This window comes from Falco cherrug, chromosome 14 (assembly GCF_023634085.1).
Source record: "Falco cherrug isolate bFalChe1 chromosome 14, bFalChe1.pri, whole genome shotgun sequence".
In the NCBI taxonomy this organism is placed as follows: domain Eukaryota; kingdom Metazoa; phylum Chordata; class Aves; order Falconiformes; family Falconidae; genus Falco; species Falco cherrug.
The window spans coordinates 18,066,641-19,220,073 of NC_073710.1; the positions used below are offsets into that span (position 1 = coordinate 18,066,641).

The following is a 1,153,433-nucleotide window of genomic DNA, read 5'->3' on the forward strand; positions in this document are numbered from 1 at the left end:
TGCTCCAGCCCCTGGAATGCAGGTTGAGACCAAGAAGTAAACGCTGTCGGATGCTTTTTGCCAAGCAAATCCCTGGCTGGTGTCCTGGGGCTCCCACTCTCCTACTCTGCCTTTATTACTCTGGCTGGCATATGGTCTTATTTCATGTGAGCAACTGATTTTAAGATATGTAGCTTTGGTGAGACAAAAAGTGAATTAGAGTAATTTGTTTTTATAACTTTTTTTAATTCTGGATCCATTTGCCCTGTTCACAGAGCCCCTGATGACAGCCATATCTAATGCATGCTTCTAGCGTTGCAAGCTGGGGAAGAGAGATAAAATGTCAGGCGTTTTTGTGGTTGTGTCGTTGGCTGGCCATGGCAGGAAGCCATGGTGGGGAGGTCTTGGTGGCCACCTGCCGAGGGACCATCTCTGCGTTTCGAGAAGTGTTAATGTGTGGGACTGTCGGTGTGGCCGGAGGTAAGGAAAAGGGCTGTGAAAGTTTCAAGGGCATTCAAATGAGAGCTCGGTTAGCGAGTTTTGGATTGGGTGAAACTGGTGGTGTAGGAGAGTGGGGAGCTCTGGGTCACTGACAGTTATGTTGGGGACAAGGATTAATCTGAAAACTGCTTTCAGGCTCTGTAGGAGGCTGAGCAGACCCGCTTGCCTCAGCCCCTGTTATGCTGACTGCCTTGGTAATGTTTATGCACAGCTCTGTTAGTCAAGCCACAGCCATCAATGTAGCATCAAATACGTACAGTAACCTTAAACCCCATTTTTCACTAGGAGAGGCCAACAACAGGGACGGGGAGAAAGGGAATAGTCACTTTTTCTAATTTAATGAGCATGAACAGGAGTGTAGTTACTTCTAAAGTATTTAAAATTCAACTCTGTGACTGTTACAATGCATTCTTACTGTTAAGATACACATGAATATTAGAGAATCTCTAGGTTTTGCCAGTTTGAGTCCCTACTTATCCTGAGACGAGAAGGAGTAACTTCCGTGTTCTTAAAAGTGCATGCCCTGGTGTATGTGAGGGCTTTTCCTGTGTGTTAATAGTTGCATTAGAAAAGTCGTTGTAATTTTTGTATCTATTCTTTGTATCAAGCGGATGCTTCTGGGGAAATTTCAGATCTCAGTGATGTCAAAACACACTGGTTTTGTTGTAAATTATCTGGGCTGGGCACGGCATTGCACAAATACAACTAAAATGGGTCACATTTCATGTACTAGAACCAGAGTCCACACCGAGCCATCAACACGCATCTGTGCACCGATCATATTTACAGCATCTTTGGGACATATATATGAGTTTGGTCACTTTTCCTAAAGAGACTGGTTCTGGGATCCTTCCTGGGAGAAAACGTTGCCTGGTTTAGCCTTTTTATGGCTGTGTTGTGCAAGCCAGCTGGGTTCCCAAAATGATGCAACACCCAAGTGTATTGTGCGTGACAGAGTCATCATATTTCTAGGGATGGTCAAAAGAAAATTCCTTTGAAAGAAAATTCATGCAGGCTTCAAAGGAAAAGCCTTGAAACAAAGGATCTTGGCTCTTGCAAGGAAATTAACAGGAGAATGTTTCGGTTTGTTTGTTGTTTGGTTTTTTTTTGTTGTTGTTGGGGTTTTTTCACTTTCTTTCTTGAAAGTGCTAGGATACATGAATGGAAGGTATTGCCACTGCCAGGAAACACCCGGCACGTTGGATCCTGAGATCTCTGAGGTGCAATCATTCCTGCTGAAACTTGTCCGCTGATGGAGTGCTCCCTGGCACGCAGACACCATCGTAGGCAGTATTTCAATAGCCAACGCTTTTGTCATCAGAGCCGAACATTAGAGCTGTTGCTGTTCAATTATAGATGTACTGTGGCAGCCTTGAGGCAGTGGGCTTTACCCTGGTAAGGGAGGTAATTGCTTTTATTTTTAAAGCATGACCAAATCATAAATCAAGAATCACTGACATCTCATGAAAGCAGGTGAGTTTTAAATCTCTTTAGGAGGATAAATGGGTTTTAGGCATGTTGTATAGGTCATTGTAACCTAAGCTAATGAATCTGGCGTTACCAACCTGTACAAAAGTAATTATGGTGATATAAACAGTCTCCACAGGTTTAATGCCTGGAATATGTAGGTTAAACAATCCAAGTTTATATCCCCGTTCATCTTGTTGCCTTTAGCTTTGGAAAGAGCACTGAGCAAGCTGGAAACTAATCCTGTGAGCTAAGCGTTTGGAACTTGCCAGCAGCCGTGAGCGAGAAAAGTAAGGACAGCTCAGCGGTCAGAGGATGGCTCCCAAATCCTGGTGGAGCTGGCTCTGCCTTTGCCACCAGCCTGGTAGATCAGGGGGGGGTCTGGGAGGCGCAGAGCGCACAGCTCTTTCTGCAGAGCCCTGCAGAGGTGACCCGTGAATCAGACTGTTTTATTTCTGAGTTTCACGTTCCAGCCATGTTTCCACCCAGCCCACCTGGATTTGGGACTTCCCCCTTGTGGTATAACATGACACGTTTCAGGCTTCACAATAGGAGCTGAAAGGTGAAGCACAGATGAAGAGGTGTGAGAATGAAAGATCAAAAGAAAACAAAACGACAGCGATTGGTATAAATGGCAGAGAGCGAAGGAGGCGAAGGAAGGAAGCAGGCACGGTGTTGCTCAGGAAATGTGTGGGAGCAGGTTCAGCTCTGCTGGCATGTCCTGCTCTTGGTCGTGTTAACCTACCCGCTGCCTTCCACACCTCCTCCACCACCTCCTACCACACCTGACTTTAGAAAGTACTATTTGAGGCACTGTGAACTGTGGTAAAATTACTGACTTTGATGCCTTACCTGTGTTACTTGGTTTTGTAGCATCCCAGCGTGCAACCCCCTGGGATGGGGGTGACCCCTTCTGACACGGGGTGTTGTGGTGAGGACAGGGGCTGGATGCTCCGAGCCTGACCTACTCGCAGTGGTTTTGGGTGGTACATGGGTGAAGCAGGTCTCTTATTCCCACATCCCTGGGAATGGGGAGAAGATGTTGGTGGAGGGATGATGCACTTCAGTGCTCCCATACTAAGCAGCACAAGTCTAGCAGTGTTGATTTCTTTGGGGGAGAGAAAATTACACTGTACTTTGTTTCACAATGGGGGGGAAAAAAATATTGCCCTTTAGCCATAGTAATTTCCATAACAGCAATCTGTGAAAGCAGGCATCGTCTGTCCTGGTTTTCCTGTGGGCATGCACTGTTAGCTACAGGCACTGGGACCAATCCACCAGCGTCTGTGGAAATCTCTGGTGCGTGTATGACACAGTGAACAAAGCAAATCAGATGAAGAAGGAGATGTGCATCTGAGAGCAGCCCGAGGGTGATTTATCCCCCTGCTGTGTGGGTGAATCCTACCTTTTCAGAAAAAAAGGGTTAGAAATCACTGTTATGGCTTCTGCCTATCTCAGGAAGCATCGTGCTGCCTTTAATTTCTCAAACAAACTCAATTTGCTGCCTGAAGTACAAAATCCCGAGGAGCTAATTTAATTAAAAAGATGAATGGGGGAAAACAGAGCGAACATGATACAATTATTATGTTTTAATGTATATACAGCAATGTAATCATGTTGCATGTTTGGCATAGATGAATTAAGGGAACGAGGGGCTTAAAAACTTAGCATTTTTGGAAATGTTTTATCATGTGGAATTGTGTTAAAAGTTCTCGTTGGGAGCTGACTGTTTCATGGTCTCATATGAATTGCATGCTCATGCAGTAATATAGGGTTATTTATATCCTTTCACCGTAAATGTTGCCGCTATGATTGCAAATGCGTTGCCTTAGATGCTAGAGTGGGAAGCACTGTTCTTAAAAGAAAAAAGACAAAATACAAAAACATCGCCCAAAAGGCACCCACTCACCAGCAGTGACCCGAAAACACGGCTTTGGGCCATGCCATTGCTCCCTCTGCATTTTTCAAGTGTTCTTAAGGATAAAAAGAGTAATAATAAAAAAGGATAGATGTCAAAAAAAGAAGATAAATTATTCTGCTCGGCCTACTGGTTTCGCATGTAGTGTGGAGAAGGAAATGGGATGCGGTGACAGACCCACGTGCACCATGATGGATGGCCGCATCCACGGGGAGCGGCGCGGCATCCCGGCTCCAGCAGTGTCAGCTGGGTTTGAGCATCAGGCAGCAAAGGGTGCCTGAGCATGACCGAGGGTGACATGATGGATGTGCTGTGTTCCAGGTAGAGCTTAAAGCTAAAAATCTGGCAAACTGGCTTTGTGTAATGGAGGTAAAGGGAGCTCCTGGTCTGGGAGAGGGGGTGTCCTCGCCAGCAGTGGGGAGTGCTGCATCGAGGGGCCGGGGGTTGCCTGGAGTGGATGTTTTTTTTCGCTTTGGCTAGTTGGTTTGAAGTCTCTTGAAAGCATTGCTAAGTGTCAGAGATTTCATCTGTGAGGAAGGGAGGAAATGTGGGCTTTCATCCTAAAGTTATCTGAGACTTTTAACTGCAATATATGGTGTCTGCACCCCACTGCCTGTCTTTTAGGGGATTAATGATTCAAGAGGTGAGGCTTTCTGTCTATGAGGAGAAGATTACGGGGATGTTTCCTGGCTGTGTAGGCTGAGAGGCACCTCTTGTGACCTTTTGTGTATCTTACTGCAAATAAAAATACCCAGAGCCTGCAGATAAAACTCAGTTCAAACCGTTTGGAGGGAATTGGTTTAGAAGTGCCAGGTGCCTCTGGAAGAGTTAATCTTCTGTGTAAATATTTGCACAACCTCCTGGTATCTGCTGAAACTAGGCATTGCTTTTGGTTTTCTCTTGTTATTCCATAGTGCTTGATCAGCCCAAGAGGACACTGTTCGGGCGGCGTGTGAGTCTGGGTAAGGATTTCCCTCACCTGGGAAGAACAGGGCTGATGAAATAGGGTTTGCTCATGGTTGCCTCTTTATTGAGGTCTGGTGGTCTCATATTCCTTGGAAACTGGTTCCCCAGAACCTCGCCTTGCTCTTAATTTAGGCTGGTCTTGAAAAGTCCTTGCTCCTTTGCTGTTTGGTGTGCAGCGATGCGTGTACTGCAAGCAGGATTGCTGTAACTAACGTGAAGGCACAGTCACTGTAAGACCAATCCTGGCTCTGCTACAGCTTGTGACAGCTGTGAGGTACCTGGCAGGGTCCTACCTGGACACGTGATATACCTCCCCAGGACTTTTTCTTTCCAGAGTGACATTACTGCTGTTTACTCAAGCAGGACAACACTTGCACATCAGAGCTGTGCTACAGCTGCCTCCATCTGACAGCTCCTGAGCATATTTAACTCTAGGAGTGGAGTCACTGGGGGTGAAGATAAATGTTGGCTTTCACACAGGGAATGGGCAGTTAGATTACGTCCATTGGTATGTCACTGGCACCATGCAGCTTGCAGGAGCGATGCCAGAGCACCAGCAATGCCTGCAGGGTCCCCTGGGCACCTGCACCAGCATGGCCGAGGGCAGCATCCAAGGCATGCTGCTACGGCAGGAGCCCCTGGAGATAAAGCAAATCTTTCCAGAGAGAAATGAAAGCTCTTCAGGCTTGGTTTCTTCAGCCTTTTGAAACCCTGTTGTAACCTGGGCTGTTCCTGATTCTTAATGGCTGTTTCTACATGTAACAAATTCCTGGTGCAGTCATTAGGTTTTCTGTACTGGAGCATTTAAGTCAAGTGTCTTAATTTTTGCTCTAATGAACTGCGATTCCCCATGGGTTGTCACACAAGCTGTTTCAGCATCATGGAAATCTCTCCGTGATAAATACTGCTGGTATATTTTGGGAAGCAGTGGTGACAGCAGTTTGTTTCTCCTGTGACCCCTGTTTGCTCTCGGCTCCTGTCAAGGGTGACTTTGACAATCCAATTCCCTTTAGGCAGCAGATCCCATTGCTAATTTTTCTTGTGAGCAATTTTCTACCCACTTCCAAGCTAAACCAGCCAAAGCTCCTCTTTCTCCCCCATGTGATTTTTTCAGAGACCGCAGTATGACTTGCGACCCGTGGTAAAAACTGAAAAGTAGGTGTTGCTGGGGCACCACCTTTCCATTGTGTGGACTCTCTGGAGGAATGTTGCTGGTGCTCCCAGGGACATGGGGGTAGGACTTTGCTGGCCAACACTTGTTAGTAAAAATCCCCCTTCAGACAGCCCAACACGCTGCTGCCAGCTCGGCTGGGGCCACTCAGCTGATAACTCTGTTTAGACAGCAATTAGAGCCAGCAGTTCTCTGCCAGCATATTAACTAGACAGTTTACTACACTTTGCTAAATATTTACAGCATATTTACACCTGAATTTTAGCAACAAATCCCCTTGCATATAGAGCTGTTTTGGGCTGTGGGGAAAGATCCAACATACTGAAAAAATATAATCCCAAGAATCCCTAAAAGTCACGCTGGTTTTACACAACATCTGCAGTTGGGTTATGGTTCCTTTAACTCCAATAATGTAATTGTTTTAAGATTTAACAGGGAGGCAAGCAGATGATTTAGCTGTTTTTCTTTTGTAGTGGTAGATGAAGAGGAAAATCAGGCTGGAATGGAGCAGAGGGGAGGTAGCCACCTGGAGAGTTTGAAGAAAAGCAGGGATTTCCATGGCTGAGCTGCATCTGGGGAGACCGGTGGTTTAAGGATGTGTCACCTTGATGTGCGCTGCCAAGAGGGACAGGTGAAATAGTTCCTGCCTCTGAATGGCGGAGGTGTGAATGGTGAGAAGCAAGGGAATGCATCTTGGCACGTTGCGAGGAGCTGGCAGGAGCGAGCTAATGAGGCATCCCAAGCACCAGGCCCAGTAAATTCAGAGTTAGCTGCAGGACATCTCCCACCAACCCTCACACTGCTTTGCCAAGGTTCCAGGAAAGGGCTGTGGCCTGGTGAGCATGACCCACATGGGCAGGGTGGTCCCAAAGGCTTACCTTGGCAATACCGACCTGCCCCCAGCCCCCCGACCCGGCTATTCTTACTGGTGCAATGATCCACAGCCCTAGAAAGCAGGGCAAGCTCTCTTGGCAGCTTTGAAGCCATGCATTTTGTAGAAAGGTTTTTATGGTTTTATAAAACCAGCACTGTTGCCATCATTTTTGGGGCTGGACACATGTCAGTTGCTGATATACAGCATTAGACTTGCAGCAGGTAATTCTCACTGTCTGCATGGGCCTATAGGAAGCTGTTTGCAATGAGCAAGTCTGAGCTGCTTTTTATTTTCAACAAAATGTATTTTTGTGCACTCTATGAGCATAAACCTACGGATAAAACCAGTGGAAACTAATCTGAATGCGCTATGGACATGGTTGGCAATCAGGTGCACGGTACACATTGTCTGACCTTAAAGCCTTAGTTAGTTTGAACAGAAGTTAACTTTGCAAATTTGCTTTCTGGGCTAAGGAAAGAGAGAAGTGCCAGCCGTTCAACCTCCTTGCAGTCACGCGGCCTCCCCTCCTTTAGCTAAACTCGTTGGGCTGAGGCAACCAATATTCTCATCTTGAGTAAACAGTTACTGCCAGAAAGATTTAGAATGGGATTCACAGGACGTTCTGATTAAAATCTGTATCCTTGTGAACAACAAAAGCCAAGGGGAAAAGTACAGGGCTTGAATCTTCAAACGAAATTGTATTTCGTGCACAATTCAGAAGAAGTTGTGAAATATTCCCAGGCATGAGAACCACTGCAGTTTCACGGGCATACAGCTGGCTGTTGAGATTCTTGCCAGGGCTCCTCATTTGTTTGTTCTAATCAAAAAGCATTTAGAGGTGAGGAAGCCGAGCCCCAGCACTAGCAGCCTCTTTTCTCGTGGTCGTGTAACGTTCACCTGGGAAGCACAAAAGGTCTGAAGACCGTCAACCCGTCGGCAGAACTTAACGCTTTGTTCGTTATGTCTGAATAGACAACACAGGTATGCATCGAACAAAACCAAGACAACACATGAAGAAATGAGAAAAGCTGTCTCAGCTTACTGATACTAAGGTTAAACAGGAGAGAGCTTTCTCCTCCACCTCCTCACCTAATCCTTTCCTGACAGCAGGCTTTTTGTTTCTTTCCTTGTGCCCGTAATACAGCCCTCAGGCTGTATCTGGGTAGAGGTCCCCATCAGACAGCATTAATTAAAGTGCCTCTTTCTCTCTCTCCGGAGCCCTTACACCCCTCTCATGTATTTCTAGGCAGATTTAGTTTTCCACCTTGAAACTTCTTTTGCTTCTTCTTTATCTACGTGACTGCCTGGCCATGCTTCTTAATTAGAGGACTGACTTTTATTCCTTCAAATCTTATCCAGAAATACAATTTTGATCAATTCTGCAGAGATTCAGAGAAATATGAATGACAGCCTCTTAATATTCCATGGTTTCGCAGCAGCTGCCACCAAGGGCTTGCACGATGATGGAGTTTATGCAGCCAGAAGGGCAAGTTGTTCTGCAGTTAAGCAGAAGATGCTATAGTTGTGTCACAATCTGCCATCTGTCATGAAAATACAGCTGAAAGGGTGGAATTTACAGCATGATTGCATCTTGCAGTGCCTGGTGTCCTCTTTGTCCTGCAGAAATACTACTTGGCTTCAAGGAGGTAAAGTTGTGGTTGGCCAAAAGGGATGGTTGTCTGTGAGGATGGCATATGGAGGTCAGCGATGGATGGTTGGCCATCTGCGTGCTAATGAGTGATGCGGCTCTTTGTGAAGTTACTCCCCAGATGGCAGCGGGAGAAGCTCAGCCTTTCTGTGTCTGGAGGTACATGATGCTGTCGTGGATGGGATGGGCAGGATGGGAGGAGAAGGGAGAACTGAAGACAGCACCGCGATAATCTCATCAGGTGTAGTGATTCCTGGGAAGCCAGCCGAGGCACTGGTTTTGCGGAAGTGTCTTTCCTTTATCTCACAGAGATAAAGGAAAATCCACAGCTGCATCAGGAGAGTGAATTTGGTGTCAAATTTGGGTGCCAACAGAGGCTGCTGAAACACCTACTTAGGAAAACCAGAAATGGAAAAGCTTCTAGAATTCCTGGCAGAGCTGAGCAATGTCCCCTGTTCTAGCTGTGGGGTTCAGAAAAGGGAACGGCAGCTCCAGCGCCGCGAGGTGCCAAGCGTGGGATTGGTTTTCTTGCTGGGACTTCAGATCCCAGGCAGCTGAAGGGACCGTGCCACAGGCATTAAGGCTTCGTGGCACGTAGTCAGTGCTGGGGCACACGGGGCTCTTTCTACCTGTTCTTCTAAAGCAGTCTCTCTAATTAAATTTAAGATTGAATTAATTTAAAGGTCTGTGCATGTCAAAATTTTGAAATATGTTAATGTGACTTGGGAGCCTGCAACTCCGTTCCTGAGAGAGGTACACCCCCCGGTACAGCACTGGGGCAGATGCCCCGTTCCTCCCATGAGCCCCACGGGGTGCTGATCTGCATCACCAGGCCCGGACAAGGTGTACCTGAGCTCCTAACCCGCCTGCCACGTGGGCTGCGGTGGGGTTATTCCGAGCCCCATGCGAATGCCTCTTCCGCCAGACCCTTCTCACCCCCTGTACGGCAGCAGCACTGCTCTTTTGGTGGTTGGACCTGCCTTCATTTTTCAAGCAAAAAGCCAGAAGGCAACTGGGTAATGCAGTCAGTTTTAATGGGCTGGTTCACTTAAAAAAACCCTCTGCTAGTTCCTGCTGTTTTCCAAGCTGCTAAAAAAATTAAAAAGACAGTAATTTATGTCGTTGTAGACAAGTAAAATAGCAAAATCAATTGCATTTTAATTTTTTGACCTCTTTCATCTTGCAAAATTGCAAGAAAGTTTAAATCTAGATGAAAGGATGTGTAAGTAAATAATTAAGAATAATGAGAGGCAGGATTTCCCTCAGAACATGTTTATTGCTTTAATGGATGTATCAGCTACCTGAACATATATATCAGTCTCTTTTTGCTTGTCTGGGACCTGGTGAAAGGGAAGGCCACACGGCAAAGAGGGGGTAAGAAAAGAAAGTTATTCTCAGCTGTAGAATTTACTTTGCTCAGGGCTGTTACAGCTTTTGCTGGCTGAGAATCGAGTGTGCCATCCCAGGAAGGCATGAGAAGTTCCTCCTGCTCCTGCAAACCATGGCATGAGCTCCAGGAAAGGAGACAGCAGCCTCTCCAAGGAGCATGCTTGCCATCCCCATGGCTTCGCTAAGGGGCTCTTCAGCAGCGCAGCGTCGGCTGCTTTTGGCCAGGTGGCTCCAGCAGGGCGCAGCCGGAGAAGGGGGCTGTGACCTGTTCCCCATGTTTCCAGTCCACCTTACCCCCAGATGTACAGTTGGTACAAAATGCCAGAGGTTCTGACTCAGAAGGACAAGGGTGCTTACAGAAAGCGTTCTGGTAAAAACCAGTAAAAAGGTGCAAAGATGTTTTGCTGCTGGGCTCGGGAGCCTCGCGAGGTAGGGAAGCTGCCGATGGTCTTTGGGACTGGATTTGTACAAGAGTGCATTCAGCCGAATGCCGCTCTGGTGCTACATTTATACCAGACATGAATGAGTTGGTTAAATTCTGTCACTTTTTGTAATTTTCCATAAATCCATAGATACTTAGGCTTGCTACAGATCACTAATTAGTGTAATGTGTTCTGCTGGCAGCAGCATTCATCAGTTCCTTTTTGTTGAGCCAAATGATTTGTCCGTGACTAAAACATATTCACTGCTCCTGATGTGAAGACATCCAGAGACAGAGCCCACTGCTGTGAGCTCAGCCCGAGGGGTCCCCTGGCTGGGGTCCCCCCACCCTGAGCCTTCGCTTCCAGGTACAGCGCTGGGGCAGTGCCCGTGGTTTGTACAAGCCAGCTCCAGCCACGATGTGCAGGGAAAGGAAAATACCGTTTCATCTGGCCATGGCTGCCCCAGCAATGGGATGTAACTGGAAATCTGATGAGGCACTTTAATTATTCAGCTAACTGGGAGGTGAGTTAATTTTTGTGTCAGACCACAGGAACTAGTCGGTGGATTTAGACTCATCCAAGCCCAACGCCACTCAGTTTGACATACCTCTGATAGCTTTTTCCTTTTCATTTTCCTTCTACACTGTCAGAGAGGTTAACATTATTTATTCTTTTCAGAAAGAAAAAACAATATCGAGTGTTCTAAAAGCTGTGACCTGAAGGCTTTCATTGTGTTGTGCAGTCAAGGGCAAGGCTTGTATTCAGAATTGTGGAGAGGCAGATGACAACGGCGATCAACATAATAAAGATTATTCAGCTGAAAGAAAAAGAAAAAAAAACCTACACCAAAACCCCAGAGACCAAATATTTGCTGGTAAATGCAGTGAAACAGGTATAAAGGGGTGGTTGTGTTCAGAGCTTGTGAAGATGAAATTACCTTCCTGGCGAAAGGGCCACTACGTGAGGTTTCCATCCCACCAGCAGCTGCTTCCTGCTGATGTCTGTCTTTTCTATGGAATAATGGGGCAATTACGCCTTGTTGACCTCAGGAGTGTTTGTAGGGAACAATAAGAAGCATGAGTTTGTCAGGGCATGCTGCCACAGCAGCAGAGCATCACCCGCCGGCAGGATCTCCAGGGTATCTCTAGGACAGGGAACCTGAATTTAATTTTTTGGTTTTCCTTGCAAATAGTGCCCCTGGCTGCTCTGACTGTGGCTGTTGCAATATGGTCAGTCCCATGTGATGGCTTTGACCCGTGCAAAACATGTGAGCAGGTCCTCAGGCGGAACTGGGGTGGCTGGAGGCATCATCGTCCTCTCCCTGTGCTGCGCACAGATCTCCTGTCCCCGGCCGCGAAGGGCAGCCCAATGCGGGAGCACCGCCGCCGCACAGATGGGCTGAGCTGCTGAAGGTAGCAGAACACTTCCCCAAATTTTCCCTCCAGTGCCTTAGCTTCTGAGGCTAATGAAGCTTTGAGGGATAATGTGAATTGCTGCATAAATTGGTATCCTTTGCTAATTGCATCAGCATTTTGCTTTGATGAAAGCCTAGTATCAGGTGCCAAGAAACTAATAATGTACAACATCAATAGCTATTTTACAAAAAACCAGAAATCGATGATTGATTGAATGTCTAATGATTCATGGAGCCATGAATCCAGTCACCAGGAGATGTTTCCTAAGGGTTCGGTGGAAGCCTCTTTCAGCATGATAAAAGATCATCCCTTAAAAAAACCCAGCCAACTACTGTCAGAAGATCATTCGGGCTATGAGGATGGAGGTCACCTTGTTCTGCTCACTGAGACGCGACACATCACCACCCAGAAGTTGCTTCAGTCCTCTCCAGCCTTTTCCCTGCCTTGACCACCAGCCGGTCATCTTATCCCAGTTGCAGAAAATCAGGTGGCCAGAAATACTATTGAGGGTCTTCAGAGCCAAATTGCTCGCGGGCTTGTCTGCTGTGAGTGCCCCGCAAGCACGTCTGTAGCCAAACTGGATTGAGGCAAATCGTCTCTTTTTAGCTTGGGGACTGGCAGAAGGAAAAGCCCTGGTATTCTTGTACGGTGCTGCCAAGCACCTCTGCGTCAGATGGTTGGTAGTAAACAGATTGTTATTACCTGGCAGTTGGTTGGAGGTGGACACTCATTCACTCGAGTTTTCTAAGGATATATAAAAGCCCTGTGAAGCGGTGCCATTCACAGAGAGCCGGGGGCAGCACCCCGCACGGCTGTGACCATTCCTGCTGGCTGCAGCGGCCTCCCTTGCTGCTCGCTGCCAGCTTGATCCACCTATTTTGGACACTTTTATCTTGATGTAACAACCTCCTGTTACTGCTGCAGTGTTGACAAATGCATTTCATATCTACAACTCCTGCGCTCCAGCGAGACCCCTCTTTGTCACAGCCATGCCAACCAGAGATGTTTGCATGGCAGTAGGGTCATGCAGGGTTGCAATGGAGATGTGAAAGCCAAGAGCTGATTTTGCTTCCCCAAGGAGGGGAAGCCCAATAAGAATTCAACACCTTTGTTTTCTTGGTGTAATTTGTTATAAAAACTGCTTGGTGATGGCTGCGAGGAAAGGGTTGTTTCTCCAGGGGCGTGGGAGGTGGCGTGGGCGCTCGCTCAGCCAGCAGTGCAGGAACAAACCCACCTTGACAGATGCTGCAAATGCGTAACTCCCTGCTAACCGCAGCCAGGAGTGTTGCTGCCTCGTGTAAATATTTAGCAACGCCAATGTAGCGTGAGAAAGTTTGAATGTGCAGAAAGTAAAAATGAGCCCAAAGGTGGAGCGCTGCGGGATGGCATTTTGGGGATGTGCGTGCACCCACCTGCCTGTTGGAGTCAGAGGTTAAAACACATGTCAGCTCTCTAGAAAAATATACCCAAGGTGCATAAAAGCATCGCTTGCATCTGAGTGAAACAAGAACTCCAGAATGCAATTGAAACTACCTAGGGAACCATGGAAGGTTGTCCACCTCATCTTCCTCCTCCTCAGCTCCTGGCTCCATTGGTTCACCTGCATGACTTTTATCCCATGTATTCCTTCTTTCTCTCTCATTGGTACCAAGCATGTTACTGGAAAGCCTTATTGAGCAATACATAAATGTCTACAGGAAAAATACATTGCTAAACAGATTTCTGAGAACAAATAATTTTTGCCCAATCTAATTTATTTCTAAGATGGAGCTGCAGCATGCATTGATCTGCCTTTATCTTCAGTGGACTTTTGACACAGTGCCTGCGACATTCCTTTAAAGCAGGAGAGGAAATACAGTTTAATAATTTTGCGGCAAGGTGGATGTATTTAAACTGAAAGGCTGTTTACAAAGAGCAGCGAGCAGCGGTCCAGGCACTGCGGTGATTTAGACGCAAAGATGTGTCCAGTTTTGCTGCATAACATGAACGAGGGGGTGCAGCAGGGGGGAGGAAGGACTCCAGAAGAAACCCAACAAAAATAATTCAAGCTTTCTAAAAAAAACCAACAACCCTTATCAGAAACTGTGGCTAGAGCAGGCTTTGTTTAGTCCACGAGGGAGACAGCTGAGAAGGGATAACAAGTTTTTTTTTGTCTGAGATGGCTGAGGGCAAGTGGTGAACTGGTGGGGAGTGGGAGGGAGCTGGGGCTGCCGGGGTGGGAGGTACAGGGGGAGGCAGCTCCTTGGCTCCCTGTGCCAAACCTGGGATTTGGTGGTGTTGCAACACAAAGGATTTCTTTAATTCTTCTTCTGCACCATATGCAGGTGTGGTCTGCTTGAACCTGCCCTAGCGCAGGGTGTGGGACCCCAGCAGCTCTTGCTGCCCCTTCGCATCCTGCATCCCTGAGATTCTCATAATTTCAAATCTGAATCCCTGAAAACCACCCGAGGCAAACTTCTGGATGTTTTGCACAGGTACTCAGGCCATGATTGTACTGGAAGAAGTCAGTTCTCCCTCACGCAAAGTGTAAGCTGATTAAGCTAAGTGTATTTGAAGTTTGTGTGATCCTGGGCAGTGGTGTCTAAGTCCCGCTGAGAACCACCATTAGGTCCTGTCAAAATGAAGAATCCTCATATGCTTAACCTGACTCTGCTTTTCACATTAATTTTGTCAAATGAATGCAAGTTGCAGTGTATCGAAAGAGTGACTTATTTTAATTAATCTTAAACCAGTTCCAGATCAAATGCGATAACTGGGAACAAGTCACCAAATGGACAGAAGTGTGTCGATATAGGGATTTACCTGTTTAGCTAAATGAGGGGGGTTTAAGCCATATTTTTATTTAAAATGATGCAACTTTTATGTGAAAAGGCTTGGATCATTTAAGCAATCTTAAAAATTTGACTCTGAAACATTACCAATTAAAAAAAAAATTGTAATTTTTTGTAAAAATTGTAGAAGTCAGCAGAAAAAGCATATGAGCGAGATCCGGGGTGTTATTTTCATTATTCAGTTGGTTTAGTCATTGGGTTTCTCTGTCCCTGACAGCCCTGCAAGCTGGGGCACTTCAGAGTTGTGCAAGAAAGGTGGGAAAGGGCTGAAATCTGCTCTTCTGTTCTCTTTTCCTCCCCATGTCTGAAACTTAACAGGTTTCTTCTTGCTTTTTAAAACCGCGAGATGAAAGCAGTGGCGTGGCGTGCACTTGTACAGTCTGAATTTGGACCAACTGGGGGAATGATACTGATGTAAGTATGCAATATTGATGTACCATTCATTTGCTGATACAGTGTGGGTGCTTTGTGCAATTCCCAAACATGAGGATCCCAGCCCTTGTTCCACGCCCCCCCCCCCCCCCAGCTAATTATACAGCTCTTATTGATTTTATGTGGTGGTTTTTTAAAATCCATCCCAAAGGAGGTATGTGTGTATGTATGGTAATTGATAACAGCACCATTCATAACTCTTCTACAGCTTCCTTCATCTTCCAGTTCATGCCTCAACACTTGATGTTGCCCATTATGCAGAGATCAATGTGTCAAAGTGAGGTAGATTTATAGTGAAGACAATTCTGCTGCTGAGTTTGGGGGAAAAAAAAAAAAAAAAGCGCGATATTTTCCCTGAGTTAATCAAAGGAATTCAAAGGGAGTTTAAATCTTTCAATTTTCTTTGGCTCATGGAGAAGATGAAAAGTGTTTGACCTCCAGTAAACCAACCAAATTCATATGGTGGCTCTGTAGATAAATAAAATGTCCACCCAGACAGAATATTGATTACTTAGGTACTATTTGCTGAATCACAAATAAGACCATCAAAAGCAACAGCAAGCAAGTATCATAAAATACATCGGGGCATCCAAAGTGTTGGACTTAATGCAAACAGACAAGTTAAATAAGTGGTATTAAACTAACAAGGCTGAGAAATACCAAGATGCCGTTGCTCCATTGCATTATTCAGGGCAGTGGTAGGTCCCCTCCACCAGTTACCTCCACAGCATCCACCACTCATGTTGGCACTGGCTTTAGTGGGGACAAAGTGTTAAAGGGGCTGGGGCTGTTGTGGAAAGTTTTGTCCCTAAATGCTTTTATCATCTACCAGGCACTGAGACACTAGACTCTTGACTGGGTGATTTACTAGAGAAGGAATTACCCATCTGTGGCCATTGCAGTTGTGGGTTTTTTTGGGTTTGGTTTTTTTGTTGGTTTTTTTTTTTGTTTGTTTTGGGGTTTTTTGTTTTGTTTTGTTTGTTTGTTTTGGTATTTCTTTGTGGTTTTTTTTTGTGTGTGTTTTTCTTTTAATATTGGTTGTGTATTAGAGTTCGTAGCGGACTGCTGAGGTGAGCATCTTTGGGGGCTTCTGGTGGTGCTGGCAGAGCCATTGCTTGAGGCAGAGGTTGCCCCAGTGGTGGCCATTCCAACCTGAGGGTGTGATCAGCAGATAGGGAGGATCCATCACCTCTTGTTAAGAGACAAGGAACAAAGATGGTAGGTTTTTTCCGTCTCTTAAGAAACCATATCCCCTGAAGAGTGTATCTGCCTGGTCAGGAAAAAAAAAAAAAAAAAAAAGGAAATCTCAGTGCCCAAATCTGAGGATTCTGAGCAGGGAGCATGTGAGTGTTTCTGTGAGGGGTTATCCGGGTGGGAGCTGTGTCCTGGGTGGGCAAGCCCAGGGTGTAGAGTCACCTTCCCTACCTGGCAGCTGGATCTTTCCTATGTTGAGCAGGGGGTGAGGGAAACAAGAAAAGAGGAGAGGGTTACAAGAACTGAGGCATGAAATACAGATATGCACTCCTTTTTGTCTGTCTTATGGGACCGAGACCTGGCCAGTCCCACTGGGTATTAAACATGTTTTACTATCAGAGAGAACAGAAGATATTTGGTAAAAAATGGTAATTTGAAATTTAAATGAATTTCTTGATCCTAAAAGGAGTATGCTTACTTCTTAAGGAAAACTGAAATGAAACATAACCTATATCCACTTTTTAACCAGTAGCAGGCTACAAAGTGACAAAGTTACAGATAAACTTGCATAAAAGAAATGGCAGTAAGCAACCTTTGCTCTTTTTGTATTTGTGCAAGAAGCAGTGGTAAAATGCATACTCTGTTCCACCTTCCTTTGTGCAGAAAGAACACAAGCTGCAATTAATTCCAAGTGTAGCAGCACTGCTGGAAGAAGTGATCATAAACCAAACCTAAGACTAATAACCTGGGTAGTAATATTTCTAAGCCGAGATAATTTTGGACTTGTCATCTTTGGCTGAAGTTCTAAGCCAGGCATATTTTCTTTTGTATTAAATATATTATGTGTCATGAAACAAAAATGAAAATAACCCCAGAGTTAATTTAAAAAGCTGTCTTCAGACAGAGCTGTAAAGTCTGTTTTGTTTGACTGTTCTTGGAAGACAGCAGGCTTCAGATTGAAAGGATGTGTGTTGTAGGAGACCCAGAATGATCCCTACAGCAGACATGGGCATCTCCATTAGTTATTGCTGTGGGGTATATAATATACCTTTAGAATATATGTACACACCTTTAGCTCTGAGTAGAGGAGTGGGATATAAGTGGTGCTGACGGGGGGGTGGACACTTTCATTCTGCGAAGCGTTGACTATGGAAATTTTGAAGGAAATGTATTCAGAAAGGGGCTCCTATTTACAGTGATTTGTGGCATTTAGGGCTTATCCAAAGCCAAACAGTCTCACAGGGATCTGCTGAGTTCCTGCCTGATTTGGGAAATGAGGTGCTGACCCCAATTCCTTCTGATGGCTTGTGTTGTTGGGCTTTTGTGTAAGTGAGGGGGACGAACTTACACAAGCATCTTCTTGGGCCCAAAGAAGCAGAACAACAGGACAAGGATGGTTTGATTGAAGAGTTGAGCTGGATGGATAATTTAATAGCCAAAGAAGAAGAGGCAGGCATTAGGGCTTGTGCTGGTATTAGGCCAGTGGGGTAGGACTCTTAAAATACCTGTGTTAAAAAAAACCCAACAGCTGGAGAGCAGGGATTTTAAGGAAAAGCAAGGAATTCTGCTCAGTTCAGTATCTAAATATCTTAAAAGCCAGACCTTAAGTTCAGTGCCTGATGGACAGACACATGAACTAGCAGCAGTTCCTTAGTGGTAGAGGGAACCACCAAAAGCAAAGATGGCTTTTGGTGCTCGGGCACAGCGACGGCACGGGCTGTGCTGCCACCGCGAGAGGCTTCAGCCCCTGCCTGGTAGGATTTGCACGTACAACTTGCTTCATGCACTGCGTGTTTGAGCACACAGTGGAGGAGGATTCCCACATTTTATGCTGGCACAGGTGTAGGAACTGGGGCACTGCGATGGGGCTCCAGCGCCCGCGGAGCCTGCGGTGGGCTGCCAGCACCCCACGGGGCTGTGGCTACGTGGCTTTGTGCCTGTGAGGTGAGAGAGAAAGTGGAGCCTTGTGGGATTATGAACACAATTTCTAATCTTTATGCTCCAGATTGTGAATGGCATGGTTACAGGTTAATAATTAACCAGTAAAGGTTAATGAAAATGTATGTGTAAACTGCACTGCTCGCTGGAAGCCCTTTGCTTTCCTACAGCTTCACACATTTTGGAGGCAGAGGTATCCCCAGAAATGGCTTTGCTGATTTGTTTGCATGTGGAGCCATTTGGTTCATCTCATTCCCAAATCTTTCCTTGTCCTCTTTACTGCCTAGGTGATGCTGGGCAGGATTACCAAGCCGGGGGGATAACTTTAAAGCTAGCAAGGCTGGAGAATTAAATGGGAGTCTGATAAATGCAGTAAGAAAAGTAAGTTTTAGCCTGATACCTAGCTGGAGAAACTCCATCATTATGATATCAAACTATTCTCCTGCTATCGAGAGACAAATTAAAAATCGTATCCATGTGTGCAGGTGCTCTGTCTAAGTACTCTCAGAGATGGCACACGCAGAAGTAGGAGTCTGGGTCACTTTTACCCTTCTCTGAGCTCTGTGTTCAATGGAATAAGTGGACATTTTTGTATTATTAATGGTAATTATTTTCTTACGGTCCCCAGTTGCGTATAGAACAGAAAGCCAGTAAAATCCTGGTGACATCTAGTGGCTGCTGGGAATTCGCAGTGGTACTAGAGGTGAGAACAGCTTCACCGGGGACGTATAAGCATGTTGTGCTCAGAGTATTGAGCCTTTCAAGACCAACAGACTTACACAACTTGGACTGAGAGTCCTCCCCATCTTGCTCAATGACAACTGAATCATAGAGTCATAGAATGGTTTGGGTTGGAAGGGACCTTAAAGACCACCCAGTCCCACCCCCCTGCCATGGGCAGGGACACCCACCACCAGCCCAGGTTGCCCCCAGCCCCGTCCAGCCTGGCCTGGGACACTGCCAGGGATGGGGCACCCACAGCTGCTCCAGGCAGCCTGGACCAGCGCCTCGCCAGCCTCACAGGGAAGAACTTCTTCCTAATATCTGATCTAAATTTGCCTACTCTCAGCTTAAATATTGCTGGAATTTCCATGAATAGTGCAGCTGTCCAAGCAGTCCCATCATGCTGTCCTTGCCATCCCCACATTCCCTGTCATACCCAGCACCTGGGCTGCTTTGGAGAGGCCAAAAATAGGTAACATCACCAAAACAGCTTTTTGGCCCCCAAATCCTGCTTCCCTTCAGGACAGCCTCCTGTGTCCCACTGCTCCGCACTCCATGGGCGATGCACTCACCAGCACCCACAGACTGGCTGTTTGCTGAAATGTAACATGGGAATGTTAGTTTTCAGATGTCCAGGGAGAGAAATTTTGGCCAATTACAGAAATATTTTGAAAATCCAATTGCAAGGGAATTAATATGGCATTACGTGGTAATTAGCAAATAGAAAAAGAAATATTCTGTGAAACTGGAAGGTTTGGGGTGGGGTGCTAGAATATATGCTGATTTCATGCCAGGTAGTACTGGTACATAGGTAAGAAACACTGATGTGATTTGAGTTTAAGCGCATATGTTGTGCAGCCTGCAGGAACAGGCTACTGCCAATATATATCAGAACTACAGAGATAAGTGTGACAGAGGAAATATTTGGAAAAAAAAACGTAGAAGGGAAGCAACATCTGTATATTGGAGGGCTCTTGGCAGCTGTTTCCCCCAGGGCAGGCTCCGGGAAGGGCTGCCCACCCTGTGAGGCTGAGCACAGATGCCAGGTTGGTCTTTCCCCATCGCTTTCCGCTCTGTGCCTTGCATGGGGAAACATGCTTTGATTTTTCTAGTGATGGACGAGTGAAATTGTGTTTGGGTTCTGCTCAAACGCATCAGCAGTAACGTCTGAGCGACTAATCTGGGGACAGGGCTGGCAGGCGTGGCAGCACTGTATTTGTGGCGGCGTGCTGGCCATATTGCAACATGCAGCCGCAGCCTTTCACTAACTGGGCACTGCCTCACCCAGCCAGTATTCCTCAGATTAAAACATAGAATAAGCACACACACACACAAAAAGCGCTAGCATCAGTTAAATGTGTGGAAATAAACAGCTATCGGAGGTGTACCTACGGGCAGGTCGTTCCCACGCACCATCTGCCCCTGGAGCCGCACATCTCCGCGTGCTGCCACGGCTGTGCAGCCAACCTGGCGGCGGGGTGCTGGCAGCTGGTCCGCTGCTTGCATGCATCCTGCACTCACGGGTTGCTGGGGCACTTTGCAAGTGAGAACATTTGGGAAGTGATAAGGGAAACTGAGGCTTGTGATGATGCGGTTGGCAGGTTTCAGCATGGCCAGGCAATGCGATATGTGGTCCAGCTAGTAACACTGGGTAGCCCATTACGTGTAATTCATAAGGAAATGAGAGTTTTATTTATTATGCATTTGCACAGCAATATGCTTGTAATTACAGCATATACGTACATACATTATAGCTCAGTACAGAGAAAAGTGAGCCCCTTCCTCCTGCTCGCTGGGGCACAGCACTCACAGCTGCTGCACGCACCTTCCAGCAAGTCAAGGCTCAGACCACCAGCACCTTTCTAGCTGGAAAAAGCAAGTTGTCTTCCTTTTAATGAGAACCCAGGTTAGAAGTGATGATTAGGTACCATCCAGGTAGCAGCTAGGATGTGTGGGAACACAGGAAGCCTAGAAATCGAGAAGAGGAAAGGAACCCCCTGAAAGGAGCCAGGCGGCAGAGGTGGGAAGGCAGCACGTCCAAGGCAGCAGCAGAAGACGTGGCTGGAGATGGGTGTCACTGTCCTTCCCCCGGCTCCACACTGCGTGGCAGGGATGGCACCTCCCGAGGGGAACTCGTCTCCTTCCACTGCTGCAAAGCATGTGAAAATTGAAGCTGCTGGAGGTGAGTGATATGCCCTCCCGCACCCAGCATTAGCCTGGTCTCTGCAAAACACTTTGATAAGCGAGATGCTGTTTATGGGGAGTATCATTTCATTCAGGACTGCTTGCATAAAGTGCTAGTCGGAGTGAATTAAGGAGGAAAGATCTGACCATGAATAAAGGCTTTAAGACGGGGGATTCACTTTCGCTTATAAGCATCTGATGTTACTTTTGCATTTAAGTCCAGTTTTCGAGATAGAGTTGAGAGCAAGGAAACCAGCAGCTCCCTGACAGCCCTAACCTCAGGGCTTGTCTGCATGAGGAACTTTACTCGCATTTCTCCTGTAGTCAAAGTATAAGTGAATTAAAATAAATCCAATTATGGCCACATTTTCTCTGATGGAGCGCATCCACGCAGGCTCACCATCTGCTTTAAATAATCTGTGCTATGAATCCACAGCCCAGTATTGTTCAAGTTATTCTTTGGGGTATTTCTGGGTAAACAAAGATTAAATCTGTTTAAAAATATGGTTTACAGCAATGTTCATGTGAGGGTGTTCCACATAACTTTAGCCTCGCTTTTGAATATTTTCCCTATAATATTAATCTGTTTTTCAAATGATGAAATGTGTGGTAGCTCTTAATATGCAGCACTTTGGACTGGCAATGGTTTAGGCTGGGTTTTGTTGAGAAGGGTCTTGATTGAGTTGAATCGTGTTGAAATAAGTCAATGACCTGGAGAGAGATTCTGTGTGCAGGGAGCTGCCAAAGTATAAATGGGGCTTAAAGTTGTCACACCTGTAACTGAACTGTTTCAACACTTTTTATGTATGCACCATCAGGCTCCCAAGTCATTTATAACCCTTCAAAACAAATAAGAAAACTCATGCAATTCCTGAAGAAGAGTGTGCTATATATATGAAAATAGATCCAGGATGTCATTTTCATGAGTTAGTCGCTTTAGTCCGTTGGTTTCTCTGTCCCTCCTTACCCTTTTTAACCAGTTAGCTTGGTGGAAGACCTTTCAGGCTGTTCTTGCAGAGGAACCCAGCAAGAGAGCTGGTGGGATTGCAAGGGTCCCTCACAGACATCGGCCCTCGGGGCCATGAGCTTGGCAAGTGGGTGCGTGCCAAACTTGAGGTGCTCCACCCAACGCACCTCAAACCTACTCCTGCCCCAGGCAAAGCACCGGTGACTCCGTATTAGCTTTAACCCAGGACTAATGAGTCTCCAGTGAACAAGGAGATACTTGTGCCGTGTCTACTTGAGCACTAACCTAACACAGATGTGGTTGTACTAGCAAGGTTCCCAGTCATTTTTCAGGATTAGCAGCATAGCCCTAATGTGTCTATTCAGTGGCAAATCTTTAAAGCCTCTCTTTATCTTCTGATTTGTGTGTTGCTGTTACGCATCAGGAAAAGTGTGGTGCGTCCTGTTGGGTGAGATGTGGAGGAGGGTTTCTAAAGAGAGGACTGTGTTGCTTCAGCTAATTAACAGAACTCAAAGGAAATTTAGGGCTTTTTAGGTTGTGGTTGGCATAGAAGATGAAAGGCGTTTGACCTTATGGGAGCCAACAAAGCTCCTCTGGTGGCTCCACAGGAAAATAAAATGCTTGTCTAGAAGCATTTTTGCTCATTTTGGCTCTTTTTAATGAATCCTGAAGAGAAAGGCTTTTCAAAAGTGAGATGGTGTCGATACTAGAATGTGATGTATTACAGCAGCCAGGATGCTGGGATGAATAGAGGTGGACAGGCCATAATTTGAGTGAGGGTAGCAAGCCAGAATGTGCCTTTCACTTGTGGCGTTACCCCCTGCCCAGACAGCCCACCTCTTGCTACCACTTGCAGGAGTGGCAGGCAACCCATGAGCATTTAAAGACCTGCTGCTGCCGGACTAGACTGCTGCAAAGTGAGTGTGGACTAGTTCAAAGGGAAATTTGTTGTTACAGGCACTGCAATTAGATTCTACCCAGCGCACATCACCCCAGCATCCCTCATTCCGTCACGGCTCCGTGTAATTGCCTCACAGCAGATCTTATTTTCCACGGCTGTGAAGCTCCCTTGGATGTGGCCAGGGTCTGCCATCCACCCCTTGCCACTGCAGGGACATGGAGACAGCTGTGGCCCTCAGTCCTTTCTCCTGGCTCACCAAAAGATGCCAGCAAAGAGCTTTGCTTCCTCTGGCTCAGCTGCCAGCGCTGCCTTGGGAGCACTGCACACTGGATAGCTGATTTGTCTTGAAAGACCTGCTTTTGGCATATTCCCCAGCGGGACCCGGAGTATGGAGTGAAGATATATTCTGCTGATCTGGATAATGGCATTGGACAGAGGCAAATAATTTTTAAGCAGGCTAAATTTTTTTCCACTAATTTCAGTGGTATTTTTTTTTTTCCAATTAAAAAAAAAAGAATTCCCATGTGTGCCTATGCGGGAGTGTGGTCTATAATATTTAAACTGCCATATCCCAGAGGCTGAGTACAATGGAGAAATCAACAATTCAGGAAATAGGGAATGTGGATTTGAGTCGGCCCTGAAGAAATATATTCTGTAAAATCTTTTAGGGCAAGTGAAAGAGGCAAGATACTTCTATAGAGATTTCTGAGTCCTAAAGCCTGTGTGATTAACCGGAGTTGCAGTAGGAATGGGATGATTGGATGAAAAGGATGATGGGAGTGCTCAGATGATGGTGAGGGAATTTGGGCTGTGTGTTTGGGAGAAAAGTGGGGGCATTATTAAAGAACAACAACAAAATTTTAAGGGCACTTGATCGTTAAAGCTCCAGGGAAATCTGCAGTCCAGATTTCTGGACTTCCAGATAAGATGGCCTTATAGATGTGCCAGCCCCGATGAACCACAGACAGCCCAGGGCACAGTGTGTCCGCACACACATTTTGCTGTGTGCACAGGCCTGAGGGGTTTAATTACTCAACATTAAATTAGCAGGACTTTGATGTGTTGAGCAGAAACCCGCATGTGTGGCCACGCATCATGTGTACACACACACACACACAGGTGTGAGCGCTTGGCTCCAAAGTTGCATGGTTTTGCATTGTGCACAGCACCCCAGACTAACAGTGGACCAAGGCCAGTTCTCCCTTCCCACCCTAGGAAACCCTCCGCCAGCCCAGCAGCTGGGTATTTTTCTGATCACTAGTAAATTGGAAAGGATTTTAAAGCGAGCTCACTGAGCCCAGGAATCACGTTGGTTCAGTAGGGCTGGAGACGGAGTAAAATTACAGTGACATCTAGTGATCATAAATATTTCACCAAGATGCTACCAGTGAAAAAATAAACCATTTATTGTTAGACAGCGTTTTAAACACATAACACACAACATCAGATCATTAGCTAAGCCTAGGGAATGAGATGGGTTACAAATGAGGGTAGATTAAGTGAATTAAATTTCTGCAGAGATGATACAGAGAAAAGTGCCGGCGCTGCGGAAGGGCTGTGGGCTGTGGGTGGGTTTCTGCAGGGATCTTTGATGGGTCTGTGTTTCTCCCTGTTTCAGCGGGGTTTGCTGATGGTACTAAATTGCAGCACATTCCTATAAAAGGAGCTTGATGTTTTGGAGACTGAGAGTAACTACTGAAATGATATGCAGCTTCGAAAGGTACGTGCTGGTCCCCAGGGAGAGCAAAGCAAAATTCCCCCTGTTCTGTGGCAGGCGCGTGTGCTGCTGCAGCAGCTCTGCCTGAGCACCGGGGTACAGAGCACCGAGCACCGACGGCACCGGAGCTGCAGTTCAGGTTTGCACCCTGAATCAAAGCTGGATTTGGGTTTGCATTTGGCAGCAGTAGGAACTCATGGTTTTGTGATGTTTAGATTGTTTTCTAGTCCAGGTTACTGATTGACCAGTGGTATAGTTGTTTGTTTTTTTTAAAAAAAAGGATTTTTTTCTTCTGGTTTTGCATGTCAGACGGGCAATCTGACTGCAGTCATGCCCGCTCGGTCAGGCTGAGCTTCAATTCTGCTGTCCTGCTGAAGTACCCTGCTGTAGCTGAAGCCTTCGGTGTGGGCAAATGGTGTGTTACTGAGCAAAGGGCTAAGAGAAACTCTTTCTCTGATGAGGATGGGGCAGGGCATTGCCTATTCATGCCTTCATGTGCAAAGTGATGAAAACCGAATCCGCCGGGTTAGCTGGAGTAACACCAGAGAGAGATAACTGATGCAGCTGGTGAATTGATTTTGCAGTTTTAAACTGGGTATCTTTGAGGCCATATAAATATGCAGTCAAATTTTCTTATGATGAAACATTCAGGAGCTGCTTCAATATAAGTTGAGAAGGAAGCTCCCAGCCAATTTCCAAGCCCTTCCCTGGAGTCCCTTGCAGCCAGGCAGGTTTAGTCTCTCAATTATTAGCTGAAAGCAAAATGTACGTTCCCACCATCTGATTTCAGATGCCACTGGAGAATATGCCTCAGATACATGCATGAGGGGGAGACAGATTCAGGCACATCGGATGCTGTGGCTGCCTCTGACTGCTGTGAGCAATAACAACAGAATGGGAGTTTATCCAAAATGGTAGCAGAAATTAACCACTGGGTTTCTATGATTGGGTAAGCGATTTTCTAGAAAGAAGAAATGTGTGGTGAGACCTCAGGTGCTGCCCTTTGGCAAAGCTCTCGATCCCACACTCTTTGGAAAATTATTAGCTATGCTGGCATAGTCAGGAATTAGAAGAATAATTACAAAGTGGGTAAGGACCTGGCAAAAAAGAGCTGACAGAGGGCTGGTGGTTGCTTTTGGTGAGGTTGCTTAGTGCTTCCTGGGCTAATGAAGGGGACAGGGTTTGCTTGCTGAAGGGTTTACAGACTTGCTCACCCCATCTTCCTTGCAAGGCTGGGGAGCATCTGGTGCCTCTCAAGAAAGCTGGAAATGGGAGGAAAAAGGGCCGTGCAGCTGCTTTGCTCACCTGGGCAGCCACCGAGTCCTGCTACAGCTTGGAAATTTCCCAAAGGGCTTGCACCAGTGATATTTTAGCAGAAAGCTACCCTGAGTGGAAAGCACTTCCCTCCATCACCTGCCCAGGCTCAGGGTCCCAGTGTCCAGCCCCAGTGACATCACTGTTATTTGTCAATATTATCCCTGTCTCTGTTTGCTCTGGCCCTGGGGGATGGTGAGCGGCGCTGGGCAGGAGCTGCACTGGAACATGAGGAGGGCTCTGGGCACAACTGCTGAGAAAGCAATTAAAAAGAACATCAGTGTAAACTGACGTATTTAGCGTTGGGTTTGGTCTCAGTGGGACTCCATGGTGTGCGGCTGAACCGTAGGCTTTTCTCCATGACAGGTCTATTTATTTTAAAACGGGGAGCAGCAGAGATGTGCCTCCAGCCACCTAAAAAGCAGGTGGTTACTTTTCAAGGACTATTTCACCAGAATTTCATACCACAGCTCCTATTAAATAAAGGTTTGGAAAGGCGGATGATAATCTTCAGCATCTGCCTGAGAGGAAACACTGACCTGGATGTAGCATCAATTTGCAATGGTGTGACATGAAAAGACAGTACCACCACCGTTGCATGGAGATTATTTGCCTTTTACCTTACAGGATGAAAATGCACGGGGTTGATGTCACTTGAATCAGGTGCATCATCCCACAGCAAAGGCCATTCGCCAGTTCAGATGATCAAGGATCAAACTGATCCTTGCTGGGGAAAAAAAAATAACATAGTGGATATCAGCCCTGGGGCAGCACAGCAGGCATGGAGCTGGTTTTTGAGAAAGGGCTGCTTCTTGGCATAGCTCGATTCCTAGAAGACAATTAGATTCAGTAGCTTGAGTTATTTTTTTTACAAGATTCACTCAGTGCCCAGCCCAGCAATGCAGAAGTGGATGCAATTTTAGATCCCACCAGCTATGACAATCTACCTTGTCAACAGCGACTCTTTCCCCACTCTGCTCTCCAGAATAGCGCTCCCTGCACTGACCATACCTAAAACCTGCTTCCCAGCTTTCAGTCCCTCCCGAAGCCCCGGAGGGCTGCAGTCTTCCTTCCATCCCTCCTCGGTACAGCAGCATCCGGGCTGCCCGTGGCAAAACCATGGGTGATTTCTCTCAGCCCCCTTTGCTTTGTGGTCTCTCTTCTCTTCCATACATCTCTCCGTGGTGCGCTTTGTGCTGTATATACCAGCTGTGGGTGCATGGGAAGATGGAAAAAAACAGGTGAAAAGTGTCTTTGCATGTCCACGAGTCCCTGCAGTGCCACTCAGAAGTCACACCAGTGTCCCCCCCCACAAGTGTGTAGCAGGGAGGAAAGCCAGGAGCTCCTGGTTGCCACAGTAACCCTTGCTCCACCGCCTTTGGCTTTTACACTGGGAAAAACCTTTCCGTCTGTAAACACCCAGCTCCATGGACATGCCTGACACTGATACTACTTGTGGTGGGGCTATTTATTGCCAAGAAGCAATGGAGAGCCCCGCAAAACCATCGTCTTGCCTCTGAATCTTCCCACAACTTCCAGCCTCTCCTCGACACAGCCAGAAGACCCCAGTAAAGGTAAGCCTGGGCACTGTTTCGAATCCAGAGCATCCCTCTTTAACTTTTTTCTTTCTTTTTTTTTTTCCTGGTTGCACTCCTGAGTCAGCAATGGGGTGAAGGGAATATGTTATCATTGCAATCATATATTTCTGTGCTGCGTGTTAGTACATTGTAATGAATGTGTTTCCTGAAGGTGCGGTTGGTTTTTTTTGCAGTTGGTTTTTTTTCCCCTCTTTGTTGTCGCTGTAACTCCCGTTTCCTACTCTTCACTGAGATAAAAGGTTTCCTTCCCACCTACTCCCCCCCCAAGAAAAATACCTGACGAATGGGAATGACAGAACTCATGTATTTGCTCGCGCCTTGCATGTTTCCAGGCTGATTGCCTGAATTAGGGCTGATCTGAATTCCCACTGAAGTCCACTGGACTTTTCCCATTGCCTTGTCACTGAAGCAACGGTGTGGTTTTGGAGGAGCTTTTTGGAGGAGTAGGCTCAAAGCCAGGTGAGTGCAAGTAGCATTGCTATGAGGCTTGGGTGGAATAAAGACAATCTAATCCTGCTGAGGATGTGGCTTGGTAGTTTCACAGGTCATAAATGGTGACGGTTGCTGCATTTAGGCACATGTACGAAGATATTTTTTCAGAGCTAATCTATGTGTGTATATATATGTAAATATATAAAATGTCCAGTAATATAAATTATATCACTATATGAAGAACGTTTCAATTATAAAGGCAAAATATTTTCCATTTAGGAAAATTAAGGAATATTTCCCTTTGAGATGTTCTTTCTGTTGCTTCATATCTCAGCTGCAGAAACGTTGCAAGTGTTTCATCAGTACCTCTCTGTTCTCCCAAATGTGAGCTCACCGAAGGCAATTTAGAGGGCTGAGCAAACTCTCATTTCCCCCTCCTCCCCTGTATTCACACACATATATAACTCTACGTTAGTCAGTGTGCCTGTTCTTTAGCTGGGGTTATTTTCCTCTTAAAATATCTTGCAGTATATTGTGTACAGTACGCAGGTTTGAGTACCCAGCCGTTCGTGCCTGACGAAGGCAGAGCCTGTGGACTTGTGAATACTCCTTGTGCAGGCAGGTCACACGTAAAGGGCTGGAATTGCATGTGTGCAGGTCGCAGGCTATTTTATGTTTTTGTTTAGCACCTGTACAGAATTTTTGCAGATTATCAGCTAATTAGTTTGAACGGAATGTCTCCTGTTGACTTTTGGACTAGATGAACATAATGTCTTTATTTTCAAATGAGGCCTTTCTGTCCCCGCACAGAAAAACACATTGCCCTGCAATTACCGAGCAGCTACTGGTAATGGTGAGAATGTGGTAAAATTAGAGAGTTAGCAACCGGTCTTTAGCAACTAAGTATTTCCCCATAGACCATCTGCTTTGTTTGCGGGCTCTGCTGTGGATGCCTGTTTTACCCAACTACACCTCTGTACCAGCACTCCAGCCCCAAGTTTTTTCAAATTTCCAAATTTTCCCATTTGGAAAATGTCCCAAGTATGCTTTTGACAGCATTATGGACAGCTCTCGTTAGAAAGTGTGTAATGAAGCTGTCTGAGGGTCCAGCCAGCAATGCTGGTGCCCCATTACATATTACACTGGCGTACTTCCCTTCGGCAATGACAGCGTAACATGATGGCAATTATTAACTGGTTAATCATGCGAAAGTGGCACAGCAGCTCTGGGAAGTACTGCATAAAAAGCCAGTAAAATGGAATATATCCCATTTCCAGACAGGACATTGAAATGAAGAGAGAAAGATTAATGCCCTGCATCTCCAAAGGTGCTCTGGGTGCATATTACATGCTGATATGGGAAGCGCTGGAATATCTTTGCGGCAGTGTGTGTGTGTGTGTGTGTGGTCAGATGCAGAGAGAGGGAGGTAGGTCATGCACATCTTGCAAAGGCACAAGCAAGTGTCTGAGCTCCCTGGGAGGCTGCCGAGAGGCAATCCCTGCTTCCCCCATGGTTTTGGGAAGAGGCCAAGACCCCGCATCCCCCTGCGGGAGGGGACCGCTCTGCCAAGTGCTGCAGGAAGCAGTGGTGCTGTGTGATAACACCGTGGTTTGAACTTCCAGGAAGGCAGGAAAAAACTCACCATTTGCTGATGTTCAGGGTGGGGACAAATCACACAGGCACCTCCTGCTTGGCAGGAGGGTGCCTGGCCAGGGGCAGCCCCACAGCTGCTGGGGGCGGCTGCAGCCAGAGGTACCCCGGGCTGGGGAGGGAGCCACTGGCTCTGCCCCCCAGCCCCAGGCAGGAGAGTTGTTTCCTGATCCTGTTCCCACTGAGCTGAATTTCTTGTTTGGAAGCACTTCCATGAGACCCCGCTGGTGCTGTCCTACCTCCGGTCTGGTAAGGAGCATTTTGGGCAGTGCCTGTGAGAATGGGGAAAATGGGATGTGGAAGAAGGCAGTGCGAACTGCAGCTGTCTTGCAGATGTGCATTGCTCCAAACACCCAGCAGGGAGAGGGCTGGGGTCTGCCGATCCTTTGCAGGAGCTCCCTTCCCTGCCTGGGATGGGGGACCCCCCTCCTTGCTCACCCACACAAGTTGACTTCCCGGTGCTGCCTTATTGCTATGTCCAAGTGCTGCATGAGAAGAATGTGTCCGAGCGTGGCAGAGTGAGTTTTGCTTTATTTTGCTTCCAGAATCAGTGCCTGCATGCCCCAGACCCCGGAGGAGATCCCTGCTGCCTGCTGAACCAGACACTTTAGAAGGAAAAACCAGAGTCTGCGGCCAAGGGAGTGGTGGAGGTACCAGGTAGGCAAGAGGAAAAGTATGTGAGCCTGGGTAGGACAGCATTCCTCTCAGGAAGGAGCTAGCGGGGACAGGGCAAAGCTGGCTAAAGAGCTGCTGCGAAAGCCTGAGTGAGTTACACAAGGTCTTTGATAAAGAGCAGCAGCCCCGGGCATGGCGGGCAGTCACATACAGAAAGCTCTCAGGCTGTTGCCCAGGCTGCTGGCTTCTCCTCCAGCCCCTTCTCCAGTTACCAGGACAGGCAGCACTGGGGGCATACATACTGTCTCGCTCTCCTTGTCTTCTTCATCCTCCTCTTCAGTGCTCTCCATCACTCCCCGTCTCCAGATGCCAGCAAAGCTGCTGCTACCAGGGCTCGGAGCCTCGCCAGCCACGTGCCAGCCCTCACAGACCCAGCTGCTGGCCCGTTCAGAGAAACCAGCGCAACTCTCTGCTTTCCAGTCTGCAGAACCTTCTCCTCAACATTTTTGTAGTTTGACAACACCACCACTGGCATCTCCAAGAGGTGGCCCATGAGATGGAGACAGTAACAGCACCTTGAGGGTGTGAGTATTGCCTGTGAGATGGAAGACAACTTCTCCTTCCTAAGGTGCACCGCGGAGCCTCACGCCAGGGCGGCAGCAGCAGCTATAGGGTGTCCCCAGGGTGCTGGCACCACATCAACAAGGATCTTGCCCTGATGTGTCCCACCAAAGCTGTCACAATTCGTGGGAAAATAACAGCCAGCTGTATGGGCATGTTTTTCACCAAAGCAGTTACTTAAAATGGTTTTTTGCTTCAAACCTTCTATGAGATAAAGCCATTCATGTAGAAAAGCCGATTGTTCCCCTTGTAATGGAATTTAACTGAATTATGACCACTTACGTGTAAGAGATTTATGCTGAAACCCTCAGGACTGGAAGGCCCTACAGACCAATGTGGTCTCTTTGGTCTGCATTAACACCCTTGGAGTTGGCTTGTGTGAAAAACCTCATATTGGCAGCGTAAAGAGAAGCGAAGGAGATCGGTTTTGACAGTCACCAGCCCTCAGAAAGATGCCTCAGGTAGTGGAAACACTAAAAATGAAATCTGGTCTCTTCCTCACCAAGAAAAAGCCAAGCAATGTCCAGCACAGCTACTCCCTTCTGCCGTGCTTGCAGGGTCATCCTTTGGCTGGGGGGTGGACACCACCAAAGCGGCACGTGATGGATGCTGCAGATACAAAGCTGGAAAGAGACGTAGCCACAGCTATTTGATATCTAGCATTAACATAAGGAAGGCAATGAATTTAAAGCATGAGGGAGTTTTGCCATTATGAATATGTTTATAGGCCATGAATATCATTCAACAGTCTAGTATTAGGGCAGCCCACATCCATTAAATTCCCCTTGAAAACGAAAGGCTAGAGCCAGCAAGTGTGTGCAAGGTGTGCAAGGTTTCCTTTTACAGTGACTCATAGCTCAGGAGGACGGGAGAATCTGACCTTGTGTAAGAATTTAGGAATTTATACTGATTCCATTTAAAACACCTCGATTGTTTTATTGCTTTACAAGTTTCTCTTCTCTTCTCCCCACCAAAACCAGATAGGTAAGTAAAATACCATATAGTTTTAAATTAAACATCCAGTTATAATGATATAATATGATATGATACAATATAATAGCATATAATATTATATAACTTGCTTTGTTATACATCCCATCACGGAGGTCATTATAGAGGGGAGCTGTTTAATAGGGAGCAGACACTTGACTATTACCCCAAACAGGGCCCCCTATGCTTTTATTTCCCAATGCAAATATTGTAGTATATAAGACTCTCTTAAAGTGGAGAGGGAGGGAAATTTGATGCAGCCTCTCAGGAGAGTTAGGGTGATGGAAGGATTTCAGTAAGAAATTAAATGCCATCAGCAATTTAAATTTCTAAATAAATAAAAGCAAGTGCAATTACATTGAGGGTTTTCTGGGAAAAGCTCAATCAGCTTCAGCTCCTGCCAAGGTTGGGAAACTGAGTTACAGTGGCCAGGTGGACAGCAATAATCATTTCCAAGGACATTCTCGTTTGTACCTTGACCCCATGGTCATGCTCCTGGCAACCCAGCCAGCCTGAGCTGGGTTTGCCCTTTGCTGCTTTTGGGGCTGGGTGCGGACACATGACGGCCGCATTACCCGCAGCCACGATAGCAGTTTATTGCCCCACCAAGCTTGAAATTAGCCCCTGGCACAGATCTGAGATGCAAACAGACTCTGGCAAGGTTCCTGGCTCGAGATAAGCCTTTTCTTACCTTTAGTGCTCATTGAATGAGCTTTGTCCTCTGCTGGCCTTGGGCACGCCTAGGGAGGGTGAGAGCTCATGGTTTTCATGGCTTGAGGAGCAAAATGTGCGGGATGGGAAGAAAAAGGAGAGTGATGCAGGAATGTCAGTGTAGGATAGTGAGTTGGGATGAGAATTTGAAAGACGTGGGAAGAAAACGCTCATTATCAGAGCTACATTATAGGGAGAAGACTTGAGAAAAGCTGAGGATCAAAGTACCAGGAGAAATGTGATTTGCTCCTACTTGGTTAGAAGACACTTGTGTCTTAACAGGACCCCAAAGTCAGCTGGAACAGATCCCCAACCACTTCAGATGGTTGCTTGAGGAAGCACGGCACGTGTCCACTTCTGGCACCACTTGTGGTCCCAAACAGCCCTGGGCAAGGAGCACAGCCAGCTCTGCTCGCACATCTCGCTACGACGGATCCACGACCTTATTTCTGGTACAGTTCCCACCAGGACTGCGGGTCTGCCTGCTCGGCTTTTGGCTTCTCTTTGTCAAAATGAGGACTTTTAGCCTGTGGGAAGAGAAGGAATTATTCCACATACAGCAAGATCCACCCAGGAATATGAACTTTCTTTGTACCAAATTGGATCTGCCCAGAGGAGCCTGACGAGGGCAGGTAATCCATTCCCTTCAGCACCTCTCAGCCTGGGCATCAGGTCCTGCTTGCGGGGTGAAGCACTGGCCACTGTGGGATGACAAAGAACCAAGTTTTGATATGTGCTGTATGAAGCACATATAATGCTGTGTCATGGGCTACAACAGCCACCTTTCTTTGGTCTGATTTATCATCTCTGCTTAGCCAGCCATAGTCATCGCTTTGCCAAGAGCCTCTTCACCACCATGATGTCCTCAGGTGCTACTTGGGAAAGACGAAAGGAGACATGCTGCTGTCCCAGTGCTTTCGTACATTCTATGAAATATTCTGTAATAAGAAAAAAAAAATGCATGTAAATCATAGAGAGCAAATTAAGCAAAGGCAGCGCTGAAGTTCTCACGTGTGCTGATCGAGGCAAAGGGATCGCAGGTGCGCAGTACCGCGCTGAAACCTTGCTGCTTTTCAGAAACAGTGCAAAAACCTTCTCAGATTGAACACACGCAAGATTTCTTCCCCACGTTTCTAAACAAACAGTAAGTTAATACGTGGGGAAAAACCCACATATACTACTGGAGTGCACTCAGCCGGCTACTGAAACAACCCCCTAGCCTTGCCCTCAGAGCCCCAGCTAGCCCCTGCAGAAAGCAGGAAACAAGGGAAAACGCGGAGCAGCCTTTGCTCTAATAATAGACATGTTTTGCATGCATGTTGAGTCAGTGAAGTTGGTTTTGCTTGCTCACTACAGCTCTCATGCTCCACCCTTCTGGCTTTTTTTTTTTTTTTTTCTTTTTATTGTTATTTTTTTTCCCCCAGCTTTTGCAATCTGACAGAGACGGGTGAAAGTAAGTTGAAGAGGAGCTGGAGACCGGTCCTCAAGCCCTGTCTGCACTAGGCAAAGGACAGCCAGCCACACCACTTGCTTTAGCCTAAACCCACCCCCCTCCCCAAGCGCTGGAGATAAATTGTGGTTGAACTGATTTTCCAGGTAAGCCTTTTTTTTTAAACACCAAATCTTGGTAGCTGAGTACTCCCTTACCAGGAAATTGAAACCGTTCAAAGACAAAACACAGCAGAAAATGGTGTAACGTCAGAGCAGGGAATCCTCAGCTGCTCCGTGTAATAGATATGCTGCTTTATTTACTCAGCCTCAAGCAGATCGGGCATTTGTGCCATCTGACTTATTTCAGATACCACAGTTGAAAGTGCCTTATAAACATCCACAGGAGGTGGCCGGACAGATGGAAAAAAACCACACCAACTTTCTCTCTTTAAGTAAAAGTTACTGTACGTGTTTTGCCTGCTGTGGCATAGTGAAAGAAAGAAAGAAAGAAAGGGAGAAACAGTTCATTGCCGGCAACGCTAGTTTAAAGTTCACTCAGCAAGAACTAAGTTTCTGCCAAGTTTTTGAGGATAAATAGAGTTGTGGTTCTGGGGCCTTGGGGAAAACTTGAGAATGAGCCAAAAGCTGACAAAGAGAATCCCCTGAATAATTATCCGATGCTCTCAACACGATGGTGGAACATTCGGTCCTGCTTGTTGGATGTCGGAGACGTGGTGGTGGTCATGATGCAACAGTTACAGAAACATCCCAGATAGATATCTGAAAGATTAGGAAATGTGGGCAGCCAAACCAGGGCACCCTCTGCTTTTGTCAGAAGGTTATGCCAAATGGAAATTTTTCATCTCATTATTTTGTTTATAGGATGAAAGGATCTTTCAACAATTCTCATACAATTTTGGGTGTGCCGTTTTTCACCAGATTGAGAATTTAATCCTGTTGGAACAATTGATCGTTTTCTTATAATTTTACCTTATGAAAAGTTTACAGGAACTTGAGAACATTCTGGGACAACATTGCTCTGTACTCAGAGATGTCTGAAATTTAGCGGTGCCTGGGGAGGAATAATAAAAGTACTTGGCTACATCAAAATCCTTTTCATTTTCCTTACAACCAAGGGCTGGGAGGGCTCGGGCTGCTTTCCACTCCCCCTGCACAGGCTCCCGCTGAGCCCTTCTGCTGTGCTGGGGAGGGCGATGCCTGGGCCCTTACCCACACCTGCAGCTGGGGGGACTATGAGTTGAAGGAGCAAATGCATCCCAAAAAACGATGTCAGAAAATGTGAAGCCCCTGAAACTTGTAGTTTTGGCCCAAACCTTGGTTTTCTCCTGCTGCTGGTGTAAGGGCTGTGTTTGGCAGAGCTGGGCAGCTAAACCATCCTGAGGGGAGGCGGCTCACAGAAGATGCAGCAAAAAAACCCCTCCCAATGCCTTTTCTGACCCTAAAACCCCCTTCTGCGCTCCAGGTCATGCCTGCCACCACCAGCAAGGAGAGCGGGAGCAGGTGAGACCAGCTCGTGCCAGGCTGCCTAAATAATGAAGGAAATACCACTGCAGGGCAGGTTTACCTCAGATTTGGTTGCAGAGGAGGCTCTGGATTGTTCTGCGAGAGTGGGAGAGTTTGTTTTCTGCTTCTGCTTCTCTTAAGTCAAACCACAAGTGAAGCGGTTCAGATCTGGAGAGACTCAGTTCCTATAATTTCTAGCAGGGAAACAGTGCTGCTACTGCTTTTGTTCTTTTCTGTGGAGATTTGTAGCTTTGCTGGGCAGGAACTCTACTGAAATGTGCTTAGCACAGCTGGAGCCTCTCGTCACAGCTGTAAAAGAAACAATTAAAAAGAACATTTGTGCTCATCAGCAGTGTCCCATTGCCTTCCCTCAGCGCTAATACTCACACTCAGCTGCCTTTGATAAAGCCATTAGTCAAATCTCGCTCATCTTCTGAGCAGACCGCCCATATTGATGAGCGCCCCGTTATAAGGGATGGGGAAGATCCTTCCGTCGCTTCTGACACAACATTTTTTTTTTTTTTTGCACACTTCTCTCAGAGGCAGCATGGACATCAAGGAGTATTTTGCCAGAATTTCTTACCGGGGCTCGTACGATAAGCCAGACCTGGCTACCTTGACAGATATATTCCAGCACCACATCCGAGCAGTCCCTTTTGAAAACCTCAACATCCACTGTGGGGAAAGGATCGTGCTGGACCTGGAAGTGACTTTCAACAAAATAGTGAGGAAGAACCGCGGGGGCTGGTGCATGGAAAACAACAACCTTTTATCTTGGGTCCTGAAAACCCTCGGCTATGACGTCACTCTTCTGGGAGCAAAAGTTTTTGTCCCAGAGTATGATGCGTATGCAGAGGAAATAGATCATCTGCTGCTAAAAGTGGTGCTTGACAACAAATCCTACATTGTGGATGGTGGCTTTGGGATGGCCTGCCAGATGTGGCAGCCAATGGAGCTGGTTTCGGGAAGAGACCAGCCACAGACTCCGGGGATCTTTCGCTTCCTGGAGGACAATGGGGTCTGGTACCTGGAGAAGATGAGAAGGAAGCAGTGCACTCCCGATGGAATTGTCTCCACTTCCCATGAGCTGGAAATAGAAGGTCGCCGTCGGATTTATCACTTTACCCTTCAGCCACAGGACATTGAAGAGTTCAGAGCCCGCAACAACCACCTGCAGACAGCACCGAAATCCCTGTTTGTTCTAAAGTCTCTCTGCAGCCTGCAGACCACTGACGGCATCCGCTCTCTTGTAGGGTGGAAGTTCACCGAGATGAAGTACAATTACAAGGATAATATGGATCTAGTGGAAATCAAAATCCTTGCAGATGATGAAATAGAGAAAACACTGAAAGAGAAGTTCAATATAACACTAGACAAGAAATTGGTACCCGTCAATAGAAGCAGGCTGTCGGTGGTTTAACTCGCTGCCTGAATTATAATTCAATCCAGTGGCATTACATGCAATCCTTACCCCCATTTCTGACAAGCATCTAAAGGTTAAGCCTTCTCGTTCCATCTACACCAGTGTAAGGCAGAGCATATTAGCATGAATCTGGAAAAGAAATTGATTTTCACAACTACTCCTGAATGTCTTTTTGGTTTGGGTACAAATAATTTCTTCCTTGCTCAATCAAATCACTCCCCTTCTGTTTGTGCTTAGCTGGAAGCAGACTCTGCCCATTCCCTACTCCTTTCATCTCTTAAAAGCTTTTCTGAATACACCCAGAGCAGCAGGACGGAGCGATGGAGCTGTATGTCTCTCTATTACTTTGTGCTGCCACCTGGGGAAAAATCACACCCACCTCTTAAATGAATACCATATCATTTTTGCAATTTAATAGCCAGAAAAACAAAGACGTCCCGTGCCAGGTTTGCTACAGTTAAGCCATAAGCCTGTCCTTTTTGCTCTTGCATTCGCAACACCCTCCCTCTCATGTGGCAGCTGGACGGTCCCACACCTGTGCCACCCTGCGTGAATACTTGCGGATGGACTATTTATGGCCTAAAACTGATGATGAGAAATATTAGTGGACAATTCAGTCTTGTTTCAGACTTTACACAAGCCCTGCTCTCCCAGTGACATAACCAAAAAGCACTATTTCTCTGAACTGAAAGCATCTCACATACATTTCGTTTGCTACCACCCAGCAGCAGACTGCTGGGAATAGATGCTTCTCTCTCAAGACTCTACTCTGAGTGTTATTGCACATTAATTATTGTGGCTGAGCTCAAGCACATGCACAGAATTATTTTTCTGAAGCATATCTGTTCTATTGAGGATGTGTTTGCAGTGATACTAATTGTACTGATATAAGGAGAAATGATGAATCTTTGTCGGATACCTAATAGCTAAGATTTTTTAGCAAGAGAAATTACTAAAATGTGATCACTTTGCCCTTGTGAGAAGATGCTTGATGTTCCTTTATGTACAAATCTTGGAAGCATTACAACTATGAACTTATAATTAAGTAAATTATATAAGCAAATTACAATTAAATAATAAAAAAATATCAAGAGTTGTGAAGTAGAACTATTCAGCTGTTTTTTTCCCCAAATTACATGTATTCCCAAAGTGAAAAATGTCATTAACCACTGCAGTTGTCCTGATTATTTGTATGTGCTGCTATTTTGAAGCTAAGGCTTTTAAAAATACAGTAACTCACTGACCCTTTTTTGTGTTATGCAATACGTGCAGCTTTCTATAACTAGCAATTTATACTTAATAAAAGCTGCAGCTATTCTTACATTCAAAACGTGTTTCAGAGAGACACAGCGAGTTCCCCAAATCCCCATCTTCCCAGAGTCAAATGCATGTGCATGTGCTTGGCTGCACGTGTGTAAGGGTCCCTTTGAGTGTGTGAGGCTCCCTCATCCTGCAGGGAAACAAAATGGTAACGACTGACCTTGCAGTGGATTGCAGAAGAAAAAGGGGCTGCTTATAGTGTGGCCCAGCAGCTCGCAACACAGATGGTCGGAAGAAACTGTCCCAGGAGCTGCCTTGTTTGCAGACTGTATCCCGTGGTCCCCGCTGGGGTCCGTGGAAGAGCGAAAGCAGCTAAGCTGGGTGCGTTTATCCTCGCAGCAGCCTGGCAGCAGGGGCAGAGCATCAGGATGGAGGTAAAAGCCCAGCCAGGTCTCGCAGAGCTGTGGGGCAGGAGAAGGTCCATGCAGAGACCAGAAGCTCCATCGCCTGTGGGGAAAGACATGGGAAACATCTAGAACGGGCTGCACCCATTGCTGTCCTTGTGCCTGGGTGTTTCTCGTGCTTTGGGCTGTTGCATATGCTCTGGAGGAGGAGTATAGAGTTACAGAAACTTAGAATCATTTAGGTTGGGAACAGACCTTTAAGATCAGAGTTCGGTGTTATGTCCATTGCCCTGGAGATTCAGCATGTGAAGGACAAACTATAACAGGAAAACCTGCTTTCCTTTCAGCTGACTCATCTCCAGCGTGTGCCCCATCCCCTGCTCTGGCTGCTGCCCCCTTCATGGCACAGCTCAGTGCTTCTGGCCCTCCTGCTCAGCACAGCCACAAAAACAGATTTTATTGCCAAGCAAGCAAATGAATCTCTCTGTTGAAGGGGGAAAAAAAATAAAAAAAAAAAAAAAGAAGAGGAGGCTCTTCATCTCAGCTTGTACTGGTTTGCTGTTTCCTTATCACTAACTTTGGAAACAAATCCTTAAAGGCATAGCACTCCAGGAGCAGCGTCCTCCCTGCCAAAGGACAGGGCTTTGCTTTGAACCCAAGGGGATTCAGACAGCTAAATGACTTGGCAAATCTCACCTTGGTGCTCTGGTATCTGCCGCAGAGAATAGCTTGGCGCGATGCGATTAATTCAGCAGTTGCCATCCCCCACCAATAAATCAATTGGCTTGGATTACTACCTCTCTAGCACGGGTTGCCTCCTACAGGGATCCAGGCCACACGAGTGTCAGTGTTGTAAAATCTGTATCAAAATTTGCACTGTCGCTTTGCTGCTGCTGCATGGGTGCAAGCACCAAGGTGCCCCAGAGACTGAAGCTCCTGGGCGACCTGCGGGGTTGAGGACGGGGTTGTAACCACTCACAAAAGTTGTTTGCAACACCCATACCGTATTTCTCCTTTGCATTTGTGGAGGGCTTCAGATGTCCCATCAGTAATGTGGGAGATTAAAAACTACTCAATATTGCAATCAATTTGGGGACTGGATCATTTTCAGGCTCTCTGTGCAGCACCTAACACAATGAATTGCATGTCAGGGCTTTCCACACATATGCCGATACAAATAAGCCAATAAATCCATCAGAATTTATATATATTTATAAAAGAAGAAACACTCTCCCCCCTTTTCCTGCTCTGCTGGAGGATAACGCTGTTCCTGCCAGGCAGTAAAGGCAGCCTGGACCTTTAAGAACAGCAGTTCCAGTACAAGTCTTCCTGGGAACTTTGGAGCAAACCGAAGTGGAAAGCCTGAGCTCGCGGGTTGAGAGGTGAGTCTCAAGTGTCTGATCTTTAACTTCATCTCGCAGCTGTGGGTCAGCCTGTTTGGAAAAGCCCACCCCTCTGGGTCTGCATACCATGTGTTTAGCAGCACAGGCATATTAGCGAAGTATAAATTACAGGAAGCCCAGAGCCGACAGCGTGCACTGCACCGCAAGGACATCGTACGAGTACAAAGATCAAGTGCTCCAGACTTAAACTAACCCCTTTATGCTGAGCCTGAGTGTATGAAAAACCCAGCATGGCTTAAAATCAAACAAATAGTATAGGCATGTGCAAGAGGATCCAGCTCTGGAAGCCTCTCATGAATTTCAGCAGAGAGGAACTGTTCCTAATATTCAGTCTAATTATGAAAGGACGCAGCGATCCCCAGGGATGCTTGCAGACAGGCAGAACTAACATCTGAATCTCGCTACCCACCAAGCTGCACGAATGCTGAACGAAGCTTGGCTGCTGCAGGAGCAAAAGTAAACAAGACAGATCCAGGCTGAGGCTTAAGATATCTGGCAACTTGGTTTTGGAATGCAAACTCTGTCCCCTAGGCGAGGGCTCGCTCGCTGCTGCAGCCCCATCGCTAGCATGATGGGAACGGGTTGAGCCAAGAAGAAAAGTCGCCTCCGGGAAGGGGAGGGAGTAAACACTGGTTTACATGAATGCTCCCTAAAGCCGATGATTTTGTACTGCAGCTTTGTTATACGTATACCTCTTAAGTACTCATAGAGATCAGAGCCAATTTTATCAGCTGCCAGGAGGCCGTCTCTACTATGCAGTCTTTAAATTGATAAGGCCAGAGAGGGGGCAGCTGGGGAAACTGAGGCACGGGCTGCGAATTTCACAAAATATTTTTTCCCAAAGCCACACTGTGAACACCCTACAGAGGCTCTCAAGGGGGAGGTTGCTCATAGCTGGAAGAGGGGAGCTGGTTATACACTGCACTCTCACCGGGGTGATGGGGACACACAGACCCAGGAGACAGGTTAGAGAGAGGACATCGGGTCTTCTGCTGCTGCCTGATTTACTGCTTCAAAGCAAACTTCACGCATATCAGACTCACCAGACTAACAGACTCACTTGGGCCCCTCCTGGTCACAGAGGTTCAGCTCAACGCCATCACAGGGAAAAGACGATTGTATCTGGCTACACAAAATGGCTAGAAGTGGGAAAAGAAAGAAAAATGAGGCAGAGGACTGCAGGATGAGCTTGCCAGTGTACACGTGCGCTGTCTGTTGGGGAGGGAATGGCTTTCTACAACCAGCGTTTCCAAGGAGATCCTGCCAGAGATGAGTGCCCTTGTCCTAAAAAAGAGATGGAAAAAACCCATAAAATGCAGTATCAAAGACACATTACTGTTTTTCATGTAGCCTCTTTGGGTCCTTTTGAAGTGAAAATGTTTATTTCTTATTCCCTTAGTGGGATAGCCCTCTATTCTATTACATTTTCCTGTGTTGCTGCATCAGCCAGTCTGAATCCTGGTACTAGTGCAGATCAGGAGCAATATAACTGAGTTGTGCTGCTGGCATCAAAACCGGGGTTAAAGCCCAGCGATTAGATCGTGTGATGTGCTCACTGGCTGCGGTGGGGGTATGTCCCCCTATGTGTTTGAGGTGGGGGCATTCCCACCTATGTGCTTGAGGTGGGATTTTCCAAAGCTCCCAGCACTGGCTTGAGTGCTGGCGTAGACCTGGGGTCAAACTGCTGGTCACCCCTACGGTAGCAGTTGGACCAAAGCTACTGGAAGGTAACTTCTCCCATCTCATCTACATCAAATAATTTTTGGAAAATCCTCCCAGGAAACATGCAACCGAATTTCAAGGAGGAAGAAATCAATTCAGAAATCAATACAGTCCTTAGCAGATTGTGAATTGTTCTGGAAAACAAATATCCTTGCATGGAAAAAAGCCACATTAAATCTAAATTAAAAGCAGATACCAGATGAGTCAGTGGATTAAAAGCGTTATAGGGAACCTTTTGTATCTTAGCCACACAGCCAGTACTAACGACAGTCTCATTCTGTTAATGAAAGGAAAGGGGATCAGAGACATGAAGACACAAAATATATCCAATAATTTGAGTTGAAACAAAAGCCTTTGGTTTGTAAAAGATGGTAAAAGAAACCAAAGGCTGATGAATATGCCTTGAATGTATTGTTAGTAATTATCAATTCCTCTGACCCTTAGGTTAGAAAAAACCAACAGTTCCTTCCTTTCAACAGCCAGGGTCAAAGCTCTGTCTGAACTCGACAGGGAAACTAAACGGATTAAGAAAACAACAATCTGCTTCACATGGAAGCCTGTCTGAAATGGTGACACACTGAGATGTTAATCCCAGTTAGCTGAAGCCACGAATGTAAAACCTTCCAGTTAAATTACCTGTGGGATAAATAAAGAATTGCCTGCCTGTTACGGTAAAGGAAACAGTAAGAAACTGCTGTGACTTTTCAGCTGGTATGAACTAGCAGTTTTTCTGCAAACCTGTTGTTTGTCAGTTCTCTGAATTTTTTGTCACGTGGGACCCTCATCCGGGGCCAGAGATGTGGTTGTGCCACGTGCCGTGTCTTCCCATAGGAAAGACATCCACCTAGGTTGAAGGCAACATCTGAGTGAAAGCATGATAGCCACCTGCTCCAGTCCTATGATAGTCACCCGCTCCTGTCTGCATCTCTTTTTTAAGAAATACAGATGGCAGGCATTCACCTCCATCAAGGGCACAGAACGGCCTAGGCTCCCCTTGCAGGCTGGTTAACCTGTGCTACAGGAATAGGGGTGACCCCCTTGACAGCTGCACAACAGTAACTGGTGATTTTTCTGGTCACACAGGCAAAATGAACATTCAAGAGTATTTCGCAAGAATTTCTTACAATGAGTCCCACGAGCACGCAGACTTGCAAACCTTAACCATCATCTTCCAGCATCACATCCAGGCAATTCCTTTTGAAAACCTCAGCATGCATTGCAGGGAGACCATTGAACTGGATTTACAATCTACTTACAATAAGATTGTGAGAAAGAAACGTGGTGGATGGTGCCTGGAAAGCAACCACCTTTTATTTTGGGCCTTGCAAGAATTAGGGTATGATGTCTGTCTTCTTGGAGGAAACAGTTATGAACCGGCAAAGAGGGCATACACTGCTGAGACAAATCATATCCTACTGAAGGTGGTGATCAAGGGAAATTCCTACATTGTAGATGCTGCTTTTGGCGGTGCCTACCAGGCATGGAAGCCATTGATGTTGATTTCTGGGAAGGATCAACCCCAGATCCCTGGCATCTTCCGCTTCACGGAAGACAATGGCTCCTGGTACTTCGAGAAAGTCAAAAGGAAGCATTACATTCCTGAGCAAAGCGTCCCTTTCACTGATACTCCAGACCTAGGGAACATCAGAAAAATATATACATTCACTCTCAAGCCACGACATATAAACGACTTTCAGGAGCTTAACACATACCTACAAGTGTCTCCAGATAACATACTGGCGAAGAAGTCGATCTGCACGCTCCAGACCACTGAAGGGGTTTATGCCTTAGTTGGATGGACCTTCACGGAGGTGAAGTATAACTACACAGAAGACGTGGACCTGGTGCAGATCACAACTCTCACAGATGAAGAGGTTGAGAAGACACTGAAAGACAAATTCAACATAGTGCTTGAGAACAAGCTCACACCAGTAAACGTTCGCGGCTTGCCACCTAATTTAGTGGATACGATCTAATTCTAACACTGTGCTAGATGGATCTTTAAATAGCCAATATAAAAAATTCTAAAATTAACACTAATAACATTAATCTGATTCTAAAGTTGAGCTAGTCAGATGAACACAAAGCTTGGTCAATTCAACTACATTGCTAATTAACTGTATAGTCTGATTGCATTTTTTTTTTCTTAAGCCTCTCCGTCTACATCTTACGACCTCTAATTTGCTCATCTGGAAATTGCTTTTTGACTCCATAACATTTTTTCCACCTCTCTGGATCTCATTTTATTTCAGAGGTATTATGTGGCAAGGGAGACTAAAATGCTACAGAAGAAGCTGTGTTACCATTTTACACAAAAGACCTCTAACCTTTTTTGGTATTATTTCCAATCTTCTCAGCAGACTTTTACAAATTATTCACTTCCTTTAACAGGCTGAAATAGAAAGTTGAGCAGAATTTGGCTTTCAAAGACTTCGTAAAAAAAAAAAGGAAAGGTTAAGACTTTCTCAAAACAAGCCACTATCAGGTGCTGATTAGCTTATGATGAAATAAGGAAAGGCTTGAGTTCTATTCCTTCACCAGAAATTGACTTAAAGTGACCTATTTATGCAAGGGCACTTAAAAACCCCCACAAGCTCTCTGATTTTGAGCATCCAAATTTTCAGAATCTGATTTTTCTGTTGTTTTTTTTTTTTTTTAATTGAAACAAAATCAATAGAAGCCGAGATGATTCAACAGTTCTTAAAAATCAGGCTGTTGGTATCAGAAATGAAAACAAAAGTTAGATCAACCCTAAACTTCTGGGGTCTAACCTTCCCACAATGTCAAGCGAGCCTGACATTATTATAGAGAAAACTCTTCATATTTATTACGAACACCATTCTGCACAAAAGCTACCTTAGATAAGTCATACTGCAGACGCAAAAGAAAACACCGAGAAGTTCGGACATGCCACCAGTGTGGTGTCAGAGCACGTTATACGAAACAGAAAAGCCATTTACCTTTATGATACCTGTGGCAGGTATGGTGCAGGATGTGTCATGACAGAGGGTGACAGAGGAGCGTTGGTCCCCAGCCAGGGAGAAGCTTTTGATGCTTGTATTAGTCAACCACACAGACTCACAGGGCACCTGATGTGCCTAAACTCCAGGTGCTTTCCCAGATGCAGTCTGATGTGCTCTTTCCTTCCCAAAAGGGACCTCCAACCTTCCACCTCCGCCAGATGAAGAGGAGACACGCCTGACAGGGAGAGAATGAAACAAAAAGCCCTGCAGCCCTTTGAAGATGCAGAACGCCAAGTTTTAGAGAGGAAACACATTACTTTGTGCAAATAAATATTTGGCAGTGTATTTGTTAGTTGTGGCAGTTCTGAAATAACCACCTGCTGCAGCTGAAGCTTTGAACCGATTGAAAAAGTTCCTTTGTGGGCAAAGAAGGATCATTTTGTGCATTCGCGGAGCACGGGAACACACAGCCTGCAGTACTTTCGCAATTCACTGCACCCACAAGGAAGCAGATCCTCCACTGCAAAGTGCTGGAATAATAATTTAATTTAAAAAAGTTTCGGAGCCATTTGCAACTGTCTACTGTAATTATTTGACATCTAAAACAAGTTCATTCTGGTCTTAACCAGGGAAAAACACAAACATCTATGAACTGAGAAGAAACAAAGTTTAATTTGCTCATGGATCAGTGAAGTCCAAAAATGTGCGTTCATTTTGGGTGGACTCTGCCCTTTTGTGGCATTTAAGATTCAGGAGTGAGGGCCAGCAGAGCTCAAAAGAAGACAAGCCCTCACGGTTTGTATCCACCCCTGGCTTTACTGACTGCTACCCCAGTAATAAACAACCCAGAAGCTGAAGACACCAATAAATAAATAAGGCTATCTTAAAAGGTAAGCTTATTTTCTTAAAAAAAACTCCAAACAAAGAAAAAAACCCCCCGGTTTCTTTATGGTCATGGACAATAACATAAGTACGATTGTCTTTAGGCAAAATATTATAAAAATGTGTGGATAGAGAGCTAAAGTATCGCCTGCTAAACATGTGCTCCTAAAGAAGGCAAAACAGTGATCATATAATTTCAATTCCTCAATCTTTCACTCTTCAGGAGGAAATTCACTTGACTATGAGAGATTCTTTTGTTTAGATACAATAGTAGATGTAAATTTAGAACTACAACCTCTTGTTGGAAGTTATCCTTTTAGATTGTTAACTTTATTTTAAAATATTGCAAATGCAAAGGAAGCAAAAGAGCAACCTAATAATCATGCTTTATAAATGACCCAATAAATGCTTTATGGGAATAAAATTACAATCCTTTAAAAACAACTTTAAACCCAAGAAGTTATAAACTGTGGTTTATGTATCTCAGAAAGTCCACGTATTAGGCTAAAAAGTGGAATTGCTGATAGTGTGTATAGCTCTGGTAAGGAATATTTTTGTACTAGCACCTTCATTTGCACATTTAGAAATAGTTCTTTACATTACTTCTGCTGTTGTTTTTCTCTGTATAAATCACAGTCACATTTGTGGGACTACCTTTTCAGTATCTAGCTTTTCATCTGATCTGCTCACAATTCGAAAGAACAGTAGCTTTCATCTCCTACAGTCAAGATCCAACGCTGATTAATCATATTATGGAGCTGCAGAGGGAAATTACAGATAATATAAACTCAAGAACCAGCTTTATGCTGGTGTCATCTTTTTAGCATTCACGATTTGAGTGGGGTATGATCAGATAGACTTAGATTCTGCAAACCAAAAGAAGAGTGTTGTAAGCCTTATGTTATACTTAACAAATATTATATTGAGAATATCCTCCAACAATATACTTAAATATCACTGGAAGCTAAATTCCTTTCTGTAGAAGGTAATGTGGTTTTTGATAGGGCTCTCCATTCACTTTGGACAGCTGATTCTACGCCATGCACATCATGAATCTGTCGCTGAAAGTCATCTTGAGACATTCTGGTTTGCAGTAAACATTCAACAGCTCACCACTGAATTTATCTGAATAAAATAGTCTTCCCGAGTCACTAATATTAAGTGTCTAAGCCTCAGCTTACTGTAGGCACAAAAGATTTCCCAGTAGCTTTGTGGGTTGCCAAGAAGCTAAGTATTTGCAGTAACTCTAGACTGCTGAGCAGCTTAGAACTTTCTTTGCAAAGGTTCAAAAGATTTTGTGCCCAGCTCCACGCCCAAGCAGACAACCTCCAGCGCATTTTACAATTTTACAAACAGTACGTACCAGATACCTACAGAGCAGCCCGCTCGCACCGGCAGCTGGCAGACTGTGATGGGCCATTGCGAAGGGTAGGGGACTGTGTGTGACTTTCCACACTGTTAGAAGGCAGAAAATAAGTTGAGTAGCTCCTCACCCAGCAATCTGACTCATGAGGAGTCCTGCCAAGGCAGGCCAGGAGGTGGGCACTGCTGGAGGCAGGACAGACCAGGGATGCACTGCATGAGGCTTTGGTCACTGTCAGTCACCCCTCTGCTGGAAGGAATAAAGTGAGTTTTGAGAAAAGCCAGGACTAGGGAGATGTAACACAGCCCCTGCCCGTCTGCGGGGCACCCTGCGAGCCGCGGGGCACAGCGGGGAAGAGAGATGTGCTCTTTGTCTCCCGCGGCACTCACCTCCGCTCAGATCCATTATCCCAACACCAAAATGAGCTTGTGCAACACTCAGAGCAGACAAGAGACTCGGTGGTCTGCGACTCTTGCAAAGGTCAGAGGCTTTTTTCAGTTGTAATTATCTGGATAAAACTTGACACTTTACAAAATGTGCAGGGAGTATCATTTTCCCTTTTCCTAAGTGGCACGAGAGAGACATGTACCGAACGAGCAGTTCATTTACTGTCACGTAGATCAGTGGCAGACTCATGAAAAGGACATGTGAATCCTGGCTCAGATTATCCTCCCTCCAGCTAGCAGATGTCACTCCTTTCACTGAACAGTCGATTTAGACCGGTTTTCACGAACCCTCCTGAACGCTCCCTGGCGTCATACCATATTTCTTCTTAACCCTGCTGTTACAATGCAAATACAGCAAATCCCCAATTCGCAGCCACCACGTATCGAGCTGAAATTGCATCAGCTGTTTGCCGCAGGGATGACTCTTAAGACAAAAAACAAACCCTCACGTGCACTGCTGTTCTTTGCTCAGGGAACCATTTGATACGAATACCCGTTACCTTTAAAAACTGCTCTGATGAGGTTCCGTAGATTAAAGCATTTTTGCTGGCAGCAGCCTGAGCAGGTTTTCACAGCATCATAAATCATTGATGTAAAGAAACAAAACCAAAACACAATTCCTTCCATTACAGGTGACATGAACCTTGAAGAATATTTTGCGAGAACTGGCTATAAAGGTTCCCTTGAAAAACAAGATTTGGAAACCTTAACTGATATATTCCAGCACCACATCCGTGCTGTTCCCTTCGAAAACCTCAGCATTCATTGTGGGGAGAAAATTACTTTGGAGTTGGAGCATGTTTATAATAAAATTGTGCAGAGGAAGCGGGGTGGCTGGTGCATGGAAAACAACCAGCTGTTGGGCTGGGTCCTCAAACGCCTGGGGTATGACGCCAGCTTTCTGGGAGCATATGTGTTCAATCCACATCAAAACGCGTATGCCACCATCATGACCCATCTCCTTGTAAAGGTAGCGATCGACGGCAGAGACTATATAGTTGATGGAGGCTTTGGTGTATCTTATCAGATGTGGCAGCCCATGGAGCTCGTGTCAGGGAAAGACCAACCCCAGGCTCCCGGCATCTTTCGCTTCACGGAAAAAAACGCCATCTGGTACCTTGAGAAAGTGAGACGGAAACAATGTATCCCCAACCAAAGTTTCTCTAATTCTGATCTTCTAGAGAAAAAAGAGTGTCGTAAAGTTTACATGTTCAGCCTTGAGCCACGGACAGTGGAAGATTTCCATTTCCAGTGCACGTACCTTCAGACCTCTCCTGATTCCCTCTTCACAAAGAAGTCCATCTGCACCCTCCAGACCACTGATGGCTTTCGAGCGCTAATTGGGTGGACGCTCACTGAGACCATATACAACTACAAGGAAAATATGGATTTGGTGGAATTCGTAAATCTTGAAGATGAAGAGATAGAAAAAACCCTCAAAGAGAAATTCAACATAACCCTAGACAGAAAACTTGTCCCAATTAATGTTAAAGGATTTTACACAATCTAGATGGCCAGGAAAACGTACAATAATGCTACACAGGTGCAGTAACTTCCACTGTCTGTGCAACTATTGCAAGATTATGTGCAGGCGATTGAAGAAAAAATGTATTAATATGAGATTAAAGTGAATGGCACTCTGGGAAAAACCAGGAATTTAAGACTCTTCAGTCAGGTAGACAGAATTATTTGCTGCGACATGACTGCAGTTCAATTTTTCGCACAAACTTGGGTAAGAAATGTGTCTGGGGAATTTTGGAGTGCATATAGCACATAAATAGGAGTATGGATTATTAATTGTGATATGCCGCCAACACATTCACTATGGTTATTATACGGAGAAAAGTAATCTGTGAGCATTTAGACAATGAAGTACGTATTTAAAACTTCATCGTTCACAAGATCAAACCACTTGCAGATCATCTCATTTCTCTACCTCTAATATAAGTAAAACAAAGTCATCTTTGAAAGAACCATTAAGAGGAATGATTCTTTCACCATCATCCTTAGACAAAACATAGTACAAAATGAAAATTATCATCATGTATATCCCTTTTGCCATTACTGCAGTAAATTGCCCAAAGTAATTTTTGGTATGTACATATTTTTCCGGTGATGAAAACTGTATATATTGCACCATTATTGTGGCTGATAGGCTGTAAGGAGATACCTACAAGCTTTGCTTCTGATAATTAATCATCATATAAAGCGTGAATGGTGATTAAACATCACAACTGGCTTAAGATTTATTTCTGTCCCAAAAGGGGTGGAAATTTTGTATTTTACCATTGCAAATTATTTTTATAACAAAGGTAGAACAACGACGCTAAGCCCACTATATCTTTAATTCTTCCCTTTTTGTGCACAGCAATATGGGACTCTATATGGCTGTCCTGAATGAGTACTGCTTAGCACAAGAGCTTTCATGTCACAAGCAAATTCATTCATCTGTATCAAAGTGAAAACAATCAAGGAGCTGACAAAATCTTTCTTTAGAATTTCTTCAGAATTATTTCACAATCACATTTCCCCATTTTTTAAAAATTGTTTTCCGCCTACCATGCCTCTCTGCAAAAAGCCCAACAAGGAAGCCACCGATAAAGGGGAAACATTCTCCAAAGCATCAAAAAAATAGCAGAAACACTGAAAAACACTTCCTCCCCAATCTACGATAACCCTAAGTATTGGTCCAATGTTGATTCCTCCCTCTGATAGTGTATCTTTTTGCTCAAAGACATGACCTGATCATAAATCTCACAAATACTTTAAGTGTATGCCTGAAAATAAATAAACCAAAATAAAAACATAAATAGTTGCTTTAAGTACAGCTCCTCCAACTGCACGACTCCTGCACACACCATTTGCTAAGTAAATGAGGTCTGACCAATCACACTAACGATCTGCTGGTCAGCCCTTCCCACCACAAACTTCTTGAAGCAAACAGGCCAACACCGAACAAATCTGACAGTTGTGTCAGAGGTGGTCAGATCCTACAGGTTCCTGGATAAAGAGCTTGTAGGCTGAGGAAGAAAATGATTGCCAGAGAGGAGACTCAGTAGCCGTTGCCTCTGCTGGGCTCAGCAGCCAACAGCTCCGGGCTGCCCGCGGTGCATGCCAGCTCTTCCCTGCCCATCAGTCGTGGCAGCAACTGGTGGCCTGGGTGCGCATGGACTTGCATGGGGACAAGGATCTGAGGGCCAAGCAAGAGGGGACAGGGGACACTGAAAGATTTTACAGAGGCGGGAACATTTTTCTATAAGTAACAGAACTAAGGACTTCGCTCTGTAATTTGTGTTATTATTCTCTCACCATACTGAGGTCCCATTAAGGGGTTTTACCCCTTTCAAAATGATTGATCAAAATGTGGTGTTCCCTGACACCCCAAGGAACATTGCGAGCTTCAACACACTCACCACCTCTATTCCAGTTGATGGGAATTCCCATCTGCACTCACCCAGGTCTCCAAAACGTATTTCTCTCGCAATGAACTCGCCGTTTTCTGGTGCCACTGCCTCTTGCCTCGAGGACAGTCATTAACAGACCGCTTATTTTGTCTCCCAGCTTCTTCAGAGATGTTCCTGCTCTTGGTCCCTGGTAATTGCTCAGGTTATGGTATGCAAGGGTTTCTGGGGCAGAGGTCTATAGGCTCATTATCAGCATTTTTACCTGTGCCTGCAATGATGGGACTCAACGCAGATACCCCCTTCCACAGTTCAGTTCTTACTAGAGACCTACAGGGCTGTCGATGACGGAAGCTTCAACCCTCTCCCCAGTTCCATCTGTTGATAGCCATTCTCTGAGCAGGATTCTTCCCTCTTAACGAGACAATTATAACCAGGTCCTCACCGTGCAACATCAAATCACATGAAGTATCAACATGTACAGCCGAGGAACTGTTTCACAGTTTAACTAAAACTCCCCAAAAGCTGATGAAAGCAGGTTATTGAGGTGTGAATGCCAGACCCAAAATGCCTCAAGGGTCTGAGATGAGAATAGTGTAAAAGCAAACAAAACCAAACAAACCCAGAGGCCCCATGCTGAGGTTCCATTAGCGAGGCATTATTGTAGAAGGCAGATGCTCTCCCAGCCTAAAAAGAAAAGAAACAATCAAGTCCTTAAAGCATCAGCTCTCAGAGAAACTTGCTTTCACATGCAGAAGGGAAACATGGGATGTTTGACATCCTTCACCACCACTACACTTTATTAACACTCTGAGAACGGTTTAATGAGAGCCTTAGCGATTGTGCAGTTTTAGTTGCTGACTGCTGTTGAAATGAAGCAGAACAAACACTTAGAACCCCCCACCCAGGAGTTGTCTAATTCCAAATACAATTTAGAAGTATGGCCTTCCAATTAACAGAAAGATGAGACAATTTTTATTTTTTTTTTAAGTCTGAATGCTGGATCAAGTCCCAGAACCCCAGGCCAGCTGCCCATTACACACACACACACGCAATGCCCAATGGCAACGACAGCCATCCGCGATTGTGGAATTAAATAATGGAGTGTCTTATTGGAAAAGACAACATATGACAGAAGGAACACAGTTCAAACTCCACGGCACCACTGAACATCCCCCCCTCCAAGAGTCAAAGTTCAATCAGGTCATGCATTGCTAAAGAGAGGATACAGGATGGCTCACTTCAGTTGGACTCTGGTCCTGGACTTTTAAAGAGCCAATACTAAGCAAAATAAAAATAACAAAATGAGAAACATCAGCAAGGAAGATGAAGTTGTTCTACACTTCCATGTTTCCAACATCAGCAGTTATTACAGAAATAAAAAACTGTCAGTCCGTCAAAGGGAGGGACAAAACTTCACCTGACAAGAGACGTGCTTAAACTTCACCACGAGCTGTCAGCACACTTTGCTTTGTTCGCTTTAATAGGTACCTTAGTGTGACAGGCACAAACGCTCCAGGTGTCCCATAACTCTTTACCCATTACATTTTGCAGGTAGGTAGCCATTTTCTTCAACAAAACTGCCTACTACTTACTCAACTCACTTTTGTTCTCAAAGAAGAAATGCTTTCCTCTTAGAAACACGTGGGAAAGTTCTACAGCTTAGGAAGTTGCACATGAAAATGCATCTGCATTTGAGACTCTGTCAGAGCCAAGACAGCTTGAATTAATGTAGGTTCGCATTATGAATATTTCACCGCTACACTTACATCTCTGTCAAGAGTAGTTCAAGCACAGATTTTATACAGCAGAATGTTTCCACCCTGGCTAGGAAGCTAGAGCCAGACTTAAAATACATACATATATATGTATTTATCAGGTTAGAAATATAGATGGGTATTTCAGAAGATCCCATCATAAAATGCCTGCTTGTAACTCTGGGCACTTAAAATGCATTTAAAAAGTCACGTAGGGCTGATTTTTAGTTTTGTCTTGCTCATAATCATGCTCTATGGATGGTGCTTTCAAAGGTGCATTTTACAAACTCCCCATGAATAAGAGATTCTGCTAAAAATTAGTAATTGCTCTTACTGTAGCATTTCAATAGCTCACCTAGAAACCAGCTAAATGTGAACAACAGAGCGTCCAGATCTGAAAACAACAAACCAAAATCTATCATTTCTCCACGGCTGGTATTGAGCATGTTTAGGAAACAGGAGAACCACCCTTCCCCACTCCCGAAGTCATGGATTTTCTAGGAAGCTGTTTATAGAGTTCACTCATGCCCTTACGCATGCACCATGCCACTCACGCTTCCAGCCATTCCCCAGGAAATAACATTAAATTAAGGAACAATGTACGGCAGAATGCCCTTTACCTTACGCAAAATTACCTCCGCTGGACTGACACAAACTCTGCCCTACCAGAGAGCTCTCTGCATAAAGCCTTGGCAAACAAAGACTTCACAAGGAGTTCATCTGAGCCACTAACCACTACCAGAATTACCCCAAACCTCCTTTACATGACACCACTGGAACCTTTCCCCATGCACTGCCTCTCAGCATACAACTGCAGTGACGTGTCCTGGTTGCTGGCTGCTCACTAGAACACACTTTTCCCCCTCAACTATGTAGCATAGTTCTGCAGGAATTCTCTCTCCATTGAAGAAATGCGTTAAGGTAGAGGGAAATCACTTCCCTACTAATAGGCAAGAAAGAATAATGGCATATATTCTGAGTTTTTCTTGTGATGACCACCAATAAATCATTTCTTAGCTCGGGTCACATCTTACATAGGAAGAATAATGCCTTGCCATCATTAACTTCTTTTCAGCTAGCAATAATATATGATCAGGTTTTAAGTAATTGAACCAGTAGCATTTAATTAGCTCTGGAAAACTCTCTCAGATCATGAATCACAGACTTTCCACCTATATGGGGCCCCCTTACTAGGTTAAAAGTAAATTTCTCTTTCCGTGTGTGATCCATCTTGAATATCTAATGAGGTGCTCTTGATATATGGATTATAGTTCATACATCACATGCTAAATACAGCTGACACACAGTCCCTTTCTTTATATAATTTGAGTTTCATGTCTTGCTTCACTCAGTTGTTTAAAAAAAAAAAAAAAAAAAAAAGCCTCTTGTGTCCAGGACAGAATGGCCACTACTTCAATTTAACAAATTCCTCTTCCTCCAGAGAGTCAACATTAAGGCTGAGTAACTTCGCCATCTAGCTGGGGAAATGAAGTAATAGAAAGAAATATTTCTTGTTGAAAGGCAGGATGGAGAGAACTGTTATAATTTTAAGGAAGACCACATTAACATTTTTCAGCAGGCCCAGACCACTGACCAAAGAGCATGACAATTCCTGTTCTTTCCCAACATTAGTCCAGATGGCTTCACTGCATGCTAAACAGAAAAAATCAGCGCAGTCAACTAGTATTTGGGGACATCTGTGGCCAGCACAAAACAGGATCGCTTCTTTTATCAGACAGTATTAAGCATAATTTTTACATTAAATTAGCTAAACCACCACCATTAACTACACAAAAAATCAGTTTTTATTCAGCTTTCAAATATATTTCTGAAGCTGTTATTACGCTTTTATGAGAAGACCTAGATAATTATAAGACTGGATTTTTTTTGCTGAAAAAGAGGCAAGATTAGCAAACTTCTTTTGGAAGACAGAAATTAAGACTCACAATCTGTTCAAGTGTCAAACTGCAAATGTTACCCAATATTTGGCTTGCTCTATTAAAAAAAATTACTATAAACCTCCCTATTTTTAAATAAGCTTTATAAAAAATAAAATTCAACAAAATGGATTTTATCTGTTCTTTTCTCATCTTATTTTTAGCACAGTAAAAAAAAAAAGGAGAGAGAGATACATGTTTCTGCTGACTTTTTCCAATTTGAAGACAGCAAAGGTTTTTATTTTCATAATAAAAAAAAGCAGTGAAAGCTGAACTGCCTTACTAGATTGGACAAAGCTCGTCTTTACTCCAATTACTTCTTTCAGATGTTATCATAAATCGTAAATAATGTTGCTCTCGATTGCCTGTGACACTCCATCTAGTTATGCACAACATTTAAAAAGACTGATGGGATTAGTACCCCACACATTAAAAGCTGCTGAGAGAGGAAAGGATGTATGACATCCATTATATACACACATCCACTTCGAAAAATGTGTGTCACGTGGATGGTAGAAATTTCAATGAGAACAGACTCAGATTTACAAATCTATCCTTTACATTAAATAGCAAAAACTCTGAACAATCTCCAGTTCGTGGTACCATATTTGGTAGATAACATTCCTATTAGCTCCAGTCGTACAGTTGACATTAATCCTGAGGTTTTAAGAACTTTTTTTTAGCTTTCTTGCTAGGTCTTGTGTTACTATTCCCATCTTCATCTTCATCCTGGAGCACACACTGGTCTCTTTTTCTCAAGAATTTCTTCCCTATTGTTCCCACTAATGTTTCGTATCTGTAAAGGTAATAAAAAATGTACAGTTTTTACTAAAATCAGAGAAAATGTCAATGAGGCAAACAATAAATCTAGTCAATAATTTAAGTGGTGTAAAAAAGCTGGTCATCAGAAACTTAAGCAGCACAAGTACTTATGATCACTTATTACATTATTATTCATTCTCATAGTTTGGGTTTGTTTGCAATCTGGAACAAGGAGGGAATTAGCATGGAACACCTGGATGTCAAAGGGCAGAAAACCCCCACAAGGTATTTTACCCCCTAAAAGTGATGGAGATTCCAGTGAATACACACCTGAAATTGTGGGAAATCTGCTCTGCAAAGTACCATATCTGTTGCGGGGGCACAGTTTTGTTTGTTTGCTTTTTGGGTTTATTTTCCCACACATAATGTAGTATCATATTTTATTCCTAGCTAATACTGATTATGTCATAAAATATAACTTACCTTCTGGCCATTTCTTCATCTGACACATCAGCCTCCATTTTATCATCCACTTCAATTTCTTCTTTCTTGCCCCTAGAGTTCATTTGGATCATTAACTTCTGAAAACAAAGTAAGAAACAGCTTAAACATGTAACCCTGATGCAATGGTAACTATGCTGAAATTCACTGGTAAGAGAAACTCATAAAAGGTAAGAATCAAATCTAATCATTATTTGCCTTTCCCGGTCAGGCTAGAGCATACTGCTACAAAATCCCATGAAGAAAAGGCAGCATGACTGTCTGTTCCGAAGCTGAGCTTAGAGTTTGCCTTTGGGAAAAGTGGCAACACAGAGACAGGGTTTTCAGTGTACTGTACTATTCAAACACCCTCAAGGGCATGCCAGACAACTTAAGGAGACCGGAGAATTAGGTCATAATTATTTTTTCACTGTGATGTTAGCACATAGTCCTTGAAATGGTTTTATTAAGAAGGAAAAATATCTGCAAGGATTTACAGTAAAAACCATGAGGCAATAATATGCCAAGTCACAGTGAGACCAAGCTCCAAATAACTAAAAGAATCCCCTAGTAAACCACCTTGTGTAGCCTTCTGTATACCTCTTAGCCTTTACACCTTCATCCTCTTGCTTCAGTTCTGTGGTAACATTTTTATTACCATCTCAGTGTACTTGTACCAGCATAAATCATGCCAGAAAAAAATTAAAGACTCCCTTGCCCAGAATTTTTACTTTGGAACTTTAAGCCCTTACTTACACAAGTAAGTGTTGAGTAAATAGTGCTGACTATTTGAAGACTGGACTCTAAATTAAATGGCAGCAGGAAAAGGGAGCTATTGTTTTGGCAAGCAGCATGTGGGACAGTTTCCTCACTTCAGGGAGGAAAAATCTGCAGGAGTCATGCAATTACTGACCATCAACACAAGGAGACAAAAAGCTTCTATTACCAGATGCTACACTGATCAACAATTTGGTTTGAGTCACGGACTTCCTGTACACAGGAGGATTTATGGAAGGTGCTGCAAAGGCCAAACAGCGTGCAGGGTGAACACTCAAATCCCCATTCCCAAGGGCTTCAATCCTAATGCAAGATCCCCTCTAAACAGAACATGTAAATAGTACCTCAATTTCTGGATTGAACCCTTTGAAGGACATTCTGCCATAAAGTAGATCCTCACACGGCATAAAGCTCCTCTCTTCTATTATAAAGCTCCTGCATGAAACCCCAAACGCAGCATTCTGTCAAAGAGTGCACTTTAAAATAATCAAATTAAACAAATGCAAAAAGCATTTGCTGTCTTCCCCCCACACAAATAAACAAAGCCACAGTGTATTTTAAAGCATCAACTACTTTCTGAAGCACAATTGGTCTGATAAATCTTTCAATACAAGGAGCTTGGAGTGCAAAGGAATACTTTTTGCCAGCAAAGCTGTGCCAGTTCCACAAGCAAAATTAACTCTCCTGACAAAAAGCACTCTTTGCTGGTATGATTCCACCCACATTAATGCTTTTGCCAGAATAAAAATACCACATAAATATCACTCTCCAGGTGGCATTACTATACCAGCAAAAGCTTCTAATTAATTTTTCATTGTGATGTTAGACCTGGCATTAGTTGAGTCTGTCAGGATATAAAACACTGTGTAATACTCTGTTCAGCAGAGAAAGATTTCCCCTTTCTCCCTCTTTTAATGAGCATGGAGTGAGAAAAGAAACATGACCCTGAGGCGTTCATAATACACGCGCTAGATAAAAGTACTTCCGTGAATTGTTCCATCCTTCTTTTCCTCACACACATATGCACCTCTTCCCTTATCCTCTTCATCTCCCATGTAAAATAATCTCCTGCTATCACAGGACGAGGCTGAAGAGATCAAGCTCATCCTCCTATCTCAAGGTAGGATCAGTCAAACATGTACCAGGAACAGCAGAGGTCCATCTAACCTGTCCTCAAAAGACTGCCAATGATGTAGAATCCAGTGCCTCCTTAGGCAATCTACTCCAGTGCTTCAATAGCCTTACTGTTAGAAAAATTCTCCCAATGTCCAGCCTGAACATTCCTTGCTGCAGCTGAAGCTCAAAAACCTTTTTGCCAGATCTACCAACAGTAATGGAAAATAATTTATCAATGACCTTATTCAGCTACAGTTAATTCCCTGGATCCCAGCTTTTTGAAAGTTATGTATCCTCTCCCTCGGTGGAATTTTTGTTCTCTTTTGAAAGGAGAAAAATCAAGCAAGTTCAAAAGTCATTCTCTTGCTATTTAAAGCATCTTTCTAAATAGCAGAAAGGGACATTTTCCTCCTTATAAGCTAAACTTTCCTTTATTTTTGCCATTATCTATCCTATTTCAAAAGCAGGATTTGAAGTGAGCTGGATTCAAGACAGAACTGTCCTGAATGGATCTGACCACATGACTGGAGCTGAATTTACTAACACAAGGTTTCAAACTTCTTTTTTCATATGAAGGAAAAAAGCAGCAATGATTGAATTGGTCCCTGCCTGAAAGAAACTAATTACATGCATCTAGAATAATGTGTGAGTGAAAGAGAACAACACACACAGGAAATGGAAGTGGGTCAAACTGCACTAGGCAACCTTCAGAACATCCCTGAAAATAAGTAATAAAAAAAGCTGTAGTGCCAGTTTGTCACCAATTTTGCTTCAGCTAACTGGTTATTAATAATATTTTTTATAGGAAAAAATAGGTATATTCTACTCCCACCCCACAACAATCCGATGATAAGTAGCACAGAAGGGTACAAGCTTACTCTTTCTCCTTTAGATCTGGTAAATCAAGATACCAGTGTTCTTCACTAATTATCTTCTTTTCTTCCTCTTCTAGTTGCTTTTTAGTTTGTGAATCCAAACCCCTTTGCATAAACTATAAAGAAAGACATAAACACAGAGCTTCAGTTATTTGTGTCATGAGCATGCTCTGAAAAGTGCAAAAATTACATGACAACAATTATCCATTACATAATATTTAGCAAATATTAAGCAGTAAATGCTTTTTGTGATTTGGTCTAAGTTCGGGCAAACAGGCAATGGAACAATTAACAACTGCTGATCGCCTCAATCTACTGGAAGTCAACAGTCAGCCACAACTGTACTTGCATACAAAGTAACAGACCATTCCTGGTTAGTTTTGAGGGATCCAAGTTGTTATTTTTCCAATGTTTCAACAAAGGCCATAGAGAACCTAAGGGTGTTAAAAATTACTGCTGTGTATCAGAAGCCTACACCACCCATACAAATGAACAGCACCGGAGCTCAGAGCTAGAGGTCGGTCATACCAGGTTGGCCATTTTTTGAAACATCTATACATTCAACCGTCCTCTTCTTTTCTCAGATTTATTTAACTGGTCTGGGTTTGTAGCTCTGAAGGCTGAAACCTGCCTCTGGAAGTAGAAAGAAGTAACTGAGGATATGAAAAGAAGTCTTCTGTATCCAGCTGTGATAAAGGAAGATGTGACCAGCTCTTCTTACTGTTGACCCATCAAAGTACCACTCAAGCATTATGTGTAAGTACCTGTTAACTCACTGCAGGAACACCCTACCAGATGAGCTGAGACCAATAATTTAGTTTAGGGGAAGACTGGTATTTTTGCCTAATACAAGGACATTCCTGTGAATTGCTTCCTCAGTGATAACCTTTGGCAGGGGATGGAAACAGGCAGACAGGAACAGTAACCTCTCTCATAGCTGGGAGTAAAAAGAGGACATCTGTCACAGCCTATGAAAAATTGCTGAGAGTGCAAAACTACAGACCTGAGATACGTGAAACATCCCTTTTATTTCCATTTGTTTCAAGTCAGGTCCCTGAACTGAGTGACAATTTAATTATCAACAATATTAACAAAACATACTGGAAAAAACAGAACTCTTCAAAATTTTATGGTAATCATCCTTATATCCTCACATCCCTGGGAGCTGGGACCTCCCTTAGGGTCTACAGAAAGTATTTGCATAACGGTATCTGTCAAAGGTGTGCATTTATACCAATGTAATTCCCAGCTAGAGGCAAGTCTACCAGTAGAGTTTATACACACTCCTGTACAAAAATTACTTTGTGGCTATCAAAACATACCTGTATGTGCAACACTGCAGAGGAATTTTATATCAACTAATTCTACCCCTCTCATTTAGAGCAGCATCGTTTTTGTGTTTAGATAAACCTGCAAGCTGACAGGTAATGTGCCAGGGGGGAACACTAAGCTTAGACATAGTTTAGGTCCCAGCTAAGATGGGCTGGGTTGGGGATAAAGCCCAAGAAGGCATGAAAAAACACTTCCCTCCTACAAAAAACATGCATTACTGAGTTTATTTTCAATATTTAGGCAATACAGATGTGTAATATATGTATTACATCCACTCCACACACCTTTTCAGTCTTTACAAAATGCCCAAGCAAACAAAACCAAACTCTGAAGTAAAAGCAATATAAGGCTAGTGTCTCATTTTCCATTTATATTTCTATTTGCATCCATTGTACAAGATCTTTAATGAAAGAAAAATTGACTTTTGTTTTCTGAGTCAATCCAAAATATGTCAAAGCTTTGCAATTAAAATTACAGTATCTTCTTGAGGAAAATAAGTGAGTCTATCATGTGGAAAACCGTATTTCTGACTGGCTAACCAATTTCCTTGAACAATCTCAACAGGAGAAATTCTGCTATAAGCATGCAATTAAATAACCATTTCACATTACATTTTAAAGATGATGTTCCTGAAGATTGCTACAGGAATAACTAGATGAAAAACATATGATCACATTTATCTAAAATGTAAGTAAACACACATGAATGAATTAAAAAAATACCTGTTGTGGTAGACAGAGAGCATGTAAGTCAATAACCGAGTAGTTATTTGGATTAGTTTCCCCAGGCAACGGGACCTGGATCAAATGGTGCAAGACCCATCTTGCACCAGCCATCTTTTGACACCAAATGGTGAACACATGCGGCCCAGTACTTAGCACAAATGGTCTTCAAAACAACGCTACCACTGACCATGTCACCTTTGGGTGCCACTTTACCTGCCTGATGAGTTGTAATAATACATCTTATCAGTGCCTCTGGAGGCAGCTGCTAAAGGATTAATTAAAACATTTGTAAACAAGAACATCTGAAGAAGCAAAGTGCTAAATACAAGATCTGTGCATGACCTTTTCAAAATTTACTCATCTCGTTAAAGCTGGTTACTACTGCCCAGACCGTAAACCTGCAAATGTCACAGTAGCCCATTCACAGGCTGGCTCTCCACAGCCTTCCAAGGAAGAAAATCTAAAAACTGTTTTTTTGAAATCTCCAGGGGGTTGATAAAATGGCAAGCAACAAGAGAAGAAATGCCACCTTAAAAGAGTGTATTATATAAAAATAAGAAAAAATAATGACACTGCAATCCAACTCACAGGAGTCTTACTCTGCCATACACTGCTGGCTAACTAAGCCAAACATCTACTCCCTTTTGAGAGCGAGACAAGATGTGTTCTATTCCCTCTGTGCACAAGTTGCAGTCTTTCCTTAGCAGCATCTGCTAACTGGAGTAAATATTCCAGCATCTTACTGTGGCAGAGTACACCTCACGTGAGAGACTGAACTGAAGTCAGCTAAGCTCCTTTCAGCCAGTGTCTGAAACACAGTCCCACATGCATAGGTGGGGGAAAAACCAGCTAAATAAACCACCACAAGCCACTAAGGCCCATCATACTCAGTTATAAAAACTTAATGGATATTAAAATTGAAAAAAAAAAAAAGAAAAAAGAATACCAATTCAACTTTTACTGGTTGTTTTCCAGCAATAAAGAACCATCAATCACAGGAGAATGTGCTCCACTGAATTAGGGAAGCAGAATCCATTAGCCGGTGAGTGGAAACTAATTTCACATTGGTCTTGACAAGAGATTCACAATTCCAAGGGTAACCAGCACCTCAGGATGTGCCTGGCATTGATGAGGCGAGAGGGCAGGTAACGCAGCTGCTCAGGTCGGGTACGTTAACCATCCATGTAAACAAACAAAAAATCGGATACAATAACATAAACTTAGAACTTTATTTTATTCCCCTCAAGCTTAAAAGCCCTGCCAAGTAAGGCAAGCAACATTAATATTTTAATTTCAACCTGTGTGCGGTGGGGGAAGAACTCCTTATCACTTTTATTCACCATAAGCTGAGAAGCCAGGTGGGATGGAAAGACTCCCGAAGGACGCCCTGCAGCGGGCACTAAGGCTCAGGCCAGGCTTCTGCCGCAGTCATGAGGGAATCGGGAATTCCTGGCTCAGACGCCCGGCCCCAGAGCCCTGCCTGCCCCTGCCCAGGCCGGCGCTGGGGTTGCCACCCCGCCGTAGGGAGGCAGCAGCCCGGCAGGCCGCAGGCCTGGAGGATAAGGAGAAATAATACATTTGTAAAACGTTTAAAACGTGTAAAACGTTACGGGAGGCGAGAGGCTACCATGCTCGCCTGTCAGGCCAGGCCAGACGCTGCGTGCCCAGGTGTAGGCACGGAAAATACCCAAAACGATGCCAGCGGCGCCCGACATGGCCCGGCCCGGCCCGCAGCGCGGCTCGGCCCCTCCCGCTCGGCGGCCCTGCGCAGCGCGGCGGGCAGCACCCCCGCCACCGGGCTGCCCGCCCCGCCTGCCCCGCTGCCGGCGCCCCGACACCCCCCCCCCCCTCACCTTCATGCGCAGCAGGTTCTTGGACAGCTTCGTCTTCACCTCCGCGGCCATGGCGGCCGGCGGCGCCCGCAGGCCGCAACAGATCCCCGCGCTCGCGTAGCGCCGAGGCCGCGCACGCCGGGGGAGGAGCGGGAGGAGGTGGCGGCGCGGCTCCACCCTCCGCGTCCGGGGCGCGGCTGCAGGGACAGGCCCCAGCCCACAGCGCGGGGTCGTGGCGGTGCGGCCGGGTGCCAGGGGGGTGCACGGTCGTTGCAGAAACAACGTTAAAAAAAGCAACTTTCCTATACAGAGCCGGCTGTGTGGGGTGAGGGAGATCGAGTGTGTGAGCAGGAGATAAATCTGACTCGGTGTGAAATGGTGAATTAGTAAGGGAACCTGAGATTTCTTATCACCAGTCCTGTGTTCTGTACTGCTGCCAGCTTACGGTTTCATCTATAATTTCCTGATATTTCAAAGAGAGAAGGAAAGAGAGTATAAAATCCATCTCATAATGGCATTTGGAGGCCGCTTGATTTATTCAACTTTCATTTTTTAAAATCGGCACCGACTGGCAAAAAATAAAAAAATTAATCACGAAATGGTTAAATGTGATTAAAACTGGAAAGCACATAAATTCAAAGATACTACAAAAAGCTTCAAAGCTTTCTTAGTCCTGCATCGTGATCTTTGAATTCAATCTTGGCAGCGCTGTCTTGGGGCTGGGTCTGGGTAGCTGAGGAGGAAATCCTGATAGGAAATTGCCAGCTGACTCCCAGTCACAAGCAGGTTCCACAATTTCTGTATATATCCTCATAAATCAGATTTCTGACGCCTGTTTTGACATTTGGCACATAAACCAGGCGATAAAGCAATGAGAGTGAGGGTTCAGTGTTCAAAACTTTAATGAACTGCCGTGCTTCAAAAGACAATCTAGGAAGAAAAGTTCCTATATATGCAAGATGTAGGTCAAAGCCTGAAGAACTCTGTAAAGATTTATGCTCTAATAGAGTCCACAAAAAAGTATAATGAAGGGCAAAACCTGATTGCAGTGGGAAAGGAGGGGGAAGAATTATCCACATCCAGGCATCCTTATTACACAGTTAAGCTCTGTGGGTTAAAATGACCGCGAATGTGAATGAAACATGGAGCCACAACTGCTTCAAGGCAAAGCCATAACACTGTGTGGAAATATTTAATTTTCCTATAGGCAAGGCACCTTCATTTCCAGGCTCTGTAAATGAGTTGAAGCTGCTCTGAAATTCAAGGCCCCAGCAAGAAAATCTCTTTGTGAGTGTGGGAGCTATTCTGCTTCGCTTGGCCCTGTCGTGTTTAGCTCCTTCTCTGTTCACTTTCTCATTAACGGCTATCAACCCTTACAACAAAAGAAGGCTGGGAAGAAATCTGCAGTTTTGTGAATACAAATGTTCATCAAAGAATGAATATGTTTGAATCTTAGTGAACAAACCAATGGGGGAAAGCTGTTAATTAATACAATGGCACAATACAGCCATAATCTGACCGTTTTTGTGTTATTTTCTATTTGCCATGCATTCTAATAATGTATGTGCTTTTTGTTGATCCTTGCAAATCAGAGCCCTGTGTTTAATTGCATGGCCTTCAGTGTCACTCAGGGCTTTTTCTGAGCAGTTTCAGTTAATTTACAGTCCAGGAACGTACTTCAAATGATTCCTTCTAAATACATTACTGCGCACTCATCAGCACTTCTCCAGCCACCGAGCTATTGCAGTGCCTGGCTTTGCTTAGTGCCCTTTGCAAGAGCTGTTCCTATCCCCCTGCCCTGCCCGCAGAGCAACACAGCTCGACGGTTCCTGCAGCCGCCTTCCTCAGCACACTCCGCTTACAGCCTTTTTGGGGTGAAGCCACTGCATGCATTGGTTGCCCGATACCTTTAATGGGAAGGCGCCTGATACCACCAGCTCTTTAGTCTTCTGGGAGCTGAATAACAATCTACAATGCTGTGCAGTGTCTTAACTGGGAGGGGGGCAGTGCAAGGGGTTTTCAACTCCTCTGACCATGAGGATTATTCCTAGCACTCCCTGGTGAGCAGGAGCTGGGGGTTCCACAGCCAGAGCCCCACTGCACCTCGTGTCTTGGTGCCGCACCATGGGCTTGCATGGAGATGCTGCCACTGTTTCTCTTGCGTGTAGCGCATCAGCTAACAACCCATCTCAATACGGGCAGGGAGAAGTATTTTGCAGTAAAGGCAGTACAGGCTGTGTGGTGTTTATTTAGAAAAGTGGAGATTGTAAAAAGGCTGCCACAGAATTTGATCTATTTTGGCAGTAAAAAAGTCTGAAGGAAATTTTTGGATTACATCTCCCATCACTTGAATTGGATGGGGAGGTTATAGATAACAATCAGCTGTCTTGTGGACCAGATTATACTGTCTGGTAAATCTGAAGACACTCCATTGATTATAGGAGAAATTTTTATGATTTACTGGTGGTGGTAAAGGTAACTCAGAGAAGAACCCGGCCCTGTAAATATGCCTGCTGGTGAGGCAGAGCAAGGGTGAGGAGATGATGTAGGAGAGATGCTCTGTTTAGAGAAGAATTGAGGGTCATTGTAAATGACAATTAGACACCTCTCCCACATCTCTGACAGCTGCATCACAGCTCTGCTTTCAACCTGGAAATCCATTTCTTTTTCAAAACAAAAATGCTTAGGGAAATAACTCAGGGGAAAAGAGCTCCATCTCATCAAAGATTGTACATTAAACAAGCAGATAAAAGATTTTTCTTCCTAGGAAATTCAGTCCCTTCTCCCTCTAGTAATTACAGAAGTCAAATCAAAGTTGTCATTAACATTATTTAAGAAGTAATCTCTCTTGGAGCAACACAAGTGACAGCTGTGAACTAATTTCATACCAATGGGATCTAATTTGAGGGAACTTGTGGGTTACTTTTTCTGTAACCTTTTATTTATTCATATTCTCACAGTATTGTAATTTTAGTGCAAAACGGGTGTCTCAAACCTTACACCAGCCTATCCATTGACTTGATTTTTTATGAGCTGTCTTTGAATTCTGAAGCAGCCTTTTACAACTCTCAGAATACTTGAAGCCTTTTTTTCCCCCCTGCAAATACCAAATTTCTTACAGTATGACAGGTGAGTCATTAATTTGTGTCAAACTCCTCCACTATGTTTTAAGTAAGGATATTATGTGTTTTTCTCTATGAACAAGGAAAAGAAAAAGAGAAGTAGAGCTGCCGGAGGTCTGTTTGCAAACCTGAAAGGAAGGTGTGAAGTGCTGTGTGGGACTGGGTGGGATCAGAAAGGCATTTTTATACCCTGTGCTCCGTACAGAAATGGTGTGAAATTCTCCAAGTGGTAGAGAGGCACTGTTTTGAAGTGGAGAACTCGGTTTTTATCTCTCTTGCTCCCACCAAGCTCTGAGCTGCTAATGCATGCAGTGTATTGACAACTGCTGAGGTCCTAGGTGACTGGGGATTTGTTACAATATACATTACCCTTTGATGCATGCATGTATAACCCACTGGCCTGCGTGTGTTGCTCAGCCTGCTTTGTGCTTAATCCACAAAGGATACGGTTTAGCTACAACTCTTGGCTTCAACGTGCAACATGTCAGCTCAGACTGCACTGACTCATCCGATTTTGAAGTCCCGTTTCCTGGCATGGGCTCTGGTATAGATGGCAGCTGGCACATGCAGAGTGTTTTAAATCCCTGCCTCATGTTCCTTCGTTGACCCCAAGGTTTCCTGTAGATGGGGATGATATGGAAAGAATGAAGAAGAAGGAAACTCCTGTAATTTGGATAATACAGATCCATAAGCACAATTCATGTTACTGGTGTTTTCCTCTTAATAGCCTTATGTGGTTCACGATTTATGTGGTGTGAAACGGTGCGCCTTAAAAATGTGCTTGTAGCAAAATAAAGTGACAAAATCTCCGGAACAACCAGGATGTGTCTTTGGAGAAAGTGCCTGTTGTCAGTTTGGGAGAAGACAATTCATTCTGAGTGCTTTTGGCTGTCCTGATGGCAGGGTGACCTTTATGTGAATAAATACAGTAATTCCTTTTTGATTACAGAAAGAACCAGCTTCATAATGGTAGCTCCCTATCTTCAGCCATCACCTAAAGTGGTGGTGGGGGACACACACACCAGTCTGTCATTCTGCTGGCATGTGGGTAAGGCTAAAAATTTGATCCTGTGTGGCAATGATTTGATATATCCCAGTGGTGGGAGGCAGAGAGAATGACTGAAGAACAGTGTGGAGTGTCTTTCTCTTTGCTTTCCTTTAAAATCTGAGAGGCTTTTAACTTTTTGGATTTGATAGAATCACAATTAAAAGAGAAAAGGAAAATATCACCTTCCGTTTGTTAACTATAAAAATGCAATCCAGCAGTGCTGCTGGTGCTTTGCTGTTTCCCAGGTCAATAAATGGCTCCCCTGACTTTAATAAACATTGATGCTGCAGGCTTGTTCTACAGTGATTGAACCTTTTTATAGTTCCAACCACTCACACTGCATGAAAGCTTGAAGATTTTTTTTCTTTTTCTTTTTCTTTTTTTTTTTTTCTTTTTCAGGAGGGTTGGTTCTGATTGATTAAATTGTCATTTTCTGAGTTAGTTGCTGAATTATAACTTGGCATTTTTAACAGTGTGATTTGTTTAAAGAGACAGCATTTTGATATAGCAAACCAGCTGAGAATTTTTAAGCAGTAAAAGGAAATTTTACTGACTTTGTTCTCAGCCTTTCATCACTGACTGACAAAAATGCTTCAGAAAACAATGTAAAGGCTATGATATCAGAAGAAGGTACTTAGATTCATGGTTGTTTCTTCTTTATTCCATCATGGAGCTGATCTGTGCAGTATTATATTGCTTTTGATTAGTAGTCAGACACCTTGTTGTTGTTAACATGTTGATCTTTCCAAGGAGAAAGTAAGGGAGGGGGAATTAGAGACCTAACTGTGAGTGCTACCCAAGGTAGTATTACGAGTAAGTGGCAGAATTGTACTTTGGACCAACTGATTTGCCCCTTAATATTCACAATGGATTTCTTCAAACCAAAACGGTGGGCTCTGAACACAGCTAAGTCAAATAACTGCAAGGTTTTCACCTAAATCCAGGCTGGGCCTGCTTCAAAGGGACATAGAGTTTGTAATTCTTTAGAAACCGAGAAAATCACATCCATGTGATGATGCATTAATTTTTTTATTTAGCCAGCTGCCACATTCCTTCTCTGTGGATAGCTGCTTGGTTTCAAGGTCTGATTTTTTTTTTTCTTTCCTTCACTCCCCTCAATTTAAATTTGTGTTTGAGACATTAAAGCTGAAGTGAATTAGGCTCACAGAAAAAACACGTGTGTTCAGAATGTGTTTGGGCAAAAGGCCAACAAAACTGTCTTGGAGCACATAACAGGGTGTCTTTTGCTTTTGATTTACAGTGCCTTCAGGGGAAATGGAATAATCTCATGGTCTGAATATGGGAGATCTTACCTTTGTTCACTGCAGCATTACCCTGAAACTGTGCTTAACAGTGGAAGTCTCAGGGTACCAATATGAAATACTGAAGTCCAATTATACTTCTGCTTGTACACTTTCCCCTCTCTGGCCATTTTGGCTTCTGCTCTGAAATAATAACTTATGACAGTGCTAAGCTGAATTTCAGCAGTGAATTATATCCCTGGTCTCAAAATTTAATTGCATGATACTGCAACTAACCCGCTATCCATCTTGGTTCCTTGAATTCTTTTTTGCCTCTTACCCTCTATTTCTATACCATTCATTCAAGACCTTTAAAAAGAGCAAACTGTGTGCCCAGGAAGAAGGTGAATTGTGAAATGAACATTTAAACTCCTTACCCGCCGCCAGTTCCTGAAGGTCTTTCAATAAAAAGATGGGGGTATTCTTCACCAATGTTGGGGGTCAGGAGCTGCAGGCTCTGGCTGTTTTCTTGCAGTGTTGCTTGTGCTGGTTACCTGATAGCGGGGTCAGGAGGACCCTTTCAAGCACCAGTTTGGATACAATCCAGCTGGCCAGGTGCTTTACAGGATGTCCATTTCCCCTGCAGAGTGCCAAATGAAAGGTGACTGCTGGAAACAGAGCCGGGGTAGATGGCAGATTAGTGCTTGGATTCAGCATGGCAAATCTGGTATTCCTAACACCTCTGTTCTAATCAGCTAAACATTTCACAGCAAGATGTCGATGCATGAGCAAACTTCTAATGACAAAAGCAAAAACTGAGGTATTCTGCAATTACCTTAAATACAACACAATAACAGTTTTAGAGAAGTTGCTCATGTTCATTTCAAAATCATCTTGAGGCCATTTTACAGAGTGGGAAATAAGCTGTAATGTGAAAAAAAAGTAAAAAATTCATTAAAGCTGTAATGATTTATATCATAACATTACAAGGTAGCACACTTTACCTCAGTACAGTTCCTCAATGAATGTTTTTCGAATTTCCATAAGTAATTGACCTCTCATTAGCAACTCATTAGAAAAATTGAGGTGATGTGACAAATGCAAACCCACTGTGACAGAAACTCTACATGTGAATAAATGATTGAAAACTAATGGATTCAAAATGAAGGACCACAAGGACCTTGCTTTCTCTGACTGAAAAAGTATTTTGTTTACATCTGTGAGGTGAAACACTTTTCTCTGCATGTGTATTTAGCTGCACACCCAACAGTCCTTAAATCCATACTTTGACTCATGGCTGATTGTAAAACACAGTGAACATTCACTTCTTCTTCCTCCAAGTAACTACATAGGAAAAAGAATTAGCCAAGTAATTCAGACACATACCTGGTATGGCTATAGACACCAAAGTTGGAAAAGCTGTTTGGAATGTGGTTTCATTTTTGAAGGAACTAAACATCAGCTGATGCTTCTCAGTGACTCCAGCCTAGATGTGGATACTTACTAGAAAATGCATAGTGTGGAATTCTTGTCCATGAGCAGTTGTTTCAGAAGGGAGGTATCTGCTTCTTCCTTTTTACAGCCACTGTTAACCAACACATGAATGTTAACAACCTCAAAAAATAGATTTTTCACATATTGAAGCATTAACTTTAATAACCTTATATTTCTGTCTTTTTAGGGATCGATAAATCAATTTTGAGCTAGTTCTTCATCACTGCAATATTGTGAAAAGTGAGGCTGATATTTAACAGAAAGTTTTATGAGTCCTTGGTGCTCCTGGACAAACCAAGAAAAAAAAACCCAACCCTACTTCTTTTTTAATATGTCCCTTAAAGTCATGATGCCTATCTGAAACTTATTTGAAAGTAACTGGATTTATGGGTTTCAAGTTAGCATTTCATTACAAAGCTACATGACGATGAGAAAGGAAAAAAATCCCTGTCTGAAAGTCTTGTACAACAGAGAAGAGATGAACTGATGAACCTCCCTGACCTTTTGCAATACTGGCTAAGAAACTGCAGGGTCTAAAAGGAGGGTAAAAGCAACAGAGTAATAATGTAAAACAATGGGTAAAGCTACTGACTTAGGGCTGCCCTGGGAAAAAAGCCAGTAAGAATCTTACTTTTCATCATCTGGGAAGTGTATCTGTTATCTGGCTACCCTTCTCACAAGTTGGTTTTTTTTTTAATTTTATTTTTCTTCCTGAATTCTCCTGCAATGGGCCATTGCATAGGACTGTTTTAATATAGGTAGATACCTGTTTTGTTTTTGCCAGCTAAACTGAAGAAAGGAAGCACAGAAGTCATCATGAGGAGTTTCCTATTATGGGAGAAAAATATGTTTTTAAAAGCTAGTTCAGAAAAATCAGACTGCTTAGTGTTCCATGACATTTAAAAACAAAAGAATGAAAAAAGGTGATAGTCAAACAGTGACGTTACATGGTATATGGAATGCATCATGCCATGGGACTATACTGAGTGATAAGTTTTGTGATGTTATTCCTGTGTCTTTTTTCCTGCGTGGCTGTAGAAACCATGGTTGTGTGGTTAAGCCCTGATGGTTTCAGTCCAAATTTAGAGTAAATTCTACTCTCGAATGGCTTTTAGCACCAGAGAACACCTCTTCCTAGAGCCACGACTGAACTGAATTGCAGGGCTAGTTAGGGAACCAAACATGGTACAAAACCAGAAAGCTGAGACTATTACCCAAACATCTGTCTTGTGTTCAACGTCTCCTCTAGGATTTTCAGGACTGCTATAGAAACGAAGTTTTATAAAGTCCTGGACAACCATTAGATTGGTGTAAACCATCAATAATCAAGTTTATTACCAAGTCCCTCTGCATAGTGCTGTATGCTTTCACTAGAGCCCACCTTTTCCCACACAGTTACACACTCCTACACTGCACTACCAGGATGACTCATGGGCAGAATTTCTTTAGGATTTAGGAATACATTTGGATTTCAGCCAGTTGTGGAAAATACACATACCTCCTCTTATACCCACGCACATACTCAATATATTTCTTTACATATGGGATCTGAATCGGTAATACTAAAAGCTTGAAGTTGGAGGAAGAACAAAATGCATTTATAACCATGTTCCTTGATAAGGCTTTTTTTAAAAAATCATTTATTCAATCATTTTGTGAGAGTGAAATACCCAATATATGGCAAGGTGGAAATAGCACACTTAAAAAGAAGTAATTCTCCTAATGGAGGTTGACTTTAGGGAAGTCATAGTGCTAGGCATAAAATTAATAATTTAACTGAAGTAATTAAAAACACTTCCCTCCCTTCCCTAAAAATGGAAGGAGAAAGCTCACCTGTGGCAAATTTGTATTTTTGCAAGACTTTGGGGTACACCTGTGCTGCCCGTCAGTGGGCCCTAAGGTTACCGCTGAAAGTTGCTAATGGGAAAGAGAAGAGCGTTACGATTATGGGTCCAAACACAATTTCCAGACCTGCAGTACCATATCAGGATCCCGTGGGGCTAGCCAAACCATAGATATTCAGGAACCCACCAGAACAGCTACGGAGGGCATGCTCAATGACACCGACAGAAGAAAACGGCTCGTTTTTTGTTGCAGCAGGCTTTTGGTTGTTGTATGCAAAGTGGTTTAGTATCACCTTAATCCCAGCTTGCCATGTGAAAAATGACCCTGTCAATTTGATACAGAAGTAGAATATTGAGAAGCAGAACACTTTTTCTAATAGGGAAGAGCTGACAAAGACAGACTGAATAATGCTTAATTGGATAAAATTGACTTGATTATGAATTCCAAATGAAATTAAAAATATTGCACTAAGATTTATAGGGCTCTTTTTCTGTCTTTTTTTTTTTTTTCTGTCTGTATTTGCGAAGCTTTGCTTGTGTCATCAATATTTCAGTTTAGCAGCAGCATTATATTTTTTATTGATAAAAGCCGAAGGCTAAATATTGCAAGACATTTGGCAATGCCAATATAAATGGGAACTCTCACTTGTGTGCGGTCCAGTTATTGATGTTTTTATTAGCAACCCCTATAAGGGCACATTCCGTCTTCCTTCTCACTGCCATAATGGGGAAATGAGGAAAAGAGGAAAAAAGCCTGTTGCACTTAAACTTTTTTTTTTTTTTTTTTTTTTTTTTTTAGCTTTGACTGAACGCATCTCTGTCCTGTGACCGGCCACCTAATGTAAATACATGTGAGCACAGTGGCAGGGTGTCTCAGCAATGTGGCTCTTTGCATCTTTGCCCATCGATGACTCCTCTCCTGTCCTGGCTAAGGGAACGGAGCAGACCAGTCCTCATTGAAGCAGCCTCAATGAACAAAATCTGATGTAGGAAATACTATCCCTTATTTCTCCAGCTCCTTAAAAAGAGCTCTCTAGTTCAAGTATATGCACCACAGCCCTGCTGAGTTCCTGCAATATGTGTTATCATATCTATTCTGGGCATGGCTTGTGTGTGAGGACACTGTAGGGAAATTCTTTGAGAAAATTATTTTCTTAGAATTTTCAGTAGCCACTATAAAAAGCCTGAACTTTTATCTGTGCTATTTTTTCTCCCGCTTTGCTTTGTAAACAAACATGACACTTTATTCTACAAAGTGATTTCTTTCTGAGTTATAGAACCACAGAAAAAGCATATAAAACCCACAAACCTTATTATTTTTGGATTCTTGAAACTCAGAATTGATTTAAACCAAGTTCAGCCAGCAATATTTCCTCCCCATCTGAGAAACTATATCCTTGGCTTCAGACTAAAGTAAATTTTTATAGGCATGTTGTAATTATAAACCCTTGAGAAACGGATTTTGTAACAGGGACACTGGCACAAAGCTTCACTGTAGTTACTCTGCTGAGCGCTGATGCGAAGAGGCTGAAAATCCATTCTCCCAAGAATGAGCTTATTAAAAGACTGCAGTGGTTTTTAATGACATTTCTTATGACATCAAAATTATTTCATTTGAAATCACAGAGCATCTCTGTGCTTCTGCATTTTTGAAGGTCTAAGGAGAAAATACTGCTGTAGCCTCACAGCTATGAGCAGTGACTGAGGGAAGCTATCCAGAGAGAGAAATCTGCGCTGGTACTCGTATCCTCTCATGATGGGAGATGTAAATGAAACTGTTTAATTAGAGCAGCATGTAATAATCATTAGCAGGAAGGCAGAAGTGTTTGGAAATACCATACAGGTTCTGCAAATGATCTAGGTTCAGCTTTCCCTTCTAAATTGATGAATAATAGCTGAAATGTCAGTGATAACTGAACTCAAGATGAGGAGGTTTGGCTCGCATCAGATGTATTTGGTGACTTATGGTCTTATTCAGTTCTGTAGTGATCCTGGATTGATTTTCTTGCAATATTTCAAGCCAAATGGATATTTTCAAGCAATACCCATTTCTGATTGGACTGATCTTTGTGCTATTTATCTCATGTCATTTGCACACATGAATTCAAATTAAATGATGGCAAGCTGGTTGGCTCAGATATATCGCCCCATAAGAGATTAAGTCCTGCTCACTTGATCAACCTTAAATTACCCTCCTCAGCTACACAGGTATGCAGATACTTTACAAAGGTGGATAAATAGCTGCATCATCATTTTAGAGGTGTTCAGCGATAACAGTTAGTCCCAAAGCACGTACTAGCTCAGAGGCAGAGGTCCAAACTGCAGCCTTCCTCTGCTGCAAATGTGTAGCCTCATCCTACACTGAAGCCAACAGCGGAATTGTTACCTACATCAAAGCAGAATATACAGCCTCTGGCAGCAAATTTGCTTGCCTTTCTTCTGCTCTCCCCAGGTTTACCCACAGGAGGAGGGGGCTAAAATCTTACGTGGTCTCAAATGAGATGTGTAAGACAACAAGTGGTGGTAACAGCATACTGGGAAGGGAGGAGAGTTTGGTGAGGCTGACAGACGGTTGCAGGCTGTTGAATGTGAGATGGCACAGTTTGCATTACAGCCCTTGATTTTTTCGATATTTTTGGCATCGGTTATTTAATCAGTCAGACAATGAAGTGGGAAATGGAAAACCACAGAAAACTCAACCTCTCCCGCAAGGCATGTGGGTAGCCAAAAATAGCTACATGAATTGAGTAGTGGGGCTGGGGAAGTTTTCCAGAGTTTTTCAGAATCTCTGAGGAATTTTTGGCCCATATTCTGAGAGAAACACATGCGCAGCTAGCGCAGGCACCTGGGAGCCAACCCAGCTCCTTCTGAAGTCAATGGCAAAGCTCCTCCTGGCTTCAGTGGAGGCAGGATTGTCCCTTTGTGAGATGATCATATTTGTATTCAATGCCCTGCAACTTAAAGTGAGGATTAGCAGGATTAAACTCTCCTAATTTGTATATCTCAGACTGCAAAACTGCAATTAACTTTTGTGCATTTGAATTAAGAGGAAAAATTATTAACCACTCTTTCCTTATGCAATTATCATTTGACAGTTCTGCGAAATTTCTCCTAAATATGAAAAGTAGCCCACACCCCTGTGAATCTATCCTTCTTAATATTTTTTGGTTATTAGAGCAGGAAACAATTTTTCACCCCATTGCTTCCATATGCAAGCAACGCTTGCCCACCACCACTGTGGTGCTGCATGCTCCACCAATTCGCTTTGCTTTGTGTTGGCCTAAGGCTGGTCACTTTTCACAGGGGGACGGGACTCAAAGCCTTAAATTCACTCAAGGGTAACACCTGTGTGCATAGCCCTCAGCACATAATTACAACCAGATGCTATTTTGTGCTGGCTTTAACCATGCAAAGTACAGACTCAACATTCACCCCCTTCCTTCCCCTGTGCAAATCTAAGGAGGATGCTCCGGTTTTCCCTGGGCACAGAGCTACAGGTTGGCATGGCAGGATAAAGGAAGCATAAAGCAACCAGAGTTTTCCACCTTATTTTCTGCTGCTCTTCTCTTGCATGTACTGGCCAGACTATGCCCTTGCACAGCGCTGGTGCTGGTCCAGTTGGTGCTGGAAGCTTGCAGAGCATCTGTTTTCCTGTGGCAGTTTTCTTTGTGCACATCCTCTCCATTGTATGAAGTCATGGTCATTTTTTCTTAAAACTTTAGTTTCCTAGGAACAGTCCAATCGTAAGCTTTTTTTTTTTTTTTTTTTTTTTAATTGGGTGTGGGGGGAGATGTGCCAGAACAGATAGCTTTTATGTATCATCCTTTTATAACAAATACGTTTGTAACAACATAATGAAATTGTTGAACAAAAGTTCTTTTCCAGAAGAATAATCTTTAACTGGTGTGAAATGCTGTACTGGGATTTTGTCAGGTTTTAATTTCAGTTTGAATAAGTAGTGTGAGACACCAGGCTGGGGAAGATAAAGGTGAATTTCATCTGCTTCCAGCTTGTCATAATGGAAATAATAACTACTTTAGCAAAAAACAAGTTTCCAATTAGTTTTTCTGAAATAATATTATCCACTTTTTTTTATAGATACTGCAGCTCATTTTGGAACGTAATTTTGATAATATATAAAAATTTCTGAAACAGCTATTCCCACCGAAAGAATGACAAGTACAGACTTTGGCAGCACATGTTGGGAGCCTGTCTGTACTGAAAAGCAGTCTTTGCTTTTCTTGAACTGAATCTTAAACAATGAAAAATGGAAAAATCAATATAAAATCTTCTTTAGGATTAAGACATCTTTCATGAGAGACTTTATTTTAAATGGCTAGATAATGATCATTAAACAAGACATTCTGAAATTATAAAATACATTTCTTCTGGAAAACTGATAGGCGCTTTTTTTAATTTTAAGAAAAATTAGCGTGCTTTATGGGGAGGCTTCAAGACACAGGAAAAGTGAAGTAGTGCTGGTTTTCAAATGCAGCTGAAGTTGGCTGATTTATATATCACATTAAATTCAGAAACCAACACTAATGTGTTTCAGAAAAAAAATAATCTCAGGACTAGGTTAATGTGTTTCAAAGGATCCTTTGAAGGGATGTAACAACACTATATTCTTTTCAGTCCCACCCAGTGGTCTCTTCTATGACAACTGTCATCTAATATACCTGTACAGTGAAAAAAAAAATGGACTTTTACTATTTAGAAGTTGCTTTTTTAATAAAGATGAAAAAAGCCAATCTCTGGTATCCTATTCAATATACTGTACTCACTGAAATACTCTTTATGCAATGGCACAATTTGTTTCAGGTCTGATGTGGCACTCTCCCCGAGCCCCTCTAGAACCTCCAGCTGGTGAATTAACTGGTCAGGCACATCCTGCCAAGACCAGGTCGGTGCTGAGCATAGCTCCAGGGTTTGTCCTGGATCTTACCTGGCTCCACATTTTCCCCCAGACATCCCATGCCTCTGACCTGCTGCCCTCTGCACTGCAACTGCACTTCATTAGAGCAAAGCTCAACACCAAACCAGGTTTTAAAAAACCGTGGAAAGAAGAGCAGTTTGGTCAAAAGCACAGCAGCTGTGGGACTTACCAAGGTCTTTCAGCTGCTTAAAGCCATGAGGCCTGAGGTCCATGCCACAGGCTATTTAAATGAGCATAGCATCATAGCACAGCATTACTTCATTAGCTGTTCTGACTATTACAAAGCCAGGGTTGTTGTTTTCTGCCCCCACAGTGGTTAATAATAGCAACAGCATTTATGATATCATGAGCATGGCTTGAGCTCTGACCCTGTGTCAAGGAAGCTGAGATGTGTGGCTCTGTTGCTTTATCCGTCCCTGCCTAAGCAAAGGAAAAAGGGGTAGTATTAAAGCAGGATTTCAGAGACTCCATGCAACAAGACAGCATGAGGTAAAACAGATGTTAACCCCCACCCCCCCATTTAATTTAAAAACTATATTTCATAATGCGTGAACCTCTCATCATCACACACGTGTGTGTGCAAAACTCTGGGAGGACAGATCTTCTGGGAGACACTGATAGTTCCAGTCACGTTCTTCTAAATGTTGACATTTTAGAGTGTACTCGAGCTGTAATTATGGAGCTACACGTAGAAAATAATGAAAAATTATCTCATGGTGAAAGACTGGACAAATAGCCAGTATCTATTTTTTATGAATGTGGCTCATGTTGCCTGTCTTACTGGTTTGGATGTGGGGTCCTTCTAATCCAGTGTGGTGTCTCTACCAGCAGCCAATATGAAATACTGCCGATGAAAGCATAGAGATCACACAGGAGGCAATTGTAAAATAATTCACCCTTCACACTAGGTTTCAGCCTTCCTTGTTTTTGTAAATTCTTGCTACCCGAGTTTTATACAAGTAAATGATTATAGCAAGTAAACATCAGGCTTCTGGTGTGACATGGTGTTAACAAAAGCCTCTTTCAACTTTTGTGATGATAAAAAAAAAAAGTCTGTCATAAACTGCCACAAAAGAGCTGCTTGTCAACAACCAGGCTGGCGTTTGCCCGTAAAGCTGTTCAAACAATTCTGAAATAAAACATTCGCAAACATCATGTGCTATTTGCAGATGTAGATCTCTGAAAAAAACCTCCCCACCACACAAATTACAATAAATAATTAGACCAGCACAGGTAGTTTTTAATGAAAAGAGAATAAGAAAACAATAGCAAAGCAGGGCACAAGCTGGTAGTAGCAGTTGTTCTTCGTATAACGTGCAAAGCATACCAGTTAACCTAGAGTAAAAAAAACCACATTTGCATTTGCTTCATCCTCTGCTGTAAAAAGAAAAAATATTATACGTGTGATTTACAGAAGTATGGTTTTACACAAATGAAAATACAGCACTAATTTGGCAAACCTAAGCATGGTAATTTTTGCAAGAAATAAGAAAAGGTGATGAAGACTATACTTAAAGCACATCAGATTTTGTGAAACCTCTGCGATGCCCAGTCGCTCGTAGTTAAGCCAGACATTGACTTATTGTAGCTGGTTTGACTTTTCCTATCCAAGTAAATGGACATTATGGGGAATTATATAATGCAGTTAGCAGAAGCTGATGTAAAGTGGGGTTGCAAGGGTCATACAGGAGGACTGTGTGGAAGCTTTTAACACCTAATCAGCTCTTTAATCACAGATCTAAACTTTGCAAATACAATGGGGCCAAACCCAGCAGGAGCAGCAGATGGGATCAGTTTATTGTGTGGTATATTGAAATCTCACTTTGCCCAGCAGAAAAAGAAGGTATTTTTTCACAGATCTGTGTATTACTCAGTGGAAGGTAAAAGGAATACTTTACTCAAGAACTAAAATATTAAGTTTATATTCCATGAAAACTGTCTCATGAAACTGTGCATTAAATGGGTTCTTAGAAATGTGCAGCCTGATAAATAAAACCGGTGATTCTACTCATACAATAAGGAAACGAGTCAGTGACCCTGCGAAAAAGTAAAGGAATGGCAGGGAAGCTTCATCACGGGTATCCCTTCCCCACTTCGGGCAGGGAAGGGGACCTGTCATTTTGTCAAGCTTGCAAGTAGAAATCATTGGCTGGAGAAACAGTAAAACTTACGCATGATGAAATGGAAACTTAAAACCAGCATAAACAGAGCCACTCAGAAATAAAGAAATGAAGTTTTAAAAGGCTTTATCACATTCCAGGTTCAGCACCAGCAGCTGAATTTACATACTGCAGAAAAGCAGCTGCAGAGGTGGAAACTAAGAAAATGCTGTTAGAGATGAGATGGGAGCGCAGAGCCAAAGGGGTCCCAGGAGAGTGATAGCAAATTCAGAGTTGCTGAATCCTTGAGGACTTTGAGTTTCTCTCGGTCCCTTCCATGCAGAAAGAAAAGAGTTAATAAATATTGTTAGTGCCTGGGGAATTGTTCACAAGGGAACTTTTGAAAGAGTAATCTTCATATGAAGAAGTATTTTCTCATTATAGGTAATAGGATGATGAACTGAGAAATGATCTCAGCCACTTACGATTCTAAAAGCCCCTAGCCTGAATAATCTATGCTGATTTAGAGATAATAGCATCAAATACATAACTCATTTAGCACAATGTCCATTTACTTACTCTGAAGACTTTTACTATTCTGCACCTGTTTTATAGACACTTATAAAAAGTTGATAATGATATAAAAAGCATAACGTAATAATAAAAAAAGAAAAGACAAGTGTGCAGTGAGAAATGCTCTGTCCAGGACTGTACTACAGACATACCAAACCTGCTCCTAATGAAGTGCAATACAAATGCTGAGAAATAGAAAAAATAGAGAGCACTCCCGCTGTGGTGGGTTGACCCTGGCTGGATGCCATGTGCCCACCGAGCCACTCTTTCACTGCCCTCCTCAGCTGGACAAGGGAGAGAAAATACAAGGAAAGGCTCCTGGTTTGAGATGAGGACCGTGAGATCGCTCACCGATTACTGTCACAGGAAAAACAGACTTAACTTAGGGAAATTAGCTTAATTTATTACCAATTGAATCAGAGTAGGATAATGAGAAGTAAAAACTAAATGTTAAAACACCTTCCCTCCACCCCTGTCTTCTTCCCAGGCTCAACTTCACTCCCAATTTTGTCTCCTTGTCCCTGCCAGCGATGCAGGGGGACGGGGCTGTGGTCAGTTCATCACACGCTGTCTCTGCCGCTCCTTCCTCCTCACACTCTGCCCCTGCCCCAGCGTGGGGTCCGTCCCACGGAGACAGTCCTCCATGACCTTCTCCAACGTGAGCCCTTCCCAGGGGCTGCAGCCCTTCACGCTGCCCCAGCGTGGGTCCCCCCACGGGTGCCGTCCTTCAGGCACGGCCGGCTCCAGCCTGGGTCCCCGCAGAGTCCCCAGCCCTTCCAGCAGCCCTGCCCCAGCCCGGGCTCCTCTCCCCATGGGGCCACCGGTCCTGCCAGGAGCTGCTCCAGCACGGGCTGCCCACGGCTCACAGCCTCCTCCGGGCATCCCCCTGCTCTGGTGTGGGACCCTCCCCGGGCTTCATGGGCTGGGGGCACAGCCTGCCTCACTGTGGGCTTCACCAGGGGCTGCCACAGAATCTCTGGGCGCCTGGAGCCCCTCCTGCCCTGGCCTGGATGCTCTCACACATCCTCACTTCTGTCTCCTGGCTGCAATTGCTCCTGCACAGGTCTTTCTTCCCCCTCCCTAAATACGCTGTCCCAGAGGTGCTACCACCGTCGCTGATGGGCTCGGCCTTGGCCAGCAGCAGGCCCATGTTGGAGCGAGCTGGCATTGGCTCCATCGGACATGGGGGAAGCTTCTGGCAGCTTCTCACAGAAACCACCTCTGTAGCCCTCCTGCTACCAAAATCTTGCTACACAACACCAACACACCCCTTTTGCACTCAATAAAATAAAACAAACTGACACAGAGGATGGTTTTGCGTGCAAGACACTGCAGCAGCACTTAGAAGATGACAGTCACACTCTCCCTCTGCCAATGAGAGCATTTGCTGCTTCACTGCTGGGTTTCTCTTTGGTCAGGAAGCGATGCTGAGCCTTGATTTCACTGCTGCACCTGCTCAGACTCTATCCTTTTGGAGGAAGAAGTCATCTTTTATCACATCTCTGTGCAGGGTCCAGAAGAACTGCATCTCTGCTGTGGGCTCTGCGTTCTCCTACAACACATGTGCTTGCACACTTAGCAGAGGCAGCTGTCCCTAATTGCTCAGGATCACAGCCAGCAGATTCCCCATTTTGCTTCCAAGTCCTCATGACTGTAACGTCTTATTTTCAGAGAATGTGTTTGCCCACGCGTGGGACAGCAAATGTCAGGCTGACCTGAGGAGCACTCTTTCCCTGCATTTCCCTTGGGTTCTGTCCCCTTCAAAAGTTGGCGATGAGCTCTTTCAAATGCCAATTAGATCATCATAAATCATCTTTCACTTTATTTTTTCATGTCATAGAGGTGGTGCTTCCATGTGTCCCATTGGTTTTAGGCAGTTTTTGTATCTCCTGGGACAATCACTGCAGGGGCTACTCACGGAGTGCGTCATCCTGGGTGACTTTGGGTTCAGGCATATGGACAATGGAGTCAACACTTGCAGCGCTGCCGTAACAAAGGGCAAGTGTTTGACTTAAGGCAGGAAGGGTATTAAGAAACGAGACTGTGATTTATGTCTCTGTATTTTTAGGACAGAGCTGATGATACGGCTGAGCCAGTAGAATGCCGGTTGCCTCTCAAAAGGGGCAGTCCTCATCCCTTCCCTCCTCCACTCCCAAATGCACGCTGCCAGTGGAAATACTGAATTTCAACATCATGCTTGAAAAATGTCAGTCTGCCTTCTAACTGATTCTTTCAATGTGGATTTTTGGCGTATTTGTTTCCACTAACCAGCTCTTCTGTCTTACGAGCACAGCCTTACCCTTGCCGAACAGAGGTGAGGAGCAGGCTGGTGGTGTGATGTGTGTGGGAGCAGCTGTCAGTCTCCCCCTCACTCTGTACCCTGACGTTTTGCATTCTTCCACTTCATTTTTTCCTGGGCTGTTTCCTCCTGTGCTGAGGCTTTCTGCAGTCAGATTCCTGTTTGATTATGTAGTAAACCCATGAATTATTAACAGTATATAAAATATTGACAAACTGTTTTCTGAGATAGAACAGCTTTAAAGTATTGATTATGAATCCAGAGAATTATAATTAGTTTCTGCATAAGAGATAATTAAGTTATTATTGTTTCTCTTTCTTCCAATATGGTGATGGATAAAAGGTATTTATACCAAAGTCTGCAAAATCTTATTAAAATTAAGGAAATAGGTTTATGAGCACTCAGGATAATGGGAAAATAAAGCATGATGGAGAAGTGTTTGCATTTTCAAAGAGCTCAGCTGGCAATGTCCCCTTGTTGTGGAAAGCAGTCATTTCAGGTTTGCTCTGAGGAAACTCCTGGGCACGGAGGCATGATCGATTTCAGCAGAGTCAGAATCTCATTTCATTTCGGTTTTACCAGAAATCAAACCAACACCACTGTGCTTCATGTCCTTGTGCACGTTTTGAACCTAGGGGCTGACTTCAGGCAAATTTGGCTTGGGGGGATGGCCTTAAAGATATTTAATTTCTGCAGGTTTTATACAAGCTTGCTGGCAAAACCATTGCAGCGTTAGTTTAGCTCTCCTTAGGCATCAGAAAATTCATGCCAGGGCTCGATTTCAAGACAGCGTGACGCTGGTAACTAGTTTTATGGGTTCTGCTGCTCCAAAGTGATTTGTGCATCCTTGAAACTAGATGCTTTTGCCACGAGGCTGTGCCTTGTGGAAACCTAATTTTAATCGGTGGCACTTACAGTATGGGCAGGGTGTTGGCAGGCAGAACTGGGCAGCAGGGGCTCATCCCGGCGGAGTGAGTGTGTCTTCCAGAGCTCTGCCGCGGGGCCGTTGGCTGTACTGCCTCCACGGTAAGCAGGGAGAAGGATTTTCTTCTAAGGTATAATTCATCTGAGCAAGTTTGGGAAGAGAAAAATCACTGTAGGCATGTAAAGTTAGGCAAGGTGAATCCCATCCTTGGAGTGCGGTGTTGCAGCGGAGCTAATGCCAGTATGAGAAGCAGCGGGCTCTGCCGGGGGAGCGTTTGCCTCTCAGCTGACCCAGCTCTGCTCACCCGCCTGCTGCCACTCTGCCTTGTCCTCTGCTGTTTGCAAGGAAACAACAAGCTCCAGTGACGTGTGCTAGGTCAAATTCAAGAACTGGATGAGAACAAATGTAACAGTTCCTGGGGTGTACTGTCTTCGCTGAGGATCTCCTGGTGCTCTTTAAATACCTATTACCTATTCCTGGGAAGTCCCCTCTCAGGCTGGAGCATGGTTGGCCACCAAGAGAAAAGAGGGTAGAAAGAGAATTCAAGAACATGACTTCTCCACCCCCGTGCACCAGGGCAGGATCAGTGATGCCAAAAATCTTCTTCGTTAGACTGCTCCTGAGCCTCTCGGAGATGGAAGATCCCTGACCTCCCTTAAATCATGAATTTCATGAGTTATCCTTGTGATTACATTTCCTAATGTATAACCTTTTACAGCCAGGAACCTGAAGCAAAGAGAAATTAAGGACAAGTTAAATTCACAGGGTGAATTAGTGCTACAGTTTATCTTGTGATGAAGCACAGAGGATTGTACAACATACCTGCCGCTTCACTTTGGACAACACTTGCAAATTCTGGGACTTGTATGCATTTTCAGTTGCTTTTCATCATTTGAGGTTATGAGCTACTTGGCATTTCTATATTCTTGCATAACACAGTTGGACAGTTCCCATCACCCAAGAAGGACTAAAGGCAGAGCTGAAGTGACCTCCTTCAAGGTACAGCTTTTCCTCCAGAAAAAGAAAGAAATCTCAGACAGCATCAGGCAGACAGGGCTACCCTGACCCTGGCATGGCGCTGGGTGCAGCGGTGAGCTGGGGCTTGGTTTTGGTGAACGGCCACTTTCTGGTGCCTGTCACCCCACCAGCCCTCCCAGCTCCTTCCAGCAGCTGCCTGACCTTCTCCCCTGGCGGGCTGGAGCTCTGAACGGTGCCCAAACAGCTACTTTTAACAGCTCCTCATCTCCAAGCCTTTCCCCATTGCATCTGGTGGGGGTAAATTGCCTTATTAGACCTCTGTGATCCAGAAGGAGATGCACTGCCAAAGCTGTGTAAGTGAAAAAGCCCACAGAGTATCCTAAGGAACCATTCAGCCACAGTGTCCGTGGACTTCCCATGGTGGATATTTAATCCAAAGAAATACTGTATTAAAGAAGCCGTGAATAGAAGCACTTAAGGAATATATTTGCAGATCTCAAGAACTGTCTTCAGCAACTCAGAAAGTACAAGAGAACATGTTATTAGGATTTCCAACAAGTCTCTAGGCACAAACTCTTAAATGCCACCCTCTAGGCCAAATCCACTCTAAATCTCTGAACACTACCTGCTAATGGCAAACAAGCCTTGGATCCAGGTCTTGCTAATGTAATAGGAGTCTGGGAGAACAGCTGAGCCACACACACGATGAACATCTCCCGTATTGTGAAACAAAGTTGAAAGAGAAGCTATCTGTCAGCAAAGTGGGTGCGATGGGGTCCGTCAGCCGTTAATAGGCATGTGTGGCTGCTTTCATTATTTAACTGTCTGTTTGAAAGTACCTTTCTTTCGTTTTCGTGTGGAGATATGAGCTTCCTTGCAGAGGGCATTGGTCCTGTGCAATCACCATCTGCCTACAGAACAGTTTGGATTAAAATATCTCCCCATCCCTGTGAACAAAATAGGGTACCTAATTGAAAGCCACGCCACGAGCGTCTCTCTATCCCCCTCCCTCCCCAGCACTACATCTTCATCGCATCTTTTATCGCCTTTACATCAGATGCGCCTTTCTTGCTTGCTCTGAATAAAAACAATCCCTGCTTCCCCGCAGCGAGCATCAAAACCTCTTCACAGAGCATGAGCACTAAATGAGAGCCGTGCTCGCTCTGTGTACTTTGGAAGGCAGGAATATTTTGAGGGACTAAATTAATCCCTCACATTTTCAAAGTGCATGGCACAGATTTCAAATTTCAGCTCCCGCAGTGGTTAAAGCAAGGGAGGGGAGATGGGGTCCCCTGAGTTTAATTCCCACTGAGCCCCGGTGTGACCTGCGGCACAGCTTGGCTCTGCTGTGCCCAGCACCGGGGGCAGGGGGTGGCAGGCGGTGGCAGGCAGCTCCCACTATCGCTCTGGGGAAAGCTTTTTTCCAATTGCCCAACTGGAAATATCTAAACTGTTGGAAGAAAGGGTTACAAGGAAAAAAAAAATAATTGCACGATATGATATTTTGGGAGTACACCCTGCTTCTTGCTCCTCCAAAATGTGTCGTGTAGGCAAAGAGTGCAGCTGTGCTGGGTTGAAAATTACTTCTTGGCGCTCTTGCCTTTGAGCCAGCGGCGTTTATGGGCTCAAAGGACTGAAGAAGCAGGGTCTGCCGTGGCTCTGGGGGAGCGGTGGCCAAGAGACAGAGACATGACTGCAAAAAGCAGCTGCATCCCAGCTTTGCCAAGCAGTAGGTGCCCTTGCGGAGGATGGGAGTGAGCTGGAAAGCCACCGATTCAGCAGAGCAGGGCTTGCCAGGCTGCCTCTCATGCAGCACCATTTGCAGATGTGCCAGCCTGGCTCCCACCCCCTGGCCATGAGTGAAGCCAGCAGCTCTCGCCCACAGTTTCGGTGCCATCTGGGTCTGCGGGGCGACCGATCGTGGTGCCCAGCTTGAACACGCAACCCCAAGGCAAACATGTTTAGAATTTCTCCTTGGCTTTGCTTTCTCCAGCAGTTTTTTCTTACATAACATTCCCTGCCCCTTCTTTCAGTGCAGAGCAATGTCAAACCTCTGGCCGTGTAGCTAGACTGAGAAATTCCAGCTCCCCACTCCCAAACAGGTTGAGGGTAGTGAATCCATTGAAAATCAATGCCCCCTATCAGCAGCAAAATTGTTGTTGCAGGAAGAAAGTCACTCGCAGCTGCTGGGTTTGATGAGTCCCTCTTCCCTGGCTGTTCACCTGCGGGGCTCGGCATCTCACTGTGGGGGAACAGTTTTATCCAAAATGGAGGTGGGAGCACAAAGTGACAGTTCAGAGACGGTTACCTTGAAAAAGAGAGGGAGAACCTTCTTCTCCAAAGGTGGAGAGGGAGTTTTTGATCCGATGCAGACTTCTTCCTGGGCCGTTGCAACAAGCTGCTTCTAATCGAGGTTGCCCTCACAGAGTGCGATGTCTCTCGGTAGCAAAAAGAGAGATGTGCTGCTTCAGAACAGCTGTTTGAAGGCAACAAGTAACTACATGTCTTGCTGCATTTTTCCCAGTTTAGATACAAGTACAGCATCTTCTGCGTCTATAGGCAGAGGACAGACTTGCACAGAAAACCTTGCATCCCACAGCGCTGCACGGTACACGTTATTAACCCCCCACCCCACTCTCATACTAATTGCAATTGTCTGTCTGGGTGTTAATGATGAAGATGGGATCAGCAAACATATACATCATTAGTATTTTCGGAAAGCTACAATGTGCAAGTGGGGAGGCAGACGTACTTAATTTCAAAATTGAAATTCTAGGGTGTCACTTGCCCCTTGGACAGAAAAAAAAATAATTGCCCCTGTTGTGCAGGGGGTGGACTTTGCTACATTGGTATAAATGAGGTTTTGGCCACACTTCTTCCAGACACACAATAGAAATTAATTTTTTCCTTTCTTCCCCTTCCTTCTCAAAGATACACAGATGCATTTATCTTGGTGCTGTTAAGCCAAATCTCAGTTAGTCATTGTGCCTAACACCATGCGTTTTTGATGGGCTGATTTTTATTAGATTACTTGGCTTGTAGAGCTTCACCATGTCTAAATTCTTAAAAAATCCTTCCTGTACTTTTCCTTGGAGCAGGATTCAACAGCAACTGTTGCCACCTGCTTTTTACCACGTGGTCTTTTTTCCTCTCTTCTTTTCAAATGCTTGACACAACTGGGCAGATTCAACTTCCCATTTTCTCCATGTGTGACATTGCTCAGTGGCAGCTGCTAAAAGAAAAGCCCCATCATAATCAGTGTGTTTTGCCTGTAGCATAAGGCATTTCAGAAACATTGAAAAGCTGAAAGGAAATAGAAGATAAGTTGGAAATCATGAGCTGAAATGTGCACTTCCATTTTAGAGATTAAATTAGAAAAATATATTATCGTGAATTTAAAACAGTATCATCAGCCAGCTTGACAGCTCATCTGGGCTGACGCTGGGCTGTTACTGAGGGAACTTGAGCTAGCGTCCAGCCTTAGGATCCTCGTATCTCTGATATTCAAAGGCTGGATCAAGCTCTGGGGCGGTGCTGCTCGGTGGGGAGCAGAAGAGGTTCTGCTGGAGCAGCCTGCTGACTGCAGCACTTCATGGACACGGTGACAGGCCAGCATTGCTGTGTTAAAGTGCTGCTGACCCGTCGAGAGCGAGGAGGAAAAAGAACATAATGGTGAAAAATTTGCCCAGCTGGAATAACTGAGATCAAATAAAAGGTTCCCACGGAGGATGTAGCAGGCGGGTAGGTGTAAACGAACAGCCGTGTTCTGGTCATCAGGAGCACTTCGGTCCCATTGCGTAGGTGACACAGCTGCAGTTTCATGGTTTTAGGTGACATTCAGACAATCCCCATGTGACAGCATCCAGGAAGAAAACTGGAGAGTATCTTGGATATCTCAGCCAGCGTATCCTCAGAATTAAACCAGGGATCAAACCCAAGACTGGCTGGGGAACACATGCAGCCCTGCAGCAGGTTTGGGCCTCCCTGGTCCGTGGCTCCTGGCTTTTTGTTCTGTCAGTGGCCCAGGGATTCTCAAAACAGCTTTGCAGAAAAGATAATAAAATTTGGGAAACTTTCTGTGTTCCCTCCTGCTAGTAGTAAAGATGAGGAGTGAATCTGATTATCGTTGTCACTGTAGGCTGTTCCACTGCCCATGCTAGAGCAGGAATTCCTCCATGGATTAACTTTTCTATGTTTTCCCCCTCTTGACCCTTTTCTCCATGTAGACAGTGGAAGAGGTGAATAGACTGCTGCGCGATACCGGGCTCAACCCCTCTGTTCAGTGAAAGCAGAGGAAAATGGAAACAGAACATCTCTTTTATGAGTCAGATACAGGAGATGTCTTCATTTCATCATCTCTAAAATGTGGAAAAGGGCCTGGCCTTGACTCATAGGGCATCTCATCTATACATAGCTGCTTCGCTGGACCTTTCAAGATGCCCAGAGTTCATATGGAGAGCTGAAAGTCCTCAGGAAAAGTTCACTTATAAGTTGATGAAACAATCAAGCTGTGAGGCTATGCAAAGAAGGAAGGCTGCACCTTCAAAGGCAGCTGAAGCACCAGACTGAGAGCTTAGAAATGCAATTAATTTATCGTGGCTCAACAGGTTGCTGCTGTGCACCAGCAGAAAGAGCTGGGCCAGCCATACGCTTTGGCTACTAAATGTGTAAGGTGAAATATGTAAGCTTAAACCTCTTCATTTCTCAGTCTGCTCCTTTCTGCAGTAGCGAATTAGCGCATGCAGGGTATGAAAATAAATAACTTCTAGAAGTTAGGCCAGACCAAAGAAGTGTTACCCAGGAAAGAGGCTGCTTCACAGCTTTCTTGGAACGAGACAGATGCTGTTCAAGATGGTTTAACAAAGAGGGGAAAAAAAGAGAGGAGATTTCAGCAGGCAGTGCACATGTAATAGCGTTAGTTGTCTTGAGAAAAAATAATAATACCTAGCTTACTCTGCCAAATTTTCCTTGCTTCTATCATTAATGGTCTCAATATCTAGCTAGAAAACCACTGGGAAGATACACAAGCTGGAGGAGCAAAGCAGCACAAAACGTACAAACAGGGTCACTGAGTGAAGGCCATATTGAAGAGCTGAACCTCTGACTACTGGTAGGGACCAGGGCCTGGCCAGAGAAACCAGAGAACAACTGGGGCTCAGGCTTCATTTGTTTCTTCAAACATAACTGAAGGAAACAATTTCTCCTTTTGTAGTATGACTGTCGGCACTGGCTTCATGGTACAAAACCATGAGAGAGATGTTGTCGCTGTCCCAGCAGGACTGCAGGGGTGGTGGTACCCAGGGCCAGCATTCTTAGGGACGGTGACATGTCACGCAGGGAGCTTGGCATCAGCAAGTTGCATGATGCTGAAACAGGTACCAAAGCTGAAGTGAGGTGTTTGCATGCAGAGTGCGGGCTTGGATACCAGCTCCTGGATAATAAATTGAGGTTCACCTCTCACAGAAGAAGCAAGTGAGAATGTGAGAATCCTGTGTCACATGAAGCAAGAGTTGCTTCTGCCTGAATGGCAATCTGCAGTGCTGTAAGGTCATTGCCGTAGCCAGAGAGGGAAATGCATTCCTACAGACTTACCCTTTGAGAGTTCATTCTATTTTTATTTTTATTGGGCCCACCTAAAACTGTGTCAATGCTTTTTCTATGACGACAGTTGCAAAAGAAGCTGTGATACCATATTAGCACAAACAGCTGAATTTTGGCTTTGTACAACCAGTAGGAAAAGTCACTGAAGGTCTTTCCTTATCAAGAAAAAACGTGGAAAGTCCTGAGAACATCCAATCAGCACCAAGACCCGCAGAAAGAAACCCCTAGGAGAAGACTCTGAGCTTGCCACCCTTTCAGTCAAGAACCTGTGTTGACTGGCTCCATCATTAAACATGGTGGCAGACTGATGGGGATCATGAGTTTACATCTGGAAAATACCACTGATTCTTGCCCATTGGCACTCTGTCTGGGACACACGCTTTTGGGCACAGTTAGCATTAAGCTGATGGGGGAAGTGGAGCTTAAATGAACTTTCCTCCTATGTCAGAATAAAGACACAGTTTGCATTAATAGGTGTTGATCTCTGCGTGTCTCCATTATTTTGTTGTATACAACTGTACTTATTTCCTACTTAAATGAATGAAGGGATATTTATTTCAGAATCGCACATTGCTTGCCATCACAACAAGCTTGGCTGGAAGTACCCACAGAGCCCAGGAACAAAGCGTTTCCTCCTGTCAGCCTTCTCCTAAGTAAAACCAAAACAATGTCTTTGGACATGCTGATCCAAGTTGGGGGTCTGTCATTCAAAAGAGAGATTAAAGCAAGGGATTGGCTCTAGGCTGGATTTCACTGATTCGATTCCTCTAGAACAAGGAAGCCAGTCCCTGTGGTCCTCTCTGCTGGGCGAGGCAGCACGAGGAGAGCTGGCACCAGCTCAGTACTGTATATACCAAGCATTCAGCACGGTCCTTCTTGCAAGGAACTCACACAGGCTAATTACAGCTTTCATCCGATTGATATATTTTTTTTTTTTTGTCCATTTCGTATTTTTCCAGTAGTACTTTTAATAGTATAAAGCCCCCTGGCTCTTCGACTTTCCCATTTCAGATGCATCCTGGGCTCCATTCAAAATTATGATACAATCCCCAAACCTTGAACGTAAGCCAGGCTCTCTCTTTCCCAAACTGGCAGGCTGCATGGGAAGCAATGAACATATTTTTCACAGTTATGCATCTTGCATCTGACTCAGGTTGTTGTTATTATGCAGTAAGTGTTTCAGTCTGAACATTAAAGAAAAGAAAAAATGTTCAGGTCCTAAGGGGGGAATAAAATCCACTAATACAACATGGGCTTTATTTGCTTGTTGACTACCAACTGTTGTTGAGAACGGCAGGACTCCCAGAGCTTCAAACAAGATTAAAGAGTAGGAAATAGGACATTTATTTCAACTCAGATTCTTATTTAAGTCTTCAGTCTAGCCACACAGTTAGGTGTTTGGACATCTGGTGAAAACTCTTGGAAGTATACAAATTTTGAAAATGTTGTTAATCCTTAAAATCAATATTATGTTGAGGTAATTGCTCAGCTACCTGTACGTTTGTGGTGGCTAATTCATCCATATGCTATTTCATGAGTCATTAACTATGTAGGAAAAGGCATTACTTTCTTGTTATCACTCTTGGACAACTTATACCACGCCTATGTTCATTACTGTATAAAACACGATTGCTATTTACTCATATCAATTGGATGATTTAAAAAAGGTTTTGTAAGTGATTTCTGTAAGTGGGACCCAAGTAATGGTTAAAAAGTACTTGAACACGCCTAACTGATGATGAGAGTATGCTGAGCATCGACAGGGTGCACCGTAGCCCCTCTGACCCCAAAAGACCAGTTGTCCCACCCGTAATCAATGCTCTGAACCTCATACTGTTAAAATACTAAGCTGAGTCTTGCTTTGCTTTAGGATCTGAGGGTTTGAAATAGTCTGTGGAAGTCAAACAATGGGGCGGTTGCTGTAATTTGCTAAAGCTGCTGTATTTGATTTGCCTTTAACTCAGTTAAGTATCTTGGCAAACCTTTAATTTGAAATCTGTAGAGGCTGAGCATCACACCCTGCTAGGCCTATCAACAGATGGAGGAATTACTAAAGGCAAAATGTATATCTTTATGCTACTTCCCCCCCCCCCATCATTATACAAATCATGCACTGAAATTATTAGTAACCTTGGAGACTGGCAGATTTATTTGCAGCAGAGGGTGCCCCTGGAAAAGCGTGGTGCTAACAGCCACACGTGGTAGGGGTTTTCCCAGCATGGGCTGACTTTTGTTGTGGGAAACTTAAGAGCTGATAGTAAACAAGGAAAGCAGGTTTGCATCCCAGAGAGCGTGGAAAACGTGAAGGCGTCTGGATTGCAGCCACGCAGTTATGCATGCAGCACGAGGTGCGACCTGAGCTCTGCCCTGCCTTGAGTTGCAAGCGGCCAGCCCCACGGCAGGGCGTGGAGGACCGGGCACGGGGGTTGCAGGGACATCATGCACAGTCCGTGCCCTTTCTGGAGGAGGTAAAGACTGTTGCTACCCTTCTGATGCTCTGGCACTGGGCCCTCCAAACCTAGACCACTATCACAGCCCTGCTTATTCACACTGTTACTGTTGCACTTAGTTCTTAAAGGAGACCCTGAATACACTATGTTCAATTCAAGGTCTGGCAAAGTTAAAAGGAAACAAAGAAACAAACAAACAAAACAACACTGTAAATTCAGTCTGCTTGCCACCAGTGTGCATATACTGCCCAAACAAACTGAAGGAAATTAAATAAGGAAGTTTATGCATTTTCTCTTTACTTAGCTTGCTAACCCTTTCTTCATTAATCCCAAAGCTAACTAAGATACTGTGGGACTGAGCTTGTATTATTCCCCCCCCCTCTCAAATACCACTGTTTTGTGCAAGTGCCCACACATTCCTGGAGTATCCAGCGATGGCAGTGGCTGAGGTTCCCTCCTGTGCCCTCAGGAAAGCCCTCAGGATTGCAGACCACTTGCACCCCACCGCAAACTTCTCTGGCTTCCCTCTTGCATAGTGCATTTCAGCCTCCCCAAAAGGACAATTCTCTTTTCAAGTGAAGCTCTTTAACAGGAGGCATATCCCAGAGAACTGTTTGCTCCAGTTGCCCTCTGTGCTGATATTGTTTTATTTTAAAAACCACAAAATTTTCTGAAATAGTCTTTGGACTAAAAAAAAAATAATAATAAATTTGCACAAATGCAGGTGAATCTTAATATACAACACAGATGTGAAATGAAATTCAATCATACAGAAAGCACCAATGACTTATTATAGATGAATAGGATGGGAAGTACATTTTACCTAATCCCAAAGCATTTTGGAATAACTATTCAGCATTTTCCCACCTGAAATGTATCATCTTACTGATTACAAGCTGACTTTTGCAGATCAACTCCATCTATTTGGCTTTCATGCTCTGAAGTCCCCAACTGCCCAGAAAATGGTGCCACTGCTATCCTCAAAGATACTGTTGGTGTCACTGGTTTAAGGTGAACTAGAACAATAGCCCAGAATGAGAACAGCTGAAAAATAACACGAGCCAGCTGGGAATAATGAGCACACAGCTACAGCTGAGCTCTTCTGCTATGGGATGGAAAATGTGGGTCTTTTTAAGGATCAACCAGCTATACAACCAGGAGAAAGTGTTTTCAATTGGAACAGGATTTTGTCAGTTTTCACCGTGCAACATGGTCAACACAAAAGAAATGTCAGGTCACTTATTACAACGATTTATCTGTCAGCTAAATTGTTCCCCCTCAGGCCTTCTGGCAACATTTAAGACTTCCTAAGATATCTCTCAGACTTCCCCCCGATTTTATTTCGTCAAGTATATAATTCTTTGCAATAAAGAACAAGGCCCATCAGGGCAAAACACCAGGGCAAAAAAAGAAGAAGAAAAAAAAAAAAGCTAGTAAAACTGCAGATATTAGAGTAAAATGAGAGCATATCTCACTTTCAGGACTGGAATTGCATTTCAGGGTTGGTTCACTGACTCATGAACTCGGGCTGAAAGGGTTCCTTGTCTGTGCACTTAGCAAGTCTATTCAAGTGTGTATGGGGGAGGGAAGGCTGGCTGCGTGATGTCCCTGTGCGAGTTTATGTTTAATATAATCTTCAGGCCTGACAAATTTATGCAGAGTGAGAACATTTCAAACATAGGAAACTGGAATGCTATCCAAATACTTCGCTCTTCGACAAACATCATGGACAGAGTTCAAATATAACTTGGAGAAACATAGGAGTCTGAGCATCGCAGGCACCTGAGTTTTTATGGTGGGTCCCTGGTGTGCGCCTGCACCAGTGTGGGAAGCTTCTGAGACTGCTTGGAGTGTCCCAGTGCCATGAAAACACAGATGACGAGCAGGATGCAGAAGCTCATGCTCCTTCCAGTAACCCCCTTTGCTGAGGCACTTACTGGGGTACCTGCGTGCCTGAGGGAAAGCACTTTCAGCAAAAGACCAAATCTCACTTTCGGTCTGAAAGGTGCAAGTTAACCTCAAATGCTTACTGATCTGGAAATATCCAGAGAAGGATTTAACTCTCATAAAGCTAGGTTAGAGTGAGGTCTTTACAAAATTCAGTGTATCTGGGACTGGAATAGACAGTCCAGCCTTACTGGCCAGTTGTGCATTAGATATGCAAGGGGTTCAGATTTGTGGCTCCAATAGGCTGCAAATGCTTGGGCATAAAGACACAAGAAATGGCAGTTCAGGTTGTAGAAACTTGCTGACAGCCCCCCCCCCCCCCCCCCCCCCCCCGTTTTGTAAGATTTTTTTTTTTTCTAATTGGACAGAAAAACATCCAAAGATCTTTACAATTTTCCCTCCACCCAGTAAATGATTTCTGCATTTCCAGGGGGGCATTACAAACCAAAGGTAGGTGGGCTGGAAGGAGGACGCTCCTCAGCATAGCTGATCGTAGAGGTTTCAAAGTTGAATGAAGGACTGGACTCAACATCCAGCTCCTATGGTTTGGAGTGTTTTTCGTTATTTCTTCTACTCTTATTCTAGAAGTGCTATACCAGTGGAAAGTCACATCTGCCCCTCCATCACACAAGGATGCCTTCCTCGTGCTGCTGCGCTATTGCACTCATCTGTTCCTGTGGTGGGTGCTCGTGCCCTGCACGCAGGGTGCAGCTGGAGCCCCTTGCTCCGAGCACGGACCTGTGTCAGCCCTCGGGCATCCTCCTGCTCCACGGCTTGGTGGGAAGAGGGAAAAAAGACGGGTTCAGCAGCCTGTTAGGACAGGTCAGTGCTTGGGGTGACTGTGCGGGTAATCGGATTTTGGCTGACCTGGCTCTTCCCTCTCATCCGTAAGCTCTCAGCAAATACCTTCACAGTAGAGGATGAGAGAGGAATTATTCCAGCGCCTGGCAAAATGAAGCAGGTGACTCTGAGAGCTTCAGCAGTGAAATCTCAAAGACAGATTCCCCAATTCTAGTTCACCCGATATTTCCTTTCATCTGTGTTGGAGAGGATCCAGCGCTGCCCAGCAGCTCCTGTAGCTCAGCAAAATGAGCAGAACAGCATGCCAGTGATTTTGACATAACAAGAATGACACATTAATCTCACAGCTGGGCATAACTAGGAATGGCCAAAGCTCTGCACAGACAGAAATCAAAGGAGTGTTGCACTGTTTATAGATCACGCTGTTCAAGGGAGCCCAGGGTACCAACCCCCAAAGAGGACTGGTGGTTTTGAACACAATGTAGCTCATGTGATGCAGAGATATAAAAACCATAACATTTCTTTAGTCTAAGTTGTAACTTTGGTTTTTGGAAATTAATCACAGCAGGTTAGAAGGCCCAACATGTTTTTAGAAATATACAAAAGCATGGTAATCTCTCTGAAAAAAAACCACACAAAAAAAAAGAAAATAACATGTGGTGGCAGTAACACTGCCAGCATTATGTCCGCTGTGGAACAACAGGAGCTCTGCTAAGCAGACATCACTTCACCTTAAGTATTAAGCTAATTCCCCTGTACCATCAGGAGACAGCTTTCCTGTCAATCACTTCTGTGTGCATGACAGCTTATGGCTTAACTGCGCCTATCTCGTATCATTTAACCAGATAGTATCTGTTTTGACATTCATGACTGAGATACTTGGCTTGTAATTGGGACTGAGCACAACTGAGCAGAACAGAGTGATTTCCTTTCCCAAGGATGGCTGTTCGGGTGACGTGGCACTCGGCGCTTAACTCGCTGCAGGATAGAAACCCGCCAGTAATGCTGCCCACCAGGGCAAGCGAAGACCCCCATGGGATTGTAAACTCCTTGGAACAAAGGAACATGCCCTGGAGGTACACAAGCAAGGTAACACTGACCAGGTGCCAGTGGCCTCATCTGTATTCATGTGTCAGGCTCTGCATCAGCAGGATGCAGAAGTCAGCGCAGCCCTTGCAGAAAGCCATGGCACACGTGGCGGCGGAGGGCAGGTAGGGTGCCCCGCCGCTGAGACAAAGCCCTAAGCATCGCCACACCGTGGGCCTGAGCAGCGATCTCTGCTTGGGCAGTGTGTTCTTTGGTTTTGTTGTAAAATATTTAGGAGACTTTCTGGATTAGGAAAGTATGTTACCTCCTGCCTTGGTTGTTATTTGAACTCCACTATTTACTTAATGGAGGGTAACGTGCAGACATCGTGATGGAATCTGCTGGGGTGGTTTCTGCCTTCAGCTGAAGGGGAAAAGTGGCCGGGGTCTGAACAAGGTGAGCCCATGCTGCCCTGTTTCACACCAACCAGACCTCTGGGGGAGCTTTTCCGTAATTCAAATAAACTGATACAAAAACTGATGCTGAATATTTGATTATCATTTAGATCAGAACCAAGATAGGGAAAGAAAGGATTTTACACTTGCATGTCAGAACAACACTATTATTCTTCCTGAATATGTATGACATAAGAAAACTGATAAAGCTATTGGCAGCACAAACCAGAAAGAATTATGAGACCAGAGGAGGAGATTGAGTTCCTTGAGCTGCTTGATGTAACCATTCCTGTCAGGTGAGCATCCTAATTAACGCAGGTATCTCAGTCTAATTGCACGGATCAGGCTGCTTTGTCTTTTCAATAATCTATAGAGCTGTACCTGGCATTAATCTTATTAATGGAACTATTACACTGCTTACAAATTAATTTCCAGCATGAGATTATCTACTGCATGTGCTTGTGTGCAGAGGGATTTCTTTCCTCTGAAGCGTAAGAATGGGAATCCCCCCAAAGTTCTCCAGATTTGAAGATTTGCGCTTTCAAAGTTGACCCCTGATGTTGAAGCTTTGAATGTAGATTTTGAATGTCCAGACACAGAAACTGTAGTCTTTCATTTCTGCTCTTTAGAAGTGCTGCTGCTTGTATCGCACAGCGTGTTGTATTGGGAGCAATCCTGTTGATTATGGTGTGATTATTTCAGGTTAAATGAAATAGGGCTGCTTGGTGGGAAGGTTTTGTAGCCTGGTGTCTCTGAGAAGGGGAGGCCAGTCTGTGGGACCATTCATTGAAGCCAAAAAAGATTTTTGGGTTTTAGTCCAAGAAAAGGGAGTCCAAATGGGAGTGAAAAGTTAGGCTTCCAACCCTGGTTTAGTCACCTCTATAACAAGGCTGCTCTGTTGGTCTCTGCGAGGTCCCCAGTTGTCAAAACTGATGCCCTTGATGAAATTTCCCCCTTCTGAAAAAGTGACTCTTGTGATGTAAGTTCTAAGTGGCTCTACCATGGTTCCAGGAAGCAGGAGAAACAGCTCTGGAGTTGAATGTCACAGCCAGGAAGAAAAGGATACGTGAAAATGAAATGGATGAGTATGAAGGAAAACTCAGTAAATGACTGATGATGCCTCCTAAGCCTGTTTGGATGTACGCACCCAGTTAATCTTCTTTTAAAAAAACAAACAAGAGTAAATTGAGTTCTACTATGCATCTATTATTGAAAAAGAAAAAAAAACCCACCTGAAGCTGTCATGTACATTCCTGTATTTCTGGAAGTATGTGTTTACATAGGCCATATCTTTATTCAGGATTTATTAAATTTTTTCCATATAAATGTCATATGGAATAAATTATTTTTCTGGAGGTGATTACACTTCAGATGCTGGTTTTCTTTGCAGATACATGTGTGTCTCACACTCTTGGTGGCTCCCTGTTCCCACAGGAGTGAAGCAGCCCAGGCAGCCGCAAGGTTCTCACCTCTGTCTCACACCACCTGGAAATCAAAACTGCAGTGGTCTCTCCTCCATGTAGGTTGCGGGGTTAAGTTTAAGAAGCCACTTTTCTTATAGATTCTGTGCTCACAAGCCTGCAAGATGACTGTCAAAGCAGGCATTTCCTAATGCCTTAGGAAGCTTAGTCTTGCTAACAGCAATGGTCTTGGCTGGGATATGCAAGGGCACACAGCTACAGTGCTGCCGCAAGCTGAGTGTTCACCCCTAAACAAAATAATAATCCATCCTTCCCTCTCTGGAGATAACCTGCCCAGTGAACAGGAGGCTCCTTTCACCCAGGGAGAGACAAAGGCAGTCGTATAACCCGACAGCTGGAAGAAAATCCCTTCTCGAAAACCCCCATTCCCAGAGTGCTAGGCTGGGATTTTTTCTGCCTCACATTGATGGAGCACGGAAGTTAAATACCTAATCATGTAGATTTCTATTAGACACACGAGCAAAAATTGAAGTGAAAATAATATAACAATGCTATGTTTCAGCCACCATTGCCACCTATGTCTGAAGCTTGGAGCTGTCAGGCAGTCCAATAAAATGAAATTGGAGTGACAGAAAGAAACAATTCCTTGTTTAAAGCTTTAATTCTGCACACCTCCTTGGCGGTGGCTGTTGTGTGTCAAAACGAGCGGAGATGGGAAATGCACCATCCCAGCTGTGCCGAGATCCTGGCGCTTGGGACAACTCATGCTGCTACTTGACCAGCAGATGTTGAGCCTGGCTGCAGGACAGCCCTCAGAGCAAATCCATATGTCTCCATGCCATGAGGCGGAGGTGGACGCAGCCTGAGTAGGTGAAGGCACTTAATTTCAGCCTGAAAGTCACTGTGTGTTTAAGACATGTATTGATTTCCGTACTGTGCTAGTACTTTATGAGTGATTTCTTATGTAAGTGTCAGGTAAGAGACATGAATGGAGACCTAATTAAAGTGTATACAAAGTACATGCAGTAAATCCCTTTGGCAATGTCAGCCTGCTTTAGAGCAGCCCAGGAGAACAAACAAGATGGCATAAATGAAAGATAAAGACATACTAATAGTCTGCAACATTCCCAGAACAACAGTTTAGCTTGTGAGACACTAACGTGAAGCAGCTGGGGATATCGAAGGAGAAAAAGTGCTATTCCTGGGACATGTTCCACAGCCCTAAACCACAAAACAATGGGAATTTTACTCCTAACTTAAATAACAGCCCTGTGTTTCTCCCCTGTGTTGTAGCCATTATTCCATCACTGTTTTAAATTAATGCTGTCTCTCCATCTGCGATCCATCCCAGTAGATATTTATACCCACAAGAGCATTGCAGAGACAAAGAGCGTGCCGAAAATACTAGGGAAGTGAAAAAATAATTATTATTTTAGTATTAGAGATCCATTAGTATTAAGATAATGAGCTATTGTTTGTTTTATGACAGTCCCCAGCAAAGCCAGCGCTACCCTCCTTTGAGGAGGAACGGTCCCTGCTCACAATGAGCTGGGTAAGAGACCTGGATCTTCACATTTGGTTTTTGGATGGGCTGAAAGGCTCATGGCTACAATGAATTAACAGCTTTATGGCAACATTTTCAAAAGCAAAATAATTTTGGATGTGTCTGTCAGGATGGATGAAAACAGATGCGTTTTCTCTGCCTTCAGTCCCGGCTCATTGGAAATTCTGGTGTGGAAGGTATACACAGCTGCTTTCTGCTTTTGGGAAATACCATGGCCAAGGTAATAAATACTACTGGAAATAAATACCACGGTATATTGGCTTGGGCATAGCACTGCACTAACTTATCTCTACAGCTTTTTGGACTGGAGCTGGCTTGTATTTCTGCACAAAGGAGCTAAGGTTCAGGTCAAGGTACTAAACACCTGACTATCCAGAGCTGAATTACAGTGGGGTTTGGGTTGCTGTTTTCCTTAGCTTGTCCTGAAGGTGGGACTTGGGTGTTTTTCAAAATGGTACCACTTCTTTCTCACAAAAGACTGATCCAGAATCTGCACTGTATTCCCTCTAAACTCCCGCAGTGGTCCTTGGACGAGGAGAAAGCTATTCCCAACCTTTTATCTTGTCTGTGTGGCCTGGGACCTATTTAAATTTTACTCATCCATTCTCTTCATTAAGTCTGCATTGGGGTGAAAGTCTTCTCTTTTAACCTCTGGGTTTCCTTACACTGTGCCTGTGCCCCTCCTGGACAATGTGATGGAGCGGTGCATGCTAAAAAAATCTGCTCGTTTGGAGTCAGTCATTAATAAGAAGCAAGATGGCTTTACTACAGGGATGCCAGCATTACTTGGCTGACAATGTCCCTTACTATCCTGGAGAGATTTTAATGGATCGAACAGGTTGGTGTTGTCATTTTCAATTTGCTGAGCCATCTGACAGTGTTCCTGACAATTAGCACGTACAAAATATGGAAATATATTACCTTTTACATAAAAAAAAGAATACGGGGAGCTGCCTGGTCTCTGGAGTTGTATAACAACTTGTTATTCCTACGTGCTTGGTTTGACTTTAAATAGATTTCGGTACAGCAGAGTCACCCTAACCTTGGGATAAATTTAGCTGTTGCCTGAGTCAGGAGAGGGGTTTGAGATCATTAAAAGCTGATCAAGAATTAGCACGTGCCTCCTGTGGTCGGGGCTGTGGGAAGCGGTGGTTGCACGTGTACAGCAGACATGAGGGGCTGGGGGAGCACGGGGGAATTGTTGCTGAGACCCCGGTGTGCAGTGCCCATCACTTCACCTCCTTCACCCCTGCGCCTCCCACCCCCTGTCACACAGCAAAGCATGGGAGGGAGCAAAGTGACTCACCCAAGGTCACACAGAGGGATGGACCCAAGCTCTGGTCACCTTGTCCCCGGCTCCTGCAGTGTAGCTGAGAGAGAAGAGGAAAACCAGGACAAATTAACACTCATGAAGCAGTAGGTGCGGTGAGAGAGGTCATTCATGCTGGATTGCTGGGATTAAAAGGTTGCTTTTGTTTCCGGAGTGGACATGAGACCATGAAATGCAGCTGTCAGCTAAGGAGAGACAGAAAGGAACATCTAATGTCAAAACATTGAAGGAGTAGACATATATTTTTTAATGCGATGGCAGCTGTGGTCATTTTAGACCCTCCACATCTTATATTAAAAAGAAATACATCTTCTGGCTCCTGACGGGGCGGGGGTGGGGGGTGGGGTGTTGCTTGCACGCTTGTGACATGGGGTGACCTTCTCTGAGAGCGGGGTGGGATGAGGAGGCATCCCAGCTCTCCGGCAAGCCAAGTGTTTTGCACTGAATTTCTAGTGCCCAGTGGTAGGAGGTTCCACTTACGAGAGGCAGGGTTCAGCCCCAGGTTTTACCTTCTCAACCCTCGGCGCGCATCTTGCACAGCCATGATTTGGGATGCGCCCATGATTTCAGGCACATCCTCTCCTTCCACCCTGCTTTTTTCTTTGCCACACCAGCTGAGGAGGAGGAGGGATTCGGGGAGCGACAGGAGACTCATTCAGAGCGCATGTGGCTTTTGTGGGAACTGCAGACTGAAATGTCCCTTTAGATAAAAGCAGCCAGACTGGGATCGGTGACTTGTCCTCACCTGGGATGAGGGCAAGAGTAACACCTTCTCTTGCAAACCCCTGGCAGCAGGGAGGTGACCCCTATTTTTCACTGTAGAGCAACAGAAGATGTGTAATGGCTCAAGTTTTGCCACCCATGGTAAGGCAGGTGCTGTAACACGGGAGGCTGAAGCTGTGCTTGGCAGGCTGCATCCATCTCGGCACTGAAAGCAGCACTCAGAAGCCACCAGCCAAATACCTCTGCTGGGTACGCACAGCCTGGGTACGCACAGCCAGCCTGGCGGCAGCAGGGCAAAGGGGAGCCGCAGAACCGGTACCTGACCTCTGTGGGCAGATTCAGCGATGCTCTGGTGGCTGCAGCTTTCCATGCTTTGGATGTCTGTATTTTTAACCTCGGTGGACTCCTCCGGGACTTCGGTGCCCATAGGGAGAGATGAGCGTAGCCAGGAGGGCTGCGCTGCGGCGGCCAAACATTGGAGCCTTTTGAGCATCAGCCTTGTGTGCGTGTAGGAAATGTCTCCTCCAGCATCCAAACCCTGAGCCAGGAGTGGAGGAAGCTTTTTGTTTCTTTGCAGGTTTTCATGCTGCTTTTCCTAGAGACAGTTTGGAGAAAGACTGTCAGAGTATCTTCAACAAAATACTAAAGAAACACACTGGGAACTGTGAAAACTCAGGTTTGAATATAAATATGAACTGACAAGCTGCTTCATGTGGTATCATTAAACTTCACAGTTAGACTTTTTTTGAAAACCAAATTATCATGTAAAAATATGCCTGTAATGTTAAACTTGAGATGAAAACTGCTTATTTTTGTGTTTAGTGTAATAACTAGTGGAAGGAAAAGTTTCTGTGATCTAACGTTTAATACGTTTTCGATTTATTTTTATATTTAGAGCAGCTTAATTATGAGTAATATTCATGATGCTGCAAACACACAGGGGTTATAAAAGTGAGGAAAAGCGGGATGATTTTAAGATGACTTTAGACTCCGAGGTTTAGGGCAGGAGGGGAAGCTTTAGGGCAGGAGGAGGAGGCACACGGGGATGCAGCGGCGGATCCGGAGGGACCGAGCCTGCGGGGGGGCACCTGGGCCAGGGGGAGCAGCTGCTGCTGCCAACAGTAACCCTAAAAGAAGGGACCTGGTGTGTTTTCCCGGGCAGGCCGATGCCAGCGGGACCTCGGTGACCGCTGGATGTCACTGTTAAGTCACACAAAGCCCGGGGCAGCCCAAGCAGCGCCCCGAGCCTCCGCTGCGTGCCCGGCCCCGGCGCGGCAGGGATGCTCCCGCTCCGGCTGCAGGGATGCTCCTGCTCCGGCGGCAGGGATGCTCCCGCTCCGGCTACAGGGATGCTCCCGCTCCGGCTACAGGGATGCTCCCGCTCCGGCTACAGGGATGCTCCTGCTCCGGCTACAGGGATGCTCCCGCTCCGGCGGCAGGGATGCTCCCGCTCCGGCGGCAGGGATGCTCCTGCTCCGGCTACAGGGATGCTCCCGCTCCGGCTACAGGGAACCCCTCCTCTTCTTCTCCTTTCCCTCCTTATTTTTAAGACTTACGCAAAGCTCAAAGTGCGGAGGCAAAGCTGTTCCAAGGCAGTGTGAAATTCAGGACAACAGGAAAACAAAGCGAGATTTGGCTTTATTTATTTTTCAAACAGATCTCCGTGCCCAGATGGCGGTGGCAGAGCAACGCTGGGAGGTGGCTCGGTTGGCTCTGCCTTGGGGGCTCTGAGGTGACTTTTTTGCTGCTGTTAATGCCTCAGGGGCCAAAAAGCAAAGCGGTGTAATTCACTGGCACAAACAAATGGCCTTAATACCAATTTGGAGCAATGAAACCTGCTGCAACATGGGTACAGCCCTCAGGACGTGTATTCTCTGTGTGTGGATGTGTGAGTAAGTTCCTTTCGTATCTTAAACACACACTCGCTATTCAGCAGATGTTCAGGTAGCGTTCACTGAAAGGAGGGTAGAAATGCCTTTCTCTAGGTGTCTCCTACTTCATTCACAGCCTTGACAACACATCTGTTTTCTGTACAAACTTTGGACAGACTGCACTTCTCTGTATTTTTAATGCCAAAGTCATGGAAAATGGGCTGGTGTTATCAAAGCCTCACTCAGGAGCTGCCTGCTTGCTCACCATTTTTACTAGAAAGTGGCCTCTTTTTCTTAATACACCATCACAGAAATTTCCTTTGAAAGAAGGCCTGTTCTTGAATTCACAATGGGCTGTGACGAACTGTGAATTTCAAACAGTTCCACATTTTGTTGTGAAAATTTCTCGCCTTTTTTCACACGAGCAGGTCAGCGTAGATGTTTGCTCCAGCCCCATTGTAACTCCTTGCTCCAGCCCCATTGTAACTCCCTGCCAGCGCTGTGGGCCGGTTCCTGTGCCGTTCCCATGGATGCCAGCCCAGGGCAGCTCCCCTGATGGCAGGGGCTTCGCTGCCACATAACCAAGTTCAACTTCTAAACCATCATGTCTTGCTTTAAAATTCTTGTCATGACCCTGTTCTGGCTATCCAACCAGGTCAATCACTGATGCCTTGTCATGTTTTCCTCTTGCTTAGTGCCCCACCAGGATATGCAGAGGTCACTTAAAATGGCAGAGGCTGGGATCAGAGCTGCTGAAAGGACAAGGGTTTCTCTTACCTTGGAATAGCATCTTTGTGACGTCTCTCTGTCGTTGTATACTGCTTAATACAGGGGGGTAATGGCTTGCAGAGGACCACAGGTGCTGCCTTAGAAGAAACATACAGTTATTTAATGCTTTTGGGACCAGACTCATAAGTGCTCAATCCTTTATGATGGACAAGGTCAAAGTTGGTTTTTTAACACCCCCACTCCCCCCACCCCCCATCACAGGTTTCTGATGACCTTGGCTGCTTTACAAAATCCCAGGAACAGAGATGGTACCAAGCACTCATCTTGCCACAAGCAGCTTTGCAGAGGCTGCAGAATCCCTTGTAAACCAGCACATTTCTCCCAGATCACAAGGTGTTGATAAGATAAACCTTTGCCTGGGACTTACTTACCCCTTCCTTTGAACTGTGGGTCCAAATTCACTGCACTTATTTCCTTTGTTTCATAGATTCCAAATCAAAATTCTCACTTTTGTCTATTTGCCTTGATTGGTGTCAGCTGTAATAAAACATTGCTGTGCTTCAGCCTAAGGAGAGCTTATCAAGGTGTTTGAGGCTAACCAAAGTGTTTCATTCTCCCCAACAGCTGTCAGCTAAAGTAATGACAAAATAGATCTCCACAAAGGAGAAAACGATCTCAAGCCCTGAAATATGTTTTGAGTGTATGTATAAAAACACAAGGTATGAGGAGGGCTTAGATCGCAGCTCATCTCGCTGTCATCTCACCAATTTCTTTTATCACCGAGCTTCCTTCCCACTGCCCGGGCTCTGCTCCCCTCTTTGTTTCAGCCTTCTCCTTCTCCCTCTGATCTGTGACATTGCCATGAATAGTTCAGTGCATCATGCTGAGGAAAAAAAAATAAAAATCTTGTGCTATTTGGGCATTGAAAGTAGCAGAGTCACTAACGTTCTGAGAAACAGTCCACTTTAAGTGTAGCGTACAGGTACCTGATCCAGTACCTTTTCCAGATTTGTGTGACAAACTGGGGAGGTGTCAGCTGCAGTAATTGTTTCTGACTTCAGCTCAATTTCACTTCGTTAAACCACACAATGTGAGCTGGACTGGGGAGCGAGCCGAGTTAATTTCACTGGCTGGGTGGGGTGAAGTGGGGAAAGCAGGGCAGTTTGCCTGGGAGACACCAGGCAGGGAGCAGGGAAAGCCCTGTGCTCCATGGGGTCAGAGGAACGGGCAGTCACGCCAGGAGAGCCACGGGGAAGGAGCGGGTTCCTGGTAAAAGAGCAGGCACACGTGGTAAGCAAGGGTGTCAAAGCTTCCCAGCAGCTGAAGAGGAGCTGGAGAACAGAAATAGGACTGTGTTTGTAGATGGAAGCTGCACCATGATGAGAAAGGAGAAGACACAGGTAGTCATGGTCACTAGCAGCAGATATTTAATGGGAAGGCCAGGTCCCCCTGTATAGAGAAAATAATGGAAGAACAGAAAAGCATCGTCAACAGGAACCAGACACAGAACAAAAGATATTCAGAATAGCCCAGTGATGGTGAAACATAAATGAATCAAACTGAGAAAGGGTAGAAACACAAGAGTAGGAGTGTTCATAGCAGTCATCCAGTCCAGCTTGCCATGGCTGCAGATGGTTGTGAGCTCTGTGTTCGATTCAGAGGAGTGCATGGAATATATGCCCTGTACCTCCTGCGGTGGGCTTCCCTTACCGTGTAACAAATGCAGGCTTGCAGTGAAGGATGAAAAGACGCAGCTGTAAAGTACCGCAGACAGGGCAGGAAAGATCACTTGTCTGGAGGCTAATACCATGCAACGTCAGAGAGAAGTTGCACCATTTCCTTAAGGAGCAGGCAAGAAAATAAAGCAGAACTAAATGCTGCCACCCTGGTCTGGGGGACAACTTTCCTTATGGCTCCAAATCTAGCACTGGGCTTGCTCCTGAGTGCCCAAGGACACACCAGCCAGGGACCAGCTCGCCCATCACCTGCACTGAGTGCAAACATGAAGAAAAGCAAAGATATTCTTCAGGGGAGGATTTCATAGGCTGGTGTAATTCAAAGTAAAGGGGCTACAGACCTGACTCTGGGGTGCCAAGATGAAAGTTGCTGAGAGTGTTAGAAGCATCCAGCATGGGAATAACGTAGTGAAAGACAACCTAATAGTAGTAACTTTTATGTAAGAGTGCAGATTAACAGTGGAGAGGAAATCAGATGTGGGAGTCTTCGTAGATGGGGAGTATTCAGGGGTCATGCTGCTGCTGTAAAGGTTTGGGGAGGGACCTGCTGCCAGGTAGGTTTGTGTGTACTCCCCCTGTGGAGTGGGGAGAAAAGCTGTGGATCCTTTAAGCACTCAAATTGTTTCAGCCATATAATGTTTGGATTTGGATCTTCTTGAAGGTGCAGAGTGCACACTTGCTCAGTTCAAAAGTGGCAGAGATTTGCTGGTGCTTATTATAAGGTAAGAAGGAAAGAGGGAATGTCCTTATCGCTCAATCAGTTCAGCACAGGTAGAAGAAAAGAGGAGATTCTGAATAGGGAAATGAAAATTATTATTATCTGGATAAAGCCATTCCTCCCCAAATTATAGTAATGGGGATAAGATATGTAGGGCTGCCAGCAGGAGGAAAACAGACCTTGATTTTGCATTAGAAGGTGGCGGTGGGGCATGTGGGGACAGCACATAGAAAACATGACACCCCGGGGTGGGGTGTTAAGGATCTGTCCTGGCATGGTGCTGTGCCACCCGCCAGGCTGCCAGTGCTTGGTCCGGCTCGTTAGTGGCACGTGGAGTGGAGGGAGCTCCCAGCAGAGCCGCCGCGCTGCTCTGATTAGGGGGCAGGAGAGACTGATTTATGATGAATGAATGAATGAAGAGGTAAGATTAAAGCGTGGCTAAATGGCAAGGAAGGGGGAAGAGTTTATAAGCATCTGAAGGGTGTTAACAGAGAGAAGGGATAAATTAAGGCGGAACGAGGGGGTTTAGCTGTGAGCAACAGGATGAAATTAAAAGAGCATACTCAGATTTTATATACGTGGGTTTACCTAAATAAAGGGGCACCCCAGAATAGCTGGTCCTCACTTGGTCCCCAGAGGATACCTTGCGCTGCACAAAGACTGCTTTGAGCGCTTGGGCTGTGATGCTAGCCATGTGAAATAAGAGGCATTTCTACAGAACTGACAATGCCCTTCACACTTCTTTCAGTTTATTCCTCACTAGCCTCCCCACGTAGACAAGTATTTATCAGTGTAACTTTCTTTTTTTAGTAGTGAGATTTAAGCCTGCGAAATAATCCCCTCATTGGACATGCAGAAGGAGATGCAATACTTGGCAGATGTGAAAACAAGCTGGATGACAGAGAAAGGGATTTAATCAAGAGATGCTGAGGAAGGTTAGCTCCTGGGGTGGCAGCCCCAGATTTACCACCCTGGAGTGGATCATCCCCCTAGCAGCCTCTGCCTGGACACGTGTGGGCACTGTCTACACAACTGCCCACCAGGCAGGGCAGCTGCCCCAGGAGAAGTTTGTGCCATTTCCCCCAGCATTTTTCCACCCTGGTGAGGTCTTCCTTTGCGAGGACAATACACTTTTACAGTAGTCACAGGGAACAGTCTTGTTATGAATACATGGACTTAACTCAAACTCATCCATCTTAATAGGGCTTACATCATTTTCCTTGATGGTTCTGATTTTCTATCCCATTAATAATAAAAAAAGCTTCTCTGCTTATATATAATGCAATTCAACAATAAGTCTCAAAGGAGGATCAAGATCACTTTGACTTTCCATCAATTTGATACTGATGCCTCTCCAGTTAAATAACTCGAGCGTGGGAAGAGTGGAAGGGATCAGAGATTCACCCTGGTGCACACAGCTTTGTAACTGAATTTCTCTGAAGACAACAGGAATCTTCCGATGGATGTTGGTAGACTTTGCATCACCTCCTGAAGGGCATATCAGGGAGATTAAAGCCTCTGTTTTCCCCTGATGGAAATCAGGATGCCACACTGATGTTGGTGGAGCGAGGCTGATCCCAACTATTTGTGAGTTGAGCCCAGAAGACACCATGTGAAGGGTCTGTGATCATTTTTTCTGATGCACACACTTCAAATTGGTGCCTGGAAAAGGGCTTGTTAGTCAGTGTTTGCTGAATGGAATACTTCATGACAGTGCTAATTAAAATAAATGAAACTTGACTTTTCAAGATGATGGTTTTTTTATAGCAAAGTACAGTAGTTTGGAAACATCTTTAATTTAATTGCAAAATACTTTCTCTGTTTATTTACTTAAAATTGTCTCCCATTGCAGAGCTACACCAGTATTTCTGGATGCACACTCTTGATTTCGACATTTTACATTACATTATCAAGTTAATCTACCCAAATCATTAACCCCCAGCAGGAAAGATTTTTAATTATGTTGATTCACCAAGTGTTCTTCAAGAACTGTTTTATTTCTATGAGTTCAACCATAACGTACTGTGGGGAGAGGCAGGGCACTGTCCTACACTTGGTTTCATGAACCAGCATCTTGAAAGAAGCCTCCGAATGTGCAGCAAGTTTCAGCAAATACATTTTATCCACAACAGAAAACAGCTAATGCCCTGGAGAATCCCTGCCCTCCTGGAAAGCAGTGCTGATGGGCACTTCAGCAAGCAGGAGGGTAATTTACACCAAACTGAGCCTGTTTTTTTCCATCTAACAGAAGCATTTTATTCCAGTGATTTACACCTCAGGATGTGGTATCTGAATCAGGCTGAAGCTAACAAAAAAGTGGCCACGAGCTTATAGTGGTGGTTAGTCCTGCTCTTGTGTAGGTTGGAGAAAACAGCTGAAAACAGCATCTTTTCTTTCCATTTTCATTTCCATTTCTTAACATCACAGGGAAACCAAAGGTTTGGGAAGAGGGTGGAGGGAGGACGCTGCATTAGCTTTTAATAATTAGCACTCTGAATAAGTGTTGGTTTGAGCCCTCACCCGGCACCTTACCTCCCTGGTGCAGCCCCCCGTGGTGGGCACAGCGGCGTGGGGAGCCTCGCTAGGGTGGCAGCAGGCAGCTAGCTGCTCTCTCCAGCGTTGGAGTGATGCTGGAAAAGGCTCCTTGCGAGGGGACAGAAACGTTGGTGTCATAAGTGCTGGAACAATTGGTGAATCACAACTGGCAGAACTCCATAAAATTGTGCTGATTTACTCATCCAAATCACTAGCAGAAGCTGGTCAGCAGCTGAGAGGAAGCAACTGCGCAGGTGTGGTGTTCCTTCTGGTAACGTCATCGGTGGGGTCAGGAGCAAGGAGTCCTACCATCAAAGGCACCGCATCTACAGGGTGATAAATAATGACAATAATCCTTCAGGAAGGGAAACGTTTCAAGTGCCAGGGTTTGCCCTCCCAAAAGGATGATACCAAATTCTTCTGCCTTGTGCTGCTAAGCCCCAAACACAAAGAGAAATGAAGTGCTCCAGAAAGCTGAGTGCATGTTAGTTGTATCTGGGAGACACGTCCTGTTCCTGGAGGCTCAGATTGATGAAGACATCAAAGCACAACTGGGAGGAGCAAAGGATTTTGTGGGCAACTTTGCATCTTTACAACTTTGAGAGTGCCAGAGCACTGAAGTGATTCCCTGTACAGGAAATCATTGTGTGGAAGTCCCAAAAATGTGTTGGCATGTATCTTAGTATTTTATACAGTGTAATATGTCATGGAAGCTTATGCAAACAGTCCTCTAGTTTTCTGGTACCTGCCTCACCGTGTCTGTCCTCCTGTCCTTGCAGAGAGGCGCTCCTTGGGAAGGGAGATGAGGAAGGACAGAACAACTGGTAGTTCAGAACTCAAAATTAACAAGTCTGACTCTTTTCGCAGGTACGTATGGCCAGTATGATACAATATAGATCACAAGTTATGTCTCTGAACGCAGTGAGTCAGTGCAAACCCAACAGTTAGGCACTTTCCCTCTGAAAAAGTTTGCCTGCTGTATATTCTGTAGTGTTCCAGATCCATAAACTCCCAGGTTTGTTGGAAGTTTCTAGAACTGCAGCTCAGTTGCTACAGTTCATGTTTCTACATTGAAGTACTGGGTGCAGTCACCATTGGAAACCACCTAGTGGTTTTACCGGTGTTTGGAAGCCTCTTTGATGGCTACTTTTATCAAAGAAAGTTAATTTCAAGTTTTATTTTCTTTATTCTTGTACCTGAAGCCTATGAAATCTCTAATCTGTCAGCCTGTGTGATGTTTCGCCCAGTGTTTCACATTGCTGTATCAAAGTTAGTAACAGCATCTCTATCTACTGCTACAGACATCATTATTTATTTGCCCTGTGCTGCACTCAGAAGTCCCAGGTGCAATCAGAGTTATCGCCAAGTCTGTACCTAATTTAAACGTCAGTCTAATATCAGACAAGCCGCAGTACTGCCACTATAAATATGTGCTCTCTGATCACGCGAATGGACTTGCAACCAGCGGCCCTTCAACACATTTCTTTCTTGGTTCACATCTTTCTTGTATTTCAAATTGGCCAGGATCTTACCAAAGACAAATTTGACACCCCCAAGACGAAACATGCTGTCTCTGTCCGCTTCACTTTCGTTTCCTGTCTGTTGCTATCCCCAGAGCTGTGAATGGTGGCTACCATCAGCAGACATAGGATTATCAAACACAGGAATGAAGGGAGGGAAAGAGAGGAACAAACCATGACTGCTTTGTTGCAGGACTCACCGAGAGCAATGGCCCAGGACATGTTGTCTTTGTTGGGTTGTGGCAGAGATGTGCTGAAGCATCCATAGGCTTTCCTCCTGGGAGACTCTGGAGACAGCATAGTCTAGCCACGGCAACATCTCATCGTATGTCTGCATATGGGAAGACGTCATCTAAATTAGAGAAGACAAAAAAATGCAATGTAGGTAGTGGTACAAGGCAACTTTTCCTGATAGCTTGCTCTGATCCTCCTGTGGGCCTTTAGGGAGATCAGTGGATGTTTTCAGGAGCTGCTGAGTGTGTGAGCTTTGTAACAGGGTCAGCAGGAATGGAGGAAGATCAAGACCTCAGGAAAAAAGCAGTTGCTTGGATGTACTTTGTGTATTTTTTGACATAAATGAGGTAAAGAGTGTGGATTTAATGTAAAAAAAAAGAAAAGAAAATAAAAAAAGAAAAAAACCAACTTGAACCCATTATCCTTTTGAGCTGTCATAAATCAGGAATAGCCTGGAAATCAGCAGCCCAAATCCTTAGCTATTACAGATCTTCCTGGGGTTTAAATGAAGTCAGAAGAGCTCTGCCAATTTACAGGAGCTGAGGATACGGCCTGATGGAATTACACAAGCATGAATATACTGTAAGACAAAAGAGAATTAGACCCATTATTTTTTAAAAAAGCAAAGCTTGATTAAGGATGTTCAGTAGAGGTTTAGGAAAAAGAGCACTGTCACACCTCACTGACTTCGCTGTTCTGCTGAAACATGACTACCAGGGAGATATTACACTGCACTGGGATTTTCTAAAAAAAAAAAAAAAAATCAGCCAAGGAAGTGCAGTTCCAGGGAGTGGGGGAAACAGCACCTTTGTCGGTGCTAATTGCAGGTGTTAATAGGAGCCCTAGCCCAGCTATCTGCCTGCCGATCACTCCCGACATGATCAGTCAGAGGTTCAAGAGCTGCAATGAGTCAAGGGGGGAGTTCAGAAGGCATTTTTTAAGATTTAAACATAATTAACGCAGATGCCTCTGAGGCTTGGTTCTACTATCTGTGAAATGCAGAGCAAGAGCTTTGTTATTTGAAAATGTATTGCATAAAATGCAAAGGCCAAGTTCTCAGCCGAGGTGCATCAGCAGATATTTAACAGTAAACCCCAGTGCTGGCATAGCAAATGGGGCGTGCGTTGGGAAAAATGTTGAGCCCGGCACCATAAAACAAGCATGTTAAAAACTGCAGAAGGTGGCAGCCTGGCGAGACATGGTCCAAACCCGACAGCAGCCATAGCTACCCCGTGCATGCAGGGACTCACAGGGCAGTCACTGGGGCGGGCTGGATCGGATAAATTCAGTGAAGTTTCGCTGCTGGCACTCCTGTCACTGCCAGAGAGGAGGTACCAAACCTGTCCTATGCCAGCCCTTTGCTTTCAAAATCTGTGAGTTATTTTCTTAGTCGTATCCTGCATCAGAGATGTTGACCTGCTTCACAGATCAACTTCACACCACCCAAAGCACCATTGTGTTATCAGATATGTAAGCACTTGATTCCTTTTTTTGTTTCTTTGGGTTTTTTTGGTTTTGTCTGAGTGACAGTTCCCGCATAAAATATTGGACAAATGTCACTGATGTAGAATTCGACCACTGACTTTAGCAGGACCTCTACTTCAATTCCTTTTTTTTTTGGCAGTATAATGCAAACAAATCAGAGTCTTTTAGATATGGCATGTTATGTTACCACATCTCCTCTTATTCTTGTTTCTATGAATTCATCTTTTAATATTGAAAGATTCTCCTACAATGGAAAAGTTTATTAGAGGCCAATGCCTCGTTGCACCCTTAAATCCACCTTCCCCTGCGCTGACACAGCTCCTGCAGGTACTGCGGGCTCTGTCTCCCTTCATCATTTCTAGATACAGAAAAGCCAGCCAGAATATCACAGGGCCCCGTCTCGGGGAAGTCAAGCGCTGCAGCTGCCAGGGATTTCAGCTAACACCGCCGAGCTCCTGAAAAGTCAACTGTCTTCAGGAAGGGCAGACATCTTCTACCATCCCCACTGCAATGCACCCATATTTTTTCCCTCTGTTCAGATCAACTGTCTCTGTCCCTCTGCACAACTCATTTGCCGGAGAGAAAGCCAGGACTTAAAGGTGTTTATACTTTCCCACTCTTTTAAAGGAGGAAAGAAAAAAAAAAAAAAAGAGGCTTAATATAGCCTGAGAACCAAAGACAACAGCATGGGTAAGTAAGAAAGCGCAGGTGTAATTTCTGGGCACAGTAAGAAGTCTTTTAAAAGCTCTTAAATGAGTAGTGTGTACATGTTTACCACTACTGCAGCTGACATCTAACTGCAGGAGCACTGCACTATAGGGATAAAATGAGAACTTGTGGAGGGCTATTGAACACTGGGAATTTTCACAGTGAGGCAGGAACAAAATTATTTAGCACTAGGGGGTTCTCTAATTTTGGTACACTGGGAAAATAAAGCAGTGCCTTTGTCCAGGACTAATATTTGCTCACCGATGGCCAAACCCATCCGCTGCCTTTCTCAGATGTGACTTGGGATATGAAGGCTACTGTTTGTCATTTGGGCTGTTCAAGGCAACGTGCAGACGCACTCACCCAAGACTTCCTAAAGGCCTTTTTCGATTCTGTTTTGGTTGTTTTGCCTACCTAACTTCTCTTAATTGTCCCAGGGCTTACACTTCAGCATGTATTTAAAAATGTAAACAGATTTTCAAGGCTAGCTTTGAGCCTCAGAGAGTCTCCAGTGTTATAAACAACTGAGCTGGTGAAACCTTGGAAACATTTGCTGTGAAGGCAGTTGAAAACCCTCCTGAGATGCGAGCGTCTTTGGCCATGGTTGCAAGGCCATTGTGCCTTGCAGCCGGGTTTCACTGTGCTTGCTTATAAAAGGTGGTCATGCAACGACTCCACAGCCAAGCACGGATTTCATGGAGAACAGAGCCCCAGCCACTCATCCAAGTGGTCCATCCGGCTAAAAGCTATGGACCCACCATGTGCTTTTTGCATGGGGTTAGGACTTTTGCCCAATGACTTGTAGGGCTTCTCCCTGCTACTGCTGAGCCTGCTGCCAGCTGTACCATTGATTTGAAAGGCCGCAGCAAGACGTCTCACAAGATGATTCCATTTTGATGGCTGAAATTACACTGTCTACAGCCATTAAGTACCTTTTTCTCCTCATTAAATTTTGATCATTTTCTCTGATAAAATATGGCTTTGGAAGATTGCTGTTCCAAGTCCTAGCTTTTGCCTTGCTCCTGGGGCTAAGGTTGTAAAGGTGCTATCCTGCAAATTACTCCCTGAGTAAGGATTTTTATGCAAATAGTCCTGTTAACTTTACACAAGAAAGAGTTCGCTGGATCGCACCGTTATCCCTAGGCTTACAACGGAAACACAACTGACCTCAGCTGTAATGAGCACCAGTAAAAAAATAAATGTGACAAAACTGCCTGGATCTTTGCAAGCTGATACAAGCTGTGCGGTGTGCTGGTTGGGGACAGATCTCCAAACAGGCTGGAGTTAAGTCATTTCACGGTGTTAGATAACAGCTAATTGACAGCAGATATAATGCATGTTGATAACCAAATGTAATTCAGCAGCTAAGAATGAAAAAGCCCAAATATCTGCTAAACCAAGCTGTATGGGAGTTATTATAGGAATGTTCCCAAAGCTTTTGCAGCTGCAACAAAAAAACAAAAACAAAAACCAAAACCAAAACAAAGGAAATGTGATGCTGCTATGTAATACAAAAGGAAGAGGAATCAAAACAGATGGTGCAGTTGGTATGTAAGGCGTCAGTGCGATTGCACCTAAAGTGTGGCATGTTGAGGGCTGCGATTGCTGCGCAATGTAAGTATGCAGCAGGCTGTGAGAAATGCAGCTGAGCACAAGCGTTATGACACTATTCTTATGAGATTGTAGGCAGGATGAACCACCTGGGTGAACTTGTGTATGAAAACAGAAAAAAAAAGGGCGGAAAGATCTCTGATATTATATCAAATTACATTCAGCTCTGTGGAGGTAAAGGGCAGCGAGCCAGATGTGCCACACCAAAGGAAAAAGGGCAGTCTGTAGCAGGTTGTCAGACCTATGGGTCTTAGCCCAGACCTTGGCATTGTTTACCTCTTGATGCTTTCTCTCCCTTTTTAGTCCAAGGAGGCTGTGGAAAAGGCTCAGCATCGCTCAGCCCGTAGCACTGGCTGGCGTCCCTGCCACCAGCTAGCCATGGCTCCCTCCCCCATTAGGCAACAAAGCATTAGCGCCATTAATGCAAACACTTGCCATCACTCCGCAGCTAAAAGAAAAACAGGTCAGCAGCATCACTGCCACTCCACACTTCCCTTTGCTTCATTTCCACTCCATTTCTCCTCCCTCCTTGTGCCTGCCCATGACTCTGCTCCATCACTCACCGCGTGCCTCTTCTTCATTTTTCTCGCACTGCTCTTGCTCTGCCTTCTCTTCATCTCCTCTTTGTCCTTTGCCACCCCATTATAGAAGTGGCTTTTTTTCTTCATTTCCTTGCTTTTACCTTTTCTCCCTGTCTTCTTTCTTTCCTTCCACTCTCTGATGGTATTTTTGATGCCTTCTCCTTGCCTCTCTTTTTATTGCCCAGCTGCATTGTCTATTGTATTACTTGCCATTATCTCCAAATATATTTTGATGTATTTTCCCCTTTTTTCCAGACCAGCTTTTTGTTCCCTTTAAGGTACCAGAAAGCACTAAAGGTTAGAGAGGGAAACTAAAAAGCATTCCAGTAGTTTTCCATCAGCCTGTGTATAAAGCACTTCTTTTTCCACTTGATGAGAAAGCAGTAATCAGTTTCCCCCTGCACCAAGCTCTTTTACACAATGAGGTTGCTGCAAAAAGAAACCAAATAGGTTTCAAACTGGCCTCCTCCTTATCTCTGCCTCAGAGCCCAGTGCAGCAGCAGCCTTTTTGTTTGCTGCGGCTGCTGCTGCCACAGGAAGCAGATGCAAGGTTGGGGATGGGGATGGGGATGACCAGCATCACAGCTTGTCAATGCCGGTGTCCAGCTGATCTTGGCAGGGCTTGTGGATTGGGCACCACAAGTTCTTTCCCACCTGGAAAACTTAGAGCCTTGGTGTGACAGGAGGGAAAAGGGACCTCTAACTTTGCAACACCTGGAATGGTGGCAAAATGCAAGGTAAAGGAGGAAATGCGTCGGTATTAAAATTAAGCGTCAGTCTTCAGACTAAACATCACCCAGTCCTTCTGGTGCCTATCTTACTGCCCGTAACCATGGGGGTCAAAATGGCAATTTGTATGCAGGGAACGGGTCTGCTTTAAGGTGATATGGACTGAAATGCAGTTTTCAGTCTGTTACACACAATGTGCTCCCCTCCTCAGTGTTGTCTATTCCAGAAGAAATCAGAGCACCACCTGGGGCCCACATGCTGCTCCTAACACACGTGCCATCAGCTCCATTACCTATCTACACCAGCAGCCATGGACCCAGCTGGGCCAAATTTCCCCCAGCAGAGCCCTTCCCTGCACCACCGACCCCTGATTTGGGGGGGCTGGGTCTGTCAGACCCCACCAGATTTGCCCCGGACCAGCATATCTCACAGGTGAGGGGAAAGGACCGCAGACTGCCCTGGAATGGGTCTTCCCAGACCCCCTAACAGAGGGGTTGGAGCTGCAGGGCTGGCCAGTCGCACGCTTGCCCTTCACCACAAGCCATCCCACGCAGTGTGGAGTTGCGAGGGGTCCAGTGGCTCCCAGTGAGCCAGGCACTGCACTGGTGCCCCAAGCAGTTCTGCAAGTTTAGGAGGAGATGAAACAAAATGCAATCCTAAAATTACGCCTAATAAGGTGAAAGGGAAAATGAGAACATACAGCCAGAAGGTGAAAGCCCCATTATGAAAAATGTGGTCTCCTGTTTTTCTTTAAAATATAATTTCAGTCAAATGAATCTTATTTGCACAGATGCAATTGTCATTCTGTCTCTTTTCTGCAACCACACAATACTTTTATCTCTGATGAGGAAATATTGTAACTGCCTTTGTCTCATTCTCTACCTTTGCTACGGTTCTCTGCTTTCTTCCACAGCACTGAAAAAAAAAAAAAAAAGAAAAAAGAAATAAATATGAGTCCTTCATCTAAGGCACAGTACCAGAGGTTTAACGTTGACAATGTGCTTTGTCACTTTGGCTCTGGAAAAGGCTTACAAAAGCTTTATTAACAGGCTCATTAGCACGGCCTGATTTACTTCTGCAGACTTTACTCTTTTACTAGTTTCCAGGAGCATCAGCATCAGTTGCAGGGCTAATGAATTCACTCAGATTTGCATGCTAATGAAGCTCCCATGACTCTCTGTGCTCTCTACTTCAAATCGATCTTTGCTGTTGCTTGAGGAATATTAATAGAAATAAAAGTAAAGGGGAGCACCAGCCATTTCAGTTGGACTTGTAATCCAAGGCTGCTGTGCAATTCATATTTCATACATTACACTGTTTCAGGTCTTATTTCTTTCATGCCTTATTGACTCTAACTGTACAGGAGACATCACCTTTAGGAAATACCTAGTACAGCGTCTGGCCAGAGACTCAAGGGACTACTTACTGAAAATCGTACTTGAGCTCTCAATAAATAGGTCAGTCACCTGAAAGTGCTTCCATGCACCAGTGCAGTTCCAGGTATTTTTCCCCAAACACATGAATTTAATTTCCCTTTGACAGAAACAGAAAACCTTTTGACTTCAGTTGCCTATGCTGCCTGGCTCTGCAGTGCATCACGCAAAAATGGGGTGAGGGAGCTCTCCCTAACTAGACCTTAAACTAAGCTGGGACGAGGGACCTGATCCAGGGGGGCTCTCTGGCTCTGGGCGGGGGCTGCAGCCATGCAAGGAGCAGAGACGTCTCCAGGGACATGACAACAGGCATCCCTGCTTGAAGCAACGGGGGTGCCAGTACTAGGCTTATCCCTCAGCTTCTGGAAACCATTGGGAACCATCTTCCCTGAGCTATCAGTTCATTGCACTGCAGCTGCCAATACATGAATTAAGAAATTTATATCATCCTGGAGCATAACGATTGCCATTTCATAGGCTGAGAAGTCAGCTTGTGCCTGAAAGCCTTTTTAACAGGGACTGCTTTGTTTTGGGCTGCTGTAAGAAAAGTAAAAAGAAATTTGGAAGTGCAAGGAAGGATCCAGAGCCCCAGATCCTCTGCTCTGGTAGGTCTGTAGAATGTCTACCCCATAGGATCAAATGGACAGACCCAACCAAAACAAACATATAAGTGATGCGCCTCTGTCAGTTGGAGGTGTCACTCTTTCACCCTCACTTTAAGTTTTACAGTGATAAGCGCTGGTAGAGAACTGAAGCCATAGAAAGAAATCCCATTGTGCAATAGTGTTTTTACAAGAATATTTTTGGCTTCTGGAAGTGCACTTAAGACATCCAAATTAATGGAAAAGAGGATTCTTCACTGAGCAGCCTCCCATGCCTGTTCTTCTTAATTTGATACAATAACAGAGCATACGTTGAGATTAAAATGCTGGTTTGGATGTTCAATCGCAAGAAATTATTCAGCAAAAAATGGGGCACCGTTTTCACTCTTGTGAACGAGGATAATCAAACAGCTCCATTTTGCTTGCTGCAAAAATGACACAATTCCTACATCCTTTTTGGGTTTTTTTGTCTTTCTTTTTTTTTTTTTTTTTTTTTTTCCCTTCCCCAAACAGAAGTAAAGAAAATTAAATAAAATGAAAAGCAAGCTGTGGACTAATTATCTTTTTCTAAATGACTTCATATTGTAAAATAGCCTATTGAATGTATAATGAACATCATTACCACCAACTGCTTGCAAGTGGAGGAAAGCAGAGCGGTCATCCCATCATTATCAGCACTTGTTTCATGAGTGATGCAGAGTGCCAAGGTGAAGCGGGTGCTTTGTGCTCCGGCTGCCCAAAAAGCAAGCCAAGCTGACAGCCTCAAACTTTTATTTACATGCAGTAGCACCTCACTCTGCCTCCAGCTCCAGTCTCTCGCCGCCCCCTAATGAGCTTTGAGGGCTTCAGATGCTGGTAGCAGCATGGACATGCGTTTGGGGGACTGGCAGCTCTTCCACCAGCTTCCCAGCTGGAAACGAAGGGCTGGGCTCTATCTTCTGCTGTGGGAGGTTTGTGCCTTAGGGCACGCACCAGGGTGGAGGGGAGGATTCCCACCCATGACCTGGTGAGCATTTCTTGGTATTTATAGCAGCAATCTCTGCAAAATGGAATGGTTTCCCAGGAGGGGCTGGAGGAACCCAGCCAAAAGCCCCTTTCTCCTCCCCAGCCCCAAACTAGGCAACTCCCACAGGCTGGGAGGGACTGTCCCCACTTCCCACGAGACCCCCCTCTGCCCGACACACACTGGCTGCCCTGACCTCGCTGCAGACAAAACTCCCATTTCCCCTCCCTTCCCATCTTTCCAGCCAAATGGAAATGAATGCCAAGGACGAAGCGGACGGATTACACTTTCACAGAGATGAAAATACTCAGAGACCTTAAAATACTCCTCCTAAGTTAGGAATGTTCCTCAATCATATGCGCCGGATAGTTTCCCTGCTTTCAAGCCTTGGTGTGTCCCAGCGGCACTGCCCTGCAGGTGCTGTGCAACAGAGGTGCACGGCCACGGGAGACAGCGGCTCCCCTTGTCTGCCTTCCCGTCTCTCCCTCGATTTAGCAAATCTGTTTTATGCTCTAAGGCTAAGAGGTCATTTGTAACAGTTTGGCGTGGAGCACCCTGACTGAAAACATCCAATCAAGCCCTAATTGTGACAAATTATATTAGTCTGTATTTGTGCAACCTGCATTGCAGCAACTTAATTCAGGCTGTGCTTGGGTCATGGAAACCAGGCGAGGCTAAAGAGGTCCCTTCCACATGCAGGGAGTTACACGTAGGAGACCTGAGCTTCCCTGCTGGCTCCATCTCCCTGGCTTGGCCATCAGCATGCTCTCATCCCAAAGCGCTTATGTACTGTCATCTAGATGCTGCCTAAGGTTTCTGAAAAATTGAGCAGGTTAGTCCCACTCCCTGTTCAGTGCTGGCTGAAAGCTCCGAGAAGAAAGAACATCTGGCCTGTGATACAGAAAAATGTTACAATGAGGAGCAAGAAAGAGGAACGCGGTGGGATTGCACATCATTGCCTCACTATTCCCTGTCCCTGTGAGGAAGGTTCACTGGACCTTCAAATGCTTCTCTCCAGCCCAAGACGTGACAGTGAAGTTAAAAAAAAAAAAAAAAGGAAAGAAATCCTAAAATTAATTTTCCTACATGACATATTTTAAAGGGCACTGTCAATTGGCTTTATAATTACATTTCTAAATCACTGGAAGATTACACTGAAGGGTGAACTTTACAAAACATGAATATTTTTATTTTTTTTTTAAATTGGAAACCTTTTTGGGGATTTAAATACAATCCTTCAGTGCTGTAACCCCATGTAACAGCAACAGCTAGGAAATGGCGAGAATATGCTATACCCTTGTTCCTGCTCATTTGTACCTCTGATTTCCCACTAAGGCGGCTAAACCTCATGGGATTCAGCGGCTCCTTCTCTAGGGGTGAGCAGCACAGTTAATCACAGGTGCTCAGGTCTCCCCAAAATTATGTCACCACCCTCATTCCTCAGGATCATGAGAAAAGGCTTGAAGTATTAATATTTGAGGCAAGAGGTTTATTTTGCCGTCCGGCTTTTGAGCCCAGATATCCCCACTTCATGCCTTCAGGCTTTTCTCTGCAATGAGCAAAGCTCAAAATATCTTAAGCGAAAGCTGAGCTTCCTACCTTATCAAATTGCTCCAGGTCTGAGAGAGAAACGGGGTGTCGAGAGACTCAGCAGAGATATCTCCAGGTCTGCCTTTGGGGAAAAATTTGTTCTGGAAACATGGAAATGAGCCACAGGGATGAGATCCCACATGGGTGGGCACCCTCCTGGTTCTACCTTGTTTCCCATGGCCTGTGAAAATACAGAAAATCTTGGCTTAATTTGTGCCCTGGCAACTCGGGGGACACTCAGGGAAGGTATCGGGGTTAAACAGAGATGTGATTTAAGAGCGCCCTGGCTAAACCACATTAAATTTTAACACCACTGTACCTTGAAATCAGGCTGCTTTCACCTGAGCTCCTTTAGCGGGTGAGATGAAATCCAGTTTAACCAGTTAACTTTTCATGTGAGCAAACTCGCTGCCTACTCTTAACAAGGCAGAAAAAGAAAGGCACAAAGGAGCTTGACGTAGCGGTTGGGCTTGCCAAACGCACGTAGGAAATGATGGAGCTCCCTCTGCTCATCCACTACAGGAATCTATATTAGGTTTTTCAAAGTCTTACAAGCACAATAAGCTAATGCAGTCTCTCAGCACAGGTAAGATTTATTTCTCACTTTCTCTAATATATACGGGCCCAGATTCTCTGCTTGTATAATCCATTGTCTTACACAGATTTACACCAGATATTGGCATTTGATCTGTGACTGGTCTTGTCTTTTGGCTCTAGTTTGAGTGAAAGAATGACGTTCAGAGGACAATTAATAGAGAAAAACTCGTTTTATGTGTATTGAAGACAATAAAATTGCAGTCTGCTATCAAACAGTCATCTAAATAAATAACCTTGAGAAAACCAATTACTTAGGAGGAAGGTATTGGCAGAGGTGTGAGTAGGCTTCTGCCACATCAGACCAAAAAGCCAATATTTGTGTATAAAACAGATACTTGGTTACTGAAACAGTATTGCAATTCACCGGTCGTAATTAAAGAAATAACAATCAAAATTCAAGATAATCCTTTAATTAATCAAAAACTGCATCCATAGCAAGTGCTAGTAAGGAGCTGGCTTTGCTGGGTGGCCACCAAAGCAGGCAGGTAACAGAAGGCTCTGCCGGCAGAAGGCAGGAGGTGGCAGTGATGACTGATGGGGCAGCGTAGCCTAAAGAAGCACGAGGTACTAACCTGGAGAATTTGGGGAGAACAAAAAGCAACCTTCCACCTACAACAGAGCACCGGACTTAAACCCTGCAAACATACACGGACGTACAACACATTTAGATGAACTTACAGGTTACACTGAACATTTTAGGTTTCGTGGCTCTGAGCAGAGAAAGAGCATCAAATGATTTTGCTTCTAATATGAGCACGTTGCTGATTTTAACAGCATTTGGTCTACTGAAACAAGACACAGCCTGGAATAATAAGCAGCAGTTCAAAGATTTATCTAAATATGTTTGGCAGTTCCCCCGCCCTTTGCCTCGCAATATGTACATACCACAATTGAGACTATACCCTGTAAATTACCACCCTCCATGGGGTTCTCGTGTTAAATTATTTCAAATAAGCAAGGCCAAATGCTCTCAACTTAGCCAGAGATAATCAACTGATGTAAAGCAATTTCCAACAGTTATATTTTTCTGCTTCAGGCTCTTAAAAAACCCACAACAAACACACAGAAAATTGGGGTGGAAAGAAATAAGAAATGTCATCTGTTGCTTGGTGGTGCTGGACCAGCTATCACATGTGTTCCTAAATATAAAAGTTAGTAGCACTGTATACGAAGCCCAAGTCATCCTTTGTGATTCAACAGCAGCAAGATGGGGCTGAAAGCCCCCCTGTGCTTGACATTGCTGTGGAGACTATGTGGATGAGATCTTTCTCATTAGCTGGGTGATCCATCTCCTGGTACAAAGCTGCAGGAATTACTTTCACTTCCAGGGCTTTTTAATTACGCTCAAGTACAAGTGCACCAGTCAGACAAAGAAGTTGCATTACCTCCAAAATTTCAGATCATGGCACTCTTTCCTTGAGGCATTATGTTTGCTGTTTGCATTGACTTTCAATTTACAGTAGCCATTTCTTGTTGTAGCATAACACAACAAATTACACTGTATATTCAGAAACTCAGTGCAATAGAGATGAAACTTCATAATTTACATAATCAGGTTCTGAACTGAAAGTCCTGATTTTAGATATATCCCTGAAATAGAATGAGTTTTTCTTTTACCTTGTGTTTTGTAAGATATGACCCATCGTTTTTGAAATAATTGTGTAATTCTGCCTTGCTATTTCCAGTATACCCAATAATCAGTCAAACTAATAGGCCTGGAGAATGAAACCCCCAAAAGAAATCCTCCAAATTAGTGAAATAAATACAGTTAATGATGATAATTACGTCACTGGGGATAACTGAGAGATTACCCAATTACTATCTATAATTCTTTGGCTCACAAATAAGATGTGAGTGTGTAGAGCTAATGTTATAATAACAATAGTAAGTTAAAAAAAGGAGGAGGGGGGGGGAAGCACAAAAGGCCCTCAACCCAGGATTTATTAGATTTCTTCACAACTGGGGAAGGGTAGGTGGCTGATCCCCCGTGACCCGGTCAGGTGCTAAGGGGAGGTTTTGGTCCCACATATTTCTCAGTCTGAGACAGTCTATGTCACAGTGGCTAGAGATTTCTAATTTAGCAAGTGGTTTAGGTACGTGAGCAAAACCCTAGGAGGACACAACAAAGAGTTGGGTAAGCTTCTGTCCTGAGGGATGGGCACCGTTCTGGGGAGGTCACTACCTTTTCATTCCCACTTTTGTTATAAGTACTTGTAGGGCCCTGTTTGGTACAGGTGATTTAAGAAGATCTAAATATGGCCCCCAGCAAGTCAGTTAAGGATATGTTTAATTCTAACATGTGCATAGTTCCTTTGGATCCCATCCATGGAAATCAATGGCAAAGCTGCTGATAGTTTGATTTGCTTCGGATCAGAGCCAGCAATTTTGATTGTAGAGATCGAATGCTTAAAATTAATTATATGACTAATGCTTCACTGAATTAGGGAACCAATTAATGAAAGTGGGGTGCTTGTTATAAAATTTCCATTAAGTTTCATGAAGATTTTTTTCCTAAACACAAACTGCATATTCATTGCCCTTGAATGCAGGTAACTTGCAAAAAAAATAAATAAAAAAAAAATTGATGTAACCAAAATCTTCTAATGAAGCTATTGCAAGGAGTATGTGATTCTATACAGATTAAATCCTTGCACTGGAAGACCTCATGCCAATACCTCATACCAAAAAGGTAAGTACCAGAAAGCTGCTCCAATCCTATTTATGCCAAAAGCTCTTCAGAGCAATCTGGGATTGACAGAACTAGAAGGCAATTGCCTTCACGAATGAATCAAAACGATCAGAAATTATGTAGCAAAGTGCAAACCCTTCTCCACACTTTTTTTTTCATCTTTGAGTAGCTGCTGGAGAGGAAAGCACCCTTCAGCGGTTCAACTCCTCCTTAGCACAGGCCTCTACAAGAGCATCCCTGCTCCCACTTTAGTTCCGTCCTCCCAGCCCAGTAAAACTCCATTTCACTCTCAAGGCTCCCTATTCACTCAGGAAAAAAAACCCCTGAAATCAGGAGCTGGCAGGGGTAAAGACCCTCTGGCAAGGCCCAGAAGCTGCTGTAGGAAGGGACGGCTCCTAGGGAAGGACTCAGCCGACCCAGCCAGCACAGGCTTTGATGGATTGCACTTTATAGCAGTGTGGTTTTATTCCTGGGCCACAAAGGGAGCCCCGAGCAGCCAGATGAGCTCTGGGGAAATTCCACTCCTGCTGATCCCCAGGTACCAGCCTTGGGCTGTGGAAGTGGAGCTGCCTTTGGCCCACGGAGCTGGTGCGCATGTCCATGTGCGGGCAGGTGGCTGAAACGTCCAGGCAGCGTATTAAGCCACAAAATGTTTCTGTAAATATTGTTTCACACTTGGGTGAATAAAGCCTGCTTTGATCTGAGAGAGCGCGCAGGGTGTAAATTATATTTTAATTGAGAAATTGCAAATGCCAACTTTGCTTTTTTTTGGTTTGTTTTTATTTTGTGACTAAAAAGGCCTGATTGTTGGTAGGGATAGCTCTGAGTGAAGCTCACTGCAATTGAGCCCACTCTCATTTTTGCAGACTTTCCCTCCTTCCTCCTGGCTTTGCTTGCCTGGATTCTCCTCCTCCTTCCTAATAAAGATGTCTCCAGGCCCGTGAGCATTCCCAGCCTTGCTTGCTCGCAGCTTGGCAGTCTTCCCCTGCAACATTTGCTGGTGGAGAGAGGGTGGTCTGGCTCTCCCCTTGCCCTCTGCCCCTTCCCTCCTTGCCGTTAGGCAGGTGCGTGTGAGGCTGACAGTCTGCTGAGACCCAGCCTTGTCGCCCAGGGGTGGAAATCAGAGAAAAGGCTCCGTTGAGAGCCTTGGCATGAAGTGTTTTTTGCTGTGCAATCTGTGAGCGTGGTCTCCCCCTCCCAAGAGCAGCTGGCAGTGTTGCATCCGTCAAGGGTCTCACAGGAGCATCTCTCAGGTTCGATACCCAGCCGCTGCCATACACTTGGGCCATGGTATGGTGCAAATGTTTTTCCTCCCCCACCCTAAAGTACCATTCCTGGGAAGTTGCAGCTGGGAGCACAAGGAACATCTTAAGACTTTGCGCACCTTTGCAGGTGTCTTTGCGTTATCCTCATTTCTTACATGTCTCACTTGTATCCCAAAGGACCAGCATTCATCTAAGACTTGGCAGATTGTGTGATCCTGAAGGATTTCTATTTTTCCTGCTGATGGAAAAAGCCAATAGTTTGTAGCTCAGGCACAGATAGCATCTTGATTTCTGGAGTCTCGGACATTCCTGCTTTCTGGGAAGCTTCCCTTTAGGAAGAGCAGAGCAGTACCTCATTCCTCAGGGCAGTTGATGAGCCAGCAAGCACGGGAGCCAGACGTGGCCGGACAGGAGGTGAGGGCAGCAAGGAGAGGAGGACAGAGCCAGCTGCACTAAATCACTGCCTCTCTTGGGCAGCGTGTGCTGGCAGGGCTCCGAGAGAGCCCAGGCTGGAGGCGCAGAGCGGCGCCTCCCCGCTGGGAGATGCAATGGGAGCATGAAGCACTTCCAGCTGGGAACTCAAAACCTCAATTGCAAATTGCACCCTCGGTGCTCACGGGGGTGAGTCAAGCCCATTAGCCAGCTAATTCTCACAACAGGCTTTTGTGAGGCTACTATTTTGTTCTGGGGAAATGTATGATCTACTGATTACACAGTATCCCAACATGCCAAATGTATGCTTGAAACCAGTAAACAATAAATATTTAATTAGCCGGTCATTTCGACAATAACAACAGGCAACAATTAAACTGGCTTTTGATTTCCCGTTCATTTAGTTGTCAGTCTTGTCTAGTTACAGTTAGAAGCCAGCTCCTGCCTTGACCGCAACCTTTATTAAGATTGTGAAGAGAATATTTAGGTTTGATCTGAGCTTTTGATCTATGCCTCTGATTTCTCCTGCCGTTGCACAGACTGTGGGCATGACTCAAATACCCATTAACGTAATGTGGGTTGAATTTGAAACCGAGAAGGTTATTCTGTTTCATCTAACAGTGCCAACGAAGATTGCAGAGAGCAGTCGCTCTTGGCAGTACGGTTATGATTCAACCTGAAACTGCTGATCTGCTCCATTCCCATCAGGACTTCGCTCACCTTACCTGCACGTGTAGGCTCTACTTTTCCACACTGAGCCCTCTTCCATTGCCACATCTCTGCGTATTGCTCTTAACTCCTCCACTCCTGTTTGTCCGCAGCTCTTCCGCTGAACCCCAAAGATGTTTGTCAATGGGGTTTCAAATTTCTAAATGGAAAAGGGAAGAAGAAAGACATTTTCAAGCATCAAACTGAATTTCCATGCCACATATGTTTGCATCTACAGCTTGTATATCCCATTTCATCTCTCCGTTCTTCCTCTTTGAGTGGATCACAAAACTTTTCAGGCGGACTGCCTTCTTGCCAGGTTTACTGGAGAAGCCTAGGGCTGGAAACAAAACTGTTCTTACATATCAAACCTAGCTCATCCCACACTAAACACCTAGTGCCAGAGCAGATGCTTAGCAGTGTGGGAGCAGCATTAGGTGGGACCTTCTCCCACTGCGGATGAAGCCTCCCCTGCTGCTGACAATGATGCATCTACTCTTGCAAATTAAGCAGGGCTTCTCTTACCTGTCGGCTGGGGCGTGCAGGTATGATAAGGAAAAGAAAGGGGATCTCGGCTGGTTGAATTCAGAGCACCAGGCTGTAAATGAGGAGACTTGGTTGTAATCACAGTTCTCCTGCTGAATTGCTGTCTGACTGCAGACAAGCCATTTCGCATCTGTTTCCCTTTCCATCCTTTTCTGTGTTGTCTAAATGAATGCGAGATCTTTACAGCACGTTAATGTCTCCCTGAGGTACCCAAATGGCAGCAGCTGTGACACTGAGACATGTGAGCACTATTGTAAAGGATGGCATATATACTTATATATATTTATATTACAAATATTACCCTTACAAATATTTCCCCTTTTTACATATTTCCCTTTCTCTACTACAATGGCACATCCTGCCCAAAGTCTTCATATAGTAGCAAACATGTAATTCAACAGTTTTATCAAGTCTTGCTAGATACCAGCAAATATCAAAGTCATTTCCAATTTAATTTTGCCTTTAATGAGGAAAGAAAATGGAGACCCGACACCCCCCATGCAATAGAGGCAACATCCTGCAAAATAAATGGATTTAATTGTAAAAGTCAGCTTTGAATCAAGTCTGCTGTGTTTAGACCTACTAATCAGAAAGCATTTACAGAGTCATGAGGAGCTGATAAAACATGTACACAGTTTTAAATATGCCATTGTAATGCATTGTAAACCTTAATTTAAAACAAGACAGCTTAAAAGCTTTATGGATTTGATTGATGACAGACCCCTCTATATTGATGGCTGAACCCAGCATACTGTTATTTCTGCTTTGTCTTGCTAACAACAAAGTTCAGAATGATAATATATATTATAAAAAGCTTTACTGTTATGCTGCTGCAAAAGTGACATTAAATAATGATAATAGGCCTGAGACACAACTTCACGTAGAAACAGTTCTGGAGACTACAAATTTACATACCACAGGCACAGAGGCTGCTGGCGGTACAGGGATAACGCTCCAGCTCTCCAAAATATTAGCATGAAAAGCATCCCACAAAGCAAAGGATGAAAGAAGGGCAAATTCTGGGAGCTGAGCAGGTCAAATCCTCCTCGTGCAGTAGTGCTGTGGGGACGGTGGGTGCCCAGCAGCCCATGGCTCTCCAGCCGGGCTGGCAGAGGTCACGTCAAGAGACCGAACAGCCCCTGGGGCACCTCGGAAAACCCTGCTGGAAATGCTGAGCCTTCTCCCCGTGAAGAATTCCACTTCTACAGGGGAGAGCAAACTCAGCAGTTTGCTTTAATAACACAGTATTAGCACTTCATTTTCCTCCACTGATCCCAGCTTTGTACCGCGGATGTGCCAGAGCCAACACCCTGCGGAGCAGAGCAGCAGCTTATCCACACGAGCTGCATGAGGTGCTGCATTGCTCATCCATGCAACAGGAGCAGGGACCTGATTAGGCACCTTTGGAGCCTTTTGTCCTTCTCTCAGACTCATACTGGTGCCATCTGAGCAGTGTTATTTGGCTGAACTTGGAGATGGTGCTCAAGAAGTCTTAGCACGATGGCAGTGCCTGCGCGAGGCTGGGGAGCCGCACTTTGCCATGGGGACACATTAATTCCCACATACTTGAGGGCACCTAAACTGCTTTGAGGTGACCTGAAGAAAGGTTATCGAAAGCAGGAAATCATCGGTTCCAAGTGACAAACTGTTGAACTCCCACAAATACAAAAAGTATGCACAAGGAAGAAGAGCAGGGAACTGGCAGCTTCGAAAGGCAGCGGCTTTCCCAGCTCGAGGGTCTGACTCCAATGGTGGTGAGGACCACGCAGCACCCTTTAGTTAGTTAAGCAAAGGGACAGTTGTCTTTCCTCATCTGAGCAGGATCACATTTGTGCTGCCCCATGATTCAGGGCTGCACAAATCCTCACGCCTCTGTTGCACTGTAAGTCAAATGCAGCCTCCTCGTACAGATCAGCAATGGGAAATTTAAAATTTGTACTGATGGGCAGCCACTCCTGTGCAAAATGGAGTAGCAGCTAACTACATTCAATTAGAAATAATTATGGCAGGAGGAAAAAATTCACCCTGAGAAATAACCAGGTTAAACAAGAAGTTGCAATGGAGCATTGACAGCAAAAAGCATTTTGACTTTTAAAATCCTGTGTGATTTATTCAAGCAGAGCTGAATGATGAATTGCAAATTTGGAAAAGACACGGGTTTACAGTTTGTATAGATTAATATTTTTATGATTCCATAAGGCAATATAGTTCAAAAGTCGACAATGATTCTTGATATACTGTTCAAAGACTTAAACAAAAAACCCATCTACAGTCAAAAAGGCTTGTTCTAAGCTTCACATGAAATACTGTCCAACAATAAAATGTCCTGTGCATCCTCCTGAACAGCCAACGATTTTAAATTCTATTTTTGGTCGTGCATTTACAGTGGATCAAATTTATGCCTATTATGTTATTACCAGAAAATACAATATGTAGCAAAAAAACCATTATGTCAACAGCAGCTCAAATTGTTAGGCAGCCTCAAAAGTGGGACTTTCCAAATCTACCCCTTGAGTTTGGAAGTTAAGAAATTAATTGGTTATCTATAAAGACTATGTAATTAACATTTACATGTCTTTACATTTAAAATGTAAGCAAGGATTTATGTTCAAGTTTACCTTACAAATCCCATAATTATAATATTTGGATGTGGGAAGCGAGTAAGGGAGTAGCTGGTAGTTTCACTGTCTGGCACAATTTTATAAGTCAGATTTTAATGATTTCCTGAACTTCCACAATGTAGCCCAAATTCCCTGCTTGAAATGACTTCAGAACAAATCAGCACTGTAAAATTATGCAATTTTACATATGCTGTTAGGGGTGTATTTTGGGGAACTAATAACAAGACTGAAGTGGAAAATATTCTACACTTCCTATTTCATATACACACAGATACAAAGAAACGCAGATTTTTTTTTCAATAGGTACACACATATACATGCATGTATGAACAGGTGGGAGACTACCAATACCAAAAACGTATTTGTGTGCAATGATGTAGGCAGCTTCCATTGTATGGGAACGGGGCTGATGGGGACCCCACTTTTCCCTGGAAAAGAGGAGATTTGAGGTTCAGAGGGGAGCTAAAATCTTACCACTTTCATGCAGGAGGAGTGCTGTATTAGTAGAAAAGCATGTAGAAATGCAGTAGAGGGAAGAAATAACAGATGCTGGGGTGTGTTTGGACCCAAAAGGGGAGGCTCTGAGGACATTTACTCGGTTGAGTCTCAGCAGAGAAATGCCAAGTTTCTGGCTCCTGATGTAGGTTTGGTGTTAGATAAGTATAGAGTATTTCCAGCATCTTTAAGGGTTAAAAACTACCCCCAGGGCTTCTTGTAGGGTCTTCAAGACCTAAAGTGTGGATTGAAGCAGCTAAGACTTTCTTTAGGTACCGAAGTAATTTTATGCTTGAGGAACATATTTCAGAAGTGTGATTATTATCATTACTGTGCTAAAAATGTGCTAGGCAGTTCATGGAACAGAAGACATGCCTCCTGTCCCGACAAGCTTGCAATCAAAGGTGCCAATCTTGCAATTTTGCATACACAGGCAGACTGCAATGGGGATACAGCAGTGCTGTCGGGGGGTGCAGCGGGCTGCAAACCCCCAGAAAAATATAACATCCAAGCGTGGGGAGAAAACTGTAGGGATGGGAAAGGCACAGCAGGACCCTTGTATGGAAATAATCTCCCTCCAGATACTGTGCCAAGCCAGAAAAAACGATCGTAATAGTCTCATCTTGTATTAATATCTATGAATTTGGGAGAGAGGAGAGATGAGGGAAATAAGAATTTATGATTCAGGCTTTTGATTTTACACATGCACGCAGACTCCAGGAAAGCTCTACTGCTACTTTTTAACTCTTCTTCAAATGGACACTAAATATTTCAGTCCCAGTGGTTCATCATTATTTTCCATCTTAAGAGAAGTGCTATTACCACCTTTTGCAGAAGTGTTCCTTACTGAGCCATGCAGTTTAGGGAAGATCTTCTTTTTTTTTTTTTTCTTCCTCCCCTCTGGTTCTTTCATTTATGAATCCTGAGAGTTTTGGGTTTTGCTCCATTCCCCAGAGTGTCCCTTCAGTTCGTGTGCATCTGTTGTCCCAGGACAGGCTGCATTTAGAAGACTGATCACCAGAAAGTCTTTTTTCGCCCCACTTTCCTTGTGGAGACTGGAAAGTAATTTTTCAGGCAGCAGCTGACAGATCTGTAGGCACCTCTGGATCACTCCATTTTGCTAGATTCAATGAACCACTTGACAAAAGTTAATTAGAGTATTGCTGTCTGGGATGGGGAGGCCCACTGAGAGATGGTGGAGGCATCCCGTTTCTCACAGCAGTTCAGCCAGAAAGCTACCCACCATGACTTTTATTATTAATAAACACACCTTTTACAAGCAGTGTGGAATAGAAACCCATGTGGTTAAGCCTCCTGCATCACTCCAAATACAAGTTGCACCGTGCCCCAAATGCTCAGCCAGGAGACGTTGCATGCATAAGATTACTACTGGTGTCAATAATAATGCCAGCAATAAATAGAGATATGAGTCCACTGCAAAAACTCCCTCATGCTGGGACAACCTAGTGTGCTCCTACATGCACAGCTTCATAACACATCAGTTGCTTAATTTGGGAAGCAAAGAGGGCTGTGAGAAGAAACAGGACTGGCTCCCCATTGCACACATTTTGTGGATTTTCTGATGTTTACTCCTGTCCTACCCGCTGTTCAAATTGGCCTATGAGCCAACTGATCAGAACAGGGAAATAAACTTCAGCCTTACAATATTAACAAACCCGGTATGTGAACAACTCAGAACTGCCCAAATAAATAACCCTCTAACTCTGGCATATGTTGGGTTGACATTTTCCATGGAGAGTCACTTATTGGGTAGTGGGAGAGAGCTCCATTTCCCAGGCTGGCCCGGCATGTCATTAAACAGAGCAAAACCAATCCTGACTCCAGGTTCCTGGTGGACGACTTATATTTGTCACTAAATAGATGCAGCTTATTATGTTTGCTTAGTAATTCATTTAGATGAGGAACCTCAGGCTGGATTACAGTATGTCCTAACGGCAGGTGAGTTTTTATGAATATCACTGCTCTGACTTTACTAAAACTCCAGAACCCCCATTACAGCTCCCACATGCTACCAAAGGCTTAACTGGGGTTTGTAGTCTTGGGGCTTTGCCATGCACAGGGGATAGAGCTGTACAGTTGCAATGTCCTTAGTGTAGGTCACCCTTACTCTGCCCTGGCTCCAGCTCTCTGCTTCTTGACCATGTAAGAGGTCTCCGTGCTTCCACCTGGGCTTTTAAACGATGCAGAGGAAGCCTTACATCATCCTGCACTGGTAAAATCTGAGCCCTTTGCTGATCTCTTTCTTTCAGAGTAACAGTATTTAGCTCCGCAAGCCAGTGGTCTGCTTAGCTGTAGGGTTCAACAGGAACAGAAATAGGGCCTCAGCCCAGAGGACAATATTTTCTAAAGGCAGCTAAAATTAGGATCTGGCCCTGGCAGTGCATTTGCAGACATCTGGATATGATGCACAGCAGCAATGCTGCTGTGGATCAGCAGCATAATTCCAATAAATAATTCAAGAAACAGCGAATGATGCTAAAAGTGAACCCTCCAGCTTTGCAAAACAGCTGACTGTGCTCCCACCTGCAGAGGGGATGCCTGCCAGGCAGATAGCAGGCGCTGGGGAGCACAGGGGGTCCCCACGGGACTGACAGGGATCAAATGGGGCTGCAGATAGACAGCCAGTCCCACCGACAGCCTGGCTTTAACCCATAAATATGTGACTGAGGTCTTTGGGTTCCAGATGGGCTTTCCAGCTCCATTAAACCCCACAATTTTCCACAAGCTGAGGAACATCTAGAAATCCAGAGTTGCACTGCACAACCTCTGCCTCCATCCCCTTCCTGAAAAGTCCCCTGATATGTAGTTCCTAAAATACCACCAGTCATAAGTACTAGAATCACTTCAGGCCACTGAAGATGTGCCGTGAGATCAGAAGATGTTAACACAGCAGGGTGCAAGGATGTTGGTCCCCTTTCATTTGCTTTTCTTGTTTCTCCCAACCATTTCTGGCTCTGCCCCCCCTATGCTTCATGGCAAACATCACCTTGCAGGTGCCTATAACCAGCTCTTGTCTACCTTCTCACATTTGACGCAATTGGGCATTAGATATCATGCAATATTATGTGAAAATATGTATTTTCATATTTTGTAGCTATTATGTAAACCTGCAGTGAGTGTGCTGCACTGGCTGGCAGCAGGTTTCATGTTTTGCCACTGTTGAGTTGTGCCACCCTGGTGAACCACCTCCCCTTCCCCTTCATGCTCCATCTGTCCCATTTACAGAAGTCTTCAGGGCACACACAGTCCATGACCGGTGCCTGCGGTATGGACCCCCCAACTCAGGAGGAGCTGTTAGGTCCGACAGTGACACAAATGACAGCAGCAGCGGTTATACCGGGGAGAGGGTTGGAGAGAGTAAGGTGGCTTCACGGCTTCGCAGAATTGCACCATATGGGATTAAAAGGTGAATTTATGTAGTGAATTAAGCCCCATGTTCTCTCATGCACAGCCTGGGTGGATGTTTGGAAACGGCCACCTTCCAGATTCCAGGGTGAAGCCAGATAGGAATTTTCCCTTATGCCCATTACTCTTCTCATGGCCATGAAAATATGCAATAATTCACAGATGCCAGGTGTGAATACAGAGGGAGTGGAAGGGAGAATTTCTCTCCGTACACGTGACACTCCGCCATACATCACGAACCCTGACACTTCAGCACCCACAGCCTCTGGTCTGTTAGAGGAACTCAGCTTTGCTTCTGGTTATAAAATAAGTCTGAACACAGGGCTGTGAGGAAGAGACCCTTTCCTCTGGGAACGCAAGACCTTCAGTCACATAAGTGGAGCAGCAACATACTTTGCTTGTTTAGAATTCAAGCAAGCAGAATGTTCTTAATTAATTTATTTAATCGACTAAGAAAAAAAAAAGAAGATATAAGCAGGTAAGACAGCACTACCTCTAACCACAGCAGGCGGAGATGGTACTACCAGAATAAACATTCAACAAAGTTCATTTAACCGCCCCCCACCCAACACAGCCACCTTCCATCTGGGAGGGTTTAGAAAAAATGGGGTCTTGGAGACCCCCCTTTTCCACCTCCTTACCTGTGGCAGAGCAGAACATGCCTTTGTAACAAAGTGTGAGCTGAATCTACCACCCCAGCGTCTGGCCTTTTTAAATGATAAGAGATTAACGTAAAGTCATTTGTCCCACTGGTGCATTACAACTGTAGTTTCATAGAAGTCTGTAATTGTGCTTCATTACTTGGAACACTCCAAATTCTAACTTATATTTGAATTACAGTTTTGCAAAGAGTCCTGATATACATATATGCAAATAATATGCAAAACCAAATCTGTCTCCTTCCTCCTCCACCTCACAACCTAGACGATTAAAAATCTATATACAAAATGTGGCAGATGAAGCACATTTGCAGTGAAATGTAATAATATCCAGAATGATGAACATATGCAAAATATTCCTACTGGATCCAATGCCTACCTTTTCTGAATCTCTGAGTCATGCTGGCCTCACTTTCTTCACAGGGTACATTTTTTTTTTTTAATTATTACTATTGCTTTTAGGCAACATAACTGTGGAAGGCAGGTTAGGTTTTACTTTGCATCCCCTGTTATGACCAGCGACATCATCAGCTAATCTGCTCTTGGCGATGACCTACTTTAAGAAGCAGAAGTAACGCTAGGTGTTCTTGGATCTTGAGTTGAGTTTGTATTATTCACTCTTGGAAATACCCTGTTTGCCTTGTAAAAGGATGTACTTCCATCCACAAATCATTGAGAGACACTAGAAATGGGAGTTCATAGAATTTACAGAATTCCTTCTTCATGCCTTGAAGAGAAAATCATCAGAGACAGCTTGAAACACCAGAAATGGGGACTGAACATGAATTTCTTTCCCTATATAGAAAAAAATACTACAGTCCAAATATGTAAAACTTCCAAAAAATTTACTGTTACAGGTCCTAACCTTTCTCCTCGAACTCTTTGCTCATTCCAACAACTATGATCTTCTCCTGAAGTGCTACCCATGTTATGACACTTCATGAAAACGTAGAGGGGATGTAGTGGCAATTTTAGCAAAGGAATCACAGAAAAGCAGCAGACAGGAATATTACTGATCAATAGCAAAAAAGATTAAAGGTAGTAACGTCCTTATGGCACTCTGCTGAGCAATGAGTGAAGAAGATCAAAGGGATTATCAAGCACAAAGAGAGAGCTTGTGGCTATTAAGCTGACAAAAAAAAAGAATCCTATGGGAAATAGGAACAAAACTCTTAGCAAAAGACAAGAATCGGATTTTCTTGTTTCACAAAAGTGAAGATGTGTTGGAGGAACAGGTGACAGGAACCATAGTCTTCTAACAGTGCTTTAAGGGCAGGGAGCTGGTCCTTAAAGACCAAAGAGAAAGATGTAAATTACAGGAGGTGTCACAGGGAACGGAGAGCAGAACTTCTGCAGACACTGGAATGCAAAGGCACACAGCTTAGCTCTGGCAAAGGAGGAGGAGAACAACCAAGACGCAGACAGGTTTTAATGCTGAAATTGTATTTTATGCATTTAGACCTGACCTGGCTAAGAACAGACATTACAGCATCTACCCAAGTTTAAGATCTTTTTGCTGAATAGGATTTAGCAGGTTTAAAGTTCAACATCTTTTAAGTGTTTCTGTGGATAACTTGAAGCAGGAAGAAAGGGTGAACTGGATTATGAATCTTCTTATACCCTCTTACAGCATTTATAATTAACTCTAACTCTATTTTTCTTTTTTTTTTTGCTACTGTGAAGCAGTCTTGCTGTAATCTTCTAATTAATAAATGGCTCAATAAATCATGAGATCTTTAGTCCATAGAGAAACTTACACATAGTGTCAGAAATATTACACACTAAAATTGGTAGTAGACAACCAACCATTTTTCCCTCCTTCTTCACTGGGTTTTTTTTTTTGGTTTTTTTTTTTTTTTTGTAATTTATACTTAATTTGAAAATGTTAAATGACTAAATTAGTCAAAGAAATTATCCAGCAAGGGCTGGATATAGTGCCAGCTAAAGTCTGTGTGAAAACCCTCATTTGCACCAAAGAACTTTGATGATCCAACATCCTAAGGATGTTTCAGCAGCAGGGAGGATGCAGTGATACAGCAGTGTCGATGGCAGACCCTGTCCCTGGTGACTGGTGGACTGGGAGGCTGTGGGAAGGCATTCCTGCAGCACACACCTGTGTAGGTGCTGTATTCCCACCAGAAATCCAAGGAAAGACCCTTAGATAAAAATCCAAGCCTTGCAGTAGGGTTTTTCTACACCCCATCTCATGTAGTTGTCCATTTTATGCATCACCCCCAATGCATTGACAAGGGCCACCCCACATCAGGTGTCTCTGGGCATCGCTTCATTCACACAAGGTATTTCTAGGGAAGAGCCTGGTCCAATGCACAGAGCAACAGAGAAAAGTGCAGGAGAATGGGCTTTGCCCCTTGCCTGGTGCTGCAGGCATCCTGCGCCACCTGGGCCTGCCTCTGCCTTCTTTTTCCCCTTGGCTTTTTCATCTCTTCTTCAGTTACACGGAAACTCTCTCAGATGTGGGCTATCTCTTACTCTGCTCTTGCAATGCTGAGATTACTGAAACATGAAATAAGAGCAATAAAGCCTGCTGAGCAGCAGTGTGGAGCAGCAGTGACTGACAGGGACCTGGACTTTGTCATTCATTAGCCCGACTTGCCTCTTGTCACTGCCTCGAGTCTGCTCCCTTCCTCCAGAGCAGCATTAAAATCAGCATTTGCCATTCTGTGTTTCCTGGTACTTGACACACATAAACAAACACCTCTTGCTCTTCTCTCAGGAGGGAATTGAGCATCCTTATCTTCATTTTCTAAGTGGGCATGTGAAAGCAGAGACAGGCAGGGCAAGACTTTTGTGCTAAAAACATGCATCCTGTATTTATCTAGGCACTGGCTGCGGTTTGACAGCGCAGGGGCACATCAATGCATGTAAAGCAGCCCAGCGTTCGGAAGCTGACGTGGAGGCTAACCTGCCTGCAGCCCACCCTCCTGGGTTTCTGCTCTCATGGGAACCACGGCGTGATGTGGTTTGAACCAGCTCAAAAGGATCATAACCCTGGGAAGACACTGAGGATGAGAGGAAAGAGCAACTTCTGGGAGGAGATGTGCTACAGGAGCTCACGTCTAGAGGGCTCTTACCTTCATCTGGGGGTGGCTGCTGCCATCAGCTTGTCCCCACATGGTCTTTCCTCATGTTTTACCACCCACAAAAAGAGAAGTCTTTACTATGAACTGCGTAGCCTGAGTGTCACAGCTGTGTCTGAGCTGCAGCCGGCTGTGGCTGCTGGGGAAGGTGGTTGCAGTGCCTGTGGAGATGGCAGGGTACACAAGGCAGAGCAAAAAAACCAACCCATTTTTGTTGTGTAAAATAAAAATTCTCTCTGGAAAGTTGCTATATTGAGAAAAGTATAGCACTGCATTTAAGACAACTCCTAAATGTCAAGAGAGCATCAATCATTCTCTTTGTTTACACTAGTAAAAGACAACCTCCTGTATATGTGTTGATAAAAAAAAGGGGGACTTGCAACTGTTTTTCTTTGCAATCTTAATTATTCCAGAAATCTTTCAAGTACAGCTCATCAGCTGGATATAAACACTATCCTAGCTGCAAGCATAGGTGTGAAAAGGGAAGAATTCCCATTATCAAGGTAATCTGCAGCTCTGAAGACTACCTTTTCCCGCACCAGCAAATTTCTAACTGTTCCCCCTGACTGGTGCTGGCAATAGTTTGGGAAAGCGAATGAGTTCCTAATGCAGGATGTAAGGTATTCATTAAAGACCAGGTAGAACAACATTAATTTACTTTTTAAAACATATCAGGAGACAAATAAGGCAACGAATTCATTAGCATGCATGCATCGCCTCTGCCGGATCAAGTCAGACAAGCTCAGCTGTGCCTCCTAATGCTTGCTCTGCAAAACACTGTTTGATAGTCTTAACATTTTAATAATAACAGTAAAAATATTTAGTGTTAGGCAAAGCCAGGATGTGATTTACTGTAAGCAGAATTCTTGGGTTTTCTATCTAGCTTGCACACAGGTTCACACCACCTCAATGGATAAAGCACTTAATTTCTTTTGCCTACTATGGCCAGCAGCAAAACAAGTAAACCAACCACATTCTGCCTAAAACCAGCCTAAAAGCAGCTCAGGGACTCTTAAGTCAATATTGTAAATATCCTGCACTAACCAGAAAAGCAGAAGAATAGAGGTGAATTAAAAAAAAAAAAAAAAAAAGGGGATAAACTCTTTTGTTCGGTATATACAAGAAGTAAACTATACTGCCCCAAATAAAAATGAGTACACTTGCTATTATTTATATTTACCTGCAATCCTCCCTTCTAAGTTTCAGCCTCTTCAACTGAGATTTGTGTTGGGAGACCCTTCCCTTGGCCACACAGTCATCCACGGGCAGTGACCAATCGCTGCTTCAGATGCTGGATTGTCCTCTGTTTTGGGGTCTGCAAACATTGGGTGAGATTTTCCTTCACATGTTGGCCTGATGCAGCATTAACACAAAAGATAAAACAATACCTGAGCGCTCTTTGATCTGGGTATTGTCATGCGGGAAGCTGTGTCCTATGTCGGAAAAGCTGCTGTGGGAAGGGCTGGGTAGTAATTACCCAAAGATACTTTTAAATGAAAGTGCCTGCAGAGATTAAGCAAGGAAATGCAACAATGCCTGTATATATTTATTCTTAAAAGAATAATCAGGAGATGTGAGTGGTTTAAGTGTGATCCTAGTCCACCGAGCCTAAGCACACGAAATATGAGTTTTCAAAGAAGGTACTTCAAAGGTAAAATTCTGGGGAACAGAAGGCAGAGGCATCGGTGTGAACCAGACAATACGGCAGAATCAGGCTTCAACAGCTAATTAATTAAGTGCATTTCTTCACAGTATTTCCAAGATAGCAGCTCACAGTGGCGCAGGGCAGCCTGCTGCAAGACAGAGGATGGAGCTGTCTCTGTGGCTGGCTGCTCTCAAGCCTCTCACCCGTCCAGCAGCCAGTCTTACACATCATTAAGAGCCAAGCTCCCTACGGGGAGCACCGCCGGTCTCATCAACATGGATAGCAGCCCTCTTGCTTTGCATCGCTGCAGTCTTGAATATTCCCACACAGCCTCTATCTGTAACAGCACAGCTTTTTAAGGCAGCTCTGGGATTTTCATGACCAAAATAAGACATCCAGAGAGGGTCAAATCAAGGAGATTCCTGATGCTCAGGGCAGCCTGGAAGCCAGGTGAAAGCACAGTCCGGTCCATTCAATGCTGGTTCATCAAGGATTTGTCATAAATGGTTGCAGGGTGCTCAGAGGGAGCCCTATAGATATGAGTTTTAATTGAAAAGGGATTGCAGGGGATATAAACCAACGTAAATGTCAGGGCACTGTTGCTTCCCCTAAAGGTCAGAACAAGCATACTGAAACCGTGCCTGAAAATGATACCTCTGACAGTGCTGTTCCAGCCATCAGTGGTTACACGGCAATGTTCATCTATTCCAGCCTGGAAACTGGCAGGGAAGGATGGGAGAACAGCCTCATGGAGGGCTGGGGACCAGCGAGAGCTTTCTGGATACAGCTGCAATAAAAGAGTATACTGATGTCTTCCAAAGACACAGCCCAAGTTATTACAACAGCATTAATTTACCATCAGGGCTTGCCAGAATCAGAGGGGAAGATTTTGATTTTGAAAAACAGCGTCAAGGGAAGGTGTAAGTGAAAAAAATAAATAAATATACTCAGTCCTTTTAAAGTCTGACCTAAAAAATCTTGCCGTGTAAAATATGCACTAAAATATTTATGTCAGGTTTCTATGGTTATATGTGTGTACGGGTATGATATAGAACAAACTCAGCCTTGCCCTGACTGGCCTTACATGCCATGAAACTCAAAGGGCTCTTCCCAGTGGAAGGGTAAAGCCTGACTGTGGTCAGCAGGAACAGCTGTGTTAGCCGAGCAGAGGAGCTGAATGGGACAGGGCAGTTACCAGATCACTGCCCCCTGCCTCAGCAGGATTTTGCTCGCACGGAGAAGAGAGCTCAGGGCATCTCTTCTGCTTGTCAGCACACTGGGTGTCGGGAAGCTCTGCCACAGGCTGCCCGAGCATCTGAGCATCTGAGCTGCAAGGCGCTGCAGACCTCTCGGGATGGGGTGGTTCAGTGTGTTCCCTTCCCCCACCACAGCCCACGTTTCTAGAGGCTCGTGCTAACCTTATGAACCTGGTGACTTGAGCTTAACTCCCAAACAGGCTACAGGTTACTGGTCCAGTGTTAACTCACCTCCCCCAGGTCCTTATGGAAGTAGTGCCATGGACCTCCATGAGCAACGGCACGTCAACCCAGTGTCAGTGTGAAAAAGATGGATCTATTGGGTGAAACTTTTAACAGAGAAAATAAAGTCTCTCTGCTTTATAGCAGGAGAAAAAAACCTGCCCCCCAACCCCAGAGAAAGGATTCAAGTCTCCAGGAAAACAACAAATGCTTACGTTCTACATGGAAACAAAGGGCCAGATTCAGACCTCATTTGTGCAAAAAAAAAAAAAAAAAAAAAAAAAAAAGGTTGGAGTAAAGCCTCGATGTTAATGAGTTGATTCACTTTTCAAGCAGCGTAACAGAGCTGAGCCTCTATGTGAGTGTGCCTCTTGGTTTCTAAGGAGCCGGCTGTTATTTATGCAGTCTGTTTACACGTTCTCTTGGCTCTTTACGCAGAGGAAACATTTTTTACTGTAAGCTCCCTCTCTTCCCCCCCAGCCCTTACATATACACATACGCATGCACTACCAACAGAGAAGGTAGGACAAAGGTGTTTAAAAGAACCACACGTAGGTATGTTTGAAAGAAAGAAGATATTTCAGGTTGTCAGTATGAAATTGTCATAGAACGTAAATTATTATTGTCTGTGCATTTCTCCTCCTAAGAGGATTGTGCTAATTAAACAAGAAGAGATTATCAAACTTTGTCTACAGCTGATAAAATCCAACTACAAATTAAAATGCATGTTAAAGCTAATCCATCACAAACTGAAAAATTAAGCTAGTGCATTTGCAATGTTTTTAGCATCCTTTGTCCTTCAGACAGTGCCCAAATACTAGAATTTGCTCAAGTTTAATGTTTGGCACTTTCACAGAGATTTAGAATTGTACATTCCATACAGTTTCTAAAAGCTCTTCTTCTTTGCATGTTTAAGATTATGTCAGTAATTTGCATTCCCTTTTAAAAATGGAATTGTAAAAGAGAGGGGAAAATGTAAGCAAGCTGGATTAAAATAAACACTTGTCTCCTAGTGCCAATAAGTTCTGAAAAGTTTCCTCTTGTTGTTACATACCTCTTGATGATTCACAGCAGCAGAAATGCCAGAACGCCACCAAAGAAACACTATTCCTTTTTTTATTATCGGAACAAGCAAGAACAAAAAGTTCTAGACATTCAGAGGGAGACACATACTCCTAGGGGCTCAGCCCTGTTCGCACGTATCTGCCTGAGTCATTTTTGCTGTGATTAACCAAAAGAGAATGATGAGGGAGTTGGTCCAGAGTGGCACACCCAGACCCAGGCACTGCTGAAATAAGAATGTAAAGCTCTGGGGTGCTAAACCAAGGCACCCAGTCTTCAGATACCCATCTGAACACTTGAAAATTAAAGGGCACTTTCCTCCTGGCGCAAGTCCACTGCAGTCCGAAAAAGTGCTGGGTTTGAGTGTGACAATAGCTACAGGGTGAAGAAGCAGATCTGAATAGAAAAGATAACCGAGAGGCCATGTAATCTGGAAGAAAAATCCCAGGGCTCATTTCAGGCCCTTTTTGAGCAGGGTCTTTGTTTCACTACAAGTTGGTGATACTGAATACTAATCTTAACAGTGACCTTTAGGACCTGTGATGATTCAGCGAAGAAAAAAAGAAATATATGTGCATATTTCAACATAACAATCTCGTACCTTTTAAAGTCACTGTTTAAAGGGCTTACTCATTGCTAAAGTATGTATTATGTCAGGTTTTGTTTTGCCTTTGAAGGATATCATGACTCTAATGGAGTCAAAATTATGAAAAGCACAGGCTCCTCCTCCCAGACAGAGGACACACAAAGCAAACTCCTTGCAAAATCCAAGTTTGAGAGAAAAAGGACACGGGTGAAATATTTTTGCCCACAAGTCACCCTCTCCATTTGCCAGATGACATTTGAGCATTGCTTTTATATTTGTGCACCTCTCTTCTCCTTGACCGCACATGTACGCTGCAGTCACGTCCCCCCCAGCAAGCAAGAAACCAGGCTGAGCGGTGCCTCCAGCCTGCAGCTCTGCCGCCCAGACCCCGGACACTCCTGCAGCTGCCCAAAAGCACCAGCAAATCCTTGCATCTAACAAACCTGCCTGTGCCCTGAGAGCTCGGGCTACTTGAAAGGTAAGCTTCCTTTAGTTTAAGCTGCTGTGACATAAAAACTTGTATACCCCACCGCCGTCCATGGGATGCCAAGGGGAACAACCCAGTCAGCCTGCAAAGGGAGCCAGCCTCTCCACGCTGGGTGTGCGCTCACACGCACCCCGTGGTGACCCAGCACTAGCTGCTAGATGTCTTCTCTCAAAGACTCATGCCTTCGGGTCAGTTGATTTGTTAAGACCTGCCACAGCTTCTCGTGTCATGTCCTTCCAGGCAGAAATTAAGATCCCGCTCTATGTGGGAAAGAATAGTTGCAGGTCTCTGGCTTTACTTCAGTTTAAGGTGGAGTTAATTTCTCACGGTTCTAGGAATTCCATGTGTCCCTGCAATTGCTTTGACCTTGCACTATGATTTGTGCTGGAGTAAGGTCCATTTAGACTACAAAACACAAGGGTAGTATTTATTTAACTGATTATGCTGCATTCTTGTCTTATGAATCATTCCTCACAGATGGTACTTATGCCATGTCCTACTTTCTCATTTGACAAACGACTGCTCTAAGACTCTCTTATATTGGCTCTTGCATGAATGCAACTGCGTTGAATGCAACGGGTTTATTTTTTATTTATATTGGTGCCAACAAAGTTGGACGCAGGGCCTGTAAAAGAAAAAAAGTGCCCCAAATCCTTCTAGAATTCAATATGGCACATTCATTATTTATAAAATGATTGTTTCTGTTGCAGAATGTTATTGATATTGTTATTTTGTGAGCTTTCCACATGTACAACTGGTACATACAACTAACTGTACATAGTCAATACTGCTTGAGATTAATAAGACTGGTGGAAGGTTTTTCAATCAATACATTCTCTCCAAAGAATATGCAACAATGTGTATGGGGCAATTGATTCTGTTTTCACAGAGGTGTAAATAAAAAACAGTTCTCAGAAGTGAAAAGGATTGTAAAAGCGGGAAACAAGAAGGCCATATGCGGTATAAAGATTAACATACATTTTAAGTACAACTTTGTGGCACTTTGGAGACCATTTCGGGATGACAGTAATTTTATATTCAATAAAAAGCAGCTTTCAAATATAGAGCCACAAATTACTTCTAGTGAGGGAAGAAAAGAGAAAAAAGCTTCCCCCCCTGGCAAAAGGGTTTGTGAACTTACTCTTGCAAATCCTTGCTAAAGAGTCTGGTTGCATGAATAGAACCACCAGAAGCAGAAATCTGTGAGAGTGAACTGTTTAAAGACTATATGCGTAAAAACGAGCCTACAAAGTTCAAGGAATAACTTCTTATTGCAGAGCCCTTCCATTCTCTAAGGGAGAAAAGGAGACAACTGCCCCGTGACCAAGGGAGAGATGAAAAGGGCTTTGGACCTGCTGTAGGTTCCCCTGCAGGTTCTGGATGAGGAAAGGAAATGGCTGTAGCTGTAAAAACCTGACATTTACTACCTTCTCCCCCCTCCTTTTTTTTTTTTTTTTTTCCTTGGTGATTTCCTTCACTTATCCTGCTCTGATTACAGTTCATGGCTTCAGGACTGATTTTTTGACTAAAGCAAGCTCTCCCAACTAACCCCCAAATAGCTGAGCTCCTCTGTACCAGCATGGCCAGGGAGGGGGGAAGAGGAAAGCCTAGGCAACACCCGTGAGGCACTTCTTAAAATGAATGCACACATCACTACAACTCACTTCTTTTTCCTACTCCATCCAAGGAGCATGTTTCCACCCCATGGAACAAGTGTGGATTTAAACCCTGTGTTATACATATTTAAGGATGTCATAGATCCCTGCAGCCACGCTTTGCTGGGCAGCTTTTGCAAGCTGACAAGTTTGGGTTTAGACAGCTTCAGGAAAGGAGGCTGTTAAGCAAAACAGAAAGTATTGCATGAAATGGGCTGAGCAATTGAGTTGATTATACTTGTCCTTCGATGGAGAATTAGCTGTGCTAAGGGAGGTACCATCTCCGGAGGAGCTGTTAGATACATGTCCTGGACGCTAAAATGAATCGACAACCTGCTGGCATTTTATACTGGGTATTTTTGGTGTCCTGGCCAAACTACAATTTGAGTAATTACATCCTGCCCACCTCTGCTGCTGTTATACTTTCAATCAGATGTAATATTCTTCATATCCTGTCCAAAACAACTGTGTGCTGTAAAAATAGCTATTTCATTTTTGCACAGAAGTGACTGGTTTTCAGCTGTGGCTTAGGACTCCTGGCAGATCTAAAAAATAAATAAATAGGACAGAATTTCTGGATAGAAATATTCAGCGCAGGCTGCGTTCTCTTTTCAAAACAACAGTAAAACCTGATTTTCATGCATTAACCCCAGACCCTATTACTTATTTTCTACCAAGTGCCCAGAAATGCAGAATCACTCAGGACCTTTCCTGCTTGCCACCGTGTGAATCCATGGTGACAGTCCCAGCTGGGAAGAGTTTGCAACCTGAATACCTAAGGCGGTCCAAGTAAAACGTAAGCCCAGCACAAATAAAGAGACCTGGACAAGGTCATCCATGTCTCTTTGTGTCTGTGGCAGCCTGGTGACCTCACCTGCTGTTCAGATTCCTGCAACTTTTGAACAAAGTCTCTGTTCAGGGTCTCTGTTCAGTTACATTTCCCCCTCAGTTGGTTTATATCTTTATAAATTGAATTTGGTTTTGCCTCTAAAAGATTTTTAATTCCCTCCCGCCTTTTTCAAACAAAAGCATGAAGTCACTGAAATCTGTTTTTTGTATTTTTGGTTTTGTTTTTTTTGGGTTTTTTTTACTTATTTGATGCATTTTTAAAGTGCGCATTACTTGAGCTGATGCACAGAGAGACTGCTTTAACAGCATCACTGATTAAAGTTGGATTGCTCTGAGTCTTCTCCCGGCGCCTGTCTGGAATGAGCCCCTTTGCTAGGGGTTGAAGCTGCAGCTCGTTTAGCGACAAGCAAAAAAAGCCTTTGAAGGCCCTCCGGAGGCAGGATGCCATCTGGAATTTGTATTGCTCCTTGCTGTGAGTGGGCCCGGTGGGATGGACCAGGGAGGGAGACAGCCTCCCTGCCCAAAGCGCCTGCACTGCAAGGAGGCAAACATCACAAACCAGAGGCACAACGCCCCAGGGCTCCCGCAGATGATGTGATCTATAGCTCTGCCTGTCTCCTTCCTTTTTTCTCTCTCTTTCCCCTCCTGAGTCTGAAGGGATGGGTTAGAGCTGATGTGCTTCCTGGCAGCAGCGTGATCTAAGCGGGGATTTTGGAGGTGGGGTGGATGGTGGGCATGCCGGGACTGTGCATCACAGCAGGCGGGTGAGGTGGAGGCAAAGGGAAAATCCTTATGAGCAAGATCCTGAAGTTTTGTCAAAGCTCCAGGGAGAGCTTTGCCTGACTCAAGCCTAAACAAGAAACTCAAGATCTGACTCATTAAGAGTGCTGAACAATTAAGATTACACTTATAGCTCCATTACAGCCTTTTGCTATATGCCTCAGACACCAGCATGCAGGCTGGGATTGGATGTGGCTATAAAGCATAAGCTTCACTTTCAGGCCTGAAAGTAGGTTTTAAAATTTTATTATTACTATTATTTTATTTCAGCATGGAAATAGTCACATGGTTGAATTCAAGTATATGCTAATGTCTTGCTGAATCAGGATCTGTAAAAACAAAGGACAGAATTTAACACTGAACCGGTTCCAGTTAGCAAATGGGAGAGCACAGTGCAACCCACAGCTCCAGGCAGGAACGCTCCTGGTTTGCAGGGAAGGTATTACAGGCTTGAGGACCTGTCCCAGAAACACTCCCAAGACCATTTTTTGGTACAGATGATGCATTTCAAAAACCTACAGATAATCCCTAGGCAAGCAGAGAGGTTAAATTGCCGCGCTAAAACCCACTGGCTGCAGCATAGCCATGGACCAGCCCTAACTCTGCAACAACCATGCCGCAGTGACTGGTGGCCAAAATAAATTTTCACCTCCTTTCTCCAGCTGCTATTACAATTTCGGTGCGTGAAAAGTAAATGGACGTTTAATTTCATCTGCTACTCATGGAGGTGAAGTGCTCTTGTACTTGCCATACTCCCAGTCCGAGGAGTAATGGTAAAATACAACTTGCATTCCTAAGCTATAGGATGGTCTATATTTGAAGTTTTTCTAGCCCAACTCTGCCACATAGGAGCGTGAAGGAAAAAAAGAAAAAAAAAATAATCACACCCTCTAACTGTCGTAACAGCAATGTACAAAAATCCTCGTATATCTTTTGCCAAAATCACTTGGAAACCTGGTTTAATTTATCAGTAAAGATTTTTTTTTTTTTTTGTAAAATCTATTTCTTGCTAGGGAAGATTGCTAGGTGGGGGCTGGCTGTGTCAACATAGCTGTGAAGACGAACTTAAATTCTGAAGTAGTCAGCAGCTCTTAGGGTTTTGGACCCAACATCTGCTAAATGCCAGACTGGTTTTCACCTGCATTCAGCCTGCAAAGGCCAACGTCACACAACAGCAGCTGCCACTGGAGCGAGATGGGGACACAGCATTGCAGCACAGCTAACACCCACGTTTTCTTGCTGGAGAGACAAAGGTGGAAGCAGAGACATCAGCTTCTATTAGACCAGCTGCTACAGTGGGATGAAACGGATCCTGTATGGGCATACCTTCTCTGATGTTTCTTGTTTTCCTCCTGAGCTACTTAGCAGTTTGCTGACTGTTGTGCTGATGGGCATTACAGAAACCCATCAACCATACTCGTAGCTTTGCTAACTCCTTGCTATTGTTTTCCCCAAATTCCAGCTTGCCTCCCGCAGCTGTAGAACCCCAAATGATGGCTGATATCATTTATATATGGACTTCTGAGTACAGCCTGAGCTAAGCACACATAGAGATGCTGTGGCCTGGCTTCCCCCTGCACTGCTCCTGTGGCTTACGGGGCTGTCTGTGCTTTGGGAAAAATTCAAGTTGCTCCACCTGGTCTGTGCTGAGAGGGGCACGGTGTCACCCTCCAGTGTCACCCTCTGTGTCACAGTCCCCGGGGCAGCCCTGTGCTCATGCCTGGCACTGCTGCTTGGGGACTGCTGGCAAGCACCCAGTCAAAAACCAATGCAAATGGAAAAATTAGCATGATCACCAGACAGGATAACATCCCCAGATGTTTTCTTCAGAAAGCCCAGAGCTTCTTTAACCCCGTACATGATTTGTAAGCAGAATGGAGCTGCTCGTTGCTGCCTGACTCCAGCTGCAGAGGCTTTGGCTGAGCACAGAGCTTCAGCAAGGACACGTTCATCTGCACTTACGAAGAAACAGGCTTTCCAAAGCACACAGTCAATTCACTAGTGCACCACTGTGCTGCTACAGTTTGTGCTTTCTGGGCAGAGCTTCTAAAAATAACCTCCTCTTTAATATTAAGCTCAGAGCGTGGATATTGCTTTTGGCAATTTGTTCGCTGCGTTACAGCTGGAAGAACACTACCAAGAAAAAGTTTCCCATGGTTTGTTCTTCCGATTCGCTTTACACATAACGCAACTGTAACAATATAACACTCTCAAACCAGGGACGGGAAAACATTTAAGTTCTGCAGCTCTTTTCTTAACGATCCTATTGTGGTTGGATATCACAGCACGTGGTACTGCATGGGGAGACAGACTCTTCTTACAGAGGATAGTAATGGCCACAATAGCCACCAGGAAGGAAAGGGGCAAGGCTGCAAGGAAAGGTGCTTCTAGCTGTATGTTATAGATAGAGCCAAGCACAAAAGGTAGAATTAGGGTTTCCCTTGAGTTCTTGTTTCAGGCTGGACTGTGTCATATGGACATCAACACCAGAGAGGCTCAGATGCAGAAACAGTGATTCCAAGTGGGACAGCATAGGAGAAACAGGAAGAATCTGCCTTTATTTTTTAAAAAAAAACCCTTCAGCTCTCCAAGGCCGTACAATTTGGATACAATCAGTCATATCCAGCAGAAGTCATCAATGATGGATAAATCTCTACAAGCGGAGGTGGACAGGCTACAGTTATCCTTCCTCGCAAGAAGCGAGATGAACACTTTTAGTCATTCGTTTATTGCTGCTATGATCAAATGAAACAGCATGGACCATTGCAGTGTAGCCATCCCCAGTGTCCATCCTCTCCCACCCACTGCAGTCACTCACTTCTTCCCAGGGGCGTACCCCGCGATGCATTGCTTGGGATGGTGTGAGGAAGGCTGACATGTGCAGAAGCAAGGCTGGAGGGGGCAAGATCTGATGCCCACCTCCAGCTCACACAAAAGATGAAACAGAAGGAAGCCTTTTCCTTTCCTAATTTCATTTCAGTTTAACTGAAGTTCATTTTTCTAGAGGGGAAATCTTCTGCTCTTCCTTTCTCTGGACCAATTATCTTAATAAATAAATTATCTGGCACAGGTTTATAAAAACAGATAGAACAATTTGTTTGGTGAGTAGATAAAAATCACAGTCAAAGTAACGAAACAAGAAGAGAGCCACACAAGAGCAACACAAACGTTATCAGGGAGAAAATGCTCAAACAATGTTCCCAAAGGATTTTAAATGCCATGTTCTGCTTTGAATGCACACGCTTCACCAATAAAATGCTAACACATTCCTTTTTCACAGCATGAAGAAGCCAAAGGTCTAGTTAAATCTCTACTCAAATAGGAATTTTAAAGATAAAGACCTACCTCTATTAAATACCCACATAAATACACACACATGCACACACACACTGAATACTCTCCAGCCTTCCTAGAGTCTTAAGATATTTTTAGGATAACAAAACACTAATTGAAGACTTGACTTATAACTAGATTCTGATGAATTTTGGTCCCCTCATCACCAAAAATGTGACTTCAAGTCAGACAAATTTGCCTCTGCAAATAGTTTCTAGCTTTTTTATATGTAAAAAGAGTTGTGCATATTTGAACTGCAGTCTTTCACAATGCATTTTATTTAAAGATGCTTTTAAGATCTTAAGGAATTTTCCTTGTGGCTAGAAGAAGAATTCTTTTGTGGTTTTTTTTTTTTTTTCTTTGAGTTGAAATGATTTTTTTTTAACTTTTCTGTTCACAAAACAAATATAATGATTTTTGTTTAATAATAATTTGCATCATCTTTAAGATCACTTCTCAGCAAGATACTAGGTATTCCTCCCTGCCAAGTTTCTTTTCTGTCCTTTCCTTCCAGCATATAAATAAATTAGCTTTTCCCACTGCTCTGATGAATTCCTCTGTCCTACCCAATGTGTGATTACATACAGGGCAGTACCAGTAAGGACATTAATTACAGGTGTCAGGTTTGTTATTATTAGTGGTGTTTGCTGGTGGACTGTGATGCACAGCATACAGTTAACTTCAAGAGGAAGAACACAAAGGCAAAACTCGAGCTCTATAACACCCAGGTTTCAGTATAGTCAACAATAAAAATAAATTTTCCACTTTGGCAAACCATCCTAGTCCTGTGTCATTTACTGAAAAAATTCTGGGTGGTGATGTCAAAAGCCTCAGAAATGTCACAGACATCGATACCATCACCTCACCAAAGGAGGTATTTTGGGATATCACCCATGAAGCAGGAAGGATGAGGAGAAGAGGATAGAAAGGCAGCATAAACTCCAGCTAACTGGGATTGATTTTCTGTAGGAAATACTTTCAAACCCAAGGCACTGTGCAGGGAATTTGCCCAGGACTGATTTTCCACACCTTGCCCAATACAGGACAAAGCAAAGCCACAACATTCTCTGGAGCATCTTCTGCTACCCAGGCTTTGGCCAGCCACTAAACCCAGTAACACCGTTCCTTGTTACTTCCTTCTGCTCATTTTTACAACAGGCTGTTCATTTCAGCTCCCCTCAAATCAAGGCAATTGTAACTTGCCTTGGCTACAGATCTGCCAGGCTGTGGGAGCGAGCCAAAGGAGGCTCACAAAGACCTTCTTGGTGAGAGAGGCGTCACATCCCGTCCCTTCCCCTGCTGCCAGGCGTTTCCTTGCAGAGAGAACTACCGAGCTGAAGGCAGAGGGAGCTTTTGCTACAACAATTAAGGTTGAGAGATTCCCTTTTTTGGTCCTGTCAAAAATGAAACGACCACTGGTCCGTCCTGGTCTTGCAGACCGGTGTGCATCACACCAAGCAGCGGGGTAGCCTCCAGCATCTGTGCACTTGGCTCAGCACAGCGTGGGCATCGTAAAACATTGTGAGGGCAAGGGATACTTTGCAGTAATGAGCTTTTGAAGCAGCTGGACAGAAAGAGAAATATTACAATCACTGAGAAACCGTCAGTCCTGAGGAAGTTACAATATATGTACGAGTTGGAGAGAGTATATTTAACTTGGTGCATGTGGGAAGGAGCCGGACCTACACCCCTGACATTGCCTGTTTATCCAGAGCAGGTCCAGCGTGAGCACTGAGGGTGTCCTGCTTTGAGTATTCAAGCATTCAACAGGAATGGCTTGTTTGGTCAAAGAAAGTATTTCAACAGAAGAGTTTTGTATGAGCATTGCTGGAGGTTCAAAGGTGTTAGCCCAAAGCTGAGTACACAGAAAGGGCAGGAAATCCTAAACAAATAGAGCAATTTTTGTTTTCAGCTGAGTGAAAAACTGTATGTTCTCCAAAATGATTTTTGATCAGTCTTTTTGGTAGAGAAATATATATTCTTTGCCTGCGCAGCATGAACACACATGCACACCTGCCTGCTCCCCCCGATTTAGTCTCCTTCCCAATTTCCAGGTGAACCTGCAAATCCAAATAAATTAAAAAAAAAAATAAATCAATTATCCAGTTTTTCACACTTCTTTAACAAGGACCAGACTTACCTGATGAAATACCTACAAAGCGTAACTGTAAATTTTATCGTGTACCACACATGCTTGGTCGATTGAGTAACAGCTACAAGCTCTTAAAAATCAATCTATATTTATCACATAAGCTAACCATTCTGAACAAAAAGCGAGACACATTTTCCAAAAGTGTTACGATCTGGGAGATGTGTGTGTGTGTGTGTGTATGCTGGAGAACATTTTGACCACAAACGGAGCTGATTATCGATATAATTATGCTGCAATCACACTAGAGGAGAGTATCCAGTAAATCAAATCCAACTGTCCGCCCACGTGCAGGGAAGAGACTAAAACCTGTCAAATCAGGGAAGGAGGAACAGGTGGCCTCATTTGCAAAAAAAGGCTGCTCCTCACACCACCGAGTGCCATACATCAATACTCACACGCGCACACATTTATTAAATACAGAATATCACCGCTTTGTGTGCAGCACATTAAATATGCTCCTGGTGCACACACCGATATAAAATCTGACACACAGGTCTCTTAATACACTGAGCAAATAACCTGGGACTTCCTAAGTGCTGCCATAAGTTTTTACCTTTTTAATTTTTTTAATCGCTGCTGACAACAGCGGGCAGCCTTCTGTGGCAGCTCTGCCCAGTCCGGGTCTCTTCAACTGCAGCGCGTCCATCCGTGGCTCGGAGGAGGCTCCTGCTATGCTGGTGTGGGACATCCTCTCTTCCCACCATGGGGCATGAATCCCATTTTTGGAGACTTCAATCTAGCTGAAGCTCTCACATGCTGGATATCCAAAAATCCCTGGCTTCCCACCCGGGTGGTAATTGCCACTTCTCCAGAGTTTAGAGATTGTGAATACCGACAACAGAAGTTTCCTTCCTCTGCTCTGATTTTCTGACACGGTGGGCATCACACAGGCCAGGGTGTGAACAGGAAGAAATACCAGACCTTTGAGCAGTCTGTTAAAGAGGAAAGTTAGAGGATGTATTTTTGCACAGTGCTGTGGCTCACCACGGACAGATCTGGAAGGGCACACTATGGTCTAACCACAGTTCACGATTGACTCATGGCCATAGTGCGTCCAACATCCAAGGAAAGACCGAAAGAGCAGCCAGTGTCACAAACTAGACGGCACTACAAAACCCCAAATGTCGTGAAAGTTACCCTCAGTGCAGTCCTTACATCGGAAGGAAAAGGCTTATAGGGCACATGTCAATCAACCTATTTGGGGCAACAGGTACAGGAAAGTACTGCCACGAATTGGGATGCAAGCAGCTGCATGCGCCTGCTCACACAAGACCGATCTCTGAGCTGTGGATATTGTAATGACCAGACTATGAATCTTCAAACTCAAGGTTAATTCCCATTTTCAGTAATGGATGGGAAAAGCTGAAAAATCCATCAAAACTACAAATAGGAGGAAAATGCCTCTGAAAGCAAATGTCTCGAGAAAGTACTAGGTATTAAATGAAACGAAGGTATGACAAATGCTGTGGGCTCTCAAGATTCAAGTACAGTCTCTTCCCAGAGTTACCCAAAGGAAAAGATGAAAATAGCTGAGATGTGTTAGAAGCAAGGTTATGGCAGCTGCCCCCTAAAAAGAGCTTTTAAAAGGCTCCAGTCTCAGGGATACCTCTATCACATAATATCTAAAGGAAGAAAACTTACAGGGTTTAAAAGTACAGAACATACACGACTGTCTGGGACAGGCAGAAATTGCAGTTATGAGCGCAAGTACTAAATAATAAGGCAGAATGGTGATCTGTGGAGTCATTAAGTCCTTATTTTCCTAGTTACAGACGATCCTGTCTTACAATTCCTTTCAGAAGAATAAAAAAGCTGTGTTCAAGTCCTGGTACTGAGGTTGTAACCCCAGAGATCCATAGAAACATGACAATCTGGTACGTATGTATATCCCTTATGCCCAGGGCTAAAAGAATAGTTTTCTTCTGAAGGTGGAAAACTCCGGAAGAAAAAGCTCTATAAAGAGGTTTAGAGACCCATCTGAAGGGAAAAACAGGCATTTGCCTTGAGAATGATTCGTTTTTAATTGTTTTGTGTGACTTCAATAGACACAGACTGATTTAGGAGACACACAATCTGCAGAGTACTGTCGGTTAGCAGCCGTGTACGCTTTACAATTTAATCTGTAAACTGCTTCTCATAATCTCCTGTAATGGTTTTCTGCTCTCAGCAGCATAGCGGGCAGTTGCCCACGTAAATTCCGCAAGAGATAGGTGACCTCTTTATGGCCCAGCACATGCAGTAGATGAGAGAGATCCTGCTTCGCTCATAAAACCCATCTTTCTCCCCTAACAGTCTACAATTTGCAGCTATCATAAAAACACCCTACCCATATTTAGCAGGCAGGGGCACAGTTCTGAGCATGAAGGTTAAAGACCTGCGCATGTCCATCCCCATGGCTGGACTGCTAACAGAAGTCAGTAATTCACAGCAAACTACCACCAAATGGTGCTGAAAAATAAGCGGCTCTAATACAAGAGCAAAGGACCTCCTGGAAGCTGCAGAGTTACGTGCCACTGGCCTGCACAGTGAGGGGCACATTGATAAACTTCGCAGCCAATACCCCCAGGAGTACCAGCGGGAACATTTTCTTTCCACAATAGTTACTGAAGTCTTTTACGCAGAATATAATGTTTTCAGCCAACTCAATGTCTCACCACCTTCCTCTCCAAGGCAAGCCATACTGATGACATCTTCCTTACCATCAATAAAAGTGATGTACAGCAGACTGTGGAGTTATTCAACAAACAATTTCCAAAGATCACCTTTACTACAGCGTATAAAACAGATCTAGGACTCCCTTTCCAGGATGTCAGAATTTTATGAAGCATCAACTCTACACTTGCAGCTACCTGGTATGAAAAGAACAGCACTTCAGGTAGAAATACAGTGTTTTGCTTGCCTCAGCACATTCCCATGACCCTGCAAAAAGGCTGCCCGTGATGAGGCTCATTATTAAAAGCATCACAGAGGTGATGCAAAAGATGGAAAACCATTTGCAAAACGCACCTTAAAAGAGCTGAGTGTATGTTGCTACTTGTTCATCTTGCCAGAGCCTAAAGACCACCCTCCATGCAAATGGCCCCACCAAGCACCACGAAGGCAGATAAGCTCTGCTACTGATGTGCTTATTCCTAATTAATGTTGTTAGAACTGAAAAGATGGCCCTAGGAATTCATTATGTAAATCCCACGGAGGAGCAGAAGTTTTTTCCAACAAAACTGAGCATCAGAGAATGATTATTTCTGCCATCAGTCAAAACACTTCAGAAGGTGGCTTGCCATCCTCCCAGCAGCAGTGAGGGAAAGCTTGGAGCTAAGCACAGGCTTAGAGCTAAGCTCAGACTGTTAAAGGCATTTCGAATCAAGAACTGAATGTCTTCGTAAGGATGCAGTGTCTATTTCCAGTTGTAGAGATTAGTCACGAGGAGTCAAAAGACAGACCAGAAACATATTTGTTACTTTGCTGGTCTGAAGCAGGAATATTTTTCCTACCTCGGTATTTCACACCCATCTTCACTTTTCCCTATCAGCCCCTCCTCTCCTGTAGCTATGTTTTCAGATCCAGGGACATGACCATTATTCAGGAATAGGTGTTCTAGCAAAGGTGAAATGAAGGTAAAATTACTAGCGCAGCACTGACCAAGCATGTTAAATCCTACCCTACCTGGAACAACCAGCCACCTTGGGGTGATTTCTGTATCCTGCAATTTGCATCTTATTTAGAAAGAGTAAATATAAGAAAGTTAGCACAAAAAAGTCAACGTTGGATTAAAAAATACGGTACCATAACAGTTATCTTCTGCATTTCAGAGCACAGGTAGTAGAATATACTGCACGGAAGAAAAGGTAAATGGATTTGCATTTAAGTTTCATCACTTTTAAGGTCCCAAGTATCCAAGCCTCCCTTTAAAAGAGCCCTAGTGGACAATAAACTCTTTTAGAAAATATACGGCAAAGCAGCAGTGCCTGATAAACAGACATAAAATTAGACTGCCGTAATGTTTCAGCTGTTCACTTCCTTTGATACAGGCAGCTGGCACCAAGACGTTTAAAAGATGGAACAAGTAACTTCTAATGGGTAAATATATATTTTTTCCACACCATATGTATTTTAAACATACATAAATGCACACACTCACACACATGTACTAATAGGATAAATTTACAGGGCAAACAGAAGTGAACAGTCACCAATATAGATACTGAGCTACCATTAAGCATTTAAAATAATTACAGCTCTTAAACTATAGAAACAAGTATTTTAAAAGAATATTTTTGGTATATTTTCCTCCAGAGTGAAAAATTTCTTAGCCATTCCCTAAGTGAAATCAGACTTCAGCACTGCCATTATTTTATAAAAGGAAAAGCTTTCTGCACAAGATTTGCAACAAATGCGTCCTCAAATTTACCCCACAAGAATGACCCAAGAAAGTGATTTCTGCTAATATCCAAATACACAATCAGACTTTATATTTTTTATTACTAAATGGATGATTGCATGTGAAGCCCTGGCAAAGCATTCTCCTTTACACACATGTAATTTTGACTTGCAGGAAGGGGGAGATGGCAGCTGCCCTCTCCCTCTGCACGCTCTATTTCTTACGCAGATGTGCGCTTCCAGGTCTACGTCCCCATCAAACCTCACTCACTTCAAAGGGAAACAACTGGACATACAGCTCTTCACAGTGAAATTCTCAGTAAGGTACTCACACAGGAATCAAAGGATATTCATTCTGCAGGAAAGCCAATTTCCCATTGTAAGCATTTCATTCAGCAGACTAAATGACCTGTCTTCATGCAATAGTGCTCAACCAGTGAATTGCTAAAGAATAAAAAAACTTCAAAAAAATAAATTGAAAAAGAAATCATTGACTTATTTGTGTTAAACCCCACCCCTCCCCCCCCAGTATTCACCAAAGAAGCCAAGAGCCCATTATGCTTAATGCAACAGGTCTTTGGCCTTACTTTCCTCCTCCTCCTCCCTACAGCCCGGGTGCTGCACTCGCAGCCCCGGAGGTCCGTGCACCTGGACCACCCCAGCTGGCATCACCAGCAGAGCCGGAGGATGGATGGTCCCTGGGAACCCATCTCCTCTGGGCCTTCCCGCAGAAGCAGGGGAAGGTTTTTTCTTTGCAGTTTGTTACTCAGCTCTGATGTGCTCTACTTTCCTTCTGGACTTGACACGTTTATTTTCACAAGTGTTTACAGCACCTCTCCACTTCATGGCAACCTGTGCTGCTTGCCAGGCAGCAATATCAATGTGTTAAGAGGTACCACCTGTGGCAGTCCTTAACCTGTATCTGGGTGCAAGCCCATCCCAGATCAACCAGAGCAGATAATCTTTTCTAGAAGGGAAAAGCCCACCATCTATATTTGACTTGAAGATACAGTCAAATGGCTTTGCAGCTCTTTTGGCACCTGGACATACACAATAGGAACCCCCCCTACTTTCTCATGGATATGGGTTCTTTCCCACCTTTGAAACACTGAATATTTTTATCAGATGTATGCTGTAAAGGTATGAGTCCTTGAGGTCTTTCCTCATTTACAGCACATACTCAGCTCTCATTTTTGCATTTGTGCAGTGAAAATAAAAATTAACAGAAAAAATATTTTTGCACCTTTCACATGAACAGGTATATATTGAGGAGGATGGAGAGGCACAAACCAGCACATGCTGCTGTCCCACTGCAGCTCTGCAGGGCAGGAGCTTATTCTGGTGGTTTGACTTGCAAGCCCTGCTCTGACGTCTTCCATTTCACAGAGCTGCTGTGAGGCTGGAGACAACCTCAGAGGCTTTGAGCAGCGGTTGTTATTGTATTAACTGATCCTGATTAACAGAGGTACAATACAATATTGAAATTCCATATTGAATTTCCTCATTCTAAGGTATTATGTGCCTCAGTAGCCTTCAGCGGTAGGGCAAGCCTGAGGCATGACCTAAATACATGCCAGCGCACACAAAACATCTGCAACTAATGTTATCAGCAAGAATCACAAGTATGAAAAAGCATGTGATAAAAAAATTATAAAAACAACCAACCTAAAAGGAAAAATGCTCTCCTTAGCTTTTTAACCTTTTTCCCATTGATTTCTATTTGAAAAAAAAATTCCCCTTATAGAGCTTAACATCCTCTGGCTTTGCGTTAACACGAACCATGGTTGGGAAGAATGAAACGCTGAGGGGACCACGTTGCCTTGGAGGAGCTCAATGCCTTTCTCAGGTGTGATGATGTCCTGAGAGACCAGGCAGCTCCACGGAGGGTGGGCAAGGGCTGCCCACGCATGACCCACAGCACCACAGAGAGGAGGCTTCAGGACATCTCAGGTAGACCTGGGAGTTCGCCAAGACATCAGATGCTCTTTTACACCTTTTGAAAAGGCAAAGGGCAGCATTTCTGCTTCCTATGAGGAATCTGCAATGCTCTGTACATTCCTCAGGTGCTGCTGTAATTATTACTGCTCTCTTAATCATGTTATGCAAATAAGCTGAGAGGGAAGGAGGGAGAGGAGGCAGACAGAAAAACTGAGGAGTAAAGGGTAATACTTTTGGATGGTTACAGCGTCACTCCCTGATTGAAATTCCTGGAATTCTGAATTGTTTCTTATCAAAAGGCTTAAGAGGGAAGATTTTTCTTTTAATAAAAATAAATGAAGAAAAATGGATCTCTCATTTCCAAGGGACACAATGGAGATCACCTTGTAGTCTGGCAGCAGAATTGATATGATTTGCATTACCAAGGATGACTAAATGGAGTGTTAAATTATCTCAAAAAAAAGTAGTAAATTGATATTCATGACATCAACAAGGTTAGAAAGGGAAAAAAAAGATAGTGAGTCTTTACATGTATTCTTGTACTATACAAGCATTAATCTTATATTCCACGGGCACTACACTACTCCAAAAGGCATCTTCTGCTTTTGCGTGACACCTCTAGGAAATAATTTGCAATTATATACACTGGTGCTGAAATATGATGCTGCAGTAATCAGCATAGGCTATAAAAACATTAATTATTTCTGATAATTCTTTTCTCTGGGTCCATTCTTAACACAGATTATAAGTTTAGCAAGCTGTAAATCTGATTTTGGAATAAAAGCATTGCATTTTAAAGGTTTCTGGTGGGAAAGGGGTAGGAGATAAGATGGGGGAACTGACTCTTGCGCATCAGCGCTGGAATCTCAGAAAAATATTTTTGAGCAATATTTAGAGGTTTTGGGTTTTTTTTAATGTTTTACTGACTGTTCATATAGATTCCATCATCATTCATGTAGTTACCTATACATATATGCACATTCACGGAATATCACAGGAATAAACACTGGAGTTCTCCTTTGACCACACAATGCATAAGATGTCTCCTACACAAGATATGTGAAATTCCATGAGTACAAAAGCCTATTTGGCTCCTATACGAGTATTAGCTTGGGTCAGCCCTAGGCTAGTGCTGTCTCCTAACTTGTAGTCATGCCAGAGCACGGAGAATGGAGCCTGTGTGCACTGAGGGATCTTGCCACTGCTCACAAATTTACTTGGGAACACATATTAAAAAACTTAGGGTGAGTTTAATAGAAAATAAAAGATTATTACCTCTAACCAGTGCTGCTCAACCTCTTCATTCAGCTTTTGGGACTTTATTTTGAGCCTTGTGAGTGTTGAAGATTTTTTATGAAGTCTTTGCTCTTAGAGTCATGGGATTATAGCTTAATCTTGCCAGTTTATGATTTTTATGACTGCACAGAAATGCATGATTTCTAATAGTTCAGAGAAAACTGTTTAGAGATATTAATTTTAAAGTTCTAATTTTAAAATCTACTCTATATTAGGTTTAGCTAGTTTCAAAATGCTTAGGACTTATAATAAAGCATAGCTTTTGCATGTACAAGTCAGTGCTAAACATTCCACAAAAAAATGCAAAGAGCGAACATGTACTGTGGTATTTAGTCACCCATTCTTACCAGAAGAAGTATGTATTGCTATGGTGCTGTGCCAAAACGCTTGTAAAATCATTGTGCATTTGCCATTCACCAGCACATGGTGGTGGCATGGTGGTGGCACCGCAGCTCTAGACCTCTGTGGCCCAGATGCAGGAGGGATTTTCACCAGAGCACACCGATCCCTCCCTTCCCAAAGCACAAACAAGCCCCTGTGCCAAGCAGCTCCATGGCCTGTGGTCTGTCCCTGCTCTGTCTTTCATGGTTTGGGAATGATTTTTCCCTAGTTGCAGTTTTCACATTTTCATATCAACCTTCCATTTTGTCAGCTTCCTGGCAAGAGCGTATATCTGACAGTATCTCAGCTTTTTCCTCTCCGCTATCCCGAGGCGTACCAAGAAAAATTAGGAAAGAACATAAGAATTAGGCAAGAATATAAGAATTACAGATAATGGCATTTGATTAAGACCACAGAAAGATCGGTGGGGTTGAATGTACCCTAAAGCATCAAAACCCATTAGGTAAATAACATTGTCTACCTCCTTTTATTTTTTTAGAATAGGTAAGATGCAAATTATTTTGTTTTTAAGAGTGAAATAAAAATCTTTGAGTGCTTGAGGATGGCAATACTGCTTCATAGTCAGATGTCTCCTGCCTCATACCCACACTTGCTGCACCTCCACTGAAATACATCAGGCCCATTAAATCTGTTGCTCACCTCACTGCCAAGACATTTATTTTTAAGAGTTGATTGAAAAATGTTTTTTTAATTCAGAATATCAGTGAAAAGATGTATTTCACCTCTTTATTCTCCAATATTTCCATATAGCTTTTTATTATACTTTATGTAGATGCTACTTTTAGATTTGCAGATACACATTTATGAATAAAATATTTTGCAGACAAGATCATAGATTAAGGCTAACAAATGCGGTAGCGATTTTTTCATTTGTAGTAACACAGTGACCTTTTTTGCATTGCAAATTTCACTATATTTGGGTTGGGGTGAGAACATGAAATATGTAACATCAAATAAGGATATATAATAAACCAAAAGTAGATATCTGAGGAACAAGACATCTGAAATTCCCCTTGACTTTGATTTAACAATTTTCAATGTTGTCCTAGTTCAGTTCTAAATGAAATGCAGGAATTTACCCTCTGATGTCCTCAGATAACCTCTATATGATGGGTTTGATGGAAGAAATACCTGACAGAGTTCTACACCGTTCATCTCATGTCAGGAAGAGCATCATTTTCTACAGAGCCCTTTCAAACCTGAGAAGTTCTCAGCAGCATGGTGCTATTTGCAGTGAAATGTGAAATGCCGTATTTAACAATGTGACCATTAGCAGACCCCAGCTAAATTAAACACCTGCATTCAGATTCTCCTAAACAACATTTCCAGCTGTACTGACAAATCACACCTTGGTATATTCCATGAAGAATATTATCTCTTTAGAGCAGGCCTATCATAGAGGGATCAGCCCAATGTTCTCCACCCATGAATGGTAACAGAGCAATACCAACCAAGCGTTCTTTGCAGACTTGAGGGTGTCTTTGCACATTCCTGTCCCCAAATGTCACCACTTCATAGAACGATACAAGAAGAACCTAAAATTATTGCTTTGCACGTGGGATGTTTGCCATCAGTCAACCAAAACATTCTAATCCCAGTTCACAAATATATATGCAATTACTTTCTATGGAATAATTGAGACCAGAAAAGAAAGAGTCCGCTTAGACACTGCTCTATTATAATCTCATGTGCTGCACTCACTGTATTTTATAACCTACCATTTTTTTCTGAAAAACAGTCCTCAGCTGACCTTCATCCTGGGAAAGGACTTTGAATTTCAACTTTTATTTCGCTTAGTAGTTTTTCACTCCAGATGCTTCCCCCTTAGACCTTCCTGATCCGTGTCTAGAGCTGCAGATTTTGGTGCTACCCACAGATAATTGATGCTTAGGCAATTATCTAGCCAAACATCCGTGCAGCCAACATGTAGTCAATTATTTTAATATTGTCTTTTAAATGAATCACTCTAATCATTCTGGCTGCCTACCTCTGAGGCCAAATTAACTTGTCAGCATGTTTTGTATTTTAAGGGTCAATTTTAGAACGGTCTCAGCAATGGCCCAAATCTGCTCCCATTGAAATCAATGGCAAAACTCCCGGGATCCTTACTGGAAGCAGGTTTTGGCAAGTACAGAGCATTTATGAAAATTCCAGCCTTCAGGACAAAATGTCCTCCATATTTTAATGATGCCCTCCTCTGTGGTGTTAGAGACACGTGTATCTCTGACACTTACACACAGAGCACTAAACCGGGGTGCCTTTTCCGTGCTCCCGCTCTGCACGGCAACGTTATTCTCATTTTGCTTTCCTCAACTGCTTGCAACCATTACTGCTCCTTAAATCCCTCTTCCTCCCCCAACTGATTATCTACCTCTTAGATTATTTTTTTTTGCAATTTTTTTTAACTTCATATTATGACAATCTGAATTTTATTATGTTGGCCACGTTCTCTCTTCCTCCCCTCCCCCCCCCCCCCCCCCCCTTTTTTTCCCCTCCTCCATTTATTCTTTTTTTCTAAAGTGATGCAGCCCTTCACAATTTAGGAAACCTTGCATTAAACTGCTGTTTACCCCAACTTTCAGTTCATTAAATAAAACGAGGCTTAACGCCAGTCCCCAAAGTACCCCTAATGCCTATTTCTCTCCAGATTGATACACCAGTTTGTCCTTCAGCCAGACAGGCTCCATGCGATCATGCTCACAGCCAGCTTCCTTTGCACTTCTTTTCCGAGCAGGATTTTGTGAGGCTCTGGAGCTGGCCTATTATAAAATGTAGATGGATTATAAGTACTGCCTTTCCTCTAATGACCAGTTTTGTAATTTTAATAAAGAGGCAATCAAGCTAACAATGGTTTGGCAGACCTCCTCTCCAAGGGATCCAAATTTCAACCTTGGGTGCACAAGGCTGGAAGAACAGATCTACACACAGAAAGCAAAGTATTCCTTTCAGCCACCTATTCCCTACTATACATTCATAGCAGCAGTTAGGATCCCCAAACTGGAATATTGTGCTACGTGCCATGACCAAGAAGGGATATCTTGCCCAACGGTAATTTTAATAAATTACTTAAAAGTCTAAATTAAATACAGGGATATGCAAAGTAAAAGCAAGATCAAGGGTTATCTATAAAGGAAAAAGAACTTGGAATACTTCTCTCACATGATATTACTTAATATGGAAACTCTTATGAAGAAACAGTGCTTGTTTACATGGGACAGTAAATTTACATTAGGGATGAATGTGAAGTCAAAGCAAAAAAGCTGTTCCTGAGCAAATCCTCAGCTGTAGATGTTCCAGGTGTGGTGTTTTGTTTTTGTTTTTGTTTTTGTTTTTTTTTTTTTTAAAAACAAAACAGAACGACCTCTGAATTAGTTTCTGACTTTTAGTTCACTCTGGAAACAGAACAATTTAAACAAAAAGGTGCTCAGTACAGAGGAACCGTCCACACAGAAAGTTACTGCAGAACATTAGAAAGTCAACTGGTACTTCTGCAGTCCATATCACGAGTTAATTTGCAACCACCCTACCAGGGAGTGAAGCCAAAAAGTGGCAAAAAATAGAAATTCAAGGTTCTGAATCAAAGACTTGTAAAAGCTATCCTAAATATGAGGTCTTCTACTCTTTATATGGGTTTCAAGGTACTTACAAATTTTATCATCTCAATATTTCTTACATTCCTTCATCAGGGACTGAAGGTTCAGGATTACTGGTTACTGTTATCTACTTGTTCAAAACATTATTACCTCATTTATTCTCATATTTCCTCATTTTTTATGAGCTAAAGTAACAGCCAGGGGTGGGCAGGTCAGCCTTTAGGGAGCTTTTGGAGCAGCTGCCACCCTGAGCTGCACATGCTGCTCTGTGTATGGGATCAGCAGTGTCCAGCAGCATCCTTGCTACATCCCAGCCTTTCCCATGGGGCCGTCTGAGGAGGCAAACACTGCCCAGGGCAGCCTCATGCCCTATGCCATGGTCACCTCTGTTACTCCCTTCCCTGGCCTTGGCTGAGGAGCAAGGAGCTGTACCTGGTTGTTCTTTACCAGCTGTTTGCTGTGGTTAAAGCTCTGGAAGATCTGGTTCTCATCCAGTATAGCACCTTCAGGATGGCTTCTTGGTTTTCCTGATAAGAAACTACTGTTCCTAACCTGTGGGCAGCTGCACTCATCTCCTGGCAGGCATCTGAGCTGGGAAATCTTCCTCCTATCCTCCAGAGCAGAGTGTCCCCTGGTTTCCAGTTTCCCCACAGTGGCTTCATGAATATCTCACCCTCGCATTGCAATAAATAACAGGAAAGCTACAGGGCTGTGCTGCAAAATGCAGCTGACAACATTTAAATCAATGTGTTGAGCAAGCCACAAGCAGTTTTCCTTCACCGAAGAGCTGGAACAGCCAGGAAGTGTAGAAATATCATATTGATTAAAAAATAAATAAAGTTTCCCATCATTGTTCATTTTCATTACATTTAATCCAGATACAGTAATCATCCACTTAATTTCATTTTCTTTACAAAAAAGACCACCCCATACCACCACACACAGAGAGAGAAGGCAGGCGATTTATTCTTTAACATATTTTTCCTGAACTGACCATGACCTCGCTAGGTGTATATTTCTCTCCACTTGACATTATCACAGAGTGAAGGAGTAGTTTTACCTTGCACATAAGACTTAAAAAGAGTAAGTCATTGATCTCGGTTTTCATTTCTGCCACAATGGAATGCACAGGCATTTTTTCTTCCACAAATGCGGATTTGGATAAAAGCCAGCTTTACTTTCCTAGTAATATATACCGCCAGTTTGTGTGTGACTGGCAACTGATGCTCTTGCCTATGAAACAGGAGAGCAGTGGCATTTGTCATGGCATGCCTTTGACATTTTCCACAGCAAGGGGCAGATAATATCAAACTCTTGTTTATCCATTCAACTTTCTGGGGAGAAGCAGACTTCAAAAAATAAACCCAAGGAAAAATAGATTGTTAGACACTTGTCCTAAATGCTGAAAGACAAGAAAATGTGTTTATAAATGTATCACACCGCAGAACCGGAGTTTATCCTTGATTTGCCCTTGTCTGTGCTTGTCTGTGCAATTACACACCACCCTCTGCTAGGGCAGGGCTTGGCCCCAGGGTTCTGGTGGAGCAACAGGAGATTCAGGTTTTGTTCTCCTACAGATGTCCCCAGCAAAATCTCCGCACTGAGAATGAGATACGATATCTGAAAGCTTTAATGTGTCACCTACTGGCAACGAAAAGAAGCATCAGCAAAAGCAAGGCTGAGCACCCCATGGGGTCCATCTATTACTATCTCCACATGCACAAAATCCCCTGGGGCAACGGAAAGAGCCAGAGGCTTCACCAGAACCTTTCTAAGCATCCCTAAATCCATGGGGCAGCCCAACGACTGCAAGCTTTGCTACAGAGAGCCTTTGCTGGGGGAAGTATCTTGAAACAGTACTGACGTTTAATCCCTAAAACCGCATTCCCCACAAGACCGACCTTTCAGCCTGTGTAATACCCCATACTCAGGATGTTCAGGTGGACAGGCAGCATTTGGTGTTAAACGTTTGTGACTGCAGCCGGCTTAACTGAGCGGGGGCTGGATTGCAAATTCATCCTAGAGCTGCAGCTCCTGCTGCCGAGGGCAGCGAGCCAAAGGCTGGCGATGCCAGCAGCAGCGCTTGGCGTGCCTTGGGTCTGGTCCACCGACACAACAGGATCTGTCCGGTTCTCTCTTGATCATTCAAATAATATTTCTTTCCTTTCCAAAAACATGACACTTTAAAGCAATTATATAGTACCAATGAGCAATAGAGGAGTCTTTTATAGCTAAGGCACCATTATTTTTATTAAATCTCCTATAGTTCATTTTCTAATAAAGCACATTTTACTCTGGGTTGTTTCAGTGAATCTGTATGCTTACTTGACAATTCACAACAGTTGCAACCTAAAGCCGTAATTCAGCCATATAAACTCATATTAAAATGATAAATCCAGAGTCTCTTAATCTTTGCCCTAACCCTGTGTGAGTTCAGGATGTATTTTTTTATTTTCTCATTACGATCACTTCATTCTTTCATTTAGTGCATTTAAGTCTCTAGGCTGCAGACCCATAAAGGTTTATACCCATGCAAACCTTCACGTGCTAGAAGTGGTTTCACTGAAGTCTACAGCGTGCAAAGCTAAACACGTGTGTAGCCTTAGTCTGTAAATTCTTTGCAACAGAAATTAATTTTCTGTGCATTTGGACACTTGCATATGTGGCTGTTGCTGTCTAGGAGCATGTAAAATTGTTAAACTATAAAAATCTAATAAGCAAATAGTAATAACCTCACATAATCTGCATGTGTGGTACATGTTCAAATACAGAATATGCATGCATAGTTTAGTTGCAGTTTCTAAAGCAGAGAAACCAAGTTTTAAAGGGGAAACTAACACAAAACATAGCTGTCAAGAAAAGGAGGAAGCAGAAAATGACCCAGAGCTCAGCCTCAATGACCTCCCATCTATCAATATAAATATTAGAAGACCCAATGCCAGAATTTCTGCATAACAAGCACAACAAGATGCCACAATAACAGGAAAATAATAAAGTGCTAACCTATGGTAAATCAAATTAAGCCTTCACCACTTGAATGTTTTTGATTGAATATGTTTTGCAGGTAGTTTCTTTACTTAGCATTACAAATTTAAGTTAAGAGTATGTTGCATATAAGCACATCCATATTTCATGAACCTCTATGTAGCTTCATAGTATTATCATATAAGTGGTATAGATTAATTTCCTGGCTGTAATGGTGAAGTGTTTTCATTTTAATGATCCTTAACACTATGCAGACTACACAAATTCACAAGTTTATCAGGACCTAAACCTTAGAAATTTCCTTGCTGTATTTTTTTTACCTCATTGGAAGTTCTCTGTGGTTTTGCCTAGATTTTTCACGTGGGGCCGTATCCCCCAGCAGCACTCTAACTCTATAGGGGCCAGCTCTAACACTTTTGCACCACTGAAGGACCATGAACTGCAGTAGGTAGGATGTCATGGGGCAGAGTGCTAGGTTTTGGCTGGCCCATAGCTGGTGGCCTTCAGATAGTCAGCCTTGTGTGATTTACCCCTATCTGGTTTTCAGATGTCCGAGTTTTCTGAGAGAGAATAAAAGGAACCTTGATTGAATGTAAATGATGTTTTCATATGGTAATATATTACTTGGCTTGGACTGAGTATACAATGGCACGAAGTACATTTGAGACACAAAAGAAAGCAAAAATCCTTGCACTGAAGAATTTATAGCCTAAAAGAATGGACCCTGGATTCTCTCCAAGGGAAAAAAAAAGAAAACAAAACCTCTTGGGAATATATCCCAAGATATACTTGTGAGAAAGATTTTCAGGATATTACCTCTCATAACACTGACATACAGGGAAATTTCAAGCTCCCACTGCATCATCTGGGTGCAGGGTGATGCTGCTCCTGGTGCTCACCTTGTGACAGCCCCACAGCAGAGGCCGTGCAGGTTGGATTGTGTAGGGTGGAAATGTGCAGCTTACTTTACAACACTTTCTAAGTTTCAACAGCATTTTATGTAGAAGCTAGTGCCGAGGTTTTTGGGCTTTCTTCTCTATATCGTCCCAGAGGAGCTGGGTCAGAGACGGGGACCCTGAAACATGCCACACTTTGGCCCACACTCATTACTCAGTACGGATGCTTAAAATGCTCCTAAAAGGCACAACCCTCTGAACCCCAAATCCCCACTTTCTTTTGTCTCCAGGTCCTCTAAATCAATGCAGCATTTGGCCTTTGTACTGCAGTCTCTTGGGTGCAAAGCTGTCTGCATCCGTGTTCCTGAAGTAATTTCCTTCATGCTGGGCATTTGTTTTGCTCAAATTTGAAAAGCAGTTTTGCTCAGAGCCTTTACTGTACTACTATTTTACGTGTGGCATTGCTGGGTCAGACTGCCTACAGCAGGGTGGCTGCTGCAAGGTTCACACATTTTTCAGGTATTTGCTGTGTCTTCATGTTCCACTTCCACATACAGGAACCAGCAGAGTCCATCTCCATTTTAAAATGGTAGGACCAGGGAAAAATTTGGCCACAATATCTATAACATTATATATAACCTGCGTGAAAAACAAATGTAGCTCAGCAGAGCATGCATTATTAGCTAATGGAATATTACATCCCATCTATTTGCTTTTACCATCTTTTAAACCAACATGATTATGCCAAATGCATAGTTAGGGTGGGATTTACAGGAATGTTCAGCTTAATGTCTTCCTTTGAGCAAAATTCCTACCTGCAAGATTTCAGTGGAAACAGCAATACACAAAAAGGATTGCTGAAGAGGACAAGCTGTTGAAAGGATGCCCTCTTTATTACCAGGACGTTGAGCATGTGCTGTCAGTGTTTTATATGTGACTATATTGGTTTAAACAAACAAGAGCCTGGTGTAGAGCAAAAAAGCTGACAGAAGGAATGATTTAAGATGAACCATCCTTCAGCAACCACTTAAGGGTTGTTCGGAGACAAGGTCTGGGTAATTGGATCTCAGCCTCCACCTCGAGCCCCCGCCGAGCAGCAGAACTGGCTCTGGCCAAGCTCATCCAGGGAACTCTGAGACAAAAAAATAACAGCGAGGCTTAACAGGAGGGAGGTGGTCCTGGTGTTAGATGAGTTGAATCTGAACACAAGTGACTTATCTGAGACAGAGTCTCAGGTTTTAGGTAAGATGGATGCGTAAGGACAGTGGGTTGCTTTAAAAGCACTTTCTAAGCTTTGTTCCTGCTGCAAAATGTAGCCAGTACCTCTGTTAGTGTTCTGTTGCAGATCAGCAGTGCACTGTTGAGCGATGCCTCTCGATCATCCCCCCTCTGATGTGGTTCACACCCCAGAGCAGTCCCTGAGGATGTACAGGTTGGGATGAACTGACCCTGGAAGATGCACCCCAGAGGCGTGCAGCGCGCTCCCTGCACTAATGGGTATCCAGAGCTATCCGGGAGCAAAACCCCTCGAAATCAGCACTGTCCTGAGCAGCTACTGCCTTACTCTGTAAATCTGCCTCAGCTGGGCTGTGCTACTTCCCAACGTAGGCAAGCCATGCTAGTGTTGCCAGAGTCTGTCTAGTAGTCACAGATGGCCCCAGAATGGGCTTCTGAAAGGAAACAGCTCACCTGCTCCATCCAAGTCAGACAGAGACACAAGACTGGTGCATTCAGAGCAATATTGCCCCTTCTTTAGTCTTACACAGAAGCGAATTATCAAGGAGAAGATACAAATGTCACCTCTTCAATCCCCTTAGGTAGTAATTACCCCTAGTTACCTTCTTGGGAAGAAACTCCCACAAAACCTACTTCTATTCAACACAACAGCGATGGAAACCATGCGGTGGGCTCCACCGTAGCTTTGAAGAAGGGCTACTGAGAGGCTACAAAGCCCTTTGAAGCCCAGGATCTTTTCAGCAGCCTAAAATCATATGTCTCCACTATGATAGTTACTTGGATTTCACAGTAAGAGAGAGAACCAAACATATTGTTTGGTCAACAGTGAAACTGTTTAGTGGAAAGCAACCAACTCTGGTAAATGAATGCTACCAAGGCTGCCCGCCCTGCAGCACAGAAGCCAGAAAAGTTATCTAGTGCAAGGAAGGAACTCTAAAGATGAAAATGATAAGATATAACTATGTAGCTCTTGCGAGTGTAAGAATTCTAAAAAGGAGGTAATTAACAAAAAAATGTTGTCATGCACTTTCTGGTAAGTCTGTATTGATCTCTCATTTATTAGATTTAACTAACAATAATTCTACATAAAGCGTTCCTAATATCCAGTGTGCAGACTCAGGGGTATACCTTTAAAATAGAAGTAAAAATTCTGTTACATACATTGCAGGACATTTTTTCTTGAATAAAGCTACCTTAATGAAGCAGTTGCTCTTTAATAGTAAACCAGAGCCAAACACGTAGCATTACAGGTGTAAAGCCCATTAAGTAGATCCAAATCTCCACTCTGAACCCAAGGAGACTCTCAGCGATACCAATATCATCCTGATTTGAAAAGAAAGAAACAAACAACAGCCCCCCCTTTCATCTCTACTAATTTTCATCTTCCCTTTATTCTCCTAAGAGCTGAGACACACAGCATTAAACCAGGAATCACTAAGCTACTGAAGCACCCTGAGTTCACTCCATCCCTCCTTGGCCTCAGGGCAGGAACCCAGTGGCCACCCCTGGGGGCACCTCAGCCTCTTACAGCCACCTGAGCCCAAAGCCACAGTTAACATATGATCCAATCTACTGTAAAACCTCCCCAAAGCCACCAGACTTCATAAAGAGGAACAAATATCAAATGATAAAACCGCTGACAACACACACACACGCTACCAAGTTTAACCACGGCACCAAGAAGGTAATATTTGAAGCTTACAGAAAACAAATTCAAGTAAGCTCTAAGTCAATCAAAAGTGACTGAAAACTGCTTTGGTCCAAATAAGTGTTCAAAAAGGTCACAGCTGGTGTAATTATTCTTGCTAGACTTCGCATGCGTTCAGCTGTACACTTTGGACTGCCAAGAGCTGAAGTACACTCAGAATGCCTAAGGAACTACCACCTTAAAAAAGAAAAAAGACTGGGTAATTAAAAAAGAAAAATCATAATTTAATGATACTTCAAGTTAGCTTATAGAAAATCATTTATTTGGGAAAGTAATTGGAAGATTTTTCAAAACCAAACTCTCCCCCCCCTCCCCAGAAGTTCCTGCCTGCGGAGACAACCACAGTCAGAAATATAAAAAAGAATTTGCATTGATAGGAATCACCTGTGAATGACAACATGATGGAAAAGGGAATAAGAAAACAAAGCCTCCAAAGTGTTAATTATATCTCAAAGGGAGAGTAAAATCAATAAATGCTATTTCTAAAGAAACAGTATCCAGCAGTAAAGATATCTGCCACAAAATAAATGAGCAAAAATCTCGTGCTATAAGAATGGTAATTTCAGAGTAGTTTTGCTACTGTTATGGAAACGGAGCCATTTTATTTATTCTCATCACCGCTGCAGCTTCACCTGTCTCTTTGCAAATAATAGGTGTTCTGAGAGCCTCCCCCGGTTACACCCTGTGCTAAGGACAGGCAGCCCCAGCCAACTGCAGCGACACGGCCATGCAGGGCTTTAAAGGCAAAATCATAAAGATTTTAATGGTGACCTCCAGTCCTCCTAAAACAGGCAGTAATGAACTCAAAATCTATAGGGGTAGAGATTACTTTGGACAGAGTAAAAGGCAAGGGGAGAGGTTAGTCTGAAATGTCAGAAATATTAGCTGCAGAGAAATACAGTAAGTGAATCAATGAGAATAGAGCTACTGGGTAAAAGGATTAAATGGCTAATAAAAGGGATACGCTACTGACCTCCAACGTAGGAAGGAGCTGATAATGAGATAAGTAAAGCTTATGAAGATAATAAGGGTGTAATTATGGTTGAGTTCAAACTACTAAGTGTATATTAGGAAAACCCCGAGATATATATAGATGTAAAATTCTGGATAGCCAGTAGTAAATGATTACCTTCTAGTCCAAAGTATAAAAGGCTCAAATGATACAAAAAAATATGGCTGGATTTGCGTTTAACCTATAACCCAAGGTGGTACTACATAAAACATTTTACATTATTTTTTTTTAAGAAACACACAAAGCGGCACAGAGATTATGTAGTGATTTATCCACTGCAATTTCTGTCATCACCTGGCAGCACAGAGATGGGGACCATAAATGTACAGAGGTGTCATGGGAGACCGCGTTTCCCAAGGAACGTGTAATCCAGAGACCCAAACATGGTGAGAAAAGGAAGGGGAATGGGACAGAGTGGGTTTCTTGCCCAGTTCTTGTCCCAGGACCTGTGAGCTAACTCTCATAATTGATATCTACGGTAGGGCACCAGCATATATGGGACTGAATGTTATAAAATCACCCCTTCGCTTCCAGCAAGCAACCTCTGCATCCCCACAGCCTTATGTTTTGTCTTCCGCATTTTTTAATTTAATTCTTTTAAATATGGAGCAAGGGTTACCATCCACTGCTGAAGATGCCAAATCAGACAGATTAGCCAACAGTGCATGGCAAATCCTGCACTTAGTGGAAAAGCACAAGTAAGCTTCAAGGGTCACATTTTTAGAGGGACTTCATGTCAGGCTCTCACATCAATCCTGCAATCAACTGACACTGTGAATAGGAGGATTTGATTTCTTATCATCTAATTTGTGGGTGCAAACAACAGCCTTACACTGAGAAACTCTGAGCACTTACAGTTCCCATCGCTTCATTTATACTTGCTATTTGTGCTTACAAATCAGGGAGATGCTTGATCTTTAAGTTCTATAATTTCCTCCTGCAATTGGTTGTACTCACAAAATTGCACCTGCAGTTGATTGCTAGAGCAGATTTAAGGGCTGGTTCTGAAGATGCAGTCTATGATTTCAGAAAAGCTAACTTTAAAAGGATATTGGAAGAAAGAGAAGAAACAGCCCACATAAAAATGGGAGTCATGTTTTAACAAAAACGACAGGTACATTATTGAATAAAATGAAAGTGACAGACAACATAGGGTCTTAATAGATACAGTATACACTTCTACCTGGAAAATACAAACAAACATAGCCCAGAAAAACAGTTTTCTGAATAGCTGTCAATCAGAAAGCGACAGTAAAATTAATAAAAAAAACAACAGTAGAAGAAATAAATGCAGATCTCAAATATTAACATCTAAACTCTATTTGTTCTAGACAGAGCATAAACAGCTGTGTATTGTATCCCATGTGTGGCACTGTGTGTGCAAGTCAGGCGCTGGTATGGACAAATGCCTACTGAATTGCATAAACTGTAATTGTGTCATTTGCGCACAGTCTCCAGCATTCCGTGATTGAATTAGGTATATCCCCAGGTGCATGATTCTGCATTTATACTGCTAGAAAACATCCATCTTTCCATTGTTTGTTGCAGCTTTAAAACACTGGGACATGTGTAACTAAAGGATTAAGCAAGATTTTTTTCCAAAGGACTTCTTAGGTCACAAAAAATAAAAAAATGACTTAACAAATGCAATGTCATTTGTTAATACAGTACAAGTGCATGCTGTGAAAGGGACAGGTGGGAGCTTACTAGCTTACTGCAAACACAGGGCAGTGAATTATTTAAGTGAAGTGTATTTTAGGACCATGAAAACCGCAGCTGAAAAAAGGCTATCAGGCCACTTTGTCCATAGTTTCCCTCTAACCAACAAAAAACCCCTTAGTGCTGATCCAGATCATTCATTTTTAATGCTTTGTTCACTGTTGTTAAGTGTTCCAAATGATGGAGCTTTTCCCACTTCGGAAGACAATCCTACTCTCCAGAAAACTAAAGCAAAAAAATATAAATTGCCCACAGAAGGAACTTAAAACAAACCAAATCTCTTCTCCTGCCAGAATCACAGGGCTGCTCTTCTATTCCTTTTGAAATGTCACACTGTAGAGATGCCTTCAAAGGGGCACAGTGAGCAACTACGACAAACTCTAAGAAAGCCTTATGCCTAAGAACAGTCCGTCAGCTTATCTTCCATGCATCTTATGTTTCCAGATAGTGGCAAATGGATGAGAAAGGAAAGCTTGAAGGGAAAAAAACCCACCCCAACTTCAGGGAAGGTGAACTACAACTCAGTACAAAACATGAAGATAGAAGCAACACAGGAGAGCAGTATTAATTCTCTCAAAACTTGATAACAGATGTGTCCCGTTTCCAACTGAAAAGCATCTTTGCCTGCCAGATCTGCAGGCTCAGCTTTGGATCTGAAACTTACATTGGTTTCTTCTCCCATTTTCTCTTTTCACACTTACTCACAGATAGCAAAGAGATATGAAGTCAAATCAGGCTCCCAAGTCACCAATTCACCATTTTCAGTGGGCTCCTCCAAATTTAACTCATTTGAGCTTGTGTGTGGGTGCGTGAGAGAAAGCACGCCTGTGTGCATGCCTAAAGCCAAGCTCCAACACTTACCCTGTACTCCTGCCTGGTTTCCATCACTGATTAAGCAATAAGAAGGGAAAATACATTTTGTTGCTGACATGGACAGACAGAGTGCGGAGTGCAAAGAGAGGCTGACCTTTTGCAAGAGTTTGACTTTTCAGAGGAAAACTGTGCCTTAAATAATAATATCAATGAGAAAATTTTTTCACCATGCAATGGATTTTAGGTTAGTCATCAAGAATGGGCCAGACTTCTAAAGGCTATGCCACATGGGAAGTCAGAAAGTTGATCCAGTGGTCTATTTGGATTTAGAAACCTAATGAATTGCTTCGGCCCAGATTTTGTCCTTGTGCACAAGGCACTGTCTTGTTTCCCCAGTGACTCACGGAGAACTCATTGCCTCCCTGTTCAGATGTGTGTGGGATAAATTTTGCAAGCTGGGTCCTAAACCAGATTTGGTTAGGAAACAAAATATTCTTTTTTGAGGGGGTAAAAAAAAAAAAAATCCATGAAAAAAGCTAAACAAACATCAAAAGTTATCCCAGAACATTTTAATGTTTGCGATTTCAAGAAATGAATAATTAAAAGTGGCTGGAAGAACTCAAATGAAAACTGTGTTTTTGTTTTATGTTTTAAATCAGCTCCAATGCTGAGATAGCTCATCAAATAACACCAGAGAGAGGAGCACGGCCAAGGCTTTTCTGGGCCTTCCTGCCATTTACACAGCTTAGCCTGCTTATTTTAAGAGAGAAGTTAGCCAGCGAGCAAAGCTCTTGACCCTGTAAGTACCTAGTCCCAAGCTCGAGAACAGGAAGAGTTCTTAATCACCTGGTTACAAGCAGCTAGTTCAAAGCCTGAACTGAAATAATCAAGTTTGGAAGCCCTTTATTTTATCATGTCAATTAAAAACCCCTCAAACAACAAAACAAAACAGATGTAGATTTTTCATGAGACTGTCTCACAAACAGCATTTTTGCTGATCTTAGCATTTGTTTATGGGCACGAAAGGAGAAACAAGCTTCTTAGTCTTTACTTGTCTCCATATTTTGCCTTGCACTTTTGAACACTGCACAGTAAACCCCCAGGGCTGAATTTTCTTTGCTCTTCATGATGGATCATCAGACATACAATTCCCATTATTGTTAATGGCAGTTGTGTGTCAAATTACTACACATGGCATTTAGATGCTAGTCCTCTGAGCTACCTGCTCCCCTCTCGCAGCACAAGCACATAGAAAAAAATATACCAGGATTATTGTTACTTTTGAAGGTTGTTAGCTGGGAAAATTTGTGAAATAAAAAAAATTGCTGAGAGATGTCATTACCTTAATACTGAAAACCGACACACAGTTTTCATGTTTTACTGCATTGCCGCCAGTACTTCATACTGTGAAAAGTCCAGAAAATGCCAGGAAACTAAATTTAAGGTTGATCCATAAGCCAGCATCAATGATAATTCTGGGGAACTCTGTTAGATGTTAATACCGGTATACAAGACATAAAACGGTATTTAGATAGACTTTGGAATTTTTATTTTTTAATTTATAGTCTAGTAACCCTTCCAAAGGAACAGCCTGGCCTTGAAACTGCTGAGCAAATAAAACAGTAAGAGTCACAGAAAGGGCAATCACTGTTAGAGGCATACATGTTATTGTTGCCTTGGGCGTGGTGGAATCAAAGCTGCTTGTTTGTGTATCGTAAACAGCACATGAGGACAGCTCCCTCCCCCAGCATCCCACAGCAGCGGTGCATCCCGTGGCGGGATGTGGCAGGACCAGTCCCACTGGCACAGCGAGTGCGCCCCAGATGCAGGGCAGAGGCAGCAGATGAGGTCTGTTACCAGGTTTTCTGATTACGTGCTTTTCTCTCTTTTGAGAGGAGTAGGAGAAAATTGCTGTTAAACCCTTGAGGTGTCTTTTCCTCCCTTCTTCCTTTGCACTGTACAAAATTTTCACACTCTGCCCATGCAATTTCAGTCAACTTACTGATGTACAAAGGGAAATTTAAACAAATGTACATCTGCTTACAGCTACACTCCATGTTTTGTTTAAAGCATATGTAGACATCTGTAAGGGGAATAGACAGGTTACTGCTCTAAGCTATGAAATATTCATAAAAACACCAGTGTGATGCCTCACCTTTGCTCCTTCAAATAGATGATGATTTAACTGCCTCCCCAGAGCCAGGTTCCAGTATCAGAGAGGATAGTAAGTAGCTTATTGTGTCGTTAATATATGATTATGTCACCTCTCTTAGCTCTCTGCCATTAAAGAGACTGAAGCCTACATGTCTGAAAATCCCTAACTTGAAACGAAGGTGGGGGATTTCTTTCCCAGTTTGTAAAGTAGCTCAATTGTAAGATGAGTTGAATGGAGAGTCATGGGGAAAAGGTTCTGAGGCTCTTTTGGCCTCCTATTTAAAAGACTTCAGAACAGGAATTCTTCAGCACAATTATCTTTGCACAGAATGAAGAAAGAGACCCTGCTGCTGCTGGTGCTCGCTTCTTGATCTAAAGAACGACAGCGGTTTAGGCAATATTTGTTTCTAAAGTCATTGTTTCCTTCACTGGAGCTTCACTGACAATTGTACCTGAATAAGCCTGGAAATCTACCCTGCTGCAGCATCAAACCTACAAACCTTATGACCTCTTCCCTCTTGAAATGGAAAAGAGGCAGATCCTTTTCTTCCACAACACACTAACAAAGCCTTTGCAGAATCTGCCTGCCTGCTGGTCCCAAGTCAGCTCCCATTACTACCAAGCCAAATTCCTGTTTGCAAGGATTACATCAGATGCAGATCCCCTCCCACTTGGTTGCACAGCTAGAAGTTACAGGTAGTAAGAATCCGGGCCAAACCCCAGTCAATGTTTGAGATCCGTATGTTGTCAAACACACGGGACTTGAAAGATCTCCCTGCAGCAGTGAACAGCCACATCCAGAGCCTCCGGAGGCTGTAGGTCCCACCGGTTTCTCCAGAGGATGGCTGAGCTCATTGTTCACTGTCCAAAAGTCCTTGGGAGTTTACAGTCCTGCATTAAAATCCAAACCTTTTATTTAAAGAGATACTTTGTGATGGATAGCGATAAATTAGGTTAAAGTAACTTTTTGTCAGCCAGAATTCATGATACAGATAAATTTAGGCAATGTCTTTTGAAGTGCCTCTATGAATTAACATTTTCATAGTTCCCCCCTGGAACCTGGGGGAAATAAAGGTCTACCGGTGATTATTTTCCTACTTTTCATGGTCCCAAGTGGACTACTTTATTATTATTATAAGATCTAGGGTAGAAGAAACCTGATTTATCTAGCTGACATGTTAATGGCCGCTAACCTGAGATGATTTTTCTTCCTTATTTTACAAAATAGATGTTCGGAAACCTCTCTGCTCTTGTTTTAGGAATAGATAAAAAAATCCTTACTTTTTCAGATTTAAGGATCTGTGGATTTGAGGGAAAAAGAGCAGAGACTTCTGTTTCAAAAATTTTTGCCTAAAAATGGTTCTTACATGAAACCATCAAGTCTCTCGGCTCTCAGGCACTTCATGCAGATTTTCTTGGGTCGTATTTTTTGTAAGAATATTTAACATCAAACATTAGCAAGCAGCTCAAATTATTGGCCACTGTTAATCTCTTCTATTTCAAATGAGTCACTTCTGACTTTTATTAGGAGGTGGGAAAATCTCTTTCATCTAATTCCCAGCATCTTCATTCATGCATGACAACTTGTCTCCATTCTCCGCCTCTGCAGTATGTGTGAAACAAGATGTCTCAAAGTCTAATTCTAGAACTCGAGTACCGAGCTGAAAAAATTGCTGAAATTTCTTGTATATTTTTGTAGCACAGGCTAGAATTATTAATAGCCATAAAACACAAGGCCCTTTGCCCGCAGCTGCTCTGCGGGTGGAGATAGAGTGAACTTTACAAGAAATTGGCTTCCAACCATTCTATTTGAAGTGCTAGAGAAGAATAAGTGGTCTAACCTTTCCAGGACGTACATAACTTAAGCCAGCAGACTTCAATAGAAACCAGTTTGGATGACAAGATTTAATTGTGTGTCTGGGATGTTGCAGAATCAAGGCCCAGACTCCAGAGGCTGATAGATGATCTAAATTGTGAGACTTCATGGATCTGGTTAAACAGCTCTTCCCAAATGCAGCTTGACTTCTTGCCTCGCAAGATGATAATGGCAGTGTCAGCATTCCTGTGTCTGCAAAGGAGAATTGGAAAGGAAAAGAAATGCAGGGCTGGGCAGAAGGGAAAAGTCACGGTGTTGCAGAGGCTGGGGGTGTGTTTCACTGCCAGGACTGGCTGCCACCACATTCCTGACTGCCCAGGTCAGCCCGAGATGTCTGCCTAGGCTGGTCCTCGCAGTGGCCAGGAATGAAGGGCAGACCAGAGGGGCTCTGCGAGTTTAAGGACGTAGGTAGAACAGTTCCCTTAGGTGCTCACTAGAACTAGCTGAGGATTTTTGACGGAGCATCTTTCTTTTCAGAAACATTAGTATGCCAGAAAAGGAAAAAGTCTTTTACAGTAAATTCATCAAAATGTTTGCTAGGGAAGTTTTCTAACCTCCAAGATGGAGTATCTTGAGTGAAAGAGGTAAACAGCTAATAGGACCGCTCACCTGATAAGTGGGAAATACACACTCCAGTGTTTTGGACACAGAAAGCTGCTCTCCCACATCCCAGAGGCATTTCCCTGCCACAGCCCTGGAGCAGAGCTGCTCCAGACTCTGCTGGGGCTGCTGCGTGTGGAGAGGCAGCTGGGGGAGCACATGGTGGCACAGCCCAAGCCTGGCTTCGACTCTGATCTCCCACATGCTGGACAAGTGCCTGCCATCACAGAAATGCTCATTTTACAGTCACATTCTTTCAAGTCGTCTTTTTTTTTTTTTAAATGTTATCAAGAATATGCTACAGTAGTTCCACTAATGAATAAAATCCATAAACCCTCAACAGACCGCATCCACTGCACATACAGCTATTACCTGAACATCTGCCCTTGAACTTATGTTCAGTAACTCCTGCAGAGGCCATTTTTCCTCTGCAGACCTCTGCCCTATGTATCCAAATTATGACCTTCTCAAAGGGGTTTCTTCTTACTGCTTGTGCTGCCCGTACGGGTGTCACCAGCTCCGAAGGCACCACAGCCTCACCCGTCACCGCTGGATCTGCTGAGCAGTCCAGCCCACTCGTGCGCTCCAACCATTTGTTTGGCAAGCCATTATTTCAAAAGCTTCTCTTATTGCAGAGAAGGCAAACCAGAACACAGTAAGAAATATCCCTCTCTCAGTTTTCCTTTCAAATAGTTGGGTTGGGAGGAAGAGGGAGGAAGGCTTGATTGTGCGGCTGAAAAACAAACAAGCCAAGATCCCTTTTTTCTGTGTTTGATTTCACTGAAGCCACAAACCAGAAATGAACGTGGGTTCACTTTCTCGGTCTCACACGTGGTCTTATTAAAGCAAATTTGCTTAAGTTCTGGAAAACCTCTGCAGTTTCGGTAAGCCCCCAGTTGTTCTCCTGAGGGAAGTTTCTGTTAAACGATGTAGCTTTATTCACCTCAATTAAAGGTTCTAAGAATAGGATTAATTAGTTTTAGACATCCCACTACCAAAAAGGTTAAGTTCTTCCTCATTAGGAACGACCTCATCTTGTCTCCAATCACACACTGCTATCATCTGTAACGACCCACCGGAGAGGCATCAGTCCTGCCACAACTGAAAAGGCTGTTGAATGACTGTTTATAACCAAAGCTTTAATTCATTAAATAATGGAGAAAACAACTTTTTAATGTGAGTTGTGTTACTGCTTTGCAGACTGAGTGCTTGTCTCATTGCTGCTGTCACATTTGGTGCTAATTTAATGAATAATTAAATAATTTAGCTTTTAACTAAATTAATCATTTAGTTAATTCATTAATAATAATCCATTGCACTTCTATGGTGCCTTCCAGGCTAAGATATCAAAGTGTTTTGTGAGCATTATGGGGAAGTTCACCCTTCTTCCTCCTGCATATAGCCTGAGTAAATGGTTTTTATATGATAAACTACATTAGTCAGCTTCAAAGAGAGAAGGAATCCAGTTCCGATTACACGGGTGGGAGCAAGGAATGGCTCAAACAACCAGCTTGCCATGTTCAGCAGATGCAAACTTTCCTCTCTAAAAGCCTTTTCCCTTATTGAAACAGCACACGTGATGGAGGCAGGATGGTTTAACACCGGGATATGTCATGATGCAAGTTTGGTCCTTGCTCTGCTAAAGACTTTTTGGGTGATCCAGAGCCCCCAAATGCCTTAGCTGTCCACGAGCACAAGATGGGTACAAATAGCTCCTCATTTCAAAAACAAAAAAGCACCCCACACTTCAGGCTGTGAGGTTTTTGTACAACATTGTAACGTGATCAAGCTTCAAATTTGCAAATGTCAGCTCAAAATGATTAAGCATCATCCCCATGAACCCAGGGTTCTGAATGTCATCTCCTTTCACCAGGGGAAAACAGGACAAAGGTCTGCTAAACCCAGACAGCAGGTTGGTGACAGAAGTTGGCACTAACTCAGTACTTAGAGTCCTCTGTGTGCCTGGCCGATCCATGCTCTCCTCACATCTGAGCCAAGTATCAATGCTTCCCTACTTCAAGCCAAGCTCTACCTGGGGACTCTTAAATTTTCAAGCCATTAGTAATCATTTTCTCATCAATACTCCATTGTTCCTCTTATGTTTTCTCTCCTTGGTATCTGAATAGCCCATGAAGGTGGTTTCCATACATTTAATATCATCTTTTCATTTACAATAATGTTACTGTCTCAATCTGGTTCAACAAGGTGCTATTTTTAAGACAGAATGGAAATTAATTCTTTCGTACATATTGAAAGAGGCTGATTACATAGAACACTGTGGCCTGTTGTACAGGAGCACAATCATGAATCGCTTTGCTCTTATTTTTATTTTTTAGGCTTAAGCAGTGCTGAAAGTCTTAATGATGCTCCATACCTACTATCTATCTAAAACAACAACAACAAAAAATGTATTCAGTATTCAGATAAACTGACAAGCCAAATGGATTTAACTCTGTAAACCTGAAGGAGAGGGAAGCAGAACAGCTTAAAAGAGCTACTATGTTCGTAAGTGAAGATGTGGTGGTGCAGTGTTTAACAGGGGAAGAGCAGAGGCTGAGCAGATGTGAAAAGGGGGAGGTAATGTGATGCCCCAGAAGGCCTCATTAGGGATGCACAGAATAAGAAGCTTGTTCCCACCTTCCCAAGTAATATGATGGTCACGTACACACAATCCAGGATCTCCAAGGAGATGGTGCTGCAAAGTGAACACAACGAAGCACTTTTGACACCTCCTTGGGAGGACAGCAAAGGGGTACAATGCCACCAAGAAGTGGGCAGTGGCAGTGCTTTTCAACAGCCGTAGTGCTTATGAAGAGAAGAGTAGTGCAAACACTTCTGACACAGCAAAAGTTAACTTTGAGAACATTTGAAATACCCTGAGGATTTCAGTGACTGAAATTTTCGTATGCGTACTAAAAATATTCATCTGGAAACGCTTGAGGGTGGATGGAAGTATTGTACAAAGAACTGGAAGAACAAGAAAAAAAAATACCCAAGTGTCCTGAGCATCCACCTGATTCAGGAGTAAACAACTCAGGGATAGATTATTCTGATCTAGTGTGAACCATTATGTAGCACTTCAGGACTGGTAACACTGCAAGTTAACAGCCTGGAAACAGAAGCCTTTTCCCTCACATCTGCACAATCCTCACATTAAACTCTAGACCCACATGGGGAGCCACCTCTAGACTATTTTTTCAAGGGAATCTCATGGGAAGGACAGGAACGTTATAGATCTTTGAGGATCTTGCAAAAGGCTGAAATGGTACTGATCCTCCTTGCAAGGATAGTGCAGGAAGAGTTGAGTGATCTACGGCTAGTAGCTAAAGCAATATTGGCAAAGAAGAACATGGGCTTGTCTCTTTAAAGGCAAGCATCTACTTAATGCAAGGCTGCTGTTACCCTGAAATTCAAACATTTAAGTGCTTTGCTGGACAGGAATGTCATTATCCTCAGGCTTAAAGCTGAGCATATGTTGAAGTGCTTTTGCTGAACAGAAGCAGGGCTTACAAAAGGCTTCAACCTCAGCAAGCATCCAGTCTACTTACACAGGAGCCGTAACATATCAGCCCAGGTGTTTTCCTTAAGCTAAAACTGTCAATCATAAGAGCTCTATATAAATAGCTAGGTTTTACAAAAGGATGATTATGCAGGAGCACTCACCGCATGCTCAGTGCACATAACCATTGAGTAAATCTGTTGCTGGTATAAGTTCCCATAGACCAAGGAGGCCAGTGGTCCTATGACAACTTGTAGAGGATGAAGAGCTATTTCCTTAAGATTCTCACCACCTTGTTGTATTTTTGCTGGCTGTTGTAAACACAGACAATATTTACTAATTTGACAGCTAATGCTATTCACTTAGCTGCAGTAGTGGATTGCCTCTTCACGATAATGATAGGAGAATCAGAGACACAGTGAAAAGAAAAGTTAAAAGAACCTTTTTGAAGACATGCCACTGTAGTGTCTTACCCAAAAGATGAGTTTGTCCTTAATTAGGCCAGGCAAAAGAAAAGGCTTCTATGGCATATTAGCATGCTTTTATCACTGCCAACAGAGTAACAAATAATTAACAAAGTGAGCCTCATGGAAGTCTGGCTGGTCCTGTGAAACATCCCTCGTTAGTTGTCTCCAACGACTGCCACAAGGGGCTGTCAAATTTTTGCTAATGTGCATATTAATGGATTGTTAGTAGCACCATTTGCTACTTCAAAGATCATGCATGTTGTCTATTTAACCTTGAAAAGCCCCCTAGCTAAAAGTATTTAGGAATATGAGGTGCTTTTCTGCCTAATTTGTTCTGTAAGTATCAAATGGAAGACGTGTCATTTGGAAATGCAATTTAGCATGACAGCTGGTGTGACAGTCCGGCACAGGACTTTTCTAACAATTGTTTACTTCTCAGCCATCTTATTTATTGACCACCCAATCCAGAAATTAGGAAGAATGTAAATATAATTGTTTATTTTAAAACACTTAAGGTTTTATATTACTACAATAGCTTTTGAAACTGAGTTTAATAGGTAAGTGAATGCATAAGCTCGTTTAATAGCTCGATGAATTTAACACCAACTTTATCTGGAAAAAATCCTTAGTCATGGAAGCCAAATCAAAATATAAAGCGAGGCTTGTATTCACACTGTTTACACTTTAATATACATTACTTATTAAATTATTGACTAATTTCTTTAAGCTCTTTGAAGATTGTTGATTCTTCTCACCATCATGCATTCTAATTTTAAATGTTTTAACACACAAAACAAGTTTCGCTCAGGTCTAGAGGATGCTTAAAATTAACTTGTTTATACATTTTGAGGATGCAGTTAATTTATGCAGGTTAATGATTCCTGAGGCGTATTGAGGATGCTACATGACGAATAAGTAAGAGCTTCCAAGCTGACTCACATAAAGTAAATGGAGACTTCAGGATTCTGTCAATTCTCAGTGACAGTAAAAATCTCAGATGAAATTGGTACTCCTGGGAATAAACTACAGCAAACCTCCCTTGGTTGCACAAGCACCAGAATTCCACCCCTTTTCAGGTTGGACATGTTCCTCAAAGGAACCAGTGTTGCCAAAGCAAAGCTCTCTAGCACAGAAGCCCTCTCCCAGCAAGGGGAAGCAAGGACACCTCCTGACCACCACATCTCCTGTCCCACTCTGCAGGATTAATTGCACCTGATACTCATGTCCCAAAGACAGACCAGAGAACGCTTCCACCCACCCCAACTTCAAAGGATTACTTGGATGAGGTGATATGAAGGACCCTATTTGCTAATTTCTGTGGAGGATGGGAAAAAGCAAATCATGGTTAAAAAAAGAATTACCCTTCTCCCCATAGGTTAAGAACAAGTGAGAAACTCCCTGAAAAAGCAGTAAAAAGATACTTGTAAGGAAAATGAATTGCCTCAGTCCCCTTTGATGGAGAAGAATCAATGCTTAAGTGGATTTACCACGATCAACACAGACATTTCCATTTGTTCATGCGCAAACGTGAAAAAACAAGGTCAAGTTTAGAACATATAAATAAATATCCTTAAATTAGAGCTTAGTAAAAGTGGGACCTTTTTGAGTCAGGAAGGTCAAGCAGCTGCTGAAAGCAGGGTAGCACCTGCCCTTTGCCCACCCCAGCCCATAGCCTGCTGCACTGGGACTGTTTTTTGGATACATGGACTGGAACTTCTCCAAAGCTGAGGAAGAAAATAAGTGGGGTTTTCATCTCCTTCCTAGTATTCAAATATTTAGATTACTACTAACTGGGGTAAATCCGTTACGGTGGTTAAATCTGTAAGTTTTAACTTTAATGGTACATTTGCAACTATGCTTGTGCTATATAAATAATAGCCCCCGTGTTCACATGCCGAGGGATATTAGTGAGGAAAGGTTGGTGGGGAGATCTCTCTTAATTAGACCATTATTCTGATAATTTAGATTTGCTGCAGAGGGGTTGATCTTTCACATGTACCATGTTTCTCCTCAAGAACATCCCAGATGAAATACTACCTTTCTCTATCCCTACATTTCCACACTTCCATAATATTTTCTTAAACTTCAGCCATGCGTAGTGTGCTGACAAACTTAATTAAAAGTACAATTCATTTCCAGTATGCACTTTACACAGCTTAAAATTAATTTTCATTTCTCCTTCACTTTTTGTAGCAACTGAAACCTTTGATTTTCTTGTTTTTTTCCTACCTTGGCTAACTGAAAGATAAACTTTTGTTAACATAAGTGCACGTGCATCTGTGTTTCCATATCTTTAAAAGGCATTTTCCTGGCAGCAGGAAAAAAAGATTACCAGGTTGTATTAAGGATGTATATAGAATTTAGAAAAGTTTTAACCAGCTTAAAAAAAATAATAAATAGAATGGAGAAAATAATCCTTTGAAAGCCATGTTTGGAAAACACTGTGAATACAATTAACCTCTGAAGTTCTGTGCTTGCTGGCTTGCCTAGTTCAGCACTTCCCAGGGACCATTTATCTCAACAGGAGAGCATAAATACTGTGTAGCACTGACTTTATCAGTGCAACTTTTACTGAACAGAGCCCCTAGAGTCACTTAAGGGTTAATCCTTTGCATCTTATAAAAGGCAATGGATTTTGATTAAAGAGAGCATATTAGCAGCTTGCAAGCCTAAAGCAGATGCACACATCCCAGCTCTATATGTAATTTAAAACCAGCACCGTTAAAGAGGAGTGTAAGCCAGTTATACCACTGGCAACTAATCCTAAAAATGTAATGTAACTGACCTCGGTGAAATGGAAATTACGACCATGGGTTAGTTGTAATATTTATTTGCTTAAGATTTTAGTGACAAGTACATTCAGAGTAGTGCATGGATTCATAACGAAGCCCAGCTTTTGGGAGAAGTAATCAGCAGGTCTTTTCCAGGTGTGTTTTGAGATGATGGACCCTCCCCAAGGTTTGCCTGCATTCCTGGACCAAGCATGCAGGCAGCCAGCCCAGCTTTCTGTGGTAGCAAAGCAGGTAGTGGAGCCACAGCCATTTTAACTATCAACGTTATCTACTGCCTTGTGCTAGCATTGGATCTAAGGCCGGTTCAAACTAACTAAATTAGTACTTACTCACTAGCTGTTTAGTGGGAATGGGATACTTCGTGTTCACCTTCTCTGCCCAGTGACTGTCCACATCACAGGAAGGAAATTCAGGTTATTCCCACGTGATAGCCAGCTCCCAGCACAACACATGGAGACCTGCTCAACTGATGGTCACTCATAGCTGCACGAGCTCAACCAAAGAGGGATGACATAAAAGTGTTGGGATGATCTTGCTGGAATGTGGCTGGTTTTAGAGCAACAAGCAAGCTCACACACCTTTTCACACCAGGGCATTCCTGGGGAATTCCTGCATATAAGAAGCTTAATTACATGTGATATCAACTTGTATTGCACTGGCCTGAAAAACAAGAATGGATTGTCTCCATACAGACAGAGATGATTTCCACCCACAGCTCATCTGGCCCTTTCGTTGCATTTTTTCCAAAGTTCAGACAAATTACGGAAGGTTTTCCATTGATAATATCTTGGAGAGGAAAAAACCCAAACACAAACCCCAACCCCAGACCGTGTCCAGAACAAGAGGCAACCACAAGAGAAGAAAATATAACAGGTTTGAAATATGTGGTCAGCAAGAACAGGCCACCCCTGTTTTAGATTTTAATGATGAAAATTTTTCTCTTCTGACAAGTGAAATGAATTTAGTCACTCATGCATGGTGTGGAAGTTGAATTGTCTGAAAATTAAATCAAAATAAAAAATGAAAACTACAAACGGGGCTTTCACTGCTACCAACAAGGGAGCCATCCTTTAGAGGTGACATTTCACAGCAGTCCCTGGGAAATGTGATTGTTCATAGCATTAAGTAAATTATGGTCCCTGAACAGTGTGGAAATAATTGAAAATGTTTGCTGTTTTTAAGTAAATGCTATAAATCCCTGAAGGCTGTTTGAGTCTTGAAGTAGAAGAGAATAAAATGTTTCTAGCAGGAAAACATATGGGTAAAATGCCTGATGGTTTGGCTCACAATCATAAAACTTCACCTTAAACATCAGCTGGTAGTAGTTTTCCCTTTTCTGCTAACGGGCTCACTTTTAGGAAGTTTTCCTTTTCTCCCTCCTCTCCAGCCAACACTCACACGTGAAATGGCAATACTTAACGAGATGTGCCTTTCGCAGAAACAAAAATGTCAGTGCATAAGCCCAAACGTAACGCAAATAAAGGCCACGCACCATGTAACGCCACACACCATGTAATGCCACTCGTGTCAAGGAGGCAGAAAATACGATTCCCCGGCTGCTTCCTGGTGGCCTCCAGTGCTTCTCTCTGCCACTCCAGGAGAGAGGGCTGACTCAGATTTCCCAGTGCTTTGTTTGTAAAGAGCTTACACCTTCAGCAACAGGAGTCTGCTGCAATCCTGAGGCAGCTTTTCGTGTTTGTACATAACCTGCCACGTTTCATGGCTAATCAGTATCTTCTATTATTTGTCTTGAAATGCTTTTTCACCCTCATTACACTATATCTGCCATTTCTTCTTCTAACTCTCTGATTATCGTGGGGAAAAAAGCTTTTACATTTTCATTGAAAATATGTAAGATTGTTGCTTAGCGTACACTTGTCACTTTGTCTTATCACAACAGTGTAAGACTCCAGCCCCAACACAGATATATTTAATACATCCAGACTGTGACACATTCTTTCTGAAAGAAGTCTCTAACACATCCACCCAGCGCTTCTCCTGACACAGCCCCACATTACCCAAGCTGGCTAGTATACATCTACCGCACTCCACATTCAGTCGTGCACGTAATGAACCATTCTTAGAAACCCGGGCTACTATTCCCAGGTGCCAAACACAGGTGTGCTCCAGCAAACGTGCTTGTTCCCTCCATACGTGCAATGCACTTTTGGACTTTTTCCAAGCAGCAGCAACAGAAGAAGGAGAATTAGCTCACTTGGCACAACAGCAGGCGTGACCCCACCTGCATGGAGCAGCTGCAAGACGAGGCATTAGCTCCTGACAAGTGGATTACTCACAGCAGGACGACAATTCCATTACTCAGAGGAAGGAACAAAATATGTCACCAAAAGGTTTAAGGACCATGGAGCAAACATATAAACATTGTTTAGGCACCTATTTATGCATATATGAGCCTAATGGGATTCACAAAAGCACCTGCATAAGTTAGTCACCTAATTTGTACCAGTCGTAAAAGTACTCAGAACCTAATTGCTTAAGTGTTTTTGAAACTCCCGGTAGACATCAAAAGACCTTTGTAAACCTGCTCCCTTGCACAACCAGATTTTTATGGACACAGACCATAAACACCAATGTACAAATGACTATTCATGCAGTCACACAATTTTAGTTGGTTTTGTAAGGTCTATTTGCATTGTTAGAGGTTTATGTGGTCCTTGCCACACGCAGGTTCAAAGAAGTCCAATTACAAATTAGTTACTAACCTGCACGTAAAGCTTGGCTACTTGTTGTACCATTGCATGTACAATTATGGTTTAAACGGAACTTTGCCAGAATAGAAAATATTACTCCATCCTTCAACTACAAATGTGGAGGCTTCCACTGAGACAGTGAGTGCTCCTCTGTACTTATATTTGAGTTTTGATTTAAAAAGCAGGCTTTCCCTCTTCACTGGCTACAGCTTTTTATCTCTTACACGAACTAAATCCCTTTACAAACAACATACATCTTGTACGCAACTCACTGAAAAAAGAACCTCTCCTTTTTCATTGCAAAGATTTGTGTGGATAGCCTGACTCCATTAATTTCAACTGGATTGACTCTGCACCATCTGTTTTCTGTGCAGCTGCTTTATTGTGGGGAAGAAGGAAGACAAAAAAGCACCCTCCTCAGCTCTACTGATGACTTCCAGAAATAAGACTATAATTGGTGGAAAACCTTCTGAAGTCTGCTGCAGTCATAACAGTCAAAGGGATTAGAGTGTGATCTAAAAAGAGATGCAGATTAGATTTATTATTTTTTTTTAAAGGGTTTCAAACCTGTCTACTGGACCCTTTCCTGACCCTCATCCCTTAGAAATAAAATGAAATAAGACCACCAGCATGAAAAGGAATTAAACTTGAGTTTAAACACAGTTGTGTTTCTCATGGGTTTGCAGCACATAACAGGTAATAAAACATAAAACAGTGATTACAGAGCATGTAACGGGAAGGCAATATACTAACAGATGCCCGCTGCATACGGTCATTAGAAGGGCAGTACATTAATTTTAGAAGAACACAATCCTGGGTTTGATTAATCTTAATCTCTGCTCTTATACCAGTGATTTTAATGATATGCCTGCACGGAAGTAAAATGGACGTGGCTCAGTGCAGCCATCTACAGAAGGGAATATAAACTCTCAGTTTCAAGAAGGCTAACTGTTTCCCAACAGGAGCCGGGAGAACAATCCCCCAGAGTAGGCACAACTGCAGTGCAAAAGGTGTGTGCAACTCCTTACACGTAAGAAGTCACTACCAAGCAACATATACTTTGTTCTGGTTTTTTATTCATGCCATTGTGCTCCATCTGTGGCATGCTGCTGTTAAGCATTCTTAGCACTAATAATGCCTGGTTCAGGACTGTCTGCAGTATCAGTCATTTCATGATCCAAACCCCACCATGTCCTTCATCTTAATACTGCTGGTAGCTTCAGTCACATTTGTAAATGTGTTCTTGGTCCCAGAAACAATTTATTTGTGCTTGAACTTTTTGTGATAAGAGCACCCTGCCTTTGCAGGATTAACCGATGTTACCCATGTATTTATGACTCTGGTAACTTGTTTTTCCCAGCTTTAATAAATAACGAAGTCTGGATGGTTTTGCAATTGGGTTTTCACCCTCCTGGAGCCGTGACGTGAACTGGAACGGAGCACTGATGTCAGTCAGAGGCAGAAGCTCATTCCTCCGCCAAAGTAATTCTCAGCAGAAGGCAACAACCACATAATACAGCCTGCTGCTATAAATACAGCAGCAGCCTTGTAAGGAGCGGTATGGGAAATGCAGGCTGTGGTTCAGCATCTCCCACCATACCAAGTGCCTCTTTGGAGGCTGCCATCTCCTCTGAGATGCTGAGCACCCTCTGTTCCTCCCTATGTCAAATTCTGCCTAAAGGGCAAACTGGGGCCTTTCGGTGAAATGAAGCTTGGTGTGTAGGTGATGCCTCAATAAACCAGAGAGCAACAATTAAGTAAGCACACACCCCCTTCCCATACAGGACTTACAGATTTGCTGCATGCAGTGAAGATGTGCATGCATTTGGCTGTTGTTAGAGAACAACGATCGCAAGCTTTATCTAATACATGTTCCGAGGGAGGCAGTCCTTTTCTTCTGAGCAGGACGGTCATTGTGACTTACATCAACAGATCAATAGAGAGGTGGAAAACATCCTCTGAGAACCTATGTGTTCACAAAGGCATCTTTCAAAGGTTTTTCAGTTTCACGCTTACATTTTCTGTGCTTATTGTCTACATGACTTTGTGGTCAATAAGCTTACACCGGTGATAGTCTAACAACCATCCTGCTCCCCCAAGACTGTCATCTGTATGGCACTGTTGGAGCTCTTTAAACAATTTTGTTTGAGTTTCAGCTGCAGAGACTGTTGATAAAAACCTGAAACTCTTTTCTGTAACTTTGTCCCTGAGGTACATGAAGTCCTGCATGACCCTGTCACGCTCGTTCAGTATAAAGCCTCCCTCTTCTCCACCAGCTTCAGCAGCAAACGATTAGCAGAACAGAACACAACTCTGCCACCACAGCCCTGCTACCTCCGATTTCAGACTTTCACAGTTTTCAGTGCATTTATCTCAACTTTCATCAGGAACCGTGAAGTCCTTTTGGCTGAATGGAGGCACACAGAGAATTAAACCAGATTGTAGCGGAGCAAAGAATTCAGTCCGAGTCTCCTGAGCCTCTCGCTCACACCATACCCAGCAAATACCCACCGCAGCCGAGTGGCACAGCCCCCAAACACAGCCCGCTGGGGCAGTAACACAATCTGGACAGACTTAAGCTACTGCCTTGGGAGAAGGGAATTTTTACTTTCTCACGTTCATTTATGCAAGTATTTTTTGACTTAAACCTAATCTACCTGTACTGAAAACAACGCATGTGGGGGCAATGGGACTTCACCACTGAGTACTTTAAAATGCTTACACCATAGCTTTCTACACATTGTGCATTGCAGAGTAATACTCTATTTACCTCAAGCATTAAAAACCCAAAGCGTTTCAGATACTTAAATATGTGCCTTAAAGCAAACACTGTAAACACCTTGTAAAAGCAAAATTCCCAAGTGTTAGCAAATAAACAGGCTACAGGGAGAAAACAAAGAAAACAGGAAAAAAAAATCATTGCAAGATAAGAGCAAATAAGTAAAACAGCTGAAATAGAGCAGTAGAAATTCAGGGGCCTTTTTTAATTCAGGGGCTTACCACAGTAGACCATGTACCATTCTTAATTACACCAGTATAAATCCAGAGTAACTCTATCGAAAGCCTGAGCTCACAAAACCACATCTGAGAGCGAGCATAACGGCTCTTCCCATCTATCTCCTCCTTTTTCTGCTTACATGTAACACAGATATTGATAGTTCAGGCTCAAGCTTTCAAAACCTTTGGGACTGCGTTACTCCAGAAGGAATATTACATTAAAGCAGCAGCATGAGGAATCCAAGGCCTATGCATTTATTGCAGAAACAGACCAAAGCACAGTTATTATTGTCAAGAAAAGAGCCAGACCCTTGTACCACCTCCCATCCCAGCACCTCAGCAGGGCTGCCATTACCTCTGAACTGCTCTGCCGACACCATGCGGAGCATTGCAGATTTTGTTCCAACAAAAAAATGTGATTAATCGGAGAGGTAAAGGTTATGTGTCCTGCCTTGGTCAAAGAGAAGAAAACTACCTCCCTGTGAGAGCCACACTATGTGCTGGGGCAGGGGGAGTGGTGGGGATGGGAGTGGTCAGGAGCTGAGGCACAGCTGGGGACAGAGCTGGGGACACCACCGAGAGCAGCCATGCAGGCTGCAGCAATCACACACCTGCAGTAATCACACACCTGCAGGGCCTTTTTCTAAGCATAAGATCTGATCCAGCCCAAATGCCACCAAAACTGGCTATGGTGACAGAAACTGGGAGGATAAGTCCCACTTTTGGAGGATGCTGTGGGCAAAGAGGAGATGGGTTTACAAACCTATCTCATTTCTATGCTGGATCATTCTGGATTTTTTTTTTCCCAAGAGCTGGGAATCTTTTAGGACTGCAGCATGCTCTTGAGCAGGTAGATATCCTCAAACATGTGACCAGCTTAGGAAGCCCCTCACAGCTTATGAATGTGAATTATTGGCATTGAATACTAACTGGAATATGTGTATATATACGTATTTATATACTTAAACATATACATAAATGCATCATATGCCTATGTAAGCTAATAATTTCTTTTTTTTTGCCCTAAAGCGTTGATCCAACAGAGAACCCAAGCAGATAGAAAATATCACGTATCCCTGTGCTGTGTATGTACACATCCTGACAGTTTGCAAAATACCATTTTAAGTTAGAGAAAATACACTTGTTGCAACATGGGTAGAACAAGACCACAGAAGTGTTTTCCTAGGGTTACGAGGCTCCTCTGTGTTATGCAACATGAGCATTTACATCTAATTTCCTAATTCCTGGGAGCTCCTGCAGGAGAGAGGTTTCTATTTGGAATCGTTAGTGCATGTTTTACACTGAACTGACTTGATCCAAAACATTTGCTCAACGTACAGCTTTGGCAGTCCTACTGTGCATATTAAAAAGCTAGCTTTATTATTACAGTGGCAATAAAAGCAATGAAGAGACTTTACAAGCAAGAAGATATATATATATATAAAGACTGGGTGCATCTGGACTCTGGATAACGTATGAAATCCAAATTTTAAGGCTGGCTTGTAAGAAAAATGCAGTCCCCAAAAGCAACTGGAATTGTCTGATCACTGTGGCTCATTGATCTTCAAGGGTTTTAGTGCAAATACGCTGGTCCAAGATACTGCCTTTCACTACCAAACCTCTTCTGAAAGAGTCAATATTTAGTCAAATTTCAAGCTACAGTGAGAATATCACAGGCTACTCAGGCAGCTCTAAATCCTTCTACATAGCTTTCAGGGAGTGAAACATAAGTAAAAGTGAAAAGCTGCATTTTGGTCATGCAGCTAAAGACGAAACCTATGATGCTGTCTCCCTCCTCCAGGCTGCTAAGCCCATTTCTTGCCACAGAGGTAGATCCTTATTTCATCTCATTTCACATGAAATGAAAAAATATTCTTACATTGGGACATTTCACCCTCTTACCCACCTTGAATTCTGAATGCTGGCGGGGGAGGAAGATGGGTCCCTGGTTTCCAGCAGGGTGCTCCGGCTCAAGGAGACAGCACAGAAGGAGGTAATGCTGCCTTTCACCCCCTGGTTACATTTTTTGGGGGCAGCAGGGGTCCCTTCTTCTACCATTTGGCTGTGGGTAGCTCTGGCAGTCCTGGAGTAGACCAAGGAAGAGCTGCAGCTTGGTGTCTGGGCTCCGTAGTGTCCCCCTCTTTACCAGCTATGCTGTTGTGACTGCTATGTTGGAGTTTAAAACCAAATCCCCTCCCACAGTTGATAAATGGATGCACCTCTACAGCCGTGATGGAAGGCTAGAAGAAAACACAGGTATAGCAAGATGCAAAGAGCAAAAATTGAGTGCCTGGGGTCTTTCCTGCAGCTCCCATTGCACCTTACATGAAGGGTATGACCTGTGCTGGGAGCTTACCCTTTTCACAAGACATTGGCAAACCTTTCACATCCTGAGCCTTTCGGTACTGCTGAAGCCTCTGTGTCAGCTTTTTGGATCTGTGACTCTACAATTTGCTCACCACCATGCCTGGAGTGTACAACAGCAGCATTTTTCTGGTGCAGGTACTATGAGGCTGACTAACGTGCATTTGCTGATACAACTATGCTGCGAATTGCATCTTTACTAGGATTAGTCATCCATTCATATTCATTCCTGGGACTTTCACAAGCGGTATTCTAAATGTTTACATCCACATCTAAAATGAGAAATAGCAATAAATGGCAAAAATCCGTAGAACTCTTATCTGCGGTGGCAAAAGAATGAAGATTATAAATTTACTTTAGAATCAAGTATTTAACATGGAGAAACTTCTTCATTCTCTAACCTGTGCTGCTCAATGAATACAAAGAACTAAGTTATTGCCTTGGTAATGGGCAGTCAAGCCATGGTCAGGCACTAAAAACAAAACAGCAATGGACTTGAAACAGTTGGTCATAAATATAAAAATCAGAGCCCCATGCATCGCCAGGGATGTAAATAGCATTGACATACTGAAGGTTTTAACTCCTAGAAGTTTTTACTTCTGATAAGAGAGTAGAGGGAGTGTAGTAAAGCCGGGTGCATGATGGACAACACTGCTTCACTCGCTTTTTCCAGATCAACTGGATGAAAACAGTCATCAATTATCTTGTCCTCCCAGTTACCAGCCTGTTACCAGCTGGAAGCTGCACATCTGAGGTGGCACCTGATGCCTTTCTGGCAGATACCTGGGTTATTGTGAGCTCCATGGACCTGATATCAGGCTCCTCCCAGACATCAGTAGAAGCATTTGTGAAAAGGTTGTTTGCAATTCCAGCTCCTGAGCAAGGGGCCACCATCCTGCTCCAGATGGTCATGGAATGTGGCTGCTGAGAGACAAAGGGTAGTGGGATGGCAGCCCATGGCCAGCACACTGCTTGCTATAAGGCTGGTGGGATAAAGAGAGACATTAATGGGGTGTGCAGAGGACCCACTCAGCAGGGTCTAATTTCTGGGGGCTTCTTGGATGCTGTATGTGCTTACGTGGTACCCTCACAGCATATCCAATCATCCACGTGGTGTTCCGAGTGGGCACAGGTCAGTCTGAGAGGCACTGAGGACTGCACCAAGGTGCTTCTCACTGTGATGCCAACATCTGGGCTCTTGGGGAGAAAAGGGTGGAGAGGTGCAGAAATGGTGAGATTGCTTTATAAATTATTGCCGGTATTCACTTGACACATTTCAAGCTTCAAAGCAGGCATAAGCACTACTCATGGGTTTAAACTGTAAATCCTTAAAAAAAAATATCCTTGAAAAACAAAGACGACACTAAACCCAAAACTTCCCTCACTTCATTTATATTTTACAATAGTTCAGCTTGTCAATAGGATGTAATTTGTGATTCCTGCTCAGAAGATGCTCAGAACTGCCACAAAACTGCCAAAAGACAGCAACTTTTGTTTTATTTTGTCCTTGCTGCTCTATACCTTTAGAATGGGCCAACAATAAACTATATTTAATGTAAAGTATTAAAAGTAAAGTTCTCCCCAGGCTGAAATCCAGTGCATGGACTTTCAGATCTTCATGATCATGTTATAAATCAACTGTAAATTAAAACCCTGACAAAACATAGCATAAAGTGGCTCTTTTGGTTGCTGCTATTGTTATATATTGTATAATATACCGTGACTAGTTTCAGAATTGAATTTCCTGCATCGCTAACAAGCATGTTTCCCATTTGAGAATGATTCCCATTAACAGAGATACTTTTCTATAACAGCTCATGCAAACAGCTGTCCAGTGCTGAATTTCCTGTTTTTTCAATAGATTTACAGATTTTGGGTTCGTTAGGCCATTGCAGCTGATTTACTTTGTACTACACATCTTAGAGTCACTTCACAGAATAGCTTCTTTGTATTTGTGCAGTTGTGAATGCTCTCTACATTTTATGCCCATTACATTTGCAAAAAAGAAAAAAATATATATAAATAATTGGATAGAAGTTCAAAAGAAAATGTCAGGGGAACATCACAGTTTATCTCTTCCCAAGTTTTAAGACCCCAGTATTATGGGAGCACTAGATGTGGATAGGTTGCCATGTGTCTGCATGTACACATTTAAGAGATATGTTTTCTTCTAACCACTGGTTGCTTATGCTTTTGCTGAAAATGTCTGGGGCCAAACTTCCAATAAAAATTTCAAAAAGACAAGAGAAAACTTTGAGGAAAACTGCATTTTGATATGGAAACAATGTTTATTTTAATAACTACTGCTATCTCCTCTATACATCAAAGGTTACATTTTGCAAGATGGATGATTAACTTCTACCTGACAAATATGTATATGCAGATAAGTACAAATAGATGTAATTGCCCAGGTGCAAATATTCTCTATTCACAAGCCAAAATGCTGAGCAAAATGCAGGTGGCCAGATTTGGCTCAGGAACTGCATATGAAAACAGCAGTCCAGCTTATTGCTGTCTACCTGGGCTCTGTACTTCTCCCTTTGCTGTTTCTCAACATGTTGTGATGTGCTTCACAAGGCAGGACATCCAGGACATCAAAATTAAACCCTAGGGAAGGAAAACAGCTTTTTGATGTGTTTGCTGTTGATGAGGTTGAGTGCATAACCTCAGCTCACATTAGTGAGTACTCAGCCAGTGAGTAATTCCACTGGTATCAATACTAAATCATCAAAGCTGCCCATAGCATGGGCATGATAAACCGAATTACAGCTGTAATTTTTTAGCATTTTGGAGAATTTTACTCGGATTTTGTGCCTGTGAATACTTACTACTTGCATACAGATATCAAAGACCATGCGCAGACATTTGCTCATGCACATGGAAAGGCAAATTAAGCTCCCATCTTTGACAACTTCCCCTTTTAGTATAATAAAATTCTTCCAGACTACAGGTGCACACAGCTTAGTAAAGTTATGTAGGGAGGACTGAGATGTCCGAGTCTGGGTTTGCAATAAGCTAATTCTCTACTACTTGATGTTTGAGCTAAGAAATTAATCAAATTTAGCTCATTATCTTTCCATGGCATAAGAAAACGCAGTTCAGTAATTGCCATGATCTGGAGACAGGGAGGAGGAGCATCCCATATCACCACATCCTTTCTCACATTCCTGTTTTCTGCTGCAGCAGTGCACTGGTCAGAATAAAATAAAATAGGACAAGTGAAGATTTTGATTGGCAAGTAGTCAGACTTTTACATATATATATATATGTTTTATCCAGAAAATTTCTATTTGCCAAATGAACCAGGTTTCATATAAATGCACGGAGTTTTGCTTCTTTTCTGCCAGATTTGGGCTGGCTGCTGAGGTGCTGATGTGCCCAGTTTGGCAATGTGGGAGCAGTTCCTTATGTGTAGAAAGCCCTCTCCACGCACCCTGGAGGCCTGGTCTCCAGAAGGGTACCTGTAGCACAGGCCCTGAAGGAGCCTGGAATTTCAAGCCTCCAGATCTTAGGTGCCTTGATTCAACCCAGGGTTGTCAGGCTTTGGGGTCCATCCCTCCCTGGCCAGCCCAGATTGCTTCCTACAGCTGGGCAGCTGCCTGCTCCCCATTGTGCTGCACCATCACGCTACCACAGTTTGATTTATCCAAGTTAATTTCTTCAGTATTTCCTTTCTGATAGGAATTCTCATATACTCATTGGTTTTGTTCTGACTTTGAACAAAAATATTTTGAACTACCCGAATGGCCAGAGGAAGGGCTTTTCCAAGCTTACACCATCCCTGCCTTTGATTTTTAAAAGAACTTGTTCATGTCTCTTCACATTTAGCATGGTCAGTCTTTTGTTTAGTTGTATTCTCATTGTCTGCTTTTCCCCATTGCATCCTGCTTTTGATTATCATTTAAATTAAGCTCAAAACTCTATCCGAAACACAAAGGCTTTTCTTGTCCTCTATGCTGCTCTCATTTCCCTCCACCCCCTTTCCTTCCCTCCACCCCCAGCTTTTCTTTTGTTTCTTTAGCTGCAAAATAGAAGCCTCACAAATCAGGCTGCAGCTGAAATTCAGTTCTTTTGGAAGTGTGTCCTCTTCTGATCTGGGGACTCTTGGATCCCCTATTTCCCTCTTGCTCCTCGTGTCAAATCTCCAAACTTTCTTGTAAGCATTTATTTATTATGGTGGGAAAGAAAAGAATGTCAAGCAAAGGAACATGCTCTGGAATAGGTCATTCTGTTAGCAGAAACTGATGGCAAGAATAAAAATAAATCACATAGCTCTGACAGTTACTCATTTTAAAAGGACTGATGGGAGACAAGCATAAAAGACCAAAGCCCAAAAGCAGATTTGAACAAGAGGGTGAGCAGCATAGATCTAAAACCCTAATAAAGCCTCAGCCAAAACAGTTTTAGAGGAGAGGGTTCCAGCAGAAGGGAGCATATGCTTGACTCAGCCTGACTAGAAGAAATAGAGGCACAGCTATCCTGTGAAAGGAAAACTTCCTGAGTCAGCATATGCAGACCAGCTCAGGGGTGAGACTACGGAAGAGAAGTGCAAGACTCTCAGTAACCTTGTTTAGGCTATGTGCTTCATTTGGTCACTCTTGTTTCAAAAAGAGAAAATGCAAAAAATAGACAGAATCCAGGGAAATGCCAAAAAAAAAAAAAAAAAAAAAAGGGAAAAAGCTGAAAATAGGTGGAGCTTCAGTTAAAGGAGGTATTCAAGATTTATTCATTTTTATAACAGGAAAAGAAAAACAAAAGGAGGTTATCTTATATAAAAAAAATGATGCTACAGGATAGGCCAGTCAGATGATCCTATTCATCATACCCCATAACAAGATGATCCTGAAAATAATAAAAAATAATAGGATCCTTTGTATAACATGTAATTAATCTCTGTAACATATTCTAACTGGATTTAAGGAAAAATGCAGGTTGGTATGAACCAGCACCGTTACCGGGAGTTACATGTACACATCGATTTCAATCTTACAAAATAAGCATTCTTGTAAGTTTATCAGGCGCTTTTTTTTTTTTTTTTTTCTTGTTTGCAAACAAGACTTGGATAACTATTAGGATGTTAATGAACTGCAAAGTAAAACAATGAATTAGTCCAGAGGGAAGGTTACTGAAATACAACCCCTTCCAGTGCATGCTCAATACACTATCAAAACCAGAGTTTAAAACAGGCACATCTCCAAGAACTGAAACGACATTCATTGAGACTGGAAGAAAGATTTCGACTGACTTAATGGATATTGGATCAGGCCTTCAGGAGGAAACATAATGATCACATTTAATGCCAAGCACCAACCATCAAGCAAGTACCAAGTGCGGGAGAGTGCTCTGTTCAGGTAAGCCTGCCAAGTTCAATGCGCCTCAGTGCGCCCACTTCTCTGGGATCCCAAAGTGCTTACCAGAGCTGTACTTTATCACTGCATTTAGGTCCATCAGAAGCCCTCACGCTTAGGACAAGCTGATATTATTTCACTGTAAAAAGAAATAAAAGGCGAATGAATGGTTTTGCAGGGGGCTTTTTTTGTGCACATGAGCAATGGCTTGAGGACATCCAGCAATGGCTCTATACGGAGTAAAGCTACTTTCCTGCGCCTGTGAATGTTTTGGGCTTCTCAGCTATATGTTCAGATCATCCCTAATTTCTGACTTAAAACCATGTAAAACAGAATTGATTGATGTGAACATCAATTTGGACTGATGTAAAATTGATATAAGCAGAAAGGCAGATTATTTCTAGCAAATTGGATGGGATCAGCAAAGGATGATGAGTTTAACACTGGTTCTGTCTCAAGTCTTATAGAGTCAACCTGCATGGTTTAGATGTGTCTCCAGAAATTATAAACCATATAGATGAACAATTATAAATCAGACACTTCTCTCTCTCTTTCTAGAATATTGTGTTGGGATTTTTTCTGGATTTTTGCTATGGTTTAGTTAAAAAATTATTTTTGGTAGCATATAATTTTTTACATGTATATATGATATTTAAATGAAGAATGAAAAGTCATTCAAAATAAAAATCACCCAAAGGAAATCTGTAAAGAATATATCCTAATGATACAATTGGATGAACAAGGTATCTAAAAACTGTAGAAGACTCATCTGCACTTAAAGCACCACCTAAAGATGTAATTCTCTAGTCTTTTTAAAGTCAGCTTCAGCTAGCCCTTAAAGTTTCTATAAAACACATTTCGCAGTTCGGGGTTTTGCTGAGATGTTAAATTATACTTTCAAAATATTTAAGATTCAATTCTTACTAAGTGTCAAACTACATTTCAGGAAAAAAAAAGATGTAAATTCATAGTGAGAATTTAAGTAATGTATTCTGTGAGAGAACAGCAGAGTGCCACATTTCTTTTATAGTGACACATTAACCTCCTCATATCGGTATGTTGAAAGGAAAAAAATCCCTTCACTCAAGAAGACCAAAAAGCTTTATTTTTCCCCTTGACTGTTTGTTTGCATTTTTAAGATTCCTTTAAAGAAAAAAGCTCAATGCATCCATGGGAGGGGGACTACATAATTTCTATCCCAGACTTCTGAGGGAACTGGCAAAACAAACTGCAGGTCTGGCAATAAACTGCTCAAACTGGTATGAGACCTGTGTGACTGGAGAATAGCAAATAAAATATCACGGAGGCAACAGTAGGTGGTTTTATTTAACCCAGGATGGTAAACCTTTGGTTGTTCAGTCAAGGTTGACAGACAGAGTGATTTGGGATAGAACCAGGAAGAAAGAATTACTATGCCTAAAAAATATATGTATTTGTCACAGCCTACCAAAAAGTTTTCCTGTTACTGGTACTGCCTCTGCGTGAGGTTCAGAGCTAATCACAGTGGAAAAAAACATTTTGGTGAGTGGAAAACAGAAAATACAACTAAGATTTACTGAAAATAGCTCATGCCAAACTACCTTGATGTTTTGTTTGAAAACAAAGCCCCAGAAGCAATAGATTAAATAAGGAGTGGAAATGCAGTGGATCTTATTTATATCAGTGTCTATAAAGCAGCCGGTATAAGGTGCTCTGGATGCTGGAGAAAGTGGGGTGCTTTGAAGTGGCACGGATTTGTCTGACTACAGGCACTCATGAGAGGAGGTGGGAGGCTAAAAATCATGCCTGCCATGGGTCCTGCTGGATTTTCCCTTTAATGACACAGACACAAGGAGGAAAAGTGTGTGGATTATATTCCCTAAAGACACATGTTAAGGAAGTGCTGCCAACACAGAATATAGGGAGAGGGCTGGAGAACACTGGGGCTGAAGGAGATATAAAAAAATTCAACCTTCTGCAAGGGCACATACATGGAAATTAATAAAATCTTCAGCTAATAGCTAAAGGCTGCTGTTCTAAGGGTTTCATCCAGAGGCTTTCCTCGTGCAAGATGAGAGCTTGGTAACGAGAGCATATTCACGCTGCCTGCAGCTGCCATGTCTGGCTCCTCTCCACCACCTTCTCCCTCTCACCCCATAGCTTCTCTCCTCTCATGCGGCCTGAAAAAAATTTTCTTCATGATCAAAGCAGTTTCCTCTTACCATTAGACCTGCTGTATCCCTCCTTACATGACAGATGTGAGTGAAGCATAAAGCTACATGTTCTTACAAGCAGCTAAGGCTCCTCACTTTGTGGGTTACTGAAGAAGGGATCGTGATGACCATTTCTATTTGCCACCTCTTGCCTTGTTTGCCTTCTCCATCTCTGGCCCCACGAATCACTGCTGCACTGTTACTCTAAAGGAGAAAGGGAAAGTTGGTCCTGAGATTAATATGTACCCTCCTGGAAAAGGAAAGTTGTGGTTTTGCTCTTCAAACCCGAGGAGGAACTCAGACACGGGTATTCAGCTTTGCAGGCATGTGTTTTAGCTACTAAGTTACTGTAAAAGGTGGCTGTGGTTACTGCATCCACTTCCCGCTCCATCTGGCTTCTGACCTTGGCACCAACAGCAGGCAGAAATCTTTTACTCAAAGTTGACAAATTAATTCTGGAAAGGGGTTATGGGCTCTGAATCCCATTTTCACAGCGTCTCCTATCTTGTGGATGTGGGTCAATGCTAAACCCAGGATATATGGAGGATTTCAAATACACCCCTCTCTTTAGTATTTCCTAAGGCAGGCTTAAGTGTTCCCTGCTTTACTTGCTGCCTGCTTTGAATCTCATTCTGAGGCACTTAATCCTCTCCATTCACTCCAGAGGGAATTCAGGCATCTCGCTCAGCTCTGCAAACTCTGCTCCTGGAACAAGGCCTGCAACCGCCAGGCATTGCTCTACTCCAAAATGCCTATTTCTATTTATGAGGCCAGGTTTTGGGTTCTAACGGCAGTAATCATCTGAGGGGGCATGTACCAATCACTTGCGTAACAGAACTCAGCCGTTGCCTTGGAACCTCGTATTCAGGTCTTGATGCAAAACTGTGGGATAAATACTTTTCTCTATCAGAAGCTGCTCATCAAACCATTTAACCCAAAAGAAGTTCCTAAAAGCAGTAACATCCTTAGAGGCAGAGGAGGAACAGGAGAGTTTATCTGCACTAGAAACAGATTTTGGAGCCCTGAAATGATGTGGGGGTTTTTTTTTGGGGTTTTTTTTGGGGTTTTTTTTGTTTTGTTTTTTTGTTTTGTTTTGTTTTGTTTTTTCCCCTGAGGAGAATTTAAAGTCTAAATACTTTGTAAACAAGGGATCCCTTGTAAATAAATTTAAGGAGTGGGCAGTGATTCTGCAGATGTCTGAGAGAGAATTGTCCCGAAGCAGGACAAGGAGGTTATTCCCCTTCAGGTCATTTGGATCCTGGCATGGTTTCTGAATTCAAGCAGTCAAACCACAGTAACATGAAATACAGACGGACAAGACAGCAGTCTTAGCAATACTTAAATCAGTTCTTTCCCCACAGGAAGGCAACCACGTATTTTTTAAAGAGCATAAAATTTAGAGTGGAAACCCATCAGCAGCCTTGGAGAGGAGTCTCAGATGAGCCCACCATGTCACCCTATCCAACTGAAACACTGTTCAACATACATGGATCACTATAGCCTGAAGCCCGTGTTCTCCATGCCTGAGAGCCGGTAGCAAGGCGATCAAGCACCCTTGCCTGTTCCATCTTCCCCACAGTAGGTCTCAGGACAGAGTAGGGAACTCTGAATGGCAGTAAAGTCAAACAAATAGGAAATATTGCAAAAGTGTAAATAGTCATATAATATAAATAATCCTCAGTAGTGCTACTGCTCTTTTAAAGTCAGCACAAAGTGTCCAGCCCTGATAAACAGCTATTGCCTTTGCCCTTTCTCAGCTTCAGTTATTTCCACACTTTCACTTGCTGCATCTCACAGGAATCTGCCATCCCTCCTTACCCAGGGAATGATGTGTAAACTGAGCCATTTCAGACTCAGGAGTGTTTCCTGCTTTCAGAAGAAGGACACAAAAACTCATCAAGCTCTGAAACGTTTTAGCTGTTTGTCATAATAAAGACAACAAACAGACTAAATTAGGCTTGTTTAGCATCATCGATGGAACTGTACAAAGTCAAACTTAGGTGGCTGGGGGTTCTTGGGTTCTCAGCATTTTCACTTCTGGTAAGGAAGCCTTCCTCTTCACATCCATTTTACTGGACTTTTTTTCAAAGATATATTTTTTTTAATTACTATTTTCTTTTCTGGTATCTTCCACCTGTCATGAAGGTTTGATTGCTTGAACTTTTCCAGAGCTGCTACTCAACAAGTACCTGGATTCATGTGGCACCAGTGCTCTGCCAAGTGAAAAGTGGGAGCATCCCCCTTCCCTGGCGCTCCCTTCCCATTGCACTGGCTTTGGGTCGCAGCTGCACACCACTGGTTTTCTGGCAGCACACTTGATTGTATTTGTCATCTCATGAGCTGTAAGAATCATCCCATTTTCATGGCTTCTGAATGCTTTTATAATTAGTTCTCCACCTTCCATAACATCTCCTCATCTTTTAGTTAAATGGGTTAAGCGGAAGTGCCAAGAACCCAGCTGGGTGAATAGAGCAGGACGGAGACTGAATGGAGAAAATCCTGGGAGCTATCGATCCAGTTGATTTCCCAACTTATTTCACCATGCAACCCAGCCTTTTAACATCACCCAGGAACACAAGGTCTGATTGATGGCAACTCAAATTCAGCACCGAGGTTTTGAAAGAGTTTATTTAAATGAATTTTCTTTGGCATTTTCTTTACAAGTTATAGAAAGCCTCTCTCATGCTTCAGTAGTTATAACACATATATTCTCTTGGACCTACAAACTCATTCTCTCTTGTTTGGATGCCAAACAAATTTATCTCCAGCTTTCATCTACTTCAAATAGGGGTTTCTGTTTGCTACTCTTATGTTTTCTGTACATATCAAAACTGTAAAGGCTTATCAAGTGTTAACAGTGTTTATCTCTAAATTTTGCAATTGTTTTCAGATACATTGTAATGTGTTTTTCTCATGTTCAGCTATATTTCATTAAGGGAATGTTACGGCTTTTATAATCTTTGAGTGCTAGTTTTAAGATAGATGTATGCGAATATCTGTCACATTTAATTATCTCCTCCATCAAATTCAGTAAGTGGCCTATTAAGAGCGAAATGACTGGTTCATATACTCATTATAAAAAGGAGATTTCATGGTACAACAAAAAGGAAACTAATTTTTTTATTTCTGATTCTACAAGAAAGAAAGAAGAAATCGCAGTGCCTAAAGAGGATGTTTAATCTCTTGTGTGAGCTAAAACAATCCAGAATATTTGCTTTATGCTATTGGTATGAGTTACAAATCCTTTGATCACTGGTTCAAATCCAGCTCTATACATGGAGAGTGAAAGTTATTATAATGAAATAGCTAATTGGTGGCCTATATAAAAGAGTTGTTTTCAGTTTAGTTTTCAATGGATAGGTCACAAATACCCACTTGGACTCACTCCTCACTACACACACCAGGCATGATTATTTTACACTATGATTACTTATTGGCTGAACTCTGTGATAAGGCACCAAAGTAATTTTTCCTTTTGCAGTATAGTCATGGACAGCATTATATTCCCCATCTGGACTTGACCTTGAGCAGCTGACAAAGCTAGCTGGCTCTCTCTCCACTAAGAAGTTATTCTGTGATGGATATACTTGCACCAGGAACACAGCTCACTCTTGCTACAGAGGCACAGCATCACGGGTCGTGTTGCTGTTGATCCTGACATCTCTTCAGTTCACAGATGCTGAACTTCCCTGCCCATGCTGAGCTGCCTGGTGGTGGCTGATCCTGAAGCCCACCCCAGCGGCTGCACAGCACCACCACCTCCTCTCTCCCACCTCTTGCAGTGCCATTCCTCTGGTTGCCACATTGCCTGCCTCCTCTGTAACTTCAGATCTGTACCACATTATAGCTCAGTGGCTGGGTCTTTTCTTCTTCTTGTACTTGCTCTGCCTCACCTCAGAGTCTGTCTGTGCAATATGAAAAAAGAGGAGATAATGTCCTCGTTCATTTTATGGAAGCCATAACTAAAGTTATTAGTATTTGCCACTCTGGGTAATCTCATCTTCAGCCCAAAGCTTCTCATGAGTGATCCCAAAGAAGAACAGTGTATTATTCTTATAATCTGATACTTTTCTAGGATGCTAAGTTGTTCTACAGTTTTCCTCCCTCTAGTATACTTCTGGGAATACCCTCTGTTTGAACTCCTCACCTGCTGCTGACAAATGAGATTCAGTTGAAGGACAGATTAGGGACCAGTGGGCCATGGAGATGGTTTCAGAAGAGAAGCATCGTGAGGTATGCAGTTCTAGGATTGGCCATCTTTAGTTTTATTTATTGCAATGATGCCCCTTCCTCCTAGCTTCTTCTTTACTTTTAAGACCTCTGAAAGTTTACATGGAAAACTCCCATTATGGTCTGTCTGTTACCCAAATCCCCCAAATATTCTTTTCTTGTGGGAATGGTTTTGTGCACTACATGTTGATACCTTCCCATCATTTATGCCCATGCCATGAGCCGTCACAAAAATACAGCTAAAAATTGCCATTGCACCCATATCCTTCTTTTACACTCCAGTTTTCTTCTCTTCCTCCTGATCTCCATGGCCCAGTAATCCCCACCTGTCCTTCTGTTCAGCCCCTTGGCATCACGCTACAGGTATTTCTGCAGGCAAATAAAGTTACTTTACAATTTAGGCATCTAGGCAAAGTGGATCAAGCCGCAGTTCTGCTGCTGAAACCAGTGAATACTATTTTTCATCATCATCAACAGTAAAGTGTGTTTTCAAGTACTAGATTTGCTGCTGTGCTTCCGAGTATTGAATTTATAACCTTAGAAAATCAGGATCTGAGGATGTACATATATTATCTACAAAGAGCACAGCTATCTGTAGTAATAGGGAGATTTTTCTACAGATAGCTCATGGTGTGAGACTAATAAAGGTTTCATATAACAAAGCTATGCAAAGCTTTAAAGCCAGATTTCAATACAAGTTCTAATTTATATTTCACATTTAAATAAATGGCCAGATTTTTAGAACTGTTAACAGAAAAGTTTGCCTTTTTTGGGCTCATGAGCCAGGTTCAGAAGTGAGAATATGAAAGATATGCATGCCACCTGGGATGGAAAGCTTGCTTGCAGGAGCAGCCCCAGAAGGGCTGCAACAGGTGAGAATACCCCAGGTCTTTCCCATTTCCCTTTGCTGCTCCTGCATATACGAAAATCCCAATGCTTGGCCAGTGCACCAGAAAAAGTAGGTGGCAAGGGTTTAAGAAATCTCTTCCCCTGTCTCCCCAGTGATTTTTATGGAGAAAAAAAAAATGCAAACTATCTGACGTCTTTATTTTTTTATCCTAATACATTTCTAACTGTTTAAAAGAAATTCGACAGAATGGTTTATCTAGAAAATCTACCTGCTGATTACCCTGATAAAACAATACCTATGTGCTTGCAGGTGTTCCACAATCTGCTTGGAAAATCTGTAACACAAGCATCACATGCTATATTTAGCTAATAAGAGAGGGAGAAATTGCTACGTTCTTCCATTTCTTTATTGTTTGATCATTTGATTGTTTTGCAAGCCTTACACCATATGTTGCTAATTGACATACAAAGGATGTGTGCTCTGTTGTCCTCATTAATTTGTAGAAATATTTTGTCTTCTACTTAAACTCACTAAGATCCAGTCTGAAAAAATCTGTAATTAGGCTCTTACTGTTTGTGAAGTGTAGCGAGGGTGTCCTTGCTCTGTCAGCTGGGGAGAAGGGAGACAAGAAACTGCACGAATGAAATCTTCAGGCAAAAGACATATTGGCACAAGTAATTACATTTTGCAGTGTCCCTCAGATAACAGTGTGATGGAAAAGGGAAAAATCAAATACACAGTTAATACACCTTCTTGTAATGAAGATGTTGCTGAAAACAAAACAGGTGAGCTTGCAGGAATGCAAAGGACTGGACATCTCAGGAGTGCTGGCGCCTGCAGCCTGTGCTGGTTCCTTGCCTTCTGGCATTGCTTTTGTGCTAGTAAGATCTCAGACAGCCTCACCCCAACCAGCCCAGCACTTGTTTCTTGTGTGCATTAATTCTGGTAACTGTCACGGATGATGCTGACCCCTTCTGATGTACCACAAAGCACAGACTTTAAAACCGGTACAGCCCCAACTTCTGAGCCCCTTTGGAAGATTAATGGCAGTGAGGTTCGACTTCCCCACTTTGGCTAATTTTGCACAGTCCTCACTGTAGAGGCGAGGTTGGCAAGCACAGCAATGTGACAGAGCCTCAGGAAGCTGCTCTGCTCTTTTTCTTCCCTTAAATCAAGATGATTTAATGGCTAGTTTAAAAGACCACAACTCCGGACTGCCAAACTGTTACCCAAGCTCTACTTTTGCCCTCAGCACTATGACTTTATGCCACATATCTCTGGAAAGCCTGAATTCATCCTCCATAAGAAATTCAATATCACTATTATGTTACGAGGCCTCATTAACATGAGTAAAATCCTCTCGTGAAAGGCACCATAGAGAGACAGAATTTTATCTTTTCCCTTTCTTGCAGAGATTACTTTTCCATTCCTGTCATTCAGTGGAATGAACTTCATATTTATTTAGAACCTGAAAATTCAGATTTACTATGCAGAAAACTCTGCAGACTTGGCAGCCCACTTTTCTTCTAGGTGAGCTCAAATGGATGCATGGAGGCACTCCACCATCTTCTCCAGTACAAAGTCTGGATACTGTCCAATGTCCTTGTAAATTATCATCATCTTTTTATGCCTTAAGAGCAGGAAGTAATCAGTGGTCAAAAAAAAGGGAGAAATTGACCGCCTACCTCACTGACTATATATATATCCAGAAAAAGAACTGAACACAGCAAAGCAATAGCAGAAGTTGATCAATCTTATATGCTGTGGCACTCACAGATGTATCCTCCCAAAGATGAATTTTCTGTCACAAGTCCAAACCACTAAAGCATGAGGAATAGCAGTAGCAGATACCGCTGATTATAAGAAGCAGGAGTCTCTGATAGTTATCTAAATATCTCATAAAAAATGATTATTTTATGTCTCTAGGCTTGCCTTCCAGGTAGAAATGGAATATTGCCTCTAAACTTTATTAAGGAACAGATGGGTCTCTATCCCAGATCAGCTTTCCTTCCAATAGCAGCAATGCTCTTCATCATTGAAACACTGAAAATTTGCCTGAAACTCATGAATTAATAACCAGTGCTCTGCTCAGGAAAGGTCTTTGTCAGTAGATCTCCAAGAAATAAAACAAAAGCACCAAAGAATGGCCATGAAAAACCACCCAGCTGATTTTTTTTATATTTGCATGAAAATAGTTAGAGAACTTACTTATCTCTCTAAAGGAGAGCCAGATCAGCTCAAGTTTGTGGCAGCTAAAGGACACTAAGTGTCAGCAGCAATAACATACAAACAAGAGCAACAACAACTGTTGTATCTGGCACTATAGCAGAAGTTTCAGCTGTGGCTCCACAGCATGACTGGCACATCTCTCAGATGTGCTTGCCCTGGCAGAGAACGCAAAGGCTGGTTTTGCTTTGCATTGCCTACAGCTCGTTTCACGTGGCACACCGAAGGAGGAAGGTGTGTAGCCACATATCCTAGACCATGGCTGTTGTGCTTATGCAACATGACTTAAAGCAATGCTGAGGATACCATAAGCAGTGTCGCATCTTCATTACCCAACATTAAAATCAGAGAAAAGGTGCAGGTTGTCTGAGTTCTCCTAGATTTGGGTTATCCAAAAAATATTTTGGCTTCAAAAATTACTAAAATCTTTGCAATGAAATATGAAAAATGATACCCTTTGAGATAGATGGCTTTATACCTGCTGTAGAGAGGACTAAGCAGAAGCACACTTAGCTCCTGTTCCAAAGCTTGTGGAGATTAATGGAGAAACTCCAACTAGAATAAGTAGGTGTCACTTAATGAGGAACACCTTTTCCTCATTTCATGATCCTTCCATTAGCCCATTCTAAATCTGTAAATTGCTGAATCAAGTCTTTATCAATTCAGGTGATGACTAGCTCCTCCATTATTAGACATACCAGGTCAGTTCTCAGACATCTCAGATGAAGAAAACAGAATTTGGTCTGTTGCAACAACGTGCTGTATCTTTAGATGTTGCTCCCACCCGTATTTTCATGATGATTTTTCAGACTTTCTTTCTTATTCTCTGTATAAACACCAGCTTACTTTCTTGGAGTCATGTACAGTAGAACATACAAAGATTACTGGTTTCTGGACAGGAAAGAAACTTGCTTCTCAGCACTAACAGTGCACCCCAGTGTTTTTCAGAAGGAAACCCTACAAAATGTGTCATTGGGTGGGCAGTTTTTGGTCTCTGAAGATGTCTATTAATTTAAAAGTTGTGCATTAAAAAAAAAGTCATATAATTCCCTCCCCCCCTTTATAAATATGTCAGAAGTCAAAAGGTTACATTATCCTCCCTGCTTTGAAATTTGATTTTGAAATGAATGGGACAATTGATTTAAAGTTCAAATTGAAAGCAAAGTCCTGAAACTACTCAAAAGCCTGGCAATATTTCAGCCCAAGCCGTGATGTTTTAAGGGCCTCATTCATCCCATGGACGTTTTGTGCTGGACAATCCATTACAATTTTTTGCTGTTCTGTTCTTCTCATAAAAACATCAGGGTTTTTTCCTTTTGTCTATCTTAAGAAAAAAATCCAATTCCTCCAGTTAAGTCATTCTTTGGCACTGGGAACACAGGAAGTAATTTCTCACTGCCAGCTGGGAAAGTGTAAAGTTTGACTCGGTCAAGCCCTTAATCCCTCTTCAGCATCACCGATCACATTACCACCTTTATAGCAGTACTATATATAGGAAGAGGACAGGAAAGATGGTGCTAACATAGTCTTTCCCGATAAGTGGCCTTAGACAACTTTGCTTTCAGGTCTTAGAGCTGAAGGGAAGAATACACTTTTTTGTCCCTACACAATTAAGAATTACCTGGTAAAATAGAGCTTGGGAGAAAAAATACAATTTTGAAGTCCTAAGACCAAATGTTGTTCACTGAAGTACAGTGTCAGGTAAATAAAAGAACAGTACAGTCTGCAGCATAGACAAATAATGTTGAAGAGTTGCAAAAAATAAACATTTCGACTTGCAGGATCTATTTCAGATCCAGTAATTTCTGCAGTTCCTTCTCCAGTAACTCAGATCCCACCAGCTGAGACTGACAGTCAGTGTTTTACACACCACAGATTTTAAATATCAAAATGACAGTTTCTCACATGTTGTTGTCCATCAGTAGGAGCCATGATTGCTGTTTGGAGAAGATGTGATTGCCAACCTGTGGCTGGCATGATTGCTCTTTGCAATCTGCTGTTCCTGAATGCTTTTTTTTTTTTTTTTTTTTTGCGGTGGGGGGAGGTAAGCAGCTGGGCTGGAGTACGCTTCCCATATTAATGTTTCTGTCCTTGTTTCTTGCTGTAATGCTTATGCAATTACAGTCTATGTGCATTTTGATCTATTGGTCTCTTTTATATCCATTTTGTACCCATCAGCTAATCTGATAGGTGTTATGGTCCTGCAATAAACAGGGAGACTAGAGAGACGCTATTAATATTCCCATTGAGATAAGGGTTACTGTGTGTGACTAGTGCCCAGGAATATTTTTCCTGGAATGTTTAGATTTCAGAGAAACAGAAGGAAAAAATCCCTTTGTACTTGATGAGAAAAATGGTATTAAAAGAGAATTCACACAGCAGCTCTGATTTAAGACAGTTGCACTGGTTCTACAGTGCACAGACCTATTTGTTTCCAGACATTGTCTTGTGTATTGAGTACATATGCAAACTTTGTTCCACCCTCCAACATAACTATATATCTACAGTGAAAAGAAGAGCTGTAATTGCTGGAAGAACACAGGAGTTATTGGGTCTTTAGTCTGCCTAGTCCACAGGAAAATGATCCTAGGGAAAATTCTTCTAAATCTTATTAGTGGCAGTTGACTTATGACCTATATCACAGTCATTTTTACTTGATATGAATAAAATCAATTGTGTTTCTCTGTAGTGTAACTATCCACTTTCACATGATTTGCATATCTAATCTGGTTTTGGATTAAATTTAGTTTTTGTCCTCGATGATATTTCATTTTGGTTAGTGCCACTATGGATCTTGCTGTGTTTTCTTTTATTTTTTATCGCTTTTAATTTGTTGCCTTTCAGATGAATTGATTGTGACTTCATTAAGTGAGAGGGTAAATATCATTAAGAGATGCATTTTTTCCTATCCCACTGAATTTACTTGTCTCCCTCTGTCCCTTCCATGGGGTTTCTCTTGCCTCCACGTTAAATGGTCTATTCTTTTTCTCTCTCCCTCTACATGGAAGCCTCTCCAGACTGCTAATCACTTTTACTGCCTATATCTGCACATTGTGCCGTCTCTGAGATAGGGTTTTTTCTGTAGACAAGAGGGAACACTCCTGTGTTCTTCCAGCAATTACAGCTCTTCTTTTCACTGTAGATATATAGTTATGTTGGAGGGTGGAACAAAGTTTGCATATGTACTCAATACACAAGACAATGTCTGGAAACAAATAGGTCTGTGCACTGTAGAACCAGTGCAACTGTCTTAAATCAGAGCTGCTGTGTGAATTCTCTTTTAATACCATTTTTCTCATCAAGTACAAAGGGATTTTTTCCTTCTGTTTCTCTGAAATCTAAACATTCCAGGAAAAATGTTCATAAAATTGTGCAGAGGAGAGCAGGAGAGGATGTTGTTGAACTGACGTTAATGAAGAATCTCATAGGCCAGTGGTTCCAATTCAAACTACACTGTCATAGCTGAAACAATGTCAGGACCCATTTCACAACCTGTTGCAAAAGAAAAACCACACAACAACAGAAGCTCATAACCCTTTGGATGTTGCCCTGAGACCCATTCACACAGAGAGGTTCTGCAGGATATTGAATGTTCTCATCTCACTGAGCAGAAATCATTTGGTGCTTTGCAAGGAGGGTTGGGCTCCTTGCAATTTTGAGCCCCTTTCTGCTGCTGTAAAAACAATTTGAAAAGAAGGTCCAGAGTCTTGATGAAATGCCAGGTAAATAGAATGGAAAAAGCAGAAGGAAATACAAAACTTACTGCATTCAAGAAGTGGATTTGAGCCCATGCCAGGAAAGAATGTCAATACACATGTATGGAAAGGAATGTATGCTACGTTTTATAGCAATTTAGAGTAATCATTTATCAGATGTTTTGCTTTACCACTGAAAAATAATAGATATCCGATTCGCAAAGACCTTCCTCTTTCAAGAGAGTGAAAATGATTCTTAATTGCATTGAACTTATGACACTTTTCATCTGTTTAGTGGCAGATCACTTGTCCAAGAAGCTAACAGGCAGGGCTGTATTGCCACCAGTTGCTTTTCTGTGCACATTCACATATTGATTAATGTCCATCTTGATTTATTTTCAGAGGGCATAGGCAATGTCCTATAACACACACTTTCACTAAGTGTTGATTCATTTTGGACATATGATCAAAACTGTTTGGAAACTTCAGAGCACTTTCTTTTACATTTCTATGCTTTTTTCCCCTCATTTTGTCCTTGGGGGAGAGGGGTGGGGGTGGGGTGGGGGAAAGGCAGCAAAGGCATGCAAATGCAATCACGCTGGCATCAGACGATGAATATTAAAACTTTGATAGGTTGCAGCTTTTTTCTGCTTTATGTTGATGTATATTTGTTGCCATGGGTATGTGTGGGTAATGTGTAGGTGGTTTTTTTAATGTTTTGCAGCTCATCAGAAAGTTTATCTGTTTTGAAACCAACAATGATTATTGTCCTTGTCCATGTGATATTTACTCTTATGTCTTACATTGTATACTAATTAAACTGATGTAAGAGTGAATAGGTCGACCCTGTAAAAGTTAATGGCCCACTACTTTAGAACTCTAGACATTTTTAGGGTCATATTTATAGTATTAATTTTGAATGTCAGGCTGTTTGAACTCTGCTGAGTACACTGTTTGGGGAATCATCAAAGCAACATCTTAACTGTGAATTTAGTACTGGAATATTTCCCTCTTGTCTACAGAAAAAATCCACCACATAAAGCAGAGTAAGTTAGGACAGAGTTAATTCTCGAGGTGCTCCCTGTGACTCTGGTGTTTTGAATTGAAATCAGTATCTGTACAATGTTAATCCTGTAATTAAATTTCATTAAATTTAAACCTCAACCCTTCATGGTGAGTTAAAGAACATTCCTATAGTGTTTTACTGATCATCACCGTAAATTGCTTGAGAAACTAAGGCTTAAAGGCCAAGATCCTCAAAAGGATATTGATACCTAAAAGAGACTGGCAAAATTCAGGTGTTTGGGTTCAAGACTGCAGCTCCTCATCCTCCTACCTCTCTCAGGTGCACTAGCACAGATGCATACTAGGAAAGGACAAAGACAGCGGTATCTCCTCCTCAATATTACCCCTTGAGTGTGACTTGGAGTTACTCTGACTCTGCAGTCCCCCTCCTTAAAAAAAAGTCTTGTGTGGCTGGGCTTATGGCATGGGCTCTTGAGGGCTTGGAAGTGCAGTTCAGGACTCCACCACCACCTCCAGAATGGTAGGTGATGTTGTTGCTTTAGTACAGAGCTGCACACAGGCTAACCTGCTCTTATTACTGGCAGCCTCTGACCTAATACAAGGCTGTGTGGATTCCTGAGCGCACCTAAAAGCCAGGTTTTGTGTTAGCATTGCAATGCCTGTGTCCTCTTGTCTCTCTAGTGCTTAGTTAACTGCAATTTAGACCCTCACTGAAGAAGCTTTCTGTTGACACTGATTGTCTCACTGGCTATTAGCCTGTCTCTAACCTTTGTGTTTATTGGAAACATTACTGAGACAAAGGCAGCAAGGCAATTTGGGCATCATCTTACAAGTCCCGATTTCCACCAGCTCTTCTGGGCAGAGCCGATGTAACCCAAGCAGCAAGCAGAGGTGAGGAGTCCATGCTGATTCAATTATTATGACTATCTCTACTGCCCTCAAAGGTTTGAGGCACCTTGCAGATCAGAAAGAAAGATGAGCTCATAACCAGCCAAGCCCAAAAGCTTCTGAAGTCAAGAGAAATCTTTCAATTCAGCGAGTTGTGGATCAGGGCCATCAAGAGAGCTTTGACAAGTGGGCATACAGAGACATTAGAGACTGCTCCCTACCCCATCCCGTATTAAATAGAGATGGAAGTGGGGAACGGAACACAGAATCATCTCACCAGCCCGTGCCGTAATTCTACCTAAAGAAACAGGTATATATAATGTACATATTCCGTTGGCCTCATAAACTAAATCCCACAGCTCTCTCCCTTGCACTCTCTAATACCCTGCTGTACTTTGTAGGTGAATTCTCAGAAAGAAAATATTGTTATTGCAATTAATCAATTGTGCTGTGTTGTAATTAAATGACTATATCAAAGAGGAAGAAATTAAAACTGGATCCCTTAAAACAACTATTCAGTGATATAATTACAGCACACCCTATGAGCAAATCAACTTCTGTCTATGTGAGATCTGACAAACTAATAAACACCTTGCTGTGTAAATTGAGACCAGATATATTTTCACACTCTTAATCACTGAAGCTTACAAAGAGCAAAATGGCAAATCATTATTTTTTTCTTTCTCCTTTGTGAGTGAAACGCTCATTTGGTGTTAGTCTTATTTCTTCATATTTCTTTGGCTAGCTTTTCCCATATGTCTTCCTAATATTATCCATTCTTTCTTTTTGTCACCAGGATATTTCCCCTGAGAAGAAAATGTCTAGTTTGCTTATTCAGTGCTTTTTGGAGAGCAGAATTCAATACAAAAGGTAGGATTTGGCAATGGTAAGTGTTATGAAGCTCTTGGCCTGTATAATCCCTTTATCAGTGCTGTTTAGAAAAGAAACAAGCTCATATTTCTGTGAATGCATCAGATCTTGTTAATGATTAACAGTATGTGCAAAGCGAAGAATGTTCAACAAGTAACCTTACATTTTTTTTCTTAATTTCAAAGATCTTAATATATGTGAATCACCCTACCACAAAAATAAATAAATAAATAAATAAATAAATAAATAAATAAATAAATAAATATCAATAAAATGTTGGAAAGTAATTATGTTAGGAAGTGAATTCAAAAAGAGAAAATCAGAGTTCAACGGATCATTTTAAAATACTGTCACAAGAGACAAAGCTAACAAATGAGAAGACACCATATGTTGAAATGTGCAGTAAATATGATAGTGCATCACAAGAAATGTTTGGTTATAAATCGCTTAAAGATTGTTCAAATTAATATACTACTTGTTGAAAATGTGTAGGAGCTGTTAAGTTTATTTTAAGGAAATATATTGGCTTTAAGGAACAGTCACTGTGATAGACATTAAAACACTTCAGTGAATTAAGGACCATTATACCAAATGTATAGCAAATGAAGGCATGATATCTCTGGAAGGGTTTTACAGTTTGAGAACTCTTTAATGAGGCATTTGAACTGCATGGGAGAACAGCTCTCATAGCCTTTGGAACATGACTACAAAGAAGATATTGATCTGAAGATGTTATCCGATCGTATTCCAGATTAAAAGATGACAAAATCTTCAGGAGGTAACTGAGAAGATTAACCTGTCAAGGAGATACCCCATAATGAGATTATCCTGAAGTGAGACTTTTCACAAAGGGGAGAGTTCATTAAGAGGGAGAACCAGTGTTTGAAGGGATTTTTAGTGTGAGCTGGTTTTTGTGTAGGTGTGTGTGCACATGGGTGCATGTCTACATGCTTCAGTTCGACTGCTAGGGTTTAAATGCATAGAGGGAAAAAACTGTTCTGCGTGTCAGGACATATAAAGACAAAGCTCTGAGAATGCTTCTCTTTTTAAGGTTCATTACAAAGCCTGTTATTCACTCTCCCCATGACCCCAGACTCCACCATTGCTGTATTAAGCAAAATACATTTTACAACCCCAGAGAACATTTCTGAGAAATAATCTGCTTTGTGCTTTTGTGACTATCTGCAGAGGCTACAGGTCAGTAGACTACAATTATGCCTTGTACTTGATGACCCTTCCAGATTTATAGGAACTAAATTATACAATTAATGCATTCTTATACGTATCTATATCTATACACATATCAGTTCTTCTACAGGAGCAATCGGTGAGCCTGTCCCCTTATCTACTAATCCACCTGAATATTTATGTCATTTTTGGTTTGTATTTACTGCACATGCAGACTTTGCTCTGATTTTGCAAACTTCTGTGCAGGTGTTTACCTTGTATTAGCTTTTTGAGATTATCAGACTGCTGTTAGATACAATAGAATAGCACCTATCCTGCCTCCCCTGTTGTTCCAGGCAGGACCAACTACACCTAGCTAGTTACGTTTTAAGGATTGCCATTAAAAAGTTATCAATTAGTAAATTCAGATCAAATGTTGTCTTATGTGTTATGGTCTAAACCCATATCAGTTTATTAATAAAGGGCGATAAACTGATTAGGTAAGTGCATTTTCCTAGTGTGTCAGGACATTTAGTCATCTTGACTCATCACTTTCTAAGGAGGAGCTTATAATATAGATCGCTCAGGTTTCCTGATGTCCGTGTGCTGTGGTAGCTGTTCAAATGTTTATTGTTGAAACAGTATGAAGGTGCTCGGGAAAGAGCATATTTTAACAACCAGGGCATGTCAAGGAAGTTACATAAAGGATTAATCAGATCCCTTTGCTGATCTGCTGCACTGTAATGAAGCAATATAGTACTGAGTTAACTTTGAAGTTGGAATGATTACCACTCTGTATCTGCCCTCTTGTTCCTCACCATCATTTATACTCTCAAGGCTGAAGTCTATAATTCACATGCTGAACGATCTTGTGCTGTCTGGGGAGTCCTGACTGCTCGTAGATGGCAGTGCTTCCAAATACACTACCACAAAGCTACACCTGGAGCAGATCCAGGAGAATTTATTAATTGATTCTCTCTTTTAGAAAGATTACCACCTATCTTTGTTCCAGTTTCCCCCTGTGAAAACTCTGTGTTTCTGCTGGAAGAAACTCAGGTGGCTGGACCTGATAGCACCAAACAATAATGATGCTCTAGCTTAATTATATGTATGCAAAAAAAGCCTGTCAATCTCAAGAGCTACCTGAGATATCTGATGAGCCCTTCTGGTTCAGATCTCTTAGGCAAGCATGGGAAGGTCAACCTGCTGTGGCATCTTGACAAATGTGCAGCTAGTGCAATGATGACATTCCTCTCAAATTATCTTCAAAATACTCCATTTGAAAGTCTGCTTAGCTTTGGAGCACAGTTTGTGCCATGTCTTGCTTTCTTTCATTTAATCCATCACAGCACCATTAATCCTCCATTTTTGTTCCTCTCCAAAAAAAAGGAAAGCAAATCCTTCCCTAAATATTTGGTATCTCTATTCCGGATTTTTCTTGCTTTCTGTAGTAACAAGGTGCAATGATGTCACTGTTTGCTATCTCCAGGTGAAATTAAGGGCTGCCCCACAGGACTATCATGGGAATGTGCAGCTGAACTCAGTGTGCATGGGAATTCTCCTCCTGCGCTCCCGTGAGGGATGTGTGTGACATTGCTGAGTACGTTAGTGATTTGGCAGATAGAAGTGAAGTAGATGGTATAAATTATGCAAATTTAAAAGCCATACCACACAAAAGGTTAATCTACAAAGTCAGTGTACCTGGTAAGTGGGGAAAACTCTATTCATTTGGCTCTAAAAAAGGCTGCTGAGTGACAAGAAATAAATCAGGCAACGTTTCAAAACAGGGAGTGAGGCAATAGGATTGATCCCATCAAGGATGATTTAGAGACTACTTTTTATATTACACATGTAAACTTGGCAGCAGGTGTATTTTGAAAAAAGAATAAATTTATGGGTATCAGGGCAGAAGGACAACAAATGTGATGGAACAAAGCCAACAAATTAAAAATAATTTGACAAAATTAATTAGGCTTATGTGCAAGCAAATGTGTGATACACTTTTCAGTAGGGAAGTATAAGGTAATGCAGCAGGGGACAGAAAATAATTATAAGAGTATACTCTTAGGAGACATTGATCATGGTAGGGGCTTGTAAGATGATTGCAGATGATATAGTAAAATACTGTGTTATTTATAAGAGTAGAGAAAGTCCAGCAATAATTTCAAGAGCATATTGACTGAAACATGAAATGTAAAAGGTGGAAAGAAAAGTAGGTTGATGTTCATTTATTAATATTGATTTGCATTATAGTAGCAACTTTATATACCAGCCAAGTTCAGGATCCCGTTCTGCTAGGCACTGTATCAACACACAGTAAGAGGCATTTCATAATCTAAACAGACAGGAGAAACAAAAAGACAGAAAAGAACTATAATCCCAAATGACAGACAGACAACTGAGGCAGAGAGATGGTAAAGCTTGAGCTGCTTGGAAAATGTGACCTTTTAATTAAAAATACAGCTGAAAATGAAAAATATTTAAATTTTGTCACAATTCTCATGGGAAATTTTGAGTTGCAGCTACAAACCTTGGTGTTTTGGGTAACAACAAAAAACAACGAAAATATTCCTGCATGTCTTTTCCTTTACCGCCCTCCCAAGAAAAGCTTTTTCAAAGGAAGCAGAAGCATGAATTAATTAATATACACAGTAGTTCTCTGTAAACCAAGCTTCCAATTTAAAGAAACATTAATTTGAAAGAAAAATTTCAACCATCTTACATTGAGTTATTTGATGTCTTCCCAACAGGAGATGGATGGAGTACTTGGATATGACTGACTCTCTTCCACGCTGCAAGAAAATCCTTTTTAGAGACAGGGAAGCTGCTTAAGAATACAGGACTTCTCCACTACAGGAGGTATAGAGCTCTGATGGATTTTCTCTGCCATAGTTACTACTTTCTAAAGCCCATGCACACTTAAGTTCATGGTGACTTACTCCACATTTCATACATAGTGGAAGAAGTCAACCGCTACTCAGTGTGCCCTTAAAATGTCTATGTTGGAAGTGAGGCGCTATAAATTCAAACCTTGCTTTACTGTGCACTATTTTCTTGGGGTAGACAAGCCCACAGAACATTACAGTTATTTTAGCATTATGGGGAAATAAGATAGACACCATTAACATTTTATGAGCAATTTTGCTCCTTGAAATATAAGACACTCAGCAGAGAATGAGTTGGTAGAGCTCTAGCAACAACAAAAAAATAAGGGTTCAAAGGTTTGTGGAATGTGAGTCAAAAGGAAAGAATAGCTAGTCATAGGGGATTCTTGTAGAAAAGAGGTAGACAAACTTGACAAAGGTGACAGATTCATGCCAATAAATTAACTGCATTAGTAAATAATTCAAGAGAAAGGGAGCAGGGATTGAAGCTAAAGGAAATGCTCATGCAAAAGTAGTTTCAGAACAGTCTCATATAAAACTTTAGCTGCCCAAAGTCATCAGCACAAATGAGAGTCAGAAAATGATGCTACACAAAGGAAAGAGAGAGAGGTCAAATTTTTTTACTTAATAGCTTCTTATGAGTAAGAAACAATTTAAAAACAGCTAGGGATTTCCTGTTTATTTGAAAATTTGAAAAAAAACCCCAAATTTTCCCGTTTGTATGAGGAAAGTAATCCACATCACAGCACTGGGTATTTCTGGCAGAGCCTGTCCATTATTTCTGCCCTTTTGTGTTTTAGGTATTAATTATTTCATTGCATCCCACTGCAGCGACTTTTTCCTTCTTGCAAGCTTTTCATCAATGAGAAAATACTGCAAGAAATATTTTACTTCTCTTTTTCAGATACAGCACTCTATTCTGGAAAAAATCCATCAAAGGGATATTATTTTTATGAGGGGATATATCAGAAAGCAAAATCAGTGGAACTGTTGGCTGAATTATTCCTTTGCCTTTCAAAGATGTTTTAGTAACATCTATCAGTGTCCGTCAAATCTTAATAATACGTTAGAGGAAACAACTTTAAATTGCAGCTACCCTTCAATAAACTTTTGACTTTCAGTGAATGGCTTATAAGCTTGAAAAACTCAGTGTGTGATATGTTTCTATCTCTGGCCACACTGAAACCCTCATTTTTAAGGGTTTAGGACATGACAAGAAAACTATACCAAGAATAAATTGATCTCTGCTTCTTCACTTTCCCCCCCAACATTTACAAATCTATTCTTTAAAAAAACACCTAGAAAAAAGTATTTACAATTTGAAGACTGCAAAACTAAAGTGAGCTGAAACAAATATTAATTGAGGGCCCCATTTTTCATTGTAAGAGACTGGGTTCCTAAACAGTCCTCTCCCCATGCAACAGCAATTTCCTTAACTCCCAGCCTAGTTACTAGGTGCAGAAAGTGGGATGCAAGGAAAGAACATGTGAAAAGCAGGTATGAATTGATGGGAAGAATTATACTGAAACATTAAGAACTGCTCGGGAGTTCAGTGATTACAAAAATATAAGGGGTTACATTAGCAGTCACTTCAAGATGCAGTAGATGTTAACAGCTTTCATGAATCATTGGAACAAGGTGTTGTCATGCCTGTGCACATTTGAGGGCACTGCACAGCCCATGCATCTCCTTCCAATCACAAGCACAGTCAGGATTTCTGAGGACACCAATATGCTACGTAAACATGACAGAAGGTACAATGAGGTTCACAAGCAGAGGGAACAAAACTCTTGGGAATGATATCCTATGTCTGTTTAAATATTTAAATATCCTAAGTTGCAAGCTGATTCAGGAGGGGATTTCAAAATACTTTTAATAGAAAAAAATATAAAAATGGCAGCAGAAATAACCACTGCAGTACTGCTAGGCCCATCTTGTACTCCGTGTGAGGAGCAGTAATTTGCTAGCCGTGAATCTATTTCAACATCCCAGCACTCTGGGTGTTAACATGACACTGCGAATGTGTCTTGGGGGAGGTAGGCAATATGAGGGGCTGGTGCTTTGTATTCACAAGTACTTGCTATACTTTCTCCTAAAATCTTACTGTTTGTTACAGAGAACTAAATAATGCTTATTCTTTCATTGCATGCATTCCCTATAGTAAGATGTGGGAAATGCTGCAAATCATCTGTGTCAGACCTCACTCTCAGCTTAAGAAATAAATGACACATATTTACACCTACATACTTATTCCCCTCTGTATTTAGCAAAGGAACGTGAAGGATAGGAACACACATGGGACCAGAAGAAAGTAGCAACCGGAATATATTCCTCTGCTTGTGCTGATTGTTTTGATGCAATAAATCATCCTGAAATGGTTCTCTGTATTCAAAATGATGTTTCATGGATTCCAGGCAAGAAGTCAAGAGCTCACCAGACGATGACATTACGAAACAAAACCAAAGTTCTGACTCCTTGAAGAAATCTTCTCCATCTGCACAAGCATTTTCTGTCTGCCTTTCTCTGCAAAAGAGCAAACTGGCACAGCCCAAAAGATCTGAATGGCTCAAACCCTCAGAGGATGTAATGATGTGCAAAACTTCTTTCACACACATACATATCTATCAGTTGCACAGAGCACACTAAGCCACAGTCAGTCTCTGGAATTCGTATTTCAGATGGCAAACAACATGGAAGAAGCTCTGTTGCCCAAGAAATGGAAAAATCAGCAGGAAAAGCCAATAACAAGTGAAGCATTATAAGTTCCATAGTGTGCTACAGCCAATTTGTGAAACAGTTTGTTTATTTTTATCATCATACCATTAACTTGGCTACAGCTGACAAGCACAACAAGGATTATTCTTTATTATTTTGATTTGGAAAGATATTTGGCATTCAGTCAATAGTTTCCTATTCCATGCTCTGGACATTTCCAATTTATATCCTTACTAAAAAAATATACATATACATATAGCAGAAAAGCAGATTGTTCACCCTTCATGAATAAATAAAAGTGGTGCATATTATGCTATAGTAAAAGTCTCAGCTCCTGCAGGCTGTAGGTCATTGCAATACTAGGTACATATATAATAAATCAAAACGACAATAATTTATTCTTAACCACAGAAGACAGCTCAAAATGGTTTCTTTACTGTTTTGAGACATACCTAAATGGAAAATCTTCTGCAGTAAGATTGTCCCTTCACATGCATCCTTCAACAAGACTGAATACAGAAAAGAGGACCTGAAGAGACTGTATCTAGCCAACATAAAATCATGCAGTGCTGTCAGTGAAGAATTCACAGCACAGCACCAAACTCACATCCAAGCTGACTTGAATGGAGAAATGGAAATCTTTTGGGATCCATGTGCAGTAGAAAAATGCATTAAGGGTATCATTCAGACCCATGAGACTACAATGACCCTGTAATTACTGGCTTCACTCTCCAGTGACTTCTCATCAGTTCCAAATTCCCAAGCCTTCTCCTTTGGCTTTAGCTCTGCAGAAATTTTTATTGTGCTCAATTATTCTAGATTTTTGTTAGAAAAACATAAACACAGCTGCAGTCACAGCAAGTTGAACCTTTTTCTTTAATATTTCTTATGCAACTCTTTATTAAGTGATAACCAACCACATAACTATGCAAAGAAGCTCCTTGACTTTTTCATGCTTCTCCTGTGCTCTCCAGAAACCCTCTCAGTCTTTCCTGTTTCAGAAGATAGACTGTTACCCAAGCACCAGCTTACTGCCTAGATGTTGTCTCTAATCACATTCATAGCAGAAAACTGGGTTTTGGATGTTTATGAAATTCAGTTTGTAGATTGGGCTAAGTCAGCAAGGAAATAAATGAAACTAAAGAGTTTGGAGAATTTATTAAACCCATTGAGGATATCTTTCCTGGTGATACTCAGAAGGAAATAGTTCTGTAATTATCAAAGCTATTTATGATGGTGTCATTGTCTCCCAGAGACTCCAATCAGCGTTCCAGTTCTGTCCCTTCCACCTAAAGGCTGTAAATTCATCTACAGGAAACAATCTTCAGTCCAAACAAGTCAGAATGAAAGCATAAATGTCATCCAATTAATTTGAATTGCATAGGTGTAGAATGCTTGGTTATTAAATACTAGCCAAGTATGTTTTTTTAGTGCTTGGGTTGATTTTTGAATATTTTGTTAAATGTTGGAATATGCTAGAATAGGGATAGAAAATCACACACTCTTTAACTAAAGATAGACTCCCCAAATCCTTTACAAACTGTCTCCTTTGCTGTTACCGCTTCATGTAATACGATAATTGCACACATGTGGAGGTGACTGGCTCTTTAACTGAAAATAGCTCCTCACTGAATCCTGCTCCTTTTTACAAATATGTATATTCTTATTTTTCTTTCCCTTTGTAATGGACCTTGTCTTTGGGAATTGGGGGCAACAGTAAGATTGTTGGGAGTCACCAGATGGTGCTATTGTACATTGTCTGTCTGGTTCTGTTCATCTGGATATCAAGGGAATCTTCTCAAGAAATGCAAAGCATCGGCTGTGGTGCAGTTTCTACCAAAATCACTACTAAACCTTGTCTCTTGCCTGAACTTCCCTGATGAAGAATTATGTTTATAGGTATGAAATCCATGAGCCCTTTTAGCTTCTGTGTAAAAGGAAACAAAATATTGTGTGAAACCAGGTCATCTGCATTACTCACACGAGTAATGACCAATGCTATGAGTTGACCATTTATGTCGAAGTTATGAATTGCCTAAAGCAAATTCAGAAAGTAAGAAAGAATGTAGAAGACATAACTGTAGACAAATAGCACCTGCTCGAGTTCTCTGGTGGGGAATAAAAATATTTTTGCCTGCTAGCCCGGGACAGAGATAAAGATGCGATGTTTAGATGCTTTATAATACTTGGATAGTTCTGTCAACTGAAGCAGCTGCGTACATATTGTAAAAGGCCTGAAAAATGTATCAGCCTAAATGTGTTTTCATGCTGCTTGTTTCATAGCAAAGACTAAGGAACGAGGCAACCTGTCGTCTCTGACAGCATCTTACTTGCTGACTAAGGTTAATGTATTTCTTGGCATGGAAGAAATGGTTTGGGATAAATTCCCTACAAACTGGAAAAGCAAGGAGCTAAGCTTGACTGAACTCACTGCTGCTAAAACCCATGAAACCACATGAACTCAGGCAAAATTCGTGTTCAGCAGTGGGTGTTTGAAGAAGCAATGTCTCACCAGGCTTTTGTGTAACTGCAGAGCCATAAAATAAGAAGCGTGCCAAGAAACAAAATCTGGCATAAATACGTGACAGCACTGATTTCTATAATCAATGCCCTCAGGATGTATTTGCGCTCTGCCTCCTTACTCCTCTGTGGTTAATCAATAGAAACACAGTTTCCAGTTAGGGCAAGTGTCACCAGCAGGCAGTTAGACCTCCAGGGCTTTTTCCTCAGTGTACAAGTCAGTTTTGTCTATTCTTGTTATGAGGTTTATGGTCTGCAAGTGTTTTGCATAAAAGCAGCAGCAGGCAGTCCCAAGCCAATTTGCTTTCTGCTGGAGGTTTGGATTGTGCTGGGGAGGGATGGTGGAAAGAGACGGTGAGCCTGGACACCGCCACATCAGCTCACACAGAGCTGACAGCTTACTCCAATACGCCACTGGAAAATTGACTCCCGAAAGCCCAGTGTTTTAAATCTGTCCAATACTCCAGCAATATTAGGTCAGAACCGAGGGCCAAATTTGAACCAAAGTTTCAACCAAAGTTGGAAGAGAAGAACATTACACATTTTCCTGTTTCAGTTTTTTCATCATCATCCAAGTAATGACACTGTGCAAAAGAGTTCACAGTGAGGCAGACTTCTCAGGGAGAAATTATGCTTTTTTTAAAAAAAAAAAAAGCACAAACCAAACAATGGAAATCAGGCTCTAAAGAGCGTGGGTTCATTTCTGCTTTCACTACTGTCTTGATAAGCGCATAGCTTTCTCTTTTCCACTTTAGTTCAAAGCCACAAAAAAACCTGGATCAACTCCCATGTTAGCTGGCTGCATACCTACACAAAGACAACACCTAATAAAATCCAGTTACTGAACTTTCAGTTAGTTAGCTGAAAGTTACTGATGGCCATTTATTCATTCCTGTTAAATAAGCAGAAAATAGTACTAGTCCTTTCTTTTCCTGTATTAGCGATCTAATATCCTGTCATGGCAGAATAGGGCTATAGGGCTCCTAATTTATGTGCTGACAACTTTTGAATAAAATATAAAGCTGAAATATTGTCTGCCACTATTGTTTGCAACTGTTTTTAAATGTTGAAACAGCATACTGTCTGCATTGGAATTCTGCTTTGTTACTTTCTTCCTTCTTAACTTGATCTATGATTAAACCTATCTCTTATCAACTTTGCAGGCTTAAAAGTTGGTTTTCAGGAAGTTCTTCAATAACTACTGTTTTCTACTTTAAGGCTGATGGCACCCTGGCAACATTATAACTACATGCTTTGAAATGGTGTTATATAGATATACAATGACATTTCCCAAAGAGCATACAATCTGATTATTTACTTCAGAGACCAGCTTTTATCATTTTTTAGTCAACTTACTTATTTAGTAAGCTCCATTAGATCTTGACATTAGTAGATATCCTGAAGATTTTTTCTGCTGAGTTTCCTGGCTCCTTTTGCATCTGTTTTGACTGTTTTGACTCAGATTTAATCACAAGTAAAATTTATTTCTTGTTATTGGAGCTTGTATCTGTTAAGACACTTGGCATGTTTAATAAAATTTGATTGCTATTACTTTATATTTCTGGCCTTCAAGATTCAATAGACTGAAAGAGTTAATTATCTTAATTGCTTCCATTGAACCACCTTTCTTATCCCAGGTGCACCTCCCACCCACTGGCTAGCAAACTCATTTGTGTCCCTTTATTTCAGTATATCTCACTTAGCTACTTAAATTCTGGTCTTAAAGTGAGGGAAGTCAGGGAAGCACTGGTTCTAATATCTGAGTCAGCATTCCCACAACCCCTCTTCAAAAAATAAAGCAGTATTTTTGTTTGTACATTCTGGAGTTTTATTTTAATTCCCCTTTATTTAAATGGAGAAATACAAGTAAGATATAAAAGGATGAAAAAAGCTTGAAAAAACAATTTCTTCTTTGCCATGGCACAGAATCTTAGCATCTCTCTTGAGTAGGCTGGGTTTCAGGCACCAAGCCAATATCTTACGCTATATGTTTTATAATGGAATGTCCTTGCACTACCCTGTGTGTGCTGGGTTCCCAGGAGGCATGGGACAGATTGGGCAAACAGCTCACTCCCTTTCTTCCCAGGGCAGTTTATACCTCAGGAAAAGACCCACGGACTGTCCTCATGCTGTGCCGTCCACCCAGGGCATCCCCGGATGTCTGCTCAAGACGCTTTCACCCCAGTTTCCTAATAAGAGATCCTGTTGCCTTGATGCTATCGAACTTTTTGGAAACCTGCTGAAAAGTGGAAAACCAGCACCTCTCAGCACCTTAATACCTTTGCTGCAGCTCCAAACTGTGCTGCATAGAAGCTGTTTTCCATAAGTCTAAAGATGGACAGTCTTGCTATACAGGATGTGGTACATGGGTTTTAGGAACTTAGGGTAGCCATTTTTTGGAACCAGTCATTGATCACTGTGAGGAACCTTTCAGAAAAGAGTTTTGGTTTCACCAGATTTAAACTGCTCTCAGAAAAAAAAAAAATGTTTCTTTTATTTTCTAAATGAGGAAAGAAATTGCTTCTTAGAAAATACCACTATTTCTATAGAATACTTCTAGTACTACAGAATAATGCTTATTTCTTGGTTGGGGGTTTTTTTTGGGGTGGTTTTTTTTTTTCCTTACTAAGTTCTGTTCAGTACCTAACGCAAGAACAGCTGTACTGGCTCCATCTATCTCACCTGTATTACCTGGGATAACGGCATCCTGACAGGGACATGGCTGTCCTTTGGCAAGGCACAGTCCCTGCCCTGCAACTGCGTAGACCCTTTCATCACATTTCATTTCAGCAAGCTACCTGTATTAGCTGCACTGATGGGAGAGGACAAAAGGACCTTTTCCCTGATTAGGAAAAATAGGAAAAGAAGAAAATAATGGCCACCAGCAGAGTAGGAAGGGTCAGCCTACCCACCTCCAGCTTGTCCATGGGGCAGGACTGCTACCTGCAAGATCTGATCCTGCCTTCTCATCTGAGATGACAACCTCTGCCACTTTCATCACAGCTCTACAGGTACCACCACACCAATAGCCCTACCACCTCACTTCCTTTTGCTCTGCCTCCTTACCATCTTAGGCATTCTTTTAAATTTTTTTAGGAATGCATTTGCACTTGTGTCTCAGAGGAGACCAACAACAACAGTGGTCATAAACAGACACCTAAGAAAGAGCAGGAACAAGCAACTCTCATGTGATCTTTCCCCTGAGTGCTTTTCCAGCTTCCAACTACTTGCAGCTCAGGGGATTTCTTGATCTGATGTTGTTAACTGCAGCATAAGGAAAAAAGGTATTGTGAAGCTGACTGTAGCGTCTTTGATCTACTGGCTTGTCTGTGCTGGGTTCAGCTTAAAGTAGAACATGCCCAAAGCTGCTCTAATATATGCCAGTTGATTGCAGCTCCCAGGAGACTGACGACCTGCTGATACTGGCTGTATGGCATGCACAAGAATTTGCAGCACTTGTTGTTATCAAGTATGGCCAGCAGGATTTCTTAGATTTACCAAAGTCCTATGTTGATTAAAAACATAGGAAAAATTAAGGAATTAAATACCTGGGTGTGGGTCATTCTCACAGCATTCCATTCCTCCAAGTTAAGTGCTTTCTTCCTGCATCAGCAAAAGCAAATTTCCAACCCACGCTCTATCACACGAGCAGCTGACAAGGGACTTCAGCACAAGAGCTATGCGATGCCTCAGAGCCCCAGAATGACCCACTGCAATCTGTTTTTACCTCCTCTGAGAGGCCCACTCAGGAAAAAAACAGGTAATTATGGTCACAGACTGACTAAGGGAAGATAATATAAGAATATTTTGCTCTAGCACTAGAGGATCCAATTCCATCAATTCAAAAGAAATTATTTGTTTCACTTCGAAGCTAAGTCTAGTAAAACACCCTAGACTGCCTCTTTCTTTCAGTACTGCAAGTATTAAAAACTAAGCCCAAGAGAGATATTACAGCTGAGCATGAGGCAAGGTAACCTTCTACAATCCCAAGGGGGAAAGCAAAAGGAACAGTTTTTTTTCTCATATTTACAAAGACTTAATGAATTTTATGTAAGAAAGATACAAAACTGAAGACAATGAAATACAAAGAGATCTCAAGATATGTAATGAACCAAGAATTCATGCATAATATACAATATTTCAAAGGTATGCAAAGAAGCAGTGTAAAAATCAGGTGCTTTTGCTATATACAGAATAGTTTGTTTGAAAGGTATTCCTTCTTAATGAGCTGAAACTTGAAGATGCGTCAGGCACAATGAACCTTCTGGATGCAGAGGGCAGAAAGGGTCTTGTGGTTTAGGTTGACTTCTGTATGGATATATATTTTTGAGAATCATTTCAGTATGCTCACTAATAATTGTCTGTAGAAATACTTGTATGTTTTGTTACCACAGAATAGACATCTAATTTAAAGGTAATTAATGACCTATTAAAAGTGAACCTAGCTGGTTTTAGCTGCTCTTTGAGATGCCACTAGCTTAGTTTTAAAGTAATTGCATAGTAATATAGTGTTACTTTTTATCCAACCCAATCATCAAGCTTATTTAGGTTGATTAAAGTAGTAGATTATTTTCAGACTTAAAAACCCAAGCAAAACAGCTTTCTGGTTATTTAAAGAATATTCAGTTTTCAAACATTATTTTTTTCCCCTGCATTACAAGGCCTTTTTTCTTAAGTCATATCTAGAGTCAAGAGATATTTGTCAGAGACAAATTTCCTCTAAGGCTATATAACTTCAGACAGCTTTGTCACAAATTATTTGATAGGTATAGAAAATTCCATGAGAAAGGGAATCCAGAAAATTTCCCAATGTAATTCCTACTTTTCAAGACTGAGAAAACTTATCATTGAAGACAATAACATTATACTGAGTTGGCAAATCTGCCAATGATAAGGAGATGTATCCTAAAATCAATTTTTGAAGCCAAACATGTAAGACTAATCACTTTATTTCCATGCTTAACAGGTGCTGATACCAGAGGGAAAATACTAAATAGCGTATGACACCCTTGAGAAGCATGTAAGATATTTATCTGCCTAAAAACCATGAAAGTTGCACAGAGAAAAGGTTGTGAATATAAATGGGGAAGAAAGAGTTTAAGGATGGAGGGTGAAATCTTGATGTTGCTGAAATCTATGGCATTTTGAGTTCAGCAGGACAAGGATACCCCTTAGCCCAGCCTAAGCTTGCTCCCATTATAAAGCTCACTCAGGCTGCCTAGCCTGTTCTTCCAGGTCAGGTCGTAAGTGTGCCTTTTCATTTCATATGGAAGGTTTTGCTCAGGTATCTTTTCCTACAATTGTGTCTTCCTGCTCAAGCAGCTGTTACAACACAACCCCCTAGTATCTGACTCCGTTTGTAGCTCAAGACAGTTTGGTTGCTACCATGCCCAGGGCAGATACAATCATGATTCTGATGGAGGGGCTTCGCAACTATGTCTTTATGATGATAGTATGTGAAATATAGAGCTGCACTGGCCAGGGCAAACACAGTAGCTGAAAATAACAAGAAACAGAGCTGTGCACCACTCTCTTTAACACATACAGTGCAAGGAGCTATGCCCAAGGTCAGGAGGTTTAACAGCTCTAGGCCTATGTGTCAGCTGAAGCCCTGTGCACAGAGATATTCAAAGACTGACACATTATGCCTCTCTCTCTCAACTATTTTATTCCCCCTAAAATATACTTATGCATCTGCTGTTCCTCCGTGAAAAGATGAAAGATTAAGCTGGCTTCTGGCTGGGTAAAGAATGGTGAAATGTGCTACCCAAAAGTAAGCTGTATATTCATGGTAGAATATTTTAAATGACCCTTGTATCATAAGAAGGGATTTAAAAAAAAATCCATAACTGTGGGAATTAAGAGCATATCTCTCACATTTGAATTTCCTAGCTGATCTTTGGTTGGGCTTTAGAAACTGTCACACAATAAAGCCATTAAAATTCTGTGGTTAATTTATTCCTGTAGTATTAACTTTCCCATAACTCATGATGAATATCTTGAATTTGGATAAGTTGTAGAAAAATCTCTGACAGTGATAACTTGGTTTTTTCTCCCATTTCCTGTGGATTTTTTTTTTTAATGTATAAAAGAGTAACTTTTCTAATAAACTTGCACAGTGAGTTTTTAAATAATGACTTTGTATAGTTGATACCAAAATAGGGAATGATAAGCTCTTTTGTACATTTATTTGGTTAATTTCTGGGCAGAATTCAGCAGTACAGACCCTTGGAAAATACAGATCCCATTGCCAAAAAAATTTTCTCACTCCTAGATCCATTCATTTCCTAGACAATAGGCAAGGTCAGAAGGGAAGCAAGGAGTCATTCCCTTAACACGGGCAAAACACTAATGAGCTACCATGCATCATATTCTGCTCCAAAGGAGCTGTAATTGCTTCCAGAACACCTGTATTTAGACCAGAAACAATCATACATATAGGGGGAGGACAAAGAATAGTGGTGTTAAAACGAGGAGGCAGAGGCACATGTGGGGAATGGAAATAGCCCAGCCAATGTAGGCTTTTGAAATCAAATTGCATTTCAGCTTTGGTTTTACACAATAACAGAGGAAGCTCCCAGGTTCCCCAGGAAGGCTGACTGGTTCTTTCAATAGCTGGAAAGGCCAGTGTTTAAGGCATTTAGCAAGCAGTCAAATTTTTAGTTCTGTTTGACCACCTTTATGATCTTAATCAGGTTCCTTTGCATCCTGTGCCTGTTTTTCTTCTTCTGTAACATTGCAGGAATATTTTGCTATATCCCTGATGTTTGGGGAGGAAAAATACGCTAATGCACATGAGGTAACTTTGTATTACTGAAAAGAGGGTAAATAGAAGGCCAGAATCCAACTACCCGCCCATGGTTATGGGTGTAGGATTGCAAGTGATTGAATTACTGTGGACCACTGCTGAACCAAAGTGCTTGGAAACTTTGCAGCCCAGGCAAGCTCACAGTACAAGCTCAATTGCTATGATTCAGCTGAAAGGCACAAGCCCATAACAGATATGGGAAAATATTTGCCACCCCTCCAGAAAACAGTTAGATGCTGGAGATCAGCTGAGGAGCAGGAGTTCCTTGCACACAGGGGCCCACTGGGAGAAGGGGATAGAAACAAACTTGTTTCCATGAAGCAGATGCTGTGGAGCACCCCACCCACCACATACCTAAGGTTCTTTTCACTCCTTCCCCAGATTAATTCAGATGAAGGTTGAGTTAAGGAACAGCTTGTTTCTGGTCCAAGTGAGGATTAGAAGATTAGATGCACAACACTGGAAGTTGTCACTCTAGAATGCTTTAAAATAGCTCAAATTTTAGAAATTGAACATACATTTTTTCTATGCTTAAAGGGCTCAGGAATGCAAACCCAAAACGTAATAGGGTTTTTTGCTTTATGAATTGAGGAAATGGCTCCTGTGGTCATGATAAACAGGGATGATTATTATTTGGAAAGAAGAGGGTGTGATAGTCTCTTAAGGGGTTTTCTAAAATGTAAGATTCCTGTTTGACTCACCAACTGTATTTAGTCCTCTTCTGACAATGAAGCACACTATTTCTTTTCACTGAAGTATCAGTTTGTTCTAGTTGCCTGTTAGCAAGTAAGAAAACAAAACCCATTTACTATCCTAGAGCTTGGTCTGGGATGTAGTGAAACAGCAGACAAAGCACCCGGCAGTCCCACAGGTTTTAGAGAAAGCTGCGCTAATGCCAAACTTTCTGTTGCCAGTAAGCCCCCAGTGTAAGAAATACCGGTAGGAGTTAGAGGTATTATGGAGGTACTGGGTTGGGTACATAATAAAAAGCCATGGGCTCACTTTCACACTGCAAAACTCTTCTTTTGGTGTTTTTGTAAATCTTTCTTAAAGAAACTTCAGCTGCACTAAGACTGAGAATCTACCTAAACTTGTTTTGGCAGAACTGCCAAAGAGAAAACCACAGTGCCTGGAAACAGGTTCCTTAACCCTTCATTAAATCAACTCCATTGCAGCCTTCTGAATCTCCATCCTCCAGAATAAAACACTGCTGCAGCCAGTTACTTCATTTCTTCCTGCTGGAGACCCTCAGGCAGGAAGAGGGGATTTCACTCTTCTACGGATTAGATATAGCTAGATACCAGCTCTAGCCAGGGACATTCACTACAACTTATTATCCTGAGGAAGTGCTGGTGGCTCTGCAGGCATAGCAGGAGGGTAACGTGCCAAACCTGATGGACCCAGCAAGTCAGGCTCACGTTCTTTTGTTCACTGGCTGTTTTTTGAGTGAACCCAGCAGGATTTCAGAAAGCCCTAACCAGTGTGTTTTTTCCTAATAAATACGCTGCAGTTAAACTTACTCTTTGGATTAGTTTGCTTGACTAAATTTCTGTTCTATTATGTATCTGGCCCATCTGCTTTGAAAGAAATTCAACTATACCTGTCCTTTAGGAGCAGATGCTAATCTGCTGAAGATTGAGTGGTCTTGGATTCTATTTAAGCTCGCGTATTGGGGGTGTACCCTTTTTGTTCCTTCTGTCCTGGAGACATGCCACTTGAGTTTACACACCTCCAGTTGCTGCCCAGTGCTTAAACCTTTTACCAGGCTTGAAGGAGTCAGAAACTGCAGTGTGGTGTAGCAGCCAGGAATATATAGATTGCCAGTACTATGGCAGGGGAAATTAGTCCCTCTCTCTCGCATACAGCTTTCTTATGCGACTCACTTTAAAGTGAAATTAAACTTCCCTTGTTCTGATAGATTCATAGCTGCTAATCCTCAGCTTTTACAAAATAGTCAGGGCAAATCTTCCAAAGGTCAAAAGGCATTTCTGGCAGCATACAGTCACTCCTTCGTCTGCTAATGGGTCTATATCTGACAACACCTTATGTGTTGCAGGCAATTAATCCTGTTCACATTAGCCTGAGCTCAGCATTGGCCTCTATTGCCACAGTATGTCATGGAGTGAGAGTGAGCTGAGTTGTCAAGTTGCTCAAGATTTTATAAGTGAAAATGATGGCATCTCACATCTAAAGACTGTGGAGCATGTTACATCCATCAGTTAGCGTAGGCTTGGATCCAGAAAAGGTCTCAGCAGGAGTTTTCTTTGCTCACAAATGGAGACCCCTCTCAGTCAGACCCCCCAACCTCACTACACATTCTACAACAGCGAGCAGCAGGCATGAGCACCACAGCTTGCCCTGAGAGGGAAGGCCTGAACCCTGCAGCCTCTCCTCTGACCATGCCCTAAACCCGAGGCTGTTATTTCTGTCACTCCACGGCCCCACAACTTCATGTTTCATTTGTGCGGCAAAATTGCTTCAAGGAAAAGATTAGAGAGCAACCATCCTCCTTCACCTCAAGCGTTCCTTGCCTCCTGGCTGGCTCCCCAGAGATGTTTTACAGAGTTCGAACTTCCTCCTATTACCTGCATCTGAGAAAGACTGAGGAACAAACTCTTAATTTCTAATTAATAACCTACCAGCTTTTCATTAATAATCTAATTAGCAGAAACGACTATGTTCCTGACGCCAGAAGATATGGCCCTGCTGGGAGCCTACCTGCCGTGGGCCAAACCCTGGCCCTGGGCCTCAGTACCTCAGTACCTCATGCGCAGCCGGATTTTACCTCACCTGAGCAGTGCTAAAAAGGCCGTTTCCCAAAGGCACCAGACCCTGTGTGGGTGAGCGCTGTCCTCATGCTTGTGCACCATGCTGCACCTGGCTGCAGCCTGTGACGGGTTAATGCCAGGTGCTCTTAATTACCCCTCTACAACTGGTTAATCACCCCATGGGGGTAAGTAGGAACAGCTGTGAGCAGAGGTGAGAAGGGCAGGTTGTATCGAGAACAATAGGCTGTGTGGGACTTGAGGTAAAGGTTAGTGAATTAGTTCTTTTTTAAAAAAAAATCTGCTCTTTTTCACTGTTATTAGAGGGTAGTTGCTGCTTGTGGAGGTGAGGGGCTGTGGTATGTGGCTCTTTTTGGTTGTGAGGGGCTGGAGGCCCATGGTGCCTGGCCCCTCGGTGGTGAGGGGGGAGGCTATGGTAGCAGCCCTGTGGGGAAGGTCTTAGGCTCCTTGTTCTTCTCTTTTTCTCCTTTGCAGGCTGGTGGTGTGGCCCCACAGCCATGCTTTGTCTTGTGCAGAAAGTAACTGCTCAAGTTGGCTGAAACCTCATGTTCCTGTGTTGTGTTATTGTAGAGTGAATCATCTACCCCATTACTTTTTTTTTTTTTTTTAATGAGTCACTTTCCTGTAAAACAGGATGTAGATATGCCTTTGTTTCTTTCAGCCAACACCTACTTCTGCTTGGTCTGGTAACTCACTCAGTTATTTGGCCCCTGTTTGTGGAGTTTAAGAGGCTGTCCAAATCCCAGTGTTCCCATACAAAGGCTGTGGTATAGCTGGTACTGGTGTACACAGGTTATGCCCGAAGAAAACCCCACAGTCTTGTTTGTAAACTTCTTAGCTGTTTCTCTTGAGGCTGGGACTTACACTTGGTGGAAAGCTGGTAACCTGAAGGAGCAATGGAAAATGGTCACTCAGTTATTCTTAATCAAAAAAAGCTTGAAGTTGTCTTTTTTTGTTTTGTTTCTGTTTTATTTATTTTTTTCTCTGTCATGCTGGCATTCTGCCTGGAAAAAAAAAAAAAAGGATGGAAAAGAAAGCAACCTACCTGCTTTTTTATGTCTAAGTGGTAAACATTTTATATATAGATATATAATATTCTATATAGAGCCTTATAATTGCTACTGGTAGTTCCTGCTGAGTTTGGTTTGAATTCTGATCTATCTAGAGTATTAATTTATACTCATGTTTGATGAAAGTACTGGAGCAGAGTTGTTGCCACACATGAGGGGTTAGAGTTGGAAGGACACTGTTTTCCCTTGGTTTCAGTCCAGTGTGTAAGTAAAGGAAGGTGTGAGCTGTAGATCAGCAGCAGCTGGGGAAGCTATCATACAACACTATTCACAGCAGGAAGCTCCTGCTGATGCTGAAGAACTCAAAGTAATTGGTAGCTTCTTTGAATGCCTATCCCTTCCTATCTGCCTACCTGCCTTCCCCTCCCCATGTTTCTGCTCATCTCCACTGGTGCAGCAGCTACCTGTGGTGGGGAAGAGCAAAAAGTGGTGGCAGCTGGCTCTGCTGGATGAGCAAGTAAGGGAAAATCATCAGTTGTCAGAGCTGAGGCGGCCTTTGACCCTACTGAAAATGGGGGAAGGGTGCTGCTATGTAACTCTGGTGACTGCAAGAAGACAAGTCAAAAAAGGACTGGACTGCTGTGGTAATTGGAAGTGGCAAGAGAGGTGGAGCTGGAAATGCAGACAGAAGATTCATTCGTAATCTTTGGTCCATCTGCCTGGTTTTACTTGCTGGGTTACAACACAATCAATCCAGAGAAAGCAGGTTCCTGAGATATTAGGTCTTCTCTTTCAAGCAGGGAAAGTTTTTTGTAATTGAAGGGCATGCACCTTTGAAACTTTGCCCTAGATTCAAGTTCATTGAATCAAAAGCCAGTTCTGCCATTACCTGAGCAGTTAATAAAATCTATTGCCTTATGATGGATTTTTTTCTGCAGGCTGGAATGGATCTGTCTTCGTTGTGATTTGTGAGATTGAGGGGAAAACACAAAATATAATCTGTATTTCTGCTGCACTGAGAAATTTCACTGTGTTCTTCTTCTAAGGCTTGGAAGTAACTAAAACTGCAGTGGTCATTTTTTTGATTTATTGAAAACAAAGCATACCTTATTAACATTTTAATAAAGACAATCTCTTTGCAGCGGTGCTTAGAGTTGCTTTTATTTCTCTCTGTGCAATTCCATTCTCTAAAAGAGAAAATACTATTGAGATCTGTAAGGCATAATTCGTTAGACTGAAACTAAACACAAATACACCAAAGCAAAACCCTTTCTAAAGGTGCTGTGTTTGTGAGAGGTGCTTGCCCAATATGTGTGATGCAAAATGGGGATGCTTTGTGAAGAAATCATCCTTGTAAAGCCATTGGTTCTGGTCATCAGAGTCTATCCAATGCTTTAGTGATGATGCTGCTGATCTATTTGGGAAGTTGGCTGGCTCTCAAGGCAGAGTCTCTTCTCAAAGGCTGTTTCACAGTGAAAATATGCTCAGTGCAGCCGAGTGCATGAATGAAAAAGCCTCTGGTACCTTCTAGTCTGGCAAAATGCAGCACAAAACTCAACTTACTCTGTCCTTCCTGCTGTCCCAGGTAAGAAATGTGTGTGTTTTCCTTGCTTTCTTTCATCTTCATTCTCTTGTGCATTTGGATTTGAAAGTATTTGTGATTCAGGTCTGATTTTTGAGTAATTATGTTGCTTGAATTACTGTTGAAAGATGCAAGATCTCTGCTATAAGCCAGTTGCTAGGAATGTGGAATCTCCTAGTTCTTTGATTTACAATTACAACAAATTTGCTGTGTGATATATGGCATTTTTTTTCCTTCAGGAAGGGTGGTAGAGGGAATCTTTCAAGTGTCTCGGTTGCAGCTGCAGCAGCAATATTTTCTGTCGTATCAAATGCTGCAACTTTGATTTGCCTCTTTCCTCTGTGCCTTTTGCTGGGGAGCAGGCTTATAGCCGGTTATAGGCAGCTCACATTATTTATTGCTCTTTTTTTTTGGTAAAAAAAAAAGGGGGGGGGGGAATATGGAGGAAAAATAAAAACAGACCTTGCAAAAGGTTCCCTTCCCCATACTCTCTTGATAGATGTATAATACTCTGTTAGTGACTTGCTATGTAGCCTTTCTCTTATTAAATGTAATAGATCCCCCTCTGCCAGAAAGCTGAGGAAAAAACACCCAGCCTTAAAAACACGGAGCTGCTAAAGCCCTGCTGCTGCTGTCTGTCAGAGCAAGGGGACTCGCTGGGCTTTGACTTCTCAATACCTTCTGCTTGCTCTTTTTTCATCTTGCTGCTGTTACAGGGCTCACTTTTTGGAAGCTCTGGAAAGGTTTGAAAATCCTTTGTTATTGTCCAGTTTAAATGCCTCCTTCCTTCCTTTGTCTTAGCTCTGTAAACTCTTGCATTTAGTGACAGTGCACAGGATGCCGGTGCCACTGAGTAGAGAAAAAAGTTAATTTCTTTTTGACTTGTGATCAAGTGGTTTTGTTAACCCTTATGGGGTTGTGGTAGGTTTTAGAGTGTCAAACTAGTGCTTGGGACGGTGAGTTTGTGCACTTGTGTTTGTATAACTGTGATCTCGAGCAAGCATTTAGTCTGCTTTTTCTCCTTACCATCCTATTTTGAAAAATGGTGAGGGATTGCTGCTGGGAGAGCTTTATTGCTGAGAGGAGACACACCAAGAGTGTGTAAGTAGGAAGCAGCAGGGTGAACTAGATGCATGTATGCTGTGACCAAGGCTAGGATATTTGGGTCCTGGCTTAACCTGATAAGGAGTAAAAGTGTGAATGTGGGTGGCTGAAGTTATGGGATAGTGGGAGTCTCGGTGCCGGGGAACTCGTTTGAGCAAGCACATAGGCAGTTGGGTGGGTTCAGGATAACTATCCTGCTGCAGGGGGTGTAACAAATGAAAGCAGCTGCTTTGGGCTGTAGGTATGATGCTTGAATGCATTGGTGAACGATGAGTTTGAGGAGGCAGAGCAGTGTGTGCTGGTGATACGTGCGGAGTTTCTTGCAGGGCCTCCCTAACAGCTCAGGCTGGGGCTCTGGGGACTCAGTAGGAGGGCTGGTCAGTGGGCAGCTCCCCTGAGACTGCCTGAAACGAGTGGGCAAGCTGCTGTTCCTGGGGAGGGCTGAAGGGCTCTCAGGTGGGCTAGGATTACCTGAAGGGCTTCTGGGGAGGAGAAGTTGTCTAAGTGGGATGATATCCAGCCTGGGCAAGCAGCTGGGCTGGCAAAGCTTCCCAGGGAGGCAATGCTCAGGGAGCAGGGAGGCTGGGGGGAGAGGGCAAAGACAGCATAAAGGTAACTTTTGGATATACTGAGCTGGTCTTCCCTTACCTTGGGCTTGACCTGCCATCTAGACTGTGGTTTCCTTGGCTTTATTGGTGTTTTCAGCCCTTTTGTTGGCCATTTTCTCTAGTACACTACTGAGTTAATCAGCTTGAGTTTGGATCTTCTTTAGTGGTCCCTTGTAGGAAAAGCAGTAGGTGTGTGATGGAGGAGGATGGACTTCTGAGGCCTGTTAAACCACATAGCTGGCATTTTCTTAAAACAACAGTATCTATGTAAAATCTGTCAAGTTGCAGAACACCTGATTCTGAAAACAGCTGCACTTCATTGGTAACTTTCAGTAATACTTCAGTGTTTCTCGCGTTGCTGAGCTGAGAGGAGTTCTAGTATACTGCAGGACTGAGCTTGTGGTGCTTTAAGGTTGCTTTGTATTTATGTGCTTAAACTGCACCCCACCCTCTTTAATAGCCTATGTAGCTTTATCTGACAATGTTTCCACCTGATGATTTAACACATCTCCAAGTTTACTTTATAGATCATGTCTAAGGTAATGAATTAGGCCATAACAAGGAAGTGTACATAATTCTGTCTTCAGGTATAGGGGCTTGAGTATTGGCAGATTAAAGCATGAACTCAAGATGATAACATGCTAGGGAAAGAAAAGGGAATAGCTGAAATGCTGTTTGGCTTTTCTCTTTGACACAACACATGCACAACTTTCATGTGACAGGAAAAGTAAACAGAAGAATGTGAGAAACAACATATTAAACATGCAGCCATCTGGCTGTGTAGTGGTTGTAACACATCTTGTGGGGGTTTTTTATGTCGTCTTTCTTCTTTTTTTCTTCCCTTAGCAGTAGCTATAATGCTTCGTATAATACAGTGCTAGTGGAACCAGCAAAGCTCAATCTTGATAAAATGGTCTCTAAGCAATAGCAATCTAGTAATGCAATACTTTCTGTGGAAGTAGAAGATAGGAATAACTTCATTTCAAAGTAATGACAGTGGTTTACAGTGTAGAAAAAGTTTGAGGGAATTATGTTCATAAGAACATGAACTGAAAAAGGCTTTTTTGTTATTAAAAGATCTTTTCTAAAATTAGTAAATTTGTTTTTCTGTGTTCTTGGTCTGCATGTAATTCAACTGCATTTGTTAAATATATATAAAAGAAACAAACTTGCCCTTTGAGGCGTGATGAGGATGGGGAATCACTTGTTCATTTCAACAAAGCATCCCATTAAGTAAGTTTGTAAAAATTGCAGTGAAGAGGTGGGAAATAAATGAAACTTTTTGGCAATGGCTTTGCCTATGCTGCTACTATTTGTCCTGTTTTCACCAAAAGGAAATCAACATTAGTTGGAGTAGCTGAGGAATGTGTTTCAAGTAATACTTTAATTCAGGATCACCTCTAAAACTACAAAATATAGCTATAATATACAGCTTTATTGATCTGAGGCTGACAATAAAAACTAGGTGTACTTCGGTAGCTTGTACAGTTCACTATACAGTGTATAGTAAGCAGTAAATACATAAATTTTTATATTTATCAGAATTTTTTTACGTTTTTTCCGAAGGTTATTTTTGAAGGCATATATACAAATATTTGTGTTAAAACAAAAGTTGTTCACAGGCTTGTGTTTATATGTTATGAATTTCATGCAGGCAGATGAATCAACATAAAGTAAAGCTTACAAGATAAAGAAAAAAGTATTTTCTGATAGCTTTAACAATAACTGTCCTGTTCCACTGGGTTGCAACTAAGTCAATTGGAGAAATGTATAGCTTTTACAAGCTTAGCATTACAGTGACCAGATTAATTTAGTCCTCAAACTCTTATGCATAGCCCATTCTGCTGCATTCTTAAGCTTTTATTTTTTTTCAAATTTCTCCAGAAGAGGGCTCCATGCACAGCTTGAAAGTCAGCACCCATGTATTAAAAGCAAAAGAAATTTATCAGCTTCATGAAAAAAGAAAAATCTTGTTCACACAGTCAGTTATAATGCTAAAGATGATGCTCAAATTCTGAATAAGCATTTACCTGTTGTATCATGTTGCTATAGGTCTTATTTTGTTTAAGATTGCTTATTATTTGAGAGTTCTAGAGGAAAAGTTCTGTATCTCTTGTATTTTTTACAACTCAGATATAGCACTTTAAAAATGGTAGAGAAACTCAATTGCTAATTATTATGTACAATTATTTGTACCGATAGGCATATTGTGAGCTGACTGACACTCCTGACAGTTACAGGCTATCATTTTTGGTTATGCAGTCAAAAAGATCTTCCACTTGCGTACCTCACTTAAAAGATGGTGTCTCTCCAAACACAGAGCCATTCCAGCAGTCATGCTGTGCTATTTGTCAAAGTATCGCTTTGGAGGGAAGATTGGCCCCTGGTAATTAGTATGATTTTAGGCAACAGCTTCAACCTTTTAAAGTTATTCTTAACAGAACCAGACCACCCCCCTTACTGCTAAATAAGGGGGATTTGTCTCAATGGAAGAGAGAAAACTGCTTGTGAAAATGCTTCTGGGGTTATGGCATTACAACTAAACACATTGTTGTGTACCACTTAAGAAAGTCTGTCTTTCAATTTAAAATGTAGCTTGGGTAGTATGTTGGGACCTGGTTTCTGTTTCTGATGATCAAAGATTGAAAAAGGTTATTTTAGCACATGTAATATTTTTGTGCCATGATCCGTTGGGGTTATTGACTTGATCCTTAGTGACTTGTCAGCTAGGCAACAAGTATTTCAAAAAGGTATCTCGATAGGCCAGTGCAACAGGAATTATTAGAACTTTGCAGATAGTAACAGTGGTGCCCCTTCAAGAAAATGTGAAGTTCTGCCTTTTGCCTTCTTCCTTCCTGTTCGCTGTTAGATCGGTAGGCTTTTCCCATCCTATTAATCCTTAAGGGCAAGCCAGAAACAAAGCTGTTAGTGTTAGACTCTTTCTGCACTCACTACTAGAGTCACATCTTCAGCTGCTGGGTTGTACCAATGTGCTGTGTGTCAGGATTTTGGCCTCACATTTCAGAGTTCCTATGCCAGTGTAAACCTTTTGGGAGGAAGGGGGGCTTCATCTGGGACTCGAGGCAGGAACGTGAGGTTAGTGGTTTTTTTGTTTTGTGGATATAATTTCTTCATTCCATCTTTGTCAGGTACACATACTAAATTCACTTTTTTTATGTATCACTAGTATTCTAACCAGCAAAGCTTCATCTGTGCAGGAAAAAAGACAAATATACCGTGTCCACCGGGAGGAGAAACAGAATGAGAGGGATTTATCATCCTTAGTTTGCTAAGTGGGCTATAGCTCTTCCCAGTTAACTCTGGATGATACTAGTGGGTTCTTGATCATGTCCATATGGTTGCATTGTGCCCTACCCTAATCACCAGATGGATGGGACCAGCCCATATGGGAGACTATTTTTCTGTCACTTCATGTGTCCTGCAGCTAGCACAATGTTAGTATATACAAATCAGTAGGGTATTAAATGCCAAACAGGAGTGAAAAACAAGACTTGATTTATTAACCACTGTTTCATTATTCAAAGGTATTGGAAATTTGCCCTCTGCTTTTACTTTGGGTTCTGATGCAGACTGTATTCCCTGTCAAATGGAAGAATCTAACTCTGACAGCCTTACTGTTTTGTATGAAGGGAACTCTTTGCACTACTAAGTTATCCAATATTCTGCTGTTTTACACCATTAACATTCTTGGCTAAAGAAAAAAGAAGGAATTGAAGATTTGGTTTGATGGAGCTGGTTAAAACAGCTTTAACAGACTAAAATAAATACGAGCTATTAAAAGTGGGGTGAATCTTTTCAGCACATGGCAGTTATCGGTATCTCCAACCACTTGGAAAAGTTGATTAAGGTGTTTAAATAACTTCTCATATCTATGAATGTCCATGTCTGGGTGTCTAATTTGGTATCTTTATGGGCCTTGGTTTTAGGAAGCTGAACATCTGCCTTCAAGCTTTTGACATGACTCAAAATTGGGCACCCATATGCAGCTTTTAGAAATGATCAAGTTTTTATTGCTTAAGGTTTTTCAGGCTCCATTTGTTGAAGGTTCTATTCCCCAAATTACCATTTGAAAAAAAAAATAAAATCCAAACCTAATAATAGCTATCTATTTCGGTCTAAACTCTTTCTCCTGCTGTGAACAACTGATGTTTAATTCCTTATTACTAATGTCAATGTATATATTTCTGAAAGCTAATATTTAATTCCCAAGAATTTTGCAGTCTGGTATGTAATGAAGAGCAAATAATTCTTGTGTGTATGATGGTTATGTTAATAGGAGTACAGACAGAAAGTGGATTTCTGAAAGTTTGAAGAAGTTCTTGGCAAATGAGCAATTGTGACAGATGGACCTTGTGGTAGTAGTGTAACAAGGACTCAAAATGCTGAATACCATGGGTTCTAGGCCATTAAGCTGTCAAGTATTGTTAATATGGCTGTATGCAGAGAAATATGTATACGTACAGCTTGAATTTAGGATAAGAGATGTTCACTTGCAAATACCTATACCTGTAAGCTTTTCATAGCTATCACTACTTGTGTGCTGAAGCCTACTGGCCCCTTTTTCTCCCCTAAGTTATGTTGAGTGCTCCTCACTTGCCCCAGGACAAAGTTGGCAAGCTTGACTGGAAACACAGCTGTGGGAGTACTGATTCTATACGTTAAATGGGTGTCTGCCACATGGACAGCAATACATCTGTGCACAGGTAGAAAGAGGAAGAATAATGTCTCATACTGCTTCAAATCAGTCCACAAAACTGTTAGCATATTGAGTTTTGTTTGAATTGCTATGGAACAAAAAACATGTTACAACATACCATGCTGATAATTGGATCTTCTACTTTATAGACACTTAATCTATTTCTTTTCATTGTCTTGGCATAACTTGAAACTGCAAGAAGGATCTCTGTGCAAACTGTCTCTAAAGAAGAGTCTTGGAGTCAAATATAAGGGACTTTGAACCCATAAGAGTAAAAGAAAAGCTGTCAGCTTTCCATGGAGTCAGTCACTGGATAAAAGGAGAAATTCTACCTGGATCCACTAGGTAGGGAGCTATCCCAGCATGTGCTATTTGGGAGGCTGGTCCATAGCTTGTATAGACATACAAGGATGGAGGCGGGGAGAAATCATGTGAAGTTGCCCCTTCTCCAGCCTATTATAGTTATCTTGATGTAAGATGGTATTTGAAGTGTCTGTTATGTTTTAACTTTGAGCCAACTCTTGGTAACTGCTTGGGAACAGAGTTAAAAACTGGGAACAGTGTTCCCAGATCTTGCATTTTCCCATAGACAAACTTCTGGCTTTGAGTTCCCCTGTTGCCGAATAAAGTGTACTTTATAAGTTTCTCTGCAGACAGCCCTCTCTTTGCCCTGAGGAATCATGTTTTATCAGACAACAAACAGCTATATCAAAATGTGAGAGCTGAGCATAACGCTGTGCTATAGTTGACAAAGCAGGAAACCCAGAGCATCTGGTACTTTGCTTTCTAAATGAAAGGAGATGGAATTAGCCATTAGAATTGGATGGGAATTTCCTTCCCTTTTAAACCTGTTGTTTCAGAGCTCTATCAGAGGAAGCTGAGCAAGTCCAACTGGGCTATGTAGCAGGAATGGATATCTCGGCTGCAGGTTTGAGCTGTTCAGTACAGTTATCTAACTAGCTAAATTAAAAGGTGTTCAGTTTGACCTTCTCCCAAGAAAAGATAACTGGTCTTGCAAGTGCCAGAAAGTCATGGGTATTATCTACTATCCTTATTCAGGTGAAATGCAAAATGAATATCTACAGGTAAAGATAAATGAGAATGAAATTAAAATAGCACAATTCATAAAAATTGGTTTTGATTTCTGGGCACTTGTATTAGTTTGCTACCTGAAGATTGTATCATAGGTGTCAAGCTAAGTGGTTTTATTCTCTTCCAAAATGTCTTTTGTGTTCATAATCCATGACTTGATTGAGCTATCTGGACTCTGAGCTCTGTAAGTCTTGATTTATGAATATTGATAATCCATCAGTTTACTTATACACAACTCTGACCTGAACACTGAAGTATTTAGGCCCCTATTTGATCACCTTTCCTTAATATGTGGTAATTTCGTTGCAGGAGATAATGTTCAGTGGGATAAGGGTGGTCATTAAAGCCTAACAGTAATGGGATGTACACCTTTTTGCACCCACTTAAACTACTGTTCAGGAATTTTGCTTCTATTTTTGGAATTTTTTTTCCTTCTGATACTTTCAATTAAAAAAAATCTCATTTAAAAATTGTAAAGAATGCAATCTCCAGTTTTAAATGCCCTCAATAATTCTCCCCAGTTGTTGCATCTATGCAGTTTGGTTATCAATGCAGAAATGTGGTGCTCTGTGTAGTGAGGGTATTGATTATTGCAGTCTGACAAAAAATCAACTCTTCAGATGATGATTTTGGATACAACATGTTACCAGGAAATAAGGTAAGGATGCTGGGAATAAATGCTGAAACTTCTGTATCTTGTGGAAATGACTTCTGGTTTCGCACATCTCTCAAACTTAGTTTTCTGAGTTTGCAACAGCAAAACTGTTGCTCACAGTAATGTGGGAGCAGGTCTCCAGCAGACAGGGATTGATTGCGTTGCCCTGCTTTGCATTATCTAGGTGAAGGATGGTTAGTATCAATGCCATGTGCATTTCTACTATGTACGTATTGGGAGGCTTACGTGGCTTCTATCACTATTATATCTGAGCACCCTGCAAATGGTAATGAATTTATCCTTGCTACCCTAAAATAAGTGCTGAGTTACGACAGGAACATTATTCTGAAATGGGAGACAGCCTCCAACATCTGCCTGTTTCAATGACTTTCATTCTGTTATCTTAGTTGAGTAATGATGTAGGCTGCTGTCACTTTTGCTGCTGGTGTTGATTCAGTAGTGACAGTTCATCGTACTATAGAAAGATTAATTCTGATTGGAGGGAGCCCAGAATAAATATAGTCTTTAGGCCAATCAGAAATTGGTGTATGTAGTACTATTTTAATAATGCTTTTCAACTTTCAAGAATATAATTAGTTATGATTTGCCAAAGAACTGCCTATCTCTATACAGCTAGTATTTTGCATATAACAGAAACTAAGAAGAGAAAATGTTTAGCTGGTAACTGCACAGAGTTCTTCTAGGCATAAGGAAGATGGAGCGTACTTGCTTATAACGGGTGTTTGTCTGATGGCTGCTGGTAAAGTGATCAGTGGGAGCAGAGGAGGATGAGGCTGGCGGTGCTATATATACTCACAACATCTGAGACCAAAACAATTTGGGATAGAAGACGGAGGCAGATAATAAGCAACAAACTATGCTTCCATTACTTGGGTAGGGGGGAGGTGCTGGATTCCACTGCAACGTGAGACATAGTCTCAATGGAAGAATATTTCCTCCTACTGCCTGTTTTCAGATAAAGGTTCCCATATTCCTGCCTTTCCTCAGATGGGAGGAGGCAGAGCTACCGAATGCTTGGGCTCCTCATGGAGGGTGAGCTGCATGGTCATCGCTGTTCCCCTCCTATGCCTACCTTCCAGAGGTGTGCTGGTGCTGTCCTAAAGTGCCATTCTTAGTGAGACGCATGTAAATGTTTGAATTCCTTGAGGGGACTATTACATGTGGATGGAACATTTGTTACAAGCCTGAAACACGTGGCTCTGTGGGCTTGTATGGATTATTGAAAGCTAACCTCTGACTCCGCGGAACAGCTGCCTCTTCCTGTATGGTTATGTCCTCCTGAAATGAGGATTCAATCTTCTTACAGTTGCCTACCAGGAATGCAATTTTCAAAGCTTTTGTTCCCTCATGAGTCAGGCACACAAGCACAGAACCTGTTTCTTGCTGTGCATGGGAGTTAAATGTTGATTATGGGTAGCCGAAGGAGTTTGGCTAAAATAGAAACAGACTTGCTTGACTGCTATAAACTCGTGTTGAACCTGAACAAAATAATTTTTCCAACTTGTTCCTGACTGATTTCTGCATGCTCAGTCTGTGGAGTTTAGCTGGGATATAAAGGAAGCAAAAGCAATCATGCACAGCATGAGTGGTTCTCCTTGCCTTACCTCCAGGCTGACTGGAGGCATCAGCATTCCTGTAATTTCCTTCTTCAAATTACTTTTTGTCTGTTCCACTTCATCTGTTCAAAAAAATTTGAATAGTCTGAGTGCTCCTAGTTTTTCTACTCAAACTTTCTTCCAGAACTTCTAGTGTTGGGAGAAAGGATGAATGCTTTTTTGCTAATATTAACTTACTTTAGATGGTCTTCAACAGGCCCTTTTGGAAACTCCATCCCTGTTATTGGTGCTTATAGAGGTTTTTCTTTTGTGATAGATGACAAGGTGATGGGGATTTTTCTTGCAGCATGAGGAAAACCAGACACACTTAACCAGGACCTATGTCAAATGCTAAAGGAAAGTGACTCCTTATTTTCACTGGGAATCTGCAGATTGCCTGGAGTTAGTGCAGTGTTTAATAGTCGCTTACTGTATTAGCTGAATTAGTTACAATTTGTTGCATTCTTAGGTCTGGCCTGGATCTCGTGCATTTCTTGGTATATTCATATTGCCCTACTCCTTTCTGCCTCAGTCCCTCACAGCAGTCTAGTTCTATCTGTGCGCATGGAAAAGATAATTTAATTTAGCTACCCCGTTAATGGTTTTAAATTGGTGATCTCTTAGAGTCTAAAGTACTGGGATAGTTGTTTGATAATAAATATGCCAACATAGCTGCTGAATTTCTTGTCTGTTTCTTTGGCTTACTGAGGAATACAAGAAAGAAGATCAAACCTAACCATGCAAAAATGGAAGGGGAAACACCCCCCCTGTATTCAAACCTGTAACATCTTGCAGCTTTTAGGATTTAGAAAGCAGCCTTTTGTATTTGCAATAGAGTTAACAGGTGTATATAGGAATGGAGTGCAGCATCTAGTCTGATCCCGCTTGATTTCCATATCTTCATTTACATGCAGCCTTAACTGATAGTTTAGGCTGACACCCATATCCAGAGTTCTTGTTCCTATCTGGATCTGAAGTTGGCATCTGGAAACAGCAGTACTTTAATCTGTTCTACGCACATTTCTGTGTGTCAGCATGTTGGTTTAAGAGAGGCAGGAAAGTTAATCCTTTGTAAAACTGTATCTGTTTCCAGCATTCATTAGCTGTCCAGCCACAGAACTCTTCTCTTCTACATTATATGTCTTGGTGGGACTTATTTGTTATCATTACTTTACGTCTTCATGGGCAATATTTATCCCTGTCTGCTGCTTTGATATTGCTGTGTTTGTGATCATTAAATCCATTCTACTGATGCTTTGAGGAAACTTGTTACTGAACAGCTGAAATAGAGGAAGGTATCGCCTAGGTTTTAAGTCACTAGTTGTCTGGGGAGGGAATAAAAAAGGAGAGAACTGACTGGATATAGGGTGTGAGGCCAAACCAGCTTCATTGCAGGAGAGCACGTTGCAATTTATTTTGGAACTGTTGGCTTGTCACTACTTTAACTGTCTGAAACTGTTTTATGCATATCAAAAGGTGGTTTCCCACATGTCCTCAGTGTAACACAAGCATACTTTTTAGCTGCCTACTGGTGGAAGTGAGTATATCCCAGAGAAAATGGAAAGGAAAATGAAATCCCAGACAACCTGGGAGGAGAGGAGAATTCTGGCTTTCTAGCAATACATAAGAATCAAGCTAGATACTAGGAAAAGCTGGGCAATGTCTTGCTGAAATGAGTATTGTGGGGCAGCTGTTATGAGACATAGATGCTCCAAAGCTTTGTCATATATTATGATAACCCTTTCCCTACCACTTTTGTTAATATATGGTTTCATAGATGTATCCCCTTTCTCGTATTCACTGACATCCCTTAGAGGCCAGCTGAAAAGCAGATATTAAAGGGAAAAGAACTTCAGACACATTTGCAAACTAGCTGTTAGTCTTCTGTAGGTCCTTCCATGTCTAAAGTAGAAACAACCCTCCCCTGACAATGGAGTGTACCATTTTGTACAATGGATCTCCTTCTGACACTGTTTTTCTGGGGTGTTTGCACCACTTGTGATTCAGCTGGCAGTGCCTGAGTTTAAGCGCTGATAAAGAGAACACAGTGGAGTGCAAATACGTTTGACCTTTCAAAACCTTGAGAAGAAAACAAAAATAGGGAAATAGTTACTTTGCAGTTTTTCCTTGCACATGTGTAATGACTGCCAGCAAACTAGCATTCTTGTTTCTGCTTTGGGAGCCTGGGTAGCACAGAGGCTTCTGGGCCTGAGATCCACTGTTTTATATCTGCTTTTCTCAGGACAGCATCTGTGCATTGGCCTGATGCTGGAGTAAAGGTGCAAGTAAATTTAGGTTATTTTTTTCAAGTTCATATGTTGGCCTGTAGTTCAGGTCTGCTGCATCCCAAAATCTTTACTGTTTGATAAGCTGTGCTTGTATAATTGGCATGCTGGTCTTGGTTCACTTGCCTGATGGTCAGGAGTTTTTCAAGTGTGAAGTATTGCTGCAGCTGTCACTTTAAATCAGTAGGTTTTTTTTCATTTTTAAATAAAAAAGTAGCACCAATACAGAAGTAAGGCCTAGGTACCTGGTGAATGTTTCTGCCGAAATCCCCAGCTAACTACAGCCTTAGTCAGCTCGGATGCAGCCGCCTCTTAATACTGCTGTGAGAAACTTTAAAAACCTTGTAATTCCTTGGGTGCTCTATGGTGTAAATACCCCTGTTCAGTTGGTGCTGCAGTGGGCTTGCTGCGGGGCTTGCTCTTGCCCTGAGTTAGCCCTTCCTAGAAGGGCTGGGCTTCTTAAATTGCAGCCTGGCTGAGTCAGGGGCATGCCAGCCCTGTTACGCTGCCACTCCCCACGTCACAACTACTTCTGGGGAGTATGTGTAGTTCTGAATATGGATCCAAATATGATGGGAACTGAAGATCCTCCTTGCTTTTCCTCATAAAACTGTTGCTGACTTGTGAGCACATTCCTTTGTTTGAAAAGCAGAGAAGTACATGCAGTACATGTCCCAGCCTACAAGCTAGAGGTGTACGTGGTGTACAGAAAGCTGTGCCAAGCTCTAGGGGTAGGGTTTGAACGAAGTGATCGGGCAAACTTTTCTTTTAAGCCTCTTTGGGCAAGGGAGGGAAGGCTATGCGGCACCTGGGGCAGGGCTCTGATCTGGTATTGCTACAACTATTTTTGGTATTTCTAAAACTACTTTGCAGTTGGTGCACTGGAATCTGGATGTTCTTTTGGTTCTGAAGCAGCTTAACTGTAAACAATAGTACCTTCTTGATTTATTTCCACTACCCTGCTGCCTGTTGTGCTGGTCAAGTCTGGTGCAAGAGGGAGAAATGTTTTTTCCCTTCTCATCCTACTTTCTTATTTCCTGATTCACTGTGTAGTCGCCTCCTGTGGTTACATGAATTTCATTAATAGAAAATCCTGAGAAATCTGCTTAAATAACAATCAATGTGTCTTTTAATATTGCCTTCTTCCGTACGTATGTTGTGAATTGGTGAACTATTTGATCTGATGACTACCTTGGCACCTGTAAAAAAAAAAAACAAACAATCTCTGGTTCAGTGCTATTAGCAAGGCTTCTTGCTGAAGCAGAGTTGCTGGACTGGAAGGTGTGTAGTACTCCTGAAGCCTAAAAAGAGAGGAAGACAAAGTGTGACTGCAGTTTCATAGGTAAAGAGCATCCTTCAAGGAAGGGATTCCTTTGTATTCTATATGATTTAGTAACTCTTTACTGTAAAATACTTAATTAGTCCCTGGATAAGCATCACTAGTGTATCAAGCTTGCTGTCTTTCCCAGACAAAGTTTTAACTAGTCCCTTCAAAGTTATGCTCCTTTTTGTGTAGTCTCCTTCTAGCCCAAGGCATTTTATTTGTGCAACAGCCTAGCTTTGGCCGGAGGAAAGTAGGGCAGGGAGCTTGCTTAAGAAATAGCTGTGGCTTTGAATGTCCTTTAGGTTGAGGAGAGTTTTGAGCTTTGGCCTTCCCTTTGCCCAGCAAACTCTGTCAACTTTGATGATCTTTTTTTTTTTTTTTTTTTTTTTTTTACTTCTGTCTCCAGACTGTCCTGCTTCATTAAGAATCTGAACTGTAAAGCAGTGCCTGTTCCCACCAGAGCCACATGCATAAAACTGACCTTTGGCTCGGATACAGAGTTTGGTGTCAACCTTGTCCTATTACCAAATATAGCATCAATCTTACTGACAGGGTTTCCAGGCAGCTGTGGCTGAGGGGGATGTAGGCAGTGAATGTATCTGAACGACAAGTAACTTCTGATCTCTGTACTTGGCACCGAAGCACATGCACAAACAGACCCAGCAGAAGAGGGCTGTTTCTTCCCCTGTCCCTTGCCCTATTTCTGTGTGGGCACCCTTCCTAGAGCTGTGGCTTGCCTTTCTGTGCTTGGCTAGTGTGCCTGGGGTTCAGACCTGTCCCTGGCAACAGGGAATGGCTGTTGGCCCTAGTGGGGATAACTGTGCTCACAGCACTTGGAGCTTTGCTTCTCTCTGAACAGCCGCATCCTTCTTGAGCATCTTGATTTCAAGTGTCTGTTGAAGCACTGTAAACAGATTTCCTTCGTTTCTGTGGCACTACATGCTGTGTTGTGATACATTTTGTCTACTTTAAAGCTTATGGAACTGTAAACTAATGAATCACTAACAACTAATTCCGAAGGGATCACTCATCTCCCTAGGGCAGTGAAGATATTTTTGAGCTGGCTACACAGTGCTATGGCAGTGCTTTTTGAGACCTGCCTGGTTCAAATCATGTGGCAGTGATACTGCCAAAGGCTGCCAATTCAATAGAGGATTGCACACAAATTCCATGGGTGGGAACTTGCAATATTATTAGACACAGCTAATAATAGTTCCTCTTGACTTCTGAAATGTCAGAATGGTCTTGTGAGTAACTGCACTTCAGAAAGCATTAACCTTTTGTTTGCCACCAAGAGCAGTCCCTGACATGTTCAATGCTGCATTATACTTGCAGTACATAAAGGAAGCACTTTGGAAACCAGGAGTGTCAAGATCCCAGAGCTGCAGCATCAGTCTGGGGACCTATGGCTATGTCCTGTGTGTGTACAATGACTAGAAAGATGAGCTCCTGCTATCCAGAGATATCTAAGATCTTATCAGCATGCCCATCTACCTGATTTTCCCCATCTGCAAAGAGCTTTAAAACCTAATAGTGAGAAACCTCTAGTGTGTAGTATGCTAAAATAAAGAAACAACTCTGTTTTCTTTGAGGGGGGGTAGGTTAATGTCTGACAGACTGTCCCAGAGTCAGGTCTCCAGGGTTTCTGGAGTTCCTGAGTATATGTCCCAAAGCAACTGCTTTAGAGCTGGGTCTTCTAGCAGGGGACAACAACTCCACTTTGCAGAGAACTTCAGAAGTTTTCAACTGCTTTATGAACCAAGTGAAACCAAAAGTAAGAAATCTCTAAATGCTCTGTGGAACTAAGTTAATATTCTTTCTTACACTAGCCATTTATTTCTTTTTGCTGTCTAGTGCATCTAGCAAGGTACCAGCAGTGTGTCTTCAGCTGCAGGATTTACTGTAAGATTTTTATGGACTGCTGGAGAACAATCGGGAAGGGATTTTGATATGTTGGCTCTAGAGTGGCAGAAACAGATAAATGAAAAAAACCAAATGCCAACACCTTCTGACTAAGAACTATTTTCAGTAGGAAGAGTAAGAAATTAAGCCATGAGCTTTTGTGTCCTTTTGAGGCTATAACTAAAAACATACCTCCTAGAGAGATGAGCTGTTTTTTAAGGGATGCTGGATGCTTGTCTCTCTTTGATTTGGCTAAAGTTGGGGCACTTGCCTGTTGTGAATAGAGCTGCATGGAAACTACATGAAGCCAAGCCCTTAGTTGGAGAGCAATGCAAATACAGGGGAAGGACAGATGACCAATACTCAGAGTACCTCTTCTCAATTACCTTTTACAGCTCTTTATAGTAGTTAAGAACACCAGGTGGATGTATCTTTTAAGGCAGAATTTCATAACTTGGGTGCTATGAATAACCTTACGTAATGAAGGGACCTCACTTTCTGTATGCTACGATATCTCTAATTTTTATTTTCCTGACTTCTGTGAGAAGGTGGATGACAATTTCACTTAAGAGCAGGAAAAAGTAAAACATAAAGCAGGAAAGTAGCTTGTGTGAAGCCCTATAGGAAGTCTTTAACAAGTAGGATGTAATCACAGCTCAGGACCCCCAAACTCACCCATCAGTACACATTGTCCCTGGTACTGAGAACCCAGAGCAATGTGCCTTGTTGGGGGTGGGGAGAATCTTGGAAAGTGACTTGCATACTTTCTATTTATTAGAATTAAAAAACTTTAATTACAGTAACTAGTTTGTATCTTAATGAAAAAAATCCATCTGTCTATTTCTGCAGTGCATCTAACTGCCAGCATTTAATTCTTTCTTAAAGATACATTGCTCTCTTGTTGTGACAATGAAGATGTATTTTTAGTGTGCTTGGGGAATTGCAGTTAACAGAATGATTTCACCCGAAGGGTGACTGTTGTCATTTTGTTCTTGTTCAATAATCCAAAATACATCATTGACATCAATGCTTTACTAGAAATAAAATAAGATTAGGATCAATGGTTTTTTTAAAGAATATTTTCCCTTTTCCCATCTGAGTGAGCGTGGGGTTTTTGTGGTGGTTTTTTTTTTTTTTCCTTCAAGTGTACTCAGACTTTTTTTTTCCTTGTCAATTAAATGCTTACAAACGAGATTTAGTTTGTGTGCCTACAAACCTGAGAATAAAAGCAGGAAATATTTCTCTTGTAATAAATTCTTTTATTCCTCCTGTATTTACTATAGCTCTTCCCCTCTGCCCTCTAAATCAGGATAATCAGGCACTGGAAAACATAATTCACGTGAGAATCCATGTGAATCCTGACAGATGGACACCAGAGGTCGTCTCAGCTGCTCATCACCATTGCCGGATAAGCCCCATCTTGCACAGACTTAGGAAGTTGTCAGGCTGTCCTTTGTTTCAAGTTCATTCTCCTTTGTCATCCTGATAGGCATTAATGTGCAAAGGCACTTGGGGAATTATGAAATGAAATTGTAGGTGTTCTTAGAGATGCAATGTCAAACAACTCAGTAGCACATGTGGCAATTGCTGGATCCATGTTTCTGTCATGCTTTAAACTTGTTGAAAGAATTAGGTTCCTATTCCCTTTGTGTGCTGTCTGCAGTTAGCTGTGATCAAAGAAAAGAGTGGAGGTGGTCTACTAGGAATGCTTCTCTCCTTCTGCATGAAAGAACAAATTACTACAGTTCTCTCCTTCATTGGAATAATATGTTCATCTACCTACTTCTGAGCTCAGTTGACAATTCTTGTAATGAAGTATTGGTGCAGACATTAAATTCTTCTCGGATGGCTCAAACTGCCATGTAAGTAGCTCTTTTCAATTGCTGCAGTCTTACTCTGAGATGGTCTGAGGAGGGAAACAGTGAGAAGTGTATCTGCACAGACTTCTCAACGTGACCAAGTTGATGGTCTCCTTTCCAGGTCTAGTGTACTGTGGAGCCCAGAAATACCATGTAACGATCTCTAGTGCCCTCAGTAAAATATTACCTAGAAGTCTTACATCAAAGAGTTTGCAGCTGACTACTGAAATGAATTTTCTTTTGTTTCTTTATAGCATGATTCAGGCTAGAGGTTAAACCTAATAGCTAAGAATTAGTTATTAAAATAATATTTCATCAGACTCCTGTATGTGAAACAATTGGTAAGAAACAAAGTAATGTTGGCCAATATGAATGATACAATTGAAATATGAATTTGCATTTATGACAGTTGTGTATATTAGTTCAATACTAGCACTTTTCTCCTAGGCTTCTGTGTTTTAGGTAACAGGCAGCATTTGAATTAGAAGACCTTGAAAAGAAATGCTTGATTTCTTTTTAAACTTTGTGATGATTTTGGCGTTATACTTGAGAGCAATTGCTGTAACGTCTCTTTAAAAATCCAAGATGCATATCTGTCAAGTATCAGTAACAGTTAAGCATTTTGTTTATTTTCTGCTTTTAATATTTATGGTATTAACAGATGATAAAAATGAGATTTTCTTTCTCTGAGGAATCCTTACAATTCAATTAAGCTGGGATTTTGTAAATAAAACTCTGATTTGAAAGAGAGTAAACCTTCCTGAGCTTTTAGGGAACATATATACATCTGAATGTCCTTGCTATTCTCATACTCTAATCATTGCTGTAAGCCCATTCAAAATATTATCTAAGTACTGACAACATCCTCAGTGTTAGTACAATGCATTAAAAGAGTCTTTTGTGCAATCTCTGCTCTCAAGGACAAACCACATCAGCTGACCTGCCTGAAACACACGCTTGTGTTTGTGCTTGTTTATTAAGACACAACAAATGGCAGAATTCGTATTTGCTTTCTGGAATCTAAATGATCTGGAGAGAAACATTTTGTGATGGATAGGGGAAGTGAACTGTGAAGGCATTAGGTACTGCAATCAAGAGAGTGCTGTGCGTATGCATGTGTGTTGTGTGAATGTTTGTATGTATGCATATGTGAAGGTATGTATGAATATATGTAGGATCATATAAACAATGTAGGTCAGGCAAAAGCAAATGTAAGTGCTATAGCTTTTGTTGTGCTACAATGGCTTTTTTTTTTTTAATCCCAAAGGTAACACTTGGTTTGTAACTCATTATTCTGTTAATTTATACTTGCACTTTAAGATTGAAGCTTCTGAACTTTTTTTAAAATTCGAGCTCAACTTAGGCTGCATTTAAAGTTCCTCTAAATTGAGTCAGATATTCAAACAAAATCCAGTCAGAACATAGTCATGACTCCTGCTGTTATGTTTTGAACCTGTGTGTATTTTTGAACACAAACTTGTATTTCTGCTATGAAAGCAAGTTCTCAATAAGCTGTTTTGAAGAGCAAGAATTGAGTGTCTCTGCATCTTCAAAGTAACCTAATCCAGCTGCATGGTAGACTTCTGAATTTATGCTTGCTAAATTTTTACAATGAAAGTGGTGATAAAGAAATGGCAACTGTGGACCAGAAAGGTGCATGGAGTAGTTTGAAGGACTGGTCTATTAGAAGACAAATAAAGACTTGCCAGGTTTGATACCCCTACAAATGTCCAGTTGTTACCCTAAAGGGCATTGTATGGGACCATGTGGATTATTTCCTTCCTGTACAGTTTTAGCAGGCTGGATCTGATCCTTTTTAACCACAAGTGCTTCTTATGTAAACATGCAGCCTCACAAAGGGATTTTTTTTCCTCTGGACAAGCATAAATCCTGTGAACTATAGCCAAAAGGATATGGGCCTGTACAAGCCATAGGAGTTGTCACTTTAAGAATTTGGAAATACTTGTTTGCAAGAGAATACTGATGGGATTTTAAAAGAAGCCTGAAAACAAAGGATTAAAAACATGCACAGACATTAGAGATGCATCAGGTATAACTCTTGCATGGCAGCTTGGAGCAGACTACAAAATGGTCGTTTTACTTTATCTTGTGGTGTGGTGTTATAGCAGAGAATTGTGTGTGGAGGAGGACATGGAATGTGTTTCCTTTTTTCTCCTGCTTTTAAGTACAGTGACATGTCCTAATTTAGACCTAATTTTCATTCCTGTAACATTCCTTGTAATAACGTCTAAAGTCCTCAGAATTAATTTGACTGGAAAAATTCCAGAAGGACTTTCAATTTTTCTCATTAAAAACATTATAGATGTCTTAATTAGGCACTGTTATTAATGGTAATATTACTCAATTTAGAACTACACACTTAAGATGTGGTTACCTCTAGCGTGATTAGTCAGAGAAGCTCTGCTACGCAAGGATGCACACTAGCATTTTGAACAGTTAAATATTTGAGCCAGATGCTCAGCTGTGTAAATTGTGTGACTACTGTGACCTCAGTGGAGCTAGACTATTATACATTAACTGAGAGCTTGATATCTAAGGTTACAAACAATCTTTTCTGGCTCATCTCCCTCACTGTTTCTCCTTTTCCTTTCTGGTGTTTGCTTGTTTTATCTCCAAATGATGTACTTAGGGTAGAATAAATTTATGAAGTAATACATATATATATTTGTCTCTGGTATAAGATGTTTAACTGCTGAAATTAAGCTGGAGCTACCCTGCACTTGTATTTCTTTTTCCTCATGTTATCCCAGGGAAATTTCACTGACTTGAATGAACTTGCTCCTGATTTAGAACACAGTTTGAGGACCTTTTCACAATGTCTTTGACTCTAATGGGTGCTCTTACAAGCTTCAAGTTGCTGTAATTTGCTTTACTTGGTGAGGACCTTCTGCTGCCACATATGAGGGAAGAATGATATGGAATATTTTACTTGCTTGCCTAGACACAGATTTATAGAAACTTTTAAAGTACTCTGTGGACCAGTTAATGTGTGTATTTTCCTGTTAGAAGATTGAAAGGAGCTATTTAGATTAACTATATTTGTTCCTGGCTTCATTAGGACATAAGAATCCACGACAGTTTTCAGTTCTGTAATTACTGTCACTTCTTTTTGATGTTACTTATGTTTATTGTGATTGTAGATGGGAAAGTATGTTAGCTACAGTGACTATTGCATGCTGCTCTGTGACTTTAATTGGAGAGCTTGTGCAAAATAAAGCCAGTATTTTGATTATCATCAGGGTATATGACCTCATTTAAAAAAAAAAAAAAAAAACCAAAAAAAACCACAACCAAAACAAAAAAAAAAACCACAAAACACATGTACCCTCAACCCCCCAAAAACCCACAACAAATGTTCCAACTTTTAAAATTATTTGGAAAGTGTAACCTAGCAAACTTTTGTATGTTCTATTACACAATAATCACAGTGTTCAGATTATATGTGTTTTCAATATGTAAAATGTCATACAATCGTAATATCATCTAAGCTGGGGAAGACCTTTAAGGTTATAAAGTCCAACTGTTAACCCAGAGCTGGCAAGTTCACCTCTAAACCATGTCCCTAAGCACTGCATCTATGTGATTTTATTTTTTTCCCCAAGTCATCTCCACAATAAGCGATCCCACCATCGCCTTGAGCAGCCAGTTTCAGTGCTTGACCACCCTTTTAGTGAAGAAATTTTTCCAAATAACCAATTCAAACCTCCCCTGGTGCAACTTGAGGCTGTTTCCTCTTGTCCTGTTGCTTCTTACTTCGAGAAAAGACCAACCCCCACATGCCTACAACGTTAGCTGTGTATGAGCTCATTTGCGTGGCAGGAAAAGATGATCCTTATGTGAACTGTGTGAAACTTAGACTTGTGTTATCTTGTAGGTAGTTTAACCATTAAATGAATGGTCGTCATGTGTTTGGGTTAAGATGGACAGATGTGCATGAGGCTGTTAAAGCAAAAGGCATCTGGATATACCATTGGTATGTGGGATAGTACTGAAACCTCAAAATGGTACAAGCATTTGCATCTGTTCACTGATGTATGTAACAAGTTATTTGGGGTAGTAGGATATGAAGCTTAAAAGGAACGTAATGGCTTTGCCTTTAAATCATTTGACTACAGCACTGTCATCTTTTATTAGTTGTAATTTTATAAAAGTTTAAAATTGAGCATAATGTTGCATATAATTCTAGAACATCTGGTAGCAATATCTAGTAGCAGCTGTTTAGTACCTGAAATATAAACAAAACATGATATTATCCATAGCTGTCAGTTAATTTTCCTGGAAGTACTAGTTTTGGAGTAGGTGCATTAGGAAATAGGTCTGGTCAGAAGAAAGAATGGCTGAAAAACAATATATTGTTCAAAACTTCAGCAAATAGAACAGGTTTGAATAAAATCTAAATCAGGAATAGTGGTGTGTTTGTAAAAAGACTTTTTTGCTACTGAAATGAAAGAAAATACTTTAGAAGCAATCTTAAAATGAATTATAGCCCTTAAATACATTGTGCTTTGCTACTGGAGTGCATCCTATTAACAAGTCTAACTTTTCTTACTGGTTTTCTCAATCCCTGTTCCTACAGGGGAAATTATCCAGTGATTTGACTGTGGTGATATGCATATCAAATTGTGTTACTGTCCCTTGAGCCATAAAAGGGGGGTGGGTGAGGGAGGGGCAACCCAGCACAACCCACCACTGCAAACAAAAGTGAAAGCAAAGTAAAAATGAGGTGACAGCTGTGTCTTTCCCTTCTGCAGTTCACTTGCTGCTTTTATTGTCTTGTTCTGACTTGGGATTCAGAGGAAATGTGTAGGCTGCATGGTCACATAGACCAGAGAAAATGTGCCTTTGGGCTGCTGCAATTTCTACTGCGACCTGTAATACCACTCAGTTGCCCATTCTGAAGTTTTGTGGTTTGGGCTTTCTCCTTATGTCCCAGGGCATCACATGTTTGCTCATTGAGGGTGAGAAGATGATGTAGCATCAGTTGCATCTGCTGAGGGAATGTAACTTTTTTTTTTGCATAGATATTACACTGGACGAGCATTTCAGACACCCCTAGCAATAAGAATGTGCTGGTTTGTGCGCATTCAGTTCTACACTCAAGTAGATGTTCATGTGACATGTCTATAAGCTGTTCCTTTTAAACCTTGCCGCTGTAAGAAACAGGTGTTAGCCAAATAATCTGATTTTAGTGTTACTTGTAGCAGATTCTGGGCATTCCGGAGTCAATGGTGGGATTTATACAGAAGCATATTGAGATCCTTGAATATTGCAGAGCATGAAAAAAACATGTACACGTGGCACTAACATCTTTTCCTTCTCTTTTGATGCTCCCTTCCTGATTCCTCTGGGGTATGAATTCTGTTTAGGACACCAATATTCTAGCAATCCATTTAGCCAGTCATTATTTAAACTTCTTATATAGAATATCACTTCAAGGATAAAATAATGTTGATATTTGACACGTGAATAGATTTTTCTCACTTTGTGTTTACGATAAGACTCCCTGATGAGGGCAAATGGTTAACTGTGATACTGGCTGTTTTTCTTTTTCACTTCCTAGTAAGGACACAAGAGGACTCTTTAAGAACACGAGCACAATGAAGTTTATTTCTGTCTGGGGCATTGGTTTTCTTTTGATGTTTATTTCCAGCAGTGATTAAAAGTCACCCATCCAGCATCTTGATCTGTGCCTACATGAGTCTGAATGTGTGTTGCAGAACAACTAGATCTGTGACTGCGTAGGCACAACTTTTTAATCATCTAGGCATATTTAACTAGAAAAAAAATCCTTATTTCTGTTATAGTGAAGTGATATTTTCAATGGATGATTCAGGTACTTTACCTATAAGATGATTTTAATAACATTATGCAGTATGGATGTTCAAGTGTAAATAATTTATAATCATAGCCTCATGCTGGAGGATGCTAAATATCAGTAATTTTGTATTATAATTCATTATGGATGACATTGTGCCTCCCAGCAGGCTGATTGTAAAACTCCCTTGCCCTCAGTAATGTCAGGATTTCATTTTAAGTGTTACCTAAAAAATAAAATGATAACACTTACTGCTTAATCTAATCTTAATTTAATTAATTGAGTAATAATTGTGTATGTCATCTTATTCTAAAGGCTTGGAAGTTCACTACAAACTGACCTAAATCTTACAGGTTTTAACTCATCTGTGAGATATAAGTCCTCGTATATGCATACATAAAGTACTTGTAAGCACTTAAAAATGAATCCAGGATTTTGACTTGATTGTGTGTACAGTGTATTCCCTTGCAACCAAACCTTAGCTGCTGTCATCTGGATTATGATGCTCTTTCAAACAATAAATACAACAAATCATCACAATCATAGAATGGTTTGGGTTGGAAGGGACCTTAAACATCTATTTATAACTCCTCTGCCAACAGGCAGGGACACCTTCCACCAGCCCAGGTTGCCCCCAGCCCCGTCCAGCCTGGCCTGGGGCACTGCCAGGGATGGGGCACCCACAGCTGCTCCGGGCAGCCTGGGCCAGCACCTTGCCAGCCCTGCATCTGACCTAAATTTCTTCTTTCACTTTAAAGCCATTACTCCTGCTACCTCCATGCCTGTGTAAAAAGTTTCCCTCCAGCTTTCTTGTAGGCCCTTTAGGTACTGGAAGGCTCCTACAATAGGTCTCCCTAGAGCTGCCTTTTCTCTAGGCTGAACAACCCCTATTGTCCCAGTCTGTCCTCATAGGAAAGGTGCTCCAGCCCTCTGATCACCATCAGCAGGTATCAGCTACTACAGCTTGATCAGGAGAGTTTTTACTCTGTATTAACAAATTATCATCATAAGATCATTAAGGTTGGAAAAGACTTTTTAAGATTATAAAGATAAACTGTTAACCTAGCGTTACCAAGTCCACCAATAAACCATGTCCCGAAGTGCTACATCTATACCTTCTTTAAATACCTCCAGGGATGGTGACTCAACCACTTCCCTGGGAAGCTTGTTCCAGTGTTGGACAGTTCTTTTGTTGAAGAATTTTTTTTCTAATATCTAATCTAAACCTCCTCTGGTGCAACTGGAGGCCATTTCCTCTTGTCCCCTTGCTTCTTACTTGGGAGAAGAGATGAACACCCACCTTGCTACAAGCTCCTTTCATGTAGTTGTAGAGAGCAATAAGCCTCCTTTTCTCCAGACTAAATACTCCCAGTTCCCTCAGCTGCTTCTCATAAGACTTGTGCTCCAGACCCTTCACCAGCATTGTTGCCCTCCTTTGGACGTGCTCCAGCACCTCAGTGTCTCTTTGTGAGGGGCCCAAAGGTGAGCACAGTATTTGAGATGTGGCCTCACCAGTGCTGAGTACAGGGGGACAATCGCTTCCCTAATTCTGCTGGCCACACTGTTTCTGACACAAGCCAGGATGCTGTTGACGTTCTTGGCCACCTGGTCACATTGTTGCCCATTCCTGTTTTCCAGTTCAGGGGGCTGGGTAGGTGGAGAACTGGTCTTACTATTAAAGACTGAGGCAAAGGTGGCATTTAGTATCTCATGCTTTGTTGGTGTGTTACGCAGTAACTATGTTATAGAGTTCCTCTGCTGGGGTGCACTTGCACAGGTGTGCTCACTGCTGCCATCCGATAGTGGCAAAACAGCAGGGCACAGCCTGCAGCCTGGCACCTGGGTGGCTGCACATTCCCACCAGAGCTCTGTTTGGGCAACTGCATCAGTTGTGGTGGGTGCAGAACTTAGAGAGGTCATAGCTTTCTGCCAGGTGAATGCCATTGCTCCCTGGTCAAGCTGACAGGGCTTCAGTGCCCTTCCTATACGCCCTTCTATGTCAGCTGCCATGCCAGGCCTTGTTTGCATGATCTGCTTGTGAGGATGCAAATACAAAAATGATGTTTGCATACTCATTGCTAGTGCTCCCTAAGGAGTTTTTTTATGAGGGGAGGGTGGAGGCAGGGGGGGCTTGTCTACCATTGTTCCTGGTCCTGCCCAGGTCTGGTCAGCTGCTGTTGCTTGAGCTGTGGGCTCCAGGCAGGTCTCTGCTCCCCTGAGGTTCCCTTAGTCCATGAAACTACACCGGAGCACTCTGCTGCTGATTGTGCCGGCACCGGAGCAGCTTGCCTTGGTGACTGAGGTTCCACTCCTGGGAAAGAGGAAAGTGTGGATTTGAGTCACCTTTGGATGGAGGATGAACTGGAGTGTAAGTGAATGCTCTTGGTGTTAAACAAGAAAATATAGAAGATATAAAACCATTACCTCGTCAAATTCTGTCACTTAAAAAGACTGAAAGGAGTAGGTCACAATGAAAGGACAAAATTAAGTCATCAGTATCTTAAATAGAAGGAGCTTCATCCTACAGCTCTTGAGGTGACATTAGCTGTTCTCAAACATGCTTAGGACTGATCTAGCACTAGGCAATTATCTTGTTGTCTAGGTCTGTACTATTAAATTGTTTTCCTCTGCATGTAGAACGCCTACTAGAAGTGGTTTCTACCCTATGTTCATTCCCAAATGTGCCAGGATACTGTTAACAGGAGCTGGCTAGGGTGGCCCAAGAGCTTTTGCATAGCACCAGCTGCCTCTAAATATATACACAGTGTGCAGACTTTTTATTTCCTCCTCTTTGTGCTGGGTCTCCCAGACTGCAGTTGTGCCCAGTGCTCCCTGGGTAGGGAGCAGAGACATAGACATCTCTGGGGCTCCTGGGTTCTGGGGTTGTGAATCTGAAAGTTAATGGGAAGGACCTTTTCATGTTCCTTGTAGCCAATAAGCCCATAAGAGGCAACAGTTGCTTCACCTTAGGTTATTTAATCTCAAACCTGCAAGAGGAGCTGGTTAAGATGCCAAGATTTATTTGGTGTAGAGCATGCATGCCAAGTATCATCGTGTAAAGAATGTTTTTGTGGCTGCTTTTCTAATCTATTTCAGCCAAAGCAAGTGAAAGTCTCCCTGCACGATTTTGATTCATTTTATTTGGGAGAGCTTTGATGATGGTATTACTGTACTTCCCTGAGAGAGGGAGATTTTTTGAGACTTCAGAAGTCATCTGGAGGAAGCCTGAGCAACGTGGTCTGAGTTTGAAGCTTTGAGGAGGCTGGACTAGCTGACTTCTAGAGGCTTCTTCCAGCCTCAAGTTTTCTGTGACTCTGTGGTGATCTCGTTATTTGTAATACTCTTCTGCAAAATGCTCTTCTTTATCTTTGTGGATGTGTTTCTCTTACAAACTGAAATTGGCTTGTGGTCTTAATGTACCTTTTAAAAATAGGAAAAATAAAAACTATATATTGAAGGGGAAATGACTCCCTGGTATGACCCCAAGCTGAAAGTAGGTTTTTGATATTTGATTAATAGGAGGAAAAGCTTCCCGTACTGTCAGTGTTTCTGCTTGTGTCTCATTCTGTATAATTTTTTCTGGCTTCTTGATGACCAAACATATCAACTAAAACTTCAATAATTTCTGAAGTGCTGTTGGTAACTTCTGTTGTGATGTAATATGCAACTTACAGTTAGGCTTTGAATTTGACTTTTTGTTCCTAGCAAGCCAATACAGACTTTCTTCTTTGCTGTCTTTGCTTCAGTGAGTGGGTCGGAATTGCAGAGGGTGTTCTGCTGTGGTGATATTTGTCATGATGCTCTGATCTTTCAGAAAATATGTAAGTTCTTTCAGTGTTTGAGTGTAACAGGGAAGGGGACCTCTTTAATGTCATTAAACAAGTTCTAAACCTCTTGAATTGGGCTGTAGCAAGCAAGCTGGACTTGGCTTGTGCCTGTCTGCTCTGAAGATGTTCAATGGTTTTCTTAAATAAAAGTTTTAATACCACTAAGTCAGGTGTGCAGACTTCTATAATTCCAGTATTTGGTTATCTTTTTTTTTTTTTCTTGCGTGCAGCAGAATCTAGAGATTCTGTATCAGTGACTCAGTATATTGCTTATCTTTTTAAAACAGTTTTTGTATTTCTCATTGAGAGGAAAAAACAAGATAATGGGGAAAAGTACAATGCAAGTGCTCTTACAAGTGTAACGCTGTCTTTTCAGCTACTTAGCAGCCCTTGATAGCTGCCTGCTGCTCAAAGCATAACTGAATTTTGAAGAGATTTTAATTGAATAATGTAGTGTCTTTGTACACTTGCATTTTCATTTTTTTTATGGGGGCAGCATCAATCCTCATTGTAAAGGGCCATAGAAGTACCCATTTTCAATATCTGCTCCTATTTATTGAAATGTCAGCTATCTTTTCTACCGGTGATGTGAACAGTAATGCAAATGTTCTCTCCTATGCTGCTACTCTGACCTGGGAGGAGTTACCTGCAAACGCTTGGAAGACCATTTCATTGTCCTCATTCAACTGTTTAAAATTCTCCTCTGTCGTAATGAATCAGTAGCTGTTCTGTCTTGTTCTTGTCGTTGGCAAGTAACACTAAACAGTACAATCTTATTCTCCTCTCTGAGTATCCTAGGCTGGATGCCTGGGGCATGTGACAAATGTTTTTGCATTTGTGTGCGGACAGGCCCTGATCCGGGGACTCCTACTGCTATATGTATAAACTACAAACATTATACATAAAGAAATCCTAGAGAGCTTGTTGGGACATGAGGTCAATCTAGGCAAGCTTAGTATGAAACATTCATGATATTGGTTCTGTAGCTGAATCTACTGAACACGGTCATGACACTTCTTGTGTTAATTCAGTCAGATTTGCTAATGGTGTTTTCTGTTTTGCTCCCTTTTGCTATTTAACAGTTAGTGAATAAAAGGCATCTTTGAGAGCAAGATAGGAGAAGGAGATGTGTTCATATCATCCAGATTTGAGAGGCTAAGCAAGATACCTAGGCTTTCTGATAGTAATTGAGCCTTTAGCAGGCAAATGAAAGCACCTAAATTAGGAGCCTGGTTCTTTTTTCTGACAGTGCTGTGAAGCTGTGTACCTAATTTTGACAAGTCGTGTAGTGTGAATAATCTTAGCTACAGTCTCATCTATTTTTCAAGGCCCTATGAGCATGAAAAGATGAGACAGAGCTGTGACAGACCTCTGAACTCCTTTGCTGGGGTCTTTAAGAATGCCCATCTTCATGCAAGTTGTGAAAGAGAGGGCATTGCTCCCTAGTGCAAGACCCAAGAGATTTGTTTTGCTGGAATAGAATGTTGCTAGAAGCTCTCTACACTCTGTTTTGTTTCCCTTTCTGTGAGAACTAGGAAAATACCTAGCTGGAATGGTACAGTTAATGAATAGAAAAGAAGAGTCTAGCTAATTAGTTTATAATTTATTGCAGACATCTGAACTGTCTGAGGAGAGACCAGTTGAGTGTAATTAAACTTTTCTCCTTGTTCTAATAATTAATGAAAATGCATAGGACATTTTTATGTTTTACTACATATTCTTTTCTAATGTTTTCTTGTGGGACCTTATGCCATCGCTTATGGCTTGAATAAACAGGCTTTTGATATGACACAAATCTGGGGCAAAAATGTGGCATGTGAGGGTTTTTTGCCATTTACATGTTATACTGTAGCACTTAAAGGCACAACCCTTTATTCTGTTGCATGACATGGGGTGCATCTCTGGCCGATATACTGGAGGTCAGACTGTTATTGCTGTCAGCTTCCATTAGCATGTAACTTAAATGAATAACAGGCCAAGTGGAGACATATAAATAAATCAAGTGGCAAAATGACATAAAAGTCCACAGCTTGCATGCTACAAGCTGCAGTTATTTATTAACAATTAGATTTGGATACGTTATTCGGAAGCAACAATATGCTTTATGAACAAGGGAAGTGGAGACAACGGCTGTTTATCCTTTGCTGGAGAGTTTTTCTTGTAAATCAAAAGTTTGTGTCTTTGTAAGTATAATTATATGGGAACTCCTGTGAAATCTGAGTGTTTGGATGGTTCTCTCTGGGAACTGCCGCAGTTCACAAGTGAAAAGCAAGCTATGGACGAGCTTGTAGAGGTTTTTGTGGCAGCAGCCTTACTGCCATGTTTGGCTCGTGTTATTAGCTTAAAGATTTTTTTTTTTTTTTTTTTTTGTCAACACCATGATCAGGCAGCTTCTAGTTCTGAGCTGTTGTATCTAAGCAGAAAGCTGTTTAAGCAAAATGGGATCTCCACCATCTTTAGCACAGTTATGCATCCAGCATTCTTTCCTCACTGAAAGAAGGGGCAACAATATGCTTTAGAACCTAGCTTATAAAATGGTCTTACTTTCTCAGATTAATCTTAATGTAAATGAATTAAACTTTTATTTTCAAATGCCTGTTTCTTGCCATACAAAGTGCAGGATTTTACTATTAGTCCAAAAAGCCTTTTCATCTTCAGTCTTTATTGGTCTCTGTTCCTTTAGTGAGATGTCTGTTATAGCAGCAGAAAGAAAACTAATTCCAGCACCTGGAAAATAATGGGCTGAGCCAAGGTCACTGGACCCTTGGGGTTCGTGAGCATTGGCAGATGCTGTAGGAAGCTTTGATACCAGGTGCCAAACCTGTATCAGAGGGTGTATACAAAAGGAGGGAGTACAAAGCATTTGAGGGATGTATGTAGCGTAATGTATCGTAATACTTGGTTGGTCTTGACAGGGGCTGCGTTGCTCTTGTGAGAGTGCCCAGGATCCTAAGCTGATACAATATATGTGAATGAATGTGACCACTCAGTGTGATTTGGCATGTGATTTACTGCCTGTTTTCACTCTGTTAATTGAGATTTATTTATTTATTTTTTCTGAAAGGCAAAGTTTTATTATGTGTCTGCTTTGGTACAGTGGGAATGCAAGAGCTTTTGCCCGTTCAATGTGGTATTTAAGGGAAGCATTGTAGGCTGCAGTGCAGTTTTTTCTTACAGGCAACAACAACCATGTATTCAGGCATGCGCACAATAACAGTGAGATGTAGCCAGAAATGGCACTTGTAGATAAGCAAACACTAAAATTGCCAAGTACAAAGTTGGTTCCATTCATCCCATCTTGTTCCAGTTACTTCACATTTGTGAAAACAGCCAAATATGCTACGTGTACATGATCTGCAGAAAAAAAATGGACCGGACTTCAGATTTTAGCAATGGTGGTGATGATGATGTCTCCTCTACTGCACAGCCAGGTGCTAGATAATAAAAAAATACACCACCACCACCACCACCCAGTGTTTATACAATCTGTAGACTGATTGCTTTAAAAGATCAATAAAATAATTCTGCAACACTGGGAGACCTATCTGTCATACCCCCATTACCCTCAGACTTTAGCTCACCTGACTCTTCAGGTATTCAGGGTGTTGTCGTCTTTGGACTATCTTCTCCTTATTACTTGGTTAGAAGAGGTTCTTGAGGAAAGGTGGTTAAAACTTGTCCCGCTATAAAGTGTATCCTCTTTCCCTTGTAATTCATAGTGCCAAGCTAGAGGTACATTTGCACAAAAGTTGTCTGAATGCTCAGGAACTGATGTGAAAGAGATGAGAACATAAGAAAGAGGAGTAGGGGGAAGAGAACAAGTATGCAATAAAAATAACATTGATATTTGTGAAAAAAGAAATGTTATAAAGCAAAAAGGGGCTAATGCTAGAATGAATAAAGATTCAGAGGCAGTTCAAGGTTTCTTACAATACAGAGATTAATAGCATGCAGCTGTTCTCTTCATACTTAGTTTGCTAGCTGGCACGCTGGCTAAAGGAAAGAGCCCTGTTTGCTTTTACATCACCCACTTATTCCAGCAAAAGTGTGACTGCTGTCCCACAGGACAAGCACTGGGCATCTGAGGTACAGGTGAATTGTTGGACTGAATGCAGGGCACAAGCTCATTGCAGCATAGCTGAGAGCATGTGCCGCTGCATGTGGTTTGCCTAGCTCTAGTGGTAACAGGATGGCATCTATTAACAAATGTTGACAAACCACATGCTTTGCAAATCTTTCACAGGCTTGCTTCTGAGGCTCACACTAGGGATACTCAGCTTTGCTGTGCTCTCACCAGCAAGAACTTTAATAGGGTTTTTTTCCCCTAACTGCTCATTTGACAATTTATCTGAATGTTTTTTTGGCATCTTGGCTCAGTTCATATGCCAAATCAACTAATACCTGCTCAAACTTGGCTTTTGACCTTGCTGCCACAAATTCAGCATCTGTGAATGACTAATTGAATGCTGGGTACCAGGTGTGAAAGTCAGCATGTGCTGCAGTGAGTCTGTGGCAGTCAAGGTGGTATAATTATGCTTGTCATGGATGGAAAAGTTAAGGGGGTGTGGGAGCTAGGGGGGACAGGTTGTTCTTTTCCATTTTGCTTGCTTGCCAGAGATGGAGCAAGATGTTGCTGATTTAAGCATCAGCTGGTTTGAAAAGTGAAGTCTGAATGAACACCAAGATAAAATAACAGAAAGTGTTCCCTATTGTTAGTTTTGAGATGTTTTCTTTAAAAGATTTAAAAGGAAATGGCATTCTTCTACTTTTAATAAGCAGTTTCATGACACTGTCTTTAGAAGTTGATATAACTTGGTATATAGGGTTTGCCCGAAGAGTTAGGGGGTGACAGCCTGTGGTGTTTGTAGGCTCTGCTACCTCATATTCCACATATCAAGATGTGGAAAATGATACTGAGATCTCTTGTAAATCACATTAAGCTCTAGCAATGCACTATTGAAGCTCTATATAGGAGCTAGCTATTACTGTTTTATAACCTTAACTGTAAAAACAAAACACCTGCAATGTTGCTGTTACTAGACTGAGTGACAGGGTAATAGTTGTTCTCAAATTAGTTAACTATTTACAGTGTTTTATAGTAAAAGGTTTCTACAAATGGAACTACCTGGAAACATCCAGTTATGACAATGCTAAATACGAAAACAACAAATCTATTAGCTTCAGGGCCTGGATAAGGTAGAGAAGTGGAAACAATTCCAGCCTTCCACATGATTCAGAAATGCTTCCACTCTTAGGTTGAGTATGTCCACAGGAAACTTATTTCTGAAGGAATCTGAGTATTTGGGTTTTTTTTGTGTGTTTGTTTTTTGGTTGTTCTGTGCCCCCCTGGGTTTTACATGCAGTGTTACACATCAATGATTATTTTCTATAGTTACTAACAGATGTGACCAGCTGCAATCAACATAGTGCAAGATTAGTCCTTATTTTTGTAATTTAATTTTGTAAAATCTGTCATTGTAACAAGCTTGCTTTGTTTCTTCATTGCCTCTGTGCATGACACTGATCACTTGCTGCATGTTCTCTACAGTTTTGCCATCTAAAAATGTGTCTTTATACCTAAGAATTCTTATAATGAGAGAAAGGGAGTCTGAAGACTAGAGGAAGATCAGTAGTCATTTTCAGACTAACATAACTGTCAAAAACATTGATGGGAAGCATTCTTTGATCTAGTTATCTGATTTATTTTTTTTTTTCTTCAGTGGTAAGCATGTTAGTTTGATTTGTCTGTTCCCAATTTTCCCAATTCAAGCAGCTTGTAGTCCATTCTGTTATCTAATACTACTACTTTTAATAACCTCATGCTTCATAGAAACCATAATTTGTTTCTTCTTACGACTTTATATACGTATTGCCAAACTTTTCTACAGCTTGGAAAGATATCTGTCAGGTTTTGTTAACTTTTAGGCTTAAATCTGTGCAATTCATTTGAAGGAACTGTTAGATTTCTTCTTGCTCTAATCATCTGTTGTTTTAAATTGTAAGCCTCTCTCTAGGAGTCCATAAAAGCAAGTTTGCCATGTTAAATCTGAAGCCTGTAGGGAGAAGGAAACAGCAAAAAGTGTTGAGCTCCTCTACCTTTGCAGTGAGCTCTAGGAGCCAACTCCTGGTGGTAGCATGGGGAATGGAGTGCTGGAGGACCTGAAATGTTCTCTTTTCTGCTACTCTGGGAAGGCTGGGATTTTCCTATTTCCTGACTGCCTATATCTTCGTAATGAAATGTTGGGCAAACAGACCCTTCCCTGTCATGGTCATACTTGTGCTGGAAAGGGAATGCTGGGGGTAAGAATGGGAGACTGCTGTCTTCCTTGCTGCTTGTAGTAGCTGTGATGCTAGTCGCAGCAGTTTATGGTAGTTTATATTAATTGGCCAGGAAGGTTTTGTCTGTCAGCTTTTGTAATATGGCGTACAAATTTAGATGAGAAGATGAGGAACTTGATCTGGATCTGGTGCTTCATGTAGGGAAAAAACGTGTAAAGCCAGAGATTAGCATACATGACTTTCCCTAAATCCTGATCCTCTCATGTAGACAGCTTCAGGTGATGATCTTCTGGGTATCAATGGAAATGGGGAAAAACCACACGCACATTATCATTTCTCTGGTCTTCAGAATGCTACATCTACTGTTACTAAAAAAAGAAAAAACAGCCCAAAAACACTGATGCAGAGGTATCCAGGAGGTCCTTGAATTTTGTGCACCTAACAAATGCCCTGTTTCAACCTTTATTTTTATTATTTTTATTTTTTTTTTTAGCTGCTGGTGGGAAGCTCTCTGTATACTCATAAAAAGGTTAATTTATCCCAGAATCCAGTATGATAAATTTCATGAATGTCTCGCTTAACAGTAGGTTAATATTTTGCCAGGCATATTGAAAGGAGATGGTCAGAATGTGCTTGGATAAACTAAGCAAATAATGAAAATATATGAAACATGCTAAAGGATTATTTGACAAATAATTAAGCAGCTAAACATGAACCAAGTAAAGAAACTCTAACAGAATTCCTTACCAAACAGTCCATAACAGATCTTATAAACCAAAAAATTAGATTCCCTTGCTCTGTGCGAGCAGATGGGAAAGGCAGCTTGAGAGTTTTGAAATAATAATTCAGGGAGAAGAATTTAAGGATTTTAGATCTGTCCTAATTAGATAAGTGAAGTATTTAGGGAATATTGGACCATGTTCTTTCTTTGTGTAAGTCCCTAGCTCTGCTGATGCTGGTGGGACTTCCTGATTTTTACATGAAACGAGGGTAAAATGAATAGTTTATGGTATTTAGAAACCTTTTGATTAAGGCTGCCTAATTTTAGCTGCCTTAAGAATTTATAAAGACCTGTGAAGAGTCAGATCAAAGCTGTTGAGCCTGATCTTTAAAAAAGCCAAACCAAAACAAAGTTTCCCAATTTCTTCATCCTGTAATATGCTCTTGTTGAAAGACAATCAAAAGTTGAAAGCTGTCTCTCCTGCTTTGTCGTCTTTTTCTCTTTAATCTGTTTTCAGAGACAGTTTGGCTTTTTTCTGTTTTTCTTTCCTTGCTTACTCTCCTCAACACGGTTATTTCCATCTTACTCTGCTATATGCAGCTTACTTGGTTGTATACTGAAAAAAAAGGCTTCCTCTTTTCATGAAAATGAAATTTCAACTTCTACTAAAAAATGCAATATCGTTCCTACATCTGAATTTAATACCAATGTAACTGAAGTGGAAAAGCACCATTGGTATGAAATGATAGTAAGAAGTTCAGTTGTGATTTACTCAGCCTATTGAATGGAATTAATTAAAGTAACAGTTTCCTCCCTACTCCCTAAAAGAAGTTAGTATCAGCTATGGAGTGCTTTTGTATTTCTTACAGAATTGAGGCATGATGAGATAGTCATATAGCAATTTTAAAATAAGACATTTCAAGGATATTAAAGACCTCAGCAGTACTATGAAATGTAGTTTTTCATAACCAGTAGGTAAACATTCAGCTTATTCCACAGCAGGGGCTGAGAGACCATGTCAAGCCTTGCTCTGTGACAGTTTCTGGCTAAGCAATGGCATCACTTAGGATACAAACAATGTGAGTCAATTTGGTATAGAGTTTATAAAAACACTGACTGAATTGCTCATAGTCTTTCTGTTGCCTTCAGCGTGGTGTGCATAGTGGTTACATTTGCACTGGGTAGTTAGGAAACAGTTGAGGTTACACTGGACTAAACCAACCATGAAATTTTTATCTTAGCTGCAGTCCCATAAATCATCAACCATGGTAAACTAACATCTATTTTTGTTATTAAAAAAAAAATCAAAAGGAAAACTTCTCATACACCTTTTGAAATAATTGAAAGTAGTAGATATGATTTGGAAAGGCTTTTCTGTTCACTTAATTAAAGCCCACCTTGCTCCTGAAGAATTTATTAAAGCTAGCTTGATTTAGCAGAGTATAGCTTCTTTGTAATACCACTTCCAACTGGCATGACTTGTGTCTTCTATTAGATTAGGTAATACGTTTGTATGTATATACACAAAACCTACCAGGATTAGTCTTTTTAATACTTGCTTACAACAGGAATAGTTGACTGGTTCCTATACTGCTGTATCGGATGATTGCAATTGAAATGTTTTGTCTAACTGCTTGCAAAATGTGACAGATTTCACAAGTTAGGAGCAGAAGTGTTTCAGCTATGGGTAAGTCTTATGGATGCCGTTCTGAAGCTCCAGGAAAATGAAGCAGAGTTGGAATAAATGAATGCCGAATGGGCTACAAGGTGAGTAAAAATACAGGATTGTTGGGGCACTAAGAGTACAAATCGTACAGCTGTACATCACACTTTATTGTAGTCTATGTAAAGAAAAGTTTATTGAGAGATTTATTATGCAAATAAAATGTCATAAGTGTTGGCACTTCAAAGGGCTGTGCATGCATTTGCCGTATAATTGCCTGAAGATATAGGCTGTTTTGGATGTTGAGCCTTTATTTGCATTTGGTGGATTAGCAGACTGTTTATTTTACTACCCTTAGCCTTTAAATGCACTTAAGCTGTTTTTCCAACAGAGCTGAATTTATTCAGTGCTAACTTCTTGATTGACATAACGAGAAGAGCATATCAACAAAATGCACAGGACCTTGCAGCAAACAGCCCGTTTCATTTGTGACCTTGTAATGTGTAATGGGAACCAGTGGATTTGAATGAAAAAAAAAAATACAGATTGTAACTAGCATTAGAGATTTCCTAAGGAAAAAATGTACATAGATGAGGATAAAGATTAGAGCTGACAGAGTAACATTTTTTTCCTGTTAATTTTATCATATCTTAAAAATATTCAGTGCACACAATTTATTTTCATTATCCTTTTGGCTTAGGTGGCAGGCCCAGCTTCCAGAGAAGCTAATGGAAATCTCTGTATTGACTTTAGAGGACTTTAGATGAGGCTTTAAATGGCAAAGAATGAGCCCCAAATATTTATGCATATTTATGAACTGAATGAAAATTTTTTAATGAAATGTTCATACACGATTCATTCCAGGCTGGCTGTGCATTCATCTGAAAAAAAACCATAAGTGCCTTTCTTCTAGTGTTCTGTTAAATGCTGACCAAAAAGTCAATGGGATTTTACTGGAATGAGGCATCTGGGATTTGGTCAGTATTCATGTACGAAAATCTTTAATATTTATTGCTAAGGATTGATGATGAACAGGTACTTTATGCATGGAAGAAAGATGTGTAACGTGCAGCTTGATCAAAGCCATGCTCTCAGTTTCCAGTGACATAAACCCTGACCAGCCCTGACTTTGGCCCTCAACAGGAACGCAAGGTTGTCCTTATTTTTTCCAACCTGCCAGTATTTCCTATGAAACTTAAGTAAAAAGGAGGCGCTTGACTCTATCGGTTTAAGAACAAACTGGTTTGTTTACTCTAATTCAAAACTCTAGTATATGACAATGAAGCATGATGTAGCTGGTAGGAAAACTAAATCTTTGCACTCTAGGAGGCCAGATCTTCCAGGCTGAACAGCTGCTGTCAGGATATATCAATCATTGTGGCAAAATACCTTGACAGTGCCCTCTTGACTGTCTTTTCCAGAAGCAAAAATTGGATTAGATACGATAAATGGATCTTTTCTCTGGGAAAACTAGTGTGCTTTAGTCCATGTAAGTACAGTTCCTTTGTCCCTATGATACTTAATCAGATGACAAGAGATTATGAATTTTTCCCCTTCATCTAACATGGGAACAAATGAGCTTTTTTCCCTTTCTTGTCCTTCTAGAGTTACTCACCGAACATTTAATCAAACTGCTTATGTTTCCATCTTTCTACTTTTCTTTCTTTGAGGCTCTGTTTTGAATTGTCCCTTGGCATCAGGACTTGATTCCACCCTCCCCTCTGATTTTATAATGAACACTGAAAAAATGAATGTTTCCTTATTTTAGCAGATGTGAAGGCATCTTCACATGGTACCTAATTGGGGCTGACTGGGATGGATGAGGTCACTTGCTATTGCCCGAGGTAGATTATGTCCAATTATCAGTACCTAGCTGAGGAATTCACTACAGTATTACCAAATTACTTTTAAAAATAGAGATAAGCAATTGCCCTCAGATGTTGTAACTTAGTTCCCTCTGTGCGCATATTTCATCATACCTGGACCACATACTGATGCTATGCTAATTTGGGCCCTGTTTAAAAGCCAGGAAACATAATCTGTGCAATTTTGCAGAAGGATTAGACTGCTGTGGTAAGGTTAAGAGTTAGAGCCGTTTTGGCTTCATAGCAGGGCACTCACCTGAGAGATACTGGCTATTAATTTTTATTATATTAACTTAGTTAATTGGTTGTAGATGATTCTTTATCCTAGAGACTTCTCTCTGCCAATCTTCAATTAAATGCATTCTTGCTGAAATTTACAATGTTCCTTACTATAGAGCTGAAGGAAAAGCCCCTTGGATTCAGGTTGTGAGAGAGAACGGTTCTGCTTGAAAAGCCATTGCTGACGCATGCTCAAAATCATTCCATTCATAACCTTTTCTGATCTTTTCTGTGTGTGAAAATTGGTGGTGCTATTAGCTTGTATTTGTTGTTTTATGCTTTCAGCATAGGGATTAGCAAGGCAGATGACTTTTCTGATAGCTATAACTTAATGCGTTCCAAATAGATGAAGCAGCTGCTTGTTTATGCATCAAATCTGTATTTTTACCAGTCATTAAGTGTGCAATTAAAAACGTGTGTTTGGAGAGGCTGGTGATGTATAGTTGCTTGTGCCTTTGGTAGACCCTGAACAACTCACAGCAGATGTCTGTCGCCTAACAGGAGTGGATGCTTTGTTTAAATATAAACTGAAGGTGTTGCAAATGGAACAGACTTGAGAAATGAAAAAGTGTCCCCAGCTCTCAAAAAAGCCTTTTATTATCCTGTGGTTGAGAAAGAGCAAGCTGATGAGGAGGATGGCCGGTTTGGTAACCTGCTATCTTCCTGTGTGCTATTGCTCTGGGCAGATCCCCCCAACACAGAAAGCAAGCTGTTACTTTGGGCCTAAGCAGCTATGTGCCTATAGGAATTGTGTTCGATACGTGCGGAATTCTGGCCCTTTTCCCATTAGCAGGTACAGTGTTCTGCAGATCCCCCTGTGATCCTGCATAATGATGTCATGCAAAGCCAGAAGGAATGAGCCAAAAGGGATAAACCTAAAGCTATTTCTGTTACTGTTAGAGTGTAGCTAGTACATGCAAAGCTTTTCTTTCTAGCATTGGAAAATGAGCTTTGAGTAAGTTTCTCTTCAAAGCATGAGTATCTTCCTCAAACTGAAACACCAGAGCCCAGTAGCAATTGCAACAGCCATATCGTCAAATTCTAAATGGGTTCCATTGCTCCCTGGAAAGTGAGAGAGCATCCTGATTGCCATTCTCAAGGGCTGAATGCAAAAATTAATTTAATATTTTCAGCAAGCTAGGAATTGTTTTTAATCTGGTCATTGTTGCCATCTATGCTCTTTGAGCACTTTATTAAAGCATATATTCAGCAGTTACCATACCATGACCAACAGTACACAGAGTGAAATGTTTTGTCACTTTGGCAGTCTACTCAATGCCTTACAGAGGCATAGTATCCTCAGAAGGTTATCCCTGCCCTTACAACAGGCAAAGTGGGACACTAGGACATGGTCTGTGAGATGATTAATAGACATGTGAATAGCACCATATGATTTATTATGACATCCACATTATCTTGCTTGAGAATTGCCTTTTGCTGATGTAGGACAATGTTTTCCCCTTGCTGTTTATAGCTATTATAAACAATTTCTACCAGCATATTTGCTATCACATCCTGTCTCTCAACTTCTCTTCATCCCTGTTTGTAACGGGTAATGTGAAACTATTTCTGTAAAGCCTCGGTATGGACTAACTTGCAAAATCCCAGGGCTCTGCAGCAAAAGCAGAGATCTGCTGAGTCATCAGTAATGACAGGTACCAGAGTTTTACAGACACACAGAGTCACTTTTGCTGACTTACTCTAATTTTAATTTAGCAGAGTTTTACTTGTTCTGGTCGCTGTTACTCAAGGTACTAATATTTCTTGGGTGTGAAGGGAAATAAGAGCAAGAGCAACTCTCCAGGCTTACCCTTATTAAAAATAACAAATGTGAACTTCAGAGAAATGTATAACTTTGACCTTCCTGTACTCAGTTCAGAGCAATTGGGAATTTCACATGCTTGTGGTACTCAGTAGTTTAAAATGTAATGGAGTTTGTGTACATTATCTTTGTGGTGCTTTTGGAAATCAAAACATGTGTCCATGGTCCGTCCTTTCTGGAGTACGAATAGATTAGAAGTGTTTAGATGCCTCTTGAAAAAGATAATGTAGTGTTGTGGTTTTTTGTTGTTTTTTTTGTTTTGTTTTGTTTTCTTTGGCTACATTTTCATTGGTTCTCATGTTTGTAGTTACCCAGACTATTTCAAAGCTTGTCAGTTAAGTAGGAAAAAACTTGAGATTATATGTGCTGACATGACATGAAATTTCTATTTGCACCCTCTTTTGTTCTCATTATCTGCTTTTGTTCAGCATATGCACTTGGAGTTGAGACAGCTTTTTAGTTTTCTCCCTGTTGTTTCTGACTCAAGTATTAGTCCTACTCTCCACTTCATAGGGTCTACTTGCCTTCCAGAGTCAGGGGATGACTTGTACTAATGCTAATGGTAGTTGGAATGTGTAAATTCAATTAGTGCTAATGAGAGTTAATCCTATGAATTTCCTGTGCATCAGTACACCTTTTAGACCCCTGTGCATTGTGAGTCCCCTTTAGCTAGATTTCCTGATTTCCCTTTTCGTGGTGTGTTGCTGGTTTCTCTATTCTTTGTACTCCTTCAGCAGTTAAGCAAAAATCTTAAGTTCACTAGGACTGGAAGAGCACATTCTGACAATGGAGAACTTGTTCTGTTAAATTTATTTGATCACTTGAAGCTAGCAGTATGTACCTTGCTCACACACGGTATATGACGGAAAACACTAAGCTTTTGGGCAAAAGACAGGAATACAGTAGGTTAGTTTTATATTACAGTAGATTTACCTAGGATTAAAACTGACTAAAAACTATAAATACCTGCAGTGTGTTCTTTCCCTATAATACAAGAAACTTTTGTATCAGTTTCAGTCTTTTCCTTCAGAGATTTTCAAACTGCATTTTATTTTAAAAGAATTGTGTAAAATTCTCTGTCAGGTATCTTTAGCATAGTGGCTGTTTTGCCTGTTCTCACTTTGGCAGTGCTTTCTACAGCATCCCGGAATCCCAGTGCATGGCTACATTGCATTTTACAATATAGGTAACCACATTCATTCCAAAGAGCCTTTTATACACTATTGTGCAAATCGGTCTGTGGAGGACAAACAAATCTTGTTTTATAGAGCTGCAAAAATTGATAATCATTGCTGCTCAAAGTTACAAGATACATCACTGAGTACAGAATAATTCTGAAGAGTGAGAAACGCTTTTAATGAAAAGGATGAACAAAGATGTCTTTTCCAAATGCTTTCTCTGGTTTGGATAATTTGCAGTCCTTCATGCATAAGGTGTGACTCCTGTTTAGGACCAGAATTGGAGCTACCCTTAAGAATAAGTAGGCAATTGGCTGTAATGTTAAAGGACTGGTAGCGACAAAAACTGTGCAAAGGGATGGCTTTGGCTCTGCTCCTGTTTCCTGAACTAGGGCAGATGAGAGCAGGGTTCCTGAGCTCTCTGCAGAGCCCAGTCTTCTTTCTGCTATGCTGCTAGTGGCTCTCACAGCTGCTGCACCTGAAAGGCAAGCAGGGACATGTCTAGTCTCACCTAATCTTCTAGGGAATGGCTGATTCTTCCTCCTCTGCCCCTCTTTTCTCTTTGTGGAGCAAGGTTTGCAACTGCAGCTCTGCAGAGCTCTTCCCCAGACTTACTGTCCCAGGTAGGCTGATACTCCACCTTTTGGGATGCCAAAGATTCAGACCAGCTTGCACTGCTCAGAAGCTTTGCAGTAGCTTTGTGTGAAATGGAGGAGAAAATTGTGAATGCTTCGTTTCATTCTCAGCTTGCCCCTGGTGTTGTGAAAATAGTGTTTGCTTTGCTTTGTAGGACAGCTGAGTTGCCTTTGGTTTGGGTGGTGAAAGTGTGAAGGGGTAAAAAAATCTTTCTGAAATTTACTGACTTGGACTCCTATTAAAAACTGTCTGCAGTTTTTAGTGATGAACAGTCAAAATGTTATTAGGCCTTTCGAGATAGGACGCCGAGGCTTCCTTACTTTAAATTACAAGAATCTGAGATGTCTAGAAGGCATGGAAAATACGGACACTGTGGACAACAAACCTCTCATTTCTATGACAAGACATAACAGTAGCACCATTGCATAATTGCATGGCATAGTCCTAACCTGGTATTCTGCTGGGGTTTACTCCCTGGCTTCCCAGAAAATACTGTATCTTTGCAGAGTACTGAAATAAAAGAAGAATACAAACCACACTAAAAAGTAAATCTCTCTCATCAAATGGAAGAGCAAAGATGTCTTGCATCATAGAAGATGAACAAAGAACTTGTTACACTTTCTTTCAGGTGCATACTGGTATAACTAAATAAGCCTCTCCGACTTGTGACAATGAAACCCACTCCAGCAACTTTTGTTTTCCTCTTTAAAACTCTTCTATAAACTCTTGAATGTATGTTCTTTTCTACTTTGGTGTCATCTTCATCCATTTTTCCCGTTTTTCTGAAAGAGACTATGTAAATGTAAGACAACTAAGTGACATTAAAGCTTAAGAATAGTAGAACATAGGTGAATCACAATTTACTAGGGAATGCTTTCAACAGAAAATGTTCCTCACATCATTCAGACTGGCCACTTAGAATTAAAGGGTTCTCTTAGAATATCTCTACTGTAATATAACGGAAGTAAAAATTGTCATGGACTATTAGAACAAACCTTGCTCTTGACTGACCACCAGCATTTCAAAGTAAGATTCTAGCTTTTCAAAGACCATAGGTACTTTGGGAGCCGGGATGTTTATCTAGGCAGGGAAGGGGATTGGGTCTTCTAAATTGCATTCTGAATGCAACTTATTGTATAGCCTGGATTTGTCTTTTTTAATTTCTGTAGGTGATCATCCTATGCAATCCTAATGCATCATCCATGCTTGATACAGCAATAGATGGAGCTGACAATACAACATACTTTTTAAAAACCATAAATATTTTTATCTGCATGTGAATGGGAACATAGTCATAACTAAGACAACAATGATTTTTTTTTTTTTCCAAACAGAAGTGATGGCAGGTTTAAATGGGACCTATTCTTTTAATTTCTTGTGTTTGTGATGTGTGTTTAACCTTAAGATTTAAATAAAGGAAGTTTATTTTAAGAACTTCTCATATTGGCTAGCAGTGGGAAGTGTAACTTTTCACAAGATTCAGCAAAGAGCACTTGATCATAAATTGTAAAGCTCAAGTCAAAGTACCTTTAACATGGATTTTCATGTGAAATAACTTTCTGCTGGAAATATTTGAGATATAAATGGTTTTCCTTTGGTATACTCTTATGACCCCAAGCTTTTTCTAAAGCTTTTTGGATTTGTTTCTTATACAATCAACATTGGCACTTTTGAATAGCCAGTAGGATGGGAAGCCTAACAGAGCTTTAGCTGATTAGCTTTAACAATTGACTTGTTGGCTGCCTAAGAGAGTGCCTATCTATACCTACCTTATAGGAAATTTTTTCTGACAAAAGTATAATCAAATCAGCATGTTCCCGCCAAAAGGTTGGATTTTAACAGCTGTAAATCACTTTAGAATATTTTTATTTCATTTTAAGTTCTAATTGCATGCTATATCTTAAGCATGAATGCTTGCTCAGATGAGTATAACAGATGAAGCATCCCCGTGACCTTGCCTGTGGGTTCGCCCAAAACGTGGACTCCAAAACTTTTCTTCCCTGAATCTTAGATGCCCTAGAAAAATGCTAATATTTCTTGGCTCACTGAGGAAGAGAGCCAACTTGAGCCAAACTTTGTCCATAATTTTTCATGTTGTGATCCAAACATTAAGCATCAGCAGAAACAGTAATACACTTTTATTCCAGAAACCTGTAGAAAGATTTAAATGCAAGAAATAGAAGTTTAGTGCTTTTACCCCAATTATGTATTTTAACCCTGGGACTGTCAGGCTCTCTACAGATTTCAGTCTATATGAATACATGCAAATATTATGCTGGCAAATGACAGAATAAAGCATTAAAATTTCTCGTAGGTGTGGATTAAAACCTAACATTAAATGTATTCCTATACTTGGTGTCCAGTTAATAGCAGTGTGATGGCATTAGCTCATAATACCTTCTATTAATTCAATTTCAATTTTATTTTACCGCTCTTCCTTAAAGAGAGGAACAGAATGACTGCCTGTAGTGAAAATAAAGCAGAGAATGTTTGAATAGTTCAGCTTCTGTCTTTTCTTAATATCAGCTTCAAATGAAGCTAATGGCTCCAGGATTCATTTAACCATTACAAAATCTAGGTCCCAGTTCAAAGGACATTGAAATTAGTATTGTGTTAAAACTGTTTTTGCTGAAGCTTTCATATTAGTCAATAGGAAATTGTTCAAGTGGAATTTGGGTATGATATTTCATTGTCATAAAGCCTCAGGTCAAGGCTGAAACTGCACAACAGGAATTCTGATCTTTCTAGAACAGGATTATTTTATTTTTTCAGTTATATGGCTGTTTAATCTGTCTTTCTGCCGTGACCATTATGTGGAAGAGAAATTTGTGGCTTTTTCCCTATTTCCAGTGAACCTAGCTACAGTAGAGTGTCCAGAAGAGCAAGGGGAAGTTTGTTAAAATGTCAAGACTCCCTTTTCATACATACTGTTTTTGAAGTTACAGGGTGTATTTTTGGCATAAGTTGCATGTAACTTAAAATAACATGAACAAAAATAAATAAATTATGTAGCATCAGTGGTGAGTAATCTTAAGTAACTAAAGTATTTTTCTGTGTTTCCTGACATACTTTCTGTAACAGATTCATGTGTTTATGTAACATCTAAGCAAATTCTCTGCATTTTACAGAAGTGCAAGAGTGGCTGTGGAAACATAAACCATTAGTTTTTTGTCTACAGGAGTTACTTCACTTGGGTCTCTAACCTGGTACATCAAAAGACAAAATGCCCCTCACAAATCTTAGAAGACCATCCTTGCTTTGCAGTGAGGAAATCCTGACAGTGAATTGTGTATGTGATTTGAATGAATCAGGGTGATAGTGTCCTGTAGGTGTCTCATGAAAGAGTGACCTTCATCTGCTTCTTCCTGTGGATCCATGGAGGGATCATAATCTTAATGCTTCCTTTGATCTCCTGAATGTGTGCTTGTGGGACTAGAACAGCTGATCACTGCCCTGTGATACGTGTTCCATGTGCCAGCACCTTCAAAGTCTTTTGTCATCTCTCATGTTCTGAAACGTTTGTAACCGTCTTATTACAAGAGTGAGAGGTAGTAAAATGGGAGAAAAAGGAATATTAGACTCTAAACAGCTTATAATTAAAATCCTAGAGAGCAATAGCAGTGAAGTGAGTAAAGAAATGTACAATAAAAGCAAGCAAACAGAAAAGCTCCACTTGATCCTAGAAAGCACGAAGGCAGTTTGCTTCATTTGCAAGGCTTTCTATTTCAAGTCACCTTATTGTTAAGACAGGTTTCAGTTTAAAAAGCCCAAAGGAATTCCTTCCCCATTCTGAGGGAGGGACACACTTTCCATGCAGATGATTGGCACACTTGAGCTCTGTCCCATCCTGAGCAGTTCTGCAGTTTTATACCTTGCTGCTATTTTATGATACTTCCAAGGGATTAACTTGACAGGGTGAAAACCAGCAAGATGTATATTTGAACAGAGATTAAAAATACAACAGAGCATTTTATTCTTCTGTCAACAATTTCAAGGTGAAAAGCCCAACAACATATCAAGTAATACCCCCCCACACACACATTTTGCAGAGGTTGGCATAATGTAACCAAAAAAAAAAAAAAAAATGATAAAAAGTGAAACATCTTAGTTTCAAGCATTAGAGCACTTAGCTGTGGTCCAAAGATCAATAAGGCAGAACATTCTTTTCATTATATATTAATACTGTGTGAGCAGAAAAACATAGTAACTACTAGGATCGCATGGCTGTTGCATATAGATAGTTTTCCACTTCGTCAAGGCGAGTACTATTATAATTTCACTTCCTCAGTTTGCAGATGGTTAAAATTTTTAGGTCAGTGATGAGATTTATAAACCTTTTTTCATAGAAGCCTAGAAAAGAATGGTGCAGCGTGTCTTTTTGTCTGAGCAACCAGCTGAAATGCATTCTAATGTACACTTGTGGGAGACCACTGGTGAGGTGTTAGAGATGCATATGTAAAGGAGTTTCTGAGAATGGAAATCTGTCTCCATGCAATCAAAGTTACATGACCCTGTATTCCGTATTTTCATCTTGAAATCAAGTTATTGTCTTGCCTTTTTTTTAATTTATTTTTAATAAAGACATTATCTCTTCATTTAAAGACCTCAAGGGATGAGGTAGAAACTATTACATGTTCCCACACTCACTAGAAGATGCTTGAAAACTCATTTGGATCAGTTTTCCTTTAGAACTTTTATGCTGCAAGGTTAAAGTAGATTAGAGCATACTATTACATTTGTATGCTTTTCTCTTTTTCACACGTGCTTTTTCTGCTTACTATATAAAGTGAAGCTTTATGCCTCCTATTACTTAATTGTTTTTGTTGTTGATAATAAGACACATATTTTCAGTTGAAACGAGAGAGCAGACCTTTCAAAAAAAGGTATAAATTCATGCTTCAGTGCAGATATTTGGAGGTAGTTTAGTAATTAAGAATACACCAATAGGAGTAGTATCTGCGGGGCTATTGAAAGCTAATACTGTAAAGATTTTATTTTAATTCTCTTAACAGTGGTTAACATAGCTATGCTGCTAAATGGATCACATCTGTAACTTAAATTGCTCAGTTTCATATCACTAATTGTGGTTGTTCAAATTACACTTCACAACCTTATCTACAACTGTCTGCAGCATTGCTTCTGTTACAAAAACTCTTAAAAGGAAAGCTAAATCGTTATCAATTAAATGTCTGACATACTCTTTTGTGAATACATACTAAGATGATTCTGTGTATGGAAAAAAGGTTCATAAGTCAGACAGGGGCATTAAAGCTAAAACTTGTTTGCTAAGGTTACACAGCAAAAAAATAAAACTTACTCTACTGAAATTAGTTTAAAGCTGTACTGTTCAATGGATATTTCAAAATGATAATAAAACTAGTGACCAGAGAATGAGAACATCCATATAGCATTTTATGAGAAACTTAAGCAACAGACCCAGGGTGACTTTGCAGAAAGCATGTATTACTGGTCTTCCTATGCAACTGCGTAAGCCTATGATAAAGCTCCTAAATGTTTCTGTTGTAGCAGAATTAGGGTGATAATAAATACAAGATGTAGAATAATGCAGAATGACCTCCTAAATGGCATCCTTTAATATGTTGTTCCTTAATTTCTTGTAGACTATCACAAAGCATTTCCATTCAAACACAGGATAATAGCGTCACATTAGCTACTTATGACTTCTACAGCACAAGCAATCATAGCTTTTATCTTGTTTCCCCTGTCTGTAAGACAGTCAAAGCCATCTTTTTGTGCTCAGAGTGATTTTTAAGAACTGATTAATTCATGTTTGCAATTCACTTGAAGATTATCAAAGGGGAAGTGCCACAGAAGAAACAATTTTATTTTTATACTAGGCTGTTGGCATAGCTTCTAAGATATCACTGTGATGATGCTTTGTTGCTCTTTGTTTTAAGCATAACACTTCAGATGTCATCCTGCATACATATTACTAGTACCTGCCCACTGCAGGTTCTTCCCTTTGCAAATGAGATCATCCTTGCTCCCTTTTAGGAATAGTGACAACACTACAAACCTAACAATAATGCTGATTATATAAAGTTTGGGGTTTTTTCCTGCTGTAAACAGCTAAGAAGTTCAATCAACACTTTTATTTTAGTCATGGCCTCAAGGGGTTTTTAGAGTGGAATGAACTGTTGCAGTTGGAGACCTCTGTGGTGTGTCTATAGATCTGAATAGCAATTTCTGTCAAAAAAACTTGTGCCTGAAATACAACTTATCTTTAAATCAATATTCAATGTCTTTCTAAAGACTGCACTGATAGTCTAGCCACTATATATCTTGGAAAGCTGGGGAGCAACTCACTTAAACCGTGATCCCATTTCCAGTCAGGCATTTCTAGCCTGTAGATCTTGTTAAGATTACAGACTAAGGGCTTGCACCTAAGCATAGTGGAGTTCAGGGGAGTATTTCTATTGAGTTTGACAGGCGTAAAATCAGACCTGTTCAGAACATGACAAATCACACTTGTAAATCTTTGTAGATCAGTATCAATCATTCCTTATCTCTTGTTGATGTTTCCTCATTATTTTCATTGTCAAAACCTGAATTTTTTCAATTTCAGCTCTTTTCTCTTGGGTTGTGTTTTGATAAAACATATGTAAATTCATTAAACCTATATCATCTTCCTGTTTCAGAAGGTGGAGAAAAAAACAGATGGAGCTGAATATTATACTACACAATATGTAGTGTCAGGATGAAAGATGCCTGTAAACTCTTGATTTTTTGAACATGGCACTTCTGTTTGCAAGTATAGTAAATATAGTATGATAGACCTCAACACTTTATACTTGTGGGATAAAAGGTGCATGTATTCTGGAGAATGACTTAACTTGAAGAGCAAAAGCTGTAGATGATCTGTAAGTGCCACTAATGCATTTGAAAGCCATTATTGTACTGATTATATGAAAAAAAAAATGTTTTTTGTTACTCTCCAGTGACATCTGTTACCTGTTTGAAGCTGTCATGTGAGAGCATACAAGTATACCAGGAAGACTTATGGTGGGTTCTGCTTTTTAGGTGGAAGTGAATGCAAGAAACTTCTAAATGTTAGTTCATCAGCCAGGAACTAAACTGCTGTGATGATGGGCTAAGCACAAACGTGTCTCAAACTTCTTGGAACACAGTTCTAAGTGTTTTTCCCATATGTTTGCAATTACTCTTTCTGAACATGTTAAGCCAGAAATCTCATCTAGAATTAACAGGCACTCCTCAGTTTTATGGACTAATATTCTCTTTTATCGCCCCTCTTCAAAATTCAGACCTGCTTTTTCACTACTAAATAATTTTCTAGTCCCTCCCTATCTCTTGAAAGATCAATAGAGTTAACCTAGCAGCAAAACATGAGCAGAAGCCTGGCCTCTGTGGGAGGGCGGCTCCTCATTCTGCTCCTTGTAACTTTCTCTGGATTTCTGGATGCTTCCTCTCCGGCTTGGGCTATTTTCATAATCTCCAAAATTCCCTACTTTAGCAGATCATGAAGTAGAAACAGTTGATTAAGTTGATTAAATACATGCTAATGCCACTGGTGGTTGGTTATGTGGCAAACTATGTTGTTGTTTCAATACTTGATAATTGTATTCCACTTGTGGTACTGTCCAGTCAACTTGTATGAGCAAGGGTGATGTTGAAGTCCTCAGAGTCAAAAATTGCAAATGCGCGTTTGTCATCTGGCAGCCTGATAGAGCTCATCTTCAGTACGGTTGCCAACCTTAACATTTGGATTTAGTCCCATGGAAACAGTGTGTTATTCACTGTAAATGCCCCAAAGTCCTGCAGAGACAACTCGTGCTGAAGTAAAATAATTGCCTTGCTAGAGTGGCACTTAAACATCTTTGTAGGACAGCATCAGTAACCTTCACACAGGCTAGAAGTATTCAAATGAGGACACGGTTATACATTCATTCCACATTGTTATTCAGTTATGAAAACCTTTCTGAGAAGAGAAGCAAAGCAGTCAGTCCTCTCCCTCCCAAAACAATAAGCATGGAGCTGGTTAAAATCCGGGTTTCTCTGTTGTGAAGTATTTTAGATGACTTTCAGCCTCTCTTGGAATGAAAATAAATCCATCTACTAATATGTATCTTAAACTAGTTATATGAAATTTGGAGAATTTTTGAAATGTTTCTACTGTTATTATGGCTTAGTTATTTTTTCTTCATTAATTGTTGAAAATGAATGCATTGAGACACTCATGAATTGATACAGAAATGAATAAAGATAAAAAGGAGTATTCTGTCCTAAGTCCTTTTTGACAAAGGTCTTTAACAATTATTTTTGTGTAAACTTTTAGTGATAATTTCTTAACACGCTAACAAAATATCTAGGTTTTCTTCTTAAAATCGGGAAACCCTCAACAATGTTGATGAAACTAGTATGAGTTCAATCGCATTTGGCTCACAGCAGAAGGTACCCAAGGTCTTGAACTCTGATATTTTAAACCTTTGCAGCTACCACATTTCTAAGCTCCTGGCTAAATGAAGGGAAAATGTTAGTTTAACAAAATATCTTTTAAAAGATGAAACTCCAACAGGCCCTAACTATAGCTAAGTGGCTGCCTGTAACTCGTGATGTATTAAAGGGAAAAGCAGCTGTTGTATGGAGTGTGTGCAGCCTGGCAGATTCCATCCTTAGGTATATTTTTACGGAGAAATGTTAAACGTTGCCGGGGATTGGGCTGTGGCCCCCTGACCCACTGGAGCGCCAAAGAGACCAATTCATTGAACAGCACGGTATAGTCCCTGTAGGAGCGTGACTATGCCCTACTGCTGCTGTTGGGTGATACTGCTGGATCAAGCTCTTTTAGTTTCTGATGTTGCCCTGGACTGAGCACTTGATGTCAAGTGTGACAATTTAGGATGTGCAGAAACTCCCACGCCTTGTACTGCTGAAACTTGTGTCATAGAAATAACTAATTTCTACTCAACTATTGCAGTGAGCTGAGCCAAATAGATTATTGTAAATTTTAACTCTGTACTTTGTCATATTTTTAATAAGGCAAGTATAGAATTAATAGTGCTTTCCTTAGCTGCTCGTTAATAACCCTACATACCTCTGTGTCTTACGCTTAATTCTCTCATTTCAAATATGCAACCCTACTTAACCTCAAGCTCTTTCCGCAGTATATATGTCAGGCTCACAGCTGGTGTAAATCAATGCAGCTGCCCTACTGATACTGTAGCCATGTTTATTTACAACAGCTTTTCATTCTGTCTTGCGATTTCTAATATTGCAGAATAGAGTTGAAAAGGGGGTAAAAAAATGCGATCTTAACAGGCATCTCCTAGGTAACTATGTTTTTAAGTAAATTTTTAGGAACTTAAGACATCTGATAGAAAGGTGTGGAAGGCTTTTGGTTTTAAGGATACATACGAGAAGATGGAGTGGGGTTTTGGAGGTGTATTTCGGGGGGAAAGAGAACTACTTGAACTTTCATTGTTCAAAACATAAAAATATCTCTAGCACATAGCCTCTACCTCTTCAGAAATTCAAAACTAATTACATCTTAATTTGCATATCAAAGCAAATTACAACCTCATGAAACATTTGCCTGCCAAACATTTCTTTATCTTAATGAACAGAATAAGAATACCTATTATATCCTGATTAAAATGCCTTTGTACTTGTCCAACAGGTTACACTGTGTATATATAAAAATATTGTTTCACTGTCTTACTGACAATGGGAACAAAACAAATTCTAATTTGCAGCATAGATTTTTATTGTTTATATCCATAGATATAATAATGGGGGGGGGGGGGGGGAATGCTTTGAGTTTACATTGGGAGCAGAAAAGAGCAACTCTTTAATTTTGAACAGATATTAATCATTCTATTTGAAGTCCTATATAGTAACATGGTGCCTAGAATTTGGGAAACTTAAGGTTCTTAATTCGGTACTTAATTCATATATTGCTACGTGTGTATACCATGACTTTTTCCCCAGCAAAATTCAGTTTGTGAAACTTGAGAGAATTTAGACATAAACTAATACTAAAAGCTGAGTCATTAGGGAAAAAATTTCTTTAACCTATGTTACAGTTAATATATGTAATACATGAAGGTTACCATAATTTTGCCTATAAATACAGTGCCATAACTCTGGTTTACTGTGAGTACATGTATTGGGGGAAATATGTTTTATTTACTTAATTAAAAAGTCTACATACTGCAGTTGTTTTGGGTTATTCTCACTACTCTTCAGTAATTAACCAAAATCTGAAATAAATTTGCTAAACAGGACTGTTCTTAATACAAATGTTAAATCATTTTCCCTTAATGTAATTGTACCTGAATGGATGCAACTGTAACATGAGCCATAAAAGGAGATAAAGCGGCAACATAATGTACAATTTCCTACTGCATAATGGTAACTCAGAATAACACATGCTCCAGGAAGAAAAGTAATTTAAGCTATATTACAACAAATGTCATATTTTAAAATGGAAACTATCCATCATACTTTGGAAGAAAGTGTTGGTGAACTACAATAAGTCTAAGGAGTATACTTAAAAATTTCTTTTAGGAGTCTATTAAAAATAAATTGATCGACCTATTTTCAGGACATTGTAATAAATTGTAAGTGACAGTTACACGCAAGTCCCCTCCCCATCATGTGTAAAGCTAGTAATTACAAACTTAGTGGACAGCAATTTTACAGTATAATCAGAAGTGGCTCCTATTCTATACAGGATAAAGCCATCCTTTTAGGAAATGATTAGTGCATTTATAAATTAAGTTGGTAAAAATGCCTAATATTTAATTTAGTTTTTTATTTCTGTGGGTGTCTGATTTATAGCGGCACAGTAAATTTTAACAGTGAAAGCTAAAATGTAGAAAGTGATAGTAGGAAACGTGTATCTAGGCTTCATAGCAGTTTTCTAAAAATAGAAATAAGGAAGTAAACTTATTAAATCCCTTTTCACTGATAGATAATAATAAAAAAAGTATATTTTATGACTTTAAATGAGTTCTTTAAGAGTAGAAAAACTTTCTTTTTGGTTATGTTTTTATCTAAAATTGTGAGATATTACAAAGGAAGGGAGGCTGGCATCCTGCTGCCACTGGCTTGGACTGATGCACGTCACCTGCAGAGGTGGTGAGTGTTTTGGAGACCTGCAGTGTACACCAGGGCGGGTATTTCACTGTGGAAGTGATGAAAGTTAAGGAAATAAAGGATCTGCCCCCATCTAAACATTCTTTCTCAACTGAAGGGGCCATTTGTTTCCTACTGCAATTCTTCTGAGTAGTTGAAAATTTGCAGAGGTGTTGGCACCTTATAGGGGGGAGTATTGGGGTGATGAGTAGTGGCATCCTGGAATTTGCAGGGGCTTTAGTTCCATGACTAATATGGTTCAGATACTTTAGGTTTTGATTCGGATTTTATCTTTTTCACCCTTTTGCGATGATTGATGAATAACTCTATTTGGTACTGTTGGATTCTTCTCCATAAATGGTAGTTTCTTGTTTATCTATAGGTGTGTTTGAACATTAAAAAAGTAGGAAACTTTATGTATTGGGTGCCTCACCCCTGCAGAGGTAGGTTGCAGTATGGCAAGTGGTATTTTCAGCAAGCTGCTTTGACTGTTTTATCAAGAACTCTTGTTCCCTTACTCCCTGTCTGCATGGATATCTAGAATGTAGCCTACAATTTTGAATTAAGATTTGCATATTTAAAACAAAAGATTCTTGAGCCAAACTTAGTTGGTTCCCATCAATACTGTGCTTCTAACTTCAGTGACTTTGAATTCTGTTTCTCTGAAATCTATTTCCTATTTTGTTACACTGTCTGAGATTTTTTTTTTAATAGTGCCTTCTTAGTACTGCTTAAGAAACTTGCTTTTGATACAGTCTTTTTTAAGGAAGAAAGAGGGCAAAAGGTTATGAAAGCAGTGCTAGTAAGGAAACACTTTGCTTTGTTTCTGTATTCCTTTTTTGGTCTTTTTTGTTATTATTATTTTTTAGCTTCTAGAGCTTGCTAAGTGAGTAAATGGTTAAATGTTTTGCTGTTTGGGTTTGGGGTTTTGTTTCTTTTTGGGGGGGTGGGGGAGGTGGGATGGTGGTGGTGATCAGCTTGTGCCTTTGGTAAGCTAGGATGGTGTCTTGTCATCACAAAATTGCCAAATAGGCAGCGGCAAGGTTGGTTGAAGGCATAACACTAGAAGGCCTATGATTATGACTGCTTCTACATGATATGTTAACAAGAGGTGTTTGGAGTAACTGCCATTCCTGAAACTAAGAAATGGGATAATGTGGAAGATGCTGGTTGTGGTGAAGGTGAAAATAAAGTGGTAATGCCTGTTCTTATACTATCATTAACAAAGAACTTTTATAAAAACAGCATGAAGTGCTGTAGAACTGTATGCTTTGGTCCAGAGAAGAATCTAAGGAGAAATTATTTCACCTTTAAACTGTCAGCAGTATTTTGGCTGACAGGATGCAGGCTGCAATATTTCAGTGAAATATTTCTTTAATTTCCAGCTCTTGAAAAGACGGAGACTGAAACCTACTGACCCACAAAGTTTGTGTCTCAAGATGAACCCCTGGAGTGTTGTTTTTATGTTAATGCAGACTTTTTGTTCTTGAAAGTTGGAAGGTGATGGACGAGGGTTTTACTTATGAGTTTTTACTCATGCCACAAGGAATTTAAGTTTCCTGGAACTGCAGCTGATGAGTATTTTTGTTCAAAAAGCTGAATAGGGTAGCTATAATCTCCAGAGATACACACCCATCCCTATTGTGGGCTGAAACTTGTTGTATCCCCATTGGGACTTAACCATTTTTACTGTTTGGTAAAGCTATTTGTTCAAATGGTTATTAGTAACACTATTGAAATGCATCAGTGTACTATGACTTGGTAGGAAACCCCCTTGCATTTAAAATAAGACTAAACAAAACCTGAGAAATGCAAGGCAGGAAGAAAACACACCTTGGATGAGGAGATTTCAATTGTATGGAATCTTGGTTTAAATTATTTTTCTTGTGGGACATTTTAAGTAAGAAACACGTTTTGTTTGGAAAGGAATACGATGTCTTTGGCTGAGTATCCTGTATTTTTTGGCAGATAACTGCCAGAGCCTGAAACCTTGTTCTTCAACTACCTGTGTATAATACATAAGAAATACAGATAGAATTATGTCTCACATGAGAACTAGACTATATGGCTCTATAAAGTGATTATTTTAAAATTCATATACTGCGTAATATCTTTACGCTTGTTTAAATCTGTCGGTGTCTATTAATTGCTTATAGAGTGTAGAAAAGAAGCAGGAAGTGTAGTTTGTGCAATGGTTTTGAGGAAATCGGTTTCATCCTTCTTTCCTTAACGTGTTGACAACATGCATTAGTAGGTGTGAATTAGCAATTACAGCCTTCGTATATCTGACCTCACTAGCTTATCAATTAGCATCTATTATCTGCCCCTTATTCGCCTGGAAAGCATATGCAGAAGGGAGTGTAGGTTTGCTATTATAACTGTGGAGGTAAGAAGCATTAATGTAACGTGAATGATTTAGGAGAGATGTAACTAAGTGAGAGGTAAGACCAGTTCTGTGCAGACAGTGTTTGTATCATTTGCCCACAGTCTGAAGAGCTTTTTTAGGGAATAGTCTACCTTGGGGTTACTGGGTTGACAACCTGAGTTTATCAGACTGTTTGTTGGTTGTGACAGAAATGTATCACATGTGATACAGACTTCTTCTGTCAGTCTGAGCAGGCCATGAAGATCTGTGTTCCCATCTTCCTTTTTTTCCTTCTCTTTTAAACAAAGTGTCAAATTTACTTCCCAGCTGCAATGAAGTATTATGAAAATGAAGTCACAAATTGAGGAGACATCCAGATTCTGTGGTGGTTTGGCCTATTTGGAAAAAGAAAGATTTAAATAAAAAAACCTAGATGATGCTCATAATTTCACACGTTATTAACAACACATTACAGAGACAGATGCTCTGGTTGGAACTAACTGCAGAACGTGGCTCTTGTTTCCAGTACTGTTTCTTACCCTACCTGTACTGATACTTGAAATCCATTTTTCTAAATAAATTTGATCCTGTGTATTGGAAAGTTATTTATTTTTTCAGATAAGTAAAAAAAAAAAAAAAAGTGGTCACAAATATAGAGATGGAAGCTAAAAATGCTTGGAAAAAATCCTGAGCTTAAATTTTGAGAAAGGAAGATAAACTTTCATCTTAGCAAAGCAGTCAGGAATGACAATATCTATGTGAAGAAACACATAGTACAGGAAGTCTGCTTCCACTCACACTTCCAGCATGGTGGAAGTCAGCATGTAATGCTGCATCAGGCAGTAATTTTTTTATTTTTTTTTTTTATGTGACAAAAATAGAGTTTTTTGCACACTGGGCTCTGTGAATCTGATATAATGCAGAGGTGTGGCATATGGAGGTGGACAAGAGTATCCACTCCCTACATCTGATATGAAGCTACCTTTGCAAAAAATGGCTCTGCTGCTGTAACTCTTTTTTCTTTGACAGGGTGGGGAATTATCATCTTCACTCCATGCTCCTAAGGCTGAACATCTTATGGTGATAGTTTTTCTCTGTATTTGTCTTTCAGTAAATTGTAAACAGGAAGGCTTACTTTTTTCTAACCAGGGAAAATGACTGTTTCATGAAAAAAAGTGTGAATTTATCGAAAATAGAATGATGTAATCTCCAGGGTGCTTCAGTCCAGTCATATTTTTATATTTGAGGAAATAGACCTCATCAGCCTTATCACATAGTATAGATGAAGGCAAATGCAAAATGAACTGTGGAGAATTTGGGGCAGGTTTATAAAGCTATTGAGATGCTTGACAGATGGTGCTTTTAAACTAAGCCCCATCAAATAAAATCAATGTATCTTTCTGATATAGAAGTCTTTCAAATACTCAAAAAGTGACTACTTGGGTGTTTGTACAATTTATGTTGGGTATGTTAATGGAATACAGGAATATTTTATAGCACGTAAGGGAAGAAGACTGAAGCTTACTATGGCATGTGGTTACTACCCCAAATCTGTGTTTAGGTAACTATAGGTTTTTTTCCCTCTAACAAATTTGACTAAATCTCATGTACAACATGCCAAAAACCATGTTTTTATATTCTGTTCTTGGGTGTATGTAGATGACTTGGTTGTATTTATTGAGATGCCTTAATAAATAAAGTTTGGTTATTTATTATTACCTGCATTCCTTGGAGGGAAGAAACTCCAAACCCAACACTTCATGACTGCAAAGGTGGCCCCTGATTATTGCTTAAAGGTGGTTTTCTAGCTATCTATTTAAGAAATAACCACTGGAATATATTTGTTAATCTCCTTTGAAATACTGATCAATATTTGCTGGCTTAATTTTTCCTTTCCTATTCCTGCACTGATAATTAAGTAATTAGCAAGCATAGTAATTTCTTGACTTTTGAGTCATTTAGACAATGAACTCAGTCATATGACTGACTTTTTTTTTTTTTTTAAATATCTTCTGTCCGTTTCTGTTCATCTGTGCAGGAAACCTTTTTGAATAACAATATTTCCAGGTGCAGTATAATTTGGAGATAATTTTGCTAGATGAAGTGGATCCTGATATTACGCTTTTTGACAGGTGGTCTTAAGGATGCTTTAGCTCATTGAGTCTGCACGTTACTGGCACAGCCTCAAAGTGCTAAGCTTAAGACTCTTCAAATCTTTTTCTTGAGTTCAAGCCTCTTTGCTGAAGTGGGAGATCCAGCTCTGCTTGTTTATTCTTCAGTGTAATTGTAATCCTCTGAACCAGGTAATTTTCGCAAACTAGAGTAAGTTAATTTCTGTGGTATTCCTGGATGCTTCTTCATTGCTTTGACCTCTAGTATTTGTTTTACTTGGAGGCTAGTGGATGAAATTTCATAGGACTACAAAGGGATAGACCTACTTGTTTCATTATCAGTTAATATTCAGCATCCAGGGTGGCAAGCGATAATGTGGTAGTGGTCTCCTCTATCTGCTGTAACAAGTGACTTGCGTGACTATTTTCCGATACTGAACCATACTTACATGAGGTTGGGAGAAACTTTTCCAGTACCAAATTCAGGATACATCTACTGTTTCAAGTGTCAGCAGAAACAGCCTCAAGTACTCTGACTGATTAGGAAGGACTGAAAACCAGTGCAAAGTTCTTTGTTTATCAAATGAGTCTTGTTCTTCTCGTATTTGCATGCACATAACTGTAAAATGTCATAATTCAAGTGGCAATTAAGGCAACATGTGCAAATTGGGTGATTCTGCATGCAGCTGGCCAGTTGTGCATGCACAATTACCCAAATTACAAATGCAATCACGGTTATTCCATGCACAAACAAGGCATATAAATATGCCTCAGCAGTGTAAAAATTGTCCCTATTTTGTATTACAGGATAATTTCTGGATGAAGCTGTAAAAAACGTGAAGTTGTGGATCTTTTGTCATGGTCAGGAAGTTACTTGGTAGTGAGGGTGCCATTTAGAATTGTAAACTACTAGTTTGCCTTGTGCATTTTTGAACAGGCTGAGAAACTGCCATAAATCAGAATTTTCCTTTTACAGGGCAGTGTATTTTATCCGTTGTCTACACATGCAGTAATCAATTTCATTTAGATATTGATGGCAAAGGTGGGATACGTATTAAACAAGTGAGTTCCTTACTGAATTAGTCTTTAATCTATTCCCTACTGATTTCAGAATAGTTATGAGTGTCACTTTCTTGGCATTCTGTTATTAATCTGGGAAAGGCCATGGTCTAAATGTGAGCGTCTTGTGAGTCTTGTTGAGTTGCTACCTTCAAAGTATCACAGTAGTTGCATTAAGCTTGGGATGAGGACTGAAGTTGAACAAGGCTCTGGAACAGGGCTTTTACAACGGTCACAATATTAAAAAAACATATAACTGATGCTTTTTTGTGTGTTTCAGAGACAGGACAGGTAGCTGTCATCATTTTGGCTACTATTTCATAAGTCAACATAGCATTTCTATTCTTCCAAATTAGTATTAGAAGTATAATATAAAGGTATCCCCAAATGTTCCAAGTCAGTAATAAAATGTGAGAAAGCTGGGAAAGGGCCTTTGGGGGGTGAGAAACTTTCTATAGTAGCATGCAAGGAAATCCTAGGAATGCTAGAGATCCTGCAAGGCAAAAAGGTGGCCAGAGGAAGCCTTATAGAACTAGTAAGAAGTGTAACTTACAGCTAAACAATGCTGTCAGAACATACTTGCTATAGAAGCAGTTGCTTAGCTTGCTCTCTCAACAAAGAATAATTGGGTTGAGCTTTGCAGTATTGAAAGGTAGTGAACTGGCCACAGTTCAGTAATTTTCAGTTATGTAGATATGAAATTTATATTCAACTTTAATTTTATAAATTACTGATTTCTACCCCTAGTTCCCTTACAGGAACAATAGAAAAATACATAGAACAGTAACATATACAACTCTGCATGAATAAGAACCATCTCTTTCGCATCCACCAAAACTCAATTTGCTGATTGAAATGTTTCACATGGATAAGTAAACCACAAAATAATGAATGAGTTTTTAAATCACCCCCTCTAAGCAGGCTGATCTTGAGCTGAAAAAAAATAAATATCTTTGTTGATGCAGAATGGCTGCAGACATGCTGTTGATAGGTTTGGTAAGGAGATGGGAGTTACTGTGTTGCAAGGGACTAACCATGAGTTGATAACTTCACTGTGGATCTAGAGATGGGTGACGTGATCCCTTAATGCCCTAAGACTCTTTTCAGTGCTAGTGGAGGAGGGCAGAGAAACAAACTAATGGAGATTCACTCTTCAGGGCAAGCCTTCTCAGAATAAGTGATTCTCTACTGGGGAAGACAGATGCACAACTTCAGAAATTGTCAGCTTGAGCATCTCAGCTAAAATTAATTAGCTGAAATGATCATTGCTATGTGCAGTAACATAGTCCCCTCTGACTATCTGGAGAGGATCACATTGCTAATGAAGAGAGAATGCCTTGCTGCTTCTAGTCAGTGGTGCGTGCCTTTGTAAGCTATTCTGGAATGCTAAATGTAATCTCAAAGATCTGGGACAGGCAAAATGTCCCTCAAGGATACAGTACCCACTTTGCTGGACACATTTATATATAGGTCATCCTAACATTCAGGAAAAGGAAATCAAGCTGACTAAAGACTTGTTTCCTCTTGCAGTTGATATAATTTATTCGCATTTAGAGAAACTCTCATTTAGTTCTACCTCAGATGTCAGTCTTAATTCTTCTGTGCCTAGACACAACCTAACACAGAGTCGCTACTTTGAAGCATTTATAATCCAAATAGTCCTGACTGACTTGAATAGTAGATTTACGTATGAAATATGTGAATAAAATTTCCACGTGGGAGACTGATGGGTGGGAAGATGGGATATCTTGGCCTTAGGCTATGTAAGTATCTATAAGAGATGTTGGCTATCAACTCTCCCTTTATTCAAATTTCTTTCTCTAGCATTCATGCTGCACACATTCTTCTTTTCTAAGCATTCAACTCCTGGTTACCCAAAGACTCCTTTATGTATTATTTTTGTGTTTTAAACTACTTTGGACAAATCCAGGATCAGTAACGTAAAGGCAGGGCAGCAAGCAACTTCTGGGGAAAAAGTAGTCATGAGACAGACAGGAAAATGAACTCTGATTACCTTTAAGTCCAAACAGTGGAAAAAGTACCACGAACATCACTAAAAATGGAGATTAGTTTATTCATCAAAAAGCTGATTTGAGCCCATCAGCCTGGTGTGCAGAAGTACACTCCTTTATCCCCCAACTACGGTTTTGAGCAAAATGTTAAGGGCTTAGTACAGTTAAATTGATAGCCTCTAAATGTTGCCTACCCTTCATAGAAGGGAAATTGCTCTTTCACCTTCTTTTTGGCATTAGATTTAACCTTGTTTCACCTAAAATATGATGCATGTCATTTGAAGTAGTTGAGCTCACTATGAAGGCTAAAAATGTGTATCAGTGGTTAATGTGATTATAAAAGGTTCTTTATTAGACTCCAAATTATACTTTGTAGTGGCCCAAAACTTATTCCAGCTCAGCAGTTTGGGTCTGGGACTGTGCAGCTCTTACTCCTCACTCTCCTGCAGTGATGCCATACCCTGATTTGTAAGCCCCTCCAGTGACCGCTGTCTCAGAGGGCTGCAGAGCCTGCCCATGCTTTTGATCCACCTGGTTAGTCTCTTCCAGGCTTGTTGAAGTGATGGCAGTGCAGGCAGTGGCTTGGATCCTAGTCAAATGGTTCACCTGGCTCTACCCCTTCCACACTGCAAATAGCTGATATGAGAGAGGGGTGTAGTGCTGCTGAGAAAACAGCCAGTCTGACTCGTACGTATTCGTATCCACTATGGATCTTCTCAGCTGATTTCTCAGGTTAAACAGCGAGCAGAGATCTTCCCTCTTCTTCATGGTTTATCACAGTAACACAGGTGGTGTTTCAACCACCAGCAGGTTTCTCTAAAAGTAGCATACTGTTCTTTCTTCCTTAGTAGATTATTCACTTTACAGCAATTTAAATGTGATTTAAAAATTAATATGATTTTATTTCTTAAACTAGAACTTTTTTGGCAATTTCACAGAGCCGAACTATTCTCTCAGTAGAACAGTAATTTTAAAAAAGCCACTTGTGGCACAATTGCTTGCAAAATTATTGCATCTTTGGCAATACATTTGCCACTGGCTAATATTAACACTGTTTTATGCACACTATTTTGTCACTTTTCCACATTAAATGTTAACAGTTCCTGTGTAGCTGTGAACTTGTCCATGCTCTGCCATACCTCCAGCTCTATACAGCAGCTGATACTTCTGTGAGTCATCTGGGTGCGTGTCCCTGGGCAAGTTGCGGTGGCAAAATGTTAGCCGTTTTCCTCTTACCCATTTCTGGTTAATATTTTTTTATGTTAAAAATGATGACGAATGGTCATCAAAACCTTGAAACCCTCCCTAGAGTGCGTATAGTTGTAGGAAATTTGAAAGCAGTATTTGGCAAATGAAAGTGATTAGGAAAAAAGTAAATTTTTACAAATAACTAACAGTGGAAAAAGGGTGAGAGTTGATTTTTAAACTCTCGTCATGGAATCACTAACTGCAGCACCAGCTGCAAGCCTCGGTTCTGTTCTGGCGAGATGTTTTCCCTGTCCTTGAGGGTAAGCGCTTGCACAGCAGACGCTCTTTGCTAGGTTAGCATCTGCTACGTGTCACGGGTTGCGTGTGTTACTGAACGGGCTAAAACCATAGTGCTCAAACAGAACGGGCTGATCCTTTCTGAAAGCAGATTTTAGTGTGACCATAAGGTAAGGAATGCAGAGATGAAAATTAGAAAGGAATTAAAGTCACTAATTGGAAGAGGCAGTAGTTCCAGTATGCTGGTGATCTCTGGTTTTGCTTGTGGGGGATTTTTGGTTGTGTGTGTGGCGCTTTTTTTTGTTTGGTGTGGTTTTTTTTTGTTTGTTTGTTTTGTTTGTGGTTTTTTTTCCCCTTTGTTTTTAGCATACTGGCAGTGTCAGGAAGGGCTACAAAGAGAGAATTGAATGAAGTTGAATGGTGAGGCTTGGTTTTTAGCTTTGTTGGAATACATATGTTGATGTTTGAAAGCTAGCACGTGACTGGCCTGTGTAAGACTTGAAGGAGGTGACTGCCTGCGCACTGCAGGTGAAAGTCTACAAGCACCAAACGTCTGCAACACGCAACAAACTGGATGTATTATGGCTGAGTCTATATCCTATGTTACGTACAGTCGGCTGGTACTGTCCTGCACTTGTGCTCCCAGAGGGTGCCTGGATTCATCCTGCTCTGTGCTTCCCTCTGTGTTTGGGATTCCTGGAGGAATGTGGGCACAAGTTGGATGGGAGCTGTTGTCTTTATCAGGTCTCCCAGAGCGCACAACACTGAGGAGACCAGGACCGTGGGACATGTCACAGTGTGTTCCTACTGTGTGTTATAGGTATATAGGGCCCAGGTAATAAATTGACCCCATGTTTGTTGCTAAATCAACATCACTATCCCTTTTCCTATGATAGTTTAGGTTTATAGGGAGTTGCTGTCTAATATGTGAAGCAGCACGTTTAACAAGCTTGGGTGAGAACCTGATGCTCTGAATTAATCAGAGGCTAACATCAATCTCCTTGTGCAAGTGCAGAAAATAAAGGTTTGCTCTAGATGTCAAAAAATAAATTATGTTAGTGAAACTATTATGTTTCTGTAGTTTTAAGTAACTGTTACAAACACAATTTCAAAGATAATTTCAGATGGCTTATTGGATTTGCTTCTGAAGCAAAGTGTGTCATTGCAAAAACAAAACAATAATCCTAACAACATTATAGCTACTCTAATTGCCTCTTAATGTTTGGTGTTACCAAAAGCAGAAACATGAGAATAAAACGGATTTTTATAAATAGTATCTTTTTTTTCATTAATGTTGTAGTGTTCCTTTGAATGATTTGATTCTTATATTCAGACAAAAATGTAACTGGCTGTTGATATAATCTTGTTAGGATTCAAGTGACCTGTCATTTTGCAACAAACATTTGTTTTGTTGGTTGCCCCACCTCCCTGTGATTTAGTTGGCTTCTGAAGCGATCGTATCTATTTTGCAGTCTACAAACTGGAGTGCTACTAGCTGGAAGAATTAGAAATACTTTGGTATAAATGCCTATATAATATTAATTGTATTAATGGAATGCAAATGAGGTTATGCAAAAAAGACACAGACAGATGGTTTCTTTTTACCTGTGCCATTGAGTTAGGAAATGTGGTATGAAAGAATGATTTAAAATGCTCTTTAGACTGCATCAGCTCTGAAAATAATTTAGGCAGTGTCTGAGCTGTCACAGGTGTTTGAACACTGACAGAGTTAATGACCAATATGGATCCATGAAAAAGTTGCAGGTGTGATGTAGCTGTGTCCTGGTTTTATTACGAGCTTATTTAAATTTTGGTTCTTTGTTTACTCTTTTCTTAATACAAAATTACTTAAGCCTTCTGAACTTTTATAGACTTGCAAAGGAGATGTGTGGAGACAGAACAGCTCTTGGTTGTGACCCTGTCATTCTTCTGTTCCTTGTCTCTCTTGTCTCTCAGGTCTTTAACCTCCTGAAGGCAAGGAGCGTTTCTCCTTGATGTTTGTTCTGCTTAAAACAAAGGAGCACTGATGTCTGCTGGTGGCATAGAAGCCTTTCTGCAGCGCTGGTAACGGAGCAAATGACTGCACTGCAGGAACACATTCTGTATCTAATTTTACCTTTGCACCCACACTTCTGTTGCTTGGAAAGAGGTTGGGGGCAGAATTTAACCCTTCATAAGGCTCTGTGTGAACAGAAGTACAGGCTGTATTTTTGCTTGGTGTTGGTGTGGCCTTGAAGGAAGGCTCTTTCTTGACTAACTACAAGTTTTAATTCTTTTTGGTGTTTAATTAACCAGAGGGATACCAAAGGGCTTATGCTATTTCTTATTCCTGATGTAGCTTCAAAGGTATTTATTCCAGTAGCCTTTTTTAATATCTCGTAATTTGATTAAGGATGTAATTAGACTTTTATATAGCTGAATCTCATTTTTTACTACTGATAATTATTGAAGTGCAACATGTGTATATTCCATACTAAAGATCAGGATCTTCTTGTGTTATGTATATCTATATTGCTTTGATTTCTTTCATCACTTTTGCAGTACAGCTACTAATATGTAATTTTTCATCAAAGTTAGCTTCTGAGACCATACACACTTACACACATCGCATGCCCTGCCTGTTGGTTGGTTTACTTTTTCCTTATAGAAACTGATTAAGTTTCCTTACCAGTAAATGTGTGCCTTCAGTCTTATCAAACCAACACAGCTGTAGAGTTATCTATTTAGTGTTAATTCAGAATCTAAGGAAAGGCTTTCATTTTATTTTTCATAGCAACAGGAGAATACTAGATTCCAAAAGAAGTCTCTAAAATGGGAGATGGAAAAATCCTTATCACTTGCAAATTTTCCCCATGGATGAGCCAAGTAGAAAAAAGACTAAATTTTATCCTGCAAAACATATATGTACAGTGTAAGAACAGTCTTGCTGTTCAAAGTGCGACCACAAGACTGCACACACAGGTTCAGTTATCTGGGTTGTGTGCTTCTGTAGCCTGGAAATGTGGTGTGGTGTCACTTCATTTGGGGAAGAGTCCTGTAGATCTTGCAGTTCAAACCAGAAAGCTGTGGTGTGTGCCTTGGTTTGAAAACTGTTGTCTTTCATTTGCAGACCCAGCTTTTCTTTTTGTCCTTTCTCAACCATGCAGAGTTACTGCTTGTAACTAAGTAATCAACTGAAAGGGAAGGTAGCAACAGGAAAACAATTAATGAATTTTTAGATTTTGTTAAAAACCTAGCTGCAGGAATCTGGGAAAGCAGTGTAGCAACATGGGATGAGCCAATAAACTTCCATCAAGTCCCAGCTTTATGCATGCAGCTCATAACCCTTCAGCATCTAATGCTGCCCATCCAGGGGGAACCTGGAGAAGAGATTTTTGTGCTTCTCAATTCTACCTGTAGATCTACAAGAAAAATCCCATTTTAATCTGTTTTCTCATCAGATCTGTGCTAGGTGACATCTTTGATAGTCTTTTGCTTCCCTTTTTGTACTGGGAATTTGTTTTGGTAGAAGGTGGTCTTCTAAAGTAAGAGCAGTGAAGGCTCTTGAGCTTTTCAAATAATTAATTGATTACACTGTTGTTATGTCTTAATCTTTCCCTGAGACCCCATCATGCTAAATGTGATGCTGAACAATGAGAACACCTCCTTAGAGGGTTTTTCAAGTTAATTGCTCATAGCCAGCTGTACTGGGAGTTTTCTCATGGGCTTTTTACAGAGGCTGATGATAAGGATCTCCAATGATTTTGTTGCCGTGGTACAGATACAGGTATTTGGAGCAGGGGTCCACTGTTAATAGGTTAAAAGGCTCTCAAAATTTCTCTGAAAGAAAATGAATACAGGATCCTCAGTATGTATTTTTTGTTTAATAAAACCAAACAACCTCGCCCCCCCCTTCCCCAAAACTTAGAGCTATGCTGCAAGCTCCCAGTGGCAGAGGCCCTCTCATATGTCTTTATTTTAGGTTTTAGTTAGAGTGAATGCAAACATATAAATAGCTGGATTTTTTAATGCAAAAGCATGAGTGATTCTGGATCCCTATGGAAGATGGAGCACTTGGACAACGTGATGATAAAATTCTCTTCTTTGAAACCAGCCTGCAGTAATGAGGAATTAATTCCACTACCAAAGTTGAACATTGGCTTCATTGTCTCCTATTGCAACTTCAGCATTATTTATATTTGGTAGGGAAAGGTTTTCATTTACTGTTTCTGAGCGTCAAAACACAGATCAAGTGGTTAGACAAGTCTGGAGAAAAGCGCATCTAATTCTGGCATCTAATTCTGGCAAAAAATAGGGATGTTGCAGATGCTGAGTGGTGTTGTGTAGGCACTTTGTTATGATGTCTTCTGACATCACTTCTGTGTTGCCACTTACACAAAAATAAACTTACACTTACAAAGAAAAATAAAACAGTTTGTTCATATGAAAGTAGTTTGGCTCAGTCCTTCAGCGATGCTAACAGTGCAGTGTTCAGCTTTCAGTTAGGTGGAATTATGCCCAGTTACAGAATTACTTGAAACTCTTTTTTAATGAAGTGTTTAGAAATCAGCAGTGCAAGAGAAATGTTCCCTGTTCCTTATGCTCTAGAGAAGCAGAAAGATTAGATGGGCAGAGCCTCTTCTTCCCAAACAGACCTGTTCTGTTTCTTCTAGCATCTTTCCTTCACTCATTATCTATTTACGTCTTTTCTTTTAGATGGGATGCTTCTGACAGGATAAAGGTTGTAGCTAATGGGCAGCTGCATAGGAACCTTGTCATGTTACCCCTAGGATTGAATTTCTTGCAGTTTTTTGGACTTCCGTTTTGCCTTTTACCCCTTCAACACCCTGTCGCACTTTGGCCCCTTCTCATCCCAGTGTGAACAAACTGCAAGGGAGATTAGCCTCTGCTGCTGGCAGCTCCACTGCCTGCTGGTGTGACAGTAATGAAATAAATGCACAGAGATGCTCACAGGGACTAACGGCATGTCATTAGCTGTTGTGTTAGAGCTGGTGCCCTGCTGCGTGTGCTGAGCTGGTGCCTGTGCCTGCCCTGAATCTACCTGTATCTGGAGCAGGCACCCTCACAGCAAAAAAAATACTCCAGTTCACCCCACCTGCTCTGCTGCTTTCTTCCCCTTCTCCCAGTTCAGATGTTTGCTTTGGATTTGTCAGGGCTCTTTTCGCACAGGGGACATCCCCAAATCGAAACCTTCCAGTGAAGTCTGAACCCAAACGGCAACAGTTCATTTGTATACATTGTGCAGGAATAAATAAAAATCTGTCTTGAATCAACCTCTTACCAAGTCCAATACATGCTTATTTCAAATAACACCAAGTGCAATTCTAATTCTGTTTTATATGCTTGACAGTTATTTCCATAGTTCCTGCTATTGTGTGGCATGAAGTTATTTCTCTCGTCTTGAACTTCAACGTGTGGAAATTTGATCTGATAATCAGAGCAACAAAACTGTGTACTTGCAGCACATGATTCAGAGGCAATTATGTTTAAAGTCACAGGCCACAGTGTAAATGCATACAGCTCCCCATCGCGAGTGTTTCGAGAGAGGAACGGTGGCTTTTAGCCTTTGAATATGCTGGAAGTATACACTATTTATTTCAGGCAAGATTCCATCCTTTTGAGATGAGTCACTGGCATTTCAGCCCAGCCCCGGCATACTGGTGGAATTAGTTGCATTGTCTTGAATGGTAGAGGAAACATTTTCAGATTTTAAAGGATAAATGATTATGTGCAGCAGTAATCAGTTGTTGCAAACATTACTCTAAATCAGACTGATTAATGATTACATTATAATGGGTTCTATTTGGACGCTAATCTGGATGTTATGGTTTTGGCAGCTGAGCAAAGACCATGTGTTTTGACTACTTGCTTTGGTTCAGAAATCAAGGTTCTTTTGATCAGTTCCTGCAAAGATCTGACTTTGCCTTCTATCTGCCTGAACTAGTGCAAAAGATGCAAAACAACGTTATTACTTTATATGGTAGAGATATGAAAATTGACCAAATCTGAGATTTTTATAAATATAAAAGTTGGTCTGTTTAGACATACTGACAGTTTTGCAAGGGGTTGTTAGTCATGGAGATGTTTGCGTTGTTTTACCTTGAATATTCTTCTCTTGAATGGACTTACCCAGACACCAGTCAAAAATGGTTAGAAAAATATGCATTTGTATGCAACATGGACATTGCAGGGTTGCTAACTCATTGGTTAAGTCCGCTGAGGGCTGGGAGGTTGATGCGGCAAAATGAAATGTAAAACAATCTTCTGAATATCTTTTCTACTAAGCAAGGAAGTTTTCTGTTCTTTTGGGTCACAAAGTAGAATGATGCATGTTTGTAAATCCAGCAGAATGAAGTGTAGGTGCTCTGGGTCTAACAATTTGTTTTTTAAAAATATTTAATTTTTTTATTATTATTTTTAACCTTTTTGTGTTTATCTGCTCCAGAGCTGATGTCATAAAAAGGCTAGTTTTTATTTGTCATTTAATACTTCTATTACTTCTAAAATTTTATCTTTTCAAGTGTACCTTTTCCACTGCAGCTTAGTACCTTTAACAGCCAGATGTTTGTCAAAAATTCCTGTTACCCTTTCTTATCTTTTCCCCTTTTTATTGACCAGATGAATGATAACAGATGAGCATCCAAACATAGAAAACTACAGCTAATTGTTGGCATAGAAGAGAGCTATGAAATCAGATTAAGTGGTGGCTTGAAGCCATAGAATCAATGACTTCTGCAGAGCCTTTCCACCTGGGAAGTTACACTTCTGTGTTAGAAATGCTGGCACTTGTGTTACTCAAGCTTAGTATCCACCAGTATTGTCCTGGGGCATGGTGGTCCTTGATGTGAACCATTGTAGTACCTCCTAGTTAAGCAAGCCTAAATTTACGCAGCTGGCTAGTATAAGCAAGAAACACAGCCTCTGGGGTTCACACACAGACTTCATGTACACACGCACAATCTAGTTGTGTGATTTCATGTGATCTCAGGAGATTCTGAAAAAGTGGATATACGTAATTCACCAAGATTAATTTATGCAAATAAATAACCACTGCATGCCACACCTGTGTGGAATGAGCCTTCTCTGTCATTAGGTGAAGTGAAGAAGAAAACCTTCCTCCTGCCTCTTTTCATTGACACTTGGGATTCATTATTTTTGTAAAACTTCTGGGGGTATAAGGCAAGAGCCACTTTGCTGAGAGGCCAGCAGTGTGCAAGCAGCTCTGTGGCTCCTGTCTGCTCTGCACGCACGTCAGCAGTGAGTGTGCTCATTTTTTCCTGGGTTTCTGATGCAAGGAAGAACTCCCAGCTACAGAAGATGCTGCATATATGAACTTTTTGTCATGTTATTAAGCAGCAGTAAACAATAAGCAATTTAGTAAATTCTAGGATTTCCACAAATGATAGACATGTTTTCAGCTTGATTAAAAACAGTTCAGGAAAAAAAATTCAAGCAGACTTTTGTAGTAAATGGCTTTCTGCTTTAGTTACAAAATGAGCTAGCCTTGAAATACTCTAGAAGGAAACAGCATAGCAATAGGACAGTCAAAGTTCTGGAAGTTTTTTTGTTTTATTTAGGATAGGTAGTCAGTGCCTCTATTATGCCACTTGGGCTGAAGCTGTTGGCCAAAGTATTCAAGTGTATTCTTACACCAGACCTTAAACAGCAAAATGCATGGAGGAAGTGCTTGTATGTTTTGCCAGACCTGTATGTGTGACTATTGTGGGTTGAAAAAATAATCTGATGAAAATAACATGGGAAAAGAAAAGTGCAGAACTGCATAGCTAGGTGATTGTGGTGTTCCTCTGGTTCTGTACTCTATTGTGGTGTATAGTAACAGTCTCCTGTTTGGGTATACCTGTAGGTATTGGTCTTTTTGGCTAGAAATCTTAGGCACTTTGAAATTCTGGAGAATTTTAGTAAATCTTGGAAACAGTGTTGAATGCACAGCTCTAGAATCAGATTAATATGTGAAGCAGAGTAATACACCTGAATGTTTTCCAAATGTCTCCTGCGGACCAGTGTAGACAGTGGGTAGGATAAATCACTTGGAGTAAGTGCCTAATTAATTGTACTTCGAATTCCAGTAACAGATACTGTCTTTGTGTGGTGAATAACATATCCTTAATTTCACATTCAGTTCTTAGACTTTAGGTAATAAGCAAACCTCCCATTGCCTGACTTTAATTTTTTTTTTTTTTAATCTCATTAGAGAACACTTGATTATAGACTAACTTGCTATGCATCTCTTGAAGAACTTGGATCAATTCTGAGGAACGTGGGCAACTGTAAATTACCTCTTTCTCAAGCAAAATAAAGATTTGCATCTCCCATGCACTTATGCACTAGTTATTAATGAATGCTTTCATTCCATCAGCTTACCGGCAGTGATTTTTATCTCAACTGTGGTGTTAGAAATAAAGCATTTAAGAAAACAGTCAAGTTTCATTATGACTGTTTTCAGTAAATAAGATAGATAAAAATATATACCTGTGAAAGAAGTTGAAGGAAGCTGAAGATAGTTGTGTAGCTGTAATAGGAACTAAGGAATCAAGATTTCCCTGCAGTAAATGAAGATAGATTTTTACCAACTACAGGAGCAGTTGAATCAGACGAAGTATATTCCTGCAAGTAGAAAGATAACCAGAGTCTCATAAATGACCTTTCTTTGGGTGCTCCATTACATACGTCTCATCTTATTTTAGACTTTGGCTGTATATGTCTGTATCTGACCTACTGTCCTAGCTATTTAAATAGCCAATGAAGAAGATTAGGTATAATTTTGAACTGTAGTTAGTCTTTACTTGATGTACAGTCCTAAAATAGGTCTGAATAGTCATATTAAAGAAACATGTCTTTTTTCGTGGATCAGAAGACTCAGTGAATCATATTCTTGGATGTGAATTTGTGGACATCTAATGGATAATGAAATATCAAACTGATGCTTCACGTTAGCTCAATACTGACATTCAGTGCATATGAAGATTAAGTACTAGAAAACGGTGGTACTTTTCAGGAAGTATCCACACCATTTCATGCTGGATCTCTTCAAAGTTCTACCACAATGGTTTAGCTGTACAGTTATATCACTTTACAACTGTGAAAGACTGATCTCTATTTCAGGAACACAGCTTCTACCAGACACTGAACACAGCTTGAATATCAAAATTACAGTAAACCAAAGACCGACCTTAAGAAGTTTAGGCTGTTTTTCCATGGAAGTCTTTGTTTTTGAAGATAGGAGGTTTGTTATTTCGGTGGAGAATTAGCTCTTGGATGCTACCAGTTAAGTCTTTACTCATTAGGAATAGGCTTATAAATCAAAGAGATGAGGGATTCTCACTAGCAGATTTTTCTACACAGAGTCAAGAAACAAACTTCCCTTCAGCTCCTCCTTGAAGAAAAAAAAAAATAAAAAATTGTGTTTTTTAATTCAGATGGCTTCTGACCATGCTTATCTCATTACAGTTCTTTCTCAAATTTTATTCTTCTTTAGACATATTGCAGTTAAATTCTCTAATGAATTCTTCAGCTGCTCATGAGAGAATAGCTGTTAACCCATAAATTTTCAGTAAATAATCAGGATTATTTCTGTTACATAAATGTGACTGTAAGGTGCATCCGACTCAATGAATCTGTGACCTGCACAAACATATACTTCAGCATTTGGAAGTATGGGCAAATAACTAACATAACTTCCACTCACCTTGTACACATGGTTACTTTCACCTTCAAAAGCAATCTCCAAATGGGCCTTTTAAACATTTCTCTGAGAAAATTAGATGGTATGTGTTTGAAACAATCTAGCCCTCAATGTAAGTTATGCCTACCTGCATTAGCAAATGCATTTCTTTCTTCCCCCCCCCCCCCCTCTATTTTTTAAAAAAACATATACCATTATCTACTACACCAGGGAGTAAAAGTCAGTTAAGTAAAAGGAAATCATGGTTAAAATCAGAACTTAACAATTAGCTTTCACTTTGGGGGGGAAATTATTGAGCACAATACAAAATGCACTTTAGTGAACAAAATAATGAGAGACTGACTTATGAAAAATACAATCATTTTAGAAAACCTTATATACAGTGAGTAATAATCAGTTCTCCATAATATTAACTAGAAGGAGCACTTAAATTTTTTGACATCCCTAATCATGGAGCCTGGGGAGTGCTACAGAACATTTGCATTAAATTACTCCTCATTTTCCCAGCCCTGTCTGCCCCTTCCATAGGTTTTGCTGCCTGTATTTGTGAATTTGGCAGAAGCCTACAGATTTCATAGCTAATATTGTTGTCTCCTGCCAGGCATATCAGAGTAAGGTGCATTATATGCAGCATGACAATTAAGAGTTGAGGGAAATCATGCTGATTTTCAGATGTGGCACCCAGGTGTCATTGTTTGTATCAAATTAGTGAAACAGTGTCAAAGAAGATACTCACATACATCACTTCTGATGTCCTCTATGTTTCTATTAAGAGTTCAGGTGAACTCTTGTAGGAAGGAGGTAAGCCTGCAGTTTCCACAACTGCAGTGGCAGGAGGGATGGAATAGTTCTCGTGCTTTTGTAAGATGTATGTGGTTGTATGTGCATTGTGCTGCTTTTCATTTGATTATATACTTCCCTGTGTACTGCCATAAAGGCTGAGTGACATGTGCTGCCACTTTCTATTATTGCCCTGTATTAACTTTCAGAGTGCTATTGTTTGGGCTTCTGCCTTAAAAGTGGTAAGTGGACGTTTTCAGCAGTGTTCATTCTTGGCCTAATTCTGCTTTCATTTAGTACTTTGCCAGTACAACAAAAGTTGTGCCAGTTTAGCTATATCAGCAGAACGTATAGGCTGCTCCTATAGACATCTCTCTTGGGGCACATACAGCCCTATAGGATTAAACTATACCTGTGTATGCTAGCATTGCCTATTAAAAGCAGGATGATCTGCATTTAGCGCTTTTAGTAGAAACCAAGGTAGGCTGTGTTGAAAACCCTAGTTACTTTTGGGGAATAAGCTATAGTTGTACAAATACATTTAAATGATGGGAGGATTTATCAGCATGTCTCATTTACGGTTGACTATGAATGTCCCAGTGTCTTTAGAGGAATGTGGTGGCTGCTTTTGAAAATCAGAGGTAAATATGCCTGAGAACTGTGTAGCAAACATGAAGAGCTATTCAGGTACAGGTGTGTACGTTTAGAAAGTAACTGCCAGGCTTATAACCAATGTTTGTTTTGCTGGCTATGGTGCTGCAAGCTGAGGAACCTTCCCCTGCTTATCAAGTTAAGAGGTAATGCATGTTTCTTCTCAGGGTGACAATTAGAGATGACATCCCTAGGAGACAGTCAAGTTTAGAGCATCTGGGTTGGGATTTCTGAGATAGAGTGAAACAAAATTTTCAATTAAGTGAATTGGATTAACACTGGCCGGGAAGCAGAGCTGATATTCTGAGGGAAAGGAAAAAGCTTCAAGATGACAGTGTTCTGAATTTTTCCCAGTAAAAATAACTATGGAACTTAAATGCTAAACCAAACAAACAAATAGTCTTTGATTTTAGAATAATTTAAATGCTGTATTTTCTCATTACTGAAACACTGTATTTTGATTTTAAATATTAAGTACTTTGGCATTATGTAACACAATATTATGCAGGTCAAAACATCACTAATTTCTTTTGGCATCACTGAAACCAGTTTTAAATAGAAATACATGCCCTTGAAATATTTTCCTCTTGGTAAAACTGCCTTTTCTGATAAAAAGCTACTATGCTGAAAACTGACTGGTTAGCCCTGTATTTCAGCAAGGATTATCTCATTTGTGAGATACTGGCTCTCTTCCAAGCAGATTCTTCTACCAGACCCTTGATTTCTCTTTTCTGATCTGTGGAGCTGGTTAAAGTTTGATTTTGGCATGTGTATGTTCATGCATACTGTGTAAGAAGAAACAATAATAAATACCATCCGCTAAGAGTTCTGCTTACTACTTACTTTGGTATAGTTACATCAGCAACTTAATGTAGTATAGGTTAAAGTATGCTATGTGATGAGATTATCATATGGAGTATTTTTGAGTTATCGTGGGCCTGAAGCCACACACCAGGGGAAGCCCTTCTGGGCTGAGGTAGGTAGGTCTTACCTTCCAGTGAGCGGGTGTTAATATTTTAGCAGTTGCTGGGAGTTTCACCACTCTGTGATACTGGCTCTGCTCCATATTTAGCATTTCCATCACACGAGGCCTCTGACTACTTTTACATCCTTTGCTGAAATTAAGTCCCAAAGTAGGCTATTTCAATGAGGAAATCATCCTCTCATCCTTGGCACGCAGCTGAAGTCATTGAACTAGGAGGAGGAATTACTGAGGAAAAATATTTGGTATTTGTTATGTAATAGTTTGGACCTGGGTGATCATTGTGTTGCTTTTTGACTTTAAAATCAATGTTTTCTTAAGAAGTGTAGAATTCTAAGAAGATTTATAATTGCTTCTTTGGAATTATTCCCAGTGATAATATCACTGTAATATTCAAAGGAATCCAAAGTAGTCTCTGAGGCCATGAGCCTTGTGTATCATGTGGGACTGCAGCCTGTTGTAGAGTCCTCTACGTAGCAATTTCAGGGGAGGGAAATTTAAAAATGCAATCTGAAACTTGGGTTTTCAGCTCTAGTATTCTAGTGATTTGCCACAGAGTTCACAAAAGCAACGGGACTTCTAAGTGTACCTTCTTTTGCTATATCTTTCTCACTTATCACAGCCCTTCAAGTAATTCCTCTTCAGTGCTACCCAATTCCCACCTAGCTATTATGTCTCCTTATTGTGATCATGAATCCAAAGTACAGAAGAAGCGCTGTTGGATGGGATTTTCTTTTGAAAGGCTGGAGAAGCTGCCTCAGGAGTGAAGTTACCAGTCTGATAATTTTTTTCATCCACATTTCCTGGCTTCTTTTACTAAAGACACAGGTAGTGCAATGGGATCACTGCAGTGCCCGATATGTGGGACTGAAATCTCTACTAGCAAAGTAAGCTTTTGCCTTTGACAGATGGTTTCTGTTTGGCACATAGGTAGACTTTATATTGAAATGGACTTATGAAAGTGAGCTAGGAAAAGAAAACTCCCTTGCAGGTGGGCAACAGGAGGAGAAGTTGTGGATTAGCGAACAAGCCTGGCTAAAGTATCTTGGTAACAAGTCTAGTAGCACAAAAAGGGATAGATCTGCTTGAAGGTTGCCGCTTAAGGTGCGTGCTCAGTCTTTCAGCTCAGCAGATTGTCATCTCTGGTAGTGGATACTTGGGTAGGTATGTTCTAAGTGGAAAAGAAAGCTTTGGAAAACTGGATATCTTCCTAATGTGATTGATGCATCTATACAGGGAATGTTTTTAAGGCAGTGAGGAAATGAAGAAAGTTAGCAAATTACATTGACATAGAACATTTTCATAACAGGGAGTGCTGAAAAGAGTTAGCAGTAATCTGGGGGGGAAGAGAAGAAAATGTTTAGAACATAAGTAAAGAAGGCTTTTTTTTTTTAATTATTATTTTTTTTTAAAGCCCTTTAAATGAAAAAGTCCTAAACTTTGTTTAGAGAAGTGGAAAATACTTCCTGTGGAGCTGTTGATGTTTCGATATTCAATTGTGTACAGTACCTTGTTTCAGAGACTGTTCTGGCAAATGATTATTCTCTACTTCTGTCAACCTATCCTCACACTTGGGGAATACTTACTGAGCCACATCATTTAAAAGTCAAAACCCCAGTAACTGTGGTGTTCGTGTGTGTGTTTTGTGTGTGTGTGTGTGGTTTGTTTTTTTTTTTTTTGTAAATGCTGAATATAGTAGCAAACACATCTCTCGCATCATTACTTTTATTCCTTAAATGCTATGGTTTCTTTTTGTATAGATTACTATCGTGCTGCTAGTGCATTGAAGTAAGTAGAGACTTTCTCTCAAATCCTGTTTTTTAAGGCTATGAAAAGAATCCAGGAGAACTGGGACAGAAGAGAGCTTAAGGGTCTCTTAAAAAGGAGACTGCTGGATATGAACATGCTGGCTATGGGAAGAATACCCAGGTTCTTATCTGTGCCCTGGAAACTAACGATCTGATCTGAGGAGAAACTTCTATTAATGTTTACTAGACTTTGGATCAAGTCAGATATGGTTAGTGTTGCTTTAATATAAGTGATCTGAAAAAGAAGATCCTGTCAAGGACTAACGTGGCCTCGGATCATCGATGTATGTAAGCATCACCAGCGTGCAAATATATTCTAGATATGAAAAGGTCAATGTAGTTGTTGTACTTTACACCCTTTCTGTCTCTTGTAAAATTGTACCAACAATATTAAAACATGTTTCATGATGAGGTAGGCATTTTGAAGCATCTACTGTTGATTCGGGGCATAAGTAAGTAAAAAAGAACAGCGAAGAAGAAAAGGAAGGACACAAACCAATGTCACTCATTCAGTGAAGTTTTAAAAATCTCAGAGAAAGAACATTATACAATTTTCACTTCCCCCCTCCCCCGCCCCCCCGTAGGTTCTGACTTGCTAGGATGAAACATTGGATAGCAAGAAATATCTTCTATAGGAAATGAATGTTCGTATGAATACAAAAATTAATGACTGTATTAAATAGTCTTTTCAGCACATCATCTGTGACTCATTTTAAAATACTCTGCTTTTGTTTCTGTTTAGGATCTGACAATGGAAAAATAATATACAATATTTTATCCTTTTCTATCCATTTATTCTTCCCTGCTCCATCCCCCCACCCCCACCCCCCGCCATGTGGAAGGTCTCATGAAAGCCCTCTTTTTGGTAGTGCATTGGTGTAAAGCTGAATTGCATATATGTATATGTATGTACTGTTATCCCCCGGAAAATACTATGACAGATGTTGGGATAATTATTGTTCTCACTACATGATCTTATAAATGTGATCTTTTTTTATTATTAGGAAATACTTAATTGTTCGTCAGATCCAAAACCTATTAGACCTCCTGGACAAATTCCCATTGATTTTCATAGGTTTTGGAACAGTTCTTAAGATCTCTCAGTTAAAAATCAACTTGCCTCAGTGTAGAAAAAGGATTGTAGGGACCTCAGTGGCTTTCTCCCTATATTCCCTCAGAGTGTCTCCCCCTTTCCAGAGTCAACTCACAGCTGCCTTTGCTGTTTCAGCCATCCAGAAGTGCTTTCCTATAGCTCTCTGCCTCATTGATTCTCCATCTGTTTTAATCTGAACGTTTTTCTGGTGACCTATGTTCGCATCTCGTGTAAATATGCTACTATTCAAAGTGTTTTTACTCTGTCAGTTTCCATTTCAGGGAATGATTTATTGTAACAAGAGCTGTGTGTTCTGTGCTGTAAAAACGGGAGAAAATCTAGACATGGCCTCAGGGATTTTTTTTTTTTTTTTTTTTTTTTTTGTCTTGCTTGACTGAGAATGGGAAGCATGAGTCTGTGCTGCCAAGAGATGTAACTGATAATCTGTCCCCCTAAATTACTGGCTAGATAAAAGAGGTGGGGATCAGGAAGGCAGAGAAGGCAGCTGTTATCCACATTTCCTTGAAGTTGTGGAGGGCCCATGCCAAACCTCACGGATGATGTCAGTCCAAGTCTGCCAGCCACTCTGAAAGATAGTTGATAACAAATGCTGGAGACTTGACCTACTTTTCTAAGTTAGAGTATGGTGCCTTAATTACAAGCCAGTCTGCCTACCCTTCTGCAGTTAGTTAGTAAACAATATATTTCATATAGGTGGAGTGCCATGTTGTCACCTAACAACAATTTATATTCTAAGGTTGTACAGACACTTCTCTTATTTCAACACTAAAATAATAGGGGAAGGAATTGCAAGAGAATTGATGTTTGAAAAGGAATTTGAATATAGACCAGGTGGTTAATTTGCTCACATTAGTTAGTGTGTTTAACAAGAGAGGGTGCAGTCTGTAGTCAAGTCTCTGGAAGAACATCTCTATTGGTATTAGCACCACTGCACAACTTTGCATTTTTGTCTGCTTTCCTTTTGTGCTATAGCTTTTCTTTTTTTCCAAAACACTAGGCAGAGAAAATAGCATATGGATGAGAAGTGGCAGATATGTATGTCTAATACATGATACGGTACAGAGGACAAGGATGCATCATCATGCTTTGATAACAAGAAAATCAGAAGCAATTACTTTTTCATAGAAAAGGGGATCACTTACAGTACTTCAAAATTAAAAGTTGGGTTTTTTTCCCCCCAATGGCTACAGAATAATAATCCTTCTCTATGTAAGCTGAGACACTACCATTTCTTTCTAGCTCACTGAGTGTGAGCCATTCACAGTGTATGATTGCATCTCTGCACTTAGGAAATAGATTGCTGCTGTTGAATTAGATAAACTGTGGTGATGCCACTTCTTCAATATCATTGACTTATGATCCAGCGGGATCAGATTTTGATCTTTAGAACACATCCCCTATTCTGAAGGAGAAAAGGAGCAGAACAGATTGTTTTCCATGAGGTTTTGGCAACTAGAAAACAGATTTGTAGGGTTGTTACATAGTGATTGCTCCTGTCTGAGTAACTGTATGTAGAATGAAATTTTGTATTGTCACACTCAGAAACTGCGTTACCCATAAGCAAGTTACTCACAGTTTAATTTACTCAATTTACTCTCAGTTGCTCTGGGTAAAGTACAGTGTGCTCAGCACAGGTGGTAGACTTGTTCTGGGGCAGTGCTTAATTCACCAACCTATGTGTGAACCTATGTGAGTCTTAGCCATGGAAAATAACTAAGCACCTACAGACTCCGCTGACTTCAGAGAGAACTGCAAATGCTCAGCAGTCCTGTGGAGCAGCTTATTAGATACATTACATACTATAAGGAAAGCTCTTTATTTCTCAGCAGAAGCTCATGGTTAAAAAAACCCCTAATATCTAGATAAATACTACTTCTAGATTGCAAATCACAGGTAGGGGGAAGAAAACCTGTTGCTATTGGACAATAAACAGTATGTCAGATAATGTAAATCAATATTAAGAAGCAAAGACAAATGTAAATCTCAATCTGTTAAAGGCATTTCTACATGTAGACTTAAACACTTATTCTTTTGCTGTTCTTCCTGCGTGGCTTTATTTGCTATTTTCCAATGGGTTTAAAAAAAAAAAAAGCTTCCACAGTTTCATGAGAAGGCTTGTTTCTTTAGTACTTGTAAAGGCTGGATTAAAAAACCATGTTATGCCTATTATAAACATTAATACATTAATAATGTAATAAAACCAACTTATTGGTTAGCTAATGTCAATATGTGCAACAGGAAAAGCTAATGCCTGGTTTGTTAGCAGGGGTTTTCATATGTGTTTTCTTCCACCTAGCCTTACTGCAACCCAGCAGGCAACAGATATGTCTGTGTATCTTCTTCAGCTGCTGCCAGGAGTTAGTAGAGCCTCTTTCCAGGTCTTTTCTTCAGCTGGCTGTAATATTCACAGTGGCATGGCTACCCTAGCTCCTTGTCCTTCTCAGTACCCTGGTGCCCCCTGCGGAGGTGTTCCTGCAGGTTTGCTGTATCTTCAATCAGTGTAAATACAGATAATCTGTGACACTGCGATTTGAGGTTTGTGTCCTGGAAGTACAAATAGCCTACAATTTTCCTCAAGGCTTGATTCATTGAATCAGTCTTTTTTCATCTTTTAAACAGTCTTTCAATAGCTCAGGGGCAACTTAAGTTTACCACCTTGTTCAGCGCAATTGCCCTCTTCCCGTTGCTATTGTGACAGACCTACAGAAGGATAGCATTACATTGGCTTCTACTATGCCTATCAGAATTACAGGAATCAACAAGGAAGCTGTAAACCCTGCGCTAAGAGGAAGCTAACTAGGGAAGAAATAATACCTGTCTTTTGGTGTCAGTCCTGTAGCAGCTGTTGTCTGTGAGGCACAATGGAACATCTGGAAGCAAGAGCCCTTCTATTCAGGTAGCTGAAATTGCATTAGCTGCTCTCGCATAAAAACCAGGATTAGAATGACAGACCTCCCCGCTGAAATATTTGCTTTTGAATAAACTTGTCAAATGCAACAAGGAGTGTCATGGCAAAACTTTCCTGCTTCTGCTGTGAGGAGGGTTTCTGTTTATATTACGACAAGAGGGGCTGTGTTTAATTGAGATGCATTTTGGTGCTGTCTGCTGTAGGCAGATACAATGAAAGGGGACAAAGGGCAAGTTCGGTTCATTGTTATCAAGCTTCCTTTCTTCTAGTAGCAGGTAACAGCAAAATAATTACTGCATGTTTAAAACAGGTGTGTTCATGAAAGTATTCATAGGGGAAGCAAGAAAATGCTGCAATAGCTTCACATTAATTTATGCTCAAAATAGATTTACCATTCTTTATGGCACAACAGGGGACCCTAAATATGATGGTGAATACAAACTAAGGACAATAGAGAAGGAAGGCATCCTACAATACCTTCAGAGTTCATGTGTTACTCCTGCTTGCCAGAACCTGCTTTGGTGAGCATTCACTTAAGCATAATGAAAGCATAGCTTACAATATAGCTTTTTAGAAACTAGGTCGGTATATTAGAAATGCTATTGCAGCTTTTCTCACTCTTCGTCTGTAGATCTGAAGTTCAAGTGAAAAACTTTTAAAGGGTACTTTTCATTAGCAGCTGTTGCAAAACTATCATGTGATCCAGAACATTGAAACTAGTAAAGGTGGCAGGTCTGGTTTTCAATACTTCAGAAAGTTGTATGTAGGCAGCTTGGTTGATACTTCAACTACTTCAAAATGTGGTTCTGATTTGGAAATGACTATCTTTAATGTTACCATTTCTTCTCCCAACGCTTATTTCTTTGTTATAGATTATTCTGGGGGAAAAAAAAATAATAATTACCAGTTTAACAACCTTGGCTGAGGTTTGGAAAAGTGTCTCCGCAGTAACGCAATGCTTGTCTTTGTTTACATTATTCAGAAAAATATAGTTTGGTCACTAGAATCAAATCTGTTACTTGTTTAATTTTCCTTGTAGGTAAAATTTCATCCTCCTTCCTAACAGAGTAGTACAGCCTGTGTTGGGATGCCCCACTAATATCTTGGTTTGCTACTTGTGCCGGCTTGGTATGTCTATAGAATGCTATGCTGAATTAATGAAGGTGTAAATTGCCACGATAATGGCATACTGAAATAATTTTAAACAATGACAAAAATAACTAAAAACTAGTGGTTCAGTGAGCCAGTGAAGTTGAACCATACAGTTAACTAAAAATATTTTTTCTGCATTTTTTTTCTGATAACTTCTAAAGGGGTTTTACCTTTTTTTCCTCCCCCATTTGGAAATGGGAATATATTTTAGGCTGTGTCATCTCTAGCTGGAATACTTCAGTTTTGAAAGATTAGCAAACAAGAACTCTTACTTTTGTGCCAGTTTAATAGTGATTTGTGTTTCTCTGGAGTCGTATGTGGCTGCTAAGGCTACAGCTCAAGCGCCTCATTTGTGGACCCAATTCTCCTGTACGGCTGAATGGCAGAAACATGTCCACATTCATATGGAGACCTTATCACAGGGCAAGAGAGACAAACCTACTGCCTTCCAGACCATACATCAGCAGTTGAAGTGTAACGTTGAGCTAATCTTGATGAAATCATACCGTCTGACTCTAAACCAAAAATGAAATGCTCTGTTTCGGAAGACTCTGAACTGTTGGTTTTGTTCAAAAATGGTAAAGCAAAATGATTCAACACTTCCAGAAGATTCCCCCTCCCTCCACCTCCACTTGCTTCTAAATAAAAAAAAAAAAAGTTGGTGTCTTTTTTTTCACTGTTCCAGTGTACAACCCCCAACCCCCAAACCAGTAATATTACCCGAGGGGTGTGTGTGTGTGGAGGGAAGATCCAGTTCAGTAACTTTTATAGAATATTTTAAGTTATGGATAACTGAGGACAACAGATGTCATTAATATTAACAGAATTGTAGATTTTTATTTAATTTCTGCTTTGTAAGTCTTATTAATCTCTGCTTGGCTCTGGGGTGAGGGGAAACGTTTAATATAACTTCTGGTCCTAATTTAATCTTTGATAGTTCTCAGATGGCCGCCTGCTCTCCCATTGCAGTGTTTTAACAGCGACCTCCCTTAAAGATACTGACTTTATTGTTTGTTCCCTAGGATTTTCATGGGCAGAAAGATTAATATTAATTATTTAGTAGAAATTTTCTCTCTGATAAAATTTTCCCTTTACTTTAACTGCAGACAGACCTTTTAACATACTGATCTCTTGCTTCATTTATCCTTCAACTTAGAAATGGGTGCCTACTAATGAGTTAACTAAGCTAACGTTTTCTAGCTCTTCAAGTCTTAATGTGTTACTGCACTAAGCTTTAGAATGAGTTAATATTGTTGTGGAGGTAAAGGTTATAAAGTATATTAGTCTTGTTGTAGCCTGTCAGCTGTAGTGGAACTCTGAGTGGAAACCTGAGTTAAATATGGATATGTATGTATTTCTATGAAATACTTTCTGAACCTACTTATAAACACAGAGACCACCTGCGTTTTTATAGCTGGCAATGGAATGCTACTTAGAGTGAAATGGATGCTCTTGTCTTTGTCAGAGCTGCGAAGGGAATTCATGCACATGTGCCCCTTTCAACTGTCCAATAATCCTGGCAGCCTCTGGGACGTAGGATAAAGGAGCAGAAATGAAAGCCAAGAAAGAGAAACCAAATCTAGGACATAGAAGCTAGCTAATGACAAGAGGTAAATTGCCAAGTAAAAAGGCATGGAGTGTAAATAAAAAGTAAGTGGGATGGGATTCTGGCTCTGTCATAGATGAGACTTTCATGAGGGGTTAGGATTTTGCCCTTGTCAGTTGGCAGAATTCTCCATCCTCTAAGCTGACTATGGCAAGCTATGAAAAAAGAGCAATTATTCCTTCTTTCTTACCCTCTTTTAACAGTTTTTGGTGAGCGAGAAAACAATATGAACTATATTAGTGAAACAAATTACGTGCCAAGAAATACTGATATGATTGTGTTTGATACAAAAGCAAGGTAGCCTAAGGTGTTGGCTGGGATATTTGGGGGTGCCGAACATAGAACCATTGTGCACACAACTGTCGTGTAACATCTTCTGCAAGCTTTTGGAGCAAGCATGATATTTTTGTCCCCACCAACTTTTTTTTTTATTATTATTATTTTTCCTCTTTCAAATCCTCTCCACTGTGCTGTGCTTCCCCTTTGGGCTAATTGATTTTTCTCTGAGATCTAGTTCTTCACCAGTTTATCTCGCTAAATGGAAATAAATTTTAGGAGCAACGTCTTGCTTTTCAGGAACTTAACTACTAGCAGATACCTAATGTCCAATCTACTGTGCCTATTTTTCTGGATTTTGGTTATTTTTTAAAAAATAAAAGTAATAAAATTAGTAGTTTCCTGATACCCGATCAAACACTTTCTCATTCTCTGTCTGCTCCATATAATTTTTGTTCCTGTTGCTACTTGGCATGTTTCTGTGGCCAATGCATACAATGAGGAATTTTAATTTTATTGTTGGCAGAAGCTAACATAACTCTCTCATTTGCATTATGGCTTTGTTTTTGAAAATTTCTTTTGTCTCTTACAATGTAGTTCACTACTTTAAATGAGAGTTTTTAAATTATGTCCTGTGTGGATTTGAAAGCTAGTATCGCATTGAGCACAAACCTCTTAAAAGAGTTTTATTTGTCAATTCTGTATTATGAATATTGATTTTATTTTTTTTTTTTAGTTACTAATGAAGCCTTTGCTGTTGTCAAGGCACTAATGAGTGCAGAAGGGAAAAGATAACACTGTAGTATACATGAACTTACTGAAATGACTCTTCTAATTGAGTTGCATTTCATCATGTATAAAAGGCAATTCTTCTGGAAACTCTGGACGGTTTGCTTGTTGCTGCTTCAATGGTAAAAAAAGAACTTTCTATCAGTGCTGGCAATGACAGAGCTAGAAGTTGGGCTTGGTTATAATTTTCAGTGGTGCTGAGAAGATCAGAATGTCTGGATGTTTGCCTTGAATATCTCTCTATAAATACACCTACATAACCTAATTAGAAAATAAAATACAATTCAGAGTTTCAAAAACCTTGTGTTTTGTAGATATTTCTTCCTTCTGTACACTGAAGGAAGTGTCATCTTTAGGGTTGATGAAGACATGTAAGAGCAATATATAAGGAAGTTACTGGTGTATTATAGATAGAGCAAATAAATTTTAAAATTGAGTATTCATCTAAGCTATATCTATTTTGTAACAGCTCAAGTAACAATCTGGGATTTAAAATGCAGATTAAAGAAATAATTCTGGACAGCAGTGGAAAACTGGACTACTTGCACAGTTTATTTCACATAATTCTGATGAAACAATAACTCAGAAGTGGAAAGAACAGATATTTGATAGATCCTTTTCTTGCTTACAAGTCCTTGCATTAGTGATTCCTGCACCAAACAAATTTGTGGTCTTGCACTGTCTTGTTCTGTATCTGTATTTAACAGGGTAACTTACAAAGAGTTTTTTACTGAAAAATAGCAGTATCTTACATTAAACTCTTGACACTTCCTGTTAGATTCCAGTTTGTCCTGTTACTCAGGATTTTCCCACTGCAGAGAAATAAACTTCAAGGAGGAAAGCTCTAAAACCGATCTCGGCAAAAGAGACCTGTTACAAGACTGCTTTTGTTAGTTTTAACTGATATGCATGGAGAGGGTGTAACAAGGAAGTAAGAAGCTAAAACAGGCTTAACATTTTAGAAACTTTGATGCTGTTGATGTGATCCTATTTCTTGTATGCTCAAAATGGTTCCTGAGGGTGCCTCAAACAGGCAATATTTGTCAGCATTTATACTGTACTTCTTGATCAAGATTTCAGATCTCTTAAAACCACTTAAGTCAGTCACAGAGCCTCCCTGCTATGTATGTTAATTGGATTCTTTTCATTTACAGATGAAGGAACATAGGGAGGTTAAGTGGTTTGCCTGTGGTGTGCAGTCTGAGGGTTGGAGCTGTGCAAGGGAAATCCTTGTCACAGCAACTGGTAACACTGGGACTAACCAACAGATCTAGAATCATATCCTGGAGCCTGCCTACACCTTCTGCACTAAAATGGCAATACAAAATAAGTAAAATACAGGTGAAAGTGCTCATAAAATAAAATGAGGCACCAAATGACCCAATTTACTACGCCTTCTGGTTTGCCTTTGGCTCAGTTCCTAATCTTGTTTCTCACAAGAGAAACTCCTGCTGTGAATAACAGCTTCTTAATAATATAATATTACTTTACTGATTAATATTTGTTGGACACTTAGCCTAATTATGGTTTCTCACAGCTTCTTTAATTACTATAATATGAGGTTTAACTTAAGCACAGTATTTCAGATGAGTTTAGCAATGCTTTGCAACTTAATTCTGCACGTGGAGCACAGCAGCTGACTACTGGGAGAGAGGAAAACACCGTCCTTCCTGAACCAGGACACATGTTTTTGAATGATAAGATATGATAGTATTTTTGTTTCTGAATCAAAAGATGTAATACTGAGGGTTTACAGAAGCTAGGAACTCTGAAACCTCAGCCTAGGGAATAGCTGCAGTGAATGTGATTAACTGGATAAAGGGGAGCTCTACGCAGTGCAATTGAGGATGTCAGTGTTTACTTACTAATTGAAACGGGAGAGACAGAATTAAAAGCCTATGATTAGTAAGGCATGCCAATATCTTTAAGGACTAGCTACTATCTTTTCAAATGAATGTGCAGAGGAACACAGAGTTGGTTTTCTTGGTGAGAAATTATCCTATTTCTTCTACGTGACTTGTGTTAAAAGCAAAAGGTGAAATACAGAAGGCAAGCCTTCTGAAGAAATTATTCACTTTTTTTTTTTCCCCTAGGATATTGCACTTTAAAATAGAGGTTAGATTGAGTTCATATTTATTGAATATTTTGGTGGGAAGTATGAAAATACTCGCATTTGATTTTTTGTTTCATAGTAAATGTAAGTGTATTGGCAGAATATTAACAAAGGATACCAGATAAGAATAAAGTGGAAGTTTCACTAATAATGTGACCAGTCAGCTCTCTTTCTTCGTTCTCCATTTGTACATCTCCAGTGCTATTTTCAAATGTCATACCTTAATTTCTTTCCCTTCCACAAGGAGCTGCTTAAGAGCAGAGCATGTTCTTGACTACTGAGAACAACAACTCCGTTAATCAATTTTTTTTTAAAACAAACAAGTTTCTGTACATCAGTTCTGTTAAGTCACGATCAGATGTCACTGAAGTCCACCTGAATTTCCTACTTGATATACTTAATATTTACAATAAACGAATCAGGAGCTGTTGAGCATGCTGTATCAATGCTCCAGAGGACTTGAATCCTTACTGGACATGAAGTTTGATAAGTTAAACGCTGTGGGAATAAATCCTTCTCATTTTTTGTGGACTCAGAAAATTTCTTTTAGACTTTGTTCTCCTCCTTCAAAATTATTTATTTCCACTTAGTGAAGCAGAAGTATGTAGCTTATGAAATGCTCATGCTTCATAGTATGTAGTAAGACATCAAAATCTGATTATGGAAAAAAGGTCTCTTATAATATTTAAAAAAGATAAATTAGGTTTCTGATTTTGCATAATGCTGATTTATTTTGAAGTGTAACGCTATATGCTTTCACCCTTGCAGACTGATTCTTGTTTAGGAGATGAAAGATTGTATAAAATATAAAATTCTTGTATAATTTAAGCTACTTGATAATATACTATAGCCTTCCAGAATTCAGTTCCAAACACAAAGCATTGATTAAAAAAGGCATTTCAATAATTTAAAATTGTTCAATGCTGAGTATGATCAGAACCCTGATCACTGTCAAATAAAAGTACCTATAAAAAATTGAAGCAGGTGATTAATCTTAAATTGCTTTATGCTGTGCAAGCACAGAACTCCAATCACTTCCAGGCTGAAGAACTGAAATCTTTTTAAAATAGAAGTGTTTCAGTAAATTTAAATTGCTATACACAAGGAGAAAGGCCTTTAAATTATTTGGTGGTACTTTTTTTTTTTTCTTTTGAGTTTCTTATTTTTTTTGTACAACTAAAACAGCTTTATTTTTGTCAAAATGAAACAAAAAATTCTGGTTGTAGAAATCTGTAAAAAAATTCAACTAATCCCTGTTACAAATAGTAATGGGTAGGACATTCCATGATGAAATGCATATATCCTGGTGTAGGAATTCCCAGTGCTTTTATTGGTATATGGAGATCAGACAAAAATAAAATATAGCTCTATAAAGAAAATACTTAAACACTAGTATTCTTCTTTAGCCTGCCTTGCTGATGAAAAATAGATCTCTTCAGATCCCCCAGATCAGAACTGTGTTAGACCTTTCTACCTGGTCAGTTTAGACAGATGCAAAAGCATGTCCTTACATGCTTTCTGCCCAGGAATTTTAAACAAAGATGTGACGTTGACTTCTCTCAACTACTTTAATGACAATCATGTTTAGATGTGGATATAGGTTGCAAAAGCAAGATCCAAGGCAGCTATTTACACTTTTCACAGCCTTTCACGTGTTTTGTGTTTATTGCTTGTGTCTGTTGCCTGTTGAATCTCACGTGGAACGGATGATGGACTTGGTAAACACAGGTAATTATAGAACTAATCAATGTACTGAAAGTGCTGCCCACCATGTTAAGTGGGGAGGCTACAATAGCTTGATTTAAACTACGGACTTCAAAAGTAAATGTTATTTTATTGTATTCATGATGGAGTTTGGGGATACAACCATGCATGTGTCCTTATGCCTCAGGACTGACAGCTGTCCCTTCATGTAAAGAAAAAAAATAATCATTATGTTCTCATGGGTACGAATAATTTTCTATGATGATTGTTTCTACAACCATCCAAAAAAAGCCCTGAAATATTTAACAATGTCAATATTTCCCAGCAGCATCGTTCCTTGATGGATGAAAGAAAGTTGTACTTTAAAGAAATAAGAAATAGGTGTTCAATAGGGGTTACTTAAGGCATGCTCCAGTACTCCTGAGATCTCATTCTCAACGTGTCAAAGTTTTCTTTGACTTACTAATACATGTGGGGTCAATAGCTGTATCTTTTACATAAAAGATTTCATTCAGCTTTTAAATGGCAAGCAATTATGAGAGAGGTTTATAGACCAAGGTCTTGGTTTCATATTATTTATGTTCTAATTAATTTACCAGTCTGATCCACACCACCCCCCTCCCCTTCCCCTTGCCTCTTTGGCTACTAAGTGTTGATCTTTAATAGTTATCATGTTCCTAGGATTAATGGGTTTTATTTCTTTGGAAAGGTCATTCTTGATGTAATGTCACTGTTAACACAAGGGAGGCTGTAAGCTTTAGAGATTTTGCTTTATTGTGATTTGCTCAAAAATGTTCAACTACATGCTGTCTTTCCCCTGGGGCGAGCTTTCGCTAAACTCTTCTGAGTTAGTACAAGTTCTTTTAAATTTTAAATTTGTGTTCTTAAAATTCATTAAAAATACTCCTAAGTAGCAGCATGCACTGTCAAAAAGATCTGGGTCTTTTTTTTTATATATATATATAAAATCTATTTCTATTTATTTCTGGATGACTCTAGGAGCCTGAAAATGGTAAAATGAGCAGTGATAAAACAACTTGGGTCATATCATTAATTAAATTAATTAAAAACATGTATAGTCTCTTAATAATAAGGTACAGTTAACACTTCCTAGTAAAAGAACGTAAAATCACTTGAAAACCAGCATTGAGCAAGAAAATATGAAAGTGTACATACTTCTAATAATCAATTTTGGAATTGAGTTCTAGGCTGAAATAATGTTAATTATACTATAGATCCTCTGTATTTCGCAGTCACTGTTGAAACAATTTAAAATTATACATATATTTAAATATATATGTGCGATATAAGAATACATATATATTAAATATATTTTTCTCCATTTCATTCAAGTATCTTTCTTCCCCTCTTGTAGTTATCTCCAAGTTGATCAGTTACTGTCTTTCTGTTAGTTCTGACAACTTCTTGCAGTAGTTGATCAACCATCAAGTTTTACTGGGGATAGTGGTGCTTTATTTTGACTGGCTTTCCTTCCTGGAATTTCTGTTCTGTGGGTTGTGAGACAAAGGTAGAATAGGTAATATGTCTAAGTGTACTGTGTAGGATAACGGCAATGCTAATGACCTCTGCCTCTACATCTAATAAACTTTAACTACCACCTTCTTTCTTTTTGGTGGGCTATGTATTTATTCAATACGCTGGTTTAAGGCTTTCCTCTACCCTGGGGGCAAAAGTTAGTTTATAGGTGAGCAAGATTCTGGTTTGTATTTTGTTTTGTACTTTGATTTCTAAGCTCATTTCCTTCTTCTATAGTTATATATTGTGTGCATGATGTAACTATTTTGTCCTATAGTTAACTAAAAAGGTATTTCTTAAACTTATTTTATATCCTGAAATTATTTATGTCCCTAAACTTTACCAAATGGAAAAAAAAAGCATACACCTCTTTATTTCCTGCAGCTGTTAAATATGACATGTAGTACTGTATGCCACCAGCTTTCACTTACAGTGCTTTTTGGTCTGGTTTTGTGAGATTGTATAAACCTTATTCTCTTATTGCTTAACGATGTTTCTCATGATTCCCTCTTATAACACTTGGAACCACTGAGCAGTTTCACTTACAGTTGGTAGGCTGAGCTGTGTTGAGTTTATAGGAGTTTTGTGAAAGTGGGAAGCTGATGAGAAGACAAATGTGTTGTCATACTCATTGAAAGAAAGATTCAGATGACTGACAAGCCCTCTCCTTACCAAAAGAGAAACCACCTATGAGCTTATTTGTTTGTTTTTTAAATGGAAATCAATAGGAAGCTAGTCTTTAGAGCTATTTAACGCTATCGTACTACTATTGCCCAGTATGATTTGTAGTAAAGGAAAAATGTGTCATGTGCAGATAACTGTGCAAAAAATTGTCTATAGCTTGTTCTACAGAATATATGGCCCTTTTTCCTGTATAAGTCAAATAAAAGCATGTCAAAATAGGTAGACAGGGCTGCATTTGGCTTCTTGCCTTGTGGCAATTTCTCAAATTATATTATGAGTCTTCAGATGTTAGGCTGCTTGTAGTTTTGGTTTTTGGTGTCCGTCCCCCTCCCGTCCCGTCCCCCCCCCCCCCCAATACCCTTGCTGGAATCAAGTGATTTACCTGAAAGTATCAATTTTTTTAAAAATCTTGCATTCGTGACTGTTTAGGAGAAGGTCAGAAAATGTTCAACAAATGTTTTCTTGAAACTGAAAACCAGACGTTTTCACTTGTCCTTATGCTTTTGAGATCTGGGCGTTGGTTCCCCTTTTTTTTAACATTTCAAGGTGATAGCACTGTGTATGTGTTTAATACTCAAATCCATGTTGTTCTTTGAAAGATTGTTTTCAGTGATCTCATTTTCAGTTTTAGCTTACCAGCGCAAAAGACAGATGTTCAGTGCTTTATACTATAACTTTGTGGAACATAAAGAAAAAGATAGGTGGAAGGTTGCACTTTTTTTGATAATGATCATACTGTTGGGAAATTAAACATGTATCATATTCCTTATAGTTTCCAGCCATCCTATCAAAAAAACACTATCTGCTGTAAGAAATATGATCTTAATTTTTTCTCTAATGGCTTTTGCCACATCAGAGTTTTCTTGTGTGGAATAACGACTCTGCCCCTTGCAACTGCATGTGAAGGGTTATAAATATGGTTAAACAAATCTTAATTTATTTCCTGATTTTAAAACCAGAGATCCATATTTTCATTCATCTAAGCATTTAGTTGAGTCGTTACTGCTGGAAAATAGGATCAACCTGTTTATTGCATTAGGTGATAAATAACTAAAATGTTTGTTACAAGCAGATCTTTGAACAGGTACATTGTTGTAATGCAGTTTAGGTTTCAGTAATACCATACCTTGCAGTATAACCAGATCAGAACTCTGACTTTCAATGTTTCTTTTTTATGCCTCTTTCACTGGTACAGGAGTGCTATTGAATGGCTTATTTGCATTATTCTGTGCCCTGTAAAATGAATTTATTATGCAGCTTCTGTAAATAGGCTAACCAGTTGTAATCTCATTCCAGTGGTATATGGGTTTCAGCAAAATACGATTACTTTTTTTTTCATAATGTTTAAAAATAAACAAACAAACAAAAAAACCCAACCCTTGGAGACCAGACTGTCCTTTTCTCTGAGGAGCCTTATTTGTTAAATGATGTTAATAAACATGATGGGTAGGTATTTACTACTTAAATACATTTTATTAAACGTGAAAATCCTTGATGAACCAGGATGGTAGTTATTGCCTGGATTACAAAAACCTGAACGATGTTCAGATACTTCTGTGTAGATAAAAAGTTGATCCTGCGCTGTGAGCCATATGGGTACAAGCCATCTTGAGCCTGCAAACCATTATGTATTGGCAAATCCTGAGTATCAGCTAATAAGCTCTGTTGAGAGGGAAGGTTAAGCTTGGGCTCGGCACTGTAAAGATGTTTTCCACTTGTGAGCAGAGTTGGTTCCCATCTGGTCACAAAGGGCATAGATTTAACAATGCATGAGGGTATGCATCTGTGTTTGTATTTCATAAAGATTAATCCTGACCATTTGCAAAAGCTGCTTAACATTGTTGTAGCTAAATGGAGGCAGCATCTCTGTCCTTGTCAAATGTTTCAGCTCTTTGAGTGTTGGTTAATTTTAGAATAATTGCGATCCATCAGTATGACAAGACTTTAAAAAGGAAAAAGAGAATTTTAGGAAGCATTAGGCAACATATTTTGGGCTTAAAGAAATACTAATACCACTTACCAGACCCTGGAGAAAGGTAATCTGGAATTCTTTGTGTATTTTGCACATGTGCAAACTTAAGCAGACACAATGAAAGGTTACCAAGATGATCAAAGGAATTTATCCTGGTAGGAGGAGATTGAAAGAGCTTGGTTTGCCTAGTCTAATAAATTGAAGACTTAGAAAGGAGAAAGGTTAATTAAGTTATGAGGCAAGACTTGTACGAGAATAAATGGCTGTAAATTGACCACGAACAAATTTATTTTGAAAGCAACTAAAAGACCATCAGAATAAGGGTCTAGAATTGAGGAATGCAAGAATTGCTTATGATCAAGACCAAGTAATCCAGCAAGAAGATTGTACGTTGTCCCTGCTTGTGACACCAGAGGTGGTTCCTTCAGGCCCATGTAAGGCTTTTCTTGGTTCCCAAGTCAAGCGAACTCTAAGGTAGCACAAGTTCTGATGCATGGAAGATGTGTCAGTAAGGGTTTATTAAAAAACCCTTAATTTTAGAGTGCAGTTTCATGACAGCTTCACCAGATGGTGATGTGGACTGTGATGGTCACACACCCGACCATGCTTTTCCAGGTACATTATTCTGTGGGCACTGGCTTTCGCAGAGCTACCCGGTGACTTGATTGCAGAAGCAGCTGTGACTGGAAGAAAAACAAAGAGTAGTTGGTTTACGGGCAGGGCAGTGCCTGGGGAGAGAGGGATTATCACAACTCTGGTTTCAAATTGGGGTGCTGTGGAAGTGCTCTCATATTTTCTAGTACACCTCATATTATCCTTTACTCAAAGCAATGTGGACTCCGGAGTTAGTTTGGCTCAGAACAGCCCTTATCTTAACTAACTGATAGTACCTCTTCCCAAGATGTTGAATTTCAGAAGGAAAGTAGTTGTTTATTCAGACACAAGTGCTGGCAAACTGCTTCTTGAGTAACTTAAGTTTTCCAGTGTCATGGAAGATCCACACTTTTAACTGAATATGTGATAGAATTCCTATACTAAATGTACATCCACAAGGAATGTTCTCATAATAAAAAAGCTCCTGTGCTAGATAGAATCACAAAAAAGTTTGTAATTTTTTGTTTCCAGTTAACGGATGCCTACCGCAGTCACAATGCTTAGTGACAGGAGAACTGAATTCATTTGAGCCAATAAAATCATTCTAATTTGCATTTTCATAGCCCACTCTTCAGTACTCCAAGTGTGACTTTCACTTTTAGGACAGAGCTATGTGGTAAATGGATATATAGGCCCTTTAAAAGAATATTTATCATCCTTGAAGAATCTTAGTGCCAAATCTTAATAGCATTTCTAACAAAAATGACTGGAATTCACTATCAGATTTATAGGGAGAGCTGCAGAGATTGGGAATACTCTTTTTTTTTCCTGAACTTCCTTCCTAATAATAAAAAAAAAAGATGTTAAAGCCTAAAACAGTGAAAAATTTCCCTCCAAAATTAAAATATTGAATAAAAAATCTCCAAATTGTAGTTCTCTAGAAATGAAATTAATGCAAAAGAATTGTGTGTTTTGTTTAATTTAGTTACTTTCAGAGATAAATAATTCAACGTACCTTTATGCAATGTTAAAATGCCTTTGTTAATTATACCCACCAGAGAATAAGTTATTCAGGCTTTTGAGTTGGGTTTTTTTTCTGTTCCAATTGATGTTAAAAAATACAAACAAGGAGAACTTCATGTCCAGTCTGTATGTTATTTGATGGAACAATTGCCTTAGGACCTGCTGACACGCTAATTGGAGTCCACATAATGCAGAATCAGAACCTTACTTAAAGTGGTGCTCTCTCCATTCTGTTTCAGTATCCCTCTGTTAATTTCATTTAACTCATTTAAATCTTAAGTAAAAACCCTTAAGATCAGCTAATAGGTCTTACTGACTTCAGTGAAGGCAAGATTTCATCATCTCTCTGCAAACTGCTGTGACTGTGCGTTGCACATTACTTGCTTTTCTTCTCTGGTGGCTTCCTCCCTACCCATTTCTGTGGGTCTAGTGTTGCAGCACCTGAAGACAGAAAAAGGTTTTAAAAGGTTTTAAGATTCAAAGATCTTGCTCTGCATGACAAAAATATTTTGGCATGTGCAACTTAATTCAGTGTCGGTGGTTCTCATTATTCTGATTACTTTTTTTCCTTCTCAGTTCTCAGTTTTTAGGATTGCTGTATTTTATAAAAATATCTGAAGTTTTCGTATGCAAAAAAGCAAATTTCTAGGTTTTGTGTTTCCAGAGAAAAGCTCAGAAGCATAAATTTTCAATACTTGCTTCCAAGTGAATGAGTCACATGATTAAAAAAAAAAATACCCAAAACCACACTTAAAAAAAAAAACAAACCACAAACCCATCAAAAAATCCCCAAAAGCCCATTTGCCCCCCAGAAATGCCGAACCAAACCCCTCGTTTCTTTGGAAGTGACTCATAATTTTTGTACTTTTAAGATTATTGCTATTAGAATTGAGTGTGGTTTCTATTTTAGCTCTTTTATGGGCTTTTATGTTGGTTTGTTTGCATTTCAAATTACTTTTCTGGAGTCAAAGATAGAATGTGGTCCTACAGAATATTGCTCTATGAAATGAGATTTGTTTGCGTTTATTGTGTGTAAAATTCATGTCTGGGCAGATGGTTTTCACAGGTGTCTGAGCCATTTACATCTCTAAATAAAGCCTTGCACAAGGATGAATTTCACACCATAAGAATGTGTGTGAAATGCAATTAATATTCTGAAGCTTGCATTTTTGTGCTAGTTGATGTCATACAGGTAGGGTTAATGAAGATATGAGTGTTTTACAGTAAAAAATGAGACAATTATTTTCCAGAGTGAGCATGTGACCAATCTAACCTGAATGGAGTTGCTTCATGTACTGAAACTTGGAGAGTCAACAAGGACATCAAGATTTTGAAATTCTTTAGAAGGTGATTTCAGAGACTAACTTTCCGTCACCAGTAGAGGAGGTAGAAGAACCCTGGCTTTTGAGATCTGGTAATACCCAAAAGTACTTTAACATCAGAGGCTTTAGTAATTTCCTCTGCAGTATGGTATAAAATTGCTGTCCTCTTTTGCTTTTCAATCCACATTCTATCTGAGCAGCTTTCAGTGCAAATGCTGAGGTCAGTCAAGGTCACCAGCATGGGTGTGCTGTTTTATTAACTAAAAAAAAAAGGTGTTTCATAGGATTGATACCTCATCAGTAGTTTAGTCCTAGCCCAGTGACCAAACTTTCACAGGAGCCATCTGAACTGGTGACATTTCCTTATAGTGACTGGTAATAAATTCAGAAAGACAAATTGTCAGGATATTAAAAATGAGTCTTCGCTCTGTACATTTCTGCAAAGCAGTAGGTTATGAAAAATTTTGATTCTGCATGTCAGTGAATATAGGATCTGTAGGTCTGAGGAGTCATGACTCTCTGGTTTGCTTTTCAAACTTCTACCCCTTTAGATTTTCATGAGCAAAAGATGTTTGCTGTGTAGTTGTCATTCATTTGAGAATGTGGCTTTTTAATTAGTAGTGGCTGAAGGATCCTTTTATACTAATTGCTCAGTACTTACCTGACTATATATGAGAACAATATTTATGTATTCTGAATTCTACATATATGACATTTCAACATTATTTTTAGTGTCTTTACCTGAAGTCTTTCTTTAGACAGCTATCAGCCCATAACACCTTTTATTATACCCCAAAATATTAAAACCTACGTGGTGCTTAAATTCAGTATGTATTCTGCTTTCAAGAACATTCTCTTTGCCTTCAACGTATACCTGCTTAGTTTATGTTTTTTCAAGGTATTTTTAAAGACTTCTTTTCCCAAACTGAAGAACCTCAACAGAACTTATTTTAATGAGATAGACATTTAGTTCAACAGAAGAAGTTTCTTCATGAGAAAAAATAATTATCTTTTAAAAGCACAATTATTCTTTTAATTTGTTAAAAACTCTCAGTGTGGTGACAAATTTAACATTTCGTCTGACATGTTGAGAAGAAGAAAGTGCCTGGAATTGCACAAGTAGAATAAAATGTTCCATTTCACAGCAAGGCCAAGCCTGAGTCTTGTAATTATTTCAAAGGGAGTAAAGGTCATTTTCTATTTGCTACATCTGTATTGTGCGAGGCTTCTGTATCAGGCTTACAGAAGTTAACTCATGACCTATTTAGATTGCCCAGATTTCAAAGTCAACTTATACTGTCACAAATCTGATAAAGTAGACTTATTCCTTTCTCTGAGGATCTAGATGCTGTCCAAAGCAGGCTCTTTATTTATTGCTTGTACTATAGTTTGTAAAACAAGAGTTTCAACTTTAAGATGGCAGTAGGTGGGAGATCAGAACATGATTTGCCTCTTACTAGCTATGTTAATAATGCGGGGGAAGAGTTGTTTGTAGTTAATTTTCAGTATGCATTGCTTGGGCTATTTTTCTGTTGTGAACTTATATAACTGCTTGGGTTGTTGCTTGCGTCTTGGAATCGGAAGAATTTTCCTTCTGCTGTGACTGCGGGTTTTTTTGCATAGTTATTCAGTAACACCATGAGTCAGAAAGGCAGGTATTTTAAAAATGCACCTGTGCACACAGAAAATGTGTGCAGAAAATGCACGCATGCCTGCTTTTCTGCGCATGTGACCATTTAAATGCATATAAGTCTATTTTCTTTTTATAATTGGTAATCAAGTTATATGCACAGTTTTGAGGGCAGGCTCCAAATATGTCAGTACGCATTTGCAGATGTCTCATTCTGGAAGACTGAAGGGGACAGATCCAATTCTCAACACCCCGTAGAGTCCAGCATCTGCAATGAAATCAATGTAGCAATGTTGATAATTGAATGAAGGATTAGGCACTCTGTTTTTAAGCCTTTGTAAGACAGGAGGTGGTTATGTGGATATATAGAAGTGAATAGTAGTCAAGTGCATTCCACCTTGCTTGATGTATTGCTTCAAGTTTTTCTCTTCTTTCTTGGTTAATCCTTCAAAGGCACAAACAGAGCAGATCAGGATGGAAGGCAAAGGCGTCCATCTGCTGCGTTTGACTACCACCAGCTTAATTGTCATGAAATATTCTGGCTGTTTCTCACAGCCTGCTAGCACTTCTAGCCAAGCTTTTATAGCAAATGTCAGTGACATGAAACAAATGATCCAGCAGTTGGTTTCAATAAGAATTAACCAGGCTAGGTGGGGGTGTTGCTGTCTTTGGTTTTTACAAATGGGTTCACATAAAACTTCATAGCGAGCGTGAAGTGAAAACTTACAGTGAGAGTCAAACACTGGAACAGGCTTCTCAGGGACACGGTGGAATCACCATCCCTGGAAGTTTTTGAGAAATGCCTAATGTGTTGCTTTGAGGCATGGTTTAGTGGTGGGTTTGGTAGTCCTAGGTTAACAGTTGGACTTGATGATCTTAAGGGTCTTTTCTAACCTAAATTTTATGATTCGGTAAGTGCGTGAAGGGAGAGAGCAGATATGTGTTGCTCTGTTTAGCGAATGGACTGTGAGTGCTGGTTAAGAGGGAAACATGCCAATGTTAAGGTTTTGTAGGACATCTCTCTAGGATCAGGATCAACATACCTAGATGATAATGTGGTGGAGATAAAATTTAGAAATGTCTGAGATGCTGCTATTGGGTTGTGAGAAGTGAGAGTGCGTGCAGTTGAGAATGTCACCTGAGCTGGTGAAGGAGAAGGGAGAGGGGAGAAATTGTTCTTGCTTTACAACTGAAGAGCTTTATTTGCAAAATTTTAATCATGTGTTGAGGATGTCTTGAGTAAATAGTCATTTGTGCGGGGCCACTTGAGTTTTAGAATGAATATCATTCAGAATCACTGTGTCTGACCGTTTTCTTCTTAGTCATTGTGTGCCCCCTCAACCTATTTTTTTCTTCGGCCATCCAACAAGCAGCAGATTGGCCATAATACCGTTGAGATCAGAGTACTAGCCAAAAGTCAGGTTTTGAAAAACACCCTTGGAGGTTCTGAAGCAGAAAGTACTTTTGGAAATACAATTACACATAAATAGGTTGAAAAAAATAGCTTTTCCTAGTTTTGAACTTGCCTCCTTTTGCCTCTCTCTTTAACCTTTTAAACTTTTTAGTATTTTTCTTTTTTGCTGCCTCTTTCTTGAGCATCCTTACCCCCATGCTCTCATTTAAAAGCTGCCAAGAAAAATAGCCTTTCAGATTTTTGTCTCTATTCAGGGACAGAACACAAAACCTCAGAGACTGAGATTAGCATTGTACCTATTTCCAACCAATTTTATTTTGCTTTTAAGCTTACTCTTGCTAAGGTGTTCATGTGGTGGCAGGCATCTTTGACCATGTACTAACAGTGACACAAACTGTACTCAACTCTAACCTTCAGATCCACCTCCGCTATAACGCACACATTTCATTTTCAGCCTTCCCTTGGTGTAAATGAGCTTTTTATTACAGGGGAAACAGACAAACTGTGGCTCAGATGGGGGGCTGGGGGGGATACGGAAAGCAACACTTCACATTTGTTAGCAAAGAAGTTCTTTTTAAAGGAAACTTTTCTTTTTCCTGTGAAACTTCATCCTTGTATAAAGAATTCCTTCTGTAACTTGGTGATCAACTTTCTGCAACTAGGTCTTAAAAAACTAACTTATCAATTATTTAAATAAACTTAAATGTGCTCAATTCAAGCACGTATTTAAGCCTAACTGTATTCACCTGTGATTTTTAGAAGCAACGTTACATCCTACGTTTTCAAAAAGACTGATAATATCCTTTATTGGCAGTCTGAACTGAACCTAACCTTGAAAGTTGTTACTATTTTGTAATTTCCATGCCAGCCCACATATATAAAAGCAAAAACCTTACATAAAAAAATGTTTAGCAAGATTTTAAGGGGAAGCGTGATGTGATGGATATTTTGTTTTATGAGTGTGGAGCCTAATGTTTTGTTTTATGAGCACTGAGCCTAAACCAAGTATCATTCCCAGAAGCCGACTGGTGGATGAATGAGTGGATGTTAAAAGTCCATTTCCTTTTTTTTTCTCCTCAGGTTCTGCTGCTTGCCTGTGCAGAAGACTTAGAATGTGTCCCTGGATTCCAGCGAAAGATTTTTTATATTGAACAGCCATTTGAATTCACAGAGGACCAGCCAGTTCTGAACCGTATGTTATTTTCATGTATTATTATTGTGCAAAAATCAGAATTGTTTGTGTATTCATATTGCTCCTGCCATTTATCAGAAAACTTTTTTTTTGTACAGAGGATTTTCAATATTTGATTTTGTCTGGATTCCCCTGCATTAATCCCATATCTCTACAGACATTACTCTGTTCCATGTATTAGACAAGACAAAATACTATCTATAATAATTTATGACAATATGAATATTGAAAAAACTTAAAATCACCCTCTATTTTAGAAAGTAAATTTACTTTGTTTTTTCTGTCTTTCCTATAATCTTGGAAATCAGGGCTTTGCTATCAGCATTTCACTATTACTTTATCTCTGCAACTCAGATTTAGAAATTTATATCTTAAAAGTTTCCTTCAAAGCTGGTGCATGTCCAATTCTTTACACCAAATTCTTTAAACCAAAGGAGATTTAACTGTCTTTCAGTCCCGGTGTTAGTTCATTCAAATTTGTGAGCAAGTGTTAAAACTTGTTCGTTCAGGTCTGTGGCTTTGGGCCTTCAGGTCTGTCAGACTAAGATAGTACCTTACCTAATGGCCAATGATTTTTGAAGACAAAGATACTGAGTGCTGCAATTCTTCAAAACTTCCAAACATGCCAGGACTTCTGCATATAATACATATTAACAAAAATTTCTCTATCATGCTTGGTTTCTTGCTGTTAGGCCAAGAATTTTTATAGTTGCACAGCACCTACACTACTACATACAGTATCTAGATCCTACAATGTGGTGATACATAGTAATAGGTTGGTGAAATCAAGAAATGCAGAACAGTATTACTCATTAAATGCTTACATTTCTCTGTTCCCTCCAGATATTACTGCTACGTATTGATATATTTTTGCTGTTATGTATGTTTGGATGAAATTGTAATCTATGCGTGCTCGTTTTAAAATAGCACTAACTTTTCAAAATGTAATGTTGGAATTAGTTGCCAGAGTCTGTTGAAATTACTTTAAGTCACTCGGCCTTTAACAGGTGTTAAAATAAACCTTTAGGATAACATTTTTAGTCTAAGCATTTTGTTAAGTTACTTATTCAGCGCTGATTTTTCAGAGAAAATTTGGATGATAAGTAGTAATGCTGTTCAGAGATGTGAGATTGTTACTCAGTTTAGAAGAGAGATTTCAAACTTTTAATTTCTTTAGGCATTTTTTTTTAAAATTCTTATTTTAAAAAGTTGATAAATATATCATTCCTACATGTTTAAAAGTAGGAATTCTTAGGTTCTGGGAAATACAGTAGATTTAATAAGCACGAGATGTTGAAGACTTATGTAAAGAAAAGTAATATTAGATGTTAGTTTTAAGTTGAATAAAATAACCTTTGTAGTATTCTTTGGCTGCTTCAGAACTTTGAGGCTGTAGTCTGTCTGGCCAGATGTCCTGATTTGTGCTTGTCCTCCCAGACACCAAAATGATGAGTTGGTCAAGCCAAAGTTGACTGGGCTGCTTTGTGGTCACCTACCAAATTGCACTGGTGTGAAACTAGCACAATAATTAAGACGTTGTCATTAATAAGACTTCATCATTAATGGGGGAAGGGGGGGAGAGGTTGGGGAGAAAGGAGCATGAGATTTAGAAATGCCTGGAAACAATCTTCAAAATTAAATTATTTTGATAAGCAGACACTAAATTGGCCTAATATGTAATGTTCAACAAAGGCAGCCTGTCAATGTGTGATTCTAGTTAATTCAATCACTCAAACACGATGTCCTTCATGCAGCAGCATTAAACCTCTGCACAGTTTCTTCATTTTAGCTGTCAACAGAATTAATATTTTTAATTGTTTGTTTTAATATGCTTTGTATGCTCTTGCATTTTTTTATACCTACTACCAAAGAGTGGTGTAATTTAGCAGTTGTGCTGCAACGTGAGGCTTACCAGGGCTATGTAAATTAATAAGGCAAATATGCAAAGTAGGCCTATAGCAGTGATTGTGTTTGTAGTCCTCCATTCTTTTCTGAAGTGTAATAGAAGGGAGGTTTTTTATTTGTCAGTTTAAACAAGGACTTACTGTATATGTCTTTGCTAGTATCTCCCTTGTGATTAGATATAGGTTATGGCTGCTGCTTGTGTATTTATTACTTCTACATACAGCAATGTTAAATATATCCTACATCTACTAATGGGAAGAAGGAAGAGAAGTGCGAATTGAGGGTACAGAATTTTATGTTATTTCTTATTCTGATTTGTACCAATTCATATCAAATCCTACTTATAAGCTGGCTGTAACAGTTACATCAGTTGTGTATGTATACCCTCCTTCCCGTTAGTTTCAGTGGGATTCTGTTGCTATTTCTTAGCTTTTATCACATTGTGCTCAGGCTGAACTGCTGGGATTTTTTTATTTACCATTGTGTCTCACTTAACTGCAATCTCTAGACTTGGGCTACTTTATTTTCCTAATTCTGTAATTTATTCTCCCTGATTTTGAGGGGTGGTTTTTTTTTTTTTTTTTCCTCATCAGACCTCTATCTCCTTATAACTTCTTTTCAATGATTTAAACAAAATCAGGCATTGCCATCCTATTTTTGGTCTGACCAGTTCTTTTCCCTGAGTGCCATTTTCTTAAACCAGATGTTTTCTTGTTGTAGTGGGAGAGGTTTCAGAGCCACTTTCTGAAATACTAGAGGGTCTGTCCACAGAACTGTTGCTTTAACAAGCAATTGCATTACTGGATTTTTCTTCCTCAGGTTGGTTTTTTTTATTATTTATTATATACCTAGGACTACCTTCCACAATCAAACAGAGAAGATAATAAAGTGGTAGTTGACAGCATTTAATTACAGGTTTTACACCTTTCTGAAATATTTGTGGCCATGAAATGCTTCCCCATCAGAAAGCTTGTCTTTGGCAAGGCTGACAGGTCACTGGTAGTGACAGTGCTCTGTCATGCCAGGCTGATAGAAAGTTCCTAATCAGACTCATCAAATGTGGAAATGTAATTGTGTTACATTAATCATGTTTATATTTAACATACACAAGTCTTGGCTTTTGGGGGTATTTTTAATTGACAATTAATCAAATAGTGCACTTGAAAAATTGAGGCAATTAACATAAAGGCGTTAGGTGACGTGTTGTGCATACTAAACTGGAGAATACATTGCGAGTGATTTAAATGTCAAAACAAAGGAAGTTTTGACCCTTACTTGAAAAGCTTTAATTTGGATGTTAATTAATGGCTGACCTCTTCTGTCTCTTGCGTGATAGATTGCATGTTTCAGAGCTTCGGCTGCTTCAACATTGGGGCTTTGTCTATCCGCATTTGGGTACTTTTTTTATTCTGTGGATTTTAACACAGAATTTTCTATTCAACCATATTGAAAACCTTTGTTCAATCACATGATGGGAAATGTATCAGTCTGCTTATCATTAATGCTTAAAAGCAGTTCCTGTGTTGTCTAGCAAAGCTGTAGCATCCAAGAAGGTTTTCTTTGTTCAAACTGAATGATGCCTGTGGAAAGATCAGAGGGGACCATTCCTACCATTACAATATCATGTCACAGTGCCAACCACATGCATGTCAAAACATTTCCTATTGATTGTCAGATGATGCCGTGTAAGATCGCTGATTTATCGCATCCCCTCTTCCCGCTGATTACTATGCCATTTGACTGTACAGGTGGCCTTTTTCTGCGACTGTTTCATGCTATTAATACCACTGCTGTTACTCTTGTTTATTCTGATCCTTACAGTATGCATTATCACACACACCTGATCCATCTCCCACTGCTTCACTTCCTCTTGCATAAAGCCAAGGTGGCAGCCCAATTCAACATACTGTAATATGTCAGACCCTCTGTGGGTTTTAACATGAGGTTTACATGTTGGTGTTAGCTCTTCATGCTGAATTTTGCAGGTTTGGAGTAATTTGAACTAGAGGTGGTAGTTGTAGTTTGCAAAAGAACATGTTCAAGTGAGGTAAGATTTTTGGCTTAGTAATTTCTTGCAGGGAAAACTAGACTTCTGGGTAATAGCTGCATAACTGGATTTTTCATCTATTAAGGTGTACATATCTGTAATACATAGTTGTGACTTTTCAAAATAAAGAAGTCTTTAATGCATTTTGAATTCTACAAACATCTTAAAATTACTTTCATTTCTTGCAATCACTTGCTATGTTAAGAAATGTACTTTATAGAAAATGTTGAAAAATTACTTGGTTCCTGTGTTTGGCATGTGGTAGCAGGTTCTGCAGAAATACGTCTCAACTTTTCTACCCAGATAGTGGAATGCTTTTTATACTCTAAAATATATCGTTATGTGCACATGTTTAGAACTTGAATATCAGAGCTTCAGTTCTAACACTTGGATACGTGATTAAGATCAGGCAATCTGGGACATTTTTATGCCATGTGGACAGAATTATTGGTCAGGATTTGAAGCCAGACATTAGAGATACCTCTTAATCACATTGTTCCCTTTTAAATGGCTTAGGAAGCCAAACTCACGTTACTAAAATTCCAGAAAATATCTGGGGCTATGGAAAATGGTTGCAAAATTGTGCAAATAATTTTGAAGTGGGAGTTTGGGAACTTTACAACACGTTCATGGGGGCAGAGTGAGGAAGATCTTCAAAGGGAAAATCCTTTTGCACTTAAAAACCTGAGGCACTGCGTTTTAATCTAAATTTGATGCCTAAATCTTGCACAGAAGGAGAAAGTTGTCTGCATGTCTCTTGCAAATATGTATGGTAACTAAGAAATATAGAATATCTCAGATGTGTCTCTGAATAGATGTATGCAGATTGATGTTGCGACATAACAGAATATCGTATCATATGTTAAACAGCTTTCACACATGATTAAAGCAAAAAAAATTGGGGAAAAAATGGTTGTTGAGTGCCAGGGGGTCAGACAGTTGCCTTTCAAACAGTGCATGTCAGCTTATTAACAGGACCCAAAGGGAAATGAGTTAAAAACAGACTGCTTGATTTATTATGTATATACATTTAATTAAACCTTTTTTGAAAAGGTAGGATGTTAGATAGAACAATGTGAAAGAACAATTTAGTATGTGATAAACATCTTCAGGGCTAAGTTAAAATCTCTCAGGGATGTAGCCGGCTGTTGTAGAGGAACGGAGGGAAAGTCTTATATGTTTCGTGAAACTTCCTCCTGACGTTACAATTCCATGGTGGAGGAAATGAAGATCTAAATCCAGGATGTGTATTGCCTGTTTTGTTGGGAAAAGCTGTGCAACCCTGGGTTAAAAAATCCCAAACAAACAAAAAAAACCCAACAATCCTACACAAACTTATCTGTTTTGCAGATTTTTTTAAAATACTTGTAGACTTTGGTTGGCTGAAGCACGCCAGCTGTTCTTCTAATAGTCTAAATCAATGACCAACTGCTCAGTATTAGTAGGATGAGTCGCTTGCTAAGTGCAGTGCAACCCTTGTATTAATAATGTCCCCAGGTGCTTCAATGGAAGACTTCTCTGTTCGTTTCCAGTTGGCAATTCCAAACCAGAAAAAATCAGATGAACTAAGCTATTACTCCCTAAGTGATTAACAATGCAAGCCAAGAGGCAGCCTCCTTCTCTGCAGGTGCATAAACATGTGGAAAGGCCAAAATCTGCCTTTTAGGAAAATGTAGGTAGCTTTGCTTTGGAGAAACTCAGCAGGCAAATAATCTGATGCTAATTGGTTATGGCTGACAAAATGTATCAGGGTTGTCTTCCTGAGGAAATGAGGGGTAGGGGCACATGACTTCTGGCTGGAGTTTATTGCTGGGGTCATTCTGAAGAGGCTACAGCATCAGCCCAGCTTTGTCAGGAGGAAGCTGCTGTCCGTATCTGACAAACAGATGCAGCACAAATTACTACATGCTGAGACATTAATGCGTTTCTGTAGTACGTAGCTTTGTATTTTCCCAGACAGCATTTCTGACAGGACTTTTAATTTGAGGATCTTAGGAAAGCACCTTTCAAAAGAATGATGGCTAGCTAACCTTTTTCATTACATTTCAAAGTGCAGTGTGGACATTTAGCAAGAATTAATGGGAGTATATGAGGTTAAATCTTCCTTTAAACATAGAATCTCATTTAAGTTAATGATACCTTAAAGCATGCAAGTATCCTTGGAAATAATCGTAGATGTAGTTCACAATTAATTCTTAGCTTTTAGGATTTCTCTCTGATAATCTAAATCATATTATAACTTTTCTAATGTAATTACACTTATGCTTCAAGTTGCAGTTTTTCTTTCCCTCTGCTTACTCTAAAGCAGTCTTTCCTGGACAGAGCGATCTATCTGTACGCATCAGCTCTTGTCTGCTTTAATGGACACATCTCCTTTTTACATAGCTTTCATGGCATGTGATCTCTGTCTCGCTTTGAGAGTAATTAACACTAACAGTAAACTCATAAAGTCTTTCAGAAATTTATTAGATTGTGTGCTGCTTTTTTTTTTTTTTTTTCCCCTAGCTGGAGACTAGTGTTCCTGCTTCTGTCTTATGTCTCTGCTCAGCTTATCTACTCAAATTCTTTCCTCTAGAGAAGGAGGGGAAAAAAATGTAACTTTTTATGGAATGATTCTGAAAACCCTGGTCATTTTGCAATGACTTTGTGTCTATATTTGTGTGCCTTGTACCTACTGCTTCTTCTTGGGCAGACAAGTGAAGCTGTAGACAGTGGAGTGAATGCATGTCATGTTCTGTGATGTGAATATTAACTTAAATGTTTGTGTTCTGGGTTGTTTTTTTGTTTTTTTTTTTTATCCTGAAAAAATATCAACCCTGGTGATTGGTAGGATTCGCTGAAATAAGAAATTGGCTGGAGAAAGCCTTGCCTGAAAGGGATTATCTTTAACAAAAATATGAAATTTCTTCACAAAGATTTCTTTTTAACCAGGGTGAGAATGAAACTGAGAGCCCTGGGAAGGCCTAAAAGATGATTCCTATAGTGGTCAGGGTATTGCTTTTTAGGCAGGAGCTCCATTTTCAATACTGGCTTTGATTTGTTTCCTTTCTTCTAAAAAATATCAGTGCAACTTTCTCTTGGCTGTGGAGAGAACTGAAGCAGAACTGAGGGACCTTTAAAGAAGGAAGCAAAATGGAGGCAATACCAGAGCAGCTTAGAGGTAGCCCATAACAAGAGAGTCAACAGTGAAGTTGTAGCCAGCATTGGTATATCTTTGACACTTTGTAAACACTTGCTAGCAAGTACCAGAGCTTAAATGCTGCCTAGAGTGAAGCAAATGATAATCTAATTGATGCGTGGGACTGATCTGCAGTCAGGGATCCAGGTTAAATTTACTGAAGGGTAAATTGCAAATCTCTGATATCCTGTATCAACAGTAGTGTGAACAGTTTGGCTAGACCTAGGTTTATACATACTGAGTTGTCCTGTCTTGCAATTTTTGCCAAAATGCTGAAAAGTAGGTTGTAGAAAACGGGTGCATTTTTAATTTTAGTTTTATTTATATCTATAATGAGAATATTTTTATATTATCTGCTAACCATACTAAGAAACATTATATAAATGTATTCAGGTACATGGGCTTTGTTCACCTTCTTTTGTGTGATGGTGAACTAGCGGCAAAATGTGCTCTGGCTTGCTAGAAAACCATATTGTCTGGTTACAACTAGGAATCCTGCAGACTTTATTTAGCTGAAATTTTAATTACAGTGCCAGCTCTCAACTCCTATAATAAAACAGTAGGGAGAACACTATAATTTGACCTTTATAAAACATTAACACCAACTTATACAAAAATATAACTTCCAACTTCAAAGAATAAATACAGTGGGAGGCAGAATTCAAGGAATTATGAAAATAATGTGCATATAATACTTAGGGGGAAAATATGAAAATACACTAGTGTGGACATCACAGTTGGTGTGTTCAGTTTCCTGTATCCTTCTTCTGGTCCTTATACAAAAATGCTGCACAGTTAGCAGAAGAATATTTTCATGGTTTTATCATGTCTTAGGGAAAGCAGTGCTGCTGCGAGGCTTAGAATAAAGGATACTATACTAACCATATGGGAAATTTTGATGTATCAAATCAGCTTGTTTCTTTCCCCAGAAGAGTCAATTCCCGAAACTTCAGGTGCCCACTCATTCTGAGTATTTTCTTGTCACTCTTCCGTGTCCTCTGCCTTGCTGTATTCCCTAGAGGGGGAGAGTCTCAAACCAGTCAGCTGTTGTGAATTGTACCCTGGACCCAGTGCTCCTTGCTCCTGCCGAGACACACAGAAGAATGAGGTGGGGATCAAGAGGAGAGATGGAGTATGGTCTATGCCTGAGTTGCATGGCAATGTCAGTAACAGCACTATTGGAACAGAAATGGGTGATGGTACTGGCTCCTAGCTGTGTACAGCACCCTAAAGGGCACAAATACGAACACATTTTGGCTTGGCTCTGGCTTAAACCAGTCCCTGAGTCACAGTGTGGCAGCTCACAGGATTTTGCAGTTCTGTTGCTGTGGAGAAGTGATTGAGTGTGCTCCACAACTTCCATTGCCTTTAATACCATTCAAAACATAGTTTAATCAATTTTACTCTTTTTCTGTGAAACTGAATTGAAACTGTAAACATAAGGATACATTAAAGAAATTATTTTTTATGTCCCGTAATAAAAATCAAATTTGAAGATGTTTGAATGCCAAGGTTATAAGTTGCTTTTATGTGATCTAAACCATTTTTCTTTTCATTGCTTGTGTGTCACCTTTATTTTGCTGTTTGTTTGACAGCTGAAGCATTAACTGCCCAAATCTATTTTCTTTAATTGTACTCCTGATGTTATGTTTTACAACACATTATGTTATGGATAGCTGCTGTTAGTAAGATGCACCTATTTCTGATATGCATAATGCTATATGCCAGATAGATGGGGAAGAGAAAGAAACGGGAACGGAATGTTTCGGGACTCTAAACTTTCACCAACCTGAGGGTTCACAGGTGCATTTAAGGTTGAAAGTTGTCTTGAAGAGCTGTCGCACATGTGGCGGTATGTCTGTATTGCTGTGGGGAACAGCACAATTCCAGTAACTTCTCTGTTTGCATTCCAGGAGAAGCTTCCTCTGCTGTCTCAGTGCTTGAGGAAGGAGGGGATGAAATATTTCCAGCAGAATGGCTCTTCTGTGTTGGTGTTCAATGCTTGGCTGCATCCCTGTTGACCAAAGAGTTTCCTTAGACCTAAAGGGCAGGCAGGCTTGACACAGAATTATAAGGGAGTTTCTTTAATCCTCAAACTGAGGAATCCTCAATTTCATCAAAAGCACAAACTCAAAATATGTTTGTGTTCAAGCATAATGCTGGATGTGAACAAATAATATAGAGGGTAGGAAGGCAGCGATTAAGTAATGCTGTGGTCAGGGAGCTTCCCAGGGATTCGTTGTGACTAAAAGTAACTCCACGAACTCAGTTGCCTAAGAATCTGTGTGTGGTTTTCTAGTTACTATTGCTTTGGGTTTTTCTTGGTGCTTTTCTTTGGTTTTAATCTTTGCTTTTCTAGGCAAAAATGGCATTCAGCCTGGCTTGTGTTTGTGGAGAAACAATTCAAGTGTGACATAGAAGAAAATAGGAAATAATGATTTTACAATATTTTTGTAGAGAAGTGAAAGCAGAATTGTGGGAGTTATACAGTGTAATTTGCAACCAAATAGCTTATTTCATTTAAATTTTTTAAAGTTAGGTTTGTGACACAGGAAATAGACTAAAATTATCTTTAATAACAGAGCCAATCAGTTCACTCTTCCGACTAATAAGAAAATGCAATGCTCCAAATGTTCTATGAGACTTGATGTTTCTTCTGAGAAATGTCAGATCTTATGCAGGTAGGCAGAATCTTTTTTGGCATAAAAGAACAGCAGCTTCTGTCGACTGTAAATCAAAATAAGAAACTTTATTAAAAATTATATTATTACTTCTGGCACTTTACTTTTATTCTTTGAGACACGGTCTTTAATAGCTTCTCCAATAAAATTAGAAGAAACTGAAATATAGAAGCTTTAACACTTACATAATAAATCTATTAATCTTAATGCTCTTGGAAATATTAGGGATTGAGTTCTTACTACTGTTTTTATAAGTCAGCATCATTTCCCAGAACTGTATGATGCTAACTACAGTTAGCGCTGATAATTAATTGAAATGAAATTACTTTTATGATGAATGTGTGCTGGACACATTTCACTTAACTCTTTCTGCTACCATAGATATGCTTTAGATCCTGATTCAGCAAGGTATTTAAGCAGCAACTTAATTTAAGTTCCCTCCACACTCTATATAGAAATTTGACTTTATTTCAGTGTACCATAAGCATAAATTCTATTAGCTTCAGCGCAAGTTTTTGCTTATGCAGAATGTTTTCCCTTTGGGAAAGGCTTGACAATGGCAAAACGGCAAGGTGACTGTTACCTATGCAGCCATGCAAAAGAAAAGGCATAGAAGTTTCCTAGCACATGTGGGTTTTGTGCTGAAGTAAATGATTTGGAGTGATTATGCTTGCAACGATAAATACAGCAAGAGGTTCAACTTCTGTGGATGAGTGCTCTTCCTACTGAAGTTTGGTTTTCCTGCATAAGTCTGTGCCAAAACTTTCATTCTTCCTAGCTGCAAGTGTTGCTGGATTTTAGGTAACTCAGCAACTGCTCTTTGTTAGGTTCTCTTAATGACCTCTTAAATATAACGAAGCTGTGGATGGGGTTGAGTGCTGAAAATAGGCAAAAGCTGGTGCTGCACCCCTGCTGCCTGGGGTATGGGGGCGAGAGCCTCGGGGTGCGAAGCTGCTGGCAGGGCTCCTGCTGAGGAAGGCTGGGGAGGAACAGCTCTTGCTAGAACACCTGGCACTGCCCCCATGAGAACAGACAGATTTAAAAGTTTAATAAAGATTATAAAGATTTGTTAAGTAAGATTAAAAGCCAGGTCTAATGCGACCGGATTGAAAATGCTAGGTTATGGGTAAAGGTCAAAAAATTGTTCTCTGTCTGGCTTTACTGTTTATACTGGTCTCTGGTGCCAGGTCTGTAACACAGCCTTAATGTTAGAGCTGGGGTTTACAAAACCCAACAGAAGGCCCTGCTTTCACTCTGTCCTCTGTGAAAGCATCTGTGTGAGTTTAATAGAGTGTTGCTAATTTAGTAATAGTGGGAGAGACCTGGTTTTGCTCAAGATTTCATCTTGAGTGCTTGTTTCCATCAAGACAACAGGAACAGTCCACACAAAGGTCAGCTGAAGAGCATGTCTAGACCAAAAAAACACTATAAGGTACGTGGGTACTGCGCCCCACGCGTGGCCAGTGCTCAGCACCTGCCGGGGCTGGGTGGGTGTGAGGTGCAGCGAGGGTGATGGCGCACGCTGAGCCAGTGCCTGGGTCATTGGGTAGGGCTGTGCAGAATAGCAGTCCATCCTGCCTTTCTGGGTCGTTTAAAAACAAAACCAGACACATCCATCGCCCCCGCCCCCCCCCCCCTCCCCCCTCCCCCCCCCCCCCCCAAAAAAAAAATCAACCAAAATCCCAAATCAACCAAACCCCCACCAAAACAAACAAAAACCTGAATAGAACCCTCAAAGGAAGATTCAGGCAGATGCAGCATGCTGGAGAGCAAACCTCTGCTTCTCTTCCTGCTCTCTCACCTCTGTGACAGTGTTGGAGGTCTTACATGCTATGCGGTGTCTTCTCATCTAGGCTTTCCCGAGGAGCAGAGCTTGTGCCATACACCCAGGAGAGTGAAATCCCTTAACTGTGTACATACATCCTCGCTTTACCCTTCTGTTGCCTTTTCCTTTTGTTGAAACCGTTATACTTTAAATGGTTTAAATATGCATGGATTAAAGGAGTGACTCCATAGCCTGGTAGTTTACCCATTTCTACATGAAGGAAGGTTGTTTTTTTCGGTCCCTGCTCACCTGTGTGCTTATACTTTTTTAATGCTTTTTTTAAAAAAAATAAAACCATGAAAAACATTCATGTTTTAAAAGTAAGTACTTCTATAGGTATTTTAATAAGTATTCAGGCAGCTGGAACTGGAACCTGCTTCTGATGTGTGCAAAATATTTAGATATAATGATTTCAAAGTATGTAGAGCACTTAAACATTAGTTTCAGCAGGCAGCAGAGGAAAAAGTGCCTTGTTCTCTGGATTTTTAAGCCACATGCTCGAGCGTCATTCCTGTGATTTGCTTTTTTTCTTTTTTCTGCAGTGATTAATTGGATATAACTGAAATAGGTCAAACAAAAGGGGCTGAACAGCTTGCTGGTTAGGAGAGTTTTTTAAAAAGTAGGGGGGCTAGTACAGGCTCCAGTAGCTTTGAGCAAACAGAGCAGCTGAACTGGAGCCTTCCAGATCCTGATGGAATATTGGCGCTACTGAGTGTATAAAGAACATCATAGCTCTTTCTCCATCACTTTATAGCTTTATAATTCTTGAATCTCACTTATTTTTCCTACATTTGTTAGAAATTAAAGCTTTGCTTGTTGAGGAATGCTTTCTGTTGCATTGATTTTTTTTTATTATTATTTTACATATTTTTTTTTCCATTTTGGCAAGAAATTGGTGGTTCTTTAGAATTTAATTCTGGTGGAACCCTTTCCCTCAACATCTTCTGCTTGGCAGATGAACCAAAAATAAATTATTTGCACAGCTCTAATGGTGTCAGTAAATTGATTTCTGTAGAACACAAGACTGCATTTCCTCTCTGGAATGCCCTAAAGTGATCATTATTAATGAGAAATGACAATAGAAATTTTGCAGAGAAATTAATAGCTTAGATGTTGCTATGAAATGAAAAAAGCAACATGGATGCCCTTGAAAGAACATCTGAACATCTCTTCCTTTGTGCATCGTCTGCTCTTTGTTCATGAACAGATTATATGAAAGCAATACTCAGAGTAAGCCAGATGGCACATAAATCAACGAATAGCAGTGTTATCAAAAGCAGTGGAGCTAATGCAGCTGTGTTACCTGGGCGTGCCATCTTGCGTGTCAACAGGAGACAGGAATGGTTGGCATTCTACTTATTTTTTCAGCACAAAGCTGAAGACCTCAAGTCAAAGTGGTAATGGTTGATTTCCAGGAGATCAGTGGATTTAATCCACTGGCACTTCCTCAGCTATATTTATTTCAGAGACTTCAGATAGGAGAACAATGGGGAAATCTTCCCTTGAAGAAAGAAGGGAATGAAGCAAGAATGAACAATTTACCTTTAAAGAAGAATTTTTGAATAGCAGTACCTCATTTGCTTCTAATAAATTAACCTGATCTTAAAGCTCCTTTTCTGCCATGCTGAAACTAGCAGTGGTGTTTGCCAGTTCTTCTACTATCAAAAAGTCTGATGTTCTGTAATGAATCCAAATCCAGTGTTATGTGTAGTTCCCTCCCAGATCTGTGCTAAAAAAAGTACTGAATCTATTTAGAAGAACTACAAGAACTGAAACAAAATGGGGAAAAAAAATATATATAAATATATGCATATATATTCTGCCCAGCCCCCGCCCCGAAACATAGACGTATAATTGACTATTTTGATCTGAAGCTTCCAAGGTTTAGGTAGAAAATTCTTGTGGTATACTTATGAAATCTTACAGGAATTATAAAAAGTGCTGTACGGTGATGTGTGAACACCATTTGTATCTGACTTCATGCAGTTTCGTTTTACCTTTGGAAAGTAAAATCAATTTCGTATTAACTTTGACAGGGAGGTGTTGAGGTGTGTGTCAGCGCTTAGATACTTCTACCAGCCTGCTAGGAAGACAAAGAATAGTGATGGATAATATTAATAGCAGTGCTACCCTGAAATTGGTAGACTAAGTAACACTTTCTTGCCTTGTCCTGGCAGACTGTGTGAAAAAAGTAAAGTTTAAGTTGTTATCAGTGTACAAACCCAAAATTTATCTTTTGCTTTAGGAGCTTTCTTCCCCGCTCCCCTCTTTTGCAAACCATACTGTTACTGCTTTTACTGTGTTAGAGATCCCATTTTGAAATCTGGAACAGGGTTTTTGTAGTGTGAAACAGTGTGTTTGGCATAAGTCAGTATGACATGAGGGATTTCGTTCTTCTTATCCACAATCTTTGAGCTAGATTTAATAACCCTTTATAATAATCTTTCCACTGTACTATGTGTTGATTCCTTTTTACAGTAGCTTCATTGCAGAATTCCAGAAGGAGAATAGGCTTTTAGATGTCAACATGAAACTCTTTACAATTTTGAGTATAGTATTACATATAATTCTGCGAGGACCTAATCATACATCATTTGATTCAATGAAACAATTCTCATTGACTTTATTGAGATCTGGCTGAGACTTGGATTGAACTATTGCCATGTTATTGAAAGGAAAAGAATTATTTCTATTCAATTTTCAGTCTCTTTCATGGTCTTATATTTTAGCTCTGCTGTGTGTGTGGCCTTGCTACTTTTAGCAGTGTGTAGGGTACTGCAATGCCTGACTGTAGCTTTCAGGGAGACTCTTGTAGAGTTGACTTCAAAAGTGAAAATTTAATTATTATTTTTTTAATTGTAGATTTTATTGGGGCTATTGCAGGTGCTATGTGTTAGTGTGGAGGAATCTGGAAGATGGATTTGTGGCTGTGGTTGCATGGGTTCCTTTGGCTGAAGTTCCAGAGGTTAACAGCTCTTTTGCATGCAGAGCTCTCTGATCATTGATTTTTAGTGGCTGCTGTTACAGAAAGTAAGAGTGGCATTTAAGAGAGACAAAGCACCTTACTAAGGTTAATGCCTTTGATTTGCTTCAAATCATCTGTATTCCATGTGGACCTGTCATAATTTATACCTTGCTTGGTCATGGCAATAATTCTAAGACAGTCATGTAGTCTGCATCAACACTTGTGCACAAGAGAAATTACATTTATTTCTTACTAAAGTTGGTGTCATGGTGTTTATCTCTTACTGCTTAGAAGGTTACCCTCAGCTTAATTGGTGTGTCTCATTATTTATATTGCTAGGGGAAAAAAAAGGGATTAAATGCTAGGAGAGAAAGATAACAGAGGTTTTGCTTCATAAGATAAATAAAAATCAATTTCTGTTTGTTTCTAAATGTGATAAATGTGGCTACATTTTTCAGTCTTCCCTGCTGCCCCCAAAGTCTTGAGCCTCCTGAGGATAATCTTAATAGGATAAAGTGGCCTTTGAAAGGCAATTAGCAAGATTCCTATGAACTAGTCCATGCATGTGCCATGCTCAAAATCCTCCTGATTAATGCTCATCTTAATTCTATTTCTTGGGATTTATTTACTCATTTCACGTTTAATGTATTTAGTTCCTTTAACCCTGCTCTGTGATTAGAAAACATATTGCTGCTTTTCAACTTCACATCTAGCTGCACTTCTACCTGTTGCTTTTAGGAGCAGCCAGCAGCCTGGGGGCAGGCTGGGCACTCATGCACCTCTGGCCTGGGGCAGGGGGTTTGAGTCCCCTAAGACTATTTGTCACTAATGTGTGCTAACTAACGAGCTTGATTGCTTCAGGGTTGGGGTAGGTTTCTCAGGTAGACACGTAATTCTTTTCAGCATGTGGCTGAGAGAGTTTTATAGGACTTTGAATACTGTCTGTATCTGGAGATTCTTTGAGCTGGGATCCCCAGTAATCAAATAGCAAAATTACTAGTTGATATTGGATTTTCATAAGAATCTGTTGTAGCAGACACACGTGGGCTACATAGCAATGAAAAGTGAGCTTAGATTGCAATCAATACAATGTCTGATAAATGCTAATAATAATATTTTAATAATGAGAAATGGGATCAGCAATGAAGGCTCTGGGCTTTTTAGGACAAAACTCAGCACCTTGTGTTGGTTATTTTGATTTTTATTCAAGAAGAATCACGTGTTCTGGGAGGTGTACAACTCCCATGGTAGCAAAGTACAGCAGAAAGCAAAAGCTCTTTTTCCCTAACATATGCCTTGTGTGCTGTATCCATCAAAATGCTTGTGGGTTGCTTACTTTTTGGGTTTTTTTGTTTGTTTTGGGGGGGGGTTGGATGGTTTGTTGTTTGGTGTTGTATTTTTTTTTTCCTTCCCAAAATCCTTTCCTATGGAAGAAATTCCAGCATTTGTCACTCCTTACTCAGTATCTATCTGTGGCCATATTTTGAGAATTCCAGGAAGAGCTAGGATGCTGTCAAGTGTTTTGTAGCAGATACTATTAAAATATATTTAATTAATATTGCTCCTTTAGTACTGTAGCTTCCCTGTTCAGGAAGTCTCTGCCTCTCGGAGGCTTTTGAACTCATTTAATGTGTTTGACCACCTTTTGTGAGCTGCACTTTTTACTTTTATGTTTATTTCAGTCTTTGGAAATTAGTACAGTGGGAAAAGCAAGGTCCCTGCCACCCACCTGCTTCCTTGAGCTCAAATGCTCCAAGCACCACCCCACCTACACACCAGAAATAAGCAAACAAACAGATCTGACCAGAAGGTTTCAGCAAATAGGTTGTTCCTCTTGTTCTAAAATTAAATGAGATGCAGAATCTATCTCAAAACAGCCTGTTTGAGGGGAATAAAGAGGGTATTCCATTATTGAAATTGCATCTTATTTACACCACATTCAGCAGCATCCTGTAGCTGGTAAATAATTCTAACTGCTAGAAGTAATATGTCTTCTGTGGCAGGGAATATCTTCCTACATCTGTTTTCAGTTAGTGAGAATCTTAGTAGATCACTGCTGTAAATAAATGGAGATGAGTACATTTTCTAGGTTTTAGAGTACTTTATAAAATGTTGAAAATATTAAAATAATATGTTCTTGAGAGACATTAGCATGCATAGGGTACTCGAGGCTTGGGAGTTTTGAATTGAGATGTTTCTCAGGGTTGTCTGGGGGCACTTTGTCTTGTACACAGATTGTTGCTGCCAATCTGGGAACCTAATGCTGAAGGGACCTTTACACCCAGATGGTCACTAGAGCCCATCATACTAAAATACTTATGGGTCAGATCTACATGGGAGGCGGTGTGTGTGTGTGTGTGTCAGCACCTGTGTCTTATTCATTTATGGGCTCCCTCAAGATCTTTGCAGTGTTTTCTACCTGGATATGCTTTTATTTAACTGATTTCTCGTTTATTGATCTTCAGCTGTCAGCTAATTTATGGGCAGCATTCATGCAGTGCTTATTGTGAGGACAGGAGGCAGGAATCCACAAAATCTTGTCTGTGTTGCTCATTAATGCGCTACAGCTACATTTATAGCAGTAAACCGAACATGCCTGGGACTGCTCAATGGCACCAGGGCCAGCTGGCACTGAGCTGCCGGCATCCATACCATTACATTCTCTTACTCTTAAAACCAGGGTGGCTGCATGCAAGCTGTCTACTGTGTATGATCCTTGACCCATGCATGCTCTCAAGCTTGATGTGAGAATATATGTAGTTAAGCTGCAACAGGGAAGCACAAACAGAGAATAGGAGCTCTACTAAAGGGCATTGTGAGTTTGGGTGTAGCTCTTAACATTTACCAGATGTAGTGGTTTTCTATTGAGGATTCAGTATGGAGGGGAAAATTAAGAGCAGTAAGAACTGGAAAACATGCACAGGACTGTTGGAAATGCATATGATTATGAAGTTAAGACCCTAGAAAAATCACTGCTTTTCCTTGGCCCTGTTTATTGCACAATGAACATAAGTACTTCCAGTTAAGTCACCGAGACTGCTGGCAAACTTACACAGCCACTTATGAGGAAAACATATGCTTATGTGGAATGCTGACTGGAAGTTTAGCTAACGATCTATTCAACTCTGGGTACCATACGCAGATCATGAAGCATTTGCTTCCAATAATTAACTGTTTCATAGTTTGGGGGATTTTAGTTTTTTGTTTCTTTTTGTTCTGCTTTAATCCTGCTCGGGCATATTGACAGGCATGGATTTCTGCTCTACTTTTGAGGGAAGTTGCAGCTGCAAAGGTTTCTTGAGTTATGCCTTATCGTTTGCAAATGTTCTTCTGAAAGCAAAAATTAAATAGACTTTCTTGATGCCAATAAATTATAGAAAAATGTTAGATATGCTCTTATCTCTAAAAAATGTGTGCTGTGGTCACAATGCATCAAATACTGCTAATATAATGATGACCTTTTAAAAGAAAACACATTATGCTGTAGCTGTCTTCATAATATAACTGTGGAATGCTGGTATACAAAAGTCAAGCTATTTAACAGTGGGAGAAATGGAGTGAAAATAATGTGTTTTGCTTTTGTCTGATATTGCTGTTCCGATAGGTACATTCTTCTCTTTTCCCATATTCAGTCATGCTCTTCTTGAAATCATAAAACATAGAGATAGCTCAAATACAAGCTAACATTTTGGAAAGTCAAATCCTACAGATTTCTGATGAGTTGGATCAAAATTCCAATGACCAAAAAGCTATTGTTCAATAACAAAAAAGAGCAGAACTGCAGAGGGCGAGAAGCCTTGGCCTTGTCCAAACTCTTCATGGTCAGAGCATTAGGGAATGAGGGAAAACTATCAGTCCAGACACCAGGTACCTGCTCAGAACTAAAAAGACTTCTTAGTCACCACTAGCCACAGATTTCATGTAGGTAGGCAATTTGAGCCAAGACTCTCAAAAGGTGTTAAATTATTTTTGATGGTCTGTGCCTAGGTATTCATCTCTGTCTATCACATAAACGTGGGATCAGAACTCTCTTTGCAAGTGCATTATGTGATTGATTTAACTCTAATTTGCAAGTTATTTGGGTGCCGTGATGGGAAGGCTAAAGAATAATATTAAATACTTGCAGGTGCCGAGTAGATTCCAGGTATCTGCTGGAGAAGTAGGACTTAATTTCTAGGGCCATCATTCTGATGCCTTTTCTACCACTTTATTCACTTTGAAAATGTTTTCTTTCTTCTTTTATTCTGCAGAGATAAGAAAAATTAAGAAACTTCCTTCTGTTTGGTTATCTGTCCGCTATTAGGCTGGGTGCAGAGGAACAGACCTAGTCTAAAACATTTATGAGCTTTAAGAAGCTGTATTTAACAGAAGTCTATGCTGCCTGGCGTGGCGATGATGTAACTGTGAGCTATTGTAATGTACTTTGATTGGGAGTGGAGGGGGAAGACTTCGCGTGTCTGATATGACTGCTTGTCCAAATGTTAATTTGAAGGGTTGATCCCAGAGAATCTCAGTGCCGGGTAATACTCTGTGCTGATGACAGTAAGGAGAAGATGCATATGACTTTGCAGTTGTGGAGACTGACAGTAATTTCCTATGCCTTGGCATGTGTCTGGTGGAATGCTCTTCAGAATCAAGAAGAAGGTGTCTTTGCTAACTGTGAGCAGCAGGTCTTTCATTGCCACGCCATTTGCAAGGTGTCTCTCTCAGCAGTGTTGGAAATGTGAGATTGCGTTGTGTTTGCATAGGGAGTTAAATAGCTCATGCTGTTGTAATTTTCCTGGTTTTCCCACTGTATAAACAGCTTTCTGGTAGCTTGCCAATCAGCTTCTGCTTTGGTGTTACTAATTACATGAAGAATCATTAAAAACTGACTAAAAGAAGTTTCAAGGCTGATATCAGATAAGTCAAAAAGTTCTAAAATATTGTGGTTATCTACTCACAAGATAAAGGGTTTTCAGAAGGCCTTTGAACCTGGAGGATCAAAGGGAGCATTTTGTTTGTAACGTGTACTCATCGCTGTATACTTTGTTTCACTTTAATTGCCATTCTTGTTGGCTATCTAATAACAAAACCCACCAGACTCCACAGAGGATAACACTAATTTATGAGTAATGGACAATGTTGTGTGAAATCTATTGCTGTATATAGCTCATTCAGTGTTTGAAGACTTAGACCAAAGTCATGTTCAGAATATTATTTGTTCCTTCATCGCAACACACGCTAATTAACAGCAGTGTTTTGCCACTGTAATCAGCAGATGTTGAATCAGCCCCTTTGAGAATGGGGTCCCTTTCTTGGGCTGCTCCCTTACAAAGGCTCCTGACATTTCTTTCAGCTCAGTCTGTCTGGAGGAGACCTAATTTAAAATTACTGTGTCCCCTAGAGCCCTTTTTTCAAATGAGCAGACTCTCAAGCCTCCTAAGAGTTCTGAGTGAACTCCTAACTTTAAAATACAGATGAAGCATCCCAGCATTCTTTAGATCTCATTGGCATGGTAGTTCTATGGATGCCGTGGAAGCTGGTAGCGAGACCAAATTTACTGGTATTATTAATAACATTTTATGTCAAAGCTATTGTTTGCATACCTGGCAGTTCATTTGAGCACATATGGCGACGTCAGCACATGCCAGGCATGTCTGGCAGCTTTCTAATGTGAAGATCAACAACATCCATGCTCTCAACAGTCAGAGCTAGTGTAGATGTGCAAGGCAAGATGCTGATCTCTGCCCGGTGAGAATATTTTGCATGTGAGTTTCCTTGCTGAAGAACTGGCTAACCTGACTTGCCTGGGCTACAGTGCATGCACAGCGGGTCCTTACCTGTGTAACGAATGAGTTCAAATGCTTGTAGCAATTTTTTTTAAACAGCTTTCTATTTGTAAGGTTAAGGCTACTCACTCTGAACTACAGTACAGAACCAATGTAATAAACACAGTCAAACACTGTGTAATTCTTGGTCTGTCAATAAGCTGAATAAGCTGACAAAACCTACTTGTTTAATAATTACAAATGGACAAAGTTTAGGTGTCCTTTCCCAGGTCTGTTCTCAAGTCAATTTTTCCTGGAGAATTCTCTGTCATTACGCTGTATAAACTCAGCAGTATCAGTCTCTAAACTAGTGTTTAATTTGTAATCCTTGTAAATAAAAGTCATCTTCTGTAGATGACTGCATTGTTTGTATCTGTGTGTTCTTTGTTAACCCAGGGTGTACAACTGTCTTCTGGTAACTTTTAGAACTATTAATACAAGATAAACTTCTATTGCTGTTTTGACATTTTTATGGAATAACCTTTTTGTTACATTTGCAAATTGACTAATGACATGTTCACTATTTTTTTTAATCTCCATTTGAAGCTTAGAAGAACTAAATCAAGTTTCAAAATGTCCGTTTGTTTTATGAATTGTGCTAGATGTTTGCCATCTGTGGTAATGCTGGGCATCTGTGAGTGTGAAGATACAGATTCAAGGACAGCAAAACTGAAGATGAAAATTTTGTAAGACTTGTCTGGTTAGATTGGCACTTTATTTCAAAATACGCAGAGAAGAACTGCTGACACTGTTGGAAGTCATAGAACACATAAAATTTGAAAGTCTCAGAGAATGTGTTTATTCATTTTTCTTTTGATTTTGAAGAAAGCCTACTGTTGAGAGTGCTGGCTATTTTGAGGGAAAAATCAGGCTAAGAAGCTCATAGATGTGATTTTAGTCCGGAGGGTTTTTTCTATCAATACTGTCTTTTTGTGCACCAACTTAATTATTTTATCATTTATCCTTATTCAAAGTACTCGGTTGGTTACAGAATTTATTACTGTATATCAGGAAATGTTATGTATACTGTAAACCTTTCAAGAATTGCTTTTTTCTCTAGAAGAGTAAATTACTTGATCTTCCTCATGTACTGGGATGTTGACTGTACTTATGAGAATCCCAAATTACACATTTCTAAATTTCAGATCATAATACTGGCCTCCCCCTCTCCCTGCCTCCTAAGTCTGTGAATAGTATTGGTTAAAAACAAACAAAAAACTCTTAACAAACTAACACACACAGAGAAAACCCCAAACCAAATCCCACCACTATCACCCCCCCCCCAACAAAACCCAAACATCAACATTTAAAATTTTGTTGAGAAATAATTCTTTAAAGTATTCCTAAGCTATTTATGATTATAGCCTGTAATTATCAAAGTTAACGTACCTTAATGGACTTACTATCGGTAGAAAAATAAGTGTAGGTACAGCGAAGCGTTGCCTAAGCATTTGTGTTCAACTCTACTAGTTTTCTTAACTTCTCACTTCTGAGATATTTTTCCTCAGTTGCTGTCTGTATTTTTGAGTTTGCAGTTTATTTTATCTTAAAAAAACAAACCCCAAACCAAAAAGAGCAAAACACTCTTCAACTTGAAAAGGAAAACGGGTATTTTTATATGCAGCAGGAATAAAAACGCCCATTTTCTTTCTGTAAAAACAAATCTTCTGTGGCATACAGTTCAACTAGCGTAGGAGGACAGCTGAAATTCGGTAACGCAGTATTACTCATTGTTAAGAAATGTTTCTATTTGGGCGAAAGCTGGTTTTGATTTGGCAGGGGTAAGGGACTTTGTTTAAATAAGTAAAATAGTATATAGTGTGTGTTTGTGGCCTGCTTTTTTTGGACAGTGTGACTGTAGCCTTCTAGAGGTTTTGATACTTTATAAGATACAAACTCAGGTAAAACCAGCTTATTTTCTTTGTGTCTGGCATCATGTCATGTCTGCCTCAAAAGTGTGGGTTGTTAAATTCTTTTCTTCCAGTAAAGTATGATTCAAAAATGCTAAAAAATTGTGTATATTAAATGAAAAGGGAATTCTTCCAATAAAGATGCAAAATGTCAATGATAAAGTTACATGAAAACTCAGCTTTTTTTCCCCCTGTAAAAATGTTCTGTAATTGCATAGTTGCATCCTATTTGTCAGTGGAACTTTATTAGTTATGTTTTATTTTGAGTGCTCAGCGAAATTAGTGTCCATGAAATTAATTTATATCTTAGGTGCCTTTTAGAAGGTTGGAGAAAAAATGTTGCCTTCATATTGCTGTGAAATCATTCCAAATAATTGTGTTAAATTGTATTAAAAAGCTCCAGGATAGAGAAGACTGAGCGTGAGGATAAAGGTCATATACAATTTTTCCTCTGCAATTCAAGTGAGGCAATTTGACATTGCACAGTGGACTGAAAGGCATCTTTTGCAATGGAATAGTTGAAGGGCAAATAACGTCATTTTGACTGCTTATTCCAAGTCATACTTCAGATGGTAGTTTGTCTAGAGACTGTCCTCCTCCTGATTTACCTGGGGAGCAGAGTGGAAACTGATAAACAGATACGCTGCAATACGTACTAATTGAGAGATATAGTGTGTCTATGAAATTGCTTCTAAAACAGACGTTGAATGATTTGCTCCTGACTGGACCAATAAGACATCTACTGCTCTCATACTAGGGATACACCGACAATTCAGGCTGAAATGTGGTACCTTTTTGATTTATTTTCTTGATAAATTGTTCTGTGTTAGAAACATGGAGCCCTCTGTCTGTGCAGCATGTCAAGCATAGCGGCAGAAATCAGTCCAGCACGTTGCACAGCCAAGAAGGGATGGGTTGAATGTGCAAATAAAAGAAGATGTGGAAGCAAACCAAACAAGCTGAGTGCTGGCTTATGGATCTTCGAGCTTATCGGTCTGTGAGACAACTGACAAACTGCAAAAGCAGTGGAACTACTGCTAGGTCATGCGCTCCTCTAGACCTGGAAAGGGAAGGAAGGTGATGCAAATAGCATGCTTATCCCCTTTGTCTCTGAAGGGAAAGCAGGAGTCAAACAATATTGCCTGGAATGTCTCAAATCAAATAAAATCTAACATTCTGGGGTACTATCTCAGCAATCTGGGGAATAGATTAAAACAGTGATGGCCGATTATTACAGATGAAGTCTCTAGGACCAAACTAAAGACATACAAATGTCACAGAGACATGGGAATCCAGCCATCGTGGCACAGAAGAATTAAAATGTGCAGTCCAGAGTGAACTTGTCAGGGGTCAGAATCCTATTTTGCCATAGAAGGAAGAAAAGCATCTGTAACGTAGTAATTGAAAGAGGTTTCTGGTGGTGGAGGGGGATAAATATTTTGTCATATTGCAAACATTCAAATGACCATGTTTCACAAAAGGATGACAAACTTCCAGCTGTTGTATCTGCAACCAGGCCACTGGTTCAAATACCAGTCTGCTGCCAGCTGGCTGCTGGGCTGTGATTGCAGAGAGCTCCCAGCAGCGCTTGTAGGCAGAATTATTAGGCTTGAGAAACATGATCTCTTAGGAACGCATGGCAAAAATAATTCCAAGGCCAGTGCACAGATAAAGCGTAGCTATTTAAAAAGCTCAAGTGATTCTCCAGGGTAAAAGAAGTTGGAAAACTTTTGAGACTTAAATGGGAAGTGTCCTATATTTCAGGGTAACAGAGGGGAGTGGTCAGCTTTCTGGAGGAAAGAGTTCAGCCTGCAATGATGCATAAAGAATACGAAGGTTCATTAAACAGTATGCAATGCATACAAAACTTTGTACGATAGGTGTTTATACAATGTCTGGGTGGTGAGGAGCAGCAGAACTGATCTGGAGAAATTGTAAAACAGACAACCACACTCCTAAATTTGATTGGTGTGTCTTTGTTTTAATAGTGATTCCTGCCTTGGTTTTTATCCTTAATTGTTGTTTCCAGTGCATACTTAAGGCAATTATATTCACAGATTTACTTTTTTTATTTGCAAAAAGGGTTTGAATATACACTGTGCATATTAAACAGTCACCACAGCATGTTTTCGTCAAAACGGATGATTATGAACATAGTACAACATGTTTTTCAGCTCAGTTGTGTTGGATTAGGGGCTTAATATCTCTTCTCTTTATGTTTATTTTAAGACTCATTCTTTAATCCCATTTTCATGGAGTTAAAGATTTTCTTTCTTGCAGCTTTTTCTGGTTTCTCTGCCTGTCACCTTTACTGGATATCTGAACCACAGTTTTAATACTTTCTGCTTAGACTGACTTAGTTCAAAGCAGAGCTACGTATTTTGAATTGATCAAGGTTTCTGAAGTAATTATAACAACCACTTCTGGAAGACATAGTTGCAGTTTTCATTTTGATACTATATGAAAGCATAAGTTTCTTCAAAGCTGCAAATGTAAGCCAGTAAAACGTAGCTGGTAATTATTCTCTAATAAACATAGTAGGAAGTACAGGAAAAACCTTAGGGGACATATATTTTGCCTGCAGAGTGATTAATGAAAATCTCAGGACACTTAAAAGAAAATTCAGCCTGAAAATAAATGTGTGTTTATCTGTATATTTGAGTCCATTCCAAATTAACAGGTCTGCTGTCATCAAATTTGCCATTTGTTTACTAACTCTCCTTAGGTTGTTATCTTTCAACAGACTATTGCTCTTTAGGGAAGATACTTATTCTTTGTCAGCTCTTAATTTCACTTATAAAATACATTAAGCTTCAAATATATCTTTTTTTTCCTCAATCTCGCATAATTAGAGATTTGATATCTTAATTCTCTATTTTAATCTGTTTTGTTTGTAAACATTTAAGCATAGGTAAAACTTAATGAATCTCCATGCAATAAACAAACCATTCAAAAACAACTGGCAAAAAATCTGTCCTTGTGAATTAATTGTACAGCATTATGCCTCTTAGTTTTTCTGATATATTATTATCTTTTCTGAATGCATTTTGATAAATGAAAGGTGTTTATTGAAAAATACAAGCAGAAGAAAGAAAAGCATGACAGCAGGAATCCTTGAGAAAAGAGCAGAGAAGCTATTTATTGTAGAAGAGCCACATTCATGGTTGCACTTGGGCTACCCGTGGTTTGCTATTTGCAAGGATAAGGTCTGGAACAAAAAAGAACATGAAACCAAAACTGGACTCTGAGGGGGAGAAAGGGAGAGGGAGTTTACGTGAGCTAAGTAGTTTTGTTCAGGGATAGAAACCTGACATGTGTGCAAGGTTACAGCATCAGAGGTGCATGTTACACTATGGTTGCAGTCTTGTAAACCAGAGGTGGAGGTAATGGGATTAGGAGAAATGCATTCTAAATGCAGGAGAAGACTGAGTGAAAGGAGGGAAAAAATAAGAACTCAAACTTCTGATAATTTCGCTTTGTATGAAAGAGTAGCAACTTTGCTTTGAAGAATTTATTTCTGTGACGTCCACGACTATAGGCTGTCACGACTTTCTGAATGGAGAATCGTTATGAATCCTCAAGTCCAGTGGTCTTGCTGTTACTGCCCAGGTACCAAACTCCGGAGTAGTGGCTTAAAAGGAGTGAAGACATTACAAATGCGGTTTACACTGAACCTTTAATGAAACTGGAAGTTGTGGTTTTGCCATTAAAAATGTGTTTTTGCCATTTATATCCAACTCCTCAGTGCTGCAGCTTGCCATAGGTTTATATTAATGCTCTTTTATGTTTACCCCCGTTGTTTGTGGTAGGCTACCTTGCCAGAGACTGCCTATGGTCCTTCCATTTGTAAGATATTACGTCACGGTCACTAAAATTGTGATAAATCATGAGAGGTTGTATTTTATTTGGAAGGCTGCTAAATGTCTTCTGGTTGAGATACAAGCATCCCAAGTGCTGCTAGTTCTCTGTGCTTAGTTTCTGAACCTGAAAGCATGGCTAGAATTTAGCCGTTGGTATTGGGGGAATAAAGAGGGAATAAAATAAGTGTGCAGATGTATAGATTCATCCCACTTTTCTCTAGCACTTATTTGAGATACCAAAGCGAGATGTAGCAGGCCTATAGTAAGTAATTGTATTATCAACAGAGAGGAAACAGGTACCATCAGAGAGAGTTTCTTTTACTTTTAAAATTATTTTTTAACATTGTTTTTTTCGTAACCTTCCTGAGATACACATATTCATGCCTCTGGAGGTGACCCATTCATCCACTGACCGTGCAGTGACCTTAAGCTGACTCAGCCTCTGTTGGAGGTGTTTTATAAGCCTGGTTTAAATAGGTAAAATCTACATTTCTGTGCATTTTCTTTCATTGTTTATTTGAGTCTCATTAGGAGAGTGGATTCTCCTAGTGTTTCAAGCTGGATTGCATTAGTTTCTTGTGGGTATGAGCACAGTAATCCCCTGCTGACTGTGCCACTGGCTTCTGGGTGCTTTCTTCTTGGCAAAAGGGACAGTTAAGGTTATTAAACACAGCTGGTAGAGATAGATATAAACTGGTGTCTGCTAGTGTACCATAAATCATGTTGCCCCCAAGACAGTAAAAATTGCATGCCATGGCCTGCACCCAGCAATCCTTCTTTGTTTTCCCTTTTCAATGCAAACCATCCCATTATGAAATACATTGTAGTTTATCACGTACTGATGCTCTTGCACCATGCCAAATATGCTGGCATGAAAATCAAGCAACAGGCACACCACAACCTTTAATACTCTGGTTTCTGTAGTCGCTCTTTGGGCTAGATAACCAGCCGAAAACTGCTGCACGCTCTATTTAGTTTTTGTGGTTTTATTTTATTTTTACAAATAACTAGCATTTTAAAAATAAACTGATAAAAAGCCTGTTCCCTGCTGATACGGTAGTCGCATTTGTTATTGTATTGTGTGTTAGGTGGGGGAGAGTCTTCTGTTACTAATGGTTTAAGTCATGACTAATGCTATGTGCCAACAACAGAGATACGGATTCAAATTTAAATAAACTACCCAGGCAGTGTTTTACAGGATGTGTTTCTTGTTGGCAATTTGTTGTTCCTGACAGCCCAGGATCCTCAGGCCGTTGTTACACCAGCCACTGGGATTAGAACACACACAGGCTGAGTTTATAAGTGTTTCAGAACTGTTACAATGGAACAGCAGAACTTTAAAATACGGGATTTTAAAAATGTCATCGGGTATTCTTTTGGAAGTTGTTAGTGTGAAAGAAGCTAGATTTGGTGGGCTTTAATTTTGTTTTTGATGTAGCATCAGTGTTAATACTTCAGTGTCCAGAATTCTAATGATAGATGCTGGGACAAAACTTGGGACTGAACTTTGGTGTAATGAAGCACAACATTATGCTACCAAACAAGGTTTCTGTGTTCAGTTTGAAAGGTTTTATTAACCCATGTAAGCAAACCTGGTTCGTGCGACTATTTCCATTGGTGGGGAGTATTCTCAAAACACTGAGCACTTTTTGGCACTTTGTGGTCATAAAATCTGTGACTCTATTGTCAGTTCAAAACAGTTCTGAAAGGTACGTGGATATTTTACCCAGATCTTAGAAATAGTTGCTGTTACATATAAATGTTCTAATTTAATCTGAGTCCTGTTTCAGTTAGGTCATGTTGTCTACATATTTTTCAGAAGTTTTATGACAAAAGTTATTTTTTAGCCATGGTGCTCTTGGATTTTAGCAGGATGAACTTTGCAGGTGCAAGCACATTGTAATAATTGATACAATTAGAAGAAACAGACAAGCTTCTGGCTTCACAAGCTAGTCTTCAGCTCTGAAGCAGGAGTAACACTCCTGCTCAGGCAGATCTAGGAACAGTTGTTTTCAGTTCAGCTTAGCTTCATTATCTTTGTAAAGAACTGACGAATCACAAAAGTTTATCCATCTCTTGTACCATCTGTATTTATTACACTCTAGTGGCCTGGATTATGACTTGGTGTGGTATATGGTGATATATAGAAGCAGGCTAAAGCTTCTGTGTGCTGGGTGCAATGTGAGGATAAATACCAAGGCAGCTCCTGGTTTAGCTGTTTACAACTGCCAGATAACGTGTTGCTTTGTTTTTCTTGTGCTGCTCTCTACAATCTGTCAACTTCTCTTGTCCACTAGAAATGAGAAAGCTAAGGCAAACCTGGAAAGCTACAGGAAAAAAAGCTTTTGGTGCTAAGAGACTCTTCTACTTCAGGTCCATAAAGCAGTAGATTTTGTGGGATTGATCTCTTTGAGACAGACATGCTTACAATGCTTCTTCACGGCATCGGTTAATTATTGAGGGCTTTCTTCTGAAATACACTACAGAAGCACTCGGTATTTCTCATTGGACCTCATCTAATGACATTTTGAACTTTGGAATGCTAGGTTTTGTCAGTTTGTCTTTTTATTTATTATTTATTTTGAATTAGAGCAATTTATACCAAGCTTAGCATGTGGAATGTGGCTGTCTGAGATGGACTCCACTGGGGCTTTCCCTTTTATCACACCAGTGCTTCAGACATTCCCCTGACAGCTTTTCACAAACTCTTTTGTAAAGTATACCTGATTTCCTTATCTTTCACTGGTAACGCTTTGCAAGTGTCTGTCCAAAGACATTCAACTCCAGATCTCCAAATTAAAAACCATTCTAAAGAAACAGATGATACCGGTGGTTTTTTTGTCTCTTGTATAGGTTCATGAAGTGAGATTAGGTAAAAGGTGGTTTTATAAAAAAATGGGGTCTCTGTTTTTCTCTGCGCGTTTATCTAAAATGTCAAAGTCAAATTTATCAGGCACAAATGCTTTGTGGCAGTGTATCTGTTTATTAATCTGGTTATGATTTCATTAAATCCTTTGATATTTCTGATATTGTTACTTTAACACCTAGTGTCACTGATACAAAGTTTTTTCATTTAGGATTCAAATGTATGTTAGACCCAGTGTTTCAAAATAATAACCTGACATATATTTCTTTCATGATTACAGCTTTTGTTTGCCCATGTGTTTTAAACCATATAATTAAAGCATTAAGCTAATAGTCTAATGTGTCATGGAACTAATACATTGTTAGTGTGACTATTGAAAACACCGCAGACTTGTGATATGTACTACCCTATTCCAGTCATTTTTATAGAGAAGCTGTACACTAGCTGGTAGAAAAAAACCTAGTCCTGGTCGTCTTCAGATGGCATAAGTGAAATGTATTGCTCCGGGATGCAAACTCTACCTGTAGTTATGAAATTACACTTAGGTTAATTTGCCCTAGGAAAATATTCAGAATAATGATTTTTTTTAAAAAAATATATATATAATTACTGAACACTTCCCCCCCCCCGCCCTTTATTGCAGAAATACTATTTCGGGGCTGTCTCAAAAGAACTGGGATTAGAACATTTTCTTAAAATATTTTTTGCTTTTTATTCAGTGTTTTCGGTTTTGTCCATGCAGAGGTTCAGAATAGAATTAGTCACTGCTTTAATTATTGTTTCCTTTTCAACGATGAATTAATTTCACATATTCCCCTCCCTTCCCACCTTCTGAACCCCTACCAAAACATGTATTTTGTAAAGCATATGCCTAGCTGTGGTGACATAGAGCTATTGGGGTTCTTGTCCTCTCATTTTAAAGGTCTCAGCTAATTCTTACACAGGCTTTCATAAGTAACTGTGTTTCTAAGCCTCTAATCCTGTTCCCCTGGAAAAATAAAAGCAAAAGTCCAGTTAAATTCTGTAGAGTCAAGAATAAGGTAGCAGCTCAGAACTGAGTAACAAGAATCCCTGCTGGTTTTTTGTCTCACAATTCCCTTAATGTGAGGTCTTGCACACAGTCATCTCTGAAAAGACACAGCACAAAAGTGCAAGTTATTGTTTTCATAGTTATTCCTTCAAATTTGATCTGTCCTGAAACTTGTTTGGAAAATCAGTAAATGAAAACTGTCTTTATCAGTGTAAAAAAAATTAAAAATTTCCTACTGTAATTTGGCAGCAAGTGTAACCCCGCTGACCACGGGCCGTGCCCATGTGGCTCTAGTGTCTGAGCAGCCCACGTGAAGCCGGAGGGAACATCTGGCCTTTTGGAGAGAACATTTCAATATGCGCCAAGTTCAGAATTAACTTCCAATAAAACCTGCTTGTGAGGGATCTGTTCTTAGTTTTGGTTGTGTTTGAAAGCTTTAGCTCTTCCTGAGCTCGAAATAACCCCTGAAACTCTTTATTACGGGATGGAGCAGGTGGTTTTAAATGAAGACATGAACAAAAAGCAAATTCCACACCATGAAACAAGTACCCTAGCTATGTGCCGCCTTCAACCTTCTGATCCCGGGAAACTTGGATGTAAGTGTCTATGGTGCTGGAATCATTGTGATGAAGTACGATTTATCCCTTAGCCATAGAAGGCAGCAATTCATTACCTAACCATGATTTAATTCATTACTATCATTAGAATAGAGGATAATACGCTTAGTAGATCTCACTGAAGCAATGACAGTCCTTGCCTTTTTTCCCCAATACAGTAAGAGCAGTGAGCCTGTGAAAGTATTACACTTACCTTAGTATATGGTATCTAACTCCTGCTGCATAATAAGATATCTTTCTGCTTAACTTTCAGTCATGAGTGGAGGATTGCTGTACAACGTGCAGACCAGTGATCTTTTTCACACACAGCTCTGAAAGCCTTGTGCTCTTGTGAATTTGGTTTTATCTGGAAACAGAGTGCTGGTCATTCAATTATATGGCTTATCAATAATAGCATAAGATAAAGCCAAAGTTAGCTTAGCTTCCCCGTGGAACTACCTGAAATATTTGCTGCCTGCATCTCAATGCAGTTATGTTTTTGTGCATGCTGAGCCCTAGCTGGAATAGTCACGTTAATTAATTGCTCATAATGAAGAAGTATACTAGTCAATAAACATCTTTTGTATGTAATTAAACTGTAAAGTGAAATTGAGGGACTTAATATTCCCTAGATAAAGAAATATTTGTGAATAAATTGCAAGTCATTGTGTTTCTTTCTTACTGGATGACAAAAAAAAGGAGGCATTCTGTGTACCACAAGGTAAAAATAATGGTGAAAAAGCTCATTTTCTGTTGCTCTGGAGCACTTTCTTCTTGAGCTGTTCCACTGCTAAGAAATAGGCTGGTCTCCAAAGGCCTTTATTTTTAATAAAATAACCCCCTCTGCCCCTCCCTGCCCCCCAAAAAACCCAACACCCAAAAATCAACAAAAAATATGCCCCAAAACAGCATGCTTTCTCACAGCTAGAAAGGGAAAAAGAAAGTTCCTCTGAATTTCTTGAATATGTTTTCTTAATGCTCTGCTGGCGTGGCTGGCAGATACAGCTGAACCCTCAAACCTGTACAACAAAAGCAGCGGTATCTCTTTGTACACTTCAGAGTTAACACGATATGATCTGAGGCATTTAAACAGATCCAACAGACGGGAAGCTGAGAAAAACCTCTTTCATCAAAGCCGTTTTCCATACATTTCAAACTGCTTGCGTTAAAAGCTCTGCTGTAATAACTACATTTAATGCAATATTCAGTAAGAAAGCATAATCTGTAGCAGATTAAAAAAAAAAAGAAAAAAAAATCAAAAAAGCCCCAACAACAGCAACCAAAACCCCCAAACCCAATGCAACAGCTTTACTTTCTGGCAATTTATTTTCCTGCAGGTAGTACCTTACTGCTTAGATGTGACTCTGGGAAAATTTATCAATTCACGTAAGGAAAAAAATGTTGTATATTCCCCCATCATTAGGCTGTCCTCTAAGAATGCCTTATTATAATATAACTTTGGCAGCACAGCAGGTTTTATAATATTGAATACATTGTGTCACCTCTGTTGTTTGCAGGAGGATAAAGTTCCATTATTCAGAGCTTTGCTTCAAACCCTTCCATTGTTGTACAATTAAACACAATCCTTTTTTTAGTCCTAAACCTCATACTTCAAGAAAATAAGCTTTCAAGATGAAGTACGTTGGGTTTATGTATTACAGGTAATATTCTGAGCTCATAGGATGAAACGCCATGGCTGTGAGAGCAGCGCGTGGCTGAGGAGTCGAGGTTGGACGCGACCTCTGCTCATTTGGGGCCCTTTATTCTTTGCCCTGGCTGAAGACCACGTTCAGATTGCAGAAAGCATGTCACTGCCTGGTTTGGAAGGACTATTTTCCCCTCTATTTCTGTATTTAATCATCACGCTAAAAACATAACATGAGCTGGATTTTATGATGCAAATAAGTGTTAGTGAGGTGAATTGTGCCAGTGTACTCAAGCTATTTACTTGGACCTTGTAGAAATAAAGGGCTAATTTTGAGGGGATACAGAGGACTTCTAGGCCTTAGTATTTTCTATTTTTCCCTTTTCCTTATTGAGGGCACAAATAAACATGGTATATGCCTGTAGGGCTTTTGAGTACAGTCACGTGTGCCAGGAGGCCTGCAAGGATTTCGGTAGTGTATGAAGGAGATATGGGATTATTATTTGTGGTGTTTTAAATCAGGATTAGTCATCTCAAAGGCAAAATCTGTATATTCACTGGAGTTTCTGCTTTGGGCTGATTCCTTCCCCCGCCCTGCATCAGATTAAGTAGGAGGATGAATCTTGAATGGGAATGGTCCGTGTCTCACCCAAAGCTGGAACATTTTCTTTTCCTTTTTCTGTTACCCAAACTCAATTCAAACTGAAAACTCACAGTTCCTTTTTTGATCTATTTGAGAAGTATCTTCTTTCGACAATGGACAGCCTATATGGATGATGTTTTCTTGTCTGTGTGGAATTTGCCATCTTAATAGCTTTTGAAGTAGACCTATGATTTCACCCTGTGACATCTAGAGCACCAAATTTCTGTAAAATTCAAGGAACTTAAATTTTTGTAAATATGTTTTAAAAATATTTTTCCCCTGAGCCCCAGGAGCTTTTTGATCCTTGTTTCTTACCAACTGAAAATAAACAAGTTCTGAAATATTTCAGGAACTTATCAGATGGGAACACTTACACATTTTCAAGTCCTTTGCCCAATGTAAGTCCCAGAACTCAGGCCTAAAGCCTGTCTGTCACCATATACAGCTAAAAACAAGGTCGAAATTAAGTGGATATCCACAGCACCATAATGAAGTTTTGGAGTGCGATGGGAAAACAGCACTTTTCTGTGTTGTGATTCTAGTGTTATTTATTGTATTAGCATTGCTCATATTCAGTTCATATAACCTTCTTCTTTTCTAGTAATTTAAAATATATACTTAGATATTGTATCAAGTGATATGAATGAACACCAGACAACTTCATACTATTTAACGTTGCCATGATTTAATAACTTAAATTCCACTCATAGTTTAGAAATATGAAGAAACATGTTGGTTTTCTTGAAGGAGGCTATTTGGTGAACTCTTTTTGTTGTTGATTTTTTTTTCCCCGCTAACGTTCTTGCTGCAAGGGAATTTGCACAATTGGAGGGTTTACAGATTGCTAGTACAGTAATAAAACAGATGTTCATATAGCTTTCAAAAAGTCTCAAAATTAGACTTTCTCTATACTACATTCCTAATGTTACGGCTCAGCTGTGTTGGAGATTGCACTTTTATACAGCCAGAACTCCACTGCAGTTGCGCTTACAGCCTAAAGCTTTCTAACAACTTGGGTGTGTTGTTAACTAGCTTAGTGCATTATTTATAACCAGCACACTAGTTGAGGTAAAGACTCCAGTACACAGTGCCCTGCCTAGAAGAATTTTCAGCTTAATTACAAAGTCAAGTGGTTTTTGCAAACAAGGAAAAGGCCACAGGGCAGCTCTGTGCGTGATTCTGAGTCAGTTATTTGTTAGCTACCACCGAGCATTCCTCTGTGCACAAACTTTTGCTAATCAAAGAGGAAGAGATTTGTTTTTGAAAGGAATGAGGTGAGGGTGCCACCCCCCTTTTTTCCTGTAACTGCTGCTGATTCTGCTGCAAAAGACCCTAAATACCTCCTTTCTTCTTTGGAAAGCTGCCCTTTTCATGTGTTTGTACAGTTATCAGATCCCTCCTTTTGTTTTCTCTCAGCCAAGCTTGATATGTTTGGCATTCTCAATCGTTACCTTGGATCAATATTTCTAGCCCCTTGATTATTTGTTTTTTACTTCGGTGGCTTGTCAATATTTTTGTGCAGGGGACTGTAATATTATAGATGCCATCTCGCCGGTGCTGTAAAAAGCACGATTGCTGTCTTCCTGCGACAAGAGCGGGATACTGCTGTAACTATTGCCTAAACACCTGTACCATGGGGTGGGGGGTGGGGTGGGTGGGGGTGGTGCCCCTGTGCCGGTTGAATTCAGGGCAATATTCCCTGCAACCTCAACCACACTGAGCAGATGTATTATGAGGGTATTTTATTTGATTTGTTCATCATTACAAGTGATGCCTTAACAGGATTCTTCAGACCACAAAGCAAAGACCTAGCCTAAATTCTACTTGGAATAATGGAAGAAATTCACTTCAGAGGCTTTTCAGTCAGGCTCTGGCTGTAACATTTCAGATACAATTGTCAAGTAATTGTTTTGTAAATTCTCTTTCTCTTGGTAGCAATTGCTTTTTCATCTTGGATTCAGATGCATATTTTGGGTCTTGTATGTTAAACTTCCAAAAACGACATGTACAGAAGTTACACCTATTCTTGACTTTTATTTGTGTTATTGAATATAATACAGTCAGAAAAAGAAGTTTACACTTTATCCTTGGGGAAGAAGTATTTCTAGACAAAAAAATAATTATTTCAGGGCTCTTCAGACATCAAAGACGTGGGAAACTTTGAGGAAGAGTGAAGGTAATATTTATTTTTCTAATAACAATGTAGATTTTATTTTGAAGGAAAGGAGAGAGAAAAATAATTTCTAAAAGTTGATTTTAGGATTTATCATTAAGAATGTAAGGTTGGTATTTTTTTCATTTGCGTCAAATGCTCATGTGATATAGCAGCCATCCTTTTTTGTCAAAACCTTTCCTGAAACAATTTGATAGCCGGCTGTAAGTGATCCTAAAGAATGCAGGATTTTGTTTATAATAGTATATAACATTGACCTAGTTAATATTGTTTATTGTTGTGAATAGATGATGAAATACAGCAGAAAATTGCAAAGCAAGTAGGGTTTGTAACTGAATAAATAATACTGAGTGTATTCTCCAATGTGGAATCACCACATGTCAGGAGTACTATTCTTTAAATAAAAGACAATATAATATTGTTTGGGGAGTCAACTACAATGATAGTATGCACAACAAACCAAACTAAGCATAAATTTTGTTTTCATAAATTGGTGGCTGTAAAAGGTTAGGACAATAAAAGAAGGCTGGATACTTGGCTTGGAATGAATGCCTAATCCATCATTTAATTTACCCAAACCACCAAGCTGATGAGTAGTCCTTTTTAGATCTGATGAGGACCCATGCATTTAATGTTACATGTGTGCTTGAGTGCCTCACTTGATGCTAAATATTCAATGCATGGATAGATCTTTTGACTTCAGAAGGATTATTACTGTACTTATATAATACATGTATTTGAGCATTCTATTAAACTGGGCAAATAATGCCTGATAGCCTCTTAGAGGATCAGAACCAAATCTAGCACTTGAGAAATGTCATTTCTGCAAGTAGCACACACTACTTCAATGAGCCTAAGATACATCCCTCATTGCTTTCTGGAGAGATTTATATTCTGACAAGTTTCCAGTTGCATCAATGGAGCTATTTCACATATGCTGAAGCACAATTTTCTTAAAATGCTTTGTTATCACTTTTTCTGACCTCATTTATGAGGAATTTCCTAATGACATTTTATGATTACGCTTGTTACATATGCAGAAATGAAGTGCAATAATTTAGTTTTTACGTGCAGGATTCTTAGACAGTAAGAAAGTACTGAATAGATCTGCTATTATGAGGTGACCATGCTCTGAGAGAGGAAATCACCTTTTTATTTTAGCGTTAGATGTTGCTTTTTATGTGTTTGGGTTTGTGCTAGTTTTATTTTTTATTATTATTATTAATAATAATAATTATTATTATTATTTTTAAATTGGTTTTGTTTTGGTTTTGTTTTTTTAAATGATGCAAATTTGATGGTAGGTTTAAAATTGCATAGCTTTTTCCTAAGGGAGTAGTACTATCATTTGTGGCTTTTTTCCATGTTTCCTCATCAACGCCACCTCCAAAGCAGGTGGCTTTTGGTCCTTTTGCTCAGCTCTGGAAATTGGGTTTTGTTAGACATGGTGCAGAAGGAATAAAGAGGGGGCTTCTAGCTACCAGTGTCATTTGTACATTGCCCTAGTGGAAAGAATACCTCTTGGATGTAATCTGTTTTGGTGCTATAATTTTTGCTCTCAATGAATAAAGTAATTTTAGATTGACCAAAGATGCATGTTGTGCATCAAATACACCATGAATGCGCAGGGGATAGTTACCTTAACTTGTGTTATTCTTTATATAGCTGGATGGATGGCAAGGGATTGTGGCTTTAGTGGATGGGCTCAAGTGTCATTTTCACTAACTGTGTGTGCATTTGTGTTTCTGGGGCCTCTGTTCAGACAATCAATACTTACGATTTGCATGACAACAGTGTAGAGATACCAAAGCAAAGACCACACTTTTGTCTGTGTTCCAAATAAAAGGAGAAGCAGATTTGATCCCTTCCCAGACTAATTTAAAGTCCATGTCACCAGTCACCTATTGCTGGGACTTTTTTGTCAATATGTTTTAAATTATGTATGTGGGTAAATATCCTGTTAAAGTAGCCTAGATGCTGGATACAAAAAAGTCCTGGTAATAGACTGACAAAATCAAATAAAATAGCAAAATCATGAATCTTGTTAATTGTTTTTTTTTCTTTTGATTTTTATCTCTTTCTCTCTGATTTAGAAGCTCAGAAAATCTGTTATCTCAATAAAGATCTGAATCATCTCTTTGAAACAGAATAGAAAGAAGCAGGGATATGCTGCTGTTGAGTAATTTTCATATAACTTTATATTGAATAGACATTTTTAATTAAAATCTATTTTTCTATCTGAGATATGAGATTACATAGTGCTGATAACCTTGTTCAGGGGTGAAATTTGACATTAAAACAAGAAACAAAGACTTTTAAGTCTCCCAATGGTGAATCAATAATCAATCAGTAACACTCACTAATTAAGTGCCAATGAGTTCTAATAATTGTATAATGTACTGTAAAACCATTTAGCCTAGAAAAGGCTCTGCTATCTCTTTCAAACTTTGACTTGTAATATCACAGAATGCATTTAAAAATGTCTTAAAAAGCTGCTTGCACAGTTGTGAGGTTTTCCTGGAAAAGTATAGAAAATTAATCCTTATATTTCCTAACATAACTAATTTCTTATTTATATTTATTCTCTATCTTAGTTTTAATATACAGAATGCTCTGATTTAAAGTGAATTATGATACAAGCCTTTACTAAGAGTGTTGGTATGATTTTGAAAATACCCTGGCTGAAATTAGTTGTCACTGCTGCCTTTCCTGAAGCAAATGCGAGCCCTTGACGAGAAGCTTACCCTGTACCCTCTCTTACAACTGACCTGAAAATTCCATGAAGCTATGAAATCAGAACACTTCTTAGGTATTTAGTAGCCGATATTTAATTCCAGTGAGATTCATATCTTCACTGTACTAGTAAACTTAGAAGTGGTATTGTGCTTCCCTTTGCCTTTTGAGATGCCCTGAACTAACGTGAGTTTCTGTTGTACAGCCCCTGCGATGTAAACCAGACAGCTATTGCTGCAGGTCATGGAAAGGGTGAGCTGACTGCTAGAACTGTGCAAGGAATTAGATTCTTGATTAGAGATTAAAGGTTTTGTTTCAATCAATCTATCCAAAATCCTTTTCACTTCAAAGCAGAAACCGCTCCTTTTGCCAAGACCACGGTATGGATCTGTTCAGCTTACCAAACCCTGCTAAGAAAGAATATTCATTCCTGTCGCAATGAAGTGGTAGCAATTTATGGAGACTTTAAATGTTGAACAGAGAATAATTATCTATTATAATTAAGATTCTGGTGAAGTCTTGGTAGAGGAGTGGTAGAGGGAAGGATTGTGATGAACTGTAGAATGTGATACTAGGAAAATTTTGTGAAAGTTCTTCTTAAAGTGCCTTTTCACATGATATTGCTTACCAAACTTCTATTAAATGGACCAACATTACTGTTGCAGTTCTTGATGAACATTTAATTCCCACTTTACAATTTATCTAGGGAAGACATGTCCTTTTGTTATAATCGACATAAAATTGGCAAATAAGATAAAGCTATGTTGAAGTGGAAACATCAGGTTTGGGTTTTTAAACTTCATGTATTCTTCAAAGCTGTGTTTTAAAATAAGATGTATATTGATAATATCACTTTTGCCTTTGTTTTAAATAAGTGTTAAGTTGGAGAAGATTTGTTTATTGAATTCTGCTTCTTTCATGTTTTAATAAGATTTGTATTTATAATTAGAAATTAATGTTTTTCATTACTTTGTGATATGAACAAATGTTTCTCTTTTTACTGATTAACAACTTATTCTGGAGGAAACTGAAAAACCATATATCTATGGAGGACTCATATGAATTTTACCCCTGGTATTCACAGATCAAGTGATTTCCCTGAACTGGTTCTTTCTTAACCATGAGCATTTCTGTTAGGAGGGAAAAAATAATAATAAAAAAATTAAAATTTTTGGCAGTGTTAGAGAACTGAGAAGCAATTCAATTTCACCTTTGGACATAGTATCTGACTCTATTTTGTCTTCTAAAGCAAAGTGGAATGTGCATCACACTCCCTGTATTCCTCGCTGTACAGCTTGTGATCAGGTTAACCTGTAAGCATTTCCTTGGCAAACTCTGTAAGCTAAATTGATTGCTGCTCTTGAGCCTGTCACTATAAGGCATGCCTTGCAATCCTTTAGTCATTCCTCTGCTCCTCACTGACTACTTCATTTTATCAATATCTTCCTGGAAGCTAAAATGGTCATACAAGCGTAAAGCTTAAGTGGAGCCTGTGTGGGATAGAACATCTTTGGAATGAATTGAACGTAATGGGAAAATATCCATTGCAGGATTTAACCACAAGGTGTGACACATGCGATATAGTCATATCCTTGATTATTTGTCAGTTCCATTATTTTCCTTGAATGCACATATTCTTTTTGCATGGAGACCAAACAAAGCACTTAAATAATGCATATATTCTGATAATAAATATTTTTCTTACTAAAGGAGATATACATTAAACTTAGTTTATTCTGCTTCAGTTAAATTCTGTTAAAGGTAATTCAGTCATAATTTTTTCACCACTGTATTAGCAGCGGATAAAGTTGAAAAATAGGAAACTGAACATATGTTCCTCTGCTGTTCTGATTACAAAGACTTGTAAAATCACATCAGATAAAATCAACACATAAGAAAGCAACCACAGCTGACAGCTTTATGTAAAATTTTCTGAAAAGGCAACTTTCATTCATATGTTGTTAATTTAGCTTAGAAGAAAATTCTTTTCTACAGCAATGGCTTACCTACTGACATTTGAATAATGCAATCCTAGGTTTTGTTTCTGTTCTACATCATACTTCTGTAGCACATACAAATGATTTCCATCAGCCTTTAAAAGCCAAATTTTCAGATGAAGTAAATCAGGATATGTCTATTATAATCAGTGTTTTTCTGATTTACATCAGCTGGCACTAAATATAGCAGGCACGCTGCGGCTCTTTATTTTCAAGCAGAACTCTCCTGTTGAATTAAATGGAGACTTCTGCTAAAAAAATCAATGTCACAGCAGACCTCACTGACGTTATTTTAAAACAAAAATGATTTGTAGTTCTAAATCTATATACCAAAATAGATTTCCTTTGCATTTTTTCCCCACTTACTCATAGCATTAGTGATGCTGTATTTACACAAATGTGTTGAAGGGCATCTCCAGCTTCATTTGCAAGAGTTAACTTGAAGGTTTTTTACCATGTTTTTGTTGCTTCTTGGGTGGTTAATAGAAGGACATGGTAAAAGCATGGTTGTGACAGAACCATTTTTTTTTTTTTTCAGATGTGTTGCAATATGTAACATATATTCAAATACAAGTTTAGGCTAGGTTCTTTTCAGTTATGCTTAGAAAATGGTAAAGTAGTTATGTATCTACATACGCTGCGCTTATTTTGAAAATTCATGTAGGTATGATGTCATCTGTACAGGACAGAAGTTGATTTATCCTTTGCAAAACTGTTTTATTTAAAACAAACTAAGAAACAAATTGTTTTCTGTTAATTGGCCTTAAATATGGCCGTCAGTGGACCACTGATAAAATCCTAACTTTTTTAGAGGCAATCACTGTGTCCCTCTTAAGAAAATCATTGTAGAAAATGTCCATTGACATAGTTCTGCTTTGTGTCCACTGAATTTACAGCTGAGAACCTGCTCCATGTATTGAATTTATGACCAACATGACATAAGGCAGCTGGTGATGGTTTTATTTCACAGGTATTGGTTTGATGAGGTTAATCTAAAATAAATACGATCAAGTAATATTAGATGTCATTCATTAGGGGGAAAAAACAGGTAGGATTTCATCTTTTGAGAACAGCTCTGAAATCCTGTTTAAACTTCCTCATATGCCAATAAGGTGAATTAAGTTATATTAACACTGATTTATTAGAGTTATATATTGTAAAGGATCTTTCAGACTTCTCATTGGGAGTTTCTTGTATTTACTACCATGCAGAAAGCCCAAAAATTTCAAGAATTCATTAGAAAGAAGACCTTGATGCTCAGTGTTGGATGTTTAGCTGAGGTACAGTAAGACTGAGTTTCTTTCTGATCAAATACAGTTTCCACTGGAATGTACTTGAGACTTGCATCAAAATTCTGAGGAATTCTGAAAAAATACTTAACTATATGGGAAGAACATACACATTTTCAAGAAAAAAATTAGATTGTTTATTTATCTTGAAAGATAGATCATCTGTTTCATCTACCGCAAATCTTAGAGGTGATTTTAACTTTGGTTCTTTGAGCTTTTTCTTCTGTGCATATTTTGATGAATAAAAAAATTCCATGCCCAATGACTGCAGAGCAGCCTTGCACACAAAACCTGCCAATTTCATTTTCATTTTCAGTCAGGTTACACTTAAATGAAAATTAATATATTAGATGTTGATGTCATCAGTTCTCTGGCCTTCTGATAATTAATTTCTTTTGAATTGAGAAGAAATAATATTTAAGAGCAGCAGAAGAGCCAGGGCTTGTTGTAAATTGTAGGCCACTCTAGGAAACTTTTAAACAGATAATTCAGGCCATGAACCTGCCTTTTCCCCATTTGAAGATGAGCCCTACAATAATTTAAAGCACAAACCAGACGGTTTTAAAAAACATTTATTTTGGCTAGGATTATACAATCAAAGCCAGTGAGAGAAAAACACATAAAATAGGCACAACTTGCACATGACAACAAGGCTAATTTAATTTCCCTTCCCTGTGAAACTGTATTTCCAGTATCATAACAAAATCAAAAAATGGTGTCACGTTTTGAAAACTTAATCTAATATTCTAAAATACGTCAAATTACTTTTGTGGAGTGTTAATATTTCATTGGCTTATGTGTTAAAAAAAATAATGTTCATGTACTTATGTTTTTGTTAGTATTGTATTAGTTGAAGATGACAATACTGCTCTATCCATTAACTATATCTCACATATACATATTTCAATGCAAACACAAAATTCCAAACTATATTTGCTACTTGCTGCTCCCAGTTCCATTTAATGGATTGTCTGCATCCCAGAACACATTCTGGAATTAAGTGGTACAAGGGAAATTCAGCACAATAGAAGTTACAGGTTATTGTAATTTAAAGATATTCAGCGGTGAATGAATTTTAAAAGTCTGTCATTTGGCTAGTAACAGTAGGAGAGAAAACTTTAAAAGGAGCTAAGAAAAGGAAATTTTTAAAAAAGGGTTTGGGATGGGGGAAAGGGTGCCTAACTCAAGAGAGAGAAGTGGTGCAGGGTGAGAATAGCTCCAGCTGTGGGGAAACGAGGCTTTGGAACAAACATGTTTTGGAAGAGGTCAGAGATATATGGCAGGAGACTGTCAGGAGAAAGCTAGAAAAGAACAAAGGCTATGCCTGTGGGATGAAATCTATATCCATTACAATATGTAGAGGCACAAGAAAAATCTGTATGAATCCTGAATTTGATGAGGCAAGAAATATCATTGTGTTATATAAAAAGGTGCTTATGGAGCTGTGGTTTTTCACCTCCTTCTGGCTATCTGTCATCTGGACAGGCTTTGCTGGAGCACAAGAACCAATTAGGAAAATAGGATCAACCATTAAAAAATGATGGACCAGGGTGCAATTTTCTTCTTCTCCCTTCTGCAAAATAAACCAGAACAACACATTGTGCTAAATAAAACCAAGGCAATATTCTCCCTCTGTACAGAATGTCCTACTGTTATGCTTATGTTAATAGTTATGGGAGATACAGGGAAAACAAAAGTACCACAAAATTGGAAGTACATAAGCTAACAGTTTTGTGAGGTTTACAGTATTCGAGATGCTTTTTAACATCTGACAAATAGGAGACAATGATTGAAAGTGCCTTGTGAGCTGATGTTTGCTTTGCTACTTATTAATGCTCAGAATCACAAATTAACCGTTCCTAGATGAGAGAACTCTCCTGGGAAGTTCAGCTGGGACAATTGGATGAGAAAGGAAAAAGTGCTGGCTGAAGCTCCATTTACTAGAAGTAAGCACCAGAAGATACTGCTTTACTTTCAGAAAATGGTATTTGCCGCAGTCTTAGAACGAGGCTGTTCTTAGGTGTATTGGCAGGAAATCAGTTATGGCCTCACTGATAAAATATATTAGGTCTATATGGTTTCCTATAAGTCTCATATGAAATACTTTGGAGGCTTCAAAGCCTTATGTTTGCATCACACCACTGCCCGGTGTTAAAACGTAGCTCAATAACTGGCTATTATGGCTGCTTACAAACTATGGTCTTAGCAGTGCTGATGCCTATATTGTATTTAGTATCCTCTTGTGTGTCTTTGACTGTATATGTATTTTCATTCTGCTTTAATCATGGGAGCCTTAGAGAGGAATTGTTAGTCTAATCAGCTCTCTGTACTTGTATAGGCTGATTAATGCCTACGAGGGCAGGTGGTTTGTGTTACAGTAAAGATCTTCATGCCCTGGTCTCAGTTGTGGTGGTTTTAGTGTTCCCTGGCTAGTGATAAAAGGGCCAACTGCTGAACAGCTGCGTTAACCATTGCTCCTCCTTAATGCAGCTCCAGCCTGCTGTGATGGAGTGGCAGCAAGCGGCTGTCGTGCCTGAGTCTTCCTTCAGGACTGCAGGAAGGTTTGGAAGTTGTGACAGGTTCTCAGCTGTGGAGAGGCTGTTAGATCTGGGTTATGGATGCTGAAGACACAACACTACCCCAGGCAACAGTTTTCTCAATATGTTCTCGATTTGATTGCAGTAATGCATTTGTCTTGTATATCTTCTCATGTTTTAACCATTTCTGTGTGCAATTCGTAAAACCAGGTGGTAGTTTTCCTCTGCATTTATGCAGATTACGGAAAGTCTTGTTTGGTTTTAAAAAGTGTTAAGGAAATTGAAGTTCTTGATGAAAATTGTAGCTCAACAAACTGGTCAGTGGGGAAATCTAGTGCTCTGGTTTATGCTGGCTGTCAGAAGGGGTTTGTCTGGCGAAAGCAGTAGTCATTCCACTTGTCCCACGAGGAGATGTCCCCTTGCCTAAGCTCCCATTGCCCCTGTGGAGCTCCAAAGAACATGGCCCTACAGTACTCGCCTCCCAGCTTGTGGGTTATCCTGTACCCTGCTACCTTTGCCAAGGAACTTTCTGACTTTGGATAACACAGGTCCCCAACCAATGGCAGTGAGGGTAAAGTAAGAGCTGCTCCTCGGTGAATGCTCCTCGATGAAAAGCTAGCAAGGATATTCCAGTTACCTTGGAAGCTATACAGGTAGAAAGGTACAGGTAAAGGCCATGGTAATGTCGAAGTGTTGTAAAAGTATGAGCAGAAAACAAGCAAAGCCTTTGAAGCTTTTGTATTGCTTTTACTTTGTTTCAAATCTGTATGGTTAAATGGTACAGCTCCTACGTAAAATTTATAGGAAAAGTATGATGTCAGGCACTGTGGAATCCATGCTAACAGACTGCTTTTTAAGGAAATCACTGTCAACTGCAACACTTGCATCACTGTGTAGATCAGGTGTTAGTTGGGCCTGAAGTAAGGGGTAAGAATGTTTCCCGACATATCTTTTGTCATTTGATTCCTAACCTAACTCTGGATGTAAAATCATCTCTTCACTGAAAAAGTCATTAATCTAGGCTGGTTTATACTATGTCCGTTATTTAGGACCTTATAGGGTGAGCAGGGCAGAGAACGTGCTTAATGGACTTTGTGAATCATTTTGTCATCTTCTTGGAGGGTAGGTCTGTACAGAATTTCTTGTACCTATATTTTGCATTCAGTTTTAAAAAGTCCTCAGGTATCTGGCAAGTGGATAAGCAATTACCAAGATTTCAAAGATTGTTAACTGCCCTGATACACTGTCTTTTAGAAGAAATACTTTGCCTCAGCAAGTGTTGTAGTTCAGGCATATCCTGGTTTAAATTTAAATCTCTCTAAAACACTGAGCTAGCTGTATTTTGCCTAATACAAATGTAGGAGGCTTTAAAGACTGGCCACTGAAGCAACCTCATTGTAATAGAATGCCTTCAACTCTCTTTCTGCTTGGCACTGTCTGGTTTAGGATTGAAGCCCTGGGGTCTGTATGTAGCAAAAGACTGAATGGGGTAATGGCTGCATTCTAGTAGGGTGGGGTTTTTTCTTGGTATTTTGTTTGTTTATGAGGGTTTTTTGGTTTTGTTTTTAATCTCACCTAGGTATAAAGACCTTAAGATAATGGAAATGGCTAGGTAGGAAGCCGTGGGGTGTACAGCTCTTCCAGTGGTTCTCTTGCTGTTGCTCCTCTGTCTCCAGGCTGAATCAGCAGCATCCGCTGTTCCTTGCTTTCAGTCCTTTTGTTAAGATGGTTCAGCTGTGTTGTCCCATAGACTTAAACACCCTACCCCCTCTTCTATTTCAATTCACTTTAAATGTTTACTGTGAATGAGGTGGGCTTTGGTAGAAGGTAGTAGGATTACAAGTGATGAATATAAGTGATGGGGGGAGGAAGCTTTTAAATGTGTGTCTTTCTGCCTGTTTCACAAAAGAAGGATGACTGTGTGATAGCCGTGTGATAGTGACTGACTTGGTCAAAGCTGATAACTAAGTTCTCAGAGAGAAAATCATGACTGGTGCTTTTACCCTCATGTCACAGTACCTTCAAGATGCACAGTTAAAAGCTCTCTCGCCTTTTTCTCGCCGTTCGTCTGGGAAAATACTGATTCCTGTCAAACTTTTAGGGGACTTACTCAAATACAAGATATCTCTTAATACCTTAGTGTAAGGCTACTTAAAAAGCTGCTGAGCAAAAATTCATTTGGTGAGGTATATTTAGCAGATGAAAGCACTGGATGGTGAGAAGTCTTTGATCTGCAGGTACAACTGGGCACCTGTGTGCAGAACTGAATATGCAAGGAACTGGCACACGAAATCAGTTAGGACATTGTGTAATGCTACAGTTGATTAAAATTTTGAACTCCTCCTGCACACACATGTTGACCACTGTACTGAAGGGGGTATGCTTTTGTTAATTAATCTAACATGGAGCCCAATAACAAAGCCAATGGGAAGAGTCCAACTGATGAAATGGCACAGAAAGAGGTCGTTATATGTTTATGGCTTTCTTTCAAAGGTGAGTTAGTCACCAAGCCAACTGTTTTCTAAAACTAATAAGCAGCTTTTCCCTACTAAAAAAATGTGAAAAACGGTACATTTATGATCTTCTTCACTACCCTCTCCCTTCATTTGGCAGCATCTTCTAGTCAGTAATCTTTAAACGGAAATATCTACAGCAAAAATAATGCTAATAAAAGGACCTGTTAGTAGTTATGTGCTTATTTATAGACATTTTGTACTACTTTTTGCAGAAGAACGTTGACATCTTATGCTCTTCTGTAGCAATATATTTTATGGAATAATTGCTTAGAGCAGAATGAAATTAACTGTTCAAATATTTGATTTTGTTTTCTTGCTCTACTTCATAAGGCACAGCCTTGCATTCTTTCCCATCATGAATTCCTAAAAGACAGAACTGTTCTTCCAAGATTATAAAAGTTAGATGGAAGGATTTATTTTTCTGGTTGTACCATTTTGTAAGCTAGAGGAAGAGGGAAGCTGAGAATCCTAACTTTCATGTCCTTGATGTTAAGAGAAGGATTTGCCTTACAATGGATAGGAGGATTTGACCCTAAGGTTATTTCTCAAGGAGTAAAAGTTTAATCTATTTCCTATTCTTTCTCCTAATAGCTGCTATTACTTCAGAAGTATCCTGCTGTTTTGTAGTCTATAAATATAAGGTCAAAAAGGCCCCTTTTCTGCAAATTGTGTAAATGGAAGCTAGCAGGGAAATGAAAGTTCTCAAAACCCTCTCTCTGTTCCTGCAGTACGGTAGTGATTCACCCAAATACATGCAAATAAGGGTCAGAGGCAACCCCTCGATACGTGGAGATAACCTTGAAACCACTGCAACACTTTGTAAAGCAGGGTTTTAATTTTTTTTTTTCCACTACAGTTGCAAAGTGGCTGACTTAATAAAACACTAAGATGATATAGGATGTTGTGACAACTAGAAGGTCCCCTCCTATTTTCACCTCTGTCCAACTCCTCTCTTTGTGGATATGCTACAGAGCTGTGCAAGTGTTTTCAGAGGTTTCTGTCCCTTGCTGGACTTTCCAAGGCTGAGGGAAAAGCTAAAAGTCCCACTAGATGAACTGTTTGGAGTTAAAGTTGGAATTGGAGAACAGGAACGTGAAGTCTCAATAAGTGTCAAGACTTAAGGGAACTAAACTGTGAGAGACCAGGCCAAGAACTGTTTGGGGCCCACAGCCGCCTCTTGGTACTGAGGAGGGGTTGTGAGTGCTCAAGCCTGATACTATGATTCATGATGAGCTCCTGGTTTTATTCCTTTGACTTGGTTACTTTTTTCATAATCCTTAATTTTCTCTCAGATCCCCCTGTTTTGCCTAAATTGACTCCCAAAGTTCTGTTCTTCTGTGTCTTTCAACTGGTATTTGCAGTGTATAAGGAAAGATACATATCTTCAGACGTTTTTGAAAAGTGCATTAAATAATTTATTGTTCAGTTGTGATAATACTTCAGGGGGAAGGTGGCCTTGGTTTTACTGAGGAATTTCTTATATGTGTGACCTTGATAGTAGCAGAGTCAGAAAAATGATTCTATAACACATATAATGTGTTCTTAACACATAAAATGTCTTGTTTCTGAACTTGTACTTTTTTCTTAGTTTGTGATGAATTCATGTTATATTACGCAGTGCTGCATAAAATTTTCTGTGCCCTGTGCCTCACTGGAAGACAGTTAGACTTCAGAAGTCTCCTTTGTTTCCTATTCATTGATATTTGCTAAGACACCCCTTCCTTTTACACAAAATTTTCATAAGAATAAAACCAGCATGGCATGGCAGATAGCAGTTACAGAGGCAGCCTTCAGCAGCCCTCCCTTCTCGTCTCAGAGGGCTGGAGGAATGGAAGAGCCCGTGAATTCACTTTCAAGCATTCTTTGAAGGATGGTCAGTGGATGAGCTTGCTGAGCAAGCTGATCCATTTTTGTATGTCCTGAAGTGCTGCAGTCTCAGTCCCATCAGAAGTGCTTTGATGAAGTTTTTCCTTTTCTCTCCTTCCTTGCAAGGATTGCCTCTTTCAGGAAGAACGATGCTGTAGATGGGTGATTTGCTGACTATGTGGAGCATTAGCAGTGTTTTGTTGAATGCTCCATGCCATGACAAATAAATCTCTTACACTTGCCAGCACAGTTATTGAAATACTTAGCTCTGTTCCATGTGTGGCAAACTGGTTTTGAATTCTGCTGTAATAATGCACACTTCTGCTGAGACCAAAATCACGTTGCTTTGGGGGAGTATTGTCTACAGCCACCAACCATGATTCTGCAGTCAGCTTACTAGGCATCAGGAACACTTAAAAAAGCAAGTATTAGCTGATAAAGCTTAAACTATCAGTGAAGAACAGTCAGGAGGGGAAGAAAGGTACTAAACAAAGATGGACTGTAAACACTCCTCACAATAACATAGGAAGGAAACTATTAAATGCAAGTTCAATTTAACAACAGTGTTGAAAGCAGCTGTCAAGTTTATAGAAAATATAGTCATGAAGCTATCATTTACACTTTCTTAATGCATAACGTAAAGAAAACCTCACAATGGAAGAGCACAATAACTAACTGACAGCTCAGAGGTGAGGATTTTTTGTTCTGCTTCAACTTTGTGGAATCTGTGATAAGTCCGTAAGTATTCACTTTTTCTTTTGTGATCTGAGATAAAAATTAACACAAGTTATTTGCTGCTTTAGTTATCATTAATTAGGTCAATTTGTATGAATCTTTTTACCTGAAAGAACAAACCAAATTGGGTTTCTTTCCTAGGTTTTAATGACACCTGATCAGTTATTGGAAGTGTTACATGAATGCAGCAAGCTGTTGTGTTTTTAACTACTCAAATTTACACTTACAGCAGCATTCTTGGAAGACAAATACCTCACAGCTCTATCTGAAGTCCTCGTTGTTTTCATGCAACATTACCATTAAGCTAGGGAAGAGAAAATGTCCCTTTTTGTTTAAAAACAAGGCAGCTCAGGTTTTCAGAACTTCAACATGCTCCTAAGTGCATTCAATTCTCAAAAGTACACAAGTAATTATGTAAGTAAATGCACAGATAATCTATTAGGTAGCAAATACACATCTCTCCCTGTGATTGAGGGGAGTGCATGCATAACTGCTTTAGTATTACTTAAATACATGAGGACTTTACACAAGATCTTATCAGTTGGCTCAGGTTTTTCCAGTGAGTACCAGAGGAGCTGTGGAGGGCATGTGTATTTTGTAAAAGTGTTCAGATCGGGGAAAGACCGCTATCACATTTTGCAGTTGGTAATCAGAGCGCATAACATGACTCACATTTGTGCATTCAGACAGTGGTGACTGAGTTAAAGTCATGGGGAAACTAGAGAAGCAAGACGTGACTGCCAGCCTTTCTGACCATGGGTTCATGGGAATGTCACAAACTCTTCACACAAACTTTAAATATTTAATAAGTATGGAGGGAAAAATTCAACTGGAGCCTATATTGTTAATATTTATAATAAAGGAGATATTTACAGAAACAGTCCACCTTTGGCATAATCTATTGAATTTTTTTTTCTGCAAAATTATAGAAGATCACACAACTATTTAGTGGCAGAACATAAAATAACTGGTGTCAGCTTGCTTTAAAAATTGTACATCTTAATGTTTACACAGAAGAGAATGCGAAGTGATTTAGACACAGCAAGATGGAAAAATGTTTCAGAAACTTTGATAACATTGATATTAATAATCTGTTAAGTGGTTTATATGTTATTTTAGAAGTGTGCTTAATGCTCCACCAATGGGAGTTCCACCTACAATTTCCAATAAACTTTTATAGAACTATAGTTCAAAATCATACTCTTTTAATATTGACAAGGTCTTTTCAAAAAAGACTACTCGGCTAAATAAAATGAGCAGAATCAGACCTGAAAAGCACATATAACACATTGCTTAAGTAGATCCTGGCGTTATGCAAAGCCTTGCTGCAATCAAATGTGCAATGTAGGTGGGATGTATTGTCAAGTTGGGATGGCTGCTGACAAGTCTGTGTTTGTACCAATTCTTCATTTTTAAATCAGAAAGCATTTTTAAGCAAACACCAGATGAAATAGAGTTCCTTCAAGTGAAGGAAGTATTTATGTGTAATTATAAGCACCTCCTAATGGGAAAAGATGCTTGTTGGAGGTAGAACTGCAGCTGCTTTGAAAACAGCCGCTTGTTTTGAATGAGCATGTGGCAATAATGAGGGAGAAATTCCAGTTTCACTAATTCTATGGGTTTATCTGTGAGAATTTCGCCTCTGATGCCGTAATCTGTGTCCCTAGAACTAGTGAGTAGTATTGAAAGTCTGGAATGAGATAGTGTTGCTGTAGTCTGTGCAGGAAAGGTTTGATGTTAAATCTGGATTTAATATCTCTACAGATGTTCTTCTGAAAACCTGAGTACGGTTCCTGGGATCTTACTTTTACCAAAAGAATCTATGACTATATAACAGCATGAGCAAAAATAACCATTTTTTTTCTTTACCTAAGATGTCAACCTAAGTTGTATTATAAAGTTAGCTTTTGTAAAGTTGTCAGTGTTGTTATAGATGTTGGATTTAAAGGCTAGGAAACTGCCTTGCTGTGTAACATTTGGTTTTGTGACTTTTTCTGCACACACTGGTGCTTGTTCTTCATATTTCACCCTGTTCTAGCCTTGCAGTGCTCTAAGAAGCCATCATAAAAACTGAACATGGTCTTGAAAAAAATCTTTGTCCAATAGAAATTTGCACATTTTGTAAAAAAAACCCAAACAAACAAACCACAAGCCCCCAAACAAAAAAAAAAAGAAGTCATTTCTTTGTGATCTGGATAAAAAATCAAAGGTGTGAAATAGTAATGGAAAAATGTTGAAATACAAACATTGCAGTAAGCACAGCAAAACACCTAACCATTCTAATGACAAAACATTTTGTTTGCAGATTCTGAATAACATCAGTGTTGGATAAGTTTATGAAAGCTATATCTAGGGACCCAAAGGGCTTGTTGAAATGAATTGAAGCAAAGAGAAGATTTTATTCTAATTTTCCAAAATAAATGTAACATGCTTCTGTGAATTTTTTGTAGTTTAATATTAAAAGAAAATAAAGTTATTGGATTTTATTTTATTTCTCTTCAGTTATATTATGGGTCTTAGGTAAGGCAGGTAAGGAAGCATTGTCTTATAAGGTTTATAGAAACATGATTATTTCCTTTACCCTGTTAAGTCCAAAGGTAAGATCTAAACATGTTGATGCAGGAAAACCAATTAACTTATTGAAAAAAAGGTACTCTTTTCTGTTACCTTGTTGGATTCTTTATTTCTGATGGAAATAATTTGTTTTCTCCAATAAGTGTCAGGAGTCATCAGTGTATTGAGAATGGAGTTTATTCCGGGACAAAAATGAATGGTGCTCACAAATGAGAGATACTTGAGAGGTGTCAGAAAAACAACTCATTTCAGCGCCATTCAGAACAGGGCCTGACTAATCAGTGTGTTGTTCGTGGCTCCTTGCTGTTTGGAGGACAGAGTAGTATAATTTAGTGAAATATTTGCACTGCAATGCTTGCAAATTTGGGGAAATGGAAAAATGGAATTTGGATTAAGACAGGATTATTTTTGATCTTATCTCTCTCTCTGCCTTTTTTTTTTTAATGTGAGCCGTGTTAATATACATGCATAAAGAAAATGGCTTATTTTCTTTGAAGCGTCAATAACATTGTCAAGCATTTATCTAAGCAAACACACAGCAGAATGATTAAGTGGGGGTGAAACCAAATGCATGAGATACAAATTAATTTTAGCATTGTTTATAATCTGTACACTACACAATACAGAATGCTTAGCACAGGGGGAAAAGTACTGAGCTATGTACAAAATGTCAAAATGAGATATGAGAAATTAGTTGTTATGTAATGAGTTTTGGAAAGAAGCCCTGGTTTGAATCAGTAAAATCATTAGCAAAGACATTTCCTTACACCGGATGATGTAGTCTGAGTTTGAAGAATCACATTTCCTGTGCTTCACAAAGCACTGAAGAATATATACGACATTGTGGCCAAGGGAGAAATGTCATCAGCTCTCGTGTGTCTTGCACCTGGCACTGAGAAGCTCTCCATTTTCTCCAGCACCTCTGGGCACTACCAGTATATAATTGTGCAAATCAAGAAAGGTGAGAAGGAAAAAATATTTTTGTGAAGACTGGTGTGTTGGTACAGTTACCTACCAATTCAACAGAATATTTTCTAATTACAACCTAATCAAAACCTTCTGAGACCTATGCAAAACCCCCTTTGACATGAGGGATCTGAGAAGTCTATTGAACAGTTCTGTCAGTGGGTACTAAAGAACTTACAGCGGGCAAGAATTGGTATCCTTTGTATGTGAGGAAGTAAAAGCAGAAATAGGTTAACAGATACAGCCAGCCAAAGGACTGTATGTCCTGAATCTCCCCTCTGAAGCAAACAAATGAACAAAAAACCAAGTCTGTGTTTGCGACAGCAAAGAGGTTTCCTAGAAGGGACATGGAGAAATTGCTAAACTTCAGATGCTACTTAAAAAACCTCTTATAAAGTTGTCTGATTGAGACAATTTTCTGTTTTACTGAATAACTAGTTAAGGCTGTATTAAACTTCAACAGCTGTATGGTTAATATCAGAGTCATGTTTGTACACGGGATGGTTACAGCTATTTTGATGCTGCTCATGGTTAAAAAGAAAAAATATATATAATATGTAATGCAGGGATCTATTTTTAATTTTATGTTTACACCATTTATTTAAAAACACACAGCAAAAACAATTTTAAAAAAGAGAGGAGAAAAGTTAAATTACTTCTTCAAGGAAGCATCATTCTATATTTATAGTTTGGTAAATATAACATTAATCAGCTGGAAAATGTTCGGTAAAATATAAAACTGTTATGGGCTCTAGTTCAGAGAAATATACGTAGCAAAATATATCTAGCTTCTGTACTTCAAAAGGCAGTGCAAAGCTGCAGAACCTGTGGGAAAATCAATTTGCTGCGGCATCAGTGGCTTGCACAAAATTTTGCAGTGCAACATCTAGATTTCTTTCTTTTCTTTTTTTTTTTCTTTTTTAATTTAACTGATTTACTTCTCTATCTGAGCTGCAAAAGCATTCAGGTCAATCATTCAAGTACTGTTGAAATACTTGTTTGAAAACAAAAAATAGAAGCGTTGTGTTGCTAAAAGAAGTTGTATGAAATGCACATCTTTTTCTCAGTTTTGCCTTCATACATCACGGCTCAAGCCTGCTTTCCACTAAAAATCAGGACACAGTGATTTAAGAATCTCTACCCACTCCAAATGGACCCAGTAAGATGTCTCACTGGGTAGTTCTTTGAGCAGCATACCATGTTCCTGTTTGTGTTTTTAAAGAAAGATGACGATTTCCCCAGCTCGGTAGCATGTATGCTGTTCTTCATACCAAAAGGCAATTACCAGACAGCTGCAATTTGATCAAATCTTCATTGAAGGCAATAGATATAACCTGCCTACATGCATTTCTTCTGCTGAGAGGAGTGACAAAACGTGTCCACAATATAGTTTTTATGGATCCCTGTTCTGTGGCAGGATGATTTCTTAAGAATCATCCCTAGAGGATAAGCATGATATATTCCCTTCTTTGATGTGCTACGCAGGGACTTCAAAGAAAAACTTATACAAAATACATCCTCTTAAAAAACGCTTTGTTTATGAATCCCAGTTACAATTGCTAATGTAATTTTAGGTTGGCTTTTTAGATTACATTAGATTTAATTTTAGATTATATTACTATTTCTTTGACTGTATTTTGTCTGTACCATTATAAAGGTACATTTCTTATGTAAACTTCACTCTTGAAATACACAGTCTGAATATGGTACATAACCTGTCCTTATTTCACATGGTGATACCTGCTTATTTGGGTCTTTTCAATTGAGTGCCTTCTCCATCACGGCTGGAGCTTGCTGTTTTGAGGAAAGAGGAATGTATTACAGTAAGCGTTGTGGCTTTACTAGCTTGCAAACATTGTTCAATCTTGTGAAGCAAGATCAGGTTCTCTAATGTAAAATGCATTACTGCTAACTCTGGGAAATTCAATTCTAATCTTTCTTTTCCAAGGCATATCTTCTGAAAAGTGATGGGAAAAGTAAACTGTTGAAAGTTGGGAAGACTGGCGAATTACCGTTTTGCAACTCGCAATGTTTTCTGCCTGTCCCTCCTTCTGAACTCTGTTTAACTGCATGATAGTCAGGTCATTTGACTGTCAACATGTGCATGGCATGCACTGGGTATAAATATTTTAATAATAAAGGTGCAAATGTAGATTCACAGGTAGATTTAGAGATGAAAATGTGATGATCTTCAGTATTGCTAATATTGAGGTGGAAACCTTTTTATATTCACACCTCTACTTGAGTTTGAAGCAGGTACAGTGAGATGCTTAGGAGAAAACACAGAAACAAAAGGTGAGATGGGAACCAGAACCGCTAGGACTTGCCTTACGTTAGGAGAGCTCTGGTTTTGATCTGGTAGTGAACAGTCTCTGCGCCCTTAAGTTTCATCACCTCTTTTTTGACAGAGAAGATTTGTAGGGGCAGTAGTGAGGACTTTCTGCTGTGCACATGCATGAGCTCCAGGTGCTGGAGATGTCTAGTAACTTCTGGCTGGGGGTGGCCTGATGGGATGCCAGGATGCTTTGTCTAAAATGATTGACAGCACCATAGAGCAGAGAAACTCTCTCCTGGGTGGAGGGAATCAACTGATGAGCCAAGGTCTGAACTGACTGTTGAGAGGGACTGTTAGTTGCCATGCCCTTACCTCTTTTGGACCCTTGGGATGTGATCTGTTGTGCTACTCCCTCAAGTGCTGGGTATGCAGTCTGAGCAGCAGCCAGCTGGGATTGTTAGCAAAAGCTCTATTGACTCAGACACAGGCAGCACCTTTATAAGTAGTAGAAAACACAGAGGCAGTTAATGTCAAAGAACTCTTCTGCCTGTCCTCTGTATTTTGGTAATGGCTTTGGCACTGAAAATAACTGAAATAATGCCACTGAAAAGTCCATTGAAGCAAGATATAGCTGTGTCTACACTACAGCTTTTGTCAGTATGGAAATGTCAGAAAACATTATATTCAGAGCACAAATTGCAAGTATAGAACTGACAAAATAAATTTTGAACTGTGTACTCAAGTGTAATGCTTGCAACCTATCCCAATTTGGCAAGTTGCAACCAATCATGGATCAGAACCCGTGCTCCAAAAAGCTGACAGAGCCAATGTTGAAATCTGAATAATTGCAACTACATTTTCGTAGTAATTTAAATGGAAGAAGCATTGGCAGAAATTCATGAATAATTTACATAAAATAATTTAGCAGTCTGTGGTGAATAGAAAAATAAATGGCAAATCCAATAAATAAATGATTATTCTGAATTATTTGCTCTGCTCTGATGTTTGCCAAGAAGTGTCTTTTTTGGGATTTCTTAAAATGCCGGATTTAGACTCCTGTTTCTCAGGTAAATGCTGTCTCAAAGGAATAGCAGAAATGTACTTACCTGCCGGGGGGGAAAAAAAAACAAACAACAACAAACCAATACGAATCTGTAACATAGATTGTTTTATGAGGGGAGCATGTAAAAAGACCTTGTTTACCATGCAGCAGCTGCAATTGCAAAATCCATAGCCTTTAAAAAGAATTATTAGCTTATATATATAATGATGATTTATACACTGCATCAGTTTGTAATTATGTATAAAATTTTAAGATTTATGGAGGAAGTAACATCTGAAAAGAAAAAACCCTAATTGTCGTCTTTGCCTTTGGGAATGTGATATTATTTTAATAAGCAAGAAATTAATTTACACAGCACCAGTATTTGTTTCTACATAGAAAGGATATTGGGTCTATGTAAAAAAATAATAGATTTTTTTTTTAAATCTGGTTTACCTCACACAGTACTTCAAACAAGATAAAGAACACTAGACAGTTTTACTGGTTGGAAGGTGGTGTTTTTTTAATGGGGCACTGATGTTTTTGTATTTTTTGTAAACCTATTTAATTTTATTGTTTATTTAAAAATACTGAAATTTTGTGTTTAATGTAACTTAGGTAGTATTACTCATTAGTTTATTTGGCTAACACCACATAATGAACCTTATGGACCTGCAAGAGCAACTGCTTTTTGATCCAGAAATTCATTTGAATTTGAAAAGCTGGGGTTTCTTTTTTGTATGCTTTTTTCCCCTCTTGCTTAAATTAAAAATAAAAACCTTCTTAATATTAAGAGAAGAAGAAGAATATTTAATATTAAGAGAAGAAGAATAATATTTTGTTTGCTCTAGAGTGAAAAATCATGTTTGGAATAACTGGCAGAGGCAGAATTGTTAAAAAAAGGGTTGCTTTTGGTTTACCAAAAGTATAGGGCTAGTATTATCTTTCTCTGGGAGCTCAGCAATATGAACACTCATTTTAGATGCAGTTTTTCTGTCACACGGAATCAAACACTCTCAATGTTAATGAAATCTCTATGTGTCCTATGGCCTAGGAATTAAAGAATTCACTGAAATAACCAGTAGCACTTTGCTTTTGAATATATGAATTCCTTTTTCATTTGTCTCTTAACCATAATGTTGTATCACATTATGGAATCTAATTGCCATTTCTTGACTTTTCTTACTGATGTTATTCCATGTTGTATCATTTGCACAAACTGGAGAGGAACTGGTGCCTGCCCGTTAAAAAGTTGGTCCAGGTTGTATAAATAATGCCTAGCTGGGGATGGGAATGGAGTTGACAGTATTTGAAGCTTCTTTGTGCATTTTATTCCATTCCTAATAATGGTTAAATGCACTAGGTCAAGTTTCCAAATATTGGTGACTAGTTATTGTCCATATTCAACATTTGGATGCTCATGTTGGTACTACTGAGTTTTAAATATCTTTATTTAATCCTAAATATCGATTTGAACATCCCTAAGATTTTCAGCACTTCCTATATGTGCTTGCCCTTGAGATGGACTTTCTCAGGCAGTTTTTGTGGCTGTACTTGATTTCTGTAGGTCATAGTACGCATTTTGAACAAATGAATTTTCAATACTAGTAGCCAAAACCCATTTCAGTGCAAATAAAAAACTGATGGCTTCTGTACAAGGAGACAATGAAATAGATTTAACATGCTTATGAACACCTTTGCCATTTCTGAGAGTGACAGTCTTTGTAACATTATTGTCAAATGGTGCTTTCAGGTGGTAGTTAACTTTCTGAGGCTATTTTACAAGTGCCCATCAACTATCCTTTCGGTTCCAGATTTCTTCCCAAGCAAGTGTTGATGATTGCATCAAAGCGCCTGCTTTTCTTCTGGGGTGTGTGCAACTTTATGTGGTGTTCTGATTGAGACTATTATATACGAGTAGTGCCCTACAGACCTATGGCCAGTTGGCAGGACCCTGCAGTGGAGAGAGCCAGCTGGAGTTCCTGTACCGGCTCTGGAACTGGCTGGTGTGACCTCAAATGAGCGATTTACAGTTACAGAACCTGGAACTCCCAATATATTAAGCTAGGGTAAAAGTTGGTTTATTTTCCACAGCTATAAAATGAAGGTATTCAGATACTTTAAAAGCAAAAGAGAAAGAAAAACAGTCCCCTGGAACAGCAAGTGAATGCAATAGTAAAATATTTTTTACTCCTCTGGTAGTTTGTGAGGCTGAAGGAGGAATATAGAATTGGGAAACAGCTCTGGAAAAGTAACGAAGTTGAACAGTATAATTGATTGTCATTTACTCTATAGGAGCCTTCTGCAGAAAGATAGCGTCAGCAGAAGAGCTGATGGAAGGCAGGCACGTAAGCTGTAAGTCACTGTAAGAGAAACAATTCCTTGAAGAACTGAGCACATTAATCCTTGGTGCTTGCTCAGTCATGTGCTCTCAAGATGGGAGCCATGCAAGTAGCCTAGAGACTGACTATACAAATGGTATAAAGGCTTGGTCTGCGAAGACAGGCAAAGATGTGGGTGAATGTAAAGAGTCTATATTTTTTCTTGACTTCTTGTCGTGATTGGCCAGGTAACTGCATTTCACTAAGCCAGGGCTGCTGGGCTCTCATTCCTTCTGCAAGGAAATGTTCTCATATGTTGGGATTGGGAAACATCTAAGGTAACTGTTCTAAGTGTAGGAAATTGTTAGTAGGGCTGTGGTGTTTATGCCAGTTTAGGATCCCAGCTCTGTAATTTAGCCTTCTGTGAAACCTTACATGGTTAAGAATGTACTCTTTCTAGACTTGTCTCTGGCAGAACTTCAAAATATTAATGGACATCTGTCAGGGTTGTAATGAAATCTAGTTTTTTTGTCTTCAGCCTTGCAAGGAAATTCTCATAAAGAGGTCTGCAAAAACAAAGGTCTTGGAGGTGATGATGAAGAATTTGCTTTCCTAAAATAATGCCACATAAGCAACTTTAAAGCATGATGGTAACACTGCATCTATATCACTCTACATTGAAATACAATAGCAGACATTGCCAATGCAATAATATGTGTCATCCGTTTTGAGACAGCAGAGTTCATAATAACAGAGTATTTATGCAAAACATTGAAGAGTGAGAGACGGAGAGGCAGGGAATGAAAGTTGTCTAGCAGGCTGAATACACAAAGCCTTTGGTACCTGAAAACTGATTTTATTTTTCGTTAATATTCATTGATGCAAGTTCTAGTCTATTGTTAAATGATTCTAGTGAATCATTACACATCCATCACTTTGAAATGTTTAAGACAAGTGTGGAGTTGTAAACCCAATCTTTCCTACTGGAATCATCACCAAAGTTGCATTGTGGAAACCATGTTGACGCTACAGTTTGATCATATTCTCAGAGTCTGCAGGGCTCTCAGCATGTTTGCAGAATTGTTTCTGTATGTTGTGTTTACATGCATTGTGTAACTGTTCTCATTTTCTTGGTATCTGTAAGAAAATGTATGGCATTTTTGTATTCTCATTTCCTCAGAATCTGTCAGCTTTTGAATGTGACCCATCTGTTGGTGAGTGAATGGCAACTGTTTACTGCAGAATAAAGCATGTGCTAAAATGCAAACATACAGCCCACAGAAGCATAGAGCTAAGTTTAATTAGCTGAAGAGTTCATTTAAACTTCAAACTACCAAGTTAACTCACTAGTCAGTGGAGTTTATAATGTGTTTTTTCCTAGATGCTTGCTAGACAGGGAAGCTGATAATACTATATTTGTTGCTAGGTGATGAATTCTGATAACCTTTCTGCTCCTAGATCTATATATGTCTTATACACACACTCTGATATAGCATAACTCTTTATTTACTCCTCAATTCCTCAGCAGAACTACTACAAAGTTGCTAAGCAGCCATGTGTATAAATATATAACATTGTCTCACTTGAAAACTTTTGGCAAATCACATTTGCCAGAATGAATTCTCAGTTTGTCATGTTTGTAGCCATTAGCAAAGTGCAACACAAATGAGGGATATCAGTGTACAGAAGGATAGTGCTTTATTTGTCACAAGAGACTAATGCTTTAGAAGGGGACATGAGCTGGAAAAATGCACAGATTTAGTGTTGTTCTTTTTTAATGGGTTTATAACCAGAAGCAAAGTAAAGATTGACTGATTATTATCTTACCTCTTTAAACTTCATAAGCATTGCAATCATTGTGGTTATTCTAATGTGAAAGAAAAGAGACAGTTATTCAAACAGATATGCTAAGACTTCTGCATTTCGATACTGCAAAGTCAGGTGACAGTCTAGGAAATCTATATTGCTAATCCTCAGGGCAGTCAGCACAACATTTGCAGTTAATGGTACCTATACCAAGTCTAAAGAAAGAGAGAAGGGAGGATGAGAAATCTTGGGTTTTTTCGTCTTTTTGACTTGGAAAAATGAAAGTAAATATTAGATTTTTTTAAAATAAATTGATTGGGGGTAGGTCCGCCACTGAGTGACTGGCAATTTTCTTGTGTTGGCAACTATGATTGTACATGGAATTCATGTCGTTTTAGAGAGAACTGTAATTTATTAAATCTGAGAGTACACGGTAATACAATTTTAATTACACATTGATTACCAAGTCAGTGTTGTAATTACTGGGTGGTAGGCCAGCACCTTGTCTCCAGGATGATCAGCATATGAAATTACATATGATGCTTACAAGAAATAATATAAAAACTATATCACTTGAAAGAACATTATTCACTAGGGGTATTCTGGTGTCATTAATCTCCACACAGGAGATGTTCTGTTTTCATTTTTTGTGTAATGCTTTTTTTCTACAAACGGTCCCTGTTGTGGGTGTTCATATCTGGGATGTTGGCTCGGATAGCTTTTCGTTGCACCCTTTTGTCGACCTTGAGGTTTGATGTAAGGAAAACTACTTGTTGTTCACAGCTTTCTGCAGAAACTGTGAGTTATTGGCCTGATCCATATTCCTGGAGCTGACAAAAAAACCTTTGAGTTAAACACTGCGTTGATCTCAACCTTAGCTTATAGTTGCATTGATGCAAACTAAGCTGGTCACGTCAAAAGTGCTAAATGTGCAGTGCTAAATGAAAGTGGTTATTCACCTTTGGAAACCAGCAAGCAGCTAAACGGAGCTACCAACCGTAGTGTACATTTGAGATGTAGACTGTGTTAAGTAATTGACATGGCCTTTTGTTGTCATTTGCTTCATATACAGTGCTACTTTTTAAAATGTGAACATGTGTAGCAACGCCACCCATTTAAGTAGCAAATGTGAATAGTAGTGTCTCCTGGCTCATTGGATAATCACTACAGGGCTGTAGTCTTACCTGTTGTTTGTTCCCCGCCACGCGCCCCCCCCCCCCCCCCATATTATTTTTTAGTTATTAAAATGAAGCAGAAACTTCAGTAGTCTGACATTCTTTCCTTGGTTTATCTATATAAACAAATTTCAGGTTGCTTATAAGTGATCCTGACTGACAGAATATAGTTTCCCTTAGGTCAATTCTTTTGTGGAAGATGCCAAAGCCTGTCTTTCTTTAAAGTATAAAAGCCTGTGTTTGATGTGAATAGAAACTGTTCTGGGAATGACTGTGCAGAGCAAGATTACATGGTGCAATTTTAATTACATTGTTCTCAGCAGTGCTACTTGTCTGATCTTAGTGTGAGAGTCAAAATTTGAACCAAGGTTATTTGGTTCTGTAACTGTTAGTCAAGCGCTGATATTGTTTGAAAGAGATGATGATAAGTTTAGCAAGTTTAAAATCCAGCAGTTTTAGGAGGTGGCTTTCCTCATTAATCTCAGAAGTTTTGTACATTAGCAGACTGCAATTAAGCAGTTGGTTGTCCCATGGTTTATAGAATGATCTGTGTCTTGGAGTTGGCTTGATACTTGAGTAAAACAAAAGCTTAACTACTAACTAATATTGCAAATTTAAACACAATTTAGATTTTATGAAGGCATTCTGAAAAGCTATTCATGAAGTGTGTCCCAGGGCTATATTTTAATAACCTGATTTTTAGACTGAGGACTGAAAAGGAGTGTAGATCTATTGTTTGTGCATTTGTTGGATATGTGTAGAAAAATTAACTTTCTACTGGTGACTTACAAAAAGATTGAGGGAACTCGCTTGAGAGAACTTGGTAAAAAGCATTAAGAGAAATTGTTATTTCTCTGTCAGGTTCATTGATGGGGAAGATGAGAAGGCAAAAGTTTTCACCTGGAAACAGGAGGAACTTTGTTTCAGTTTTTCACTGGGAAAGTTGAACAATCCACTGAATAAATGGTTTGAGCGGATCTTCAGGCATGATATTACTCATTCAGCAGCTGGGAAAATAGGCCAGCAACCTACAGTATCCATTTTGAAAGGAAAATATTACACAGTGGATTTATTACTCGCTCTCATTTCCTTTTATGTATTGTAAATGATGCGTCATTCTCTATTTCTGAAGCAAACTCCTGCCACTGAGTGTTATTTGGAAATTAGTTGCACATAGCACAAGCTGAAAGCTTTATTCCTGTGGATGGCTTTAAAGAAAACTTTATTGTATATCAGGAAAGACTTTTATATGATTATGAGTCCGGGCAGCTGTATGTAGATGTCCATGTGTGTATGTATATTTGGTTGTTTGGTTGGGGTTTTTTTGGGTTTTTTTTTTACATTTCCTAGCATGTAGTGACTGATAGTTTGCTTCTTATCAGAGTCTTAAGGTTAGGAAGCAATCTAGGAAACTTACTGTTGACTTACAGATTAGTTGTAATTTCACACAGATGGTGACACCAAGATCCAAGATTGAGAAGATGGAGGCATTATTGCCTCTGTCGCAGTATTTGTTGGTAATGGGTAAAAAGAAATTTGAATTGATAACTTATTAATGTAAAGCTCTTGCACTTTGACTTCTTGTCTCAACATACTGGTACAACAAGAGAGATGTATTAGGCAATATTCTTTCTCCCATCTCTGGAAAAAAACAAGTGTATAAGGGTGCAAGTGACTGCCATGGTATAGGACAAAATATTTTTTATAATAATAATTTCTTCTTCCATCCTCAAATCACAGACTTATTTGTGCTTCTCACTGAAAGAGCAGGCTAAGCATCCACTCCTCCAGTGAGGCCCAATATTTCATTTCTGTCATTTAATAAGTTTTCATACTAATAGCCAAAATTTCAGGCAAACCTAAATGTGTGCATAATTCAGTGAATCTTCTGTTAATCTAATAGTATATTATAATTTCAATTAAATTAACTTAAGACTCATAGAAAAATCATCTTAGCTGAGCATTGACAGAAGCTTGTCCCATTAAAAAAATAAAAGAAAATAAAAACCCCAAGAAGTTATGACAGATCACATTAAGAAATGACAGATCACTGTAATTATAACAAGCCGACCTTGAAGACAAACAGTTTTAATTGTGAACTTGAGGGAAAATATCCCCATGACCTGTGGCTAATTGTCTAGTTAACTGAAAACCCTTACTAAATAAATTTGTGGCTTTGGAAGCATTTTAAAGACATACTGGTGTAAATAAGGTACTTTCTGTGCCGGTTGCACAGTAGTTATTTCCTTGTGAGTGATTGCTTGTTGTTGCTTTTTGACACCTGCTGGCAGAAATTTGTTTACATCGTTAAATCTCCTGGGACACTGTTTCTTCCCCTTTATACAACCTCAACTGATTAGTTTTCAATAAATTACATATATCAAGAAATTTGATTTCGGCAGCAATTAGGGTGACTGCTCAAAGATCAAATGTGTCTTTGTGCAGAAGCCAAGAAAATTCATGGTCAGTAGTATACTGCCACTTCACGCTTGTTCAGCCAGCGTTCAAAGGAAATTATCCATTATATCCCACTGGAAATTCCTGTACAAACAGAGACTTCTGTCCCATCTTTCTCCACTATAGTATACAATTAATTTCACATCGACAAACTTCTCACAGCAATGTGCAGAGCCGCAACATATTCAATACATTTGAATGTCTTTCATTCTGTCTGCTTGTGTCTCAGGCTCAGCCAGTGAAGATTTTGTTAAGAATCTAAAGTTAATTTCATCTTGTGTTCTGCTGGGGGTTTAGCAAAATGTTATGTAAATCTGCTAAAATGGAATAATATTGATCATTTGCATTGCAATGGGAAACTCTTTCACTGAAACTAACAAAGTTAAAAAGTCTTTTCTACATATTGCTTCTGGGTTTGGGGTCATTTGGACTGTTCAAAATCAATGCGGTGTTAATAGTGAAATGTCATGTTCCTCCATAGATGTGACAGTTCCTTTGAGACTGTAGCTTCACAAATGTAGTATCAGTTTAAGTGTCCTCTGCATTTACAAAGAGACAATAGCCCCATTTAAACTGAACTATATGTTATGCTCAGAAGATCAATGACTGATATAACATCTAGGTTTTGATTTTTATATTTTTCTTCGGATACAGTGACTGACATCATATTTTTGTGAAATAGTAATTTATCTGTAGGGCTTAGAGTGGAAGCTATAGTATTACTGTGCCTTATAATGCAGCCACTGACCCAGGAGATCAGTCAATAATGTGTCTACATTGTAATGAATAAGTCAAGATAACTTCCAGCAGAGAACAACTCATTACAACTCCTTCCACTTGATTAGATTTTTGCCCTAAGTGAGACAACAGGCAGCAAAATGATGTGTGAAGGTATCATGTAATGTGAGTCGGTGAAGTCTGCTGGGGGGAGGAGGGAACACCTTCAGTTTTGACTGTTGTGTTTGTATTTTCCTGTAATTTCAAGCAGCCAGAAACTGCTGATGGAGCCCTGTTGGTAGAATACATTTGCTGAAGAGCATGAGATGCCATCAAGAGATCACCTTCCTGGAAAGATCTTCCTTTCTAGGAGAAAGAAAAGAGGGGGGCATGGTGGAAAAAGGCAAGAAGCAGCGACAAATTTGCTGACAAAGCTAGGAATCCTTGAGTTTGGTGCTGATGGAGCCATTTTGCTCACATAATGTTCCCTGAAAATACTCACTGGAATCCCAAACAGCAACCCTAGCACTGCAGAGCTAATATATTTTGCTTCAGTGCTGGGCTGATACAAGTTGTGAGGCTTCTGGTTTTAGGGCTGGGTTGTTCAGCTCTAGCTTAGGGTACCTGATGTGACACTCGTATCTAGGCAAGTGGTGTTGCGATGTGCTGGGAGAAAGGAGGCAGAGCTTGGTAGATGTGAAAAGATGCCAGAGTCCAGTGTTGGGCATAGCGGAGAGCAAGGAGAGAGAGCAGAGCATTGCTAATGTGGGTCTTCAGTGTGGAGCGAGTTGCTTGTTCTGGAACCACGCATTGTACCCATTACACAAAGGCAGAGGGAACCTTCACTCTAGTATTGCTTACGGCTTGGGTGAGCTGTGCTACAGAATTTCAAATTGTAAACAGTTTTCCCAGCTCTGCTAGGACTGTTGGTGGTAGCCAGGTAATGCAGGAGAGGGACAAATATGATTCTTCCAGTGAAAATGCCACAGCTGTTACGGGCTGCAGCTGGGCAAACCCTCATCTTTCTTGATCTATGAAAGCTTATCTGCTCTCTGTGATATATTTTTGCTATGCATTTTAACAGCACAGAAAAAAACCCTGACTATTAATAAGTACCATTTATATTGTGGAAGGGTATTCTCTGAAGGGCAGGTACGTATGCTTTAGTGCCCACTGGATGAACTGTTGGCCTAATTTTTGCATTTTAACAGGGCTATGCACAAATCTGGTCACCACACAGAAATTGCACAGAGATGTTTTCCCGTTTAGGTAATCAGTTTGTTTTTTGTAGACATTATACGTGCATGCAAGTATAAAGTCTATTGTTTAGTACTTGTTCTTCCAAAGTAATTAAGTATAGATGTGTATTTGTATTAAGTAATTCTTGTTATATTTTGATGAACATGGTACCATTACTCATGTTTCCTCCGTTTTTTACTACCTGGATGCTAAATAAGTCATCATTATAATTTACTTCAGGGCCACAAAAAGACATTATACAGGTACAAGAGAATCATAAACATGTAGTGGGAGATAATAATGTACTATTGCTTCCTGGATTTTAAAAAACAACAAAAAAAATCATTCTGTAGCAATTCTGCTACAGGGCTAGAATTTAACATTAAAATGTTTAAAAAAACCTTCAAAAGGGATTTCTTAACATTCACTTTAAAAATTTTCTTTAAATGTTCAATAAGATTTTTTTTTTTTTGTGCAAAGTGGTTTATAGTTATGCTTGCAGCTTTTCTAAGCCACAAATCTATTATTTCTAAAGCACTTTTAGGTATGAAATAACGATAACCCCTTTATCTTAAGGATCATCCTTTCTGACTTAACTGTTGACAATGTCTTGTCTGGACTTTAGGCTGCTCCAAAAGTGTCACGGGGCAGCATTGTTCTCTTTCTGTTTTTTCCTTCTGCTCTTCAGGTATTTTTGCAGAAAATCAGCAGAAATAAACATGCTGTGGGCTCCCTGCCAGAACCCATGTTCCAGAGATGATGTTGAAGGCATCTCAAAGGAAGGGAGAGAAGCTGTTTCTCCTAATTGACAATATTGTTGGCTTGAAAGGCAGGATTTCTTTTGTTTCTCAGCTTCCTTTGCCATTAGCCATTATAATAGTTTCCTCTTTTGTTCTTGGATGGATTTAGGTTGTCCATATATGTTGGTTCCAGATAAATTTCTTCTACTTCACATGGACATAATAATTAATCTCTTGAAGACTCATAATACTGCGTTGCTATTAGTTTGTGTTGGGCTGCTATATGACACCCTGTACCAGAGTCAGGCATTTGACAGTGTGACGAATGCTGTCACATGGTGGCCTGTTACCATCTCCTTAGTTAGCTGCCTGCAGCCAGCATCAATGTTCATTGATAACAAGAGCTTTGCTAGGTCATGGTACTTTATGAATTTTTATATAGAACAATAGCACTCAGAAGCATTTCCATTTGCTTCAGCCATCACTTTTCTCTCTTTGTAGTTAATGAAGCTCAGCTTTGTCAGTTTCTCTTTGACTTCTCTATTTTACTAGTATCATTGAGCATGGATGACTTTTTAGCAGAACTGAGGGAACCCTGCTGGGCTGGAGAGTTGTTGCCTTTGTGCAGCTATAAAGTACTTTTCTTGCATCTCTAGACCTCTGACAGGTACAGCTTCCAACTTGTGGTTTCAATATGATCTAAAGTTATTTGTTAAAAAGGATGAGAAAAAATACACAGGATAATATTCACATGATGGTGTAATTCCCTCATTTGAACAAAGCTAAGTTGTTTATAAAAAGGTTCCTAAACTTCATCAATAGAGTAATTAAGTATGTGTTTGGTGTGTATTTTCAATGTGAAATTTCTTCACTGAGGAACCATTTGGTTGCTAGTTATTAGCTAACATGAAAATAAGAATACTCCTACATAGAGACATACAGAGTAAGTTTTTGTGTGCTTATAGACAAATATGCATATTTAATCAGAATCATCTGTAGAGATTTTGTCAGATAGAAGATTATGTATTCTGTATTCTTGTTCAAAACAAATTAAACTTCTGAGCATTAAAATTGGGGAAAAAAATTACTTTGATAGAGGGCTATATCAGTCTAATATATGCTTTTGAATTTAAGAAATCTGTTTCAGCTTGTTTTCCTTTCATATAGTTTACAAGAAATCTAACTGCTAACCTTCCAATGTTTTAAAATGATACTCTTTAAAACATCTGTGGCTCATGATCATAAACCTCACAGTTGTGTCGAACCCTCACATATGTATATTGTAACAGTGAGAATGGGATGCACTAAAATTATGAATCCCAGGAACTTGAGATTTATTGCTGAGATTATAAAGGGTAGTAGTATTTCCGATTACAACTTCAGTTTCCCATCATTACAGTAATGGACTTGGGATTTTGCACAAAACTCCTTTTTACAACAGGTCCCTTGATAATAACAAGCCCAAAGTCAGCGATTAAAGCCTTGACATGCATGCAGATATTACTAATAATGAATATTGCTTGATGCACAAAAATATTATGCACAATTCATATGTGAATGAGCTTTCTTACAGAAAGGAGTAAAAGTCTAATATAGGAGGCTGAGAAATGAACAGAGGGTGATGAGTGACACGCACGTTGTTTTTTTTCACTGAGAGATGCTTGGCAGTGTTTTCATTTTGCTTGTGTGGAGTTTTGGAGCCTGTCTCATACCATGTGGCATATTAAGCACAATAAAGATGTTCATTTGGCAGCTGGAGCATGACTAGGAACATCAAGAGAGTCACATATGCATCCGTAAATGAGGAACTCCACCTTCATGTAAATAAATATTAGATCATTGTTTTAATTACCTATTGAGTTCATGACAACGAGATACTATCACTGGTCACGTCTGGTGTAGCATTACAAAATTTTAGTTTAGGGCTACAGCTGAACAGTTGCTGTTATTAATTTTTTGCACTGCTCTAGCACCTTGAACACCAAACATGAATCATTTTGTTGCAAGTGCCGTACCAACACGGAGGGAACAAGTGGTCTTTGCTCTGAAGAGCTTTGTAAGCTTGTAAGTAGTTAGACTCCTTAGGCTATAACACAAGGTGAGTGTGCGGTAGGATATGGGAGCTTTTAGTGTGTGTGGCCACTCTCACCGGGCTGCTATTTATCCACTCTGTTATAATGCAGCTGGGTCGTATGAATAATATTATTTATTCACCTCACGGCTTTCCTCACAGCTAATCTGTCTGACAAATGCATAAACATTATAAACATCATCATACATCATAAGGATCATACGTCATCACGGTTGCCAAGCAGCAAAGTGTTGTGTATGGGGAGACCACCTTTTCATTTCAGGCAGACTGCCAGATGGTTTGGTCTCTTTTCTCCATGAATCTTGGCAGGCTCCTTAGAGCATGCACTATCCATCCAAGTGACATGCATTTTGGTAACTATTTTTGATTTGTTGGTGCCTTGGGGATTGTTTAAACACTAATCTGAAAAAAAATCTTGGAAGAACTCTTTGTAATGGAATGTTTTATTTCTGAAAAAAAAGACATCCATACCTTCTTGAAACCTGGTACTTTTGATTATTTAGCTTCTCAGTGGAACTGTCTGAGCTGTTTTCTGTTTTCCTGCATGTGCTTGTTCATCCTGTACTCAGAACTTCTCAGTCCCATGCTCAAATTTCCTTCAGTCCTCGGAAGAGAGTTCAGTGTCCAGGGCTCAGCTAGATGAATAAGCTGTGTAGTAAAGCACAGTGATTAATTAACTGCATTTTTGTAGTTTTTCTTTTCTTGAATGAACCCCACATATATAGGCCTAATATAGACCTGAAAGGACAGGGACATTAATTGAATCTAGAACCTTTACGTGTAGAAAAGACTTAAAGGTGCCACCTAGTCCATCCTCTTGATTTAAAGCAGGATCAGGTACTGAGACCAGTCTTGAGTGAGCTTTGGATTAAGTTGGCATTCCATTAACCTAGTGTTAAAACCCTGCAATCGTAGGTATTCAGCATGTCCTCAGCACCCTCTTTTAATGGTTAGCTGGAAAGATTTCTTCAATATCTGTCTGAACCTTCCCACAACTGATACCCACAAAGCCCTCTCTAGCTTCTTGTTATACTAGTTAGTACTTGGAGGACATGAGGAGTAATTAATCACTCTTTTACACTGAGATTTGTACACAGGCTTTGTGTACAAAACAAGTTTTCCTCACTTGAGCATAAGAAATAAAAATTCTATTTGTCCTATATTTATTAGGCTATGCTTTTTTAGAGCATAGGAAATGTGTAGGTTGGTTTAAGAGGTGTAGTGCCACAGGTGGGAAACCTGAGTAAGCTGAAACTCTTCAGGTCTCTCCTGAGTGCCTGGCAGTGTGGGAAAGTTTGGTCAGTGCCAGGGCCAGGTCCTTAGGCTATGTAGCTGCTACTGGAGCCTGGTGCAAGCAGCTCAAGTATTGTAATTTTTTTGGTATCATTTGACAGAAGCCATCTGAATTTAAGGAAGCAAATGGTCCCAGTGGGTGACATCATGACAATGACTGGGAATGCAGTGCAATCTCATGCAATGTTCCCTGGTCATCCCAGTCCAGGAGACGACGTCATTCTAATAACGTATATTTGCCCCTGACTTCAGGGTACGGATTTTATCTAAGGCTACAGTTCCCCTCCACTCTCTTTAACAACTGGCTTCAGTTCCATCTCTGTTGGCCCTTGATCCAAATAATCTTCAATGTCCTCTATCCTTATGATCACTTCACCTACTTCCACTCACTTCTAATTCTCTCCTACATATCAGTACTTCTCAGCGCCTTCCCATTTTCTTTCCCTCTCCTTGCTATTAACCTTGTCAAATACTCTTGTTTCTGTGGTAGAATTGGGAATTGAAAGCATCAGTGCTTTTGGATGAGATATGGTAAGAAAACAGTTTCCCACTTTTAAACAACTCTCCTTCTGCCTTTATTGGAAAAAGTTGCAGGGTTTCATAAAGCAAGGTCAATAAATGAGAAAAACATAAAAGGTCTAGAAGTGTCAAATTCATAACTCCAAGGAAGCATAGAATATAGATCCAAATATTTCTCCTGGTTCCATGTGTTGAATCTGCATGCAGTCTTTGAATTTCTGCAATGCGTGCAGATGGCAGCAATGCAGGAACCTCAAGCTTTGTGAATGCCGAGGAGCAAGGTGGCAGAAGTACACTCCCAGCTAGCTTCTCCCCTCTTTTTGAAGCATGACACAGTGTGGCGTATTCTTGAATGTGACCCGTAGTGTTTTGCTGGGTGATGCTGTAGTTCTGAACTATGATGTTTATATTTGAGTAACTACTTTATCATAGGTTTTTTAGACTTTAAATATATTTTTTTACTTTTTACTCCTGACATAATTAATTTCTCAGAGAGTGATGCCAAATTTTCCAGTTGTAAGACTGCAGATCACCAAAAGTTTTTGACTATGAGAAGCACATATTTATTCACTATAACAAGGTACCTTCTTAGGACCTTGTTTCATTGTTGTTTGGGTGGAGGCTTTTTTGTTTCATTGTTGTTTGGGTGGAGGCTTTTTGTTTTTTGGGTTTTTTTTGGGTGGTTGGTTGTTTTTTTTCCATGGGAGCAAAAGAATAAGTTAATCTACTCATAATTCATAATTCATCAAGGCTATAATCTATACGCTGATTAGAATAGACAGTTTCAACTTCCCACATTTGTGGTGACAGGAGAACGTTTTTCTTTTTTTTTGTGGGTTGATAGCTTTAGGAGATTGCAGTGAATCTCTTAAAATGCCTGTCATGTCACCAACGTAAATTGCAGTGGGTGGTTTTACACCAGGAAGGTCTTGCTGACTGACAGCCTTCTGTCAAAACCCCACTGTGAGCACAAGACCCTTTCTGCAAGGGTTCCTGGTCATGGAGAGCAGCACGGGCAGCACAGTCTGAGCACTGTGAAATTGTTCTAACCTGCTACTGCTCCCAAATTCTGTGTTTTTTCTCCCTGCTTCCACTGTAGGGTAAGACTTTGCAAGCAGGGGTCTGCGGCATGACAGACTGAGATAGGTTTGTCTGGAGGGATCGGAGTATCTGAGGGGAGAGAGCTTTTTGTTTCTTTTTTATTTATAATCCCTCTTGCTTTCAGCAAAATTCAATGAAATGGCAAATGAGCTGATGAAAGTCTGGTTTGTTATCCCACTGTGACTCCAAGGATAGTTTTCTTGCCCTCAAGTAAAGCAGAGGAAATGGGAGCAGCTTTTAGTTAAAAATGTGTAAGCAAGCCTAAAAGTTCTGCAGAAGCAGATCCTTCAGGTGCTGGGTTAGTTTTTGTGCAAGAGACTGGCTAATATAGAGCTCGGACTCCTCTCAGAGGAAACTCCTGCACAAATTCACAGAATCACAACTTTGTTCTTTTAAAATCCCACTTCAGGTTCCTAATGGCTTTGTCAGTGTGCGGGCTGGGTGGGGCTCAGGGCTCTGTGAGGAGAGGCGGGGCAGCTGCGAGCTGGACAGCGCCAGTTCCAGCAGGTTCCAGCAGGTTCTAGGCGGTTCCAGCTGGTTCTGCAGCTGCCTCACCAGAGGGCGCACCTGAGCTCATTAGCGCTGCTGGTGAGGACGGGGCAAAGCGCGGCCTGGGCGTGAGGCGTGAGGGGAAAGGTGTGAGCGGGAGCGAGCAGCGTGAACCCGGGGCGGAGGGGGAGCGGGAGGAAGGGCTCCATGCGCCGGAGCGGGATCCCCGCGGCTCTGGGAGGACCCCGCGCAGGAGCAGGTGGGTATGTCCCGAGGGGAGCTGCAGCCTGTGGAGGGGACTCACGCGGGGGAGAAGTGTGAGGAGGAGGAGCCGCAGAGGAGCCATTAGGTACCGGCTGTGACCCCCCTTCCCCAGGCCCCCGCTCCCGGAGGGGAGGCAGAGGAGCTGGGCATGAAGGAGTGAAGCTGGGCCTGGGCAAAAGCACGGGGAGGGAAGGCTTGGGTTTAATTTTGTCTTTTTCTCACCCTCCGAATCTATTTTAATTGGTGATTAATTAATTTTCTCCAAGTCAATTCTGTTTGGCACGTGACGGTAATTGGCAAGCGATCTCCCTGTCTTTATCTTGACCCACGATATTTTTCATCGTGTTTTCTCCCCTGGTCTTGATGAGGTGGGGGAGTGAGAGAGCGGCTGGGTGGGTGGCTGGGTGCACCCCAAGGTCAAGCGACCACTGTCAATTTGGCAAATAGTGTCCCATGTCTTGTGTTCTGTTTCTTATTCTGAAGTTTGAGCATTTGAGGTTTTTGCTTTTGGCCAATTCTTAATTTAACATGTCTCATCAATATTCATCATAAAATGAGGTTGTATTGAAGTTCTGGAACCAGCAACAGTTCTTTTTCCCTGTTGTGGTTTTTGTGATTCAGTCCCAGTGAATGTCCAGGGAGGAAGGATCTCCATGAGGTCCTCTGGCAGCCCTTTCTTCAAGTCTGGAAGTAGTTGCAAAATCTGATGGAATTTTGGTGAAATGTGGCCATCTGCTATGAGATTCTGTCTGTGCTTCAAGACCAGTTATAGAGATTAAATAGTCAGGAAAAGCTTAGGTATTGGCCAGACGGTGAGAGAATCTGGGATTATTTTTTTTCCTTTAAAAACAACGATCCAATACAGGAAGTCTATACAATTAATTTAAACAATTATTCAGAGTGCTTTATTTGCAGTAAAACCCCATTGTCTTTGATCTTCTGTAGTTTGTATCCCTGTCTGTATTCCTTTCTGAATGTGTAATGCAGTTTTTAAAGATTCAATAGAAATGAAGTGTAAAAACAAAATAGTGATAACATACAGGTAAGTCAAAAGTCTACACTGACTGTAACTCAAGGAGTAGATGGGGAGTATAGAACGTATTGTCTAAAAAAAAGAAAGCCATTCTCATGCAAATATATTGTTCTGAGATGTCAAAACCTGAAAAATTTACTTAGCAATTACAAGTTTGTGGTGAAGGCCTCTTAATCATATTAGCTGGTAGTTACATCACTAATATTTTCTCAAATATTTTGTGCAAAGTGAAATCTACTGCAGCTGGAGAAGAAAAACTTGAGGCAAAGTCTCAAAACTTTGTACTTGAGAGACATTTTCCTCTTTATGTCAGCATTCCTAAATATTTTACATCTTTCACGTAAAGTGAAACAGTATTGTTGGCAGCTGTGGTTGTAATTAAAAGTTCTCAATCCTTAGCTATACAAACAGTACGGCTCATGCAATATATCACAATCCTGGTAGTTCGTAAGAAATGTTATAGTTTGGTTTTTCTGTTAAGTAACACTTTTGCAGTAGACTGAGGTTGAATATTCTGTAAACAACCGCTTCCAAGCATAAGGATTTACTGTATATCTGAAACCGTTTTGCCAGCAGAAGAGCCTTTAGAGATCCTGGGTTATGATGAAGAAGTTAATAAGGACTCTACTGCCCGATTTGTAGAACTAGGTGTGCATTCTGTGCATTTGATTTGAGTGATCACAAAATGTTCATGTCCAGAGTGTTTTGTTTACCTCCTTCCTCCCCAATTAGCATGGTCAAAATCTCTTCATCCTTCTGAAAGCGCATATTCATAACATTTGCCTATGAATTATAGTAACACAAATATAAAGCTTCTTTGAAATGTTTTCCCCTTAGATTGGGAGACATTTCTTCCTGAGATCTGTAGACAAGCCAATAACATAAAGATGTTTGAAGTCTATGTTCCGAAGTATATACTTATAATTGTGTTTTTTCTTTTTTTTTCTTTCCCTCCCCTAGTGGAATTTGATGACTGCAAGGGGAATAACAAATTGAACTTCGAAGTTTCTAACCCAGACTTTAAGGTGGAACGTGACGGGTCTTTAGTTGCACTAAAGAATGTATCAGAAGCTGGCAGAGCCTTGTTTGTCCACGCGCGGTCTGAGCATGCTGAGGATATGGCAGAAATTTTGATTGTTGGAGCAAATGAAAAACATGGTGCATTAAAGGTAAGATAAATATAAAAGATTAGAAGAAAGTGCCAAGGGGATAGAATCTTTTAAGTTGGAAAAGGTGTTTGAGACTGGCAAGTCCCACCGTTAACCTAGCACTACCAAGTCCACCAATAAACCGTGTCCCTAAGCGCCACATCTATAGGTCTTTTAAATACCTCCAGGGACAGTGACTTAGCCGCTTCCCTGGGCAGCCTGTTCCAAAGCCGGACAACCCTTTCAGTGAAGGAAGTTTTCCTAACATCAAATCTAAGCCTCTCCTCGTGCAACTTGAAGGCATTTCCTCTTCTCCTGTTACTTGGGAGAAGAGACCAACACCCACCTGCCTACAGCCTCCTTGCAGGTAGCTATAGAGAGTGATTATGTCCCCCCTGGGCCTCCTTTTCTCCAGACTGAACACCCCCAGTTCCCTCAGCCACCTCTCATAAGACTTGTGCTCCAGACCCTTTACCAACTTTGTTGCTTCTCTCTGGACACACTTCAGCCCCTCTACGTCCCTCCTGAAGTGAGGGACCCAAACCTGAACCCAGTGTTTGAGGTGAAGCCTCACCAGTGCCAAGCACAGGGGGACAGTCACTGCCCTGGGCCTGCTGGCCACCCTGTTCCTGATACAAGCCAGGAGGCTATTGGCCTCAGCCACCTGGGCACACGGCTGGCTATATATTTACATGTGCCATCTAGGACTGTAGGCTGTTTTAATCTGTAAGCAGAGATTAGAATCTGTCTTCAGTCTAGATATTGCTGTAACATTTTAGCCCTTAGTTTAACTTAAAATAGAAATTTGCCATCTTTTGAAAGATGTATTGCATCATCAGGTGTAAATGCTAAACATTCATAAAGAAGTGATTCAAATGAAAGAACTCAAGTGTCAAAATTGGCTGGTTCTTCTGATGTACATTATAACAGATAACCACAGTTTGGCCACAACTGAAAATGGAAAAACACTGTCTAATTGTGTAATTTAGAATTTACAGAATCTTCATGTTCACTCAAAGTCTTAAGTGTCTGAGAACTAAGTCTATGTTGTGGAATTTAAATTTTCATGTAGGTCTGCTTATCTGATTTTGTTATGTGTTAACTATAAACACCTGCACACAAATAGCAACAGATATTTAAACTTTGTCTCTATGCACTAGTATTTTTTGTTCCACCCTGTTCACTGAATGTGTCCCTTCTTTTCCGCTTCTGAATTTCAGTGTAATACTAACCCCTTACTATGGGGGGAAAAGTGCTTCACTAATTGATAGAATTGTTTACTTCACACCCATGAAAGTGTAACAAAAGGAAATGTGAGATAGCCTTTGCTTCTGTGTCATGGCATTTAGGTGAGAGGCAGGCAAGGCAGTGGCTTATTAAACTGTTAAGCCTGCTACCTTCACAGAGCTATAATTTCAAGGAAGTATAAAGAAACCATGACAAAAATGACTGATCTGTTGTCTTATTTTGGAATTTAGGCTTTCAGCTGCCAGCATTCTCATATATCCAATAATAGCTTAGTATAACTTAAGTCTTCCATTTAAAAAAGTTAGCTTTAGGGGAAAGGTTGAACAAACCCCTGTCCATGGCTGAGGAAATGTTTTGATCTGCACTTTAAGCAGAATGTGACGTGAATATAGATTGCTAGCAGGAAAATACCAGAATGTGTAACTGCAGAGAGCTGATCAGAACACTGAAATAGAATTGAATTGTATTTAAATACGCTGTTTCCTCACAAAGTTAAATTTTAGCAAAGTCATACTTCAGAGAGTCTTTTACATGGTGGAGCTGTGGATTTAGGACCACGCAGTGCCAAATTCAGTGTAGGAAAGCTGCACTTGCTGGAGTTGGGCATTCGGCTGTCCTGTGTCTCAGACTAGTAATGCATTCTCCTTCTGATGCATTCACAAGAATGTTCAAATTTTGTTTTCGCTCCAGGTTTTGAAATCTTAGGAACAGTTTCAAAATGGGAATTTTCATCTCCAGATAGAAGTTACTGAAACCACATAGGAGTTTGAGACATCTCTGACAGGTTGTCTGAAGTTAAACTTCAGGGGATTGGTCTGAAGATCTGATTCTCTGAGAATCATTCTGTTTTATTGTGGTTTTCTTCTAGAAGCAGCCCTTCAATGTCTTTGAGGGGAGCTATTCTATAGAAGTTACAATCTAGGGGAAATCTTGTCTTGTAGTAAGGACTAACAGGTGTGTATTTGCACAAGACTATAACATAGCTTTGCCAGTGACCTTTTCTTTTTATGTCCTGCTTGGGTTCTGAGTAGTATCCCCTCAAAGTGTTCCAGAGATATTAATTAATGCTTAGTGTTGAAATCTATCACCAGACTACATTCAAAAGCCAAGTCTGATTTGCCCCCGCTTCTGAATTCTCTTCCAATCACTTTGTGTTGATTCAGAGAAAGAAACCCAGTCTAAATATGGCACATTCTGCCACTTGCCCGTCTTCCCTCATAGATGACTCCTCAAAACAATATTACAGCATCATCTCTACCTGCATTCATAACTTCTATATGGATTTTGATATTCAGCTCATAAGTAGATTACACTTTAGTATGGGGAGTCTTGGTGTGTGCAGTGCCACTGGGAGTTACACGATGAGGATCATGCCCTTCTTCAAGGGAATATAAAGATCTTTAGGGCTGGCTGTCCTACTCTGGCCTCAGCCAGCACTCTGTAGCTGTTACGTATTTTTTTTTTTAAACAACTGTTTCAGTTATTGTTTGCCTATTTTAAACACAACGCAGACACTCTTGTCACTCTGTCATACTTGAGAAGGATATAAAGATTTTAGCGTCCTATCTAAAGTGATTTTATGATAAATTTGAACTTAATCCTGTACTTTTGCAGTCTAAATGTGTCAGCATGGAAACAGCAGAACTGCTCCATCTGTTTATGCAAGGAATCTTGGCTACAAAATGCTCAGATGGATCCTTAGTAATTCAGCATAATTCTGTAGGGTTAAGATGAGCACATGCTAGAGCACTGCTTAGCATTCAGTACTTAGAGTACAGTACCTTGTTTAATTAGGGGATAAGTAGTTCTTAAGTATTTCCCCACTGCCAGCAACTGCTGTTTCTTTTCTGAAAGCATGTAACCTACATCTGTGAAATCCCATTGTTAATGTTTCTAATTGCAGATTCCCAATGTGTTTGGAAATGACTGACAACAATGATCTCTAATGTGCTGACTGGCAGTTCAGAGCCTAGGAAGAGATAGTATAATTCATAAAACTTTCTGATTGCAACCAACCATACTTTAGACAAATACTGAAAATATTTAGAGGTGTAATCTGGCATGTGCAGAAAAGCTTTTGGTATTCCTGTGGTGGAGGGGTGTGGTTCTTTACTGCTGAAGATGTGGGAATATTCCAGCTGGCCTTACTGATCACTCCTACATGGTTAACTTCATGGCCATAGTATAGTCAGTGGCTGCTAGAATACCGCTTACTATTTAACTCTGCTTTTTGAGTCTTAAGTGCATATATATTAGATCTGCAGACCCTGCGTCTCAGATCAAAACCACCTTTCTATTAAAAGGTGGCCATGACAACAATATGAGTAGATGGTTCCTCAACACCATCAGCCAACTTCGCTATTGCTTTCTGATCACAGAACCTTTTGCAGGGTCTAGTGTCAGAAGAGTACATATAGCACTGCTACTTTTCCAGATGTCTGAATGTTTCTGCAAAATATCTGTACCTACAGATATGCATACATGTTGTTGAGAGCAAAAATCTGTATGTCAGATTACAGTGAGATTTCTTTCTACAACCTGTTGTTACTGCCCCTTTCCTCTGATGGTTTTGGCTAGATATATTGGTTTCTGTCTCTCTTGACAGAGGGGAGTATTCACAAAAAAACCCCAACAACCTGTCACTTTTGAGAGAGATGTAGAATGAGTGTACAGAAGGGTTGCCAAGGGCCTATGGAAGGTGTAACGTTATATTGTGTCATTTTTAATAGTTCCGGGTGTGTACACATTTGCACCCTCAGGCAGTCGGAGTGCTCAGTAAAAGAAATGACGTTCCCTTGCATTCACCATGGGGTAGGGCTGGTGAGGCATGAACATCTGTGCTTGTGCTCTGCTTTGCCTGATGTTTGCTTAATAACCTTTTACACAGTCAGGACTTAAGTTCTTGGTGACATTAAAAAAAGACATGGAAATGTTTTGATTCACCCAGGACCCCAAAATGAACTTTGGGTTCATTCTGAATAATTAATCGATTTGCGAAGGTTTGAATCCATAATGGAAAAATAAATCATTTGCAAACCCTAGCTGGGAACAAACTGACTGAGCCAATAAGTGGCAATATTTTATTTTTTTTTTTAGCTTATGTCTTACCCAATGCTTTGCCCCTGCTTTGTTTTAAGGAAATAGTAGGTAATTTTATGGAAAAAAGTTAGAAATTTGATCACATTTGAGCATTTGACAAGAAATAGTGGATCTATTTATTTATTTATTTAGACAGTCTGGTTTTGTGAAAGGTGGCAAGTATAGCCAATCTTTTGTAGAGTCTCATAACAAATTGTGAGTTGCAAAAGGCAGCAAGCTGGGCATTGAACAGCATTCTTTAAAGCTAAATAAAATGGTTGTCTGCTTATCCTCCCCCTTTGTAATCTAACACTGATTTTAATGAATATACCCTTAATACACTGGGACCTAAATGGAAAACCTTGGGAAACTTTCTCTGCTTTTTTCAGTGTGTTGGCAAAATGCAAACCTTTCCCCCCACCTAGCAAAGGGAGTTATTTAGAACTTTTATTTGTTATTGCATCACAGAAACAGGATGAAGGATGGGGGGAGTGAGATATCAAGAGTCTGGCACTAAAGCAGGTAAGAGGGCAGGCAGATATTCAGAAATTCCAGGCTGGTAGTAACTTCACTGTATGGTGCTCAGCGGTCTTCCATACAGAAGGATAAAATGATTAAATAGAAACTGTCAAACCCTCAGGACACTTTTCAGGCACTAGATGGAAAAAGAATAGGAGAAAGAAAAGAAGAGATAAGAGGGACAAGCACACCCTGAAACAGCATGTTGTGGACAAAGAAAGTTTAAAATAATCTCCAGCTCAGATTGAAGGGAATGAAGTTGCTTTCGTCCTGCTACTCTATCCAGTCCACTTTGTAACAGCTAGGGGCTAGTCAGGTATTCTGCTTCTACTTTTGCCTTTGTTAAACCATTGCTTTTCCCAGCATCAGTACCCTCCTATGTTTATATAGCAGGGACAGGAGAGGCAGCCTCGCTGAAAAATTCCCCAGCTGCCTTGCAGACCTGAATTCTATTTCTTACTAAGTCACTGCCTGGATGTACATGTTCATGCAAGTTGCTTTATGCCTGTGCCTGTTTTCTAAAGTATCAAACTGAAATAATGAAACTAAGCTCCTTGGATTTAAACATTAGCATTTCTTGTTTGTGTCTTACTCTCTGCTTTAGCCCTGCAGAGTAGAGATTGCAAATTTTATTGATATGAGATAAAAAAGTGCCTAGAGCCTAAAATCCTACCTGTATGGCTTTCTGTCTTCGAACAGATGATGAAGGATCAATAATCTTATTATGAATCAGGATCTTCTCATACAAAAAACATTCATGCAAGGAAGTGAATAGCTCAGTTTAGTCATCTGGCAGTTCAATAATTTATTTGGAAAATAAGATCAAGAATGAGCCTCTCTCATACAGCAAGGAATTGTTCCCATTAATGTATATTAGTGTGGGTTTTTTAGGTTAGAATAGAGTTCCAAGAAGGCTGAAAATGACTGTGCAAAAAGCATGAATATGGACTCTCATGAGATATTGATAAACAGGCTAGAATAGATTAATATTATTAGATTTTGCATATAGCAGTTGCTGCAAAAAGTAATGCACTGCATAAATAAAATACCGTTTTTTTCATTTCATTTTAAGGCACAAAATAGAGTAAGTCACTGGGATACACTGATATCTATGATACACTTATGAGGGTTGTACTGATCAAAACAGCATATAGAATAGCATTTTCAGAAAAACTGTGGAGATATTTTGCCTTTGGCTATGATGGTGTCCTTCTGGCATATAAAGGTAGGTTTTCTTAAAGAGAAAAGAAAAGAAAAATCATGTTCTCACTTTTGCGTTCAGTTTGGCAGAAAGCTTAACATGGTAACATTCTCCTACTAGCTATTAAATTATTAACTTGTTATTACTACTTATACTTCAGTTTATCACACTGCAAGTGCCTGTTGACTTGGAATTCATGCATAAAAAGCTGAGGTATAAGTGATTTTAGAATTTAATATTTGTGTGTTGATGGTATTTTGGTAAATGACTTTTCCCTGCTTTAATCACCAGAGAGAGGAAGCGTTCTTTTTTTTTTTTAAGTCTGCAATGCTACATTGCAGGTTTCACAGAATACATCTTAATTAATGTCTATGAAAGCAAGAGCTTGTTCTCATCAATGGGTCATTCTGTAGTATCATTTAGCTGCCTTTTTGACTATATTTTTATAAAAATCCTCTTTGCAGGCCACTTGCTGTTGAGGAAACAACAAAGAGCTCCTTTTATATAAGAAACCTCCTTAACTACTGAAATAAGCTATTTTCCATAGAAATTCCAGTCACCTACTGTCCCTTTTTATCCTTCAGTCTGATCGAGAACCTGCTGAAATAATCAGATTCTAGCAGACTTTAGATCAAACCCACAAAGCTGGAGTTCTGTCTGACAGTGCCGTACCGGCGTGAGTCCCGTAACTGTTTGCTGGGCTCTTCTTGAGTGACCCTGCAAGCCCCATGGCAGTGCGCAGCGGTTAGGATTTTTCATACATAGCCACGCTCTCGCTTTTACTTGGCTCTGCAGCAGAACCTCACCTCTATTGACGGACTTATGCTTTCCCTCAGGCCTGGACTGAATTTATACTTCCAGCTTCACTCTGCAGATTCCCACCACCAAAGAAATGCAGGTTTCATATACACTGGCTTTGGAGTTTGCTCTGACAAAGATCCATTTATCTGAGAATTATTATGGTGCCAAGAGATGTGGCAGTTACCATAGCAACAATTACATATTGTGTTGAATACCAGAGTAAATACTATAAAGAACACGAGCCACTGGTGATTTTCATTAATTTAATGTTCCTTATTTGGGCAAAGTGTGTCTTGTAAGTTTATTCACTGTACATATAAATGCTTGGATCAAACATGTGGGCTAGCTTTCCTTCTATTTCCTTCAGTGCACAACTTCAGCATGTAAATGAGAAGTACTTGGTTATTTAAGGAGAGAAAAATGGTCTTATAGACTGGAAACATGAATAATTGACTGTGAAACAAGAAGGTGTTAGCTTCTGTGAATGTTCAGTGCCTTTCTCTATGAGTAATCTACATTCAGATTTTATGTGAGCTAGGGATGCATTTATCCAGGAAAAGGGACTTTGTGCTTTTCAGTAGCAAGCAGAGCTAAGACAAGTATAGAATATGTTTAACAGGGATTTAAAGGTGAAATGAGATGATCTTTGAAACAAATGCAAACCTTGTTAATTATTCCAAATTGTTAACAGACTAATGAAAAAAGACAGACAAAGATATTCTAAATGACTGCATTTTATTTGAAAACTGCTAAAATCATAATTCCTTTCAGCCCTGAACTACATTTAGATTTGTTATTTTTCCCTGCAGTAACAAGTATTGTCCACAGGACGTTTTCACTATTGCTTGGTGTGCTTCTGGTGTAAACCAAAGGTCTTTGTGGAAGCTCCGCACCAAATGCGATTCTGGAATGCAACAATTTTATTCTATTTTCTTTTGAAACACACTTAGGTCTTATCCTTCATCCATAAGACTTAATGGCAAAGCTTCCATAAATCTCAGTGGGAGAGATGATTCAAAGATTGATGAAGTCTCTTAACTGGACTAAAATTCACACTGGCACAGGGTGCCAAGAAAATACCTACTTGCCTCTTGCCCCTAAAACATTTTTAGAAGAGTTTGAACGGTAGATAATTTGTGTGAAGACATTTTGAATTTAATTAGTTTCTTTTTATGATCTAGGATGCTAACTGTCCTTTACCCATTTAAAAAAAAAATCTACTAAATTTTGTGGATGAGTGATAAACCGTCATGCATTGACATGTAATTTTTTTCCAAGTTGTTATTGTCTGCGTTCATCCTGAAAGTATTCTGACATACAGAAGACTATGCCAATCCTATGTGTTAGTCTCCAGAGACTGATGGAGTTGTGTGGCAATTTGTGCCAGAAATGTGGGGAACATTTACAGGAGCCATTTGGAAAAGGTTTAAATTTTAAATTCATTGTAGTAAATGAGGACGTAAGTGGGAAAGCAACAGGCTAAGCATGATTTAGTAGAACATTAAGCAAGATCATAAAGGATAAGTAGATGTCTCTTAGGATACGTAATATCTTTCATTTATAAAGCAGCTTTCATCCTGTAAGACCCTTAAAGTGTAACTATTAAGTACAGAGAAAGAATATTTATGCGTGCATGTCTGTATACATACATCTGTAAAAAGAGCTATTTGCACAGATATCTTTATTGTTTATAAGACTTTTCCACATCAGGATAGGAAGATTAATTTTTAAGCAAGAGGTTTGGGAAAAGACGTGGTCATTTCTATACAATATTAAAATCGCCATGACATCCTTAATGTCCTCAAATCCTTAATGAACAAGAGATGTTACAGAAACCAGAAGAACCTGTGAGACTTCTGGTGCAGAAGAAAAATTGTCCATTTCCTTCCACAGTTTTTCTCTCATCTGACATGCAGGAATGATGCAGTCAGTATATGAGAACTAGTCCAGTTTCACCAGCGATACCTCAGATTTATTAAGGAACAGACACAATTCCAAGAGGAGGACAGAGTTCTGTCCAAAATGAAACTCAGTGTTCTTTTTTGTGTCAGATGCAAAATGTTCTGGTATTTTCCCACTACAAGCTTTTCCATCAGCTTCCAGAAACAGGGTGGATTTGAGAAAGCCATAATAGGAGAAATTATTCACATGAAGAGATGATTCCCTGAGTAAGGGTTTAGTCATTTCTCTTTATCAGAGACATCAAGAATCATCCTTAATGATTGCCCCAATAGTTCCATGCTGGTTTTCACAAACCTGAAGGAGCATTTATTATGGTTATTATAGTAACACCTATCTCAGCACACATCTTAAGCATTTAATGGAGCATCACAGGATAAAAATCTACATTTGTCCTCCCACAAGAATTGATTCTGCTACTACAAGGACAGATGGCTCCTTGTGGACCTAAAATTCCTTACTTGATGCAATTCTGTTGCTTTCAAGAGTATTCCTTTGTATCTTATTTTACAGCTAGCTTTCTTAAGTACCTAGAATAACTTGGCAAGTTGAAGAATGACAGAGTTAAATCTTAATATAATTTGGTATCTCCATAATAAACAACTCTGTTAATATTTACAATCATCTTGGAGTTATTAATCACCCAGCTCCTCACTTCATATTTCACCACCAAATCAAACTAAATAACCTTTGTATTAAGCAGTTGATCTATCTTAAAAATAGCTTCCCCTCTTACCAAGAAGGCACTTAGTGATAGTGATTACACAGGAAGAGAGCGGAGGGGCAACAGGTTGATTTAAGCCAGCCAGTAGCTCTGTTAGGTACAATAATTGGCTGCTGCTAATACTATTGGTACCGCTACAATTCCTCAGTGTTCTTCATTACTATGGAAAAGGTAGATTCTTGTTTAAGGTTATGGGCAAACAGATGTAATAGTAGGAAAGAAGAGCCTCTAGTTTCTTAACAACCTCACTATGACTATACTTTGGTGCATAGCTGTAAACAAGAAGTTTCCTGGTGAGTAGGAATAGATTTGTTAAAATATTTTTAGTAATTGTTCTGGTGACTGCTTTTATTCAAGTTCCAGCAGCACAAAGTCATCTAGTCAGCAACTGTTCTAACTACCATGAACAAATACACCTTAATTTACCTGCAAGTCAGTAAACACCCTTGTGGTTGATGGTGTTCAATACTTGTTAAACCATTTGGCATATTGTTTGAACTCAGTAGGAAATTATTTTGAAATCATTTGTCTTTCATTTCTTTTCTACCTCCAGAATTACCTGGTGGTTTTGAGATAAATGAAGCATGGATCTAGTATATGCAGCTTTTAAGATAAGGAATAGAGTATAATCTTTTTAAAATGAGAGCTGGATCTAGCTTTTGGTGTACTGGCCTTCTGGTGGACTAAATTGTATGACCTTAATACAATACTGCAGCTTCTGCTGCTTAAAAGTGCCCTTTTTTGCATCATCAATCAGAAATGGGTTAAATGCTTTACTTTATTTAAAGTACATTTGCCACAATGGCGAACAACTGAATATTTTACGTGGCCAAGTGCCCTGTTCTACAGTTTGTCAAGGCAGTACGCATGAACTGGGTAGTTTGTTTCTTTGTGTAGGTTTGGGGGTTTTTGTTGTTGTTTTTGGTGGTTTTTAGGGTTTTTTTTTCAGGGGGTGTTCATTTATTTTTATTTTGAACATTGTGACATAACTTACGTATTCACAAATGGAAATTTGGAGTCTTGTGTGTGTGTGTAAACTTTGCCTTTAGGTTGCTTGTATCTTGCATGAGTGTGAATGACAAGATTTTCTGGAGCTTTAAGGACTTTGCTAATAATAAATAACACAAACATTTTCATATCCTCATGATGCCCAATGTCTTTTCAGAGTTATTAGAACAAGCATGCCAAATTTATACATCAGATGAGGATTTATACATTTTGCAGATTTAAAGGCAATAATCTATGAGTATTTCAAAAAAATCCAATCTCTTTTTAATTCTCCTAGATCCCATTTGATGCTGCCTGTTAACATGTTGAATGTTTGTGGGGGGTTTTTTGCTCTTTGCCGTTTTTTTTTACAGTATTGAACACTGTTGTGCTGTATAAAGATTTGTCCTATAATTACTTGGAAGAAAGGTGACAGTACAAGTTTTTTAAAATCTGGAAGACTGTACCAAGCTTTAAATAATCAGATATTAATACAGAAATTTTTGTTATAGGGATTTCAAGGGTATGATCCTGTGAACTACTGGACTATCCTAGGAGATGCTAAAGATTTTATGCATGCACTGACATTAGTACACATTGATATCACCCAACTTTGTTGATGTCCCCAAAAAGGAAATGCTATTAAGAAACCTGTTCGTGTTTGCGCTGCTAATAATTTAAAAGGCTATATCAAAATGCAGAGGGTCTCCTTCAAGCACAACAGTGTGGTGATAAAGTAGCATATCGTATCAGCCCCCATGAAATAGGACACTTGAGTGCTCTCATGAGGCATATAATTCTGATTTGGATATTGTTGAACTCGCCAACAAGAATTCCAGTAAATTAAAAATTCCTGATTGGCTGACAAATACTACACTTGGCAGTTTCTGCTCTAGACAGGAAGAATATTCGCATACCTGTGACTTTTTTTTTTCCCCTGAAGTTGAAATCAAAAGTCAGCCACTCCTGTTTGATACGAAATTCATGACTGCTTAAAGACTAGGTAGACAAAACCTCTGTCAGATGTACTTGGTCATTGTGCTCCAACATGGCAGCACCTGGCAACAAGAATACTCAGATTAGATCTTCTGTTCTCATTGCTGCAAACTATAAAGTCATGCCTTAGATTAAGATACTTACTACATTAGTATTCTGTATTTGACTTGGCATGCATTAATACTACCCTTTGCAGCAGAATTGCCTGCTAGAAATAAAAGCACGTAGGCTGGATTCCTGATTTAGGAAATGGGGATTTCATTATTTGTTTGGGTACTGGCTCAGTCAACAGTTATCTTATCAGTCATAGGTTTATTCATTTACTATTATTAAATATATCAAAACTGAGCCACCATACTGAAAGGTTCATTAGAACTGTTCACATGTATTTAATTTCCAAATATGTTCATAGAAACATTACTAGTATTACATTGGTGTGGGATATTGTGAAAGAGAGATTTAAAAAATATGTTCTTTTTAATGCATGCGTAGTAGTTTTGTGTTGAGAAATATAATGTAGGAACATGCACATGTTGGGTTTTTTAATGAAAAAAAGAAACAGTATGTGTCAATTTTTTGACAGTCATGTTCCTGCTACTTAACTGAAATCATAACCATAAAATTGATACAATTGGTGGTTCTGTCCACTCTGTTTCAATAATGCCTGCAATTTGATACTAAGGAATTTTTATTTGTTTGCTTCTCTTCTGGTTTTCCACAGAGGTGAATTGTTTCAGTAGCAGGTCAAGGGAAATCTTGTCAATTCTTCCATGTGATCAACTTAAAGTGATGCAAAGTTCTACCCACCTCCTGTACTTTTTGGTAATTCTAAAAGGGGGTAAAGGGGGAAGAATTTTCCTATGTCAAAAGGACTATGGATAGTTCAAACTGTGTGTCCTTATCGCTTATGTAGCTGTGTAGGGCAGGTTAAGTAACTTTCTGACTTCGTCTGCAGACAAATTTATTTTCTCTGTGCTGCTGTATTGTGTTGTCCTCACGTGGTTTGGTCTCTGACCCCCCACTCCTAACAACCATCCTTTTGAGGGTGATATTGTCATTAAAGTCAGAAAAGTCTGTTGTGCTTTGTATGACCTGCAAGCCAAGAATTAAGGTGGAGGTAGGAGGAGGGGATGTTAAAACTTCAGTTTAAACATTGAAAGTAAAAATGGAGAAGATATGGCTCGCTTGAACTCATTGCTGACAAAGTAACATATATACGTGAGGTACGGCTTGAAGCTTTAAGTTACAGTGTTGATTTTAGGTGTGATTATTCACAAAACCATGTAATTAATCTGTCACAGGAAAAAGAGAGCAGTACACCAAATGCAATCTCCATTAAGTCAACAGGAGTCGTTCCACCTATTTTAATGAGCTTTGAATCTATTCATAAATCTGCTATGAGGAGTGTCCAAATCAAAATTTATTTGCGGGTGACCTTGATGTTAATTGTTAGTGCTTCCATGTTGTTTAATTGCCAGGAAAACTGAATGTATTAGTGGTGCCATCATATGGTATAGGCCTTTCTATTGGATACTATTAGCATCAAGTTGATATATATAATACTAAGTGTGCATAATGTTAATGGGCAGTCACAGTATGCCAGTTATATTTTGTGTCTGTGAAACAGGAAAAGAAAAACAAATTTCTTCAGTTATCTTTGATGTTGCTTGTGCTTTCAGCTGAATCCCTGAAAAATTAATGTTTTTTTGATCAAATAGCTCTTTAGAGGATCTCAGAAGTTTCACACTTACTCAGTGGCTTTTAATCCCAGATTTTATGTGTTGACTATAATTACTTAAAAATTATAACTCAAATTTATAAATACCATAAGGCAGATTCTGTTCAGTCCTATGATGTTTAATGAATTTAACATTTGCTGGAAAAGTTCAATCATCTGTATCCCAAATGGAAATGTTTTCTGCTTTAACATATCATATTTAATTCAATTAAAGGAAAAATATGGGAAATATATTAGAAGTATAAAAAAAGAGTTTCTTTAATGCTTGTCTACTAAACAGAAAAATAGTTGATTTACTTGAGGGACATAATTACTGTGTCTTCTAGTGGTATGAAATTATAGAATAGTTAAAGGGTTTGTGGGGAGAAGTTATTTTGGTTTTGTTCAATTACATTCCCAATTCCTTGCCACTGCTAGTAATTACTGTGTCTTTTTCTTTTAGCTGGTGCTCAGTGTATTAGGCTGTATTTAAGATCATTTTATTAATTGAAAATGTGTTTCAGAACAGTTGTGAATTAGATAAGTGACTTGATCAAGACTGAGTCTTTAAAACTATAAAATGAAAAAATAAGGTGAGGGAAATTAATTGTGAGTAGACAATAAGGAAGATAAGACTGGTTTCCAGTGTAAGACTGCGTGTTTAGGACAATCAATGGAGAGAGAGAAAACATTCTGCATTTGCATTATTTCCCCCTTCATTTTACTGGAACTGCTGACAAAGATTGTGGCTTTTGAGACTTTGTTCATACATGTAGTAAAAGATAGCATCTGCCCAAAGAATTCCAGATGTATCAGAGGCTGCGCAATTGGAAAAAAGTGTTATAATACTGACTTTCATACTATATATTCTATATAATTCACTTTATATGTCTCTTCCTCAGATTATTGTGTACAAAATGGAGATACTCAATAAGTATATTAAAGGTAAGATATTCAGATCCAAGTTATAGGGAGCTTTTACCTTTTGCTGGCAGAGACCTAACAATTTTGAAATTTGTTACACTTGGTTGTTCGATTTTACCCTATCCCAAGCTATCTACTTGATGGGTTACATCTGAGCTCAGCTCTAGGGGGCACATGCAGGGGCATCTTGGAGACCTTGATGTGGCCTGCACTTTACCGGGTGGAGCTTGCTGACTTTGTTTTTCTCTAGGAAGGTAATAAGCAATTCAGTGTATATCAGGATGTAGAAACAGATCTTTGCCTTTACCTTATGCTCATCTCCCACAGATTTCCTCTGGATTTTGACACCCATTATCACCATTTTACATGTCCATGAAGACAGATTTGTAGTCCCTTCTAATAACAGTGTCATTTACATGTATGAAAATTATTTAAAAAAAATACATGGACTTGTGGTTAATGCTGAGTTATGTGAAAGTCCTTTTAGCAGATCTTTCTCTCTCTCTAGATATATGTGGATGTGCTACACAGATTTTGAGCCAACTAATGAGCATGAATTATATATTATTAAATGCTTTTCCTAGTTATTAAACTTAATGTAGTTTTTAAAAATACCTGAAAATAAAAATAGGGTTTAATAGATTTTCTTTAACTTATAACATGCTGTAACTTCTATTGTAGGACAGCTAGCTTAAGTCACTGTGGTAATTTTATTTATTTTTTTTAAAGGCATTACTAGACATGTTTTTCTATTAGAAAGTTTATTTTTAATTCTCAGTATTTCATATCTGACATTGTGCTAAATGAGAACATGACTTAAGAGTTGATATTGATTTATACGTCATTTTTTCATTTCCCTTTCCTATTCAAAAGGAATCAGTGCTGACAAGTTAATGAACTCCAGCTACAAATACATAGATAAGCCAAGGGATAGGTTTAGTACCTGCCTTGTTCCAATTATGAAAGGTTTTCCTTAGGTGACTTGTTTCATGTTTGCTACAGGGAAACTGGAATGCTCTGTTCTTATAGTAACTGTCAACAAAGCAGACTATCTGGAGAAGTGACATAATAGGGTGCTATTTATAGAAACCTTTTAGCAAGTCTAAATTCATTTATCCCAGTATATTTAAGTCTTTAGTATTTGCAAGTGGAATACAATTACTTAAAATGAAAGTGCCCTGAGCCCTAGGGCTCTACGTTTAGTAAATATTCATAAAACTATACTGCATTATATCTCCTGTTTTTAAATTAACTTATTGTATAAATTAATAGCTTTGGACAATAGTAGTGAAGAACAGAACTGTAGAACTACCTCTCAGCAGATTTTTTTAACTAAACTGTTTTGTAAATCTTTTGCCTTGATATACTGTCAATGAATATATCTGGCATCCAAGAAGATTGCCCCTTGTGTTTTGGGTGCTTGTTTGTATATATTATTCCAATTTTGATTTTGCTGTTTTTTAACACAGATAAATTGGTGAATCTGATGCAATTGATCTTTTCGCTGGTATCTCCTGCTGCTGGGACTTATAATCTGGTCAAATCTGGTTCAGTGTCAGAAAAAGCTGAAAATCGTTGGGACTCTTTCCTAGTCTTATGGGTAGGGTTTTTTTAGTTCATACAACTTGAAGCTTCTTCCAGAAAGGGTGAACTGTAAAGCCGGGTAAAATTGAGCTCTATGTTAAAAGGTGCCAATCTAGAACGTGTGCGGTCCTGAAGTACTTGCTATGCTTGTAGAGGGTGAAGAGACCATAGAAGAGACATACTCTTCTGTGGTGTAGATTTACTCGAAAGTAATTCTCCACCACCTGGGAACTTGTGGCTAGACACTTTCTGCATTACTAGCAGTGATACAGATACTTAATCTGATTGGGGAATTTGGCCACCAAAGTCACTTGTGGACTTTTGGTATGAAACTTGCTTTCCAAATGTTTGTACTAGTTACAAGACCATGCAGAAATAGAATGATGGAAGAATGAGAAGCTGTATGTATTAGTTAGCTTGTGAAGTAAATTTCTGTGGTGACCTTAAAAGGCAGAGAACACTCTGTTTCATACTTTACATCATAATTTCTCATTTCAGAAGAACAGGGTGGAGATGGTTGTGGCATGCTGTCCTGAATTCCATATGCACGCCTGGCCAGGCGTTGCTCTGGCAGTGGAATAAACTGTTTTCTCTAAGGAATACACTAATGGTATCCAGCCAACCAGCAAGTGGCATAAAAAAAAGTTTTAAAATGTGTTTTCAAAGTTATGCCTGCACAGTATTAGGAGCTTGTTCTGCTCTCCTGTGGTGCTGATGCTGACAGGCAAAGTCAAGGTGCACTGGTTTATTGACTTTAGGGGGAGCTCTGATTTTTCAGGAGGAGGGAGCTAGATGTCCAGAAGAAAACAGTTTTTTTCTCCCTACTGCCCCAAAACAAACAGAACTCAAAACAAAACTAAGAGCACCAGCAGCAATAATATTGTTCATCAAGGATGCCAGGATGAGAGATTGGAAAGGATGTTAAAGTTGTTCTATGTACTATTATCCCAGTCTTGCAACTGGATATACACGGGGATAAGTCTGATCCAGGATCCAGTTTTTTGTCATTTTAGTACTGTTCATATTTTCCTATCGTGAGAAAAAGGTGAAATACCAGAAAGATTCATCTTTATTTCAAGATTAAAGTTTCAAAAGCTTAAGATTTTAACTTTACTTAAATCTTGAGGAGGTTTGAAAACCTATTATATAATCGCATCTTTCATTTCAGCTATAGCTGGAAACAATACTGTCAACATAGCATAAAAATATTGGTTTTATCATGTTTCTATTTGTATTGCAAGACTAAATATCTCTCAGGACTTCTAAATTCACAGGCTTAAGAAATTTCTATTATTCAAGATAAGCTTCAGATGAGCCTATAAAACCCTGCAATTTTTTTGTACAAATGCAGACCTCCTCATGTTTTTGAACTGTAGCCATACCTGATGTGAGCAGTGTGTTCACTTAAAGCTTTTGTTGTTTTTAAAGGTAATGCAGGTTTCAGTGCATTTCTTGTATTTTCCTAGAAAAATTAACAGTATTTGTGGTACACAGATTTAGTAGCACAGAACTAATGAATATCCCTTCATTATTTAATACACAAATTGAAGTGCTTGTTATTCAGAGAAAAATAAAGGGGGCGGGGGGGGGGGGGGGGAGATCTTTCTACAAGTGATCTGGTCATAATCTCTGTATCTGTGCAGCAAACAAAATAGTCTGAAACTGCAGACTTCAACTGAAGTTTCATGTAGACCCAGTGCCTGAAGAGGATATGTCTCACTGAGACTCTGGTGAGACATCACCGAGATGCCTACCTGCTGGTTCTGCTTCATTACCCAGATGTTCAGCAGCTTTGATCTGAGCTCTTCCCTTTAGTGAACTGCTGTAAAGATTCTTAATAGTGTAGACAGACTGTTGTTATGCTGTCCTCTGGACATCTTGCTTTAGAAGTACGTGCCAAAGTTTTGAGGTCTGCCTTAGTGGCTCTTCACATCTGTTTTTAGTCAGCTACAGTGGGGTGGCTTTGAATAACTTCCCTGCCAGGGAATGTCTGTCACCTCAAGGAGGTGGAAATAAATGGAAACCATGTTGCCAGAATTAAAAAAAAAAAAAAAAAAAAGAATAGTGGGAAGGAATTGTGTTGGTACAAATTTTCTGGGAAGACAGGTAAGGGACAGAGGTAAAGTGGAGGAAAATAATGAGGTAAGAGTTGTGGCAAGCCAAAGAGGACACAAGGAGAACTAAAATTTAAAAAAAAAAAAAAAAAAAAGGGTTTGTGTGTGGAAGGGTAAGCAGAGAGATGGGATAACAGAGCTCAGAAAAAAATAAAGGAAAAGAATGTGAACCCCCCAATAAATCTATATCTATTCTCACAAGTTTCCTGAAATTGTTCATGCTCCCACTTCGTTTTAGTTTCTTTTTGCAGCCTGTAGCATGAGTCTCATAAAACTTCACGAAGATTATAATGCAATACCTTGGCACCAATCTCTCTTGTTTATGTGTCCATTAGTTCAAAGCCACAGACAGGCAATTTATTGGGTATGAAAAATGTCACCTATGGCACCCTCATTTGCATCTGAAAATTGATTTTTGTCACACTGGGATTTTAGGACAACCTTTTTGGCAGCCAACATTGCCACAAAGCGTAATAAAAATAATTATGTGACCACAAAAGCAGGTAAGGTTCACTGTAAATTTTAAGTCTCTACAGAATTGTAGTTGGCAAAGAGATATTGATGAGATTGTGAAAGAGTTACCTGTGGTAATCCTTCTTGATGATTTAATATTGACACCTAAACTTAAAACATAACTTGTGATTGCTAGAGGTGTATAACAACGTAATGGTACTTGATTATGTTTAGTCAAACATTCCAGCATAATAGCAGAATAGTAGAAATGTTCATCAATTGTTTGACCAACTATTAATTAAGTTTTTTAAGTGATAATTAAGAGCTATGGGATGTTTTTAAAGAAAGTACTTTAAAATACCTTTTGATGATCAGTTAAAGCATGTCTCCTACTTAGCATATTTGCAAATGATAAGTTAGTTCATTCTTCACTTTCTGATGTATTTGGCTTTTGGAGTCTGCCAATTTTGTCTCTTTGCTGGTGAGATGGTTAATGTACATGGGAAGATATTGTCCATTGTGATACTGAAAAATCCTATTAATTATCAGTGTTAAGTTGCTCAAACACTTTTATTATTTTGGAAAACAATTCCCTAGGGCAAGATGTATTTATATAACAAATTCCTCTAAAGCTGAATCAAGTATAAATGGTTTATGGAAACTTGTTTCCTTTCTTGCAGATGAATTGTTTTACAGCAACGTTCATTACGAGAAAGTTCTTTGCCCACTGTAGCACTTTATCAGCACAGAATAACGTACAGCTACAGTTTCAGTGGTAAAAGACAGCATTCTTTAACGTGAATGCAGCTTTTAATCTTAGCTCAGGATGCTGGGGTTTTGATATTTTTTTTTGGTGTTTTTATTGTTTGGGGGTTTTTTTGTGGGGGTGGGGTGTTCTGCTTTATTTAAGAGACAGGCAAAGAATGGCAATTTATAAGCTTGTATTCCTTAAACCAAGTTTCTTAGTGCAGCTATGAAGGCAGCAATGTACTATTGAAAATGCATGAGCATGACCTGACTGAGATGTGTGTTAGAGAAAGGAGGGAGGGGAAAAAACCAAGTGATTTTTTGGTATTTAAGAAATGCGTACATTTTTATACAAGCATTGAGAGTATACAGTGGAGAAATTTGGGATTATTGAAGACTTTGTTTTAGCCAAGATCAAAATTTATACTTTTTTTTTTTTTCCCTAAATAGAGTTCATATTCAGTGTTTGAATACTTCATTAATAACACTTTGGCATTTGACTGAATATTGAGAAAAGTGCTGAGAGTGTGACACTACGTCTGGCTGGTTTTGTGGAATGTCTACTAGGATTTATGAGATAGGCTGTTAAACAGTAAGCAAGGACTGTGCATACATATTTCACATTCACTCAATGCTGTTTCTGCTAGCAAAAGGATTTGTTCTTAATCATGGGTTAGTCATAGTCCACCCAAAACTAAGCCTGCTTTAAATCATGGGTGGCAGAAGTATTTTGCATTGATGTCAGGCTTCAGCTGCTAGGCACACTTGCTGTCATTTGGGACCCACTGGCATTAGTTTCTCGCAGAGCTGCTGGCTTGAAAGGGAGCGCTAGGAAAGTTAGTCAGAGACTTTACCTAATTAGTAGTGGGATAAGATGATGTGTCTCTGCTGGCTAGAATGAGCATCACTAAAAATTAGACCCAATACTTTTATATTCTAATGTGGCATTACAATTCAGCAAGAAAACACAGATATATTTTCTTCTTTGAAAATAGTTTTATTTTACATCAATCCTTGCAGCCTGGCTTTAAATATTTACTTGAGGGGTGGAATTACTGTTGTTTTCTAAGTTTCTCTCCATTGTTTTAGCAGTATTTCCCCCTTCAGGGTTTATTTGGTTTGGCCTTCATGACTTTGGGGACACTTTGAATGTAGACTTTATGGTTTGTAGAAGTAGCCTAGATCACAGCCTGAGAGTGTACTCAGTAAAATATTTTTACCATATTTGGTTATCTTTAACTGAAAGAAGCAGCCTCTGCTAGTAAAATTCTATATTTAATTTGAACCAATGATTTTGCTTTTATAAATTGTTGCATCCAATAGAGAAGAAAAATCATTACTATCAGTGAAGAAACACTTAGGCCAACAGAGGTGTTTTACAAAGTTAAAAAAAGCAAAAAGGTGTGAGTTTCAATGTTTCTCATGCTGATAGCATCAGCAGGAAAAAGATTCGACTATATTCCTGTATAATCTACAATGAAATACTAGTGAATAATTTTTCGAGCCTTACTGAGTGAGATCTGGCTGTCACTATCAATATGAACAAGACTACTTATTTCTTTACTTGTTTCTTTTTCTTGCTTGCTCAAAATTCTGAAAAAAGGCAAATAATAATTTACTTGAGTTTACATGATTATTTTTTTCTGACCTAACTACCTGTGCTTTAATCTCAGAAAGTACTAATTACTGGAAAATACTAATTGACAGAAGAGAAACACATAATTTATATGTAGATAAGTAATAAAATTAATTATTGCACAGCTTCCCCTTCCATTCCGTTGCAAGAATATTCCAAACCTCCATCCTGTTCTTTATTATCTTCGTGTTTCTGTGAATGATCTTTTCAGCCAAATAAGCTCCTTAGGCCATGCTCTTGAGTCCATGCAGTTCCTTTTTTTTTTTTTTTTTTTTTTTTTTTAATATATTTATTTGTTTTTGCAGTTTATGCCACTAGTTCTCCAAGTGGCACAGGCATTGCTTCCCCTGTCAAGTCACGCAGATCACAGAGATAACCTTTTTGTTTTCATCTTGTGCTGTAAATGTAATAAATCAAATCCTTGCCAAAAGCAAGTTTTGAATTTTATGTCATGAAATTTGCATTTCATGCTCTGTTGCTTATTCACAGAAGCCATCCAATCTGAAAAGAAAAATAATACCACGTGACTTGTGTAACTAATACAGACAAATGTTTCTAAGCAACTGCCCGAGCAATCTGAAGATCAAAAATTACTCATCTGAGAAACTTGTGTATAATGGTAGGCAACGTATTTGTTCACAGGTTTCAAGGTCTGTTAATGGACAGTTTGTAAACTGAAACAGGACCAAAAATGTATCAAATTACAAATGCTGCAGTTTATTAACCTGTCTTTATTAGACAATATCCGCAAAATAAAGCTATTTTAAGCCAAGAAACTGATAGTGCTTCACTCCACTGTGAAATGGTCAGGCAATAGCAACCAGAACCTTAAGCACTACGCTGCTAGTTTGATTTTGTTGCAGTGTTACATTCAGATACCAAAGGGAATAGTATAAAGAAAGTCGAATGACACAGAGCAGTATCAATTTTCTTACTCTCCTTGGAAATTTTGTACTTCGTAGAAGCAACATGCTGTGCATAATCTGATATACACAATGGGTCTTCAGTCACATTTTGAGGCAGAACATTTGTACTTGGCATGTGCAATGCGAACTGAAGAATTCATCCTTCAAATTCATAAAACCATTTAAATACAGTCCAGTTGAGATTAATCTGGGGCTAGCTGTGTGATGGATAATTATGAGAAGTAGAGAGATTTTGCTGATTTATCTCAAGCTGCGTGAACTCAGGTTTTTAATTCTAGAATTTTTCTGTTTAAATTTCAATATGTCAGTAAAGGCAGCAGACATTACAGGTCTGGCTTTAATGACTTCAGTGGCTTTGGGAGTAAGGCAATGCATATAGATAAAAATAAAACTTATTTGACAGAACTGAATAAATATGAAATATGAACAAAAAAGTGAAGTGGAAATTAAGGGCTGGATATAATACTCTGTTTTGGTCAGAGCCCAGGTTTCTGAATGCATTTGAATGCATCTCTTCTTTCTCAGAAAGACACTGGATTAGAAATCAAGAGACCTGAGTAGGGTTTTTTAGATCTGTGGGGTGTAAATTCTAAAATTATGTAATTCACTGGAAAGTCTCTGGAAGCGTTTATTAGAACAATACTGAACCTTTATCTTCTCTATATCTGGTGAATGATTTGACCACTGGACTATCTGTCCCTATTCAGTCACCCCAATGTAGTCAATAAGGAACTACGAGGTGCTCCAACTCTGTCTGACAGTTTTGAGAGTATTATTTCTTTGAGGCTGCTTCCCACTGACCAGAAACTCCGAGAAGTAACCCATGGCCAATGCTACAAAAGCAAGGCAGTAGGAGTAGCAGTGGAGTTGCCAAACAGATGGTATGCAGGCAGGGAGTAAGGTTGGATCCGTCTTCTGTCTTGGCCAGGAAACTTGAATAAAACCTGTTTACTTGGTGGTTGTGTAGGTGGTGACTGTTCTCATCTCATGGAGACACTCAGTTAAAAGTCAACAAGTTTGTAGTAGGGAATATAAATATTTCTATGCTACTATGGCTTGCAGGTTGTTAGGGCAAAATGCTCAGATCCAAACATACAAATTTTAATAATATCAGTATTGAAATATCAATGTCACATTTCATGTTTTGTAAAGCTGTACTCAACTTTAGTTTCAGCAGTTATAATTCAGAGAAAAACAACCCTTCAAAGCACTGTAAACTATAACTCCTGCCATTTTAGGCTCTTTTTCCTGAAGTATGTGGCAATTAATATTGTTAACAGATTGATGTTACAGCTTATGAATCATTGATCTGTTCCACTACAGCAATTAATTTCCTTCTGATTCCTGACAGGTACATTCTCTGAATTTCATGAATTAGACTTAATTGTCAGCATGTGATTAAGGAGAAATGTGAGAATCCAGTGAAAGCACCAAGCCTATGTCTGTGTCTTGCATGTTCCACGTTTCTTTTGGAAAAACATGGTGAAGTGAATTAATGCACTAACATTTCAGATCTTTCAACCAAATTTCAAATCTAGCTTGGTGAATGAGGAGTTTTGCCATAACCTAGATCTAAGTGGGCATTCTCTCTTCATCACAGACTACCACTTTGTTTGCCAGTTTGGCAGCTCCTATATAGAAAAGCACAAGAATGCCAGCTCTGTAGGGCACCATGTATGCATAGTCAAGTCTAATAGAATATATCCAGATTTTTTTGTTGTGTGGATCTGTGGTCTAAAGATAATATATTCCTGCTTTGCAGTCTTATGCAACGTTATTTTTGCTGGGAGCCAATGCAGTCTTGATGTAATGGAAAGGAGGAAGGTAAGTAGTGCAGGCACGTGACTGCAATGATGTTACATGCAAGGGTGTACCAGTGCTAACAGAAAAGCATTGAAACTCCCTCCCAGTTAAACTGTCTTTGATTACTGCAACAAGAAACAGACTTCTCAGACTCTTAATAAAAGAGGTCTTATTTTTCAGCATGAGGTAACTGGCAATTTTTCTGCAATACCCATGACCGTGTCTCCTAAATGTAATCTGTGCTGTGCAAATACCGTGATTCATCTGTGTGTGCCAAACTGACTGCACATGCACAGTTCAAGTTGCCAAAATGTATAGGGTAGGGTTGTAGGACACACAGTCAATGTCTGCATTGTCATTTATTTTCTTAGTTTTGTGAAATTTCAGGTCAAACACCTCATATATCCCCCCCCACCCCAAGAATTTTATGGCATGGGAAAATAAGATGGTTTTGGGGCAGTCAGGATTAGTTATATACTGTGAGAGAAGGAAGAGATTATGTTTAATGCGTGTATCTGTCTAACATGACGTGAATTAATTCTCATTTTTGATAAAGATCTGCTCCTATTTAAAGTGAGAAACAATGACTGTAAGGCTTTAGAACCTGTGGGTCTGCTGGTAGCTTAACACGGGGCTACTCTTTGCTGTGCTGCTTCTTGAATTTGTACCCGAATCATGTACACTGATTTAAAAATGCCACTGTTGTGATTTGACAGAATTTGTGCATTCCTTGAATTGGCTTGGGGAGTTGTGTTTTGGGAAAATTATAGGGGAGGGGAAAACAGGGTCCTGGATGTGTTATGGTGGGATTTCACCAGCTTTAGACTGATGTATAACATCTACAAATGTATTTGCTGCAGGACTTCCTACATGTCATGTCAGCTTCCATTGAGAATGTCAGAGGTTAAAAAATGGCATTATGAGGAACTGCTATTATTTTTCTTGTCTTGAATGAGTTGAAGGACCTGTATCAGAAGTGTTCCCAAATCTACCAGGATTTCATAAATTTTGATGCTGGCTGTGCTTTTGTTGAACGGAACTGGTTAGCTGATAAAGATAGGCAAAGTAGGGAATCTTTGGAGTGGTAATGCAAAGACAGGTCTTGCTCAAAAAAAAACATAGGAAGATTGAAAAAAAAATGGCTATTTCTGGAATCAAAAATGCGAATTTGAGATGACTTCAGTTTGGATAGAGTTCTATCATCAGTGATCAAGACAAACAAATTCAGAATGAAGTTAAGGAATTAATGTTTTCCAAAGAAAAGCAAAACTTGCAGAATTACAGTGACACCTGGAGAAAGAGAAAGTGTTATCTGGGAATGTGGGAGGTACAGAGGAAGGACAGAAGGATCATGCAGAGTTTAGAAAAGAATAGCAAGGTAAATAATCAACGTTTGGAATTAGAATTTACAAGGGCATGTAATGATAGGACACAGATCATTTGTTTTAAACTGAAAGAAGATAGTTTTAGGTTAGATATGAGGCTGGCAAGGCGCTGGCCCAGGCTGCTGTGGGTGCCCCATCCCTGGCAGTGTCCCAGGCCAGGCTGGACGGGGCTGGGGGCAACCTGGGCCTGGTGGTGAGTGTCCCTGCCCATGGCAGGGGGGTTGGAACTAGATCGTCTTTAAGGTCCCTTCCAACCCAAACCATTCTACAGTTCTGTGAGATGAGGAGTTGTTTTGTTGAGGGAACGGAGATGGTGAAGAAATTAAGGGATAACAAAGAATATGTGGCAACAGAGCTTTGGTTCGGGAGAAGGACTGAGAAGGTTTTAATTGTAATCACAGCTTGGAGCCTTGTAGGGTCTAGGAAGAAGTGTGATTTATGCATCCATTCAGACATGGAACTAGGACTGCAGCCACTAGATCTATTGAACAATATACATGACTTTAACATAGAGTATTTTTTGCTTTAGGGTATCATGAAATTGCCTTTGTGCAGCAGTGTTACAATGCAATGAATTCCATAGCACTTGAGCAATCCAGAACATGGGTATAAAATGTGTTTTCTTCTCTATACTTATAGTTGGCTGCCCTGCAGCAAGACATAGAAAGCTGTTTTTCCAAGGTAGAACTTATGCTATGAAAAGGGTTTATTTTACATAAGTAAATCTTCTTTGTTAGAAATTGTCCTTGTATCCCAGAGGTGAAACATGGAACAGCTTGTTCATGGCTGCTCATGTTATTCCACTTCTGGAGTTTGCAGCTTTATATGGGTTACTGCTCCACCAAAAAAGTTCGTCTTCATTTATCATGCCCTAGAATTGAGATATGTGTTCTCTGTGTTCTTTCTTCTTCTCGCTCTGGAAATCAGGGTGTTTTCAACATGTGTGAAGCTTGCTGGGGGTTAAATGGAAGCTCTCATATTTTGAGTTCCTCCAGTACAAGGGAAGAAAGGAGACCACTCAGTGGACTCAGTAGGAATATTAAGAGTAAGAAGTTGAGTCTTTGTGTCCGTGCTGTGCAATGAATTTTCCATGTGGCTTTGGTTAAGTCTCAAAAGGATCAGATTTGTGAAAGTTTTTAATTGCTTCAGAACTCTGCTAATGTGTCTAGTACTATTTTCAATAGCAGTGTGGTATCTAACCCAATGGGAGATGCTTTCATTAAAAGAAAAAAAAAGGAAAACAAAGCCAAAAAACCTGTTTTCAAGATAAATTTTTATTGCACTACACTTTTCTTAAGGCTTATATGCCTTGGCAACTGCATCAGGAAGTGCTTTCCTTATTTATGCTACATTTACTTAAGGTGCTGAAGGTTTTGGGATATCTTTAACAATTCTGATTTTTTTTTTTTTTCTGGCATTCTGTAAAAGCAGTCTGGTTTTGTTTGCTTTGCAACCAGTGTAAGCACAGTAGAGATGGGGAGAAGAGCATTTTTCATAGTGATAAGTAATGCTGTTAGTGTATCCTGGTGAAGACAGAGGCATAAGGTCAGCCATTGTCTTTTTTTCCTTAAGCCCATGTTTGCAATGCTGTTTGACAGATGCAGTCAGGCACAGCATATTTCCTTGTTTGTGTATAAGGGATACCTCATTATATTTAATGAGCAGTGTGGAACCAATATGAGATTTTCTGAAAGAGGGGGTGATTCACACATGGTTCAAATTGAAAATGACACTCTACTAAACGATGACAAGAAAAGTCTGAAATGTTAATTTAAAAAAAGAAATGGTTGTCATTTCTGTATTATTCTCACAAAAGGTAACTCCCATGGTTAATGTGTACAAAAGGAATGTTAATGGCATTTAGTCCATTATCACCTTAGAAAAACTTTTCCCTGACACATAATAAGGCAGGTGTGAATATAAATGGAACTTATACTTGAATAGAAAGGGGACTTTTCCATCATGACAGGTAATGCAGAGGTTCAGGGCAATAATGGAATGTACCATTTCACAAGGCAAAAGTTCAGATTTGTCTCCATGTTAGTTAACATTTTGTCACGTATGCCGTACAAAAATACTTTAGAATAAACTAGCATTAACATGGTTAGAATTTACACATGACCAAATGATTTGAACAAGAATAATTTTTTTCCTAGTGTATTCTTAACTGCTCTAAAGATAAAAGGAACTTCCATCCTATGAAAATACATGTAGCACACCTGGATGAATGGCACAGTAGCAAAGCTGTAGTCTGAGATTACCAAGTATCTATGAAGGTAATGGGCATATTGGTTAGGCAGTGTAAAGATCTGCCTCTCTATTTATGTAACAATTATAATAGTAGAAACACCCAGAGTAATTAAATCAAGTTCCACTAGCAATTTCCATTACCCAGATGTTATATCTGATCATGCTTCACAAGCCTGGAAGTTTATCTTCTCTGAAATACCCAATTCCCCTTAGCATGCTAGATTTTAGCTGGATTTGTTCTTCTAAAGCATACAGTGTGACATTTACAGGTATTGAGGACAGACGACTACTGAGCAGATGTTTTTGTGTATGCCATTGACCTTTACAATTCTTAACTTGATTCATTGAGTTATTTGTTTAAACAGTTGTTCTTTAACTTACAAGTACAATTCTAGTACATTTCTTAAATTTTCATGTTATTAACAACATGAGAAAATATTTTTCTGTTTTGGCACATGTTTTAAAGATCATTGTTAATACTGTTGATAATAATATTATGATGATATAAATGAAATTCATAAAGCAACCAAGTATTACAGCACAATAGTGAGCTTTCAGCTAAGAATTATACAAAAACTATTTCTTCTTAAGCTGATCTGCATTAAGTTTTAGTTTTTCAGTCTTACATAGTCATGTTATTTTGTAGGAATACCAATATACCACCAAATATCACATCCCATTTGCTATTTCTGGGGAATCTTGCTTGCAACAATCATCCAATTAATTTTGTTTATCTTTTTGTATTTGGGACTGACCTCATTTTATACCATCAAGCTTAGTATATAAAAACAACTAAATAGCAAGAATTGCAACCACTTTTCTGGTCACCATGGTGGATTACAGATTGCTAATCCAGTGATGTTTCCAACCCTTATTGGGACAAATCGATACCAGTATCCAGCCACCTTATTCCCGTGACAAGTTCTAATGAAATTTTCTTTGCCAAGAGTAATGGTGCCTGCTACTGGATAGTGACTAGGCCATTCATTCAAATATTCAAGTACTGCAATGCTCCCAAGAATCCCTGGTTAAAAAGAAAGAAAACTGAAACAGAGTGGAGAGTTCTCAAGGGATCTAGGGAAACAGCAACTTGCATAGAGCATCTTAGTTTGGGCAAAGTGGCATCTTTCAATAAAAGAGTAACCTAAATGCTGGAAAAATGAGGAGGCTGTGTTTGTTGTTGCTTAATGTGAATAGGGAATCAAGCTTTATTGCCAGTGAATCAGCATATTGGGTGTTGAACTATTCAATGTCTAGAAAGGGAATTGAATGAAGTCAAAAATAGGGTGTAAAACCTGACTGTGAAATGGAGGGCAGTGAAATGATAATTGAATACTAATCAGATAATCCACTGTCAATGAAAACAGCACTAAAGGATAGCAATCACAGATGTGATATTGCAGTTAAATAGTAAAAATAAAGAACCTGGTAGAATTTCTCAGCTGTCATTGTGAAGAAATAATAATAATAATAAATTAAATCAGAAAACTACAATCTGGATGAGGGGATTGAGTACCTCCTCAGTCAGTCTGCAGATGACTCCAAGCTGGGGGGAGTGCTGGTGTCCCCAAGGGCAGGGGGCTCTGCAGAGGGGCCTGGGCAGGTTGGGCCTGTGGGCTGAGCATGAGCCCCCAGTGTGCCCAGCTGGCCGAGGCGGCCAGCAGCATCTGGCTTGTGTCTGCAACAGGGTGGCCAGCGGGACCGGGGCAGTGCCTGTCCCCCTGTGCTCGGCACTGGTGAGGCCGCACCTCGAACGCTGGGTTCAGGTTTGGGCCCCTCACTCCAGGAGGGACGTAGAGGGGCTGGAGGGTGTTCAGAGATGGGCAGCGGGCCTGGGGAAGGGGCTGGAGCACAAATCCTGTGGGGAGCAGCTGGGGGAACTGGGGGTGTTTGGCCTGGAGAAAAGGAGGCTGAGGGGGGACATTATTGCTCCCTACAGCTGCCTGACAGGAGGCTGTAGGCAGGTGGGTGTTGGTTTCTTCTCCCAGATAACTAACAACAGGACAAGAGGGAATGGTCTCAGATTTGTGCCAGGAAAGGTTTAGATTGGATATTAGGAAAAATTTCTTCACCAAAAGGGTATTCCAGCATTGAACAGGTTTCCCAGGGAGGTGGTGGAATCACCCTCCCTGGAGGTATTGGAAAAAACACGTAGCTGTGGTGCTTAGGGACATGGTTTAGTGATGGACTCCGAAGTCCTGGGTTAATGGTTGGGCTTGATGATCTCAAAGATCTTTTCCAACCTAAAGGTTTCTATGATTGTATGATTCTTTGTGTTAATGACTGAAATGTTGACTCATTTAATATAATTTGACTTTTTCACCCATTTGCGGACCTTCTGGGAAAGTGTAAGGATAACCTGTAATGAGAAAGTGATGAATTAATTGTTTATGGGTCTATGACTACCAAAGATCTAGCAGATCTATATAATGAACAACCTGAAAATTCCTTCTAGTCCTCAGACTAAATAGCATAGAAAGAAACATGAAAACTCAAGATCAGACTGGATGGGGCTCTGAACAACCTGGTCTAGTTGAAGTAGTTCCTGCTCACAGCAGTGGGTTTGGACTAGATCGTCTTTAAGGTCCCTTCCAATCCAAACTATTTTATGATTCTGTTGTACAAAGAGATGTAAATCTGCATAAACGTCGTGGTTATTTCCAAAGGGCATGCATCTGGGAGTTTTTCCTTACATTTTCATGAACTGAAGGGCAACCATGAAGGTAGGAGTTAGCATGAGTGAGAATTGTGATCAGCTGAGCATTGCTGCTGCGAAGCTAAAGAACTGCTACTTCCTTTTAGAAATACTAGTAGTCATTTTCACTCTGCTTAGAAATGTCACAGACACATGCCAGCCAAACTGTCTGCTGTGTTTATAGTGTAAGTGATTTTGAAAGCTTACTGCTCTGTGCATTTGCCTTTGGATAGAATTCAGCTCTTTCCTTTTTATTTGACACTTCAAATGTTTTTATCTTGAACTTTCTCATGAATTTTTATTAAGGGAAATTCTTTTGGGAGAGGAATTGAAAGACAAAATAGGGACCCAAGTGGCCTGCAGACCGAAAGATTAGACAGAAGTTGCAAAGCCTTTGGGAGAGATGGGAACTGCATATCAGGGTGAGCCTCAAAAAGTTACAAAAATTGCCAAATTGTGAGAAGGGATTCTCAGCATGGGTCCCACTGCTCTTTGACTTTAGCATGATTCAAGCTAACTGTTGAAGACTTGAGTTATCCTTGCAACTGTTTGTTGCCAAATTTGAAAAGTGATGCTAAAACTAGTAGAGTATAGCAATGGTTTGGTGATGATAGACTCATTAGATAGGAGGAACCTATATGGATGGCAGTAGGAGCAGCCTGTGTTCTTGGCTGGTTGATATGCAGACTGATATGCACCAAGAAAACTAATTTGGTTTCTCAGTTTTATAAAAATATAACCTTGGGATGGAGCTCTCCTTATGTAATAAAGTTGCAGCTATTCAAACAACAACATGAATTGCAGAACTGATTGAGAAATTTAGTTTTTTGGAGTTTCTGCATTAAGAGAGCAAAACGTTATCTGTAGGATATAACAACCTTATTGGAATTAGACATTTAATTCAACCTATGATTTCTTTTCTAAAACTCTCACAAAAACCTGAATGAATAGTTGTGATGTAAATGTTTTTCACTTTCACAATTCCCAACACGTTACAAATTTCTGTGTTGTTTTGGGTTTTGTTTCTTTGGTTTTGATTGTATGTTTGTGGGGGTTTTTTTGTGGTTGTTTTTGTTTGCGGTTTCTTTTTTTGTTAGTGGTTTTTTTTTCTTCTTGTGGTGGGTTGACCTCGGCTGGATGCTAGGTGCCCACCAAGCTGCTCTATCACTCCCCCCCTCAGCAGAATAGGGTGGGAGAAAATAGGATGGAAAAAAACCCACCTTGTGGGTCAAGCGAAAGAGAGTTTAATGAAGCAATAGCAAAAGGTGCATGCAGTGAAGCAAAGGAATACAAAAGATGTTATTCTCTACTTCCCATCAGCAGGTGATGTTCAGCCACTTCCCAGGAAGCAGGACTTCGGTACGTGTAGTGGTTGCTCCAGAAGACAAACATTGTACATAATGAATTACCCGCCTTCCTCCTCCTTTCTCTTAGCTTTCACATCTGAGCAGATGTCATATGGTATGGAATATCCCACTGATCAATTTGGGTCAGCTGTCCTGGCTATGTCCCCTCCCAAGATCTTACCCCCCCACCCCCAGCCAACTGGGCGGGACGAGGGGGAGGGTTGGAGAGGCAGCCTCGGTGCTGTGGGAGCACTGATCAAGACACTGGGGTGTTATCACCACTTTACTAGCTACCAGCTCAAGCACAGCACTGTGAGGGCTGCTCTAGGGCTCAGCGAGCCCCAATACATTTCTCAAAAAAGAGGCCTGCATCAAGGGGAGGGCTCTAGGAGTTGGGGAAAGGCTGGTGTTGACCTTGGTGGTAACTGTGCTTGGAGAAGAGAGTTGCAGAGACTGTAGGAGGAAGCAAAAGGAAGAGGGGGATGGTCTCTGGGAAACTGCAGCTCATGCAGAGAGAGCACTGAGGATCAGAGATCAGAAGGCAAAGGTGTGATAGACAGAGTTTTTCAAGGATCAGAGGCCACAGTGAAGAGTTTGCTGTAGCTTATAAAATGCTGGCTAGACTGAAGCTCAGCTAGAACTAAATACTCCAGAAAACACAGAAGGAAAAGGAAGATTATGTATAAATCACTTCTACTTTTGTTCTTTCTGATACAGTGGCATGAAGATTTCTCTAACTAAAAAAAACCCTCAAAACAAACCTGCCAGAAAACACCCAACACAAAAAAGCCCCTACTAGCTGATATTCTAAGTTACACCTGGGTTTTGGTGTCTTTTTTTTTTAATTTTGTTACAAACTTTTGGTTTTTATTGAGAGTTCATTAGGTAGGGACAGTCCCAGCAAATTCACCTCTAAGTTCTGTTTGATTAAAAGCCTGGACTGAGAAACAACTAAGTTTAGATGTGACTTGAGATGTGAAAATTATGTAAGACATTTAAATTGTGGCTTTTTACAGGTCTCATGCAAGTATTTGAAGTAAGCCAGACCTTGCTTAAGACTTATGATTTAAGCAGTCAGGTTAGGAAGGTAGGCAATACTTTAGGTTTAAAACTGGTCTACAGGAATACAAAATGAATACATCCTGTCTGCTGTATCTGTAGTAAGTGCAGTAACCTGACAGATTTAAATAAATTGTTTTATATGCGCTCACTAATTGCTGGAAAACATGTAATACAAAACTTACAATCTCGTAGCTCATGTTAATTTTGTCTAAAGACGCAGGGAATGAAAATAACAACGGAATATTATTTTTAAAGGCTTTGTAATTGGACTTTTTCAGGAAATCTTTAAGATTGAAGGCAACCTTGGAATCCCAAGACAAAAAAGGGCTATTTTGGCAACTCCAATATTAATTCCCGAAAATCAAAGACCACCGTTTCCCAGATCTGTTGGCAAGGTAAGTCAACAAAGGACCAGATCAAATTTTGATCTTAAGTAATTGATCTATTTATCCTTAAATTTTGTAATGTTTATCATGTTAGTATTAATATCATAGAAATAATTAAGAAATGTAAAACTGAACAGAGAAGATTGTTTTTCCATCTGTATTGTGTAGACAGATAAAAATGGCTTTCTATTCATGCCAGACTTGAATAGCATACATTCTAGTAAAAAATATTAATCAGAGATGTATGTTCTCATGCAGCTACTCTCTTCAGTAGAGCTGCTTACCTCTGTATCTGTGCGTTAAACTGGGGCAGAAATCTAGGGCAGGAATGTTACAAAGAATATCCTACTGCTTTTGTGGATTATCTTCTGTTCTTAAGACCTAGAAGGAATTCATAAGTTATTACATGTAGAAATATCTTTTGTTCATTCCTTTGGTAATTTCTGGTGTCCAAAGGAAAAAAAAATATTTGTAGACATTTGCAGTTTTATTCTTTGCTTTTTGCAAAGGTCTGGCAAAGAAATGGAGAGGGTTTTTTTTTTTTTCTCATGTCTGCAATAAGCAAGAGTTCTAAGAGCTCCTTTTCCAGAACTTCAGATAATACAGCTTGTACATACAAAATCATTAAAACCGAAAGACCAAGAATTGTTCAAATGGCAATTTAGGCATTAGAGATTGTAATTACATGAATCTATTTTGCATGTTGACAGCTTTGGAATAGGGACTTGTATGCATCACTCTGACTTTAGTAGGTGTGTTAATGACACAGCGGCATATAAGCTGTGGAGTCTGATTCCCACCAATGTGATTGCTGGGGCTAAATGCACAGCTCAAGGGCAGAATTTTGATCTACAATTGATGTGTAATTTAGCCAGCTGGCATCTTATCAGTTACTTTAATAATTAGGATTGTTCTCCTAGCAGTAAAAAGAAAGAATAACCTCTGAAGATTTCATTTTCTGCCCTTTCCCCATCAGTAATTTATATTGATTTCATAAATTTCTGTTTTTCTATCTTTCTGAAGTATTTTTTTAATGTGAAATAAACTTTCTAAAGCCATTTCTCAACTTTTCCCTTCACATTTCAGTGAGAATTAATGATCAATAACTAAAGTAGATATGTATGTTAATGATAAATAGTTAATTTTTAAGACTTCTATTGTGCAATTTTAACACAGTGAGAGAATTTAAAATGCTACTTATACATAGATCTGCAGAGTTCCTTGTTTTCGTTATTGATTTATTTCTCCCTGCCCCCTTCCACCCCTACTGCTCATGAACACTGAATTTTTGGATCTGAGGTAGTCTGAGTTGCGCTTTAGAAGTGCCTTCACTAAGTATTTTCATTGGGAGTTCAGGATGCTAGTCCTGGTAACTGAGGCTCCTTAAGCAAGAGGAGATGAATTGAGTCCTATTTGTACTTAAGTGTTTTCCTAGCATCTTGTCATCTTGATTTGTTTTAATTCCTGTAATGCTAGTCAGGGATCACAAGCGCGTTAGATGATGTACAGAGAAGTGTAAAAGCATCTGGCAGTCTGTTTTTCAAAGGACCTGAGATACCTATGCCTAACTAATGTTTAAATTATAGGAACGGCACCTTGAAACACTTTGAGCTGTCATCAGTTTTAGAAGTCTTTAAATATAATTTTTTCAGTATATTTCTTATTTAGGTATCTAGACGTGAGTACTTAGGCTATAGTCTATTGTAAGTAGTAACACAGAATGTATATGTGTCAAGTGAGGCGAAAATTTTAGAGATATTTAAAATAATGGAATGAAATATTCTAGGCCAACTGCAGTAATTTGCAACTGAATGCTTATCAAAGCATAAATAAAAAGGTTTGAGGCCTCAGATATACTGATGGTAGGAAAGAGAGTCTGTTGTTCCCTAACTAAAAAAATCAGTAGGAGTCCATGCTGAAAATAAAAGCAATTCTTTCAGGTCTTTTTGACATGTCACATATCTTCATAAAATAGGCCATGTAGTCTTCATAAATAGAATAGTCTGTACTAATCTAGAGAGCCTGGGACACACAATTCATGAACTTGTTTCAGGTCCTGCACAAGCTGTAGAAAAAATTGATCATCTGTCTCATTTAACTTTAGATATTTATTGTTAACTGTATGTAGCTTCATGATACTGCAAAAATTCATTTAGTTTCCCACTTCTGTGTGGCATGAGAAAAATACATTTATTTCTTCTTCCACAATATTTTGGGGCTTAACTTTAGAATCCTCAACAGTGCACTAAGTGGACTGATGAATTACAGCTTAGGATCTGCATGAATTTCTCTTGAACTTAAACTTTGCCATCTCTGGTCTGTTGAATCACTGTGAAGGAACATTGCAGACATATTTAGTAGCTGTGGTTTCTACAGTGTTTTGGGGAAGAAAGAAAACATACAGAGAACGGAAAATTTGAGAGTTATAATAGAATTTTAAAAATGAGAAGGAAGAAGAAAGGAAAGCAGATTCTGGAGCAAACTTTTGTCATGTAGGTCTCATGTAGGTTTGCTGTGATGGGAACAGCAGAGTTTGTCTCATACCGTGGGGGCTTGCAAAGACTTGCCCTCTCTGCCCAGCACCGTGAGCAGTATCCTTCTGAGCCCTGCGATGGGCATTCTGGGTCAAATCTCTGTGAGATTGCATTGTGTGGCAGTTTATATTTTATTCAGACATAACAATAAACATAATAAAATCATTTAGAAACAAGGAATTCCAATACAGTAATGGGGGGGGCAGGGAATAACCACACAGTTTCCTGTGTGAAAAATAACTCCAGCTTTTGTTTTGCTTTCATCTTTATTACTACAATGTTATATTTTCTGCTCATCAGGAAACTGAAGCTTTCCTAACTGAATGAAATACATAGGTTAGTGATTTTTTCAGATATGACTTGTTCTATTTGATACCATCATGTGGTTTGTTTTGGTTGTCTGCATAAAAGTTATGTTTCCAGTTGCACCCTGGGTGTGTTATCTCCGCTTTCTTTTACCTGCTTTAGCAAATTACCAGTGTAGTTTATTCAGCTGTCCTGACTGCCTCTTGCTTTCCAGCCCATGCTAAGTTGCCTGGAAATGCACAAGGCTGTTTGGAGGTGATTGCAGCAGCTGCCAACAGTTAAACTGGTTATTAGCACTTAGTTGGGAGCAGGGCAGATGTGCAAGAAAACAGGAGAGCAGGGGGAGAAAAATAAATTATGTTTTATTTCACAATTAGCAAGCAATAGCATAAACAAAAAACAAAAAAAAAAAAAAAAAAGGAAAAAAAAAGAGGGGTGGGTTTTATCCATTAAGGTTTGGTCATATAAACCAGGAAGGAGATACTGCACTGGACAAGCAAAAAAATTGGTTTGTTTTAATCACAAAAATTCAAATTAGGTTTTAGCTTAACAAAGAAATACATGTGTAGAGGCTGTTCTCTGCGCTGTTGCTGGCTTTCCAGCATACCTGCTTAGGAATTAGGTTATTGCCTTGCCATTTGCACACCCTTCATTAGAGTATGTCTTCATTAAATAACTATCATAAACACGCTGTGCTTGTAGGTAGAGGAATCTCACCTTTTAGTAGAATTTAAGCTTTTGCATATTATCCTTCATTCCTGAGGGAAAATAGTGAGAGTAAAATATTTTAATACAGTCTTGGTAATATAGGCCTTTGTGACCAGATGGCCCAGGCTACAACTGTTGACTGTTATTGATGTGTTTTCTTTAGGTCTTGCTGATATAGCACAGGGATACGATATTCAATTTTTAGCCTCTTTCCATATGTTAATTTTCCGGTTTATTTGTCCACATCAAGTCAAATGAAGTACAAAACAGTGGGGATGCAGGATTCTCTTGTAATTATGGCGATAGGTTATTCACCACTGTGCTACAGAGATGTTTGCTAAGACTAACTTGAGTGGTGGTTCTACACATTTATTTGATGACAATCTCCAGACACACTTTAACTATGGTGATGAACTGCATGATGGTACTTTTTGAAGGTTAATCCTTACACTAACAAAGAGCTCAAAGAGCAGAAAAAGTAATTGTGGAGATGATCAATTGCCAGCTTTTTCCAGGCATTAATGGAGAAGGACATCTGCAAATTAAGAGTGCTTTAGTATAGGCTGAGAGGATTTTCTGTGGATTTTATTGATGAACATATGATGAATCCATGATTCTATTCTATAATTTAAAGGAATTATTCTTCATAGGTATGAATACTTTAACTGTTGCCACATAAGATATGGAAGCCATGAATGGACTGGTAAAAATTCGCAGAACTTCTTATCCTTAGTGAAGGCCAGATGACAGAGAGAGGTACACAAGAGACTTTGTAGGAAACTGCTGAATAAGAAAAAGCAAAACCATTTTTTTCCACTAAGATACTTTTTTTCTTTGTCACTTGGCTGTTTTGTCCTTTTGGAAGGAGGGGGTGTTCAAGTATTTTGCATCAGATACTTTTTATATGCTTCCTGCCTCTGATCTGGGTGGATGGGCAGTTAGCTGTCAGATAACAATTAGATGGCAGGGCTCACTCCAAACAAAGCTCAAGCATAAAAGTGGTGCAGGCTAGCAAACAGGATAGAAATCTTTAAGATATATGAGGAGATGTTGATTTTCCCTCCGTCTGAGCTGTGAATTTAAGGCAAAAAGAAAACACAGCTTGTCTGTTAATGCAGCAATATAAAAAAGCTGAAGAGGGGAGGAAGATAACTATGGAAAAGCTGCTGGAAGCTTATTATTTTTGAGTGGCTATCTGATTGAGGCTATTTATATATGATAAATTATATACTTCACAGAAGACAAGTGTTAAGTACTAAAGATGCAGCTGGAAAAAATGCCAAACTTCAGGCAAAAGTTTGAAAAGAAGGCGATAGAAGTGTCAAGAGAGATGATCATGATCCAGCAACCTGTGAAGAGAACCTAGAGATTGTAGATTAGAGGAGGATTTGTGAAAGACAACAGAGGAAAAAAAGGACAACAGTGAAATAAAAGCTGAATTAAGAAGTGCATTTGTTCTACTGGAAATTTAGGCAGAAAATGAGGGGGTCGGGGGAGAAAGTCTAAAGGAAAGTGGAGGAGGAAAGAGACTTAGCCAGGATGGATGTCCAGGTCTGGAGGTAACGGTGTGTGCTAATAGAGAAGAGAATGATGTGCAGAACAAGAGGAGCTATACCTAAAATCCTTGGCAACACCGAGAGGGCAGTGTGACTCCTTGGCAACTTCTCAGATGGTAAAGGTCTGAATCTTCATGTCAGTTGCTAAAAATGATGCAGAAGCAACATAAGTATTTCTTACTGGGGAACTAGAAGTGGGTCTGAGGTCTACAGGAAAAATCCATTGGATCTTTTAAAATTACTTTTTAATATCCATTTGGTGGTTTTCAAATCATCATCACATCAAATGTAATGATGAGGTTGTTCCAGAGGGTCCCCTTGGAAAGGGAGAGGTGTTCATCAGCAATTCTGACTTGTCCAGAAGGTAAGAATATTTCAGTGAGAACTGAGAAAGTGGTGCCACCTGGGAGATGTGGGAATGATTGGCTCCTGACAAGCATTCAGTGAGGACCTTCTTCAGAGAGCAGATGGAATTACCCAGGTAGAAAGAATTCTGTTTTCTTGCATCAAAGTCTGATGGCATATAAGGCGAGCACTCTGCTAAAGTATGCCTATCATTCTATGCAGGAAAAGACACATCCATGATGAGGGTATATAAGCAAGCAGCAGAGGGGTAGAAAGATGTGGAGAAAAAGAAAAAAAAAAAAAAGTGTTATTGTTGAATAGCACTTGCACAATAAAGACATTCTTAATAAATAAAGGTCACTTTAATCCAGCCAGAAAAAAGATTGGGATTAGAGCACGAGAGCACAATTAAGTTATGATACTAGTACAGTAAGGTTGGGCAGAAATATATATGAGCTCAATTTGTTCAGCCCAGCACAGTAAGTGTTTTCTGTAAATCCAGAGTGAGTGTAATGATTTCAGTGGAAGGAATACACTGGCATAGTAACTAATGGATACAAATTTTGGCATAAGATTAGAAGAAAAGTTTCTAGTCCCCAGAGAAGGGGAATTAATTTCCAACAGAGGTACTGAGGAGGGAATACAAAGTTTGATAAATATATGATCACAGTTGCATAATACAGCTGTTTCTGATCTGAAAGAACAGACACCTAGAGGTTTAGGGCTTTCCAGTGTTCTTGAAAATGTGTAATAGCCTGCTGAGTTGGACCTGAATGGGCTGTTGGAGATGTCAGAGTTTAACATCTGATCAAATTCATGTATTGAATGAAAGCATGGCACACTTCTGACCTTCATGGAAAAATACCAACTTACCTCAGCAATGAATGTAATGAAATGAACAGCGCTCCATTAAATTAAAGGGCTTTTGATGCAAGTACATGAATTATTAAAGTACAGCATATTAATTTTCATTAAGGGATGTGTATTTGATGTCCTAACAAACCATTAAGTGAAGACAGCACTTCAAATTTATCTCTTTTTTCTGAAAGTTCTTTCTTCAAATTTCCCTTTTTCTTAAAATATTGATAGTCACACAAACAATTCCAACATAATACATTTGTTCCCTTTAAGCTAACAGAATTTTAATAGAAAGCTTTGTTAAAATACTCCTGTTTACTTAAGATCTTTCAGAAGAATCACACTTGAACAGCAGATTCCTTGGAAAACCGGGAAATAATAAGAATTTACTATTATTTTTAAGTGTTTGGTGGCGTTAATAAGAATAAAAATTTTTTAAACATTTGAGGAATACTTTCTAATCTAGTTACTATGGCTACAAGTTTGTTGGAGATAAAGCAGTTCTATGGCAACAGTGGAATTAAGTTTTCTGCCCAATAGTGAAATACCCAGTATTTAATTTCCTGCTTCATAATAAATCATGCTAATGACCTTTAGGAGGGCACCAAACAGAAGAGATTTTTAAGCTCTGAAGCTGTTCAGCAAAGTATACTGCAGTTTAACTGTCACGTTGTTTGTGTTGACTTTGATCTCAGAAGTCGATATCTTAAACGGTGTTGCAGGTGAAGGTGGGGGGGGAAGTCTGTCCCTTCTGGTAAATTACCTATGAAAAGAACTAAAATGAAATAAAACCGTTGCAACTCATTTTTCATTGGCACACTAACTGAATTCTAGACTCAAGTTTAAGGAAAATGTTTGGAATATTTTTAGTTGCAACAGCTATTTCGTTTAATGATGCCTGATGTTAGACACCCTTCCGTAATGTGTGTTTTGTTTTTTAGTAGTTGCTTCGTGTTGTTGTTGGGTTCTTTTATTTTTTGCTTTTTCTTAAATGGTTAATTATAATCCACTTTGCAAAAACAAACCCAAAGAATCTCCCCAAAACTCTAGGCCTACTCCATCTTCTTTGACCCAAATAAAACCCCAGGCTCATATTTTAAGAGACACATGTAGGGTGTGACTCTGTAGCTGGTTTTACTGAGCATACTAAAAACAGAGTGCCATCAGCAGCAGTCAGAAAGCCCCTTCTAGGGATGCAGAATAATAGTTATTTAGTTGCCATTCCCTAACTTGGTTCTCTGTGGTTTTCATGAGATGACGCTGATTTTTTGTTAACTTTCGTCTTTACAAACGTGATTCTATATCCTCAGTTGACTAATGGAAACATTTATATTTTTTTTTATTCCCCTTGATTTTCTCTGTCTTGGTTCAGTTCAGTTATTGGAAATAAACGCTCAATCTGTCCAGCTTGAAAAAGCTATTTTCTTTTGAGCAAAACCTTGATCTCTGCATTCCTAGTAGGGTCAAATTTTAACCTTAACAAAATGTAGGGCCTAATTCTCTAATCTCATGAGATTAGGATAAAATGAGATATTGGGATCCAGGGTTTCTGTTTGCTTGGTACCTTTTAATTTTTAAAATTTCTTGCTACAAATCTACTTACAGTAGCACTTTTATTTAAGCAGGATGATAAATGCAACAGACTTATCCAGCATTACTTAGCAGTGTGCTCTCTTAATATATCGCTATCAAGAAGATGAGATCTGCAGAATATAGAAATCAGTGGAGAGAATATGACCACAGAGCTTCCTTTAAATCAATTAAGGTATTTATTTTATAGCTGTGAATTGATTCATACTGCTTTGGACGTGAGCTGTTTGTTATATATTACCGTCTCCTTCCAAGCATTTTCCTGTTTCATTCCAAATTATTCCTTTGGTTTCCTATTATGCAAAGTCAGTTGTTAGCCAGTGTATAGAGTAATATAAAGCAATACCCAAATGAATGACATTTTTGAAAGAAAACTAACTTATCCCTGCCAATTTACAAACTAAGTACTGTCATACTGTCAACCTTGGTACTTCCATTAATGAAAGACTTTAATAAAGTCATTTTGTGGACTGGACTGGTGACAAATTTCATATTGCTAGCTGTGGCTTGTTAAAGTGGTATTAAGAAAAGATGGCTGGCAGAGTATTTCCAGAAGGAAAAATGATATGTATTATATATGGCTCAGCTGTAAGGTGGAGTAAATAGCTGTCACTCAAACAACAATAGTAATTTTCTTCTTTCTGACAAACTACTGGATCTCTTCGCTGATTACTAACTAATTTTAACCTTTTTGTGTCTTGCTCTTGGTTTTATCATACATGGCTGATTCTTATTTTGAATTTTTTTTCTTTTACATTTTGGAGTGATGTATAGTAACAGATCAATAGGGTAGGTGAAGGAGTATGATGCTAATATCTATAATGGCAGTTGTGTTTTAATTCAATAAACATTTTCCCTTCTCCTTTCCAAAACATCTGTTGTTCTTTTCCAGCTGCCCTCTAAAGGCAATTTTCTTTTATTAATTGGGAGACTCTACAACCTCTCTGGGCAGCATGTCCTAGTGCTCAGCCACCCTCACTAACAAAGGGTTTCCTGATGTCCAGACAGAAGCTTTTGTGTTTTAGTTTCTGTCCGTTGCTTCTTGTCCCGTCACTGAAAACAGACTGATTTGGTGGTCTTTGCTCCTTCCCTTTGGGTATTTATATATGTTCATGAGATCCACCGTGAGCCTTCTCTAGGCTCAATAATCCCACTTTTATCAGCCTTTCCTCATAGAAGAGATGTTCCAGTCCCTTAATTATCTCATGGCCCTTCACTAGACTCCAGAACGTCCACGCCCATCTTGTACCAAAGAGCCCAGAACTGGACACAGTACTTCAGGTGTGGCCTCACCAGAGCTGAGTAGAAGGGAAGGATCACCTCCCTTGACCTGCTGGCAATGCAGCCCAAGAAACCATGAGCCTTCTTTGCAGCAAGGGCATACTGCTGGTTCATGTTCAACTTGGTGTCCACTAGGACCCCCAGGTTCTTTTCTGCAAAGCTGCTCTCTAGCTGTGTGATCCCCAGAATATACTGCTGCATGGACTTGTTTCTCCCCAGGTGTTCCTCCCCTCCTCCCCTTGTTGAAGTTCATGAGGTTTGATGGAGCCCATTTTTCCAGCCTGTTGAGATCCCTCTGGCAGTATGGACCCTCTGGTATCAGCTATTTCTCCCAATTTTGTGTCACTAGTAAACTTGCTGAGGGTACCCTCAGCCCTGTCATCCATATCATTAATGATGATGTTAAACAGGAGTGGACCCAGTATTTACCCCTGGGGTACACTGCTAGTTACTGGCCTCCTAGATTTTGTGCCACTGATCACCAACCTCTGGGTCCAACTGCTCAGCCAGTTTTCAGTCTATTTCACTGTCTGTTCATCCAGTCCATACATCAGCAGCTCCCTATGAGCATCTTACAGGACACAGTGTCAAAGGCCTTACTGAAGTCCAGGTAGATAGTATCTACTGCTCTTCTACCAGGTCAGTCATTTAAGTGGGGAAGTTTATCAAGTTGGTCAAGCATGACTTCCCCTTGCTGAATCTGTGCTGACTATTACTGTAGATTTTTTTTTGTTGCTAATGTGCCTGGAAGTTGTTTCCAAGATTATCTGCTCCATAACCTTTCCCAGGGATCAAGGTGAGGCTGAGTGGCCTGTAGTTCCTTGGGTACTCCTCCTTGCCCTTCTCGAAGATAGGAGTGACATTTGCTTTACTCTGGTCTTTGGACTCTTCTCCCTTTTGCTGTGATCCACCAAAGATTATTGAATGTGGCCTTGCAATGACATCTGCCAGCTCCCTCAGCACTTGTGAGTGCATCCATCAGGACCCAAGGACTTATGTACGTTTATTTTAATTAAATATTCCCCAGCTTGATCCTCATCCACTAAGGGTACAACTTCCTTGCTCCAGATTTTTCCCTCTGGTCTTTGGGATTTCTGAAAGCTGGTCTTGCTAGTAAAGACTGAGGCAAAGAAGGTGTTCAGTACCTCAGCCTTTTCCATGTCCTGTGTAACCCAGCCCCCCAACCAATTCAGCAATGGGTCCACATTTTCCCTAGTCATCTTTTTGTCACTTATGTACCTGTGAAAGCCCTTCTTCTTGGTTGTGAGATCCCTAGCTATTTGGGCTCAATTCCATTTGGGCTTTAGCTGTCCTTCCTTTATCCCTGGATGCTCAGACAATGTCTCTGTAGTCATCCCAGGTTACCTGTCCTTCCTTACACCCTCTGTGTGTTTCCTTTTTCTGTTTGAGTTTGGCCAGGAGCTCCTTGTTCACCCATACAGGCCTACTGGCATTTTTATTTGACTTCCTATTTGGTGAGATGGAGTGTTCTTGAGCTTGGAGGAGGTGATCCCTGAATATTAACCAGTTTTCTTGAGCCCGTCTTCCCACGGGACTCAAGGATTGAAGTGCCAAAAGTCTGCTCTCCTTAAGTCTAGGATGTAGTGAGTTTGGGTTTTATTTTCCTTCCCCACCCATCAGAATCCTGAACTCCTCCATCTCATCGATCAGGCCAACCATCTTGGGAGATTGTAAGGGGGGAAAAAAGGATACTTGAAGGAAGTGTGAACTAAGCTGATCATGTACATACCAGGTCAAATTTTATTTCACTATGTTTATAGGGAAAATTATGAAAGTACATTTGGAAAATAGGATTTTAGTGAAGGTTCAAATATGGCTCTTTTTCAATGTCATAGGCATTTTTGCACTGCTTCAGAAGTTTCTCTTTCCATTCTTACAACACAGACAAAACTATTAAGCTTACGTTTTCAATTGAGCTTGCTGGAACTGTGAATGGATTTTGATAATAGAAATCTGTACAACAATGAAGTCCAGAAATTGAAAGTAGTAGTGATCCCTATAATCCAATAAAATGTGTCTTAATATATTTTTTACTTATTATAATTTAAAAAAAAAAAAAGGAAAAAGAGGAAATGTGGCTGTAGCTGAGTGTTGAGTATAGCTTGAATTCTGGGTCTATATTAATTTAACAGAAATTTATGTTCAAATCTGATTTACAATATATTACAAATATTTTTGATGAACAATTGAAGTGATGAGGGCTTTTTTCCTACAAATACTAGTTTCCTGCAACAAACACAAATCGTCATCTTATGATAACACCTCAAGCACAATCACCCTAAGTAATCCCACATTGCCCTCAGCACCACTGGTTTTATTTTTACTTTCTGGCAATTTAAACTGGGATAAGAGAGAAGTAGGTATTTAGCATAACAGCCTTTCCTTGACAGACTCTTTTCTACTTGATAAAAAGCCTTTAAATGTTACTGAAGAAGTAATTGCTCCTTGTAGGGTTGGAATATAATGGTTAAATCAGACATATTCAGAAAACAATGTCTGCAATGGGGAACTCACTCATTATGTAAAAGGGAGACTATAAGGATCTATATGAACGTTATCACCAATAAAATGTAATGAACAATAGAGAGCATGCTGAAATTGTGTAAATAGGAAAACATAATAAATCAACTTCATCCATTATTACTGTGCTGTTGGGCTTTCTAATCTGAATTTGCTAAGGGTCACTGGAACATGAAAATTAATTTGAATTAATAGAAACTATGATACATGGTTTATTTTTTTTTAAAAAGTCATATAGTACCATTACTGAATTTTATTAATTTATTGTCTTGTGAGAATCTTAATTATTATTTAACAAATTATGTTCTTTAAAAAAATATTAACACCATCATTATAACAGTCAGTAATGCTTTGGAAAAAAAGTGTAATGATTCGTTAATGAGAAATCTTAAAAACCAGGCATATTGTTTCTTTTAGGGAACGATTGATAAAGGACACTCTTTGTAAGTAGTAGAAAATTGATTGTATTTTTTTTTCTAAGATTCCACAAAGATTGATGATTTCAAATTCTTCAAATAAAAAGAAACAGATGTAATTCACAGCCACCTGCTGTGAGCTCTGAATGTGCTAGCTGCTGAAAGAATTCTCCAGGTCTTTTATCTTGTTTACAAGAAAGTAAGATTTTGACCACATTTTATTACGTTGAAAACCTTCCTATCCTGAACACCCTTTCAATTCTTGGAACAAATTAAGCACATATTCACTGATCTTAACTTAGATGTACACATATATGTATGTAATGCATAGCCAATGGAGAGAGGTACAATGCATTCTGGTGCAATATTTACTTACAGCAGGGGTAGGAGGGAAAATATTTTTTTCTTCACATGCTTTTCAAAAGAACAATTTTCTAAAATTCTTATTAGACTGTCAGAGTTAATTATATTTTTAAATTAGACGGAAGTTTTCCCATCAGCTTTTTAAATCAAGGACTAAAGGCAAAATACAGCTAGGTTGCTATTTTTTGTCCTTCATTCTCTCAAGGAGGGACTCCCTGCTGCTTGTGTAATGAACCATGTGGACCCTTATGCAGTAGCTTTCAAAGTAAGAAATTATTGGGTTGAAGAACTAGGGAAATTATCTCATCGCATATAATTTAGTAGCAGGATCTGCCATTGGTTTCAGTCATGAATTTACTGTCAGGAGATTTTAGTTTTCATGTATCTCAGTGACAAGCAAATAGCTGACACAGTTAACATAAATAGTTTTACTTCCATTGGAGGTTCAGGAAGACTGTAAGAGGGCTCTTCAAAACCCCTAACCTCCCTTAAAAAGTGAAAGTCCTGTCAAAATGAAAGAGTAACTACTGGTAAAGGTTTTTCAAGTATTTTTGAAAATAGTGTGTGCCTTGGGAAGGAAGCTGTGTTGCACTGCAGATGTTCTGAATGAAGGAAGAGGACAGGAGTCTGAAGGAGCATCTCAAGCTGGAGTGTCCAAAGAAGTAGGTGCAGAGCAAACCAGAAAAATGAGTATTATGAAATAGCAAAGTCCAAATTTGAAGGGAGGTCAAACAGGGAATTACTGAATTCATAACTATGGTATGTGACTACTCACAAGCATTGGCTTTGCTTGCGCTGGAATGTGGGTGTCATATACTGCCCATCCTTTTTAGAAAAGACCCTGGGAAGCCTTGAAATGCCATAGGAACTACAGCCAACTGAGTCCCATTCCCACGCTAGGGGAATCATTCAAAGCCAAGCTGTAACAGTCACTGGAAAGTGAATAGTCAACATGGCTCTTTTAAAGGCACGTCATACCTCATAAATGTATGAAGATCTGTGAAGGAGTCAAAGGTGTAGATAAAACTGATCCATAAACTATACTGGGATTTCTCTACTAAGAGGGAATACTTTCTTTTAGCTAAGAAAGTTTGAAAAATCAGTGTGGAAATTTACAGAGGGAAGTGTTCTGTACAGGCAGCAGCCCCAGACTGGCCTCTCCAGCAGTGATGCCAGTCCAGACTCAGGCAGGGTCAGATACACAAACGCAGCACACACAAAGATGGTCAGAAGGTGTTTAATCGCCTCAGTGTTGCAACGAGGGGTCCCCAGTAGTTTCCTGAGTGAGGTAAGCAGCAAGTGGGGAGGTCCCTGGCACCATGGAGTGATAGTTCATCGTGGAGAACAATGGGCAGGAGATTCTTAAGCTTTTATGTGAGTTAGTGCACAAGCATGAAGTGTTATAATTACCTAAGCATCCTTGCAAGTAATCATGTGAAAAGAGCATGCCTAGCTCTGGGAAAATGCCTCATACATAACACATTTGGGAAGACTTAACCAAGGACAATATAAGTAACAATATATTACAATGTAGAATAAACAGCACAGAGTGCTTCATTATTAGGAATGTGGCTTATAGCTGTAGTGACCTCCATCTCCTATCTCCTCACTGTTCTTCTGTATTTAACCCTACCAAGAAGGCTTTACCAATGTGTTTTCAATGATTCATACAGTGATTTGTGATGCTTAACACAATAAAAAATTATCTGTAAAAGCAGATATTTAGGTGAAGGGAGTTTTTATATCATCCAAAATGATTCAAGAGAGTGACAATGAAAATATCGTGGTGTTGCAGAAGAATTTAACAGTATGGAACGATTGAGTTTGTTGATAACTGCAGATTAATATCTACAAAAATAATATTATATAAAATTCAAGAGCAGTTCTGGAACCATTGTGGATTTGTTTCTGAAAAGGTAAACTCAATCCCTAACAGTTACTAGATGTCAAATAGAAATTTGTATTTTGTGTTCTTGTCATACTATCTTCAAAAGGATGCAGCAGACCTAAAGGAGCTTCAGAGAAGGGCAATGTAGATAACCAAAGGTAAGAAAATGAGAGTTTAAATGGAACGAGGCTCATCATGTTTGAAAGAAGCAATTAAGGATGGATATGATAGTGCTCTAGAGAATTGTTGATTGCATGTTGGAAACAGGAACATTTGTCTACTCTTTTCCCTGCTGGAGAACTAAGGAACTTCCATTGATTACCAGGTGGTGGATTGAAAGAAAAAAATTCTGTTTGTCAAGTATTGGGGCACTCCACTTATTGTCACAAGATATAAAGGCCAAAGGCGAGGGGTATACTTCTTGCTATTATCCCTGATGGTTTGACCTCTGATGCTGGTACAGGGTAGTATCAGTCATTGTTACAGGCAGAATATAGGAACAGGTGTTTCCTGGGACTGACCAGTGACCATCCTTATGTAATTTGCATCATATATGCAAAATACAAATGTATGTGTATCGTTCATCTTTGAATTGCATGTTATTTTTACTGCTCTTTGCAAAGATAACAAACTGCAAAAAGATTTCAGGGTGGTTGCCCAAATACGTTCTTTGCAGTTTAAGCTTTTGTTCTTCTAAATACAATTTATATCATGCAAATGTGTCTGGAAAGTAGAGAGAAAGGGTGAGGAATGTCTGACTTGTTTGTCTTCAGATATTGCTTTATTATTTATAGAGTCATTCAGCATTTCAAAAGCATGCAGGCAATGTTAGAAATAAAAAGCTGTTTCTGAAAGTAGTGAGATTTAAGTTACGAAAGCCCACATTTTCAGGGGAATTTAGGTCCCTCATTTCCTTTGCTATGATGGTGTGTAATCCACAGTTAGGAAGCAGAGTTAAACACTTATTTCTTCTGACATTTATGAGCATTTGAGCACCTCCAGCTCTCCTGTAATGTAAAAGCAAATATTAGAATGTCTATTTATTGAAATAGGTAGTAAAAGGCAGTGGTCAGTAGGAGCCACTCTGTCTTCCATGGAGTGCAGCTCTCTGAGCAGGTCCCCAAAAGCCTCTGGAGAAGTTCTGGATGTTCCTGAATATTGCGTAGCTCCTACAGCTGCTCAGAAAGAAATCCCTTGTCTTTAGTGTGACTCCTTTTGGAGAAAAATGCTGTCTTTTTTTTTTAAAGTGCTATTGTCATTTGATTTGGTTCCTTACTGCTATTCACACCTGTGATGCTGGCCTGACATGTATGCTGTTTTCAGGTAAAATTAACCTAATATATTAACCATGAGAAGTTGTCCCTGAAGGTTAAGGTCATTTGAAGTTCGGCTTTTTAATTGGGTTATTTAAGGCTTCACTTCTACTTCTTCACCTACAAGGCACTGGAGATAGGCTAAATTTAGCAACTCTGTTTTCTGATGTTTATTTTCTAGATATATGTATTTCCTATTACTCAAAGAAGTGAAATGCACAGAGATGCTGTGTGTTATGAGTGATAAAACTGTAATATCTAGTTTTCAGTAACATATAGTGCTGTGATAGGTAACAGAATTTAAGGGTACAGAATATGTCTGATATCCACTAAATACTATTGTACATTAGCAATGTTTTTGTTACTGTATGGTAAGCAGACATGCTGTGCCATAAATCAAAACTGTCATTGTAATGAGAAAAATAACTCTAGTCTTAATTGTGTAAATTGAGGGTTTAAATTTTTGCACATACTGGTATGTTTAAATTGTTGTACTGCTCTGTAAATTTAGTTTAAGGCTGATATACAGTGTTGTCAGTTGAAAATTTCTAAGATATGCTAAAGTGATGAATGTAGCGAAGTAATCCTAACTGATGAGAGATAGGTTTTCTTGCCTATTGATTTCTTTGGCTGAAATTGAAATGAATGATTTGTAATTGAAAAGACTTGACTGTTCTTCCTAAATACCAATTTCAAAACACTCTCTGGTCTTCATATTATCTGGTGGTCCTGGGACTGTTTTAAGATCTTTCTGTATTCTAGACAAAGTAAGTATAGCCATAGAAACATTCATATTAAGGTGATTTTCATTACTAATAAAATTAGTAGACCTTGGAAATATACTTGGAAAAGTATATAGTTAGTAATGCCATTTATTTGAGAATTGTGATCATGTGCCTGAAGCATTAATTTTTTTAAAAAATTAAACAAAAGTCTGATCCTGGGGAAAATAACTTGCTTTGTTAATCTGAAGGTTTGCCTTACCTCATTAATTATCCCTACAGTTTCAAAGCTGCATTTCCCTTAAATTAGGAGAGAAAAACATTTATTTTAGGTATGTTGCTGAATGCTTTGTGAAGATGGATGCAGTCTTATGCCTTCATCATTGTATGTGTCAGCTTATTGTTCAGAGGATCTCCAAATATTTTTATTCTGTTTTGGGGAGTTCATAATACTCTAGATAAGTCCAGTCCTTTTTGCCTGAGAGTGCAATTTGAATGTTGCTATATTAATATATATTAAGATTAAAGCAGGTGCATTATTATAAGCAACATGCTTTATATTTATTATCATTAGAGATTTTAGTCATTCTATAACTGCAGTTAAACAGAGGGAGACTGCAATTAATTACATAAGAAATAGTGCTTAACTCTTTAATTCTAAAGCATGAAAGTAGAGTAGTGATCTGACCCTGTATCAGATGATGTGTGGATTGTGCTATTTGTTAAAACTGAGTTGAAGAAATATCTATGAAAACTAGGTATTTTTTTGAGTTACACCTATATAATTGGAGTCAAATATGGCCATATATGATTATAGATTATTTTTAATAATGTCAGTTAGTACAAATAAGAACTGGTTAGTATGAAGTGGAAAAGGCCATGAAATTAAATCATGTTTTCCTTTTGAGGTGTCTGTTCTCTTTTCTCTTTGTTAGTAAGCCAGTGCCTTCTCATAGCTATGTTTTGAACAAGGTATAAAACCAAGCCCCAGGATGGTTGTGGCTACTTACAGTAATTGCACAATACAGCTGAATCCTCTCTCTGTACAGTACAGGTGGAGCAGGTACTGGTTGGATATATATATATATTGCCAGTTTAAAATGGTACTGAAAATCTACATTTCTATTTTGTTTCTATTTTAATTCCATCATTATAAAGATAAATCATGCTCATTGCACATAATAAGTAAAAACCCTGATATCAATGAATTAAGGGAATCACCAAAGCCCCAGTTTACTCGGAGCAGACTGCCTTCCAGACACTAACATCGGCTTCACGTTCCTGACCAACCTGAAGCAGAAAGCCACGTGTGCAGGTCAGAGCTGCTGGCATCCACATAACCCCTGGTGTGAATCACTCTCCAAGGCTCCATTGTGCCAGATATTGCCAGAGCACAGCTCAGCATAGCTTTTTTTTTTTTGTGGAATCCTGGTGTGTCTCAGAGAAGCAGTCAGGTTTATATCAGATTCATCCCTACTAAAGAGGTTTGAACAGCTTTTTTTAAGAACTCCTTGACTCCTAAACTTATGAGAAGCAAGACCTCATTGCTACAAGAAAATGTTTTTTACATTTAGAATACTTCATACAAATATCCCACTGGTGGGTTTTGTTGTTTTGTTTTGGCTTTGTTTTATTTTTCCCCTCTGGTTTATTCCATGTGAAGACTTTTGCTTCTTGAATATCTTTAGTCTTTTTTTCTTCAATCTCAACTAAAGTGTTAAACACTTTTTTTTTCTCCCACACTAATAGCTACATTTACATTCTGCAAGATATAGAATGCATAGCCATTATCCACCACACTTATGTATGTAACAGTTTAATAATTTAACAGCTTAAACTTTCACAAAAATCTTACCATTATATTTAAATTGTATTTTTTGACATTGAACAATTTCTGGTAAGCAATTGTATGTGACTGGAAATCATATAATTTTTCAGAGTTAGAAAAGATAATGCTGCTACAGGTAGGGAAAAAAGTCTTGTATTTAGTCACAAGAGGACTAGAAAGCCTGGGAAGGTTTTGTTTGGGTTTTTTTGGGGAAAAAAAATGATGTTTTAATTGTATAATAACTGGAATTAAGATTTATGTGTTGATAATTGATAAACTCATGGGCTGACACTAACTAGCAAAGTACTGTTGCCTTAAAAAAAAAAGAAAAAAGAAAAGATTCAATCTTCTTCTATTGCCTACAATATTTTTTTTTGTCTTCAGGCAACCACTGGGCAACATGAAGAAGTTTTGTTATAGGACCTTGTGTGTGTTTACCATCCAGTTCATTCCTCTAAAAAGTAAATTTCATTCCACTTAAGGAAAAGAATTTCTGTTCTTTGTATTTTATAGGTTCTTGAATCCTAAATTTTTAATAGCTGGTATTGAAGCCTTAAAATATAATTACATTATTAGATTATAACATAGAATATTTTTTCTGCAGGCTTAGATGTCATGAAATATTGGGGTTTTTTAAAGTATATTTGTTATGAAAAGACATAAGCTATGTATTGATGGACAAGGTTTCATAAAAAATAGCAAAGCTCAGTTGCATATGGGATAAAACCAAAGATAAATGACCAAGAAGAAGTTTTTGAGGCTGAAACTTTCTTTTTTTTTTCTTAAATGGTGATATACATGAGAACTTTAATGTCTGTTAGGTAGCTGAGAGAAAGTTATTTTCTAAAAGAATACAGTATAGATAGTGTGTTACTGAGTTCAATCTACAGCTTCCTATAAAGATCATCTTAAACTTTGTTTCATATCTAGACAGAGCATTTACAGTTTAAGCCCATCTCTAACAATTATTGGTTAAAACATCCAAAGGTTATCATGTGTAATCTTGAAGGAAAGGAAGCTATTACTCAAGATTTTACTGAATTCTGAGTTTGTAGATTTAATTTTTTTGTTGTTGGATTCTTTTGCAAAAGTAGACAATGGTGATTGTGAAAATTATAGCTTCATGCTACTTTATAGTAGTTTTATTTGTTACATAGTGGAAGTTGAGGGAAAGACCTTTATCAATGTGCTTTGAAAATTTGGAAAATGTTTTGAAGAATCTGTCTCATCTGAATTAAAGGGATTTTTTGCTTGTGATGGTCAACAAGATACTGATTTAGCTGAATTCTTACATAAGGCTTCTTAATCAGAGATTGCAGAAAACTTTAATTACAATGTAATTAATCACACCACAGTGTTAACATTATGTTTGCTTGTGTAGATTATCTGTTACTTATTCTCAGAGATATCAATAAATCTTCATAAATTTACAACTATCAGAGCTAAAAGCAAGCAGTTATTTCCAATACCTTTGAAATCACTTCAGTGTTTTAGATGATATCTGTAGGCAATTTTTTGAAATATTTGGAGTTCTTTTTCTAAATTAGTTGTTAGATTAAATCAGGTTAACATTTCTTTTATAGCAGAAAATATCAGTGGCAATTTAGATGATTAATGTAATACCTGCTAAATACTGTCATTGTAAAAGATCTCGCTATGTTAAAAAGATAATTAACAGAACCTCTATTTTCTGTTACAAATTTGGTCTTTTTTTCCACAGTGCAAAACCTCTGGTAACCTGAGGTATACATTATTACTGCTTTATGCCCTACTTCCTTAGTAAAGCATTTGTTCCAATGACAGTGCAAATTTTAATATGCAGTTTGATTTAACACCATGAACTGAACTAGGGATTTGTATTAGTAACTGCGAAAGATAAGTGCGTGTTTGACTTGCTACCTGCAAACTTTTAGGTGTCATTTCTCTTGCTGACTAGCATAGACTGAAGAGAAACTTCTGAAAGCACATTAATGTTTGCATGCACATACGTTACAATTTATCTTAATTTATAGATGCCAATTTTTGTATATGCATATGTTTATGCATGTGTATTTGTATAAAAATCTGTGTCAATATGAGAAAACTATAACAAAGATGCGCTCACTTGGAATTAAGACAACTTTTGCTTTGCTGAGTCAGAAAATGTAGATGAGATGTACATATTTAAATGTTATGGCTCAGCTTCTAATTTTTCTAGGAAGGAAATTATATAATTTGAATGAATTATCACACTAACCTAGAGTGACTGTTTTCTCCGTAAATTAAGTTTGTAATTGATGTTACTGCAAAATTGAATTAAATAGCTTTGCAAGTTCAAAATGAGGTGTACTGAGGAATCTCGATGCAAATAGACAATAAAGTATTATTTATGTTTATGATTTTGTTGGAGAGAACCCTAGCTACAGACTGGTGAAGACCTTTTTACAGTGTATATGTGGAGATAAAGTAAGTTCTTGGTGGCTACCAGTAAAAAGAACCATATTGATTTCATGATAGCTATCAGCAATTCATGATTTGATCCGTTTGTGGGTTTGTAGAAATTTAGCGCTAGTTTTTAGAAGTACGCTCTAAAAAACTTCTGTATTTTTGTCAAGTACCTTGGAAAGAACAAATGTTCCATTTTCTGGGGCTCAACAAACACCTTAAATTATTGTATGGTTTAGCGTGTTGTATCTTGAGGAAACAGCATACTTGTATTGAAAACTGTTAGGTAGAACTAAAACCACCAGGGAATAAATTGCAAAACCTCCAATGAAAATGTTAGGATCAGAGATTCACCATTCAATTTTTCTACCTACTCGAGCAGAAGCAGTCAAATTTATCAAGGCGTAGTTATAACTTCCTTTTGAGTATATAACATTATCACTAACTACTGCCATGTTGTCTTTCTGTTAGATCTCCAAACACAGCCTAAGCAATGAGGGCCTGCATAAACAGACGTTATGGGAGATTTTATATTGACTCTAATAGACTTGGAGTTGAGGATGGTCACAGTTGTCTCCTGTAATGTTGAATTGAAACTAACTGTAAAATGTACTGTAGTAATAAAAAGTGAATAAAAGAGAGGTGCGAAAATAACCTTAAAGAGTGTTCATGGGTATTTGTTCTTTGAATTTCAATATTCCTTTCACAGGTTTAGGACATACTGTTTTCTTCTATGTCTATAAATGCAGCCAAAATAGCTCTGTTACGTCTGATCGTCAAAGCATGTATTTCCTAACCATTGACAAAATTACGTGAGATGTTTGATAAACAAGTGGTGTGTAGTAGTGGCTTTGTGTCCTATGATAGCTCAAAATTCTCACCCAGGCAGCAGAAAGTTCAACACTGAAGAATTTGAATGGGACATTGGACTTCGCTATACAGGAGTGCAGGATTATAAATAATGATTATTTTTCACTGTGATTTCAGAGTTGTATTTTTTTCAATCTCATTCAATCTTATTAGCATTTTTGTTTCAACCTTGAAAGATTTGGGAAAGTCATTTGTGCAGCCCTTTGGTAGTAGACCAGGTTCTTTAGATACAGTAGATTTTTCTGGGTATCTGATTCCCTGGCTAGAGCTGCTTTCCTGGCTCCCTGTTAGACAGCTTTTCACAATGCATAGCTTTTTCATCATATACTTCCTCTTTTATTAAGTTTAAGAGTTCCTCTTAGCCCAAGTTTGTCAAGTATAGGTCTTGTCTTCGAAGGCTGTTTCAGGTATTGCTATTAACTGCAAATCTGAGTATACAGCTTTGCAGCACAGTAAATGAATATTAAATTTAGATAACTTTTAATTCTGACTACTTGAAGACAGTAATAATATACGTGGAAGACAATAACTGACATGCTCTACAACAGTGTACCATATCTATTATTGAAGCTTATTTGTTCCATTACTCTAGAGATCTTCCAGCTTTTAGAAGTTTAAATCGAAGTTTAAGTTCTGTAGATTGACAATGACTAGTTTGGCAATTGTGTGTTCTTTTCAGCTCATTTCATCTTGATTGATTCCAAAATTCCCCAGCATGATTCTGTGAAGCGATATACATATAAGACTGTATTGCAATTATATAGTCATCTGAAAGCTTCTTAAGAAAGTAATGTAACTCTGTCACTAATTGCAACTCTATCAAGATGTTCGCATGTTATAACCTGTACTTTGATACATTACATTTCTAACTCTAGCAAGAGTTGGCCAAGCATTCAGCAAGGTTAAAACCTGACCTCTTTGAAGTGGGAAAGTGAATCAGAGTTGGTGGCAGCTTTTTAACAGAAGGTGATAATTTGTGAAATGTATGGTGGATTTTGAACCTTTATCTTTGGGGAAGACAGGGGAAAAAAGGAAGAAAAGGAAAAGAACAAATGATGTATTGAAAAGACCATAACAGAATACTGAAGGCATGTTTCACCATGCTTTGTTAGTGACACCATCATTGACAAAACCAAATTATTTCAGAACCCCAGGTCTGGATTAACTTGGAATCTGAAACTTTGTTAATGGTGGTAAAGTCATTTATAGAATTGCTAACAAAAAAGACTTTCAATTAATGCTTTTACTATTAAAAGTTGGGTAATCAAGGAATGGTGGTGTTAAAATGCTTATTAGCCCCCTCTGGAAATTAACAGCTACAGAAAGCTAGTCTGTCCTTTGGAAACAGAAGAGAGCATGAAGGGGTGAAGTTTTCAGAAAAGCAGAGCAAATGTTGATGAGGCTGTCTGAGCCTTGGTGAGTGAGGTAACTGCTAAGCTGTCATGACAACTTGCACTTTTTTTTTTTGTTGTTTTTGGAGCGAGCATGATGTTGTGTGGAGATCCCAGATTCCTATATGTGTTCCCTGGCTGGGTAATCATGCCTGCGGCACTCTATGCAATAAACTGGGTAACCCCTCACTCAGCAGAGAAATACCAATTTGAAGAGCAGAAGTCACTAAAAGATTTGAAATGCTCTGTATTGGTAGCAGTTTTACCAACCTTTTTTTTTTTTCACACCTAGCTAATGAGATTTCAGTACTTTAAAGCTGCAGAAACAAAGGCAATGTAGCACAATTGGTACTATCTGCAAAAGATGGAAGGAGCGTAAAAAAACCAAAAAGCACATGGAAAAAGAATGTACACTTAACAGAGCAATGTAGGGAAACAAAAACATTTCTGAGACTCAAATTCATTTATATAACCATCCAGTGATCTAAGGAGGAAAGCAGGTATTAGTGGTATTAGTTGTGGGCTTGGGTGTGGATGGTTGCCTTTCCACAGAGACAAGTGGAGCAAGGCTTGGGGGTCAGTTCTGAGTCCACTGCATGTTACTTGGCATGCTGGCAATGTAGGCTTCTTTTCCACTTCCCACAGGTTACAGACACTCTGACTTAGCTTAAATCCTTTATTTGATCTTAAGTCAGGCTGAATATTATACTAAGTGTGAGCAGGATTGTTGCCTAATTGCGTACCTTTTAAGCTGTCATTGTAGGTGGGTCAGTATAGAGCTGAATAGTGTTTTTGTGTTATAAATGAGCAACACAAATCTGATAAAGCTTCCGTCTGTCATACTTGAATTCATTCTAGTTCACCCCTGTTCCAGTTATGTGTTCACACATAATTGTTTCTAATTATATAATAAAAATAATAAAAAACACCTAAGAGTTCCTAATGAATTATATTTTGTCTATTTTTTCTAGCCATGAGTTAGAATAAAATCAGTAGTAGAATAACAATAATTACACTATTTTTTTTCTAAGGCTATTGCAGTTACATGCATGTAGGTAAAAAAAGTTAATCTGGTTTGTGTTGACATTGTTAACTTTAAGGGCCAATACCAGAAAACACAAATTATATTTACCATTCATGACTTTAACTTAGATTTCTGCCTATCGCTTCTGTTAAGTTGCATATACTTACAGCTGTTTAAAATTGACCTCTGACAGTTAACCATTTAAGACGGAGAGTGAAGTGGACCCATTGTTAAAATCTTAAATGAGTTTAGAGAATGAAAATTAAAATCCTTTATTTTCAGCATAAAGCATCATAAAGCATTGTTGTTAATAGAACTGTTAAGTTCTTCATTAGATTAAAATGTTTAAAGTTTTAAATATCTGCGATAACTGTCAAATATAGCTACCATCTGTCCTTGACAGAAGCGCCAACATCTGCTGAGATGCAGACCTGTGACTTCTAGATAAGTTTCTATACACAGAAAAATATTTATCTTCTTACTATGACCTTCCATGCACAAGATGTGAGCCATGGATTTGTTTCCTAGGGAACTAGTGACTGAGGAAAATCTATAATTAGATCTGTAGGTTGTTTGCTACAAATGGGAATTGGGTGCTAAGCAGGTTTTTAAAGTATCCAGAAGTATTACTTTAATGTAATAGAACCAAATTCTTTAAAATGCCCTTCATCATGATATTTCTTTTTTAATATCTTCAATTAAAATTTTTAAATACTTTTGATAGAGTACTTTTTCCTCTAGGTTCATTGTAACTGCAAAGTATTTTCAAAAATCAAGACTCAGCCAGTTGCTAGTTAAAACAAAAATAAAATTAGACACATCTTCCAATAAATTTCTTAAACTGAATCTTAGTTTTCAAGAGTGGTTTTAGGTGAATCATTTTCAGCAGCTCCATTTTTCTCATTTTATTACTCCTATTCAGTTCCTCAGGTTGGCTCTGCAACTTCAGTGCCTTATTCTGCAATTCCAATTACTCTACCCGGCTGGAAGTTCCCATTTAATCCAGATCTTGATTTCTTTCTTTGCTGCATGCATGGATCTAAAGATAACATTTGTAGTGAAGTCCCATGGGCAATAATTGTAGCTGCAGGGAGGGGAAGCAGCTAGGTTTTTTATATTCTCCAGACAACCCAGGGCAGACTTCTCTAGACCTTATCAGCAGATTATTTTAGCCTGGGCACAGTGCAGCTGAGATGCTTCTGTGTTGCTTCCAGTCTGGTGCTAAATCAGCACACATATGCCTTCTTGGATGCTGCAAAAGTGGCCTTCAGTAATAATTAAGACTTTGATCTTATTTGGAATAAATAGTACTGTGAGAGACCTGGGAAAAGGTACTGTAAATTGGCTCTTCTCTTCCGCTCTTGTAGATTTAGCTACATGTGTAGTGATTAGAAGTTATGTATTCTGTTTTAGGTCCTGAATTACTGCAATTAAAAACCATTAAATGTTGTAATGTTGTCTCTGCATTTTTGCCTTTTTAGATTTGTGATAAATGTGCAATAAAGCATCTCTATAAACCAGAATATCCTTTTTTTTTTTTTTTTAAGGGCATCCTTAGAGTTCTTCATTAGTATTGTCAATCACAGTCAGATTTTTCCAAACAACTGACCATAGCTTTTGAGCCACTCTGGCTGTCACTTAAGAAACAGTCGTCCTCAAATTCCTTCAACTAACAGGTTTTGTTGCAAGTTGATAACTTAAGCATCAATTAAAATGTGGTGATCGGATGGCTGCTGAAAGGCCAGGTCAGCCAGTGAAATATCCAGGCCTTCTGTGACAAGTAATACTTCTAAGTCTTTTTCCTCTGAGGTTATGAAAAACTGTTTGCAAATTCTGTGCTGTCAGTAGGAAGATGTTGTTGTGTACTGAACCCAGAGTTTGCAGATATATATGTGAAATCAACCATTACTTAAGAAAAGGGGAAGTGAAAATTACTTTTAATGAATCCTTTGCTCTTCATAAATTAAAAGGAACCTGCTACAAAATATAATGCACATCTTGATGTGTTCATCGAATTACTTCGATCTATGAGCAAATTCTCACTGTTAGCTATTTATATTGGTTAAAATCCTCAAATATGTTGCAATTGTACATGAAACCTGCAGGCCCCTGTGCTACAACTGATTCTTCAAGGGCAATTGTTGCATCTGAGTACAGCTATGATAATGAACCTCAGGCTGAAGGGATCCATTGGTTCACAGGGCTTCCACATGCATGAATTCATTGTGTTTAATTTGGACACCTGTACATCCTACTAGAAAATTGATCTGAATTTTGTAGATGTTTATGCATAATTATGATAAAACACCATTATGCTGAGAAGTTATTCTTTTGGTTGAATATAAAACACCCTATTTTTTTGATTATTGTAAAAATATCTCAAAAAATGAGCACTGGTGGTGAAACAGCTTCACTAGTTTTCAATATATTAATTTCATCCATTAAGATATTTTGTTGAAATATTTGTCTATAAAATTTATTAAACTTCTCAAACTTGAGATTTAGAGTTGTTTTTATTAGTTACTAAAACATTGCATTTGCACTGGTGTATATGAAATAATAGTTGGTACAGTAACTTCTATAGGAAGTAAAGCCCCAGTCCAACAAAATACCTATATATATCATCTGTATTTCAAGCAATATGAGTTCAATTTTTTTAACATACATAAAGTTCTCAATACCTGAGATAGCTGATAAGAGTATTCATGTAGTTTTGTCTGGATTGCTCCAGGCAAGGAACATTTGTACCATTTGCAGCCGCCAACCAGCCTTGCAAATGTGCATCAAAAATATGCTACAACTATATGCTTTAGTTCTCACAATGTTGTTCCTAAATTTGACACTTCCTGGAATGTTTTCCTTACAAAGCTCTTAGTTAAGATGCTAAAAAATAAAAAAATCTCTTGAGAATACACCATATCGGTGTATGATTTTTCATTTTCATAATTCATTTAATTTCAGCTCCTGGTTATTTCTTTATTTCAATGTTAGATCTCTGACAGTTGGCATAAAAGTTTCAACATTTAAGGTGTTAGTACACCCCGTACTCAACGCCTTAGAAATTTGATACAGCTATTAAAAAGTCTTTAGTTTACAGATGCACAATTGTAATAGTACATGCCCCTGTTTGAGGAACTTTTTTTGGTAGTTCATAAGAAACTTAAGAAAGCAATGAGAAAGAATGTAAATAAGTACTGACTAATCTTGTAATAGTACTTTTGTCCAGTGGCCACTGAATATGTTGAAGTGTACAATGAAGTGCAAAATTCAGACACGCTTCAGTTATGTGTTTCACCTAGTTAAAACTGAGTCTTGGGGATCTGGCATAGAAAATACATTTTTGAAGTTTAAAATAACTGAATTATGGCTTTCTTCACTGAGTTAAGTCTGTTGTGTATATAGATTTTTCAGTCTGGGAGATATATATATATTTTCTTATTAGGAATGTCAACAGCATCAAGCAAAATATTTTTGTAGTTGATGACACAGAAGCAATGTCTGTTGTTCTACAAGTAGTTTTCACCAGCTGTGGTTCCCCCAGAAACCAAACTGTTCACCTTGACTTTGTGTTCCTTTACCTCAGCTGTCATAGGAGGTTGGGTCAGTGTTGTGTATTCATATTGCTGCTCACATTTCCCTTTTCATTCTGCGCTTGTGGTTTCTGGAGTACTGTTCCAGTGCAAGTGTAAATATTAGAATTTGAGTGATTGGTTGACTGGTTGGTTTAAGCTTTGCAGTGAAAGCACATGGTCTAGGAGATTTATACAGCTTTGAAAATCTTGCCTCATAGACTGGAGATTGAAAAGTGATCTGGAAATGTTTTGAGATTTAGAACTGTGGCATTGCCTGCATTTTTGTATTGTATAAGTATCTTTATTTGCTGAAGTTTTGTTCTGTTGTGTACTTGAATTTTGCAAATATTGTTCATATGTGTCTATATTAATTTAGCTTGTGTTTTGGATAACATACAGGATGGGCATCTGTCCGGATGTGTTTTGATTGGTGATCTAATTAAGCTAATAGCAAGGATTACTATGTGAACAAGAAGACTGTTACCTAAAATATCTACTGTCTTATAGTATATTGTTTTATCCCCAATTATCATCAACGAAGGATATAGCTGCTTACAGAAGCTTTATAATTTCTGTTTTCACTTATGTGAATAAGTCACCTGGGTGTTCTTGGCTATCACCTGTATACTCAATGAATTTGGAAGAAAGTCCTAGTCAGAGAGAAAGCAAAGGTCAGATTTGGCTAGCATGTCTCCCTTTGTCAAAGAGCAGAATTTGGTTCCCATGCTTAACCGATTTATCTAGTATTTAATTAATTGGCTAGCAGTATCGAGAACCAATAGATGTAATAAATTATTAAACTCAGCAAATTATATAAATTGCTTTCTAACCATGGTCTATGTATGTTTATCTTATAGTAATGAAGCAGTTTCTGTTGGTTAGTGCTTTTGAATAATGATGGGAATATTTGGCATTTGTTTTGGTTGAAAGATTATTGGAGTTAGTATGGAGCAGAGGGAGCCTCTGACTGCAAAGAGTGATTTTCAGTATGGCCGGACAGGAAGTGTCTGTTTAAATATGTTTAAGATATCTAAACAATGGGCCTAAACCAGTCTGTGGAGCATAGTGATTAAAGGAAAAAATAGTTCACCTCTAAGTATTCCGCAGATAAATGTGCATTCTAGGAGACTAGGGGAGAGAAACTCCAAAACTAAATACCACCACCACCCCACTGCCCCCCAAAACCCCCCACGAGAGAGTGTGTAATGCTCTGAAATGAAAAGTACTGGGGTACAACCTAAATATTCCTGTCTGAGGGTGGGATTTGTTTTCTGACTGAAAGGTGAAACTGATATGGTGCATCTCAAATTCAGATGGTGTAGAGAACTAAGAAATTATGGAAGTGGTTGAGGCAAATACTTTATAAAGAATGAAACTGGTAAACTGGGATGGTGCTGTTAAGGACAGATTTGCTGGGGTTGCAGAACTGTGAAGTCTTACTCTGGGGGAAGTGTGGTTTTTCTGTACTTCAGTATTTCTTTCTCTCTTGGGAGTATTCTGATTTACTTTCATGATAAACCCGTAACAACAAGGGGATCACATTGCTGAAATGAGTTGAGCTGGAAGGGATACGTAATGTCAGCTGAAAAATAGCACTTGGTAAATATGTTTTGGCCAGGGTTCAGCAAAAACCAGATCCTGTCAGCTAAGTAACACTCTGTTTTCTTCAAAGTGTCTTTTAGTTAGGCAGAATTGTACAGTCTCCGCCTTTTTGGAAAAAAGAAATAAAATACTGGTTTGTCTTGGTGGTCCTGACAAGGCTAGCATGGATTGCTTCACTTTTCAATACCTTTATTCTCTGATGTACCCTTGACATTGGAAAGTGTTATCAGGTGTGGGGAAGTGAGTGATGTCTAAGTCTACATCAAATACTGTCCTTTGGGTCCTGGGTGAGGAAATAGCCCTCAAGAGTCTGTTTTAGTGGAATGCTCAGCTGGAATCTGTTGTGTCTATGCATCCTGCCCACGCAAAGTCAAATCTCTTCTGGACTGTGAGATCAGAACTAGAAAAATGAAATAGGTAGAAAGTGGGGGGAAGATTAAGTATGCCTGCTGTTGTGGTTTAACCCTGGCCGGCGACTAAGCACCATGCAACTGCTTGCTCACTCTCCTCACAGTGGGATGGGGAGAGGATCAGAAGAGTAAAAGTGAGAAAGCTTGTGGATTGAGATAAAGCAAAAGCCACACACACAAGCAAAGCAAACCAAGGAATTAATTCACTACTTTCCATCAGCAGGCAGGTGTTCGGCCATCTCCAGGAAAGCAGGGCTCCATCACACATAGAGGTTACTTGAAAAGACAAATGTCATAATGCCGAATGTCCCCCCTTCTTCCTTTTCCCCCAGCTTATATATACTCAGCTTGACGTCATATGGTATGGAATAGCCCTTTGGCCAGTTCAGCTCTCCTGGCTGTATCCCCTACCAATGTCCTGTGCCCCTCCAGCCCTTTCGTTGGCAGGGCCTGAGAAACTTAGAAGTCCTTGGCTTAGTACAAACATCACCCAGCAACAATCAAAGCCATCAGCGTGCTGTCAGCATTGTTCTCACACCAAATCCAAAACTCATCACTGCACCAGCTACTAAGAAGAAAATTAATTCTGTCCCAGCTGAAACCAGGACGCTGCCTTGTCCCTGTCCTCAGTACATGGATGCTTGGGTCTATGCTACCTGAACTGGACCATTTCCTAAGAATGAAGAGTCTATATGTGATGCATGGCCACTGTCATATCATGCAGACATTTTCAATATTATAACCTGCACTGAAGTTCCAAGAGCTGTGAATAAATTACAGAAATAAATGTTTCTGTCTGGGTTTCAGGTAGTAGTAACTGTGGGAAAGTAATTTACGTGTTTTAGAAACATAAAAATGACATCCCAAAGTAAACATTCCAGCAGAAATAATCTGGCCTTGTTTTTTCTCAGCCAGTAAATTGAGAAAGCATCGCTGTGTAAATACATTGTAAGCTAGGAAGTTTTCATATGAACAGTGCTGTGTTTATGACAGTGTTCTGAATAGCAGTCTTGCCAGAGGAGATGTCAGACAATCTTCCTGTTCTTTCTTCTTTGCTCTTGTTAAAGCATCAAACCATATGGCAAATTAAGCCTGTTTTTTTATTAAACTTTTCATTGTACTGAGCTTAGTGTGAACTGGGAAATGCACTTTCTTTGAACTATGCAGCCATTATATAAGGATCTTAATTAGGAGATGTTAATGTTTTTCCTTACATTCCTGGGAGTTTATAGCTCCCTCTTGTGGCTAATTAAACTTTTTAAAGGATCTTATTTCTGAAAATTACTTTTTGTGCGACCATCATTGCTCTGGAAAAAAAGATGCAGTGGCACATAGAGGATCTTTAACTTGGGCTTCTTATTACTATACCAAGCATAAGTCGCTGTGCTGTAACTAGATGCATAGATGGGCAAATAGATAGGAGAGAAAGGTCTGTACATACTTGCACCATGAATGTGACGGCTTTCTGAAGCTTTAAAATGGACACATTTAGTCATTTAGAAAAAATTCTGCTGTCTGGTAACTCTGTTGGTCCTATACATTATAAACTGAAGAGCGGTTTACAGCTAAAGCAAGGGTGAGATATGGGATGTGTCATAACTCCAAGGAGTACAAAACTTTTAGGTACCACATTGGGATGTCTTGCCACCAACCTCAGGGTTAAAATCTTTGCCAGATTTAGAGTTAAGAACAAATTTTTCCTCTGGTCAGGTTTGCAGGGACTCTTAATACACCTGCTTTTCTATCTAGTCTGGAGAAAGCTCTGTATGTGATTATCTGGAATTTTTCTGTTAAGTTCCCTTGCAGAGCCCATTATTTGTTTTGCTTTCTTTCTGTTGCTTGTTAGAACTGGGGCGTTGTGCTTATACTACATCTTAAATTCGTGGTAAACAGTTGGGTAATGTTTGAAGGCTATGGTAGAAATGGCTGTTGTGTAGGTGCCTTTGAATTAGATTTTTATGCTGGCCTGTGGCTGACTTCAGGCCTTTCAAATCACTGTTCTTATATTGGATGGGAAGATGCACTTGTATTGTAAGTCTCAGAAATCAGGGCAGGAGATGATCAGTTCATCTTTTCCCTACAAAAGTGAGCAATGGTCGTGACATTGCAAAATTGTAAGCATAGCTTTATGTTAAGAAAAACACATATTTTTAGTCTTGCTGTAAAAAATACCAGAGATTGGTTAGAAAATGAACTGAACAGCAGGTAATTTTTCAGTAGGAACTGTTAAGTTTCAGTTTCATCACAAAACCTGAAGTTACAAAGTTACTTTGCCCTTTTGTCATCTGCAGTGTTGTCTGTCTCTGTGTTTTGGCATGACATACTCAAAAATACATGAAAAGAAAACTTCATCCATTAGTGTTTCTGACTTGGAAGGAGAAAGGAAAAAAAGGTGAAACGAGTTTTTACTTTGAAATTTCTCCCTTCCCCAAAGGGTTTGAGAATTGAAACTTTATCTTTGGGACTCCTGTTTTCCTATTTCATAACTTGTGGCCATTTTTCCCTCAATTAAAATAAAGGAATAACAATTATGGAGTGAAGTCAAAATCTCTCTGCCCAGTAATCTGCAAACCAGTGTTGCTGAACCCACAGCAACAGGGCAACAAACATGTATTTCCTCAGGGACGTTATTAAACACCCTGCATATTTATTGTCTCAAAATGGGAAGAGGTCCAGATTTCTAAGGCCACTTTTTCCTTTCCTCTTCCTGAGCTGTAATTCAGACCAGCATATATTTGACTTAATGTTTCTGTAGAAATATTAGCAATATAAAATATTTAGAAACAAAAGAACATGAAACAGCAAAAGAGAGGAGTATCTTGGCAAGATTGTCAGCCTTAAAGGGCAAGATTAATTTATAAACCTTCTAGATTCTATTGTACAAATACAAATTTGCAAAGCATGTAGCTTATAACAAACATTGTTTATCTCTGCAATATATGCTATATGCTACTGTCACTTATATGAGATAGCCTTGAAATGGGATTTTTAGGGATGTTTGTTTTCTTATGGGGAAATAAGGTTGTGATAGTAACAAGGAAATTCTGAGATATAGAGATATATATATAAAAATATACACATAAATTTGGAAAGTGGAAGAATTCCAACTGTGTGACTAAGCAGGGTTCGGGCCAGGATACCCAGATGTTTTCATGAGGAGTTTTTTCCCCTTGGTTTAAAATCCTGGGAAAGGAGCAGTGTAAAGGGGAACAGGGGGAAAAAAAAGCGATCTGAAATAAGTCTATTTTGTAATGACTTTATGATGGCTAATAAAACAGCCTGACTAATTGGAAAATAATGTGCAATGGCTCTCTGGTATTGTAAGGGTTGTTGTGAAATAAGTACGCTTTATGCTGCTCAGTGGAACACATTTTTTTCTTGCTTGCTTTTTTTTTTTTTAAGTTTGTAGCTGTTTAATCTATTTAACTGAAAAACTAAACAGAATTAAATAAAATGTCAAATTCTAGACGTAGAACGAATACAGTAGCAATAGGATAATAGAAACTTTAAGCAGTGAAATAGAAGATAGTAAAGATAGGCTGGGAACCAGTTAAGTACATGAGTAGCTTTTCCAGAGTTTAACATAAGAATTGTACAGCGTTTTCTGAATGACTGAAACAATAATTTATGGTTATATGTTACATTATTATAATGAACTATATTTTATAGTTATATATTATTGGCAGGGAATATACCTCATCATTAGGTAAAAGATTGAAATGGCTTATGTAGTTTCATAATGATTTTTAAAGTTTTTATAATATGGTCTGTAACTTCTGGTTTTCTGCCTCGCAGGTCATCAGAAGTGAAGGGACAGAGGGAGCAAAGTTTCGACTCTCTGGAAAGGGAGTAGATCAAGATCCAAAAGGAATTTTTAGAATCAATGAAATCAGTGGGGATGTCTCCGTGACCCGAGCCCTTGATAGAGAAGCAATTGCCAATTATGAGGTGAGTACTCATAGCTAAATGATCTCTGCCTCTGTGTTGATAACATATATTTTTTGAATGCGTATTTGCTTTTGAAAGGGCTGCAGTTATTGAAGACTAAATTGCAGGTGCTGTCCTATAAAATTCCCAAAAGAAGCATTTGTCCTTTGGAAATGGTAAATGTGTTTATTTTTACGTGCAATCGAAACTCTACTCTGCTTTCTGCATGTAATTTCTGTCATTTATCTTTAGTCAAAATACTGTCTGAACATCTTGTATGCATTTGAATTGTGAATACAAAATTATGTTTGGACAAAAGAAGATTTTTTTTCAGGAAGTTGCTACTAAGGTACTACATGGTTATACTTCTTTTTTGTTATGAAGCTGTCAATGGAATATACTATTCAACTCCATTTTTAGTAATGTGTATCTTTTAGCAGAGATAAAGAAGATTCTGTTAATATGAAAATATTAGCAGATAAATCTCTGTCAAATGTAAGTCTCCTACAAAGATTTTGCTAAAGATGCCTTTACTTGTCAATAAATGCTGTGTTTCTCCCCGTTGAAATTCTAATAAATGATCCCTGAAATCTGCAAAGTAGCTGCACCACAATGTCCTGAAGTGCATAGTATAAATAGAAGATATGTCAATTCATGTTTTCATTCTAGCTCTTGAAATGTACAATCAGATAAGTTGTGTCTGGCCACTTCAATACAGATGAGCAGCAGAATTCAAAACATGAAATGGTTAGTACATTTGCATCTTGCCACTTCTGCCACAGCATGGGGGACTGACATCTGTATCCTCATGTGAGCAGTGAGCACACAGCATTCCAGCTCATGTGGGTGGCACAGGCTCTGGTGGCAGTTCTGACTGCCATCCCTGACCGCTACGTTTTGTCTTCTGCAGCGTAGTAATCACTACTTGTACTTTCAATGCTGTTTCTTTCCTCCTCTGGAAGAGTTTGCCAGTTAGATGACTAGTCATACTTGCTCAAACAGTACTGTTAAAATTTATCATATGTTGGTTTTCAACACTTAAACATCTATTTCTCATCCGGGTCTACAGTGAAATGTATGTTAACCACTCGCATAGGATTTATGGTAGTTACTGATGTCCTTCTTATAAGAAAAACATTGCAGTTTCTCTTTTTAACACTGTTCCTTGTCTTCATTTACCAGCTGTTTCTTATTTTATCAGTGGCTTTCAACTTTAATGTATTCAGTATACACCTTGCATATTTTTTTACTGGAAAATCATAGTAGTCTTTTCAACCTAATGCATCAAACCACAAATGGCCCTCCTATGATCTGACAAAGTATACGCTTAAATTAAGGCAAAAACATTTCCCTAGAGGAGCCTTTTTGAAGCAATGAAAGTTATATACAAATAGTGCAGTGTGGTAGATTATCCAGAGGAATGTGAATGCATATCCTTATAGGCTGTAGTGCTTTCTAACCTGTTATATAGCACTCTGCTCAGCATGCTCACTGGCATCCTGTTGTGCAAAATGTAGTTGAAAAAGTTATGTAGGAGAACCCTCAATTTGATTAGCCTGCCTTTGAATCCAGCCCATTGTTTTCCAATAAAGATGTATCGTGGTGTCAGGAAGGCAGCAGGATTTTCCCCTCTGATTTCCTTGGTGCATGGAAAGATGAATTACCTGAAAGACCCTTAAATTTCTCTCAAGTGTTTCTGTTTTCTGGTTTTGTTGTAGCTCCCCCCTGCCCAGTATTGATGCCTTAAAAGACAAAGTTCAAAGCAAAGGACAAACAAGGAAAGAATAGATAGATCTCCATGAAAAAATAAAAGTTCTTTGCAAGTCATCATACTATCAGTGGTGGGGCAAGAATAAAAACATGAAATCTGTTTGAATCCTTCCAACTACACAGACAGGGTGCTGTGCATGAGCACTGATTTATTTTCTATGCCTAGTTCATGTACACTCAGGATAAGAACTAAAAAAATATTTATAGGGCAAAAAATAGAGCTTTTGTGATTGCAGTATTTCGTAGAACTTTGCAGATTTTACTATCCATGTATCACAAAATGTTTTAAATTAGCTAAGAATATTTAATCTAAAAATGTGTTGTAGTTGTTTTCATTAAGTGTTTGAAATTCTGCTTTTTGCTGCCCTTTCTCCTGCACATTTGGAGGCTGGGTGACACAGCAAAAGTCCAAAAGCCACTACATTGAGATTAGCCATTAGTATTATTTTTTTCTTATGTGTATAGAACTATGCCAATGAAATTGTGTTTACCAAGGGAAAAAAAGTAGATGCTTCTGGTGTGCTTGTCCAGGTAACTTTGTGGGATGCCTGCTTTAAGGTCAAAGAATGTCAGTCAGCTTCAGTTTTAAGTGAAAGCTGTTTATGAAGAACATCAAGAGGATGTAAGGATGTTGTTATGCCTAGCACAGACAGGCAAAACTGTGTAGTAATTCCTTTTTTCTTCTAAAGAGGTTTGATAAAGAACATCCTGATAGGAGTTCCCGGGGTCAGAGTAAACCAGTGGATTTACTTTGAATGGTTTTATTTTGGGGCTTGCTACAGCCTGTTGATGAAACTACTAAATGATGCTCTGAAGAAGGGGCTTAAGCAGAATATGGGCATATTATTGAATTGCTTCTGGCTTGGTGAGATAAGCAGGTAGCCTACAGCCCGTATTTAGTGGGAGCAAAAGGTGTTCGGTTGTACAAATATGCTCTCAAAAATATTCTTTCATTTTCTCTCAAGATTTGAATAAATAAGACCAGTTGGAAATTTCAGAAAATGCAATGGCAAATCATTTATTAGTGTTGAAAAATGCAGATGTTTAAAAACAAATGAAGGAACTGGGTGGGGAGACCTAAGATGGAGTTTCTAGTCCAAATCATTGAGGTACCTACCATCCAAAAATTGCCGATATCTATTGCAATTCTAGAGTTACTTCAGATCCATAGTCTTTTCTGATTCCAACAGAGCGGAAATATTAATGAGTTTTCAGTTGCATTTTTTAGCAAAAAAATCAAGTGCTTCTAAAAAGATCTGCAGAAACAGAACAAAAGGATTCCAATGAAGTTGGTAGTCTGTACTAAGTGTTGATAAAACAGTAGTGCACTGGGAAACAACATTTCAGATACAGAGCCAGTGAAGACTGCCTGAAAAACAGTGGTTATAGGGTAATCTGTTAATTAAAAACACTGAGCTCATTTTCAAAACCTCACATTTATGTAGATGATGTATTTGTAAGCAGAATGCTTTCATGCAAGTAAAAGCAGAAAGAGTTGCATATATCGATTACCATGACCAAGATGATAAAAACTGTGAAGTAAAAGAACTATGTTTTGTTCTTTACTCGAAGTTAGATAGGCTCAGAAGAACTGGGAACAATATTCTATTAACTTTTTGCAGTTAATGCATCAAATTTTGGTTAGACATTCCTTGGATACAGGACAAAGCCTGAAGTTCTATATACTTGTTTCCCGTCACTTATCACTGCATGTAATCCCTGCAGCAGTAAAATCCAGTTCTGTAACCTCTTAAGCATCAGTGGCAAAGAGCCATCTGGTCAATAGGGGACTTTTAATTGAGTCTCAAGATTTTAAAGGATGTTGCCATTGTTGATGGGCTTTTTCATAACTGCTTGCCAAGTGTAAATATGTGTGGAAGAGAAATAATCAGAAAGTGATTTTTTGCAAGCATGAAATGAGGAAGCTTGATAAAACTATTCAGCGACAGTGGGCAAATTAAAGCTGTGACCAAATTTACCTAGGCAATTTGGACTGTTAATGAAGAGTTAGTTTTAATTACTTTTTAGGTAAAGAGCTTTATTTGCTTTAGAAAATACTTAACAAGCAGAGGTGTGAAATCAGCTTTCAGATTTTCTTATAATGACAGATCACAATTCTGTGAAAGGACACCTTGCAACTGGTAGTGACAGACAGAGATATTTAGAAAACTTATGTTAACAGGCCTGAAAAGCAAATTAGAAGTATTCGTTCTATGTAGTACTGTTTTTACGTGTTGGATAACAGGTAGACTGAGAACAAGATAAAGAATTCAGACCAATCAACAGCAATCAAATCTCTAGTGTGAACTGCTTCAGTTTAGGTTACATGAAACTGTTGTTTCTGTGACAGAGGCATATATTTAAGATGATGATGCAGTCCTAATGGACTCTATTTCTATGTTAAATATGGAACAAATAATGGAATGCTTCCCAATCATAAGGAAAACTACCCAAAGAGTATTTTGTGAGAAAGATTTTTAAGTACTTGAATGCATTTTTGCAGATACTTGAAAGTAATACTGTAGCAAAAAACTAGAAGTGAACAGCTGTAAATTATCCTGTAAGAGGAACGAATTTGTCTTCTGTGTAAGTCCACTTTAGTGCAGCCACATCCTTTCCAGAATCATTTATCATTGAATGGTATCAATATATGAATTTATCAATATATGGTATTGAATCTCTGCCCCATGTGGTGTGGAGATGCATAGCCAGCACACAGAAGCATGCTTCTCTTTGAGAGGGAAAACCACAAACTTGCTTCTAACTTCAAGATAGGTATAAAATGTATTTTAATCTGGGTTGTCTGTAGTGGCAGAATTGTCTGAAGTGTAAGTGATCTGCTCTGACCTGAGATGAAACCAGTTGATGGGAATGTCAGACTTCAGTCATGTCCCACTAGTATCCCGAAAAAAAAAAAAAAAGTCACTCAGCCTTTGATGGCAGGAGGGGTTTGGTCTTGTAGAGGTTTCAATTGCAATAAAATGTGCTTGATTTAATCTAAGCATCAGCAATAAGACCAAACTGTGTGTGTTAGACCTTGTAAAAAAAAAAAAAACCAAACTTGGGATAATGAGTGAGTACAAGATTTCAGGGAGGAATCCTGATATTTTAACAAGGAGAAAAGAAAGAAAAAATCACTGGGGGTGGGGGTGGGGAAGAGTTCTTGTGCAGATATTGGATTTGTTATTAATAAGCTGGAAACTGATTCATATAAATGAGCTGTAGTTACATCAACTGACATAAAGCTGAAAATTCTGGCAGTGAAAATGATCTCTGTAGCTTGCGTTACATATGTGTATGTAGAGAATACTTGAGATGTTTTGTTAGGGGTTTTTTTCTTTATAATGATAAGTTTACATATACATTCATTAATGTATTCATATGTTGGAGCACCAGGTAAATTCAGAGAGGACTATTTTGAATTAATTCCATATTTTGACTACAGATAGAAAAATGAACACTGACTGAGAAAGTGCCATTAGGTTGTTGCCTGGCAGCATTACTTGAAATTTAACTATCCCTACATGGACTTTTCAGTAAGCAAGCTGATGATAACGCCTATGCAAAAGAGGAAAAATCATCACTATGAATGCTAAAAATAATGATTTGCTCTAGGTAGGTTCTGAAAAAAACATGAGAAGCCTCTTGAAAAAACACTGAATTTCCTCTGTCATGGCTGCACATGAACGAACTGCAGGATGCTCCATATCCGAAGGTAGACATAATAATCTTAACCTATCACAGAGACTTATGTCTCAGCAGTCGTACTCTGTTCATATAATAGTCACAGACTGTAATTTCTGCAAACCTATGTTAGCACAGCATCAGGCTTAGCATCAGAAATTGGTCAATTCATAGTTGAAACTCAGTTTAACTGGCATTATTCCCATATAGGCATTTTCATATAGGAAGAAGAGATCAACTCTACTTTTATATCGGAATCCCTTCTACTTCAACAAATCTTGAAGATCAAAATGCCAGAAGTTACGATAGTCTGCTCTGGGGGTAACATTACTCTGTTGTTAATGTTCTTTGTGAAACTTTCACTGTGGCCAAAATTTTTGGAGCAGCAAAGTTTCATTTCTGTTGATGGTGTGTGAGGCTGATGTAGTGTTCATGTGATCACACAAGTTCTGTTACTGGGAAAGAACTCCATCAGTTACACAAATCTCATCCCTCAGCAACACCTTTATTCCAGTGCAACTTCTCAGTGTAGCCTGGCTGAGATGCCTTGAATGAATTTAAGGTTCTTGATATGAGGCTCTGTATGTCTCTTTATCTCTCATCAAGTGGCTGTTGCTGTCTGTAATCTCTAATAAAGCATTCTGTCCATAAAATAGGATTATGCTACAGAGGATTCTACGAATCTTATGGAAACTTGTTCTTTGTTCTGACAATACTGGCTTGGTATTGAACTTTGTTTCTGACATGATTGTTCATGACTTAGCACTCCTTACTTGTGTGGGGAAAGGATGAAGTAAATGTATCTACCAATCTAAAAAATCCCACTTTTCATCTAAAAACTAAAAGTCATGGATTAGTCAAAAAATTGTTGCTTCCTGTTCTTATGTAACAAAGGCATTTAGACATAGAAAGACTTTTATTAGGATGACAAAAAAATGGAGAAAAACAGGTGTGGCTTGTTAAAAGATAATTAGTATTTCTTGAATCTTTTTTTTTTTTCTTTTCTGTTTAGATTATGAAGTGCAAGATTAAGTGTTAACAGGTATGTCAAACCTGGGAGCAGAAATGTAGTAACAGGGGCAAACCCAGTAGAAGCAAAGGTGTAGATCCTTCAGTGAGATCTTTATGGACAGACTTCTGAATTCCTGGGGAACTTTTTGGCATTGATTGTTTACCAAGGTCAAAAACAAGGTGGTAACCATAACTTTGCATAAATCAAATATTTGAGCATATAAATTTTATAGAGTCATATTTCTTAGAAGTATATTTTAAATAATTGCTTGCACAGCTGGGATATAAATGGAATTTCCAGCTACTGGAAATATCTCTTTTTCTCCTAAGGTTGGTTAATGGGATAAAAAGAAAACCTGACATGAAATGAAGTTAAAATTCATGTTATTTTTATGTATATTCTCCCATTTTGTCTTGGGGGAACAAGATATCTACTTTATATAAACTCTCTAGTTTACCGTATCTTGTTCATTTTTACTGTAGTCTATTCAATACATACTGTAGATCTTAATGTTATGATATATCAGCAGGGTACTGTGATTCATTTCAGAAGCCACTAGAATCCTCATATCATTTATGTGGAAAGCATACAAAAGTCAACAGTTAGTTTTGTTGGAGGGTATATGCTTTATTCTTAGATATAACTGCTTTCATGGCTTTGACATTCCTGCTGTTCAACAGCACCATCATGTCATTTGTAGGAGGAACAGAGTGAAGTTTCATTAAAGGGAAAAATCAGCAAAGGTTTGTTTATAAGTTATAACTGTCAAGACAAGGTAGTGGGCTTGGATTTCCACGTTAAAAATAATGCAAACTCCAAACTCCAGGCAAAATTAGTATTTTCTCATTGAAGAGTGGGAGGTAGAAATGCACAGCAGTTAGAAATAAAGAAAAATTGGGAGTTTACTGAGACAGTAACAAATGACATAAAAATTGTTTTCATGGTTGTTTTGTTTGTTTGGCTTATTATTATTATTATTTTCTAATAGAACACAATTCCTAGAAAGAATAATGATGTGTTCAGTAAAACAAGAATAATAATGTTTTTGTCATATTATGTTAATAGCCTGTGAAACTACTTTTGCTGTTACATATTAATTGCATTTTAAGGCATGTAAATATCATCATGATACTTCTTCACTCTTCAGCATGATCAGTTCATTTCCTTTCCATGTCTATTTGTATTATAGCAACCCTCAAAATAACTTGCTTGAAGGCTCACTGTTCTAGGTGCAGCATAAATACCTAGGAAGGTACTTTGCCCTTTCCCCACACCTCAAGTTTCTCTATAGTAAGCATTTTCCTTGCAAATGTTCATAATTTTTCACAGCCTTATGCAGTGATGGACGTGACAGTTTCACAGAGGCTGTTGGTGTTTTATGTCTTTCTAGCAAGAGCATGTCAGGTCTGAGAAAAGGGGAGGGAAAGACTATGTGGGCTCCTACAGCTTCAATCTGTATACCCATTAACTTTGTGTTTCCCAACTGTGTACAATTTGTCACAGGTTTTGTCTGCAGTTTACTAGATGTGCCTGAGTATGCTCAGGTATGCAAAGGTGCAGCTTAGAAGTTTAGAAGGAAGATGGAAATATTTTACTTTTTTTTTTTTTTTTTTTTTGTTGGTGTGAGTCAAACATCTTGGTAAAGGAAATCTGCTCAAAAACTTTACTCAAACCCATTTTGATATATTAGCATTCTGTCAACTAACTATAGATTAAGCAGAAACTATTAATCTTGTTTTTATGAATGGCAAGGAAGGTCCTATTTTCATCTCTCATTAGGGATGTATTTTTCAGTTGTTTTTTTTTCTGCAAAAAGTGTACAAGTTCTGAGCTTCTTAATATTTTACTAAGCCTGAAAAAATCTTGCAGTGTGTATTTTGAATTAAAGTACCTTTCCTGTGACTCAAGTCAAAGTTTTGGAGATCTGGCCTTGCTTGTTATTTTGCAGCACTACTTTAAGCTTTTCCTAATGCATTATTAACATTCAGACTATAATACATACTTTTTGAAGTTTGGTTGCTCAAATCTCCATATCTCTTGCTTCTCCCAATAAAGAAAGAAGTCTGTCTTATTTAGATATTTAGTCAAAGTTTAGAATCTTTGTATTGGGTCTGGCTGAGCCCCATCACAACCCTCACAGCGCGGAGCTTGAGCTGGTAGCTGGAAAGGTGGTGATAACACGGGTGCTCGCACAGCACCAAGGCTGCCACTCCAACCCTCCCCCCCTTCGCCTTCTTCCCAGTAGGCAAGATCCTGGGAGGGGGCGTAGCCTGGACAGCTGACCCAAATCGACTAATGGGATATTCCATACCATATGATGTCTGCTCAAATGTAAAAGCTGAGAGAAATATGGTGTGGGGGGGTGGGGCACGCATTATTTATGGCATTTGTCTTCTGGAGCGACTGCTATGCTTACTGAAGCCCTGCTTCCTGGGAAGTGGCCAAACATCACCTGCTGATGTTCGGGAAGTAGAGAACAACATCTTTTGTATTGCTTTGCTTCACTGCATGCGACTTTTGCTGTTGCTTCATTAAACTCTCTTTCTCTTTCATCTTATTTTCTCCCCCTCTTCCTGTTCTGCCAAGGAAGGGAGTGAAAAAGTGGCTTGGTGGGCACCTGGCATCCAGCCAAGGTCAACCCACCACAATCTTAATATTCTGATTGCTGGAAAGACCTTGGTTTCTATAGCTAGTTCTTCATCTTGTAAATGTGAGTCCATAACAATCTATACCTTTTTTAAAATGAAAACTGAGGTTTGGTCTGTAATAACGATATTTTTTTCTTTCTTTTTTTTTGGGAACTAAGGCAATGAATTCATTATATTTTTTTGTAAATAATTTCCTGTCTGTAGCTAGAGGACCTGCTGTCGCCTTTCTGACCTCTTGTTCTTTATGTACCTGAAAAAAATCATATTACCTGTCTTATCTTCGCCTACAATCTTCTTTTCATTTTCCACCTTCTCACATTTTTTTTTTCTCCTTGTGCTTTTAACTTCATTCCATAACCTTTCTGCTCCCCCTGTCTGTTTTGATGTTTTATGTCATTCACTTACACTCTCCCTATACTCTCTGCAATTCCTTATTCAGACATACTGACCTGTTTCATGCTCTTTATAAACAGCATTGCTAGGGGTATGCATAACCATCATCTAAGCATAAATTGGTTTTGTTATTATATAGAACCCTTCCACTGTCTTCATAAAAGCTGTACTGCTTTATCCATTCTAATCTGCTGTGTTCGTAAGTAAACTTATGTTCTGGAAACCCTTGACTTTGGATTACTTAATACATGATCTTTTCTTCAATTTTTGTGGAAGAGCCTAGGTAGTTGGCATGTGATACTAAGAAATTTAATTGGAAAATTGAGGCGGTGTGTCCATTTTTAATGCTTTTTAGACTGTGTTTCTCTTCCATCAAATTATGGATATTCATTTAAAGAAGTATATGAATGGCTAGAAATTGCTATAATTTACGTTATTAAAAATTATTCTAATACATAATTCTGTCAACACCGAAGTTCAGTCTGCTCAAAAGGGGCCAGCCTCTGAATGGGGCTGTATTATAGAACACCTTACATAATAATTAGTTCTGTGACTTCAGAACTGTGGTTTTAATACTTGATCTCTGTAAAATTGTTGTAGGATAATGGGCCATGTTTTAAAGCTGTATATGCATGTGTTTGTGGCAAAAACACTAACCAGGTTAGTGATTTTTATGCAAAGTTAAGTTTTAATGTGGTGTGGCATGACTTTTTTGCAAAATGTGTAAAAAGAATTTGTATAAAACTAAGAAATAAGCATGCTTTAGTGATTCAATTTCTGGATTCTGTTCCATTGTGCATTTTTTTAAACTTCATTAGGGGGATTAGGCTACAAGAAATCTCATCATTTAAATATCATGGTACAGTTGAATGTGCAGTTAAGTTACCTTAAAAATACAGCCTTTCTGCATCTGCTTTTTCTTGCACCAAGGTTCAGGAGCCCTAATATGATGCACTTTCTTCATAGGGCCCCTACTATGGCATGTTCATTGTTATGTATTTTCTCTATGTCTGTAATGGACTTTGTGGAAAAATGGCAGTATTGAACATAAAGTCTCCATTATTGACATTTTTGACTGCTGTATTTTAAGTCCACTGCAGGATTCATCTGTTTCTCAGGTCTGTAGATGAGGCAGATGACCAGTTGTGGGTGGGTGATAGTAAAACTTTATATTTTCATCTGTGGAAATAAAATTAGAACCCTTTATGGGTTGACTCTCCCCCTCCCCCCCCCCTACCCTGGAATATATCAACTGTGTCTCTGTTACCACATTGATGGTAATTAAGTATTTTTGAGTAGCTTGCCATGGGTATAGCTAGCAGCATAATTTGGCCCTGTAGCTATACTGAAGCTAACAAATTGACTCATGCTGCATGAGCATAAAGAGAATCCATTTTTCTCTTGCATCACAGGTGAACTCTGTAGCGTTTACAAGAAATAAAATCTAAGAAAATGTATGTTTTGCGACTATAGTTCTGACTGATAACATTTACCAATCAAACAAAAAGGGACTAATTTATGTATCAATGCACTTCAAAAAATGAAAAAATACAGCTGCACTTCAGTCTGCATATATGGTGTGCATGCAGGTTGCTTTTCTGCTATACTTTGATTAAATACCTACAAATATGTCCAAAAGTATACATCAGAGCATAAACACAAATATGTGATATCATAAACCTTAGCATATTTTAACAGATTTATATACAACTACTTTGTCTATTCTGCTCAAATCTCACTTCTGTTGCAGTCAAATGGAAATCTTGTTTCCATGCTTGACAGCATGAAATCGCTACTGCACTATCATTATTTCTTAATTACAGTATTTCTAAGTTATTTGTGGAGGCTTCAGTCACGCTGAACGTTAGGGATCTGACTCTCACCATCTGAAATGTTACCTGTCCCAAGAATTTAAAATGTATCAGAGCCCCAAAATTTGCCTGAGTTTGATTTATGCATTGAGTCCCTTTTAATCTGGACTTTTTTGAGCCACATCATCTGACCTTTTGAGTTATTTTTGGCGCTTATATATTTATCTCTGTGAAATGAAAATATGACGGAACTCAATAGGTGGAACTTCAAGAAAACCCGCTAACTAATGAAACTCATAAAAATGTATGAGTTGGCAATGCTACACATTACAAGCAGAGCTGTAAGAATCTTCTTTTTTCCTTTATTAGTCTTTTGTGGTGAAGACATTCATAGAAACAGGTGATTTTTCTGTGTTCACCTTTTTCCTTCTTTAAATCTTTTCCAGTGCATAATAGGAGATGAGAGAGAGGTGTAGGGGACTACAGTTATAAATATTTAGAGATCATTATGTGAAAAGACTTCTCGTATTATGGAAATTTTACTTGGCATCGTTTTGATAACATGTAAATGATAAGAGTCTTGCTGTATTTGTCCAGGTTTACTCAGGTCATTACTAATTATTTCTTAATTACACATATTCCTTAAAATGAAGCTATATTTATGTGAATTTCTTGATATTATTTTTTCTAGAGGTTCATTAACCAGAGATGTGACTTTATTCTAAGATTTTTCACTAGATAATTTGGTTATATCAGTTGATGTAAAACACCGTATGTTTAAACTCACATGATGTATCTTTTTGTTATGAGGGGCTTTGTAGTTTTTCTTTAGAGGATAGAACAGGTCTCAGTAGCTACTGGCAAAACTCATTGTGCAGGTGTGTGACTAGAAGTTTGTGAGGATGGATACATTAACTGTAATCCTGATCCTTTCGAAGTTACCCCATAAGGACATTTTTTCTCTCAGAGCATTTGTAATGGCTTTGAAACAGTTTGTCTAAAGTTGTTAGGCTGCTGGCAACAGGAGTAAGGGCTGGTAAATGTTTTACTTCAATCTCTCCTAAAGTCTAACACTAAAATGTAGAGGGTCATAAAACAGTCCACTTGGGAGTAAAGGCTTCTGAGTAGGAAAAGACATGGGTAAAATATTGGAGAAGGTGGTATGGAGCAAGAAAACCTTTATCTGAAATGGTAATATGCATCAGAGGCTTGGAGAAATATTTCTTCTAGTTTTTGTCATTAGCTCATGTTTATACAGTGTACCCTGCTTTGCAGTTGTATTTGCAGTTTAAATTTGCAAAATAGAGATAGTTCATCTTTGCAGAATTCTTCCCAACCTCTGCTCTGACATTCTTCTTAATATTTATTTTGCATAATGGTAATTCAGAGATCTGAATGCAGTGCATTGAAAATAACTATTATCTATTTAAGGCTCTGTTGTTATATGTATTTCTTAAATGTATTATATATACATAATACACAGGTGATATGAATACAGATTGCAGATTTTATTTGTGGATACGAACAAATAAAGCAACGTGCTGCTGTTGTATTTCCAATAGTTTTAGAAGGTTTAATATAGTTAAATAACAGGATTATGATTTACTACTTAGAGGGAGGAAAATCATGACAGTTTTAAACTACCAATTTTTCTTGTTATCTAAACCAATTTTTAAAAACTTCAATTTTTTCCTTGCTGCTAGGGAAACCTAGTGTAGAGGACAACAAAAGAGTAAAGACATTATTCTAAAAAATACATATAATCCCTAAATGCTGTGCAACTTTACTGTATTTTGCATTTTCCCCTCTGAAGAGGAAAGAAAGCATTTGATATGGAAGAATACCCTACTGTTTTGCCATTTTGTATGAGCTTCTATTTTTCCCATGATCAGTGTGACAATTATCCCCCACTTATAAGGAGAGACTGAGTTTCATTCAACAGTCTTGGGATTCACAGACCTGAAGGCCTTATTCCCAGAAACTGGAGTTTTTCCTTGGAGATGGCTGCAATCTTTGTCGCAGTCAGAAATCTAGAGCTTCCAATGGAGACTTGGAGAAAACCCAGCAATTTTGGTACTTGTCAGCCTAAAGCATTTCTAAGTTCAAACCTTGGGCTGTGAAAATTTGTTCTGGGCATTTACTGTGCTCTGCAGAATGTATCTAATGATGCTGACCTTATTGAATCATGGATCTGCTGTACGTGAAACCAGCAAAATTAAAGCACAATCTGCTATGTTTATGGGCTTGAAGAGCCAGCAAACTGATTCTCCAAACATGTAATTTGCTTGTCATTCAGCTTTGCAGAACACAGATGTGGCAGTACGGAAGTAGGAGACTGTAACTGCATTTGCAATCTTTAATATATTAACAATACATCAACCTGAAAAACACACTGCATGTGGTCAGGTTTTAAATTGCAAAATTAATGTTCACTATTAATTTTAAGGTACCAAGTCATCTAACGATACCAATACTCAGTTCCTGTTAAACCTGTTTCCAATGTATTAAAGAAAATGTTTTAAAGGAATTTAGATGTTTGAGGGTATGCATTTAATTTCACTCCATTTCTTTATTGGTAGCTTTGATCAATGCTGTGCTTACTACCTCTACAACACGCTTTGAACTTGTAGATGCAAGTGTATAAATAATTTCCCATGTCAATTTTCTGCTGATATACCCAGGCTCAAATATGAAAAGCAAGGTGTCTCCTAAATTCTAGTGAGTGGGACTAGTGAATTGATTAGTTGAATTCTGAGTTCAAATTGCAATTAAAGGCAAAATTGCATCTCTTAGAAAGGCTTCAAGTCATCTCCCCAAAGTATAACAGTCAGTTTACAGGCTTTTGACAAAGTTTGCATGGTGAATAAAAACTATTTTCAATAACCTTTTTTTTTATTTGTAAATCAGACTCTTAGAATAATAGCAATTAGTAAACAAAAAAGATACAGTATATTTTTTTGCAGTTTTTTGGTTTACAGAGGAAATTCCATTGCTTTTTCAAAATATTGAATATGTGATGCAGTAAAAATAATTATAAATAAATGCCATCAGCAGCTTATAATTTTATTTTATTTCCCTCAACAGACTCTGCTCAAGGTATTTAAAATGACAGTGTGGGCATTGTCGATTCAATTGCAATTATTATTTACAGTGTATTGATGTATGCTTTGCTGTAGCAGTCTCAGGGAATGCTTCAGGCATACACATCTGCATTTGAGATTCAAGCAGAACCTTCCCCGATGACAGATAAAATGCCAAGGATTTTATGAACATGTTTATTCCCAATACTGGCAGTATTTTCCTACTCTGTTATGAGGTTTCTCCCTTTCTTCCTTCCTTATGTTTTGTTCTGGGCTGTGTTAGAATATTTATTAATGTCTTTCTGACATATTTTCATCACTTACTCAATCTCTCATCGTTTTTCCCTTTCAGTCTGTATATGTGATTGTCCAATGTTGTTGGAAATGACCACAGAACCTGACATTTTGATCTCTGTGTTCTTGCAAAATGTGCATATTTTAATCACCATAGCCTGCAGACTTCAAGAACACATTCAAATTCCCAAAGAAGTAGTTTCAGTGATTTAGTAGATGCTGCTACTCATATAATATCAGTAGTGACTCAAACATACAGCTGTGTTGAAGGATCCCTTGCTCCTGCTGATATTGTCATTTGGATTATGTGAGAAGCTAGTGTGCTGATATTAGCTACTCAATTTTAATTTTTGCTGTTCAGCACCATAAATTAAGGTATTTTATGGCAAATGTAAAAAAGGTATGATTTGAATCAATTATGCATTCTGCTCCAAATCCCAAAACTTTTGAGAAGCATTTAATTATGGTAAGGTATATCCAACAGGTCAATTTTCTTTTATCTTTTCACAGAGAATGTGAGGACATAGGTATGAAACGTGTAAGCATAATTTTAAGCTAGACTTATTAAAACTGCTTATTAATGAGAATGTTTTCCTTTTCGTAACACAGAACTTGTCCTATGTGAGTAGCATGGAGAAGTTACTAGCTTCTGCACAGGCTATTTGCTTTATCCTAAACAGGAATGAAATGGAGGAATTAGGATGGAAGGAAAAGAAGCCAGGGGTTCTTTACAAACTGGAGCTGAAATGTATCTTTTTCAAAATACAAAAACCCAAAGCACTGAGTATTTCAGTGACTCTACTTCCCATTGTTTTCACTTAGTGTTAGATTTTTAGATTCTAATCTCGTGAAATGAGATTTAGCTCTTTAAAACATGTGGTATATTATCTTCCAGTTTTCTGGGGTTTATATATGTTTTCTACAGCTTTTTTAGGGTTAAATGTGCAGGGAAGCAAATGCTCATTTTTTTCCCTTGTGAAGCCAGTGTTTTAGTTTCACTTGTCTGTTGTGTTAATTTGGTTGTAACTTTTTTCTAACAGCTGTTGGGGAGATCAGAGTATTTAAATAACCATTTTCTTAAAGGTGTTAGGATCAGTTTTCTGATGCTGTCACCTTAATCTCACAGACTCGCTGTTTAAGGTCGGATACTAGTGCACTTAACTAGTAGTAAATGTTGTATTCTATGACTAATGCCAATTTGTTTGTCATGCACACATTGCTCAACAGTGGTGAGGTTGACAATGGAGTGATAGGTATTGTTATCTTAATATCTATCTTAATTGTTATCTTAATATCTATCTTAGGGGTAGCATAATTGCATCAACATTCTGATACTGATCTGAGACTAAAGTTGTCTAACTGCTTCCCATTGAGACTGTAGTATATTAAGCCAAACCCCAATAATTTCAGTAGGACTGTTCATGAGATAGGGTTGAACTTCTAATATGGAAAAGGAAAGAAATAGAAATTCAAAATAAACTCTGCTAACAAGACATGATTTATTGTGTTAAATGTAGTGCTTACTAACAGACATGATTTCTTTTCCTATGTTGTTATATTTTTTGCTGTATAATAATTTTCATTGTTGACAAGCTAGTGAGTAGAAAAGTGAATGTAAAATTTGGGATGTAAAAAATGGAATGTTCAAATTTTTGAGAGCTTTTCTATATGGGAATGATTACAGAATGTACAGTGCAGTAAAGAATTTGACTCTTTGCATTTGAAATCTGTGTAGATCTGACAAGCACAGTTGTTCAGGAAACTTAAGTTCTGGTGTTGCGTCTCAGATACATACACATGAGATGCCAGGTCCAATTAACAGTCTGATGGTGGTAAATCCATTATCCTTGGAAAGAGAGTCCACCATCAGGAGACATTAATTCAATGTGACACCAACTGGGGTGTTTATATACAGCTAATTGCAATGTCAGACATTCCGCTCTAATTGAGTTTAATTGTGGCAAAATTGGAGTTAATTAAAAGTTAATCGTATAGAGCACATCATGTTGTTATAAACTACAGGTACATGTTTCATATCCATATTATTGTTATTTAAATGGTGCTTTCAATTACTGTGCCTCATATTGACACTTTGGAAATGCACTGATTGTATTCACATCACTGAATGTTTTCATCCTGAGTAAGCATGTAGAAATGTGTTTATTTTTTAAAAGCTTGACAAAGTTTAGGTTGGTTCATTATATCACAATATAAACATCACGTGTGATGTTTCCAACCACTTTGTTAAGGAAAGCATTGACTTTACGAGAGTGCTAGTAAAATAGGAGAAGAAAATTCTAGTTTACCTTAAGAGAAGTATACTATTTTTTACATTGTCCATTGTACTTTGATAAGAAAATCTCAGTTTCCTCATCTTTCATGAATCTGGTTTTTTTCTAGTTGCATCTTATCTCTGTTTCATCTGTAAGCATCTCTTCTGATGAATGTCCTTTCTGTGGGGTTTTCTCTGGCCTGTCCTCACCTTCTTTTGCTCTGCACCCCTTGCCTGCTCCTGTAGCTTCCAATTCTGTATACACTGACAGCTCCATCTCTATCCTGACCTCTATCTTAATGAAGTTTTATATCAAAACCTTTTTGTTTGACGTGTCCTCCTGGATGTCTCACTGCCACGTCAGAAATCCACATTGCTCTTCCCCCTTTTCTGTTAACAGGCAATGCAACCATCCTTCTGTCGATCAGCCCAACACTGTCTTCTTTTCTGCTTGCTCCACATACACTTGCCATGGCCAAGCCTTTCTCAGTCTTAACATCTCTTCCAGCTTTTCTGTAGTGCAAAAATACTGTGTACTTTCTGTAAATTGCAAATGAAGCTGCTATTACCTCTACTACCGGGCACCCACTGGATTTCCTTCCATTGGATTAAATTCAGGCTATTCCTATATTGAAACTTTGGGCAAGTTGGTCTTTCCCAAGTTGCTGCTGTCCTTTTGGTCAACACTTATTTATCTTCAGTTCTTATGAATTTTTTAGCCATCACTTACCTTTGCCTCTCACTTGAGTATTTCTTTTGGAAACAGCAGACTTTCTCTTTCTGTCATGGCATTGTGTAGTGTTGTGTAACTGTGTGAGTGGTACGAGGTGCAAAACACCATTACTGCTTCTTTATTACATGCAGAAGACAAAAATATATAATGAAGCCCATGGGTCTAAGTCCTATGTCTTAATACATTTTTCAATATTTATTAAGATCAACTTCTAAATGAAATGTATAGGTTTTAGTTCAGAGGAAAATTTATAGCTAATGACTTAATACAGGTTTGTGTTGTACTGCTTTTAAGATCTGCTTGTAAGATGTTAGAAATTACCATTTGCTGGAAGCCCAGCAAAGTGTTTTTAGAGAAGCCAGATGTAAATTTGTTGTTTGGAGGAAAGATAAAATGAATTTTGAGCTGTCCCAGCTTATATATTGGATCAATACAAGCATTTTATCCTATTGAATAATAAAGATTATTTCAGGATTGTTTCAAGAAGCACAAGCACTGTGACTTTGTTATTCTAGCATTCTCAATGGGTGTTACAGGAGGCTTCAACTCTAAGTAGGAGGATAGCCGCTTGCTCATTGAGTTAACCTTACAGCAGAAAGGATGAGGTCAGTCTGGTACCGCATGGTCACCAAAATATCAGTTGTTTTGGCTCCCCACTGCTCCTACTGCTGAACTTCTGTTTTCAAATTCTCTTTTTGTTCTTTGTTGCTTATTGCATTATTATGAAACATGAAACACTTGGGAATATCTAATATCATGAGGTCAGCTTCTAATTCAATTAATATTCCTGTGTTTTTCTGTCTCTTGCACTCCGTGTTTCATCGATATTCTATTCCAATGCAAGACCCTTAAAGCTGATTGACTACAGCGGATACCATGATATGATACTTGAACTTGGGTCCCTCTTAAATCTAATTTTGTGGTTACTTTCTAGCAGACATCACACTATTTACTTTTCACTGATCATGCCCAAAAGTCTCTGACATTAACAGGAATTATGTGTATCCAGGGAAATATGAATTATATTGACCTCCAGGCTGAGCAGCTGATGCTAGTTAACACATCAGGGGGCACATATATGTGATCTAGTACCTTTAAAAATGAAATGTTTCCTTTGTTGTTTCATAATTAGTCTAAGCTTCTCGTTATCCATACAGCCTGTTACAGTTTCCAAAGTTTTGGCATTTGGCTGACATGAAATGTAATGGCTCATCTATTTACCCTTTGATCCAGAATGCTTTTAAGTATGATCAAGGACTAGTCTGAAATTTAGCATCCACACTTTGATAAAACATATGGAGACTGGACATGTATTTGTGGTTAAAATGTAGTTATCTTTATGTTAAATGGGAAAGCAATGAGTTACCTTGCCAAGAAATAAAGTGGCAAGTTGTCTAGCTTTGTGATTAAATGATAGAAGAAAGCTCTGACTTACATTACTCAAATATTAAAAATATATTCTTTCACCTTAAAAAGCATAAGGAATTTTGCATTAAAAATAATGAAATTTGTCCTGTTTTTCCATGTCCCAGAAGTTTTCCAGATGGTTCTTTTCTGCAACTGAGTGAGGTAGTTGCATAAATGTGGGAGTATAAATGGGCTGGTTAATTTTCTTTGTTTCCTCACGTATTTTTTTCTTTGCATGGCTTGTTTAGAACTGTCCAAATATAAAAAAAGCAATGAAATATGAACCGCTTGTTTTCAAGTACTTTATGTACAAATCGGGCATTTTGATATGACCAGGTTAATGCAAGACTGGTAAACATTATTCTAAATAATATAGATGAATAAATAATGCTGTATTTGAAAATGCTCCTTATGCTGAGAAGGTGATGCAGTAAAATTACTGCTTTTCATCAGTTTTAAGTAGGCTAACACTTTCTTCCATTATCATTACCTATTGTGGGCCAGCAGTTTCCTCAATTCTTTATTCTATAAAGCTAAATAGCCTGAACAAGGCAGAACGTTTCAGTAACAGATAGCATAGTCAAATCAATTCCAATGAGAGGAATTTGGCACTGTGGCTGCCTAACGGAATTTTGTCTTCTGCAATATTTTTCATTAATCTTTTTGCTAAAGTAAACTGTTTTCCCTGTGGAAATTAATTAGCATGGTATCAAGATTTTTAATTTTCAGAAAACACTGGTAAGATGTACTACTGTTGCTTTAGACATATCATACAGCAGGGCAATAATCTAAAATAAGGAACAGGAAAACCCCCCTGATAATGAATATACTTGCAAATTTCCCTAAAGCCAAGAAGTCCGTTTATTGTACGATTTTGCTTAATGTTAAAATCTGTCTCAAAAGTGAATAAAGACCAAGGTGAAAAAGCTGTCATCGTTCAAAAAGTACAACGAGGTTTTTCTTCGCTAAGTACTAAAACTGGACATGTGGGTGAGGAGTAAATTTGTATTCAAATGTTTTTTGTTTAATTTATCACAACCAGCAGATCTGGGTTTTGGTTCAGTTAATTTTTTCTTTAGTTAGAGAGGCATCGTACTGGGTCATAGGTGCATCTAATAAAAGACAGCTTTTGTCCTTGTCAGTCCAAGTATTTCTGTATACTCAATTAGAAGAGTAAGTAGGGCAGTTTTGCTTTAAATCTTTGGGTGATGCTGGTTCCAACGCGTGAGGTAACGAAAAAACTGATCTCTGTAGAGTGAGCTGATGTCTATATGGTAGTAGATAAATTCTTTAAAGCTTCTTTGGAAGGTGAGGGGCTCAGTTTCATTCCATCTGCATTAGGCTTTGATTAAAGCCTGTTCTAACTTATCCTCTGTGATTCTCCATGTTTTTAAAACTGTGCTTTGGGTGTCTGTAGAATGACTACCTTCCACAGGCCCCACCATGTAACCCATCGCTTGGGAATAATATTGGCTTTCTTCTGGATTGTAATCTCATCTGAGGGACAGCCAGTGAAAACTGTGGGGTTTTTTAATATGCTTCTTGTAAGCAAATAAAGCATATATGACTTGATTAGGACCAGTATATATGAGCAGTCAAGTTACAATAGAAAAAAATTAGCTGCTGTGGAAGAGGAGGGATGGAGCTTTCCACTAAGTATTTGTAAGCATCTCTGATATTGGCAAAAAATCTCTATTGTAAGGAGTCCACTTCTGATTTCCTAGAATATAAGGATGTGTGAGATAACTTTTATTTAAAAGTGCAGTAAACAATCAATGTTGAAATATTTTATGATCTTTAGGGGTTTGAGGAACTGTATTTTGGGAATTCAAGTAAGGAGATTGGTAGTTAGAATTTATGGAAAAAAAGCACCTAGGAAAACAGAAATCCTGTCAGTGGCAGTAAAATTAATGCTGCAAATACCTTGTGTTAGAAGAAGCAGTGGTGGAACCCAGTAGAGACCACTGAAATATAAATTTTGTGATCAAATTCTGAAACTTGTGGGAGACCTAAGGACAATGGTACTGATGATAGAAGGATTTTGTGATGCTTTGAAGTCTGCAGATTTGAAATTATACTGAGACTGAATATACTGTGCGATGTAACATCCAGTCTTGCAGGGAGGAATTAATTATCAATGCTTCTCTTCATGTATGGGGGGCGGGGGGCGGGGGGGGGGGAGGAAATACCACAGATATTAAAGGCACAAAGGGTTGATCTCATTTTGTGCAAAAGTGGGACAGTTACAGTACAGTGTATGTTCCAGAATTTCTTTCTCTACTCTCAAATTTAGTTCAGCTTTGATTTAAATTATGAATCATTACAGAAAATGCATGTCTTTAACAAGCCATTTGCAGAAAAAATTCAAGGAATCTGACTAGGAAGAAAGGCACGTTCCGAGGTTCTGAGTGCTGTTGAAAATAGAACATCTCTTATTAGATAAAGGAGAGTGTTTGCTACTTTTTCATTTGTTACAACTTTGTAGAATATTGACAGGACTTTGTACAACACTATAAATGGAAGTAGCTGTCAAAAGGATGGCATAATGGACCACCAAAGAATGTAACATGCGATGGAATATACCATTCTGCTTTTATTAATAAAAAAGTGGAAATACTTGATAGTGTTTGGAGTGGAATTCTGCTCTTCTAAACTGGCTGTATTAACTAGTATTTGTTTTTCCTCTTTCTTCTCTCAGAACTACTCAGTGAAGTATTTTTCTTTTTTTTTCTGACTATAAAATAATTCTTTAATATTTTTGTAGAAAAAAAAATACAAGTGTAATTTTCTTGGGCTTTTGCAGTGAAATAGATGTGATCATGCTCCTCATTTCTGTATTTTCCAGAGTATTCGTTTATTGCATTTCCTGGCTTCAACTTCTGCCCAAGTGCAATTGTTACCAGAATAGTTTTTTGTGAGGAGGAAACAAGAATGAAAGCAGATGGGATGTAAAATATACTTCGCTGCTATGGGCCCAGCAAAACTTTTAAAAGTTTCATAAATAAAATCCCCAGCCCTCTGATGTTAAGATTAAACCAGGTGGTTTACAACAAGCTTGAAGTAATATCCGAGCTGCCAATAAATCCTGTATGGGAAGGTCTTCAGTGAACTTCAAGAGGATGAGCCAATTTCTTGACTCACATCCGATGACACAGTGTGGTATAAGAAGCGGTTGCTAAGAAGTTCCCATGTTTTGCCATATGCTTCCACCAAGCAGTAGAAGTTTCCCTATTGCCGCATTTTGGGACTCCATGAAGTCCTGATGCTTTTCAGCTCCCCTAGCTCTATCTTCCTTTCTCAGAAACTCTAACAAAAAAAAGTTTGACATGTTTAATTTGGACTTTGGTTTTGTTTCCTTGTTGTAACTTGGGTTTTTAATTGAGTAGAAAGGCAATGAATTCTCATATGGATCATTTATGTTTCAGATTGTGAGAGAGACTAATAGTCTCAGTAACGCAGCGTGGCTCCTGCTGTGACAGCTAACCATCAGGATCCTGTGGCTTGGGGAATAGTCTTTTTGCCCTTATTTGTCTGCTTTTTATATTCTCATTTAGTTGTAGTCTCAGCCACAGCAAACCTCTCCTTGCAATCCTGTGTATTATTATTCACTCAGAAGAAATATACAGCAGGATGAAAACAAAATTGTCTTTTGGAATTGATTTGGTTTGGGCTTTTTTGTCCAACTGATTCAAAGTCCTTTATAAGATATTTAGTAATACAAATATTAATACTTGAGCTGAACTTAGCTGTTTTATTTGTCCATTGTTTCAAAGAAGAAATGATAAAGGAGAGATGAAAGAATTTTTTAGAGTATACATTGTGTTGGTTTTGCATAGTCATGTCAAACCTGGCAAGGTTACCATTGATTTTATTCTGAATTCCACTGGAATGGTGCAATTTATGGATTTGGTGAGGTGCACTAAAATTAAAGCTTCCCCTTAGAAGTTTTTCAGTTTTGAAGTCTTGTATAAAGCATGTGTTTACATTGTTTTGCATTTAGCTGGAGAACAGTCTTTCTCCTCCTTTCTATAATTGTCAGAAGAAAATTATAATCTCCAAGTTTTAGGCACTTCTATCACTTGCAAAATGTCTTTGCAGCAGTCTCTCACTATGCAAATCAATGGAATACCAGGTGATGGCAACATCGTTTCTTAGTGCTGAGAAATTTTAAATATTGCTGTTTTCTGCTTCTATTCTGTTCAGAATTTATTAAAAAAAAAAAAAAAAATATATGGTCTGGGATCAAAGAGCCTTAGTGGTGGTCCAAACAGACTAAGAAAAGTGGTCCTCAAGGAGTCCTGAAGTAGGAATAGGCAGTAAGTTACTTTTGTTGTTCCTCTTGTTGATTAAATATGGTTAAAAACAATAAAAGCCAGTCCCCTACCCTGCCCCATACTCCCCCATCCCCCCCCCAAAAAAAAAACCCAAAACCAATAAACCCAACCCTACAGCTTATATTAGAGCCCAATTTTTTCACCCTTGGGGAACTAAATTTTGATGTCATTGCTAAATTGAAGTGCATTTACCTCTTGAAAGTAGCAAGTAGTTTCTGTAGTTGTTTTCTGTGTCCTAACCAACAACTTTACCACTGAATTAATGCCATAGCATTAATAGAAGCTGTCAAGTGAAACTGAACTGGGATGTTTTCCCCACAAACACTGTAAAATTAATCTATTGCTGACATTTGATGTCACTTTAGCAGGATTGTCTGCAGAACATCACAAATTTTTTGAAGAGAAGATATTCTATGATCAGAGAAGATGTACTGGTGCCTTCTTAAGGGCAAGTTTAAATGAAACTCCAAACTGTTAAAATTCTCTGTGGACCACTGTCTGAAAAATGATCTTGTTCAGAAAATTCACATTAAGTTCATCACGTATTGCAGCCGAGGGTCAAAAGGCTCCAAAGATCCAGTTTGGTGCCTTCTTTCAAAGAAATCCTTTTCTTGTGTCTTAAAGCAAACTAAGTGATTTCCTTAATAATTTCTTTTCATTATCTTTCATAGGATTGAAATTCAGGTTTGGTTTTCATTTCCAGACAAAAAATAAATTTCTAAATTTCTAAATCTTCTATAGAGGAGAGTTACTATCTCTGCAGTTTTCCTTTTATCACCTACATCCATTGCAACTGTATATTTATGTTTTAGCTTTATAGCAGAGTATTATAATGGGAAGTCTTATACTAAGACATCAGATGTTTGTTTTGCCTGTAGCCTGTATGGTGGCTGGGGGCTGAAGTCCCAACATTTCAACCACTATTGAAATCCCAGGTTATAACTTTCAGCTTGTAAGCACATAGACTTTGGCAGTAATCATCTTATTCTTTCTGCTTGGGGATTCTTTTCTTTTCTTTTATTTCTTCTGTTGTGTTCTTGTTTTGGAAGTCCTGGTGAGCTTCCTTTCTGCCTTAATGTGTTTTGGTTTTTTTTGTTGGTTTTTTTTTTATCTTGAAAAAAATAAATACTGTAATATGAAATCATTTATTTAGTAAGTGTGCTGAGATACATCTCAGCTAGTCTTAGCCTTTGTACCAAAGCTAACAGTTTTAAGCTCATTAAGTAACCTCGTTAACATGCTGAGCCTTCATTGAAGCTGCACACTGGATATATTTTATTGGAAGGGAGTTTGGTTAAAACATAAATAAAGAGTGATTAAAGAAATTTTGATGTATTTTAGGGAGGGGGTTGTACTTTAGGAAAAGGAATCAAAGTTAAAAGTGTGGATTAATTCGTTGGCATAAGAAAACTGTGTGTCCTTATGAAATGGATAGAGATAAGAAGTTAAGACAAGTAATTTATAGTATTCCTCTGAGACAGTAAGCTTCTTAATGACCAGAGTTTAAAACGTGTATTTCACAATTCATATATTTTTATGCATGATGGACTGTAAGAGGGATGAAAAGAAGGATTTGTTTTGTGGTTATGCTAAACTACAAAGTTATATGTTTTACGTTCCTAGTTCTCTTTCTACTTACTACATCTTTGGCAAGCAACATCATCTTTTTGTCCCTGGTATCATACCTCTGTGTTGGGAATGGTCTTGAGGGTAAGAACAGTTTGAGTGAGCTGTTAGCACTGTAGGAAATCAGTTAGAAATAAGTAGAATAATAAGTGGTGTTAGAAACCACACAGATAGGTAGATGGACATCAGAGTCGTTAAAAAAAACAAACAAACAAACAAACCCCCAAACAAACAAACATATGAAGACCAGAATGATTCCTGTTAAGTGCAAAATTGTCCCAAGAAGTACTATAGATTTCCTTACATTTTTTTATCTTTGTCCCTTAAGTCATTGTGTCCAGACTTCTTTAGGGAAGGCCACAGGATACTTTTGGTATCACCCTCTATTTTCTATATTCATGACCTACTTAGAAACCTTCCCATTACACTGCTGTTGCCTCAGTGCTGTGCCATTGGTTTCCTTGAGGTTTGTCGGGGTTCTGTAAAGTCAGAGGAGGCTTGGTCATTGAAAGGGAGAATCAGGTCTCTGATTTCCAAGAGCAGCTTGGAGTAAGCAATTATGTGAACTAAAACCTTAACTGTAATATTCCCAAAGTTGGATGGAATTTCAACTTTGTGATCTGTCCTACCCAATGACAAACCCCATGTGCTTCCATTTAAGAGCATTGCACTGTTATTTACTTAAAGTCATTTTGCACTCATTGAAAAAAGTCTCCAGTTTTAAAACTGTAAACTTTTCACTCCTTCTCAGTAAATATCATCTGTACAAAGAAACCCCCAGTGAGCCAATGCTTTGTTGTTGGTATGACCTGTAAAGGTTAGGTTTTGTTTTGAGGTTTCCCACCATCTCACAAGCCAGAGTGAGCTAGAAGACTTCAACTATTTCTTTACATTATTTCCTACTATATTGAGGAGTAAATGGCTAGAGTTATATACACACTTGATATGATGAAGGAATTGATAGTTCTAGTCACATGAGGTATTATTAATGAGTAAAGCAGGAGAATTTGCTGAAGAAATATATTGTACCGTGTGTATATGAAGAGAGGGAAAATAAAGGAGAGTTAGCCCAACAGACAGTAGAAGATTCTTTTTCCAACTCAACGTAACTATTTCTGCAGTCAATGTCTGATTGACTTAAATATTTCACATAAAGGTTTAACCTTGAATTAGATACTCCTTGTTTAACAACACCAAATTATTTGTTACCTAGTTCAGTGATTTTTATTGTCTGAATTATTTTGGGCATTCTAGATGGCATCATTTGGAGTTGATTCTTTCATGGTGTGGATCAGCACACTCTGGTTGAATTATCATCAACTACCTGAGAGTGCGTTTATGTCATGTTCAAGATTGTTGACAGTATTAATAACATTTACTTATCAAATACTTTCCCAGAAATGCCTATTTATGTCTTATGTAGTTGTTGAGGGAAAGGTCAAACAAGATCAGGGATTACTATTTGGATATTTTAAGAGACTGGTACTCAAAATATGCATTTTCTATGAAAAATAGTATTTTTACTCTTTTTCAGGAGTGTGATTCTGACATTGAAGTACTTATTTCAAAGCAGACATTTCAAGTGAAGTATTTATTTGAAATTTATTTCTAAAGCTTAAAATCAAATTTTATTTTTTGAGGAATAGTTTAATTTCAAATTTTGTCTAACTAAAAAATATAAAAGCTATTTAGAGGATATAGAGAAAATTCTGCTATTAGTACTCTTTTCATGTCATATTTTTCATTCATGTAATATTTTTTTAAGTTTTGAGCAGAAAAGAAACTGAGAATTTTCTGTGAGTTTTTTCTCATTCTGTGTAATCTTATTTGACTCAATTAAAATGTATAAATTAACGATCAAATTTTGAAATAACAGATCATTTAATTTTTAGTTAGTGGCATCAGCTAATTTGAAAGTGTTTGAATTCTTTGACTTTTTGAATATTAATTTTCTTAATTAAATTTGTTTTGAATAGTTTTGTTGATGATCACTTTTACGTCCTTGTATTAAAAAAAAATATACATATGTCTGTATCTGTGTGAACATATGCATAATTTAAAATGGAAGTATGTGAGGTTTTTATTAAAGAAAAAATTGTAGAATATTTGTGGCCTTGCGTTGTATCAGCTAGGAAGTGGATACATGCTGGAACTTAAAATGAAAACTCTTCACATGACAGGGTGATGTTAAATATTCCAGAATTAAATCTAAACTATTTTAACAACCACTGTTATTTCACATCTTACCTCAAATTGTAAAAAATCTGTAAAGGGTCCTTGGTGTAAAACAGACTCAGAATCAGTGTTTCATGAGAAAAAAAGTAAAGAAGTAAGAATGACTCTGCATCTGTCGAAAATTTTATTTCTGTTAAAATTTGTTTACGTCAGCAAATCCTCACTCAGTTTTCTGCTGCCATTATTGTTCTTCAGAACATTAATTTGTTCAAACTCCCATTATTTGAAGTAAAAGGATCACAGAAGACGTTATATTGCACAGTGCCAATGAACAACTAAATATGTGCAACTATTGTACAGAACTAATTGCGTTGTTAGTATATGATATGAAGCAGCCTTCCTATGAACTGAAAATTGGATTGAGAATGCTGGATGGTAAACTACTGCAGTAACAGTAAGCATAATAAGATCTTGCAACTATCATATATTCTGAATTGCCAAAGTCACAAACTAGTGATGAGGGTGGAAAATCCGCCCTGATTAATTAGAGGTAACATGCTGAATAACTTTCCATTGGAAAAGGCTTCTTATAAATGCTGATACCTTAGGACTACCAACAATATAGTTGTGTTATGATTGTTGAACTCCTAACTTTTATTATAACTAAAGGAAAAGAGATTTGATAATCTGTAAGATAATACTCTTGGGGAAAAAATAATAGGAATTCAATGGCACTGAAACGGTGGTAGTCTTATTTTTCAGTTGTATTTCAATGAGAGCTAACTTGATGCATTAAGAAGAGATTCATCTTCTGTGTCATCTTAAGATTAATTAACCCTACCTAATGTGTGTGTTTTGCCCATTATTAATGTGCTGGCAAAAACTAATCTTATTAAAGCAGGAAATGCAAAATAGTCTTAAAATCTTAGGGTCAAGAGAAGCAAGATATAATGAATTTATATATTCATTTATTTGCTTATTTATAGCTAGGATAAAATAATGCCTTTCAACAAACCATACATTTTCCTCTCATAATCGTCTGGAATTATGCATACTTTTTTTACTGATGAAGGTTAAAGGCGTCTGCCTCCATGGAAAGGAAGGTGTGAATGTAACATCTAAATTCTTCATCTTCAGGAGCACCAAGCATAGTCTTGTTGAAAGAAGTGAGGACAGCATCATGGGTATCAGTCTGCTCCAGAACAGCAGTTGCACATCTTATTGCTATTGCATATATGTACGTGTGTATGTACACGCATAGACACAGGTCAGAGATACACATACATAGGTATAGCATATGCATGTATCGATTCTGTGTTATTTCAGATAATGAGGACTCTGAGTTTCAGTTTCTAGCTTAATGTGAAGAAATATCTTTTACAACAAAGGATGAATCTAATTGGCTCAATACACTTTTTGGCTGTCTTAGCATACTGACAACAGCTGAAGAGGCATTTCACGATTGTGAATGCTTTATCAGGTAGCATAGTTGGCTATATTGTGAAACACTGAAAGAAACAATGCATACTGCTAAGCCTGTTTCCATGGCTGTCAATCTGGCAACATACTTATTTGACAAAGAAAAGCAGCACCTTTTCATAATATATATTTCAAATATAACTGAGTAATGTTTCTTAGCAACAAGAGCTCAGTAGCTGGTGATCCTGAGATGAGCCATTGAATAGGGGTGAAATATCCACGTGTGCTTGTGAACCATGGTGCTTCAATTAACAGGTAGCTCACGAAGGAAACAATGTTCTGATACCAAATTTATTTTAGTAATTTTTGTTACTTTTACTTAGAAAAGTAAAGGAAGACTCATCTGACCCCAGTAAAATACTGGTCTTCACTAGGAAAAAAAAAAAAAAAAGAGTACTCTTTTCCCTCTTAGTGAATAGAATAAATCAACTTGAATTGTGCACCAAAACCTGTGGAATAAATGTGTCCTGACTATAAATCAGATGTGGTTTTTTTTTTTTTATGAATAGAACCTCAAGAAGTATTTACTTACAGTTTGTTTTAGAGAGACCTACTTTCTTTCACTCAGAAAAGAAAATGTGTGTATGTGTCATATTGTAACAGTAGCTTTGTCTGCTACTGATACTAAAAAACTTTAAAGATCGTTGAGCATGTTCTGAGAAATGGCATTTTCATAGACTCCCATTTTACTTTGTGGCTAGTAAAGGCAAGGCGGTGTGGGGTAAAAGCCACTGAAAAAGATGAATTAACCCAGTCTTATAGCTTGCCCTGTGTAGAACTTCCCATCCGGGTTCCAGATTTTACTACTTGTAGCTTTTCTGAAGTGTTTCTTATTGCTTGAATATACATTTTTGAAATCAGCGGCATTCACAACAGATCAGAATATACCAAGCCTATGCAAAGAGCTTTAGGAAATTATAAGCTGTATAAAGTGTCCTTCCATATGGATTTTCTATAGAACAGAAGGATATACGAAATGATGTGAAATGGTTGTTCAGGTTAATTGACTTTTGCAGGTCCAAACAGCAATGTCAGAAATTATGAAAATCCTCCTTTTGTACCTTGAGAACCATGTCTGGTTCCTGTAGCTACTTGTTCCTGTACCAAGACTATACAACAAATTCAGCATATCATTAGGCATATACCTGTATTTTCAATGGAATTTAGATTCGCAAATAGTGTAGCAAAATAAAATAAAAGGAATAAGGAGACTTCCCTTGGCTTTTATGGTCTTTGCATTATATTCTAAACATGTATTTCATAGCTGAGAGAAACAAACCCATAGATAATTAATGTTAAGAAATATGAATAAGCTGCTTCATCTTGACTTTCATTTCCTCAATCCATGTCAAAATCTTGAAAATACAGAAAAACAGCTTTTGATTGCAAATTGTTTCTTGTCTTTCAAGTCAGCGGAAAGGCAGAAGTTATCAGAATCAGTAAGTGATTTACTATTTTACTGTCCAGTTACATGTGACTATTTAGATGGAACTGTGTTTAAGCTTAACTTGCCAAACTTATGTCCCTTAAATATTTATCTTGTTCATTGTAAATACTATCTAATTTAAAAAAAAAAAAATCAATCTTCACTAATCAGTAATACTTGATTTGGTGGTTAATACGAGATAACAACATCTATTTAATTAAATAACCCTAGTGAAGTCAGAGCCCTAAACCATCAAAGGGGTCAACTACCAAATATTAGCAAGTAGTGCATTAGACTTTATAGCTATTACAGTCGTAGCTATCATGCAGTGATACATTTATAAAGTTAAAAGCACGTTTACCCAAGGCATTCTTCATTGAAAAGTCACAGAATTTTTGCAGGCAGTAAATGCCTGTTGTATATCCTTTTTTAAAAAAAATAAAATCCTTATTTTCTGCTCTTCTGTTCTACCTCCTAAATTTGTGTTAAATGTTACCATTGATCTATTTTATTGCAAGATGCAAAGTGCTGTGTAATGTGTGTTTTGCTTATTTGTGCAAAACCTGTAATTATGAGGGGCAGTGCCATGAAATATTAAGAGACTTGCCATCTGTTTGTGCAAAGATGTTAGGTGTGGCTGTAGTCAAGGCTGATTGCTCTAGAGTGGGAGTGAAGTTTTTATATTTACGTTCCATATGGTACAAGCAAAATATGGCAAACTGAGTATTTTCAGATTACATACACAACATGAAGTCTTGGCTTTACTGCAGTCCAAGCCAGGTTCGTTACTGCTTTCAGTGAGTACAATTGTCAGTTTGTTGTCTAGCTATTCATTTTCCTTAATTTTGAAAAGACTTATGATATTTGCATTTTAGCTACCATTACTACTTTTAACAAGTTCTCTGCATTTGCAAAATCCAGCAGTTCACAGTAAAAAAGAAAATCACAAATATTGACAGTAGAAAAAAAGAGCAGAGGTGTCTAGAGCAAAAACTGCAGAGTCATGGTCTTTGACCACAGTGGCCAGAATGTGTTGGAAAATAGTGTGTAGGGGTATTTTCTTCAAAAGTAACATGAATAAAACCATCATATTTTTATTAATAAAAGGAAGACAGGCTCACTTGGCATTTCACTGTGTTTTAACAATCCTTTGCTGAAGGGAAGGGAAAGTGAGAACACAACCAGAATGATTGTAAGTCTTAGAAAAGAAGTTGAAAGGAGTGTCACGCGTGATTATCTATGCCATTACAATTCATTGCATAAACTGATCTAGCTCCACCTTTAATCTGATTTTTGTACGCTCAAATTCCCATTGAAAAACTTATCCAGACTGTCATTGCTCTGATTGGAAAAATCCATGTATGTCCATGCTGAATGTTCTTTCATTTGTTCTTGTGCCGATACCATCCTATGCCTTTAATTATTGTTTTGCTTTCCTGATTCCTGGCCACTGGTGGATTTACAACTAATCTCACAGACATTTTTCTAGCTGAAGTAATCACTAAATTTTGAGCGTTGTGCTAACTTTGACTTTCTGAAGCCATGGTAGTGATGCTGCTTCCAAGTTCTATTTAGCTCTTTCAATAACATATTACCTGTAAGACACTCTCTTCTATTATGTGGATGGTTCACTTTTAGCTAACTTGCCTTTACTGCTTCCTGTGATGAAATACTTAAGTAAGGATCTATCAAGATCTAGGAAATCCATCCATGAGTTTTAGAAAGGACTTACTTGATAGTATTAACACTTGAAAATTCATTCTTCCCAGCTTAGATCATGGCACAGTGTCCAGGCAGTACAGCATAGGTTGTTTCTGAGACATTACTACAAAATTAGTCACAGAGATTGTATTTTAATTTGAAATAATAGCACTGCGATGTCTTCCCTGCAGTCACAAGGGTATCTTTTAATTTAGATTTCAAGCTCATTGGAGCAGGGCCTGTTTCTAACCACGCAGTTTAGTTCATATGCTGCTCATCCCAGTAAGGATCCTGATTTATTCCCGCTATTACCATAATAGGAATAACAAGCAGCAATAAGGTGAAATAATGTGAAAACAGAGAGCGGACATTTTAGTCAGCAGTCTTTAGAAATGTTGTCATTCGCATTTTTAAATTCTCTGCTGACAGTTTACTGAAGGAATGAGGGCAATTTGCATTTTGAAGCTTAGTTTACAAAATCGGCTTGGCTCATTAAAAAGTCATGGTTGGGTTTTTACAGATCTCTACCTTCTCCCTACTTATCCCATCTTCTGCTCTATTCATGTTTAATCTCTGCATATATGCATAGCATTGCCATCATCCAATAAAAAAGAAAACTTCTCTTAAACTCTTAATTACATAACTGTCTTGAAACAGCCTTATACTGTAACCTGTGGAAGAGATTTCACTGATTTTTAAAATTTTTGTCAATGTCCTACAGGATTGCAACTGCAGAAATATTAGATTTATACCCACTTCATTTTCAAACAGCATAATCGAGAATTCAATTTAATTTAAGTATATTCCATGCTGACTTTTACATCTTTCTGAAGCTTCCATTCTCATCAAAGATTTACATGGTTGTATTACCTGCTTTTCCTCTCGCTTCTTTTCTTCTTTTTTTTTCTTTTTCTTTCTTTTTTTTTTTTTTTATTTTGATTTTTGCCAGCTAATGGCTATTCAGAATGCACATTTTATATGAAACAGTGTTCAATTATTTTTTTTTTCTCCTGGACAATTTGAAAGCAAAAAGAACATTAAAAGCTTGAATTCTGACTTGCACGCAGATAAAGCTCAATATTCAAATTCTTCTGGGGGCTGCTTTCATTCCAGCTTGTATTGGGAGGCATAAATTAAGCCCTCTCTACATAATAGCCTATTTTTGATTGGAGTTTCATCTTCATGAAGGACAAACAACTTTATGTATGAGGTTTCCTGCATACCTGCTGTTCAGACAGGATGCAAACATTTCATATCACAAGCTTGTATTTTAACATTAGTAGGTGAGGTCAGTAATAGCATCATCCAGAACTGAATTGATTTTGAAGATATATCTGGTGACAACTTGTGTAAGACTTTATAGTGTGCAGGCTGCAGAGAGGCTAAGTAGGTGAGATTGGAGGTTATCTAAGGGTACCTCTTCGTTAGCTTTTAGTTTAGATCGGGAGGGAGCTTCTGAAATGAATTCTCCAGTTGTCACCTCTTACTGTGTTTTAGCTTCAGGTTGTGCAGGCTTGGAGATCGTGATCAGGACTCCTTTTGAATGAAAACAAACTGAAAATTATGCTTGAGAACACATCTTTCATACTAGTGTTCATCGAGAGGGGAGCTAGTTGAAGAGGTGCGGAGTACAGGCTTCAGGGCCTATTCACTGACTTTTGGCTCCATGCATCTCCTGTTGTTTGGATACTAACACCATGCATCACACCACACCGAATAATTATTTGTCCTCTTATTAAAGATACATGCTAGTTTGCAAACATGGATCCTTTCATATTATTGAAGGGATCCAGAAGATGCGATAAAATTGCCTTAGGTCTGCAAAACTGTGTGTGAAGTTTTTCTATAATTATGTGAGAACTGCTGAGATGATCACCACCCATGCAGTAATTCAGCTTTTTTTGAAAGTATTAAATAGGGCATTTATCATCTATCTCTTCTGAGTTTCCAAAGCAGCCTATTTTCAAGAGAGAGATTTTGCCTCTGCTATTAAAAGATTCATACTTTTTCCAAACCAGAAATTAAACACTTAATGTATTGCTGTTTACATTCTCTTTGTGTGTATGTGTGAATATTTCTGTTGTTCTCCCTAACTAGGAAGTAAAGAAAGTTGGTTTTGGCATGTGGGTTTCTTGTTAAGTATTTGACATAAGTGATCATCAGAAGACAAATCACAGCAGAGTATAAAAATGAACAAACAGAAAAATATGGGGTTTTGTTACTCAGAAACGTTGCAGTATATGAAAGGGATTTCGCTGAAAGTCCAAGAGTCTGCCTTTCACTTCTCAATTTTTCATTTTGTTCTTACAGATATTGATCTAGACAAACTTAGGTGAAGATACTGGATGGAAGTTAGGGACCGAGAAATTATAAAGTAAAACTTTAAGAATGTGTTTAGTTTGACAGTTTGGTTGGTTTCTTCACTTGATGTTTCAAACCAGTGGATAACAGTCAGGATTCTCCAGCTGTCAATAACTTTTGGCTACAGAAGTGTTGCTGATTACAGTGTAGTTTGCCAATCTTGTAGTAACAGTGGCAAAGTGTAGTACGTGGTCCAGGTAATCTCTGATCTTCCCTGCTGTACTATAAACTGGTAGGAGCATACACTGTGACAGAGTGGAAAACTTGTTCTTTCTGCACGGAGTTCTTTGACACTAGCAGTTCTTCAGAATCATTTTAGATTCAGATCCTCAAACGAAATGCAAATGTTTAGCTGGAAAAAATCAATTCATGTCATTGCATTCTAGGAAACACAAGCAGTAAGACAAGATAATTTTCTTTACCAGTTTTACATTCTGATTTGATTTCGTTGACTTCTAACATCTCCATACAGGGTCCATGTCCTTTCTTGAAGGATTGTTCCTTAAGTACACTAATATATGTCATCTTCATAAAAAAAAATCATAGCTTTTCAAAAGTTAGAAGGTTAAAAATTGAGAAAATGAGTTACTTTGATTAATTGTGAGTGAAGAAGTAGGCATTGGTTATATAGTAAATTCTTACTGTATTGTTAAAACCAAAGATAATATTGTAGTAGCTGAGCTGCTAATACTGGGTATGCTCATGGGCTGTATTGAGTTTGAAGTGGTTCCATATGATGATCAATTGTTTAAGTAGCATGCATTTCAACAGCACTTAAAGCTTGTACTCACATGATTGACACTAATGATTCTGAAGGAGACACTATACTCTGTCAAGTGGGTAATTTGGTTTTTTAAAAAATTGCTTGAATACCTGTTTACGCAGTAGACTATAACAGCGGGGGAGACATTGTGACGATACAGCCAATAAATAAGATGGTTACTATTTTTTTAAAGTATCTGAAATATATGCCAACAAAATCCAGCCTGATCACCGTGAGGAAATGGATATTCATGTACCTCTTTAATTCTGCAAAGACAAAGCCATGTTTTTGGTCTAGCTGCCTCTAGTTTTTAATCATCACAATTATTAGTGGCTTGCATATTCCGGTGGGATAAGCTTCAGTAAACAGGGGATCATAGTATTACTGCTTATATCTTCTATAATACATTTATATAAGGTATTTTTTCATTTCATGAACAATTAATTAACAAATTGTTGGTCTGATCTGAATTCATGTGGAACTTGTGGGAGTTTTGGCATTTGTCAGTACTGTTGATAACATTTTGCTCTTTGTTACTTCACTTCGGAGCTGGATTAATCTAAATAACACATATAGTCATCATTAGTGGGGAATGTCACATATGGAATGGTATGAGGAACTAGTATAGCATCCTCTACATTCCTAATCCACAGTGGCTTTCCATGGTGGAAAACACAAGCACTGTGAGATGGATTCCCACAGCGTTTGGTCCCCCACCCCTATCCAGAGGGCTGGATAGTGTCACCCACCCTCAGCAGTCTCCAGACCTTCCTTCTCCCCAAAGGCCCTCTGTGAGTGTGTGGTGGACCCAGGGACTGTAACTGCTGTATGGCCGTCTGTTCTGCATGGTTAATTTTGCAAAGTGTCTACATAGTAATATCTCTGTTCCTAATAAGGGCTTTATACCCTGTAGAGCTGGAAGGATTTTGCATTGCTGCGATGTGCTAACAGTAAAGTCTGCTGTCAGCATGAAGTAAAAGATAGCTGAGTCTGTAAGAAGCTGCAGAGTAATGCAGAGATATTGGCCTGACCTGCTTTCATAGTATAGCCTAGGGAGGCTTACAGCATGAGGGTCTACCCTTTTGTAAAGCTACCTGTCAGGAGGTCTCTTCATTATTTGGCTACAAAAGAAAAAGTAGAAGAGGCTGGAGGAGGACCTCAGCCTTTTTACCTTGTACCTTCTTGTACTTCTCTGCTTTTAAATGCAGACCATAGGATTTTTGTTCCACCTCAGACCTGTGCTAGCCTGAATGAGAACTGTGCACACTCATCAATAAATGCTTATGCCCTTTTGGAGTGTTGACACGGGGAGCTGTTTCACCCATGTGTTACGAGTGCAGATGATCACATGCTAAGTGCACAACTGGTTCTTCACAGAGTTCTTCTTTCTCTTCCCCTTGCTGTTACCTAGTCCCATAATTTAGTTAATGAATGGAATAGTGGAGGAGAACTCACACATTCCCTTTTCTAGTACTTTGGATTAAGAATATTATATACTACTTTCTTAGCCATAAACTGCAGGCTCTGCTCAACCTATGATACATTAGAAAACCAGATTTAAAAAGATTACAACTTTAAGCATCTGGTACTGGTTGAAGTTTTTCAATTTCTGAAGAGTATATTTTTGTTTAATATTCTTAGTGAATTAAATCTTCTTGAATTCTAGAAACCTTTAATCTGTATATGTAATAATAAGACACTGCTGTTGAAGTGCTTAATGCTTTGTTCACACATTTTTAAGTTTCAGGATCTGTGTTCAGAATACCAGAATGTCCTTTGTAGAAGATTATTTAGATCATAGGCTTTATTGACTGGTGAAATAGTGTTTATCTTCATAATAAGAAAATGCAGGACCTTTAAAGCAGAATAAAGAAAACCACTGAAAAGAAGTCTCCTTCCACTTCAATCCCATTTGTTGAAAGAAAATGCATATTAATTAAAAATTTAGACACTTCATTTCTGTTGCAAGGCTCCTTGCGAAAGACAAATTATTTTATACATCTAGTATGTGTTAGAACTGACAGATGAGATTAATATGCTTCTTAAATTACCATTACCAAGGGTCAATTAATAAGTGAACTAACCTTGTGAAAGTCATTCTGAAAGACTAGTTATGGATCTGTAATGGTCCCTGTCAAATTGTTTAGAATTGAGAAAATGAGAAAGCCGTCAAATAAATACCATACCTACTAATTACATTCTGTATAAGGTAAATGAGCTTTTGTGGTTGTTGGTGGAAGGAACAAGAAATAAGTCTATGAAATGTTGCTGATAATTATACACAGTTTTGGAGTAAAAAATACTTGAGGGAACATGTATGTACAGAAACCTGTCTTGGTAAGAGAACATTGACATTTCTTGGAATTTATAGAATAGGTGTGAAAGCTGAATGACAATTAGAGAAATATTTCTTAGGCTATTGTATCAACTATCACCTAGGTAAATGCAGAATTCCAGAATTCCCCTATTATTTTTTTTATTCTTTGATTATGATACACTTTTTAGTTGACCTCTTAATATTTAGATATTAACTTACTTATACAAGAAAAGGTTTCATATGACAAGAAAGAAAACAACCACGTATGTGGTGTGACTTGACAAGACTGAACAGATACTAGGTTTCTCTCTGTGGATAGGACTTTAAGAAATACTTAGCTCCATACCTGTAGGCTAAGTGTCATATTATTCACTAATCTTATTTCTTCTGATCGGCTTACAAAACACAGCAGTTATAAAGGCAAGATCACAGAAAGATAGTTTGCATTCTTCCAGAAAACGCTGAGGACACTTTAAGACACTGCCAGCAACAAAATCACTGATAAAACCATTTTTGGACAAAAATTGGGTCTTCACAGCTGTTGGAAACTGCAAATAGTTTTTTGTACTATAGGTTTCAATGTAAACCTATTTCTAGGTTACTGGATTGTATCTGTTAAATTATCTAACTGCATTCATTACTAAATATTATTATATATATAATACATAGATTATATATATATATTAAAAAGCCCAAACTAGCTGTATGATATGAATCTTGAAAACCGGCAAGTCAAACACTTACTTGTACAGCAAACAACAGGTTTGCTGTGATGGTGGTAGTGGCTGTTCATGCATCTGCTTTCTAATAATATGGGTTTAAGAAATTTGGGTTTGATGTGAATATTTGTAGGTTAAAATAGTAGTCATGCTATTGGATAGGATAATCATACCGCCGTATGCTGCCATGAAACTTTGAGCTGGAAGTTACTTATTCTAGCCCCATAAATGTTTATAAGGGAGGTCAAGTCAGAGCGTGCCAGCAATGCCATGGAACTGAAGTGATCAGGCAGCATGGCTATTCAACACTGTATTAAAAATCTAAAAGCTGAAATGTGTTCCATTACAGCATTTGATGGATAATTTTAAAATATAAATGTGTTTCTGAAAATGAAGCTGTTCAGAGAAAAGGTTAAAAAAAAAAGTTTCCATACATTATTCTGTTCTGCTGTCTATAATCTTCTGCTAGGTAAAGCAGAACATAAAGCAGAATAATAAACTTAATGTCACTTTTCCTGTCTGTTGTTTTATTAGTAATAGAAATTTCTTCTAACCTTGAAAATGCTGTCTAGATCAAGATATTTTTGGTAAGCAACTTCATTTTAGTTAAACTCTTACATGATGTAATTTACCTGCTGTCAAAACCAGTTGAAGTGACATAATTTGGGACTAGCATATTCCAGAACATGTCAAGATTTGATGAACTATGAATACTGTGTTTAGTAGTATGCATTTTTTTAAGATTTTCCCCAACTTTCTACTAAACAGACAGTGCATCCTCCTCTGACCGTCTTTTTTTTTTTCCAGCAGGAAAATGTTGCTTTTGTACAATTTTAGTTCCTTGCTGAAGAGGCAATCCGCAGGCATACTTATTTTTTTAACCTTTCAGTGAGAAATATAAAGGTCTGATTACTTAAAATCTATTTGTCAGGCACGTTTTCTGTGGTTAAAACTTACGCTTTCTTTGAACCGCTTAGTATGAAGCTCATTTAACTTCTGATAAAGAGTAATTCTTTTTAAGTGGTGTCTGTAGTAAAATTAGGGCAGGTAACTAAACTCAGTCCACTCCTATCTCTCAGCTGTCTCCATTTAATGGTGTGTATAAGCTATCTGTAGAAGAACATAGAGTGCCATCTATTGAACAGTGAGGTGTGCCTGCAGCCCTGGTTTTGTAAGAAGGTGGGACACAACCATGTTTGTTAAACATTTAACATACAGAAAAATTAACAGCTTACTAGAAATTTTAGTATGTTTCCTTTCATTTTAATTTCCTTCTTTGACGTAAAATGAAACAAACACGGAGCCTATAAAATAATTATTCCTGACCTACTTTACATTTGAGAAAATATTTGGAGATCTTTCTGCTTTCATAAGGAGATTTATTACTTTTAAGTTGTTTTTTTCACAGCTGATTCAGCATTCCTTATGAAGGCATTTCTCCCAAACGATAAACTTGACTCTATGATACCACTTCATGCAATATCTTCTTTAATTTGTGTCTCCAGCTTCTGTGTTCACTGAACAATTTTTATATGGCAAGTGATCATATTACAGTGATCTGTTTGTTACTTCCATAGTTCTTAAAATACTCTATGACTTTATAAATATGGTTGCTATACAGTTTTCGGTGCTTTTTGTTATTCAGATGGCATAGAATTTAGTTTGTGTCATAGTAACAAGCCTTTAATTCCACAAGACGCCTCAGTTAGGAACAAAATAGTTTTACTCTTTTTGATAGGCTCTGTATGGTTGATGGATTGCCACTGATTTGAGCTCAAAAATCAAACTCTTAGTATTGATTGGACTGAGTTTCTGTATGTGTTTTGCATTGAGCTAGCAAGTTACTCTAATAGTGATGGATTTATAAAGAGGTTACTCCAAATAAAAGAAATTATCTTATATTTGAACCAGCAATATATTGATGAAAAGTGACCTTGCCAAGTTGAAGGAGAACACCACGTTTTGGTGATGTAGCAGAACTGAGTGAAGAACTTTTTATGCAATTTGCAACTAATTGTTATTTTATTGAACAGTAAAGTCCAATCATTATGCATGCTGCATATATAATTTTAAAAACTAGAAGGAGACAGGACCAATGCAATGGAGACAGGACTAGACCTAGTCACAGACAACACCAGAATCTAGAAGAATAAATACTAGGTGCAGTGTTGTTTTCCTTTTTTTAGACAGGAACTTGTGCAATAAGATACTATTTCCACTCACTGGGGTACTAGCTATAATCGAATACTATTCATGAAAAGCATACTGTATTGTTAAAATACCTCCTTATTAAAAAAAAAAAAAAAAAAAAAAACAAACCAACAAAACCAAAAACACCTTCAGATTTTAATATACATAGGCCTATTATTTTAGAAAAGATCTGTACTCTGATGTTAAGTGATGATTAATTTAATTGATGTAGCTAGACTCAAGGAGAGCATAATGGAGTAAAATAACAGAGGATGAATTTCCATTACTTTGTGGGGACTGAATCCATGAAGATTGAAACGTCTACTCTATACAAGAAGTCACTGTGATGCTTCAGGGCATGAACTTTGGAGGGTCTGTTCAAGGACTTCCTGTTCTAGGTCATTTAAGGGTTGAAAAAAATAAATGCTATGCCTCAGTAGATGTTAACAGGTGTAAAATGATTCAAGATTTCTCCTACTTTGCATATTTGCTTGTACTGTATGTTTAATTGTCCAGTCTTATGGTAATCCTGTTTGAAATTACAGTTACCTTTGTTTTAATTGCTATTAGTTTGCAATAGGGCATAGTTTTATTTCTGTTATTAATCTAATTCCCTCCCAGTGTTCTGTTACTGTTTTTTTTCTGTGGCTGCAAAGCTACTTTTCTTGGTTTTTTTCAGTTACAGCTTTGTAATAGGGGAAGCAAATTTTACTGCAACAACTTGCTGTGGTGAGTTCTGGAAGTTATTCCTTTCATGGTCATTTATTTGGCAGACACATGGAGAAGAGCCTTTGCTGATTGTTGTGATTCAAAAAGGTCTTTTTCATTTGACTATGTCCAGACACCATTTTTGCTGCAATAAGTGTGTCTTTCCAGTTCTCCCTTTGTTGCAAAATACGTAAAATTTTCTTCTTCTGTGCATTTTTTTCCAGTTAATGCAACTGATGTAAGCAGTGAAAAAGCAGTGACCTGCAACATAATAATTTTCCTTGCAAAAAATATTTCAGTTGTATTTTTTGAGTCAAAATCATGTCTGTTCAGATGTCTAAATTATCAGAGGGTTTGAAAAGGGTAGAAGACAAAAGATGACAGTTATGTTTTGAGTCTTGGAATTCAGAAAATTGCTCGCATGGGGTTGACATAATTTGCAGCTTAGAAGGAGTATGAGGGAGAGAAAAAGTGAGGTCTACTTTATCTCCAGAAACAAAACAAGTGTAGAAATGTAGAGTGGATAAAGTCTGAAAGATAGCAAAAATCAGTATGTTGGGAGTCTGTAGATTTGGCTTGAGATCTAACTTTATGAAAATGAAACACAGGAATTGCGGCTGTTGTATGTTGTAAAACACCAAGTGGGAGTTCAGAATTGAAAGAAAGTGGTGATGGAGCATATAGTTTACTGAGGAGATACCTTTACTGACATGTTCAATGTGGTAGTTAAGGATTGACTGAGATATAAAAAAATAAAATAAATAAAAATCCACTGAGAGATGCTAGAACTGGTAATTATACCTTAAGATTAATAGTTTTAACAGGTAATGCTGTCATCAGAGTTGAAGACCAGTGAAGCATTTCAGAAAGTTCCTGGGCTAAATGTAAGCAATAAAAAATAAAAGAACATGAAATATTTTTTTCCTTTTAATGTGTTACTACATAGCAGACCCTTGTTGATCCTTTGGGAGCTAAGTTAGAAGTGCTGGACTACTCAGAAGAGGCTATTACTGTGTTAATTTAGCTAATTTGAGGCTCATTGACTAAATCTTTCTTTATTGACAATTCATGTAGAGAGATGGTCAAACACATTAAGAATTACAAAGATTAGTTATAGAGAGAGAAAACAGGTAATTAGACACAACCTTTTATTTTGGATCAGGCTGTTCTTGGTGTATCTTTCCATTATGTACATGTCTGTAAACTATTTTCCTACTAAAATGGTGTAGAAACCATTCAGATAGTTCTGTTTTCTAACTCTGAAATATATACCTTGCGGTTGTTGGTGAAGTAGGCAGTAGTAGTACATTGTTACACTGAAGCAGAGAAGCTGCTGCATGTTTGTGAGCTGGGATGTGCTAATCCTTTTAGATGGTGTTACCAGGAAGATCAGCTGTCTGAATTATAAAAGTATCTGCCATAGACACCCTCTTGGAAAAAACAACCGGGCATAATGTGAAATTCAATAAAGCTGACCGTAGACAAAATCAGCAAAACCTCATTTAGTTCAGAATAACAGGAAAAGATAAACAGTGCTTTGTTACCTTCAGTGCTCGTACATCATTGTTACTGCTGAGGCTGGGCGAAGAACACGGGAGGGAAATGAAAGCAAAGTGCTAACTGTGAATACTTCTGTGATGTATTTAGCCAGTCAGATGTTAAAATTCAACCTTCATAATCTAAGTTTACAACCTCTTGTGATGATTTTGAGGAAGATTGATAAACTCATTTTTACTGACATACATGATGAAGAATAGAGTGGGTAGCAAATCATGAAGAAAGCATTTCCAGCACCCAGCCTTTTATCATCAGCATTGAAATATGTTATCTTTGGCTTAGCAAACAGTCTCAACAACGTGTAAAATGTTTACTAGAGTAGAATATGTTGAGGAAGGAGAGGTATGCTCCGTGGAAGGTGGTTCAGATCTGTGGTCAAACGGGCAGGCTCTGGTTGGTAATGCAGGTGCACTGAGTATATGAGAGGCTGCCAGAGACTGAGAAAGAAGTTAGAATTAGATTTATAAGCAGAATAAAAATAAATAAATCTACTAGTGATTGTATAGGTACAGAAACAGGGTACCTAACAGTTTATCATCGTTGCATGCTGTGTGCTGGAGAAAAAGGGAATGACAGGCATTTTGTACCATAACACAATGCTTCACAGCAAAGACTCTCGGCAAGGGGTGTTTTGCAGCTCTGCAGTTGGAATGGGTTTCATAACCCACAGCCTTTATGATTTGCAATGCAGTCATCTAAACCCTATGAAGCACGTACAAATAAATCTCATCTAGTTCTCTTTATCTGGATTCTACAGACTAACTTTTAAAAAGGTGAAATTTAAAAAGACAATTAAAAAGACAAAGAAGAATTGCATCTTATGAGCGTGTGGCAAATACAATACATAAAATATGCTGTTTCAAATTTTAAAGAGGAGAGCAATTTTTTACAGATTAAGCAAATCTCTGAGAAAGTCCACTAGGAAAACCTTGCTTCCAAATTATCAGATTTCTTTTCTCTTCATTGACACTTAGATCCCAGGCACTCTTGCTCCCTTCTTGGATGGGGCTTTGAAGCACTCCTGGCTGCAGCCCATTGGTCGAAAGCTGGCAGTGTAAAGAGGATGAGATGTCATCCCAGGAATGCTGACCAAGCCACAGACTTGGGCAGCAAGACAGCAGTATGCTGCACGCCCTTCAGCCCAGCCTGTAAAGGCCCCCATACAAGTGCTTTTGTCATTGTTTGTTTTGTTGCTTTAAAGTAGAGAAACCTGGTTGGTTCCACCTGTACTAGATTGCTATAAGCTTGAGTGATCCTTGACTTCTAAGACCTTTTCCTATTCATTTTTAGGAACAGATATGTTGAGCAATAATAACAAAGCAAAATATATGTGTGTGTGATATATACCTGACATTTACATTGACCTTTATTTCTTATGCCTAAATAAGTCAGTTTTCTTGTAACCGATGCATTTTAGATCTTGGGGTTTTGTTGTTGGTCTGATTAGTTATGGGCTGTCTTTGACCCTGTTGTTTCTTGAATTCTTCTGTGAGATGAAATTTGTTAAACACTTGCCACTCCCTACATGCTGTTTGGAGTTATTTTCAAGTAATAAAAATGGTAAGAAGTGCTTGAATACTGCTAGGAGTTATTTAAAAGTGCAAAGCCATTTTTCATTTTTTCTTTTGTAAGTGTCTTTGTTGTTTTTGTGGTGCAGCATAGAGCCTAAAAATTCAGGCACAGCTTGTGTCTTAATCCTTTATTTCAGTCCTACTTCCTTTCTTTTTGATTTTCTTTAATTTAATATTTTTGTGGCGATTAGACTTGATTGCTTTGGTGAATCCTGATATCCTCTCTCTCTCCCACACACACCCCCCTTTTTGAGGGGCTCAACATGTGTTCTCTTGTGATACGGGAAGATTTTAATTAGTGTTTATATGATCATCTGTAATGCTTTTGGTCTGTGTGAAGTACACATGGCTTCATCTGAAGAGCTGTGTTGCTCCACAGATTTGAAGGATGTCCTTCTCATTTGTTCACTGAGGTTATTTTTGGAGTGGGCATTCTAATTTCAAAATTCATAGATAATATTTAACAGGAAGTATGCTTCAAAGTAATTTGAATTCTATTTTTGTAGCTGTATGACAGAACCTCAGAAATATGCAGCTTTCTGAGGATGCAGAAAATTATTTTCAGTTGTGTTGTTGTGTCTGTACGGCTGTAGAATAGTGCGTAATGGAGGGAAAAATGAGAAACTGAGAGGACAATCAGATTTTCAAAGCTCTTTCAAAGGTGTTTTGATTTTAATAGGATATATTATCCAGTCTTGTAAGACACTGAAAAATCACACTGTGTGCATGTTGGTAGCTTAATAACCTTTGTAAATCTAATTTTACATCACTTGCTCAGCAAGAGATAGAATTTAGCTATCAGTCCTGTATTCGGAGATCAAAACCCCTGGATTCAAGCTTGATTTAAATTTTGTCTTGTGTATAGCTTTGGTGAAGTCATTTCATCGTTGTTCCTTCTCCCATCTTTTACCTATCTTATTCAAGTAATTGATTTTCTTTTGAAACACGCTGCTATATAGCGTCAGTTGGTTCCATCAGTTCTGTCATAATTAATCAGGATGGTTACGATCAGCCTGAGTGCCTCATATTTCCTTTATGTCCACCTCTAAAATGGAGATGGTAATGTTGACCCTTTTTGGAAGTTCTTATGTTGCTTGCATTTCAATAGCTCCCAGGTGCAGCAGTGTTTGCACGTGTGCCCAGAGCCCATGGGGAAGGTTTGCCAGGATGGCAGGACCTTGGAGCAGCTACCAGCTCCCGACCCCAACGTGCCCTGCTGCGTGCAGTGTGGCTGAGGTTCCCTGCACAGCAGAAGAGTTCTGTGATAATGCCAGTGTCTTCCATTAACTGCTGCCAATTCTTTTGTTCACTGTGACTTTTGCATAATTAACCAGTTAAACCAAATTTATCCTGTGCAACCTGACTGTTCAGAGTGCAGTGTCTCCAGGCAATGAGATTTATCGGAGGGACTGGATTTTGACAGGTGGATCTGAGGCATAAGATGGACTGAGGCCTTGAAGAATTGCTAGTGTTTGATCTTATGTATAAAACTAAACATTCTGTGAGCATCAGAAGGAATCGGACATGTGCAAAGAATTACTTCTTACAAATATTTAAATCTCAAAAATATGGAATCTTAAAATTAGTCACAAGAACTCACAAGAGTAAATCTTGTCTGCTCCAAACTAACACGAATGACTGAAAATACTATTTACTACTTGAAAACCAGCTTTGCTTTTAATATTTTAAAACTATCCTCAGGAATAAGTGGTGAAAAATATAAGATTAAGTTATCCATTTTGTGGGTTTATTTTTTCTGTTGACACACAAGAAAGCTTCTACAAAGTGACGATTTATTTATTTCTTTATTTTATTTTTCAATGAGCTGAAAACCTCAAAATATTTTTTTAATTAGATTAGGTGTTTCCTGCAGAAAAGGCAGAGTTCATGTTGGTATAAGCTTTCTATGAATATGTATATACTGTATTGTTTTTTCTGAGCTTGATTCCATAATTCTTTATATTTTTTTTCTGTTTTCCTGCACTGTGATCTTTTTCACAGGAAAGGGACCATTTTATACTCACACAGCAGAGAGAAATTTTCAGAACTGAAGTTCTACAAGAAAACTATGCCTTTTTAGGAATATTGTGAATCAGAGACACACAGCTGTGGAAGAAAATACATTTACTGTGACACTAATAGCTTTACAGTATACACATTCAATTAGATAGTGAATTCATAATTGCTTAGTTTAGTGCAATGGAGGAATTTAATATATTAAAATGAAAAATATTAAATTTATAGTATTTCAGCTTCATTTTTTGGCAATGATTGTATCTCACTGATGGCATCTTCTAGGCATATTCTATAAAGTGAACTGCAAATCAAGAGGCGTGCTGATGCTAGAAGACAGACTGTAGTACTGCCAATATGGGATAAAGAACACTAGTTTAATCATTCAAGATTTGTTTTCAAACTCACAGTGAGAGAGTTCCTTCCTCCAAGGTGTTCTGGCTTTTCTGGATTGCCAGTGCCAGGTTTTCCTGAGAGATTGGGCAACTTCTGATGTTATCTCAAGCCAACAGGAGGTGAGGGTGCAATGTGCTTTTGGAGATTGGCCTTTACTGAATGTAAACTGGCAAAGACAATGTTCTTGCACTTCACACGTCAAGGGAAGGGTAAAACAGTAGAGAATCACAACAGAAATATTTACTGCACAAAAATTAATACGGAAAATATACAGAAAGTTACTATTTAATTGAGGCAAATTTCTTGACTTGGGCTGGTTTTGTTTAAAGAAAAACTTTTGAAGTAACGGGAATGTCACATATCAACCCCTTTGGTGACAGGTTCAGATGCAGCTTTAGCTTTGGAAAGGTAAAGATCCTTATTAGTAAAAAGTGTATGAACTATGAAAATGCAATTTGTACTTCTGTTTCTCCTCCTCTGTCCCTTCTTTCTCTCAAAAAGAAAAGAGCTGTTAAACTTGACAGTTTTATTTAGGAATGATCTCGTGGCAGCTCGGGCTGGGAAGGATGCAGTTGCAGGGACCAGTCAGAATTGCACTAGGTGGGCACAGACAGGTCCTGCCACCAGTGTTCTACCAGACAGCCTCCTGCTAGACCATGGGACAACAGTCAGGTCGGTTCTGTAGAGTATTCCAGAATTTCACTCTGCTTACACAAGACCGTCTAAGAAAGGTTTTTGGTATTCTTCATAATTTTCTCTTTACTCACATTATCTATTACTTCACTCTTAATGGCTTATCTCCCAAATCCTTGACTCCCTCCCATTACCCACCCCCCCCCCCCCCAAAAAAAAAAAAAAGAAAAAAGGCACTTTTGTTGTCCAATGACATTTAGCTTCAAACATAAATTACAGCACAATTAATTTCATTAGACATGTGTGATCTTGCTCTTCTGTTGATGTATGTCTTGTTATCAAACATTAGACCAGTGACTCCAGTTTGTTTTGCTCTTACTTCCTCAGAGGAGTTCTGTACCAGTTTTAGTACCTAAGTTAAATCCCCTTTTTCCCAAGTCTAGTACTGTAAGTAAATACACATTCATACTGTCACTGGGGTGGTTTTGGGGGGTGTTTTTGGTCGTTCTTTTTTTTCTTAATTAGGTTTAAGTTCAAGGACATTTTAAAAAGTTAAGTCATATAAAGAATACCAGTTAAATATTTATTCTTTGGTACTTTCTGGGAAGAATTCAATATGTTACATTTCACAAACCATGATATTATGACATTGACATTGTCCTTTCAGTCTACTTAGGTAGTTTAACAATACTCAGACCACTCCCTTCAAAACTAGTGAGAAAAGATCTTTGTTTATAATATTAAATTCCTTTTCTTTTTCACAAAACTTCTATTAATATATCTACAAAGCGTTGCATCTAATGTGGTCAAAGAAGACTAAGTGACTCTTACCTAATGAAGAATACATCATTTTGGGAGACAGAAGTCTTGTATTTTTAAAAATAATTTGTTTAATTAATGCACACAGTTAAAAGAGGTAGGTGTGCTAAGGAAATAGCAACTATGAAATAACTGCAGGGTGATTCTAGGACTGTAAGACAAGTCAGTGCAGACCTTTATTTTAGTGACATCTTTGCTAAAACTCTTTGGTCTTTCACGTGATTCAGAGCTGCAGAACAGTTACAGTTTGACGGGTCATTACAAAGTATATGCTGCTGCATCACTTTTCAAATTATTTCTTTATGAAGGCAGTTATGAGACAACTAGCATTTGAAGCTTGATTAAAAAGTAAGATTATATTTTGCAAATATCCAAGAAAAGAAATAGGATACTGTTTAGGAACACTTGAAGCTAGGACTTCCTCGTGATAAGCTGATGGTTACAAAGACTTAATAGGAACTGAAAACAATCTTTGCGTTTCTAAATCTAACAGCTTTTCAGACATTACATGGATCCTTGTTAGGGGAAGAATGAATCAGAAGACCTATAGCAGTTGCATAGTAGGTAAAATGTTTTGCAGCTCTGGGTAAAAGAAAGTCTGCATTCAGGAAACTCTCTAATGCTCTACATTTTCTTCCAATCATTTTTATTTCTGCAAAACATGTTAGAGATCAAACATGTCTAATAAAGACAGGCACCTATCTTACAATAAAAGCAACCTCTAGTCTTCATAAGTATAGAATGTACAGACAAATACAGTGATACCAAGGTAGTGCTGACGTAACTATTGCTAGATAAGAAGCCAATAAAATTAGAGTAATAAATTGTATATTTTTTTAAGGAATCATAATCTATTTTTTTAAGTGGATGCATTAGCAAGATAAGGCCTCTGTAAGATGTTCATAGTAGTACTTAGAATGGCTAATTAATCCCTTCCCACCTAGGCTCTAACTCTGAATGCAAGGTTAAATTCTCCCGTTGTGGCTAATGATGCCATTTTTTGCCATCATCTGTACAACCTTCCTGAGATTATCGATATCCTGTCATCAAGTAGTTTGAGACAGAATTATGCATACCTATTAAAACAGTGTATTTTGGTTTTATATGTTCTCCTTCCATGTCTCCTTGTGCCACAGAAAAATTAGCTAATGTTTTATTCATATTCTTAAAACAGGAAAAATTAATTGTAATTAATTTCTGTGTGTCTGAATTATTGTCTTCTCTGAGTTGTTTTATGTAATTGCATCAGATTTTTATTAAAACCTTTCACTATAAAGAGAATTTCTTTACTTCTTTTTATGACCCAGAGATAGCCAAATTATTTTTTTTTTCTTACCAGGAAATTGCCTACATGAAACATCTGTAACTCTGTCGCCTATCTTTACTGTCGATCCACACTTAAAAATTGATAATAAATAAACCTAAAATATTCTCAATAATAAATCTCATCAAGCTAGGAATAAATAAAGCCAGCAGTGGTCTGTACCTGTGGATATATTGGCATAACAGATAGGGGCAGGTAGCGGTACAGCATCCTTCTGTAATGGTGCAGTGCTCCTTTCAGGTACTTGAGTGTAGCCCAGGTCCAGGATGATGCCCATTTCTTCTCTCTCAGTCGGTTTTACTCACCTGCTTTTCCTGCCATGGGGGGGTTAGGGCAATGGGATGAAAAACTCATGGGTCGAGATGAAGTCAAAACACTCATGCAGCGTTTTGCCCTTTCTTACGCGTGGTTTCCCAGAGGTGCCACCAGTGTGGCTGGGGGACCAGGCTGTCCCCTGAGGTGGGGTTGCCATGGAATTGGCTGGAGCTGGCTGTCCCCATCCCCGAGCAGCCCTGACCTTGCCTCACAGAAGCCCTGCAGCCCCCACTGCCAACATCCAGGTATGGACACCCAGTTGGACACCCAATGCACCTGCGTGCTCCTGACCATAGGGACCTTGTGCTTCTGCAAAGCTGCTGGTTTGACACACAGGAACCACTGGGGTTTTTTGGTTGTTTTGTTGTTCTTGGGTGGTTTTTTTTCCGGGTGAAGTTGGGTACAAGGAACATGTAGAAAAACTACCCATTAATCAAGTGGAAGAATTCTGTAAGAAACATGCTTATCAGCAACAAATTGGAAATTAAAACTAGAAGGCAGTTAATGACTAAAGAACCTGTATTAGACTTTGAAGATAATTAAGTACTAAAAAATATTCCAGATTTACTTATGAAAACCTTTAAATTTATAATGTAATTTTGTGTGTGCTATTGGCTGGCTGGCTGCAAATAAAAATAGACATTTATATGCAGAGAAGGAAGGTGGCTATCCAGAATCGTTTCACCAAAAGCAATAAATGAATGAAAACAACTGTTCTGTGAAGAAAAACCTTTGAAATTACTTTAAGTAATGGTAAGAATGACACTGGTTATCTTTTCCAGTAAATGCTGTTGCTGAGTGCGGAGTGGAAGGGAATTAAGACTATATAAAATAAAGCAGAGTGCTTAAAATGGTTTGTGCAGCTGTGACTATGCTTACTAAACTTCTGGTAATAACATCATATTTGTAGTGATGAGAAAGATCCTCACATCGCATAAGGTGAGGGAAATTGCATGGGAAGTCAAGAAGTCCCTTTTGAAAAGGGAGAGTATTGAGTAAGAATTTGTCTAGACAAAGAGGTTAAAAAACTATTACTGCTTTCAGTTTTCAGTTTTATATTGCTTTTCCCTGTGTTATTGATGTGCTTAATTTTATCAGTGTTTCTCCGCTGCATTAGAAGCAATAGCCAAAGTCTGCTTTATATCCTATCATGGAGACTTGTGTTGTGAAGTGTAACAGTTCTTATAAACCCTTGATTATCCTTTGTAGTTGTCTTATGTGTACTTTTGTCAAAAACGAAATTGGGATTTAGCCTCAGGTGTTCCAGAAAATACATTTTGTTAGATTATGATGAACATAACTTCATCATAAGGGATATAATTCCATAACTTTTAAGATTGATTATGCTTTCAATGTTTCAGCTTATCCAGTTTTCACATAATAAATAGCTATAGAGCTCTGCAGATTTTTATTTTTTATTTTGTCAATTTGTCCAAGTCTGTCTTTATGCTTACTGCTTTTCCTTAGGGGTATGTTGTTATAATCAGGGAGGAACTTAGATACTTTATGAATGTTCAATTACAATCTTTTGCTATCAAAAGAATGGATGAAGTATCTTTCATACATCAGCCAAGTTTTACATGAAAACTAGATAGGCTTTCCTGCCTTTCCTCTTTATTGAAAGACTGAAATCTCACTCTTCTGATAGTTAGGCACAATCTAATTTCCCACCTGGTTTTATTTACAGCCTGTTCAAAGTAATTTGTTTTTTGTGCCAATATTGTCTTTACTTGAATGCTTCTTTCTCTTGTATGTGTTGAGTTTTTTGAATTAACAATATACTTCAGTTGCTGTTTTGTTACTTCTTTGTGGTGTTTTTTGGGTTTGTGGGTGGTGAGGCTTTATGGATTTTGGGGGGTTGGTTGTTTTTGTGTCATTGGGGCAAGATAAGATATACGGCAGCTTCTTTCACAAACTGCTCATATAAATATAGATGGTCATAATTTCAGAGCTGCAGGCTTTTATTTTAAAAACATTGTAGAAGACTGTTTAAAAGGAGCTGGTGAATTAACTCACGATGCTTAGGATGAGCCTGGAAATTATTGTACAAAGACTAATAAAGCCGTCTGTCATCTTAGTAAAATAAAGCAGAGATTGTGTAACTGTTCCTGTGGACCTATCATGCCAGCTTTTTTGGCCAGCTGGTCTCAGGCACAGTGGACTTGGCAATGATAAAGAAAATATATTTCAGTCATTAGTAAGTATCTCCTGTTCTCTTCCTTAATCTGTGCAAGTCTTGGGGAAAAAAAAAAACACCCACCCTAGCATTAGATCAGCCTTTGTTGTAGATGACTTAAAATTTGATAAAGCAGCTGAAGTAGTTTTTTTTTTTTTAATTTAGCAAAGCCTTTGTTCTTTCCAGTGAGCAGTATAGTCACTTAATATTGAGAGATAGATTAAGAGCAAATCATCTTGAATTTGAAAATGAATTTGCTGGAATTTCACAGAGAAATATTGCTATTCTTCCATTCCCCAAAGCAATTAACATAGTTCTGATGAGTCAACATTTACTAAGATAAAGCATCCAGCTCTGGAGCCCTTAGCACAGGAAGGGCATGGACCTGTTGGAGCAGGTCCAGAGGAGGCCAGAAAAATGATCAGAGGGATGGAACCCTCTGCTCTTAAGAATGTTTCGTAGAGTTGGGGTTGTTCAGCCTGCAGAAGAGAAGGCTCTAGGTGCACCTTTTTGCGGCATTTCAGTACTTGAAAGGGGCTCATAAGAAAGATGGGAACAAACTTTTTAGCAGGGTCTGTTACAATAAGGCAAGGGGTAATAGTTTTAAACTAAAAGAAGGTAGATTTAGACCCGTTGGAAGGAAGAATTTTTTTATGGTCAGGGTGGTAAAACATGGGCACAGGTCACCCAGAGAGGTGGTAGGTGCCCCATCCCTGGAAACATTCAAGGTCAGGTTGGACGGGGCTCTGAGCAGCCTGATCTAGTTGAAGATGTCCCTGCCCGTGGAAGGGGGCTGCACTAAATGACCTTTAAATGTCCCTCCCAACTCGAACTATTCTATGATACTTTTTGTCAGCAGTTTCCAACTGTATCTAAAACTGTATTGAGCTTTAATGTAGTTTAGTAATAAGACTGCATTTTTCTGTAGTTCCCATCACATCATCTGTAATCCTACGTTGACTTTAGAGTGCAGAGTTAAACAAGCCCTGGAAATTGAAGGAGCATGTTTCCCATAAAGTTTCAGCTGTGCCAATGCCCCATGAATCATCTATCTTCACATCAGAGTATTTGTTTGCTTTTATGCTGTTAAGCTATATATCCACTAAAAAATAAGGCTTGCAAGAACAATCGCTAAAGAAGTGAGGGTAAGCTGTGAGCAGATGTTAAAATGGACTGTGACACTATTTACAAATAGTGTACGTGAGTAGATAGTTTACTCATAACAAATACTCCTACTCACACCCAGCACATTGAGTTATAACAGTGGAATGTATTTATAAACCTAACAAAATACAGAGACATGTGATAAAAAGCCATCCATTTTAATAAGGAGTTAGCATTCTGACCTAATTCTTCCCCAGTAGGATTTATCACTAACTTATAAATAACTTACAGGTATAAGACATGGCAATGAGGAATAAATTAGCAGAATAAACAAAATGCTCAGAGATTTCCAGCCCCTGCTGCTACCACTTTCTCAGGGAAACACTGGAAGAGAGTGATATTAACATCTCTGCTCAGGTTCATTTTCTGGCTGGCTTAACTCCAATAAAGATTGAGTCTGGGGACGAATAGGGTAGGTGAAAATGATCGCTGTGTCTCTAATATGTTTATTGCTGTATTTTACTGATGTCTTGGTGAGAGGAGAGAACTGCAGGTACAGCATGCAGGTGCAATCTAAATTGATCTTTTCTATTGTCTTAGTAGTTTTGGCATAGTTTGCCCTAATGACTGAATAAGTTTTGGTAACTCATTGTGACTTTCCATTGCAAGTGGAGGCACGGTTGTTTGAAATACACCCGGTTGTTTGAAATCAAGGAAGTCCAAACAAATCTTCAGCTGCATATGTCAGCTTTAAGTTCAATAGATGCTTTTGTACATTGCACTGTGAGTGTATATACCAGCTTATATAAGACTGCATATGTTCTGCCCTTCTACAACCTATTAGAAAAGCTGGAAAACTGTCAACATTGCCTAACATAATACTTCATATCATCATTGAGAATTTCTTTTTTTAATATGTGCAATGCATTCTTGCTTCTTTCAGTTGGGCATTAGGAAATGTATCAGTTGTACTGTGATAGTTCTATATGTGTCTACTCTAAATGTGTATGGAAAAAATAAAGAAAAATTTAACTAAATCTTCACATGATTACTATCAAATTAAAGGGAATCTTTTTTTCTTATACTTGAGTAATTTCACTCTTTAGGGAATATGGCATTTCAAGCTGCCAAAGGGGTATCCTGATTTAAACATACAGCTGTCTTTGTTTTGCTTAGATTGCAAATGTACTGTGAGCCTGGTCCAAAAGAATGGGCTTCTAGCAGTATCCTTGGCAGGGTCTGGTTACAGCAGCAATGATCTCAGCTATTAATTTTTTTTTTTTCTCCTTACTCTTTGCTCACAGTGATAGTGAACTAATGAATTTACTCCTCTCCTTTTGTTCACACAGCTTGAAGTTGAGGTCACAGATTTAAGTGGGAAAACCATTGATGGTCCAGTCCGCCTAGATATTTCTGTTATTGATCAAAATGATAACAGGCCGATGTTCAAAGAAGGACCCTATGTTGGTCATGTCATGGAGGGATCCCCTACAGGTAAGTCCATGTCAATAATACATCTAAAAATAATGCCTGTACAAATTCTGTGTTGATAAATGCATTATTATCATACTGTACAACTTTTCTTGCTGAGTTTGTGGCTCCTTCCTCTGCATAAAAGGGTGGGAGCAGCCCTTCAGGAAAACAGGTAATGATTTTCGAAAAACAGTCAACTCTGTGCAGTAAAAAAGAAAAAAAAACAAACAACAACAACAAAAAAAACCAACCCAAAACACATAGTTTGGAATGAAAACTTTGATCTAGGTTTACATTTTTATATTTATATCTGGAATCAACAAAGATATTGCCTTGGATATGGTTAAGATTCAGACCAAATTACATGTACAATTTCAGTTCAGAGTTGGAATTCCACCTTTTTCTCTGTAAGATTAGCTGCTGGAAGGGTCGTTTTTATCTGTTTATATAGCATGAGGCTAGGTAAATAATAGGAATAAATGGTAAGTTCATTATGAATATGTTTATGTTGTAAGGCAGATTGAAATAGTGAACAATGTATCTTTGTGTAAACGCTGATACAACAGTTGCAACAAAATAAAAACACACTTAGAGTATTAAAGTTAGCAGTAAAAATTTTCTGATTAAATTCACTGCTGGTTTTGTCTGATGATGAAATTCCATAAGAATAAGATATTGTTCCAAAATTCAGTTTAGGTACAACCATTGTAGCTAAACTCTTTCTGCAGGTGAAGGCTGAATTAGTTTTCTTCAACTGTTGTCCTTAGCTGTTGTGCAATTTTGTTGTGAGCTATTAAATAGCTGTTGCATTCCGCTCAAGAGGTATCTCCACTGCATTTGTAAGCAGTAATTGTCTGATCAGATTATGTTATGAAGTTAACCTGGATCTTGGTGAAAGAAATCTAAAACAGTAGACGTTCCTATTAATATCAGCAGAGTGACAGTGATTTAATTGAGATCAGAGTTTTGGGTTATATATTTGCATGTCTTTCATGAACACATTATCCTCCTTATACAGTCAAAGCTGTGAGTATAGACATAAGGTTTTGGCTGTATAGACGTACTGGAATACTTTGAAATGAACGCTGGGATCAAGTATGTTATATTTTTATGAATATTTAATATTCATTGAAGCTTAATGTGGTGACATGTGCTTTGTTTACTCTGAACAAGGATAGACATTACCTTTCACTTCCTCGTATTACATATTGATAAGACTAGAAGTTCTTCTTTGTCCTTATTTTATTATTTATGTAGTTTCTAGGAATCTTGTAACCTTTGTAGTGAGTTTTGCATTTTTATGTATAGTTGCCATTGTTTGAAATGCTGCAGGTATGAAATGCATTATGAGCTGCTCCTTCATCAGATTAGAAAGAGCTTTCAGGTAAATGTTCTTTTAACTTAGTTGGGACAAGCCTGTAATGAACCAATTGACCACCTTTTCCTTCAGACAAGAAATGTGCTTCATCCTTGCGACTACGGTTGCAAGTAGAACACTTTTTCTCTTGTAGGTCTCTTGTACGTTCTTTATTTCAGGTATTGATCACTTATTCAGAATTCAAAAGAAACTTCCATATACTGTCCCACTTCCATTCCCTCTGTGTTGTAACAAAAGTTTCATAACTAACTGAGAATATATTGCTAACAAATGTCAGAGATGCCTTTGCACAGTCAATAGTATGTGTGACTATCTAATTGGATCAAGGGACCAATGTTTTGATTTAAACTACAGCATCTTGTCATGCCCATTTAGATACACATTTCTAGACCACTAAGTAGGATGATGTAGTTCTAGTCGATTCACAGCCCCTAAATCCAGTATTTCAGCAAAAGAAAGTGATCCCAAACAGCTCATACTCTGCAGTTTTTAAGCTTTAATCCTGCTCATAGTATACAAGCTCTGGGTACAAGCTGTGAGTTCCTCCAAGTCTTTCAGTGGCCTCATCTCTTTCCATCAAAGCAGAAGTTTTCACCTCTAATGTACCATGTGCCCCTCCCAAACAATATTTGGTCTAAGGTTTGGCTTTGTTAATTCTAGGTTATAGGGAAATATTTACCTGTAATCTGCTCAGTGTTCCCTCTTTACTCAAACTATATACCAAGTTTCTTTTCTCTGCCAAGGACTTTTAATTTTTAACTGGCGGTTCCCTATTTTTGTTCATCTATAAACTATCCTTGCTTTTCCTTTCTTTCACTCCTTATATTGAAGTTTATCCTTCTGATTCAGTAGATAGGTTTCTCAGTCCAACTTCCAGTAAATTCTGTAATTGTTTTTATCCCTTTTCTTTTCTTGCTGCACTTTGGTATTTATCCGCATAACACTTGGCATTTTGGTTGTCTTACCTGTTAGTCAAAGTCTGAATAGTTTTTCTCAACTTCATCTTTTTCTTATCCTCTCCCTCTTTCCCCAGGTATTCATCACATTAAACTTTATAACCTCATTTTGCTGGTGTCAAGAACACCAATACCTGCAAAATTATTTTGTGCAAAAGTGAACCTGTAGAATCAGATTTAGCTAGAATCTGTCATAGTTCTCTGTGCAGATGGCACCCAGCCAACCAAGTTTTCATGTTGTTTACTTCTGTTTTCCATAGTTCTTCCAATTTTATGACATATATCCTAAAAATATTCATCAGGTTCTGCTGTCTTGCTGATCCCAATCAATAGTTGCACTGCACAGCTTGATAGAAGTCTTATGTGTGTGTGTTTGCATGTATGATTCCTGATTTCTTCTTTTGGATTAAAATTGTATTGTATTTCTTTTTTGAAGTTCCAAAGGAAAGGCTCTGCATTATATGCATAACCTTATTTCCTGTCACAGCCACCTTTATCTTCAAGCTCTAAATCAAATCCGTTCACTGAAAAAGTCTTCTGCTGAAAAATAAACAATGTTCTTATAAGACAGATCTTGGATCTGTCTTCGTGATCACTGGGTTAAAGTGTAAATGCCCATGGATTTCAATAATTCAGTGATGAGAGATGCATAATTATGTTGAGAAAGTTATAGGTGTACTGGACTATGAAACTTGCCTGAAGGATTTTGAGGCCTTGTTAAGGGATTTGGATGATATTATTATCTTGCTTTAAATTATTCATTGCCAGGTTCCTGTGTGTTTTCCTGTGGGACCATAATTTTAGTAGTCACAAACCAAATAGAGTTTTCTAGTGACTTTCCACTTATTTATTGACTCTAAAGCTGAACTTATATGTTGTCTATTTTTCATCAGAAATATCAGTGATTTACTAATAAATAAATCTTGGGAGAGAGTGAGGATCACAAATTTATTTCTATAAATCTTAATTTTAATATTCAAGTTAATGTTTATATTGGAGTTCCTTGATGTTGCTGTAAGACACATGATCCAACTTTTTATTGTTTTTCAGAATGGCTTTTTTCCTTAATGATTTGAAGGTTTAGTTTCTTAATTAGGGAAAGACAGAAATTACAGTGAAATATTATGCCAAGTTTGTTTTAGGGACCCTCCTTTCTGTGCCATTGGAGATAGGTACAAGTGGAAAAACCCAAAAGAAAATGGAGATAGTGTGTAATTCTTGTATTGATTTAATCTGTCTATGAATAATTAAAGGATCTTTTTCTGTGTAGTCCCAGTGAGGATGTGTTTTGATGGTGTTAAATACATTTTCTGTGTTACTAAGGCCATGCACCTTCTTTTGTTGCATGTGTGATTTTTTGAACTCACAGTAAGCACAGCAGGTTATTTGGACATCTACGATTTGTGTGTCGTGACTTTACTACAGAAGCAAATACCTGGGTGTAATTACTGAAAATATAAAATTGTATGTCTATTACATGAATTAATATTAATCTGAATTTCAAGCTAGGGCTTGCCATAGCTTATAATTAACTATTAAAATATGTGAGTAGTAGGTGGTATAGTAATGTATTTCTTGCCTGATATGTCTTTTCAGAAGAAATTTAATGATATAGTTAGTTAACAGGTAACATGGAAAATTATCCTGTTCCTGGAAATAGCCTGGAGTCAAATTGTAACAAAAGTAAACTCAAATGTATACTTAAAGTGACCACAGACGTTTTCAGATTTCTATTAGGGTATCTTTTCCTGGATAAACTGCAAATTTGGAGGCTATTTATTTAAAAAAAAAACAAAACAAAACAAAAAAAAAACCCAAAAAACCCACCCAAAAACAAAAACAAAAAAAAACCGAAAAAAAACCCAAACCACCCCAGAAACCAACAGAGAAATAGTTTGTACTTTTTTTTAAAGTCTATAATTTTTGTATGAGACTGAAGTCAGCCTCATAACTAGTAAAAAAATTTGAGTCTGATGCAGTAACACCTATGGCAGTTTTTCTACTAACTGTAATGGGTTTTGCGTTAACTGTACTGCTGATTTCTTACATTTTTATTTTCTAAGCTATGACTCATTTTATTTCTTATAGATCTCTGATCTATCCAGCTGCCAACTCTAGGGTTTAGGATCTGTGTCCTGCTGCAGACTTGCCTCAGTACATTAATGATAGTGGCTGTAATCTTATAGATTACATAGGCAGACAGAAACATTTGGACATCTCACTCTTTTTAAAGGTTGGAAAGTGAAGGCTGGTTAAATGAATTTGGCAGCCATCTCCTTTCACTTGCTGGAGGCATTTAACAGAAATTATTTTAAACACATTTGACATTATGTGGCTTGTAACAATATGCTACAAGCGCAGTGGGGTAAAAACTGCAGAGGTTGGGAAAATTGTTTGAGAATTACATTTAAAAAAAATAACTTGTTTTCCATGATGCACAATAGCCTGAATGCCTTTGTATTCTGGTCAAGGAGCCCCAGATCAGTACTGACAGAGGTCTATAAATTATTGCTAGAAATAAAGGGACATTTGAAGACATTTAGAGAGGAAGCAGAAGGAGTTAAGATGGGTAGCCTAAAGTGTTGTTCAGTATCATAAAATAATAATTTGCAAAAACGGATAAAGCATGAGGAAGGGTCTGAAGCACTAAGTATTATTGATAGCTCTGCATTGTGTAATAATAGTGCATTGATATGCTTCAGATAAATGAAAACTGGTTCTAAAGATGGCAGCTTCTTATCAAGAACAACCTGTCAAAGTGTTGGTTGGTTGGGATTTGTTTTATACTTAACCTAACAACAAGAAGAAGATTTGTACATGAATGAATATAAATGAGATTGAATATGATAGATGAAAATCAAAAGATACCAGGATAGGTAAACTATGGGTAGGCAGGCCTAACAAAGTTGCGGAGATATACAAGGCATCGTTCTTTGATATGCATCTGCTGTCATCTTTGGTAGGTTTCCAATATTACGACAGTATTTTCTGGAGTATGGTTTTTTTTGTTCTGTGTAATCCTTGCTGGTTTATGGAGTAAGAAGGCTACAAAACCTGTAAAATTAATAAAATTGCATTGAATTTGGTGAAGTGTTTAAGCCTACTTCTTCCTTTTGACCTACAAATCCAGCAACATGGAGGGAAATGCAAAGGTGCTTTTAAGTGTTTTCTTTTAACTGAAATATTAAAATTAAAAAAAGAAATTTCACAAAGAGTCATTAGAAGATAATAGTAAGGGATATAGTTTCTTGTTATGTAGGTAAAAGTAGCATCTGAAATTTCACAGTGTCTTCTGATTCTTCCAGCGTCAGTGGTGAGATGATATTTCATGCTTTTTTGTCACAGAAGTTACTGCGTTCTGCATATACATGCATTTTTTAGTGGCAGGTTTTTTTAATGCATTGCACATGTTTTAAAAATAAGAATACACTTTCTGGAAGATTAAATTGGAGGGGTAGTTCAGGATATCAAAGCCTAAATAGCATGAAAACCCAGATAGTGTCAACATCACCCTGTTAGAGCAAGCACTAATCGTCAGTTTATGGTCTAGGTCTGAAGTTGGATGTGGGTTGCATATGTTTATTGTGCTGATGATTCTTACTGTGCTGAATTTTACTGAAAGTATGATGGGAAGCTTCACAAAGCTTTTGAGAGTTCTACACAGAAAATTTGCAATTGGTTTAGTGGGATGCAACCACTGTGTAAAACTATTTCACCAAGCAAAACGCTTCCTAAGCAAAGTAGTCTGGGGCAAATACTTGAAAAACAATTTGTGTGTAGATAGAGTTCATGACCATAATGAGAATAAAATATGGTTTGTTTGAATAAGAATGGCAGAAAACTGTAATCGAAGCAAAGATGTACATTTTGATGGGTCTCAAAGTGCACTTTTAAGTAAAGGCACATGCCTGAAATACTGCTGATGCTAATGATTGTCTTAAAACAATGAAAAAACGAGTTCGAGACAGTAACAGAAATGGTTTTCTGCTTACAATGTATAAGGAGAACCGACTACTTACAAATGCTTTTTGACAGTTCTTGTAATAAGAGAATTATAATGAACTCTTTGGGGTATTCAGCTTTACGAAAATTAATATTACCACTGGGTTTACCAAGGAAAATAAGAAACAAAGATTTAATTTTCATATGATCGAAGCTTGCATTTATGCATTGTAGAAATGCTTTTTATGATATGGGAATATTGATGCATTTTAATACTAGAAAGTAAAATATTGCACTTTGCTGTAAATTTTAATTATAGGAGTCTCACTACATAATAAATTAGGTCCTTAATAGCCTGCCTGCTAGATCCTGTCTTGGTCTCAATTGGGTGGGCATGATCTGCTAACCCTGAGGGATATATTTGTCCCATATTGTACTTACTATACTGGTATAATCAATTTTTTTTTTTTCTCTCAAGCTAAGCAAAAGATGATTTCAACTTTTTTTTATTATTATTATTTGTTCTTTTTGTTTGCAACAAACAAAAAATTAGCTTGTACAGATATGGTTCAGCTTTATATCCTGCGTATAAACCAGAGCTCTGACTAAAAGCTTTGTTGAAAACTGAAGTGCTCTTTACATCCCCTCTTAGGGATGATGCTTTATCTGTTTTTGAAGACCTATCAATTCATTTTCAGTTTCTGCCTGTTGGCTGCTAAAGGTATGTAATGAGTGAGCTCATTAATTCATATTAAAATATTCATACTTTAAAAAAAAAATCAGCAGAAGTATATATAGATCTGAACTGCAAAGCTCAAATATCTCCATAAGTCCACCTCAAAACTATCTCAAAATTAAATGTTTGAACCAGAGTTTTTTTGAATCAGAGCAGTGTCTCTTGGAGCAATACTTTGATTTTAGAAGAGGTTTGAAATGTCAAGTGCTACACATTTAATTATGAAACTTATTGCTATAAGCTGTTATGGAAAACAAAAGTATAAATTGGTTCAAGGAATTTGATAAATCCAGGGAGAAATATTCAGAAGCGACTTGGTTATTCAGCACAGTGGTACTTAATGAGACTGTGGCCTAGGACGCCTCTGAGTTAAAGGAAGCAAAAGAATGTAGAAAAGTGTATCTTTGGAAAAACAAGCCTTTTTCACATACCTTTTCCCAAGGTCTCTGCTGGTGGAGTTGGGATGCTGGGCTTTGAGTATGACTCATCATTATAGTTTTTAAATTCTGTGTATGAATATGTGTAGTTTTGTGCGTACTTTAAAAATTATGGATGATAAACTTTCAACAATTTTTTCTTGGGATTAATCATGTGCATTTTAGCAAAAACGTACTTGCTGCCTTGAAGTCTTTTTGTCATCTAGCCTGTTAATGTAACGGATGTGAACTAGGTAGAAACATCTGTAATGTCAATATTTTAATTTCCAAGCAGAAGCCAGCTGGCTAATTATGCACAGCTGCTTTGTATACCCCACTAGGAATTTGTTCTCAAATCTGTGAGAGATAGATGTAGTACAGCTATATATAATATTTATAGTTGTATATCAATGTATTGTGTGTATGTGTGTATATTTGTTTCTATACATATATATTACATATCTATATGACATGTATATATTACAGAAAGATAAACAGAACCACAAATGCTTATCTGATCCTTTAGTAGGACCTAGGGATCTTGGTATGTTCTAGTTACTTTGTATGTACTCGATGAAAATAAAAGATATGTATTTATTAATAATGTCTTGTATTATGGCAGACAAAGATGTACATTCAGTTTAATCTGCCTGTGTTTTTTGGAAGAAGTTAAAGGGAGTAACTAGTTAAAGTATTATCCAGTAATTAACAGGTGCCCAGCCATGCAAGTTGTTGTTAAACCAGTATATTCTGAGCAAATTAAAATCATCTCATGTGTAGCAATTAGTAGTTCGCTCAAACTGAGCATGTGAGTGTCTGGAAGCAGGATTCCGCACTTCACTCCAGGGTTGAATTGCTCTTGATTTTCAGCAGAAATAGGTTAGACGCAGAAAAGACTCCAGATCAGCTGAGGTGCACAGGTCAGAATTACTGGCCTGTTTATGAGTCACCCTCATCTTCAGCGCCAGCGGAAAATTCCCCTTGACTTTCTGCTTTTTACTGCACAACTGATTTGTTTGCTCACTGTTCTTCCTGCAAAAATGAGCTACACACAATGATATCCCCAAAATTAGTCTTATGGCCAGATCAGCATTAATGCCTAATATTAAAGGTTATAAAAGCATTATGGTCTCTCTGCCTTGGACATTTCAAGTAATTCAAGTATTCGGACTTCAATGTACAGAACAGTGAAAACGATGATGGTTAGCTCTTTTGGCTCTTTTTCTTTATAGCCCAGCTTCATTAAATAAAAATAAGCATGATTCTTAATTAAAGAACAAAATATTATGTTTTTAAAAAATGCTGGAGTCCTTGCTGGGTACTGAAAAACAAGGTCTTAAATGAGTGTATGTAATTCAATATGTAATTCTTTGTGAAGGGAAGTTTATACAGTAATAGATTTACCAGTGGCTTTGGTACCTGAGTTTTTGCAGCTGTTTAATGCATCCACTTCTGCTCTCTCAGGAAAGAGAAGGATGAGCTATAAAGGTTGAAGCAGTTTGGACACAAGACAACCTTATCCATATAATCAATTAATTGAAAGACACTGTAGTGCCAGGAAGAAGTTACTTGAAAAAAATGCATCACTGTGTGGCATACTGCAGAGGAGGAGGATGCTGTGGCTCTCTTGATAGACTTTATTAGCAGTATAAAACCTCGGCTTGTGTTGATAGACTTCTAAGTCACCATTTCTTGATATTACCTTCCCATCACCTATTTGCAGGCCAGCAGCCCCGTAGGCTATATGGTGAGTTGTGCTTTAAGTCAGTGGACTGTCAGCATCCACACCACTGTATTTCATTCAGGCCCTTTAAAGTGCATGAAAAGGGTGATAAATTCTCACAACTTGCAATCATGTACCATAAATTTATTATATGATTTGGAGACTGATGGCAGTAGATACAATAGTTGAAGTCCTACACCGCCTTCCTTGTCCTCTCACTCAACTGGACGTAAATCCTGCGGTTATGTTACCAGGTATTATAACAGTGGGACATCATTTCCTTTGGCAGTAATGCTATGGGATGGCTGCTACTCCAAGTAGTAAACAGAAAAAGCCTATAAATTGTCAGTGCAGGCAGGATTTGTTTGCCTTAGTATGCAATGCAAGGATCAGTCAATAGACAGATCCATACTACCTTTATGGTGAGAGAAATGTAGCTGAAAGAAAAACCTCCTCATTGCAGAATGGCAGGATTATTTATTCCATTTTAGGTTAATGGAATATTTTTCCCAATATTATTTGAAAGATAATATCAGGTAGATAGTGTTTTTTAAAAAGAGAGAGAGAAAAAAGGGATGTTATTTTTAAAACTGAGGGTTCGTGTTTTTCTTTGTTTTTTTCCTTCCCATTTATTTCATGCCTTCGCAGTCTTTTTGGTTTTTTTCTCTCACCCTTAAATAAAGTGTTTGGGGTTTAAATTGCAGTCTGTAGCCCCATGAAGTCAAAGGACAGTTGCACCTTACATTTGGAAGACTGAAAGCAATTGCAATAAGAAAGGAAACTTTAGTGAGAATGACTGAATAGTAAAAAGTAAACAGGAGCAATAATGAGAGGTAATCTGTTTTTTATAGTGTGATAAGGCGCTTTTTTTTTTTGTCATATAGAATTATTCAAAATAGTTCACTTGGCTTACTTATGTTGAGCAAAATTTCTAGAAAATGTAATTTCTTGGCTTCTTCATTCAGATTGTCTTTGAAATGCAGAAAATGTCTACCTTTCCATGCAGCTATGCATTTGCACACAGTTGCACTAAGTGCAAACATATTTCTGTGTAGCAGCTTTCCATGGCTGTCCACCAATAATAGATGGGAAATTAAATTTCTTGTTAGAAATCAAGTCCTGTTAGTGAGCACCACTAACACGCCTGAAAGTAAGAAAACTAAAAAAATGACACATTTGTACCCCAAGGATATTCTTGTAAAGTTGAAAAGCTTATTATGGGTTTCTTGCAGGAGGGAAGTTGCTGTCAGCTGGTATATAAGATATGCAAAAATGCATGGCTAGGTTAGAATCACATGTAGGAAATGTGATAGGTTAAAGGTGAAATCTCTCAGTGGTGCAAATTTCTTACTTTCCATCCATCTTCTGCTAGTATGTGTTGGAATTTCCTAGTAGAAACGTCCTTTAAATAGGGATCTGAGAAAATATTAAGAGATATGTATTCAAGACTAATCTTTGGAATATGAATGTCGCTCATCAATATTGGATTTAAGCATACGTATGATATGGTTATCATTGTAATTGTTATCAAAAGGATATCCTACATTTTCTACATGGTTCCAAGTTTGACTATTTTATAAAACTCTAAACCTAGAAAGGGAAAACAAACAACAACAACAACAACAAATTTAAGGATCACTTACTAGTCAAGAACTTGAGTTTTAATTCCCTTTGCTGGTTTAAGCAGCACTGTAGTTTCTCCAAGGTTTGATACACGATGACGGCTGTGTTGGCCAAAACACAGAGGATTACTCTGAAGGTGTCTCATGACTAAAAAAGATATATTGACTTGAAGCAGCTGAGAGACAGTTGGATAGGAGGGCCACATTCTGATTCTGAATGCATTCACCGATGGTTTACAAATTTCTTTCAGGAATACCTATTATAAAAAAATAAAGAGGAAAATTGTGCAAAAGTGTGTGGTAGAATTTAGAAACCATTCACCTATAGCAAGTGCTGCTGCAAGGGGGGATTCTATTGAACATCAAATTTATTTTTTAAATAGATGCCAGAAATAAAAACATATTAAACAGATGACAGAAATGTATCATTTTAAGCCCCTATGTATATATATTTGTGTCTGTTTTCTAGTTCTGAATTAGAACTGGGTTAACAGACAATAAAGGTGTATTTAAAAAACATTTTGAGTTTGAAATTTTCTCTGTTTTTCAATTACAGTAAAAGCAAACCTGTCCTTGAAGAAAATTACATCCATGAATCTAAAATAATTAAACTTTAAAGTAATTTCAAAGCAATTGATAAAAAAAAAGTGGAACTGTTTTCTATGGTTGACTTTTAACACTATGAATTGTTTTTCTGATTTTCTCTATATTAAAAATTCTGGAGAAATTCACTTTGTCTTTCAAAATGTTTCAGTAGTAACAGAAGTGCAACTGAACTACATATTTTGGTACCATAATAACTTTAATAAGTTTTCTTCATATTTTTCTGCTAAGAGTATTTGTTTTGATTCTTACTACCTTTCTGTCTCTAAAACACTGTAGGTCAAATCACAGTGTAAGAAACGTAGGGGTTAGGGAACAGTTAACATAGTCTTTAAATGTATTAACTTACCTGACAACACTGTGCCATTTCCTTCCTTAAGTATTCCAGCTTTTGTCTGGGGTGACCTGCCACCACAACTGTGTCTGAATCTGATTTCAGAATTGTTGATTCCTTCCCCAATATTGACCAAATGTATAAATGCCTTTATTACCTGGAACTGTGTATCCCATCGTAGTAAACAAGTCAAAAAGCAGTGTATGATATACAATGATGCATAATTGTAGCTGCAATGACTCACTTCTTGATTTTTCAACTGGCCATTTCAGCACACCAAGGTTTAGCACGCACTTTGCAAAGAGCTTTCAGAAATAGGTTTCACACCTTGTAGTTCATAACACTAAGTCAACTTCCAAATTGTTTTCAGCAGCGATTGTTTGTAGCAAATAAAAGTTAAAAAAATCATGACCGATAATCTCGCTTTTCACATGTAGCTAATGAAATACTTGAAATATAAATGTTTTCCTATCACTAAATTTCATGGCTGTTTATCAAATAAAGCCTTTATTATTATCATTTAAATCTAGTATCAGTACAGATGAATGGCCTGCCTTTTTTTTACAAAGAGTTGAGAAAAAAATAATGTGGTGCTGGAATCTCAGGTTTTCTGATAGGAACAAGAATATTCTTTTCATTTATTTGCAGTACATACATTCTCCTTGCACAAAACGGGAATGCTGCCACTCAGGGACAACATGATTTTTCACTATTTGCAGCTTGGGAGACTCTAAGCATCTCAGTTCTCACAGCTTTAGTATATGCAACTCTGACTTCAACCTGCAGCATACTGGGGGCTTGGGATGAGATTTTATGTAGTTCAAGTTTGAAGAAATTTCTTTTGACTGTATTGTGTTAGAGGTAGCTGCTCTGCCCCTTTGTCTCCCAGCAATGTAGGCAAAAGTGAATGGGAAAGATTTTCTTGATGGTTTTCCAGTAAAAAGGAGAATAAAAAAAAATTAAGGGATATTACAGTTTTCAGATGTAAAGTATATGGCTTCAGTTTCAGGTTTTCAGTTTAGCACAACAAACCAACTCAATGAAGGCAAAATAAATTTTGATTCAAAGCTAGATGTAGAAAATAATTTGGTTAGAACATTTTAACTGATTTTTCCACAACCATTACATATTATACTTACAAGCTACTTGTACTTTTGAAATGGGTAGTAGTATGCTTGAGCTAGGAATTATGTTGGTGAAGATAATGATGTTTTCTTGGACAGGCCTGTCCCTGCTCCAATTCTGATCTTTAACAGTATACTTCTACAGAATGTTCTATTCTAAAATTTCGTGTTGGCAAAATGTGATCTTAAGAGTAGAACAGAAGTATTCAATAATTATTTTAAGAAATAGGAATGTTACAAAAAATGCAGTTTTAAATAAAATAAGCTTCTGTAGCAACACTTGACATGCAAACATTATGACAGCACATGTAGTAGTGCAAAGAAATCAGATGGATGTTACTGGGTGAAATTTATCTGTTTCCTCTGTGGAACCTCCAAGAAGAAAGCAGAATATGATGTGTACTTTCAAAGTAAAGAGCACATTCCACTTTTAATATAATTTCATTTTAATGATCAAAAGCATTGTTAGGAAACTTGGCAGGGAAATTTATTTTTAATGTGGTTTTGAAATTGAGACACACTCCTTAAGACAAAGATACTTTAATTAATGAAGTAATTTGTGGTACACTGCAGGGTTTGTCCATGGGGTCAAATGATTACTCCTTCAATGAATATACATGATGTATTTTCTTCCAGCCTAGTCAAGGGTGTAATTTTATTAAGTACGCAGGCAAAGAGTATTTCCTGGCCTCGCTGCTTTAGGCTTTAAAAAGGTGGATTATGCTTGACCTCACAGAGGGAAATAAGATATATGTTTTCTCCCAGATTGGTCGGGGGCAAAAAGCCCCCCAAACAAACCAAGCAAACAAAAAAAAAAAAAACCAACTCTGCAAATTCAGTTGGTCAAACCTTTTTTCCTTTTCTCAAATGAAGTTGTGTTGATTTGTTGCTCCAAGCTGTACTCTCTCATCTATAGTGACATACAGCTCCTTTGGGCTTTGAAAACATTGCCAGTGTCCAAGTATGTTTTTACAATCTAAATTCCATGATGTTTGATCTAAAAAATTCTGTTGAACAATCATTCTCTTTTCTCATTGGCAATTATAAATATGATAACTCTCTTTAAATCTGTTTTTAATTTTTATAGGTAGTTATTTAAAAGTTCTTTGTGTCTTTTCTTGCCGTCAACCCTGTGTTCCTGTGGTGTATTGGAGGCCTTTCAGAGTCATCTAAAACACTTAAGATAAAGGGAGTGTTTATGAAAGAACTCTTTGTGTTTTCCTGTTAAATGACAATCCTTTGTGTCAGCTGAGATAGGCATATTGTGAAATCAATGGGTGTAGGAATGTCAATGAAATTCATGCAGGCTTGTTATTGCTAAAACCCCATATACTGCAAATCCAAGTCTTTGGAGATGAAATGAGCAACCATTACTATGTAGCACAGCAAAAATAATTCTTGCTACACCACCACACCTTTGATCCAGAACCTGGAGATAATGTATTACACAGATTTCAGGAGGGCATCAACATCTGAGCTGGATTCTGTTCAGGACCTTTCTTTCAAGACTTAATTCACTACTTTAATTTTCTTTCATATTATGTTGCATGAACCATTAATTAATGTCACTGATCTTGTAGTTTGAAATCTTTAGCAGCTGCAGCACCTATGCTGGGAAGCTTTGTAGCTAAGTACTGCTACCCAAAGCATGCTCAGTGAATTCCCTGATTCAGCACTTAGGTAGCATTTTTTACTCTTCAAAAAGTTCTCCTCTGGGGTAGAGCACCAATTATAAAAATGCAATCCCAGCAATTGCATGATATTAAAATAAAACTTATGCAGTAGCATATAATAGCAAATCAAACTATTAAACAATATAGAGTTCTTTTCTATATGCAAGAATAGGTTCTTACTCCTGCAGGCAATATAAGTGCTACAGTCAGAAGAATTGTAAACGTTTGCAGGATTGGCCTGGTTTTGAGCAAACGCTGGCATGAAGCCAGGGTGAATGTAAGATAAGTAAGGATCCCACTGATCTGTTTCAACTGAACTTTGGATTCTTCCACTAAGAGACATCAGTTCATCGTTTTAAGTCAGAGAACTGGTATCTAGAGGTACTTCGTGTCCAGGATCTACTGGACACTCAATTATAATAACACTAGTATGAGTAGCAACTAAATCAAAGTGGTTTAAGGTTTTCATCTGTCAAATTCTGCAATAGATATATGAATTAGTTTGAGGACTACTCAGACAAATCCTATTGGAGAGAAAGCTCATACCCTAAAACCACTACGAGAATTTCTGGTAGTTAAAGTGGCCAGACATTGAATGAGTAGTTGTATAAACCAAAAAATATAAATAACGCTAGAAGAATTCAATTCTGTTAGAGGAGTATACTGAGATACTGAAATGTCTATAGTGTAGCTATGAATAAATGGATTTTGCACTGCCTATCATCACTGCTACATAGAGGCAACCTATGCAATGTTAATAAAACTAATGCTAGTTTAGCAAGCAAAGTTTGATAGATTCAGGATACCATGAGCAGTACTGTTCTTATGTCAGCTTTTGTGCATTTATGTGGGTTAAATGGTCCCCGAATCTGGTTGGCCAGAACTTGGGAGCTCCCTTCCCAGCTGTAACAGAGAAGGGCCCTAACTATGGAAAACAAAGCAATACAGGCACATCAGCAGTACTTAACAAACAGTGTAATGGATCATGAAATTGCATACATTACTGTTTGGACACACTTGCAAGCGTTGTTTTGCAAACTTCTTGGTTTTTTTAATTTAAACAGTTTTACCTTCTTGATTTTAAGCTGAACTCTATCATAGTTTCTGTTAACAACAACAACAAAAAATACAGTACTCAATTATAAGACAAAAAGATAGACATGCCTCTTGGGCTTGTTGTAATCTTGCTTATTTGGCAGTTTAATTCTGGGAGGTTACACTTCCAGCAGGCTTGGTATATGCTGCAGGCTTACTAAATAAGAACTAAAGAATTGAAAACTTGATCATATTTTCTTAGCTAGGGAAAAAAAGTTAATAGTAAAGCTTTTCCTTTCCAATTTCATATTTTGAAAGTTTGCCTTTGCTAGTTAAGATAATACAGTTTATCCATCCTTTGGGCTCTTATTTTCTCATTGCTACAGCTGTATCCATGAAGGCTGAAATTATCAGCTTCAGGCTTCATTGCTATTGAATAAAGTTTTAATTCATTTCTCTTTTTTTTTTTCTTCTTCAAACTAAAGAATCCTTTTGGAAGTGAGCAAGCAGATCTCTTTGTTTTCCCCTCTTCCTGTTTCTAGATTACAAGACAGTTCCTTTACAAATAGTTACTTATAACTGGAAGGTGTAGGGGAAGGACATAAAAATTCAGAATATTTTCCTCAATCACTATATAAATTAAAACAGCAGTTACAGTATTACTAGCATACACTTCAAACCAGTGTGAAGAGATAAGGTCGTACTATGCTCAGAGCAGCCCCTGCGCAGAGGCATTCAGAGCTACCGCCTCCTGCCATGCACTGGAATTTGGGAACCACTTCCCAAGGAACCTTTGCTCTGTGTGGTCTGCTGCTGAATGTAGATACCTCTTTCCTAAATGAAACTAAATCACATTTTCTGATGAAGGCAAGGATTGTTTTCTTAGGCTTCATCCACGGAGAGATGCTGTACTGCACAGGCTGTAACAGGGAGTTTGTTCATTCCCACCATGGCTCTGTGTTGACTATACTGTTGCCTAAAATGTGCTGTGATATTTTTCTTGTGAGTGGTGCATCCTAGTATTACTTTGGCCTGTCCTGAGGGTTTTGAAGAATATGTGCTAGAGTAGAGAAAAAACACCTTAATTATGTATCCTAGCATTTTCATAAGCATGTCTGTGAGGTTTGGTAGTGGTAAAGCTGCTTAAATACTACTAAATTTGTTTGGACTGGAGCAGCCAAAGAAGTGGAAAACATTAAAAAAGCATTAATTAAGAGAAACAGAATGAGGTAAAGGTTTCTTTGTTTTTGTAGCTGATTATTTCAATACTTAAATTATATTTTCTCTTGCAAATCTGGTATACCTTAGCTGTAGGCTAGTCCCTGACATGGTCCGGAGATTGCAACCTGTTGAATGCTAAGTAGGTGGTGTGGACCAATGTTAATGACGGTCTGTAGAGCCATCTCCTTATTACTGCTAGGCAAGGGGAAAAAAGAAGGCTATTTTGTGGTTTGCTATTCTGCCTAGGGATATCAAATTTACATATGGCCTAAAACTGCTGATCAGAGCTAATCTCCATGATCATTATAGCTTGAAGAAAGGTTTAATATTCAGGATTTTCTGAAGTTTTTTCTAAACAAAAATAGGCTGCATTAAAGTAGGCCATTGGCAAGCCAGGAGTGTGTGCTTCTGCCAAGAATTTTAATGGCTTGATGCTAAGAAGCAAGGACTTGTGCTCCAGTAAAACTTTTTGCAGTTTTGTTCACAGGTATTCTATTTATTTCGTTTCTTTAATTCTGCATAAAGCACACTTTTCCCCCAGACCTATCTGACAGGTCTTCAGAGTACAAGAGACAGGGGAACGTGACTGCTTGATGGGGTCTTGGCAGCAGACATAGCTGTTGTGATTGCCGTTGGGTTTCCTTGAAGTCTCCTCTCCTGGACAGTTTTCTTGGCGGGATATTTCGGTTTGTAGTTGAGACTGTCGGCTTTATTAGTGCATGGAAGGAAGGGGTACAAAGCTTTTTGGGAGTGTGGAATCTTCATTTCTCCTCGCTTTTGTTTTGACGGTGTGCAAATTAATTATCAGTTTTTGTGTTTTGTTCTTTATGATCCTGGGCCAAAGACAACTGTAAGCTGAAGGTAATGCGCCAGCTGAGGATTGTTCTTGCTTTCCATCTCTGCATGCTGTATCCCCAAAATTCTAATTTATGTCAAATTTCTGAGAAAACTAGATCCAGTCAGGTTATTTCTGAATGACTTTAGGGCAAATGGCAAGATTTAGTCTTTGGATCCATTTAGAATTCATCTACGGATGCATTTACGGATGCCCTGCAGACTTGGTACAACTTCTGCCATTTAGTTGGCATTTGCTCTTATCCAGAAGGTAAAAAATTAACATCTTTCTCAAGGATATGATTGCTTTATAGTGAAAAGGTGGAGTTATTTTTAAGAAATGAGTGTCCTGGTCAAAAATTGCAATTGAAACATTTTGCCAGTTGAAAACAGCTGCTTAAGGAGATAAAACTGGAAAAAAAAGAGTCATGCTATTTTTGCTTTTTCTTTTCCTGGGGGCAATAAAAAAAAAATCTGAAAAATTAACCACCCCTCTACTGTATACTCACCACAGCTGTGGAGAGACTATTACTTAAATGCTTGTAATGACTGATACCTGTGTGGAGGAGTTGGTGGGGTTTCCTAGGATTGCTATGCTTGTACCATCCCAAGCAGTAAGTTTGGTGGCTTCTTTGTGATCTCTATGTAGTATCTTTTCTTCCCTTGGCTGTAGCAAATCTGGGTTGCCTTATACCTACCAGAGCAGCATGTTTCCTCATCTCTGACCCTGCATTGCTTCTGTCATGGTCCTTGTTGAGGAATAGCAGCAAAGTGCTGCTGAGCTATGTGGGCACAGGCTTAAACGTGTATGTCAGGAATTTAAACCATTTTGCCTTACCAGCACTGTTGACCTCTTTTGCATCACGTATGCAGTGTATTTTCTCATGTGTTAAACTGGAAAGCCCAGAAGCTGTATTTTTTAACTTTAGTTTTGTTTTATTTCTTAAAGAGTACACATTTGGGTTTGGTTTCTTTTTTGTTTGTTTGTTTTTGTTTGATTGGGGTTTTTTTGTTTGTTTTGTGGGGGTTTTTGGGGCTGGGGTTGTTGGGTTTTTGTTATGTATGTGTCAGGAATTTTTCCAAGTGAGCGTCTTGGGTATATTAAGTGACTTTAAAAGTCTCAGCTTTGATGGGAATTGTAATCTTGTCAGTAATATCTGTGACATGGTAAGAATTTTGTTGCCCATAAGCTACCAAGCAATGCATATTTCCATGTGTTAGTAGATGGCACTTTATAGAATACATTCTCGCTTATGTGTGCACACATGTGGTTCCTTTTGTTGCAAATCACTATTGGGAATGGGTCCCATAAAAACTAGTCTAAGATGTTGGTTCCTAAATTTTCTGAAGTATGCTGAACACCTATAGCTTTATGTTTACTTTTAAGCATATCACTTGAGCTTTTCAGACTGGTTTGGAAGACCACTGGCATAGGATACAGAAGTTGTTAAGCCTACTTTTGACTTTTTGAATTAATTTGGAAAAACATAAGTTCTTGCTTCCTAATTATTTTTTTTTGCATGGTTGGAAATGACTGCTACAGTTGGGAACTGCAAGTTGCCATGGAAATACTTTCTGTGTGTAGGTTTAATAGAAAGCAGGTAGGAAAATATGGTCCCACTAGAGTTTGGAGTATATTTTCTGTTAATGAGAAAATATTGACTACTTTATATGTACATTATATAGCGAAGTACTATATATTTGAGAACAAGCACTTGCTGGTGTAGGTTGGAAAAGCACTTAGGAAGGAGTTTGTAACTGAGGTCAAACTGTGACATGTTGTTTGGAACGATTAACTGTAAAGGATGGTTTACTCCATATAGAGTCACGGAATATCGAAGGATGAAGGACCTCTGGAGGTTTTGGGGTCCAGCCCCTCTCAAAGCAGGGCCAACTTTATAGTTAGATCATTGTCATGGAATACTCCTTCAGGACATGGAAACAATTTAAACCAGATTCCCTGAATAGTTTCTAAAAGGCAGACTTGTTTTTAGGTAGAAGACAGCTTATTTAGATGGATTAAAGGCCACACAAATGCCAGAAAGATCTTTACTATTATTATTCATATTTTGCATGAATGTTTGATTTGACCATATTTGTGGACTCCTTTGCTCATACAAGTTAATGTTAACAGTTTGGTCCAGCTGATAGAGTTGGGAGGCAGATGCTTTTCATTGATGAAATCTGTTCTGCCACAGATCAGTAAAGAGCCTACGCACTATTGAAACTTCTGGAGCAGTTTCCTTTTAAAAGATTAAGTGAGCTCTGGAGTTTCTGCTCTGCAGTGAGACGAAGCAACCATAACCTCCTCCTTTACGTTTTAAGACAGCTGTTATTCAGATGTTATTCATTACTTCCTGTTTGGTTATCTTAGAAATTCAGTGCACTGTTGGGAAACACAGAAGACATTACCAAAATTTATGATATAATAGAGAGCTGTAAGTTAATCTATATTTTTTAATAACTTTAGTTCTATAAGCAGGAGAATACATCAGAACAGAAACTTAATACACTTTTAAGTTGCAGGAAAAGGCTTAAAAATATGACCTTAATTTGCCCAGGAGACTAAAGAATTAAATTGATTTTAATCTCCTGGCTCTGAGGTCAAACTCTGGATATACAAAGCTAAGTGTGATAACACCACTGCCTGATGATTTCATAAACTAGGCAAATTGTGAAGTTAACAGTATGTTAAGGCTCAGTCATGAAAGTTGTTAGGTATATTCTTTAAGCAAACCAGTGTGAAACCTTTCAGATGCTGCAGTTTCTCTCAGTGTCTAAGTCTCACACATCATATGCAACTGTTTGTGGGGATGGTCAGCAGTGTTGGAAGCAAGAGTCATATAGGGATAGAAAATCTGCCTCAGGGCCGTGCTTGGAATGGAAAATGCCAGTAAGATGATGGAAGCTAATGAGATTGACACTAAAACCTCATTTTCTTTTGTGACCCCCCATGCACATATACTGATTTTTATTTTTTTAAAAAAATTGTGTATTTCAAAGCTGAAAGAAGCCGGTGTGTTATATTGGCTTCACATACAGCTTTTTGCTATCATTAACTTTAAGAACCCAAGAGTGAAAAAGAAATATTTAACACTGCAATCTTCAAAAAAATACTTCCATATTAAACTCATGCTTTACCATTCCTATTTGTGTCTACAAAAAAGCAGTGCTTAGTGTACGGTGCAGGGAGTGGGGTGTTTTGTTGTTTCTCTGCTATCAATCATGTTACCCTATGGACAGAAGTCATGAACCCTTGAGATTTATAAACAAAAGTGCATCTGGGAGAGTTCCAATGAAGAATAGTTCCAAATCTTTTAACAATGAAGATAAAGATCTGTAGAAACAGGGTCATTGAGGGATACTTAAGTAGTTCTAGCAGAATGTTCTGAGTTTTAAAAAGTTCATGTTATATTTTATTTATACATAATATCAATCCCTCCAAGAGTCTCCCCAGTGTCATGCAATAAGTAATTAGCTGCAATATTAGAAGTAGTTAAATGCATAGCATTCAGAATTCCTTAGCCTTATAATGCTAAAGGCTACGTGAATATTTACATTATGTAAATTATTTGTTAAATGCTGAATAGTGTTGAACCTAGTGTTCTCTTTATAAGTTCTAATACATATGGCAAGTGGAATTTTGCAGAAAGATACAGGGAATTCATAATTCCCTTCAATTATCAGAGAAAGATGTCATATGTTATATGTGATATTATACGAGTTACTAATGCTTCTGCTTTTTTAAAATAGCCATCAAAACACAAATTATCATGTTGGCACACATTATTGTTATAATAGAAGCAATACTGAGATATTAAGGCTGTTCAGAAAAGTTCAAGGTTTATTTTTCTTTAAAAATTTCTTTTGCTCCAAGGTGAAATCCTGCTTCTGGTGAATACATTGGGAGCTTGGCTGTCAAACTCAATATTCTAAAGTTCCAAATGTTTGAAAAATTGCATCAGACTTCCAAGTACAGTCAATATCCATACACACACAAAAAAATAATAAAAGAAGCAAGAATTTAAAATGTGGAAGATCCTGGGTCATGCATCAACATACCTCTGCAGTCATCTTCAAAATAAGGCAGAAAAACAAACATAGCTGTAAAGTGGGAGATTTATCTAATGTATGAGATGTCTATTATAGCTTGGTCCTCTACTTCCCTCTAGAGTCAGTGGGAGGAAATAGGTATTTCTAAAGGGTGATTAATCCTCTAGTGAATTAGTGTGATTCTGTGAAAACTACGTTAAATGTCTAGTCATCAATAAACTAAATGTCACCCTACGTAACTAGATGTCTTTAAGCTGGGTGTCATCAGAGTACAAGCAGGCAACTTCTTAAATCAAATCAACATCTATCATAAACTTGGTTTTCACTGTATAGAGATCGGTCATATATATGTTTAGTAACGGTAAACATTTGGTTGGTTATGCAGGCATTTACTGTGCTACTACATCATAGATACCTAATTCTAATAATGATCGTGTTGTGCTACAGAAAAGTGAAACAAAGAAATGGAAGGTAGAATTTCAAATTCTATCTGCATTTGATTCATCTTTGGTTTGCTCATTTACTTGCTTGTTTCAGTTATTACTGGAAGCTGCTATCAATCATGATGTGCTGCCTGTACGCAGCAGGCAGCATCTCAGATTTGTATTTTGTCACACTGAAACTTTGCACATTCTTCTATCAAATTTGAGGACCAATTTTCACTTAAAATGGGGGGGAGGTGGGGGGTGAGAGAAAAAAATATTTTCCTTCCTATTTTGAATAACAGGTTTGTGTTTAGAACATTGCATTTATAAAATATTTATTTTAATTTAAAAGGCACAAAAGTCAGTGTTGGTTTAACTATGAGAAACATGTCCATTCACCTATAAATTCTTTTTAATTCTTTAATTTCATTAAGATAATTGATATTACAATTTTGAATGCCTCCTTTTTGTTTCACCAATGAAAAACATTCTGTGGTTGCATGCACGTAGCAGTCTAAGTTTTACTTTAAGCAGATTAGATTTGGTTTTGACTTGATCCTTTCTCACTTACTGTAAGCTTGTGTGTGCTTTCAGCTTAAGTTTGTTTTTACTGGATGTTCTTCTTTTACATTAAATACAAAACTATGATAAAAGGCATGAATGTTCATACCGTTAAAAAAAGTCACCCAATTATGTAATGAAAAGCTAAAAGTCAAAATGAAGTTTTTCTTTCCTCAAAAATACATTTTTATGAGTATCCTCGTGAGACCCCACCTGCAGTACTGGAGCCCCCAACATAAAAAGGCCATGGACCTGTTGGAGTGAGTCCAGAGCAGAGCCACGAAGATGATCCGAGGGCTGGAGCACCGCTCCCCTGGAGACGGGCTGGGAGAGCTGGGCTGTTCAGCCCGGGGAAGAGGAGGCTCCGGGGAGACCTTAGAGCAGCTTCCAGCACCTACAGGGGCCGCCAGGAAACCTGGGGAGGGGCTTTGTACAAGGGCCTGTGGTGACAGGACAAGGGGGGTGGCTTTGAGCTGGAAGAGGGTGGATTTAGATTAGAGATGAGGAAGAAATTCTTCCCCGTGAGGGCAGCGAGGCGCTGGCCCAGGCTGCCCGGAGCAGCTGTGGGTGCCCCATCCCTGGAAATGCTCAAGACCAGGCAGGGCAGGGGTGGGAGCAACCTGGTGGGTGTCCCTGCTCCTGTCAGAGGCGTTGGAACTAGATCATCTTTAAGGACCCTTCCAACCCAAGCCATTCTGTGATTCTGTCTCAATATGTCAAATGCAGTACAACTAAATTGGTGAGTTTACTCCATTTTTTGATAAAGTGTTTTGACATTATACCCACTTGTTATGTAGCACAAAGGAAGGTGAAATAAAATTAAAAGAAATGACAAATAGTAAGAAAATAAGCAGACTATATAATATAGCATAGAGATCCAGTTTCCACATAAGCATGTAGCTCTTATTTTTCTGATCTTGTGTTTAACCTTCAACGTCTATGCCTCTAGTAGAAATATTGCAGAACTACTGACATTTTTGGAGAACAGGTCTTGAGTTTCTTCCTGTGAGATAATCATCTGTATTACTTCTGTTTTATACACCATGAAATTAGAAAGGTTAGAGTCTGTTCGGTTTCTTTTGTATATATTAATCTTGCAGGTTTTTTTCTGAATTCTTGAATGTTTTATTATCACAGTTTAAAAGAAAAGCTAGGCAATGCCACAGTGAATGCTGGTTATTAGCATTAGCTGTCTTCACTCCATGCATGCATTACTTCCTTTTCTGTTTACACGGTTGCAAATTGTGTTCTGTAGGACACATCTCATTTATTGCAAAAGGTGGGTGATGTGAAGGGAAAGAGGATGTACAGTGAATAAACCAGGGACCGAGATTAGATTTTTTAAAGAAAGAGAACTTTTCTTTTATTGCTTGATATTAGTTAACTGTATTAACATCTACAGCCTTACTAACATGACTGGTGTATGTTATTAATTTGCTTTAAGCACATAGTTTCTTGCTTTTTCCATATTTTTTTTCTATGAGTAAAGAGAAGACTGCAAATCTAACCTAGGTACTAACTCAAATTGTCTTCTCTATCTACAATAACTTTTTATAAATCATTCTCTAGAGGTGGTACAATAAAAACACTCAATAAAAAAGTTGATAATGTAATTGATTTCTGTTGAGGAACAGGCCTCTCCTTGTATACTTGGTTATTTGGGAGTTCTATGGACAACAGCACAAAACTATTCTATAAGATTAGCTGTTCCCATTTCTTCCAATAAAATACTGTAAGTACCTGTTAATGTGATACCTACTCATTCATTCATTTTCACCCAGAACTGTAACCCAGTAGAAGATTGAAGGCAATGCAATATAATAGGTTCTTAAGTCACAATGTAATTTGTAGGTCCAGGACACTCCAAACTGCACGCTGGTATACTGCCTTAGAATAAGTATCATTTTGATTTGGATGTTGGTGATTAACTAGCTTAAATTCAGAAGTTCCTTGATAACTTTGCAGTATCACTGCCAGTGTGGCAAAATTTTAATCAGTGATCTGAGGGCAGATTTATGGATCTGCCTCTTCTTAAAAACGTATGTTGTTAATGCTGCCCTGTACACCCATGTAAAATTCAAACCAAGATTCTAAAAGTTCTCTAACTTAACAGTTGTGACTTAATCAGCTCTGCATGTCCTCCTAAATATGCTTTCCAAAGGCTCTTGGTTTTAGATGCTATGAAAGTCTAGGTCTGGGTAGCTGTGATTAGATAGGCTGTTAAATGAAAAAAAAAAAAGAGCGAAGTTACAGGGGAAGGAAAAATTATCTGATCTTGTGGACAGGAGACACGAGATTGTGCTGGCCAAGCCTTGTTTTATCTCTGTGCAGCACTGCTACAGTGCAGTCCTGTGTTGATGCTTGGCTAGGGATGTTCATCTTCAGGAAGTTAAGATGAAAGAGCTCTCCAGAAGGGCACTCTCGTCTGGATTCTCTAGATAAAAGGACTATTCAGGTCCAAGAGACTTAAAAAGAAACAGATTTTCTTTCTTACAACGTTCCAGCTCTACTAGTTTTGGAGGTAGTCTTGATAACCTTTAATGGTAATCCAGCACTGAATAATGGGAAATGGAATGAAAGGAAACATAAAGGACATTTCTTCCTTGAAGAGCCCTCACTATGAGTTTTTCTGTGTGAGGTTACAATTTGTGTCCCCAAATGGAATTTTAAACGTAGCTTTGCCATGCTTGTAGGATTTGATACTGTAATTCTGATTGTTATTCTGTGTTTATTATTGTGCTAGTAAGAGATGGTGGGTGAAAACTACATCATCTAGCTAGCACAGATTTTTATTACACACACACATATACACACACTATTCAAGAGAAAGTGCACTTGTAGGAGTTGTCCTTGTTGTGTCCTGTGTTGTCACAACTGTTGCTCTACCCTACCCGGGAAGCTGCTGGGTAGTCCTGTTGCATGCTGGGCTGTGACAGCTGGTACCAGTAGGGAAGGTGGACATTGACGCAGTCATCTTTGATGAGATCACTGAACTTTGAGTCAGTGAATTTAACAGCAGGCAATAACAAATCTTCCTACAAGTCTGTTATAATCTGATATTGTTCTGTTAATACTGCTTTTATTTTTTATCTGTCAGTCACAATCAAAAGCTATAGAGTAAAAGCAAATCTAAACACAAATTTCTTTCATCAATGTGTATGTCAAATTTACAAGTAATGACTGCTAAATAGACATCAGCCATCAAACTCATGTTCCCTCTCGTGAGAGAACAGAAATTATAGTTTATCGGAGGGGTTTTAGTTTGTTTGTTTCAAAAGAGTGTAAGGAAGCAGTCATTTATCAGTCCTGCTAATCTCAGTTAATTCAGATGACATGATTAGTGACAGTTTTTACCATAGACTAATTTGAGTGTTAAGTAAAAGGAAAAACACAACTATATGTCTCCATACAGTAGTGTGCCATATTAATTATATTTTATGAGTACTTAGCTTTCTCTAAGAAGTAATTGCAAATATGTTTACATTTTGCGTAAAAAGCAATGGACAATCTAATCTTAAAATCCACAAGTCCTGGAATGAATCTGTTTCACAGCCTGTCTCCCTTGTTAATCTCCCCTGCAGACAGTTAGCTTAGCAAAACAAGTCAGCCAATGTATCTCTGTGGTTGATTCAACCTAAAGTTAAAATGCATAATAGAATGAATATTTGAATTTAATTATGCTTTATACCATGGAAATAATTTTGCATCTATTAAAAAAGAAACCTCGTCCTTCATTTAGCCCATAAACTGTCACTTATGAATGCTTGAACGTAGAGCATAAGTTAATATGTTTCCTCAGCTGCCTCCCTACACATTAAAGTGACATAAAATGCACAACAGTCTGGAACTCCTTTTCCCTGAGATCTCTGTTAACAAGACTTTCAGCTATGACATTGGGTAAGAGGAGTTACTGGGAGCTCTGTTTTATGGAGTGGAATTATCAAATGGTTGATTATAATTGACAATTTCTCGTTTCTTGGTTTTAATATGTGAACTCATCCTGGAATTCTTTTTAAAATCAAAATACCAGGGGTCCAAGTGCCTTCAGCGCAGTATGGCCAAAGCTCTTGTTAAAGATTGAATTCAAATCTGACGCCACTATATATCAGCGGAGAATGATTTGGCCCATTAATGGAAATAAGAGAGCCAGGTACTGAGAAAACCAAATTCAGGCTTCCTCTTAGGACTTCCTAAATGAGATTACTTTTTTTTCTAGCTTAACTGTTGACTTGAACAGAAGCTAGGTTAAGTTAACAAGCCAGTTTGATGTTGGTTTTGAATAAGTGTGTACTTTGAAAAACTACATTGGAGCAGCCACTCTGTAAGACATCAAGTTTTGAAGAGATCTTTCATTTAATTGAATTTTTAGGAGCTAGGAAAAAAAATACTTTATCGTTCTGTGTCCTCTTTTTACAACATTTCTACAGAAATGGTACCTTTTATAATCATGCAGGCTCTATACATGAACTTGAGGACTTCTGCAAAGGGAATTTTTTCTCATTGGTTTCTCATTGCTTTGATGTGCTAATTTCTGTTAAGAATAGTTTAGGAATAATTAAAGCATCTTGTGAAATAGACCTCCAGAGAGGCTGGGAGACACCTACTAATGATATTCAAGAACTACTGAAGGTGACATCATTCCAGTACTTTAAATATAATAAAAAGCCAGAGTGTTAAAAATTTATAGGTTTTTTAATGTCTTGCTAAATCTGTAAGTGAGAAATGAAAAAGAATAGCAACAAAGGACATCTATATATTTGTGGTTGTGGGATTCCCCTATACAGACATACCCTCCTCTTAATTTGGATGTCTCATTAACCTTGTTTTCTTGATGGTAGCTAGCAAATTGCAGACAGCTAATTCCTATAAGCTTTTTATTTGTGGTTTGGGGTTTTTTTTTCATTTGGGCGGGGGCGTTTAACATATATATTTAAGTCTAGTATGTTTTCTGTTTTTATTCTGTGCAGAGGATCTTGGATGTGAAACGCATTTATTAATCTAATACAGACTTTGAGTTGTTAAGATAGTCTCATAAAGTAGAAGAAATGCTCTACCTTCTGGACAGCTGACATAGCACTGTGTATTGCCAATGGAGTTTGGTAAATTGCTCCTGTGATGGTCCATGATTTTCATGCTCATAGTAATTGACCCAGCCTTGCTGGTTTGTTTTGGGGTTGTTCTTCCCCACCCCCCCACCCCCCCCGCCCTTGGAAAGTATGTGTTCAAAAGGAAATGCTAGCCTTTTCCAGTGCTCTTGCAACATTTTCATTTTAGGCAAAAAACTTGAAAGGTTCATTATTTTTCTTGGTTTTCTTTAATTTCTTAACTTTTTAGGGTTACATTCCAACTGTATAAATGATAAAGGAATTCTCTTGCTAAATGTATACAACAAATCCCCTACTTCACTTGCAAATGATCATCCTTTTTAAATAAAAATATGTTGCACAGCTTGTAGCTAATAGAAGCCCCAAAAGATAATGAGTTCTCTGTTGCAGAACAGATGTATACTGCTTCTTTATCGTGAGGAATAGATTTACAAGAACAAAAAATTGCAGTAACCCTTCAAAATCCACAGCTTTTCTGTCATTCCTTGATGTCTATCATTACATGAAAAAGGGCACTGTGGTAACCGAGAGTCAAAAAAAACAATTAAATACAAGTTAAAAAGACACAACTGAGTTAAATTTGTAACAGGCAACTGTTTGTTGGAGAGTATGGGGAAAAAAATGGAAAAGGACTAAGAAGAGAAACTATTAAATGACAGAAAATATTGGTTGGTAGTTCCCTGCAAACACATTAATTGGAGAGTAATTCAAACAATTAGGCAATTGCCAAATGCTACAGCAGAGAACTTACATGATCTTTATGTTCATAAAACGGGTGGGTTTTTTTACCTAAAGCAATATCTCTTAAGTCCACGCTTTGAGTCCACATTGTTTCCAGCAGCAGGCCAGATTCATTATTTTGCCATTTTTGATAGAAATAAGACATATGGTCCATTCCCTGTTCGGAACATTCTCTTACCTGCTGCTCCGAGCTGAACTATTACAAGCCCTCTTTCCCTTAACACCATCAGCAGACCAACATGGAGTGCCTTCCACTTGTGTTCCTGCAGCACAGGAACAGGCTGTATTTGTTCTGTAAGCTGCAGCTGTAATACCCTAATTGCCAAGTTACAATATGAGTTAATGTTTATGGCACTGAAAGTACATATGTGTTGTTTGAAGGAAACTGATCTCCTAAAATATTCTGCCCTTATTTGCAATCCTATAGAAATGTTCTTTGTTCAGTGCTAGTAGCAGGTGAAAACTGGATCATCATACAGCTCTGTCACAGCATCCCACTGTATTTTAATCCCAAAACTTTGTAAAGCAAGACATTGCCACAACCACTAGGTCCTGAGCTCTAATGTGCCATTTTGGTGCTAAATTAGCAGTTATCTGAAGGACACAGAAATTCAGAAGCAGTGGTGTGTAATCATTTTTTAATTACTTAATATTTTGGCATGAAATTGTAGGTTGGACTTGGAACTACAGTAGGAAAATACAGATAAATCACAAAGTCATCTAGACTCATGAGAAACACCTTTAACAGCAAGTAATGTCAGAGCTTTTTACAGTTTTTCAGATTTAAAGATATTGTTTCATGATATATTTTTATTTTGAAAGCTATATTTCACCCATAGTGCTCAAATAATTTTGGAGCATGTTTTATTTTTAATAGTACAATGATCATTTTCCACAGTCTGCTTAGGATGCATAATTGGAGATGCTGAAATTACTGCTAAACTATTTCAGTTTTACTGTAACAGCATTCTTCCCAAGTCGTGCATTTCACATACCTTAAATTAGTGTGGTCCAATAATAAAAATAATTTTAATAGATTTTTCTCTGTTTGCATTCTATATTAGGTTTAGCAAGAGAAAAAAAACCACATTAGCTATAACACTGATGTTTTAGCTCTCATTTGAAGTCAACTGGTTAAATCCTGTACCTGTGGATTTTGGTGGTCCTTTGTGTGGTCTAAGCTATATTTTGCCTGAGATTTCCTGAGCCTATTGATCACGAGGTATCTGAGATCGACTTAGTAAACTTTTTGGGTAATTTTAGTCTCTCTTGAAGCAGCAACCTTGACTAAACAGCTTACTCTGTCTTTGGGGAATTGGTTGCACCGTATAATAATTAGAAACCCATCTCAAAGAGATGGCAAATTTGCACTTCGCTTATGTTTTAATAAGGCTCACAACAGTTTGCTCCATGCAAATTAGTTAAAACTTTGCTGAAATGTTTGTAGCCACTCTGGCGTTGAAACTTGCTAGGTTTCCTTATATGTGCTTATAGACTCTGCGTTTCTGATTATGAAATCTTTCGGATTCCTTCTTCAGGGAGAGCTGTCACACTGAACCATTTTTAGTGATAATATTCAGAACTTGAAGCTAATGATATTTTAAGTAAAGCAATAAGAATTGTGTATAGTAATACAATACGGACAGCATATAGAAGTCTGTACTGTTTTCTGGGATGCGTGTCTTTATTGATTTTGGGAAATCTTATGTCTGTCTTGTTTGGATAAGATTACTAGGCAGGGGTATGAACCCCTCACATACAATAAGAGCTATTTTACCGTGTGAGCATAGTGCAAATCCTTTGTGCAGTGTGTTTCCAGTAGAGGTACAGCTCACCTTCTGAAGCAGAACTTTCAAGAACAAATCCACATTTAAGTCATGTTACAAGAAGTAGTTGAAGACATCAGTTAGTGACAGTGCCCTTCTGCAGTTGTTAAGAATGGGAGTGAAAAGCTTTCACCAGTCGCAGTGGATGATAGTGGAAAGACCAAGTCTTTTTGAAGATGCATATGTAGCTTTATATAATATATGCAAAGATAAATTTTAAGTGCAGCATGACTTTATATAAAAAGGAGTAACTGCTTTTTTGTCTCCCTTGTGTTAAGATTGTTAGCTTCTGGTGCTTTTTTTTTCACCCAGAATACCATTTGGCAAACAGTTTGACTCTCACCTTTATTATTTGAATAGAGATGGAGTGTAGTTCCCTTTCTCCAGTATTCCTGCAGAACCCAGTGCTGACTGGCTCTCATAAAGGTTTCACAACCTGTCTCATGCTGTGCTTTCTTTCTACTTACACTGGAGGTTTGTGTAGCTTGTGGCGTAGCACTTTCATGGCTTACTACAGATGTTATTTTGGTTATTTTACAGCCTCTGTTACCTTTCTAAGTAATTGTGATCTCAAAACAATAAGACAGACACAGCTGAAGGACAGTGCAGGGGCAGGAAGAGATCTTTTAGTTTAATTTGGAAGGTCTAACTATGGGCCACACCTTCGTTAAGACACAGGTTCCTTAATAAATCACTCCTTTGGTGTTGTATATGCATTAAAAAGCAGTCTGATTTCTGGGTTTACATTTTTCTCACAGTTTCAGGGGGTATGTCCTTAGGGTTGGGGAAGTGTCGTCTTTTTTCCCTGTTTGTTTTTGTTCGGTTGTTTGTTTTCTCAATTGAAACTGAACCTCAAGCTGCCAGGTTGCTAATGGAACTTAGTGTCTGTTTCTTTGTAAACAGACAAAGTTCACCAATATCTAAATTATCAACAAAGTCTAAAGCCTTTTCCTGCTGTTGAGTGACATTTTTTTCATTGCTTTTGCCACTGAGGAGGTTTTGTAGTCTCAAATCCCAATGATTTATTTTCCGCAATTTTCTCATTTTCCCCAGAAGGCTTAGATCCTTCGAGATGCTGAAGTGCATCCATTTTCCTCTGTTGGAAGGAAAGGAGCTCAGCTTTTTGCTGAGGTTGCCTTGCCCCTCACAAGATTGACTTCATTGTTAAGTGAGAGAGAAATAGAGGTGATCTAGCAAGTGATTAGAGGGAATCAGGATGGCTGGTGTAGGCACGGGGATCAAATTAAGTGAGGGCAGGCGGTGTGAAGGTCAGGCTTGCCTGGCATTGTGGGTCTGGAAACTTGACTCAGAACAAAGTTATTACAACACTAATGTTCCTGAATTCCAGCTGAATAAAAAATTAGTTACTCTCTGCTCTTGAGAACCACTCACTTCATCCTCAAAGAGGTTTTAGGGCAGCAGATGAACTGCACTACAAAAGGGATTCTTGCTCTTCTTAACTTTAACAGGAATATATGTTATTATCTTAGATTGTAGGTTTAACTTTTCCATGGCTATGATTTTATTAGATTAATTCGATCGTTACAAAGCTGGGATGTAGCCACTGTGCAAAACTAGAGACATGGTTCTCAAACAAAGGGTTCATATCCAGATCATCCTGTGGCATTTCAAGATGACTGCTAGGGTTTTGTTGAGTGTAAGTTAGGTGCTTTGCCAGGAGACATTCCTTCTTGACGTTTTCCTGTGTTCTGTAATCATTTTTACAGTGTTTATCAAGTGAGTTAGGAGCTCTGCTTCTATAGCATTCCAAGAGCAGAACTTTGTGGATGTCTGTTTGGGGCCTGATACTATATTCTTTAGGTTCCTCTTTGATTCAGCAGCTGTTATCCAGTGCAATACAGAATCAGTACTGATATATGGAGTTCCTCAAATGAAATCATTGTCTCTACACTGATGCTTCACTTCATGCTTTCCTAGGGCTTTCTTAGTGTCACTTTAACAAAAATTTTAAGACTGGGTACACTGTTTAAGGCTGAATGTGTTTGCTGTCTCTAGTACTTAGAAAAAAAAAGGAAAAATTCTCTCTTATTGGTTATATTTTTTATTATTATTTTTAACAATATAATTTTAGGTTGATATTTTGACAGCTGAGTCGCAGAAAGAATGAATAAATTACAGCCATTCACACCTGCCATTTAGTAAATTTCTTTTTTAATGACATAGCCAGTTGATATGCCAATAACATAAAAGATTACGTGCATGCAATATATTCAAGAATAAATTCTCCATTGCATTTAGCCAGCTGACAATCACATGAACTATATAGAGAGTAATAGGAAGCTGTCATTTTGAGAATAATGTGCTAATTGCTGATGGCAAGAGACCAGGGAAGATGGCGGCAAATTGGAAATTTTGACTGTGTTGACCAATTGATAACTGTTTTAAAGAGGACACAGGAGAGCCTGTTAACAGTACAGTGAAAGGCTGCAAAAAGGCCATGAGAACTGAGTTAGGCTACCTAACTATTCACGTCTTAATTCGCAACCTTGAACACTAGGATAGGTTTCCCATCAATTACTTGCAACCTTTGGGAGGAAAATACAGATAGTATACACATCCTGGGAAGAAAAAGGCTTTTTCTCCATTTCTTCATACATTAGGATAATGAAACATTGCTTCTTGATGGTGTGATCTTCTGCAACAACCAGTAAATCAAAAGAATTAAGAAAGTTCCATTCCCAAATGTAGATTGTGTCTAAAAATGTAAGTTCTGCAACCCATTCAAAATTCAGCAATACCTCAAATAAATTTTATTCCCATGAAAATAAAAGAATCATGACTCTCCATGTTCAAATGTTATTCAGTATGTCAGAGTGTGCAAACTGTTAAGAACAAAGCATGAAGTCAATGCTTTCCCATTAGTAGCTTTTATGTACAGATGTCTCACTGGAGTCTCCTAGCAGCAAAGAGATTTTCTACACCTCTTAAAGGTTAGCTTTCAGTGCATTTGCATGAAGTTTTGGCAGTTATGAAGTTTTAAGAGGTGAATTTTTTGTTATGCAGTTATAACTTGTTTGTCAGGGATTTCATTATGAGAAAATTATTTTTCTCATTACTTTATATTTTAAAAAGCTTTTTCAGCATCTCTATAGTTCTTTGGTAAATATGTAAGGCAGAAAGATACCTCAATTCTAAATAATTGGAATTTTATATTGTAATTCCATTTGTTTCTGCAAATATTTTAAACTTACGATTCACTGGGGATGAATTTCTACTAACCTGTTTTTTATTATCTCATTTTATACTACACCTTTTTTAATATAACACCTGCTGTGCTATTAGTCATTCCAACAACTCTTTCTCATTTTTCCCCATTGGCTTCTCAAGCTGCTTTAATACAAAACTATTTTCCTTTCTGTGGGTTCTTTTTCTAATAGTTGGGGATAATCTTGGGGGATTTGTGCCCAGGAGGAGAGCACCAGAAGCAAAGATTCACGGTGGAGGTTTAAAGAGAACAGATCAACATGAGTGACAGTTTTCCAGCAGTGGAGCCTAATTAAAGCTGAGAAAGCATATGGACTTTCTGTCAATGTTATGTTCACTTACCTCATCTTTGATCAGGTGAGAAACACAAAGCACGAGGTGAACAGGCACAAACTAAATGCTTTTTGTTAAGTGTTTTATTACACTTGATTGATATGGTAATTTTTCATTACTTTTCTAATTAGAGATGGATATTCTATAGGAAGCTGGCTAAAATCACTTATGAAAGAGTGGCTGATAACCCTGAAACATTTGAATTTTACCTTTGAATTTAGAAGCTTTGATGAACATGGTCCCCGACTTCCACCACATTATGTGACTGCTCTTTTGGTAGAACTAAACCTGCCAAAAGAGGTGTTTTCCTACATTTGGAGACTTCTAATTTTGAAAAAGTGATGTGTCGTGATCAGTTTAGTGGTGACTGTATGTTTAAATGTTCCTTTTTATGTACTTATTGTTAGCGCTATTTCAAAGCATCAGTTACTGACATCTAAGGTATAGTTCTGACCATCTCAGTATTTCATTAAGAATGCAGTGTCTAGCAGAATTCTATAACTGGACATACCTTTTGCATTTTGTCTTTGTTAAGAAAAATATTCTTAAGAAAACTGTTTTTTTTATTGAAGTGCAAGGGAGAAAATGAAGCTCAAGTCCAACCATGCTGTTTTCACTTAAAATTCATCATTACCTTGATCTCTCAAGTCTCCAGCTGATCAGTAAATCTTTTTGAAACCTTTGTGGTTTCTTTCAGCTTGATGATGAGTTATGATAGCCTTAATGTGTACTTGTTCATTGCTGTTACTTCTTCTGCTTTAGCTGAAGAACTGAAGAGCTACTCTCAGACTGTGATCTTTAACATGTGTGTACATATATTTTAGTTTGGGTTGGGTTCTTTTAGTAAAGTGTTAGAGTTATCACATATGCGTATATAAGCTATTTATGTTTTCAGTGTGTTCACTGCAAAGAGCACTTAGGTCTTACTATAGCTGTATTTCTGAACAAGGTCTGGGTTCCTGACAGTTAATACTGGATATCTCCCTCATGTTAGGTCATCTTCATCTACCTCTGTATCTGCATAGTACAGACAGGTTTTATTTTTGGTATACAGTAAATGTAAATATATTGATAGAATTTCTAAGTGGTATTTTAAAAGTTTTACAGAAAAACTTGTAGAATTCACATGGTTATTGAAGCATACTACCTTAGAAAAATCAGAACAACCTCAAAATAATATATAATGTTAAAGGAAAACATATTCCTGACTGGTTTTGTCTTTAATAGGTTTTGTAACCAAAGCCTTGTTCATATTAACACACTGTCCTGGGAATCTCATTTGATATCAGTGAAATTTTTTTTCTGTAAAGTTTTACTATAATGATTTAGAAAGATTTTGAAAGCTGGGCATGTTTTCAAAAGCCGCAAAGTTGGGAGACTGGGTACAAGGTGTTTTAGAATATTTACCTTTCTAAGGTAAGGTTTCACTATGATGTGAAAATCCAGCTCTTTAAAAAGATTTCTGATGGGCCAATTTGCAAGTCAAGGTATTGTTACTTCCTCTGTCAGTTTTCCTACTATTTCATTAGAAAAAAAAAAATTGAAATAAACAATTAAACTGGTTACTATGCAACTATGCACATTTTTCCATATTATTTAAAGTGCAAATCTGTCATGTTTACCTTTTGAGTTGAGTGTTGAAATTATTTTTAAAATTTTCTTAATTAGGTCTACTCATTGGTTTACAGCTCACCAACTGTACTGTCCTCATATGTGTTGATCATATTTTACAAATGGGGAGCCATAACAATAATGAGAAAAAATACACTTTTTTTGAGATCACAGGGGATGTTTAGCAGAGCTGCAAAGATCCCTTTGTTCCACTTCCAATGCTATACTTAGCTCAAGACTATCCTTTTCACTTCTGTCTTTACTTATCAGATAAGAGCTGCTCTGACCATGCCCTATGAAGAGAACTTCATAGAATTTACATTTATGGAGAAAAAATATTTGGCCAAGTATGTTTAAATCTTGTGTTATCTGTTCTTAATATTGAAATCCTTATTTTCTTTAGCTTCTTTCCTTAGGCAGTCAATACACTGGTGTGATAAATATTGTACAGCTTTTAATGCTAATCAGTGTTGATTCATGGTAAATATGAGAAAGTTGTGAAAGGATATCCCTGATGATAATGAACAAGAAGTATTAAAGAGCATCATAAACAAATAAATACTTAATCAGCTGCTTTTCAGTGTTCCACTAAGGCTACGAATTGTTTGTATGTTTTGCCAAGTTTACACTGTAGAAGTGTAAGAAGTGAGCTTTTGTGAATCCTCATGAGAAACAGAAAAAGGTAATCTTACATGGATGAACCCACTAAGTCCATCCTTCATTCTGTATCTGTCTGATTTCTGTGATAGATCAAAAGCAGAATTTTGAATAGTTCAGTAAATGGATGACTTATATGGCATTTCACTTCCGTAATTAAATTTCTTTTGGTTTTATTGTGTGTTTCAGTTAGCACCTTTTAAAGGTGCATGTTCTTCATTAGGGTTCCGTTCCCAGTGTAAATGCAGGAGTGCCATGCTGTGACTCTAATATTGATGCTGTTGTAAGCTGTTGATTATAACACCTGAATATTTACCTTTTATTCTGTACTGATCAAAAGTTATGCAGAAAACATACTGCTCCAAGACAGTATAAGCTCATCATAAGAAAAATTCAGTCTTTACTTTTTTCCTGTCTGTTTTTCACCTCTAATGGAATACTTTCATGGAAAAAGAGTATAGGCTATCCATGCACTCTGGATATCAAATCGCTGACAAAGAGGAGTGTTTCCCATGCATAGTTATAGATGGTGGGCTTCCGATTATCACTTCTTAAATCTTTACACGTAGTGCTCTGGAGCTTGATTCCTCCAGTCTTTCTCCACTCTTATTGCAGTTCCTTTGAAAACAGTAGAGCTGAGCTAGTCCAATGCCTTCAGAATATGTGCCTACCTTTTGCCTGCTGATGTTAATATTCAGTGTTCTCTGGGGTCTCTCTTTTCTGAATTTAGAGGAATTGAAAAGATACCATTTTAACATTGTTAATTGCAGACAGTCCTCTTGGAGGGATGCTTTTTTTGCTATGCTCATTACAGTCTGTTTTCAAAGAAATCTGTTGATTGACAATCTATATTATTTTTGACAGAATGATTTCACTTTCTTTCAAGTACAGTTTATTATATGCTATTGAAATTATAGCACTTATTTTTAGAAATTAACTTCTTGCGCTATGCTTTCAAGTTTGTATAGTTTCTTTATCCCATAAGATACTGAAGGCATTTACATTTCAGGTAAACTGAAATGCCCTCTGACTGTGCTGGCAAGTCCTAGAGAGAACCTAGGACAAAGCAGATGACATTTAAATCCAGGCAAAACTTTTATTTACAATCTACCTGCCGTGTGGGAGGTAGATGACAATGAGTCATCTCTGATTACCTGTATCAGGAGCATGTATCATAAGTGAATGTACCTTGCTCACTAGGAATTTGTGAATATTAATTACAAATGCATGACAGAGGGGACACAATACTCTGGTATCACTGTTTCCTATGGACCCAGCTAGATCTCATTGATCTCAGTGGAAATATTTCCATGGGTTTTGGTTAGGGTTGGATCAAAGCATGAAGAAAATGGTCCCTCTGCTGGGGACAGCTAAGTCTATGCAGTAGAGTGACTGGGTGTCTTTTCTCAAATGTTGGTGTTATATCAGTGTTGTTTCACGTATAGGATTATTATTCAGAGAGGTATACACATTTTATAATCTATTTTAATGCATTTCCTCGTAGTAAGCTGCTGAGAGCAGTTCAGTGTGTACCAATGGAAATGTCTGGCCCTGAGAGAGAAACCAGCGTCTGGCACTATGATGTGAAGATAACAAGATGCATGAGTATTAAAAGTGGTTCAGAGGGAAACCAAGAGTGAGATTGTCTACTCATGAGAATAGCTCTTGTTTGCAAGGGGATGTATGCAGTGCCTCTTAAAAGTAATAGCTTCCCATTTCACTCTCTTTCCTCTCTCATTTTACTTTTTCTTCCTTAGTTTATTGATCTGATGTGCTTTTGTCCAAATTGATCCCTGAGGTTATAGATCAGCCCTTTAAAACATCTCCTTGATAAATGTGGAAACTGGGAATAGCCTTTACAGCAAGTACTTGGTGAATTTGTATACTTACAATGTGTGCAAAAGTTGTAGAGGTAGAATTTGAATGTGGTCTTTAAAATATCTCATACACCATGGGAGTGAACTGGTTTAAAGAAGCCAGTACAAGACCTGCTCACCTGATGCTGGGAAACTCACATAGCAAGGCACAAGAGTTGCCTTTATGCCTGGAATTTAACATTTCAAATCTTTGTGTACTAAGTATTTACTATAGAACAGTGTATTAATTAGAGAAACCCCTGATATTTTCTCAGTACTAGAAGATTCTTAATTTTTTTCAAAGACAAAATGAAATTCCAAATAATGATTTAGCAAGAAAGATAATTAAGAAAATTAAAAAATCTTCAGTGCTGCTCAAGTGCTATTAGCACATTAATATGTAATTTCTCTGCTGTTTTGCCTTACATTATGTCTATTATATACATCTATTAAATTAAAGCAATGCACCTGCGAGAAAACCCTTCTTACTACCAAGCTGACTGGACAGTTAACTTTACTCAGACTGAAATATCCTTTTGTCTTCAACCAGCCTCTTCATAAATTTATCAATTCATTTACCAGTAAGAATTTGTGTGATTCCTCAGTTTATCTCCCTAATGAATATTTATTGCATTCAACCTCTTGGTGCCATAGAGGATGCCTAGGTTGTGAGTGATTTGTGCCTCTGACTTCCCTGTTGTTGCTCCATCCTTGCCAGGGAAGAATATTTTTCCAGTGAGCTGTGCTTTGGTTTTTGCCACAGGCAATTTCTTCCTTCAAAATAGTACATAAATAAAATATTTGTTCGCGCTTCTCTCTGAGCAAAGCATACAGAGGAAAATCTTTACTCATTTATGCAGAAAGTGATATCTGTTGCAAAGAGTAAATCCTCATTTTCATATTTAATGAAGCCATAATCATTGGTAATGGATGAAGATTGCATTAAAGAAATCTTAATGTTCCTCTCAAGGGAAAGTAATTTTACTAGAAACAAGCTAGTTAATCAGCTTCAGAAAAACTATATATGTTTTATTATACAGGCAGGTTTTCCAAGGACAAAGTAGGAAATGTAACAAAAACATTTATCAATTTTCATCTTCAGAAATTTATCACATATGGCATTATGCAGATTTCCTCTCTGAAACACACAGTACTAGTCTTGTTGAGGTTTACAAACAGAAAAGGCTGACATGAGTAAAATATTTATTTCTGCTCTACAATCTATGTGATTTTCATGCAGATGCAGTTAAATTTCCCTATTAAATGAATCTTGCTAAAACAGCCTAACAGAAAGAGGACAAAGATCAGTAGCCAGTCAAATACTTCCCTTAGCTTGTGTTACATATTGTGGTTCTATCCACAGAGACCCTGTAGAGGTCTGTGCAGTGTGATGCTCACACGCATACCAAAATCTTCACTGTGCAGGGGAAATGAAGATCAACAATTTGGTATAATCTACTGGCTGGCCGAGCATTAGCTGCTCCCTTCAGGCCACTGCATGACTGAAGGGCTTATGCCAAGAGACAATTGCCTGGATCACAAGCTGGGTAAGAAGTGTCTTGCAGTCATACACTCTTTCTTCTGTCAGGATTTGGGCTGCCAGCCCCATCCTTCCTGCAGCACAAGTATGCAATTATTTAATTGTAAACCAGAAACATTCAGAAATTAACATTCAGAAATTATTTTACTACTGAGATTCCACCATAGGACTAAATGATCACAGATGATATATTGTGCCTGGCTTACAGCTGAAGTACAGGACAAGTTTACCTAAAAATTTAAGTATAAACCTCTTTGTACAGTAGTATTCTGTGGTTGCGGTGGTCTAAGAGTTCGAGTAGCATATGTTTGTAAGGGAAAATAATATTTTTTATGTGTCCAGCAGAATTGGAAAGGGATGACTACCTTTGGGACACCAAGCCCTTTTGAAAGGTACCCTTGAACTAAGAGATGTGCCCAAAAGCTTTTCTGTTTTCTTTGAGTTATATTATTTAGTCAATCAAAAACAATACTTGTTTTCCGCAAAGAACATTGGTTTGTGTGCTTTGGTATTCAATGGGAATTTTGGTCCCTACATGTACTATAGAGGACCTCTTAAGGTAGAGGAGTTACCTGGTCTTGGGTTCAGATTTGTTCAGTGAATTTAACAGCCAAAGACTCCTCTCCGGAATAGCTATCACTGCCACTATCAGTACAAGGAGAGTTTCAATGGTATAAGCAGGAAGCACAGAGGCTGTGCAATGTCACAAGAGTAACTGATGCATGGAGGTTGCTTTGGGTAAGCTTTGCTTGGTCCTTTGGCTGGGGAAATGCGAAGGCGTATTGCATCTTCATCTTCTCCCTCATTCCTGAACAACCTTTAGTATTAGCTTGATATAGCTGAGAATCGAGTCCATTTATTTTTGGAAGAAAGGCTGAATCAGCCCTTTTCATTTTTATGTTCAGAATAAGCCTCGTTTCTTATATACATTTCTTGGAGTAGTTTGCATTATGTATACATAAGAAGAATAGATTATTTTATGGTTTTTTTTAAGTAAAATGCAGCTGAAAATCATTGATCTGAAAAATAACAATACAGAGAAAAAGAAACATTGCCTATGGTTTCAAGTAGAAGCTGAGTAAAAAGCACAATCTATAGTGTGCTGTGAGGCTGTTGCATTACTGAAGTAGTATTACTATAAGTGGTCTCAGACTACTTATAAACGCACTACCTGTTGGTCACTGCTGCACGCTGTAGAGGTGGGGAAGGAGGGAAGGAAAGGAAAATCAGCAAAGAAAGTTTATTGGAAATGTCTTTAAAAAATGTTCCCACATATGTAACCTGGAGAGAACAAGAAAGTAACAGCATAATGATGTAGACTTGATGATCTAATTGGTTTTCTGACACTCTCATTTCTATGATTCGTTTTAAGAAGTCTTTTCAAGCTTGTGTGGTTGTGAAATAAATAGAACAAATTGGAAATGTGGAAACTAAATAATGATCTGCTCATCATGTTAATATTACTGCTGTCAGCAGTAGTAATATTTATTTAATGATTCTTCTGCATTAATATGAAAGTATATATATTAAAATATAATCCATATTCCAAAGAACTTGATCCTATGTCCGCACCTTTCCTAAGTGATCCTCCATTCAGAGAAAGATTTATACATAGCAGGAGAAGTGTCACTATCCTAGAAATATATGTGTGGGCCATACTTGGGAACCAGTTTGCTTGCTAATGTGGATTTAAATTCAGGACCTTAAAATTCTGTGGTTACTAAATATTTGAAGAAGGTTGAAATCTGGCAAAGCAATAACTCTTCAGTATATCCAAGGGCAGGAAAGATTATGACAGTTTTATTTTATATTGGTCTTGTGCTGATAATATTTCAAGAGGTCTGTATTTTCTTCTAAAACCTCTGGCCTACCCTCTCTGCATAGGTTGTACATAGCAAAATAAACATTTTTTTCATTTTATGTAACTCTCCAGCAGTACGATAAGAGGCCGCTAACCAGTTGTGCAGTACATTAAAGTGCAGTGATTCATAAAGCAGTATGACTTTACTCACCCCTTGATCACCACCAACTTTTCATTCACTCCTTTTGTATGTGATCAAACACCCTCTGAAAATTACAGAAGGATAAACACTTTTGGCTTTCAGAATCAACAGTAATAGATTTCCTAGATTGTCCTTTCATGTTTCCCTGCTCATATTTCTATTTAGTTTCATCTGTCTTGAGCATATTTCTGTAGTGCCCTCTGACCCTAACGTAGGAGAGCTCTTCTTGCTGCTGTGCACCAACTGCGCTTGCTTTATCCACAGCCTTTCTTTAAGGGCAGCGTTGCAGCTGTTAAGAGTACTGAATCTCTATGATATCTCTGTGTCAGTGTCTTTTCCTGCGATATTGCCATTGCAAGGATTCTTGGTGGACTCAGAGGTCACTCACTTCTACCATAACTCTAGGGCCCTTCAAACAGCTCTTTTCCATATGATTCTCTCCATTATCAGCAAGTAAATAATATCTAAGATGGATGAGGGAAGGATAACGGGCACATCTTAAGTTGCCTTCTGGCAGCAGGTACGATACCATACCCCGGTATGAATCACCCAAGCCTGAACATCATAACACTGTGCAAGAGTCTTACCACTGGAGCCATCTGGGTACCGGTTTTTGTTAGCAGTACAAGTTAGTGAAATACTTGTTAGGGTCATGCTTCACAAACACTGCTGCTCATTTCTTTGATTTCTGTTCAAAGTCCTTTTGTCTATTCCATTAAGGACAGGAAGCACAGAGATTGCTAATGAGTCACTTTCATGGTTCCAGCCAGTCAAAACAACATTTTCAGGTGGTTAGTCGTAAGCACAAGTATGCCCCTCTCATGAAAACTCATTTTCTCTATTACAGAAGCATAAATCTCTTACTGATTGTATGGATGCTGGTTAAAGGAAGGAATTAAATAGTTTCATCTTATGGAAAGGTGCCAGGGATATTTGTACTGCAAGTCCTCATTTTGTGGTTTAAAAAAGTGTTTCATTACTGAGTGTAGAACTTTTTATACTGCTGTAGGGAATTCACTGATCAGGAAAACATTCCAAAATATCATAAAGGAAACTCAGACTTGTAGGAGATTATGCAAATGCAGCTGGTTTTTTACAAAGGGAGAGGGATCTTTAGATTTTCTTTTGTTTGGGTTTTGTATGTTTGCCTACATGAAAGAAATTAGGGAAATCAGAATATTTTTCTCTCTAAATTCTAGTGCTAGTTAGCGTTCTGTAATTACTTCTCTGTTACTATGTTTGGGAATTGAAACATTAAATGGAAAAATTATTTATGATACTTTTGAAAGTGCTTCCAAAGTCAGAAGTCAAACTCTTAAATTTTGTAATTATTTATGTCTGTTTGCTTAACACATGTGTATATTTTCCAAATATTCTAAATGAATAAATCTTGTAAAGAATAAATGTTAACCAGTTCCATACAGAAAGGTTGCAAAAATGTCACCTTTATGAATAACAGATATATTTTTTCTAGTGTCACATTTCAGTTTCTGGGGATTTTAATGAAAGTATTATTTAAGCAAGAGCAGAAATTATGTTTTCTTCCTCCTTGTGTAATAATTTTGGTGTATTTTTCAGCATATATAATTTTTCATTAATACTAATTGCTTTTGATGCATGCAAAACATGAACAGTATGAATGCTATATTCATATATTCATATATTGTTAGTTTCCATAATTGGCTGATCAGGTAAGACTTCAGGTCTTGACCAGTGCCTTCAGGTGAAGACAATATTTCTAATTCAGAAAACAAAATAGCAAGCACCTGAATTTCTCAGGAATTTGATGGACTGTGTAACCTCCCATCTTTAAGCTCACTGGTGCAAAACCGTATCAATTGGTCAATGTGTCAATAGTGAAAAGCTTTGATGCCTTACTGGTAACATATGTGAACTTAATTTGAGATCCCGGTTTTGTTCCCGAAGTCTACATCAGAAGGAATAATAATAATAGTAACAACAATAATAATAAAATATTTAGAATTGACATTCAGCAGAGTAGTTAAGAATTGTGTATGCCATGGGTGATATTGTTACTCCAGCCTGACCAGAGCTCTACTGGCATGCATCAAAAGAGCATGAAAAGAGAGCTTGCATTGTTACCTTCAAATTCTGTAACTGTTTTTTCCATTACTGGAGAGTTATATTTTCAGCTATTGATGACAGAGTACTAAATAAAAAAGGTCCTGAAATAATGAAAACCACAAAAGGAAGCATACTACACTTTGTAGGAAGAATGAGCACTGGGGTAGGTACCTTCTTTTCTAGAGCTGCAGGTGTTTATGGGAGCAGTTAGCTGTTGAGCATCTTAGAGATGCACAGGAAGCAGGGCATGTGAGAAGGACATTGGCTGCAGCAGCTAAGGGTGAGGCTAAGCTGCTTATTTCACGAGGGATTCTTTTAGTATTATTTAAGTCAAGCCAAATCAATGTGGGTAATTCAGCAGATGAAAATGTCAATAAAAAGAACCTGAGTCTGAAAGTCATCTGCACTGATATAAACTAAAAGTAACTTCATTAAAATGTATTTATTTATTACCTTTCCCTATATCTATACATCTATTGTGTGTATGTTATACCAAGGATATATGTGTGTGTATATAATATACAAAATTAATGGCATTACATATTTAAATAGTACTATTCAAAATGGAATTATGTCAAAGAAAAACACATAGCCAGTTATAATTGTATATATATTAAAATATATCTCTTTGCTTCAGAGCAATACATTTAAATAGGTTCCAGTTTTAAAGAATGTATGCACTGACAGTTCTTGAAGCACTCATTTGCTGTTATGAGCCTGTAACACTCCTGTACTATTATTCGTACTGTCATTCCAATACTACAAAGTCAAAACTTGCAAGAAATTACCACATAACCAGTAGCACAGTGTCTCCACATGCAGTAACTAGGACAGAAGACAAAATGAAAGTACTTTAAAAAGTTTGCGTGGAAAACTGAAAGTCATCATTTATACTCTGCTTCTTTATAAGTGCCTTATAAATGGTTAACCGGTTTTGAAAAAATCTTTCATAAATGTTTAATTGAGGGTCACTGGATTGATTTTAATTATGGCTTATAAACATCTGTAGCATGCCTAATTTATAATCTAATTTGTAGATGTGTACATAGATCTCCTGCTTCAGAAACATGCACACAACTAAAGAATTAAAAAAATTCTTATTTACTTGTTGCTAATTGCTTTCCAACTACTATGCAGTGGTACCATTTCATAGCATTTCCATTCAAATTCTGATGAAGCAATGCCTTCATGATGTCCTACATAAAACAGCTCAGATGCATTTTTTTACAGTGCCCAGACCTTGGCATAATGGTGAACAAAGCATTAGTGTAAAAATAAAAGTTTTCGAGACAAGCTGTACGTGTATGTTGAACTATTCATGGTATAACTTTTTTCCTGTACACGGGAAGGTTATTGCTGTGAAGCAGAAGGAAGTGCCTGTATGTGGAGCGCCAGCAGTATACACAGTAGATACCATAACTGATATGCCAACAGAACATATATAAATTTATTTTTGACATGTAAATGTGACAAAATGCCTCTGAAATTAGCATAACTAGGTTGTTTTAGCAAGTGGGATGCAGCTGAATGATATTATGAACTAGCGTTGAGTGCTAAACTGAAATAAAAACTTCAATGGTGCTTTTCTGCAGCTTCTACAACCTCTTAATTTTGCAAAAGAATGAACTGATTTATGGACAAAGTCTAAGCAGAAAATGGCAGCGTTTTTTTTCACTTTATTTAGTAGAGAACCCAGGTGTGAATGTTGCTTCTTCAAAACTATCTTGCTTCCTGCCCCAGCACCACCAGCAGATTCCCAGCCAAGGTGGGGGCAGGGGAAGAGAATTTTGGCTTGGACTGTGTTGCAGGCACCAGGGTGCCTGTTCCAGTTGGATATATAGGCAGCTCAGTTATTCAGCTAGCAACTGCTTTATGCTGAATGAAAAAACTTGCTTTATGCAAAATGTCAGTGTCAATGATAGAAATGCTCTAGCATTATCGCTTGCCATCAAAATAACCATTTTGTAATTGTAATTTTTCATTAACAAAAGCAACTTTCTTTATGAACTGCAAGTCTGAGGGACACTTAATTCTTGAGAAAGCTGCAACTTGGTGGAAGGAGTCAGCCTGCAGTGCAGTTTGCATAGGACCCGTTTTTGGGAGCCTCCACTTTCACTGAAGGAGGTTTATAAACTGCTGTTTTATTTTTTGCTGTTGTGTTTGATTCCAGCAAATAAAATAACAGGTTAGTAGATCACAGTATTTCATGGTACATGAAACTGAGAGAATGGCATGCTATAGCGGGAGTAATGTAATGTGCAACTTGTTTATTTGTTAAATGTGAAAACTATATGGAACATTAGAGGAGACTTTTTGGTCTGGGATTTTTTAGCAAGAGCTCTGAATGCATCTAGAAGTTTCAACTATAACTTAGCACAATGATCACTTCAAGGACACAATATATCCCTGGTATTTAATACAGAGAAGTAAGTGTTTCTCTACAAAATGTTAATATGTATTATTAAATATATTCTATTTGGGCAAGTATTTATGTATATTTTAATATAGATGGAATTTTATTAACTAGGGAAAGAAATCGCATGCCTGATATCTTTAGAGCTTAATTTCTTTGAGAACATTACACTCGTAGCACCATGCAAAAAGCTGGGGACTTAGCACCTGCATTTCTGTGCTTTTGGCAACATAACCGATTTGTCACCAGTTGTGTAGTTTCGAAAGTCAGTGCTTGCATGAGTATACATGATGGTTTTCTCTGGATTTTAAACTTTATCAGTATTCTGTGTCATTACAGAGTAACTGGGAAATGTAAAATATGTTGGTTTTTATTTGCTTTAGCAAATTATCCATTTGGTCTAATTCTTAGTTGCACTGTGTCAACAGATATATTCAGTGCAAAGATCATTATCAGATCTGCTTGTTAGAGGGATAGAAAGCACAATATGCTTAACAGAATGCTGCTGGGATTAGTATCAATGGCTTATTTCATAAGTTGCATGCAAGTGATTGAAATTACAAACTGTTCTCTCTTTAAAATACTACATTGGGGGGTGGGGCAGGAAGCACAAAGTGAATTCCCTGAACAAAAGAGTTTGCAGCTATCTAATGCATGTTTCTGGTAATGTAATAAAAACACAAAATAACTTTATTTGACATTGGTACATTTTGTTGGAATACCTATTTTCTCTTAGACTTTCAAGATCAGTCATGCATGTATGATTTAAGCTACAATTTTTTAAATTTACATGTAATCCATAGATAAAAATAATTGTGGCTCATTTATAACTGTCAAGGGTAATTTGCTGTAGATAGACATAAAAAAATTGTATTTTATAGGTATCCAAATTTATAAGTTTGGGGGGGTGTGTGCTTTTATTATTTTTTTCTCTTTAGCAGGTGTTTAGTTTGGGGCTAGTGGTGTTTGGAAGTTACTGCTCTTGCCAAAAGCCAAGGAATTTAAAATACAGCTGTAGTAGGGATTGTGTGGTCCTCTTCCCTTGAGTTTACATAAATATCATGCATAATAATATACTGATGATCTCATCCAATTTTGAAGTGTATGGTAGTTTCAAGAAAAAGATACTAGCAGACATCTTGGAGACAAAAGCTATGACTCAGTACTGACCTTGGCTTCATTGACTAGCAGGGAGATTTACAGCTCACATCCATAGAAAGTAGGATTTCATAGAAGTTAGTGGAAAAACAAATTAGTAAGTCACAGAAGCACAAGGGGTAAAGTAAAATATTTCTTGATTTTTCTAACTGAAGTTTTGCATGGAAGAATGCCACTCAAACCCTTAGACGTTGTACCCTGAAGGTTGATATCTTTTGAAATTGTCACTCTTCTGTATGCCTTGCACCAGGGCTCCGCTCAGAATTACAAAAGAGCTGGGGCGGCAGGGGGGAAGTTTTATGCATATATTTGACTTTAAATTTAGTGTTATATTGCTATTGACATTTTCAACACTGGAAATTGTGAGGGCAAAAGTCAACAGGCAACCCAAGACAGGGCCACTTACGTCTGCTTCCAAGTCCCATTTGCTTTTCCATTTACTTCTAAGAGGACAAGAAGATGGGTGGAATGGATGTTCACCTGTTTTGGCTCCATTCAGTGCATCCTTTATGCAGGCAAGACCAACCTTCTCCCCAAGAAACTGTATTTCATTGAAATCCCGAATTTGAAAAGTAAAAACGAAGTAAAAAGTTCAGCTGTTATTCTTTATATGCCTGATATATGTCATTGAATACAATAGGACTGAACCACTAGTGTACATTTAATGTCCTTGCCTATAAAATTGTCCTAGCTGAAAACCGATATTTGTTTTGGGACATGAAATGACCTTCCACTTTGTGCAAGAACAGGTACGGAGGTGACTGAACTAGTGGGCTGTATAACGCTATGTCTATTTCTGGTGGCCTTCAGCCCAGAAAACAGTCTATATATTTGCCTTCCTACAGTTTAGAACTCAGCCAGTTAAGTACAGCACCACAATATGGGAAAATAGGAAAGAAGTGGTCAAAATGGATACCCAAAGACAGATACAGCTTCATTCCTTTGCACTCCAAGCTGCCCCACACTTGAGCCATCTTCACACCAAAGACCATGTTGCCAGGTTCACATGAAGTTCTCGAAGATGGGAAGCTCAGCTTCAAAATCAGGGAGCGATGAAAGTCATGGCAGAGAGAGAGCTTATCAGCACTCTTCAGGTATTGTTTATAGCTTATGGACTTTATTTAGATCCCTGCCAGTCAGTTTGGAGAGTGAAGGAACAAACCCACTTTTGTCCTCAGCCAGCCAACACGTGGCAAAGAGACGTTAAGGAAAAAGGGCTCAGTGATTTAGGAAGTTTTAGTGGTTGAAATCCGTTCACTGCAAGCCATGTGACCCACTCGAATTTTAAGTGTGTTCAAGTTGAAGGCTGTGTAAAAGGCCTTGGTGGAAAGGTAGAAGTGTTTCACCATTTAAAATCTGTCTCTGGGTCTTCCTTTTTGACACAATATAGCGCTGACTGATGCTTGTTTTCTTCGGGCTTCAAATGAATATGTGCAAATGTGTAAATGTACTTGAACAGGCCTGTGACTCAATAACTATATTTGCACACAGCTGTGCAAATCCTTGTGTTCTCTAAGGATCCAATTACTGACAGTGATATATCATGAGCTGTTCTGTGTTTAATTATTAATTTTACATTAAGGAGTTCCACAGTCAATATTTAGATGTTTTATGACATACAGAGCCTTTTCCATACCCATATTTCCTCTGCAGGGACATAATGTAGCCCTTTCAATACTAAATCAATTATACACAAAGTTAAAATAACTTGATTTGTTGCTTAAGGCTCTTTCCTAATATGATGCATCAATCCTGAGAGAGTAAGAACAATGCTATCAAGGCCTGCTGTTAATCCTTGCAGACCTCCACTTTCCAAGGGTCAAGCATCAGTGCAGACTGTAAAGCTGTCCGGCACGGCTGGGGCATGCCTGTAATGCACTTCCTACAAGCATGCTTTCCCTTCAGCCATAAGTAGTCATAAATAGGGAAAAAAAAAAAAGGGATTTTTTTTGGGGGGTGTGATACTAGAACAAAAATACAAGAGAATAATTTCATTCTAACCCTCTTTTCCACATGTGTAGTGATGGGCAGAATTAATAGGAGTGGTAACACCTGTTTTAAGTGCCTGGGAGTTTGATACCTTTTCTGAGGTTTCCTCCAGAATTAATCACTTCTAAAGATTCTTCATCTCACCTTTCTTAAAATGTTTAGCTTATAATGGGATGAACTGCATCCGAAATTGCCAGTCCCTCTCTAGTAACTATTAAGAAACTTAAAGACTATATATCTCTGACCCTGAAAAGGGTGTAACTGAGTGAAATTAATCACACTAACCCTAAACTTGCTGAACTTAGTGACTTAATTAATGACTTAAATCAGAAAATAATATCCAAGGCCCATATTGAAAACTTATACCACACACTCCAAACTGTATTCTTGTTACGTATATGGATAGAGTTTTTGAAACCTGTGATTTATAAGGTAGTTTCAAAGACCTGCTTTAAAATCATAGACCATACTCTTTCAGCATCTGAGTCATTTATTAAATTCAGCTATCAATGGCTTTCAAATATAATTTAGCCGTAAAGAGGATACTGAGTTGCACTGCAAAGATTTCTATATGCAGATATTTCAGTCTCAAGATGGAGAAATGGCTGAAAAACTTTCCATTGTCTGTTATTCTAGAATGCTATTAGGGAATGAGCTGTTGCTATGGATTTGATTTAAAGGCTGGCCAATTCAAAGTGTAGGTTTCCAGAATAACTGATGGTGTTTATCCTACCTCACTGTGGACCCTTTTACTGTAGGAAGCTATTGAACTTCATTCAGAAGAATGTATGGGGGAAGAATGAATGCTTTTTAAAGGAAATTATATCTTTCCAAGACATGCCTTATGATCCTTCTGTACTGATTTTTTTCAATACTAGCTTGGATACCTTACAATCAAATATTCCACTTCTGTTTGTAATTTTAACAGAGATTAGTGCACCTTTGATTTATCTGGAAAAGTGTGATGGGCAATGCAATTCTCTGGATTAAGAACAGGGGATAGTTGTCCAATTCATTTATTTGATGTAGCAGTGAAGAAGTTCATTACGAAGTATTGTCTGGGCAGGATGAATTTTAATAACTTCAACAAAGCAAACACTGGAAGACCAACCAAATAATTTATCTAGTAGTTCATCTGTGGGAGGGGGGAAAGAAAACCAAAACTTACCTAAAAAGATCCTGTATTAAGATGGAAACACTTATCCTTCAGACAAAAACTTTCAGATGTTTAATAGATCAAATGGCTAGGGCTTGACTATGAGATCAATACAAAGATGAAATGGTACATTAGAATAAGTGTGTGCTCTGGTTCTACAGATGAAGCTAGAAACTATGGAGGAAGATCTACTTTCTCGTTATGAGGTCTGATTCTTCTTTCATTAGCGCCACTTTTATAATATTGAAGCACTCTTGGTTTATATGGATTAATTTTGGATTGACGTAGATGATGAGAATCAGTGACAGATGCATGGATAACAAGGATGGGTGTTCCAATTATATCCCTACCTTTTAACATGAGATTAATGCACAACCAGTTCATATTGGTTAGAGGCAAAGGATAAAGACTTTTGAGGTGCAGTTACTGATGAAGTGTATGTTGGTGTATTATCATTATCATATAGATCTAGGTGAAAAAAATCAGTACTTTTATTTCTTGTACCAGCAACTTATATAAGGCTCTAATACAGGAGAGGCGCAAAAAGGCACAGATTGTCCTTTTACTTTTCTCTTTTCATTTCACTTATAGTGAAGTGAGAAATTAGGAAGGTAAAGAGGGAATAAAGGTAGTGTAATGCTGTGTATACCTGATATAGAGCTTCAAGGTCATTCCTGTATTCCATAGCCTCACCTAATATAAATCTTTGCTTTAGTAGTGCTGGGCTGATTTAGATCAACAGAAATTCTGGCCCACTGTCTCAAAAAGTATTTCCAATCAGGGAAGATTGACCTTGCACTGAGAGATCTTATTAAAATGTAATATTATTACAGTTTAATCATGAAACATGCCAGTGTGCCTTACTTGGACAGAGAAGAATAGTCCAAAGTGATTTCTGTAAAGTAATGACATATTCTTGATTAAAGCCCACTGTGAAAGGGAAGTATATTTGCTTTCTTATAAGATGTTTTTAAGCCAGTCAGTTTCTTTACAAAAGTAATTAATTTAAAGAATGAGATCTTCCATTTATGAAGCGTGGCCCTGATCAAGAGACTATTGAAATCTGTGAAAACACCACCTTCATAGAAAAATCTCTCAGTTGTGTTGTTGCTCTTGAACAAGTCCTAATGCAAGGTTTCTTATTACCCATTCCACACAGACTGTATTTTCACATATTAAAAAAAAACCCACAAAAACAAAAGCAGACACTTACTGTCAATAATTGCATTGCTTTTATTTTTCATTTTGAAATAATTTGTTGTTCGAATGAAAGGAAAAATATTCTCATTTCCTTTTCATTCTCAACGTGTTACTAGATTTTAATACACTACTGATTTAAAGCCTACAGTTGGCACTGATCTCTTTCCATGAATTTTAAACTAGTTTCACTTCTGCCTTACAGACAGTCCTAGCTTAAAAAGAAAATATGACTGAGAAACACCTCTGTGTTGTAACCACTACTGATGTGGGATTTCACCATTAAAAAATAATAACAGAATAACAGTCTGAAGCGTTACCGTAATTCTTTCTCAGCTAAGGTATGCCCTCACAGCCCAGGTTCTCCACTAGTCCGTATTGGTGGACCTATTAAAATACACGGCAGCTTTGTCTCTACCAGTGCACCTAAGTTTCCTTTCCAGAGGACATGGATGCTGAAGAAAGCATTGCTGTCTGGAATACAGCTAGGGTGCTCACCTGGCTCCGAGGGCTGGTGCATGCTGCTAGGTCTTTGAATTCAGAGGCTTTCATGGCTTAATGGATAGCTGAATGTGAGCTAGGTTCCCAATGTTTAGCTATGTTTTGTTTAATATAAAGGCTAAGAGAAGAGTCGGTACTTGCTCTTGTTGCCATTCCTGCACGTTTTCACATTGCTAACTCTTCTTGACAAGGCTGGATGGAGACAAGGTGAAAGTGGCTTTGAACTGAAAGACAGCCCGTTCTCTCCCAGAAGTTCAGAATGCAAATAATTGACAATCCTTTTTTACTAGCTTAAGTGAAGCCTCTGAGATGTGTTTTGTTTTCTTCATTTATCTTGATTAAAAATGCCTCCCTGCTTAAAGGCTAGGAGAAACTGGTTATTAACTTATTTTTTGGGAGAAAGTGAAATGATTAATCTGATTTTGTCTGGTTTATTTTCTGTCTTGAGGTTCAGGGAAAGCTTTCTGCTACATTCAAAAGGTAATTACTTATGGCTATTTCTGGATATGAAATTCACATCAGGCTTTATATATTTGTATTATTTAAAAATTGCTGTATATTAGGAATTTGCATTGCTCTGGCCAAAATTATACCACACAGATAAACAGGGAAGAGTAGAAGAATGGGAAACTATTAAATAAAAGGTAGAGAAAAGCTAAAAGAAAATATTTGGATTATAAAACAGATATAAGTGCAGAATATATATATTTTAGTAAGCTTTCTGCTTGGATGTTCTTGACTATAAAGTCTGCATCTGCATTTAAACAGCTTGCATGCGCCTGAAATCAAATTTGAATGATTGCAGGCTATTCCAATTTTACATGGGAACTGGGAAAACAGCATGGTGAGTCATGTGAGTTGTAAGCATCTCTGCCAAAGTGTTTCGGCTGTCAAACAGTTCAGATCAAAGTGCTGAGTGCATGAGCAAGTCACTAGGCAAGAGGTGTTGAGTCTCAGACTTTTTATTCTGGTTTTGTGAAAGGTGAGGAAAGAGCTCAGCATCCTCCATCTCCACTGGTGCAGTGATGGTCTAGCGTTTGACTGGCTATTTCAGGCATTGACCTGCCTCCTCTTAGGATTTGAGCTAGCTTCTGGCAGGTGTGTGCCAAATGCACTTGTCGTGGTGATAAGTTACATAGGGATTATGGAAATTTCTCCATTTGAGGTTTTCAGAAACGAGGCCAGTATTGTTCTCTATCTTTTCAGAATGGTCCTGCATTGTTATTAGGGGGTTCGTTTTAATGATGTTGTAATGTCTCATCTAGTCTTTATTTCCTGTGATTTTTTTGATTGACTTCTAGTGCTAGCCTGACTGTCTTCTGAGTGTGCTTAGGACTGAATCTTACTTTTTGTATGTTGAATAGCTATTCCTTCACACATAAATCACCATTCTGTCATATTCGCCTGCTGTGAGATGTTCAATGCATATCATCATTTACATTAAACCATTTACTTCAAGAGAATGTGTTATATTGCTTTATGAATTATGTTATCTGACATATAAGATTATGTTATGAATTGGCAGTTAGAATATTAGAACAGTGGGACTTTTTATAGCTTATGGTTATGATCCAAGAAGTAATTCATGTCTTAATAGACTTCACTGGTCAAAAGGGAAGCAGACATGAGAGTGCGACATTTTTACTATGGATCCAGGAATCAAGCAGAATCCTAGTTAAGAAAAAATCTTTGGTGGTTTGCTTAAATATGCAGCCTGTTCATATCTGGAGGAAGGATGTCTTCATTTCATCTACAGCTCTATTGTTCAAAGCCCTCTTTCACTAAATTTGCAATTCCCAGTCCATCTGAAGAGGCTGTAAGTGAACAAGTGTGATGACTTCCCCATGTCTGAACAAGGAAGGCTTGCTTCTTGAAGGGGTAACAATGATGTTGAGTAATACTGGGGGAACTGTTTAATGGAAGATGGAATTGTAGTAGATATTATTTGGTGGGGAGCAGTCACTATTCTTCTCCTCTCCTATTTCCCTTGTTCCCGTTGTCTGGAGGTTTAGGTACACATTTAAGAAAGGATAAACTTGGTTCGGGAACACACCACAACACTTTCTGTCTCAGCTACCCTGTGTGTTAAAATATTAAACCCTTTTAATTTTTAAAGGTGAAAAGTTAATATTTTTTAAAAAGTTGAGGAGTTTGACATGTACTTTGAAAAAGAACACATTTCCACCAACAAGCCCTTCTTCCTCTTACGTAAAAGCCTTTAATAGCTATGTCACTGCATATCAAGGTTTCTGTTGTTACTTTTTTACTTAATAAGTAGTACACTTGGCATACAGAAAAAAACAGCATATTGCTTTCCTGTGATGGACTGACTGCTTGGGAATAGTTTTTATTTTTGAGTTTTAATATAGATACGTGATGAAAAGAAACTGGCACATAAAAATAAGAAGCCATCTGAGTAAGTTAGCTTTTAGCATGTGTTTCTACCCGTCTGTCGGGCAGTCAGTCCCTCAAAACTTTTGAACTTGCTACTCTATTTCCACTAATTTTCTCATAGGGATAAAGTTGTCTGAAGGGGTACCTTAAATTCATACAACTCATGAAAATAAAAGAGAAAAAGATCCTATGAAAGGTCTTCCTAAGGGAATGACTGACTTTAGCCCCTCTAAATCATCATCTTATCCATCCAGGACACTAGCCTTTGGACAGTAAAAGACAGGAAAAGAAATGAGACTTCATTGATTTTACTTCTCATGGAACTGCCTGTTTCATGCTGTCTGTAGTCTCATACTATCTGTAGTCTATCAGACAAATGCAAAAACTACGTGCAATTATTTTTTTTTATTATTTTTTTTTTGTGTAAGGGAAGACTGCATGGTGTCTAAAATGTAAGTTATCCCAATCAGGGACCACAAATTTCATATTTTGTAGAATGCAAGATTTGTGATGGGGATCTTAGAATTCTGAAAGGATAAATAATGCTCTTTTTATTTGCTTCATAATTTCTTGTATCTGCACAAAGAAGAGCGTAAGTATATGCTACCACAACATCTCATAACCTGGTATGTACTGATAATATATGCATGATTTGGGAAACCTTGTTGGGGCTGACAATTTTCAGTGTTTTCACCCAAAAATTTTATGCTGAAGAAAGAAGCATTCATAGCACCAGAGACAAAGCACAATATACCAAAGTAGCATTTATTTCACGTAACTTCAACTAATACAAATTCATTTATGGGCATTTCATGTATCCATGTCTCTCCTTGAGCAACAGATACCTGCAAGTTCTTAACATCATTTCCAGGCATGAGACACTCTACCCGACTGTACGGCTAGGGACACTACTGTATGTAACTCATTCTCAAAAAATCCCAGGAGTGAATAACTTATTCTACCAAAACGGCTGTGTTACTCAGGGGAAAAAAAAGGTTAAATGCTAGTATTGCTAAAGGCTGACCTGCCCATTCATCTTTACAGTTTTGTCATAATGTTCAACTAGGAATGTTCCATTATTTCCTACTCGATTTATATGCTTTCTGACTGCATTAAGTCTTTACACATAGCAGCAATTCTTAACAGTCGTCTTCTCTACTTAACATTACTGAAATTTCTTTTGTGTATCAACAGAAGTTTGTTGATTATTCATTCCACAACTGACAGTTCACCAGTGCATCTCTCCACTCGTGCTGACTGCATGCTCAGATGGCATGCCCAGCACACTAATCAGCTGTGCTGTCTAAACTCTATTTTAAAAAGTATGCACATATCCTGAATTTGCCAGACATCTAAATAGACGATATGGAAAATGTCCTGTAGGGTAGAAAATTACTGCCCTATACAAACATAAGATATGCTAAAAGCCTGAGCTACTTAATTCTTACTAAGTATCTTCTCTACTGAACAACGGCTTCAAGTTTTTAATAACACACATAAGTTAATAACTGTAGTTGCAATTCAAATGCACTTGATTGGAAACATTATAGACATTACATTTGTTTTGCTTCCCTAGGGCTTATTGTCTTTAAAGTACAAAATGACAGTCAAACATGCAATTAGTTATGATGAGTATAACAGGAGGGTATTCTCCTTTGCTCCATTTTCTGAAAGTTTATATCTTTTTTTTTTTTTCTGTAGTGATAAATGTGATGTGTTCTGGAGTTATAGGTAACCTTGATGTCTTCCTTTTTCATCCTGTTTTTCATTCTTTGTTGGCTCCCTTGGGTTGAAATAGCTTTACTTTTTGAAAGTATACCATTGTTCAACTGATTTTTATCTGTGTACAGACGTATATCTGAACTTGTGAAGAAGGTGGAAATAAAACACAGCAATCCAAGTTAATTAGGCAAGTAGATCCTTCCATTTCCGTAGAGTATTTAATGTGCTGAGACTCACAAAAAGAGTGAAAATAACATGAGAAAACCAATATCAAGCTTTTGAGCACTCATTAAGTTAAAACTATTCAGTCCTTAAACTGGATAATATTTTAATGTTAGTATTCAAATTTGTCTCTTAAGTTTGTAGGCTTATGACACTTGTTCACATTTCACTAAGCTGGAAATAGGCCTCCCTTCCAGTACATTCCAGTCCTTTTTGTACACCCACCAGCTGACTATAATAAATAAATAGAAAGCATAGGTGGTTAGTAGTAATCTCATCCATGAGCTGAACTGTTCCCAGGGTTCTTTTGGCATCTTGACAAAAAAAAAAAATGCACCTAAAAGGAAAAAAAAAAAAAAAAAAAGGAAATGGAAAGGTTATTAAGAGGTAAATAACAAAATGCCAACAAGCTTTTTTCCCAAGAAACCATCTGCTCCAATCACCACAAAATTGTGCAAGCATTGTGTTTTACTTCTTAATGCCTAAGGGGAGTTTTTTGCCAATATTTCCAAGCCGACTTCCAGGCCAAATGAGCAAACAACAGATTGATAGCTGCAGCCTCTGGAGCAATGACCTGGCTACTGGGATATATGTCCGATCAATGAGGAGCTCTGGGAGGTGCAAGTAGAGGTTTTGAGTGATTATGGTAATAACAAAACTGCCCAGAAGGTGTGACAAACCATGAATATTGAAATACACCAAGGCATAACTATACCTTTACTGAGAGAGACTGCCTCAATCAGTCTCTGTGCATCATTGGCAGAACTGTAAAGTTGCTGATTTTGCAGACATTTCTTCCTCTAGCTTGATAAGTTAATATATATTGTTTAACATGATAATGTAGAAAGCTGTTGTTTTGTGGTTTGAAAGCCAGCTGCATTTGATTGATGCCAGGAATGGAAGTATTTATAAAATGACACTGAATTAGAAGTAGTCAGTTTATGGGTCTGGGGAAATGAATCTTTTATGAAGAATAAAACTTTATGATGAAGGAGTAACACTGAGGAAGTGTGCATCTTGAATTAAACTCTTTTGGACTTGGATGTATGCTGTAGAGCCTTTTAAAATGAAAATATGTGTCACTATATTTTTAGGAAAAAGAACTCTGTAAACATTATCTCTTATGGTGGTCCAGTTCCAAATGTAGAGTCATGTGTGTTCTCTATGTGAACACCTCAGCTAGGACAGGAATGTTTTTCCCTGGAAATATAGCTATCAGACTTCTCCAAAAGGTCACTGGAATATATTTTAGCTGCTGATTTAAAGTGGTTGTGATTTTTGAGGCATCAACCACAAATACTAGCCCATTCTAGCTTGTTGTACGTGTGTGGGGTTTGTTTGTTTTGTTTTAATGAAGTAGAATGTAATTAGGCACCACTGTGCTTTGAAATGAACAGACAGCATTGAACTCTGGTTAGTTTGTGAGCTTGCTTGTGAGTGCAAGAGAGGAAAGGATATGTTTGGGGGACAAACCCTCGTCAGCACGGCTGCTGAAGCCTAGCACCAACCTTCAGATCAGTGCAAGGGCTCCCTTTCCCTGCAGTATTCCAGCTCCGCTGGCTGCGGTGGTGTGAGCGTATAGGTGATGGTTAGAGAGATGTAGGTTTCTGTATTGGTGTTCATGAACAGAAAACAGGTACAACCTCGGACTGTACTAATGCATAATGACATCTAAAGACAACCCCATTTTATGTGCATTTTTACATGTTATATTAACTTGTGAGAATAGAATAACTTTTACTTAAATGTAAATGAGACTCTGATGGTACCTAGAAACCAGCATCACAAAACTTTTGACAGAAGCAACATAGAAAGAAATAGATCTATTTCTGTACAGCTTTCCTCCTGAAGCTATCATTTCTATGCAAAACAAATGTTAACATTCTGCTCTTCTGTGTTGCTGGAATTTCTTATCTGTATGCACCAAAGGAATGATTGCACAGAACAAGTTAATGTCCATGGAGTTGAAAGGTTAAAGAACTGCAGCTGGCAAACCAGCATCAGACTCAGCCATTGTATTAAGCCAGTTTTATGCCAGTGTACTAGAGATTTGGGGATTTACATTAGATCTTCAAACCTACATGTGCCTTCCACAGTCTTAGCATCAGAAATATTTCAGTAGAACTGTCTGGGGCAATAGGATTTCTACCTAAGCATATATTTTAATCAGTTTCTAAACCTCTGCTGAGCATCAACTCATCTAATAGATTAATAATAGTAGCAACTGTATATTCATTAAAAATATAATCTAATGTACTTGAGTATAGCATCTTAGTAAATTGCATTTTTCAGGAAAGAGTTGCGTGCTGAAACCCATTCAGTTTCACTTTAACTCAGGTATTCCCTTGAAGATTTGCCTTAATTCTTCTTTATCTCACTGAAGTCTTGTGATTTAGGAGATGTTTGTGAAACACGTTATCCAATGTGAACATAAATAAACTTCTCAAAATGTGATAAATATCTAAAAAATAGCACAATGTGTTGTACTTGTGAAAAGAGGGTGGGTGAATCTTCATTCTTCGAAACAGAAAGCTGCTCTTTTTTTCTTCAGAGGAAGTCTCAAACAAAGGAAAAAATATCAGGCCTAGAATCATCTTGTAATATTGGAAAACACCGCATGGTATCCAGCGGTAAAGCTTCTTTTTGAGCTGTCTGACCTCTAATCATTGGTGAATAAAACCAACATGTTGTCAGATCTCTGTTATTTTTCTCAAGGGGGTAACTCTGCCTGAAGTAGCAATGAAGAAAAACCTTTGAGCGCTTATATTCAAGGTCACTACAACAAGAGGCGATACTTTGTACTCTGGGAAGTGCAGGGGAAAAAAAAAAAAAAAAAAAAAGGAGAAACATATCTAAACAACCCAGTTGTGTTTGTTTAACAGTGAACAAGGCAGTTGTTATGTCAGCCTATAAATGAAGCTGGGTTTGTTTGAACTTTCATCACAATATTTCATTTTTATTTTATTTTTTTGTTTTGATTTTTAAGTGCTCTGTGCTTCAAGACCTTCACAAAGAATATAGACTCGCTGTTTAGCATTGCACCTGAATGATATATATTTGTTTTGCAGGCACTTGTGATGTACTGTCTTAGACCTTGTCTGACCAGAAGGTTTTAATCACTTGTAGTTTTTTCGCCACAAAAGTCTATACAGATACTGAGAACAGATTATAAGGTCTTACAGACATGTTAAGCAATGAGAATGTCTAATTTGAAATGTTTTTCATCATGATATTTTAAAATAATACTTTTATTTGAAAGTCTATGAGGGTAAAGTAGTTGTTAGCCACCACATAAGAATTAATCTCTAATAAAGAATTATAACTAACTTTGACGTTGTGGTTCACACGTTAGATAATATGGTTTCAGTGCTAATCTACTTAAATGTAAATTGTATAGTTGATGGAGTTTGATACATTATTTCAGTTGGGATTTTTAGGCAAAAGAACGGATGCTTTTCTAGATTCCTTATTTGTATCAAGTTTGCAAATATCTTTTGCATTAATTTGTTACTTAACTTTGGTTCACCATTGAAATTAGTTTATTGATTTGTTATTTGGTTACTTGGTTATTTTGTTATTTGGTAGGATTTTACTCTTTCTTCAGGTCAGTATTATCAGAAATACTTTTGTTTTGGTGTGCTGATATATTCCTTTTCAATATTTTTTTTTAATAATGCTTGCATTTATACCTATAAACGAATGGATTAAGAAATCACAATGATCTAGGGGTGAATATCTCATGGTTCAGCCCAGGTGAACTTTACTGTTCACCTTTACATACTTCTTTTCTCCCATTCTTAAAGTGCAGTAGAAAGCAAATAAAAGAACGCTATGACCGAATTTTGTAGGCTATGTCAGCCTGTCTAAGGGAGAGGAAAAGACTTGATCCTGCAATGCAGGAGTATGTGTTCCAGTAGCTAAGTACAGAATTGGCAGCATCTCAGTCCTCCTGTATTAATTATGATATAGAAGAGTAACGTTTTTCCTCCGTACACAGATTCTGTAGGAATCTGTGCAGTCAAGTGTTTACCATATTGCACTGTGTAGCAGAACTGTATGCTTTAGGATTTTAATGTTAAAAGCAATCTTCATCACTTGAAGGACAGCATGGCAATAGAGGCGTGTTTGGTTGGGGTTTTTTTGTTTTATTGACACTGATACAGTAAGCCCATAAACTTGTACAAATTGCAATTATAATAATGTAGGCTTTAATAATTACAAAATTCCTTACTGACAGAAATTATAATGTCAAACCAATTCTGAAACTGTGCAAGACTAAAGTGAAGATAGACTTTTCCTTCAGCATGGTCATCTTCATCATAAATGTACCGTAGAATTTAAAGTGAAAAAGATACACCTGTAGTTCACTTAGTGAAATGTAATTAGTCTGATGGCATACAAACGTGGGGAACTTACAGAGTTATAGGTCTGCTGCAAACCAGAAACACTGGTCTTTTGTTGCTGGCTCAGTAGCAAGTAAAATTAAAAGCACAAAATAAGTATCAGGTGAAACTACTTAGTGGTCTTGATGAGATAATTATATATTGTGCCCACCTGGTTCTCACACTTGAAGGCAATATAATTTTACACGTTGTTGCTAACTGCATCCTGCTGTGTGTCTACCTCTCTCTCAGGTACGACTGTGATGCGTATGACTGCATTCGATGCTGATGACTCTAGCACAGACAATGCTCTTCTGCGGTATCACATCCTCAAACAGACGCCTACCAAACCATCTCCAAATATGTTCTACATTGACCCAGAAAAGGGAGATATTGTTACAGTGGTGTCACCTGTACTGTTGGATCGTGAGGTAAGTGAATGTTTTCCTGTTGCTAGTCTGATATTTTAACGTTTATGTCTATAATCTTCTTCTGTGGCTTGAAAAGAGGTTCAGAATATTGCAGCAATGGGGGTTCAGATGTTCAACTTTGAGGAGTCTTTTCAAGAGTTTTGTTTATTTCTTATTTGTGCTTAAGAAGTTATATTCTCTGATCAATATTTATAAATTTTGTAGTTCATAATTTCTGGACAAGATGTTTAGTGTTTTGGACTGGCAAGAGCAAAGATCTTAGGAATAAGTGGAATTAAATTTAGGGTTACCAAATGACTCTTTGGAAGTAAAAAAACCCAAACCACAAACCTAATTGTATATATAGCTTGCTATGTGATTGTTACAGTTTGGTGCCTTAAATCCTTTTCTAGAATTTTCTTTTTATTGAGTGGACTTAATAGACTAATCGAATTTGTACCCCCTAGGCAAAAATGAAAACGCAAAAAAGGAATAGTAAAGGTAGTCTGCGTGTGGCTTTAAGGTGAATTACCATAGTGCCAAAATCTATGTTTATTATAGGTCATAAACATTATAAGAGTGTAAATTGATAGCAAAGAAAGCTTAGGTATGATCATTTCACATCCAGAAGATTATAAAGCAGAGCCAATCGGTTAAGACAAAGGTTTAGTTATCAGAATAAATGAGATCTGGGCACCAATACAGTGTTGACCCTGAGCAGTTAGTCAATCTATAAATCACCATTTTCCTACCAGTTATGTAGCCCTGTGTACTCTTAGGTTTGTGGAGACGACCGAGTTCTTTTCTTGCAGGCTGTTTCAGGTACATGCTAATTTACTGAACTTATCTTCTAAGCTGGTTAGATTGAGGACTGTCAATATTCAGCACGCTATTTCTCATTTTAACCAGATGAAAATGATACCCATACCACTTCCCATGTCAGGTCAGTAATTTTCCTGCAGGCTTTTCCAACAGCAGGTGTTTAACGGGTAAACCAGACACATATTCCAGACAGACAGTGCAGTAAAAGTAAGGTCCGGGCATGTAGGATCTGTCTGTCAAGTTTAGAGAGATTCCAGTCCTTTCACACTTGTGTGGCTGGCCACAGAATCGTGCCCAAGACTTACATAATTGCTGCCTTTTTACCTCAAGTTTCCCTTCTAAATTAATTGTTTTGGTTCAAAAGCTTTATACTGTTTTTTTAAAGTCAGTTAAGGTATTTTTATTCCTAGCAGATAACTGTTCCCCAGATTAAACCAATTTACTCAAAATTAGAAAATCAATGGAAGGGAATGAACATGCCTGCTTTTCCTAGTATCTCCCAAAGGTCACTGGTGATTCATGAAATAATGATGCTGTCTCCATACAAGAACCCTGGCCTCAATCGAACTGGTATTACAGCTGGATAGTATATCCTGAAAGCAAGATCTGAATTCCTCATGATTTTTAGTAATAGTAGATTCAATACCTTTGCTTTAAAGGTGACATGGCAAGCTGTAGTCTCGTTGAAACTGCAAATTCTTGTTGTTGCTAAAAATGCTGTATGTTTTATAAGCCAAAATATAGGGCTATGTAAAATTTTAACACTAAATCCAATCATTATCTGCAGTTAAAAGTCCAGCCTAATATTTTCTTGTCAGGTGAAAGGTGTAGGAAAAAGCATGTTTTCCATTTCTTCATAAGAAGTGTTCTCTGTCATCTTCGTGGGTTCAGCCTCTTCTCCCCTCTCCTGCTTATGTACATCTTGTGTAGAAACTGGTAGTCATGCCTCCTTTTTTAGATCTGTGGAGTTAGCCATTCATGGTCAAAGATGTATAACTTCTGTTTTTAACTGTAGTATTGGCTTTTAGGGATGAGCAGCCTAATGGTCCTATTATGAACAATTCTGGGTACCAACATAATCCTGATACTATATAAATAACATGGATTTCTGTGTAGCTCATGAAATTGAACTATGGTAAAAGAACTGTCTGCCTCGGGTGGAGAGAGATGGGAGTAACAGCTGAGGAGGAAATGGCTCTCTGGCTACTGCTTGGGGAATATGGTGTCTGCATATCACCAGGCTTGAAGAAGTGATTATCAGGATGCTGGAAAGGTGGTGGGCAGGGGGAGTGTACTATTTGGCACTCCTCTGTAGGGTATCAGCTGATATAAGGATGTTATTGTTTTATTTTCCTGGTGAGCCTTTTTAGGTCTTAAACATTTTGGCTATTATCACTATCTCCTATGGAGGTGCGTTGTAGAAACACGGGACAAAGAAGTGATCTTTCCCCTGAAAGCCTTGCTAATACATGTGTGACATCAGAGGACAAAAAAGTGATGGTTGGGCAAAGACCGCATGAAACAGTATCTGTGAAAAGGGCGGATGCTTTTACCTCCTCAGGTCTTACCCTTCTTTTGTTGGTGTCTCATTGGAGAGTGTGTTATAGCAGACATGCGTCAGGAGCAGCAAGATTTTTCATAATGTTTTCCATTGCTTGGAAAAGAGAATAAATATTGAGCAACTCAGCTGATCCTTTTTATGACTGGGATTTGAGTCAGCAGTATTTGCAAGTAAGTGGGTGCAGCTGCTGAAGGTGCACACCGTACAGGGGCGGCAGGGGAGATGCATTTCTGCTGGGGAATTCCACAGCTCCAGAAACTGGTCTGGGTGAATCTGATTATCCACGGCTGCCAATCCAGACCTGCGGCTTCTCCTAGATTTTACTTAAACTCTAAACTGGGTCAACTGCCTGTGATTTTTCTGTCTTCTGCTAACTCTGTTTATTTTCTATTTGAATCTTAAAAGTGAGTAGAGTCAAAAGTGGTTTTTCGTGGTTGTTCCTTGTAAGTGTGCTGATTAAAACTGCATTAGTCCTAGACACCAATTAAGAAGCTGAACTAAAGTAAAAATTTCTCTAGCGTGGACACAGAGAAAAGAGAAAACTATGTCTCATCAATCATATGCACCAGAGGGTGATATAAACTCTTCTAAAGCATGTTAAAACACTGATTAAAATTACTCATATTTTCCATCTCTTTTAGTAAGTTTTACTATTGCTCGGATCTTGATGCTTTTCGGAAACTTTCCATTTCATTTAACATATTTAAAAGAGTATAAATTGTTTGAGCTTATATTTTGATTTGGGTCCTTTTTAAGTCTTAAGTATAATTTATTTCATGTTTGTGCATCAGAGGGAGCCGAGGGTACTGCCCAATGGGAGATACTGAGATTTGGAGATACAAAGTATCTGGCAGATTAAACCCATATTGTATAGTCCATGCTATTTTTCCATGCTTCAGCATGTTCAGAAGAGTTGCTAAGGCATAGCCTCAGAAATTCTTATTTCAGTGCAAAGAATGAAAATACAGGTATTTACCCTAAAGTTAAAAAAACAAAAAAAAGACCATCTGGAGAGCTCAGTTTTTATATCCAAGTAAATATATGTGGGAGAATGTTCACATGCATGAGTAAACATCTAGGTTAAAAATTTTTAGGAGATGAAAATAAAAATATTTTTTATGGTAATACTTTAGAGTTAAAAGTAAATTCTAAGTAGACACTTTTAAAATCAAGGAAAATTTAAAAGAAAGGGAAAAGGAAAGAATTAACTTGTTTCTGGTGAACCTCAATTGTTCATCTGTTTGTTTTTAGCTCTACAGGATCAGCTCAAAATCAAGATAATTTTGTTAAATTCCTACAGGCCTTCAAAACATTTTTTTCTGTGAATAGCATTTACCAGGTCTCTTGCTAAACTGATAGTATGGAGACGGGAATGCTCCCTGGTGTGTTAGGTGTCCTCTCCTTCAAAGGCTATTCCAAAGGTCTTCTGTGCATAAAGCACCAGAAGTAATATGTGATGTAAAAGGCAACACTCCCTCTTCAGGGTTGTTTTGTTTCTTGCACTATCTAGAATCAGAAAGGTCATTTTAGGTCTTTTCTTTGAGTTGCATGTCTGCATTCACATCCCCAACCTAGCTATTTTATTTTTTTAACCTTGGTAGTAGTTGAATGGGGGTGGGGTGGGGGTGGGGGTGGGGTGGTGATGTTGCACAGATGGGTGACTCTGTGTGCTTTGGAGCTATTTCCATAGTGTAGTATCATCTATAAAAGCATCAAGTAAAAAAGTCATTCTCTCCAGTATGCAGAAAAAGTGTATGTAGGAATCCCATGGATTACATCCAGCAAGCTGCTGAGTGCTTTTGATTTCTATTGACATCTGCTGAGGGAAGCCGAGTGCCTCATGCCTTCAAGGAAATACTTAGTACCATGCAGGATTTGTACTTATATGCCAGTGTATTTTTATTTATAAAATTCTCAGATTCAAAATTGTTTCTGAAAAGTGCATTATCCTCAGGGTTTAAAGCAAAACTCAGAGATAATTTCTAAAAGAACATCCATTTTCATTTTCAGAAGGCAGGTAAGGACGTATTTTTGAAGATTAATGTGCTGGGTTTTTGTTTTTGGTTTTTTTTTTCCCCTTGTGGGAGTTAAGCATCCTTGAATGTGTCAGCCATAAAGATTGAAGAGTGTTAGGGGGCAAATTATTCCTCCAGATACCCACTGGAGAATATATTTTGATTTATAAATTCAAAGGAGAAGGATGCCCTCCATCAAAGTCTATGGTTTAAGTGACCCAAAATAGAGCACAACAGGGTGAGGGGGGAGAAGAAGAAAAAAAGATGAAAGAAACCTTGAGAAAATGTCCTGAATTTTGTGTTTCAGGGATGGACAGTCCATTTCCAAGTGGCACTTCCCTACAGTAAAAGAAAAATAAAACTCCCCACGTGTATAGGAGGAGAAAACACTTGTTCTTGTTCCCTTGTAGGACCAACTCGTAAATTCCCTTTATGGATCAGTAGTCATTTTTTCTGCTTACCCACAGTGCTGTTTTGCCAGTTTTGCAGACCCTTCTGCTCGGTGGGAAAGTAGCTGTGTGATTTTTATAAATTTTATATGACTAAAGTACTAAGAAAGCTGCCGCCACAGTTGCTCAAGTGAAATATTTACTTTGCTTCCCACAGTTTGAGGAGTAATATGCTTTTGCGTTTGATAGGAATTGCTGTGCTTAATTTGAATTAAGGTTAACAAGTAGTTTGAGATATCTGCTATATGCTGTCCCATATGTTTTTAAACACCTTAAGAAAACCAATTCAAGTATTCTGTGATTCTGAGAAACCCTGGCCTTGATTCAGTTATGTGAAATGTATGTTTTCCAGCAAGACTGATAGTTGGTGTGCCTTTGCAAGCCATGCCGCCATTTCAGCAGGCAAGTGCTATGTTCTGTAACCATTAGAACCAATCTTGGTGCATCAATCTACCATTACTTGAGTCTTATATAAATTTCCCTCTCTTTATTACTTGGAAACATGGAGCTGAAAGTCTTAAGCCATAAATGGTGCGAAACCTGGAGTTATATTAGCTGATCCTGCTCATGTTTATGTGGACTACATGTAATAATGTAATAGCTGGCTGAGTCTCCCGCTTAACCGGATGTCTCTAAGCTTTAAACAGCAATTGCAACAAAAAGCAGCGTTGCAAATATCCATTCCTGTCCATACACTGATGGATGACCGTACAGCCGTTAGCAATTTTTCAAGTCAACAGCAGCCCACCGATACATATTCAGCAATACGCTGCTCTCATGAAGGAATGGATGTTTGCATAAATGTTCTTTACACTATGCAACCAGTTCTGCTGTGATAAGTAAATCACAGTGTTCTTGTTGATAGGGCTTAAGGTCTCTGAAGGGGTAGCAGTAGGAAATAGGAAAAGCTTGGCCACTTCTGCGTATGGACACTACCCTCTTTACCCATATCTTCCATTTTGGAGATAGGTGTCTTAAGCAGTCAATATACTTATTACTTACTCGATCTAAATGCAAATGCTGAACCAACAGTGCACTCTCATTTTTAATGAAAAGATATTAATCTTTTCAGCAAATGCATTCCACATTTGATCTCCATATTAACCTCTAAAATATTCATATTTACAGTGATTGTGAGAAAACTTATACCTTGGAGCATATCAGTTCTGAGTTGGAATAGTTGTATCATTTCGTCTTGTCTTCTCTGACAGAATTCCCACTTGCACACCTTTAACTTGTTTTGCAATATAGTAAATTCCATAGCTGGACCCCAATTTCTATGGTTTAGGGTTTTATAGTGACAGATATAGCAATATCTCACATTTCTGCTTAAAATACAAGATAAACAAGGCATTCATCCTTTTCCCTTGATTAATGCATTTCTTATACTGTGGTTCTGATGCCTGTAAACGTGAAGAGCAGTGGGTCTTTGGTCAGAGAAAAAGTGGTGGGTCTTCAATCACTTTTTAGAGATTATTACATAGTCCATTGTGTCTCAAATATTAGAAAATAGAAAAAGGGGAGGAAAAAGCTTCCAATTATAATGCTAGCTTATGAACAAATGGACAGAAATGGAAAATGCTCATTAGTGAGGTGTAAACTCTTATTTAAAGTTAAATTTCTAATGAACTTTCTAGCACTTGGGATTAAATGTCCACAGTGAGAAAATACATCTATTTTACTAGATGTACCAGTAATTCATAGTTTGATTCCTATTACGTTTTTGATAAGAAAGCTCTCTGACATATTCTTAAATCTCGAAAGAGGCTGTGCAAGAGAGGTAAATAAAATTTAAAAAAAATATGTCAATATATGAGTAGTATCATTCAGGTTAGGAATAGTAAAGATTCCCATTGCCAGAACGTTAGAACAATTGTTCATAAAAAAAAAAATAATAATAATCCAATCTGCATAAAGCTTTAGTGGCAGAATTTCTGCAAATCTTTCATTACATTGTTGTTATCTGCTTCTACTTTCATTTAATTCAACACACATTTTGATAGTCAGATTTTGGTGTTTTTTTTTTTTTTAAAAAAAGAAATTTATCTGACAATAACAGGGACCAGATTTTCTTTTCTATAAAAATCTGTGAGGGATGAACATATCACATAGAGAACCTCACAGACAGCCATTTCAGCACAATGTTATTCTTTTGGGCAGTGAATATAGTATCAAGATCACAAGGCAGAGAAATCACTGAATGGCTTTTTTTCAAAACACTAAGCACAACGTGTAAGAAGCCTACCTCTGGGAAAAATAAAACCATTGGGTGAACACACACATTTGCTTTCTTTGTAAATGAAAGAATCTCTGCATAAGCTACTGCTTATACTTTGTGTCTTGCATGTACCTTTCCTACTCTGAACAGAGCTTGACTAGCTGCAAAACCCTAGCGACCCTTGGAGCTCCCTTCACAGTCTTGCTTTAGCTCCTCTGTGTGTGGATGCTTGAGGCCACAGGCAGGTTTTCCTTTGCAGTCCTAAACTCCGGTTTGTTGACAGCTAGCCATTGTAGGCTCCACATTATCATCCTGCCAGATCTGCTGGCCAAAATCCGTGTGTAGGTGCTCATTTACAATTTCATCCAATATAAACTGGGATGACAGCTATATATATTACTTAAGATTTTTAAACTGTAGATTGCAAGTGAGATAAATAAAACCCACTTAACAGGCAAGCTTCGGCAAGGACACGTTTCCCTCCTCTGTGTAGACAAACCACATGAAATCCCAAGCCATCTCTCAAAGGAATCTTTTTCTACTCTCTCTGCATTTCCCTCTGATACTGAGGGAAGAAAAAAAGAGCATTTCCAGCTCTTCATGAGGATCCTGGGTTTATTCCTTAGATCGGCTGTAAGCTCTTAATTCCTCTAGTACGTTATCCATCGCAGTATGAAAAACAAGTGATTCTCAGCTGTTGATGACTCCAAGCATAATTGTAAAATATATATACTGTCATAATAGCTTACTTTCTGAAAAAGCTCCGTATTTTCCACAAAAACATGTGAATATGATTTTTCAAACTTTCAGTTCTCTGTAAGCTGCACTGAGAAATATTTATTTTCTCCCTTTCACATTTTGGGTTAGGAGTTTTGGTGTACTGGCTCCCGTGGCAGATAGTTTGCAGATCCTCTAGACGTGTCGCTCATCTAAACATCACATGTTTCTCTGACACTACTGGAGAGATTTAAAAAATATCATCTTCAAGACACTATAAGAGTGACACAAAGCATATCAGCTGCCCATATACTTTGAATCGAGGCTGTTAACTGAAATGTTATTTTTTTTGCTAGACTTTCTTTACTTAAAGAAATTGAAAGGAATATTAGCTCTATGGATGTTTAGATGCTAAAATCCCACTGTGACAAATAAGTACGTAAGAGGGAAAGAAGTATACAAGAAAACTTGAAGTGGTAGATTTTGCAGAGACAGCTGGTTAATTACTAAATGTTGACACACATTCTGCTGGTACAAATGGCCTAACGGTCACTAGATTGCACCTAAAATGGAAGATAGTAAAACTTAGAAATTCCAGACTGGAGACATACCATGCATTTTGTGGATGCCTGGGGCAATAGTTTCAGTTCAGTAGAGAGGACTGGAAGGGTCAAAAGGTGAGAAAAATCTGAAAGAGTCTCACTGACTATGTTTTTCAATCCTGCCATAGGGCCAAGGAATATGGCTACAAGAGGTAGAAGTAAGTTTCGGTTGATTAATCCCAATAGATCCTCTCTTTCTTGCAAATATCCCTAGTTTCTAAACTGGTTTTGCTGTCTGGATAAGATGAACTCTCATTGTTATAGAAAAAAGTCTTTTTTAAGCATTAACTGCGATACATCCTTACTACTTCTGTCTTAAAAGTTTGCTTTTTTTCTGTCAAGTATCAATACTTTCAGAATGCTTAGTGCATGAGAGTAAAAAGAAAAACATCTGGAAGTAGCATGACTCAAGTAGAGTTAGTACCAAAAAGGAAATGGAATTACTTAAAAAACACTATAGGAATAATTGCTTAGCTATGTCAGAGTTGCAGCTCAGAGTACTTGGGACTCTAAGAGAGTTACCCTAGAAATGCTTCAGAAGAGAAAGTTTTGTATGCTTTAATATGAAAGTCAATCACTTTTCTTTCCTTTCTCAACATACAATAAAGCTTTGGAAACTGAATGATTAACTGCAGCAGTATCAAAAGCAGTACCAAATATATACTTACATACTCATGATATTAACAAACACCTAACTCTAGAAGTTCACCAAACATACGTGCATCCGTATGCTGTGTTAACACCTTGGCAAGGGAGAGAATTACCCAGCTCCAAAAATCAGGATTGCACACTGGTCATCTTCCCAAGAGAAAATAAAGAACATCCTTAGATTTATGTTTATTACCAGAAAGGAAAAAAGAATATAGCTCTACAATTGTGGTTTGCATCAAGATTCCTTAACACCTTTTTTAAAAAACATATAAAAGATAATGCCAAATACTTATATGGTTATTTTTAGTGTTTCGATAGCATAATTCAGATTTCCCAGTGCCGTTACTGTGGGATAATTCATCTAGTATCAATAGGCATTACTTTTGGTTCCCCAAATGCCAGTCACATAACAGGTTCATCTTTCTCATTTTATTTTCACTTTCTTTTATCTTTCTTTTTTTTTTTTTAACTTTCTATTTTTAGGGTATATGTAGCAAATATTATTTAAAATATGCTGGTTTGTAGGAGATTTTATCTTAATACTATCAATGAGAAAATTCTTTCTCTGCCCAATTGTACCTATCATTTGTGCTGAAGTATCTAACCACAATCATGTGAATTAAAATTGGGGAGTGGATGTTCAGTTTTTACTCTCAGTGTAATTGTATTCTTTTGGCTTCTGCAAAGCATTGTGTCAACAACCCATAGTCCTCAGTCTGGACTACTGTGTTATATAAAACTCAATTCAAGGTTAAAAAAAACCAAACACAAACTCTTAGTCTACATTAATAATGTTATTTTTTTTGTTTCCTGTTTTATATACTCAGTAAATCAATTAAAAGGTAATCTGAGAAGGCAGAATGTGAATGATGTTGGTATGTTTGATTGAATTATGCATTTTAGTTCTTGGAACAGATAAATACAGGTAAATACACAGAAATATCCTGAACAAACATCCCTTTGAAGGGACCTGGAGATGGCTAAATCGTTGAATTAAGCACATATAAATAAAAAGATTCATGCTAATCAAATTCTCCTCTGCTTCTCTTTTGGACTGGAGAATTCGCTAGTAATTTCACTTGTGATGCATTCCTGTAACTTTTTGTATACTTGTCTTTCATTTTTATACATTAAGCAATGTGTGAAATTTTAAATCATAATTGAAATATAGCTGGAACATCCCAGAGAGAGTAGTGACAGCCTTTGAGTCTGTTTTTAGTTGTAAATGTTGGACTTCACAACCATATATAAACATTTCAGAAGCTCAAAATGTAAAGCAGAAATGAAGTTGTTCAATCACGTGGCTGATTACTGTAGAATTAAAGAAGTTCCACTTAGCACAGAAGGGCTAGCCTTTTCTTTATATAGTTTTTGATACGGCTGTGAAAGTTCCCTAAATGATTGACTTTTCCTTGCTGGAAGATCACTGAATTATCTGTCAGTGATCAAAATGCTGCCGTTTATGCATATAATTCAGTTTTGCTGATTACTTTTTACAGTTTGCTTGTGACATCTTTAATTTGATCTGTCTTGTGTCATAGATATTTTATTTTTTTTTTAAGGCAAACTCAATTTCCTTGAGAGGAAATCCATAAAGCATCATTCTCCCTGCAGAACAAGTATAAGCTGACTTCTTTAAGATCATGTATAAATCACGCTTTAGGGAAGACATTGCTCACTCAGAAAAGTGATTTGCGAACACTTTTAAGTTTGAGCCATATTATACTACCATCTTCAAATAGATACCTCCATCTAAAATATGAATTCTGCCTCATAGGTTGATGGTCCCATGGAGCAGTATTTATGAATGTTGACTTTACTTTTTTGACGTACAACATATGATGTTTTCAGACTATGCTGCTTGATACTGCTCGTTTAATGATTTTTAGAATACTGGACCACAACCTGCCCTAGGTGAGGTGTTAATGTTCAACATAAGAATTGAATATCCTTGCCACCTGAATTTTTCTGTATAGTATTTATAGTAGGATGTTGCCTTGCATAAAGTTTGCAGGCACACTCAGATGGCCCAGGCAGCATGCGTGCTACAGGTGTAATGCATGGTAGTGCTGATGGGGGAGCAGAGCTGCGCTCTTTGAAACGGCGGATAATTCACTGACAATCATGACAATATTTCAGCTTGAAAGGACTGCAACAGAAAAGAGGCCCTAGAATCTGGCCTTTGCTTCTGCAGTGAAGCAGAGAGGAAGTAAATTTTATTCCAAATGTATTTCAATTTAATAAACATCTGTCATGTATATTTAAAACTGCCATTTCAGGATTGTAATTATATCATCTGAAAATAAGTCCTCCTCAGAAGAGAATTGAAGTGACAGGCTGAAGAAAATGAAACTTGACGTTGCTCCTTCTCCTTTCGTCCTAGAGCTAAAATTTAAATTAATTTTCTTCTTCTTGTCAAAGTATTTTAATTGGAAATTATTTTAGATTGCAGTTTTCAGAGAGGAATGGGATTCTTTCCATTGTGTGTGTACAGAAGTTTTTCAGTGTCTGTAATATTTTACTAAATTAATCATTTTCAAATATTTTAAATACTTGACAGCTGTACTGGTAATTCTCAAGAAGGTTAAAAAATTTAAAAACCTGAGATAAACATAAAGATTTTCACCGGTTTTCTTATGTTCCTCAGTACCTTTGCATACAGCCATGTTGTGTTTGTTGCTATAGTTACCCACTTGTTGGGAGAAATGAATATTTGATATTAGCAGTAACTAGACTGTAAAAATTAGATATGCTGCTTTGGTTCAATTTAGGTTTATCACAATTTTTTACAGCTGAATTTCCTTTAAAAATCTTGAAAGTAAGTTATGGAGCCATATTCTTATGGGAGATACAAGTCTCTATAGCCGTGTAAGTTCATTCACATTCATTCTACAGTCCCTCTGATGAACTAAAAGATCCTAATTAAATTTTCTTCCAATATACTTTAATTTTCAGCTTCAGGCCTCCTATAATAGGAGTTTCTCCTATTAATATCTTAATCTAAATATCACAAAGGACAATGATAGTCATGCTATGGCCATCACAGATGATGGCTTTCTATGCTGAAACAGTGGCGCAGCTTACAATTGACCAAATATAGGTGTTTGGCCTAATATCTCACTTCTGAATTATTTCTGGTTTGGCACAATGATTTTTTGAACACTCCGTTCAGCTGTCACTGGACAGTGAAGCACCAGAAGATAGGCAAATGCAGCTCTAAATAGCTATCCAGGTAACAATTCAGTGGAAGTCACAATTTAGAGAGGAAAAAGGTCTGCTTAGTAATAAAAAGAATATGTGGATTTGTTAAAAAATTACAAGACTGAAGCAGTTGCTACTTTGACATTTACCTTAGCATTGACACTGTGTGCATGAAAATCTTTGGCAGAAAGCGTGACTTAAGGAAAACTGTTACTCTGAGACGTGTTTTCATGCAATGCTATCTCACCCATGAGAGGTCACAGAAATCCTGTTGGCTGCGTTATGTTTCATTACCCTCATTTCTGTTATCTTAGAAATTTCTGATTTTTTTTTCTGTGTACTTTCTTTAATGTATCCTTGATAAAACACAAAACTTACAGTGGAGACAAACTGAAGGGAGATCAGTTTCCCCACAGGATTTCTGCCTTTTAATTGAAGCATGGGTGATAAATGGTAAGAGCTGAAATGAGAGAGTTTTTCAGAGGAATTTGTCAAAAGCGTACCACTAATATCTGGAAGTCTAGAGATTTCTACTAATGTGATTGAATATTTGAGGATACAAGAGAAAGACAGTACAATTTATGCTGATGGTAATACAGGTGTGATTTAGGCTTTCTTGATTTTTTGCGGCAGACTTTGCCGCAGGTCCAAGGCAGTTGTGCAGTTGAACAGGGGAATTAGAAGTATCGGGGGTTTGGCTGGACTCTTGACTTCTCACCAGAGCCTAATTATACCGTTAAGGCATCACATTCCTGCCTTGAAGGGAAAATAATCACTGGGCTCTGTACACTGTCATCCCTCCAGTTTTAAAGGTAGCACTTTCAGATGACAAAAGGTAAAAGCATTGCTTTTAGCAGTGTGGCTAAAGGGACGGTTGTAAGAGGTTCAGGGAAGTCAGCAGTGGTTCAGTTAGAAAATTCCAGCTCTTCGAAGTAGATTGTTTTTTTGATAAGAACTGAAAAGATCTAAGCCCATTCAGGAAGTTTTGGGAAATTATGAGTTCGTTTGGGTTAGGCTGCCCTTGCAGCAAGAATGAGGGGTGAGGCAGGGTGTGCTGCTCTGCCAGGTCCCCTTTACAAAAGGGCGATGTGCCACCCCACCAGCCACGTGTCTGATGCCGCCTTGTGCTTTAAGAGGAATTCTTTTCTACCTCCATCTTTCATGCTAGATCTCTCCATACATCTGTCTAGTTTACTGACCTAGCAAGAGGCTAACCCATCAAGAGGAGCTTGCTGGGTTGCTGAGTTGAATCAGCTCCTAGAACTGCCTGGTGCCTCCCAAACTGTCACTGGGATGGAACCAACTGGCTGAGCCAGAGGGACATGAAGCAAAGCCTTTCTTTTTCAGCAGCGGTGAGACATTCATTAGCTCAGCTGCTTTGGGTAATCCCCTCTCCTAGGTCCACAGCTTACTGTCACTTATGTAGATAGTTTAATTGATATAAATTATTCCTTCTTTCAAGCATGCGTAATGCCTGGAAGCTTATTTAGAAACCCAATGCAGAGATTGCATTTAACCTTGCTGCACCATAATTTTCAACACCACCCCCAAAAAAACCTTCCCAAACAAAACACCAAAATAAACCAAATAAAAACACTGAACAAAGTTTCAAGAGTTACACTCCATTTCATCCAGCAGCAGAACAGCAGATAAGGCTGGCAAAACACTTTTACCTCACTGGGTGGCAGATGTAATGTATCTCAGATCATACTGCCACTGAATTCCCTGTACACTGCTCTGGGTCCGTAAAGTGCATTGATTTCCTTCCCAGTACAGAATGACACAGCTGAAGGCACTCTCCGCCTTGTAAAAAAAATGCTCTCAGCACTATGTCATCAATGACAATATGGCCCTTCTTCCCCAGAGAATAAGAAAAGGAATTTGTTTCTTACATAGTAGAACATTCCACTAGCAATAGCCACAAGCCTGCAGTGGAGTTTCTATCTTGCCTAATTTGTTAAGGGGTGGGTGAGTTTATCTGAAGAACTGTCTTCAGGTAACAGGAATTCTTTACAAATCAGTTCTTGGGGTACACTGCAAATAGGGAGGACACACACACAAAAATGACAGCGATCCTTGAACTAGTAATTGTGAACTGCTTAAGTACATATAGATTTATATATATCTAAATCTATATATACACATATATGTTGGTTGGGTGGTTTTTTTTTTTGGTTGGTTTTTTTGCATTAAGAGTTCTTTGAAATACTTTTTCTAACTGGCTTGCCTTTAATTGGAAAAAGGGACATGAAATCTCATATGCTTCTGTTGTGGCTGTCATATCTTAGCATGAAAGACCAATCACATCACATGGAAAGTTATAGATACAATTAAATCAAGCTTTTACTAAAGCAGATACAAAAATGGAGGCTCACAACTTCATTTGAGGTAGGAAGTAATTTTTAACAAGCAAAACCAAGGTTTAAGGCTGTGTAAATGAACAAAATTTCTTTTCAGCTGTAAAGCAGGTCTTGTCTCCTTCCAAGTGGAAGGAGCAGAATAATGAATACTTGGCTTCAAAAAGTTTTAATAGAAACTCCTGTCTTGTTAGGCACTTTCCACTAGCATCAATGTATCAGCTTGTTATTTTTTTCCCCTGTAGTTCATATATCATATTTAGTTTATCAGCCTTCATATGAGGCCAAGAGGATTTGATTATATGATCTGACATGTCAATGTTATTTTTGGGAGGCAAAAGGGGTTTGATGGTTTGATCTTAGTGACTTGGTAAGTTACTCCTACTTGAAGAGTCAGAATTTAAATTAAACAAGGATATTAGTTTCCAATAGATAAAGCAAGATATATTTTTCTCTTTTCATCCCTGAAATGATAGAAGGAAGTATGTAATTTTTGTTTCATGAAGATGGAAGACAGAAAACTGACACAGATTTTGGAATATAAATTAAGAATTTAGATGACATTTTGAGGTAGTGGATAAGCAGAAGATGCCTTGTGCTTTAGCTGGAGCAAAGCCTGTCTTTTCCAATCCTATCCAGGGAGGATAAATTATATAGTATAATTCAGACTGTTACTGATAAGTGTAATGGATCAAACAGAATATTCAAAGTTTCAGTAAATAGTAGTGAGAAAACCTTTCCAAGCACTTTCCTATTTTCTGTACAGCACATCTCAGGAAATAATAGACCGTATCTTTAAAACAAATCATACAATGCACTGTGGAAAACATACTAGAATATTTTGTATCATTTTACATCTGTTTTTTCCCTTAGTTATAAATATTGGAGAAAACTAGAAAAGTGTGTTATAGCAATTTACATATAAATATATTTCCTATTCATATATGGGCATAACAGTAACCACTCAAAGATCTGACAGCTGATTTAAAACTTGTAGGCAAAAATGAATCTGTTGTATATAGAAGGTAAAGGCCAAGAAATGAATAGTCGCTCTTATAAGAATTCTAGGAGAAAGTACAAGAATCGAGAAGAAAATGAGGAGCAAATACAAATTCTTCCAGATTTTCTGAAGGAATTCACAGCACTTAGGCTTTTGGGCAAGATGTGCTCCTGTATACTCGTTGAGGAAATGGTAGTTTGCTCTTAGACATGTTGCTTAGTCCATGACAAATGTCTGTTTCACTAGGCTGGTGTATGACGAGCCACACTATGCTTAAAAACATTAGAAGGTATGAATCCTCCCCTTGCAGACACGAGGGGTGAGTGACTGCTCTTGTCACCATCTGCAAAAAAGCAGCAGAGGAAAAGTTGGGGAAAAAAGACCCCAGGACAAATTCTGTTTTGCATGATCATTTCCTCTCCCTGGAATACTGCTGTGTGGCTTTTGTACAATTGTGCAAACATCTGGAGAGGTACAATTATGTGTATTCAAAAATCTCAGTGACATGAATTCAGTTGAAAATAATTCTAGGATTTTCTCCTTCCTTTTTGCTTTTAGCTCAGTGTACATCTAAAACTCTGAAGAGTGCAAAAACTTTATCTCTGTGATACGTAGATTATACTAGCTAATAGCATTCTCTGTCATAGGAGAAGAAAATAACACCATCCTTACCAGATAAAAGACAATGATTCATCTCAAAAGAGCCTCAACCAGTCACATAATTCATGGCTTTGTTTTTTATCTACTTGTAAAAGATTCATGAACACTTCTGCTACTGTCTGCATCCATCTGGTTCTTAAGTAACATGAATTAAGAAGAGCACATCTAGTTGCTGTTCCTATTCCATTTTTGTTGTTGTTGACAAATACTCATTCTCAAGTTGCTAGGACCTAGCTAATGCAGGACCACCCATTCCTGCTTTTCCAAAATTCTGCAGTAAGTTGTGTGCTGATGTTGGTAGAGACTGACCAAGAAAAGCACAACTAAGATTTATCCCTTTGCTCCTTATCCTCTTTGTTTTCCTGCAGTAGGGAAAACCTCAAATGGCCTGTCTACACATCTACCTTTTCCTGGGTAATCTGTCTCTGAAAACAATCTTTCATATGTATAATTGTCTGCCTGGAAGGACCAGACTCCTGTGCTGGTGGCACACTGATTTATTCCTCTGCTAATCCTTGCGTGTTTGGCAACAGAGTATTGTGGTAGCTGGTAGGTTAGAAATTTATGTCCTGAAATAATAACTGCATGGATGATGACAGAATAAAAAAGAATGTCTTTGAACTATTTCTCTTAAAGCTATTTTCTCATCTGGTTCTATTTATTTTCCTTTTCCTTCTACAGTTATAGTCTGATAAGTAGTATCTTTTCAGTGAGACTCACCTTCTGATTAATTTCTTTGTTTCAATGAACATATATTTAAGAAAATAATCTATTTTTTGAAGTGTTCGACATCAGTGAGGTTAAAGAAAAAATATAAAGGGACCAAGAGGAATTAGAAATGTATTACTGCAATAACAAAACACAGGTGAACTTGCCACTCTGGAATACATCAGAGCAAAACTATGGGAAAAACAGTCAGAGAAGGGAAGGAGGGATAGGGAAATTTGTAGAAGACAATAAAACATAAAAAATAATCTGTTCAGTTAGAATTTTGTCTAGTTCACTTGCATGTATTGTATTTATGAATAAACGAATGAAACTGGATGAATAAAAATATCCAGAAACATTTTCTATCAAAGATTTAACTATGAAATTACCTTCTAAATGAATGTTCACAGGTATACCTTGAAGTAGAACAGAAAAGGAAGTAACTTCCATGTCCGTGCTTTAACAAAACAAAGCCATTTTTTAATAATGTACCAGTCAGAAAAAATAATTTTCAGGCTGCAAAAATCTTTTATTTCCTACATTTAGAGGTGTTTCTTAGAGATTTATTTTGAAGTAAATGGACAATTTTTACAGCATGGAATCAAATTTACCTATTTTTGAATCTTCATGCATAACTTTGTGTTTAAGCTTTCAAAAACATAGAATAAGTAAACAAAAAGGAATATCTGTTTTTAAAGACCTATTAAAATAAGACCTTTACGGAATGTACAGTATGAATCAATCTGTAGATAGCAGTGTTCCTCAGATGTGTGGGGAATATCAGTGGATGTAATGGAAAAGGAAACAGGTGAAAAGCATCTGTGTTATTTCTGAAGAACCCTGATGACTTTTGTGAAGAACAGTTCATTTCTGAATATCCAGATGTTCCTATAATAAGGTGCTATTTAAAGTCAGCACAAACTTCCCTCTATCTCTCTAGATAGCATCAGACTTTTGAAGTCTTTTAAAAGATATAAATTGAGTGCTTCAGTAAAAAATGCAAATCAACACATATAAGCGTGGCAGAAGAATAGAAACAAGAAGGGGTTTAAAATGATATTTTATCCGCATTGTTTTAGATTTTGTGAGTCATCCAAGCTTCTTCTCTACTGTGGAAAATTGTTTCAGAAATTGCTCTGCCTGTTAGCTCAAAAATCACATTTCCAGATTTGTTCATAGACTTCCTACACTTGTTCACATTTTCCCACTCTAAATGGACGCTTAGAAATACTTTGGTCTTAGTCCCAGACTTTGAACTTAATTAAGGTGCAAGGTTTTCTGAAACCTAAGCATAATTTTTAAACATAAATATCTGTGAGGCTTGTGTTAAGGATTTTTTCTGTTCCTCCTTTTGTCACCAGCAAACCAGCTCCCAGTGGAGCTTGCTGGCCAAATGCTTTGCTGCATGTTGACCCTATTTATTGATGGGGAGAATTTTGCTGAATGATGAGGGTAATTTCTTTATTCTCAAAGATGATATACTAGTTCCAAGGCACACTGCAAAGATTTACGTTAACTTTAACAGGTTAAGCTTCAAGAAAAGATAGTCTTGGTGAGAAGTCTCTGATGTTTTTTGGTTTGTTTGGGTTGGTGTTTTTTTTTTGGGGGGGGGGGGGGGGCGGGAGGTAATTGCTTAAGCTATGTGTTAAAATGTACTTTATTTAACAGCAATTAACATTCTTTTAGTTGTTGTAGGAGTGGGCTGGTAGCTTGATCACCACGGCAGACATGTCCAAGCCTGAGAGTAAGCCAAAGACACATTCCTCCAGAAGTTACACAAAATCTCTGTTGACATAAAGCCCTTGCTTAGACGTCATTTCCCGCCGTTAGCAAAGATGAAGTTAACCCAGTCAAAGTAAAACTTGATGATATAGTGTATACCTCACCTGAGTGAGACCATGTGGCAATAGGATGCTGAACATTAGAGATCTGAGGCAAAAATTCCTGTCCTGATGGGTAAAGATAGATGTTTTCCTCTGTATTTGATAATTTAAATAGACAGGGTCAGAGATTTAAAAGTATGGACTTTACCAAGAGGTGGGACTGCTCAACACGTTTGAAATGTGACTGTTTTCCACATGGTTAGTGAAAGAACTATGTAAAAACTTCATTTTAGACAACTGGAATGTCAGATTCAATTGCATTGGCTTAATCTTAGCAATCTGATGAAAAGGAAATGGCAATAGAGTGATCGTATCAATATTCCAGGGATCAGCAGAGGGGAAGTAATACTTTTAAAATATAATTTACTTGAAAATGTTCCTCAAAGACATGCATTATAAATACAAAGGATATGAAGGATATCAAATGAGCTAATAGAAGGAGGAAGACAGCTATACATTTTATTACATCCCCCTTTAATCACAGGAAAATCCATTTTCAGCTAATCAGCTATTGATATGCAGAATGATGGGTTCTTGCAGGTTGAAACAGGTGTTTCATCTGAAGATGCCCCACTCTGTAGCCTGTAGTTCACTTGACCTGTTTCTTTTACACACTTGTTAGCAGATAAGGAAATAATAGTAAGGTTTTGAAAAATGTTTGCCTAGAAAAGATGTACTGAACACTTAAAACAGATCACAGGCTTAAAGACAACGTTCATAAGTAAAGTGTGTTTGGTTTACTGCCAGCTGAAATCTTTTGAATCTTTACTTCATCAACAAAATGGAAATTTGTTAAAACAGCACAAATGGATCCAGACCCCAACAGATCAGAACCTTCCTTTTTGTTGCTATTCCTTTGTATACAATTTCTTTGTAAACATATATGGATGCCATGAGTATATTAAGTTACAGCCTTAAACAAAGAGGTAAAAGTACCCCCTTACAGAGATCCCACATCTATAGGAGCAGTCTGTGAGTCCCTTATTATACATTAATGAGCAATTCTGTATCCTCAGGTACTGTGAAAAGCCATTTCAGTGGATAAAGAGTTGTTCTGAAAAGGAAGGTAGTAACATAGTTTTCCATGGAACATGCATGAAAGGACTGTTCTGCACAGGGAAAGTCTTATTTTGGACTGAGGTCTTGAACTGTGAATCTTAGATTGAGATGTAATTTGCTGTCAAAATGGGCTTATTTTCTTCCTAAACTTGGGGTTTATATTCTTCCTTAACTTTGAACCATTGTGGTTGTGTGATCCTAAAGTAAAACACAGCATGCACGATGATAGTGATCCCTATTATTTGACAATACACACAGATTTTTAGATCATATTTTATATAATTATGCATTTGTATCGTTTTTGTTGCTCAAGTTCAGAAAGCCCCATTATTTACAAAGGGAATAGTTTTGATAATTGCAAAACTTATGGAATGTTGCAAACACTAGAAATCAGGTGTGTTCATGCAGTAGCTACATAGGAGTATTCATTTAAATTTACTAAATCAGTAGGATTAAGTTAATATGTAAAACACATCAGAGTTATTTAAAGGTAAAAGAAGAAAATGTATTCAAGACAACTAACCCTTAAGCCAGTTACAGTGAAATCCCAGATCCAAGATGTATTTGTCTGGCTGCATAAGGCCGTACAAGCCCTGAGTCAAGATGACGGTAGTTATGTAAACAAATGCACGATGAAAGATTAGTGTTATTACAGTAGAAAATAGACATATAAATACCTCAAATTTTAGTCATATTCCAGTTTTATGAAACAAGACTGAAACAAAGGAGTGAAATGTGTAAATATTGGACAATGTAGCCTGAATAAGTCTTATACTGAAGAAAGAACTCATTATATAAAGGATGTGCGTAGTTTTCCAGGACATTAGTGAAGGAAAAGCTGGTGTGTTGTTATTGCCATGCAGGTAATACAGGAGTCTGAGTAAGAAAGAAAAAAGAGCTTTAAGTTTTGTAGAAGTTCAGGTTTAGAGCAGGCCTAGTTAGAGATGGGGGCAGAGCCTGTCCTTCCACTCCTAACCTAGGTGAAAAACACAAAAGGCTTGTCATGAGTAAAATTCTGATTATTTATACTAGATAATTAAAACAAGTAAAAAATATTTTTTTCTTCTCTAGTGAAGACAAAGCTTAGGTTACAGCTTTTCCCAGAGGGCATTGGCATTCAGCACAGACTGTTCATATTAGATTTATAGTAGACTTGTAATGAGTTGGTCCATTTGTTGACTCAGAGCCTGAGGTGCAGGCAGCGAGGCTGCATGCACGTGGTTGGTGACATTAATGGGTCTTGGGTAGAGAAAAGCAGAATTAGGTGTTAGTCCACGGCTCTTAGTCTTCGCAACCAGGGCATGTGTAGACGGATTCTTATACGTCATGGTTTTCTCATATCCAGCATTCTGCTGATTCATGTTTGTTAATGTACTTCTGTACAGGTAGCTGTATATCTTTCACCTCAGAGTAAATATTCCACCCCACGGAAACTGCTGCTTTTCTTATTTTGTTCTGTTAAATAGGGTGCCAGAAATGTTCATACCCTGAATTGAAATGTTGGAAAACAGTACCTGTTTCATGAAAATAGCTCTCTTTAATCCCATCTTTTTGCCATCTGAGACTATATGCTGTATTTATAGTATTTAAAAGAAAAAAAAAAAAAAAAAAAACAGAGGCAAATTGGGAAGAGCTTTACAAGCTTGTAAATTCTCATGAGGCTTTTCATACAAACCTTCTCCTTCTTAGAGAATGTGAGATGGGTATGCTTATGAAGGGGTTTTATTTAACTGCATTAAAGAGAGAATTTTTGATCTCTCTCTCAGATGCTCCTTACCTTCCAAAAACTTTTCTGCATGGCCTGATTTTAACTGGGCCATTTGATTTCCTGTTAACTTTGGTCTGTGCAACAAACAAAACACAGGAGACAAAATCATTTTTAGAAGTCATTTTAGGCATGGGAAGTTTAGTTAAAGGGTGAAGCATCGTTAATTTTATCAGGCTATATAAACAGAAGAAAAAATAAGTCTAAATAATAGAAAGGTCAAAATCATGTGTATCTATAGTTATTAGCAGAGTTTTATGGGGCATTAAGAATTGATATTCCCTGGTGACTCCCAAATCTATTTTTATAATTGACAAATAAATCTAATTGCTTGCCTTACAGCCATGATTATTTTTTTTTCTTAGTGCTAAGCACTATAGATGCTTATTACTATATTCTTACTCTGAACTTTCAAGTGTTAGAACTGAGACTGATACCTGGGCCTCTGTTGAAACCTTCATTCATCATGGACCTTTGATGGACTAAAAAAGCATTTGGAAAAGCTAACATTACACTCTCTTGTAGCTTTACAGGCTTTACAGGGCTAAGAGAAGTGGAGGGGGGACCATTGGTCTGCAGCTTATTTCAGGCAAAGATTGAGGAGATATGAGTAAGAAGAACCTGTATCCCATTTTCAGCACAAAAATGGACTGAGGAATTTATTTTTTTTTTAGATGATCAACACTGAATATGATCGCTCATGTGCTTAAGGACTTGGAAATGGTTGTCCTGCATTAAAATTTGGTTATTTAGCAATTGTTTGTGAAGCTGCCTGTGGCAGAACAGTTGAATGCCCTCACCTCCCTGTGTATAGCCCTTGCCAACTTGCTCCATCTAGGGGATACTTCATGTAATTCATGTTTTCTAAGCTTTAAAAGTCTTTTAATGCCATTTATATTAGGATTTACGTTAGTGTAATGAATTCAAAATCTAGCCTGTAAACAGTAAAAATCTACTTTATTCATACAACAACATGATCATAGCAGGTTTTTTACTTACTGGTACCTGTTTTACCTACCAGTGTTTAGTAAATGTAGAAAAACATTTCATTGTTTGGGGCTCTGACTTCCAATGTTTCTTCAACATAACCTTAATTTAAGCTGTTCAGTAAAAGGTTTTTAAAAAATGGATGTTTGGCCCACGTAGAGGCTTTTATGGTCCACATATATCTTCAGTCATTAAATTAATCCAGATTTTTAATATTTTTTTAATATAAAAAATAAAAATTGAAATGTTTCACAGTGTATGAAAATAAGATAAAGATAGATTTTATGATGAACACAGAGTTTTCCAAAAGGGGTTTTGACTCTTTCATGCAGTAGTCTAGAAATAGTTTTAATGGCTTTGAAAAAACGTGCACAACCTAGAACCACAAATGCTGGTAATACGATGCTGCTCACATTTCTTGCATGACCGTTCCCTGTGCTGACCCTACATTATAGAGTTATTTCAAGTGAAAGGCAGAGTCGGTCATTAGCTGCTAATTTGCTCTAAACTGATGCCCGGGCCTGAATCAGGCCATTTGACTTTCGTGTAGATATGCTATTTCTTATTAACTGATACTGATTTTAATGTATTGACAACATAAAAGTACTTTAACTGAGCTAAAGTTGTGTATATTCTTTCCATCAGTAATACTTGTGTCATTAGCTGTATATTTTTAAGGTTATTTAGTTGCAACAGGCAAAATTTTATGCAAAATTAAACTAACTGTCAAACATTATAACCACGCCGGAACATTTGGTCTGTGAAGTAGCTCATTCTGAGATGTGAGCTCAGCAAAAAGCACACCTTCATTCTGCTACTGGTTTTAAAAACCCAAAGGTAGAGGTTAACGATCAGGCGAGTAGAGGGAGTAACGCCAGAAATAATTTGGGGCTACTGTTCTTGAGCTGAAACATGAGAAATAACACAGGTATCTGGCCACTAATAGGGGCAGGGGGAGGAAAAAACCTCTCTAAACAGGGACCCCGCAGCAGTATAAACTCTGGATGGTTGAGGATGATAATGCTAAAAAATACTGCATGCAATTACACTTGCTGGAATAAGGTCTGAACTATGTTCTCAGTCCAGGTGATTCTTTCCCCTGAAAGCCACCCGGTGCCTCCGTTGGTGTGGGCTGTACCGATGTTGGTACTCTAAGGAATGCATCTCCCGAGCTGTCCGCGTGGGTTTGTGCTTTCTGTGTGTCACTGGGTCACCCAGGGATGCCAGCTGGTTAGGTTTTTATCCAGTGCTAACTGAACTGACACAGATGTGTCAGCAGAAAGGCAACCTGAATTTACACAGGTTGAAAATGCATGTTGGAATCAAATTCAGATCTGATTGAGAAAGGAAATCTGACTTTTTGATAGCTGTGAGGGAGGCAGGACAGTGACACGCTCATCAACTCCTAGTGCTCGGCAAGAGCGCTTAATTCAAACTAGCCGCTGTTGTTCCCACCCTCTCTCAGGATTTACCGGACCTTGTTAGCCCTGGCTATACAGGCATCCTCCCCCCTGCTCTGGCCTTGACCTCCTTATCGCCCTCACCCTGCCACTGCATAGCCTGGAGTCACGCTTTCCCCTGCCCTCCCGCACAGGGTTTTGAACTTTGCTGCCTGTCTGGTTTTGAGTGAGTGAGCTACTCGCAGGCTTGGCATTTTCCTTTAACCTTCCCCTGGATTCACTTCTGGCCAGATCTCTGTGTGTGCTCTCCCTGCAATGCTCTCTGTTAGACACTGAAAATATAACTTGTGTTGTCTTGCAATGAAAACAGCAAATTACTCTTATTACTCATTTCCAGTCCTTTGCTGCAGCAATCCGTTATGAAAGAAATAACCACTAAAACTAACAGAAAAGGACAAAAAGAGCAGCTAAGCTGAAATTGCAGCTACCTTTCAACACTGATGACTGCTCCCAAATTATTCTGCTGTTTGTGGCCCCCCTCATTCAAGATTTCCCAGGTGCTTGGCCCGTAATAAGAATACCTTTCAGTGCCTCTGAGAGTGAAAGTTGTTGCTATTGTTATTATTAGTTATTATACCAGTTTCACAGATGGAGAAGGTGAAGAATGATGCATGGGAATAATGACCATCTAGGCTAAAATCAGCTAGGAAATTTCAATTCATAAAATTTACTTAAATCACTATTAAAATAAAAGGAAAATATACAAGTTAAACCAAACATAACTACCCTCACACAGTTTTCTAAATCAGGCCCTGTAAGTGTTCATTTTCTCTTTTTCAGTGCCTTACAGATGTTTAAGGCTGTGATTAATATGGGAAGAAATTAGTGTCATCTTGCATTATTTTATGCTTTTACAATTCAGCTTTCTTAGGCAATGCAGTAAATTAACTGCAATGAAGTTCTCAGTACTTTGGAGTATATTTTCCATTAGTTTGATAGTAAAAATTCCACCTGCACAGGTTAGGCAACCATTTTGAATATGAGCTTCCGTAATTAGAATATTGGGCCTGAAAACTCACAAGAGAAAGTTTTTTGTGCAATTTTGGACAGCTCCTGCTTTAGCTGGATTAGAAATTGCACAGAAAGAGTTCCTTGTGCAGTAGCATCAACAGTTGTGTTGCCTTAGATGTGGGTTAGGAGGGGTAATAAATATTAAACCTAATCTTCTGTGTCACTGATAGAGACATAGATTAAGTTGTCTGCTTAAACAGATGATGGTATTGCTTTAAAAGGCAGGTAATACATTTCAGTGTGTGTGGTACAAGGCATTTGAATCTACGCATAGCTACATATTTTATAAACTTTATTTAGAAATCAAAAGTGAAAAGCCTGAGTACATGTCTGTCTGTCTCAAATATTTATTTGTCATCCCCAGTACTGCTTAGTTGAAACATTTGGAGCTTCTCTATTTGATCCCATGAGATGTCCCATAAAAGAGTTTTGCCTGTGGGTATCAATATCTATATGCAACACAGCTGTTAGACTCAGCAGTGTGATAGATTCAGCTTTTATGAACATAATGAAATGGAATTTTTAAATGCAGTAAAAACAGACATAAGACGGCACATCAAACAGAATAGAGTCCGTCTGTGTTCTCCTTTTCAGGAACACTGCATGCTTCTGTTGCTTTCAAAAATAAGAACTGCTCAGGAGATTCTGCATCTTCCTTTCAGCATGCTGAAAAAAGGGCTGCTCTGCTCTGCTCTGCTCTGCACAGATCAAATCAGGCTGGATTGCATATTAATCAGAGCCCCTTTAGCAATGCCTGCCACTCAGCGAGACCGTAAGACTTCCATCCTTGCACAGAATGTGCTGTCATAATTGGTTTGTGTTGGGTGTTAGAAACATCTTGTGACTGAATGACCTGTAACTAATAAGAAGCAATACTCAAATGAAATGAAGGTCCTTGTCTTCCAAGCACTATACAAATGGGTTCCATCTGGCAGTATAGTGACTTAATGCGTGATTTATGTTGGACTCTTATGTGTTATAGGGTGTGAGATTTAAAGAACCTCATCAGAATGCAGGGTTTCCTACGACAGCTTTTAAGCTTTTGAACCTTACTGGAAGCTTTAAAGAGAAGTTTAATCAGGAAAAAAAGAAGAAATGTTAGATTAGGAATTTTAAGAATAGTTTAATTAGACTAGGACAGAGCACACCTTTCCTGTTTAGTTTTCAACAATTATCTGAATCAGCATTAGGACAAAGTAGAGACTGTTAAAAAAAGAAAGATAAAGTGACATGGCTAGAATATTCACCTGGAAGCACGCTCTGTGTGTTCCATGTAAGGATGTGAACCTCAGTGTGTTTTTAATAAGACCAAGTTTATCTTGATACACATATTTCATTGAAAGTAGTGCTTTCCAATTAAAAATGATGGTCTTGAAAGAACAGTGTTTTGTGATTAAAAGTCTATTTAATAATAAACTTACAAACTGCTTATAATGGGAACAAAGATTGTCTCTCAGAATTTAGAAGTCCTGGTGGTTTCATACAGAAAAAAAAAAAAAAGAAAAAAAGAAAAAATGCTTCTTGAAATGAATGCAATACTTGTTTCTTGCCATCACATGTTCAAAGTAAACGTGATTATCTCATTAAGTTGTATTTGAAGAGAGTTTGGGAAGATCACTGTTGCCTTCACAACTTTAACACGTGTTGCTTTTCACCCCAACGCTGACTTTTTTCCTCTTTTCTCTCATTCTTGGTTCCTTGTTCCAGCTTGCTTAAGGTTCTTCATATTCATCCCTTGGGACAGGAGGTGTTTCTGTTGCGTTTCCTGGTTCTTGGGTGGGAACAGTATGAGTGGTTCATGTGGTAGGCTGGCAGCTGCAAGGGATGTTGTCTGATCGCCTTGTCCTTTTTCCTGCACACTGTGATCCAGGGAACGTAGGGTGGAGAAATGCAGCCACAGGAGGTGAGCAGTGACAGGAGGTTTTTTCTTTATCTGGGGACAGCAACAAAGTGTGTTCATGTGGGAGCAGAGGTATCGGGAGTGCAGGCATAAGAGAAAGACAGCAAGCTGAGAGCCTCTCATGCAGGAAACAACAGCAGACACCCAAAAAGAGCAGGGAGCAGATCTCCAGCCAAGCCTCAGTGGCTGTGGAGAAAAAGAGAATTCCTAGGAGGTCTGTGTGAGTTTGTTACAGATTGAGAAGGCAGTGCAAGTTGCTGGAGGGAGAGGAAAATTGATCCTCACCAAGAGTTCACAGTGCTCAGGGAGAGAACTTTTTCTTTTTTCCAGTTTTTTTTAAATCCATTTCACCCACCACAGCTGAATTTTCTCTTTTAAAAGTGAAAAGCCTCTAACTACCCACCCACCACACATGCCAAACTTACTCTAGCTACTATTCGTAGTATTCTAATATGATGCAGTTCAGAGACTGATGATTTTGTCTCTCCTCAATGCCTGGCTGACTCGGCAGCCTGTCATATCCTTGGGTAAAGATGGTGTGCATAGCGCACCTGCTCCTATGAAACATGTCCATTCTGATGGATTCAGTTTGCTCTCCATATTATATTTCTGGATTTTGTTTGGTGATTTTCCCCTTTAGAGCCCAGTAGGAATACTCTCTGAAATGGCATACCTCTCTTCTTTTGCCCTTTTTATCATCCCACATGGAAGGTCTTGGTATTTTAATTTTGTCCTTGAAAGAGGATGGAACTGCGACTATGATTTTCAGAGAACTATTGAAATAGCCTTATTTTCTTATCCTGTCTCCATCGTTGACTTACAAAATGTAGAATGCTGCATTGGTTCTCTTCTTTTTTTTTTTTTTTTTTTTTTTTTTTTTTTTCCCCAGCTCACCATCTGCCTCTTTTCTCTTTAGTAAAAAACTTGTAGATTAAAGGACTGGTTTTGTACCTGTCTGTTGAAGATATAGCATACTATCGACCTGTAATATTTCTGTTACCAGGTCTACAACTAAGAGAGGTTTTTTTATATGTCCTCCTATGTCTTTACAGAGAAATGGGTTACTTGGCCTTTTTGGTTTATGTGGGGGAATAGCTTTGATTACACAAAAGATCCATGCAGCTTTTCTTGTATTGCAGTACTAGATCATTCCAGGCAAAAAACATTCTAGCACTTTTGTGATAAGGCTTTATATAGAAATTAATAAATAAATGCAATTTAAGATTTAATTCATCTCAGTTCTGTGCACTACTTACCGTTTCTAAACTAAGAAAGCTTTCCAGACATACTACTGCAGGGAGCTTAGCTGTCCCATCCTAGCCAGCTGTGCTGTATTTAAATGTGTGTTCCTTAAAGGGCTCAAAACCTGCAGCAAAGCTTCATTAGTGAAGCTAATAAATCCAGCTGAGCAACAGGAGACACCTTCAGAAGGCACCCTCTTCTGACTGATGACTAGCAAAAGCAAATCATGTTGTCCATTCTAAATCTCCATCGTGGCTGAGAGGCATATTAAATGGTCCTTTTATTGCTGTTCTTATTGCCATGTCTTACTGGACCTTATCGTAGGTCATTTTTCCACATTTGGGACTGTTCTGCTGTTATTAATACTAGTGTATAGGAATCTCAGTCCTGAACCAGGACCCCAGCATGTCACATAACTGTATTAATGTGATGTAAAAACTCCTTAATACTTCCTTTAAGGAATTATGATAAGCATATAGGAAAAGCAAAGCCAATGGGAAATACACATACAGGTGAAACTATGGAATTTCTCAGCACGGTGGACAATAGTTGTAGCATCCAGGAAGACCAGATTTTAGGGGACCCTGAAGGGGATGTTGAAAGAAGATACTGAAACACCTTCCCAGATGCACTGAGTATTCCCACATATGGCCAGGGCAGCCCAGGAGAAAGCATAAGAGCCTGCTCTCGATGCTAAATGAGAGTTAATATATTAATTATAATAGACAGTAATATACCCTGATGCAGAAGAAGCTTCTGCTTGTTTCTTAACTAGGGTTATCTTTTATTTCCTAATTTCCTAGCTTAGTTTTATCAAATATGTTCAGTCTTGTGCCAAACAGTGATTTCTGGTCTGTCCTTTAGATACTGAGCTCGTTTCAGACTCAGAAGGTGCTGAAGGTGTTGAACTCTCAACATTTTTTCAGGATTGCTTTATAGATACACAACTGTGTTGTCCTGGAGGCATTTTGTCATGTATGTCATCCTGTAGTAACTGGTGCTCTTCTTACTACTTTGAAACACATACATTTTTTCTCTCTGTGTTATAACTACCACCTTTTCCTGGTACGTGGTTTGTCAGGTCATAAGGATGCCCCTAAAGCTGTTAAGTTATTCTAGAAAAGGGGCTATAACAGCACTACTTTTTGAAAACCAAGAAAAATAGCATAGCTTAATTCCCAATCCCTTGAGCCCTATTTTTATAATAGATTTCCACTCACTCACCTGTGTTGTGTGCATAGCAGGGGATAGACTTTGTATGATTTGAAGTGATAATTAGAAATGATGATGGGTGGCTGCAGAGGGACTGCAGATCCACATCAATAAATGTGTCTCGACAGACTGAGGCATCACCTTCTCATGAGAGAGTTTAATACTACAATTTATTGGAATTAAACCTGTGAGTTCATAATCAAAGGGCTTAGAAGGAAAATAGTCGAATATTTCTAATTTACTGCTAGCAGTAAATCATATGTGCATACAGAACTATTCCAAACCAGTACTAATACTACTGTTAGAATACAAATTAATATTAGATAATGCTTGCTTTTTGTTATTGTTGTTTATGTCATAAAATGTATTTTAGGAAGAGGTTGCTACTATCACGGTATATATTTGAAGGGATCCAATTTAAGTAGAGGGTCTAGTTTTGGGAATGTGTGGCTTTTTATTTGGTGACACGGCTGTTCCTCAACATTCCTTGGAGCAAACTCTTTTACCGGGTAATGGGCAAAGCCTACTGAGATGTAATGCAGGCAGTGCGAAGCGTGCATCCAGGCTTTTGCAGCACTAGTCCCGTGCAGAGCTCACTTAAATGGATTTGGATGAATCTGTGATACCTTTCTGCCTTTAACATTGCAGAATGTTATTCCAAGGTGTAACAAATGTAATTCGGGTGGCACCTGTTTGAATACTGCCTTGACTGGAATTTAATTTTGCTTTCCAAATTAGCATGTTTCATTACTGTCCTTTTCCCAGTGATAAACAAGATAATTCATTTTGGGTATTTCTGCACCACAGAAACATAAAAATTTGTCAACTTTAAATTGCTGTAGGTGTCATTAAAATTCTCCCTAAACAACCTAATACATTCCACATATTTTTTCGGAGACACTTGCAGCTATTTTTAAACCACCTGCTGTGTCTATACATATTCAGACCATAATGGTGAGGCACTGCTGAGCAATTCAATAGAAAATCATTTAAATAGAGAGGGACATGAGAGTAAGTGATAGAAAGTTCAGTAAGTTAATGCACTAGTTTTAAGTCTTTGTCCCCCTTGTGATCTTCCCCACACTCTTTCCTGCATGTCAAGCTGCAGATTTGGCTTGTGTTCCACTAAAATAATTTATGTGTAATTGCCTTCCAGTCTTACAGAAATGTTTATGTTAGGAAGTCAGTACCTTGTAGCACCAAGGGAAAGCTTATATTTTGTCTTTAGAGAGATATTAGCGATGATATGCAGAATGGCTGCTTGTAAGCACAGAATTGTAGCAGCTAAACTGTATGGAGGATTGCACAGTGTTTGCCTTGTGCTTTTGGTAATCGTGAGAACTCTTTTATATATTTGCACAAGTTCTTGAACCCCTCTATAATGTCTGTTTTATGATTTTTTTTTTCTTTAATACCCATTTTTAAGAGAGCCCTGTGGTTCTTTGCACTAAAGTCTAAGTCTTGCTCTTAAAGGAGAACTCTTAGAAAACACAGGATTAGCTTTTTTCTTGGCAACTTGTTCCAGCTAATAGGAGGGGAAACCAGAATGGGAGAAAAGGTGGTACTTGTTTTGACCACTATTCTCTTCCTGGAAGTGTTACAGTTTCTCACAAGCTGCGGATGCTCTGTGTATATATTGGAAATCACATCCATCAGTTGTCTTATGCTTGTAGCAGCCAGTTTTTGCATCCGCACTTTGTATTAAAGGGATTATTCTTTTTTGCGCTGTTTATGTAGCAAAGTGATAATAAATAAACCAAGAATGGAAGTTGATCTGACCATGGTAGATTGGTATCTGTTGGTAGGGTGGAAAAATATCAACTTATTCCCTAGTTTTTCCACCTCTTTTCCTTGTTTCTCAGTTCAAGCATATTTTCATTTGTTTGAAGTATATTGTAGCAGATGACTTTTCTGAATCCATGAAGCAATAAGGTAGTGAGTCTCAGTCCCTGACACCAGATACTGTCCAACACAGCTGCAGCTAATTTGGAGAGCCACTAAGACACCAGTAATGGTAAGTTGCTTGTCCTAATTGAGTCACAGATATACAGGAGGAGCAGCGAAAGAGTGGGAATTGTGTTGGATGAATGATCTAGAGTTGTAACCTGAAGTGGGCTTCTGCTGGCACATTTAGTAAGCCAGGACAGCCTGTGATAAGTTTGCATTATACAGTAGCCTCAGGAAATGCACTCCTAGCCTCTGGTTGTATGTGGGGTTTGAGCAGCTGTTAGCAGTGCTGCTTTTATTTTTGAGTACACTTTTGTCGACTGAAAATCAGCTTGTTCAGTCACCTTTTGTAAAGCCTCACTGGACCAAAATATTTAGATGGACAAGGGGGGGGGGGGAGGGGGGGGAGAGTTTAATTGCCGTGAGTTGTCAATTATACTCTGGTTGAATAGTCAACTTAGGAGGAACATGGAGTAGTGGAGGTTCAGCCGAAGCATCATGCAACTTTGAGCTAGCAACAAGCAAGTTATACTGGGACTGGAAGCAGTGTAGCTACATCAACACCTTGTTGAACTGCCACTAATTAGCTCTGCTGACAGACAGGGCTGATTGGGTCTGGTGGAGGGCTACATTAACAGCCCTAGACATTATAGGACACCAACCACCACCTCTTCCTCTGCTGACCTTTGCCACATAATAGCACACTCTGGGATCCTTTTTTGTGCGGTTCTGTTGTTGTCAGATGTGCCTCAGGGTGTTCTGGGGACCCAGACTCATTGGTAGGTCGTAGAGCAGAAAAGCAGTTCTAGTCAAAAATAGCAACAGGGCCAGCAGAGATAGGAGCAATATTCAGGCCAGGATCAATAACCAGTGCCAGGTCCTGCCTCGAAGGCTGCACAAGCCAATGCAGTTTAGTGGTCGTTTGATGTCCAGTTCTGCAAAGTGTTTATAACTGAGATGGTTTATTAAAAAAAAAAAACAAAAACAAACACCACTCATCGTTTTGTAGTGGTGCAGAAGGTGCTGCTGTGGAAGCCACTGGCTGTACTGTACTGTCAACCGATGTGTTTTGCTTGTATGCTGATGTTACTGAAACTGAAACTGTCCTTCTTCCCCTTAAAGTTAGTGATAAATATGGACTAATCTGATTAGTGCAGCCTTAAGACTTGTGTTTGTAGAGTGAGGAGTGCATGGATAATATATAATCATTAAGGAATTGCTGACAGCATAGATCATGAAATGTTTAATTTATTTCTCACATAACTTAAATGAAATGATAGACCAAATGACCTAAATGAGGCAATTTTTATATTTATTTAATCTTAACTTTAACTCCTAACAAGAGGTTTATCATATTTAAACAGTCTTTCATCATTAGATCAGTGACAGACTGTGCTGCTGGTGACTGAATTTTCATTATCCTCAGGTTTGGTCTTTAGATGGTCATTATTTTTTATTGTGCCCTTTTAAAAAGTGAATAAATTAAGAGAAAGTAATTCAGAGCAGACAGTGACAGATATTGCTGAGTTCAGGTAGAAGGCAAGAAAATAGGGGAGGAGATTGATGGAATGGTGGCAAGGTTTTGAAATTCAGATGCAGAAATATGTAAGGGAATTTTTTACATTATTTTTAAAGCATATGGGACTTAAGTTTGATATTTTTGGTTATAATTTAGTCTATTTTGTGAATCACTTTAACTCTTAATGCTTGACTTTTATACAAATGTGGGATTTTTTTACTCCGAAAAAGAAAACAGAGTGCCTGTTACGCATTATGTAGTGATGGCTGGCAGAATCAAAGTCTACGAACTTTGAAACCAAATACAATCCACCCAGCTTTGCAGGAACTGGGGAACATCATCTGTTCTGGCATAGAAGTCAGGGTAGACAGACTTTTCAATCAGTTCCAGTCTCAAAAATTGTTAATGTATCTGGAACTGCCCATTCACTTATTGCCAGAGCCAAAGTGTGAGATCACTTGTCAAAAAGGCTGTCACTAGTCTAAGCCAAATAGCCCCTCATTTCGCAAGTGTTCCTGAAGGGCAAATAAAAAGAACGTTACAAAAAAGTGTCTACTGTACCTTGATGGCAATGGACAGGTCTGCCCAGGTGTGTGCAGGTTAGCTGCACGAGCAGTCCATGAGAGAGGCAATCCTGTTTGATTTATTTACTTCCCTGTAAAGTTACAGACATGTATCAAGGGATGTTCAACCTGGCATCTGTGCATCATGCCAGTCTTCACTGCTGAATCCCTCCTCTGTTACCTATATTGTAATTCTCTGTTCCTAAGCACAATGAACAGTGGTTTAAAAGGTGCCTATTGCTGAAAGAGAATTTTTCTTTTTGTTTGTAGTTTCCAGTTAGTATCTGAGCAGTGCGTTTGCTAGAGTAAATATATGTCAGTAACTTAAAAAGCTTTTTACCTTCTCATCTGTCTATTCCCAAATATAAACCCAGGTTGCGAATATCCATGTCTCATTTTCATTTCCGTATAGGGTAGAGTAAAGGACTGAATGTCTTTGCTAAATAAAAAGCTGTTTTGTATTGGGAATCAGAAGCTATTCCAAGATGCATAGACTTGCAATTACAGCTTTGTCCTGGGAGTGAGGATACCAGAATCCTCCACTGACACAAACCTGGGGAAATATTTAAACACTTCGTGCTTAATTTTTCTCCTGCTGCTACATAAATTTTTCAGGGTTGCATCTTACACCAATTGATTTGTATTTTCTCTTTAATCTGGCAATATAAAATTCTAGCCTTTTAGCTACATAATGCGACTGGATGACTTTGCAATTGATACATCAGGTACTGGCCTGATATTCTTGGAATCTTTTAATTAATTTCTACTTTGTCATTACATGCCTGTTGCTTTAGAATAAATTGAAACAGGTGAAAAATATTGTTCCACTAATAATTAATATTCTGAGTGTTACTTAATGTCGGAATTAGTGACATACTATTGTCTTGATGCAGGTGAATCAAAGTTTGCAGTGTCAAGTCCAATTCTGCTTCTATTTAAGAAGATAATAAATTGCCCACCGAGCTCTGCTGTGCACGTTGTGGCCTATACTTCGTGTTGTTACAGCTTGTTTAAATTTCTAATGAAGGCACAGAATAACTTATGCTCATATTATGGTTTCATTATACAATGTAAAATGCCTGTAGGAAAACATATCCCTAGTCAATCATCAGTTTGAAAAGTTTTCTCTTTCACTGACTAATACCCCATCAGTTTGATACCTTATAGTCAGGTTTTGCATTCACCTCATGTCCTTGGTGTCTACAAAACAGCACAGAAAAATAAGCCAGTGCCCAATACCATTATAGCGTGTGCTGTTAGAGCCCATATGGTGTTAGTTTCTCAAGAATAAATCACACTGAGAACTGTTGGATACATACAGGGGCCTTTTCCAACCCCTCTCGAAGGATATGCTACACAAAAAATATTTGAGAAAAGCAGTAATGAATGCTGTATGAGAATTATATAAAACAAATGAACCTGGGATGGATTAACGTTCACAGCATTAATAAAAATTAAATTTTAATTACTGTATAGTAAACCACATATTATAATTTAATAGCTGATTTACCATCAAAATTACAGTACTTAGAGCAAGTTTCTAGACCAATGTTCTGCGTAGCACATTGATGCTAATGCTTTAATGCATGTATTGGGTAAGCCCAACTGTCACCTCTATTGCACTTCTGCATGCACTAGATAGACAAGCTTTTTATAAACAAATTTTTCATCTTTTGGGAAGCAGAATCCTTACTTGCACTTCTAGAAAAACAAGTGGAAGTTCAATACCTCAACAAGGTACTGATACCTTTCAACAATTCTTAAAGCTTCCCCTGGGCACACAAGGGTCATCCAGGCAGTTGGAAGGTGAACATACCTTGAAAACTGTATGCTCTTTCAAAAAGTGAAAACTAGATATGCTTTTCAGTGGCAAATGAAGTCATATTATCTTCAAAATATCAAAGCTATTATCTAAGCAGTATTTTCAAGCTTCTCTGGGCTGATGCATATGAAGACACTTGTTATCTTTGAGGTATGCACCTACGACTCATAGATACTGTCTTGACTTAAATGATAGGTTCATCTACTGGAATCTGTATTTACAGGCTGTGCCATATTCATCTGATTGTATTTTTTTTACTTAAATCTCAGTGTTTGCTGCTTCCTTTTGGCACAGCAAAACTTTCAGAAACAGCTACCAGACAGGGAAAGTTGAACGGCCTTAGGTGGAACAAGCAACTTGTTTTCCTATGTCACCTTTGAACTTAAGTTCTAAGAATTTTCACTGATATAGAGTTCACCAGAATTTTGCAAAAGGATCCTGAGTGGTTAAACCTCTTGCTAGAATAGATTAAAAAGGAAATGCTGGAAAGGAAGAAAATCAAAATAAAAAGCAGCTTTCTCAAGATGAGAAGGCAGTGTTCCTGTCCAGCTCTGGGATAGCTTTGTTTTCTGATCTTGTGTTTTTACAAGGTTATTTGAAAAGTCAGTGAGTGGTTTGCTGTATGGCACTAGAACAAAAGAAGACTAACATAAAACAGGGGAAATATTATGTATGATGCAAAATCTATCTGCATTTCAGGAGCTGTCAAAGTGAAAAATGAAACCACAAGTTTGGCCTTTAAAAATATTAATTTATTTTGAAGATGAAATGTAAAAGTGCTGGCAAGGAAGTAACCTTATTTTCAGGAAGAAGCAAGCAAGACTAAATTCCTATCGCTCCTCCTAGATCCCTGATGGCACTTTCTTGTCACCCTTAAATCTAAAAAAGGGATCTAATTGTCTGTTCTTGCCACCATAAATTCCTGAAGCATTTTTGCTCTATTATTAATGAAGCATTCATCAAATGCACTAACCACAGCTTAAGGTGGTATATTTTCAATGCACGTATTTATCAGTTTTACTGAGTGATGTGGGTTCAGTTCGGTGTTGACCTGCAGCAGTAATTCTGAATTACAGCCATGTCTTATTGACAGAAGAAAGCACTAGCCATTAGGGTGTAAAAAAAGTTATTGGTATTTGGCTAATAAACTGACAATATCCAGCTATAAGGTACAGTTTTCATATGCATTCATTAAAAGCCTATATTTAACTGTGTAGTTATGCGTAATATGAGGTTTGTAGGGATTATTCTGCCTCTCCGAGATAACTGATTCCACATAGTAAACTATAATCGACTGATAAATCTATGACCTTTATTCACAGTAAAATAATACCATAAAGTAATATTTATTTACTGTTTCAAATGATAACTTGACACTGTGGGGTGGTTTTTTTTTTTCAAAATACGTTGCAGATGTTTCTCAAAAATTATGTGTCTTAATTTCCTATATTTGGGGTTTAGATGTGGCTTTATGACCTAATCTGCATAGTACCAGTGAAAAAAGAAAACCTCCACTAACATAGAAAGACTGAAAGAGGTAATAAAACAGATGTGCAAGTTTGCTCCACAGTGGACTAGTTTTTAAAGAGTTCATTTGCCATGGCTGTCATAAATAAACCCTGGTGCTTGAAATAGGTATAAACAACTTGCTGCCGAGCGCCTTCTCTTGTCCTCACAGAGAGCAGTCTGATTATTTGATCTGTTGGTGTTATTGGAGCTGCTGTTCCTGCTCCCTGAAGGAGCAGCAGCTCCCAAAGATGGGGGAACAGGAGTGCTGGATCCTCCTCAGTTGTAGTGCAAATTCATTGCTTCCCATTTGCCTGTGCAAGATTGTACTGGATGAGATTCTGAAACTAAATTCTTGCTGTCTAATGCCTGTTATATGATCTGTCCTTGCAGGCAAGGTTGTTCAAAAAGCAGTAATGAGCCAACTATTTCAGGATGTGGAGTTCTTGCATGGTTTTTGCTTGTTGCCAGTCCCGCATCAGACCTGGTTACTGCCCAGAACCTGCTCTGGTTCCACTTCACTTAGTGGCGGTTGGTTATTCCTACCTATAGGAAAGCCTACCCCATTTTCAAGTCTACAAGTGGTTGATTAGTTCTGAGTAAAGGTCTTGCAGGTCACAAGAAAGGCATTACATTGCTCTTGGGAGAGTCCTCTTTTAGAGATCTTCAAAACTGCTGGCTTTAACACACTTCTTTTTGACTTGTTAGGGGAGTTTATTCTTTCACATTCTTCATTTTGAATGGGAAGCCATGGTATCTAAGACTGACTATTTGTAAGCCTTTTATAGGTGGATGTAGTGCAGCTTTGCCCTCATTTTTATTGGAACAGGATAAAGGTAGCACCTAGACAAATTGCAGATATGAATAATTACTCTGTGTATCACTTTGAGGCCTGAGTAGGTGGTAGAACCATTTTTGGTAACATAACAGTGCAGTTGATAGATTTCCATGGTGAAGTGTACCATACTTTTGTCTTTAAAATTTGCTTCCTATTTCAAAGGATTAGAGCCTCAGTTTTATTGATCTCAGGGGACATGGCAAAACCAGCACTGTCCTGGCTTTTGCTTGTTTTTAAGAAAGCAAAATGCATCACCCTGTGAGGTGTCTCTAACTGGTTAATGAAATTACCTCATTTCAAATATGTGACTGTAGTGAACTGAAGAATATATATGTAGATAAAGAAGGCCTTTGAACTGATTTTATAATGATACTGTGTAGAAACTTACCGCAAAATGGTGTGGGTACCCACTGCACTTTTTTTGACTTTGAGTTGCAAATGTGAGTGTAGCAGTAAGGATTCTCCTATGGGGGATGGTTCTCCCACTAGATCCTAGTCTACACCTCTAACACACGCAAAATAGTATTTTACCCACTTGTGGGGGCAGTGTATGTGTCAAAGGGGTGACTGCCTTTCTTAGCAGTTTGTCATCAGTTGGCAGTCAGAGCACAGAACTTGGTGCTATTTGCTACTGGGATAAACCAGTTGCAAAAAGTGGGAAATCGTACTCTCAGCCTTAGCCTTATCCAGAAGGAAAGAGTAATTATGTGTTTCTGGCTGTGGCTGGCATATGCAGCTGTATGAAATGTAAAAAGCTAGGTGCTCCTGCTACACGCAAACAGTCTTGTCTGCCTGCTTTCTGAAGATCCTGTGAATATCACAGGAGGAAATCCATCAGAGACAGCGTTTCAAGTGCCTCCAAATCAAGGCTTACCATTTAATTTTGACCTTATGTTGTCTTTCACAGTCTATGCTAACTGCCAAAGAGATTAAAGCTAAATTTTCAACATAATAGGCCTAAGGCACAGCTTTTGTTCTATTAATTTTTTTTCTGAGATCACATTTTAGTCGGTGTGTTTTGAATTTTCTAATTATCAATGCCTTCAAATTTATCAACACAAATAGCTGGACAGAAGTTAACCTAATCATAAATCAGTAATTTTAGTAGAAAAAATTATATTGTACTTCTGCAATCACACACAGATATATATATATATAACTCAGTGTCATTCTTCTTGCAATACTGACTACAACAATGTGTCTCTTTTTTTTATTTTTTCCTGTCATTTGGTGGGGTTTTTGTTTTGCTTTGTGTTTTTTTTAGTCTCACCTCCCCCATGTCCCCAGTTTCTGTTGTTAGGCTGCCACCTGGTAGTAGAAGTGAAGGAAAAGCTGTTGGGTAGATAGAGGAGTAAGCCTATAGTGAAGAGCACATACAGTATAACCACAGCAAACCAAGAGAAATAGAGCCTTTAGTTTGTCTTTTGCATTCATAAATACACCTGCCGTTTCTTTCTGAGGTTTAATTTTCCTTGCAGCTTGTTTTAATACTTCAACCAAGTGGAAGTTCAATATAAGAGAGCATTATAATGAATATTTCCCATTGTTTTATTTCCTAGTGCCATAACCAATGAGGCAAATAATCCACAGCCATTAAGCTTTCTGTATAAAGAATTGGAATGTATGCTGAGCTTACAATACAATGAATAAGAGAGATCTTTCCTTAGGCCTTCAAAGGTTGACATACACACCATTTTTTCAAGTGGGTGTGATGATCTTTATGATATTAGAATATTTTTATTACTTCTTCAGAAATAGTTGTGTGTCACTTGGCCATTGACAAATTTAAGGCAAGTGGCTTAAGAATTTCAATTTTCTTTTTTTTTTTTTCCCCCCCCCCCCAAAGTACACTGAAGCTCAGGTATTATCCTCCAGGTAAAAACAACAGATAAAAAAAGAAAAATGTTCCATGCATCTGAACATTGTGATCATCAGAGAGCCCTGTCACATAAAAAAAACCAAACCAAAGACAAAAAAAAAAACCAACCAAAAAAAACCCCCCACGCCAACACACATAGCAATTAAATGGTAGAAACGAACTACTTCCTGGAGGCTTAGAGGATTTTAAGTTTGTCTGAGGAAAATAAGCATACAAATGTTGGTTCCTTAGGAGAGCTAATAAGCAAGGATATACCCAAACCAAACTAGCTATGCAAATATCCCTGAAGCTTATTGCCTTTAGAATTCTGAGGCAAATATTCCAATTAGAGTCACTCAGTAACAAGCAGTGAGCGACTGACCTGTTCTGAAACCCTGCCATTCCTGCTGCCTTCTAAAGCAATTATACTTCTGATTTTACTGGAGCACTTAGTAAAGATTGTAATATTCAGAAAAGAAAACCATTGAATCACAGAAACCATGACCAGCAGAAAGTAGGACACATGCTCTTTTCTTTTACCTTAACGTTATATTTGTGGGGAACGCAAACTGCAGATTCTCAGCCAGAAAGGCAAGCTGGTCAATAAGTAAGGCGAGGGAGTAACACGAGGGATGTGTACATCAGCCATCTGAAGCAAGGAAATTGTGCATGTCATTGTAAAAATAGGAAGGGGGTCATAATCTTTTTCATTTATAACTAAAAGAGAGAAAGTGGTAAGAGTTATGGACTAAGAACTAGAAGTCTTTTGTTCTGTCTACGACTGATTCTCAGCACGACCTCAGTCATGTCATTTATCATTGTTTCCATTAACCCGTCTATGGGGTGTTGCTGTACCCAGTTAATGGATGGTTTTGGTGGACATCAGGATCGTCATGTAAAGACACATTTCATTACTTCTGGTTATTATGCTGCATGTTAATTAAATGGCTACACACAGTAAGAGTAGCCTATTGCTCTGTCATAGGTTTAAATAGTGCATTATTTAATAGCTGAATCCTTCCTTTAGTGAAAGGCTTGGATAAAGAAGTCCTGTTAACAAAGGCACTTGTAAAGATGAAATCTTTGCTCTTTTTAGAGTCGCTTAACTAAAACTGGTTATTTCCTAAACATGTTCATTCACATGAACCCATACAACTGCCTACATGGGAGTTATTGAAGCACAGCTCACTCTTAAAGTGTGGATTTCTTTACAGGCTTTCTCCTGTTCCTTTTTAGCCTGTAATCAAGACATTTCATTTTATAATTATGAACAAATTGCATATCCTGGTAACTTGTCTATGTGGGGAAATGAGTGAACAGAACAGCAGCATGTAATTTTACAAGGCACTGGCTGCCTTACACTAGCAGCCCACGTGCAGTTCCTACCAACAGTGCGTACGTGAGCGGTAGAAGTAGGCACCTGCTGGCTTTTGCTTCCCAAGTGGAACTGAAGCCTTCCTGGCTGAGTCCTCACTACGTGTTGCAATAGTTTCCCTTGAAGAGAGCATTATCTTTGGAGGTGCCTTTATTAGTAGCCAATTGTTTCTGGGATTGCTGGCAAAAATGCTACCAGTTACATCAAAGTCAAAGATACTGTACTCTTTCTTTTGACCCCTACAGGTGGAAAGATATATTTTTCTTCACAGTAATTGTCCAGTGCTACTCTGGACACTGTCAGGACCAAATACGTTGACCTCTGGTAAACAGGGCACCCATAAATAAACTTTAAGGGCAGAATCTGATGCTTTTTTTTAATGTAGGGCTGGTTTTGGAGAAGTTGTAGTCTAACAGATACCATCAACTGTCTAGTTTGAATATTGATGGAGGAATGTCTCAGTGGTATAAAATTCTGTTAAAATGCTTAGATTCTGTGGAACCATATCTCAAAAATATTGATTAAACTCAACACAACCCTTCATTCTTCCAGGACTGATCAGAAAATACTTTGTAATTTGCTGTTATTTGGAAAGCATTTTAAAAACTGTATATTTTCCTTTCTCTGTGTATTTTTCTTTAAAGTGCTTCTCTCCTAAGTATTGTAAGGGAAAATTTGCATTGTGAATTATGCACTGTGGACCAAATAATGAGGTGTTAGTTATCTCTGTGTGGGTATGGTTCAGTGGTTTACTCAAGATGATGAATGATCTGAATGCCTACTAAAATGGGTGCTGCTTGGTGCTGCTCTTCACCACCTGGAACCAGAATACACTGAAAATGAGAATGTGTCTGATAAACTCGTGGATGTTATAAATCCGTTTTACCTATGCTACAAACAGGGTAAAGCTTTAAGTCCAGGGGTATCAGTGGAGTGCAAACTCATTATTCTCTGATGCTTTGTTGTAGGTCCTCCTTCACAAAACAGGTTTTTAAGCAAATAACCTAAAGTGTCCCAGGCAAAGCTCCACGTGGACTAGATATGTATTAGTATGCCCCCAGACTAGGCTCAACTGGAGCAATGTTCAGGCAGCAGCATGAGCGAGTTCTTATGGCACCGTTATCGTGGTCCCCATCCTGAGGCATGGGGGCCGTGCAAACTGCTATCCTAACTGTTTATTAAGGAAGGATTTTCTTTTTCTTGACCTTAATAGCTGAGTTCATTGCATTTTTTAAGTCCCATGAAAATGACATCTGTCCTGGGACACAGTATACTCCAGGGCACATTCAGACCTTACAGGCAGCTTTTAGTTGTTGTATATATATCGTTATTAGTTGAGAATCATGCATTTCATTAAGTGTTTTCTCATCAAGCCTGGAGAACTGCAGACAGTTTCACTCCCATGGAGCAATAACCTTGCTCGATTTTATCTCCCATTGTGATATCCCTCCTGACAGGAAGCACATCTGGCTGTGCTAGTTTCTCATTCAGTGCCTTTGAAATATTTTTGAAACAGAGATAGATGCAGAGAAAGCAAAGCTCGGGGAGAGGGAGAATCCTGGAAAATAACCGAATTCTGCCTTGACAATTTGTTGCCAGACTTTGAATTCCCAGAGAGAGAAACATAGATGCTGATCTTTTTATTCCACTTTACTTTTGTTTGTGCATGATGGTTCTTGCTTTAATAGGTTAACACATATCTAATATACATTTTATTTTACATTTTCACCAGTAATTGCACTCCTCCTTCAATAAATAGGATCCTTCTAGGCTTAAGATGCTGAACATTTGACAAAGACAATATTTTAAAAGTGTCTTCTCCATCTGTCTGTTGAGCGAAGTCTTTTACTTGTAGCTTCCCTCCCAATCGGTTCTGTTTAGTGTAATGTTAGCTCAGCATTTTCTACCTCTAGAAATCTGTTTAAATTAAAGTGACCTCAGCAGGCTTTTAGAGCAGCAGCAAATTCAATTCTATTTTGCCATTTTCTTGTGAATTTGAAATTTCTCTGTTCCTTTTCTTCCTCTCTCAATAAAGTTTATGCAAATAATATTAAACTTTGTAATTAGACTAATGTTTTTTAATCTCAGTTCAAATAGTGGATTTGTATGAAATCATAGTTTCAAACACTTCCCTTGAGAGAGAAAGAGAGAGAAAGGGTATTGCTTTTAATACTTTCATTACTGTGCTACTCTTGTTAAGCTAGAATTGTCATTATGATTATACACCCTATTTTTTAGTATTCAATATAAATTATATTTAAATCCCATTAGATTTATATTTGCTGTGCCCACTTTGATTTCCTTGTTACTAAAATATTTTGGAGTTGTTCCAGGACATTAACCTGATCCTGCAACTCTGGCTCATTTGTTGGTTTCAGTAGGTGATTTGTGCATATAAATTAATCATATGAATGTTTCTTAGATTCAGTAAAGGTTACAGGGCATTCCAAAGTGACACCCAAACTCTGACCTGCAGAAATGTCAGGAATTAGGTCTTGATTTGATTGAGGTCAGTATCAAATGTACCGTTGGTCCAACAGCTGTTGAACGACATCCTGAAATATGAATTGTGGATTTCATACGTTCCCCTGGTTACATTCTAGACGCAGAAAATGCTAATCTGTAAAGAATTGAAAAGGTGCCTCGGTCACTTATTTGGCATAAATCACAAATCTTTATGAGATGTCAGGCAGTAATACAAAATTGCGCTTATCTACACGTGTCTAAGATGCGCTGCGCTGGAAGGATTTTGACCCGGTTTGTTTCATGCTATTAAAAACTCTTGCCTTGCTTGTGGGCAGACTTGCTTATCAAAACATTTGGACTATGCCCAGAATTTGTCTATAGTATAGTTTCTGTCTTCTGCCATATGAGCTATGCTAAAATGCCATGCTGGGGATTACAAGGATGTATGGATCCCTTCAGACATCCATGCTACTTGGATCAGCCCTCCAGGCACACGGAGAAAGCAGGCTCTGCGCACAGACCTCCCCAGAACAGATGCGTGTGAATTTGGCAGAGCTAACAAAAACGTACAGTTTAAGAACGTGCCACAGACACATGGAGCACAATATGCTTCTGGACAAGCAGCAAACTACTAATCCTTCACCTTCATAGCAAGAAATGAGGGAAGCAGGACAGGATTGCAATTTTGAACACTATGCCTGTGGCACGGTCTCCCCATGGCCAATCTAAGCATGGTGGTGCTTCTCAGATCCACAGCTACAGCTCAGCACGTTCTAGCTTTGAATAGTTCCTTTAATAATGTTATGGGTGTCTCTTCCCACTTCTTCAAGGCAGTTAAGCATTCTTTCCCCCCACTTCTTTTTCATGCTAGCAGTGCCTCCCATGCCATTCTCTTCTTTGCTGCTTTTATTGCTTTCAGTCTATAAGAACTGCCTGGAAATGGGACTTCAGATTTGCAAAGCTCTTTACGGACTCACTCCATTGTAGTTCCCTGACCTCTGCTCACCCCCACAGCCACCCGTATCATACCTTGTATATTCACCTCCCTTCTTGTCTTTCCATGATAGTAGACGTTATTCACTTAATTGCAGTTTGTCTTTCCTTAATACACAACAGTGGATTTCTCTCAGTCATTAACTCTTCTCTTTATTTCTTTCTTAATTTTGCAAATTAGTAGTGATATTTTTTTTCTTTCTTTACACTGTGTTTTGGGATCTCTCCTAAAGGAAAGTGGTATATAAAGCCACTTTGTAAAACAAAAGTCCTCCAGAAATTTCTGACGTTGATTAGTATGAATAAAGGATGTTTTGGTACCGCGCTTAGTATAAAATATGCTGTGCAGTCTTAGCTCACTATAACTTCATTTGTACCAGTTTAACTAAGTTACTTTATATGTGATATAAAACAGTTAAAAGAAGACAATGTTGTAAAAGATTCACTGTCTCCTTATTAAAGCACAGCACGTAAGATTTCTTAGACCCTTGCTTGTGCGATGTCCTGATTATAATGAGGACTGCATCACTGAGTGTTGCTACCTGAGGAGACGGTTGTACAGAATGTGTCACCCAAACCTGTTGAAGCTGAAGGGAACTTTTCTATTAACATTCCTGATCTCTTGGCCAGGATGGTCATAAACCTCCCAGATCCATCACATCTCAGACCTCCTGGCAGAATAGTTCCTTGAACAGGAAGACCAGGATAACAGGTCCTCAGGAACCCGATACAAATATTTTACAGTGATACTTCATGGGGGAAAGCAGACAAAATCAGCCAAATACTTACTTTTTGAGAATGCTGTTACTTCAGGTGAATTTTTTAACAAATACCATAGCATTGCAGTGAATAAAAATATAATGTATTTCCTATCAAGCAAAACTTCTTTCACTGAGACAAAGCCTTGAGCAAAGTTTTGGGCCAGAAAACAATGCTGTTAAACGTTTAAAAGAACATACAGCTGCTGGATTGTACAGAAGGGAAGTCAAGTTTATACTTCAGTATTATTTCTTATTACTGAGCAATGTGTCCTATATTTTATGTCAAGTATCTGCCAGGGTTCTGATGATTATGCCTTTTTGTGATATTTTTTATTTATCCAAAAAGTTATGCATTTATTGAAACTTCCAAAATCCTTGAAAGGAAAAAAATATTCTCATGAATGATCTTTCCACACTTACTTTTTTATGTTTATTTTTTGTTGGTTTTCCCCTAGGTAACCACACTACATTTGTACTATTAGTAGATTGTATCTTAGTGTTGCTAATAAAACAAATGAGTTAGAAAACAATTCTTTCTTTTATAGTGAATGTGAAAAGCTTTTGAAGATTGATTTAAAGAAAGAAGCTGTGTACAGTTCTAGTACACAGGCATAAACTTACAAAAGGAGCAACCTGTAGCAGGTCAACATCTCTTACTGTTCACCAAAAGTAACTGTACTACAGTGCAAAATCTGCACAAGGCAGTGACTTACTAACTCTGGAAGTGAGAATAAACTAGAAATCTTGCTTTGGTTGCAAGAACACAAAGCCTGACTTTGGAGGGAGCTCTTTTGTTGACAGATGCTCTTAGAAGATATGAGTAGGTTTATGGAAGTTTAGCAAAAGTAGAACTTATTAACCAAAGCAGAAAGTACAGGAGTTCTAAATAAGGCATTTAATTATTTTTTATCCTGAAAGGAAGCTGATAAAAAGATATGTAGAATTAAATAAGGAAAGAATGAAATTGACTGGAGAAATTTATAATGGAAAATACTATGGTTACGTCTTTCATCAGAAAGTAAATCCTATGGAGGGGTTGCTTTTTCACCCCATAGTGTGATAAGCTTTTTGGTAAAACAGCAATAGTGTAATTGAAATCCATTTTACATGATTTTCCCTTGGATGATTTAGAATTAGATCAATTTATATTCTGCGGGTATAACCCAATGAGAGTACAAATGCAGCTTCTAGAATTGGTTTTGTCCATGAGCAAAGCCAATATCATTTACTGATTCATTACACACCCAGCAGGGTCCTTTATTTCAAAAGCTACCTGGAATTATTACTGGCAATAGAACACTAAACTCTAAAATAAGATTTGCATAAAAAATTAAAGTTAAAGGAAAATTATATTAGTGATTAAAAGTAACATTTGATGACTATTTTGATTGGAATACCACATTTAAATAGTAAGTGGTTCAAACAAGCATGGAGAGGTTTTTTGCAGCTCCAACTTAGAATGCACCTATTTAAGTACAATATTATGCTCCTGATAATATGCCTGAAAATAGTAGACAGTGCTTCCATTAATATTTAACAACATAAACATCAGGCAAAGGTTGTACGTCTGGAATCATAGAATATGCTTTCTGCATTAGGGTACTAATTTTAGAAATAACCTCTGTCTGCGTGGGCCTGCTGATGTATGGTTGTCATAGTAAGTCAGTAATTGAGTTTTCTGAGCATTTTGACCACTGGTACAAATTTGCAAAGCAGATTACACAGCAGAAACACAATTTCCATCGTGACCTTTATAACATCGCTTTCTGTTGTGGGGATTGGAATGTTTATGGAGGGAAATATAATCTAAGTGCACCTAATTTGTAAGAATGTGATTTCTGATGTTAACCCAGTAAGCTTCATTTTGATTCATTCAATAACAGATTATGTAAAGACTTGGCATTAGGGAGGGAGGGATCGTAAAACTTATTATCTTTTATTACCTAGGCAGAGAATATTGGTTTAGATTATTATAAATTGGAACTGAAGGAAAACTTTCATTTTCAGCTGCTGTGCAAAGACCCTCAAGAAACCTGTTTCCCAGTGATCAGTCACAGGACCTTAGTGAAGAAATGGCCATGTTCACATCCTTCAGTATGAACTAGGCACAGTAATAACACTAAGCTTTTCTATATCTAGAGGTGTTGTTTGGGGGTCAGAAAAAACCTCTGCAAAAAGTACTGTCAGATGGTTTAGCGGATGGTTCATCCTTGTCTTGCAACTGCAACGCTCTTGCAGTGTCACAGCCTTTGGAACTTCAGGAGTTCTATCGGTTCTTGTCCCTGGTGTTGTCTCCTTGCCTGGTCAGGGTTAAGAAGTTGCTTACTGTAAACTCTGTATCTGCTAGTTTGTTGTGAAGTGCAAAGCTATTTGTGTGTTAGCAGGTAGAGTAGACCAGTAGAAGCGCATCTGTAGAGTGAAATAGTTCATTCTGAGGACCTGACATCCATATTGCATGCTGCAACTTTTCACTTTCTTTTGTTTTGGTTTGGTTTTGGGTGGTTGGCGTTTTTGTTTTGGTTTTGTTTGTTTTTCCTGGTTCCCCAGACTGAATCAGGGGGTGGAAAGAATTAGGTGATGTCCAGGGTACATTCTCCAGTTGAATTTCAGCTGAACAAGATCCAGATGCCGCACTCGGTGTTGCAAACTAGAGCGTAGTAAGTGTAAACAGTGTGAAAGTTCATTTTAATAGGTCTTTCCCGATAGTTGCTGAAGCAACACTGTATACAAACCCTGCATGGGCACGTGGTCAGGCAGCTTTCTCTAGGATTGCTATTGTCAACTGAATGCATTTAAATGAACTTGACTTGCCTGAATATCCATCTGGGATTTTATGTTTGATGAAAAGATGAAGAAAAGCACTGGGTGGGTCTGTGATGTCTTGGAATGATGGGATAGATTGGTACAAGTGTTGCATTGGCATCCAGGCAGACCTCAATGCATAAACTTGATCAATCTAAATTCAGCTCTGGTGTTATGATAGAGTGCTTGATGGTGGCAGATAATAAAATAATCAGCATGAGGTTTCACTTAGTTTCCTGCAATGCATTCCTTCAAAAACATGTGCTGGTAAGTGCAGTCTGGGAGTACAGAGACCTATAGGGTCCAGGGTCTGAGCTATGTTACTGGTTTGCTGTTTCCTTCAGTGGATTCTGTGAGGAAAGGGAGGAGTTGGGAATAAGATTAACTTGAATTGCTTCAGGTTTTACCTCTGCCTTGTTCAGACCCTTTTCTTGGCACCTTAGGAAGATAAAACTCCAGCTATTTAGTTTTTTTCCACCCTGCTTTGGCAATGCTTTTTCCGGGGGATGCTTCCATGAAAAGCAGTGCTCGCTTTCGGAACTGTTCAGTATCCTCCTCCAAAGCCTGTAGGAAACACTTCAGGGCTTCTGGAGCCTGATTCAGACTCAAGGAGGAGCAAATTCAAACACTGATAAGCATGCTTGACAGAGCCTTTTGTTTCTTTGCTCAGTGAAGGATTCCCGTGATTCAGGGCTGCAGGTGTAATGTGTGTTTAGCAATAAGATCACTGATAACTGACATTGGCTGCTGTCCACACAATTTAGGAAAGCAATTTTTTTCCCCAGTAAACAGAGGGGAGTGCTGACCAGCTGCATGTTATTGCTTTGTATGAAATATTTATACCATGGATTGATCCCTCTCCCCAATGGGTTAAATGCATAGAACGTCTCGTTAGTTTCCACAGCCTGTTGCACAAACACCCTCTTGTGATTACTGATGAGCAAGATTTCCCTAATTCTGATGTGATTATACCTGCAACAAGGCAGGAAATTTTACCTCATCCTCCTGTTTTGAAGAATTTGGGGACTTCTTTTCAAAGTGTGTGTTTTGGGAACTTTGGCTCTCCTGTTGTTGATGCTATAATGATTTGGAAGGCAGTGTCTTGCCCTTAGTTCTGCTTTGTTTTAAATGCAAATCTATGGGAATCTGCCAGTTTTACAAGAGACACAAGCATCTTACATTGTGACATGAAAGTGCGTATGCATGTTTCATAAACATGGTAAGTTATAGCTTAATAAATGTGTAAATAAACTAGGGTAACCCATTTAAAGTCAATGGAGCTATGCTGATTTATGCTAGCCTGAGGATTTCTTCAGGCTTGAATACTTTGGGGGTTGCTTATGATTTTTTTTTTTTCCTCTTTAAATTACAGCACTCACCTCTATGTACTGATCCTTATTATGTGACCTTTACACCCTTCATATACTTAGGGAATTCTCTTGGCAGAGGTATTTTAATATAGAGGTATTAGAAAAACTGTCTCTACTGATAACCCTTGTAGGTTACTGTGTTGGAGAAACTTGTCTTTCCTTTCATGTTTTTAGATTTAAATAGACTCATTTCTGCATTTGGCAGGGACTGAGAAAGATTCAGTAATTTGCAGCTAATAATTTATTAGAACAACTTTGCCCTTATTTCTCTTCACAAATTGTCTGCAAACAGATTGTACAAGTCTAATATGTTAATGGCTGAAAATTATTTGAACATTTTTTCAGCAAATATCTTTTGGTCGGCAGATTATTTGAATTGCAAATTGTGACTGTTGAAATATATAATTAACACTGCAAATAGAACTGATTGGATATTACAGGAGAATAGTTTTTATGGAAATATATTGATTTGTTGAAATGAACATTCGCTACAGAAACAGTGATTTGGGGGAAAAAAAAAACAACTTTGTTGAAATAAATAGCTGTAATCTAGAAGGGAGTTCTTATCTTGAATGCTCCTGACAGCTAGCTTGGGGTTTAGTACTTTCTGAAGCAGTCGAGACAATCAAGTTGAACGTCCTGTTCAGACAGAAGTGAATCTTACCTTCCCTTATCCAGCGAGCTGTGCTGACGCAGACATTTATTTGTTCTGAGGCAAAGGTCTTCTGGTACACTCTGCTCAAAATGTTACCATTGTAAAAATAATCAAGTATAAATTGGCAGAATGGGTAGTATGTTCAATATTCACTTACAAGTGTATTAATGAGGACTGGGGAGAATGGTGGTTCCTACGCCCATCAGTCAGACTGTTAGCATTTCTGATCATATGCTCTGATTTTGATGAAAAAGTCCTTGGATGGTTTTGCTTGTTAGCATTGTTATAGGGTTCAGTATGTTAAGGCTCGGAAAGTGTTAAGCATCAGGGAAACTATTTGCCACCCACTCCCTCAATAGTTTTTATCTGGGTGCAATTAATTAACGTAAATAACATAGTGTTTTCTATCCAGCATCAAAAATCAGAATAGAAACACTGGTAGGTATATAGTCAATAAGGAATAGATGTAGTGCCATGGTTTCAGCAATGTTTTGGTACTCTGTTAAAGAACCAAGCTAGCAGAACAGTAGGCACTTCATTTACCAGAAGGGTTGAGGGTTCTTTTTGGTGTGAGCACTGTGAAAGGGGAAGTGTTATCGTTAGGAACACGCCGCACATAGGAAGGTGTGTTAGGGCAGCATGTCACTTTGTGAAAAGTCAGAGTTGTGAAGAATTATGGATAGTGGAAAGGATGCTCCAGCCTGGGCTGGTTTCATTGCCAAATCGGGTTTGTGTGTAGCAATTTCAAAAGCAGCTCACCAGTGCCTTAGCCTCCAAACTCACCTTCAGCTGAGTTAAATGCTTCATCTCCTGAAGGGTATATCTGGCTGCAGGAAGGGTGTCCAAACTTCAACTGGCTGTAGGGTGGCAAGTTGGACTATGGTGTAACACAGAGCTCAGAGGAACTTGGATCTAGCAAGTATGGCCATACATATTCTTTAAACTTAAGACAATCTTTGGAGGGGCATAGCAGAAATGAGTCTTAGTGACATGTAAACACAAAGGGAATGTTTGTATCAAGGTCTGTAGTTGCAAGTAGGCTATACTGTAGTTCTGTCCTTTATTCAGACCTACTACTGGAGGGTAGACACTACAGCTGATTTCTGCTGTTGACAGAAGTTCTAGGTGAGATGAATGTAGTAGTTGTATTCCCAACACCTCTGAATGTATGTAATAATAATAGAATGATTAAATGGTTTAAAATCAGCAAAAGAAGTTACATAATAACTGATGCTTTCACACTGGAATGAAAGGTTTTTGCAGTACTTTTTAATTATAAGGATCAATTGATTTAGTTTTGATTGGTTGGTTGTTGTGTGGGGGGTTGGGTTTTTTTTGTTGGGTTTTTTTTTTGGGGGGGGTGGGAGAAGAGAAAAGAAATTACATACATTGGTCCAGAAGGAAAGCTGAAACATAGCTTGTGGGTTTGGTTTGTGGTTTGTTGTTTTGTTTAGGTTTTTTTTTTAAATAAGTATGATTTAATGTCATTTAACAGGGACTATTTTCTTTGGGACGTTGTGATTCTTATTCTCCATTAGTATTTAAAATTATTAATGTACTTTATATTTCTAGCTGACATGGAAAACATTTCTTTTCCTGAACCATGAGCATCTAGTAATAGCTGTTGCAGATCAACATGCCACTCCTTCCAATGTTTCAAATGAATTATACTTCAGGGGAATATCTTTAGCTAGTAAAACTCTGTGTAGGGTATTAACTTCAATGGTGTTATATCTTTTATGATAATTAAGGATTTTGTTTAGAATACTGAATAATTGCTCTCTTCCCAAGGTTTATTTTTGGTAGTAGCCTAACTAACAATAATAATTTAAGTGCAAATACGTCAGACTAAATGGAGCTTCAGTCACTGTTCTGTCCTAGATATTGATGATCTCTACCCAAGGAGAAATTCCTTACTACTAACATCTTCAATGTAAGGATGCTCCCTTAAGTGAAGTTAATGTCTGCACAAAGACTGTGGTGCTTGTATATAGTAGCTGAGATGCACATTTGTGCAGTGAGTGAGCAAGCAGCAAACAGGTTTTCTCTGCGGATTTCTAATATTTCTCCAAGGAAAGCTTGTCACCCCACCATGGCTGGCAGCCTTCTCCAAATGATATGAATTCAATGGCAATTCTAAATCCTAATTTGCATATCAGTCAAAACTGCTAATTTTAAGCAAAATATTGGAAACATGTACATAGAGTTCCTGTAATTCCATGTAAAATATAACAAACATATCCATGTGTATCAACCCTATAGTTGTGTCAGCATTATGAAGAATTAAAGTCTTGATCCTACACATCCTATCTATTAAATAGTTATAGATTTCCTCTTCATGGGAAACAAATATCTCTGGCCAGGAAACCTATCTGTATCGAACAATTTGGAACAATTTCTTTCCTTTTTTAACAGCAACTCCTGAAGGAGAAAATTTAGTTTTCCTTTTCCTTCCAGATATACCTACGAACTATATGTCTCCTGTGGTTAGTAAATAGATATTGATTTTCTTCATAATAGAAGTACGTTATTACAGTGATTAAACTGTAGACCTTCCTTTATGATACAAAAAAATTGGAAATTGGTGAGCTAAAGAGTATTTATGTTACAAAATTGTTTTGGTTTTTGTATTCATCAAACTGTAATTCAAGCTCTAAATGCAAAGCCTCTGCGCATATTGACCTTTTTAAGCAGCGGCAATTGGCATTTAAAATAAATGCTGATATTATAATTATAAAAGCATTATGTCCATTAGAGTTGTTAATAGTCATATTACTTCTTTTTTTTATTCTACATTAGTCAAAATCCTGACAGCATACTCTGGAACAATATTAGATTCAGTGTTGATATTGTTACTCAACAAGAACATTGATTATGTCTTAATAGAATGTATTCAATGCATACTATATGCAATTATCATCTTAAATAAACCCAAGCATTTATTTAGCATGAACTGAAATTATTTAAATCCTAAAATTTTTTCTTTCTGGTTAGTATTATGTTATAAAGGCATTAGTAATACCTATGGTAGAGTAGCAAACTATTGCTATAGCATTATGCATTAACATATAGTTTATAAACACAATTATAAATAGAAATATTGAGGCATTGTTACAGAAAATATTAATTTCCATGAAATAGTGAAAAAAACCCTATTGGTAATAAGTAGTAAGATAGCCTTTAAAACCTTTACAAGAGTTTTGAACATTCTGTACGGTATTTCCTTCCCAAACAGTATTTGTCTCAATCTTAACAACTGAGTACTTTGTGTAAATTTGGGAATTTCTGTTCTCCCCAGTTATTTTCAGATGAGGCATTGAAACACCAAGGGAAGGCTGTGTGCCCTTTTCTGGCCATGCAGTTCATAGGTGTCTTGCAATAACTGGAGAGCACTGGATGAAGGTGTAGCTAAAGGCACTTCATGGGGGACACCCAACCAGGAGGAAACACTGAGGAGGTGGTTTCTGGAGTCCTGTTGTTTTCCAGAATTTGGTGCCTCTCTGCAGCTTTTAGCTGGGTGCTGATGTGAGGCAGGGATTCACAGCCTTGAAATCATTAGCAAGAGACTAAAATTCACTGAAAGAGGAACTAGAAAATATACTGAGTTGGGCAGCAGGCTGATGATGTGAATAAATACAAAACAATGTCGTTTAACAAAACTATTCTTTTTCAACCCCCCTGCGTATCATTTAAACACCAGTAGTAAAAAGTGTTGTGAAGATCTGCAAGAAAATATGTTGAACTCCTGTTTAAACATCTTTGAATTACAGATTAAATAAAAGGCTAAAGTAGCCTAAAATTTTCAACCTGTTCCATCTTCACATGATGCAAAGAAGATTAAGGCTTAACCCAAATTCTTCTTCATTTAGCTTCTGCATTGCAAATGGATTTCCAGACACCCCATGGTGTGTCCTTGCAGAAAGTAACTAGATAGTTATATCGGAAAAACACAAAGCGTTATTTTAGTAAATAGGCTTCCCAATGTTCATAGTCTCTAACAGACTCTAACAGTGATCAGGATTTCATTTTTTAGCCAAAATGAAGTGTTTTTCATATATGTGCAATCTATATGCCAGCTTTAGAGATCAGATGTAGTAATAACTGCTTCGGGTGTCAATGGCAAAAGGAGGTGTTTATTACAAGAGTTTTCTCATACTCTTCCTTCTTGTGAATCTGCTTTACTTATTCTACTTTTCTTTATATTCAGATAAAAAAGTCTGATTGAATTTTTTGAACTTCAGAAGCAAAACTAGATTCTTTCCTACCTTCTCCCACAACCAAAAGTAAAGTTACTAGGGCCATCAAATCCAGATAAACAATTAATCATTCACTGCTTGAATATGCTGCTTGAATACAGTGCCAGAATATGATTTCTGTTCCTCACTTTAGTGCTACCTTTTTTGATCTTTATGAAATCATTAAGATCTTCAGCCAGTTTTAGTCACGCACCAAGACAGGTACGCTAGGGAGCACTGGGCTCCTGCGATCATCAGTGCAGCCAAACACAGAACTAGTGCCTGTCCTTTGACTCTATGACAGTGATGCTCCAAAAGTTAGACACTTAATTTGAATTCTAAAGTTAGATGGAAAAAAGCCAGGCCTCAGTGAAAACATGAATTTCCTGAGTGACTGCACTTCCTTACCAAGATAGATGAACAAGGGAGGATACATGGGTCACACTTCTAAAAGCTTTGGACATCTGAAGTTGCAGAGAGGGGATTTGTTGTTCTAGCCATACCAAGAGTCCATGTTCATAACTAGAAATTCAGGACTTGAAGTTTGAAAAGACCAGTGGTCACCTAAGGGTTCTAAACCTTTCCTGTAATTATGCAAGTAGTCCCACTTTTTTCTGTCTTACATTTTGAGTCCTACTGTGCTGAGGATGCTGTCAATGCCAGCTGAATGCTTTACAGCCTGCAAGTGATAACCCACACCGAGACTTGGAATGTTACTGCCAGTGGTATGAAATACTAGCCATGGCTCGCTTCTCTTAAGTCACTGATAATTTTTTATTGTATCTGTAGGAAATATTAAAAGATTAAAACTCCGCAGAAAACCATCATTATCTGGTTTCATTTAGCGCTACCTTAAAGTGGTCGCTTGGTTTGTTCCACCTGTGTGTATCTGCAGTGAACTGTTTGTTTGCCCCTGTTGTGATTAGATCCTACTGGCTTTGTCAGGAACCTGAAACCTGGAAAAGTGCCTTTCCAGCCTCTGGTTCCTTGCTAGCGCAGAACCGGTTATACCAAGGCAGCAGGGGAGCAAAACCTGACAGGAATGTTTTACACTGGTGAGAATGGCAGTGGGTGGACCGTCAAAGACAAACACAGCTCACCTCCCTGGCAAACCAAACAATTTGCTGGTGTCACCCCTGCTGCGGCTAAATGACGAGTGAAAATTTATGGGGAAAGGAATGGTTCTCCTGCTGTAATTCTATAAACCTTCTCAACAGTGTTACACTTCACAAAGTCACAGCTGATAAATAATAAGCCACACAAACAGTGACTGAATGTTCATTTATTAAAATAATCTATTATCCTTTTTAGCTGTAGATCTACTTTGCTGAGAATTGTTGCAATATTCGTCACGTGTCGCTTTCCAAATGGTATTAATGGGGCTGTTTTTGCAAGCGCGTGCTTCAGGGGCTGCGTCACTACTTCAAGAAGCAGGGGGCCTGGGTTTAGTGACAGGCAGTGTCATGGTGTGACAACAGTCTGAGCTACTGTAGGGTCCCAAAATGCTACCAGCTGGGTATTACCAGCAGCATTTATCCCTAACCTGCACAGTGTAGCAGGGACGGAGAAGGTGAAGGCAGGCTGCTTTTCTCCTTCACTCCCTCCCTCCAGGAGCACTCATTTCTCACAAGATGTGAGCAAGGGCAGGGAGACAATGCACGGGGGAAAAAGACATGAGGGAACAGAGGAGGAGGAGGTGGCAGGACAGCTTGTGCTGCAGCCCCTACTGCAGGGGTGCCCCCAGCCCAGCCCCACACCCTCCCCACCATCATCACAGTGTAACAGGCTCAGGAAGAGCGCGGGGACCCATCGCTGTCCGCAGATACCCACTGCCACGTCCCAGGGTTTGCCACTAATGTGATAAACCACACAGGTCCAAGTAGTTACTACTAGTGCCCAAACTGGGCTAGGAGTATGAGAAGTGTTAAAAAGCCCTTTACATGCAATCTCTGCTGTAAAGAGCATCTGAAGGGAATGTGCCTCTGCTCTCAGGTTTGGAACTTGTAGGAGCTGCTTTCTCTAACAAAGCAAATATTTGGTGACAGAACGAGACATAGAAAAGTGCTGCATAACAGGAAAGTGTGAAGTATTCATAATGATATGAAATACTACTCAAAATTCAATGTTTTTCACATTTAGTTGTGAGCTTAAACATTGGACTCCTGTCACAGAAATTTCTGCTGCAGTAGGCGCAATTTCTAGCATAAATGGGCTTGCTTTCAATAGAAAACGGGACAGCTTTCAAAGGAAAAAAGGCCAGTTTGAGAGTAAAAATGGGCCTCTTGCTCAACAAAGAGGCTTACAGGCATGAAGTGATAAATGGTTTTGCAAGTTTTTCATACAATAATAACAATTTTCTAATCAAAGTAATGAAAAATTTGCATCTACAGGAGGGGATGGAAGCTCTATTCAGGTTTTAATACATTGAATGCATTTTAGAAAATAAATATATGAAAACTATAATTTTTTTCCACTCTATACTCTGAATTTGTGTTGGAGAGATGTAATACTTTTTTGTGTATATTTATATGATGTTATAAATCAAAATCCTGTTCTTGGTTTTCTTTCTTCTGAGATGAATTTCATGGAATGGTGTTGTAAGACTTAAGGAAATATATTTTTTAGGATCCCCTACGTGGCAGTGGCATCTGATTTTCTAGTAGTCCATATGTTTTTAGAACTAAATATATCTTCTGGTTTAACTCATTGATTTTTACATGCAAATATATTGCTTCATAATTACTGATCTGATGAGCAAGTGGTATGGTTCCTTCTCTCATGGCCTAAAAATGCTTCACAATCTAAGTGTTGGGATCTCCTTCTCACACATGCTCAAAAAAAGTTGTTGTGATGTACCAAGGAAAATGCATAATGCAAAATGCACTATTTAGTGAACGCTTTCAAATCTCTTAGCTACAGAGAAAACTGTGTGATCTGAGAAGTTGCTTTGCTAAGCTAGAGATCAGAAATAAGTCTTTTAAAATTTTAAATGGTGAGATACAGGCTGGGGGATGAATGGATTGGGAGCAACCCTGTGGAGAAAGACTTGGGGGTACTAGTGGGTGAAAATCTGGACGTCAGCTGGCAATGTGCCCTCAAAGCCCAGAAGGCCAGCTGTATCCTGGGCTGCATGCAAAGAAGCATGGCCAGCACGTTGAGGGAGGTGATTCTGCCCCTCTGTTCTGCTCCGGTGAGGCCCCACCTGAAGCACCGCATCTGGCTCTGTGGTCCCCAGCACAGGAAAGACATGAACGCATTGGAGCAGGTCCAGAGGTCCACTGAAACTGTCAGTGGGACAGAACACCTTTGCTATGATGAAAGGCTGAGACAGTTGGGCTTGTTCAGCCTGGAGAAAAGAAAGCTCCAGGGAGGCCTTCTTGTAGCCCTTCAATAATTAAAGGGGACTTAAGGTGGGGACAGGCTTTTTAACAGAGCCTATTGCAATAGGATGAGGGGTAATTTAAACTATTTTTTTTCTTAGTTTTTAATTTTAAATTTTTTTTTAACTAATATAGGGTTGATTCAGTCTAGATATAAGGAAGAATTTTTTTTCTGATGAAGGTGGTGAAACACTGGTACAGGCTGCCCAGAGTGGTGGTAGGTGCCCCATCCCTGGAAATGTTCAGGGTCAGGTTGGACGGGGCTCTGAGCAACCTGATCTGCTTGAAGATGCCCCTGCTCATCGCATGGGGGTTGGACTAGATGGTCTTTAAGGGCCCTCTCCATCCCAAGCCATTCTCTGTTCTCTGCTATGGGATAAGCCCTCACCTTCCTTGATTCTGCTTTATAAGTCAGTGTATGGATGGTAAAGAGAGATCACTGTGTTGCTATATGGATTTTCACACCAGTTGCTGATTCTCTGGAGAAGTATTAAAGGACATAGGATAAATGGTGTCAAACGTGTAGCCTTGGTTCTTGTAAACAGAGTTGGCTGATAGAGCTGCTCTGAGGTTAAAGAAGCCCTCTAAGAGTGGTGCCCTAGCCACTGTTTCAGGCACCATTATGTCCTTTTGCCCCTGAGATCCAGACTTATTTTTCAAGGAAAGTTTGAAAAATCATTCCTGAGCATATGTGATATTCTTACCATATAGTTTTAAAGGTGACCGCAGCACTTCCCCATCTGTGTCCTCCACTGATGATGCGGCACATATGGTCTTTGGGCAGATGGTTCCATATAAGGCAGTCATACAAACAGGGAAAATATTCATTGTAATTAGGTGCCCAGTCTTGTCTCCAGTGAAATCCATGTCAAAATTATGATTTCCATGGGAGCAGGTCCTGATGCCGATAATAGATCCCTTGGATGGGATGTATTACTACCCTGTTGCTTAACTTGCAAACAGATGTGCTTTTGTGCCTGATGTGAGAGAGGTGAATTAGAAATGCTGTCACGTTCCCATTGCAGAACGTTGGCCACATTTTTTTTTGCCTAAATTAGGGCTGTCTTTTGGAGGAGGGAAATTAAGGATGGCTTTTGCTGTGGACCTATGCTGTCTGGTTCTGCAGTAGCTGGGCTGTCAGATAAGTAACCATGACATAGGCATCAGATATATTAGATGTAAATCATTAACATTATGATACACGTTTGCTTTGTGCAATAACTGGCAGCCGTTGTCCACTTTAGAAACTGCTTTGTTGTTTCTTACAGTGAAGCAGACTTAAATTACTATTCTAAATGCTAATAAATGTGATTTAATAAAATAAAGAGAATTTATATGTAGATTGTGACATTAGTATTTAATTATGTACCCATCATAACACTGATGAAGCAAGCTGCTAAATATTGGTGCACTGAAGAGAGAGCTTACTTTTGAAGAGCAGGTATATTTTAATTTCTTTCCTAATCTCCTTAAATAACAGAATAGATTATGTACTGTTTACCAATATTCACCTGCACTCCTTCACGCTGTGTTCCTAATAAGGTTTCCAGTGTAGCAGCTGAAGCTCATAGAAAGCTGTGCTTCTGTTTTGGTAAAACACTGTGATAACAGATCTGTTTCTATGCTGTTTTATCAGGCCAAATTAAGGTTTAAAAGTTGATTGTTTTAATGTGAATTAAAGGTAGTATGTAATCTGTTGTGGTGGCTTTTTTAACCTTTCCTTTTTGTTATTTTTTTCAGACTATGGAAACCCCGAAATACGAGCTAGTTATAGAAGCTAAGGATATGGGTGGTCTTGATGTGGGACTAACTGGCACAGCAACTGCCACTATTCTTGTTGATGACAAAAATGACCATCCACCAGAATTTACCCAGAAGGAGGTAAGAGTTTGTCATCTCTGTTCTATAAAATGTTGTATGCAATTGTATTTATCTTCTTTCTAAATATAAAAATGTTCCTTTATGGAAGAAAATACTTAAAGACATCTTTGTAGCTCAATGTTATAGACTTTCCTGGAGCTTCTTTTTTCTTCTACGTTAATAAATGCGTATGCATTATTTCCATGACAAAATGCAACCACAAGGTAAAAATTTATGCCAAGAGATATCATTCAGAGGTTGGCTAGCAGGATGAGTACCCGTAGAATAAGTTTGCTAGCGGTGACTTTCTTTCTTTTGCTCCTATGAGGGGAAATAGAGAATTCCCTCTTGCCTGTGTTGTAGCTGAGGGCTTTTGATAAGCAGGAACATGGGTGAAAGCAACATGTTTTGTCCTGGCTTCAGTAGTCACCTGTGAGACAGTGTGTTGAGGGTTCTGTAATGAAAGCTCTACTCTTAAAAGCTTTAAATTTAACCTAAAGGTGGAATTTTCAGGGAATGATTTTTTTTTTCCACGGAAGTGTGCTGAAAAGTTAGAAAAAACCCAACCCAAACCAAAAGATACTCACTGCCTGTGGGAGGGTGTAAGAGTGCTACAGCAAAGTTTCTGGTGCCAGGCAAAGCATCTACCAAATTTCCTCCCTTCTCGTGCTGCTTCCTTCCCTCTCCCACATTTATTATTAGTCTGGGTTTTGCTGGGGATTTTTGTTTGTTTGTTTTTGTTTTGGGTTGTGGGCTTTTTTTGCTTCTGATATTTGGAGAGAATTAGAGTTCAAAAGTTTTACCTAATAACAGCTGGTTTGGATTTTCTTGTAAAAGTTTCCTGAGGTTCTTCAAATTTTAAGGAATATTCCCAAAAGATGAGAAGTAAACATGACAGATGTTGATTTTAAGGTAATTTTAGGAAAAGAAAGGGAAAGCTTATTGCTATAGAAGTCTCAGTTTTCTGCTTACAGTATATTTTTACATTTTTTTTCTGACCTAATTTTAGTGATTTGACAATAGATTATTTTGAAACAAATTACTGTAATTTTACTTGAATAATTATTTCTTTTATAAATGCAAAGTGGATAACCAGATTAAAAAAAGGACAGAGAAAGTTTGGGGAAAAAAAAGGGGCGGGGGGAGGGGAGAAGAAATAACAAATAATGAAAATTTTGCAAACAGGAATGTTCAGTGACAATAGCTATAATTGCTTCAATAAAATGCTTTGGCCAGAGCATTTTATTAACCTAAAAAGTACCGTGGAGAGCCTGATCCAAAACTTTCAAGTACATAGATGATAACTAAGTGGCTTCGATCAAACTGTTAATTCCCTTGGAATTACCTTTTAGATCAGCTTTTAATGCTCTGAAAGCTGTTTCCAGACAGTAAGTAGTTAAAATGTATTTAAAACATGCTAATTTTTATTCCTCTGGAACATAACAACATACAAGGACATCTTGGTGTATTTAGAAATAGGAAGTAATTGTATTAATACTGATAGCAATTCATGACATTCAGAGTCCTACCTACTCGAATGTCCAAACTTTGACATTTCTTCTTTTGAATGAATCATTCTATATATCTTTCTACAGATTTCTTTTGAAGAAATATTTCTACAACTATATGTCCTGTTTGACTTAATAGTTTGCTAATTTGGGCAAACATGTTAAAATACTTAATGTCTACTTAGCCCTAAACGTACTGTTAGTGTCTATTTCTGTGGAAATTTGGAAATGTTTATAAATCCAGTTCTGTCAGTGATATTAAAAAGTCTGGTGGTCGGAGTATAGAAATAAAATAGGAGGTGTGAAGAGACAGCATTATGCAGACTTTTCAAAGAAAGTTAGTCTTATACATTTTTCTTGTACTTTATATGACATACAAATATTCCCATAGAGACGTCTCTTTTTTTTCTTTTCTTTTTTAATATATTGTGACATGGGTTTGAACCTTTTGCTGTTTAGAAATGTTAATGACCTCAGAAATCTTCCCTCTGCCTTGCTAAAGGGATATTCTTGTTCTGTGAATAAGGCAGGAAAAATCAGTCTTCAGATGTATGGTGTCAGGCCCCTTTAGGAACATATGCTCTATTTAAAATAAGTAGCGTAAGAAGGAGAGTGCCTATTAATAGAGCTAATGCCACTTTGTTTGGCTTACTGCTTAACATACTTAGTTACTGTATTTAAATACCAGTCGCATACCAACTGCTGCAGTACCATTGATTTGAATAAGACTTGAAAGAAAAAGACATAGTCTACAAGATAACTTTTGAAGTAGAAAGCTCACATTCAGTAAATCTGAAGGTTTGATTTCAGAGTGCATCTTCTTTTACTTTGAGATTGCCTGCTTTGAATCGGGTTCTTATGGTATTGACATGTTTCCCCAGCTATCTTCCTTCTCTTTAAAGATACTTTTTCTCAATGCATTTTTCCCTTTTATAAAACAAATGCTTATTCAGTGGCCTATGTTTCTTCTGTCAGTATAATTTCTACTTAAAATAGCTCTGCCGTTCTCTTCATCTGTAAACACCGGGGCCAAATTAATTTCTGATCTAACACAGTGAAAGTCGACGAAGTTATGAGAGACGCATTTGTTCAAAAGTCTGGACACTGTATGAGTGCAACACTGGGTACCCCAGACTGGGCACTAAATAGGGGTTTGTAGAATGCATTATTATATATATCTTAACAAAGATATATATTATTTCAATAATATTAATGCCAAGTCAGAAGTTTAATTACTTTTTCAACTGTGGAGAAAGCTACGAAAAATGTCTATAATTCTATTTCCAAGAAGACTTATATGTTTTAACGGATATTTCTTTGATTCCTCAGTGCGAGGCAATCTCAGTCATGCGTGAGCAAGTCTCTGTCCATTAAAGATGAGTTTTATCTTTTGTCACTTGACCAATCTCCTCCTCTTTTTGCTCTAGAAAGAAGTTTATGGATCTACTTCTAAGCACTGTTATACTGCTGTGTACTTCTGTTTACTGTATTTATTCCTTGGAGGTCAGGTCCTTACCCACCTATTCAAAATGTTAATTAACAGTTTTATTTGATGTTTTCAGAAAGGTCTGAATGCTCCATTGTTGCTGCACTCAGTTTTGGTTTTATGTAGACCTTGCTGGAGGAGAGGGTACTCATCTGGTGATCTGTTTTTCCATCTCCTGTTTTTTCCACGCCCGTGCCATTCTGATGCGGTTCCTGCTGATGCAGTGCCCTTCATGCTTAGGGACAAATTCGTTGTTCGTATGTCAGGGCATGATCACAGAAGCAGCTGAGCAACCTGGCTGTGATCCAACGCGGCACTTCCATTAACTTTGGAGGAATAGTTTAAGCCCTTGAGGTTACAAGTATGTGTCAGGTACTTGGATGGGTTAATGTATGAGACACTCCTTTGTGGGATTCAACCCAGTTAATTATTTTGTTACTGTCTTATCACTCTACACACCTCCAAAGTACCTGCCTTGTATTTCACATACATACTTATCCTTACTGTTCATAATAGGCTCTGAGCATTGCAAAGGTCCATTCAGACATTCAAACAATACCCTGTTCCCTTCAGGGGGTTAAATAATCTCATCTTTAATGCCTAAAAGAGCAATGTTTTAAGAGCTCCTTCAAAAATGCCAGGTGAGGTAACAAGGTCTACCTTTTAAAAGGTCACAATGGCTGGGATACTGTGCCAGATTTAAATTATAGAGAATTAAAATTAAGATACTTGTAAATTTAGTGGCCTCTTTTTCAAATTTACAACCCTATTTCTATAATATGAAAGAGTTTTTAAATTAAATTTGTGAATTATTACTGAATACAGCATGTATTTGGTATCACAAAAACCAATTTGGCATTTCCTTTCTAGCAAGTTAAGGCCTTAGGCTCAACTTTTGTTCAGTAGCAAGGGATTACTTATGTGAAAGTAAGAAATGAAGCAAAGCAAGGAGCAGGAATTGATCATTCTGGAAAATCTGATACCTGGTTTGTGTACTGTGTGGGAACGAGCTAGACTGAGTGAACATTAATGGTGCTGAGTACTGGTTTTATACCTAGCACATTCAGAAAAATGAGAATTATTTTCTTGTGTCACTTTAACAACAGATGACAGACCACCGCAGTGTTGTATGCCGACAAAACAGTGATTTTAGTCTATAGTTAATATCACTGTGGTTGAAGTGTGATGAAAAATTAGCGATGTAGCATCTGCTGGAAGCCACAAGCTGGCAAATACTTCCCTTGTATCTTTCCCTGTAGGCATGGTTCTGCCCAGATCTTCCCTAAGACTCAGTGGAAAAAAAACCCACGTTGTTTCAGCATGACAAAAGTATGGGTTTGACCCCTTCCTGTCTATTCTTCCTCCTCTAAAAAAAGTAGTTCAACAAATCCTACTTCTGATCTTATACCATTCCTGAAAGCAGAGTATATGCTCAAAAATGGGATTCTACTGAGTATATTGGCCTCCTGCTTCTGGCCTGATTTTTTAAGGTATCTGTTCCTAGGAAAGAAGCTTCCACTGCTGCTCTTCAGTAATATATTCTTTTTCCTTAATATATGATATGTTTTTTCCTTTGTAAATGCTGTCAGGCATTTGAGAGAAGAATGAAGTCATGTGGCTGAAGGGGATGATTTTGCTATACTCCACCTAGTTCTCACATCTGTCCTTCACCGCAGAGCTGGGACAGCAGCATGTCCCTAGCTGTATATTGAAAAGTAGTGGGACTTGTCAGAGTGCTCTCACCTGCACATAAGAAAGAGAGACTTCACCTAGACAGGGAATAGTCTCATTCTTGAGACAATTCCTCTTTCTGCCACTTTCATCCTCACCTTCACTTTCACCCATTTCTGGGACAAAGCAATGTAAAATAGAATTCTGTCACATCAGGGACAGTAAGATTTGGAAAAAGATTTTTCCTAGTTTAGAGGCTTTGAATATGTGTTCTTAGAAATCTCTTTTTCAGTTAAATAAAGTAGCTTGCCTCCTTTGAACAGAATAAAATCTGTGTAATTTGACAAAATATCACCACAGTGAAATCTGAGGCGTACTAGTGCTGTGAGTCTTAAGTGAAAATTATGGTCTGCTCACATTTTGAATGCCTACTGATAAACGGTTTATAAAAGAGTAATAAATGACTAATGTGTGCTTTAATAAATGTTTCATCAATTCCTATAGAGACCTGTAAGTGAATAGGTTGCTTGTCACCATGATTTACGATGACTTCCAGCACTGTCTTCTGATTCAGTTGTGCTACCCACTGGGGTAAAACAGCCCCTGGAGTACAATATGTATCTCCGTCTGCTCTGGTTCAAAGAGGATATGAGACTTCCAGAGCACCATCTGGAGAGATTTATTTTTCAGCTCAGGCTGCTGAGAAACTCACTTGTAGCTTTGTGAGTCCCTGTCTTGATTCTTGGTATTGGCTAAATCATATTGAAGACCAAATACTGAGCTAAAAGCACTTTTAAGGTTGCTCCTGGCTCTCTCTTTCATATGTCTTTCACAAAATCTTCTCTCTTAGACATGATACTGTTATTTTCCATGCTAGATATACCTTAGCATCACAGGCCAGATCTGTCCATTTAGTTTGCACACTTAAAAACAACAACAAATCTCGCCTCCCCTTCTTCTGTCATCTGAAAGTCAAACCTGGTCTTTTGTATCTTGTCTTAGAGGGGAAATGTTGCGCTTTGGGACTCCTACTTAAACATATTCCTATCTCTGTGGGTCTTTCCAGTGAGCTGGACCTTACTTTTGAAAACTAACAATTCTGTTAACAGTAGGTGATTCCCCTGCAGCTCCCTCCTCTAGACCTTTACATCTAATTTGGAGAAATCACCAGTGAGGACCACAGTTGTGTGCAAAACTGAGCAAAAGAGTCTGTCCTTTAGCTACCACCCAGTTCAGGAGCACGGCCAGGGTACCAGCCCTCTTCCACTGTCCTGCTGGGGGCAAGCCGCTGTGTAAACCAGACTAAACAGAGGCAAAATACCAGCAGGAGCTGCTGGTGTGGCTCAGCAAGGTGGTTACAACCAGCTCAGTTGGCTTCTCCCCTTTCATCTACCATTCCCTCCGGCTGGATGTTACGAGGCCAGACCGAGCTGAGGTACTTGAGCAGCAACAAGCAGATCTGACCGGATGAGAAGAAGCCATTGCCAGGCTAATAGTTAAGAAATAGAGCTGTACTATGACCTAAACGTTAGGGGAACCAGACTTAAATTCTAGCAGCCTGTTCAAATTGGAGCAAACCATCTCCAGTACTGCTTTGTCACGAGAAATAATTTTGTGGAATGGATAAAATCATTTTAGCAAAACCACATGAACAAAATGCATATTGGAATTTCCATTTGGCTCCCATTTTTGGACTTTGAGACAATTTACATGCAGGGAAAGCAGAAGTCATACAGAAACTCAACAGAGCAGGACAAAGCCTCTACGGCTATTAGTAAACTTTGGCATACAGATCAGATTTGTGATGGCTAGAGTTCATCGGAAATGAGCTCTTTGGCTATCCTTGTTTTTTTCTAGAGCTGTAAATACAGCTAGCAAGTCTCCTGAAGCACATCTTAACCTTCAGAAACCCCCTACACTAGATAAATATTTGCACTGACCTTTTCACTCAGCTTTATTTCCACTTCATACTCTTGTAGCAGTTCACTAACACACTTGACATATCTGAAGTTCCAGGTGCCCAAAAACCTCCTTGAAAACAAATGAAAGGCATTACCTGGTATATTTTTCACATGTTAAAGGCAGAATTCAAAAGTAATTTCTTTGGTTATGGAAAATAGAGGAAACAGGTTCAAGGCAGGATTGCTAATCCTATGTCATCCTTGTAAGACATCTGTCTCACCTGTTCTTAAAACATCCAGAGATTAAAAATCAAAAGGCTCCTCAGTCTGTTCCTGCACAAATCTTAGCAATGAAAATTTCTGTATAGCCTGATCTGAATTTCCTATGCTAGAAATTAAAATCATTATGTCTTCTGTTATCCTCATAGATGTGGAGGACAGATTATGCCACTAGTATTTCTTTTTATTCTTTTATAATCAGGAGCATGCATGAAGACAACTTTGCAACTCAGGATATCTTGTCTATTTCTGAAATAACTCTTGTGTTAAATGTGTGATACTTTTTTTTCCCCACGAAGATTAACCTAGCAGTTTTGGTGAAAGAAGAGATCAAGTTGTCCCATAGCTGACTTGTGTTCTGTCATGTTTAAGCCGAGCCAAAGATGTAGATATATGTCTGTTTCTACTAGAGTCCATTGCAAAGTACCTATTAATTAAGTTTACAGAGTATCTATTAGTCAGATGAAAAGCTATTCATTAAATCCATGTCAAAGGAAACAAGCACCTAAATAGTTATAAATATTTTATTTTCTAAATGAAGAACTGTGGGCATTCTCTTCTCACTGCAAAATAACACAATATTTGACATTTTCAGTAAAGCTCTATTAACTGCACCATTTCTTCGTGGTTAATAATCGGTCACTACTCTCAGTTGTGTTAAAGTCAAAGGCATTCAGAGTTTTCTTAGTTGTCATGAGCTGCAGAACACGTTTTCAAAATCACATCAGCATTTTAGAAATCTTGAGTATCTAAAACCCATAGGTATGTAAACCACTTCCTCCCCCCCCCCCCCCCCCCTCCAATTCATTTTGGATGTCACAGTTAAAAAAAGAAGATCTTATTGGACTTTAAAAATAGACGTTAAGACTTCTAATCCCCACTGGAGTTTAAAAAGCTGGTTTAAGGGCATAGATGGCTTTCACTCTCAGTGCAGTTAGGTTCACAAATTTCCATCTTTTAAACCTAACCACTTTCAAATAACTTGGAAAAATGCCTGTGATCAAGAATAGTTGTTAACATTTCTGAGTTGTGTTGTGGTGGTACCAAACTCAGGACATCTGGGAGGCTTATTTAAACAATCTGGCTATCTGGATAATGAAATTACTGTTTTGTTATTTTTTTTTCTTCTTCTTCAATAGTGTGTGTCAGTTCTTATTAGAATTAGCTGGTTTGAGGTTTCACATGTGATGAGAAATGCTCAGCACCACTCAGGATTGAATTACCAATGACCTTAAAACAAATACTCTGCTGTAGCATCACAAGTGGGAATGGAATAATTTTAGAGAGAGAAAGAAAAATAAATACTCTTATTCTGTGTGTTGACTGTAATAGAGGACTGTTCAGCAAAACCAGGGTTTGGAAGACCAGTGTTTCCTGTACTCATCCAGATTCATACTGCGTGCATAATAATTTGTATTCATGTGGCTTTCAGCAAGCTATCTGCATAACCAGTGTAAGCACTTTGTTCAAGAACTTTTGCAAAATATGTTTAACACCGAGTCCATCCACTTATCACATAATTAGAGCTGGATACACTGCATAGCAGTAGGCAGCAGACTTCTACATTTATCTTTCCTTGTGAGGGGTGAGTTCATTGCTTTGTTTCTCTCCACCAAGGTCATGAAATACATGAAGTTGTCTATTTAATCTCCAGATAAACACATTTCAGTGGTACATAAAACAACAGAGTGCCTGCTTCATAATCTGAAAGCAGCTGAGAAACACTTGTGTAAGTACAGGAAAGGTTCTATGAATAGAAATGATCATTCAAACAGTGTGAAATTGGGGAGGAACGCAAAAGCGCTTCACTGCTGCTCCAGATCCAATTTTTTTCCCAGCGTTCTTGCTCTCCAAGTCAGCTTACATAGTAAATTTGTATTTTTGCCAGTCCTTTTCTTTTTTCTTATTTTCAGTGTTCCTTTCCTGACATTTATTTAGTTTCCTTGATTTGTTATGATCAGCTGATCTGAGGAGTCCTGATGCAAACTTCTGCGTGAGTCCTTGCCTTTTGTAACCCTTTGGTTATGCTTGGAAGGTCAGTGGTAATAACAGCAATTCTCTCTACAGCTGGTAAATTCTCACCACAAAACCATTCCAATGCTGACTATCCTCTGAAGACTTCTTCCATCTGCTTCTGTGAACAGCAAATATCCAAACACTGCAAGCAACAAAAAAGCCATAAACCCACAATTTATTGCTCTCTTCTACAAGAAGTGAAGGTTAATATGCTTCCTCAATGTGGTCTATGAAGTGTGAACTTTACGATAGATATTAAGGTCTGAATTACAAAGCAAACAGTAGCAGTAAGAGTATGACTACATCTAGCACAAATACGTTTGGGTAAGTAACTGGATAGTAGAAATTAAAGAGGAAGGGAAGGCTCAAGCTCTTGAGAGAAGCACAAGCTAAACAAAGATAATGTAATGTCTCCAGACCTAGTCTTGGGCCACTTATTCAGGAAAGCTGTATAAACATAATTACTAGCAGTCATTGCTAGGAATGGCTATGTGCTTTTCCAATTAAACTTTCTCTCCAGCTGGAATTTTGCAGTTGCTTTCAAATCAAATTAGAACTGCTTTCTAGAGATTTCAATTTTAATATAAATTTAAAAATTGGAGTCTTTTGCCCGCGCAATTAATATTATTTTTTTTTCTCCTCTGAATGTGCTGCTTGAGCACTCTATGGAAATTTCCTTTAATTTCACTCCTCTCCAAGAGTGGTGCTGTACCTCACTAACTGCCCAAGGAGTTCCATCTTCAACATCAAGTGCAGGCAGGTGACACCCAGACTTCAAAGAAACTTAACACAATTATTTTCAGATCAAGGTGAAAGAATGCATCAATCTCTTTTTCTCAAATTAACTTTTGGGTTCTGTATTGGGAGACCTCATTTGGCTGTGACATCCAGTTGACTGAAATCCTAAGTTCAGTGTGGAAACGCTGTGGTTTCCACACAATGGTACTCATTGCAGGGTGGCTCCTAAATCATCATCTGATTCAGCCTAGACAGTATGTACATTGGTGGGCAGGTAGTGGGGAGGAGATGACCAGGGATTACCCTTGTGGTACAGCCAGTAAACATTTTCTGTGCCTTGAAGGGACTTTTATATTATGTACATAAACAGTTACAGTTCCTTGCATGTGGAATGTGGAATCTTAACAGAAATACGAAGAATTCTAAATCTCCTTGTCTGACAGCACAGCTGATTTGAGGAGTAATAAATACAGGAATTGTTAGATGTGTAGGAAAATATCACTCTAATCCCATGAGTTAAAAAACCCACACTGTTAATACGCCTCTAGCATCTGTAGGAGTTCTATTTTAAAAGTCGGATTAAACAAGATAAAACACTATAGATCTTAACATATTCAATTTGCGCCAGACAAAACCCTATTTAATAGCAATTACACAATATGTGTGAGCTGGTATCATAGTTGCAGTTTATATGAGCAGCAGGGATTTATAAAGCTGAAGTATATTCATACAAAAATAATAGTTATATGACTGCTCAGGTCATTCCACTAGAGTGGAATGAGTTTTGTGATCAGTTTATCAATTCCCTCACTGACAAGTGAGATTTTAAGATTTTTCGTCAGCAACACTAAAACTGATTTGGCTACTACAAAATTTGCTAACCATCTGTGCACACGAATCAAAATGTCAGGATTATTTAGACAAAATATCTTTTTTCCTTCTGCTCTGAAACACTAAAATAGCGAACCGATAAAAATCACCATGCTAAAAGGAGCTGTACATTTATTTAAGTAAAATTGTTAGTAAGTGCCTATGAAAGAGACTCATTTGGAAAGTAATAAAATTCTATAGGGCTGATCATCTCTTGAACTTACTGGAATGAAAACGGTGTTGATACATTTAAGGAAAAAGCAGATTAGGGGATTCAGACAGAACTCTCTGCAGTTATAGTCTCTGTTGAGGAAAATGGTCCAAAAGTGTAATTTATTCATATCCTTGTGCTTTCTACTTTGGCTTATTTCCAGGACTTGTTTGCCTTAGAGTCCCAGATGCTTATTTGCTTAAAGGGTAGCCCTTTCTCTAGCCGGCTGTCTAACAGTCACTTAATATTTATTTGTTTTTACAAATGTTTTCCCCTGTGTTCCCCATCCATATGTCACAAGAAAAAGTATAATACCAACACTACACAGAGTATTGATGTTATCCTCACTTTCCTGTTCTCGACGTTGACCCCATTATGAAAAATCCCTGAATCCCAGTTGCTTGCCTGACCCTGTGTTTCCCTCCAACACTATTGATTATGGCTGGTCCTTCTGAGTTTGCGCTGTAACTCCTGTTCTCCTCTTCTACTTAGCTTGATGCAACTTTATAGAGATGTTTTTTTCATGTCTCTGCATATTGTGGAAGATTTCTTATAGCTACTTACTTGTCTAGTCCTCTTGATATTTAATTTGCCTAGTGCTGAAATTCATCATTGTCTTTTTGCATCATACTTCAAAATCCCTTCTGCCTGCTTCATCATTCTCTTTTTTAAAAGCAAAACAAAACACCCTAAACCAACCAGTCAAACAGAAAACTCATTTTTTTAGGGGGGTTTCCTCCCTTTCAAGCCTATTATTGAGTCAGCAGCCTGTAAGAGCTTTCTCTGAACTTTAATAATTAATTAATGTTTCCTTCCTCTTTAAACTCCTTGAGTCTGTCATTTGACTCCCAGAGCCTGAATACGTAGCATCCCTTAAATATCTCTCTGCTCCTGTTTCCAGTTCCTGTGTCAGATCTACCAAAACTAATTTCAGTGATGTATCCATTGACTTCTTTTTGCTGAGCGTGATGTCCCCTTTCTCTCTGTTTTTATTTTCATCGCTTTCCCCACTGTCTTTTTATATAGAAAACTCTTCAAGTATTTCATAAAAAGCTGTGTTTCTGACCTTTGTCACCTTATGATCCTCTTTCTGTCCCCATGATTTTGTTCCTTTAGTATTGTTTCTGGAAGATCTTCCTTTTTCCATTCTTTGATGCTTTCCCCCAGTGAACTCTTCTTCCCCTCAGTTTCTGCTTCCCTTGGGAACCACCTTTCCGTTTCCATGGCTTAAACTGACTGTTTGCTTATGGCTCACAAAAGTTCATGTACACTCCTTGTCTGCCTTCTATAAATCGAGTCCCATCACTGTCTGCTTCCACACATCATCTCATTTTTTTCTTTTATGCTTTATTTCCTCCTCCTCAGCTCATTTGTTTTGACCGCCTTCAGTCACTGAGGCCAGCAGTGCCCATACGTTATATAGCACTGTCAGATGTTCTTAGATCAATGATTTTTCTTCATTTAGAAGACTGATGGTAAGGAGAGTACTGCTGTCCTCAACAAGTTTTACAGGGTTGAAAGCAATCTTTTAGTTCAAAAAAAGTTTTAAAAATCTGAGGAGTTATGTGAGAAACTTTCAAAAGATACGCAAGAAAAATCAATCCTGCTAAATAAGCTTAAATCTAAACCAAGAGTTGACTTTTGCTGAAATAATATCATGGAAAAAGATTTACCTATAGTATTGATATCCTTAGCTGCCTGTATCCAAGCTATGGCTCCCATCCAGGCTGTTCCATGGAGACGCGAATGCAGGATTAGACTATTAATGTAAATCTGGATTTTATACATATGCAGATCTATATACATAGAAACATAGGCCTACAGATGCTTCCCTACCTAAACTGAGGACCAGATGTTTTATTGTCCTAAAATTGCATTTTCTCATATGGATTTAAACAAAAATGAAATTTAGTTTGGGTTTACTTGTCTACTTGAAAATAACACAACTAGCATTTGAAAACAGAGAACACTGTACCTGATTAATTGATTCACTGTTGAACTAAGCTAAGAAAAAAAGTGTATGTTTGAAGGCAAATGAAGGACATGCTTTCTAAGTTAGCAGCTCTGACCTTTTCAAGTTTTCCGTCTTAAATAATAATTGAAGCCATGAGTAAATAAATTCAACTTTGCCTGCAGATGTTGAACTCTCTAATGTCCTTTTACTCCGACGTAGCCACTGCCTGATATTAACAACAGAACCAGTTTTATCGTGCCCCATGCTGGGGCTGACTGGCAGTCTCCAGGAACTGTTTTCTTTCCTCCAGCCATATGATTAAAATGCAGTTCTAATCAATAAATCTGTACAGTTTCTGTCAACGGTAAGTGTTCGCCTAGGGGTCCTCTCTGTCCCAGAGGTATTTCCTTTTTTCAGTTCTTCTGTATTCATGAGAAAACCAAATTACAGTAAGTCTTGTTTACCTAGGCTGCCTGTTGAGATTGGGTTTGGACCACCTGCTGGAACTGGAGTGAGCAATACAGAGCACACGAACGCACTCACATGCTGGTAGATATAGATATAGATGTTTGCATTAAGGTACCTCTTTTAGCAATACTGAGTTCCAGCATAGCCTCTGTGAAGTCTTTGCTTTAGGAAGATTAAATTTTTAAGCATGCACTCTTGGCTTATCTGGCATGTAAATAGGAAGCAGTATAGGGTGGATTACAAAAAGAGGTCTCAGATTCTGACAGCTGATTTCAGCTGAGCTTCACCACTTTTCTAGATGTCGGGGTTGCCTGTTTACCCTTTTCTTGAATGAGGATTATCTCAGTTGATCAATGAGGCAATATGGGAGCAACTAATCAGCTTTACATTCTCTTTACTCTAGTAGCAATTGTTTTAATGCAATCGATTAAAAGGGAATTTTAATGATCTTACTAATTGTGCTTTTAAAGGAAACATGACAGCTACTATTGAACTCTTAAGTTATTATTTCCCATGGTGATCAGTTTGGAAAAATCAAAACATAAGCTTTTAAAATATGACACTCCCTGCAGTCTCACTTGTTTACTTCTTAAATTTTTACATCCTCTTTGTAAGTAATGGTAAAATAGAAGCAGTGAAGCAATTGTATTCAGCTCATAACTTTTTCTGTTTCTCATTTTTGTGTTATGGGAGATGCCTGGATTTGGCAGAAAGTCTTTATGTGTTTCCATGCATACACACAGCCAAGAAAAGCATCTAGTTAGTGTCTTCACAAGAAAACTTTCAAGGGGAAGTACTAGACTGTAGCTGCCTATAAATGCAAACACTAAGTACTAGTCAGCAGAAATAAATGCATTCAGCTACAAGTTGCACATCTGAATTATTTAATCGGAAATAATAAGCATGGTTTGTCAACACTTACACAGAGGGTTACCTGTTTTACATAGTGAAGTTATTGTAATGTCTTTCCTGGACTAATGTGTAAGTATTCAGGAAGCACCTTATTCACTTTTAAATGCCCAGAGTCCAGACTATAGGTTGAAGCTCACTTATTCCACAAATTTATTTTTCTTAAATTCATAAAGTATGGGCAGCATTACAAATGTTAATGTTACTATTATAGGATCATAATTTCAAAATACCAGCATTCTCAAAGGGCTCCAGCAGTGTGTCATTTCCCTGCTTTATTAAAATGAATGAACAGATGTACAATTTATTTCTGCTGAACTATCATCTAAATTCATAAGCTATTTCTCATGTGTCTGAAATCCATGTTGGTTTCCCATTTTCGTTGTCTTAGAAAAAAAAAAATATTACACTCTCACATTTATCACTCTGGGGATATAAACGAGAAGTATACTCTCCACTTCATTCACTTTAGACTAATACCCTCAATGCAATTTAAATCCCATCTCTTCAAGGCTATTCAGCAAAACCTAGGCACTGGAACACCCAGGATCCGATTGGAAAACTCCCTTGCCATCTACACTGAAGATTGGCAGGTGGACTCTGACTCTGAGGACACTATCTGTTCTGTCTGACAGAATGAGGTGGCACACAGCTGCGTTTAATCTTTTTGCTTGGCATTTATGATGTTGGTGGAGGCTATGCAATTTCTTAGCAACAAGTTGGGAAAAACCAAGAAAGGGACAAATAATGACTGGAAAGTGGGAGAGGTGAGAAGGTTGGGTGTAATTATAGTGAAATCTGCAGCTAAGGAACACACCAGCTGGCCCCAACCACTCATGAAGATGTCTTTTATTTGTCTTGTGGCAACCAAGGAGCGTGGCAGGTGCTCCCTGGAACTGATAAACAAACAAAACAAGACAATGCAGGCATTAGATGGAATAAAATTATGGAGGCTTAAAGATGCATGAAACAGACATGTTGCCATGGAAAAAAATGAGTATAAAAATCCCAGACAGTGTGATGTCAGCCTATTACCATTCTTATTTTTTGGCAAGGTTTGTGGGCAATGTAAGGGTGATATTTTGCATTAATTCCATCTTAGGAATGAGTGGATAATATGCCCTAGGGGTTCTGGCAGCATTCCTTCTGTAAGCCTTATTTCTAAGGGTTTATATTGTAAGCAGACTGTAAAAATTTTCAGTGGTTTGAAGTTGACAACAGAATTCTCAGGCTCCGATTGTGTTTTTTGGGGGGATTTTTCTTCTCTGATAAAAATCACTTTGGCAGAGCAAGTAGTGTAACAGAATGTGAATCAATCTGCTTTCTTCATTTCATAACTGTTCCGGAATTTAAAGGTAGGCCTTTAAATACCTCTTTGCCAGACAATTCAGGAAAATTATGAAGTAATGGTTGAGATTTGTAAAAAAGCATGATTTTATTCAGAAACTTTGTCTGCAGTGGCAGGAGGAGTTTGTCCCTGTGAGACAGCTGGGCAAGAGTTGTTATTCACTAGTAAGAGTGGAGGAGTTGTAACTGGAGCAGGTTTTGTTTTTTTATAGTGGCCACGTTGCAGACAGTCTCAAAACAATTAAATTTGGGTATCTAGCTCTGCTGTTCTTTGTTCCCTTTTAATCCTTCCCAAAGCTGAGATCATAATTATTTTCCTCTCTCCTTTCCTTACGTTTTGTTGCCAAAAGAGAATATGACCAGCTAGGAAAGCAAATGCCAGAGGCATCGTTTTCATCTTTTATCTGCAGTAGGGAGAGCAAACGTGATTTTGCAGTAACACCCTGTATCTCTAGCTGTCAGCACCAAATCCAGTGTAATGAAGAGTCTTGTATGATGGGGAGTTGAAGACTAAAACCTCAGTTGGGCAACTCCTTGCTATCACTTGATTTTTGGCACAGAAAAAAAAAAATAGGCAATCCAGTGAGCTTCATGGAAATTAATGAGCGCCATGGACCTTAAAAATGTTAGAAAACTATGCAGAAGTGTTTAGTTCCCCTAAAGAAATCTGCAGGGAGAGGGTTCTCAGGATATCCTCAAGTGCCTCCCTCTTATAAGTGCCAGTATTTGCTTATTTTTCCTTTAAGAGCTTTGAAGATACAGTATCTGTGATCTCCCAGCAACCTACTGCAGTGCTGCAGCTACCCTGCTAGTATCAACCTTTGCCTCACCTCTGATGAGAACGTTCCTTGCCTGCACCGAAGCCCATCACTTCTTGGCCTTGTGCACTAGGAAGGTGACATACAGACAGTCCTTTCATCTACAGCAGCCCTGTGTGCATTTGCTATGCAGATTTGTTCGAGACCGTGAGCTTTAGACATCTGCCTCTCCAATTGCTCTTTGCCTTCCACACTGCGGGCAGGAGTCGGGTGCTGTAATACAGCTGGGGCTCCCCAGCGCTGAGCAGATGGAAGAATTCCTGTTTCTGTCTTGCACACGGTGCAACTTCCTACACATCCCAACACAGTTTTGCTGGTTTTGCAACATCAAATTGCCTTTATTGTCCACAATTCTTTTCCAGTAGCAGAGTAAGTGACAAAACTAACATCTGCTATATGTGGTTTCCTCTTCTTTCATCCTCACCACAGGAGGAAAAGAATATGCATATTTTAAGCATTTTGATGTGATGGGATTTTGCTGCTGTTTGTTTTCTTCTATACATGTGGTTTTGTGTTTAATAGGGAGAATTTGATTATATCATTTGAGTGTTTTCTTTGTTTTGGGTTTTGTTATAAACAGGCTGAGGATATTTCATACACAAGTGAGAGTCTGTAAGCACTGGATAGGGAGCTTTGTGTCCCATTTAGGCACACTGTGATCCTTTCCACATCCCTCTGCTAACACACCTAACTTCGGACCTGCAGTGATCCTGGAGTTCCTATTTGAGGTTTCTCTTGAGGTAAGGGAGTCTGACAGCTGCGTCAGACCTTGTGCCGTGGGCAGATGTACACATGGGCTTAGGAGGATATTCATCAGTTCCAAAGTTAGTTCAGAGTGAGTTTCATTAGAGAATGTTTTATAACCATAGAGCGTTTTTCATTCCAAAGAACCCCAAAGGAACATACAGAAAATGGATCCTCTCCGTGGGCAAGCAGGAGATTAAATTGCAACTTTCTGCTGCTTGCAGGGAAAATGGAGGTGTAAAACTTCATTTCCTTTATTAAAAAATCTTACTCAGGAAAGTTCCTTTAACTTCTAAAGAAGCATTGCAAATAATGGCTAACCCTGGTGTTGTATTGTTACACTCAGAATCTTGTTGATGTGCAAAGGGTAAGCCCACCTTATTTATAAAGCCAAGAATTTATTGTTAGTAAACTGGAAAACTAAACCAAGAATCATTGTTAATCCAGATTAAATTGCTGCAGAAAAAAAAAAATCTACTCGGGAAAACTTTCATTAATGATAATATGACAGTTATAAAATTGTTGTACACATTCTTCTTAGTTTCTACCCCTTTTTGTGCTGTTATTCTTGCTTTTTTGTGGTTCCTCTAAGTCATAAAGTTGGTGTTTTTTTCCAGTGTTTGTGGTAGAAGTCTTGTGGCAAGCTGTCAGCACTGGAGTCCTTTGCCAGGACAAGCATGATGCTCATGTCGGTCATTTCTTCTTCCTCCCTTTGGGATCACTTGGGGTCATTTTTATGTATTTGCTAACGTACTTTTACACATTGTTGTTTCTTCAGTGGTCGAAAGCTCTATGTTACGTCCAAATTTAGTATATATGATGTCTTTTACATTTGTTGGATACTTTTTCTTTATTGCCCCTAAAATCAGTTTTGTCAAAGACAGTTCACGCAGAGCCAGCCTGACAAACCTCCATCCGGAGGTCTGAGGCCTTGCAAACTCAAAACTTGGTGTGTTGCTAGCAGTGGCAACAGCATATTACAGAGCAACACAGTTACTGTGTCATTCTGTGTTTTCTAGGCTGCCGTTAGCATTTAACAATTGGGACAGCACTTGGGTCCCACATGTAGCAGAAAGAAGTTTAAGTATCATGGCTGGTCTGGACTGTGCAGCTGTGGCCTGTGCCTTGACTGATGGAGAGTGATGTGCACTGGCTCCTTTTGAAGTGTGATGAAAGCTCTCCATTGTAATTAATCCACTGAAACTGTGATAACCAACCCATTTCTGGGTTGGAAGGCAGAGTCAGTGCTGTGGCAGTAGCCTCAGGACTCACAACAAAGAATATCTGTGTATTAGCAGACTTGGGATCGTTATGTAGGATGCAAACCTAACTAGCAGGAGTCAAACTGAGTTGCTGGGCATTTGTACTCGTGAGAAGTGCCTGGAGGCTTTTAGGGAGTAGTAAGAGGTCCTTTTTGATATGTCATCCCAGACATAGTCCTTGCTGCTCCAGGTGACTGAAGTTCAGTGCTGGTATCTTTAATGAGCTCCCCCAATCTCCATCTGAGCACACACAAACGTACTGGGCTGTCTGAATGTAGGACTTGGGATATCACAAGTGATCAAAGTCTCTTTGCTTATAAGTCAGATGAAGTGGTACTCAGCTAACGACATTAAAAGTCTACAAAAAGTATAAGAAGAGCTAAAATCTGGCAGTGGCAAAAGAGACAAATGGAGAGAACCAAGAGGTCTTTTCTGAGCCACCACCAGAGTGTGTAACCAGGAAAACCACAACTGAGCCATGCAAGTGTGCGTGTCTGTGAGAAAAGGGCATTATACAGGTTAATACAGGCAGCTCTTCCTCCTCTGGTTTTCTTTTCCTTCTCCAGGCTAAATACCCCTGACTTCATGAGTGAAAATATTGCAAGTAATTGAAGTTGCAAACCCCAGAAGAATATTAAATCAGAAATTGAGCACAAATGTTCATCAGTTGGAGCACAGAAATCCTGGACAAATTTTCTAATGCAGTGTTACACCAATCGGAATGGTTTTTTTCCCCCAACTGCTTCACTAACTGAATTGATTGAATTAAATGTGTGCTGTGGTGCTAGCTAACCTCTGACCCGGTTACTCAGGGGGGTAATCAGCCTGCCATGATCTGAGCTCCAAACGAACAAGAATATTGTAAGGTTCAGGGAGCCTATGCTGGCATTAATCAGATGTCATCGCAGTTTGATTATAAATCCTAAAGACCACCAAATTGATACAACATGGTTTGATTCACTAAAAAATAGGTATCTACATATTGATCACCAAGCTGGATATCTGAAAGTGATTGCTCTTCTAGTAAGTGAAGTCAGATGTCGACACTTTGGAATGTCCCACAGTTTAGTAATAAATGTAATGATCAGCATCAGCACAAAAGTAGCATTAGCCAGATTAAAAAAGATTTTGTTCTAACCTTAAATAGATTTTTCCCTCCTGTTGGAGTTTAAAGCTCCATTGAAATTGTTCCTCATGTTTCTACTCTAATTACGAGCTTACTCAGAAGCAAGAAATAGTATATGCTTCAAGTACCTGCAAACACAGCATTTTTCTCCCTTCCAAGGGGAGAAGAGGTGGCTGCTTACAGTATATCATACTGCTGTGTATAAAAATAAAGTGGTATTTATTGTCCCTTAAAATTATTTCCCCTAGAACTGGTAAGCTAAGTTGAAAAATCTGTATCTAGAAATGTGTGTTAGGATCCAATTAATTGCTAGTGTACTTGCTTTCTCTCCTTGGGAAGAGTTTAGTGTACAATTTTGATGCAGATCTATTAGCATATTATGTCAAGATTTGCTACAGAAGAAGGGGAAGCAGTCTTAAGAGAGAGTAGCAGCACAGTTGCTTAATAAACTAATTTTCTTCATACATGTCCTGATTTAATAAATATTCAATCCTGTGGAAAAGCTTTTTTGATGCACACCAATGATAATACCAAACATTTAGTTTTTTGGCGTCACCTGTATTTCCTGGGAATTGCCTTTATTTGCATTAGAAATTTGGTCTGCTTGGAACTGGAGCACTTAAGCTGCTGCTCATTAGCTGTGACCAGGGTGAAGTAATTTTATGAATTCTGGACATCCCAGCAAGAGTCAGCTCTAGCGATTACATGCTGCATAGGTGCACTGAACTTTCTGCTCCTACCCAGAGGTGTGTGTTTGAGCTAGGTGTGATGCTTCTCACCTTCCATCAACATATTACACTGATGGTCTTCACAGCCACAATATCCATGGTGTGCCACTGGGACAGGCCACACTTGCTGCTCCTGTTCAGGTAACCTCTGTCACCCACACAAGGTCAGTCTGACAAGCTTGATTCGATGTATGTAGACTTCACTATGTACTTGCACATCTTTCTGTCCGAAGCACAAGTGTAGTGCCTCAGCCTGTCTTGACCTCCCTCCCAGTTCCTGGTGCTCAGACACAAACTGAGGAGCACTGCCACCAAGCTTGTAGTCAGCCACATGTTCCAAATTGCTTAGAGAGAATTCAGTGTCAGGATATACAAAACCCCTTAGTTCATGCTTTATACTCCTTATTAATAAAAAGGACCAAATGGATACCTACCTATTTACAGCAAAACGCATCCAATGGAGGCTATACCTCTGTGGGTGTTCCAGAAAGCTGTGTAAGCAGTGAATGTATAGTCAGGAAGACATAAATTAGTGGTGAGAAAGTGAAAGGGCCCTGAATGTTCCCTCTGCCATGTTCTGGACAGGAAATGAGCACACAGTGGGCACTCACAAAAGAAATGTTTTGTCTGCTGTTAGTACAAATATTTTTCTTTCAAGAAAAGGTGAAACCAGCATTGACAAAAGGAGCTGGGCAATGGGAGGAGGAGGCCATGGGTATCCTTAAAGCAGAAAGCAATAAATCCATTTAGCATACCTTTGCCTTTTTCCTGACCTTTTCCACATGTGCAGTGCCAAACCATACATCTGTGGCTCCCTGCTTCAATCACTGCTTAGTACTGTATGTCTCAATATATGCTGAAATCTTACGTGTTTTCAGAGGAGGCCACCCCAGCTGCAGGTGAACTCCCAAACTGCCTTTGAAACCTCCCATTACATTGCTAGCTGGGGAGGCCTAGATCACTCTGTAGTCATTAGTCAAATGAGCTGCATTTATTTCTATTATTCTTTCTTGATGACCTCGTGAAAAGAATTTTTCTGTGTTAATAGGGTTGGAGACTCCAGGACCTCATTGTCCCCTATCAGGGTAATGAGAGCTCTGTGCTTACCTGGATGTTCAAAAGATGACAAAGGTTTTTCTGCATTGGGAGGACAAGAGAAAAGGAAAAAGATTAATCATGAAAGTTCACCTATGTCTGTGATTTCTAAATGAGTCTTTGTCTATCATAGCATTTTGATATAGCAGTAATATTTATGCTCAATGAATGTTATGCAAACCAGATGTAGGCTAGACAATTTGAGGAAAAAAAATCATTTATATCCAATAGAAAAAACTACATGCAGGAGACTTCATTCATCGCTTTGTTGGCAGACTTGGAAAACTTACTGTGTTCAGATAAATTGAAATATGAAGTAGTGAGCCCAAATTCTCCCTTCCCCGCCCAGTTTTCCACAGAAAACAAAATGCTGGCTAGAGATTTAATTTTTAAAATTCAGTCAAACTCTGTATCACTGCAGATAATACTGCCTGTAAACTTCCATCTGTACCTCCTGCCTCCACTGGAACAGTGTGAAACCTTGCAGAGTTCTTATCTGCTTCCAAAAAAAGAGTTTTCAAACTGGGCTAACTTCAGACAGCTCTCAGCTGGAGGGACATGTAAATGTAGGGCATCTCATCCTCATCAGCTGGCACAACCTAAAATGCCAGAAGTCTGGGGAATTGATGAAATTCATTGCTAAAATATTCTAGAGATACAAGTTGCTTTGAATGCTTCAAATGGTGCTGCTAGGCATGGCTCACCAAAGACCATGTGAAGAAGCTTTAACCACTGTCAAAACATCTGTTATTGGCAGCATGGGTCGTGATCAGCTGTAAACTGGCATAGTGAATAACTACCTTCTTTGGAAGCAATATCCTCTCAGGGCAGAAAAAGCAAGGTTTTCTCGTTTGGATACATATGCTTCTTTTTATCAAAGAGCCCAAAGATTCTGCCATGGAGAAAGTCTCATTTACATTGTACTTTCTACCTCTCTGCAAAGACATATTGGCTTCTTAACCTGATAAGAGTATGGTTCAGTCTTGCAATAATAAGATACCAAAACAGAGTGTTTTCACAACATTCTGAAAAGTGTGTAAAGGATTTGAAAAGCCCCATGTTAATCTGTGATTTCCTTAGGCAGGCAATCTTACTTAGAAATACTGTTGAATTGTGACTTGGTTCCAATCTACAATTTAATAATGAAATTGTATTTGACCTATGTTTTAAACCTGATCTTGAACTGGGTTCTGAAATATTGTGCCAGTTGCTATAAAGCTAGTGTCTATATGTAAGAGCTTCATAGACTAATTTGTTATTTCCTTATTTATGTGGAGTTGAGAGGTAATCATCATCATTTTAAACAGCGAACAAATAACCATTGGAGCTGACTGTCAAAGAATTTCCTGATATTCTTATCACTTAGGTTCTTTAAATCTAGGACTGGTGGGTTTTCAAAAAATTGTGCTGAACTTCAAGTTGTCAGCATTGATGCTGAGTCACTGGAGATGACTATTCAGAATTTGTTTGAGCAAATACTTAAAACAGCCAACAGCATTACAGAATTCACATAAATTAGACTATGTGCATTCAAAAAACTGACTGCATTTTCTATTTGGTGTTCACATATGTCAGGAGAAACGCATAGAAAAATGTATCTCACTTTAGGTAATGATTGCCTGAGTAAAAAGAGCATCATCTTAATGAGCTTTTTCTTTTTCCTTTTTCTTTTTCCCCATCAAGACATGTATAAATCCTTGCTTGTCAGAACGGATTTCTTGGAATTTTATTTTTTTCATCAAATCTGTACACGGTTGTAGATCTTTTCAGTTCTAAGGGCATGTTTGGTAAGGTATTCAGGAATATCTTATTCATTGCTAAGTCCTCAAATAATAGAATAGAGGAGTGAACAAATTTGTGTTGATAAAAATGTAAGAAATCATGAAATTAGGATTTCACAGAACATTCATTCCTAACTGTACTAGTAGTTATATAGGTGAACAAGATCTCTCCGGAATTTTATCTAGGAAATGTTTGTTCTTTGACCTATTTAGAATGAAGCATTTTCTATTAAACTTCTTCCATTAGTTTGCTTTTATAAGCACTAAAATACAGGTTTTGTACAAATATGAGAAGAAACCCCGGAAGTTACCTTCCTAAAAAGAAGTCACAAAACCCCTTCTCTATCTCCTAAATGTAAACATGACAATAACTTAAAAATCATCAGTAGTTTTCACCGACTGAAGCTCTTGTCACTGCCCAGCTCCCTCTCCATCAGCACAGAGGACATATTGCCTTTATTTATATCTGGGAGGAGACTAAAGCCACTAGTGTAGTTTCTCCTTCATTCCTCCAGATCTTCCAGACTTTGTAGCAAATGAACTGGTCTCTGCCTATGGACATTAGTTAAAGCTATCAAAACAGTTTTTCTGTTGTGATGAAATTCCCCTTTTACCTACCTCTTCAGTGTTCAGAGGGGAGCAAATTCATCTGTCCTGCTGTTAAGGGAGCCTAAATGGTACAGGTGCTAACTTCAACCATTAAGTTGAAGATGACACCTTTTCTGAACCCTTTCCACATCCAGCCAAACCCCCCAAAAGTGACAGGCTGGGAACCAGTAGCAGGAATTTGTTGCTTATTGATCTGACCCATGGAGCAAATGCGTCCCACCTGTAACTAGGACTGGCAGGTGAAGCAGTCTTAGTGGCTCAAGACAGTTTGCATAAATTCCTTGTCACATAAGTAGGTGTCTTGCACATTTTTTTCTATTAGTAGGCATTTTCAGCAAGCTCAATCATATATGTTCAGATGTTAATCTTCAGCATCAGAAAAGTTGGTTTGGATTGGAAAAGTCTGCTAAAAGTGAAAGAGGAGCATTTAACAAGGGCTCCTTCCCATCCCTCATGATTGTCATTAGCATAAGCGAGAACTGTGTGGATTGATAGGGGAAAAAGCCTGTAAAACCTTTCTGCTCCTAAAATGCAGTGGATGCAAAAGAAAGAAAAATCCAGCTACGTCTATTCTATCTAAAGTTCGTTCTATTTAAAGAAGACATACAGCATCTTAGAAAGAAGATAGGCTTAACACTACTCTCGATGGGAAGTGCACAGAGGAAGAAATAATACATTGCTGAGTTGGCTGAATACATCACAAGTGGTCTCATAAATGTGAAAAGCAGATCTCTTCCTGGTGCCTAGGCAGCACTGATGCTGCAAGAGGTGAATAGGTGTAGTCTGCTCTTTCAGGCTTGGTCAGATCGTTGTTTTCTATGATGCTGTTATTTTAAACATAGGTTTTTCCTACCTGAAAGGAAAGAATTTTTGACAGGTAAGAAAATAAAATCATTATTTCTTCAAGTCTTTTTTTCTCACAAGTACCTTAAGTGTAGTAAATCTTATAGCGATGTTTCATTGTCCTCTGTCCACCTGGAGAAAAGACTCTTTGTTTTTCTATGATACGACCATCAGTCTGGAAGTGTCTGTTGTATTTGTGGGTACTTGATTTATTCTAGAAATAATTGCATAAAAATGCACCTTGCATTTATAGGTGGAAAAGTGAAAAAAAGAATTAATCCTTTCTAAATTACTTATATATTCTGAAAAAAAGGGAGCATGTTTGTCTTCTTTCTGAATCTTCAGAGAACTGTACTACATTTGACGTATACCCTGGAGGTAACAGGCTTTGAAGCAAGCGTTCAACATAAGATTAATACGTATTAGGAATATCTTTTTGCCTTCACTCAGTGAGGCCATGAGCTGGGCTGAGAGAGTCAAAGTCTAATGTAAACAGAAGTCTTCAAAATGATTCAAAAAAAGTGGCTATTTTCAAGTATCCTTCACCATCACTTATTTACAGTCCCTGAATGGCTTTTTAGTCTTCTGCAAGCACATAAATGAGAGAATAGAAATACAACGTCAGCCCTGAATGGGGTTTCAGCACTGCTGTGGGAAAGGAGCAGGAAGGAGAGTTCTTTAAATTCTTTTGTGAATCTTATGGGGATCTTAATCTGTAGATCTTCCAATATTTTCTAAGATTTACAATGTCTGCAAGAGGGATAGAAGAACTTTTCTCATTACCACTCTGGCAGCTTCACAGACAACTCTCACAGCACCCAGCAGATGACCCAGCCATCCATTTTACCCTGTTATTTTTGCATTCTCTCCTTGTCCTACTCAGTCATGAATCCTAATACCTAAAGAATTCTTGAAGGGGTCCCACTGAATCCCAGAGACAGCTTGGCTTTGTCACAATGGAAAACTGCTCACAGAGGGACTTGTACCTGGAGCCCTGATTAATATTTTCTTGTTTCTTTGTTGCATCACTAGTAGTCCTTGGCAGTACTTTTCCAAGCAGACTGATGAGCAGCAAAATGAGATAGTCATGTTGAAACTTGCCTTTTTTTGATCATTTGTGATTAATACCAGTGATATCCAGCATCTTTATGGTTTTCAATGAAAAGGCACACACATGGAGCCTGCAGAAATTGTAGCCATGTTACAGGGAGCAGAACTTAATGTTTGGCCTTCCTTTTAGCTAATTAATCTTTTGGATTTGTTGCTGTTGTTGCAAATGACAACACCTAGTAGACAAAAATATTCATTAAGTCTTTTGTTGTTAAGCAGTACTTTTATTTTTGTAAAGTAGCTGGTGTGTGCCTTGAAAGATCACAAGGCATTTACAATACATAGCCTATGAAAACAATTCAAAAGTAAAAAGTGAAAATGCTTCTAAAATTATTATGGTCAATTTCATATATTCGGAAAGATTTTTCCTAAGCAACAATTGAATTCTTTCTGTAATTTCACCAGGGAAATGGAAGAATATTACGTACTTAGAAAAAATATAGAATAAAATGAAAGAAACACTTTAAGTTAAGAATTAATATAATGCCTACGAGCCAGCATTATGGCAGTAAGACAATGACAATTACTAAAGACTGTTTAGGTGACTCATAGCTTTAATTTGTGTTTTATATCTAGTTTACACCATCAAATCCTTGTCACGCTATGATAATGCTTTATATTTTTACATAGTATCTTTCATCTAAATGGCTTCCAAAGTGCTTCATATGTTGCTTCATGTACACCTTACATCAGCTGAATCCATTACGTTAATACAGCTTTCTCTATAGTGAAATACAGCAGCTATTCCTGTTCATATAGTAAAGGCTAAGCACAGTTTTAAGAGGAAAAATACCTTCAAAATCTGTAGAAAACATTAGGGTGAATGTAATACCAAGTTACAACTTGCCCTGCCCACAAAATTGGCACTTACATTGCTCACGTGGAAAATTCGGATAAACTGATGTTGCTCAGCTCCCCTGTTTTCAGCCCGCCCCGGGGCCCCCGAAAGCAGGCCAGCACGTTTGGTGATGGTGCCAAGATGAAAGGTGACTGAAGAACCATCAGTATCACTTTGTTCAGTGCACAGATGTTACACTAAATAGCTCCACCTAGTACTTCACCTGCCTAGTTCGTGAAGTCTGATGAGCTCCTAGTGCCAGACTGCTTGGTTTGTGGTTAGTGCTTGAGCTGGGCTTCGTATCCCAGTGAATTCCACAAGAAATTTCCATTACTGACATTTAGGAGGTTCTTAGTCCTCATTGCTTGAGAGTATGAACCCTTGTGATCACATTGAAAATTCATTTTTCCTTGGAGATATTCCAGATACAGAGCTATGGAAAATACATTGTTTCCTTAGCAAATAAATACTGGCCACTCAAGTGCACACATACCGAATGACAGCGTGTAAAGTAGAAAACACAGACAAAGAGCAAACAGATTGCAAGAGGTTGTGTGAGCTTGTCTTCATATTTTCAAGAAAGTATGTAGGAAAAATACAGTTGCAAGAGAAGTGGCCTTCAGTGGAGGAGGACAAATACAATAATACAGTTTCCCTGGGAAATTTCTAATAGAGACATCTGAATTAATACATCCCATTATTTTTTATCTGTTATGATATAGATGAGGAAACAAACACGTGATAGGAGCACAGAATACCTTCAACTGGAATATCACCCTGATAAATGCAAACTGACATGCAGTTTTAATTTGTTTGTTCTTGACTGGGAATCACAGCACGCAGAATCTTAATGAGTCATGGGGTAGTGATCACCAACCCCAGGCACGTTGATCTTGCGCTGTGTTTGCTGCTTGTGGCAGCTCTTTAATTTGGGTATATCGGTACCCACTCTGAGACAGTTTTTGGTGGTTTCATAAAGGTATTAAGGTTAGTACTGCATGCTCATGCTGTTGCTGGACAGTAGGCCTACAGCTGATTCTGAGGCAGTTCAGTTCATTTGTTACCCTGTGCTCTGAGAAGCAGAGTAAATAAAATCTCACTTACTACAGAAGCCTTAAATAATGCTGTCTGATAAGAATTCAACTTTCATACAGGTTAGGTGCTATTTCTAGTGGGGGTTTGAGGCTAAGAATGGGGTTAGTGCCTGGATTCTCAAGTGACAACATTTTGCAAAGTGATCTTTTCACGTCTCTGCCCCATGGCAGACATCTGACAAGACTGTTTTTTTCTTGAGACCGCACAGAGCCACTTTGCTGTTTAGTGGGAGCTGTCACTGTAGTGTCCCACCAGTTCACCGCAGACCTCAGTGTGGAGGAGGATTTGGCTCAGTGTTATATTCTGGGTCTGCCAGGGAACAGCTACTAAGATGAAGCTGTTGTTCAATTAAGTTTGTTTCCCCACTTCTCCCTTTAGCTAGCCTTTTAGCAGGCCTAATTATTCTCACTAGATACCTGCCATCTTGAACTTCCTATACTCAGTAAAAGAAAATTCCTGCCAGCTTGGAATCATAATTTTTCATTTTGTCTTCTCAAGCTCTGCACGCAGTTTAGGAGCAGGCTTGCAATATCCAGGGGAGGGAGGAGCAGAGTTTGACTGCTGGACTGAGAATATCCCTTCCGCTCAGAGCCATCCCAGGCACTGTTACACAGGCTGTACTCTAGCAGTGTTTTCAACAGTACTTGTTTCCTTGCCATCCCTTTACTGACTTCATTGCAAGAAATACGAGCTGCTTGCTTTCGCTGTCAGGGACCTCCATGCCTAGCGGAACCGCCTTTGCCAGCTCTCACAAGAACATCCAGTGGTCAATATCTGCTTCCCATCAGTCCATCATGATGGCAAACGTTGCTCATTTGTTATATTTTCAAGTCTCTTTGTGCTTCCTCACAAGCTGCCTTCATACTCTTGGAGGATCTCTTCATCTACATCTGTCATTGTATTTCCTCAGTGTGTTTCAGTTACACATTAAAAGTCTCATTTGTCTACAAAACCCAGATGATCAAGCACAGACTGCTGGCTGCTGTTTACTCTGTTTCCTTCTAAGTTGTTATCAGTCTGTTGTCTGTTCTTCTGTGTTTTTTCCAGAAGCTTTTGGGTGCAGAAGAGGATAATAAGGTCTTTTTTTTTTTTCCTTACATTTATAAATAAATATGACAATTACTAAAATTTCCAGGCTGTATGCATGATAAACACAAGAAATGACAACATGGCATAGCACTCCACAGAACAAGTTAACCTTACATATTCAAATGCTCAGTAGTAGTAAACGAACATAGCTCCTTCCAGCCTTCTAACTTACTATTTTTAATATGGGTGCAGATGATAGCAGTTTAAATAAAGTACTGAACTCATCTATTTTATTGTTAATTTATAGTGGTGCTTAGGGGATGTGCAGATATTTAAAAAGACTGAAATCAATTAACTTGTGATCCAATTAGTTGTGTTAGCCACTGTGGGGTTTTATTTTAGAGCACTGGATCAGACTCTCTCAGTTAAGCACCATGCTTTGAGAATGTAAACCTTTTATTTTGAAATATGATGAACTTGTGGTTATCTTTTCTCTATTTCCAAATGTAATTCCTATTTTTGTCCTTTCATAGTTTTTTAAATTCCTGTACTTTATCGTTGAAAGGGATCCAGTATAAATGTAACAGATTTTTCTAGATACTGGGAAGGCTATTTTTGATATACAGTCTATTCTTTATATAAAGGTGGCTGAACAGGAAGAAGGGCTCAACTTTTAGATAATATACACGATATTTCACTATTTCACAGTCAGTATTTATCTTTTGCAATCACAAATCTGTGATTTATTACAGCTTTCACGTTATAAATTTAGAGTAGATCCATGTGACAGCTTCTGTGATTCGATCACTCCACTTTTTCACCCATCTTGAACAGATTTTAGTCTAATGTTCCAGACAGCTTCAAAACACCCTCTGTGTTTATAGGGTCATTTCTAAAATGCAAGGAATGCTAGGGGTGTGTGCACCACTACTCTTGGTGTTACTTGGCTTGGCACAGCCTTTGCCTGTAGACGTTGTCATTCCCTTGATCTGCAGGTGCCAGCAGCTCTGCAGTTTTATACCCCCAGCAAGTCTATGTCCCCTTTCTGCGCTAGCTCACTGCAATTGAAGCTGCTGAGAGCCCTTCCTAAATAAGGAGAAAATAGGAATGCAGAGGAAAGCCGACCCTAGCTGAGATATCCTTGAATTAGGTATCCTTAAAGTGATAGTCAATATTTTCTGAACTAGCTGGCGCATCATGGCAACCTTTCCTATCATAGTCTGGCAGTGGTGGGGTAAGCATAATAAATTTATCTCACCGGCTTCACAATTATGTATCTGAATAAAATAGCCACATCTTGAAACGTTTTTTTTCCCAACAGGTCTTACTGTTCCCAAGGTGATCCAGGGAGTATTGAACACTTAATTGAATCAGACTAGTGGATTAAGGAAAAGATTTTTCAGAAGGATCAATATGAATTAGGAGCAGATGCCAAGTCAGATCTAAGGGTTAGATTCTTTAGGACCGGGTTCCTTGAAATCCAGTCACCTTTTTGCATAGCTCGATAGGAATTGTTTGGTACTGAACACTTGCTGGAAAAAATTCTTGCCTTTATGGTTCTGATCATCCTCTAGCTGAGACAATATGAAGTAACACAAAAATATCAATCAGGCTAATCGCTTATTTTCAGTTACAGTAAGAGGTGTCCAAGTGTGCTTTCCAGTGGCAGCATTTTGCTGAGCAGGAAGGAACACAATCTTGGTAATCGTTCCTGTGTTATTTCCAAGATTCTTCATAGAGCTTTTTTTGTTTGTTTTATAGCAAGCAAAAATATTGTTATATTCTCATTTAGAGTTAATTAAATTGTCAATGAACTTAATAATCTGTTGGAAACAAAGCTCAATCACATCCTGTCACATATTAAATATAAAAATCAAAATAATCTTTACATTTCTTCCTTAAATACACTAAAGAAGGTAGAAATAGCCAATCATTAATGTCATCCTTTAATAAAATCAGGTTTGAGGTTGGAAAGCTTGAACTGAATGCCTACATTCAAATAGCTAAATTGAAAAACGGTTTGGAAACATAAATCTTTTGGAAGAAATGAAAACAAAGATAACTGAATGCAGGAAAAAACATAGTTGTCTCTGCTGTATTTTACTATGAGGAAATCCATTTTACCTGCTATTTGTCCAGATTGTGAAATCTATATATTAATAAAATGCCATTTTCTGGATTCAGTAGTCTCACAAAATCTTCTGTAGTGTTATGGCTTCATGTGGTCTATAAGGCAGAGCAAAACACATTTAGTCTATTCAGGTCTTGAGGCCACCTGGGTGATTTTTGCCCTTGAGTGATATATTGTCACCGCATGATGTATCTTTTAAGCAGTGCACGTACAGCAAAGCCTATTTGTGTCATTAAAGTTTGTAATTTCAGACTTTTCAAGGCTTAATCCCTAGAAATGCTAAGATTTTCTAATGATCTATAGTGGTGCTGCTGATGTTCAGCACTTCTCAGGATTAGGTATGTTATCATTCTGGTTTATCCACCTATAAAGCAAGTATTATCACTCTTATATACAGTGCTTTTAGCACGTCAGCCTCAAGTACTTGAAAGGTGAGGAGAGTTATTAAGTCTGACCCTTACAAGCTTTTCCAATGGTTTGCTTAATATTTTTCCTACATAAATAAGATTGTTGTTATACACTGTTTGTCTGGATAGTAAATTAGAATTTTCTCACAGGGTTTGGCTGGCTGAATAGTACAGCAATGCAACAAACTTCACAAGGTCATAAAAAATTCTTCCACTGGAAAAAGAAGCTAACATTGACTTTTAGTTATGCAGACAAAGTGGTAGCATGAGGTCCAATTATTTTTGAGCATGTTAGAGCAACCCCTCAAAAAAATGGTATGGGAACACTTTTTGTGAAAAATATTTCATGTATTGGTAACAGTATAGTGAAAAATTATTATGGGTGGAGTAATTTATGAAAATAATAGTCTGAAATGCAAAACTGGATTATTTTTAAATAACAGTACATTCAAGGGCAAGAATGGGCTATGTTAGTCAGCATATCTTCTGCTTCGCTATCAGTATAGTTCCCTTTCTGATAGCATGGGCACCTACGCAACACTATATATTTCCAAGATTCACTTTTCCAGTATTACGAGATGGACTGTTGTCTTGTGATCAGAATCTTTCACAACTTGACTCCTATCACATTGCTGCTTATCTGCCATCTATTAAATGAAGAGCAGCTGTAATGTGTTACCTTATATTTCATGAGTGAGAATGTATTATTTAGAGCCTATAACGTTCAGTTTTAATCAAGGATTACATCTTTCTCCTGTTGTCATAAATAATTAATTCTGGCTTGGATATTTTGTGTGTGTGTATGTGGTCATTAATTGAAAATAGTAACAATTTTCTCTATGTATTTTTTTTTTCCTAGTTTCAAGCCACCGTGAAGGAGGGAGTCACAGGTGTAATAGTAAACTTGACCGTTGGTGACAGAGATGACCCAGCGACCGGAGCATGGAGAGCTGTCTACACCATTATTAATGGAAATCCAGGGCAGAGTTTTGAAATCCATACCAATCCCCAGACTAATGAGGGAATGCTCTCTGTTGTCAAAGTAAGAACAATTTGCTGTTGTACTGCATTATTACTGTAAGGTCCACCCACTGGATATAGTGCATAAGCAAAAGCACAGCAAGGATAATTAACTCAAAAATATGTAGGTGGCTACCAGCCCTTGCCCCAAAAAATATGTATAACCCCTTCCTCGGTCACAGTAACCTTACTTCTTTAGTTATAAGGACCTGCCTGTTGCTAAATATATCACCACTGTGCTTAAATAACAGGTAGTTTTGCAGTAAGTGTCAAAATTAATAGTGAGACTTCACAAAAGGTTTTTGTTTGTGGCTAGGGGTCATTTGAATTCAAGGGCCACATTTTGTTCTCAGTTAGAGAACACAGCTGCAAATACCAGGGAAGTAAGGGACGTGGCTTCGGACTGAACTGGAGAGCCATCTTTGGCCCCACATTTCTGAAGTCTCACGAAAATTTTTCTTGCCTATCTTTGTATGAAGATAATCCTATATCTCATACTTAAAGAAAGAAAGAAAATAGCCCTGGTTGCTGCCTGTACCGGAATTTTCTCTGACTTCAGAAGAATCATTTTCAATTCTTAAGACAAATGGCATGTATTTCCATGGTAATGCTTTTAATTTCAAGGTAGGAGTTGAGAAAATAACTTCATGTCACTTATCATAAGTAGCTACTAAGTATGACTGATTTGTTTGCTAAATGTATATTACATCATAAATAAGCATGTATACATTAGAATTAAATTATATGTGTGAGGTATGGCAAAAAAGTATATGTTCTTGGATAAAGGGATGTCTCCATCCTTCGTTAAGTCCATTACGTTCATTATCTTCAATGCACTTTATAACTACCACTGTGTCTAATGCTGAACTCTGACCAAGTACCAGATGCGAGGAATGCTGTTGTCCCTGCCTGGGTGATTGTGTCTTCCCTGAGTTTGCAATGGGGTACAAGGAAAAAGTGTTAAGTACTGTCTTTGCACCTTGCACTCTGGTTTTATAATGTGTTTTACAGCCTTTAGACTATGAGATTTCGGCATTTCACACGCTGCTGATCAAAGTAGAAAACGAGGACCCTCTGATTCCAGACATAGCCTATGGCCCCAGCTCCACGGCAACAGTTCAGATCACTGTTGAAGACGTGAATGAAGGTCCACTTTTCCACCCAAACCCAATGACAGTGACAAAACAAGAAAACATCCCCATTGGCAGTGTCGTGCTAACAGTAAATGCCACTGATCCAGATACTTTGCAACATCAGACTATCAGGTGAGTGCAGTACCCTCTAATTTTCATCTATCAGAAAATATGTCTTTTGTGCCCAATAATTTGCCTGTGAGTACAGAATTAAATTAAAGTTGTTTGGGCCCTACATAATAAGTGCCAATTTACTTGTTTTTCCCACTGCAATGAAGATATTGAGTATGGTGAAAGCAAAGAACCACATTAGACAGAGGACAGTAGTTTTCCAGGCTCTGAGATTACTGCAGTAGAACGCTTGAGTGCCACAAGCAATAGACGTAGCTGCACATAGTCTTTTAAAATCACTTTTTGCCTGCTTGTTTATTCCTCTTCCTTCATGAGAGCCAGAGAAAAATGTGTAAAAATTGATAATGTGTATAGAAATAATTTACCTGGTTTACATATGGTTTAAGTCAGTTTATGATGTCTCTCTGTGAAATAATGACCGTCCATTCGTGTTCAAGGGCTGAGTAAGTATTTCCCAGTGAAGCACTAAAGTTACAGTAAACTAAGACTTGGATTTGCTCTGATAGATGAAAGTAAATTATTATTTCTGTGGTATGACAATATAATCCCATATGTGTGCCATGGTGCAAGGACTATGAAGTGGTGCCATCATCTTATACGTTAATCTACCTGGTCTGGTCTTTTGTTTTTAGATTTGTTGAACAATGAAAGATCAACTCCTTTCTTCTCTCCTACTAAATTGACTTTGCAGAATGCTTTTCTCAGCGTTTGAGAATTGCAGGTTAGGCATTGTGTTTAATTTTTTGTTCTTACTTGTGAGTCTAATTTCCCCTAGATATCAATGTATATAAAAGGGCATAAACATCTCTGTGAGAATGACTTCAAAGTGTAACCTGAACAATGTGCACTGTCAATCTATACCATAGACATAGATTTCTCTGCTATCAGGATTATTTAGCACTTCTTAAAGAAGTTTTGACATATGTACAGTTCTACAATAAAAGAAAGCTACTGATCTTGGAGATGTTCTCTGTCAGTAGCAAGTGTTGGTAAGCATGCCATTGCAAAGCCCCGTGCTGACAGCCGTGGATTCGAATGGTGAGATGAATTTAAGCAGGCAAGCCTGCTCATCTCCAGGGAAGGGGGAAAAAGGCAAGGCAGATAATTAAAAGTTCCAATTCTCTGTATCATCTAAGAAATACCTAGTTAATGGAGTATGAATATTTCAGGTTTTCTCTATCAAAAACACCTCTGATTTCTGCCATTAAAATATCTTAGCGTATGTCGTTCCCCTTGTTTTCTAAATTTATTTATTTGCAGAATGCGTTTTGATTCCTAATTTTAGTTTTTGCTCCAAAGATTCCTTATTTCATTCACTGTGGTCATACAGATTTGTGTCTATGGGTGGCAAACCTGTGGAATTTCTATTGCTTGTCAGATGCAGCAATATCACCCTCATAAGCATTACTCAGAATCTGGACTGTGTAGGGAAAAGATATTGATTCCCAGTTGCATTGGGACTGACTTTAAGAAACATAATTGTTGAAGTTCTGCATATATCTATGTATTTTCATGGAAGGAAAGTCATATTAATTAATGTAACAGTTGATATTTTTTTTATGCTAGAAAAGCCAAGAAAGTATAAAGATTTGGTTATCAAAACCAACAATCCAAAAACTATTATCTGAATTTTTCTCCTTGACCTACTTACTGATTTTGCTGAATTTCTCTGAACTATGTTGCCATTAAAATTATAGGACATAGCCAATGAGTCACTGAGAACTCGAACCTGGCTTTAAGTATTGTGTGTAACCAGTTAGGTAACATTAACGTTTTTTGAGTCTACCACATCTCACAGCTGGCTGCAAAGGAACTCTCAAATCTTGACTGTAACTAGGTTGTAATCTAAATAGAATTTTCCCAGTTGTTTTACCATACCTGGATGGCCAAAACCTGGAAGGTTTTTAGCCAAAAGCAAGACTATGTTTTTTCTTACTCTCCATGTGCAGGAAAGAGCAGAAATAAGCTAGACTGGCTTGGGAATGGGGCATGATCATATACAGCAACTATGTAGAAGGAAGTGGCTGTATAAGTTAGAAGAAAATAATGCAAATGTACTGAAAATCTGGGAAATGGTGGAATGATTCACAAAGGGCTGATGTGACTACCTGTATGTCCTTTTGCTAAAATAACAGGAAAGCGTAAAATAGCATTTTTAAAAGATACTTTTAACACTGGCGGGTATTATTGAAACACATAGCTACTAGCCGTGAAAAAAAGAAGACTAGTATATGAGAACAGCATCTGCAATTAAGGGTAGTGTAAAAACGCATGTATAAAGGCAACAGCTACTCGCTAGTTTGGGTCTGGCCAAAATGTTTTCCAACAAGTATCTACAGACAGGCATGTTTAGAATTTGGGTCTAGGTCCAGGACTTCATATTTATAGAGAGTATATATCAAACCGCATGGTTTTCAGACCGTGCTGCTATAGATCATGAGAATCCTTACTATGATTATATAGGTAAAATAAAGGCTAAGCAGGCACGATACAGACTGTTGAATGAGCTATTACACTAAATAACAATGACCACAGGCAAGCAATGTTTTGTGTCTGCAAGAAGCAATAAATTTGTATTGTGTGCTGTGTGAACAATATGCATCACCCCCAATAAATTATATATCTGTTGAAAATGTGCAGGTGAATGCAAACAGAGAATTAGTAATGTTACTTTTTTATTATTATTTTCAACCTATAACAACTGAGATATGCCTAACTGCAGGGAGATATTTTTAGTTATTTTTCTATATAAAACTTGTAGGGTGAGCTGATGATTATTTGTAATCAGGAAATTCAGTTACTAGATATAACATCATAAATGCATTTCAAGAACCATGAATAGTATATAGAAACCATTTGTGCCATTGTCCACATCTAGACCGAATTTATTCTTTGAACATTGCATATCTGAATCAGATTCAAATTACTTATCTCTCTGAAAAACATGGCTTACTTTGTAAAAATTCCTAAAGGCAGCTGTACTTTTGAAGCAATTTTCTTTCTTATTCTTCAGCTTGAAGTGTTTTTGCAGACTGAGAAAGAATTTCATTTAAAAGCTCAAACAAGCTGGCAAAATGTATCACACTGAAAAAAATATGACTCCAAGTATTTGTAAGACTCAAAAGCACATACCTTGAGCTCTAGCTATTTGTCTGCACACGATTAGCAGTGAACTTTCATGGTGTCAGCTCTTCTCTGATCTACTGACGTTAACATTTCAAAGAAACTCAAGGCAGAGGTAGAAACATCATCCTGGAAACAAGAACTGCACGCTCATATTGACCAGCTAAATAATGTAAGCATCAAGTTTAATCTTACTCTAAAACATACCCCTTTAAAACTTGGTTAACACCGACTTTCACAGCTATACCTACATCTATAATTTCCTGTGAAAATTCTACGAGGATAGTGAGCTTTGGACTATGGATGTTGTAAAAGGGAAGGAGCAGACAGAACCAGTAATTTTTCATGAGCACACCCCGTTGGGTGGACAATAATGTTTGTTCTGCTGTGATCACTCCCAGAAAGAAAAGGAACCTGTTTGAGTTGGATCACATTTCTTAGATTCATTAACCTATTTTTTTAAAAAAAGTATTTAATTCCCTCTACAGATTCAAACTTTTTTAGAATTAAAAAATGAAAGAAATCCAGCAGGCCTCATTTTAATTATAACCCACCAATTTATTAATAGAACAGTAATGAAGTTTCTGAAATTTGATTTCTTAATCAGGGATCATTGTTATTTTTGTGCCAGATTTAAGAGTTTAATTTTGGGTGCTTCTTCTCAACCTCTGAAATTTTAATCAGAAGTTTCAAGTGTACATGTCAATGAAAAGTTAAAGGCCAAATTTAATAACATTTCCTACCTTGGGAAATTAAAAGAACTTCACTCTCTGAAATCCATTATTAACAGTAGATCTTAATTAAACACAGTTACAGTCCTCGGTATTTGTATGAAGAGACTGGTTTCAGTATTTTTCCCATTTCTTGGATTCAACAAGTCCAGGGTATTCAATAGTTAGACTTTTAAGTACATGTAAATAAGTTGTTTACTGCAGTGTATTTGTAATTTTTAATTAAAGCAACATTGTTCTGTGGTTTCATGGTTTATCATGGCAATATATTTTTATTACCTACTGTGCTCTTGGATTTTGAATTATTTATGTAAATACATTATTGCAATATTTATTCTCAGTAAGCAATGTGACTCAATGCTTCAGAAATATCTTCACAAGAAAAGTTTATTATAGCTCTAAAGCATATCTAATTTACTAAGTAGAATTAAAATGCAGTATTTGAAGCTGGAGAACTTAGAAACAGAACCCAAACTTCAGTGAGTTTCATGGGAATATGAAAGTGCCAAAAGTGGCATGGAAGCAATATATGCAAATAAGTTATATACTTGTCTATGTGTGTGCAATTTATCTGCACCTGAATCCTGCTACCCCATATAGCTGTTGTTTCTGGAAGCATAGGTACATTGCCTTAGTGGTGAAGTCTCATCTATAGAATGTAAATTTTTTGCTCAGAAGTTGACATCCTTTTATTCGATTCTAGTCTCCTTCTACCACCATATCATTAATTTAGTGGAATTACACAAATATGAAACCAGTAAACCTCCATTTGTTTGAGATTAATCATTTCAGATTAGAATAGCCTGTGCTGGATCCAGCTGCCCAGCTGCTCGTTGAACCCACAGCCTGGACGTTCGACTAAGTAACACTGCTGTTGTACCGGTTGTGAATGCGATAGCTCTGCTAGTCTGGAAATGGGAGCAAAGTCATATTTATTATTGTCATCATTTCCAAATAACAGCTGCTGGTCTGCCTGAAAGGTGGATAGTCTCTGTTTCTCTCTACATAAAGTGCATTTTTCTATAGTGTAAGCTACGTGTATATATTAATGAGGCTTCATCCTTGGCCATGGGAATGGGTCAGGCTGGACCTAACAGACACTGAATTAAAAGAGATCGTGTTCATTTATTTTTCATTTCACCAAGAGCCACTGGATAATGGGATGGCCATTGCCTTTGGGACTGGGAACTTTTACTACTGGGCCACATTTTGCATGAGATCGCAGCATCGTAACTTTGAGGTCAGTGCCTATAGAGTTGGTGGAAGTTGGTGGAAACTTTCCAAACTCTTAATGGTGGAAACTATGATCTGCATGCTCTTTGTCAAAAAACTGACTGCCTAAAATTCTGTAAAATAGTGCTGAAATGGCACTGAAGTAGGATTTATAATTCAGTGAGTTTCTTACAGATCTCAAAATACTTGAGAAAACTGGAGAACTCACTGGAAAAAGCAAGTTTATTTCTGTTACTTCTCTTTGTTGCTAATCACCACCATTACATGTAGGGAATATATAAGCCATGAATCGGAAAGACAATTCAAAACCTTTTTCATGTCTCTTGCCAGGATTTTTTCAGAGATCTCGAACCCCCTCTGAACAAGGATGAGGCTTCAAATCACATTCTTCACAAACACTTAAGGGATCAGATTTGCATGCTTAGTTGCACATTAAGTCTTTTTAAAGCACTTTTGTTGCAGGTGGAGGTCGATAAACTTGCTTTTTGGGATACGCTACAATCACTTACAGAACTACTGTATAATGAGAGAGGGATAGAACGCCTTAAAGAGTGAACGCTTATGAAGTAACACATTTAGTCATTGTTAAGTATGTCTCCTAGAGTCTGAAAGACTTCTCTTTGATACCCAACCACGGGAGATTTCTTTTCCTTGTGCAGACAGAAGAATAGTTCTATTGCTATAAAATGAATGGCTGGGCTATGCTCTCAGCAAGCAGCACCAGAGTTTTTCACTGTAAGTTACACCCAAGAGCATCTCAAGTTGGCTCTGCAGTTTTATTTATGGCCCGCCTGAAACCGGCCACTGGGAATTTGTAACACATCTCTAGAACTGAAGTTGCTGTATGTTGAACAGTGCACATTGTTTTTCTTTACCTTTCTTTTTTTTAAGTTAGAAAGAACGCCAGGTAGAGAGGGAATCTGCTTGAATCAAAAAGTTTTTCCTCTTCTGTCGTTCCTGCAAAATTTTGAGACACAAAATTTCTTAACCCTAGGTAGCTGCCTGTATTGGGGTATCCAGCAAGCAATGCCAGAAAGGGAGATTTAATCACTTCTGAAAGGAAGAACTGAGCCCATTCCCTCATGCTACACAACTGCCACTTAAAATTGCAGGTACTTACCTGTCACCTGTTAGCTCAACAGTATTCTCCACAGCAGCCTTTGTACTGAAACTGTTTCATGAATGTGTTAATACTATCTGTGTAGTTAATCACTGGATACAGATGTAACTATCATAATATTAATATCTGAAGGGGAAAACCAATGGAAAAAAAATGCATTTTCTGTTGTTGCTGTTGTCTGAACAAACTGACTTCTCCTTTTTGTTTACTGAACAAAGTGAACAAATCCCCGTTTCCCCATACAGAAAATGCTTTAGGCCTACAGCAAGGTCGGAAAGAAGCAAAGTTGCTTCTGGAGTGGTACTGTACCTCCTTTATTCTCCTCTCAAACCCATGGCTATGCTGATGTAACTCTGGAAGGGTGAAAATAGCTGAAGAGGAAAATCAGGCCCCATTTTTCCTGTGCAGAAGATGATTTGTAGCTGGTCGACACTGTGCAGATATATCACTGAATCTGATTTAAGATGCGGGGAGGAAGCAGCTGGTAAAAAATAATAATAAAATAAAAAAAAATTCTCTGTAGAAAATAAATGACTGGAGAAAAATCCCAGTGCTGAGAGAATTAAAACTGCCAAATCTGGAAGCCAGGTCCTATAAAAGCTGTGGACAGCATCTGACGCTGACCATTCAGGAAAGCCACATTCAACTCTGTCAGCTTTAGTAGCTGAGCTATACTATTGCAGGACCTTCTTTTCCTCAGAGTAGTGAACAGATGCCAATAGTCTTCTTCCCAAAGTCTATTATTCAGTCCTTTTATCACTCACAGGCATCCCTGGCTTCTCTAATTTACAGCCAACCTGTTGACACCTCCCTTATTGCACCCTGGAGAGTCCCCAGGGCTCCTTGATTTCTCAGTTGCTTCTGGTATTGCTCCTAGTGGTGAACTCCTCTAAGTCTCCCTTGTTTCTTTTTGCCCTCTTCTTACTGATATTCTCTGTGTTGGAGCAGATGTCAGGCCTCTTCTCTCCTTGTCTGCTTTTGTATATCTTAATTTTTAGTACTTAAGGCCAACCCCATCTAACCAGTTGATGCTAAACTTTGCCATGCCAGGTTTTGCCTTGTGGGGAGTTGGGGAACTCCCACGCTTACTTTATCTATGCTAACATCTTGTCTTACTGCTTTGTTCCTCCTAGTAGTTGCCAAGGTTGGGGGAAAGATTAGTGTACATAAACAGGTTGCTATAGCACCTATTTTTTCCTTATCCTCTCCTAGTCGAAAAGAGGCAGCAAATTTTCACCCAGACTGAATGAAGCAGTTCCCTGGAAGAACAGGCTGCCTTTACTTAGAAAAAAAAAGATTAATCCCTCTCCCTTTGATTAGTCCCTGAAATAGCAGAAGTGTCCGAGTTAAATTATTAAAGACTACCTAAAGCAGATGTCCCAGGGATTCTCAGCCCAGCAATTCACATTTTTGCAGGGAGCCTAGCTACCTGAAGCCAGACTTTATCACTCCTGATAATACTTGTCAGAAGATTGTTTTCCTAAAATTTTCCATCTGCCCTGCTCTGTTGGCATAAATCAGACTTAATATGTTGATATTAAAGCTATAGATGATAGAATTGAGAATCTGTGTATCCATGTAATCAAATAAGCCATAGAAACCAATTTTAACTTCCCTTGATACTACCTTAAGAATCCCAAATTCTTGATTAATAAGGATGAATGTAACATTTAAGGGGAGTTTAATTAGACCCTCTGTCTTTATCCTGCATAACAATATTTTGCCACATTATGATTTCAACCATGTCAGCACTCAGAATGAATGGCTGTGAACTGTAAAATTATAGGGTGCATTTTTCATGTCACTGACTAAACAATATTGCAGATCTTCTTGAGAAATATAACAAAAGTATATATCAGTCACAAGTTATGCTTGCATTGGAAGTCGGATCTTGACAATAACTCACTATGTCAGTTACTGTTCTCTTCTAGTTCCAGAAAAGGCTGGATTTTGCCTCTGGAAGAAGAGTATCTTAATTATACTGTTAGCTATCAAGTTTGAGGACACTGTGTGAAGAGGCAAGTTGATGGGGACAGGCATGATATGAATTTCTGTTAATGTTTTAAAGCCACTGAATTCTTGAGTCCCATTCAACCAAGTTAGATCACACGTGCACACCCATATGTGGTTACAATTTTCAGTGGTTCTTTGACAGAAATATATTTGGACTTGTAATGTGTAAGATTGTAGATCCAGTGACTAGTGTTATTTTATACAAAGGCAAACGCTGGAAAACTGAGCACTCAAAAGTTTTGCAGAAAGGCTGGTAATGTGTCTACGCCAGATTCCTGACGTCAAGTGGGAGTATATAATTAAGCCGTACTTGTTGTGGAGTTCATCACGTCTGTCTTTAAAGCAGGTATAGATATCAGATGATAACAGAGCAGGTGTTGTCTGGCAATTCATGTCCTGACTGGAAAAGGGAAATGCTGTAGTACTTTCATGGCTTCTTGCCCTGCTGGGAAGATAAGAGATGCTAGTGTTACAGCTATATTTCATTAATTTGCCACCTCCAGAATAAGGACAGACTAAATCATGGACACACTCAGTTCAGTGGCAAAGCTCCCACTGAATCTGGGTGTAGGATCTGATCCTAGAGGAGAAGCTTTCCCAAAGACATACAACTCCTGTTGTATGTCTACAGCCACTGCTCAACTGCAAGGCGTACCTAGTTCTGTGCATTTCGAGGCATAAAGAACCCCATCTTCTTTCAGACTCACATACGGTTATTCTTGGAGTGGAATTTAAGTTCAGTGAAGAAATTGTCAGAAGGTTTAAGCACTCATTTTTACTAAATGGAGCTCTGCAATGTTACTGTAATAGGAAAAAAGTCTTGTAGAGTTCAATTGGAATTTTTCTATTAACTTAATAATAAGGATGCCAATTTCTGTAAAATAGTTTCTGAGTAAGAGTGAAATTATGCACTTTGTTAAGCAGCAGTAACCCTGCAGATTCATTCTGGGTTCAAATGCGAATTACTAGGGACTGACTTCTTCCTATTTTATGACCATTATGCTCTAGGTAAATATGCCTGGAGACATGCATGCCTACTCTTCATAGAGCTAGATAATTATTATCCATGTGATCCCTTGGGGCAGCTCCATTGGGTAGTACTTAGCATAGCACTGCCTCGGAGATACTAACCTGTCTCACCCATATTTCATTGAACAGCCCAAACCCTGGAGAACCTTTTTACACGTTTACCTATTTTAGTGGGCCTGTCAGAGCAATGTTTCCTCTTTTTTCTTTCAAATGGGAAATTTCCAATAGAATTCTACCTGCCTAAGGCCCAGCCTCTCAAGAGATTCAGCCCTGGGCCACTGGTAGCATTTTATACATAAAAAATAAATGCAGCCACAGAGTTTATCTGATAATGCTTCAGGGCTAAAACAAGAAATTTTTGTATTGGTAGGGCACAAGGTTTGCAGCTTCAAAACAGAGCACTCAAAAGTTGCTTCTGGCCCTGGAAGCTTCTAAGTTATTACCGTGTGTTTTAAACACATTTTAGTAGAGAAAGAAAACACCATTGTCTCGGGTTTACTTATCTCCATGTCAATTGTGTGAAATTAGTTTGACTCCTGGAAACTGCCACAGAGCTTAGGCATTTAAGTACAAGGGAAAAAAAAGATGAAAAAGCCGTAATAGCTTTAATCATGGTGAACTGTAACCCTTTGAATGAGTCCTTCTTTGTGCAGTTAAGTGTTTTTTTTCATTTCAGCTTCTGTCATTTCAGGAAAAAAAATAGCAGATACTTTTAGTTTTAAAGGTCTTGAGGCTCCCATTTTTTGTCTGTCAAATTGAAACATTAAAATTCATCCCACAGTCATACTATGGGCATGTGTGGAAGGCAGCTGGCAAAACATTCCAGTCCCTAACAGCAAGGGAAAAGTGCATAAGAAGTTTAACTCTTGGGCATCCAATCCATGGTTAAATAGCACAGAGTAACTGGGACATAATAGTGAATATGAAGCTTAGGAGACAATTAAATACTTTTGATTTTTAGAGCACTATATATTGTGTGCACTGAACACGACAGATATCAAGCAGAAAATAAAACTATACGTGAACCAAATAGTGGAAGACTGTTGGTAAAGTATTTGCCTCACCAGTCCCACACTGCGGTCGGGGAAGGCTCAGATATAAAGTATCTGAGCATCTGTCAGCGTGGCAAACTAAGGTTAAACAAACACCGGTAATTCTTCTGTTTCCTGTCCTTTCAACACCTAACCCCGTAACACCTAGCGAAAGTCTTTTTGTGTCATAAACAAATACTTACATGGAGCTTTTTCCTCTAACTTCACATTTTCCATAATTGGCCAGCAGATTTCTTAAATGACACACATTTGTCATTTTGCTTAATGTACTGCTGAAAGGGTCTTGGCTATTATGATGATGAACATGATATAAAAATCGTGCTGTATATGAAGTAGATTGGTTGTAGGCAGTATATCAAAGGAAGCATTCAGGTGCACACAGGTCAATTAACAAAAAAAATGCTTTTTGACCTCCAAAGGAATAGTACTGAGAAGTGTTCAGCACAAACTTACCTTTTAGCAAATAAAGGATAATTTTCCATGTAAAGAACATCCTGTAGTTTTTCTTTGAAAAACACGAGTTTTTTTCACAGGTCATATATCATATGTTGAAATATATACAAAAGCACCATTTTCTTAATCTTTGTGACAAGCTGTTCAAATATCTAGCAGAATTTAATCTCTGTCAGTATTCTCTATTTATATCTACAGGTATAGGACCAAATTTGTTTTGCCGTAACATTAGTTAGACAAGGGATGTTACAATGAATATCCCTGGAGTGAATATAGCTGTGTGTGGAATCTGACTTTTAATGGTTTTGCTCAACAAGTGAAAAGTCGTATTTCATTTTTCTAACATCCCTTGAAGGCAGAAAGAGGAGGGAGGGGAAAATTCAGCACAGCAACCTGTAACAAATGTAACAACCTAGACTTGACGATATTATACATAAAAGAACTAAGACATGGTTATACACAATCTTGAAAAGTTATAAGAGCCAGAGAGGGAAGAGGGAAGTCCGTGGGTTTTAAAGTGCATTTGGACAGCTTGAATGTCTGTGAATCTGATTCATAGACATTAGAAAAGGTAAATCACACTTCCATTTTTCATGGTTATTAAAGAGAGTGAGTTAGGCAATCAAAAGAAACTGGCCTAAAATAAAGGAAAAGATGTGACGTGATGCCACTCCAACGTTTAGGACAGAAAGCAGTTGCATGTGTTTTGTATAGTTCAGCGTACTCAGTCAAATAAAGCTCAGATAGAGATTGCCTGTTATTACAAAAAGAATGAAAGGGAATTAATTAAGTTTCTTCTATAAGAACTGCACCCATGAAGAGCATGGTGTATTCAAAATCAGCCAGAAAAAGTGAAAACTTAATTTGTGTTATCATTAGCAAGGAATAACTGTGCCTTTTTCTTTATGTTATCGGATTGGATGGTAGTGTGAGTTTTTCATGAATATTATCTACTCACATTATCACACATCCTACAGAACTTCTCACCTGCCCTTTCTTTCTTTGTTATTGAATGTTAAAAGGTTGGAAAGTATTTTTTAATCGGTGGGTATTAACTCCTCTGGGCTACAAAACTGTCAAGAGAGTCTATTTTCCTACTACAAATACAGTTATTTTAAACAAAGCTAAACTAAAAGGTAAAACATCTTAATTGCTACAATAATAACACCAGTGACATGTTTTATGGAATTAGTTGCCTTCTATTTATATAGGAACAAAGTTATTTTGTTAGCTTTTCACTAATTTATAAAACCCTATGAGAATTTCCAGTTCTTCCAGATAAGTTCAGACCATTAGTAAAATTTTAGACAGCCTTGCATATATGTTTCAAATAGATATTGACATGATATTAACATTATCATGTTCATGTATTGTAATATGCAACTGAAAACATAATCTGATGCTCAGCAATGGTAAGGATATTTTTTTTTACTAGGACATCAATTTAGTGCAAGTTTTTACATCACTGCCTCTATAATTTTTCAAAATTAATGCCTACGCAGAGTAATTCTCTCATATCTGCATAAATAACTCATAGAATTTCCTTAAGAAATCCTTCTTGGACAGACTTATTTACATGCACTTGTGTGTGTATAAAATATTTTTATGAAAAAACACTAAGAATTAGGAGGAAATATAAGAAAATGTAGGCTACTAAAAAAAAGGTTAATAAAACCCTTTTCTTTAACAACATCAAACCAGCCAAAACAACATCCTTATTTCCTGCTCTTGCACTGACCTTTAGGGAATTCAACTTTCATAATAGATGCTTAGTAGATTAAATAGGGAAGGAGTTAACTATCTCCTAACTCACTCATGGGTTAGCACCCAATTGTGACCAAAATCCATTCTGATTGGATTCTGTTTCATTCTAAAATATTTTGAGTGTGTTCAGAACTCCATATATCTCCTCCTTAGGGGTAGCATTTTGGAAGTCCACGTGAAGGGCTTGAGTTAGGATAAGCCTTTTATTCCCAATCTCCTCCTCCCAGTGCCGTGTACCAGCAGGAACTTGAATTTGCTTTTGTCCAGCTCCCTGCTTCAGGGATCTGGTGGCAGGCCAGGGAGACACATAGGAACATTGTGGTGGTTTAAAGCTGGCAACGATGTTGTGGTTGATGAGTACGGGGGACGGTTTAGTGAAATCACCCTGCCTTGCTGATAAAACTCAACCCACCCCAGAGGTACAGAAACCTGTAATGGGAGATGTGTAACTGTATGAGCTCGGGTCCGTGTGACAGGACGTGCCTGGGACAGCGCTCGGCAGGGTCAATGGAGTCTGCAGGTGCTGGCAGCAGCAGCAGCGTGCAGCATTCTGGGGTGGCAGGGGAGGCTGAGGGGTGATGCTCCAGGCTGCCGTGGGCTCGCACACCTCTCCCGGTTGAACAAATCCTCTCTAAGAGATGTCAGTTGTTAATTCAGTTGTTACTGTGAACCGGTAACATGAAATATACTTCTGGGGATCAGCTCTGTATTCAGCAAAGACTACAAATAATGGCTCAGGCAGTGCTCTAATGTGAGAAAAAGCAAGATTTTTTTGCCTGGATCAGGTTCAACACTACCCCCAGGATCAACATTCTCCTTTCACTTTGGTGAAGTCTGGATTCTAACACGGATCTTTGCTACTCAGGATTATGCCTGTCAAATATGTGAAATATACTCTTATAATAATAAGATTAGCAATCAATATCTCATTAAAATGAACTTCTGGAGAGGGAAACCTGCACCAGCTGTGTATTTTATACCAGCTGTCCCATACATGCAGTTAAACAGAGCTGGAGGGGACAGTGTCGCACGCCTGATGGGGAAAGGAGAGGGAACACGCAGGAATTGGGGCTGGTTTTCCTGCCAGGCCCATAACTGTAACCTGCCAAGAAACTCTGAGGCTTGTCTAAGTCAGCAGAACATTATTGCTCTCTTATCATCTCTCGTGTTATGGTGCTCACCTTAGAAATAGCTGAATCTTAGAAATAAGTCCTGTGCAAGTTCAGCCAACTCAGGAATGCCCCAGCTCTGTCAGCACAGGAAACTACTTCCATTACTTTTCTGGCAGTCTCAGCTTCTTCACAGATTTTCTTTCTGAATTGCTACTTATTGCATGGTCAATTTGTTGTGTGTTAAATTTTGTCCTTTTTTTTTTTGTCCCCTTTTTTTCTTTGTCTTTTCTTGCTAAGCTAAAAAAAAGCTAGTGAAGATATTTATGCTGGTTTATCACAGTAAATACACTTTTATTTAAACTTTGTGGCTGAAATACCCTATATAGTCAGGGGAGCCCTAATTTACTTTTATTTTTTTTTAAAAAAAAAAGAAAAAAAAAAAAAAGAAAATATAAATTTCATGGAATTAGGACCCGGGTCTCAAATAACTTTGAAGTATTTGGCCTTTATAATGAAATTTTTGTTTCAAAGAGTTACTTAAGAATAAGAAAATTGCCATGTGATTGATGTGTTACCTTTTTTGTGAATCACTGGTCTGTCCTTTACTGTGGTTATGTGTTATTCATAGCAGATACTTCACGTTTTTGTTTAAGAGATGAGTATTTCCCACTTTGTCCAAGACAGGGACTCAGCCCCTTGTTCTTCATAGCTTGGAACCTTTCACTTTATCTTTTCTGACCTTGACTTGACAGACTGAGCAGACATTTCCTTTGTGGCATCTCTTTTACAACTTTAACTAATGTTGTCTGATGATTTCAAGGTTGGGGTTTGTGAGTCTGAAACTTATTTTTTAACAAAAAGTCCATCTTGTCAATATTTCTGCTTCCTGTGACTATGGTCCAGATTTCTGTGGTAGAATAGATTTCACCAAGCCACTACATTTTCAAGGTCCCATTAACTTTTAAGTAATTGTCCATTCAGTAGTGTTTACAGTCTTTCAACTCCGTTAACAGTTCATAAGATTCCTTTCTTTGGAATTGCACTGTTTTGGCTAATACCTACTTCCTGACTTCTGTTGTAGTTCACCTCCCTCCCTGCTACCCCTTTATTTTTCCCAGGTATTAATTTAAAACAAAACCAAAACTATAGTTCATAAATCCTGGGCTCATTTTTCCCTAGTAAAAGTTGCAGTCCTTAAAAAAACACTGACAAAACCATCATCTTTCACCTTGAGGATCATAATTTAATCTTCTGCTAGGGGTAATTATTTTCTTTATAAGCAGCATGACAAAAATACTTCACACTTTTTCCTCTTTCAAATTCCTGTGTAGGTTCTCCCACATAAATCAAGGGAGCATTTTAGTTTTAATTCATGTGAAATTCCTAGTTTCAGCACTCTTTCCTAGCATTTTCTCTAGCAGTGAAGAGATAAAAATTACTGCATGCAGTAAGGGATAAGACAGAGGAAAGTCATGCTATTAATAATTCTGAATGCCTAGAGATAAGCCAGGAGCTGTGGTCCCAGAGATACCACGTGTGTATGTTCATTTAGACACCTCCTTCCGTTTGTGTCATTTGCGAACATTCTTCACTTCCCAATGAACATCTGTAATTAATGGGAAAGGTTGTGCATGCTTACTATCAAGTCATTCTACTAAACCTGCAGAAACCAAGTGACAAGGTGTCCCCCTCCGCCTGTCGTGGTGCTCTGGCCATGGGGAGAAGGGGCTCTGAGAGTTCTAGCCCTCTCCCCCTGAGTGACATGGAGTTCTTTCCTATCTCTGGAATGACCTAGTCCCACTGTTTTCTAGATTTATACTGCACTGTAACTCTTTGAAAATTTTTGATGAGAAAAAGGCAACAAAAGAGGCAGGCGAGTGTGACAGAGCTGGAGTAGTGCGAGGGCAGGGCTGCACGAACGGCCGGTTCGAAAGGCGTCGGTGCTGCCGAGGCCTTAGCCTGGCACGGGGCGGAAACGGTGCTAAAATGATTATTCAGCATATACACCAATTCGTTATGCTTTCCTTTTGGAAATTAATTTGCAGACACCTTAATTCCCTCCCTTCCTTATGAGATGAGTCCCCCAGTTAATAGGTGTTAATGGGGGCCATGACTGGATCGTGTGAGTACGTTTGTGTCACGGGCTCAGCTGCAAACCTGCCCTGCCTCTCTGGGGGTGCAGCCGGGCCCGGGCGCTTTCTTTGGGACCTTAGAGCATTAGCCAGGGCAAACTGGAGGCGTTACGGCAACTGGCAGAAGTAAATCCCTTGCTGGGACCAGCCAGCTCCCGCCAGTAGGATCCACCGTCCAACAGGAGCTGTATCGATCCGGACAGACTAATGCTTCACAGTAGCGAGCCACTTTGCACCTATTTTCTGCCCATCCCTTAGGAAAAAAATAACTTGCACGGAATCTGTAGAAATGTGCTATTTCATGGCTGTGCTCAATAGTGTCATTTTAGTAGTGAATCTGCTGGGCTCTTCTAAAAAATTTCCTATCTTTTCAAGAGCTGCCGGGACCCCTGCTTGAAAGAGAAAGCAGCAAATGGATTAGCAGTGGGAGAAGCTGCTTTTGCTGGGAGTGCAGTTGCAAAGAACTGGCATGTGCAGAAACTTGATAGAGTTTTACTGCCAAAACAGTCTCCAGGTAGTTTATAAAAGAACCTCCAGCTCATCTCACATTGATTAGTTTTTGAGTCACAATTGCTACAATGAAAAAAAACTTTTACTGATTTGCATGTGTTGACAATTATTCTAACAGTAACAACCTGATTATACTAGTGTGTTAATCCCAGATATGGTGTATTTTTCCCTAGCTTTAGGAATAATTCAGATAGAGCCTCTGGGTTCATTTAACTATAGCCCTAATCACTTCTGATTAAAAAATACATAAATGAGCTTGTGGAATTTTTTTTGTTGTTAAACCTCAGCTTCTAGGATTTTTTTTTTTCCCCCTTGAAGGAAAGAAACCTTGAAAATTAGATCTTGGTATAGAGGAATATTTGAAAGACTGTACAATAATAACAAAAAATATTTTCCTTTTCATAACATTTTATTTAACTGCCTCATGATTACAATATTAGTGTTTTCATTTGATTAATTGCTTTAGGTTTTTTGTTTGGGTTTTCTTATTGCTCTAGTTGCAATGACTCTCCTGTTATTTTCTTCATGTTTACCAAAGGTTTTACGTCTATTGTTTCACCACACAAATAACTAATTAGTCAACCATTTTCTCATCAGGTACTTCTCAGTGGCAGGGAACTAGAAACTGAATTTCATCTAATTTTTCATTCTGTTTTTATCATATCATTGTAGATAGAGAACTGTAGTGAAAGCCAGCCTGCTAAATCACAAATGTGACAAACAAAATAATGCTGAAGGGATGAATCTTTTTGCTCAGAAGGTGAGTTGGGGTGCATAATTTTAAAAATGCTCTGCAGGTGGAAACAGAGCCAATACTACCTGTAAGTGTGGCTGCAGCCCTGCAAACCGTTCCTTCGGAGCACAGGAACTGGTTCCAGTGCTAAAATCTACCAGAGTCCCAGCCTGAAAAAATATTTGGTCACTCATGTCTGAGCAAAGGAGCTCGTTGCCTTCTAAGTGTGATGCAGAGTAGCACCAACATTTCTTTTTGTAACACTGACTCTAATTCTCACTGGCTCCCTCTGATTCTGTGAGTAGCAGGAGCCAATATTGGGTATATATTGATTTGTCATTAGCAGTAAGGATGAGCAGCTGAAGCTCTGTCGTTTGACCTTTCATGCTGTCCCGTATGCTCTGATTTGCCTGTACCAGCAATACTTCATTTTTAATTGAATGAGACAAAAAACATTTCTGTGAGAGGTGTGCTACTTAATTCTGTCTGCTGGGTCTGCACTAGGCTCGGAGAGAAGGCACGAAAAAATTCCACAAATAGAGGTATCACAGCATTATAATCTCTTCCCAGCCCTATAAAATGGTATTTATACTCAGCCCAGTTAACTGCAAGAAAGATTGAAGTAAGCAAGATTTTTGTTATTTTTGTTTGCTTTGTTTTTAAGCAAAATCGTTCCTGCCAAGATCTCTTGTCTGTAGAAAATATACTTTGCAGGGAGGAGGGTTTAATTTTTATTATTTCTAGCTAAATATTTTTTTTATTACAATTTTAAATAGGAATTTTACTTCTGTAAACTGGAAATGTTACATTACAGTGTTTCTAAGGGTAATGGCATATTGGTATAGACAAGGTAGTGTCTAGAGTTTCCATTTTGTTATTCCATCTACCTTTTTTAATATGTTGTATTGTAAAAGTGCACTTTTGGTTGTAAAAAAATAATAATAATAGCTGAAATATTTTTGAAAAAATTGTATTACACTTTCAGCAGACTTTCCTGTGGCTTGTTGACATAAGGCAGGTATCAGTCAAAAGGCTGTAGCAGAGACAAGTTGTCCTCCAAAGCACTGGGCAGACTCTTTTTCTTGCAATAAATATCTGTATATTACTCATAAACTGAAAGGATGACCAAAAGAAGGCAGCTCCGATGGAAACTTGTTTACAGAATATTCCATGTTTATTATACAGAGGGGTTTTACTAAAAATTGCTGAGCTGCTTCAGTGGTATGCTCAGCCCTGTTGCACCACAGCATTCTCTGTAAAACACATGTTTCTTTGGGCCAAGCTGAAATTATTATTTCTTGAGACCCGAACCAATGGAAAAATTTATATTAACGACAAACGTCTGACCAAAACATGAATGTGTATAAACCTTAAGCCTTAAAAAGTCTTGTGCAGCACCACTGAATTTAGCAGTCTATAGGTCCTGTCCACGGTCCCTCCTAACAGGTATGCATGTGCTTTGGAGAGGGTCATTACATTATTTCATGTGCCAGACTGGCACTGAAGCCAGCAAAGTGTGATGCCAATTGAGATAGTGTTAGAATAAAGTGTGTGCACGCCTCTGTTTGTCCATAAACTCCTAGAAACTTGAGAGATGCTTGAGGATCGCCCAGGAAAAAACTGCTGCAGTGAGTTACTGCAAAGGTTGCCATGCCTGACCTGAGAGCTAAGCTATGCACTGGTGCGTAGCTAATGAATTCACCCTGGAATATGTCCAGTTTATCAAAGGGAAACATGAATTTTCAGTGACCAAAAATGCACAGACAGACTTGTGGCAGAGCATTGATGGAGATTTTAATTTATTTTTTTAAATTCTACTCCAAGTTGACATTTCCAGCCTGTGAAAATACAGACGGTCTGCAAACCCATAAATCTGTTCCATGAAGCTGAAAAATGGCTATTGCATAAATCTTCTATGTTCAGTAAGTTTAAAAATGCATCCGACCTAATAACTTTCTCAACAATGTTGCCAGAAAATCTGATTAATTTCAGGTTTGAGATTTTGTTAATATGCTTGTTCTGATTAATAATAGCTTATTTCAGTTAAATTTGCTTTGTATATTTTAAAATCTTTTATTTTAAAGAATCTAGCCAAAGTAATTTGAGCACGTCCAAATCTCTGCTGGAGAGCACTGCAGGAGATATTTTACAGCCTACTGCACATTTAGCATATAGCCACACTTTCAGTGAGAGCATTTCAAGCCGAATTCAAACCATGCATTTTGTATGATCGTACATTTAATGGGAAAAGACGGCTAACTATGCTTAGTTTGCCAGCTGTAGTGCATAAGTGAAATATGAGGGCTGAAAAGTACAATCAGATGATGGTTTAGATTTCTTTTCCTTTCTGACTTTTTAATAGCATTTTTTGAAGATTGTTGGGAGCTTCTTAACTTCGTGTTAATAGAACACATTTACAAAGGGTATGTGTATGTCAAGGTTTCGGCCAGACGCAGTTAAGTTTAAGATTCAAAACAGGTCTGAAAAACTGTCAGTGATCTTTTTGTGGAATCGCAAAGTTAGGCATCTATTGTAGAAGGCAGTTTCTGAAAGCCTTGAGGATCAGTGATTAACATGCACATCCATATTGACCAGAAAAGATCTGAAAAAAACCTTTTAATGGGCTCTCAGTACTGTCGCGTTTATCATTTCTCTTATAGCCTGTATAACCTGGCCTGTAGTTGTTGAGATGAACACATGCTTACACGTTGCCTCAACAGCATTCGGTGATGAAGCACTTCTGCTTTCTCTGTGAAATGAAATCCTCTGGTGCTTTTTAGTCCTTACCTGCAACAGCAATGCGTTTTTAGGCTGGGTTGGCAGCACGGTGGTTATGTATCTGGGCTAGCTTTAAGTTAGCTGGAACTAGTAACAGGCTGTTATTGCTGGCACTGAGCTTAAGCAGGATCTTTTTTTCATGTTGATTCGTGTTACAGGGGTGAAAAGGAAAATGCTACGACTAAAGAACTGGTTCAGCTGGCTGGCTGGGTAGGGCTGCGTGTGTTGTTATCATCTTATGGGTGTCATATATGTTGGATGTCAAACCTATTGCCATTATTCATCATTAGCTCTGTTATGAATACTTACCTGTTACCAGTTCCCCAGAATTGCCAAATTGTTACTCTAGATCCTCAAATGTCCCGTGTCCCTGAACTGCATAGTATCCAAGTCTCCTGCATACGAACCACAGACCTATTGCAAGCAGCACTTCGAGTAGTCAGTATGTCTATAAATAGCGTGAAAGTGCCCAATGCATCCCCTCCAGAGGGACCTGCACGCCAGGTACAGCGCAGTGTGGTGACAGCAGTGTGGAAGAGGGGATACAGCAAGTGCCAGGGTAGCACTGCGTATCCACTTGCCAGCCGCAGCGTCACTTGTGTATGTATGGAAAAACAGCACCCATCAGGTTTTGCCCCTCTCTCCCAACACACAGCCACTGACCTGCTGGCATGCTTTTGTTATTTCAGGCGGTGTTATTTGAATTGCAAATAAATTCTGAAAAAAAAGTCTTAGCTTTGAATTAGTTATGCCTGCATAACAGAACACTAAGCAACAGCAGAGTTATGTTGAAATTGTCATGATCTGGTGCCCGTAATAGTAAATGTGTAGTTCTGACAACTGCCACTCTAACTGCATGCAGTCATTTAAGAGGAGTTGCAAAAGAAGGCACAGAGCTGTTAGGGCAGACTGATGCCAGCTGCAGTGGAGATGAGCGGTTGGCATGAGCGCTCTGACGGACTACAGCCCATCACTGACTGCTGACGGAGACGTGAGACAGCGTAACGTTCACTTGCAGGCTCAGATCCAGGCACTTCCAAATGGAACGGCCAGCTTCCAGCCTCAGAGTTTACCTTGCACCGAGGGATGTGAAGGCATCCTGTTGTATGGATCTCAGTGGAAACTGTAGAGCTCTTCAAGGGTCATAAAAAAGAGAAATGTATTTGGGTATCTAAATGGGAAAGCAGATGAGGAAGTAGTACTGAAAGGAGGTATGAAAAGCCCTTTTTAATAGCTGATTTTCCACAGAACTGCTTACTGGTAGTATGCTTTAGGCTAATGTGATAAGCTGAATACGAGTCTTACTGGCAATCTCTCTACTTTGTTGCTAGAATATTTTGTTAATGTGGTGAATTTAGTTATCCCAGATAATGCCTGTTTTCTATTGTTAGGACATGTTTTGTCATACTAAACACAAGATCCGTGGATCATGTGTTACTGATCTGTACAACATGGTGTTTAGGGGCTGCAGCACAAGATTTAGGCAGTAGCTTTATATCCCGGTATAAAATGGAAAGCAAACCTGTATATTCACTTGCGCCTTGAAATTAATACATTTTATTAATCAACATTGTTTTTTCAATATCTGAAAAAAGTGAAAACCTACAATGCTCCAAAGACAATCTTCCAATGTCTTTAACGACACAAATATTTTAAAATAAAAACAAAAACAAAAAACAAACAAGTTTGCATAAAAAATATCTTTACCAAGTTAAATGTTAATATAGTTATGGAATGTTAGATGTAATATATGGTAAGGAATTACTATTGTTTTCATTCAGCATGCAATTACAGACCCTGCTGTGCAAGGCTGTGAACATACATCTATGAAAAGTAAGTTGCCCTCCCAAAGCTTATCCCTAAACCAGTATGGGAGCATGCATACCTTGGTTATCATGCAGCCAAACAGCAGAAAAATTGCCGTGTGTCATCATTAATGCGCCTGGAGGATATTTTAGTTGGAGCATTGCTACGTTGCAATAAGGTTTCCTTTCTACTCTTTCTTGTGCCATATGCTGCCGTAATTAGTGCAGGCAAAAGGTAATGATAGCACAGTGGAAAAGATGGAGCATGACGGGAAGCAGGTTGATCTCTACAGCTCTACATTATGGCATCCATACATAGAGCATATGAAGCACAATGCAGTTTTAACCCAGTTTTTTAATGTTACACTTATGTCTGGGGTAGTGCTTTTGTCTTTCTCTTAAAACCACCATTGTTTACGTGGGTGGGTATATTTATGCTGTTAATTGCTACCCAGCTCTCTCCCAGACACCAGTGAATCTCTTTCCAGAGGCAGTCAGTCTTGGTTTTTCAGGTGGACTTGATATAATGAGATAAAATTCATATTGGCTTGATTTAAAGATTTACACAATGTCTGTGTTTAGAGATGTTTTTCATTCAGAGGCAAAAGAGTTCTCACACTGAGCTCCTAGGCACAGAGAATGCGAATTTACCTTCCCCACTGATCATTTTACTTGAATAGTTCATCAAGAGCTCACAGGAAAAAATCAGGGACTGTCATTATATGTTACAGTCCCAGCAGGAGCAAGGCAGATACGGTAACTTCAATATGTTACCTAATTGTAGGTGAACTGCTACGGTTTCAGAAACGTGGATAATGTGAGGGCTTTTCATTCAAAATACAAACGTGCAGCTATACTTCTTAGGTGAAATATTGGGTCTATCCAACTGATACTTTTGTCACTTATTTCACTGGCATCATGATCCATAAAAGCAGCAAATATGATTTGGAAATCTAATATATGGATAAGATGGTTTATATTTCTGATTCTGACTCCTGGCCGGGCAGATTGAAATGGTATGAAAATGGTTACTATCAATATTTTGACACTTTCAGTTTCATCCAAGACGAAGTAAGCATGCATGCAGATATACATGTATGTATCACAGAGAATATTAATTTTTACTCATCTGGATTTAACTCTATTTTAAATGTAATTTTTCAAAAAATAAGGAGATGAGCAACTCTACAGTTTGAAAATTCCAGTAAATATCTTCCTACATCTTTAGAAAGCTATTGAAATTATTCTTTTCTATTCTGTCTTAGTACTTTTGATGTCCCTCATTGCTATATGTTCTTGGTCCTTTTGCAGTGATTTCCAGATTTTATCCTTTTAACAGCTTTTCAAGGCAGAAATACATCCTCACCATTTTAAAGCTGAGCTGGGGGCATAGCATGAATTCAAAGGCTGCCCGAATTCCACTGTGACAGAGCCAGGACTCAAAGCCCAGTTCTCCCAGTCCTCATTCAGCCAGACCAGCCTTGCTCACTAGTCCTCCACCGAGTCAACTTGCTGCCTACAGTCTCTCGCCCCGTTACGCATTATCATAGCAAAGCCTGATTGCAGAATGGGATGGGTATTTCATGGGGCCGATGCCACTGTACCACTGCTTTTCTACGGTGTCTTTCTGGTCGTACAGTCTCTGTGCAACATGACTTGAGCAGTCTCCAGATGCGCGAGGCTGAACACCGCCACCCCAGCAAGCCTATCTAAATTGCTCACCTTAGCTCCTGTCAATGCCACACATCAAACCGGTGCAGATGTGTCACTCAGCACAGATTTGGCACGGCATCATTTTGTCTTCTTTCTCTTTCTGTTAAAGCATAAGGGCCAGGACCCCTTGACTCCACACGGGAAAAGTCTGGCAACTGCAAAGCCCTGGAAGTCCTTGCCAAGAGCAGCACGTGACTGTGCCTCGATGCCTGGCTGCTCTCCTATGACACCCTGGGCTACTGCACTGTTGGCTGTGAAATTCTTTTTATGGCTAGTGCAAGGCTGTGACTCTGATTAAATTTCTATGGCCATATTATCATCACTGTTCTGCATAACGATCTTCTGTGCTAATCAAGCTGCCAGCCACCGGCACCCTGCATGTCTACTAGCAACCCCAGGGGTTGTTCTCTGAATTATTTTCCTGTGTTATACAGGAAGGGGAAGATGCCACTTAAAATTTTTAAATTGTTTCCATTTATTTGCTAATTTATTTTAGCTCTGCACTAAATAGGTCAAGTGCAGATTTTGATTTGTGTTTTCTCGTTTTGCATCTATAGCTTCTTGCATCTGTTTGTAGGCCTATATTTAAGGTGAATACTTAAACTTTGCAGCAGACAATTTCAAGTCTTAGAGAATTGGGGTTTTTCTGCTTACTTTGTAATACTTGGCTTATAGATAGTGCAAGGACATGAACCTAGTGCAAGGAGGTCACAATCAAAATATGTTACACCCACCTGCCTGTTGTCGTATAGGCCCTTGGGAACTGTAAGCTGTTGGCATGATTTAAAATTAAAAAAAAATAACAAACCAATGAAATAAAGACACTGCACAAAGCAGCACTAAATTTCACTGCTGGAGTGTAGAATAAGGTCAAAATAAACAGTAATTGGCACACCAAAGAACATAGTTCTGTATCCATCCACACAGAAGCATCAATGTACTTACAATTTTCAAAGTGAGTAGGTACAGGCAGGCACATAAGTTCATGTTTAACCACTTAAAAAAATGACGTGATTTTCAAAACTGGTGTGCAGTCAGCTGATCCCACTACAGTCAAAAGTAGAATGTGAAACTTTGTATTCTGTACTTCTGGATTTTTATAGTGCTGTTCTTAATGAGTCTATTCTAAACCCTTTGCCAGCAGAGCCCTCAAAATCTTGAACAAAGAACAATCATCTTAACTGTACGGCAGAACACACTTACAATAAGTAAAAAATGTAGTGGGAAAGACAAAGTACTACTTTTACAATATCCTGCGCCAAATCACAGGTTATACAATTCAGTTTTTTATTTGCACAGCCAACAGTGCTTTGTAGAGCAATCAGGGAAGATAATACAATCCATTTTAAATTCTCATTACTTCAGAAGTGTTGAATCTCCTTAAATTGTTTCAGGGTTAATTGAGAATTTGCAGTTTTACAATAGACTAGGAATTGTTTAGGCTGCCCTTGTTTCATATTTTTGTGCATACCTTTGTTCCAAAGTTATAAAAACAACAATAAAAGAAGAAACAAAGAAGTGAAATGAAATAATGATCTTCATTGTTACTATTCTAGTAACTTGTTTTTATGGGAGATAAAGCTTAGGTATTGATTAATGTTTAAATGGTTATTAAGTGGAAGGACATGCTGGGTTGATGGAATGTCTCACGATGCACTAGCATTTGCCTTTGATTCTTTTCCACATATTCCTGAAGGGATAATGTCTGCTCCTGGGGAAGCCAGTGGTGAAATTTTGAGTGACTTTTGTGGAAGCATGAATAAGCCAGTTTTTTTAGTATTTGCCTCATTTTCTCATAAATTCCAAAAGGTTCTGGTTTCCAAATTTGTCCTTTAATTTATTTTAACATAATAATACCTCATAAAAATGTGGAATTTTTTCCTGGCTGTCTATATTGAAGTTTTGATCCTGACACTGGCTGCCTGGACACCAGTGTGTTCCCATATACCATGGAAAAGTCACCCTGGTTCAGTGGCCCTGAGGAGGTTGCACCTTTCAAACCTGAAGCAAAATCTTGGTGAGGAACGGCATTCGTGTGGAGTGTTGTCTGTCAGCACCCCTGAGATCAGCCGTGTTCATCTCTGTAGGATGGTATCACTTTCCCTGGAGGTACACCAAAGAAATTTCATGGCAACTGATGATTTTTTTTTGGTGAGAGGTATTTCTCTGATGAATTGAGAGGGCTTTCTGCTAAAGGCAATCCAACCTAGATGATTCTATGAGCACTTTATCAATCTTTGAAGTATAATGTCAATCTTTAGAATAGTTTATTTAAATGGGCCTGTGGGCCACATGGCAAATTCACAGGGATTCTGGAGCCCTGTGCTTCCTGAGGCACCAGCTAGTCCAGTTATAATGGGTACCTGGTCTGTGGGCTGGGAAAAGGTGCCTATGTTTCTGGCCTGTCTTTCTCAGACCTGAGTAGCTGTCTGTGCACTGCCTCGTTTATGCATGAGGAAAACAATTTGCCCAGAACTTTTCCCTTTTCAACAATTAAGTTTTCTTCCTGCTGAACAGTACAGTGTCCATGCCCAAAATTTATTATTCAAAGGCTATTATGAGCCAAATCCATTCTAATCTGGGGGGTGGGTGGGGGGTGGGGGGAAGCATCTTTGCTTAGTGACACCTTCCTATGGCATTATTTCAAATGTTCGAAGGGAAGTTCCTGGGATGAGGGATGGAAGGATCCATACTTCTGTTCATTCAATGGTCTTTTACAGTGCCATATTAATGACAGAATTTAAGCTTAAGCCATGCACTAAGTCATCTGCTTTTGTTTTCCTTTTACCCCTGGCCAACGATCAGACCTAGTGCTCAAACACAGTAAAATTTGCTGCATGTATAATGAACGGTGCTAATGGCTATCTCGGACACCTGACAGCTCAGCCCTGTGGCTCTGCCAAGCTTTTCTGAGATCCCAGGAAAAATCCAAAGTTCTCAAACTCTGCCTGATCAACATACCTGGACAGTGAAAACGCACAAGTTAGTTATATGGGACTGAGAGGTCTGAAACAAGGACTGGGGGTCAGAGGCAGCTGGATAGGACAGCCACACATTGCCCTCTCGTTGTTAGCTATGATAATGGACATCCCTTAACAGCCTGCTAGAGGGACTTAGCAACTAACCACAACTTATTTTTCCGCTTTCTAGACAGCACAGGAGACTAAAGCAAGCGTCTGAAATAAGCATTCAATAAGAACGTGTCTGTCTTTGTTGGCCTGCAATTTATTCTTTCTTCTTCTAGCAACTGACGTTTTACTTCATTTTGCTTACTTTTATTTTTACCTCACTAACAATCTTTTATTTTTGATTATTCCCTCAGGAAATAGTTGCACTGATAAATTATTTTTAGCAACATTATCACAAAGGACACCTTTTAGATGAATGCCACTATGAGGCACTGGCTGGGCACATAGTCGTTAAACAATTAACAGGTCTCACGTCAATTACTTGTAATTTGAAATGTCTATAGAAGATGGTACGGCCATTTATGATCTATAACAATTCACCTCAAAAAGAATGAACAGGTTATTATACTAAGTATTGATTATACAATTGGAGTTTTGTTTCAAAATATTACATTTCATTGGAGAGGGAATTGGTACCAGTTAATTCAGCTCTGTCTTGTTATATTACTTAATATATTTAACTGAGTATAGAATTAGTCCCTAATCATGAAAAGTCTTTTGGTTATTACTTCAGTCAAGTAGGGCAAGTTCTTAGTGCATAAACTCCACAATCTCTCTAACATTTCCAGTGTCAGAGTGTGCAGATTAATGCAAAGAAAGCCTGACAGTGAATTTTGTGTCGAGGCACCTTGACAGACAGCATTTTCAAATCCTTACTGAGACAACATGTATGTGGTTGAACTGTTCCAAGATTCTGAGCATCTATTTGAAAACACCAGAAGCAGGGAACTACAGATCACAGACTGCAAGACAAATGTGTGCAAACCGGGTCGCTTAAAACCAGCTCCTGTTAGACCTAATGAATCCACAGTCTAACTCTCTTTGCTACCATACCCCGCGGTTTATTGCATTTCCAGTCTTAGCCAAAATAATTAATTGTGATAAAAAAATGAAAAACACCTGAAATACAAACTAAAAATATAACTCCTAGTCCAGCCCGAATTTCGAGTTTGGAAAAAGAAGAGACTGTGAGAAGTCTACAACTACCGGTGTTGATGCAGAGGTCCCTTGAAAGTACGTAGGTGCTCTGGCTGTATAACACAGCAGTAGGAAACACGTATTACATAATGTTTTAAACACTGATTTCTGTACTAAGCTTTGTGACATATGTATCCAAAGAAATTGACTCAAACCTCTCTGTTTCTCCATCTGTCAGGTAAGCCTAACAATAATGAATTTCAAAGGGAAGGCATAGGGTTTAAAGTCTATTTTTTAAGTATTAAGAGATCCACCCCATGAAAGCCAGAGAGTGCAAAACCATATTCTTTTGCAATAATGTAATTGTTTTATGTCTAGATACTTAATTTGTTAATAATTTCTATATTTTTATCTAGGTATTCGGTTTTCAAGGATCCAGCAGGCTGGCTAGAAATCAACCCTACCAACGGTACCATCAGCACTACTGCAATCCTGGATCGGGAATCTCCTTACGTTCAGAATAATATATACACTGCTCTCTTTCTGGCAATAGACAGTGGTGAGTAACTATTATATTCATTAAGTATATGACTTTTTTTCCTGCTTGAATTGTATTGTTCAGAAGGGTGCACACACAAAGTTAAGCATATGCTTCAGCATTTTGCTAGGTGCCAGCTAAAGATATCGGAGATCTTTGTGACAAACGGAAAATAAAGGAATCAACTTAAACCTTCAAACTTAGAACAGCTCTGATTTAAGGTTACATCTCACACATTTAATCCTACATTGAGATCTCACTGCTAGATGCAAATTGTCTGTGAACATCCTTGGAAAGTAATAAATCAGCTTTATCAGAGTTAATTTTTTCATAATATTTGAGCAGTTAGTAAGCCTAAGGCACCTAAATACCAATAACAACTCATCCCCTGATATGCTGAGTTCTATTTGATTCAATACAATGACAGTGACAATAAAAACATAAGTAAAAACCCTTGTTAAAATGCAATATTTTTTACATATTGTGTGGATTAAAGTTCCTTCTGTCAAATATAATCAAAATTATACTATCTAGTGAAAATTCAGTGAGTGACTTCGGAGCAGAGAAAGAAAGACAAAATCCTGAACATTCCAAATCTCCAGAGCTAAAGGCACAAAATAAATAAAAGATTTGTCTGTAATATAACAGCTAATATGCTAATGCTTTTTCACAGCTGCAGCTGGTTTAGCCCTGGTGATGAATTGTAAAATGTTCTTTTTAGGAGAGTAATTCTACATTTTCGTAACCACATGACTCAGGGAACATTTGCAGGGCCTGACAGGAAAAAGAAAATATTGCCTTAAGTATAAAAGAAAAAAAAAATCTGCTGAGATGATGATTTACTTATATATTCAAACACATTTTTCTTAAGAAATTTCCATGGAAAAATGTAGTGCAACTTATTTCTGTCTTTTACTTGCTATTAGATAAAGATTTTTTTAAATGCATCCTAAAATCTGGTACCCTGGGAAATGTCATCTTCCAATGAAAGTAAAAATTCAAGATAATGTTATTGAGGGAATATCAAAAGGACAAACCTGCATGTTTTAAAGGTAGACAAGTACCCTCAAAGAGAATAGGTGGAACAAGAATCTGAATATTTGTAGCTGTGGCAACCAGTCTGAATGAAAGTGGATTTGGGGTTATGCCTTTAAGTTGCACTTAGGGTAGTAATGCACATTGCTCATCTATTCTAAGCCAAGATCCTCCCTGTTGGGTGACCCCTCTTAAAACCCAGAATTTTCCATTCTGGAAAAATGAGAGAAGGGAAAGGTGTCTGCGCACTGAACAGCAGAGCAAGAGAAGATATTTAACGTGGGCTAGAGAAAAGGAATCCTATTCACTTGAGGTACTGAGTCAGCATCTGATTCAAGCGGCTGTTCCTGTGATTATTTGTAATCCTGCAGTACTGTGAGCACAGAGGCTAATCTGCTCCATCATTTTTGACCTCTTAGAATGAAGTAATTAGAAACCACATGTGTGTATTTAGTACTGTCATGCTAAGGCGTTAATAATGATAATTTAGGAGTATTGCACTACTTCAGTGCATGTACCTGAGCCACATGTGAAAGTGTCAATAGACAGCAGAACTGAAGTAGCTAGTATTAACCTTGTGGTCTGTATCACACCTGATTAATTACCGAACAGACTGTAAAACACAGAGGCAGGTTGGTAACTGGAAAAATTTTCAGCTGGTCTGCATAAGTATGTAAGAGTGGAATCTGTGGGACTCGGGACTCGAGAGGAGCAGGAGCTCCGCTGGAGCCCCAGCCCTGGCCATAGGCAGGTGCCTGCCTCCGGTGGCGCGGGGCTGGGGGCTGCGGGGGAGCACCGCTGCACTGGGGGGGGGCAGGGGGAGACAGGCAAGTTCCAGCACCCACACTGGCCGACTGCGCTTGGACTGCTTCCAGGCATGGAGTGAGCGGCGCTGCGTGCACCGACATGCTGCTGCTCACAAGTGTCAGTCTAGACTCTGGCTACAGCAGCCCGCGATGGTTTATAACTGATTGCAGCAGGCAGGTCTGGGGGTCTGCCTTGTCCTCTGCAGTTACGACTGGCACTGATAATATCCCTGGAAGGTGTTCCCCAATTTATTTCCAGGCCACTGATAATGCCAACTAACAAAGCGGTAAAACCCACTTCATTTTTCCAGCCATCATAGCTAATGTCCATCTTGAAAAGGGATATTACATTTGACAACAAGCCAAAGTGTGGTAGAATAATAAGAAATGAATACCAAATTCTTTCAGGACTTTAAAAGAAGGTTATGTTAACTTAAAAAAGACAAAAATCAGATTGAACGTAACTGTATGGGTTCTCTTTAAAACAGCATTTTCTTTCTTCAGGTTAGTAAGTGTAGCCTATCCAATACTGGTGAATATGGTTAGGACTTCTATGTGAAAGGGCAGGAAAGGCAGGATAAAGAACTGCCAAATGAGGCAGGGTGATAAATTGAAAATTCAGAGGCATTTCCAATAAAGCAAGTAATTTGCTTGGGTCAACAGACTTGGGACAAAAAGGGAGGAGAGGAAAAAAACCCCATACTTAATCAGAGATATTTTTTTTCAAAAGCATTCAGTGTATGTTATTATTTCCTTTGGCCTATCATCTTATATCTAAATCAAATCTGGGATGAGTTGGCACATGCACTGAGGAAGCCTGAGCTGCCACAGACTTTCTTTTCCTTAACTGGGGAATATAGAAGAGCTCAGCTGACGACCACTGCACAGCAGTGTGAACTGGTACCCAGCACAGCTCCAAACGTAACAGAGCACCTCAGCCCCGGCCCAGCACCACGCTGGTGCTTGCAAAGCTTCCTAGACAAGCCAGCTCCATTAGACGTCTGCATGTCCCTGTGGCCGTATTGACAGCGCCTAATCCATCCTTCCCCAAGTTCTGTTTCTGACAGCACTAGCACTAGCACCATTAATTGCCAGTATAAGGGACGGCAAACATGATGCTTGCTGCGGAAGGCTGCCTGAGTTCTGCACTGGTTTTTAACAATATTTAGATTAAGGTGAGGCTCTAAAATCAAATAAAACCTTGGACCATAGACTTGCTAAAGAACCTTAGCCATACACTATAAACAGTGAACAAACATATTAGTTTCTATTAGTATTCATAGCATATAGAGCTTCTATAATTACAGAAAAGATACTGTTGTTCCATCATATTCCATGATCACTTCTTTTTAAAACAACCTTATATTTTTGTGCTGTCTTGGGTGAAGAGTGCGTACAGCTGAAAACAAAACTCACAGTGACACTTTTTCCATACCCTTTCACTGATGTCGATAGAGAATCTGTCTTTGGCTTCAGCAGGTGCTGGCTTCTTGTTATTATGCCTCAGCACAGGGGACCAGTGACAGGGCGTTTTTCTTATTTGTATAATGTTGACGATTTCTGTAGGAAGTAAACATGCTTGGTAGTTCTTTATATATATATCCATCACGACTTTTATCTTTTCTCATTAAATCACAAACCAGTTCTATACCAGTAGGACAGTAACCATGAATGGACCACAGAAAATGGAGTTATTCCACTGCAGGAAATTTTTTAGTTATTTATGATATTATTTTTAACTTTATGATATTATTTTTCAGCATTATCAGATTAACTGCAGAGAAAGGTAGTTAAGTATGAATTATGTTATTTCTGACCTAAACAGTTTTTGTACTTTCCCAGACATAACTGAAACAATGTGTAAGAGTAAATTTGATGGACACAGTATTAAATTTTATAGATAATAATGCTTGACCCTTTATTGGGGGGAAATTTCATTTTAAAAAGGACTTTTTGGCATGAATGCCCTATTTTTTTCTGTTCTTTTAATTTCAGTAAAAATCAAGGTAGTGGTTTTAGAATTCGAAAACTTTTTAATAATGACTTGTGTGGACATAGAGTCTCCGGTCTATTAAAGAAGAAATTAAACACTGGTAGGAAATATCATGAAGCAGAGCTAACACATTAAAGTGTCATGAACTGTGTTTAATCTGGGAATGAGCTCACAATGGGACAAAGCCAGTTTTATGCAGACTTGAAAAACACCATAGTTTTCATTCAATTAACAAGAGTGGCAATAATGGTGATCATTTTATTTCCTAAATTTAGGATTCTAATAGCTAAAACCAATGCAGTCTCACAAGCATACAGTGCAATTATTGGCAGTATATCTGTAAAACATACATTTGTTAAATACAGACAAGAAATCACTTGAGTTTGAGAAATCTGCTTGGGATAGACCTTCCAGATTTGCTGTGTGACCATGTTGTAGTGTCTTCCTACAGATTCTGTTTATACAGAGTGGAGTTCTGGGGATGATTAGCATGAAGCAGAATACCTGTATGTTTTTCTCATAAGGTCAGTCATGCTGAAAACGCTCCAGGAACAGTCTTTTTTCCTGTTTTCTCAGAGTTTGAGTCAGTATTTATAAAAAGTAAAGGGGAAGAAAAACATGAAAAAATTGGAGGTGAAGCTAAAAAATGTCTGGAAAATGTGTGAAATCTAAAAAAAAGCTAAAACTCGTTTCTCCCTTTCCTTTAAGAGGGATGAATAATAAAGTATGTCCAGATTTAACTTAGTTATGCAATAAGCACTCATGTTATTGTAGAGGGGCATGATACTCTAGTTAATATCCCCATCAAGTGACTTTATCTCTCTAGAAAAAAACCTTTGCTTACCTTTGTTTGTGTGATTCAGGGAAAAACCACCTATGCTGTTCAAGTACGTCAGCTGCTGGTGACAGGTGATGGCACACAACAGCCAGCCTTGCTGCTTTGGCTAAATGCATTTAGGAGCTTCACATTGCCCGCGCCACCCTGGTGCAGTCACCCACACAAAGCCAGCAGCGGTGGTCTCCCACCGAGACAGATGGTCTCACCTGGTATAAGCGGGCCACCTTCCTCCCCTGCTCTTCTCATCCCCAGGGAGCTACTGTGACAAAAACTGGGAGTATAAGTACTTCTACTACATTAAACATAGAGAAGGATAAATGTCATTACAAATGTGCCGTCTCTTCCAGATGTCAAAGACACTCAGAGATGGACTTAAGGGTTCAAATTTTTAACCGATGTGTCTTTAAATGCTTGAAACCACACTCAGCGCTGTTTCTTGTTACTGCGTGAGTGAAAACAACTTTTCTTCTCTGAAAGTGGTCTGCTCCCTACATGACATCACCATCTCCAGCGCCTGACATGCTAAGCATTGCAGGGCAGCACCCACCATCACAGGCAGGGTGGCCAACGGGAGGGCTGAGTTGCGGGAAATAAGCTTCAGGAGCGGTAACCTCTACTCAGTGGAGTACATGTGTGTGAGCAAGGCAGAGGCTGAGAGGTGTGGAGGGCTATACAAAGGTCTGATTCTAGATTGGTGTGATTTCAGTGTTTGCCTTGAGCTACACTGGCCATTTAAAAAACAAAACCAATGTGGGTGTTGCTTGTATGACTGTAGCCAGCGGCACATATATAAGTTGCCTAGCTGAGTGGCACTATTTTAATTTCCCTGTTATACATGCAAAGCAAAATGAGGAAGAAGTGAGTCAGGGACTAGTTTTCACTTTTTTCCTTGTTTCCAAGGACCAGTTGAACTACACCCAAGCAATTCTGAATCTCATTTAATGTGCAAGTCTCGATATTCTTAATCATTAAAAAGAAAAATTACCATTCTGCACTATGTGTAATGAACGGTAGCAGGCAACATCTAGAAAAAACTGGAGTAACAAAGAGATGTGTAAAAAAAATTGCAATTAGAACTTTTCCTTACGTGTATCTAACCTGTCTTCTTGCTTCGTGATGTACATAATTAAATTACCACAGATTGATTCCACCTAAAACATGCTATTTTTGAAGAAATCAGGCAATTAGTTGCCATGGCAACCCAATTAAGCCAGTTTTATACCCCTTATCTTAATTGCTGTATTAATTGGGAAGAGAAAATAAATTGGATACTCATCCTTTTCTTGCCATTTTAAATTTCAGTAAAATATGAATTGCACACAAAATATTGTTTTAATTTGTCATCACGGACTCATGATTAGAAAAAGAAATTAGAATGCTGAAAACAGTATTTAAGACGGATAGCATATGTCAGTAGCAATTTGATATGCTGAAAGAGCTGTGCTCTTTTGAAATGTAATTACTCAAAAATAGGATCTGCATATATTATTTCAGTGAATGAATGAAGGATTATAACTTTTAAAGACTATTTTACACATTTTTAAAAATATCTATATGCCAATACTTACCGAAAATGCACATGAAATTTCAACTCGTGGGAAATTTGAGACCTTTTTTATATAAAATGTCAGCATATGGCATTTATGACATCAGTTTTCAAATACGTCAGATTCTGAGCAGCACACCCAAATCTTGGTATCTTCCCAGTCTACTTGTTCTTTGTCCTTTGGTTGAACCATAGACAGAGTTCAGCTTGAAGAAAAAATGTAATGGAATATGCCTGTCTGAACAGAATTTATGCCAGCAGTGAGGGTACCTGCTACCAAATCACCTAGTATGCACACATTTTCTGATCAGAAAAAGAGCAGGGACACACACACACATATACCAAAAAAAAAAAAAAAAAAAAAAAAAGAGGGAGGATACATAAATTTGTGTTTAGATTTTCATAATAGTATCATTAGAGAGCATGCAACATTATTTCTTGCTGTCTATATTTGAACTAAAGTAATTTAAAGAGAGAACATGTTCTTTTAATTCTTTATTCTTCTCCTTGCTTGCTGTGTTCTCCTTCAGGGAAATACAAAGCTGAAAATACAAAGTTTGGTGAAAAATCCACATCCAAGGAGAGATCCTAGGCATTTTAGGTCCTACATTTTACAGTTAGTTACATGGGAATAAAATGAAGGAAATTCTGCAGGCATCACTGCCATTCCAAATTGACCTCAATATGACTATGATTCAGATATAGTTTATAGAAGCTTTAAGAGATAAGGCTTTATTCATGATGGTTCAGAGGAGAGGTAATTGTGCCAGAAATTAGCAAACCCACATTCTCAAAGGCTTTTTTTCCTGCTCAGATATGAAGAAAAATTGTTCTTACTGCAATTTCTTTCATTTTGTGTCTTAACTTTGTTAACCAGCAAAAAAGTAAAAGTGGGAAAAAAAGTTGGAATTGAGCTTTCTTGGCCACTGAAGTGATAGTGATTTAACAACTGCTGCTAAATGGTAAACCATAAATATTCTAGGAAAATTTGAAGAAATTAATTTCCACTCTGTCAGCTTGAGAGGGAATCTATATGGCACTTGATACCCTATTGCTTGCTCTAGAAATTAAATGGCCTTGTAATTTCTGCATCATAGCATATAAGGGCATAGATAACATGTATTAATTTGATGGTGCTGGAACCTTAATTTAATAAGAAAAATGAGTACAGAAGTCTTTTTACCACTGATAATGACCATGTGAAATGGGACGGTTCATGCTGCATTCTTCCTAAAAACTCTTCTGGCTTCCAGCAATACTGTGGCTTAGATCTGTGGCAGCTGGATACTCTAGAATGGTTTACTTTTCTTCTTTGGAAATTTGATAAGTTTTGCCAGAATCCAGGGTCTCTGATGTTCTAAAAAAAAAAAGTTAAAAATTACATTCTCACTAGATTTTGTTATGTAAATGCCTTTACATAAATATTCCTTTGCTGTAATGACCAAGATACAAACCATTAGAGTTCTAAATAGAGAAGATTTCCTATGTTTAGCTTTTGATACCATTAGGTGAACATTTTAAATATAACTGAAAACACAGTCTTACTGCCTCCCAGTCTTAACACTTTCTGATTTGTGCGACCAGCATTTTTCTTGTTAGTTGATTATCAATGCTTTGTTCCTTAGCCACGCCACTAAACAAATTATATTATTTACAAGTGAACTGACTTTCATCTGATTTATTTAAAGCCCATTTTCACCCAGTGTGTGGAAATGTACATTTTTGTGTTTGATAATCCTTGTTCTCCCTTGTACAGCTTGTTCTATGTTAGAACTATTTAGAACTATTTTGTTCTATTTAGTCAGGTTTGGTGTCAAACTGGAAAAGAAAAAAAATCAAACTAGACGAGGAAATATTTCTTGAAGAATTACATGAAATTTTATTTACCTGGATGAATATTCTTATTACATATAATTTGTTTAGCTTATAAGATCCTTCAACTCTTAAAATAAAACCAATTTAAATACCAAATTCTAGAAGAAAAAAATCACAAAATATTACAAAATATTACAAAATACACGTCAGTTATTCCAATAAGGGATTTAAAAATTTCAGAAAGCTCAAGGTAGGATGGACAAAAAATTCTTCAATTTTGGGTGGTCTGTTGACCAGAGAATATGATTTAATATTTTAAGCAGCAACATTCAAGCAATTGTTTTACATGGATATGTTCTTAAGAACCATTTTACTGCTTTAAGGAATATGCATCTTCATTTTCAAGGACAGTCTAAAGTCACCGCAGTCTCAAATGTCCAAATGTGTTCATTTTCTAAATTCTGACTACAGTTTTGAATGCTTGGAAAACATAATTGGGTTCGTTTAGGCTAATCTTGAGATTTGCTGCAATTCAGAAAGGAAAAGCTGGAAGATAAGGATTAAATCTTCCTGACTTTTTTTCTCTTTGAGATGCATTTAAACGTCTCTTCTACCTTGAAAATGTTTTACCAGTTGAGAACAATGTTTTCCATCACCTTCTGTAAGTAAACACTGGCAATTTAGTGTGGATGGATGGCTACTTTTAACTACACTCATGCTCAGCTGTACTCCTAGAAGAGAATAGATTGTCTAAACATAGCTGCTGTGATTCCTACAATGAAGTGCCTAAATTTTCTCCCACTCTTGCTGCTGTTGATAGAGCTCACTTAGTGAAGGAAAACCACTACTGAATGTGAAAATAACAGGGTGATATGGCCCAGACACCAGTGTGGCCAGTGCTGTGTTCCCCAAGGCTTCCTTACCATTAAGTGAAAAAATGTATGACCTCAAAATGCTCTGTGAAAGTTACACTTTGAGTTAAAACATATAAAACCAATGTTCATATTAATAATTTGAAGCTACATTGTTATTCGCATCTGCATTGACTATTTCATAGCCTCTGTAGATATGTGTGCACGCGATACTGTGAGACACCGAGGCATGGCTATGGACTTACCCAGCATGGATCCTTCTATCTGTCTTCTACGATGCTAACAGTAGGAAGGCAAGTTAGAAGTGAAAGTGTGTTTACATCATGTAAAGAAGTAAGGTGCTGTGTAGGCAACCCTCCATCACATCATGACTTTTTCTTTGGATACTTCTAAAATTGTTCTCAGCTTTCACTGTTGTTTTAGGGGTGGTTGGTTTCTTACTGTGCGAGACATACCAGATAAAATCTCTTCTGCTGTGTGGCAATTCCTAACTCTGTACTTTTGCTGTCATTTCAAAAAAAAAAATGAAAGCCGTTGGTATTTCAATGTGATCTGATTAGGAATACCTTAATTCAGCTTCAAAGCGGTCCAGATACTGTCTTTAATTTCATGGAGCACAGCTCAGCCGTATTAGACCTCTGTACACAATAGCATCACATTTCTGTAGAAAAACTAGAAAGTGGAACATGAAATGGTTCTTCCTGTCCATAAAAATGTTATGCTTAGATTAAATGCATCATCAGCCATTCAACCATATGATTGCTTGTTAGACATGCCATTTTATGAAAGTCTTGATACTTAAGAGAAATGTCATCTTAGTCCATGGCCATCATTGTGCATAATTGGTATCTTTTAAGAAACTAACTACCTGATTGGCAGTGTCATTTGGGTAGTTAAATGTCTAAATGTCATCATTGTTCCTACGGGAATTTTTTGGACCAAAACTCAATGCCAGTTTTCAAATTTCTTGGCTGTGTGCTCCTGCAGAGGGCTTAAAATTTAAGACTTTAATAATTCTAATATGATTCTACATGGCTTTTCTTTAAAATTCAAGTATACAGAAGTACACAAAGCTTCTGTTTCTATAATATTTCTTTTGAAACTATATTATTTTTTTTTTAACTAAAGGTAGCAACATGGTTTATGCTGATAGCACTAAAATCCAATTTAGCATCTACATACTGTGGTAACAGTCCCTTGCATTGCAGATTCTAGCTCCCAGACAACAGACCTCATCATATTCTATGCACTCTCTAACTCATAGAACAGAACTACTTTTCTTAGTCTGTTTTTCACTTGTTGCATCTTACAACAGCAGTAGCTATTGCCTAACTGAAGGCTGCTATTAGTAGTTTTGTATGCAGTCTAATGCCAGGATATGAAGACATTACCAGTCCTGATCCAGTTCAGATAAGTGTATTGCACATTCCCAGTTGTAGCATGTTCTAAGGTGAATCTGTATGTTTTTAGTGCTGCTGACCAAAGTTTCAGTCCCACAGACCTAATTTGAAAGATTTTATTTGCGTGTTGGTCTCAATGAAGGTAACTTATTAAAGTTCTCAGCCTTGCCCTAGCGTATTAAATCCGGATTAAATACGAAGATTTCACTTTCTTGCAGTATGAAATTAAGCATCCTTCAGTCTCTGTTTTAGTTTTTTACACACACGAGTAATGCTGTTTCATCCATGTTTGCCATAATATAATCACAGCTATGACACTTACCGGAGCTTAGCAGGACTTTGAAAATATCTCTGTCCCAAATGACTCTGAAGACAACTAAAGGTTTAAAGTGTTCACCTTCAGGAGGAATGGCCAATTCAGTTCAGTGACAAAAATGGGGCAAAGCTCTTTTGAAAAGCTGCTCCCAAGGGCTGTTGGACAGAACCCTTTGTGTCTCGGTTTATGCATTAATTGTGCTTTCAGCCACAAGGTTTTACAATACAAATCAGGAGAAGTTTTATTTCAGAATTAAAATATGCTATGGAAATCTTTCATTTCAAAACCAAAGCAGTCTGGAGATCATGGGATTTTTTTTTAATTATTTCAAAGGCATAATACTGTCAAATTTATGAAAGTCATATATTCCCAATGGATATGTTGTGACCATTTTTCATTGATTCATTTCTTGCTGTATTTTTTATGACATGCGTGTTAACAAGCTTCACTTTATGACCTTGACATTTGCTTATTTTTCTTTTGGAGGTCTTCATAAATCACCAAAAGATTTTGTTTAAATCATTATGAATAAACCAACCAGAGAATAAGTCATTGAAATGGACAGAAGCAATTTCCTTTCTCTCGATTTGTGTGTAATAGTTGACTGGCCCATAAGCCATATAAAGAGAGTGAAACATTTGCGCGGCAGAGAAAATGCAGCCATATCTGCGTCTGACAAAATAACAGTACGTTCATAATGCTGTTGGCTTCTTAATTTCAAAAGGCAGATTTTAATATTACTGACTTCAGAGAAAGATAAGAAGGGCAGTGCATAAGACATTATCAGTCCAGTGTGGAAATAATGCATTCAAAATTAAAGACAGCAGTTTAATTAAGTGCATGAAAGGCTGGCTTTTATGATCATATTTCAAATACTCAAATGTCTTTTCATCCATTCTGCCGTATGACTTTACTTAATAACATATCAAGAACAAAAAATGTATTGGAGTCTTTCTGCAAATTCAATTAGTCCAATAAAAAGTGAAAAATAATTTCTTTTTCATTAAAAAGAATTCAACCCTAACCCTTCTGATGACAAAGTGCAGGATGAGGAGGCGGGGGGGAAGCTAAAGAACTATGAAAATTCTGCCTTTGTTAAGCATTTCTATGTGCATGAAACAGATGAAGTGTCACCATTAGTAACATTTGTTATTGAAAGGACTAATTGCATTCTGCTACACTTAGTAGTTTATCAGATCTGGACCACAGGGTATTTACTTCTCCCTTAGGATGCACTCACAGTGCAGCAGTATTTCCATAGTTTATTGGGCTGCTATAGGCAGGGTAATTATGCTAAAGTGCACCTCTTTCAGTGCTAAACTTAAAACTACCATGACACACTGCACTAGTGCTTTACAGGTTAAGTGCAACCTCTTGAATCCTTTCTACTTGCTAAGTGTTTATAGCTAAGGGATGTGCAGAGATCATAGATCTTGTGTACCAAACCAGCAGAACGAATAACACAAACCAGAAGCGCAGCATTTCAAAGGAGAAATAATTATTAAGTACAGTATACAACGAAGGAAGTAATGTGCATTTAAAAATCTTGGATCACGTAAAATGGGATGGCAAAGGGATCCGTAATAAGATACTGAGCTCTAGACTGAAAGCAGTAGGTTACTGGCTCAACATGGGCCACATCTGTAGTGACTAAAAATTATTATCACTTGTCAGCTCCTCTCTGACCTCCCTGAAATGAGGTGCTAGTCTCAGTCTGGCTCCCAGTGGGCAGACGTTACAAACACTGGCAGTGCCACGGCTGGTTTGTCAGTCACAGCCTTGGCACAAAGGCTTGTAGCAGTACCATGGTGAATAAACAACATACACACCTCTGAAGCTGATTCTTTCAGGTCAGGGCTGAGGCAGGCTGACAAACAATTTGGGAAAGCTTGAAACACCACTGCTAACGCAGGCTGGCTCTGGGTAGATAAAAGATCTCATCTTCCAGAGTTGCATGTTGACAGGTTTCACTTCTGCTGACATAACTAAATGTGGCCCTAAGGGTTGCTGGGGAACGATCTGGTCCTGTTCTGTTTATGGGCACCCGCCATAAAAATTGATTCCCCTCTGCTCTCATTTTTCCTCTTACTTGTCTTGTTCTTGATTATTTTAATGCCGTGCTGTCTATCTAGGGGATGTTTCCTACTATGTTTCTCTCAGTATGTGTTTATGAACAGATTGTTTTCCAGATATCTATTCATGTCCTAATCTCATTTTAACTTCAAAATATTCCTCTCCCAGAGGTTTCCTTAGAATAATTATCCATACTGTAGAGAATCAGGCAGTCTGCATTCTGAAAATACAGCAACAAATTTACAATACCGACTCATCAGGTTTTTAAAGCCATAATTTTCATATAACAGAGGTAAGAACTATAAAAATTATTTCCTCTGCAAGCATGCAGGTACAAATAAGAGGAAGTGTTTATGGAATTATGATTTAATAAACATGCGTTTGTTTTTTTTCATATAGGTAACCCTCCTGCTACAGGTACAGGAACATTACACATCACCTTGCAGGATGTCAATGACAATGTCCCATCCCTTTATCCAACACTGGCAAAAGTTTGTGACGATGCGAAAGATCTCAAGGTAGTGGTACTAGGAGCGTCAGACAAAGACCTTCATCCCAACACAGATCCCTTCAAATTTGAACTGAGTAAGCAATCTGGCCCAGAAAAATTGTGGAGAATCACCAAGCTTAACAGTAAGTCAATTACATTTATTTTTTTCCTTATGCGTTTGGTCCTCCCACCTCTACATCCCAGTATACTCGCCCTGAGGCTACCCATTATGTGAATTCAGGAGCAGCTGTGCATGAGTCTTGCAGGATGGACCCATTGCTGCAGCTTTTACACCATGCTGTTTTGGCTCGGACCAGCTGCCTGGTGGGACATACCACCTGCCTGCTTTTTCTCTGAAATCTGAACTTTTTCTCCTCTTCTCATTACATTGACCAAACTTTTCTCTTTCAGCTTTGTATGAAAGACAACTAATGGCATAGTTTTGCAAAGATTGCCACATTTCATGGCATGGAATTTGTTTGCATGAGATGCACAAGGCTTTGCTTTAGGACAGCATGAAACTTTTTCATGGGCTTTAGCAATGTACCTGAAAATTTTCCTGATTTTAAGTACAGAGTCTTCACAAATAAAATGCCCAAATGCACTGGGACCATATGTTATTGCTAAAAGGGTCAAAGCACATGCTATGCAGTTGCAAGAAGGTTTGTATGGCAAATTGTGGGCACAAAGTACTACATTTGTTTTTAATGTAGATTATTTCTATTTGTTTTCTAGCATGTATCATTTATCTCTGTCACTATCAAATCTCTAGCAGTTAATTTTATATTCTTCTTAGAAAAAACTAAAGACTGGCGTGATGCCTGTACTTGCAAGTGGAGGTGTTATTTTCTTTGCTGTTCTCCAAACATCAAACCTCCTGAAAGAGTTAAGGCACTCACCTGGGTACCAAGAGCTGTTATGAGCCACTATTGCTCAGGTGGAGCAGATCTGTGAATTTGAAGGGGCATTGCTTCCCTTTACTGCCTTCTCAGTCAAGCTGGGGAAGCAGTTTTGCCTGTACTTCCTTGCAAGAAGAGTTTTTTCCTTTAGGAAATAGATGTATTCTTCCCTCTTGTGTTGCTTGGGGGATGAGATGCCTCAACATTTCATTAGTATATCAGTTTCCACAGGCAAATTCTGCTAATAATTTGCAGACCAAACAAAAGGGGCTCTTCAAAGTCTTTCTTTTGATGGGGTTTAGAATAAGTTTGCAATTAGCTCTCAGCCCATGAATGAATTTCTGTACTGCCTCTTCTTACCTGCAATTCAATTCTTTAATCTTTTCCTTAGAGTGTTCTCATTTTATTCTTAATTTCCATGAGTAACTGTGGCACGTCTGGTATTTGCAGATTCCTCTTGCCTTCCAAACAACCACTCTTTGGCTCATTTTCCCCTTATCCTTTGCAGATACTCATGCCCAGGTCATCCTGCTTCAAAACCTGAAAAAGGCCAATTACAACATCCCAATCTCAGTGACAGATTCTGGAAAACCACCTCTGACTAACAACACAGAACTGAAATTACAAGTGTGTTCCTGCAAGAAATCCAAAATGGACTGCAGTGCAACTGATGCCCTTCATATCAGCATGACCCTTATCCTTCTTTCACTCTTCAGTTTATTTTGTAAGTCTTTTCCTGAACTGTAAGTAATGAAGTATTATTTAGCTGCTCATTTGTACGCTGCATAAGCAAACCTACCAAGGGAGAAGTTGAATTCATACATTGATATCATAATGCAGTAAATTTTGGTGTTTTTTTTCCTGAGGAAGTAACTATAAGGCAGAGGGAGGGGAGGGGGTTTCATAGTCAAAAAATAGCAACAAATGCCTGGTTGTCAAATTTAAAAAGAGAAGCAATAATTTTAAGCAGAATCAAAGGGAATTAGAGCTAGCATATGATAAACTAAGAAGCACCAGCTGTAGTAGCAGATTTGTGAGACACTTTCTTTCATCTCTCCCCACTTGAATTCAATTCAAGAACAGAAACAGGAGATTAAAGGTGTACTTCTAACAATAGCTGTTCAGGGTCACCATGAAAATGAGTACTGTCTGCTTCAATCTATTCCTCTGTATAAAGTGCGCAAGCAACTGGAACATGAGGAACTTATTCAAGATTCTGGGCTTAGAGCCATCCAGAATTGATAATGAAATTGCAAGTTGGGGTTGGAGGGCAGAGAGAACTGATGTGTAAAGGAAGCTTCTGAGAAAGCTTTCTAAAAGAGACAAGATCCCTAATTTGAATTGGAAGGAGGTGGTTTGTGGTTTTTTTGGTTTTGTTTGTTGTTTTGTTTTTTTAAATAATCCCAAAACGACTGAACAGTAGGAATTCAAAGCCATGGGATCCCAGCATCTAAGTTAGATATGTCCCTGGCTTGTCCTGTGGTGGCTTCCAGCAAAAGTTTTGATGCAGTGTTATTTTTTATTTCTTGTCTGCTAAAAAGCAATAGCAGTATCCTACAACTATGAGAGTAAATCTGTTATTCAAGGATTATTATCATACTTCTATGTTAGTAAAATACATTGTCTGGTGAATTAATACCTGAGTCATGGTGAAAGGCCTTATATTCTTGATGAGATAAAATCTACCATGAGGCAGAGATAGAGGTCAAGGCAGAGATAGTTTACACATCTGAGGCGTGTTGTATGCTTGATTACACATCTTGTCAGGTTTTGTCTTATAATATATTACTTTTATCCCAAAAGGGTAGCATGAAGGTCATTGTAAGAGAATTAGAACTAGCTAATGTTTGTGATGCTCTTTGAAGATGAAAAGGACTATATAAATGCTAAGTGCGAATTCAAGTTCTTTGTTCCAATCAGTGACACCTGAAGTATCTCCACTGGCTTTGGCTCAGTTATTCTGGGTGCAGTCTGCTGGAACCAAATACAGACTTCAGCTGTTAGAAGTAATTTGTTAAAAATATTTGACAGTACGTGACACTGTTACATCAGTGATATAAATATGCAGCCCATTGATTCAAATATATTCTTGTTACTACTTCATAAATGTTGCTGGTGCTATACTAGGCATGACTTTCACCACAGCAATTACTTTCATATCTGACATGATTTGCACTTGAACTTTATTTACATTAATGCATCTGCTCAGAATACAATGAGGTAGAGAAAAGCTTTTTGCTTTTGAAAGTATTCGCATTGCTTTCTTCTATCCCCCAAAGAAGTCTGACCATTTTCCTTATGTTGAATTTTAAAAAGCAGTTTTAGGGACTGGAAAGCTCTTCTTGCATTGCTCCTCTTGATTAACAGATCTTGTCCAGCTGGACTGTGGGCAGCATATAGGCCTCTGGCACCTGAATGGTGCTCTGAATGACAGGGATTCCCTCTCTTACTGTAAAAGAATAAATAGCACTGAAGAGTCTTTACACTGTGAACAATACAGACATGCCTGGAGCCTTTCTGATACCTTACATTCATTCAGAGTACTGTAATAAGTATAGAGGGAGCTGTAATTTTAAACAAAGAGTGGAGTAAGATTACGCACATACTCTGCCAGCAGGATGATGTTCGTTTCTGTTATCTGAGTAATAAAACCAAAACAAAGAGAAATAGTAGGTGTGTTGAAAGGAAGGGGAAGGAAAGATCTCCCTCTTGGGACAGAGGCTGTTTTATACATGGTTGTTGTGAGTGACAGTGTGAATTCCACAATAGACTTCAGCATGGGGAGACCTAATCCTCAACACAGGACCACGGTTTTTGTTAAAATTTTCTGCTTATTCAGTTGTGGGGTTTGGGTTCAGCCAGTGACACAAAGTGAGGCTGGTTATTCCATGTCTGGTACAGTCACCTTATCATGCTTATGCAAAGCCAGCACACATAACAATTTTCATAACCATTTTCCTCAGGTGTAAATGGCTACATGGAGACGTAAAAGAATGAGGCCAGGAGCCAGTTAAAATAATGTCGTTCTGTATTTGAACTTCTCTAGAATGTGCTGGTATCATTGCATTCCCAATTCATTTTCACACATAGGGTTTTTTTATAACTGCGATTAGTTCCATTGCAATGTTTTCTATAGTCCAAATATTTATCAGAGTAATCAAAGATTACGATGCCATAAAAACAAAGAGAACTTTAGTGCTTATTGAACAGATGAAACATCCCATTTCTAGTGGCAAGTTATGGGTTTAATTTTTGCAAAAGCCCTTACGTGGCTCACTTTGCTCCCAATGTTTTTTTATGAGGCTCTTGTTCCTAGGAGGTAAATCCTTCAGTCAAATGAACTTTGTTATTCATGCCAAAGTATTTCTTTTTGTATTTGACATCTGCTGTGAGGATAGATAGCGTTATGAAAGAGCTGTTCATGGTAAAAATGCCCTGCATGAATCTCCTCCCCATACAAAACATCTTGGTATTATCATTTAAATGATGCAATTATTATCTATACTTAGAATATGTGCCTCTTTCATAAATCATGAAGGAAGTCATATGTGGTAGATTTCTGAAGTATCTGAGCATAGAACTGAAGAGCCTGATTAAAACTGTAATGCATGCAAAAAGGAGCAGTTTTGCTTACTCTGTAGCAGCCCTACTGTGTTCAGTATATTGAGGGATAATGGGATACAGACTGCAGTTGCCCAGAAGCCCTTGGAAAGGTAGATATACTTGGAAGAAGAAATATTTAGGAGTTCTTGTTAGTCAGAAATAGAAAATACAGGATGCCAAAGTATGTGGACAGATTGCTGGTTTTCCACAACAAGAGAGTAAGGTCTTTCATGGGATTAAAAGATGGTGAATACAGAGTTGATTGAAAAAAAGGTGCATCTTTTGTATTTAACCTAACTTGTTACCACTGGGAATCACTGAAGTCAAGGCTGGGAAGATGTATAGTGAACAAGTAGAGGACTTTCTGAAGTTCTAATAGTTCATGCTAATAAATATTGGAGAGAATATTAAGGCTGTCATTATTGCAGACATGATGTTTAAGACGAGACCTAGTGTAGTGGGATCTTGTCCTCTGTTAGCTTTTCCCAGCCACTACTGGAGGAAAGATAGAACCAAAATGTACTAAATTTTGCTCAACCTGAATTACTAAATTCTAAAAGAACGGATCAAAAAAAAATAGATCTGGCTTCCTAGTCAGGAAGAAAGACTGCAGAAATTAGTTACTTGAGGAAGACAAAAAGTGGGAGAAATTGTGTTATGCAGCTGTCTGGTGCTGGGTCTGAGGTTGTCCGTGTTGTCCTTTACTGCTCTGTCATCTCAGTCATCTCATGTTTTCAACTGACGCAGGTAAAATAGCTCCTTTTCAGAATGAATGTAACCAAAGTGATGTGCTCAATAAGACTAGATTTATAAACAAGTTCCCTCTGGAAGGCTCCTGATCATTTTTAGTAAGAGAGTATCTACAACATTCCATAAGGATGTGGGAAGAGAGAGATAGGGGGAAATGTGCCCCTTATTGCAAATTGGTCACTGGTATTTCATTTGGGTATTGGTTGAACCAGACCTAAAAAGGAGAACAGCGGACCTTGAAAGTTTTTATTTATCATCAATTTCACAACAAGTTGTCATTAATATGTTTAGAAAACCTTTAACAGCAATCTCTTCTCAAGATATATAGGGGTTGGTAAAGCTGTTCTTTTTGCCCACTGGCAATGACATGGCAGAGTAATTTTCCATATGGAACTTGGTCAGAACAAGCCAAAGCAAAGGCATGCATCAAAGAACTGTTAGGCCTTAAGTTACATACAGGTGACTGAGAAAAAAAAAAAAAAAAAAAAGAAAGTGAAAGACTAAGAGAAAACCAGTTTTGTGTATATTGTTGTAATGAAGTTGGCAATGAAAACTGCCCCAGGCCCTATGGGAGACTGCGAAATAACTTCTCTAGCTGGCAGAACTATACTTTATAGCAATTACAAATTGTTTATAACATTATTTAAAAGAATATTTGCATTTTCAGGACTTTTGATTTGACAATAATTATTTCACTTAATGGCATATTCATAGAGTGATAATTGCATTTAATGTTTCCTTTTATATTCTACCAGCATAAAAGATCAAGTTAGATTCAAATGTGTTGAATCAAGGGAAAAAGAAGAACTAAAAGCACAACAGCCATGTCCTGAAGAAGCAGAATTCAGAGCAATTCTATTAGTAACTCAGTCACACTAGCAATAATATTTTCCTTAAATTTTCTTGTTAGGAAGACTAGACTTCAAACACTTCATGTTGAAAATAAAATATTTTTGATATCTTAGTTGACTGTCATCCATTGATAAGAAACTTCTTTTTGTTAACATGGCCAGCAGACTACAAAGTTCTAAGTTGATTTGCGCTTAAAGTATTCCATTATTATGAACAGCATGTAAGGTGAGAGACTGGGGGGGAAATACTGCTATGAAGAAATTAAATAAGCTCGAGGTCTCTACATTGAAATTAATTTGTTAAACTGAGGGTGAAAGGCCTCAGGTGTGTTGAAAAACAGAGGCTTGCACAGATGTCTGTACTGTGATTGCAAAGAAGCCTTAGTGACACCCTTGAATTTAACTTATTAATTTCCACCAACTTTTCCTGGTTTAATGCCTGCTATCCCACACCATAATTTTTTTCTGATTTGAGGAATGCAGCTACAGGGTAAATAGAAATAATGTCTTTTTTTTTTTTTTCTTTTTTCTTTTTTGTCCCTTGAAAATTACGTATTTGGTATTAAACTATCACAAAAATTCAAATTATAGTAAACTGGTGGATTTGAATTTACCTGAACATAGACAGCTGGAGTTAAAACTGCAGTGTTATCTTTCACCCAGTTCATTTTTCAAAGCAGGAGAAGCATCTGTATCTCTTGTACATCCTATGTTATTTGTGCAGGAATATCAAACGTCTGAAGACTGAAGCAACACATTCTTGAATGGCATAAGACTAAGACAAATCATAGCAGGTTTCACATGGAAAAGACCTTTAAGGTCATTGCTCTTTCCATTACAAGTGCAGATTTGTTACCTGCAGATTCACAGTTTTCAGCCTTTATTGTGAGTTACTTGGCTTAGTTTTAGAAAATCAGGTAGCGTATTTTTTTCATGGCGCAGCTAGTAGGATTTTTGTTTTTCCCAAGAAAAAAAGAAAGAGTTCATCCCTATTCCATATATTCCAAAAAGGACCATTCCCAACAGGTGAAATTGCTAAAAAAAATACTTTTTTTTTTTACCTTTTAGGTTATCTGATCATATTTTAATCTTCTATAGAAATTTTCTTCCTTTCAGAGCATGGCATTTAATTAAAAAAAATATCAGTTTAATTAGAAAGACTAGGACAGTTTGCAAGATAAATTTTCCCATATCTGAGAAGTAAAACATCCCTATATTGGCTAGAATTTCAAAAACTACCAAGATAGGGAGTGTTTTGCTGTGGAAAGGAGGTAGGGGGTAGGTTGGGGGTGGGGCGGGTGTTGCACTATTCTAATTTATATTCTTGCATTAAAGTGCATATCATGTGGGTACCTAAAGTAGCAGCTAAGTGATGCTAAGCAAGTAATTTGAAATTACTGATGTTTAGTGAGTTCCAGTGATGTAAATCTCACTTCCTAAAACAAATAATATCAGCAGCAACATCCACTATTACTCTAATACTTATTATATTTGTTACAGATGCTTTTCTCCATATAAACATTATTCATGTTACCGCTAAATTATCAGTGAATATAGATGCTTTCTCAAACGTATGTATGAGAACAATACCATTGTTACATGTCGTCTTAAAGATTTTGGTCCATTAGACTTTAGTAAGGAAAGGATGGTTTGGGGGGTTAAAGGACTGCATTCAAATTAAGATGGTTCCAATTTGAATCTCTCTTTTAAACAGACCTCTATGCCCAGTCTTCTAATTTCTCTACGGGTCTACTCAGTCCTGCAATTTGTTGTGCAGTTGGCTTTGGGAGCCCACCTAAAGTTAATGGGGCTTGAAATGGCACAGAAGTCCATATGTATGTACATAATTGGAGACACGATGTTTATATACCTAGTCATATAGACATGACAAATAGAAATACTCTCAAATTGTACATCAGCATATTTAAAATGTACTTAATGACATTACATTTTATTGAGTCAATTAGCTGGGAAATGGCATTTTATGCCCATTTTAAACCATCCAAACATGTTCCAGAAGTATAGACATGAAAAAATACGACAGTTTAGAAGATGCGTGTTTGGAATGCAAAAGAGAAAAGCATTACTAGCAAATACAGCTCCTTCCCTAAGAGCTGTAATATTGTTCCTGATGGTCATTCTGTAGACATGAAATGAACATTTAAAGAGATTGGCTTGATAGACCATTCAGTGTTGTGAATTCAAATGAACATTTTATGTTTTCATTTTCTCAACAGTTCTCAACAGTAACTGTTGATATATAATATATTGTATTTCTTTTCTGAACAACCTCTTAAAGTCACATAAATATATAACTTCAGATAGTTATCATCTGAATTTGTTCTGTAGTGGACTATGGCTGAAAACGAGAACTGAATAAATGACCAGTTCAAATATGTTTTCTGTCATTAATGGCTACTATACACCATGGGATTTTTGTTTCTTTTAGCTGTCTCTGTTATAGAGTGGGAAAACATCCAACAACATCCAAATGCCTCAAAATGTGGACAGCTTGTTATTCAGCTTTAAATGTGATATGTGATATTAAAAACTAATAGGCATAGACTAAAATGTGTGCAAAGGTTAGATGATGTTGCTTTTGTTTCTCCACTGGACAGCTGATACTTACTAAGTCCTTTGGAAGGCCATTGATGTTTGGAGTATTTCAGGCTACATCCTAAAGCCTTACTTTAGCCATACACTTAATTTACATGTCATTCTTAGCACTTATGTAAACTGTCATGCTTATGAGTTCTTCTTGAAATATTCTGAAATAGGTTGAAATCAAGACAGCCAAACCTGGAAATTTTCTAATTTGATTTTTCCTTTTCCATAGCTTCTAAGCATAAGAATATAAATGAGAGAAAAGTATTATTTACTAAGGGTTTTTTTTTTTTCAGATGATTCTTTTAGTATTTCAGGCTGGGGTTAATGTATACCTACAGATCTGAATGCGTCTGGACTACTTATGTTCACATTCTACTTATTAAAACCTGATAGTAAACTAAGCTGTACTGCTGTGGAAGATGAGAACTGACTGCTTAAGCAGTTACACATTGCTGTAGAAGGCTGGCTAGCCATTACATTTGATGCATTTCATTTTCAGCATAAAGATGAAAAATTAGGAGACTTGTTCAATGCTATTATTTCAAAACTGTACTTATTCATTTCACTTGCTGAAATTTATCAGATTAAAGCAAGAGGAAATATACTTCCAGACTGCTGGCAGTCAGTTCTGCAATTGTTATGTTTTGAAAGAACTGGAAAAGAAAGGAAGCATTTATTTCCTGTTGGTCAAATGAAGGCAACATTGCTTTAGCAAAGTATCTAGATAAAATACATATCAATTAAAAAAATAGTAATCTAGGACATTTTAGTTGCTTTTCACTAGAAATTACCATCACTACCAGTACGGTGCTTCATATTCCTAGTGGACAGGAATTTTATTACAAGATGCTTTATGTGATAAATGTAGCAGTGCCCTGGATTGAGTTGTACATGTTTCTAAACTTTTAAGCAAACATAGCTAATCCTTTAGTTGATCTGAGGAACTTTCCTTTCAGCTGGTGTTTCTTGTATGCACATACATTTCGCACTTCATAAGAACAGCCCGTGACATAGTGAGTATATATGACAAGGAAGAGGTGAAGCAGAAACAAGGATTCAACAGGGAGCAGGGCCCTTGCCAGAAGGGTAAGAGTGCTTTGGCATAAATCAGCACTGTTTAAGATCTGCCAGTAAAGTCTTACAATAAATAAATTTGCATTGAGACACACACACAGATACCTTTTGAAAATTACTTCAGCCTGAGCAACTTAGTCCCATGTGCAAGCTGATTGCTTTGGATTGGCATGTTTCTCTACTGTCTTGCCAGTTTTGGCCGACTGCATAGCACGCACCATCATTTCAGCTCCTGAAGTTAAATATTGACATTGATACATGAGAGCCTACTGAAGCTTTGAGCAGAATTATGAGACACTCATTTCACAAACACAGTACTAGTGCATACTGTGTTTTTCCTATCATTAAGAACTTTGAAATAATTTACTCACATTAATGAGAAACAAATTATATACAATGCTTTAAGCTGAAAATTTTCAGGATAAACTCTTTTACTTCTCTCTTCCTTATAAACTTTTCCACAAGGCATTACTGTTCAGTGAAATGGCTAATTTGCTGCAGTCACAAGCATACCTACTGCTCTTCCTGACACTAAAACTAAATATCTTAATTGCAGGAATAAGGGCACATGGTATCTGTATGGGGTAGCTGTTTCAACCTCAAATTCATCGAGATTTGGGGTGAAAAAGATTCCCTTCTTTTTCTGAGAAGACAATACCAGGATAGTCAGAAACCCTCTAAAATTGGTGAGGATCACATTAGAGGCTTCAGTGAGAGCGATTTCTGCAGAAAGAAGTTATATATAGCTACGCTAGCTTTATGCTGCTCGTGCATTCCCCAGATACCTTGAGGGAAAGGTTTGGGGTGACCATGTCAGAACAAGGATGCACACACCGCCTCTGTGGCTTTCACGCCTGCAGCCGTATGCAGAAAATTACTTGTTGTAGGTAGACAGAAGTCACGTTTAAAACAACACATGGTGTGTAATAGTTCTTGAGTGCCGAGACCAGCTATGGAGACAGTGTTGTTCTTAACAGCCAATACAAAGAAAATAAAATAATTACTAGGCATAATGATCATTAGTGTTCGGCTCTAAACCTGCCAGGCACAGGCTTACCAGGGCATTAAGTGCCTAAAAGAGAGTGTGGATCAGCAGATGTGCTCCCTGCACACATTATTTGCACATTTTATGCTCACAGTATTCCTTAAATACTAATATCTTTTATGTGCTGTTACCAGCTGCAAACTTTAAAACATGTGTGATATAAAATACATAAAAATGTGTCCAAAAAAAACCCCAAAAAAATCAACACAGACCCCTTGTAGTCAGTAGATAATACCAGAAGTCAGTAGTCCGTAGCTGAGCTATTTAGAGGTGGGACTCAAGAAGTAGACCCTAATAATCTGGCAGTATGTATTTCTGGAACTTTCATTTGGTCCTTCATTATGGGGAAAATAAACAAGAAAAAAAGCTAACAAGAATACTACAATTCCTATACAGAAAACAATAATGAACATTGGAAATCCAGCTGGAAAAAGAGAGATTTTCAATATGGACCAGATGCTTATCAGATCCCAAAAAAAATTCTAATAGCGCAGTTCTGTTGATTTCAGCAGATCTGCTAACATTCATCGTGGAGTTTTCTGCACAATACTTTACTTGTTCTTGACTTCTGTAGATTTTGTATTAAGGGAGTTAGTTACTGGCCAGAATGTTTGTCAAATAACGCTTTATATGACTATATTTGAATATTTTTGAAAGTAAATGTGTAACTGATAAACTTTGTTATTAACCACAGAAGTTAGATTAACTTAACTTCTCTGTTAGACATGAACAATTTTGTATCAACCTTGTGTGCAATAGAAAGAACAAAGACAGATTTGAAATCAAGTGCTCTTACTGGAAGTACCAAAGATTATTATCTACTGAAATGTTACAGCCCAAAATTCTGAATGTTGAATCTGATTTTAAAAGCCAAAACCTACTCCTTTAGTCATCCACCTTTATAAAAGGGTCAAGTCAGCATTAATGAGCAGAGGGATATAATGCTATCCAAAGGTAATTCTTTTAACACAACCAGTTAAGGCTGGCAAAAGGGCTGAGCTGAATTCATAGCAGTCTTGGCACCCTTTGCCAATGCTAAGATTTTTGTAGAGGTGTCAGCAAAAGCAGATGTTAAGGAGACAGCATTTTATAGCTGCTTGCAGGGAGCTCCTCCTATTACATGAGAAAGCCTGTGGAAAAGCCCAAACAGGTTTCATTGAAAACGTGTCAATGAAAGCTGATATCACGGGCTATGAATGAGAGGAAAAACAGGTCGTGTAGGGATAACTTGAGAGGGAAGAGGCCTTGAAGGAGTCACAGTAACAGAGGTTTTGTCAAAGTTATGGACTAGGAAAATGCTCCGTACAGCAAAAGATTGACAGGGTAGGAACACACGGTACCTTGAATTTGTCAAGAGCTTGAAAAGGTGTTGTAAAACTGCTAACTGAGGAGAGCCTGGGTAGGAGATTTAGCTGTTTGAATGGCTAGAAAAAGCACTTTTGGACAATATGTGAAAAAGAATCCTCTAGATTAAGACATAACCTAAATATACAGACCTAGAAAGGAGATTCCGTGACAAAAACCTTCTCCAGTTTGGGTCTGGTTTTAGATTTGAGTGAGAGGCAGGATGATAGTGTTGTCCTGAGCAATAAAAGGAAGAACTAGAAAGGAGTGCTTTAGGGGAAAGGTTTAAGAGCTCAGTTTACCTGTGCAGAGCTGCCAGCTAAACATTGAAAAGGTATCAGAGCTAGAGGTCGACATTTTAGTCTAAATGGGAAAGCAGGTAAAGAGAGTAAGATCTCTGGTCTGTCAGCACTGAAGAGATTGTTGGATGTGTATGAATGGTGTCACAGAGAAGGGGAAGAAATTAAAGCGGGGGTGAAAAAGGTTTCCCCAGAAACCTGGGATGGAGGGAATGGTACAGAAGGACATGCTGGAAAAGCGATTAGAGAAATCATAGTAAAATGGCAGGAGGGGATAGTCACAGGAGCCAAGCAAACATCAGATTTCCAGGCATGTGATTAAATGGCTAGAAGGCAGCTGATAGGTCAGAAAAGATCCAGTTGATAAGCAATTTCAGTAGAAAGAAAGCAGAGAGGGACTATAGAGCTTTTAGATGAAAGGGAGAAGGAATGGGGTAGTGCTTGAAGAGGCAGATGGGGCAACAAGGAGAATCAAAAGCATGCTTATATTGAGAGAGAGAAGCTAGCCTTCAAAAACTAGCATAGGAAAAAGCATATTCCTAATTAAACCTGAACTCACTAGTTTTAATATTTGTTTACTCAGAAAAGGCAAGATAAGGTAGTAGCATTCATTATATCTGTCAATATGATGTGAAATACACAAGCTTTTCTTCAGGTCTGCCCATAAATCAACATATATTGCCCTTTATTTACAAGCTGTTGGTGAAGCAGTCACTATCTGCTTGAATTTGTGTGGTATTTATAAACTTTGTGCTGACAGATTCCTCTGATGAAGTTTCAGCCTATGGATAGTACAGAAATTCAGTGCTACAGTTGCTGTGCATTCATCATATACAAGTGCCTGTCCTTAGCATGAAGACCTTCAGGGATCTCCTAAATATCAAGAGGAGTTTTGCCAACACAAAAGCTAGTGTTACTTCCTTTGAGTCAGGATTGAACAATGCCCTTTAAGGATACTAAGCTTCACTGTGATCTGGAAGTGCTATTTTTGAGGTGGTCTGGGAGATCAGAGTCCTCAACTCTTGCTTTTCACTATCCTGGGAGATCAAGTTGTTAATGAGAATTTAGTCCTAGCTGGAATCCCTAAACCAAATATATCCAGACTTTGGCAGTCATGATCACAAATTCCTTATATGTAAGTCTGGCTCCTTATGTTTGTGGCCGGACCTTTTCTTTAAACAGCATGCTAAAAATCCACATTTTATCTTATTTGGAAATCTCAGTGATACTTTTCATTTCAATGAGCCCCTTCCATCAGTTCCTTTATGGATTCTTAGGCTTGCTTGATTTGCTTTACTTACCTTCCTTTAACAGAGCGAGGTGATGCTGCAGGGGAAAGGACAGGCTGTTGCACGCTATCCAGGTGACTGCCTTGCTGCATAGCCCATCTGGACAGGCCTCTACCTGGAAAAAATTAATATTGAAATCAATTCAAAATAGTACCAAGATAATAACAAGAAGGAAACAGACACAGTAAAATAGCCTTATCAAGAATTATATTAAACTTGATTTACCCAAAAAGAAAAGCAGATAATTAAAAATGAATAAAAACCACAAGCAAGCATCTAATAATGACCATTATGTTACTGTTTATGCTGCATGTGTCTGTGTGGAACATCCTTTTGGTTCAGTTGGGACCAGCAGCCTTGGCTGTGTCCCCCAGCCTACTCACTGGTGGGGTGAGAAGCAGAAAAGGCCTCGATGCAGTGTCAGCACTGCTCAGCAATAACTAAAACACTGGTGTGGTATCAGCACCGGTTTGGTCACAAATCCAATACATAGCACGCACCATATGAGCTACTATAAAGAAAATTAACTCCATCCCAGCCAAAACCAGTACAACCAGTAAACCAACACTGTAAAGCCAGAAGCTGTATTTAAGAGGAGCCAGATCAAATTTAGCTAGTGTTTTTATAATACAGTAACAATAATTTTGCTATCATTATTCTTACTATTCTTGTGTGGGTTTACTGTGAAGACAAAGATTAGCAATTTACTAGTGTCCAAGGGAACCTGGAGGAATATGACCCATTAGCTATAAGTAATGTTATATTTGCTCTTAATCTCTGGTTTTCTGAATTTCTTTATTACCTCTGCATTATCAGAATGCCCATCTAAAATAGGTAAAACCATTCAAGTTGTGCCACCTCCACATTATTTAAAAAAAACAAATGTTAGGCAGTCCACATAAGATTTGTATTTCTGTAGCAACATTAGGATGATATGCCAGCTCCTTTATTCCCTGGTATATTCACAAACCATAAGGCATTATAAATGTGTTATTATAAAAAAGATATTGTTTGTTTGCTCTTTGCTTGTCAACGGTGTGTGCATGCAAGGAAGTGACTCACTGGCATTTTGCTTGCACTCTTGCACTAAGCATAAGTGATCAAGGTGTCAAATGGGGAAGATCGCGTCCTGGCTCAAGATTTATGCTCACACCTCCGCACTACATCTTCCTGAATTACGCTACAAAGGTCTCTGAATGCCTCAGGTGACATTCTGGGGTTTCCTCTTGGATATTTCTATCTTCACTAATAATTGCTTCTGAACCTGGTTAATTTATATTTAATTACTGACAAACGCGCATGCACTCGATCAGTAATTTAATTGGGGAAAACCCCAAAAAAGTTAAAAAATACTGTGATCTGCATAGTAGTAATCACCCACATTTCCCATCATTTAGGTCTGTAAGAACTCCTGACATTTGAAGCTGTCCTACCGAGTTGCCATGGCAACGAGAAAAAAGAAAACGTCAGATCTGAAGATTGCAGTTTACAGTAACTGTTCTTCACTACTAGGCCTCAGTTGCTCCAGATTCAGTTTAATTTGCAACCTCACTTAATCTGACTCTACATTGGTGTTTGACAGCCTCTACCCTCACCTCCGTTTGTTAATGGGTTCCTCTTGCAAGACGCAAAGTTTATGCGAATTTTCTCTGAATGTTGAAAGACCATGACTTCTAAACCGGACCCTGGGGGAGCAGAAAACAGATTGACTCCATTTTTTTCTATCTGTTGACTTGTTGCTATTCAACTGTTCAGAAAATATTTTGTCTGTGGGTTAGTATTTGTATATGTATGAGTGTATGTATATATATATATTTATATAGAGAGAAGAGTTATACGACAGGTTTAGCTTTTATAAAATATTCATCTGAGCGTGCAAAGGGCAAAGCAGAATAATACAGCCACAGATGAATGGTAACTATTCTACCACCGCTAAACCTACTGTATTTGCTGTTTATAGCGTGGCCAGAAGGAGAGAGCCTGTTGCAATCGTACCACTACAACAGCCACCTTGGTGACACAAATAAAGCAGGCTCGGCTCTGCAGTGTCACTTCTTGTACCTCAGGTTCAGCAAACAAGAAAGGCAAGCCCCCTGGCTTCCTTCTGATCTGAACTGCATTCCCTGTGCCCCAAACGGAACCATCTGATCCCGCAGGAGCAGTGCCTGGAGGTTCAGTGATGCTCTGATTTGTGAGAAAGCAGGCAGCAGCCAGCTGCGAGCAGCGCTGTGTAGCTCACCGCTGCCAGCAATGGGAGCGCTGGGCCTGACGGTAACGGGGCTAAAGTCAGCGCCTTTTATGTTCCTGCAGATAATTATGTGCTGGGGCAGTTTACAAAATTTTAAGTATTTCATCCGCTCTGCAGACACCGTTACATAGGCAGATGTCTGTATGGGAGAAACTGATTGGGAACAGCAAAAGCAAAGTATTTCTCAGCAGCACGGGTCTCTCTCTCAGCCTCTATGCAGCTGTCAGTACATCCGTAAGTGCAAGGAGGAAAACAGATGCCCAGTTCTATAAATATATCTACACACACACATATATATCGTTTTGAATATATATATACATACATACACATGTACACGCAGTTTCCAGTTACAAGTAACAAGAGCATTTCTTTCTGTGTGTAAACTTACCACACTTGTTTGCAGACATGGGGAAAAAAGGGTGTTCGTTATATATGAATATGAAATCCTTTTTTATTCTGTGAGCATGTAAGGTTAAAAAAAAAAAAAACAAACCTTCTAACTGTATCAAGATGATCATCTTGTTAATAAATTGTAAATGATCCATCAAAGCTCACACCAAATTTTTATAAAATTAACACAACAGGTATACTAGTGACAGACTGTGGCTTTTATTAGAGCTTGCCAGTAACTAGGGTAAGGTAAGTATCTTAGAATATTTTAATAAACTTGCTTATTTAAAGTTTAAACAAGAAAGCTTCCTTATGCAATAGAACTTTGCAGCTGCATTCTTTAGTTAGCATTTTTACAGTACTTATGAGTCATACTGTATGTTGTCTTTACTACAGTGAGATTATGAGCATATCTTCCACACCACGTATATGTTTCAATAGTAAAGATTTTTGGAAGCATTAAAAAGTCCAAACATACATTTGGTTTTCCATAATGCTACACTAGATATTAAATGTGTGTTGGTGGTTAAAAATTGCTGTACAATAGCTTTTCTCTGACTTCCTGTATTGTTCCAAATATGAAACAGGCCTTTTTTTTTTTCTTTCTTTTTTTTTTTTTAATCAAAAGGAGTAACAACAACAGTGACAGAGGAAAAATTAGTTTGTGTTGTGAACTTTCCTAACATTGTAAATTTCTTAGTAAGATACAAGCTGCCTTCAGACAGGAACCTATTTTTGTCTTCCAGCATCACTCCTGCAGTCCTGAACAAGTAAAATTCCCACCAACCTTATTTCTCTTGCAGCACGCTCTAGGTGTTCCCTTACCAAAGTGGTACTTGGAGGTTAGTGCGAATTCCGGTTGGGCGAGGGCTTCAGGAGTGGGCTGTTAGGCAGCTACAGGCATTTCAGCAGGAAAGCGCCTGATCTCAAACATTAATGTGGGCATGCTTCTGGTTCTCTTTCTGTGCCCATGCCTTGTAATAATCATATGATGCTGCTTTATCATCAACAGTCATGTCTTTTAAAATATATATATATAATTTTCAGGCAAATTTTTCAAAAGGAAAACAATCAACAAATGCACGCCACCACTGGATTTTCAACATGTATATTTAATGAATGCATCCAAATGCACCCAAAGATAAGCTGCACCCTATGCTTTCATCTATAAAACCTCTATCTTAAATAAAAGAAGTTATAACATCCTCCCCTACAAATACTCTTTTTCTACTTGCTTTCATCCCTTCTCTATCTAGCAAAACCCACTTCTGGAAAGACACTCATTGACATTAGTGTCATTTCTATCAAGTACCAGATAAAGCTACCCTTTTCTTGTTTAAACCAAGGTTGACATAGCATTTGGTGGATCATTCCAAGGGCATCCACAATGAGGAACAAAGAAAAATCTCTTCTGTCTGGAGCTGCACTAACAATGGGAAGACTTTTTCTACCACTTTGTGCCCTATGACAAGAAATCTTTCTTGTTGGATAATACTGCAGCATTTTGACATGAGAGGTCAGTATCATGGCTAAATTCTGAATCAAGATGCCTCAGAGCCTTCATTCACCATTGTTACTTTATTTCTACACCTAGATTAAAGCCTCCCAGCTTATACTGCGTATCCCTAGGCTTCAAACGGAGCTAATCACTGGACTACCTAAGCATGCAAAGAGAAGACAAAGCTACCATGTTAATGTTTCTCTCTCTGTACCCGAGAACACAAAAGAGGTTGTGGCACTTTCTGTAGCATTATACAAGTGAGGAACCATATTAGAATCTGAGTTTTCCTACCTGAGTAAGATTGTTGGCTCTATCTGGCTCAAAAAATGATGCCCGTTTCCTGGAACAAAGGAGCAACAATAATTTATTAGTTTTTCTACAATATCATGAAAAAGTAGAGAGTTTACAAAATTGGTTGTCATTTTTTTTAATAGTTAATTATGTTTAACGTTTGTTCAGCCAAGCTTGCTGTTTTTATAACACAGAACTTATTTCTACCTAGCTATTTTGGTCACTGCCACACTTATTTTAATCTGTTTGTAGACATGTAATACTGTCTAGAGTCAGAAAGGCAGTGAATTTGTTGGTTTTCATTTTGTAACATGCACAAAACTTCCTGTGCAAAAATCATTTCACTTGAAAAGAGTATCTGCTGTTTAAAACACAAATTGTGTATAACAATCAATAAGAGGAGTTTATCAGCAAGACAAAGGTCACATTTGTGTTGTACTTGCTAATTGAACCATTTCTGTACACCTCATATGTATGCTTTTGCAACACACCTATGTGCATTTATTAATGTACGTTTTGTTCAGTAACTGTAGGTCTGAAAATTAAAGCAAAGGGAAATGAGCTGAATATCCTACTGGGTTTAGAGGATGATTAGGTAAGAGTGGAACACTGGCTAATACACTTTCTGAGCCCTGTTCTTATCATGTTTACACGTGTAAATCAAAGAAAACTCCATTACTAGAATTGTTCAAGATTCAGTTAATCATAGTTAAATGAATTTTTTCATCTAAACTTCCCCTTCCCATATTGCTTTTACGGGTCTGCTGTGAACAGTAAAGCAGCAGTATTTGTCAAAGGACTGTTGAGTGCTTATGTATTATCAAGTGTCTCTCTTTTGTGACATACAGAGAAACCTACAGCTTAGATGCCCCCACAGATGACGTGCTTCCTTCACTGACCACTTTAATGTGTCTCTAAGGCACCCGGCATAATTTGGTTTAATGTTTATTTTAAATGGCTGGGGCCTGTGGTCAAATAAGTCATCCTGGTCTCTTGCACAGTCATTTAAGTTAGGGATCACTATATTACAAGCCTTATTTGTTAAATTCTGGACTTAAAATCAGTTTGTAGGGCTCTAGCTTAAATGTTTTATCACTACAAAAAGACAGACATATGTTATATTAACAACTTTTCCATCATTGGTCCTTCCCTTGCAAAGACCTCCTGTCTGAAGTACTGAGAAAGCTGCCAGTTTTCTTCTCGATTGCAAATAATACACTCAGCCACTTGAAACATAGCAGAATTTTCTGCATAAATTATTTTACACCACTGTTTGCCTAAAGGCTAAATTTCTTTCTGCATGGGTCTAATAATGTCTTATTTAATTAAAAAAAAAAACAAACCACGAGTTAAAAGTGTCACATCAGCCTGAGAACACCAAGTCTAAGGCAAAGCTCCAATCCCATCTTCCCCTTATTGCATCTCTAGAAACTTTGTTGCCTGAGATACAGTACGATGCTAACAAAAAGATAAATAGCTAAAATAGCAATTTATTTCAATTAACTCTGTGATCTACAAACTTTAGAACTAACATACAAAGTGCATTAGTAATTATCATTAGAACTATTTTATTTAAAGCAGATATAGCTATTTTACTATTTAAGACGCATAACCTATTGACTACACTGTTCTTTTGCCTCACATCAAGATATGCTAGTTGATCTATGTTTGTCCAAATGAAATGGATACACCTATACACTCTCAGTGGAAAGTTACTAGCTGCACAATTGCTATGTGTGTGTATATATGTAGATATATAGAGATATACACATACACATATAAATATATGTATAATATATATGCAGATGGAGGGAGACTAATACAACATGGGAACTTGGAATAAGCAGTTTCATTCCATGAATTATGGATGAAATACATGAGTTAAGGGACAGCACGGGTTACCTATGCCAAAGCAGCTTGATTTAAAGGAGAAAAAAAAAAAAATATAAAAAAACCCACACACTAAAACCCAGGCTTATCCCAGCTCCTGTGTTGTATGTATGCTACCTTTAGCTGTTCCCTCTTAACACAATTATATCATTTGAAGATATGCATAATCGTTTACTGACTCATTTTTAGTTGCCTAGGTATCAGCAGGTCACCAATAGTGGAAAGAGAAGGGTTTATAGCCAGAATTCTGCATTACTGTGCTTTCAGTGGGACAGCTATTTGGGAGAGTTTTATCCATCCTTTGAACATTACACCTCTGCATCGGCAAATGGAAGTACTCAATGACTTGGGGTTAAAATGAACGTAGTCTAAAGACAGGCTGTGTGTCACAGCGTGTGTACGCATGCACACACACCCTGCCTGGGACTGCAGAATAAGAGCATGTCTGGTGAACTGTGATGGTGAATTCAGAACAAACTGTTGCTACTGCCATTTCAGACAGTACCCTCCTGTAAAATCATATTTGCCCCATAACAAACTCTGTCTCTTGAAGTTACCACCAAGATTATTTTTTATGGTTTTCTTTCTTTTGTTAAAGTTCAAGCAAGGTGGATTTTTTTTTTTTTTTTTAAGCACACTTAATTCAGCTACTTTTCCAGTTAATTGTTTCTTTGGGCCCTAGTTGCTGAATTGCTTGCTGTTTCTGAGGTGTAAATAAACATTTCGATTTATGACGTGGTTGCAAAAAACTTGTAATTTATTTGTGAAATGCTCAAATAAAGGATGTATGGGCTTTTACCTTTTGTCTGGGCGTAGACCTTCCTGATGCAATACAGCAGGAATGGAGGACAGCAAAATGACCTTGAGATTGCCAAAGGGCTGGAATAGCCTGCGCTTAATACCAGAAACTTCCACGTTGCTCTACGTAAAAGAGAAATTGCAGCCTTCATCATCACCGTGCCATGGCAAATAGAATGAGAATCTGGAAGTTAAGAGGTAAATCAGGTTTGACCATAGAAGAAAGCAGTAGCAGATTATTCAGTATCCATTTAGCGAACAGCAATGATTTGCATTATAGAGCCCCACACTTTCAGTACAAAGAGTTGCACTGAGCCAAAGCTGGGTCAGATGTCCCTCGGCTGGAGGGGGTGTGTGTGCAGGAGCTTTAATGGATCCTTGCTGCGCTTCCTTTCTGCTTCACCTGGCCACCTGCCCCACCTACCTCCAGCAGTCCAGCCTACACAGAACAGCCAGCCACCAAAAGTGAACGCTGCAAACAACGCAGAAACAGGCTGAGCAAGCGTCAATCAGCAAGGACCAGTGTGGGATGCTACGATGCTACTGGACTGCATTCCTGCCACGGCTGGCAGGGCCGATTATGAGACGGCTTATAACAGCAAGTGCTGCCATAGTCTGTAGTCATACCTGCTGTGCTCTCTCCCTGTGCTTAACTCCTCCTTTAAGACACGTATACAGGTGTGGCCTGATCTACTTGTTGCCCTGGCTCAGAAAACCTTACTCCAAAATTTAGAGCCCTTATTACCTTCAAGTCCAGGCTGCCCCAAAAAGCTTGCACTGCTTCAATGTCCTTCTGTACCGGGAACTGCAGGCTTCATTGACAAGGCTTATCGCTTTAGCATGCTGCATTCCCAGTAGCAGGACTTAGGGTCTGTAAGATATTATTTTCTTTTTTTTCACTGAGCTCTCATAATCTGTGATTATGAAGGGAAAGGAAGCGGAGTGTTCTTTCCTGTGCTGTCAGCTGCTCCCAGACACTGCAGAAGGGCCCAGCAGGTGAAATAAATACATGATAATTCTGGCCCAGAATCCAGGGCACAAAAAAGAATAGAAGGCTAGGCAGAATGAAAATCCTGCAGGAAATTTGCACCATAGCAGTATGACATTATTGCCTCTTTACCAGGAAATTCTTTTTCCAGCACAAAGCTGGATAGAACCTGTTGGCTTTCTGGAATTCCTGCAAGTTGTTTTTTAGATCTTATAGGAAGTTATCTAAAGTGACAGAGACTGAGAGAAAAAGAATATCCCTGAAAATAGCCTTTTACTACATCTGAGGATAGAGGAAGCTGGGGGAGGGAGGGCAGCATTTGAAGGAAACACTTGAGTACAAGCCACAGCAGCTTGCTTTCACCAAGACCCGCCTCCAGCTTTTGACTATTGCCAATGCTCTGTCAGACTTTGAATCTAAATGGGGCTTTTTAATGTGGTCAGTAATAAGTAGAGGATAAAAGAGCATATGTGAAACTTGTGGTGTAATTGAGCAAAAGGTCATTACCTGAAAGCCACAGCAAAAAAGCGTTTCCTCCTTTGGTCTCAGTTGATACCGTTGTCCTAAACTAATGCTGTGCTTCGTACCTTAAAAGAGATGTTTGAAACACTACAAAGTTAAATCATAAGCAAAGAAATGTTAACAGAGTTAGAAAATGCTGAATGGTTTTTAGATAGTTAGAAGTTTTCTGTTGCCCTTTCAACCTCCTCCTGTCTCATCTAATACCACGTGATCTGGATTGCAGTCTACTGTTACTCGGTAACTTTGCACAGTTCAATCCAGTTACATTTTTTTCTCCAGTAGCAATAAATGAGAACAGTCCCTTCTGGCTTCAGTACAACCTTCTCAACTGCAGAAAAAAAGCAAGGGTCATTGCTCCTGCTGTAAAACTATTGGGATGCTCTTCCTCAACTGCCACGCCTCTGGCTGGACTCTGCTCATCCACCTCCCAGTGCTTGATGACCTTCGCTGCTCCTGCGGTTACAGCAGCAAGTCACTCTAGACCAGTACACTTCAACAATATATGACAGTATATTTTACTACTTATGACTTACTGTTTCCACATGCAATTGCGGGATCCTCATCATCATTGCTGTGGCTGGATATACTTTTTATGACTAACTGTCCAAACCAAGAAAAGCAAAAATGTTTACGCTACTTCTTCACTGCAAAGCATGCTGAAAATTTAGAGTGTAAAATATAGCTGGACACTTACAAGTAATTAATTGCTTGCAGTGTTCTGCAAGCCAGTAACAATAATGAAGTAATTGATTTGGAAAGGGGGACATTCATAAACAGCTTTTTGTCGTGCACTTAAAAGAAAAACAAAAACCAAAATTAAACTCTTATAGCGTTGCCTTTTAAAAGTGACCACACGTATTTTTAACAGAAGGTTGATCAAACATAAGTTGACAGTGCTTATGGACTGCATTAACTCTTCAAGTCACTAATAAGCTCTTGAAATTTTAGCTTTTATAAATGTGTCCATTGTTGTTTACAGCTGTTATCTCTCTTTATGCCAGCAGCCACTTGGGAACAAATTTTATGCTGGGCTAATTTTGCCATTCCAGCTATCCTGATAACTTCACCCTTGCTGTAACTGATCTGCTGGGGACAGTGATAAGATAATGAGTCTAGCCTGCACTTGGAAATGACAGCAAATCAAATGATGCCTCTTTGTACACAAATAAATAAAAAAATAATCACATCAGCTGTGTGTCACTCTTTGTGCTATTTGATCAGCTGCAGTAAAGCAACAGTGCTGTAAGATACCTTCCAAGTAGCCATAAACCAGGGATTAAAACCTGCCTTAGGGTTACAGCAGGTATTATCGGCTTGGCTAGTGCCAAGGGACTTATCTTTTAGTGGGATTTGAACATGTAGTTTCCCTGACATCACTAGAAAGCCATAAGTCTAAGAGCTGAATTTTTTCACTGCCACCCCAACTGATAAAATAATTATAATTATAAACTATTTCTTTTTTTAAGTCATCATGAGCTCGTATACTTTCTTCCCCCCTCCCCCGCCCCGTATCTCCAAGGTAAGTTAATTGTCATCATCTTTGATTTTGAGCGAGACCGAAAAACCTCTAGAGAACAGGTGCCCCAATTAACAGATGCTCTGCCTTTTGTACAGTGGATTGGCAAAAAGAAACAGAACAAGATCAGGGATATTTAATTCATATGGTGATCATAGAGAAAGGGACAGAGTCCACAGATAAAGCAAAGTAGAAACGATATATTGTAGTAATTAGAATAACCCACCTTACAAGACAATAAGTCTAAAGGAAAGATTTAGACTTTGGTGCAATAAAATTCACCTCTGTAAGCTGTGACTATTAGCTACATCACGTAAGAACAAGACCAGTGCTGGAAAGCCCGGTCATGGTGCCTGGGAAGTTTTGCCACTGTTACTAATGGCAAAAACTACATTAATCAGAAAATGGCTTGCTCTTGGACCCTGCACAGAGAAGTCAAAACAATAATGACTCTAGAGAGAAATCCTTTGAGCTGGGCAAAAACCCCTATATCCTCAGCCCTGCCAAGGGCCCAGTGCAGCTGCTCACCGCCACACTGGCAGAGCCGACTGCAGGGTTTTGACCTACGCATACCCGTCAAGCTGTGTTCTCTTGTGTCTTTAGTCCCATCAGAACACAAAGCGCCCTCTTCTCACTCTGTTTCAGTGATAAGGACAGAACTGCAATATAAAGATAAAAATACAGAAACAGTCAGAGGGCACAGCTGAAAACCATGCTGGCAGCAGAGCCCATTACCCTCCTGGCAAGCACAGCCACCCCAGCATGATGACCAGGGAGCCAGGGTGCAGAGGCACGCCATGCCAGTAGCTCAGGGCAGGCACTGGCCTAAGCTGTGGACCCTTCCCGGAGCAGGGACTGCCACCTCAGCCCCCCAGACACAGGGCTGGGGACGTGGGGCAGCCCTGCGGTCATGCGGCAGCTGAGCAGTTGTCAGACTGCCCCAGACTCCTGCCAGACATTGCACTTTCTATCAGCCCTGATGTGCACATCAGGCCCCACGTACTGCTGAGCTGCCAGTCAGCATTTGTCCAAGATGAGCAGACTCCCCACCTCAGCAAACAAAACAAGAGTGTTACCTGGAAGGGCTTTTATTTTTATTTTTTTTTTTGTTCAATTGGGTTCTTTACCCCCCACCCTTCCCCACTCAATTAAGACCGTTATCATGTGGTTTCTGTGCCATTGACATCCAGTCATCATTCTTGCATTGATGCTCTAGCTTGGAACCTTATTAAAGAGCCATCAGGGCTTACTCTTTTATCGGTTCTGTAATAAACCTACCTTTTAATTGTAGTTGTCTGTCATCGTTTGCACAACTTGTGGGCTGCAGTACTTTCTCACACTCTTTAATTTCTGTTCCTTGGCACTGTGTACTTTGTTCTTTAGCAAATGAGCACTGAATACCTGAAGCTAATGAAAACGTGTGCTGTACACAACTCTGTCTTCTGGGGTTGAGTGGATGGCATCCAAGGCTTGCTTTCTTCAATTTTATACAAAAATCCTCTTGCTACTGCAGCTCTTCTTCATCTCTTGTCCTGCTTAGGCTAACAAGAGAGGGAGGCAGTATGTGCATTTAATTGTCATTATTTAGTGAAGGTATAACTTATAACAAGGATGGATATGTAGATGTAATAGATTTATTGTTCAAAGTATTAAAATAGATGTGTGTATATAAATATAAGCAGCTAAGGTTATGAGTTTCATTATCCCACTAGCACCAAATAAAAGGCTATTTTTTTAATTGGTTATTAAACAGTGAATACTCATTAAAAGCTCAATTCATTGGGAAAAAAATAGTACAATGCAATTAAACTGTACTACAGACTAATTAATATGGGAATTGGGGCAATTCAAATACCTTTAAAGAGAGGGAAGTGGGGACAGTAGGCAGCACAGACTTGTACCAATCATCTTCATTAGCCTAGCAGATGGATTTTTTGCTACTTTTGGGGTTTGCTGAAGGTTCTGTTTTTTATTTTTAGTTTCAAAGGAGATCTGGGGCAGAAAAAAATGTTTTCTAATGTGAGTCTTCACAAAGTCTGGAGAAACACTGTGTAAAAAAACCAAAAACAACCCAACCAAAAAAACCAAAAAAGAGAACATATTCATTACTTACCCCCGTAACACAGTCAGCTCTCACTTTGTTTCTGTAGAGACCTGCTCTTGGCATTCTGTGTCTTTCTTTTACACAAATAAATTTGAAATGCCCTAAGACTTATTAATATAAAACTCTCAGCCTGCTTAGCTCCTCAGTCATGTAACAGCTTTTGCCTATGGGAGATCCCTGATAGTTTGTTCTTACTAAAGGCCGCTGTGTCAAGAAGTGTTCTTACCAGCTGTCCAATTTCTTGCGAGTCAAAGACATTTACTCGTTATAAACCAGACTTTCATGGAAAGTATTTTGCTGCCTTTCTCATAATTGAGATGAAAGAAGAATGCCAAATCTCTAAGGAAATACCATTGAAGGAGCCTGCTAGCCTCTTTTTTTGTTTGGTTGGGTTTTTGTTTTTTGTCTTAGCACTCAATCAAAAAGTTAACCTGTAGAAGTAGGAAGTCACATGAGTCAAGACTGTGAAAATTTGCCACTCAGTTTTGATAGTACTGGCGGAACACAAACTTTTAAGTAGCAGAGGGCCCTGCTGCAGAGATTTGCTATAAATAGTTGTTTACACCCAAACCCAGGATGGGCTTCAGACTGAAAGCCAAACCAAACTTTGATGATGCTGTTGGTGCTTATGAGCTATTTGCCTAGAAGTCTGGGTCTGGTTTTACATCTCAGTGGGAACACAGGCCAGCCTACTCCGATTCCTGCCCTTTGGAGGTCAGCCTCATTATGTAACAAAACTTTACCAACTATTCCAAGCAGAAGTGCAGCATAGGTCTAAGGCATTCCTCACGTCTGATGTTTGACTGACGTAAGACTTTGGAAGTCCAATTGGCTGACTCTCTATTCCTTTACACCTTGTATATATTTAAACAGCTGGTGCATTTACACCAAAGCATAAGACTATAAATCAGATCAGCTTGGATACACTGGTATCTTCTTTTGAGTTTGTAGAACTGTAAATTACTTTGCAGGATGGCAAACAGTGATCTGACCATTAGATCATTGTGTTATATAGCTGCATTATGAAGCAAAACCCATTCACAGATACTCATTCATTTGAGAGAGATGTCAGCGGCGTAACACAATGGGTTTCTTTCAAGCCCTCCCTTGTATTTCATTCTGTTATTTCTCCGTTAATAAATAAATAACATCCCCATTGGTTTATGGCTGTAAGAGATGAAAGGACTCTTTTTTTCATGTCAACATTGTGTAGTGCTGATGGAGTCTGGCAACAGTCGCATCCTGGCTCAGACTTTCTGTTTTCCTTATTAGCATTTTGCTTGTCTGTCCCTGACAAGGTCTCCTGGACATTTCCGAACTCCATGAATTGTTGCAAATAGTGCAACATCCAAAGTGTGAAATAAGCTGCATGGGAACTCCTGGGAACCTGTTAACAGTGTATTAACAATAACCACAAGTTCACAGGAAACAACAGGCACCTGTTCAATGGGGAACATGTTCTCAAATCGACAGTCAATTATCACTGCATATTTTAGCATCATTTTGCACCTTATCTAATATAAGCCTTGAAAACACGTTTACTAATTCAGAAGTAGCCTTCACAAACCAAAACACAAATGAGAATATGAAGAACTGGAGTATTCAAACAACATCATTTTAAACGGATTCTAGAAAGACCTGTTTATCTTCTGGTTTACTTGAATGTGAATTGAGATGACAATTTATATAAGCAAAGTTGTTAATCTTAATGATTACTTCTAAGGTATTATAATCATGTAAGAAAGATTTGCTTTAAAAAAAAGAAAAAAGAAAAAAAACAATAAAAAAGAAAAAGAAATTAAGCTGAACAAAGAAAATGGTAAAAAGTACACCAGAAAACTTTTCTTTCAATGGTGGAATACCTTAAACATTTAATAAATATAGTAAAAAGTTTTAGACTGGGAAGCTAAAACTTAACGTCTAAAAGTATTTTAAAAGTGTTACATATTACAAACTATTACCTGCATTATAAATAGATTTGTATTATCAATAGCCTACTATAAAATTAAAAGACATCTGTATTCATTTAGTGGCCCAGCAATGATGTGCAGCCCTAAAAAGACCCAGCTCTTACTCACATATACAATACGGGAGCTCTGACAGAACACCGTTTCTGGTTGGCATTAATGCAGGACAACTCTCTCTCCCACTCTGGAGAAGTTTCACGTACTTACTGGGAGCTGATGCAAGATCCGTTATTTGACTGCTTTATATAGACTCACACCCCTGTGCAGCCCCTGCAATCATCCTGTAAGGCAGCGTGTTCTTCCTGTAAGAAGCCATTTGGGAAGGCATTCTTGAACAGAAAGAATTATGCTGAAGTCCAGCAGGCTCTCCAGCCTGCCACCGTAAGGCCAGCCCAAAGTCTGTCCATGAATGACTCCCGGGAGACCGGTGATGTACTGCCACTGTGGACAAGTCTAGGTAGTGAACTGCTTATTAACATCTGAGTCAATCAATCAGCCAGAAAGTTGTTCATTCATTGCAGTCCGTGGGTCTGTCACTTGTGCAAGTCTTATCTAGCTACAGATTAGTTTTTTCCTCCTGTCCACTCAATAGCTTTGTCACCCAACCTCAGCTGGCTTTTTCAGAGCTCACTTATACTGTTTATAATTCCTCCAGCCTGATCCAAACAGTCTCTGAATAATGGTTAATGATTAATGTCCTATTAACCATGGTCTTACTCCTGAATATTTAACTACTTTGACAGTAGGACTGTGTATTTCCATTTCATGATAATACTAGACAAATTTAACTTCTGAATTTAATCTAGAAGCTTCAAGATTGACATGTCTTTCTAGTCACGAACAACCATACTTAATCTTAAATCCTATCCTTCAGGACTGGAACACAAATTTACTTCAAGTAATGAGCATTCCTAAGGATGGGGAAGTGAGAGAGAGAATTTGGCACCATATAACAGAGTGAATAATATTGAATACTTGATAGCTGAATTATTGTCTTTTGTATGCTACACAGAATAATCTGCCTAAAAATATTTTCTGCCTATGGAGATTGCTCAAATCACAATTGAGAGCTATACACAGACACACCATATATAAATGTGTATGCACCGTATATGTATGGTGGTTTTTTTTTTTTCAAATTAGGCTTCTAAGAAACAAGGAGAAAAGTCAGATAATGGATTCAGGTAATTTGCCTCAAACATGCAGATTAAGTTATAAATATATGTTATTCTCTATCATGCCCCCAAATATTATTGGAAATAACATCTGAACTAACATTCAGGATGTTTTCTCCTATTCTAGCAAAACACTATACCATTGTATTAACAATGCGAGAAATACTGAAACTGCACTTCAATAAGGAAGGAATCCATCAGTTTGGAATAGCTTTTAGCAGGGAGCTGTTATGGCTAACAAACATTAGAATCATCCAGGAGAGCTCTCCTCAGCTGATGTTAGGCATTAGGCACAGAAGTTGCACATAGAGGCAATACCTGTTCATATGTGACAGAGAAGTCTTTTCTCCTGTGCTTCTGAGAGGGAGATTTTTTTAGTAATATTCTGCTTCATCTCTGTCAATTTACACTCACCCACATGTAACAGTGAATGTTTGCAGATACCGCATTTTGTATAACATGATAAAAAATTCTGGCTAACACATATAATAAACCAGGCATAGTTTTAAGGACATGATTTTCATCTTGTAAGAGATGTAAGGGACTGTGTTTGTTCATCTTTTGTTCAGTAATGACTATCAGTGTGTAATTTGGAACCTACAGGCTAAAAATATGTAGCTTGATCTCTAGAGTTATGTTCATTAGAGACTTTTATTCTCTTGGACACAGGAAATGTCTAGAAACACATATACCAGCGGGCTGCACATTTCTCCTGTACATTCTGATTTTAATTCCCCTAATCTTCTTGGACTTCCCCTTCTCCCCCCACACATGATGCTCTGATAATTCTTGTTTTCTTGTTAGCATTTTGTATCCATAAAGTTCTCTCCTAAATCTGCATTCAGGCAAGTCACACCAACACCAGCCCCAGATTTATAAGGGGAAAAATGTGTTCGCTTTACTGATAATTACCATTAGTTGCTATTGTTTCCCGTGTTAAATAACTTGTATTATCATCCTGCCTTGCTGCATGCTTGATCTCTTACCTCTATTACTCATCCTCTGTTAACTTCTATCTCCACCTCATTTCTGGGTTATGTCTTTGATGGACCAAGTGATTATTTTTCAGCCAATGATCCGATTTACACATAAAATAAAATATCCCCAAAATCATTCACGATTGCCTTCATTTCAAATAGCTTAATCTGTCAATTCTGGATGGTATTTTCTAATGGAGCATCTCATTTTCTCCTTTCTTCTCACTTCTTTGCAGTCACACCAGTTATAATCTAACAATGAATGAGATAGATTGATTAAATTGTTGAGTTATGCATGAAACGGTCCCAACTGGAAAAACATTGAATGGTGGTTAAGTATTATACTGTTATATATAGTACCTGAAAAATGAGCATGACTAACACAGCAGTCAGAGCCCTTTGAAGATTCCTTTCTGGGCAGAATTGGACAGGTTTATTGACATATATTTTGTCATGCCAGCCCTAATTAAGCCTCTCTAATTACTTCTCTTACAAAGGTTTCAGGTTGAACATATAAATTTTTGAGGACGTTATCTGCTGTAGGTGTATAAATGTCCTATAGAGCAGTACGGAGGAGAGATCTGTAGGGAAAGTTAATACTTTTTATTAGACCGTATGACATAATTGGGAAAACGCACAAGCTTTTGGACACATAGACCATTTGCTAACTATCAGTGAAGAATGGTTTTAGTGTATGTCCTAAAGAATGTCCTTTTTTTTTTTTTTCTTACTAACCTGTGCCAGCTGGACAGATGAAACTATTATAAACCTTTCCTGTCTCATATCCTTCTGTCTTTGAAACCATGGCTACATCTAAAGCACACATAATGAAGAAAAGCACCTATCTGAAGAACAGACTTTCTCTTTGGTTGGGACTGTTTGCAGCAAACTAAAAACAAACTACAGAAAATTAAACATCTTCTACTCACACATCATCTTGCCCTGGGAAATCTATAATTCTTTTCTGCAGAATGGAACAGCTATGGCAAGCAATGTCTCCCCCAAAATTGCCATAAATTAGTGATGAGGGCACACTGCTAAAATGCTAGATGCTTATATAGTCCCAGGGAAAGGAAGAAATGCAGTGGGTTTTTTTTTCTCACTTTGAAGGATGTTCTCCTGTATCTACTGGGTATCTCTTACACTGTTTGTTCTGTAGGTAGGCTATGAGGACACCTGCAATTCAGCTCTTGCCCAGCCTTGCCAAGAATGAAGGCCTTCCAGGCGTGTCTTAAAAAACACAACAAACAAACAACAAGAACTAAACAAACACTCAAAAAATAACCCATCAGTGCCTGAGGAACTTTAACCTAGAAAGAGGTGGTGGCTATAGACTGCAGCAGTTGAGAAGTATCTCTCTTTACTGCAAGTTTGGACCCAGGTATACAATTGCCACAAAACTGTGACATCGCTTTCCATGGATCTGCACAAGATTATAGAGAATTATCCTCTATGAAACTCTACTTCTAAGTGCAATCGGTATTGAGGTTAAGGTATGAATTATCAAGAATAATCTTAATATCTTTTACTTGTATTGCTCACAGTAATGCTGTCACCATTCTTCCCTGTGCATCTCACCAGGTCTAGAGTTTTGATTTGCATTTATTTGATCACTTGAAGGGGTCAAACCATTGTTAAAAGCACACTAGTTAATGTAAGAAACACAGGGAAGAGGAACCAGTGTCCAAAATAAATTCCCTTTTTCAAATTCACATGCTAATTTAAATTGGGGGGAAAAGCCATAACCTGTTCAATTGGGAACAAGACTGGGCTGCAGGGAGAATTTAATTACCACATGGCTTTAAAGAGTTATTGTTTGAAAGGCTGGTACCAGACTCACAGTTAGGTTCCTACTTTATACAAAAAAAAAAAAAAAAAAAAGAAAAAAAAAAAACCAAACCAAAACAACAAAACAAACTAAAAAAAAACCCAAAAAACCAGCAAGAACACAAAAAGCCCCACCAAAACCCACATCCAAAGGACTACAGTAATGTCTGTAAAGTGCATACATTTAGTAGGAAAAAGCTTTTGTTGCTTTTGTTGTACACAGTTACTGTAATTTAGTCTGTGTCATTACTTGAATGTAGCCATTGTAGTTATTTTGCTGTGGCCATGGCTTTTCTACTTTACATACCTTTCTTGAAACTTTAATTTGTTGGGGGTAAAATAGAATATCTGCAAAATACACAGTATTCTGATCAAACTGATAACAAAGCCAAAGCTTCCAAAGTGCTAATCATATTCAGCATTTGTGTTCTTTTGCTTTAAGTGTAGAAACATAATGAAATAATTCCATAACATAAAGCTTGATGAAAGTGGCAATTAAAAAGGAATCGATCTGATACATCTTGTTCTTTGCATTACCATACTCTGTAAAATGTAAATCTCTTATCTCCATTGCCAAAGCTTTCGTTTTCTATCTTGAATAGGCAAATATTGAAAACAATAATCATTTTTCACTAAAGTGAGCCTTTAATATGGAGTAGAAAGAGTGCACTATGGATATTACATTTTCCACAGAAGACTGGTTTTCACATTAGTGTTTGCTATTAGCGTATTTCATGTCACTCCATCACACTGTCTTTCACTCAAATTCTACATTTGTTGGAGCAGATGGAAACTTAGTTTAAATTAATTGAAAGCATGCTGTGCACAGCTTGTGGTACCAAGAACATGCAAAGAAGAAAGGAAGATACATCAATTTTCTTTCTAACATACCTTTAACTGTAAGAAGAGATCTCTTAAGAATCATCAAGATACTATGCTGCCTTTTTTTTTTTTTTTTTTTTTGAGAAAGCTATATTGCTTAGATTTTAACAAGAGGAAGAGGAGGATGTGACATGAAATTGGCTGGATACACACCATTTGAAAAATAAATTCTGCCTGGAATGGATCATAATAAAATGACAGAGGGAAAGCTAGTACTTACTGGGTTTTCTGTAGTCTTATCTGCAGTTCTTAGAAACATTGACAAGTTTGAGGACTACCTCCTCACTTCTTTTAGTTAATACTGCTTCCTGTATCTGGATCCTCAACTTTTCTTCTGCCATCACTGAAAATCCAGCTGTCTGCTCTGTTCTCTGAAACAACAGCCAAATATTATATTAATGCCTGCATCATTTATTTACCTGAAACTGAGATGGGCAAACTCATCTGCTTCTTTCAAGTGATGAGTATGTGGCTGTTCTTCAGTACCATTACAGTTAAAGCCAGCTTCAAAATGATCACTGTATAAATCACTTAATAAACAGTGTGGTTTAGACCAAGTAGTAAAGGAAAGGTTTATTAGCTTATTAATTTAGTCTTTTTTCTTTTTTTAACAAAATATTCCAAGTATTGTTTCATAGTGGTGCAAAAAGTGAGGGAGGAAGGTGAGCAGGTATTGGGAGGGGAAATGTTTCTGGGATGGATAAAATCTGTTTGGTTTGTATGCTATGCTCTGCTGAAAAGGCTGCCAAGGTGAGACTCTGGCACAAACAGGAGTCATTAAGTCTTGTAAAGCAACTGAAAGTGCAGAAAACAATGAGGAAAAGCAGATCATGGAGTACAAGGTGGAAAAACTAGGCAGAAAACAAGAAACCATCAACACAAATCTGTTAGTCATGATAGGGAGCAGATGCAGAGTCAAGCTTTATAAGTGATGGTAAGAAGAAAGCACCACATCCCAGAAGTCCTTAAGGTAGGAACTTGCTGCAAAGAAGAAATGTACTGAAATTTGTTGAACTAAGACCTCAAGGGTCCTGCATGAAAATGGTGAGTGATCTGTGCATTTAATGTCTTGCTGAGTTTTCTCTGTTTCAATTGTTGCTCTGTTCTGGTTTGCATTCAGTTAAAAACTGGCTTTTCAGTTTTAGAACCCTTTTGCTAACCTTGGTGTCTCTTTCTTACACATCTCGTCTCTTTGGTGTCTCAGCACTGGCCACAGTTTCCTTTTCTTCTCTACAAAGGTCAAAAGGGAAGAGTGGGGAAACCATTTTTTATATTTGCTCTTGAGTCTTGAAGAACACCAAAGCTGAAGTGGAACAAAATTAAAACTATATAGTTTGGGTTCAGAAAAGTCAAAAATTTATCTGGAAAAGTCCAAAGAAAACAAATATATCCCACATTTTTTGAGAAATTACTAACGTTATTTTACACTTGCCTTTGGGGGAAAGGTTATTTTAAATTGAGGTATTTCTCCTCTTCCCATTTTGACTGTAAATATTGAAGCTGTGTTCTTGGAGACATTCTTTTTGCTAGTTACTGAACACATTTGACCATCTCTACTCCTTGCATATCAAACAAAACAACTGTAGCAACTGCGAACAAAAAAGAATAATGTAAACTTTTCCCAATCTTACCTGTTTGGCTTCATCTTCCTTTTTTCCATAAAGACACTGCTCTTTGCTCTTTCTGAGACTTTTATTTAAGTTCTTCCCTTATTATTTTTATCTACATTTTTTTGTCCTTTAAACCATGGTACCTGCAGAATTTTTACTTTTTTTTCTGCATTGTAAGATCCTTTACGACCACCTGAGCCAGCATTTCTTCCTCTGTTTTTAAAAGGCCTTATTCCAACCTGTATCACAAGTCTTTCTTTGTTCTATTTAATTCGCAACATAAATATGCTTCTTCCTGAATGCCAAACTCCTTGATTCATAAGCAAGTTTCATAAGCATAATGGAAGAGGAAATCTGGCTCAGAGATCATAACTTCTCTCGAGCACATGACAGGTGTCTTAGTTCATAATAACAAAGCTCTTTGGAAATTCAGAGGATTGTACAAGTAATCATTGTTTCATTAATAATTTACAATACCAACAGGACAGAAATGAAAATTGGAGAATGACAATCTCAAAGCAGCTGTATGCCTGTCAAAAATGTAAATTTTTTCTCCTGCTTCCTCTGTTCGGGCACTGCTTAACCCCATGCTGAGTTGCCTTTCTAGAACATAACCCCTACAACATTCATGAATAATTAGATAGTCATAAAGAAACAAGGAACGAGTGAAAATTAACTTCCCACCTCCCAGTGTCACTTGAAGATTAATTCGCCTAAAACTAATTAGCTGACATACCACAAGTACAGAACCTCAAATGTAAGGGGGGGGGGGGGGGGGGGGGGGGGAGGAAGAAAGGAAAATAAAAAAAAAAAAAAAAAAAGAGGAAAAAAACCCCAAACCTTAAAACAGAATTTTCCATCTCTGCATCTACACACAAGCAAGCTTAGTGCTTCTAGAAAAAAGTGAATAGATTATTATTAGCTGATGCAGATTTTTATAGATTATTAAGTGTATTTTGTCTACAGAGTAAACAAAACCATGATGCAGTTGGGATGAAATCCTTCAGCCCTTTCACTGACATCTGCCAAAAAAACCCAAACGTAATTATCTGAAACTTCTTTCTGAAGTTAAAAATATATAACTAGTTTTAAGATTACAGGGGTTTAGATAGCTGTGGGCACGTGGAGCCATTTCACAGAGTTTGCCACTTAATGCCAGCCAGAGCTTAGCAGCAGCCAAATCATTAACTAGTGTGAGTTATTAAGAAGAGTAGGTGAAGTCAGCAGCTGTATCACAATGCCAATGACTTAATTAAGCACCTTAGTTTGGAGGTAATTCTTTCCCCATCAGGGAGAGGAAAAACAGGTAATAGGGAAGTTCCCTGCATAGAAGGATTTATTTCTAAGGCTGTGAACGAGTGCTGGGCACAAATGCCAGATTTGCTGAAAGTTGAAAGGAAAAGAGGATGAGTAGAATCCAAAACACTAATTAGGAGAAGAATAATTTTATGGCTAGCTGAGTTTTTATTAGTTATTGGAGGGTAAACCAAGACTAACAATCTAAGACAGACTCTAGTTAAGTAACAGCGAATGAGTCCGACATTTCTCAAAACTCACCCAGGACACACTGAGCTTAGCTGAAGTTAAGAAACTGTTTCCCAATACAGGAGGCCACTTCAAGGAAGCAGGGAGAACAGAAAAGAGGCCCTTTTCCAGCACAGGGATATGCAAAATATGTCCACATTTCATTTTTTTCCAGTGAACTCTTCCATATCAACCTCATAAAATTACAGAAAACACTCTAAAGTAGGCCAATCAACTGCATGAAAATATTATGGTGATGTCGAGTATTAACTGGGGATATATTAAAAAAAAAAAAAAACCACAACACAAAAAAACCCACCAACAAACAAAAAACCAACAGAGGAAGGCTGAAGTATGTTTTTCATACTAAGGCTTCAAATATAAATTCATCTTGTCAGATCTTTTAATAAGAGGACCCCTGTAATATTACTCCTATATTGACTGAACTAACGTCAACCATCCACAACAAAGGAAATTCAGTCCTTCCCTGAACAGTTTGAGAAAGACAGGGAATTCCCTATGCACAGTGTTTGTCTTATGGTGAAAAATTTGTATTTTACTTCCATTTTCTCTGTGTTTAACTAGCAGTTAGTTCCTGATACCTCTTTTCTTAGCAAAAGCACCTTTTTGCATCTGCTGTGCTTTTCCCCCACTAAATTATTCCCAGTCATCTTTCCATGCTACTTATCACCTTTATTTCTCTCTGCTCCTCACAAATCATTTCAGGGCCTTTTGGCTGCTGGCTCTAAATTTGCCACAAACCTAAAGAAACAAAGGCACCAGAACTAAACCAGGATCTTCGGTATTAATCTCAGCAGTGCTAAATTCCAGAGAGAATCCAGCTCCATCTAAGGCAGAATTCCCCACTTTCTATTTTACAACAAAAATATGCAGCTAAGCAAAGATGACTTTATTGTGGTCAAGTGCAGCCAAGCCTCCAAATTCCACAAAATTGAGAGTATGTGATGACAACGAAAGAGACGGTGGGGAAGAGAAAACCTATGAGAGAACAAGCTTGGTATTAGCAGTTTAGATGTTTGCCATTTATTTTATTTTTCTCTGGAGCTATTAGGAGAACATATAATGTGTTTAGCTGCCTTTTGGTGAAATATCAACAGCTGGAAACACAGGGAGTGAACCGCTATTTTGCCGCCAGTTGGCACTCGACAGTTCACCAGTGGTCCATGGAGAGAAATTTTGGAACCTCTATTGCGTACAATTGCTGTTATATATTAGCTCTGCAGTCACGTGAGGTCTTTTCAGCAAAGAGGCTATCTGATGCAATCCAACATCACAACTATAGTAAGGTGAATGAGGAAAATTTATAAATGCTGCTGCCTTATTCAAAGAGATCAGAGGTTTCAAGTCCTGTAAAATTTTGCAGTTGCCAGGGTAACAGGTTTGCATTTCTAATTGCTCCAGAGAGCCTGGGAGATTGTACGATATGCAATCATCTTCTACTATCTCCCTAAACCACCTAGTTCTGGATACACGCAACTGGTTTCACCTCTGAAATCAGTGGGACTTCCTGCCAAACATGGGAAGAATTTTCATGTCAAATGTCCCAGAGTAAAGTTAAGAACAAATGTTCAATTAAATTGTTTATTAAGTCCTTCTCTTTTGATATCAGCCCTGCAGAAGTGATTTGCCTTTCTGTTTATTAAAAAAATGCCAAAGTTTTAGCATGCATGCCCTGTGTGTGGGGGGCTCAAACATTATGAGCTTTGTCTGCATATTATGTTAATTGAATCTATCTCATCTTTATGAAATATATCACACACATCCCTGAATAGGGGTAATTAGCTATTTTACATTTGCCTTTTTAAATAAGAAAAAAAAAAAAGAGAGAGAGAACAATATAAAGGAGGAAAGAATACTGTGTAACTACACTAATGAAAAAAAGGTGAGATTACTAGAATGGTAAGATATAATGAAAATATATTTACCTACTTCTTTGAAAGCCGTTACCTTCCTGTTTTTCCTAAAGAAAATTACAGCAACTTCCTATCAATGAGGTTGTTACATCTGAATAAGCTTGACAAAAATCATAAGCAGAGATAAGCTTCTCCCTTTTCACAGATGAAATTATTTTCCCACCCCCACTCCCCCAAAAAAAAGAAATTCAAAGAATCTAAAACATTTCAAGATAACAACTTTGGAAAGGGAACGAGTTGCCTTGCAGGCTCAATGCCACCCAGATCAGCCTGCACCTAAGCATGAGAGATCGGTCCACAGCTGTCACTCGCCAGGACACCAAAGCCTCAGGGGACCACATCACCATTCATGGCAAAATGGCATAATGAAAAAATAAAGACACTTACCATAAAAACAGGAATGTTACAGGCTACTCCTACATACCACTGAATTTCTGCAAACATAGCGCATTCCTGAGAACTTCAATAAATATTCTCTACAGACATTTTCTCCCTTTGAATCTCTTATATTTATCTTCCTGTAAACATGTAGCTGAGTGTTACAAATATCATCATAAAAAAAGGGTCATAGTCTGAAAAAGATTGACCTCTTGCCCATTTTTTGTTTTGTTTCTATCAGCTTTAAAAAGTACAAATAATAAAAAGGGAATGGCTATCAGAGCAATGGGCACTCCAGCTTGCTGCTACAAACTAAATTTCATCTGACAAGTAAAGGGTGCAAAACATGCGATCCTATGAATCACCTTTAGCCATTTGGGGAGGAAAAATAGTAACAGATGATTTGAGTATCCAGTCAAAATAACTTGAAAATGAAGCGCCAGCTGCCTATAAGAGCTCACTCATAAACGACCTGCAAATCAAAACTTACCAGCAAAGAATAGTAGCTAACAGTTTAAGTATTTAAAGTATCTAACCAGACTAAAGTCTGTCTGTGGATCTGCCACTTGTAACTAATTTACGTACTCAACATTATTATAGTCTCATTATTAAACAGTTCCTTTTTTCTTAAAAAAAAAAAACAAAACAAAAAAACCAAAACACCAACCTCAAACAATTAATGCACAGAGGGAGGGGAAGTAAAATAGTTTAATACATTATTCGTTAAAAATTATTCTAACAGTTTTATAGTCAGCCTAGTAGTATCTTTGCTTCAGGCAGAGATAACCTTCACCAATTCTGATGTTGTCAATACAGTCCTGTACGGTACATGCAAATGGAAATGGTGCGGTGCTACACAAGGTACCACATAAAAATACAACATAAGGAAACAAGGCTAGAGCACTTATCTTTCAGGAACAGAGACTAATCTTTGGGGGAATTAGCTCAGGCCATTGCTGTCAGGGTGCTCTGCTGCTGAGTTACATCAGTGCCAATAATTCATTTTTAAATGGCTGGAGACCTACACTGTAATTCTGCACTAAAGTCTATCCTACAATTTATTAAGGAAGTTTCAGTGTGTTGGAGCTATATATCTAGGTGAGATCTAATCTTCATTAACTCTCAGGAGATACAGCTGCAGGGAAGTATCAATGCTAAACCCTCAAAGCACTAGGTAGACTCATTACACATGTTCACTTACCTCGCCCAGGGTCCTGATCCTGCCACATATGTTGGTGTCTGACTTCAGACAATTGAGGAGACATCTCAGATGTTCAGTGGACATCATCAGGCCTTTCAGGGACAAGCTGTACCCCACTCCTATCAGGATACAGCTCATAGTTATAAATGAACATTAAAAAAAATATATAAACATATAACCTGTCTTTACTGAGGTCCTCAGAAAAAACTCATAAACCCTAACTACTTCTAGGTGGGATTGTGCAAGTTTTTTAAACAGAGATGGTACCTGTCTGCAGTAGCAGGAGACATTAAAGGACTGGGGAAGGCCCTTCCAGCTGTTATATTCCAAACCTTGCTATGGGCAAAAAGGAAAACCACTTCATACAAGGAGGCAAGAGTGCAAGAATTTATTTATATTCCAAATAAAATCAAATGAAAGATAATACTAACTCAGTTAAAATCACCTGCACAGCAATACAAGTTGTCTGATTAAAGGAGAAAGTTAAGAATGCAGTTAAAACTGTAATATATAGGGTATGCTACCTAATACCTGTCCCTGTTATTTGAGATTTCTCCACCCATGGTATCCCGGTGCTGCTAGCCTTGCATGCCACGGGGAAGAACGTAGGGTCGAAGTGTGCTGTTAGCACCCCACGCTCCTGCCAAGGTATCGGGGTCAATGGTGCCACTTCGGCGTTAGCTTACGGTGTTTTTGATTTTGTTGCCTGTCAACAATTTTCTCTCCTGATGATCAGCAGTATCATGTTATGCTACATTTTTTTTGCTCACTGGAAGCTCTTTGCTAGGCTTTTGCCACGTACGTATCACTCAACATTACCAGATATGCTGTAGGTAGGCATCAGATCACAAAACTCAATGAAACAAGTCCAAATAACTGCAAGGATGAAGGTTAGTAAACAAGACCCATCACTAAGCAGTAACCATGTAACCTTTTATTGTTGCTACTAGGCTTTAGATTCCCAGCTGCTCTGCAGCTAAAGCAAGCAAGAGTCAAGAAATTTCCTTGAGCCAAAATGAAGCAATGTGGCATATGAGCTATCACTACCAATAGTACCACCGTATATAATAGGTAGGCTACAAGGACACGCAGCACGGTGCTGCCAGTGTCTTTGCCTCATTTTGTCTGCCTAGATTTTGGACTACAACGCCTCACACCACCCTCTCTGGCAGTCATGGATTTGGCCTCAGCAACAGGTCTGTAAAAGACTGAAAATCAGGAGTACCCGTCACTACAGTCTCTGACTGAAAGCAAACTGCAGATTGCAAACAGCCTAACTCATCTAATTTTACATACAGCCTCTTATTCTAGGCATACTAATGAGAAAACAGTATTTCCAATTTTAATAATGCCATTTCGACATTCTTACCTGACTCAGATAAGGGAAGCCTGAGGATAACTTTATCACAGAGTAGCAGATGGCAGTTAATGATGGGGATCAGACTCTGGGTTCAGGGTCAATAAAATGTGGTATTTTCTAGCAGTGATTAATGAAGAAAAATGCATCTAATTTGGAGATGCTGCAAACAAGAATGGCTAAAATTCTAGCCTGACAGAGCGTAAGCACCTCTGCAAGCACTCTGGTGTCAACCCCCAAAATTCTGTGAGGCCTTGAAAAAGGACCAACCGTTGTGCCTGGAGGGACCAAGAACACTATTTACTTATTTTTGCATTCAAGCCCAGCTTAATTTTAAACAACTAAAAAGCAAGATTTAAATCTAAGGTAATTAGCTAGCTTTGCAGTTAGTGTGAATCACAATCTAATTTATTTTAGGATAGGACAAACTGCCCTTTAGAGTGGCCAGTTTCTTACTGTTGACTATATTAGACGAGCTGCCTAGCTTATTGATGGCTATAGCAAAAATATTTCCAGCAGAAATACATCCTACTGCTGCAAAATATTAGATCATTGCTCTCTGCATCCATTACCACGTGCTGCAACATGAGAAGTCTCTTGAGTGTTCTCTATATACTTTGTGGAGGGACTTCAATGTACCATCTAACCTCTTGTATTGATGCTGGCAACCAAACACTATACCCTTATTGATATTAATTAGAATGTTACCTACCTAGCTGGGAACTGCAAGTGAACCAGACCCCAAGCCTGTAAAGAACAGCTGCCCCGCCACTCTGCCAGTAGGAAGATAGAAGGGCAGGAAAACCTACGTGTTATCACAGCCAAACTAGACAGAATCACATACCAGGTAGCAAAATACTCATAGCTAAGTTACAATTCAAGGGATGAAACAAACCAACATCAACACTGTAAAACTAGATCCAAAAAAAAAAAACCCTGAAATTAATTATAGCTCTTAAATTCCTTGAATACCTTGAGAAGCCTCATGTGAAAGTCACCTCATCTAATCTCATCTGTCCAATAACATAGTCACCATCGTACCTCCTCGCTGTTCTGTTTTCCTTTTAAAAAACAACAACAAAATTTACCGCCTCTTGCTAAAGAGTAGCCCAATGTATTGTGTTTTAGCAAGATGATCAGACAGATAATGTTTTTCAAAAGACTTTAATTTTTATAGTAGTGCTTTGGGGTAAAGAAAAGGCCCTTCGGTGTCTCCTAAAAGTAGTAAAGGGTTACCTTATGCTTCTGCAGGGCTGCAGCCCAGAGTTTTATCACAGCTCACTGAATAACCTTGCTGGGCCCTGCACTAACAGCAGTTTAGATAATCCACACCAACAACTCACACATGGAAAACTATCCCTGTCCATGTTTCATTACATCACTGTATGCAATTTTGATGGGGAAACATCCTCTTTCCATTATTAAGCATTTATGCATATTTATAGATGTTTCTTTTTTAAAAAGATAACAGCTATGGTCTGCATTTACTTTCCAGAAAACTTCAAGACAAAATTTGCTGCTCCATTCTCTCTGGCTTTGAAACTGGAGAACAACAAAAAACCCATCTGCTTCAAAGCCTTGTTTGGTGTCTTACTACCAGTGCCTGCAGCTGCTGACGGTACGTAGCTGACATGCTCCAGTTTCTTCTGAACTTGCAATTATTTTGCTATCTGAGGGTTCCAAGGCTGGAGAAATTATGTCTTCATTTTATTCATTGTTGTAAGACAGAGACTACTTTTGCTCCTCTTAACGTAATATGATGCAACTGTTAAGTATATTTTAAAACCTAGCAATGTTTCTTTGAATCCTCTTGCAGAAGCAGGAATTTCTGTATGTTTATTCCAGTTTCTTTACAGGATACTTGTTATGCATGACTGATTAATAGGCCCCAAGCTATACTCAACCTGCTACCCACAGTAAATTGTTCTTTCTGTTGTCTGTGTCATTTTCTTTAAAATATCAAGCTGTTTTATAATTAAAGACTCCCTTGAAGGTCTTGTTTCAATAAACAATCATTTCTTCCACTGGGTGAAGTTCTTGCGCTAATAAACAATTTAACAGCATATATTATTTTTCTTGTCTCCAGAACTAACCTTTCATGGAAGGCCCACTAAGGCAGAACTTGAAATGTGATGCTGACTACATGTACAGATTCAAAACTTCAGCATGCATTGTGTAGCTCATTTCTAGGTCTGGTTTTAATCTGCATATTAAGCAAGTTATAGAAGATTAATTGCTCACAGTGGTGTTCAGATGCTTTCATATGTCACCCAGAAGATGGCTGAAAATTTCCTTATCTCCAGCAGCTTTATCCTTAATTACCTTTCTCTCTGATAATTCCAAATTCAGGATTCCAATCACAGTGAAAATCTCCTGTATTAATTAGAGACTGTAACTTTGTGTGCTGGTTTTTGCTGGGAGAGAGTGAACTTTTTTCATAGTAGGTATTACGGGGTTACAATTTGGATTTGTGTTGGAAACAGTGCTGGTAATAAGGGAATGTTTTCGTTATTGCTGAGCCTTTTTCTGCTCTTAACCCCTCCCCACCAGCAAGGAGGCTGGGGGGGGGGGGGTGGGGGGGGGGGTGGTGTGTCACATCCAGGACAGCTGACCCCAACTGACTCAAGGGCCATCCCAATGCCATGTGGCATCATGCTCAGCATATAAAGCTGGGAGAAGGAGGAAGGGGGGAACGGAACACTTGGAATCACATCATTTGTCTTCCTAAGGAACTGTTACGCATGATGGAGCCCAGCTTTCCTGGAGATGACTGAACACCCGCCTGCTGACGGGAAGCAGTGAATGAATTCCTTGTTTGGCTTTGCTTGCATATACGGCTTTTGCTGTGCCTATCAAATAGTCTTTGTCTCAACCCACAAGTTTTCTCATTTCCACTCTTCTGATTCCTTCCCCCCTCCTACCCAGGGGCAGCGAGCGAGCAGCTGTATGGGGCCCAGCTGCCGGCTGGGGTTAAACCACAACACTTTGTTATACAATATGTTTTCTATGGTAAATGGCTTTTCCTTGAATACAGAATGTTTTGAGAAGATGGCAACATCTTTAAGAGTTTTACAATGCTGCCAGAAACTTTTTCAAGATTTTTAACGTTGCCGAATATAGTATACTGGCACTGGGGCTTATGCGTGAGTATATGTGTATTTCTGTCAATCACTGATAACATTGATTATAATTTCATTTTTCTGGAAAAAATAGGTAGTTAAGGTGGGTTTTCTTCATTTTTAAAGCAATTTAATAGAAGCGTTTGCTTAAGGTGATAAAAAATTTGTGCAAAAATAGAAAATCAGATCAATTTCAGACCCTACAACAGTGTTTATGAAAGGGGTTTTTTTAATCTGTTTTAATGAGCTATATTTGGCTGCAAGTTTACATTTCTAAATATTTGATTATAACAGTTATTTCATTTGGGTGTCTTTAAATACCAGAATGCCTGCTCTTTTTTTTTTTTTTTTTTTTTTCCCTCCAGATGCTACTTTCAGTACAATTTTTAGATAGATTCTTTAGCTGATGTAGGATGTCATAGCTCTTCTGGAACATTGGAAGTATAGTAATTTATGTTAGATATGAATTTGCCCCAAAGACATCAGGTTTTTTTCCCCATTTAAGAGTTTTCTCTAAGAATAATATATTAGGTATTACAATCCTTACACCAGCGTTTATTCAAATTACTTTGGATATTATTTGTCTTCACCTATACATGCCACACTTCCTATTTTCTACTAATAACCACAGTCTTTGTTGATGTAATTATCTGTTATAAAGTTCTACACTTGCTACATTTTCACTTTCCTCTATGACATTAAGTAATCTACAAATCTGTGCTCTACTTCAATATAAACACACGTGGTGAATGGTTAAGTTCCATGTGTATGCTTTCCAGATGCATCAAAGAGATAACATAAAACTACATTTATATTACTCAGCATTAAAAAATATCCTTCAGAGAACACACATGAATTCTCCATGACCTGAAAAATTATTTTGTTCATTTCATACTCCTCTGCCTTCAGAACTGTGATTTTTTACAGTGACATGTTGGCTTTTCATTTGTGCAGCATCTTTCAGTTTAGTATAGTTAGATAGATGGTGGGGTTTTTTTGATCTGTTGATTCCACTGCAGAGCTGCCTTTTAGCAGTCCCTGTGGAGCATCCTCATTCCTCATATCAAGATTGACTACTTTAGAGAATCCTGCCACCCCTGGTTCTAGTTCCTAATAAAGTAAAAATGTTCTTACAAACAGCCTGAAGGCTTTCTGCAATGTCTTTGAGATGAGAATTAAGAGGGTGATGAGAATTAACTTGACGGAAGCCCCATGATAATGTTGCCTAGTGACACAGGTGCTGTGCAGAGTGTAGCCATGTAAAAGGGCAGACTGTGTCTTGACGCTGGCAAATTCACCCCCTGCTCCAGATTTTGGTTACTTTATTTTATTCTCCCTTCGTTCCAAACACATTACAGAGATATGCCAATAAATTTGCACCTTATTTCCTTAAAAGCCTATCCTCTCAGTTCTCTGGCCTTTTTTAATTATTGCTTCTTTTTGTTGATAATACAGCAGCTTTTTCAAAAATTCCCTAGTCTATAAGCAGCGCCTGAAAGCATATGCAATACTGTAATATACTCATCTCCGATCATCTGGTATATATTTTAGCAGCTGTTAAGCACATCCAATAGGATAATGGGGCTTTATTTTTTCCCCTCCCAGGAGTTACATAATGACCTTCCTCCTCTCCATACCTTCTGTATAATGTGCAATTTTCATATTCTTTTTTGTGAACCAGAATCACATTAGAATTTTCATCCATTTTCTGTCTCCACTGGGGAGACAGTATAGCACTTCTCCCCAAGGGCACAAGTTTCTCCAGCTACATGAAAATTCTTTGGAACTACCCCATTATTCAATAACCAGACCTCATTCCTTCAAGTATTTTTGTCTTTGCAGCCATAATCACATATTTCATATCAGTGCCCATAGCATAACATTCTGTCATCAACCCTTTATCTTCTCCTTTTTGATTTGCTGGTTGGTTTCCTGCCTTTTTTTTCTACCAGAGGGACCTAGCAGAATTAGAGACATACAAAGAAAGGCACCTCGTACAGGGGCACTGATCGTCTCCTGTACTGATGACGGTTAGGTAAGAGGGGGCTCTTCTGTTTAGTAATAAAGGATGTGTGATAGGAGTATGCCAAAATGCAGATGGTTCAGGAAAACTGAATGGAAAACAATTGCTCTTTCTGGGACCTCAGAAAGCAGAGGAAACCAAATCAAACATGCTGCTCAGGCCACAAATATTGCCCTGCGCTGGAGAGCAGGCCCCCACCCCTGGGGAAGAGCCACTCGCTGGGTGGCCGTGCAGGCAGAGCACAGCTTGGACTGCACATCATTCTCCTCTCTTTCAGCCCAGCAGCACCTCCAGCCTCTTCCTTTTGTTTGGCCAGGTGACACTCTTCCACTTTGCATTTTTTACTTTACACTCCTGCTGTAGCTAGAAAGGAACAGCCCCTTCTTGCAAACCCTTGCACAAATCCTCAGTGGGAGACTGCTGCCTGAGACTTCACTTCTGGGACTTGTGACCCACATTCAGATCTGCCTGCTGCCCTACTCCACCTACCAGATAATTTATTCCTAAGCACATAGATTTTTGGCATGTCATCTTTCCTTCTTGTGCTGATCTCAGATTAGCTGCCTTTCCTAAAAACTCACCATAACCACTCCTGATCTTTCAGTGAGATTCACCCCTGCCAACCACAAAAGGACATGTTATTAGCATTAGAAAAAAAAAAAAATGTTTAAATGTTTCTGCAAATAAGCCAGAAGCATCATGCAAAAGCAGATTTCAGGCAACACTAGCATCCAAAGCTGTTTGAACATCTCTTGTCAGAAGATACATGATGCATACTTCAAAAGCAAATCTGGGAGGATGCTCTTAGATGGTCCTCTACACTGCTTACATAAACCCATATGTGATGTCATTAAGCAGAACAACAGAATCACTTGACGTAACTAAATTAAACCCTTCTGCATTCAAACAAAAATCAATAGGAAACCACAGATGAGAGAATAAGTGGATAATTTATATACGGTACTCTCCTCTTCCAAAATCCTCTTGAAGGTTACCCCCTTTTTTGTAAGAGATTTTTGGAGATATACAGCGTATTCCCACAAAAGCATAGTGATCAAGTGGCCTTCAACCAATAAATGAGTGCACTGTAGTGAAAAAAATAATAGCAAAGGTCTTAGAAGTCTTAAAAACTATTTAAAATCAACAAAAAACCCAAGATGCGAAAAACACAGTTACGTTAGAAGAATAAGTCTGTTTACTGCACCTACATGGAACTGGTTGGAAAATAGAAAGCAGCTATTTACTTCACCTTGTCTAAAAATGGTTCATCAAACAAAAAATAAAAATCAAAACAATACCCATCCAAATCAGCAGTTTAGTGTTCTTAGTGTAAGAACAAAGCAGAATTTCAGTGATGAATTCACTACAATCCATTTGGGTTACAAATACACCAGTTACAGAATAATTTTCTTCCTCTGAAGCCCAGAGAGCCAAATCACTTATCACAGAGTGTTACATTACATAAGAGATGAGGACTTAAAAACCCAGCTTTTTCTGGTCTCTGGTCTGATGCCGAATACATTGGCAGCCACCTTCCAGCCAGAATATTAGAGGTGATTTGTAAAACACACTGCCAAAGAAGGGTTGTACCAGCTGTCCAGTGCTAAGCTGTAATGAATTTTTCTTTCAGCAACTAAACCACAATTCAGGAACACTGGGATCTTATGTGAGTCAGTGCCATTAGCTACAGCCAGTATCCCAAGTAACATCTATTTCTGCATAGGTTGGAGGCTTAGCATTCTCATAAGCAACTATCAATTCTGGTGAGTGTATATATCTACATATTTATTTATAAATAAAAATATACACATACAGCCATATGCAACATACCTTGATGTCCTGGCAGGAGGAAATCCCAATGTCAGTATTTGTTTTAGCAACTTCATGCAGTAAAACTTCCTTTTTCTGATCAAGACAAAAAAGAGGGAGAGACAGTAAGACTTTAAGCTACAAATGACCTAAAAACATATCAGTGATTTGAATCAAGAGATCCACTTCTTATTACTCTTTGACACTTCTGGTCTTTTCTTTCCTTCTTTCTTTCTCACCCCTCCCTTCTATTTTTCACCTTTGTTCTCAGTTTCTTTGTTCTCCTTTAATTATAATCCTGCTAAGCCTGGACATCTCTGTCTATTCTGCCTCAGTCATTCCTTGAATACTAACTAGGAAAAGAGAGCAAGCAGTTTCTTCTGTATGCTCTCAAACGCTAATATCAGAGAACTGCTGAATCAAATGCCAGTCAGTAACTCTAAGCCAAAATGGAATGATTAACTCAGTTCCCACAAGCAGGCTTGCTTTCAAAGCAGAGGGGAGGCCCCAGAGAATAAGAAGGGCAAATATCATACCTAACTTCACAGAGAGGTGAAAAGGAAGATACAGACAGAGACATGCTAGTTTAACTTCAGTGCCCAGAAAAATACTAGAGCAAATTATTAGAGAATTAATTTGTCAGTGCCTGGAGAATAAATAAGTGACAAGAAATGGCTGGCAATTTTCAAGAATCCATTACGTCAGATTGTTTGGTTTCCATCTCTGGCAAGACAACTTGCCTAACGGATAGAGCAGCAGTTGTCACACATCTTAAATTTAGTAAGGCTTTGATTAATAATTCCTAAAGAGCAGCACAGATTATTGAAGCTGTTGTTGAAGGGTTTCTGCTGCTTGATGTACACCTGGACGTGCCACTGTCTGGCATCAGGGTACCACCTTCACCAGGCACCCACAAATGGAGCTGTTCAGGGAAGAGTGCTCCAGGGGAACGTGTAGAGCACCAAACTCTTCTGGTGGGCCATGGACAGACCATGTGCATTTTCCCATCCAGCATTCAGTTACTGTGAGGAGGGAGGACATTAGCCAGATAAATCTGCTCCAAGATCAGTAATATGTTAAGCGGGGCATAGAGGGCTTGTCTGTGCATCCACTATAAAAATGATGCAAATTTAGACAGGTAACTAAAAAGCACTTTGAAAACAAAGATTATCAGTGAGCCAATTAAAAAAAATCATCACAAAATACTCCAAAGTTTATCAAATTTGTTAAAAAGACAAATGCAAATGGCTTTATTTTGGAAAGAAAATTCAAACGCACAAATACAATGTGAAAAGAAGTTGAGTAGGCAGGAGAAATTCAGGAAAGGATAACAGAGGGGGCCACATACAGAACGAAATCATGTTGTGCTGTAATTTTTACTTTCAAGGTCAATGCTCTGACAGGATCTGAAACCATAATCTCTGCCTATATACTCCTAGTCCTCCAGCCCAAGATCGCAACTTTCACTTATAGATCATTTACTGATGAAAACATAATTGCTGGCTGCCAGGATGTGATCACAGGTGAACAGTAATTTTGAGAATGAGAGTTTGGGGCTTTCTTTCCTGCAGAAGCAATAACAGGGGATTTGGCACCTTAACTCTCAGTTGCTCCTATTTAACAAAACACTTCTCCTGTAATCCCAGGAAAAGAAAGTTTTCCCTTTTTCAGTAATTGAAACACCCATTAGGGACACTTTGGGGAAAATTATTCAAAATAGATAAATGGATTGATTAGTTTGCTTAGTTAGGTATGGCACATTGAATGGTGTGCCATAAGTACCACCTTAGTACTCTATCGTAAGGTTTCCTACTGCTGTTTTATAGTAGATTATAAACAACTTGAGGCAGGGCCCAACTCATACTCTTACGTTGCTATGTCTATCACTGTGGAACACTGTCCATAACTAGCACATTAAGCTGCTACTCCAATACAAACAATAAAATAACTATAATAATATGTCTACCAAAATGCTCTCAGCCATTAGAAAGAAGAGCTGATACAACACAAACACTGATGAAACTAAATGAAGCATTTTTGTAATCACCTTGCTTCTATAACTCTTACAGATTAAGCTCAGTACTGCCATATTTAATTCCCAACACTGAAAAGAAAAAGTAAAATCCCACATATAGCCACCATTGTAAGAATACAAATCACTCAATCTCATTAAAGTTCTTCAAACTATTTGCAAAGTTAAACCGAGTAGGGCGGTTGTGCTGAGAGAGGGATTTGACCCCCCGCATGGTATGATGCCAGCATATTTATACGTTCATTTCCAGAGTGTAGCAGGTTTTGTGATTTGTAGGCTTTTTATTCCCCATAAAGATGCAATTTAATGTGCCTCTGTAATGCTTTTCACTTAACTTACACTCTGAGCTATCTCAGTATATCTAAAATGTTACATAATCATTTTCAAGTTCTTATTCTATTCCCTCCGCTTGGCATTTAGCAAATGGTATTTTTGTTCATGTAAGTCATAGTCTTCCCAGCTACAGAGTCTTTTCACAAAAATCAAATTAATCTTATACAAAAATCAGATTCTTAGTATGAATGTCTGATTTCATTGAATTTTTTTTATTGCTTTATGCTCATAGGGCAAGCCAGTGAAATATAACTGAAATGTCAAATGAAATGTATGGCAAAGCGATTAGGAAAAAACTTTTAGCATTTGTTACAGATTAATATGTTAATTACAGCACGTATTGTGGAAAAAGATTAAGTATCACCAAAGTAAATTTATTTTTAACCAGCTTTATTCCTCACACTTCATAAATTAACCAGTGGAATATGTAATGGATAAGAACACAGACACTGAGATTGCTAGAAATTATGCAAAACTCCAATGCATACAAGGTTGCAATACAGATAATGTCTTTGCTTTAAAATAAGCACTTCATCAAAGAGAATTATGCCCCCCTCTGAAACACCCATTTTCATAGACTACTTGCAGGTATCTCCAAAATACTTTTCCACAATGACAATGTCAAAACAGGTCAATATTTTAAACTCTATTTTTGTCACTAGCATATTAAGAAAGACCAAATACTGATCCTGACCATAACAATGCAAACGCCCATGTGACATTAAAAAATTGCTAAGAAAAATATTTGCATTTGTAAAAATATTGCAGTGCAATGCAACACTTAATCTTTAAACAGGACAGCACATGCCATGAGATGTTGAGGGCTGCATGAACTTCTCATTCTCAATTCAAATACATTCTTGAATTTGTATCTATATGCAAGCTGAAAAAAAACCCCATCAAAACCAGAGTCTAAAACAATAGCCATGATGAAGACTTTGGGAGTTTTGCCATGGATTTCAGAGAAGGTAGGGATTTGAGTTATTTTTAGTAAATTATATGGATTCAATGGCTACTAAAGTAAGCAGAAGGTTTTTCTTTTCATTTCAGTGGGTTTGGAGATAGGCTTATGCAGAACATCGGATAGGAACCATTTGCAGCCTAAAGTCTGATCCCTCTTCTAAAGCACAACTTTTGCATGTCTCTCTATGGTTTGTCTACTGCATCATCAAAACACAATCTTCATGCTGACAAGGTCCTTGGGATAAACCAGTAGAGATATGGGAAATACAACCACTGTGTAATTTATAGATCCACTAATGGAATTTACATTAAAACTAATGTTGTATGGTGTTTGGTTAACTCCTGTTCTGGGCAACTTTCCAAATATTTTGACACATTGAGTATGACAAATAATTTCCTCCTGATAGAAAGAATGTGATAGCCTAAATTACAGGTCCACCTGTCAAGAATAATCCTGTATCAACTGACACATATAAGCATTCAGGTTAACAAAATAACAGCAAATTTCAAACTCATTAATCCTGTGATTGGTAATTACTTTAGTAAAGAATGCTACCCCTATCATTTTGATGTTTTAGAAGACTATTTGTAACCTTTCTGTGGAAAGCCTTATTAGAATCCCTGTAAAAGATTAACTTTACTTCATTTTGGGGACAAAACCGTAACTGAAACTTACAGGTTAGATACCTCGAGGCATACCAAGACGATGAAACCAGACAGGAATAACATTTTACTACTATTTGGGGATCTGTTCCCTAGCAAAACACCAGAGCAATCACTATCAGTAATCTCAGTTCTAAGATACTACTAGGCCATTCCTCTCTTTCAGTAAGGCCTTCCATATGAGAGGGGGAATATTGTAGCTAATTTTGTTTAGTTAGCCTTTAATTCCATTGACTGTTTGTTAGATCTCTGGGCTGAATCAGGATCCCTTTGCTCTCTGTGCTGTTTTAGCACATATAACAACACATCACAGATTCTAACAAAACAGAATAATTCCCCACCCCCCACCCCTCCCTCCATTTTACAAAATAGGGAGAACAAAAAGCCCAAGAGAAATTCTGCCTCACCTGGGTTGTTGCTGGGAAAGATGCAGAAGGACGTAGACATTGGTGGTAAGTTTATGTTGTAATTGCAATTCAAGAGGTGCAATTACAATTCATTAAAGCCTTGTTAGGCTGTCATGAAAGAGAGATGACATCTGGTTCTATAGTCATTACATTAACAAGAAAGTCTCAGAACCTTCAGAAAACGTTGGTTCAGGCTCACAGAAGTCCTGCCGATGGCACTCCCTTTGGTACATCTTCTCCCTATTGCTTTGCTTCTCTTCAAATAGCCCATTTGTAACATGCTGCTCTTACAAATGATCTATATATTCACTGGACCTCTGCAAGGCTGGCAATCAAATCTGTTCTTGGCCTCTTCAGCTGCAGCCCCTGGAGTTTCAAATTGCTGAATAACTCTCAGCATATCTGGAAAACCACTAAAGATCAATCCCCTTCGCTTATTGCAAGCATATCAGGAGTTATTCATTCTTAAAGTCTATAAACCTAATGGTTTTCTCAGACACACAGGTAGTCTCTACTATGCCTGTAGGAATTGAGACGTATGTTGGTCATTCTCTAAAGTTGGTCCTTTCATAAAGTGTTATGAGAAAATCCAAGTCACTCTATGTGGAACGTAAGTGAGGCCAGGCAGGTTGTTAATAAGTAGCACTGCCAAATGCAGTTGGAAGAGAAACTGTTATATCTTCATTAAAACATATTTTTGGCTGTCATTTCCAACTCAGTCATGTGTTTAAGGAGCCTTTGATTGATTCTTCCATCCACTGAAAGCAAGCAAAACTAACAAACAACTTTCATAAGTTGCTTATATCCTCATAGATTTTTAATTGAAATGTAACTCCCATTGCACCTTATTAGTTCATTGAATGTTGTATTAGTTTAATTTACTGAAGGGTTATTTTTGCACCTGCCTCACACATTTACCCCATTAAGCATGTGCAGATTATCAGATAACTGCTCAATTAAACTAAACTGTTACTCAAATTGGATATTTCATTATATCAACAAGGCAAAAAGCTACTTGGCATGTAATAGCAAACATGGCTTGCTTCACTGAAATGCATTTTCAGATTAAACTGTGACACTTGGACACTTCAGCCTGCTAAAGTCAATGGAAAAAACTCCAATCAACTCCAATAGCCTTTGGATAAACTCTTAAATTAGGTGATGTGTCTTTAAGATTAACATGAATGAATTCTTTAATAAGATGCCCTTAGAGAAGTAACCTGGTAACCTTGGTCTTTGCCTAGTTTCCTATACCCAAAGCCCTACAGATGCACCCAAAATTCAAAGTAGAACTCAGCAAATCTGAAGAATTTTGCCCTTTTCATTGCTTGGGTTTTGTTTGAAACTCAACACCACTTTGTAGACTTTAATGAACATTGTGGTTCAAAGGGAAACTCAGGCTGACTCATACATTACATGCTTCAGCTGGATTATCTCAGAGCATGCTATTCTTGGCAATAAGGGAAGCTCATTTTCCTGCAGAAAAGTGGGAAAGTGGTAGGGAGTACAATTTAAATTGTGGCAGAATTTTTTACTCTCTGATGGTTAAATTCTGTCATCCTCATTCACACCGAACAGTGGCTTAATTTAAACTTAGCCAAGGAATTCAATGAGGAAGCATTTGCAAGTAAAATATTATTCTATACAATTACTGTATTGCAGCAAGGTCAGGAAGCCTCATCATAAACAGCTTCCCAGTACACTAATTCCAGTCCTAGAGAGTTTTAGCAAAGACAACAGCTGAACAAAGATTAGAGGCACGCATATTGTCATTGCACAAAATGCCTCCTCACTCTGCTCCTCTTCCATGCCAAACTAAGCTCACCCACCCCAACAACAATTCAATCAGACATCATATAGTTACCTTACAGCTGAGTGGGAGCAAAAGCAGGCAGTCCTGTTCAGCATGATGGGTAGCCCGCTTGGCACACCGATACCAGCTTTCTGTAGAGACTGGGAGGAAATCTGCCCTTGTGAGCATTATCTCCTCAGTGCTGCCTCACTCTTGGTTGGGCTACAAGGCTGGATTATATTTAATCACCATCTAATAGCATATCCTAAACCTTGGACCCTCACTATCCACTCTCACTTAAATGACACGGTTTAATCAGCTGTCTTGTTTTAAAAGGTACTTCATCAAATCAGTGAAGAAATCCTGTGTAGTCTACTGCAGTTTCGTGAAGTGCCATACAGCAGTTATGCAACAGGAACATCTTCACTGATTATCCCTTATAACTTAGCACTTGCAGGGGATGTAAGCTACAAGTAACTCACCCTCACCATAGCTTCATTTATCAGGAAAGCAAACCTGCACCCCAACCTTTTACTGTTCAGCTACTCTTACTCAACCCAGCACAAACCATAGTAGTGCAGAAGCAGAGATATTCTGGTTAATGAGTTCATGCTAGAGGAAAAGAAGGAGGAGGAAAATAAAGAAGGAGGGAGGAGGAAAAGAGGAAAAAAAGGAAGAGAAAAGAAGGAGGAGGGGGAAGAGTGGAAGGGGGTGAAGAAAAAAAGAAAAAAATATTTCTCTTGATAAAGCAAACAACAACAACAAAAAATAGTATCTCAATGAAATGTTTTGCCAAATCTGAAAAGACATAAAATAGATCTAAATCTTTCACCCAACATCATGCACTATATCTTCCCGGTTCTTAGGAAAAGAAAAAGAGAATTCACTAGTCTGTAGAAATGACCCTTTTTCAGCTGCCTCTATCACTGGTGCAGCGCTTTCTCTCACACTATTTGTGCTTGTTGCCAGATGACTAGTGTTACCAGCTAGCTTGCAGCAATAGGTTTAGGATCCTCTTAATTCAACGATTTTGCTGGATTGCTGAAAATTAATTACTAAAATTACCATGTAAATTAAATATATCACAAAACAGAATTTTGCCACCAAAATTAAAGATAATCTGTACAATGTGTACTGAACTAGTGTACTTAACTAAATGGAATGATGTCTGAATAGATGGTGCTATCTTTCTCTTGGTGAAACAAAAAGCTTCCAGATTATTATCAACACAAATTTTCTAATTAAAGATAAGGTGGCTATCAGCATGGATAAAAATAGCAGGATTTTTCTCCCAAATGACAGGCTGATTATATAGCTTGCTTTCCCTTGAGGGACAGCAGTGTAGAATTTTACCTGCCTATCACCAGACCTATGAACGGGCATAACTAGTTAGTGGGTTGATATAACTGAACATGGTGACGTGCTAGTTATAAAATGCTTCTCTTCTGCACTAACAAAACCAAACCTACAAAGCACTTCTTCATTCAAGCATCACGACTAGAGTCACTCCTTGACTAAATTCTCGTGCAGGCACAGAGCTGTTCATGTCCATAGATCTGCAACAATTCCGGTGCCTTTCAGGTTACAGACATGTGTGGCAGCTTGTGGAGCTGTCCCCAAGGTAACTGCTTCAGCAGACCTCTGTGGCTGAAGACATTTGTTTAATGTATTGCCAGTCCAAAATTATTACACAATCATTGCAGATTTTCCTTAGTCTCTGATGATCCATGAGCATACCTGAAGGCAGGTAATTAAGAATCTAAATTAGAATTTTTATTTCTTGGCAGTTAATTTCAGTCCAAGTTGATGTGTTGCAGAGCTACAAATAAAAAAAAAAAGCCAACAAACAGTCTTGTGAGCAAGCTAGCAAAAAAATCCCTAACTGAATATTTGAAGATGGCATAGTTGTAACAAGAACATCTGTAAAAGTTACAGCTGCAAAAAAACCCCCAAAAAACATCAGATTTACCATTAGCAATGTTAAAAATGTAATTATTACAAGTACTTGTCCATTCATGTTACCATGCTTCACCTTAGCCTTGCTATTTCTTAATCTACCTCTTCTTATCACTTTTACACTGCAACGTGCCCAAGTCACTCATCACACGTTTGTCCAGAATTTAACAGAGTGAAGACCAGATGTGTTGTCATCTTCCAGTAATGCAGTGCAGACAATAGAAGTAATAAGGAATAAAAGTCCATCAGGAGTGACTGTGGTACACAATTAGAGATATAGCAACATATCCTTTTGCACAAGTTGTTTAAAGTAACACAGATAACATGGAAACCACTGGCAAATGTTATCCCTAGAGATATTTTTTGTATATAAAAAGAATAACCCTGAGGTTTTCCCTTGGTATTCAAATAAAGATGATGCTGTAACCCTGATAATATTAAGAATTAATTCAGCCACAGCTCTGAACCAAGCATATAACTTAAAAAAAAAAGCTTATTTTAAAAATGCAATATATTATTGCAGATCACCAAAGAGAGTAATATATTGAAATTCATGTACTCAAAATACATTCAAATAGTGATAGAAAAACATTAATGTGGGAATCTTCCTACCCAAGTCATTCACTTTTTACCTAGAACTGGCATTTTATCTCTGAACCCTTACAACTGACTTAATCAGTTGGTCTTGTGGGAAACAAAGGATAAAGCTGTGGCCAAGGCCCCTTCAGATTTAGAAAGAATAAAACCAGAAGAAATATAATTTATTATTTTAAAGCTAAAGATGCTTAACAGCCTTACAATCTTTTCTTTACAAAAAGAAATTGAAAATTTTAAACTGATGACAACCAAAGAGAGCTTGCAAACTTACACCCCATCTATGTGCATTTGTTTTAATAGAACATGCTCACCACCTGTGGATCCACAACTCTGATCTGTGGATCTTTCAGAAATAAGGAACAAAGATCTGTTACGATTCAGAGTAGGACACATATGGGTATACCTTTCGGTTTCACATTGTAACACCAAGATTCCTAGGGGAGTTTGGTTATCAACTTCAGAGAGAGCGCCATGAGACATTTGGACAGGTCTTTCACCCAAGTTGTACAGCAGAAGGCCAGGACTTACCATGGTAGCCTTAAGCTAGCTGTAAAATACATTGCGACATACGTGATGTGCTACATACAAGACAAAGATAATCCAGTCATCAGAACTGTGTCACAAAGCACAGAGATGCAGTGTGAAACACAGTAGAGACAGCTCACTGTTTTCCTTTTTTCTCAAGGATCTAATTTCACTAAGCTAATCTAACAAACCTAACTAATGAAAGAAGTGTCTTGGAATTCAGTGAACAGAAAAGCTTTGAAAGATGGATGCTACTTTCAAATGTTTACATTTTCATTGCAGAATACTTTCTCACTGTCTCGAGAATACGCATGTGTCTAACACCTGAAGACAAATACTGCACAACATTCAGAATGTTCAGGATGAGATAAGAATATTTTTGTGTACTTTCTTAAAAGGATGTTCCTTTCTAACAAACTTCCCTACTACTTGTCAATTCCTTCGTACGATACTTGGGAATAGCGTGGTGGCAAACAGCAAAAAGGCAGGATCAGCACAGAAGGAGTCAGCATGAAGATGACCAGATTCAATGGAAGAAACAGAAAACAATTACATCAACACCACATATTTACACTACAGTATTTTTAAGAGCGCTAGCCAGGATCTGTGTTTTGTTCCACCTAAAATGATAGAGATGGCAGGAGGAGATCAGACTCTCTGCTCTGGTCTGCACGAGAGATACAACTGGCCCACAAAGATGGAAAGTCTTGCAATGAGAAGTAAGAGTGGACGTTTTATTGCCATTACTGAGATCTAAAAAGGCAATGGCTGTTCCTCCTTTCTATATACTTCTCTATCATCTCTTCCCAGCTGGAATCAGAAAATGAAGGGCCACATCCCTTGGAGACCAAACACTTCTGTCCATTTTAGTTCTTTCTAGCATACCACACATCTTTACTACTGAGGCCCTTCCACAAGCACATCTGGCCCAAAGCAGGTAATAGGAAAAATCCTATAAGAAAGCTGGGAGCTTCTTTCAAGTTTTCTAGCCCAGTCCGGCAGATACAAGAGTTTCCGATAATCATCAAAACAGTGGGATGCTTTTTGAATCTTATCTGAGCCAAACAGAACCTCAGACCCTTCTGAGGTTTGTCCTGCATTGGTTTGAATAGGCTTCAGACAGTCATTGTTATTGTATTTTGAAAGCGATTTTCTTTGTTGTGCTCAGATCAGTAGCCAACGGAGTAAGGAGACTGCACTTCTGTGCCATATCACCCATGCTCATACGCTTGCTTTTTCAGACTCTGCTGTTTGATCCTCCGCAATGGATTCTTTACAGATACAAAAATTAGATGTGACACTGGGGAATATATTCAAATGAAACAGAGGCTACGAGAAAAGTACCAGGGATAGGATTTCTCTGGTAAAGGCTAAATAATGTTAATTTCCTAGAAACTGATTCAACCTTTATACTCGGTGGCTCAGCACTGCAGGCAGCACATCTGTTTGCTCTGTGAAGGTCCTGGGTTTTGGGAAGGACTTGGCATTCTTCCTTGTGTGGTCAGCAGGGTGTCTAGAAACTGATGCTTCACTTGATATGGCAAACTACAGGGTTCCAAGAATAATGATGTCTGAAACATTATCCAGAGTATAAACAAATTATCCCTTTTTCCCCCTTGTGACAAAGACTAACTTGCAAAATTTAGGGTAGCTTTTTTTATGATTTAGATTGTAGCCTGGTGTCCCATTCAGGCAATAAAATACATGAGCGTGTGGATATCTTTGTCTTTCTTCCACCAAACCACTTTTAAGCTTGTTCATCAAGTTTCACATTTGATAGGGGACAGGTCTCAAAGACACAAAATTCCTGCAAGCTTTATGAAAAGAGGAAGCACATAGAGAAGAGAGAGGTTGTGTAGCTTTACTGGGGAAAAAGGCTGCCCTGTGAGCCAGACCTTTATCGGACACCACATCATCCACTCTTAAGGCTGCTCTCACCTCCAATGACAGGGAAACCTTGACAGTACCATTTAAAGCACACCAAGAATTTATGCCATGTGGGCTTTCATGTCTGATTCAGGGGCATGGCCACAATGCACAGTTGGTTGGTTGGTTTGTTTGTTTGTGTTTTTTTTTAAAAAAAAGGTCTGTTTAAAGGTCTTCTAGATCAATGAACCATAGACCCAAATACATGGAAAAGCAGGCTTCATTAATTCGTCTACTCGTATAACTAAAGTTATTTGGACCAAACTTTTGCAAACAGCAATCTAAGCAATAAAGTGTGGAATGTTGGCTCTCAGCCTCTGACAGCACATCACTCCCAGAGTTTCTCTTTCTCTCTTCCTGCCTATTTACTGAAAGCAGCATCAAAGCGACTGCTCCAGCAGATTGAGAAGTGGATGAATTCCCATTTCTCAAACGGGTGGTATCTTCAACAAAGTTTTGGTTTTATGCAACTTCCCTAGACACATGAAAGTCACCAGTCCCTCATAAACTCTCTTAGATACTTAGATGCTGCCCAGTAAATTCTGATGGATCTTTCATTATTTCAGTCCTGTCCTACAGCTATACTCTTTCTCCATCTCAAGGTACAGATACTGAAAAAGTTATATGAAATACCAGTTCAACTGAAAAAAGGAGGAGTTGCACCGTGAAAGCGAGTAGTATGCAGCAGGCGACAGCCAACAGAGAGCAGCAGCATGTAGCATAACTAGTTGCTGCTCGCAGCCCTGGACTTTGGGTGTTCTGGCTTTATGTTGTAGCTTACGCTACAGGGGATAGGTAAAGCTGGTAGAATTCAGCTGAACTGGTAACCTTGTTATCTTCTTTCTCTCCTGTATTCCTGCTTGAACCCAGTCCCCTTTATTCCCTGCCTTGTACAGAACAGCCTGTTAGCCACGCTAGCAGGAAATACTTGATATTTCTTGGGCCAAGGTACTCTGCCACATAGCCAGAAAGCAGAAGACCAACATCAGACTTGCTGATTTTAGCTACAAGCTAAAAAATACAACTTTTCTGCATGCCTATCCTCATTCTTAAATCAGCCCTTGTGAAGGAGTAATTGGAATATGGCCTTGGAGTCTGAGAAGCGGAGCACAGACCCATGCAAAGACTGGTAGGCTATTTTGAAATCCCTCGAGCAGGGCAGACCAGCTGTCTTTAGCACAGAAACCTCAATCGACTAGGTTTCTCTTGAAACTGAGCCAAATAATAAGAGTAATGCAGCAGCCTCTCCTCAGTTTTTGTCAATGCCAAAATAAATGAGAGAGAAAGAGAAATTACATAATGGTGAATAAAAATGGATATATTTCTATCCATGATCTCCATTAATGTGGGAGGCTGGAGTCAAAGTTCAGAGGGCAAAGCTACAATTCTTTGTGTCTCTTAAGTGAATGCAGTTGCAAGAATAAATGTAGCAGGGAAAATGTATCCCTGGTCTGGAGCGTGGGTAGATCCTGCTCTCTCTGCTCAGCAGGATGGCTGCTAACACTTGGATAGAAGCCCCGATCGGCTAAAGGAAGCCAACTGTCACAATCATTGACCCTCACTCACTTAAGAAGATGGCACAAAATCCAGCCCTCGCCCCATTCCAGGTCTGTTCTACTCCAGCTGAAAGATGGGTTATCAGCATTAAGGGAAAGGTGTGTGCATCCTGAAATAAAGAAAATTTCTGTTATTACAAGAGCCCACAAGGCTGAGAAACAAAAGGCTAGATGAAGCTCAGACAGCACCCAACCAGCATCCCTATTGCTATCCAGCACCCCATTCCAGAGTTGCATTGGATCCCATGGAAGAACTAGAGATTGAAAGCTTGAGATGGGATCCCATGGGAGAGGGACTGAGTAGCAGTTTCCTTGAGAAGTCTGACTGCATAAATATATATATAGCATGCTATATATACCGACATCCTTGGCATCTTCTATTAATAACTGGTTACAAGGACAGGGATGATTATATTTGTAAAAGGCACAGGACTTGTCAATTGTCAGTGTAGTAAAGTGCTGTTATTCCTCCTCATACCAGGCATCAATCAGCCATCAGGCAACTATTTGATTATGGTCACTGTTTACATGAGAAGTGTATGAAACAGAGGCCAGGATGTAACAGGTTTTTCAGTTCACTATCCCTTCCCAAAGCCTAGCCAATGGAAACAATTTTATTCTTACACTACCCTGACATCCAGTTCCATAGCATGTCACATGCATTACTCTGGCAAGAAGCCGATAAGAAGTTCGTGCACCAGTACATGAAATGAAGATGAAACAGGGCTGAAATTCATCCAGCAAAACAGAAGTCAACTCAAGGGTTTGTTGGATACGTGTGAAAATGGTTTTCACGCCTTGAGTGAGAGAAACACGGCTCACATGTAATTAAAATCTGCACAACTGAGTTTACGCCTGTCAGCCCCAGAGTATCACCGTCACTAGATTCTCCACCTCTTCAAAGAGAGCAAAACGTTCACTTTGACTATGACCTACCTGGAGCAGCGGCTGATGTGGTTAAAACTTACATAACACTAGCTGCTATGAAGCACATCACAGCTTTTAAAAGGTATTAAGTTTCAATATTTTTATTCGACAGTTAAAGTACAACCACACTCGGTGTCTCTTCAGTGATAACTGCTATTGCCACTGCAAAACTAGAATTAGAGATCATGAGCAGATGAAAGGAAATTGTAAAGTCTTGGCAGAGGCTTTTGAAACTCTGCAAGGACTTGCTAGGTAACTGCTGCTGGCTGTACAGGGGACAAAAATTGCTCGTAAGAACTGAAATGGGCCTTGCAGCAGAGAGGCACTAGAGGAGAGCCAGTGTAGTACTCCCAGCAGCAATTAACATCAGGTGCTACATACAAATGGAGCTTGCAGAAGAGTTTGCTGGCATGAAATAAAAGCTTGTTTCAGACCGATAATAAATCATTTATTTGTTGTTATTTTTAAATTCCGTATGCTAAGTGTGCTTTGGCTTTCCACTTCTACTTAATTTGTTCTGTTTGTGGACATCTGAATAGTCAGGGTTATCAAAACTAGTTTTAGAAAGGGTCATGTTCAGAAACAACATTAGAAAAAGTTTTGGGGAATGATAGGCTATACCACCTCTGTGCCACCACCCCACAGTAATTTATCCATCTTCCTGTCTTATCCTAGCTCCTGAAATACATGAAGCACAGCCTAGAATCGCATTTTAGCAGCAGGCTGGAGTAATAGATGCTACAAGGAACAGTGACATTCCTGATGCGTGATGTGCCACGCACTACAGGGAGTTGAAATCTCAGTTTGTACGCCTTATGGCAAGCCATAAATTCCTGATTTTATGTGCTGATGTAAAAACTTGTTTAACACATCCATTGGAGCGGTCTGCCTGGATCAATGTTATGACAGGCACATAGAATCCCAATAGCATTCCTATGAGAAAGTATCTCAACATCTTGATTCAGAGGTATATATTAATTTAATATGTTTATGGGAACACATGCTGGAATGAAGGAATTTCTGCTTCCACCTGCAGCGACTCAGTATTGTTATAGCCATACAGAAGCTCAACTTCAGCTTTAAGAGGGCATCTACTGTTCCCATCACAGCTGCCCTGAACAGTTTGTGGGCAGCCAGTGGCACGTAACAGCACTTTCCTCAAACTCATAATGTTCTATATAGTTAATGTTATTTTTCATGTTTGTGTTGCCAGATGACAGCATGTTTTTAAGAGTGGAATTCATCACTGTTCTTGGATGCTCAGAGAGACAAGGAGGAAATATAGATGAAATATATTTATAGTTTTGAGAGACAACTAAGCAGGAACCATCCTGAATCATAATTAAGTAGCACACTACAATTTACTATCAAATGTACAAAGAAATACTAGGAAAAACATTTCACTATGGCGAATTTAAATGTATGTATCACTGCACGCACCAAAAAGGGTCTTTGATGTAAAGGCCCTTAGAAAGGTAAGGAAAACATGAGGAATGGACACGCAACAACAACTACATATACCAAATATGTACATTATTGTACCACTTGCTGAGGATATTATTAAAACGTAGTTAGCTACTACTGCCCAAGTATTCAGGCCTTATTCCATAAATTTTACAATTGCTTTGTGTGCACAAACTTTAACTGACACTTGACAATCTAAAGCACTCGAGTATATTTCAAAATTCATCATCTTTGAGATATTCAGAAGAAACATACACAATATTAATCACTCAAACACCAGCCCACAGAAACATGGAGCTTACATAAGAACAAAAACTACTCAGATTAGCTCAGTATTACAATGGTTGTAGGAAGGTAACGGGAGTTGCAGGACAGTTCCAAATGTATGCAGAGTGTCTGCAAATTAAATACATATGTTTTTTTGTAGATGCTGCCATGAAAAAAAGGTATGATCCTTATCTGAGTGCTCAACATTTCTCAGCTTGGAAAAATCTTGAAAACCCTGTTTTTCAGTAGATTTAGCTCTTGGGAAAGAGGCTTGGAGAGAACTTTCATCTTTGTCGCAAATCCTACAAAGACGTGACCTTGCCATTTATAAAGCTACAGAGCACATTAGGAGGAGAACTACCATTCCTGCAGAAGAGGCTATGAACATGTAATAGAACAAGCTTTGCAAAGGTTAGAGTGCATGAGGTAAGAGTATTTCCTCAGAATAAATCATCTTGACCAAAAGCAGTGCAAAGTTAAAAGGCATGACTTCTCTCAACCATATGAAAGTCAGGTAGGTTTTTCTGCCTGAGAGAGCATGCACATTATTCAAACAACTTTCAGATGTATCGCATTTACTGGCAGGAGATTATCCATCTAAGGAAGCAACTCCTTGTTTCAGATGTCATTCTGTTCAGCACATAAAACATTAAGTGAGGCCAAGACTCAACATAGAAATTAATGTAAAATCCAGGGATAGTCATGTGCTGATGGCTTGCAATGAAATCTGTTGTTAATACACAATATTGGTATTGTCAATGAAACAAAATGCTTTCCCCAACACTACTTAACCATTCTCCCCAGTGCCAGCTGAGCTTGTCCTTTCCCTGACAAGAATTAAAGTCTTAAATTAATTGTCACAACATTAATCCAACTCTTTGCCCAATTACACTATTGCTTGAATCATTACAGTTCTGATGAACTGGAAAACAGCACTGTGGAAGCCCAAAATTTCCCAACTACAGGTTCTCAGGCACTCCAACAAAAGAGGGGAAAAAAATATAGACATAAACCAATTATGTATTGCAGTAACACAGCGCATTGGAATTGGGAAGCTTTCAGCCAGCAGATCCTTTCCAAAAACAAGGATAGGTAGCTACAATACACCGTCTCTCCTGCTTTGCTCTCCTCAGGTACAGGAGATGAGTCCATGTATGCTACTTTCCTAACCATACCTGCCTGTCTACCAGAAAGAACAGCTAACTTCTGCTGCTCGTATTTTGTGCTAATGTATTCCCATTTCCTGTGCAAAGCAATTTATTCAGCATGAACAATTTGTAATAATGTACCGTACGTGTCGGGTGCTACATAAGCCTTTTTATATGTAATTAATATTTTATTAATTTTTTAACATTAAATTACTTTTCTTGTGAAATAAAATATTATATTTTCCAGTTCATGGATGCAAATCTACATATAAATAATGTAAGCAATGTTAAAATATCAACAGGTATCAGTTTACTACAAAATAAATTACTTGCCTCCCTAGAGAATGTTTAATCTCAATTATTGCTCATGGAAAGCACACACCACTAACAAGCCAGCCAAGTACAATCTCCTGTCCAAACAGCCAAACTACTGCAAACATATTTTGATAACTAAACTGCACTGTATACTCAATAACTTCACCCCAATCCTTCTCCTAGGAATAGGGAATTCTCAGAGCTGTTCAGCTCCCTCATTTAAACTATTTCTACATTGCCCAAGAGGAAGACAGGTAACTTAGTAAGCATCTGAGTGAATGCTGCAGATCTTTATTGTCATTGTCAGAGCTTGCAAACATCGCCAGTTGTTTGGCTCCTGACTTCTCAATGGCAAGATTTCATAGACTCCTGTAACATCATTGGAAGTGCTTCAAAACTCAAATATGGGCAGGATAAGGTCATGCTGAGCTGATAGCCATTGCATTCACTTCTCCACATAATGTGTTAGAAGCAAAATATAATTTTTGGACAACTACCTTACATGTATATCACTCAACTCCCAGAAAAGGGAAACGGGGTTCTAGACTATCCTTACCCAAAATGGGACAGACTCCAGCAAACCTGCAGCCTAGAAGGGTCTGTAACCATTTGACTAAACAGCTGCTCCATTTTTTTTTTTTTTTTTTAACATATGGTAGAAATGGAAAAAGCAGTGCAAAATCTGATCAGTGTATTGGTGGAGTGCCTTATACACTTGAAGAAGTGTAAGAAAACGTTCTGACACCATAGTGCTCTGCCCAGCTGGCCAGCCAAGTTTGAGGTTAACAGCAGCCAAATCACAGCCTAGGTCTCCTGGTAGAATAGGTGCTGTAGTCAGCTTTGCCAGTGCTCCACAGCTTATCACAGAAGCACTAAGACAACTTGACACTTCAGGGTTGCGGTGGAATGAATGTAGCCTGACAGTATCTGATAGCATTGGTTGCTCTTTATTCTGCATGTTCAATGGGACAGAAAAAGAGCATTGCCTGTCACCAAAAGAGAAAATTAGTACTGACTCAGAACAAGTGCCAGGTCTATAATGACTATACACAGATGTTACTGGAGTAAACTTGAGGAAAATATGATAAAAGCTGAACAATCAGCCATCCCCCATTGGGTGAAAATATTCAGAGTAGTTGGTTGAGTGGGAACATGTGCAAAATGAATGTATTGTGCATGGACCCCAGATGCATGAGAACATCTGTGGTGATGATGCTGGCACTAAGAACTACTTGCATATTCATGCCATCATTATCACTCCTGCTTCTGTGCAGCTCCTTATTGCACAGAAGAGCTACAACTCTCATATCTACAGTCAACAGCTCTGAAATCATTGGGATATCCAGCTAACAGCAGCATCCTCGGTTTTGGTCAGAGTAAAACAAATTACAACGCAAGTAGGCAACATACTTAGCAATTCCAACATTGCATCTACACAAACCTCTTGGTGGCCATCTTGGCTGCCATTTGTAATCATTTTTCACTCACACTACAGTAGAAAACATTGGCCTTTAGAAGCTTCACAAGCTGTCACTAGCTACATTTCTCCAAGGGTAAAAGAGTGTGCATATTGGCATAGCAAGTTTTACAAGGTCATTTATACTCATGTGCAAAGCTCCTCTATGCTCTCATAGTGTTAAAGGTGTCTACACATAAACAAATCAAACACTTCACCTCTGCAGTTGCAGAAAGTGAATTGAATTGGATTGAGTAGAAGTATCTATATGAGGCAGAACATGTTCAGTGCTACACAAGGCCAGGCCCCTTGACTATGAACTCCAGGGGATGGGCACCTTGTCCTAATGGCCATGTAGGCCTGCACCACAAACAAGTGCAATCAATTAGAAAAAGAATAGTAAACCACCATGTGATATGGGGAGAGAGCAGGTTATGAAAACAGTTGTAGAGCTTGCCTAGAAATAAACTCATCATCTCACATGTTCTTATTATAGATGTAACTATTGCTTCCCCGATGTTTCTTGCCTTCTGTTGCTTATTAATACTTGTGCAAGCTGTTTAGACCAGTGTTATTTGTATGAGAGAAATAACAGAATGAACTCCATTCCCACTGTTTGTGTCTCTGCTACCATTTGCACTTTCTAATGAAAACTGACTAAGCTGACATACAGTAATGAAGGTGGGGAGGGTTTCTGTCTCCACCATCTCAAAAAAATACCATACCACCAGCTTTTGTATGAGACATGTATCCCACAGGTACCCTCCAGCCATTGCCATCCTGTGCTGTCTCTGACCAACATCATTGTTAACTGCTTCATCTTTCACACACTCCTGTGCTCTGGAAATTACATTACAAACTTTTGACCAGCAAGCTCAGTGCTTCAACAGTTGCTGCACATCCTAAATTAACATTTATTTACCCTGGCCACAACATTTTGACATATTTAACACAGAGGCAGCCAAGGGGACATGCTAATAAATTGGAAAGGACATTAAGAACCAAACATAACCTCTTAGTAAGTAAACAATCTACATGAAAGCAGAGGTATGACACTGTCTGATATAGAAGAGTGAGTTGCTAAACAAAGCCTGTAACGGAGGACAGAATGCAGATTGACTAATTTTTAATAAATATCCCCCAAAACTTAAGAAATTAAAACGTGTATTATGCTATTGTTTCCTTTTTTCTTAAAAGGTAATCTCTGAGAATATATTGTCAGTGGATGTATGAAAACGTGTATATAAGTTCAGATTTGTTACACTGGGGTATAAAATGGGCTATAAGCAGAACCATATCAGGCAGTTCCTAGAGGCAATTAATGCAACTTTTAAGCTTATTTACGTGGTTCAGACTTTTCTGTATTTGACATCACTTCTGAAAGCCAGATCAACTCTGATCAAAACAGAGGTGTAGCATTACCACCCTTTGTCCAGAGTTTTCTTTCTGTAATGCCTCAGACAGCTTGAGTAGCTGAGCAGCCACATGCCAAAACTACCCACCAGGGCAAACCAGTGCTGCTGCCTTCCTTTCCTTTTCCCCACCATTCGCCTATACTGATATGTTGCTTTTCCTATATGCAAGCCACAAGCTTCTGAGGCCAGAGTTCTTTGGATACACGCACCACCCACCCCAGCCACTGCATGACTGAGGTTCCCAGCACACTCAACAAAAGCAATAAATACATTGTGATACTAGTAGCTTGCAGAGCAGTAGTTTAAAAGTTTCATTTAAATACAGAACTCCTTTATAGTGTAATTTCTGCAATATAACGTAGACCTTGTTAAATTACACCTTAAAATATTTCCCCGAATATTCTAGAACCATTACTAATACTGTGAATTGTTGAATACTGATGCTCTTACAGCTTAAAAAAATCAGCGCTGTAATATTTGTTTACTTTTGGGTTGCTGCAGGAAGTTTTTCCTTTTCTTACATAAAGGTGGTTCTACTATTTGCCACCAGGAATTTAGTTAATAAAAATGTTATATACCTAAACACAGAAGGCATCCAACCTCAAAAAGACAAAACCGCAGTGTACACGGAGCAGCACTGAGGGACCCCATCCCATGCTGACTGTCAGCTTTATCAGTACCCATGTTGTATAGCTGAATTTTGCCAGGCACTATATCATAATTCACAGGATCTATTGCTATCCAAGAAAAAATTCACGTTTTGTCAGCTGCAGGCAGACTTGACGAATTGGAGGCTCCAAAGTGTTTTTTTTCCCCACTTTGTCATCCCCTTGCTTCTGCAGCTTGATGCTGAAAGCTTCCAAGCTTTCCTCATTGGCATGAGCAAACAATACTGTCCAGGGGCCATGCCACTAGCTGATGCAATCTGTACTGATCCTCAGGCCAGACACCAACCTCTTAAGGAACTTTTTCACATCTGTAGGTTGTATATGGGGAAACAGCATCGCTTAGCAAACATTACAATGCATCAGAATTCCAGATACTCTATAAGTAACACTGCCACCTCTTTCCAAGTGACTTTGGGCAAGTCACTTGGCTTCTTAGCATTTCTCCTTGACTTACAAGGGTGAAGGCAGATCTACTTCACTGAGATCCTCTGATAGAAAAATGTTAAGAATTAGTTTTAGCACCAATTTCTGTCTGTATTCTGTCACTAATCTCACCTGTGCATGGATGCACAGAAGGGAGAGAAAAAAAAAGTAGCAAGGTAACAACATTCAATGCTTGATGAAACTAAGCTGCTCCTAATTTGTTTCAATACATCTCTCAAGCTACAGGCTTGTCAGAGTCACCTGAATAATCCTGGTATAATTCCAATCCATATTTCTACCTCAAAAATTGAAAATCTTTAGCATGCAATTAATATAGTTGGCAATGACACAGCACATCCATCTGCCCTCTTGCACCAGATGAGGTTTAATAACCAATATGCCCGATGGGCTCAAATAATTTAAAGCCTGTATTTGTTCTCAAGGTGGCTCTTACTGGCTAAAGGTTTCACCACTTCTTCATAAATTTAAGGACTGCCTGTGTAACAAGGGAGGGGGTGCACAGAGGAAGAGATTTGTGGGAGAAATCCTGTGTATGTGGGTGACAGTTTATAAAGACTGCTTCTCGTAAGGAGAAGTTGCTTTTGTGCAGTCATTTTGAAGTATTAAATTTTGATAACTCTTTAATCACTGCAGTTTAATGAGATAGAGGCAGCAGGTGAAGGGGGAATCCATCACGTCAGTTCAAGTACCTGGCTCTATTCCTGCTGTGAACATTTAACATGACACAGTAGTCTAATGCTCTCCTTTTGCAGCTGCAGTTCAGAGAAGGGATTTTGTGGTTTTCTAAGAATGTTTGATTTCCCTGAAGAAACCTCTTTATGTGATCAAAAGTCATTCTTCACTTCCCAAGCAAAAAAAAAAAAAGTGTTCAAAAAAGTGCAAACAGAGTGCCTGGATTAAACATAAGCTTTTTTAAATTTTAAAATTGGCCCAGACAAATTATTTTATCCTGTAGATGTGTGTGTTGCAAGTGTTACTCCAGACCTTTTTTTGATGCAATGCTTAGGTTTTAAGTTACACTTAATAAATGTTAGCAAATAAAATCAAAGTCCCCAGTGAGACTTGTGGCCTCTCGGGTATTATTATTTTTATTATGAAGTTCTTGTATTTTATCCCACAGAATCTCTAACATACAAACGAATTGCTTTCTGCAGATTAAAGAGAAGTGAATGAGCAGCCAGCATTCATAGATCCCGTGATCCAGTCTTAAACCATAGGCACACTGTTCCTCATGTCGGCGAAGCACATCGCTCAGAAGTTGGGCTGTTTCAGCAGATACACTTGCATAAGCCAAAAGCACATTCCTGATGTAACCACTGTGAAAGCTGCTGCTTTCCTTTGCAGAGGGATATCACTTGGTTGTTTCCATTCACACTGAAGTTCAGCAACAGTTTTCCACGTGGAAAGCTTCCTGTCAAGGCAATATTGGAGCAGCTATGTACCTTTCTCCAAAACTGATTTGCTTCTCGGAGAGCATGGATATGGACAGAGTCTTTGGTGTTGGGAAAGTGTGTTCTTTGAGATCATGTCCCCACAGCCAAAAATCTGCAGCCAGTTCTCACCACCCACCCCTTCTGTCAGGGCCTAAATTCTTCATTTATTGATCTGATATTAGATTGTCCCAAGAATCATTTGCTATGAACCAAGATACAGAAAAGGTATCATAAAATTTTAAAAACCTGAGTAATTGTCTTCCCCTTTGTCCTGTCAGATAGGTTGTTACCAGTCCATCACACATAAATCACAACATGACCAGATCTTCCCACCACTTAAGGAAATATAATTAAATTTAAGGTTTCACAATTTTCACCATTTAATAATTCTAAACTTGTTCTGTTACTAATAACCTTTGAAAAAGAGTTATATTTACAAGAACAGGGAGACAAATATTATGACAGCTGAACTATAATTTTAGGACCACTGCTATTGAAGTGGTCCTATTATGAAGCCGGATTACTTTCTAAGTGACTGTTCTGATGCATCAATCAAAAACTCACTCTGAAGCAACTAGATGGTGATTGTCTCATTACATCCTCTGTCAAACTGTTTGCATCCACTGCCACAGTGGGGATGGTCAGTACCACTTCAAACAGGCATACTGCAGAGTGCATTCAGTGAATCCTTCTTCCTCCTTTACCCATTTCCTGCAGGCATCAGTGCAAAGTACTTTACATCACTACTGGACACTGAAGAGGGAAAGTAGCAACAGGGAGGCCCAGATGAAGCACGCCAATGGGCTCAAGTACAGAGGAGCTGGGATGGGAGACCTCCCCCTTAAAATCCTCAGCTCCACAGCTGGTGGACAGTTTAACAAGGCTTAACAAACCATAGCTTTCAAGACCGAAGTCCAAGCCAATTGTTACCATAAATGACAACTTTAGTGTAAACATTCCTCTCTCTACACAGCAGACTCATTTGTTACTATCTACTACATCTGCACTAGGCCACTGTTGCTTCCTTCCTCCATCTTAAGCCTTATTAAAAAATCTAAACGTTTGCAAAACACAAATCCTTTTCAGAATAAGGTTCTGCTAAACAAAAATTGAAGAAATGGTATATTGTATTTTCAAGATGTAAAAAGAAATTGGTAATCTGACTGCATGTTTTTCCCTTCTTCTTCCATCTATATACCCCCAGTAGTATCATGCATGACTGTCACTGGTCAAGTAAAAAAGATTCAGCTTCAGAAGTCAATAAAAGTGTAATTTTCACCATCTGACCATCAGCCTTCCTTCACTTGGAACAAACATTTTGATTTCTCAGAGGCAAAACTTTTTTTCTTGTTTTATCTCAACCATTCAGAAGAAAACATTCTTTCATTTAAAGTCAAATTTTCAGAGCCACTCTAAAGTGCAGAAATTATCATCCTTTTCTTGTCTTTCATCTGTATCATTTCCCATTTTTTCTCTTTTGACACAAGCAGAAAAACTCAGCTTCCTCCTCTTTATATGCAAAACTTTGCAAACAATATCTCTAAAACCAATTAGAAGTCAGGCTTGTCATTTTCAATCCACCAACAGAACAAGCAAGCAAGCAAGCAACACCACAGAGTAACGATGCCTATTTTAACACTGATGACTTTTTTTGAGAGAGGTTGAAGTGCCATTTAGAATACATGTGCTCACTTGCCTTTATTTTGCACGGAATTGGTTTTAAAATGGATAAAGCCTCTTGGGTTCTCAGTAAAGAATGATTCTTTTGCTTTCCCCTTCTCACATAGAGCAGTCAGTTCAGTATTGTTTTTCTGTGAAGTAAGTTCTGCTTAACAACAACAATCCCTTCTATCTTGCCTGCTCTTAAGGACACCCTTCTCCTCCTTTTATGTATTTCTCAAAATTATTGGTGCCTTACACTATCTTTCACCTTTATACCTCTTTGTAAATTGATTGCAGGCTTTCTAAAATCTTTCAGCTCCCATTTCAAAGATTCAGAGCAACAGAAAGGTATTCAGACAGGATATACCTTTATGCAACTTTCCACCATCGTGAATTATGGCAGAAATAGAAGGAACTCCAATTCCCTCCTCTCTACATAAAGTCCAGTCTTCATCGGTGCCTGAACTGATACCCGTATTTTGGCCATTCCTCCCCATCTTACCCCAAAGACTTCAAGAGAACCTGCAAGGCAGCACTGTTTTCAGAACAAACCGTAACCATCTCTATGATCTGACTGCTTCCCAGGAACGATAAGAAGTCAAAAAAGACCCCCAGAAAAAAATAAGAATGTCACCCTAGGTCAGATCTTTCATTCTAACGGTATTATGGAAGAAGACTCTATCCAAGATAACATTAAATACTAAACTTCTCCAAAGGCCATGGTCTCTTGATGCCAGTGGTGCATGGACATCAATACAGCACTTACCAGGAGCAACGTGAGCAGACCGTAAAGACTAGAGGGTCTTACATTGTTTAAAACACCACCTGTACAAATGAGATGATGACACTTCCTTCCAAATTCTACTTTCCCTCAATTTGTTTGCTTGGGGATATCAGGATTTAAAGTTCTTGGCTTCTGGTTCTTATCAGTATACATTTGCCGTTGATAGCTTTTAGTAAAAGTTATTATTAGGCAACTTTTCGCTTTTATCTCTTATCATTTTCCACTCCAGAAAACCTTATCACTCCTTTCACTAAGCGTATGATAATTGGAACTTTGCAATTACAGGTACAACACACAGATTTAATGGATCAATTTGACAAACTAAAAGAATTCTAGTTCCCTTATCTATTTAGCATTTTAATAGTACTTCTTTCTAATTAGTCTGTAGTTATAGCTACCCAAGTAATTGTCAATGGCTATAACCATAAATAAAGCAAATCTGTCAGAGCTAGCCTGATCTTACAGGATCGGGACCTTTTCTGAGGAGTAAGTAAATATACCACAAGGTTTCAGCCAGAGCTAAATGTCTCCCGAGTTTTGAGAATAAGAGTTGATTAATAAATAACCCTCAAGAAAGACCAGCAAGAAAAATAAGACACATATTTCCAGTGCCTTTCAAGCAGTAGTTAGAACAGAAAGGTGCTGCAAAGGCTGAGTTATAGGGACGTACTAAACCAAGACCAGTTCCGTGAGCATCCCCCTACTAGGCTGCGCTTCCTAGGTTAGTTGCCACATGTGCAGGCTGTATCACAGTGTGTTTAGGATGCATTTCTCTCTCCTTAGGGCATGAGGGAATACAGCAACCTGACCACCACAGGGCTTCACTGTTTACCCTCTCTCATTTCCTCCGTCAGCTGCTGCTCCCTTTCTACTCCACCATAGTGGCTGGTGACTTTTTGTTATTGCACAGGCAAATACACCCACAGCGACTGAATACAGGGGCACCCTGCAAAAAATTTATACCCTATTAAGTCTTTTGCTGCCCAACCTGGAGGCATAGGATCTTTTGATAACAACTGACTTATTCCAAATGAAAATGCATAAAATATTAAAATACGGGTTAAATAGCTGTAACTTTGTACATGCTGCACCGAATAGTTCTGTCCCAAGGGATACTGAAGATAGCTGAAATAAGTCATTTCTTTCTATGTACCATTTTGCATGCCCAGTTGTGCCTGAAGCCCTGTGCCATGGTTTAAATCTTTACGTATGAGCTCTCATGACAGCCTAGGAAATGTCATTTTGTTTGCAATAGAGATAGCTGTTTGCCCCACAAAAGGCTTACCAAAGATTAGAAAGGTAACATAATAAATGATTGGAAAAGAAACTACAAGGAAACATCAGGGTTTTATCCTTCCCTTTGAAGTTTGACCTAACGGTTAAAAAAAATAAAGTATTTCCTTCTTGTTATATAGAAAATATTTGTTCTGTTGTCCTTAAAGACCTAAACTTACAGTAAAGTAAAAACACATAGGCATTTCTTTTCCCCCTTCACAGGATACTTTTCTTCTCAGACAGGATGAATAAGTAGAACTAGGCTGTAAAATATTAGTAAAAACTGCAAACTCTGGACAGGTGAACAAAGCAATTCTCTCATTGGTGTACCCAATTTTTTTATGTTTGTGAAAACATCATTTTGAGAAACAAAAAACAACGCAATGAACAGAAGTTAATAACCAAGGGAGGGGGAAGAATATAGGAGATTGCAAACTTAACAGTATAGGTACATGTGTATGTTTCCTAATCAAACAGTCTCTGGAAGCTTGATTTAATAAACCGGGGACTCACAGGCACTATTTCTGTTTTTGTGGGGCAGAATAGCAGTTAGCTGTAATTGGTTCAAGTCCCAGACCCAGGAAAAAACCACCAGGTGCTGATTCAATACTAAGTCAACTAATGTTTCCTTGGAGCAGACAATATCTCAGGTAAGGCAAGTGACAGGGCACCTCACAGACCTGTGGGAATAAAAGTGTTCTTCCTAAGTCGCACGTGCTACCACAAAAATGGAACTGTATTTTGCTAGCAACACAGAATCCAGGTGCCAGAGCCATGGATTTGTTTGGCCAACACTTGTTACACAAAGGCAGCCAGACACACATACTTTGCCTGACCAAATATTTTTCTTCCCTTGCCCCATCCTTAGATTCGTTTCTCTGAAGTGAATGCTGTAAGAGGATCATGCATCCCACAGACCAATCTTTATTGTTCTTCCTGTTCTTCATCCTTTGCAAATTCTGAATTCTAATCACGACCTTACCGAATACATTCAATTATACACAATTATGTGGATATTACTTATGTGAATAATTTCCGAAAGATTTCAGTTGCAAATGCTACAGGATGTGTAACCCATTCCATAGCACAGGCAGTGAACTTTAACCAGACCACAACAAACTTGGATATAATTTGTTACTCCTCTTGCTGTACTGTCAAATGCAATATCCAAGTCAGAAACCAGAAAAAGAATCATCTCATTCAGACCCAACACTTCATCTTGAGCCCTGAACACACACCGTGGCACCTTACAGCCAATTCACTGTGAAGACTTAGAAAGTCAGTCGAAAAATGTCATTTCTCTCATACAAGCAAAGCTTTCCTGTTTGTAAACAGGTTATCAAAAATATCCCCCTCCATCACTATGGAAAGTGGAGAGGTGAAGACAGTGAATTTTACCATTTTTTTCCTCAGCATTTTTGTAAAATACTGTGGGTGGCGGTGGGGGGGTCAGGGCAAAGAGGGCATGCTAAAATACAGAAAAATCAGGCCTTTTTTAGTACTCCAGCTTTGAAAAAAAAATATATGTTTCAAATACTTTCTCCCAGTCTTACGTAAGAATGCAAAGCAAACCTGGTCAGCTAACTTCACACAGATATTCATGGCAGGCAACCTAGGAATGGCAAGCTACTTAAGCACACAATAGGCTGACTATTTAGCAAGATTTGCCACTACTTTATGCTTCCTGTATGAAGATCAGCAAGAACTTTCCAACAACATGTAACATACTGCTCCAGCACTGCAATCTCATTTAACTTCTTAAGATTTTTTTGCCTTTATACCTATGCAGAATCTTGCCCACTATTCTGTATCTCCTTTGCTGCTTCCTTTCATTGAGGAGTTTTCTGGCAAAGCTAGGAAATCATATACTTTCCAGCATTTCCTTCTGAAGACATGAAGTCTAAATATCAGCAGCAATAGCCAGTTACTGATTCTTTCTACCTCACTGCTCTGAAAAGCATAGTTTTGTCCTTATTTACCTTCTAGAACTGGGGCAGATCTGGATGGTTGAAACATAGAGCTTAAAAAACCTAAGCATTGGATATCCACCTAAACCATGCAAAACTAAACAAGCAAATCAATGCACGCCAACAGACTAAATTTGTAATTCTCAAGCAATAAAAATCTCTCTTTAACTTTAATGAAAATTTACTTGCATAAGGCTTGTAGGATCATGCATGGAAGAGTATAATTAAGGCCTACTGAGAATCTATGTAGTGATTGAATTCCTAACTGAATATTCAATCACCCATTTGTCCCTTTGTTGCAGAAACTCTTCTCAATGAAATCCTTTTCCATCTAGGATTACAGGACTTGGAAGAGTCATTGATTTTGCATACAGAAATCAAACTTCTGTCTCTCTTTTTTTGTTTGGTTACTTATTAAAGCTTCAGACCACAGTAAAGACAGACATTCCCTGTGAAGCTGCATATAATTTTAAGTATGTCTATGTCTTCAGAGAGAAAAAGGGGGATTGAAGTCTTATACAAGCTCAGAACATGAGGAACAATCATCTATATCAACTTCTGATGGGGCTCAGAGGTCTCAAAAATACATCCTGTGTTTCCTCAGAGGGCAAACATGGCTGCGAACCTTGAAGAAGAAAAAAGCAGACGGGGAAACGGATAGTGATCTTTACACACATAAAAGCTGGGGAGAGAAGTGTTCTATCTATGTCTATGACAAAATGATAGATTTAAACTGGAAAAAGGAAAAGTCACATTAGTACTAAGAAAAACCTTCTCAGACTGAGCAATGTACCAAAACCCTCTGCCTCTGGAAGCTGCAGGGTCTGAGAGATCTTGAAAGCATACAGTATACTTGGCCCTCATGGGGAAAGAGTAGCGACAAGATGACCCTTTGAGATCTAGTCTAGGTCTATAGTTATGTAGGGGCATTCTAATTTCCTTTTTCTTTGTGGTAGTCTGAGGTCTGACAGGCACCAGGTTTGTATCAGATTTGTACAAAACCCCAGAAGTGTTCCACTATTATCAGAGGAAAGGTTCCTGTGTCTCCTAATAAAGGCCAACCATATTTTCATATACTTCTATTAGTCTCCAAACTCATGGTATTTGGTTCTACACTCACACCATTTATTTTGAAACATTAATTGATTTTCCATTGTTATACTTGCCGGGGGGGTGGGGGGGGTGGGGTGGTGGGTGGGAGGGAAGGAAGAAAAAGATTATTGCAGCAGCTGTCATTCAAAAGACTAAAAACTTTAAAGACTGTCAAAATAAACCTTTACCCAATTTTTCAGAATGGTTCTTAACCTTTTTCCCATCTTAACAGAGACAGACTCAATATTGATTTGTGACTTGTTTTGGATGACCTACATATAAAACAAAAAAATCCCCAAAAGAAAAACCACCCACCCACAACACAATTTCTCTCATCAACAAGGCTGTAATAACCTCTGTTTAAACATTCTTTCTTTTCAGCTTCTCAGGCTCCCACAAATGTTGTTGCTAGTCTGTTAAAATGGTTTTTCATTTAGGATTAGTCCAGTCCTGCTTGTATAACCTTTCTGGTTTTGGTATCAAAACTCATACTGTATTGAGCATGTCCATGGCCATACACACGTAATGAGCTCTGGAAATATGGCTCTTTCTCAAGTAAACTGCTCTGTCAAAGACGGAAGTGACAATCAAATGCTAAAATGGGTATTTCCAGCTAGTTCTCATTGTGGCAGCACTGCAATGCTAGATATGTTTATCCAGTTCATAACCCAACTACTTTTGTTCATTGTACCTCTGCTGTTTCCATTTTCTCTAATTTTCAGCATTCTGGTTTGTGGCTGCAGTCCACGATAACTGTAATCCACGGGCTGGCTGGTGCTGAGAGATAGCTAGCCCCTGCCTTCTGGCTGGTGCTCCGCTGCCATCCCATCCCTGCGCCTGCACCAGTCACACGGCCGCCTGGCAAGTCACAGTGGAGAGCTTACAGGACCATTGCTCATCTTAGTTGCTATTTATTGTTATTGTTGGATCAGTGCTCAGCGAGATCAGATACATTGTTTGTGTGTGACCACATGACCAGTGATGGCACAAGGAAGCAGGAGGTCGCTTTTCTCATGCCTGTACTTGTCTAACAGATCCTGTCTGCCTCCACACACACTGAAAGTAAACAAAGCAAAACCAAGAAAAGCTGCTCACATTTAAACAAGTCATTCACACTGTTAGGAAGTTTATATGGGTGTTTTCAGATGGAGATAAAAGCATTAAGTACTTCAAACAGCAAAATTCAGCAACTTCCCATAAGGAACATGAGAAATTGTTCATGCTGCAAAGAACATACTTACCTTCTAATGTTGCAGATATTTAGGGAACATGAGTTTAAAGATAGCATGAAGAGCATAAACCTTTTGGTTTGTATCACGTGCATACATTATTTGCATTTCTGTATAGCTAAGGGCCAGACAGAGTCTATACAGACACACAAAAAAAAGGCCCATGCAAAGAATCTAACACATGAGGGAAAAAAAAAAAGTTTAATTTAGACAGATAAAGGAACAGAAGTAAGCAGCAAGCCATTAATAGTTCTGCATCATACAGCAACAGTCTGTCTTAGCAGCAGCAGCCAAACACTTCAGAGTTTTGAAGGCATTGTAACAAAATGAACTTTCAGAAGCAAATTTTTTATTATTTTTTTTTAGAAAAGGAATCTGAAAGAGGACCAAGTTGTGCCTTTGCTGTGAGCATGGGAATCTTTTCCCAAGGATGAGGGAGATGGGTGTGAAGCACAATGTTGTTTGTCCATAATATTTCACAGCTGAGACATAGGGACTGGCATCTGAGGCTGATCAGATACAGGAGCAGACTTCCGATACCAGCCATGAGATAAGGGTTAAAGCAAAGAGAGGCAGCAAATAGCTTTAAAAGTGAACTCAAGAGATTTGCTGTGATAAAGAGAGGCAAAGAAGGAATGTAAAGAGCAGTGAGTGATGTGGTCCAAGGGGAAGATAAGGAAAAAGATCTTTGCAAAAGAATGGATCCAAGCACAAGGGAAAAAGGGACAGTGCTGCAGCTTATATGTGAACCTTCTTGAGAATGTTATCTACAAGGATGGTCAGGAACGGCTGCGTATTCCAGAAACGTTATAGAAAAAGAATCTGAGTGTTCAAGCTAAGTATGAACATTGGAACTTAGGAAAAATTTTTTAAAAAGCTATAAAACATTCATTTTTGCAACCAGCTCCATAAAAGTTTCTCTTATAATCTACAGCCTCTTTCTCTCACTATTCCATTAAGCCACCCAAACCTGTAACTTTTGCCTTGAGATGGAGCATTGTGTTCACATGAAGAAAATTTCTTGAATAAAGTTGGGTTTTTTGTTTCCGTTTGAAGAATAATTATGCATACAGTACAAGTGAGGCACAAGAAACCACAGGGAAAGGAGAACACGAGCAAATAAAACTAGCTTTTGCTGTCTGGTCAATATTTATTGCTGCATCAAGGAAGAAGGAAGCTGGCAGCTGTGTTTTAATTCCTCTCCCAAGGAAATTCTTATTTGAAAATGAGAAATTCCTTATTAGATGTTAGAGGCAGTAAGCACACAAAATAGTAGCACATGCACCAGAGGTTTTACTAACAATTCAGGCAACGCAGCCAAGTCGCCTGCTGGGCACCTGGCCACTGACAGCACTGCAAGGACAACACCGTGTGCTCCCTCCGCTTTACCTTTCCAACCATCCCACGCTCCCTTTCACCGCTGCAAAAGAAACAGTGGCAGCAGCTGCAGCAGCAAGGCATGTCAAGAATTATTCTGACATTGAAGTGCTGCATCACCCTTTGGCAGAATAAAGGCAGAACAAGAAAGTAGCAACCTGCAGATCTTGCTGTATGTAGTACTTCGGGTACTATCGTGCTCCCCTGCAGTTACCAATTATGTCCCTGGTGAGAATGTAGAGAGGGTTTTTCAGGAGAAGTGTTAAAGTCGGTAATGTGGTTTACCCACATGAAGCCATGTATAGCAAACACATATGCTTAGAATAAAGAAAACCTTTCTCTGATGACCACCTCTTCAGGGACAGAATTTCCAGAGCCTTAACCCAAACCATCTTTGTCGTGCAAGAGGTAGTTGTAAAAATAAGCACCAACAGAACACAGACAAAGCACTCCAGGGTCTCTGCTGCAGTTGGCATCTCAATGAAGCCAAAAGCAAAGCATAAACCAATGTATAAAAAAAAATAAATCAAAACCTAGAATCCTCCTCCAAAAAAAAAAAGGATAGAAAAATTTTTCTACCTCAAGTCCACAGAAAAAACCATGTGCTCCATATCATCTGCTAAAATGTTGGTTATACAAATTCATATTTAAAGGAACACCAAGTAAATTTTCACAATGGTTTTCAGACACTGTAGAGTTTAAAGGGAGTTTTTAAAGCCTGTTAAGAAAACAAAAATTAATTTTTCCTCCATTCTAGAATTTCCTTTTGAAAATGGATTTACACTTTTTCTCCCCATGATCTAAACCCCAATAATCTTAAGTTCCCCCTAAAAATGGTTTAAACTTCAAAGATAAATTCTTGAAAAGTAAAAACAGGAAAAGCAAATTGGAATAGAAAAAATTCTAAAGTTAAAAACATCCTGCAAAAGAACACTTACAGTTTATTGAAACTCCTAATTCATGTTTCTAAATGAGATACTTAAAAATAAGTGTATACTTACAGAAGCCTGTAATGTAAAAACCAGCTACTGACTTCATTACGCTAAATTTAATTGAGCTTAATTTTTATGATGTTCAAACACAGACTAACATTGTCAGCACAGTTGCCAAGACAAGATTTTGTAAATAGGTAAGACAACTTACACATCCAGAAAATGAAGAAAATTTTAGAAACTCCCAATGTTTTCAGATACTCTGTGTCCAAAGTGTCCTTGCTATGTTGAAATGTTCTGAAAAATCGGCAACTCTTGTTCTCAAACAAGAGATTATATCTTTTGAAAACACAGCCTGACAGAGATTTCTGCTGTATCATCTGAGGTGGAAAGTCACACGAACGAGGAATTTGACCCTGCTACGTGTAAGAAATATTGCCATCAGCTTTATCACAAACAAATAAAACCATCACAAGAGTGATGCTTTTCATTGCATTTCCTTAAGCAAACAATTCCGTGTCTTCAGTATGAAAGCCACGGCCAATTGAAATACAAAAGTTAAAGGAAGTTCTTCAGGAAGAGGTACATCAGCTTTGAGTACCAACGATCTGTCTGCATGACATCTAGCATAACAACAAACTGTATTTAAAAATATAATACAAAAGGTGTCAAACAGCAGGTCTTCAGGCCAAAGCCTCAACCTTGCTTGTTCTATTTCAGCATGAAAAGTAGAACTAAACCCATCTGAAAGGCTAATCATCACAGCAGCAAGGTACAGATATTGTGGTTAACGCTACTACTGAATCTTATTGATCCCCAGAAGAAACAGTATGACCAGAAGCAGATCTGAAAGAACAGCTACTTATAAACACCCACTTAGAAACATCCACTGCTGAAGACAGGATATGTCTTCAAAGTAAAAAGATTCTGTTGCAGCACATATGCACCAGAAGAAAAAAGGGGAAAACAAGGTCAGAATAAAGGTTTATTTCTCCTTTCTTTCTCTTCAGTTCTACCCAAAGGAAACAAAAATATGCCACTCAGAATTTTAACATCAAACCAGAGCAAAGGCTAGTACAGTCCTTGCTGCAATCTATCAAGCATGTGAGCACCATTGACGTCCATCAAGCTAACTGATGGTCTGCTAATGTCAAAACTACAACTTGCTTTATCTTTTCCCCACTGACCTTTTGAAATCATTAGGAATTTTTTTAAAAAGTGGTTGACGTGCAAAAATCATCACTGCAAAAAGCAGCTGTCTGTAACTAAACTTAATTGCTTATTGCTTAAATGGGCAACAGGAGGAAAAACAAATTTGGGGAGATGTCTTTTGCCTTTTACTGCACCATTTTCATTGCAGGGATGCAGAATTCCCAAATAGTTTCATTTGAATGATTTGGTATGAACATGATGTTATGACTAAGTGCAGCAAAGCATCACCTAGATACCAGGCCAGAACACCATCGGCAGGCAGTACTGAAAGCAGCGTATGCTCAGCATCTGGTGACCAGGCTGCAATGCTTTCTTGAGGCTCAGCCCGAGTTATTTTCTCCAGTTCTGGTCTGTTCCTGGTAACATCACCCATCCTTCCAGTGGCCTTTTTGTGTTCCTTTGTGTTGACAAGGATGATGGTAGCATTAACCTTTTACAAGAACTAAAGAAATTGTCTCACTAAGAAATGGCTTAGTTGTTTTTGTCTCCTTCTGCCCTTTCTTCATGATTTATGATTTAAGACATGGTTCGTGCAGCAAGGGTTGAAGAGCCCATGCACATACTATTCTTTTCAGCTGCACCATTCTACTTGCTCAAATCTTCCTTTAACATGAAGTGAAATTTGAGAATTATATTTAAGTAAAGTTGCAGCATGCCTGACAAGGCCTGACAGAACTTTGTAAAGACTTACAAAACACTATAGTTATTCCAGGAAGGGACTCATTTTTTCTTTGTAGTCATCTGTTGTTGTTATTATTATTTTCAGAAAGCCAAGGGTTCACAGGAAGCCTATACACATTTTCAGCATTACCAAAATTCAAAGAAAAGAAAAAAGACAACCAACAAATGCTTGTTACCTTGAAATAAAGCAGGAAATGCAATTAAAGACTTCAATTACAACTAGCATTTCTGATTCTGTTGCTGTAGGAGGCCATCTTGCCAAAACTGGCAAAGCAAGACTCCCTAGAGAGAGGCTCTGAACTACATTTCAGACCACTTTATTAATTATTTCATCATCATCATCAGAGATTCTATTTAAACTCAATGTGTAACATTTAATCACTAAATACTAAGGGCTGAATATTCAAAGAGATCTGGTTCAGACTGTTTGTGCATGTGCAGCTTTCTACATGCACATTTCGCTTCCAGTTTTGTTGCATTCACATTTGAGTATTAAGGCCAAGATGAATCGCTGCAGAAGCCAAGATTGCAGCCCTCTTTCTGCATATTGGAAAGCTCATTGGTGCTTTATTTGCAAAATTACAGATCAGTTCATTTAACATGGAACCTGACATTCACGTGCACAAAAAAAAAAAAAAAAAAAATATCATTCACATCTACAGAGACTCCATTTTCAAACTTCATTTCAAGCTCTTACTAGCCAACTTTTATGTTATTACTGAAAAGATTGAAACATGTTTTACATTTTCTTCCTTTGGGGGTATGACACTGACAAAGAATAAGTTACAACTTTTTCAGAAACTAATGGAGTCAGAATAGATAAAAGACCAAGGAAACTACAGTACTACATGATCAGACTTTGTAATGAATGAAGCTTAGATGTTACTGTTACCAAGAATAAGTATGTATGTCATGAGGTCTTGTGCTTATGTGTATCACTCTCAAGTACTTACACACTGTCACAATAGAAGCCAAGTACTTCACAACCTTTACTGTAGTTAACTCCACATCTCTGTCAATTCTCTGTTATCAAGGCCAGCGAAGGAAGAAGGGAGGGTTAGGACAAAGGGTTACACAAAGGGAAAACATTGAGAATGCAAAAATTTGAGTAGAAAGACACACAGGGAGGACATAGTGAGGCAAAAGGAAGATAAAGATCAGCATCACTGCAGATTCTGGCAAAGTGCAGTTCCTGCATCACCACTGACTTAAATTTATATGGCAAATAACACGCTGCACATAGGAGGTTGTGTTACTTCCCAGGGAAAACTGGGTCCTAAAGAGTGGGCATTGGCGCTTCTGTATCCAGCCTCTGCAGTTAATCCACAGCCTGACAGCCAAGAGACAATGCTCTGCTTAGTTTACAGAGAAAAGTCTGTAGTGCATCACAATGGAGGATCTGCTCAACATCACCAGAAGGTCTGTAGCAAAATAGGAACTGAACCCAGGAGCCCAGAGCCTCAGGCTTCTCCACTGCAGAACCACAGCTATTGCTCCTTAAACACTGAATTGATTTACTCTAAGCTTTCCTCACTGATCTTAAGACTACAGGAGGAATTCTCTCAGCCCTTTACCTCAACACAGTGCAAGAACCTTCATACAACTTCTGCATCACGCACTTCACTTCTCCTGGAGCTTTAACACACTCTTTAGAAAGTCGTCCATCCTGAAATATGTCTGATTTTGTCTACTTCTAGCCTCAGTCACTGGATCTCATATCTTTTCCAGCAAAGGTTAACAAAATGTCTACTGTCAGATGTCTCTTCCTAAATGAAAGACTGAACATTAGGACTAGAGTCCCAGAGTGAGTCAATCACAGAGCTCTTTTCTCAACCTTTAGTTTTTCCATGCAGTTAATTCTTGAAAAGCAGTAGCTCTTGCTATAATCTACATCTACTCCTTGACTTTTTAACAATGCCCAAGTTGTGGATGGGAGTAAGACACATTGTTTTGCAGCAAAATTGGATGCAGACTTCTCACGCGGCCAGAACACGTTTATATGCTGGCATCATTTACTATGTAATGAATGCTGCTTGCACAATGCAACATGGCTCTTTCAGTGGTGACTACTTCTACTAGGTGACAGGCTGTGATTAGTAGATCAGGACAGTTTTTACTGAAGATATATTGCTAATGGGTACAAGAAACATTCCTACTAGTACCTAATAAAATGCATGTGGACAGTACCAGTCTACAAAGCAGACATTATGTCACGACTCAAATATCAAAAAGCCAGAAAACAGGCATCTTTGCATAGCAAGTTCTCAGTTATAACGCTTTCTGGCTTTCAGCAGTCCAAAACTTATGAAAAACTGCTTATAATTTTTTTTTTTCTTGGTGGAAACAGTCACGTGAGTTGCTTTCCCTTTGGCTTAGTATTGAGTTTAAGATAAAGTAATAACAAAAACCCAACAGTAAAAAAAAAACAGCAACAAACAAAACCAAGAATCACAAGCTTATTTCATTTCCTTTTCTGCCTATCATTCTCCTAAATAAGTATCTACTGCCGCTAACAAATGAATTGCATGAGAAATGCAAAGCACTTGGAGTTCTCTCCCTCCAGAGGACTTGTGACAGGTAAACAACATATCACAAAAGGCTGTTGACAGCAAATGAAACAGTACCATGATTTGACATAGTAGAATTAATCACAGGGAATGGTGTATAAAGTTTTACAAAGAGGGAGACTGATCCTTAAGGCCGAAAACCCCAACTCCTAAGTCAATAGGGATTGCTAGCAGCCATTTTTACGCAGGTACTCCATGTGATAACAAAAGAAAGTTTATGATCATGTTAAAAGAACCAGTGAGCTATCAGTAAAAAAGCATCAGTCCTCAATTCATCTCAGTCCCTTTCCAGCTGTTTCCTCCCTTTTCTGCGTCTTACGCCAACTACTCCTCCATAACCAGCATGAACATTTCTGTCATTGAAATGCGCTTTGTTGCATATCAGCTCATCACATTGGTTCCCTGTGTAACCAGTATTTCATTAGCTCTGGAATATGGAATTTGAACACAAAGAGCCCAAACATTATTATCTGAATACAAACTTCCAGGAACTTTGAGCAGATAGTGAGTTCATGTCTATTAAACTCCTGCACTGTATGTGAAATTCATCATGGTCAGAGCCAGTCTGACTCCCTAGGTAAAACTTTAGTGGGTTCTGAGGTGCACGTTAAGAACGATAGCTCTATATTCATCTTTTCCCCAAATGAGCAGGAAAAAAAAGCAAAAAAAAAAAATCAAGCAAATCCTCAAAGCCTGTGAGACCACCTTACACAAACACAGCAAAGTCAGCTGAACTGTCAGTGATCAACTGAAAAGATGTGCTATCTTGTACTTAATTTAAAAGTTATTCTAATGTTCTAGTAAAAATTTTGAAAAGTCCATTAGCATTTGTTTGGAACTGATATAGACTAAATTAACTCAATAGTCCCTTTGGGTTTAGCAGTTTAGGAAAATAGTAGCTCCTTAGATCCTAACTGACATCTGATGGCAAACTTGTCATTTTCTAATATGTAAGGCTTTGCAAATTTGCAAAGGTTCAAAAACAAAATATTTATAAAGAGTTTTTCTTTTGGTATTAGAAGAGGAAGTGCATACATTTCATCCATTTCCTGGTAATTCCACATCTAGACCTGCTCATCAGGCACAGTTCCAGTTATGAAGGCTTACTAATCGTGCTAAGTGTGCATGAGCTAACATATATCAAAATAAAGAGAGAAACAATTTGATTTATAATAGTGAAATTTTTAATGCAACTAACCAATTGAGCTTTCCCAATCCATTTATTAAAAAAAAATATATCAGTCATTTCTGTATTTTGTGACAGAAAATGATAACTACGCATCCATAACTGATATATTGGCCACTTTTTTTTTTTACTGTAACAGTATTACAGGCATGCAAATAATTTGAAGTGACTTTTTCAAGACTAGCACAGTGTTTAAATATGCTTCACTGTGTTAACCACCTGCCAAAACTTTAGCTGAATCAAGCAGTTCCAGATCATTGGAACTCTAATTATTATAAGCACAAGTGGCTTTTGGAACAGCAGTGAGCTCTACATGACAGTGTTGGCAAGCACTCTACAGAAAATGAATTAAACTCCACTTGCAGATTCTGATTACTAGATCATTCACTATTTTCTGATCATTTGGTTTTACAGGAAATTAGTTAGTGCTGAATGTTTCCAACATGATAAAAGATGTGTTTTTAAAAAAGCCAACATATATTCATAGCATATCTGAGAGAAGGCTTTTCTCCATTTATGCCCTTATGATAACAAAAACTGAGTGGACGCATTTAAAGAAGCTATATTTAGTCATGATGCAATAAGCAATTTTTATTGCATATTCCTTGCCTATTACAAATGCAAAGTAGGATGCATTAGCTGAAAACACCTTTGGTAGTTACGGTCCCCTCTCTATTAACACCATTCACACTGTGTGACAGGAAAGCAACTGTAACATAAACAGCTCATTTTTTGCCTCCCTGCTGTGATTAAATCTTTATTCTAACGTTAGGTGTTTTCAGGCCATGGCGGCATGTTGGGTCATGACTTCTTATTTAGCAGGCAAGGTAATTCCTGACACATCAGCAAAATGGAAGACAATTTTCAAAAGATCCCAGGATGAAGGTGATTTGGAATTATTATTCCCAAGACATTTTCCACAATGATTTGCAATTTCACTTGAGATGGCATTAGAAATTATACATACCTATTACCCAATATATCCAAAGATTTTTTTAACCTGAGATGTTATTACTATAAGAGATTTGTGTTCAGGTTTTTAGTTATGTTTCAGAGGCCATAACTTCATTCAACAAGGATCACTGCAAAATGATACAAGTCTGTGTACAATGAAAAATAAATAAAAGATCCAATTTCAGTGTAAAGTTCACAAAACCAGACTGTTGTCTTCCATTGCAATTAACCAGTCAACAACACAGAGTAACTCAAGTTGGAAGGGACCCATAAGGACCACCGAGTCCAGCTCCCAGATATTCACAGGACCAATTAGTGTGGAAATTTCATTTCTGTGTTTCTTTTAGCAGGTAAAGAACACTACTTTTACACAGTACCATTAGTGCTTTGTATCGATAGTGGCCACACTGCTACAATGGAAACTGTAAATCTTACTGCGGGTTTGTTTCACTGCTAAATTTAAATGCTGCACACCAAGTATTGTAGCTATGGGTTTATTCTTCAGAAAACTAGTAAACAATATTTCATCTCACTCAGAATTGTTCTGCTATCACAAACCTCTCAGTAACTTTCAGTTTTCAGACTCTAATATCTAGTGAAGGTCATTAAGTAGATAAAATCAAGTCTATTTTTAAAATAGTTCTGTGCTGCAAATTAAGTGTCAAAAATAACATGTTTTTTTGCTCAAGCAGCATTCCAGCACGATATGAGAACTGCAAAGCAACGTTTTAAGTAGTTTCTCATTTGGGGCACCCAGTTCTAAAGCATGAAGAATTTATAGGGCAGACAGTAAAATTACAAAATAATTTCCTTTCTAGCACAGTCTAATTAAATAATTAGACTAAGGGCTCAACAATCCCCAGGAGACTTAAACCCTGTGTGCTGTGTAATGCAATTCAACATTCATGCTTACAGAAAAAGCAATACAGTATTTTATAATCCACATGCAGGACAGACTTAAATAAAAAGCAAATGAATAGCAGAATTAGGAAGCTATCAATTTGTTCTTCCTGCTGATGCAAGGAACTGGCATCCAAACCTAGCAGAGCTTATTTGTATGTTACAGAGTATATGCCAATTCCTGGATATCTCTGCTAGATTTTCATCTTCTTTTCCTTTCTCTTTTGTATGTTTTATTTGCTTAATATATTAACTAACACAATTCAAACTCCATGCTGAGAATCCAACTATAAGCAAACTACAATGACTGAAAATGCATGAAGACCCTCTAATTTACAGCCTCAGATGTTAAGGGGGGTTTACTTCTTATAGGAAAGCTCCAGTTTCTTGGTATGCATTTGAAAGTTATTTTTATTTTTAAATCACATGGATCAATACACATTAAAGGGTACCACAGCAAGGTAGAAGCTGCAGTGGAAAAGTGTCAAGCTATGTCTACATAGCAGGAGTAGACACACGCCCAAGATATTACTTTGGGTACAGATTATGAAAAATCAGTTTTTCCAGGTGGCTCAGGTATGCTGGTCTATAGTTCACTGTATCAACAAATCCCCAAGGACATCAGCAGAAACCAGCCAGAGAAGCAGTGAATGTTTCCCAAGCCATCTTTAACTTGCTCAGTGGAAAGCAACACAGGCATAATGACCCAGACTTCTGATTGAGGATGCTTTTTTGGGCTACCTATCCAAAAGCTACACTTCTATGAAACTGGTTTTGGTGCTCAGCAGACTAGATGATATGGTTGTGCCTCCTGTACAATCACTCCTCTTAGTGCAGTACAGACACCACTTTAGTCATTCCTAAGCATTCCTTAAACAGTTTTGAAGTAGGACAGCAGTGAGAAATATCCCTATCCCGTTTTGAAGCAGAGAGAATGGTACAAACCACATTTCATCAGCACAAACATGCTTTATTCATGCATCTTTCATTCTGTGCTCTGTGTTTTCTGTGTCAGAATAGCCTGACATTCATCTGGTGAAAGATAGCTGGGTACAGTTTCGCTACACTATAATAAAGTCCCACTGCGCTAATCCCCCAGGAATGCAGCAATTATCTCCTACCAGACAGGTGTTAAATGCTGCCTTCCAAGAGATTATCCTATCCTCTCTCATTCCTTTCTGCCCTAGCTGTACAAGGGACAACAGTAAATAGAATATGCCACTATCTCAATAGGTAAAGAAGAGTTATTAGCTCCTGATCCCACGACAGCGATTCTGAGTAAAGAAAGGATGAGCCAACTTCATACCAACTCAGTCCCTTAGTTACAGCAAGATGGAATTTTTTTTCCATTGAAGGGTTTTGAAGTGTGTCATTTTTCAAGATTTGTGTTATTTTCCTTGCCCTTTATTTCTCCTCCCCTGTATCAAAATGGCAAAGTGGAAAAAGAGGGTAGAATGAACCCACAGAAGCACCCAAACAAAGAAAAAAGTTGCAGAAAAATAATTTGTTCCCAATTTTATAAGATGGGTCTTTTCCTGTATAGATGCCTAGGAGATTCATATAACCCAGCAACTTATTTCCATTACCAGCAAATGCTTTGGAAAACTGGGTAAGAAAATAAGTTGAATGATCTTTACTCTTGTAGCATCCAAACATTTATCAATCAGTGTTTCAAGTGTCAGTTAGCTGGAGACTGTATTTCTTGCCAAAACCAGGACCACTTGAAATTATTATTTCAAATATAATTTAACTGAAGTGCTAGCTTTTTCTTTAAAAAAAAAAATATCTGAAGAATAAAAATACTTTCTCTTTGAGCACACTGGTAATGCACAAAAGATGAGGACAGACAGTCTCTTACAAGTGCTCCTTGGTCATCCATAAAACTAGGAGACTGAAAAACTTAAGCTCGTAACCTCCCATTCAGATATCAAAATTATCAAACTCACACTCTTAATTCTTATCAGTGCCGCCTACAAAAGAAGAGAAATTTGAAATATTGTTCCCTGTTATCCCCTTTCCACAGCTGACCTTAAGCAAACATCTCTTTCGCAGAGTTTGTAGAGTCCTGAAAACCAACCAAAACCCCACATGTAACAATACTTGCTCTGTATCCTATTGCAGACGTGTCCTGTGGTCTAACTAGTTAGTATTGCAGTTCTGAATTTTAAAAGAATTCCCTTACCTGCTATTTGACCTCATCATTTCTCAGGAGCAGAATATTACTTGCATTAGCCTGCATTACTGATTGCACAGGAAACCACACAATAATTCAGCTACTGTTTAATGCAAGAGCAAAGTCAAGTCAGTTATAAACTTCATATAAAATAAAGATCAACAGTAAAATCAAATGAGAAAACAGCCTTGATAAAACAACCTTAACTGTCTTCAGGTAGTAAGACAGCCAAAATATCTCATTTGCCATCAGATTAATTTTGAAGCAAAGCAGTCCACATAGATGGAAATCTGTGTGGAGATACTGGTCTTTTCCCCACATTCTTGATTTGAGGGATTTTTAAAACTATAACCTATGGTAACAGAGAAAATAAGGCAGGGGTTTATAGTGCAGGTGTCTTAGATATACTTTTCTGTTTATATTCTGAGGTCTTTTTCTTTCAGTAGGTTGGTTTTGTTATTTTTGCTGGGGGCAGTATTTTGGCTTTTTTAAGAAAAAAAAGTCTGGGATTAAATTTCTTTTTCCTAAATTTACTCCTAAAAATTTACTCCTAAAAGCTTCCCCCCCCTGCCCTGCCACCCTCTTCCCCCCCCAAATCCCCCGATCTGTACTGTCAGGCACCAAAAATTCTGTGTTTCTAGAGTGGAAAGCTGTAATGTGATAGTACAATATTAATAACACAAACATTCACACTAAAAGACCATGTTCTATTAATGTATTGTTCCACAAAATACCTGTGTCTTCCATTACCACTCAGCTCCCTAATGTATATGAAAGAATCGCTTATTCAGGTGTCATTACAAGTTTTCAAACTACAAGCCCTTTCCTTGATTAAAGGCTTTTAGCTCTCTTCTCACACCAGCAGTGTTTTTGGTCCAATTCAGATGCATTCGGCCATCTCCCCAGCTCTTTTTCCCAGAGCCCAAACTCATCATCAAGCAAGAACTTAAAAGAACTTCAAGAAGAATTTATCTTGAAATATCTTTGCTCCATCATAGTTATCAATGTTAGAAAAGGAACAAGTGCAGGTGAAAAATCTAAATTAGTCTCAAATAATAGACAGTTCCTGCTTTAGCTTGTATTTTGCCACACGGTGCCAAAACCACTATGAGATACACTCAGCCTCCAGAGCACAGCAAAACTTCTGACCAGTACGACTATTAATCCCAGTCCCTTGTGGCCAAGTCCCTTAAAGAGTGGCTGTTAATAAATACCTAGCACTCAAGAATAATAAAGGAAAGGATTAAGGTAGCAATCTGGAATATGAGCATGTGTCAGAACAAGAATCTTTAATGTTAGAAAAGGCTTCATGACATGAAGATACCAAAATGAATATTTGAGCGCTGCTGTGCAGCCACCTGTCACTAGGGTGAGAAAAAAAAAGTATCAGGGCAATGGTATGGGTATGCTGCCAACAAATGTCCATTTGTAATTTTTTTATGATGTTAGTGGTGACTCCACCTACTCTGTACACCAGCCTAAGCTAGGGAGTTGATGTTGATGCCAATTTGCTGCTCTCTAGCTCAGGCAAAATATCACATCACTACCAAACTGCTGCTTTTAACGCTCAGGAAGCCTGCAGCAATCTAGCAGATAAACATACAGGGAGAGGAAAAACAGTACAAATAGACCTAATCAGTTACAAATAACACTAACAGCTCCTTTGGTGGACTGCTGGTAAACCCACATTTCAATTAATTAGGATCCCTCCAAGAAGGCCCTCAAAGGAAGACAGTCCTCCCCCCATAAAACCTCTAAGAGCAAACATTACTTTCTGTGGTACAGCCCTTGAGACTGTTCATCTGTCACACGGCCTTGTGAACAGCCACAAGGGTCTCAAGATGCCCTTTCACCTTCACCCTGCCCTCCCCTCCCACAGAGCAAGGCAGTTCTCCACCCTCCCCACTCTTGCTAAGTCACTTTCACTGTCCAGAAAGGCACTACCATGAAGGAACCAAATCAGAAAGTTTACCAACCCTGGCTACCCCAACTCCTTGACTGAAAACAGGGCACAAAAAAGAACAGTTATCTATCCATGTTCTTCATAGTCACCACCAGCAGCCTCCAGGCCCTGCCAGTGCCAAGTGGTTGGACCAGGTGTGACTTTGACAGAGCAGGAAACTCAACAAGGGGCAGACAATGCAGAGGTAGCTCTAAAACATCTTTCCTGCCAACCCCAGAGGGTTATTATACTGGACTCTTAAAGCTTCTCTGGACCCATCAAGATAAAGTTGTCTTACTGACCATCTGGACCTGTCAAAACCAGCACAGATTATGCAGCAGCACTTGTTCCAAACATTAAAAATTACCACCTGAGAGAAGTTCAAGAACAGAAGACAGACAGCAGTACTGGCGGATCTACTCTGCCTTTCACCTACTTTCACATATTAAACTGAAGTCATTGGGATTTATAGGGAAGCAAGAGCAAGTTTTCGTTCAGGCCTCACCAAAACTTAAAGAAAGGAAAGATAGTTTGGGTTGATGACTCTCTATTCTTTCCCTCTAAGGAAGCAGCCGTTTATGGGCCAGGTGCACGATCACAAGCTACCTCTCCTGCAGTTCTTATTCCTTTTGCACAGCCCTTACCTGCATACTGTAACAGGATTTTTTTGTGTAAGCAAGACACAACTTAAGACTGTCAAATACCAAAGCAGTTATCCCACTGCATGTCACTTCCCCATGTGATGTCTATGAAATATGTAAAATGAGAGCATCAGCATCGTATCTGTACCCAGTTATATTTAGCAGTATCTGCTTTTCCACTAGCTCAGCATCACAATTTCCTTACATACCTTACATCCTCTTCTGGTATTTATCTGCAATTCATATGCTTTCCAACCACATCTTCCCCGGAGATGTGCATTCAATCATAAGTATGCATTTACTCCTTTTTGACAAGAACTTGCTTTTGAATTTGTTGTGGCTACTCTACCTGGCACTACTTGCTACTGGTAGAAGGGTTTCCAATGGAAATGTCCTACTCATCTCTGCTTTGTCTCCTGGTGATAGGTAGACTGGTTTTATGTCGCTTACCTACTCAAACTTTTTCCTCCTTTTTATGAAGCTTTACCTTTTTCCCCTACAAAATTAAAACCTCTTTCCTACAATGAAAAGAGAGGATTGAATTATCACCAATTTCACAGCCCTGCCCCCACTGCCTGGACAGTCTGTCACCCTGAGCACAATGTTAAGAAGGATACTGGACTATTCCTTTTTTTACTTGTAGCTTTCATCTTTTAGTGAACTGGAATAAATAAATAACAGTTTCCACCAGAAAAAGATGAACACACAGTCAGAGCTTGGACTGGGGGAGAGGACTGAAGCGGGGGAGTAGAGCTGACCTTTAAGATGAGACCTGTGGCAGTGCAAGGCATCAACATGAAAATATAATCACACTAAATTCTAGATGTTCAACAAAAGGTAGTGTATGACAGATAAAACCCCATGAACACCTGAACGTTTTTGTCAGGTGAGTGAGGTTGGACAACGCCACGAGACATGGAAAATATCATTCTTTGGAGAAAAAGCAGACTAAAGAAAGGACAAACCTATACCAAAATGAGGTTGTATTCACAGGAAGACTGTGAAGTCATACAATTCCTCATGTTTTCTTAAAATTCAGAAATCCAGGTAACTATAAAGATGACTTTGGTTTTCTGGAAAGACTAGGAAAGTTAAAACCAGGGGGAAGTTGACTATTACTTGGTATTTTCACTGCAACATATAAGGCCATTCATACTTGTTAGACTTTCAGAAACACCTCAGCTTTTCTTTTTCCCAAAATTTTCCATACAACCATAGCAGCAACAAATTTACTGTTATTTTTATTAACAAACCAAACTCTAAGAATAACTCTTAAGAGACAGCAATGTGTATTTTTCAAGTGAAACTGAATCAGTGGCCAAATACTGGTTTAGGCCAAATTCCTTTTAGACAAAGTTTCTTTCTCTGCTTCCCTCGGTCACAACTCTCATGCCTTATTTCAGGATATGCTGTATGTATTTAAGATATGCAAAAGCCACAGCTTTGAGCTTCCCTCTTTACCAGCCTGGTGCGACACTTGCCAAACCTGTCATTGCCACCACTACGACTAAGCCTGTGATAGGAACCTTTGAACTTTTGACATTTATCTTCAGCTGCTCTAGGACACCCAACTAAATACATAGATGGGGATTTTTACTTCATTCCTAAATGCTGGAGAGCACTGATCCTACAAGGAAGAAAGGCATTTCTGTGGGTAGCTGGAGAATCAATACAAACTGCTAGAAAGTGGTCTGACAAAAAAACTGCTATACAGAATTACAAAGCCAGGGGACATCCTGCCATGCCCAGATATAACCTTTTTCTTCAGATCCTCTGTTGTTTGTGAGCGAGGCATGTTTCTTCTCCCCTGCTCCCCTCCTGCATAGCTTCATCTGCATCAGCTCTTCTGTCACCTCCACAAATTACATATTGTCTCTCAATTGCCCAGGAATAAGTGTCTTCTATTCTTTTTTTCAATGCAATGACCAAAAAAAAATAGTTCAGAGGCTTCATTTTTATGCAAGTAACACAATAAAAACTTTTCAGAATGCTTATTACCGTATGGATTTTTTTTTCTTCATCCAGTAACTTCCCCTGCAGCAAGGAAATATACTTTTTCCTTGCCAGAGGTTTCTGTGACCTGAGCTAGCACTTTGTACATGTTTTATTAATGCTCACACTGAGTGTCACTACCCAGCCCACTAGCATCGAGATTTTGCTGTTCCTATTACCATTGAAGTAAAGAAATCAAGTGGTTGGGTACAATTTTGGTTGGATTGCTTGTGAGTAAACATGCACTGACTGTAACAGTGACTGAAACAGACAACAACGTGGAGAGTGAAGTGACCACAAAGAATCCAGAAAAAGCCTCTGGCTATTTAGGAAGAGGAAATAGCATTTGAGTAACGGAACAGCATATACTCTTCTCTCTTACCTTATAGGTTAGTCACATTTTTATAGTGTTTACTCTCTCCCCTGTTCTGAAGCGCTGCCCCAACTAATGAAAGACAGCGCAGCACAAGATGCCACTGCAGCTCAGCACCTTTGATCCTGTTAGAGGCTCCTCGCTTTTCCTTCACCACAGAAAGCAGGGGCAGAAGAACATTTACCCATCAACAATATATGCATGCAGTTACATACCACCATGCACATTAGTTGGCATCAGCACACATTTGGGTTTATTACATTTAAGATTTAATGGATCGATTTTCTTGAGAGTTCCATCTACGTTTTCAACAAGCATACTGTTCAAGGTTAACTACTGATCACTTCCCAAGAGGTACATCTTGGGCAGACATGTTGGAACATACAAGATATTATTCACAGCTAGTGTTTCAGTGACAGAGCTTAATTTTTAAATGGCAGAATTAAGATAACATCACACAAAACACGAGCAACTTCTCCTTTTTGGCAGAAACGCATGTAACTATTATCAAAAGGAGCCTACAGTCTGCTTAGGAGAAAAAAAAAATCACAAGCTTTGATCATAGCTTTGCTCAATTTTTCCATAATTTCAGCATGATTGTATTAGGAATGGCAGTATCAAACTATTTTGAGGAAGACCATTTATGACAAGGGAGGGGGCTAACAAAGAAAGTGAAGGGGGAAAAGAATAATTAAACCTCAAAAATGCTGTCAGTGATAAACTGTCTTGTAGCATATTCCTGGCTCAGTATTATGTCAGCCTCTGCTTCTTGTTTCTTAGGAAGAATGAATCCTGTGAAAGTCAACTTCTTCAGCTCAACACAACCAGAAAAAGTAGACACCAGAGACTCAAAGTATAAAGGTCTACTTACAACTTATTGTCAAATACCATATTAGAAATTTAATAACAATGCCCTTAGATTAGCAATTTCAGTCTACAATTATTGGATAACATTGTGTTCCAAAACATTTGGCTAGAATTGATTTTTAGGAACTATCATTCTCTCTGTCCTGCCTACAACAAAGATATATCACATGTACTCTGAACACTTTCCAAATCATTACAGGAAACAAAAGAATTGGATACAGTTTGTGTTCTGACTTATATAGTATTTAATGACTTACTAATCAAACATTAAAACTAATGAGGTAACCAGTTCAGAATAGAGCTTGATAAAGCATGTTGCAGTATCAAAGCACTCAGGAAACGCAGGCAGAAGGACAAAACAGCCACTTCAGACTAAGCAAGAATATTCAACTAAATTTAATTTCATAACAGACTCTTGCTTTCAGCTTCCTCATTTCTAGGGTTTGAATTAAGGTTGATCATGGAAGCTCAGCTGCATTTCCATCCCAGACTACAGAAGGGGGTTGCAGTCATTTTATGCAAGAAACCATTTGCTAATCCAGGATTACTGTCAAGCAGAGGAAGTTTCGACAGACATCTTCCAGTTAATCCAATAGCCCCACACCCCATTTCTCAGTATCAGACACCAGACCTAGAACTAAGGTGAGGAGCTTTATAGATTTCTAAAAGAGTAAGTGCAGTTTCCTACTCTCAAGGATGTGTCTTCTAAAACCTTAGTGCAAAGTAGAAGCACCTAACATTGGTCCTTCCAGAAATTCTAGCATGTGCTCTGCAAGTACACAATCCCATGCAGGATCAACAAGAAACTGTAGAAAAGGCATGAAGTTTAAGCGTGACTTATTCAAGGATGAGTAGAAGGAACATGATGTTCTCTGTGTGTGCCATATACATATCATATTAAGAGAGATTTTCAACATTGGTATTCCGATTAAAGACTTCAAACATCTATGATAGGAACTTTTCAAACATCCATTGCTATGGATGAAATCCTGGCCTCAGCGAAAGTTTTGCATTTGTCCTGAACTGATCAAGGACTGCATGCTGTCTGCTTATAACAGAGAAATCCTTCTTTATAAGTCACTTTGAATTTCTTTGTCAGACCTTCAGAGCTTTTAACAACCTGTATTAGAATACCTTTGAAGTGCAGTTGAAGAATTAATTTTACTGCAACTGACTTTCTGGATGAGTTGTATCAAGATCATCCCTACAGTTTTGTGATCTCTGGAACAGCAATGAATGTCAATGATAGAATTCTATGAGATTTGGAAACAAACAGCTACTCAGCATGACCATAGGTCAGCTATGGTCACTCAGTATTTGACAGATGCAAGTGAAAGTATACAGTGAGGTCCATTATATGAACGATGAAGAAATTAATGTGTCATTCAATAGACAGTAATGTTTACTAAATACAGGTACTGAGATCTGCCAAGAACAAATACATATATGTGTGTGTACGTACGCACGTAGGTGCTGTCCTCTCTCCAGTAATTCTTTAATACTAGTACCTTTAGCAGGCAATACTGGTAGTAAAGAAGTCTGAAACAGGATAAGAAAAAAACCTTCATATATTCCCAGATGTCATTTTAACAACAGTTGATATATTACATTTGTATGCACTTTTTAACTGCAAGTAAAATAGCCATTACACTTGTAACATTTTATGTGCAATGTTATTGGAGAGAAAACGGCTTTGACAATATATATTTGAAAAATTGTTGCTCTTACTCACAATTCATGAATGCAGCCTTCCTGTGATATATCAAATCTATAGCCAGGCTTCCATCACATTGCCTTTTAGGGAACAGCTAAGCTGATTGTTTGTTTTCTGTTCTATAAACCACAGACTAACAAAAAAACCAGTAGTAGGGGTTAAGGAGGCAGACTGTTTTGTTGGGTGAGGGAATAAACAAAAATTTTAAGAAGAATTTAATTAAAATTTTCTAGCTGTTTTTCTTGAGATCTAGGGATATTGTGACTTGCCTGAACACAGTCATTGTCACAAGTAAAGCACTAAATCCAGCGAATGTGAATGTATTCATTGGAAAGGATAAAGAAATATAAGTGCCTGATTTCCATTTTGTTCAGTTGTTAGTAGTCTTTCCCTGGTCTCCCCCCAAAATTAAATAAATTTACAGGTATTTAACAGAGAGCAATGACCAAGGAATACAAACCTACACAGAGATGCACTATGGTGATGCAATTAACTTAAAATGCAAGAAACCCTTTTGCAAAAGGGTTAAGTAGATAATTGTTGGTTGCATACTTTTTTAAAAAGGAAAATTAATGTTGAGAAGTGAAAAACAGAGGTATGTTAAATAATTTTAGGTTCTCCAAACCTTTATTGCGTGAGAGTAAAGGAGACTAATAATGAACTCGTTTACACATTCATTACTGTCTTACCGCTTGAAATCTAGCGTACATTGATTCTTTTTTTTGGTTTTGTTTTGGTGGTGGTTTTGGTTTTTTTTTTGGTCTCTATTCAGCAGTAAACATGAAAAGAGTTTGGTATTTGGGACTCCTGCTCCTGAGCAAAAAGACTACAGTCAAGCCTTATCTGTCCTGAGAATTTGTTACGGCAAATATCTAGTTATCTAATCTTTCTGTATACAGTACAGAAACTTTCATCTTACATTAGCAAACCACCAGAGAAGACAGCTGGGCTGAGAGAACCATTGGGTTTACTGCTTGGTGCGTGACAGCTGTTAAAGACTGACTCCAAAGTACCCTCTAGCCACAAAACAAAGAAGAGTTCCCATAAAGACAAACTGAGTAAGGATCAAGCCGGAATTGTCTACCACATACTTTGGCATCAGTGATACTATTGATAAAGTACAGCTACATAATATAAGTGAGACAAAATGTGAAGCATTTTCCCTCTTTTATTCAAAGCATCATTCTGCTATTTGACCGTATAGTTTACATCATTTGGCTTCTATATCAAAATTCCTTGGTTTTCCCGTTGCTTATACATAGTTAACCAGGTATTTTTTATGCTAGACATTTTAAAAAATATGCATTTTCTCATCCCCTCGTTCATTAGAATAACTACATTATCTTTTTACTGTCATATCGCATCTGTAACTCAAAGAGCATCATGAGCTTGGATACCTCCAGTGTTTACCCAAAGCCTATCTCTGCACACACACACAAAATGCACACAAAGGATTTGGAAGTAGTCCTTTTTATTTTAGTAATCATTTAATGTATACTTCCTCCTTAAATCTAATATCAAGCATAATCCATAGGTATCAGCACATCATGGAAAGAGCTGGAATATTTGAATAGAGATGGTGACCTCAGCTCCAGAGGAGAGAGATATTCAGATCTGTGACCTTGGTTCAAATGTACCATCAAATTGTACTTACCCATAGAAAGCTCACTGGAATTTTCCAGACATAGTATAATTCTTAAATGTACCAAAGGCTTTATTCTATTCTGCTGGTCATGATATGTGTTCATGACAATAACACTGCAAGAGGAGGCTGAAGGAGAAATTAAGTTAAATGAAATCCAAATTCACAGATTTACCTCTAACTACACACAAGGAAACGTGCATATATACCCAAACATACATCCTGTTATCCCTAGCAGTTGTTGCCCCACTTTCAAAGAAAAGCAGAATAAAATCTGGCTAGCCTAAATCAAAGTAGGTAGTGGCAGTAACTTTAAAAACAACAGGGGGAAAAAGTTTCAAAATACATGCTCCATAAATAAAATATACAAGTGGAAGCTGCAAGTGCAGTATTGATCCCAGTTGTAAGTTGAGATGTAGAGAACTGCAGAGTTGGCACTCAGAGTCTTCCGAATTGACAATAAATCCCTGGTTTGCCAGTATCCAAATTACTATTCTGCACCTCTCCAGTTGGAGAGAAGTCATTAATTAGGTTGGCTTCCTTACTCAGGAGGTAAAGGTAGAATTATTCCACAATGCCCTGTGGCTTGCTCTTTATTTATGACTTTTGTGGGACCTTCTGCAAACTGATGGGTAAAAATCATCTCTCAGTAAATGCAATGTGGTAATGTAAAACAGAGCCAAAGAAAGAAAAAGGTAAAACGGTCCAATACATTTATAATGCAACTGATTACTCATACTGAAGAAATGAATGCTGCAAAGCTGTGTGGTGAGCACTTCTGAAATGTACAATAAATTTGAGATTGTTTTCCGCTGTAGTCAAGAAGTTCAAATGTTGCACTAAGGGAACAGAGTTACTGGTATTTTCTAGCATGCTTTCCCATGAGCAGATTGGGAGGAAGTCCCTCTTATGAATTCAGCTGGGAGAGGGGCAAGTCTAACATTAGATCTTCCAGATACTCTTGAAAACAGTGGCTTGGCTGATGCACGTGTGGTATAGTAAGAGTGCCAACTTTTTTTTTTTTTCAGGAAAGCATGTTTCTTAATTTCTGTGTTCAATAGATGTTTATTTCTACTCTATCACTGTATCACAGTCAAAGAACCACCTTAGGTAGCTCTGTCACGCATTTATATTTTGCCATCTGTCCTTGAAACTGTTCTTCGATACAGGAGGTGCTGACTTATAGGACATATTTTGCAGTTCTACCATTTTACAAGTAAAGAAATCAATATTCAGAAGATGACTTTATAATCCAACTCAGTATAAAACAGTTTTGCAATTTTTCATGGCAGAATTTGTTTTGAGGCAACTTCATTTTAAACATATTCCTGATGCCCCAGTAAAACACATACAGAGGAGGAGGGACCAAAACCGGGGGAAAATTAGGCATGCAGAACAGTTCACCAATTAGACCACTAGATTTGCACTGTAAATTCTGCCATAGCTGACACCTTCCACAGGAACGTTTATTTCCATTCTGTCAAAATTTTCAGAGTCCCACTAAAACATCACCAATCCCTCATGGTGGAGGGGTAGCTCTTAAAGGTAGTCACCACCAAAACAAACCAGCTATCCCTCAAATCAGATATTAGACACAACTATAGTACATGTCAAGTTCACATGAATTTTTTAGTAATTTTCTAGTCTTTTCTGTATGACATAATGCTGCAGGGAAGGAAATATTCACTTTCTTGAAGATATATTAGTTACAGATTGGATCCAAGCATTACCAGAAATATGACAGGCACCAGAAAAAACATCAGCTTGCCTTGGTCCAACTCTAATATTCTTGTATAGAAAGCAAATTCAGACCTTTAGCCCAGGCCCTAGTGAAAGAATGAATTATCCAGCAGACTGATTCTTGATGTTCTATGTGATTACAGAGGTAGTTCTATAGCATAGAAATTTTGTAAGCACCACAGTCAATATTAACAGCCTACTGATGGGTAGCTTTTGCACACAAAGCCTATATTCAAGATCACAAGGTGTTTTGGGGTGATTTATTTTGGGTTTTTGACTGTTGTATTATTACAATCACACGTTAACTGGCCCAAGCTGGCTACTCTAAGCTGAAGGTCAAAGCATCTTGGACTGCACTTTTTTAAAAAAAAGTTTAATATTAAACATCTCTGATTTTATTCTTAGACAAGCTTCAACTTTCAAGGTCTTCTAGAATGTCAGTCAGAATCATGGTGAATCTTTTCTCAAAACAATGATGCTGACCACTCCTTCAGAAGGGTCACCAAAGGTTAAGGACTTAAGTATGAAGGAGCATGTTCCTCTCCATGCCAGTTATATTTGTCTCTTTTCCAACCCTCTCTCTACCACTTCTTGTTCCTCTTTATTAGAGCCAAAATCATACTTTAAATGTTTTTTTCTAAGGCTTCAGACCATTTTTGGAGAGAGATGTGAGCAGAAGCACAGAAGTGAAGGGCAGTGGGGGAAAAACAGCAACTCACGTGGTCAAGTGCCAAGATAGGGAGCAGAAGAACTAGCAGTAGATAAAAACCTATGGAACTTGCTTTACACAAATTGGCAAGAAAGCCAACAAAGTATTATACTACATTCACAAATTTAATAGGGGTTAGATAGGTTGAACCACAAACAGTCTATGAACTCTTTTACAAACCTGATGGGACACAAGGCCTTAAAAAAATCCAACAACAACCTCTTTCACCAATTCTGTTTAATATGTTGTCAAAGAATATCATTGGGATAACGTAAAGCCAACTGAAAACACTATAAATCTCTTGTCAAATCCAATGTCTTCATGTCAGGCCTTATTTGATAAATGTACAGAATAAATAACATGTGTGCTTTTCCAAGGCATCACAGGAACCTCATGACTAAGATAAAAAATAGAAATACCACAAATCTACTGGGCCAAAGTAAATTACTATCTAGTTAGGTTGTAGGAAGTGTAGTGTGCAATACTGAGGAGGAAAGAAGGTCAATCTGAGAAATATTTTAAAGGAACTGAAAAAAACACTGAAAGATGTAAAAAAAAAAATATTGAAAGTACTGTGTTCTACTGATTTCCTATCTGAATTCTTACCCGTCATTAATCTATTTTTATAAAAATCATATGTGAACAATTTACTAATGAAGCACTCACCTGAAAAATCTGTGTTCTTGGTCAAAGTCAGTAATTTAATTCACCTGTAGGACATATAACTCATCTTGACCACAGATGTTAGTTTTCTTTCAAAGACCTAGGCCATAGGAGACATCACCAGGCTCAGGCCTTTGCAAATCAAGATGCAAGCCTACTTCACAGCTGAAGCTTCTTAACATAAACCACCACCTTTCCTCTGCTTTGGGCAAAGCCCATAGCAAACCAGCACAAGTCCCTCTACCTATTGCAACGCTTGCAACATAACACAAGAAGAGAGAAATTTCTAGTAGTGCTATCCCAACCAATACAGGACTTTGTATTTCAAAAGCAGCAGTTCCGATTTAATCCAACAAACAATATATAATCAGTAAAGATGAAGAAGGTACTACTGAAACACACAGCTTTGGACTAGCCAACACATTCAACGCTGGCTTCAGTTCCTGCCTCAAGCAGAGGATTTCCTCATGAACCGAAATGTAGTACCCTGCTCCAAACAAAGAAACAGCTAAGAGAAAAAAAAAACCCTTTTCTTTGGACTAAGTCTCCACTTGCTTAAGAGAAGTTTAAAATCATTGCACAGGTTTTAATTTGTATTACACAAAGAGATTTATCATTATGGTGAGGGAAAACAACTAAGACAGCAAATAACAGTGATAAAAGCATGACAGAAACAGGAACCACGTGCAGAGGAACTATTTATCAAATATCGTATTTGATTATTATTTCAAAATCTTGGAAAAGCCACCAGCCCATTATTTTCTAAAGTGACAAGTTACTTTGCTTTAGTGACAACAAAACACAAGGTTTTCCTGCATGACAATCTTTAAGCATCAATTAGTATTGCCAAGTTGAAATGATCACACTTGATACATTCAACACCTCCATCTCCCTGTGCTAGATGAGTTAGCACAATTGCTTCTGAATAGATATTAACTCACAACTTAGAAAACATTTTCAAATGGGTAACACCAACTTCAGTCCAAACCCCTATTCCAGAAGCTTTTTGATCTTGTTAAATCTTGCACCAAGTCAGGAAAGCACTTGTGCAGGAGATCACAAGGGAAAACACTGCACTGTTGCTAAGCTAGGATTCCAGAGCCGCCTTCACCAATAAATGCAAAAACTAAAAAATGTTTCCTTTTTTTTACTGCCTAAATCAAACTTAGTGACTTTATTCCACCTTTTCCTAATATAAATACTCTACAAACATAACTAATAAAGGTAACCTACTTCAGCAGATTCTAAGGACTCACAGGATATTTACAGCTTCACTGAAGCTGTGGAGCCAGATTCTTTACTGGTATAAGCAAACAGAGCTCTACTGACCAGAGCAAGTGTATCCATTCATATCATTTTAAAAACTCTGTAGGAGATTGCTGTTAGAGACCAGGGCAGCTTTTATTCCCACTAACTTCTCAATCACTCAGTTATTAGTTAAAGAATAACACTTACAGGAACAGAAAGTAAATAAAAATTAAAACTCAACATTTAAATACGCATACTGAGAAAATATCTATAAGAAGCCTCAGTTCTCCCATGTTCCCACGGAAAGTTGAAGCTTAACTTTCTAATACTTCCATAGGCATACCAAGATGCATAAGCACTAACGAAAAATAAATACAGATAATCCTGGTACAGACCATTAATGGAATAAGGGGATGTTATTAACATGTAAAAAAAATTAAGGTGCTAACATAGCTTGAGAATGATTGACACATGGAAGAAATATACCTATACATTATTTGCTCATTTCATCAAGTTGTTTAGAAAAAAACCTTAAACCTTTAATCCAAATATTCAGTCTCTAGTTCATGAATTATCCATAAGTAACTTTATTTTCCATACTCCCAAGGGAATTAAAAAAACAAAGAAAACTTCTGAAAAAGTTGAGGGAAAGGAGGAAAAACGTCAGTTAAAGGGCTAATCAGTATTACCCCTCACTCACAACTTCAGCTTTCTGATTTTGACTTAGTACAGACCTAGCAATCTGTAAAGATTATGAGTTAACATCTCACTTACCTCTAAGGGAGAGCTAGATAAGAAATCCATACCCCAAACACCTGCTTTTTCATCTGAGACCTCCAGTAGCAGGAAACAGAAGCATTAAGTCTAAGAATAACACAGACACTTAGAGAAAGTGTGTCTTTATGAGAAGAATTACTAGCTAAGCATTCCACACTTTATTTGTGGCACTTCCATCCAGCTACAACACCCGTAACCTCATATCATGAATGCTACCTATTTAACCACACCCAAAGCATTACCCTCTGGTAAATATTAATAGATTTCAGGTGGCTGATCCATGTGTTTTCTCTTTTCCATTACGGGAAAACACTTCTTTACAGGCCTTGACTGAGGTCTGGAAAGCACTTACGCATACCAGCTGTGCTGAAAGCCCTTAGGGAAGCGTTGAAGCCATGAGTCAGCCAAGCTGTTGCATGTCAGTAGTAATCCAGGCGAAAAAAGAATATTTTAGACAAAATAATGCTCTTATTTTCCTCAAGGGAGGCCTACATTTGTTTTCTGTATGTGTATGAAATAGCTAAATGCAAAATGTTTATCAGTTAAACCATCCTGATGGACTTACAAAGAAAGTGAGCTTAAGAAAGCAGTTAAGAATGTAACTAATACTAATAGGAAAAAAAACATGGAGGAAACTAGTTATATGAGACACATGCACTCATTAAATTAGCATTCCCTTTTTCATAAATGCAAACTTAGCAGTCTTGCATCATTAGGTTGTGCTTTCTTGAACATACCCATGAGTTCCAATGTGTTGACTCAACACACCAGAGACCTTGCCTGAAGATCTTGCTGTGCTTTAGGGACTGCAGCTGAGATGCAGTATAGAATAGCTCCCTGCGCGTACAGCGAGAAACGAGCCTAGCCTGACTTTCTAGGCTGTCTCCAGGGAAGTGAGTTTTTCTACCCCAGATACTGCTTAAATTAAAGAAACCATTTCTATGCACCTCACTAGATTCTCAGCTGGTGCAAGTCAGCACAGCTGCTTTCATTTCAGTGTAATGACTACAGCTTACCTCCACCTGAGCTCTTGCTTAGGGTCTGCAGCTGATAGACCCATTTAATCTGGTTGGGGGATGATGTTATTTCAGGGAATAAAGGGCATGAAAATAATTTTAAAAGTCTACATATCTGCAAAAATTCTTTCAAGAGACCTGTTCTATCATTAAACTTATTGGGAACTGAAATGAATGAATTAAAAAGGGAACTTCCATGAAAGTTAGCAACGGTAAATATTTAGTCCTAGAAACTTCCTCTGCCTTTACTATTGATCTTGCCCATTAATTTAAAAATGCCAGGGAAATTTGTTTATTGTTAGCTCAAAGCCCTTTGGTTTCTGTAAAGTGTAACTCAGAATTCACAGTTTAAACAGTAGGGAGCAAATGCCTTCTCTAAGGCAACCCTGCAGGAGCAGTCAGTGGGTGCACTTGCACAAAGAAAACACCTCCACCTGCGCAACCCCCAGCAGTGTCCCTTTCTCTGCTGCTAGCTGCGTGTTCCCTTTTTCCCACTTTGGCTGGCACCAGCGCTCACAAAACCAACACAACAGATCAGGGCTGGTTTTCAGCTAGGTGACATTGCCACAGGAATGTACAAGATCTAATGTACACCAGGAACTCTCCAAGAGCATGTCCTTCAGTGGCTGCTGAGTTTTAGGTTGGCTTCAGCCTACAGCATTGACTATACTCTCTGCTTGCCTGTCCCAAAGCCTGTGCTACTAGCCCAGCAGGCAGAACACCCTCTTTTCTGTGGTTTCCCCATCAATGTGGCAACCAGATGGTTTTTCTCCCTCAGGAATCACCCTTGCGTTTCAGTGAAGCCGATTCTCAGTGAGAGGAGCTCACTGTGTTTTCAAGACAGATTTCCTTTCAATTTTCATTATTTTTCCATCTCTCTAGGAGGATGGTGTAGGAAGCATTTAAGTAAATAACTAAACCATGATAGGAGGTGGAACAAGTGACATTTCTGGCTTCTCTTTGCAGTCATCTGTCAAGATTTATTGCAGAGAATTAGAAAGCTTGAAGTAATAGTGGCTCAGTGTTCCTATAACACAGAACTTCTCACTGTGACTGGCTTACTGTCGATTTATAACCTGGGGCATGAAGTCTTTTAAATCCTCTGTAATTTTTCAACTGCAAGGGATTTGGGGATCTTATCAATGAAGGAATAATACTGTTAAGGTTTTTTTCTTGCAAGTGTTTCAGGCTTCATATTAAATCTGTGAGCTCCTTGTGTTAGTTGGATTGATCTAATATTTTAACATTTCAAAAGTTGCAGAACAGAAGTTGCAAAGTTTGTGTGCTGCCAGCACCAGGTATCTCTGAGTCACCTGGTTTTCAGCTGGATACACAGACAGCTATGCATAAACATTCTTACTATGTGACATTAATCAGCATGCTTTATTAAAGAATAACATCACTGTTTAGCCAGAGTATCTAATAAGGGAAACTGTGTGCTGCTGTGCAATAGTATATTCCAAGTGATGGCCTTACTGCCCTGTCATTCTGACAAGAGCCTGTCATATCCAACATTCCAGCTCCAAAAGTGGCCTCTGATTCGTCACTCAGAGGTGGAAAGTCTCTCCTCCTTGGCCCTGCATTGAGACAACACTTGCTCACCTCTGCAACCCACTGTACTTGCAGGTTCCCTGCTTAAACTATGCTACATGAAATGTTACCATTTCTGCTATAAAGACATTCTTATATAACAACCTAATCTGTTTAAATTCATCCGATGAAAGGTGATGTCCTCTACCAGTGAGTTCCCTCAACCACCTACACACTGTCTACAAAGTGTATGCAGACCGTGAGCTTTCCTCTCTTGGCTGCCCCAGGATAAAGTCATTATACGACTAAGCATTTCAGCTAGACAGAAAGCTAAGATGAGCTGTAGTGCTGATACAAGGCATGCAAGTTAGATTAGTTGCTGTGAAACGCCACATACTATTTTTGCAGGGAGCCTTTAATGTCTCCATGCTACGTGCATTGACAAAAAGGATTACTGCACAGTAACTTACAGTCATGTTTACCACATCACCACCTAACCACGTGAATAATAACCTGTGTTGCTGCTATTACCATTCTAGTACAGCTGCAAATACATTTTCCTATAGCTTATCAATAAAATAACGTGTCTGTGTAGCTTGAGAAATGCAGCATTCAAAACCTAACCTCAGAAATCAAACTAGTAACCCCCAAACAGATGAGAATAAAATGCTAATCATATCATCTCAGCCAGGAAAAAGGTTATTATTAAATGTTTTCATATATATATATGTAATTTTTTTTAATCTAGGAATGGGTTCAAAGTATTAATCAAAGCTATATTCTGGCTCGTCTCCCAGCACTGCTCACTGCAGTAATTTTATTCTGTATACATGTGCAGAGAAAACACAAAAAGTCTTGGCATTTGAAAGACTGATAAAATTTAATTTGTAAGTTTGACTGATAAACACTTCAAACATATCAAAATGTAGGAAAAAATCTGAAGCTTGACAAACAATATGGTTAAGGCACAGTAAATGAAACTCTCCCATGCAAATCTAGCCTGCCTGCTCACCAGAGACAGCATATTCCAGAAAATTCAGGTCTGACCTAGAGCACACAATGGCATTGAGAAGACTCCAATTCCTTTTAATAGTCTGGGGAGGCAATTTTCAGGCAGCAGACTAAGAAGCTGTTCAAATTATCCTCCTGTACTAGTATCCTTGTTTCTTTTATGGTTACAGCTTTATTCAGAGGAGGAGGGTGGGGAGAAATGTAACTGTCTTTTAAAAGCAGTTTCAAAAAAGTGAGAAGCCTGTGTTGCTGTTGTGTTGGTGTTAAATGCTGTAATAAATTGGGGGTGATTTGATTTGATTTGACTTTCATGATATCTAAGGGAAATGAAAATGAAGTCTGCAGGAAATGTGTCAATTCCTCATACAAATCAAAATAGAGTGATTGTTTCTGTAACAATAATATAGTTTGCCATAAACATTTCTATTGGGAAAGCATTATTGTACTATGATCACCGCCACAAATAGCATTAGAAAATATACATAAAGCGGTAGAAATTAATTTTATGAACTATGCAGTTAAGGATATAGAAATGTTACCTGGGAGAAGGGGTGGGATTTGTCTGCATGAACACAGTGCATGAAGCTGTGTACAGACATACATTCCAGATTAAAAAAAAACAACCAAAACAAACAAACAAAAAAAACACACACAAAAAAAGTCAATGAGCAGATTTCTCTGTGGAATCAGAAGGGGGGCAAAGAAACAGTGAGAAAGTAAGACATTAACAAAATGCGATCTTCAAGGTGTTCCTTCTTCATCTGTCTTTTTACACATGAAAAGAGAACTAACATTTCTCTGTGTTGGTGATTTAGGCTTCCAGCCATTTTCCCTGGTTCATTCTGCACGTCTGTATAACGTAAAACCTAATGAAATATATTTAAAAAGGATAAAATAAACAGAACTGTTCAGACCCTATAGTTATGGCATAATTCCATCAGATTTTCTGGGAGCAAAATCTGGCAAATGCTTCTACGTTGCACATTACATTCTGATCAGCAAAGCCTTCTTGTCTGTCAAGTATTTTTTGCTTGTTTTAGAAATATGCAGGCATTTTATGCAGGAAACCAATTATTTCCCACTAAAACTATGAAAAAAGGGGGACACTGCACAGACAAGACATCAGTTTTCTGAATGGAATAATGGATGGCACCAGATGCTTGCAACACCGAGAAACGCGAAGAGTCATTTCTATAGCCTGGAATCCCCATGAAGCAGAGGACAGGATGGACAGGACGCTGTATGAACAACTAAAATCTGCCCCCAGAAAAGATCATTAGGGCTTTCTGCATGACCCATCTCTAATATAATAATGATCTTTGAAAAGAAGTATTTTCAAGAGAAGAACAAGGAAATTCAGACACAAGCACAGGGGCAGTAGTTTGAAGGATGTGGTTTCCTGGAGATCTCCTGGCGTTTGGGAAAAAAGCCATAACCAACATAGGTGAGGAAGCAAAAATGCATCTTAAAATGAAGATAGACACAACTGATATTTACTTTTATATTTTGGCATCAATGCACAAGCCAATAAACCAGCTGTCCTAAAATGTACTAAGTCCTTTCCAAGGAAAAACAGAATATCATCAGTATTCCAATCTGTAACAAAAATCTTTTTTAACTCAAATATTTCAGCTGGGCCTTCTAAACAAAACACACCTCGATGTAATAAAAAGAAGTGGGACTGCAAAATATTCCCATCTGGGGGACATACCCAGCATATCACAACTTAGAACAATCTGTAAATCAATAGGTCTTAGGGAACCAGGAGATCCTTGCTAGCGCAGTGACACAAAGCCCAATGTACTGGGTGGCCCAGCTCTTTCTAAACCACCCCTTTACGTTCTTAAGTTGGAAGCTGATCTCTGTATTTGGATACGTCATCAGTGGTAACATAGATACACATCATGGTATTCACGGTCAAAGTTTATGCTTGGCAAATAGCTTTCATATGGGTTTCAAAAAAGGCAGATAACTGGCTCTCAGGAAAAATCTTCCAAGAGGAAAAAAAATCAGGTAACACTTTTTGCAAAAAGAAAGGCATCCCTTTTGGGAAATTTCTCAACCACCGTGTCTCTAGTATATCCTATTTCATATTTTACCCCCCTTTTTAGTATTACAAGCTAAATTTTTGCATGTATCATGTTCTTTTCTCTTTCCCATTACACATAACTGTCATTCACTTCTGTCTGCAGATTTTGTAATTAGCCCCATCATACATGCACTGCCTACCGTAGAATATAGCCAGCAGCTCTGGAGAACTGAAATATTTGGTCTGACAAGCCTGGGAGATTTTCACTGGTGTTTAAATTGAAGGCAAGAGGCTTGATGCATCTCTAGACAAGATACTCAGTTCAGGATACCTTAGATAAAATTCCCATCTCCTTTCAGTAAGCATAACTCCCAAAGTCTTCCCTTAAACTAGGATTTCATAATAGGACAGTCAGGAAAAACATGATGATTTCATGATATATTTGAATTACTGAAACCAATTAAAAATAATACATACCACTTTTTTTTATAACTATATTTTAAAAAACAAAAACAAACCAGTAGCTGGTTATGCATCAAGAAAAATACAAAACTAATAACCAGCAGTCTGTTAGATGTCCTTTTGTTCCTTTGATGTGACATAAGGTACAGGAACCGTCTTCACGAAGATCAGGTATAACTTTCCCAATCAAGTACAAATCTACCTGTCAACACGTGATCCAGGCACACAGCCAAAAGTGCTAATTCAGTTCTAACTGAATGGATGTAAAATATGCCTTTAAGGTACTAGAAGTGTTTTAGAATGACAGCTGTTTATTATTCAGCCTGGACTACAAGCATTACAAAATATTAATGTTCTTTCTTTTTAATTAACAAATATTTAGGTCCATCCAGCCTCTCATATACCAATCAGGTAAATTTCATGGTGTGGACACATGTGGCTTATTTTTCCTATGTATTTTTCCTGTGACTGAAAGAGATTATACTTGTCAGATTAGATCCTTTACTTGCACAATGAGTCTGCAACAGGTTCTTTTGCTAAAGGAAATATGAAGCGATTTTTTCATCTAGTGATCATTGTGTTGTTGGCCAGTTTAGTCATGGAGAAAAGCATGATTCTAAATTGAAAGTTGCCTTTTCTATTTTTGCTACTTCAGGAGTTTTGTTCTTGCTCAACTGAGTACAAAATCATAAATCCTGTTTTTCTGGGCATCTCAGCAGGTTTTAACCATGCTGAGACACACAATTATCCTTACCCTTCCCTTCATAAACATCTCGGTACCTGTTGTTGAGAACTGACCAGCTCATAAGGTGCTTGCTCTTCCCCTGCAATTCCTCTGCCTGCCCACAAACAAGTAGCTGGTGCAAACGGCTGTAGCTTCACAGCAGCCACTGAATCCATGACAACTTTGGCCAGCTCAGAAGTTTCACTTCTGTGTTTTAGTGTTGCTTAGCTGATAAATTTTACAGCTATAGGATTCACTGAAGCATTACAAAAGTTGCATTTAAAAAAAAAAAAAGGATAAAAAGACATGTCAAGTCTGTAATACCACAGAGCACCAGACGTGGCTGTAGCAGCTAACAAGAACCCACCTGCCATGCTCTAGCACTACTGCTCAAAACCAGGGTTTAGAGATTTGTGTAACTTCCCCTGGGTAATGGAGGTACAAAACCAACCCAGCATTGTACACCTGAGGCTGCTCTACCAAAGTCTAAATGAGCAAACATTTCATTTCCTCTCTAAAGGAAGAAGTTGGGAATCAGAGGTTTCTAAAGATGTTGAAACAGTAAGCTAAAACACATTCCTAAGGCTTGCACCCTGCCAAATTCCTGGCTGTGTGCGTTTAAATACAGATCTCCCTCCTGTTTCCAAATTTACCTTTTAATAATAATATCACATAATAATTCCATTCATCTCTCCCCCAAAAAATTAACTTCCACAGATATCCATTTTATTTTTAATGCAATCTACATCACAGTATTTCAGGCAGAAAAAGTTACTTCTTTTCTGAAAGGGAAAATAAAAAAGCCATTATTAGGCTGAGACACAAAATTCATCCAAAAGAAGAAACAAACAAAAATGTGCCTGTTGCCTCATTTGAACTTCAAAACAATCAATTCCATTGCATCAACATTTATTCAAAAATAAAAAGCTTTCCCAAATTACGACCTTCTGCTGCCTCACTCTCAGCTATTTCATGGCTGACTTACAGCCTTGAGAGAAAAAAAAAAAAGCAGCTCATTACAGAAATATCAGTATAGCCTCAATTCCAGCAGCACAATCAGTTACTCCAGCTATTATTGTGACTAATAATCACATTATTATGAACGAATAGAGGCAAAAGACAGGTGGTGAGAAATGCAAAGAAAACTGTGTACATAAAAATCCATTGCTATCAATGGATGACAAAAATAAAATAAAATAAGGTATCTAATGGAAGACAGATTTCTATTTTAAAGGCCGCTGTTAATTTCTTCTTAGTTCATATGGACAAATATTGATTAATGCTTATAGCTAACACAGTTACATAGAAAACTTCTACAGCACTTGCTCTCATGAAACCCAGGGGAGAGGAAACCATTACTACCATCTTGGGCTGGTCATTTGAGACTTACCTTTCCTTCTTTCCCTTTGAAATGCAAGAGAAAATAGCGTACAGCTGGGAAGGATTCTTAGTGACAAATGTTATATTTAGAGCTGTCATAAGCATATACTTTCCCATACCACTCTCCAGTGTGTTTGAAATCTCCTGAAGGCCTCCTTTGTATGCATTAGGTACTGGAGAAAGTTGACCTAGGATAAAAATACTCTGCCTTGAATCTTTTCACACTTCCAGACATCAAGATATACAGCCAGATTGGGTCAAAGAGTTGAGGCTATAAAGAAAAATCCTGATCTTTTTATCATCTTATAGTGCCTAGAAAATGAATGTACCCACAAATAGTAGAATGTTTAAAAGCTGCCTAGTAACTGGCTATAAAATTTAAAATTCTGTCTACTGGGTGCCAAGCATACACGTTCACTACCTTCAGACAATACCCATATTCACAATACATATATACACATAGAGGTCATGTATTTTAACACATTGTGTTTCCATTCATATGACATCAACAGACAAGCAGTAAAGACTGTCAGCTCCCCTTCCAGAAAGCAAACCATGTATCAGCCAAAGGAGAATTAGGTAGTCCTCCTCCTTATAGCAGGTTTTCCAGGAGGCTGAACTTCAGAGTTACATCATCATCAGTAGCTTCAGCTGAGTTCTGAAAACCCAACCCTTCTGGAAATAGGACAAACTAAGGGAGCAACCCCATGATTGCACAAGACTTTTTATAACCACAAAAGATGTATGGGTTCTACTTAAGGTCTTTGGAAGGATATTAAGATGCAGTGTTGCTGTTTCTTTTAAAAGCACTCTGCCTACTTGATAAAGACGTTGAAGGAAGTGAGGAGGTTAAGTTCAGTATTCCACAGAATTCTCAGTGCAGGTGAAATAGAATTGCCTGAATCATTCCACAGTGGCTCTTCATTTTGGAGTCTCTGGGATTTTCTCTATTTCAATTTTATAAACAGATCACATTTCATATCCTTTTAATGTTAAAAGAAATCCTGCAGTTGGGTACAAACTGGCAAAAAAGCATCCAATGACTATTACTTTTTGCTAATTTTTCTTGAATAAACCTCAACAATTCTACTCTGAATGCTAAAAAATGTACGTTTAGTGGTTACTTTTCCCAAAAAATATGCTTTATTTTTCAATTCAAAATGAATTTTTAATTAGAAATGTGAATTAGTTAAGATTTTTAGAATTACTTGAAGGTATCCCAATTCATAGCAGATAAACTACATGATTTCAAATGATACTTTTTCAGTTTACCAAGGAAATGTCAAATTTCCTTTGACAACAGTGCCCTTATAGAACAGATTCATTTATTTTTCTACTTTCACAATATCAAACTGTACATTTAGAAAATCATTATTTGAATTTGATTCAGTTTTTTTCTTTCAAAAAAACTGGGAGTAATTCTGGGAAGAAATACAGCTTTCTTCAGATTTAAAGAATTTTGGCACTTAAGAACTGTATTTGAAGCAGACAGACATATGAGTTTCATACATACTGGAGATCAGATCTGATCCAAAACTTGCTTAAGTAAATGGCTGATTTTAATGGATAAAATGGGCTATGAAACTTATTCTTTATTACAAGTTCCACTCTCCATTTGCCTTGTGTCTCACACTGGTAAAAATAGACTTTCAATGGTTTATTATTTCCTTGCAAATGCTGACAATTCCTACAACACTGGTTCAGGATTATCAATGCATGAGGTACAGAAACGTTGGTACTTCATAATTTGGTAAAAATAGAATCTAAATTGTATGTATACATTTATATCCTGTTCCTCTTCCCTTGCCCTTAATGACCTCTCCGTGGGATATTGCTGTGATTTCATTCCATCTTTGAAAACTGAAAAATGCAGACTAAATAAAGGGAAAAGCATGAACCCTGAAGAGAAAACACCTGTGGTCATTATTTGTAAGCCATAACCATCACCACAGAGGTGGGGAAGCATTTCTTTGCAATACAGTCACAAACAATGCAGCTTTCCTCAGTTTTCAGATAACATGTTATCACAGGGTAACCTCATATAATGCTCTCCATTTCTTCCATGCTTTTTCTCTTCTCTTATAGGTCTCTGCTTCACTAGCATTTAATAGCATTAGGTTCAGAAACATTACTCATAAGGAGAGAGATCGTGGCTTTTAGCCTTCTCTGAGTAAAACAAAGCAGTGACCCTCTGTTTTCAACCTGCTGTTAACAGTGTTGGACATAAAACACAGCTAGAACTCCAGAGGACTGCTTGCCTTTGGCACATTGCATGCTCCAGTCAAGCCACAGCCAGGTCTGCATGGGTCTAGGGTCTATGTTCTCACCATGGAGATTTTTCAGCAAACAATCCAGTTCAGTTAAAAGCAGGCTAAATCCTGCTTTTCTTTCTACTGAAATACCACTCACGTCACTGCTCTTCCAAAATAATTGTCAGTGTCAGTCACTACGTACAATCAGGATGAAAAGCATACTGCAGAATCAATAATAACAGGATCCATGTCAAGTCACAAATTAAAAGCCTCTTACCTCAGAAAAATCAAGGACCTAGTCTCTCACGCTCCTTCTTTCAACTCAGCCAAAGGGAATAATTCAAGGCCCAGGTGTGCAATGCTAGGGAAGGGAAAGGAAATGTGCTTGTTATATGAAGCAGGTGTTGAATATTGTCATAACTGAGGCCAAGTTAATAACATTCTAATGAGCAGTAATAAAGAGTCAAAAGCAATAAAAAAGGAGCAAATAACCTCTAGAGTAATCATGCTGTACTTAATATACCCAGAGAGCAAAGGGCATTATTAAATGGGGGAAGAGGAGGGGTGCAGCAAAGGGAAAGGTGTGAGCAAAGCATACTGCATCTCAGTACAATTTTTCACTGGAAAACAAGGAAAACTGACATTCTAAAGAATATTGTAAACAAAAAATTTTGGTGAAGTACTGAATTTCCCAATACCAGCATACAACATATTTGTGATCCCCAAAGCCTCTTAGATGGTATAAACAAAAATAGTTCAATATCACTGTTTGTCTCCTTTGATGTTTTGTTTACACCCAAGCAACTTAAAAGAACTTGAGCCCAAACAGGCATAAATGCACATCTTCTCAATGTGTGTCTCAAGTACCTCCTGATAATAAACAGTGAAGGTGAACAAGGTGTGTATGCAGAGGCTTCATATTGGTACTACCTGTGTACAACTGATATAGGGATTATTTGGGTAAAACATCTTTTACATTAATTACTTTTTATTTACAGTAAAAGCAAGTCACTTGTTTTTGTAAATTTTAAGAGGGAACTTCAATAAAATAAGAAAGGAAGGCATCATTTGCCTAAGTTGTCCAAGTGCTATTTTGAGGTTTACACACAACTCAAAACTTGATGCATTCTCACAAAGGATTAGGGTGTCTGAGGTTTTCAAAGTATAAAAAAATCTCAGTGTATTGCAGACTTAAACTTTTTTGTAAACCTGAAGACTTTCAAAGGCCTCTCCACTTGAGAAATGTCTGTTTCTTGGTGCAAATGTGCACAGCGAGTTCTGAATAGGATTTTCCAACACTGTGTTTTCTGCTCAGATACGACACACAGGCTGGGCCAGCTATACATCATTTGTTCCCATGCCTCACATACTTGCCCTCTCTCACTGTTCCATTACAGGCAGATTATGGTCCACATGCCTGCAATTTTGGATGGAAATCCAGAGTGTGGTGTACATTGTATTCAACTAGAAGACAAACACCAAAACGCATGTTTATCCAACCCCCCCCCCCCAAATTTATAAATGCAGTGTGCTTAGAACTAGGTTGTAAAAATAGTGCCTGGACTTTGGTGACAGGTTTTAACCTGGCATTGCTATAGTCCACAAGATAAATCCAGTGGCCTGTCTCCCTTTTATGCATTTCAGGAACAAAAGTTCAATTTGTTATTAAAGCAAATGCAAAGGTAACCTGTCCACACAGGTCTCCTGTGGGGTCAGAGAAACTTTCATGGAGTAGTTAGTCATTTTCAAAGACAGCCTCATCCAAAGGCTATGGAAATGGCTAGTGGCATATCATGGATTTGAGATGGTTTTGGATCATGATCTGTAAGAAAATATGTCTATTCTAAAAGCGGAAGGGAGGGAGGAGCTGAGAGGCTGTTGTCTGCCTTTGTTCATTTTGTAATTCTCATGTTTATACTGCCATAAACAAATATTCTGATGTCTCAAGCTGGCAGTGAAAAAGAACTATTTTCCCCTGTAAATAAAAACTGGTCCTTCTTTCTTGCTGCAGGAAATTGATGTGATTTGTATGTTGTCTGCACAATTTGAACAGTGTTAAAAAACCCACAGCAGACCGCTTCACTGAACTTGGCATCCAGATACCACCTGTTTTTGAAGTTACATACTTTTGCACTTATTAATGTACTTAATATTTAGCATGTAGATGTTTCAAACCTTCCTTTCAGCTCTGATTTCTCCAGAAATTCCAGAGTATTGCTGATGATAACAACAAAGAAACTACTGCACTGATTTAATGCTCTGACTCCTGTATACCATATAATAAGACAGCTTCCTTTCTATGCTATTTTAGAGTTTTTCATATCAAGCTGGCAGTGAAAAAATCTCTAAGCTTTCTCCAATCAGAGTTTTGAGGTCTTGAATATATGCCTTTCTCAGATACTTCAGAAAGAATTCAAGATGCCTAAAACTTCTGGAAATCAAGATATTGTATTTATCCTTGGCTTTTCAGTCTAATGCATTAGGTAAGCAGCTGGAACCAGACTGCACTGCATCCCTGTCCCTGCACAAAGCCAGCAGTGCAACAGGAGCCTGATCTGCCGCTCCTTGACCTGCCAGTGCACAAGCTCTAAAGCCCTTGTTCACATGTTTAATGTTTAATTCCCAATGGAAATGCCCAAATCTAATATACCACATGAATTAGAGGGGCAATTTCAAGTCCTTGTTCCAACTCCTATTGCCTTACTATTTGATTTTAGCTGGAAGGATCTGAAAAGAAACATACATAAGGATTCTGAGTTCAGTCAACAACTGTTTGGACAGAGAAGGCACAAAACCACATGCATAATTTTCTTAACATTTAGGTCTTTGCCTCCACTCTGCTCAGTGAACTTTACTCTTATGATTCAAAGTGTCATTATATTGCCATTATCACTAAAACAGAATTCTTTTTCATAACAGAAAAATTATTTAGGAACTAAATAGCTTGACATGGTGTCATATTTTATCTTAACACCTTCCAAAGATTCCATATAGTCATTTTCCAAGAAACTAGATAAAAAGTGACAGCAAAAATATTTAAAGAGATATTAAACCACTGGAAAAAGCATTAAAATACAGTGAAGGTAAATGTAATTGTTTTTAAACCCAATGTTTTTGTAAGATAAATTCAACATTGGACAGGCTCTTTAAAAATCAATTTGCACTTGCTTCCGCTATAAAGATTTATCCCAGATAAAAAAAAAAAAAACCATTAGTATTAAAGTGCTTAAAAACTTGGCAGACTATCTCCAAAGGCATCAATTTCTAGTGCTAATTAACACTAATTATTCACTCAGCAGTTGTAAGTTGCATTCAGTCCCTGAGGGTGGAAGAGAGATTTGTCTCTCTCCAGAATAGCATGTTTTGTATATTTGTTTCAGGAGATTTTTACATTCAGGCATCAAAACAGCATGGACTTCAAGATCTGCAGAACATTCCTCTGTTACCAGGAGCAGATCAAGATTTTCTTCTGTAATATAGAGCCTGTATTGTCCCTCAACATCCTGAACTTGGCACGAGGGTTTTTGTCTATCCCATTTTTCTGCTATGCAGTAGAGATTGAAGCCCACACATTCTTCCAGTCTGTAAGTGGATTTAATTTAGCAGTTTTCCGATTGCTCATGCTTGAAGGTCCAGTGTCCAACTTGGCTGTTAAAACAACTATGCGTAACTGACTCAGAGCTTATTGTTTGTGACCACAATTACCAGAGAGGCCACTGTGTCCTGTATCTCCAATGCTTAGATTTGGACTCATACCAGGTCCCTCACATCCCTTGAAAGTCACTCCTTCAAGCACTATGAGCAGCTAATAGACTTGGACACTGGTACTGCTCTGCAACACCTAGAGATGATTCAACTCCTTTCTCCCCAAGGTGAATCATGATGAAAATTGGAAAACAAAAACTTTTCAGGGAATTAAATGCTTCTAGCGATGCTTATTTAGAAACAGCAAATTATTTCATTGTCATAATTTCAACCCAGACCAATGAAATTACTGTTCCCTAATTTATAGGTTTGTCTTTCTGATGCAAAATTAAACTCAAATGGACCTTTTATTCCCCCCCACCCCCCATAAAAATATAGTGATAGTAAATGAATCCCTGTGTTCTGGGAAACAGTGGGGTTTTTAGATGTCACAATTTCCCAGCTTGCCTTTTTAAATACCTTTAAATACTTGTGTTTTGTTACATAGCAAAGCAAGCACTGGGGGTGGAGGGGTGCAAAGAGATAGGTTCAAATTTCCTGATGCAAGAAGGAAAGAAAATGGGGCTGACTAGAAAAGCTGCTGAGAAGAATATTAATGCAGCATGACACCTCCTCTGCCCAAGAAAAAAAAAAAAAAAAAAAAAAAAAAAGATAGATGTATGTGAGAGAAAGAAGCAATAAAGGGTCAGTAATAAAAGAAATATATCACTTGTAGAATTGACTAGGCTTTACTTGAGATTTATAATCCATTCTAACTGTAGTAATTTGTGACTCCTGGAGACAGACTGCCTATTAGACATGATATTTTTGTAGGGCACCACCCAGGAATAAAATACATGAAACGCATGAGCTAATTTGCTCTTCCCTGGTGTTATTTTAAATAATATTCTTTGTACCAGAATTTTTTATTTAATGCCATTAACTACCAGTCAAGAGATGACAAAAGCAGACAGAAGGGGTTAAGTGACTTGTCCCAAAATTACACAGCAAGTCAGTGAGAGAATTTGCCCGATTCCTGAAGTCTCCTGATGTCTTTACTCAGCCTAGCACATCACGGCTTCTAGACAACCCTATAACTTTCTTGGATCTACAGATCTCTCCAGTCCTACCTTGTATATCACAGAACACTCAGTCTCTGAGGGACTCCAGAGAGTTAGGTGCTCCTCAAAATCTTGGCATTAAGCTTCAGTAACTGATCCAGCACAGCCCATCATAGCTGGCACAGCAGGACCACAGCACACAGTGATACCGCACTATAAACTCTGAAGCAGCTAACGGCAGCATGGCACCAGTTTCATTATCCATGGGGCGGACAGGACTGTGCTTGGAGATCTCCAGGCTTCAAGCAGCAAAGGGTACTTTGCAAGAACTCTCACACAGCTCTCTGTTGTCAAGATTGTGATTTCCTGATATAATTAATCAAAGCCTCAGCTGATATAAATTGCCAGAGTAGCAGTGACTGCCCTGAAGCTGCGCTGATTTACAGCTGCAGAAATTAGATCTATTGACTATAGTGAAAGTATTTGCAGAGTATGGAACACTGATGTGACTAAAGGCACATTTAATACCTGAGCACATGGCAGGTTTATTAGCTTGGATTCAGTGTTATGTTAATATCGTAACAGCTTCTGGTAAGCTCAGGCTGAAGAAGAGCAAGCGTATGTCCTCTAAAAACTTCTAGAGGTCAAACTTTTGGTTCTACCCTACAGTAGGTAAACATTCTGTAAGTCCATCAGAGTATCGCTTTAAAGCTCAACTTCACTGCTTATTCATAGGTTTAAGTAGCCATATAGTCTGACTTTAATAAGAAAATGAACAAATAAAAGGAAGGTGAAAGAGCAGGGAAACGTCACGATTTCCAGTAAATGTTAAAGTTTAATTCCTCAATATATTTCATATCATCCTGTAGAAATATAAGTGGTTGCATGAAACCATTGCCTTCATGTGGGATTTGTGAAGGAAAAGTTTAAAGGATCTGATACCTGAGTTTAATGCAGTTTGGGGTTTTACTGGGGGGTGAGGTGAGCAGGTTGGGTTTTTGTCTTCCTCTCTTTACCTCTCAGTTGCTTGACCAAATATTTTAGAATAATCCTTGTTTTGCTCTTCACCTTGGCTCAGAGGGAGATATGTCTTGCCTTGTTAAAGAGTAATTAGGATGTTCTCCTAATCATTTCATTAATAGGAAAGGACCATAAGTTACTCTTGGGGTTTTTGAAAGTCATTATTGGAAGAAGGAAAGGTGGAATAATAATCCCCTATGGCTATCACATTTTTTTCTGCATTCTGTGGGTCTATTATTTAATTAAAGAAGCCTGTACTTCTGTTTCTGGTCAATGTGAATAAATTAAGCTGATCAAATTCAAAGTATTGCATTAGTTGAACTGACAGTTCCACTCTTACAAACTGAAAGTAGAAATCTGCTAAAATTAGAAGAAATCAGTCATAGGAAGTTCTTCTATTGTGTTTGCAGGTTCCCTGGACCTGTTGAAGCAAGTCCAGAGAAGACCATAAAGATGATCCGAGGGCTGGAGCATCGCTTCCCTGGAGACATGCTGGGAGAGCTGGGCTGTTCAGCCCGGGGAAGAGGAGGCTCCGGGGAGACCTTAGAGCAGCTTCCAGCACCTACAGGGGCCGCCAGGAAACCTGGGGAGGGGCTTTGTACAAGGGCCTGTGGTGACAGGACAAGGGGGGTGGCTTTGAGCTGGAAGAGGGTGGATTTAGATTAGAGATGAGGAAGAAATTCTTCCCCGTGAGGGCAGCGAGGCGCTGGCCCAGGCTGCCCGGAGCAGCTGTGGGTGCCCCATCCCTGGCAGTGTCCCAGGCCAGGCTGGACGGGGCTGGGGGCAACCTGGGCTATGGCAGGTGTCGCTGCCCATGGCAGGGGCGTGGAACTGGATCATCTTTAAGCTCCCTTCCACCCCAAAGTGTTTTGATTTTATTTTTCTATAGGACCTTTATTTGTCTTCTCTGAAGACTAGCCATCTGTATACATTTTTCCTACCCAACAAACACAGCTTGCAGGGAGTTAATTATTTAAAAAAAAAACTAAAAAAAATATTTTTTTTAAAATAGCCGTTTCTTATACAATGTTTTCTCCCACTCTATTGAGCAATCTAAAGGATTTCATAAAGGACCAAACTTATGCAAGCAGTGAAATTACATACAACCCCTAAGGACTTGGACGACAAAGACACGATTTAACTTGGTGTTTAGGACTATGGGGAATTTCTCCAAAAAAGAGCAGCTCTGTGGAACGTAATTTGAAAGCACCATAACAAATTCAATTTAGCTGATACTGACATGACATGCAATTATATAAAGCTTCTTAAGGACCCAATTAAAATCTACCTTAATTTCTTACACCAGTTGCAGGAGTTCATGCATTTGGGATCATAGAACAGTCTGGGTTGGAAGGGAGCTTAAAGATCATCTAGTTCCAACCCCCCTGCTATGGGCAGGGACACATGCCACTCGCCCAGGTTGCCCAAAGCCCCATCCAGCCTGGCCTTGGATCTACCGATTCCTGGCTATTTCTATACTAGAGTTGTGAGAACGGGCTCATGAACAGACAAGTACAGGAAACTGTGGCCTGCAGCAATGCAGCTTTGTGGCAGTCTATTAGTCTGGCTGCAGCTTGGTCATGAGGTGCATGCACTGCACTAGTCCATGTTACACGTAAACAATATGGATGTCAGGTGAGTCTGGACTTGAAAACAGGTTCAGAATTGACCTTTTTGAAACAAATGCTGTTGATACACATACAGATGGATGTAATGATGATTTTATGGCATGTGAGAAAACCACCATGTGTAACCTACTTGTATGTTAATTTTTGCCAGAAAAATTACCATTGTAAATGCCTAAATTCCCCCCCAAAATAAGCATTTTGGTGATTCTCATGAAACTTTCTCCAGATGGTCAAATATTTAATGAAGCATGCAAAAGTGCTTACAAGAAAAAGGCAAGAAATTCAACGCTCTGAATTAATGCTTTTGCATGAAATCCAGAATAAGTTTACAGAAAGAATTTGATTAATCTGGATCTGTGTAAAGAAAAGTTCAATTCACCCAAATGGCAACAGGTCCCATTCTCAAAGCCTACTGAAACAGACTGAAAGACATCAGTTGATTCCACCAGGCTTTGACGTTTGTCCCTAAACCCACAAATAATCCACAGTTACAAAAAATGTAGGTAGCAAAATCAAGAATGGAACCCCAAAAGCTGTTCCATGCTCCATTGTGCTAATCAGTAGATAGCTTTGCTTCGTATCAGCAACAGTTGACTTTGGGGAGTATTTCTATTGAAATTTGTATAGAGATAGGTTTACACTATCAGTGACCACAGTTCAGGCCCTACAACCAGAAACAGTTATCAGAGTCACCAGAAATCTTCTCAAGGTATAACTAGAATGAACAATGTGGCCTTTAAAATACAAGGGAGAACAGCTTATGGTCCATGCAGTCCTTTTCTCTTGGAAACTCATAATGACCAGTGATGGTTGATTAAATATATTTAATTTCCACTGCATTTATGGATGAAAATGAAAGTGTAATTCCTTCAGAACACCTGTGTTTATACTGAATATTCAAAAAGTTGTCAAAACAACTACTATCATGTTATTATATGGAATTAAACTCCTTTGTGAGACTCATAAAATTCTAGCAGTGGCTTCAGTTTGAGGGAAAATAGGGGAAAAAAACAAACAAACAAACAACAAAACAGAACAGGATTCATCAGGCCAGAGGCAGCAGGGAAATACTAAACTATGAAAGAGGTATGCATTTCAAAAGACAGTCCAAATGCCAATAGGAGCAGCATTTCATCTGGGATCAATGAGATGTGAGTGTGAGAAAAGGTGTTAGTAAGAGTTAGCAAAAGGTAAAACCTGATCTTGAATATATCTTTTAGTAAAGCTTACTCCAATCCATTCTCTTCCCCTTTTCTTCTTCATTTTTATTACATTTTATGAACAAATGGGATCAAATGGCTTATTTTAGCTCTATGGCAAGTAAAAGAAAGTAAACATTTTTTTGCTTGGCTGTAAAATATTTCAGGGGCATATATATGGACAGAAAAACAGTATATACCAATGGAGAAAAACATTTTCATAAAGATTACAGTAAAGAAGACATCAAACATAAATCCAAGGTCGGCATGTCTTTATCTGTTATAGGGTCTTGCTCATGCCATCAGCATGAGAAAGACGACACCATTTGCCATTGCCAATCTCCCGCTCATTAGAGATCAAGCAGCTGCTGGTGCTGGCAGCAAACATATGAAAATGAGAATTGGCTATTTGGCTTATCTGAGCTCATCCATATTAATGCCTTGTTTCTACAGAACAAAATTTAGGTGCTTCTTGAAAATGCCCTTGGTGTCATCACCTCCTAAACCTTGCCAGGTAGTTCGCTCCAAACATTTATTACTTTCAGACAGAAAAGATGCTCCCCTGTGTCTTTATTTCAATTTAAATTCCATTTGTGCTCTTTTGTCAAATTTTCTGCATTGAGTTATGAATAATGCTGACATTCGTTCTACCATTATAGAGTTTGAGCTCTTTAATTAGATTCTCTTATTCAACTTTTTTTCTGACGTTAAGGTTTTAAACTAGTCCTCATAACTCATTCTTTTAAAGCTGAAGGCAACAATGTCAATGCTTTACTCTCATTCTCCTCTTTCTTCAAGTGCCATAATATTCTTTCCAGTGCATTGACTGGAATGGACTGCTTTGGTTGAGGGCTGCCCACCCATTGTGCAATGGCAACCATGCACATTACAGAATTTCCCCCATGATTCAGCCAAGTATTTGATTTGCTCTTTTATTTGGCTCACTTTGGATATGCATACTACAATATATCCTCATTTCTGCATGCCTAAAAACCAGCTCTGATTTCAGGACATCCTTTGCTATTGTTCTCCCAATCCCAAATGATTTTACATCATGCAGAATTTGAACTCTTGGGTTTGTTTTGTTCCTTTTGCTTTCCCCATCACTTCTGTCTCTCCCATACATAAACAGCCACCTTAAAAATTCTCACCTATGTTGCAAAGAAAGAGAAGTGCCAGGAGCTATCACAGTGCTTCTGGGTCTTTTAAACTAGTTGGAACCAGATGCACTTTGAAAAGTACCAATAAAGATGTTCCTGATGTACATATCAAGTACTCTTAAGGAGTCTTTTGAAGGATGCAATTACAAGTTCACCTTTAAAATATGCAAGTACTGTTGCTGCCACCTGACAGAGAAACTGAGGCTAGGCATTGAATTACTGCGAGCTAAGAAAGAAAGAGTAATATCCGAAAGGCCAACTCTGTTTCTGAGTTCTCGGCTTTACCTACTTGAAAATAGTGCATCTGTGAAAATACAAGTCTCATTTGCTCTGTCTGCTGTCTTAATGCCAAGTATGTATTCATTGTTGCCATTGCTTCTGTCTTTTTTCCTGGATGAGAAGTTTTGAAGCTCATAGAATAAATCATTCCTGTTACAGGAAACTTTCTCAAGGACACCTTACGATGTAGACGGTAAGGCACATTCATGTCTCAGTGTGCTGGCAGTAAGGCAGGAAAATCTCTTTCTATGGAGAATATAACTGAGTCATTTAACTAGTCTGTCCATAAGCTCTGGTAGGCCAGACATTCCTCTATGCTATTGACCCCCTAGTGGTTTAAATCTTGGTAAGTGATGCTAAGACAAGATAATGTCCAGCCTGGAAAAAAGTTGATGATAATGATTCTAAATGATGGGTATGAAGAACAAACTCCTTAGGCTATTTTCTCAGTTTTAAAAAGATTTGGGAGGGAGAAAGGGGGATGGATAAACTATACTATCCATTGTTTTTTATAATATCAAAATCACTGAAGAGATACGGATTCAGTAATGGATTCAGTATGTAGAAAAGATGCTATACCAAAAAGCAAATTGCAATATATTATCTACTTCAAAGCAACTCCTGAAGTGGAAATTAATTTTCCATTTTTATTAAGAGGATCCTTGACAGTTTCAGAGAATGGAAAAAACACACTGTAAAATGATACGCTAAGTCCCCCCAAATCAGACATTAACAATAATAATAAGGGACAATCCCCAGTTCTCTGGCAGAACCAAGACAGCTGAAAGTGTGGCATCACCCCTACAATGGCTGCTGCCTCCAGGATGAATGTTCAAAGCAGTGACACGAACCAGAACCAGTACATGCAGTCCTTTTGGCAACTTGAAAAGCCAGGTGGAAAAGCAAAGTCTATGGCCAGCAGCCTCAATATGTAAAACCATTTGTATTCATTATAACCTAATCCTGCTTCTTACCTGCCAGGACACATGGCAGAAAAGGAAATAAATCCATCAAGGAGGAACAAAAGCCAGGCTGTGATATCTCTCTAAGGAAAGAGATGATGGACTAAATTCCCATTTTGTGATGGTGAATGGAACTGTAACAGCATCTCCAGAATTGTACCCACTTGCAAAACAGCTGGATTTGGCCCTTCACAAATAGAGAGCCAAATAATCAGGTTTCACCTGTCTTCAGTGGAAGCCACAGTAGATATTTATTTGGAGGAATGTTCTAAGGAACAATTACGAACAGACTGAATGGAGACAGCCTGAGCTGTAGCAGTGGTGTTAAATAGGTAAATTACTGTGGAGGAGCTGGATGGTTAGCTCCCCTCAGCATCCAAGAAACCTTGTCCTTGTGTATTGATTATTTTGGACAGAAGCATATTCGTCTGGTCCTTGCAATGCATCCTGGAATACATGTAAAAGAGGAGGAAGCCACTTTTAATGTGACAGTGTTTATTCTGGTTTCCCATTCTCACCAAGCTTGAGAGGGATGTATCCTGTGATATTTGGCCAGGATTTATATACTTTTTTAAGAACAAAATATGACGTAGACCTGGTATTGAAACTGCACCCATAAGAAAAGACATTTATGCAGTGATTACATGATGGAGAAAAGGAAGGAAAGTGCAGCTCACAATCAGTGAAGGAAAGGAGACAGAAGGCCTTAGAACAGGTGGAAGGGTAGACAGAAGCCACCCACACAAAGTAACTTTTTTCAGCTATTCCTAAGCAAGGACACTTCTTAAGCTGTACTTACTTTACTGTGTCACCTTTTCTGAAGCTTTACTCAAAAAACAGCCGCTTGCTTTCTTCTTTTCTTCCTTTCTTCTTTTCTTTCTTCCTTCTCCTCCTGGTAAACTGTGTGTCAAAATATTGGCGACCACTCAGCTGAATTTCAGTCGCTGTGCTGGAAGTCCTCTAAACCCCATCATTTCCTTTAGGTTGTGTAACATGTGCACTGTTGATCTGACATTGAACATTCTTGCAGTACACTGTGTAATGATTCAATGCATCTGCTCACAGCAACTGCTTATACTGTGTGCAGTTTTCTTTTAAAGGGTTTGTGGTTGGACCACAGGAAAGAAGGCCTTCTTTTTTACTTTGTGCTGACTACTGCACACAGCATGGGGATACAACTGCATCTTCTTTGAGAGGAAACCATAATGCCCAGGGAAATAAGATACAGCAGTGCAGGATGATGTGGGCAGAGAAAAAAAGAAACACAGCTAGCACAGACCCTGCAATGTATGCAAGAAGGACATTTCTGAGAAGAGAAGAGAGGAGACTCAAAACAAGCTTTAGATGCAGTGGAAAGGAAAAAAATTCTCAAGGTATGAAAGAAAAGTGTACTGAGATTGTGGCAGCCCAGGACCCTCCTTGAGATTGCGGGACTGAGAGCAATCCTGAAAAGAAGGGCAGCTGTTACAAAGCCACAAGTTGTGTAGGGGGATGAGTTGTTTACATTGTTCATGATTCTGGACTTTTCTAATCAGACTTAGCTGTAGAATTTATAAAGCCCTTTTGGTGTTCTTGATATGCTTGCTTTAAGGACAATAGGCAAAGAGAGCCAAGGCAGACACCATACCCTCATGACACATCATGAAATAAAATAAAAAAAAAATTGTCTCAAGACATACAACCGGTTTACTACCAGTAAGAACTTCCTATCACAAGCTCTTTAGTATAAGCTAACAAAAATATTTGCAAATCATCAGAGCTGAGTTGCCCCATAAGACACATAGCTCTACCCTCAGCCCTAGGCATGTGCCATGTGAACCCCAGCCTGGGGCCATTCTAGAGCCTTCTGTCTTTCTCAAATTAGCACAGCACAGGTAGCTCATTCACAGCTTCTCTAATCAATCAGTTATGCATATAGTCCTTGCGTATCCAGGCACATCGTATTTGAAAGTATAATTGCCACAGCAAGACAACACAAACTAGAAACATTAACAAATCTTATTTTTCATATCCTCCTTCCAGTTGAGAATCTGAATAATCTGGTATGGGTTGGCAGCTCTTGATTACATTTTTGCACCTTTTTAAATTGTCTAAATGAAATTTTAAGTAATTTAAGCAGCAAGTGAAAATTACACATTTTTGTGTTCTGCTTGTGTAGGAAGAAATACTGAAAGTGTCAGTTTACAGCACCCACAAGTCAGATTCTCCAGCATTTTTCTGCTAGGGCAGTGAAATGCCTTACACTGCTCCTGGGTACTAGGAGGAAGGCTACTGATGTGAGTGAGGATTGTAGGGCTTAGTCAACACAAAAAGAGAGTAATAATAACTTTTAAATCATAACAAGTTAGATGTGTGTCAGTTTACTTGGTTGCTGGGTATAACAATAGCACCTAAGCTAATGAAAGATGAATTTCATGGAAAGACAGGAATCAGTTTGCAGGAGCATATCTATATTATGGGTTATTCAGACCTGACGCTATCCAGGGGATTGGGGAAAGTGTAATTCCTGAAACTAGCATACCCTTTAAAAGGTGCGTGCACAATATCATGCAATGGGAGAAACCGCTGCTACCTCCCATCAACAAGCTGCATCCAGCCTTGTTAGCTGCTTGTTTGGGCAGTAAGGTTATTAGCAAGGCGGACTTGTCTTGTATCTCTGCAAAGTGATATGGTAGTATGTGGTATTATATAAATGAAATCTTTATAATTACTGTTTATAAAAGTTTAGACTGTGTATAAACTAGACAGACATCTTGGGGATACTCAGCATGGCTGGAAAGCTCATTAAAAGATTTTTAAATTGTAGCTTTCTACCTAAATACCAAGAAACACATTTCCTTGTGGTATTTCTAATACACATTACTGAAAAGTTAATCGGGCACCTTTTTTTTCTTTTTACTTCCCCCCCCCCCCCCCCTTCCTATATAGGAGACCCATTAAATAGGATTTTTAAAGTGCTCGCTTTCAATGTATAGGTGAATTTCACCTTTCAGCTTCAAAATGCAGGCAATATAGAGAAGGTTGCAAGTGCTAAGCAGCTGCCAAAAATGGGTCCACTGCCCTTCACACAAGGAGGAAATACAGTATATAAGGGAGTGAATACTCGCAAGATCTCTGAGCAGTTTTAAACCTGTTCTTCCAGATTCATTTCACATTCCAAGAAGAGTCTGGTTCGTATTTTATCTTCTTCACCAGGTCACACATCCATAACACACAATCTTGGGGATTTCTGTAATCTGAATTGTCCTTCTACTTAAAAGAGAAATGCATAATGCAATCAATATTTTTTTACCTGGTTAGAAATGGAACTGTCCAACTACAAATAAATCATTTGTATGTGACAGGCCCAGAGCAAATGAGAAAAATATTCTCTTCTACCCATTATGTCTAAAATTTACATGTTTAAAATGAATTAATGAAAATCGAGGACAGAATCACTTAAGACTACTAAAGGAATTTGAGGAATACCTAGTACACTTTGTCCTTGCTATTACCTATTGATTAACAATGTGAGAATTTTGAGTATAGGCTGAGGAAAAAAAAAACCCCTCTTATGTAAATCACATAGAATCAATATCTCCTACAACTGCAACATGAGACTAAATTGTGGATAGAAGAAAGCCTAGATTATTTCTGATAGCAAAAGAATGATAGTGGCAATTCACTGCAAGACATGCAAAAGATGCTCTTGAAAAATAAACACTAGAATCTAGACATAACTAAAAAAGTACAAAAAACTTAGAAGGACTGGCATTCATCTCATTTTACTGAGGTCCCAACTCTTCACACAGTGAATTAATACTTGGTGTCAATATGGCCTTGCAAATTGCAAGTTCTTTATAATTTGCCCTCTTAGAGCACCTTTCATTGAATGGTTTCAAGGACCACTATTGAAATGAGACTGCATAGCTATGCCTATGCTGTAAGGCACTTCAGAATTTCTTTTTTAAAAAATTACTTCTTGTTTCTCATTATTCTAACTAGTATGGGGGATCCTTTTAAAAAGGGTAATGTGTTTTAACAGTAAAGAGAATGTATTCAGCAAAATTAGTATATTGTGTTAACATGCTTTTCTTTTTTTTTTTTTTTAAGAAAACATAATTACCAAAGAAATCCCAACAACAACAAAAGGAAACAATCATAAAAAGTTATATGAGAGAACCTTTTCAAACAGCCTAAAGAGTTATTCCCATTTAGCGCTGTGTAAGGTCCTTCAAAATATAAATTACACACAAGATGTTAACCCTGGAAATCTAATATAGTTATTACCTTTTTCTTATATAGAACAAATGAAAAGAAACACAGAGAAGTACAGAAGAAATGAATCCATCAGAAACTGAAGCATGTCAGCATGAAGCACTGACATTTCAACTCAATTTTGCAAATAAAAAGAATGTTTAGAGAAGGAAAGAATTTAGGAGTGAGTGATGAAGGAAAAGAGGCATTTATTACAAACGCCATCATGCAATGCCAGATCTGGTTAAGTACAGCATGCCACAGTCTCTATAGTTAGGTGTTATTCAGTTTAAATTGAGCTGAGTTATGACAGCCATGAGTGGAATTTTTTATATAGTATCACAGAAATACAATCAGCCTCCAGAAAACTCTCACTCATCTACCTACAAAGCAGCACAGCAGACTAATACATGTGGAGGCCGGGCAAGGCCATGATGATCTAAAGAACCACGCTTCACAGTTCCTGGAGCATACCTAGTAACATGTCATTGAACTGTAACAGACATTGGTGGACAAAGTTGTTCACTGACTCTGAATTTAAAATGAACTTTTTTGCACATCTTTTCAGCCTAATGAACTATCTTCAGAGTTCCTGGACCAATGCGAGTAGAAGATTTGATGCAACTACCTTGGCAGCATGAGGGACCCAAACACTGAGATCTCGTCTTGCTCCCATTCCTGCTGTGCACGTGGTGGTTGTGTCTACCACAGGCTCTGGCTTTTAAAGCCAAACCTTGCAACTTGACTCATAAGGCACTGGCATGTCAGAAAAATGGGACAGAGATCACATCAGGCTGATGAATTTGTAATTACTGTGTCCCTCTCCTCCCAAGTAGGTAAATTCTAGAAAGTCACTGTATGCAGAATATGATTGCAAACTTGAGAGGAACTCGGAGCCCACATGGATGATGCTCACTCACTACAAGAAAAATAAAAAGCAATGGCTGGTAAAAGCAATAGTTTTGAGTATTTTGTTTGCTTGGTTTTGGCAGAGTGTTCCTGCATACATTGCCTTTTGCCTGCAGTCCATTTTCTGAGATGTATAGCAGAATGACATCATTATGAATACAGGTATTATTGCTGCTGAATTTCAGGTGATTCATTCCCACAAAATAGTGAGTATCATTAAACTAACCTTCAAAGTATTCCACAACTCCTCAAAGAAACCAGCACATCATATAGACCTTCTTCAAAGGATTCCCCTAGGTGCTGCTCAGGAGTCTCCCCTGTGAAAGATATTGCTGCAAAACAGCAGCTGCTTTGCCTCTCCCTGTATTATCTTAGAGTGAGAAAAAGTGAAAGCTATGAATCAGTCTGCTGTCATGAATCCAGTGATAGAAATAAGAAATAATTAAGGTGCCAGAAGTACCATTTGGCACACATAAATTATAAGTGATTTTTGAACACTAGTATTCCCAGCTCCATAAAGCTCCTATTCTTCCCCAGTGAAATTAGGCCAGTATCGCAGCACAGAAACTGTGGAACAAGTTCTCAAAACAATTATATTCTACCCATGTTTCTGTTTTGACTTGGGAACAGTAAGGTTTCTGATGAAAGAATGAAGTTGCTTATATGTGTTTTCAGACAGCTGTCTATTTGAGTGACAGACATATGTGCTGGAGCAGTGTTAAGTGCTGTCACTTGGGTTTATGGAGCAGTTGCTTTAGAAAGATTTCATTTTAATGCTAAATAATGAGATCAAACTAAAAATAAGTAGTGCAATTAGAAAGTAAACATTGTTTTCCTTTCAATTCTAGACCAATATTAAAGCTTGAAAAAATTGTCATGTAAAATGAGTTGTAAAAAAGACTTTAATAACATCCTATTCAAGTTTAGGAAGAAATGCACCCTGTTATCAGGGGAACTGTGACTATTTGCTTATCAATCTGCTCAAATGAGATGACTATTGCACCTAGCAAGCCTGCCTTTTGCTACATCTTGTCACCTGAAGGGTGACATCCAATATGGGGCATTTTTTGACCCAGTGGTGCAAGTCCTACATATTATGGAGGTAATATGATGTATGAAATGAGTGTATGTCCAGAAATATGAAAAAATACTGTGCCAGGAAATACAGAAAATATATCAATATTTTTGTTTGCATTGCGGGCGGGGGGGTTGGGGCTGTGACCCTTTGTCTTTTCACTAGTGAAAAGTGATTGACAACTGTCCTCAAATCCAGAAAAAGATCTGCAACTTTTAATGTTTTGCAGAGGGAATATGCAGGAACTAAAGCAATTAGGTGTCACTGCAAGAGTCTTTCTCCTCTTACTAAATATATCCAGGGAAAACCAGGAAAAGAACTCTCTGCTTTTCAAAGGAGATTTTTTTTTTCTCCTTCCCAAACTCTTTTGTTCCTGTGGCTTTTCTTTTAAATTCCCAGTGCCCCGCTGACTCCAGCTAAAACAGTACATACATACTAAAACTGAATTTACTGAAATCAGCAAACCCAAAAAGCCCTTCTAAACCAAGTATTGTGGAATTTTACAAGCAGGAAGAAAGCCTGAGAGACAGAAAGGTTCATTTATCAAAACAAGTTCTTGTATTTGCATTTTAGTTGGTCAGGAAAAAGAAAAACAAAACCCACAAATGCAAGGAGGGTTCAACAGCAAGTGATTGATTTGTACCTAAATTCTATTTTTCTAAGTTTTTATGCTGTAGTGAAAGAAACACGGACATCCTTTCTAGTCAGAAGGATTATTAAATACTTTCCAAGAGCATGTTCGATAGAGTCTATCAGAAAATCAAAGATCAGAAAGAATAGGTATCTTTCAAGAGTTCGATGAGAACGGGCTTAGGAGATACCTAGACTACTCAAGTAAACCACTGAAAAAAATTGGAAATGTGTAAGAGTGCAAATGTCGAGCCACTATTCAGGAAGACCAAGTGACACAGCTCAGCAAAGGCTTGTTAGCTTATCGTCAAATATCTGAAAAGGAACTCCTCTGATAAAAAAATTTAAAGGGTCTGTGAGTCACCATAGTTCTGTGGAAGAAAGTTTGCTAAGACTAACATAATTTCATATCCTGGTAAAATTACAGCAGCTTATGGATGTAACACACTTAAATTCCCATAAATGTAATGCGCAATGCACAATATTCTGTTTAAATGTAGCATTGTTCCTTCTTAAGATAAACATTAAGTGGATTAATAACCAGCCATATGGCAGATTTTACAAACAAAAGTTGTCATGGAAAAATGGAATTTTAGTGCATCACTGCCTACTAGAATTTGATCTTTTCATCAGTGATCCAGAATTAAATATAAAATCACTACTGAAAAAAATGGTGGCTGCTGTAGCTATTGCTTGAGAGAAAAATTGGTAAGAAACCAGAACAGAGCTGCTTGGTAAATTGGGGGAATTCAAGCAAAGGACACTTACACACAGCCAAATGCAACTGGACATAGCTAAACACAATGAATGCTGGCCATGCCTACCAAAGGATTTATAGCCTGAAAGAAATTACTCTGAAAAGATTTGCTGCTCGGAGTGGCTATGGAGTAGAATGGATGAGTTTCCAGGATGATGCTGTACCAAAAAGAACTCATGAAATCTTTGTATAAACAGAGGCAATGTGAGTAGAAACAGAAATGTGATTTTTATCTCCTCACTCAAGAGTCTGATAGAGAAATTCTTGCATTCAAATAGATGCTTTACAATAAGGTGCTTAAAAGCTCCCTCTGTTTAGCTTATCATAAAAAAGAAAAAAGGTGTCTTGAGGACGAAGAAGATAAAAATACCATGTCCTGTAGTTCTCTAATCCAGTGGAGTAAAAGACAGGAAGATAAGAGAATGGAATAGAGGCCTCCAAAATTAAAATAACTTTTTTTCAGATTCAGTCTGGATGTGTCTTTACAGAAGCTGCTTTAGTAAAACACTCCTCAGCAAAATCAGCATGGGAGAAATCCATGACCTTTCATACCAGAGATGGAAAATTTAGATCAGTATAGGCGAGGTGCAGTCATAGGTCAGATCTAACCTACAAGGTACTTTCATCCAGCCTACCATCTTTTTTCAAAGGTTGTAAACACAGGTTCCTCTAAGTAATGGACACTGCTCTAGCAGCCAAAAATTCTTGGGTTGTACCTGACTATTTTTGATGCCTCTTCTGCTTCCATAGATCAGTTAAAAAGAGGAAGAAAAGCAGTCACCCTAGACTGGGGTTGGTACCCATGTTCTTGATACTATACTGCATCCTCTGCAAACGCTCCACAAATGGGTCAAAAGCAGGCAACTTTTCTTTTCTGTGTGACTTCTTGTGGTATGCCAGTGTCCAGGGCTATGTTAACTTCCATGTACTTTTAAAATATCTGCAATACCTGTACTTGAAAGTGGAGTATGTAACAAGTGTGATGGTTTAGTGCCATCATGCCATATTGTTCCAAGAATAAACTTCAACCAAAGAAAACACCTATTTTGACATGAACGTCAAATGCTGTATCTTTTCCATCACCTTTAGACCCTATACAAGATCTTCTGCAACCTTCTCCTCTCAGAAAAGTCTTGTTTTCCTATTAAAGATTTTCTTGTCTGCTATAATAAACTAGCTTCAACTCTTTCTGCTGTGTTCAAAGTTAACTGCTCTCAAATGGTATCTTTTTGGCTGAGTGGCACAGCTAAAGTTTTGGAAGATAAGAATCCTTCTCCCTGCTAAGGTTATTCAAATCTTGCTCTTAGACACTTGAGTCCAAGAGCAAGTCCCAATGATGGGGGACCAAGAGGTCCCATCTTATTCTTTTTTTGTTTGTTTTCTTCCTTCAAAAGGGAGACAACACAAGAGCTTTTCTGCACTCACAGTTGATCTGCTTTTCTATTTGTGCTGACAAATAGGGGAAGTAGACCATCAAAAATGAGATCAGGGCTGAATGACACCTATCTTTACCCTTTGGGGCAAAGGTGAAGTACTTAAAAATTGATTTATGCATGATTTTTTATAGAAATTTAAGAAAATATGTAGGTTTGCTTGTACCTTGGTGTGACTAATCCACTCATCTGTGACTGACCTTACCTTGCAGCTTGGAATAAAGCCACTAGATTCCGTGTTCCATTTGATAACATTTTGTGTTATGGCCCTTTTTGATACATTACTCTTTTAAAAGACTTGAGTATTTAAGGGCAATACTACCTACTGACAAGGAGATGGGCCTTTTTAAATTATGGCCATTGGTTGAACAAATGTGAATAGACTGATCATAACTACTGCTGCACAAAAGGAAAAAAAAAAAAAAAAAAGTGTTCAGTAATTCTGCTGGAAAGGAATGCTCACTGTAAGAAATACAGTCTATTTCTATAAGGCTGAAAATTTAATTCTAGAGTGCTGCCATCCAGATAATGAGGTCAGGGAAAAGGATGTAGGTGCATGAGGACTGCAGTATACAGGACTGCATTGTACTGCATCTAGTACAACGGAACATGTTGGAAGACTTTTCTTACTGAATGGCATTACAGGAAGGAAACACATGGAAACACATTTTATATCTACAGCATTTTAACCTGTCTTAGAAATGCATTTTTTTCCTATTTATGTAACTGTTGTATGAACTTATTCCCAAAAATAGTTGTGGCAGTGCATTTGGATTAGATCCACAGTGCCGTGCCACAGAGCAGATTAATAGATGAGTGCTGTTAGGTCTTGTGTGGGTGCTGCCAACCAAGAATGAATGCATGAGGAAAGCCTTTGTTTCAAGGACTGCTTTGGGAATTGAGGACAATCCATTTAAATCAAAATGTCTCTTATTGAAAGCAAGTTTTGAGAAAAGGTGATCCTCAGCTGTTGCTAAGAACACATTGCAGCACAGAAGGTGGTGAGTAGAGGTGGCTTTAGATTGTGCATGAAATTTCCTGAACTTTGGCTGTTTTTAAGCCTGCCAGCACCATGCTGGCTGCAGCCTACCTAGAGGCTATCTGGGCAACTGGCCTGAAGGAGAGGTCTGGCCACACCTTATTCCTCTAAAGCAGTCCTATTTCTCTAAGCCACAGTTGGTGTTGAAAATGAAGTGGCAAACATTCAGCGAAGTATCTCCCTGGAGGAAGCCCTTTCTCAGCTGGATTTCCCTTCCCATCACAACCTAACTAACCTCTAGAGGGAGAGGGTGAAAATGAGCTGTTTTACACCAGACACACGATTCAAATTGGTTGCAACCCTAAGGAATCAGATCTAAGGAGTCAGCTTGGTTTCTTATTAGTAATGTCTCAGCATATTATCACACATATTCAGCACCCTAGCACTGAGAAAATCTCTCCGGAAAGGATTCATCCTTTTGCTGCTAACAGGGGGGAGGAGGAGGGGGAGGGACCTAGAGAAAGGGAAAGTGAGGGAGCAAGAGAGAATGTCTTGGTACAGAAAATCCAAGCTACAGTTGTAAGTTATTTCACCTCTTTCTTTCTGCTTGAATTGTACATGAACAGCTCATAAGTTTCTGACATTATTTCAGTGCCAATAAATCTACTTGAATAGTTGTTGGCTGGGTGCTCATTTAAAAATACTAAGAATATAAATTGTTTCAGCTGCATACATAGAATTTGTTGTATATTTGTGTTTCCCAAAATTTAACGTTTAGATCAAGGTTTCTGGAATGAACACTGACAGTTACAAATGTGCCTTCTGTTAAGATTACTCTTAGCTTGGCTATTTTGATTAAAATTGCTTGGTGGAAGATTCACAAGAAATGAAGTCTGAAAAAGGACTGAACTCAATTTTTATGAAAGTTCTTTTCAGAACTTAAATAAATATTCAAGAGGGATGGTGGGAGTGGAAAATGAAAAGTATTCTACCAGTCTTGCCTCCAGTACGCAGAATAGTCAGGCATCAAAATCATGCCATTTTCCTCGATGTTCTTGATCCAAACCCCAGAATGCACACTGAGAGGATATATATTTTGCAGTCTAAATGAATTCTAATTAACATCTTGAAATGCATTTATTGGGAAGAGAGTCATTCTGTGCTTGTCACATCTCATAGATGGTTACAATTACTGGTACAAGAGCATTACTCTGGGAGGAAATGCTGGCCTGGAATCTATGGACACCTACCACGTCTCTTTCTTTACCAAAGCACTGGAAAAACAAGATTCTCACTTGTGCTTACAGGGATAACTGCTACAGGCTGCTCATCACAACTCCAAACTCTTTCTGCTATTCATCTTTTTGCAGCAAGCCCTTCTAATGTTTCAAAGTCCTCTAGAAGGTTATGTTCAGAAATGGGGGGCTTAATTACCCAGTCATTCAAGAGATGATTCACTTTAACACCTTTAATTCCTGATTGTCCTTATTTCAGTGGCTCCTATTAAAAAGTCAATGATACCATGGTTACTACAAAGGCTTACCTACAACTAAGGCTGACTTACAGCCTATGAGAACTTTTATTAGAATAACATGGGCCACTTGTGTGCTAAAAATTGTGTGAATATTTCATTCCCTCCCTGAATCAAAGCTTAAGAATGCCACAGTTCTTCCCCCTGCAATAAATAGTAAATCATTGTATTTTATAATCCATCATAAACGTAAGCTACCAACCAAAATCATTTTTCATTTCAACCCCTGTCTCTCTCCTACAAGCTAACACTAAATCTACATATCCATTGATGCAGTAATCAGTTCATTCTGTTTGATTTCTCTTCCCAAGTAGAAAAAATATGAAAAAATCTTTTCCAATTTTAATCTTCATTCTAGTCCAATAAATAGAAATAAGTAATGTGTTAGAAAAGTGAGAATATCCTAAGCAGCACTGTAAGCCATTTAATATATATTTTTGGTATCTCAGTTCATACATGACAGGTGATAAAGAAAAAGGAGAATTAATAGAACATGTATAATTTATTTGTATGTGGGTAATGTATGCATGATCTCATATTAAGACACTCATCTGAGAAGCCATAATGTAAAGTCCATATAAAATATATATAAAAGTGAACATAAGTCTTTAGTGACAATACAGTGAAATATTGTATGGATTATAAATGGACTAGAACTAGAAAATAAGCTCCTGCTGATGCTGAGTGCTCAAGTCATGCTGATTATGCAGAGACCTTGTCATCTCTCCAAAGATTCGTAGTTAAATATTTCTGGCTTCTAATATCCTGCTCATTACAATCTCACAGGTGAACATTCTTTCACAAAAAGTGAATGAAGTAGCACTGAGAACCATAACAAAGGTAATCTGGAAGGCAGTCCTGAAAAGTGGGCAATACATGTTTGTATACATTTGGTTTACCTTTTGGGGCACAACTGTTGGCCCTACTGGCAGCCAAATACCATTTAAAATGAAGGCAGACGTTCCCATGATGCATCTGCCACTGATGGGGCTGCAGATTTAGATGAGCTGGAATTTAGGTGGCATGGGATTGCGTCCATGACGAGGACTGACTAGCAGGAGAAGGAGAGCCAAGATTCGGGATGATAACAAAATAACTTTCAAATTCCATATTTTCATTCTTTTTTTGCCTTTTAATGAATAAAAGTCATAGGAAAAGCCCTAGAGACACAGCTGGGTTCCAGGTAACTGTGTTCCTCAGCAATTCACAAAGAAGGGTATTGCTGACCTCTCTGAAGAGTGGACAAGTAATTATTTTATGGTTCCTGTTGATACAGTTATTTGTTAAAAGAGTACCCAACACAAAAAGCATACAGACAAATTGTTTAAGGAGACATAACCATATTTCTGGTATATTCTTGAGATGCCTCTAAAAGTCAAATTAAAAAAGGAGGGAGCAAAAGAGATTGCTTAATAAAGCCAAACTCTAACAAAGCCAGTCTAAAAGCCCTTGAAAGGGACATCTAAGAACCTGAACATCTCAGGCCTGGAGAAAAGGGAAGACACAATCACATACACCATATAAAGAGGCATTATTAACAGACCTTGAATACTGTGTGTAGGGCTGGTTCTCTCATCTCAAAAAGAATATATCAGAAGCAGAAAAAAAAATCAGAAAGTGGAAACTAGGCTGTGCAATAACTCTCTATAAAAGCAATAATAGAGTAAATTGGGACTATTCAACCTAGGAAAAGAATCATTTGGTGGGATATGATAGAAGTGTACAAAATTCTGAAAGGATGGAGAGGGAGTAACTTTTTACTAACTGTTCACTATCTCGTTCATGCAAGAGCAGGGGCATCAAGTGAAGGGGCGGAGGGTTTATATTTAAAACTGCCGAGAGGTAATTCCTACCACTACCGGTAGCAGACCTGGGAAACTTTGCAAAAGGATGCTACAGATGCCAGAAATTTACAGGGACTCAAGGAGAAAACGGACATATGCTTGGAAGATAAATTGATTACATATGAAAGATTAACAATAAAATTAATCTTTCACTATGTATTTGCCGTACTATCGACACTGAGACTAAGTAGATAATGGGTTTATTTCTTTACTCTGCACAATGCAGACCAATATACAGTGGAAGCAGCGGAGACTAAGTTCCAACACTAGGAAACTGCTAGCAGGGTATTTTACTCAAGCAGGATGAATAGGAAAAATTAGGTATTAACACAGGGACTACACCACAAGGATGTGTTAACGGTGCTTTTTCAAGACCTAATCTACCATACCCACTTGGTGCTATGCTCTACTAAGCAAACGTACCACTCAGGGTACCAGTCTTTGTGCTATACTGGCAGTATAAAAATAAGATAATTACTAATTCTAATTTCATTCTTGAGCTAGTAACGGTTCCATGATTGTGACTTGTGGGCAGATGTCTGACTTCACCTACATAAGCTTGCAAAATCATGTGCATGGGGTTAGTTTGTCAGTTAATTTACAGCCAGATCAAGACCCTAATGACAATCTTGATGTCTCATAACCATCCCAACAATCTTGGGCAGCTTAACCTGATCATGCTTCTTCAGGCTAAACTTGTTAACAGCACTGCTGTTAGTTATTAAATCTATTAGGCAAAAGCACATGAGTTTAATCAGTACTTTAAAACAGTTTGCTTCACGCAAACGGGGATGCCACTCAGGGCCACAAGCAATTCTGGGAGCTCCAAAGAGCCTATTGCTTGAAATGTTGACCTAATATAACCATTTTGTATATGAACTTAATTAGAAGTCTACTAATTAGGCAGCTTCTTTGTAAAGTAAACATGTATGGATTATCATACGAGGTTTAGAGAAAAATTAAAATCAGGTTTATATTTTAAATGCAGTACAAAAACCAGCAATGGACATAGTAACATATACATGATGTGTCAATATTTGCTCTGCACAACTGTTTCTCTGAAGATTAGGAGGGCTGAATCTATGGACATGGTGGATAATTTGAGTTGAATTACACTCGGTATTTTTTTGTTATGAGAAGCTGCAGTAATATATTTTGATTAGCCATTCAATTAGTAGACAGTACAGGAATTGCAATTACTCACCCAGTATTCAGAGAGTATATTTTCAATGAAAACTTTTAGACCAAGAGTGAGTAGAGCCTTCCAATAGTTTAAGCTTACCTGAATCCCTTCAATTAATTTGGGGGTCTATAAAATCAGTGTGAGTCTGCAAAGCAGATTTCCATCTGCACTCCTCAGTTTACTTCCTTTTATTTCACCAGAGCAGTTCTACTTTTGCCCCTTCTTCTGCACCCTTGTCTGCTTCTTACGGAAAGATCTTCTAGCAAAGGGAAGATTCTACTACTGAATTTCCCTTTAGCCTAGAAAAAGATTAAGCTATTACCAGAGGTGCTTCATGTACAATGCAATAATATTTGCACATGTTCATAAATATTTATTTTCATATTAAATGTTTCCTATATATGTAGTGTTCCCCTGCTATCCCTCAAGTCTCTTTTCAGTTGCTTATTTCATCCTACCTACTTTCATTCCACCTAGTGCAAACATTAAAACTACTTTTTAAGGTATGGGTTTAAAGCACCATTGGACTCTAATGAGGCAGAAGTACATGCTTAACTGCTTTGCTGATTTGGGGCCAAGAAAATGAAGTAACTTGCTTGCTTGCATGTCTCCACAAGCCAATTGAGTTTGGGTCTTTTGTCATCATAGGTTAACACTGGGTGGAGAATAACTCAAAGTATCCTCAGTGGGAAAGCTCTGCTTAGGGGACTGCTGTCTTGCAGGCAGTGAACAGTCATGCTGAAAATCCTGAGTCATTTTCTTGATGACTATTCAACTCCCTCTGCTCCCACAGTCTGATATTTAGAAGAGTTGCAGCTAAGCCTTAAGAACCACACTTTCTGTTATTAATTGTTGGGTATTACTTTAACTGGGCAGTTTGTAAATTGGCTGAACAAGGAAAAGAATTCCAGCAACAGCCATCTGCAGCTACAATACTTTTATCTGCTAGATTTTGAATCAATATACTGAGTTGTGCTAGCAAAACAATCTGGGGCGTGCCTGTACCACAGCCTGCAGAACAGTATACAGATAGTGAAGGTAACTAAACAAGCTACAAGATATTGGAAGAACAGCAATAGAGTGCTCACAGCAGGTTAGTTTACTCCATTCCTCAGATGCACAAACCAACAAGTTCTCTGATGCACACAGGTATCTCATTATAGAGAATTCAAGATAAAAATAAAAGTGGGGATACTTGTGTAGTAAATTAAAGTTGTAGTACTTACACCCGCAATACAAATACTACTAATTTTTAAGCCTGCTCAACTGGAATGCCAGTCATTGCTGCAACCCATGCAAATTTTATGTACTATAAAGCGGATCCACTTGATTTAATGTAATTTTGAGTGGCAGGAATAGGAAGAGAGGAGGGAAACAAGCAAAATATGTATTTGGGGAACACTGTTGCAGTAACATACTGAGATCAATTTAAGGTAAATTCCAGGGAGCCATAGACGTTGAAAAAAGGTTCTTATATTCCTCATTAAGTAATTACTGTGCTTTACCACTTAGAAAATTCCAGTGAAATACAGACAAGAGTCTTTTTTATGACCAAACTGCATCCAAATTGCTTCATGCAAATGAGCCCAGTAAAGGTAGATTCATTGAGTGCATGCATATCCAAACTGCTAGATCCAGAACTAGGCTCATCCTGTGTAAAATTAGGTCATTCTTTCCAATAGATGAAGAAATCTACAATGACCGACACTTTTCAGAACAAATGACATCCTTTTCAAATTGGCTTCATTAGACTTTCCCACATATGAGTAAAATACAATTTAGTTTCTTAAAGGGACTTCTCTCAACTGTAAAATTCATAGGACTTGGCTTATGGAACAATATTTTCTTCTGAGTTCTGATTAAAAAGTATAAACTTAATAATCCGTAAGGCTATGAACAACCTTTGTATTCAGTACAGAAATATTTTCAGTTAGCTGGAGTGAGCATTTGGGTTTAGACACTTCCAGTCCATTAAACTAATTGAATAAGCGAGAGTTCATTCTTCCAGAATAACCAGTTGCTCCAGGAAGTGATGCTGACAATTAAGTAAGTGACACTCTTTCTTCTGAAGCATAAACAGCAAGTGTCCTAGCAAGGAGCTCTGTTGAACTACATGTATCTTCTTTGAACAAATCATTAAATGGAGGATCAGGCAACTTCAGAGAAGTACCATGTTCACCCCAGTTCTTTAATCACTTCCCACATGCATGTGCCCTATGAACTTCTCCCTGACCAAAGGATATAAGTCTGCATATTTCAACATTATTGGGCGAGGATGACAGATGGGCTGCCATCCATCTCCCCACATAGCAGTGGCTGATGCTGTTTATCTGCAAGTGTTTCTCATTTCAAGAAAGGCAGCTGAGGATATTTAAACTAGGGATATGAGAAAGCTAAAGTGATTTAGCTGGATGAGCTTGAATTTAACAGGATTACTTCTTATTTTTATTATAAAGCTATAATGTGATTCAGCTCCCTTTTTTCCTCAGAAAGGTCATCATGGTAACAGCAGAATTATCTGCATTCTATAGAATTCCTGCAGCAATATTATTGCACAGACTCACAGCGGTGTGGCATATTGAACTGGTTTCACCATCCATCATATGTAACTGTCTACTACACGCTCAAGCCTCTGGAAGATTTCAAAAACCTGAACTACATTTTTCAACTCCTTGCAAATTAAGAGCACACAGAGTTCAAGCAAATCCTAAAACCAGCTACCACACACAAAAGAAGTTTAGATGAAGAAGAAATATATGAGACAAGAGTGATTAAAAATATAATAGAAATAAAACTGCTGCAATTTCCACTTTCCCCCCACAGAGAAGGAGGCTGGGTTTCAAAGCACAGTATTACAATTATCATTAGTAGAGCTGAATTGCCATAGCATTGCTTCCTAATGAGAAGGAAAAAAAAATACATTACAAAATACCTACATAAAAAAAGAATTCCTTGGTAACACAGATTCTAGATGACAGACAAATGGGCAGTCACAAATCATGATATACTCAAGGACCCCAAGCAGACTGGCAGAACCTGAGGGAGTCAGTGACTGATACCAAAAATAGCCACTACATTTCTGAGTAATCCAAGGAAAAAATGCAGGAGAAAGATAATAAGATTCTTTGTATTGAACAGAAGCATACATTTCTGAATAACAGAGTACCTTCCTACACAGCACGTATGAGATGCAGTGATTAGTTTGCTCTTACTCTGGGTAACAGCCACAAGTTTCATCCTGCAGGCTGCTCCTGGATCACTGATGGTGAAGGCTGTGCATGAACAGGAGTAACACCATCTGGTTAATACCATTCAGCCTCTTTAAATGTCTTTGGCATCCTGCCCTTTGAATCAGGATTTCTGAGTATTGGTCCACTTTTTTAAGTACAATTTTTTGTAACATGTTTTCAGTAATACGACTATGGTAATAGAACCAGACAGAAAAAAAAAGATAAATAGCCTGGCCTTCTGGTTACTCAGTGACTTAGTTTTTAGGAGAGATGCTAAGCTCAAACTCTGGAATCCTTTAGGAACCTGCTCAATGAAGCATGCTGAATAGATACCACTGCTTGTTACACTAGATTCCTTCAAATACCACAATAAATCTGATTCAAAACTAGCAGCACAAAGCTAGCTGGTTCTGGGCAGCCAAGCAAGATGTTTGGGCATGAGTTTTGAAAGCCATGAGTTTCCCAAAAGAGAGTTCACACCCTTGTCAGCTCCTTCAAGCCATGTGAAAAGCAGCCACACTAGCTCTTTTACAGCCTGATTGGTGCGGTAGTAACTTAATTTGGCTGATTCTATAATTAAGAAGATGCTTAGACTTGTCAGCAACAGCACAGCCAGTTCATTCTAAGTTTAAGCTCCATGACAAGGAAGATAGCAATCTTCAGGCTTCTGAGCATAATACATTAATATAATTGTTAATGCCCTGGTGGCATTTTTTTTCTCAATTTTCTTTTCTTTTCCCCTTCTCCTTTCTTCTCCCATATTTTTTTTTTACTATCAAGACAAAACTGCATTAGAAATAGCTCTTATCATTTTAATAGTCTTTAAATTAGGCTGGCACAGCCTTAAATAAAGAGATATTTTGCAGGAGAAAAAAAAAAGAAAATACAGAAACTGTTTGTAAAACATAACTCTTGTGCCCAAAGGGACATATCATTTTCATATTTTAAATCTGAATGCATTTTAGTTATTTTGTGTTTTTGCAGCAATCAGTTCACATTATGAGAATAGGGTAGTATAATTATGGAAATTAAGTACAGATTTCAGTTGAATGAACTCATCAGATGGAATTACAGCCTTTCTAGATTGGTCGTCTGGCTTTATGTCAGATGATTTGCATAAAACATTTAGCTTAATGAGAAGTAAACAACGAGACTGCGGAATGTATTAACCCAAGGGGGTCTGAGCTGACATGTAAGAAATATTAAGGTTGTAGCTTTTTTTTTATTATTTTAAAGACAAAAAGGAAGCCTTGAGAGCAGATTAGGGACATAAAGGTAATTCTGGCCTGGATCATAATTCTTCATGAGTGGTATTTTTCACCACCTACAGTCATACACTGTAAAGTAATTTTTCAGGTTTATTTACTTTCAGTTGCCTGTAAGCAAAATCTGACATGATCTAGTTACCCTGTCAGATAACGTTCATGGCTGTAAACATGTCTTTGTGCTCAATAGTTGAATTTTCTTCTGGTCAGTGGCCTGAAACTTGCTCAAATTACGTTTTGGGATACCTTGTCATTTATCCATAATCTCTGGAGGGTCTAATTTTCATTGGGAAGTACAAAACCAAACCATACCTTTGCATCTTTAGTCATTAAACTCAGAAATGCTACCATCCTAAAAGCATATTGATAGCGAGTCTACTTAATGCACAGAATATTAAAGGCTCTTTCTTTCTGTTCCCATGGCAGCATCTACTTCTGGGAGGGGATTCTCCAGGAGGCCTAAGCAAAGTACATGAGAGGTGCTGTGAAATCACTATTCTTCCCGTTAAGGTTTTCAGGCTCTGCCTGTGGGCTGCCTCCTAGCCTGGTACAGCTTGGCATTATTAATTCTATGCTTCATCCTATTGTAGATCACCTCTCAACATCTTTCCCTCTGATGCCAGAATTTGAATGTGACCACTTACCATAATCCAGTGTCATACTTGCACTGCACTAAGGGGACCTTGTTCGCTGCCTACAGCATTCTGGGCTGTGAGGCAGAAAGACCATAGAAGGAAACAGAATTCCTTCCCTAATATTTGAGAGACTTAGGGCTTAATTAAGCCTTCAACACTGTACCTCCAACAAGAGTAAGGATGTGGACAGATGATCACAAGAGACCAAGTTAGTGCATCTTAAAACATAACCACTCATTAGCTGAAAATCACCACCCTCAGCAGATGGGCAGCATTGCCATGAATACGATTGCTTCTGATCATCGGGCCATACCTGTAGAGCCTCTTCAAACTCCATTCCCTCTGACTGTAAGTAAGGCACTTGATCACTTGAAAGAAATGTCCCCAATTAAGAATGTAGCATTCACCATCCTCACACAGGGAAAAATCAGTGTCTGCAAAGACAAATTAAGCCCTGTTGCTCTATCTTTCATTTAACCTACACATGTGAACATTTCAGGGACCAACACAGATTAGCCAGTAAAGTGATAGAAATTCTACGGCAAGTATTTTGATTAACGCAGTTCCCGCTTACAGGCATGAAATAAACTGCAGTGTTTAGACAGGATCCTGATGGTGCAAATTTTAATGGGTTTTTTGCCTCCTCCAAAGGGAATCACCATATGAGACTGACTGAGTAGAAAGGTATGAATAATCTTTCATCTAGATGGCAAGGGTTCTATTACACTTGCCTAGGAAGGAGCAGTTCTGGGAGAGATTGCCTTTCCCTAGTTCATGATTGCTAGTGACAACATACAGAGAAGCAAGTTACCAATTCATTGAGTTGAAGAACAGCATGCCACATGTTGTGCTTAGATTTCAAAATAAAAAATCATATGGCAGTAGGAAATGAAAAAAGCCACTCTGCTTTTGCTGCCACATGTATTCTTTCTACTGCTGAGCTCCCCTTAATGAAAAATTGGTCCAGGCTCAAAGAAGCAGAACAAGAGATGAGAAAGAAATGGTGGTATGGAAAACTACTGACCCTTGAGTCTAGTTGAACAAAGAAGCAGCATAGGTAGGGGGTTCCTTAAAAGAGTATACCTGAATCTACGCACTTATGATTGTCTGTATTTAGGAAACAAAATGAAATAAGAATTCTTCGGTGTGCTGGATGAATGTGCAGATCTGATGAGAAAAGATGAGCTACAGCAAATTAGAGGCTGACGATTCAGTGGCCACACAACTGGTATGAGGAGAACAAGATTGCTGCTCATTTTAGAAACACGTTACATAAAATGTCTTTGGGACCTATCCTGTATCAATTCAAACCAATGGGAATTTTGCTTGCTATATAGCTGATTTGGTGCTCTATTTTGAAGTCAGACCATGTGCCATTACCACAAACACCCTGGAGACTCTCTCATCCTTCCAGCTGGTCTGGTGAGTATCACCCAGAAATAAATCAGTATCAAACCCACAACGGTCTCTTTAGAGAAGACCAAAGAACTCCCTAAGTCTTCCTTTTTTAAAATGGGCGAAGTTTCACCTTTGGGTAACTCAGATTCAGGACTATCCCATCTGCCTCAGACACTCCAGAATGGTCTTGCTTACAATGAGCAATTGCTACCTTCTGTCCTATGGGAAATTTCCTCTCAGGAAAATGATTGGCCTATAGAGTCTCAGTACAGGAAGCACTTCGGGATGGTCGGGGTGAAGAAGGCTACAGGAAACTCTGCAACTGGTATATTTTAAAGATGTGAAGCAAGCAATTGTCCTTCCTTTGTTACCAGAGATAATGAAAATTATGTGCATTTCATACAGCTAGAGTAAATCAGCAGCAAAGCCATGCCTCTTTTTATTTGTAATTCAACTGAGTGATTGTTTTTCTTTTTGTCTTGGTTTATTCTTTGCTATAAACCTGTACAAGGCCCTCTGCTCAATCACCAACTAAATAAAGTGATACTTTGTGCTTAATAAACACGTTCTACCCATTGATAAAAAATTCCAAAGGTAAATGAGCCTTCAACACATGGAGAAAAACTATATCAAATTATTGAAGATTATAAAATGAGGCCGAATGAAAATATAGGTACCAAAGTATATTCATGCCCCCTCTTCCTGTCTTTCAGGACCATCCTTCCCAGAGGTAATACAACTTTAACTCAAAATTTCCTTGAGTACCTAAAAATTAAATTTCATAGCATACGGTGCAGACTCATCTTTTTTTTTAAGAGGAATGGATTTGTTGATCCTAGTTGAAGGTGAACAGCTTACACACATGATTACAAACAAAGAATTGAGCAAAATCCTGAACTCGGTGAAAGCTGGCAACAAGATAGCCTCTGCCTTGCAGAGATGGTGATGATACTGCTCATCACTTGATTGGTAGTAGCATATCTCATCGAGATACAGTATGTCCCAGCTCCCCCTAAGTTTCTAACATCATCCTTACATCTAATTTGGGAAAAAAATTTAAAAATACAGTCCTATACGATACCATGAAAGATTTACAGCCCCTGCCCTAGGAACAACTCCCACTTGAAACTGAACATGGTCAGATGCAGAAATTAGATGTCCACTAACAACCACTTTGTACTGGTGTGGTCTCCCCTAGCCACTACTCTCAGGGCTTTAGGTCAATGAGTTCTCCCAGAACAGCTGTCTCCTAGGGACTGAGAAAGGGTCTGAAAGAGGAGATTTCAGAGGAAAGACTGTCACAAAATGAGTACTACCCTCCAACCGTCCTCTTAAAGTTGTGTCCTGTGCAGAGAGGAATTCAAGATTAATTAAGCCAGAAACAGCAGCACTAGAAAACATGGCCTGGTGATTATAGTATTCAGCTGGAATAGTTTGGGGATGTAATATAAAGATTGTGAACAATTCTCAAGTTGTTTACTGGATGTAGCCCCAAGTCACTTATCCCATAAATCAATGTTAGAGTTTCTGATGCCTCTACTAATGCCTTATCCATCCATGTCCCATAGACCCCTCTTTTCTTAGCTACAACTTTTTATCAAATCTGCAGCAAATGAAGTTGTAGAGGGGAGGAAATCTTCCTGCTCTTTTTGGAACCAAGAAAGCAATAAGGAAGTTACAAACTTTCCGAACTATGGGAAGGAAAACTGTAACAAAACCTGAATCCCTCCAGATCATTCCCTCCTGATCTGCTCACGGTCACCAGGATTTGTTTTATCTTTCACCTTCTCATAATGAGGGATCTGAGATTTCTCACTCTCTGTGGGAGATCTCACAGTGCTGACAGACCATGCTATGACATCCTGTTCTTAAGGCAGGAAAATATAATGGCATTACAGGGTACATGATTGCTTTGTGGTTGGAACATTAAGTGATAACTACATCAATATTGTGAGGGGCATTTTCATGCCATGTCCTCTGTTTGAAGTATAAAAAGTCAACCCCTGTAATGCTTTGAGCTTATTCACAGAAATACTTGCTGTACATTCCAGATCTTTCCCCATGTTTTAGATTATGCCTCTTGTGACATAAACTGCTACACCACTTGGAAAAACAAACAACATGTCTTGTGATCACAATTTCTTGTTTGATGCTGTTCAAGGGTATAGAAAGAAGACTGCGGGTGGAACTGCAAGTGTTAGTTGTGTTACAAAATGTATGAAAATAATAATTAGGTTTGAATAGGCATTGCTACTCCCACACATCAAGTAAGTGTGGCATTTATGAATGACATCTGTACACTCAAGAAGAAGAAGAAGGAAACCTCTTTTTACATGTATCTTCTTCCTCAACACTTTCTTCCCCTTGGTGTTTTGACTACTGAGCAGCTGAGCCACAGGGACTGCTTCTGAAAAGCCACCTTTGCATCACAGAGTAACTACACCCTCCCCAAAGGAAACCACTGTGCAGCAGTTTATACAGCACAATGGGAAGTGACACGGACTGAGAATCTAGCCTGTCTGTTTTAAAACCTGACACCTGGGGCACTTTCCTGTGATTGAAATCATGCTGAATTTTTAATTCTCTCCTTATATAAATCCTTTCTGCCCACACATTTCTGTTTCTCTATTTGTTTATCTATTTATTTGGATGTGGGAGGTGAGGTGTGCTAAAAGCACGCACATTTGAGCACAGAGTGTGTGGTGTAGGTGTACTTTTGAATTATCTCCTTTTTGAGGTTTCTTAACAGTTCGATGAGATTTGCAAAAATGTTGAAAAAGACCTGTTGATTGCATCTGTTTATAATTACTAGTTGTAGAATATGAATATGTAGTATGTATTTATTGAATTATGCTCCAAATGTGACTAGTATACTGCTGCTTCAGTATACTTCATAGTATACTAGCTGCCTGCTCTGATAGATATCTGAGATATCTGACAATGGGGCTTTTCACCTCATCCCACTTTTTCAGGAAAAACAAATAAATGTTCTTTTTCTTTTTTGTTTGGTTTTTTTTTTCTTTGTTTGTTTAACAGTATGCTGACATTTTCTCAGCTAGAGCACATATTTTGGGAAATATTACTTCAATACCAGTGTTGCTTAGTAAAGTTTAATAGGGCTGGGGAAAGAATCCGAAACAACAGAGACAAAATTACCCAAAAGCATATATTATGAATAATTTTAGTGTTTCATGAAGTGCCTATGAAAGTCACTGAGACTTTCTGAGAACTTAAAGGAATTTTGCATCAGGTTCTTACAAGTTTTGCTTTGTTTTGTTTTCTTCAAAACAAAGTCAAATTTTTTGCCAATGTTAAGTGATGAAGCTTCACTGAAATCTCTGGAAATGCACCAGCTTATGCCAGAAGCATGTCGTCTACAATATTTCTGCAGAAAGACCAAACTCAAGCAAAATGTATCTGTATAAAGGCTCCTCACCCATGTCACAAAAGAAATTTTATAGTGATCAAAGTCATTTATCCATCTATGAACACAGGCATGGCTCACAAGTCTTAAAGTGGCAAAATTCTTTGTCTTATAGCATACCTTCAGTTCCATTCCATAATAAATATCTTAGATATAGATAAAGATGTATTTATTATACCTGCAATCCTTCACACTAGTTTGAAAGGAGCCTCAGCAAAGGGCACCTTAGGACATGGTTTAGAGATATTGACAAATCTCCTGATTTAATGCATTACCACATCCCACATGTGACTGTAGCAGTTCTGTATCTTCCACAATAAAAGAGACATGCAGCCTAATTGAGTTCAATTTAGAAGGGCTGTAGAACAAGCCAGATACAGTGGAAATCCTGTATTTTACAGTAGTATTGTAGCAATTTTTTAACAGTAGCTGAAACTCATTTCCACATTTCTGACTTAACAAAAGAAAACACAGGCAGGACTCCCAAGTATAATTAAATTGGTATTCATCATTCGACAATAAAGAGTACTGTAGCATTGTGAAACAAAATTTCTTGCAGGGGGTCTTAGCCTTTCTGTTTCAATTTCCTGAAGGCCAAGGCAGCTGAAAGGAGATAAGCAAACATCCCTCCAGAAAGAGGAAATAAGAATGTATTTCTGCAAAAGACAGGAGAAGCAGTAGCATAGCAATGAAAATATCGAAGTGTTTACAAGTACGTCAGAGAGGTGCTGTGAATTTTTGGAAATGGAGACTGCGTACAGATGGATAAACTTTTTTTTTTGAGGAACTAATCCAAATCCTGTTGAAATAGGTGCACAGAACTGTAGTTCTGGGTACATGGCTTTGATCATGTCCCACATGATCTCTTCCCACCTGTGTCACCCAAAGTTCAGGACCATGAGGCCAGAATAATCATCATAATATTGCCATAATATATATGGGAAAGTTTAAGTTACAGATGTCTCTGTGGGCTAGCAGCACAACAGTCATTGCCCCTACACATTTAAATCACTGAAGTAACAACAGAATTGTTCTTCCAAAAGAATTGTTGCAAGTAACTAAACCCTAGATGTCTTAGAGCCCAGACACAGATACAGCTGACAAGGAGGTTGACACAATCAGTGCAATCACTAAAAAGAAGAAAAACCAATCTGCCTTTCTTTGGCTAGAACTCCCTCATTGCAGGAAAGAGTTTTGATTTAATTGCTGCAGTTTCTTGAGCCCTGTCTGTGAACTTCAGTAACACCGAAGTCAGTGCTAATAAATGCCATGTGTGCAGCATTGATATCTGCACTGCACCAAGTTTGCATGCATTAGCAAAGCAGAAGTTTTAAACATTTATGTAAATGTATGATGTAGCACTTTATGGCATATTAGTGATGTATTGATTGCTATTTGAGACTTGTGTTTATGCATTCTGTGCTAATGAAATTTGTACCAAAGACCAAATTGGACAGTGATGTTAATATACGCACATATAAGCAGGGGTTATTTTGCAATGGTTCAGTCTCCCCAATTATTTTAAGTAGTTTTATGGGAATAAAAGCAGTAAGCAGTAAGCTAGTTAAACTATCCTCTAATGACCAATGAAAACAATCCAGATTTTCTGTTTTAAATGCTAGCTTCACCACACAAGCATCAGACAAGCAGCCTTTCCCAATTCTTTTGCATTATCGAAGTGTTTTGGCTCAAAATGAATGCAGAGTGGCTCCTGAGACACAGGCAAAGGCATCTGTTATGCAGCATGTTGCATCCAGAAGCCACCTGTGTGTTCGTAGATAATGCAAAGTGTTCACATGTCAGAATGGATCCTTTATGGGATTTTCTGAAGTTATATCTAAATAAATTTCTTCTGCCAAGTACATTTGATGGGGTTTCCAACCAAATGATAACATGATTTTTCTAAGTCCCTATTAACTTGACTGCCTCAATGTGTGGTTTTCACCCGCCTATATGCTTTGATTTGCATCACTGTTATGTTTTCCCCTCTTGCTTCAGCCAGGCTTTCTTATTTTGCTGACTCCCTTGCCATTGCACAGCCTTTACTTTCCTGCTCTCTCACGCTCACCTCTGAACTGGACCAGAATTCACGTGGAGGGGATTCTCAATTGATGGTTCTTTCAAAGTCTGTATTGGCCCCTTGATGTTGCTCAGAAGCCAATGATAAGACTAAAATAGCCAATACTTTGACATGGCAGCTGAAATTATGGTCATCTTTCACCAGATTTAATAACAGTATTAGAAGAGTTATGAGAATAAGACTTCTAAAAATCTGGCTTCCAGAGCTGAACTCAGTAGCTACCCTTATGTTTAGAAAAAAACAAACAGTGACAGTAGTAAAAAAGTCTAAGATTTTTGGGGTGGGGTAGGGCAGGGGGCAGGAATTATAAATTAATGCTGAGAAGAAAAGATTCATTGCCCTTTGAAAATGCTTCAAATTTTGAAAATGTTTAGATTCTTGGATACAACAAAAAGGAGGCAAGGCAGGTTGTTTTAGTATGTGAATATGCTTATGAATTGAACACACATGAATAATGCTTTGTGTTCTGTGTCAGCATGGTACCTTCCTGCCCTCAGTCAGAGGAATTCTGACTGATGGGTGGAAGCAGGCAAAGAAGTACCCTGGTCACTGCCATGTTTCCTTTTGTGACTAGACTGATACACTGATGAAATTCTACCTTAGATTTGAGACATCCTTCCGCTCAAAACTAGCAAATATATTTCCATGAGAAGTTTTTGTTTCAACAAGATTTGGCACTACATCTTTGCCACAGCAAAATTCCAACAGGTTCTGCTGACTAGATAATAAGGAAGAAATGAGAGTAGTGAAAGACTGGCACAGGTTGCCCAGAGAAGTAGTAGGCGCCCCATCCCTGGAATCTTTCAAGGTCACGTTGGATGGGGCTCTGAGCAACCTGATCAAGTTGAAGATGTCCCTGCTTATTGCAGAGGGACTGCACTAGATGACGTTTGAAGGCCCCTTCCAATCCAAACTGTCCTATGATTCTAATAGGGGTAACAACGCTATCAGAGACAAGAGAATGTGTGAGGACAGAGGGAGTTTGGTCTGCCTTGCAATTTAAGCTTTATATCCTTTCCAAAAAGGACTTCAAGACCTTGTATATGGGTCTTTGCATTCAATAAACAGACCACAGTGATTTAAGGAACTTTGATTCATATTCTGGTGCCAATGTTGGACTACAACCATTAAAGACTGAAATCCTGTTACCTTGCTAACGAGGTACAGCTTTGTGACAAAACTCACCCGTACTGCCAGCCAGAATGCCCCAGTTCAGTGTAAAGGGCAGTTTCCAAACAGAGCCATTTGGTTCCTGTGCTGACACTATTAACAATGATGCCAATGGCAATAACACTTTTCATACAGTGGACACCTGTATGCTTGGAATAGAATAGAGAACATCAGCTCATTTCATTTTGGCTTGCAAATGGATGCAGGTGGCAAAGCTATTTGCTTACTTACAGCACAGAATGGACTTCGAGTATGAAGGAAAAGACTCTATTACTTCACACACCCCTCCTGTCCCTTCTATATATGCTCATTTAGGATTTAGTATGACACGGATGTAAAATGAAATATGTTCCTCAAGAGGAAAAAAAAAATCCAAAGTGACTTTATACAATTCTGTAAATATTCGCAGGCAACAGAAATCAGAGCCATTGTGTGGCATAACTACAATTTGTCACAGCAGTTATCAAAGACACTGCACTAAATTTAATAGAGCCATCTTTACAGAAGCAGAAATGCTCCATAGCAAAATCAAATGTTAAAAGCATGGACAGGATCTGAGTTCTGGTTCAGCCTTGCATGTGAGTCCACAAAGGTCAGTTAAACCCCTTTCTGTGACTGATCTGTTTGGTTATCACGTTGTGTTATATTCCTTTTAAAAACAACTCAGGTGACGTATGGGGGGGTGGGAGGGAATGGACGTAAATGGATTCTGATGGGCAGCTGAGAATTCTTCAGGGTTTCAAGGATAGTAGGCAGGAGATCTGCAGCACAGCCAAGAACCTGTGGCTCATGATAAAAATGTGAAGAACAGATAATCAGGCCACAGAGGAAAATGAAAAAAAATTCTGGAACCATAGGGAACTGGTTTTGCTGCAACTCAGAAAGTCATTGAATGAAGCAAAACCCAAGCTGTGAGGCAAGGACCCATCTGCTTGGATACAGTGGACAAAGGAGGTATTCTATTTTCCCTCCATTTTTAAAAAGGAGACAAACTACATTTAACTACATATGAGTTTGAGAAAGCAGCAATTTCTGATGCACTTCTAGATCTTCAGAAAAGAAAAGCTATGTCCTAAGAAGAAGAAAAATCAGTAAATGACACTGAGTGGTAGGCATAAAAAAATTACACAACATCCCTATACAGTTATTTTCTATGAATGGTCTCAGACAATATTCAAAAGATGGTTAATGAAAATCAGAATGCTTTTCTCAGCCCAGGTAATTTCCTTGTGCTTCATCTCAATCAACATTTTGCAGCCACAACCAAATCGGTCTTTTAGTTTATGATGTGCAGAGCAGAACAAGACAAGCAGACTAAATGTAACAGAAACTCATTTCTGACAATAAAGGAAGCAACTAGGAAGGGCAAGACTTCCACTAGGACAGGTTCAGCTCTGCCTATCAACAATTACCTAACTTTGCCTTTGAAGCCTCCATGGTCAAAGAATGTTTACTCTCAGTGTACTGTGCAGGTGGCCGCAAATGGAAGAAAAAGGTTTTGGAGAGGTCTTTGCAGTAAGACCCAGGAAAGTGAAAGAAAACAAAAAGAGGAGTCAGAGAAAACACAGTATGTTCCGTCTTAGCTCTGGTGGGCATAGTGGCAACAATAAAGACAGCAGGATGCAAAGTGACAGTGCCAGACGCAGAAATCAAGCATATGCTGAGGGAATTATCACAATATTGTCACTCAGCAAAGACTCATACATAGATGTCTGCATCTACAAGAGCACTGCAGCAGGATGCAAAGACCCTGCCAGCCCTAAACAAACAAATTTATGCAGTGCCTTTGCAAAGCCTGGGACAAAATCTTACCTCTGAAGAAGGATTCTGAAGTGCAGATGCCACTCTGCAGACAGGTAATGCACCTGCACTGAACTGCAGCCAATTTCTCAGAATAAGGGTTCTTCCTCCTTGAGTTGTATATGCCAAATACTATGCTCTTTTTTACCTGTAAAGCTGCGTGTCTTTAAAATATCCTAATTCTAAATAGGAGGCGTGATTTTTCTTTTCATTTCTGCCATATAATGAGGCCAAGTTTTCCTAGAAATATGCCCTCTAATCAACAGGAAAACAAATAATTTTCTGTAGAAACTGCTATGAAATATGAAAACAACATTATTTTTATCCCTATTATTATGTAATCTTAATTAATTATATTTTTAAAATTGCTTTTCTCCTGCCTTATAAAATGCAAAATTCTACTGTTTATCTTGTTATATCTAAATTAGCAGCATCCCCAAGCAGGTGTTACATTTGGAAGACAACATGTTGTAAGCAATTAGAGAATTGTATGTAAATACATAATTTGTCTGAGGAAAAGAAAGCTCTTTGGTGTGATTAAGTATCATTTAAAAATTGTATGTTAAAAGAGGTAAACAACTTCTAAACTGGATGATGCAGGATTGGAAAATGTGCTTCCCTGAAGGATCAGTCCAAGGAGCCCATTGTGTGTCTCTTTCTGGTCAGCTGGTGGAAGATCAGGTCTGAGTATCCCATCTCATTTTCCAGTCTTCATTCCCAAGAGGCTTTGCTCTTTGAGGAACTGACAAACTAGAACATGATTACTTCTACACTAGCTGCTCCTTAATAACAGTACGGATTTGTGGCACACACCCACACATGCTCTTGGGATACTCTCACTGGCTCAGGATGACGAAGGCTGTGAAAGGAAGTGTGAGCAGCCAGGGAATGCACAAGCAAAGGTGAACAAACATGTTCTGATTTTTGGCTGAAAGTTTACAGATGTTAAAACTGAGTCCATGAAGATGTATATTTCCCAGCAGATTTTACCTAGAGTTTTGTCTTCTCATAAGATAAAAAAACCCTCAAGTTCATAATACACTGAAGGGGAAGAAAGCCATAGACTTTCAGACAGTTGCAAACACGTGATACCCACCCATGGACTGATATCTTGGCTTATAGACCCAGTGTAAAACTCTGCAGGAAATTTGTGAATGACCTTGGGAAACTCCTGCCTCCACAGCACTCCTGTGAGACTGTAAGTGGAATTATCCTTATTCTACTACTGAATAAACCATTGTGGAAGAGAAGAAAGGAACAAACATTCCATCTGTATGATTTTGGGTGTCCACTGCTTTCCAAATGAAGGAAAACACCCGCCCTGATGGATCTCTCCTATTAAATGAACACATTTTAACATGAAGAACAATTAAAAAGGAGTTAGTTTTATTCGTATTTCTGTCACTAAGTATTATAACTTCACAGGCTCTGTGGAGACTTGCCACTTTTATTAGACCCTTGATGCCCCAAGTGGTTGAAATCCCTTATGAAGAATCCTACACCAAATAAGTAGTAAAACCAGAATATTCTATTTTTTTCCACTCCAGTGTTCATTGGCATTGTCTATTAGGCACACTGACATACTTGTAGCAACCTTTTCAATAGCAGAACTAGAGACTTCTATCAGGGCTGAAGTTTCCCTCTCTCTCAAGTCAGAAATCTGTTATCCTAGTGATTACCACAGCTAGCAATAGTGACCACAGCATAACCATACAAAAGCGTGACTACAGCATGACCATAACCATAGCAGCAGAATGTACCTTTGCATTAAAAGACTGCCTACCCAACTAATACAGCCTGCCCAACTAGGAGAAAACTCTCAAAATCAATTTTATTTATTTTCAGGGCATATGAAATACATCAATTTTCCCTTCTGTTTACCTGTCTTAGATACAGATTGCCTCTCACAAGACAAGGAAGAGCTGAAGTCCATGAAGTGTAGTTTTCTTAGTGAAAAAGCATGAAATACAATGTTAGAACCATTGTAAATATGACATTTCAGGATTCAAAGTTAAATAATTGGGGTTTTTTCCTTACAGTCTATGAGACAATTAGTTGGGGATGTTGTACACTACTGCAGCTGAAGTGCCTTTAGTGTCTGACCTCATTTGTTTGAGCTTAGCTTGGGTATCTTTACTATGCTGCACTTTGCAATGCAAATATACCCTGATTTGATTACATAGAAGTTGTTCTGCAAAGATATTCACTGACCCCACTAACAATAGGAACTGCACTTCTTTGCTAAGCACAAAAATAAACCCATGAGTATTTCTTTGGCCACCTCACAAGGAATAAAAGTGATGCTGCAGTAATTTAAGAGCAAACTGGTAAACTTGTAAAAGTCTCAGACATTCACACCTTCTCCCTGCAAACCACCACACCAAGCTGGTTTCTGCAACTAAGCTACAGCAGTGCTTTGAAGAGTAGGTTGTGATGTCATCTCGGTATTTGTACTTGCCATGAAAACAGGCACTGGAAACTGTTATATGCATGCCTATCAAGTGGTAGGGGAGATGTAAGTCTGAAGAACTGGCAACTCTGAACCTTGGCTGAAAAAGCTACTCTCTCCTTATACTTTGAGCCTTGATTTTGCCTTGCCTTCACAGATTACAGTGTTGCATGTGATGAATAGTATATAGCAAATTAATATTTAAGAATTCAGCACTGAGAGGTAATTACTCAGCTAGCACAGGCTCACATTATTGATGCTTGGCTCCTTAAGAGGTGGTTTGTTGTTTTTTCCTTTTTTCGAGTGCCTATAAACTAAATTAAGACATTTGAAACATTATAGTATTACACATCATTAGTTTTCCTGATCTGCATATTTTAGCAATTGTTTATGTTACATAGCATGAGAAGCTTATTTCTTGCAAGTTATTTCTGAGAAAATCTTGGACTTGATTATCTGTTCCTAATGTCTGGTAAGAGAGAAAGTATCCTCCATGTTGCTGCAATGGGTTGCAGGTAAATGTAAAAAGTACCTCCTCAATGTCCTCTAAAGCTGTATACTGAAGCATAAATCTCCAAAGCTCTGGTTTTCCAGTGACTACAGTGCCCAACTCCACCTCTCTCCAACTTTTCAGAAAACATCAGAGAAACTCTGTGGGATCTGTTACATATGCCAAAGTGCAGGACACATTCCTGAATCAGGGGCCTGTTAGCCTTAGCTTTAGTCAAAGACTCATTTGTTAAATTGCACCATATGAGGGGTCCTGCGTTAATCTTGCTAGGACAGGAACAGAAGGAACCTGTCACCATACTTCAGTTGACACAGAAAACCATACTCCTCAGCTCAGTATTATGGTCTGGCATAAGACATCAGACTTATTTTCCACCCAATTTTGAGAAGTAAAAGTATGGATAAGGGTTTGAGGATTCTAGGAAGCAAGAATGGATTCTTGTTGGACTGGAAGTACCTACAATACATTCAATAGCAGGTCTCCAGCATGAGAACATGAGAATGAGCACCACAGGTAAATATCATTGTTTCTCTGGCATAAAGAAAATTTTTATAATCGTAACACACATCTTTCTTCGTAGAACAATGAACTGTCCTAAGAGCCACACCTAGATTTTGTCTCCCTTCCTCCTCCCTCCAAAAGATCTAAAGGGTATCACAAATTCCAGGTCCTTCTAATCCAAGGACTTTGGTCCCAGGTCCCAGCTTTCTTCACCCAAAACTTCTAGAAAAATACATTATGTACCCCTTCCTTATGAGGTGAAGTGGGGGGGGAAAAAACCACCAAAACAAAACAGGAGAGATGTTAGTCATAGAATTGTACAGAAATTCTATGGAAGGGACCTCAGGAGGTCATCTAATCCAAGCTCCTGTTCCAAGCAGGGTTGGCTCTGGGGTTGTATAAGGTTGCCAAGGGCCTTGTCCAGTCAAATTCTGAAAATATCCAAAATAGAAATACTGGCCCCTCTCTTTTTGACTCTTTTGGCCCCTATCCCAGTGCTTAAAAACTGCAAAGAGCCTTTTCCTCATATCTAGTTGGAAATTTTCATGGTTGAAATTTTCATGTTAAAATTTGTAATTATGTCTTGCTGTTCTGTTGGGCACTTCTGAGAAGAATAGATACTGACTTGTTTATAATCCTCCTTTATGTATTGGAAGGCTGAAATTCCCTTAGCCTTCTCCTCTCCAGGCTAAACAAACCCATTTCTCCCGCTCTCCGCTTAATTGTCAGATGCTCCATCTCCCTTCTAAATCATGTGCTACTCAAAATGGACTGGTGCCTCAGTTAATAAAGGTGTTTTGGGGACCTACTTTATTTGCATGCATGGCTGCTTGTGTGTAATGCAACAGATGTATCAGGAGTTAAACATCAGCATGATATAACAGCTCTAAAAATGTCAGGGGCCAAAGTGAAGACATTCAGAAAGATAGCACTTAAAATTCCATTGAACATAGGAGAAATCTATGAATAACTTATATCATACAAGAGATTTGTACCAATTTTTGCAGAAGGCCACTGAGAAGTGGAAAAATGTTTGGATTTCCCTGCATGTACCATTGTATGTTGAACCAAAACCACACAGACACTGGTCATAGTTAGTTGAATGAAAGAATTAGGATCCTGAGGGCCTTATGTGGAGTGGTCTTGGTTTAGAGCCAGGTAGAGTTGGAATCACATTTGGACTGATGCCACAGGGCAAGAGGACTGCACAAAAATAATTATACCAACAATATTTTTCACTGTTAAGCAACAAAGGCATGGTTTTGAGTGTATAATGTCTATTCACTTGTAATTGATCCAAATGGGATCTCATTCTTCATGAAAAGGCCTTGGAGAAGGGCCTGACAAATTGTCAGCTTTGTGCTGTACCGACATATGTTCCACAGCATACAGGGGTATAATCTTAAATTAATGCATTTTATAACTCAAGCAAAACTCGTCTAGTTCTGTGGTGTAGAACTGAATGGCTGCACTTGGCAGGCATTTGTAAGCATTTAAGACCTCTCTTTATAGGCAAAATAACAAGACTCATCAATCCCATATTGTGCTTTTTGCAAAAATCAAAACAACAAAAATTCTGAAATTGGAAATACCATTTGTGAAGTAACCATGCGTTAAACAAAAGGCTTTAATTGGCCTTGTTAAATTTTATTTGAATAAATGTGCAACCAATAATTCAGTAGAACTGTCTACATCAGCTCTTAGTCCTCGCTCAGCTTACCAAGTGCTGGTTTAGCGTGTCCCGGGGTTTAACTGTGAAAGTTTCTGTTGTCATGGTAGTTTCATAATTACATGTTATGATCAGGAGGGAAACTAGTAATAATAAAGAAGACACCTACGCTTGACACTGGTGCCCAGACGAAAAGGCACAGATCTGTGCATCTGGTTTTTTTGAAAAGGTTTGCTTGAGACAAAAGGCAGGTTCACCGGGGAGAGGTGCCGGAGCTGCAGGGCTGTCTGGTGTGTGACAGAGCCATCTACCGGGAAGCGCCGCTGCGTGCTCCCCCGCACCGCGCTCACCTGCCGTCAGCCTCCTCAAAATTAACCCAGCAGCAACATCCATCTCGCATTTGACGTCCGTCCTTCTGCTGCAAGGCACAGGTGAACACTAAACCTCTGTTGTTCGTTGCCACCCGTCTAGTACGGGAAAAGGTGACAAAATCTGCGCTGAAGCTGGGTGTACAGAGCAGTACAGTCCCCCGTCTTTTGTGAGCAGGTAGTTTACTGAGGTATATGTCCTGCCGCTGGCCACACTCCAGTTAAGTTTAGGAAAAGGAAATCAAAGCAGGAGAAATCTGTTGTGTTGCAAGACTGTCGCTTGTTTCTACAGGGAAATGGAAAAGTTTATCTGGCCTTTACAATGTACTAAAACTTCTTTTATGACGGTTTGATTCAACAGTGCTGAGAATCATTCTTCCTGCTTTGTTATAAGAAATATTGAGTAATCTCAGCTCCTGCTGAGGTGAGGTGTTTTCTTGTTGTTCCTTTTTTCTGCACATTTTTTCCTGGGTTTCTCCTCTTTTTCTTTTTGAAAGCTGTTTGTCTACCTAGACAGGTGCTTTGTCTACGTAGCACATGTTATTTTTTCCCCAGCAACTATTACATTTTCATAGTAATTTTAAATGAGGTCTTAGATTAAAAGGGTTATGATCAGCCACCATTTTAAAATTAGCCAGAGTTGCATCTATTTTAATCAAGGCACTTAGTAAGTGAAACAGCACTCCTAAAATGAAGATGATTGCTTTTCATGTCCTGCAAAATGACTTGGATAGACAATAACTCTCTAATCTGCTTTGAAAATATTTTAAAATTTATATTTGAGCTTACCATTACATTGGCCTTCATGCTATGGAGAGGAATAGTTGAAGACGTCAAATGATGCTGCAGCAAAATGGTGTAAACACGCAATGATTAAAGTTGCAGAAGGACTGTTCTTCAGATAACTGAGGAAAGAGCAAAACTGTAATTTAAACACAGTCAGTTCCACATAGCTCATCAAATTTTAATTTTATTAAATATTGTATATAATATGCATATGTGTATGTAATAAAAATATTTACTATTATATTTAGTATTACCTGTTATTCATTTTATGGAACCCAGTGGAACAAAGTCCTTCTAAACTCTCATAGACTGTAAAGGCAGCCGTGCTAGAATAAGGGCAAAGAACTGCAGGGTGTAGATCAATAGAAACAGAAAAAATGTAGAAGTTTCTATAGATGCAACATAATTATGTTCACTGGGAAGATGCTCTTTGGACCCCACACCAATCATAAGGACTTTGTGAGAGTGCACAAATTCAAAAGTCAAACTGGCATGAACCTGGAGATTGAACTGATTATCCTGCATGACAGCTCAAATGGTAGGTACATAAAAATAAAGGAATACACACTGTCAGTGAAAAGTTAATTAATTGTTCTTTTTTTAAGGTATATTTTTAGAAATGTGTCAGTGGTGCATTAGAATTGTACACACAAATTGCCTGGCAGCTACTGGCTGCCTACTGCAGGCAGTCATCAATTAGGTCTATTTAATTTCCTTAAATACTCTTGAATTTGACCCTTCAGAGTTGGCAGAGAAGCAGTATCTGTCTTCCCAAGCCTATATATGTGATCTTCTGCCGGAAGAGTGTAGGCAGTACGGCCCTGCTACCAAATTTGGTCATATGTCTTTGCCTCTGAGCATTCATAAGAGCGTAACAGTCAAACGGGTTGAAAACCAGGACAACTGGGATGAAATCTCAATTGCAGGAGTGAAGCAAAAGTTTTCTGTGGTGGGACGTTGTGATGTGAGAAGTGGTAGGTGTGCTCTCACAGCATTTGGAAAGGGGAGTTCACACTGCTGAGGAGAGCTGACTATAAAATTCAAAGAAATATTAACTATAGGTTACTCTCTTTCCCCCCCTCCACGGAAGCAATGTGTACCCCCTGTCTTTTTTTCCTTCCTAAGCTTGTTCCTCCCACAGATGATGTAGTTAGAGGAAAGCTGTCAAACTGTCTTTCTAAAAGAAAAGTTGTTTCTTTCTACCAAATTATCTTCAAAAAAGCATCCTTACTTTCACTTCATGGAATATTTTTCTTAGAGCCATTTTACAACCATTAAAAAAAAAACTTATCATTTTTTTTCTTCCCCTAAATCCTGAAATCATGATGAGCTTGTAATTAACCACAGTTTGTAGGGGATTTGTGAAACTATTATGCTGTACTATAAGGACATACACTTTATCAAGGCTTGAGCATGGTCTAATTAATAGAGATCGCATGCAGCCCATTAATTAACTCAACATGGTAATCAAACATCCAGAAATACCGCTTAACTAACCTCTGGTGTACCCAAGGGCAATGCATTCACTGAAGATGTGGTATGTCATATTGCTGCATGGAATACAAGTGTTACCTTTGAGGGTGGGGTATGCGGGGGTTATTTTGACAGAAACCATACAATAGCAATTATTTTTATGTGAATGTAAGTGCCCATGAAAAACACTGAATTATCCTTAATGGAAAGTTAAAGATTTCCTGGGCAGCAACACCCGCCTACTTGTCTTCTTGCTCTAATTATTCCCCCCTATCTCACCATTCTCCTGTCATGCCCTTGCAGCAGGGAGTAGAACAGTTCCCCAGCACTTCCCGTCATAGCTCCACAAACAGCTGGCGTTTCTGAAAGGGCAGCATGGAATGAGAAACCACAGGCAGAGAGACAGGGCTGCTCATGCCAGCACAGAACATTTTTTCTGTTGGAGTCTACAAGTTAGGCACCTATCTGGAATACCTCTAATAATATGTAGTAATACAGCTCTTTTTAGAAGTTATGTTAGCCCACCTAACTTATGGTGGATACTTATGACGGGATGATATCTTTGGAGAAGTTTAAGTCTTTCCACTGGACTGTAGAGAGAACCTATATTCCTAAATTAGACCAGATTTACCTTATACATGGGAAAATTAAATGGTATAAATTCCCACTCGAGTACATGAATGTGAATCAACAATAGCCACCTAGTAATCAACAGTAGCTATTATCATCTTCATGAAAATTATAAAAATAATCTATTCCATGTTAATATCTAGGTCATCAGTTTGTTGTCAAGTCCCTTGAATATCCTTTGTCCCCTTGGCAGATTGCTGTTTCACTAGTGTTATATTAGGAAGAATCATAACTTAAAGAAACCCGTCACATTCCTGTTTTATAGGATCCCTTAGACTCAGATGAAGGTCACTAGAAAGACAGAACAAAACAAAAATAACTGAGCTAATGAAAAAATTAATTCTAAAGCAGTTTCCCCTGCTCTGATTCAATGTACTTATATTACTAAGTAAATCAAACAGTAATAAAGCATTGTCCTCTGACATGAAATCACCATGCTATAATTCTGTTTCTAATCATCTGTGGAGCTAGGAGACAGCGAATGCTATCATTGCAGGCTGTGATCTCATTCAGCCTCATGGAATTTTTATACCAGAAGGGAATACTACATTTATCTATGTGACTTCCAGTATAATCCAGGTCAAAGTATGTCAGCTGGTAGCTCCTGCACCCTGATCATATCTTGTGGTACGAATTATAACAATTTTTTAGAAAGATAATAAAATGAAATATGAAAAATCTTCTATAGCTCTCCGCAAATCATCCCAATATCTGCTTACTTTCTGTGTGAAATTTTAGCACCTGAAGCCTGACCTGAATTTCTGCTGGCTGTGATTGTCGCCACTGGGTCACATCCTGCTTTCAGTTGCTATGTTACTGTATTTTGGCTCAAAGTCAACACAGGCCAGTTATTTTTCCACTGACCTATAGGGCCAGATCTTCAATTAGAATAAGTCACTATGGTTTAAACAAAGTTAACTGGATCTTATCTTGACTTTGCTTGTTAAATTAAGGAAATGTCTGCTGTGCCTCATACAAGCTCTTCCCTCACATAGGTTTTAATCAAAGTGCATCAAAACCTTCATTTCAACCACATTAATATGTTGATTACCTTGAGTTTTACACATCAGGTTATTGTATGTATATTCTGAACCTTTTCAGAAAGGAAGTAGCAGTGAGTTGACCTTGGGGTGCACCCAGCCGCCCACCCGGCCGCTCTCTCACTCTCCCACCTCATCAAGACCAGGGGAGAAAACACGATGAAAAATATCGTGGGTCAAGATAAAGACAGGGAGATCGCTTACCAATTACCGTCACATGCCAAACAGAATTGACTTGGAGAAAATTAATTAATCACCAATTAAAATAGATTCGGAGGGTGAGAAAAAGACAAAATTAAACCCAAGCCTTCCCTCCCCGTGCTTTTGCCCAGGCCCAGCTTCACTCCTTCATGCCCAGCTCCTCTGCCTCCCCTCCGGGAGCGGGGGCCTGGGGAAGGGGGGTCACAGCCGGTACCTAATGGCTCCTCTGCGGCTCCTCCTCCTCACACTTCTCCCCCGCGCGAGTCCCCTCCACAGGCTGCAGCTCCCCTCGGGACATACCCACCTGCTCCTGCGCGGGGTCCTCCCGGAGCCGCGGGGATCCCGCTCCGGCGCATGGAGCCCTTCCTCCCGCTCCCCCTCCGCCCCGGGTTCACGCTGCTCGCTCCCGCTCACACCTTTCCCCTCACGCCTCACGCCCAGGCCGCGCTTTGCCCCGTCCTCACCAGCAGCGCTAATGAGCTCAGGTGCGCCCTCTGGTGAGGCAGCTGCAGAACCAGCTGGAACCGCCTAGAACCTGCTGGAACCTGCTGGAACTGGCGCTGTCCAGCTCGCGGCTGCCCCGCCTCTCCTCACAGAGCCCTGAGCCCCACCCAGCCCGCACACCGATGCCTTGTACAAAAGCTGTAAAAGAAGCAGCACCGTCTCCAAAAGCTGCCGTGGGGTTCCTCTGCCAGAACACGAGTCCCGCCATGCGTACAGCAGTGCAGCCCGCCCCATCGCACTGCTCTGTGCAGCCAGGCAGCAGCTTCCTCACGTACACGCAATGGCCTCCACGCCTTTTCACATTAATTCACTCCTATTTTGCAGCACTTACTGGAGAAGTGTAGCCTAAATGATGAGCCTGACTCTTGTCACATTACAAAGCAGATGTTGGACGACTTCTACCCACCACACAACCCTGATTTGCTACCGAAATCAGCCCTTTGCCTCATTTACACGGGCAGAACTTCAGTGGAGTTTCTGTGCCAAACCCATGGCAAGACCCCAGAGGAACTGGAAACTTCCCCCAAGTGCCGATTCCTGATTTAGAGCTTTTCCTTCTGCAAGCTATCGTCGAGACAGTTTGGGAGCCGTTTAATATGTACAACACCGATTTTGTATAGCGATAATTGTTTTTAATCAGAATGTTGTGCACTACTAAGTCAAACACATTACAGAAGTCTAAATATATTATGTCAACACAGCTACTTTAAATTAAGCAGAGCTAGGCCCAGCTCAAGAGCTCCATGGAAAACCGCTATTCATTAGGAGGTAATGTTGATTTAGTAGTAACTATCTTGCCCCAGAAGAACCATTATCCTAATAATGTTTCTTGGGATGGATCTACTAGGAGGGAAAGAGAAGATGTTAAGGGACTGTGGCCCCTCTATTCACTATGTGATTGTGGGGTACGGTCTTTCTGACGTGGTAGAGTATATAGCAGCATTTTATGTGCATTATAGCTACATTCAGTCCTGAATATGTTATCACTGTTAGCTTTCCGATATCATAGGTAACAGACGTCATTCCAGTTGTCTGCAGTAATTAAATATCAAGGCACCTTTTCTAAATGTAACCATGTTATTAGGGGAGAGGGACAGTCTTAAAAGCTGCTCAGGGGTTAATTTTGTAGGTATAGTGCTTTTTTAAAAATGGTTCATAGAAACATGTTGTATAGACAATAATGGAGTCATTTGTCAGAGGTGCTGATCAATGGATGTAGCGTCAGAGCAGCAGAGATTATACAAGCTTAAAAGAAAGGGTCACCGAGCCACTGTCTCTCTGTAGTGCCCCTGCCATGAAACAGAGTTCATTGCTTATGGATTCCTGTGCCACTTACTTGAAATCAATTTGAATTGGGTATTAAATGTAGATACTGTTCTGCATGCAGAAAACAGACATGGGATAATGAAAAGGGGAAGTGGCGTGACTACACAGGCTCCTGTCTCTGGCCATTCCCTCTGCAAAATGCCTTTTGTGGTCTCAGGTAAAAAGGGAGGAAAAGAAAAGAAAAACATTTGCTTCAGCTGGCAGGGGGGAATCAGGAACAAATTGTCCTTAAGCACCACTCTAAGTGAATTAAAGTAACTAACTAACCTTAATGATCCCTTTGGAAGACACAGAAACCTTCAGTATTTTACTGCTTCTTTAATTCTAAATGGAAGAACAAATAAGACCTGCTTTGTCCTGTTCACTCAGCAGACCACAACTCTAAAAATGCTGTATTTTAGCCCCTACCTCCATGCCTGCATGAGTCTGAAGTATGCATAGTCCATCACAATCCGTTCATATTAAAGATTCAATTTTTATTCCTGAGCATTTAAGAGCTTTATATTCTCCCCTTTACAAAACCAGTCCAGCCCATCCACGCAGCCAGCCAGCCAGCCAGCAAAATATATAGCACCTTTTCCAATAAAATAGAGGAAATATAGACATTTTCAGATCATAGAAATAATGGAAATGCACAAACAAAGGAAACATGAAAAATGGCAGCTTTAAAGATTTTTTCAGATGTTATGATGTTATGCATCTGTAAAATAAAACTCCTCTTAGGCTGTAAAGCCCAAGCCTAATAATAAAGGTGTCTGAAACAGACCTACTAGAATGGAAAATTAGGTAGTTTGGTTCTAGAACAGAATTTTCACCTGTCATTACCACTTCTCTACCAGAGCTGGCATCTCAAGGGACAAGAGTTCTCCCTAGCCTTCCACATCCTTCTTACAGAGAACCTGATGATCCAAAAAGCCTAATGCTGCAATAAATTCCATGGCATCCTTCACATAATTCTCTCTTCTCACATGCCCATGTTGTCGTTGCACCTGGCATGGTTGCACTGGGCAGTGAAGGACAGGAGTATACTTTAGCAGAACTTGCATGCACCGAGAAGCAATCAGTGACTGCTACATAAAGCTAACCACATTACAGAAATGAACTTTCTTTAAGCCCAAGAGCATGCCTCCTTGCATGGGGATTTGTACCAAGACCATTCAACAGCGTTATGGTTATGGTAAATTTTCATTGAACCAATGAAATTTTTTAGGAAAAAAACCAGAGACTCCAATCAGTATGGAAGGACCTGACTCTCAGCCAATTTAACAGAGAGAATCTGCATGAATGTGAGACGAGAGAGTGCGTATCGAGCAGAGCTGGACTCCCAAACCACCCCTGGGTAGCGGTGGGTTCAGTTCAGACAAGCCCTATCTGCTGTACCACGGGTAACCTTCCACAGAGAGGACTGTGCTTCATCAGGCCAGGAGTGCCTTGAGACCAGCATCCTTCTGAGGTCTTTTGCACAGGGCTGCAAAATCCTGCACAAGAACCACATTTTTCTCTGTGTCAGGCCTTTCCAGATCAGTAAGCAGAAGAGAAGACTAGATTTGCCTGTTGTGCGACAACTGCTGAACATGCAAAGTGCAGGCTTTAGCTGGAACCGTTAAAGGCAACTCGCCGACATGTTCCCCCATCCTCTGTGATCTTTTACAGTCCCTTTCTCTCACAGGCTCATGTTTTTGGACACAACCCAAGGTGCACCATGTGTGTTGCGGCTTGTGCTATTTTGAACAGTAAAGTAGAACCACCCACCACCCTGGCTCAAATTCAGATTAATTAGGACCCCTCCAGCCTCTGCTTTCTGATGATTAAAGGCTAGAGATAGCCTGTAGAGATGACACCTGTCAGCATGAGTTATCGAAATACATTAGCCACGCATTTAGTGGGGGCTGGTTTGGTTTTTAACTAAAGGAATCATTCTGTTTAATTCAAGCAGTCTTAAGTACCACCAGTATACTTCTTGAGCATATGAAGTTATTACAAAGCCATAACCCATTTTGAAACGGGAAGACAGCAAGGCCAAATTAAACTGGCAGATTTGGAAATTTAAATTCAGTGGCAGTTCAGGTTATACACTACACTTAGGTAAAAAAACCCTAATTCTATTTTAAAGGCTCATTTTCCACAAATGGCTGAGCTGTTTAAGTTAAAGTGAATAAATACCTAATGAGCCATTAAAGTCTATAAGACTGTATGGCCTCCAGGCACTGGTACCTGGTTTCAGCCAATTATAGTTCCATAAGATAAGATGAAGACACCAGGTTGTTATTGGAATATATAAAGGTTGAAGACACTGTTAATAAGTCACTACAGGATGTGATAAAATTGTTTAAACTGTTTAAAAACTCTCAATGTGTTTTGCTAGACACATTTTTACTGCTAGTTTTTTCCCCCCGTAAAGTCTAATCCTTTCTTTGCACATCCTTGAGAACTACACTCTGCAATATCACATTAATACCAAAAGGTGATTTGTTTCCACATTTCTATGTTTTTAGCACATACTCTGGAGGTTATGAAATATTCATAGTGGCAATTCCTCAACTGTGGCAGAATGAGAATAGGAAGGAAAAGAAGGAAATTAAGGAAATATCAATTAAAAAAAAAAAACAAAACAACAACCAAAAACCAAACACCAAACATCCAAGAGGAGTCATAAATAGTTAAAGCTATATTTGCCTTTAAACAATACCAATCTTATGGAAAGTATTTACACATAGCTTCTATATATCTATTCTTGCACTTTTCCAAGGTGAAGAACTCAGCCTGTTCATAAATAGAATTTCCGTGTGCTGAATCTATTTATTAATCTTTAATTATTTTTCCCCACAGAGCTAAGCCTATAAGATTTGACTATACAATCCAAATACATAATGAGAAACATGTGAAAAATCACCCTGAACACATAGGCAACAGTCCTGCAAGTATTTGTGGATATGCATAATTTTCAACCCACTGATTTAAGGTTTCCAGGGGGAACTTTCATTTGTCCTCTCGCCGATACACTCCTAAGGCACATACTTTTCAAGTACCTCTGAAATAACTTATTTGCCTTCTTTTAAACCCTGCAGTAACATCAAGCCTGCCAAAAGTCAGCCCTGGCTAGAATTTCGACTTTCAGACCAACCATAACATTTTGGCACTTTCTATACTCTCTCTGAGCCTGCTTCTCTGTATCCATCTGTTTTCTCTTGGCTTTACCTGAAGACTTTTGGGGCAGAGATTGTCTTTTTTATTGTGTGCCTGTACAGCACTTAGTGCAATAACATCCTGATCTCTCTCCAGGGTTCCTTGCTGTTACCCAGCTTAACTAACTGATATTAAAGCAGGGCATCAGGGGGGCGGTTAATGGGACAATTCACAGAGCCCAAGGTTAAGCGTATGAATAAATATGTACAGAATAAGAGGCTGTCTGATGGAGGCTGAAACATTTTGTTTGTTAAAGTCACAAAGCCTTTTAACGTGAGAGACATAGCACAATTTTCTTTAGGACTTGCTCTCCTATGACTTAAGTATCAGTTATTTAAAAAAATTGTGATTCCATCCTAAGAACTACCGTATAAAAGCCATAGACCACAGTATATTTTTACAAGCATATTATAAACCTCCCAGACTGATCAAGGTTTCTGACAGGCACATTTACACATTTTCATTCCCCCTGCTTTCTCACATAAATGTACTGAAGGTTAAAAGCACACAACATCACTAGCATAGCTTTATTTCCCAGCAGCATAACTTGCATAAAGACTTATGTTCATGCCCTGAACTAGGGAGCATCTCGCCTTATCCCCTCTTATGCCCCGAGCAGAGCTTCAGGCCAGTGCCCCTGCATCATCACCTATGACTAATTCAGTTTCCCACTGTTGCAGTTCTATTCTGGTTTGGCTCTAAGTCACCAAAGGGAATAATCTTTCCTCTGACTTATAGGATCAGACCCTCAGATTAAGTAAGCCATCATAATTCAAGTGACATCAACAGAAATAAGGCATATTATGTCAGTTTAGGGGCCAGCCTGTGGATCCTCAAGACAAACTAGCAGGTTTTGCACTGAAACATCTACCTCTGCCTCAGTGTTGCAGCATGAAGTCTTAAGCTTTATCTCCCATGCATGTGTTCCTTATCAGTTCTGCAAAAGGTGCCTAACTCCAAATTTATTCAAGCTTGTAAAATCTGGAATATCATAGTACAACAGAAATTCCAAGTCCCCGTGAGAACGCTTTACTGTTCCAGAGCTGCACCTTGCCAATGAATATATGTATATTTATGCCACAGGTGGGAATTCAGTGAAGCACTTCCGTAGGCATGCGGCTCTTCATGGCTGTGCAAATGAAGGGCTTGATAACACATCCTTGCAAAATACAGTACCAATATTCATCCTATAAGATGGTTCCATTGATTTGAATCTCCTGATTTTATACCTGCCCCTCTTATTAACATCTTGTGACAGAGCCCCTGACTTCACAGTGGTTTTCTTTATGACACTGCAGGCTTTCCTTTAACGGCAACTCACCAGCCCTGAATATGTTATAGAAAAAAACAAAACAAAACAAAAACAAAAACAAGGGGAAAAGAAGGCATAGTTCAGGTTATACAACAAAGCAAATAAGCAATGTGGCAGTGTGAAAAACATATTCTGAAGTACAGCAATTATATCTCAGACAATAGAGGCTGAAAGTTGGGGCATTTGATTCCTTCCAAATCACTTTTGCATAAGCCCTGCCTTTTCCTGTATCAAAGATTGCTTATAGCTGCAAATTAAATATTTTAGGTATTATAGGTAATGGAAACCCAACATCCTCATGGCACCTGGAGTCATGACTATGTAATGCAATCTCCTTTTTATTAAGGGAGATCATTTTCTTCTTTCTTGATTATAATTCCTGGCTTTCCTTTGCCTTTTATTTACTGTTACTATCGTATATTATAAGCATACTGTTACCTACAGGCCAAGAACATAATTTAAAACCTGCTTTGAATAGCTGTGTTCTTGTGGGCCTAAGACATATTGTTTTATAAGTCCCAGAGTATATTAAATATGTTTAGATGACAAGAAAAAAGTGTGGCTTAGGTTTGGAAGAGAATACTGGTGGGATCTGTAAATTTTTTAAAGATTATTACAAATTTTTCTTAATGTAAAGGATAGATTACCCATAGGTTGGCTGCAAGTGTAAGTTGTTATTGTTATTTTTAAAAGGGTCTTCGCTTAGTCCAAGTGGAACAACATAAGTGGCATTTAATAACAATACAATAAAATGCATGTGTGGTTTTCCCCAAGAAAAGAGTCCTTTTTTTAGTTTACAGCTATGAGAAGAAATTTAGAAATTAACAGACTGCAAAGTAGAAGAGTCATCTCATATAGTATAAACTGCAATTGCACTACAATTTACCGCCATCAAAATAATGTAATGCGAGAACTACCTGGAAAGCCAAACTGAGCTGGCCACACAAAACTTTCACATCTGGAGTGGAAGCCAAAAAAAAAAGAAATAAATTACTACCTATACTAAACACTATGCTGCAGATAAAGACCTCAAATTCTCCTGCTTAAACTGTTGTCCTGCTTTACTGGGGATCTGCTTGGATGAGGCACTGGAATATTGTCAGTTTTGGAGCAATCTACTAGGGCCCTAAAAAGTCATCTAGATCTAGAAAATCAGAGCAGAACTCCTTTGTAATTTTTCATTTACAGCTTTAGTAGCTGAATCCATACTTCACGATGCTGCTTTGCTTTTAGCTTAACGACAATGTTTTGAAGTTCTATAGCAGCTTTCATTTCAGGATCTCAGTATACCATCAAACAACATTTATGTGAGTAAGAACAGAATGCTACCCATTTTGCAAGGGAGCCAAAAGAAATCAAATTATTTCCGAAAAAAATCACTCAGCAAATATTAGCCAGAAAGCACTGAGGAAAAAACCACCCCATGCCAACCTGTGCCTGTAAGCCAAAGAACTCATCAGTCATCATACCCATGCTTATGCTGCTAAGACTGCATTTCACTGCTTATTATGGCCACAGAATGGGAGCTCCTATTTGCGGGATGAAATGCCCAAGCAGCAATTCTGTATTTATAGTGATTCTGCAAAACTGAACCTTTAAGAATGCTTTGCGAAGAAAGGTCTTTAATTATTTGCAGCATAATTAAGAACGCCTGTCCTCAAACCCGTTACCTGTGTTGAGGAAGCAGCTGTATATTTTAAAAGACCCAAAGGAGCAGAAAATTACAACAGATATACTCTCCTCAGATATCTAGATACTGAAAAGACTTTTTAAACCAACATATTAATGTGTTATTTACTACTATATTTTTTTAAGAGCTCTAACAGAGGTCTCAAAGAATAATTTATATTTCTGCAAATCCTGTTTTCTTTAACATACATAAAAAATCTCCTCTGTGTTTCGATGTTTACCGGACTGGGCAACAGCCTAGATCTCAGCAGCATGGTGGAATGGTTTGAGTGTCTAGCAGGAGATAAAGGCCAGTGAGGTGTTTCTTGTGCCATTGACACAGAGCACAAAGGATCAGTCTCACACCTGGGTGTCACTTCAGCTGTCAACAAGGATGAATTCTGTTCTGTGACAGCCTTACACAGCTGGAGCCTGAGTAAGCCCTGAGGGCTTAGAAGAACGGGTTAGTGTGCATTGTCCCTCTGCCCCTCCAACCTTTGGTCCAGGTACACACAGACTATCTGCACAAACCAGGTCCCAGCAAGTCTGACCCAGACAGTGCAGACTTAACGATTCTCTAATCTCCATTTTCCCACACTTAATTAATGAGACTCCTCACTTGTCAAAATAAATTTGACCTACAGACCAAAAAGTGAACACTAGGTTATTATTCATACTGTGTACACTTACAAATGTCTCTTCTTCTAACTAATGAACTGATGAAGAGAACAGGGACACAAAACTGTAACTAAGGAAATGTTTTTGTCCTTGGATTTGCTAAATTTGCTCAGATATGATAAAAGAATCTGCCCATCCAGCCATTTTTTCCAAATCTGTTTTAAGTAGAACCATCTCACAACGACAGAAAATATCATCATTTAACTTAGCACCCATCAAATGCAATTCACTTAGAGCTGTGCAACGTTTCACAAGCTTTAAATAGACTAAACATTCCTTCTTTGTGAACTATATATTACAACATTTTACAGAAACGTAAATTGAAACATACAGGGATTAAGACTAACAAGACACTGATTTCTGTGGCTCAGCTAGTCTGCTTTCTGGGGACACCAAGAAAAGACCTCTCTTCTTATGCCAGTTTAAGTTGTAGCGTCTGACTGATTTTGCTTTACAATCTGTTTATTATTAAGTTGAACATCTACAACTGGTTATTGGTGACTGCTCAGAAAAAAAAACAAAAACCAAACAAAACCAAAAAAACCCGACAAATGGAACTCCTGAATTTAATCCAGGAAGTGGAAGACTTGAGAGCCGCATCTTAGTTTCCACATCTACTACAAAGCTGATCTGACTCCTAAAATAATATTACAAAAAAGGTTTGGAAGGCCCTCTGAACCTAAAAATGAAATAGATAAGACAAGGAGAAAAATTAATGCACTTAAATTAAATATGGCAACAACAAATAAAACAACAGACAATTTATTACATGCTATGGATTGTGAAGGAAAGCATTACACCCATTATTTCTTATTATTGCTCCAGGAAAGAAACTCACAGTGAAGGCAAAAAATGAAGTTAGCAATGATTTTTCACTCATGAACCTTTCTCCAGGGATGAGTTATAAAGGAAAAAATGTTGCCTGCAAGAAGAGAGAAAGCAAGGATTATCTATGTTTATGTATTTAGTGAGACACTTGCACCCACACTTACCCCCTTATAAGAAAACCATGAAACAGCACTTGAACACTTTTTAAAATTTTTTCCTAATCTGTGAAAGACCTGTGTAGTCAAGAAGCAGTAAATTAATCTAAGTATTACGGCTAAAACTACAGTAGGCAACAAGAGAGTATCCAGTATGAGGTAAGCTCTCTCCAGCATTAGGCTAAGCTCTTGTCATGTGGGAGCCAGGTATTCATATCTGGGTTAATTACTGAAGAGATTGAACACGCTCTGTGTGCAACTATCTCTTCCCAGGAGTTTATTGTTCCCATGCACAGTTTAAGTAAAATATCCATCTAACCTGATTCTGTGTTGCTTATCTCTTATCTGGGGAAAGCTGAACACCAAGGCTCTCTTTAATACCTGCTGGTTCATGAGGACCAATAACACTAACACAGATTATTTGTATAAAAATGCATATGGGTTAGGCTGAGGTCCCAAAGAAAAGTAAGCAGATGGGAAAACAGACAGCAATGAAGTGTGCCATCATAAGAATATGCTAAGTTTTCAAACACAGAGAGGTAGGGGAGGGAGGACAATTAGAAAAGTTTGCAAAGTATTGATATTAAAAGTAGTTTAGAAATATCATAGCATGGGAAGCCAAGAATGATGACAGCATTTGAGGCGGTGGTAGGCATTAGATCGAAGGTAATAATAGTACATGAAGCAAAGTATCAAATGTCATACAAAGCAGAAGGTAATGAAATACAAGTAATACATAAATAGAAGAAAGGCTAGTGGAAATACAGAAAAGAAAGAATGTGTGGAGTGAGCATGGAGTTGCCATGTAAGTATTCATCAGCTGTTCAGTGGAGGATGGAGGGATTATGTTTGTTATTTTATAAGCTCAATTGTCAAATTAAACCTTAGAACCTTTGGGTATGTTTGTCTACAGTAAACAAGGATAACAGTAGGTCTTTTGCAGAGCCATTGAAATGAAGCAAAAATGTATTTTCTGCCTCTGAATGTGGTTTAAAGATGCATGACTCAGAAGCCTCAGTACCTACCAGCCTAGAACCCTCCCAGTTTGCCAGCAGCCTAACACTACGCTAGGGTCACCAGCGTCAGCATATGTCCAGGTATTGCAAAGGTGTGAAACACAAACTCGAGCTCTTGGCCCAGTGGTGCTGGCCAAGAGGGAGACCTAGCAGAGCCCTGGGTAAGGTGCTCATCCGTACACATTGACTCTGGCTTCACTGCTTGTCCCATCTGATCATTTTCCCCCTGCAGAGGTAAGAGAATGGCAAACACAGATTGCCCATGTTACAACTGGTAGGTCGTGAGCTTTCTCTGATCTGAAACCATTCAAACACATGGCTCCAGGCTTGTACCCAAGTCAGCTCCACAAAGCTTATGTGCCTCAACAAATCATTTCATTAATATGCCTGTACGGTTTCCAAAATAGAGTTAGCTCACATCTGCCCAGCTTAGAGAGCAGACAATGGAGGCTGGATTTGTCTGATATAATTCGATACAATGTTGATACAATCTGTAGTCCTAATTCATCAGGGTACACCAGTAATTAAGTGAAAGAAATGGGACCGCTCTGGCTTAAGACTCGGCACACGCATATGTAGCTTGTTGCACTGAAGTTAATAAAATCAAGTCTGAAAGACCCCTTGACTGTGTATTCTCACCTAGGCCTTTTTCAAGGGGTTGTTTGGGAAATATCCAGTGTTGAATTATTGATCATATAAATAAACAGAGATGGAGAGAACTGACATACTTCCAAAGCGAAAACAAAGAGTGGAAAGGAAGAAAACGGTAAAGTATAGAAAAGGTGAGGTATGAAGCACAGACATTACATATATTAAAGGTTATTCATGTTATTCTATGACAGAATAACAACATTATGCCTTCTGGCTCATGCTAACACTTTGGTTAAATCCCTTAAGTAGATTAGAAAGAATTACAGACGCTACCAAATGAAAAAAATACGAACAGGTAGTGTGCATGTTTTAGTATATATAGCTAGCTACAAAGAACCGTCATGGTACAGAAATAAGACTGATTTGGGTTCATGAGGGGGAAGTTAGTAAGAAAAATGAAGGTTTGGAATTTTAAGCTTTATGTGTTCCCTTCTGATGGTTTCCCTGCTCAGCTGCTCCCCTTCCCTTTGGACAAATTTCAAGATAAATTCATTCTCTTATAAAACAGTAACCCCAAGCCACTTAAGGATGGATTGTAAAAGCAATCTTCATGCTGCTTTATTTCTTATCTTCATGTATCTTAATGCATTTTTTACACATATTGAGTTATATCCTGGCCAGGATAAGCTGGAAAAGTCCCACTGAATCAAAAAGGTAGTGCTAATTCCTCTAAAGGTTCCTCTGATCTTCTCTCTATAGCTGTTATTTTTACAAACTAAACATATTACATTCTTCCACACTTTATTCATGAGAAAGGCTTCAAAATTCAACCCAGATCACTCCTGTAATAATCTGCAAGAAACATACAAAACCTGAACATGTACTCATGTCCTCTCCAGAATATTAGAGATGCAGATGGGTTTACCATAAAGCATTAAATGTTTTTTTTGTTAGCATTCAAAAGATATGTTTTGTTGGTGCCTCCAGACATTTTTCATTTTCCACTTCAAGCAGTATTTATCAGACCTCCTCATGCTTGCCTAATTGGATTGTTTGCCCATTCAAAATGCACAGCAACATTCTACTCAGAGAACAATACATCCAGGCAAAACAACACCTTGTTTAAAAATATATAAGTACATTTCTCGTTTGAGCACAGAAAAAAACAACATTTCAGATTCCTCAGGAAAAACTTCAGGACATCAGAAGATCCAGGGCAGACTGATACTGACCCAGCAGAAGTGAGACCTGTGGTAGGTTTCACTTTAATCCAGTTTTCTCCTACAATCACCTTTTGCTTACTGTCCTTCGTTGATAACTTTGTTCTTATTTTCAAATGTTCCTAAGACCTCTTTGCCACATCCTGAAGCTTCTGTACTCTCCAAGAAGCAGAAAAACACCTGAAGCCCAAGGCACCAAACACAACTCAAAACACACAAACCACAGTCTCGTTATTCAGGGGGGTACACGCATCCCATAAAACTGATTAAATATAGTCAATAATTTTCCAGAAGATGACACTGCATTACTATTACACAGAAAAGATTTACTGTCTGAAGTCTTGTATAAAACAATTACTAAAGGTCGGTGTAAGAGTAGCAATGCACTATTTTACAGTGCACAGCAAAAAAAAACGCAGGTAAGAGAGAATCGTAAAGACTACCGTAGAGACTGCAAATTCTACAACAACCTATAGGCACCTTTTGAGGATTTCAACTAAGCCAGCCTCTTTGAGATCTGGGGTAGAGCCATACAGAACTAACTGCAGGGGAAAGATGAGCGGAGAACAAATGGGAATGTCTGGATGTGGAGGCACCAGAAGGAGCACACAGCAGGGCTCAGAACAGCCTGAGTTCTCAGGTTAGCAGCTCATCGGGGCTCCGAAGGGGTTAAAATAAAGGTACGTTCAAAACCTGCACATGGCCGCCAGTCTAAGCAGACCCCAGGAGACATGAAGAGGATTTGATGGTAACTTCACAAACATTTAAAATAATAACAATTTAAAAAATTAAAAATAACTAAATAAAATATTCTTGTTTGTAATGATAATAATAATAAAAAAGAATAAGAATAAGAATAAGAATAAGAATAAGAATAAGAATAAGAATAAGAAAAGAATAAGAATAAGAAAAGAATAAGAATAAGAAAAGAATAAGAATAAGAATAAGAATAAGAATAAGAATAAGAATAAGAATAAGAATAAGAATAAGAATAAGAATAAGAATAAGAATAAGAATAAGAATAAGAATAAGAATAATTCATCTGCTGTATTCTGGGTGTTTGTTATAGTGCTGATACAATTTTGCAACAATATTTCTTACAGAAATTATGAAAGATCTGGATCAAGACTTCAATCTTGATTACGACTGTTTTCTGATTTACTTGGATTTGTTATTCTCCAGATTTTTTCTTCTCAAAATATCTTGATGCCTCTTATGGTTAGAACATGCATGACCACTCTAGGATAGTCTGTCACTCACAGAACAAGCTTATGAAATTTGCTTGCTGTGTGCAGACATACCCTAGTGAGAGGAGGTAAATATCATTTTTCCTCTCTTTTTTCTCCTTAAAAAGGGCAGTTCCCTGGAAGTATGCAGTAATACACCATAGTTTAATGTGAAGAGCTCAGCTGAGACTGTAATACAAGTGTCAGTCATTTGACTGGCAGCATGTGAGGAAGAATTATTTTTTTCTTCCTCACACCAATGAAATTCTGATGACAAATTCATGCTTATGCTGTAAGACTCTAGTAGTCAGTCCTCAAAACCAAAACATTTTGAGGACAAACATTGACTCCTCCTATAAAAAAACCTAACAGAATCTAAACTGGAGATACATCCCTGTAAACCCCCATAATTTTTCAGGCTATTTTTTTCATGCAACGATTAGCATTACTCACCAGTTAACAAAAGCACAAAACTCTTGTGGATTATCTGAGAAAGAAGATATCTCTTCAAAAGTAAATTGGGGTGGCGGTTTTTTTGTTCATTCATTTGGTTGGGTTTTTTTTAAGAGTATCTATTAGAATTCTGGATTTTTGAGAACTGGGATTCACCAAAAACATTTAAGAAGTAAACATCTGCCCCAAAAGCATGGCTCTGGCACTGAAGCATAGTTGCGAAAAAGGTCCCTTTGGCAGTGACTCCTGAGGGCTTTTGGACCCTACTTCATGTCCTGGCTGCCCAGTCCGTGAGATGATGCTGGGATCTAGAAATCAAGCCAGGCTTTCCTGACATCTGTTCAGATGCTCCTAAAAGTGAACGGATCTGTACATGTGTGAGTACCTAAGCCATGTGTTGGAATTCCTCAGCGTGTGAGGACCTGGATGAATACAGACTTCAGAAATCCAGGTGGTCAGTCAGCTGGAGGGGAGCAGCAAGGACTCGGGGCCAAAGGGCAATACAGCTGCACCGCGAAGAATCAATCAGGCGAGTCAAACTTGAATTCAACGCCACAGACATGACGCTCAGCTTAATTTCAAAAGGGTCCTAGTAGGCACTGACCATCTCCTCTGCTGTATGTGAAGTCAGGATTTGATCCACAGGGTCAGGATTTTCAGAGGACAATAATAAGGGCTTGTTCACACAACCTTTCCCTGTTCCAGCTGGTTATTATCCCAACTCCCTACCTGCATGCTGGTGACCTCTTGCTGGAGGCTGGTACCCCTTCTGACATGCCATCTCAGAGATGTTTTTCTCACACTGAACTGGGTTGGCTCAAATAGTTTAAATGCCAACAAGGCATTTCAGAGCCCTGAAATGTTTGCGAATATTCCTCGCAGCCAGTGAGCTGGAAGGTCTTAAGGGGAAGTAGCTGCCTGAAGCGCTGAGGAGCAATGTGGTAGATAGCACCTTGAGGAAGGCGAGCGGGCAGGCAAGGTGTTAGGGAATGTGGCATCCAGCTCCCATCAAGCTTCATTAAGGTTTAAGGTAACATTTTTAGGCTCAGTTGAAAATCTTATTCTAAGATGGCATTCCAGTGTTTCCATTTTCAGTTTTACTGCTCCTCTCTATGATCCTGAGAGTATGTGAGAAGCAACATACAAATAGGAATAATAGTAATTAATCGCTCTGTTAAAATAAGTGCATAAAATCCAGGCCCTATTGAAATTAATATCAGAGCACTTTCACCAAGGGCAGGACTTCACTTACTGGATGTACTCTGGCATAAAGCCAGTGGCAGTAGATCAGTGTCAGGGTAGCTACAAATGACTGCTCTGGCAGTGATGGAGCACAGGCACTTTCTATTTTTTAGTTTCCTTATTCCCATTAACACATGCAAATGATGTGCCTTTCTGTGTCTTTTTTGCTTTAGCAACCTCAGTTAATTCCCTGTTAACAGAGATTTTTTCGGTCATCTTCAATAGACGTTTATTTCATCTTGTCTTTCTTTTGAGGTAGAAGGAAGAGAGCACAATGAGCAGTAATGGAAAGAGATTAAAAATGGCAGAGTAACAAAGCACAAGAATGAATACTGAAGCTACCTTATTCTTACATTAAAAACCTGACCAGAAGTAACAGACTAAAATGTACAGTACAGAAACATTGAACCAGCAGAGATGTTTGTAAACTCTTGAATACCCTTGTCAGGTAAATCTCTACTGTGCTGTATTTGTAGATGCAGCCTTATAACTGTTTCAGAACAATGGCCTTTGCATATGCCACAACTACGTTTTGAACATATTTTTCAGACATATGCCATTCAGTGGTGGTTGTTAAATGCTCCATCCATAAGCCATTATGCTCTTCTATATTGAGGTTTCACTGCAACAGGCAGCTGTTTGACAGAGAATAAACTCCTGGGGACAGCAGCAAATCAAATTAAATATATCTCCACAGAGCTATCATAGGGGGTTGCATGGCTTGACAGGCTGCATCAAGAGCAATAAGCACACAAAAGAAGAGCAAACCTGAGATAAATCAAGACAGACCAAATGAGGAAGCAGACAGACAAATCACTATTGGCTTCATGAAAGTCATTAGGAGTTTCAATGTTGATTTCAAAAGAACCAGTATTTCAGCTGTCTATCTGTGGGCATGAAGTTTTTAATCCTATAAAAGTCAGAGACTACCAAATTATTGTTCTTTTCTCATTCACTTTTATAAGCTCAATTATGGGAAATTATACTCACTGATATGCCAATAAATAAGTTCACTGAGGGAAAAAAAAAAGAAGTGGAACATGCTAATAGTTAAGGCATCGTTCACTCTCTTCTCTTTTTTTTTTTTCCTCATATAGAGTTTAGCAGGCTTTAACGAAAGAAAATGGCTTGATTGCTTCAAGAAGACCCAAACCTGTATTCATCTCAAACTCATTAAGATCTTTTCTACGCACAAGACAATATGAGTGTTTTCTTTCCTCCTACTTTTCTATTATGTATGATCAAAACCTATCAAATACATACTGGTAGTATATACACACTCTGCATTAGGGAGGGAGGAGAAACAGCAAGAGAAGTGTCAACGTAGTAAATACATTCCTCTTAATAAATCCGATTACATTAACAATGGCCTAAGTATATAAGTGCACACTTCAGGGAATTGTAAAGTACCCACATGATACCTTTCTTCAGTATATTTTATATCAAAAACCTGCTTTCAATACTCCCTCTCTCAGCCACTTGTTTCAGCCTGAATATACGCAAGTCCTCAGAATAATTTTCTTCTGGAAAAGAAATTATAAACCTATGTAGAAGTGAGAACAACCTTGTTCTGTTTTAAAAGCTTTCACTCCTACATCATTCGTTTTGTTAATGCTCTTTCTCACCTAACGCTTCACAGGCTCCTGATCAAACTGTGTAACGAGTCTACAATAGTCTTTTTTGTTTTTACAATTTTTCTGAGTGATCTTATCTTAATCAGATGCATAATTAAAAACAGAGAAATACACCTGTGGTGCTCTGACTCACAGAATAATTTCTTACAATCATGTATCACCATGGATCTGTCAAGCATCCCTCCACAGGCTGTTTGGGAAAAGTTAGGATGGAAACAGTGGACAGACGTCCCTAATTAGGCTAGCCCAGTATTATTTTAAAAATACTGTACATTCATTTGCCTGTGTCCAAGCTGGATTAGTCCATTCAGCTTGAAAGCTCCTGTGCAACGCTTACACCGCCATAACTACTGGTAAAAATTTTCAGCAAAGAGAAAAGCCCTAGGTGTTTCTTTCAGAACCAGTTATGAAGAATAGGTATCATTTTGCTCAAGTGTATATTGTTGCTTTTTCACAGAGATGCTTTAGCACCTTCCAACCAGCCCAGTGCTCTGGTGATGAACCTGGGAGATCACCTTGTTCCTGTGAAAGGCAGACAAAGCTGTCCTGATTTAAACCTCTGAAAATCTTTGCTTGGACAGGCTCAGAGGGAAAACAATCAGACAGCTAAATTCTCTGAAGCATTTAGCTGTACACAGCATGCTCCATTGCTTGGGATTGCAGGGTCTGAGCCAGAACTTCCCCTACAGCTGTGTCCCTGGCACCCAGAGCAGGGTGCAGCACAGGGCACTTAGGATGCGGGCAAACTGTCTCCTGCGACATCAGATCAGCTGCTGGTCGCCAAAAGGGAAAGGGAGGGGGGCCAGACCAAAGCAAAGCAGGAAGGGGAGCAAGTGGTGCTGTAAGGGGGTCAATGGGTGGCTGAGAAGCAGAGATCTGATATCCACCCACAGAGCTGAATTCTGCTGGAGTCTCTCCCCATATTTTCTCTAAGATGCTGAAGAGCTAGCCCCAGGCCAGGCCAGGCTTTCACAGGCACAGTGGAGTTTCTTGTCCATTCTTTTTGAGCATCAAGCAAAAACCAGGTGAGTCCCCATTCAAAAAGTTGCCAAGCAGCATAGTCAACCAACCGAAACTCCATTCGCACAGGTCATGGGCTACAAAAGTACTTGCTACAATCAAGTTGCAGTCACCTCATGCCGGGCTCTCAGAATTAGTGAGACACTTCTGTCAGGCACAGCTCGGTAGCAGTTACCCTGCTCCTGCTGCAGCAGAGCTAACAATCCCATGCAGCACCACAGTGACACGCATCTCATGACAAAATCTGCAACTGTCATGTTAAAGAAAGGCTTGAGTAGTATGCCATAAATAAAACACAGAGCTTCAGATTTTGAGTACAAGATCAAAGATCTATGGTGTAATACGTATTTCAAACACAGAACTATCTGAAGTTTGGTTAGAACTCAAAAGAATTATTCAAAAACACAGTTAAAACTTTATCCTTTCCCTAAAGCCATCCCCCTAACTTTAACATAACTCATAATGAGACCTTTACTTGCAGCAAATACAGGAACTTTCAAGGCCATCTTTTCAGGAGAATACTCTTTTAAAAAACCACAACAACATTTATTTAAAAAATTGAAGCAAACATATCTTAAATACTTCAATTGCATTTTAAATACCATTCTGGAACATGAAATTATTTAAGTATATTCTTAGATACAGACTGTAATAATGATTTTTTCACAATTTAAAGTTCTTGCATCGTTTCCTTTTTTTTGTAATTAAGCAGAAACAACTTAGGTTATTTTAATTCTCAATTTTTCCTTTTCTCCACCACTCCCCCCAACACTCCTGAATTCCAGCTCTGGTTAAGATTCAGTAAATGATTCCAGCCTAATCCCCAGTAATTGAGTTCAGGAGTTGTCTGGTTTAAAAATCACATTTAGGGAAAAATTTGCATATTTGTTTCAGCAAAGGAGTTACCTTAATTTTCCTTTGTACTTCCCATTCTTTAAAAAAGGGTCTATTAGTTTAAACAATTAGAGTAAAAACTTCTTTTGACTGCCATTTCTTAAAAATGGAAGCAAAGTGTCTTTTATTTCCTCACAATACTACTGACCCAGTTCCTGCCTAGTTATCTCTTTCAGCTACTAGTTGCAGGTGCTGCCTTTCAGGGATTGCAATTGTTCATTCTACCCACAGTTAAGAGATGATAGAAAGGAAGGTATTGATAAATATGATACATAATACAAAAATGCAATACAACCTTCTGTTTTTCAGTAGGTGAGCTATTGCAGTGAGGTAACGTGTCCTGCAGGGAGTTACTGCATCTCCAGAATAGCCACATGGAAAATGAATGCAACTCCTTTAAAATAACATAAAAATCTGTATTTGCACATGTTCATTATAGCCTTTGCAGCATATATAAAGTTTGAGTTTGCATTTATCACTGGGGCAAAATGATCAATACAACCCAAATCCCCCATTTTTTGCAGAAAACAAATCTCTTCAACAATGCTAGCACTTAAACCAGATCAGCAGATTCCAGCATTTAGCAAACCAAATTAAAATGGAATTTCTGAGCTTCTCTTTAAGCAGCCTACATAGACAGCAAGCATCTGGAGATGATACCAGACTTTAACACTTGTTGATAACGAGAGAAAAGGTGGCTAAAATGCCAGAAGCTGTTCTTCCAGCCCTGCACCACTGAGGGAATTAAGAGAACCTCAGGAAAGTGGCCCAAGCTATCTCCAGGAATAGCAGCTAATGAGCAGGCTGGTATTGAATCCAAAGAAGCCGACAAACCGTGACAACTTTAGCAGGGCTTGACATGTATTTTGTGAACTACCCTCTAACTGCAAGGCCTATCAGGTGGGTAATGGCTTCCAGGCATTGCCATAATAAACCACTGTTGAAAACAGTGACTGGAAGACAGAAGCCCATGTTAAACTGTCCTCGGGCTTTCAGCTGCAATCTGAGTGTAAGGTTTTAATAACTTATCCAGCATGTCAGATTACATATTGCTCTATCTCAGCATTCTCCAAGTACTTATCAGTCCTGGTACAGATTTATTTTAAGAGGAATGAGTATGCATTCATTTATTAGATATAATGTGGCAACAAGTGATTATTTTTTTTTCCGAACAGTTTCAGGTATCCTCAATAAAAAAAACCCTTAATTCTGATCCATGAAATGCCTTGAATGGAACCCACTTACACTATGCTTAGTTCCCTAACTATAAGCCTCTAGCTTGGATGTGACACATCAAGGCAACTCAGCTGGCCTTAGTACCCTGTGCACCACGTAGCTGATGCCTTGACGGAAGATTTATGGCAGCTGCATGTGGAAAAATATGTCAACAGACAGTAACTTGAATAAGTGCAGGAACACATCTGAACAGGTCTACAACATAGGACATCCCTTTAGGTCCATTTATGAGTCCTCTTTTGAAGACACGTACTAAATGGTGACAAACATCTATACAACATCCTAGTGGTTACCAAACTTGAGAAACGTGGGGCTTTCACCTCTGAGTGATACTAACACAGCCTTTTTCTTCCGCCTGATCTTTGTTGTGTTTGGAAATGAGTATTTTCGAGGCACCTGCTGTTCTATCAGATTTGTTGAGAAATTCAAATGCTTATGGAAGCAATAAAACACAATAAATGTGATTTCGTACTCCTCATTTTCTAAAGAAAATAATGCTACTGTGTAAATGTGTAAACTGCTCCTGGCATGCTGATCATAACCCTGATCTCTCCCTTCCTAGGGGAGTCTCCTTATCAAGAGGCACACGTTAGAACATGGGTCCTACTTAACTCCATGCATGTACAAAGACAGGCCCTACTCCCGTGACAAGAAAAACTGTGTAAGCTGATCATAAGAGAAGCATAATTGACAAAGTAGCATCATTTCTATTGATTTGCTTTCAAAAGTGGGATGCAGCTGTGAAACTGTGATGCTTTTGTATGCTACACCTAACAGCACCGCAGCTGCCCTACTGCTTCCTGAAGAAGTGAGCCACTGAAACCAGCCACCACTTTTTCTTTCTAGACACACGGTAACAGAAACTGTCCTGAGAAAGTCAGGGATGCAAAAGCCTACTGGCAAAACCTGTGCTTTTAACTAGGCAATCACATTACTTCATCCTGAGGGCATTTCTAGCAGGAGGTGCTGTCAGGTGTGTTTCTATGAGGAACAAATGGCACTAACTTAGGAATATTTTGTTTGTTACCAACTGCACTGCATAGGGCAACTGAGAAAATAAATGATTGTAGAAAACAAAGCAGCCCCTGACCCAACACATGGCACGCCTCCTCCCAATGCTTTAAGGGCTGAAATAAACTCTGACTTAGAAGTCCTACAGTCTATAGTCTCATATAGCAGTCCAGATAGCAGTACAAAATGTGAAGTGTTTACTGCCTCAGTGTTACATCATGACCTACAGCATTACATCAATTCAGCAGTCCTGGTTAAAAACCTGCACTCAAAACCACTGTCCCCTACCCAGAAACTTGCATGTCACCCTGTCTGAATACTAGAAAAAAAAATCAGAACTGTGAAAGCTGCTGAAAAGTAGATGCAAGCCAGTAGCAGAAAATTGTAACTTTACCAAATAATTCTCAGTCTTTACTATGCCTCATTTTAGAACCTAAGAATGGAAGGAGCTATAGATTTTAAGCTATTGCCCTTCTATTAATGCCACTTTTCCACCCGTAAGACATACCTTGGGCGGCTATTCTACAGCTATCAATACCACTGCTTCTAACAGCATAAGCCTTGGTAACTATAATGATACTTTCAATAACGTAACAGTTGCAAAATAGTTAGCAGCCTCTAAAATTGAGGATGGTAAAGGGAAGGATCTGATGTACAGATCAGATCTGTGCCAGCTTCTGTTGTGATATACCACAGCAGCTTCCACACCCAACAGTTCTGAGCTCACAATGCAGCGTGGCCAGTTTTGTAACAAGACCCACACACAGCTGCAAGACTTCTCAGTCGCAAGCAACAAACCAGTATTTGCTACGAAATGAAATCACCTGAGAAGCCGTTCAGAAGAACTGGCTTTTTATCCACAAAAAGGAAAACTTACTCATGATTTCAGCCTCGGCACTTCAAAGTGAAACATAGTGCAGTATTACATACTCTAAATTAATCTTAATATACGTTTTTTGAGACACATTACTACAGTAACAGGAAGCAATGACTTTGAGAACTTTTAGTATTTCAGCTTCTTTAAAAGACAAGCCATTACGCATCTTTAAACGCTACGGGCACGCACCTCAGAAATGGTGTAACAATTTTTACACACTGAGAGGGAGAAAAAGGAACTGGACTTCTCTCTTCTGACCTGCGAAGACTCACTTTGATAGAATAAGATCCCTCTCAAGTGACATTGTTATTGTCCTAGTAAGTAGTACAGATGGTGAATATGCTTTTTTTTTCTCTTCAGCATCATTCATGCTAAAATCACTCTTTAGTAGCAAGTTGGAAAATCCAAGCACTGCTGGACAGTTAAGAGTCTGTGACCAATGAAAGAAAACTAGTAACACTTAACAGCTGATGACTTTTATGCACAGACTGTCCCACTTTCATCTTCAGATGATCCTTTTGCACTTAAATTTGTGCTGATTCTGGTACAGAACTCACTGTAGGAATTTCTGGCCTCACATTGCTAACTTATCAATGTAACAGATGAAGTGACCTCAGAAAGCAAAACACAACCAATAACCAAAACCATAACAACTGTTGAAAAAGGAAATAACTCTGCAGGTGCTAGGGTTCTGATGGAGAACAGATGTCATATAACAAACGCACCCATCCATAATAGCTCCAGCAAGATGCTGCTACATCTTGGTCCGTAATCTGCTTCTCAGCCCCACGTCTCAAACACCTTAGAACAGCCCCTGTGAATATGAGTAAATTAAATTGACTGCCAATGCAGAAGTGACTGGTAATTCAATTTCTAGATCCATGTGGCATATGCATGGGGTGAGGCAGAAGGGGTAGACCTGGTCATGCCATGCCAGCTAAACTACATCAGTTAGCAGCTGAGCAATCAGTCCTGGAACCACAGGGTACAGATCTGAATTTGAGAGAAACTCCTATGGCTGGTGTAACGTGCCTAAATGGCAATATCTATCTTCCTGATTTTAAGATTGGTAGAAATAAAAAAAAAAAGGGGGGGGGGGGGGGGGATATGCCTGCTTCTCTTAGGCTGAGGGCAGATCTAAGTATCCGTAGTGCCTGTATTAGATATAAGAAGCCAGAAGTCTACGGAAATAACTGAAGCGTTAACAAAGTATTAGCAGCTTTGCTTTTTCTTCCTCATAAACTACTACCATTTCATGCCACTGAACCAATTCTCATACATTTGTCTGGGGGCCCAAGTAGGAAAAAACTCATTATATTTCAAGACCAGTTGTTAGGAATATAGGATTATGTCCTATTTCCAGATGCAATTAAAGCAGGAGTCTTAGTACTTCTTGAACTATGGGCAGGTGGATGCACTTAATTGCCCTCATAGCTCCTCCTGTTTCAAAATAAAAACATCTTTCAAAATCACTGCATTTTCACAACTCTTTCATTTGAAGTGAGTAACCCAGTTTCCTCAAACTTGAAGAGCTTAACCTAACAGAGTTCTCCTCTGTTCCTCCCAGCCAAGAATGGCTCGTACATATATACAGAAACAGCTAAATTCCACTTTGAAACCTGAATTCTAAAGGAGTTCAGAAAACTTAGAAAACCCCCAGGAGAATGAAGCCATCTTCTGATCACTGTTAAAAACAGAAGTAATGTGTCCTGTGGTAATTTTCACGGGGAAAATTTCTGTACCGATACACTTCAGTGCATGTGTTCACCCTAAGGCTCCGAAAAAACCTGGCTAGCAAAATGCACATGCTACACAGAAAAGAAAAAGCAATGTGTGAATAGTTTCTTCAGTCTCATATTCCGAAGTGTAGAATTACTTTTGAGTAACCTTTTCACACAGGGTGCTAAAAATATTTATGTATGTGTACCTATATACACACACAGTGTACTCCCTAATGTTAACATTCCAGCTCTAAAACTTGCATAACAAACTTCAGAGGGAACTTTAACAGAATTACAATGCCTTAAAAAGGTGGGTTTTGGAATAGAAGTGGCAACCAGGTTCTTAATGTAATAATGCCATGCCAGGAGAAGATGTATTAAACCAAAAGATTATATACATTTGACTCAAGTCATGCAGCTGCCTTCAACCCCCGTCTCTTTTCCAGCCTGAAGTCTCCTCTGGACATGCATTTGTTCAATACCTGTGATCAACTTTCAGCATTTCTTGATGGTGAACCACAGACTTCATTTTTAAAACCTTCCATATGAAGTACTAGAAAGACTATACATACATGTGGTTGTGCAGAATACTTACTGTAACTACCGATCCAAAAGCAAAAACTGACAATTACTCTAAAGTTTTTTCCTCAGGTTGGCCAGGATGGAGTTGCCCGTTCAAAGTCTCTCACTGAAAGTTTCCAATGCTCTGAGCATTTAATCCTTAGTCCTTAGCTCCTCAGTTGAAAATAAAGAAAGTGTAATCAAATAATCTTCAGATTTCTTTATACTTCTTTATACTATACACATTTAGCCTACTAACCAGAGAAAGTGCAAAAAAATAAAGCCCAAATCAACTTATATTTTGGCTTATAAATATATGTATCTATCTATTTGGCACCAGACCACCATCACCACAATTCAAGGGGAACTCAACTTTTCTTTAGTGGTTTTGGCAACTGAAAAATTGCTGGACACATCTTGCTTTCAAGAAGATGATCAGATTGGTTATTTTTAAATCATACCTATCAAAGTCAATAAACTAACTTTAATTGCTGATGTATAAGTGTGTGAGAAAGCTGTTGCATTTTTTAGAACTATTGTTAAAAACATAATGAAGGCAACATGGCATAGAAGAGTTGCCACTGGTAACGTGCCATCACTGCCACTGATGACTACCTACTGTTTAAAAATGTCTTTGCTCTCAAGGAAGTAACAGCCAGTGAATGTACTCTCTCCTTTGACTATCACTGTTGCAAAATCTACCATGAACAGCAGTTAAGACAAGCTTTTCTCTGCTTGGAAGATACGTATAATAAATTCCTGTAACAGGTTACCAGCTTGGAGGATGGGATTTTTTTCTAATAATGAATTTGAAAAAGTGTATCCAATTACACAATTTCATTCTAGGAGTACAACTAATTGGACACTTACAGTTTTCTTCACTTCTGTTTTCACACATGAGCAGGATCTTTATCACATTCAATTCCTCTGCATAATTCTTTTCTTGAAAACAGTACTGGAATTTCACCAGACATGGAATACATCAGAAATTACAAAAAAGCATGAAATTCTGTCAAAATGGTCCTTCTGCTGCGGTGATACTGCTATCAAGCAGGGCTGTTAAGTGAAGAAAGGTACATGCTGAAATACGCAAGACATGATTTATTGAGAAAGTTTATTTTATTGATTTACAGGTCACACCCGCCTCATTATTAAAAAAGCTTTTTATCAAAAGTATAATATATATATATATATTTAGAAACTTCTCAACTGATCCCAAATTATCAGTCTTTCTTATTCCCCTCTCCTTCCCTGCTCATTATATTTTAACAGACAAAGGTGCAAATATAATACTACATACCGGCTGCACTGAGAAATCCTGCTTTTTCAACAACATTAATGCAAGGCTTTTCCATGCTCCAACAAAGTAAGGATTCAAGGAGATTTTTAGTAGGTTTGAAACAGGAAAATACCATGAGGTTTTATTTGAGTTTTTCAGGGTGAAAAGGACAGATATTATTGAAATAAAATCATAGATTACAGTTTTTCAAATACATTTGGCCAAAAATTTACCTTCGTTCAGTACTTCTTTCCAGGTACTTTGGTACTGATCTATCTACAGTAGTATTATGACAAAGTGCAGTTCCTTTCAAAGACACAGTTTATATAGGTTTATTACCAACAGAATAATGGTATGACAAGTATTTTCCATTCAAGTCACCACTGAGTTGTAACTGACTGAGATAATTTTACTCACCCTTTAATACACACCTCCAACCCATCTGCATGTAACAGTGACTCATCAAATGTGGGTTTTTTTGTGACAAATCACAAATGTAACTTGCAGTGACTCAATCACACCCAATCAAGTTTTGAATACATGGCAATATAAGGAAGACAACCGATAACCTAGGTAACTTTGCATCATACTGTGCTGAGTCAGTTTGTTTGACAAGGGACATTCTCATTTAAATATAGACACTGCAACATATTACAGCTCTTTACAGGCGAGGAACACTTCTTAGTTTTCCTAATATTTAACTAAAGCTTGCTATTTTGCTGGAATTGAGACACCAAGGAAAGAACCTGCTCTGAGGCTTTAATGTGTTTAGTCCCCAGGTATGCTGCACTATTACTGGCTGTGTCCTCTAAGAAATACCGGTAGTTTACCATCATGCCACAAGAAGCAGCAATGCCCCGAGGGCTTGTGTCCGCCATCCAGTTTATCCGCCACATCACAGAGCCATTCTGAAGATGAAAATTTGCTACTGGGTTAAGAGCATAGCCACGATGTTTCTCTCCGTACAAATACCAGGCACAGAGTCTCATAAGTGGCGAATGGAGCACTTTAACTAATTTTTCTGATCTCACCCACTCATTGTTATTCAAGACTTTCTTTAGTGTTTCAGTAGTAGAGTCTCCCGTGATCTCAGAGATTTCTTGCCCTTCTGATTCTGTAAAAAGTTCATTTCTTTCCAGTTCTTTCGTTTGTGAGGAGAGAAGACCAACAAGCCATTTTGTGAATCCTGGGATAGGTGAAAGAGTAGAAAAAGCTTTTATCTGAGGAAGTTCTTTCTGCAGACAAAAGGAGAGGAAAAAAAATCCTGAGTTTTTTCATGATTGACAACGAGAAGTCTGAGTGAAAGAACAGCTGATACCCTTTACTCGATGTCAAGCGAAGACTAGGGAATCTAAGAACTAACTGATACACACAGACAAAAGAAAAAAAAAACAAAAAAAAAAAACCCAAACCAAACCACACCTTACCCTGCCAGTAATAGGTTAGTGACTAGAAAGCATTTGGACCATGAAGAAAATTTTAACGCTGAGTTACAGTCCACACACATAATCTATATAAAAGTACTTACCAACACTAAGTTCTGGTATATCATTTTATAGGCAGAAATAAACAAATATGAGTGCATGCCATAAAGAAGTTATTCTAAGGAATAATTTAAAAAAAATAAATAGAAGTTTTCAAAACCTTTTAAATATCAATTATTTTTCATAGGTAACTACCTGTTTTTAAATCATGGGCAGGTTATTATTTCACTCTATTGTAAAGTCAGGAGAGGTACAATTTCTAGATTTTAGTGGAAAGAGTATTTCCTGAAGTTGTGAAAGAGGTTCTTTATACAGGCTACTACTTTTCATGCTATTCCCAAACTATAAAATACATTGATAATATAGCAAGATAAGAAATATATACTTGCAGTAAAAAAATCAATCACACAGTTCAATACTTATTTTAACAAAATAGAACTTATTCTCTACTCCTACTAATTTATGAGTAAAAACTATTAAACTATGTAATCATGTAAAGCAAGACATACATAAGGAAAAAGCAAGACATACACAAGGAAAATCATGTTAATTTTGAGGCACACCACTGTGAACAATAAAGAAGGTTGTTAAACTTACTGTCACTTGGAATTAACAAAAATTACGTCAGTCACCTCTGCTGAAGGAGGGGGGCAAGGAACAGAGGGAAGACAGAGCTGAACTGAAACAACCACAGTGTTGTTTTAATTACTGTTCATGTAGGAAGAAGTGGTAAGAACCAAGACATTTATCAACCTTACAGAAGCATCTTAATGTCAGCACAAAATTGTCTTTAAATGACTACAAAATGCATTTTTTCTACTTTTGAGTATTACCGAGATAACCATTAAAAAGTCATCATTGCTCAGATGCTACCTTATACTAGCAAATGTTAATGGCATGCATGCTGCTGGGTTGTTTGAATTGCACCTGCGCTGTTGTATCCTCAGGTACCGCTGCGGTCCACAAAACGCTGCCACCTGCATTCTGTTTTGTGGGGATGCAGAAGCCAGGGAACACGGGCATGGCATACCTCCGCTACAGACTCGAGCCAAGCACCAATTCCAATAACTTCAATAACCAGAATAATATTCAGCTAGTTATTTACATCTTTCTTCTTCCCACACAGAGCTTCCCAAATAGCTTAGTGCTGTTCTCCTGGCTTCCAGCACTACAATACACCAGCCAACTCAAATCCACCACCTCTTTGGTTCTGTGAATTATAATGGTATAAACTGGACAATCTCACTCCTTCCCTTATCTGAAGTTCTTTGACTATAACACAATCACATAAGTCAAATAATTCCCCTTTCAGGACCCGACAGGAATAAGAAAAGCAGACCAAGTTACAACAAAACACCACATTCAATCTCCTTAGAGGACTGGATAAAGAAAAAAGCAAATCATTTTATAAAAACATTCCTTTCTGTATCTTACTGAACAAAACAACCATTTTTGCAACAAGCACGCCCAGGAGATCCTGTCTATCATATTCCCAACTGCTATACCGACCGTGGTCTGGTAGTGCAATACTAGTAAAGTGTTGACCTCCTGTGACTTTTCCAAGTCTCTGCTAAAGCACATGATATTTTATTTTTAAGAGCAATTCTGAAGCAGAAGTCTGTAACAAGATCTGTGAACTACAACTATAAGGTTTCATCACATATGCATTTCATAAAAAAAAAATAAGAGATGTCTGTGGAAGACAATTTCTGCCAGTATCTTAGCAACTCTACAATTTTAGAGAATACAGCATTTATAAAACAGAACAGTTTATTAGGATTGTGCTCTTACTGTGGACTATGGCTACAAGAGGCATGATTATAGAAAATATGTTTTAAGTAAAAGAACGTTTCTTGGAGTAGACAGTTCAGCCTTTTTAGAAACATTTCTGTTGAAAAAGAGAGCAATGACCACAGGAAATTTAAATATATATATATATTTGGAGGCAGAAAAAAGGCAAGAATGAAAACAGAACAAAGCAACTCTACAGACTACAAAAATCTTTCCCTCCCCAATCCCACGTTAAGTACATCCCAATGGATCTAAAGACTATCTATCCATAAATCAATTCAAAATAACTTTAAAATTTGAATGCAGAACAAAATGCATTCACTAGATCTTCCTCTGGTCACCTTTTATCTGTCTCCTTGTAGGATTTCTCAGTCAAGGAGTATATCTAGTCATCACATCTGGAATCCACTTCTTTAAAGCAGCAGGATCTTAATGAGTATTGTGGAGGAGAGTTACACTCAGATGCCCCCTTACCAGCTACACTTCGCTTAAACACTAGGTCCCACCAAAGACAACACTACTAGCACAGAACCACAGATCTCCTGGAGAAGGAGGAGGGAGGAAGATGGCACAGACGTAAGTTTTTAAAGGCCACTGGAAAAATATTTCAAGATATTTGTTTCTGGAGAAAAAGCTGAGAGCATTCAAGTTTTGTCGAGATGGTAACAAGCAGCATCACTTGCTACCTTCATTTCTCCATCGGCACTCTGAAAGCTGACCAGTGATGACTCTACTGTGACCGGCTGTAACTTAGCTGCTGAGACAATCTGCTGTCTAGTAATTTGACCTTTTCATGTCAGCTCTTACGGTGACTAGATGAATTTCTGCCCAGAAGGGAGGGCCACAACTCCCTTCTGAAGATTCAGTGACCCAGCACCCTTCTGCCTGTCCACACAATAATGATGGATGACAACTCAGCAACTGCCTAGGTCGTGACAGACCTGCAAACGAACCTTAACGTACAGAAACACAAACCTGTAATCTATAATGAGAAGTACCCTTTTCATGTCAGTATCCTTAAGCAGCAGCAAGCTCCCCCCAAAAGAGACTGGATTTTAAAATGAGGTTTCATTCCTCTATGTCTTCATTCCTGTTGAGCTTTAAAGTTCCTCCTTAGTCCGAACACAGAGAACACAAGAGATAGGAATAAATCGGTAAAAGTTTTCAAATCAATGACATATCAAATGAAAAATCCTCGATGTGTTTCTTTTTGACCCAAAAATGGGATAACATTCCTTGAAGGTTTTCCTTTTTTTCTAACTATATTAACCATTCCATAAGAGATAGTGCCTTTGAGAACATATTGCTTAGGTCTCTTTCATGAGCTCTTCACAGATATTTGGGGTTAAAACCTGAGAAGGGAAGAAGGAAGGTAATGTTGAAATTTGAGAAGCAGATCTCTTCTTTCAGGTAAAAGGAAAAACTGACTGGACCAAGACAAAAGGCTGCTTACCACGAAGTCAAGCCTGGAAATCTTCTGCACCACCTCTGCTAAGAAAGTACAGCATTTGAAAATACTGTTTTGCTACTGAACAGAGCTAATGCATAGGGCTTTTCACACAGGAGCTGAGCCATGCCCATTGCTTCCATAGGGTAACAATTCCAATCTCATTTCCCAGCTTGCAAAGCCAAGAGGGTACCTATGCACCATCCACGATGACAGAAGTGAGAAGGAACGCCAACTTCTCATATCTGTGTACCAATAATAACCACTGCAAAGCTCCTAAATAAGAAACTGATACTTTGCTTCCTTGTGATGTTGACTGCTCTTTGTTTATCATTCACTTTGAGGCGACCTGTTCACCAAGCCCAACCCGAAGTATTCCACAGAATTTAGCAGCTCCTACTCTATTAATAGAAGATAAGACATAGGGCCCCATTTTGAAGCTACAGTACAGTCTACTACATATCTGATAAATGCTTGAGCTTAGGAGCTCATCTGAGGCGGTCATTTCTTGTAGAAAAATAAATAGATGCAGTGAAGTGTGCACAGTTATGCTGTTGCTAAATTGATGTGCTAGTTTCTAAGGCTATTGGTGGAGATCCATTAATGTTTATTTGCTTGTCAGAAACCTACACACCATTAAGAACCAGCTGCTCATATTGTTTTGGGGTAGATTTCTGGGTTTGGTCATCTTTTAGTTTGCTTTTTTTTCATTGCAGAAGAGTGCAGATTTCTCCTATTATCCGTATCTCATTTAAAACTGTCTTGCACTCTAAAAGCTGTAGTCCAAGGTCACATTTTTCATCAATGAAAGCAAAGCTTGTTTTGGAAATTATGATCTCCCCAGGTCACCTAGATCAAATTAAGGTAGCAATTATCAACAGCCCAACCAGAAAGCTAAAATCTGCCACCAATTGTTAAGCATTCTATTGAGCCACATAGTAGCTATCAGTTTTCTCCCCCAAATGCCACAGGCTATAAAATTCTAAGCAATTTTCTCAAAGGCTTCACCACAGTTATCTGTGTCTGTCATCTGCAGACGGAATTGCTATGATGTACCTTCTGTGGAGCTACAGACCATTTGGAGTGGCTATAAACACATTATGAATTAAATGTCTGTCTAATGAGGGATCTATCTGTCTACGCATTCACCAGCACCTACCAGCTTGCTAGAAATGCATCTGCTTGCTCACTTTCCAGCACCCAATTTGGGGGTTGTTTTCTTACTAGTTGCCTGAAATTGTTTCAAAATCCAATTCATTTCTAGGAACAATCCAAGCTTAAATTTAAGAAATACGAGAGATTATTTTTGTTGCCTGCTCCCTGCTTTACATACATTAATATAACCAAGAGACTACACAGAACGCAGAGGTAGCCTACTCTCAGATTCATATAGGGAGAACTGGGACCAAAGTGGTATCAGTGGAATAATGAATTCATCCCACTGCTTACCCAAAATAACCCAAACAGGATGTGCTCAGATAACAAACCCCTTCTATATTATTTGTGTAGCAAATTTTTGTCAAGCACCTACCAAGAAAAACCTCCTATTCAGAGCAGCACACTTTCTCCCAGGATGCCCTTTGTATGCAACACAAGCTACATCCCTAAGGTCCTATTCTGATCTCCATTATATCCCTCCCCTTTCCCAGTTATATTACAATACCTGTGGCAAATGCCAAATCATAACGTCTAGGTAGAGATTAAGGATTCAAACTGCTAACTGTGCACATATAAAGAGATGAAACTGAGGACCCATTTCTGTGACTCAACTTCATACGTCCTCCATCTGCTTAAATTAGCGAAAGACTCACAAGCAGGGGCCATTAACTTCTATGCAGTGCCTCAAACAGTGCTTAACGTTGAGGGTTGTAATCTTCACCAGAGCCTCTACTGCTGCAGTTTTCCTAAAGTCCTAATAAAAACCCATTTGCAATAAATACTTCCATGAGGGAATCTGTACTTGACATCCTTTGAAGATGAGAAGTGCTACCCTACATACGTTCACGTTTAGCAGTGTATACGACCAGTTCTGGCAAATTAACAAGATTTCTACAAGATTAAGCTCTATCTTAATTGTCTATTAATGAGACTTTAAGGAATCTGGTACTAACTGAATTTATAGACGTATCTTTGTAGTGTAGATACCTGCTAGATCAATGTTTCAGAAACAGTTTTTAAAAACCTTACCAAATAAAGGCTTCAGTGGTAGAAAAAAAAGAGTGGTTATTAGCATATTTCTAACTTAGTGCATGTCTTTTTCCGATCTAATAATATGCATTCATGACAGGTCCAATTTGGGGTTTTCCTTATGAAGACTGACAGCTGAGAATTCAGTTTTGAGGTTATAATGGCACTTACAAGTAGAAGCGTCAGAGGAGGTTAAGTTAAGGCAAAGTCAGATAAAGGATTCTTACTAGAGAAAAGTTTTAAGAGTTTGTAGTGCCTTGGGAAAATACAAATCAAGTAACATTCTGCAGATCAAACAGATGTTCACAAAAGATACCTCAAAGAAATGGCAAGTTAAAAAAAGTGTATTAACCATCAACAATTCAAATATAATGAAAAACAAAATCCTCAACCCTTCAAATGGTCTCCTCCCAAAGCATTTTATTATCAGTTAAATTAAAGACAGTCTCAACTTATATAACCTGGAACACTTGGTGATTTAGTAGCACTTAAAAAAAAAAAATTGTTTATTGAAAGCCATGCAAAGGTTATATAAAAAAAATCCTCTTCCCATCAGAGAACCCAACTATCTATTTTTACAAAGGCTTCTGGAAGCTTGCTTAATGAGATGTAATTTCTGAACCAAGATTTTCTTGCTGAGGCTATATTGTTTCAGCTGATGTCACCAAGTCAACTCAGCACTACCGCAATACCATTTGTCCCTTTTAAAGTGACTATAATGCTGCTCCAAAGAATTATGTCCAACCTGAACACAGACAACCTTGGAAAGTCCTTCACTTTGCTTACACCTGACCACAGAGAAAAAGAATACATGTGTGCAATTAATGCACTGAAGTAGGACTTCCAGAATTTTGGGAGACAGGTAAATCAGGCTGCCAAGAGTCACATGCCCTGCCTTTGCCCTGAATAATCTAACTTCACAGAAATTTTACAGTGTATATGCTTTATTTTGAAGCTGAAGTACACAGGGCTTCTCTCCACTGAGAGGTGAATCACAACATTTATAACAAAAGCTGAGTAAGTATTACATGAGCACATCAAGTAATTCTGATAACAACAGTATAATGATTTAGGGTCACTTCACAGATGTAAAATACGTAATGGGAGACGGTTCTTACAGAATTCAAAACAACAAAATCAAGAAAAGCACTTTGAAATGAGGAGAAAGAAAGCGTGAAGGAATGGGAAGAAGAGAAAAAAATATATTAACACATCAAAGAGTGGAAGATAAATTATTAGAGAACCAGATTCATCATGGATAAATAATCCTGGACTATCCTTTGTATCTTTTTTAGCCCTACAGTGGTATGCCTACAAAGTTTAACATCAAGAAGTCATGGTGTAGAGGCAATACATGGAGGTTATTCTACCTTTAATGTACAGAAATAAATATACACAGGCTGTTCAAATTTTGCTACAGCTTCATAGTTAACGAAGTACATGTCCAATTTGCCATATAAAACCTTACTAATAACAGCACATTTTTCCGAACATCTTAAAGCAGTGTATGGAATTTAAGCAGGGAGGAAGACCTCCATCTTTGGCATTGTATGGAAAGCACTTAGCTTTCAATAGCTTTGAATATTAAGTTATTTAAGCTAGAAGCAATAATTTTATGATTAGAATGTATTTAAAGGTATCTCAGCCAAAGTGTTTCTTATTCATCATGTGTTGATGAACACTGAAGAAGGGCTGGATTTTATAACACTGACATGTAGAAACTTCAACATAAGTATAAATAAAAAGCACCTTCTGTTGCACACATCCTATTTTAGATCTTGCAGGTAGGTTACCTAAGTATAGTGTGTCTATTTTCCTTTATAACTCATTCATAACTTTTCTAGAGTTGTATTTGTCTATCACTAATTGCTTACATTGTCAATAGCGTTATTTCGTGAGAGCAACTCAATTATCCAGAAACTATTTCTCAGATGTGAAAGCAGATAACTGCATGAATTTATTCCAGTTTCCCCTCAGTCAAGATCAGACAGATGGCATGGCCTAATTATACCTGGACTACCGCACTTCTAACAATTAATCTAAAAGCCATTCTGAAAGCAAGAAGCAACAAAATTCAGCCAAAATATCAATTAAAAACAAAACAAAACAAAAACAAAACACTTCAGGGCAGCAAGCTATGGTTCAGTAGTTGACTACTCAATCGTTTTGTAGTAGCAGAAGTTTGGTACATCCACTTTTAAGTTATTTGTATAAAAGTTCTAAATCACATACAATTTTCCAGACATCGTTACTGATCCAAATGTTGGAACAATGAATATAAACACTGAATGTAGACACAAGTTCCTTTTAAGTGGTAGCTGTGTTAATAATTTAAGTAGTAAAGACTACTTAATACAATATTGTACCCAACAAAGAAATGTAACTGTCTCTTTCACACCATTCTGTACATAAAATAATGAATTTATTACTTTTTCCAGTTGCTTGGAAGAAGGTTCCACAAGAAGTCCTAAAACTATTAGCAATAATCCCATAGCATGCAATGATATTATATAAATGCACAGAACTGACTTGCATACAGTAACCGATTCCTGTGACTTTCAAATGTTAAAGACATTTTCTTTACTTACTACACTGCAAGAAATGTCTGGGCAAATAAATTTCTCTCCCCTCCCTTTTTTTTTTAAATAGACATACTTAAGGCAAGCATGCAAACTGCATAATCAGTGGCAACTCAACATAACAAACAAGAAAACTGATTAATTAATGTACAGGAATTATTTTTGTTACTGGAACAGCTGCAAGATTTTGAAAAAGGCACAGTCAGGTCCATTGAAGAGAAAACGTTGATCAGAGGCCTGGTAGAGAGCCTGTTAACAGGCTCCACCCACTCAACTGAGAGACAGTAGTGAATCATATTAATACACTACATTGCAAAATGCAGCTCCATTAAAGCTACTTTCAACAGAAATGTACTAATTTGACTTTTAGGCAACCTATGCTCACGATTAGGCAAGCACAAATATTTCACACAGTAATTTATTATGTTATATATGTTAACTATGTAACAGTATCTACACCTGGCAGACACCTGCTAAAAAGCTACACCTGTAGGGCAAGACCTAGCAGCTCCTTGCCTTGAGCCATGACACAAAATGGAAACGTAAACAGCAACATAAGGGGGGGACCATTGGTCACGCAGCATCTTAAGTACCCCCCACCACACCTACCTGCAGCTCTTTTACAACCCGCTTAATGAGGTAAGTCCCAAGTTCCACACCTTGCAGTCCCTGCTGAGTCAAACTGATTGAGTAGAAAATTGCTGTTGTAATTTTGTCTGTATCTTCTGTTTCTAAAGGCGGCACTTCTTTCACTATGGCCTGGGAAAATAAGAACTAAAAAAATATTAGTAGTAGATATTAACCTCACTATGGGGGTGGGGGGCCTTTCTTTTTGACTTTCAAATGTGTTAACACTTTTCCCCACTGTTTTATTTGTTATCCTCTGTGAGAAAAACCGCAAATCTAATAAAAAAGTAGAAAGAAGAGCTGCTTATCCATCAAAAAGTGCAGGGAACAACTGTAAAACTTTCAGAAGTAATCACAACTGCTTTGAACTTTTAATCTCTTTTGCTATCTTTTTCTTAAGTATTTCTCTTTTTTTATTCTTCTTGCACTTAAGCAAAACCTCAAAATCTCAACTTACATAACACAGAGATAGAGAGAATATCCCTGTAATTTTTAAATGCCAATTCTTTCATCTTTTAAAAAAAATGAAACAAAAACAAATACTCCCAAATTATAAAGAATTACAGGTTTTAAAAGATTTTTTTTTTCCAATTTGAGCACTTTGCTGTGAACTGAATGCATCAGTGACTGTACCTGGATGTTGCTGGAGATATCACTGGTTAGTGCAACATGCAAGACTATCAATGGTTCTCCTGGGATTGCACAGTGAGAAAAAAAGTAGCATCTTCTGTATGACCCAACTCGACGTTTCATATCCATCCAGTTTCTAACAGGATGCACAGCTTCAGAACTCAATAAGAACATAAAAAAAAAGTAAAATTATGATTTTATTTAGAAAGAGGTCAACTGCCAATCCTACAAACAAGCTCAGTACTCTTCCCATTGATGTCAGTGCAAAACTCTCCAACCAAAAAAGGAGAATCGGGCTGTAAGCGAAAAAACTAAAATTCCTCAGCAAACTGTGGCAACACCTGCTCTCTCTAGTTTTCTTTGGGATATGCTTATTACATTCTGAGATTTCACTTGGAGTTTCTGTTCAATATCCGACTGAGATGACTTTCATTCAGTGTGTGAACACACCTCTAAGGAATTAGTTTTCCCAAGCTACAAAGCAGTCTCTTAGCACTCCCACAGTCATGTCTTCAACGAATCATTCAAAATATTTTTTTCCCTATTACATACTGAAAGTCCAGTGTTTGCCAAATACCTTTAAGATTAAATATTACTAATTATTTCTATTTTGAAAATTTAGCTTGTATGAGGTCTCTTTTCTTGCCTCATCAACATTTGTCATGTACTTTCAGAACTCTTCAGAGATTCATTTTTCTTCAAGCTTTTTATATAACAAAAGGCCACACAACATAACTTTGAGCCAGTCATCTTCATCACTACAACTCTGAATATTTGACAGAAGTTCAGAAATAAATGTAGACTTTAAGGAACGTTTCTAGAAAACAGGGTCCTCTCTTCACCTATAGTTTACAATTGATTCTGTGCACCTCACTAGTTCCAGCCAGGAAGGGAAGCCTAACTAAATTAGAAGTAAAACGCATTCTTGAGGTTTAGGCACCCCATGCTGCCTCAGACTTAAATAGTGATTCTCTACAGACACAACACAGTGTAGACTGAGGGGAGAAGAAGGTGGCAGTGGTGATGGAGGCAGCAGTGACAGCAGCACCTGTGGGAGGAAAGGGAGTGCCAGAAGGCACTGCTGCAAAAATCTGGGTTTGTAGAAGTGACAGCAGCACCTCTGGGAATGTGGGAAGAATAACTAAGGTTGGAAGAAAAGACAGCAGTCTACAAGTGCAGTATGTGTACTAAAGGATCAAATTATGAGACAAATTATCTCTTTCACTGTTTATTTAATTCAGGTTTTAAAATCATGCTCTTTAGAGTGTTAAATACAACTATTCCTTAATTATAGTTTCCCTATGGTTCAATATTGAAAAGCAGTATCTTGAAAATAGTCAATCTCTGCAGCCCAAAGTATTTCATCACCTTTTCATCAATGAGCATTAGCAACTTTTAGCACTTACTCACTAATTTTCTGGAGTACTTCACAAGGTGATTGCCAAGTGACCCTTTCCAAGTTCAGGAATCCTGTTGAGAACCACTCTGAAAGCATGTTCTTTAGAACTCCATTCATTTCCTGCAAACAGAAGAAAGATGGACTTATCTGCTAAATAAACTAGGTAGAACATAGCAATGTGAGTAAATATAACCTTGATTATTTCAAACTACAAAATAAGAAAGTTCAAGGAAATTAATGCATATGCTTGAGAAGATTAACTACATAATAACTCAGCTTTCCTCACACTGGACTAAAACAATGAAAATGCTTAAAGACACTGTCTATAGTAAACTGCAGACAATTAAATGGAAGATAACACAAAACAATGCAGATTAAAAGCAGACAGTAAGTAGAAGTATTCAAGCAGCCCTGACAATAAGGCTGCAGTTGCAGGGATGCTCAGATTTAAATCTCAGAAAAAAAAATCATGGGAAATTTGATGAAAATAAGGACTTGAATTTTACTATAATTTTCTACATCTGAGTCTCTTCTCAGTGCTCAGCAGTTCATGCTGACTATTAGTACTAGTTTATTAATATAAGAAAGTCATCTATACTTTAGTAAACATTTTTTCCATCTCCCTTTATGAGAAAGATACAGAATAGAAATTTACTCCTGCACTGTCTGCACCATGATTAATAAATGGAACTTTCTACTTCTGACAGAACTCCAAGGTACGTAACATATCTACTGGAGGTGACTGGAACACATACAGGCACATTTAGGCATCAGTAAACTACAAAAAATGCTTCAGTTTGGACTTTAGCATGGATTGTTCAACTCGGCACAGGAGCTGCACGTGCCCACTCAGGATGATAAATTAGAAAATTAGTATCTTTCAACAGGATGCAGATAAAACCATTATCTTTACAGAATTTTTCTTCTCTATAAGTATGAAAATTTTAGAGCAAGACAAACAAAAGCAGCAACATAAGACTACAGAACTCAAGAATCACAACAAATTTGGAATAGTACGACAGAATTAAAGCCAACTGTAATATCAAATACTTTCAGAAACATTCATCATAATAATGAATTTTATATCACCTACTAATTTCCTGCTGGCTACATTATTAAAGATTTTCCTGTCTAAAGTTGAGTTTAGAAAGTATTCTTGAACTCAGTGCAGCATGAATATCCCTTACAGAGATTCTAGAGCTTATTTTTCTTTCTTACTTTTGCTTTATATACAGGACACCCTGTGATACCAGCACCAATTTACCAACAGCCTCATCAGAAATGCAGGCTTACCTGAAACTAACAAAATAACCATTTATTTAAAAACAAAACCTCTTCACCCTCTTCAGACCTTTATGAAATAGAGGCTGCTGCCCATGAAATAGACAAAAATTATGCTACAAAGTATTTCAACTTGCTACATTTACCCAAAACAGCAGAAGGAAAAAAAATAAACCTATCCAGAAAACACTTAACTACTTCAAACATCTTTCCAAAGCTCTGATATAGTCTCGGGACTTCCATAAAAAAGCAAAAATATTTCCTGTTACAACCTAAAAAAGATTAAAATTGTAGAGACAAGCATCAAAGAAGGTTCCTGTGGGCCAAAGAAACCGATACAAGTATTCCAAGACTGAAAAAAGGACAGTTCTATTGTTTAATTTAACATACCAGAAAAAATAAAATATTCAAACCCCGACTGTGATCAGATACTTCAATCTACATGGACCAACCCAAACTCAGAATTAACTCCTCCCCTAAAAATTCCTAGAGTGAAGTTGATGGTAATGACCACAATCACGGAGTTTGCAAGGTAAATTCATAACAAATCCTGGCTCTTTCCCATACCTGAAGTGCAGAGTCAAATTTTCCTTCAGTTCCCCTTTTTCCTACCCACCCCTTCTACACTTATGTCCTGGTTTCAGCTGGGATAGAGCTAATTTTCTTCTTAGTAGCTAGTGCAGTGCAATGTTTTGGGTTTGGTGTGAGAACAGCACTGACAGGACACTGATGTTCTTAGTCGTTATGGGGTGATGTTGATACTAAGCCAAGAACTTTTCCATTTCTCAGGTCCTGCCAGTGAGAAGGCTGGAGGGGCACGGGACTTTGGGAGGGGACACAGCCAGGACAGCTGAGCCACACTAGCCAAAGGCATATTCCATACCATATGACATCATGCTGGGTATATAAACTGGGGGGAAGAAGAAGGAAGGTGAGAACATCTGGCATTATGGCGTTTGTCTTCCTGAATAACCATTACACGTGATGGAGCCTGGCTTTCCTGGGGATGGCTGAACACCTGCCTGCCCATGGGAAGCAGTGAATGAATTCCTTGCTTTGCTTTGCTTGCAAGTGCAGCTTTTGCTTTACCTATTAAATTGTTCTTATCTCAACCCTTGTGTTTTACATTCCTTTCCGATTCTCCTCCCATCCCTCTGGGTGAGGGGGGAGTGAGCGAGAAGCTGCGTGGTGCTTGGTTGGCAGTCAGTGTGAAACCACAACAACTTACAAAGCTGCGTTAGTGAAATACATAGGCTTTTGTTTGGCATCAATCTTTGTTTATGCAGAAATACTACTACTATAGGAATGATCTAGAAGAAAACCGCCATTCATCTGCATAGAACAATTCTATCATGCATGAAAATTTTATGCTATCTTTCTGTACTTCCTTCAGTAGCATCCTCCAGTATTTAAGAAAATAAAAGCTTACTCATTGAAGCATAAATTGACATACACTTCAAATAGAAAATTGATTGCATTGTTCCAAATAGAGGGAGTATCCATGAACTCTTCCATGAGGTCAACTCTCCCAAGATTTGTAAATTAGTTTTTTTATTGGTCTTTCTCAGTAGGGGCCTCTTTCAGTTATATAATAAATGGTGCTGCTAAAAGTCATCTGCCAAATTGTACTTCCACCTGCACTTGTACTACAAGGCCGAACAAAGCCTGCATATGCTAGTAAAAAAAGCTGCTAAATGAATATGAAATTGCAATAATAAATTAAAAAAAAATCACCTTAAGTACATTTATAGGATAAGCAATCTGCACTGGAAAACAACGGAAGCCACAACACTGCACGGCACCAGCATATAAAGAAAACTCTGGAAAAAAAATACACATACATGACTATCTGCAACAAGTACCAATGAAGAGCTGAGAAATGAGGGATCAAACTGAACAAAATCCACCCTGGCAATGGACAGTCTTCATAATTTTTCACCAACGCTTTGACTAAAATGCCCTGCCTTCTCTGTTTCAAGGTGACACTATCCTATACAACAGTAGCAGGGAAAGGGGGAGGAGGCAACAAAACAGATGACATTAATATGGACCAGATTAGCTATGTCAAAACTTTGCTACTAGGATAGTTAAGAGGGACACGTGCAGTATACCCTCCCCTGCCTAATAAATGAATCTATTACACATTTATAGCAAATCTGATGCTTTGGGGAGGTTACCGGACGCATGTTAAACCTGTGCTGCCTTACTACCTCAAAAGAGCAGACAATTTGTATAATATGACATTACTGTAAAAAATGCATAATTACTGTCAGCTCAGGGCACCTCAACACTTGATGCAATTCAACATCACTCAGCTGCATTTAGAGTAGCTGTAATCTATACGGGCAAAACTTGTTTTGCTGATGCTTCTGGGCTAGTGGGTTAAAAAGAAAGCAGCAGGTAAAACAAGCTGTATCGAAGAGCCCAGAATTGTCTGCAAAACAGCATCTACCATAAGAGGCTCTTTCTGGCACAGCTAAGACATGAAGGAATTGCAACTCCTGGGCAGTACAACCGAGCAGGTACCGGCCTTCAACCTCAAAAAGGCTTGCATCAGCAACAGTTTTATTGAGAGAAGCTGAATTTTAATTCAAGTACTCTCTCATACAGATTTGTCTGTCATCTTTCCCCCACCCTCAACACATTTTTCCTCTTGAACTGCAAAGGTGTAATTGTCCTAAACAAGTATATTCTGATTGTTTTGTTTATTCTGGCTTTAAGGTACTTCCCTTGTAAATACTTGTTTCTGCACAGCTCTAAAGCTTTTAGAAAATAACGATAACTCATTTTGGTCAAATACCCCTTGGTGTAGCAAAAGTCTCCAGGTATTTCAGGATTGTTTGGTTTGTTTACTTTTGTATGCGCACGCTGTAAACCAAAAAACTAAGTTAGCGTTGTCAGATCTGGGGTCAAAGTAACAGATTCCTATAGCTCTCTTGTCAACCATCTGCTTTGTGGAGCACCACTTCGAGCTGCAGTCTAGCAGCTAGGAGGAAAAACTGCTGATGGCTGCACTCCTGCCAGTCATTATTTTGCACACACTGCTCTGCATCTATTGGCAGTACATGGCTCAGATGGCAATGAGTGACTTGGGAGAAAGCCAGTTACACTACACAGAAACTGGTAAAAGTGGCGAACATAGGAATCATGCATTTTGCTTCTCTAAAGCACCTACAGGTTTAGCAAGCATGCTCCATACAATGGGACATACTGATGCCCAACTGAACCAAAGGCTACTTTTCAAGATGCAGAACACATTCTAGAGCTACTTTTGGTTCAAGATACAGCTGTATAAAAGCAATGCAATTCTATCCAAAGAAGAAAGTGAAGAAGATGTGTTTTCAGCAATGATTCTGGAAGAAAGGAATATTGTTTATGGGGAATTACAACTCAATTCAAATAATCTGTCAGCTGTATATAATAATGCTTTATAAAACAACCCAGTGGCATGCAGACCAAAGAATTAGAATAGTTCCAGTTGGAAGGGACCTACAACGATCACGTAGTCCAACTGCAACTGTGTATGTTGACTAAACATCTTAGTGCAGAAAGATGTAACATACTTTACACTATCCAAAACTGTGTTTAATTCAAGTCATCTGAGCAAAATTCTGAGTTGTTTGATATCATAGTATATGCTAAGTTTCTGAAAGGCTTGACTACAATGATGACAGTCTCAAGTTAAGTTGCCTTATTGTATAAATTTAGCAGTAAGTAAATTCTTATTTTCATTTCAGAGGGCTTTCTAGTCATGAAATTACATCTTCAACATTTCAATAAAAAGACAAAAAACAATTTATTATTCAGCATCCTGATTTTAAATTTGAGCAACAAGAAATACTCAGACTAGTATTTAATATTACCAGCTATACTTAAGTTTCTATTACCTTACTATAATAAACTGTGATTATTTTTATTTTTCTTCATTCTGTGTTCTTGCTACAAGACAGAAAATTACAGGCTTTTTAATCTTCACACCAGGTCCCTATTATGGGGCAACAAATGGTAAAACTCTTATGAAAAATGTAAATTAATTTATTTTATTAAGAAAAAAACTGCCTCTCTGATGAAAGAACTATTCAAATTTCCCTCTCAAATTACTAAAAAATAAAATACCCTTTACGAACAAAATTTATATGCAGATATTTACAGACAAACATAATACAAAACAGCAGTAACTAACACTCCACACATATCAAACAGATGGCACAGTTATTGTTAGTTGCTGGTTAGGTACCTGACAGGGCTACAGGAAAAGTACTCTGCCAGCCTCACAAGAGTCGAATTTTTCCATAGCTGTGGAATGTTTGAAGTATTTAACTCAATATGCTTCATCATATAAGCATACTGACTTAGAGATCTACTCTGATATTGCTGAGTGTTTAAAGGTGTCTTTATTTTTTTTTACAAATTAGCTTCAAATATATATACAGAATACCCCTGGTAAGATACTGAAGAATATCCCCATCAGCAAAATGGGATTCAATAGTGTGACACACATAAAAGGGAATTGTTTTTCTGCTTTTTTTATTGCTAATAGTAATTACTTTAGTGGTAATGGTAGTGCTGAAAACTTCCCTGGCATTTGTGTTTTATGTTGTTTGATGTCTTATTCCTAGAAATAATAATTTTTATTCCCCCCCCCTTTTTTTGCTCATTTAGATGAGTAAAGTGTGCACGAGCATTTTCAAGTGACTTAATCACCTGTATAAGTTATTTTACTGTATGCTATTGAACAAACACAAAATAGAAATGCTTTATCAACCACTATCCAACAGTCCAAGCGGCTTCTGTGTCGATACATTTTGAGGAAATAGGAAAGTATTTTATGTTTAGAATGCAGCAGCGGGTAATCCTTGTTTTAATAGGTCTTTCAAAATGCAAAGTAGAAACTAAGGACTGTCTTAAGAAACATTTTAGACAATTTGGGCAAAACCAAAATCCCAATAAGCCATATAATGCATTCTGTAATTTTCCTCCAGCATCACAAAGATCCATTTAATTTTATTTCCACATTTACTTGGCAATGCAGACTAAAATAGACAGAAGTTATAAAATTCTTGTTGCACATTTGTCTTTATGTATGTTAGCATTTAAATCAAATCTACAATAATGAAATGGCTATACAAGACTTTTGATACGTTAATATCAAACATTTTTTTTCAGAGAAAAACTTTTAACTTTCATTTGTTTCTCTAGTTAAGGGCTTCTTAGATCTTTAAAGCAAACTGTTTCAACATTCAGATTCTCCATATAGCCACTGTTTCACTTGAGTAAACAGCTATTCTAATCCATTGATGAATCCTCATCAACCAGACCACAATTCTTTCAAGGCAGTACAACTGGGTGAAATAAATACATCCTTCTGTGGATTCATGTATGTAAGACATCTATCACAAGTATTTCCCCTCCCCAAAAAGCCAAGCAGAGCTTACACACAAAATATTCTCCCTTGAAGACTGTTTTACCATTTTCAATTTCTCTATTAAAACTGAAAACCATCTTCCCTGATTACAGGAAGGTCAGTGCTCAAATTTGTAAGAAAACTTTAAGGAAGAAAAAAAAAAAAAAGAACTCAAGGGAAAGTCCAACTTTAGGTCCTTGCTGCATTTAGGAGCTGCTACTATGGGGCAAAAGACACCCAAAACAATTACAGTATTTCTTTTTCTAGTAGACCAATACAAGAACAACAAGTTTACAGATATACTCCAACAACTGCTTAATTATGGAAGCAGATTTGTGTATAAATCAATTTGACAAAAATGCTATCTTTTTCACAATCTTGCCAGCAATATGAACCTTCCACTGATTTTTCTAAATCATATGGAAAGATGAAGAATATTTTAAAAGCAATAGTTGAGTGATTTGCTACCTGAAATAATAATAACGTTGTGAAATTTTCACCAGAGCCCATATTTCAAATGTTGAAATCGAGTAAGTAAGCAAAATATAAAAAATATCAAGAGGGAAATGCTGGCACAGAAGAAGTAGTATTGCAGGTGAGAAGGTTCTGAACAGTAAGAGGAAGAATTACACTTAGGAAACACATTTTCAACAATTTCACTCTGTGCATTGCAAGGGCTCATCAGAAAGTCAATTTGTTTATAAAGACAGTGGAAAATGTGTGTGTCCTTTAGTGGAAGGAAGGAACAGAACACATGAAAAGAACATGAGGGGAAAAAAATTCAAACAGCATCATGAAAAAGAATTAGGCCCAGCTTTAATGTAATTTAACTGGTTAAACAATGTATTATGTGTCAGTACTGTTTTTCTGAAATGGTCATCTTAACATTAACCATGAGGCTTACAACAGTAATAATTGATTCATATATTTATATTTAATAGAAAAGAAAATCCACCCCAAGATAGATTACAAAGGAAAAATTCTCTTCACCATATATCCTGCAAATATTTTTGGTGCACTCTGAAGAAAAAAAAAAAAAAAAAGGCTGTATAGCTTAAAAAATACATTTTACCACTAAATTTTTGCCATCTCATTACCAAGAAACTTGGATCAAGAGTATCCATCATCTGTCACATGTTCATAGAAAGACATTTACTGTGTCGTAAGAACTTGTCACTGAGAAAACCCATAATTTTTCTGTCTTGCTCTAGGCAACGATTCTGCCTTCTAAAACAAACTTAAATATAAACTAAACCTTATTTGTAGCATGTTCCTCCTTTCTGCACGGTCTGTCATTTTAAGTATTTCTAATACATTGTTCAGGATCTATGTTCAAGATCTATGGAATTCTTCCAATAAGGTAGTCACCATTCTTCTCCATTTCTTTTAAGTCAGCTTTTTCAATCCAATTTGCCTTACACTGGGTCCTGACAGCTAGGGCACTATGACTTCTGATTTAATGGACACTGCTAAAATAGTCCAGTGACTTCAGTGTTCAGAATCTTTCACAAGTCTAATAATGAGACACATTTTGGAGCACAGTGCATCTAGGCACATGTCTCACAGTACATAAAATCAAAGTTAAGCATTTGCCTTTCTTCCTTTACTACAAACATCAATTCAATTTAAGAGGTGATTTAAGAGAGACAACTGAGGGCATTATGAAGATGTATATACTTGGGAATAACAGAAGACAATACTGCACCAGTTTGCAGTGCATCATCTATTTTGTTAATGATTTGGAAACAGTGAAACCAATGGAGAAACAATCATCAGGTAATTTGCATCTTCTTATTTTAAAATAATACCATAAGAAAGTCAGGAGACAAGAATTCATCATATGTTAACAGTGAATCCTGACACGTTAACATCCATTCCAAATTCCAGAACTTTTCTATACTTTTTTTTCATCTCTTTCCTGCAGTTAGGGAAACCAGTGAAGAACAATTCTGATATGGTCCACTCCAAGATCCCAAAATACACACTGTATCACAAGAACAGTTTTCTACTCAAGATCATTTTTTTTTTTAAAAAAGAAAAAAAACCCCAAACCTTTAACAACCCCTCTCACCACCAAATCTGTAGCCTGAATATTCTACCATACAGTTTTCTCTGTTCTTGACATTTAGCCTCAGAACAGGTAATACAGTATCTCAACACCTACAGCTTAAGGTATCAAATTAAATACACACGCCCTCATAGAACTTCCTCTCAAACCACTTGCACCAGCTAGTAACCGGCTCCATTGCAGAAACTGTCAAGATTTCCTGTAGGTTGGGCATTCCTTTGGGTGCTCATAGTTATTCTGACACTTATTTGCAATAGAAGCAATTAGATTTTAAAGGCCAAGCAAGACACTTATTTCAGAAGCAACATATAATACCCTTCCCAGACATGCCAGCAAGAACACTGGACTAGCACATAGTTCTAGGTCTTGGTTCCTGTAGAAAACAGATGAGAACAACCTAAATGAAACTCCAAACTACAAAGAAGCAGTATCCAGAGTATTCTTACAGCCAATAGAGTCACAAACAAAACCCAACGCAAACCAGTTCTAGCTTAATCTTTCCTGGCTTACATGCTATTTATGACCACCTCTCATTTTTAGAGTATATCACATTTGAAAAATAAAACTGAACAACAAGCACAATATTTTGAGAAGACTTAACAGAATGCTTATGACAGCCCTTTTACTGAAGTTTTAGTTTTGCAGACAATATTTTCCTACTTTCAAACAGCTTTAATATGTTTCTCATCATACTGTATTATTTGATGCATGCACATTCAGCTGCTTTACACATTTGTATCCTGCTAATTTTGCAAAGTTCGTCTCTTTTTACTTAAGATCATCCAACTGGATATGGAATCTTCACAATGCTGATGCTACTTCAGTTACGTGATGACCGCAGTTAACTGGCAGCACTAACATCAAAACCACCCTATTCTTGTTAAACTTAATTTGGATCCGAGTATCAACAAATAAGTTATGGATGTACACCTGACCAGCTTGCTTTCTTCATTGCCTTTTGGGAAGTCCTGGCACCTCCTGGGAAGTCTGGGCACCTCCTGCCAGTCATCTCCCACACCATCCGGTCCTCCACACTTCCTCCTCGCTGCGCCATGAATGGGGATGTTCCGCCTCATCTCCTTTCTACATACCACTGAGCTAAGCCATGGCAACTCCTTCCTCCTGTTGATACTCTTCATCACCAGCATGACACAACTGCTACGTCACTTCTGGCCCACACTGGACTCAGAAGCCACACCACTACATACCGCTCCTGCAGTGAGCTCCTGACCGCTTGGAAGCCCCAGCACGAGCAGCATCACGTCATGCTGCATGTCCCACAGCTGGGCCTCCAGCTGTCACTTGACCTTGGAAAGCCCATGGCGTCACACCACGGGCCACTCCTGCCCTGAGCCGTCAGCAAAGCCACCTCCCACTGCTGCCATGGCCTGTGGGATGGGGTTAACTCGTGTAACACCACAGGGACCCCAACAGTGAATGAGGCTTACAGGACACTTTCCAGCCCACCATGGACACCCCAAGAGTAGCGCCATGAGTAGGAAGCCCCAAGCCCACATCCCCAACTCCCTTTCAAGGCCACCCACACCCAGCCCAGCCCTCACCTTGACATGAGGCCCGTCCACCGCCTTGGAGGCCAGCCCCTCCACCAGGTCGCCCCTCAGCTCCACCAGGAAGCGCAGCCCGCCCTCCAGGCGGCCCAGGTGCTGGAAGAGACCCCGGTACTGGGGGCTGAGGTAGTAGCGGAGCCGGTCCTCGGCCTGCAGCAGGGCCCCCAGCTCCCTCTGCTGCTCCCGGGCCTGCAGCACCTTGGCGCTGAACTCTGCCACCCGGCCATGGTCCACGCCGAAGTCGCGGGCCAAGCGGGTGAGGAGCTCGGCCCGGGGCGGCCCGGCCTCCAGGGCGCGGTAGTACCGCACGAACTCCGCGCTGCGCAGCTCCGCCGGAGGCGGCGCCTTCTCCTTGGTCTCGTAGGGCGGCAGCGGCGGTACGGAGCGGCTCAGCAGCTCCTCCATGCCCGCCGCCGGGGCGCTGCCGGAGCCCGCCGGGCCCTGGCACAGGCCGCCCGCCACCGAGACGCGGCGCAGCCCCCGCGGCGCCGCCCAGGGCCCACGCAGGAAGGGCCGCGCGCTCAGACTGGGGCCCAGGCGGCTCATTCCGCGCCTCGCCGCTTGCCACAGGGGGAGAGCACTCGCCACCGCGGCCAGGCCGCAGCACCGCCTTCGCGCCGCAGCGGGCGGGCTGATTGGCTAGCATCACAGACTGATAGCCCGCCTGGCCAATCGAAAGTAAGAGGAGTGTGGCGGGGTTGAGGTGGTGGCGGCCGCCATCTTGAGCGTGGCGCAGGGGCGATCGGGTCACCGGGCTGCCTCATGGCTGCCGCGCCGCCTCCCGGGGTGGCCACTGCGCCCGGCGGTGTTACCAGCGCTTATTCATCGCGCAGAGCCTCTCCCTAAGTGTGCTTTCCCCAGGGCTTCACTGTACAACCCCCTGGCTCCTGAACCTTTCTCAGCTGTTGCTCTCATTCTTCCCTTCCTGCCGCTTTCCCTCCCAGCTCAGCTGCACCAGAGGGCACAGAGGCCTGAGGTGCACATGAGCCGAGTGATTTAAAGAATGAAGTCAAAATTTCTTAGTGACTAAGTATCCTTTATTGGCAGCGCTGGATGCACGGGGTATCCTTCCGCCTAACGTGCATGTCTAAAGTAACTATCTTATATTTTTACAATAAAACAATGAATATGCCATTAATGCCTATACATATGCATTACCTAACCCCACCTACTCTCACTTCGTATGTTAATTAGCTTATCAGTCCTTCGCACTTGCGCAAATTCCTCCAAGAATTGTGGGCAGGGGTCTCTGGGAGGAAGGCCGTAGGTCTTCCTCATGGTGTACTTTTCACCTTTTGCTAGAAAATGCTGAGCTGGCTGAGTTGGCCAGTTTCAACCAATTCTCGCTTTATCTGTCTTTCCCCCACTGGGGTGTTTTAGCTTAAGTTTCAACATAACAGAAGGACAACAGGTAACAGGACGTTAGCTTAGGTTTCAACAAAAGGTAGATGGATAACAGGATGTCGACAGACACCAAAGGTCGACGGATAACAGGAGAACATTACAAGATGTTGACAAACACAATACACATGAGGATGTCATATATCTTATATTCATTACATTTGAACTACAAGATTTATTCTGTCCTAAAGTGAATTCGTAGAATATCAGTCAGCCATCGCGATGGGCCCGTGGCCCTGGCAGAGTTAGGATGGCACCAACGATAGCGGTGGCATCCAGAAAGTTTTGTCCCTCATGGTCTTAGGAGGCCAGCAGGCTGGGGCCGTGGAAGCCGGCTGGCTGTCAGGCAGGGGTGACTTCACAGCCCCAGGAAGCCCAGGCCTGCTGGCATCTGTTTGCTCTGAAATAAGGGCAGGAAATCATGCAAATCTGATTGTGCAATTTGAGGGCACAGTCCTGAAAGTAGTGTGCCCTTTGGGATCTTTAGCAAAAAATTCCCGTCATGAGCCCAAAGTCCACTAAACTGCATCAGGACTACTCATGCACGAAGCTAAATATATACATACTGCTCCTGGTTCATTTTTACAAAGATGTGTTTGCTTCCTTTTGACATCCCATGTGCTCTGTCATTATTGTTGTTACATGCCAGTTAAACCAAGAAAAACACCTAGGTCAGATTGATGTCAGTGAGATTAGAATTGAGCACCAATTGTCCTGACCTTCAGAAGCACAGGGAATTCTTTTTCTCAACTTTTGAAGAACTGAGAAGGGAATCGAGCCCTTTCTACCAGTGAAGAGGCAAATATAAAAACAGAGCACCACCTAATTGCAAATTTCTAGAACAGTATGTTTGAGCTTCCCAAGGAAAGAAAGAAAAAATGCTTTGTGAGCAGTGTAGCCCTGCAGAACTGAGGGTTATAAGATAAGGGGTCATAAGGTAAGCTAAGATACCCATAAGAGAGGGAAAGCATAATTCAGACGCATTACAATATATGAAAAATACTTTTTTAAAACATGTGAGTCCCACAGGCAACAAATTAAGTTTCAGAAATACCCTTAACAACTTTATAACTTCATTTTCAGCATAAGTGAAAGCCCTGAAAAGTTGACTGGTAAGTCCTTCTGCTTCACCTCTACAGGAGGCGGGCTGTCAAAGAAAGCTGCTGTCCATGTCAGATTCCCAAGCTAGTATTTTCAGAGACGGAGGAATGGATATGAACTTTCACCAAATAACATCATGATATTTGTATATGCACTGTTTATAGACAGCAATGCTGCAATTTTAAATGGGTATCCATTAGCCAAGTACAACTTTTTCCATTTGCAAACGAAAATAAAACATTTTTTAACAATACTTCATAACAAGAGGTGGACAGGCTTGTTTTTTTCCAATAAGGGGTAGCTAGAAATCGAACTTTTCCATCTATATCTTTAATGATGATTTTTAATCTGCTATATGTTTCTTATATATATGATTACATAATAAACTTCTTTACAGCCCATGATGCCAATTTGGTTAACACAAGCCTAAAAATTGTGCTAAAAGTCTCCATGAGCTTAGTTCGTCTTTGTGGCAGTTTTGGTTGGTGCACATCAGCTTCTGAAACCATTAGGACAAAAAACTTTCATTTGATTTCTGGGCCAGAAAGCCTAAATACTCTCATGCACGTATGTAGCCACAGCAAGACAGGTCAATATCTCTTCAGTGTTTTAAAGCACTCCTGTAAGTCTGTGTAAATTAATAAAATCAAAGCATTAAGGTATTTACAAAAATAGTAGCAGAAAGCCTTATGCACCAGTTCAGTTTCTTGTGTGATTTAGAGATTCCTGGAAATTTCAGGAAAACCAAGATTGAGATGTTAGCGCAGGGAGAGTGGTGATGTGAGTTGAAAGCTTACAACCTCCCAGGAAATGGTCAGCATTTCTCAGGATCAAATCCTTTTAAAAATCCTATATAGAACTCGCTTCTAGTCTTTTCATTTTGACAGCCCTCTCAGACTGGCCTTCTTACTGTAACATAGTTCTCTTGCATAACCCACAGGCCATAAAAACTAGCTACGTATATTGTTCATCGACAAAAAACCATTGTACTGTAAGTTATAAGGCTTTGTAAAGTAAGATATTCCTTTCAAAATCTTCTACTGCTGCTTTTTTTCCCCTAGAGAAAACTATTATCTGCTTCAGCTGCTGCTTGAAAAATGAAAACACATCTCTTTCTGTCAGGACCTGAGGGTGCTAATGGAGTTTAACTGCCCTGGGGCCTCCCTGACACCACCCTGTGGGCCCTGGAACCCCATTTCAGCTCAGGCTGTGGCGTTTCAGCCCCTGCTGAACCGTGCGGTAGGAGCGTGGCTCTCCGGCTGAGGTACAGCCGTGCCGGTGCCTGGCTGTGGGTGTCTAATCCCAAACTCCAGACTCACTTTCCTGGCCTGACTTTGGATCTGCCTTGTCTCTGCGGGTATGCCTAGCAACTAGTGGGCTGAGTCTGACTCTGGTTTCTGTCGTTGGGCCTGATCCTGACTCACGTTCCTGGCTTGGTCTTACACCATGGAGTTGTTTGTTGATCTTGACTCTTAGTTGAACCTGGCTGCTACTGGGGCCTGCCCTGCTCGCCTTGCTCAGGTATGGTGGGGCTGTGTTATTGTCCTTGGCTCCCTGTCCCATAGGGAGCAGCCAGCTCTTGCTACTCCCTGACACTTCCTATGCAAATGAGGCCACCAATCTAAAGGTAAATAAGCAAATCATTCAGGTCCAAGAACTTCCTTGAAATAACCAAGACCATGCTAAACCTTGGAAATGAATTTATTATATTTTTATAAAGTGAAAATTTGGGGGCTTTTTTGAAAACTGAATGTTATTATTAGAAAACTGGAGACTGAAAGAGACTAATTATGCTTTAGTAATTGTAACTTCTGTCTCCAAGCAAGAAGAGAAGTGTGGAAAAGATGGAAAGCCATCTGATCCTTCGTTGGGTTTGGGGTTTTTTTCCCCTCTTTGATCTGTTCAAATGGCAAGTGAAAATAAAATATATGTCCTGGCTCTCCGCTGATAATTCCACTGTAATGAAGACAAACTGATTTATGCTAGATGTGAACATAGTCCTGTGGCTTAAGTTTTGGTGTTGGGGTTTTTTTCAGTATTTGCACTTATATGTTAGAGTACCATATAAGTGTACGTAGGACAAGAGTCTTAAATGAGGAACAGACTGTGTTACTTTTCAAAGGAACAGCAGAACTTCAATTAACTTCAAAGGAAACAAGACAGAGCCATGCATTTCCAGTAAAGTCTGTGTTTGTGCCTCTATAGTGGTCATCCTAGGGAGATTTGTAAGGAAATGTTACTCCCACCTGTCAAAAGGTATCATGACCAAGATTTTATTTTTGTGTATAATACTGGGGTGTATACACAAATTTTCCTTTTCTAAGCATAATTCTCAAACTAAAGACTTCATTAAAACGTCTACTAGAAAATATTAAAAAGACCTACTTATTTAATTGAAAAACAGCCCTTTTTAGGTTGGTATTAGAAAAAAGGCTGAGAGACAGTAAAAGGCCTCTTTCCCCTGTTTTTCTTTCAAGGTTGTTGAATTAGCAGTGCTTACAGTGTCATAGCACAGTTGTAAGCTGTGTTGCAAGCTAGAAATGCATTTTGTAATAGCTTGGAAAAGAGTTTGTAAAATGACTTTAAATGAGAGAATATCCCATTTTGAAGATTTCATAAATCTCATAAGGTATTGGAAAGAGAGTATCTGCTGTATTGACATAGTAAAAAGCGGGAGCTTTTCAGCTTTTGCACTACCTCTTCAATTATTTAGACCTTCCAGACAGGCAATTCTATATGGCAATTCTGTGGCTTGTTTTGTTACAACTCCCAAAGCTGGCTGTTTAAAATTAGATAGTAATGTTCAATTGTCAGAGCTGTAGCCAGTGTTTCGCTTTAATCTTAATTTTAGCTAAATAAGATATTGTTTTATGGAATTACCTGAATTTAAGCACATGAGGTTTGTACATAGAGGCTATTGAATAAATTCTATGTGCTCAAATGAACAATTTTGTTACGAGTTCCATTGTGAGAATAGCTGGGTTCAGCATTTTGTTCCTGATTCTTCAGATCTTCAAGTGCTTGCTTAATTTGCCTGCGGTGAGTTGTTCACTAGGTAATGAAGTGTGGAACAGGATAGGTATCTCTTTTTGAGATCAGATCATGGTAGTATTTGTTTCATGTGATTAATCTGTCTATTGAGTAGTTCTCTGAAATAATGGGTTTGATGCTAAGGATTTTTATTTAGGTGCTTGCAGAATCAGAACTTTTATGATAAAACTGGTTTATATATCTTTTTCTACCAACTTTAAGAATATTTATAATTGACAGTGGACTGAGTTTATTTCTCAGACTCAAATATCTTTTTTTAAAGAAGGGAAATAAGTGCTCTTGGAGATTTTAAGAAATGTCTTTAAGATTTCAGTGTATAGTTAGAATGAATGTGATACTTTTTTTTCTTTTTTTTTTCCCCAGTCATGGGTCCTAAGTACAATGTTGGAAGTTGCTAATGTTCTTATGAACGTTGACGTGATTTGCTTTGCTTTATTGTCTGAAGCTTGATTTTTTTCTTAAAGGGTTTGATAGTAAATTAAATAGAATATCCTTCACCCTTGTTACCACAGAATCCTTATAAATAGCACAGTGATTGGCAGCATACAGGCTTCAGGCTGCTCTTTTTCCCCCTGTTTATGCTGGCCTCATGAGAAACAGCAACAAAACTCTTAACTTCTGTTTCGGTATGAAAAATAAAAGGTAAATATTAGCCAAAGTTGTTCCCCTCCCACCTCTTTACAAATAGTCTTTTCCTTTTTTCCTTATTTTTTTGTCTTAGACTTGAGAAGTCTTATTGATGATTCATTTCCTAGATAATACCTCTATTCGTATTTAACCAGTTAATTCAGTTCCTTGATATTAATTCTTGTTAAGGCTCAGGTGGCACAGTATAGGAAAATGAGACCAAAGATTTAAGCAGATACTTTTAATTATGTCTGGCTCTAATGTACGGTGGACAGAATCCAGCATGTAAAGCTGATCTTTTCTGTACAAAACTTTTATGCTTACAGCACAAATCATACAGGATGGTAGCAAATTTTTCCTTATAATAGTTATTTTGAAACCGATATTTGTAGTTTTTCATCTTGATTGCTGACCTGGATTTTTATACTTGCATGGATTTGGATGTCAAAGCAGTAAGTTCTTAGTTAAATTACCTCCTAGCCTGTAGAAATAAGGCTAGATGTAAGAGCAAGAAGCTGTCTCCCCTTTTTCTGCTTACAGTAAAAATTACTAGATTGTTAAACATAATGGAACAGAACAAGGAGGAAGAAGAACAGAGGTTGTCAGGAAGGGGAAGTTGCATGATCCAAATGTGGAGGGAATATGCAGAATAATTTGTGTTTTAATTATGTGCTTTGTCACAGAAGTTGAATGGGAAAATTAATGATATATTTGTGATTCTTCAGGGGAGGACGTATAACATTTCATCTGTCATGACAGGGTTATAGATGTTGGGCTGAACTCACCTGAGCTGTAACTTAGACTGTGAACCCTATAGAATACTATGTGAGCTTTCTAGTTTTCATTGCTTTCTTTTTTTCTTCTCCATCATAAAAGATTAGATGAATAGCTCATTACAGCCCAATGAGTCTGAGCTTTGCAGTGCTTAGGGGAATAAATGACCTGAAGCACTGACAATCCCAGTTTTTTATTGAAGTAAAGGCCTGACTTCTTGTAACTGGATTACGTGTAAAGTGTTAAATTGTCCATGAGTGACCTTGGCATTGCCCTGGATGACCAGTCTCTTTCTGTCTGGGATTAGAGTGTGTTTTCCAGCTCCTTCCAATTCAGCTTCAGGTATTTGCTGAGTTAAAGGATTTACCAGATCAGGTGAAGAGGATTTCAGGATGCAACATCATTATTTACTGTGTAAATGTTACATCTTTTCCAGTTAGTATTTATGTCTACAGCGATGAGTGTAGGCTGGCTGTTATAATCCTATGCAAATTTATTTAATCTCTTGTATGCTAAAAACATTCATTAGTTTTAATAAAATAACACAAGGATTGGGAAATTGAGAGATGTGATAATTACTTTACACAGCATGGAACTTAATATTCAGGAAACAAAGTATTCTTAAATCTTTTGCTTTTATACTAGTGGCAATTAAAATAATACTTTTACGTTGTTGTTTTCAACAGACGTGATTTTTAATGTTGCTGGAGTTTCCTTGAGGAAATTATTTTTGAAAATTATTTGTTGGAATAGTTTTGGTGCTTGGACTCAGCTCTCTTGTTAACATGTTGACTTGCTCTGTGACATGGAAATATGCATGTGGTCTTATTTCATAAAGTTACCAGCAGTGTAACGCTACAGTTGGTGCACTGAAGTGTTCACAGCGCTTAGTTTGTTTATGTATAAAACCAAGAATACCAAAATTGCAAGGATGTCAAAACTTATGATGTCAACCTATTAATCTATCACCAGCTCTAAAGGCCTCTAAAAGCTCAATTACCAATGAGGTGTCTCCACTTTATTCCCACAGCAATGCATGTGTGAATTGCCAGTGAGGAAAAGGTGATGCTTATTTTGGTCGTTTCTATTGTTTCTGTGCATTTATTTGTTTAGTTTCTTAAAGCTGCTGCAGCTGTGGAATTAAAAAAATCGGTGCTTTGTCAGCCAGTTAATCTCACCTTTTTAAATGATGTTTGAAAAAGAGCTATTACTGGTGTATGGGAGATACATATAGATTAGCTTCTGTTCTTCTGCTGATCTACATTTATTCCCATAGTTGATGAGAGGAGAGAGGTTCTTCCAGAAGGTAACTTAATGTGTTCATCTCTCTCCGTTGACTGTAGAGGGATCCTGGTGTCTGTAGTCAATATTACCCAAGGAAACTAGCTAGCGTTTATTCCCGTATACCTTCAGATCACAGGGCAGAGACTTCATAGAACATTCATTATTATTATAAATAGGTCACAGTCAGGCCTCTTGGGCAGTGGGAAGAGCTCTCCCTAAGCTCCAGAGGAGGCTGTGTCAGGAAGCCAGTGAAAGGTCCTGAACTTCAGGAGTCCTGGAGGTATGGACCCATCAGCCAGAGCCCAGTGTGCACTGAAGTAGTTGTTACTAAACCTTTAACTCTTTCCTGCTTAGTAGATTTGTTTTCCCTGCCAAAAATGGATCTTGTTCTAGTTTATGTACTAATAAAATGGATCTTGGAGATTAAAAGTGCTTTAGTGTGCTTACTTCCAAGAGTTGCAAATAATTTTATGATCAGGTTCAAGCCAATTTTTCCCCGTCATGGAAGCTCACTGCAGTAGTTCAGAATGGCAGATGTTGGCGCCTTGCCTCTAGCGCCCTTTTTGCTGAATAGTTACACAAACAATTTTTACCTGAAGACCTGCACTCTTCTGCTTTACAGTGAACAATATTTAGGAGCAGTCTTGCATTCAGTAACACTGACTTAGGGCAAGGAAGTGGTTTTGAAACATATGGGGAAGCCTTCATGTAAGTTATGAACACATTCAATAATGAAGTAATAGCATATCTGTAAGCCTGAGCGAGTGTCTTACATCAGCAAACACTTGCGTTTCAAATGAAACTCCTCATTGTGTTGTCATTAAAATGATGGTGAAAAGCAGACACTTCTGTGTCAGTCACTCCAAGGGCTAAGGCTCAAATGTAATACAAACTCGGCATGGGAGCTCTTTCGGGAGTGTTGGCTGCGAGCCCTTATTCCTAGGCCTGAATTTTTAAGCCTCACTGCATGCAGCTGATGTATACTTATGAGGCTTGTGAGCAGAAATTGAAATGTAAATGTCTGTCCAGTTCTAGAAGGGGAGGAATAATTTCTGAATTTTATGCTAACATGTATGAAAGTGCTGTTATGCCATTACTTAGAGATCTAAATGCAGCTGGAGTGTAGTCCATAGTTCTCATTTAAACTTTTATTGATTACTGACCCCGAAGGAATTACCCACAAACTGGAACATGAAAACTTCTGCTGTGCAGAGGTGTATTTCATTTAACGTGACAGTAAATATAGTTATACAAGAGGGAGAAGAATCTCAGGGAGACTTGTCTGATGCTGCAGATGGCTTTTTGCAAATACTATACCAGTGGCTGGTGAAATCTCTGAAGAATAGAAAAAAAGAATGTCAAGGCCACAACCTCAATTTACAGCATAACAAAATTAGAAATAGAAAGGATTTTTGGGGAATGCACCTTGTAGGAGGAAACTGTGATTTTGTGTCTTTTGTTGTGCTGCTGTGTCTGTGCCCCTGTAATTGAGTGTGGTACTGGTGATGTACAGTGTTTCTGGTCTTCCTTTTTACAGTGGTTTGAGACTGGGGCTAATGACTTTTCTGAGTTTTACACTGCAGTTACAGTAGAGGATTTTAAACGTAGGTGCACACAGTCACATGCTTATAACTGATCATAAGGAAATGCTGAATGTGTATTTAATGAGTTCATTGTTATATGGTGTGTTCAAAGGACTTGGGTGTGTACTAGGTATTTGCATTAATATTGAGTGATCTTTTTTCCTGCATATGTGGTATTTACATCCACCTGGAATTACCTAGCTTTGTGTACGGCTCAGTGTTCTCATATGCTCTGGTTATCAGTAATGAATAATATAGGAACCAGTGGCTGAACCAATGAAATAAAGATTATTTTACATGCTAATTGCTGTACTATTTGATGTTTTTTTCAAAGCAGAAGCTTTTATCATCAGTTTAAGTTGAATTTGTAGGGATTAACAAAGATTAGTGTAGTAGTTTAAGAAATATGAAGTGTAATACTTTGTATAATATTCATTCAGGACAAGAAAACACAGATTAAGTTGCAGAATAACAATTAATTATATGATATTTTTATAATTAATAGATTTGTACTTTTTAATCTTCAAAACACTTCATAAGCAAATGTCTACGCTATGGATGGGCTGTAGGAAGAACAACTGTTACCTATGTGATAATCTGGCTGGGATCAGCACATGGAAATATAAGGTCCTTGTTAGGAAGCACTGTGTCTCTGGAATTACTAAAGATCTTTGGAAGTGGCATTCAAGGTGTGTAATAATTTGTGTAAAACAAAAGAACAAAGAAGGCTCAGTGTTGTGATTCTTCCAAGGATGTTTTGTTACTGCTTATTGGAAGTGTTTGTTACATTCTTCTGTTTTCCTTTCTTTGGCTGTGGATTCATTACCTACAATTTGAAGTGAAATTTATTTCATGGCTACTATATTTTCTCATGGATACTAAGGAAGAGATGTGTAGGAGCAGACAAATTCACATAACATTAGCTGATTGGGTCATCTGTGTCACTGAACAAAGAAAATGTAGATAGTAATGTCTTTTTTTCTAACTGTAGGACTTGCCCTGTATACAAACTTCCTACCTTGTCTACTGTTGTGCTTTCCTTAATGAAGTATTTATTCGGAACCCCTTTCCTATTTGATTTTTATACTTGCATCCTAACGAGATGTGACGGGGCGTAGCAGACTGGTAAAGCATGAAGACCTGTAAATAAAGAAGCTGTTCCATGTTATTAAATTTGTGAAAGAAAAAAACCCAACCTGTTTAATCTGCTATTAGACTATTTCCTTGCAGTCACAGGTGTTTTGATGACTGTTTCAGATACAGTGCGTTTCTAATATATTAAGCATCATTCTCTTCCTATAGCTTTGTCAGGCACACTTTTTTTAAAATGAACTAAATGTTTCTCCTTTGCTTTTTAATTATTCCACAGATTAATATATTGTAAATGGGCTCATTTCTGTGCCTCAAATTAAGCTAGTTCTGTTTCAGCTTTTTCTCAATTACTTCTGTAATTAAGACCCATAAACCCATAGCAGAGAATAAAATAAGAAAGTAAAAAAAAAAAAAAAAAACCCAAAAAAAATAAAAGGAGGGAAGCATCTATTTGGCTTCCTTTAATCATAAATTGCTTAAAACTCTTTCTGAAACAGCCACTACAAGGGAAATTATTAAGGAACTTGACAGCCTATATGTAGTTTTGAAAAGAACATAAAGTTTTCAGATAGTAGTCTCATCAGGGATCCCAGTTGTAAACAGTCTGGAGTGTACCCACTTAATTATGTGAAAACCTGGCATGGTGCTCTGGGGAAGAATTAGAAAATGCTAAACCTGCATCCCACACCGAAGTAGAATATTTAATCAAGTCAAAAGCTTCATTGCACCCTATAGCAAGCCAAGTTAAATCTAGGCTGTTAAATATTTTATTAGTGTTGATGTTTATTCTAACCATATATCAGATCATGGTAACAACAACAGAAGTATTTCTTTCACTTAGAGAGTGTAGGACTGTGATATGTAATTTTCCTTGACACTTATGACTACTATGGAAAGTGGCCTCAAGGAGAGCTGAGCATGAGGTAGCAAGTGGCCCAGGCTGAAATGTGTTAAGATGGTCTGGGTGGCATGCAGGAAAGAACGATTCAGAAATGTGTACCATTCTTTATTCTTTTACATTGCTAGGCACCATTAAATACATTAACATATAAAAAAAGAGGGTATTATAGTATCTCATGGACACAGAGATTATTTTTACTCAAGCCCAAGGACACATCTAAAGAACAGAGAAGAGAAAAAAAGAGAAGGAAAAAAAAATGTTCTTTTCTTCAAAGCAAGCTCATGCAACTGAAAAATATAGGTTTCCTTGTATGATACTTGTGAAGCCAGTCATATTAAAATTATTTAATTTTTTTAACCACTTTTAGCACTCTTACAGTGCTTTGGCAAGCAAACTTGGAGAAAAAGTAAGTTTGTGATGCAGTTCGGGTCAACACATGCCTTTTATTGGCTCGAAAGTATTTGTTAGGTATTCAGTGGTTTACAATGCTTGCACTGGAGGGCCACCGTAAAAGCAGTTATACACACAGTATGTCAGAAATATATTTTTCATAGTTTTGAGGTCTTCTAGGACATTGTTTCGGGATTAATGCATGACTGCCGTAAAGTTAAATGATAGCTGTCTTCTTTCTAAAATGTTTGTTTCAAAATGCACTAAATTCAGGTCAAAATATTTCTAGACACTAGCGATCATTACAAACCTGTACTTGTCTTCAGCAGCTTACTACAAATAAGCTTTAAATGGAAAATTAATAGTTCTTTTGTAAAAATAGAACTTAGTTTAAGCAGCTTGCAAGAGGCCCCATGTACCAATAGAATACATAAATTTCTAGTGACTGCCACAGTTTTCATGCCATTGACCCCAAGTGAACGGAAATGTTTTAGAACTGCCAGATAATTGAAAGTACAATTAAGCTATAGATAGCTGAAAATGTTGCAAACCTAAATCCCAGTTTGGCATTTTACTATACTGTCTGATTCCTGTTCCCACATGAGCCCAACATCAGGCTGGGGCCAAGCATTAACACAGGACTTCTTGTATGAAGAGTCATTTAACTTACTGAAACAGAGTTCAGTTTATCTTCTGAAGAAGCGAGTCCATAATGTTTTATTATCATTCTGTCATTTGATGCCTTTTGAAGCCGCCTTCTTGTTCCTATGTTCCGCAGTAATGAAGCATCCAGTGTTGCTCGTTTATACATGTTTATAACCTTTTTGAACTTAAAGTTACATCTCATTTATTATGCTCTACAGAATAAGAGCAAATACAGAGAGGGGAGAAAGGACTAATTACCCAATCTTTATAATTATGAATACCACACTAAATATCTGCCTGACTTTTCTCCTTTTAGGGATGAAGTGTTACAGTTATGGCCACCCCTGAGTCATGTCAGGCAGAGTTTCCTGACTTCAAAATTGTTGGAATTTCAGTCTGAGTGATACCTAAATACAGAGCTGGGAGATATACCAGCCCCAAAATTTTAAAGTTTAGCCCCTTAATTGTCCAACTATTGGCCCTTCTGTAATTCTATATTTGTTAATACTACAATTTTAAAATTCCATTGTACTTCTAACCTTCTTAATGTTGCCTTTGACATTTAATTGTTCTCTTTGGGTTTCTTCTTGTGTACAGTTTAAATGACTGCGTAAAACAAAATTGTTGTGGAGAATGCATGTAGTGACAGCCCCAACATTTGTATTAGTCTAGGCTGATTCTACTTTATCAGATAATGCATTAATTACTGTAATTGTATTTAAGTTATATGCTTTTCATATTAATTTACTCCATAGTCTGAAAAATGATTTATCTTTGTAGATAGATATTGGTAACAAGGGCGTACAGTGTTTAAGCCAAGTACTTGTGTATACTTCTGAATGGTATTGTGTAATACATGTTTATAAATAAAAGTCATGTATTCCTGGAAGCTTTAAGTTGGATGTACAACTAAACTTGCTTTTTGCATACTATGCATTTTGTCTCCTATGGTGTAGCTCAATTGAAAAGCAAACATCTTTTCACCCAAATCCTTTATTTAAACACACTTAATTCTCTGCATGTGGCCTGCTAAAGAATATATACAAATTGACAAGAAACAACCTTTTTCTGATCATAAAGTCAAATATATAGGGCCTTGTCAAAATCAGATCATAATAAACATAGTTAAATTGATTTTAACAATAGTATGTTGTGATAGGACAGAAATGAACCTAGCAGTTCTGGAAGTAGATCTGTTTCTGACTGCAAGTATATACTTAACCTCATGTAGGTATCCTATGAGTCTATGGTCTGATGTCCTTATATTTGTTTATTCTGACCCCTTTTGTTTGTGAATTAATTTGCATTTTCCCTGTGTTTTTTGGTTCATGTAAGCATTGGATAACTTGTCACGTTGACGGAATGTACTCGGGCATCTTTCAGTGCTGTTCCTCTTAGTCACTGGCTGAAGTGCAGCCACTGTTTGCCTTTACTGGGGAAGAAATTCATATTTATTGCAATAAGCTTGAGCCTTCTCTGCTACGCATAGGAAGCCAGCACCGGGCTGCAGGCAAGCTAGTCTCTGCTGATGGATAGCTGTGCTACAAACCTTTTAATTTAAAGAAAACTTTCTAGAATGTACATACAGGTGGGGAAGGCCACTGAATAGGTGAGTGCAAACTGATGGAAATTTGTTATTCTCCTGATTCTGTAGTTTGAATGTAGCAAAAGCTTGTACAACATGTGCAGGATGAAAGCTTGAATAATGTAATCCTACTGCTTCTATGTGTATGTGGAAATAGTACCTGTCTTGAATATCTTGCAATTGAAATACAAAGACCAATGACATTTAGAGAGGGAGGAAAGGCTGCATTAAATATATCACCCAAAGACATTGCCCTTAGATTTAGGGCAATACTTTGACAGAATAGAGAATGCCACCAATACACAAAGCAGTCTGTAAAAGGCTTGTATATGATGGTCATTAACGTGGAGTTATTTTTATCAAACTCCCATAGACAAACTCATGGAGTTCTTATGCGAGAGCTTTGCTTTTCTCATGCCTGTCTTGCATTCAGTCTGCCATGCTTCCCACTCTCTGTTGGTTTCATTCCCATTGGTTGGCCTCCTCCTAAAAGTTACTTGTTTAGCAGAAGACCTTGTGAATCTTTAATTTGATCCTTTTTGTTAATTGTTCTGGTTCCTTTTTTTAGGCATGTGAATATTTAATGAGAAGCCAGATAATGCATTAGGATTTTGTGGTTTTCACGAAGTCTTTCTACTTCAACAGTTGTCCACTTCTAATAGCAAGTCCTTTTTTTCTTAAAAAAAAAAAAAAAAGAAAGAATCAGGTTTGCTTGACATGACTAGGATTGAAAGCAATTACACAAGCACTTCTATCAGCAGATATGAGAGGATAGTAATGCTTGGCAGGGAGGTAGGGACGGAGTGCTGCTAAGGTCAGTAAACTTGTAACTCAGCTCAGTGGCAGCCAGAAGAGCAATCCTTATGATGGCTTTGCACTGTTCCCTTGAGACGCTGTTGCTTGAGATTTTAGAATACCTTCAAGAAGTATATGAAGCTGCACAAGATTTCAACATGTTTAATTAGTCCCAGGGACTTGTACAGAAAAGATCACCTTAAAGAACTTTAAATAAATTATATAGTAATTTAGGGACTGAGGAGATCTTGCTAACTCATCTGGGAACATCATTGTGTTAGTCTTAAGACCTTTTTGTGCAATTGTTATGATGCCTGATTATTGAGGTTCTTCATCTTATAAATGTTTTCTTTCATCTCCTTCAGCAAACTATCACAGGTTACCCCTGACTGTGATATGAGTGTCCTGCCATGGATATACTATCAGTGTATTAAAAGAATAGATGCTAAAATGCAGTCAAACAATGAGACTGAAGTCTTGCTAAAAGAGGATTTTTAATGACATGACAGTTCCTTGATTATTGGAATTGGAATCTCTAGCATGTGAGGAGTTCTGCATGCTGAGATCTGAGAGGATAAACTGTTTCAAACTATATAATCCATGCATGTAGGAAGTTTGGCTTTGGTCTTCTGGTGTACATTGCCACTGTTTTATAAATTAGAAACAAACATATAGCTAAGGCAGAAGATGATTTCATTACTCATGAAAAGCTGTATTCCTGCAAACATCTATGTGGGCATGGATGTTATTCCCCTGGATGAGTACTTGAAGGATTAGGCCCTGTAATCCTTTGGAACGATTTTTCTCTGTCCATGCAAACGATTGACACTTAATAATTTTACTGCTGTAGGTCATTGTTTTTCTTGTGTGTTCATTTATACAGAAGAAATAAGTTCCTGATAAGCAGGTTTGTATCTTTTATGAGCAAACACAGTGTTGGCTGTATTGGGAGTTTCCTGCAAAAGTGTCATTTTGATCTATGAATCTTCACTGTAATGAGAACAGAGAATAAAGCCACCACAAGAAAGAAACTAATGAAAACAAAATCCAGCTGTAATGAGAGACCAGTAAGAACAGGCTTTAGATAACCGTGGCTTCAAAAAGCTGACAGTTTAATTAAAATTCTTATTAAGAACACTAGGTAATATAGCTTTGCATTTAATAGGGATATTTTGCAAAACAAGTATGTGACTATACTTCAAAATATAAATTAATTGGTTACTGACTAGAAAAATGACTGAGATTAACAGGCATTTGTGTCATCATCCTGCACTATTTGGTATCTTGCCATGCTACAGGTGCAATGAGATGGTGGTCTGATTTTGCATGACTGGCCTTGCAAAATTGAGCCATTTCAATGGGTTTTTTTAAGATTTTGGATGCTACTGAAAAAAGGCTGAAGCAATGCATACTTCTGGTTAAGTCCAGCGCTTTATGTCAGCAAAGGAATCTTAAAAAAAAAATCAAGAAAAAAGAAGTAATTAGTATTTTTACTCTTGTGTGCTTATTGTCTTAAATGCTTTTCATAAAAATGAGCTGAGTTTCAGGTAGGAGTCATTTGGGATGTAAAATGAAAACCTTTTTGAATAAGAATATTGATAGTTTCTCTTCAAACCTTACAGACAGTTGTTTCTAAGCTTATCTTTGCCAAGTTCATGCAAAGCCTGGTGTATGTCTTGCTTATCTCTTGCATGTTGTAGTGCTTCAGAATACTGCATGACAATCATTTATTTTACACCACTATGAGTGGGTAAGAATTAATCCAGCTTTACAGCTAGCCTGGAAGAACAGAGGCAAAGCGCTTTGCTCAAGGTCATCCAGAAGATTATTGGCAGAGCCAGGATTAAAACTTACTTTTTAAATCCTAAAAGATGAGAATTTGCAACAGGGCCTGAAGGAGGGGGGGGGGGGGGGGGGGAGTCTCTTATGATTTTTAGCAAATTGAAACACTTTTTTGTAAGCTTGCTTCTGTCCACACTAAACCATATAGGCATACAAGAAAAAAAACCGTGATTTTTCTTCTCTTTTGGCTTTCCTCTTTAATTTATGGTACTTATGATTAACTGTTAGGGCCAAATTCTTCAAAGCTTCCTTTCATATACCCCTGATAGGTAGGTCCCCTTGGAATTCATGTTTGCACAAATGGGGAATGCAAGAACTTGAGTCTGACTCATATATATTTATGTATGCTTTATTTATATATGCTTTATTTTTAACTTCTGTATAAATTGTTACTGTAAGAAGATTAGAGTCAATGTGGAAATTTGAGGATTTTAAGAAATGTCTGTCTATACATCTATTTTGATAATTTGGCTCTGTCAAATATAATTTGATTCTGCTAGTGAACTGCTTCTAAACAAAATCTGACTAGCCCTAAAAAATCCAAAGCCCTGGAAGGGATACATATCACTAGTAAGATGATTGTTGTTGTGCTGCAGGGCTTAAATGCCAGTGATTCCTTGGGTGGTTACTACATCGTGTTGGTTTCTATTTATACAGTAAAGAATGTTAAAGGATCAGGAACCTAAATGAGAGGAGAGTCTTAATTCCCCCCCCCCCCCCCCAGCCGTGCTGCCCCCCGTACTACCCCTGTTTTTCTGTGCAGGCACACAATAATCTATTGGTTGGTTCAGAGTTCAAGCAGAACTTCTGATAAAAAAAGAAGCATAAAAGCTAAAGGAGTGTTGATATGATTGTTATGCAGTTGAACATGCCAAATATCACGTAGTCTATAGAGTACTTGTATCTGTGGAAGCACTGACAAAACAACAGTACTTGGGCTATTTTGTTTTAAGATATCATTGCATTTATTTCATGCTAAAAACACATTTAAGGTTCCATCTTTTAAAGTTTTTGTAATAAATACTTCAGGAGCAAACCTTTAGAACAGATTTCTTGATATGCCCATTTAAAAGCTTTTAAACACAGACTCCTTTTCAACTTTCAGTGTTTATTCAAGTTAACTGCTTAATAATGCATTTTTGCCCTTTCTTGGAGCCCTGAATAACAGATCCTTCATCATGATTATGAAAGTTCCAGTTTTGGTATGATGTGTAACTAAGGGAATTCCTTGGTTCTTTTCCTGCTGTGCCATAGGATTTACCCTCATAGGTAAACCAGAGGCAACATAAATAGTTCTAAATGTCACCCAGAAATCAAATGACCACTTGATAACTGACCAATGCTGTGAACTTTGGGACAATATGCGGCTGTTTCTAATAGCAGCGGCTTTATGAAGTAGCTTGAGGTGATTGTTGCGTGTTGGAGCCAGAGTTCAACCCAGACATTAAAACACCTATTTATTCATGGAGCTTGTAGAGCACAGTTGCCTTAAGGTTATGCAGTAATTCAGGAACCAGTCCTGAGAGAAGAAATGTTTCTGTGCAAGTAAAGCAAGAGCTGCCTGGAATGTCTGTTTGTCAAGGGCTTGAATTTACTGTGATCGAATACTTAAGACTTTTGATAAAGTGCCCCCCAGGAGAAACTATTCATCTTCAGACTGATCATTTGGTTATAATTTTGTGTGTATGGAAATTCCTATTAGTTCACAAATATAATAGGATCAGCAAAGCTTGATGATGCCAATAACTTCCTGGGGATTCCACAACAACAGTCTAATTAAAGGGGACAGGATTTGAGGATTTGGCATGAATATACTGGAACGGATAGTGAGCTGAATATGTAAGTTTTTGAACAATGTGGTATTGCAAGTTGCTGGACTTGAGCAAACTGCTCATTACGGCACATCTGGCATTGCATGCCCCTTCAGATGAGTGCTTGCCGCCTTCCTGATTATTTATTAAAATGGCAGCTTGAGGCTTAGCCATGTTGTCCAGTTGGGGAGGAATGATGACAGAACAGTGTGTCTGTAATTTTGGGTGAGACGTTCTGGCTGTGGTGTTCTTAAAGTACTTCATCAATCATAACAAGTTAGGAAATGTTACACAAATCACCAACTCTTTCAAAAACGTATTTATTTATTTTGTGACATTTAACCATGGGTAATAATGAGTACGTATTTGTTGAACTTTGAAAGTTCAAGCCCCAGTAAAAATCAATCTGGATCATGCCTCATTGTGCTGAAGCTAATGCATCCTGCTGAGACTTGCTTGCACTTAACGTGGCAGAACTTTGCAGCTGTAGAGCTTGAACAAACCATGCTGTAGCTTTTCAGCTGCCCATGGTCTGTAGAAATGGTTTCGTAGTAAAGGGATTGTTTCCTGAGGTCTGGAAACAAAACCAAACTGAGGAGCCAACAATAAAGCTTAAATCTCAGCAATATTTTAAATCTATCAGTTGTCTGATTCCTCCTTAGAATAGAAAAACTTGTTAGGCTTAGAAAAAACTTGGACAAAAAGTAAGAAAATCAGTCCACTAAAGCATTTAACTGCATTGAAAGCTGCTTTTATTGGACAGTATGCTTGTGTAATATTGACTTAATTTATGTACTCATTTAGAAGCCTTCTTTTTCCCACCTTTTTAAGAGAAACGTAGCCCCTCTGTCCTTGGAAGTCTGTGACACATATTTGCAACTTTTACTGGGTTATTCCAAAATGTGATGGAGATCTTGACAAAAAAAGAAAGAAGAAAAGGTGGAAAAAAACAACTAAAAAGAGAAAAGTTTCTTAAATCAGGGACCTGTCAATAGCATCATGCAAACTGAATTTAACAGCTAATTTACTGGTGACAAATATAATCCATATAATTTATGAATCTAATATAATCTGTCATCTGTGTTTAAGGAGGAGACCAAGGCACATCTAATAAAATGTAGAAGAAAAATGAGTTTGTAAGGTGAATGACAGAAATGTTCATTACCTCAATTCTTTCCTGTGGTGTTCCTCCCTTTTTGAGGCAGGAATCTTAAGAGTTTGATCCTTCTGAAGTACAGAATTACTACTTAAAAGGATGTCTTTTTTTTCCCCCCTTTCTTGTCAAAACTTAAAATTGTTCCAGTTCAAAACCAATCAAAGAAAAAACAGAAGATTCTGTCTTCATCCCTGTCCAAAGAGAGCAGAGAAAAGAGGCCAAGGGCTGTTTGAGAGATGAAAGGCATATGTAAGTTAATTTGAAATCACCATCAGTCATTCCAGATCACATCCAGACTATGTATTAGATACACATAGAGGAGTGAAAGAGGTTAGTACATTCTGCAGTATGCACCAGATGAGAAGAAATGCCAAGTCCATGAAAGAAATTTGTAAATATATGGTAGTATAATATTATCTTAAAAATTATTTATTTTAGAGTTGCAGCTGGAAATACAAAACAAGAGTGAAGAAACTTGGGACATTGGAAAATAATTGAAGCAAAACCCAAGAGAGATTCTGGACTTAATTTCCTAGTGTATTTTTCTGTTGCTTTTGTAAAAGGTGTATGATTGGTGATGCTGAAGTCCTAAAGAAGCCCTAGTACACAGCAACATCCCATCTGTTGTAGTAGCACAAGCTGTCATAGGCATCATGCTGATAATCCCAGTGGAGGTCAGAGGTCTTGATAATCGAGACATTGGCTTCAGGGCATTGACTGTGACCAAGTAGTAAGATGGCTGTAAAAGTATCTGCTGAAAGTATTATTTTGATCAATACATTTCTTGTTGCACAATGATTTGGGGGGTTTGCTCTCTGTAGGCTTTTGGAAGAATGGGAGAAAGCAGGATGCAACAGGCTTACAAAGCTGGTTTCAGTAGTCAGAGAATTTTGAGACTGTTAGTATCATGTCTGAGGGAAGGCATGATGTCTCCAGTTAAATGCATCTTAATAACAATATAAAGTAAGAAGCTTCTCTACGCAATTGTATGAAAGGAACTTTCTGAAAAATATAAATCTACTGTAAAAACCTTCTTGCTGTGACAGGCATTAGTTCCTGTAAAAATGTTTTCTATTTATTATGTGTTGGCATTTGGGAGTTCAGAGATACCACATTGTCTGCAATGTACTATAGAATTTGTCATGTGATAAATGCATTTTTCCACAGGCATTTTTCTGTTAGATTAGGAGATACTGTTGATTTGAAACGGGGAAAATGTTGTGTTTGCAGATTAGACAATGGAGCAAACAACATATTATATCTGGCTTTTTCTTTATTTATATTGTAAACCTATGATACCGTTCTTTTGAAGCAGAAGGCTGGCTCCCTTGCTAATTGTATCTATGGTATTCATCAACAGCATCTAATGAAGACAGCATATTGTCTATAAGCTATTCTTATAAAGACATGAAAACTCAGAACTTGTGTAGCAGGTTTTAAAATTAATACTTCTAGTTACGTAATTTTTTAAAAATTCTAAATGTTTCAGACACTCAAATATTTAAGTTTGAATAAGCAGTTCCAACTTTAATTGCTTTTATTTGAAATACGAGGGTGAAATTGGAGATACTGTGTTTCAGCAAAATTATGGATGTATGTATTCCTTCTTGTGGTTCTACTTCAGATGTTACTTTGAGGAAAGAACTTACTGCTCTAGATTTGTGCAATGTCTGTTTTTTGACCACCATAGTCTGGTTTTGTGTAGGCTCTTTTAATACATGTTCCTATAAAAGCATCACTCTTGAACTGGTTTCATACGGATCTCATTGGCCTTTAATCCTATTATTAAATGGTCATTTATTTATCAACATGGTATTTAGGGTCCTCGGTGAGGTTTGGGGCTATTCAGTTACAAAAGAAAGCCATAGCTGCTTCAGAGCTGGGAATCCAAATAGGTTCCTTGAGAAGCAGAGGGAAAAAAAAGTGCAACTATCACTACTTGAAGCTTTTCCAACTGCACATTTTCTCACAAGAAAACACTTTTGCCAAAATGGAAACTTTCCATGAGTCCTTACCAACTTCAGTACAATGTAGTTGTGAAAGAGAAGTCAAAATCAGTCATTTCAATTAATGTCAAAACATTTCTGAATGAGAATTTCTAGGGGTTTTCACAGTGTGCTAATTTTTATACTATGTATTTTAAAATATAACACTGAAATAAAATGTTTCTCTTGACTCAAAATGCCTGACATGGTAGCTTTTAGGAAACTCTTAAGTGGCAAGTTCAGAGAACTGGGATGAAAATTGGTTTCACAGTGGAAGTTTTTGTTGGCTTATGGGCTTCTCAGGTATTTGTGCTATTTTGGGGTGAAATTCACATCTTGGATGTATGCAAGGGCAAAGGTATATTAAAAAAAAAAAAAAAAAGTCATGCAGGAAGAGGTGAAGCGAGGTACTGCTAAACAGAATAAGGTTGAAAGGATACAGCAAGGCACGCAGGACAACTAGAGTAAAGCTAGAGTGAAAAGATGCAAAGAGTGGCTGGAACAGCCAGTGATGGGAGATAAAGAACACTCAGCAAATCCGTCTGACATCAGTGTCAGAAAGCTATTGCTTTTTCTGTCTTTAGTCTTTTATCTCCATTTTGGAGGCTTTCTCACTTCTAAACCTCAAGTCTGAACATTTTATCATGGTGTTTAATACCATGTACTTAAGTACTTAATATTTTAAAATCACTGAACCTAAACTAATACTAAACCATATATTTTGATTTTTAAAGTCTCTACAAAATTCTTGACCTAATAAAAAAGGATGTGCTTGTATCTTGCTGTGTCATCAAGTTAAACCTTTAAACACAGATTGCCAGGTTTGTCACAATCGTTGCCAGTGAACATTTAGTATGTCTGGAGTGAATTAAGTGCATGCAACAATAAGATATTAAGCATTGTGAAGGAAAGCCAGGCTAGGTGAAGTCAGAACTCCCCTGTGCCCTTTTCACGTACGGCTGCCAAAGCTTCGCTGTACTTGCTGTAATCCCTGCCGTTAATGTACTGCTAATCACACCAGCAAGGGAATAGCTCTTAGGTGGACAAGTATGTTAGGCACCAAAATGACTCTTAAGTTTTCAGGCTTACTTTTAAATCTGGGTTTGGTTATAGATTAGAGGAAAATGTGCATTGATACTGCTTTATCAAGATGACGTCTTCAGATAAGGTTTCCTGAGATTTGATGAAACTAAATATAGCATAGAAAATGCTAGTAAAAAAAAAAACTTCTTATTTCACATATCTTCTTTTCTGTGAAGCTCTTTGTTTTGCAAATTATTTTGCATATAATAAAAGAAGACAGGGAAGATCAGGTGAAAATGCCACCGATGGGCACTGTGGAGTTAGCAGCTACTGTATGCGTCAGTTGAATTTCCAATTATTTAAGTTTCTAGTGTGTGCTTTGGATATAAGAATAATATATATGTATTTCCTTAGTGCTCAGCTGAAATGAGACCGTACTGAAGTAGAATTGCTTCTGGCTGGAAAAGCACATTCTGCTAAAGGAAGTGAGGGGGAAATAGGAACTGGTGTCTACAGTTTTGTCATTGACTGTTGGTTCAGGTTAAATATGGCTGCACAAAAAGAACAATTTCCAGTTCAAGACTTTTGGACAAAAAAAATACATCTGAGTGATCCTCTTTAAACAAAGTCATCACCAAGGAAAAAAAGACAAGGATTTTTTCTGTTCTTTTTGTTTTCAAATAGCCAATATCAAAGTTAACTGATGATTCAGTTTTGAGTCAAATGATGGCCATATATCCAGAACTGTCATTTGAGTCTGTTTAAACTAGCATGAGCTGTTTATTCTTCAGGTCATAGATTTAGTCCCATATACTTCTCTGAAAAAATTGCATCCTCAGGGAATGATGACGAGGCAGGAAATGATGGTCGGTCTGCTAGCGTTCAGGTTAGGAACTGCTTCTGATGGGGGCTGGGGGGAAGAATAACATGGAAAGTCCACGTGAGTAAATCCCAAGATTTTTTCCAGGTGAAGCTTAGCAGGCCTCTCCTGGGAGAAGTGAAATTTTCTTGAGACAGATCTGATTCAGTCATAAAATCATGTTTCCATTGCCAGCTTAAGTCCTGTTGGGCTTTAAAATTCAAAAGGAGCAGATACTGGAAATGCAGGTACAGATAAGTTTCTTATGGAGGTTTGGAATTGGAGGGAATAAGGTATCCCTTCATTTAGCATAATTTATAATGTTCATGAGACCTTTCTTATGAACATGGAAAGGAGCTGATTACTAAGAGTTTTGGAGAGCAGTTGCCTCCGTGATCATAATGTTCAGGAGATGAAAAAACAAATAAAAATAATAATATCCCTGTGAGAGCTAGGGAAGTGAAGCCAAGTGAGTTGTAAAAGGCTTGCCTCATGATTGCTCTAATTTTGTAGAAAGTGCTATACCTAATACAAAAGCTGTCTTGTGTTCAATTTACATAAAGTGTTTTAGTATCAGACTAAGAGTTATAATTTCTCCCCCCAGAGGATAGCATTCTCATAACAAAAGAAGATATAATGGGTAGAAATAGTGGTACTAAACTAGCAAAAAAAACCCTAAATAATCCACTTTTGTCACCTAAGTATAAAAAGAGGAGAAACAACTGTTACAGTAATTGTATTCATAAGAAAAATATAGCTACCAGTCTTAGAGATTTTTTCCTTGCTTTCCAACCAGTGGTAAGTCTGAGAGCCATATTGCATTGGCTACAGTTTTTCCTCTGAACAAATACTCAGAACTTTTCAGAAAAAATGTTATTCCTTTTACTCAAAAGTTGAAAGAGATGCTCTTTGTAATCAATAAAGAGTGGCCCACACTTATTCTTGGGAGTCAGTCCTTGTGAATTTTATTAAACAGATTATATCCTTGCTTTCTTATGATCATCTCTGAAAAGCAAGAGTGAGTTGTGATCATGTGCTTCTGTTTTTTGCAAATATGTCTGAACAGTCTGACTTAGTAGGATGGGTCTTCCAAGCTAAGAATGTGTTTGTTGGCTGTATAATCTAAACTGTATGGCTGTGCCAACCTGGGAAATGCTTCTAACTGCCCCAGGTGAGACATGGAGACTACACAATTTTGTAACTTCTGATATGCCTCTTCAGGAACGTATGCTGTCACAAAAGCTGCCTAGAAATCTTAAAAGTGAACTTGAGTATCCCCTGTACCGGTATGGTGTGTGTGAACAATCAGCAGAAGTTTATGAAGAAATAAACAATTATATTTTTTTCTGATGACTATACTTCTTAAAACCAATGGCATCTGCATTTAATCATCAGAAAAGCAGTCATTCATTAGTTTGTAAAACCCTGCCAGTTCATCACTATTGTTTAATTAAGTTTCTCTTGAGCAACTGTAGGACTACTAAGCAAAACCAGACCAAGATAGGTGAATTCTCAAGAAGTAATATGGTTTAGTGCACTGAAACAGACTATACTGAATTCTAAAACAACGAGAGAGAAACATGAAGGCCAACAATGCAAGTTCCTATTCCTAGTCTAACGGATTTGGGTAGATGTGTGTAGGTTATTCTTTATTTGTGCTTTTCATTGTACCATGGGACTGATGATTTGTGACTATGGTGTTATGCTAAGCATCATACTAAGCCTAGTTCAAGTTTTACATTATATATTATTTACACATGCATGTAATATATATACGTACACAATACTTTTTACAGTTACTATGTGCAGTGACTCGCCACTTAGTTTTGGGGTTTGAGCTTGTAAAGAAACCATGTATTTATGTCCTTTCCTGGCAAAGCTGGTAAAAAAGCATTAGAATAAACATGATCTGTTATACCCTATCAGTGTTATATCATACTATATCAGCAGCTCAAGACATTCTCTGCTCATTCTTTATTATACTTCCAGTTACCTGTGCTTTCATTTGATTTTAGGTCCTAGTATAGATTTGAGGAAGGCTATTTAACTGACTTCAAGGTAACTTGCACTTTCTGAGTCAGAGACAATTCCTAACAATCTCAGAGTAGAAATTATGTACTTAAGAAAACACATATGCGTTGAAATCAGTGACCTGTTTGGAACAGAGACCTCCTGTCATAACTGAGGCAGAGGCAGGCAAACCTTTCTTCCTAAAAAAGATAGCCAGAAAGAGAAGAGAAACAGTTTTGAACTTCTGTTCAGCTTGATGAGGAATTTTAGCTTTTTCCTTAACGTGTCTAAAAGTCAATTTCTGAGCTGCTTCTAACGGAGCTCCTGGAGAGTTCAGAAGGGCAGGCATCCCGCAGCGGCGCTGCCTGAATAGGTGCCTGCCTCTGTCTCCCTCCTCCCTGAAGCAGCTGCTCCTCTTACATGGGTGGTAAGAGGTGCTTCTGATCTGTCTGTAGGCCATTTTATGGCTCCTGAGTAGCTGTAAGAGCCCGGGGGGTTGTAGTTGGGCGCAAGAACCCCAGTGCAATTGCAAATTCTGGGTCTGCATCCTGAAATCCTGGTGTAGGAGTTGAGGAGCTCAGGTTTTCAGTGCAGCACCATGTATGAGGATTTTTACTTCTTCAATAGCACGGGCTCAGGGTCCCTTGTTTTGAAAAGGTTTTTGTGTGTTGGTGCAGAGAGAGGGTGGTCGTTCTTTGTTTTGATTTGTTTTTTACTTTTCAGAAAGTTAAGGCCCTTTCCCTGTTTTACACACCAAACCTTTTTTGAGAATTCGGTAATAAAGCAGTATCTTTAAATTTGTCTTAATGTATCAAGGCTGCAAAGAGAACGAGGTAGCAAAGATTCCACTTTTTTATAGCTCCTGGTTTTTCTTCACTGTTGCTTTGTAAAGCAAAGCTGCATTTATTACCTTTTAGAGCAATACATTTTATGGTTGTTATGTGATAGATGACTTCAGGCAGCACAATACGTTTTCCTTTCCAGAGGTTTTCTTATGTGTGTATGTCTGTCTGTACTTTAAGGGAGAGTGGAATTATCTGAAACAGTAAAAAAGCAAGCTAAGGGATGAGTAGGGAATGGTTCTGTCTTGAAATTAGAGAGCAAGCAACAAAAGAAATGGTAAGTACATATTAGAATTTACATTCTGGTTTAACAGTAGAGCACTCAAATGAGGAAAATCTAGTCTCAGTCTTCAGCACTCTAGGTAAACATATGTAAACTGCCATTTAAAAGTCAGTTGTCTTTTGTTGACGATATAATCTCTTTAATTGACAATCACAGCTACACTTAAAAACCCCTGTTTGAGTATGCTTACCTCTTTTCAAATTTATCACTGTGATGAAAGCTATCAAAACAATAGCAGAAATAGTATATTTAGTACTTCATGTCTAATTATTTCTACAGATTTAAATTGCTTTGTCTAACTTGAAATAGCAGCATTTCCTGGGGGTTTTTTTGATTTTGGTTTTTTTTTTTTTTCCAAACAGTCACCAATGTCCCCATAACAGATTTCTACTACTGTGCTTTATAAGCAGAATCAAAATATGGTAACAGAGAATCCTGAAAGTTTTGTAACAAAGCGAGGTGTCTTGTTATTTCGATGTTCTTTCTTTTTGCATATTTATACTACACTATGTGGATTAATGTTTTCTGTTTAGAAAAACATAAACAGACCAGACTGATCTTAGGCCTAAAGAATTCCAGATTTTATAGATAATAATTTATAATGCTGTATGGTTTTGTAGATGCCACTTTTCAGCTCTGCTTGTAACTAGACAGCTAGAGCTAAAGACCTAAATATATGGTAGAGAACACTAAATATTATTAAGGGAGGAAGGTTCAAAAGTAATCTTGATTCAAAATTAAAGTTGGTGTTCTTTATATGTTAAAGGATAGGCGAATGGAACTGTTGTGCTCAAATCAAAGTATTGATCCAAATGCATAATGAAATCTACATGATCACTTTAAAAAAAACCACATGTGTACGTGACTTTACTTCTTATAAATCAGAATTTTTTCATACATTCTTGAAAAAACTGTCCTGTCAATGACAGATAATGTTTGACAATGCTGAGGAACCTATTAACTATTCATCTTAAAAAAATATTTTGCTACCTTTATATGAGTTTTGCAGTTCAGGTTAGTGATTGCTTGTTTCCACTGTCCTGATTGTTAGTTTACAGTTAAGTGGTTCATCTGCTCTCAATTGGTAGGTCAAGGCTGAAAAGGTAATAACAATAAGAAAATTGCAAGGTAGCTTTAATGGTTAATGTATAGGAACACATTTTTTTGTGAGTCTCATAAAAATCAAAAGATTGAGCCAAATTAATTATTCTGAATTTGCAGTTGCAAGTTCACTGATTAGTGCATAGAGGGAGATTATAGTCTTTTACATGTAATGGTGGTTCATTAGCTTCCCTATTTATTCAAATGATACTTTTACTGTTATGCTTATATTTACATTTTATAGTCTTATGCTTACTTAAGAGAATAACTTGAAAACATTCCACAGATGGGGCAGCACTGAAAACCTGCCACAATCCAGTGAGAAAGTGCTTAGTTGGTACATGTCTTTTAATCAAAACTATTCAGACTGTTGGGGGTGGAGGGAAACCACATTTATGGTAATTGCCTTGGAATAAATGATACGCTGCTGTTTCTTGGCTGGGATGCAGCTGGAGAGTCCATGTTCTCGTTTTCAGTAGCCTCAATGGATGGGTCAATGTCTGCAAATGGTGAGGGCCTCTGAAAGAATATTTTAGTTCATAGAGCTATAAAACCTCTCCCATCAGCTGCGACAGCAGATAACAGACTTGGTGAAGTATTTCACGTAGTGCCTGGGAGCGTACTTTGTTGGTGCCATCAGCAGCAGCCTTCAGGATGGAGGGGAAAAAAAAAATCAATAACGTGCTGTAGAGTAACGTTCTGTAGAGTAAAAGCGAGTACCAAAAATATGAAACACATGACAGAGGAATCTCCTAATATTAGATTAGTCAGTTGCTTATCAGATTTGCAAATAAAATACCTAGAAGATGTATTATTTTTCCCTGGGTACTCTGTTACTTTCCACTTCAGAAAGCTGGATGTTTCTAAGCCCTAAGTTAACATGAACACTACCAGCCTTGCTATGGTACTTTTTACCGATTACTCAACGTCCTATTTTTGTCTAGCATTCCAAGACTTGCATGAGCCATTCTAGTCATTAAAAGTGATTCTTGAATCAGAATAGTTTTGGTTAGGGGGGATCTTGAAAGGTCATCTCATGTAACCCCCAGGACACCACACAGGTTCATCGGTCTTTAGCATGCGGAGTTTGAACAGACTCTTCAGGCTGAGGCAAGTGTCAGAGGATGCTGAGATTGCCAGGTCAAGATTACTCAAGTTAAATCATGCTGGTTTTAAACCAGGCAGCGCAGCTTTAATGCATAGGCACGAGGTCTGTTGTTTGGGGTTTTTTTAACCAACATGAGGAAGTCTGTGCACTGCTGAAGTCCTGCTGGATTTCAGGCCAGCGATTTGGATATAAAACAGAAGTTTGACCACAGGACACTTTAGACTGTCTGCACTTGAGTTACTGGGTCAAGGTTTGCAAACTTTTTCTGTCCAGGACACCCAAATCTCCAGTTTTCTTACTAGCAGAGCTTCTGAGGTCTGGTGGTCTGAACCCCTCTGCATGAGCGCTTGGACAGATTTTTAATGCTGGTTAAAGCAGGAGGGAGATGAGCTTTGGGAACTTCACTACCTGGCTTTAGAATTATATTCGCAATTCATGGGATACGCAATGTGTCCACAGTCATTTCAGGCCAAGCGGCTGTAATTCCATAAATTGTCTCCTCAGCTCTGTTCCTGCTGCTCAAAGGTGTGTCTCTTCAGTCAGTGAGAGGGTTAATGAAGTGTGTGCTCTATAAGGGATTTAAGGGTTTTACCCATGTTAGATCAAGACGAGTAAAGACCATGTTGCATAATAAAGTGATTATGAATTTAGTCATTTATCTTGCAAGTCTTCCATGTTGTCATTCATAAGGAGGGGAAATCTGGAAGTATTAATTGATATTTCTAATTGTCAGCATTTGCAGATAACTTCTGAACTATGAATTTTGGCCAAACTACCTGTTTGGGATGTCAGACTTCTCTGTGTGATTTGTTACTGTGCTCAAAAGTTCTTTGTTTTACATTTTTGTAAAGGCTTGCTGAGTCTTTTTCAAGAAAAGTGAAAGTTGCAAAGTGTATTTTTAAAAACATATTTCAAATGAAATATCATTCTTGCAGCTTCAGGGTTCATAAATGTTTTCAGACAAACCAATATCTATTAGAAAATAGTTAAATACACATTACAAATGTAAGTACAGAAAGAATTCATTTGCAATACTTTATCATAAAGGCATTTGCAAATCACTTCCTACATTACTCTGCTACTTGTAGTTATTTGTTCTTTTTCCACTGGAGCAGACTAAAATTCTTCTTTCCAGCTACTTGCTGCTGTTATCTCTTGAATTGAAATGTCTTCCCCATACAGCACCCACGATCAATGCAAATATGCTTTGATATTTTTTTTCACAAAGCAATTACCCATAAATATCAGAGTTCATTGCCGGGTTAGTACATATTGTACTACTGATTTAAAATTGGAGGACTCGCTTGTAAACACTTTCTTTTCACATTATCGTTTAGTAGCTGAAGGATGTGATGGTCTACTACTAGCTTATTTCCAAATACAGTTAAACGCTTGACTCTATCACCTGAATTGAAGAATCCCCTTTCCCAATTTTTCATGTATACAGCACTTCTTTTGATGTGTTTTGGGTTGTGAGGGCTCAAAAAGAATGGAAAATTTTCCTATTTTTTGATGAACTTGACTTAAAATTCAGAAATCCAAGTAAGGATATTATAAAAACCAAATAGCACCCAGGTGTATCTTGGGCTAAAGTCACTGCAAAAGGTGAATTTGAGAAGAGTTGATTCAGGTATGATCTGTCTAATCTGTATTTGAGACCTACCCTTTGTCCTTTCGGAGGTACAGAAGTTTGCATAGTGAAAGCGAGGTCTTGCTTGTCAACCTCCTGGTCTTCCACCAAGGATAAAAATGTGTATTTCAAAGTACAAGTGGCTGTTATTTTCCATTTTCCCAAAGAAACTTTTGAGAGAGTTTTTAAAGGAAATTTGCACAGTGTCAGTGTTTGGGGAGATAAACTGCAACTCGCTGAACTCCAGGCGCTGCACTTCAGGGACGTCATTCCATGCATAGTAAGGGGAATAAGAAAACGGTTTTCTTATCTCGGCAGAGGATCTTGGGGTTTTTAATGTCAAAAGTTGCCCAGTTTCCCAAATGAGGACTTGTTTCTCTCAGCCTCCAGCTTCACTGAGACACAATAAGCTACTTTGAAGGCTGCTTTTTGTCACAGATTTCCTACTCACATATTTGCATCTGTTTCATAATGTTTCTTCTCCTGATCTGTGCTATTTGCAATTAACATCGGGGCTGATCCCCAGATTTATGAATTACTTTAAATTCTTAGAGTGTACATAACATTCCACCTGAATTTATTTCTTTTGGATTTCTTCCCTAGAGCAAGTTAGTATTCAGTAGGAATTAAATCCTAAGTTATTTCCACAGACAAGAAGCAAAAATAGAGGTTTTCCTCTTTGATATCTTTTATTTATAGTTTCAGAGTTGTAAAGGGACTGGTTCGGCCATTTTTATTCTACTAAATGAATATTGAATCTGCTAGACATGAGGCAAATGCATTCCTGGAAACTCAGTATGGACAAATTTGACTTAGTAATTTTTTGACTTTTCACCCCAGAATTATATTGAGGAAGACATAGGGATGTGGGGTTTTTTCATGGATCAGCTTCATATTAATCACTTTTTAAAGCTGTTTACTTATAGCAAATTTTCTGATTCTTACGGCAACACCTAAAAAGTACAGTTATTCATGCTTTATTCTAGATTCCAGCACAGTCAGCATATGGTACTTAAGCATTTTGTATTTATTTGGGGAAACTTTGAAATGTGATGTGCTAGATCATTCCTACAGACTTGGTGAAGAGGCTATGCAGTGGCCATTTACTCACTTTTATTTACCCCTAAACTTGTCTTTTTGGTGTTACAGGTCTGGCAGTGAATATAACTAAAAACTATGTTGCCCAGATAAGAAGCAAACTTGGTTTGATATTTACCCTTGACTCCTCTGCTGCAAGTAACTCTTCCAGTCTTCAGGAAAAGATTTTTCTGTCCCTGATCTAGCTCCAGTTACACTTTGGAGACCTTTTCTGAGGGATATATCTCTCAGGATGTACATGTCACTTGGATCAAAAGCTTTTCCTGTGATTCAGATTTATATGAAACCTTGTAATTCAGGTTTGGTCCTTAATGTTTGACACTGAAAGTAGTTTGGCTTTCTCCTCCCTTTTAGAAGTGCTATTTCCTTCATATGTAGAATTTCTTTCCCTCTTCCCTTCCAAATTTTTGGGCCGTGTTGAGAGGAGGTTTGATGATAAAGGACCAGAGAGCCAAGTGCCGTGTGACTTCCTTGAACGACGGTAAAAACAACAGGAGACAAAACTGATGCAACAAATCTAAACCTCCTAATCCTGTGGTGGTGTCCTCACACATCTCTAGAAAAAGGCAGCTCTTTATAAGATAGCTGGCCTAGGAGAGCTCTGAATGAACAAATAAAAACCAGGTTTCTCGCTTAAGCTGCGGGCTTTTTTTCCTGTCTAGCTGTTAACTTTTCCAGCTTTAAGATAGAAGCACTCTCCTTTGTTTTCTCCCACCTACCCTCAAACATGATGGAGTGTTCCATCTGTCCTCACCTCAATTGCCAGTGCCTTACTTATGCTAACAATAATTTTTGAACTGTACTGAAGCACCACTTTATACTTATTGCCTCAAGGAATGGGAAAACCTTTCAAATTACTTAGCTCCTAGGGATTATCAAGCCTTATTATATCCATATACCTACTGTCTGATAGAACGGAGCATCATATTGCTCTGTACAGATGTTCAGAGCCTTGCATTGTAATAATGATGAGATTTTCTCATTTGGCTGCATAGTACCACTCTGCCAGTTTAAATCTGCTTTTTTGTGCACATTTTGCATCTGTGTGTCGCTGCACTGTCTTCTGCATGTAGGGGCAAATGAGGAAATTAACCCCACTCAGTATCTGTAAACTTCCTCCTTGATTCTGTCTTCTCTTTCAAAGGTCCCAAATCAACTGTTGCATGCAAGGGGATGCATGTAAATAACTCCATGGTTACTTTGATGGCTTTTATCACGTAAAAAAAAGCTGAACTTTCTGAAGTTAGGTTCTGGATGACAGTCATTGAATTGTAATTTCCAAACTGAATCCCATATTTTTTTGACATTAGGTCATTCTTACTTGAAATATTGGGTTATTGCAAGAATTAGATATGGTTGGTACATACAGTTGAATGTCATATTTGTTTATAAACTAGTATCAGCACTCCATATCCATGATCGCTCAGGCAGAATGGCAAGTCCAGCCTAAGGATCCTGTAGAATGATTGAGGTATCTTATCCCAAACTCATTCGGGATAAAAACACTGCCTCCTCGATACTGCCACTGCCTCCTGCCGCTCTGGGAAGTCAGAGCGATGGATTATTTCAAGGCAGATCAGTTTCCCAATGTAGCTCCAATTCAATGATGCAGTCAGAAACTGTAGTTCCAATATAGTTTTGAAACTGGAAAAATCTTTCCTGAAGAAATATTCAATGCTAATAGGATGACCTGTGTCTAGAGTATTTTTCTTCCCTGTTTGTGTGATTATGAGAAGTTCAGAGGTAATTTCGCAAACTTGTATCCGAATGACTCAACATTGTTAAATGTTCAACCACCCACTGTGAATTAGCATAATAATCAGTTTAAGAATATTCTATATTGAAAAATGATCAAACATCTCCTGTATTCAGTTCCCCAGGGTTTTCCAGAGCTTTTACACTTATGCAAGAATAAGGTTTTAATAAAAAAACCTCAGTGTTTCATTAAAAAAAAAATCAAGTCTACCTACAGATTTGTGCTATTGTCCTAATAATTGCTTTATACTTTAAGTAGGCATTTTTCTTTAGCTAACCTTTGCCATGCACATTAAAATACATTTCAGAGGAAAACTTTAGCAATGGTGGCATCGTAGTGCTCTGAGCATTAATTTGTAGCATTACCTGAAGGAGCAATACTTACAGGGCATGTTTCTCATGGAACATTTTTCTTAGTAGTATTGCATCATTTGCGTGGTAAGAGCTACAGCTGCAAAAGTCACTTCAGTGCCAAACCACAGACAAGTTGTTAATAATGACATGCTACTGAATTGCATTACATTAATTCTAGATTTTTTCACTTTTCATGAAGAGATATTGTTTGGTGGTCTGAGTATAATCCTGCACGTCGTGATTTTCTGCTATACTCGGAAACATTACTGTCAACGGTGTTTTGGAGAACTGATTCTATCATAGTGACTAATAAATGTTCTCTTTTCTGTAGAATGAAGATGCTTTCTCAATACTCTACTGAGAACTAATATTTGGGCTTTTAAAGATGAAAAGCCTATCAAGTTTTTGACCTGGTGGTGTGTTGTGTAAGAAGCTTTGAAAGCTGAATTTGACAGTGATTGTAAAACCCACTGTGTACCAGGAATGGTTGCTTTTGGTTTGGGGTACAGATCAGACAGTTCGGAAATCAAGCAGCAGAGACCCAACCTGCAATGACCTTATGCTTCATTTCAATAATAATAATAAAGTCTAGAAGAAATAATTATTTCATATGATGTAAGACTCATTTCCTTTGATATTGAAGTTATCCTGGGTAATAGGTTGTCATGACAAACGTCTCTCTAGCTTTTTCCTTATCTATGGTGTAAATACCAGAATACTGGGAAACAGCCAGGATGGCATTTGGCTTTCCCTGTTCTGAGGATTGATCTTTCTGGGAGTTAGAATCACATCACATCCTTGCCAGAGGTAATAAGGTGAAAAAAAAACCCTCTTTTATTTAGCCCCTAGAGATGTATTTGTCTTGTTAACGGCTCCCAGCAGGTGTCTGTAGAAAGTTTACCTTCTCTGTTATGAGTTGAATAATGAGCTTGTGAGCACTAATTGTTTCAGTATGGGTTTTTATTTGGTATCAGGGTACCCACTGAAACAAGTTTAGTGGTTTATATAATTGATCTTTTCCAACAGGTCCTACCACTGGATCACCTGATGATAGTGTATTTGAAAAAAAAATAATTGAATACCTTAACTTTGCTAAGCAAGTTGTTTTCTACTGTAGACTAATAATCAATATCAGAACTGTGAGTGAGATCAGTAGTAGGAAAATACCTTATTTTAAAGCTTCTTGAAACCATCTTTTAACTGCCTTCCCTTCATATCCTGTACCTTACTCCAAAAATAGAATAGTGTTCATTCATAAATCCTGTAATACATGTCTTCTTTTTGGCATGAAAATGTATACAGAGTTCTGATCAAAAGCCTATCAAAACAATTGAAATATATCTACTATCTTAGCTAATTTTTAGATTGGACCTATGTAGTACTGGTAGTTGTTCACGTGGAGGAAAACAAGCAGGGGTGGGAAGGTGGATTCCCTGAGCTTTTCATTAGAGTAACCCCTGTTCATAATGACGTGGCAGATACATCCTCATCCAGATGGACAAATAAATGAATGCATGAGGTTTGATCTAAAATGTCAGAGCTTAGTCAAAATCAGTTCTGAACATGTACTGGAACATTTTAAGTTGGTTTTTAAGATGTAAAATATAACTGCATTGTTTACAGGGATGGTGTTATGCAGAACAGTTTCCAGTTTGCTCATTTTTTTTCCCCACATCTAATAAGCTTTGAGCATATCTTCAGGTCAGGCAGTGTAATTGCATAGCCATTGAGTTTTACATGAACTTAGTAATTGATTCAAAGTTAAACAAAAGGTGATGCATGTGGAAAGAAGAAATTAAAATTTTATTAGGTTCAGCAGCATCAATCCTGATGTATTTTCCACTTTATCTTTCTTTCAATCTGAATTTTAAAATGCTGCTTTTCTTGACTAATTTTATTATTTTATAACTCACTTCAAAAATTTATATCAACTTCAGATGTTCAGTGTTTTTTGCAAATGTGGGCCCATGACTGGTCAATTTAAACTGCAACAAGGTCATGTCTACCACCCATAATTCTTATAATGAAATGCCTCATAAAATCTGAAAAATAATACATGAGAAAGTGCAGAGGGAACAGGGCCTTCTGCAGCTGTTGAAAAAGCAATAAAATGTTACAGTATTTCACTGCAAAGGAGCAATAACAAAAACCTTTCCAGCCAATAATCTGACTTGATTTTAAAGAACATTCAACTTGCTTTATAGTGAAGACATTTTCTGAATGTGTTATATATGTAACACAGAACTGGGTGCCAACCCGGGTAAATAATGTGGTGCCTGTTCTGATTTTTCTGTGAAATAATCTCTGCTAGGCTTCTATTTCCATATCGGAGTGCCAATGACAGTAAATAGGGATTGGGACTAAAAGCAAAAATATGTTGTGGGAAAACAAGGGCTCCCAAAACCACTTTGTGATGTTTCCACAATAACAGTAGCATTTGTTTTATTAATACCATTACACTTGAGTGGCTCTTCGGAACATGTTGGAATTATCTTAAACTGTTGATTTTCTAGCTCCAACTAAAACTGTTTTAAGAACAAATTAAACCAGCTTTTTTTGTCAAAAAATGTTCTGGAATTCTATTAAATTATGAACTTCAGAGAATGTTGCGAGTTCTATTAATGGATTACCTGCATCAAAATGACTAAATGCCATCCCTACTTACAGCCTGGTTTCATTGGGTTCTTCTGAATTGATGCTGGTTTAATTGAGATGAGTTGGGGCTTCTGTTGCTCCCCAGAGATAACTGCAGGTTATAATGTAAATATATAATGTAAATAAGGTGCATTTGTTGCTGTGTGATGGAATAAATGACTTTGCCCTGCAGTTGCTACAGCATAACACAAAAACACACCAATCTGTGGAATACCGGCTCATGTGATTTTTTTTATATATATATATATATATGCATGTATGTATGTTCTAGGGTTGTCTGTGTCCTAGTTATCTATATGCTTGTCTGTGGATTAGGATTACAGATTGTTTTAATGTGAAGCATAGGGAGGTACCAATGACTTTTATGTATTTCTATAAATTTTGATCTGACAAAGCACATTAAATCCCATATTGATCAGCAGGATTTAAATGCACATTAGCCATTCTGCCGAGCTGCAGCCAGAATGTTTAGAGTTCAGTGGCAGTGGGACGAAACTCTCTTTTGTAAGCTATTAAATAAGAAATTTGTGTGAGGAAATTTCTTTCACATTTCTCCAACACTTAGAATTATCTACATTTCAAAGTAAACTGGCTTGCTCCTGTGTAAGTGAAACGGGATTATTTTGCTTTGCTCTAAGATTGAACAGACTATCGTGTAGCTTTGGAGCCTTGGTCAAAAGCTGAGACTCAAGTGGGAAGAGTATAAATGACACATTAAAGTGGTGAGTCATAAAACCTGTGATAGGTTTAAAAATGGATCCATGTTAAGAAAAAACAAAAAAAAAGATGAAAGGGCAATTGACAAAATGGCATTACTCTAATAGCAATCACCATATAGCTGAATAAAGAAAGCTAGTGGGATGGTTCCATAGTTTCAGGAGAAAATACTCCATAACATACTTATTTATGTATGTGTGTATATATATATATATATATATATATATACTTTTTACAGCTTTGAAGTTCTAGGATTAAGAAAAATCACATGCTTCCAGTATTGCTTAGAACCCAACTTCCAAACAGATGATATATCACCATAAAAGTCCTTTTATAAATAGCAAAGTTGCAGTAGTTCCCTTTCTATACATGAAGTGTGTGACATACGGGTATGTGACTAGCCTCACATGTTGCTCTTACACCTTTCCTCATGTTTTTTATATGATATGTACCAGTGACATATAGTTGTGCCTCTGTGTAATTTCTGCCCAAGGGTGGAAGAAATGCAGATATAATTGGAATTCTTGATGCTTGGAATCACTAATTTATAGTTGCAGACGATGCATTGGAACATCTGTGAAGTCCCGTTAACCTCTGATTAGACCATCTGAAACGAGTTTGTTGATTCAGTTGCCTGAGGCTCGTGTCCACCCATCGCCACGTTTGGTACTAGCTGATGTGGTCTGCACCCAGCATAATTATGAACAGGCAAGCTAGCTGTGAATATTTGTGTGAACACCAACCTCTGACGGCTGCTTTTCTTCCTGGGCAGGAAATGGCTTTCTTCGCTTGCAAAAAAAAAAAAAGTTTTTTTTTAAAAAAACCTGTTCTGCTCTGGTCAAAATGAGGTCTCTTGTTGGTTGTGTTTTGGGGTTTTTTTCCCTTTTTTTAATAAAGACAGAAATCTGAATACTCTGCAGCTCTCTCGTCTGGACCCTCCACTGAAACGTGGAAGATGGAGGTTCTGGGTTCAATCTGGTCCAGCAGAGATTTGAATCTATCTCCTTAAGTGTGACATTATTGGATGTTTTGGCCAGATCCTGCATTTTGGTGTTGAAGTACTCAAGAAATCAGTATGAATTTTTGAAAACTTGTTGATCTTCATGAATTTAAGTTGTCATGGAATAAAAGAAAGGAATGGAAAGTTCTGACAGGTTTGGTGTTAAACCTCTATTTGATGTGGAGTGAGAAGGGACAGGCAACCCATGAGAAATACAAGTTGCTTTCAGTATTGTATTTGTTAGCGTGAACAGAGAAATGTTTCTTCAGTTGCCAGAGCAGCATCCTTCCATTCCTTGAGTTCACATGAGTTTAAAAATGGTCATTTAATTTATAGTGATGCATACACGATATCACATTAAATCCTGGAGCTGGAAAACACAAATTACAAACAATAAATCCGCTATACTCTGTGCGTTTAATGGTTAGGGTAGTATATAAATTAGCTTTGAGGAGTTGAAACCATTTTGAATTCACCTTTGTCTTCCAATAAATAATCTCTCCAGACTGAGAATGTAGTTGTTTATTGTTAATAACTTTGTTTAAATATCACATTGGTTCCTGTAGTCAGAAGAGCAAACCAGGGCAAACTTGAATCCTGTCCAGGTGTTTCTCAGTAGTAGCTTCTGCATCTGTGTTCATCAGACTCTTTACTGGATAATCTGAAGGAAACCACTCACCCCACTATCCTTTTCTAGAGATCAACTTCCTAAGGTTTAGTTCTGAGTTTGTCTTTTAAAGCAGTGCAGATGCTGGGGCCATTTGCCAAGTTAATAAGTTCTGCCCGTGTGTGAAATAATTGCAGGGGACAATGGATGCTTCGTGTGTAACTGCTCAGTGTGTGAAGAAAAGGGCAGGGTACGGTGTTAGTATCTCAAAAGTCTGAGGAGGGTGTCGGCAATTTTCAAGCCTTTGACATAAACAGCCTGTTCTAATTCTGTCATTTTGACTTCTAGACCAATGGGAAAGTTATAGTCCGTTGTAAATGATGTGAATATGTAACGTTAGTTTGATCATCAAAGAAGTAATAAGAGAAATAGCAAAGACAATGTTGGCTTGCTACTGACCCAAATAACCTGATACAAATAAAACTTTCTTGTTTGTGCATTTTTGTACTGCGTCATCCTTCACAAAGAAGGTGACTTACAATGAGATTGTTAATCCAGTTAATGCCAGAATTCCTCTACCTAAAGACAGCGAAAAACAGGCTATGGAATATTTATGTAATTTAGAAATCCTGAAGACAGGGATGGTAGAACTCTTATTTCAGATGGTGTTAGCCAGTGCTAGCAATTGTCTGAGAACTGATTGTTCAGGATGGATGAGGTGCTAGAAACACTAGAAAAGGCGGCGTTGCTCAGAGGGCTCAGGGAAATAAAGGGGAACTGGCCCAGCTTCAGTTCCAGGAAAAGTACTGGAAAAGTCACCAAATGATTGGGAAAGTAGAAAAGAAAAGAGACATGAGTAAGAACCAGCATTGTTTTTAAATCTTCTCCTGACAAATCTATTTTATTTCTTTGATAGAGAAACCACTTGTGGCTACAGGAAAACAGTAGATATCCTGTCCTGTCATCAGCAAGATTTTTTTAAGCTCTCTTTAGTGACATTTTCAAACAGAAAGTGGAAGTATGTCGTCTTTTGATTCAAGGATTTTGATCCTCTCGTGCAGTTTTTTTCTCTTTCCCAGTAGCCTTGTGGGTGGGAATTAGTGTTCTAATCCGTATCAGAGCTGGAACACTTTTATGCATCACTTAGTGATGCGTAAAGTATGCTATTTTTCCACAGGTGTCACAAGATCTCTGTCATTGTTGCAGCAGAATCAGGGGAATAGACAGAAATCTGGCCAGAACAGAGATACCCATCTTGGAAAAATGCAAACCTGAGCAATAAACAAGTTAGTGGAAAAGGTAGAAACATATCAGACAGGATGTGACTGAGCTGAAAATTCAAGAACCTAATCCAGGCTCTCACTACAAGAGTGCTTTAACAGTACCTTTCACTGTTCTAGTAGTGTGTACAGGGTTTGAGTTGTTAAATTTTATAACTTGCTGCAAGAATAAAATCAGAGGTAAATTTTTTTCTTGGTTAAATGTGCGGGCTTGCTCGCTGACCTTTGTTATTTATTTATTTTTTAACTGTGTACCCAGCAGCTCCTGGGTCCAACTGAGGAAGACAACACATATTGTAATACATTTCTGAAAGCTAGATATTGAACTGTGACTTTAAATCTGGGGGGTATAAACGTAATTAATAGCTCTACATTTATGAATACTATGTATTTAAGGAATCTTGCCCATGTAAAGACTTGTTACCTTGTTTTAGCATTAGCGTTATCCTGTGGGAATGGGAGGGCTGCAGGACAGAACAGCCTAAGTGAACCGGTTCACCTACTGGTAATAGGGGATGGAGAGCAGCGTAGCACAGGGGGACACCAAAGTTGGCTATTTTGGTGCTTAACTGAAACAGCAGGTGGGTTTCACAGCCTTTGATGACTCCAAATTTTGTCATGACTGCGCTGTTGTCAGTCCATGCAACCTGTTTGCAGATTCTAAGGGTTCCGAGCTGAATAATATAGTGATCAGGCAACTCATTCCCTGTCAAATTTCTTTCCTTTGTGTCGGATGTGTCCATCCCCTGCTGTCTTTCATCAAGGCCTCTCTTCTCAGGCACGTGCAGCAGCAGCGAGTACCGATTGCAGGACCAGACTAATGCTGAGGGCTTCTTCGAAGACGTATTTAGCTTGGCAGTTTAGTTATTCTGGCCCATCTGTCTATTCCAGTTGGGCTGAAATGCCACACCACTTCTTAGCTGTTCTTCCAGCCATCGTCTGGTATGCCGACAACCAAGCATTTGGTGTGATTCATAGGAGAGAAAGGGGGGGGGCATCACTGATGAGAGAAGCTAAGGTTTTGTTACTGCTAGAGCCTTAAGACTTTAAAGCGGATGTCAAGAACCTGAAGATAATTTCATTTCCCCTTATTATGTATATTTAAAAATAAATCTAACCACCTGATTGTGAGAAACAGGGATGGTTTCCTGGGCTTTTTATGTAGACTTGAGTGCAAAGTAATTGTTTTTGATGGATGTAATTTTCATCAATAAATCATTGAATTTTTTTGACCCAGTTCTGATGTATGCAGCAAACATTTACCTCAAGCTTATAAAATCTGGATGTATCACAATGAAGGTTTTATGCTGAGGTTAAAAGTTTATGGCGATCTTTCTGGTATATCAGTTTTCAACTGGATCCACATATGAAGAGCAATTTTATAGGAAAGTCATAAGCAGTGGTGGTTCTTTCCAAACTTACTGCTTTGCTAATAATATTCATTTAAGGTAACTTATTGCCTTTAGTGATCTGTTGCTTCCCAGGAAGTAAGCCTTCAATATTCGGTCCAGGCACTGTCTGAATAGTTTGATCTTTGGCTTATTATTTTATTACTTCATGCCTTGATGCATTTCTCTGAGAAATAAGTATTAAAAGAGAGACTGTCTTGAGAGTAGAAGAGGAACTGCCTTGTGTTGAACAATTACAGAGCTTGTTAAGGGTGCTTAGGTCACCCATCAAATGCTGTAATGCCTCCTGGCACTCCCTCCTGGTTGAAATGTAGTTATTTTTGTTTGCTATTTTATTCCTAAGTTATAAAGGTTTTACTAAAAGTAAAACTACTACTAAAAGTGGTGTACTGTAACTCTTAAAAAAAAAAAATAGTTTGTATACATCTTCCTGTTTCCATCCAAAGGATATTATTCACAATGGGGTTTCAATTCATGGTGATATTTTGGGGCTCTTAAGTGAAGCTTATCAACTGCCCGTATCATCTGTCTTGAGGCCTCTATAAGAACATAGGATGCCTCGTAGAAAAGCTTTCTAAAATAGTATTGCATTGGGTGTGACTAGCACTGCTGGGCTTGGAATTCGGTGTTAAAGGCACTGGAGGGGAGTGGGTGAGCAGCAGCGTGAACGGCGACGCTGGAGGACTGTCACAGTCCCACATAATGGGCAGCTCTGAGCTGCACAACTGCCAGACTTGCAGCCTTGCTGCCTCCTCTCTGTGTGTGCTTCCACTCTTCACAAGGGATTTCTTGGCAGTGTCGTCATCTGCCTCTGTGAGCACGCTAGGAAGCAGCTCAGCTGCTTGGTGCCTTCCACACGAGATCGTCATGGCCCTTTGCTGCAGGGACAGCCTCAAACAATGCAGCAAAGTCTGCTGTTACAGCCGAAGGGATGCTGCTCTCTGCACACTCCTGGGTGGTATCAGTCAGTCCCCAAACCCCACAATTAGCCATCCTCTGCCTTGCCCTATCTGCTGTTGACAGGCCAGTCTGGTTTTGAATAACTGTAAAAACTGTCACCTGTCTAGAAAGCTGCAGCCACAAGGCTCTGGCGTTGCCGTACAAAGGGACCATTAGCATCCGAGCTGCTTCCTCATCAGCCTGTTCATTCTGCAGATGGCAATAGCTCAAAGTCTGCCAGGCGTTCGCAGCTTTCGGGCTAATCCTTGTGACAGCACGGTTCTCCTCAACCAGGAATGCTACTGCGGATCTTGAGGTTGCTGCCTTCCAGCCCCGTGAGATGCTTTTACAGAGATGGAAGGGTTTACTACAGCGTGCACAGCTATGCGAACGTACGCAGCCTGGCCTGGGCTCTGCTCTACCCCCGGTCATAGGGGACAATGTAATGTTAAGTGTCTGTGATGTTTTATAAAAATAAAAAGCTATAGCATTGCCCATTGGTAGCAGCGGTCTGTGCTGCTCTTGTCAGTGTCCTCTGTGAAAGGTGGAAGGCTGTGTGTGACAGGTTTGGTTACCCAGGAACAGAATTATCAGGGAAAACTGGCCTTTCCACAGCTTAAGCAGAGATGTAACATCTGACATACCGTGTGTCAGGTTCTTGTTTGGCGTGTGTTGATGTGACTGGCCCAAGTGAGACGCACAGATTCCTTCTGCCACTTCCCAAATATTCCAGTTTGCTCAGCTACTTGCATTTTTTATCTGTAAAGATGCAGCAATTTCCAACACAGATTTTTCCATTAAATACCACTGAAGTAATACAATGCGGGTGAGGGGAAAGCCTGTATTCTTTGCAATTGACAGAGTGTCTAGTTCTGTCAGTTTGTTCGGTCCTGAATTCAAGGGTTTTTTGCTACTTTTCTTAAATGCCAATTCTATTTAAGAAAAGTTTCAGCTCCTTCATGTACTGTGATAAGATGTCCCATGGAAAAATGTGGTTTTGTTGAAGCCCTAGTTATATCCGTACAGATTAAAGAACTGGAATTATAGTACACTTTCTTTTATTTATTTTTTTTTAAGACTGATGTCTGTATTCCTTCTAGGTGAGTGCATGCATTTTCCTTCTAGTTTCCTCCCTTGTATTTTCTTTTCAGGCCATTAAAGGGTACAAGATAGAGCAAGAGTACTTATTCTGCCAGAGGTGTCAGACAGACTGGCACCTACCCCTTGGCTGAATAGCACTTTCTTTTTGAAAAGAAAAAAAAAAAAAAAAGGGGGGGGGGGGGGGGGGGGGGAGAAAGGATGGAGGGGAGGGAGGACATCAGCTGCTGTGTGAAATCAATCTTCCAGTCTGTTGTAGAATAGAGTTTGCTTTGTAAAGAGGAAGAAAAAAAGACCTTATAAAAGATGCATGCTTCATTTGTGTGTTTGCTCTTGGCTTCTGTATCCTTTGTGCTTTTCTTTCAACACTGCATCAGATACTTCATAGAGTACAAAATATTAGGTGTAATTAGGACCTGTGGCTACTAGGGTACTAATGATGGAGTTATTGTTAAGTCAGCCTTTCCCATTTTGAGGAGTGACTCCAGCTTGATAATTTTCTAATTATCTGCAGGGACCTGTTTCCTGACAGTTGCAGGCTCATAGTCATTTTGCAAGAATGATACTTGAGAGGTGAAAGGTGTGTTTCCAGCTTGCTGGAACACCGGAAATCTACAGTGTGTCCATTTCAATTTATTGCCCTTATTAAGCTCTGTTGAAGAATATAGTATCTTCTTCATCAGTAACATAAGGAATCTCAAGTAACAAAACTCATCTATGCTCAGCTTTCCTGAGCTAGCTTCTTAATATGAGTAAATTGAAGTCCTCCCAGGTTAGCTTGAGATTCAGAAGTCTGCCTGTATCCCGAAGGGTAGTCCTATTAATACAGCTGCTTAAAATAATTAGGCATCTTTTTCTGTCAGTTATGCTAGGGAACTTTTCACTAGAATGAAACCCTCTTTCTCGTCCGTAATCCATGCGGCTCAAGTTATGTGAGACATCGGCAGGGAAAAGTTGGGAGAATGGGGAAAGGCAGAGAGATCAGTAGTGCTTAATTTTAGTAAAATATATTAGAAGCTTAGAGAAATTAATCTCCTAATATGATAAATAGAGAGCAGAGCTCTGAAGTTAAGCTCATGCTCTGAAATGCCTAATACAGGAACCGACCACTTGTCCAGGGAACTGGAATCCAGCCGTGGGTACTTGAGGTTGTTGATTTGGGTCTCTCCCTTTCACACCCTTTAAAAGACCAGCTTACTGATTTGCTCGGGATTTTGAAGAAAAGAGCAATAACATTGAACTGGCCATTTAATAAGGGTAAACTTACTATGTAGGTTTGACTGTCGTGAGGTAGATGCTCATCTCTTTTTCCCCTGGAGCACTACGTGCGCGCTGCATCTGCCTCCTGCTGCAGCTGATCCTAACCTCCCGAAGGTCTCCTGCAGGGCTTCGGACTGCTTGGCCTGGTGCAGGAGGAGGCGATTTAGCTGTCCACAAGCAAATAAAAAGCTCAGTCCAAACTGCACAATGCCACACACAGTTTTGGTGGTCAGAAGACACATGAGTACATTCTTACCTGGTATAAGTTTCCCCTGGTGCTTTTGGCATTTCTGGATCAAATTGTCTTTTGTTTGCATCTCAGCTCTGTTAGAACACCGGGCACACAGGTAGATTGGAAAACTGGTGTTAGTAGTATGATTTTCCTTGTAGTTGTTATATATGTAGCAAAATACAGTGTATCAAACATTGTAGCATCTAGGAGAATTGCATTTTCAGTCTTGATACTTCTCTTCTATCACTTGAGATCCCAGGTATCCACATCACTTGAGATCCTTTTCCACATCAACCAGTTAATGTGGAGAGCCATCACAAAACTATCACTTTTTATTATTCCTTCCTGCCATTTTTCTATTTACCTATAAAAGAATTTGCTTAGATAGCTAAACTTGATTTTGGCTATTCGTTTCTGAAAAGAAGCAATTCTATATGGCTTGAAATTGTGTGCCTATGCTGGGCAGTTCTTTAAGGAAACCAGAATGAAAGTGCAACACCTCATCCCTCTCCCACTTCTGCCCAGCTAGTTTTAAATTTCTCCTTTAAATGCAACATCTGTCTTGCAACCCTTAGTTCACATTTTTCAAGCTGTTGTAAAATTTCCAGCCTTTCAATAATCTTTGTATTAATTTCCTAATACTGAAAATAAGTAATTACTCACATTTTTCAAAATGTGCTCCAAATTAAGAGGCTAGACTGCATCTTCTTTTACTAATTATTTCAGGAGAGCTAATCTACAATGTGTGTGACCTTTTTTGAATTTGGACCCATCTGGCACTTTCAAATGGAATTGAGTATTGATCTCCACACTGTTAATTTATTGTTTAATTAAAAAATCATAGGGCTGTGATGTGGTTTGATTTCACATCCTTTTCCACATCAACCGGTTAATGTGGAGAGCCATCACAAAACTATCAGGTTTTATTATTTTTTTTTAGTGGAGCTTCCCAGAAATGTAGGTCTCCTCTCATATACTATACTAATGGTTTGGAACGCATTTTAGCATAAATGACCTGTGGGAACTGCTGTAGAAACTATATTCTGAGTTTATATCGTTTTGGTATGACCAAGGTGCTATGCTTCCTGGGCTTGATTGAATACCTAGTATAAATATATATACCTAGTGTAAAATGTAGAGAAGTGGTTATTAAAGACCAGTTGTCTTCATCAGGGGTGGGTTTGCTGTACTGCCCTTGCTTATTAGGGAGAAGAAACTATGTTTCTTCAATGAGGCAATATCATCAAACTTTGTACTGTCAGAGTTCCCTTCCTATAGGTGAAAAATGTTTAAAGCAAGCTTGTGTTGTTGCCAAACTACCTATACTTTATGTACCTAGAAATGTGCTTAGGCAAGACCGAGCGTGGTATGTATTCTGCAGAACACTTGTTTCCCAACTGTCTTAAAAGACACCTCTTAGAAGTGGTTATTGTTCCTGCCTTGTATTTTTATGACTTAATACTTGTTTAAATTGAGGTCTTACTGAAGCGTAATGTCTTCTGCCTCCTCAACCCTTACTTAGTACTTCATCTAGAATCTCCTGTGAATGAACATTTAAATCTAGAAATCCTGGTAGGGATACTTTAGCCAAGGAATTCTCTTACAGCCAGATCTTTTGGAATATATTAAAGTTGTTCTAAAATATTCTTGTTTGACCTTCAGCACACCTGTGTACAAAATATTAAAACCAGATACCTATGAGATGTGTTCAAGTAGCAAAACTGATAATGGGAACTTAAATTATATGCTAACATCTTTAAAGCAAGCCTTTAGTTCTACAAGGCTGTAGAAGCAAGGCAGGCTGGAGCAGGGTGCCATGCAGCAAGGCTTCGCTTTGGCTGGGTCCCTTGTAATTTGTCTGATGTGAGGATTCCAGAAAACGGATCAAAGGGAATTGTGAGGACTGCAAGACTGGAAGCCTTGCTGTGCTCGCTGGTTAGCTGGGCAGCGTTTCTTAGACATCTTAAGGGGCTGATTACATCGTGATTAGCAAAGTATTATCAGGAGTCACGCATGGGTCAAAAATCTCAACCTCTTGAGCAATTTAACAAGAAAGTGGATAAAACATGTATATCCAGCCAGGCTTGGAGAAAGGGCAGGAATGATATTTTTTTTCTTCTCTTCCTTCTCTTTAAAGTTCTGCATAAAAGAATCAATATTTTTCCTACATGACCTCTTAATTTCACAATATTAAAAGCAGTAACCCTTCTGTAGTGTCAGTTTCTTTTCCAATAGTCAGTTTTGAGGCAAAAATTAAGAATATTTAAATTATTTATCAAGTCATATCTGACCAGAATGAAAACTTGCCAGTGATACTTTGATTTCTTAAAAATAGATATTTTTCCATCACCAAATAATTTTTGATAGAAATAATATGATCACACTTAGCACAAAAGAATCCAGAAATAAATCACAGTGGTGTTAAAATTAATTTGGCCTACACCTTCAAAAAAAAATCTTTATCACTTAATAACTTGGGCTTAGTTATTCAAGTCATCTTTGCTTTTCCTAGTCCACTCCAAAATAAATAGCATGTCAAAACAACACATTGCTAACAGATCATACTTCAAGAAATTACAGGACCAAGAGCTCTCCCAAATTATGGCAGTTTGAAATCATATAGTTTGTTTTTCATTTCAAAATAACATTATTAGGAAATCAGGTATCACTTTGGTGTAGAAATGAAACCACGGTGTTCTTTGCAGATAAAGGTATGTGTAAACGCTAGCACAGTTTTTTATTCAATCAGTCAGAATCCAGTAAAAGCAATTTATCTTTGATCTTCTGAGAAGAGCCTGCAGTTTGTTGTTATTTAATATCTTAACTGTAATTGGAAATGAAAAAAAAAAAAAAGGAAGGGAATCTGAAATAATCCCTTTCAGTTGTATTACTCTTGGAGATTCAACTCTTAAAAGAGAAAAAGTCAACAAATTTTTACTTGCAATGTTGTTAAGGTTCTTTCTTCACAATGCAAATCCCTCAGTTATGCAGAACTGTGACAAAAGTACGTGTGGAAAGGATTCAAAACCTATTGGCAAACCAATAAACAAAAAGTTGTGATCTGAAGCCCACAGAAATGGACAAGTGGAATCTTTCTATTAACATCTCTGGCCTTTGTTCAGGCCCTTGGTTTATTGTCAGCAAAAAGTCCTTAAAACTTGTTTTCAGATGCAGTGTCAAATGGAGGTTTTCTTTTAATACACCATAAAAGATGGATGGAGGGTTAGAAAGCTGCAGAATTACCAGGTAAGGTGGGAAAAAAATGCTTTTTAGCAGGTCAAAGGAAGGTCACTTGTTTTACAGTATAGAAATAAGCCCTCACCTGAGAGCGACAGTAAGCCTTTTACTACTCCAGTTCAAGGAAAGTAATGGGTATCGGTGTAAACTGTATTCTGAAGGGCTTTCACTGCTGTTATGGTTCAGACATAAATTAAAGGGACAGGAGAAACTGGACAGTTAAGAAACAGTGAGAAGAGCTGGTTTTAAGAAAGATAGAAGGCCAGAAGCAGCAGTTGTGAAGCTGCCTGGAAATAGCCAGGCTGGGTGCACGGTTGGTTAGCCAGGATTTTTAGCAGATGCTGTGAGGAGATTGCAAATTCCCTGCTTCCTCATGCACATAGAGAAAATCATAGAAAAGGAACCTGTCAAGGAGAGTTGCCGGTTTCCTTTAGGGCATGTTATCCATACCAGTTGCCTGCTCCCCTAGTTTGAGCAGGGTCGGTTGAAGTACCTGGTGTTAGGAGCTGCCAGATGCAGTAGGCTGTAAGGGCTCGGTGTCCCCAGGTCCAGCCAGGAGTGCCCCTGAGCCTGTTGTCCCAGCAGATGTACATGCAAACCATGCACACGCACATGGCTGGCTGCTCCTGATCAACACGAGCAGCAGCACTGAGGAGGATGAAAGCCTGTTAGTGGAAAATGTGCACCTATGTATGACACAGATCCCTTCAGTAGCTGCTCTGGGACAGTCTCTCCAGTAGCTAGCCCCTGGGTCCTCTGATCTCCCTGTTGCCCCATGCAGACACACACACACACAGATGGTTACTCTTAGGTCACTTGTTTTCTCTAGTAGCCAACCCAGAGTTACAGCCACTCCAGTACTTGGCTCCCAAGCCTCTTATCCCACTTGCTGGTTTATCGAGCTTGATGCTCACTGGTAAATGCACACACAACATGCGCACTCACACAGTGTGTATGTACTCGAGTCTCTCCAGTTGCTGGTACCTGAAGCATGTGGACCTGTAGGACCTGTGGCTGCATCTTCGGTAGCTGACACTTAAAACTTCCATACATGCACAGATATGAGAGAACCTCACCCAGGAAAATAAATGGAAATTGAGCTGAACACAAGGCAGGAGAGTTTGCTGTGGTGAGGTGCAGGGCATGGCCACACAAATGTACTGAGCAGACACCTGCTTACATGTGAGCAGTGAGAACCTCTACTGCTGATCCACGTGGTGAGTGACACGTGTGGATCGTGGCCTGGCCATCCTCTTCTAGTAGCCCAGTAGGAGCAGGGTCTAAGTGGTCCCTTTGCTCTGGTGACACACCGGGGCTGTCTGCCAGTCATTGTTCCTCTGCTCATTTGTGTATATGGGCAAACTCAGTGATCCAATGCAAATGTCATTCAATTATTCTACCCTCTGATCCTTCCAGATTTGCAGTCTGCTTTCTCTGATCCTGCTCTGGCAGGAGATGAGCCTGGGGCCCTATTCCTGGTTGTTTCACACACAACTTCCTATTACACTCCATGACATCATTAAGGTGGAGCTAGATAAAGCTGTTCCAAAAAGCAGGTTACCATATAGGTCAACACAGAGTTTCACAGCAGCTTCATGGCTGTTATACCAAGTACTTAGATATTGTTGTAAATATTGCTTGATTTACTGCATGTGGACTTGAATGGTATAGATGGATCACAGTGTGCATTTAGAAAGCATTCGGACCATAAAACCTCACTTTTTGTAACCATCTGAATATGATTAATTGTTACAATACAACTTATTAATTAAACTTGGGAAGCAGCATAATTGGAACTAGCATCCTCAATTCACTTGAATGAATTTCAGCATTTATTCTGCAGCTATTTTAATGAAATGCTGAAATCATCTGCGTATCAATCTACTCATTACCAAATGAGATGAATGCAACAATCCTAAGTATTCATGGAAATATCTTCATTAGAAAAATCATGTAATTAACCTGGAGTGTTCTCTAAATGAAGCGCCTAAAATGTTACATACTTGCTTTCATAATTGCAATTTGAGAATATTAGTTTCTCATTCTGCCTGATTATATTTAAAATAAAAATAGCATTCAGCATGATTTAAGCATTTTGCACAAAAGAATAAACTTTAGGAAAAAGTTAGCAAGCAGGGCATTAACCTTTCCTGTTATGTTTGTTTTATTTGCTTTTAGTATCAAAAACTGCACTTTAGCAAGAATTGTTCTGGTTGTGGGTCTTGTCTTTGTGCTGAAGTCTGTCTGCTGCTCTCCTCATGCTGCTGCTGCTTGAAGGATTTATCAGCCGTAAGGACACTTCACTGCCTTCACCCCATCCCCAAATACTTCAGCTAAAAGGTAAAAATTATCTCTGTTCTGAAATTTGCCAAGAAAAGTAACACACTGAACCTAAGTGTATGTCAGCTACCTGCTTTTAAGAGCCTTATTTTTAAGGAAACATCTTTTCTTCTATTTGAAAAATATGAATGGTTCACACTAAAATAGAATCGCTACTTTAGATAAGTAATGGGTTTTGCATAGCATGCACTTGCCTCTCTTCCTTTTCAGTCAGTAGTGACATGATAGAAGGTCCTGCAGAGGTAATGGTGTGAAGAATTTCTGGTGCTTTAAGACTGAAGCAATTCTTACCAGGTGGAATATAAATGCAAACTGTTTGTGGATTTTCTAGTGAAAAAGTTTCCCAGAAATACTTGTAGGGACCCTAAAGCTCTTGCGTTGTGCTGTTTTCTCCTCCTTCAAGCACATTGTATCTTTCTGTAGTCTGTCTGCTTCCCCCTTCCTCCTCATGTTTTTCCTCTGATACTGCAGGCTCCCTGGGGCTAAGGATTCTCTCATGAGATTTTGTTAACATGATGTGACTTGATTCTGGCTGAGTCTCCTATGTATTAGAACACATAGAACAGCCAGCTATGGACTGGCTTCAGTTGTGTTAAAGATGCTCTTTTTTTTTTTTTTTTTTTTTTTTTTTTTCTTTAAGGAAATGAAGGAAGCAAATGGAAAAGCTGTGTAGGAATTTGTCCTGGATCATTATCAAGAAAAGGCTGGTAACCTCAACATAGAATGTTCCTGGCTTATTTTGCGGACAAGGGGATAACCCTAAATAAATGATGATTTAAAAAAACCCAACCCCAATGAAAAAAATACAACAACAACCAGGAAAAAAAAAAAAAGAAAGAAAAAAACCCAACAAAAACCAAACCCAGCTAACTGCCTGAAGATATTTTCATTAGGTACTGGCAGTAAGTGCTTACATCTCAAGGACACCTGGTCTAACAGGGAAAAGATTATGTGAGTGGTATATGAATTCTGTTTATTTTTACCTTGAGGTGTGAGGATGAAAGGAAATGGTATACTTTAAGATAGAGAAACATGACAAGTACACTGTACAAAATCTGACAACTTTTAGGTAGTCTAACAGTTAAGCAATGGTGTTGATGTTACTCTGCGTTTCATTCATCAAAGGGTAGGTGTGGATCTGGCTAGCAAAATCTGTAGTAATGCAGTACCTCAGATCTCGTGTTTAGATCTCTGAATACTTTGCAAAGGATAACTGGTTTTCCACCCCTCTTTAACACAGCATTTTTTAATTGACTCTTCAATTAAGTATTAGGCTATGAGTTAATGGTATGCTTGTCTCTAGAAGTCTTCAGAAATTTTATTATAAGAATACAGTTTAAAACATTAATTTCAGCTTATTTGTAAGGATGCAGCACACAAGAGTTAATAGAAGGAAAGTTCTCATATCCTAGAGGGAGCTATGCAACAGGACTTCAAACAAGTATGTGCCCAGCTGTAACGAGTGCCTGAATTTTTCTCCTGTACCTGCTAGATGATTGTGATCTCTGGTTAAACAAAAGGCTTCTTTTTGATCCATCTATTTTTCCTCACTTCAGTGAAAGATTCTTTATTCATTAAATTAAGAAGCTACTCTCTAAGAGATTATGGTGACACCACAGCTTAACATTATAACTTTAAGCAATGAAAAACCACCCCTTCAAGGAAATTGACTGAAAGGCACTTCTTAAAATACATGTTATCATCAATCATTATCATCAACAGGTGAACTATTCAATTTCTAGTACAGGATTTTTTATTTAATACAGCACGTTATCTCTTTTATTTTGGTTTCTTAAAGAAACAAGATTTATTAATTCACTGTCTCTTTGTTCTTCTAATAACTTTGGATCCTATTAGCTCTTTTCAATGAAACTTGATAGAGATATCATGGCATCAGTGATATTTTCTGTTAACACTTCTGTGAAAATAGGCAGCTGGGCAGGGAGAAGAAAGCCAAGTGAACGGTCTTACAGTGGAAAAGGTTGCAACGTAAGCTCAGCCACGTTATCAGACATCAGTGAATCTACACAAGACAGTATAGGTAACCTAGATTTATGGAGTCTTGTGAAGAAATAGTTACTGTTGATAACAAGATAAAGAGTATTTTTATGCAACTACAGCAGACATATCCACTATTCCTGTTATTTCTACAGACTTTCTACACTACCTTGCCAAAATAGATCTCTGCTATTGCACTACATTTTGAACTTATTTCTGAAATATTTCAGTTTCCTCAACTGGTCATTTTTGCCTTTCTTTGAATTTGAAGATGTCCTTAGTATAACTCCTGCATGGTCAGGGAGAACTTTGCTTCTGATTTTGATGGGAAAAGAGACACGAGGGCAGTAAGAACTTGTAGAAGTCCAACTTTGTCGTGCATCAGGCCTGTGTGGAGCCTGGCCCACCGAGGGAAGTGTCAAAAGAAAAAGCAAGAGAAGACTGAAGAGCAGGTCCTGTCCAGGTATTGCATCTCCATAGGAAAATGGAGATGATCCAGAAGCAGGATTTAAGTTTGAATGTTCCACTAGGCAATTAAATCTAAGCCTTGTGCAATCAAAATGTACTTACAGAAAGCTACTGATAGTCTTGACACAAAGATTTTGTGGAAACTGCAAAGGGTCAAGACTTCTTTGGAAAATTCCTGTCCAAAGATCTGAAATCTTTAGGATCCTTGCATCTCAAAACCCAGAGTTCTTGGGCTTTACAGGGTGTAAGCTTTTCAAGCTGAGAAATCCAGAGGCAGTTCAGAAGCTTATTTTAACCTGAGGAGGTGAGGAAAAATTGCAGTTTAAAGCTGCCATTCACTTTTTTGGGGTAGATCAGTAGTTTCCCAAAAATACAGTCTCAGTCAGAGCAACCCAGTCATATTTTCCTCCTCGTGTCCTAAGGCTGAAAGTCTGTTACTGTGTCCATGCAGGGGCAGAGACCACCCTGCCCACCTCCTCTTGGTAGAGAAGACAGTGTTTTGTCAGCTTGCTGACTCTGAAGGGAATTCTCTGCTGGCCACAGAAAAATGAGTTTCCAAACGATGGGTTTATCTCCACCCCGCTGCCTCTCATTTTCTTTGGCTCCAGGATTTCTCCCACATTGATTCTGCAGCATTTTTCTGTCCCTCTCATGCCACGCTGTATTGCCTTGGACAGTTTCCCCACTACAAATACTGAGCCTGTAAAAAAAGCTGCAAGCTACTGATCTGACATTGTGAAATTTGTTGTGTTTAATGGGTTTCTGCAAGGGGGATTGTTGAAGGCTTTTTGTCTCTTGTTTTTCCTACAATGTCGTTGAGTTAAAATGCTGCTGGAGCAACGTTTTCAGGCAGCAAGAAGCTTTTTATTTTCGAGGCTGTAGATGGAGCATTCCGAGTAGCCTTAATCACATACATAAAGGTTTTAGTATTTCTTTTGTATGGTGTTTTATGTTGTCAACTGCTGTAGTCAGAACCATTTCTGAGATTCAAGATCTATCACATCATTGGGTTAAGTAACTTAGGAAAGCAAATCTTTATGGAAGATGTAAAGAGACCCGGAATATAGAAAATGGGGCATTTTATTAAACGATGTATTAATGAGGCTTTACATTTTCAGCATAGCACCTGTTTATACTGACAGCACTAGAGTTCATGAATGTAACTTTCCATATTGAATATATGGCTTGTTCTTTCTCTTGTTACAGCCTGATTATTCTGGTGTAAATGCATCACTGCAGGTAGATTCTTTTTTTTTATTGTAGAACAGCCATCTGTGTTTTTAAAAACTTGATGAGGCTTTGAAAAGCCAAGCAGCATCAACTACTTACAAAAGCCAATTCTGATAACTTTAGAATCAGAGCGTTCAAAAAGTCTTCAGCAATAAGTGAAACTAGATTGTATGGTGCAATGGGAGGCTTATGTGCTGGTTATCTATGTGTGTTCTCCTTAAGCACCTTTTCCTTCCACTTGCCAAATTTAGATATTAGATTAAAGATTTTAAAATGGTGCCCTGGGCTCCAGTTTGGCGATCTTAATTATTTACTGCCTGCCTGCACACAGTCTTCCCTACTTAAGTAATTGCACTAACAAATTACAGTATTAAAATGTCTGTCTAAACAATTTGTAGGCACAGTCTGATATTTAGATGCTTAAAGTGCTTCTCTGAAATCCACAGTTTATTGTGCATGCAAAATTACACTTGAAAAAGAGGAGTGTTTCTGAAAAATCAGGGTCATTTATGTGAATATATCCAGTGGTTGTAACCAGAGTAATTTGTATAATTATAGAAAAGTACTGGGCTGGAATCCACGGTAACTTCATCTGAGTCTGTGATACCTGTCAAATGGAATAAGATGCATTATAGCCTTTGCCTCTTTAAAAATACCCAGGTAAGTGATGCCTTGTCTTGATTTTGCCTCTTTCATGGGAGGATTGAAGGTTCTCTGTAGACATTATTTTTATACTGGGTACTGCTGTTGTGAGGCACTCTGATTTGTTTCACTTACATGAAACACCAGAAACTAACTTAGCTGAGAGAAATGAAGTGACTTGCCCAGGGTGACATACATCATCAGTGGCGAAAGCCAGGCAAAGAACATGGATTTTTATTTTACCTTAATTACTCCCTTGGAAAAACAGATCTTTGTGCTGTGTCAGTGCACAGTGTCATGTGTGCAGTGCTGCCGAGGTGTGAAGCAGGTACAGGATGCTCTATGAAAGTGAAGTTAAGGGTGGAGTCATTCAGCTAACTTTACTTGCCCTCAAACAGGCGTTGTCTTTAAGCTTGATCTCTATGGGAAGACGGGTCACCCAGAAGGCGATGATTCCATGCTAAGAGTGTATATGACTTGCTCCCTGGAGGCCACTCTCTCTCTGGCTCCGAGGCAGTGCAGATGGCAAGGTTAGCCTCAAAGAGCAGCTCAGCTGAGTGGAGTAGATGAGCTGGACCTCACCCTGAGGAGATATTGAAGGTCTTCATACTCCTTGTGAAGTCAGTGATGAAAAAGGGCTCCCCACAACTTAATTGAGCCAGCATTTAAGGTAGAATTCAGTTCCACTGAGCTTTCAAACGTTTCGGTTCCATGGTCAGTCCTGGCATCCCTTCTGAGGATGCTTAGAAGCCTCCTTGGAGGTGCACACTGTGGGGGAAGAGGTACCTCAGCACCTCTCTCTTTTTATAATTAAGACTCTGTGAATGCAGGCTCACAAGCATGCAGCAACTAAAACACAGGGCTGGCTGTTGATGCCTTAGATGAGAGTAGGAGGATGTATATGAGCTTTTCTTGTGAGCATAAACAGAGGAGAATGTTTTGACAAGTCTGAGCCCCATGGGACTGGGAAATAGCAGTTCACAGCTCCACTGCTCTGCAGTGATCCCTCACATCACTCCGTACAGAGCATCCATCACGACCTGCAGGGGCGGCAGGTTTGCTTGCAGAAGGCCATGGGTTCACGTTCAAACACGCAATATGGCACACTGGAAGTTAATTGTCTGTAGCTAGGTGGTACGAGTAACTCAGCAAGGTGGATAATACTCAGCACGGAAAAAAAAAAAAAAACATCCCACATGGCTGTTGGAAAATTATGGTCCTTTTGTGCAAAAGGCCTTTGAGTCTGCCTGTGTAGTGGCTGCAGATGTGAAATAAAGCTGAAATGTAATGTCTTGTCCATACCAAAACCAGGCCTGTTTGAAAGACCTGGATAACAGATTTTTCCAGCGCACTGAAAATGAGCAGCAATGCAGCTTGAAGTAATGAGAACTTGTATTTTTGGGGGAGGGAGGTATAATTACAGCAGAAATTGTGGAGGCTTATCTTTAAATAGAACTATCTTGCTACAGAACTGTGAGCAGGTGGAGGGGATAGTATAGAGAAGGGTGGTAAAAATCTAGCATGATCTGGGTTTCGTCTGATTTAGTATTCTTAACGACGGCAGCTGATGTTTGAAAGCATTGTATTGAATCTCTCGCTAATGTTGGTGATGTTACATGAGATAATAGATGCAGAAGGATCTGAGTGAAGTGCTCCCTATGTGACTTCCATTGTGAATGCAGCAAAACATTCCAGAAAAAACTGAGAAAGTTCAGGCAGATGTATACAAGAAAATTCACAGCAGATATGTGATGGCTCATAGGAGATAGTGCAGAAGTGAGATGAAAGCGAAAATGAGAAAGTATGGTTTTCAGCTTTCTAGTCAGGTTGTATGGCAGACACTTTCTATCTTTCCACTTAGTTAGGTACAAAAGGGGTAGTATTTGTCCATCTCTTGCAGGTGAGAGATGCCTGTAAACAAATCAGCAGGGGGAAAGAAAGTGAGGACATGTTCCTGCATTTAGAGTAGAATATCACCAATAAGGACTATGTATGTTCACAGTCCTTTAGGGAAGGAAAGATGATGGACAGGTGATAGTGATCTGTGATTCCTTTTTCCAGCAAGCTGCTTTTGTACTTCTATACAACTTCTCCAAGGATTTCTATCTACAGAAATGGAGAATAGACCAGTTCAGTTCCAAATTCATATACTAAAGCATCTATTTTTTATATTTTTATATATAGGATTTTCATATATATATGATTCTTTTTATACGGGTTATTTCCTATATGGTCTATCTCTTTCAGCAGAAATACCAAGCGACCTAATAGAGTTCATAGCTGTGGCAATTTGGTGTTTTGGCATCATGAGTTTGACAATAACAGAATTAATCTGTTTCACAGTAACACTGAAGAAATGAGACAATCCAAAGAATAATGGGTTAATCTCGGTAGTTTATATTTCCTGAAATCATTTGGGAAGAAACTAAAACTTATTACTGAGGCAAGTGTTCTTGTTAAAAAGCAAAAACTTGCTTTGTCTGTTAAAGCAGCTCATGCTTTCTGAGCTTGTCATTGCTGTAGGAGCTGCAGGGCTGAACGAAAGAAGATGACACCACCCAAGGCACTTAAATGTTGTCTTTCCAGGCTGTTGAAGCCGAGGAAGATAAGAGTGATCCCAAGAATAAAGTATTGAGTGAAGAGCCAAGGGGCATCCCTTCATTTCCCAGCCCTGATACAGTTTTCTTCAACTGTCTCAGGCAAATCACTTAATGTCTGTGTCTATTTCCCTCTCTGTAGATTTGCAGTAGTACTTTTCCACCTTATTTTGGTGTTTGATTTCTGAAGATCTTAACAGCAGCACGACATTGCATACAGTAGAGGAAAAGTATTTTAATAAATGACATTTCACTATTAAGGGTCATGATGAAACATTATGGCCTTAAGGGATTGTCTGGGGGAAAAACTGCACTTTATTCTCCAAAATTTTAAGAATATGTTAACAAGTTTGAAACTGAAAGGTTTAACTCAACTGAAATCAAGGGAGCTATACCAAGAATTTATTTATTCAAATTGTTTTAAAAATTAGATGCTTCTGGAGCAGCTACTGAAAGATTAGGAAATACTGTGAAATTCAGGTCCAAGGCACATAGCACAGGAATCCTGAAATAGTATTTGAGCTTACTCAAAGTGGGTGGTGAGATCTTCGCCTAGTTACTCAATAGGTGAAAGACAACTATGCTGATAATGATGTGAATTTGTATGGGAAGGATATATGCCTTGTGGATGGTGTAGGACTGTCCTGTGGTGAAAAGTAGGTTGTTTCAGCCTTCATGTGCTTTTAGACATCTGAAAGTCTGTGCTGTTAATGGGGACTGCTGAAGTAGAAAGCACTACATGATATTTGCTTTATTTTTCTACCTTTTGCTTCTCTTTGAAGATTTCCAAATTAGTGGCCTTTAAAAATGCCCCTTTGGGAAGCAACAGAAACAACTGATGATTCCAAATATGCCGCTTCTGTTTCTACCTGACTCTTGAAATCTTGTCAGCACGTTTTCTTTCTCTTCTGTGGCCTCTCTGCTGTCGCCATGTGGGGAGGTTCTGGGTAGGGACTGAACAGCGTGCCCACGATAAGCTCAGGCAGAACACCTTTTGACAGAACTATGTCCAGCAAACTTCAGAGGCAGTTTTAACAAGGCTTCTGGAACTGATAGGACTGTGAAGTTAGCCACTGTGACAGCAATCTATAAGCTGCGAATAGAACACGGCGCTGATTATATTGATTTTGAAACCTACCACCAAGGCTGCTATTCATTGACGTTCTTGTTGGCAGTGTGTCATGGAAGCTCCACCTCTGTTAAAAGTGAGATGTATTAATAGTAGACTTGTCAGATTTGCCTGGACTCAAATCCAGACAGTGCAGGCTTCAAAGCTATCGAGGAGATGCAGAATGTCCTGGGCAGTTTAGACGTCTCTGAGTTTGTTTTTACTGTAATCTGCATTCCTCATCTGAAGGGTTTTCTCTCTGGTGGAGTCTGCTGAACGCAGCTAGTAGAGCAGTCGTAGACTCTAATTAGTCATTTTTTTTGGCTGTGAATATCCATTTTCTCAAGTTGACAGTTGCGTAGACTCCAGGATTGTTCTTTGCCCATGGAGGGTGTTCTTAAAATGTAACAGGGACAAAACATTTGGGCTGAAGTCAGCCGTAAGCATCTGGCCTGTGTTAGCACGAGCGATGGCAGCTACACCTGGGTTTGCAAAGTAGGGCACCCTGCAAGCTCGGGGCCCCGTGGTTCAAGTACTTCCCCCAGCCCACCAGAAACTGTCAGCAAAGACACAGAAATGAAATGAATTGAAAAGTCTTGACGAAAACCTTGGGGGGCTGGTGCACTCCCTCGTCTCCCTGCAACAAGGAAAGTCTTTAACTTTTTTAATTGCTTCAATTTTTTTTCTCTTTGATGGTGACATTTTTTCCCCAAGTGACTACAATGGTAGTCCATTTATCATTTTTCCTTTCCCAAGCCCACGTGACTTTGTTTTCCTTAATTTTATTTAATTGATTATAACTAGTTGACTCTCAGTTTAGGGAATAGAGGTTTCTGAGCCTGCTGGTCTGGTCTTAATTTGTTTTTGGTGAAGCCTCTTTCTTCCACCCAAGGACTGATGTACAAGGTTATTACAAAACAAAACAAAGCAAGAAAAAAACCATAAAAGCCATGCCAAAAAACAAAACAAACAAACAAAAAAAAAACCCAAAAAAACCCAAAAAACATCCTCCCCCCCCAAAAAAAAAGACAGATGAGAGCTACTAACCTCTTTTTAGATTAATAGAAAGAGAAACTGCTTTTAGCATCTCACTGGGTGGCCCAGTTCCACCACATAGGGATTCACTGCGTGCCCACAATAGGGCTGGTTGAAGTGGTTGCTTGTTGGGAAACAAAGGGCTTGAGGAAGGTGGCAGCAAGGGTACAGCTGAACGTGGGAGATGCCCTACCCCTGGCACTGCCACGGATTCAGCCTCCAGCCTGGGAAGGCACTCGACGCTTACCTGGGTATTTGTAAAGCCTTCAGCCTGCTTTTGATGTCACTGCGCCTCAGATGCAAGCGCGGCTAGATCTCCTGTGAATCAAGCTTTTAGGTATCTATCTACACAAACATATATTCTCTTTTCTTTCTGGAGTGTGCATATATTGTATCAAAATCTGAGAACAAGGCACAGTAGCTTACTCCAGTGCATCATCTCCACAGTACAATAGTTGTTTTGATCTTTTGAAAGGGAAGGAAAACAGATTTCCTTGGCAGTGAAAAGAATTCCATTTCAATCTCTGTTATGCAGATAATTTTATTTATTTTCTTGGTAAAATACTTGGAGATCCTTGAGAGAAAATACTGTTTACTTAATAGATGCATTTAAAGATTAAACACTAGCTAAATAATACTGATTCATGAAGCTTCATAATGCAGCTGCTTCCTTTCCTGATTCCTTGGGATTAACCCCTCCTCCTCTGTGGGGAACAGTCGGGGGTGGTGTGCCCCACACACCGGTCCCTGAGGAGTATCCCAGGAAGGAATATGCGATGACTGATGGAATTGCTAGACATGATCTTCATGTTTTATTTGTTTCCTTTCCCCACATAATTTCTGCCGTATTTTCTGATCTGGGAGGACTGCAAGGAGTCCTGTGATCCTCCACAGACCTTGATGAAACTGCTGGCAAAATTGTTTATTTTTGCTGTTTTATGGTTTGCGTGTGCATACTCGCCAGGGGTGAGGGGCACTGCTCAATGGCACAGTGCTATTCCCGTTAATCTGCCTTTCTGTTACCTGGTGATTATTGCACGGGCTTCCTCTGTGAATTAAGAACAAAACGTGCAGGAATCCTTGCTATACCATGAAAGCCAAGGGAATCTTGAAACTTTTTAAATTTTTTTTTATTTTTTTTATTTTTATTATTTTTTATTTTTTTTTGTCCAGAAGTTGTGCTTTACCCAAGAGCACCATCTTCTGGCTGTCCTGGCTTTCCATTTGCTGAGGTTCAATCAAATTCTGCTTATAGGGGAAGATGCCTATGAAGAAGTGAGAGCTTGTAAACCCGTGCCTGGCGGGGGGCTCGCTGGCGTTTTCTGTTTAGCAGATGCAAAAGCTCTGTCTGGACTGTTTTCACTTGCTTTTGCAGGCATGGCAGCATTCTGACCTGTCCGTTCGTGGTGGAGCTGGGGAAGGGCTTCAGAATTCTTTGTGTTTCTTGGCTGGCTTTGGGTACTTATCTGCATTGTCCTGCTACTTGTATTCTTGCACTGAATTCCCTCTTCTAGGCTCTGACTTGGTTGCGAGTGCCTTAATTTAATTCTTCTGGGCTACTTTCTGACCATTAAAATCTGTGTATCTTGACCAAATGGTAAGTCCTTCTGAAACACTGAACATCCAAAGAAGTAATTGTGTTAAGGACCTCACTTTGGTCCAATGTGAGATTATATCATTGACTTGAGATTTGGGGATGGGATGGATGCTGGTTCAGGTCAAGGGAAACCTTATGAAAAGCCCATCTTTAAAAACAGTATATAAGCATGATTGCCAAAAGAATCTCTTTTAAATCAATGCTCTTCTCCTGTGTCACAGCAAAAACAAGCAGAAATGTAGTGAAGTCTTTAAGTGTCAAAAAGGGCCCAATTAACAATCAGGTTAAGATAAAATTTAAATTCATTCCAGTTCATAGATGCACTCTTTTTACAGGTACTACTTTAAACTTTTTTCTATTGTTCCATTACAATCTGGAAGATAGGGTCACAACTGGGAAGAAGTTCACCATGGCAATCCTATTACTTGGCTAATGTCTTGGACAGACAAGATACAGGCATCTATCAAATGTGTCATGGCCATGTGCTCTGCCTTAAAAAAAAGTTCAAAAAATCATTGCAATGAGGTGTAAGATGGAGACAAGAAAGTCTCTCTGACCTCATTTTGCACTGATTTGCTATTTCACAAGCCACATAAACTGGGGGAGATTTTACTTACTAGGAGAAACTTTGGAATTGCAAGGGTGGTTAAGCATGGAAGAGATTTCCTTAGGGGTGGTGAAGTCCTTATCCTTAGAGGCTTTCAAGAACAGATTAGAGAAACGTCTGTCAAGAATTGTTTGTGTGGCTGAGCCTGCCTTAGGGAGGATGATAGACTGAATGACCTTTGAGGTTCTCTTCCAGCCCTATTTTGATGATTAATCCTCAGAGGGAGTGCATATAGTCTGTGCTACATTTGATCTGAGCTAGGATGTACGCATGTTGGTTGTTAGTGCAAAGCAAACACTCTGGCTGAACATCACTTATAAATTCTGCTTCAAGTGCCTGTATTGCAGAACGGGAAGCTGGTTTTATTTGTCTGAATGGAACAGCCTTAAGGGTGAGGTGGCTGAACTCCCCAGGATGCTCTCTCTCGTAATTGGATGGTGTTAACCTCTACTGGAGGCAGGAGAATGCCCCTTCTTCCTACCCCGGTGAATCGTGGTAGATTCTGCTAAACTCTCTCAGCCACATATAACCTTGCTGTTTTGTCTGAAAAGATGGTCAACTCCTACTCATGCCACTAAAGTCTTTCTTCACCCTGTGTTACCGTTCCCAATGCAGATCCTGCATGTTGTACTAGCAAGGAAAAGTAAGACTGAGCTTTTCAGGGTGCTTGTCTTCCTAGGTAAACCTAGAGAATTTAGCATGGCAGGCCCTCGGGGTAGCTTTTTTGAAGTCTTTTGGGCATTATTGCAAGCACATAATATCACATGGGAAGTGACAAAATGGAGAATTCCTTTTGGAAACACTTGGAGACCTCTGCTGCAGTTACAACTCCCTATCGCTTCTGACTGATGCGGCTGCAGAGACAGAGCTACAAGTGATCTTATCACACGAATCTCATTAGAAAGTGCCCACTGAAGTATTTTCAAAGTGCCTTTTCAAAGCATACTGCTTTCCACCCCGCTTCCATCAGACTTTTACTTTGATGGGGGCATTTTTAGTATCTGAATGAAGTCAATGGGAACGTAATGTATCCGTGCCTTTTTTTTTTTTAACTTTCCCTTGATAAACCAGTATTTCACTGGAATTAGCCCACAAGAATAGTGCTTAAGTTTAACATGGAAAAAATTGTTCGACAGGACTCACTTTGGGTCTTACACACTGTAAAGGAGGTCATATATTCAAAAGGAATCTAAATGCTAAGACTTACCAGATAGGACTTGTATTATGCTCTTGACAGGGTCTATTTATGCCTCAGTAAAAAAGTTTCTTGCCGATTAAAGTTACAGTAACTGGTACAACCCGTCTCTGGGTCTATTTTTAAGCTGCATAATGTACTGCTCAATATCCTTTGATTATAGCAGAGATTCAGATTTTATCTGAAGAACATGTCTGTGTGTGAATGTGCTGCAAGAGCTGCAAATCTATAATCTACACCAGATCCAGGGTTTTTCTTCTATTGCTTTTTAAACCAATTTGGTCTGGTCCCTGAGTTGCAGCCCCCGGTAAGTGCATGTGACACCATCTGGTAGCTCAGTGCTGATCCTAGACCTGTGTGAAAGCCATGAGCAGAGGTTTAAAACGGTGATGTTTTGGTTTATTTTAGCAAATGCCCTTTTGAGACATTGAAGATGCAGAGTAAAGTTTTCTGGGAAACCTCCTAATATGCCTCTGTTCAGCATTTAGCAGCAGCTCTGTAGATCCATCCCCTACTCAACGTCATATTAAGTGTGAAAAAACTGCAGATAATTCAAATTTGCAACATTTGGGTTTGAAGGTTGAGCAACCACCAGTAGGAGTGTCTGGGTGATCACTGGACTAGCAGCATCTGTTTCATAATAGTTGAAATGCATTCCAGTTTAAAGAAACAGGACTGTTACTTAAATTCGTATTTGGATCCTGAATTTCCCAGAAGTCCTAGAGGTATCTGGAGATAGATTTAGCCTACAGCAGACCCCTAAAATGTTTGAAAACTGAGGTTATTTTAACACCTTTGGCTCCTTCATCTTGAAATATCTTTCCCTATCCCTATCATTTTTCTTCAGGGTGAAAAGGATTTGGAAAAATGGGGAGTTACTAGTGAAAGAGAGGCATAGCAAGGATTTTGTCTGAATGTCGTGAGCCTGGAGGTCTAAGGAAGTCATGTCAGCAAGTAGTTTTCTGTCTTTTGTAGACAAGCTATCTCTATCAGTGAACTTGCACCCTTACGGGTCTGCTGTCTGTAATGGTATAATGAAAGGCTGGAAACCTCTGGGGCAAGAGAAGTGACCTACAGGAACACCAAGTGTAAATGAGGGGCTGTTTGCACTGATTTTGTTCCATTGTGAGCAGAACAGAAGGGAGGTTGACCTGCCTTGCTGCCATATCACCTGAGTGAGCCAGCAGAGCAACCTCGTTCTGTAGGCTGTCCAGGCAGAACCTTTCACGAGTGCTAAATTTGCATTTCTTTACAAAATGTTCTCTCCATATTATTTTTGAATATGCAATTACATGGCAAGCATACTTGTATTTCTCTTGATGAGAGTGTTTACAAGACTAGCATTTGTGATGCCTTTAAACCTGAGATTCTAATCTAAAATCTAATTTTAGAGCTGATTCTTGCTTTCTTCTATGAAACCTGGTGTTGGCAATTAGAAGGTGGCCTCAGCTTCAGCTCGCAAAATTTAAAACAAATGATGCGATTCATTTAAAAAAATAAGGAAATGTTATTTTCCCCTACTTTATCTTTCATGCACGCATATTCTTCACTGTGGAGTCCCACTAATAGTAAGCACGTTATAAATGAAGTGTACTCACCAGGTCCCAGCTTCCAGCTGAAGGGTATTGTATGGGGAGATAGAAAGGGGGCACCTCAAGTCAGGATCCCAATCAGCAGCCTGATAAAATGGGCATTGCGTGACTACACCCTGTGGCACCCTGGGGCTGTAATGAGTAACGAGGGTCTGTGGCCTGCAGCCCTCGGACTTTGCTGCTGTCCCCCAGCAGAACTGGTTGGTGGCACTGAGCAATGCTGGGCATACTGGTCATCCATAAGGAATAACAAGCCCCTGCACTCCGGGGCTGTCGCTGTGTCCGGAGGTGGGGGGGGGGGGGGGGATGAACTTGCGTGTGGAAGCCGCTGTCAGGATTCACCTGATCTATCTCGATACCGCCTGATGTGCAGGAGCTGGAGACACGGGGGGAAAGGTTAAAGACTCGATGCAGAATGTCAGACCTTTTCTTTGTGTTTGTCCTTTTGCCAAAACAAATCTAGCGCTGGAGAAAGCTGTCAGCTTCTAGTGCTGGAGAAATATGTCTTTTCTAGCTACAGCTGTTACGGGAGGATCCCCTCGCTCTTGTTTTCTCACCATATCAGTCTCTCTCTCAGATCTTGTTTTTAATGAGATTTCTTGCTCCACAGAGGTACCGCAAAAGGCTGTTGGGCTGAAGGTCTTCACACTAGATTACACATCAATAATTCACACCCATTAGCATTCATCCACATCACTGCCAAGGTGGTTGCTCAACTGAACTTATTTCTAACTACCTTTTTCCCCCTTTTATTGTCCTCTTTTCCACTCTACCTTACTCCCTTCTTGAAAAGACCCTCATCTGTACCAGCTGCCCCTTCCATTAAGTTCCATGGGGAACACTGACCACTGCTGTGGATATCGTGCGTGACTGAACCACTAAGAAGAAGAAGAAATAGGCTATTGCTGAGCACCCTAGCTTTGAATCCTGCTTTAGGGCCAGAAGTGGTTGTGACAAGGGGGGATTCTTAGCAGTATTGTTCATGCCTCTTGATCATAAACCTTGCAGCAGCAGGTCAGCCTGGACCAGCTCTGGGACTTCCCATACAGAAAGCACTGGCCTCTATCAGCTAAAATAGAAATATTTCTAGTAAAGGCCGGCCACTTGTGTTGGCTTTCCTCTGTTCTGGAACATGATCATATATTGTAATCTTAAGCAGGGAAGCTTTGAACTCGAGAGCTGATAATGGGAGGCACGTCCTTGTTTATGGCCAATTTCTGAAGAGGTAATTGGCAGATTATTGCTTTGCTCTGCAATCATTCATTGCTTAGCAGTCTGCAGTGGTAAAAATATGCTAAAGCCATTCCCGAGTTTTCTGTGAGGACTTTTCCATTTGTGAACTGTGACACTTCAATGGAGGAGAATCTTTTGGTACTTTTTCTTGTCCTTACTATCCACAGTGCACCTCACTCCGCAGAAAACCTGTCTGCCTACACCTTGCTTTTTCTCATTTTTAGATTACTGTCTCAGTAGGGTGCATTCTCTTGAAACAAACCTTGCATGCCTGTAAAGATAAAGTATGTATAGGAACGTTAAAAATTGTTTGGGTGGGTCAGTTTATCACGAGAAGCAGACATTTCCTATCCCTCCAGTACAGTGCCAGCAATAAAGCCAGCTCTTTTGACTTTGCCAGTGACCTACTGAATGACTTTATCCAGCAAGGACACCAATTAGCAGTAGTTTAGTCCAATGGGATTGCTAGAGACTGCTAAATTCATGTCATGTATGCCTCTGAAAGGCCAGCACCAGCCTGTCCTTGCTGGGTTGGGTATGAATGGGCGTACGAAAGGTGAACTATTCTGTATTCTATTACTTACTCCCTTGGGCCACACAGTCTTCCCTTGTAAAGCTGAACTTTAAATATGATCGTTATTAAGGCTTGTCCAGGCTTGAGATTCAGCTCGTATAAATTCTGACAGGAACAAATGACTCTAAATTGTGACCAAATCTTTCCTTCTCCCCATTCCCTTGCACTTCCAGGTCTGCTGTTTGAAGAGGAAATTCAATCCGAATAGCTCAGGAAGATAAGCAGCTGCTTTAAAACAAAAGTTTTCCAGTTCTCTTCCTAATACCAAAATTTACTGCAACGTGCTGTGCCACCATTGAAAGCAACATGGTTGTGACAGACACTTTTCTATTTCAAAAGTGACTCCTAGAGCAGGTAACAAGTGAAGGGGAGTGGAGCATGTCAAGCTGCATGCAGAGCTCAGTGGAGAAAACAACACGGTAGAATTCAGTTTCCTGGGTAAAAGCTCCATCAGATAATAGGACAAAGTGTGGTGGAAAAGCAGGTAGACCACGACAAATCTCTAATCTGTATTAGGAGGCAGCTAGATCTGAGAGTTAGGACACTAGGCATCCGGGACTCTGGGATTTCTGGCTATGCTATTCAAGGGCATGTCATTTCCCTGCTTCATCCCTGTTCTGCTCTACCTTTTTTTTTTTTTTTCCCCCCTCTTCATGTGTCAAGCACGAAAGAGCAGTGACTGTGGGTACTGCAAAGCTGGATTAATGTATGGTCTGACTTCAAATCAACTGATTGACTCAAACTCATGTCAGAGAGCTGCAATCTGTTCTTTCAGTTTGAAACAGCACATGCAGAATGGCAAATGAAAAGCAAGGGCCAGGAGCGGGAGCCTACTGCCACCAATTCTGGGGGTAAGAGGAGTCACTAACTAACACCCTCGCCTATCCCAACTCTTCTTTTGTCAGGAAGCAGCAGTAGCCAGTCAGACTTTCCATGGGTCCAGCACAGGCAAGGCTGGCAGGCAGCCCATGGCCGTTTTGTTACCCACAGTAGCCTGCTGCTCAAGGCAGCCGCCTGCTTTGCCTTACCTAGGGCTGGCTGTGAAAACACACCGCTGTGAAAGACAGCCTGCATAGCACGTTTGTCAGTTCAATTAAATTAGCTTTAAAAGATCTCTTATGTTAAATAGATGCAGCTTTCTTACACGTTCAAGGACTGTGTGTACAGCATCTAGCCTGCCAGGCTCTGATCTCATTGGGGATCTTGAAGCAGTATCTGGAGCTAGCTAAATACAATTTTACTTAGGCTGAAACAACATGCCATTTGACTTAAGACAGTGCTACTCTGCAAAGCTGCATGAGGCTGCTATTAGTCAATGGCCCTTGTGAAAATACTCAGTGATGTTGCAGAGGGAAAGAGGATAAAACCAAACTGTCTTGTGCCAAGTGATAAAACCTTTTGCATATGGTTATACTACTATCCTTTGCCCTTATAATGCCTTTCACAGAAGGATCTTGAGACATTTTCCAGACGTTAGTTAATTAATCTCCATAACATCCCTGTGAATTAGGTGACTTATCTACTATTTTACAGATGGGTGAACTGAGGCGCATAGAGGTTAAGTGTCTTTCCCGAAGTTAAACAGTGAATTAGAGGGAAATGCTAGGAGTAAAATGAAGGGCCACAATTCTGTTTAACAACCCTGTTCTCTCACCAGCACTGTGGCTACCCGAGAAAGCTACCTCCCTCTCTACACCGTGTCCTGTTTAAAAGGAAAGTGGTTAAGTTCAAATATTTCTGTGGGTGTTTGCAAAACATTAGCTCATTAGTAAGTATTTTACTTGCAATTTAAATACATGACATGGATTTTGGGGTATTAAGTGAAAGATTGTACTACGTGAGACAGTGATTTCTTATTTGAAGCCAATTAAATCCTCCTCACAGGGGGATAAAATTGAGTTTAAAGACACCAACTGCATGTGTATGTTTTATCATAAAAGTACTAACACCTCAAACTGAAATGTATATTTCTGAATGGCTTCCAAGTTTGGCAATATAGGCTCCCTTGTACCTTGGAGAAACTGATTTTCTGCAAATGTTCAGCAGATATTTTTTATCATACTTCCCGCTGCCCCCCATCAGAAAAAGGGACTACTTCATTGCTTCGTATTTAAGCAGACACTCTGGAAGTCTGAGAATACATGTTTTCTATTTGCAACTTTGGACAACCTGGGGAAAGGAGGGAGGTACTCGCCACCTGTCCCATGTGGTGTAGCCCGTCCAAATCAATAAACACACCAGGAAGGGCAGCAGTCTTGTAGAGCACTGCAGTTACAGTCGCCACCTGTTTTTTGGCAAGTACTATATTTACTGGCATAAAGCCCATTCATCTTTGAAATGCTCCAGCTGCTGATGATCTATTCTACTTTAATAAGGTGTTTAAAAATCTCCAGCTGTTTATGAAGAACCAGCGCAAAGGAGATGATCTATTTGACAGGCAGAACGTGAGTATGGGCCCCACAAAAACACCATTGTGACTTTGGTGATTAATATTGACATGTTGAATTTGGCAGCTCTTACTGAAGCAATCTACTGCCAGATGGTGGAAGAATGGAGGGAGGCTGGAAGGGTAGGCAGAGGGACTTTCCACCTGCTGCTACCCAGTCAGCAGTCGCAGTGGCTGGCACAGCTGGGGGTGAAGAGGAGGCTGGAGGATAGTGCTACTACATGATGGGCTGAGTGGGAGGCACATTCTGGTCCTACATCCCATCTTTTGTCAACGGCAAACCTAGGATAGGTCATCAGTTCTTCTTCCACAAGGGAAACAAGCATCCATGGCCTCCTTCCAACCCGCAACAAATTACCTTTGTTCTTCCAATTAATTTAGCCTTCTGCTTAGTGTGCAGCAAATGTACAATTATCTCTAGAAATACAGAAATGTTATTTCAAAAAACTGTTTGAAATATCCCAAAGAGGCATTCCAGTAGGCTTTACCCTGTATTCTTTTATCTCCATTCCCACTTTAATTGCCAATGAGGCTCCTTGTTTTATACTATTTTATGGAGCTCTTCTTTCCTTTTCTGCTGCTATTAGAAAGTGGCTGATGTGGAAAAAACATGGAAAGTGTCATGAGAAGAATCATAGTAGAATGAGTTCATTTTGAAAAATCACTATTCTGAACTAAAGTGGAGTCTTGCTGGTTTTTGGACTGAAACACCAAAACTTCAAGGGACAGGGATGAATTCTGATCAGCAGAATGCTGAATCTGCTATTCTTTTCTCTTCTTTTTTTTTTTTTTTTTTTTTTTTTTTCTTGGGGAGATGGGAGTACCAGGGTGGGTGGAACATCATCTCTCTTGACCATGTATTCTCTTATAAGAGTGGAATAGTGCAGGTATAAAAGTACAACTAAAATTTGACTTTTACTGTAATCAGAAATTGTGCTTATCCGGTGATTGTCAGGATGGGGTTTGAAATTCAAGTGAATATAAGAAAGTAAGTTGTTACCTTCATCCAAAAGTGAGATAACAGTGTGATCTGTGGCTTTCATCTGCAGATTCCCTGCCTCACCATCCCTGGAATCACGGGTCTTTAATATTCCGATCTGCCACCTGAGCTGGGGGGAGAAGAAGGACATCAGTAATGGACCCATCCATCCCATCTCACTCATGGTCCCAGCCCTTGAGAACAAAAAGATTTATTTCCTCACATTGTTCTGATTCTGTCTCATTGAGGTGGGTTGTTTCTGATTTGTGCTGGGATAATAAAAGAGAATAGGATTTTTGCAGAGGAACACAGAGATGCTACAGATTCTTGCTGTGCTTGGAGAGAAGTTTAAAATGTTCTATATCTATTCTTGTAGGATAAAGTGGGCCAGGAATGCTGCTTCCTATTTGGTCACCAACATAATCTCATTGCTAAGTTTCTGACCAATTTCTTTTTTCAGACACCAGATTTATGGTAAGTAAAATGCATTCTGATTGTTGCACTACTTGTCTTCACTTTTGCAGTACCTTCCCACCCCCGTTACATCCCTAAAACCCTGTGCACGTATGCCCACGTGGTTTTATCCATAGCTGATGTGCAGCATATATACTGGGATGGAATACTGCTGATAGCATTTAAGTATGAAGTATTTAAGACATGAAGTAAAAGACGTGATTTAAGACTTGAAGTAAAGAGTACCATTCTGTCCAGTTTTAACACCATAGGGAATCTGGTTGCAATCTGACCCCATCCTGCAATAAGAGGGTCATGGTCCCCAAGGTGCTACTATGGAAATGTGTCTGTCTGTCTGTCTTTTAGACTGAGGTCAGAGAATGACTTCCCTTAGCAAAGAAACAGCTGAAAACAGGGAAGCACACTGTGAAGGAGACTGGCTGGGAAAAGCTGAAGGACTATGTCTTTATTTGCTTAATTATGTAACTTGTAAAATGCCTCCTGTAAGCCTAAGCAAAATGTATTTGCTGTCTGAGACATCTCTTCATCCCCAGTGAACTACCAAGTGTTACACTTACACACCCAGAAATCACCCAGCACAACCCGGAATACAACTCACTGCTGGGCTGGGAAGTGACCAAGGAGGTCAGGACGGGAAATGAATGATGCCCTTATGCCCAATTTCAACTTCACAGGAATTTTGGGAGGCAGATTGTCAATACCCAGCCTGCCACCGGGTCATTGGGCTATCAAGCCTGGAGTTGAAAGCACCCTGGATCCTGCCATCTGTTAATGCCTATCAGCGGCACTTACTGCCACGGTACCTGAGCATCTAATGGCTACAAGGAGCAAGGATCTCAGCTGTCCTCATCCAGAACCTGATCCTTCCCTTAACGCCGCGCTGAAGCGTGGCTTCATTACAGAGGGTAGAGTGCCATCTGCTGAATCAGGCTGACAACGTGGGTTTGTGCCTTCCTCAAAAATGCGACATGATCTTGTACGTTTATCGATTCATCCCAGTGCTCTCTGCTGCCTGTTCATTTAAGACAGCACTCTCCACTCCTTCGGTTCGCTCTGACTCCTCCTGTACGTTCTGCCTAGAGCTGCATGCGCTAACGGTAAAGAACGGACAATAACAGCGTGAGCAGTGCAGAACAGTCACACGAGCGATTTCCAAATCACGTTATTCCAACCACTTGTCCGTGTCGTTTTGAAGACTGTTTGACAGGCTTCATATAAAATGTCTAATCTTTATCCAAGTCTCATACATGTCTATCAGCTTTTAGGCTCTTTTACAGTTGTGTGGCTCTCGAACTCTTAGCTGTTGTGAATGATTATTGTATATGCCACTTGAAAGCCACCCAGTCATACTGACAAACGTGTACAGAACGTGGCTGTTCTGAGAGAGGAAGGGAATGGGGAATCCACTTAGTGGGCCAGAATCCTAAAGTAAACAGACAAAATAAGATTGAGTCTTAACTCAGACAAACATTGAGGTTTTCTGTAGCTAATTAATTAATTAGTACAGTCCCGGGTGGTTTTCAAGGCTATACACACCTGGTTATCTAAGGGGAAAATGGATGAGATTTGCTGTTTTCACGTAACCGGGGAGGTTGGCTGTCCCACAGGCTCTAGGTCTGACAGTTGTAAATGCTTTAGCGCTGCTTCACTCCTTTCCTTCAGGCAATAAATCTGTTCCTGCTCCTTGGAACAGGAAAAATCAAGGGATTGTTCTCGCTGTCATCGCAAGGCTCTGGCTCCAGTGTAACAGCTGCAGGTCTGTAGGCTGTTGAGCTACCTGGTGAAAGGCTGCGGACACAAGGAAGTTTGGCTCTGAATCTTACCAAAATTCAGGGGCTTGGCTGGGTCTGGCCTGGGTGTCTGCTCACCCATGTGATCTCTTCAGAAGCTCATCAGTCCCAACAGCTGTACCTGAAAAATGGTAAAATCAAAACAATGGCAAAAGTAGATGTTCTGTGCAAGCCAGCTTACACGGACTTTCAAAAACCTGGGCTAATTTCAAAGTGAAGCAAAACTTCAGCTGTAATAAGCTCCTGTAATAGAAATATAGCACCAGTTCAGAGACATCTGCTCAAAAAAAAACATATTTCTGCTGCTGAACCTATAGACATATTTCCTTTGTTAGCAAGATTTTTGCCACTCAGTTGACAATTCAGTTCTATGTACTAGAGACCAGTGGGAATGGAATCAGTTAACGTTACCGTAAGACAGGATTTGACAGCCCTTGGAACAAGTAAGATGGGCTGATGTGTAAATAACAATATATATTTGGGTGAGGATTAGAGGAATTTTAGTCATGGATCCAAATTCCTTAGGTAAATAAAAATTCTAGTGACATTTGTACAATAATTTTGAGGAATTATACTATGCATATTTAGTTTGTGTTAAAGCTTAACGTGTAGGATCTCCTACACCAGTACAAGTGCCTTGTTTAGCATAAAGAAGTTGACCTGCTTGACCTGTTCTCACTGTTTCTGGTCTTCCACCTTGGCATGCATCATGCAAAGCCCAAAGAATTACAGGCTGAACACCATCCTTGAGGTTGGCCCAAGAGGATGGTCAAGTGGGAGTGCTCCAAAATCATGAAACCTCACTGAAATTTCTATCACTGAGCATCTGTAAGAACAGTTCAGCTAAATCTGTCAGACTTCATACCATAGTTATGCTTTGGAGCAGACTGAGATAGCTGATTTCTCAAGGTATTTTCTAGTTTTTTTCTATGATTCTAAAGACAGAATCATAGAAAAAAGAACCAGAACCTTGATATGACATAATTGTGGTTAGCAGTTCCAATTTCCCATTTAACAGAAAGAGATTTCAAGTAGTCTTGCGTTCCGTGGCACACAGCCTTTCCCAGTTTTAAATAACATTTCCAGTAATTGTATATTTATGCTATGCTGTGTGTGTTCGCCCATCACCTTGGAGTTGCAGATACTGTTTGTGGTACCCTGAGGTGAAGCATGTACCGTCTATGTCCTTGCAGTGAGGGCATGCACCCTTGACCCTTCCTCCCTCTGAGAGCTGAAATTCCTTGTTTATCTCCAGATAACAATTTTTATACTCAGGCTCAGTTAATACATGCTAACCTTAGTGTAAACTTGTTTTTTTCATAGATAAATTCCCTCAGGAAAAACTTTCTGCTTGATTTTTGTGGAGTTACTTAGCTGTAATCATACAGAATTCGCCGGGTTTCAAGCCGTGTGCCTCCTGCAGAGGTGTTCTGCCTGCTAATGATAGGCACTCAAGCTGTTCATTTTGTTTAGGCAAGGGCACTTGAAGGACAATCTTTTACTTTTACCAGCCCTTCCTATCTTGTACCAGAGAAACTGCAGAACTTTTGCAAAGTGTCACAATCCCTTTGCCTAGTAAACTTTCCACGGAAAATATGCGGGTATTGCTATCAAGAATGAGCAGCTTGTTTCTGTGTTTTTTAAGAGGTTACTAGAGGGAGAGATTTCTATCTTTTTTTGAGGCAAGCTGTAAAACAGTAAGAAAAAGCTTAACTGATACCAAAAATGAAAGCTTTCTGTCCTCGGAATGAAGATTCGTTACGCAAACACCAGACAGATCTTTAAAAGTGAACTTGGAGAATGCAGTGAAAATAACTGTTCACTTAGTTCTAGGCAAAGCTGTCTCCTCCAAATGATCTGCTCCTTTTTATAGGAATGGGCTTATTTAGCAGGGGGGTTGAGACAGCCCTGTTGCACTGCACTGCACTTCTGCCTTCTCCAAAGCAGGCACCAGCCTTGTAAATCCCCGCTCCAGTGCCCATGTCTCTGCTACCTGAGATGGCGATTGCCCTGCGGGTAACCGGCACTGAATCATACCTGCACATGCACCTGAAGGGGCAAAGACTTGCATCTATGCCAAGTGGGGTTTTTTGGGGTATGGATACACACACTTTACAATGCCCCCATCTCCCTGTGCCTTTCAAGCAATCAGCCCCAATGTCCTTCCTTTCTTGGGGGAATTCAGGGAGGATGGGAACAGTTGCCCCTCTGTGCCTTCTTCAAAGAGCACAAGTATGTGTTCTATCCTCCTGCTAGACGAGTACTTCGGCTCAGATGCTTGGGAACGCATATTCCAGTAGTGGATTATATTTATACACAATGTGTTTTGAACAAGTAAAAGGTAGTGAATCACTTTACTGGTGGTACACGTGCAATTGGTAAAGCATTAATAATACAGGGGGTGGTAGCCCCTGCGTTCATGTTGCCTGCCGGCTAAATTCCTATAAATAAGCTTCTCCTTAAATTTCACTTATTTCTTTGCCAGCACTCAGAATACAAAATCATTTATGCTGCAACAGTGATTCTGTCTCCTTGTTTTTTCTACCGTGTTGTTTCCTTTAGTAGTGAATGAATGGAACTCAGGGTTGTGTTAGAGGTGTGAAAACATGAGGTATGCTGCGGTGATCCAACCCCCTCGTGTCTTCTCATTGCGGGGTTGTAGGCAGTGAAACCAAGTCGGCGCAAAGAACAGAAGGAAGTTTGCAGAAACTGCAGGTGCAGGTAATGCCAAGAGGGAAATGAGCAGATAGCCCCTGGCACCTTCGGGCTCTCAGGTTCCTGCAGCACAGTACGTGGCGACTGCTTGTTCTCCCTGACCGGAGAGACAAGCCGATTGCGTAACAGTTCAGTTTGAGGGGATTTAGTCGATGCCTGATAATTTTAACATTCATGGCAAGAGTGACTGCACCTATATATTCCCTGTAGAGCTCTGCGTTCACCTGTTACTGGTGTTAAATAATCATCCTTTCCAGGTATAAAACATGAGGTTCCAGTGGGGAAAATCTGTAGGAAAAGCCAGCGAGGTGAGTACATTTGAGTATTAAACATGGCTGAGAAAGATTTCAAATTCTAATCATGACTTTTCCTGCAGTATTTGTTCTGCCCTATCAGCTAATACAGCAACGGTGCATGCATTAACATCCTGAAATTGAAATAGAGATCAAGGGTATAGGGTATAAATTGGTTTTAGAGCATAACGTTAAATAATCAAACCATGCTGGAGCAGCCTCTGTGACAAAATGACTTACATTTTTGGTGCTGCTTTTTAAATGTGATTATGCATTTTAATTGTTTAACTTCAGTCTATGGAGTAGTTTCAAAGATGTTTTAAAATAACTTACAGCATGAAAAGCCTCCCGATTTTTAAATACGCCCCAGGTTCAGTAAACTTGTTTTTGATTTTGTGTGATGTGTGAAACAGTGATTTTGTTCAGTGCTTTCGGGGGGGTGGAGCTGTATTTCCTGAAACACTCTGGATCAATGAGTCTACAAAAGTGTAAAGACAGTAGAAATTTCCATTCTGTTTGTTGTCTTGTGTCACTGGAAGAACATAGAGCTCCTATAAATTTTGCAGTGTTTGAAAGCACAGGGCACTTCTGCTAGTCCAAGGCATAGAAAGAACAGTGCTGGCACATGAAAGGCCTCCAAATAAAGATGCCAAGGGAATTGGTTTGCCTTGCTCCACTCTTTCAGCCATTCATTTTGTCATTATCTCCATGAAGCAGAACGCTACCCTCAGTTCCAGGTGGCCCAACCAAATGCAGAACCAGGAATCAATTACAAAACACAGTGAATGTGCTTCAGCAGTGCCCGGATCCCCTCCCAGCAGCATGAGGCAGGAGCAGGTTAATCTGGAAACACATCTCACAAGCTCCATAATGTCTGAAAACTGAGATTTAAATCTGCGCTTTATTTGGTTTTGCTCCTCGCTATAGAGAGCAGAAAATCATAATTTATAGTGCCATTTGTTAGCATTTATAACCAAATCTTTGCTTAAAACACTGGAAAGATGATAAAAAAAAAAAAAAAAGGCAGATGGTATCATTCCGCTAAATATTGTTTACTCTTTGTTGTTTTAGAAGTGCTCAAAATGAAATTGAAGCAAGAGCTTTATTGTGCAAGCGACAAACCTGTCCTTCAAGGGCTTCAATTTACTACTTTTCTTGCTAATGAGTGGGGCTAATAATCCAACTCATTAATCACCTTAAACCCCAAAGAGTCTCTTCAGTGGGGATGCAGGGTTGGCGGGGGCGTGATCATGTCTGAGATCTCTGTGAAGCAATTAAAACTTCATGGTCATATTCACTTCTACAGTTGCTCAGTAGCAAAGTCTTAAACTGCTGTCTTAATTTTTATTTAAAAGTGGTTCTGACCTGAAAGAAAAACAATATTAATGTGAAAACCTTGTATAAAAAAAAAAAAAGAGCATTTAAAACCAGATTATCAAAGGTACCACAATCGTCTCCTTAACTGCCACCTGCAACACTCAAACAACTGCAGAGCTCTTGCATATGGATTCTATACTGGTTCTGAATATATATTTTTATTAAAATGTTCACTTAAAAAGGTGAGAATTGGGGCTACTCCTGAAGAAGAGCACAATTCTTCTGATATGACAGGGTAACACTAGTAATTTGGAAAAAGGACTTGCAAAGAATTTCCAGAGCAGTGAATCCTGTTCAAGGATCTGTGGTTAATAGTCTTTTAAGATGCACCCAATTCTCAGTTGCATGGTACACTTGTCAAATTTATTAAAATGACACATCTATTTGTAACCCTCTGATAAGAACCTGATTAAATTTTTTGCCTGACTTCTTGGAGATCCCAGTGATGTCCCTTCTAATAAATGTCGATTGCATTTGTCATTAATTTTAACGTTTGCAGTCCCATTAAATTTTTATGAAGATTTGGTCTGATTTATAATATGTTTTGTGTGTCTATAGCAGGAGGGCTGGCTTCACTGGAAAAAGTATGAGGTTTTGGTTTGGGTTTTCCCCTCTTATATCACATTAACATTAATTAACAATCACTCTTCCAGTTGTTGGAAGTAGGTATTTTTTTAAAAGATAGTAGCATGACTGAGGTCCTGTACTTGTGTTTCTCAGTATGAATTTAGGCAAGCAAGCACTCAGGTGGTTTTATCTTTGGTGACCAGTCATTTGCATTAAAAATGTACTGTTCTATAAAGCCAGGAAGGAAGTCGTATAACTTTTCCTAAAAGATCTGGTGATGAGCCTTGAAGGGTCATCTTTCTGGTGCTTCACAAGTGAACAAAATCCTTGCAGAATCAATCTGTTTGCAAAAATCAATGACATTTGCACTTTTGGGCCTTAGATATTTAACTATTGCAGTGCTCTGGTTTTTTTTTCTTATTGCCTTCTAGTTCTAAAGAATACTTTCTAGAGTAAACATGTTTTGAAGAGAGGATCTGGCTGAGGTTCAGCCTTTTACAGTCTAACTGAATTGGGCACCTGTTGTATGATACAAAACTTTTGGTTTGCAGCGGTTGGCGAGCTAAATGAATTGCTGTTCTGATGTTGAGCAGCCTCTTGGGAAGCTAACGAATGCTCCTTCATTATCGCCACTGGGATGTGTCATATGTCAGAGCTCAGACCATGGTGGACACTTCATCACACAGAGTCTTCACACATGGGGTCTTAAATGCCTAGACACCGGTAGCTAGCCTCATGTCTTAAAGTTTGTCTCTTTTTCCTCTGTGTTATCAGTTGTTTAATGTTCCCAAACTATACAATGCCTGTCCTGGGTATCCTTGGCCTCCTGACTTCTCAAAGTGCATGTAAAAATGAAAGAGCGAACAAAATCTTCCTGGGAACAGTCCTGTGTTGCTCCGAAGGGACTGGTATTCCTATGCCAGTGGATAGCGAGCAGCTGAATTCAGCGATTCCCTCCGGTGTGGTGGTGCTGGTTAATACACAAAAAGCTTCTCTAATATGCTTCAAAGACACAGGAATCTGGTCTTCAAGCATGTCTGCAACAGAAATAAGCAAAATCAGGAATTTTATCCATTGGGAAATTCATATTCTTAGAGGAGGAATTGGTCTGTGGAGGAATGTTATAAGTAAACCAGAGGTGCCCTGCAGCTGGACTACTTTGAGCCCAAGTAATTTGCACCTGGCCTTGTCTGCTGGCGGAATGCCAGCCCGGTCTGTGTCAGCAATCCCCCCAGCCCGAGCGGATGAGATTCCTGCGTGCCCATGAGATGGCACCTGGGCAAACATTTCTCCACCCGACACCTACATGGACCGCTACGCTGCATCAAAACTGGGGGTAGCTTTTGCTGAAGACAAGCAGGCTGTGCAGCGTGCGGGGTTTTTTCTGATCTAAACTCTGAAGGGAGTTCGGGTGCGAAGGGACAGATCCTTATTTTGCAAGTGCAGCCGCCTGCCTGCCTGGGAGACGGGCAAGTAAGTGCCCTCTCGTCTGTCCCAGGGTTTTTTGCAGGTTGCTTAAGGAAGATGCAAATCTAAGGCCTGGCCCAGCCACTGATCTGCTGTGAAACCTGATGTAATTTTTCTCCTCTCTATCACCTCCACTTTTCGGGTAGCCCTTTGCCAGTTTTCTCCGTTTTTCCCGTAAAATAGACTATTTTGCTATATTTTCCATATCCGGGGGGGGCTTGCACAAAAGGATCACCGATCTTCCACCCAGACTTGTCACATGAACAGCCATGAATCTGAAACTTGTAAACACTTAATTCCACCGCTTCTCCAGCTGCTGTTCTGAACAGAGTCTAATCTCTTGAGCAAGGACTGTATATTCTGCAGGGTTCTGGCTTCGACTGGGACAGTTAATTCTCTTCCTGGTGGCTGATGCAGTGCTGGGTTTTGGATTTGGTGTGGGAATGCTGTGGTCAGGGACTGTCTGGTTCCTCAAGCCTTGCTGGCAGGAGGGCTGCAGGAACGCTGGGATGGGACACAGCCAGGCCAGCTGACCCAAAGGGATATTCCATACCATGGGACAGCATGCTCAGTATATAAACTGGGGGAGGGGGCAGGGGGGGCTGGCTGGGGCTGCGGGTCATTGCTCGGCGTCTGACTGGGCACCAGCGGGTGCTGGGCAGTGGTACTGTCCATCACTAGTGTTCTCTCCCTTCCCTTTGGATTTCATTCCTCTCCCCTTCGCCCTCTTGTTCTTTATAATGGTTATTATTATTATTATTGTTCCTTGGGGTTTATGTTATCTCAGTTGTTAATTATCTTATCTCAGCCCTCGAGTTTTACACTCCTTTCCAATTCTTTTCTCCTCGATTATCCAGCAAGTGGCTGCGCAGCACTTAATTACCTGCTGGGGTTAAACCATGGCATACAGCTTTGTAAGCTGAAGGAATTTCTACATATGTATGGAACTACAAGAGCTTCATAAATAAAAAATGCCAGCTCTGTAGCAAAGCACTATAAAAGAATACTTTCTATTAATACATGTGCATTTTTCAGAGAGACAATTCTTGTTTAACCTCTCCTATCTCACAGTACTTACAAGATGTAAAGTTTCTATTCCCAGGCTTTCTTAATGACTTAATTTCATTAACTCTACATCGGAGTCAGAAAAAAAATATCTCAGTGAGCATCAAGGCTTTTCAAAACACGGTAAGGCTTAAAGCTCAGGACGTTATTTGTGTATTCTATTAATTTTCTTAATTGTAAATAAAGCCTTAGTGTCTTGTGTGATAACCAATTTTCAAAGCAGCATGTGGCTCGTTGAAGTCCTAACATCTGACCTTGTACATTAAAGGTAACCAAATAATTAATCTGAGTAGTGTTCCTTCTATTAGTGAGACTGTGCCCACTAGAAGGCACTATCTGCTAGGAAGTTACAATCTTGAGGAAAAGCTAAGAGCTTCATTAAGTAATTCCCTGTGAATACCTCCAGAAAAACTGCAGGCTCAGGTGTAATTTTAGAGGGAGTTTGGACAGTGCCTCCCGCCTTGGTTGCAGGGGCTTCACAGCAAACCCATATGGAATCAAAATTATGTTCTTGTTGAAGGCACAGTCTCAGATGTATTTACAATACGAAGGAATGAATTCCATGAGCTTTCCAATCTGGAGGAAGAACCACCGAGTGACTTCAGCCCTCCCCCAGGGTTTGGGAGACAGGCGGGTTAGGTCTTACCGATTTCCATCGTAATCTCTGGCAAACCAATTCCCCGTGCCTCACTCACCTAAGGAACCAACGGTTCTTTATTGGGAGCGTCAAGATAGTCAGTCTAGAGGAGGCCAGATAACATGAATTTGCCTTCATGTTTTTGCAGATTCATGAATTTGCAGATAACATGAATTGCACAAATATTCCCCATCTCCCCTGCCAACGACAGCCTGCAGGAACCGCAGGATGAGGCCAGGTCTTTCTTGTCTCGTGCCCCCGTCCCGAGGCAGGCAGCCATGCAGGCAGCGGGACTCGCCAGCCATCTGGGAGCCCAGCTCTCGCAGGCAGCGGGTGTCGCAGTTCAGTGTCTCTCTGGCCTATAACCGGCTTCATTTAGTGCATGGACCAGATGGTATTAGTTGAAGAGCTGTGTGGGTGCAGTCTTATTTACCATATATTGTCTTTAGGGCAGAGATTAAATAAAAAATCCTCTTAGGGATACCGTAATTCTGGATTACTTATCAGTAGGCCTATGCGTTTCAATACAGGGATTTATTGTAACACTGTTCCTCTGTACTGAGAGTATCATTCCTGCTAAAAAGACAGAAATCAAGACGTCAGACGAGACAAGGCAGGAGTTTCAAATTTATTTCTGTTGCCTAGTGTAAAATGCACAGGCCATACAGCTCCTGAGATCTTCAACCTGTTTCTGGGTTCTCAGGTCTTAAGTGTACCATTCAGAAAACAATGCTGCTATTAACGATTGGCTGGGAAAACTGTGAAGACTTGCATGGTGTCACTCATATTTCTTGTCATAGAAAAAAAAAAATACCCTATTTGCTGTTCCTAACGTAGATCTTTTGTGACAGAACATCTATACTAAGTAGTTACCTGGAGACAGTTTGGAAACAGCTTTTTCCCCAGTAACAACTGAAACTGAGCTCTGAAGAGTGGAAGAGAAGCATGGGTTGAAGAAGATGGTGGTAATGGGAATCTGGAGCACAAGTGGTGCAAGGCGAGAGCAGAGACAATGAGAGCCTGAGGAACTTAGGCGCGGGGCCGGGGGTGGTCTGTCTTCTCCATCCTTAGCTGTTCTTTGTTTTCCCGGTAAGTGCAGGACCTGTAGACTTTCTACTCGTTCCACATTATTCTGTACCTCGTGTCCACTTACAAAAAGTAGTTTTGCCATTCCCTTGCTTCTGCTTGGGCTAGGATGGGAAAGACTGGAGGAAGCAGCAAGCTGAAGAGAGTGCATTTCCATCTATTTCACCTCCTCCTAGAAGGCATCTGTTACACCAGAACCCCCTTCCCCTCTTGCAGACAGGCAGAAGGCAGGCATGAGCAGATACCCATGCTCACTCACACAGGCAGAGCAGACAATTTTGCTGCCATGTCGTGGATCTGCTGTGCCTATGAATTACAGCAGGTCTGCTCAAATCCATATTTTGAATTGCAAACTGGAAAATGCAGCATCCACTACACCTGCTTGTACAAGGAAATCAGAGTAAGATGCATGTAATCTGTAACTGTTTGTGCAAATAAACTGTAGGAGGTAAATACGTCAATGATAAAATCCAAGTGCATGTTAACCATGATGACAGGTAGCAGAAAATTTCTCTTAAAGTCTTTCTACAGCCTTTACAGAGAGAAATAGCTAAAAAAATGCAAGCTGCAAACAGTCCTAAATAAAACACAGCACATAGTTTGATTCTAATAAATATATAGACCAGTTTTTGTCATGTTCTAATACGGAAGACAATCCCTATTAAAAACCTTGATCCCTTCCTTTCTTCCCAAGTGAGACAGCCTAGCGGCAGGGACAAGTATTTGTCAGATAAGATGTAACCCACATATTCAGAAAAAAGAAAACAAAACCCACCACTATTATTTGTAAAGTGTTATCAAATCCATATAAACTAACTTTAGAATTGTCACCTTCTGCTTAGCTTTGTCTATTAAAGGAACTGCACTTCAAGAAAATGTAGTCAAAAGGGACCATGCTTCGGCTTGTACGTGCTGTTCATAGGTAGAAGCTCTATCACTGCTTCTGAGTAAGAATAAAACATGCTTCTCAAAAACATGCAGTATTTAAAGAACTACAAGTAATGCCTTTCTGTCTGAAAGGCTTGTTTTGAATTGAATTGCTACTTTTCAAAATCAGTTGTTGTATTTATAAGGGAAAACTACCCCTACTGAAAAGTGATTAGAATCTTTCCAACGGCTTGGAGAGTCTAGCTGCTTCTTAAAGCTGAAATAATTTTCCAATAAGTTATTCTGACACAATAAACTTTGGGAAAGCAGGCCTACTACTGCTGTATACAGGACAGTGCAAGCAAATTCAGGCATGACCATTTTTCCCCCACAGGAGGAATGTAAATGAGAATCTGTAGTTGTATAAACATCATACAAAATGATCTTCCACTTTAATACACCTTCCTATGAATGTTATCTACATTGTAATTACCTAGCAACATCCAGATTTGACAGGGCATGAATCATGCTCACCCTTTTATTATACAAATACCTATTCTATAAGCAGCAGCTGTGCTGAAGTCTTTCTGTAACTTACACTAAATATAACTTCACATATAATGATGTAATTACGCTAGATTTTTGCTTTAATATATACGACCTATTTGTTACCACATAATAGTTTATTAGATTTTTTTAAAATGACATTACAAAGAGCCTAAGGGCTGGTATTACAAGGTATATCGATACATTTCCTATGTTCACAAAATTCCCCTATTATTATGAGCTTTTATTACAATTTCCCCTCAGTTTTGAAAAATGACCTGTCATATTGCCTTCATAATACACAGGTGCTAATTTGGTGGTGTTCAAAGAGCAGTCTTGAGCATGGTCCACATATAACCATTGACTGCCACTACTGCTTTCCTAAATTTGTATTGCAAGCTGGAGCAGCATTGCAATGATTGTCAGTAACAGCTGACATTGGTCATTTTTCTTCACAAGTGACATAGTACAGACTCTTTAAATAAGAGTTTGCATTGCAAAAAATACTCTAATGTAATCCATTCAACTCCAGGCCCATAAACGTGGATATGATCAGAAAAGCAAACACCTTTCTAAACCAAGTATTTTGAAGAGTTCCAGCTAGTTGTTATTGAAGAAGCAAGGCTTTACAATTCTAACTGGATTCTCTCCTTTTTTGTTACTCAATATATCATTGCTTTGTCAGCAAACTGTTTTGTACAACAAGCCTGTGATTTAAACTGAAAGACCACATATAGACACTCCCACAATCCCATCCCTGTTCTGTCTAGTGTCACTATTTTAATCAGAATTATTGTTCAAAGGTGATGCTAAACAATGTACTGTCAAAGTAGTTTTAAAGTCTTAAAAAAACTTAAATCCCATAGTGAGATTTTTTCATAGTTAATAGTTCCTTGTCTGTCTAAATATAACAGATTTGAATGGCAGTGGTTGCTCAACTGTGTACAAACATCTCTATGTTAAATCTCTATTTCTGGTTCATGCTCTAGGAACACACAGGTAAGGTAACGCCAGGAGTAGGAGATAGGATTTTGATGTTCAGTGGCTCATGTTCCCAAAATCACCTTATTACATCTATGAGAAAACAACACATAGTCCTGAACTAGTTAAGTGACTGATGCTAGAGCTAAGATTAATGCTAAGTTTCGGTCTTGTGCTTCACTCCACAAAGTTACGTAGGACACGTTAAGATTTCCATTTGATGGGAATCACTAGATGTTTAGCTATCAAAAATGAAATGTCTAGAAAAAAGTGTAAGAAAGAGAAAAAAGTGGCCTCACAAAAAATACACCCAGTAGTTGAGATACATAAGATCTGTGTTTTAATAACACAACTAATTGATCCTCATAACAAGAATTCAGAAAGTGAAATTACAGTACACAAATCAAAATATAAACTAACCTATCCCTAACTATACAATATACATTAGGAATGCAAGCTCTGTAACAATATAAAATGCTTTTACACACAGTAGTTGCAAAAAGCGGTTCTGTAATTCCAAGGATTTGTAGAAAAAAAAAAAAAGGAAGTCTTCCAGGATTCATCTTAAGTTATCAGCAACCTGTTGGGGAAAAATAATTTTTAAAATTACTCAAAAGAATTAAGGGAATCGTTCTTATCAGAAATCTTCACTGGGGTTCAGGCTAAGGGAACTGGCACTGGGGACAATGAAGCCCATAATAATTTGTATGTCTGTCAAAGTATCACAAAAAATAGGCACCTTAACAAACAAGATGTATACCCGTTTCAAACACACTCGCCTACGGTATGGGCTGCATAGTATTCTAGACTTGAATTCAGAAATTCAAGCCAAAGAGAGGCTGAGACATGTCTTAGCCACCTCAACCAAAAAGTTAATCTAACATGATACATCTAGTACTTCATTTTATTTAACAGTTGCCTTCCATGGATTACAAAAATCAAGCTCTACAAAAACTGAAGTGAAACCTTAGCGCTCACATATAATAATTAAGCACCACACAGACAAACCCCCCTTGTTTCTGCTTTAAATAGTTTTGGCATACTTGAATTGCCCCCATCTTCTGAAATGCCTCTAGCAATTGTTGTAAATGCCGTGTGTGGTGTTACCTCAATTTATTTACATGGTTTTGTACTAGATTTTGAACTGCTGCTTGCCAAGTAGATGAAACATCTACTCCTCCAACATTTTGGTGTAATATAGGGGCAGGTTATCGATTAAGAAATTACATAATAAGAATATATAATACCACATTTACTTATCAATAAGAAATTTCTTTTTTCCAGCGAGTGTCGCCCTAGAAAACACCTTGCCTCATGTCTGAGTGCTGTCTTACACCGTCCAAGTCAGGACCTGCTGCTCTGCAATGGTGTGTGTGAGTCACATACTCTCAGCAAGCTCCTAACTTACACAGGAGGAATTTACAGCTGATCGACAGTAACTCACTCATTAGGCCCAGTGCACAGCAGCAAGTCTGGTCTCCAGCAACTTACTGGGACTTGAAGTCTACAGGATGCAGCAGCAGATGGAAAAATAGCACCACACTCACACTGGCTTTCCAGCTATGGAAATTTGAGCTGCTATAGGTAACATACACAAGATTACAGTCTTTTTCAAAACACTCAGATACAGTAAAAGAAAACAAGAGAACTTGTTTGTTACCGATAATTTTTTCCCATCTCTTCTCCTTCCCATGCTGCAAAGATAGCCACTATTTCAGATCTCACTCAAGAGTACCAGAGGACGAATACAGCTTTTGCACTCCCTCAAAACTAACTAGGCACCAACAAAATAGCTCTCCTCCCAACATTTATGAGGAAAGCACCTTCAGTGAAGACGCGAGCAGAAGCCTACTAAGGACCGATTCTGAAGGCTTCCTGTATTATAGCATAATACATAATTGTGTATATGTATCACACAATTATATATATATATACACACATGTATAATTCTGCTCTGCGTGCATTTCAGACTACCTCACAAACCAAAGGAAAAAGTCAATCTACTTTAAAGTCAGTAATTTCAAGCAACCCAAGGATTTGTTTCAAGGCTAGCAAGCAACTGTCTCACTTTAACTCTTGTTAGCAGCAGGGGTCTTGTTCTCGCCTTCCAATTCTTCCACTCCTGCTTGTGTCATGAGGTCTGCTATGTTCTTCTCCAGGTCGTCTATGCGACAGCTCATGTCATCAAGTTCACCGGAGTTAAGGAATACGACTGCAATCCAGTGGTGGTTGGGGTTTTTTTGTTTGTTTTTATCACAGCTTTGCTCAAGCTGTTATGGTCACTTTGAATTTATCTTACAAATCCCACTGGTAAATATACTTTAAAATACTTATGATTCTGTAGTGTATAACACCTATCTGACTTTAAAAAAAAAGGATATTTCTTCCAATTATTTGGTCAGACATAGTTTGAAATTTGTCCTGCATTTGCTGAAGCAATGTCTGCACCTAATAGAAAGGAAAAAAAGAAGTCTGTTTTGTTTCCATTAAAGAGGTTGTTACAGTATTTAATCTCATGTAATGAGATAAGTACGTTTGCTTTCATTGGTATGCTCAGTTGCACACAAACTCTGCAGTAGAAGTCCATATTTAAGTACCATTTTACATACGTATATATATATATAGGAACACACAGGAGAACTGAGGCTCACAGTAAACAACTTTAAGGTCTAGAAAATGCCTGTGTTCCGCAACCGGGAGTCAAACCACAACAGCTGCTGCCGGCACCCTATGTTAATCACATGATGACACTTCACACCCTACCTTAACCACATGATGACACTTTTTACACCCTACGTTAATCACACGGTGCCACTTTTTTCGGTATCAGCCTCCCTGCCGTCCCCCGGTGCTCCCCAGCCCTCCCCGACACGGGTCACCCGCCCGGGTCGGCGAGCCCCGGCATCAGCGCGGCGCGGGGACACGGGCCGAGCCTGCGCCCCGCCGAGGGGCCCACCGGAGCAGCCCTGCACCGGACGCTCTTCACACGGCGCCCGGGGAAAGGCCGCTGGCCCGGCAGCCCCCGCAGCAAGGGCCGCGAGTAGGCCAAGCTCGGCCGCGCCAGGGGCCGCCAACGGGGCGAGGCCGGAGGCTGCCGCCCCCCTTCCGCCGGCGCCTCTCCTCAGCCGGCGGCAACCCGGGCGCCCTGCCCGGCGCTCCCCGCTCCGCCCGGGGCGCTGGGCCCGGGCCCGGCGGCCTCACCACGGCGGTGAGGTCCTGCACGGTCTTCGGGTCGGTCTCGGCCATGGTCGGCTCGGCGGGCGCTGCGCTCCCGGCTCCGGGCTGCGGCGCTTCCGGGCCGCGCTCCCCGCTTCCGCGCCGCCTCTCGCGAGACGGCCCCGGTGCACTCTGGGCAGCGCAGTCTGCGCGGGCGCGGCGCCGGAGGGCCGAGCGGGCGGGCGGGGGGCGCCGGGGAACGGCCCCCAAAGCCCCGTCTCCCGGCCGCCAGCTCCCCTCCACCCGCCCCCGTGGTGTGGGGGCGTCCCTCGGCAGCGTGCGGGGCCGCGCACACCTGCCAAGATGCCCGTGGCGGTGGGGCCTGGGCCCCCGGGGCCGTCGGCCTGTTCCCCTGCCGCCCCCTCACAGCGCTGCTGGCCCCACTGGCAGCGGGGCCTGAAAAGTAAGGCGCTGGAGGGGGTCCCCGCGTGTGCTAACGCCGAGTGGGAGGCGAAGTCTCGTATGAAAAGAGCACTGGCACAGGTGTACGGGAAAGGGAGGCGTTAAAAAAACACACCCCACCATCCCCCGAACCATAAGGTTACATGTAATCTCCCATTTAGGATGAGAGCTTTCCTCACACAGTGCTACAATAGTTTTGCTCAGGCTCTTAAACAAGAACTTTGCAACTTGGGGAGATACATTACACGTGTTATTTTTCTAGACTGAAAAACGGTACTGTCTGAAGAGGCCATCTCCCTTTTTATCATTTTCATTTAAGCACTTAAGCCTGGCCAGCAAACATTTGCAGGTAATCTGGCTTCAGAAGGGGGCTCACTGTGGGAAGGGCAGCATTAGGGATTAGCACTGGAAGTCAGGAACATTACGTAAGTGGACTGATGATTAAAGAGGAGAAATTATTGTGGCATATTGGCTTCATGAAAGAAAGCACAAATAACAAAGTTGCATGCAATAGATTAAATTCATGTCTACCACAGATTAGTGACATGGTCTTTAAGATACTATAAAGCTCCATAGACTGGATTTTTTGTGGTGGCGATGGAAGCAGGATAAGCGTTTACTAAGTGTAATTTTAGAGGGTTTTTAGACCAAAACTCATTAGTTGTTTTTGTTTGTGAAGCGAGCCAATGTTTACACGGCTTGGTTATTGTGTACTGAGATAAGACACCATGAAGAGGGGTTCCAAAGATTGTTTATCAATATGGTGATAGGCACTTTATATATTAATATTTAAAAATACATTGAATATGAATTTGTAAGCGAGGAACATTCCCCATTAGCAGTAGATGATTCTCACATGTCTCATTTCACCTGAAAGCCAATTCAATGCACCGAGATACTCTTGCTTTATCCCATAACTGATAACAAATGTGAGATGCAGGGCGTTTGTATTACTAATCTGCCTTTTGGAGCACTGCAGTAGTAATAAAAATACTTAGTGCTAGTTTGGGGAAATTTTGTTGTCTCTTTAAAAGTAAATATGGCTTCTAGTTCTGAAATATGTTATGAAATTAACTCCCATTTATTTGTTTGATGTGTTTATGAAAGGCAGTTGGTTTTATGACCCCTGTCTTGAATCAGATAAACTGTTGTTTTGAAAATGTTGTATATCTGGTCTCTTGATGCAGATCTCTCAGAGCTCTGAATGCTGGTGGGATCACACGACACACAAGCTGTGGCTGCTGATGGCCACTCCAGACCCCAAAGGATGCAGCATAGCAGTGTCTGTCTGGGGACTGTATCTTCCCCAGTACACTTTTGAACATATGACTGTACGGGGAAATAACATGGGGCTCACTGACATGGACTCTTTTCTGTGTGCACCACGTGTTGCTCAGGCAGACAATTGTAGCTTTCTGCAGTGAGTCCAGCAGATGCAAACACAGCAGGGAGAGGTCTGACATGTGGGTTCGCACCTTCTCGCCGCGAGCTGAGTGATCTTTATTCAATTATGTGTTCTGGTAAACTAAGTTGCTGTGTCCTGGTATCTTGTTTGTATTTGCTGCTCTCGGGTAGTGCAGAGAAGGGAGGAGCTTTCAGAAACTGCTTGATGTGTCAAGCTGTTGGAGGCCATTTCGGTCTTTTCTAGCCTCCTGGCCAGGGTGTCAAGGCTACAGCCCATAGGCCAGATGCCTGCCAGGAGAAGACATATGGTCCAAAGCCTCCTCCCTGCAGCAATCCTCCAGCTGTCAGCGGGTGGAAAATGCACATTTTTTTATTGGTTCTCCATCATTTAACAAGAAAAAATTACAGGTTGGCCTGATTCTCCAGCTTTTTTTCTTGTAAATGGTTTTGTTGCAGCTTGACACTACTGATTTGACTCCACACTTTGTGACCATACTGTTACCAGTTGTGCTAAGTTCAAATAAGCCACTTCAGAGATTCAGCTGGTGCCCTTTCTCAAACATCCCAATACCGCCTTCCATTGTAAGGTATGGATAAGCCCTAGATGGTTTTGATATCACTTAAAATCTGTGTCCACTAAGCTGCTGTAACAGTCCTTGTGATGCAGGGAGTCAGATCTGACTAACAAAATGATTCCTCAGGCCATTAAGGTTTTTAATAAGTGTCAGCTTGTTCTTATAACTTCAGGATTTTTTTTCATGTCAGGATAAAACATTTTAATTTGTCTCCTAGCATGGCATAGTTAAACAATGGCTGAAAATTTGCAGGGTTTTGTCTTCTTTTTGAGACTGGACTGAAAGAAAATGCTATGCAAGGAGGACTGGTAGGATTAATCATCCTTTCACAGTAATGTTCAGAGATTACTAAAATTAATTGAACTGGAGAAGGCTGAATTCTCTTGCTAGCTTTTTACTGACAAAGTCTTAATTTAAAGTATACAGAGAATAAGGACCATTACAATTTACAAAACGCCTGTTGTTTTCCTTAAAATCAAGGGAAATTTACAAAAATAAAGTTAAAACCAGTTAATGAAACTCCTCTGAAATGCAGAGATATGTAGTTCCAGTGCAGAATGATTTGACATCATGTAGCAGTAAGTCATGGTCAGGCTTTGGGCAAAAGCAGGCACATTTTCAGTTTTCCAGAGGACTCAAAATGAACTTCGCCTTTGTGGAAACATGACAGAGGCTTCTGGTACTGGTGTCTCTAGGTTGGAATCAGTTCCTGTTTCCTTCAGTGACATAGGATTAGAGCACAACAACTTGAAAAAAGTCTTTTAATGTAACAGCTTTTTTGGGGGGCTAGTTAATGCCAGAATCACCTCAAGTAGTTAATGCTGCAGAATTAATTGTATATTTGTTGTTAGGTCTTCTTTCCAGTAATCATAACACAGGGATTGGGAGGCATCTAATAAAATATAAGTTTAAAAAGGCAGAATAAAATTTCCCAAAGGCAACTTTTGCAAAGACAGTTGTTTTTGCAAAAGACCCTGTTCTTACCAGAACCACTGTTGTTGAATCTATAATGACCTCAAAGAGTTGTGGTCCTATATTTACATTTATTTTTAATAGCAGCTCTTCCAGAGGACCTTGTTCTTGGTAGATCTCTGGTGCATTAGCTCAGTGGTAAGAGTTTAGAAAAGGTGTTATTACGTCTGTGTATTCTGTGAGGCAGTAAATGGTAACTATACTTTAATTGCTTTGACTATCAGATCTTATTTGGGCTCCCTGATGACTTTCAGGTAATTGTGGTAGTTCTGAGTATTATTTGTACAATGGCTGTGTACTCGAATTGTTGCAGCTGTTCTTGCCTGCTCCTTCATTTGAGTGTGCTGCCATTATGGATCTTCACATACTCAGCACGTAAAATCACAAATAGATTTTTTTGTTCAAGCCAAAGACTTATGATGAAATCTTGAGAATGAAATTTTAATATCTCAATTGCAACCTCAGTTGCAAATGATTGAGAAAATATAAAAAATAGTACTCATTTATTACTTCGAGAGGAACAACATTCCTTAGACACTGTCAAATATGCACAAGGACAGATCATATTAAAAAAGGAACTGTGCTTAGAAAAACAACTGTCAAGGGAAAAGTAAATGTTCAGTATCATGACTCATGTGAATATTTAACTGGATAAAGCATAAATTATAGAAACAGCAAACCAGGTCTAGAATAAATGTGAAAATTATTTATATTAAAACAGAAACAATTTATTGTGCTTTTTTCAGATTATTCTCAGCGACTAAACCAAATAGCTTTTGTATGAGTAGTTCTCACATGAAGTTAACTCTTGTTGCAAAATAAATTAATTTTTACAGTAGTTGTTCCCCTCTGGTAATTTATCCTATATTTGCATTTTCAGTCTTTGATTAGCTTGCTGTTTCCTGCCATCAGAACTGATCAAGGAGTACTTCCCTGGGTGCTTCAGATCTTTTGGGCCACATGATGGAAGAGAAGGACAAGCAGGGATTCGTTAAGACTAGATTTCATTTTAGGAGGCTGGACCAGGGGAAGATGAGCAAGGTAAGCGATGGAGATATGAGGGATATTATCATATTTCATAAATTACCATTTCACTGCCTCCTTCTTCCTCACTCTTCCACTTCATTCTTGTACACAGACACTTCAGAATGTTAATTCCTCAGCATTGCTGCTAAAGCCTCTGTCACTGAGAGAAGAAAAGCTTTTGCGATCTATCCTTTTCCAAAAGGAAAAGCCTGCTGATGGTCAATGACCACAAAGCCAAAAGCCCTTTCCAAAAGACCTGCTGAGGTGCTGGAAGGAGAAGGATGTTACACTGTTCTTTCTTTGGATTTGCAAAGCTTTCAGCAGCAGAAAGCAATCAGAAACAATGCCAAAGCATGACAATGCATGGCAATATCAGTGGCCTAATAATATACGCTTTGTAGTTCATGGTAATGTATGGCATTGCTTATTGGCATCTCTAGGGCCAGGGCAAGAGGAACTGTGCTCAGGGAACAACCTATAAGAGGACAATGAAAAGGTTATAAGATTATACTGGGTTACTTTTAGTGGAACCAATAGTTCTGTAAGGAAAAGGGTAAGTCATACTTACAAACCCAGACATTTTACTAACAGAAAAGTTGACTAAATATAGATACTCATTCTTGACAGGTGAGCCTTAAAAGAAACTATTCAGATGTGATTTGCTTCATACAGCCATCTGTCCTCTGATAGATTCAGTCTCTGGAGATGTTGGTCAAAGAATCCATGATTAGCACACGTATGAAAACATACACATGATCTACTTGATTAGCATTTTTACAATTCATTTGGTAGAAGTCCATTAAATGTAATAGTTAAATTCACCAAGAGAAATGTATGATTGTACGAGAGCAAGAAAGTGTAACTTTATAAAGCTGTTTGAATTTTGGTATTTGGGGGTACTTGGGAATACGGGGACATCTTAAACTGAGCATGAGAAAAGACTGCAGATGGGAGGGGTAAGGAAGGATGGACCTCAGAAAGAGACTTGACATTAACATTGCACCTTACAGTTCTAACTCTGACTTGATAAAATTTTCATGAGGACCATTGAATCCAAAATCCCATTATTTCTGATGGGCATCTGTACAGGACAGAAAAATTGGGCTGTGGAATTGTTACAATTGAGTGCCAAAGGATCAGGAGGAATTCCTATTGAAAAGAGAAAGTCTTCATTAGTGTGAAGTTGTCTGAGCTGCTCCTGCCTCTGCTACCGCAGCTAAGGTGGTATGAGAAGAAAAGAAAGGGCCGTACTCTGCTAACAGTTTTTTATGCACAATAACTAAATGTTCCCTTATTTTATTTCTGGCCATCTTCTGGATGATCGGTTAAGTTTAGGTATATCTTACTTTTTGAAAGTTAACAATAAGAATTAGCTGAGAATGTAAAGAATGACATTTCCTTGAATATTTTGTGAAGAATTCATTGGCATTTCTCTGCTTTGAATAGACAAAGCTGGATGTATTTAATTATAGGTATTTAATGTGTGGAGAAGAATAGGTAATTATTCTCAGTGTCTGTTTCACTAAGATTTTTTTCCCTCTGTTAATGAGATAAGAATAGTTTGGCAAATCAATCATGAATTTACAACTACATATCCTAGACTAAAATTAAGGACAGGAGAAGTCTTTCCTTATTGAAATTTGAAATGTTTCCTTCCAATTCCAACTCTATAAGGCCAGGAGAAAAGAATCATTTGTAAATGGACAGAGGTGCCACCTAGAAAATAAACAGGCAAGTGTGGAAGCCAGCAGGAAAGCCAAACCAGAAAAGGGGATGTTTGTGCATCCACTCTGAATAATGGGTTAATTATAAAGGCTTTGCAGAATGTGTAAATCTATAACACTGGACATGTTGGGGCAGTGATAGCCAGTTCCTACTCTGGCTGCATCTGGTGTTAAATTCCTGTTGATTCTGGCACAATCACAATTTAGGTCAGTGCTGAGCTCTTGTGCAAAGTCCACCCGCTGAGGAATGAATAAAGCCAGCATTTGTTTGTTCAGTACCATGATAGGAAAGGAAAGGTTTTCTGACTGCAATATCCAGGCAAATATGGGTCTACATTTCACATCCCAAATTACTCATTAGAATGACTTCTTCATTTTCTGCCCAAACTGTGCAGCAGTGCTCTCATCACATGGAAATCTGCAGTTGTCTCATCTGTTGTACATAGACTATGATCTTCCCCTGTTTGCAACATTAATATATCTGGTTAGTGTACACTTCTTTAAATGTTAACAACCTTAAAATAATGCTTGCAGTTCCCTGTATTTGTCCATGTGCTAGAAGAATTTTTGACGATGGGCAACAAAAAAGAATTCCTCCGTGTTCATCGTCCTTTTCCTAATTTTAAGCCATGTTGTTAGCAATTCAGCATGATGCATAAGCAATAAATACTATTCTGTGTCTCATATCTAGACAGCTGGTTCCCCAGATTTTGTGCAGAACTGTTTTACAACCTGCTTGCTTGGCATAGAGCAGTTCCCTGCTAAATTACTCACTTTATTCTCTGGCCAACAGACTGGATGCTTGTGACATGTCAAGTGAAATTCAATCACTACATCTGATGTAAACAAACTCCCAAGACTTGTCTCTTTGAGGAGCAGAGCTTTTGATAATGTGATTGTCTTCTCCCAGTCTGTCCTTAGCACTCCCAAGGGAGGCATTAATAAAGTGAAGGCAAGATCCTTGTCATTTAATGGTAGTGCATTCCCTACCCTTAGGCCAGCTTAGATCAGGTGAGAATGAGTAGGAATCAGAAAAGAGAAAGGCAGTTTGCTCACAAGAATCCACACCAGAAACCACTGGAGTGAAAGGGGTCTCTCCAGTAACCCTGGTGGGATTTGTGGCTCACACGGATCCCTTTCAACAGATAGTGGGGCAGAAAGACACAATGCATTTGTGGAAATGAGCATCCTTTTTTTTTTTTTTTTTTTTTTTTTTTTTGTAAAACATTTCTTGTTTGGGGGCAATCACATAGGTTCTGGAGTCTGACTTTGGATTTTTGAGTCTTCACGCTGCTAGCACTAGACACTGACTATATCAGTTGCCTCAGCAACAGAGACTGATTTATTTTTTCAACTCTACAGTCAGGGCTTGAGGAATAGGGTAGAGTGTAAAAGACAGGTGTACTTCTGCTGCCCCTGTCACAGAAAGGGAAGATTGGGTGTTTAAAAAATGGCAAAATGGTACTGTAAAATTTAAGCCTTGAGATTTAGATTTTCTCAAGTTGTTAATGTGTCATGGAAGCCACATATGTATCATTTGTTCTACCACACAGCAAAAACTGATAGAACAAAGGATATTTGATATATTTTTCGTCTAATACTGGGGAAACCCCATCCTTTGTTTTAATCCTTTCCCAGCCTCAGTAAAAGCTTGAAGTGTATTCAGTAGGAAAAAAAAAAAAAAAAGTAGAAGAAAATTGTTATCTTAGACAAACAGAAATACCACTAGTGAAAAATAAGTACTTCTTCAAGCACATCATAACTGGCACTATGAAGTGCTTCAAAGAAAAAAAAGAAACTGCTTTAATTGTAGGCAATATCTCATATCAGCACAACATTCCTAGATCGTCTCTTTCTTGAGCCCCTTCCTTTTATCTGCAGGGGGAATGGAAACTTTTCACCATTTTCCTGAGCCTGACTGTGACAATCCACGTACTGGATCAGACAATGGAGGAGGGTTTGTAGGAAAGATTGCAGCTGGCAGACTGGTTCCCTTTAAAGGCACTCCTTTGAGAACATGAGAATATGCATCCCCCTGTTGCCACGCAACAGTCAGACAGAACCCTGGGTACCAGACACAGCTCATCCATCATGTCATGGTTCCAATGTCCTTTTCAAACATGGCTACCAGAAGTGTACACAGTCTTCCAGTCTCTGCCTCAGCTGTGCTGTAAAATAATTTTTTTAATCCTACTTACTAGTCCTGCATGATTACATTTAAATACTGTCAGTGCAGGGAAAGCTGTTAATGCATGGCTGTGAAAATATGTCCACTGATCCATATTTCTTCTGGTTTTGTTTCTAAGTAAGCATTTCCTATGGGAAGCTGTGTCTCCAGCTCCTCACTCTGGATTCAGTTTGTTCTATCTGTGGCACAGTGCTAAGAACATGCTACAGAGCTAATTCATTGCCAGATATGATGAAGACCAGGTTTTAACGTCTTCCTCTCTTTCCCCCTTATATTGGTAATATGAGTGGCTAATACTGAAAAGAACTAGATCTTTCTCTATGTTGTTATAAACTGTATAAAATGTTCAGTGCATTTTATAAATGAGAGTTACACTTGTCTGCATGTGAGAGAACATATTTGTCCTTGGGTCTCAAAACACTGCCTATTTTTAGACTGCACTGATAGTACATGATTATTTTCAGTTCTTAGATGCAATACATTTCCATACATTTCCTTTGATATTCAATATTGAGTGCTCACTTATGCATTAAAATGCATAACAATATACAATATCAAGCTATAAAAGTGTATGCAGGACTACTGCTGGAATCTGTGGCATGAATATCATTTCATCTAGCTCAGTGCAAACATGTGAAGCCTATGCCAAGCAGAAGGTTGTTGAAAGGATCACATAATCATAGCCCATGTGGATGAAACAACCAGCAAGTTTAAGAAGGAATGAAATTAAACTCTTAACAACACCCTAATTGCATGGCAGTAAAATTCAACACTTATAATTCTGATTACATTATCTTAGAAATGCTTTTACTATATCTTAAGCTGTAGAAGAAATCCTTTAGAAGTATAACCTGAAAGGGACACAAAGAGGTCACCTTTCACTTCCCTGCTCCAAGGCTACATGGGCTGAAAAACTTGAAGCAATGTGTTCTTTCAAAAATTGTATGTGTATGCATGACTGCCAAGGGAAGAGTTAAAGTTACATACTGTAAGTTTCTTACTTTTAGATGTCAAGATACATAACTTGAGCAGGGTCAGTAATGCATAGGCATATAAGAAAAAGATGGAAGGTGAGGGAGTCACATTTTGAAAATAAATCAGAACTGGAAAACAATCCTAGAAACAATGTGATAAATACTTGTGAATCAATACTTGTCAACGTGTTATTCATGCATATTGTGATTTCATTTTTCAGCCAGCCATGAATGAAACTCCATCTAAATCTAGTGGTTATTTTCCTGCACTTTCCATAACCAGACTGTTGCTATTAAACTAGTGCAGAGTTAATAATCTATGCTGGCTGGTTTAGTTATCACTTCTGTTCAGAAGTACCACCACAAGATGAACGAGCTGCCTGGAAGTCTACCACAAGAAGCACTAACTAGAGGAAAAGTTATTCCAGCAGGGGGAGATCGTGACCACCGACTCGTTGACCAGAGACTCAAGAAACCCCCAGACCCCAAAAGTTGAGACTGAGCATGCAAACTAATTAACATGAGAAGCAAAAGAATTTCTGGACAAATAGGAAACTGAGTATTAAGTAATGAAGGAATTATGCAACTTGTAACCAATGAATGCGGAAGTCTTTGCTTGCTGAACTGTATAAATATTGTGAAGTTTTGACAACTGGTGAGCTAGGCATTTGTGGGTAACCACCTAGCTCCCTGCTTTGCGCAAACTAGAACAAAGGAATAGAAATACCTCGACTTGGTGTGTGAATTAGCGCTGTGCACCGGATAATGAATCTGCCTGCAGGACAACACTTCTGTGGGAAGCAAACTTCCATCGCTTTGGGCCTTAGGCAGCACAGCTAAATCTAACAGGATGAAAGCTTCACAAAGCAAGAGAAGAATAGGTCACCAGGTTGTGCTTCTGACCGGCTGTTCAGTTTCTGTTCTGCTTGCAGAGTTGCATATCTATGGACTACTGTTATGCAGGACAGTTTGCAAGATAATATATTGATAAACCATGAAATCAAGTTACTGATAACATCCAGGGTGTGTTTGGAAATGCCAAAGGTTCAGAGGATCTTCAGGTATAAGAAAAGATGGACTGGTGAGATTTATTTGGGTTTTTTTTAATTGGCATTTCTTATAAGCCCAGTGTCCACTGTGTTCAGTAATTCAATTCTATGGCCATAGGAAAATGGGGCCTTTTGGCTGGGCTGTGGATGAGGCAAGTGCTGGTGGTTTGGCTGGATTTGGAAAGGAGAAGGAAGAGGAAAAGCTCTTCTTTCATCTTTTAAATCAAAGCTAATGGCAGCAGTTGATTTCATCAGGAAACGACTGCTACTACCAGGAGGAACTCTAGGGACATTCCTTCCCACGAGTTCCTTTGCTCTAGAAGGATGAAGGAGTTCCTTCATTTCACAAAATTTCTTGCATTTAATTTTCAGCTCTGCCTTCATTTATTCAGAGTGGAGAATACTGAATGGCTATCCCTGCTGTTCCATATCGCAGTAATGCTGCTTCCTTTGGCTGCATAGGAACACGTAAGATCACTTGAGCCCTGCCTGTCACTGTCTGGGGCAGAACTGAGGCAAGGAGCTGCCCAGGTGGATGTTGAAGCTGGTTTATGCTTGCAGCAGAGTCCCCCTCTTGGCAGAGATTTTTAGTGCTTTGTCAAGCTGTCTGCCTGCATCAGTGAATTGCTTGTTACAAAGTCATATCAGAGTGTTTAAAGATTGCAATGCACCTGTTAATTTGGTTCGTTGAATTGATTAGGCGAGCTCAGTCGTGCTGGGGTAACACAAAAGCATTCTTACAGCGTACCTGCAGCATGCCAGCCTGCCAAAGGCAAGGGTAATCAATCAGTGTGTTGCCACCACAATTAATGTAGTCTGAGATAGAGTTTGACTTGAAAGATGAAGGGGAAATTAAGCGTAACACAGTGATAATAGAGTGATCAATGCCGCTTGCTGGAGACTTAGCATGTGCACTGAAAAGGAAGATATTTCAATGATAGCCACAGATGTGTAAACGAGGTGGTAAGTCTTACCTGAAATACAAAGCTAAATAGAAGTGACTGGTATGGGAGAGTTAACATCGGTGCTTTACTAACAAAGCAAGAAAAAAAAGAAGCATGATGTCCCAAACTTTCTCTTTCAAGAAAGCATAAATAGTTCTGGTGGTTGTCATGAAATTCCTTTTTCTCAGTATTTGAATCACGGTTCTGTTTATGAGAGAAAACATTGTGTGTAAAGAAGGAGTTAGTGGAGAAGTCATTTTCTTCTAGCACTTGAGTAGCCTGGGTTGTGAACCAGAATTCTGTTGTCATATAAACTCTTTTTTGTTATTAAAAGACAGCTTTCAATGGCAATAAAGTCATCAGTTTGGAACAAATTTTTTCTCTTCAATGGGGTATTCTGTAGAAGGAGCCTTCATTCAATAGCAGAATTTGTGCTGCGTATCACAGGCCTCAGATTCATCTACCGTGAAACCTTTTGGTCACCAGAGTGTTCCTGAAGACTGATCTGGGAAGGAATACTTTTGTGTCTTGCCCTGGGAATCCTTTGCAGTCAATAGGGTTGGTCTCTGTAGCAGGCATGTTTACAAATTTCTTTCTGTGTAATGCCATTTTGAATATTTTATTATTTTAATAGTTCCCATGAGGGAAAAGAGACTTCTGAATGTCTGATTGCTTATAGGATCTAGCATTTAGTATTTATTGTACATGCTTTTATTGATGGTTGTTGCTAAATAGATAACCTCATCCTTGTGTGTTCCAGTGCTTTTATAGAATGTCAAGTTCTCAGGAAATCATTAAGGAATTCATTAGGGATTTTCATCTATTTCCCATCCTTTGATGCATGTAAGAGTTTCAGTGTCACTCCAACTACATTATTTTCAGCATTCTGACTTGCTGCAAACACTAAGGGATGGATTTCCACACCCTGGCCTTTTTTCGCAGCCATCGAAGTCCTTATTCAGAGCATCTAATCCACTCTCTGAAATGTTCATAGCTACTTTCCTCAATAGTATTAGATGATGAACCAGATAATGGGATTGCCTTATCCCAATCACATGCTTTAAAATATCTAGCAGGGTCAAAATTTCATTATTTCAATCTTCCATTGACCATGGTATGAACTCTTCCAATTCACTGTGGCCTTTCTACAAAATTACATTACCTAGAAGTGGCTTGTATGAAATCTTTGTTTAATATCCTCAAATAGTCAGTTGCTTTTTTCTACAAGATTTTGTTCTAAAATTCTTTTTCCGTGTGTTAAACTTGTATTTCTTGGCATTACTATCCATTCAAAGGCCGTGCTGTTTGCCTTTGTTTTTCATTTAATGTTAACCTCAGGTTAAACCCATTCACATGTCAATTGCCACTTGGCTGTAAATCTGTATAGGTACAATGTATAGAACTTTTAATTAATTGAATAGATAGCCACAGTGAATCATAGAAGTCTAATCCAGAATGACTGTATTAGTGTGACCACCACCTGAGCAATTCTATTTATGGTTTAGATGATGACAATCATTGCATCATTGTTGGTGCTCTGAAACAGGAAGTTTTGAAGCAAACAGGAAAGAATTAAATTGATATTTGGGGAGTCATTTGAATATAGAGGCAAATCACCAGTTTCAGAGATCATTTGAATTTTAAAAGCCTTGGATGAATAGAAATTTTTCAGTACACTGCAGTGTATTAGGTATTCAGAGAGAAATTCAGCCTTGAGCAAGGGGTTGTCATGAAGCTCTGCTCCATCAGTGTCCTTCTTCGGTTCTATTTTCAACCCACTGTGAGTAAATTTTAGTCTCCCAGTATATGACTGCATAGTTCTTGAAATTCATTGCATTCAAAATCAGTATTGTTGGGGGTTTTCTTCTTTTGTGGAATTTTTTTTTTTTGGTTTGGTTTGGTTTTTTTTTTTAAGTATATACATTTTCAATCTGGATGCAACCTAAGCCAAAACCCTGGAGTGTTTTCACCAGACCTGGATTTGTCCAAGCACATTATTTTATATCTGAATTTAGGTATTTGTATAAAAGATATTAGACTTGAGCTTTAGAGCTTTATGTACGTTTGGATCCTATTTTTTTGGGGACATCACACTGTTCCTAAACCTTTGTTGTCTTCCTTCCAGGATGTTTCAATTGAGCCAGTGCCAGTGCAGAGCAAGATCTGTTGTCATGATCAGCATGATCTTTTCGATCTTGCTTGCACCAGGTGATAGGTTGTAAGTGCAAGTAGAAGTGAAACTCCCTGCCGCACAGAGACAAGTAGTTCATTTTCTCTCCCACAAGGATCGTGTCAATGTGCCTTGCATCAACGGAGGTATTCAATCTCTTGCGTTTGTGCAGGATGTGAGTTCCATACCTCTAATTTTTAGCATAGCTCCCCCTCTTGAAGCATCGGTGGTAGGTAATACAAATCTCACAGAACTGGTCTAACAATTCCGTATCTTTGAAATGAGCAAGAAATAAGGTACAGCAGGAATCTGTTTTAAATCTAATGCTTTAACTGAGCTGAGTCCTGGAAGAATTAGCCTGGTGATTATGGGAGACTACAGCTAAGTGTCTTTTTAGATCAGGTAATTGGAAATTAAATCCCTTTTCCTTATCTAGTTAGTACAGCCTATTATTCTGAGTTTATGGCTCAGGTTGCTATCTGATGTTTAAAACATAGCATTTCCCAGAGCGTCCTGATGAGTTTAATGTAATTTGAGACTCTTTCATTCTTGAATGTTACAATTGCAATGGTATTAGGAAGCAGAGTGGTTAAAACGAGTTTCCATTGCTAAAAGAGATACTGGTAGATAATTCAGAAGTTCTCAGAAGAGAAAAAATTTTAAAAGACTAGAAAGCTGAAAATAATCCATATTGAAAGACTCCCTGCTGTCCAGAGCAAGCATGGACTCCAGCTTCTTCAAGCTGCAGTTCCCTTTGCTTTCGGATAATATGCCAGATGTAGCCTGAATGTCTCCCAGATCAAGTGTTGCTTGATGAGAATGGGTTAGGGAAAAGAAATGTGGTGAGAGCTTTGCCACATTCTGCTCTGTGCAGCTCACCCTGCCTGCCAGGCAAACAGGCAGCAGAGCTATTATCATTCAAATACCAATGAGATGTGTGATTTAGGTTTTTCAGGTCTCTGCTTTTTATCCTCTCATAATAGAAATCATTAGGGATCCGCTGAAATATTCCATTTATCACAGTGAATTTAGATGACTGGTGACATTAAGTGCTGCTATGGGTCTGGGTCATGATTACTGCCAAGCAGAGTCCCGTTCTGGCTCAGTGAGTATGCATTAACTCGGATAGCTAGATTATTATCCGTCATGGCTGTTGAGTAAAGCACAGTTTTTCTAGCAACAGGGTGGGCCAGAAAATGTCCAAGAGAAGTGTCTGCCTCTTGTATCTGAGGATTAATTCAGGATCAAGTCTTCATGTGTTTGCTTTGGTAAATCAAAAGTGTTTGAGTTAATTCAGCCTTTCCAAATTGCACTTTTCTGCTTCTGCATGCTGACTGAGGCCAACTCCTATTCATGCACTGGAGGAGAGTTATTACCTATGTGCCTAAGGAAAGGAAAGGAAGAGCCAGGCTAGACAGCGATGAGGTTACAAGGAAATTACACTTCCAACGACAAACATACAGAATTATCACATACCATTAAGTGTTTTTCTCTTCTGTCACACAGTTTATGTCCAGTCTGTCACGGCAATCTTGCTCTGTAACTTGAGTGAATCTCAGCCTTTGACTTCCATCCTCTCCAGACAGGTTTTTAACTTGATATCCAAAAAATCAGGTAGCTTACAACATAAATTCACTGTCTCAAGTTCCAAACACTGGCTTTAAAAATTGCTCTTTCATTATGTAAAATAAAGTAATTCATATCCATTGACAGTAGATACAATGCTTAGTGCACACTGGCTTGACCTATTTGATAGTTTGAAACTAGCTGCCTTCCAAATGTGCAAGTGCTTGCCCTGCTGCATGTTCCTTGTGTCTATAAGCACTAGCCTCATCTTCCAGAATGAAATAGGTTGGTTTTGAATTCTGAGTTCAGTTATTTTAATCTGGAATGAAATGCATGGATAGAAGGAGTTCATTTGTTTGTCTTGCTGGTAAACTTCAGGCTTCTGTTATTGTAAGATTGTTTATCAGAAATAATAAATTCATGCACTTTTTTCCTCTGAAACACTGACAAGGTATAATTATATTATGATTTATTTTACAACCTGAAGACCAGAACCTGAAATATTTGCTCAGGCAAAATTAGAATTCAAGGAGAGTAATCAGTCATCCACAACTAGGGAACTGTAATTCTTTCTGTGTCCATTTAGTAGACTGAGTACAGAATAACCCTGTTAGGACCTGTGGCAAATGCAAAGAATAAAAGTCAGGTGCCTTGATTTCTAATGCCCTTGCACTCTGAGTCTTATTAATGTACCTTGCCCTGAGTAACAATCATAAACAGTAATTCAACCTTTCTAATACCAAGGATAGAAGGTAGTACTGGAAATGATGATTTGGGACCCCAATTACCTAGCTAAATGGGAACACTGGACAAGGCATCCTCCAACTTTACCATTTCTTTCCATGTGGATATGGCGTATTAGTGGGGTTTCTCACTGGTCAGATCTACTCCAAAAGCTACCAGTCGTGTAAGGTTGTGTTTGGGTTTCAAGGGAGGGATGGTTACTGGGGTTTGCCCATGATATTCTCCTCTTCTCCAGGCTATACTAGGCATTTCTTATGGGTAGCTGTCCTACTGTGTGTTTTGAGATCCCAACCAGTCACTACAACTATGGATGTAAACAAAAAAATCTTATGGCATTTAACTCTATGGAGACACAAAAATAGATTACAAATCAGCAATATTTTCAAGGTAAAAAGCTGCCCACCAAGGGACTGTTAACGTGTAGGGAAACAAGCTGATTTGAGAAATAACAATTAATATGTCCCTGAAAAAATTATCCCTATTTTCAAGCCTGAATTTTCAGGTAACTGTAAACCAGCATGTAAAAATTATTTTTCAAGTCTAATTTAATATTTAGTCATAAGATCATAAAACTACCCAGATTCTGCATTCTTTTAATTTCCAACTGTCTCAGGAAAACCAAGAATTGTTACCATAACTTTAAGTCTTGATGTGTGTTTCGTTAACAAGAAACTTTGTTACATCACTCCGTAAGTCTTGACATTAACAGTCAATTTTTAAGCTTCTTTGTTCAAGTGAATGCTGAGCCTAGAATAACAAAATATGATGGAGTCGGGGTCAACCAAAATGATTATGCAATGAAAATCTAAGTAACAAAGCAGGCAGGTAACTATACCTGAATCACAGAATGAGGTCAGCTGCTGAGATGTGAGTCATTGCTGTTTAATAATTTCAATAGGTTCCTCAGGTTCATTTTGTAGCCTGTTAAAAATGAGACATCATTGTGTCATCTCTCTTGTCCCTTAGAAATGAACTGCACAGAGGCAATCTCACACAGCTCATTTAAGAAATTATTAGCTGAATCTGTTAGAAGTTGGCTTTGTTTATTTCAATGGAGGTATGCTGGTTTGTATCAGCTAAGGATATGATGGATATTCCCTTGGATTTTCCACAAATCACTGCAGATGCAATATTTGGGGAATACATACCTGTGAATGTAAATAAAAAATTCTGTGTGATTTTTGAGATGTGTAGAAGGACCCTATGCCCTACCTATTAAGTGTATGTGGGTGCAATCTGCCCAAAACACCTTGGAAATGATGCTGTTCATACCTTTGATTTCAAAGTGGCACATTCACTGAAGTTAGAATGATGCATGTAAAACTGAACGGATCTTCTGCTTCTGATTTTGGGTCTGTTAGGAAAGTTATTTTCCAGTGGGGAAGAAAACCCAGCTTTGCCATTTTATTCAGGCTACAGGAGCTATTAATCCTCTAAAATGGCTGTTTACAAACAGTAAAGTCTGCTGAGTTCTTCCTTACAGCTTTTTTCAGCTGGCCTGCACAGAAATGGTTATAGATGTGCTCATCCCTTACTCTTACAGATGCTGCTCTGGCAAGTGTCACTGCAGCAATGTCCATCAAAAATGTCACTCAAGAGAAACATTTGCCAGATCTGCCTGCCAGCATGACCTAAATCATCTTACTGTGGATCGAATGGATTTTGCCCTTGCCCCCCCGTCTCTAGAAAGTCATTAGGGAGCCATAGAAAAGCTGTTAACTAGCCATGAGTGACTTATAGCAGATGCTAAATATTGTAACACTGATAACAGTTAGTTTTTTTCTGTGAGGTCTGAAACTCTGGAAACTTCATCCTTTACTGAGGAACGATTGCTCTAATTTTGAGGGACTGAATAGAGGAATTCGTGGGAACCGAACAAGCTAGTAAGTGAATATATGAGCTGATTAATAAACATTGAGTACTAGCCCTTGGCCTGGAGTATCCTGAGTTTAAAGCTAGCTCACGATCTCACTTGTTTATGCAATGATGGACCTTGCTGAAACTCTGCATTAGTAGGAGGCTTCCCATGGGCTCACTGAACACTAATTTGGTTCATGTTTCTTGAGAAGAGGTACAAGGCAGCATTAAGTCAGGTACCATAAGTGGGATATGTAGGAGGTGGAGAGCAAAGCAAAACAGAGATAAAAGGAACAAGGACTTTTAAGCTTGTTCTAATTTGCCTAATCCTGTTGAGACAGATGTTTCATGTACTTTATTTCTGATAAGTAGTCTTAACATTCTTCTCCTGCAGATCACTATCTATAATTTGTCAATCTATGCTGAGTTTCAATCTCAAAGGATAGACAGTTGTGTGCTGCAGGACTGACAAGAAAAATTAAAATTAGTTAATTCAGGAAGTCAAAATTGGTTCTTACATTTTCCTGCATAGTACAACTGAAGGGGATGTGCTGTGCAGACCTAAGTCCGCACTCCTGCTGCTGCCAATTACTTAGCAGATCACCGCATCCATGTCAGAACTTCCTTGAAGGTAAAAAGTGCCCACTACCAACTGCTGGGTCCAGACCTTGCCATGGGAAAGACCTGACCCCAGAGCAGATGCACAGGAACTCCCTAGGTGACCTTCCAGCCATCAGAGAGGCACTCCCGCGGAGGTGCCTTTGATCCCAAGGAGAGGAAGCATGAACCGATGCATTGCTGTTAAGATAACTAATTTTAGCAGCTGCATCTGTTTAATTTGGACTCTCAGCAGAACATGACTGCAGAGGGAACCTGGAGGAAAGTACAAGATCACTCAGGTACAAATGCCAAATGTTTCAAAGCTTCACCCTCCCCTGGATAAATCCTCCCAGGAGCCACATTATTTCTGCTGCTGTCATTCCTGGCCAATCTCCTGCACTTGGATGGGAAGTTTCTTCCAGTGCAGGAGAATATTTAATAGAAGTATACAAGAGATCTACCTAATATGTTCCATTTCTCTGTCATACAGCACAACACTAAATATTTTCCAGAGCTACTGGAGATATTTGCACATTTCAAAGGCTATTTTAGACCATTTTTATAATTTTCTGCATAAGTTGAGTGCTAAAAACTCAGACTTTTTGTTGATACCTACCAAAGATCCCTTAATACTAAAAATCTCTTTAAAATGTCCAGAACCTAAGCCACCTTTGAAAATCTGAAGTATTATATAGGAGGCATATCAGTTGCTCTCTGTTTGTGTCTCATGTTACCAGGAACTGTATCTATCATTGTTATCTTTTACCTGTTTATCAGAGCCCGGAATACCACTGATGCTTCCAATAGAGAACTTATCGAGAGGTGCTGCTGAAAATTTAGTACTTAAATATTAAAGGCAAACCTGATGCAGAATTGTATTAGGAGGTTGGCTCTAAATTCACCGTCTTTCTCATATAAAAAATTAACATTATGTAAATATAATGCTAAATTAAAATTAATCTATTTCATTCTTCTGTTGAAGAATGTGACATTGCTGCCTAGTCAAGAACTGGATATAACCTTTTCCATCAATATGTCAAGAGTACTTCAACAACAATGTAGAAACATTGACAACAATATCAATTGTTTCTACATTTAGAAACAGAGTGCCAGAAAGTAAGACTTGAACATGTATCTATCTGCTTTGGGTTAGATTTACAGGCCATCACAGAAACACAAGAAAAGAATAACAAGACATTGCTTACAACCCAGAATAATTTGATTTCAGGTTTTGCATCCAAAACTCTGATTGTTATTCTTTTTTGAAAATAATTAAAGGTTGGCAGCACTCACAGTTATGTGAAAGTGACAGTCACTTGTAGTACAGGATTTCTGGTAGAACATGACATGTAAAACTGATCTTGTTGTTCACTTAGATGATGGATCCCACAGCTGTTAAGTCAGTGATGAGAACCTGAAATATGCTGTGCTGTGCATTCAGGTTAAACTAAATGTTAACTCTGCCAACAGTTTGCATTAAATACACACAAATACTTTCCGAAGCATTTTATTTATCAGGGGTTTGCTGAATACCTCTTAAACTTCGCAGCGATCTGATGTGTTGCCTTTTCCAGTTGGGTCAAACTGACCACCAGTGCCTGATTTATAGAAAAAGTCATTATTATTAGTGTAAACTGTCAAGAAAATGAACATTGGTGTTTCCTGTACCCTAATGTTTTGCAACACACAGTTGTTGGAAGCTGCATTCCTCTGGGAGAGATGATGGGAAAGTATTGCTGTTGAGAAAAGCTTTGTCTTACCGAGACAGCAAGGGGAAGCCAGCTTTTGAGAACCTGCAAGCTGTGAATTCTTTCCTGAAAAAGAAACAAAGCATTTTGTCCTACTTTTCTAGAGATTAGCTTTTGTTTAATCTTCCAATCTTCTATCATACTGAATCACTGACTACTCTAATAACAACATACTAGTTAATCCATATGAAACATGTAGTGATAATTCAGCCTAAGAAACAATTGTTTTCCTGCTGCCAGCTAAAGCTTATGGTAAAATTTCTGCTGTTACAGAAAAAAAAAGAAATGTGGGGTTTTTTTCTCCTCTTTCAGTGAACTCTCTAATCACAGTATTCTCAGTTATTTCAGGCATTCTCATCATAGATAGTCAGTTTTTACTGGTTTTCACTGTATATTCTCTTAGAGCAGACCACAGATCTACCCTTCTGCTTCATCAGCAAATAAGAAAGGAAAACCTGTGAATTAGAGGTGGTGTCTGTGTCTAAAGAACTGACCCAGCTTCACATAAATCGATAATTTTAATTGTCTTAGAAAGAAAACCAGCTGTTTGATAATGAGGAAAACAAATCTGTAAATAGAAAACAATTGCAAAATTACATTCATTTTTTTGTTGATGTGAGAAAAAAATGTTTTTTTAAAAAAGACAGTTTGAGACAAAAATGTCATATCAACAGTTTCTATTAAAGACATTTTAGCGGTATTATGCTAGTTCAAAAGATGTGTATTTGTATATATGTTTATTTTATAGATATATATTTTGTATATATATATTTATATATAGTTCAAAATCTGCCACTTTCTGCTAATTTTCTGCATAAAAATCAACCCAAGAATCCAGGTTCCACAGCAGCAATCATACAAGCTGGCAAAAAGATAACTTTAAATAAATTTTAAATCTACCAGGCCAACAGCAAGATGTCTGATCAGACTGAGATGTATACTTTAAGCTACTTGTCATAGACCTACTGTGCTGCTTCATGCTTAGTCTGTGATTCTTAAATAGCTGAGGGACTTTAGTATATACGTTAATATATAAGGGACAGAGAAGTAGAGAGTTGGGTCTGGGCTGAGCTTTGTAACTTTGTCAGGTGTCAGCTTTGGTTTTCAGCTGGAAAATTTGTGAAAATCTTGTGTGGTGCTCTCCCAGGATTTGAATCGTCACATCAATAACGTAATTAATGATTTTGCACTGTTCTTGAAGTAAGGAAAATGGTTAAATAGTAGTAATGTTAACCTTACTGCGTATTTACTGCTGTCGTGTGGGACGGGAAAATACTGAGTTGGGTGCACGCCACACAACATGCAGGCTTAACTACTTCACAGGCAAGTCAGTAGCACAGTGAAAATCAGTGAGACCTGGCGATGACAAGCTTCAGGCCTACAATTAAAGCCACATTTCAAAATGTTCTTTTATGGCAGTGAGACAACTCTCCTAGTTTGCACATGTTCAGGCCCAGTTCCCTGTGCATGGATTTGCCTTCTTGTCCGCTGTGCTTCATTTTTCTCTTTTTAATTTGCCTCCTTCAGATCTTCCCCCTGACTTACCGACTAGCACAGCCTTCTGAGACATTTTAAAAATAGATGGCTGAAGATAAGAACATTACATAAAAATGTGGAACCAGTAAGACACGTGGAAAATGTTCATAATAAATCACTTTCCCTCCTTTACCTTTTGCATTGACTGTGAACTGTTTGAGCATGAGCAGACATCTTAATTCTCTCTACAGGTGATACACTTGGTATGATACTAGGTTGCTAGACCTACAGACAATTTGCCATGAGTAATGCTATGTCAGACTTCAATTCAGTCATTTCAGTGGCTTAATGTGGAGGAAAAGTCTATAGGTCAAGACTGGATGATCAAAATCGTGATTTGGGCTTCCAGCTCAAGGGAACCACATTTGTAGGTGCTTGTCAATTTAACATGGTACAGTAATAACCACTGTAATTATTAAAACATAATTGTTTTAAGAATTTTATGCTGTACTTCAAATAGCACTGGATATCACACTAAGTGTAAAAACAAACCATTGTCAAAAATATGACAATTATAGACTAAATACATTTAATGTAATATAAAATCATGGAAGGAATTGAATTTTTTTAAACATGGAACTTATTCTTTTGCCAATATAAAGATGTGAGTTCATTTTCAATTATTCCCTGTTTTCCTATTGCTCTTAATTACTAACTTGAATTCTCTTTTGGTTTTGTGGTTAGATTTTTTATTCTGGTTTGCTTGTGTTTAATTTTGACAGAGATTTATCTGCAGAAAGTCCAAAGGTCAATTAATTTTGTTAGGTTTCCTTCCCAACCACCTTTTCAAGTTCCAGAGGGATAGGGCGTAGTTTGTTTGCTTTTCTGTATGCTTAAGCACATTGTATTTGCATTTGTAAATGAGGAAATACTAGTCTGATTTTTAATACTTCTGTAATTTGGTCCACTTGCTCTGATACATTAAAAAAAGAAGTAATTTGTTTCACCAGGAGCTCCCAGGTAGCTTTTGAGCCATTAGTTGGAGCTCCCATTCTGGAAAGGTATACACCAGTAATCAAGTCTTTTACTTCTTTCAGTGTGAATTTATTGTGAAGGAGGGCCGGCCCTGAGACCTCTCTGTGATTGATGGCTCTGAACTGCGAAAGGAGCTAGTACAAAGGCTATGAAAAAGCCTACTGCCTTTTTTAATAGGGGCAAAAAAAGCTGAAAGTGAATATCTCAGAGTGCTCTAACATGGCATTCTTTTGCTGTACTATGTCCTCAGAAACTTATTGTGTCGGTTTTCCTTCCTAAGGATATTACCTTCCACATAAAGATATACATTTGGATGGGGGCCAGGTAAAGCTTTTTTCTTTCTCTTCTTCCTTTTTGGTTGCCTTGCAGAACTTTGCAAAGAGACACGAGCCACAGCAAAGGGAGAAACATCTCTGTGTAATTAATCAGGCTGGGGGATGAGGGCCAGTTGGGGACCATTATAAATTGCTGGGAAAAGCAACAGTTTGGGCTTTGTGGAAAGTTCAGGTGCCTGGGTCTGAGTGGTCAGCATGCTGGCAGGCAGAAGGAAGAGTATCTTCTATTCTGTGGGGAATTCAGGTTGGAGAAAATAAGGGGCAGGGGGGAGGAATGATGTTCTCTGTCAATCTTTAAAAGTTAGGACTCATTTATCTTATGTTATTTATTGGTTGTAGGGTTTTATGTATCCCTTCTGAGTGCTGGAGAGAAGCATGGCATACAAGTTCTCTACAAGGCACCTCTGCTGAGATAAGCTGAGGGGTTTAATTAAGTTAGGGCTTGAAGTTAGTGTTAAAGGTAGAGGAAAAGCAAGAGGAAAATCTGCCAAGATTCTTATCTTTGTAGTTGACCAGAACTTGTGTTCCTTCGAATCCTATCCACAACATTTCTTTCTAGTAGGAATCCTGGGCTGAGTAATCTGCCAGGCACCAGTTAGGTGGTAGTTTGTCTAGCTACTGTATTCTGGGGCCAAATCAAGCTTTTGGCAATGAGGTGTTCCCCTACTGTACAGCTAAAGGCAAACACTGCAGGTGGGTGGTTTCCTTTGGGTTGCCTGTAGTATATGGAATAATCATACCTGAGTGAATGCTTCTGCTGACTCTTTTAATCTTTCTTCCCCCCACCCCCCACCCCCCCCCCCCCCGCCCCATTTTTTTCTTCCTTTAATATTAGAATACATTCCTGCCTTCTGGGTAAACCTGAATAAAACTTAACATTAATTTGCAATCTTCTTGCCTTCATGCTAAGCTGCCTAAGATATTTTACTGTTAATTTCACAGTTCTCAGAACCTCAAGGCAATGCAGCACCTGTGAAGTCTCAAGCCTAGTGAATGATGTCTATAGTTAGGAATGTGTACAATGGTCTACTGAGCTTAGAAATGTGCTCAGCCTTACTTTAGTTTCTGTTACTCTGTCACGCAAAGTATTTCATACATTTGTTCTAGTCCTCATTGCTTCTGCTGGGAACAGTGCAGAACGAGGCTCAGGTAGAAGGGGATATGTGAAGACAAAAGCATGACAAAGATCATTAGGTGATTCTGGGCATATGGTGTAAATCCGAGCATTTAGAATACAAAAGATGTAGTTAGTAACTGAGGAAGAAACTAGAAAAGCTCAGGTTGTAAGTGTTACAGTGGGCAGGAAGTCCTTTAAGTCAACTGGAAATTACTGTAGCAAGGAGCTTAGTCTGCAGAAGGAATCTGACAGCTTTTAGTTGAGTTGCACCAGATGCATGCTTGAAAGCAGGGGAGGGATAAGAGGGGCACCGAGGAGTGTGCAGCAGCTAAAGGCGGCAGTAAGAATCACTGCAGTATGTGTTTCATAATGAAAACCTTTCAGCAAGACTTTTGGACTCTTCAGTGTCTGTGCCCATGGTTGAACCACTTGTATACCTTGTATATGCCCTGGAGCAATCATCCATGGGGCAGCAGTGCAGGAAGAAAGCAGGAACACCCTGTGCTTAATTTCCCCCTAGAGAGGAAGAGAAGCCTGGTGGCAGGAGGGGGGTGGTCTTGCACCACCATTTCTTTGAAGGAAGAAGCAGTGCTAGCCCTGTTACCTGTTATCTCATCTCAGAGGCAAGATGCATCAGAGAGTGCAGCTGGCATCGTTGATCTATTTAATGTACAGAAATACGTAGTAATTTTTAATAGGATAATGGCAAATAAATAAAGTGATGTAAATATATAGTATAAATTCCATCCTCCCAGAGCTCCTTCTAGCTCTAAAAGAAGACACATCTGTCTGAGCCCTGAGTTAGTGGCTCCTTTACCTTGTGAAGCAGTGCAGGTACCACTAGATGGCTGTCAGACAGAAGGTGTGAGGACCTCTGGGAGAGCAGAGCAGAGCAGGATTCAATGCAGGGCCTTTACAAAGTGTTTTTGAGGTGGGGTCTTAACTGTCAGAAAGTTTGGTGGTGGGGAGGTAAATTCAGTCATGATGAGTTGTCTTTGTATGATGCGAATCATCACTGTTAATTAAAAATGGACTGATGTTTTGACTTGGAAAGCAACGTGCAGCAACGAGGGGGGGTGGCTTTAAACTGAAAGAGGGTAGATTTAGGTTAGATATAAGGAAGAAATTCCTCACTATAAGGGTGGTGAGTCACTGAAACAGGTTTCCCAGAGCAGCTGTGGCAGCCCCATCCCTGGCAATGTCCCAGGCCAGGCTGGATGGGGCTTGGAGCAACATGGGCGAGTAGCAGGTGTCCCTGCTCGTGGCAGGGGGGTGGAACTAGATGGTCTTTAAGGTCCCTTCCAACCCAAACCGTTCTGTGATTCAGAGACAGGGTTTTGTAGGCTGGAGGCATCTCTCTGAGCCATTGGTGTCAGGTTAAGTGAACTTTGGTTTGGTAATTCTTATGTTGAAGAGACAGAGGTCCCAGAGAGAGAAAGAGCTAAATCACTGGATCATTTTCTGTTTTTACAACTTAGTGTTATAATTTGTATAACAGCATTAGAAGTGTAGCTTAAAGCTGCCTTGTGATAATACAAAGTGTTTGTCTCACAAGGCAGTAACAAAATAGAGATGTTAAATAAGAAGGGGACCAGCAGAGTGACTTGACTGTGGGGGTCCTGTTTGACCACTAGTAGGCTCAGATCTGGCTGGAACAGAGCTGGACTGCAGCCCCTGAAAGAGCATGTCATCCGTCCATGTGTGCATCACTTCCTTGATGGGCTGGAAGAGTGGGAGAAAATCCTGAACACTGATGTCTTAATATTGGCTCAGCACCAAAGCAATTTTCCTGCAGAATCTGTTACATTCATGTGGACATTTGGTGCATATGCTGATAAGATGCTGCTTCAATAATTTTCTTCAGTCAGTAAAAGTACACAGAGTGACTGTATTGGGAGGGAGGCCAATGCAGTGGTACAAAGATACACTTTGCTCCTCAGATGTGCAACTGAAGGCCACCGCTGGGGAGATGTTAGCTTAAAAACTGTCTGCCATGGCACAGGGTGTTTAGTGATCCTCCTAAAGCCTATGAATTAAAAATGGATTACCCCATCCAGCACAAAAGGCATGAATGGAAAGAAAGAGGAAACTGTATCTGTTGTAACCAGTAAGGTATGGAAATTGGAGTAATTTCTTATGGACAGTCACAGGTTTCCTGAGGAAAAACCTGCATTAGTACTTGTTCCTCTAGGTCTGCTTCCCTGCTACCTCATGGGACCCAGTCGTGCAAATACAGTTCCTTGGGACAAGGCATAAATTTTGGCAGGGTTAAGCTCTGTGTGGAGTCTTCAGCTTAGAAGCCACTTGACTTACCCACCACATTTTGGAAGAGGAAAACTTCCAAAACTAATATAAGCTTTATTATTCAGCAGCTAAGAGAAATGAGTGCTATTGCTGTCTTGGTACATTCAGGGTGCTCCAAGACTTTTTGGCTGGTTTTTCTTGCTCCCTGAATAAAATGAGAGAGTCGCATAAATATTGGCAGTCCTCAGTGCTGCTTTTTAGCCAGAGTTGAGCAAGCAAATAGCTATGACTATGCCAGCTTTTATCTCAAACGAGCATGCCCTTAAGGAGCAGGTTCAGCACATCCTTCTAGTTATAGCTGGAATGTATTCTCTCCCCTACACAGGAACACAGCCATTGTCTGGTAGTGGTTTGCAGGTTGGGATATTCCTTGCTATTAGAGACCTTTTGGTGGCCCCTCTTCTCTCTGCTAGAAACGGGATGAATCAAGAATTGCATCCCTGTTCTTCCAGTTTCCCACCCAGATTCAGCCACACTGGAAATCTTTGAAGGTCTGATGAAGCACCTTCCCTTTTGGAAATGCAGGTGTTTGGGAGTGTTTGGTGTAGCTTTCTCAGGGAGTGCATGGTCAGTGATTTAGGAAGATCAACTTTTATATAAAACTACAGCACGCAGTGGTAGGAGTGCTAGATAAGAATGGAAATAAAAAGATGTGTGTGCGTGTGTGTCTGGGTTTGCAGTTCCTGTCAACAGGTTGCAAGGATCACAGTCCAATAAAACTTGTGAAGCCTGAAGTGTCAATCACAGTTGGTGGTAAAAGGAAGGTTGATCTTTCTCTTCAGCTTTCTGATTGACTTTTTCACATTTCAGAATCACTTGAAGGAAGAGAATGACAGTGAACATATTGCAGCAATGTGGACATGCTTACAGCCTTATTCTTAACCAAGACTGTGGTAAGTTGGATTAAGTTTGTGAATTCTAAAAGTGATGCTGGTTTACACCACATCTAAGCTGCTTTTCTTATTTTTTTGTATCTCAAGCTGAGATGTAGAAGCAGGCAGTGTGAAACAGAGGGCTTTTCTAAAACCAGTTTGAACTTGTGTTACTTCAATGAAGTACAGTCAATTTTAAAATGTAACTACTTTATTGTAATATTTAGTTGCAATTCTTAAGAGTTTTCAGTATACTGGGAAATTCAAGCTCTCTAAACTTTCACAAAGCCAGAGGCACTTAGCAGCTCACAGGAATTATGTGACAACCTGCAAAAATGGGCCTTTAATTTGCTTTTATTTCAACACACAGTGATTAAAGACCAGTGAACCCATACTGCTGACATATTTTGGTCTTTTGGGAGATAATTTGAAACAGATTTATCTTTTGTTCTGTGTAGTGTTCCCTCTGATATTCTTGCTCTTCAAATGCATTTCTGTGGTTTTTGGTTTGTTTCGTGGTTTTTTTATGCCACTTGTGTAGTAACTCTGAGGAATGGACCCTTGGTTACAGTTTTATTGAGAAAGGCAAAATTCTGTAGAAAAAAATGCAGTTTTAAATTCTGTTAGAACATTTCACAGTCTCTGAATCAGTTATGGCATAAATCTTTGACCTTCAATTTCCCTTTGGTATCTTTTTATCAGTATGAAATTAGTTTAATTTAAGCATGCATACTTACACCTTAATGAGTTGATAGGATTATTTTTATCAACTCTGGAAGTGACTACTAAATCTAGCAAGCACCGTTCAAAGTATAAACCTATGTATCACACTTGGAATTACAGATAGAGCTGGCTTCAACCTATATGGTTTCACCTTCCCTTTCCTAAAAATACCCTGCAAAAAACATAGTAATTGTGGTGTATGAGTCTATTCATGTATCTTTGCTGAACTGTGTAATATTTTTTTTTCCTGTAATCATGAGTAGCTCATAGTTCTTTCATCTCTCTAAAGCTTTAAAATTTCCTGGAGTTTGTTGTCTTTGAGCTGCGATGATTTTTGTGAAATTCTCATATAAAAGTGTCTCAGAGGTAGAACAGCTCGAACTAATTTGGTGTGGAACTAGGCAGTTAGGAAAGCTTCAGGACAGCTAGTTAAAACTAAAACATCAGACTAATGAAAATTTACATAATTTGGAGAAGTAGACCCTCAAGGCGTAAAGTTTTATGATTGTTACCTGCTTTGTTGTTCTGGTGGACGTGTTGCAAGAGCAGTGATTTGCAAGTGAAATTTTAATTAGAAATTTTAACGGGTATTTTCTTAAAAGAAAGTGTAAGACACTTAAAGGACAGTGCAAGACCTGTTAATTGAAGGACATAAAAGCACCTCCTTTGTTTTGTTAGTTTTTTCTATTCATAAGTGCAATCCAATTATCTTTAGTGTTTGCCACACAGTACCTTTAAGGTTCTAAATTTTAATAAGAAAATTCTTTAACCAGATGGCTTTTTGTATAGCAAAGGAACAATTCCTGATGTGGGGTTCCAGACTGGGCAGGTGAAAACAAAAGAAGCCACGGAACTAGGAAGGTCTGCGTCCTGTCTGTGTGGAAAGTGATATAGAGCTGGATGCGGAGTTAAAGGCAAACAGGGGAACATCACCTAATGATCGTGCTTGTTGTCTGAAATAAAGTGAAACATTATTGGATTCTCACAGAGGCATTCTGCGGCCTTCATTGCCCTGCAAGTTCATGTACCACATCTGCTTTAACTTTGGGGAGACAAAAATTCTGTATCACTCCATATGTTCTTGCCGTGAATAATCACAGTTTCTTGAAAGCTGCTGAAAAGAAATTATTTTGAAGAAGCAAAGATAAAGTCTGTTGACTTGTACTTACTGTCTAACTGACTAATATTTGGCTGCGTGCTCAAACTGGCAAGCAAAAAAATTTGAAATATGTTATGACTTTATTGTATGCATGTGTGGAGATCTATGCTGATACATTAAGTTCTGAAAGATTTTGTTAAAAAAAATTGCTCAGTATGAAGCAGTAGACCTTTTCATCTAAGATTTAAAATTTAAAATGTTGTTTCAGGATGATTATGTTTTATTACTTAGTTATGGTACTTATTACTGATGATATCACAGACTATAACTTTCAGAAGAGAAACACCCAAAGGGTCTTCTACAACCCTTCCCTTTTAGACATATGCTTGATTTTTACAACTCGTGTAGTTATGGCAAAGAATCAAGTATAGAAATAATGAAATCTGAGTTGACTTTTTATCCCTCTTACTGAATCCACTTTAATATTCTGCTAAGCTGCTCCTCAAGCATGTCTGCTTGGTGCTGATGATCCAGGCCTGTTTTTTTACCTGAGTTTCCTTGGTAGTATTCTGAATGCAGAGCTCTCTTATAGTGAGATCGTTTTGAGTTAGGTTTTTTCCCCTCTGTGTGAGCTTTTCATGGAGATCTGATACTGGCATACAGGAACATACATACTAAACTTTGGGGAAGATAAGTTCTTATGAACTAGCTTCTATTGGAAGTAAAATGGCAAAGACAGGAGCACAGGGGGAAGTGAAACACCTTAGTTTTTTCTCTTCATCATCTTTTTCTTGTACCATTTTAGTCATCCAGAAAAATGAAAATTAGAGTAACCTAGTGTATTAGGTTTCATTCTCCTATTGCGAATTAAGAACCGAAGCTTCCTAACAAGATCTGCAGCCCATATGCAACCATCAGTTTGTCCAGAGTAGTCAGGGGGTTCTGCAGACCTCGGCTGAGCTGGATGCTGGTGTCCCCTAAGGAGAGAGGAGTGTTCCCTCAGTCTCTGTGCTTTGCCTGCTGGGAAAATCCGGTTTAATGCCCCATGTCAGAGGCCAGCAGAGAACCCAGTGTTGAGCTATTGAGTACCTGATATATTCACAACCTCATCCCGTTTCTTAGGGCTTTGCCAGGTATTTTGTCATGTCTAGGACTCAGGGAAGTGGTGAAAGCCCCATTTAGCTCAGATAAGCCATTGCTACAGAAGCAAAATAGTTCACGGGAAGGAATTTAATACTTTAAGTAAAATGTGCTGTAATATCTAGCTTTTTACCATGCAGAAACCAGACTCCATTTAGGAAACATGAGTATTATATCAGCCTTTTATCTTTGTAAAGTTTTAGCTTTAACATGTGGCTAATAATTTATTACTTGTAGAAGTAAAGCTTTCTAATGCTCCTTCAGGGAATGTGCTGTACTTTTCATTCCCTTGACCTTCTAGGTTTTCTTCATTATTTATAGATTACTGCAATGTATTAAAATAATTTTCTGAACAAAAAAAAGGGGGGAAAAGTCTTTCATTAGGAATACAATCAGAGGGGGCATGCTGAGTGTAATTTCTATTAGCAGATGTGCTTAATTGTTCAAAATAACTGCAGAATACTGTTTCAGTATGCTTGAAATAAAACTGTTGACCAGTACAAGTTTTAGATAGTTCTGCTATACTTTATGCATAGAATATGCAGTACGCTTAGTGAATTCTTTTGCAATTTACCCATAACATAATGTACTATTCCATCCAATGAATTTTTGTGACTTAAATAATAAATCTGGTGATTTTGATTATATTATCAATATTAGTGACTGGATGCAAACTTCAGATTGCCAAAGACAGATGAAAAGCAAATTTCAGGGCATCTTAACAGTAGGTTGGAATAATAAAATAATGACCCTATGAAACTAACAGGAGTTCATTGCTGAAATAGTAATATGTCCACCTTATGTAATGCTTCTTTACCAGAGGACAGTCAAAGAGGAGAAACAGCTGGAGAATAGCCAGGAGGTACAAGGGCTGCAGTGAGAATTTGAAACAATCTGCAGAATCCCTGAAGCAATGAGAGTAAGGTCAAAGCAAAGGTCTTAACCCCTTGGTGCAACTGCAACATCATCAGAAATTTGCATTTAGTCTGTAATCAAAACCCATCCACTGTGTTTTGGTTCCAAGTCAGACCGGTTATTGGAAGGATCCTGTACTTCATTTTCATGTGAGACTGTCGCACTCTGTCTGCTGTCCATAGACCAGAAATCTATCAACTTCCCTAAATAAAGCAGCATGGTGGGGAGTTTTGTGGGTCCCTTCATTATACAGTAGGAGTTGTTGCCTTATCAGAGTGGAAATTAGAAGCTTGAAAAGAGGTGTAATGCATTGGTGAGGGCTGAACAATGTGGTTTCCCCTGAATGATGGGTGCTATGCCTCTGCTTCTTCTGGGATTTAGATTCAGGGAATAGGCTTTGAAATGAGAGAAGCTGCGTGCCAGGCACCTAAACTGCTCTTTTAATTAAGTCTGGTTATGAAATTATATGATCTTGGCAACAACAATATCTGTTAATTGTAACTGCTTGTTCTGAATTTGTTACTCAGTTGAGTTACACAGGCACTAAATGTTCCTCTCAACATATTTTTTTCCCCGACTAGTAACACAATGAGTCATGAAGGACATTTTCTGTCAAAGCTGGTGCAGCCCAGACCCAGCTATAGGAGGGGATAAAGTCAGAAACAGAAATACATGTTATGATCCCGATTCTGCTGAAAGTACAAGTACTTACTTCACTGTTAAACACCGGTGAATTTTTGTGTGTGTGTGTTTTTTTTACCTCCGTGTTTCAGCACATTATTGCACTGTGTTTTGGAAGAACTTACACAAGCTTAAATGCTTGACTGAGTCAAGGTTTGGAATTCTTTGTGAATTTGGATGCATGTTATGTCCACAACCCCACCTACTTGACAGAACCTGTTGGAGTTTCAAGTACTTGGGCAGTAAAAGTCCCAATATTTTTCCAGCTATCTAAGTGTTTAGAACAATGTGGCTGAGCTAATTTTCTGTGGGACCATGTTGAAATAACTCCTGAACTAGCAAGAAAACTGTTAATTAGAAAGAGCAAATCAGTTGCACTACCTATTGTTTGTATTTCCAAAGTGTGTGTCAGGGAGGAGATATGTCTTTTAAAAGATGTGGCTATTCTGCATCAGGATACATGTTCTAGTAGGTATCAGTCAGCAGGGAGCAAGCGCTGTCTTTGGCTCTGCAGGACCAGAGGGGCAGGAGTAGACTGTGCTGGGTATTGTGGCCGTATGAAATTGGTTTCCTAAGTAATCCTTACTGGAATAACTGTAAAGAAATACAGACTCTCCCAGAGAAGTGCAGGTGGTATCACCATGCATAGAACCCTGGGGAGATGTGGGTCATAGTCCAGATCAGGGTTGGATTTTGTCTGGTTTGCCATCTAGATAGTCCTACTGTAGAGAACAGTAGAAAAATCAGGTGGACCTGTGCATAAACCAGCAGGAATTCCACCCTTTATATGGCAAATATAAATGCTTGTTGTCTGGTGTCGATTCCTTCCAGTTGTATCGTAACATCCCATCTATAATCTGCCACAGTTTCTCTGGGTTAAATCATATGGTCAATACAAGATAACTCAAAGAGATTTAATCGGAGTCATGTGATCCAAATCGTGCCAACAACTGTGCTTTTCTGTACTTAAGCTATGCAGTGCAGTGAGGATAGCATCTAAAAGCTGAAACTCCCAAATGCCTGCATGAAGTTGCGTAATTCTGCAAGTGCCTGTGTTTGGACATCCACGTGGGAGATGGGTCACAATGCCTGGAAGTGCACCTGGGGCTCCAGCCTGCACCATGCTGTGCAAGAATGGTGCCTGCTGGAAACTGGAACCAAGTGGTCACTTCACTGAGCTTTGCTCCATCACAAGGTCATGGGGACCTTGGTAAGGCTTAAGAAATGGAACAATGAAAGCTGAAATACTGATTTTAAAATAGTTTAGGCCTTGATTCATCTCAGTACTTAAATACCAACACTCAGCATGTCAAAGTTCTGTGGGTATCAGCAGGACTGCTTACAAACTGAGGACCTGTGAGCTGATGCAGACCCTAAACCACACAGGTGTTTGCACAGACCTGGCCTTTATGTCTTGGTGTCGCTCTCACTAACTGCATTCACAGCATCTGAATGGCTGAATTGTGAAAGATCATCTAGACTCTCCCATGAAGTACCATTGTTGACTTCTGTGTAGTCCTATTGCTCTCTTCTGGCAATGCTTGGATAGCCCAAAAGGGATGTCTCCCGTGTGCATTAGGAATGGCTCCCTTTCTGGCAGTCATTCACCTCATTCCTTCCTATTTATAGCCTTGGATACTTCTGAGCTATCATCTCATTTTCAGTACGTCTATTTTTCATCTTTCTTCCAGACAAGCCATCACCATTCAGTGAAAAAGATAACACCAACTCTTTTTAGTATGGTCAATAAGCTTTTTTAATTCCTCATTATTTTTATTCTTCATTATTATTTTAAACAAGTATATGAAAAGGATGTTTGAAAACTTTTTCTGTCTAGTATGAAATGTTTACAGTTTGCAGACCCCAACTGCATTTCAAGCAAATTCTCTTGCAAATATTAGGTGTTTTATACAGTAGCAGTGCAAGTTGTTGTTTATAGGTTGATCATCTGGCTACAGGCAAACTTTGAAAGCTTTCATATACAGTGCTTTTATTTCAAGCTTATTAGTGGCTTTAGATACAGAATTCAGATTTGTACTGAGGCTTCTTCTGTATGCCTGGTGATGAGCATTGTATAAAGAACACTGGTGCATAGCCCTGAAAGAACGCATTCTAATGCTTGGCTTGAGATGTGTTAATTTTAAGAACATCGGAGACTGAAAGGCAAATAAAATAACAAGTGTATTTGTGCCAACAGAAGCTGTTTTGTTTTGTTACTTGTTCAGTATTAGGTGTTCAGCAAGATACATCACTGGCAGTGACAACGTTTATTCTTATTAGTCATAGAGAAGAATGAATATTTATTATTGAATAAACTCTGCCTTTTGATATTCTCAGAACCTCCAGCTCCATAATGATGTGCTGGAGCTAGCTGCATTGGCTTGACTGCTTATTATACCTATGCTGGCAGAGAAGAATAGCGTTGTAACCTATGCTGTTGCTTTGCTTTGTATATTGTGTTGATGTACATTTGTGTGTACTTCTATTCAAGTTCTTGGGAGTGCTTCACAACCAGGCTTAGTTCCCTCTGTAAATGTATTTAATTGGTGATGCTTGGTCCTCCAGGATCAAGCTGTCTGTCTCATTGAAGGTGTCACTTTCACCAGAGTGATTGGCATTTTTTACTCTGTTTAGCCGAGACTGCAGTCGTTCATGTTCCTTTCTCAGCTCCGAGTAGGAATGGGAGAAAGTGTGGAATATTGATGTTGCAGGGAAAGACATGATGAGAATCCCACTGAGGATGCTGCTGAGAGCCACCATCTGGCCTGGGACACTCCGTGGTACCATATCTCCATACCCCACAGTGGTCATTGAAATGATAGCCCACCAGTAAGAAGCAGGTATGCTTGTAAATTCAAGCACCTTCCCAGATTCATTCTCAGCGAGATAGACCAAGGGAGAGAACAGAGTGACAGCCACGCATAAGAAGAGTATAAGCAGACCAAATTCCCGTGTGCATCTCCGAACTGTGAGGCCCAAAGTTTGCAAACCCAAGGAGTGTCGGGCAAGGCGCATTACATACAAGATCCTCAAGGCACGTAAAACCCGTAGCACCAAACCAACCTTCTCAAAATATGTGTTGCTGCTTGGCCTGTCGTCCTCCTCATTTGAGTCATCCTCTGAGAAGATGAGGGAAGCGTAATAGGGTGAAATAGCCAAGAAGTCAATTATATTTAGGGGTCCCTTGAAGAACTGACACTTGCTCCTTGCCTGAATGAAGCGGAGGCAGAACTCCAGCGAAAACCAAGCCACACAAACGGTCTCTATGACGAAGATGTAATAGCACTTCTGCGAACACTCGCCCTGACACAAAACAAAAAGAGAATTAAGTAAAAAAACAGCCTCTGAACCAGCATCTAAAACCATGAAAGAAGCAGCAATGTGGATCTGCTTGAGTCACTGGTATCAGAAATAAACAAATGCCAACTAGCAGGTAATTGTATGGCAGCCATCTTTCAAATGTGTATAGACAATAATGAGCATGTGAAATATCTGAATGAACAGATATATCTGCGTGCCTATTCTTATTATGTTTCTTCTTCCAGTCTAAAGGAATGAAACTCGTCTCTGTATGAAGTCTTGGCATGTGGCCTGTAAGACCCAAAGAAGTCCCACTTTCTGCTCTCAAACAGAGATTAATTTAAACACGACTGGTTTATAAACCTGTACAAAAATCAGCTTCTCTTCAACAGAAAGATTGATGTTTGAATGTCTCTGTAAACTTCTGGTGCTATTCAATGCATGACACTTTCAGAAATGCTGTGTTCTCTGGTGCAATTAAAAGTGGTTCAGAGATATTCATTAAGGCATCTGGATCTTTGGCTCAGTTATGCCATATATAAATCTTGTTTCTTTCTGTGCATGCAAATGTTTTAATCTAAAGGAAAATAAATATCCACCCAGTAGGTGAAACTAGCCTTGAAGAATCCTCTCCCAGTACTGAGGCCACATGCTACAAGCAATATTTTCTTGGCTTTATCAAAGGAATTCTTTAGTTGAACTACTTTGGATTCACTTTTTATTTTCCTGAGCTGAGCTTAAAAAATGAAACTTCTTTTGGCCTATTCCAGTGAAACAAAGAGGCAAATATAAATTGACTTGCAATTATTTGAGTAAGTAAGGGACTACATTGAGCTTTGTCCTTCAGTGATGGGCAGCCACTAGGTTACATCCATCCAAAGCGCGAGCTAACAGGTGCATCAGTTACAGGGGCAGGTGTACGTGCTGCCTCCTTCATATGCACAAGTATCTGCTTACTGTATTCCAACTGGCAGAAAACAAACCAGGTCCTGCCACCATTTTTTGCCTTATAGAAGATAAGAAATAATGATGAAAGTAGCATGTACTGCTTAGCAGCGGGACACCTCCCTCTGAAAATTTAAAAACAATATTTTTTTTTAAATACTGGTGTCACTGCTTTCTTATACCCCCTATCTATCCTATTGATAAATACATTTCTGTACCTAGACAGAGAATTAATATGTTCTTAAGAAACCTGGTCTTGTGATTGGACTGATGCTGCTTTCTTGCTTTTAAGCATTGTGAATTAGTTTATTGAAGACTTCCACCAATGGCATGTTGCTATTTACATTAAGTTCTTGCATCGGTGCAAACATTTGGATTACAGTTCTAACCCCAAACCAGTTCAAGTATTTCATGGACTTTGGCTAATTTTGAAGCAGTCTTGTGCGCTTTTCTCTGCTGAGCACATTATCAAAACACTGGCATATGAAATGTATGGGGTTTGAATTTTTGGTGATGAGAAATCTCAGCTGTAACTGGGAACCAGAGGAAGGGATCAACCAGTGTCTCAACCCTTTGAAATTTCAGGCTGGACTCAGAATATGGGTTATCACTGCATGTTCCAGAAAACCCAAATGTTCATTTTAGATTTCTAAGCTGATTGAAAAATCAATGTTTAGCGAATAGCTCTTTCCAGCTCCAACTTCGGTGTGTGAAGGCTTAACAAAGTTAAAGTTGTCTTGTATTCGTGCTGAACAGGGAGTTGCACCTCTGTGATGTTCACAGAAGATCAAGCAGAATGAGGGAGAAGGAAGGAGGATCCATGAAGAACAAGTGGCTCCTTTTGGGAGAGCAGAGTGGCCATGTGGTGTTTGGGAATAACTGCAAACCCTTGGTTTGTGAAAGGTGTTTTTGTAACCTCTGTAGAATGAAGTCGGGGCTGCTGTATGCATCTTTCCTGATAGCTTTTCTCTGAAACTAAGTAATTTAGAGGAACAGTTCCTCATATAGTCTTATCCATTCTCAGCCAAATTTCATGACCAATATTGAGTAAAAACACCGTGGGAAACACATACCCCTACTACTAATTAAACTTTTTACCAATGTTCAGTTACCCTCTGCATTGCAATGTGGTGTTGGTTTTTTAGTGTCCCTTGTGATAGAATTACTGCTGCTCTTGGGAGTAACAAGTCCTTTTGTTCAGGCAGTTTTTATATCATTTTCTATCTGAGGTACCACAGGTAACATACCCCTTATGTATATGTTTTACCCTGTCTAACCCTCAACAATTTAGCTCTGTAGCACCATTTGGGAATTTTTCTTCTTTCTGTACAATAGACTGTCGAGATTATAATTTATCTCTGAAGTTAAATTTCACAAAGGTAATGAAGGCTTGGCCCTGCTAGAGTTACGCGTACAGGATCAGGTTATAGCTCCATTTGAAGGCATTGCCATGGCAGTGCCTGGAGTGCATCGATGTTTGTAGAGCTGCTGACTTGGCTTGATGAGATTGCTTGCAATCAGCAGTTGTGTTATGCAGTGTTCTCTTTTTCTGAGTTGTAAATTATTTGTACGGTGCAGCCTTGGACTTGCACAGACCTGCCTGTGGTCACTCTATAGTGATGTGGCCTATGAATTATTCATTGTTCCCATCAAGATTTATTTTTTGTTAACTGGGCTGAATTTCCAGTACATCTGTTACTTATTTACCCTGTACATTTACAGGTGACATTGCTCTCAGATAGTCATGTAGCTTTCATTATTCCTTCCTTGGAAAATACGAGAAAATAAATTTTGTTTGCTGGAAATTTTAACCATTAAGATCTAGGGTGTCTTTTGAACTAAGTGTGACGTTTCAAGGTGAAGCACTGTAAGGACTGGTTGGGAGATTTTCTTCTTCTTGCCATCCTCTGTTGCCACAGGATTCCCCATGGAAACTTATATATATTTAGAAAAAGCAATTTGTGCAGCCAGCTTTCTAAATGTGTATTTAATTTTTCAAAAGTGTCCTTCTCAGGAATGTTACTGTGTGTTTTATTTTTCCTTTGTGCATAGGTGTGGATGTAAACGATGATGAGTTCTTCCTAGTTAGCACACTTTTTCTTTATGTAGTTTGCAAAACACATTTCAGAAATGTTTGCATACAATTCAAACCAAAGTCCCTTTTTCTGCTGTAGCAAACAAAAGAATGACAATGTCACAGTCTCTGACACTGTGACTAATGCAGAGAATTCTGTGCTTCGTTTTTTTCAAAAGAGACAGTAAAAGAAGGATGTGGTTGCTTCAGACATACCTACGTTACGTGAAGGCAGGCAGCAAACCCGACCCTATTTCTTCCGGAGGGAACTGTTTTATCCATGCAGTACGGTAGTTCTGTATGGAGGGGACTAACTCAAGCCCTAGCAGTAATGCAGCTGGGCGACCATCTCACAGCAGGGCCGTTTCACTCCATTACATAGTGCAGATGTACCATGATTTACTCAGTCTGTATACAACATCTGCCAGGAACTTCCATGCCTTTTTCTCTACCTATTTCTCTGTCACCAGTGCCTGGAAAGAGAGTGTAAGACCCTGCCTCTATGGTATTTAATGTAGAATGTGCTCATTGATTTCACACTGGGAGATAGATTTCATCCAGTGAAATTGTCTGTGAATGTTTTATATATTAGGTATATTTGTATTTATTATGTAATACACGTTATATGGTTTATATAGAATAACCCTCTCTAATGTCAGTCTCTTTGAAGATTCTTGATCCTTTCAAACATCCTGTTCAGAAGCAACAAACATTGGACTAAAAGGGAAAAAGAGGAAATACTATGTACCAAAGGCAATTTCTGTTTCTCCCAGTATTTGTGATGATTTTTAGACTTCAGGGGGATTTATGTTCTACTTACAACTGTTGTCCAAAGAGCAGGCAGAATAACATACTGACTTCAGTACTATGTTCTTAATAAAATACGGATGCCTCTGTCAGTGGTAGATTTCAAATTTGCTGTTGTCACTAAATTCCCATTAGGTGTTAGTTACTTTCAGTGAACTGCCAAATTATGGCCCAGATACTCTGATCCGTGAAAAGATTTTTTTTGCATAAATGGCCAGTTACAGAATTTCTGTGCCACAATGACTTCTATGTGGTTCTTCTTTCTGAAAAAAGCAAACATGTTTGGGAAATTCTAGTGATTAGTGCCTGCCAACACAGAACACAACAAACAACTCCCTCACTTGACCTTGCCATTAACTAGAGCAGAATTCTGAGCTTTTATTTTCGTATCTTTGAGTCAAATTTGTCACTGACTTCTTTCTCCTTCTGTCTGTATTTTTGCACCTGAAGTACCATGGTGTAGTGGAACCTATAAAACCTACAAGCTGGTATGGTGTTGACTGTGAACATGAGAGGAAGGTGAGGTTTTATTTATAACAGACTACAAGACATTTTGGGTGGGATTTTTCAACAAAACCCTCTGACATGTTTTAGATTACCATAATGTCTATCAGTATGCAAGCTATCATTGACTGAGAGAAGTTACCACAAAGCCAGTAGTGAGTAAATATCTATTTATACTTTATTCATCCTGCAGATTTACTTTTGAACAATGCAAGAATTTACCAAGAGTTATGTCTCTACCTGAAATTCTACAATGTATGATATATATGTAATAAAATGAGTGCCTGGTATTGATCTTGCATATGAATAGAACATTTGGCTCAGCAATGAAGGAAACAATACTTTGTATGTAAAAAGATATATGCTAAGCCTGAAATACTGAGTGATTTCTTGGATTTATAAACCACCTCAAAGAAGCAAAGTGGTTGTTTCAAACTACTGTAACACTAGAAATGATAAGCAATTCGTACTTCCTTTTCATTATTACCTTCCTCTGTATAAGGCAATGGCTCATTTTCTGGGTTCTCTTACACATTGGAAAGTTTATAGTGTTACAGTAAAATTACTCATTTTAGGATATTTCTAGTAACTTATCTTTAGATAGGAAAAAATAGACTCATAATAAAATATAAGAACAGCAGTACTGAGGCCAGTTAGCACAGTGTCCCATTCTAACAGCCTGAGAAAACAAATGCCCAAGGCAAATTTTCCAGCTTCTGTTTTCCACTGCAGAGCTTCCTGAGCTGAAGCTGGCGTTCATGTAAGCAAACTGAATTGTTCTTCTATAAAGTTTGGCCATTCTTTTGTCTGCTGCCTATTGCATGGAGACTCACCTCTTTGCTTTGAACTAGGTTCCCTTTAGTTTCATCTGAGGCCTATAAGCACTGTCACTGGAAGGAAGGCTGGCTGCTCAGTTGACATTTACTCATTTCCTGCCTTTTGTGATTTTGTACACCTCTGTTGCAGCTGCTGTTGTTGCTTGTTCCCATCTTGAGGGATTCTGTCCGCCTTAGTCCTTGTGAGAAGTTGTTTCATCCTTGTTGCCTTTCTCTGGCCCTTTTCCTTTTCAAGGTGGAAAGGACCAAGTCTACATTTTTAAAGTGTAGGTGAGCTGTAGGTTATATAGTCAAATTTATATACAGTTTATGATCAAGAACTCGATAAACTTTGCTTTTTTTGCGTGCAGTCTTTAAAAAAGTTTAAACAGGTTGGGTCTATGCAGGATTAATGCTTGGAATTTAATATTTCTAATAGTGAGAAATTGTGTGACTCTGGTAAGCATTACTGCAGCTTTCCTGGAGTACCATTTTTGGAAGGGGTTTGAGGTTCAGGAATTCAGCACCTCCAAGGCCAGGACTGCCCAGGGTAATGTGTGGCAGCTAAATCTCAGACCTCAATTGCACAGGTGGGTTTACAGAAAATAGATTTATTCACTAACAGTGAATTCAAGCTAAATTAACTTGAGATATGTACCGCTCACAAAATAAATAAGATAACTTTCCTAGCGAAGTGCCGTCTTAGTTTACCAGGAAACATTAGTCAAAGTTTAATGACATCTAGGATAATAAACAAAATCAGATCTCAGAGTTATGCTGCACTAACCTATCTTACAAGAGATATAAATCTCATCTAGTGAAAATAATATCTTTACGTGCATCAATAATTGTAGCAATGCCCAGAGAGACTGAATCAGAATTTCCCCTGCGTAATGTATATCTTTGCCCATCCACCTTGGTTTTCAGATGCAACTTACTTTGTTACAATTTCTAGACAAGAAAAAAATTATTATCTATAGATAACTGGATGAGAACACCAAGGAACTATTCTTCAGCCTTCAGGGTCTGCTCTGTGCTGACCATTTGTGTCCCCCTTGGTTGCACTCTAAGATACTTTATGATTAAAATGTCCTCTGGAAAACCTGTTCTGAATCGTTACCCGATTTGCCAATTACTTTCCTACTGCCAAAGATCTACCCCAATACCTTTTGTAGTGGATATTTACCCTTTAGTCCATTGTAAGGCATTTTTCCAAAAATGCTGAAGCAAATGTAAAACAGTGATAATCTATATTTTGAAAATCACACACTTCAGTATGCTTCTCTTATAAAACTGAGGATTCTGAGCATTTGAACCCGAGCCTGTCTGGCCTGTTGGCAGCTGAAGGCTGTGTTGCACGTTGATAGAAAGGGTGTCAGGTTTTACCTCTGGTCCCACCACCAGTATCTACTGGAACACATCTGTTCTTTCTCATCCTCTGCAGAGCACCCTGAGAATCAGTGGCACAGTTTTGATGGCAAGGAAGTGGCTACTTAGCAGCAGGCTAGCAAAGTTTGGCACTTTTCTGAAAAGGGGTGTTACGTCCCCACCTACTCCGTATTGTGGCCATGGGCTCTTCATGTGGTGTTATTGATTCATAACAAAACCCAAAACTCCAAATGAATCCTTTCAAAGTGATTTCTCGAGTCTAAAAAAGGGAACTGAAACTATCTGAACATATCAGAGGAGGCATGTGAAGTTCCTCTTAACCTGAGGAAAAATGGGGAAAGAAATCCTGTTATTCCCATTACGTTGGAAATGCAGTGGTGCAGCTGTATTGGAATAGGAATTGGATAAGTACGAACTTTCTGCCCCTGGTGTGCCTGACTCTAAGTGGAAGTTCATTGGCAGCAATCCGAACCCATTCCCGTGGTGTGTAATTTGGGTTTTCCCACAATCTGTAGATAGGGTGGAGTCTGAGATGTAAGACAGGCAAACCTGCAGTATTTCTCGTGACCTTTCTGTGCCTCCTGGTTAACACCGTTTGTGATGACGTTGGTTATTTTAAGTGTTTGTGTCAAATAGATTATGTGTTTCCTGGTTAAATGGCAAAAGTTGCACCAAGGCTTGTAGAACACTTTGGTAATAAGTACTGATCGATCAGTATTTGAATTACTTCAGAATCATGTCACCTCTACAGAGATTAATATTTTCAAAGCTTTAGAGTGGAAATCAACGTGTACATCTGCAAGCGTATGTGTTGCTTATACAGCGTACCTATGAGAAAGGCAACTGATGGTATTTATGAAGCCAAGTTGACAGCTCTTGAACCCAGCTGGAAGTCATGATTGAACCACTGTATGCAAAGACTGTTGTTCCCAGGGTACATTTATGGAAACCAGCTGGCTCATTGCCATAAAGGAGTGATGCACAGGAAGGGTCTGAAACCTCTTCCCAGCTAGATCCACCTTTGATGCAGTAGTGATTGCTTCCAAGTAAAGGCCGTTTTGGTGTTCAGTCACATATTACTGAACAGTCTCAAAACAAAGCGGGGAAGGAACTCCTAAAGGACTATGTTTGACTGCTCTTGATTCAGACTCCTGTTGGAGCCCAAGGAGTTTCCTTAAATGCAGGACCTGGACCTGCTTAACACTGCAGTCAAAAGATAGGCTGCCAGAACATCGTCTTTCACACCAGAAACGTGCCTGGCTCCGTGGCTGATGCAAGGTCACAATTTGCATCTGCTAAAGCTACCCTGGCAGGTCCAGATTTTGTTTGGCACATGGTAGTATGGCCAGTAACTGCTCAGATCCTTCCCTCTGATCCACACGCTGTTTTGTGGACAGAGGCTGGTGTCTACCGAAGTGGTAGCAGATGGGATCAGTCTGTACGGTGGCCGACTACCTGCCTTCTGCCTGCTTGTGCTATCCAACACTTAGTAGAGAGGCTTATCTCAGCAAGACTGCTCTTCTTGCAGTCTGGCCTTTTGGCCCACTCACAGGAAAAACATTTAGCCCTCTATGTGGAGGATTTAGAAGCAAAACTCACAGGAATTTTCCTCTCTAAGCCCAAGGTTGACATTTCCTGGGCAGGGAGCTGTTTTCCAGCCTTTTGCACTTCTCAAGGTTACTACACGGGCAGTGCATCCTGGTCTACAGCTTCTCCCTCCCCTCTGTGGGGGAAAAAAAAATAATCTGCTCATGTAATAGTGCAAAAACAAGCTTTGGTTCTTGCTCTTGCCTGCCACAAACCCAAGGCGGTAGGTCTGCAGGGTGAGGCTAGAAGCCTAGAGAGTGGTTAGGTAGGAGCAGGGGCAGACCAAGACCTCGGGGTAGGGAACAGAGATCCCTAACCAGCTCCAGGCTGTTCTTATCCCAGTCTGCAGCAGGAGGTGAACAGGTATGGGGGAGAAATCCTTTTTGGCTGTAAAATGATGACTGTTAGGAAGTGCTGTGCCAGTCTGTGTTCCCTGCATACCTGGAGCTGTGGGGTCCAGCTGCAGTGCTGCAGGTACTGCTGAATCACTGTGACTGCATTGCCGCTATTATTTGAATAATTAAACCATGCTCCGGTGAATCAAATGATGGTTGGGGAGAACTTGAAAACCCTGTGTTATGGATCACTTCAGAACCTGGATTTATGGTCACAGACTGATGCAATAAAGTCAAAAGGTTTACAGCCTGCTGAGAAAGAGACTGGAACCTGATTTACAGAATGATGAGCTTGTTACAGGAGTGCTGCCTATTCTGATCACAGAATGATTTCCCACTTACTTTGCTTTATGGGAAAGTCTGGACTTATGAAAACAATTACTACAACTAGTACATTTGAGGAAACTAAGCTAATACTGGGATTATATTAACGTGGACATTAGAAAGAACACAAAGAAATTATGATCTCTGTATAAAACACATAATTATATCCTCTGGGGCAGAAGTGTAACTAAAATAAAATATTTCAATTAATTTTTAAGCTTGGGTCCTTATTCTGCAAACACCATGAGAATCAGTCTGAAGAATCTGAATTTGATTTAAACCAATTGGTGACCCTGGAGTGTTTGTGTTAGGAGAAAGATATGGAAGTTTTATCTTTTTCTTTTCTTGTTTTTCTAGTAAGAAATTAAACAGACTTCATTTTGTAACTGTGAAGAAAAATATAGTCAAAATGACAAGGTATTTATCCAGGATTTAGGAGGATGACCTTAAATTTCCAGTTTTGTTGCTGGTCAAATCATTTGCCCAGTTACTGTTTCTTTGCTGCTGCTTTCCTCACTGCATTGTAAGTTCCTTACAGAACAGAGAAGTCACAACTTGCTATTGTACCTGTGTAGTACAGGTTGAATCTGTTATAAGGGAAAATACTAGCGCTAATAGGAGGTGCTGACACTGGGAATAAACACAACATATGTAGTTCATACCCTTGATGCTGCAATGAAATTAGCAATTAGATTTGCTTAGAATTAGAATACCAGATTGTGAATTTGTCTGCAGCAGTAGACTGAAGAGTCCCCAAAGATTTCAGTTCAGAGAGGAATTTCTAAAGCATATATGAATTTGGGTGGTTATATATTTTTAATACTTGTTGCATTATTGCTGTGAAGTTGGAGGATGCATAGATTTCAAATAGCATTTTCCAAAGACAGAGTGCCTCTCTCAGAGGAAATACCCACCTTGCCAAAGAAGGCATTTATTAAGCAATCCTCTGTGCTGAACCCCTTGAGATGGTTCAAATGAGGAAAGAGAACAGGATTTTTTCCCTATTGTAAGTATTACAAACTTGTAAGAAGCAAAAAGGAAAAGAAAGCATGATTCCCAGTGAGGAACACATGTGCTGGCACACTGAGTAGCAGCTGCTTGACTGCCCATTGCAGAGCAACCAGAACAGCTGGGTGTCCCCCCAGGATGGCGTGCAAAGCCAGGAGACTTAGTGCGGTTGGAATGCAGCCCAAACTGGATGAACATAAGGCAAACTAATAATGTCTAATTGTGCTTTCTGAACATTGGACCTTGTACTGGCGGAGCCAGCTTTTAAAAACCATGCAGAATCCATTTACTCGCTGGAGTGTCCTGACTTGCTGAAGAAAATTGTTTTCTGTGGCAGTGAGGGTAAGCTGAGGCACAGATGGTCAGCAGCATCTACCCCAGCTGGTGCCCTTCAACGGTTATGTAGAGCAGGGCTTAAGTAATGTGAACTTCATCAGTATTGTGCATGTTGCATTTAATGCTGAAATATGTAATTCTGTTTGCGGATACTTGGAAGACAGTTACTTATAATGTGGAACTATGAAATCAGAGTCTCAACATAATGGTACAATTTCAAGGTCAAAGCTTTTGATGTTATTGAAAGTATATGCAAACCTCAAAAAAAGGCAGATCCCATAAAACAATTATTATATATATATATATATATATATATATCTCAAAGTCCCAGGCTTGCATATTCTGATTTCTGTGTAAGCACATTTACCACAGACGTTTTGCCAAGCTTTAACTCAGAAATGGATAAACCTCAGGATAGGGCATCTTTGAATTCAGATGTGGAATTACAGGTTGTTCAGAAACTTTATTGAAGGAATTTGACTATTTTCTGACACTGAGCAAAGAGATATTACATGATCTTTATGTTCAGCCCATGAAGTAAAAATTTCAGATTCTGCATGCCTGTGCCAGGATGCTGGTAAATGTGACCCCATCTTGGGGTTGATCTGTAAGTCAAAATTGTCCACTGGCTAACCTCTGAAATTGATTCCAGTCTGGCTTCTTATTTCATATGTTTCTTCAATTGTTATCAATTTAACTAACTCAATCCATGGAACAAATAAATTAGCTGGGTTCTACTGTGCCAGGTATACCCTAGTAGAAGGGAGTTTTTTGATGCTTCAGTGAAGCACAGTTTCCTACTTTAAAATGCTGCAATACTTCTATTGCTAATTGAAATGGTTAGAAGAAATCAGAATTTTTCTAGATGACTAAATAGTTTAGGAGAGTGAGTATCCACAGTAAATGTCCTGATAAGAACCCAGAAAAATGTACTGAGCAGATGCAATAAAACCAAAGCACATCCAGCTTTATTTTGTTCCAAGTAATTTCAAGTCATATGTATATACCAATGTATTTATAGATATGCATGTACACATACGCCTTTATAGTCTTGCACTTTTAAACGAGCATTAGAACTGTTTCTGAAAGTCAGGATTTCATTAATATCTTTGCAATAGAGCAAGTCATTCTGGGCCATGCTTTGTGTGACGTATGCTTGTGTTAGAAGGTAAGTTTGAACACTGAGTTACTGTAAAACACCACTGCTTTTCAGGTCTATTCTGCATAGTGCCCCAGTTTGTTAGTAGTACTCTGTAACAGTCATTGATAAAAGATATTTTTCAGCAGGAATCATTTTGCCCTGAGTAATCAGCTAGAAAATTATTTTTTGATCATTATTTAGACCCCCTTATTTAAAAGCTATACAAATGGTAGCCAGCAGTATCTGTCAAAATCTGGCTGTCATATTCAATTTACTGAAGGTGATTGCTTCTAACAGTTGGCTGAATTACACTTTGATGAGGAGTCTTATCTTTGCAGACTACATGAGCAACAGAACTAGGGTTACAGTCCTCTCACCGACACTCTCTGTATGGGTTATTATCTCCTCCAGCGACTCCCAAGTTCTTTGGATTTTCCTCTGATAAGTGTATTAGAGATATTTAATGTTATCTGCAGGTTATGGGCAGGCTTGGGGCTTTAAGTTCTAAAGCTTTTGTAATGCATTTAATAGCTTGAATACTGAGGATATACCTCTTGCAAGCATATCTTCACGTACTGAACTGGCTAGATACAAGTCAATGTGAATTTGTATAAGCAATGCATTTAGCTGCAGCAATGGTAACCCAATGAAACAAATACCTTGTCTGATTTTCTTTCTCTTCACAGTAAGACCAATAAATTGGGGTTTTTCCCCTTTAATGTAAAATTACTCCACTTTTAAAGAAACTATGTTTCTCGGCAATTTCCTCTAGTGTACAAGCCAAATATGCTGGATTTAGTATCACACGGACAACATCAGTGACATCAAACATTGAAAATGTAAGTCAAGCCTCCAGAATAATGGTGTAGAATGAAAAAATAATTTTAAAATGGTTATATTAGGTATTGGGTGCTTTCCCTCTGTTTTCTGGATTCTCAGTGTAACCACAGAGTAAAAACTTACTCTTTTATAAGAAATCAGATTTTCACATAATCAAATGGCTCCAGGAATGAAAGCTTTAAAAAAATGAATATTCTAAGTTTAAAGATAAAATCATTAGATCTGACAAAACTGGTTGCAGCTTATGTCGGTTATGTTTCATTAGGTTATATGCAGTACATAAAGCAATTACAAGCTTCTCAAGGTCAGTTAAGAGCAAATACAAAAATTAGTAGTAATGAGATCTGACCTGTCACTGATCACCAGGGAGAAGAAAGAACAGACATTTCCTTCTCTCTTAAACCACACTTTCATACAACATCACGTAATGTGATTTTTTGGGAGCCATCTACACTGGAAGAAAATGATTTGGTTGTTACCAGTGCTAAGGGACAGGGAATCAAAATGTCTGAGGTTTCTTTTTCTCCTTTCCCCCCTGACCTTAATGTGCTTTCCTTCCTGAAGAAAAGACCTTGCTATATCCTTTCTGCTGAGTCATTTCTTTCGAGGATGCCAGTTTTAGGGACCCATTAAAAGAAAAATCTCTTCCTAAGGAAAGTCGCAAGAGTGCTTCAAAGCAGTCCCCCGCCCAGGCTTTTCTGCAGTGGTTTTATTCTGTAGTTCTCTGATGTAATGATGTTTTTTTCCTTTGGGTTAAATGTGCTGAGCAGTAACTATTTCAGCTACACCTCTTGGATCCTGGTTATAACTTTCAAGTGGGACTGGGACTTTGATGGAACTTTTGCCTTGTCTCTAGTGGGATGATTTTAATTCCTTTGTTTGAGAGAAATACTGGTAAATGTTGTCACTTCAGCTTTCCTATCCTACCTGTGTGGTCTGTGCTTCAGATTTGTGGTTCTTTCAGGCTACCCATTCAGATCCATAATAAACAGAGTTCCTCACTTCCAAATGTACCTTTTTTTCTATCTCTGCATACACCTGTGCCTTGATTACTACATTTTGGTGATACTAATTTGCTTCCTTACTGAAGACAGCTTGGTGTCCATAAAGAACAGCTCCAAATATCCCAGATAAGCATGTATTGTCATTAAAGAATGTGACATTTCAGTTGTTTTATGCCCAAATAACATAATTTGTTACTAATAAGTCCTGTTTCCTTAGCATCATGTATGATAAATCCTTTTGTATATCTCTTTCGTGGTCAGACTTGAACTTGAGATCACTAGAGCTATATATTTACTGCTCTAGAGTTTTCCCTAACTTTTCACCTCCTTCTCCTGGAGCTGTTTGCTCTGGGTTGGAATTCATGGTGGTTGCTTATGAGAGATATAGTTACAGAATTGTTTACCCATCTCTCTGCTTTTTCATATCTCTAACGAGGAGGCTCCTAAATGTCATTTGACATATTCTGAAGCGTGTGCATGCTATCAATTATAATAACTTGTTCTTGCTTTTACTTTTGGCTGTATTCCTATCTTTAAGCTAACCCTCCCCTCCCTTTTCTGCTGCCCATGGAGATGGCTCCTTCCCTCCCCTCTGGTTGCCAGGGTGACTGGGCTTCCCTGATGTGGTTGCTCTTGCCTTGGCTCCTTGCTATCCCTCTCCTGGAGACCCGAGACCGGAGTTTTCACTTTCCCTCAGATGGTGAGGACTCCTGTTTGCTCTTCTGCCTGCCCAGGCAGCTGTTCTCCCTCCTAAGCAGACCTGCTTTAGCAGCTAATAAAAGGACAAGTGATTTCATGTGCCTGCAGGGTGGGATCAGCCAAGACTCTGAGTGAAGTGGAAGTCACCTTGTATTATTTTTCCTTTTCTTTTTTTTTTTTTTTTTTTTGTTTGACTCTGATCCTTCTTGAGCTGGAATCCAGCCAGTTCTCACTCTTTTAATGTGGCTGTGATGATGAGAAAAAGGACCCTAGAGTGGTACATATACAGCAGAGGTAAAGTCTTTTTTATTTGTATTTCAGAATAGGAAAGTTCGATTTCCAGTGTTAGTGACACTGGAAAATGGAACCTTGCAGTACTTGTAAGCACATTTACCTCAGAGGTTTTGCCAAGCTTTAACTCAGAAATGGATAAACCTCAGGATAGGGCATCTTTGAATTCAGATGTGGAATTACAGTTGTTCAGAAACTTTATTGAAGGAATTTGACTATTTTCTGACACTGAGCAAAGAGATATTACATGATCTTTATGTTCAGCCCATGAAGTAAAAATTTCAGATTCTGCATGCCTGTGCCAGGATGCTGGTAAATGTGACCCCATCTTGGAATCACTTTCAGAGGTCAGCCAGTGGACAATTTTGACTTACAGATCAACATAGAGTTGCACTTTGTGTGGGTATGACTTAGCCACAATCAAGTAATAGTATTTTTAGTCAGTTAATTTCTCTGAGTTATTTGTCCAGTTCTAGCTAAAATACTCCTTTGAGATGCCAGTAAGAAAATCCCTAGGGATGGAAAAACTACTGTTCAGTAGCTCATATTCTCTACTTTTCCACAAGAGTATGAGTATTTTGTCTCGTATTTTCCCCTATATTGTCTTTGGCATAATTTTAAACAATTAAAATAATAGCACTTTTAATACTCTGTTCTGTGCTTCTTGGACACAATGACAAAGTGCTTTAGACTGGTGCTGTAAATGTAAATTATGTAATGTTTCCAAATGTTTGGATGAATGTGGTCCTTTGCTGAAGTTCATCCTTCATCCTCTCCTCTGCGCTTTAAACATTCCATCTTTTGAGCTTGTTTCAGTCTAGTTTGCTTGCTTTTAAAGTAGTGATATCTATGCAAATCTAAATCTCTAAGTAGTAATGTCATCTGTGTTTTATAGGAAATCCAGGAACAGCAGCTACACTGCAGCTACCAAATATAACCCTCAACATGCTTCCCTTTCTAACATATGGTTAATTATTTTTAAAACACACAACATATTACACCTAACTGAGCTCTGAAACATTGTGCTTGTTCTTTTGCATGAAAAGTATTTATAAAAGCTTTTTCTGCAGTGATTGGGAAATTAAGTTAAAATGCATCAGGCTACTTGCATTAACAAAGTTAGTAGGAAGCACTTGCTGGAGCAGAGTTTGTAATGTTTTTACATCTAGCTGTAAGAAGGATGTTCTATATTTAAAGCACCGCCTTGAAAGAAGCATTGGAACAGTTACAGTTTTTCCTGCCAAGGAAAGGCTGCAAGAGCACCAGACTTATTACTGAAAGGTAATAGTCTTCCTATGCAAATGTAAGTTAATATTCAAGGGGTTAAATGAAACAGGGAATGATCTTAAATTTCAGCCTTCTGTCAAGTTTTTAGTTTTATTCAAAGACATCAAGTATCATGATATACCTTTACCATGACTGTGCTGCTTTGACTTACTGTTTGAGCAATAAAATACATACAGATTTTTGTATCGTGCACACCATGCTGTGCTATAAAGGTAAAAATGCCTTTATTCATCAATACACAATACTCTGAGGAGCGCCTTATCTTATAGCAGTGGTTGGGGCAGGGAGTTTACCTGACCTGGATTTCCTCAACACTTTTGGAAGGGCAGTTTGCAAATTAAGTGCAGGATTCATTAAAGAGGTTAGTCAAAGTTAATTGATGAATTTGGATATTTCTACATCTGAAATAACTTTGGATTGTTACTTTCCTCTTTTATTGTTAGAATAACAAATCTTTAAAGTGCTGAAATACAACAATGTAATAGAGAAGATCCCTCATATATGATGCAGGCTTGGTTTATTTGCCTTGAATTAATGTGGATGACTTACATGAAAAAGGTTGAAATGCAGTTAGTAGTTCAGCTAGTATTTGGCATTACTCCTACAATATGTACATATATATGTGGGCAAATACAGAATTCTGTTAGCTTGGAATTATGATTTTTGGAGGCACAGCTTTTAAGTATCAGTATCTGTGAAAATATTTCATCTGTCTCATCCTTTAATCTTTATGCAACATCATAACATTATAAACATTAATGAATATTTCTTCCTCTTTATTAAGATTTGACTGTATTATCACAAGGGAAGATACCCAGCTATTTTAAAAGTAAAGATGTCAGAGGGAAATATTTCTTTAGCTGATGTGTCCAAACAAGAGATTGCTGGTAACTAGAGAGTAAAGCATGTTGAAGAGAAAACTCCACAATGTCAGTTTGAGAGTCTCGGTGCTAACAAGTTAATGTAACTAACACTAGCAACTGCTTCTTGAGAAGGAAAAATAATGCTATGTTAGAGAGCTGCAGTATCTCTTCTGTCCAGAAGCTCCTTTCTGTATTTTAGCTAACAATTAGTAAAATACTTTTTTAACATTATTCTTAATTGAATATCACTTTGAAAATAACAGAACTAATTTAAGCCATTGTTGGATTTTCTGTTATAGACTGTTAAATTACCATCGACAATTTTGAACCTCATTGCTGTGGATTTTCTGTATCTTTTTAATCTTTTTAATGAGTTATGCCTAGTAAGACAGACAAATTTATTCTAGTTCTATAGTTAGACCAGTTAAAAAGGACTGACTTACCCTGTCTTCTTCAGCTCTTAAGTCCGGCATTGTGCTAACACAAAGGCTTACAGCTGTGGTGGCCACAAAGAGAATGGAGAGACAAGCAAAGACTTTGCCTGGGAGTCCTGACTGGGGATTTTCTACCATATCTCTGAGTCTGTTCATAAACTGTCCAAATTTGGTTTTCTCATCCAAGACACATGTAGCTTCTTTGCTCCTCCGAAGCTCCTCTTCCTTGCGTATCTCAGCCAAGTCCTGCAGTTTTTGAAATAGTTTTCGAAAGCAGCAGTTCTCCAAGTTGGATTCCTCAATCCCCCAGTATCTCAGCTCCTCCTGAAAAGACAAGGCACACATGTCGCTTAAGAGCATCAGCTTCCCTGCTGCTAGAAAGCTGACAATCATCCCAAAAGCATTGGGGTTCCTGTCAAAGAAGAACTCATGGGTGTCTTCATCGTAATCATCGCACAGCTGAATTATTTCTTCATAGCTGCTGCAAAACTTAAGTTTGCTCAGTCTGGTCAGGGGAAATTCATCTAAAGTACTCCAAGGTAGCAGGTACTTGATGCCTCCAACATTAATCATGATCTCTGTCTTTAGATCAACTGCAGAGACTTGATCAGGATGGTAAATCCTCCTGGCCCTTTGGTAATGGACCCCTTTGACAGAAGGGGTTTCAACGGAGACAGGAAGGAAGTGGCTCAAGGAATTACAAGAAGTGTAGCTAATGTTACTGTAGTCTTGGTCACTGCCTCTGGAGAGAATAGGCATCTCTAAGAGTTCTCACTGGGACATCCAAAATGGCATCGGAGCAGGGTTATCTGTCAGCCAAAAGATACAGGAAGGAGGAGAAAACATAGTATAGGTTATTTCAAGAGAAAAGGTGCCTCAGGCTACTTTCCTAAATCACAAAATTAATAAGTGCCTGTTTTGGAAGTAAAAGTCACCTCTCTGCTTCTTCCTGAAATCTGCAGCCTGTGAATGCGATTTGCTTTGCAGCCTCATTGGTTGTCTGGCAACACACAGACAGAGGAGAGCTAAAGCCTCATTCATAATTATCGCGAAGGGTTGGGTGCTTGCAAATCCAAATGTGAACAGATTGGTCTCTTCTCTGAGCAGATCTTGGTCATCGTTAGAGCGCTGTGTTTTCCACAGGTTATCATTTTGCTTTCTTATTTCTATAAACCCTTAAATACACACCAACTCAACTAAGCTGCTTAATAGTTATTAGAGTGGTCAATTACCTGCCATCAGCTGGATGCAAAGTTCCTAATTGCTGTAACTTGAATGCTCAGATTGCAGTTCCTCTTCCTTTCACTTGCATGCTTGTTTTGCCTGTCTCTCAGGGACATTGCACGGATTAGCTAGTAGATGTTTCTAAAATGCCTTGAGAGGTTAAGTGCTGTATAAATGATGACTCTTCTTATCAACTCGGTCTCATGTCACTGCAAATTACTGAGAAGACGTAGGAAACATTTGCCCACCCTGCAGAAAACTTTGTTACACAGACAGAAAGCAAAGTATTTTATCAGCTGGGGGGTGGGGGGGAAAGCAACTGAAAGATGCCCCCCTTTTACTTCCCCCTTTCAGGAACAAACCCCTGTTTTCATTCAAAATCTCTAACGATTCAAAGGCATTTATTACCCCAAGTCAGTGAACTGCAAAAATTGCAAGGGAAGTTCCCTGAAGTTACTTACCACCGTGCCACGGGCTTCTGCCTGGCGCCTGGCTTCCCCGCAGGTAAAGTACACATGCCGCAAACTGATCAGCTGTCCTCTGAGTTACAATCCAGCAGAAAGACCTGGGGATATTTTACAGTATTGATTACATGAAAAATCGCTATAGTACTCTGGAGATCTCTCTCTCTTTCCTTTTTCTCTTTCTCTCCTTTCCTGGAAGGGGACAACATTCATATGTGTTCATGTAATATATGTTGTGCTAATAGATCCTTTGCAAAGGAGACAGTGTCCTAAGTGGCAGCTCCTCTTCTGGACTCCTGGGGCTTGCTGGTGAAATATGCTGAGCGAGAGCTGGTGGATCCTGCCCTCTCCTTGTCTCTCCTCTGTTTCCCTTGGGACTGTCAATATGGTCCTGGAAGAGGAGGGGAGAGGGAAGGGGGAAGGGCTTAGAAATAATCTCTCCAGCATCCCTCGTCTATTCAGCAGGCAGCAGGCAGCAACTGGGTAAGAACATGGAGTACAAGGACAGTCTCCGACTAATGAGGTTTAATAAGTAAATTCTGGCAAACCTATTTAATAAAACAATTTCAGTTTCTGTTAACTCCTTCCATTGTAGTCATATCACAGTCGCTTGTTCTGGAGACACCAGTCAAATTCCTCAGGAGCAATTTCCTCGTCCTGCCTCCCTCTTGGAACTGGGTTTTGCTCTTAAATATCCCTAGATGAAGAGGGACGTTTGTTGGGTCCATAGATGCTGGGCCTCAGCATTCCTTTGGTTATTAGGGAAGTGGTTTCCTCCTGTAAAAGAAAGGGTCTCTGGCTTGCAAAGAATGGGTGCTCAGCACACGCTTTTCCAGATATGCAGTGCTTTTCCAACAGCCAAGAACATTTTCCATTCTTTACAGATGGAGGGAAATCAAACATAATCTTTTTCTTGCTTTTCTTGTATGTGGCTATGGGGAGGTGAGCTTGCTGTAATGCTTTTGGGTTCTGTACTGCCAGTAGGTCTTGGGCTGCCTCAGTCTGTAATTGGGATGACATGGATTTGACCCATATTCTGCTTGCTTGACCTCAGTCAGAGGGTTTGAGAAAGCTACAGTCAGATCCTATTGACAAGTGCCCTCTGTGGTACTCCCAAATGCAGTAAAAAGTGCCTTAGCTTATGTCTATACCGTGTGGCTGAAAGCACAGAAGCTGAATCTTATTACTAGAGAGGTGTGTGAATCTGTAGGATTTATACGCCCCACTGTGAGTATGAAGGTCTCACGGAGAAGTGTTATGAGCTTGGAGCGCAGAGCTGCTTTTCTGAAATTTGCACAGTGGGTGTGAGGTGCAGGTGGTGCCCTTTGCTTGCACTGTGCTACTTCCCCTTGTAATGTATGTGGGACCTGTGCACTGCTGAACTGATGCACCTCGGAAGCAGACGCGGTGGCTGTTCATCAGTGCCACGCAATGCCGTGACACAGCCTAGCATGAGAAGCCTTTGCTAATTGAACTTTCTGGTACATCTCTCTTGCCCCACGTGGTGCCCAGAAGATTAACTTCTTATCAGGCTTCACCACTGGGGTTTTCACTCAAGTCCTAATTATGCCATCCACAGAGAAAGACCAGACAGATGCCTGAAGGCAACTGAGTTCTGGGAGCATAGCTCAAAATCACTTAAATCCTACCACCTTTGTGCAAGATGCAGTTTGCTCTGCCTATCAGTCTTTCTTTTGGATTATTTTTGCAAAGAAAAAGCAAACCTATTCTAATTAACTTTGGATGGATTGTTTCACAAAAGGATAAAACCAATTAGCATTTCCTCCTTACCTTGTGAAGTTCTTGTATGGTGGTTTTAAAGGTTAGATTTCTGAAATCAGCTGACAAGAAGGTGAATAAATCCTCTTTCTAGGGAAGGGGACACAAGCAATTGGAAAAGGGGCACAAGTCCTCAACCTCTGGAGGTGACTCCTGTCAGGTGTGAGCGAAAGGTATCCCTTCACGGAAGATGTTATATGTCACCCAGGCAAGTGGACCACCATGGAGAAAGGTATCCCATACCTGAGGGACTTAGTTGTGCTGGAGGTGATTTATGCTGACCTGGACAGCAAGCAGTTATCCAAAGATCCAAATGAAGTCACGTGCATGCAACCCGTGTGGTGCAAGTTTGTACAGAGTGCACCATCGTCATATGCCAACTCATTGGCACGAATGACCTGGAAAGATGGACGGGGACAATTAATGGATGAATTGACTGGCGAACTCCAGCAATACAAAGAAAGTCTCTGTTCTTCCCTCGTCTCGGCTGGGGAGAAACTGTTCTAGCAACTCAAAGAGGACAGGTCCTACTCCCCACCTGTATGGACAATTATCTCTGCCATTAGGAGTAAGTGTTCCTCTGCTCAAGAGAGAAGATATGGTGGTACACACCATGGGCCACCCTGTAGTTTTACCTGCAGGACTATGGAGAAGACATGAGGAAGTGGGAAAAACAATCACAAAAGCTGGTTCATCCAGGAAAACTGCTGCTCCAGTCCTCAGTGGGCAGTTCCCCAGATGGAGCAGAAGGGCTGATCTTACTTCTGGTCTTGATGAAGAGACTTCTGATTCATATTTACAAGTGAGTAGCAAACACTGTGACCAGGGCTAGAGGGGCCCTGCCTCCAGCCAGGTGGAGGAAAGGGACAACTGTCTTTCTTGACTGTGTGGATTTGATGGTGTGGCACATCAGACCGACAGGAGTGTAAGGCTCTAGCAGATACTGATGCACAGCGTATCCTAATGCCATCAAGCTATAACGGCACAGAACCCATCTGTTTTTCTGGAGCGACAGGGGGATCCCAACAGCTAACTGTTGGAGGCTGGAGTGAGCCTGACCGGGAATGAGTGGCAAAAGGTCCAGAGGCATCCTTGGTATAGGATATCTCAGGAGAGAGTATTTCAAGGACCCAAAAGGGTACCGGTGGGCTTTGGGTATAGCTGCCCTGGAGACAGAGGAAATCAAGCAGCTGTCTGACTTGCCCAGTCTCTCAGAGGTCCCTTCTGTTGTGAGGTTGCTGAAGGTCAAAGAAACTTTGCTGGTCACTACCAGAATGGTGCACTGGTGGCAATATTGCACCGAGAATCCCTGATTCCTATCCGTAAGCTGATTCATAAACTGGAGAGCTAAGGAGTGATCAGCGGGACTCACTCACCCTTTAATGGTCCCATATGGCCAGTGCAAAAGTCTAATGGAGAATGGAGGGTAACAGTAGACTGTCATGTCCTGAATGAAGTCGTGCTGCCATGCCAGACATGCTAGAGCTTCAGTATGAACTGGAGTCAAAGGCAGGCAAGCGGTATGCCACAACAGATACGCTAATCTGTTTTTCTCAGTCCCTTTGGCAGCAGAGGGCAGGCCACAATTTGCTTTCCCTCGGAGGGGCATCCAGTACATCTGGAATTGACTGCCCCAGGGGTGGAGGCACAGCCCTACCGTTTGCCATGGGCTGTGCCAGACTGCGCTGGAAAAAGACGGAGCTCCAGGAGACCTGCAATATATTGATGATATCATCATTTTGGGTAATACAGCAGAAGCTTTTGAGAAGGGAAAGAAAATAGTCTGAATCCTTCAGAAAGTCAGTTTTGTCATAAAACAAAGGTCAAGTGACCCACACAGGAGATCTAGTTTTTAGGAATAAACTTGCAAGATGAATGTTGTCAGATGTCAATGGATGTGATCAACGAAATAACAGCAACATCTCCACCAACTACCAAAAAGGAAACACAAGCTTTCTGAGGTGGTGTGGGTTTTTGGAGAGTGCATATTCCAAATTACAGTCTGATTGTAAGCCCTCTCTTAAGTGAATGCATGAGGAAGAATGATTTCAAATGGGGCCCTGAACGATGACAAGCCTTTGAACAATTTATACAGAAGATAGTTCCAGCAGTAGCCCTTGGGCCTGTCCAGGCAGGACAAGATGTTAAAAATGTGCTTTACACCACAGCCAGGGAGAATGTCCCTACCTGGAGCCTCTGGTGGAAAGCATTAGGGGAGACTTGAGGTCAACCCTTAGGGTGTTGGGGACACACAGGATCCAAGGCCAGCTATACTCCAACTGAAAAAGGTATTGGCAGCATGTGAAAGGGTTCGAGCTGCCTTGGAAGATATTTGTGCTGAAGCACAGCTCCTCCTGGCACCCCGACTGCCGGCACTGGACTGTATCTTCAAAGGGAGGGTCTCCTCTACACATCATGCAGCTGATGCTGTGGAGTAAGTGGGTTGCACTGATCACACAATAAGCTCGACTAGGACACCCCAGTTGCCCAGGAATTTTGATAGTGATCACAGACTGGTCAGAAGGCAAAGATTTCAGAATATCACCAGAGGCGGAGGTGATGCACGCTGAAGGGGCCCCACTGTACAATGAACTACCAGAAAATGCAAAGCAACGTGCCCTGTTCACTGATGGGTCCTGTCACGCTGCAGGAAAACATTGCAGGTGGGAAGCTGCTGTGTGGAGTCCCATGCAATGAGTCGCAGCAACTGCTGAAGGACAAGGTGGATCAGGTCAGTTTGCAGAGGTGAAAGCTATTCAGCTGGCTTTAGATATTGTTGAACAAGAAAAATGGCCAATTCTTTATCTCTGCACTGACTCATGGATGGTGGCAAATGCTCTGTGTGGGTGGCTACAGCAATGGAAGCAGACCAGCCGGCAGCACAGAGGTAAACCCATCTGGGCTGCTGAATTATGGCAAGATATTGCTGCTCAGGTAGAGTACCTGGTTGTAAGTGTGCGTCACATAGATGCTCGTGTACTGAATAGTCAGGCCTGTGAAGAGTATCAGGCTGCTAAAATTAAAGTGGCTGAAGTGGATCTGGGTTGGCAATGTAAGGGTGAATTATTTATAGCCTGATGGGCCCATGACATCCCAGGCCATCAAGGAAGAGATGCAACATATAGAGGGGCTCATGATGAATGTGTGGATTTAACCATGGGCACTATTGCACAGATTATCCATGAATGTGAAACATGCGCTGCAGTCAAGCAGTTAAAGCCTTTCTGGTGTGGAGGATGATGGCTGAAATATAAATATGGGGAGGCCTGGCAGGTTGATTATATCACAGACCCCTCAAGGCAAGTGCTGTGTGCTTACAGTGGTGGAAGCAAGCACCGGATGGCTGGAAATATATCCCGCGGCCCCTGCCACCTCTCGGAACACTATCCTGGGCCTTGAAAAGATTTTTCTCGCATAGTTCAATAATGAAATCATTTGCAGACCAGTAGTTAGGCACTGATAATAGTTAAATGCTGTAGAAGATGGGAAAGCCAGTGATGTTCACTGTCCCTGGCTTACCTGTGATTTCAACTCCTATATTTTGTTCTCCGCAGTTATGCCAGAATCCTGTATCAAGCAGCAGATACATACAGAATATAGACATACAGAAGCAAGCACTTCTTTCACAAAGCACATAATAAAACTGTAGAATTTATTGGCACATGATGTTGTGGTAGCCAAAAGTTTAAAGTATTCAGAAAAGGACTGAGCATTTATGCAAGGAAGGTCCACCAGCTAGATCCAGTGCCTGGCACGGAAAGTCAGTGACCCAGGTATTGCTGGGCAGCAGGGAGGTATTTTACCACAATATATATGCTTGCCCTGTTCTGTGTTTTCCTAGATTTTTGATAGATGATGTACCTGGGGGCTGCACAGACCCTGGTGCAACCCTGTGGAGATGTTCTTATGCTGAGAAACCTTAGGAGGGTGGCCTGGGCTCTGCGAGTTTGGTCATGCATTTCCAGGTTGATCATGCACTACTTAGCTGACAGCATTCCTCTGTCAGAACAGAAAAAAAACCCACCTGAAGACAAAACTCTGATTATATATGTATGTGCACACATATATATATATATTCAAGACTAACAATGTCTTTATATAATGGGCAATCTCACAAGATAGACTGTACACTCTGCAATTGTTTGTGCTTGCAGGTCTTGCAATCATTCTGCAGAGAGCAGGCATGTAATTTAATAAAAGCACTGTTGTCAATCTTCCTTCCTTCCCAACTGGGCTTTTTGTAACAAATATAGTACAAAGATAATTGCTTTGCCTGGCATCTATAACAGAAGATACATTTCGGACTTTTAAAGTCAGAAAGAAAATAGAAGTGTAAATCAAAATAATTATTTAAGGAAATATGAATGCACTGAAAAAGAGGAGAAAAAATAAGAAAGAATTTTTTTTAAAAAAAAACCTATGCTGTCTTCATTCATTGGCTTAGAAATTAGCCCGGTTCTGAATCTTCAGTTGGTGCAATTTCATCACAGAATTATTGGATGTTATTTCTTTTATCAATTGAGTATACAGCCTTTTGTCTGTGAGGGCTAATTCTTCTCTAAGCCTCACCCAGTGTAAGACCTGGCCTTTCCCAGATTCTTTATGCTTGTGCCATGTGAAATCTTATGATAAATAAAATAATTTTTCATTTATTTGCAAAATAATTGACATGGGATTGAAAAGAGCATTTTAACACTCAAAAATTAGTTTAAATGCTTCCATTGTGTTCACAGGAGGTTAATAATTCTGGAAGTAATTAGATATAGATAGCCGTGTGACATGGAAATTCAACGTCTTTTCAGATCCTTGTATTACTCATTGGCCGTAAAGAATGGCTTAGCCTTCTTTTCTGAGTTTAATTATGACATTACACATTGCAAGGTAAACTTTCAGGATTTTTGCCAACATTTTATTCAGTCCAGCAATGTTAGCTTCATATTCCTGTTTAGTTCCCCATAATTTGTCTTTATGGAGCAATAGAAATACCCTTTCTTGCCAAATGCCTAGTTTGTGTGGGTAATTAAATTGACAGTGAAGGTCTGGATCCACCTCTTCGTTATTCAAGCCTTTACCGAGTTGCAGCACTATTGATTCCAGTAGAATAATGCTGCAATTGCCCCGGAATATGTGGTAAATCAGGCAATTTGTTGATTTGTTAAGCACTCTTATAATATATTGCTAGTTCATCCCAGCCCTTAGAAGCCCCAGTTGTGACCCATGCTCCTGTCGTGCCACAAACTGTCTTGGAAGACTGAGTCACTTATTGTTGGCAGTGGTTTATTCCTTATTTCCAGCCTTCTCTTTGTAAAAGTTGGGGTTTTTTTCTCTGTCGAGTGTGATGAAAGCCAAAAGGGCCACTTCTCATTAAGCAAAATACCAGTAAAGCAAATGAACTATTTTGAGCATTTCTTTGCTATGTAAATGTAAAATAAAATTTGTGATCCGTAACACACAAATTACTGTATCCTTTCACTCTTCTCTATGCAAAAGACTGAACCGAGGAATTAATTCAGCTGTTTCCCAAAGTTTTCTGTACTCGTCTCCTCTGGGCTGTCTAGAAAATTATACCTGTTAATGGACAGCACCCAAGGAAACTGATTTCAAATGGATAATCATTCCTGTGTCAACCCCAATGAATCTTGTATAAGTGCTGAATCACTCACTTAGGTTTAAAAGGTTTTAGGGAATTAAAATGTTGTGTGGCACGGGCAGAGGAAACAGAGCTAAATGCTGTGGCTTAAAGCTGAGTGCTATTATCTCTCCACATAGCAAGACACTGATGAAGTGAGATGTGCCCAGGTAATGTGAGAGTCATGCTTTAGAAGGGAATCTCGAGTCTTTCATAACCTGATCTGGAGAATAATTCCCTCCCGATCGCAGTCCCAGTGATCAGTCTTACCCTGAGCACCACACGCAAGGTGAACAGTTGAGGAAGAAACTTTCCCACCATCTCTGAGCCCTGGTCTGTTAGGAGGTGCCAAAACTTTTTATGGGAAATGCATGCAACCTTCCATTCGTGGAGTCCAAACAAAAGAGCACATCTGTCTGTATGCACATCAGGAAAAAAAAAAAAAATTGGTCTGTATTTTTGACCTCACTGAGAACCTAGCAACTGAGGGAATTAAAAGGGAGTCCGTGGTGATAATCAGCATGAGGCTGTTGCTGATAAATAGAAGTTTTCTTCAAGAGTACAGACTTCCATTTTCTCTCTTGCTCGGCAGGCTGATTTGGACGGTGCATTTTGATGTATCTAGCAAAGTTGAAAACATCTTGACAATGTAAGACATTGAGTGAGATAAAAATTGGAAGCAATATAAATATTTTTCTTACCAAGTGCTTTTCCTTTCAAAATTCCAAAGCATTTATGAATCCCACTATTTTCATGGCAGATATTAAAGAATCAGTGATCCACCCCAGGATCATTGAAATACCACAAATACTGAATGTATACTACAGAATACAGCTGTATGGATGTAATTTCTACTATTTCCAGAGACGCTTTAAAACCTCGTACTCAAGTGCCACTTGAGTATTGAGGTCGTGTTTTTTTTACCATTTTCATGCATTTCTACAGTTGGTAACAAGAGACATGATTAAGGAAGAGAAAGCTTTGCTTCAAAGAGAAGTTATGTGAGAGATATCTTCACAGGAGTTAGGTAACAGAGAAACTGTATCTGTGCCACCGTGCGTTAGGGAAAAATAACACCCATTTCGAATTTGAAGAGGGAAATGTGCAGGAGAAGGTGTTGCAAATTCGCTAGTAAGAAAAACTGAAGAAACACTTAACCAGATGTTTCAAGTGTTGTTGAATAGTGTTGTTATGTGCTGAGGAGAATGTGCACTTGGAGGATACGTATGTTTATAAGTACCATTGATTTTGGAGCTCACAGGATCGCGCCTATCTATCTGTGAACATAGGCGCACACCTGACTTACCGTGCAGCGATGTCTCCGTTGGGCGATGCAGTATTGAAAGAGAAAAGGCAATATTATGGTTACAATCCAGAAGTTCACTGTTTATCTCTTGCCGTTGTAAAATTCTTTCTTTGTCATCCCAGGTTTATCCATATCTCTGTGCCTTGGTTTCCCAGCCACAGATCAAATAACTATAACTACCGTGGTCTTGTAAGGAGGACTCTGTTGATAATACTAAGATAGGAGAGCAAATGCTTATTCAGGGACAAGGACAGGAGGTAATAAAAAAATTATCTTCAACTAACTATGCTGGAGAAGACTTTTTTAATAGGTGGATAAGTTACTAGTGAGCCTGATTATCTAAAGCTAAAGCTCAATAATAAAATATGGCAATGCTTTTAGTTTTCAAATAGAAAGCAGAAGCAGTGTTAAAATTACATTAGCTACTGTGACGAACTGCCAGATTAAAATGTGAATTACTAAGCAGGTGAGGTGGGTTTGAATACTAAATGTTGTTAGGGTTTTTTTCTCCTCTTCTGTTGTGATTTACTTTTTGAATCATTTAAAACTAGGGAAGGAAGATCTTAGAATTTTTTTTTATGGTTGTTACTGGTGAGATTGATTACTTCATCTTGTTTGTCTAATACCATACTGCTCAAACAAATTGCCATACAAATCCAGTTCTCCATTTATGATGCGTTAAGTGTAAAAAAAAAATAAATAAAAAATAATTCCAATTATATTTCTTCCCAAGTCTTGAGACCTTGTATTAAAAAGTATGTACATAAAGGATGTTATGCATATAGTACCACCCAGTTGTCAAAAAGTACCCTTAAGTTTTTCGTAAGAGCTTAGCTTGTTCCTCATGGAGATCTTTATCTATTTTAATCAATGAAATGTTAGCCTTATTCAGGCTAAAATACAAAGATATGAGGATTTGGTCATGCTAATATAAAACTAGTAGAAAGACTATGTGTTTGCATTGCAGTCTCTGTAAACCCATGGGAAGTTCTGCGTCCAGTGAGCTCTGAGTAACTGTTTCACTTTTCCCTTTGAGAAGAAACGACAGAATTTTTCCTCGTTGTGCTGGTTCTGGGAGTTCTACCATCTGCACTGGGGGCAACTTTATTAGGCTGACACTGAATGTTTTTTAAAAGCCCTTCAAGTGAGAAACCGAGCTCTTCTCTCACCCCCCTTGTCAGACCCATCTTTCAATCCAGCTGACTACACCTACTTTTTGTAGGTTTGTATTTCAAAATTGAATTAAGAGCTGCAGAGACATCTTCAAAGTAAGCCTTTGGTTTGCACTCTCCTCCCTACAAACTCTTTCCCCATTTGTTTGGAAATTTGCATTAGCAACCCAGGGACAGACCCTTTATTGCTCAATTCCTGCCCTGCTGTCAGTAGTGAGCATTTTCTACTTTTCCCTGATCTCTGGCTGCTTCATCAGCCCTTCATGTAGAGAAACTTATGGATTGCTTTAAAGTACACTAGAGAGCTGGCTCGGTATGCAATGGCACAAGGATCAGGAAGGCATGAGTGCCCCTTGTGAGCTTCCCTGCCCAAAGCTGACATTCTGGGCCATTACCCCTTGCAAACTGCTCACTCTGTTTTCAGTCCATTTTCCCTATCTCCTCCTACCCTACAAAGTCAGGAGAAATTATCAGCTGCAAGTGCTGCAGGGGAAAAAATAATCAGAAAGTGTTTCATTCATTATAATCTTAAAATTATCAGCATACTGATTCAGAAAAGGTGTGGCTCTGAGTGGCTGGGCAATCAATAGATATGTGGTTCACATTTATAACCCAGCTTTTGTTGTGAACACTAAAAAGATGCATTAATTAATGATAAAATTAAGGGAAATGTCTGGCAGGATAGGGAGACAGAGATGGAGCTAGAAAGATTAGAGAAAATGGTGGACACTAATAACATCAGGCTGAACCTGAGGAAAACCAGACTAATATGTCCACTATGGGAGACTAATCTAAAGCAAAACAGCCATGAAGTAGGAAGAGAGATGAATGCAATGAAAAGCAAGTGTCTGGAAAGCAGAAATGCTGTTTGGTTTTGTAATATGATGGGGTAGCATAAAACAAAACATAAAATTACTCTGTTGATGTAGTACATCCACCAAAGTAATCAAAAGATGCTCGTAGAGATATTTAAAAAGATGATGCTATGGATCATGGATTAAATGGAAGTAGTGGTAAGTCTTCAGTTCCTTTGGCTATGGATTTCATTGTTGGAAAAAGATTTGCAGAATTTGAAAGGAATGGGGTTGGCAAAGTCATTTAAAGACATAGAAGTTTTGTCTTATATAAAAAAGGAAAAAGAAAAAAAGTCATTTGAAAAGTTATCGGTGACATGAAAACCATCCAGAGTTGTTGAATGGGTGTTAACATGAAGTGAAAGGAATTACTGCTTTGATTCAGGTAAAGACACAAAATTTCAGTCTGAATACTCGGGCTAGACAATAGAAAATGTCTTAAATGGAAAGGTCGCTTAGGCTCCTGAAGGAAAGGGAGCTTTTCCAGTGAAGCTGCTCCTTCTGCCCAGAAGTTTTGTCCTGCCAAGTGTTAGCAGCCAGCAGCTGGTCTGGATGACTGCAAACCCTTGGTATAAGCAGGAGAGGATGTTGTTTGAGAGAATGGTTTTTATCCTTGGGTCAAGTAAGGGCAAGATGCACTGCTGTAAACTGTAAAAGTAATGGTCATGAAGGGCTGGTTGGAGAGGGAGGAGGAGCTGGAAAATGCCAGTATCCCCCAGTCCTTCCCTGAGGTGCCTTCTGAAGCTGTGACGCAGGAGGTAGCCATGTAGAAGCTGACTGCACATGTCGGGTAGCTGGGTGTTCCCCCAGCATTGGACCTCCCCATGCTGCAGAGAGGTGAGCTGTGTGGGAGCTCGAACCCCCCCTACTCTCTCTTAAGCAGGACAAACAGCACTCAGGGCATTTTCACATTCGATTCTCTCATTTGTGCTTTAAAACCTCTTCCGTGGAGCTTAAATGACAGATACTCCTGTTTCTGCAGTGCTTTCTTCCTAGTCCCTTTCAATAATTCATATTCATCTACACCTCATTCCTGTGCTCCTTTTCATTGCTCCTTTGATAATTAAACAACAGGACGTGAAAGGTATGTGAGATGCTGAGATATCACTGTGGCTCAAAATAGACCTGACGTTTGACTGAGGTAACTTAATTACCACTTGGTCTTTTATTTCTTTCTTGGGAAATAACAAGGCAGTTGTGTTACCTATAAATGTATGGCAGCAAGCAAGAGAGAAAAGAGAATTTGAAGGCTAGTTGTGGCTGTAATATTTCTTCATGTATTGACGTCAGAATTTGTGTAGTTTGTTTTAAACATTTCACATAGAAAAACACAATAAACATGTCACCATGCACCCCTTTTCTTGAGATAAGCAAAAATTATCATTATATTTAGTTGAAGTGTTTTTACCCTCAGTAAAAATTCCTTGGTGTAGACATGGGCTGCAGAAACTTTAAGTCCCTGGTAATTTTAAATTAGTTCACACATTTTGTTCACAGACTGTGTCCAGGATGAATTCTGTCTCTAGGATGCTGCTGTTTGGAACTTCCCTTTTTAACAGTGTTGTAGAAGGACTTAAGTAAACAGCAGCACTTGGCATGGATCCATCTCACTTAACAAAGTCATTTGAAATGTATTCATTCCAGACTATTTGGATACCAGAAAACAAGAAACTGCTTAGAGGGTGACAGAGATCTTAGGCTGACTCTCCTGTTGCTTGTTCTTCTCTACTGGGTATAAAGGTGGCTAAAAGGGACTCTTTTTCAACCTTAATGACCTCAAATAGATAACTAAACTCAATGGATGAGTCCAGGCTTTGTGCGTGGGAGTCAGTTTTCCTTTTAGCAATATTGAATCTGCTGAAGGGATTAGAAATAGGAAAAAAAATTATTAGAATGAAATAACCAAAATTCTCATGAGTTCTTAAAGTAATGCAGACAGTAGAACTATCAGTAAACTTTCCCTGATACCATTCTTGATGGGCTCTTTCAACTCTCTGGTTCCTACTCATTTACCTAATGACTCTTCATAACCCTCCACACTCTGACTGCTGCTGTGGTTTGTTGGTGCTGCTGTTTTGTACTGCTCCTGCAGTAACTGTCCTTTTCAGAGGAACTTTCACCAGCCTGTTTTCCTCTCAGGAGTCATCTCAATGCATCAGTCCATGTTGATGGAACCAGGAAATACAGTGCATCTTTTTATTCATTAGGTGACAGCATAGTGTACTCTTGCTTGTGTTCTCCTTTGAGCCCCACTGATCACATGCTGCTGCAAAAGCTTGTAAAATCAATGCTGATGCTTACTTCGTTCATCTGTAAATGTATCAGCAAATAAAACCCAGCAGAATGCTTGAGGTGATGTGATCTAAACACAAGATCAGTGGAGGGCATCAGCTGAAAGCTCAGTCAGCTCTGAACAACAACTAAGGGAAAAATCGTACTGCTTTACTCAGCACCTCTGATTCCGTTGAACTCAGAGGCAGAACTGCTGCTGGTACTGATGATGCTGCTCTCCCAGCTTTGAGGAAGTAATCCTGCTATCAGAAAAGCAGCTAAATTGTCTTCCTTTTTGTGCAATGTCAACATTGGTCACTAAGTTCAGGCAGAGTTCAGTGATAATCGAGAGCTAAAAGGGAGCCAAGGGCACAGAAAGCATAGCTTGGACTGTAAGTTCTTCACTACAGATGATGGAGAAGGAAAGAACTAAAGCTGGTTGGAAAAAACAGAAGTGCTGTAATGTTTTCCTGGGTTTAGAATGAGATCTTTATTTTAAGGCACAGCTTTGTGAAGCTTCATATTCTACTGTATTTTGGCTGGCTTCAGGGCTTTGGAAGGGCTAGTAGAGTCCAGATTCGCATTCTGGTAGTCCTCATAATTATTTTACTGTTACAGAAGCATTATTATTCTTATATATATGTATATATATGTATATATGTATATGTATGTATAGATATATAAATATAATAAACCAATATTATATCATAATTTATATTGCAACTCAAAGGAAGAACTGTTTCAGAGTATTGGAATACAACCACTTCTGTAGTGCATCTACATTGCCATGTACTTTCTGTGATGTGTTTGCTATATTATGGCTCAATGATTTCCAGCAAAAACCAATGCTTTGTTACACAAATATTGCCTAGAAATCAATGCTGGCTCCGGTATCTGAGACGAGATTGGTTTTGCTGTTACTTGGCCATTAGTGGTGTTGCAGCAGAGCTTAAGAATCCACGGAATAGACTTGAACACTCTCTTGTTTGGTAAAAACACAGGACAAACAGATGGTTTTTGTCTCAGAAAGCTTCATCTTGAAATAGATGCATCTAAGGCAGGCACTGTGTGTTTGTTTGGATCTCTGTATCTTATGAAAACATTTACCAGTTTCAAGGCAGAATTGGGTCTCCGGTTTCACTGAGAGACTCTGGAGTGAATTCCCATAATTGTCATTAACTGGCCAGTTGCCTGATCCATATAATTTAAGGGCCAACTCCTGTTCTCCTCTGTCCCAGGATTATTCTGTTCATTTCAGTCATGCTGGCTGCTGTCCTGTTAACTGTGAGTAGAAAACGTTCATATGGACATGACAAGCAATATCTGTCAGCACTTGTTTGAGAAAAAGAAGGACCATATGTTTTCAGGCCAAGGCCAAAGCGGAGTGGTTTAGACTCCAGTAAAGTAATGCTGAGCAGTAGATTGTAGGCAGAAAAGTCTGTAGAGAAGTGTTGGTAACATTCCTTTCTTCAGCCTTACATTCACTTCAGGCAGTGAAAGAGTCTTTGGCTGCTATTAGCACATCTTAAGCTAATGAGTCCTTTGAATTGTAGTCCCTTCCAGAATCTATGTGCAATGGACTTAACTGGCTAATGGTGATATGTTTGACCTTCATCCTTTAATAATAAATTCCACTGATAATTCTTTGCTTTTCTGAAGCTTTGTCCTGTTAGATTCACACCACGCTTCTCTCCCAGAGTATCTTTATAGCAAGAACAGATTGCAGTTATGTAGTCAGGAGCTACACACCTTAATAAAAGATTCAGTAGTCTTCAAAACACCTTGTTTTAAAAAAGATTATAATTTCATTGCATTTATAACTCTAATAAAAAGTTATGTGCAACACTTCATGTTTGTTCGATAAGGTGTTTTGATTTTATGTGCCAGTATATGGAAGCTGGAGGGAATTTGTTATAAAGGGCAAACTCTGGTTGGAGATGCAATGTGGAGATACAAGCATTCCCATATACTTGTATTTCCATTAAATTCAAGTTTTAAAAAATCAGTTTTTAATTACTGACCCCAAGCATGCCCAGAATACAGAATGCTGATTTACTAGTGGCCCTTTTAGTGTTGGTGGCGTAGCAAAGTGCTTGTGACCATCTCGCCCAGCCCCACTGCCCTGCATGGTCCTGAGCTCGAGATTGTCCTTTGTCACGCCCTTCATAGGATGAGGCTGTGGGGAGTGTGTTTGGTATCAGCAAACATTTTCCTTGTTTTCTCCAGGTACATACACTTGGCTACAATTAAGTTTGTTTAGGCTGACTTAAGACAAAAATAGAACCTATCTGTCCTTTTGATTTTATTAAGTTATATCATCTTTTAGTATGAATGTGGACTCTTCAAAAATACAGTCTTATGACTAATTCATTCAAGGTGCTATATTCATAAGAAAGGCCCAAAAAGTGCCAGCTGGCTTATTATTAACATTTTCAGGATATTATTCAGAAAAATATTCCAAAGCAGTTCTTTTATTATTGTGTTTCATCATTTTTATGCAGAAATCATAACCCCCTCAGTTGCCTCACAGTCCAACACGTAATTGACAGGAAAGTGATTTTATTGGTATTCCTTGTAGCATTTGCTTCAAATAAAGACAAAAGGAAAAAAAAAAAAAAAAGCCAGATTCATTTGTAGATAGATTAGCTTTGAGGATACATGTGACCATTCCATAGTTTTATCTTTTCAAGGCAGTTACATGCCATGCTGTTTATTTGTCCTGTTGGGAGGGTTCAAGGAAACCTAATTTTAATCCTTGAGTGCTTGATCTATGCCATAGCTTTCCTCTGTAACCTGAGGATATCAAATAATGTGTTTGGACTTAACTTCATTTTTGCTTCCTGAGGCTCCTGCTCCCCAGACATGCACAAATGAAGATCCGACCCTTTGTGCTTTGGTTTCCCATCTGGAGACTGATGATGTTTCTTCTCTCTTTAGATTTAAATCCTTTGGGCTATGACCTATCTCTCCGTATGTGTCTGCACAAGACCTAGTACATAAGGGGGTAGTTCTACTAGGAAGCTTTAGGAGCTGCTCAACAAAGAAACGGAGGAAACTAACATTTATGAAATGAGGGGGACTTCTGAACTTGTCCAAGACAGCAGTACCAATTAAAGCAATATACAGTGTCTCTGATCCAAACGACCCGAACCAATCAGGTATTAGGGAGGTTTGCTTTTGATATATCTAGAAAAATGCATGATAAAATTTGGTGCAGAAGCACTCACCCTGCAGTCCAACATTGTTTGATTGTGTAAATTGTACTTTACTTCTCCCACATCAAACTCTGTCCATAGTGGAGCAGGAAATACTGGGTTTACACCAGTGAAACCAGTATTATTTTTTTTACACTCGTGTTTGCTGCTGAATCTTTCCTTCTCTGTGCTGGTAGGTAGTGTGCTCATTTTAAGGAATTCATTCATACTGCATGAATAGACCAACTGCAGTCTGATCAGAGACTGAATTCCCATGCAAACTAACTGCAGAATTACAATTAACATTCTTCATCTAAGAAAGCCAGTTTCATGAGTCTTGTAAAAAGGTGATTTTTCTACAGTCCTGGTATTTCTTCCTTGAACTGTATATTTCATATTGTTCTTCCAGATCAGTGTTTGTGTTGTAATAATGCTGGATCTGGAAACAAGAGGGATTAAAAATATTCTCTTTTTTCTCAGCCTGCTTCAGTGAATAAACTTTCAGTGCCTTTGATATCCTCACATTTAGAATTTAGTTTTTTAAAGGACATCAATGCTTTAATACCTATATGAGTAAGGAATAAGTCCACTCATGTATTTGAAGTTGCAGAGTCTGGAAGGTCTGGCCCACACTGGAGGTAAAATGAAGGCACTTATTGAAAGGTATTTCTGGATTTTAGATATTAATTTATTGGCCACTTCTGTCTTGGAGTATTTCAGATGGTGTTGTCTAATGCTGATTAACATGATGTTTATTTTTTGCCTATTCATGTGTCTTCTTACCTAGACAAAAATACAGACACATGATTTCTGCCAGTTTCTGACTTTGTCTGACACCTTGCACAGGGGAGCAAGTTATGTTCTGACTTTTTGGAATAATTTCCAGTTGTAACTTCATTTCTGCATCTGATTTTATCCCCTCAAAACCCAAGAACAAAGCTATCATATTCCATGGGTTTATACCAGCTAAGAGAGATTTAATTGAGTAGAAAATCAGGCCGGGGATGTTGAAATGCATTTGTTGCATTGGCACATTTTGATTAAACTGTATGTTTAATTTCTTTTTAAAACTGTTCACTTATGCAAAATAATGTTATTGCAAAACAAATGGAATCATCACATTTGTGAGTGAACCTCTATCACCCCTGTTTCTTCTTTTAATGCGGTCATTGGTAGCATCTAAAGAGGATGCTACTGTCAATATTAATATTTTTCATTGCTTCATCCTTTTGCAGTTTGTTCCACTGTTATTAATCTTAATGTCTTTGAGGAAAAATCAGTTCTTACTTACCTGTTATTGAAGCTGATTCTGGGTCATTTTGACCCATGAGAGACACCCCACTCTTTCAGAGGGCAAAGCTGGACTCCTAAAATTACCTTATCCCGTGAATTATCCAGCAGGATCCAAGTGGGGATGTTTCCAAAGCATTTGGGAAGCAATCAGCTACTGAGCCACATCAGCCATCCACCCTTGGGTTATGCCAGCGGTGGATAGATACCGGCTGTGGTAAGAGACAGCCTTCATCTCCTTGGCAAAAAGTTAGAGGAGAGGTCAGAAATGTGAGGTCACCTCAAACACCTGTTAAAAAGTCCTATTCTGTGAATTTATCATTTTTCTTTGGAATCAGTAGCGCTACCATGGCAGGAATAGCTCTGTGCATTGGCAAGTCTTGGCTCTGCTCAGTTTTTGGAACTGTTCTCTGACATTTAATGAAGGAAAGTACCACTCTTCCCAAAGGCTGTTTATCCTCCTTTTAGTATACAGTCCTGTTGTTGTCAAATATCTTATTATTGGTTTCTTCAAACAGCAATGGCTTGATTAAGGTCTTCTTTTGGGTCATGAGCAAGGAGAGATCATCGCTAAAACTAGTGACTCAGTCATGCAATGAATCATTCCAGGAGGGGAGGTTTAGAAGTCTGTCATCAAAGAGCCCATCCCTTCAGTGGTATTGTGTTTGTTTTGGCATCAGCCGGCTTGGTGTTGTTTGCTGAGCAGATGATCTTGCTCCTCTGCCTTGGCCTTGCATCACTCCTGCCTGCCTTTGTGCCCCCTAACAATGCTGAAACCTGAGGCTGGGGCTCCCTTCGCACCCTGCCAGCGCAACAGCACCGGGAGGTGTCAGATCGCAGCCACTTGGTTTGCAGGAGAGGAGCACTGGGGTTTGGTAACAGTCACAATATATATACAAAGAAAACATGTAAAGAAGCATTTTTTAAAGAATGAGAGTATTTTTCCTGTGTTGGCAAGGATCAGCTATTTACTGAGAAAGGAATATGACAAATACTTATATTTATGTCATTTCAAAAGCATTTTATTTTCATGCAGTGTATATGCAGAAGATGATGTATAAAGAGCATTCCTCACAGCCATTTTTGTATGGATCACTTTCATGCATGTTTTATAAGAATTTTTGTTTACCTCTACTGTATAATGCTGCATAACTTTATTTTCTTAATTCCTATTACCTGTGTTGAGCGTATTTGTGTTTGTAAAGAAATACACTTATGCATACCCACCGTAGGCTCTAGCTATGTCACAAATGATGAATGATATATCATACCTGGTTTTGAGAAATGCAGAGGGCAAAATCACTGCTGTGGCTCCTTTAAGAAATCTTTGGGCTCTCACTAGGCAGGAATGGGGTGTTTTCTCATTGACATTTCTGCTTGACTGATTTGCAAAATGCAGAAATCATTTTCTGCATAACATTTCAGTGTTGTAATTTCCTGTAAAGAGATTTAACATACTCCACAACATTTTCTATTTCAATACAATTATTTTGAGAGCTTTAATGCTCTTTTATTAGCTAGAGAAATCAGGGGGAAGTTATTTAAATGGCTGATGGATTATTCAAACCAGCTTGTCTGGTGCTAACAATCAAAAGGGTTGTACTGACTGTGGACTCGCAGCTCACAAGCAGCAGATTTTAGGCTCAGCCCTAATTTTGTACTTTCAACTTCCATGTTCAATGAAGAGTTCAAAGTTTCCTGCAAAATTATGTCTGACCTTGACTAGTTTAGATGTGCAAGCAAAACACCAGCCACCACAACCGGTAAGGCTATGGCTTATGGCTAATATTAATGTCTCATTCAGTAATTATCTTATGAAACAGGCAGATTAAGCAATCATATGGCCACACAGATGCAGCGCGCTGTCGTGTGGGTGACATTGGCAGATTGTGCTCATATTAAGCATTTCATCTGAGGAAAGGTGAGGAAAGAGAGTTGTGTAATGTGGGTCCTCACCCCTTTTCCTTTCCCATGTTAAGTATCTCAGGGGCAGAGTGTGGAAAGGTTTGGAAAATTGCATAGAAACACTAGTGAATGAATTGAGTGCATAAAAGCTAAAGCTTGTCTTTAGTAGAAAAGGAAGTAAAGAGGAATTGCTGTCTAGAAATGACATTCTTCCAGTCTAAGTTGCTTGTATCCATTATCACAGGATCTGAGTATCTTGCCTACTTTAATGCAAGTACTTTTGCAATCTCGGGAAGAGTGAGGAACTCACGTCCTCATATTTTTTCTATAGCGGCCAGAGGAGCAGTGATGACACCTTTCCTTGCCTACTGGAGTGACCTATGGTGCACTCCAGGATCCTCATCCACTCACTATCCAGACCATGAACTCTTCATGGAACGCGTTGTACCTCCTGCACATGCAAGTTTCCTTCCCCAGGAGCCATGGTGTGAGGAGGAGCCCCCTGTGTTGCCAGATCTTGTTGCAGGGTAGGATTACGGCACAGCCAGAGGGAATACCTGGTCAAGGAAGGTGGAAATGCTCCTGCAGTCTGTACAATAGGCAAAGGCAGAGTAAGAAATTATGAAAACGGTACTGAAAATGAGACTGAGGTGGGGAGGATGGATTACAATCCTAAAAACCCACAGTCGCTTTCCATCCCCGTTTGGAGGTAGCTGTCCCCTGTAGCTACTTGAATTCTTAAGTCTCCTGAGGAGCCCGGTGCTTTGTTTCTGCTTCTTCCCCTGTGACCAAGTCCAACAAGGACCCAGAAATGAGATGTACCTTCCACATGCCTCTCTGCAGAGCATTTCTGGGTTCAAAACATGCAGATGACCCATCCCGTTCAAACCACTCCCCAAGTGTGAGAGTGGGAATCACTTCCCTCTGCCTCCACCCCCCCAGGTTTTTTTGGTGCTGTTTATGCTACCTAGCTGTGTTGAGACCCAAAGCCATGGCCAGTGGTTCAGGTTCCTGTCATCATGTTTCGGTAGGGTCAGAGCTGAATGTGTGGTTGCTTTTCAGGATACTACCTATCCCATAAGCTTTCTCAAAGATCAGTCTGTTGTTCGGCAAAAGCTGATTTTCTGCCTACGCCCTACTGGTCAGAGCAAAACCAGTTCCAGCAGACCAAATTAAGCAAAAGAAGAAAAAGCTTCATGGAGGCATGAAGAGTGTTCGCTCTGGTGCAGAGGTCAGTCCTCCCTCCCAGTCACAGCTCTTTGGTCACACCAGGTGCATGGGTGCTCTGATACAATATGGGTGCAAATGTGAAGCACATGGCATCACAGGACTGTGCAGAGAAAAAAAAAACCAAACCACTGTATTCAAAGTAACTGCATCTGTATTTTATACATTTCATAATGTATTAATTTTGCACTCTAAAGATTTCAAAATATACATAGGTTTTAACATCGCTGAATATTTAGATGTAAAAGCTTGTAATGAAAATTCCAAGAACCACATATTGGGTTCATATAAAAACCTAAAAATGAAATGATCTTTGAAATTTCATAACTTGAGGCCATTTTCTCTCAGTGAGTTCAAATTCTAGGAACTGCATTTCTAAACCGTTCTGGAAAATGGTTTACTCTTGATTACTTGTTCCCTACAAGCTCTGAATTCTTGTTGCCATTCACAGCATAATGAGTAATAGTACAAATTTTTGATATTGCAATAAAGTGACCTGGTACTGCAGTGGCAGCGTTTCAAGGTGAATGAAACCTTGACAATCTAAAGGATTAAAGTACCTCATATACCCCAGGATTGTAGAAAAGAGAATGGGAGAAAGAAGTAAGAAACAAAAAATAGCATTCAAAGGCCTAATGTTGGAGGAAAGCCTTTCAAATATGACCTACGCTCCATTTGTTTTGAATGTTTTGTGTTTGCATTTGAAAGTAAAACTGCCAAGGTTAAACTAGCCTTTTATTTGCTTGGCTTTTTTGTGTCCGTGTTTTCAGAGTCAGCTAGACTTTATTACTTTAGTTTTAATAACATATCTGGAAGACATTTGCTCATGTGTTTTCTATATTCAGCATACCAACATCAACATTTCTTCATGGATTTGTGATTTTTTCTGGCTCACATGTTTCTGGAAAGCATCAAGGCTGACCAGTAAAAAGCAAATGTGAGAGGAGATCTGGATGTCGTAGTTAATAAGCACCTAAGGAGAAGAGGTGATTTTGGGCTCAATGTAGTGGTTCTTAAAATGTATTTCATAGTGTTCCCTGTTAGCCCATCAAAACTTGAGAATAACCTTCTTTGTTGAGAGAGGGGCAGCTCCCTTGATAAGCGAGTACTCCCACATCTGAAACCTTGCAAGTTATCTGAAGTCTGGTTTGAAGCCTGCTCCTGGGACTTATTAATCACCAGTGCCTGGCTCGGAAATTCCCATCAAGGAGGGCTTTCTATAACTGAGTTCTCCAGTAGTATCTGGTTTTAATGCCTTGTCTCACACCTCTCTCTTCCCTCTTCACTTTCTGTTAATAAGTTGTTAAAAAGGAGGAGAAACTCTCTCACCTGAGGATCTGTAGCTTTTTATTTGCAATAGGTCTGCCCTGTAGTCAAACCCAAATGTGACTGGCCCATTGCCTGTCTGTGAGTTTAACTAATGCCTTCCATTCCCATGTTCGGACATTCCAAGAAAGAAAAGTATGTGTTGTTAATAAAATACAGCAGGCCTTTGTCATAAGACTATGACCCTGAAGTTTGAAGAGCTCTAGAATCAAATCTGGGTCTAAATTTAAAATCTAAACCTTAAGATCTGTAAAATGAGCTGACCCTGACCCTTAGTTTTCTGTGTGCCACCATCCAGTGAGAAAGATACTTTCTTATCGTCATGCCTTTGTAATATATTAATCTCTATTTTGTTAGGGAATGCTTTATCACCATGCAACTGAAGCTGTTATTTCCCAAATACCTGTGTTTGCTGAACACACATTTTTTTTCTGTTTAGCTTTTTATGTTTTTTGCATACGTTAGAACTCTCTTTTTTTCCTCTTTTTTGGTGAATGTAGAAGTATCCAGGCCAGCAAGGCAGAAGAATTTAAATATTTAGTATCATGAATATTTTAATATCTTCAGGATTATATTTGTGTCTGAAAAGAATGAAATGGAACATGTACTTCTGCCCATCTCTCAGCCTGTCATGAGCCTGGTTCCAGCAGCTACAGACTTGCTTAGCAAAATAATCACAATATTTCAGAAATTATACTATTAGGTGATGTTTGTTTAACTGTAAGGTGTTTTAGTCATGCAAGCCTTAGTGTTGTGTGTCTGATGTATGTCATAGGTATGACACACATGGGTACGTCACATATGTGAATGTGTTATGTCTATGTGTATTTTTTTAAAGTGTAAGACCAGTAAATCCAATGGAAAACTTTTATTGACTTCAGGACCACTGAGATACTGGAGGTGACTTTTTGGTGCTGTTTGGATGGGGTTTCTTGACCAGGACACAGTCTTGCTTTGTATTTGTGTTCTTGCCGTTTTTCACCCTGTTGCCCAAAATGTGTAGAAGATATTTCACTTTCCAGACCTCACCACCAGCACAGTTAGCAGTAACCTAGGGTTTCACTAGGTGAAGATATGCTTTTTGGTGTGCTCTTCTTGCTCTTTCCCCAACGGGGACCTCTGTGGAGATGCTCTGAGCACATTGTGGTCACCGCAGGTGTGAGCCAGCACCTCCAGGACCCTGTGCTGCACCCACATTATCCAGCACTGGTCAAAACAAAAAATATTTTGAGGAATTTTAAAACATTCCCAGTGGTTTTCTTTATTATGAAGCTTTTGTACCTGTCTCTCTTTGACACTCAGGACAAATTGGCCACAGGTTGTAAAGTTTAAAACAAATTCAATAACATATGATTAAAAAAAGTGTCATCTGGTATATTATCATTTTGAGGGCTAGAAGCAAGTTCATTGCTCTGTCATCCACTACAAAATCTCAGTTCATCTAAAGCTGTTGTTCAACCCAAGAAGGACTGCAATAGTGAGGCACGCAGGGACAGGTTGGTGTTCCAAGTGTGGATATCAGTCAAGATGCCACCCTCCTCTTCAGTGGGGTTTTCTAAGTGTTCAGAGGAGCAGCAAACTTTAGTGGTGCATTCATTCCGATTTATAGTGCTCAGAGATTTCCAGTGATGCTAGCAGTCTCAGGAACAGCAGAATGAGTGAGCAAGGTGGAAGTTAATTAAATTACTCTGTCTGACAGGTTCAGCAAACTGGTACAACTGTCATCTCTCTCTTACACTAAAGGACATAATGAAACCCAGTTTCTGGTCTGAATTCAGAGTTCTGAGCAGCATTGCAGTCCATTTCTGTGGTAGCTATAATTCTCAGCCTTTGCAATAACTTAAGAATATGATTTATTTCTCAGTGATATTTTTTGTTTGAAATCAAGGGAAGTGGTTATATTTTTAGCCATTGTTGTCTGCTTAAGAAAAGATCTGTAAAGGGAAAAGGAAAAGCAGATGTACAAGCTAACTCTAGCTATTTAAGCAGGGAACAAAGACAGCCAGTGATTGCACTGTGAAATACTAAAACTACTCGGTTACAGCCTGTCTTTACAGGGCAGTGAGCTGTCTTCAGGTTACTTCCAAACTTCTGGTGCCCTGGATTGTATGTGGAGCTGATCTCTAGATTGGCTTTCTGTATAATTCACACAGTCCACAGAGTGCTCATTAAGCAAAAAGAAACTAATTCTTACCTTTCTCTAACATGTTCTTCTGACAATTCTTTGCCATAATTAAATACAAAAGCATTTGTTTCAATGACAAGGAATAATAAGGGTGGCCAGGCATTCATTTGCAGATCAGTATATCCACAGGCAGCACTTACTGTAGTTTCTGAATGAAGGAGTTGTGTGACTACAGCTTACTCTAATTATAATTACACCTGATACCTGACTATGCCACTGTTACCTGTCATCAGGCTTCTGCAGAGCATGATCCAGCCAACACTTTCCCTCCCAAACACACGGTATTGCAGCACACTGGAATTTAATTACTCACAATACGGAGTGCATGGCTGTCTCCCAGCATTGGTACTATTTCAAGCATCCATCCTGCTCTGTCCTTAATAACTCTCTATTCTGAAACACCAGCTGAGAAACTTCATCTTGCTCCATTAACAGAACTGTGAAATACCTGTCCCTATACTTCTGCATGTATGTGAATACTGGAGAGAGTTTTATAACCGAAGTGATCTATAGCATCTATTCTGATCTGTGTAACAGGGTCACGAAACTGATTCCATTGGTCTTGTGTCCTTCCCACTAGCTTGTGACCATCCAAAGCACTCACTCCTTTCACTGCAAGTTTGATCAGTGCTTAGTTTTCTCACTGCTGTAAATCTCCCATTGGATTTTGTTGTGTCTATTCATGTCTTTTATCAAAAGTAAAGAATGAAGTTTGTAAAACAGAAGGAAAGAAGCAGGTTGATCAAGAAGACATTGTCTGCTCCAGTGGTGTGCTCCAAAAAAAAAAAAGGTATTATCCCTCCCACCCACCCCACCCCCCCTTCACATCTCCAGGCATTCTTTGGATGTCTGTTTAACATAAGTGACATGATGGAGCAAAAGGAAATACTTAGGTTACCATTTCAGCCGTACGTAAGTACCTCAGAGAGACAGAACAAGGGGAATGTGATAAATTTTGAAACGCTAGGAGTCCAGCAAGAACCCAGATCATAAGCTACACACCGGCAAAAGATACACATGCTGGAGAAAAATACACATGACTAGTTGTTTTCATTAGGGTGGAGCACAGTGTGACTGTGGAGGTTTATAAACCTCAGGTGGGACTGAAAATTATTTGTGATTGGAATAAGTAGGAGATAAGTCTAATTATAAAGCATTTTAGTTTTAGACTGTCCCACAGACCTCTGAGTACCTAGCAGTTTGCTTTTACCACAACCATTTTTTTTTAAGAAACCAAGAGAAGAGGTACTTAATGCTGCACTTCACATGAATTATTTCCTCTAGGAACACAAGAACAGTTAACACAACCCATCTATCCTCTGTTGCTGGGTGAGATTCTCCTTGGGAGAAATACCGTTGCCTTTGAGCAGTCGCAGAATCATCTGTGCCTAGAGGGACTGCAGAAATCTTCCAGCTATACTTAACAGAGTAATAAAAAATAGCAAGGGAAAGAATTTCTAAAGGCCACATAAGCCTGAACTCAAAGCAGGCTTAAACTATTTCTATCCCATTTCTAACAGATACTTGCCTAGGTTGATGCCCTTGCTGTCTTTTCCATCTTTCTTGCCATAATGGCAAATCAAGAGTGTTGCATGTTGATCCATGGCTGTGCTGCCAGTGCTGAACATTAACAGCAGCAGAAAGACAGTTGGATTTTTTTTCTGGTTTTCAAACTCCCTTCTGCAATTCAAGGCCACTCTTTCTTGCCCATTGCCAGTGGATATGGAGAACTGCAAAGAGAAAAGCAGTCAACAAAATCGTCTCTTGTAGCTTAAGGCTGTTATAACTTCTTTTAGTGTCTGGACCAAACATTCCCCATTTCACTCTTTCCTTGTAAGTGAAGTTTTCCAGCTTCCCATCAGCTTTACTGTTTTCCTCTTACTTCAAGAGACATGCTATAATATTCTTTACACCCCTGGGCTACAGATACCAAAATAGTTGAGGCTGTAAAGATGGGAACTTGTGTTGTGCAGCACCTTGCATAGCAGTCTGATTGGGAGCCTACAACCACAAATCTGGAGCTTTATTGTACATTTTAGAAATAATGGAACTTTTCTAACAACTTAGGAAAGAATCAAACCCTTGAGGATGTGTGCATAATGTTTGCAACAGTTCAGGCAACCCAGTAATATGCTGAGTCTGCAAAGCAGAGATTGGTTTGCATTATGTATTATTGCAGTTAGAAACAGAGGTAATAATTTTGTAACGCAAAATAGTGGCAGGAAAACACCTGGACTGTAAATGATCTTTATAAAATTAACTGACCCCAGTCCTATTGAGAATGTGTGTTATAACTATGTGGAAGCACTCTCGGGGGTACTACTTCTTACTTTCCCAGCACTGAAGACACTAACCTGTATATTGTTGCCAAGTATCGTATATGGAAGACAACAAGCATCATTCATTCAGTTCATATGTTAACACAACTTTAATGTGAGCACTGGAGGAAGATTTAGAGTCATCCTATCTGGAAATATAGCAGAGGAACTTCTAAAGCTTTTCGTTTAAAGTGTACAATTTTTAGAGAGAATATGAATTAAAACTAGCAGAAGACTTCAGAAATTAGAACCCGGAGTTTCATGCATATAACTTGTGTAGCTCTCACTCTGCATCAAGGTAATTTAACACACATTTTAGTCCCATTAGATTATTAAAGGAAATTGGACTAACATGACAGGTAGGAATGTTACTATGGAGTTACTGTTACTTTGTCACCCTGCTGTACTACTTTGGATTATCAATGCAACATATTTTTGAGGAATAAGATAAATATCATAATACCTTTGTATCGTTTGCAGAAAAAAAATATTATTCTTTCCACATACAAACATTATACTGCCTCCAGCAGTGCATGGTGAGACCAGTTCACATGTAGAATAAGACGTGGTTTCCCAGGGAAAGCAAATACTTTGGTGAGCTGAAGATGTAAGTTAAATGCAAGGTGAAAGGCAGCAATAAGGAGTATCAACAACAAAAACAGTCCTGCCTTGCAAAGCTGAGCCACCTCGTGAGACGGCTGCTTTTACTCCTGTAGCTCAGCATCTTTGCAAAGATCCCAATTGACCCCTATGTGGACAGAAGGACAGAAATACCATAGCAGCAATATTTTACCTAATTCTTGTTTGGGGTTTGAAAGTTACCCAAATGTGTGTGTGTGCAGTAATAGATCAGAGAATAGATTATTCTTGTAGTATAACTGTTGGAAATAGAGACATTTTTACTTAATCGTAAGCAGTGCAATCACAATTTTAGGTTTTCTTTCTACAGGCATGTTGAAAGGTTTTGTGGAAAACCTGTTGCTGGGCAGCGCTAATAAATCATAAATCTAAGGCAGGGCTGAATTTATTTTTCTGTCATTTTTATTTCAGTAATAGGAGAGTTAGAAGAAAATTTGGCTCTAGGCCTGCATTTAATGAGAGGTACCAAGGCACTAAAATTTTGACAGCTGATTGACTGTCTAGATATTATTTCTTTATATGTATACCTATCTACCAGCTTTTCATCTACACATGTAGATGCAAGAAGCCCGTAATATCTCTTTATACCGTTACTAACAACCTTTGCTACATTTATACCACTTTGTATAGAGCCAATTGGTTATTTTGTCATGGATCAGGATGTGTCCACTCATTGCCAATGCTGATAGAAATGTCTCTCAATATTAAATTAAAAATATGTGATTCTATCATAATCTGTCTAGAACAGTGACTTTCATCCTTCTGTTGTCTGCTGCATCATGACAGTTTTCACGTCTTTCCACAATTTCATCTCCAATTTAGGTATAAGCAGCAGCACACATGGCAACCAGAAATAGCTGGACTGTCTTCCAGAAAAATGTCAGTCACCCGATACAGCTAATAAAATGCCCAGTACCTTGCTTGTCCTGCGCTGCAGTTTCCATCTCACACGTCAGAGCATACGTCCAAGGCTGTAGGACTGGCCATCTGTTCTGCTTACACAGTGCTAGTACTTGGGAGTACTGCATTCCTCAGATGCTCCAAGTTTTATTGACATCTGGAACTGGTGGTCATCTATTAAAAAAACAAATGCAACAGCTTAGGAAAAAAAAAAAAGAAATTGTGCTGAGTGCCCTCCCTATGGGATCAGGAGAAACTGCAGGGCCAGCATTTCCTGGTGTCATCCATCTGCCTGATGATGTAATAAACATGTGGCGTAGTCACGGTGGCAGTTTTTTATAACAAAACTTTTGTCCCATAGTTTGCCTCAAGGCATCTTCTCAACATTTCAAAGAAATGAGACATTGTATTTAATTCTAGGGAAATTAAATGTAAAGCCAGAGGGGATGACATTAAAGTTAGCATATCTTACTAGTTTGTTTTCTTAATGGCACCACAAAGCACATCAAGAGACTGATGAGTGCAGAAAGTTAAAAGGTCAAACTGGGTGACCTAACTTATATACAAACAGGTCAGGTTGTCAAATCCTTTATAATTATATGTATTTTATCATTATAGTATTAATTGGCACTGAGGAATCCCAAAGATGTCCTGATGCATAAGGCAGTTCTGTATTTCATGTGGCTTTGTTGGCGAGCCAAGGGGACTTTGTCCCATCCCAGCAGCCAAAGGAAGATTTCATGGGTTGCATGACATGAGAATTCAGCTGCCAGCCCTCCTGTGCACGTCTGCTGGGATCAGTCAGCCCTCAGCTGGAGCAGAAACAGACGTTTGCAGACAGGGAGATCTCTGCTTGCAGTGAAGAGCTCTTCCCTTGTGAGGAGTGAAGGAGCAGGCACCTGGGGCAGAGGCTGTGGAACATCCCTCGGCAGTCATCAGGGCAGCGCTGCAGCGGGGCATGGCAGAGAGGGGGCCTCGGGTCAGGGGCTTTGTAATGAGAGTGCCAAGTCAGGACGGCAGAAGTGGGTACAGCAGCAAGGTGACTAATAACTCTTCACTAATTGCAGCTACAGCAGACACAGAACACGGAGCACACACAGACGCTCACGCAATGAGCAGTCAGTGCAGTCCCTTGTCCCGTCTCACAGGATGTCACGGTTTCTGGGGGAATCGAGCGTCTGCCACGGGCACCTACTGGACAAGATTGTTATCCTCTTACACGTCTGTGCCATGTCACATTTGCATTCTCACAGGGCATTTACACTAGGCAACACTTGATTTTAGAAGTAGAATGTTCACACTAACAATATAAAGAACACTTTTTCACTATTGAAACTACTGGAATTGTTTGCAATTCCCTCTTCAGTGCTTGGAATGATCACAACCATCTGCAAATGCTTTTCTTTCTAATAAGAAATTGTTTCAGTTTGACTGTGTAAGCCAGTGGAGCAGGGAATTTTGTTGGAGGAGTCTGGAGATCAGTTACCTTAAAATTCAGTCTTGTGGGGAAATTCCCTGCCAGCAGCTCTTGTTTAGGAACATAGTTGTTCATGTACTTAAATTTAAGTGAGCAAGTCAAATGAACCAACAGGATTTCATACAGATGGAGCAGGTGTGTAACAATAGTGTTGCCAATACCTGCTATTAACTCACAAATTAAGCTTCCTAAATTATTAGTGGTTTATAAAAAAGTGAAGATATTCTCTTACTTGTACATCCTGTTTGATTCTGAAAGGGATGTTTAGACTACATTTTTTATATTTTCATAGCTATCATGAAGTCTTAATGTTTAATTTCTTTTTTATTTTATTTTATTTTTTATTTAATATGGGCTAAAACTTTCAGAACCACCAACTTGCTGGACCTGAAGCTTAAAGGAAGAGGGGAAAGCACCAAAGAGTGGAAAATAAAGTTGAAAGTATTGGCTACATAGCTTAATCTTGTGTATTGCTGCTGTGAAACCCAAAAGCATATATTCTATAGAATGATGCTGCAATGAAAATGCTACCTGCAGGCCGGATGGGCAGTTTACACCTGTGGAGCTAGCGATTTCTGCCTTTTCCCTTTATTTGGCAGCAATGGCTTTAGCTGAGACATTTTCACAGCAAGTTACCTCCAGTGGAGAGAACTTGAACAGCTGGGTCATAACCTGTGAGACCTCAGGAAGTGGAATTTTGTGTTTCAGAACCGACATTTCTTCAACCACAGAGAAAATGTTTACACAGGAGCTTGCGAACCTCAGAAGCATGAGATCACCCTTTACAAAAAACATTGCTTGTGGGGTCTGCTAAAATAATCGTATTACAAATTCATATCCAATCTTTTCTTGAATTACCACAATTTTATTGCTTCAGGTTTAAATATTAACTGTTGTAAAGTAATACAGGCTATCTGTATCTACTGCAGGATATTATTACTAATAGTGCAAATTTGAAGTGACTCATCACTTGCGTTACTTAAGGAGGTACTTGTTCGCATATATATTAAATGTTCATATACATATTAAAGCTCAGTTGAATTTTCTGCCTTTATTGTAGCAAGATAGTTAAATACAGGCTTAACGTTCATTCTGTGAGTTGTTTCTTGGGCTTCACTGATATACACGTGTTCAGAACTAACCACTCGCTCACATGCTTTGCTGGATCTGGGCTAAGGCGCTCAGTGCCTTCAGAGATTGAACCCTCAGTGAACAAGACACAGATGGTGATTTGTGCCAGAATACATGGGTTTATTATTTAACATCTCAGATGGCTATTTAATTTGTTACCACTTTTGGCTGGAAATCTAGCTGTTAATGTAATCAAACGCCTGCTTTCTGTCAGGCCTGAGGCATTTATTTTCATTACTGTGGTTGCCTCAAACAAACTAGAGGACGGGTGTTGGAATTAACATCATTGGAGATCTGTATGTCCATCTGGCGTGTCAGGAATAAATAATTTCTTCATCGGGGAAACAGGGCCTGATGCATCCTTCAGGAGGTGAGCAAGCAGGATACTTAAAAATAGTCAGTGGGAAGGTTGCCTGTCTAAGGACCACAAGATTTAACTCAATTTGAAAGGATCTTAAGGAATTGAGGAGTCCAGAAAGCATTGAAATTAAATGGAAATTTTCACCCTCAGCCCCTCAGTTTCTCTGGTTATAATTTTTAGCTATGTTTTTGAATTACATTCACAGTATGTTCATTTCTCAAGGCTGTTGTCCCTCATGGTCCTCAGTCGGGTTGCCCAGCTCTGGCACCTGGCTTCCCTCTTGCTTCCCAGCACGTGACTGCAGGACTCTCATTCCTCCTGCTTTCTTCCTAGTTGCGGCTGCAGGAATTTGAAAAGCAAAAGCTGCTGGAAGGACTGGGGGTACTGCAGGGCACCTGTAGGTCGAGACAAAGGAGAAAGCTAAAAAAGACAGAAAATCAAAGGAAGCAGAATAAAATGAGAGAAGGAGGGGAAAAAAATCACATGGTACAGGGGAAAATACGGGGGGGAATAACACTGAAATTGTCTGAGGGATGCAGTAACCTTCCTGCAACTTCTTTTCCATAAGGCACTGAGCAAGGTACTGCTGATCAGGGAATGAAAATCAAGACAAGGGAGACAATATCTCTTAATAAATGTGTTATTTCTTAGCCAAAAAGGTAGTTGTGTGACATTATGTTTAATAACCCAATTAAAAAGTATTAAATTAGTTTGGATAGAAACAAGGGAGAGATCTGCTAATGTTTGTCTAAGGCTGCAAAAGCCTACAGCCATCCAGGTTCAACAAGGCAACGTCAAAAAATAAAAAGCAGGTAGGACATGGGGAGGAAGGTAGATGTTAACACAAAGTCAGTGGTGGCCAGAAGAAAAAAAACTGTAATTAATTTCTTTAGAGAACAGTGTCTATCAGGTGCCAAGTATCTGCTGCACAGGCACTGACCTCCCTATCATTCCCTGGAGGACAGCTGGAGCCCATGATTTGTCACAAGATATTAAGGATCACACCTGTATCAGCATGTCCTGAGCCCTTGCACTGAAGACTGGCTTGGTAGCCTTTTTTTTTTTAATTTTGTCCTTCCTTCCATCCCAACGTGCTGGAGGCTTTGGGCAGATTAATGTGCTTTTCTACACGTAGAGCAGTGACTGTAAGGCAGGGGCGGACAGCATGAAGAATGCCAGTCTGTTTGTAAATGTGAACAGCAGAAGTATCTGCTCATCTATTATTTTACACTCTTATCTAGAAGAGAGGGAAAGTTACCTAGGCATGTCCAGTCTTAGCTCTAATGGCTAAATGTTTTATCTCTGGGAAACTGTCTCATTTACAGCTATCACAGACAACTGTAACAGCCCTGGACTTGGACAACAGTGAACTGAGATGAGATTTGGCTTCATTAAGCTCTTGAGAGCTTTGGTACCTATTTCAGCAAAGTGAAGACTTCAGAGTTCTGGGCTGAAATGCTCAGGATGGATCAGTCTGCTAAGATCAGCTTCAATTCGTTTCTTGTATGCGTGGTGGGGAGGAGAGGCAGCTTCTCTGGGGGTGGCCCATGACTTCTGGGGAGGAGGCTGAATTGCACAACGTATTTAATCATCTACAGGAGACAGATGTCTTCCACAGGGTTTGGGAAGCCTGTGCTAACACAGAGAGGCTTTCTGTAAGGTGACATTTGAAACATAGAAACGTTGTGGTCTGGGTTTCACTGTAATTAAGAGAAAGTATATAGCAGGGAGCAGAGTCCCGTCTCTGTGACTGCCTCTGTGGGAAGGGAGAGCAAGTTCGGTATCAGGGCACTGCAGCAGCCTTTCCCAGCATGGAGCTGCTGGCCCTGCTTGTGCTATGGATGTGCTAACTTGTGTGCGGTCAAGGAGCTGGAACATACATAAACAGACCTTATTTTTAAAAGAATCAGCCTTATTTTTAAAAGAATCAGAATAGAAAACTAGAAGGAAAAATGTCTTCCTTCCACAACTGATCCCACTTAACTACCAAAGAGATATACAATGAGAGGTGAAACAGAGATGAAACACTTCTCTGTTGCCCCCAACATCTTTCTGCAAGGCTCACGCCAACTTTTCGCTTCCTTTTTCTCTGACCACAAAGATGAAAGATTAGACCCGAGCTGAACAGGCCGAGCACTGTGTGAGCACAGGGATCAAGCCATTGCGTACCATCGTTCACTACAGCATTGCTGTTTGTCGACATGTTCTGTGTCATTGAAGAAATCTGCGTTTCTGTGGCAGTACAGTCGTATGGGGGGCTGGGAATTTCTGCCATGTACTTGATTATTTCTTCCGTCTACAGGGTAAGAGCCCAATCTGTCACTGGGTTATGTAAATTTACTTAGCAGAGAGATTTTAAGACTGAAACAACTGTGTGAGAACTGTCTGCTGACATCCCAAGGCCCTTAGGTCCATAAAAGTGAAATGTATATAATATACTCTGAATATTATATTCAATATATCTTGAATAATATACTCTGTACTACACAGCCAATACACAAAAAGCCAAACAGCAAAGGCAAGTTACTTGTTCCTTTCTCTACCATGTATGTGTTTTATTTTTAATTCAATGTATAGATAACAGAGTTTTTTCAGAAGACAGTTTGCCAAGGAGTTTCTCTGGGTCATTCTCCTTTTTCACAATGTAATGCCCTGATGCCTTTTTGAGGTCTGTCATTGGCAAAAGTCACTGGAAAATGGAAACACTGGGATCCAGAATAAATGACTGAGGCTGAACTAAAATGCTGGGTAAAATCTTTGACCAGTCAGGGCAAATTGTCTTCCATAACCCCAAAAGTGGTCTATGTTGCTACTCACTGCTCTCACCTCTGAGTTGCACTGGGGTTGGAGCCTGACTGGGAAGTTCAGGAAATATTATGCATTCTCCAAGTCCCTGCTGTTTACAACAACATAACTGGAAGCAGTGAGAAAAAGCTAGTGATGTATCTTTAATAGTTTGTTTTCTTTCACAGTACAAAAATAAACAAGAAGATGAAATGAACATGCTGATATATACAGCAGCTGGGGTTGCTTTTATTCCTATTTCATAGTATGGATTCACAGTCTTCTGTCATTCCTCTCTTAGCTCAGGAAAGTCAGTTAGCTTCCTCCAAATATGACCCATATCACCGTGATCCTTTGGAGGAGGAAGTGTAGCAAATACCACAGATGTTTGTGCAATGACTACACAGCCAGAGCTTCTCCAAGTACACTCATGTATTTATGTGGGAGTGTGTGGGTAGCTGTGAGTGACTGCATGGATGTTTTGACCCACCATGCAAAGCGACATCTTCCACTGAGCTCTGGTCTTGTTCTGCTCTACCTCTGAGTCCTTCTACGTCTTTTGTTGCTCGTGGAGGTTATTAGTAGAGGCACAGAAGATGGAAAGGGTAAGACCTTGGCAACAGATGGTGGCTTCTTCATTGCAATACACCCAGGAGTTTAGTAAAGCCAAACTGGACAGTGATGCAGCAGATGTTTATGGCTATTTCTCATTTTAAATCAGATTACAGTGATGTAGTGATTCAGTCCATTAGGGATTGTCCTAAAGTAACAAAGGATATTGTATGTGATAGCTCATTCAGACAGCACCGTAACAACAAGCTTGGTGGTGTCTGCTTCCAGCTCTTCCCAAGCCAGACTTGCTAAGCAGGCACTGATTGCACACACATAATCTCTTGCTGCATCTCATAATTGTTTGTTCCAGCCTTTGGTCAAATGACATTAAATGCAAAGCACAGGGAAACATTTTACATGACCTTTCAAAATGAACTAAATTTTTAACAAAATGCATGAGTTACAAAAATCTCCAACTCTGTAATGTAGAGACGATCAAACACAAAGCACACAGAGCAATCCCATTGCATTTGGCTGTGTGACTAATTTGTGGTAGCTGGTATGTGCATGCCATAGATTTGAAATCCCTTGCAGTCATTAAAACATGATAACGATAAAGCCTGAACCTTCAAACAGGACCACAGATTTTATTTTTAAAAAATATCTTAAATTAATCATCTAAAGAAAGCTTGAAGTGCCGGTCTAGATGGTCAAGAGATCAAATGTCAGTCTTCAGTCCTGCCAGCAACCTTTGTTGTATCTTTGCCCAAGTCCTATGAACTATCTCTGATGTAGTTTAAAAAACGTGGATAAAAGTAAAATGAGGGTTTTTTTCTACTTAAAGAATCAGGTTTTTTTTTTAAAAAAAATCATCATTGAGACCAAATTAAATCTGGAGGAAGTAGTTAAATCACTGAATGAACTCTTTTCATCAAGCAATATTGCATTTTCAGTATTTTCTTGTTTCCTAGGAAACCCGTTTTTGCAGTGGCCCAGCCTGTCGACATCCCTCGGCTGGCTGAGTGAACCCATGGGTGACCCACAGAGCTTCCACAGCACCTCGGGGTGGCCAGGGCACGAGTCGCACTCCTGCAGGCTTTTTTCCATGGCTGGCATCAGCGATGTGCAGGTCACTGCAGAAATAATGGGTAGGACAGAATGGGAAGGAATGTGTGAAGGAAAGATGTAGTATAGGTGTAGTCAAGAAATCACAGAAATGGTTTCTGTTTTCAATTACGAAAGTCAAACCCAGACACATATATTTCATTAATGCTTTTGTTTGTGAAATCCCTTGATTCTTACACTTCTGACTGTCTATTGAGTGGGTGTTTTAAAAAATAATATTTTCTTTTAGAAAGATTGTAAAGAAAAGATCCCACTTTTTTTTTATGTTGACATTTTAGAGAGTAACAGGAAAAGCCAAAAAAAATTACAATCACAACGGGGACACCTTTTGTGTCTGTAAACTTCCAATTTCCATAAAATAAAATAATGTAGCAGCATTTTCCTTAATTAAACCATGAGGAATATTTAATACTTGTAAGATTCCTGGGTAGAAACATATGTCTACTTCACTAAACAGATAACCCAGCCAGCTGCCCTCCACTGTTCCCTGTCTTTCCCTGGATATTGCATGGCAATACAATGCCAAGGAATGGTAATTTTCTCTGGCTCTTATTCAAGTTGACTATTTTAATTCGGATGCTATAATCCATGTAACTGAGTCCACAGACCCTGAGGAATTCTCACTTGAAATTAATAGAATTTTTCCTTTGGTAAGTGACAAATTTTTGAAGGAATTTCTTGGCTTATTTTTAAATGATTATGAAAATAATTTTCAAAATAAGAAAATTGGTGGTTTTCTAGAAGGCATTATTTTTTTAATTTTGATATTTTAGGTATCATCTCCAGCTCAAAAGATGTAAATTCTTCAAATCAGAACAAAATGTTTTCACGTTACAGCAACGAAACTTCTTGTCTGCACAGAACTGGTGACAAGGAATCTGATTTCTGTTCCTTGAAGATTTTCAGGGTGTTGATAGATTGTCCTGATGCGCAACATGAAACATTTCCAAAAAAGCTTACAGTTTTTCAGGGAACAGGAAAAATCTTCCCACTCAGTTCTTGTTGCGACGGAGGTGTTTCGTATTGAACTTTAAAAACATTGACAGATTTCTTCCTCTAGTCAAAGGAAGGCAGTGTGAGTTTATGTGTTTCAAAGAAAATTGATATTCTGGCAGACAACATTCTTGTCTATGTGTGTATCTTTCAAAATCCAGTTGTCATCCGATGCAATTGTACTGTGAATCATATCCTGAAGAGTTATATAAGGTTTGGGCTATGATTAAAATTTGGGGTTTTTTCCAGGGAAAATTCAAATCTACTGAAAAGTTAAATATATTCTTTTTTGAGAGTTAATTGTAACAATTACTGAAAAGATGGAAGCCCTAAGATTAGGAGCCTAGTTAGCTGGGTATCAGTATGTTTTATTTATAAATGGATAAAAATCAGTGTATAGTGGGTGAGTTTAGAGAAGAGCACTTCTGGCCTGAATTTAGGAAACACTCAGTTCTAATGATAAGAAAGAAAGGTCCCCTTGGTTATGTAAAAAGAAGAGGGAAGCATCTCACTGAGTAATCCTGATGGATTATACAGCCCCAGTGAAAGCCCAGTATTAGCCACCAGCCAATAGCTTCACATCTGGAATCGGGAGCCGAAAGTCAGATAGTGGGTGGCACTCATTAAAAATAGATCTGCTGAACAGTTGAGACGATTATTGGTCCTGATTTGCAGGATTAGACACAGGGAGCAGTCTGTCAGGCTATTTCTTCACACAAAAAGCTTCTCCAGGACTCAGACAAAAATCAATTATATGGCCAGGGAGGGGAGAGGGCAGGGGGCAGCCTTTGGGAGGAGAGGAAGGACACCTTCCCTCTGCTCATCTGACTTTATGCTCCCTTGCACAGCACTGTTTGAAGCCAGAGCTGAGCACATAATCCGTCCTGCAGAGATTTATATGGCTTAAACACTGTAGATGTAAATTATTAACATGATCTCCCTGCCTGATGCTGTGAAAACTTTGCAGCTGGATTTATATTGAGTTTATTGAAATTGTGGGGTAACAGGGAATCTGCAGGTTTGTTTCTTTGACAGTGAGGAGGACTGAAGGGAAGAACAATCTGGATGCATGAAATAGGGAGTAGTGGATGCAAGTTATACTTTGAAATTAAACATGCCAGCAGGACTACCCACTGTAGCGGCTAGCTGAACAGCAATGAAAGTGTGCAATAATCTGACTGGGAAACCCTTGTTTTGCATGTTACTGTTTCTTCTTTATGCTTATTTGCGAAAGTGTTCTGTTTTGCAAGAAAGCACTTGGCAAATATTGCGGAGGAACTACAGGGTTCTATTCAGGAACACATCATCATGCACTTTTTGTGACTAAACATACAGATTGAATAACCACAGGTATTTATTTCCTAACCATCCATTTCCCTTCATTTGCTGAGACAATGATAGAACAAACAATTTAAAATAATAAGCACATTCAGAAAAATTACAGTGTGTGCTCTCTGCCAAGGAGGAAAACTTTCATTCATCAAAGAAATTATTATAGGTAGTTTGCCCAGGTCTTGTTAATTTCAATAGGTGCAAGGAATTTCTCATCCAGCTCATCTTGTATGTGCTTACTGATGGCAAATGAATGTTCTGTTGAACCATCTCAGCACTGAGCTTTCAACTCGCCGTTAATTTAACTGCCAATCAGACCTGTACCTCAGAAGTGCAGATTCAGGTGGTTTGTTTGGTAATTGTTTCCTCAACAGTTCCTGCTGAATTGCTACATGAATTTTGTTTTACCTGGGGTTGTTTCGTCCATACTTATAGTTCAGACTAACCTACCTTTCAGCTCAAGTGAGAATAAAACATGTACTTTTCTAACTGGGTTTTTAATGCTTCTGTCTGTGGCTTGGACAAAATAGTTAAAGATGCTAAGATGCTTTTCCACCTTCATTCAGACACTTTCTCCTGACAGGTGAGTGTTGCTCAAAAAAAACCTCCCTAGCCATCAACAGCAGTCAAATCCCACGTCACAGAACCAGGTGGATGTGAGTGGGATCCCCATCTCAGCAGCACCGATAATAAAAGCGAGCCCTGCAGACCCCGTTATTGAAGCTATTACAGGCAACAGCGCTTCCTAAGCCTAATGGCTGCGCACAGCGTCTGATCTGGAGACAATCTCACTCGGTGCTTTCCCTGTAAATAATAACAAGGTACAATGGATCTGTAGGAATTAAGTTCTTAGGAGGTGGTGATGTCATCTCCGCAGATTCAGGGCACTATTCACTTGCTTTTGGGGAACATTTTATAGTTATATAATATTTCTCAATCCATGTTCTGGATCAGCTTTGTTCCATCAGGCTTTTCCCATTACTCTAATAACTTCTGTCCCTGGCTTCACAAGTTTATTTGAAATATGCAAATGGATTTAAAAAAAACCCAAACCAAAACAAACAACAAACACCAAAAAACCACAAGCCAGGGAAGCCAACATCTTCTAAATCATAATCATTGCTCACATGGATATAAATAATAGGGGCTGTTTAACTGAGGGCAGCTTATTCTTATCTGCAGAAATATTAATGCCCTCCCTGTTATCTAATTCAGCATAATGTAAGGGGATTTGGTGGAGATTAAGAGAGAAAGTGAGAGAAGGATTTATATTCTTTTGGGCCATGCTTGTGCTCCCAGGAGTTTTGGCATCACTTCCATTAGAAAGGTGATTGCTCTTGGAGGAGTTAAAAAGAATTGGAAAGAGAGGCATGCTTTTACACAGAAATGAAAAAGTCCTGCAGAAAAAAAGAAGGAATTGTTCAAATTTCAAACTCCCTACCCTGCTGCTGGAGGGAAATATCTTTGTTCTCAGCCCTGGATCCTGAGAAGAGACTGGTACACCACCAGCACTTAATTTTTAACAGCTCTGTTCCTCTGCTGGGAACAGAAGTAGGCTCTGCAGAGATTCTTTCCCTCTGGATCATACAGCCTGGCCAGACAGTGACAGAGTACAATTCTATAGTATAATATTATTGATTCAATAAAATTATATATACAGCTCCTTGGGGTGCTCCAGGTTCTGGGAAAGAGAAAGGCTGTAATACATGCAGGCTATATATTCAACATTCCCCGACTGAATGGATTCAGGTTTATGAATATGTATCAGTTTTCGACAGGCAGAAACTTTATATGTATATCTATATCTATATGGGGGAGCTTTCTCAGAAGTATGTTTCTATTTGTCCTGAACAGTTTGATGTGATTTGTGGTGTATCTAAGGATCAAGTCCCCAAATTTACCATTGCAGTCAAGAATTCAAGGAATTCTGCATGCCAGAGTGCCTCTTTCTAGTAACAACATGAAATATTAGAATAACATTTGCTTAGCTGCTCATCAGTCTCAGAGCATAAAGGATCACCTTGTTTCCTGAAGGTTGTATATTTCTGGAAGCATTTTAGAGAAGTGAGATGAGTCTTTTTGTTGCAAACTTACTCTTGATAAATACGTCCTAAGCAGAAAACAGCTTGTGCAAGGTCAACCCCTATTCTGTGGTTTTAGTGAGGTTTCAGCTGATGCCAGTAACAGACTCATGTAAATTGTATGGGAGCCTGCTTGTGTTAAATAGCCTGCACAGCGACAGAAGTTTTCTTTAGCATCCCTGACAACATCTCAGATTCTGTGTAAAATGCAAAGTTGTTGTGGATGTGACATTGGTAGATATGCACAATTATGCCTTGAGGAGAATGAAAATACGATACGTTCAGGGAAGAATTAAGGCACTGGGCTATTTATGACATTTGATCTTACAATTATGCTGAATGTCATTGCTCATTTTGGTTTTAACTGAGCAAAAGCAGGTTGGAAACTCAATATTTCTTGTTCTCAGCTGTGTAGTGAAACAAATACCACCTTTCCACACCCCCACAGATATAGCAAAGGATGTTTGAAGGGCAGGAACGGTTTTAAAATATGAATTTTCACTGAGGAATACTACCTATACAGTCATCCTTCTGCATCCTGCGAGTGTGGAAGTCTGAACATCTGTCCTTCCTGGGACTGCAGACGACTTCTGGCCATGGTCTGTTGTCACTGTCATTCATGACCAGGAATCATGAACATTAGCTATTTTGAAGCAGGTTGGGGGTAAATCCATCCAGATCACTGGGGTTTACAGCCTACTCATTTTTATTGCTTATTATTCTAAGCAAAAGTAGTAATCCTCTGGGAAGTAAAAGAGAAAAAGTCCTAGATAAAATAATATAGCTGTAACTGCGCTGTTCACTCTTTTGCATTCACAAATGGAAACTATTGTATTTTGAGAAAGTGAAGGTTGTAGCCATTCTCTGGTCAGCTTAATCCAGACAGTGATCCCATAATCCATGTTACATTTACTGGCTTCCCCCTCTAATCGGTTTGGAGTCGGCATGATTTCTTCCAAATGTTAATGAAAACCAGGGAGCATTTACTCAGGAAATCAAATGGAAATAAACCCCACATTTCCAGCCATTATTACAGCTAGTGTCTGACTTTGTTATTATGTCGAGTTCGGCTTCCAGTCTTTGTTCTTTTCTGACCTAGAATATTAGAGGAATTTAACATGACCAAGAAAATTCTTTCTTACGAAATCAAAGAAACAGCTTCCTGTGGAATCCTTAAAAACAAACAAACACATTTTGTTTGTATTTTCTTTCTAAGAAATATGAAAATTATGTGCTAGATTTCTGAACTTCCTCTGTTTATCACCCTATTTTCCCTCTTCAAATGCATGCAATCTTCTTGTTTGGCTTATCTCACGATCATCTTTTGCACCAGCCATGCCACCCCACCCTACATTATTTATCCCTTCCCCAGTGCATGGACATCCCTGCACAAGCCTGTGAAGCCACCAGGTGGATTGGCCACGAACATGATCCGAGGGCTGGCGCACCTTTCCTGTGAAGACATGCTGGGAGAGCTGGGCTGTTCAGCCCGGGGAAGAGGAGGCTCTGGGGAGACCTTAGAGCAGCTTCCAGCACCTACAGGGGCCGCCAGGAAACCTGGGGAGGGGCTTTGTACAAGGGCCTGTGGTGACAGGACAAGGCGGGTGGCTTTGAGCTGGAAGAGGGTGGATTTAGATTAGAGATGAGGAAGAAATTCTTCCCCGTGAGGGCAGCGAGGCGCTGGCCCAGGCTGCCCGGAGCAGCTGTGGGTGCCCCATCCCTGGCAGTGTCCCAGGCCAGGCTGGACGGGGCTGGGGGCAACCTGGGCTATGGCAGGTGTCCCTGCCCGTGGTGGGGGGGTGGAACTGGGGGAGCTTTAAGGTTCCTTCCAACCCAAACCATTCTACGATTCTATGGTTCTCACCAGAATCCCTTCCCTGCTGTAACTCCAATGCAACATCTACTGCTGGGTGTGGATTCATACATTTTTATTGCAGCTTAGTGTCAGAAAATGTCAGATGCTGTCCTCTGTTCAGTTTCTAATACCTAGAGGTCCTCAGAGGAGGCGTCTGGCAGACTCAGTAAATCAGATGGGAATTCAGTGTTGTGATAAATGAATATAAGGCTCAACTAGCCTTGCTACTAGGACTAAGCCAGTCCATGACTTGGACTGAGCAGACAGTGGTGTGGCGTGGCATTGCAGAGTGTGTGTCACCACCTTGGCTTCTGTGGGTCCTATCTTAAGACCAGAGATGCATTTCTGGTGTAGAAATTTTCTGAGGGGTGCTCTTTTCCCAGGAGCATGGCCTCATTTGATTCAGCTGAGGACACTGTTGGCAAGAAAAATTATCTGTGTTCATTAACCTGATGGAAGAGAAGATGTGTTTACTTTTTGACTAATTTCCTCTTTATTTATTTTCCATCTGAAGGCATGTTCTTGCATGACTTGTGGTTACTTTGTAATCTTCTGTAAAGTACCATATGTGAAGTAATCTGACATAATCCTCAAACCTGACACAGGAACCCTAAATCAGGCCTCCATTTCAGTGGGCTGCAGCAGGTTTCTTCAATACCACCTTACTTTAGTCATTCCTGACTGAATTATGTGTGGAGATGCTGAGTTTAATTGTGTTATTCCTGGCAAAGAAGGGGAAAAAAGCAGAAGAAAACTAGTTCTAACAATCCAATTTGTGAATTATAACTGTACACTCTAATCTAATCATGTTTCTCTTTCCCCAGATGTGGAGAATTTAAGAGTGCCTCATTACCGACCACTAATTAAATCTAATGTGAAAGAAACGTTGGATGAAATCCTGCCAATGTTGAAATTTCTGGCAAAGCTCCCATTGTCTTCAGCGGAACTCATATTTTGCTTTTTTGGGTTTTAGACTCTTCTGAAGGTGATCATTATAATTATTTACTGTCTGGTAGCATCTGGGGTCTCCATTTAAAGCTCAGGCCTCATGGCACTGGGCAAGTGAAGAGACTATTTATTTTTTGGATCGTTACACTCAACGTGACAAGCAGAAGAAACCAGTGAATGAAACAGCTAGGCAAGGTGGAAAGAGGTGGGGAGAGGGAGCTGACCTTGAGACTAACAAAGTTTGTCATAACAGTGAATGGTTTATTAGAAAACATAACATAGTGCTTTCCTTTCACCATGGGTAAAATGTTCAGAAGTGCCTGCCTCTAACCAAAGGATTTATTCCTGGGGCCAGACAGACCTCTCTTTGAAGACAGAATCTTTTAGGAATGAGTGTTTGGGTCTCGAATAATTATCAGTCCCAAATGAGGTCTCAGTGGTTCACATGAAAGCCAGACATCCTGGGCAATCCTGGCTGGAGTTGCATGTGTAGGTGTTATGCACACATACAGATGTTGTGACAGGAGCAGGGACTCATGCAAGAGGGATCTGTAATAACATCCATAACACACAGGCAAAAGAAGTAAAGAATGTGGGGTCTGGCTTGAGAGGGGTAACCTGCACAAGGATCTGTGAGAGCTGCTGCAAGCCCTATGCGTGAAAATCCACTACGCTGTTGTGCTCAGGTCTGTGATATTTACAAGTGTCCTAGCTTGATTGCGACTTTCCTAATTCCTTCCTAAGACTCGTTTAAATTCCTCCCATTTGTTTTTCTCTTCCCTGTGGCACTCCTTGATCTATGTAGTTCAATTAAAAGGCAGCATGAGGGCAGTATCTACAAGAAGTTGTTTATTTCTGCACTTTGTTGCGAACAGTTCTCTAAATGCTCAGCTTCTAAAGCAACATATTTCCAATGTTTTTTATTTCTCTCTCCCCTAAGCTGCTAAAACTTTGCTTTAGAACGGCAGTGTGGATTAACAAATGTGTACCCAAATGCGTGCCTGTTGGGTATAAACTGAATTTTCCATTAGTGACAACTCACATGATGTGTCAAGCTAATAGGGCAGATACAGAGCATATCAAATTTAGTTTCTTGATTTTCCACTTTGCTCACGGTAGCACTGCAATGAAGAAGATTTTTCTAGCTGTGCCTTACCTTTCTCTTTCATCAGTGCTTTTGGAGTAGATACCTTCTTGTTTCATCTGTAAGGTTAATTGCAGGTATAAAAGGACGTAAGTAGGTCTCTTGCATGGCATCACAGTGTGTTTGCTGCCTTTGTTGGGTTTTTATATGAAGGTTTCAATGTGTCCCTGCCTGCTGCTCCCATGTTGTACTTGGAGGTGAAGGGGTGAAGGTCTCAGGCAGAGTCTCCTTGCTGGCTGCATAGGGCAGTGAGGGAACTTGGCAGAAGCCGAGGAGCATTAGTTTGAAGAGCAGATGAGTTGGGCTTTAAGAATATTCTTGGGAATGCCCCACCAGTTCCAAACTGCTTGTAAGAGGGTATTTCTTTGGTGATGCTGGAAGTCAGGCATCTCCCACCAGTAGGTTTCTCTGAGGCTTAGTAAATATTTTGGTTTCTATGAGCTCTTTCTGAAGTGCTTTTCCTGTGTTTAGTGTACATCATGAGGTTTTCCCAATTATGCTTTAAATATAATTTAATGCTTGTTTACCATCAGTTGAAGGGGTATGCGTGCCCTTAACCTGTGGTGCTAAGTCTGGCTAGTTACAAACCTGTTCAGTAATTCCCTTTCATTTGTACCGCCTCTATATCTCTGAAGAAAAAATGCTTAGCATGATGGTGCTTGTAACACTGAACTGTGGAACATCACCGTGTGGTCATCAGAAAAACAGTCCTTTCATTGCAGCTGTAGTGTGGCTGCTTCGTGAGGGAGGGTAATGGCTGTTGCAGAAATTTATACTAAGTAGTTTTTAATGATACTGTGTTAATGCAGTGGCTGTAACTGCTATAGGCATACTGCTTTGGGTTATCATTGAAATATGAATCGTTGTTTCTTTTAATGTAGGGGAGGCCATACAGGCTTCTAGGAGAAAGTCCTTTGTCTTAAGCAGTTCATATCCAGCTAATGATAAGAGGTCTCCTAATGCCTGTGTAGTGTCTTCTTTTCTTAGGTGGATATTCAGCGGTAAAAATGGTGGTGCACCAGTATCAGGTCATACATTTAGAAAAACCAGTATGCAATAGGAAAAATAAAACTCCCATTAGTTTTTATCTGTCCTATTTTCTTCTGTAGAACATGCAGTTTGTGTCTGTGGAGACAAATCTGAATCAGAGATTGTCATCGGGATGTGAAAGTCAGTGCAAAGCTCTTAGCCGACATTAATCGATGCTGTAAAAGGCAAAAAAATAGATGGTGTCCCAGGTACCTCATAGTGTCTACACTAGCAAGTAGTGCAGCAAAACAGGAACGATCTGTAGAGCTGAGTAGTGGCAAAGGACCCAGATGTTGCTGAGGACACAGTCTCCACACCATGGGACTTTATGTATCAATTGCCACCTGGAAGCAAGGGTTCTCAGATAGCTCCTTAATCTCAACTTGCATATCCAGATGTTTTCACAAGTCATTACACGGACAGCTATATTCAGTCAGCAAAGACTGTACATCATCTTCCTTGTATTAAGAAAGCATCATATGCATGAACATTGCAATATCTTTGTTTAAAAAAACTCTTTACTTTGGTTGGGACAGTTGTGTTCTTAAAAAAATGACTAAGACACTCAAACATCTCTGCAAAGACATGTACCAGTCTAATTCTAAAGTGGGTCTGAGCCAGTTCCAGTTTGCAGTGTTGTGCCATGTTTTCAGAAAGCACAGGATCCCTGTATTCTAGAGCAAGGCTGTTTCTTTTGTGACATTTTCTGCACAATAAAAACACTTATCCTTTCAAGTTAAATCAACAGTTGTAGCAGAATGGCTAACAAAATTGCAGTCAGGTCCTCAATGGCCTTTCAAAGAAGAGAAAATGCTATCACATCTGAGGATGACAGCATCACTAAAATAAATTAAATGAACGTTATCTCTTTTTCCGAGCAGCTTTTAGAGTTTTTAGAATGCTTTTGGGATTGTTACTGCTGAGTAGTATTAACAAAGTACCAAACACCTATTTCCATGTAATTCATCTTTTGCAATATTTGATAGTCCTGAAGTAATGGAAGAGTCAATTGTAACTGGAAAAGGAAGAAAAGCAACATCAGAGGAGAGGGGATGCATCAAATAAGAAAGCAAACGAGTTTCTGAAATTAGAAAACATGAGTTTGCAGCTTCCAGTAGCTTACGCAAACAGGTGTGATAATGCTTTGTGGGGTTACAAGAGGTTTAACCGTAGCTGTTAAGCTGCAAAGAGCTTGTGTAAATAGATTTAATTTGCAAACAAAATCAGCAAACAAAATCAGACCTCACTCAAAGTGAAGCTTCTCTGTATGTTCATCCTCAAATGGCAAACTTTGTAAGGAAGTTTGAGCCCTGACTTCTCGGGCCCCGTTACAGAAGCTTACAGTTTCCACTTGCACAAAGCAAGCCTGGGTTTGAGTTTAAAGCTAGAATCTCAGAGCAGGTGGATTTCAGGGAATTTAAGGATTTATAGTGAATATTGTCTAACAATCCATGGTACTCCAAAAATAAAAGAGAAAAATATGTATTTTGATTTATGAAAAGGATTAAAAGCTAAAGATGACATAAATCATGGATAATTGTTTTGAGGAAGAGTTCAGTTCTCCAGATGTGCTGTTCTCAATCTGCCACGGCAGAGAGTTAAAGAATTTCGGTGATCACCTTTGACGAAAAAGGATACACAAGCCCTTGCCCTCATTCGTTTGTCACACCACGACACCGTGGAGGCACTGCGGCATCCCTGGGAAGGCGTAGGCCACGTTTGTGTCTGCCTGGATGTGTGCCCTTCGTGTGTTCACCAGCAGTATGATGACGAGCTCAAGCAAACAGAACCTGATGCTAAGATCCTGTCTCAGCTCACTAATCCAAACTGCGGGGGTCATTCTTGCCCTGTTTTATATATGACAGTATAATGCAATACTTTGCTGCTTTTGATGAGGTCTCAGAAGTCGCTGAATAAAGTCCCAGTGAAGGACCCGTTCTAGCCCTTATGATCAAGGCACAAGAGTCCCCCAAATGAACCTGTTTGTGGGATTCCTGCATTACAATTTGCTCAGCACAATCCTTCCATGAGGAAGCACGAGACCTTATTTGCAGCATTTGTTGAAATAATTGCACCTCTCTGATTTTTATCCCTCTGTTCCTTGTTTTATGTATACTCATTAATTAAATGGCTCAGCTTATTTCAACGTGGCCCTGAACTGAAATGGGCAATACATTATACTCATTATCCTCTAAGCATATTGCTTTGAACTCACACAAATTAAAAGGCTTTCTGTCTGCTCATCCTCTTTTTTTTTTTTTTTTTTTTTTTTGTACCTTTTCCATTTCTTTGCTTGTTTTTGTTACGGAGACGATCTAGCCAGTTGAAAGGCTGACTGTTGCCTGTTGAGCTGTAGGTGACAGGAAAGCACCAGCACACCAGAGGTCAGAATTGCAGGGGTGTGGGCACACTGTGCCCAGAGGATTGGGTTTTGGAAATTGGTGCAGTTTTCCTTCTGGAGACAGAGGAATGGGACAGAAGGGCAAGTTAGGGAGCGTAAATGTGCTGGTTTTGACAGTGATAGAGTAAATTTTCTTCTTAGTAGCTAGTATGGGCTCATGTTTTGGATTTGTGCTGGAAATAGCGTTAGTGTTGGTAATTCGGGGGTGTGTTAGTTGTTGCTAAGTGGTGTTTACACTAAGTCAAGGGCTTTTCAGCTTCTCCTACCACCCCAGCAGCAAGGAGGCTGGAGGGGCACAAGGAGGCTGGGGGGGGCACAGCCAGGACAGCTGACCCCAACTGACCCAAGGGACATCCCAGTACCATGTGGTGTCGTGCCCAGCATATAAAGCTGGGGACAGAAGAAGGAAGGGGGGGGACATTTGGAGTCATGGTGTTTGTCTTCCTAAGGAAGTGTTACACATGATGGAGCCCGGCTTTCCTGGAGGTGGCTGAACACCCACCTGCTGATGGGAAGTGGTGCATGAATTCCTGGGTTTGCTTTGCTTACGTGTCCGGTTATCGCTTTGCTTGTTAAACTGTTTTTATCTCAACCCACAAATTTTCTCACTTTTACTCTTCTGTTTCTCTCCCCCATCCCACCAGGAGGGAGGGAGGGAGCGGCTGTGTGGGGCTCAGCTGCCGGCTGGGGTTAAACCATGACAGTAGCGCTGGGGAGCTGAGGTACTACATGGAAGTTTCAGGCAAGGAGGGATGGAGGGAGCATGGAGTGACAGTCCTGGTTGGAAGGGGTGGTACGAGGAGGGCCAGGATGGGAAGGGTGCAGGGCTGTTGGCCCAGGAGATGTGGGCACACGTGGCTGGACTGTAGGACCTGCAAACGGCACTTCTCTGGTGCAGAAGTTCATCCTGTGCTGCTGCTCCTCAAGCACCTCTGCTGAAAACACTCAACAGGAAAAGGCAGATGAACAAAATGGAAATAGTCTGCAAAGAAGCAGTAATTGAGGGATATTTCAATGCAGTAGTTTTAATGGCCTCCCATTTCCTGCTAGGGAAATGTGTAACTAATTATGCCTATGACAACCGTTTAACTCAAACAATAAAAAGTGCTTCATGTCATCAGAGGTATTTACTAAACTTAAATTTTCTTGGTGGGGGCAGGGTGGGAGTTTGTGAATGAAACATGAAAATATCTTGTTTATCAGCTGCGTGAATTCCAGATAAAGCTGTTGTTGACACCGATTAGGACTAGTGACATTAGTTAGTATTACCGTCTGCAGTAGGACTTCTCTGAGACTAGGAAATAATGCTTTTTTAGAGGTGAGGACTCATGTTTAAAGCTAGTCAGAGGAATAAGCCTTGTATGTCCAATACCAGACATTGGATAAGTGTGCGCTTACTTGCTCTGTTGCTCACTTGTGCCATGAGAAGAGACCTCAACGTCCTGCAGGACTGAGTAGGAGGATACTTGGGATTGCCCAATGCTGTTAAGGCAAGTAATCTGTTATTTATTCCTACCGTGACATTTTATGTGAGGACTGAATACAAACCACAGAAAAAAAAAAAAACCAAAAACCAAAAACCAACCTGTAGTATGAACTCCTGGAAGTCTCAGAATGAACAGCCTCAGCTGGTAATCTGAAAATTACAGCAGAGTCTAGGATTAAGTGGGAGTTGTCCCAATTAAACACTCAGAACAGAAAGGTCCTGCACAGTTCTGCAGACCAGCCTCAGTTACAGATGCTTCACCCCTCCCTGCGCACAGCAAGCCCTGCTTTGAAGCCCCTTAGCAGCCAGAATAACTCACAGCATCATTTCTGTGCAGAGGAGCTGCTGACCTTCAGATCTTGCTTTGCTTTGAACAAGATGTTTCTGTGCCACTTGGTTCCACCTAGCACTGATAATGCCAGCATCTCACCCAGGCAAGGAAATCGTTGTGACTTTGCAGGAGGAGGCAGCTCTTTTCCATGGAGCCAGCGGACAGCCGGGCACTGCTGGTGTTTGCCCTTAAGACAGTCACTGCCTTTGTACAAAGCTGAGGAATTTGCTTGGTGTCTCCTCTCATTGCAAGGCAAGTGTGCCAAGAATTTGACACCTACACTTCACTGCTGGCCCACATCACATACCTCCCAGGAAATCTCATCATGTCTAGTCATGCAGAGTGGCAGGGGACCCTTGAGCATGTGTTTTGCTTAGTCTGCCCTTTTAGCTTCGGTGCTTGGCACTACTTGATTTATGTCTGGTTTCCCAGCAGAATCTGTTGTGTCTAATTGGAGATTATTCCAAGTGTCACAACAGAGACCAAATCTGACAGTTCAGCTGAGCACTGAAGTAATGAGTTAAATAATGCACCTTGGAAAAGTTAATCCTTAAAAATCCGTTAGACATATCTTGTTTTCCAGGTCAAAGCAGAACTATATTTAACCTTTTAGAGGAATTCAAGAATTTGGGGATGGGGGACAAACAGAGGGCAGAATAGTTATTCTGTGGTGTGTACAATCTCATGGTGCAAAACAGATTTGCTCCTACTGTGGAAGACGCAATAAAAGTTGGATCTTTTTTCACTTCTCCCAGATCTTGTTCCAGCAGATGACAGCCAGACTGAGAAATAAAAAAAAGTACCATACTGAAGAGATATTAAATCCTGCTGCCAACAATTGGCTTCATTTTTCTAGTTATTGATTGTTCTCAAGATCCTGTCTGGGGAGGGATACAGCATCCTGCTTTATGACAGCTCACAGAAACACCGAATCTTCACATTCTTGCTCTGAGCACATTTCTATTTTGTCACTTAAATTCTCCCACAAACGTGGTTACTTTTTTCCCTAGATCAGGGGGTCCAGGCAGGCACAAAGTTATACCCTGTCTCCCTCTCCTGGGGCAAGAGGAGAGGCCGATGGAAGCACCCTGCTGGGCAGCTACTGAGAGCATGTGGCTGTGACTCCCTTCTGCGAGGAGCAACGCAGCGTGTCACAGGCCTGCAGCAGAGACACTCCAAACAGGTCAGAAGCCTCAAAGCCAGCTTTTTTCTGTACTCTCTGGTTTCAACAGCAACCTCAGAGAACCACACAACGTGTCACCTAATTCCCTAAGCCCTTTGGATTGCCCTATGCCATGTAAGCCGTATAGATGTGAATACAAAAGCCATGCCGTCCTCTCCCATCTGGAATCACTTCTGTCTAACCCTTTCTCCCAGGAGGCTAAAAGAACCCATTTTGTCCGGGGAGGTGAAAGAAGCTGGCACCAAACCATTCAGGCCAATAGTTGCAGCAGTTTTGCGGGGTTGTCTGAAGCAGTTGCAAGACAGAAACAAAATTCCTGCATTTCCCAGTCCTAGCTATTAGCCAACAGGCAGAGTCTCTTTACCAAATGTAGAGAATCTTTCATAGATTGAAATCCCATTCATGTTTTCTAACATTTGATCCATTTTCCTCCATCTATTTCAAACATGGAGACACATTCTAGCCAAGTGTACAACTCTTTCTTTGATCTGTGCACCAGAAAATCTGTATCAAGTCAGCTGCACGTTTCTAAGGAGATTAAATTTGCCCTTGTGGTTCAGCTGAGGTCTGGCAGATCTCTTTTGTGTGCTTTGTGTCATCCAAGATCTCAAACCAGCAAAACCCTAGAGCCCATCTGTAAATTTAAGCATATGAGCCCTCCTTCTATGGGACATACTCATTTAAGGTTAGGCATATGCTTAAAGCCTTCGGCAAACAAAATGCTCTGCTTTTATACACTTATGAGTGACCTTCGCCTGATAATTACTGAAATGCTCTGGGCTTGCAATTTGGCTTTTTGGGGGAGACTGCTTTAGAAAAGTGAAAAAAGCCTACAGTCTTCACATGAAGAGCTGGAGGTCCTTTGGCAATTAGTGTGTGATGGAGACATAAGGAGCTAAGGTAAGACATTAGCTCAGAAAGCGAGGCAAGGACATAGCTGAGAGTTTTTGAGGAAGTTGTAAGAAATTGTGTGTGACAGGGTATCTCCTCTTGGGCTCTGTCAGGTTACAGATTCATTTTATCTTTCCGTGGCTCAACCTAAGTTCACAGGAAGATATGTAGCCGAGAGAGGGGCCTAAGGTACAGGAAAGTGCGAAAACTTGAGAGAGGATATTGCCAAGGGTTGAAGTGATGTGAGACTTGTGGCTGCAAGCAAAACAGATTGCTTTTCCCAACAGTAATTGGGGGAGGTCCATTTTGGGGATCTAACATCTACCCACAGGTTCCAGGAAGCAATTTTACCACAAAAACAACTTTTGGCAGAGGTTCTGAACCAGCTCTAGGTCTACTATGTTCATCTCCCTCCCATAATTAGCAATAGAAATGCAGTGTTCTCTTCCAGATCTCAGCTATTTGCCCACATGAGAGATCATGTAACATTACCATCCGGTGGTCAACTTCATGTGTTGGTCAACTAATTTGTCCAAAGTTTTTCTTGATTGCAAAATGAAGCTGAAAGGCTGTCATGCCTGGTGAAATTGATGTCTTGGTACATTTTTATACAATGCCTTTTTTGCTTTGGGTTGCTATAATTAGCCAGGCATATCCTCCAAGCTATATTTGAGTGTCATTCACAGTGGAAAATAGTCTTCTGAGGTCAGCAGCCAAAGACGGAAAGGAACCACTCTCGAAAGTATTCTTCTGGACTGTGCACATCCTCTCTCATCAATGATGAGATCAAAAATATTCCAATTTTGGTGAAAATCATTTATCTAGTAAATGACAAGTGCCAAGGTCAAATACTATGAAAGGAGCAGGAGTGAGAGGAAACTGTACCTAGTTTCCTTCTGCTTTTACACCATTTTGTTAGAAATCTGAAAGTTTTTCCAAAATGTGTTTCTACTGAATAAACTGCGTGTTTATTTATGGTTTCTGATGAGAATCTAAGCCATTGATAGCTTTGATTTGCATATTTATTTGTTTTTTTGCAAGAAAAATAGAGAGCAGTTGTTTGTGTGCATCTGAAATCTATTGCAAGCGTCTCAGTCCTTGACTAGGGGGTGTTCAGTGGAACACTTTGAAAAATGAATTGCTCCTTTTAATCTTTTCAACCTGTCAGGAAAGAAACGAAGGAAAAAAATTGTAATGAAATGAAAAGCGACAAAGCAGTTTTTGATTCAAATGGGACTGAGGAAAATCTAAAGTTATGGGGGGGAAATCCTGGCTGGTGTTATTTGTGGGATCTGCAACCTGGGAAAGCTGGGGGAGATAACGGGACATCTTTGATGTAGGTTCTAGGGCTGAGGGGATAAAGGGCTCTCTCTGCTAACATAATGCTAGGAATGAGCTGGGATTCTGTGTCATTCTGATGATACCGATAAAGCCATTTTGACTTCTTGTGCCAGTGACTTTAATTGCTGGGGTAAGACAGCCCAGAGTGCTGTGCTAATGCAATGCCTTCAGCATCGATTGATTCAACCCTGATGCTTCAAAACTCAAGCCTAACCTCCTTGTCATCTCCTGTGTCTGCGTTGCCGTATTTATTCACTGCACAGAAGTAAATGGCACCGTAGCTCTGAGGAATCAGGAAATTTGTGCTTGCTGCCATTGAGACGACACTTGGTATTTAATCTTCAGCCCATAAAAGTTGCAACCTGTACTTCTAAAATACACTCACAGAAGCTGAACCGATTGAGCGATCTCTGCTGCACGTAGCTAGAAAGGAAGAGAGGCAAGTGGCCATGTTTCTTCAACCCTTCCTCATAAATAGCCTTTGCTTTGATGTTTCAGATGGCCTTAACATCGATCAACAGTTACAGCCCTCAATAGCTTATTCGGTAAGCTGGTGTTTGTAAATAAAGCAGAGATTTTAATCCACCGTAGCAAAAGGTCAGTCTGAAAGGAGGAATGATTTACACGTGGATCCTGTCTCTGCTCTCACAGAACTGGGCAGGCCCTCAGGCTGTAAAAGTCACAGATTTTTTTGCACAACATCAGAAAAAATTGTGTTTAATTAGATTGTGACATATTGCCATGATATCAAGGAAGCAGCGGTGAGGAAGAATTTCTGGCAATTTGTGTTCTCTGTTTTAGTGAAGCATCTTTTGTAAACCACTCCCATGGTCTTTATTCACAAACCTTCGAAACTCTGGGAGCCCTCCTCACCCCCAAACACCTCTGCCATTGCTCTCGCTGACCTCCACGTGGGAGCTGGCTCGTGCCCTGAAATACCGTTCTTCCTCAATGATTCCTGCCAGAGGTGGAGGTCACAGCAGGGGCCCTGCAGGGAGAGGTGCTCCCAGCAGCTGCCTTTTCTTTCCCAGAGCCACAAGCTCTTTGCTGACAGTTTTCTAGCTTTTGTGATCTCTGGAATTCATCACTTCTAGCAAAAACCCAGCATCTGTGCAGGAAGCATGTCCTTGGTAGCTCAGCCTCGAAGGGCTGCGTACACATAAACCACAGATAACCGCAATAAGCAACCCAGAGCTTTCTTCCAGGTCTAGCACCGATGACGGAAAAAGGAAATACCCCATAAATTACAGTTGTGCTTTTAAAAGTTTGTAAGCAAACAGCCATGAATCTCCTTTGTTCTTCTTGTGCAGTGTGCCGGATAGCTGCCGTGTGGGGAGGGCAGCCCTTGCAGAGGATGCCCGTGTTCAAGGTCTTCCCTGAGTGCCACAGCTGTGGGACAAACAGGCGTCTCCCCAAAAATAAATATTGTGAGGAAAAGGGAAATGGCAAGCTTTCTTAAACCAGATCATTTAAGAAGGAAGCCTGGAGTTTGCAAGAAGCTGGTTTGTGAGGATGAGCAGTGAGCCTGGTGTTTTGCTGGCAAGTTCAGAAAGGTTTGCGTTGGTTTGTAATGCAGCACGGGCCAGCTGAAGGAGCACCAGGCTCCCTGCGTGCCAGCGGCGTCTGCCGGTACATCTGGCCTCACTACCGAAAGTTTTATGCCAGTTATGTCCCCTCCACCTCCGAACGGCCCAAATGTCCCCGGAGCCCACGCAGCTGCTGATGCAACAGGTACCCAGCACTGCCCCATTGTTTCTTTCCTCTTGTACATCTGTCAGCAACCGTTTCACTGCTGGCTGTGAGCGGCGAGGAGCAGCACGGAGCTGCCTTGCTCTCACAGACTCCTGCAACACGGTTTAGCCAGCTCTGAAGCATGGGAACTGAAGGGACATGCCCACGCTGCCTGCGTGGATGTTACAACAATCCCTGTAGCTCTGTTTGCTGTCCAAGGGGAAAATCCTCTAGCGCTGGCTGTAAAGCCCATTCTTTTAAAAAAAAGATCATTATTTTAAGCAGTGGTTATTTCATTACTCTCATAAAAGAGATTGTGGTCATTTACAGGATCATGATAAAGTCTGTAATATAATTAGATGATCCTGAAAAAGCAATCCTGGAATTCAATCACTCTGAGCCATCCACATGTGCTTCCTGAAGGTAATCAATCCCTGTGTCAAAGGAAGCCTATTGTTCTCCGTCCCCGAGGGTCTCCTTCTCCTACAATGTACAAAGGGCTTTTTTGTCAAGACCAACAGATACACTTCCCCAGCTTAGCTAAAGATAAGAAAATGATGTCTGAACCATCCAAACAATTTGTCTTTCTTTAGGCACTTTGCTTTTCTCTTTCTAGGTTTCTCTCTTTCCATTTTGGCGATTACTGACGCACAATTGATAATATTTTCCCCAGAGTAAGACTCTGCTGATCTTTACAGCAGTGTAAAAATGAAATTTACTGAAAATCATGCGGCGTTTGGAACAGGGTACTGAAGGGCAGTATTCACATCCCTAACTCCGTGGCTCATAATAGAATTGGTAAGAAGTTATTAAAAATACAAGCCAGCGTCTAAGCTTCTCCTTTGGTGGCCCTAATTTAGAATTAGACTTTTTATTGTCCCTTCCCACCTGTGTACTGTGAGATTTGATTTGTAAACACTGGTCCAGGACTCAGCATTCATTCATTAATTCTACCAAGAATGTTCTGTTTTGTAACCAGAAAATTGAATTACCTCCTCTACTTAAGGTTAGTACTTTCCACCTTTTGGCTAGGAAATTGAATTATCCTCGTTCATTTTCTTTTTCCACTGTGTAATAATACACAACTCTTCTCTGTTCAAAGATATACACCATGTCCTTCCAGCAGGTAAAATTCCATCTAATTCATACCTGTCTGACCTTGTGGAGGGTAATAGACGTTACATAGTGAAGCTGAAGCCAGAATTGAGTCACTATCTGTCTTCTGCGGAAGGCCTCCAGGGCTCAGACAACCTGAAAGAAGTAAAATGAAGTGTCTGACTCAATGAAGCTACCATTAGCTAATGGTTCTCGATTGCAGTTGATGCAGTTTTTCTAAAGGGAAAACTTTTCCTAAGAATCACATCTCCCTGGCAGCAGTGAGAGCCCCAGTAGGCACCCTCCATAAATATGCACTGCCGCAGCAGTCAGGAGAGATTAACGGCATTTCCCCAAGGCTTCCCAGTGGAATCAATGCTTGCTAATCTTTAGAAAATTACACTAACAAGCTCCAGGCATGAACTGCAGGAGTTTGGCACACCAGTCTCTGAAATCACGCACAGACCATTAATGTATCAAGGCTTTAATGAACCAGAAAATCTCTACTAAGCAGAGACCAGAAGGATGCTTTGAGGCTCCCACCTCTCCTAAGCTGGCCTCATGACAGACAGTCAACTCTGGCAAAAATGCTGCTTTTGTGACTGATCCAGTCTGGGGAGCAGCCACAGGTCCTCACAGGTGCTTAGGCTTTGAAGTCCATGCAAGTGATGATCAGCAACTCTTGAAAAATTCTGAGCTCAGAAATCCTTGAACGGCAAGTTCAGGAAAAGACTGCTGGGCTTTGTGCTATAAATGCTGCAGGTAGTTTCAGGAAAAAAACTTCCTTCTCTTTCAAACCATCAGGCAGAACTAGAAGGTGTAGCTCGCCAAAATAGGCTTGCTAGAGAGGCTGACAACTTGAAAATGAAAGAAATCTTGCTATAGCCTGCATTAAAAAAAAAACAAACAAAAAAACTTTATTTTTCTATCAGTCATAAATTCTACTTATTTCCTGAGCACTGTTCTAATTTGCTTGATGCTTACGAGATATATTGCCTGTTTTCTACTCTGTTTCCTATTGGGCAGTCTGCAAGGTTGTCTAATCTCTAAAAGAAATAAGCATCTGTTTCCTTCATGGTCAATGTCTAATTTAAGGTAATTATACTTCTATTATACTCCTACGCAATATATCCTAGAGAAAATAAGAACAACCAGTGTGTGGGGTTTTTTCTCGAAAGATATTTTAACTTGCAATCCAAGAAGAATGCACATTGGGTCATTCTTTAAAAGAAACAGCCTGCAAACTTTTGTCCCCTGTCTGGGTGAGAGTTTATTGTGCCAAACAATGTTATTTCCACAGAATGTGATATTGCCATGAAACAGGGACTGGTGTCTTTGCGGAATCGGTACCCAAGGGGCTCCTGCCTTTAGAGTTCTCATGACTCATCCTGGTCTCTCCTGATGCACCAGCAAATCAAGCAGCCCAGGGCTGTGAAGGTAGAAATAAGAAAGCCTTTTTATTTATTTTCCTTTAAGGGAGAGGAGAAAGAGTGACGAAAAAGCAGAAGAAAAAAGGAAAACGCTGGGAAAAGGACAGAGTGCAGGAGGCAAAGTCTTTGAGCTAGTCACATCACCCTGTGGAGGCAGGCAAGGTATTTTCTCTCACTCCTCTGTAGTATTTTGTAACACCTTGACTACAGTTCCCTGCGTGTGTTGGCACTGACAGTGAATGGCCCATCAGAGGTTTTTGCAGAGCATTAATAATCAGACTGCTGTGTTTCCTCATCAAGAAAGCCACGTGAATCTTCATCTTGATGTGTGGTCCTTATATTTGCAGTAATTAGAAAAAAATAACACAACATCTTTATGTTTTTTCTTTGGGGTCAAGTATTTGACTTTTGAAGCCCTAGGGGTCAGCTTCTCCAAAATAAAAGGCACCCGATATCTCCGGTGCCCTGAGGTGGGGTCTCAGTTCCAATTTTGTTCTCAGATGTGGGGCTTTTCTTCTCCTCTATCAGCGGCCACTGTTTCCATTCTGCAAACCCTGTCACTTAAAAGGCTCAAACAAAACAACTTTCCCATTCAGACAAAAACAACCAGACATGTGTCTTAAGGATTTCTGTTTTCCAGAGCTCCTTAACCCTGTGACCTCACTTCTCAGGTTTTAATAGGAAAACTTTTGTCATTTGTCTTCCATATTGCTGATTCTGACATGGGGAAAGGGTAAGTATTAACTTAAATTTGGCTCCGAATTAAAAATATTGCAGAACCAGCATTTCTTTAATGTAGCCTCTGAACAATTGGAATGTTTCCTTGCATAAAATCCTCAATGAAAACTGCATCTGAAGCCAATATTTTCCCCCCCTGCAGAGTGTGAAACCCACATATTTCAGCACAGATGCTGCAATCCCTGTGTTATGAGAATCAATAGCAATTTCACTTGCAATGGGAAAAGCATTTCATCCTAAAATACGGTGGTCCCAGAGCAGCTTACCCCAGCTGAAGATCTGCTACTGAGTGGGAAATTTAAAGCAGGAGGGGCATAACTTGAAACCTTGCCACTGGAAAAAAAACAAATTAGAAATAGTTTCAGGTTCTTCTCTCCCTGTTGTCAGTTTTCTGACTTTACACTCCCCACATTGCTACTTTATAGGGTCGGGAGTTTACTTTTCTCTGTTGTTTTCTGTGACATACACCCAAGCAGCAGGGGCAGTCAGTCATAAATGAGAATCAATCCCAAAATATTCCCCACGTACAAAGGAAGCCAAGCACAGACAGATGAACGTAGAGCCCTCTGATGAAGTTTGGTTTCTATAAACTAGATTTTCACTCAAACTCTGCTGTAAACTCTTACTCCCTATCCTGGGTGGGATGGGGTGGGATTGTATTACATCTCTCAGACTGCCCTGACCCAGAGCAGCCCTCAGAGCCTGTAATCACAACCCCTGCTCATCCCTGCCTCTTGGAAACACTCGTCTGCTGTCAACACTGGTCTGCTGTCAACCATCACTCCTCTTCTAGCCTTTCACTGCTCCTTTTCTACCAGCCCATGACCCCACAAGGGGTCAAAACTTGCAGACAGGGGACCCAGTATAATTGCAATTTGAAATGTTCACTGTGCTTTGGGGTGGGGACCATCATTGTGTTCGTTTTGTACAGTAGCTGGAACAACAAAGTCTTGCTTTGCAATGAGACCTCCCTAGTATTACAGTCATATTTGCAACGTCAGCAGATAAAGCATTTTCACAGGGACACATTTTGGGGTGTATCTTGGCAGTGCCATCCATTACTTCTCAAAGTGCAGGCTGACTGAAACATAAAAACCGTTTGCTTTGATTTTAATTGTTCGCATTAATGTTTTTCCTTGCCTCATTCTGGTCCTAGTTGTAAAACTGTCACTCGGTTTTTCTTCTTTCCTTAAATAGGAGGTCATCCCCTCTGAGGAACAGCCATGGCTTCTAGGATGTGCCCTCATCTCCCGACCTTGGGCTCCCAGTGCCTCCTGGCGCGGTGGGAGGGAGGCAGTGTGCACCGTACAAGGACAAAAAGCAGCAGCAATGGGGCCGATCCATCCCCCGTTCGCTCAGTGGAAAGGCTCCAGCTGGCTCCAGTGGGAGCTGGATCAGTCCCATACTGGGAAGGGTAATGATCTAGCCATTTAGCCTGGCATTTGTTAGACCAGAGCAGCAGCAGAAGTGCAGACATTACTCATGTCCCGAGATATGCATGGCTAAGGCCAAGATTCCTTGTGGATCTGCAGGCTCAGTGGGGCTTCTGGGGGCCCTTGTCTCAGTGGTTTTGCCAGTAACCCCTCGTTTTCTGGGCGGTGCATCAGGGCACTTGCTCATTTTGATCAGCAAGCCCCTTTTTCCATGGTGGCCCCAAACCTCCAATTTGGAAAGAACTAATTTACAAAGCCCTCAATCAAAAATATGCTGCTTGCATTTCAGAGAAACCAGAATTATTCCCTACATCTGTTCTCCACTGAGTATGGAAAATTAAACCACTTTGAGCTAGTATATGATGAGGGGAAGGTGAAACCAGCTGAAATGTCTCTCGTTGAAACTGGTTGGCACACTCTCAGCCTTTCTACTTGAAATTCCCATTCCAGGCAAACTGAGTTGGAGTCCATAGGATTATTTTTTTTCTGAATATTAGGAAACTGATGAAATTTATTGGCATTTCAGTTTGTGATATACCTGGCAAAAAGATTTTTATGAGTGAGCATTACTGCCTAAAGGGTACGTGTTTAGGTGGACACTTTATAAGTAGTGACAACTCACAGTAATTACTCCCCTTTTAGGGGGAAAAGCCATTAGTTATTCCTGTGTTGAACATGTTATTTCCATGTTTCCAGAAGCTGCTTTGTTTAATGAATCACTGCTCCAGTAGATGTATTGTGTCTAATGCGTTTGCTTATGCATTCCTGAGACTTCACATTTGTCCCAGCAGCCGCTCAGAAATTGCTGACTGTAGCTGTCACTAACGGGCCAATCTTGCAATCAGCCACTTGCTTATATTCTCAGTTATTATCTGCTCTAATATCTTAGCAGACAGTTACTTGCACAGCAATCAGGATGATACCGTGTTATATGTAATTACAAGCCTAAGTTGGTGTAGAGGAGGGAGAGCAGCACATTTTCTTCCTGAAAGAGAGAGGAATACTGCAGGAACGTGGCTGCTGTGCCAGGTCATGTGTGAGCTGTGTGTAAGTCATGGAATTTCTGACCTAAATTCCAGTGTTTTCTCATGGATATAATGGTGTCTTCCTGTAGCATAGACTGCTGGTTTATTAGTCTGCATTCTCCCTGATTTTGAGTAACTTCCTTCTATTGATTGAAACAATGTTTGAATCTGTTTTCCTTGATAGTTCTTTGAGAATGAGGAGTTGCTTTGTAATAATTCACAATTCTTGTATATAAGCTGATTATTGAGATATTTAAATATGCCAGTTTAAGTTGATAACAGCAGTGTGAAAAACTGCCTGTATGGGAATTCAAGACCACAGCTCCAAACCAAATCTCTCCTTCAGGCAGCTCAGTGATGAATTCTAAGGTGTTAGCTGGGAAAAGCCTGCTTCAGCCAAGTTTTGCAGCTTGCTTTGTTAGCATTGACACAGGGCTGGCTACGGAGAATGAAGGGTTGTCTGCTCATGCAATTGTTAGGAAGATGTTTGAAGGAGGTAGAGAGTTTCTACAAGCAGAACTATCCAGTGATCCAGCTGGTAATTGTCCAATAAATAGCTACGCAGAGGGTGCTAATTGTTAGTCACTCTTTGGAACCTGATGTTCAAATTAAACGATACTTTGATTTGCAAAGGCTACACCAAACTTATGACTGGCAGCAAGTTCCCAAAGGAAAGAGCTAGAGGAACGGGAACCTAGCTTGAGCTAGTTAGGTTTTCTACAAAGCTAATTTGGGAGGTGTGATTCCACCCTCGAGGCAGACAGAAAGCCTGACATCTGAGGGACATGCATCCAGAGATGAAGAGACACAACCAACATTTCTGCTATGACATTTCAGTTAAGATTCTGGAAAAGCTCAACTGTAAATGCCATAACTTTTCAGTCACAGTCTGAAACAGCTGTTTAAGTCTGCAGCTGTTTAAGTCTGCACAGAAAAGTAAATCTGCCCTGCTGCAAACAGCATGTCCTGGGTTTCTTTGGCAGAAGTGTTGAGTTAATTGAGACAGAAAGTTAGTAATAACTGCAGTTTCTGCTGAAATGAAGCCCCAGATGGAAGAGGTTGTACAGCATTTGTCTCCGTTACTTTGTCATGTGAAGGATTTTCCCTTTGCATATGCATACGTGCTCAGCAAAATATGGATGTGGGGCTTGCAAGCCTTAGTGCCCAAAAAACTTCAGGCAGACTCATTGCTCCAACACTGACTTTCAGCATTGCAATACATCCTCCTCACAAGGACCCTTCTGTGCCTACAGCTGCTCCAAGGAGCCGTGAGAGGTGTCCTTCAGCCGTCACTGAATTAGCCTTGCCATTTTGTCTCTGAAGGACTCAATGGTATATAACATGCTTTGAATCCTCTATTCCACCTACTGAATCTCCACTTACTCCCAACACATGGACTTTAGTCTGCATCACTCTTTTGGCGTAAAGTCTGAAGGGAAAAAATGGACAGAGGAACAGGCATTCACTCTGGGTAGAAGCAATGAAGTTCAGAGCACCCAAATATATGTGGACAATAAAGGAGTTGGTGTTTAACCACACAAGAAGCTATGATTAAATTAATCCACCATTCTTTTTGTAGCTCTTTGGGGGAATTAGATCAAGAAAGTAACAAAGGAATGCCACAGTCTGCCAATAATGTAATTAAGAAGTCAAGCCTCATCTGAGCTTTCTCTTGCCAAAGAGCTTGCTGATGTAAGTTGGAAAAAAAATCAAATTAAAGACTTTAAAGAGAAGATGGAGAGATATTGTGAAGAAGTATTTGAATATTCAGCTATTTACTCCCTCCGGTTCCCTTAACATTCTCAGAATGCAGAAAACATGAATGGTGAAATAATGCAGCTACTTTGGGAAGTCTAGGCAGAAAAAAGTGTTTTTTTAGGGCTGGTTACATTCAAGAAGAGGTTAATGGCTTTGAAAGACAGGTAGACTTGGAAAGGGATCTGAAACTCATGCCAAAGCAACTGCAAATCTTTATCCCATGCTATGAAAACTTGCTGAAAGAATGGTCCAAACAAACCAGGTGTTCTTGTTTGGCCTGGAGTGTCCTGATAATAATTTGGAGGGTCTTGGGATTTCCCTCTCTTTTGCCTAGGATACAGCATTTTCCCTTGCTCCCCATTTTGAGGCACAACAGTGGGAACTTCAGTAAACAAGGAGCAAGGAGAGACCTTGTCCTGTTTGGCACCTGAATGGAGATGCGTCCCCATGTGTAGACATGTCTCATAGCCTAAGGCAAGGGGCAGCCTCCTCACCTTGATGCCTGTGTCAGACCATTCAATGTAGACTGGCAAAACATTTATGATTCCACTGACAAAACCAACACAAAGTTCACCAAAACCTAATTAGCCCACGAGACTAGTGTGTTCAGAGGTCTCTACGACACTTTAAGAGTGTTCTCTTCCTACTACTCATCAGATACCTAGTCACAGAGGACAGGTTGCCATGTTTCAGGCCGGGCAAAATATCCAGCTACTTGCTCTGTAGAAATGATTTGCATTGGAACATGTCCAGAATTGCTGGGCACTGGAAATCTCAGGGAAATTAACCCTAAAGAAGCAAAAAACCTACAATGTTGGGCAAAACTTGCATGTAAATCTGAACTCAAACCCTGCAAGCCCTGTGCCCACCCAGGGGGTACAAAGTCAGAGCTGTAACGTGCCAAGCAGAGAGATCTGATGACGTTGCTCCGTTACTTTTTGAGGGGGCAGGCTAGAGGGGCATGGACAAACAAGAAATGGGCTGGAGATTAACGTTTATGTATATGTAAACATATATAATTCTGTCGAAATGTATAAAAAATTATCTGTATATATAACATAAATAGTTATATAATATATAATATTTAACTAGTACATTGAACCAAAGAGGAAATAAACATTTTCCAGCATATAAAATTCACATGGTGAATGGCAAAAGCAGCTGTGTCATGCAGAGCTGGGAGTGTACTCTCATGAGAGTTAGAGATGTGACCATCTTCTGCAGCCACATTCAGCGCTAAGTAATGACAGAACCCGGGTCTGTAATACAGCCTGGGTTTTAGCGCTGCTTTTAATCTCTGCCTGGTGCTAATTGGGTGTTTAGAGAGTTTCTGCTTGGTGCTTAGCTAACAGCGTCCAGATTGTTTCGCTGCAGAAGGAGGGACGCCCATTGCCGAAGTCTCCGTGCAATATTCCAGACATTGACTTTGTAACAGAGATGTCACCATTTCTCATGCTGCTGTTCTCCCATAATATAAAGATCCTTCTCTGTTCTCTCTCTGCCTTACCCAAATGGTTTGCTGCAGCTGCACGACAGCGGAGCGCAGAAGCAAACTGAACATGGCAGCGAATGCAAAACATCGATGGACCGTGGCTGAGGCACAGCGCACCCGAAGTACCTTCATGTTCCCCTTTATGTCAGGAATGGAAAACGTTGTAATAGGCAACATCTGTGGCAAAATGCAAGTTACTGTCATCCTAAAAATGAGTGGCTCGCTGGAGGACAATAACTTTCTCATTAAAGAGACTCTATTCAGTTGGAAATTTTTGTGCTGAGATAAAAGGTGGAAACTCTCCATGTGTCCCTCCCAGCCTGCTGAATGATTCAGAAGGAATTGAGCCGGAATACTAAACCTTGCTGTTCAGGACCTCACACAGAGACACAAGGGGAGGAAACCCCTTCTATTATACTTCTTCCAGCACCTTAAAAAGATTAAGCAATGTCTGACTGCCGAAAGAAATTCCTTGCTGAGCTGAGGAATGAAATTGGCCAAGACATAAACTATGAGACGCATCCTTTTTATTGGGGGTACGTACATCAAAAAAAGACACTACCTGAGGTCTCTTGTGTTCTCATGCCACATCAAAGCTTGCAAAAGCCCAGGGACCTTTTGGAGAGGACTTGTCCTCAGGTGTTCAAGGGCATGTGTGAATGTGAGCAAGCAGGTTTTGGAACGTTCTTACAGGAAGTTTTTGCTTTGCAACGCAAGTGATGATTCTCCTGCTTTCTGATTTTGAAATAACATGTAGTTGTATTTAATGCACAAGCCAAGAGGGGATTCAAAACAGTGCCTAGGGAGAGTGCAGGGATGGAAGCCAGAGTCTGAGTTCCATCTGGGCACCAGGAGTCAGTGGTGAATGAGATCCAGCCCACTTGGCAGGGTGGTTGGATAGGGGCTTACATGTCCCCTTTAGACCAAGTAGATGATGGAAATATATGTACTGACTTCCAGACACTGCTGAAGGACATAAAAGGGAACACTCCCAGATAAACCCAGTCTGCAACAGCTCAAAATACTGCTGCCTATCTTCAACCAGCTTTAGATAAGACTTTTATCAAGAGGTCAAAGGCAAGTGGGATTTTTTATAGCTTGTTTAACCCTGCTCCTCAGATAAGAGAAGACAAGAAAAACTATCTGTCTTCTCATAGCAAACTCCTTAAGAGCAAGGAGATGATACAGCAGATGTGACTCTCAGGCTCCAAAATCCTTGAATCTCTTCTAAGAAATTCTGAAACAACATTACTGACTGCAAGTCTTAATAACCCCATACAGCTGATGAGCTGCAGTGGTACTCCGTGCCCTGCCAGGTCCGTGCATGGCTGCTGGTTCCTGCGGAGAGCTGGGGCTGGGCTGTGGTGGAAGCGCAGCTCAAGGTGCACATCACCAGCTCTTCTGGAGAGCATTGACATCCTCAGAGCTGATGTAAGGAAACATAGTTTTTTCAGAACTCTTAAGACATTTGTGTTGTGGTTGGATCTGGGAAATCAGTGTCCTCGCCAAAGCACTCCTTGCCTCAGAGCAGCCACAGCAAAGAGTGAGGGAGTTCACTTTTAATAGTATGTGGGAAGTGGAGGTTAAAGTTTTCACAAAGGAAATCATATGCAAACACAATGCTGATACATATCTGGCCCTTCATCTGCCTTGTGCAGTGTTTGCAGGTGCCACTGACAGGCACTTCCATCTATTAGGCTGCTGTTTCTGGATGTAGGCAGGATACTTTTGTTATGGGAAACCATCTGTCTCTGGGACTACGGGCAGGCAGATTTTAAGCTCACAGAAACGCAGCGCCAAAACCAAACTGCTTGGCCCTGGCCAAGTCTTCGTGGGTCAGTGCAAGGAATCAGCCACCAAGTAACCCCCGTTTCAATGTCATGGGTAAAATTGTGACTATGCTAATGGCACGTGCCTTTTACATGGCTTTACTAGTGTCCCTGCTGACATGGCTGCATGGTCCCTGGCTCTGACTTGTGCCTTATGGTGGTCCAAGCAAAATAGCATGTGCCCCATGCTGCTTTGGACCCCCCAGAGCACAGCTCTGCTTTTTTAGGGCCAGGGGTCCCTGAGTGCAGTCTTGGTACCGTCAGGGAATTTAATTTGGCTGCTGTAAAGTGCTGTGGATTTTCTGTAAAATCCATGTGAATCCACAAACTAACTCCCCATGTTTTCCATTGTAGGGTGAAATTTGTCCTCCAGGGAGATTTCTCTGAGGTTTCCAGTCCATGGCTCAGCTTCTCTTGGTAGCTGCAGTGTGAGGGCTTCATGGTATGTCCCCCACGCGCATCCAAAACATGCAGCAGTCCCCACTGGCCTGAGTGAGAGGGAAAGGGTCCCTACTCCCCCCAGCCCCTCTAGCCTCCTCTCCCGCCTCCCTGCAGGGACACTAAATGCTTACAGAGGTCTCTTTGGAAACAAAAGACTTTGGGACAACAGTGCCCCAGAGGGAACTGGCACAAGGAAGCATGTGGGCAAGAACCACAGCTCTGGCAGTCCCACCCAGAGGAATTGTTCAGGACTGGCAGCGGACTCCATGGGGCACACAGCATCCCAGCAGAGGCACGGCCACATGCAGCACCCCAAAGGTGAGTCTCTCCCACAGACTGAGTACCTTTCCACCTCATAATTAATATGATGTTTTGATCATATATTTGAAGACTTCCTGGTAATTTTGTTAGTGGGATGCAGTACTCACAAGAGTGCTTCTCTAATAGCATTCATCTGCTTAATTTATATCTCATATGCAATAAAGCTAGTTAAAAATAGAGACACTTTATATTCTTCTTTATAGGCCTTTCCAAATGGTCAGGGGCCACTTAACATTGACCTCTGCCAGGCTTTGCAAGGGCTTGAGGCCAGATGCTTAAAGAGAATCACCTGTCTGTGTTTTGAATGGCTTTTGATCTTTTATATCGTCCTATAAATTCCCGATGGAGTTCGCTAGTAGCAAACATCTGGCACAGACACAATAGCCAGCTTTTCCTGCTCAAAGAAATGAATCCATACTGAAACCCAGTTTGGTGTCTGCCTGTGGAGCTGGCCATAAAATAACTCCCTGGGTGAGAGGGTGTATCATCTGGATTCAGTGCCACCCCTCAAGAGATGCTGCAGTTTCTTTTTTTGTTGATTATCGCATTCAGCCACGTGGGTGGGCACAGGTAAGGGACTGCTAGTCTGTGCAGTGAGCAATCCCAAATGCCGGCTGGGCTCTTAGGCAAGAAAAAAAAAGGTAACAATTATAATACTGCTGCTCTAGAATATCTTACACATAGCACAGGGTGTAGGAGCGACCCTACAGATAAAAGCGATGCCATCTGTCATTGCTGGGGAGCCCAGCACTTCCTATGGGTTTCCCCGAATTTCATGTGGCAGGTTTAGCTGAGGGAAGCTGAATCAGGGCTATGGTTTTCCTGTGCTTATATTCACAACAAAAACACTCTGGGTTTACTTGATCTTGCTGATTTCCTAAAACTGTGTGGAAGTCTGACTGGTAAACCCCCAGGGCTTAGCCTTCTCAAGGCAGCCAGGAGCAGCAGGAGCAGCATTCGCTTAGTTTTTTGTCACTGTGATCAGTGTTTTCCTGATGTATCTGACCCATAAGAAGCCCTGGGACCCTTTGCTGATCCCAGCACACACCTGCAGGTCTCCTCCAGGCCACATAAACCCCGTTCCCAAGTGATAGGTCAGACAGGACCCCCCAGGCTGGCCACCAGCACCTGGGTATGCAGGAGGAGGAGGAGGAGGGGGGAGGCAGAGCAGCTGTAACCTTGCCTTCCCACGGATCAGGTAATAGCAACAGTCTCTGACCTGCTTAACCCCCAGAGAACCATTGCCCTTTGCTGTTGGCAACAGAACCTGTACAGAGCTGGGGAGGAAACTGCAGGCCTGTAAGCATCACAGATAAGGAACCTGTAAGCATCACAGATAAGGAACCTGTAAGCATCACGGACAATTGCAGCAACCCCTGGCATAAAGATATTGTGATTATATCAGGCTAAAATGAGTCACCTCATGCTGCTGGAGTTGTGTGCTCTGAGGAAACTCTCTCTTTGACATAATCTTTCCTTAAAAGTCAGATCTTTCCTCTGGGAAAGGGGAAATCTTGGCTTAGGCTGACCTACCTCATTTGTTTTTGGCGGGAGAAAGACATTTTTCCATGGCTGCACAAACACCCTGTGACTTTCACTCAGAACCTCCCTGAGAACATTTTAAAAAAACATTATTTAATTCATTCTAATTGGGCAGCATGAGTCCTTCTTCCAAAAGTGATTTTATTCTCCCAGCCTGATAAAATGCCCATCCTTTTGTTCAGATACATCTTCCTTGCTGTAACAAATGATGCTGAAAGTTTCAGAGGTCCTGGGGAGATGCTCAAGTCTCAGCCACGTTCTCCCACCATCGTCTGACAGCAATTTATGTTACTGCAGGGTTTGGCTTATTGAAACCATTTGTGGAATGGAAATCTGCACAGATTGATGCACAGAAGATGACTTTGCTTAGTGGTGATGTATGACGCGGTCTCATTTAACATCCTCAAAGGCAGTAGGAATTTTGTGTGAGGAAACGCACCACAGATCTTGAAGCAGAGAAATCTTGACTTAGTGTGTTCTGCGTATTCCCTGGACAAGCACGTATAAAAAAGTCATTTTATTATGAATGACACAACCAAGCGCAGTGTAAACTTTCACTAGTAGAAAATCTGCTTACTGCTTGGTTCACACATGTTTTGCACCTGGCCAGGTGTGCTGGTTAGTGTGTGGCTTTTCACTTTAATGCTTTCCCTGGGCTAATTGCTCAGTGTGGGTACCTATGCATTACTGTACTTGTCGCTTTCCTTCAGCTGTCAGTATAGCTGCCCGCCTGCTGAATGCCCAGGATTTCAGACAAGCAGGAGCCAAATCTAGCCAAGACATTATATTAATACAAGGGTGGTTTATACCAGCATCACTTATTCCACTTTGCATAGGATAGCCATACAGCAACCTCACATGGGTGTAACCAACACCGGAGGGAGTTGCTCCACGTAGAGTAAATGACTGTGCCCGACTGTTGTTTGTAGATAAGATGTAGTCTAAGAGAAAATGGCGGTTAATTTTCTCTCTTTCTTGTAATAATAGTTTTTACAACATCATATATTATCAAATACCTAGCATTTAAAGTAACACAACTCAGAAATCTGCTTAGCAGTAAATTTTAAATTTCTAATTATTGCCAGTGGCTGTGTTTGCTAAGGATTTGTGCCCGATTCCTATAATTACTTCACAAGCTGCTAAGAATGCTTTATACTAATAGTTTGAGCCATAAACCTGCAGAGAGCTGCTTTGTTAAACAAGAAACTCTTCAGAAAGTCAAAGCTGCTTCTTTTTTTTTTTCCTTTTGCTTTCTCTTTTTTTCTTTTTTGTTTTCTGAATGGGCCATTCAAAAGCAAACTTGATAAGACATAAACTACTCTGTAGCAGGAGCAAGGAGCCTCCATAACTGTGCAAACTAAAGCTTCTCTTGCTTTAGGTGTGCACTGGGCTCCTAATAGGAGGGCAACGTAGATATGAAATGGGTAAAGCTGTCCTCCAGTTGTCCTGTGATGACACATCCCTGCCAGGGGATATCTGGAAAAGGTGAGAAGTATATCCTTGCCAGCTAAAGAAGTGTCTTAGGCCTGTAAAAAATGTAAAATCCCTTACTTAGTTTCTAGGACAGATTGAAGGCAGAACCACATGAGGAATGGAAAAGGGTGGCATGAAGAATTCCCTCTTCAGTGTGAATATAGAGCACTGAAGCACAGAGCCCTGGCCCAGGCTGAGCTTTTATAACTCTAGCAGACTGGTGGTGCAGATGGAAGAAGGTCTAATTTCAGCAAATCACCCACCCCGTGCCTCAGTTTCCCCAGTTGCTAGTAGGGGTAATCCAGTCCAGGCACTGCATGCAGTACTTTGGGAAGTTAAGGTGAAATGGTTGTGTGCAGGAGGCCTAAGTTCATTTTTATGTGAAGACCATGACCAGCTGTTGCAGTTTGGTCCTGCAGGAGAATTCTCACTTTGGTATACAGTCCTTGAACTGTAATGCACAGAGCCCAGTTTCTCCTGGGTAAATGTCAAAGCTTATATCTGCCAAAAGAAAGGCCAGTAAATAGTGTCCAAAGTAGCTATTAATCTTTAGAATTAATTGCTCCAAGTCGAGATTGCAAATATATGGATCAAACAACAAAAAAATAATTTAAATTAGGGAGATTTATCGTGAACAGTTGTTGTTTCATGCTGGTTTGGGTTTCAGCAAGAATAGACAAGTGAAATATCAGCACAAAGACATAATTGAAGCAGGAATACTCTAAGAAAAAAATCTTGTTTATTCTGTGCAACCAGCCGTATCATTTGTCACCTTACAATACAGGAGTCAGGACACTGGTGGGAGCTCCTGGTTGTGCCTGAAAGGTGCTTTATCAAGGTACAGCTATTAATATTGCAACAAACAGGAGAGATTTGTTTTTAAAAGGAATTGGAGGCATCCTGTTGTGTCAGACAAAGTTCTCTGAGCAATAAAAAAACAAGCTGAAGTCTTATGGCAGTGATATATTCCTCTCTGGATGCACTGAAGATGTCTGAATGTGCCTTTCACTAACTCCGACACCTGTACTGATTTTGGATGATATTTGGATGACATCTGGGTGCAGATGACAGTGACTTGTAGGTGCTGAGCTCAGCCTTATCTGGAGGTACCACTTCGGTCATTAGGGAGTCACTTCCGTAACCACAGACTGACCTGTGGACATGGGTTGTCCCCAGTCGCCCTTATCAAATGCAGAAGAGAAGACAGCCTGAGGGAATTGACCTGTTTAAAGGCAAACTGGGATAAATACTGTTTTAAATGGGTGGCTACAGGTTTGGAAGAGAGGAGAACCAGCAGGATTGTGCAAAGCAGGTGACAAGGACCTGGAGTCATGCTTTCTGCTGAGAGTCTTCTCAGCAGCCTGGTGGAGGGTGATGAAGCCTCTGTACCATGAAAGGCTCTCCAACCCAAATGCACGCTCCCTGTCCTCATCTGTGCCAGAAGCAACTGTGCCATGGGGTCCCCCCAAAGCCCGTCATCCCCAAAAAACCCTGTTCATGCCTTAGGGAGTGACTGTCATATCATTGCAGGAACAACCTGTGGATCAAGCAGTGATGAGGATTATACAAACACAGCAATATGCGGTCATTGCATCTCCACAGGGATCCCCTCCCAGACACTTGCCATCAGAGCTCCTTTGCGAGTCCATAGACTCCAGCAGAGGCAGGGCAGCTTGCTCTGCCTGTCCCAGGAGGACCTCCTTACACTGCTGCAGCTGTGAGGGGGGTTGACCCTGCCAGTTTAACTCTTCATTCTCTTTCTCCACCCTTCTTTCTCTACTTTCCTCCCATAACAGTAGTATCTGCTTGGCTTCTCTTACCAACTAAATTCCCCGGCATGAAGTGAACAGCTTTTGTTGCTAAGAAGATTTCTGTGACAGTAGAGATATGGAAAGGTCTGTCCCAAAGCACAGTAACTGCTAGAAACCCTGTAAACGCCCAATCTCTAAATAAATCAAATATGTTCCATTAAATACAGAGGTTTTAAAACCCACACTTCACTCGCTCTTCAGATTCCTATCACCATATTCCGGCAAGCTTGGAGGTAAAATCCCTCGGCTACCACCTACATGCAGCTGTTGACGCTTGGGCATGGATCAAAGTGACTTGCCACAGCTTTCAGGTATAAGGAAGAATTGGAAGATTTTTTTTGTATTTGTCCACAGGGTCTAACGCTCCTGTGCAGACCCATTTTACAGCAGATATAAAATAAATTCATTGCATCCACTCTGCTCTGCCTAGGCTATAGAGCAGGGCTGCAGTCAGGCTAAACTGAAGGCAAGCAGGTCTTAGTGCTCGTATCTCGACTACCTTTGTTGTTCTATTTCTTCCTTCATTCCAGGTGGAGGCTGGACAAGCTGCTGGAGGAGAAATTCATGAGGGATTATAAAAAATCCAGCCCCCACATTTGGCTCAGGAAGCCCTGAACAGCATTACTGAAGGCTGTGAAAGTATGTGCGTGCACACATATACATATGTATCTGTACTCATGTATATGTAACAGTTGCCCTGTGCTCATACTTTTTCTTTGGCACCTGCCTCTGCCTCTGTCCCAGGCAGGATGCTGGGATGCTTTCATCCTGACTTCATAAGTACGTTCTTGTCCTTCAGGCACCTGGGTGCCTGAATGTCCACGTAGCTCTCTAATACCCCACGTCCAGTCTCTCTGTCACTCCCATTGTCAGCACAGCCTGACTCACGTCCCCTTCCTTGCTTTCCATTTGGTCATGTCATTTCTAAATCACCTTCCTTCCCTATTCCCCACCCATGCATATGGATTTATTTTTCCCCAATGGCCATGCCTTCCCCTTCTTTGAAATCATTTGCAGAAAGCTAACGTCAACTTGGTTTAATTAAAGCCCCTGCATGTTTATCATGTCTTTAAATCATTTCCTTCAAGCAATCTTCACATGAAGTTATCACTTTGTCAGAACATGATCCAAAACCAGAGCTCAGGGCACAATGGGAAGCACACAAAGGGAGAGCTGAGTAGCTTGGAAAGTTTGGGTGAGCTGTTTGTTAGAAGCTGCCGAGCCCACCCCTCCAAGACCTTTATTTCCCCCTGCGGCAGCTGTCATCTGATCCCACGCTTTGGCTTTGAATGGGGCTCTCTGAGGATGCCAGATGTTGGGAACAAAGGTCTAAAAATAATCTTTCCAAATAATCTTCCCATCTATCATTCAAGGAGAGCATGTGCTTTGTGCAAACATGTGAGCCGAGAACCTGATCTAACTTTGAGTAAAGAAGTTCAACAGCAGCTCCTGCCTTCTGCTTGTGGGCTCCTTTATTTTTTTTTTTCCCCTTTCCCTTCCCAGAATCTGCGCAGCGAGAAGCAGCTCTCACCAGCGATCAGCCCTCGCTCTGCCTCCCACCCTGCCTCCCTCCCTCCTTGCCAAGACTGTATCGTCTGGATCCCGAAAGCCGGGCTCCTTATTCGATCTCTCCCTGGGAAAATGGATTCCAGGGTGCTGTCAGAGATGCATTTCTGTAAAAAGATCTTCACTGCAGCCTTGTGTGTCTTAGTTTTGCTGCTCGATACGGGCTGTGCAAGGAATCTCTGGAAGCGTGCTCTACATCTGAAAATGACAGAGAAATATGATGTGAGTAAACTGCGGTGGGTGATTTAGGGGGAGCCGGGTATGCTCACCGTGAAATGGGAGTTTTCTTTATCTGTCTGTATCATTTTAGAATAAGACGTATTTGAATCCGCAGGCTGTCTCCTTATAACAGGGTTGCACTGAGTTTCCCAAACTTTTGCCACCTAGCTGCTGCAATGGGAAGCTTGTAAAGCACACTCGGAACAGTGAGGTGTTGGTACGGCAGCGACACTGCTTCTCCTAGAAACTTCATCGGGCAGCAAGGGAAGCCAGAATGGGGAGAAGGGGAATGCAAGCCCTGCCTGCCTGGGAATAGATTTAGTGAAAAGAAGATGTGATTTATTGCTTAGAGCAGGAAGAAGGGTCCCCTGCCCAGTTCCTCCGCTGCCTTTTGGGGTAACGTTGGGCAAGTGTCTGGCTCCTGGGGACAGTGTGTACTAGAGGGATGGTGGCATTGCCTAGGTTTTTGTAAATCACCAGAGCACAGAGACCTCCAGATCCACAGTGTCAGAGTAACATACCGATCACCTTAATGGGCATTGGGGGCTGATCAGAGAAATCCGCTCTCCTGGGGGTGCTTTGCCTGGCACGTTCACAGGGAGCAGAGCTGCTCACACCCTGGCAGCCGCTCCATGGCACCGTCTGTCCCCGCTCACTTTTGGCAGACTTGCGTGGGGTACTGGGCGCATCCACCGTTTCCAGATCTGCAATGGTACTTAGAGCAGTAGTGCCAGAACTGAAACTAAAGCAGCAACAAGTTACTGTGAGTGGAGGAGACAATGGTGCTGGGTCTTGTTCTGGTGTGTCTGGGCCAAAAGACTGTTAGAAGTGGCCATGGAGGAAATTGGGAGGGAAAAAAAAAAAAAAAAAAAGAAGATAATTTGATAGCTTGACTTTCAGGACCTGCTGTTTAGGAAGAAAAAAAAAAATTGAATCTGAAATTTTGACTTACTCCATTAAAGTCCCCTGAGGAGCCAGCACTGACCCAAGGCTTCTGCCCCTTGAATCACTTAAGTGGAAGCCCCAGCCGGTCTGTTTTCTCGTGCCCAGGTTTCATAGCATCTTCCAGCCATTGCATGTGCATAAACAGCTCCTCGGTGTCACATGGGGATTCCTCCACTTGTTTTCTGCAGCCACGTATAAGAGCTTTTAATTTAAAAAGGATGCTTTTTTGACCATGACATCTAGAGTGATGTTTGGGGACAGTTATATTTGGTTTGTGTGATTGCTGACTCAAAAGTGTGACACATGTCTTTCACTCGTGCTGAATGGACCAAAATACTGTGCTCTTGTCTCCTTGAAATTTTGCAGAAAACTTTGTGCTGATATTTGAAAGGCACCCCAGTATTTCACAAAAAGAAATTTTGTTCATTGTAGCCTCCCCTGGGACAGAGTATCATCTGGTTTGCACTTTAATTGGGAAACAGTGACATGAAGTGCTGTGTTTCCTGCAAAAATCACTCACTGGAAAGTGCATTTATTATGATGTTCTTGTGTCATATTTCAATGCGAAGCTCAAATTTAATAGGACCTACGAAGTGAATGACCCAGAGAGATAGGACAGAGGTAGAACAGGAATTTACATGTTGATCTTCAGATAATGGGCTCTGTAGAAGCGCAGAGCTTGCTCCCCTGAGGATATATCCTCCTCTTTCAATCTGCAGTTCTTCAAAGGACTGTTTTTTCTGGCAGTCGTGAATCCAGGTGCTACTGATCTGGCAAGCTCAGCTAGAATTGCTCACAGTGACAGAGACAGCTTATCTAGGGAAAACAGAAAATGCTTTTCTTTTTCCTTCTCCTCAAAGCCTTGTAAGGAGGAAGGCGTTCACTCTCCATCCTCCTATCCACCAACAGTCAGTTTTGGCAGCCCCTCTTGTTTCTCAAAAGATGCTTTCTTTTCTACCAAACGCTGTATGTTCTCTACAGTTCGGAAATCAGAGGCTGTGGGTGGAACAACTGATCTGTGAGTCACTTGGACAGAGGGATAACAGATGGAGGTACTTATGGCAACATGCAGCCATACAGGAGTTGGGCCATAGACATCCCTGTGGGACCCCCAGAAGGGCATGGGCAAGGTCTGTAGGGGAAGGAGGTGGTGGGGGTAGGGAGCTGACTGAGAGTTATGTTATCTGAGTCCAAAAAATGGACTGCAGCAGGAGGAATGCATCCAGCAAACTGCTGGCGGCAGAATGATGAGCAGGTGCTATGATGAGGACCTGCCTGGAGGTCTGGCCAGGAGTGTTTCGTTAAGGTGTCTGAGGAAGGGTGTGGGTTGGCAAGGAGGGCTCGGTTCGGAATGGAGAAGGGTGAAAGAGGAGAGGGAATGCAGTGAGAAGATAAAACTGGCAGTCACAGTGGGATAGAGGAGCTGGGCTTCCAGTTTGTAGCAAATCCAAGTATTTTACAGCCAGGGGGACACTTGTCAACTTCAGTGATTTGCAGCTGGTGTTCTGCAGCCCCCGCAGTCTGTGGACTGTTTCCAAAGGGCAGAGGGAGGGAGCTACCTGTGAGTGGTCTTCAGTTCGTTATCAAGACATCCCCATGTCTACTGGGAAAACCTGAGGCAGTCTTGATTTTATTCCAGTGTCAATTGCATCAAGTGTTTCAGAAAAAAGGTCCGGTCTTCTTTTAAAGATTTCCAAAAATGAAGAATTCCTCACAGCTGCTGTAATGTTCTTCCAACAATTTATTTACCCTCCAGCTCGCTATCATAAATCAACCCTGAGATAGCCTCTTTCTCTACTAGATTATCACACCTCCCGTAAGATTTCTGTCTTGCGTATGCCTTGGAGTAACGTATGAGCAGGGCAGTCCTCGGCCTCCCCTTTGAAACCTGCATGCACACACCAAAGTCTTGCACTGTATTCCCTGCTTTCCAGTCCTCTAATTGCTATCGTGCATCTTCTTTGAGCCCACCCTACTTTTTCAACAATCTTCTAGTACTGCAGACACCAGAACCAAAAGTGCTAATCCAGAGTCAATAGCAGGAGAATATTATTCCTATTGTTTTGGTCTTGTCCTTCAGACAATTTAACCCTCCTTCAGTCTGGTATTTGCAACTTTGATCCCCAATGATCTGTGTGTTTCCAGGTCTTTGACTGAAATGTTGGAAGGCTCTAAATTCCTCCCAACCCTGTATTGTTTCACAGAAAAAATGGTTTATGGCCAGTGTTTGAAAATACCTGCCAGGGGCAGAACCGGTGACCACAGCCTGGGAATAAACCTCACGCATGGTCTCAGGGGTGGCCGTGCAGAAGATGAATTAGCAGGGAATTGTGCTTCCACACAAGCCCAGGGTCCAGTTTCAGGCACAAATAATAGAACAGACCCGGAATTCTTTGGAGGTAGACTGCATCCCACGGTTACTATTGAAAATACAGGTTGAGAGTGAGCGATTGCGGTCAGGTTTTTCTGAGACATCTTTCCTGACCTCCAGGGTTGCTCAGCTGAACTCTGAACTTTTCTCCTTTGTTTCTGGATATCTCTAAGGCAGATATTCTCATTAAAAGGTTTCAGTAAGTGGCCATGGGAAACAGCAGTTTGACTCGGGCATTGAAAAATATTCTTAAAGGAAGAGGTCCTGACTGTCGTCACGATCTGTAAAAATAATAAATCCGAGCTATGCTCACAGCCACACTGTGAATCCTGGGAGAGCTTTTAAAAAGACCTTGCAACCCACACCTGGAGATACCCTAACCAGATTATTTTGGGAATGAGGGAATCCTGTTTCCCACTAGGGTTTTATGTATAAATAAGCCAGCGGCAATGATTTTATTAGACTGAGTGCGTAACGTATTTTTTGACCCTGAAGTTTTGAAAGAAAGGGGTTCAGGGCAATAGGTGAACAGAGAAAATGGGCGGGGAGGTCATAAGGTACAAAGTTATTTGGCTAAAAAGGTTATATTGTTCCCAAACGGAAATCTCATTCATTGAGCCAGCTGTTCATTGCAATTTTGGCTTCTTAGTTTCTGAATCATCTGTGAAGCAACTGCAGTAATTGTTTGGGGGTTGGGTGGGTTTTTTCTTGTATCCATTATTGGCCAATTTTGGTCACATTTCAGCCTGCAGCTGACATTTCAAGTAACAGAGTAGTAAATGGTGACCTTCCAGGATGAATGCTCTCTCCAACAAGACCGGTTAAATGTTTGGAACTGCATAGATATACTCTTAAATCCTCTCTTATATCCCAAAATTATACTTGGTCCAAGCATTTCCTCTATTTAAAATCCAACAACAGCAAAAAAAAAGTTGAACTTTCAGTATCTTCAATTCAAAAGCATGTCATTTGAAAGCTGGAGTGTTTTCAGCTTTTGAGAAATGGGGTGATGTGATAGCTTACACTTTGTTTTATACTTTAACATTGAAAATATCAAAATTAGGAAATTTTATTTTTCAAACCTATTTTGTAGTTCAAACAGCCTACCAGTTCATGGGAAAGCAACCTCACAGAAGGAGTTTTGAGCAGTTTCTTGTTCACTGTATAGAAACAACAAAGGAAAAAGGATAAAAAAATCGTTTATTGATATTGGGAACAAGTCAGGCTGATAATGGGAATGGGGCAGGAGCCTGTCATTTGTGGAAATATTAGGAATCCCCTGTCTCACCCACACAGACACACTTAACCAGTTAGAGATCTAACAATGATATGGATTTTTTAAAACATAGATCTAGTGAAAGAAATTAAAACTTTTAATCATCCTGGCTTGTCCCTACACTTCCACACTGGCTGACACTCGATTGCTGTGCAACCAGGCAGCAGAGAACCTTTGCTGCGCTCCGTTTCCCCCAGCTATGGCTCAAAGAACCGAGGTCAGCTTTGGTGTAAAAGCCACCCACCACCCTACCAGCACCATGCTGCACTGTGTGCAGTGTGCAAGTCAAATTTCTCACATCAGTACCACAAACAATGCACATCGATATTTCTTGTGCTGTTCCTTGGGACTGCCTTTATGCTCTGCATTACAAATTATCCCAGGGGAGGGAAGATGATGTAGTTTTCACGATTGCTGCTCGGTCACATGCAGCAGCAGAGGCTGTGCGGGCCAGTGGTCGGTCCCCAGGCCAAGGAACCTCCTGGGGCCTCTCCTGGGACATTTTTTGGCCAGTAGATGTCAGGACATGCTGTTTCGCAAAGGCACACATGCTCCACAGAAGCCATTGGGAGGTTTCCAAAAAAAGAGGATGGGACAGCGTGTAGATAAAGAGGGATATGAGTCTCACCTCGTATTTCTCCATAGCCTGATGGTGAAATTTCCTAGAGACCCCCTCAGGGACAGTTGCACCACGTTGTTTCTTGGAATATCAACCCCAGTTATTTGTCACTGATTTCACAACACGGCAGCGATCGGGCCAAGTACCTATAGACTCATAGACGCAACAGCCTGCTAGCGAGTGCATGGCAGCGCTCACGTCAGACCGCTGGCTAGTTGCTGATCTCTTTTAAAAGCACAAATCCTGAATCCATCTTTTAATTTGATTAGAGCTTATTGTTTCTTAATAGACCTGAGAATGTTTGCCCTTTCTGAGTACTTTGTGCTGCTGTGGGGAGCT

At 39.4% G+C, this 1,153,433-nt stretch overlaps 9 protein-coding genes and 4 long non-coding RNA genes across 36 annotated transcripts in view; 6 read left to right on the top strand and 7 right to left on the bottom strand.

The window, feature by feature from the left end:
* The first annotated feature begins 296 nt into the window (after window positions 1–296).
* On the top strand, window positions 297–38,053 carry LOC102049096 (arylamine N-acetyltransferase, pineal gland isozyme NAT-3-like). 12 transcript variants are annotated; one of them, XM_055726344.1, is made up of 15 exons: window positions 297–459; window positions 6,476–6,673; window positions 8,500–8,683; window positions 11,014–11,209; window positions 14,075–14,224; window positions 14,900–14,995; window positions 18,774–21,050; window positions 24,539–24,640; window positions 25,428–27,525; window positions 27,882–28,008; window positions 30,177–30,288; window positions 30,587–30,830; window positions 33,993–34,164; window positions 35,483–35,520; window positions 36,064–38,053. In XM_055726344.1, exons 14-15 carry the CDS (start codon window positions 35,486–35,488, stop codon window positions 36,941–36,943), a joined length of 915 nt encoding a protein of 304 aa, XP_055582319.1. In that variant the 5' UTR covers window positions 297–459; window positions 6,476–6,673; window positions 8,500–8,683; window positions 11,014–11,209; window positions 14,075–14,224; window positions 14,900–14,995; window positions 18,774–21,050; window positions 24,539–24,640; window positions 25,428–27,525; window positions 27,882–28,008; window positions 30,177–30,288; window positions 30,587–30,830; window positions 33,993–34,164; window positions 35,483–35,485; the 3' UTR covers window positions 36,944–38,053. The 12 variants fall into 12 exon arrangements, with proteins under 12 accessions (XP_055582319.1, XP_055582312.1, XP_055582315.1 ...); XM_055726337.1 differs by lacking the exons at window positions 8,500–8,683; window positions 30,587–30,830; XM_055726340.1 differs by lacking the exons at window positions 8,500–8,683; window positions 30,587–30,830 and having other exon boundaries at window positions 6,476–6,633.
* A 545-nt stretch (window positions 38,054–38,598) lies between these two features.
* On the bottom strand, window positions 38,599–44,798 carry LOC114015481 (uncharacterized). The gene is made up of 4 exons (XR_003559420.2): window positions 44,696–44,798; window positions 43,448–43,621; window positions 41,057–41,152; window positions 38,599–38,713 (listed from the first exon to the last, which is right to left on the bottom strand). It is a non-coding gene; the product is annotated as an uncharacterized LOC114015481 (long non-coding RNA).
* LOC102049271 (arylamine N-acetyltransferase, liver isozyme-like) lies at window positions 38,709–43,711 on the top strand. The gene is made up of 2 exons (XM_005432386.4): window positions 38,709–39,992; window positions 42,819–43,711. Exon 2 carries the CDS (start codon window positions 42,824–42,826, stop codon window positions 43,709–43,711), a length of 888 nt encoding a protein of 295 aa, XP_005432443.1. The 5' UTR covers window positions 38,709–39,992; window positions 42,819–42,823.
* A 671-nt stretch (window positions 44,799–45,469) lies between the features above and the next one.
* On the top strand, window positions 45,470–50,211 carry LOC102058986 (arylamine N-acetyltransferase, pineal gland isozyme NAT-10). The gene is made up of 2 exons (XM_005432357.3): window positions 45,470–45,588; window positions 48,022–50,211. The coding sequence occupies exon 2, from the start codon at window positions 48,027–48,029 to the stop codon at window positions 48,897–48,899; it is 873 nt and encodes a 290-aa protein (XP_005432414.2). The 5' UTR covers window positions 45,470–45,588; window positions 48,022–48,026; the 3' UTR covers window positions 48,900–50,211.
* A 4,123-nt stretch (window positions 50,212–54,334) lies between these two features.
* On the bottom strand, window positions 54,335–62,560 carry MPHOSPH6 (M-phase phosphoprotein 6). Its single transcript, XM_055726348.1, has 5 exons — window positions 62,405–62,560; window positions 58,498–58,610; window positions 56,848–56,938; window positions 55,730–55,827; window positions 54,335–55,280 (listed from the first exon to the last, which is right to left on the bottom strand). The coding sequence occupies exons 1-5, from the start codon at window positions 62,453–62,455 to the stop codon at window positions 55,136–55,138; spliced, it is 498 nt and encodes a 165-aa protein (XP_055582323.1). The 5' UTR covers window positions 62,456–62,560; the 3' UTR covers window positions 54,335–55,135.
* Window positions 62,561–233,991: 171,431 nt separating this feature from the next.
* CDH13 (cadherin 13) lies at window positions 233,992–742,720 on the top strand. Of its 2 annotated transcripts, XM_005432359.3 has the most exons (14): window positions 233,992–234,144; window positions 332,398–332,509; window positions 406,380–406,588; window positions 439,001–439,117; window positions 472,446–472,598; window positions 526,738–526,882; window positions 587,866–588,044; window positions 647,334–647,474; window positions 679,287–679,469; window positions 680,459–680,712; window positions 708,536–708,678; window positions 721,751–721,984; window positions 723,249–723,464; window positions 737,000–742,720. In XM_005432359.3, exons 1-14 carry the CDS (start codon window positions 234,100–234,102, stop codon window positions 737,005–737,007), a joined length of 2,139 nt encoding a protein of 712 aa, XP_005432416.1. In that variant the 5' UTR covers window positions 233,992–234,099; the 3' UTR covers window positions 737,008–742,720. The 2 variants fall into 2 exon arrangements, with proteins under 2 accessions (XP_005432416.1, XP_027659089.1); XM_027803288.2 differs by lacking the exon at window positions 737,000–742,720 and having other exon boundaries at window positions 723,249–723,487.
* On the bottom strand, window positions 715,211–755,045 carry LOC114015488 (uncharacterized). Of its 8 annotated transcripts, none has more exons than XR_003559430.2 (13): window positions 754,899–755,045; window positions 751,979–752,221; window positions 747,602–747,738; window positions 747,025–747,287; window positions 746,320–746,405; window positions 744,216–744,295; window positions 742,722–742,904; window positions 740,033–740,081; window positions 737,198–737,287; window positions 735,615–735,717; window positions 723,101–723,280; window positions 718,129–718,234; window positions 715,211–716,232 (listed from the first exon to the last, which is right to left on the bottom strand). It is a non-coding gene; the product is annotated as an uncharacterized LOC114015488 (long non-coding RNA). The 8 variants fall into 8 exon arrangements; XR_003559429.2 differs by lacking the exon at window positions 747,602–747,738 and having other exon boundaries at window positions 715,220–715,417; window positions 716,059–716,232; XR_003559432.2 differs by lacking the exon at window positions 747,602–747,738 and having other exon boundaries at window positions 715,212–716,232; window positions 747,148–747,287.
* A 1,071-nt stretch (window positions 755,046–756,116) lies between these two features.
* LOC114015489 (uncharacterized) lies at window positions 756,117–909,857 on the bottom strand. Its single transcript, XR_008735075.1, has 8 exons — window positions 906,072–909,857; window positions 883,483–883,598; window positions 836,901–836,984; window positions 769,655–769,729; window positions 768,406–768,440; window positions 761,326–761,444; window positions 757,129–760,318; window positions 756,117–756,267 (listed from the first exon to the last, which is right to left on the bottom strand). It is a non-coding gene; the product is annotated as an uncharacterized LOC114015489 (long non-coding RNA).
* A 2,518-nt stretch (window positions 909,858–912,375) lies between these two features.
* Window positions 912,376–935,537, bottom strand: MLYCD (malonyl-CoA decarboxylase). The gene is made up of 5 exons (XM_005432360.4): window positions 934,921–935,537; window positions 924,613–924,725; window positions 923,210–923,366; window positions 922,559–922,708; window positions 912,376–913,696 (listed from the first exon to the last, which is right to left on the bottom strand). Exons 1-5 carry the CDS (start codon window positions 935,470–935,472, stop codon window positions 913,163–913,165), a joined length of 1,506 nt encoding a protein of 501 aa, XP_005432417.2. The 5' UTR covers window positions 935,473–935,537; the 3' UTR covers window positions 912,376–913,162.
* Window positions 935,538–1,019,269: 83,732 nt separating this feature from the next.
* On the bottom strand, window positions 1,019,270–1,022,309 carry HSBP1 (heat shock factor binding protein 1). The gene is made up of 4 exons (XM_055726788.1): window positions 1,022,154–1,022,309; window positions 1,021,334–1,021,400; window positions 1,021,021–1,021,140; window positions 1,019,270–1,019,532 (listed from the first exon to the last, which is right to left on the bottom strand). The coding sequence occupies exons 1-3, from the start codon at window positions 1,022,196–1,022,198 to the stop codon at window positions 1,021,022–1,021,024; spliced, it is 231 nt and encodes a 76-aa protein (XP_055582763.1). The 5' UTR covers window positions 1,022,199–1,022,309; the 3' UTR covers window positions 1,019,270–1,019,532; window position 1,021,021.
* A 69-nt stretch (window positions 1,022,310–1,022,378) lies between these two features.
* Window positions 1,022,379–1,033,794, top strand: LOC129737362 (uncharacterized). Its single transcript, XR_008735131.1, has 3 exons — window positions 1,022,379–1,022,571; window positions 1,026,402–1,026,562; window positions 1,031,655–1,033,794. It is a non-coding gene; the product is annotated as an uncharacterized LOC129737362 (long non-coding RNA).
* A 21,730-nt stretch (window positions 1,033,795–1,055,524) lies between these two features.
* KCNG4 (potassium voltage-gated channel modifier subfamily G member 4) lies at window positions 1,055,525–1,075,904 on the bottom strand. 3 transcript variants are annotated; one of them, XM_027803352.2, is made up of 4 exons: window positions 1,075,537–1,075,904; window positions 1,075,084–1,075,294; window positions 1,073,861–1,074,660; window positions 1,055,525–1,057,111 (listed from the first exon to the last, which is right to left on the bottom strand). In XM_027803352.2, the coding sequence occupies exons 3-4, from the start codon at window positions 1,074,608–1,074,610 to the stop codon at window positions 1,056,326–1,056,328; spliced, it is 1,536 nt and encodes a 511-aa protein (XP_027659153.1). In that variant the 5' UTR covers window positions 1,074,611–1,074,660; window positions 1,075,084–1,075,294; window positions 1,075,537–1,075,904; the 3' UTR covers window positions 1,055,525–1,056,325. The 3 variants fall into 3 exon arrangements, with proteins under 3 accessions (XP_027659153.1, XP_027659147.1, XP_005432418.1); XM_027803346.2 differs by having other exon boundaries at window positions 1,075,084–1,075,334; XM_005432361.3 differs by lacking the exon at window positions 1,075,084–1,075,294.
* Window positions 1,075,905–1,146,632: 70,728 nt separating this feature from the next.
* WFDC1 (WAP four-disulfide core domain 1) overlaps window positions 1,146,633–1,153,433 on the top strand; it is a 16,164-nt gene continuing 9,363 nt past the window's right edge. Inside the window, exons 1-2 of one of the 3 annotated variants that reach the window (XM_027803360.2) lie at window positions 1,146,633–1,146,737; window positions 1,147,602–1,147,886. In XM_027803360.2, the coding sequence (XP_027659161.1) occupies window positions 1,147,740–1,147,886 (147 nt within the window). In that variant the 5' untranslated portion in view covers window positions 1,146,633–1,146,737; window positions 1,147,602–1,147,739. Of the gene's footprint in view, window positions 1,146,738–1,147,453; window positions 1,147,887–1,153,433 lie in introns of those variants that run through there. The other 2 variants (XM_055726967.1, XM_005432362.3) reach the window with 2 other exon arrangements.

Bases quoted from the DNA above. Each gene is read 5' to 3' on its own strand.
- LOC102049096 (XM_055726344.1), top strand. From the start codon at position 35,486: ATGCCTGCCACCACCAGCAAGGAGAGCGGGAGCAG. The intron at 35,521-36,063 runs GTGAGACCAGCT...CACTTCTCTCAG, and splicing joins AGCAAGGAGAGCGGGAGCAG to AGGCAGCATGGACATCAAGG.
- LOC102049271 (XM_005432386.4), top strand. From the start codon at position 42,824: ATGAACATTCAAGAGTATTTCGCAAGAATTTCTTACAATGAGTCCCAC.
- LOC102058986 (XM_005432357.3), top strand. From the start codon at position 48,027: ATGAACCTTGAAGAATATTTTGCGAGAACTGGCTATAAAGGTTCCCTT.
- MPHOSPH6 (XM_055726348.1), bottom strand. From the start codon at position 62,455: ATGGCCGCGGAGGTGAAGACGAAGCTGTCCAAGAACCTGCTGCGCATG. The intron at 55,828-56,847 runs GTACTATTTACA...CTTTGTTTTCAG, and splicing joins GGTTCAATCCAGAAATTGAG to AAGTTAATGATCCAAATGAA. The intron at 55,281-55,729 runs GTAAGTTATATT...TTACCTTTACAG, and splicing joins GATGAAGAAATGGCCAGAAG to ATACGAAACATTAGTGGGAA.
- CDH13 (XM_027803288.2), top strand. From the start codon at position 234,100: ATGCAGCACAAAACTCAACTTACTCTGTCCTTCCTGCTGTCCCAG. The intron at 332,510-406,379 runs GTATGTTATTTT...TCCCTCCCCTAG, and splicing joins GGACCAGCCAGTTCTGAACC to TGGAATTTGATGACTGCAAG. The intron at 526,883-587,865 runs GTAAGTCCATGT...CCTCTCTCTCAG, and splicing joins CATGGAGGGATCCCCTACAG to GTACGACTGTGATGCGTATG.
- MLYCD (XM_005432360.4), bottom strand. From the start codon at position 935,472: ATGAGCCGCCTGGGCCCCAGTCTGAGCGCGCGGCCCTTCCTGCGTGGG. The intron at 924,726-934,920 runs GTGAGGGCTGGG...TTCTGTTTGCAG, and splicing joins TGGACGGGCCTCATGTCAAG to GAAATGAATGGAGTTCTAAA. The intron at 922,709-923,209 runs GTACAGTCACTG...TTATTTTCCCAG, and splicing joins ATATCTCCAGCAACATCCAG to GCCATAGTGAAAGAAGTGCC.
- HSBP1 (XM_055726788.1), bottom strand. From the start codon at position 1,022,198: ATGGCCGAGACCGACCCGAAGACCGTGCAGGACCTCACCGCCGTG. The intron at 1,021,401-1,022,153 runs GTGAGGCCGCCG...CCTTTCTATTAG, and splicing joins TGCAGGACCTCACCGCCGTG to GTGCAGACATTGCTTCAGCA. The intron at 1,021,141-1,021,333 runs ATATCCTTTTTT...ACTCCGGTGAAC, and splicing joins TGACCAAATAATTGGAAGAA to TTGATGACATGAGCTGTCGC.
- KCNG4 (XM_005432361.3), bottom strand. From the start codon at position 1,074,610: ATGCCTATTCTCTCCAGAGGCAGTGACCAAGACTACAGTAACATTAGC. The intron at 1,057,112-1,073,860 runs GTAAGTCAGTCC...GTTTTGTGTCAG, and splicing joins TAAGAGCTGAAGAAGACAGG to GGCGAGTGTTCGCAGAAGTG.